The following is a 1,145,463-nucleotide window of genomic DNA, read 5'->3' on the forward strand; positions in this document are numbered from 1 at the left end:
CGATCCACATCGATTCGCAATGCAATATTTATTTACACTTTTTTCTTTCTTTTCGCGAATACGATCGGTTAAGACTTCACCGATAGTTTCGATGCATCCTGTACACAAATACGTGTCGATGACGAAAGGATGTATCCTATTGCGAGAAAGAGTTTCAATAACATTCCGCGTTGCATTTGCACGATAGCACGTTTCGTTGCAATTCATTTCGAGTATTTCCTTCGGATGATTGCCGAGGAACGCGTATACCGTAAAAGTGTCTTAACAAATTGCTTTGAGCGGCTTACGCGTGGGATTCGTAAAATACATTACACTTGGAAATATCGCGCGACACGAGGGGTGAAGGCACGCGGAGATTTTATATCGCGTTTTACCTACGATCGCGATAAATACGTGGATTTTTACGAGATCCGATACGAGAGACGAAAATTAAAGAAAATATTCAGTTCGCGGTGGATAAATTTGCGCGCGGGCGTAGCTGAGAACTTATTCGACGTTGAATCGTGAACTGAAAGTTGGGCGCAATGGAGCGATGTAACTAAATATGCGATTCGAATGTAAACAGAATTATTGATGGCGCCCGTACGCGGATGAAAAATAGAGAGGAGTGCTTAGTTCGTTCGGTGCGCTCGAAATAGAAAAATGAATCGTGCACGGCCCACGAATCGAGAGAAAGATCACGAGACAATGCGGGGAGCTTCATAACCAGAGCGGACTAAATTCAAAATTGATTCGGTCGAGTCGCTGAAGGATTAATACTCGTCGATCGATTTTTAGCCAGTAGCGTATCGAACGATGGCGTTAATTTATTTCTCGGGGTAAACTTGAAGTTTCGTTCTGGACGATAATTCTCAACACGACCGATCTTCGCATTCGCGTCAACATTTTAACTCACACTAGAATTTAAACTGTTAAAAATTGCACACGTCTAGGAACTCGTCGACGCATCGAATGCTTGCAAAAATTGTATTTAGGGATTTAAGAATCTTACTTAAACGACGACGGATACTTTTAACATTGTTCTATTAATTAATTAGTATAGTCAACGAAGAGAAATTTTAATTTTTGTAATATTTGCAGATTTGTACTTTTTTTTAACGAAGCACTTGCATATTGTAAAAGGGTATCACAGTAGGGTTTTTGCGAACGGAAGAGCTTTTCTTAAATATTTCACCTGTTCCATTTAGAGCTAAAGTTTGATGTCTTAAACTGCGTCTTGTAAGAAGAATTTTGTACAAAATATAACGGTGTATCGTTTCGAGTAATAGTTTAAGAAGAGATACGAAAAATCTCCGTAACTCAAAAATTATTTTCCATAGATTGAAATTGATACGTTATACAATAATAGAGAATCGAGAAAACGATTAAAATTGTGTAATTAAATCCGAAAGAAAATAATTGCGAAGGAAAGGTTAATCGTCGCAAAATGAACGATGCCTTGTTCACGATACGAAAATTACAAACGAGATAATCTCGTATGCCGTGACATATGCGCATATTTTGTAATACAAACTTAACGATGCGAAATCGAGTTGTCGCAAATATGCATCATTGCGCACTGCAGAGCCGAAACAACGCTAAACCTATCAGGTTGTCCCGTAAGTTTCCACGTATTTCCCTGTGCGAACTTTTAACGCAATGCAATGCATACGCAAATGCAATCCCATCGGTTTAAAGTGCAAGGCACTCTCCGGTTCTTTACACTCGGTCGAATTAGTTGACACATTTTAGTTGAAAATAAACTCAAAAGAAATCACATTACGCGCAATCGGTGCGCCCGTCGGTTGAAATTCGAGCATTTTTCTACCGATAAGATCTCAATTTTGCAACATTGAAAACTCGACGTTTCGATCGCGAGAATTTTGCAATTCTCCTTCTAAACCAGATACAAAATACCATAATTAATTATTCATTCTCAAGCTTGTTCAACCGTCGTAATATTCCATCCCCGATCGTTATCTCTCGATTCCACTGAATCGTATACGCACACGTTGAACAAATTCATTGTATCGTACCATTCTTCGACATATTTTCCGATCGAAACGTCGAACGAACTCGCATTGTTCTCGTCGACCCCGGAAAACGTACACGATCTCCGCGTATTGAAACGGATTAGCCCGAAAACCGACGCAAACTTTCACGAATAGAGAATAACTCGGTAAAAAGGCCCGTCTCGTGCCTCGATCTCGGTACGCTCCTGTGCCGGATGACACCACGAGGGAAAGGTCGGCTGAGAGAGGCTCCCCCGTGGGCAGAGGCGTCCCCTGGAAAAAAATCGACCGCCAGGAATTCCGGAGCGCGAGCGGTAGTGGGGATAAGCACGGTGGGCCCGCGGCAACATTGCACGCCACTGCGCGCAGGCGCAGTGGTGCGAGGCGTGAGCCAGGGGTGGTGGTTCCGTCGGTTGATCGTCGTTGGCGCGGTGGTACGGCGGGACGGAAGAGAGGGGAGTCGTGCTCGAGCAGGTATCCGCGTGGCGGGGTGGGGGATGGTTCTCCGTGGAAGACGTCGGGGGAGGGAGGGCCGGCGGGTTTAGTAGCGGAGGCACACGTTGTGCCAGCCAGCCGGCAGTAGCAAGAGCCGTGGTTAACGCGGGCCACACGGCGACGCGTGTGCGTGGGTCACCCTTGCCCCACATCGAAGAGTACGCGCGCGTCTTTCGCGTCGTGCCGGCGCGCTATTCTCCAACGGCGTGAGAAGCCAGGGATGGTAGCGAGGAAGTGCCGGCGTCGGCGTCCGAGCATCGTCCCGCCGGCGCTCCGTGCACGCCGGCAAGGCTTCTTCCGTGTGAACGGCCTTCTTTCGTACCGACGACGCGAACGTCGCGCGTTCACTCCGATCGCTCGCGAGGCCACCTAGGCGTGGAAGGTCTCGGTGTGCGCGCGTGTTGCTCCTACGCGATCTATCGTCGAAGTGAGTGGAGTCGAGGATACGTGCGTGCGTGTGTGCGTCCGTCCGTCCGTCCGTCCGTGCGTGCGTCCGTGCGTGCGTGCGTGCGTGCGTGCGTGCGTGCACCAGCCCGCGCGTCCTCGTTCGCTCGCTCGTGCACCGCTCGTGCACCGAACGTGCTCGCCTCTGCCGAACACACAGCGGAGGCGAGAAAAGAAGGAACGAAGGAAGAAACGAACGCGTGAAACTCGAGATGTGAGCGGCTGCTGGTCGGCCGTCGCGAACCAGCCCGTTTCGACCGCTGGCTCTTCCGTTTACGGAGAACGAAAGAAAGAGGGAGATATATAGAGAAAGAGAGAGAAAGAGAGAGAGAGAAGAAAAGGGGTGGTTTTCACGAGGGATTCACCCTAAAGGGGAAGCTACCGAGGAAATTGGCGTGACCGTGATGTGAGTGCGGAAGAATTGTGTCCGAAATTTCCGAGGAGCCAGGGACGAGAAAACGACGTCCAAGTGGTGTGAATGTTCGATTCGTTTCGACGCGATCGCGTCCCCGAACCCTCGCCGCGATTCAATTAACGCGCATTTCGTAGCGTCTTTGAGCAACTCGAGAGCCGAACAGAGCTTACGTACGCTGCCCGTGCAAGAATCGACTCGCGTAACGAGAACAATTCGGTGTTACCGGTATTGAACAAATTCCGAGAGCCGCGGGTGCGAGCGTTGACGCTCTTCGAAGAGCTGGAATTTTCTAGCCGCGAGTAGGCAGCTTGGGAGTGAACCGGGACGAAAAAACGAGTCTTTTTTTTTTGCGCCCGCGCACGTCGAGGTAGACGAGTCTCCGATAATACGAATTCCCCGCGTTTCTTCCGTTTCGGCGGCTGAGTGATCCACGGGCGTTCTCTATCGGGGAAAGGGGACGTGGAAAGCTTGAGAGACTCGGGAAAAATGTTGGGCGAACCGAGAGGCCAACTCGTTTGCGCTGAATTCGAGCAAATTATAGGATTCCGTGGACGATTGGTCGTCTTCGAAACTCGAGATCGGAAATATTCGTCTGGTTAATTTCGTACCGGCAATTCGTTACACTGTCGAAGAAATCGATCGGTTCGTGGGACTCGAGGGGCTCGTCGAGTCGCTCGCGGCAAAACTTTAATGGTCGAAATATTTTTCTTTTCGTCGTGAGGGAAATTTCTAGGCAGAAGCGACACGGGCTTCGATGGTTTCTCTGTAATAAAAATCTCCCGCAATTCCGGCCAGGAAATTGGTTTAGCGGGTCAATAGCGCGTTAGCTCCGCGGCGAAGAGGGACACACGTGTGTGCGCCGCGGATCGGAGCGTTTGGTTATTCCTGTGCCCCTTCTCTTCTTTTCGTTTTCGTTTTTTTCTTTTTCCACGACGCGGGCAGCCCGATCGACGACGAGTTCGTTATAAATTTTCGCGAAATTTTCATTTCAAACGACGCTGCGCCGGCTTTAATGTGGTATTTCGTCCCGGAGGGGTCTTTGTGCCATCGCGCGGAACGCTCGCGTTTAGAAACGAGCGACGTAATTGCGCGCACTTACAGGGGTGATTCTTCCAAAACGACCGATACGATTATCTTTCAACGTTTCCTAATCAAGCGACCGTTATCTATTCGCGGAAAAATTACTCCGACCGGAAAGGAGACTACGATAAAAATTATCGCGCGTTTGGAAGCGTATAGAAGCGTTCGAAACCACCTTGGCCGCTTCGAATGAAATTTTGATGCGATTTCATCTCGTGGGATGGTAGCCTCTTTTGAGACCCGTTCGAGAGTTTCCGATGGAACGTCGCTCGTGATCGTAAATTGGAAACGAAACGATTCGAAAGAAGAGAATAATTGAAACGATAACGTGCGAGTGACTGTAAACGTTTCGACGAAAGTGACTCGGCGATATTCGAAAGCGCGGGTAATTTCTAAATTCGAAGTCTCGTTCGCCGACGTGTCGATAAAACGTAGCCGTAAGATTGCATATTTAATGTAACGTAACGATTTTTGCCGACAAATGCAAAGTTTCCATCCACGGCGTGTCGATAAAGTATAGCTTTAAAATTGCTTTCTCACGCGTCCCGAGTGATTTTAATTAAGATCGTATCGGGTGTTTAAACTCGTGTAAAATAGTTATCGCCCCCGCGAGAGTAAAAAACGTGACGTTCAAAAAGACCGGGTATAAAACTCATAAATCGATCGATATTCCCAGAAAAGAAATTTGCAGCGCGTGTTCTACGAAATCGCGAGTTTCGCTTACGATTCGAGTGTCTGAAAATCGCTCCCGTTTACCAGTGGTCGCGTTACGCATGTTTGTCCACGCGCAATAGTTTCGTTTGTTCTCTCAAACACGGTCGAAATTTAAACTGAAACATCGTTCGCGCGAACGATTAGAAAATTCCTCTCTTAAAATTTCACTAACGCTCTCCTCGATGCAAAGCGACCCTTTATTCGCGAAGTCTTGAATAAAAAATGCGAGCCAGGCTCTCGTCTCGCTTTGTTGGCGCAAAATAAAATTCCGACGAAATAGCATCGCAAATTGTATCGCAATGTGTCTCTCGACGTCCTGAGAGACAATCGCCCCGGTCGCTTCAAAGCTTTCGTAGCCCGACTGTCGTTTCGTCGTCGCTTTAAAAAATTTCATTCCGAGCGCGAACGACGAGCAGACGCGCGCGTTTTTCCGAACGTCGTCGCGGGAAATTTTCCACGTGTCGCTTTAACGCACGATAAGGATTTATTTCCATGTTAATGGCTCGCTTTCGTCCGGACGCGAGACGATGCACACCTTCCCCAACGGGATGCAACGTTGCACCTTACGAGGTGATGCAACGTGTGGTTTGCTCAGAGCGTCGATAAAACACGGAGAAAGCGGTTGAAAGCTTCGTTTCCACGAGCCGCGAAGCAATATGTTTCACCGCGTCCGATCGCCTCGTTATTTCCAGAAATAGAAACAAACCACCCTTCGGGTGTGTTTCGTATCGAGTTCGACGTTACAGGATTGTTGCTCGCGATTTCGTCGCACGTTCTCACCGTTTGCGAGACTTTCGACTAACGTGGTAAATTGCACACCACGCGGCTCGTGTTCGCGCGAAGACGCGTACGCGTTCGGAGCATTTATCGAGAAATAATATCGTCCAAGTCGCTCGGAGTATCGGTATTTCACAACGTGGCCCAGCGGAGTCTTCGATCATTTATTTAGGAAGAACGATCCGTGAAAACGATACGCGGAAAGAAATTTATTTACCCTCGGGAAGTTTTCTAGACCCACCGCCTGTGTACAATATATCGTTTTTGCGTAATTGTAAATATCACGATAAACACGAGCGAATGTTTCTCTATTTCCTTAGTCCTCTTATCGCATTGTAAAATGAAAAGTTCCACACATTCGGGACATTTTTAACCAATGCTGTGTATATCGTCTAACGAAAGGACGCTTTGATACGAAGTTAAAGAAAGCTGGAATTCGATATATTTAGCGCGATGGAGTTCTCTTTAAACGAATTGCCCGAAGACAAGTTCAGCAGTCGAAAACCTGATAACGTAACGATACTTGGAACGCGTTACGTGTTACGCGTTATCGTCGAATGAAATAATGAAAATTAACACAGTCAGAATACAGAAATGATTCGGAAGATTGAGAAATACGACGAAACACGAGCGAGAGTTCCCGTTACGGTTGAAAATGCTCCGAATTTACTACGTTCGATCTAATAAGCGCCGTGTCGTAATTATAGATGCAGAAAGCCGGTATTGATCGTGTTTTCATTAAGCCGGAAGCGATAATTATTCACGAGGCCAGATTTTTTTGCGAGTTCGTAGCGTCCACTTTAGCTCGCGAGCTAACAATAGGTTCATCTGTTCAAACTTTCAGTGTTATTGCATTAAAGACCATTATCTGGCCGAGTCTCGCGTAGCGAAGAGTCGGCGAATGTCGGGCCCGAGGGTCCGGAAGCCTCTTATCGTCATTTTTTCCCTTTCTTTTTTTTTTTTGCACTCCACAGCCGACGTAATATCTCGTGACGAGCATGTCGGTATTTCTCACGAACCGGGACGCGAAAAATTATTCAGTTCACGCGACGGAGACAAACGACTCCGCCTCGAAGAACATCGCACAATGTTGACCCCTCGCGTCAGCTTTTAACCCTTTCGTTTTTGAAATAACCTCAAAGCGGAAGAGAAATGTCCGCGCGATTTTTCAACGACCGGCGATCGATTCGCGTACGTTCCAACATTTCGAACAACCCTTAAGAACATTTTTTTGTACATTTGCATCGCAAATACCCGCGATAATTAACCTCGTTAAATAGTTCCAGACAACGAGAATCCTTTCTCTCGTTCTCGGTCCGCAATTCCAATTAAAATATTTCAAGGGTGTTGTAGCGAGCGGAAAGAAAAAAGTAATTAACACTGTTGAAAGTTTTCGATAACTACGGCCGTAGAGGGCAAGGTACACATCGACGGAGACATAAATTACGTTCATTTATTCACGTAGCCAACTATAAGCACGTATTGCGTTCCTTTCGTCGCGGCAGATTGCTTCGTATACGTGCTTCAACTTCATTCAAGCGGTGGTGACGTTTGGAAAATTTCGCCTTTCTGATTTATCTATTTACTATACGGATAAGGAACCAATTAGCGTACCGTACAAAAGATGTTTCTTCGAACGGAGCGTACGTAGAAGAAAAAGAGACAAATTTGGAAACTCGTATTGCAAAATCAAATAAATATTAATATACGTACGATTTAATTTAGATCGTGGATCTGGCTTTCAAATAAGGAAATTTTAACGCCGAAAAATTCCAGTCGAATAATCGTTGATAAAAAATACTCGCGTAGCACCTCGTCTAGATTACAAAATGCAAATCTTCGAAATCTAGGCTGAACTTGTTCGATGAGATGTTTAAATTTGCAAGGTGACGCAATAGTGTCACCATTGCGTAATGTTTCGAAACATTTTGTAAATATGTAACTTCCACGCTTGTGATTATTCTCTATCGAACAAAATTACGGGTACTGTAGAAACGTGTACGAGCGTGCGATAAAATCATTGCATTAAAGGGTACCACGGTTTCTTCGTAAAGTATTACTAAAAGAGTGCTTCTTCCCCATTCATAAAAGCAGAAGACGCCATTAACGACACGTTGTTCGAATATCGTTGTTGGATCCCCAACGGCTCGAAACTTCTTATCGAAGCGGTTCGCGTAGTATCGCGCGCGGGACGATCGCATTAAAATTCTGTCGGCGCGTTCGGGCAGCGTATTTAGCGGCGAAAAAAAAAGAAAAAAACGCGAGCGGGGAGGTAGAGACGATCGTGGTGAGAAAAAAAAGAAAGAAAGGAAAAAGGACAAGTGAATCGCTGAATAACAGCCGCGCCACGCGCGGGGGTCTCGTTTTGTTGCCCGGTTCCTCGCGACTCGTCGTGCATCAGCGCGTGAAATTTCGTTTCAGAGGGTTTCGAGGGCGCGATCACCGAGTGGAAATTACCAGTGCTACGCGCTAGGGGTGGATTTCGCTGTGCGCCGGGATCTGGAAGCCGAAAAATTTGGAAAGTTCGCGAGCTACCGGAGTTTCGGTGGATAGAGACCCTCACAGGGCGAACGAAGGGACGAATGGACGAGGAGATGAAGTGACCGAGGGTACGAGAGAGGTTTGAAATCGAACGCGTGGGAACAGGCCGACATATCGACTGCGAGGGAACGAGGAATATCGGAATCGTTCGTTTCGACGATTAACGAACGTACAATTTAATAATATATCGAGGATATTCGATCAAATCGATCGAACAAAGATAGAACTACTATAAATATATACGTGTAGATATCTACCGCAGAAAAGTAAAAAAATAAATAAATAAGAAGAATAAATATTTAATTCGCGGAGCGAGATTCGAATCTATTTGTTTTATCTACTCGTTCGAAGTTTAAAGATTCTATGATATATACATATAAAAGGAATTACGTGGTAAAGGAAGGAAAAATAATTAGTCGAGCGAGCGTCGATCCGAGACGCGCGCATATAAATAAACGAGACACCGAAGCTGCACAACTTCGACGCAACGGAAGTGCGGGGGAAACGACCAATGTGGAAACGAATGCTGTCAATTACTATTCGAGGAATCATCGCGTTACAATTTTCGCCTAGTTCAATTACTACTACTACTACTACTACTACCACCACTACTACTAATAATAATAATAATACTATTGCTATTACTACTACTAATACTACTACTACCACTACTACTACTACTACTATTCTAATTAACGATTATAAGCGGTTTCACTCCTAGTAGCGGTTCGTTTTTAATCTACCTCCTGCTAAGAAGGATACAAAGAAAAGCTGACAACGAAGAAGGAAAGAAGAAAATAGGTGCGGGTATAAACGGCCTACACACGTATCCGTAGATATAGCGCGCGACGGGTCCTCGAGTCGGCCTCATACAATGGTTGTACCTGGTTTAATCTGCAGTTAAGACTACGCCGTACCGAACCGGAAGCTCTCTCGGCTTCCGCGCCGTTTCGAAGGTAAGGCAGCGATGCGATACTTGTATTACTGTTTACCATTGTGGTGTTTAAACCTCTCCCCACCACCACGGGTACGTTGATGCAGTTTTCATGGTGCAGACCCGTTCGAGATCGAACCGAGCTCGAATTATCCATCGTGGATCCACGAGACTATATACCAGCGAACTCACTTTTCAAAGGGGGGGTTTCGTGCTCCAATTTTTCAGGGGGAGGTTTCGTGCCCCAACTTTTTGGAGTGGACTTTCGTGTTCTAACCTTTTAGAGGAGGGTTTTGTGCTTCGATCTTTTAGAGGGGGGGTTTTGTGCTCTCTCTAGAGGGTGGTTTCGTACTCTGACCTTTCAGAGGGGACTTTCGTGACCCGACCTTTTACAGGAGTTTCGTGACTCAATCTTTTAGAGGAGGGTTTCGTGCCTCAACCTTTTAGAGCAGAGTTACGTGCTCTAACTCTTTAGAGGGAGGTTTCGTGCTGCAACCTCTTAAAGACAATTTCGTGCTTCAGCCTTTCAGCGGAAGTTTTGTGCTCCAACCTTTTAGAGGGGAGTTTCGTGCTCCAACTTTCTAGAGGGGGTTTCGTGCTCCAACTTTCTAGAGGTTTCTCGCGTTTGAAAATGCCATGATTTTATTCGGATATCGCCCGCTATACATCCGTGCTTCCATATGTACCGGTGTCGTCTTCCGTACTCGTGGCGCAAAAATATTGTTCCGCCGTCAAAAATTTACGAAACGTGTCCGGAATGCGCGAGTCCACGTTTTGGAGCAGTCTGGATGCGTTTCGCGCACCTGCAACTACGGAACATTTCTTCCAAGTCGAGCGTACGATGTAACGATGACACACCGACGTCTTGTTTTCCGCCAATTTCACTTCGGGTTAACGTATACGTACGTATTTCGAAACGAACGTAACCTTACGTTCGTTCCAATTACTCTGGAAAAGTCTCGTTCTCTCGTATTGTAGCCGAAAGTGACGAATATAGAAATAATTGCGGAGTGGAAGTACCAATAGAGGCTAAGTGCCAAATAATAGCTTTTTAAATGTAGAGGAAAGTATCCCATTTAAGCTGCTGGTACAAAAGGTGGAGAAAAATATTTCACGAGGGAACAATGTTAAATACTTTACGTCGAATCGTTTCCGTGCTGTTCGTTTCTAGGGTTATCGGTAATAGTGGGTAATGGGTAATTGTAAAAGTATTTTAATTCGTTTAACTTTAGCACTCTCTGGTAATTCTGATGTACAATTGTAGCGTAATTATAAAAGAGCAACGAACGGAGATTTTGGAATGTAAATTGCACCGAGATCTACAAGTACCACGCGTTCTAGTTTAATTATCGAGTTATAAAACTTAACGAGCTGGGGGGAGGGGGGTTGAGCGAAGAATTAAAATTCCGAGATCGAGGTTTGAGAAAGAATATCGAAGAGATCTTAACGAACGTGTTTTAAAATGTGAACGAATTCCTAACTGAATTTCGCGTACATACGAATTGACACCGACGAAAGAGATTTATTGGTAGATAGGAATGCATCCGTGAGAAATGTGAAGTTTTATTGGACGGAATTTTTGTAAACGGTTCACCGCTTTAGAAATGGGGGTTGACAAAGATTTATCTGCGAAAATGCCCGAAGGGATGGTTAGGGATGACTTCGAAATGAACGTATTGTTCCAAGTTTTTTAGCAGATGACGTGATACACTCTCCGTTATCTTTATCGCAACCGTGTTTTTCTTCTAGGTCGTCATCTAAGAACGAGAATGATGTTTTCCGAGGATACTCATTGTTTTGAGAACAATACTGCATCGTGCTATTCTTTTCGTTAAACATCGCAACAGTGTTGGATTTTCAATCGCGATTCCACGAAATTGTTGTTCCTCACGACGAAATGACTCTACCGGGAATACTTGATTTCGCGGACTTGTTGATCTACGGATTATTATTTTTTGGAATCAATACATCCAAATAATTGAAATTCTTCAAAAAAATTTCGAATTTTGCGAGAGAAGCTTGGGTGAAGATCGTAAATTTATCTTGTAATAGATGGTCTGATCGTATACAGGATTTTCTTAAATTTTTCCAAACTTCTGATGCATATACCACTCTTTGAAATGAGTTAAAAAATTTTAGTTATCTGAAGTGTAGATAAGGAACATCCGCAAATTTCCACCTCTTCTTCGTCGATTTTGATGAAACTTTACAGAGTTGCAGCAGTCAAACATAAAAGATACATATTTTCTTTTGGTATTCAAACTTTAAGGGTTGAAACTACCCCCAAAAGTTTCACCCTCTCTTGCTATCTCAACAATTATTAGAGAAACGTGTTAATTTTTTCATTCAACTTCTATATGAATTTTACAACCGTCAAGTGAAACTATCAACGCGATAAGAGTAATTGACACAGTTTACACTATGAAAGAAGACACTCGAAACATCTGCGTTGTAATAACATGCATTATTACACGAAACCTGCGGAATTGCAGATGTATACCAATATATTAACAAGTATGCAAACTTTAGACCACAAATTTTGGAACAGTACGATTTTGATATAAAATTTCAATACGCGATCGGTAGTACTTCGTTCATAGCCCTTAACCTCTTCCAAGGGTTGTATTCTTCTTGATCGGATCGTTCCGTGCCAATGATTCCAATTAAGTTTCCAATCGTGTCGCCGTATCGTCGCGAAAAAGAGAATATCTCGTTCCGTAAGGAATCAGACAGTTTTCTCTTTGGAAGTCAACAAGAAAATGCTACCAGACAGCGAGCAATAAAACATGCAGGATGATCTGATTCGCTTGGCTGATCGTTTGAGTAAGAGATACTCTACGGGACGCTGTCGTGCGACCCTTTGATTAAAATTGATAAAAGCATTAACGGAGTCGTCGTGACTTTTGGGAAGAGATTGGAGAATGAATCGCGAAAATGTCTATCACGATCACTGTCCGTTTTTGGACCCCGGTACGGATTATCCTATGTCTATCCCTTTGAACGTTTCTCGCTGTCACTTCTGAGAGATTATATACTTTTATCAATCCTTGTGTACCTCTGCGTTTGCTCTTTGAGTATATCTAACAAACAAACTGAAATATTTATCGATAAAAAGATTTCTCATTTGAAGTGTCGATGTTTCTATCGTAAACATAATCGTCTATGTCGTAACGATTATCAGGAATTGGAAATAAATTCTAACGTAAATCAAATACTGAAATCAGAAAGACTTGTAGTACAGACCACGAGTAAAATCGCAGTAACTGTAAATAAAAATTTCTTTCAAAGTTTCTATTATTCAGATTAATCTTTACGTGTCCCGATAATCACACAATTGCGTAAAAGCTAAGTGTAGTCAAGATCTACCACCAATCTACTTTCAAACTTTCGAACTTGTATTCGTCTCTTTTACTTGCGCATTTATTGGAATAATCGGTTCGATTGTGTGTCAAAGTGTGCGAACTTCCTTATAAAATTCCACGAGGCGTAAAGTCGGGACATCGAAACCAACGTGTTATCGAAAAGAGCATAACCCTTTGAAAACTGTCTGTCTTGGTGGCGCGAGAAACGGTATGATTTTTACGATCCATATCGCGAGATTATAAAGGATCGTAAAATGAAGCGCAGTACGCGACTCCGTAACGTTGCGGGGTAGAAGTTGCCCTTGGTGAATCATTCGAACGACGAGGGCGATCGTCGTTTAACGTAGCTGGTAACGTTAAACTTTTGGCCGCTCGACGGTAATTTCCCGGTCGCATCGCGCGAGAACGAAACGCCTTTAGAAGTTTCGCCAAGAAGACACTTCGCTGTGAAAAACCGTCCGAACGTGCCAAGACACTTGTTGACGTGACCAACCTCTCTCGCATTTACCATCTGTTTCCTCATTGTGCGCGATCGTAGCTTCCTCTTGATGTTTCGAACTGCATTTTCCGCACGATACGATACTTGTCTCCCGTCCTCGGTTGATCAATCGATCGCGAACAAGTATAGTCTGTTTTATCACCGGTGCATTTCTCGAATCTTTTTCTCGGGCATCCATTCGGTCTTTGTAATACCGGGTTGTGCAATAAGTTTCGTCGATTTTTTTTTTCCATTGTAAAAAAATACAACGACACTTCAACTTTGAACAATTGTAAATATACGAACGAGTCGACGGATCTACGTGAAACTTCACGTACGTTCATTGAACAGTATTACAATCTCTGGAGAAATAAAAAGACAAACCTAATAGATCCATTTCTTATCGAACGACAAAACTTATCGAGCAACATATCATTTTTTGTGTAATTATAAATATTGTAATAGATGCGACAAAATGCTTCTATATTTCTTTAGTCTTCTCTTTGCATCGTAAACGGACGACTTTGAGCGTATTATCGAATAAAAGGAAACTTTAAGATTAAGTTAAAGAAAGCCGGATAGACGATCGAACGTAAACGAAGCCATACCGCTTGGTTTACTTATAGTCCTTCTCTGCAGCGAATCATTTGCGTACCATGTGTAATAGAAGGAAATAGTCAGGGAATTATTTCGAGGAAATGTTTTAACAGAATTAGGAACGACGAGCATAGCGGTTCGGTGATTCGTTCTGTTCCATTTGCAAATAATAATTGATAGTAACAGTAATAGGAAAAGCAATACAAATTAATTATGGAATGTTTCTCGTATTACGAATACAAATCGGAAATCGTGGTACGAGATGATCGATCTATTTTGTATACAATGATATTAATATATAGAGCAATATTAGCGATAGTGCTTTCTCCTCTTGTACGTGTCAAGGATACATAACGATGCGTTGTAAATTATTTGGTAATCTCGAGCAAGCAAGCTTCCGTGTTAAACTATGTTAATTTTAAACACGACGTTTCGTTTATCGGGGAGTATGGTTCTCATGGGGTGAATATTCCTGATGGCCGAAACTCCGTGTTTACAATAAACAACGTTTAACGCAGAAGCCTGTTTACTCGAGATCGCCGAGTAATTTGCACCGCATTGTCATAGAGAACAATACTACGCAACGTGATAGACATCTTATTAAATAACAGAGCAAATAAGATAGGATACGTCACTACATTTCACGTTCGTAATAATCTCTAAAACAACAGAACTGCCACAACTGGAATCGGTACGTGTGAAAGTATCGAGCAACTCGAGACGAACGCGAAACGTATGTCACGAGCCACGAAAAGCTACCATCTTGGCTAAATGCGGAGTAATCCGTGAATTTATAGACTATTAAAAAGTAAACAGCGAGAAACACTCGTGGAAACTCGTATACTCGGCTTACCGCTGGTGTTTAATTCAACTTGTACATAAACGAGTGACTAAATGAAATTAAACGTGCTTCTAACGTGCAGTTGATTATTAAACAGCAATTAAACTAGGTGTAACATAGAATCGATTATCAAATAACGCTTAATCCTCTGTTTCAGAAATGAAGCTACGCGTAACGTAGAATCGATTACCAAATAACGATTAATCCCCTATTTCAGAAATTAAGCCAGCTTGTAACATAGAATTGATTACCAAACAACGATGCTTCAGAAATTAATACTTTGACTGCCACGTGAGTTTACAAGGAAATCTACGTTAATCTATAAACGTCTAAGAAACGTTAAAAGATTCTTAAATTCGTTTTCCGTTTTTCAAAGGAGTATATTTCTCTCTAATAATCAACGATGCGCGTCTCAAAATTTGAATCAAAAATTTCACAAAATTCGCACATTCTCTTCGCCTTCTCCTTTAGTCAACCTATCGCTTAATTCGAGGAGAAATGATCGTGAAATAATTTCCATTCTTAGAAATGGAACAAAATTTAAACGAGAGCGAGTTTGCTACGAACTGGTAAAAGTGCCGATCGTCCAAATTCCGTTTCGTTCGCTATCAATTTCATTCCGCGCGCAACAAAGGACCATTGTACAACACCCTGTGGTAAAAGTTAATGGAATCGTTTCACGAGACAAGACATACGGAAACTCGTCGCATTACCCGTTCTCCGCCACGCCGGGCCGATGAAAATTTAAATTTCATTTCCGGGAACGTTCGTTTTATATCGTCGCTTGTAAACCGACGACTTTATCATCCGTGAGATCGGATCGGGAGATCGTTTTAACGCCCTGTAATTCATCGAGCCCGCGCGATCATAAAACTGATCGGAACAAAAGGTGTTACCATTCGTATTTAGGACGAGCATAAGTGGGATCCTCGTCGATTGGAGGGGTCGATGGTAAACCACTCTGTGAAAAATTAAAGCCCCCCACCCCCCACCCCACCCCCACCCCTCCCCCTTACCCTTTCTCTCGCTTTGAACTGCCGAACGCGATGGTCGAAGATAATCGACGCAGTGGCGGCGTTCCAATTTCGGTTTGCGCTACTTACTGCCAACTGAGTCGACCAGGCCCGGGTTATTAGCAACACCGGCGGATATTAATTATCGTCGAAATCAGAGGAAGTTGGCCAAGCAGGATTGGTGGTTAGATATTAACGCCAGGGATTGCGACATCTTGGTTTCCAGCTAATTACGTGGAAGTTTACGGCTCTTTAACGTACTGAAACCATTTCGTCGATCGAGGGGACAGTTTTGTTATCGGATTCTTGGCGATTCATAAACCGATAATCGACGATAAACAATCTATCGACGACTTTCGTAATTTTACCGAGTATTTAACGGGAGATAATGTAGAGTGAATCTCCCAATTATTGGCCAATTTGAGCTTATCGCGTAATTTCGTTTAATTATTTCGGATGTTAACCCAAAAATCGTTCTAAATCGAAACCTAGTATCGCTTAACATACTCTTTATTTGCGAAGATCATTTTAGTACCAATTAACCGATTACTAGTTAATCGAAAATATAGAACGAAGTCCAATATCTCTGGTATTGTAGCCCGAAAAGTTGTTGCACGAATGGAAATAATTCTTACATATTAACGATGCAGTTTATGTAACAGATATATGAAAAATAATCAATTTATGGTCTTTAAACGGTATATTTACCTTCTGATGTTTATTTTTTAGTATTAAATTAAACAAACATTCAATGTCTATGCATTCTTACGTGAAAATTAAGTCCAAATTTATTATCGAAGTAAAATAATTCAAACGAAGGTTATAGGGATACTGACAATTATCGATACATCTTCCCTATCATAATCGACGAAGATTTAATTCCGTCTTGGAGTCGACGATGTAGAAAAATGTGTGAAAGAAAATTGGATGTTTTTAAATAATAAATATTCCTCCTCTCCCCAGTTATCTCTATTGAATGATATTAAAGTCGTTGAAGACTTCTTTGAAATTGAAATATACGTTTTCAGTCGACGTTAATAAGGACGCAGCAAGTAATTAAAACTTTTACAATTAAATAAACAAACTTTTAAAATGTAAATCCATTAAGAACGCAAATGATCCTCATTCAAATTTTATCCTACATTTTCTTCTGCATTTTTAAATCCAAGATAAACACGTACGTGCACTAATATTTATTCCGATTAGTGGAACAAACTAACCTTAACCAAGTGTAGAGTTTATAATACAAAATATTATACCAAATTGCGATGAAAGCAGACCTGGTAAATCCAGGAGTACGATATGAAAAAATATGAACAATTTCAGAAGCTCATCTTCAAAGGCGAACTTATTCCATTTTTTTTCGTGAGACGACGTTTTTCGTGTCCGATCCGTCGATGAAATTGTTCCTTGAAAACGGAGATAAATTTATTCACGGAGCACGTTGTTTATTTGATCAATATGCGTGTACCGTAAGCAAGTACTGCAGATACCGTAGGGAAACATCGGCAAGTTCTCAACTGTGGTAATTATAGCGAGCGAAGTTAGGCCCCAACTATCGCACGTTCCCGATCATAATCATTTCCGTCTGATATTGTGCCAGCACGATATTACGCGGTTAATAACTATGATCCCTAATCGCGAGCTCTGGATCCTTTGGGCGGTAAGAAAAGCATCTGCGATCAAGCGAAAATCGTACGTGGTCGTAATCCGTAAAGTGTGTTAAATATTCAAAGAGCAATTGGGAATTAGTATCACTAGTCACAGTTGGCGAACAGTTGCAACGGAATTGCGACGAGCATGACAGTGGATAAATCCTGCTTGCGGTCGAACAATAAAGTCGGTGTTGCACTAGTCTGGCCGAGCTTGCTAGGATTAATGCAAAATACATAGAATCCGCGTTCAACGGTGCTGATCAAATAAAATGTGTATTTGAACAGCACTACGAGGTAACGAGGATATCGTTGATGGTACAATTACTCGACAATATGGAAAACTATTAGGGCGAAGTCATTCCAAGAATTTACGCATATTGTCAGGGGTTTGACAAATCTGTCAATTGTCGCGTATCGTTTCTAACAACGAAGAAAATTTCCTCAAATTTACCATTAGAGAGTGAAATTGTAGTTTAGATATTGCACAGGGTGACGCAGAAGTCTTGTGACAATATTTATGAGAAACATTCGTCTTCTTGGATCGAAGAAAAGATTTTACGTAAATTTTAAGAAACTCGTATAATATGTATAATGTATTTTTTGTTCGTTTTATTATGCATTGCATCGGTATCGTACGTATAATATTATTTATTATACGACAATATAACGCCTATAGGCGTTCACCGCACGGATCGAGTCGCTACAAGGACGAAAATTTCGAGAAAGTTCCAACGAAGAAGCTCATCGGGAGCACGGATTCGTAAGTGGTCCCAAGAAGTGTATCGAAGTGTAATAGCGGTCGCGATCGCGCGCTTGTTTTATAAGTAAAAACTTCGCAGACATGACCCGAGGCGTTACCAGAAACCCTAAAATGAAACTGCGTCATAACATGAAATTCCGTATAAAGCTGGGGGCCAAAAAGGGGATTACTTTACTTAACTATCCCCATATTTCCTCGATTTCTGGCTCCCAGCGACGTCCTCGTTTCCCAAAAGACTTCCAGAACTAACATCGTCGGTAAAAACATCGTCGAATCGTGTTCGGGGAACGTGACGTAGAAAACCTCTATCAATGAGTTGACCATTGAGACGATTTCGGAAAACTCTCCACGTACGGGGTCGACTGATACTAATTTGTACTTTTTCGCTGGTGGTCCCTTAATCCGACGAAAAGTTTCGTATTCGAAGGTCGTTCCTCGATATACGAAGTCGCGTGAACCGAGACATTAACAGCATGCATATATGCATGGTGGGATGGAACGCGTCGAAGGGAAACAATTTTCCAAGACCGTGGAAAAGTTGTTCCAATGTTTCCAGCGACCTACCGACTCCCTAGGACGCTGTCTCGAGGAAAATGAATGAAAAAAGGAAAGTTTATCTCAGTTTCAGCGCTCTCTCGCCGCAGCATGTAATTTTGAACGGGCAAGAAAGCCTTTACAGGATTACCATCAGCATAAATTGTGGCTGAGCCCCAACAATGTGATAATTACCAAGCGCGCAACGCTGACGAGCCGAAGTGAAGCTTAAAAGCGTCCTAAGCTGGCCGAGTTGCTCCTTTGACAACAACCCCGTCCAACGAATGAGGGATTGATACCGGCATTCCCGCACGGCTGACGCGTGTAATTGTTTCAAGAACATCGACTGTGGTCCGACGATAAGCGACGGTGCAAAGCGAGGAGCAGTCTCTGGAGCATTGCTCGTATTGTCGCTGGAACCAACGCTACCCTCGTCCAACTCGCGATCCCTTTTTCCACCCTCACCTGCTCGAGCAACCGTTTCGTTCCTCTTAAAGAGGCTAGGTGTCTTGAAAAGCTTAGTTCTCGCGACTTGGATCGAAAGGAGGGCAATATTTGAGATTTCCTTTCGGAGTAAATCACGCGACTCGTTAAGTTTTTTCTCGTTAACTCTTAATTGGTACGACGAAGTCTCTCGGACCCCCGTATAGCTGTTTAAATATTTGTCGACACCCTTACCAATTTATCAAGAAACCGAATAAATTGAACTTTTAAAAATATTCACTGGGTCAGACCCCACCTTACCAGTTACGGATTAAATAATATATTTACGAAGGAAGTACCAGAATTTGTTCCTCTAGTCTAATAATACACAAGTTGTTATTAATGTCCCGATGCTGTTCCGTTTCTCTTAAGGAGGTTAGGTGTCTTAAGAAGCTTAGTTCTCTCACCCCCGATCGAAAAGCGGACAATATTTGGGATTTTCTTTGAAACGAGACACATGACCTACTAAATGGACACTTCTTTCGATATATAATATATTTATGAAGACGCTACTTGAATTTTTTCGCGCAATTTAATCTAATAATAAACGACTTATTATTAATGTCTCGATGCTCTCTCGTTTCTCTTAAGTAGGCTAGGTGTCGTAAGAAGCTTAGTTCTCGCACCTCGGGCCGAGAGGGAGGCAATATTTTACATTCTTTTTTGGAGCAAAATACGCGACCTATTTTGTCACGTAATTTCCTGTACCAACGAACGAATTATTAATAATATCTCGGTGCTCTACCGAAAGTATTATCGTATCGGAATGATCCTAGATCGGATAAAAAATGGTTTACTTTGCGCGTGACAAAAATTTCAAGTCGTTCGATCGATTTGTCCGTAAAGTTTCGTTATTTATTCCGCTATTCTCTAATCTGCTCTGAAGTTTCTGCTCGAAACTATTCTACAAGAATAGTTGTACTCGAAAGCCCGTATCTCGATCCTCGGCATTTTGAGTTGCCGTTCGAAGGGTGTACTTTGGAAACTCCGAACTCGTTGAAAACGTTGAAAAAGGAATCGATTTCTTTCACTCAAGACACGAGGAAATCCCCTTAACGCAGAACGATTCGCGGATGATCCGACGAATTTGCAATTCCGTCGCGTCCTAGGAGATCTTCGCTCCGTTTTATTCCGTCGTCGTTTCGTTTGCATCGCCGCCTTAAAATTGAATCCTCGCGGGACCCAATTTGCCTTCACCGTTTCCCGAGCGTTGAGTTTAACGCACGTTTAACGAGTTTCCGTACAATTTTGGTACATAAATTTTGACGCGTACAAAGCCTCCAGTCGAAACCAGCGAGAACTATTTGTTCGATAAACGTTTTCGAAAATTCAGCTTTAATTTTGATTGAAAACTCATTAGCGTCCCAGTTTCCAACATCCGCGATCAATGGATCGGGATAGTCGGGGTTGGAAAATCCGGGGAGAGATTTTTCTGCATTTTCCGATAGTTGGGACGTTTGCTAAATTATGGAGAGTTGTAATAGCCGAGTCTCTGGATTTGTTCGCGAGTATCCACGGAAATTTATTCCGTCTAATTTGTAGCTCGTTGGTGTAAGTTTCCACTACTACGGACTAAACTCGGTGACCGTATATTAATTACTATCGATCCGGCACATGGACCGTACACCAGTATTTCCAGATTATGTTCAAATTTACCGTTTCTGAATAATAACGAGAAGAGCTTTCTCCCGATTGGACATGTTTTTTGCATCCCGTTGTGTATAGCCGAAGTTCGGTATAGTCGGTCGTCCTGAATAATTTCAAAGCGACTGATTCTATCGAACCACTTCGTACCCGTGTTACTTATTTTCAGAGCTGAGGAATTGAGTAATTAATGTTGCCTCAAGTTGAGAGTTAGTTACCGTTTATAGAAATTGAATAAATCTATCCCAAGAAGATGCATGGACAGTAGTATCAACGATGGAAATAATCAAATTTTTCTTTCGATATTTACTGGACTGGATTTTCAATAAAAATATTTGAGTTTCTTGAATGATTAAAAGAAATTCACGAAGAATCGACCGGTTTCTAAGAGAAACACAGAGATGTTCGTAAAATCGAGCGGCTCGCCGCAAATGACTTGGTCGGGTACAATTAACAAGATCGTTGACCAGCAACAGATGTTTGGGTCGCGTTCACGACCCAATCTTTGGAGCCCGGTATACGTTTCGATTGCGGTGGTGAAGGAAATTAGCCGTTAACGACGGAACAAGAATATTCGCGGGGTTAAGGAAATCTGGATCCAAACTCCATTAGTGGCACATGCACGCGGAACTATTCGAGGGCGACTCGTTCCCATCAACACCTAAAGCGGTTCAACCGATCCCGTGCGACACGCGGGGCGCAAACACCGATTTACCCTCATCCGCTCCATTATTTACTTATTCTCCGAGGCGAACTCGGTCCCGCTTCGAGCACTCTCTTGTCTCTGACCTCGCACTTTAAATATTTGCAATTGATGCCGACGGTTCGCGAGTCGTTGACTCCGTTTCGCTTCTTTCCTTGTCGGCGTCGTTCCCTTCGCACCCACGAAGATTCGCTTCTCTCCGTTTTCGTCCGTTCTATTGTCGACCGGTCCATCATCTCGAGTTCTGAGCAGAGTGGTCGGATGAAGTCTTTACGCTTCCCCCTCTCCTCGCATTCCGTCGACCTTGATTCTCCTTCCGTCTCTCGTTTCTTGTCGAGAATGCTGATCGACGTAGTCAGAAAAATAAGCTAGATTTCAAGCCGAAGAGTGAGAAAAGGTAACGTGACACGGAGGCCCTTATTGCCTTCCACTGTACAGCGGAGTGAGAAACATACGAATGTATACTATAATTTTGACCTATGAACGCGACGCGATGCATAGGTGTCTCCCTTTCCGCTGCACGGTGCGAGGCAACGTGGGCCTGCACGTCACGTTACCTACCCCCACTCCACTGCACGGTGCGAGGCAACGTGGGCCTCCGCGTCACGTTACCTACCCCCACTCCACTGCACGGTGCGAGGCAACGTGAGCCTCCGCGTCACGTTACCTACCCCCACTCCGCTGCACGTTGCGAAGCAACGAGGACCTCCGCGTCACGTTACCTACCCCCACTCCGCTGCACGGTGCGAGGCAACGTGGACCTCCGTATCTCGTTACCTATCCCCACTCCTCTGTACGGTGCGAAGCAACGAGGACCTTCGCGTCTCGTTACCTACCCTCACTCCAGTGCACGGTAGGAGGCAACGAGTGTTGTTACTGTCGTTAACAATGCTGCAAAATAATAAATGAACTGCCTATTTATTGAATATTTCTACTGTTCATGCTACACGGTGGTCAGTTTTGTATAAAGCGTCGAGGGCGATGACTAGCGTTAGAATAGCGTTATTGATGCTTTTTGTTTTATTCGTTTCTAATATATCGCCGACTCTACAGTTTTATTGCACGTTGACTACAAGAGTAATGCCCAGTCAGTCGAGGAGATATTTTCTGGACAAATTTTCTTTGCGGACGAACTTTCCGCGCGTTCTCTCGAAGCTTTAATCCGGTACGGGACAATATGCTTCGCCTAAACGTCGAATTCGAACGACTTCGAGCGAGGGATAAAAATATCGAAACGTCAAGACCCGAATCCGTCGAAGGTGTCAAAACATCGAGTTTCTCGCGAAACGACGAGATAGTTCGATTCTCGACGCCATCCCTCGAAAGCGCGTGGTCGATTCGCGTCCGTAAGTAGGTCGCTTGTTTTTCGTCGCGCTGTAGTCCGTTAATCCTACGATTTCAGTTTTTCCATAGAGAAATTCGGGCCACGAAGTCAGTTGGACTCGTTTATTTACTTTAATACGTTTCTCCGGTTCTAGACGAAAAAAAAAGAGGGAAATGTATACACAGGATAATCGAAGAGAATACCTCCGGATGGAATTCGGGGAGTTAGCTATGAGAGTTTTGGAAAAAAGTTATTTCGCTATTGATCAAGATTTCGTAACATGCGAACCGATGACTAATAGCATCGCTATCGTGAACACGCAATTCATGAGCGAAATGACGAATACCCCTCGCATCGAGAACATCGCTCAGAGGCATTCTGTATTGCTGCTCGCAGTAGCTCGTCCTAGTTACGCGATACGATCTTCGTCGTACGGGAGAAATTTATAATAATAATAAATGCAACGTTTGTTCGTATCTGAACGAAAACGAGAGCTTTTATCGTTTCTTTCGCGCGCGACCTAGATACGTTCGCGCGTTCTGCTGTCTAAATGTAGAAATGGGAAAAAATTTTGCGCGAATTTTTTCTGCAATTTCTTCGTAATATTTTATTTGATAATTTTTGCTCGTGCGTACGAATAAATTCGTGCAGTTAAAAAAGGCTCGTATCGTTTCGTGTAACGTACCACCGAAAAAGTTTTGCTCATGCTACTACTTAGTTTTCACCCGAACGGAAGAAACACTTCCACCGTCTAGGTAATTGTGTCACGAGGAAACACTTTCGTTGCGAAGTGTTTAATCCGCGACGGATTATCCTCAAGAGGGATTACTTGAATGGAAACATTGAAACATCTCCCTGGCTTCTAAGAATATACGTTCATATATATGAAAACATTTTCAGGAGGAAGTTAAACTTTAAGTTTAAACTGTTCGAAGAGACAAACGAGACGAAAGAGAAGACTTTCCCCGAGGTTTTCTTTCGTGACATCTCTAGATCGTTGATAAACGTTCAATGTAGAATTCTTACACTTTTGTTTGTTTTTACAAAGGATAGAAACAGAAATTGTGAGAACGTCCATCGTCTCCAAATAGTTACGTTCGAAGCTACTATAAACGTTCAAAATTGCAGCCATTGACATCGAAATAGAACCGAAGCCTCCCAGTTAATAAAAATTTTCACGTTTTTTATTCCTCGCGACGTAATTAACGCACGTTCTGTGGTAATTTTTTCGTTGTATTCCAATGTTATTGATATTTCACGGTAACCAATAGTTTCTAATTCACTCCATAGATAAAAATTTAAGGGCGCGAGATCCTACCTCGGAACGACAACTTCTGTCTTCCAATCCACGTTCGAATAAAATAGATATCCAATATTGCTCCAATAATTCGAGAGATACGTGCTCGACACCCCGCCATATTTAAACGGCACGAATATTTTCATATAATAGTGGTACATTTATTAAAAAAAAAAAAAAGACGCGACATGTCCAAAATGTACTTCGAATAAAATAAGATAAAGTACGCGTCGAATGAAACGAATTGTTATTGCACCTTTCGCTAATTTTTCTTTCTTTCTTTATAAATGTATAGAAGAATAAAATATAATGCTGTTTAATTCTTTAGAATATAGCAGATTAGAAAATATTTCGTCTGTTTAATATATTCATACTGGAATTTAAATACACTATGAAAAATTAAAATAACACAAGTTACACGATAGGACCGTTAATATTCCATCTCTCAATTACATATCTGAATAATCTATTCTTCAATTTTGGTAACTTTTTATTATTTTACACACTTTTATTATTTTACTCCACAATTGTGTCTCGAAGAATTAAAACAACATACGCTGAAAATCCCGAGAAAATATTTCTCCCGTCGCTGTGCCGACTCGAACAATTTAATTTCATCGCGAACAGTTTTTCTCTTGCCTCCACCGGCAACGGAGATATTCGGATGTTCCCGTTTAAATATCTCCGCCATGCATAGAAGGCTCGTGGCGGCGCGACAGCACGTTTGAACCGCGATGAAAATCGTGACGCCATTTAAGACGGATATTGTTCCAAGTAATTTCAACGACGTTGAAATTTATGCACACTGCGCGTGTCACACGTAAAGAGAGAGAGCGAACGAGAGAGCGAGAGAGAGAGAGAGAGAGAAGAGACGCATTGAGAATTTCGCGCGACGAGACGTTGCGTTCGAGACGAACTAAGTCTAGATTAAACGCGACTATATTGAACGCTGGTGTCTCTGTAATAAGTATCCGTGAAACGAAGGAGTTTGGGTAACTTCGAAACGCGTCGTGTACACGGAGCTTACGGATCCAATAACGCCGCGAGTTTGTTTAGCGGAGCGATCGAGTTTTCGAAGGATGCTTCCCCGCAGAAAAAGGAAAGAGAAAAAAAAGAAAACAACCGATAAATGTAGACGGTAAATATAAAGAAAGCATTTCTCATCGACAAAGGTTCGGTCATTAAATACGAAATACAAAGTTGCGCAAGCTCGTTCTCCTTTGTTTGTTTATCGTCCGAGAAAGAATAATCGCGCCATGAAAATGAGAAATTGTATACTACGTATCTATTGTAATCTTCGAGGCTGACGTTGATGGATCGTGTCTTCGAAACGTCTTGGAATGATGCGGAAAGAAAATATTGAATAACTTTTCGCGAGATATTCGACAAGCTTCGGGTATCAAAAGATAGAAATAGGTACGCAAACATTTCTTCGAAAGAAACTCAATTCGAATTTGACGGATTTCTAATAACACACTCTTGTAATATTCGGTTGGTTGCTTTTATAGGACGAGATACGCTTTCTCGAAATCAAATCTGACCGATTCTTAATCCAGTGACTGATGCGAGCCACGCTCTGACAGACACCGAAGAATTTTATCATAAGGAAATAGTTATCGTTGAAAATTCAATTTATTCAGTTTCGTATAAAATTATTGAGAGTAATTCGCAATGTTAGAGGTTCTTTCAATTTCTACAAATATTTAAGCAATTGTGTACGTGACGGAATAACTACCACACCGGTTAAAGGTTATCAGAGGGAGACACTCTTGTGTCACTCCGTTGGTTATTGCTTTCATAGGACGAGATACGTTGTCCTCGAACGAAACGGCGCCGTATTAAAAATAAACGGTGTCTCGTAACGGACACGGCAACCGTTTCCTTTCGTTTATCGGAGTCCAACGGTGACACTTTATTCGTTAAAAATTTACGAGAAGGCCCGTGTCGCATTACGTTGCTCATCGGCTCGAATATTCCGCTTGCGTCGTTCCCCGATCAGTTCGAAAATAACGGAAACGAGACTTCGGTCGAGGTTTTGCAAACTTTGTCACTTTCGGACGATCGAGTACACACGTTGGCGAAACCGCGCGATAACGGTTTCGCTCTCGATTGGATGCTCAGAACAGTTTTCGTTTACTCGACGTTTCGTGGTTTCTGTTCCACGACCCCGTTGAATTCACGGATTCGTTACCTCGAAACCCACATACTACACGCACATCCCCCGTTTGAAGCGACCCTCGTTTTCTGTGATTGCCACCATTGACGGAATGTTCTCAGTTAGATGCAATCGCCACCAACGGAATTAGGATCTCTGGCTTGTTCGATCCTGGACACGGTCAATTTGCTTTCAAACGAGGATATCGTTTCACGGCACGATGTTGTCGAGAATTTCCTCGTCGAGGTTACTCGAGAATTTTTTAACGAGTTTCCAGTCCCGTTTCCGGAGAAACGAATTTAGAGATATTCTGTAGTGCTCTCTGGTCGAAGAAAATTTTTCAAAATTTTATACGTCGCGTATACACCTATGTAAATTAATACACATTCGCAAGTAGGTCATACGTTTATAGCGGTAGCAAGGGGAAGAAAATGATGGTGCATTTGAAAAAGTTACTTCAAAAAGAAACTGTTCAATGCCAATTTTCGCACGTTATGGGAAACAAAGTGAAATAGAATCAATTTTACACTACTTTTACTGCCTTTTCTATTCTAAATATATTTTACCTTACATATTCTTCGTTTTCTTTTTAATTTCTTCCTCGATTCTTAATTTCTGCTACTGGAAACAGTTATCGTTGATCTTCTATTAATTTCAATTCTAAACTGACCACTTCCAAGAAACATAGATTATATTACTATTCTTTTATTCGCTACTCGAGGTAATCGTCACTGGACGTTATCTATCAATGGTAAAGTCAAAGTTGCTACAATCGTCTGCCACACGAAGAATGGAATTAAATAATAATACATCGCAGTGGGCGATTTACACGCATCGAACTCGCCGAGATTCCTCGCTAACAACGTTGCCGCGAATGTTTTATCGAATCGGCCAAGTATTTCTCCGCAAAATTCCGCGCGCTTGAAACGCGCGAGTTACAAATAAAACTCGTCCACGGAATTTTTAATCGGGTTTAGAACTTCATCGCGGATTCCCGGATCCCTTGGAACGTTTCCGTTTTTTACCTCTTTAAATGTTCACGGCTCATTGCCGCGTTGCAGCGCTGTGCAACGTTCTGCGCGAGATTAACAAAATTAAAAACGGAGCACACCCGACGTGACTTATTTGTCCTTGTTCACGAGACGTAACAAATTTTATGTTATCTCTTTACCTTCACGGACGTTGAAAATGATCATCTTGAATTTTTACGGGAACCTGTAGGCGTCTTGCCATTGATACGGTTCCCCTTTCAATAGTTCCTAGAGTTCGTCGAATTTCTCGCAAACTTTGTTCTATTATGAACCATGGTATTTTAACATTTGAATTCTAAACACTTTTCGCAGAGTTAATTCGATAGCAATTCTTGTATCTCGTGAACGAAGATAGATGGAACATGGATTTATTTTGCTCTTTTCGGGTATAATCGACAAGAAATTTCATTAATAGACGTTTCAACGTCTTTTCTACCACCATGTGACCATCACTATGATAACCAAATTAATGACAAAACTTCCATACGCTCACCTAAAAATCCAACATGGTCATCTTGACCACCTTCTGTAAAACTAATCATAAGATAGTCATTCTGAACACTTTCTGTAAAATGAATCACAAAGCAGTCATCCTGAGCACTTTCCAAAGAAAGTAATCATAAAAGTGGTCATTCTGAACACCTTCCGTAAAACCAATCGCACAAAAAAAATGTCTCACATCCCGTAAACAAAGCCAGACGAGAAACATTCATTTATACGCACCTTCTCGTTATCTTCATCGGTACAATAATCTTCCCAAGTGGGACCCACGAACTACGGGACACCCTGTACGTAGCAAAGTCTCAACGTCTCCCGGAGAATCCCCACGGTCCGTATCCGTGCGTTTTCAGCCGGATATCACCGTGGACCTCGAAATACAATACGGCCGCCGTCAGTTTTGTCGTTATTAAGCGACCGTCCCGTCTCTCCGCGAGTTGTTCAACAAAAGGGCTCGGTCTATCCGCAGCGTCCTTTTCCGTCGCGATTTTTACCCGCTTTATCTGCCCGTCAATCCCCCCACTCCTCTCTCTGCAACCCGCCCCTATCTCACGCATTCTCTCGCTGTGTTTTCCTGTTGTTTTTTCCTCGAGACAATAGCGTACCCAGGGTATTCCAGAGATCAAAGAGACTGGCCACATGGTGCACGGAGCAAGTGTGTTCGTGAACGAGGCGCGGGCCTCCGCAGATTGCATTGTCGTTTCTCTCTTCTTTTTCATCCCTCTGCTGCGCCATTCCCCCCCCCCCCCCCTCCTCTCCCTTTTCGTGTTTCTCGGCTCTCTTTATGCCCCGTAGTTCTTTCTCCACCGGGTTTCTGGTTCCTTCCTCTCCTCTTTACTTTCGTTCCACATCGTGCAACGTTCTTCCCGCGTTTTCTTCTTCGACGTCGTCGTCGTCGATCGTAGTTTCACGTGCACGCGTGTTACCTTCGAACGATTACGTCCGAAACGAAAGTAAACGATACACGAGCATTGTACTTGCGGCTCGTTTTTCCGCGAAACGGGAGAAATGGCCGTAAGAGAGCGCTCAGAGACGTTTCGGTCCTCGTACGTCTGATGGTAGCCATTGTTGCAGCCAGACGGATCCTCGTGGAAGAAATAAATAGCCGGAACTGCGCGTTACGATCGTTCTACGGTAGAATCGAAACTCGAGTTAGAATTGTTTCGAGAAAGCGAGCGTTTTCGATTTTCGAGCGTTCCTTGTCGAGATTCTGATAGCGATTCGACCGATCGAATGACACAGTCTTCGATTACGCGACACTATCGAGACACTGTCCCGAGACATCGAAATAAGTCGTTAGTGGGGTGTGTTTGTCGATGTTTCTGGTTCTATGTACATAAATTAACTATTAATTTAGCGAGGATTATGTATGATTTAAGAGATTATATATTATACGAATCTATAAATATATATATATATATGGATAACTATGCTTAAATAAGTGTATCGTGAAGATCCCAGATTATGTTTAACTTAAAAGATTAATATATTATACGAATCTATAAATATGTATAGATAACTATGTTTAAATAATTGTATCGCGAAGATTCCGATTAGACAATTTTTTATCGGTACGTTTTTCAAGCTTTCCTTCTCCTTTTTGTAATTCTTGCACTTCCGGGGTAATAAAGACCGCGAACCTCGGAAAAAGGTCTCGTTCGGAGGTATAAAAATTGACGACGGGGAAACGTAATTAAAACCCGCGGATGTACAATTTTTCCGCTCTGTTTATCGTCACTCTGGTTTTCGTTTATCATTTGGAAATTCGTCGAATTTAACGAGACAATTTGTTCGTTCTTTTTACCGAATTAAGCAGCTATACGTTGTTTTTATAATGGCGTCGTTCTTAAGTCGGAAACATACTGTTTATTTTCGCGTCATTTTTTCCTATCATTCTTTTAATACGCTAAAGAAACATAATTTCTTCGGTACACTCTAATCGAGAATTTTGATGATACACTTTTGAGTATATTTTTATTTAAAAATCTGGACTTTAAATTTGTTCCTCGGTAGTATATTTTCCGAGATTTTCATTCTCGATAGTTACTCAATTTTGTAACAATTTTTCGTCTGTATCCGATACGATATTTTTGTGGTTAAAAAAAAAAGGGAAATCGAGTCGATGAAAAAAAAATAGAAAAATAATTGTTCCATGGAATCGATGTAAAATCAAAAACGAGTTTACAAGAGGAAATATGTCGTGCTAAAGAATTTTTAAAATACCAAATTTTTTTAACAAACTATTACACGTCTACAATTATTACCGTTATCGTTATATTTCACGAATTTGCAATTCACTGCGCAAGATTCATCGATATCGATGGGTATTGTAGATTAGATTTGTATTCTCTGATATATCCTGATGCAATGTTCTTGTATAATTGGAAACGGAACAATGCAACGAGTTATAGTACGCAAATGTAAAAATGACAGAGAAAGGGATCGATATGTATTTTACTTCACCATAATAGAAGAAGTTCCGATGGAACGTACTTCGGTGTAAGCTTTCAATACGAGATGTACACTCGAACCGACAGTCGTGAGATTACAATACTACATTGACTACGAAGTTTCATTCATGGACGAAATGTTCGATGCGGAGCTTTGAATCATGCTTCGCGTCTCGTATTTTCTACTCGTGTCTTCCCGTGGTCGTTCATAAATTCTTTCACTCGCTTTAAGACCCACTGTGACGCAATAAAGCAAGAGAATATCGTTTCCCTTAAAAAACACGAAAATATTCTTCGTATCCCGAAAATAACCTTAAAAATAAAAAAAAAAAACCCCGAATCTTCCGTATCGTGCAACATTAAACTTTCGCTCACTTTTCCATCTCACTTCTCTTCGTTCGAACGCGTCTCCTCGTTTGTTCGAACGCTAATGATATTTTTAATTTATGTAAATTGTGTCTCCGTAGCAGAATGCGGAACATTCTCCTTCCGTATTTTTCAAGCGATTCGTGGAACTTCGATGAATTTGATTATCTCGATTCCGCTCGACGTCGAAAGAAACAACCCCGGCGCACTTTAACAAGTTTATAAATAATCAAGCAATTTCACCCCAGCCGTCAGAAAAATTCCTAGAAAATTAATTTCATCCGAAACCCGCGCTACTCCTCGCGACAAATTGATCAAATTAGTATTAAAACCGACACGTAGCCGCGGAAAAAACTATAATTAGATTTCGCGCGATGTATGTTAAAAGCAGTTGGAAAAATACGCGGAAGTTATTTTCGTTGCTCGACTCGTTTTGCATCGAGAATCGCGCTACGTTTGCGCCAATCGAATTAAACTGAATCAAATTGATCCATCCGAGGCATTTCCTTTTTCTTTTTTTTTTTTTCGATGTTTGAGATTTTCGACATTTCGCGTTAAACGCGACGAAAATAACTCCGTCGCGTTCCCATCACCGACAAAAAAAAGTGAAACGCGTCACGGGGGAACGTTTGCTATTTTTTCTGTTTATTGGGAGGGAAAGAAACTTTTTTCTTTTCTCTCTCTCTCTCTCTCTCTTGAAATTTCGCAACGTTTCGCGATATTCGAGGTCCACCGTGTCGGTGCTCGTCGGTCGGCCGGATTTCGCGACGATAGCGACGTCGACGTCGTGGACGTCGATTCGACGCCGCGTCGCGGGGAATGGGAGAGAAATCCAAACGGTACCGAGCCGTGGGAAGCTTTTATACGGGGATTTCGTTCGCGCGACTTTTGCATAAAAGAAAGGACGCGACGAAGGAAGTTTCGTGACGCTGATTCATGAAGTCGACACTGGTATTAAACGAAGATTAATCTCCAGCCGAACGGGTGACACGAGGGACGGGGACGGGGGGAGCAGCGGAGCAAAGGAGGAATGTGGATAATCCATTATCAGTTCCACTATCCAAAGTCTGAGCCGTTGGAATCCGAATTCATCTCTCTGCTCGCCTGTTTCAATCTCTGTGTCTCTACGCTATCCCGCTTTCTTTCTTTCCCTTGTAATTCTTGTACTCCGGGGGTAATAAAGATCGCGGATCTCGAAAGGGAATTTCGTTCCGTGGTAGAAAAATTGGCAGGAAAGCGTAATTAAACCGCGCCCGCGTATATACAGTTCTTTTTTTCCGCTCTGTTTACCGTCACTGATTTCCGTTCATCGTCCAGGAATTTATCGAATACAGCCAGACGATTATTCGTCCTTTCTACCGGAGTGGTTGGTCGTACGTTGTTTTCATAAACGTGTCGTCGTTAAATTGAGAACTTTACCGTTGATTTGCGCGTAATTCTTTTCATACGGGAGAGGAACGTAATTAGTTCGTTATACGTTAATGGAGAATTTTAATGGTGCGTGGAGCGATGAAAATTCTTTATCAATATAATTTACGAGTTGCGTAGTGTCAGAACACTCCGTTTCTTTTAGACATCGATCGATTACAGGTGAATTTCTTGTAGCTATCGTCGTTTATCCGATTCTACGGATTCGATAATACACGAATCGAACAAATCGTTTTCGAGTAACGAAATGATCCTCTCCGGTGTTTTATTTTTGACTACGTTCGAATAAGTTAAAACAGTCTGTCCGCTTTCGAGCGAATCGATGATCCCGATTTTGTTACTCGAAAGCGGGAATCACCATTCTGGAACAATCAAGAAACTATGCGCTCTCGTGGGCGTACTTAAACTATAGTATTCTGGACGATAGAGAATCGTGTGTGGAGCGAACCGTTTGAAACTGTGCACCAGAGACCGAGCGCGTGTTTATTCCCAAGGAGTGGCCCTTTCTTTCGAGAGGTCAAAGTATGACGAGAGAGTGTCTGCATACGTGTGTATGCGTGTGTGTGAGGGATTTAGGACGAATTCAGTGAGCGAAGAGGCAGTCGAAAAGCGAGTTGTAGCAAACAGTGCGGGTGAATAGCCTCGGAATACTCGTCGTTAATCTTTTTTTCTTTTATCCGTTTGAAATGTATCATCAACCATACATTTCGACCTCGTGGTATTCCTACATTGGTATCTTCTTCGCAGAGAATCTATTCTTCTCGAAGAAAGAGTGCAAGTGTACTATTTTATCGATTCATTGACCATCAAACAGTGCGGTGCATCGCGTCAATTGTTCGAAATGTTTCTTAATACGATTAATATCTTCTACGATGTGCATCGATCCATTTTAACGGATGCACAAGTTCTCTAGATTACGCCATGTAAGGCGATTCAACGTCAATCGGCTGTTCCTCCCCAACAAGGAGGCTTCCTGTTCGAGCAGAGATTCGCGAGTGACGCGTTCAAGCTTGTCTCGTGTTTACAATCGATTAATAACGCAGAAGTAACGGGGAGAGACGTGTCGTGGCCATGTTGTTCGTTTCGTGGTTTCATTAACGAGTTTCGTGTATTTACAAGCCCCTTATTAGCTTCTCGTTCCGCGAAGGTGTCCCATTCTCCGGATGCACGGTTACGTTCAGCACAGTTTGCCCGCGATGTCTCAAATATGGTCCCGTTTCCACGTTCCCCTCGTGTCGGCAAAACCTCAATAACGTCCGTGTCTGTGTACCTTGTGAACTGTTTGATAGAAACCTACCGTTAAGAGAGCGAGCTTGTGATACGTACCTGATTGTTCGTTCGAGCAGAAATGCAGACACTCGGTGGTATTCGGAGGATCAGCGCGATTGTAGGTACGTTTGTGTATTACACAGCTTTCGATTTAACAGAGGAAAGTTTTAATTCGTTCTCCCTGGGAGGTGGCCGCAGGTTTCTGGCAACTTGTGCATTATCGCAAAGTAACGGACGAATTCGAGTTCCACTTATAAGACGTTCGTGAACAACGACCACTGTCGCTGGAATCTCGTAGCCTGGACATCGATGTCGAAGACAAAATAATGCGGTACTAAGTAGATTGAAAATAGAACAATATAATTGTTCATTCATTTCTGGAAATTTTGAAATATCTTGAAAACGGTAAACTTTAGGACAATACTTGGTATTTTTAAACTTGGAATTCGCCTTCCTGTCAAAATCAAAGATAAAAGCTTAGCGATTGTACTTAAAGAAATGAAAGTTAATTTCTAGATTCCTACGTCTCGTGAGCATCATTTTCACTTATTGTTCGAAATAATACAAGTATTCATGTATTCGTATACGAAACTACATTCCGGCGATAGGATCGCGCACGAAAGATTTCATCCAAAAATTGCACAGTAGATTCGTAATTCATTATACGCGAAAATTGCACACTGGCTCGACAAGTCACGAACGATTCGTTCGAAAAAGAGAGAAAAATACCGCGAGAAGCAACCCCGTTGTCTTCCACGAGTTCGCGCACAATATTTATTCCGATTCACGCGATCGATCCGTTATCTCAGTTAACAAAAGAAATTCGTACGCGGTGAGTAAAATCGTTCCGAATTATCGCGAGCAATTGATCGGGGTTGCAACACTCTCGAGTGTAGCCACGAGACCGATTCCTCGTCTCAAAAATTACCCATGGAAATAAAATCCACGGGACCGCAAATTGCATTAGCATCGTTTCCGATCGGATTTCCGCGCATAACGAGACAGCTGTCTCGGCGACTACGGAAGAGAAATCCAATCGTGACCATCCCACCGTCGGTCGTTCCTCCGATCGTACGTTTTCCTCGTTCACCGGAAACGCCAGATGCGTCGGACGCGGCGCGATAATAAGATTTCCATTCACGGTTGTACCGAACGATGCTCGCGTCTTTTCGCGCGCAAACGTTCGATCGATTCGCGCCAAAAATCGAGCAAAATGCTCCATGCGACTCTTTCGATGCGCGATTTTCTCGATCACCATGGTATTTGTTAATTCCGTCCATTGTGGAATTGCTCGTGCTCGCACGTGACCGACAAGATCGAAATCTAGGGTGAGGGACCGCCCTTTTAGCTAGGGGATTAACGGAAACTACGTTTACCACGTTCGAATTACAAGATCACTCGTGATCCGACTCGAAGGACCGTTTCTTGGTCAGATGCGACTCGATGGAACGAAATGTTTCTTGTTAAATGTGTCAGGGGTGCAAATTATTTCTCGCTTTTTTTTCAAGCAAATTTAACGATCGTTTACAAAGGATTCTATGGTATTTAGATCTTCGAAATAATCGAAATAAGCTTTTTAAACAATTTTTACCACGTTCGGATTACACGATCAGATGCGACTCGATAAGATCAAATGTTTCTTGTTAAATGTATCAGGGGTGCAAATTATTTCTCGGTTTTTTTCAAGCAAATTTAACGATCGTTTACAAAGGATTCTATGGTATTTAGATCTTCGAAATAATCTCCGTCAGCTTTTTAAACAATTTTTACCACGTTCGTTTTACCATTACAAATGTTTCCTGTTCGATGTATCGGAGGTGCAAATTAACTTTCAACTTTTTTCAAATAAATTTAACGCTTACCGTTCGACTATTTTCGATTTTACTCGTCTCGAGTTCTAATCTGTTCTCGTATATCCTCCGTTATCTAGACGCAACGCTGATTTTATCAGGTATTTTAACGACGAGATTGCGCGACGCAACAGCTAGAAGCGTACAAAGCCTATAAAGCTTCGATTATATCGAACTTCGAACTTCGACGAACTTCGTAATTAGTTAGCAACCAGATTCGAACTTCAAACGCATTTCGAACTACTTTGTCGTACCCACTTGGTCGTCGTTTGAAATTGTTTCGTTTCTTGGTGTTTCAAAGTCGAATATATCTTTTCGATATAAAAATACAAAGTGTTCAAGTTTTAATTGCACACTTACAAGTTGCTTCTATTAGAAAGCAATGAGATAGGTTTGCTAAAAATGTTTGTATCTCGCTCAGTGCGAAAAATAATTTCTCTTTCCTTCGAAATAGTCCTCTTGGAAAGCCATACACCAACGAAGGCATTGTTCCCATTCTTGGTTAGTCCTATAACACTTCCACCGAAACTGTTCTCGGTTGGTCGGTCACGATCTTCTGGACGTTATTCACGGTTCCAAAAAGAGGTTCTTGACTTTTGGGAAAACGAAAAAAGTCACATGGTCGCGAACCCGGAGAGTACGGAGACCGTGAAACCACCGGAAAATCCTTTTCGCGATGCGGCAACCAGGAACGAATGATCTCGAGCTGGACACGAACAACTCTCTTCTATCTTTCGTGAACCTCGCAATGATAAATGTGATTCGGTCCTTGGTAGCAACGACTCCCCACGAACGATACTTTATCGAAGAAGCGAATCAGCATTGATTTGAACAAACCAAGGAGGTAGAATTGAGGTAATTTTACAGAAAAATTTGAAAATAATATACTCGTAATATTACAACAATCAATCGTTGAAACTCGTCACGATTGACGCGCACGAAATTATACTCCGATCGATAATACGGGTCTATGTGGAACTCGAAAAATACTTGTCGAATTTAAAAAATTCTCACAATTCTGTTTCTCTCGTCATTGAACATTAGATTTTTAACAAATTACAAACGATAACATTTAGTTCCAAGCAAGTATATTTAAAGCAGAATAATACCTTCCGTCTGTAAAAAGGAACAAAGACAAAATTAATTCGTATTAAATCCAATCGACTAGATTATAAAATGAAGCAATTTCTCCCCCAAGTGTAAAATCTGTCTACACAACGTTCAACGTTAAATATCCACCACAACCGTGATTTTTATTAAATTTTATATCTCCTCGTAATTTCCTCCTTTAATTATTTTCATTTCTCCTCCTAAAGATCGACGAGCCGATATTCGTGAAAGTTGGTTTCTTTTTGGTGAAATATTCCTAAATAACGTTGTATTTGTACGATGTTGCCGGCCACCGAGAATCGAGATCGGTCTCGTTACTTTTTAGCCGGATCTTGTACAAGGTTGTAATTTATCGCGAGGTTTATCGGGAAACGAACGACCGCGGTGAAGTTACCTCTATAAAGCGACGCCGCGCGTCCAAGACACGGTATCCGGTTGATACCGGGCACTTTGTAGCCGACGCTTTGTGCGGTGTACCATAACGGAAGACGGATTAAACGCGTATCGTGGAACCAGTGAGGGTTTCCCGTGTGTCTGAACGATCAGATTCGTGGACCGGGCTTGTTCCCTCGGTCCACCATCGTTCGATTATTCCTGACCGGCGAACGACAACGAATAGTAGTGCCGCGTGAATTATTGAGGCCGGAGATGAATTCGAACTTCGAATATCGGAGGTCGTTCCGGAGGATGTTATTTTAACGGAGCACCAGTTTCGAGAAGGAAAGTTCGTAATGGCCTCGTTGGACAGTAACGTCGCGTATCTTTTACACCGATCCTCGTTGATTTTACGGTGAAACAGTCACGCATTGCCGGCTGTACTCTGTTCGGTTCCACGTGAAAACAAAATCCTGGACCGTTCGGTTGATTTTACGAGATTCCTCGTCCGAGAGAGATATTCAACGAGCTCGGGAAATTATCAATTCCTTTGCTGTTTTTATATTTTTTCGCCGCACTGAGAACAATATAACAGCGTATTTCGACCCGAATCTGAGCAGATTCTTCGATTTAGGCTTGCGTAATAGGTACTATAGTTGGGAACGAGAGATTGGGGAGTGTTCAGGACGGGGACAATTGATTAACAATGATTCGTTGAGTGTTGACGGAGAATGTAGTAAAATATTTCTAAAATATTCTAAATATTCTAAATATTTTAAAATATTCTAAATATTCTAAAATATTTCTCTCTGTGTACGACAAATATTTGTCTTTACCTTGTACAGAATTTATTCTAATGATAAAAGTATTGCGTTTGAACGATGGAATTACGAGCAGAATATCAATTTACAGAGAAAATGTTTAACGTCTGGGTCTAAACTGTAAAAGATTATGATTATGAAAAGATTCTGTTATAGAATGTTTCCTGTTAGAATACAATTTTAGCATAATGAGACTTTAAAGGTTAGAATTTCAAAGTTTCTTTATCGATTTTGTTACTTTTTCAGATTATAAATCTTCAGGAAACGTGCACAAAGTTCTAATGCATCGTTGCTCTCGAAATTAATAACGAAACCGGAAAGCCGTCTACGTAAGTTTCCGTGCAAGGTGTCTTGGAAGGCTATTTCGATTCCAAAGTCTGCGCGAAATGTTTTGACCGTTCGAGGTCACTCGCTCGCTGACGAGTACATCACATTTTATCCTCTCCTTTAAGGTCCCCGGTTTCCTTCCGTTTCACAAGCGGGCGTGATTGAACTTATAAAAGGGACGATCCAATCTTCGCCAGTTTTCTCAGCGCCAGTGGAACCTATTTGCTTTTCCCTTTCGTTCTTACGTATACTTTCTCGTTCTTACTCGCAATTATTCGTTCGCGTGCATCCACGATCGATCGAATTTCATTCGCTAATGTAAACTTACATCTTCATCTCATCGGTTAGATCCTTACGAGCCTTCGAGCGATCGGATAAATTTTTCACCATTGATATACATCCGAAAAAAAAATATATATATACAAAACACTCGATTCTCGATCGACTCTCAAAGTCGAAATATGAATCGATAAAAGAAATGTCTCTTCGTTGTGCCCTAATTGAGTCGCGTAATCGCTCATAGACACACTCGAACTATAATAACCACCAGAATCGAATTCACTCGCTGGAATATCATTATTTCAGGATCGTCGATATCTTCGTCAACAGTCGAACAATTCCCGTCAAAAAAACGTCCCCCACTTCTCGACCACGTTGCGCCCATCCAATTACAGCCGACAAGAGCGATGGAAAGAAAAATCGCTGGATAAGCGGGGCACGTTCACCAGAAACCTGGAAAAGCTCGGATTTCGCGCGAACGCCCGGCGACAAGTGACGAGTTATCGATTCCTACGTCAATATTGCATTCTTCGCGTGTCACCGACGTTCGCGCGCTTTTTTCTTTCTTTTTTTTCTCCCTCTCTCTTTCTCCCTCTCTCTTTCTCTCTCTCCTCTCTTTCTTTTTCTCTTTCGCACGCGTTCAACACTTTCAACGAGGGAAGACGTACGACGACGTCGCCCCCCACTCCTTGATTCCACGTTCTCGTCACCACATAAAATGGAGGGGGGAACGTCTTGGAAAATTGTACAGGCTGTCGAGAAGATTACGTATGACCGTAATCTTCCCAGGCCGATGATCTATAGCACGCGAGGGAAAACCGCGAGAAATCCTCGGCTAACTGGTATCGTTCCACCCCCGTCCCTCCTCGCTCCTCCGTTCTCCACCGCTGTACTCTCTATCACCCCTTCCGCGATAAATCGTGTGTACATCGTTCTGGTATCCTCTGTGAAATTTCCCCCACCTCGTGCGAAAGAAAAAGAAAAAAAAAAAACGTGAAACCACCGCTTCCCCCACCACTTGGATAGACGATCGGTCGCCGTACACCTCGAAGGGAAATTTCGCCCGGACGTGGCGGCTTAAGATGTATCTCTTGCGTTTGTTCGATGGCGTTTCTCGATCAACGGACCACGGTTTACAGAAATACAGACCTCTCCGAGCGCGTACCCACCGATCGAATATGTAAATTGGATTTCAGATAAGCGCCCGGCGAAGTTTCCTGCCTGCTTCCGTCGAAGGGAACGCAGCGTCGGTAGGCGGGAATAAATCGACCAACGCGAAACAACCGGCTAAAAAGGTGCGTGGATCCCGTTACGGGTTCCCCGGAATTTCGCGTGAAATTGAAACCGGACCGAGAACAACCGACCATTTTTATGGGGAGGAAGTCGGTGTATTTTTTCAGAGTATTTCACCGTGGGAAATATTTCTCTTCTTTTTGTAGTAATTGGAGAAAGTATCGAATTCGTATTCACGAGGTTTCTCTTACGAGGGAAACATTGGTGGTAGCGACGTGTCGAGCAATGATGTAATTGTTCGACGATTGTTCTTAGGTATTTTTTCAATGAGCAATTTTTGCTTCTTGGATATACTTTTTAAGTCGTCAATAGTATCTGGTATTTGATTTGGTTATTTTAGCGTGTTAAATGTCTGTGCACATGACGTGCACTTCTTGTTCGTGTTCCGTTAATTGAAAAAATGACTGAAGTAATAGCGCTATCGAACTCTGAATTAAAGTACGTACAAAGTAGTTATAACGAGGATATTTAATAACGCTAATATTCGCCCGTTTCGTTGTTCCTCGTCTTCAACACGGGTTACAACGAACAAGCAAATATACGACAATCTGGCGAGGGCAAAAGTTTATCCGCGAATGTTGTAAGGGTAAACCCACAACTTTGGATATTCGTCAACATCACCGTGTCTTCCAAGAGTTACAAATAAACAACGAAAAGTTCTCTACGGGAGATTTCTCGTGTTCGTCCAAATTGGAACAAACTTTTGACACGTACAGTGTATTTAATAACGGAACTTGTTACAACGCCGCAACGAAGTTTCTTATTGTTATAAAATCCCACGAATTACGAGAATGTTCCGCGAGTATTCCAAATTTTCCAGAAAAATTCCAAGTCGTCGTTTCGTCGTCTGCTCTCCCACTTTGTTCGAGCTTTCACGATATTTTCATCGCTTCCATTTCCGAGAAGTAGATCAATTAAATACCCGAGTTTAGCCAAATTTAATTACTCGAGATTTCGAGCATATTTTCGGTAATTTTCTCTTCGTACGAGAAGGAAAGCTAGAGAGAGAAAGAGAAAGAGAAAGCGAGAGAGAGAAGTGAGGAGAAATTTTACGTAATTACTCGCACTTCGGTTACAGGTTTCAACGTATTACGGTGTTAATTGCTTAATTGATTTCGTCCAGCCGAGGACCGATAATTATGGGAGTTTATTGAAATTTTGCGAGCTGTTATTAAACGCCGGAATCCACGGATAGTCAATTTAGCGATAAAATCGAGACCGTCTGCGCGTACGATCCATATTTAACAGTAGGGATTCTGATAAACAGAAATCGATTCGTGTGACACAATCGGATGATGTTACGGAACGTCCAATGGGAATACCGATATCCGATTGAAATGCAGAGTTCGATGTGTGTTTGACTGTGCTACGTTAAGTAAGGGTCACGAGAAGTTATTTCGCGGTGGAACCTTTGTATTTTATGTCAAATCGAATTTTTGCTTTTGGAAAAATGCTAACAGTTTCGTTGTTTCGTAATCAAAATACGTATAAAGTTTCTGTTTCACCTCGACACGGTGAAATATTTTACTAAGCGAACAATAACATCGAAATAAAACTCGCTACGGAGGGAGAAGGAAAAATTGTTTGTATCGTAAAATATCCCCTTCTATATCAAACAATTTCTCTTCCAGGACATTTATATCGCATTTTTGATACCTTCGATTCTTCGTGAGATGATCTATCGTATCTAAATAAAACAGATACTCTGTGGACTGGACATACACCATTGACTAAGAACATCGAAAAAAAAATATCGAAAACATTCAAAATATCCAAAGTATCGTTTTACACGACTTTAAAATAATTAACAAGAGGGAAATTACAGTCCTTGTAATTTCTCAAGACCCTTACACTAGAATTCAACGGTCGTACGATAAATAAAAACTATTTAAAGTGTCATAGGACACGACGGAATGGTTCTAAAATTTTTATCCGACCCAAATTCGAACAACTTGAAGACGATCTCGGTGCTCAGAGTTTTATCTTGCTTATTTGTGCCGCATTACAATGTAATGGACTTCGTAAATTGGGGGGCTGCGTCTAGCAAAGGAAATTAAAATTTTCAAGCAGCTTTAACGGGAATACCGTCTTACCAAGAAAAACTTTCACAGAGGGAAATTAAAATGCGGGCGAAAAGAAAAAAAAAAAAGGACAAGAAGTAATTTCAGTTAAGGAGAGAACGTGCCGAAAGTTAAAGCGATTTTCAAACCGCACTTTTTATGAACTTTTTCAGTATCCTGGATACGTTCATGGAGACTTAATTTGCAATTGCGATTCAGGGAGCAGCGAAAACTGTATAAAATAATTACGTTGCTTTTTAGGCGGCACGGAACTTTGAAATACAAGGTGGTTCAGTGATGGCGTTTTAATTGTTTCCGAAACTGCGTTTGTTGGAAAATTCGCAGTAAAAAAAAGTTGCACGGCGAGAAAAGTATCGTTGTAGAGTGACAACGATTGTTTCTGCAGGTAAATTCGCGTTTAAAATTATAATGTTACGTCTTTTTTTTAATAAAGAACACCGTACCGTATATACAATGATAGGAGTAGTGAATTTAAATATAAATATTTTTCGCTGTAGCATCTACGTGCGTTCTAGAAATAAATTGCTGCACTTTCATGAATCTTTCCCGACGTAGCCGACCTTCGATCTCCAACGATTTTTCGTTACAGATCGTTCCGTTCTTTATCGTGGAAATTTCGCACGGCCAATTTTCCTCCAATTTTCTTACGATCGAAAATAATAGGTTAATAGTTACTGCGCCACCCTGTATTAAAGTTCAGTCGATTTTAATGTCGTTCGACGCTCGAAAACGCTCGGAGCCGTGTGTTATGAAATTAACGCTAACGCTGGATTTCCCTTTAATAATATAATTAAATTACGCCTTGATTCGGTGATCACCGTTGTGGTAAACTCACTCAAGCGTGCGCGAGCGAAAATTATTTTAATTATTGAGCGATTCGCAGCAGATTGCAAACTGCGGCCTGAAAATTGATAGAAGAATGCGCGAATCACTTTCACGTGTATTTACATGCCGGTAGAATTTCATTACCATATTTATTAATTCCGAAATATTGGGCCGCTTTGAATACGCTCCGTTAATTGGACCGGATCGGTAACGCGCAAGCACAAAGAAATTAATTGTAGATCGAAAATTCGAACAGTTTCGAAAGTTGGGAATTTTTAATAAAAAAATCTCACACCGAGTAACAATTTTTTCTTTAATTTCGCCGAAAGAACCAGACCATTCTGCATTGCAATCGGTGTTTCTCCGCAACTGGTATTTCCGTACACGATCCGGGTTCATTATTACCGGAAAATGAGATTACGATTCGGGAATAAATCGCTCCGATTCAATTGACACGAAACTGACAACAATTTATTCCTGAAACGGTAAGAAAATATTAGTAACGAAGTTTATCGTCCATCGAAGTTAATTGCACGTTTCGCGGAATATAAACTACTTTCGAACAAACACTTATCGAACTTTCCCTCTCATCGTGGCATAATTGCAATTACACTTTCCACATCGTATTCAAATTCGTTGTAACCTACCCTGTACTCGCCATTACGATAATTATTCTAACTAAAAATCGCTCTTACCATCATCGTTCGAAACATCGTCCGTAATTGTTCTTCTGAGAAGAAAATTTCTTTCCATTGAATCGTTAAAATCGATATGCTCCAGAATTATCAAAATTGTACCATTTACGTATCCTACTTTAAATTATAATATTGTTCAACCGATGATATAGTAATGTTCCAATATTCTACTACTGTGTGTGTTCGAGACGGCATTGTATCACGCGTGTCTACGTTAATTTACGCAACGAGTATCTCAATACCATACGAGGCACTAATTGCCAGAGGACAATTGTAGACAATACTCGCAGGAAACGTACTTCAATACGAATCCCTTTGCCATCGAGTGGTTGCCATCATCGACACGAATTCCATTTCCAGAACGCTTGTAACGTACCGGCGTCATTTTTTCTTTCCCAAACACTCGAGTAACGCTCCAGTCACGTCTGTTCTCGTAAAGCACGACAGTGCGTCTGCGTCCATTATCTCAAGATGAATGATGCCAATGGATCGGCGTTTCTGCGTTGGAAAAAAAAAATCCAATTTCGTTCGAGAAGCTCATCGATCTTCCTTCTCTGGCTGCCCCTCCCAATCCACCTCCTCGGTAGATATGCGTCTCGTGTTAATAAATTGCAGTTTCACGTGGATGGTACCGATCTAATTCGACAAAACGCGATCGTAAACTTAACCACGGAATACCGGGATTGCCATAAGCTTCAGAAACCGAGATTTATAAACTGGGAGGTTTACGCTCTTCTCCGATTTCGGTTAAAGTTAATTCAAATATGTATGTAAAACGCGTGCAAGATGTTACCAATTTATACGAGCACGTTGCACGTTATCGATCGAAACGGAAAAAAGTTTGATAAATGTGAACGCGAGTTACGAGAAGATGCAGATTATGTAAATTGCCAGCTTGTGTTTCACAGAGTGCTTCGTTCGAATTTTGAATTTCCACTAGGCGAATTAGAGTGCATTCTATTTTACTTACTCGTATACATACGGTTACTACACGCGTGCTTCTAAAATTCGTCGAATATTCTGTATTGAACAATTTTTCAAATTGCGAATAAAATTCCCGAGAAAATTATCGATCGCGGTAGATACGATACTCGTGCTCGTACTCGGAAATATTTCAATATTTTAACAATTTCCGTGACATTCGTTTCGACGATCGATAAATAATTTCTTCAATGGAATCGTTAATCACGGATCAGTGGAATTCTTTGGGACCGTAAAAGTTCGAATCCGAGGATTTCCGTGGGAGAGATGTTGGTTACATAGATAGGGAAACACGAGCAAGAATAGGGGATGGAAGGAGTTGTTTTGAGACTTCCTGCCCACCCACGGAGGGAAGGTGTTTCAAGTGCCCTTACAGTGTGTTGGGTGCTTACTCTCATTACTCAAGGATTTACGTACTTTCCGTCATTCTTCTATCTCAACTGTTGAATAAAGCAACCTATTTACTTCGTACAAAAGCTCACTGGAACAAACGTGCACGAGGTATTTCTATTCACTTGGTGCAGGCATTAACCGATTTAAATGACCATGTATACCTCTTGTATTGGAATAATATTAACCGAATTCAATAAACTTGCTCTTTCTTGCATGGAAATAATAATTTGAATTAACTGCCTCTATTATAGGAATAATACAACAGGTTTATAGACGGACTAATATTAGCTCCACGAATCTCGTACTCCCTCTCCTCGGTATAGCAACACCGTGTATCTCGAACGCTTATAATCTTTCGTTCAATACGATTGACAGATGCGATCATTTCTTACACGCGACGTGCATCTTGCGCACTTGTTAAATCTCTTTCGAACGACACTCTCGAATGTATTCAACTATCCTAGTTAAGTTACACAAAAACGTGTTTCCGATACTCTCAGACTCCGACGAACTCTTTAATTACAGCTCTATAGGTCTGACTCTTTAATCTCTACTTATACTCTCTAACTGTATACTTGCCATTACTATGCTATTACTAACTGTATACTCTTCTGTATACTTGCTAAACTCCCTCAAAACTTTGTCAAACAAAAGTGAATCTCTCTTAAGGATGCACTGCAACAGTTGACTACCTTCGCATTGCGCAATGGCCATCTTTAAGGATTCCCTTCCCAGACACGTGCAAACATACTTACCAGCCTATACTCGACCAGCCCAACGCACACTCATCGTAATCTTGTTCTTAAACATCTCGGTCTCGTTCATTCTCTCCACCTTTTCTCTCTTTGCGTGACTCTCCTTCTCTCTGTGACACTCTCTCTCGGTGACTCTACCTGACTCTTTTTCTCTGAATGACTCTCTCTGACTCTTTTCTTCCGGATGATTCTCTCTGACTCTTTTTTTCTAGATGATTTTCTCTGACTCTTTTCTTCTGGATGATTCTCTCTGACTCTTTTTTTCTAGATGACTCTCTCTCTCTCTGACTCTTTTCTTCCGGATGATTCTCTCTAACTCTTTTTTTCTAGATGACTCTTTCTGACTGTTTTCTTCTGGATGATTCTCTCTGACTCTTTTCTTCTAGATGACTCTCTCTGACTCTTTTCTTCCGGATGATTCTCTCTGACTCTTTTTTTCTAGATGACTCTCTCTGACTCTTTTCTTCCGGATGATTCTCTCTGACTCTTTTTTTCTAGATGACTCTCTCTGACTCTTTTCTTCTGGATGATTCTCTCTGACTCTTTGTTTCTGAATGACTCTCTCTGACTCTTTTCTTCTGGATGATTCTCTCTGACTCTTTGTTTCTGAATGACTCTCTCTGACTCTTTTCTTCCGGATGATTCTCTCTGACTCTTTTTTTCTAGATGACTCTCTCTGACTCTTTTCTTCTGGATGATTCTCTCTGACTCTTTGTTTCTGAATGACTCTCTCTGACTCTTTTCTTCTGGATGATTCTCTCTGACTCTTTGTTTCTGAATGACTCTCTCTGACTCTTCTCCTCTGGATGATTCTCTCTGACTCTTTTCTTCTGGATGATTCTCTCTGACTCTTTTTTTCTAGATGACTCTCTCTGTGGGCAACTCTCTCTCCCTCTCTCTGGGTAATTCTCCCTATGTGATTTACTCTCTGTGACTCTCTCCCTCTCTTTCAATCTACGTGACTCTCTATGCGATTCTCTGACTTCTTCTCTGTGTGATTTTCTCTCTCTTCGTGACTCTCCGAATACTCTGTCGCTTACACAATACACTAGAGTTATTAATACTGGGCCGAAGTTCTCCCAGAAGTTCAGAGGTCTGCGCCGAAGGTCGCATATCAATTCGCTACCCTTATTTGAAAATGAATGCCACCAGCACCGTTTCACCGGCCGTATATAGTAACGACCAGGGAAGATATAGTGTCGGTCGAATATAGCTGGAACCACCGATCGATAACTCCCGTCACCTTTATGCATTATTCAGCCTACTCGACCGTCGATAATTGGCGCGGCGTTTACTTCAACGTTCCGATTCGAGCGTCGGGACGTCTAATTCGGTAATTAAGAGTTGTGACTCTGGAAACTTTCCTACTTTTCTCCCTTTTTCTCTCTCGTCTCGACTATCGGCCCTCCGCTCCCTCGTCAGTGCACGTACACAGCTCGCGGATCTAGAAGCGGGTAATCCGATCACGTGCAAGTCTCGCGGCTACGTGGCCGTACTTGTAATTTCCAATTCGAGTGAGCAGCGCTTAAAAAAGCTCCGAGTACGAGGAGGGACGAGAGGTTAACAGGACCAATCCGCGCCGCGCTTGGACATGTGTATCTATCAATTTTACGCGCACCGGTTTTCACGAGCAATATCGTCGGATGTCGGTAAAAGAGAACGAAGTGCGAGAGGATTTGAATCGAAAGACGGTCGAGAGAGTTTTCCACGGATCCTTGGTACAAAGGATGAACGAATTCGAGATCATAAATTCGACGTTGTCCCGGCCACGAACCGAGACGATTCGTTACGTTGGGTCGATCGCGAGATCGAGTTTGGGTTTCGAGATGCGTTAATGTGCACGCGTATAGTAAAGATATGAAAATCGAGAGAGCGAGGAAACGAATGATCGATCGATCGAAAAGTTACTTTTCTATCCTCGCGTCTGACTCGTTGGCTGTTTTCACTGAAAACGATACCGACGAAATATTTTCCGGCTTTACGGTTTCAGGGGATCTCGAGAATACTTTTATCGTATGTATCGTTTGTTATTTTTATCATTATACAGTTGTGTACGGTTTCACCGTAGAGGACGTTTCGAAACTCTTCCGATGAATTTTTATTCTTTCTCCAATAATTCTATTTCGCGGTCCTTCGAAGTATCTTCCAGAGGAAGTATATTCCGAGGCACGTAAAACACTTGAAATTGATGTTTGAGAAATTGGAACAGTATTGTTTCATCATTCGAGTTCACAAACTTTCATCATTTAAGAAAAAACTGTTACAATCTTGAACTATAGAATTACTTTCAATTACCGGCACAACTCCATCGAAAAGCGTATTCGTTTCCGAGAACGCGTTTACGTAAAATCAAAAGTAAGTGTTTCGTTTAAAATTCTATTTCACCGTGATTCACTTTCGGACAGCCCCTTGGGCTCTGTTTTCTCGCGCGAGAGTATACACATTATAATATACACACTAACCATTTTCGCGATGTTCTCGGAATTAGGGCATTGCGAATGTATTTTGGCAGTCGTACTTGCAAGGTACTTTGTTTTTAGACGAAACTGCGTACTAATTAGAAGGGAAACCTTTCTTGAGAGAGAGAGAGAGAACGGTAAGCGATTGTTGCATTAATATCGCGGTTTTGATCATTTCACAATGTAAGTAAAATATTTCATTGCACTCGTGCTCGAATAAGCAACCGTCCGCAACTTTGTGGTGATTTCGGTTCACTTGCCGCGGAATTTAAACGTATTTCGCAACGCACATAACACGTTCGTCTCGAACAGAATCCCTCGGATATTGCGGTGAAATAGTTGGCGGTCGATGTCAACCGCAATTCGCGGACTTATTACAAAACAGAGAAGCGGTAGACGCGGGGCACGGCGATGAAATTGAAAAGAGTTTACTTTGGGTATGTTGAGACAAGGAGATCCGGCCGGGAGAAAAAATTACGAGACTCGGGAAAGAAATACAGCCGCGAAGGGGAAAGGGCGATATATTGGTTCACGTGAAATGATCTCGAGCGATGTAGGGAATCTGCGAATCTCTCAAACGTAAGACGATAAACCAGAGGGAATAAGTTTCTCAATGGATAACGCTTCACTTTTTTCCTTCCATAGCGAAACGCTACTTTTTTTACGGTGGTTTTACGCTAACCATTGCCGACGCGATGAAATTCAATCGCGCGAACAAAACAACAGAAGCGTGGAAGAAAACGTGGAGAACGAAGGAAAGTTTACGTTTATCCATTTATCCCCGTGGAAATATTTCAACAAACGAAATGACCGGGACCGAGTTTTAACGAGCTCGAAGCAGTCAGACTGCTCGGTTCCCGCAACTGTTTAAGTTGATTAACCATCGATAATTTACTTCGCGTAATTATCCAACTGGCGTCGCGTCGCTCGCAAGGAGACCGAAAAGATGACCGGACGAAGTAACTTCGAGCGTAACAATTTCGCGAGTAAACAACGGATGGGGGTCAGTTCTTTCCTTTTTTTTTTTCTTTACAAACTGGAGTGCGCCAATTTCAGCCTTTAAGCGTACTTATTAACGCGCGAAGTTAATAAAGGTGACTTTAAATTTAGTAAACGGCTACACGGCACAATCGTGCCACTTTCTCTTAACGTATCGTTAACTGTGTCGCTTGTTCGATAAGCGTACAATCCTTGAACCGAGATAGGTCTCAACGGTAGTTCCCCAATCTTAACTTTCGTCATTATGCGGTACACTTTGAGAACAATTGGAATAAATATTACCTCTTGAACCGTACCGTAAAGAAATTTTACGAGAACATGGAAATGTCTCGAACTATTCGGTAGTTTATTGCGAGGAGCTTAAGATTAAAAAAGTTCGGAGCTATATCGTCGTTTATCGCTTCTTCCCGGCGAATCGGAAAATACTAGGTTTTTCGAGAAGCGAATCGTGTCGCGTTATACGATCTTTTAAAGTAAATACTTTCCACCGAGCAGTATTTATTCTTGGATTTATTATTCCAGCCAGGAGAGTTCTCCATATTGGAATTTAGATAAAGCAAGATTCAGAATCAACGTTTTTCCACGGACGTGTCTGTTAAGAAATCCCTTCATTTTGCATTGTTGAACACGGAGGAAAGTTTGCACTTCAACGGACTTAAAATATATTTTTGTAAATTTCTTTCGTATCGATAGAACACTGTTTCGAAATCGAACGATTTCAATCGGAGTAATTTAAACGTTACCAGCGAAAGACACACCGATTTGTAATTATTGTTGAGCTAAAAGTCGGTATCGTCGAGTGACGTTTCGTTAAAAATTACCGATACACGCATCCGGTGGCTTTAAACCGCCACAGGACGCTTTATGAATGTTCGCTTCGTTAATCGAATTAAATGTAATTCTACGGTATTGGTAACCGTACAGATTTCGACAAATTTATCCGCAGCTGGCCTCTCTTAAATTGGGGAATTCGGTGGGCGTTTCGATGTACATGTGTTATCGAACGACGCATAAATTTTAATCACAGCCACGTGTGCGCTTTTCACGCTGGTAACATTATAATGGATAGAACCGGGCAAAAATTGTAACGAGTGGAATAATTCTACGTCGATAAATAATAAATATGTGCATTGTTCTACCGATCATCGCGAACAACGACGAATGCACAGCGATAAACGTGCATCGATTCGAGCGTTCGTCGTGGAACGTGTTTTCGTTTCGCGCATATCTTTCGTTTACAAATTGCTCGCGTCGAAAATTAATTCATGGAGCAAAAGTTCCGTAGAATGAATTCCAACTACGTTAAAATTAGATTCGTATCAATTTAAATTCATAACCGAGTCCTCTGTCCTTCTTCCTCTTTCCATCGACTCGTAACACATAATTCGGTGGAATTTCGCAAACTTGTAAATCGTACGTACGTGCGATCGCGACGATACACAAATCGATTCCCATAGTTTGTGTTATTTGTACTATCGTCCGTTCAGGTACCCTGTGGATCGTTCGATCGTGTCGATCGTCGTTATCGCGGGAAAATTACGATGGGATATTTTTCACAATTGCGTGCACTTGATAATTGGAACGCACAAGTCGGGAGTCTGGAATTACTATCACGTAGGTAGAGTATACGTATAAAAATTCTGAGGCGATTCGTCGTGTAAAACCGTATCGAGAACGAAGAATAAAAGTTTTTCACGAGAGGTGCATATATCTCGAGAAAATTGATTTTTAATTCTCGTCTGGTACCACTAGGCGTGTCTGACCAGCGCTCGTTATTTCTACTTGCATCGGTGTAGGTAAACATTGATGGCGGTACGATATTATCTATCCGTCGATCTTACTATCCAATCGTTCAGAATCAGTTGAAAGAAATAATACCGTACAAACATCGGTGCAAGTAGAACGCGCGAGTAACGAGCAGACACGTCAGTCACGTTCGATTGCACGCTGCATCTACTCGTCGTGGTCAGACGCGTTACTCGTGTCTGGACGCTACGCTTACGGTGAATATTTCGAGTGAATTTTCTCGACATCGAAGTTACTTACGAAGAAATTTTATTCCAGATTCTCCATTCGATTTTTTAACGAAAAATCATCCCCGTTCCCGATTGAAGCGCAAATATCTGGTTCATCTTGAAGAATGGTTAACCAATCACGATCTTGCGTCGAACACGTACCATGTTTCATCACCTTTCCTTTTCAGGGAATCGTAGAATTCAATTTATCGTCCCATGAGAAACGTGGCCGGCTCTGGTATCGGTCCAATATCTTGATACGTATAACTACAAAAAGCGACGTAACAAATTGCTCGACCATAGTCAGACAATTCGATTGCATGTCCAATTTCCAATAGATTATAGAGTTTTAGGAAGTTTTACGATTAATCAAGATAGAATGAGCCCCGATTCAATTTCCGGCTGGGAATACGATTCTTTCGAACGATCGTTCATTCTATTCGTTTCTAGTGGAATAAATAAATGGCAACTCGATAAATATTGTCTTTGTATCGCTATTTATTCAATACTCGTTACGTGTACCATTTCGAATTGATTTTAACGTTTGTTATAAATTTAAAATATAAATTTAATCGTCGACTTTACCGCGAGTATTTATGTCGATGAATCGAATTACATTTTAATGCTTGCAAAAATTGCGAATGATACAGAAACGATAATAATATCGAGAAAATCTAACTTGGAGTTAATAATCACGTTGGAAATTAAAAGCATATTTCGCTCTACGTTGTCCGCGACGAAGAAAAAAATGTTCCCGCAAATTCATTGGGAATGATAAATTATTCTCGAGATAAAATGAAAAATGACTCGTTCTGTGTTTTGTATTTTCATTCCTATTGTAATGGACATGCAAGAAGTAATATATAAAATACTATCACGGTCCGGGTAATAAATCTGCCGGATTAAGACTTAATTAGCATATTCGCACAATGTTATCAACTGAATTTAAACTTCGTAGCATGGAATCCGGCCAACCACGTATAGCCGTGATATCAAGTTGAAGGAACTGAACTTTCCCACTTTCGCCCCGAGGTGTTTATTGCGGGCACCGGAAGTTTGGTCATCCGATATGAATATCCATCTCCGCTCGAGCTCAACGAAAGGGTGAAATTATAACATATCGAATTAATCTTTGCGACTGAGTCCTTAATTCATAATTAAAGATATTATCGAACAAATATGTTTCGCATATTGCACCGGAGTGAATATGTGTGATTTAAATTATTAAATTTCTACTTATGGAATTAAATTAATATCGTGAATAATTGCCACTCGTGAGAAGGGACCAGCAACATTGATCGAGAAGGACAAAATTCGTTCGATCGAATTTGCGTCTAATTACTAAAAACAAGTAATTAATTATTCCCACCTTATTGAAATTTTGAATCTTTCGATACATAAATTTAAAGGACAATTACGAGCGATTGGCAATTAATTGGAAACTACCTACACGGATCTGTTTAAATTCCGGCACTGTGGTTCCAAGTTGTTCGTGAAATGTTTCGAGCTTTACGAACGACGCGAATGTCGTTCGAATTTAGGTTCGAACTTGTTCGCGTTCTAACCGAGACTCTTCAAGTCATCCAATTAAGATTCACGCAAGAGTCAAACAAACGTAGTCTTCAGTTTCAATGTTCAGTTACCACGGAAACCGATTATTCCCGAAGGAAGTGAATAATGATGGTTTCTGGACGATACAGTTGCATATAAATGAAAAATATACAGACATTTTAATCATTTTCAACTGTCAAAATCTACAAGCACAATCGTTTGCAATATTTACGATGCAATTGGAAAATGAAACGGTCGTCGTTACAATTTTGGCTAGGTACAGGTAATTAGTAAAAATTTCTCTTTCTATTTCAATATACGTGTACACGTGTAATAATTTACTTCGACCTTTAAACCGTGTAATTCTTAATATACGTGTATTATGTGTTACGCATAACACATTTGCATACTTATACCTAGAGATGACAGATTGAACGATACAAATCATGGATTAACTCTCATCGTCTCTCTGAGTCTCCTCAGACATAGATAGACTTAATTCACACTTAGAGAGAATCAAATACATCGCTCGATTACACCGTTGGTACACCTTTCTATGGAAATTAAGAAAAGTATCATAAAGTGACAAACTATTCGTTCGATATATTTGTGCAAGTTACGGGTTCGTTTCGACTTCGATCTTTAAATCGTGTAATTCTTAATATACGTGTATTATGTGTTACGCATAACACATTTGCATACATATACCTAGAGATGACAGATTGAACGATACCAATCATGGATTAACTCTCATCGTCTCTCTGAGTCTCCTCAGACATAGATAGACTTAATTCACACTTAAAGAGACTCAAATACATCGCTCGATTACACCGTTGGTACAGCTTTCTATGGAAATGAAGAAAAGTACCATAAAATAATAAACCATTCGTTCGATATATTTGTACGAATTGGACCAGGCGTGGTCTTTTTCGCGGTCGTTGAAATCGTTGGCACTACGATTTTGTCGATGGTAATTCCAAATCGGAGCAATTGAACAAAAAGCGAATCGTTCGCGTCGGTTTAGCGAACGCGAAATGTCGGGGGAATGAAAAAAGTGGACGACGTCACGAAAGGTACAGAACGTAGCCATGAAAGATGCACGGTATTAAAGGACCCGTTGGTTTCTCTCGTTTCTTTTTTCTTTCATTCCACTCGTTGCGCCCTTCTGTTCATCTGGTCTTTCCCGTCACGTCCGTAATAACGGCGTGATTTTTCATCGGTCGCCGGATTTCCTTCGACAAAAAGAAAGAGAAACAACGACCACTGCGACCCCCTATTGGTGGACTCGCGGTTACAAAAACACCAAGTTCGTACATAAAATAGCACGATTCGAGCCACCATACTCTGGGAATGTACAGTATTTTCGCGCGTTAAACAGCTCGCCCCTAATTACCCTCGAAAATGTTAACTGCCACCGGTGACCCCTTTTCGACCACCATTTCATTTCACATTGGACGAGTTTCATCTCCGACACGCGTATTTATTTTTTGACAATTGTTTTTTTTTCATTAAATATCGGGCGAGCATCTGTTAATCTCGTCTAGTTTGTTCGACGAATCGGATAACTTCGAGCGTTGCTTTGTGATCTTTCGTGGATAATTCGAACCGAAATCGAGAATAACGAACTCGTTTGTCGTGATCAATTTTACTGCGGAAATTAAAGATGACGCGAGTCGTTGGAAGCTGGGTAAAACTTTCTCGTGGTAAAGGAAATGAAACGTGGAGGTAGATTGTAAACGATCGGACGATAAGAATAGTAATGTTTTTGTTACACCGTAAATAGTTACGTAAAAAAAGAACACACACACGCGCATACAGTTGTACACAAGGTGGGGTAAAGGCGAAGCTCGGTTTATCCAGTCATTAAGTTTAACCTACGGCGGAACGAATACAATAAAGGAAGTATCTCGAAACGATAGGTATAATAACGTAATGGATGCTTGCAAACATAAAGTTTTACGACGCCAATTAGAATTGACATAAAAGACGGCTCCACCTTCGCGTACCTTCTGGTTTTCCAATCGGAGCCGTATCAAGAGGTGCAAGCGAGACGGTTGAAAGACGAAGGGACTCCTAAGGGCGAAACCGTGTTTCATCGAGAGCCACGATATCGACTTTCAATTGAGATGTAAGGTCAATAATATCGTTTAAGCGACCGGACAGGGGAATATTAAGGCGAGCGATAGAAAAGTGAAATCGAATAGTCGCGTTGGGAAAGATGGTATTGTCGGTGGAGAATTAATTGCCAGATTTAACGGTTGTGAAAGCTCGAGCCTGGAGAGGGAATCGTCGGAGTTATCGTTGAAAGACAAATGGTCCATCGAAAACGAAACGAACGGAGGAGTAGGAGGGCACTTGGATGATGTAAACGATGATTTCTAAAGGTTGCTTTCGAGCACAAGGGTCACTGTTGGGGTTTCAAAAGATCTGTTTCGACGAGTACCCTAGAGAGAAAGGTTCTGAATTAACGCGTTCGTGTACGTGTACGCTATCAGATACCCTGTCGTAGTCGAGTGACGTACTTTTTCGAAGCGGCGATACGATGATTCGAGTGTACATCTTTTTTGTCTCGCTTATTAACGGAAATGTACAGAGGCGTTTATAAATTACGATTTATAATTACGACACGTATATTTACTATGAAAAATGACTATGGAATAATAAGTTACTTTCTCGGTCAGTAAGATAGTTGTCCACGAAAGTAGAATAGGGACCGTGTCGACTACTTTACTGTTAATTCTTTGACTGCTTTTACGTAAAACGTATACTGTCTGGGGAAGATTTTTTCGTGAATTGAACGCACGTACAGGTTCAGAGATGCTTACTGCACGCGATCGACCGATCGATTGTCTGTAGGTGTCAAATGTAATCGAATGGTACAGGCCTTACGAAGTCGACTTCAACGTCTGACCCAATACGAGGTACAACCACTTCGAGAGCTACTTTTTTTTCTATCATCTACACTTTATCTTATCCGTCGTTAACTCTTAACATACCAAGATAGGTCGACGTTCTTTACCCAGAGAAGTCCATAAAAGATCCCATAACTCTTTCATTGTTATATTAATTATTTCTATACAATGTTTCTTTTGAACATCAATTGAAACCTATCGGAACCACCATGGTGATCGACCTATTTCGTCGTGACCCAAACACTTGTTTACAGTTTAGAACAGCTCGCTCTTATCGCTCTATACTCTATTTACAACTATCCAAGGCAGATACACATTGTGCATTCTGTGCTACTAGTCTATTTCGATGCAATCTCGTTTCGTTATCGATACAACTCGCTTACCGAGAGAAGTGAGAAAAAAGACTGATGTACATAGGTTCTAAAGACTGTTCTGTAAATTTTTAATTTCATCGTAAATATCATTGTAATTTATTTCTTCCTAACCTTTCCGAGAGAAGTGAGATAAGAGAATGATGTACATAGGTTTTAAAGACTGTTCTGTAAATTTTTAATTTCATCGTAAATATCATTGTAATTTATTTCTTCCTAACCTTTCCGAGAGAAGTGAGAGAAAAGAATGATGTACAAAGGTTCTAAATACTGTTCTGTAAATTTTGAATTTCATCGTAAATATCATTGTAATTTATTTCTTCCTAACCTTACCGAGAGAAGTGAGAGCAAAGAATGATGTACAAAGGTTCTAAATACTGTTCTTTAAATTTTGAATTTCATTGTAAATATCATTGCAATTGATTTCTTCCTAACCTTACCGATCGAGGTTAGTTATCAAACGCATTCAAACAATCGCAAACTACGTATTTCAAACATTTCTAAAATATCGTTTAAAAAACATATGTAAGTCTCTGAGGGACTTATCAGTGTAACAAAAATTAAACGTATAATTAAACGTAAAAATTAAACGTAAATTAAATCGTGATTCGAAAGAATCGCTGCGAACAACGAGGAGAGTTCATTGTTATCGAAATTCTTTTTACGTTACGATGTGCGTAGAGTCGATTATCATTGCGCGTGGGAACTATAAAAAAACCCGAACATTTTTCGAGATCGTATCCCCGATACGCGTTAGTTACATCCGGTGCTCGAGAAAAGTTCGCGATGTAACCTAGATTACCGAAAGCTGTCCTCTACCGCTCTCGAACTACAAAGAACTCGTTTTAAGCAAAGTCGCACAGCGCACCGAGACGTTTCTCGTCGGTAGTGCACGAAAGACGCGAGCCACGCAGCCGGAAACGAGTCAAAATTATTCTTCAGGAGAGCCGTTTACGTTCCAGTATAATCCCGAGTCGCCGGCCAGCGCAAATGTCTTTTACCATTTAAATTAACGACCCGGCGCGAACTTTCTACGAAAAGTTTAAACATTACTCCGTCGCGCGCACGCTCACGCGGTCTCCCGATGTTTTTATTCCCTCGCCGATCGTTGCATCGCGCTGCATAATGATCGCGTGCAGTTTCGCGTTACGTCGATTCGGTTGCGCGAGCGAGATATCGTTCGCAGAGAAATCGATTGAATTTTTCGACGAAATTTTGCATCCGATTGTAACACCTTTCTAACCATTTTTCTGAAAAGTGTAATTGCACAGAATCGAATTGAAACGTTCGATTTCTTGAAATAGCGAAATAGATTTTTACTTATTAAAGAAATTGAATATTTTAATATGTAAATTGTTATTTGTTCATGGTGTTAACTCTGCCGATGTATTTGGGAGGTCATTGTTGGCAAGGAACGTTATGCGTACCATGAGTCGATTCGACTTCGTTTTCGAGTTATAAACAGGAATAGTGATATACAAGGAAATATTAAGGACAGTGTATCTCAATTGATATTTTGCAATGGACGACGATAAATAAACGAGACTGTGTCGTAAAAAATTTCGCGTCTTGCGTACATAGAGACGGTTTAAGATAATCGAATATTCAACGAACACGTAGTTTGAAACTTTACGTAATATTTTCGTTCAATCTCCTGATCCGGTATCCAAACGATCGTAAACGTTACCGAAGGTACACTCTTGTAGTAATTAATTAAACCACGATGAAATTGCGCGCAAAAACGGCCGCGACGTACTCCGAAGGCTTAGAAACTATTATGCCGAGCACACGATACTCTGAAGCGGAAGCTCAGACCTCGAAAAGAAACCTGGGTCAGTTCGTTAATCCTGGCTTCTGTGGGTAAGAGTGCACACGTTTACAAGCTGTAGATTGCTTTTGAGCATTAAAGGGCTTCCTCGTACAGTCGAAAAGGAGCTTTTTCCGCATCCTCTTGGATGCAAAGCTTTAAATGCACCTTCGCCGTACCCCGTGGCTAGTCAATTAACCGACTCGTTAAAAATATTAATTCAACGTTGGACGGACGTTCGATTCACTTTCCGCGATGCTTTTCAGCTTTTCGTTCTACACGTATACATTCACACCGGTGTCGATGCGCATTGAACGTTTTTATAGTTCGACGAAATGACCGTAACGATGCATTTTCATTTTACGTCCGGTTAGATGCGATTCGATAAACCGTGTTACAGCTCGATCGATCGGAATCGACTTTTCGAAGAGGGCTACGATTCAAAATTCGAAACGTTTGATACGATCGAGTGGATCGCTATTCTATTTTTTTTTTTTTTTTTTTTTTTTTTCGACAGCAATCGATTTGTACCGTTTTCCGATAAAAAGCGGCACGATTTAAAATTCGGAATATTTGATACAATCGAATGGATCGCTATTCTTTTTTTTTTACAACAATCGATTTACATCGTCTTCCCAAAAGAGCGGAACGATTTGAAATTCAAAATATTTGAAACAATCGCGCGGATCGCTATTTCTTTTTTTTTCTTTTTTTTCCATCGCAAGTAGTGAATTTTTCGGTAGTTCTACGCGTTGCGTTGCCGGTGGAAAAAGCGGGCAGTTACGGTTGTTCGTTTTCCTTTCTTCCATCAACTGGCAAATTGCTCAGCCGGCGTTGCTGTTTGTTACCCGCTGGCGTTGTTTTCATTCAATCTCTTCGATCAATCAAACCGGCCATGGAAGGCGGGAGGACTTTTCTTTCGCGCGTCGCTGCCTCGGCTGGAAACCGGTTCAAAATGTTTTCCATTGTTGGGGGAAGAGGCGATGAAAAATTATCCTCGATTCATAAAGCGTTGGTAAATATTTGCCACGGAGGAAAAGCTGAAGATAATTCAAGAATGTACACTCCACAGTGGCCAGGATTTATACTTGGAAATTGAGTGTTTGCGTTGATATTCAATTCAACGAATACTTTAGCGGTATCAACCGGGTAAGATGTACTTGTTGGCATTTCTTGCAACGTCGATACAATCCAAACATCGAGTATCATCGAAACCTCGAGATATAGCCAGCCTCGTGTCAGTGTCACGGGTTATTCGAATAACTTCGAACAAATATTTATCCGGACAATCTTTCGAACAATTTTAATTACTTCCGCAGAGTGTATTCCCGCAATTTTTCATTTTTGAAAACCGTTGCTTGAATTTCGTGCGTTCGTTGTTTAAATTCAAGCTGGTATTATTCAGCGGTAATAAAATAATAAAGTAAACTTGGCAGTGGAACAACGAGGGAATTATTTTGGAATAATTGAAACAAAGTTAAAGAGTGGAATGTTTCCTGATATGAAAAATGTATGGCGATAATTAATTTTGGAAAATATCCATTTATCACGAGTAATAGTTTCGGTACAGTTGTTATCGTTATCGTTACAATTGTTCCTTCCCTATAAATTCGAATGACGTTTTATTTCCGACGAATGGTTCGATACAATTATACGAATATCGTACCCGATGCAATTTTACAGATACAGACACAATAACCGCTTGTCCTAGTAAGTCTCAAAGGTTCGAAGACATTTCTGAAGATATTCTTGAAAATGGTTCCATATTGGAGCATCGATTTCATATGTAAATGTATCGATGTTATCAAAACGTGTTCTAAATCCCAGTTCTCGACCGTCTTCTATCTCGGTTCGCGTTGAATTTCAAGAAATTTGAAACGAGACAAAACTTCCCTCGCTCTGGCCGATATTCAACGAATAAATAGTTTCAGTGAAACTGAATTCGAATAAAATATTAAGTACCGAAGAATTCATTTTCAAGGCGACGAGAAATTTCTTATTTCGCGACAATTACCCAATTCCTGCAATCGGTGTCTCGTTCTATTAAATCACAGCGAAGAACGGAAGATTTATCAATTTATTTTAACGAGGATTTAATACTTCGGAATACTTCATAAACTTCTACAAAGTATTCACGTCACGTTTCGTTAAGTACTTCGTTAATCTAACTTTCGAGATAAAAATTAACGACCATGGTACACCATTAGTGGACAGAGCAGACAAGGAAATTTTACGAGATTTATTTTTCACTTCTATCGATGTATGCACGATGAATGAACAAGTAACGCGAAGTTTCGTATCGTTGCAGAAGAATCGGTGTTAATTAATAAATATCTCGGTCTAACGGTAACTTTATTTAAGCTCTGCGAACTGACGTAGCCCCGTTGAAACGCTATGAGCCACTTTTAATCAGGCTGATGCGTATGCGCCGATCAAAAGCGTCCGCGATTGTGCGTGTCAATCGAAAAGTTTTTTTCCCCGATACTCGCGTAAAACATGTCCATGACCTAGTATTTATCGCGGCTTACAACGACTGAATAATTTACGATGCATTAACAACACTGCGTTTATAACTTCTGCGTGACTTCTTGCTCGAACTATCGTTCACCTCAACGATACACTCTTGCAATTTACTGTGGGACAATTCTATTCGAAAGCAATTGTTCCAAGTTTCGCTGTTCCCTTTTAATTCTCCAGTTTCTTTCGCGACATTTCAACATTTTTCTTCCGAACCCTAATCGCTCATTAACACCGAAATCGATCACTTCGACATATAACGATACTCGGTATCAAGTTACGCCATTTTCCCTTTTTCATTTGCGGTTGAACAATACCTGGACAACAATGAAAATTGAATCTTTATTTCTATTAAACTCGATTGAATTTTCAGCGCGTACAAGTGTATAAAATTATCCGTAAACTCCACGAACTGAAACTTAATGTCTATAAGCTTCTAACTGTGTACTTCTATCTACAGCACGTGTCTCAGCTGGAAAAATATTATTAATACCGAGAATGTATAATGCTTTCGCGCGAAGCCCTAATGTCGCAGAAAAACTTCGACTCGTGTCTTTAATTTTGCATTAGACGCTACACATTTCTTCGCGAGTAGTTGTCTACGTTCCACTTGTTTTTCAACTATCGGGACACTCGTTCGGAAGAAGTTGATACTTCGTTCAAGTGGCTCGTCGTTCTTAAAAAAAAAAATAGAAAAATTATTGTATCGTCGTTTCATCGTTAGGGAATTTCCACTAATAATTGACACGATCTCGGAAGAATGACGAAACGATTGAAAAATTTAATCGCGTAGATTGCACCGCGTTCGCTGTCGTTTCCTGCTTGTTCTTTAATCGCGTTGGAATTGAAACATTATTAACGAACTCGGAACGTGATAAAAAGTTTGGCTTTTTTAAAAACGATTGTACAACCAGCGTTGGTTCTCGTTCATTAAACAGCCACTCCGAATGAAATTTCGCTCGTACGCTGGAATATTTCGCCCCGTTTCGAAATGGAATGCACGCTGGAAACTTACGCAGACATTTGACCGCGGTATGCAACGATCGGAAGACTTAATTCAAGCAATTATCGGTGAATTTCACAGTCGTGTGTGTTAATTGTTTGGAAAATCAAGAGTAAACACCGGCGCAAGAAATTAAATGAAATTCACCGGGAAGAGAAGTCGTACAGTTTTGAATCAAACTTGTGTAACTCTTGATGTGGATACATAGATCTTATTTCTAGATTCTACAGTAAATATATATATATATATATATATATATATATATATATATATATATATATATATATATATATATATATATATATATATATATACGTGGAGCGAGAAGTTCGTTTCAGTTCCAAACACGGATCAATATTGTGCACAGTTTCCAAACGTGTAGTCTCAATGTTCGCATACACTGAATATTATTATCCGTTTTAAATATATTTATTATACGAATACGTAAAGTGTACGTGTGACGTAACGTGACGTATAAGAAAACCTAACGTCGTGCTTCTAACATGTCGTGTTTTCAAATTTGTAGATCTTTCTGAATATAAATAAATTTAAAATAAATATTCGGCATACAAAACATTTGGAATAGAAGTTTTCGATAAAGCGTGTACCGAAAGGAAAGTTGGCACAATGTCTGCTAGGTGTTTAAAACGGCACTTATCGCTTTTCGTCCTATCCACAGAAATTTCTTAGCGAGTGGCGGGTTCTTCGACGTCCACGGAGCACCACAATAGGATCAGATCTTCCCGTTTGATACCGTGCAGCCATGGCTACTTCTTACCCGTGAGCTGAATTAGATTTCCCAGGGGTTCGAACTTGTTCGTGACGTATCTACCATCCGATTCTCGTTAGTACCACACACGATCGTTTTAAATTGTCATCCTCCCCACCCCACCCCTCTCCCCGTTTTTCTGACGACGGAGTCATTATCGGAGAAATTCCAGCTGCGCAGCAATTTTATCGATCTTACTCGTGTTTCCTCGTCGCTGTCTCTTTAAAGTCAACTTTCAGTTGAAACGTGCGGGGATTAAAGTACATACGCAGTGCCGTACGAAACGGGAGTAACTGCACGGCGAAGATTAGAGAAGTTTAATTTTATCGGATCTTCCGCTTCTATTTCTTTTTTTATAGCATCGACGGCAAGCTCGTTAGCGACGAAATGGTACCGGGACGTTACATTTTTGAGTACGTGTTTATTTCATCTTCGAGGAAGTTTATCGCTGCTTTTACGCGTTTCTTCAATGTTAACAACCGTGCCGGGTATTATTTCGTGTTTTCGCTTTGGAGTGATTCGGTGAATTTCCACGATCGATTACCAGATCCGAGTTGGATGAATTTTTCGTATTTTCGAAAGGTGTCAGATTGTCGCATAGCGCAGTCATTTGCCTTTCGAACAAGCGCAAGAGCAATAAAGTGAGGTGGTTTTTAACGCAGTTATAAACATATAACGAGGCCTATGCTGTTTCAGTACTTGGTTTTCCTTCGTTACTCGAGGTCGAGTAGAATTGCCCCCGCATATGGTCAGACAAGTAGAAATACACCCGTATATGATCAGAAAAGAAGTACGACTCCTGTCTATGGTCAAACAAGTAGTATATTACCTCGTCTATGGACAGACAAGTAGTATCAACTCGTCTATGATCGGACAAGTAGAATTACGCCGTCGGTGACCAGACAAGTAGCATGTCTCCGTATATGGACAGACAAGTAGAACTATCCCGTCCACGATCAGACAAGTAGTATTACTCTGCAAATGACCAGGCAAGTATTATGACTCCGTCTATGGCCAGACAAGTAGATTCTCCCTAGTCCGCGGACAGACAAGTAGTATCAACTCGTCTATGATCGGACAAGTAGAATTGCCCAGCCTGTGACCAGACAGACCAGTAGAACGACCCCGTCCACGATCAGATAAGTAGTATCACTCTGTAAATGACCAGGCAAGTAGTATGACTTCATGTATGACCAGACAAGTAGAATTTCCCCCGTATATGGGCAGACTAGTAGTATGACTCCGTCTATGGTTAGGTGAGTCGAATTTTCCCAAACATGGCCAGGCAAGTAGTATTACTTCGTCTGTGGTCAGGCGAGTAGTATTGCTTCGTCTGTGATCAGGCGAGTAGTATTGTTTCGTCTGCGCAAGGCGAGTAGAATTACCGCGTATATTGTCAGACAAGTAGAATTACCCCGTCCACGATCAGATAAGTAGTATTACTCTGTAAATGACCGGGCAAGTAGTACAACTCCGTCTATGGTCAGAGAAGTAGATTGTCCCCCGCCTATGGGCAGGCAAGTAGTATGACCCGGTCTATGGTTAGGTGAGTAGAACTTCCCCGTACATGGTCAAACAAGTAGTATTGCTTCGTCTGTGGTCAGGCGAGTAGTATTGCTTCGTCTGTGGTCAGGCGAGTAATATTGCTTCGTCTGTGGTCAGGCGAGTAGTATTGCTTCGTCTGTGCAAGGCGAGTAGAATTACCGCGTATATGGCCAGACAAGTAGTATTGCTTCGTCTGTGGTCAGGCGAGTAGTATTGCTTCGTCTGTGGTCAGGCGAGTAATATTGCTTCGTCTGTGGTCAGGCGAGTAGTATTGCTTCGTCTGTGCAAGGCGAGTAGAATTACCGCGTATATGGCCAGACAAGTAGTATTACCCCGTCCATGGTCGGACAAGTAGTATTGCACCCGTCCATGACCAGACAAATAGAAATACGCCGTCGTGCTCCGACAAGTAGTATACCCCTGTCCATGGTCAGACGGGTAGTCTGCGCTACTGTAATGGCTGTAAGCATTAAACATATATATTTCGATGAAAAAAAATATCACAAAATTTGTCTACTTCGCTAGGTTTTCCTATCTCGTGAATTTCAAACTGAAAAGTACCTTCCTCGGTGTCCTTAATTCGTAACTCGAGATAATAATATATACAGTAGAATGAAAGTAATTAAATCGAGAAGTTTACCGAGAAGTTCCCGTGTCGGTATATAGTAGCCACGACATTGGAGATGGGTCGGGCCACGTTATCGAACCACCCTGTACAACGATGAAAATACTCGGTTGTTATAGTGGGAGGAGATAGTTCCTCAGAGCCTCGTCGCGTCCGAGCGCGTTTATCGCGAACCTGGTCGAAAGAACAAAGAGGCCAAACCCCCTCTTTTCTTCGAAAACGAAGAAGCTCGTTCGAGACGGCGGTGTCCGCCTTAATGGATCCCGGCGTGTCGATGAGAGGAAAAAAATTCCGTAATTATATTCGATCGATCGAGGAATATAATTTTTTTCGCCATTTCTCTTTCACCGGCGTCGCTGGCGTGGCACCGCGCGCGACGAAACAATCGCCGCGATCGTACAATGAGAAGGCGGTCGTTATTATTCCTTCGTTACGCTTTGTTACACCCTCCGTCCACCCCCAACCCGTTATATCTCATCTTCGGTGTAAATTGCTGGAGTTTAACTTGAAAACTATCGCGATCGATTGTTCCCGCCGCAATTAATGCCCGCGTTTCGGTTATCGGATCTCCCGGTGGCGCCAGCGTCGGAGCGGAACGCGGAACGACCGAACAATTATTTTAATAGAACAGCACGCGTTTCGGTTCCGTACGTAATTACGTCGACGTACACGCGTGCGCACCCGGCCGTTAATATTTATTCGAATTAAAACGATGGAAACACGCGAATACCGGGTACACCTACGCGCCGAAACGTTATTATCGCGTGCTGCATTTTTACCAGTCGATAAGGACACTTGTTATTAGCGTGTTCCGCATTGATCGCGCTCGATGGTAATTCCGTTTCTGATTTCGAGATCTCGTTGCGAGATAAATCGACCAGCGATGAACGCGAAACGTACCAGGATCGACGTGTGTAACGCGTAAGGGAAAAATTCTGAAAGCTCGCATTCGAGGTGGCGTTTGACTCGTAGAGGAAAAAGTTACTAAATTATTGGCCACATTGTCGAATAGCGTAGTCATTTGCCTTTCAAACAAGCGCAAGAGAACTGAATTTATGTGATCTTCAACGAATTTATAGCCACTTTACCGAGCCCTTGCGTTTTCACCTCTTGCCTTTTCTTCGTTGCTCGAGCACTGTAGCAACGTAAAATTCAGACACCTATAACTTTGTTAATACCGAACGCAGACTATTGCCACAATACTCGAATTAAAGCTCAGACCTTCCTCTTTCGTCTCATTGTGACCTATTTTATTATGGTCGCACGTGTAGAGTATACACGCGTTGCTCGACGCACGGTGCACGTCACTGACTTCGTTTCGATGAAATTGAAATTCTACGTTCGTTAAAAAGGGCCGTTACCGTTTACCCGTGCAACGTCTCGGGAATTTTCAATTTCGATGGCGAATTCCGGCCGTTAAGCTTTCGTTTACGCTCTCGGTTCCGATATCGTATTGACTATTCCCAGTCACGTGCATCGCCGTTGTAAAGTCAATTTTGGTCTCCTACGTCAATCGTGTCCGCGTGTCCTCTGTAATTTCAAGGTAATTGGGCAACCGTTCGGATCGCGGTGTTAAAAACTGAACATCCTATTTACGGTTCAGGTGCGGGAAAATCGCGGGAAAAAATAATCGTGCGTAATTTAAACGAGCGCTTGGTACACGTTTACACGAGTCAGATGCAACCGGGAGAAGTGGCAAGTCGTAATTTTCAAATTCAACGCTTCCTTTGAAGCGCGGAGTATATCCCTACGAATGGAAAGCGAAACGAGAATTGTAAAAGATAAACGTGTCGTGTATGGCTCGAAAGTAATGATCAAAAGTAACACGCACAGCGTCGGTACGCTTGTTGCACACTCGTGCAATTGCATCCACGTTCTTTGTTCACGAATCGTGCGGGATTATGGAATTGTTTGGCACATGAGAAAATGTAAATTGGACGTTTATTTTTAGATAAATATAATGCAGTCGTGCAGAGGAGTACGGTTATGAACAACTGAACGGATTGTAACGATCAATAAATATGAAAAAAATATGAAAGCCGGTGTCGAGCTCATCCATCATTCCTTGACTTCTCAAGTACTGCATGGTTCGATGTCGTTGTATTCCAAGAAATTATTTCTCAGCACCGTATCGAATTTGTTGTTTTATATCGAGTGAATTCGGTTCGTCGTCGTGTCTCGGTATTTTTTCAAATATCCTTGTACGCGCGGCACACCTTGTAAAAATTACTCCGCGATAAAAAGGTCCACTGATCCCACTGACCGTAGTTCTATTATCATTTGTGCCGCTGACATCGAATTCCAGGCGTCAGCTGTCAAATAAACGCCGCGAATTGGATTTCCGTAGACTTATTCATATTCCCGCTGTTCTTCAACGAGAACCGGTGCTACCGATCTCTCTCGCGAAATTGAAATTCCGGTCGAGGAGCCGTCTCGTGCTTTGCACGTGTTAACAACATGTAGGGCCTATTCGTATCTGGATCTACTTTGTGTGTTCTCCATTCGTGGCCGATCGTGTCCGTGATGGTTGTATTATCTTGCGTTAATTGGAAAATCATTAGCCACGGTCGTCGTTGAGTCGTTGAAAAATTTTATCGAGATTTTGTTGCGTTAAATCTTCTGGATAGAAATGATCAAATATTACCTTCTTCTGCAAGGCCCACGTCTTTTCGAATCTATTCTACTTTCTTCCATTCGGGAGCGTTCTTGTCCCTGATGGGCATATTTTCCGTTAATTAAGAAATCATTAGTCACGGTCATCGTCGAGTCGAAACGATAAGATTTCATGGAAACATCTTTGCATCGAGTTCACGAGGGAGGAATGTTTAAAATATTACGTTCCTCGCGACTGGAAATGATAAAACACTGGAACCGCTCGCGAAGGATCTTCCTTCCAAATTCACGGATTTCGATTCGAATCTTAAATATCCAATTCTTCGTATCGCTCGAATTTAATCCCGAATCTAACATTTTCAAACTTATGACTCGAGTTTCAAATTTCCAATTCGAAATTCGACATACCGATAGCAGCTGCACAGAAATAATGAAATCGCGATCGTGATCCGCGGTATCGATTTTCAAAGGAAACAAGTAGGACAGTATCGGGATTCGTAGGACGCGAAATCCTTGAGGGACCTTGTCCCGAATTTCGAAGAGCATCTCGATCTTATTTCTGAACTCCGGAACGGTCTCGATCGGAGCAAGGATCGAATTCTTGGAAAGTCTTCGCGTGTGTGCGTTCCTTCGCGAAGATCCACCCTTCGGTTTGTCTTCGATGACGATGGATTATCGATGCTCGAAAATTATTATCCGTTCTGCGATCGAGATACGCGACGTGGTTCTTAGAGGCCATAAATTCCACGATTTCCGAACGCGCTGGTAATCATGCTTAAACACGATGCGTATGCGAGCGCCGTGCGAAAATCGTGCAGCTGCTATTAGGGTCGGAATGCCCGCGAGGAATGCGTTCACGTGCGTCTGGTATCATTCCCTTCGGCTACGAATATAGGATTCACGTGTGCAGGTGGCGGTATACTTCTCTGGGTCGTGCAGCACACGACCCCTCGTCGATACACGATCCAACGTCGTGAAACTCTCCCCTCGCTATCCGTGTCTTCTGATTCTACCCAGGGGACTTTGATTTACCGATGAAATATTGCTGTCAGCGTTGGTAACGGTTGTTCCACGATGCATTACGTAATTTAATTATCGTAATGTTGCTTTCAGTTTCGAACGCGTCTATTCTCGTGAAGCATAGTCACCGATAAACACGAGAGATGAATAGATCGAAAGATACGAAGAGTCACAGGGGAAATGTTTATGAAAATACTTTCAAGAAGGAATTTAAGACCTGTAATAAAATTACAGGAGCAAGACTCGCTGGAGTACGACCCACCGAGTCTATATTCAGACAAGTGGAAATGCGAGTGGTATGGTCGGACAATTGGACGTAAAAAAGAAGAATTAGTAAATTATTGCTCGGTTTGTCGCATAGAGCAGTCGTTTGCCTTTCAAACAAGCGCGAGAGTTCATTGTCAGACAAGTAGTATTACTCTCGTCTACGGTCAGACGAGTAGAATTGCCCCGCACATGACCAGACAAGTAGTACGACCCCGTCCATGACCGGACAAGTAGTATGGCCCCGCCCGTGATCAGACAAGTAGTACGACCCCGCTCATGATCAGACAAGTAGTATGGTCCAGTCCGTGATCGGACAAGTAGAATTACCCTGTCGGTGGTCTGACAAGTAGAATTACCCGTCTCTGGTCAGACAAAGTAAATCTCCATTTGAATAAAAACAAACGAAACCTTCGTTCGGGTGAAATGGAAAAAGGTCGATAAATTTCGTGGGAATCGAATATTTCGTCGAAGCGTAATTTCGTATAAAAAGTTCGATTTCGAGTGAAATTAACCGAAACAGTCCTCAAGGATTAATCAATCCTCGGATAATTGTACACAAGCTCCACCCAAGTGGAAGTAGAGTGTGGCGAATCAATTTCTACTTCGGGTTCGTCGATTCCTCGAAAGACTTTATCCCCCGTTCCTGTCCACCGACACGAGCAACCTATCGCGAACGAAGTTTAATGTTCCAAGTGGAAACTATTCCTTCATCACGCGATCAAGAGGAATCTACTCGGAAAGCCATTTACCAAAGCATCCCGGACAGCATCGAAGGAAACGAAGTAGAAACATCACCCTCAAGGACGACGCTTGGCCGCAACGTTCCGCTGCACCGCAGACCGCACCAATTTGAATTCTGCAGCAGCCTGGCCCTATTCGCGTGTACACGCTGTAACGCGTTGGACAGCTATCAGCACCCCCAGGATACTCGTTGCGCAGGACCGTGGACATCCAGCAGGAGTTCCCGGAAGTTGCAGGGACCTGTGTATCGTTCAGTTCGTTGGGCGAAACTGGAGAAAAAGCGGACAGTGATGAATAAAACAGGGAACGGAGAGAGCTGGGGTAGAAATACCGGGAGACCGACGACGGATAAAGAAACAGACGTGATCGGTGGTCGAACGAAATTGGCGAGGAGGTAGTCGCATGGTGTCCGAAGTTTAACGTGGACGTTGAAGAAACTAATTCTAATTAGAAGAAGTACTTCGACAAGAGTCCTGTTGCAATAGTTGGAAGTTGAACGGAGATCGAAGAGAATTCATTTTTGGAAGTTGATGGTCAAGAAGTTGAAAAATTAAGCGAACGAAGAGAATTAGTTTTTGGAAGTGGATGGTCAAGAAGTTGAAAAATTAAGCGAACGAAGAGAATTCATTGTTGGAAGTTGATGGTCAAGAAGTTGAAAAATTAAGTGAACGAAGAGAATTCATTGTTGGAAGTCGATGGTCAAGAAATTAAAAAATTAAGCGAACGAAGAGTGGTCTACTCAAAGATTGGGAGGAAAGGATGAAAGATCGGTCGAAGGAACGAGAAGTTGAACAACGACGATAAAGGACTAATCGCAGTGGTTAGGTGCTGAGCTGTGATCTACGAGGATCGATCTTCTAATATCGACATTCGAGATTAGTCACGGTAGATAAATATAACTAACGTAGAGGATTCGTCTACTCGGATATTGTGAGAAGATGAGAAACCAGTTGCAAGGGGCAAGAGTCCGGGCAATGATTGCAACTTTGAGATTCGATGTTCTCGGAAGTAACGAAGAATTGATCGCAGTGGACGAGTAACGAACGGAGAATATTCGTGTTCGCGATGACACTGAGAAACTAGTTACCGTGGTCAGAAGTTGGACGGTGATGCCGGAAAACTCGTTACCGCGGTCAGAAGTTGGACGGTGATGATGAGAGACTTGCGTCGCTGAGAAGTCGGACGGTGACGATGAGAGACCGGTTACATCGTTGAAAAGTCGGACCGAATTCGCGATTCGAGGGCCAATTAGTCGCTATGGAAAACAGTTGAAGAGGATCGGAATGAAACGGTTGCGATTGGGAAAGAAGCGAGGCGTACGAAGAAACAACCTGTAGCCGGAAAAACGTTCGAGGATGGTAAAGAGCCACTGGTGGCAATGGGCGAACGACCAGCGAAGGAGATAGAGTACAAGTAGCGAGAAACAGCCGATGCGGATGGAGAAGCAAAGGATAAAGGACCAAGAGAACTACAGGGAGTCGGTTGTTCCGATGGCTGGCCATTTCGACACACCAGGGACACAGTAATGGACCGAGCCCGGCTCGAGAGTAAGATCTATATACGTTCAAGTACGTATTCGTCGAACGATATCGATCGAGTCTGAAGCGAACTCGACCGAAATGGCGTAGCTGCGCCTCTTCAGCTCGGCGTTTTACTATTCGACGATACAGAAATAATACGAGGATATCCGCGCTCGTCCCACCAGAATTCAATATAACCGTCGGAGAAACATTCTTCCGGCAGCGGTTAAGAGGAATTGATGCATCGGGGATGCTGTGTTACACGATGCAACGGTCTGATGTCGGTGTACCAAGCGTCAGGTTCATCCCCGTTGCCGGACGATCGATGTCACAACGGGGTACTTCGCACGTGGAAAGTACGGTGGAATAATTCTCCGATAATTATTTTAAAAAGAAATTTCCAAAACGTGTTCATTTCCTCAACGTTTACGTTTCACGAAACATATTATTCTCTACACTTTTAATTTTACTGTCCAATTACTAACAATTGGAGAAATTAAAAAAGAAGAAACATCGATCTCGTGTTTTCGATTAATGTGACGACGGGGTACTTCGCACGTGGAAAGTACGGTGAAATAATTCTCCGATAATTATTTTAAAAAGAAATTTCCAAAACGTGTTCATTTCCTCAACGTTTACGTTTCACGAAACATATTATTCTCTACACTTTTAATTTTACTGTCCAATTACTAACAATTGGAGAAATTAAAACAGAAGAAACATCGATCTCGTGTTTTCGATTAATGTGACGACGGGGTACTTCGCACGTGGAAAGTACGGTGGTATAATTCTCTGATAATTATTTAAAAAGAAATTGCCAAAACGTGTTTTCAACGCGCATTTACGTTTCACCAAACGTATTATTCTCTACATTCTTAATTTTACTGTCCAATTACTAACAATTGGAACAATTACAAATAAAAGAAACATCGATCTCATGTTTTCGATTAATGTCACGATGGAATACTTCGCACGTGAAAAGTATGGTAAAATAATTCATCGATAATCGTTTAAAAATCTTGCACCAAACAGGATAGAATCAGGTACACGTTTATGTTTCGGGAAACCCACTATTTTCAACATTTAATTCCACTGCCTAAATACTGAACGAAGAAAGTAAATTTTAGGAAAATAGGAAACATTTATCATTCTTGTGTTTTCGACTACAGAGTGAATCACGATGCCTCTGATGATAATTTAAAACACTCCAACGCACGAATCTAGCACAGTGTAAAACCTGGGACGTATTTATGTTTCGAAAAACACATTATTTTCAAGCTTTTTAATTTCGCTGTCCGCGTAAATGAAATTGACGCGACTCTGACTACACACGGAGGAAGAATCTTTTTCGCAGTAATCGGTTGGAATATTTATCGGTATTAGAGGGGACCGGTTGCAACGCAGCGAGTGGTCGACCCTAATACGAAAAATGAATATTAAAAATGGCTGAAAATCTTCAGAAGAGAACGCGAGCGCCGAGGGTAGAAGTGGAGGAGAGATATGAAACGAAGCGTTTCGAATATTAATATTCACCGAATGATCATCGACCAATGAGACACGTATTTTCCAGCGAGTAAAATAGCGCGGGGCGTCGAGCTCAATAATTAAATAAGGCGGAAAGAGTTTTTGCCGCAATTGGCGCCAGATAAAGTAACCCCTTCGACTAAAATAATCGTCGTCACATTTTCGAGTAGACGGACTTCCAACTAGGCGAGTAATTTCTTCGTAACGTCTTCCAGCGTGTAATAAATCACGAAAGGGACAGGGAGAGGAAGTTCTTTAAAGGGAATAAAATTTATTTCGCGAAAAGTCTCCGGTGGAAAAACAAGGTTCGGTAACAGCTGCGCCAATATATTTAAGGTGAGAGGTTCACTTTATCCTCGGTAATAATCGCATTATTCTGCCATATTTCACAGTCAAGGAAGTCGGGAGACTTTTCCACAGCTGTAGCGAATATTCAAGTTCCCTAGTACCGTTGTCCCTTCGGATGCATTAATGGCGCTAATCCGTTTCGACGTTTGAACAACCTTTGGAATTCTACGTACTCGTGTTTCACGCTCGATGGTATCGACAAGTTACGTTTTCTTCGAAGGAATAAATTTGAAATAAACAAGTAGAAGACAACGATCTCACCGTTAACGAGCGAGGGGACACGAGCAAGACACGAGTACGGAATTATTGATCAATTTTATCATCGGACTAAATTAATCGTATATTATCCTTACCGGGTTGAAATTATTTCATCATTAGAGGGGCTCTGTTCCAACTAAAATCATTGGTTAATCGTGCTCGATTACCTCGTATAATTCCGTTAAATATTTATTGTCGAAAAGCAAGCGAACTTTGCGACCGAAATTTATTTCGATCATTGACCAATAATACTATACGATCTATCCGTTCTATCGGAGCATCTGACAGTCGAGGGTCGAACATCAAACCACGTGATATCTTTTACCGCGTTTCATGTTTTATATCTCACATATAGCGTGTAGGAAATGCAAGGGGAGTAAATTCATAGTGGTGTTAAAAAGTGACTCAACGACCTATATCTCTTATAATATAGTGCTACGATGCTTAGGAAATTTACTCTGTTTTATCTAGTGTCACACACCGCAATTCCTGGCGAAAAGATCACTTTCAGCCATATCGGTGAGCTAAGAACGCTCATCGTGCTCTAGATATATTTCTGAATCGCCAGCTTCTTTTATAACTTTATCCAATCGGGTTTATTTATACTACGCTTCACCTCCTCATTTTTGCAACGTACGATTTATGCATTATCATCGAAGAATCCTTAACCGCGTAACAGTAATAACAATTACCATTATGCGTAATAATAATAACAATTACTATTATCTGTGATAATAATAACAATTACCATTACGTGTAATAATAATAACAATTACTATTATCCGTGATGCTAATAATAATTACTATTATGTGTAATAATGACAACTACGATGTGTAATAATAATGACAGTTACTATTACGTATAATAGTAATAATAATAATTACTCGAGTTAGACTCTTCCCTGACGATACTACGATAATAATTACGATAAACAGGATAGATCCCTAGCTTTTCAACACATTTTGTTTCCACCGAACAGGTCTCACCCATACCCAAGTCTGTATCTTGGCTAAATTAGAATTCTTCTCTTCTAAAAATCATTGTATCCGATCTCCCCTAAAATTCCACGGCGTCGTACGTGTTTCCAATCGGTACGTCCAATCTGAAAAAATTCCGATAGGTGGCAATTCTTTTGAAAACGTTCCATCTCGTATTTCGAGCGATTTATCCCCGTGGTGCGACGTCGCGTCGAGTGTCAAACCCTTGACTCTTTCTTTCACCGTTGAAACGTGCACGTGACAGTCGGTGTTCGAGCACCGAAAGGACGTTGTGTCGAATTCTCCAAGCTATATAGCCGTACACAGTGTCCCCGATGGCGAAGTGGGTTCACAGCCTCGGCCGATCGAGATTATTTCATATCGAACCGGTGAAGAGGCCTCGACGTAACGCGATCTCTTACGTGAGAACGCTCCTGTAAGTGAAAGGTGAAAACTTTCACTACGGTCGAGAAATCGATACACGAGATAAATTCGTACGGAATCGTCGCTGGGTAAATTTATTCGGGCAAAACGGCCCAATCGAATCGTCTAATGTGTTTTTAATGCCCGTGCGCGTTAGACTCCTCGCGGTACGGGATCGCACCGTGCTCAAGCATTTCCCGTGACGATGTTTTTCCACGGACCTATTCCCAACCCGTGGAAATCGACGTCGCTGGAATTCAACGGCGTATTGCTTGGCAGAAAAGTGGCTCGAAATTCAATTCTGAAATTTCGAAAGAACTTTTCGCAACCGATTCGCGGAAACTTTGAATCTCGCGTATAAAATTTCAATTTCCAGCAGCGAGAAAGAAGTGAACGTTGCATCGGACGGTGGATTCAAATGGATAGACTTTTGTCGAAACCGAGTGAAAAGTTACGCTCGGGGGTTGTGTATTATAATAAGGATATTCGTGTAAAACACGAAGAGTACGAATAACAACTGGTTATTATTCTTTTTCGTTGTTTCGATCCTTCGAGGTTTCTCTTCGTAATGTTTTAAACGTTTTAAAAATGTAAGCGTACGAGAAACGTGAAACGTGTAATCTTCTTTGCAACGTTGTTAATAATAATCGAACGTTCGTTATCGTTAAAGAAGAAAGTTCGTGACGTTAGGTACAACGTGACGACGAGATGGAAAAGTTCGAGTAACGTGTAAATATAAAACGTTAATTATTCGGGACGAACCGAGAGGAAAACGCGAAAGGCTGGATAATGTGACCTTAGTTTATAACAATCACGTTTACTGGGGCAAAATAATTACCGCGTACAAACTTTTCGCACGGAGTTCGCGTGTGTATTGAGCTCGGGGTTTAAAACTCCTCCAAGAACGGCAGTTCCTCTAATTAGCTTTCAGCTGTTATGGCTATTATAGCATTTACACACTTTTATTTCTAATAAAATCCTTAATGGTGAACAGGTTGCCGTGTTTCGAGCGTAGGAGTCCGAGTTGAAAGAGCGTTTACATCCTTAACAGCTTTTTGAATAAGGGAGCTTTAAGTATTTCATCGGGGTCAGGGATCTTCGTAAACTACTTGGAAAGTTTACTCCTAAGAAAAGTCGAACTCGAGAGAACGCTTCGGAGACTAATTTATTTTCGACAGATCGAGTAATTGTTTCACGAAGTTGCCCGGATAAACGTTATAATCGAATAAAGGGAATGGTCTTATAGGGAGTAAGTACTTTGAAAATTGTTTCTTAACGTTTCCTGAATTTCATTTTCCTGTGTCGGAAGAGTCCGGACATAACCGTAAGTATATTAACCAAGCATTTCTGTTTCGTTTGTTCACGACAGTTGTATCGACAAGGGGAATATAGTAAAATATCCATAAGAAGATGAAATATCGGTGGAAACTAATGGAAATTTGTTATTATTTAAATTTCTTCTATCAAAAGATTGCCATAAATTTGATAATCCTGTTCGATTTTTAATCTAACTCGAACCACTTCGATTCGAAAGTAACGAGTGCGTGTAACGAGTGCATTACTCGAATTGTCCAGTCGAATACGATTTAGATTTTATTTTTATTCGATTAAGAATCGAATTTAATTCAAATTCGAATCAAGTTCGTTTCATTTTGAAATTCGATTGAAATTCAATTCGATTCAATTTTGATCGATTCGAATTCGTTCGAGCGAATCGGAGAAGAGGAAAAGCACTTTTCCAGCCGCTTGAGCACGGATCGAAGAAAAACTGCACGATCATCGAGTATCAATGAGATGCAGATTGCAAAGGAGGCAATTTGCGAGTAACTTGAGGCGTATTAAGTTACAATCAAACCGGTACGTTTGATGCTGCGAGCTAAGTACCCGTTGGTGATTAATTATAGACGGTTCAGTTGATGTTTACGCATTTAGTGTACACAACTCGTTCGCTCGAACAAATCCTTTCACGGAGAACGCGTGTGAAGCTTGTGCATTGCGCGATACCATGCTGTGCGTAGGTTGCAGCTGAGCGATGCATCATCAACAATTACCCAGGGAAATCTACGTTGCAGTGACCCGTATAACAGACCGAAATTGACAAATGTCGATCGATCGAAGACCTCGTCAATACTTTACCGATCCTTGCCAGTTCTAGAAATGTTGAAAATTCGAGAAATAATGAAAACCTGCTCAAAAGTAACTGTGCTTTATAATTAACCAAATAACCTAGATTGAATTACAGGGCGTACAAAGTGCTACAGTATTTTGTGCCACGAGGGCCCCCTAAACCCATTTACTTCGATTGTTCGAAGTTTCTTTGTTTCATTAAAGATAGAAGGGACGTTATGCTCTCGCTGAAATTGGACGAGGGTTTGCGTTACCTGGTTCGTAGCAAAATCCGAGCATTGAAGTACACGTGCTTCGTGAACTGTAATTCTCGCGTGCTTTAAAATCGATCTACGAATTCAGGGGGTTCCGTGCTAATTTCACGGCAAGAACGTTCCTGAATTATTACACGGGAGTAAATTCAGTTTAGAAATTCTTTCGTACCGAGTGGATCTGTCTCAGGTGTAACGGATGGGGTTACATAAAATTGAATACTCGTGGAAGAAGCTCACCCGTTGGGACCATTTTTATTTTACGCGATCAACGCGGGTATAAACTATTTTAAACTCAACGGAGGAAACCTAACGATAGAGTTACACAGGTGTACAAATATTTTTGTAACCGTGAGTAATTAACCGGTTTAACGCGCGAACCGTCGATACAGAACGCTTACGAACTATTCGAATCCCAAGAGTGAAACTATAATGTACAATAACGATATAATGTGTCCAAATATTTTGGTAATCGTGATTAATTTTTAATCCCATCAAGGAAGAAACTATCATCTAAGAACAAATTTGCAGTATCCAAATGTGTCTCTAGTCGTGACGGATATGTAATCTCGAAAGAGAAACTGTAACGACAAAATTACACCGGTGTCCAAGTATTTTGCGTAATCGTGATTAATTTTTAATCCCATCAAGGAAGAAACTATCATCTAAGGACAAATTTGCAGTGTCGAAATGTGTCTCTAATCTCTAATCGTCTCTAATCTCGAAAGAGAAACTCTAACGACAAAATTACACCGGTGTTTAAATATTGTTGCAATCCTAACGATTTATACGATACCGATTCAACGAGTGAACCGTCGATGCAAAAAATGAGCTTGCATCTGCCGGGGCGATGCAACGAGTTTCAAGGATTTTCGAACAAGGAGAGGATGTAATAGAAGAGGGCAAGGTTGGTTTACGAAGCTTCGCGGAGGACACAATGGTCAGCATGACGCAGTCTTCCTAGGACAAGGACGGTGTTTACGGGAATTGATGACGCAGTGTTTGTTCGACTCGCGGAAGGACTTCGGACAAACAGAGCCACGTGACTGGAACAGGGCTGCAGTGGCGTCGGTTTGTTTCCCGAATAGGTGCAGACACGATAGAATTTACACAAGTTACTCGTGTACAATACCGGACTCCCGTTTAAAGTCACACGAATTACTTGTTACGTACAATAGCAGCTCTACGAACGATTCACCAAGCTGGAAAGCTCTGCATCGGTTTTCTAATCGTCGAATTTTTTCCCTAATTCCAACCATTGTGCATCGGAGCCATAGTTTCCTGATCGGAGACACTGGCACAATGAGATTCTCCGGGAGTCGTTTCTAGAAAATTCTTCGGCTGGAAAGCGGTATCGAGGAATATATATATATATATATAGGATGATTCAGAAATACATGTCCATACTTCAGAAAATGAAGATAAGTAAAAAGTGTCCTACAAACGTATATTCGATATATACATTAGTTCTCGAATTATGAGAACGTTCAACGACTTCGTTTTCCAATTTTTATTTCGAGGTTGTTTAAAATTTATCGTATATTCAAAGGAAGCCAACAGACTTTTGGAAGAAGAGTCGAACGTTTTAACCGGTCTTAGAAAGTCTGTAACCAGTAATAAGTAAGAATTACTCAACGCTGTCGATATTCCTCTAAAACACAATGCTACATCAACCTTGAGGAGTATTTTGGTAATCCGGTTTTGAAAAATCAATTTTCTTACTTTTCGACTCGGACCTCTTCGATCGTCCTTAACTCGAGAACTAAGGCGTGTAGGATACACGTTCACAGGAAATTTTTTACTCGTATCAGTGTACAAATCCACTCCCTGAAGCGTGGACTTCTGAATCACCCTGTACACCCGCGAAAATGATCCCTGTTCGGTGACGAAGGGAAATTACGCGCCGAAAATTGTACGCCGAGCTCGAAAAATATTCGGCTGGTGGTTCGGCGGGAGGATTACGGAACGTATCGGTGGCAAACATCGAGCAGAATTTCCACGCAGAGAGCAATAACAGGATCTTCAGTCGCGAACAATGAAACAGCTACAATTCATGGCAACGCGCAACAGAGGCGCAACGGCGCGTTGCATGCATTTCGAGACCGGGCATTATCCAGACTTTCTTTACGGGCTCTGTTCGGGGGAACGTTCGCCCGTTTCAGTTTCCAGAGCGACGGAGAATTACAACGCGAGATTAAGAACGTACGTCAAGATTGCAAAGCTTCCATTTTACGCCGTAAGGCAATCATCGCGATCCTCGACACGCCCCGTTGCGCTTTACCTCGACTTCGCCGCGCCGAGTTTACAGGCCACTGCTCGCCCTGCGATACCTTTTTCCGGTTCTCATCGATCATCCGCCGACCGCCATCCCCTAACCGAACAATTACGAATTGATAAATCCGGCAATCGACTCGCGTATCGCTGGTAAACCGGTACGTTGAATGAACGACCAGTTTTGGCATTGCCTGGAATTGAAAAATTCGCGTAAGAAACTTTCAGAACGTACAAAGAACACGTAGATGGAAATTAGAATATTATTATAGAACCTGGTAACAGTTTAGGAGAGTTAAAAGATCTTTTTCGTTGATTATTTCGGGGACGATATCCGAAGAAAAAATTAACGAAACTCGTTTATAAATTCTCGATAAGTTCTCGTGTAAATGTCAATGATATTTTTTCGTTTCTCGAGAGGCGCTCTTAGAGCTTTCGTACGAATCGTTTATTTTCAGACGATGTCGAAATTGGTGATCTTTTGACATCTTTTCGGTGTATTTCTTGTTCGGTGAACGACACCCCTGAAACGCAAACTTTCCGTCGCCTCTCTGAATCACTGTTCTTTCATCGTTTCGAAATTAACGACCCTTTTCATGGAGTTGTTCCATTACAAGAAGCCTCTCGCCGACAAGGGTTACTCGAACCGGTTCGAAAGAAGAACAAGAAGCTCATTTCGACACACGGGGTCTGTCTGGAGAATCCCTGGCAAATGATTTTCGGACACTCGGTCGTGGCCAGACGCCCGGTCCTCGAAGCGAATATTCGGTGAAAACATGGAGCAATAGCGTGCCACCGAAATGTACATTTTGATTTTAATAACGTTACAACGTTAAGAAACGCCGCAGACGTTTCGAGTAATTTTCAGAGACAATCGGAAGTATTTATTAACGCCTTGTCTCGTGATTTATTTCGGAGCGAACGTTTAGATGCTACAGATTTCTATCGAATTTATTTACGAAAACTATTTTGTCTCCGATACGACAGATTTGTTTCAAAGTAAACGTATAAAGAAAATAAGAGAATCATAATCGTCGAACGATAATATCGAGACTCGTTTTCGCTCGAAAAATTGTGCCCGATATTTTTCGAACGTCGTTTTCAACCATGTTCGTGCAGAGAAAACGAGTCACGAATAGAGTAAAAATAACAACGATGAAAAAAGAGAAAGAAATATAAGAAGAAGAGAATAAGAGTTAACGTTGAAGGTTTGCAAAGAAATTCCCGTTCGAATGAAGAGAAACAATTCTATTAATTCGAATCGAAGTCGATACTGGAAACTCCTTCGAGAGAAATAGTAATCTCGTTGTTTGAGATGAATAGAAAATTTATTATTCGAAAGAAACCGGAAATTGATTAATCTCGATTACAGTTTTTTCGTTCATCGTCCTACCGATGAAACGAGAAACGTATAAAGTGTAACAACAACGAAGGAAAAAAGAAAAAGCAATACAAGAAGAACGAACGAGAGTTTACGCGGATCGAAGATTCGCGAACAGGTGTTCCCGAAGAAATTTCCATGAAAATAAAGAGGAACAATTCCATTAATTTGAAATAAAGAGATCCCCGGTATTTGCCTCTGCTGTAACACTATTGTCAAAGTGTCCTCTCTCCCCTTTCGAATTTCCCTCCGTTTTGTTTCACAGGTGTACCGAGATCGACAGAGGGGGATTTAATGGTTATAATTCCGCGGCGCCTCTCGTGGCAATTTGTTCCTCGTTGGAAATCGCGAGACTGATTGGACAAAGCGGCGGTTACTTCTATCGACAAAGGATCCTTCTCTCCGCGGTAATAGCCTAATGTCGCACAAAAGGTTCTTCCCTTTAATCTAAACCGTTGCCCGCGCCGGAGTCCGCGCGAGGAAGACTCGTAGGAACACTTGAGGGAACATTTTGAAAAGGAATACTCTCATTTTCTGTGGAACGCGAGAAAGTTTCCGGCGCGGCTGGAATCGGGACTGTTCCTTTGAAAACGCCCGGGGAAAAAGGGGACCGGTTCTCGAGCGAGTCCCGCGACAAAGGAGAAGTCCACTCGGTGCTGCTCCTATAGACGTGGCTCGCCTCGAAACACGACCACTTGAAACGACATCGATTCCGAATCTCTCGAAATTGGAAAAAGTTCCGATCCGACGGCTCAGGAGCCAGCTTCACCGCGTTTATTAAAACAATTTCGCGCGGCTTGCGTAAAATCCTTTTAATTTCATCTTTCCCTCTACTCCGTTTCGCGCTCGGAATTTAAATTCCCGCTCCTCCGATTCGGGACAGTCTTTCAACAATTTAGAAATTATATCTTCACGGAGAATCTTTCGCGCGGGATATCAATTTATTTCGCTCGATAAATGTTCCTCCATCCGTGGACATTTCGAAGCAATAATTTTAATACACGACACTAATTTAAAACAAACGCTAACAGTGCCCAATGGAACCCGTTCGGTTGAATCCGAAGTTCTTTGTAATTTCGATTAGAGTTGCACAAATTACAGGGAACCGTAATTGCAAAAATCGTTATTAGATTCTCGATATTTACGAGAATTTCGTTAAACGGTATCGTTGAATTGTCGTTAGTGAACGTCGCGAAATATCGGTGTGAAATTCTAAACGAGAGTATTCGATTTTTCGTTTCGCGGACGGGAGCCCGGACGAGAAGTATTTCTCTACGAACGATTCAAATTGTATGAAAATTTAACGAATTAACTACTTGCTGTTTAAGAGGAGATTTTCCCCGGTCCTGCAATTAGCCGGCATTGTTCTTTACGAGTAAATACACAACAGTGTGTACAGTCCCTCGACGAAATTTCGTAGCAATTAGTTTTACACTATCTCGGTACCATCTGAAAATTCCTTTCTCTTGGGAACAATTCTTTTAATTGTCGCGACACTGACAATGGGACCCACCTGACGACGTACGCACACATCGTCGTGTTTCTCTCCCTTCGTTTAAAGAGCGGTATGCACGAGGGGGATGCCGCATTCCGTATTCTAAAATCTCGAGCGCCGGTAGGCGTCCGCGAGCGAGCTTTTGCAACAGACAGTCAATGCGACGCTGTGCACGACGAATGCGAAAGCCACGCGGTGCGCAGGTCAAAGTGTATGTATATTTCTATCTCGAGGTATACAATCGTGTGTGGAACTGCAGGTACACGTATGGTCTATAGATGGATACGTGTCCTCCGGTATACGCAGTAATTTATCCACCACGGTCCTCATTTTCAATCCTGGCATTCGTTTCGTCGCAAAAGGCCGCGCAAGAAGGTCAACTCTTTCCCGGAGTATTTGTACAAGAATACCCCGTGAAAGTCGTCGAAGACGATAACGCATCGACCAAACGATGGAATAACGAGAACTCGTGGAAAATGCAACGAACGCGAAAGACACTACGTGCGTGGATATCTGAGTATATTCGGTGATACGTATGTAATACTTAAAATTGTGTGAGAATCGATTACGTCGATTAACATCGACGTCAAAATAGAATCTTCGATACTCGATGATCTATATGTAACTGTATAGTAGTTGTTTGCGCGAGATTGTCGCGCTGCAAACGTTACACTTGTAATTGAATAAGAATTAATTGAATAGATTTTTTCTTTAAGACAGATCGGAAGTGGAAAGTGATCGGTTTTAAGATGAAAGATACTCCGAGTTATTCTCGACGAGGTGAATCTTTTCGATTCTCGTTCTCAAATATACGACTCCCATTTGTGACTCTCGTGAAAGCTTTCAGAATAGTGCGTATCAGTATTGCACGGGATAGTGGAACGGTAACTTATCCCCTGAGCGGGTAAACACACAATAGAATATACTCAAGATGGAAATAGAATCGAGTCGTTTCGGAGCGATTCGAACGTCGCGATTATTCCCCTAATTCGAAGCGTACACACTCCTAGAGAATTTCGCGTTGCATTGTTGCAGTTCTACAAAAAATTGTACACACGTGCGAAAAGGAGAAGAAAATGAAACGCAGTGGTTGATCACCGACGTGGAAATGTGAATTTCTGTACTCGTTACACGGTTCGATAGATTTTCTCCAATACACGAAAAAAACTTCCCGTTTGTATTTTACTCCACGTATACCCAGCGTACGAAACAAAGAAGAAAATCGAACGCAGTGGTCGACCATCCAGCTGAAAATCTGTCACGTGCGCACATATTTGTTCGCCAAATACTTTCGCTCTCGATGTTACCTTTTGTTACGTGCAGACCGCTCGTTTGCATTTCGTTGACGAAAATATATTTTCCGTTCGTTCTCGTTCGAGACACAAAAACCCACTGGTCGAAAAGCTTTCCGGTTGGAAACGTGGAACGAGACGCTCGACAAGACACACACGTCGGATTATCGCACATCAGAAACACCTGGCAGGAGTCGCGCTACATATATTCATGCACGAGCGAATCCGTAACGGTTTCGCGTTTGAAAAATATGTGCCGCGCCCTCTTGACGCACTGAATCTGAATTTCATCCCTCGTCCCGTGTTTCGCGCGGGAAAAGGGTTTCGCCTCGGAAACTTTTCGCGACGGTACGTCGTCCATTAAGTGTATTTGACTGGGGTTTTGCGGGACGTTTCTTTGACGGGTCGTGTCGACTCGTGGTGAAAAACGAAACGGAGAAATGGGTCAGGGAAAATTGTACGGAAGCGATCGCTGAGGGGCGGTAGTGTGTCTCGTCGAGGCGGTGGTCGCTGCATCCGTGAGATCGAGGTCGCCTAATTGATCTATTTAGACCTATTTAGAGGAAACGGTCGCGATGGTCTTTAACAAGGCTTGCTCGCGTTCGATTTCTTTTCGGTGAAAATTTCTGCATACGGAGGGTAAAGAAGAAGAAGAAGAAAAAAAAGTATTTCTGATCCGCGTGCAACGGACTTCGGAAGGAAAACCGGGTCACGTTTCTCTCCCTCCCCCTCCCCCGACATCGGGGACGCATCGATTTCGCGCATCAATGAGAAAAGTACTACGCGAAAAAGATTTGCGAAAGCGCCTCCTCCATCTGTATCGATTCTAGTCTATTTTCGAGGCGAGCGCGTAAACGCTCTCGAACAACGAACAACGCGACAACGTTTTCTGGTTCGCGGATCGTTCGCGCCTGTTTGAACCCGATTGACCTTACGGGACAAACCGGGCAACTTTTGCTTCGCGTATGATAGTTTGTTGTTATTACGAAACCTTTCTTGCGAAAATTAGGTGAATGTGTCCCACGAATAATTTCGATGGTTGCTTTCGAAACGAATTTCGAAGTTATCGCGCGAGAAAGAATGCGATACGAATCGAGATGAATGAAAAGAGGGAAATTTGGACGGAATATTGATGGATAAATTAACGAAACACTTTATTCGATGTTCGTAGACTTTAGATTCGGACTTGTTCGTTTGAAGGAATAATCGTTTTTGTGGATTATCAGGATCAGGCACCTTTGAATCTTAAATTTGAATTATAATAAAAGTTTCTTAGCGTAATCGTTAATAGAAGTTTCTTATTATAATTATTGATAATGGTCTCTTATTATAATCGTTAATAGCAATTCATTTCGATCACGAGTGGGAGCAATCCGGCAGCAGAATCACGGTAAAATTAATTACGTATTTATTACAGTCGTTGTTACAACCGATAATATAATATTATAATTAATAATATCAATTATTACCCAAGTTAATAATTCATAGCAGTGATAACAACATTCCAGTGATTATTTACGTTACCGAACGGTATTTCCCCCAATTCGCTGCAAGCTGGAGGTTCGCGTCGCTCTCGAAACCGCGAAAGAGGTTAAAATATCGGATTCGCTCAACCATCTCGTTAAGGATGCTACAAACGCGTACGAATTCGAACGAATGAACGGAGGAGTGTACGAGGGCGGAGACGAGAAGCTATAAATCGGTAAAGGTAGCCCGACCCTCGTCGTTCGTAACCCAGAAATCTCAGAGCCTCTATTTCGGTTAATGGTGGTGTATCGATTCCCGCTGACACGTCTGGTAAAGAAAGAAGAAGAAGAAAAAAAGGAAGAAAGAAAAAGAAAAGTGAAAACCACGAAGACGCAGAGCGATCGCGCGACTCGAAGGTGTAAAATTCATCGTTGACCTCCTCCATCGTGTGATCCGCCTCTGTCATCCGCGCGGATATACATACATCAGCTTTATCGAACCGTCTCGAGTGATGCGCGGGTTACGCAGCTCCTACGAGATCCGTTTTTATCCGGCCGTCTGTAAATGATGCATAGGTGACGACCTTCGATCGCGTACCAATACACGATCAACGTTCCAGGAATAAGTCGTCAAACTTTGAAGAACCGTTCCACTCGCATCGAGGACGAAAACGGGTCACACGATCGTGCCCGCGACAAGGAATATCCGCGTGACGTCCCGTCGCGCAATTTTCGCGAAACTTTGCAAGTTTTCCCGAAGCAAGGGATACCGTATTTCTTTTTTCAAGCTGCGGTAACTCCAGCTTAATGGCTGAAACTACCTTCGAAAGTTTCAGCCACCTCGATGCTCTTTTGAAACCTATCGAAGCTACGTGGAAGTTTTTTTAACGGATTCATCGTGGTGCTCGAAGGAAGATAATATATCGTGCGTATCGATTACGTTAATCGGTCGAAGAATCGCGTGGAATTTATACAACAAATTTTTTTTCACTTCCAGTAGTTTTTAGGGTGGTATTGGGGAAAGAAACTTTGGGGGTAGTTTTGCCTATTTGAGCTTGATTTATCGCAGTTGAATTAACGAGTATTCATTCTTTTATTCTTGGCTGCTCTGTAAATCATCGATCGAGTTAACGGGTCGAAAAATCCTACGGGATTTATTCGGAAAATTTTCTTTTACTTTCGATAGTTTCTAGGATGGTATCAAGGGGAGAAACTACAGGGGATAGTTTTTCCTTTAAATTTTCTTTATCGCAGCTTCGGAAGTATTATTTTTGGCTGATCCACGAACCTGCTAACTTTTATCGAAATCGAGAAAGGGGACACTTATCGAATGATATTCTCTTGGTATGCGCAAGGTGTTTTGCAAATAAGTAATGAAATTTTGGAAACTTGCTGCTATTTGCGTTAACGATGAAAATAGGTCGCAGGGTGACCGAGCGGCGGCACGATTCACTCTCAAATTATAAACAATTTCCGTCAACGGTGTATTTTACCAAACGTGTACAGGATACGTCGAAAATGAATAGTCGAATTTCGAAAACGTGTTTTTCTTCCTCGTTGAAGATGAAAACACGCGAGCATTTCTGAAATTAGTACCCCTCCATATCGTAAACCATTTTTATCCGTCGCATTTATTTGATTAAACATTTATAGGGTGTTCCATAAGTAGCTATACGTAGCTTAATGCACATATCGAATCACATATTGATCGTTGTGATACATTTGAACACTGCGATCATTTTCTCTGCGCTGACAATATTCGAAAACGATACTCCCAACGTCGAATAAAACCACAATTAATATATGAGAATGGTTGGGCAGCATTCGTTTGAGAACCAAATCTTAACGAACCTTCTAGACGTTCTTACAAAAGAACTAAAGACAAGAAGTTCGTCTTTCCCAGTGTTCCGCTTACCACAATGAGTAGTCTTTCCGAGTAGAGATCCGTTTTCGAGTTCTTTGACTTCGCGAAGGGTTCACTCGGTGAAACTTCTTTTTACGACCGGTGTTGTAAATTCCTCCGGCGGATCCTCTTGTGTTAACTTATTACGGTACTTGAGGACTCTCGTAATTATCGAAGCACGAAAGAACACACGCCGAGTCCCCCAACTGTAATTTCCGAGCTCGTAACAAGGTAAACTTACTATAAACGAGACGATACGTATGCATTCTTCTCGTCGAGTTTCATCGGGTGCGCTCTTCGCGCAATATCTTTAATTACCGGGGTGAGTTCCAACTGAACCGATTTCTTTTCCTCCGGCACGGTATCGAGACGATACTGTTTCGCTGAAAAGTTAATTTGCATGCATACAGGTTGCTTACGATCGCTATCGTTGAAATTCTAATGAGGAACAAGGACGAGAAATTCTAATTTAGAGATCAATCTTTTAGGCGATATTTGAAATTTTCTCCACCGAACCACAAAGACGTTACAATGCCGAGATTTATGATACGATTTTAATCAGTATTCAAGGAGTGTGCACTAATTTTTTCATGAAAAAGTATTGAAAATTGTCGAAGATACAGCTACTTCAATAATGCTCCTTTAATTAAATATACCTGCACTATTTTCACGATTTTAGTCGTTCTTCTCTGAATTGGATAAATAAATATTCTTTAAAACGTTCGTAACTTTGTTCTATTACCGAGAAATGAAATTTAAAAACGAATCGACTTTTTTAAGATTCTAGAGTAGAATACCCCTTTAAAGAAAACTCTATTAACGATACGATGTCAGTAACAGAAAAGTAACGTTCGAAAGAATCGAGAGCGTTCTCTGTACTCGTATTACAAAACGAAATCGTAAATTTACACGACTGTGTGGAAAAACCGTTCGTTAAAGATCTGTTAAATATATGATCGCGAAATCTTATCTGTTCGTATCGGAGAAATAATAACAACGTTCATCGTTGCGACAGCTCGACACGGCCGAGAGAAAACACACATATTTGCGGAGGAAATCTGATTTTTTAATTGTGCGCCAGCTGGAAGAAACGTGGAGGAAAATTGTACATCTCGTTGTGAATTTTACGCTGCGTTTCATAATCTCTTGTTAAAATATACAACCTGTGTCGCAATTCGACGAAGACAGACACTTTCAGCAACACCGATAAAACGTTCAAAGAGTAAAATGCACCCTGCTGTGAAAATATTCTGCAAGCTAAAGAGAATTATGTTTAATATCGTTAAGCACCGTTTTTATCGTCGCCCTCGTTCCGCATTTCTCGTTAAATATAAGACAAAAGAACTGTAAACTCTATTACGGTACGCGTCGAATATTCCGAACATATTTTTAACCGATAGCTGCATCGAGGCGACGATGACTGCATAAATTCTACGCAACAGGATGCACCGTAATTTAGCAGCCAGAAAAATTTCACGCGCGTGAACTGTCGCGCGAATCCCTGTCTCTTTTGTCACCAAGGTTTCCGCACACCTACGTCGCTTTTGAGCGTCAAACTCAACATTCAGCGAAACGTCACCGGCACACCTTTGCATCTGACCCTCTCAATCATTCTGTTATGCGTGAAAGTCGTTGTACCAACACGCCCGCCATCCTGTGACGTCTACATATGTATGTACCTGTGCTGCAGCATTTCCAAATCCATTTGGTGTGGTAACTACAGCCTGTTTGGTGTTGCATGTTTCGCGAATCACTCGATAGGCATTATTCGGCCTAAACGTCGGAATTTCTAATCGTCGATACGCGGAAACGTTTTCGTTCGTGTGCAATATCATTTCATACCAGATCGTAAATTATCTTTGCATTGGAACATTTTATGTTTACCCAGATATCGAATAAGGGTTGAGAAATTTCCTGGAACAGAATTTGACTTTCGATAGTTTGTTTAAAAGGAACCAATTTATATTCTAAACTGAGTTTAAGACACAACATTGTGTCTTCGTTTTTCCTCCTGTATCTTTTATTTCGTTGCGTGAAAATTTTGGAAACGATAACACTTCAATTACTAAGCCACATATTAGGGAACTTTTCCGAAATTTTTTTTATTGAAAATTCAAGGTATAAAAAAAATACCAAGAAACAGAAGTGGTGAAAAATGTCGGTTTCTATATTTTTGTAACAAATCTATACATTATCCTACATTTGTTCAGATTTTTCATTTTGATGCTCCAATTTGTGACGCACTTAATGGAATATAATGTCGTCGTTATATTCCACTTGTCTGCGTTAAGGGAAAGTATGTTCGGAATCCGAAAGCACGAGAAAAGAATTTGTAAAGTACAAACGTGTTTTTTTTTAGAAAGAATTTATAAAGCACGAAAACTGCTTACCACGTATACAGAGTAAGTTCCTGAAATTCCTTCCTTTTCGACTTCTCCGATAAAATTGTGCGATAAACATATTTCAATTCGTTTCGTTCTACGTATCTAACCAAAGAAAAATTTCAATCGAGAATGTTCGAATTGGAAATTGTTCGAATGAAATTAAACTCAAAGATTACAGTTAATTCGAGCACCGTTGAATCGAATTGAAATTTTCATCGACTTCGATAGTTCGTTACACGCAAATTTGACATAAAGTGGATACGAACAAGTCCTAAAAAATAATCGCCGCAAGGTGCAAAAAATTATATCGAGGGTAGTAAGTAGCACAACGTTCGCATACTTGGCATTTGTTACATTTTTCGCAAATATTCCGCGTTTATGCTTCCTTCTCGTCGTGCTCCAGACAATGCAGATTTTCGCGGAATCGAATTCCGCTTTCGTTTTCTTCCCTTTTAAAGGATTTCGACGAACGCTTACCATGAATATTCCCGCGATCTTATGAAATTCTTCTAATACGACGAAACCATCCTCCGTCGACGTTTTCAGCCAATTCCAATGCGGAGGAAACCGAATTGAACAAACTTCTTTTAACATCTTTTCCATAACTGTCGCCCGTGAAATCGAATAACGGCGGTTGTTAAAAACTCTCTAATACGGTACTTTCATGCAAATATTGCAACTGTCGGAACGAACGAAGCATTTCCAGTAACGAATAAAAGTCTAGTTTCTCTCGTGCAAATAAATGCAACAGAGTACAAAAGTTTCAAATAATCAAATTTTTAAGTTCGTTATATTTTCGTACCATTTCTTTTTATTCCCGGATGAATTTATGTCCTACCACCTTGTAAAAATCAGTTTTCATAACAAAGTCTTACTTCGCATACCGAACTTACAAAATTTGCACAGTTTCGTTACGATACTTTTCATCTATAAATTAATTTCAGCATTTAGTCAAACACGTTCGTATTCAATTTTCTTAATTATGCATTTCGTCTTTGACTCCATTCGTTTCACGCAACCTGAAAGAAGTTCGTCTCAATTTAAGATCTGTGTTCACTTTAATTTTATTTCGAGCTAGTTCTCTTAACTCCGAAGTTTAATCAGGTTAAGGAGCACAATACGATGTTCTCAAGTTACTGCCGCACAAGTTCGCCGAATTGTGATCGTTAGTGTGGCTTTCCCAACTTTTAGGAGACCTCGTCATTCGGTATTTGTGACTACGTATCTATATACCTAAGTGACCGGACTGAAGAAAATGAATTTCATTCAAATAATAAATATCATAACTTCTATTTCGAACTACTTTATTTGAATTTAAGTTTCATAAATATTCAACAACATTGTCATTTTAAAGCTAATTAAATTTCATAAATAAATTTAAAACAAACTTTGCATACATTTTTCATAGAAATATTTCAGCTAGATAAACTCTTGTTAAAAGTTCTATGAAATAACTATTTTCTACGTCTAACCCACTATTTTCTCCTCCATGGATCTAGAAAATAGGAAATAGTAAATAGGTAGTAGAAAATACATGATAGTCATTTTTTTTGGGATAATTAAATTTAAATGTAAATATTAAATAGTACTTAACCGTCGAATATTTAACGAAACAGTATCTTCGTATCGTTACATTTTATTTTGCATCATTTCTATAAAATCTGTTTCAAATTTTTCAAAGCATCTACACGTAAATGTAGGTGATGGATCGAACAATTCAATTTGCAATAACCGTTTGTTCCGTCTATTTAATTTAAGACCTTCGTTAACTCGGTCCACGTATCGTCCACTGTTTTTCTCTGTTCTGGAGTTCGTATGGTAATTTTCTTTCGTACGATTCGGATACAACCCAGACCAAATTTAAACCACTGGCTGTTTGTCGTTTCTCGTTGCTGATTCCATGCTTCCGCCATTCTCGCGATTTCATGAATTAGTCATTAGGAACTTCTTTCGAGCAAACTGTGGATCTCTAATTTTAACTTCGATACGTCTTTACGACGAAACTGTGTATTTCTGATTTTAATTTCGATAAGTCTGTCTTCGTTCGAACGAAACACGGAAAGGGTTCAAGTGGCGGGCACGAAACGAGCAATGAGCAGTAAAATTGACAGACACGATGGATTTTCTGAAACAACAGAACGTTAATGGATGTTGACAGACGAGTAACGATAATACCGATGTTACTCGTAACAATAACGTTGCCTCGGCCCGAAACCAGCTCGAAACGAAAATATATGAGCTATGAAATTTTATCGATTTCGATGACTGACACACTTTGGACTATCCAAGTCCATAGTTTAAAAAGTTACAATGGTCGTGGTATAAATTGACTACGGACGAATAGATCTCGGTTAAAATCAAATTGAACGAGATTTCGTGGTTGAAGTATTCCGGATAGAATATCGTGCCTCGTGAAAAATATTTTAGATGCAATAATTTTGGAACGCGAAAGCTTCGAGGATTTTACGATCACGATAGTTATCAGCTTTTGCGACGTTTATCGGACAAATTGAAAATAAAGAATATTCCTTTTCGGACGAGGTACTGTTTGTTCGGAGCAGCAAATTATTTAAGAAGAACGTAGATGAAAATACATATATCTTTTACGACATTTGCATCAAATTCGACATTCAGATGTGTACAGTGCTGCACAGTAATAAATTCAACGTTAGAAGAAACCAAAGCACAAATACGAGAAAGGATGGAAAATAAGAAATTTGAAAACGGAGCTCAAAAGCGTCGAGAATTCTAATCTTGAAAGCTGGTCCCATAATAACCGAGAAACTCCGATTTGAAACTCCAGAACCCTCTTACATGCCTTGCAGAACAAGATGGTGAACGTAAACGTGCATGTACCTTCTCTCACAAAGCTACTGCAAAGTGCCTACAGATGTATATTACGGAGATACGCGAATCTTCAGTTTATTATGTCTGTTCTGCGAACGTCTTGTCTACTTTCGTTCGAAAACTAACGTCCACGTAGACATTTTTATCAAGAGAGATTCCAAATCCTCAAGATGCCAATTAAAATCGTAGAATTTTCTATACTATTAAATATAACCTAAAAACACACATAAAAATAGATATTCTAAGTCTCAAATACAGGCAAAACTTTATCACGGTTACAAAATGCAATCTAAAGCTAACACAGGAGTATATATTCTAAATCTCAAATACAACCAAAAACTGATTTACGGACAGAAATTCTCTGTTATAGAATGCAATCTAAAACTGACTAAATATTATAAATCTCAGATACAAGCAAAAAGTAATTTATGGAGAATTTCTCGGCTTGCGGAATGCAATCTAGAACTGACTAAATATTATAAATCTCAGATACGAGCAAAAAGGTGTCGTCCACGCGTAAAACTTTACGAGTTACAAAATGCAATCTAAAGCTAACACGAAAGGAGTACATATTCTGAATCTCAGATACAAGCGAAAATTAATTTATGGAGAATTTCTCGGTTTGCAGAACGCAATCCAGAACTGACCGGATATTCCAAATCTCGGATTCGTGGAAAAAAGTTTCATTCGAGACCAATTACGAGATCGGAAGTCGTCGCGCACCTCCCGTGCGGAAATCCCCCGATCCCGTTGATCGAGCATACTCGTCGAACGCTCAAAGGCGTTCACCGCACGCTGGGTATCGACCGAGTTGCCCGCGTCACCGAAAAGGTTAACGGAGCTTCGTAAAAGCGGATTAATTCACGAATGGAGAATTACTCGGGCGGTTATTAATACCCGGCTCGCTCCACCCTAACGACCACGTCGTACGCCATCAAGGAACGCATAATTTCATTTCTGTCCGCAATTAATTCGCGCAACGTTGCGCGAACGCGCATTTCGCCGCACGGTAGCGGGCCATCGTTCCCGTTAACAACGGTAATAATTTCATACACACCCTGGAACGCCGAAAATGCACCCCTGTTCGCCGTTTGGATCGTTCTTCATTAATTGCGCTTTAACCGTCCCCCAGCTGTCACGCGTAATTTACTTTTAACGCTCGAAACCCTTTTGTGTGTACTCGTTCACGGTTCCAGGCAGTGTCCCGATGATATTCAAGATCGATAATCGGCGGACACGTTTCGACAAATACAAAGCTTGCCGCTCGCATGCTCACCGGGCTCGGTTAGGGTTAATTAATAACTGTAGCCGACGCCAAGTTGTACTACACGCACACGCAGCTCGCCATTCACAAACTTCCGTCCGGGGCAAGTAGCCACGTGGCCGCTGCGTCCGTTCAGTTCGTCATCCTCATTGATCATGCTCGTTCGTGCATCGCATATACGCGACAATATATTCCGCGCGTCGACGCGACGAGAGACCTGTATTTGAATAGACACGACCCCCGATGCCCATGTAATCGCGTTCTTGGTCAAATAAACTTCAACTATTGTTGATCTTCTCTTTCTCTTATCACTTGGATCACTGGAGAAGAGATCTTTGAAGTTATCGATCCCCGTACGTGCCCCCAAATAACTGTTGTACTCGTACGGTATATCGAAGTATATTTAAGGATAGTATATATTACAACGATACAAGTATTAAACGTAGCGTTGGTGATTGGTTTCGCTTTCTACTAAGATAGATCAACCGCGTATTGGACCAAGCTAACCGTCTTTGTGCCTTCGGCACGCGTCTTGGTCGTCTTTGTTGCTTAAGTCTTACACCGGTCTTTCGTCTTGGTACGTCTTTTAATCGTCTCGTCTTATCGTCTTCGTCGTACTGTCCGCGTGCACTGTGTGTACCGTCTATGACATACTGTGACATACTGTCACATATTATCTTGTACCGTCTGTGACATACTGTGTCCTCAAACATTCCTTTCGTACTTTATATACTCGTACCCATTCATTCTCTTTCATTCTATTCCTCGGTCTCTCTCACTTCAGACATTCGGTCACGTTCGGCCATCCTAATCGCTCTTTTCCAAACATACCTCACTTTCTCCGAGCCACAGGTACTCTCTTTCATCCCCGTGCATCCTTACACCTGGTCGTCGCGCAGGACCCCCTGTAAAGGGATCCTCGGGCCTATCGTAAAAGCTGACAGATTTTTGAATCTTGAAAGCTTTGTTTAGGCCCGCGGTCGAAACAGGCCCAAACGGACTCGGAAAATCCGATACTACACTATTCGACGATTTGCTATCCACGTCCAATCGTTTCTTCGAGCAACCGCGTATCTTCGAACAGGGATGCAAAGAAGCTAATTCGTAATGAAATCCCTTCGAATCCAATTTTGGAAATTGACCAAGAGCAATTAAGTCTATTGAAACGTTTAACGGAGGCGAGTACTATCGCGATGCATCTTTTGGCAAGCGGTTCGTGCTCCTCTGGATACATTCAAAGCTATCCGGGGAAACGCAGCCTTAATAAAGTTAGACAAAACCACGCCTACTCGATAAATTGGTCCCGTAGCACTCTGCCTGCGCAAAATTCAAGGCAATTGCAGCCCCGTTTCCGGACAAATAACCTACCAAGAATTTACGACGAACGTAAAAACCGCCGACGTTGAAGCATTTTGTTGCTAAACATTCGACAACCAAGAGGATCGATCGAGATCTCGTTGGAACGTTTGCCCGATTTGCGAGGGACGTATGAACACCCCGCTTTCGAGATTGATATTTCTCGGTCGCGAGGTCAACGAGATCGTAGTAAATTAATATCAACCGGTGAATAAATGTTGAACCATTGACAGGGTTATCGAGTCTCTAACAGTGAGCTCGTCATAGCGCTGAATAATCACCGAATAATCGCGTCGAAATCCAACGAGACGAAACGAATTGATCGTTGATCAGAATGTTGTGCTTGGTATATTCTGTTTAGCGATTTGAAACGATATATAATGTTTTATCGTTACTTTCTTCGTCGGAAATATTTACACGGAAGCTCAGCTAAAAATTTTTATCCAGACAATAATAAATTCGACCAATGTTTGATAGAGTAAACAACGCGCGACAAGACGGTAACGGAATAATTACAATCGGAACGGTTAATTTCTTTTGATAAAATTCCCGCTATTTTCTCCGTTGTTCTCACATCGAAAGGTCTCTGGAAAAACTTGCTATTAAACGAGGTACAATTGAAACAATTTCTCGGTACACGGTACAATTTCTAGCGCACTCTGTTGGCCGTCTTTCCGAAAGCTGGCACTAAAAGCTTCTTAAGTCTCTCTGTCACGTTGTTCTCGTTGACTCGACGCGCTCGTCCTCGTTCATATTCAAAGACACGTGTACCCTGTGATTGCCACCTCGGTTGATCCGTAATACTCGACATTCTGGAAATATTTTTTACCCCGAACGCTCGGTAGTCACGCATACCCGCTCTGGGAACAAAAGAATCGTTCACACCTGCACGGTTTACCTTTATCGTGCCCAATTTACACTGTTTAATCGCGGTAACGCCAACGCGTTTCGTGTTTATTACCGTTTACCCGGTAACACAATCGGCGCGCTCTCTATAGGGAGAGAGAGAGAGAAACCAGGTGGCCCTTTACTGCCCGGAAACGCGTACACCGCGGGAACGACCTCGTTATGCTAATGAGCGAAGCTACTTGGCCGAGCCGCGTTACCTTCGACTTCCGGACGCTCGATTAACCGATAAGACCGGGCCAGTACAATAGACTATCGCGTGAATACTGCCAGAATTCGTCCATTCGAACGACGACACAGCCTTGAGCTTCGTTACGAAACAATCTCGTGGAAACACGACCATTAGGCTCGTTGACTTCTTAACCGCTCGGAACCGTTCGTGGCTTGCAAACGAGAGAACGAGGCCGAGATTGCCAAAGTCACGATCGAAGTTTAGGCGACATCTGCTCGCGATGGTCAGTGGACTTGGATGTTTGTTCGTAACAGGGTGCAATAATATATTTATCAGGGATCTGGATTCATCGTCACGGACCAGTTTATGCATTCGTCGAAACAACTCGATGCTAAGTTTGGGTCACGTTTCGTGTCCAATTCGAATCGAAGGATTGAGCGTTTCTTGCTACGAAATCCTGCTCGAAGGACCATATCTTTCTTAGTATCACTTTCTCGAAGGGATCAAACGTTTCTACTCGAAGGACCAAGTATTATTTGCTATCAAATCCTGCTCGAAGGACCGAATCTTTCTTGGTATCACTTTCTCGAAGAATCGAATGGTTCTCGATATTACCTTCTCGAAGGACCGAATGTTTCATGGTATCACCTTCCCGAAGGACAAAATGTTTCTCGGTATTAAATCCTCGGAGGAGGACCAAATCTTGTACGTAATATTCGACACGTATCGCGTGTAGAATTAATCTTCTGTTATCGATGAATAAGGATTATAAAATTGCACACAACGTTGAATAACGACGGTTTATCGAAACTCAAGACAAGTATAACGGAAGTAGTATTTGCAATCTCGAGAACTTGTCGAAGATGTGACGAAGGTTTGTCGAGAATAGATGGTTGTCGAGAAACTGTCAAGGATGATTTCGTGAAGGTAGATGACTCATGGCTTATAAGCTAAATTCTCATCGCTTGTAATGGGTGTAGTCACAACCAAGAAGATTGAGAGCGGATTGAACGTACAGGATTGGATGTTTAGGATGATATGGAAACTCTGCGAAGGAGTTGTGGGAACGATGCAATTCGCAGTAACGCTGATTCCTTCTTGGTTATCTGCAATTAATCTAATTATTTCCATAATGGTAATTCTTCAATTTGAAGAGTTGAAAGTTCTTCAGTATTTTCAGGACAATCGTCGTTACTATTACGTTTCGAAACTCGCTTTCGAAATAAATGAGATTTATAGTAATAGATTTAGTTTCTCGAGAAATCACATTATCGCGTCTCTATAAATGGGAAATAAGAAATTATAAAATTTTCCAAGATATTCTCGAGAATGAATTTTCAAGGGGAGACACTGGTTTCGATACAAGGTTGACAGTCTATTTCAAACAGATAAAATAAACAGATTAAGAACAAGCATTTTACGATGTTCTACCTGACTGTTCTCAATACGCTCGAGACATCGTACGAGTCGACACGATTAACCACAGTAATTGATACAGATACGAAGATGGGTGTCGGTTTAAACGCGCAGCAATGTATCGTCGACTATTGGCAGGAATCTCTGCAACGTACACTTGATGGATGATCTGTTCACGTGACTTTCGGTAATTGAGTTTTTCCCTCGGTCGAGCTTCCCCTCGAATATTTTCTCGACACTGACATTGATTTCCTCCCGCTGGTGAATCTCCATAAGATGAAAATGCTTTTGGCGCGAACGATCGGTGCCACTGTGTGTCCTAGGTCAAACTGAGCGTTTTTTCCAAACGAGGAAAGGCTTTCAATTGTTTTTTTTTGTTTTTTTTTTTTTTTTCTTTTTTTTGACGAACGATATCGTTCCGATCGTTGGAACACAGTTCGCGACCGTGAAGGTCAGGATAACCATGATCTGACCCAGTTACACAATCTCAATCCAACAGTAGAGAATATTCAAAATATTCGTCGGATTCCTCTTTTCTCACCAATCCTCGATAGAATCATGAACTATTGGGTTAAGTGCTAACTTTATCGCCTGAAAAAAGTTACAAACTGGTGTTCTTGGACGTGCATCTCGTGCAAACAGAATCGATCGTGTAATTAACTATTCCAGATTTCCATTACTTCGAAGACAGAAGGGAAACAGAGAATACATTTTCCTATGCAAATTGTTTATCGATTACTGATCCACATCACCGTCTCCAGAAGGTAGAGATAGGAGAATACACTCGTTAACATCGGAGATAACATTAAACACGCTCGGTAAAATATACTTAAACAACAGTGGACATCAATTTCATGTACATAATAAATACATTGGATGAAAACTTTGCGCGTATACACGATTATTGTTTTCTTTATCGTATATATACTGTTACATTTTACCGTTTCTGTAATCATTATTTCAGTGAACAATAACAATCACCGTAAACACATTATTCAAGTATTACTAATGAAATTATATATAATAAAACAGATTGTTAAATTCCTATTTTCTTGTCGTTCAACGAGAGTTGGTTTCGTTCGTGATAATTGTTAAAGTAACGTAGCTGAATTTCGCTGTGTCGATAATGACTTTCATTAGACCATTCAAAATTTATCTACATTTCCCAAGAACTCGAGTGCAGCTGGAAAATATTGACTAATTTTCTCTGGGAATGAGTCCAGTCGTACCACTCTCGACATTTTCCGCATCGTAGGGCTCCATGCAGCGAAAAGACTTATGGCAGTGTTGCAGGACAATTTCCTTGAACAAAGGACTTCCTGTGCATAGTCCCTTCGCAGTATTCGGTGTGGTAGGCGTTACATAACAATGAAACCGGCCTAATTTTCATTGCCCTTACACGTTTCTACTTAACTATATATTTCTCTGCGAATGGTGAGAGGGAGTTTGGACTTGGTCAAGTCGAATCGAGTTCCACAGAAGAAGATTAAAGTATACTGAGAGATCGACTATGATACATTAAAAAACCCTGAGTGTTCAATTATGAAACAGTAGAGAATCCTGAGTATTCAAATATTTATTATAATACGCGCTTTGAAAAACTTGTTCAATAGACATAACAGATCGGTAAATCTTACCCTTATAGAAGCCAAGTCGTTCAAGACACTAGGTTATTTCATTGAACAAAATATAACAACCTACCTAATGTCTGTACAAATTGTAAAGCATAGTGGAGATATGTAAAAGAAATAGTACGTTTTAAAACCTCTTAATAAGAAATTACAAAATTTGATTTCTTCTTCTTTCTTCTTGATTCTTCTGAAGTCTGATTTCTCTTAAATATCGACTGAAATATTTCGTGAGATTTCAGACACAGTGCATCGCAAGTCACCGAATCGGTCGCACTGCATCACTAATCGTCATACGTTTCTCCTTATCTTCGAATACACATCTTTCGCTCGCAAAGGTAGTTCCAACTAGTTAAATAATCAGTGTCGACCAACATCACGAGATCCAAGAGTAGCCACGATAACAACGCTCGAAAAACGAATCACCGATTCGAAGTACAACATCGGAGAACACTCTCTCGTTCGCAAGCCTATCGAAATCCTTCTCCAGACTATCAAAGAGTTGCGATCGAGAGGAACTTTCGTCCGCGACGAGGGTTCTCACAGGCGTAAAGCGCCGGTTTTCAAACAAGCGAAACTTCCAGCTCGCTTGGACGCGAAAATAGAAGAATTTTCAATGGTTTCGCCCTGACCGGGGATTTCGAAAGCTGTAACTCGCGGACGTATCGTTCTCGCGGATCGTTGGCTGCCGGTCGAAACTTTCTCGTCCTCTCGAGGACGACGCGCCTCTGCGAGCGGGCTTCTCTTCAACCGGGAGCGAAATATTCCGTAATTTTATGGAAGCCTCGATCCCTCGAACTTCCCGTGGATTTATACTTGCCGAGCGAAACGGTCCGTCCCTCAGAACCATCGAGGTTTCAAGTTGCAGTCGGATTAACAGGACTCGCAACGTTGGCAAATTACAGAATCCAAATCGTCCCAGAAGAAGTGGGAGGTGGTCGTCCTTCCCTCCCTGAAGGTGTGGGGAGATTCCTGAAAATTTCAAGAACCTGGTTATCGTTTCTCCAACTACTTCACAGTGTGTTTAATAGCCCACGAAACGTGTAAATATTATACATAGTCGCACGTTTGTTTAAACGACACTCTTGAAAAGAATTCGCGATAGACAATGTTCTTTCAATTTCTTCGGACAGTTTTCGTGAAATTATTGGATTCTAAAAATCGTGTGACTGCGTGCTCGGTATTTGAACGTTGTACACGCTATTGAGTAGTATCGCGGAGAAATCGAGAGTCGTTTGAGAATCAGGATTCTTTCGAGAATTCTAGCTCTTCGAGAAGCCCTGTTAAATTCGAAAATCTCGAAATTTTCGCGTTCTCGGCCCGATTCGATATTTCGGGTTCTCGCACAGCACTATCGTTTTCTCGACAAAATTCAACCTGCTGCGTCTGCGAACGTTTCGAGACGACTTGCAACGTTCAGCTTCGTATCGCTGTGTCGCGGTTGCATCCTCGAACTAACTGTATTTACTTTAGGTGTTACTCGTCCGAAGCCACGGACCTCGGGACGGATGGAACGTAATTTGCGAATACCGCTCGAGCCTCGATGCTTCTAATTGCGACAACAATTTTGGGCTTCGTTAAGGGAGGAATATCTGACGACGAAACGACGAAGAGTCGAGATTTTACGTCTGCGTTTAACGTGATGGCACGTAGGAGACGTAACGATGATTTTCACCGGATGATTTCTCGAAAATGGTCGTGCTTTTTTGTTTTTAATCTCGGAGAGTACTTTCGTTGAACGTCCACTCGAAATCTATGGTTGAAAAATGCCTCGAATGGTATGGTACTTGTGTGTCCATATAATTATATGGAAAAGAGGACCGAGGAATGGTTTTATTTATAGAGAAATAATACAAACTATTGGCGAAATCGTGGCATAATTGACAAGAGGTGATCCTTCGTTTAAAATCGAGTCGAAAATGTGGGATAAAGTTTTTTTATTCGAGGTTTCATTTTCCGGGAAATCGAGTTTGAAAATTATTTAGGTACGGGTACACTTATGCACAGTCTGCCTCGTGTATTTAACAAATTTTCTAACTCAATTTTTCGGAAGATGAAACTCCTTATGGGAAAACTTTATTCTACAGTTTTTATTCAACCATTTGCGGGTTGTACCACAATTTTGCGACATCCTTTACGTTACGAAGACGCAACGGGTCGAGAAAGACTTTAGAAACGTACCAAGATCAAGGAGTCCACTTTTGAGATGGAAAAAATCGATTTTTCGTAACCGTGTGTTTTTGTTTCGTAAGTTTCAACTTCTAAGAGCATAATTGTGAAGTATTACGGCGAGACTCGGAAAATTGGCAAAGTTAGAGGACTTGGAGCCGAACTCTCTGTGTACTCTAGAACCGCGCGTGAAACTTTAAAGCCGTTTTCCTCGAAACAATATTTTTCGAGCTCGTTGACGTAGTATCTTGGGAGGAGATAGACCGATAGGTACTTGAACTTATATACACATGTAAAGTAAATGTCTCTCTGTCGTTCGTTGAAAAATCAACACTGGGTATGACCACGAAGCTTTTCTTACGGCTGGAGAATCAAAAATTTTCCTCGAAAATCGAATGTTTCCCATGGTATTATTATCTTTGTCGTCGAATCGAACAATCCTGTACAGTTTCGAAGAAAAATATCTAATCTGAAAGATAATAGCACAGATTAACGCAAGAATTGTGGAAAGAGATAAACTTACAACAAAAAAAAAGAGAATACGACGAGTGCAGCACATGACATTTGTGTCGTTTATGAAAAAGGTGTTTTAAAGGTTCGTGCAGAAAGTGGTTTGTTCGATTTCGAAAGATAAATTTTAATGTGTAAGGTCAGACCAATTTTTCGCTTATTTAAAAATTGAAAAGCTATCTTCGAATCGAATTATCGTATTTCTAATAATTCTCCATATATTTGCACCTTTACTCTTCGTTTCGAAATAATTCGTCTCAAGTGCACTTCGATCCCGAGGAAAAGCTCGCAGAAATAATTGTATCCTCGTCGCTTCGATTCTCAGCAGGAAGTTGCTAATTTTAAAGTAATCACGAATTACACCAATTTTAAGATTCGTAATAAACCAACATCTAATTCAATCCCGATCCAAACATAGTGCATCCTGCAGTACGTGGTGCATTTCTTATATCAAGATTGACGTACAGTAAAACATGCATATAAATGTCTACGCACGGTTCCAAATGTAAAAATTTAATTCATCGCTATCGATCTCATAGAAGCGACATCGTTCGTCGTTTCGAGCCACGAATACCGTTTAAAAATCAACGATAAACTTACCATTGCCGCAAATATAGAAACGCGAGACGATATCGATATTTCTCGATAAATACTCTTTTCGGATATCAACGATAGCACGAGATAAGGCTTCTAGCGGGATACCGGATGTTGGTCTACAAACGATGCAACGATACGTTATTAATTTACCATACGACGAGCGATCGTGTATCATCGAGATTGAGCGTAAGCGAAATTTACCGGAATGTATGTATTTATAATTGCGATTAGCCAATCGGAAGATACGTTTCCGGCTCGTTAGGTTCGCGTTTGAACATCGTTCATACGCCTCGAAATTGACTACATCGTTTCGATGACTCGATCGGTACGCATCGAGCCCTTTATACCATTACTCGTCGCGGTATAGTCATTGTTACAGCTCCATGGTACAGGAGCCTTAATTGTCCTTGAGGGTTAGCGATCGAGTTAAGGTAGCGAGACATGGCGATGAGCAGTGTGCATCCAGCCAAGGAGTAGGCTAATTTTACCGTTCCTGCTCGAGGGCGGACCAGTACCATTTCCTGCCGGTAAAGGAGGCCACGATAGATTCCATTTCCTTTCGGATGAAACGAAGCGGTGATTGACCTATCGGCCAGAATTCTGACCCCGTATTTCGCATCGTCCCTGGAACGATCTCAATCGGATCTCCGGGACGCAGCGATAAATAAAACGATCGCGCACCGTGGCTTCTAAATACATTGCCTGTCGTAGAAATAACGGTACAGGTATACGAATAATCGTGTAAATAATCTCTCGTAAGCCAGAGATTTTCTATCGTACGTCTTCCCCGTCGATCGTTACGCTTGCTTTTACGCGATTAAATAATCACTACGAGATACTGAACTCGTTTCGTTGCATTGGTCGCAACGGAACTTCGGTGGGTTTTTAAAGTTGCATCGTAACAGCGACTGGGCACCAGCGGCTAAGATTGTTCTTGTAAAATTCGAAAAGGATTACCAGCTTGTAAGTGATTTGATAATAGTAACAATGATCCAAAATCAATTCGAACGATTTCGAACGAATAGAGATACACGAAGTTTGAAAAGTGATACTAAAAAAATTGACACGAATGCTCAGTTCGTGGTGAAATAATACAGTAACTTTTGTATTTGATTTTAAATAGTATCGATGATAACTATATCGACAAACTATACCAAAGAACGTATCAATGTGCACTTTAACTCTCGAGCTCGATGATTTCCATAAAGATTGTAAATAGTTTCCCACCAACGTTAATTTATTTAATATTTGACTCCGACCTTATCTTTCCTCGATACTCAGAGATACTCACTGGTATGAAAATCAGAAGCGAATAGTCTCTTCTCCTTATTCCATATATTTTCTTTTATCTTAGAAATTTTAAGAGTTTCGTTACAGACCAAGTTGAAAGATGGGTCGAAGAAATTATGTAAATAACTCCTAACTTCCGATTATGGAGACACTAATTCCCTGGCTAATCCAGACCTAACCTAATTCCAACTGTGACTTTATCTAGAGGTATAATGAAAAATCCTTGCACTTAAGATACGTACACGGGTCTCGGTAGAAAAAAAAGAAATCGGACAGCCAGGCTGTATTCACTTTATGTTAACTTATTTAACAATCTCCGGTGTCCCGGATTCGGATATTAACCTAATTCTAACTGCAACGTTATCTGAAAGTATAATGAAAAATCTTTGTATTTAAGATACGAACACGGTTCACGATACAAAAAATCGGACATACCGGGCTGTTCGATTTTTAGTTTATGTTAAATTATTTAACACTATTCAATGCCCCGGGTGATTCAAATTCTCACCCAATTCTGACTGTGACCTTATTTGGTAGTATAATCTACGAGCCCATCCTAAATGCCTTGAATATAGCCACGCTCGAACGAAGGAGAACTATCGCGGACCATTTATTTATTTTCAAGGTCCTCGATCGTGTAATTATCCTTGAAAATAAAACTTAAGATTCTCTTTACAACCTTACACGATACTGAACTGTTTGTATCGGTTACAAGAAATCTTCAGTGAACTTTTAAAGTCCGCAATAGTGACCACAACTGGTAACTAAGATTTCTTCACTTTTGTAACATGTAAAAGATCTTACCAAACCGTAAATAAAGTAACAATAATAATAATAATTAATTAATCTTTCTATTTAAAGATACAAACACCAATTCTTGGTGTAAAAAATCGAACATACCGGATTTCGTAGTTAAGTACTTTGCTGTGTTAAATTATTTAATAATTGTGCTTCCGATGAATTACAGAGTATTCGTTCTCGGGTTTGGAACTTCGATGTCAAAAAATTGTACAAAAGTAAATCGGTTAGAAACAATATATATATATATCGGTGAAACGTTACTCAGCCGAGTAACGTTGAATCGCGCGGGAAATGTTCAAATTGTATTATCTCGAAAACGGAGTAACGTATAAAAAAATGTTTCTCTACGTTTTCGACTCCGAATTATACATAGAATCGTCACTTGCTCGATGTTGACGCCAATCCTGGCCCATTTTGCGCGAATAAAGAAAGATTTTGTACCGCGACCGAGCGTTTCGTTTCATTCGGTTGTAACAACAGAGAGATTAAGAACGTTAGTTAGACGAGGTGGATAAAAACAGTTGATCATTCGATGAAAATGCGGTGTCCGGTTTCACCGGTGTTCGTTATTTCAGCACGTATGATTTTCTGCCACGTTACGGGAAATCCGAGCGGGTATTATTGTTACCACGAGCACCGGGGACAAAGTTCTCGGTTACAAGGAAGCCTGATTAATCGCGCTCTGTTCAATTTAATTTTACCGGCGGCTGCCTGTTGATATAACCGACAATGCTGTTTCCCTTCCCACCGGTGTCCACCGTAAGAGTTCCCGGAACAAAGTGGAAATCGGACGACTCGATTCTCCAGGCTGGGGCGAGGCTGAGACGCGTTTAATCGCGAGTAACGCGCGCGAACGTTCCGAGTGTTGGGAAGTCCGACTAATTAGTCCCGACTAATTACCACGTCCGACTCGATCGACGTTCTCGAAGTATCGTTTCCTTTCGTGGAAATGGATTCGATTTTCTGTCGTTGCGTAAAATGACGCGCGCTTGGTTCCCGTGACTTCCCTACAACGATCCATGCTGTCGTGATCGCGAATGGAGAACGAAAGAACGATTATACAAACGTTCCAATCGACGTTTTACGATCGTAACGAGTAATTTATTAAGTTATCGTAAGGTATGCTCGTAGACGATAGTAAGAAGCGAGACATGGAGCAGTCTTGGAGGAAGCTTTACCATCGTTGAGATATCAAAGTTCTTGGAAAAAATAATAATTTGAGGAAAAGGAGTACAAGCTACTGAGACTGTGCGTTGAAAACAAAAGGCAGATGAAACAAACGTTCCAAACAGGGTTCTGTAATCGTAACGAGTAATTTATTGTTAACTCACTGGAAAGGTATGCTTGTAAACTATAGTAATAAGTAAGATTCACTTGATAGTCTTAAACGAGGTTTTATTGAGGTCTTTGAAAAAGATAGTTCGACGAAAGAGACACGACAAATCGAGCAAATAATGCTACTTATACATAGGCAATTTTTATTCTACGTAATGGTAGTTTATGCGTTTTATATTTTACTTCATCTTTTTACATATATCATTTATAATTGTATAAATCATTCTGATCTTACTCGTAAACTTGTTTACCAAAATTTGCCCTACGTTTCCTCATTATGTAACTGATTGATTGCTCGGTGAGTTAAGTATTTGGAAACAAAAAAGAAAAGTAACAAATTGCTTGTTACCAGTAGAGAGGAAAATAGAAAATAGTGAGGACTTTCAATACTAACGACCTCGCCGATTTGAATGACCTGGAAATATTTTAAAGGGGGAAAGTTCGCGAGTGTTCCAGAGCGAAATATAATGATCGCTACCACTAGTTCGAAAGATACGACGATTAGAAACTCGAGCTGTTGTGTTTTTTTCATACTTTCCCCGTATCTGATTCAAAACTCACTCCGCACCGAGCTCACGGACACTCTTAAATTTTGCTCGACAATAATAATAATTATTTACATCGCTAACGACCTCGCCGAGTTTAATGACCATGAAGTATGTTAAAGGGGAGAGGACCACGAGCGTTACACAACGAATGCTAGTGGTCTGGTTTCGAACCGGGTTACATTTACGTTCGAAGAAAACTCGAAGGCAGTAACAACGAATAAACAACTCTGACTGCAAGATAAACAGTAATTACCTCTTCTTGTCTTCTAATGTTTATATTTGAAAATACTTTGTTTCGTAACTCGAAAACTAAAGGCGAGCCAACCTTAATCGTGAACCGAAGATACCAAAGGTGACCATTCCCCACAAATATAGTTCCAAATCGTTCAAATCGACACAATCGTTATTATTCTCGAATAATTACCAAGAAAATTTCTATTCCTTCGATACAAAGTCTCTTCGGTCTTCTTACCATTTCGTATTCTTTTTTAGTTGAATTCATGCCTATAATTACGTTCGCGTACTTCGAAAGAGGTTATACACGCGTAGAATTAATTTAACGCTCCTGGTAACGAAGGATAAATTTAGTCAAACTTCTCCGGAAGCAATTTCCTCGTGACTTATGACTTTCTGTGCACGTGGATCGGCAACTTCCTAGACCCACCAATCGTATCTCATCTTCGTTCGTTTGAAATCGTTTGTGAAACTTATCGTGTCTAACTAGATCCTCTCACGTTGCCCTTGAAATGTCGCAGTTGAATAGGTTGCAAGTTGAGCGCGCGTCTTTTCGAGCCGAATCTTCAGAAATGCCGTACCCTTTGCAACAAGGGACATCGTGTGCGTTTACGTGACACGTAAGAAACCGTTTCACCCTCGTGAATATACATTTATGAGACACGCTTGAAATTAACGAGAGTTCTTTGTTACAATCGAATTACACGCTCGCGCAAGACGAATATTCCGGGTTGGATTCGACGTAAGTTCACCTCGAATATTCAAGTCCTGAGCTATTTTTAAGAAACATGACTGCATCCACGGAACGTGGAAACCGCAACAGAGAAGTAACATTGCGGAGAACACAATACTCGAATACGAACACGGTAATACTCGCGTTGTTTCTACTCATTCGTTCACTAATGGGTTTAATTCCTCTTTGTATATAATTAATATAACGAAACGCAAAGCAGACGTATAAACAGAATGATGTAATAATATATCGCAAAATAAAGCAAGATGAGTCGAAGTAGAATAAAACAAAAGAAAATGAAGTAAAATAGTATACAGTAAAGTAACAAAATCTTTTCGAGAAGAATCTAATTGCTATTATAACTTGTCAACGTTAATTATTATACGATTTGTAAATTAACGATTTGTAAATTTAAAAATTTAAAGACATAATATTTAAAGATATAATTTTGTTAAAGACATAACATATAAAGATAGAATTTTGTTAAAGACATAATATTTAAAGATAAAATTTTGTTAAAGACGTAACATTTAAAGATATAATCTTTTTGAAATAATTCTTTTACAATCGATCACTCTTTCTCCCGAAAGCAACATTTTTCAAGTTTCTCAGATCACCGACATTTCTTCGACCGTACCGATACATACTTTTATTTCAACGTAACGGTACATAGAAGGAAAATGTTCGAAACGATACTCCTCAACTACGTTACAAAAACACAGATCTTAAAATGGCCACGATCAGCGAAACACCCCTACTTTTGTAAAACAAATTCGGAAACGAAGTAAGAAAGTAAATGCACCTTGAAACTTCTGCTTTCGTACGATACGAACAAGCACCTCTCGTGGATCAATCTTCTCGATCTTTCTCTCTCTCTCTCTCTCTCTCTCTATTTCTCTCCCTAAGTGTAACGTCGATAAAATACATCCGAACCCTCGCAATCGCGTGCACGTTTGCCGCTAGAACCGAAATGGATCCTGTTAAGAAACTAATGGAATACCCGCTCTTAAATCTATTTCCGCGATCCTCGCGGTAGGAGGTACCGCGTAACGAAGATAAGATTACCGAGTAAAAGCAACGACAGATAAAATACACGGTGTCGTTCCTGGTATTCCTTCCGATGGGTGCACCACTATCGAACGAAGTGTTCGGGCAAATACGACGCTCATTGTTTCGCTGATGATACGGGAATAAAAGGTTGTTTAATTCCACCGCACGTTTACACGCTCGATATACAATATCACGAAACAGCAATACACGGGGGGACCATTCTACTTTTATCGTGCAACGCAACATTCGCTCCGCCTCGTCGCGTTATACGGATCTCAAATATTCTACGCGGAGAACACAACTTTGCATAGAGATTGCACGCGACACACGACCGACCGTGTCGAAACGACTCTTCGCACGGCCGGAAAATAAAAAGAAAAGAAGAGAAAGAGCAAAAAAAAACAAAAAAAAGGAAGAGAGAAAAGGATCTCGAAGCAACCTTGACGCAAACAGGGCGAAAGAGTGGCCCTCTAACGACAAAGGGCCGTTTTACGGCGATGTTTCGTCTTCGTTTCGAACTATCGATCCGTAGGAAATCACTTCAGAATGATACCTTTGCTTAAAGATAATCGCCAACCAATCGAGATTGCTCGAACGAGTCGAAACAACGGTTCTCCCACGGATGAGCGACGATCGATCACGGTTGCAGTCTATTATTATTCAACGTACAATCGTTCGTCGATTTATGGTGTCCGTTAGCGTTTTCGTCTCACTCGCGATCTCCGCACTCTGAAAAATGCCGAATTGGCGCGCTGAACTTTGCGCGATTAATTTTAATCGACGGCGTTTTAAAAGTATATATTCGCGGCGACGTTGCGCGGTCTGTACCGAGAGAATTAAATAAATGGTAAGACAGCCATTGAAAGTGTGGTCCAATGGGTAATATATCGAGTGCGATTATTGCTAACGAAAGATCGAAAGTGGAAACGTACTTTGTTGGTCAGACGCGCCTACTTTTGGTCAGACGTGACTACTTCTACTGTCGACACGTAGGATACTAATGAGACACCCAATAGAGGGATTTCATTGATTAACATTTGTACATTTACTTGTAACAACAATTTAAAAAAGAAAAGGAAACAGTATTGTTCGAGAAAGATTATTTTTACCATTTTAGAGATTAAAATGGAAAATCTTTGATTTAAGAAACAAAATCCGTTTGGGACTGATACAATTAACGGAATTGAATATAAAAGTGAACAAAGTGCTCTCGACGGCAAAAAATTAACAATTTTACCCCTGAATCTGTCAAGCTGGTGAAAGAGGGACGAAACGGAAAAGCATAATTTTCAGCGACCATTGGTAACGATACAAAGGATCGCTCTTAAAAGCGAAATATTAACAATTTTCCCCGAAATTTATGAAACGGTTAAAACGGAGACGGAACGCAAAAAAGGATAATTTCAATGACGGTTCGAAAACGACATAAATTTTTCTGCTCGTTTCACCGTAAACTCCGGGCAAAACGTTTCGTCGCTGTAAAAACCGGGAAATTGTCCCCCCTTAACCTAATTTGTCCCGTAAACGAGTGACCAGTTAGCCTCGAAACGGGCACATTCTTTGAAACGGTCCCGGCTGGCCAAATTTCAACCGCGACTCATTAAAAAAGCGCGTTCCCACATCTGGTCCTGTCCCGCCGAGCGTGAACCGAGTTTATGAAATCACAGGCGATGACAAATTGCTGGAACGAAGTTCTTCCGAGTGCTCTTGCCGGAAAGTGAAACGTGGAAGTGGCAGCGGCTTCCGGTGCCAAAATGGAAGAATACCGGCTGGACGGCATCCAGACGTCTGTAAACGATTATTTAGAAAAACCAACGGACCGTTTAGTATACCGTCGGTTGCCAGTTAAGAAGATTTGTCGGGGAATTATTGAAAAGTAATAATAATTTTTGCTCCCGTTCTCTCTAACTGCGAGAAATATCCTTGGACGAAGTTCACCGAAGGACGTATTATTGAAAAATAATTCCCTCTACTCGATCGCGGTGAATCATCCAGCCGTGCGATCCCAGTGTATAACAGCTGTACTTAACTTTCTCGCGAGCTAAATCTAATCGGGCGAAGTTTAAATACACGTCCATAGCAATTAGCGTGTAAAACGCGGGAAAGTTCTCAATAGCCGTGGCGTTAATTCCATGTGCGTGATCCCGGTGCTCGAGAACAGCTCGTGGAAAGTCATTCGTCGTTTACTGTTTCTCGTTAATTCCTAACCGAACCCCCTCTAATGATACCATAAGGAACAACGAGTAAACTTTCCATACAACCGGTGAGCCATTTGTCATTTATGGTTCTTCTTTTTCTCTCGATCCACTTCGGAAAAACAAAACAAAAGGAACAGGCCGACTGTGAAACAGCGGCGAACTAATTTCGTGGATAAAGATAGAAGAGGGAAGTTTAATGTTACGACATTAAACGACATTAACGTTTCGAAGCATCGACGAGACCGAATTAACTTCTGGAGTCGTTATTGCGGTAAAAATTTACGCAGCACGAGAATATCACGTGCGTTCGTTGACGCGTACGGGATAACCGAAATATTTAGTTTCCACTGTATTCCGTTTTTACAACAGGGACGTTCCAGACGAACAATACCGATTTTAATCGAGTTGAGTAGGTTCGTAGATTTAGGTATACAATAATCGTGACCGGAATTACAGACGCAGATGGTTAGCCAATTATGAATAAAATGAACGTAAAGTTTGGAAAAACTATCGAGTATACTTCAATGGTAGAGCATACCAACTATAGTACAGAGACCAGCGTGGAAATGTGAATAAAATTTGTCTTAAAAATAATGAATACTTAAGTATACGTTATGAATATCGTGTATTAAATTATTGTTAATCTTAAATGTTACAGTTACTATTGGTAGGGATACTTTACTACTCAAGTATATACGACAGTTTTTTCAATGTTTACACTTTTTTAACCAGCTGGTCTTCTATGGCTGTAATTTCGGTTACAATTATTGTACATGTAAATCTACGTGCCTATTAAATTTTATTAAAAACTATCGAGTATACTTCAGTGGTAGAGCATACCAACTATAGTATAGAGACCAGCGTGGAAATGTGAATAAAATTTGTCTTAAAAATAATGAATACTTAAGTATACGTTACGAACATCGTGTATTGAATTATTGTTAATCTTAAATGTTACAGTTACTATTGGTAGGGATACTTTACTACTCAAGTATATACGACAGTTTTTTCAATGTTTACACTTTTTTAACCAGCTGGTCTTCTATGGCTGTAATTTCGGTTACAATTATTGTACATATAAATCTACGTGCCTATTAAATTTTATTAAAAACTATCGAGTATACTTCAGTGGTAGAGCATACCAACTATAGTACAGAGACCAGCGTGGAAATGTGAATAAAATTTGTCTTAAAAATAATGAATACTTAAGTATACGTTATGAATATCGTGTATTAAATTATTGTTAATCTTAAATGTTACAGTTACTATTGGTAGGGATACTTTACTACTCAAGTATATACGACAGTGTTTTCAATGTTTACACTTTTTTTAACCAGCTGGTCTTCTATAACTGTAATTTCGGTTACAATTATTGTACATGTAAATCTACGTGCCTATTAAATTTTATTAAAAACTATCGAGTATACTTCAGTGGTAGAGCATACCAACTATAGTACAGAGACCAGCGTGGAAATGTGAATAAAATTTGTCTTAAAAATAATGAATACTTAAGTATACGTTACGAATATCGTGTATTAAATTATTGTTAATCTTAAATGTTACAGTTACTATTGGTAGGGATACTTTACTACTCAAGTATATACGACAGTTTTTTCAATGTTTACACTTTTTTAACCAGCTGGTCTTCTATGGCTGTAATTTCGGTTACAATTATTGTACATGTAAATCTACGTGCCTATTAAATTTTATTAAAAACTATCGAGTATACTTCAGTGGTAGAGCATACCAACTATAGTACAGAGACCAGCGTGGAAATGTGAATAAAATTTGTCTTAAAAATAATGAATACTTAAGTATACGTTATGAATATCGTGTATTAAATTATTGTTAATCTTAAATGTTACAGTTACTATTGGTAGGGATACTTTACTACTCAAGTATATACGACAGTGTTTTCAATGTTTACACTTTTTTTAACCAGCTGGTCTTCTATGGCTGTAATTTCGGTTACAATTATTGTACATATAAATCTACGTGCCTATTAAATTTTATTAAAATCGGTGAGAGTCACTTGTGACGTTCCCCTTGTTAATAAAACGCAGCCTTTGGGTCGCAGCATACTCGGCCTTTCAGGGGGTGAATTTATATTCAAATTGCTTCTTGCGAAAGAACAACGTCATTATGCCGCGAACTTTATTGATATCGTTGCCGGGAAATGTTCCAATTACGCGTTCCTGTGGAAAACTCTCTTCGAAAGAACTGTACATCGACAAATATAAACACTGCGCGGCGCGAATTACGTTTACGTTGAATTACGGGAGTCGATAATAATCTGACTCGACGAATTTGTTCAGAGAAACGAATCGATTTCAACGACACGAAAATAGGAAAGTTGTATCGAGATTTCGAAGAAAACAGTGATACATTTTTCGTAAAATATCCCCAAAAAATATTTCTGAAAACTGCAGAACTTTACTACTACTAAAAGCTACGTTAATTCGCTTAATTTTTCTATACAAATTTTATAGTATTTTTTCGCTAAAAGGTATCCAAACTGTTAATTTACTAAGCATTTTTATTAGTTCAACTACTGATTTCTTTTATATGTAGATAATTCTACTTCAAATTCGTGTCGGTCTGTCCTAAACGTAATTCTCGAAGAGATGTCGAAATAGCGGATGAAATTAGTCGTGTTTTCATTACTACGGTTTAATACTCACCGAGGAGAAACAAAAGAAAAATTATGTTACTTTGTAAAAATTGTACTATCGTTATTTTCAAATGCTTTTATCACGCATACGTGGAAATACACACGTGGAGATCAGATACGATAGAACTGGAGGAAATGCCATTACAAGATGTAACCTCGAATATGGCCTCGTTTCCCAACCGGGGAATGGTGATAGCGAACGAATTAAGTCGTTCCTTCCAACGATCGTAACGAGTCTTAAAAGAAGCAGGATTCCCCCTCCCGTGACTCAGTTCCCCTCGAAGAAAATCCTTGATTCTCTTCCCGCAGGGGGATGTCGACCCTTCCACAATCACTCTCTTCGCTCCTGAAAGTGTCACCCATCGATCCATTGATCCACCCATTTGCATCCTTATGACCTTATTATCGCGTAGTCGCCGACTCGAAATCCGGAAATAAGCGGGCAAAAAACGGTCGAAGGAAGCCCGAGCTTCCCTACCAACCTCTTCTCTCTCACGTGCACGCCTGGGGAAATAAAGCGGATAAGGGAGAGAGAAAAAAAATTCGCGATAAGAGCGCGGAGTACACCGGGCGATGGGAGGGGATGGGGGGGATGTAAAAACGAATGGCTCGACGGAATGTATTCTCGTATTAATGCAAATCAATTCGGTTCCCCGATCTGTAATTGAATGATTATACTCTGCCAGCAACCGTGCGATAAATATGCAAACGAAACAGCCCTTTCTACCGTTCGTTTGACGCACAACTTTCGAGCACTCAAACTCCGAACACGGCACGGCAAGAAACAAAGGAGATACTTGTCTGGACATTGAAACAATTATATTGTAATTCTGTATCGAGTAATGACCCGTATACAGTGATTCCTCGTTAAGAGTTCGTGGCGTCGCCTCGATAAAAGGTTCGTAATCACCGTCGATGTCGATTAGGTATCCTCGTCGTGTTTAAATTGTACGTCCTGCGACGAAACGAAATAATTGTTACCTTTGACGCATAATGTTGACAAAATTGATCTATTTATAATAATAGTTCTATAGTCGAAGGTCGTCCTTCTTTTTAATTCGCGAACGAAAGACGAAACAAACACACGGAGTGAAAAATCGATGCTTCGAGTGTTCCTAATAGAAAGAGATTTATATTTAGATAAACATCTCGAGGAAAAGAAAAACAATTTTCTATTAACAGAGAAAACATTCTTTACAGACGAACTATACAGTACGTAGATCTATATCGTATTCAGAATAAGCCATAAACGGATTAACTAATTCATCGGGTACTCGACGAATCCGTCTGACCATTCCCAGCTATTTCTACTTGTCTTATTGTCAGTCTTTGTAAATATTGACCGTGGAACGGTACCATCTGCTTAAATTGACTGTGGATCGACGAAAAACAAACAGTACCACGATAGAGGTAACGTTTACAAGGACTGGAACAAGTAGAAACAGAGAACAACGATCAAACGCGTCGACCAAACTACGCGCGGCGGAATTTTCGAAATCAATTTTCTCGAAAACGAAGCCTCGTACGAAAAAACGCTATTACATCTGTTTCGTTCATTTTTACGCAAGGAATCATCCGTTCTAGGTTACTTTGTGTATCGTTACGTGGATCGAACTGTACGCTTAATTTCCGAATCGCATACACGATTTGACTTACTCTCCGCGAACCGTACGTTCGAGAGGAATCGACAGGAAAACGGAAAACGTCGGGAAACTGGGACAAGAAGGTAGTACTGTTCCTGTACTGAAACTTGTTCGTTTCGATTTATCTCGACAAAAGCGGAGTTCAACGATGGACGACACAGGTACCCGGTACCTGAAGTACCGGCCTCTTTCAATGGCTGACGACTCGTTTTCAAGCTCGGCTCGGATTGAAGGGTCAAATAAATGACACTCGGAAGGAGATTCGCTCCAATTGCCACTTTGTTTCGATTACGTGTCGAGACTATTCGAATACGTTTCGTTAGCGAAGTAAACAGTAATTGGTCTCGGTTGAACGAGCTCCGGAATTGATTTTATCAGAATATTTTATCCCTCGAACCCCATTAACCCTTCGAGGACGAAAGAGTTTCAAGACGAACGATCGCCTTACACGTGATACTCTTTCGTTCGTTGTCGTTTCGATTAACGTATAAACGAATACACGAATTATGGATCGTTCAGCGAATAAAATATCGCGAATGCGTTCTATTTCGAACAGCGATGTAAACGCCAGGTTAAAATTACGGAACAATACCGACCGTAATGGACGATTAATAATACCGTTCGCGCGTCGTGATGCGGATTAATGAAATTACAATTAACGTCGTTGACTTATCGAGTGATTTGTTGCCGAGCGAAGAAACCGAAATGTTTCATAACCGATTAATTACAATTATTTGAACCGAGCGTGACATTTATTTTGATGAAAAATCAGGGCTGGCGGCAAGCTAAAGTCGACTGGAAAGCAGCTTTCGCTCGTTATTTGAAGATTTAATATGAATTCACATGGAAGAATTTGCATGGAAGTGCAGATAGAGGGATTACGTGCTGTGTCGTCACCGAATATTAAATATTCTGATATTGCTCGGAACGTTTTCACAAATTGAACCGGTGATACAGGTTCTGTGTACTATATTCTTTAAGAACATGTAACAAACGCGATCGTAGCTATACGTCCTGATATTGCCACTTGGTTTCATTTTTATCGCAATGTTTCTTTCTTCACTTGAGTTTCCGTTATTCACAACTCTTACGTCGACAGTTTCTCCAGTTTTTTTAATAGAATTTCAACGTTCTCGATTGTTTTTTCAATCGCACCGATATCGAGTATCTCGCGTAGCATCGCGCTCTAGAATACATTTTATTCGTTGTTGTTATCTTCTCGGTCGAAACTCGTTGTTTGTTCGTTCAAGAGCGATCCGAAATCAAGTTTCGAATTTATAATCGAAGAAGAAGCAACGATAAATTTCCATTACGGAATTGAATATCGTTAAATATAATTACAGAATTACTCGTAAGCTTTATTGTGTTCCGTGGCGAAGCTCTCGTGAATTGAAAAACATTTCGGAAGGTATTTCAAGCAACGGTCGTTCGTTGGCTATTTTATTTCCTCTTCCCACGATTCGTGTTCTCACGACCCATTATCGGAAAGCCCACAAATATTTCGCTGCCAAACATGTTTACCAGCACCAGGAATGGTAACTCTGCCGCGAGTCCAATTTCGATCGATCAACAGGAAAGCTTTGAAATCTTAATCTATCCGCGGCCATCTTACGCTAGACTCTTCGTAAAAGTTTCACCGTTCTATCGTCGTTGCTTCTTGAGCAATTTCAATGAACAACAAGACTGCAGGTACGAGAAACACGCTCGTAGTCTTGTCGAGACGAGTAACGAATGGATGTTAATTCCATCTATCGTGGAATTGGTTGTGCTTGCAAACGGTGTACTAACAGAGCAATAAAATCAAAAACCAGGATCGAAAAATCACCATTGCCAAGAGAATTACTAGCAAAAACGTTTACCACCATCGAATTACAAAATAATCACTCTATTCGATACAAAATCTCTTTATTTAAATTCAACGGATTTTGTACTCGGTACACGCTACTTTGATCTTCGACTCTGTTCGACTATTTTCGATTTTATTAATTTAACCTAACCTAGATGTAACTCAGAGACCATTTCCAAGAGAATTAATGGTGAAAATTTACTATGTTCACATTACATGATAAATCTCTTTACTCGGATTCAACGCTCAGTTTACTCGTCACACACTCTTTGATGTTCGACTCTATTCGACCATTTTCGATTCTGCTAATTCAACCTAACTCAAACCACGATCGAGGGATCGCTCTTGCCGAAAGAACGAATAGCAAAAATTTACTGTGTTCAAATGACGAAACAATTTTGCATTTAAAACTCAACGGTTAAAAATACGTCGATGATCGGAAACTGTGTCAGTGTTTCGATAATAATCGAGTTTAATCGACTTTTCCGATTCGTAGTTACGATCTTCGAGTTTTAAAAGCAGCAACAATAGAAATTCGACTTGTAACAGTAAACTCGGACTGGTAGCATTTTAGTTAATTCTAATTCGAGTTACAGAGATAAAATAATGTTTCCCAACACATGGCGAATAATTCCAATTCAATCGTATCATCGTTCCAACTTACAGAGCTTCTCTAATTACAAAGATAAAATAATACATCCGTACACGTGGGCAAATAATTCCACTTCAATCGTATCATCGTTCCAACTTACAGAGGTCTTCGCAACGAATCTTTCGAAATTCTATCCTTACTCGACTTTTCGAGTTGTAGAGCTTCGAGTCATCGAAAGATTCGACCGTGCATTTGAACCCGGGGTGCAACAAGCATCGAACGAAACGAATCGGTCGCGTGGTGAAACAAAATGAACATCGACGGATCCGTGTCCCGTGGAACGTTGCTTATCTCGAGCAGCGATAACACGGCTACGAGGAAGTCGAACAGTGTCCCGATAGACGCGAGGGTTAAGGCCTTTGGCACGACTAATATCGACTTTTCGTTGCACGAGAGTTTGGCAGAAGCGGTGCAACGTACGGGGTTGCGCGTACCACATTATAGGACAATACTGTTCACCATCTCCCTCGACCCGAGTGTAACGCGACGAAAAGTCGATACATAGTACGAAGAAGGCTTAAGTCGACACGGCCGATCGGGTGAATGAAAATTCGTAGCCGGTTCGCTGAACGGAGTACAGTTCCTCCACCCTTCGAACGACCAACCCCTACACCCTTACACGGCCTTCAACCACCGCGAAACAGACTACCGAGGTAGGAGACGTTGCTCGAGACGTTGAACAAAGGTGACGGGAAAAAACAGCTGTGCTGTAGGCTGCACGTGACGGCTACTTGGGAAACGATGGAAAGCTACGTGACATTAATTATAGGTGGCACATCACTCCCCAACAGAACCGTGTAGAATTCAAAAAGACCGTTTTACCTCGACCCGCGTTAAACAGAGAGAGCATCGAATATGGAACAAAGAACTCTTTAATTGTAAAATCGAACGGAATTGAGCACACGATTATTATACACGGTCTGTGTATATCGCATCGGTGGAAAAATACGCGACAAGTCGACAGAGTAAACCTGTTACTTCTAAAACGATCACAATCGACGATTTTCGAAAACGAAAGAACCGATTTTCGAGAGACGAAAGAAAATACCGGGAATCGTGTTCGCTCGTGGAAAGAGAAAAAGAGAGAGACGATTCGAATTATAAGTATTTTAATGATCCACAAAATGCGCTCGAGGTGTTCTCGAAGTATCTTTTTGTCATCGAATTAATTTACAACGGATCCAACAAAAAAAGAAACATCGAAACTCCTCGTTGAAGGGAAACGAGGATGAGAATCGAGCGGGATTCACGTGGAGTGAAAAATTGATCGCGGAAATAGTTCCAACGAGGCCTTTTAAAGTGAAAATACTCGCGCGAACGTAGAAATTTCGAAAAAAAAAAAAAAACGGCGTATTAAACGGTTTGGTCGACCCGGTTGGTCGAAAAATGTGGGGAAAGAGAAGGGAAAATATGCGACAGAGTGGAAAAAGAGAGGGTTTTTGATATTGATACGCGGGGGATGAGAACGACGAGGCAGAGGGAGGAGGACGGGCACACGGATGAGAAAAAGATAAAGCACGAGTCTTGTGGAAAAAGACAAACTGCTGAAGGCGGAGGAACAAATACCCTGCGAAAGGGAAGCAGAAGTATTTACGAGTTAGAGAGGGACCGAGGTAAACGGAGAGACAGAGCGCGAGAGAAGCTCGCTCACAGTTTTGGAGGACTGCCGAATATTGATCCTCGGCTGGAGTTAAAACTGGACCTCAAATCCTGCTGAAGGATCGCGCTTGATGCGCTCTTCGGCAACCGGCTTTTTTTTTTTATTACCTATACAGCTCCACCGGCTAATATTATTACCGTGCTTACTCCGTGAATTACGTAAATTCTTGAATTCGCTACGAGCAACGAGAAAAGAAAATATATCTTTGCCCGACTGTCGTCATATTCGAAGAGTTCGAACGTGTTAATTCTGTGTCCTCTGATTAACGATCTCGAGGGATTTGTTTCTTCGTATCGTCCTTGAAACCTCGATAAAGGTTTACGTTACCTAGTTAATTTTTGTATCACGTTGATTTATATATTTTTTGTACAATAAGTGCTAATTCACGATTTCCTGTAAACTGTCACGTACAACTTACAGCTTACAACGTACAACGTACAACACGTACAGCTTCTTCGATGTCATACATACCGTACAATACGATTTCCTTAATGCACTGTTACGTACAGTGCATTAAGTTGTTACGTACGATACGTTCTTTTTAAATACTCGGTCTTTCAAGAGTGCAAAGACAAGCGAGTGATTTAATTCGACGAGAACCGTTCCAAACACGCGAGCCTCGATGCACTTGGAAACTATTACGCAAATAGAAACAAACTTTGAAGGTGTAATACGTAACAAGTGAAAATTTCAATCAAGTCGGTCAAACACGCGCGACTTCTGTTTGAATTCAATTCAATTTCATTCGAATTTTTCATCGAGTTATTAATTTCATTCGAATTCTACTCGAGTTATTAATTTCATTCGAATTTTACTCGAGTTATTAATTTCATTCGAATTCTACTCGAGTTATTAATTTCATTCGAATTTTACTCGAATTATTAATTTCATTCGAATTCTACTCGAGTTATAAATTTCATTCGAATTCTACTCGAGTTATTAATTTCATTCGAATTCTACTCGAGTTATTAATTTCATTCGAATTTTACTCGAATTATTAATTTCATTCGAATTCTACTCGAGTTATAAATTTCATTCGAATTCTACTCGAGTTATTAATTTCATTCGAATTTTACTCGAGTTATAAATTTCATTCGAATTCTACTCGAGTTATTAATTTCATTCGAATTTTACTCGAGTTATCAATTTCATTCGAATTTTACTCGAGTTATTAATTTCATTCGAATTTTACTCGAGTTATTAATTTCGTTCGAATTTTCATCGAGTTATTAATTTCATTCGAATTTTACTCGAGTTATTAATTTCGTTCGAATTTTCATCGAGTTATTAATTTCATTCGAATTTTACTCGAGTTATCAATTTCATTCGAATTTTACTCGAGTTGTTAATTTCATTCGAATTTTACTCGAGTTATTAATACGAGTTATCCAAGAATCGTTCTCTAACGGTAACGTGAAATTAAAAGTGTGCCTTCCATTACGATCTTTGGGGACTGGAAACACAGTTCGAGGCACGACCTCGGATGAATCTATGCATCGTACCAGAACCTGGATCAGGTATTTACCGAGGACTCAAAGGACGATTAAGGGACGAAGATTCGTCACGATCGTCCACGTACGTTCTGAAAGGAGCATCGTCGTTGACGTAAACGAATTATATAACATTAAATTAATAATTCAATAATTCGATTAAATTAATAATTTCTTCCAGCTCGTGAAAATCTTTCTACGCTTCGAACACGACCCGCGTGTATAAATCACGCTGCAATAACACGATCGAATCGAGTTAAAAAATGTTTGAAAAGATGCGATTAACGGTTCTCAAAATCGAGACGTCGGAATCGAAAAGATATTATTAATATTCACATATGGTTAATACCACGATCGAAATCCATCGATAATCGGATAGCAGGAGGATAAATAGTCGGAGCAATTCGTCAGCCGAGAGATAACGTTCCGTTATCAATCGACGGGGATTACAAATGGAGACGCTGGGGATTCGGAAAAGCGACGAGATTGATCGACGCTTTGATTATGCGGATAAAATCGCGCGGAACGCGTGTAAATGGTTCGTTACGCGAGAAAGAAAAAAACCGGGAATCGTGTTTGCTCGTGGAAAGAGAAAAAGAGAGAGAAAGAGAAAGAGAAAGAGAGAGAAAGAAAAAAAAGGAAACGACACACTGATAAATGTTGCGCTCGGTGTGCACGGTTTAATTGGAACACGTGTAGTCTGAAGCGTGTTTACCTCGTGACTGTAGCGTTTTGTGTTCCCGTAAATCGTCCGTCATAATTATCATCTTTTGTCGCGACGGAACACGCACTGACGCTGGCATAAAACCCAACGCCCGTGTGTCATAATTAACCTAATTACACCGGGCCGTGTGCACGCGTATTGTTCCACGGTATCGAATGGAGGTGCCTGGATGCGGAGACACGACGTGCGTTTTCTAAGCTTTTCTTCTCGAATAGTCAGCAAGAGCACTTATCTTGGAAGTGTCAAGTGACTGCTCTTGAGAGTGTTTCCAACTCGAAGAGTGTTTTTTAAGAGTGTTCTTACACCCGTTCCGCGTCTAACAATAGGATAGTGTTGGGAAAAATCTTCCACGACTATCCAATATCGTAAATTTAGAATTTCTCATTCGGCGAGTTGGTAACTTCCAACATCCTCGGTTAATATTATTTAATCAACGGTGACGAGTGTGCTTAACAACCAAACCTAGGTAAACCGAATATGTCTCTGATAACGAACATCGTACTCCTTAGTTACCGACTCGAATTCATTATCGTTTATGAAGTCATACATACCGTACAATCCGATTTCTACGAAACTGACAAATCCTCTTACAAAGTGAGCAATATCAGGAATATTAGACGAGTTTAGAACAATATTCAAGTTCCTTGTCCCGCAACTGTGACCTGGAGGTCATCCAAGAGATTTCACGAGGTTAGGTCCAGCTTTTACCTCGAGATTGTTCGCGTTCCTTCGCGGAGAAGGTTTCACGTATCTAAGGAAAACATTTTCACGTTCCTTTTTAGAAAGACTCGAAACGACCTGGTCGTCGGAACGAAAATATTCTTACATTTCTGTGTACTATTAGACCATTGGATGTTTAGTTCAAAAGCAGAGATACATTTGACTACGAAGTCACCGAGAAGCTCCCTTCCTTGCGTATCTTGGAAAATATTACACGATTTTAGTCGCTCGACTTTCTGTCCCCTTCGAAACGAAAAACTCTCGTCGCGCGGATTACGACAATTCGTCTTACGTTCGTTCACGTCTTTATTGCGACATTCGTTTATTCAGTAGGAACGAATAAATCGAAATTTCGTTGCTCTTACGCCATTATTGGAAACATAATTCACCCGATGAATAATATATTCGCCCACAGCCCGGACTATCGCTACAAAGAACCCAGCATTGCAGCAAGTACTGCAGAGGAATACAATTGCTTTCAGAACGATGGCAAAAGGCCATAGATCGTCAGGCCTGGAATTACTTTTTGTCGTACCGATGACTCGATAATACGAAGAAAGACGGAAAATTAATATTTGAAAAACAGATATTTCTTTGTTTGCGTCTTCGAATTACTTTTCCACGTGGAGGAGTATAACGGAGAGTCGGAGCGAATCATTTCTAACGAATCCCTTCGACGAAGAAAATACATCCACGCGAACGATTTTGTGGAAATTGAAAGACGCGAGGGAACGCGGAAAGTTAATATTTAAAATTCGTATACCTCTCGATGAAAGAAAACATTGAACGGCCCGGGTAAATAATTTTTATGCTTGCAACCGATCCCTTCTCGAAAGGAACTATTTCGCTCCGATCCCACGACGAAAGTTCAAAGATCCAAAGAAACACGGAAATTAATATTTGAAAATCGCGATACTTCTCTATCCGCGTCTTCGAATTAATTTCCAGCACGGATGAAAATAATGGAGAGAACGAGATTATAATTTCCACGTTCGCGATGAATCCGTTCTCCAAAGAAAATACTTCGCTCGAAATGCTTTCGTGAAAACTCTGCCTATTAAAGCATAAGGTAAATAGTTGAGCAACGACCGCCTCTCAAGTGTTCGTCCTTTTCGACGTCGTGCTCCCGAAACCGTGCTTGCTTGCTCCGATATTACTCTCATCGAGTTCAAAGATCCCCTATTCACGAGGGGGAAGGTTAATGCGGCGATGAGACGCGACACGCGTCACCCACGCAGGAAACTCGAGTCGTGAGACTTTGAAACGCGTTCCCCTGGAAGCTGGTGCTCAAGGATGCACTCGAAATGCTTCTCTCCGCGCAGCGAATTCACAGAAAAACCGCCACGGCGCGATATCGCGTGCGTGCCTCTTGGCTGAGAACACGCGTCCCCCGTGAACCAGGAAAAATTCGCGAGTGCGCTTCCGTGTCACCGATAGGTTTAAAGTGATCCTTCGAGGGCCGGGATTGATACGAACGTACGCGAAGCGAAGACACTTTGCTACGAATTTTCTACACTGACGGTGTAAACAATACCCGTGGAGAAGAGGATTCCACATAAAAGGGAATCGAACGTTTTCGCGATCCTATTTCTCTTTCACGATGCATTTAGGAACTTGCCGCTTTTATCGACGATTCGAAGAAGAAACACAGACTTCGGTTCCTCTTTGTTCGATCGTTTAAAAAAGTGGATTTCTATGGTACGTATCGTACAATACGTAACGGTGTATCGGTGTATAGAGTCAAATTATCATAGTTTAAGATTATAGATTCGAATATATGTAAATACTGTACGGGTAAAGAAACGATGAAATTTTGTTTACTATCCGAATTTTTGCAAGAATCGTTACAGCGCGATGAGATTTCAAGCGGATATATCACGCCGTGCAAATTCTCGAGCACGGTCAAATTTGATCACGGTGCAATTAATTTGTTGAATTCACAGAAGTCTCGACCAGTTCCCCGTCAATTCCCTGAATCTCGGCGGGTTGCTCTTAATTTGGTAAATTAGCCGAAACCTCAACGAGATTCCATTAACGAGCTAAGTTTCAACAATTCGTTCGTTCAGTTTGAAACTGGAATTCGTCGCTTCAATGTACCATGGATTACGTCAGATTCATTCCGCATTGGTTCAGCCGACGGTTGATCACACGCGGACCGATTCTACTTGTTCCATCGTTCGCGGCGACCCGTTCTACTTGTTTGGGTAGGGATGATCCCGCTTTACTGTCTCCCAGGGACGATCTAATTCTACATGTCCAGGCAAAGACAAACGTATTTTACTCGCCTCGCGGGATGCGCCCTGTTCTACTTGTCCGACGAGTTGCTGCACCCACCAGGGACCATTTTTTTAACAACCGTTCAAATACGTATAAATTTGCATCCTATTGATAGAAATGTACGATGTATGTACAAATAGTATTTCAGAAGGTAGGACAAATTGCCGCAGACACGGACCATTTTCAATGGTCGTTCAATACGGTTCAAAAACGTATAAATTTACTTCCTAATGATAGAAATCTACGATACGTGTACAGATAATATTTCAGGATTTAGAACAAGTTATCGCAGACATCGTGCGCCAATTTTTCAATAGCCATACGAAAGGATTGAAATTCGTTTCCTAATATTAGAAACGTACAATATATGTACGAATAATATTTCAGAATTTAAAATAAATTGCTGCAGATAGTGTGACCCAAGGCATTGAAATTTGCTTCCTAAAGATAAAAATATACGGCAAATATGTAAATACTATTTCAGAATTGATAATATTTTAATATATTTCCCCGACCCCAGAGACAACAAACGGAACACGTATTCTATTAAAGCTATCTTAAACTCCGAAGATACCGGGCGATTCGAGAAAAAAATATTAAATATTCTCAAAGATTCTTCCACAAGGTTCGAAGTTCAAACTTCTTGTACGTAAAGATGTCCAATAAAACCACCTGTTCGAGGAAGATTAGGTTTGCGGAAAAAGTGGTGGAAAGTTTAAAACATAGTCTACGAGGAAATTTCTGCGATAATGGAATTTTACGAATCGAGATTACCGTTCGAAATTTAAATTCCAAATTCATTGTATCGCCGTGTATTCTAAAATCCAGCGAGTTACAGCGAAACCGATTAAAAGAGAAATTTACCGCGAAAAAGTTGCTAATAACGTTGCACCGTTCGCGAGGGGGAATTCTATTCGATTCTCATTTCGCCTCCAAATCGACGAAGCATCCAATTAACGCGAATGCATCGACCGCCCCATTTCGTGCTTTGAAACGAACTTCGTTCTCGAGGCGAGAAAGAGACGTTGGCAATGGACACGTACGATTATCGGTCTCCGGGTGTCCGCGCGTTTTCCACGGCATAAAGAACGTGTCCCTATTGGAAGAAGAAAAAAAAAGAATAGTCGAGAACGCGTGTCCCCAAAGCTCGCGAAAAGGTCGTTTGTGAATCTCAGCGTGTGACGTACGAACTCGGTGAACCAAAGTCCAACGAGCCGATAGACGAACCTGGTACTAAACAGTCGCGGATGAAACGACTGCACACTGGCCCTCTCTCTCTCTCTCAAAGGTTTCAGCAGTTTAATCCTTGCGGCAAACCTAGAACATTATCGAGATCGCTTCGAGTAATCTTAAAAGGGTCGATTGCTTGGCAGAGAACCAGGAATCGAAATCTCTGTATCGGAAAATTAGGGGTTTCGTGTCCGATCCGAACGATCTGACCTTCTCCGACTCGAGTATCGACTCTGTTTGGAATTTCCTTCATCGTGATATTGAATATTTTTCCCGTCGTTCGTTCCTATATTTGTTCCTACATCTTACAGTATTTACAATTTTATCAAAGCGACGAGAGGAGAGAGGTTACCGAGAATCTACGAGAACGATTAAAGTCGTTGAAATAGTAGATTCACCGGTGTTGATATATAAAAAAAGAAGATCCGAGTCGATTGCTGATGAGTTTGTTGAGAAAGAGCGTAGAAATTTATTTCCAACGTTGGGAAGCTTTAAAGGTTTTCCTAAGGAAAGATTTCCACGGAGTAATTTGTTCCGTAACGCTGAGTATATTCGTCGACTTTTCGCGTTATTTTTTTTGTGTTCGCTTTCGATCAACGAACGAAACTTTTTTCAACGAGTATTTTAATTACGAATACGAGCTTGTGAAACGTATTACGAATTTCGCTCAGAAGTACGAACGTTCTTAATACGCGGTCGGAATAGAATAGCATGCGTCCAGGAATCCGAAGATTCAATCTGTGGAGAATATATGTCCCGCAGGTCATGGGGAAGCAATAAGTGAAAAGCAGAATGGAATTGCTACGCTTCCGATGGATTCGAATACTTTCTTCGATCCGAGAAGTAATATTTTACCTATCGGGGTACGAGTGGCTCGTTTTTGCGCCGAGTTCGCAATTTTTACGTAAATCGAGAAATTCGGAGGTACTGGATCTTGAATTTGCGATACAAACGATTCTCCGTTTCCATCAAAATTTACATTAGACGTTGATACTCCCTAACCGATAGGAACAATGCAGTCCGCCCACGTTTCGAATCCGGGGTCCACGCGCACGGACTCGTCGGGGTTCGCGCGACCAAAATCACGGCGATCCTCCGCGCTTTCGAAGCTCGCACAAAAATAACGTAACAAACTCGCCTCGAAATCCGTTCCATCGACGATGGAACTCTGTCTATCGTTCGCGTAACTCTATCTCTCGCAATTACGATAAAGAGAACCACGTTCTTCCGTTGTCCATTTCTTCTCGCATGAATAAAACGCGACGAGGTCGAGCGACCGAACAAAGTCCCGCAGGGTCGACGTAAAGAAACTCCAAGGAATAGAGTATAACCTGCTCTCTGGAAAAATCCGAGTCTAACTTCCGCCATTAATAACCTTCCATTCTCAAGGAGGTGGGTGGGATAGACAGAGATGTAAAAGGGGGGACGAGTTGGAAAATGTTAAAAAGAAACCGACAAACCGTGCGGAAAGTTCGTGTCCATAAACGAACGAATCTGAATAGAGAATGGAACCTGCTGTGCGAAGTTCGCCGATACTCTCTAAATGGAAACAGCTGACGCTCCCGATACGCGGAGTTATTATACGTACGCCAGTTGTTATCCAAATTGTTGTAATCCGCGCGAAACTAGCCGCGTCGAAATTGCCAGCGACGCGTTACCGGGCTGAATATACGTTGGAGAAAGCGCACGATTAAACAAGGGGGTTAAAACTAGATGGCGAAGTCGATCGAATGACAAAACCCCCCTACACGATGGGAAAAGAAAAGAGAAATGAACAAATTGAGACACCGACGAAGCGGAACGAAACGAACGGTCAATAAAAGCCGCAGATTGGAAACGAGTTCGGTCGGATAACCAACAATTTCACGTCGTATTTCTACCGAGTAATCGGATCGATCCGGCAATTAATGCCTCCTTTCGAGCAATCGCGAACCGTCCTCCAGCGTTGAAGAAGCCTGCCGAACCGTTGGGAATGTTCCCCGTCGAGCGTACTCCCGATGCAAAGAGCCTGTGTTTCGACTTTCCTCTTATTTACGTCGCGGGAGGAGGATGACCGATAATGAGAGGTCGTCTCGACGTCTGACGAGGTACCGTGGATGAACGGGGGAGGAAAAAAAAGAACTAGAGAGGGACTCGAAAAGTAACCGGAACGAAAGACCAGTCGGGTGGAGAGGGAACAACCAAATTTTCAGACACTTTCGGGGGTATCCTTTCTCGAACTCACCGGTGAAATTGACAATGGAAAATTTGTGATTTTTTTAATTTTATACGAAACGTTAGTGAATCGTGAAATTGGAATTAGAATTAGGATAATTTTAAATAGTGGACGTGTTAGAATATTGTGGTTAGGAGGAAAATTTGAGATCTAGATGATTCGACTGGGTATGATAGGGGAATTATATTCTTATATCTCGAGGAGTTAATTAGGTAAATGTTGACTTGGAACAAGGTACTCTTTTTGGAACTGATCAACGAAACTGATAGTGAAAATTTGTGATTTATTTTTTATTATATTTTTTAGTAGAACTAGTAAACCTGTCTGGAAAAGTTAAATCGATCCAAAGTTAAAATAATATCTATAGTAAACACTGGTGGGATTATTCTTTAATTTCTTTATTGCGTATCTGGAGAAGTATATACATTAATATATCGCATTAAAAATGACTAAAGGATCTGACTAACCTGAGACACATTCTTGAATGAAAAATATGGAGAATAAACCAATGATAATAAATAATAAATAAAACGAAGAAAATAACGTACGGTGTATACACATATGGAACAAATTCTTGTACTCCATTAAATATCATAAAAAATGGTATAATATTCCTTGCAATCGCTTAATATCTACATCAATTGACTCGAGTGAGTACTAATTATTTATCGGTCTTCTAAACATTTAAGTAAGAAAATAAAAGAATAGCTTCGATCACTCTGCTTTCGGTATCTCAATAACCTGGCTACTCGCAATAGACTGTACTCTTCCTTTATTATTTCCCTCGAGTTCTTTAGCAGTCTCTCGCAATTGATCTCCGGTAAACTGCATTAAACACGTTTATTAGTATCGCATAAGTGCTCCAAGAGTTGGGTCCTCTATCTCCCTCCCCTGTGTACATTACAGAAAATGTAATTCTCGTGCTGTTTAACATCTTACAGCGGTATATTAGATGAAATTCATTCTTTTAATACACACCGCGTCTCTGGATACATTGCGAATTCAATTACAGTCGAATAGTTTACTTTTATAATTGCGCATGAAACTCGAAGCTGGCTAATAAGTTTCTCGAACTTACAAAGCGTATTTACGTATACAATGTAACACGGTATGCATTGCTTATAATTAACCTAAATGCCGCTGGAGGATTAATTAAAATTCGCGCGTACGCGCGGCGATTATGCGAATTTCGTCGGTTCGCCACATAAGCCACACTCCTGGTTTTATTAATTTCATTTCCACCAGAATGCATACTCGAATGGCTCTGAAGTTCTCTCGTCGTAAAGTTTTCGTTATTTCAATTCCAGTACTTTCGAATCGTCGTGAAAATTTCACGTCAATGTCACGCCTAATTTTCCACAGAAGAGAACTATCTACATTTGAACTTAACTCGGTTAAAATTCTTTATTAACAAATTTAAGGAAACGTGAAAATATCTTGAATCAACGACCGCTTTTATCGACCTGTTTGAATAAAATTTGATCGGTTATTTCATTTGCTCGTTATTCGTGTCATTTTTCACACGTATCTTTGATTGTTCATTCGTATATTTCAAGGTTGGGATAACTTTATCACTCATAGGTTCATAAGGCATCAAAGGGTTCGTATTATCTGTAGGGAATATACTGAATTATTCAAACGTCCATTACAATATTCTCCAATCTTGTTAACATATTTTACGTCAAATTTGGTCTTACGTAAAGTTCCAGAACACGTCATTAAAATATTCAGAGTTTCAGGTATCATTATATCTGAATATTACATGCGCAGAATGTAAGATATTTGTGTCAAAAGAAAGAAAATTGTTTGCGAAGAATTTTTCCCTCGCTTCTGAGAAACGATACTCGAAACTGTTGTATCGTCGAACTTTTCTTCTAAAAGAATTTTCTGGAATCAAAGAAATGTTTCTTTCTTTGGATTCCACGAAACCATTTTCTCAAAGTCAGAACCATACGTTACTGTCGTGGAAGTCGATTATTTCCACGATACGTTTCTTGTTATAAATTCTAGACAACACGAGCTTTCTAAATTCCATATTTTCTTCGATTAACTACTTACGAACGCCGTTGGTTGATTGTTCCCTTAAAATTTATAGGATATTACGCGAGTGAACTACGTTTCGAATCGCGAGAAATCGCTGCAAAAGAATTACAATGTAAAAGCTGCGTCACTATCGAACATTTTAACATGATTTTTACGAAATATTGCTGCATGCGGAGGAAATGCGACACATATGCCAGTCACGTCAATTCCCTGTCACGAACGCATCATGCTCGAGCATCTGTCAAAACTTTGATTAATCTCGTGGCTGCGTTGCTTTGCAGTGGTGCAAGACGCAGTCGCATAATTCGAGATAAAAGAAAATTGCTCGATTTTATTTTTTCGTACGATTCCGTTTAATTAACAATGAAACAGTGAGATATAGAAATCGCATCGATTCTTATCCGATATATGTTACTATTTAAAAATAAGGTACAATTGTACTTCGTGAATGCATAAATGCACACAAATGTATAACATTGAAATAACAATTTCACGACTATAAAGAACCCAGAGAAAAATTTCAAATATTAAATCACCGTTGCTTAATTTTACAAAATTAAATTATGGTCTAATATGTAGGTTAATGTAACAGGGAGACAGGTAATTTTTTACGAACATTCCCATTAATTCCCGCGAAGCAATTTCCTGTGTGTTTTATCCGGGAAAGAATGTGACTTTGGAGCTCGAGAAAGACAATGGTAGAAAATGATCGATATACTCGGAAAGGAAAAAATATTGTGACGCGTGTTAATAAATCCTGAGAGCTCGAGAAACAGAAGTCATTCGAGTATCACAATTCATCCAATCAATGTGTTTCATTTTAATTTTGTAAAAATTGTACTCTATCCTAAGTCAATCAGTGTCCAATTTTACCATTGTTTTTTATTATGTGTACTCGATCGGCACCTGGATCGAAAAATTCATTCGGTCGATAAAATAAATGAATAAAATTAACAGAAACGAAGAGGATCTGTCTGCTAGAAATGAATCGAAAATTATGACAGTGCGTGTTACCCGAAACGAACTATCTTTCTCTCGACAAGCACCCTACGTTGATACTCGTGGCTTTAATAACTGATTATAGCTGGCTTCCTCTCTATAACCGTGTTTGGTCTTTGTTAAGAAGCGTAACGAGTAGATAGTATAGAATCTGCTTTGTAAATTCGGTGTACGGCTTCGATGCACGTATAAATTATTCGAAAACACCATGAAGCAATATTCAACACAGGGATGTTACCATTGTGCGGGGAATCTTTCGAGCTATAAATAAGCATTAAATAAACGCTGCGTGGTTTTCAGATGAAAATTGTACCCGTAAATTCACGATGAAAATTTATTTGCTCGAAGTGTGGGGAATTTATCGTAATCGCATGGTACGACGAAAGCGTAAGCCTCGCCTCTGTCTCGAATTAATGTTACTATTTTCGTCGGAAAGATATTAAACCGATTAAAACAAATAAACAAATACCTGTTTAAACGAAGTTTCACCGCGGTGAGTTGGACGATAGCTTGTTTCGCCATTTCCATAACATCGTTTCCCAAAATCGAAGCTAGGGGAATAAAACGTTTATTGCTCGAATTTATGGTCACGTACAGTCGCATCGGTAATAATCGTATCGGAGTATGATTTAAACACCGTTGCGTCTTTTGAGGGCATATTTACGTATCTGGTGTTACCGAAATGAATATTTGTGTCGTCTCGCGTTCCTATATTAATACCGCGAATTAAAATTTGTTGCCTATAGGAATCTCAATTAAGATGAATTTTCACGTATTAATTTTAAATGGAAATACAATTGTTACGATACAACAGAGATCGCTACTTCGAGTGTATACCCATAGCTTGCAGCATTTAAGGGGTACTTGATTTATGAAACTTGATTTAATTTTAATTTGTAGAATTTGTTCGAACAATGTACGTGCAATGTTGTAAGAGTACAAAGAAATGTCAGGCAAGGTAAAAGTTGTCCAATCGGTGTGGGGGTGAGTGAATATAGCGGCATCAATTTTGACTAATATTTTATAGTCGCATTTACTGCATTAATTTCGTGTCTCGCGAAATTTTCAAGGCTTCAAACAGTTTCAGTAATTGCCAATATTGTCCCTTTGTGTCTGGCACGTCTCTCGTAATATTAACGAACCCTTGCAATTACAGGATGGTTCTAAAAGACCTTACATGTAGAGAAACTGGTACGAAAGCTTCCACAAATGAAGCACGCTAATGTTCTACGAAAATCTCGAATCGTATCCGTATATGTTACCAGAGTACCCGTCTTACTATCATTATGAAATATGTATATTGTGTATACGTGGAAGTACAAAGAGTGTTTTATCTCGATACAGTTAAATGTGTCAGGAAGAACTGAAGATATTAAAAATACTTTAAAAAGGTACCAAAAGTATCGTCTTATTATCATTATGAAATATGTATATTGTGCATACGTGGAAGTACAAAGAGTGTTTTATCTCGATACAGTTAAATGTGTCAGGAAGAACTGAAGATATTAAAAATACTTTAAAAAGGTATCAAAAGTATCGTCTTATTATCATTATGAAATATGTATATTGTGCATACGTGGAAGTACAAAGAGTATTTTATCTCGATACAGTTAAATGTGTCAGGAAGAACTGAAGATATTAAAAATACTTTAAAAAGGTATTAAAAGTATCGTCTTACTATCATTATGAAATATGTATATTGTGCATACGTGGAAGTACAAAGAGTGTTTTATCTCGATACAGTTAAATGTGCCACGAAGAACCAAAGGTATTAAAATTACACTCTTCAACAAGATTATAAATAGATTAAACGATTCTGTAGAATCTTGAAGAACATCTCGATAAGTGTCCCAATACTTTCAGACGTCTACGTAACTGCAACTTCTGGCTAAAAATCACAAAATCTGATCTCGTACACTTATCCTGAACACAGTCTAAAGAACGAAGAAACAATTTCGCGAACGGACGTTATCGAAACACTTTACCCCCTTGCGAAGATCTTCGAACCATTCCGTAAAGCAGCCCCCAAACAAAGAAGAAAGTGTTCGCGACCAATTCCGCAAATCTTACATCCAAATTGAACCGGTTTCGTTGAATTCTCACCCTCGTGTAATTAATTCGTAACATTCGCGGTTTGAATTGCATCCGCTGGTAATCCGCTTACCTGAACCGCGACAAAGAATTCTCATCCTTGAGAACGCGAGCATCGCGGAACGACTGCTTCAACCGTCGAAATTAATTTTTACCGTTCGCTGATGACGTCGTTTTCCAGCGTGATAAAACGCTTATCGTTTCGCCGCGCGAACGTTTCCGCGTCGGCGTGTTCGCTGTGCTCGGTCTCCGCTCCGTTCCCTCTTCTCCGCTGGTAATAACCGGAGTCTAGCTGGCTTCTTCCGCGTTTATTGTCCAAGAGGCGCAGTAACTCCGAGGGAGATGAAATTGGATTCCACTTGTAAGCTTCACGTACGGCCTCGACAAATCCCGGAAGCGCACACGACGACGACGACCTCGTCCTTCCCGCAGAATTATGTTTCTCACGGTTTGCGAACCATACGTGCGATCGGGCCACCGTACCAACGCCACCCCTGGACGATAACTTCTGCTTTCGTTGACGAACGCCTCGGTCGGTTTACGATGGCCGCGTAATACCAACCTCGTGCGTCTTCGTTCGCCAAAGACGATCCCAAATACGCGAGCGGAAAACGTGGACCCCGCTGGGATGATAACGGAGAGCCACGAGACGGAGTCGACGCCGCGCGCCAATTTAAACAGTCTCGGGCGACGCGGACCGCCGCAATTGCGACGCGGTTGCAACCCGGGATCATTTTTTACCGCTTTCTTTATAGAGTGGAAGAGAAATGCGCGTTGTCGCCCGATTTTCTTCCCTGGAGAGCCGGTTCAACGCGGTGACGTACGAATGAAGAAGTTACACGACCGAGAGAAACTCGAGTCGGGTATAGTCGGAAAAATGAGGTGAATCCCATGTGTGAGGGATGTGTAAGGGATGGGGAAGAACTGTACGACGGAGTGGGGGAAGTAAGGGGTGTTTATACCCTATCGTAGTTAGATTAGTTATACTTGGCAGATATATATTATATATGGAAGTACACTAGAAATAAATGTGCTCAGAGCTAGAGAAGTAAAGCTAATTCTGAACTCAAGGGATAGGCAAGAACTCTGCTGGGAGAAGTAACGGGTGTTCTTATTCTATTGTAGCTTCTTCTGTTTAATACTGCGCGACTGCTGCGCGATGAATATTCAACGATACTTCCGGTTTAATAAGTTTCTCTGTTTTCTAGTCACGCGTTATAGTCGCTATTATTTGCGGAGCAAATAATACTCGTATTCGAAAAAGAGTTTTATTCGTCAAGTTTCCGGAGACGTCGCTTTGTTGTATTAGGAGGAAATGTGGTCAAGATTGTTCGTTCACGAATTTATTCGAATTTTTAACCTTAGAAGGGTCGTGGTACGTTTGAAATGCCGAAAATAGTTTCTTTTACTTCGTACAAATGGGAATTACTATAACGGTGCGCTGTTCGGTAATTTTTTGGAATGTTCCTCTCTGATTAAGGAAGACTTTGTTTCCTGTTTGTTAGATTTGTAAATTTGATTGTTCAATACGTTACATTCGGTTTCTCACTTACGGTCGTACAAGAAATAAAAATGAATACAACACTGGATACTTTTTTCGTTGCGTATCAATTTTCGATGGAATTGACAATAATTGATACATCGATCCGACACTTTCCTATTTTAATGGAAGAGCGACGCGAGGGTGAGTATCGGTAGAGCTCTGTTTATTTATGTATCAGGAAACGTTTTCCTACCCAGAAAACCGTAGGACCACTCAAGTGACTTATAAAAACCTCCAATGGGGAACTTCCAATGGGAAGTGACCTCATTCGGACCGATCATAAATACGAAGGAACAGTTAATTAATCTCGAAGAAAAATAGATTCTGATGATATTCGAGGAGAAAGGGTACTTTGACGTAACAGAAGGAATACGATTGACTTGGTATTTTTACATAAATAATACTCAATGGTGAGAACAACAGTAGTTCTCTATTGAAAACATCAGACTTGAATACAAGAACGATATTGCATCCAGACCAAAACTACCAACGTCGAGATTCGTGTGTTCGAATTCGACAATTACAAACCACCTAATTTCACGAGTCATTTCACCGTGAAAGAATAACCGCTTTCTGAAATTTTAAGACACCATTCCTACTATTTGTAAACCGTAATATCACTTCCATACTTCCCCATTCTTTTCTCCATCGGCCTATTAACGCGCCGAAGAGGATTCGTCCCATTTATACTAATACTTCGTCGACGTTCTCGAACCTTCTGAAATTGCTAAGTTCACGAGCAGATCTCACGGATTACCGTCCTGGAAACGGGCAATCGAACACCCGACTTTTTATCCACGAAAGCTCACTTTTCACCGCGGAACACCGCAGAGACGTCGTTGATAGAGTAAAATTCGATTTTACAGGGCGGCATTAAGGTCGCCAAGACATATATATATGTATGGAATATAGCGTTGAAAAACAAGCGCACCGTGCCACGAGGTAGCCAGTAATTCGCAGTTACCCACTGAGAGAATCCTTATCGTTCCGATCTGGACGATCGAGGGGTGGGAGAATGGATCGACGCTAGAAATCGAACCCCGCGGCGTCGATCGCACGGGAACATTTATTTTATTCGAAGCTCGTGATTCGGCCTCGACAATTAGGTTACCGAAATCTCCGATCGAGTTTTTCACAGGACAGCACCATTTTGCGGGAGAATCAACGACTTCGTCGCGTGGTTCGAGTCCGAGCGAAAAGTTTCGAGTTCGCCTCGATGGCGGATCATTTAAGGTGTCTTTTGAAACTACCGTCGAATTCTGCAGACGTTGAACAGTTTCTGGGTTGGCGATAAGGAAACAACGCGAGGTATTTCTCTCTCTTTCTCTCTTTCTCTCTGTCTGTCTCTCTTGATCGCTCTTGGTATTTGCGCCGAGACTTTTTGAGAAAGTTTTATCGGGCATCGGTGATGGCGGCAGTAACGCCGAGAATGTCTGATAAAGGGACTCGCTATTTGTTCCAGATGACTACGTTGTGCGGGTGGTTTGAAGAGGAAATGCGAATACAATGAATGTTACATCGGTGCGTCGATAAATCCCGAGTTATCAGGAGACAATACCACCGAGAGTAGCGTACCATAATTTACCTAATCGTGTTTCAGTCTCATTTTGTAAAAATTCTTCGATCCGCGATAACCGAAACGGATCATTTTTACCATTTGTATCTTTTCTATTTATTCGGTTGACGTGTATCAGTGAGTCGATAAATCCCGAGTTATCTGGAGATAATACCGCCGAGAATAACGTACCGTAATTTACCTAATCGTGTTACAGTCTCATTTCGTAAAAATTCTTCGATCCGCGATAACCAAAGCGGACCATTTTTACCATTTATGTCTTTTCTATTTGTTCGGTTGACGTGTATCAGTGAGTCGATAAATCCCGAGTTGTCTGGAGATAATGCCACCGAGAATTGCGTATCGTGATTTACCTAATCGTGTTTCAGCCTCGTTTTGCAAAAATTATTCCCCGATCTACGATAACCAAAATGGACGATTTTTGCCATTGATGCTTTCTTTCGTGTACTCTGTTGACTGTTTAGTTTCAAATTGTCTCTCATCGTACCGAGAGATTCGTATCTGATTTCTTGTCACGATTCTGAGCGAATTTTCAGACCACGAGAGATGAAAAGTTTCTCGAGTAACGATGTAAAAATAACGCAACGTACTTTCTTGGTTACTCGCGCGAATTTTTGGGAAACTTTCTGGCCATCAGCGATAGCGAGAGCAACGAGAAGAAAACGTCCGATAGAGGGACTCGGCTGTTACTTCTGGATGACTACGTTGCACGGGTCGTTTCAAAAGGAAGTGAGAACACAATGAATGTTATATCAGTAGTGTACGGGTCACTCCACACAAAATATCGGACACTTCGCGAAGAAACGAACTTTTCCGAAAGTAAAATATACCCGTAATCTTTACAGATATTTTAACGAATCTCGAAGGATTTTGCAAAATTGTTGATTGCACAGCTACTTTACCTATTCGATAAATTATAACCGTTGAACTAGCAAACAGATTAAAACGAGCTCCTACCAAATACAAATAATTAAAACGAATTTTTGGTAAACATTTCTTTTTGCAATTGTTCAAAACAAGTAATCCTGATCGCTCTCTTCGAAGAGAAATTTATAAAACTACTGAAAATATAAAATTAGTCGTATTTTGATACGACACTATTTAACGATCAAGTAATCACGCATTGCTAAACAGGGCATAAGATTGCTCCAATTATTTCACACAATTTCTACAACATTTTACATTCGTTCGTAAAAATAAATATTAACCGACAAATCGTACTATCCGTACAAATAAATAAAAATTCACGTTCCACGAATTATGATAAGAATATTCGTTGTATTCTCCTATGGAGTCGCGTTTGAGAGTAATTTTATCGATATTAACAATCTGATTCAATAACTCGGTAACCGTGTACGTATCGCAACGTTTCGCTGCACTTTCAACTGTACTTTCAACGAAATCAACATCGTTATCTGAAACTTTCAATGGCTCGAAGCTACCGTTGGAAATTTCATTTTCCTTATCCGCGAACGACTACACGCTTAAACTGAAAACTGCTGAAATGCACACACATCCACCTCCAAGCGTTGAACACTTTTGTTGCTATGTTTTCGTAACACGTCTAATAGTCCTGTAACTCTTGTGTTTCGGTGTCGTTAAAGGATTACAGCACCTCGTTCGTACAATTTTAAACTGTCTCCGCAGAAACGAACACGTGCACGAGTTTCGATTGTGTTCGCAATACTGATAAACAGAAAGGATTCAAAAATTGCTACTCCTGCTTCGACCGAATACGTCTACGAACGAATGAAAACAGATCACGGTGGCTCGGAACGCGGATGACCAACGAAAAAATATATTTCCAAGAATTAATACCAATGGCAAAATGAGCTCCCGGTATTTACTAAGCGCATTGTGAAGAATTTTTTTCGTTGCTCAGCGTTATAGATGATCCTTGACTGTGGCCTTTCAGCGGTCGTGAACCTTACGTAACAACAGCCAGGTAGTGACGTAGATATTGTTTCCAAGAATTAATCCCAATGGTAAAATGAGTTCTCGGTATTTACCAACTCTGTTGGAAGGAACTTTTTGCACGGAGTTAATATTAATCCTTGGCTGTGGTCTTTCAGCGGCCGCATAACCTACGTAACAATAGCAGATATACACTCCTGACAGTTAAATATCTAGTGTTTTCGTTCTTTCAATTCGTCCTAACTATTATGAATTCCTGTTTCTTTGAAATAGTTGCAAAAAATGGTTACAGAAACTTTCGTACGAACTGAAATCATTTTTCTTTGGTACTTCTGTGCCTCCACTGTAAGCACCCAGAAGTTTATTCTCATCCGCTTACTAGTGCGGTATTTATCATTTGTTAGTACTATATTTCAAACTGAAAATCAACGATTCTGAAAAATTTAAAAATACGAATGTAGAGCTTCAACGAAATTTGATATATTATTCTAAAATTTACAGAATTTGCTACACCTTATCCATCGAGAAATTTTGACAAGAGACGCGTGAGTAAATTCTGAGAAATCGATAAATAATATTCGTCGAAGCATCGTAGCACAATTCGTCGAATTAAATAGTCGATTGCTATTTTCCAAAAAATTGTTCGTTAAAATTGATTATTTTTACCATTGTTCCCTTTTTCTATTTACTTGGTTAGAACTCAATTTGGTCCGGTTATTAGGAGGCTCGTTCTGCCATAGTGTAGAGGATGCCGCGAAAATTTTTGCGACGAAATGGAACGTTCTGTGGATAGCAAGCAGAAAACTACGCAACGTATTTCTCTCGGTATTCGTGCGGACTTTTTGACGAAGTTTTCTAGGCATCGGTGATAGCGAGAGTAATGGGAAGAATGTCTGATAAAGGGACTCGTTATTACTTCTGAACGACTACGTTTTAGGGATCCTTTCGAGGGTAAATGCGAGTACAAGAAATATGATAGCAGTGGTATACGGATTATTGAATATTTTACGAGTTGAGTTGAATAATCGAAACGATTCGAGAGGTAATTCACGAATCTTCTACGAAAAATATTTTTATATATCCAGTTTTGAACACTTTTGGTAAAATTTTATCCAACTACTCATCATTGAATATTTTACGAGTCGACCTAAGTAATCGAAGCAATTCAAAAGATAATTGACGAATCTTCTACGAAAAATATTTCTATATATCCGGTTTTGAACACTTTTGGTAAAATTTTATCAAACTATACTCATCATTGAATATTTTACGGGTCGACCTGAGTAATCGAAGCAATTCGAAAGGTAATTGACAAATGTTCTACAAAACGTATTTTCACGTATCTCGTTTGAAACGATTTTGGTGAAATTATTTCCAACTCGTAGCACGTTTAATTTAACGCGTTTAACTCTGCTCCAAGGTTTCTGCAGTGAACAAAACTTTTTGTGGATTTTCCTCAAGCACGCAAAGCATGAATTTATTTTTAAGCGGGCTGTTGAAAAATGTAAAGTTACTTCGATCCTCCGTGCCAGTTGAATTCTTAAAATACGTAAATCAAGAATCCTTGTTATCCACGATCATTTCTTATCAAATGATTCGTAACTAGAAGTGTGCGAGAACCCGAATAGTCGGGACGAGTAGAAAAAAGGTCGAATCGGGTTGGGTTGGGTTCCCGAAAATTTCGAGATTCCTAAAAATTTTCTAGTTGTTACTAATCCCGACGTTGTGTAACCACGGTTAAAGAGCACCAATTGAACGTTTTCCAATGTCGAAAAATTAAAAAAAAAAAAAGACAGAAAACTCAGATTACACTCGTTCGTTTGCGGTATTGGCACAATTCACAATCGGAACTTCCGTTTCCAAAATCAAAGCCCTGAAATTCATCGGCGAAAATTCGTCTCTACGCTCGCGGTTTGTGGGTGCTCGTTAAAATTATTCGGAATTGGTACGTGAAATTATATCGTGCGATTTAAAACCAGGTGTTCTCATTTTCTGATTTTATTTCTGTATACCGGAGTGCCGAACGAGCGTTCTAATTTAAATACCGCGATAAAGTGCAATTTTACCCAAGGGTGTTGCAAAACGCCAACATTTTAATCTACAATACGAAGAGTAAGTGCAATTATTCGACACCGTGGACGTTACACTATGTTTTATTTCCGAGCGATTTGAAATCCACGTACTCGAGTTTCCTAGTTTCATTACCAAACACCAAGGTACCGTAGCAGCGTTCTAATTTACCGCTGTGAAAAAAGCAATTGGTCTCTGGAGAGTTTCGCAAAACCTGGCAATAACATTTCAATTTATAATACAAAGAGTGCTCGATGCATTAAATTTCCCAGACCTTGAATACAAGACCGAAAACGTTCAACAAAGACAACGATGGTCTCGATCGATCATTTTTCTTCCGAATATTCGATTTAACGATGGTCCGTGAAATCATAGAAATGTGATCACTCTTCTTGGTTCTTTTCCAAAAGTAAAATCATAGACACGTCTATGATTGCTCTGTTCTATATTCTTCGAAAAGTAAAACCATAGGAACGTTCTGAATTACTTTCTTCTGTCTCTTCCGAAAGTAAAATCATAGACACGTCTATGATTGCTCTGTTCTATATTCTTCGAAAAGTAAAACCATAGAAACGTTCTAAATTACTTTCTTCTGTCACTTCCGAAAGTAAAATCTTACAAACGTAATTAATCTTCTCCGATTTGTTTCCGAGAGTAAAATTCTGTTAACCATAATTTACCAAAGACGGACGAGCGAACGAACAATTATCAGTTTATACCTGTTCTCGTATTCTTGGCGCGTATACACCACTGGCTTCTATACGAGAACGAGAATACGTCGCCTAGGCATTCCTTGGGTTAATTATTTAGCACGTCTGAATGCACTCGCTGCAGCTCGTTGGCGGTCGTGCATTTTTACGAGCACCGAATAACCGAGGGTGACATCGATGCCGGCACAGGAAAGGAAAAGTTGTCTCCGAGGCCTTGATACCTCTTCCGTGTCGCGTTTTATAGGAAACGAGACTTCGAATGGCCAGACAGCTTCGTACTGTCTTGAACGTGTCACGCTGGAAGCATTGTTTGGGACCTCTGGTCGAATAATCCAGCTTGAACACTGCAAAACGACAGAACTTTCTCACTATTTGAATTTAAAAAATATTCAAGTCGCTTCGTAGGAGTACGTTCCTTCAGATCTTGCTTGGTGTTTGAACGGAACTGGAGCACAGCCATTTTGGTACTGGAAGAAAGGAATGAAATGTTGATACTTGATCTCTAAAATGAGACGAAGAATTGGACACTCTATACGCTTTCTTTTACATTCATTTTTCCTTTCAAACACGCGATTATTTTGACACATTTGCGCGATTGTAGATCATTAACCCTTTTTCCTCACTAGAGGTGATTACAATCACCCAAAAATATTTTACATTAATTCATAACTCTGATCGTGCATGCTTTGACATCTCCAGGAAAATTGACAATCTTTTGTCCAATTGTTTCACTTCTACATATGTTAGTGAAATACTTTGAATAATTTGTCCGCGGTAATGATGTACGCAGTACAACGGAAGGAATAATATTAATTGTCGAGTAGAAATATTTGTCTTTTGTTAACCGTTCGGATGATAAAAATAACACGCCGGAAAAGCGACGAGTGCATGTTTTTTATTCGGTCGTTCTATGTTTAAAATAAATATTAACGTTCGATGTTTATTTTTCTTCGTAATTCAATTTTTACAACACAGCGTTGCACATTGTAAAATATCAAAGTTCGAGACCTGTTGCTTCGAACTGGTGTAACCTTCGCCTTTAATTAAATACTACATATCACGGAAGAGCGATGATACACTTCCTGGCATAAATTTGGTCGTTGATCGTAACATCTTTCTCCGTGAAAGTGGTTCTGTCGCTCTCCGAGAATAACCGGAAATGGGATTAGATCCTCTCGCTCCCGCCTTCGCGTATCCTATTTCCTGCGCAACCTTCGACTTTCATACCTCTCGTGGATGGCTAAAAGAGACACCGGTGAACGACGCGACAATCAACCTAAATTCTCTAGTTTCTCATAAGAGGAATACGGTGTATCTTTCCATGATCATTTACGGAGAATTATTGCTACTGCCGACTTAATCGTTACGTTTCGAAAGAATCTTCGAGGGCAACATTTCACAATAATCTCGATTGCTTCTCACCGAGTAATATTCTACTCTACCGACCATTTTGTTCTCTACAGTATTTAAAACTTTAGCGTTATAAAAATTCTTTACGATATTTAGAGAAATTATTCAGTGAACAATTTGAAGCAACTTGGTCGAACACGAGTCCCTCTTCCAGTGTTTCAACCCTTACCTGTCATCGGTAAACTCTCGAATTAATTAGATTCATACCCTAAAAGAAGAAACTCGTAAAACTCGAAACATTCAAAATTATTACTATTATTAATTCGAAATATGACGTAATTTCTCCTCGATTCGTAATTTAGACATCCGTCGTTGAAAAAACTTCCCGAAAACTGTAACGTAAAGCGCTAAAAAAAAAAAAAAAAAAATTCTCTACTCACTTGTACGTTATATAATTCTCAAGAAAATAATTTATGTACTCTTTGCATAGAAACGTACAAAACCGTGAAAGAGACGTTCTCGGGACAAAAAACTTTTTTCTCCAATTTCGCAAAATGGAGAACCAAAGATCTATCGATTACCAGAAACCGGAAATTTTTCCAACATTCATCGCGATAAATTATCGAGACCTCGTACCACTCGAGACACTCTTCGTCCGCCAACTTCTATTTCGTGTTTCGTTCGGATAATTGTGTTCAGCGTGTCTCGAACCATAGAGATCGTTCTCACGGGTAAAGAATTTCAATAGCCGTCCGTACATTCCCATTAAACCCAGTGATGAGTCGCGTACTGTAAACACAAAAGACAATAATTCCTTGGATGGTGACGGATCGAGGGTCGGAGGTATCTCCGATTTCGAATCCGTTAATTGAACGTGGGTCGATGGCGTGCCTATTGGCGATAAATCGATCCGTTGGTCGCGTACTTTCAAGAGAGGCGAGAAAAAAGGAAAACAACGTTGCATCGGTTGGTAGAGGTCGGGCAGGTGAGGCAGGAGCTGCGGTAAAATTGAAAATTAAAATTTATGATTGCATTAAGCGGCTTAAGCGCGACACCGGCTGCGCCAAAGGAAACTTTCGAAACAATGCCGACACCGAGCAACGGCATGAGTAATTATACGGTCAACCTATTTTCTTTCGCGTCCTTTTCCACCGAGCGTTACTCGGTATGCCGGTTCGTGGCACGAATTCTCACGGCTACCATCCCCCCGGAGCCATGCGGCGAATATATATCCCTCCTCTGTAAACACAGCCACGAGAAATTTCGGCGTAAAGTACGGCCCTCCCCGGGGCTCGTGGCTTTTTTTTCCGTTTCGCGTAACATGCCTTCGCATTAACCCCCTCCACTCCCCCACGCCCCACGCCCACCTCCCACCCTTTCCGCACGCTATCAACCAACGAGCTTTTTTCCTTTCTGCATACGAAACGCGCATAAAAAGGGAGTTACCCGAAGATGTTGGCTAGCTGCAACGGATTCCCGAAGCCGAGACCGGGGCTAGGGGTGTATTCGTGCTTTAGAATTCGGAATTTTTGTTCATAGCTCGATCTCGCGAGAGTTTCGCTGATCAGAGGGCGATTCGTTCGGTCCGACCTCTCGAACCGCACTTTTTTCCACGACTAATGTGCGGAATTGCGATTCGAGAGAAACAGTTCCGTGAATAAATCGATGCGAAACTGCGTTGGCAAATAGGGGTGCTGGATCGGTTCTCGACCGGACGAGAGTGAAAAATTATACAAAGTTGTTACAGGTAGGAGAGATTCTGTCGCTCGAAGTGAAACGACAATATTAAGTAACGAAATTGCATAGGAGGCTTTCGAAATAAATGCGTTTGTAGATCAACCTGGTGTGTCTGACTTTTGTAAATCGGTCCAGTACACGTGTATCTATATGTATACTCTGCGGGCTAAAATTAAGGGTAAAAATGGGGTCAGAGTGATTCCATGGCTCGAAGTGAGATGAAAATTTAAAATAACAATGTTGCATCGGAGGCTTTCGTTTCGAGAGAAATGCGTTTGCAGATCAACCTGGTGTGTTTGACTTTTGTAGATCGGTCCATTACACGTGTATCTGTATGTGTACACTGTGGGCTAAAATTAGGGGTAAAAATGGGGTCAGAGTGATTCCATGGCTCGAAGTGAGACGAAAATTTAAAATAACAAAGTTGCATCGGACACTTTCTTTTCGATCTGTACGAAGATCGAGAAGCTCGTTTTAAGTGTTTACCAGTTCAACGGTTCTGATTTATCGAAAAGGAAATCAGCGATACGTTTCAAATTTCGATGTTCTAAAGTTTGGAAAAATCCTCGTAATTTGTTAAAATATCCATAAAAGCTACTTTCCATGAAGCACGGATTAAAAGGGAGTGATCCAAAGATGTTGGATAGCTGCAACGGATATAGCCGGCGCGGGATGTTGGTATTCGTGCTTTAGAATTCGGCATTTTTCTTTGTAGCTTAATGTTACGAAGGTTGTTAATTAGAGAGCAATTCGTCCGGTGCAACCGCAAGGCTTTTCGGCCGAATGCGCTTCGTGGATTTACAATTCGGAGAACCGGTTGCGGGGACGCGTAGAATCGATGAAAATGGCGGTGCTGCGCTGTTGGGGGCTGAAGAACCCTTCCCCGAGGGGTACCATGAGTATTGATGGGATTTTAAATCGTTTGAAAATATCTTGGGGCGAGGAGCGGTACTCGTCAAGGCAAGGAACATTTTTCAAAACCGTTGCGTATGAAAGGCCTGAGAATTTTTTTCAATCTCGAAGGTCTTGAATGTCTCGAGAGTCCAAGTTAGGAAGAAGACTTTTACGAAATTAGCTAGCCATATACGGTCGTTCGTTGCGCAAGGAAAACGTGTCCTTCTTCGAGTTATTACTCTCCCTCGGTGAAGTCAAAGACGAATTTAACACTTTGCACTTCGGATGTGCATCGTGAATTATTCATCCACACTGAAAGGTGTGAAGATTGTTTTCGTCCAAAGTGAACATCCGAAGTGAACAAGGTAGAACCAGCTTCTATTTTTGATGAATCGCATGGATGATTCGTTTACGAAGAAACAGTAGTGGCTAAAATAAGTGTTCAAAAATAAGTGATTGTGCTAGAAAAGAAAATGTCGCTTTTTTCTAATTTATAATAATTTACAATTCTCTGCGCGGATTAAACTTTTCACTATTTCGCTCATTGATATTACTTTTGGATCATTCTTCCACAATGAAAAGTATAAATGTTGTTTTCAATAGAAAAAAACAATCGAAGGTATATATATATATTCCAGCTTTCACATTTTACATTCGCTCTAAACACCAGCTTTCATCGTTCACTGAACAAAGTGCCAAAGTGTACATTTGCCTACAGAAATTATAATCGCGTTGTCACGCATTAATTCCAAAATTTCGTTGCTCGCTACCCGGACAAATTTTAATAATCATTACCGCACGTGAAACGATAAAAATCCTTTTGTACCGCGCCAGCGTTCTTTATACACGAAATTCGTTTTCCTCGCGGAAAGAATGCCGGAGTGTCTTTAACAATTGTCCGTTAATTTTGTTACATACGGTAAACGCAAGGTCCGAGTTGGCTCAACGAATCCAACTTCCCTGGTTCGACTTTCGTGACGGTAATAAGAAAGAAAACTTGGTCGAAAATTCGCAAGGGAAAAATGTTTGTCGTAAAAAAGTTCCGAGGAATTTGCGACGACTGAACTTGGACCCTGTGGAAACGATCGGAGACGCTGGTGACTAGTTTGCCTAAGATTTCCCAAACCTTAGTCTTCGAACTTCGCTCCGTGAGAAACTACGGGAGCCGAAGTTTAGCAAAGCGAAGTCAATGCACGAACCAAACTTACGCGTTAAAGTAACTTCGCCCGGATTAAACGAAGTCGCTGCATAATCCGTAAGCTGATCAAATTCGATACCAGAGCTACGTTAATTAACAATTCTTACCTCGCGAATTTCAAATGACTATTCGTTCCGCGTCCCGTATTGTTTCTCTAGATTTCCAACAGTATTTGGCACTTGCTCTTACACGTATCCTCGAAGTGCACTGCTGCACAGAACTGGAAAGATTTCTCCGAATCGCAATCGCTAGTCCAATCTTGTGAAAGTTGTACTTCGTTATTTACAATTTGTATTTGGGTCTTTTGAAGCGAAGTCGCTAACAATAAACCACGTTTAAGATTGCTCAAATTTGAAAATATATAGGTGCAGATTCTCGTGCAGTTAGAAACCCCTCGATAAATATATATATATTCAGAATATTAAAGCAGATCCAATATATCCAAGTATAATGAAGGTATACGACAATGATGGTACATCGATCAAATTGCCATCAACAAGCTTTCCAGCTAATCTCTATGCTCGGAAATCCCTGTCTATCGATTTCTTTACATTCACCCAGCCCTATGCTAGATAATTATAACGGTCCTCTGATGAACTCAGAATTAACATCACTCTATGTATAAATGTAGCAGATAGGAAATATACGATCAATTATTTTACAATTAGGATATATTACACCAAAGTATTGTTCAACCGTATTATTTTCATTATTCTTCTTAATAAACGTCTTCGACCATTATTAGTACCTCTCATTACTTTATATTATTTTTATTATTATTCTTAACAAACGTTCTTATTCTTCGACCAGTATTAGTACTTCACGTTACTTCGTATTAGTTTTATTACTGTTCTTAACAAACGTCTTCGACCACTATTACTACCTCTCATTACTTTGTATTATTTTTATAATTATTCTTAGTACTTCTCATCACTTCGTATTATTTTTACTATTATTCTTAATACTTCTCATTACTTCGTATTATTTCTATTACTATTCTTAACAAACGTCTTCGACCACTATCAGTACTTCTCGTTACTTCGTATTAGTTTCATTACTGTTCTTAACAAACGTCTTCGACCACTATTACTACCTCTCATTACTTTGTATTATTTTTATAATTATTCTTAGTACTTCTCGTCACTTCGTATTATTTTTACTATTATTCTTAATACTTCTCATTACTTCGTATTATTTCTATTACTATTCTTAACAAACGTCTTCGACCACTATCAGTACTTCTCGTTACTTCGTATTAGTTTTATTACTATTCTTAACAAACGTCTTCGACCACTATTACTACCTCTCATTACTTTGTATTATTTTTATAATTATTCTTAGTACTTCTCATCACTTCGTATTATTTTTACTATTATTCTTAATACTTCTCATTACTTCGTATTATTTCTATTACCATTCTTAACAAACGTCTTCGACCCCTATCAGTACTTCTCGTTACTTCGTATTAGTTTTATTACTATTCTTAACAAACGTCTTCGACCACTATTACTACCTCTCATTACTTTGTATTATTTTTATAATTATTCTTAGTACTTCTCATCACTTCGTATTATTTTTACTATTATTCTTAATACTTCTCATTACTTCGTATTATTTCTATTACTATTCTTAACAAACGTCTTCGACCCCTATCAGTACTTCTCGTTACTTCGTATTAGTTTCATTACTGTTCTTAACGAACGTCTTCGACCACTATTAGTACTTCTCATAATGCAGCTTGGTAGCTAGCTTGAAAAAGATTTGTTAAGGCAGCCACCATAGTGAAAATTGTGTAGATCGTGGAGCTGCTTTCAGAGACCAGCATTACCGACTCGAATCACGTGCGGCCAGTTTCGCGCAGCTGACTGTATTCTCCATAGTTATCCAGTTCATTACGGCTTGAAGGATTACGAATTCGTCGGAAACTTCTGCGCCAGCTTCGCGGATTAATGAACCTCGTCCAGCGAAGATTCTTCAGCCTGGAAGCTCGGCGCCCGAATAACGAATTCCGTTTTCATTTTTCGCAGCAGAACTTTCCTCCTTCGGATTCCGTGGACCGCGAGGCTATTGGAAAATTCTTCGAAGGCGGATACGATGCCGTGTCGCCTTAAAAAGCTTCATCGACGTTCAATTTAACGGTCTGGACGGTTACAATTAACTGCGAGGTTGCCCTCGGGTCATCGGAACCTTCGTTCGTTCGATGGAAAAGTTTTCTCGATTTAATCGCTCGAATTTTACCAATTCGATCGAAAAGAGTAAAAAAAAAAAAAGAAAGAAAAGAAAACCGCTCGCAAATTTCGTGGTCCCCGAGAAGACGGGCAAATTAAATAACTTTTCTCAATAGTTCGGTCATCGACGTGGACCATCTTCGAAAAACGATAAACCGATTTGAATAGATTATACATCTACCGGTACTGTAGCCGATAACTTTGAGAAATGTTTAATCCGAGTGGCAAGTAACGAGCAGAAAACTGAAATTAATACTCGCAAATGTATAATTCCATATTTTAGAATACTGCATCGTTCGTTAAACACGATAGATACAGTGGCAACGTTCGTTCGATTTATCTGACAGAAAACGCTAACGATAACAACGAATTGAAACATCCATAAATAGTACAATTCCCAAGAAAAATAATCGAATTCCGCTATTATTCTCTTCTCTATGCAGAAGCTACCATCTCGCTACACCTTTAGAAATACAACCTAGATCGTACACGTTTAATCGTGCAAAATTGAACTCAACCAGAACTCTACATTCCCCTGTGCAATCTCTACGAACTGTTATGTTCGACCAATGTAAAACTAAAAATTCTCTCACACCGAAAGAATCGAGAAAGTGATCCGAGAACCGGGATAAAAGACGCGAGGTCGTGGAATTTAATCATTTTGAGGTGTTTGACATCATTCGCGGGGTCGGTCGCTGATTGGTTACACAGTTTTACGCTTAACCGAATTAAGACTTAGAGAAGCTTAAACCGGATTAAAGTGAGATCCAGCGGAGGCGCGAAACGTCCGAAGAGCCACTTATCGTCCCGTGCGTTTCAGTCGCTCTTTTTTTTCATCGAAGTCTGGCTTCCCGAGAGGGTTCCTCGTGAAAGTCGACGAAAAAGCTCTTCGTCAGTGGTCGACGAACAGACCCCCGCAGGATCGATGAAGGAACGATTGTCGTCGTGTTCCGATTAGGACACTCTTGCGAACAAGGCACCCTGTTCAGGATCAACGATTCATTTTCGTTATTACGTTGCACGAAATTGTATTTATAACCTCGAATAAAGCAGGAACGTGGACTCGTGTGGACATGAAACCGGGGTGAAGCGGGTAAGGGCACTATTAGCGAAGAGATTCGTATCGCAAAATATTTGTGCAATTACGAAGCCAACTACCGTTCGACTGGAAACAATAACAAAGAATCGATTTCGAAAATATAATAGAAACTCTACCTTCCTTGGTTATACGAAATCAAATACTATATAACCACACGATACATATCGATAGTCTATTTGATAAAAAAATGGCGAAACGAAACCATCGATCGCACGAAACGGAATTGGAAAAGATACAACCGAAAAGAATAACAAAGAATCGATTTCGAGAGTAGGAACGTTACCTTCCCCGGTTGTGTGGAATGAAACTCTACGTAACTATAGATAGTCCATTTTGTAAAAAAATAGCGAAATAAAACCATCGATCGAATGAAACGGAATTGGAAAAGATACAACCGAAAAGAATAACAAAGAATCGGTTTCGAAAGTAAAAACGCTACCTTCCCCGGTTGCGTGGAATCAAACACTGCGTAACTATACTTACATGTAGATAGTCCATTTTGTAAAAAAATGGCGAAATAAAACTATCGATCGAACGAAACGGAATTGGAAAAGATACAATCGAAAAGAATAACAAAGAATCGATTTCGAAAGTAGAAACGCTACCTTCCCCGGTTGCGTGGAATCAAACACTACGTAACTATAGATAGTCCATTTTGTAAAAAAATAGCGAAATAAAACCATCGATCGAACGAAACGGAATTGGAAAAGATACAATCGAAAAGAATAACAAAGAATCGGTTTCGAAAGTAAAAACGCTACCTTCCCCGGTTACGTGAAATCGGACACAACATAACCTTACTTACATATAGCCCATTTTATGGAAAAATGGCGAGACAAAACCATCGATCGAACGGAATTGGAAAAGGTACATCGATTGCGTTGTTCGAAACCTCGACTGCGATCAATACGAACTTCATTATTCCTGTATTTTAAGCATCAGTGATTGGTGAGGCTCTGTCGTTTATAAACTCGACTGGAATCTCATTTGAATGCCCGAGGGCGGGAGAACGAGAAACGACAAAAAAAAAAGGAAAACAGAATAAATGGATATTGAAAGCTTTGGCGTGCAGTCGTCCTTCTAATATTATCGTTCGTTTACAATAAAACGACGCTCGCTCGCGCGCACTGTGTCCCCATTATCAGGAAGAAATGTATCCGTGGCCAGATATTGCTATCTACTTCAATAACGGACTTAAACGTTCTCCGTCGTTTATAAAGGTCCGTTTACACTACCGACAAACCAAGAATGAACCGAACTCGAAACGACTATAACGTCGAAACACGAGTCCATAGTGTTTTGTCGTTATTTTCGATTGTCAACAACGATTTTTTAACGAGCTCATTGAGTCCTCCGACGTAAATATACAATCGAAAATAACGACAACGTTGAATCATGCTTTGGTAACATATATAGACCTTAAATGTCACGAATTGTTCTTTTATCTATTTCTCTTGCGTATCTGTGTTTAAGATGGATCAGTATAAGATCTTCTTGCTTGTCGAAGAGTCTTGTACATAATTGGGATACACTGTCTCTACCTTCCGAGGTCTACCTGAATTCTACTCGACAATGTTTAACAAAGCTTTATCGAATACTCGATAACCGAGTTCAGTTGCATTCACGATGAAGTTTCAGTTATCTAGTATATTTAATAGAATCTGAATTCTATCGAATACTCGATAGTCCGTAGTCGAGTTTAATTGGACACTTGGCGAAGTCCAAGTTTTGATACTTAATAATGTCTAACCGAGTTCGATCGAATACTCGATAACCGAGTTCGATCATATTCACGATGAAGTCTAACTAAGTTACATTATATGTTCAATGAAGTCTGGCTGAATTCAATCGGATACTCGACGGTATCAAACCGAGTTTAATTAGACACTTCACGAAGCCTAAGTTCTAATGATCGCTCAATAATGTCTAACAGAGTTCCGACGATTATTCCATAGTATCTAACCGAGTTCTATTCGGTGGTACCTGAATTCCGTTGTATATTCGATGAAGTCTAAGTTCTGTTGTACTCTCGATGAAGTCTAACCGAGTTACGTTGTATATTTGACGAAGTCTAACCTATTGCATATTCGATGTGGTCCAAGTTCAATCTTTAGTTCGAGACACTATCTCGATGTTTTACTTTCGTGATCTCTTGTTGATACCTTGAACGCAGCAATGATGGACATACTAGGTAAATATGTAAATCAAAATATCGAGTTGCGTGTGAACGAGTAGAAACCTCCGCTTCGAAACTTAGACACATCGTCTATGTAGTTTTCAACCGTTCGTGAATCCTAAATAACGATATTCTCCAAAGAGGGAAAGAAACTAAAATTCAACGTGTAAAGATTAATTGCACAATAAGGTACAAATCCTCGTTTAATTTCTCAGCTCGACACCACCCCAAACATTTATTTCTCGATCAAGTATACCGTACAGTAAAAGACCCAAATCCTCGCCACGTAACTTCTCTCCCCAACATCTCGCATCAGATTTATTCTTCCTCGCAATGTCCACGATCGCGATAAATAAATACCCCTCTATTTCTTCTCCAAATCGACTACGTTAATATTCAAACTGGTACAAGAACCACGCAAGATCTCGTACACGGTCCATAATCCTCTAAACTGAATCAAGACCAGAACTACGTCCCCCAAACCCGTGGAACATCGAGCGACGAGAAATCGATCGCAGCAAACAACGAATAAATCTCACGAAATGTGTAATTCTTGGTACGCATTCGAGGAAAATCGTCCGCGAAATAGCTCGTGAATGCATTTTCCTTGGCGGACTGGCCCTCTTTACGGTTGCCCTCGATATTTCACTGAACTGCGATATCGTCTTCGAGTGCAGGACGTCTATTCTCGTACTCGCGATACGCCGTGTAATTTTACGGTCTCCGTAAAGAGCGTATCCTTTCCTGGCTGAGAGGAGAAACGAGTTGGAAAGCTTGGCGTACCTAGGGAGAGAGAGAGAGAGAGGAGAGAGGAGAGGACAGGGGAATTCGCGTGTCGACGATGAAAGCGCAGGAAATCATTCTGGTCGGCGGTACGAGGACACATGTACGATCGTTTCCGGGTCGGAGTGGTTGTTTTGATCATCTTTCTTCCACGGATATGCGTGCTACCCGGCTGGCAGATCGAAATCGTGTCAACCGGTGGATCGATACGGGATCGAGCCGCTTTATCCACGACGCGGGCCGAGCGTACACGCGAGACCGTTTAATTTACGCGGCCCGCTCGACGAGAGATCGATTCCAACCGTACCGTGGATCCTACGAAATTCCACTATCGAGTCGGTCGCGACGCGGTCCACGATTAATGCGAACGTTCATCGAACAATCTCGGCAAGGACGTTACGGAACACGAGGTCGAACCATTCCTGCAATCTTGCCGAGTTGTTTCTCGGTTATGGTAATCCCTTGAAATATAGTTCGAGCGGTCTTTCGTGATTCGTACGTTCTCTCGATTTCGTTCGAGATTATAGACACATGTGTAAAGTACTCGATAAGTGTCTTCGAACGTAGAATACTTTTCGGTATTGTTACAAAGTGTTATTCGAACATATTTATTCATCGTTCGGTTCCCTGTACGTAATTTTAGCAATTTTACATACGTTGTATGCAATCTTTGAGGAATTTTAACCCTTTTGCAGCACGAGGCCAATATAGTTCGAGCGGTCTTTCGTGATTCGAACGTTCACTCGATTTCGTTCGAGATTGTAGACACACGTGTAAAGTACTCGATAAGTGTCTTCGAACGTAGAATACTTTTCGGTATTGTTACAAAGTGTTATTCGAACATATTTATTCATCGTTCCGTTCCCTGTACGTAATTTTAGCAATTTTACATACGTTGTATGCAATCTTCGAGGGATTTTAACCCTTTTGCATCACGAGGCCAAACGATTTGCGTAATCTTGGCGAGTTGTTTTTCGGTTATGGTAATCCCTTGAAATATAGCTCGAGCAGTCTCTCGATTTGATTCGAGATTATAGACACAAGTCTAGAATACTCGATAAATGTCTTCGAACGAAGAATACTTTCGAATTATTAATGCAAAGTGTTATTGAAAAATATTTATTCATCGTTCGGTTCTCTGTACGTAATTTCATCGATCCGAGGCTAGCCGAATAATTCGTTAAATTTGAGTATGATTTTGAAATATGAAATTTTCGACACGCTTAAAATGATGATCAAAATAAATTGGGTGAACGAAAAATCATATCGATTCGTTCAAAGGAAAGATACACGTCCCTACACTTTCGCCCTTGGGAAACAATGAAATAACAGGAATTCCACTTCCACTTGGAATTTCTCTACTTTCATTTGGCAAAGAAACTACAACTGGTCCCAACCTCTAGGATCAATCTGTACGCGGTTTCTCCCCATAATCGAAGCTACAAGATCGTAAACGGTTTTCGAGACTAATGGACCGCTGTCGAGGCTAAATGAAAACCGATAGCAGTCGTTGACTCTTGAAAGAAACGATCGCGAGCTCGAAATAGTCCTCGTGACGTTCACTAGGAAACAAAGAATCGTTGGTAGTATTTTCCATCGAACCACGAAACTGTGTGGGGAATGCTCGAGCAACGTTGTTTCGAAACGCCTCTCTCGGTACAATTTCGCGACGATTTCGTCTATTTATCGTAACAATCGGGGTAACTCGCATACCTGGATCGTTAGAAGGTGAAATCGATCCTAATGAACGTACGTTAACGAGTTCCCCGAGGCACGGAAATTATTCCACGCGCACCTTTTACGCATCTCGTACCGCAGCGCTCGATGTCGCGCATTTCAATCGAGCTCGAACTCGCACAACACCTGAGCACGCATTTAATGGAGTGTAATTCGTGTTCGTCGCGTGAGAAATCTTTGCGTTTCCGATTACGGACCTGGCGCGAGAAATATCTAATTAGAAGGCACGCGCGCGGATTGTAACCAAAACGAGTTTGGATAAATACACATTGAACATTTTTCCTCTGGAACGTGACCTCGATCACTGGCCGAGTCGAGTTCACGACGATCGATATAAATTTAATTTAACGAAAGTGTTAATATTAATTACATTCATTTCGGTATTATTATTACAGGCTGGTAATCGATATTGTAGAGATTAATAATACAATCTCGCAAATATACTACACCGATTATTATCTTTTAATTAATATTTATCTTAATATTAACATTACGTAATGGTAATCGATCTGAAAATATTAACGATACAAGTTTACGGATGTAAAACTAGAAAGAAATTCCAACACGCGAAGAAACTATTGCACGAATATTACACTTCGGACTATGAATTTTCAATTTTGCATACCCTGCATCTTCGACGTTATTCCCATTTTGTTATTCTAATTTTAATTTTAATGCTTTGTAGCGGTAACTGTGTTACACGCTCGCACGAGTACGCGTTTCGTCATCGATAGTGCGGTCCGCGGAGTGTACAACACCTAAACTCCTAAAGATTCATTTTTATATATCCAAGTTTCCCAACCTTCGTTTTACCAAGTTCCAATCATTATTCGCAATTAAACTCCTCGCGAGAAATGAAATCTCAATGTTCTTTTCGAGGAAAGAAATCGAACAGAGGGTCCGATGATTTATTTTTCATGGAAATTAATTTCCGACTCGCGAAATAACGATGCGAAATCAACGGTTGGTCTCTCACCGATCGATTCGAGAGACGCGAGCAAATCGTCTCGTGGATCTTTCCGATCGAAGTTGATCTTTCTCTTATTCCCACCCTTAATGAACGAACACGCGGCCCAATAACGATAAGAGTCCCAGCACCATGGAAAACTGTGTCAGCGATGACTCGGTACGAGCGCGTCTCGTACTAAGCCACGCAATCCGTTTGCTCCTGTTTTTCAGATACCGGCGGCGGCATGAACACACGAGACTGGTTACGAAGTGCCATTCGCAGAGTGTCGCGCGATCTCGAACGATTCATCAAGATCGCGCCCGACAACTATCAAACTTTGTGCACGCGGCCGTAGTGTAGAGAAGAAACAAACGGGAAATAGGATACAGCGATAGAACGGAGGACACAGTGACGATATATACATATACATATACATATACATACATATATATATATATATATGTGTATATAGATTCGCGCGTATCGTGTACGTAGCAGTGAACGATAAAAGTGTGTACAGTTCGATAGATGGGAAGGGTGAGGGTAGCGGTGGATATCGAGGACAGCCGAGATGGAGATCGTCATCGGGCGCAGTGCATCGAGTTCCGGTTTTCCAGCGTCGAAGACCTCCGCGAGATACATTAAAACGCCGTTCATGTTCCTTTTCGGGCCACAGGGAAGATCCTTGTGAATCATCGCGCGTCGATATACGCAATGAACCGACCCGGTGATCGTCGAGTACCTCGAACGGGTCGGATCGCGAAACGAGAAGAATCTTAAGGGTGATCGAGAAGAATCTTAAGATCCAGGGATCGCGTCGTCTTCGTGACGCGCGCACTTCATGAAAATGGACTCGACGAAGCTGGGCGGGCCAGCCCCGACCAGCCCGAGGGCTCATTCGCCAGCGATGCCCGCGTACGGTGCTAACCCCGAGGGCAACATCGACTACATAATCGGCGATTACATGGAACGACTCGGCACCCGATTAAATATACTCGAGACCGAGCTGAAGTACGCGTGGAGAGCGTTGGATCTCCTCAGTCAGGAGTACATTAAAATGTGGGAGCGATTGGAGAAGCTGGAGGGCCTGCTGTACGAACAACAGACGGTGATCAGTCAGCTGATCGAGTTCTACGCGAGCGGTGGTAGCCACGAGACCGTGAACGTGGTAGAGGAGACTCTGGTCAATCAACAAGCGGTGGGTGAACTGGACGCGATCGCGAAGACCATTGGTTCCTCGATGACCATCGAGGAGACCAACGCGCTCAGAGAGAAACTGGCCCAACAGGAGTTAGCGAGGATGCACGGACTGACCCAGGACAGCGCCACCGCGGCTGTAGTGGTCACCGATATGCACCGTAACGTGCGTAACCTGGACGCTCTCGAGACTCTCGCGGAAGAGAGCAACATCCCGGACGAAGCGTTCTACAGAAGTCTGAACAACGCGTACAGGGAGGACCTGATCTGCGGCGACACGTCCAGACCCACGTCGCAATTGGGTATGATCTGGGAGGAGGCGGAGGACGAGGACGTGAACGGGAAGAAGGACACGGAGGCGGGCATGTTCGAGAAGACCGTTGCCACGAAGGAAATCGAGCGCGAGGAGTTGTCCGTGAAGCAAACGAAAGAGGAGATCCAGGAGGCGGTGACGAAAAAGGAGGACGAAGCGGACGAGGACGAGGGCGAAGTGTTCAGCGCGGCCGATTACAAGAGCTACCGCGGGAACACGCCATGCGTCAGCGAACAGGACCTAGCTCAGCTGTCCAGGCTCAGTTCCATCGATCAGGTCGCCCTGGAGAAGCTTCACGAGCTGGACAGGTTGACCAGCAAGCTGCAAAAGGACTCGCAAAATCTGATCGATCTGCAATCGCGGCTCATGGAGTCACCGAAGAGACACTACAGCTCGGAGACCGAGGCCAAACTGGCCGAAGAGGCGAGCAGCATAGACGAGCAACTCAGGAAGATATACGTGGAGACCGACGTGGACAGTTGGACCTTCTCGAAGAGTCCCGGGTCCACGGGTAGATCGATATCCAGAGTCAGCACCGACAGCGGTCTGGCCACCGACGGTGACTTCACGACCAGGTCGATCTCGCCAAGATTAACGTCCACGTCCAGAACGAACTTGGACTCCATCTCGAGTACCTACACACCACCGAGGTTGGCTTACAGCGCGACCGTGCGCGAGAAGAGTCCCGAGCCGGTGATACAGCTGCCCATAGACGTGGGGAGCTTCGCGAAAGGTTACGCGGAAAACAAAGAACTGACGGATCTGATGGTGGAGAGTTTCGTGGCTGTCACTTGCGCCTCGCCCACCATCTACAGCACCACCGCCGACAAGGTGCCGTCGCCTACCCTTTCAGCGGGTAGCGTCCACAGTGTGCACAGCGTTCACAGCGCTCAGAGTCTACGAACGAGACAGGACGGTTACTTCGGTAGCGCGGCACGACTGAATTTAGAGTTTCAAGAGAGTAGGACACCACCTAGCCCGTCACCGAGTTCACCGCCACCTCCGGCACCTCAGGACCTGGCCGAGTCGTTCCTGATGCCGGGATCGGACCAGAGGGAACCGGACGCGAAGAGCTCCCAGAGCCCCACGTTCCTCCGTAACGCGGAGAAACTCGTGACCTTGGAACAAGGTCGCCTAAGTCCACGGACCCCGCATTCCCCAAAATCGCCGCGTGTCTCGCCTAAGCACACCGCCAAGCCTAGCTGCGTCGCCAACATAGTCGCGGCGAAATCGGATTCCGGCCTATCCTCCATGAGCGGTTGGAGCAGCCTGGACAAGTCGCCGAGTTCACCGAAGAGCACCATCACCAAGATGCTCACATCGTACTCGGTGGACCACGCCAGGACCAGTCTGCTCCCGAGTACCACCACGGCGAGGACCAGCAGCCCGATACCCCCTTTACCAGAGACCACGATCGCGGTGATCACCCAGGAACCGTTGTACGACACACCGGAGGGCAGGGACGCGTTCGCGAGCGCCAACGCAACCGTCACCAGTCACTCGTTCACCGTCGCCATGAACCATTTGTCCACGTACACATCTATCAAGTCACCTACCACCAAAGAGGACTACAATTTCGTGCCACCGCCGGCCCCCGTAGCGACTACCTGTCAGAGCCCGAAGAAACGAAATCGCCATCAAACGTTGCAACACACCTACGACGCGGTGGCGCGCGGATGCACCGTGGACTACGTGTTCCGATCGGATCAACCGGCCATTTACTCCGTGGCCGGTAGCAACAGACAGCAGGCAATCACCAGCGTCTATACCAGCGGTTCCGGTACCTACGGTCCCAAGACCACCACCACGGTTTACTACTCGGAGTCTATGGATCAGTACAACACCTACCAAGACCAATTCAACGCGGTTCAATACACGGAGTCGGGAGGAATGGCTCATATCAAGAAACCCCTCAGAGGCCCGGTGTTCTCCGACGGCCTGACCAACCACGACGCGTACAAAGCCTCGATGTATCGCACGATGTTCCCCACAGGGAACATCACCGACGCTCTATCGTACTATCCAACTAGCGCGAATTTACCGCGAACCGAGACGAACGAGAGCTCCTGGTTGAACTCGATGGAGGATCAGATACCCCACGATTCGACGTCGTCCAGTATCAGATCGTTGACCTCCGACGGTAGCTACGCTCAGAGTCCGTACACCGACAGAAGGTATCCCCAGCCACCGGCCTACCAGGGCCACCAGTATCATCACACCTACGCGAACCAGAACTACCCGCAAAATTATCAGCAACAGTATCAACCCTACAGTCAAAGACTGAGTAGCACCGAGAGCGCGGAACTCACCGACGGCTACCAGAGACAGTGGAAACAGGAGCACCAGTACATGCAGAACCACGAGGCCAGCAGGCTACCGATCGATCAGTCCCAGCATCAACAGAGCGAGTACTACGACGCATCGAGCGTCATAGTGTCCCAATCGGGGTACATAAGCATCGCGACCAACTTGAAGGATCACGAGATGGAGAACGCGAAAGTGGCGAAGAAGATCAGACGAGGTTCGTCGTTGAAGAACGCGATGAGCTCGATGAGCAACTGGCTGCCCGATCTCCACCTCAGCAAAAGGCACAGGAGTCACTCGTTGCCGGGTGGCGTGAGACGGGAGGACCTGGACGTGTCTCAGGAACAGCAACAGAGACCTCCCGCGGAAACTGGCGCGGGCAGGGGTCGCGGTAGAGGTCAAGCACCGAGAAAGAAAAAGAAACACACCCTGGTCTCGACCGTATCCGGAATCCTGCAAAAGGCCAAGAGACGTAGCCATCAATCCCAGTCGCTGTCGGATCCGGAGCAATCGGAGACCGAGTGGAGCAGCGGCAGACAGAGCGGTTTGTCGGAGGACGAGGAGAGCGTGATGTCCGACGCGAACCAGGACCAACCGTTGTTCGCCAAAGTGAAAACCGCGAGCACGAAACGCAAACAGGTGTCGCAGCCGATCTGTCTGCTGCAGCAACAATCCACGCAACAGTTGCCACAGCAGCAGATCGAGTACATGCAGCAACAGCAACAACAGAACCTTCAACAGCAGCAACAGGCGCTTCAGCAGCAGATACAGCAGCATCAGGAGCAGTTGCAACAACAGGCCCTTCAGGACGGTTGGGGCAAGGAGAAGGATCAGAGGAAGGATCCGGATCACGATATCGACGATCAGATGGGTGGCTTCGAGGAAGAGACGTCCGGTAAGAGCACCGGCTCTGGTTCGGGTGGATCGTCGATATTCCAAACGGTGGGCGACATCAAACGATCCACCGGTAGCTCGGACGAGGCACCCAACGAAAAAGCACCGAAGTTACCACCGGTGACACTGATGGGCGGCTCGAGCATGGAGTTTGCGGTGTCCCGAGCGTTGGGCAAGTACCGACAACGACAATCCTCCACGGTGTCCGACGAGCAGCCACCCAGCGAGGACTCGAACAACGACAAGAAGTCCGAGGACGGGACTGTGCAAACACTGGAGACCAGTTTCGAGTATCCCGAGGACGTGTCGGAGAAGAGCGAGAAGAGCGAGAAGTCTAGCAGCACAAGATTACCGGAACTGGTCACCAGTATATCCGAAGAGGCGCCACTGTCGGAAGGTAGCCCGTCGGCGTCCAGCACCAGGGGTCCAACATCGGGTAGTCGATTTCTGCCGCGTCATCAACAGTCCCTGGAAATCCCGTGGACAGGTGCACGACCGGGTGAGATGGACGAGGACAACCGGAGCACCCATTCCTATCGAAGCACGTCCAGGGTGTCGTCCAGACGGCAGAGCACCGAGGATTCGATCGATTCCGAGGACGAATGGTACCGTTACGAGCTGAGAAAACTGGAAGAGTTGGAAAGACAGTCGCAGATCGAGGTGGAGATGGGCGAGGTGTTGATCGAGGAACCGGAGGAGATCGAGCACTATCAACCGGACGACACGGTGAAGGAGAAGATGTCGTTCGTGCTGAAGGAACTGAAGATGAAGGCCACCACGAAGACCGCCACGAAGGAGCAACCGCCGCCGAAAGAGGAGAAAGAGGAGCTACGTACGACAAAGATCAACGGAACGATCGCGAAGGATCGACGTATCGAGGAAAGGGACAGGTACGAGAAGCCCATACCGAAACGGAAATCGGCCGAGAGCATCGAGGCGGTGTTCGCCAGGGTGACCGATTATCACACCTGGGTGAACGAGGAGGAGGCTAGGAAAGAGAAACCGCCCTCGTCGGTCGAAGAGGGCTCGTCCGGTGAGACCTCGGGTCCGGACAGTCCCGTCCAATCGATGGACGAGGAGGAAGAGGAGGAATTGCCAAAGGACACCGAGGAGCAACAATCGAGACGTAGTTCCAGTGGCTCGACCCTCAGACACGGCGAGAAAATCCATCCGGGCTCGGAGTCCCTTTCTCGCGAAGGTAGCGTAAGTGTACCACCTAGCGAGGTGTCCGTCACCATCCCGGGTGCTTGGGATTCAGAGAGCACTGTCCTTGAAGGCCTCGAACGCGACGGAGCCGGCAGCGCCGAGACAGGCACCACGGCGACCTTGAGCCTGCCGAAAATAAAAATCGATTCCTCGTCCTGCGGTAGCTCCGACACTACACTGAAGGAGGGCCAGGTGAGTCCTGGTCCGCCTGGATCGAAGTGGAAGCTACTGAAAGCGTTGAAGGAACGCAAGGCCGAGGAGAAGCTCAAGGAGGTCGAGGAGGCCTCTAAGGAGACTGCTATTCCCCAGGGACCCACTGCAGTGAGTATCATGATAAAGTGAGGACACGAAAACCTTTGTAAGGCGTACTCGAGATTCGGGGGTTGGATCAAATCGTAACTCCGATCGTTCTCGCGACCGAAGCTAATGTTCGAACGACCCGTGAATAGGGTCCGACTTACACTAGCTTCTCGTTCGTTCGAGACCCATCGTTCCGCATCAGGCTGTTGGTCGACATCGAGGACGTTTCCTCGGGATCGCGCCGGTCCGTTCGATCTTTGGTTAGTTACCAAGGATCTGCGTCTCTACTGCGAAATTTAAGACCACGATCGACGCGAGCGAACAAGGTGTTCCCGAAGCGTTTCAGATTTCGGTACAGACACCGAAGCGAGAAACCTCGAACCCTCGGGACCGAAACGCGAAACCTCGACGATACTGACCGGGTCCCGAGATCAACGTCCTCGATCGCTCGAGCGAAGGGACGAGCGACCCGAGTTCACGGTGACAAATTGAAAAATCGAAGACTGTACTTAATCCTACCGAAAGCTATAAGACTAACCTAACGAATTTAAGAAGATTCAACGTGTACCCCCTAACCGTTGAAAATCGTCCGGGAACTCTCGTCGCTCGATCTAAAGATTCACCTAACCGTTCGACCACGAGCAAATTCGTATCAAAGAACGGACGATTTATTTCCGTCTAGCTTGTAATTCGTTTTTCTTTCTCGCCAACGAGTATCGAGTACGCTGTACGCGAACGGACTGTAAAACCTACGGAGGAAACTTACGAATTTAAGCGTACGTAATCACGTAGATACGTTACGTTACGTATATCGCGCGCGTGAGGTGTGAATCCCGTGCCGGCGCGTGGCACGTGCAAACCAGTCAATACTAAACGTACGTACGATAATAGGAGGCGGAAGTGAAGCTTTGCGGATTCACGCGGAATGAACGTAGCACGTCGTGTCCCGTCCGCGACGGAAATCGACCCCGTGGATGAGCGGACGCGTAGGACCGATCACGAACTCGAAACACATATAACGATGGTTACTAGTCAATTCAACAAGTGCAGCGTCATGGACGCTCGGCCAAGCAATATACTTCTAGGGGTTTTGGGGATGCGTGTATCGCAACGATCGAGCATCGATCGATCGAGCGAGCGAGCGAGCGAACAACGATCGACGATCGCGAGTGCGAGCATCGACGATCGATTTTCGAGAACCGGTTTAATAGGGACAGTTATACGCGACGTAACGTCAACGCGTCGCTGGTAAACGAGGCTTATCCGATTAATAGACCCTAGGACTAATTAGACGGTGCTTTAATAATCGATACGCTTTAAGGGTAGTATTATTAGAAGCCGCGTGCCTGCGCGGTCTGAGAAACTAATTCGCGAATGGAATAGTATTATTTGGTCAATTAAACGTTTCCGAAGTAACGCGAAGCCGTGAAACGACTGTCTTTCAGGTTTCTTTGAAACCGGATGGTTTCATCACCGGAGGAGACGTTTCCGATTAGTGGTTAACGCGCGACGATTTACGTTTCTTCTCGTGGCTTTTCGGTCGCATTGAGAAACGAAAAGGGGGAAGGGAAGAAAAAGAAAAAAGAAAAAAATGAAAAAAAAGAGAGAGAGAGAGAGGGAGAGAGAAGAAGAAGAAGAGAACAACACGGAAAGAACGTCGAGCACGATACCGCACACCCGGTGGTGTAACGGATACTCGTGGGACGATCCAAGTCGTCGTTTAACGAACGTACAATTAATCAACTCGTTGGTCGGATTAAACTACATACATACATACATAAATACATACGTACTTTATAGGAGATTCGCTTCCAATTGAAATTCGACGGTGTGCGGAGTGACCGTCGAAGCGTCCGTAACGATTAGCCTAACTTTAGTCAACGTAGGGTTTAAGGAACACAGTTCGTCTGTCGCTCGAAAATTGCACACTTCGAATCTAGGTTTAAACGATTAAAAGAAAAAACTGAAAAAAAAGTGAAACGAGGCTGTATGCCTCGTGGTGTAGGCCGACTTCTTCCGAATTATACGATCGCTCGAATCTTCGTACTGCTAGGCGGAACGCACAAATCGCGCGATTTTGCGAACACGGTGTCTCTTCAGGGTCGCGGAGAACGACGAGAGGTAGGTACCAGCTGTGAGGAGATAGAATGGAAACAAATCGCGCAGGCACAGCCGAGGATCTCGTTCATCCTGCGCATCGAAGTCGATCGCTTACGGAAGAACGCTCGCGGAACGCGAAGGAATGGCGGATATGAATTCGGCGATCCATCGGTTATTCCGGCGCGCGGTGCATCGCGGAGAACACGGTGCAATTGGAACACAAACGACGTTTACTCGTGGAACGGTAGATCCACGGGACGACCGTGAGACACACCGATTACGTTTCGCTGCTCGGTAGTTTATCCATACCGCGCGGACTCGATGAAAACAATCGTTGGCATCATTTCAATCGCGCCAGTTTCGGTGGATCGCGACCGACTGAAACCCGGTCCTGTTGTTTACGACGTCCAGGAACCGTGAGATCGCACGAATGGTAACTTTCTTCACTTGACAATTTTCATTGTATCAAATTTGATGAAAAATTGAATCGGTTTGTGGGAAGGTCGTTTTAGTTTCTTTACTATATTTAAAGGATATTTATTATTTTATCGTATCGAGTAGAAGTGTAAAGAATGTTTAACTCGCGAGATAGGAATGCAAAGTAACCATAGTTTGCAATCTCCATCGATAATGGAGCATTCGAATAGGAACTATGGTGACCTGAACATTTTTATTGTATCAGAATTTGATGAAAAATTGAATCGGTTTGTAGGAAGGTCGTTTTAGTTTCTTTACTATATTCGGTGGATATTTATTATTTTACCGTACCGAGTAATAATACAAAGATTGTTTAACTTGCGAGACAGGAGTGCAAAGTAATCATAGTTTGCAACGTCCACCAATAACGGAGCACTCGAATAGGAACTATGGTGACCTGAACATTTTGATTGTTTTAAATTTAATCAAAAATTCAATCGGTTTGTAGGAAGGTCGTTTTAGTTTATTTACTATATTCGGTGGATATTTATTATTTATTATTATAAATATATATTATTTTACCGTATCGGATAATAATGCAAAGAATAACCCGCGAGATAGGAATGCAAAGTAACCATAGTTTGCAATCTCCATCAATAACGGAGCACTTGAATAGGAACTATGGTAACTTAAAAATTTTTATTGTATCAAATTTGATGAAAAATTGAATCGGTTTGTACGAAGTCAGTTTAGTTTATTTACTATATTCAGTGGATATTAGTGCAAAGAATATTTAACTCGCGAGATAGGAATGCAAAGCAACCATAGTTTGCAATCTCCATCAATAACGGAGCACTGAAATAGGAATGATGACCTGAAAATTTGATCAAAAATTTAATCGGTTTGTAGAAAGGTCGTTTTAGTTTACTGACTATATTCGGTGGATATTTATTATTTTATCGTATCGGATAATAGTGCAAAGAATATTTAACTCGCGAGGTATAGAATACAAAGTAACCATAGTTTGCAACGTCCATCAATAACGGAGCACTTGAATAGGAATTATGGTGACCTGAAAATTTTGATTGTTTTAAATTTAATCAGTAATTAAATCGGTTTGTACGATGATCGTTTTAGTTTGTATACTACATTCGGTGGATATTCATTATTTTACTATAACGAATAATACAGTAAAGGGTATTTAACTCGCGAGATAGAAATGCAAACTATTTTATGACGTTCGCGAACGAGAGACCGTGAGAATGGCAACTATGGTGACCTGAAAATGTTGATTTTATATTCTTTGATAAAAAATTATTTCGGTTTAAATCACCGACGTTTTAGTTTATTTACTACGTTCGCTGTATATTGGTTATTTGACTGTATTAAGCGACTCTACAAGAAATATATATTTCGCAAAATAGAAATGCCGAATATCCGAAAAATACTTCCAGTTCGATATAATTTAGAAAAAGGATTAAAAGAAATGAATACTATCGACGAATTAAATTTCGTGTTCATAGTTTTGAAATATTCCGTAGGTAATGTAATATCGTCCGAAATATTCGAATATCGCGCAACACTCGATAACGCTCGAAATAATCATGGTTTTGTCCGCATCGTCGAATAACGAACTTTTGAACCCGTGACATCGATCGCGCATAATTGAACAACGATTGCAAATAAATGTGTGCCATTCAAAGTATCGATTGCACGATTTTCAGCTCCGAACGCGACACTTAAATAACAATATACACTACGGGCCGAGAATTGCGCGACCGAAACGTTAAACGGATAAATTTAATTCATAATATTCGTTTTCATTGTTTTCTGACTAATATTAATCCCTTGGCTAGGTCATTTCAATTATATATACGATTATAAACACCGAATTATCTTCGTTTGATACGTTCCGTGAACAATTATTCGAGAAAAATAAATCGTGCTTCGTATAATGTATTCTGCAACAGCTTAAAATTTTCAACGAAATTAATTTCGCTTTTGCAAGCACAATTCCCTTAGCGATGACTTTCAACAAGACACACATCTTAGCAAAGTGTTTAAAAAATCATAAAAAACATTCTCATCGATTATCTTTGGAAACTAACAAATTTCAAAAAGAACCACATTATTTTCACATTATCAGAGTTACTTTTCATCGTTCAAACACAATTCTACTCACGCAGCAATAGAGAGAACTATAACGGAGGTACATACGTAGCATTCCTTCACGAATTATACAATTTTTCTATACACAAACATGTAGACGTTTTTCTGAAATTTTCCACCGCGTTTGTACCAATCGTTCAAAATTCTTCGAACTGAAAAATCTGCAAAGAAACTCGTTATTTTCGGGTCACCACAATTACCTTCCACCATCCTCGTACAATTTCAACTCTCGTGGCAAGTAACAGGAACCACGAACCCGTGGTCGATACGATCGTTTGAACGATGATTTTAAACCGTCGTGCGATTCGGTCGAGTTGGACAGCAGTCGTAACTATCGTCGCCTAAACGGCCCCTTTAAACCGGCGCCACGGGACGCGTTTTTCTCGTTCGGTTCTCGGGTGACGCGATTAAACGGCGACTGGATGAAAATCGGCCACGAAATAATCACACGGTTCGGAAACGGGTCGAAATACGGAACGGTTTTCCGGTCGAGTCTCCCGGTCGGTCACGTGTTTCCGTTGCACATTAGAGCGCGATATATTCCGTTCCGTCGAGCGCGAAAACGCGAAAGTCGATATTACGCGGGATCACGCGACGCTGTATTACGCGGACAATACGCTGCCTCGTGTAACACGTTTTCTTTTCGTTCACGATCGTCGTTCCGCCATCGTCGCGCGAACGAAACGGAGTGGAAACAAATCACGGAAAAATATTCCCGACGAGAAGTTCGACGTGTTCGCGAAGGCTTTCGTTCGCCGATTAATACAGCGAAAATAGCCAATTCCCGCGGGGACACGCGCGCGCAATCGACGATTCGAAGCGTGAATTGCGCGTCGAATAGTTCTTTTTATTTTTACTCTTTTCTTCTTTTTTTTCACGAATTTTTCATTTCTTTGCTTCCATTTTGTTTTCACTATCGTTTCCCTCGTGAACGGCTGCAAGTAGATTTCGACGATACTTTACGCGAGAATAACGGGAGAGTAAACGGGGACGAACGAATCACGTTGTCGCAAGTAGTGTTCGTAACTAGTTGTACGCTATATACGCCGATAGTACGATAGTGAGTAGCGGCGACGATCGATCGGGCGATGCGAGTCGCGCGTACCGTATCCTGGAGCCGAACAGTTTCGACGCTTACAAGAAAAACGATACTCTCGAACCGGAGCGATAACATCGACTCGTTCCGTTAAGGAAAATTGTTCATTTATCTTCCAGAGAGTAACAGTCGTCGCCTCTATATAACGTAATCGCTATTTTGCAATATCCTCGATCCTCTCGAAACAGTGGTCCATCTGCCGTCCTCTCGAAACGCCCGCGTATCTTCCTGCGTGTTTCTAAGCATCGATAATTGTAAAGATTTCCACGACTCGTTCCCCGATGGGGATAGAAAATATTCTCGAAAGAATATACACATATACATATACGTATTCCCTTCGTTCGCGTTCCGATCTCCGTTCTCGATCTTCCTCGAGCGGTTAACCCTCGAGCGACGATCGAGAACGCGATTCCAACGTTTTCCCCCCGGTGAGAATCGTTCCAGGACTCCAGGAGGGGTACGCGCGATCCCGCGCCAAGATTTTCCTCGTATCTCGTCGTCGAGGACGCAGTGCATACCATTTTCTAGATCTCGAAACGATCGATCGTGTTCCGTGCATCCGATAACCGGTCGGCGTGACGCGATGCCGCAATAGTTCCGTAATAGAACAAGGGACGCGCCACACGGGCACAAATTACACGTAGCACGAACACGTACACTCGCGTTCGTGTACTGTGCGTTACCGGAAAGACGTCCGGCGGAAAGAACGCGGGTACGATTGGTCGCGCTCGATCAACCACGCCTCTATGCGCGCGTGGTCCCAATCGTGGTGCATCGTAACGGCCACGCCTACTGCCGATCGCGTCGCGTGACAAAGAGGGGGAAACGCGTCACGGCGAAGCGACACAGTGCGAGGCGAGCCGTGCGCTGGTGAGGACCACGGAGAAAGTGAAAGGCGCGAGGGCGGAGTCAGCGTATTCCCCTTACCTCCTCCGTCCCACCGACCATCGTTCCAGTAACGCACAGTACACGCACGCGTTAAACTCTCACGCGTAATAACCTTGTCACACTCCACCCTCGCAATACCAGCGCTTCAGACGAGAGACCACGCCCGAGTCCAGACCCGTAATTATACCTTAGACGAGCATTTCGAATAAAAATTTCATCATTTTATCCTACTTTTCTCAACACTGATTACGAACGATTCGACGCCAAAAGTACCATACGTTTATTTACCAATGAAAGGGTTTCTCCAAGATATGTTGTATACTCGAAAGTCTCTCCAACACCGAGAAGACCCAAGTGTGACGAGGGTTGAACATACACACGTACACAAATACACACGAACAAACAAACGCCTATAGACGTACGCGAGCCGTCGTACACACGTCCAAAGTATATGCTTCCGTATCTAAAGACTTCGCGGGCGTTGTAATGCTCCGATTAGGCTAGGCAATCAATTATCGTGCGTAACCTCGGTGTTTTAGTGGTAGTGGAAGCCGGTGTGCTGTACCTGCTCGCAGTCCGGGGAAACGGGTCCCGGGCTAACGACAAACACGATCCGCGGAGCCGTGGCTCGGGTTTGGCCGCGAATGGCGCGTTTCGCTTAATTGGTCGGACCCGTGACGCGCGTATCAGGCTCGGTGGCGACCGATCGATTCTTCTTCGTAATTGGCGAATCGTGCCGTGGCATGGGCACAATCGCCGTTCGACTCCCGTTACGTCGTCGGCGACGTCGACGGGTCGTGCAAGAAAAAAATAAATAAATAAAACCGTCGGGAGAATTGTCGTGGCGCTCGTCTTCGTTGGGATACTCGGGGTAGGTAGAGGGGGGGACGGGGCGTAAGTAGCTCGAGACGGGTGACGTTCATCCGTCACGGTTCAAGGAAGACTCGGGCCCCCGTTTGTGGTTTGTCCACGAATAACCGTCCGTGAGTCGATATCGCCAGCACGAGAACCTAGTCGAGAGGTAACCGTTGCGTTGGAAATATGGAAAAATATTTCGACGAGATGGCGGAATATCGAACAAGTTCGCTCTCGCTCCGCCCGGTATCTACGATCGAATGCTACGAAACGGAGCAAGTTGCTCGTAGCGCGCGAGATAGGCTTCGAAATAATTCGATTCGAGGATGTTGGGTCTCTTTTCGAGGAGTGTCGAATTTCTACAGTTGGGAGACGAGAAAGTCCTGGAAGGTGAAGGTGTAGCTTTACGGGGAACTGTCGCTAGGCGAGTTTAGACTCTTTTCGGGCCCAGATGTAGTAACCCAAAGCGTTGATAACATTCGATTTAAGGATGTTGAGTCATTTTTCGGAGTGTCAATTTGTACAGTTGGGAGACGAGAAAGTCCTGGAAGAAAAGGTGTACCCTAATGGGAATTTTGAATCTACGAAGTAGATCATCGTTAGGTGAGTTTAGACTCTTTTCCGGTACAGAAGTAGCGATCCAAGAGTGGATGATTTGTTCGATTTGAGAACGTTGAGTCATTTATCGAGGAGTAGCGTGTCAATTTGTACAGTTGGAAGATAAAAATAGGAATGGTGAATCCACGAGGAGACTACTGACGAGTTTCGACTCCTTTCGAGCAGAGAAATACCAATCCAAACGTCGATGATATTCGATTTAAAGATGCGGATCGAAGGTGTGTACAGTTGGAAGATAAAAAGATCCTGGAAGAAACGTGTATCCTTACGAGAACGTTGAATCCACGACGAGGTTGTCTATCGGTGAGTTCAGATCTCTGAGCGCAAACTCGAGCATTGGAAAATGCAATCTACCGCGCGAGCATTCATCTCGACTAATGATACGACCGTTCTCTTCGTCTCTCGTGTTGTATCGGACCAACTCGTTAAAAAATGTATCGCGGAGAAACAATTAACACCGGTCTGGAAACAATGCTCGAAAGGAGTAGGCATTCGTAACACGCGATAGCCTTCGGAATAATTTACCCGCGCCTCGACAATTAGGGGTCGAGACCAACATCGAGGTTGAACACGAGTGAGTGTTGTGACTCGTATTAGACTCGTTAAAATTTCAATTATGGCGTCGAGGGAGCGTAAATAAAGCGTACCGTCCGACAAGTTGTCAAAGCGTTGGATAAGGTTCTCGCTTCGCGCAACGTTCACAACAGTCTGACGTCGTAACGTTCTTTCGGAGAAGACGTTACAGAGAAACAAATGTCCCGTGACTTGTAATCGGCTTCGAACCGTATACGCGCGAGAGACGAACAATAAGGAGACTGCCATGAGTCCTCCTTTGAGTCTGGAACATCAAAGAACTCGTCGTTTGTGCTTGGACTTGTTCGTCGAAGATTGGACAACGACGTACAGAGACAATTAACGTTTCCTTAGGGAAGAAAAACAAACTGTTGAGTAGAAATGAACGACCAGACGTAGACGATAACGAGTTAGGTTACTTCCGAAGTCGAGCGTCGTAGTAACGATAGATATTCTGCGTAACGATAGATGTTTCATCGGTGTTCGTAACGAAACGAGTATAACGCACAAGTAGGATAGATATTAGCATTGAGTTGAATTGACGACGATCGTGAAAATTGCAATCTCTTCTCGAAGTTCGTTATCGAAAAACGTCGAGATATTAAAATGGAGACAACTAGCGTGAAAATGGTAATTTCTTCTCGAAGTTTATTATCGAAAAGCGGTGTTAAAAGGTGTTAAAATGTAGACGAGGTCGGTGAAGAAAAATTTGAATCTCTCCTCGAAGTTTATTATCGGAAAGTGTTTATTCGTCAAAATGTTGACAATATTTTCCAGAAGAATTCGATCTCGTCCTATCAGTGCTCCGAACGTTCTCCCAGTCCCCTAACCTCTTACGTACACTTTCTAATCAACATGTTCCGTGTCTGGTGCATTAACCCAATTATCCCGATTGGTCCGTAAACCTCACCCGTTCCAAATTCGGGAATCTTCGGTCCAATTGAACCGGAAATTCCTTCGACAAACGTCAAATCATATTAATGCAAATTCGAGGTTGGACTTGCCACGGTGATCGACGAACAAATTTCGAGGTTAACGGAACGACGGGGTTACGTCGTCGCCGGAACGCAAAAAACTCTGGTTCGCGAAATTAAGAACATCAATCCAGCAACGATGAATTTTCAATCGAGCCACCGGCCGTCTGTTTTACGAGGAACGAACTTTCGCTGACAAACCATCCATAACCCGTAAAAAAAGTGTGTCGAGCACGTCGATCGTCAACACGGTGAATTATACACCGTGGAGCCTTCCTTTGTTACTTTTCACCCTGGTTGATTTTCTCGCTGCCGCAATCTTTGGACTACGTTCAGGGTAGATATCCCAATAACTGTCAGTGTCCCTGTAACTGACTTTTCATTTATTTTATTTAACACCGGAACAATGTACGGTGAATCGGGACTGAAACAATATCGATACTAAATTTCAACTTACTTTTTATACGACGATGCATAAACATTGCGTATTTCTTAATATTTAATATTTAAAAATTGGTATCGGGCGGTGAATGTCCTTCGAGCATAAAAAACGCAACCAACGTATATAGAAAGTATGGGAATTGTCACAACGCAGCAAAATGATTTTACTATTTACCTGTTACACAAATTGGATCACTGATGCGTACAAATTTCCATTCGAGTGACACTAATAGGGACATTGGATTTCGTTGTACATTTTCGATTAATTGGCAACTCATCGTATTCGACGCGTGAAAAAAATGTTCGTAAAAAAAAGGGACGTTACGGTACGCTTCTATTTGAAATGATTTTTGGGTTAAATAACTTCTAAAATAATTAAACGATGATTGGGACGTCTACTCCGCGCGCTGTCGAACTCGCTGCTTTATTATTACTATTTTCGTTAAGTAACGACAATCTCTTTTCTCTCGACGAGCACGCGATCGAACTTACGAACAAACGAGAGACTCTCCGTTGATTCGTTAACGCGTTTCGTGCTTCGTGATTCATCGAGAACACCTTTTTGTCTCGAAACGTTTGCAGCACCGCGCGAAATTTCAAATCATTTCTACACCGCGAGTTTATTGTTCTCGAGTCGGCGCGATTTTCCAAAGGAGACTCGTCGCGTTAAGTTTCGAAAATCGAATCGCAAACGGAACAAGTTTCACCGAACAAAAGCGCGAAAAATCCAGATTTAATCTTCGTTGATTATCTCGACAAGATTATCGGATTACTTTCGTGCAAAGAGCGAACGATTTCGAGCTCTTTGGCAAACCGTCGATTTTTCGGTGCGTGGAAACTCGACTCCGGAGCAGGTTCTGTTGCGAAACATATCGATTCCGTTGAAACGGTATATTTTCCCTCGGGTGACGTTCACAGAGAGTTTCTTCGTCCTAAATATTATTAAATCAAACGACCGAAGGGACGCGGTTAATTTCATCTAGAATTAAATACGCACGGGACACGATTGAATTTGAATTAAATTCCACAAGAATAAAATCATCCCGAATAGTGTACAATTCTCCGGGTGCTCTTATTAGCGTTAATTTAACGATCGATCGAACGAGTTCGAAACCTGGTGTTTCGATACGATGAAATATCGGTATTTCGTCATCGATGAATAAAGGAGATTCGAAATTCGAGCTGAATTTCTCGTCGCCTGCAAAATATACTCGTTTTGCCAACCTAAAATTGGTGTTTCGATCGAGACGGGGCAAGAAACACTATTTTCGAGGTAGTTAAAAAATCTTATCGCGACGATTGGGAATAAAATACTAAACGTGGACACGAGACTGATTATCCGTGCGCGAGGTTGTCCTCGAAATCTCTTTTTACGGGGATTTAGCAGCTTCTGGGAGATATCGTGAACGGTTCGAGATTTCACGCGGGTCATAACGTTTCTAGTTTCTCCGTGTAATTCAACGAGATTGCGTTCGGACGTGAGCTCAGGTTCTATGCAACGACACGTACACACCTTCCATAGGAAATACTCTCGAAAGAAACATTCCTGGACGTGGTCTACACCACGGTGGCAATAATAATTGAAATTCGCGTTTCGAAGTCTCGTACACCGGTTACGAAATACTCGAGAGGGACAATTTCGCAACGCGTTCGATTCTCAAGCGGAACAATCATTTATCGCCACGAATCGATCGAACGCGTCCATTCTAGTCGTGTTCGATAAATTTCATTTACAAGCGCAATCGAAACTGTCCGCCATCGTACAATGAAATTTCATTGCACGAAATTTCCGGCGAGATATCGCGCGATTATTTTCAACGGGGAACGTACCACCTCGTCGATAAATATTTTAACCGGAGCCTCGTTATTCCGGATCACTTTGTTTTTCGGCTAACGAACTATCGCCGCGCGGCAATCTTCTTACGCGAACGTGGACGTCTCGTTTATTTTAATCTTCTAAATCCCGAGCACGGACGTACCGTGTTTCGAAATAATAAGAAAATACTCGGGGTGTACCGGTTCAACGTTCGTATTTCATTTCGCGCGATGTATTTAAGGTCAGAGCCGAGAAGAGCCTTTAACCTTCCATTTACGCGTAACTCCAGATCCGTGCTTTTTGTGTATTCACGGTTCGTTCAATTTTAGAGAGATTTTTTGCAATTACCGTTCACGAAGATTCGGACAGCTAATATTTTCTATTTAAGATCTCTAAAGTTCCATTCTAAACCCGTGGTTTTCGTATGTTTATCATTTATTCAATTTTAGGGAAACTTTTCGTGTTCACTATTCGTTGAAATTTTAGACACGTGAATTTTTATACTCACCGTTCGTTATATTTTAAATAAATAGTTTCTCACACTTACTATTCGTTCGATTTTAGATAAATAGTTCCTCATACTTACTATTCGTTCGATTTTAGATAAATAGTTTCTCATACTTACTATTCGTTCCATTTCGAATACACAGTCTGTTTGTACTTTTCGTTCGGTCAATTTTAAACGCGTACCTTTCTTAAAAATTCAGTCTCTTTCGTAATCGGATCCTTGTTCTTCGGACGAGAGATTTCTCCAATACCCTGAACGGTACGTTACCAAAGTTATTCTCTAATCGCGTTGAATTTTTCCGCGACTAAAACGAATCGAGGTTCCCGTTCAACCGGGTAGAGGCGAAGAGAATAGCAAAGAAATCGACACACTCGTGCAGGAAGATTATAGTAACCATTTGTGATTCTAAGCACGCGGTACGGAGTTCGCACGAAAGGGTTTCTAGACCATTGAACCGCTCAATTCTACGTACCATCGACTAGAACGAGATCGACGTGCGTTTCCCATGGGGGTATCTTGCCTAAGCTGTACATTCCATTATCCATCAGCAGTCACGAAACGTTCCCCATATTACAACGCGGCCATTTCAAGGAGAACACAGACGGCTTAATCGATGCTGATTTAATTAACGTTGGTTTAATTAACGAGCGAGTTGTATACACGCGCGCGCGAGCGCGATGGAGCTTTTCGTGCAAGCATCTCGAACCATTCGTAATGCGCGCGCAGACGTCGAGAACATCTCGTTGTGGAACGTCTCGTACTCGATGTACGTAAGTCTCGAACGTGTCTCGTTCAACCTCGATAGATTTATGGGAAGTTTTCTTTATTTTTTTTTTTTTACCTCGAACGCGGTTTCCTGTCGTCTCAATGTACGACGAAAATCCACCAAGTTGAAACAACGGAACGGAGTTTCCCTTCGAAGTCTACTTTTCCACCTCATCGATAATTCTACCGTGTGCACCGTTCTCGACGAACACTTTAATTCCTACGCTTTTCGAAAAATTACACCGTCCAACGAAACATTCGTCTCGTGAAACGTGACTCTGAATAATTTTTCCTAAACCCTTCCCTTCCGTGAGAGTCGAGCATCGATCGGATAAAGTGTAGCTCGGAAAACAGTTCGAGAAACGTGTACCGGAATGCATTTTTCATTCGAGCGAACCTCGAACTCATTCACGAATAACGAATAACAGTTCGACGAAATTGTTCACGAGAAGTCGACGTTTCGTTCGCAGAGATCTATTCTCAAGTCGAGAAACGGAATCGGAACGAATTAATTCTTTATCTTGATTGTCCTTTCGGGTAAGAAAGATTCTTCTCAATTCTTTACTCGTTATTCGAAATAAAATACTCAACTACGAGGTGATTATCTATTAACTCTTTCTACTTACTCCACACTCGCTTCGATGGACATTGTCTCGACTGAAAATCCATTCGTTAATTTTTCCGTAAATTTTCAACTTCGTCGCAATTCTGTCCCCGTTACTCGAAACAAAATACTCAATTACGAAACGATCGTCTATTAACTCTTTCTACTTACTCCTTACTCGCTTCGATGGACATTGTCTCGACTGAAAATCCATTCGTTAATTTTTCCGTAAATTTTCAACTTAATCGCAATTCTGTCCTCGTTATTCGAAACAAAATACTCAAACCGCGACGCGATCGCCTATTAACTCGTTCTGTTTACTCCTCTCGCGCTTCGATGGGCATTCTCTCGAGTTGAAGATCCATTCGTTCATTTTTCCGTAAATTTACAAATCTCGCGCGATCCCATCCTCGTTGGTCGGTACGAGATACTCGATTACAGAGGATCGTCTGTTAACTCCGATGCGAAACTCCGTGGAAACGAAGCGACGGACGAACTCCACGATGGAAGTTTCGTTGGAAAGTAAACCCGTAACCGCGCGAGCGAGAGTGAAATTAATTCGATCGGGTCTGTCGCGTGCGATTCTAATTGAACGAGGGAAAGTCCAGTCCGGCGAACTCGTCCAGACAGCGTCAAGTGGGCCCTCCTCGACGTACTCGAATCGCTTGAAAAGCCTGCACGAGTCCGTTCGTTCGAGGCGGCCACGTCCCCGTGGTCACGCATAAATCACTCACGCCTCCGCTGAATTATTTCCAGCCCGGACGTACAAAAGGGCGCCCGTTCGATTTCCGCCGGTGGTGAGAGACCATCGTCCCCGTCGACACGTCCCCCCCGTAACGCCACGAAACGGGCCCGAACGAACCGAACACCCAGACCAATTGTGTACCATTTCTCACTTTTATACGAAACGAATTAAAAATGCGAGTAGACAAGAAGCGAATCGAGCGAGGCAAGGGCCGCGAGATCGCGGCCGGGAACGTTCAACTTGTGTGTGTATATTGTACGATTTATAACGGTCATGGATATTGTATATGTATATTGTCACGGTGTCATTGTGTCTAACACGTTTTTCAGACGTCTTCAGCGGTCCGCGCGATGCTTCGCGGACCGTTCTTCGATCCTCGTGTTTTCCTCGAGCGACGAAAATTCCTCTGGAAGATTTCGAGTACTTGAACGTCGAGAATTCCGTCGTAGAATCGAGAAAATGTATTCCGTAGAGGGGTTCGTTCAACCTTTGAATGCGTATCCAGCGCTGGAATATTTTTTTTCTTTTTTTCGTTTGTGTGGGTGTTAGATACTGCGCGTCCGCGAGAAGAAGGCTAACGAGGGTTTGCATCAACACTCTAGAGTCTGCTGCTGCCCTGTGATCGTCGCTATTAGCCGAGGAGAGCGAGTTATTCCGTTTCTTTTGATACGCGTACATCTTGAAACACTATTCTCTTTTATTTCGCAACCGTTTCTACGTTACTGTTGTCAGCGATACTATGAAATAACAAGTACACCGACGAACTATTAGACATTTTTACTTTCCACGCTACAGTTCGAGAACGTTCTTTAAATATGAAACACAGGCTTAACGGTCAACGCGTCGATGGATCTCGAATGTGTGTTCTGTTAATTCTTCCTTACGTTGGATTTATCCACCGAGAGCGATACAGGTAGATCGATTATCGTGAAAGTCGATCGTGATTGCGCGTCTGGGAAACCATAGAGGATTCCACGTGTGGAAACGAGTCTTCACGGGTACAGTCTCGGGGATTCGACTCGGTTCCTGAGAAAAGAAACCGGAGACGATCTCTCTTGTTTAAAAAACTGGCCAATCGTGCGGTTTAACGCGGATTTGGGCACCGAATGTGCAACTAATCTTCCACGGTTTCGCGTTACAGCACGAAGGACGGTCTTTGGGTTAGTCGGTAGCCTACACTGGGACAAGATAAACGGAACTCACGTCGTCTTTAGTGACCAACAGTGACCTCCAGTGACCTCACGTGAACTCAGAATACCTCACGCGACTTTAACCATTAGCAACGATGGGTACTGTGGTAGGGGAGCTGGTAGACTCCAAAGTGGGGATAGAAACATTGTTTAGCCTTCTTCTCGCAGATAGACAGTACCAGAGACGTGTATCTCACCTACTATTGCATTTGTACCATCTACTTCTTTCGATTTGAATTTATAAAACGACGAGTAAAGTAACCATCGAACGAAACTACGCATCCAAGGGTCGAATGTTTCCGAGTAGCACGTTAGACGAAGATGTACCTTCGAAGCAGAAGGGTAGTGTCCGTGCTTAACGAGCGTAGAATACGCGAGGGTTGCTCGAGGACACGAGGGTCCAAGTGTTCGAAGACGCATCTCGGAACAATTCGCACAGCCTCGATCGAGAACTAGCGTTCTAGACGGGGCGTCATCTTTTCAATTCTAAATCCGTGGTGTCGCGTGGCGTACGCAGATTCGTCGCGAAGAAACGTTTCTCGCTGAGAAACCGTCCCCAGGGATCGACGAAACGAGGGACCTGTTTGTTCTGGGAACATTCGGAGCTGGGTCGTGCTCGTTAAAGACGTAACAGTGTCTTCTCTCGCGAGATGCTGGACAAATCTCGCACGGAAAAATCTCGATCTCTCGGGGAGAAGAGTTCGGGGAATCCCTCGACGTTGGGAACGAACAAACACCGGTTCACGAAACACGAGAAATATTCGTTCTAATCGCGGTATCTACGGGCGACGCGAGGCTTCACGTTCGGTGAAATCGAATATTTCGGGTTTCCAATGTTCGAGTTACGCTCGATGCTGTTTCGAAGCTCCCGAGTGTGCAAAATTATTCCAAGAGATTCATTTCAAAGTTACCTAATCCATAGACGTAGAAATAATCGTGGAATAATCTGTTATTATTGGCTGATAGTTTACACGAATTTTTGTATCGTATTATGCGACAGAGGATGAAATGTTCGCGTACGATTCTCGTTGCTACGTGTTACGGTTTCGGTATCGGTTCGCGTGTACAATCAGTCGCGGAAGTCTACGTACACCTATAAATTGCAATATTATGGACAATACGAGGATTTCGATAATACTGTAGGTATCGGATTGCTTGCGAGTTAACGTTAGAAATAGTTTGAAAATAGTATAAATATTTATTACGCTCGTTTATAAGGAAACGTCAACAAGTACAAATTACAAATGTCACAAAAATGCACGTTAAAGTATCACGGGTATATTAAAGTATAGAAAACTTGTTCCTATAGGTATTAATTATTTGTTGGTCCTCCCTTGCAAACGCACACGGTCTCGGCTTAGTTCGGCTTTCCATGCCGTATTAGACTTTTGCGACTGTATATCGAATATTTAATAAAATTATGTGCTTCGTTACATTTCGAGAAACCGAATCTTTTATGTCAATTTATTCGGATCATTTTTGGAAATATCTTTCTACTTGATACGCACACTTTATTGCAACTTATAAAGACATTCTATAATAATAACGATACCGCATTGAAGCGCTTCGTGAACTCTACCATAGCGAAAGGGTTAGGTGATAACCAATAGGCATATATTATTCAAAGTACACACGTCATCAGCCCCTTGATGTAGCTAGATATATGCCGATGTATCCGAATCGCTAATACACTCGGTAGCTTCGAACAGTATCCTATAGAGTGATCGTACATTACAAGTACAAACTTTACAGACCGATAGGCCTTTAAATAAACGCATGAACGAACCGAGATCCGAGGGTTCGATACTTCTTTTTTTCCTTTATTCGTTTTATTTCAAATCCTTCCACTTCGAGGTACGTTAACTGATTCAATTCACTCCCATAAAATAGAATTCACCATCTTCGATCTTTCTCGTCCCTTTGAATAAATTCCATCGGTCTGCAAAACTATACACGAATATATTCTCAAAAAACTATCACAGGGTATGTTAACGCAAACATTCAAGAGTATCATAGGTAAAAACATTTTTTATTCGTTTAATATTTCAAATTTCATTTTGGGTCGGCATATCGACCGATTGAATTTCTTCCTACGGAATAAAATTCAATGTCTCTGTGATCTTCCTCGTTCTTTCGAACGAGTACCACCGGTCTACGAATATTATCATCCTTATGACGAATACTTTGGAAAAATATCACAGGGCCACGACTGCGCAAACGCTGCTTTAACCGCACGCGCGTTCGATGCGACTCGAGAGTTTGTCTCTTCAACGAGAGATCAAAACCCCGTTCTTGAATACTCGCGTACCCTCTCGACCATCGTACGGTAAAAAGCTGGTGGTTCGTGAGCAGCTAGCCCGTTAGTCGAGCAACATCGTTTGTTCGTTTCCAGCGCGAAGGAATCATCCTCCCCTCGACGAACAACCGTTCGTTCGGACGTGTCTCGCGCTCGTACACGCGTACACGTACGCAAACACGCAAACAAACAAACAAACAAACAAACAAACAAACAAACAAACACGCTCTCGTTCACGCATACACAGATGGTATATCTCTAACACGTATTCTAACGATACTAATAGCCTACGCGGTAGTTTTGTGTCAATTAATAATAATAACGAAATCGTTTAGCCGTGTTTTCCGAGATTGGGACAGAGTATAAACACTGTAGGGTAAGAAGCTTCCGTGTGATAAATTTTGGGAAAAAAGAAAGAGAAACGCGTGTTGGCGAGTGTTCTCAAATCGGTGGACGCTGGTTCCTCCAGCGTTTTGCCACCGATGGACATCGGAGGGGGGTTAATCGCGCGATGGAGAGGAGTGAGAATAAAGGTCGACGCCGCTCGTCGCACGAGACGGCGTCGCGCCGCGACGCTAAGGTTGTGTGTCCAGTTGCTTTTTTGGGGAACGGAGTAGGTACGTAGGTGTTTATCGCGATCGTTAATCGCCACCCGCGCGAAAACGATCGACGAAAATTCGACGAAAATTCATCCGTGCGCGTCGACGCAAGTTAAACGTGGATCGTGAGACGTTGCTTCGTGTGTGACAATTCTGTGTTTCTCGAGCGACTGTAATATTATATATGTATATATTTCGTCGTAATTCCGGCCGAGCAAAGCTCCGCGGGAATCGACGAACGGTTTTATCGAATCGGAGTATTTTAACGAAAATTCCTAGTCAGACTTTGGATATCGGTAACTTTGCTCGTATTCGCGTGGAACGACTAGAGACAATTGACAAGGTGGCAATTATAATTGCACGATTGATAGGGTAACGTTGTTGAAGAAAGAAATTGGTTGATGGTTTGTTCGACGTCTCGTTTAACGATGAACGTCGTTGTTAACAGTGTACGTTGATCGCGCCGTTTCCGTTTGGGATTGAAGACGCGCCGAACGGAAATCGAAAGTACGAAAGACGAACGTGACCGGGGAATCAAATACGCGCCTAATGGGAAAACGGAAACGAAATTATTTTTCGAATATTTTTCGTAATTCTTCGCGGCTTTGTCGCGACAGAGGGGAAATTTTCATCCACTTCTCGTCATCGACTCGCAAAATGTCCACGGGATCTCGCGGGTCCGCGCGCGGTTTCTGGTTAAGTTCGCCGCCGCGAAAAAGAATTATTTAGCAATTTAAGCGGTAAACCGCTCGAGGGCCCGGCCACGAACGGAAGAACAATGAATAATTAGAGACGGCTTGTGACTTCGGGGGAAGAAACGAAATTCAGCGGTTTTTAGCCGGGATTTTTCAATTAAGGGTATAACAAATGCAACGCAGGCTCGAGCCTGCGAGTGACGGACAGAGGCGGATGAAAAGCTTAAACAAACGCGGGCCGAAGGAACGTTGCGAAAAACTTGGCAATTAAGAGTTCACGTGTTCGCTCGTTTCGCGGGAACAGTTGGATCCCGTTCCGTAAACGACGTTTTACAATTACAATTCTATCCGGCGGAGCAACCCGCTCGACTCGCGGTGTAATTAGTTAACGCGTTAACCGGGGAGCTCCGAAGCGTCATAAACGTCGCTCGAGCGAGCAACAAGAACAATCGGAGCACGGATTTATCGCGAAACTGACAAAGCTTCGGACCCCCGAGTCGAAAGGTTCGCGAGAGTTCTTCACGCGTAGATTTTTCGTAAATGAATTTTTCACGTAATTTTTTCACCGTCGGAACACCCTAATTTTTTCACGATTTCGTTCAACACCAAACATCTGCGTTTAATTACTGCTCGAGAGCACAGAACGCCCTATTTTCTCTCAATTTGGAGAATACCTGCACCAAATTACTATTCATTCAGCACAGAGTGCCCTAACGTTTTCCTAATTTTGTTCAACACTTGATGATATCTGCTTCTAACTATTATTTTGGAGCAGAGGAGTCCTGAATGTTTTTACTTAGTTTATTTAACGGAAAATATCCACATCTAAGTACTATTCGCTAATCATACAATCCCCTACTGTTTTTCTGATCTTATTTAACACTCGTTATCTCCGCTTAATTAGTATTTGAGAGCATAGAACGCCTTATTGTTTTTTTTTCTAATTTAGAGAATATCCGTGGCCAATTACTATTCATGGAACACCGTATTTTTTTTCCAATTTCGTTTAACGCGCATGTCCACGCCTAACTACTATTCATGGAGCACAGAACGCCCTATTTTTGTTTCTAATTTCATTTAACCCACAACATCTGCACCCAATTACTATTCGTTGGGCATACAACCACCTAGTTTTTCCTAATTTCATTTAACACACATCTGCTCTCAATTACTATTCATGGCTCTCAATTACTATACACAACTCCCCGTTTTTTCCCTAATTTTATTCGACACGCACAATATCTGCAAACTAATGCCAACGATGCAGGTAGATTTGCATCGAACGAATGAAACCGAATTTTTGATCGCACAGTTTCCTATTCTCGGAACCCTTTTTCGTTAAAAACTCCCCCCACCCCAGACAGGATTGCTGTATGCAATATTTCCGTGGCCGGTACCGTTTTTCATAGCTCGCGAGATTCCCGAAAAATGAAGGGCTCCTCGTAGTAATTAGCCGCAGATTGCACCAAGTCCAGATCCGTTGCACGGAAATTCGTAAAAAAAACATTTCACCCGGAAAAAGAAAAACCCGAAAGTTTCGTTTTTTTTTTTTTGCGACACTTGAAATTTCCGAAAAATTACGAACTCCTTCGAGCGATCAGCTTCGGATCGCATCGAGAAGAATCGTTTTCGAGATTTCGCTCTAAAACCTCGAATCGCTCGCTTCTGTTATTATTTATCGTGGCTCGTGTTACAGAGTTACGATCGCGGAAGCCTCGGGGTAGAAATTCGCGTATCTCGCGAAGTCTTCTTCGAGCATCGCGGCTCGGCTTAAATTTCACGCGCATTATAATTCACGGAACATTTCGCGCAACTGTTGCAACGTCGTGGATAAATATACCGGCCGTTTCGTTGCACCCACGCGCCGTTAACTCGATATTTAACGATAACACCCGTTATCGCGAACAATGTACACCGGAATCGCGTTTTCGAGCCGACGAACGTTTCCTTCGGCCGTTAATAATTTAATCGAACATCGCGTTACTGAACGTTGCACACCGCGGAACGTGCGCCCGGGGCGGTTCGTTATTTTATAATAATCTCAATCCGGCGAAACGCGGTTACGAAAATTGTGGACAAACGTTTCCACGGCGGCGACCTTTCCGCGGTCGCTTATTCGAAGTCGCTGTAATTCCGTTAATCCTCTTTAATATTCGCTCGCGGTCCGCGTCTATCTAAGGAGTGCATTTAACTTTGGGCATTTATCACTGGATTCGCCACGTGTCCCCGTGCAATCTGCGACGAGGAAAATTATCGCGCGTCGCGACCTACATCGCGCAGTCGGAAATATCAACCCTCTTAAGACCCGTTGCCTCACGGTACTCGAGAATTCGAGAATCGACCGGGTATCGCGCAGACGCGTCGGTAGATTTTTCGAAAAAAGAAAAACGAGAAAAAATACGCGCGAAAACGATCGAGACGATCGATGATGGAATTTTCAGGGAACTTGTCGATACCGAGAGCGCGTACCGAACGAAACTTGTAAGTTTGGGTACATAGGGACACAGATCGGTCGACATTATGAGTAAAAGATTGGTGAGCATTTTTCGTAACTTTTGTAGAAGAATAATTTAATGAAAGAATAATTTAATAGAAAAGTAACTTAATGCATGATTTTTTAATTTTTTTCACACCTTTTTACCACTTTTCAACTATATTTACCAATCGTTCGATCCTTTCTAAATCTGGACAGAAATTCATAATTTTCGTCGTAGAAATAACACAATCAACCGAACGAGTTATTTCGAAATAATACTTTATTTAAACTCGCAGCCGTAAATGGGTTTTTAACGCGAATGTACGAGAAATTATTCATGAGATTATTTTAGGACGAGTTTTTTTTTACTCCAGCGCGAAATACAATAACGATGAATAAAATACCGATGCGGTGAAAAATGATTTGCCCCTTCCAATGGAATAATTCATTGTTTCTGTAATCTTCTTTGCGGTACTTTGTACAGAAAATGTACCCAAACTTTAAATTACAGAGTTATTATCGTGGAAAGCTTGGAGAAGGAATTCGCCTATCTTGCGAAATCTTTCTCGAGTTTCGCGGCTCGGCTTAAATTTCACGCGCGTTATAATTCGCGGAATATTTCCGCAAATCAAAAGGCACAACGATACGAGGGAATTAGTTGTCCCATTCGTGCATTTTTTACCACGAAAATCTTTTCTACGATCGGAAATATAGATATCGGAGCTTTTCTATGTGTATATTTGTAACACTGTTCGAGATTTGTAGGAACAATTCGTGGAATTTGTCCGGGACGTATGCACGCGCGAGTTTTCAATTGTACGCGGGTGTATTTTCTATCGAGATCTATACGAGAGCTTCTTGTACAATTTGTCGTACGCTTTTCGATGATAACTTTTCTATGACGCGCTACGAAGCATTTTTGACGTCCAAGAACTATTTATTGTGACACTTTTTCAGCGAGAACCATGTTTACCGTGTGAACGTTTGCTAATGTATATACCACTTTACTACTAATTACCAATAATCGGTAACGACGTGTGATAATTTCTTCGTCGATGATTGCGCGAACGATGGAAAAATTGTCGAAAATCTGCTCGTACGATCGTTTCCTTTCAAAGCGTTTGAGAATCGTCGCGTCGATGAAACGATACGTCCAATCGTTCATCGAGCAATAAAAATTCCTCTCGTATACCCACGAGATAAGAATCGAGTCGCGACGAAGTCGACAACGTCTCTCACGATTACGCGTTTTTCTCGCGGGGCGAGCGGAGCGGGTGGCGTGACGTCGTCGTTTCGAGGAAATCGCTAACACGGCGCAAGTTTCGGAGGTACACGTTTACACCGACTGCTAACAGCCCCAAGATTTTCAGCGACTCTTTTCTAAACGAGAAACTTCTTTCTAGCTTGTAACGCTAACAAACATTCATCGAATTCTAAAACTGTCCGCTAGCGGATGGCATTAAGCTTTATAGGTGTAAGATTCAATAGCGAATTATAGGTGGACACGAAGGAGCGGAACAACACGAAATTCCGGTCTGTGTGCAATATTTCGTAAAATCCGTAAAACGAAAGAAAAGAATCCATCGGCTTTGAACCTCTCGCTCGAAAGCCAGAGGTGTGAGGGGAGGGTGATCGAAACAAAAAAAGTAGAATAAAAATCGTTGAAAATTCGTCAACGGTACACGAAAAACTGATTAACCGACGTTGTAGCGGCGTGCGATCGTAAACGACCAGGGTGTATCGAACTCCGTTATTACCGTGGACGTGAAACGAGCAACGCGTCGTTAACCACGACGTACACGAAAATCGTGTAAACCGTGGGTAGAAACGCCGCCATTGTCGAACGAGTTCGACCATTCTCTCCCGTGTCGGTTCGTGTACAACCATTCCACGCGATTCACAGAAATATTGTATACGACCGAAACTCGAGCGGCGTTCGGCGTCGTTGAACTCGAAGGAACGACGCGACGCACACCGTCGCGCGGATAACGAGCGTTCGTAGCTGAACGCGTTAGGTATGTGCGCCGCGCTATCTTGTTAGCCGCGTAAAACAGCTTATCGGCATCGAGTGGTAAATTCAACAAGCGGTTAAGCCGCGTTTTAATCGGTCCGCGCGTTAGCCCCGATCAGCGCGGACCGAAACCCTCGCGAGTATAAACCGCAGCGAGTTTGCGGGGAAACGGGCGAAAACCAGCCCACCACGTCGATCTATCCATTGGCACTGGCCAAAGCACGATTAAACGCGCGCAACGCCGCTAAAAATTACGCGCATACCGCTCGACATATCATCGTGCACGTAGCAGGGAACCTACACCGCGTACGTACCGTCACAGGTGACACGCGTTCACGTTGTCTGTCGGTCACCTGCGCTCCACGCGTTCACCTCGAACCTCCTCTTTCGGTATCTACGGGTATCCCCCGTTCTCTACCTCGTTGATCTCTACTTTCACTTTTACCGCAACAATTGTCTTCCTTTCCGCGTCTCCTCTGTTTCGCGTACACTTTTTACTTCTCTCTGTTCGATCCTTCGTGTTTTCGTCTCGGTGGTGTTTCTTTCGATTCGAGTCTCGACACGATGAGAAGTCATGTTTTTTGTTTATATTGAATTAACAGTGGACGGATCAAAAATCATGTTTCTTGATCCAATCGATTGGAGAACCATGTTTTCTCGATTCCATCTTTTGCTTCTTTCGTTTCTCGTTGACATTTATCTTCGTTTTTACACCTTTTTAGAATTTTTATTTCCCTTTCTTCGATTCGACCAGTATTCTCCTCTATCGATCAAGTTCTTTTCATTCGATCAAGAGTCGACACGATCCACACTCGTGTTTTTCCTTTTTTTTTTATCGAATCGAAAGTCAATTAAGAGTCAACATATTCTTTCTCTTTTTTTGTTTTTCGTTGATAATTGCCCCCGTTTTTCCCCTTCTTGGATTCTTCGTAACCTTTTCATTTCTGTTCGATTCGTCACGTTTCGCTGTTTTTTTTTGGTGTTTCATTCCCGTCTCTTGATTCATTTCGTGACTCCATTTTGCGATTGTCTTTGTCTCGATTCTTTTTACGAATCGATCCTTCGTTACTATCCCATTTTCCACTTTAACGCGTCTACTGTCATGTATACATGCATGAAATTAAATTTTCGATTACCGCGGCCCCATTCTTTGAGGCGTGCTATTTAAGGACGCTTAATGGAGAAATCCAATGGGTGTTCGAAAGTGTGGTTTACACCGAAACTTTTGATTAAATTGGTCGAGCGAAAGGTATTGGATTAGAAATGTAAGCAATGGGAAAATTTCAAGCAGGATCTAGAACAAATTTGATAAGATCAGTTATAAATAACTCGGAATCGTCCTTTAAATAGTACAAATGTCCTCGATCCTCGTGTATCGTACCATTTCGTCGCTCCATTTTTAATATCTTCGTGTACCTCTCTAGCATCTTCATCTACCTCTCTAGTTCTACCTCTGTCACGCTGACTATCTATCGTCGGATCGAAGAAAACTTCGACGTAATAATAGAGTAGGTTTTACCAACAAAAATACCTATCTCGTTTCCTGAAAGTCCCCACCCTAGATTAGAAACACGCTATTACTTCCCCTGTAATTGCACGAAAAGTCTAAATTTGATCGATATACTATAAATTACAAATTCAAATTGTTTTCAACCTTGTGTTCCTGTATCTTCGATACAGACCGTTTTCGGAAGAAAGTAACTGTATTGTAATTTAATAGCAAAAATGAATCAATCGTGTATATAACAGTTTATCGCACACGTGAATGTAATTTCAAATAATCGTAGTCAAAGTTCCAAGACCAAAATTTCTTTCGTATTCTTTTACTTTATTCTCGTATACATTCAACGATTAACCAACAATTCGTAACAAGAATTGTTTGATCGGACTGCGGTGCTTTCGATCCCATCGCGAATCATCGAACAACGAGGAAAGAATTCTTTCTGTTCGAAAAAAAAAAAAAGAAAAAAAAAAAAAACGATCCAAGTTCTCTCGAATCTACTCGTTCTTCGATCCGACCGTATTTAAATTAGCGCGCCAAACACAGATGTATCGATTACTCGCATGCATATCGTTCGCGGGTTTTCCGAGCGTTCGCAATTTTCGCAGTTCTCCCTTGAACAAAATGCAAATTCACGGAGGTCGCCCGCTTTACAATGAAAGGGCAGTTCTTCCATCGACGTTTCCACGATGCATTATTGCCACACCGCCGCGCGCAACAGCTCGCCTTAATCATGGTATTACGATCGCCCCGTGTAAACGAAGCGTCGATTTTCCAACGGTCGTTCGTAAATTATTTCGAGTACTATCCACGAAAATGCGTTCCGAACACCATTCGTAAAAACTTTGCGTTCGAAAGGAACAATCGCGACGAATCGCGGAACCGATTAACGAATATCGAGCTCTTAACGAGTATCGACGAAATTTCAATATACGTTTCTTTAAAAAATTTAAAATCCTCCCGGTGAGCGACAAACAATCGTTCGAATTTGTGCATCGAATCACGTAACTGCCCTTTGTTGGAAAGAAGGCTTCATCCACGATATAACGACGTAATACGATCATCGAAAATATTAAACATATCGACAGGTACAAATGTGTAAATCTCTCTGTAAAATACACAGATTTCACGACCAATTGGAGAATATCCACTATCGTATCAAAATATTATTCGCAGTTCTAGTGAAAAAGAAAACGGATCGCGGTCGGGCATTTCGGCTCTGCCCGTATTGAAATTCCTCACCGATAAAAGCTCGAAACAGTCGCGCGCGGAGCCAGCCGAAACTGAAACGCGACGAGATTGACACGTTTTCGGTTGCAATTTCTCTCTCGGCGATTTCGAAACTGGCGACAAAGGGTAAAATTTCCCCAAAAACTGGGAAAGGAGATAGAAAAGCATTGTTTCGAACGGTGCAAAAGCCTTTGAACATCGTACACTTTCGAGTTATCGTTGGAAAAGAGGAACAATTTTCTTTTTTTTTTAACCATGCCGCGCCATAACGGGAATACAAATAGTATAAAATATAAATAGAGAGAACGAAAGAAAATGAAATACAAAAATCAGCTACCGTTGCTTTGCGGCCTAACCCTCTACCATTGTTATCGCGCGAGGATAAAAATTCTTTCGTTATCGCGCGAGAATAAAAATTCTTTCGTTATCGCGCGAGAATAAAAATTCTTTCGTTATCGGGCGAGAATAAAAGTCTATCTTTCGTTAACGCAAGAGAATATAAAATTCTTTTGTCAGTGCGAACGACGAGAAATCCTCTCGTTCTTGCTCGCTAAAGAGCGCGAATTTGTGAAAATGTTGTCGAGAGACGTGAAAGTTTTCTCTGGAGCACTTTACGCTTCCAAGCTGTGGAAAAAGAAATTTTTGTTCCTCGCGCGGTCGATCGCGAGACGAAAAAATACATATTTCTCGATTTCGAATCGAGTATTGCGCGATTTGTATACTTTACCAACGGGTAATTGCACCCTCGGACGATTGCACCCCACCGACAGGGGTAACCGAGTTTTTCTTCCCTGTCGATTGTCGTTTCGTGGTACAAAAGGGCAGAAATATGGGTCAAATTCCAGAATGCTGCTCGGTGCACAAGGGCCGCGGTGCATTGAAACCAGACCCACTCGGTTCACCGTTTCCACGACAGACGTTTTCTTCATTGATAAATTACCAGCCGCGATCCCTCGTTTTTTCAAACCGGGAGCCGGGTCGGGGCCCGCGGAATTGGCCGCCACGTTGTCTTCGGGCACGGGGCTAAGTAATTCCGTCTTTAGAGTCGCGTTCGTTCAATTTTTCCACGGCAAAGGCGTTTCGTTCCCTTTGTCGTAGAAAGGAGGTTGACGGCGACGACTTATCAGGGAACCGAGGAAAAGGGCAACGTGCCAGAATGCTTGGAAACCGTTGTGCACCGCGTACCGAGGGGAGAAGCTCGCGCGAAACTGACTTTCATGCCGCGTTACACCACGCACGCGTACTTTGCATACGTAAACAACCCACGAGAACGTATCCTCGGGAGTTTTTCTTTCCCCTACCGTTTCTTCCGCGTTGTCCGCGTCACGCGCGATTAACCATCGTCGCGAAACTCGTACCTCCCGTGGTTAGACGAAACAAAAAGTTTCGAGCCGGTTACATCCGTCTTCTCTCGAGAAAATACCGTATTTTCTCGCTAATTGGTCGGGAATCGGGTCGACCGTTCGTCGTAAAGGGTAATTACCAACTTTTATCGAGTCTTCTCACTTTGGATTCCGAACGAACGAAAATAGGAATCGTTATTGAAAATTGAAATTTTCATACCGTTGTTCGTATCTTCCCGAGAGTGTTATTAGCGGATTCGTCGGGTCTTCCCCGTTAAAACGAGCCCAAACACGACCTACTTCGTAATACTTTTAATTACGCGATATTCATGGTAGATGTAAAAAAAATTCCAATTACGTATAATTAAAAGTTGTCCGAATGGGGTCGTGTTTGGGCTCGTTTTCATCGGGAGAACCTCGCCGATTCGTTGGTACCGTTCGAAAGAGGATACAATGAAAAATTGTTTAATTTTTATTTTTATCAACGGGACCGGATCCCACGCGCGCGTCGCGTAACTCTCGCTCGCGAACAGCTCAGCGGCGAGGATCTGGGAATATCGTATTCGTTCGTTGGAGAACGGAACGGTTAATTTCGCGACGTGTTTCGATGATCAAATGATAAGGAAGGACCGTGACGGACGAACGAGAACGCGTACACGGAGTCCAGGGAGACTGGATAACCGGCTCGATTAGAATTTCCTCTTCGTGCACTCGCGAAATGAAAATTTAATTACTCCGCGAGTCCAATTGAATTCGCCCCGAGGAAAATGTGTATGAAATTAACAACGCGATTTAACGTCGCGGATGAACTCGACGGTTCTGTTTCGGCTCGCGCGGAGAGTTTCATCCGCTTGCTTCGTAGCGGGTATGCGCGTTCAAATTGCATTAACGCGCGCCGCGTGTTTCCCGTGTTTATGGTTTTGAATGATATTCAAAGCGCTGTCTTGTTTCGCGGAGTTGACGGGGAAATTATTAACGTGGCTTATTCGAAAGTGCACGAAGCATTGTCGGAAAAGTTTCAGACGCGTTCCGCACCGTACCGGAAACCAACGTAACCTCGCATTCAGGCTCGGGATTCGGGTTACACAGGGTGGCGAAATATTACAAATACTGAGAATTCTTGTAGTTGAGAGCTTTGTACAACATATACAAAGCACCCGACAACGTTTCAGATGCACGAGATACCCGGTGGCGTTGGAATGTTTCCGAATTCGAAAATTACCTTTATAACCACGCTTCGAACGAGGGAAGCTAAAGTGTACACGGTGTTCTGAAATTACAAGTACAAAGATGGTCGGTTCACAGATCTTGTGAAAAGGAATGAAGTATGCGAATGAAATATCCCACGAAGGATCGTATACAAATGGAACGTGTGTTTCGAAATGTAACACTAAAATCTGTTCTTGAAAAGTATTTTCTCACGAGAAACATCTTCCGTGATACCAAACGGTTACTGTTTAGACATTATTCAAACATTTCGTTCGATTTCACAAGAGCTAATAATCAATTCACTCTTTCACTTATAATTTTAAAACGACCTATCTGGCATCACATTTATACAAATAAAAAAAGATTCTTCTTCACTGCACTTCGGTCTCATATCGAAGTCCATTTCGTCTTAGCTTCTCTCAGCCAAAGCGGAAGTGAAAGCCAATAATTCAATTCGGAAACATTTCACGACCTGTACATTGAAACACTGACTTCTATAAACAAACGAGAAAACGATGGGATCAGGAGAACGTATATCATTAAAATAATATAACGAGAAATCTATGACCGTGAAGGCCCACGTACGTGGCACTAATTTAAAACAACTGCGAAAACAACGAACGCTCGGCGCCCTTTCACGAAAAGTGTTCAAGATGTTCGAAGGCGCAAGATGACGCCCGATCATTCTCGATGTATCAATCTCTATTCACACATATCATCTCGTTGACGATTCGCTCTAGAGAAGAAAGCGAATCGAACGACGAAACCTCGTCTCAAACCGCGATTACTTTTCCCCGATAACACCATCGATCCATCGTCCAGCAAAGATCATCGGATCCCAGTTACGAATCCTCGATCGCGAAAACGTTGGAGCGCAGACGAAACGACGACGTATCCCGAAAGCTTTATCACAAACGTCACCTCGTCGAGACACCGCGACCTCGATATTAAACGTGAAATTTCCTTAGCGAGGCACGGAAGCGAAACCGAGAAGCGAGTGGTGAGTCCACTGCCAAGATGGCGGTCCATACGAATCCGTACTTCAAAGCGAGTGTACCGTCGGAACGTGCGGATTCAGGACGATTTCGAGCTTCGTTCACGGGTTCGAGGGACGCGTTCCTCGTTCCGTTTACGAAAATATCGCCGAACGATGATATTAATAATTAGTCAATATCTATGTTCCTTGTATCGTGCGTGCGTCGTCGAACGTCGAGGAGTAAGAGTCGCCATGTCTCGACGAGCGGCCATCTTTTATCGCACAGTTTCATATCGTCGGTGTCGTTTTCCATTTTTAAGCGTTCATATCATCGAGAGTGTGTGCGTGTGAGAATGAGAGAGAGAGAGAGAGAGAGAGAGAGAGAGAGAGAGAGAGAGAAATTGGACAAGAGAAACAGATCGCTGTACCGCGCAGATATCGAAGATCGATAGACGTGATCGAAATGCGCGGATTTCATAAGGCTTCTCGATCGTAGCGTAAATATAGCGGTGCTGATCGAAACAGCGGTTAGAGTCTAAGCAGAATTTAAAGGAAGTACGTTGTTAAGGCCTAATAATAGATAACGGACAACTTGTTAGCGGTGTATAATAAGTACACGGTATTTTCGTTGTTAAGTAAACGCTTGTCAGAATTATACTCGCGAAGCGATGCTATTCCACTTAGATATGTAAACGTACGGTAACTAATCAGTTGTACTTAACTAGCCTCCGAGTGCGTCTCCGTGCATCGAGGGTCGAGAACGTGGAGTACTCAACGACAAACCTTCCTTGTTCCTTCGGACGATTTAAATTTCACATCTCACAGCTCCCGCTCGTGGCTGTTTCGATTTTCCGCGAGAGAAAGATTGATAAAATTGTTTACCTTCATCGTGCATCGACACTTTCTTCTTTCCTTCGTCGAGATCTATCATTTCGTCGATAACACCATCGACGTTTTTACGCGTACTTATACACACATCCTGTACTATATAAACAGAGAAAGATATCTATATAACACATGTTCGTTAAAGAAACGAGTTCTACGATTCGAGACACGACTCATTCAAAACGCATCTTTCCACTTTTGATACCCACCTTGTAAGTGCATTATCGTCACAAGATTATCGAAGGTACAGTCGAATAACATTTGAACGACCAGCGAGTAACAAATGCACTTGTGTTTCCACTTTTGATACTCTTCTTGTATGTGTATCATCGTCAGAACACTATTAAACTTATAGTCGGATCAAAATTAACCGACCATCGATCGTGCATGCCTGTTTCCACTTTTGATACGCTCCTTGTACGTGCATCATCGTCAGAACATTTTTAAAGACACAGTCGGACAAAAATTGACCGACGACGAATCAAAAATACCTGTTTCCGCTTTTAACACTCTCTTCGTAAATGCAACATCAGCAACAGCATCCTACTGACGCTACAGTCGGATAAATATTGATCGACGAATGAAAAAGATTATTCGAGACTACTGGTTGGCAAACAAGTTGTTCTATCTCTCTAATAGAGCATAAACGGGAATTTGTGGTATAATTCATAATTGTAACAATAACTTGGAGCGATCAATCGAGTTTCATCCGACTGTAGGTAAGCAGCTGGCACTCAGAAGTGTCAAACAATGTCAACACTAAGAACACACACTGTGACAGTCTCGAAGAAACTGTTGCGTCGATATTTCACGACTCGCACAATGTAACATTTATTTTATTTATATTATACAGTTACGATCGGTAAACGAACGCAAATATTACGAGAATTTTTGTGCAGCTGTTTCGGTAGTATAACGAAAAATTAGTACGTTCTAGTAGCCAATTAGCAGTAGAGTTGTTAATACATTTTTTAAAATTTTCCTCGCGAAAGAGGGAACTTTTGTCAAACGTCGTTTTTATTCTTTGTTGCGTTCGTTATTGTTGACGTTAATTGAAATAGACAGTGCCGGGTAACGAAGTCTTTGCGAGTCGTGTCACCTTACGGGATAAACCGTATTATCCGCTTCTTTTTACGCGACGTTTATCTTTACAACGAAACATGAACTTTTTTACACAATTTTCGCGCAGATGCGACACAATTTGTTTATAACGTGACGTATTTAATTACCTGACATTCCGTGAAAACCTTCAGTTGACGCGATTAAAATGTCACCTACGAAATTAATTCGCGTTCCGCGACTCGTGGCAAAAATGCAAAAATATCAAATAAATTTCTGTTCTGTTTCGGTCTGGCAAGAACCTAACGGCAATGATTGTGTTGAATTCAAAACGTTCAATTAAAACGAATGCAAAGGACCAATAGTTCATCGAGATGTCTCGCAGTATGTAAAAACAATTAATTTGTTCTCGCGGAGCGAAACGTGTTTATACCGAACGCATAATACGCAGAACATTTTCTAAATACACTCTAGCAAGACGAAAAATATTTTTGGTCGATAATTAACATCTCGTTTTATTTCTACGAACAGTTATTAATATACAAAAAGAAAACGTAACCGGTTTTCGTACACGTAGTTTCGTACACGAATTGTTGAGAAGAAAATAAGAAAAATCTATAAGAGATATAAGAAATAAAAGAACTTACGAAGTGTATTTGCACAAATTGGCAACATATTTACAACGCGTGTCCCGGAGATCGAATCGATCCAATTTTAAATTCCTTTTGATATTATTCGTGTAATTAACCTGTTCAACGAATAATCGAGGAAAAAGGTAGAAGCACAAATATACAATTTCAATTATCGTCGAAGTATCCTTCGTGTTCACACCTCGTAACATCCGGTAACTCTACGATCCACGCGTCAAATTTCATTTATTCCCGACTCGAGTTCGTTTTTATCCTTCCGGGTACATTTCCTAAAAAGAAAATCGCATCGCGAAAAAAAAAAGCAGAAACGAGAAACAGCACAACTCCCGAAGAACGATCGAAAATTTTTGCTAACGCTTCCCTATTTTTGCTACACGAATTTACAACCGCAACGACTGCCCCGACCTTTACGCTCCAGCGAGAAATTAGCCTCCCTTAACGACCAAAATGACTCTCGTCGAAGGGGAACATTAAACTCCGCGTAGCTCGCGTCTAACCCTCGCTTTCGAGACGCCCTCGAAGGCGCCCACTTCGTGACTAAACGCGAACAAACAACCAAGAGAACAAACGAACGGGAAAAAAGAAAGAGAACGAAAGAGAGAGTGTATGTGTGCGAGAGAGAGAGAGAGAGAGAGAAAACGCATCGATACAAAAAAAGAAAAAAAAAAAAACTCGTCACGCTCCACAGTGTTGTCTAAGCTTCTCGGGGCGAAAGGGAAACCCCCTTGTCCGCAAGATGGTTCGCGCGAACGAGCAAGAAATTAGGGCGGCGAACGATAACGGTGTACGAGGGGGGAGTTAGCGACAGCGCGCGGAGAAGAATAGGAGAAATCGACGACGGCGAATAAAAGGGACGAAGATACCTGCGGCTCTAACTCTAAATACTTATACTTGTTACGCTATCGATAAGTTTATATTGTATCTCTATCGTGACAGAATTTACGAGTATTGTACGTGATATTATATTTATACGGGCTGTTACACACTATCTCCAATCTTCCATTTTCTCCGTGCGACAACCGGGCGAACGAGAGAGAGAACGAGAGGTAGGCGCAGGCGAGTTGCAAACGCGAAGAAACGAGACGTCGAGTTGGGGGCGCGGGGAACGAGAGGAGGAGGGCCCAGCTGAAACGACACGGCTCGTACGATACTGGTCTCGGCCAGGGTCCGTTTCCGGGACTTCTGGGTGAACCTTAATGTTCTCCCCCCTCCCGTACACGAGACGAGGAACGCCACTCGTTCCGGATCGAACTTCTCCAGCGGAAACCGTCACCGTTGCCACGTTAAGAGAAACAAGACACGACCGATCTCGATTGAATATCTCTCTCGACCACCAGAGTATATCTCTCGCCTCGAAGACCCAAGATTATCCCGAGCACGTTAAACGGGAAGCTGCAACCACCGTGTCCCCCGATACCGTGTCCGAAACTTTCTATCGACACACGACGATGAAAAACTTTTTCCTCGGTTGGAATTAACGGATGACGAGACCGATGCACACGTCGGGAGAGGAGATTAACCGGCAACTGGTCTCGAGTGTAGTCCACGCGGATCTGGATGTCTAGGAAGAGCAGATGGTACTTCGTCTCGAAGACGACACGAAGAGCTATCCGGGGCTGTTTAATAGAAATGTTCTTCCGCGGCTGTAATGTTTCTCGATGCTGCGTTTCGATTTTTCTATCGACGACCAAGCCGGAATACCTTTCCCCGAAATGTTAGAGAAGTGTAGAACGAATGCAATCGGAGGAGGAAGAGATCGACAAGGAGACGTTCGTCTCGAGTAAATTTAACGCTATGGACGTCCAGAAGGGAATGAACGAACCAACAGGTCATTCTTTGTTCGAGAGGCTACCTAGAGCGTTAAATAGGAATATTCTTCCGCAGCTGTAACGTTTCTTGAAGCTGCATTTCAATGTTTCTGTTAATAATTTGGTTAGAGTACCTCTTTCTGAGAAAAGTTAGCAAATTGCGGAACAACTGAAAATGTCGGGGAAAGGGATTAACTAGCAACTGATTCGTCTCGAGTACGTTTAATGGTCTGGGTGTCCGAGCAGAAGTTGATGGAGACTAACCGAGTCCATTAAATAGAAATGTTCTTCCGCTTAATATTTCAGAACCTTCCTCTTTTGAGAGAAAAGTTAGGGGACAAAAACTAGACGTACACCAGTTTCGAAGACGATACAAGGTTACTCCGTTCCATTAAACAGAAACAGTCTTACCTAGCTGCACAGTCTTTCCTAACGCTGCGCTGGAATATTTCTATTTATGGTCTCATTTGGAGAACCTTCATCCGAGAAAAGTTGGAAGATAAAGTCAAGGGAAATGGTTCTATTAAATAGAAAGAATCTTTCCCAGTTAGTCTTTCTTGACGCTGGGCTGGAATATTTCTATTTATGGCTTCATTGGGGGAACCTTTCTCCAAGAAATGTTATACGAAGATAAAAGCAGACGTAGACATCTGGAGAAAGTCTAAGCAGTCGCTGGTTTATCTCGAGTACCCCTGACGCTCTGGATGTTCATACGAGAGTGGATCGCCAAAGAGATCATCCCTTGTCTCGGAGGTAATACAAGGCTATCCGAATCCGTCAAATAGGAATATTCTTCCTCAGCTATAGTCTTTTCTAGCGTTAGAATACTTCTGTTTATGGACTCGTTGGGGAACTTTTCTCCGAAAAAAGTTCGAAGATAGATACCAGGAAAAAGACTAAATCACTTGCCGGTTGGTCTCGAGTACACTTAACTCTCTAGATGTCTAGACAGGGATAGATCATTCTTTGCCTCAAAGACGATACAAAGTTATCCGTGTCCATAAAATAGAAGTATTCTTCCTCAGCTATAGTCTTTCCTAACGCTACGTTAGAATATTCCTATCGATGATTTCGTTGAAAGATCTCTCTTCGAAAAAAATTAGAAGATATAAAGAAAAGAAAAGGCTGAATCACTTGCTGATCAGTCTCGAGTGCACTTGCTCTAGATGTCCAGACGGGAGTAGATCATCCCCTATCTCAAAAACGACACAAGGCTAATTAACAGGTTCATTAAATATTCCTCGGTTATGGTATTTCTCAAACCTTCGAATATTTCCATTTATAGCCATTGGGAATCTTTCACCGAGAAAAGATAAAACCAACGTAAAAGATCAGCCAGTTGCCAGGTTCCTCTCGAATATACCCAACGCTCCGATCCAGAGGAAAGTGGATCACCAAAGAGATCACCAAGAAGGTTATCAGAGTCCATTGAACAAAGCGTGTCTCCCGAAGCATCCGAAACATTCGTTCGACGACCAGGTTGGATATACCGCGCTCACAGGACCTGGCTCCCGCAAAAAGAAGATATAAGAGACCAGACACCGTTCGCTGGTTCATCTCGAGTATCTTTGACGCGTCTCTGGATGTCAGGGAGCTGGACGTACCGCTGTTAGCCGGGAGAAAAACGAGTCCAACGCGGACAATGGCGGAAGAAACGGACAAGGTGACAACGTTAGGAAGAAAACGGTCGGTTCGAGGGAAGGAGGTCTCGATTCGAGTCAACAGCTGCGGAACGGTGTTCGAGGAAGCAACGAGCGAGAAGGGAAAGAAAAAGAAAGAGAAATGGCGGCTGAGAACAACGGGAATTTCTTCGTTTTACGGTGGTCCCCGGAGGTGGTAACCTGGTGGCTACTTCCTCTCGAGTCACCTCTCCCCCACCCCCACCCCCACCCCCCCTCGATCCGTACTCGATTCTCCGTTTCATCCGGAGCTTTTCTTACCCTTAAGTCGACGAAAAAAGAGACTGATTTGTGTACGGGGCAAAGCATTGTGCGTGCGCGGCCACGGAATTGAAACGGAATAATACCCGCGAACGTGGAAAATCGATCGCGTGGATCGATCAACGCGTAACGAATCGATCTCGAACACGATCTCGTCGACACGATCGTACACGCGACGGTGGTTATTCAATTCGCTTCCGTTTCCGTGGCCGCGCGTTTCCAAAGACTGTATACAATATTTTTTCGTACGCCTGCGCCGTCGTTCGCGCGAACGCGCGTTCTCCGTTTGGTTTTTCCTCGAACTGTTACTAGGCTTGTTTTTTAATAAACTTGTTTTTTTGTTTGTTAGAACGGCAGCGGACCTGGAGGCGAATCCGGCGGACGTGGTAACGGGTGAGTACCGGCGATCGTCGCTCGACGATCCGCGCGATAACGCGATCGTCGGGCTTCTTTTTCCCCCGAGAGGGAACGGGTTTTTTTCTTTTTTCTTTTTTTTTTTCATTTTCGGAACCTGCGGTCCGTGGTTTCACCGGCTGAATATTTTGTACGCGAACCAACGCTACCCGTCGAACAACAAATTGATACTTTGGCGATTGGTTCGAACGAATGTTTGCGCGGACCGAATTATCGATGAAATTCCACGGCGATGGGGAATTTTGAAAATATGTTTTTCTGCCCCTGTAGATTATACCATTGGAGTATTTTTCAATTTTTTAATATTTTAGACTTCGTACGATAACTCCGAGCGATTACTGACAGGGTGAATAGCGGGGAAATTGTTCTCGCGATGTATTATTGGTAATATAATTTTTCTATTGAATAATTATACTTTATAGATCTAGAAAAAGGTAGAATAAACTGTGGAATAATTGGCCGGACAAATGCGAATAATTTCCTTAAAAAGTCTATTTTTTCAACTAAACAACACAGTACTCTAGAAAGATATTTCACCGAGGTTTTCAACAACAAGGAAAACTTTCTCGGGGCAAGTTTGTTGGAATCTTTCCTAGCGAGAATTTTATTTCCGGTTCTTTTCCAAATATCTTCACGTCCGGAGTCGCAAAACGTATCAACGGACACGAAATGGTAAAACAACATATAAAAATACACAAGGTTCGAAGACGCATTTTCGCCACGGTAACTGTAAATTCTTTATTTCTGGTGCAGCGAAAGCTCCAAGTTTACTTAGACGGGCGTGATCGGGGAGAAAAGGCTTGAAATCTATTTTTCGACGTCCCTGGGGGGGACGAGAAGCTGGAAATGAAATAAAGAAAATTTCATTTCGCGAAACAATCCATTTCGAAAGATTCCAAGTTAAAATGGAGATCCTCTGGGTCCATTTTTCATTCACCTGGTCGATGAAATCTGACGTGGGAAATTTTCTATTAGCGTGCTCGTAGGTGGTGGAAAATCTCGTCATCGAACGCGATTTGGCGAGATTCGAAGGAGGATTAGCCACACGAATGACAGCTCTGCCTGTTCCTCGGGACAGTGGAACCACCCACGAGCTGTCCTTTTCAACCTTCCGTTTCTCTGTACCGATCCTTTTTCAGTGATAAATCATCCCGTTGCGTCGATGGTCGAGCTCGAGGATTAGTCGTTCGCAAGTACAATGCGTCTAAAATGTAAAACGTACAAGGATAAACACGGACGGATAGGATCTTTGTGACCTCGTCGCGATAAATCGTGATACACGAGTCGTTTCTCGAACCTTGGAAGCTCCGTTGAAGGATCGATACTGACACTTCGGACGGAGTAAAATATTTCGTTTTCAGTTACCAGGGGAATCTTATCTCTTCGGTAGTTAATTTTCCAATTTTATCTTCGATCCTCTTTTGGTTCTTTTCGTGGTACGGATACAATTGATGTTCATTTCCTATCTATCTTTTGTGTTGGAGATATCCGTGAACCAAGTTTGTCACAGGTTTCGAATGTAATATATTTGGTGAAGCATCGAGAATTATTTATAACGTAGAAACGATCATTAAAATACGAGAGAGGAATACACCAAACGATCGACAATTATTAAATGTTCGTTTGAAAAATTTTCCAAAATATCGAGCAGCGCGACAAATTATTTTTAACGAATTTTTTACGTTACGCACGTCGCGGCTACCGTACAGTCACCGTTATCGATTTCTGTCGCGGAGTTTCATATTCAATATTTTCATAATAGAGTATGTGTCGTATTACGCGTTAATTAGTTTTAAGCCCCTTGATAAAATAAAATTACATTTTCCTTTCGTTTCTTAATTACGTGGTTACAGATTTTAACGAGGGCTGAAAAATGGAAGCCGGAGCATCGAATTAATTTCCTCCTATCGTCCCTTTAAACTTATTAATAATATCCGTATTGCGCGATGTAAATATTTTTATCTGGAAACGTTCAACATTTCTTTGTTCACATTACGAATCGTACAAGAATTGATCTTAAGAACGCTCCGATTAGTTTTAAAGCTCTTGGCAGAAGACCTGCTAAGTAATTTCATTCTCGTGTACATTAAATAAATATTTCTCTCCCCTTGTATACGATTTTCCAGTTAACCTCGATTTATCGAGGTAGCATACAACTTCGTTTAATTGTACATTTTCAGTTCTCCCAAATTTCCATCGAGTATTCTTCAATTATTTTCGCTAAATGGTACCACGGATAATAAAATCATCATCTTGCATCTATTTGCAACGAGATCTATTTTCACCCGAATTTCGAGCACATCTCGCGAGAAGAGCTTCGTTCTCCACGACGGTTGACATAAAAACCAGAATCTCCGATAAGTTACGAGGGCCTTAAAGAGGGTCAACGCTGTGAAAGTGGCTCTTAATTGTTGCGAGTTCGATCGAAGCGTCTCGCGCTTCCGACGTAATCGATAATCTTGTTCTTTCGAGCTTTTCTCCGCCGATTAGTCGTTCGGAGTAACCCAACCGAAACCGCAAAAACAAAGTTTTCGGTTGCTCTTCCGTGTTTTCGATGCTCGTGACGTAAGAACCGAAGCGTCCAATGAACGAGCAAAAAACAAGCCTTTTCTTTCGCGTAACTTGTTACACCGAACCGATCACCCCAGATCTTTTCACGGCAACGGCTCATCGAGCTGAAAGCTAAGAACGTTTTTGCGTGTAATTCCATTGTCGTGAACGTCGATTGTTTCTTTGCGCAGTGTTTAGTCGAACGCGTTAGGACCGCCAGGAATTACCGATTACATACAAGTCGAAACTTTTCATCGATTCTTGGGATAATAGAATCAGCTGTGGTACGGTCGTGGATAATTATAATTTTTTAACTTTCAAACGTTTTGGACAATTTGAAAATTGAAATTTTTATGAAATTGAGAATTGAAAATTTGAGAATTTAATGAATTTAAAAATTTGAGAATTTGAGAATTTGAGAATTTAAAAATTTGAGAATTTGATATTTGTTAACTTTTTATTGCGTTGGTAAAAGTTGGTAGGAGTTACCAAAAATTGGTGAGAAAATTCGAAAAATTATAAAATTCTGGTACGACAGCGAGACGTAACGATTTCGTTGAATAAAAAATTCAAGGATCAGATAGTATGTAATTAGAAAATTTTCAAATTAGAAACTCGCCATTACGCTCGTAGAAACGGGGAATACACAATTAGAGTCGCAAAATTGGAGAAATTATAAAATCCCAGATCGGTAGCAACAGACAATAACTGATTCGAAGCAAAACGTAACAATTTCATATTTGGGGAATTTGAGAATACTCGAGCTGAAAACAGTAGACGTGTAATCGAAACTAAAACATTCTTGAAAACCAAGTTAAATACAATTCGTTGAAAGCTACCAGTCGCATTTCGTATAAAACACGTATTATCATTTATTAGATTTGAGAGAACCTTTCATTACAGAGATGGATATAAAATGAAGATACGGTGGTTGAACAAATTTGAATACACTCGCCGTATTGATTTATTTCCATCATTGTAGTCGAAGAATCGCAAAAATGTATCCGTTGCTCGAGCATCCGTCTTCGAATCGACGCTTTCAAACGAAACACGCACGGAATCCAGATTTTCTTCGATCGTGCTTGCCTCGAAGCCTTGTCGAAAGCACTCACGAAGAACTCGAACTTCGTGTCGCGATCAAGCGAAACAGGAATTCTCGATTCTACTAAATTCGCGTTAGATTCGCGAGAAGGGCTTACTCGAACGCGTACTTTATCGATCATTGATCTTCGTGTGCGTACCAGTTAAACTGTTCGAGTTTCACGAAATCGTGAACGTCGAAAGCGCACCGATAAATCTACGTGGAACCTTTGACGATACGGTGAAATATTTTTCGTTTGTATTCTCGTTCTTTTTTCTTTCTCATCGTTCGGTATCCACGAACACTTGGCAAGAAAAGTTCGTTAAAATGGAGTCTCTTCGTGCGAAGAACCGAGACCGTAATCGTAATTCGAGCGCGCGCGATATCGAGTTCGCGTCTCGACGCCTCTGCACAGGTAAACAAATTAAAACACAGTGAGCGAAAGGGGCGAAGGAGGGTGGTGACGATAATGGCGCGAAGTATCTCCGTATGATGGATTACATTACACCGTACTTAGCGAAGTTTTGCACGGCTGACATTCATTTCCAGATCTACGGACCAAGTTTGCGTAATTAAACGTGAACTCGGCGCAGAATTGGGTCATCGTTCCCGGAAATCCATAAATCTTCCACCAGAAGCCATTGAACCGCGAGTTTTCGTTATTCTTCGAACACGAAGCCACGAGATTCGTGGTGGTTCCAACGGTTTCCCATTGTATCTGATACATAGTATTGTTACAATTTTATTTAATACCGAATCGAAGAGAAATGATTGAATACAGAAAGAGTACAGATACAAGATCGTTTCAGTCTCTCTATTGGAAAGCGGTGCGTGAAAAATTTAAGTATTTGTATTTTAACCGTTTCAAGAATATTGATATTCCGCTTCTTTTATGTTTTTGTAACTTTAGATACACGTAAATTTATAAATGGATCCCGTTATCGAAAGAATCCAGCCAATTTGGCGATAACCGTGTCTTCGAAGTTTCGAGCGAGTTCGTTCCAACGCCGAAAAGAAATCGGAAAGTACTTTACGATGATAATGAGGAGAAGGGATAAGTACGCGAGATAGGGTTCCTTCAAATTCCAGATCGGCTAAGTAGCTCGACAAGATCTTCTTCGAAGCCGTAATTTCCAATTTCGTTTGAAAGTTCGATTACTTTCGATCTAATATCGATTTAGGCACGGGTCTAACTTGGAAAAGATTTATTACGATCGGATTCGCTCCGTGACACGCGATCGCTGTAGCATCGAAGTCTCCATAAATTCGCGAACGAGCCGATGATCAGAGGCTCGAAGGTTTCACGGTCTTAATTGCTAAATTACTTCGGTTACGTAACTCGATGGTGTCTCGAACCACCAATTTTTCACCGATCACCTCTCACCGACTATTATTACATCGAGAACCTGTTGATATTCGCTGCAACTGCTTACAGGGAATGCCTCGAAAGAAGATCCTACGTTCCGTATCTTCGTCGAAGAAATGTTATTGAAAACCTTTTCAAGAACCGTGGACCCGATATTTTCAAAGTTTGTTCAAATTCGCAAACACCGTGTTCCAAAACTTTTACTACGAACCGACTAAACCGCGCTGGTCGCGACACAAATACTGGGTACACACTGTACAGATCGGAACACGCGCGCGTAAAACATCTGTTTCGGCTCGCTTGGAATTTTCATTTTTATTTTTTATCGGTGCTATTCAAACTGAAAGTTTCATTCTCGTCGAAACCCGCGACTGTTTACCGAACACCGGTTCAAACGGGACCTATCGAATTCCGTGTATTCGAACCGTTTTGGATCGCTCTTGAATGTTACACGAGGGAGAGAGAAAATTTTTTGAAAAATGATACCGATCTACGTGAAATTAATCCCACCGATACGTTCTCTTTCAGGCATCCTGGTGACAATCCTTTCTACAGCAACATCGACAGCATGCCGGACATACGGCCGCGCCGAAAATCGGTGCCATTGGTCTCCGAGCTGGTACGTAATCAATTGTCCATTTATCTATCTAAGCGACTCAACGTACTCGCGTCCACGTACAGATATATGTATATATATATTGCAACTACGAACGATCCAGGGATGTGCATTCGTGCACATCGTTCACGGATCTGGTGCATATTCGTGAAAATTATGAAACGCGTGCGACAGTACCATTTTCTTGGTCGTCGTCGTCGTCGTCGTCGTCGTCGTCGTCCTCCTTGTTCACTGTCGTCGTTATCGTTGTCGTTGTCGTCGACTTGGTCGTGGTCGTCGTTGGAAATTCCCCGTGTATTTTTCCAGCGCGAGTGAAACTTCGCTGTCGGGGTTAATTAACCGTCCAACGCGCTTCAATTAGTCGCAGCAAGACCGTGGTCGCGTGTTAGCTACCAAATTCTCGCGTTAGGTTCCTTTCGGTGTGTTTACCTTCGGTCTTTATCTACGTTCTGAAGATAATCGCGCGATCAAATTTCCCGATTCAAAGAGAAAAATCACCCGATCTTTGACATCGAAGATCGAGGCGATTAGGGTAGTTTTTTCTTCTTTTTTTTCGCCGTGATAATCACGCGTTGTTAATTGTCCGTGTTAAACGAAAAATCTCAAACCGTGCGACAGAGTTGATTATAATTTTCTTTCAACGAACAATTGGGGAAGGAAAATTTACGATTATCGTTACAACGTCTTCGTTGTGCAAATTAAACGAAAGCGAACGGATCGTACCGGAATAATTTGCACAATTTCGTAAGACACGGTACGGTCGATGGTTGTTCTTAAACGCAACCTCGACGGTGTTGCGGAAAAATGAATAAATTGTACGCTTTGTTGCGCAATTTCGAAGAAAGTGTATATATTACACTGCGTTGCACAATTGCGCGAAGTCGCGGTACAGGCAAAAGGCTACTTTCGAATTTAACGTTAATTATTCACGAACCGTCTTAGAACACGCGCGAAGAAGATAAATTGATATAATCGATTTGGTTAATAACCAGTTGATGCGACGTTAAATTTTAAAAAGAGAAAAAGACACCTCGAAACAGTCTCTTCGCTGTTTAATTCATTTTAATTGTGTAGGTGTTCGAAGCAATTTGGAAAAATTTATGCGAACGAATATTCAAATTATACGAATAGAATAATTCGTTACAACACTGTGTAAAATAATCGATCGCGTTACAAATTTCCAGATTTATTTCTGATCATCGATCGTTTCAACGTTTGAAAGCGTTACAGAAAAAATTTATTCGAACAAATATTCAAATTATACGAATAGAATAATTCGTTACAATACTGTGTAAAATAGTCGATCGCGTTACAAATTTCCAGATTTATTTCTGATCATCGATCGTTTCAATGTTTGAAAGCGTTACAGAAAAAATTTATTCGAACAAATATTCAAATTATACGAATAGAATAATTCGTTACAATACTGTGTAAAATAGTCGATCGCGTTACAAATTTCCAGATTTATTTCTGATCATCGATCGTTTCAACGTTTGAAAGCGTTACAGAAAAAATTTATTCGAACAAATATTCAAATTATACGAATAGAATAATTCGTTACAACACTGTGTAAAATAATCGATCGCGTTACAAATTTCCAGATTTATTTCTGATCATCGATCGTTTCAACGTTTGAAAGCGTTACAGAAAAAATTTATTCGAACAAATATTCAAATTATACGAATAGAATAATTCGTTACAATACTGTGTAAAATAGTCGATCGCGTTACGAATTTCTAGATTTATTTCTGATCATCGATCGTTTCAACGTTTGAAAGCGTTACAGAAAAAATTTATTCGAACAAATATTCAAATTATACGAATAGAATAATTCGTTACAATACTGTGTAAAATAGTCGATCGCGTTACGAATTTCTAGATTTATTTCTGATCATCGATCGTTTCAACGTTTGAAAGCGTTACAGAAAAAATTTATTCGAACAAATATTCAAATTATACGAATAGAATAATTCGTTACAATACTGTGTAAAATAGTCGATCGCGTTACGAATTTCTAGATTTATTTCTGATCATCGATCGTTTCAACGTTTGAAAGAGTTCTGTTTAAAATGGCGTTGAATCTTAGGTAAATATTTTCTCGGAATTACTCGAATAATACGCAACGGTGTGCAATGTTGGCAGAACGCCAACACACTTTTCTAAAAAGACTCTGGTTCAAGTACAGCCTTCGGGTTCGAGATAAATTCTTTTTCATCTTCTAAATACTTCAATTCCAAGCGCTCGTTGCGAAGTACACTTCATCGTGAATTCTTCTTTTCTTTTCTGAATATAATTTAACGTCGGATCAACTTCCTCGTTATCAGCCGCGGAAACGTTAAGCCATTGTTGTATTGTTCGATCAACCATCTCCTTTTCTAAAACGAAATTAAACGAATCGTAGACCTTATCGTCGTCAATGTTATCTTTTACCGTGGGTCCTATTCAGTATTTATCACAGAGCACGTTATACTTTCGACAGATTAAGATAAGGTGATCCATTGAACTTGGTACGTGCTTCGCGAATTAATTGGCACTGGGTCACTTAGCTAACAGGTGCGAGAGAGAGAGAATCTTTCTCCATTTCGTGCGAAAATAATCGAATGGATGAGTCGAACAACGGTATAAATCCAAAATCGGCAATTTTTAAATAATCTACTTATACACGGTCAGGAACTCTTTAGAACAAAAATAAAGAGAAGTACAAATGCAAGTAGATACACTTAAACAATACACGAGGGAGACTACGTTTAAAAATTGACATTTTTAAATAATCTACTTATACACGGTCAGGAACTCTTTAGAACAAAAATAAAGAGAAGTACAAATGCAAGTAGATACACTTAAACAATACACGAGGGAGACTACGTTTAAAAATTGACAATTTTTAAATAATCTACTTATACACGGTCACGAACTCTTTAGAACAAAAATAAAGAGAAGTACAAATGCAAGTAGATACAATTAAACAATACACGAGGGAGACTACGTTTGAAAGTAGCGTCAGAGATAACGAAATCAAACGAATCGCCATAATCGTTCGTATTGATAACGATCTTATCGATTCAATTGAATTAGCCGTAAAACAAGAAGGATAGAAACAGCAAAGAAGGGTAGAAAAATTATGGCCCAAAATGGGCATTGGCTGACCTAGTTTAAGAGCAACATCACAGAAATCTATACTGCATACCTTTTACCACATTGCACAAGTGTTTCTTATCTAGAGACCGTACGTAGTGTTATAGTATTCGACACGAGGTCGTACAAGTGAACAATGCAGTAACTCAATTGTATCGATACCCTTAAAAGTTTTAAGTGCAGCAGATGCAGTATCGGTGACACGTACAGTGAACGACAGAATAGACGAAGGGACGATACCAGATGATACCCCATTATCCTGTTAGGACAACGAGGGGCTTGTGAGAATATAATCGAACGTAGTGTTAAATTTGTTGTATGAGAAACGATCACTTGAATTTAATCCCGAAACTGTACGTAAAATGCACAGTTGCACAGATCTACAAGTTCAGATCGAGAACAGTGCAGAAATGCCCTGCACTCGTGTTTCAAATGGTCCCTCGAGTTCAACGAAAGTAAATTTTGTCAAATATTTCACAATTTTATCTCTGTACTGTACTTCGACTCGTCGATTCAATTACAAACTGTAAAAGTAATCTGTACCCGTGTCTCGAGTGATTCCTGAAGTTCAACGAGAGCCAATTTCTTCGAATAACTCGCAGTCTAATTTTTGTACATCGACTCGTCGAGTCAATTACGTCACGTTTGTTTTTCGAACTATACGATAAGAACTCGCTCGGAGTTCGCTCGCGTCGAGGCTCGAAGTTCCTCGGTATCGATCCGAAACGAAGGCATTACGTGCCGAGGAAATAATTTCGTAGATCGCCGCTCGCGATTACTCGTGATAACGTTTTACGGGAAAGTTCGCGGTCGAAGGGCTCCTGACATCGCGTTCCCTGATATCCATACAGGGCCGAAGCGACCGATCCACACGATTCTATCGCATTGTATTTCGTGTCGCGATTCGAGTACACCTGTTGTACGATTTTTAACCGTTTCGACTTCCGAGTGAAGAATTTCACGCTCGAAATTCTCGTTAACGCTCGGTTTGGTTCGTTCTTCGGTGAGTGGAGTTCTCGATCGAAATCGAGAAACGAGGAACTCGAACGAACCAAGTTTTCCCATTAAGAGCCACGGTCTTCGTACTTTTCCACGAGACGACGAGTAATTTCGCGAAAGTGAAACCGGAATCTGTGCTGCGCGTTTACAAAAGAAGCGGGGGAACGCTTTGTTCACCGTCAATTTTGCGTTCAATTAGCCTCGCTCGCGCCGACTCGAGATCTTCTACGCACTGTTAACCGCTTTGTCGGCTACGTCGCGTAAACTTCTGCCCGCCATTGCTCCGTGGTTCGAAAGTAAAAAAATTCGCAGAGTTTCGATGTACCTCAAATCGCCCTGAAAGTATTAGGTGTACAAGTTAACTTTCGCCCTTTTTAAAATAAATTCTTTGTTATTATTATTATTATTAGCTGTTGTTGTTGTTGTGGTTATTATTTGAGTAGTCGCGAAGGCAAGAGGGCACTCCGAAAACAAGAGCGAACATGAACACGCGTAGTCGACACAAAGGTCCAGAATGAATTGCAATAATAATAATTATCATTATTAATTGTCGTTGTTGTTGTTGTTATTATTATTTGAGAGTCGCGAAGGCAAGAGGGCACTCCGAAAGTAAAAACAAACATGAACACGCGTAGTCGACACAAAGTTTTGGAATGAATTGCAATAATAATAATTATCATTATCAATGTAAAGTTAATTCAAGGTCCGAGAATGAATTTGTACACCTAATATGAAAAAGTCATCGAAAGACAACGTCCAGAAATATCAATTTATATCCTTACATCGAGAATAATTTATTTCACCGCGTACTTCGATGAACGATTCGATTTTCATTTTATTCGAGACGAGATATGGAAAATACGTTTCACTCGCACGTAACGAAAGTGTGCGAACCGTTTAAATTAAAAGTACTCGCAATAGTCGCAACGGTGTAAATGAAATTTATTCTATTCAGAATTTCCTTTTTCATTTCCATTATCAATGACGTCTACTTCTGGCTCCTTTTAGAGTGCACCTTTTAGTTCCTTCGTATTTAAGGATTACGGTCGGGATTTTCGGATTCAGAACCACTGTGCACCGTCGACATTCCGCGAAAGTGTCGACGCAACGAAAGCTTTTTCGAGCTTGTCTTTGATGCGAAATTTTATAATTCAGCATTTTATAAGTATCGAACATTGTATCAGAGATGTACCTATGAATGCGTAACCGGTCGTCGAAGAAAATTAAACCGATACAATAATTTAATCCGTGTGCACCAATTTGCGACACATCGGGCGTTAAAAATATAAAGAATCTAAGGAAATGTAAAGAATCTCATCGAAAACGTACGATATAAAAATCGAACCTAAAGACGATTTAAACCGATTCGACGATCTACCGAAAGAGTAAACTCGCTTTCATGCGACAGTAGCCGACAAAGTGCGAACATCCGCGGAAAACAACATTTTTCTTCCTTTCGTAGGAATTATTTCGCAGTCCACAGAAAGTCACATTGTTTCATCGCGATATTGTAAATTCGAGCATCGTTCGTTCCTCTCCACCGATGAAAATTCAACTAGCCGTAAGCGTTGTTCGATACTTTTGGTTCGAAGCGATATTTTCCCAGCGGGCGCGAATTAATTAAATTTCAATTATCCGTTCGTTTCCTCCAACTATTTTCCCGCGGATTCCCAAACGTGTCGATGTGGTTGTAATTCAGAACCGTTTCAAGACCACTTTTAACCACTTTTAATTCTAGTTTCTTTCGTTTCGTTTTACCGCTACGTTGACATATATCTCTCCGCGATCTAATTGAATCGACGAGTCCAAAATTGGCCATATTTACATATATAATCTCGAAACTACGTCAAAAATGCATACAGAAGTGCAGATTGGAGTCGAGAACAATGCGAGAAAACTAACCGTGTCTCGAGTAGTCCTTTGAGTTTAACGAGTGTAGAAATCTCTTTCTTCGAATATCTCAAAATTATTTCTGTTCAAATAAAATGTTAAGGGATTCCGTCAGTCTCTCAATGGGAAAGAAACCAACGTTTCGTTATATGTAACGATAATTTGAATCCTTAAAAATATTACGAAGAAGTTCACAGTAGAAAAGTTCTGTTATCGTTGAAAATACGATTTTTATAGTGAGAACCGTATTTTTACCTCTTTTTCACAGAAAAATGTGGGATGTCCTAATACTTATGGACAAGGGGCTACGTGTAACTCGAATTCGAGAAATGAACCAAAGCTCGCGCGACAAGTGACAATAATAGTGTGATCGGTGAAAGAATCGATATATTCCTCGCTTTCTTTCACGATTGTTATCGCGACGTTTTGTTCTATGGCAACGGTTGGCAGGTTAGCGATACTATTGTTACAATAGTTTCATCTTACGAGTTTCGTGTCGCATTATATTTCGAAAACTCAGCGAAACCGTAACAGTGTTCTTTGACGTTCGAGACAGTCGATCGAATCGAATACATTTCTCGAGCTTCGACTCGACAAACGATTCCTCCGAAAGAATGGCGGTAGCCTTGCGAATCGATGTAAAAATCTGCAATTCGAAAAAATTTCCAACACGACGAAAGTTATCGACGACCACGACCAATGCCGATCGAAGCTTCGTGTGACCAGTGCTTCTCGACCAGTCCTCTCGGAGTGTGCTGTTCCATCCCCAGTCCCCGAAGATGTGCAACTTTTGTTTGTGAAGAATCGTCCGTCTGTGCAAATCCCTTCTTTGTACGTCGATCTCGCGTTCTGGATCGACCATGGCTTACCAACGTTCCTCCAAAAATCCCCTTGTCGCTCCATCGGTTTCCATCGAACAGTACCGCCCTTAACATCGGGCAAACGGGGAATTTGTCCTGAAGCTTTGCGCTTAAGGGGTCCGCTATTTTAATAAAAACTGAACCAATGCAATCGTACCGATCGAAGCGTTCAATTTTCGTTTCATTCGTTCAAGACGGTACGAGTGATTAATTATACAATGTGTACAATACGATGACTAGTTACTGTTGCGTATTAATTTTCCATGAGGGTACATTAAACGGAATAGAATACTGTAAATAAGAAAACTTGAACAAAAACTGATATCTTATTAATATAGTCTCTATATATCCATGTTTGTAACTTCTATCAATTTTAAAGTAATCTAAAAAGATTTTTTCGCGGTCTTTGAAGTCACCGCGACAACGATACAATACTTTCAAACGTTCCATTTTTTTTTAAACTTACTGTATTATAAAAATACATAATGACACATATAAGTACATATGTATCAGAAAATAACATTTTTTACTTAGATTTTCATGAACGCGATTAATTGTTCAAGGGATAATTATATATTATTCTCATGGTAAATTTAAATTGGAAATTGCATCCACAAAGATATGCTATGAAATATAGTTCCCTAGAAAACAATAGTTTTCGAACATACATTGCACACATTCGAACATATGAAAAATGTTCGATTATTCTCATGGCAAATTTAAATTGAAAATTGCATCCACAGAGATGTGCTGTAAAATATAGTTTTCGAAGAAGCTAGAAAAGTATAGTTTTCGAGCGTACATTGTACACATTCCAACATATGGAAAACGTTCAATTATTCTCATGGTAAATTTAAATTGGAAATTGCATCCACAGAGATGTGCTATGAAATATAGTTCCCCGGAAAAGTATAGTTTTCGAACGTACGTTGTACATATCCGAACATATGAAAAAAGTTCAATTATTCTCATGGTAAATTTAAATTGGAAATTGCATCCATAAAGATATGCTATAAAATATAGTTCCCTAGAAAAGTATAGTTTTCGAACGTACATTACATACACTCCGATACAAAAAAAATGTTCAATTATTCTCATGGTAAATTTAAATTGGAAATTGCATCCACAGAGATGTGTTATAAAATATAGTTTTCGAAGAAGCTAGAAAAGTATAGTTTTCGAACGTACATTGTATACATTCCAACACACAAAAAATGTTCAATTATTCTCATGGCAAATTTAAATTAGAAATTGCATCCACAGAGATGTGCCATAAAATATAGTTCCCTAGACAAACGAACGTACATTGCACAAATTCCAACACCCGAGAAACGTTCAATTGTATTAAAATAGTGGATACCTCCGATCTCCGATTACCTCGTGGCCCTGAAATCTCTAAGGGCGGCACTGTCACCGACTTCCGTTGCGTGGTCCACGTCCACCATGGATGTCGAGGAACATTTTGGAACGTCTGCCACGCTTTCCCTGTTCGAGCTCGATCCCCGCATGACGACGACGTCGAACACGGCAATTTTTTGTCGCGAGATCGATCACTGTTGCCAGGCCCCAGTTCGTGTCACCTTCGAGGGACCAAGAGGATCGAGGATCCTAATCATTTCTTTTCCTTTCTTTTTTTCTTTAATTAATCACGACCCTCGAGGGTGGCCCGATACCGCACGGGCGCAACCTCGTGCAACCTGATTGCGTGTACTGCCGTTTCAGTGTTGCGTCGTATTTTTTTTCATCGGTAACCCCATAAGATTCTTCCACGGGGATGTCCGCGGACGATTCGACGAGAAACTGCCCGAAACGAAACGAAACGATTTTCGAATCGTGTCGAGAGCTCGCGCGGAACCGTCACGATTCTTTTTGTCGCGAAAAAGAAAAAGAAGAATTTGTTGCTCTTTGATGAGAATACAAAGCTTCTCGTCAAGGATGGCGATTTTTTTGTCGTGGAAAAAATCGAGGAAGAATCGATTGCTCTTTGATGGAAATCGAAGCTTCTCGTCAAAGATGGACTCTTTTTTTATCGCGCGAAAAGAATCGGGAAAGAATCGAATGCTCTTTGATGGAAAGCTTCTCACGGAGGATGAATTTTTTTTTTAGACGAAGGGATCGCGCAAATTGTGTTTCCTACGAGCGTGAATTTTCTATTGGTAACCACTCGTCGCTGAGAGGGTTGTTTTTATTGTTTCGTCCCCGTAGACGGTTCCCATCGAGATGTCGGCGATCAAGTTCATCGTGAATCGTCCGTCCACGGATCCCTAACTATTTGTATTACTCCGTTTCACTAGTGCTTTGCAGAGTATGCTCGTTCGACGTTACGAAATTTTCGCCCCGGAAGGCTCTCGCGCGTCGAAAATTCTCACCCGTCCGACGAAGCGGAAACGCGTCGCACGATTCAATTCGGATCGATGACGCAACGTCGCCTACACGAAAATTCGTTCCCATTGACTTCGAATAGCGTAGATTTTCTCGTTTTTTTCCTTTTCTACCCGCGACGCATTGCCCGATAGATCGAACAAGGGATCATCCTGAAACTTTGATGGCCGATTTGCGGAACAGGGAAGAATATTCGGTTACTTGTTTCAGAATTCGAGGCTGAAAGTTGTTCAGGGGCTGTTTTCACCCCCTTTGAATACATACGTTAGTATGTATAGAAAAATACAGATCGAATATTTTTAATCTTTCCACAAATCCGTCGAGTTTCGTTCAAATTGACGATCAGAGTTTCGAGACGACCCTCGCCCCATTGTAAGGTGATCAAATTTGTGGAAAATTTGTACTTTGATCTTCGAATAGAATTTTCGAGCAATTTAATTTGTCGAGACATCGCAAAGCTATGGTGTTCAAGGAATACGAGAAGTTTCTCGAAAGACGATCGTAAAGTATAACTATAACATAGATATAATTTCACTTCTTGAAGTAGATTCGTTCGAAAGTAAAAGTTCGTTCGAAGCATTTACGGAATAAATGTACAGAATGTCATTCATCGTTCTTTCAATGGAGAAAATAATAAACGGTCGGTGTTTCGTTTGTTTATCGTCGCTGAATTTACACGATTCTTAAATCGTGATCGCGCAGCGAACGAATGGTACACGAGGAGAATTAATTTCTTGCTAGAAAAAGAATTTACATCGTAAGGGCGAACTATTGCCTTTAAATGAAACTTGTAAAGAAATCCACGTTTCATTAATCTTTCCGTGCACGCTCGTTATTTCGCGGATCTATCTTAACTCAACTGTTTTGCCCGATGAATCGGATAACCGGGTGTTTTTATAGCCCGCTAAATCCAACGAGTAGAAAACGGCTATTCCCTGATTACCATCGCCATTGTGATGCAAATAACGTCACCACAGTTTGTAGTAGCCACCCTGTTGTTAAAAGGTCGTCGCGTACGTATCAACCTTCGAGCGTTCTTCCGTGCTCGAAATCGTTGGATAACAAATTTTGGTACTCGTACACTTTATTTTTTATAATACAAAGAGAGGAATAAAAGAGTACAGAAGCGTCCAGTAAATAGCTTTAATTATAGAGAAACAATGTACAGTGTATCCTGTAACAAATGGGAAACAATTGTAGGAATATATATTCTGTACATAAAAACGATAAAAAAGTTTATTCGACGAACGTACGTCTTGACGATTCTTTCGAGAGATTTAGATAGAGTAATTCTACAAGATGTTCATTGACAGTATCGGAAAACTTCGCGAGAGAATTGGAAGCTTCCGAAAAATCCGAGCAATACTTCGACAAATGAAAATTAACGACAGACGAAGGTGAAACGTTTATAGGCGTACGTTCACGCACAAGTACTGTCCGTTCGCGATAAGGCAAACGAGTGTTCACATCCCCACTTTAGTTCACAGTTCAATAGCTCCCCCATCGTCACACGCACTGCGCTATTGGCTGCTGTCGATCTTCGGTCCCATTCTCGACCAATGATGTAACGGTTGGGGAGCTAATGGACTGTAAATTAAAGTGGAGATGCAAACACTGGTCAACCTCTTCTTTTCGTCGACAAATGTAAACAGATACAATGTGTTAAAGAACAAACTCGATGATTCGAGACGAAAGTGAAATAGAACACACATTCGTACCAACTTTTTTTATCGTTCTCGCAGAATCTATCTTCGAAATGTTGCACGTTATGGCACGATACACCTCGTGTCGTGAGAACGCCCTGGGTCGAGAAAGACCCGAAGAACGCACCAAGGTTTACGTTCGCGGCATCGTCCAATGGGAAACGTTGGAATGAATAACGATTTCTCTCCCTACGGTGAAACTCTCGTTTTTATTTGGAATGAATCGCGAAAATATTTGCGTCGTCGTTCCACGGTTGAATCGGCACGCGCGAATCACGCGATACGTCCCAGAGATTGCGTCGAACCACGACGCACGCGACGTACGCCCGCAGAATTTTCGCATCGTGAAAATCGAAATTCGTTTAACGAAGAGTGCCGTCACACACGCCCCCCCACACCACCCACCGCCCTTACGTTTTCGACGGGTCGACCGAAAATGCTGGAAAAATCGCGATTTGAATTTCGAACCGAAGGGAACATCGACCCTTCGGGACGCAGTTTGTTTGACGGTCGAACGGTATTCTGGACAAAGACGACCAATCAGCCACCCCTCTGTCCAGCTTTTCGCGTGGATGCATTTTTCGAGGATGAATTCACAAACAGGATTCGCATTAACTAACATGATTTTTTCATGAAGAAGGTGGCCCGGTTATTACCGCATGAATTATTTCCAAAAGTGTACACGTTGGAGAGAATTTTCTAATAGACGAATTTGTGTGGTAACGAAAGTTTTATTATTTACAAAATTGCAGGAGTTAGAGAAAATTTTGGAATTGATAGATTTGGTAAGAAAAGATTTATTATTTCCAAAATTGTATACGTTGGAGAAAATTTTGTAATAGACGAATTTCTATGGTAACGAAAGTTTTATTATTTGAAAAATTGTAGGGGTTAGAGACAATTTTGTAATAGACAAATTTGTATGGTAACGAAAGTTTTATTATTTGCAAAATTGTAGGGGTTAGAGACAATTTTTTAATAGAGAAATTTGTATGGTAACGAAAGTTTTATTATTTGCAAATCTGTAGGGATTAGAAAAAATTTTGAAATAGACAAATTTATATGGTAAGGAAAGTTTTATTATTTCCAAAATTGTAGGGGTTAGAGAAAAATTTGGAATAGATAAATTCGGTAAGAAAAGATTTATTGTTTCCAAAATTGTAGACATTGGAGGAAACTTTGATATGGACAAATTTTGTATGATAACGAAAGATTTATTATTTGCAAAATTGTAGGGGTTAGAGAAAATTTTGAAATAGACAAATTTGTACGGTAACGAAAGTTTTATTATTTGCAAAATTGTAGGGGTTAGAGAAAATTTTGGAATAGATAAATTCAGTAACGAAAGATTTATTATTTTCAAAATTGTAGACATTGGAAAAAACTTTGAAATGGACAAATTTTGTCTGATAACGAAAGATTTATTATTTCCACAATTGTAGGGTTTACAAAAAATTTTGAAATAGATAAATTTGTATGGTAACAAAAGATTTATTATTTCCACAATTGTAGGGTTTACAAAAAAATTTTGAAATAGATAAATTTGTATGGTAACAAAAGATTTATTATAGGCAAATTTGTATGGTGAAAAATGGTGCGGTGATGGTTTCTATGTCGCTTTGGAGATACGAGGGTTACCTCTGGTTTCTTTTTTTTATGGAGCGATGGATATTCCGATAGGAACCGTTGAAATGGTTAGGATGATTTATGAGAGAAAGTTATTCAAGATCGCAAAGGTCAGTTGCGATAGCAATCATTTATTACGCCGCTGTAATGTTTACTTTAGGAATATCTTCCATGTATGTATTAAGATGATTAATCAGCAGTGCTACAATATTTTAATATTCTTTAATAGGTTCACACAATGTAGCAGAACACGATAAAATCAGTATCGTGTATTCGTTGTAGTACTTAGTTTAGAATCAAATTCTTAGTTCACGCTGAATTTAGTGGAAATTCCTTTTAACTGATATAATAAGTATTCTAACTAATATAATATTCAACTGGTCTTCAAACGAATATATTTGCACGATCGATTGATTCATAGTGATCTTGTCGTGCTTAACTTAGCGTATGAACTTATTAAAATGTACCTCGAGTATTAATTACTCATCATAGTTTCTCAACTATGTTAACTGTAAACATCATTGTTGTAGAATAAAAATTTCTTTCCATAATTGACCTTCGACGACCTTGAATAACCTTGAAAATATAGCGTTTAATAAAACCAAAGCTAATATTTCTATTACCAAAACGACTCCAGCTGCTACAGTTTGAAAAATAATTAAAGCGCTAATAAATATCGCGGCCAACCTGTACATTACGATTCGATTCGATCCGCATTGCAGAAACAGTTGTAATAAACGACAAACCGGAGCTCGTCCGACGAAGTAAGTTTGGAGGCAGCGGTTTATACGATTGAATAGTTTTTATTTTATTTTTTCCAATAAAGGATATCGCTGTCAGAAATAAACGCTCACGAGTTTCAAATGTATTCCGCATTTTTCGATAAACGATTTCCCCAACGAAATGGGCGTAGTTCTTCTTTTTCGAAGCGCAAACTTTTGTTTTTTCTTTTTCCACGACGCGAAAGGTTACTTTTATCGCACAAATTCCCTACGAATAATCAGTTTCCCCAAATGAACATTCTCGCGCACACATTCGCGATAAACCTACACAATTCCTCAAAATTAAACTATCCATGAATCCCATTAATATTCGTCAATATTTTCCATTAGAAACGATCGTAATTTTTCCAAGTCCGGATCGGGGAACGGTTAAAATAAATGTTTTACTTTCGTTCGCTAATGGAACAATTTCATTTCACTTCGTTGCAATACAGTTTGACTCGGTGACACGATAATAACTTCTACTATAATTTCCAGCCTCCGCCTATGTATGCATTACGTATAAAATAATGATGAATTTTACGAACGCGAAATATTGCAACGCGCTCGGAAACCGTATTATTATAAAATTACATTTCATTTTCCTACAACCCGACGAAACTCGTTCGAGTAAAGTATTGGGTTGTTCGGAAAGTCGTTTCGTTTCCCAAAACGGTGAATATATAATTTCATGAAACGTTTATACACTTTAAAAAAATAATCCTCTTTCATTTTCACCGAAAGAAAAATAAAAAACCATACAACTCTCCGAACAACCTGACAACTTATTGTCCGGCACGGAATTTCTATTCGCTGGATGTTTCCCAAACAATTGATCGGGTCGTTATCGATTGATTCACCGAGTTGCAATATTCCACGAGGTAACGTCGTGTCTTGTTCCCCGGTAAAGGACAATTTTTTCACGGCTACTGGATCTCCGTTACAACGAATCGGTGACCTAAAAACCGTCTTAATTGTGGCGGAAGGCGAACCCGCCGCGAAAAGCTTCAACGAGATTTTCTGTCGGACACGCGGCGTAGCATGTAACAGCAATTACCGGCGTGCTCGAGACGACGTCGTATTTGAAAAAACGGGCTGCTTACGTCACGCGCGCCCTTGCGCCATCGAAGCTCGCGTGTTCGCATAACGACTGAGAATGAAATTCTTAAGTGCGGCTCGTAATCGCGTCGGTGTGGTTGAAAAGAGCTTGCACGTGTTATACGAAAGCATTTCGAGACATTACGTGCACGCATTCCAACGTGAACGGTTTTCGAATATCGAACAACTAGAATTCGATCGATTTCAACGTTGCATTTCGATGGTGATTCCATGTCGATGTTTAAAGAAACGGGAAGAATTTTCTAAGAAACGATGAAACTTGAAAGGTTGCGTCATTGCATTACAACGGTGAGGCTGGAAAGATGCTTGGGGTACATTGCCTCGTTAATTGATCAAATTTTTCCCTCGATAACTTCACCGAGGTTGTTTCACTTTCGGTGACCTCTGTTGTTCTTGTTACTGTGAAAGGTCCGAGATAAAAGGAAATCGATTCTTGGGAAAATATTCTTCCCGAGTAATTCAATAAGAGCGAACTCGATTCGCGATCGATTAGGGACGTGATGTTTGCATTTCTATTGTTTTCGCGAATGGAAGAATTCTCTCGTGGGGAGTTTTTAATAGGTTTGAGAAGATTCTTGGGGAAGGATCGATTTTCCTCGGTAATTGAACGAGAGTGAACTCGATTTTTGATCAATTAACGAGGTAATATTTGTAATTCTATTGTTTCGTTATATGGAAGAATTCTTTCTTATAATTCTCGATAGATACGAAAGGTGGTAATGTATTTCGAGATTTTAAAGACTTTCGAAGACTTCTGAAATTGAATCGTGTATCTCTAGTATCGTATTTCGAGTAGAACACCGAGAAGTGCCATAGACTCTCGCCCTTTCCGTTAATGCAATATCGAAGCGTCAAAGCCATTGTTACACGCATGCACTTAATTCACAATTATGCCAACGATACGAATCTATGGCTCTTAAAATAGGTTAACTCTACACGCGATCGCGGAGCTTGAATCGATCTTGACGCATCGAGCAAACGTGAAAAAGGAGGTACACGATTCCATTTAAAGAGGAATTTTTCACAAAAGCTTTAAGCTTCGTTCGAAATCGTGAAATCTTCGGTCGAGAAAAAACGTAACCTCGTAGAAAATTATTCTCGTATCACCGTAATCGACTTTTACGCACCGTGCAACTTCGTGCTCGAGATACTTGTACTTCAAGGACGAAATTCACTTTTACGTTCCACCTTTTAAAACACCGTACCCTGTAAAATGAGAAACTAAAGCGAAACGACGTCTAAAGTTCTGAATAAATCGTATCCCTTCTCCGAGAAGGAACTACACCGACTTTCACGATCGTTCGGTTATAATTTTCAACATACGATGATTCCTATCGATTGACTCGACTCGATCGTTCGATTCTTAAATAAACGATACCCGTTTTCTTATTTTCCATATGGGTAAATTTTCTAAAATTCAAGACTCAGAACTTTACACGGAATGATCGATTCCCATAAAAAAATTATTTCGAAATCGTACATAGAATCGAAGTTTTCTTTTTGAAATTTCGTTCCACTGACGCGAAACGATCCGAACGATACGTTACTTGAAATATTATTTTTCCATTTTACATTCGAATAATCTCTGCTCCGCGGTACCAAGCAAAATCTTATTTTCACCGTTTGCAAATCCCCCTTACCGCTCAATTTACCACAATTCCTTCTCTCGCGGCGTATCCTCGACCAATCTCCTGGGAAGCACTCTCACAGACACACCCGCACACACGTATTTCCGCAAGACTAAACGAAGCTCTAACGTAGTTCGCAACTACCCATAACTGCGAACAATGTGCTGCTAAGAAGACTCCGAACTTATTTCCAGGTTGTAGTACCGAACGGTGAAATACTTTCTCTTGAACTCGCTGCACCGGATCGAAACGTGAAGTTTCGCGTGGACCACGCGACCGAAAACTGTCATCGAACGAACTCTCCCTAAGAGGGAATATCGATTTTCGCTCGACCCGTCGCGTATATGTTCTGTGTGAGGTCTAGTGCAACCGATACGGGCGAGCTTCCCTGAAATTACGTACGTTTCCCTTCACGAGAGATTGGAGGAGGATGAAAAATAATTGCCGAGCGAAGGAAGCGCGAATAGCCGCGGAATATTCAGCAGGTCCGGGTTCACCGACACTCGAGCGAAACACGAAGCTGGAAAGATCGCGAATTCGACGAAACGTGAACAATCTCGAGTAATTTTTACTCGCGGATGGAATTAAATTTTTCACAGAACCGTGAGCACTGAAATCATGAACTGTAAACAAACCTTGTAACGTCGAAAGTTCTCGATCAGATAGAATTTCTATAAAATATTGTCAATATTTCAGTTTATGGAAACTTAACGCAAACTCGGTTAATATACCTCGACAAATAATTAGGTGTCTACTTTAGTTTCGACGTTATTTTACTCTCCATCGATGATTCGTTTTCCAATTACGTTCAATTTCGTTAGTGCGATACCGTGGAGTACATCGAGAATTAAGAAACAATATTGGACATTTTTCGTACAGTCTTCTTGAAGATTGAATTTCACGCGAAATCGATTCGATCGCGGTATCGTTGAACGTATCGCCCTAAATTACCAACGAACACTGTGGGGAACTTCGACAAATAATCTCCTACGAAACGATACCTCGAAGATTGCTTCGTACCGATAAATCGTAACTATTCCCACGAGAATACAAATTACATTCGAAAGATACGATATCGAAATTTTTCGAAAGATACGATATCGAAATTTTTCGAAAGATACTATATCCAAATTTGTCCAAAGGATACGATATCCAAATTTTTTCGAAAGATACGATATCGAATTTTTTTCGAAAGATACGATATCGAAATTTTTCCAAAGGATACGATATCGAAATTTTTTCGAAAGATACGATATCGAAATTTTTCAAAAGGATACGATATCGAAATTTTTTCGAAAGATACGATATCGAATTTTTGTCAAAAGATACGATATCCAAATATTTCAAAAGATACGATATCCAAATTTGGTCGAAAAACAACTAGCCAAGATTAATTCTCTGGTTGATTCGCACACTCGTACCGTGTAATTACTTCCATTAGCGATCTTTCCAACTCCGCTCTGTACTCGGCTGGAATCTGACCTCCTCGAATCCCTCGGTTCTCGAACCTCTTTTAGAAATCGACCCGTATCTGTGACCCTGTATGTTCGATGTCGAAAATTTTTCTCTTGATTGTTGTGTACCGTAACCCTGGCCCATGATACCACCGCGTCCATGAGGTGCATCAGCCGCCGAATCGGACCGGAAACGAGAGCCCGTACGCTCGCCGAGGAAAGACTCGGGAAATCGCTGGTTCCGGTGGATCGTCGATTCGTTCGAGTCGAACGTTCGCGTTAATTCTCAATGGCACGGTGTTCCTCGGGTATTCCGAGGAATTACGAAACCGACAGCGCGGAAAATACAAACGCGCAGCCGTTATACCAGCGATTTCAGGTTTTCGCGCTCACCGACGAGGAATAATCTTCAGCGAACTGTGGAAACGCGTGTTTCATCGTCGTCCACGCATTTCTGTGAATTCGATTCGTCTGAAAGATCTTTCGCGTGCGGAATTGATTTTTAATCGTCCCCTGAAGCGTCCACGTTTACGCGAATCAACAACCTCGCGCGTAGAACCTCATCAGTGGAAGATTATTCGTTCGTCGTTGACGAGTCCCGATTCACGTTCTGTGCCTCTCTGATCTCTTAATGTATCTGTCATCCGTAACATACGAAGCATTGAAAAAAAAAGAAAAGAAAAGAAAAAAAAAAAAATACCAGAAAAAGATGCAAGCGATACACGTACTAACCGGCATATATTGCCATTTTCTTTGTTTGTTCTCTGTGGCGCCCGTTGTTGTATCCACCTGAACACCTGAAAAAAACAAAACCACTCACTGAAAAAAACCTCTCAAAAAATCTCAAAAATTCTACCTCCAGGTCTTGAAGGTACTAATTAAATGCCTCCTTAACGAAGTTAAATAAAAGGCTTGTTTTGCCGTACGTAGCGCAGCATGCTTCGCCGACTCTGTTTCTATTTTCTCTCGGTTCACTCTCACTGACGTGCACGTTCGTGCGTGCGTGCGCACCTTTCGCTTCACTCGACTTTGTTTCGCACCTAGCTCGAACTTTTTCACGCCTGCGTTGCTTGGTTCTTATCTCTTCTTTATTTATATATTTATTTATTTCTATCTTTTTCTCCCTTTCGAGAGATCCTCCCCAGACTTTGATTTAGCATGCAGGCAACGTTCGCGCGAGCAACGCATCGAATTAGCCAATCGACTCGATCGTTCGATCGTATCGATACCACATCGTTTCGAGATCTCCCGATCGAGATATCGAGACGATATTCGATCAGCTCCGAACGCTCTGCTCCGACTCGTCGCGTCGAACGACGAAAAATCGCTGCGATCGGCGAAGAGGGCAGAGCTTTCGACGCTTCGAATCTCGAGAGGAGAAGATGGAAGCGTTGCTCCGCGCGTGCCGCAATAGCTGATTCGTGGTACGTAACGTTTTGCTCGTCACTTTTTGCCGTAGTCTGTGCGCAAGTCTATTTTTCTACGGAGTGTCGACGTATCCTCGAGACCTCTCGGGACACCAGACTCGAATTCTTTCAACGGTGTATCGGAAATCGTGGCGGAACGAAACAGTAACCGATTCTACGTGTAAAAGTCGATCGAAAATACGAAATGAAATTTCATCCCACGAGGCTCCGTTTTCGAGGAAAAATCAATCGGAATATTCGACGAGTGTCTGACCATTGCTCGCTGTTTCCACTTGCGCGGGAATTTTTAAATCTCGACGACGGTATCGTTCGTTTTTCATCGACCGTACGATCTGTCCAATGAGAAACAATAGATACGGATAATACCGCATCGAAATTAACATTCAGAAACATCGATGCAAGTAGAACCAGCGAGAACCGATCAGACGAATATTAAAATTCAATTCTCTCGAGAACGAAGCCTCGTGGAAAGAAATTTTATCTCGCGTTCTCGACCACAGTTGGACACGGAATCGCGTACTACTCGTTTCTACCACAAATTTTGATCCATTTTCTCCGTAAATAACGCAACCTTTAGGACAATGTCCCTCTCGAGACACCTAAATATGTTACTCTCCCGAGAATGCTCGATACGTTGACGTTCCGTTCGATGTTTCAATCTTCTAAGTGTACCCGCGCGTGAAATTGTTTTTGTCACGACGATCGCATGCACAAGTAGACGAAATACCGTAGTGAGTAGGTACATTATCATAGTTCATTATTATAGTTAGAACGATTGAATCTCGCGTGGATTCGCCGATCCAACGACCGTATCGCGAATATATGTATATACACATACGTATATATTTATATATATATATATTAACACACCGGTTGTTTTCCATCTAGCGCTCTTCCTATCTCTCTAGTTCCACCAATCTATTTTTTTTTTTTCTTTCTGTAAACGATGTCTTTTTGTTCGAAGAAGCGAGAAAGGGACAGCAAAAGCACTCCGTGTGTATCCTCGTCGAGAGAAGCGAGGATAATGCGTGTGCCCTTCGAACGATCAATTAGACAAAAGAAACCGATGGTAGAACGTTGGAATATGTAACATTATAGCGCTCTTCGCACGAAATGAAATATTCGAGCGACGATAGTCGCGCGTAGAGCGTTGTGCGCAAACTTTCGCGACGTTTCGATCGTCGTTGACAAATTCTGTTCATCGAATATCGTTTGTAACGATACAGTGCTCGTGATTCAATATTTCACACGAACGCTCGACTCGACGTAGCTTCGTTTCAACGAGCCACGTTGAGTTCACGAGTGTTCGTGAATTGCGAGGCAACGGATCGACGAAAAGGACGTGAACGATCGAAAGAGTGCTCGAGAGATTCTCAGAAGAGAAACGATACAAATCGAGATCGAAAGGTCGCGAGAGCGAACCGCGACCATCGTTAATTCGTTATTCTACCGTACAGGATTGTGGCGAGGATTTACTCCTCCTGGTGTAATTGTCGGAGAGAATCAAACGAGGAGACCACACGGTGCCCCGTGCGTAAACGCTTCACACGTCGCGAGCACGCTTGAGAAGTTAGACGAACCGGTAGAAAATACGCGGGAACTCGCACGTTGGCGACGCTAAAATTCAACGCACGGGATATTAACGTCTCTGCTCCACATTTTGACGAGACAGTAGCGCATGCACCGAGCACGGGGCCCCGTATGATACATTAATCGAAATCTAACCAGCCGCAATTCCTACAGCGGTGCGCGGCTACCGGCCGCCATAAGCTAATTGGACTAGATCACCGCCGTAGAGATTTCACAATTTTCATCTGGCTCTGCCTTTCACCGTAATTCCGTCATTAATTTGTATTTCCCGCGGTTTCCGTTACCCCACACCTCTTATTCGTTCCCCACCACACGTCACGTTTACGTTTCTCATTCGTCCGTTTCGGTCTCGGTTCCCTCGCTATTGTCCCGCATCGGACCATCATTTTTCTTGTTTTTTTCTTTTCGTCTCTTTTTTTCCTTTACCTTTTTTCGTTTCTTTCTTTCCATTCTCTTTCATCCGACTCCCATCGTCTTTGTTGCATCACGACGGTGGTTTTACACGACTCATTCGCACCGATTCCGTTCCATCACCGTCTAGACGATGTTTCAGTACAGATAAGTGTTTTCAAGCGAAAGTACGAGTTCGTCTTTGAGCAGAGCTCTTCGATCTTGACCGTTCGAAAGTACGAAGAAACGTTCGAAACGCGGTAACTGAGTCCAAGTGAAATTATTACGAATGGAATTTGAATTAAGTTTCCATCAATTCGAAACAATTAGTAGCGTATAGTATACTGACGGTGTGTAATGTGAAATTATTACGAATGGAATTCGAAGAGTAGTATGTATTAACGATATGTAATTTTGTCGTGTTTCTCACAATTTGCTCGCACGACGATGGTGAAATTTTACTAGCTGTGTGGTATCGGAGTATCGACGTTTATCGTTTCGATGCATCGAAAACGTGAAACGTACACGTATCTTTTACAGACCGTGAACGTTCGACAGTTTTGTTTCGAGCTACTCAACGTTCTTCGAAACGAGAATTTATTTTCGCTTTTAGAGAGTTTCACGATTTAGTCGCACAACGAATCGATTCATCATCGTGCCTGACGCGAATTATCATTTTGCCGAGAGTATGATTGCTGGCACAGTTTCTTTCTGATTGAAATTTTACACTTTGTTTTCCGTCTTTCTTAGAATAGTCACGCCTTGATGCATTCTAGTTTCGTAGCGGATCTTGGCAAACTTTTAGAAAATTGTTCTAGCGCATTGAAGATCGAGAAGCTTATTGTCTGTTTTCGATGAAACGCTCAAAGCACGGCTTTGGATCGAGCCAATGTAAATAAGACACACTTTATCACGACTGTAAATAGTACTTGTAAATAACAAAGCGAATATCACAAATATATTTGGCATGAGACTACAAATCGCGACAAACGTTGCGCCTCTTGTCTTGAGAAATACGCGCTTCGAGTTTTACGAGAAAAAAGAAAAAAAAGAAAAAGGACATACGAAAAGAAAAAGAAAAGAAAAGAGAAAGCAGAAACACATGCCAAATGTAATTCTCGATGTTACGTGTTGTCGATTCGTCACTATTTTTTCCAATAATTTTCGCAATTAATTGTATCTTTCGAGTAAACTCGTTCACGGTAAAAGGAACGTATTCTTTCTCGTTGCTCTGTCGTAGTATAATTTTCGTTGTCTCGAAAGATCTGTATATCTCGTGAATCCACAGACAGTCACTTCGTGTTTCTCTCATTTTCCTCGATTTCTGTCTCCGTTTCATTCTCTTACGTTTCCAGCCCCAGTCATCGTCATGTTCTTCGTCTTAATTTCACCCAACCTCCCCCTTTCAGTTTCTCTCTTCCTGCTCTTTATCTCTGTCTATACAATAGAGAGACTGGAAGGCATTGTTCACGAATCGGATGAGCATTAATTTCTATCTTTTCCCAGACAATGGCGGCGACGAAGAGGAACGCGGCGGGTCTAACATCGGCGGTGCCCAGAGCAACATTGAACGACGAGGAGCTGGTAAGAATTCGTCCTTTAACCACTATCCTTTCAGGCATCATCGTCATCCTTCGCGTCGTCTATTAAAAACGAATCGACGAGAATCTGTCGTCGTTGTTCGCCGACGGACCGATACCGAACGGTTCACTTTCTGCGTGAAAAACGATCGTGTGCAAAGATTCTCTTCATGACTGTTTACACTCGAAGACGGTTTCATTCGAGAAGGAGAAAAACGTGGATAATTTTTCGTGGCCGGAACTCAACGAAATTTAACCCTCCGACTACTGTGTTTCATAATTCCGTGAATCATTTTTTACTCGCGCCGATATTTCCGTAATTTCTATTCACGCGAGTACTTTGTTTTCACGCTTGCTTGTTTTCACACTGAAATCTCCATAAATGACCCCCGAGTGTCGACGACAAAGTAGGAGATAGGTCGTGTTGCAAAAATGCTCCGATTCATTGTTTTAAACGGAGTCCGGAATCGTCGAGTCGACTAATTGATCACACGATCGATTAAATACGAGTGAAACTATTCGCGGAATGGAGAGTACCGATACTCTAGTCACGTGTTTATCAATTGTGGAAACTTGACCGTAGTAGGATGTAAATTAAATTATTGTTCCATTGTTCGCGACTAATGTATGCATAGTTCTGTCATTACGTGCGTTGTCCTTTGTTTCTACATTTAAAGTTACAATTTATAGCTGCGCGATATAAAGTAGATCGTCGTTTCATTATTCGCGAGTAACATGGCCACAGTTTCGTCACTGTGTGCATTGTTCTTTGTTTCTATACTTTTCGCTTCAAGTTTGTAGTACCACGGTACAAAGTAGATCGTCGTTTCATTATTCTAACGTATGCACAGTTCCGTCACTGTGCACATTGTCTTTTATTTCTATGCTTCTCGTTATTGATTTCTACATAATAGCTCGTTGCGAAATAGATTATTGTTCGATAATTCGAGACTAACGCACAATTTCCTCACTGAATGCGTTGTTTCTACACTTTTCGGCTACGAATTTATTGCAACGCGATACAAAATAGATTATTGTTCGATTACACAGACAATGTAAAATATTTTTCTGCCTTCCAATAACTCTGGGTTGATTCATGCATAGCTACATTCCCCAAACAAGAATACGGAAACCGAATTACTGTATCACATCCAGTTTTCAACAAACAAGAGTTTTTGTAAATATCCAGGATTTTCGACCAAAATGCGGTGTTACGCGTAAAGTAAAAACGTTAGAAAGTTCTAATTGGGCTTCCAAAATAGACGAGAGTTTCTCGAATATAGTGGTACATAATTTATTAATTATTTTTGGTCCTAACTAGTTACGACAACGTCAAAATATAAAATTTACGAAAAGTTCTTTAGCTAGGACAAAACCGCTATCAAAAATAGGATTCTATAGACATTTCTGAAAAAGAAATTGCCTGCCAAAAGTGTCGGAACGACTTCTATTTCGAGCAGGACGAGAAGATGTCTTAATAATGTTTGACCCTTTTTCTAATACTTCAGCGTTCTACCTTTCTCTTTCATACATTTCCGTGGATACCGATCAACAAACTATGATGCACTTCTCGATCAATTTCAATTAACATAAATTTCATTAACGCAATATTCTAAATTCGCAGCCAATTAGCTCGGTACTACCCGCGACCAAGAATGATCGTTCGTTGCGAGTAATACCGATTACCAGGTCTCACCACGTGGAGGTTGCTGCGAGCGGAGACCCGGAGAGAGATAGATGGATTCAAAGTTCCATCGATCTCTCTCGACACGCAATACAAACGAAATTACTAAACCGCGAAGATGGAAGGAATCAAAGTTCGTTCGATCTCCTGGTTTAGTTCCGCCGAGCGATTACATTATGGAAAAAATTAGGCAAAATTGGGAAAGACGCGACGCGTGCCGTGGAGTAGGTCCTACTAGGTCGATCCCGTTTCCCCTTGGTGGGCCCGATTCAAGAGGAAATGCGCGACGCCATCCACTCCGCTAGAGGAGTGCCCCGTTTCTCTCAACTCCGCAGCCAGGAGCCACGCAGAGCGTGGGCCTGACTCACGAAGGATCACCAAGAGAGGGTCTTATCCTGAAAAAAGGGCTTCCACAGGGACCGGCAAGGATACCTGCCCCTGTGTTCGCAGCATGTTCTCTCTGGAAGCGGACGCACCAGAAGAAACGACGATCGACCGTTCGGACCACCTACGCGGCCGGTCACTTGCTTATGCAACTAGCAGAGGTGGCCGGACTGAGAAACGGGGAAGCGAGCAAAAATAAGCTACTAATTTTATAATTGCTTGGCAGAGTACAAAGATTCGTACACGGAGACCTTAAAACTAACTTAGTCTACGCTTAGAATTATAAATTCTGCGGAGGAGGCGACGAAGCAGTCCTCTTCGTTCTTCGTTTCCTAATGTATCTAGCTATGGTAGTCGAGTGAAACTTAAAACAAGTATCGAACGAGTCGAGATACGATCGCGAAGTAATGTACACGTGGGTTAATGGTCGAATACATTAACGAAGTAGCAGAGAAAATAAACGAAGCAGGGACAAGAAATAAACATGGAAACACAAGTACAAATTAAAATCAGTTAGCGAATAAAATTAAAGAAAAAATTAAAAAAGAAAGAAAGTTGGGGACTGGTCGCCAGTACTGACCACCGCCTATCAGCAGTCAGTACCGGTTACCAAAAGATTAATTATCATCTATGATAGTTCGCGGATAGTACGGGTGCTCTAATGGAAGAGTGAAAGAGATCTGTGCAGCTCGGAAGCCCGCGCTGAAATGAAATTTTCGGTAACCAAGGTGTTTATGTATAACTCCCCACAAAGTGACTCTTCATTATTTTCATTGCCTTTGTTCAATTTAACCGAATATTTTAACAAATTGACGACTTTTAAGCCATTATTTGTACCATAGCATTGTTAAAAATTATTTAAAGTATGGTTCTATAATAGTTGTTAATAATTACGAGAAATAAGCATGAAGGTATTGCGAAATCTGCGAAGACAAGCGGTTTCAGTGAATGTTTATTTATTTGCGCGATTGTTATTAATATTTACGCATGTTCCGAACATCAATGTTACAATATACATCTGATTCTTGCATTACAAATGATTTATTTGCATATAGAAATTAATTTTAATCGAGATTCGAAGTAAACACAAGTTTCTTAGAATTTTAAAGAATGAAAAGTAATAATTGTCTACTGGATACATTAATTTAACATTCGTTCAATTCTTATTATTTACACAATACGCGTAGAAGTTGTATTCTTCACTTATAAGCGGAAAAATTCAATCAATCACTTTTCTAGATAAAAGAATCACCGTGTTGAACACTTGTGAATCGATAATCGATATATGTAGCTTTGATGTTATTTCTCTTATTTATATCTAGAAAAGTGATTAATTAAATTTTGTTCCTTTTAAGTAAAGAATACATCTTTTACGCGTATTGTGTAAATTACAAGAATTAAACAAATGTTAAATTAATTAGACAATTAATAGACAATTATTATTTTTTATGCTTTAAAACTTTAAGAAACATGACTCTACTTCGACTCTCCATTAAAATTAATTTCCATATTTAAATAAATCATTTGTAATGCAAAGATAAGATGAATATTGTAACATTAATGTTCGAAATATGCGTAAATATTAATAACAATCGCGCAGATGAATAAACATTCATTGAAACCGTACGCTTCCGCAGATTTCGCAATATCTTGTTGATTATTTATCATAATTATTAACAACTGTAATTGGACCATACTTTAAACAACTTTTTAACCATGCTCTGGTACAAATAATGGCATAACAGTCGTCAATTGATTAAAATATTCGGTTAAATCGAACAAAGGCAACCAAAATAATGAGAAGTCACTTTGTGGGGAGGTATATATAGACACCTTGATTACCGAAAATTTCATTTCAGCGGGAGCCTCCAAGCTGGACGGATCTCTCCAACTAGAGCACCTGGACTATCCGCTAACTACCATAGATGATAGTGGACCTATTAGTAACCGGTACTGACCACTGATAGGCGGTGGTCAGTACTGGCGACCAATCTCCAATTTTCTTTCTTTTTCATTTAATCTTTTGTTTAATTTTATTCGTTCACCGATTTTAATTTGTACTTGTTTTTCCATGTTTATTTCTTGTCACTGCTTCGTTTATTTTCTCTGTTACTTCGTGAATGTATTCGACCATTAACCCACGTGTACTTTACTTTGCGATCGTATTTCGACTAGTTTGATATTTGTTTTAAGTTTCACTCGACTACCATAGCTAGATACATTAGGAAACGAAGAACAAAGAGGACTGCTTCATCACCTCCTCCGCAGAATTTATAATTCTAAGCGTAGACTAAGTTAGGTTTAAGGTCTCCGTGTACGAATCTCTGTACTCTGCCAAGCAATTATGAAATTAGTAGCTTATTTTTGCTCGCTTCCCCGTTTCTCAGCCCGGTTACCTCTGCTTGTTGCATAAGCAAGTGACCGGCCGCGTAGGTGGTCCGAACGGTCGATCGTCGTTTCTTCTGGTGCGTCCGCTTCCAGAGAGAAGATGCTGCGAACACAGGGGCAGGTATCCTTGCCGGTCCCTGTGGAAGCCCTTGTTCCAGGATAAGACCCTCTCTTTGTGATCCTTCGTGAGTCAGGTCCACGCTCTGCGTGGCTCCTGGCTGCGGAGTTGAGAGAAACGGGGCACTCCTCTAGCGGAGTGGATGGCGTCGCGCATTTCCTCTTGAATCGGGCCCACCAAGAGGAAACGGGATCGACCTAGTAGGACCAACTCCACGGTACGCGTCGCGACTTTCCCAATTTTGCCTAATTTTTTCCATAATGTAATCGCTCGGCGGAACTAAACCAGGAGATCGGAGGAACTTTGATTCCTTCCATCTTCCAGGTTTAGTAATTTCGTTTGTATTGCGTGTCGAGAGAGATCGATGGAACTTTGAATCCATCTATCTCTCTCCGGGTCTCCGCTCGCAGCAACCTCCACGTGGTGAGACCTGGTAATCGGTATTACTCGCGACGAACGATCATTCTTGGTCGCGGGTAGTACCGAGCTAATTGGCTGCGAATTTAGAATATTGCGTTAATGAAATTTGGGTTAATTGAAATTGATCGAGAAGTGCATCATATTTTGTTGATCGGTATCCACGGAAATGTATGAAAGAGAAAGATAGAACGCTGAAGTATTAGAAAAAGGGTCAAACATTATTAAGACATTTTCTCGTCCTGCTCGAAATAGAAGTCGTTCCGACACTTTTGCCAGGCAATTTCTTTTTCAGAAATGTCTATAGAATCCTATTTTAGATAGAGGTTTTGTCCTAGCTAAAGAACTTTTCGTAAATTTTATATTTTGACGTTATCATAGCTAGTTAGGACCAAAAACAATTAATCAATGATGTACCACTATATTCGAGAAACTCTCGTCTATTTTGGAAGCCCAATTAGAACTCTCTAACGTGTTTACTTTACACGTAATACCGCATTTTTGTCGAAAATCCTTGTGTTTCGAAAACTGTGACTGTTACACTAATTAGTCTTCCTCATTCTTATTTGTGGAATGTGGCTCTGCAAGGATCACCCGCAGGTTATCGAATGGCAAAAATCGTGTCGTACAGTGTTACAGGCTAGTCAGTCTGTGCATCATCGTTCTCGAGACGAAGAGTCCACTCACGGTAGACGGAGTGTTAAATCCTCTTAATCTCTAGATCAAGGATTCGAGAAATGAATCCTCTCGAGAGCGAAAATCCTCGATTTTTCGTTTCGTTCGTTTTTGCGATTGGAAAATTCACGTAACCGATCGTTTTTCATGGCGAATCCACGCGAAAAGAAGAGACCGCGCGCCCGTATCGAGACGGAACGTAGATTCGGGACGTAGATGCGTCGCAGAACGCGGCGCATAATCAAGAGAATCAATCGTCGGGCGTTGTTGGAACGCCATCCCGAAGACCTGTCCCGTAACCGCCGGTAGAGAGAGTTTTCCCGCGCAAACTCGACGGCGGTAGATTGAAATTAAAAAACGGGTAGAGCTTCCTCGAGTCGGGAATTTTAATATCTGTCGGCGGTGGTTCGTTAAAGAGGAACTTGATAGTCAATTTTCGTTCGGACGTTCGCGAAATAGGGAGGGCTGGGGAACTCGATGAAACACGGCCGCGTCGATTGCAAAGTGTCGCGCAAAATGGCGGGGGGACAGGTTACTCGACGCCGACTGGAAGATCGCGCGAGAACGATAGACACCTGCGACGAAGCTTTTTCGAAGGTCAAGTACCGCCGTGTCGAGATAACGTGAAGGTTGCAGGTAACGGAATCGTAATGCGTACTTACACTGTGTGCCCGGTTTAACCGCGTAGGGCCGATTCACGCGTTGAAAGTATCGTGGACGTAGAAACCAAAATGGTGGAAGAGCACCTCCTTTCTTGATAACGTCGTTTCCAGTGTTTCGAAATTATTTCCGAACATAGTTTTCGAAATAACTTGCGTACAACTTTGAAAATTTAACTTGTACAAAACTTTAACTCCTCGAATGAGTCTGTAGAGATTCAAAGGTCGATTCGAACGTAAAATATTGTACATTTTCTGAAAACATTCTTACGTGTACGGATAAACGAATTTTCCAGCACATTTTCGATTTTCTACGTAAAGAACCTAATCGTGTTCAAAAATAGAAACAACAATATTGAAACTTTCCTCGTGATTTTCGATGAGTAGAACCATCTCCACGATACTTTTACGTACTGAAAAAGAACTGTATACATTGCTGCAATAAACAATTCCGAAACAGTCGACGCGATAAGAACCCAGGTAATACGTATCTCGCGAAAAATCAGTGGAACGGTGCAAATATGACTACGGACTCGCGAGACACGATACAGGTAACCTCGTTTACATGTGACAAGATATGGGCGAAGCTGAGCTCTTGGGACTCGATACAAGCGATACACGTCATCGTGATTTGAGTCACCTGATACGGACGATATCAAACTGGTCTAACCAGCTAGAGACCATATCGGACTGGTCTGACCCAATATAGACCACATTGAACTAGTCTACCTTGGCGTAGACTTCATCGGGACTGATATTGACCGATATAGACAACTATACGAGCAACATTAAACTCTCCAGGCCCAATGTAGACAATATAGGACGAGTTAAGCACAGGATTGACGATACAGAGATTGGTACGACCCGATGTAAACGATACTCGACTCGACTGACCGACGATATAATCAACATAGGATTTATCAAGTCCAACATGGACAATACAGGACTCGTTTGACCCAATATCTAAGGTACCAGACTCGTGACGACTAATGCAAACCTTGGGGTACTAGAGATCTTTGAAATCCAGAAAGATACCTTTAGGATTGTTGAGGTACCCTTATCACCAGATCCAACGTAGCTGGATAACCCAAACTTACGTTAACTAACAACGTACCTGCCTAACCCAAACTTAACCTAGACCTTGAGGTAACAAGGATCTTTAAAGTCCAGAGAAATATCTCTAAGACCATTGAGGCACTCAAAACCCCTACATTCGGCATAGACCTGTTTCAAACCTAATCCAAACTTTGGGGTACCAGAAATGTTTGAAATCTAGAAAGATATCTTCAGAACTGTTTAAATCCTCGGAACTACCAGGTTCAATCTAGACGATATAGGACTCGTCAAACTCAATACAGAAGACACCAGAAATGGGACAACTGACACAGTCCTTGGCTTACCATAGATTTTTCAAATCCGAAAAGATACCTTTAGGATCGTCGAGATCTCAGGACTGCTGGAACCCAGAGACATACCCTAAACTCCCAAAGCTCTCCGAAACTTTCGGTATCAACGATACCGTCCAGACTTCCGGTACTTCCAAGACTCCTTAAACTATAGAAAACTCGAGGGCGTTCGTATCAGTTCCCAAGAGCCGGGTGTCGTGTATATCGGGTCAAACGCTTCAGTATCCACTCTCGGGACTCTGGGTTATCGGTCCCTACAATTCCGAGGTTAATTTCGTGTCCCGTGGGTCCGAAATCATTTATTTCGGACTGAAATTTGATTTGAACTCCCCGATTCTGGGGATGCGACGAAGCCAAGAACTTCCGCGTCGAGTACGAAGTTGTCTGTACAAAGACTTCCACATAGAGTCTCGTGAATCTTCAGGAGTGTCTTTATCGAGTCCTACGAGTCGAAACTTGTCATCGTATCCCGAAGATCCGATTTCGCGCGCATCACGGCATAAATTTACACTATCGAGATCCACCGAACCGAGATGTAGCAATACGACAGTACCAATTCCACGCGAGAACGTTGCAGCAATGTAAACGTCTCCTCGAGTTACCGAAGGTGCAAAAAGGATGTTCGCTTCGGGAAGAATACTAATTAAATGAAATTTATTCGTATCGTTGCTCGGTAGAATATTATTAAAGCGACGGGTATCGTTCCGAGTAAAACTATACACGTTTTCATTACACCCATCCTATTGCGTATTCCGATGCAAATTGAACCAGTGCAATAGCGAACGCTTGCGATCAACCGTCCACGAAATAGAGTCGTAACGATAAATATTAAACGCAGTCACGGACCAGATCTCGTAAGTAGTCTACTTTAACTTGACCCGCGGAGTTTTATGTCGCTTTTATGACCGTCGTGCATACCGAAAGCTCGTGGACAGCCGGTCAGAAATGCATGTTATTTATCGCATCGAACAGGCCATGAAACTACCGATAAGCGTGGCGCGATAAAAACATATCGTTTTCGCCGAAGGGGATCAAAATAACCGTGAAGCCGTCTAGCGCGTTACATCGAGGAACACTTTGGAATCCGTTGTCGGATCTCGTTCTCGAATCGAGCGACTTTTTGCATCTTCGCCGAAACGATCGTCCATAGTTAAACCGGGCCGTGTCGTACGATGGGAGTAATTGCAGCGTAACGAAGACGTTTCGATCCTCGTGAGAGGAGCGACCAGGACGTATAACAGGAACAGTTCCTTTCGTACATCGTGGAATCTCGATCGAAGTGACCGCGTAACAGAGAAGTGGCCAGAGTATCAATAAATCGCCAGAATCGCGGCGAATCGCCACACGTTCTCGTCTAGTCGCTGTTTCGCGGAATCGAGGACCCGCGGTTAGATAATTGTTCGTTTCCTATTAAGAGAATCCTCCACAGCGAATCAGGCACGTAGGGAGACCCGTTTCCCTCAGGATAGAGACTAACAAAGTTCCGACGGCCATTTCTAGAACGTAAGACACGCGTCATCTAACTTTAAGCTGCGACATGCATCCACGCGTATCCGGTGAAGGCTCTTCGTGGAGCTGAACTTTAACCTCTGATAACTTTTTTTCTTTTCACATGAACTGTGCTGCATTTTATCCTCATTTCCGCGCTATTTTCTTTCACGTAAGTGTGGCCCAACCTCTGTCTCTCTCTCTACCTCTTTCTTTCTTACTTTCGAACTTTCTCTACCTGTCTGTCTACTGTCTTTCTTTGCCTCTCTCTTTCTGACTCTATCTTCTCTCTTTCTGACTCTATCTTCTCTCTCTCTCTCTCTCTCTCTCTCTCTCTCTCTCTCTCTCTCTCTCTCTCTCTCTCTCTCTCTCTCTCTCTCTCTCTCTCTCTCTCTTCTATTTCTCTCTATCTCTATCTATCTATCTATTTCTCTCTCTCTCTCTCTTTTTCTATCTTTCTGTTTGATCACGCTCTGTGACTCTGAGATAAAGCAACGTTCGTAGCGATCCTAGACGAGTCGTTTTCTTCTAGCGGCTAGGGTGAACGTCATGCGTACTTGCATAAAGTATTTGTACACATTCGTCGCGAGAGAATTGCTAACACGCGAGCGTAGTGGTCCAAACGTACGTACGATCGCGATGTGTGTATGTATGTGGGTCACGTATAGGAATTCGTGGACATGAGATGCTACCAGTGATCATGTAAACCGGGTGTAATTAGGCTAGTGCTAGGATTCTCCGATCCCCGCTCGTGGTGTCGGGTGTTCCTCGTGTTTTCGCGGATTAGTATCGGTCGTCTCGTCGTCACGGGTATCGAACTCGGCTACGTGATTAACGATCGACTTTTAGCGACTTTGTTACCGCGAGAAATTATTCACGCGGATTCCAAGACGAACCGTACGATCGTGATGTTGCAGGAAGTACGAGTAACGTCGCGTCGAATTTTAAATCGGTGTCCTTTTGGCTTTTTAATGAAAATTTACGAAACATTTACAACCTGGATTCTTTTCTCGAAAAAAAAACATTTGTATTTTTGCACGATCTTCGTGCGGTTTGCAGGATGAATCTAACGATCTCGATGTTTTACAAAGTACTATTGGTATTGCGTCGAATTAAATTTCAAATTTCAAATTTTAAATCGAAGATTTAGTTACCAAAGATTCGTAACCTAAATGTTTTCCTTTTCACACCAAGATTATCTTTGTGATTCTTGACAGTGAACTCGAAAAATACGATTTTTTTGTATGGTTAGCAACGAACGATCGCGATATTTTCATTTTACGAAATTAGGACAGGGTCGCGTGTAAAAGTAAATTGGAAACCTTTTAGAAAAAATATAATTGTCGAAACTTGGTAACCTAGATTATTTTTCAAAGACGCTGAAATTTTCCCCGCGATTCTTAACGACGAACTTCAAAAATACGATTTTTCTTTTATCGCTAAACAACATTGTTTCCTCATTTACATAGAAACGATTGACGCGGAATTAGGGCAGCGTCGCGGCTAATTGCAAACTGGATTCCTTTAGGTTTTTAATAAAAATATGGTTATTGAAATTTAATAACCCAGATTCTTTTCTCGAAAACGCCAACTTTTTCCTAAGATTCTTAACGATTCGAGAGAACCATTTACAAAGCAGCTTCGAAGTTCAAAAATACAATTTTTTTTTTATCCTTTGAACCGAGAAATTACTGGCAACGGATAGTGACATTTTCACGTTACGAAACGAGGGCAGTTCTCCCGTGTAATTGCAAATAGGAGCCCTTCGTTGTTTCAATGAAATTCTAATCGTCGAAAATTGTTGATCTAAATTCTCTTTTACATTTTCTCGCAAAACGTCAAAATTTCTTTCACGATTTTTAACAACTCGGAAGAAATATTCGCAAAGTAACCACGTGATGAAAAAAACCACCACCTCTTTTTCATCAATCCCTACGGAAACGATCTTGAAACGCTTACGAAGAATCGCGAAGAATTTCCGTCTCGAGTCGCGGATAATATTCGCGTGTACCTGGGAACACAATATTCCAAAACCGCTGTTCGAATAACGAGCACTTAACGACTGGAAATTTACGAGGTTGACAGTCGTATAATACCGTTTCCGTGTACCCAGACAACCAATCCCCCCCATTAACGCGAGGAAAATGTTGTTCGCGCTCTCGCGACGCGTGTACTTTCGAAAAAGCCGGGCACGAACATTGACAGCGATACGAAACGGTGAGAAGGTAGCGTACCGAGGCGAGGAATAAATAAAAAGGAAAAAGAAGAAGAAAAAAAAAAAAAATGAGGAACATCCCGAACTCACGGCGTCACCCTATAGTGCTTTTTAGCGGATCGATGCTTTTACATCCCTTGCAGAGCGCTCCAATAGTGCGACACCTAGAAAACGTGTTCTCTCTCTCTCTTTCTCTATATCAAAGTCCCCGATACTCTCTTTCTCTCTTAAAAAGACAAAAAAAAGACAAACTTGAGGAATAAATCGAAGCAAGGATGTTCGTCGAATCGATAGGAAAATTCACTGTTTTCCAACGTACGGGAGGGGGGAGAAATACCTGAACGAAATCCCCCCTTTCTTCCGATCGTTCGACGGGAAGTCCTTTCGAAGTGTCGATGTAAGATATGAAATCTCGGGACGAGAGAAAAATAGAAATCGAGCGAAAAGAACCGGGGGCCGACGCGGTTAGTATCTCGAGAGCTCGCGGGGCCAATCCGCGAATATATATATATATATATAGATCCCCGAAGAAAACATCGAGGAACCACGCCGCGCGTCTTTTGGTACGCCCCGCGCGGATCCTCGAACACTGCAGCGCTGGCTGTGCACGTGAATTGTTGAAAAATTTAGCCGGTAATGTTCCGTGTAAAGAAATCTGGTGAAATTTCCGTCTCGTAGACTGCACTTCACGCGTGTATGGCATCGATCTTCTTCTTTCGCGCGATTCTTGGTCCCACGGTCCTCCGAGGCCCAAGGACCTACTTCTCGGACTTCGGCTCGCGAGGAAATCGCTACGATCGATCGGATAGGGAAAATCGTATTGTATCGTTCCAGCCTCGTCGTAAAGAGAGATCCATCCTCGCTGTTTCACACGTTTCCGCTTCGATGTTCGAGGCACGAAAGATCGTTACGTACCACCCGGCTTGTTCTTATCTTGGTCTTCGAGTTTCACGCTCTCTTTCTCTCTTTCGGTGCAACGAGAGAGAACCGGAGAGAGATTTGCTTGCGTGGTTAGCGTTTCACAGGGAGAAGAGACACCCCCTTCGATGCGAATAAAAAAAGAAAAAGAAAAAGAAAAAAAAAATAGATAAAAAAGAACATTTGCGAGTCGTGATTGGAAGCGGAGTTCGTTCGCTTAGTTCAACGTTTGCCTCTTTCGGTGGAACGTGTTCCTCGAAAGACGTTTGTGTTCCTCGCCAACGGTTACGTTGAACCGCCACCCTTCCAGGTGTGAACTAGCGCGCACATGTGTTCACGAAGAAGACGAAGATCACGAAGAAGAACGAATAACGATAATCGATCCGCGTCTGTGCATGTGCTGCGTAGCCTGCGCCCAGCCAGCGCGTACAGTTGACAAGCGCAACACACAGAGACACGCACACATAGAGACACGTACACGCACCCGGAGCAGTTAAAGGATTAGCCTCATCGTCTGGCTTCTCTCTACGCGTTGTTAGCCCCCTCGTTAGAGGAGATTCGAAAGGACGCCTAACCGCGATACCGTGCGGAACACCAGGCATTGTATTTCGAACGGAGATCCTTGCGAATCTCGCACCCGGCTGAACATCCAACCAGAAGTCCCCCAAACCACCCAGAAACCCACTACCAAAACCCCTGTTTAATCTGTGTACACAAGGATTGCGTATGTAATTAGGTCTCGCAGGCACCAACGCTCCCGGCACGTTATGATCTTGTGTGTAACTATAACGCGCGTGAGATACATAGAGTTGTTCCGTTGGCGTGATTGGCAGCGCGCGTATGCGTGTGTGAGTCTACACGAGTGTGTTTCGGTGTCTTGCAAAATGGTGGTTTGATGCTGCATGGGAGCGAAAAAGTCGCGGGACGAGATCGAAGGAATGACAGTCACGGGACGAGTGTGCAGTGTCGAGACTACAGACGCGGCGAATGTTTCTTAAAAGAAAAATAAAGAAAGGAAAAAGGGGGAAGATTCTCAAAATTTGACAACGATTTCGATGAGATCGACCATTGTCTCTGATCGTTCCCTTCGAACCGCGTCTGCGATTTCGACGGATTGGTTGCGCCGCGAATACCGTCACCGCGGCTCCCTGCTCGAAAGAATTTCTTCTTACACGATCCGTGATTTCGAGACAAAGTGAATCTCGCGAGATAAGAACGTCACGAGTTTCGAAAAATTCCACGCAATTCGTCGACCGTTTGCTTCGAAATTTACCTCTCGAGCACGAGGGTCCTTCTCGGAGGGAGAGTTTTTTACAGTTTGTTCTCTCCTCTCCCGTCTACAAGAAACAATGTTCCACTCGAGAGGTCGATTCCTCGTTAGGAGGAATTGAACGCGTTCCTTGATCGAATTCTCGAGGTCAATGGTCGGCCAGCTGCGAAAAATTTCATTTTCCTTGTTTCTATATTCCGTTTCAAACTGGTTTAAACCTTTCTTGAATAAAGATACAATTATACAGAACTGGTACAGAAAACTATCTCCTAAAGACATTTCTAAAAGTAACAGTTTAGAGAAAACTGAAATCTATCGACATTGATCAAAATTCTACCCAAGCTGTCGAACTGACCGTAAACAGTTCCGTGAAGTTCTTTGTTGTTTGCTCGATTTCGAGTAAAAGTGGATGTCAACGTCGGGAGAGAATGGCGGGAAAAAAGTTTCTTCGTCCCACGTACACACACCCTGGGGCGAATCCCGCTCGGTTTCCTCGCCGTGGAAAAGAGGCGAACAAATTTGAAAAAAAATTTGTTTCGAATCTGAAAAAAAAGAAAAAAAGAGAAAAGAACGAGCAGCGAGCCGCGGTGACGGTTGTACGATGAACGAAACAATTTCCAAAACACCCCCTGTCCGCTCTGCTCCCGTCTATAACCCCGTCTATCGATGTGCGCATTTTAACGACGCTGTGCAACCGTGAAACCCCCGCAGAAGATGCACGTGTACAAGAAAACGCTGCAGGCTATGATCTACCCGATCTCCTCGACGACGCCGCACAAGTTCGTCACCTGGACAGCGACGTCGCCGACCTACTGCTACGAGTGCGAGGGTCTTCTCTGGGGCATTGCTCGACAAGGGGTGCGGTGCACGGAGTGCGGTGTCAAGTGCCACGAAAAGTGCAAAGACCTGCTCAACGCGGACTGTCTGCAAAGTGAGTAGCCATTGTACATTTTTTTCTTCTACTTTTAAGTTAGAGTACCGCTATACGCAACGAACTGACCTACGTACAGGGTGGCTGGAACATTCTACGACCGACCGAGGGGTAAGTGACACTCTGCGCGGAGAAACAAGGGAAAAATGTGACGTTCGATTTTTCATTTCGAGGAAATTGAATTTAAAGTTTGCTCGACTTGCTTCATCTACTTATCCTGTATTCTATTATCGGTTCTCGGTGTCTGTAAACATCGATAACGATAGGATATTGTAGAGAATACAGTACAGGTCGATGTCTGACAGAATCGATAGTTCACCGGACCGTGCAACGGTTCGTTTTCGTTTGTTGCAAATTATGGCAAAGTATCTTAATCCAGAGCTAGAACGAAAGTAACAAACTTCGAATTCGATCTTCTCGAAATTTTCTATCACGTGTTCACCTTGTTTGTTTGCGATGAATTAGAATTATCCCTGGTCGGTTTTACTATGATTTTCCATCCGACTTGTACAGGTCGAAGGTGACCTCTGTATCGAGTGAACGAAGTAGGGAGATTTCCAGTTGCTTCCTGTGTTTTGCAACAGGAAACAGACGCGGTGGAGAATTATTTGAGTTACGAGAAGCTTGGATTAATAATTGATACAGGTTCGCTCGTGTTTGACCTACTAGGTGGTAACAGGGGATTTCCGGTTGTTTCCCAGATTCGCAGCAGGGAATAGACGTGGCCCGAGAATTATCTAATTGTAAGTTACAAGGAATTTGGCTCGATAAGTGACTTACGTTCGCTTGTGTTCGATCTGAAACGAGATCGTGACAGGGTAGGGGTGAAAGGGTCATATTCCTGAAGGAATTACGTTGAACTCCTATGGTAAAAATGACACGAAAGCGATCAACGTCCTTTCAACATCTGGAGACTGAAGTTCTAGGTTGTTCTGTACTCGATGATTCGAGTACGATGAAAGATTTAACCAGGTGTTCTTAACCGGGTATCCAAGTACTCGTTTCTACGTTTCATCCAATAATTAACTGTATTCTGGTAAAAGTATCACAAAACAGTTTCAAACCCCTCTTTGACTGTATTTACATTGATCGATGTTTCCCAAAGCAAAATTTATAGTAGAACCTTTTTTTTTTTATTATCAACCGAGTCAAACTCACTTGCTAGAGTTGACTTCTATCGGGGTTAAAGATACTTTTGTTCGAGATCGTGAATTATGTTAAACACTGAGAGCGAAAATGGGCCGAGAGTAAACTTCCTTGCAACTGTTGAAAAGTACAATAAAAGGTTCTCCATCCCCGTTGGTAGCTGTGGACACTTCTATAGTAAACGATCTCGATCAATGAGATTATGGACGAAATTCTCGATACCCGTGGGTACTATGGCACGAAACTTACACTCCAGGATCCTTGTCTACTTATGACGAGAAGACTAGTTACTCCAAGTCAAATCCCCCGATAGCGGTGGGCCCTTCTATAATTCATGATCTCTGACCAATGGGGTTCTATAGGCGAGAGCCACGCTCGCAATCTTCGGATCGATGGGGCCAAAGACACACTATCCTAGGTATCCACGAGCGCCGCAGTGCGAAACTGTTCCTTTAATGCCCCTGTTTCGGGAATGGGTCGTATTCCTGATAGAAACGTGTTAAACTCTAGCAACAGAAACGACCCAAGAATAAACATTCTTGCAACTACCGGAGTTTGGAGCCTCGGGTACATACCTGTTCTCGATGATTCGGATAGTACGAGAGGTCCAGTTATTCCCAGTCGAGGACCAATGAAATTATTCCGAGTCAAACATCCTGATAGCTGGGAATACTGGGGAGTAGATACCCCTATAGGTTGTGATCTCTAATCAATGGCGTTACAGACGAAAGCTTTAGGTATTCATAGGCATTACAATACACAATTCTCGCTCAAAGGTCCTTCTCTTCTTACGATGAAAGGACTAGTTACTCCAAGACATATCCCCTGGTATTGGTGTACATTTCTATAGTTGATGATCTTTGATCGATACATAGACGAAAGCCTCGGTACCCATAGATACCAAACGCGCGAAATTTACATTCAAAGGTCCTACTCCGTTCGTTATGAGAGAACCAATTACTCCAAATTAAACTCTCCGATAGCGGTGGATACTAAAGGGATGAATAATTCTATGATTCGTGTTCTCTCATCCGTGAATTTATAGACAAAAGCTACAAATGAGCACCACGAACTCACACGCAACGCCACCGAGTGCTTTGTCGCGTAAATAAATGTAAAATTAATTCGATAATCCACTGTACGATTTTACTGATCACATAGCTTACGCGAAAACTTTTTCATAAAACTTTTTTGGATACTCCATTGTTGTCCTAGGAACCAAAAGTATCCAAACGAGACTCTGATCTATGGAATAACTTGGCCGATTGAATTATCGTTTACAACATCTGTCTTTTTGACACGTAGCTTGTACACTGATTTCTGTCAACCCACTTGCACCATTAGTGGCTCGCTACCTTGACCTAGATAGCCATTGACGTATCGTGGACTCACGATCAGTGACGTCAACGAACGTCTGGCAAGGTGGACGACAGCTACAACTTGAAGAGACTGGCCCGTTATGGATTCACGGGCCAGTGATTAGCTAGTCGCGTCGCTACCTTGGAAAAATTAATATTTAAGATAGACCGTTTAGACAGGATGACATTTAGCGTTAGACACTAAACACGGGACGCAAGACCAAGTTTAACACAACCCTCGAACGGTTTCGTGACTCTCCGGGCACGTGAACGACGTTACGAGATCGAAAATGGTATCGAAGAGTACGCGAGACATTAATCTATTTTAGTCCAAGAATGTAAGACACTAGTTTAAATATTTTGATCAATACCCGTAACAAATATCCGAGTTCGAGTAGAAAAGATCCCATAAAGCCATTACGAAGAACGTTTCGTCTTACCTGAACAGTGTACCGATTTAAAGTACCATTTTATCTTCGCATCTCGTGAAACCGATTTGTCCAATAATCGATTGGAGCTCTGCGAGAGTTAACAAAGATAATATTGAAATTTCCAAAAATAATAATCTTGCGAAAAAAGTTCGAGTTCAATATTTTCTCCTCCGAATTGAATAAATTTTACGAAAACATTTCCGCCTCTTCGATTATTAATATTATTATTATCACGATATCTACGGTCGATTATTTTTATGACAATCTTGTTTGCACAACGTTATCGAATTTAATTGCAATGCTTCGCGTTGTTATTTCAATATTACTCTGTACTTTATTATTAGTTTCTACGCATTGTTTAGAAATTTATATTATTCCACCTTGCGTTCAACATTCCCTGTTACCTAACGTTATCGTCATCGTAACAATTCTATTACGATGGATACGCACATGGCGTACCAAAGTAAGTTGCATAATCGTGTAAAATCGAGGTAGAGGGCTACTTCGAAATCTGACCTCAAGATTGAACCGAGTCTAGTGCTCAACGCTGTCAACGATCGATCGTTGATCAAAATTACGGGTTCGATCGTGATCTTTAAACGCGAAACGTCACGGTCGTTAACCGATTGCGAAACGAACCTGCCGGACTTCACTCGTCGCGAACCTCGACGTTGATACGCACGAAAATTATGCCGAGTTTCTCCGAACTTAATTGCCAGAAGCGTGGCGTAAACGTAATTAACGAGCGCATCTAACGTCCGCCACGTGAAACGCAGTCGCGAAAAACAGAGACGAGAGCGAAATTTTCAACCGTGTTTGTTCGAGTCTCTCGAAAAGGACGAGTCTGAACGCTTACTAAACTCTCGTTCGAATTCGTCGAATATAATTTCGGGTCGTGTCGATTACAAAAATTTCCATCGACGAAGAAAAATCACATTTCGCAAATTGTGGAACGAAAACAAGCAAAGGAACAAAATTTTCAACCGTGTTTGTTCGAGTCTCTCGAAAAGGACGAGTCTGAACGCTTACTAAACTCTCGTTCGAATTCGTCGAGTATAATTTCGAGTCGTGTCGATTGCAAAATTTCCATCGACGAAGAAAAATCACATTTCGCAAATTGTAGAACGAAAACAAGCAAAGGAACAAAATTTTCAACCGTGTTTGTTCGAGTCTCTCGAAAAGGACGAGTCTGAACGCTTACTAAACTCTCGTTCGAATTCGTCGAATATAATTTCGGGTCGTGTCGATTACAAAAATTTCCATCGACGAAGAAAAATCACATTTCGCAAATTGTGGAACGAAAACAAGCAAAGGAACAAAATTTTCAACCGTGTTTGTTCGAGTCTCTCGAAAAGGACGAGTCTGAACGCTTACTAAACTCTCGTTCGAATTCGTCGAGTATAATTTCGAGTCGTGTCGATTGCAAAATTTCCATCGACGAAGAAAAATCACATGTCGCAAATTGTGGAACGAAAACAAGCAAAAGAACAAAATTTTCAACCGTGTTTTCGTATCTCGAAGAAAAGATTGCGGAGTCTGAACTTCATTTGAACTGTCGTTCGAATCGTCGAATGAAATTTCGAGTCGATTGAAAAATGTTCATCGACAAAATACGAACGAGAGCGCAAGCACGGAGAAATTCGATGCACACGCAGATTGTGCATTGCACACGTTGCATTGTTGCATTTCGAACGTGTCTCAAGGCTGTAAAGTTTCTAAACCAATTCTACTTGGATCGTTTCGAAGATTAATATCTCCCACGGAGTCTTATTTGCGCCATGGAAGTATTCGAAAGTTGTACGACTTGAAGTACGATGTGTTTGAATAGTTCTGGAAACTAATTTCTCCGGATATAGAATTTTCCTACAGCGCGGGAACACTTTCCTCGACTGGAAATCGTCGAGAGTTAATAATTCTGACATTATTCCGGACGATAGTTCGCTCAATACCGGATTCGATTCTCGATGTGTGCGAGAACTTTTTTTTTTTTTTTTTTGATTCAACGCAACGTAATAAATTACCGACACCCGTCTCACCGAACGATCTGCAACAAGTTTTCCGTGCAATTGATTCAACGTTTAATTCGACGGCCCAAAAAATCGCGGAACAACATTATTCGTCGGGAAACAAAGCAACGAACGCAGCTTGGAAATGATCGCGCTGTGAAATAATTATAAATTTATATAAAATAACGAAGCGTTGATTTGAACCGTATAGCGTGGATTTAAATTAAATCGCATAAAAAATTGCAACGATGTTTCGCAGTTCGAAAGGAAACGAATAATTAACACGTTGTTCGAGATAAATGTTGTAGCGTTTGTTTTCATTGCTTTGCACGATCCACCTTTTAAAATAAAATATTGAAAGAGAAAAGAGAAAATACGACAACAACACGAAAGGATAAACCGTTCCGTAATTAAGAGCGTTGTTGTTTATACGTCGAATATTCTTTGTCGTAGCTTTTGCCGAGCTACCGTGGAACGTACAAAATGACGCGATAAAAACTCTCGGTTAATGCTTATTACTACGCGAAAGTCCCCCGGCTATAAATTATCAAGAAATATAACGCGGCGTGAGTAGCAGTTAACTGTGCGTTATCAAAGGGCTTATTGTTTGAATTAAGTGAACGAGCTTCGAGTTTAAATTACATCTAGATAGGATATTTCGAAGCTCATTTTCCTACATATCCTCTCATTATTGCAATTTCCTTCCCCCGGAAATTTGCGACATTCCGATTTACCTTGCTCTTAAACGCGTCAACAATTCAACCCTTCGCGACATTTTAGATGATCTAACAGAAACAATAGTCCAACATTATTTCACCTTACACGATTATTGCAAGGTTTCAGTAATTGCTTTGTCGATTCTTCTTGCCAAAGAAGATTCGAATAAATTGTATTAAAAGTCATCGATATTTCGCTCTTATCGATTAAGAATCAAAAATACTTTTTCCTAGATTTGTCTATTTTTTTCGATTCGTTTATTTGCAGCATCGTTCGATTTTGTTTGCAGTATCTTCGAGGTTAGAAATAAAAGAATGCCTCTGTAATATTACTCTACACTTAATTTATTCAAGTAAATGGATCTTTATTAAAAACTTACAAAGGTAGATTTATCGAGCCCAGACGACATTCTTCGAGGACGAAGCATAATACTAATGATACTAATTATATAAATATTAATACTGATTATACTTACTTATTTGATATTTGTTAAGTCTTTACAATATAAATACTGACAATACCATCGCTACATTATCATCAACACCATCATTAACTACACATAATATAAATATTGACGATACTCTCACTATTAACAATAATATAAATACTGACAATCGCTATATTATCATCGGTATCATTTCCATTAACGGTGCTACCGCTACATTATTCTTAACAACGCTCCGTAATACAATAATACTCTCACTATTAACAATAATATAAATACTGACAATCGCTATATTATCATCGGTATCATTTCCATTAATGGTGCTACCGCTATATTATTCTTAACAACGCTCCATAATACAACAATACTCTTACTATTAACAATAATATAAATACCGACAAAACCATCGCTATATTATCATCGGTATCGTTTCCATTAACGGTGCTACCGCTACATTATTCTTAACAACGCTCCATAATACAACAATACTCTCACTATTAATAATAATATAAATACTGACAAAACCATCGCTACATTATCATCAATGCTATCATTAACAACACATAATATAAATATTGACGATACTCTCACTATTAACAGTAATATAAATACTGACAATCGCTATATTATCATCGGTATCATTTCCATTAACGGTGCTACCGCTACATTATTCTTAACAACGCTCCTAGGTATAGTCTCCGTAAAAGTACAACACACAAAATTCGTCCCTAGACCATTGTCCTGTCTCCGAGCCGAACGTCTTGACTCTCGACCCTCTCTCGAGCTCTCTATGTCTTCGCCCCTTACAGTTTTTACGAGGGGATCGCTATAGTCCTTCCAACGGCGATGAGCATAAATTTCCCCGGACACCGCTATCTAGTCGTTCTCTGTACCTATCTGAAGGAAAATATGCTCTGTGGTTTTATATATATAATAATATTACTAAAATTAGGTATAACGTATGTAACATATATAATAAATATTTATATATAATATTAGTAAAATATAAAATATAATATATAAATATGTATTACATATATTACATACATTACACTTAATTTTACTAATATTATTACTAATACATAATATATAATATATAAATATGTATTACATATATTACATACGTTATACTTAATTTTACTAATATTATTACTAATACATAATATATAATATATAAATATTTATTATATACATTACATACGTTATACTCAATTTCACTAATGTTCACATGTTACTCATTGCACGTGGCCGCACTCATGTATGACAGTGTTACGTATAACAGTCTGGATCTTCTTATTTTTTTTTTATTCCCTCTTACACGTGCAGCTGTCAACGTTAATAGAATACATAGGTATTCTCTTAACACTATCACCGTTGACGAGAAAGAATTTACAAAATTCCCCGCGTGAACGCGTATCACCGGTGTAAACGTTTCAATTAAATCGACGCTGGATTAAGCGGTGCGCCGAGCGATCGATTAATCGGCCCGCGTGAACAGCTCGATCGTGAAAAAGTGTCGACGCGCGTATATCGCATTATCTGGCCATACACCAACGTTCCTTCCCCGAGGAAAACGGATTCGGTCCGTAGAGAACAATACTCGATACAATACGAGAGAATTTTTATCGTTTCATATTTAACATCGTGGTTGCTCCAAGTTCTTTGTTCACGGATAGTATTTTATACGTCGAATATCGAGAGGGCACAATAATAGGGAATAATAGACGCGAAAATCAAGCGGAAAGTATCAACGAGAAAATTGTAATTCCTTCGACTTTACGGAAGGGAAACAACGACGATCTTTTCACGAGGAAAATAGTTTCTCTATAGAAAGAACAATAGTTTATGTGGTACGAAATGGCTTTTATCGTTTCGTGTACCATTGAATTTTCTGGTAACGGTCAACGAAGTAATTATGATTCTCTCGTGAATCGAGAGGATACAATGACAGGTGAAAATTGACGCGAATGTCAATTGAAAAATGTTAACGACGAGATTGTAATTCCTTCGACTTTGTAACAAAGAAATAACGACGATCTTTTCTCGAGGAACATAACTTCCGTGTGGGAAGAACGGTAATTAACGTTGGTACGAAAGGAATTTTATGGTTTCGTGTACCATCGAGTTCGACGATCTTTCCGCAAATGTAGGAAAAAATTATACTAAAAGCAACGAAAAGGCTAGTGGACGACACACATTTTTTAATTCCTTCGATTTCATCGAAAGAAAATATTAATAGGATGGACGACGTATTTTTCTCGCAAAATGTAATGTCAGTATATGATTTCCAATTGGCTAACGATACACTGGCATTCTTTTTCTCGAGGAAAAAGCTAATTCCGTACGGAAAGAACGCCGGTCGTTGCATTACGAAAGAATGTTTATCGTTTCGTGTGTACCACCGTAGTTATTCTTCCGTAATTTCGTTCATCGAACCTGAGAAGAAAGAATGCACCGTATAACGAGAAAACCAGACGTGAAAATCAACGAGAAAATTTCCCTGATTTCTTTCCCACGGAAAGAATGTCAGTGGCTAGTAGCGATGGATTTGGGTATGTTGCGAGTAATATTTAAACACTCACAATTCGGTATTTCTAAAATTAAAATAATAGCGAATATTTCGCGAGTAGAATGCACTAAGATTGCATCTTACGAGTAATATTCAAACACTCACCAATCGGTATTTTTAAAAATAAAATGGTAGCGAATATTTCGCGAGTAGAATGCACTAAGATTGCATCTTACAAGTAATATTCGAACATTCACCGATCGGTATTTCTATAATTAAAATAGTAGCGAATGTTTCGCGAGTAGAATGCAGTAAAATTGCATCTTACGAGTAATATTTAAATACTCACCGATCGATATTTCTAAAAATAGTAGCGAATATTTCGCGAGTAGAATGCACTAAGATTGCATCTTACAAGTAATATTCGAACATTCACCGATCGGTATTTCTATAATTAAAATAGTAGCGAATGTTTCGCAAGTAGAATGCAGTAAAATTGCATCTTACGAGTAATATTTAAACACTCACCGATCGGTATTTCTAAAAATAGTAGCGAATATTTCGCGAGTAGAATGCACAAAGATTGCATCTTACGAGTAATATTTAAACACTCACCGATCCCTATTTCTAAAAATAAAATAGCGAATATTTCGCGAGTAGAATGCACTAAGATTGCATCTTACAAGTGATATTCAAACACTCACCGATCGCTATTTGGAAGAATAAAATATTACCGAATATTTTGCGAGTAGAATGCACTAAGATTGCATTTTACGAGTAATATTCGAACTGTACGAAGTGAAACTTGAGCATGGAATTTTATTCGTATTTGTAAGTACCTATCGAACTTACTCCCATCGCTAATGGAAGCCACCTATCGATCTCGAGACTCGTCGGAAATCGAAAATTGCGTACGTGATCGTTCGTTACACCGACGTCCGGCTCGATCGATGGCCGAGAATTATATACGATGGATACTTGAACGCATTGATGAGAATGCTGATGACTCTCGATGCAAACGAGAGAAAACGTTTTCCACGTCGGGTAATTACATAGGGGGCGCGCGGTGACGATCGATCGACGCACGCCTAATTGGATCCGGTGTACGGAGAAGAGTTTTTGTTTCAATCAAGACCGTGTTCCATGGATGCCGAATTAATTATTATTCGTCCGGCCAGAAGTCTGAGTAGCCACTCGTGTTTGCCCAATATGAATCGCAATTGTTCTCTGTACGCCTGGCCGCTCGCTCGGTAATTTGTCGGAATTAAATTTGCGTAAATTATTATAATAACGTCTTTGTTCGGTAAATTGCAGGAACGCGTGCGTATCGAATAGAAAGTAATTAGATCTATCCGGGGACCGTGTTTAAATCCAACACTTTGCGCGAAACGAACGTGTTAAACAAATACATACATATTTTACCTTTACAAAATCCGTGCAATTGCTTACCAAATTATCGATAATCAGCGTATCGCGACTCGGACTGTTTTACGGAAAACAGGTTAATCGAGGGTCGAGGAACGAATTTGTTGACAAAATTAAAATAATTTATGGTGCATCGTACAGGGTGATTCTAGAAAGTAGGACGAAAAATGAATGTATATATGAAAGTGCGTGTATAAAAATTGTTAAGGTATAATAGAAAAAGAAAATGACGTCCAAAGATGGACACGTATTGGAGATTCAACTCTATAAATTTGTTGTATCTTTTGTTTGGTAGAAAAATTAACGCAATCAATTTGCTGCGCAAACACTTTACGTGATAACTTCGTACGTCGCCATGCTTGTTTCGGGTGGCGCCACTTTTAAATCAGTCTGAAAGATTCCTGACATCTAACGCAATATTTCTCAGGAACTGAAAATAAAAATAAAAATGTCGACATGTTGGACTCTTTGGTAAACAAAAATACATGAAAATTATACCAAACACTCGTAAGAGGCTTCTAAAATTAACAGAAGAATTTAAAAACTTTCCAAATTAACAAAATCTATTAACATTAATATATATCCCACTAAGACTGTCAAACTGGCTGTAAACTGTTCTTAACAAAGTGTCTGATCGAAAGATATGAAAAAGTTAAAAATAACAATAAATAATGTCTCTTTGTAAAAATAAAGAACAAGAAAACGAAGAAACGTTAGAATACGTTAGATTGACGAAACATTCGTTCGTTCAAACGGTAGTGGACAAATTGTAATCACCAGAAATGAAAGCCAGTGCTTCGGGGAAAATACAAACATTAAAAATGAGAGAGAGACAGAGAGAAAAAGGTAAAACAATTATCCATGGAAGACACTCGACCAAAAATTGAGCCTTCGCCAAAGCAGTGAGTCGACATGATCAACGTTGCTTGTCTCCGGTGGAAAAATTTTCGCTGGAAATAAATTGGATTTCATAAAACAACAGAGGGAGCGGAGAATTCGAGATTTTATCGAAACAGCGTGAAGGACACTTGTAACGTTTCGGGCAACGTTGGAATTTCAATTCGTTTCGAACGAACGCTCCGTTGTTCGTCTTCTCCTTGTCTTTTGCCCCCTTCTTCCCCCCCTTCGCAATCTCCGCGATTGCACGAATTCGGTTTTTATCAATATTTCACACCGCGGCGCCCAAACTAATGACTCCCGCGCTTCGTGCTCCATTGTCGATAGAGCTTCGGTTGCCTAAACGGACGGTGGGCTATTGTTTTACGACCAATCCTTGTAATTGCAAGCGACGAAACTCTCAAAACTTCGTACACTTCGATTCACCTCGAACCGTGCTCGAAATATGGATGTTCATCTTTGGAGGTACGTGCCCGACGTCGAATTGATTTTAGAAATTGGAAGCCAAGATTACGGCCATCCACGTCTAGCTATCGATCGTTGTTATTGTTTACGAATGAATTTACGATCGAACGAACACTTGGAATATCGTCGTGCTGATAAAATATCGCGTTGTTGCAAATACCGTGACAATTTTCCACGTTTCGGAGCAATTCGAAATAGAAATCGTGAACGAATTGAAATGAAAAACGTGTCGACAACCGAGACCCAAAAATCGTTCTCCAACGATCGGTAAAATATTTTCAATAATGAACCACTTTCGCATACAGCGAACATTTTACGAGGTTTTTCGTAAGGGATGATACGCGACCAATTGTGTTGCGATTTTATCGTGGAGAGCTATATAGAAAACGTACAATGGAAGTTCTCTAAACGAGACTTCGTTTTCCAGGAAATTGATTTTGAAAACTCGTCTGGTAGCGGAAAAATGACAGCTTAAATCCGACGTCATTTCACGCGGAGTACATCGTATTTCAATTTTGTAAAAATGGCCGACAGTAGACGCGACGAATGATCGATTCGTGCCGGAACTACTTGGCCGGAATGAAATAAAACTTTTAAAGATTTTATTTTATCGATAAAACTGGACCAGACGTTTTAAGAGTTTTATTTTGTTACTTTAGAAATTGTTCAAAATATCCATTCCCTTCCATATGTAATCGAGCTCTTTCTGGTCAATTTTTACGAGAGTGTTCTACTTATTAGATTCTAAAAATGAAAATATTTCGTAAGAGCAAGAAATTGTTAAAAATATCCATTCTCTTCGTTATGTAATCGAGCTTTCTCTGGTCAATTTTTACAAACGTGTTCTACTTATCAGATTTTACAAACGAAGATACTATATTTCATAAAAGTAAGAAATTATTAAAAATATCCATTCTCTTTCGTATATAACCGAGCATTCTCTGGTCAATTTTTACAAACGTGTTCTACTTATCAGATTCTAAAAACGAAAATACTATATTTCATAAAAGTAAGAAATTATTAAAAATATCCATTCTCTTTCGTATATAACCGAGCATTCTCTGGTCAATTTTTACAAACGTGTTCTACTTATCAGATTCTAAAACCGAAAATATTTCGTAGAAACAAGAAAATACAGTAATTTTATTCCGGAAGTTCGACCTCGATCTTGTTAACATTCTCTAATACTCCGTCTCGAAATATGTTCCCGACCGATACCAACGGTATTCGTTCCCCGCGTAATAAACAGCAATAATGTTAATCCCAATTTCCAATTAGCGCTCTCTGGTCTGTTCCTTCTTGTAATCTTGTGGCAAGCAGCGTACCCTGGGCCAACTAGCTCTACTTTGCCATCGTGCTGCCAAGCGTGACCTCGTTTGCCGCAAAGTGGGCGTTTGTGAGGGCAAAACACAACGAATTTAACCAACGTTCGACGTCGGGACTCGTTCTCTGGTCGAATTGGAACGTTTCGAACACAGAAACACGTTCCACGATGCTTCCAGGGAAAGTGGAATCGCGTATGATCCGTGACAAGCAACGAGACGCCCGGCAATTCCAACGAATTTCGCTCCTACGACAATGAGAACGTCACGAGGTTGGAAAATGATCGATCTCGTTCGAGGAAACGACCAATCGTGAGATTAAAATTATCCCCACCGGGCAACGAGACTTCGATCGGACCATCGAATACCATTAAAACTGGAATCACGTTCCGTTACGTTCGAAAAATAGAAAAAAATTCGTGAAATTTGCATACGAATGGTATTTCCCCGTAAAACGCAGTATCATTTCTTCCGGTCGCTCGAAATTTTGGATGTTTCCCAAAATATTCGAAAATAAACCAACGAGAGTTATCGACAGTTCAAAGAGGCGCTCTTTGAAAGGAAATGCACTTTCCGAAAAAACAAATTTGAAAAATAACACGTTCCTTGGTCTCGCGGTCTCGACGTTTATATAGGTCGATCGTCCAATTACCGCGGGCACACTTTATGCGGCGTTTGTTAGTTAATTAGTTACGCGTCAACGTTTAAATTCACCGTGAAATAAATTATTAATCGGGTATTCGCTGCGCGCCCGAAAATCAAACATTATAATGAATACTTCGGATATATTATTTATATAATTCAGCGTAGACAAACTTGGAATCGTATACGTTCGACGTTCGATGCGTCTGCATTCGAAATGAGGATAAAAACAGAGTGATACGATTTTGCAACGATTCCAGAAAAACTATTATTCTTTTCAATTTACCAAGGAGAAAATTATTCAAAACATTCAAAACGGATCGAACTCGCAAAAATTTCCCAATGTATATTCAACGAGAAGCATCGAAGAAAAATTTGAAAAACTAACTTCAAAAGGAAAATCTTTCATTTTCTTTCGTTCGTTCAATTACAGTGTTTCAAATTTTTATTTTTATTTCGTACAGTAACTTCGAGATTTGTCTCTCCTTTATTTGTATATTATCACCGTCTTTTTAAAGTCGTTATTATCTTACATTCTTCGTGAAAATTATTCATTCGTCATTTTGAAGCCCACAAATTATCACGAATAGTAAAAATCTAGTTTATTACATCGTAATCGCTGTTACCCTTTCTCGTGTCTCTATCTTATTTGACTACTCTCGCTGTCACCGTTTCTTTAAAGTCATTATTTTATATCCACGGAGAAGACTATTCAATAGGGTCGCGTACCCATCGATGAAACTAAATTGCCAATAAGAGGAACGATACCGTTTCGTGAAAATTGGACAAGATCTACCTACGTCCAGCAAGGATTCTTTACGCTCCGCTCGTCCTATTTTCGAAGGTTCTCTGTTTTTCGAGCTTATTTACTGGCAACCGTGACGCGTCTATCTTTCACCGGGAGGAATCGATTTTTCGCTAGGGATTTGCTTAGAGTTTGTTCCGGCGTCTGGCGGTCGAACGATCGCTACGCGTAATTTCCGGTCTGGTTAAGCAACATTTTCGCGAGAGAAACCTCGTGGTCGCCCGCGAAAGCTAACACCGGAAAATTAAAGCTCCTCGTATATTCCGGTCGTCGAAAGACGCGCGAGACCAAAAAGTTTCAAGAGTGCGTCTTTCGAAACGAAGGCTATTCAGCTTGCTACGAAAACGGACAATTGGAACAGAACATTGCTTGCTTGCAAAAAATTATGAAAATCAGTCGAGCTTCGTATTTATTAACAATCCACCGTAATATTCGCCTGCGCTGAAAAATATAGTGTTTCGAGGTAACTTGTATAATACCTTGAAATAGAAATATAAAATCGATATATATATATTTTGTGATGTAAACACGAGAAAGTAATTACAATTAGACCATGTGTAAAGTATCCATGAAAAGGAAAAATATCTCTGATTGGCTATAATAGTAATTATACGATTCCAAAAAAATTAAGATAGTATAGTAAATCTATGAAATATGAAAAGAAAAGATAATCATCTATACATATGTCCTTCTCTATAATTCATACATTTATCTTCAATTGTGTAATTTGTGACACTATTTTATGTCCAAAGAAACTTTTCATTACTATTCCTTTCACTTGTAGATTCTTATATTATCATCCGGAAAATGTTGAGAACTTTATTAATAAATATCGAGCTTTTAAAAAACTTTATTTTCATTTCATAAAAATTACGCAGTATTTCCCTCGATATATATTACTTGAACTGTGGAATCAGCTAATTCAACCTGAGTCGATCAATGTTCTTTTCCAAATATATTTATTAATTAGAATCAAGCGTTAAAATAAAGATATTATACATGCACGTACTTGTGAGATGTTTGTACATAGATAAGCCCACAGTTACACATCGTAATAAGTAAATAAAAGAAAAAGTTACTCCGTCAGAATTATTCCGTCGTTGCTCCGATCTATTATTCAATATACGAATGACTCGAGTCGTTCGCGACTTGACTACGTCGTATCACGGAAGTAGTTTTTACGAGCGGGGTGCGTCATAAATTTAAGACTGTCCCGTCAGGAATTTTATTAGCGGGTTAACCATCGTGAATGCAAACGGTATTTATTGTTTTTCGAAGAAGCGCCGCGACAAGAGATTAAGGAGGCCTTGTTACGTGCCCTCTCGTAAACCCGGTGCGCTGCTTGAACCTGGTACTCTATATTATATAACTGACAACATCGACCGTTCCTTAATTACGTCCACTTTGTTTCAAAATTTTCGTCGGGTGAATTTTCTTCGAGAAAATTCAACTCCCTTTCTTCCCCCTCCTTTGCATAATCTTGAATAAGAATTAACCCCACCTGCATAAAATCCACGTTTCGGATATCTTTTAAAATCTTAACCAGTCTTGTACCAAAGCTAGTCACGAAAACATCTATATAGAAATAACGTTTGGAGCAACCACGTCATCTAGTAATTTATAATCGATCAATGATGAGCATTAGTGTGGATTAAAACAGTGTGTCCATTAATTATGCAAAAAGCATCTGGAATTAACGAGTTGTTTGCTCGTGGATGTTTGAAGCTAAGAAGAGAAGTATTTTAAATAGAGAAATAATTTTACTTTACTTTTTAATATATATTTATTGGTATTTGAAAAGGGTACTAATAATACCGGTAACGATAATGATTCTAATTAATGAAAATTCAAATACAATTTAACGACAATGTTTCTCGACGATAATGATATCGTAAAATGTTGGAAACACTTCGCTGCAAGTGTCCACGATGGTAAAAGTAAGATGGAGAATGACAACTCTTGTGTTATGGGCCAGAATCTTCATGGGAACAGGCTTCGGACCATTCACCACTCTATTGCCCTATCTCAAGTTTGGAGATCGATCTCGTGTTAAAATGTATTCGTCGACGATTTCGAGTCGGGTGACTGGATGTGTTAACACGAAAAAATGGAAATAAACGTGCCAAATTCGTCTCACTTGTCCAACTGGTTCCAAAAACTATAAACTAATTTGTGAATCAATAGGTCAACCTGTAGATCAAACACGAGTCAACCTTAGTCAACCGTTCCATCTGCACACGTAAGTTGCAACTACGTATTTCAATCTTCTCGTAACTTAGAATCTATGTCTTTATCTTATATATTTAGTTTATCTTATATATTTGTTTTCATGGATAGGAGGTAACTGGAAATCCGATTCCACGTTTTCCACATCTCAATACTCTTGAGCGTTTAACTGTTCGCGAACAAGTTTTCTCGTTAGATACGTATCTCGAAGTAAAACAAATTTAAAACGCAAAACTTTCGTATCAAAACTTCCTCTTTAAATGCACAATTTAAATCATACTGGCAACCTGTGCACCTAAGTTTCCAGTATGAATGTTTCGTACTTTGTCCAATGCAGCAATCGGGTATCCGCAGTTGTTTCAATACTGCAAGAAATTACTCTTTCATTGTGTAACAAATGCGGAAGCTTCAAAGTTTATGTAGTCGAAAGTACTGTTTTATTTTTAAACGATTCGATAAAGAACGAAGACACCCGATTCTCGTACCTTCCGTTAAAATTAATTATAGAATGAAAAAATATTGAAGGGACACTTAGTCCTGTACTCACATTTTACAATCGTTCCCAACGGAAAGAAGAAATAGTTAACACGAGATTATACGCACAAAATACAAAATTCGAACAACGAGTAATATTTGCCTATTTCGTACAATTTAAACGGTTTATTCCCGAGAATAATGATTGCACAAGGGACATTTGTTCCGAACCGAGCGTTTCATTTTCTCCATTGGTGGAAGCCTCTGTCGGTTCACGAAGCCGGCTGAACTGTATCGCATTTGTTCGGGTAAGTTTTCACTCGGCGACTTGTTTCATTTTCCCAGGGGCGGCCGAGAAAAGCTCGAAGCACGGAGCCGAGGATAAGGCGAACAGCATAATCACGGCCATGAAGGACAGAATGAAGCAGAGGGAACGGGAAAAGCCGGAGATCTTCGAGCTGATCCGGTGAGTCCTTCTTAGCTCATCTTTGCCTTCTTTTCTCCTTCTTCTTCTGTCGCAGCACAGTCGACGCGACGGAAAGCTCCGTCGATCGGCAACTCACAAATTTCAGGGGAAAGGATCGACGATCCGTCCGTTGCCATTGCTCGCCAATTTTATCAGTCAAGGTTTCGTCGAATTTCGAAGCGTGTGTACCGGGTGATAAAATACGGGATCCGTTTTCAGAATCCTCGCACAAATAGAAATCGAAAAGTCCTTTACCGTTTTACGATCCGAAGCTTCGTTACCGAGATACGAGCGATCAAACTTTGCGCGGGTAACTTTCGACGCGCGCTGTTCGAATCCCAATCGGGTCACCGCGCATCGGCGCTTGCGCATGTGCGCGCTCACGCATCTCCGCGCATGAAAACTTCAACCACTTGTATCTCGATAACCACACGTCGGATCGAAAAATGGAAAAGGACTTTTCGGTTTATATTTGCGCGAAGAATCGATCCCGAAGAAAAGTCTCGTATTTATTCGTCAACCCCCTCGACGAGCGTAAAAAAATCACTGCGGTTGCACGCGTAATTCACCGCCGAACCGTAAATTATAGGATTTCACCGCGCAATTGGAGACATTCGAACACACTTGGGGTTTCCAATTACCTACGAAAGTTTGTGCATTTGCATACATTACTTACGCCACGTTCGGTCGTCTAAGACTGAAAATTTGCGCGCACAAATAACGGTATTCACTGTTGCGCCGGGACAGTGAAATAGGTGAATTTGGGTTAGCCGGCCGTCGTACAATAAAGAGCTCGAAAGCAGCCATGATCCCCGACGATTTTACGCTGTATTCTATGCCGCGTCTTTTATGCACACATCGCTGGCTTCGTGCACGGCGCGGGGCGGCCAACAAAGGAATTAAAAATATTTCTCCCCGCGTTTCGAACTGGAAAACTAAGAATGCCTGATACCCCTTTGTTTCTCCGACGAGCCACGAACGAGGGAAATTATGCCTCGTGCGACGGAGAATGCGGCTCGAGATACGCGAAACAATTGGAGAACTTGGTCTTCCGGGGAAGAAACGACGGTGAAGTTATTTCGGCCGTTATGGGTGTCCACACATGCAATTCGCGGAAGACAAATTGGCCCGAAGGGGTGTGTTTCGCGCGAGACAAATTTATTTTAGGAAAACAAAATGGCTTACGAGAGATACTTAAAAGTAACGGTCAGTGCCTGTTGTTTCATTCTTAAAAGTAATTTCGGAAGCGACTTCGCAGAATAACTTCGGTGTACACGACGAACAAGTTTCAATCGCGGAGAAATGAAAATTAAATGGCAATTATACTTGGAACATTATTTAGTTAATAGATACTTTAACGTCGGAATTGAACGGGTCGAAATTTTGCAAAAATAAACATCGTTAGTGGATAGAAGTAAACGAAAAGGCAGATAATTTTTCTTTATCTCCGTTACAAGCTCCACAATTATATTTCACCGTTGCAAAATTGAATATTTTGGCCTACGATCGATCACTTGCTTCTCTTTAGTTTTAATAATATTTAAATTCGTCCCATCAATACGTTTGAAATCTGGAAGTTCGTAATATTCGTCTAGTTCTCTTCGAGCGTATTTTTCCGGTCCTTGTAACGTTAAACTTTTTATGCATTATTTTTATCGAGTAATTACTTTCCGTCTCTTAAACGAAGAGAACTTAAACGCGAGGAAGTAATAATAAGAAGTAACACTTGATCCGAAGTTGCCTCGTTAAAATTAATACGAGTACCTCCGGGGACTGAAAATCCTTTGCATTTTTATATTCATGCACGCGCGGCCATTGTGATTATTAATGCTGTGATTAAAACGTAAGGAGACACGGGAGAAGCTGCAATACCTTTCTTCGATATTACTGACCCACTTAACCCCGTAAAATTTCCCGATACCGGTACTACAGAAAAATCCTTTCAATACATTTTCTAAGAGCCGAATATTAGATTACTCGCGTCATATTCAATTCATAATTCTCGCCTAATAAATTTATAAGCTCGTTTAAAAGTTCTCCCCGATATCTCAAGTTCGATGTTCAATTATGATAAATTCTAGTCCCTGTTCACGAAGCGGTGGAAGTTTATAAATTTACATTACAATTTAATAGAAACCGATCTTCGAATCCCGAGACGCGAAACGGAGGTTTCGAAAATGGCCGACGAAATTCTCGCGTATTTTAACGCGGTCCGAATGTAATAAAAAATGTTTAACGCGCTCCCATCGCAATAAAGAATTTGAACACGCGATAGAATACGCAATATCCGCGCGAAAAAGTGTTTTCATCTTCGTAAAAACGCGCCATGAAATCTTTCCTCCGTCAGCACTTCGTCCAACTTACCCTAGTTCTTTCATCCCGCTTTCTTTCAGTTTATATTTTGCATTGTACAGTTACTTCGAGGTTAGGTTCAAAAGCGGCGGTACTCGCGCCATTATTCCGTTATCGCGCGTACACGTTACCTTTTCCAGTTTGCTCGATAAAAACGTAAGAATAACGACAATTAATCACGACGAAGACAAAGGACAATAATTTACCCCGGTTTCAAGGTAACGCGAGTTCCTGGCCGCGTCGAACATCGCGTTACGAAAATTAATAACTTCGACGTGTTTACAATCGAACACGTGATCCCCGGGACGTGAAACGTAAAATGATGTATCACGTTTACTCGATCCGAAATTCGTTAAAAGCGTCCATTCGTGCCACGAAGCTTAATATTCCATCTTCCGGTGTGTAATTTACCTTTGAGTCGATATCGACACCGAGTTGTATGTACGGTTGACAGGCGTTAAATAAATGGATGCTCGGGTTGGAAAGATCCGTGGAGCATTTTCTCGTCGCAGCTTCGCGACAACGTCAAAGGGACGATGCAGATCTGTAAAGGAGGACTCGATCAATCGGGATTACGCTTCTGGTTATAAAGCTTCAGAATTTCCCGCGATGTCGAGATCATCGATCACATCGAGCTCTCGAGTTTGTCGTACGAAACGTTGGGTCACGGAATACGTGAAATCGCTTCGAATACGGAGAATCGTTTAACGCTTCGCTCGCGAACCAATGGTCAGTTCTCCGTTCTGCAAATGTTAACGATTGTTGTTCCCGACCGGGACGACAAAATACGATATTGTATGAGAAACGTGTTACCTTGTACGGGATTATTTTCGAGATGTAAAATTTCATCGAAGAATTCCCCGAATTTTTGCCAGTGTTCGATAAAATTTACATTTTTTTAAATTTTAACCGATCGGATTAAACGGAACTTTGATTCCCTATCGAAAGTTCGATGCAACATCTAACAGATCACGATGTACGAATCGGAATTGAGAACGTTTAGTCGTTACGAGCACTTTATTTAACATTTTCCATCTTAATTTTGCTCGCTCGTCTTTTGGATTTATTCGTAACTTTTATTTCGGTAACACCGTGATTATTAACGTGACCCATTTTTACCCGGGAATTTACTATTTATTTCCTTCTCAGTGTGGACCGGTTTTGAAACTTTTCGGTAAGGCTGCTTAACACAAATAATGTGTACGAGAAACGAGGAATCACGAAAATCAGAAAGTATGTGTTTCTTTAATTCTTTTAAACTAGATTTTAACCATAGTGTAATCTCTTAACTGAGATAAATTTGAGATAGTGAATGGTATTGATACAAAAACTGGTATTTAAATTATCCACATTTTTCTACGTTAAACATTCTTCTTACCTCCTCCTTTAAGGCTGCTTCCAAACGTTCCTTAGATTCTCGTAGAAGAGGTTTCTAACCTCAAAAATGTGCAATGGTGCACTCTTTAGCTCCCTCTTCCAACTATTATAATTTCTAGTATTCTCGAATACATTTAACGTTGCTTTTTCACTATTCTTTCTTCTTTCCCAAATAACCTAAAGGGCTCTACTAAAATATCAAACATTGAATTAATTTTTAATCACGGAAAGTGTTTCAGCCTCGTTGCTCTCGGTCGACTCGCCCGTCAGGGAAACTTGTTACGCAAATACGGATCGGTTGTTTCCTCTGCACATTTATGTTTATCACGAAGAAGCATCGTAGTGCGCGCGACATCGTTCACGATGCAACAATAAATCATACATTTTACACGCGCGTTAGATGTTCTTTCTCGCTCGCGCGCACGTTGAATGTCACGTTGGACATAATTCGTGTATTCGTTTCCAATGATACGCGGAATTTTCAAGTGGCCAGCATCAGAGTCGACGTTTCGAACAGTTCATTTATGGCAGCTGCCGCATATCATGTACTCGTGACGTTTTTTATCCACCAGCGAGGCCAGCTCTTCTTGCTTGTCAATCCGTACCGTATTTTAAAAAATGCTTTACGACCGATACACATGCACGCATCGAAATCGGTACAGCTTTTAAGCGAGAATCTTCTCCTTTTTTTTTTGGCTCTGGAAAAAACAACGGAGTGATAAATTTCGACCCAGAGAGTCCATCAAACTTGACGAAATATTTTTCCACCGGTTTTTCGAACATATCTATAAATTCGCGTCGCTTTTGTGTCTCGTGCTTTGCGGTTTCTTTGAGAAAAAAAAATCGTTTACATTAAAGATCGTAACGCAAATAGTTTCCTTGCGCGCGAAAACGTAGACACGACTTCTTGGTGATCTTCATATATTTTTCAACTTTTGAATCCACATGGTCACGGAACTGCATTTTTATTTCTCGTTCACAAATATCATCAGCAACGTGTTACTTAGCAACTGTTGCGTTTCTACGATATATTTTTGTCAATCTTAATTCATTTCCCAAACGATATCTACCGATTATAAAGAATAAAATAATTCGTTTGAAATTTTATTTGCAATTTTCAAAAATAACCATGTATTTAAGGGTTAGGTATAATTACATACGTGTATCTATCGTGTCCAATTGAACAATGTAGCACACAAAAGTAAATAAGAGAAAAATAATAAAGTTACCCTCGAAGTCGGTCTAAGTACCTAATGGTTTGTAGTTTCGGTTTACAGTTACGAAAGGGGTCGGAATTTCGCTTTTAATTTTCACCGGAATCGTAATACTTTTTCGGATGAAGCGTATAAAGAAAACGGGTCGCGGAACAATGGCGGAAAATCGATGCAACGAGGTGGACGGGAGAGAAAAAATTAAATTTACCGCGCGGATATTCAATATCGATGATAATACGGTAACGAATAATGGAAAACACTGTTTGGCGAAAAACGGAATACGTTGTGTCTCAGACGGCTGTACTGACACACTTTTGCACGTTTCTCTCCTCGATCCGTGGTATTATTCTACCCAGATGAAAATGTAGGGTAAAAAAAAAAAAAAAAAAAAGAAAAAGGGGGGGGACTCGCGCTTTTCGGTTTCACACGACCCTCGTACATTCTACAACGAACGCGATAAAAAATTGTGACACATTTACTCGGTGAAACTCGCGAAATCACGCTATACCCCGTGTGGTACATTGTACACACGTTGCGAGAGATAAATAGAAGTAAATTTTTGAGAGGAGCGTTTAAATACCCTGAAGGAGGATACGTGACAAATTCGGAGCACGTGGCACACCATCGTAAACTTAACTTAAACGCGAATTGTTAATTTCTCGTTGTCTCGCCTACACGATCGATCTGTATCATTATTACAAATGAGAGAATCGTCTAAATTTGAATCGAAGGAATTGTAACTTACTCGTTATTTCAGTTACTATTTCGTTTATTATTCTACTCTCTTTCTCGTTATTATTGTATTCAATTTTTAATTATTGCATCAACCGTCCACCGTGACGAACGTTCAAAATTAAATACACGGGATAAACTTTCAACGAAATTTACATTTCGAACAATTACAAACGTTCGAGCAAAAATACAACGATCGGGTGACTCTAACTTGGAATTCAAACTTATAACTGAAGAAGAAACTTGATTAAACATCGGCTAGAGTAACAACTGTTTTAACCGAAGTGAAGAAATTTATACTTCTTATATAAATGAAAATCAATACTTTTCTACATAATTACGCTACCGATCTCGAAACTAGAAATGGTAGCAAAGTTTCCAACGACGAATCAGGGTGCGAATGTCACAATGGAAGGTCGACTCGGAAATGTTTAGTTAGAATGAGAGATACGTCGCGCAAGAAAAGTATTGTAAATCGACTCGTTTCTATTTCGATTGTGTCATAAATATTCAGATCGCGTCCGTTGGAAGCACCAGACGAAACAATGGACTCTGTCGTTCACCGTAAGTCCCTTGAATTTGTATTATCGACTTGTACCGGCGGGATATCGATCGGGCGCATTATCAGTTATTAAGTAATCAACGATTGGTGCACAGGTCGGAATTGCAATTTCCGTGATCGATTGTCGAGGAAAATCGTCGCTGTCTCAAACGCTCGAAACCTCGTTGGCATGTTCGAAAGCTTTCGTAGGTATAAATCGGTTAATAATAATGCAACCGATCGAGCTGATAAATCCACCGCACATGGCATAATCGATACGATGCCATCCTAATCGCATCTTCTCACGCTGGGAAATTAATCAGCGATGCAGCTGCCTTCCAACAGGCTATTACTGACGATCCACCGCTCATTAGCCAGGATTCCCTAATTATACAACACTAGTTCGGATTAGTTAATGATACAGTGCGATCACGCGTCTACAAGAATCTCGAAATTCTTAAAAATCTCATTACGGGAAAAATAATAACGGAGCGAAGCTACCTTTTACGAATTTAATCATCGTACGGTTATTTTCACTTTTTACGGTTCGACGATATCGATTGGAAATTGAACGAAAATAAACGGTGCAAAGGTTGTTCGTTGAATTTTATGCAATTTGGAAACGATCGACGGTTCTGCGGGTTCGATCGTTGTTTAGAATATCAATTAATTCGCGAATGAAATCAAATTCGCGCAATAGAAACTTTATCGCGTATAGTGTATTAGATTGTTACCGAATGAGAAAACTATTTTATTTCGAAGAAATATTATTCGTTACGATTGAATGTATTAGATGTATAACGATTTAGAATTATAGATGTAACTCTGCTTTCCATATTAGGAAAGATGTATAACACTGAGAAGATTGTACAACAATCGTTTAAATTATAAACGCGTTAACATTTTTAACGACCTTCGAAGAAACGCAAAGTATTTGCCATGACTTTGAAAACAATTGTCTTTCGATGAAATTTTACGTGCTCGCAAGATTTTTAGACTTCCCTTGAGAAACGTTTTTCACATTTTTCGTATTTCACGTCAAAATGATCACTTTTTGCTTTTAACTTCCTTGATTAATGATTCCATCAAATAGTTACATAGTTTTTGTACCGGGTTCCAAAGTAGCGCTCGGAAGAAATTATCGAGTAGTTCTTATCCTTTGCTTAATAGCCACAATGCAATTACCTTGGAATCTTGATACAAGATACAAATGGACGATTCAATAGAACGCATACAAAAACAAAGATAACTCGGTCGTTCCTTCGAGTGGTTACGGTTTAAAAGTACACGAACGGAAGCTGTGAATTGATACAAAATTAAACATTGATACTGAAACTGAGTACAAACGGATACGCACGAGAAACTTTCTGAAACGATCGGAAAGAAGTCGCGAAAAGGGACGATAATATTTTTATAAATTTATATACATTTCAATTTGACTAGAAATTATTTTCGTACGAAACAATGAGATTCGTTGACTTTGTACTTTACTCGATAACGTCTTCCATTTCGTGGACTTTATTTTCCACGAGATTACAGCTACGAATAAACGTTACGTAGGTCGTTGTACTTCGATCTTAAAAGTCGAACGTATCGAGGTATCGCTCCTCCAAATGTCAAGCACGTTCTAAAATCTCGGTAAAAATGATTAAGTGATCGGTGTACAGACTAATGAAGTCCAAGGTTAATTAATATTGCTTCCGCGTTCAGGAATCCGCCCAGTTGTTCGAGCTGATAACGCGGATGGAGGATCGATTAAATTTCGATCGATAATTCCGCGTGTACCGCTTTCGTTATCGCGGAGCTCGGTACTTTCTCGTCGGGTATTAATTAATAGAACAGCCGGCGCGATCGTTAGAACGAATTACCGCGGGAGGAATAAATAAAACGTCGCGTTTACTTGCCCTCGAAGTCTCAGTAGCGCCCTTACCCTTCGTTTCAAGTCCAGCTCGATGGAAAAAGTATCGATTTCTCGAAGTTCAGGGTTGAACATTGAAAAGTCGCAAACTTTGAATATTTCGAACGATTTAATCGTTGAACGAACAGAATTTGAATTATACAGATGGAAATAAAAAATGAAAGAACTATTTAACAAGAGTGAAATAAGTAATTATTTTAGGTTTGTAGAAAAATAACATAAATGTCAATAGATGATAGGAATTTAGAAATAATGCTTGTATGTAAATATGTAAATAATTATTGTAATAGGTTTCGAAAATTTTACTCGAAAATTAACTTCAATTCCAAAGAGTCACTCGATCTCTTTCACAATATTTCAAAATGTTCAGACAGATTAAATTGTTGCGATAAAATATTTCTTCGGGAGATATTTACATCTTTTGAAACGTACCTATCTAAGTTTACTAGTCCAGCCAAGTATTTTGTTTCGCGTTTTCAATTCATGGTTTAGATTTGCTCAGAAAATTAACATGGAAGTGAATGTCCCGAAAGTTTAAATTTGATACCAGAAAATAGCAAGGAATTCCAGAATAATAGTAAGAGAGGACAGATATTTTTCCTCTCCTTGCATACATAGTACATCGACACAGAGTAAGGAAACAGGAAACACAATTCCCTCAGTCACTAAGAAATACATCTACCTCTGTCGCATACAAATTTCCCAATAAAATAACACCGACGATAATGTTAACCAGAAGTATACCTCGTGACGAAAACGTGACACAATCTTTCAAAAGACACAGGTAGAATATTACGATGCTCTGTAAAACATAAAATATCACGATCCAATACACATGAAACATTACGATTCTTCAAAAAACATTAGTAAAAAGAACTGTATACACTGTCGGAAATATAAATACACTTTTGAAACAACAGAAACTTGGACAGATATTTCTACAAACAAATATTTACAATTACACAAAATATTACTCGTTAATATAAAAAACTATATAGAAGCAAAAGACTGAGAATTACATTTAATACAAAATATTAACGATATCTCTACAAACAAAAATTTACAATTACATAAATTATATCAGAGCGACAAGACTGAGAATTACAATAGTTGAACAAATTATTGCAAACACCTTAAAATTACTCACTCGAAATTCGATTAAGAATAGAATTAAAAGTATACTTAAAACAGTATTCTCATTCCTAAAGAAACGTACTGTGATAGTAATATCTTCCTACTATTTTAAATTTTCTACAATGTAAAGAATATACACCGGAAAATGTATAATTCTTTCTAGGTCTTAACCATTCGATCGCCCACTGTTCGGTACAAAATATAAACGTTTGAAACAATATTACACGCCGGTTCTGACCCACAAACTTTCATTCTCAGTAAGTAATGTAATATGATGCACAAACGAGGGTAACGCTCCGCAACTTGGTTCGTGAAAAATAGAAAAATGACGTCCGGTGGTCGAGTACGCGCGTTACTCCGGCGACAAAGATTTTCGTTAGGCAACGCTCGTCGAAATCAACGTCGAGACGAGGACAAAGCGGAATCGAGGTGGCATGTACGATGTCGGTGACGATGCACACGGGACAATACGATCGGGATAGCGATCTCTTTGAGCGAACCGAGCCGGTCAAAAGGGGCGAAGCAATGGCGACTGCGAACCAAGGGAAAAAGATACGAGGACGAAACTCGTGAAACGAACCGAAAACCTCGTACTTTGCACAAGGCCGGGTCTCGTCTTCTCTGAAAGGAAAAATCGTCTCGTTCGCGACGTCCCGACGACTCCTCTGCTCGAAGACACCCACGACGGAAGTATTAGTTTCATTTCTCGATCGGTTTCCATTTTCCTCGCGCGAAACGCCATCGGGACAATCAACGCCCTCGTTAACGGTCCGATCGATTACCGTGTCGAGTTTTAATTGCAGAAGCGCGTGTCCACAACTCTTTGAAAATATTCGTCAATGAACCCGATCGGACCGGCTGACGATGCTGGCGACCCGACGCCGACGAACACGCGGCGTCGACCCCTTCATTTATGCGGGACCACGACGAGATATCGGCTTTTCGATAAACAGAGTTATTTATCGGACTCGAATGGTAACGAGGGGCAAATTTTCACCGCCCCCCCCCTCTCACTGGCCGGATAAATTGTCCCCCTTTTTGTAGCTCTAAGAAGGGAGCCTCGTGTCTCGAGAAACGTGGATAATTTTTTAGAATGTTTTTTGCAGGACGCGAAGTAGCAAACTGGAAATATTTTTCATCACAACGCGTGAGTTATTTCACGTAATTGGTGCCGATGATTCGCGAGTTATTGGTAATTTTTCGGTGCTCGTATGAGAAGAGTCGACCTAGTAATTGGAAACGAAAGACGCAAGTAGATTATTGTTCTATGTAAGAAATCAATGTTTCTTGCACGAGACACGAGGAAACCCCTTTAAAAGTTGATAAAAGTCGAATCGATTTGGCTATATTGAAACGTAAGAAGATGGAAACAGTGATCTCGGTTCTCGTATAATTTAGTGAGCGTAATTAGGCTTCCATCGCGGATCTTCGACTCGATGAACGAAAAGATTAAACGGAGCTTCGTCGGGAAACATCGTGCACCAGAGAGTCGCGCGTAACGTGAACTATCCACGAGGAAACTGGTTGCGTCCTCTGATGATCAGCAATCGACCGTAATATAGCAGAATATCTGAAAATCTACCTAACCTATTTGTAGCGGAGACTTTAACCGCCATTTTAACGAACAGTGTACGAAATCTCTTCGCCGAATCTACGAACGAGGTACGTACAGTCTGCAGTAGAAAATATTGCGTTGTTTCGAAAAAATAATTATGCGATGGAAATAGCTTCTTCTTGAGCAAAGACATAGGAACGACTTCTAGGTTATGTTTATAGGTTATTTTAACTTTGAAACAGACATGGTTGCAAAACTGCGATATTATTTTTCGTTCAGACAGATGTCATTAGGTACAATATACTTTTATCGATTTCAATTTACTTCTCGATCGCTATCTACATATTGTAAAGAACGAAACAATTCTTTTCAATTTTATTTGCACCTTTGGAAACCAACTGTGCAAGTAAGTAAGCGAACTGATTTAAAACTTCGGTGTAGGTATATACAGTTATTTATCGTGTCCAATTCGGCAAGGTAGTACGAAAAAAAAAACAGAAATAAAAAAAAGAAACGAATAAAATTACCCTCGAAGTCGTTTCGGTGCCTCGGTTCGCAAGAGAGACACTATTCCCAGCGTGTCGTCGGCTGGAAAGCTCGCAACGTTGTCACACGTTGCACACGAAGAAACATTGCCGAGGAACGAAGAGGGCGCAACCGTTTCACGCGCGAACGAAAAATAAGGAAAACGAACGATGAGAGAGTCCCGTTTAAAATCACAGAAAGTCCGCTAAGCGGTGGTGGAAAAGCTGTGTAGCTCGTTCAGGGGGCCCCCTTGACATACGTGTAACCATCCCACAATGGAATTACACGGGGCGGCTGAAAGTGGGCGGTTGCATTACGCGCGACCCTCGACGCACAATGAACCGCGAACGAGAAAGAGAACAATAGTTAGAGTCGAACGCTCTCGCTCGCGTTCCAAGAAAAGTGGCTTCTCTGACCAAGAGAAAGAGAGAGAGGGGAAAAAGAGACGGGACAGGTAGGACGAGATCTAGGCCGTTGGCACAGCTCATGTGAAAGAAAGTCTCGTCGGAGTTTAGGTCAGTCTTCGGGGTCGACGAGGAGGCACATACGGGTCACATGACGTCGGTGAAGCAGTCGGTTCTGGACGGTACCAGCAAGTGGTCCGCGAAGATCGCCATTACAGGTTTGTGGCCAGCTCGTTGCGCCCGCCGCCGGCCATGACCGGTTCTTTTTTTCTGCACCCCCTACGTGCAACGAAACGGATGAAAACGCGCGGCGCTCGATTCTACACGTCTGTCTTATGATACGATACAACATATGTGTACCACCTATGTGCCTCGATGTTATGATTACTGTTATTATTTTCTGTGAAATACCGCGCGCGCCAAGATTCACGCCTAACCTCTAAACCGAGCCCCCCACCACTCGACCCTGTCTCTGTTTGTTTTCCCACTTTGCCGCTTCCACGCCCTCCACATTTGCGCATCCGTGTGTTGTACGTGATCACTACTTTGTACCGTCTCTCATTGTTTCTTACTTGCGTTTCCGCTCACTAAACACCGTTTTTCTTCTCTTTTTCTTTTCTGTGTGTCTTTTTTTTTTTTTTTTGTTTTTTTACTTATCGATCCTTCTGTTCTACTTGCGCATCGTTTATTATTTCTTTCCAATCATCGGCGTAACTGACGCTCTCTGCCGGCTGCTGCTGTGTTGTATTTATGACTGTCACCATTGATATCTAATCTATTTCTCTATTGTATAGCGATTTTTGGCTGTGCCGTTTGTCGGAATGCACCCGTTCCTCGCATATGTGTGCATAGAGAGAGAGAGAGCTCCGCGACTAGAAAGGTGTTACGCGAACGCGACGCACGAGCGTCGTTGGACAATTTTCATCACCGGGGCTTCCCCGGATCGAGTTCTTCCCTCGAATCGGCGCGTTATCTCTCGTTACACGTTTTCGTTCCGTTTCGTTTTCTTTCTCCGTTTCGCTTGTGCGCTCTCGCTTCTCTCTGTCTCGCTGTGCGTCTGTTTCACGTTCACACGATTCTTTTTTTTTTTTTGTTTCTTTCGAGGGAAGAAACGATCGCGCGAACCGACAAGGAACGAAGAAAATTGTCCGCGACGACGGGGAACGCTCGTGTTCGAAAAAGTTGCAACTGCGCCGTTAAACGTGCGCATGTCTACATGCAATCTATTGCGTCGCTCGCTAGAACCGAGCGAAGGAATCTCAACTCTCGCGGCCATTGTCGGGAAAACGATCGGTGTGTGTGTAGAGAAAATACGATATTGGGCGCGACGACGATGCACTTGGACGCGTGGTTCGTTGCACGGCGAGCGTACCGACCAATGGGGCGGGGGGTAGATGAAAATGGTGTTCTTCGCGGGGCGAGGGGACTCCCGCGAGTATCGTTTCACCGACTAGGCTCTCGTAGTTGCGGGCTGAGTAGTGGACGTAGATTAACGCATCATGCGCGGACAAATTCAATTCGAAACACCACCGACCAGTCTACACGCATGGCACGAAATTGAATCGAGTATATACAGGGACGCGTCGCGGTGAACGGTACCATCGAGGTGAAAACGATTCTCCGTGGTCAAACAAATCGAAAACATGGAACGACAATTTCTCGTCGGAGGCTCTCGAGTAAACCGAGCCTCGGAAATACGCCGAGCGACTTGGTTACGGTCACGGGAACATCGATTGACCGCTCAAGGTCACCGCGGGATTACCCCCTCCACCGTCTTCTCGCGCAGCCTCGCGAGCATCGCTGCGAAAGTAACGTGGACAACGTTCGGTGTAACTTTTCTTTTCCTGATTGTAACTTCGCCGAGCTTGGTCGCGTTTATAAACGAACGAAGTGAACGAAGTTTACGAAGTTTACAAAGTTTACGAAGTTATCGTGTAGCGACGTTCGTGGTAACTTCGAACTTCTTTATTCGATTAATTAGGAAAGTGTCGCACGGTATCTGCGTTCATGCGTATTTAATGGAAAGAAATGGAATTTTTTCGTTGCAAATATTTTGCACCTCGTGTACGAAGCAATACAAGGCCCGGAGTATCTCCTCGTTTCGTCGTGCCATTTTTCTTCGATGGAGAACGCGAAAATGTGAAAGAGGTGGTAGCGTGCGGTGACCTTGAACGGCCGATTGATCGCGCCGAGCCTGAATCGATCCACGCGCGCGCGTACCGTGCAATTTGAAACGTCGTTTCCCGAAAACTGGAGCCTCGGACGAAAAACTACGCCCCACGTATTCGATTGTATTTTTTCGCGCGGAATCTAACCTCTGTCGTACCGCGTACCACGGAACGTCCGTATTAAAAAAAAAAAAGAAGAAAAAAAACAGAGCAAACCAAATTCCAGGCACAGCATTCAATGAATACTCTATACACACGTCAGCAAATATGATACAAAGCAAAACATCTCTATATATATATATATATGTATATATATATATAAAAATTATACACACCAAGAAATCGTACGTACGATGTGACGAACGGGTGCATATACTTCTCCACACGTCATCCCCTCGAAACACACCTAAACCTCCGTATATATCCTGTCCAATTACTCGAGCACCTCCTGTCGAACACGGTACACACAGGCGCGCGGGAATGTACACACAGCGTCGATGTTGCGCACGTGTCGGCCCCCCACCACCACCACCACCACCACCACCACCACCACACCAGCATCGTTCCACCGCCCCTCCATAATTTACATTCGTCTCTGGACGGAACGTTATCGCGAGACGACCATTAACGGCGAGGCATTAATTGGACATTTCCAGGGCATAAGTCGCGAGTCTCGTTTCGCAGATGTCTCCCACCACGTCGTTTATAGCTACCGCCATTTTTGTCTTTTCGAATCACAACGTGGCCAATTTCACGGCAGTCGCTCCCGTTTCTCTCTGCAACTCGGAAACGTTCGCGACGGGATCGATGAAATCGAGTTTACGAAGTTGTCGCTCCTTCCATCCCGTGATCGACAATTTAGCAACCGGTAGGCGAGTGGCGATAGGAGCCGGAGGTGGAGGTGGCAATTGCCACATCGGTGCCCGCTCGAGCATTCGGACGCGAGGACCGGAATACCATCTTCGAAAAGGAGCGATTCCGTGAAACAATGGTCCTCAGGTTCGTCGACTTTCGCGTACCGGGGATCGTTTCCAGTTTCCACGGAAATTCCTTCTCACGGCCCCACTCGACGTCTTCGTGGTTCGCTAAAGCCCACCACTCGTCGATGGAATGCGAATGTCCGTAGTTTTAGAATCGAAGGCACAACGGGTCGTTCGTATACGGAATTTCGTACCAAGCGGAAACCAACCATCTCCGAGTAGACGATTTCCATTCGGATCGCTACGCAACCTGACACGACGAAGAAAGAACGTCCTCTCGCGAAGACGAGACGAAACTTTTTTTTTTCTTCTTTTTTCTCTCTTCACAATCTCGCGCAACGTCGTTGTCGTAAACGCGAGATTTTCCTTGGATAATTTACGACACGTTCGATCGTACCGATGGTAACCCGTGTCGAGTTCCACGGTACCTCGAGTAATATTTCTTCGACACTGTTTGCGATGGTCGCGAACACAAACGTTTCACTTTCCTCGCGACGAAGCGATAAAGCTACCTCGATCGTGGCTGTTGTAACTCGTGGGATTAAAAAACGACGAAAGAAAAAGAAAAAAGAAAAGAAGAAGAAAGAAAAAGGAGGAAACGATCCCGAGCTGGAAACACGAGTCTCACGGATCGAGTCCGGTTACCCTCTTGGATCGTTGTAATCACGGGGCTCGCTTCAACGAGACACAGAACCCACTCCCTTTAGTCGTTTGTAACCCCCCTTGATCGAGACTCGAGCGAACTCTCGGTAAGTGGATTTGTATTCTTAGGCGTTTGTCTGTGCTAGAGCATCTAGTGTTTGCTGTATCGTTAGTCGAGTTCATCTTCGATCCCACCGATCAGACAACGACATCGATTCCTTCACACTCGGCTCCTTCATTCATCGAAGAGCGTAGTTTCGGTTAGAGGTTAGAGAAACTTCATTCGTCGTCGACCCAAACAGTCCTGCGCATCGTTAGAAATTATATAGACAATTCCCCACCCCTTCCGAGTGATTTCGATAGAAAAATGTTCAGCAACCCTCCTGTAACACGGTTTCGATCGACCTAACAATCGTAGATAATCATTGTACGGTGTAGATATTCCGTAACGGTGTGTTCGCGGAAGTTTAAGAGCAATTAACACGGAGGCTGTACCTCGTATGCATAGCAAACGCTTTCTCTCCTTCGAACTAGCGGGGAAGAACGCGATGGTTCCGTCGAGAGAGATAAATTCGAAAGTTTCGCTCCCTTTTGCGGTTAGCTCGAAAACCGATCTCGTTCGATCGTAAATTGAGAAATTTTCTCGCACGAGTTTACGGATAACGTGGAAAATAGTTTTCACCATGAGTGATTCTTTACTCGCTTAGATTCTTCGCTTAGGTATTCTACGCGGAATTAAACTTTTAAGTACAGTTGCACCAATACTTCCAGCGTTAGATTCTCACTCCTCGAAATCGCTTCGAAATGTATCCCTTTTAACGTTCGGCATTGAAGTACCGAATCTGTATTTATTTTATTCAAACTTTAACATGGTGAATTTTTGAGATTGTCAAAAAATATCGAAGCGAGATTTTTCTATTCTCTTTTTTTTTTGTAAAAGAATTTCAAATTTTCTACATAAACTTCCGCTCAACAGTTTGCAGCGCTCATTGAAAATTTCACTCTTTCGTATTAAAATTATTTAAATACCTAAAGTAAAATACGTCTCATAATTGTATTTTGTATAAGAGAAAAATTGCTTATCACAAATATTCCTTAAGTTGATCATTTGCCAAATACGTTTTTCCTGACAATTGGTTACTTACGTTAGTTGTTTCGACTCCGATACTATGTTATCGAAGCTCGATGGTAGTCATTCTTTATTAAGTAACACTTTACTCCAAGTAGCTTCAATCTTCGTCTCAAATTACATTTACGTAATAAATTGTCTAAAAGATCGAAGGTTGCTCTAAATTTTCAAGCACGTCTGTATACGCAGGTTTGTTGCGTACAACACGATTTCGTGTACCGCGTATTATAGGAGGGTTGTTCGTGTCGCGAGCGTAACCGTCTTCGACCGCGATCTGATGAAATTGAAAACAAAATCGAGTCGAAGGTAAACATCGAGCGCTTGGTTGATCAACAGACATTTTGTTCGGCAAATAGTCGGTATCGTTGCACGTGCTTCTTCGTCGAACACGTACGCGTATCGTATGTCATGCGGTTGTCCATCACGCGAGCTGGCTCTCCCTCCGTTACGGAGGAATTCAATCGAAAGTCCATTAAGGTCACATGGCAACTTGTTGTGGCTCCGTTGGCATATACCGTTGCCATTGTCAAAGCTAAGCCGGCTCTATCGGTCCGGCTTCGTGAGCCAACGCCTAACCAATGTCCTCGATGCTATGGCGACGTTTATCGGAAGCGATCTACCAGCCAGCCGTGATATATGGCCGGATTTGTTGCGCTTAAAGTTGTCGAAATTTCGGTGTCGGTCGCCCTGGGTCTCCTTCTTTCATCGATTCCAACTTCTTCGTAGCTCCCAACCGTGTACAGGGTGTACACAAGCTACGAGGCGATATTTCTTCTTAGCTGCTTCGTTTGGAAATATATTGGAAACCGTCCTCGATTTTTCGAAGTTATGGCCGGACTATCGTGGCGTTTAATGGTTTTCAAATTTCTTCTTTCATCGATTCTAATTTTTCTGTACGTCCAAATTGTATATAAGGTGTACACAAACTACAAGGCGATATTTCTTCTTAGCTGCTTGGTTTGGAAATATATTGGAAATCGTCCTCGATTTTTCGAGGTTATGGCCGGACTATCGTGGCGTTTAATGGTTTTCAAATTTCTTCTTTCATCGATTCTGATTTTTCAGTACGTCCAAATTGTATACAAAGTGTACACAAAGCGATATTTCTTCTTAGCTGCTTTGTTCGAAAATATATCGGAAACCGTCCTCGATTTTTCGAGGTTATGGCCGGACTATCGTGGCGTTTAATGGTTTTCAAATTTCTTCTTTCATCGATTCTGATTTTTCAGTACGTCCAAATTGTATACAAGGTGTACACAAAGCGATATTTCTTCTTAGCTGCTTCGTTCGAAAATATATTGGAAACCGTCCTCGATTTTTCGAGGTTATGGTCGGACTATCGTGGCGTTTAATGGTTTTCAAATTTCTTCTTTCATCGATCCTGATTTTTTCGTACGTCCGAATCGTATATAAGATGTATACAAGTTACGACGCCATATTTCTTTTTAGCTACTTTCTTTGAAAATATAGTAGAAATTAACTTCAGTTATTCAAGATTTTGACGCCTGAATTTTTGTTGCGTTTCAAATCTGACCTCTTCGTAGCTCGAAAACACATATAAAGAGTATGCAAGCTACGACATCGTATTTCGTTTAAGTTCCGAAGCTTCCTGTTCGAAAAATATTCAAACTGGAATATCTATTCTTATTTCATCGCTTTATTGGCCCAAATATGTCTCCAAAGTCACAGTTCACATTTTACGAAACGTCTTGTATAAAAGTTCGGATCTCTTGCGTTCAATATCTACCGTTCCTCTGATCTCTCGTAGATTCTCATACGCGCAACTGCAATGTCACTGGATCGGTGAGTGGTTTCAAAGTACGTTGCGCGCAGCTAAATTGATTAAATCGTCGGTTAATACACAAAGTAAATTATCGAGTGTCCATGAGAATCACTATATACATATATACACATATGTATGATTCAAATGGTCCCATTTCTGTACGAAATAATTTGCATCGAGGTTCGATTGGATAAATAATACCGGACTCGTGGAACTGCGAGCGAACACTAACCAACGAAATGAAAATAATAAAAAAAAAACAATGTACACTCGATGAAATGCTCGAAAGCTTTTAAAAGTATAAAAGAGAAACGCGTTTCGTTCCTCGAAACGGTCACAACACGTGCAATTTTCATTCGTCGCGTTGAGGAGATCCGACTTCATTTAACTTGGCGAAGCAGTTCGTTTGCGCTCGAGCGGAACGCGCGAAGTTTCTTGATCGCCGCGAACTCGGGGTCCCGGTGACATTGCAATCCTTCTTACGAGCTTTTCGAAAGCAGTATCTGTCGGAATACTTGCTAGAAAATTGTAATTCACGAAACGAACCTCGTACGTCCGAGGTAAACGTCGTTACCCATACCACATAGTCCCTTTCTTAGGTCTCGTTAACTGGATGTAGCAAGAACCGGTAATAACCGCGAGAGAATTGCTTATTTTCCGCGTTTAATCGGTGAGAAGGCTGACCGACATCTTCTGGACGATCCTCCGTTCCACGAAAGATCGAAAAACTCGGTACCAGAGCGATTGATGATGGCCCCGTTTTGTTCACATTTAACGAGGGAATTTAAACTTTGGGAATCAATCTTGTTGAGTAGTTCACGATTCTATTCGAGAAATTTATCTTCATCTTGGAGAACGATGCGCAACGCTTGGCGCTGATCGATATTTGCAACCTAATTACTTCGTAGATGTTCACAATATAAAAGTTCCCAAAGAAAACGTATCGGTTATTCGAGATTATGGATGAAGCTTCATTGGAAAATGAAAAATTCCTAACAATTTCTTTGCGTTAGGATTTATAAAAATTCTATCGTTCGACGAGAAAATTAGATTCAATTCTACGGTATTCAATTTAGGTGACGATTTTCATGATCGCTGGCAATCCGAATCGCAATGGGAATAGAAATTCTTCAGATCGAATTCCAGGGCATTGAGAATTCTATACAGGAATAGTTTCGACAAGTTGTACGGTTTAATTAACCGAATTAATCGTTTCGGTGAAATCTCAGTCTCGATTTTAGAGCAGTGAACTTTTAACCAGAGTCGGTGAAATTTTTCTCAACACCCCAAACCTGATCACTGTATCTTTCGCTAGTGGACGATAACGATTTCTTTTATCGAAACGATTGGGAAGAATTTAGTCAAATTTAAATAGTCCACTCCGTGTCGCAAAAGGATCACCGAAGCACAGCGGTTCAACTCATTCATTGTTAACCGTAGGAATCAATAACCAGGGGGAGCCTCTCTAAACAGGATCGGGCTAGAGTTATCTGTACAGCTCTGTACAGTTTTAGCGCACCTAGAGACCAATTAACAGCAGACAATTCTCTCAAGAAAGGCTACGCTCGTCGATACGCTCCATTTGTCTATCGTTTCCTTCGATTCGATTTGAACCACTTGTCCGCAAAAGGACGCAGCTTTCGTGAACATCCACCATTCCAGACGTTCCCAGATTTCGCGAGCGGAGCTGAAGGGTTTCAAAGTTGGCGACGAGCCACGCCACGCCACGCCACGCCACGTCACGGCACGCCAGACCACGCCATGCCACGCCACGCCACGCGGAGCAACAAGTTTTCTTATTTCCCCGCTGACAGGCTCGGGTCTAGAACGAACCGACGCTAATTCTATCGTCGCGAGGATTAACAGGTGGCGTCGGAATTACACGCAGCCGCTGTTCGTATTCGAACGACGCGATGCGTCGCGATCGATCGCACGGCTACACGAGAACCGCGTGGAATATGCAAATCGACGAAGAGTCACGGATTAACCCCGTCGAAATAAGCTTCTCCGATCCCCGTTCTCAAAGAGAATTGGTACGCGGAGAATGCTGGTCGAAGCCCTCTCTCGGTCCATTGGCCAGGATCGAAACGGAAGCTGGCTTCGATGAGGAATTCCGCGACTTCGGTTCGGATATTCGTCGCGCGTGCCTCGATTCGTGCGGACGTACGAGCTCGTCTCGTTTCCTGGTCGCGTTTCGATAAATCCGCGTCGAAATATCGCCCCACGGTCTCTCGCGACCGTGTCCACGATCGAAAAATACGGCCACGGAAATTCGAGTTCGACGAGGCGGGATTCAGTCGCAAGGAGCTCGTTTATTGTTCGTGTTCGATACTTGGAACCGTTAGTGATCGATTTTGGAAGTTATCGTTATAAGTAACGGTGTATCGTCACCGATGAAGAATATACGTTGCACAGTGAGAAACTATCGAGTGAAGGAAAAATAGTTTACCGTGAGTGTAAGACGAAAAGTAAAAATTACTTGGAAACTATTCTATGCATCGATCGTTTCGTAGTGAAAAAGCGTTAAACACGAATGATAAACGACTCGTCGCTTCCAAGTTCGATGAACATCGTCACTCGATCCGTTGTTAAGAATTTCGAGACTCGAGTCGCGTTCCGGAAAACAATCACGATATCCCCGTCATTGTTCGTTATCGTGCATCTTTCGTGTCGACCTTCAACAATACTCTCTATCAGCCCCGCCTGCGTCACGTTCCTGTTCGCACTCGGCAACTCGACCGACTCTATCATTTCTCGATCCATACATTTCTTCTGTCACCGTCCACGTTCTCGCTCGAAGTCACACGAAAACTGTTACTATTCTCTCTTCTGTCGCTTTACTTCTTCTCACCCTGATCCCAACGCGGAAGCCGATTCCGACCGGTACACGTTTCAATCTTCGCGGGTATACTCGCCCGCGGTCCACGCATTCGTTCGCCCGAACGAACACGTCCCGCTTAAGCAAACCTGTCCACCGTGGCGAGCACACCGCGGAACGTTGTTGGCCAGAGAAAGAGCAACTGCCCCCCAAGAGCGGGCAGACCTCTCCGTGCCCCGTGATATCACGGTTGCATCGGAGAAGAACGCTTTGCTTCGCACGATTGCCGAGTCATTTAGCCGAATCCACTCGTTAAGTCTGGGGCTGAACCGCCGCCGCTGCTGGATGACGTTGAACGACTTTCGACGACCTCCCGCTCGAGACAGTCCTACCACGTCCTTCGGTGGCCTCTGTAAAGGTACCGCGCGTTAGTCGATGAGCTGCTGCTACGAGGTTCGGGGCTCTCCGCGACGAACAGGCGAGGAGAGCCGGGGAGAGCCGGGGAGAGCCGGGGAGAGACAGGGAGAGACGCGGAGAGACGCGAAGATATTGTGACGGGGCGCTCGACGCGCGTCGAGAGTTCGGTACGAGAGGTTGTCGAAGGACGATCCGATGACGAGGACATTGTCTTCTTTTCAGCACGACGTTTTCAGTCGACCCGGACACGCACATAGACAGCCTCGAGCAGGCCGAACAGATCGTCCTTGAGGGTACCAGCAAGTGGTCCTGCAAGATCGCCATCACAGGTGACACGATACTGATACCTTAGAGAGTTAAGAGTTTCTCCACCCGCGAGACCGACCGTGCCGTAAACGGCGCCGGTTCTCCGCCGTGTGAGATTTAATCACACGCGTACACACGCTTTTTGGTACACCGGAAGTACGGTGTGGAAGCCGCTCGCGCGGCTGGGGAAGCGATCGGACACTGTTGGTAACCGTTGTTTTGGCACTTTTCTAATTTCTCGCTAGCGAATTTCCACTTGTAAACGTATTTATTTATTAATTACGGAGTATCCAATTCGATTTTCTTGTTATCAGTTTCGCCTATGATTTTAAAATCCTTGAAATTAATATTTCTTTTTTATACGATACACAAATGACGATGCACACGATTTGGAAATGTTTATCTTACTTTGTGAATATTATTGTTTAAGACTTTATTAGAGACGTCGAGCAGTTTATTATTGATTCGTTTTATTTATTTATTTATATATTTAGGGGTCGAAACGTTATTATGAAAAGTTTTCTATCTCGTTTCTTGTGATCCTCGTTTAGGAAGGAGAAGAATATCTTTTTGTGTGAATTTAAAACCATGTACGTTACAAGGGCAGAAAATTGTTCGAGAAGTAATAGCGGAATATTTTATAAAGATAAAGAAAAAAGCGTAGAAAAATTATATACACGGTCGTTTGAATAAAATTATTAGCGGTACGCGCGGTGGAAGGTAATGGATAAAAATTACGTACAAAAGCAAAATTGAAAATAAAAATTAACATAAAGATGCTAAGTCTTGCCACGTAACTATTTCTTTTGTGTGTAATTTTTATCAATTAAACCGAGTACACCGCACAATTTTATTCAAACGACCAGGTGCATAATTTTTTTTATTTCTTTCTTTATCAAATATTTAACTTCCTCTCCCCAGACAATTTTGTATCTTACATTGTTCTAGATTCTCGCTAAAAATTTCATTCCACGAATGAAAAAAATTCTACATATCCTACTGTAGTAATTGTACAATTACTGATCCAAAATTTGCATTTACGTTTCGAATATCAGGTCTAAAGACAAAACAGTTCGTTGATCGGAAAATTGATATTCAACTCGTATTTATCGTGTAACCTTTAAAAATTCTTTTTCGTTGTCAAAGTCACCAACGAACATCGTGCCGTGAAGTTTACAATTTCTTAAACGAAACCTGCCATGCTTCTGTGCCAACCGGAAGTCTCCGTGTTTCCCAGCCGGCGAATGGTCCACGTTTTTCTTTCAATAAGGCACAAATTCACGTTTCGGAAGATTTCATATCTTTTTTGGGCACGATTTTCGATCAGATCGGACGCAAAATCTTCCGCGACGAGCGACTTAATCGTTACCAATCGCGCTGGATCCGCCCACTCGTGTACTCTGCATTCGAACACGCGCGCAAACTTCGAGAAACTATCTTACGCTCGAGGCAATTTGCAGCGAGAACTTTCGAGACCGATGAGACATCCACCGGTACTAGTCGCGACGTAATTCTCCGACCAACTTTAGATACTTCTCCATTGTTTTCGACCAATAGTTGTCATTGATCGTCCCCCTTCGAAACATAATAACACGATGAATGAATAACGAACCGTTGTCGCGTTTAGAGACCCATTCTTTCGATTCCATCCAAATGCAATAATATTTTGATTTGAAAATCGACTGAAAGTTAACACTGTTTTTCATCGATTACTCACTATTTTCTTTTTTTTTTTTTTTTTTTTTTTTTTTTTTTGATGTCACGCAACAAACGAGTAATAGTACCTAATAAAACAGTAGGAACGAAAATGAAAAATATTTTATCCACCGATTTATTCGCCATTTAATCTATCATCGAGACCATCATCGATAATTTTAATAAATATAAAATTAGGAGATTATTCGACGAGACAACAGCACGCGTATTATATTAATGTAATTTAATATCGTCGGTTTTAATAGCGATATTATATTCAAAAAGGGATTCAAAATCGACATTCGATGTACTGATAATGCAAAGTTTCACAAGATGGATAAAAATTCATCGGATTTACAAATCGACGCGTCGTTTCGTATCCGGTAGGAATTTTTTCGTGCATCGACGAGGGAATGTTTGTTCTTAAATAATATACATTCTCTCTCATTTCAGTATGTCTGTACAAACGATAAATCATTATCGAGTGTAATGCTCAAGATACAAACGAACGAACGAGAACGTAAGTAGTTGAATCGCAGTGCGAATAAAAATGATTTTCGGTGGACCAGGAAAGGGCAGTTTTTGTGTTTTTTTCGCGTTGTTGGAAACGGAAAAAGAACAACACCGTGTAGAAGAGGGATCGTACCGTAGGAAATGGAAAAATATATACACCGTTCCGGCGAACGAAATCCATTTTCGGATTTCGAAACACTCGACTAAAAATGCCCTGCAACCTGTGTTCGAGCAGTTCGATTATCGTGTTGCGTGTATATAAAAGGACACGTTCGTCGAGCGTTAAAAATACCTGAAAATGGCTTTATTTTCTCCGTTTGTCGACAATGGGGGAAATCAATTGCGGGGAAATTATTAAAGCCCGAAGCGTCGAAATGCGATGCTCGCGCTCGAACAAACGGTGATTTCGACGAAACGAAGTCATCGGGACAAAAATGATTGCCCAACTTTCGTTCGATTTTTCACTAGAATCGACAACTCTACGACTCGTTGAAAACACGTAGAAAATATATTTAAAAAATTTACGACTAGCAAGTTTGCAAATATACTCGACGAACTGTATTTTCACATGGAGGACGGAATTTTTTAACGATTATCCGCGATACAGACCCAAAAAACGCGAACAGGAATTCGAGATGAACAAAAGTCGAACGAAATTCATCTCTGTTTTGCGACCAACAATCGTTTCGGAACAACAAAAATTGCGCAAATGTCCCGGTCCATGGATATTCGATCGTTCGAACCCGATTCAGTTTCCAGCCACGTTAATATGCGTTTTTCCATTGAAACAAAGTTATTACGAAGCAGGAAATTCGTAAATAAATGAACATATCATGAATGAACATTTATACGAAAAACCTCTGTGTAACACGATATCAGTGTTTGTAGGAAAAATGGTATAATACCGAAAATAATGCCAAAACGATTATACCTTTACAATGATTGAAAATCTGCCAATAGGTATATGTATATTTGATAGTAATTTTGAAATTTATTGGGAGGTATATTTGATCTACATATTAAGAAGTATATTCGATTAAATTAAAAAATCGAACGATAAATATATTCGATGATAATTTTAAAATCCATCGAGAAATATATTCGATGCCAATTTGGAGATCTATCGGAAAATATACATATTTAGCAATAATTTGAAACTCCATTAGAAGGAAGTGTACTTGCGAAGTTGCAAATAGAATTTTAAATTACGTCGAGCGGAATTCGTATTGCGAGTAAATTTTCGTAGCCGAAAATTGTTGCAAAGAGCTCTCGCTAATTCTCCAAAACGTAAAACGCGAAGCATCGTTGATCGTTGAAGTTATAATAAATTCGATCGGCACATTGAACTGTCGTCCGAAAACAATGGCTGTATGTGGCGAATAAGAACGAACAACTAAATCAGATATTGTGCAAGAATTGAATTTCAGCGTCGAACGAGACAGAAATTGATAAATTCGAGACAAATTTCCGGGACTCTCCACACGCTTGATTCAATTTCGCGTAGCGATCGATATGATAAACAACGATCGTAGAGAATAAACGAATCGGCACGGGACAAAGGCTATTCCTTTCCATTCGAATGCAATTTCGAATCAACCGTACGACAATGGTTCTAACAAAAATTTGATTAAAAATTTAAAAATTTCGCGATCGATTGTTCTTACGCTACTCTAAAATCGAGAGCCGCAGGTTACTGAAATTTTGCAATTTTGCAAGTACGTCGATGTGGAAAAATGTTGTTTCCACGTATCGTGTTTCGAATTAGTTGTTATTCGAAATTGTAACGAACGCATCCGTTGAAAACGAAACTATTGAAAAAGAACAATTTATTCCCCATATAAAAATACAATGAAACGTAGCAATTATTCACTACGCAGCTTCGGTTTTAATTACAAAAAAAAGTGGTACATTGTAACTACTTACCATTCTTTTTTTTATATATTCGATAACTGATCGAAACAACACTTTTAAATATCTAACAAACTCTTAGATTCTACTGTCAAAGTATTCCCAATTACGATATCAAATAGACCTATTACAAAAGAAGGCAATTAAGGAACTTCGAAAATAGTGATCATGTTGTTATCTACTCAAAAATAATTAACCATCAATTTTGGATAAAAAATACTGAAGGAATAGACAGGTAAGGAAGAGAGAAAGTACGCAGTAAATCGTCCTCGAACGTTACAAGATACTAAACAATCTATCAGAAATCGAACTCGCATTCACGAAAAAAACTCACAAATTCTATTGAGAAACAATTCCCAGCTACGCTAATAAACACACTATTTACAAATAAAACAATTACTTTACCGACCAATGACACTGGAAGTAATAACATAATACTTGAAATAATGATTAGAATATTCCAGAATAATTAACCATCGACATCGTATGAAAATTAATAAAGAAATAGCCACGTAACGAATAGAGAACGTCCACGAATGTTACAAGATGCTCAACAATCTTCCAAAAATCGAACTTGCGTTCTTCGATACAAATGAATCTCACAAATTCCATTGAGGAACAATTCCCAGCTACTCTAATAAACACACAATTTACAAATAAAACAATTACTTCACCGACCAATGACACTGGAAGCAATAACATAATACTTTATTAAGAAAATTAATAAAGAAATAGCTACGTAACGAATAGAGAACGTCCACGAATGTTACAAGATGCTCAACAATCTTCCAAAAATCGAACTTGCGTTCTTCGATACAAATGAATCTCACAAATTCCATTGAGGAACAATTCCCAGCTACTCTAATAAACACACAATTTACAAATAAAACAATTACTTCACCGACCAATGACACTGGAAGCAATAACATAATACTTTATTAAGAAAATTAATAAAGAAATAGCTACGTAACGAATAGAGAACGTCCACGAATGTTACAAGATGCTCAACAACCTATGAAAAATCAAAGGCCAGATCCTTGGCAAAGAAACGTATGTACTTCCATATTCAATCGTACGTAGTTATTCCCAAAGCTTCGTCCAGCATGTAGACTCGCTCGATTGACCCGAAAATCACGAGTCAGGCGCTTCCGTACCGACGCGCGGCGCATAAAGCCGGATCGGAGGCACCTCGGACGAATTGGGCGGGCAGCATCGATGACCGGCGTCGATTAAGCACAATCGAGCACGGTGGCTCGTAGAACCGTAAACGAATGGACGAGAATTTTCCAAGGCTGGGCGTCTGACTCCGTTGCCGAGCTGGGATCGTCCAGACGAAGAGAGCCACGGGTGCAAGGCCCGCGTCCGCCCCGAAACGATCGATAGTTCAACGTACAGGGAAGTGCAGCGGCTGCAGAGCGCACACGTGCAGTCCTTGCGGTTGGTGCACCTGTGTGTGCGCCCGGTGCATCCGTGTCGACCACGCAGCCTTATATACCTTGTCGCGACCTACACCCGAACCCCCCGACCACCTTAACCCTCTCTTCGTCGTTCTTTCGTCTTCGATTCCGCGAAATCTGCCGACACGAGTTCGCACTCCAGCATCGCCTAATTGGCCGTTTCTTTCGACAGGGGAAGGGAATCGATCCATGGTGAAAAGGAGGGAGGTGGACGGGGTGAGAACGAGAGGAGAGCACGTTGCAGTGACGACCCCCTCGCGAGCAATCCGCCTCGAATTCCGATTAGCTTGTTGAGTCGCTCGTGGTACGTAAAGCGTGGACCGCCTCCGCGATCTTGGCATCGTAATTTCGTCGGTCTTGATTGGACCGGGAAGACCGTGACGAAAATCACGTTTAGAATGACGATGAGAACGCTCGACGATCAATTCCAACATTTTAGAGGGTTTCGACCGTGATTGAAACCTGTTCATTGTTGAAGCCGGTACGTCCTCGTCGAGTTGAAACGAAACAAAATGGGCCCGGATACGGGAGAAACGCAGAATTATTTTCGATAAGGGAAATAATCGGTACAAGTAAGACACGACCTTGAGTCCCAGATACGTGTTTCGAGGTTCAGTCAAGGTCGAGTCAATGACGGAAGTGAGTTCGCGTGAGAGGAGTTCCAGAAACGAGAGCTTCCCACGCTCTCTGTCAATCTCTGACCTTCCGGTCACTCGTGGCGATGTACTCGAAACGGTTTCGAGTTTCGAGATTGACGAACAACGAACGTTGACGAACATTTTTCCGTAGGAATGTTTCAGTGTTGAACGAAACGAAGAAAAATTGAATCTTACACGAAACGTAAGATAGCGAGTAATTTAATCGAATAACGAGAAGACTACTTGAGTAGAGTACGATGTTTTGATCGCCATTGTTCGAAACAATGAACGAGATCAAAGTATACAAAGTATACAAATCTTTTTAAACGAAGATTTATACGTAATATTTCAAGAATTATTTTTACCGAAATTTTTATATTTATACAATGTAATGGCTAAAGTTTCTCAAATTGATACTCGTGAAAAGATTCACGCGATACGCTCGTACCCATCGCTACTTACACCGAACACGAAGTTTTATTTCGTAATAAAACTTTAATCGCTTCCATAAGCGACGAGTTCGCGCACAAGATGCGTATCCAACGTTTAATCGTTCGAATAAGTCACATTTTCACATTAATCGTAGACCAGAGCGTAAATAGCGTCAGCTTACGATACAAATATCGCATTTCCGTTGCACAGAGGGCAGAAACTGAACTACTTGGAGTATAAATAACTCGCGATCGTGTTTACAGATTAGTAATACCTCCGGTCTTTGAATCTTACAAACAAACAGCAATCCGATATCCAACTATGCTATCTCTATTTGTAGAAAGAATCGTTGGAGCAGTCTGAATCTCGAAAACGAGGTCATATCGGACATATGTTTATGCGAACTCTTTTTATTGCTTTTCTGCTCGGGATCCACCCCCACCCATTACAGTACTTCCTACGATGAAGCAAACACCTTTTATAGATTCACGTTTTTTACCAGAGAGAGTTTAAGACAACGTTCTAAGACCATAAACTTAAATTTTTCAAAAAATATCAATACGCGTAAACTTTCGATCAATTAATATCCAAAACAACGAATACATAGAATGATGTTACATTCTACAGTTCTTGTAATGCATAAAATTTACATCTAGTACGATAGACTTGAAGAAAACTTTTCCATCAAATGTTCTAAGTCCATAAACTTAAATTTTTCAAAAAATATCAATATGCGTAAACTTTCGATCAATTAATATCCAAAACAACGAATACATAGAATGATGTTACATTCTACAGTTCTTGTAATGCATAAAATTTACATCTAGTACGATAGACTTGAAGTAAACATTTCCATCAAATGGCCTAAAACCGTAAACTTAAATTTTTTCAAAAAAGATTAATACGCGTAAACTTTCGATCAATTAATATCCAAAATAACCGATGTGTAGAAAAATGTTACATTCTACAGCTCTTGCAATGCATAAAATTAACATCTAGTACGATAGACTTGAAGAAAACTTTCCCATCAAATTGTAACAGGATATTTCGAAACATTTTATGAAAAAATAATCGAAGAATGTTTTCAACACCTCGACTTCTTACTACGAGATATTCGGAGAATGTAACTCTTCTAAATGTAACGAATGTTCGATTACATAATGTAAAATAAAACTAAAAGATAAAAGAAACCGAAAGTGTTCGAGGCAAGAACGATCGTAGTTGTAAAAAGTAAAAGTTTCAGTATTTAAAGAACAAACTTTTTAAACTCTCCCTCGCAGTATAGAATCAAAAATTTAATATTCTCTTCTGTTATAATATTTCTTTAAATTCAATATTGTTAGAAACCCCGTTCGTAAATTTTACGAATGAAAAATTCGTTTCCATCGTCTAAATTTTCACCTAATGTTACTTTCGCGAAAAAGATTACGGGCTCGTTACACTTTCCTCAAAAAGGAAAAGATTGCAAAAAATATTTCAATCGTTACCAATTTTCACTCTTGTAACACTACTATCGAATAACTTTCCGAAGATCGTAAAATTGAAAAAGGACTACCGATCGTTTTTCCCTTGGCCTCTTCGTACGTGATTGCACTCGCGAAAACTGCCTCAATTGTTATCGAATCTTGTACCGGGGATACTCCAATCCGTTCCACCGAGACTGGAATTAAAGAGCAAATAATAATTTGCATTGGCACGGATCATCGAAACACGATCACGCGATACCCCGATCGCCAAACTGGAATAATAACGAAACGAAGGGAAGTATGCGTCCGAATATCATTTCGCATGCTGTCATTGAATCGATTCGAGCATTCTTACCCGAGACACGCTACGTCCATTACGCTTCTATCGAGATAACAGCCGAGAAATGCTTTCTGCGAGAGATTCACGATCGAGAGCCGCGAATAAAGCAACGCTACAAAACGCGTAACACGCTCCGGGGTTCTCGGAAGATTTTCAGAAATTTCCTCGCCGGGGTGGAACGACGTTGGCAGGATAGAACAGAAACGGGGAAAATTCCGGAAGAATTCGATTTCTCGCGCAGTATTCCCGCGAGAACTCACGACGAGCGAAATCCACGAGCGTAACTCGCGCCGCGCGAGTTTACATTCGTAGACATGCGCGTCGAGGAAGAAAACTCTTTACATAACGCGAGGAAGGGATTCAGTCTGTCTCGAACAAAGCTCTCGACAAAGGGGAAACTTGTTCAACCTCGACGAAACGAAATTTCTTAATTCGATTCTCCCGCCACGCTTTGACCTTCCGAAGAAAGCACGTAATCGAAGAAACACGGAAAAGGAGAGAAATTTTTATATTTGTTTTCTATTTTTTTTTTTTTTTTTTTTCTTTTAGAAGCGAAAACTCCCGAGATCGACAATTTAGATGTTTCTACGAGGTGGAGAAGAATTTAGGAAATTTGATCAATGCTTTTGGGAGGAAACTCTTTACCCAAAGTTTGCGCAAAAGGTTTGTGTGCAAACTTTGTGTAAAGAGTTGTAGAAAGTTTCCTGGAATTGACTATTTCCATATTTCCGCCGAGGCAGAAAGAATTATCGAAATTTGTTTGTTCGTAGATTGTGTTATAAAAATTCGAAGATGTGCCGATTTTAAGTTCCAGTTCGTCGAAGCATTACAAGTGTACACGATTGTATATTCTAACCTATAAGTGGATTTATTCGAGAAAGTAAATCGACGCTGGTACATCAAAGACACGTTAGAAGTGTTTGAAACGGAAGATCGTGAGTCTCGCTCGCAGAAACTTACATAACCTTAAAAATCGTAAAACATAACGAATGTTCTAATATACGTTAAAATATATATATGTGTCACATCTGTCCCACAATTTTCTCAATTCGACCTACTTTTCAAGATTGCATCGTGTATACAACAAAATAGCCCACCATGTGTGACTCTGCGCAATGAAAACCTAACCTACAAATTTCAAGAATCGTAGTATTGAAAAAACTATTCCTGCCTCTAAAAACAAGAAAAAAAAAAATATCGTCGATTACCTCGCACGCAAAAGAAAAACTTTGCTTCTACGTTACTAGACATTGTACGTCGTAACAAATAATAGAAAATTCTTAATCGACAACGTAAGATCCACCGCCCCGGTGTATTGTTAATTGAATTTCAGCGTTGTGTACAACACACAGCGCGCAAAAGAGAAAAAGTAAAAGCTTGGAAGCAATTACTGGATCTGTACCGACCAGCAGAATTCGCAGGACTGCTAATTCGATTTCCAGTCGATGGCTCGACGTTAAAACGTACGTTCAAAGGCGAACGAAAGAACCTGAACCGGAAGACCTCGTTCTTGTTTCTCTCGATCTCACGGAACATCGACGACGAGGGTGAAGAATACCGAGCGAAAGCTATTGAAGAAAAACAGTCTATGCACCGATTGTGCCCTCTCAACTAAAATATATAAAAAAAAATATATATATATATATACTATATCTATATACACGTATTTATATACACGTGTGCACAAAGAAGAAGCAAGGAAAATAAACACGATATTCGTTCCGCGGCGAAATTTACTTTCGTCATTGGGAATTCCAGTTACGATAAGTCGTTTCCCTTTGAGCGTAGAAACGGAAGCGGAAAAGCTATGGAACGAACGATGCGGAACAGATGCAGAATTTTAATTCACAACTGGTAGGTCAAATTGCACGAGTGCTTTGATCAGAGCCACTCCGCGTCCCGTTGCGTTTATTACGCGACGTCTCTGCCGTTTATCGTAATTTTTTCCGTTGCGCGTGTTTGCTCGCAGAGAAGTTCAAACCCGTAGGCTCGATACTTCCGATGAGAACGAAACGAAACGAAACGAAACGAAACGAGAACTCGGTGTGTGCGCACCGCGAGGATGTAAAGCAATGTTGTGTTTCATCTGCTAAAATCCAGACGAAAAGCACGGAACGTCGACAATGCCCACCCATTGTGTCCCCGATTTGCAAATATTTGCAACCGATAAGAACAACTACGATCGAACGTTGTACCATCTCTGCGTGCTCTATTTGGTTCGAACGATACAAAGTTTACCTCGATAAAGCGTTCCTTATCGTGTTATCAGTTTTCGAAATATCGATGACCGAACTTCTATTTGGAAACCAAACATTTTACGTTTCAGGTTACACGATTCGTGAACAATTCTAAAAATCATGAAACATATACATATAAATATCGTAACCGAGCGCTATCTGTAGCTACCATATTATCGAATAAGTTGGTTGTCTTGTCGACTAATCTCTTTTGTTTCATTTCTATTGGTCATATTTTTTTGTAATTGAATCGACGAGTCGAGGAACAGTAGAAGTTCAATATCGTTCATTTCTAAATAATCTAGAAAATAACAATTCTAATAATACTCTATATACTATATGAATCTTAAATTCAATTTAATTGTTAACACATATCTTTCGGACGATTTCTCGAGTGCTAAAACCTGCTATTTCAAGTATTTCGAAACATAGAACAGTATTTGGACTTGTATCGTTCTTCTATGAATCGATTCAATTATTGGTTCGTTTTAGCATTCTGCATCGATAACAGCGCGAAAGATATCGAATTTGTATAAACGACGAAACTCGTTGCTTGCCATAACAGTCACCAATAGCGCACAATAACCGACAACTGAACCACGAAATGCCGAGAACAGCGGTGCTTTCGATAGAAACACGTACAGCGTATTCCCTATGGTAAAGAACGTTCAAATGGCGTTATGGTCAAAAAATTCTAGATATCTGTCGAGCGTATTTTTTATTTACCTACTTGAACTTTTTATTCTTCGAAATTGCAAAGACGTCCGACTATATATATATTACTAAAGTATAGGTAACATTATAATAAAAATAACGTGTATTATTCGAAGAAAGAATCATGTGTGCGGACTTTAAATCTAGATATCTGACGAGCGTATTTTTTATTTACCTACTTGAACTTTTTATTCTTCAAAATTGCAAAGACGTCCGACTGCATACATTACTAAAGTGTAGGTAACATTATAATGAAAATAACGTGTATTATTCGAAGAAAGAATCATGTGTGAAATTTATTCGACTTTAAAAATAGGACGATAAGACGACCAAATGGTGCATCTCGTATCCGAATTGTCGAAATTTCCATCGTGGAAAATTTCCATGCTATACGTGTCGAAAAAGGCAGACATGAAAGTTTGCAAAAATTATAGAAAATCTCTAAAACTCGAGATGAAAGTTTGCAAAAATGATAAAAAATACGATCTAATGAAACACCTCGTGTCCGAATCGTCGAAATTTCCATCGTGGGAAAGTTCCATGCGACACGTGTCGAAAGAAGGCAGTTATTATCGGTTGAAAATCGCTGGATTTCAGAAAATCGCTAGAACGTCGAAAGAGAGAGAACTGCGAAAATTCGAGGCGAAAGTTTGCAAAAATGATAAAAAATACGATCTAATGAAACACCTCGTGTCCGAATCGTCGAAATTTCCATCGTGGGAAAGTTCCATGCGAAACGTGTCGAAAGAAGGCAGTTATTATCGGTTGAAAATCGCTGGATTTCAGAAAATCGCTAGAACGTCGAAAGAGAGAGAAACAGGACTGCAAAAACTCGAGATGAAAGTTTGCAAAAATGATAAAAAATACGATCTAATGAAACACCTCGTGTCCGAATCGTCGAAATTTCCATCGTGGGAAAGTTCCATGCGAAACGTGTCGAAAGAAGGCAGTTATTATCGGTTGAAAATCGCTGAATTTCAGAAAATCGCTAGAACGTCGAAAGAGAGAGAAACAGGACTGCAAAAACTCGAGATGAAAGTTTGCAAAAATGATAAAAAATACGATCTAATGAAACACCTCGTGTCCGAATCGTCGAAATTTCCATCGTGGGAAAGTTCCATGCGAAACGTGTCGAAAGAAGGCGGTTATTATCGGTCGAAAATCGCTGGAACGTCGAAACGTGGAGAAACAAAACTGTGGGAACTCGGGACAAAAGCGAGGGTAAAATCGAGCGAGTGGAAAGTATGCCGCGAATTAAGCAGATGAACCCGCGCGAAAAAGTTTTCGCATCGAGAAAAAAATGAGCGATGGCCGGCTTTCCAGTCGGGCCTCGACGCGGCTTGCAAGCGGAAGAACCGGAAAGTGTAACAGCGAAAAAAAAGAAGAAAAAAAAAAAGAAGCATGGCCGCGGAAGGCGATGGGTAATAAGCGGCGAAACGAAGATAAGTAAATGGGCCACGTCGGAGGGTAGGGTAGGTGATGAGAGAAGTAAGAGGAAGATGGAAAAGACGAGCCTCCTAGCAGCGGGTAACTTTTTCCTTGTTCTAAGTTCCCGCGCGCTTCCGTTCTATTCAGAGTCTTGGGCCGCGTACAGGGGCCGAAGTAAACTTAAATAAAAAGTAACCGTAGAAAAACGAGCGGTTAGTGAAAAGAGTAGGCGGTGGGTAGCTGGCAAAGGACGCCGCTAGAATTACGATATTCCCCGAGCTTCGAAATGAGATTCGTCAAAGAGAGACGCGGCCTTCGTTAACCAAGAACAAAGAACTCGCGTGGCTCTTCTTTTTAATTTTCTTTTCTTTTTATCGGGGATCGAAACGCAGCCTCCAAGTGGTGAAATATCACGAAGAAGTTCTTTTTCTTTTTCTTTGTAAGAAGTAATCGAGCCCTGTACACGAAATCGGGAACCACCCCCGAAGAGAGGTAAGTTCTCCTCTTTGGGCGACGTTAATTGCTCGTTTGTTGGAAACAAAAGAAAAGGAATCGATATTGAAACGATCCGTTTCGTTTAACCGATCCTGGTCGTCGATGGGCCGGTTCGAACTCTCGTTTCGCGCGGTTTCTCCTCTGTTACGAAACTTCGCTTTGGAGATCGCGATTCGTTTCGGATTCGAGCAGCGAGGAGAATGCCGCGATTGACCGTGACTTTTGAACCGTGTTCCCGTGGATTTCTTGGTATTTGTGAAATACCGGTGAAAAACAACCGTAACGAGATAAATGAAAAGTTCGTTTCGGTGAAACGGATCGTCACTGGTCGGACCGGTTCTCTTTCGTCGGGGAGGAAACTTTATTTTCGTGTTTATTCGTTTCATTTGTACAGATAAAGTCCATTAGTCGCGCGACTGGAATATAATGTATACAACCTTCGGAATAGACGAACGAATAATGTTTACGGAACGAGATAAGAAATTAATAATGCACGAGGAGAGACGTATACACGTGGAGAATTATGTATGCAATTAAAGCAGCCTATAAATTTTATTTCCGAACGCCTCGATGGATCTGATGAAAAATTCGGGAACGGTACGGAACTTGGTACTGTTTTTCAAAATTGCAACGTTGATGCACGACTCGTTACTAAATATTGTACTGAACACCTATACAAATGAGTGATATTGATAATTGTACGTAAGCAGGAATGTAATGGTATCGAACAGAATTGAGAACGAGAGTAAAAATAAAATGGAACTAACGTCGATCCGCACTTTTCTACATCGTAGTCGAACTTGCTTCGATCTCACAGCAACGATAACAAAGTTTTAGTCTTCGTTGGCGAAATTTTTATTTATTCGACCCGATTGCTCCGAAGATTTAACCCATTTCGCGATAGAAACTTGTGTACGTTAACGCGATCGATTTATCCCAGTTTTGGGAAACACCGTAGAATTGGTCGGACTCCAAATTTTTTTTATTATTTTACAACCGATGTTTACTCGATTGTACACGGTGTTTCGTTTTATTTCATCGCCACGAAATAATTTCGCGCGAAGAAAAGAGGCAAGAAAAGTATTTTTACGAATTTTCATTCGAGCTTATCCACGGATAACCGTACAAAAATAATACAAAGGCTCGGTCGTGTTTAAACTTCCATCGTTTAAAAAATTTCGATTTCAACGAAACCGGATTGCCCCATTTTCCAAGATCCCATTAATTTTCAAACTTTTATTCCGATAGAGATCTTTCGTTCTGTTATCGTTTCGGCTATATTTCAGTCCCGATCGCGATATGGTAATTCACCTCTAATTTATTTGGAACAGAAATTTAAGGGTTATCTAGAATCTAATCAATTGACTCTATCGTTCGCGCGTAATATACGTCCTCTTCCAAGAACAACGAGAGCATTCTTCAATGCTCGAACGCAACCATCCGACTCATAAGTCCGTAATTAATTATTTTACTCGTTACGATAAGTGGATATTCCCCGTGAAATGGATCGAAATTGGCAAAAATTTATTGCAGAGATGTAACTTTGATGTAACACGTTGCTGGTGCCTAATAGTGACTATGTGAACGCAAAATAGAAACGTTTAAATCGTGAGTATAACTTGAAGAAGAAACGATCAAAAATAAATAAACACGTTGCTAGTGCCTAATGGTGACTATGTCAACGCAAAATAGAAACGTTTAAATCGTGAGTATAACTTGAAGAAGAAACGATAAAAAATAAACAACACGTTGCTAGTGCCTAATAGTGACTATGTCAACGCAAAATAGAAACGTTTAAATCGTGAGTATAATTTGAAGAAGAAACGATCAAAAATAAACAACACGTTGCTGGTGCCTAATAGTGACTATGTGAACGCAAAATAGAAACAATTTAAATCGTAAGTATAATTCGAAGAAGAAACGATCAAAAATAAACGACGCAATTATTGTTGGAATACAACGACATTAAACCATGCAGTACTTGAGAAATCAAGGAATGGTGGATGAGCTCGATACCGGCTTTCCTATTTTTCCGTTGATGTGACGACGCGATCGATACAATCTGTTCAGTCGTTCATAACCATACTTCGTTGCACGACTGTAATATATTTATCTAGAAATAAACGTCCCATTTACATTTTTCTCTTGTGCTAAACAATTCCATAATCCCACAATGATCAAAAAAGTTGACGAACACCCCGATAATGTCTCTCGAGGAACACCGCGCAAACGAAGCGAAGAACTGAATCGAACGAAATCCAAAAATGAACGAAACACCCGATAGAACAGTATCAAGTTCACCGCGACACAAGGTTGCGAATTCGTCGCGGGAATACGCACGAATAAAAGAAATAAGAGCGGTAAATAGAAGCTTCCCGTCCTTTCCATTTCCGTGCGCAGCGTGGACAAACGTAATTGGCAATTAAGTCGAAGACATGGTTGCGCAACGGCTTAATCAACGAGTTAAATTGCGACCAGGCTCGATCTTCTTTCCATCTTGGCCAGGCGTCTGCTCGTTGTTCGCCACCTACGCTCCATTTTCGGGACTCGTCCTCACCAATTGAAACCGAAGTGGGGGGGTCGATTAATACCCAGCGAGACGAACAGCTGGAGAAACGCGTGGCACTCGAGGGTCGCTACGCAAGAGGCAAAATAATAAAAAAAAAAAAAGAAAAAAGTAGAAATATTCACCGCGAGACTCTGAGATCAGCGTCGAAGAAGGATCGACGCGAGCGCGAATCGTCGTCAAAGGGGGCAATTTATCAAAAAGCGAGGCGAGCGTTCCTCGAGGAAGTTTCGAAGTGGTCACCATGGTCGCGGAACGATTACGGCGGTTAAAGCGTTTTCCAAGCGCCGTAGAGGGAGAAGGAGCGAAAAGAGCAACGGAGACACGAAAACCTCAAGAGAGAGAGAGAGAGGGGGGGAACGAAGAGCGAGGGGAGGGAGGACGATCATTAGAGTAATTGCTGCCTCGTCGCGAAGCGGGTCAACAATTTTTCCTCTCCCCTGTCGCGCTGTTTCGCGCGCTGATGGATGCCGGATCGCGGCCGAAACGTTGCCTCCGCGTGCACGGTCCGTCGATGGAAAACTTCCGAGCGTGAGAGAGCCATGGGAATCGGTGGTGATCGCCGAGCCGGAGAGCAACGAGTCGCGGAGCGTGTCGGATGTTTGACCGTGTTGGAGAAACTACGTCGGGGCCAGAGAGAGAGCCACGGAAGCGTAAAAGTAGACGAGCTAGAAGCGGACACTTGGATAGCTGGATGTAAGAAACGGGGGGAAAAGAGAATCACGATAATAGTTACCCGAGACCTTTCACCGGGTACACCTCGAACGTTTTTTCGTCTCTTGTTCAGAGCGAGACTCTTGCGTGGAATTCGCTGCTCGATAGTTGCGATACGATCGGAAAAAGAGAACGCGTGTGAAGTACGCTCTTTGGAGCCACGAAGATCGATACGACGAACGGAAATTTCGAACTATTTGCACGAAGGAAACGAAATTCTTGCAATAATTCATCTGAGGCGATTTATGTAGAAAAATTGTAGAAGAATGTTGGTTTGAACAGTCCGTGAACGAGGACGACACCACTGTGTTAGAATTGGACCCTCGTTCGATGGATAATAGTTAACCGAGACTTTTCACAGGGTACACCTGGAACACTTTTGGTCTGGGTTAGGTCTGGGTTAGGAATTCGTTGCTCGACGCATGATAGTTGCGATACTATCGGTAAAAGAGAATGCGTGAGGAGTACGTTCTTTGGAGCCACGAAGCTCGATACGACGAGCGGAAATTTCTAACTATTATAAGGAAACGAAATTCTTGCAATAATTCATCTGAGGCGATTTATGTAGAAACATTGTAGAACAATGTAGGTTTGAACAGTCCGTGAACGAGGACGACACCACTGCGCTTAGAATTGGATCTTTGTTCGATGGATAGTTGCAATTGGATTTGAAAAAGAAACCATGGAAGAAACGCATTCTTTCACTCGATATTCGGTACATCGCGAGGAACGAAAGATTTGTTGGAAAGAAACAAAGTTCGTGTAATATTATTCTATTACTCGACTTATATGGTAGATAATTTATCACTGTATTCGAATACTCGAATCGAAAAAACGAACTAATGTAACGACACGGTACGTAACATACGTATTTGATAGGAGAAAGTTCGTAACAGAAAATGAAATAAATGTTATTGCTGAGACTTTTCAATTTCGGTAGCGTAAAGATATCGATAAAACATTGTAGAGTAAAAATCCAGCAACGTGGAACGTTAATTTGGTACACGTTACGAGGAAACTTTTGTTTAAGTCGCATGTGACGTAACCTCGGCCGTCAGCGGTCCGACAACGAAGGTTAAACATTATAGAAGAGAAGGAATCGAGCGATCAGGTTGCTGGGCCGTGTTTCAAAACCCAATTAAGCTACCCACACCGACTTTCTCCCCGAAAGTTTCGTAACCAAAATGGCTGCCGCGGTAGTCTCGTAGGCGTGGGTATCGGAATGATAAAACGGTGGAGTGAGTTACTTTCTGCAAATTCAGCAGCACACACATAGACGCGGCGTGGCTAGCTGAAACACTGCCAAGGGTAGTAATAAATGGAGAATTATTGGAAATCGCGCGGTGGATTCTAATCCTTTAACCAGCGAGGCCATTGCACCCAGCTCCGTACCATTTGTGGTATCAATTAAATCGAGACGGTTGAGTGCGGTGAGAAGAAGAATAAAGGAAGTAAACTGGAAAGAAAGAAATAAAAAAAAAAAAAATACAGAGAAACTGGAAACAACGAATAAATGGAAAAAAAAATAAACGAGAAAAAGACAAAGGAAATAGAAACAGCGAAGAATAAGAAAAAATACGGAGCAAATGGAACCAACGAAGAAGTACGGAAAACAGGAAAGTGGAAACAGCGAAGAAATGAAAAAGAAACGAAATAAAGAAAATAGAAACAAAAGGGGATAAGACACAGAGGGGTTGAATAGCCGAACAAAGTGTAAAATGGAGGGAAAAAAGAAAATGGAGCTCAAAGTGCTCCGTTTTGCAACGAGAAGTTTCCCATCGACTGTCCAACTGAGAAATAAAAACAAAACTCGCGCAACTTTGCGTGCCGAATGTGTTTCCAGTTAGAAGTATACGAACAGCTGAGCGAAGCGCGACTCGACAGAGGAAAGGAACGACTAAAGTTGCAAGGACCCCAAACATTGAGAAACTTTACCAGTCCAGGAGAAATCGTATCCTGGACCGAAGAAAAACAAAGGAGTAACGAGAAGTCTTCTCGTTCGGACCGAGCGAGAGAAACGATCGAGAATCGTATAAAAATTTGCGAGCGAACGAAAACTAGAAAGATACTAATTGACGAACGAAAGATAAGCTCCGAGGGAAACTTCGAAAACAATGAATACCAAACGCGAAGAAAACGACGTCCCGGAAACAATGGCCGTGAAAAAGAAACAGAACGATTTGAAAAGCATCTTCAACGAAATTCTGGGACGAATAATATCCGCGGAAGAAGATTCTCCGCGAACGAATCTCCTTTCTTGGAGCCACTACTTTCTTTAATCCGAGCAAACGCGACGTTGATTTTCATTCACCTCGCGAAAAGGGTGATCCACCGAGAGCGGAATACTAATTAGTTCCGAACGAAGATCAACGAAGAGAATTCGCGCACCAATTGGAATTCCTCGATAATTGGAAAAAAATATACCGATGGATCGATGTATTTAGAACGATCCAACGATCACGATATCAACGATCACGATACCAACGATCACGATAACTTAAAAAGAAACGACCTTTAAAGAAATCTTTTCGTCGCATCCCGTCTAGCTGACAGGAATTCGTTTTATTTTCTTTCGTCGATACCTTTCTCGTTGATAGATATATCCAACAGACGATATTAAATCAATATACATACATAGAATCGATTTCTAGCGAACCAATCTGTGCAGAGGAATAGTCGTCCGGAGAATTTCCAAATTTAGCAAGGTAAATGTAATCCGTTCGTGTCGTTCGCAATTAGATTTACGGTCACGTTTCGACCCTTAATTTTGAGTCCTTGTCCGAAACATTAATTTATTACACGTCTGGTAGCTCGTGTAAAGTTAGGTCGCGAAACAACAATTTACCGAACTGTACGATGTGCGTCGCGAGTTTGAATTTCTATGAACTAATTGAACCAAGTAGAGAAATGTAAACGTAGCGTATACAAGAACGCGTGAAACCTTTCTAAATTGAATATTTCTCGTCAAAGTATTCCCGAACAAGAAACGTGTAAAAAGAAAATTTCACACCGCTCGAGACAGTACCCTCTTACGGATGTCGCACATTTCGAGGTGGATGGAGATTTTCTTTCCCTGCCCTCTCAAACGTCACCGTACACCGTCAAACACTGGGTGTTCGTTTGGAAACAATGAAGAACCGTTTCACCGTGAGATTCCCCCGTGTGCTATAATCGTTCGTCGCCGAATTCTCAACGACGAGTTCTTTCTTTATTCTCCGCTCTCAAGCGGATGAAAATTTCGGATAGGCCCGCATCAAGTGGAACCGGTACAACCGACGATGGAGGATACGGGACGGTCGCGACGAGAGGGAGGTTATTCGGGTGAGAGGGTGGCGTGGTAACAGTCGGCGTTACTTCCGCTTCCGCCCCAGTAATCAAATCTCTTGACTCAGTGGGCGCAAATTAAAATCGCTACGACCCGACCAACCAACTGCGAATCGCAGCTGGCCCGTGGGGGATCTCGGATGTTCAAGGAGAACCGAAATGCAACGGAACGGGCGAAAGTGAGGGACGGGAGACGAGACGAGAGGGAATTTTTCAGGAGACCCCGAAGACACCTCGAGTGGACAAAATGAAACCTCGTGTCGAGCGGAATTCGGATTTAACCAGCCACATTTTCGCATTACACGAATTAAACGCAAGAAGATTTTGATAACGAGTAGCCGGCCAACTCTTCGCTCCTGGTGGATCGAAAATTATGAAAATTAAAACGTACGTCTACACGGAACAATCAGGTTCAACCAGCCACGTTTTACCATTACGCGAATTAAATGCAAGACGTCATTTCAATGACGAGCGACAACGCTGCAGAATTCTTCCCGTGGACCAACATTTAAAAAAAATATAAACGGAGGCCCGCACGGAATAATACAAATTTAACCATTCGTATTTTTCGATTGCACGAACGAAATATAAGCAGATTTCGATAACGAACAGTAAACTCTAAGAATTCTTGTTTCATGGAAATGAAATATTTCGATAATTAAAACGACTTGCAAGAGGGCTTGAAATGAACACTGCCACAGTACTGTATTTCGAATTATGCGACTGAAAATATTTGTAGAATATTACGAACGTGTTTGGAATATTCCGAGAAAGAATATTCATTTTATCGATTTCTTACAACTATTCTCGTCGAACATCGAGAACACTGCTTTAACAGTCGGTGTCGATATGAAAACAATCTTACCGAAATAGTGCCTTCTTATACTAAACGTACCAAGCCTTGAGAAATGTTTATCAAAGTTGAACGCGTTTATCAAACTTCTCGCGAGCATCTCAAGAACAGCCAATGTCAAAATGAGAACAGTCTTACCAAAATAGTGCCTTAAATGTTTAATAAAAATTCTGAAGAGTAACGTGCCTTTTTAATAAAAGACTCGAGTCGCGATAAATATTTTCGAGCACCTTTAGAGTGTCTTTAGAACATGCGACCAACTACTTGGCGCCAACCTTGTTCGGATAAACTACGGACCGTCTGGAATACTTACAACACAATTTCACAGATAAACCATCGCGATGTCAATTGTTTATACGAAAAACACCTCCTCCCGAAACAATTCGGCCCCGAACACCAGGTAACGAATCGCTCTCGCGTGAATCGTACGAACTAAGCTTTTGTTTACTCGACCGAGTTACTCCGTTTGTCTTCAGACTACCCGGTGTCATGTAAATAAGATAATACGGGCGTTGATGCTAGACGACGAAAATGGCAGAGTACACGAGACGTCGCGCAAAATCGATACCAGATAGCGTAAACAAGCTATCTGTACCATAACCTTGTGCAACGAAGGATACGAATATTGTTTATTAATTTGGATAGTCATCGGTGTGGTTTCGTAATACTCGAAACAACGATCGAATCGAACGCCAAAAGTAAACACTATCGGTACAAGTTTCTCGAACGAGAATATTGATTAAACGTAAGCAAGAAGGAAGAATGGGTTTTTCTAAAGTAAAATTAAAAAAAAGAAATATATGCTTAACGATTCGCTCGTCGATGTTTGCGCCTGATCCGATCAATTTTTTTACTCTTTTCTTGAATTATATATACCTGTGCAAAAGCGCGTCGAGTTATAGAAAATCCGAAAGGACAGGTGGACGAATTTAATAACCGTTCATCCAAGACTGAACACAATCAGTAAAGATCATTGTATATTTCATACGGTAACGTGCAAACCTAGTACCTCGTTTTTTCGATAGAGAATAGATACTATCTACTTTCTTCCGCTTAGACTTCCAACTAGACTTTAGACATCTAATTATAGTTTAACTATACCTTCCCCCGTTACTTTTGCGAGGAGGGTAAATCTGGCGATAGAACACAAAGATTCGAGTCAGATCGTACTCGTCGAGACGAAGAAGGAAAGTATCGATAATTCTACCTTCTCCTGTTATTACTTTCGGAAACTTATATCGTTTTGGAACTACCACAAGATCGAGATCTTCGAAATAATACTTCAACGGTTGCGCGACTATAAATTCTACTTGCTCGTATAAACGAAACAACGAAAACGATCGAAACTTTGCCTGCAATTTCGCGTCTCGAACGTTTTTAACGAAGAAAACAATTTTTCAAAGTTGTTCTCTCGTTTCACGACCGATTAGGTCAAAGCTACGAGTACACCGCGATCGGTATTACGTGTCATTAGTAACGAAAGCTTTCAGATATAGCACGTACCTTCATCGTTCCACGGTTTCAGCAGCGTTATAGTTAGCTTCATCAGAACTGTAGGGCGTGTGCTCGTACAGTCGTGTTACCAGTTGTTGACCGTCAATCGAACAGCTGGCTAATTGTGAATTTGATCGACGAAGCCGCCTACAATGCTAATACACAGCTTTTGGTATAATATTATTAATCTAGTTCACGCTCGGAGGTCGTGACCGATGATAGATCGAAATAGGTCTCGTCGTTGGAAAACACGATCTGGTAATACGTATCGAGCGTGACACTTTCCTTCGAGTTTCGCTGGCATCGATCTGACTCGAAATTTGTCGATACTCGTGCCGACGGAACGTGGCAAAATCATGGTACACGTGGAAAAGAGAAACAACTTCTCGAGTAAAGACGAGACGAAGTTATGAAATAAATTTGCTGCAAAGACCGACTTCGAAGAGTCAAAAAGCGAAACTCGTTGATATTTATTCATACGGTGAGCTCGTTTATCGCTCTGACTGGGGTTTCGAAGTTTGCTCTTTCGGAGTTCAAGGTAAACTTAACGAGACCGATCTCTTTCTCGAGAAATGATCCGACCATCGATACAGGATGATTAGTATAAATTGATCGTTATTTTCCAGACTCGAAAAAATACAAAAATCTATTTAGATGAAAATGTTCACATGGATACCTTGTAATGGACATTATTGGTTCGAATTGGGGAATTCCAAGGACATAGGAACGTTAACTTTCTTTCTTTTTCACAGATTCGATGGAGTACTGAATTTTGAGAGCAAAAGTATCGAAGCGTATCCGTCTTGAAACTAATAGTTTCGGAAATATTCCACTTCCAATGCAGCGTTGAAACGCTATCTACTGTGTGGAGCTGAGAAGTTGACCTCTGGGAGGAATTTCGGACCGTATTGGGTCAGACGTTGTAGTCAGTCTTCGAAGATTACGACTAAGCAGAAATTATTCGACACTGTACACGTTTCTGGTGCACACGGCACTATATTCCGCTTAACCCAAGAATTACCTTTCCAGCTACCAGCTATTCCGGGTATTTACAGTCGAAACAATGGAACGTATTGTAAGGAAAAACAAATACCAGACTCGTACAGCAATTTTTCTGTCAGTCGCAGGTTTTTCAACCGACTATAACGTCCGATACAATACGACTTGCGTTTCACTTACAAATCTTCTGTTTCTTTCTTCTATCGCGTACCACTTGCAAGATTACAATATTTCGAGTTCTGTGATCGAACAATCGTCTATTAAAAATTAAAAAATTAATGTACCCGTTACTTTTCGTTCAAATACTTGTACTTTCAAAGTTCTGTCTTTCTTCTATCGCATACCACTTGCAAGATTACAATATTTCGAGTTCTGTGATCGAACAATCGTCTATAAAAAATTAAAAAATTAATGTAACCGTTACTTTTCGTTCAAATACTTGTACTTTCAAAGTTCGTTATTTTATTCGGTTCTATGATTCAAAAATCTCTCTATCAAAAAAAAAATCAAGTCGACCTCGAATACTCGTTACATTCAAAACAAATACAATCACGATACTATTCTCCTCAAAATACATTACTTCGTTCTCTGATTAAAAAATTTTTTCGATTAAAATAAAATCGTTATATTTCCTCGTACTTTCAAAGTTCATTATGTTATTCGGTTCTATGATTCACATATCTGTCTATAAAAAAAAATCAAGTCGACCTCGAATACTCGTTACATTCAAAACAGATATAACCTCGATACTATTCTCCTCAAAGTACATTACTTCGTTCTCTGATTAAAAAATTTTTTCGATTAAAATAAAATCGTTATATTTCCTCGTACTTTCAAAGTTCATTATGTTATTCGGTTCTATGATTCACATATCTGTCTATAAAAAAAAATCAAGTCGACCTCGAATACTCGTTACATTCAAAACAGATATAACCTCGATACTATTCTCCTCAAAATACATTACTTCGTTCTGTGATTAAAAGATCTGTTCATTTAAAATAAAATCGTTAGACTTCCTTGCCCCCCTTCGAAACCGTTTACGTCCACTCGAAGGTGTTCCCGACAGCACGGAACATTTTCCATAGATTTCTTCGACTCTCGGAAGAAGCAATCTCAACACCGGTCATTTTCTACGTATCACCCTGTAGATAACCGTGCCACGAATTTCGCCCCGCTTCGTACTTCTCTATCCTTCCCGCGCGATTGCCCCGTAGCGAATTCTAGAGTACTTTTCTCTCCCCCGTAGAGTATCGATTTAGAAGAGAGACGCTCCTTAGGCCACCCTCCGTTTAGATTTGCCCTTCGCGCGAGCCGTTCAACGCGAAGTTTAGCCGCCGCGACGCCGAAATTATAACGATCCACGCGTAGGACGCGGAACTGTCACGGCCGCGATGATGATGATGATGATGATGATCGCTACCACCGTCAGCGAGCAGGACACGTACGAAAAGAGAATCGAAAGATAAAGAGAAAAAAGAAAACGAAAACAAAAAAAAATAAAAGAAAGAAAAAAAAACTAATAATACACACACGCAAACACACACGCACACGCACAGACTCTCGAAACATCAATGGGAAGTGGACCGTGTGGGACACACGACTCTCCCGGATGATTTAACACTCGAGATTAGGTACGAGATCGACGCTCGCCGAGGACGGGAAGCATCGGCGATCGTGCCCGCTGCAATCGGCGGTGGGAAATAAAAATGGAGTTAGTAGCATGGGCATGTGTGTCTGTCCGTCTGTCCGAATCGCCAGCACGTTAACGTCTAACCAACGACGATATATATGTCTTGTATATGTATATATATATATGAACGTGTATATATATATACACACATACACACATAGACACACATTTGTTTTCACCATTTTTTTTCTTTCGACCCATCCCGGGGCAACGATAACTCGGAGAAGTTGAAGTCACTTCGAAATTGAAGGATCTAAAATTTATGGTCTGCCTTAGAAACTCGTCGTCGGACAAAGTTTTCCGAAATACTGGTGCACGGTCCTCGTAGAGTACCACCGCAAGAAAAACGACACGACTGGCAAAAGAGAAACGTCCAGAGAAACGTCCATTCCGCGGTTGAGAAGATATTAAACATTTTTTTTCTTCCATTTTAAAAGATCCGAATTAAAATTTCGAGCGTAACCTTCCGGAAGATTAAATTATCCCCTCGTTACGGTAATTACTGGGCTAACTAACTGTCGCATATCTTTTTAACTTTTCTTTCAATTTGTGAATATCGGATCTAATATAATTAATCGAATCTTTCGACAACGTTTGCCACAAGTTTTTTTGTCGATTATTTAATGCAGATTTTATTGTAGTGGATACTTGATTTGATGATCGAAAATTATTCGATCTTGTTATTTTAATCGAATTTTTCGACAACATTTGCGACAAGTTTCTTTTGTCGATAATTTAATGTAGATTTTATTGTAGTGGATACTTGGTTCGATGATCGAAGATCATTCGATTTTGTCATTTTAATCGAATTTTTCGACAACATTTACGACAAGTTTCTTTTGTCGATTATTTAATTTAGATTTCATTGTAGTGGATACTTGGTTTGGTAATCGAAGATTATTCCATTTTGTTATTTTTCTTACGGAGGGATAATACGACGACGAGATTAGAATTATAATGTTCAGAAGATTCAGTTCCGATATTTTGTTCTAGTTTTCGACTCGTTGCCTCGAATCGGGCCGCCGATAGTTGCATAAGTGTACATACCTACCTACACGACACACGCCGAGCTTTTGCACGCTTACGAGGTGTCCGCCATGAAACGTGACCTCTGAGTGCTGAGTTCGATGGTTGTTACATTGTTAGATGTGCATGAGCCTATCGGTATGATCGTTTTGATAATATAAATGGTAGATGTATGTATATGAATGTGATCGGTTTCCGTGTTTCAATAGGTCTCGAATTAAATACACGATACTCCGATTTCGTTGTCGTGTTTTCGCGTTTTCAATCAAATTTCTTCGAGATTTTTCTGTTCTGCGAAGACGAGTAAAATACATCAATGGAGCAATATTAGCAACAGAATCAATGTTCGAAATAGAACGAGAGAAACACCGTGAATTTTGTATAATTTAGAGTTAAATGGAGAATGTTTTTCTTTTTCTTTTTTTTTTTTCTTTTTTTTTTTTTTGGTGTCTGTCATGTCGTGTAATGTTTCTTAATTATTGTGATTTTTCATGCTACGCAGAGTTAAAGGTAAACGTAATTTGAATCGAGTGTCGATCGAATTACCTGTTGTCCATTATCCGAGATTGCGAAGAGGGAACGAGCGAAGAAAGAAATAAATTAGTTTCTTTAATAAAGGGTAGACGTGAAAAATATCTACGGACGTGTAAAATATCTACGGGCGTGTAAGCGAAAACGTTGAAGCCAAGAATTTTTCCAAACTCGTGAAATTATGGATATATGTATCCGCAGTGTTTTCGAGGTAGAGAGTAAAACGATAAATAATTTTTAAACGGTTTTTCTCAGCTTTCTCGACGAAACATTTTTAATATTACAAATTTATTTCTCTGATGCGAAAACGAAGAAGGATAAAAATCGATCGCGCTAATTCTGAAACTTGCGATTCGAAATATATTTTTAACTACGGTTTCTCGATGTAGCGATTTCACGCATAATGTAGAAAATAATTTCACAAGTAGGAGCACTTGAATCACTTCGTGGCTGATTTGACGAATTTCACGATTGAATGGCCGCTTCGAATGCATACATTGCATTCGAGGTTCCGAGCAGTGATTTCAACGACAGAACTTGATGGCGCGTAGAGTAATAAAAATCGAAAGGCTATTGTTGCGTATTTCTTGAAAATCACGTTTTAAAGCGGAGAATTCTCCGTTCCGACTGATATATCCCATTACCGTTATTTCATTTTTCGTTAAAATCACGATAACCCTCGACAAACCATCAATTTTTATATTTTAAATTAACTTCTGATTTTCGATGCAAATTACAATTACAAATATAATTCGTTCCAATCCGATGTGATGTAATACCTCATCTAATTATACAATCCGAAATAAATCTCTGATTTATATATATATATAAATTTAAATAATTCAAATGTAAAACAGAAATTTAGCAATATTTCCGGCGAGAGTACGTTGAAAACAGTTCTACACCAGGAGCGTGGTTAGATTTGTTTCGATTCGATTATTTAAATATTTATATATATATTTTTTCATTGCTGCACGAAATACGTAACATTGAATTGAAACAAATTTTAAAGATCGATGAAAATCTAGAAAATTAAATTAGAATTCTTCACGCGTTTAGTAAAATCGTTTTTTACTTTTTCTTAATTTTATGATTTTATGAATTACTTCCGTTGAAAATATAAAAAATTGAAGACGGTATCATAGTACCTAGATGGTGAATGATAATTTTTTACCGGTACATCGGAAGATGGATGTAAGAGGATTCTCGAACGTGCTCGAAAAATAACTTACATCGGTACCAGATACACGGTATATTGCTTTCATCCGCGATATTTTCTCGAATCGGTAATGTATAATTCGCTGCAGAAGTAATCCGCTAATTATTTCCAGCAACGTGGATTCACGATGCACGCACATCGATGAATCCGAACGAGCCGGGAGCCACTAAAAGTTTCATTGCTTCGCGAAGGGTGCGGCCCAGTTTCAAAACTCGTAATCCGTATTCGCGACCGATCAACCGGACAGTTTCCGGAGCGCATCGAGCTCGTTGATGGATCGTAACGCGTTTTAACGCGACAATTCTTAAACTCGCTTCCTCGAACCACGTGTACCAGCGTAAAGGCTTTCCGGCACGGTGCATCGATTTCGCGATTTTACTATCCCTTTTAGTGGCCCCGCGCAATCAATCTACCGTTGCTACGATTTTTAGGTTATGGTTCGCGCTGCGCGCGCAGCAAGAGAGGTCGAATCACACGGTCGAAAGTTTATTCGCGGTGTTCGGTATCGCGCCTTATCGCGTCAAGTAGTAAAAATTTAACGCTTTCGGTAAAATTTGCGTTTATTTGATATCGACGCCACGATTCTATAAATTTGGAGAACATGAAAAATTCTACCGCCGGAAATACCGGGGAAATAATCAAATAAATGATGTTCGACTCTTCGATCTTATTTCAAATATCGATTTATATACAAATACGAATCACGGTTTGCGCACGGCTTGTTAAGAAAAGGCGCGAAAATTGAATTACGTTCATTGCGGAGAATTATTTCAAATCTCGTTCAATTCGTCAAACTTGTGGTAAGACACGCGATCGAAGAGAATTAATTTAAGAAGACTTGAAAGACACGTATCGCGACTAACGATGAATGCCTCCGAGCGATGTCCTCGGTACAATGACAACTCGCCTGATCGTGAATTTTCACAATAGCGATATCATCGATCGTTTCGTATCGCTCTCGTGTGTAATATCACCCTGAATAATGAAAAAATCTTGCCGAAAAATTCCGATCGCTAAATCCGTAATTCCAATCCGGAGGCATTCTTCCCGGCTGTCCAGGCTGGAAGCTTTCCGCTCGCTCTCTTGGATATGACAACAGGTAAAGGATTGTATCGAGGATGTTTAACGACCGTGGATTGTCCGTTGAGTATATATCTGTATCGATTGAGTATTCTCGGTAAGTACAAAGCCAAGTGGAAAAAGGTGGAACTACCGAAGACCAGAGAAACTCGATTCGACGAAGTTCGGTATTGTTCGGGGCGTGTATCGCGTTAGGCAATACACGTAAGGTAATTATCTAACCATCGATTTCGCGCAACTTCCACAGTGATCTGCGCTCAGGGACTGATCGCGAAAGACAAGAGCGGCACGTCTGATCCGTACGTGACGGTCCAAGTCGGGAAAGTGAAGAAGCGCACCAGGACCATGCCGAGGGAATTGAATCCGGTTTGGCACGAGAAGTTCTACTTGTGAGTAATTCCATTACGGTTCCCGCGAACACGAGAATTACGTACCGTTGCTAATTCGCTGAAACGAAAAGAGGATGGGAAACGTTTTGAGCGCGCGTGCACGTCGTGGAAGAAAATTGATCTCCCGTTCGCGTGTATCGAAATTAAATTCTAATATTCCTCTACGGTTTCTAAATGCAACGTAACTCCCGGTGAAAATAATTTCCATCCTTTTTCCACACCCCGAAAAGCTCAAGAATCGAAAATATCGAGACAAAGTTCACCGTGTGACGAACGAGATTAAGATCGCGGCACGTGATTTATTAATATAACCCGGATAAGATTAATGGATTAGTTAATAATGTAGCAACTCTTGGTGGAACCGCAACAGTGTAGCAATACAATCAACCAGAAAGTGAAAATATGGATTCGTTCTTTCGTTTGAATAAGAAAGGGGACAATACGATACGAGGAGCAAAGAAGCGAAATTATGTTGAGCGATTTAATGACGAAGAGTAAAGTAAACTAGGAAAGGTAAAATTTAGAGAAAACATTTTTTAATGTGTCTTCTTTAGTGGGTAGATAACAGAATCGGTGTTTCTGTCGCGTTTGTTTGTATTTATTCGTCACTTTTACGTAAGCACGAAAGTGTATTGTCTCACGTGTTTAACTTTCTCGTTGATAGTGCAACGCACGATATAAATTCGGAACTTCTGATTACGAGAAGAGAAGAATCAGCCTTGAAAAGACAAAAAATGAATCTTGCGGGGACAACTTGCTAGGGGAGTTGGTATAATAAATAATACGAATCTTGTCACAGTCACTTCGCTCGATTCGATAACAAAATTCATTTCTTATAAGAATAATTTGCTGGGGCGGTTTGGTATAATAAGTAAAATAAATCTAGAACCTTTACGAAAAGACACTAAGTGAATCTTGTCACGGTCACTTGATTCGATAACAAAATTCATTTCTTATAAGAATAATTTGCTGGGGCGGTTTGGTATAATAAGTAAAATAAATCTAGAACCTTTACGAAAAGACACTAAGTGAATCTTGTCACGATCACTTGATTCGATAACAAAATTCATTTCGTATAAGGACAACTCGCTGTGGGAGTTGTTACAATAAATAATATAAATCCGGTAGCTCCTGATCGCGAAAAGAGAAAAAGCGAAACTCGATCGGTCGATTCGGTAACAGATACTGTTTTTCGTTCCCAGCGAGTGTCATAACTCGTCCGACCGAATAAAAGTGAGAGTCTGGGACGAGGACAACGACCTGAAGTCGAAGCTGCGGCAAAAGCTGACGAGGGAGAGCGACGACTTCCTCGGCCAGACGATCATCGAGGTGAGAACGCTCAGCGGTGAAATGGACGTATGGTACAACCTGGAGAAGAGGACGGACAAGAGCGCGGTATCGGGAGCGATCAGGTTGCACATCAGCGTGGAGATCAAGGGCGAGGAGAAGGTCGCGCCTTATCACGTTCAGTACACCTGTCTGCACGAGAACCTCTTCCACAGCCTGTGCGAGAAGAACGATGGCGTGGTGGCCCTGCCTCAGGCGAAGGGCGACGATGCATGGAAGGTGTACTTCGATCCACCCGGGGAAGAACTTGTCGACGAATTCGCGATGCGATACGGCATCGAGAGTATTTACCAAGCAATGACGTGAGTAAATTTTATCGATGATTTTTAGAACTTTGTAGAAGTGGGTAGAGTCAGGGTATCACCTGACACGAAACTGTGAATCTAGTTTTCAAACGAAGATCAATTTTATCGATGATTTTTAGAACTTTGTACAATTGGGTAGAGTCAGGGTATGGCCTAACACGAAACTCTGAATCTAGTAATCGAACGAATTTTATCGATGATTTTTAGAACTTTGTAGAATTGGATAAAGTCAGGGTATGGCCTAACACGAAATCCTGAATTTAGTTTTCAAACGAAGGTAAACTTTATCGCTGATTTTTAGAACTTTGTAGAAGTGGGTAAAGTCAGGGTATGACCTGACACGAAACTGTGAATCTAGTTTTGAAACGAAGGTAAATTTTATCGATGATTTTTAGAACTTTGTAGAATTGGGTAGAATCAGGGTATGGCCTGACACGAAATCGTGAATTTAGTATTCAAACGAATTTTATCGATGATTTTTAGAACTTTGTAGAATTGGATAAAGTCAGGGTATGGCCTAACACGAAACTGTGAATCTAGTTTTCAAACGAAGATAAATTTTATCGATGATTTTCAGAACTTTGTAGAATTGGGTAAAGTCAGGGTACGGCCTAACACGAAACTATTCTAATTTTACTAATTATTATACTTTCAAATATTTATTTTAACAAAATAAACAAAATAAATTTATTTGAATCTAAAAAATTCTATTTAAATAAATGATCAAATAACTGATAAATGAATCTAGTATTCAAACGAAGGTAAATTTTATCGATGATTTTTAGAGCTTTATAGGATGGGATAGAGACAGAGTGTAGCCTAACACGGAACCGTGTAGTCATCGATGATTTCTAGAACTTCGTAGAATCGGATAAAGTGTGATGCATTACGAACCAGTGAACCTAGTAGTACTTAAATAAGATTATTGAGGAAGACAATATAAATTCACCACATTTTCGTTGACTCGTAAAACATATAATTTTTCAAAATTTTAAAGAAAAATTTAACGATTGTAGATTTTTTTTCTTGGAATACTCAATTGAGATAAAGTATAATAGTATAGAATGGAAATGTATTTTGTGAAAAAAAAAATGGATATATATATATATATATATATATATATATATATATATATATATATAAAGTATATGTTTGCACTTGAAAGTAAAGCAATATCTTACTCGACTTTAGTAAACCACAAGTAAATTGTAAATATGAATCGCGTTCGATTGGTAAATTTCATTCGATTGGTAAATTTCAACTTTGTGGATTTCTGGCTGCATCCATATCGCATTTATCCGTAAATCGTAGAGTCGCATGAAATCATCGAACGCGATACCGTCATTCTAAGTATCGTGTGACACGATCTCGGTCGTCCAGGACTTATAGACCCGATACCGACAACTCAGGAATCATTTGACAGGATTTCGCTCGCACCGAACTGAATAGACTCGCCATCACCTAGAACAAAAGACTCAATAGACCCGACAGCAACACCTCAACATGATCCAACCCGATACTGTTCGCGTCAAATTGATGAGACTCGATTTCGTAACACTGGGACCATGAAATACAAACCTATTTTAAATTCATGAAATACCCACCTATTTTAAATTCATGAAATTTAACCTAATTAAATTCATGAAATTCGATACGGGCAAATGTGATAGCAAATTAAAACAAGAGATCTCCAAGAGTCTCGGAGACCTCGGAGATTGTAAAAGCTTTGAGGAATCTAACTAAAGCCGTAACAATAATTTTGAATCGATGATTGAAAATTAAAACGACCAAGCTGGAGGTTTGCACACAGCAATCGCCTGATTCAATTTCAGGACTGGGATATCAAATGAAATTACAAAAAATAATAGTGGCGTCAAGATTGAAGCAATGATCTGATAGTTCTTGTTGGAATCGGGAATTTCTAGAACTATCGTGAACATTGAGAGATTCTCAATCTTCGAGGTTCCGAAAAGTCCAGGATTCCAGAGTACCGGAGCTGTTAAGTATTTCCCAGGATATCGTAAAGTTTGGACGTATCTGAGATTCCAAAATCTTTACGTGTGCCCAGAATCTTAAATGTCCCGAGCTTCGTTCAGAAGCTCTAAGGTCTCTGGAATGTCCCCAGGTGTCCCCCGAATGGTTCTAAAAATTCACGAAAAGTCATGAATCCCAAAAGGTTTCCACTACCTCGAGTCTTTGCGATCCCGCGATCTCCAAAGATCTTTAATACCACTCGAAGCAACCGTTACCTATCAGATCCGATTGTATCCGATTCCACGAACCCGGTCTCCAAGATTTCGAGTTTCACGATCTCAGCGTCATTGACACCGAGTCTATTCACCTAGACGACGTCGAGTTCGCCGGTATCTACGTCGTTAGAATCGAGTCTTTTAACTTCGAAATGAGATCCTATCAGACGTCTACCAGACTCCCGGCACATCGTCTATCGAGCACCTTTCCATTTACATCCACGCGTGCTCGCGTATCCTCGAAATGGGGTGTTTAAATCGTTACCTACGATATACCTAGAAAATAATAAGTTGTTCAAGAAGTTTCGTCGTTCGATGAAACTTACCGAACAGTACTGTTCAATGTAGTAGTGTTCGATAAGTTTCATCGAACGACAACCTAGTACTATACTGTCCAGTAAATTTGATCGAACGACAAAACTTATCGAACAATCTAGTATAGTACGAGTCGTACAAATGTAAGGATCCATGCTGACGCTAACATCCACGGAACACTGTATTTTCTTAATAAGCAAGTTTCTCCAAAAACTTTTCAGGCATTTCCACTGCCTCTCGACGAAGTACCTCTGTCCAGGTGTGCCAGCGGTGATGTCGACCCTTCTGGCGAATATAAACGCGTACTATGCCCATACCAGTGCGAGTTCCGCCGTTTCTGCCAGTGATAGATTCGCCGCCAGCAACTTCGGGGTGAGTTCGGAAACAGGACACCAAAGACTACGTTTAGTCGCGCGTTGTTGGAAAAGAGACGGATGTAGGAGCGAACGAGAGAGAACCATGTGAAACACTGTGATTGAGAAATGCTCGTACAATTTCCTGGTAGCCTAAACCATCCATTATTCCTGCCGCGGTTCTGGTTCGCTGCTCCGGAAACTTTACAGCGAGCGTGTATCCTCGTGGTTCTATCAATTACATTCTGAAACCCTTCGATTAAGCTCGCTCTTTTTCCGCCTCTTCGACAACCGCCTACTTTTTCCTCCGAGCCTTTCCAGACTGGATATTGAAAACGTCCGAGAGACAAGGCGCCCGCGCGCAACATTCGCTCTAATTAAGATTTTAATTAAGATTTTTTTATTTCGTCCCGACTCCAACGCAACGATCCCTCCGAGGAGTTCCGTATAGTTTTCAAACGAGAAACGTGTGTGTATATATATATATATATATATATATATATATATATATATATATATATATATGTGTGCGTGTGTATCGTTAATCGAGACATCGGTGCACGTTTTTACGACGTTAATGCGTTTCTTTTTTATTTTTATTTCGACGAAGAGTGCACCGATAGCGTATTCGAGTTTCAGCAAAAGAGTGGCCACTGTTGACTATGCAGATGAACGTTCAGGATTTGCAGCTTACACCGCTCGTGACTGCAGTGGTTTTAATAAAACGATGTAAATTTTTCGGGAACTATTATTGAAAGGGGAATAAAAGAAGATGGCCGTTCCTGTTTTCAACGTTCCTGAATTATGCATGACTTAGTCTTTTTTTGGGGTGTGGTGGGGGTGGGGGGGAGGAGAGAGCACATAGAGTAAGTCGATCTTCGCCGAGAGCCTGTAAGAAAATAGGTGAATTTGTCGCCAGGGAAACAAGGTCAAGAGAAACCTACGAGAGACGAAACTTTTCGAGATAGAGACTTATCGCGATCGAAGGAAAAAAATTAATTGACCGTGTTCCAAGATTCGATTTTTACGGAAGAAATTTAAATATTTAACGGGACTGACGTGTTCGTTATTCAATATTGTATAAGTTACCTCTCGTGAGAATTTATATTAAATTTTTAATGGCCGTAGGATTCCTTCTCCTTTAATAGACAAGATTCTTAATATATCCATATATAAACTGCCACTTTACATATTGCATACAAATGATGCAAACTTGCAACGAGAATGCTTATATTAAATTTGAATGGAAACAGAAAATTTCTGACGCGTACGAGGGAACTTCTTACGATCAAAATTTCATGCTAAACTTTTACGTTTTTCTTAAATTTATTCTCCCTCTTTTGTGCAATAATTTTCCTTCGACTTTCCAAATAAGTTTCACGCGTACAGGGACGGGGCCAAATTGAACACAGTGCGTAAACTTTCTCAAAGACGCGTATCCTGGAATTATAATATTATATCGCAAAAACTTCGTCGGATAGACAGAAGTTGAATTTTACATTCGTGAATAATTTAACAGTTCGTAATAGAATATTATTTTGAAATGCATCCGTACTTTTAGCAAAATTCATAAAGTGTGTTCAGTTTCGCTCATCGCTGTAAGTGTAAAGTAATTACTTTTGTACTTTGCAACAACTATGAAGTAGCTTTACGTCGCAAAGATGTATTCGACGGAAAATCGCGTAAATCGACTCGTGGAAACAAGGAAGCTTCGTTCGTTGCTAAAGATGAATGGTAATACCGTTTCTGAAGAGAAAAGAGAGCATTCGACCTCATCCTTGTTGATGACATTGCCCAACTTAGACTACTATCGTGTACCATGAGATACTTGATAAACTTTCCCCAAAGGATAACGCGTTTCCTCTTCTGTTTGGATTTTCATTTTTCTTGTTGATCCTAAGTATCTACAGTTCTTTTCTCGCGAACGCCTCTGGGAACGGGAAGTCCTGTTAACCGTAAACAATACTGTCGACTTATCGCGCTGAATTATTAACGCTTTGGCTCCTTACCTTTTCGAAAGAATGAAGAAAAACGACAGCTCGAAAAATCGATCCGGATAAATCTTGATTTCGTTTCTTCTAGGTATAAAATAAAAATTCTCTCTAGTCGTCTTAAAGGTCACAATGTTATCGACAATATTTTGAGTCTTCTTCTGTAAGGTTTATGCATAATTTTGATAAAAACAAGTGACCATCGATATGCAGAATTTTTGACAAAAATCTGATGTATATTATAAATGAAAATGTGGATCTACAGAGCGCAACAATTGCTACTGAACTGTTGTATAATTGATAAACATCGAAATACTTTTCAAAATTTAATTTCAGAATTCAAACGATAGAAAAATATTATACTTCTGCATGTCTGATTAAAAATATACCGATTGAAACGATTCGTTCTGCAAAATCTCGAGAACACCCCGTGAATAGTGTGAATACATGTGTCTTGATTACTTTTAAATGTATAAGTAATGACATCATTCTGGAAAACAATTATCTTGATAATGATAGAGCTTCGATTCTAGCTGTATCGTGAAATGGGTTATCTATCTACAGGCGCTTAAACTTTTATTGAAAAACGATCATCGATAAAAAAATAAATCCTTATCGCGACACGGTCGATTACCACAAGTCTACCTACACCGATGTAGTACGGTACAAAAGATCAAAATATAACTTTAATGTATAAAATATAACACTTTTTAATGTATCTGTGGCATTTTATATACATTTTCTTAATAGACAAATCTTTTAACTATTTTATATTTTACACTAGTATCTCGCGAAGAACCGAATCAAAAATACAATACAATAATCTTCTCTGTATAATATATTCTCTACAAAATTGCTCGATATGGGAAGGAACATTATATAGTACAAATATAATAAATCTGTCCAACTTCTCCCCTCCATACCGAACAATATTCGTAGGAATATATTTCCGATACCATCAGTTGCGTAGGAATATATTTTCGCTACCATCGACAGCTCGCGAGACATCGCAAAGATAAGTAAATTGTCCAAATTTTCCAAAGCATCGTTCAACTTCTTAATTTCCTTTTCGATTTATCCGTCTCTTATCCGTCGTTACGACTCGAGTTCTCGCGATTCCATTCTCTGGAATCTCCAGAGAAGAAGAAGGGAATTCTCTGGTGTTCCTCTTTCCCCCGGGTTGCGAAAAAATGGCCGACCGAAGAAGTTGGGCCACCCGGCCAGCTTAACGGTTCTACGTAATTTATGGAAACTCGATACAGCGGTGGTGAAATACATTTTCCATCCGCCGTTCATGGGCCATTTCTTCCGTTCCAGAAAGAGAAGTTCGTGAAATTACTGGATCAGCTGCACAACTCGCTACGGATCGATCTGTCGATGTACAGGAACAATTTCCCGGCGTCGAGCCAGGAGAAGCTGATGGACCTGAAGAGCACCGTCGATCTGCTGACGAGCATCACGTTCTTCCGCATGAAGGTCCAGGAACTGTCCAGCCCGCCCCGAGCAAGCACCGTGGTGAAGGACTGCGTGAAGGCGTGTCTACGTTCGACGTATCAGTTCCTGTTCGAGAACTGCTACGACATCTACAACCGGGAGTTCCAGGTCGACCCGATGGAGGCGAAGAGGGACGCGGAGGACACCGGTCCGCGTCTCGAGTCCCTCGACTTCTGGCACAAGTTGATCGCCCTGATAGTCTCGGTGATCGAGGAGGACAAGAACAGTTACGCGCCCGTGCTGAATCAATTCCCTCAGGAGCTGAACATCGGTCAACTGTCGGCGGCCACTATGTGGTCGTTGTTCGCGGTGGACATGAAGTACGCGCTGGAGGAGCACGAGCAGCACAGACTGTGCAAGTCCTCGGCCTACATGAACCTCCACTTCAAGGTCAAGTGGTTGCACACCAACTACGTGAAGGACGTGCCACCGTACAAGGGTGCGGTGCCTGAGTACCCGGCGTGGTTCGAGCCGTTCGTGATGCAGTGGCTCAACGAGAACGACGACGTCTCGCTAGAATATCTCCATGGTGCCTTCAACAGAGACAAGAAGGACGGAGTGAGTGTTGTCCTTTCGATCGTTGTTCGATACAGCGATGAGGTTCGGAAACTTCGGGTACTATCGAGTCGAGAAAGCTGGACTCTCGAAACGATAGGACGTCTTGAACGTTTTCTCCATTCTCGAGAGAATGTGTCGGAATTGGTCAAGGTCTTTGTGAAAAAGTAATCCAAAATTGTGCAAGATTCTCGAGAAGAAGTAACTGTTCGGTTACGTACGTCTCGAAGGTTTTGTAAATTCTCTAGTCTCTCAAAATTGGTCGAGATCTTCGAGGAAATTCAAAGTACTATAAATTGTGCAATATTTCAGTATTTTTTATATAATTTAAAACGTTGTGTTTCAAAGTGGTTCGAAACCTGGAATTTTCTACTCGCGCAATATAACTTGAAAGCAAGATTAGATCTCAGAGATGATTAAACGCTCCCCTGTCGCAACGACTATTGGCTTTGAATATCGCTAACGTACAATATACATTTTCAGTTCCAAAAGAGCAGCGAGCACGCGCTCTTCAGCGTCTCCGTCGTCGACGTCTTCACTCAACTGACCCAATGCTTCGACGTAGTCTCCAAGCTAGAGTGTCCCGATCCAGAGATTTGGAAGAGGTATATGAAGAGGTTCGCGAAGACCATCGTGAAAGTTTTGGTCGCTTACGCTGACATCGTCAAGAAGGAGTTCCCGAGTCACCTGAAGGAGGAACGAATCGTACGTAACGCTCGAACCTCGTACTTGAAATATTGGAACCTGAAGTATTCCCGCTGTTAAGTAGATTCTCCGGATACAATTAAAACAATGGTACCCTCTCCACAGGCTTGCATTCTGATGAACAACATTCAGCAGCTGCGAGTACAATTGGAAAAGATGTTCGAGTCGATGGGTGGCGAGAAACTGGAAGAGGATGCAGCGAATATACTGAAGGAGCTTCAACAACAACTGAACGGTGCTCTCGACGACTTGGCGATGCTATTCGCGAAGAGTCTGGAACCGAGGATAACAGCTTCCGTGAAAGAGCTGGGAGATCTATTGTTGGCCATCAAGGGCGGTGGACAGGTGCAGTTGTCGCAACCTGCTCAAAGGAACAACGTCGCGGTCGAAGCTGACGAAGTTCTGCGACCATTGATGGTTCTGCTCGATGGAAGTCTCTCGTTGTACGCTGAATCTTGCGAGAAAACGGTGTTGAAGAGGCTGCTCAAAGAATTGTGGAAGATCGTCATGAGGATTCTCGAGAAGACCGTTGTGCTGCCACCTATGTCGGATAAGAGTGTATGTCACTGATCGTTGAGATTCTAGGAGAGGATTGATCACAGTAGTTGCGTGTATATTAATTTACGCGCGTGTTTTACAGATGATGTTCAAGAATCTGACGGACAACGCAAAGAATCTGGCTGCGAACGCGAAGATAGAAGACATGTCGAAGTTGTTCAAAAATCATATGGCTGGTAAACCTGACGTGAAGAATGCACTGAGCGGCGTAATGGTGAGTGATTCGTTTGGTCGCGCGCAACGCAACTGACTAGTCAAGACCACTTCTCTGACTGTAAGTTGCACTAGTAACTCCATGCTGTGTCCGTTATGTTTTTATTCGAGAGACAGAGATAAGAGGTCAACAAGGTAACGATACAGTGGAGATAGAACTTGCTTAACTATAGCTTGCAAGCCTTGGTAGTTTAATAGTACTTCCAGTGGATCTTTTTTCTTCGTTTTTTAAAACGGTCAGCGATTATTGCTCTCCAATGAAGCACTACAGTCAGGGAACACTACCGATAGCACTGTCCTATAATTTCGATTATTTTGGTAATAATGATAAAAATTCTCGCGCGCTTAGGATATCTCCAAGGAAGTAGAAAAGAACCTTTCGCCGAAACAGTGCGCGGTTCTCGAAGTCGCCCTCGACACCATCAAACAATACTTCCACGCAGGCGGAAACGGTTTGAAGAAGACGTTCCTCGAGAAATCACCGGAACTGCAGAGCTTACGATACGCTCTGAGCTTGTACACGCAGACTACGGACACCCTTATCAAGACCTTCGTCACGTCGCAGGTGAACCAAGGTAAGTCGATTCTTGGATATCGATTCTTACCAAACGCAAACCTAAATTCTCTTGCGTACGGGTAGGTAATACGATATCTTCCAACGATTTCAAACGCGTTATCGAGCGGATTGGAAATTCGAAATTTGTACAATCTTTACTATTGACCACGATAATCACTTTACTATTAACCAAGATACAATTTCTCAAGAAAAAAAAATTCTCACACATCCCCCTGCATAAATATTACTTATCATAAAATCTACACAAAATTTGAACCGAAGGTTGTCTACCCACAATTCTAACCATAGATCAAATCTTAATCGAACCCCATTTACACCGTAAAAACGAATATCTCTCGGTCGTGAGAATTGGCTCTCGTTGTTTTCCAACGGATAACTGTTCAACGACGATTCATCCATACGTTCTCATCAAAATTAACAACTGCAAGGATCTGGAAAGAAATTCTATACACGGCGCGAATGAAATTTCACTTCCATTGTGGAAACAAAATACACACGATCACTCTCTCTCGAAAAAATTGAACTCTCTTTGAAACACGCATTGTATTCGCTATCGCGCGCAATTCTACTCGGGGAAACCTGGGACACGGGGATGTTCGTTCGTACCACGATCAAATACAACCGACGTAACCGAAATTGTCGCGACAGTGCCGCTGAACACTGCGACAAAGCTACGTCAGCGTCAGCGTTCGATGAGCAGCGAGAGAGGTGGTGACGAAGGGGACGGAGCCGAGGGTATGGAAAGCCTCGAGGAACCCCTTCGCCAGAGCAAGCCCTCTCTACGTCGAGAGAGTCGACAAGGTACCAGAGAGCACTACCCTTAGAGCAGAAGCCTTGGGAATTCTTGGCTGACGTTCGGTCACTCTCGAAATCTAGCCGCTCGTTTAGGACGTAGTGGACTGTTTTGTTATTGCATTATTCACCGAGGTGTCTCGCAGGGACGATCTTCCTTCAATTTTCTTACCGTTCTTTCGCCTTGACACGCGTAATTGACGATTTCTTTTTCATTTCTTTTTCTTTCTCGATCATTACACGCGTCGTCTGCCATGCAGAGAGAAATAACACGTTATACGTTGTATCTCGAGTTTGTTATATATACGCGTTATAAAAACGTTGAAACATCAATGGTAAAGCTACGAATGACTCGATGAGGAGACCAAGAGCTCTTTCGGATGTGATACTCGTTGGATAATCACTGGTGATCAAAGTCGTTTCGAGCAACGCTGAGACTCGGATAGCTGCGACGTCAGTAGTATTTTCTTTCTTTGATGTTTAACTCGCCATTGTTGAAAACTAGTAGTTTTACAAGTCACTACCATGTGGTCAATGTAAGAATCGACTTGAGAAATCTACCGTTGGGCTTATTCAGAGGAATTGTTTCTCTGTTGTTATTCAGACTTAGATTATTTAGTTGTTGAGAGTTCGATAACATTCGATGAAAGTAACGATAAAATTGGCTGTATCGTAGAATTAAAAATTCATTGACACGCAATAGTGCATTATTGAACTCGATGTTAACATTGAACGAAAGTCTACTACTCCTTTATGAGTATTTGTTTGTATTGTTTCGTTACGGTGATTAGAGTCTTTGAATAAATGTGTAAATGAAACGAAAGACAGTGACAAATAGTCGTCAGTGTCTAAGATACTGAAAGAGAAATCCACCGATGAGACTCAATGGACTGGTATTATGTATCATCGATATCATCACACTCGGTGACCACTGAGTATCTCGTCTAAAAGAGCCCTAAATTTTGCGCGATAGTCGACTCGTCGACCCTTTCGGTGCTACGACAGCTTGTAAGAGTTCCAATGGAACTATCAAGAGCGCGGATAAGCGCTTATAGGCGTACAAACAGGATCAATTCGCTAATCATAGTAGTTGCTCCGCACGTGGCGTAAGCTAAGCCTTCTACGGCCGGACCAGTATGAATTGACCGTTCAAGGTCGCCGAGAACTTATCCCCACCGCGTCGTTATTCGTGAAAGAATCACACGAAACATATGTACACAAATTTGAACGAAACTTTGCGAGCAAGTATAAAATCGAAAAACATTCGACTGTTTTCGTACACGCTCAATATTTGACAAGACATTTAATGACAAACACTCGATACTTTACGAGATATTTAATAACAAATACCATGTGTTACACGCTGCGTACCTTACATACTTACATATATTATCAACCGCATATCTGAAAGAATTCTACCCTAAATGGAGAAACATTACTTAAATATTCTAAATTAAAGAAATATTACTTTTTATACAACGAAAGGAAATGCACCTCGATAATTCAACACGAATCGAGAGATTGTTTTTAACTCGTTGTATTGCAGAAATCCACTTCTTTCATCTCGATTCACTTATCCGGAGTAAAGTTCGTTCACTCAACCGGGTGATGCTGTATTTAAAGTACACAAGACAGGCATCAACGTGTAATACGTCTCTTTTATTGTTAAATACTTCTTAAACTGTTGCATGCCTATGTAAAACGATTGAATACAAGATAACATTTATCGAGTCTCTGTACACGAATTCCTTCGTCGATGAAAATGATCGCGATGCAACATTTAAAGTGTGTAACTCGATTTACGGTGAAACGACCTCGAACGGCCAACGAAATTTTGCTCCAACTGTAATCTTAGAATCGAAAGGGTCGAAATCGTCCCAAAGACCTCTCGGTGATCGATAGTTGTATTAGATAGCGCTGCTGCTATCACTACTGCCGCTGTTGCTGCTACTACGGAGAACCTTGCCAAAATCACAGTGCGCATCCTTCAATCATCTACTTCAAGGCTTTGATACGCATACACGTACCACACACGTATGAATCTTGTTCAACCGATCACTGCCAATTCACCGTTTCGCTATTCTACGTGATCTCTTCCGAAGATCGTGTCCAAGCTCCGACAATTGTACAACGTTACCATTTTTTCTATCGACGGAGTGTCAAGACGATCACACGTAAAGTATAGAGATAGTGGACTGTCAAGTGCAGCGTACCTGCACAAAGAGCACCGGAATCATATGCACCAAGCTCCGAGGACAACATCCAAGATTTGCGGCGAACTGATCCTTGGTCAAGGGAACACGAAGTCGAGAAATTCAAATCTTTGTTACATCTACGAACGTTCGATATCATTTTAAATTCACTGAAAGTGATCTTTAACCGTAGAGATTCATACGGTACAGCGACTTCGTCTTCTCTGATTGATACTCAAAAAGGCAAAATTTCATGCATATTGTTAGAGCATGTAATCTGCTCTAGAAATAGACAGAAACAAAGGAACATCGTGAATTGTCGAACAACAATTTGGATGGAACTTTTCCTAAATTTTCGTCGGTCCCATTTATAAGAACTGTAGTATATTTTGTTGTCGGTACTCTTCGATTTTGAGGAGAAAAACGTCCCGTTTGTGCTTACGTGACTCTTGGATTGTAAAAGATATTGAAAAAAGTTTCCAAAGAAAGTACCATTTTTGGAGATCTGTGAATTAGTAGGAGAATACGTTGGAAAAAATTTCTACCAATTTACAAGCCCCTAAAACCGGTATAACTTTGATTTCGAACACGTCTCAGTATCTTTTGTAATTGAAAAACACGAAGTGGTTAATAAAAAATGGCTTCTTCCTTGAAATCGATAAGTAACAACAACCAAGTATGACACAGCCCTCAGGTTGGAGGAATGAAAATTTGTGCAAAGTTTCATCGAAAATCGACATCCGATAGTTCGCGTTGTTTTCTTGCAAGTATAGAATCCTAGCATAAAAACTTTGAATTTTTAGCATCGAATAGAAGCGATGGAAGCTCTCTTTTCTCTCTCGTAGCACTTAGAGTCTACAACGGTGAACGATCGAATAGAATATCTAATTGTTGCTAATGAAGTTCCAGATACCGCCGGCTCGGAAGAAGGCTCCGTGGGAGAAGTCAGCATCCAGGTGGATCTCTTCACGCATCCTGGAACCGGTGAACAAAAGGTCACCGTTAAAGGTACAGTTCGTTTCGTTTTCTGTTGCAAGAATCGTTCACTGGTCTTTACCATCGTGAAAATCTCGCGTTTCAGTCGTCGCTGCGAACGATTTGAAGTGGCAGCTCGCTACGGGAATGTTCAGGCCGTACGTTGAAGTGAACCTAATTGGACCACACCTGACCGGAAAGAAGAGAAAACAATCGACCAAGTCGAGGAGCAACAACTGGTCCCCGCAGTTTAACGAGAATTTCGATTTGTAAGTGCAGAATATAAAGATTGATCTTTTACACCAGTAGATGAATTTTTTTTAAATAACGTAAAATGGTCGATCTCCTCGAAGCACAAATTTTCCGAGTAGACAAAGTTCCAAATTGCACAGAAATTTTTCTCTTCGATAATGTATACAAAAATAGAATTATTTCAGTTATTAAACGCGCGGTACGGTACAAAATGAAACTGAAAAATAGATTAATTAGATACTTAATTAAGAGATGGGATTTTAACAGACCCACCGGGCAATTTTCGTTTACGAGTGATATTTATTAATGCACATCTTCTCTCCGAGGCAAAGAGGTACTTTGCAAACAGTACAATACCGTGAAGTTATTTCTAATTATTTTAATTTCATTTACCAGGGTATTAAAATGATGGAAGGGTTTTTAATCTACCATGCCTGAAAGAAAATACAGGGTATTTGCAAATACTTGGTAAAAATTTAGCGCGTTGAAACGAACAGTGTTGGTACAATTTTCCGAATTACACAATATTTTATTCGTGTCTACTATATTAGGGATAATTGGAAATTGTATAATGTATTCCACATCTTTTTGTACCAAAGGTAAATCGGAACAATGAATTTATATTTATGGTTGAGATACAAAGAAAAAACTTTTCTTTTTCATTTAATTTGTACGAGTCTTGATAAAAAGTAAACTGGCCAAAATTTGCATTCGGTCGAATAGAAAGGTTGCGTTAGAAATTTTAAATAATACACCTTCGAATACCCAATAGACATGGTTTCATTTTTAAAAAACATAAGGGCAACATGGAAATCTCTGCGGATAATAATACAAAACATTCGAGTCTAATATTACAATAAACAACTCTTACACCGGTCCCATATTCCATTTAACCCAAATAACATCTTTCCAACTCCCAGTAATAAGTACTGTGCAGAGCTGAGAAGTTGACCTCTCAAAGAAATTACAAATCTTATTAAGTCAAACGTGACAGATCGCTCAATAAATTTTGTCGTTCGATAAGAAACGAAGCTACTAGGTTCGCCATTTTATTTTTCCAAAGATGGTACTACCGTTTGATGAACATATGTAAAGTTTCGTACAGATCCGTCGAATCGTTCGTATATTTACAGTCGTTCGAAGTCGAAGTGTCATAGTATTCTTTTACAATGGAGAAAATGAGAAAACTTATTAAACAACCTAGTAATTCTACCTTTGGTTAATGTCGCGATTTAAGAAAGCCGAGCGAGTAGCAAGTACGAAGAATTTGTACCGGAATTAAATTCTAGGCATAATAATAACAGTGTGTGTATCATAGTATTTTTTTGGTACAATGAAAAGAAAAACGACAAAACCTATTGAACAACCCAATATTGATCTACCTTCTACGATCGAGAAAAATTGCTGTCCAAGTCCCCGTTGATCCAAGAGTCGTGTTCCCAATATCTCAACTCTACCCACAAATCCAAACACTGACACCGTCGATACCTTTTTCAGCATGATCGGTAACGAGCAACAGCAACTGGACTTCTACGAGCTGCACATATGCGTGAAGGACTATTGCTTCGCCAGAGAGGACAGACTGGTCGGTGTCGCGGTGATGCAGCTGAAAGATATCGTCGAGGAGGGTTCGTGCGCCTGTTGGTTGTCACTGGGCAAACGTATCCAGATGGACGAGACGGGCTGGACGATACTGAGGATTCTCTCTCAGAGGAACAACGACGAGATCGCGAAGGAGTTCGTGAAGCTGAAGAGCGACATCAGGCAGGAGACGCCTCTGCCGAATCCCACCTGAAGCTCGGGGACACAGCGTTAAAGCCGACAGCGAAGCGATGCGTCCTTCGAGTTTGGAAAGAGCTCGGAGGTGGTGAAGGAGAGGGTGCATTTGTCCACGGGGGAGTACAGAGGCGTTCGTACGTCGTTGTCGAGGGTATACACGTGGTCCTTGACGAGCTGCAAGAACACCGGGTGGCGCGCGCGATCGAAAACAGCGCGAGACGCGAACACCGTACACACGAACACGGAGAAGAGAAACGCCGATGAGAACCGAGACGTCCACGGATACCGTATCCGGAATCGGTTTCTCGACGAGACTCGGTACGCCGCGGGGGGAGGATAAAAAAAAAGAAGAAAAAAAAAATATATATACATATATATATATATATACATGTCCGGGCAACGCGAGGCGAACGCGCGCAAAAACCTCTCGCGAGGCGTATCTCTCGTCCGGTGATCCGGGCAGCCAGTTGCCGGGTCGAGCGTGTTCTTCTCTCTTTTTTACGAATCACAGAGCTTCAGCCCCGTCCCTACAAAAGAAAACAGAGAACGAAAGAATTTACGATGCGAATACAGACGAGAAACGCGTCCCGCAAGGACGGAACGTCTCCCGGAGATGGTTTTCGAGCGAACGCGCCCGAGAAACCCGAGAGAGGGGCCCCACGAATTCGAGAAAAGCTTCGTCCATCGGATAGACACGAGAGACAAGAGGGACCGAAAACGGTGTGCGGTATTCCTCCCGCCCGATTTCTATACACCGCGTATAGAACACGCCGGATGCTCGTGGACCGGTGATACGTATTTGGTGAACACGGAGAGGGGAGACACACCGACCGATTGGACCCTTTATTGCGATTAAGTGCCGCGAGGAGGGGGAGGGATACGAGGCCTCCTGCTTCGGTGAGGGAGTGTATCAGAGAGTGTTCCGAATAGACGCGAAACGTGAAAACAGTGCTGCCAGTACGCAATATATTTGGTAATATTCGTAATCGATAAGAGGAAGGAGGCGAAGGAGGAGAAGGAGGAGGAGGAGGAGGAGTCGAATTAGCCGTAAAAAAAAAAACAAAACAAACAAACAAACAAAGAATAATGTGCGTCCAATACGCGAAACGTAACCTCGACACCCTGCACGGATAGGAAAACCCCGGGACGCGAACGACGACGAGAACACCAACGCCGCCGCTCGACGCATCGGGGTACGGGGATAAACGGGGGTAGAGCGGCACGCCTTGCGAAACCAACGCGTGAAAAATCGGGGTGGTTTCGCGGGTCTCGATCGCCCGAAAGAAACACAAGCGGGGGAGGGAGATCGTAATCGGCGGCGCTGCCGCGACGAGGCGATCGGGTAACGAAATACTATTTAAAACTATAGACCCTCGTGCGAGACGACGTTTTAGGCCGTTTGTTCGGGAAGACGAGTTTACTTGTAGATAACACACGTGGCAAACACATTGTTGACGACGAAGTTTTTTCTAATAACAGTTTAACGTAGCATTGCGTACGACCAAAAAAGGCGCGCCGCGGACGTCCCGCTCGCTAGGCGCGCCGTTAGTAATTAAATAGGCATTGTAATGTAAAGTACGTTCTTATCGTAAGGATTAACACAACAAAAAAATGAGATCGTAAGAGTCTGAATTGCTGCGGTGAATGACGAGAGACGGGTAAAGGGAGAAACAAAACGAGTAAAAAAAAAATAAAAAAAAAAAGAAAAAACGTGAAAATGATAGAGACAGAGGTCCGCTCGAAGGCTTCGAGCACTCTCCGTGAATCATCCCCCGGTCACGCCTCTCGACGATTACCCCCTTCGATACGACCAGACGCGTCGCACACGTCCGGATACACCCCGTTCCCGATGTACAACAACAGCAACAACAACAACAACCGACAGCAACAGTAACAACAGCGAATATCGTCACAGCGTTTCGTCCGCTCTCGTTTTTCGAGTCGCGTAAAATAACGCGGGAGGGGAGCCCCCACCCCCCGTTGGGACCGTTTCCGCGAATCGACGCCCACGCCCGAGTCTCTCTCTCCCTCTCTCTCTCTTTTTCGAAATTAAACTTTGTATCGTTGTAGCTGGTATGGTACTCGAATAATCGTACGATGTAACTTGGAACATTTTCCCGACGACAGTATTATTGCTTTTTCCGTGCGAGTCGAGGGGTCCGCGACGACCCGAAGACGGGAATGGAACCGCTAGCTTTTTCGAGAACTGGACGTTAATAATCTTCTCTGTCCAATTCGCTTGGTATCGCGTCGATATTGCTCTTGTACATAGATCCCCCCAAAAAAAAAGGAAAAAAAAGATGGCCGTACGATCGCGGACACGGTTCTCAACGAGCGAACGCGTCGTGGGCCGTGGCTCCCCGCGACGAGACTTCCCCTAACGATAACAACCAATCGAGAAATATACACGGAAACCGAGAGCGGACGCGTTAAATGGTCCCTCGATCTGCTAGAAACGGAAACACGGTCCTCGCGGTAGGCGCCATTGTCCTTCGTTTCGCGTCCGACGTCGTTCGATCACCCAGGTGTAAAAACCGCCATGTTGAACACACGCCGCAGTTCTTGCACGAAGCTTCGATCGGATCTCCCTATTACGAGAAAAGTTTCGAGGAGTGGAGAAGAAACGGGATGAGAAACGGGGGGGGGGAGACTAAAACGATAACACAAAAAGATGCACGCGACTTTGAACCTAATGAATTTCATTCACCGGCCCCCGCGGCCCGGCCAGATATACAATTCCAAGAGATTACACGATTATATCCAAAAAGTTTCTACTACGTAGTACGTCTAGATATACTTACGTATTGTGTATAGTGTCTAAAACGCTGATGTAGCTGCGAGCGCGGGATTTTCGTCCGGAGAGAATGAGAACCCACCCAGGTGAAAAAGGGGAACGATCGGCCATCTTTGATCGACCATGTTTTTCTCCACGTCCGGATATGCGTGTTTGCGCGTCGACGCAGGGTCTGGCGCGGAAATCTTTCCGCGTGGACACCGTTTCGTTTGATTATACCCGAAGATTGCGGAATTGGGCCCCGACATTGCAATACGCGCATACTTTTCGAAATTAGCGCCTCCGGGGCTGGGTCGCTGCGCGCGCAACGGCGCGCGAAACCGAACCAAGATAACCTCTTCGGGGACGAATCGTTTCGTTTCGAAACGGAGACGAACGAAATTCTTATCCGGTTCGCGTCGATCGACGAACAAACGATAACTTTTTATCCGTTACTTCTTCCGTAACGATTAGAAGTTGAATTATAGGATAAGAACGCGTCTCGAGAACCGGTACCGTTCGAATGGAATCTCGTTGGTCTTCGGTTCGAAACGGAGGGAAACTCGTATCGATACCGGCACGCGTGTCTAAACAACTTTTACGGCGACGTTACGGCGTGTCGTGTCATTGAGAATATTTATTAACTTCGAATTTAAAAACGTTCGCGTACGTGAGTCGGTATCACCGAAGAGGTTGAGGCCGAATTAACGCTATTCGTCGCGCAACCGTGTACAAATATTCGAAACGAGTAGCGACGAACGGTGTACGATAAAGTCTCCATAGATGGCAGCAGTTCGAGACCTTCGAGTGCCGACAACCGAATAGGAGATCTTTTACATCGCGAAAACGCTTTATTTATACAAAACGAGTCCGAGGAAAACTCCTCGAGGAGATAAATAGCGACCGTCTATAGAGTAGCCAATTACGGAGACTTAACCGGACACGAAACTGGCGAATTATAAATAACGAAAATTAACGATAACGTCGATCGTAGTCGTCGCGGATTGTCGAGTCGAAAATGTGTTGGAAACGATTAATTGGTTCGCGACTCCGATCGACGTTACCCACAACGAATATCGCCTCGTCGGTGCGAACGCGCCTTTAATCGTCCACCGTAATCGCGCGCTGCACACGCGGGTGCCCAGACTCACGAGTAATTTCGCGTCAAGTATCGTAGCGTTTCTCTCCGCCTTCGTCACGGAAGATCGTGGAGAACAGTATCCAGACACAAGGTTTTAACTTCTTTCGTTTGTGAAGCGCGATTAGCGCGATATATACTCCTCGATACGGTCGTAGCGTACACTTGGATCCGCAAATCCTGGCCAGACCTGTACCGTTCGATCGGGGAACACCCGACGAAATGCTCCTCGAGCACCGAACCGTATTCTCGACCGGTCGTTCGTTTACGCGTTCGAATTCTCACGAATGGTGTTTCCGCTGATGGAGACACCGTGACTCCACGTGCAAGGAGCAAATGTTTTTTTTTTTGTTTTTTTTTCGCGCAAGAAAACTAGAGAAGGAGAGAAATATAGAGAGAAAGCGGAAATCTCCGGGATGGGTCGTCGATGCGCGACCGAGAGAGCTTCGGAGATTTCCGCGATCGGTCGTCAACGTGTTAAGTAGAACGCGTAAACGCGTCCGGTAGAACCGAACGCGGGGGAATCTGAGCCGCACAGGAGCACGGTTACGGGTTCGTCTCACGAGAGAAAGCAACAACGATCGGGCGTCGTCGTCCGCTTACACGCCGGGCACAACGACGTGGACAGAGAGTAAAACAAACAAACAAACAAACAAACAAAAAAAGAAAAAAAAAGATCCAAGGGACAAGGTAGACGGGGGAAGGTTTCGACGAACAGCAATGAAAAACACGGGTCCGCGGTCTCGCCACCATATTCATTTGTAAAAGTGTCTAGTTTCTCCGCTGCCTAAGTACATACTAATTACGAAAGAACGGCTGGCGAATTCGGCATCAAAAGACCAAGTCCGTCGACGAAATGAGAAAACGGCCTTTGTTGTTGAAGCGTCGCTGCAAGCGTCGAATTTCCGGGTCGCTCGGCAATCGCGCCTCGTAGACGGGGTTGGCTGCCAATTTTTCCTCCTACTCTCCGCTTCGATTAATATCTCGTAAGCTTAATGAAAATATCTCGTGTATTCTGTGATAATTACCCCTTAAAGTACACACGCCTACACATATACGTACACACACGCGCGCACCGACACTGACAGAGAGAGAGAGAGACCCACGCACACGTACACGCGCAGACAGACAGACAGACGGACAAACGTGGACACGTGTCCCGTGTACATTCACAACGTAACCGATCGCGGAACACGTATCGAGGCGCTCACGCGCGTACAGAACGAGGACACGTAACACGTACACACGCATCGTGCATATATATATTTTATATTACATTATATATATATATATTATATATGTACATTATATATATATTATATATATAAAATATATATATATACACATACACACGGCACGCATACAAAAAGACACAATCAACGTACGCGATTAACACCGATCCCAATAGCAACAGTATTTTTCTCTTTTAAAAGACATTTCGATTTCTATTCTCTATACTCGTTAAACGTCCGAAGAGTCTCGTCGGTGTGTGATAATAAAATGAGTAACGCGCCCGTGACGGCAATCGCGTCGCGATGTCGCGCGCCGGAAATCGCGGTGCTCGGTCGCGATCTATGGCCAAACCCGGAACGATAACGAGGACAGTAGGTACGGATACGATGTGCCGAATAACGAAAACGGGGACGCAAAAGTGTATTCGCGGGCAAAAACGAGTCACGTGTGTGCACGGTTCAGCGGCGAGGGGGTTCCGATCGAACGATTATATATGTATGGTTGTGTATACCGTATATATACCCTGTGTGTGTGTGCGTGCTTGTGTATGCGTGTATGTGCGTGTGCGTGCGTGTGTATATATACGTATGCACGTGTATATATGTATAATTCGTTCGTCGTTACACGATAAGCGACATTTTCGCCCCGTGTGTTTCATGTTCACGCGAATTCTCATAAAAGGTACATCGACGCGAAATAATCGTGCCAAGAGAGGGAGATCTCGTTACAGCGACGGTTTTTTCATCATTCACCCCACGGGGAACGTAAGATCATCATCGAGGAGCGTTGGTTCCATCGCTCGGTTCGAAACGATCGCGACGTATATTTAACTCCTCGGCGGAACCGGTTGCGTTACTCGAACGCGCTTTACCCTCGGTTCTACACGAAACGATATACAATTACGATAAATCGTTGCTAGATCGTTATAACGCGACGCACGCCGTGAGTGTTTAATCAGCTAGAATCAGCTTTTTAGATAGATTTCGTTACTTTGGATAACCTCGAGTTGGAAAGGAAACAAAATAATAATAATAATAATAATATTGATAAGGGAACGGTCCCCGAAGGGGTTAAATAGCAGTCGGGAACGTGCGAGAAACCGGAAGAGAATCATCGCACCCTACGTTCGACGAAACACGTCCATAGATCATCCAAGTGTATACACATCGCGAACGGTTCGACGATCGAAATGGGTCGGGTAGGAAAAAGCCACGAAAAATGAAAAAAAGAGAAAATGTCCATAGCTACTTGTTCACCGCGAGCAACCATACGGTCTCGTTGCACGTAATCGATCCATCGTTCTCGGAAGAGCACGTAAGAAATAAAATTGGGGCGCGTACAATGGAACAGGGTCGAGTGCCGGGGTAGTTCTTGTTCGAGGAGAGCGCGAGATGTCACCGCGAACTTTTGCGTCCGGTACGCCGACACAGGCGCAGAACCAAAAATACGAGAGGGAATAAAATAAATCATTCAGAGATCGCATTCCGGACTGCTGTGTCGCGAAGAGCGTGTAGCAGGAGAAACCATTTAACGAAAGAAAAAAGCAAAACAAACAAAAAAAACACAAAAATAAACTAACGAACGAAATAAAGAAAATGCAAAAAAAAAATATTAAAAAAAAAATAAAATAAAATAAATAAGGGCAAAGAAGAAGAAGACGAAGAAGAAGAAGAAGGACAAATATATACACAACCGTTGACAATACTATGCTTGAAGAATCGTACGACGCGTATATAATGTACCTAACAAATATATTAAAAGAAAAAAAAAAGAAGAAAAAAAAAAAAATGATTACGACGGGATGTTTGTGTTTCATAAGTAAAAGCATTTTAAGGAGTAAATTTGTAAATCGTGCGACGAGAGACGCATTTGCAGAAAAAAAAAAACGTAAAAATAAATAACGGATCGCGTAATTCTGTGCGTACATGCGGATGACTGCGTGTTTATTAGGTAATTATATCTTAACGAGTAAAGAGTACATTTTCGTCGTCCCCGCAGAGAGTGTACCCCCCGCCCGTTGTTATCAAAATTTTTCACGCGACTTAACATGCGAACAAGGAGAAACAGGAGTATATTACGAACACATCGTTGCGCAGCCTCTGAGTATAGGTGAACCTAAAAGCAATTGTATCCGAGTCAAAACACGCACATTCAACACAAGAAAATAATACCTACGATACCGATATCCAGATCTTTATTAATAAAAAAAAACGTTTCACTTTCGTTCGTTCACTCACACGGGGAGCTTTATTCTCCGAGTCGCTTGTACGATTGATATATACCCCTCATTCATCGTAGCCACGAACGCGCGTGCACGACTTCACGATTCTGCCCCTTGATGAATGGCATCAACCACGCCGACCCTCCATTCCCATTCGAATCATCGATCGATCGACGCACGCGACGTCACCATTGTCAGGTATTTTATCGAATTCTTTCATTCCATCCACCGACCCGCGTCCATTTCTCATTCGTTCTCTGTGATACTTGATTGATCTTCTGATAATTCCGGTCGAGCTGATCGCTACCACAATTCGAATAAAAATTTCAACGTCGTTTCGTAATCGCATTACGCCCGTGTACTTCGTCGCGTCTCATCGTCATACTTAACCACCACCACCACCACCACCACCACCGATTAGTATTTCACGCAGCGGGAGAACCTTAAGTACTGGTTTCGCGAATCATAGTGTCTTTCGTCTTCTAAAGTATTTCGGGAAAACGAGACGAACAATGAGTTTCTTGACTTTTGAATTATTCGTCGAAACTTTTGTATTTTTGTTCGAACGCAATCCCAACGCGTCGCGTTTAACTTCGAGATTTCCTTGAAATTATTTATTCTCGCTTGGCGGTCTCCAAAGTATTTCAACGAAACGGGTAATTTTGTTCCACGGCACGTACAGAGGTTAACGAGGTTCGATCGATAAGTCAGGAAACACGCGCGACGTGACACAGTGTTAGCGAGCGAAAGAGAGGTATAATTAGATGGCAAAGCCATCGAAGAGCGTGCGAGCCAAACGCGAGCGCGGATAGAGATTGTCAAGGCAGTGTCTATCGATCGAGCGAAGTAGATAAGAGGAGTACAACGAAATGATTTCGCGCGAGAGTAATTGAAAAGATAAGAAAAAACAAAAAATGGCAAACGAGGGAAGTCGATCAGAGCTTTGTCATCGTCGAATTATCGTACCATGTATCATATCATCGTGTCTTGCGCGAAAGACAGGGATTCGAATATCATCGCTACCACGAATTACTGGATAGAGTTTTAAGTCACGACTAGATGTTACACCGCCGTGATTGAACGTAAAACGTTGTTGAGCACGGGCCAGCCTAAACCTGGAGGCCTCGAACAATACGCGAGTGTACATAAATCGATCCCGAATCGATGTGACGCGTCTATATTAAATTCCATGGGAGTCACGTGACGCGGTTCGCGCGCAGCCGGAAAGCGAGCGAAAGATATACATATACGCCTGTTGTCCAGAGTGACGTTGGGTCCCTCCTGTAGATAGCACGCATCGGAACACGTTGTTATCGGAAGTATCCCAGTTGGACGTTGGCCAGCATTACGTAACGATTGCAACTATTTTCTTCGTTTCATCGGAGGCCTCTAGGTTTTCGAGCGGCGATCAACGGAAAAGGAAGGAGAGAGAACGGAACGGAACTAATACAGCTAATTGTTGCCGACATTGTTTCTTCGTCATCTCCGCCTTTGTCACGATCACCGTCATTGTTGTCACTGTAATTAGGGCATGGGTGTTCTTCGTCGCGCCGGCGTTATACGAAGCGTCCGTTTGTTGCCTCCGGTCACCTTTTTGTAATCTATAATTTTTCTGCATCAACAGTTACGCGCACGTGTAAGATATTATTGCATCTCAATCGTGTAACCGCAGAATATATTGCACATACGACTGCACATATATATATACATACGACGAGTGTACATATACATGATCACGGTATATACATTTGCGGCCCGATGTTGCCTCGTGTTTCAGCGAATAATAGCGAGAATCCGACGAATTAAACGCAGCTAGGTGTCTTTATAATTTTCGAAGGGTTCGCTTGCGAAACCGTTAGACAAATCCAGCGAGAACGCGAAGCAGCAACGAGAATGGCACATTTTCTAAACGCCCAGTCCATTCAACCTCGAAAATTCCTATGTTCTGTATGTATCCGTATACTCACCTCCGTATATTCGTCTGTTATAATACGCTGTGTGCTCTTTTCAAACGTGCGTCATTCGTTCTTTGTTCTTTGCTTCGAAAGATGTCGTAAGTATTGTTAAATTATCCACCGTAGATATATGAATTAATCGTGTAGGGGATTTTACACCGTTTCGTTTGTCCGAAATCACGCGGAGCGAAAGCAATGCCAAAGAGACGGCGCTCGTTACGCGAAGAGAATGTTACGTGTTCTCCTTTTGTAAATGAGTTAACAAAGTTTAGCATCTGGGACGCCGTTGCTCGTTGCACGTTGCGGAGACACGATGGAAGTGTTACTTCTTCTTTCGGCAAGATTTTCCACGGCGTGGTATTTGCTCGATCCACCCGATATATGCGGCACGCTTCGCTTAGTGTACTGAAAATTGAATCATCACGCTACACCTAACCATCGTGTCTCCGCAAATTAGGGAAGTAAACCGAATGACGCTAGCGCGATTATCTCGAAGTAGATAAATGATACATTCCGATAAAAGCAATTTGATTTTGTTTGTTCATTCCCGTTGTCCGTTCGCACAGTTTTCTCGTTCCTCATTTGCATAAATGTACCATATCCAAAGGGTGCTCTTAAATGGACAGCGGAACAAAAAGTGTATGCGATATAAGATGGTAAATATTAAGAGATAGAGAAAGAATGGCTTTCTTATTGGAATGGGCTGCCTCAGGGGAAGGTAATCCAGGGACTCTAATAAATCATCAAAACCTATCACATTGAAAACATTTTATTCGAACGACCTCTTCCACCGATCCAAACGCCACTAAATATTTGGACTACGTAACCATGTTGTAGGATAAAGGTTGAAAACGTTTTTCAAAGAAGAATCGAGTAGATGAATTAATAATGCCGTTAAAAGCTGCAACATATTTTAAGCGTTTAAATACATTACTACGATAGTAAAATAAAAGAGTAAATGCAACAACGAAAGAACAGAAAAATTAGATCCCGAGACAACGTAAAATTGTACGTAACTATAGAGTTTCTTGAACTTAATTTCTCTTCCAAACCATTTATTAACAATCTTCTTTAATCGTTTTGTTTGTATAGTTACTCCAACTTAAAGTATATGACATCTTTATGCAGAATGAAACTTATAACGATAAAATACATTTGCTACTCGGTGCGCATTAAAGACAGAGATGTTTTGGTTCGTTACATTAGTGAACATTGTTGTCGATTATCGCACAAGATTTTATATTATTTCTAAATATATTGTATACATTAAAGAATTATATACCGTTATACAAAATGACAGGAATCCTTTACTAAGTCATTCTATGCGCTGAAGGTCACTTAACCTAACTCGTCAAACATAATCTTCACCACGACTCTATTTTTCCCAAGTGTTTCTGTAAACGTTACACCAATTAATGCAAAAACAATTAGGTTATATAATTTATTACATCATACTATTACAAATACTATTCTTTAGTGATAAAATGTTAACGGTGAGAATTTTGGGACTAAGAGCAAGTTTGTTCAAATAACATTAACATTATTTTAACATAATCTGTTTATTTAATAATTTACCACTTCCAACGCGTCCACTTCATCATAGACTCCAGCATAACGATCGAAAGAATGATACTTGGAAGGATTCGTTGTGGATCTGTATAAAAACGTGGTAAAAATAATCGTAGCAAATGTACACTGTAACATATAACGCATGATGATATACTATATAAAAATCGATAGAGAACAATCTGTATCGGAACAATGTATAACTTTTAAGTACAGAAGTTGTACGCGAAACAATATTTTTTATCACAGTGATGCACAATCTTTACGATTTTAATACAATGCCAAGTGCTGCCACATCGATATTTATGTCAGTTCTCTGCATCACATTTCCGATTGGTTAAACTCTTGTTCGCGTTTACGATTCGTTCTCGCCTAGGAATATTTATTTCAATAGAACGATACAGGTAAATTTTCAATTAATGCATGATTTTTGCCAGTTCACAATCTAGCAAGCACAATTAATCGTTCTGTTTAGAACAGACCTTACAATAATTACGAAATAATACAAATTTCACGTTAATTGAAATAATAAAATTACTAAACAATTCATTGATCTCGGAAGGCAATAAATATACGAATTTCAAAATGTGTGTTACACAATTGAATCTACTAAATACACAATGCGAATAAGAGCGAAAATGATAAATTATTTAATCGATATTATACGTTTCCTTTAAAATAACTAAAGAAAAATGAGGAGACAAATAGTTGTTTATTTCATGACATAATTTTTACATGCAATATATGTATGCATATAGTGTGTCGTATGTACAAAGTCGTCATATTTTGTGGATGAGGTCATTTTATTATTTTTCGAAAGTATTATTGCACGCAAGTGTTACGGGAGTCGGCAATCAGATGGCAGCAGGAGTACACGAGAAACCAGACGGTACGAGCAAGCAATATCAGTCGATCGTTGACTGCGACCGCATGAGGACAGTAGGGTCGACAGTCGCACGCTATCTCAACACGGATCGGGATTGGTCGACGGTTCTCCCGTAAGCCCCGCCTACCAGGTGGTCGTTCGAAAGTGTAGTTGTGTAGTTCCTTACGGCGAAACGACGGGCGCTGCTCTCTCCCCAACGTACCCAATCGCGAGAAAATCTGAAATGAGACGTGTCGGCGCGCTAATATGTGACGGTTGAGAGGAAACGAGAACCAGGAACGTGCGAGAGGGTGGTTTACGCGCGGGTGCTACCACTTTCGAAGCGTGACGAGGAGAACGAACCGCGTAAAGAAGTGGCGAAGGTGGAGAGCGTGAAAAAAAAGGAAAATATACGTCGAGAAACGAGAGAAGACGCGTGTGTGCCAGAGCTGCGGGGCAGTGTGAGAGAATCCTCTATTTCGGGGGGGGTTGTATGTCTTTCTCTGTCTCTCTAACTTCTTTTTTACTCTTCCCTTCTGTTTCTCTCTCCGTCTTTACTCGTTTTGTTCCACGGGTGAAAATATCGCCGCGGCAAGTGTTTTTTCGCCAACGTAGTATGCGCCGTTTCGTATCGTGGGGTAAAAAGTAAAGGTAAAAAAAAAGTGCTTCGTTTAACCAACAAGGACGTCGTCAGCTGTGTGCGCTTTTACGAGGGGGACGTGTGCGAGAGAGAACCCGCTGCTGAGAGACAGAGAAATGGCGGCGCTGGTGGCAGATGTCCAGTATGGTTTGTCGTCGCACAGTAATTTTCACGAAAACAAGTCCCTGATCTTTGTGAAGCTCACCGACTCGGCGCAACGTGCCATCGAGGACTTCCTAAGGAATCGGGTGAGTAAATCCTATTCTCATTTCAAGGCGGTTCGTATCGGTCTCTTTTTTCCTTATGTATAGGCTAGGATCGCGAGCTTGTGGCCCCGCGTGTGTATAGGTGTGTATGTGCGCGCCTCTGCACGTCGTCACGAATCGGTCGTGTGTGTGCGTACGTGTGTCGTAATGTCGTGCCAAGGAAAGAGATACCCGATCGTCAACTCGCTCGCCATATTTCGTGTGGAATTTCGTTACCGTAGCCATCGAGGGGAATTACCGTGCCTGCTTTCTGAAATTGCCACGAACGTTATTATTCGAACCAAGATAAGTGTTACGGCGTCGTCGAAATCGGTACGAAAAGATCCTAGAACGAACGCATACGAGGCCACGTTGGCTCGTTAGCAGCTGGTTACTGCTCCACACTTTTTCTCCGTTGCTCGAGCATGGTTAACAAAAAAATTAAACGCGGTTCAATTTAAAACCATTACAAGTGCCCTTTTCGCGATCTTGACTCGCTCGACTGCATCGCTACGATGTATCCGTATGGTTTGACAACGACATTACGTAATAAGAGGACTGACAAGGCAGTTAGCTTGTTAGATCGACTTCCACACTGCTCCAGTATCTGTTCGAAAAGCCCGCTTTTCCCGTTCCCTCGTAGAAATAGTCCGATCCGAATAATTTGTCGAGACTCGAGTTACTTTTCGCATTGGCACGACGCGAAAATAGATGAATCATCTTTCGATAGTAGTTGGCGGATTTCGAATCGCGAAACACGGCTTTATCGGTCTGGTTGTTTTTTCCGTTGTTTTTTATCGCTTCGATGCTATCTCGTAGTTGATAATTAGGAGTAGTCTTCGTGTGCTTTGTCGGGAGACGGTGACTTCGTGGTTTCGTAGAGGTTATGTTTGGCCACCATCTGCTCTTCTCGGTCTCGTGAAACTTTACGTTTTGTATAGGATTTGTTTATTGAAAATTAGGCACGAGCATGGTCGTGCGATAGCCCCAGAAAATCGCCACGATTACCGATTCTTGCACCAGACGTTGATGTATCCTAACCTCTTTGACGAGATTCGAAAGTAAAGTCGTCGAAGGGGCGTGCCTTTCGTCAAAATATCGGCGTTAAAGCCAAGCACAGTGCATGCAACATTTTGACTCGCACGTATCGGCTGCAGAGATGTACGTCGAATAAAAAGAAAAAAGAAAAAGAAAAGAAATCTCACCGACTGGGGAAAAAATGGAAAAATATCTGCACGGATTTTGCATGGGTCGTTGCTTATCGTTAGTTTTTTCCCCTCACCGAGTCTTCGAACGTGTTGGACACCAATTTGATTCGTTCGGTGCATAAAATTTTGCCAGAAACTTACGGTTGTGCGGCTTGAGCGTGAAATTTCCCTTTCCATATGTTACTGGACGTATCGGTTGATGGTTGATTCAGTATACAAACAGCCGTACTATCTTTGACGTTTCATCGGTGACGTACAAAGTCTTCAACGTTCTAGAAACGTACGTTAACCGAAGATATTGCACGGAATGTAATTGAAACGGCAGTTTGTTTGCCAGACACGTATAAACGATCGTACTCGGTGGAGTATTCCTCTACTGTTACAAATCCTATGCTGCACCGGTGCCCAAAAATTCTTCTCCGGATAAAAATTTCGAACAACGAACGAAAGATATCACGTTTCAACGATGATCGAATAAACGTCGCGAATAAATTCCTACGCAAAATTCGTACACGAGTGTATCGAATACGAGAACGTTTCACCTTTCTGTAGAATTTAGGTCACTTTGAAACAATCTTAGACGGAGGACACTCTCGCGGAACAATGTACAGTTTCAACTGGAACTTCGTTAAATTCTAAAAATCGCTGCAACGATTTATATAACCAGGAAAGAGATACTATTAACGAATCGCGTTACCCTCCGAGCTGGAACACACAACGCTCGAATTCCATTTCGCGCATTTTAAATACGAAAACGTCAAATGTTTAATGATTCATGGGCTGTATGTTCTGTTCCACGGTAGATATTTACCGTTGCTCGAAATTTGCATGAGATTCACTTGAGGCGCGTTTACAAATTCCGCGCAGGGGTGGCCACTGAAATCTTAACCGCCGGGGGGCAACGCGTACCAACAACACGGCGACGAACCGTGCGCCGCGTGAACATTTTCAATATTCGTTAATAATTGAACATACTCTTTCACGCGTACGGTAAATGGTGAATTTTGGTTTTCGCGAGCCCCGGTCCAAGGACGATCGCACGTTTCGGGGGGACGCGTGTCCCGTGGTTGTTTTTCTTTCCGATTCGGCAACACGCGGCCGTAATTGAGTCAAGGTTTTGCTTCGTAAGCGCAAACAGCTCGAAACGCGGATAAACGGCGGTGTGCTCGAAGAATCCGCGAAATTGCGATCGGAATGCGGTAAAGCGTTTATTCGTTCCACATCGGGAAGCGGTGTTGCATTATGCTCGCGGTCCGTGCCGAAGCTCTCTCGTGGCGCGCGCGAACACACGCCGTGTCCTTTCGTGCGGATAAATATTTAGTTTTGCGACGTCGAACGTGTAATTTGACCGTGTCGTTCCCGTAGCTTGCGTGTTAATCCCGCTCCTCGATAATCTCTCTTTAATTAACCGATCAATCCGCGAGGCGAGCTCTTGCTTGCGCGCGTGGGGCGGTAGGGAGGGTGGGAGGGGGGATGCGGGGGGTGTTGAAAACTCAGCTTCGGGAATACACTCGAGCGAGAATCTCCGTTGCGTCAGAGATTATCCAATGGTCGACGATTGTTTCCTTTATTTTTTTCTTTTAGACGCGAAGCGCTGAACGGTTCCTACTTTTCTCGATCGTCGTAAGGGTCAATGGAGACGCGCCATTTTTTCCACATCGATCGTACATCCATTTTTGTTCGTAGGTCTGTCTTTATCGTTTGCAGTTGTTTGTTGGATAAATAAGACTGTGTTTCGCGTTGACGTTACGCGGCGACGAATTTGATCGACGAAGAAGAGGCAAATAATGAAAAAAAATCTCAATTGGATTAAATTTGACTTTTTCTTTTCTTTTTCTTTGATTATTTTATCGTTTTCTTTCTTTTTTCATCTCGATGCGATTTGTTCGTTCGGTTAGAACGCGCCCAAGGAAAAGTCGCTCGACTGCATCGGAGTTAATTGGTGTCGTCTAACGACGAAATCGTTCTTCGATTCGACCGACTAAGAAAAGATAAGAGACAAAGAAGAATTTTGTTTAATTTAAATATAACCGTAGATTCCGTATTCTTTGTTTCTTTTTTGAGACGCAGGCGATGTTCGTGTATCGCGCGACGGATTAAATCGAAAAAATTCTGTTTAAGAGTAAACGTTCCTTCGATCGGCCGCCATTTTGTTTCTCAGGCTGCGTTGTAGCCGAACGTCTCGTACAGCGACGAATTTAACCGATTAACGTGACAAAAAAAGGAACGAGGGATAATCCGTGCGTCGTGTCCGGATTGGACGAAATTCGACATCTTTTTTTATTCTTTGGTCGGATTTGTCGCTCTACCGTGTGTTCAGAGACGCAATCCGATTCGTTAACACGTCGAACGTCACGGTGGTCACTGGTGACCGACGACCCAAAGCTACAACGAATCTTTAGAGACGCGAACTCTAATGCTTGTAAACTTTTATAAACTTTTAAATAGCACCACTCTCGTCGGTAATATTATAAAATAACAAGTTCATCGACAAATTAACGAATATTTCTATTTCTTACGTCACGGTTTGAACAAATACCATAGACACCCTTAACTAGATTTACCAACCAGTCGAAATAACTGCTTTCGACTACTTTTGCAAAGAAATTTACTTTAAATTTCATATTTTCAAAAGACGTTATAATTCTTTCTATTCTACGGATACAATCAATTTAATAAGTTCCTCTTTTTCCTCGATCATCAATTTTCCTTAGACACGTATAAGCAACACTTTAACATACAGAAATCTATCGGTAGTTCTCGTGTTAACCTTCCTCCGAGTCTCGTGAGATCTATGCTCGGATGTGATCAGTATTCACTTTGAACATAGCTAATAGATAAATAAAACCACTCAAATTTCTGTATAAAAGTAAGTTTTGAAGAACGTATTAGAAAAATTGTGCTACTGATCACGACCGACCCGCGTCCACTCAGCACCGTTTCGTCATCCGTCTTAAGTTTAGTTAAGTATAGAAAACTGGCTCGGTGGTCAACGCGTTAAGGGTGGATGCAGATCTCCAATTTTTTTTCTCTACGCGCGTAGACACGTCTTGGTTGTTTCCAATTGGGAGAGTACGGAAAAAACGCGTACGATCACGGGGGAAAAAAATGGCGCGTCTATACAGGCACGAACGTCGAACGAGCGAGGCGCATATGGCGTTTATTGCGCGCGGAGGCGTAAACGCAAATTGTTTTAACGCGAGTACGTTGAACGAGTTCACGTCGCTACTCTCGACGTTGTAAATTCGCCGTTGAAAATAATAATCGAAGTATCGGCCGATGAAACGAGTACAACACCGAACGACGAACACTTTAATCTTTCGCGGTCCTGTGTCAAGGTGAACTCGATATTGTGCCCCGTGTAACAGACGGTTTATCGTGACGAGACTAGTGACCGAGTCGACATTGAATTTCACGACAATTGGTGCACGATGTTGTTGTAACCCCAGGTATATTTCCATATAAGATTGCGATTATACGTATGTTTACAGAGGAATCTTTTACGACTATTATGTAATACCGCACTGTGTGATAAGATAAGTCCGATTTGGACTTAAATACTAAAATAATAAGATACGGATAAACTATACGATGTTTATGAGAACGACCGAATGTATGCCGGATCGAGCGAGAAATTTGGAGTAGTTTGGATCGCGAACGATTGGTCGAAGTGTATTAAGGTGGAACAAAAGCAGAGAGGCAAAAGGAGCGTGTACAATTTGTTGAAAGATGGTGAAAACATTCGGTTAACTCGCGAATCAATCTTGACGCGGATGCTCGATTTACTCGATCGATACATATTCTATAATTTCCCAGGGAATGTATTAAGGAATTTTGTAAACGTTCTTTGGCTTTTATTTTTGTATAATAGATTTCGTTCGAAGAAAATAGTAGAAATTTTCGTTTTAGATGGTTTGAAAATGATTTCCTCGGGTACAGTATCATTTTCACCCTTGAAAGATTCGTTATTCTTGTCGGTGGTTCGAATTTCACGTCGAACACGACAGGATAGCAAAATTTTGTCAGGTCACTTTTTTCATTTCGTATATATATGAATATTTATTGTAAACGTTTTAAAATAGTTGTAAATTGACGTTATAAATACAATAATACATTCTTTAATAAAGAAACGCAGTATCGTTTGAAAGGCATTTTCGTAATAATTCGATCATCTGTTATATAAACTGGATCTCTCGTGTACACTTTTATTATTCATATATAGAGTAGAGCTTATCCTTGAACGTAAACATGGTGTTGAACCTGCACAGAAAAAATCATAAATCGTCTTATGAAACGGATTTAAGGAACTACTCGAGTCTACGAGCGTATAAATATTCTAGCGCGTACAATGAGCGTGTAAACGTTCTTTGTTAAACTTACACATGAACGTAAACAAAGTGTTGAACCTACATAGAAAAGAAATCATAAATCGACTTATGAAACGGACCTAAGAAACTACTCGAGCCTATGAACGTTCTAGCGGCGTATAACGAGCGTGTAAACGTTCTTTGTTAAACTTACACATGAACGTAAACAAAGTGTTGAACCTACATAGAAAGGAAATCATAAATCGACTTATGAAACGGACCTAAGAAACTACTCGAGCCTATGAACGTTCTAGAGCGTACAACGAATGTATAAACATTCTAGCGTCTACAACGAACGTGTAAACGTTCTAGCGTCTACAAGGAGCGTATAAACGCTCTAGTTTCTACAACGAACGTACAAACGTTCCAGTTTCTACAACGATTGTATAAACGTTCTAGAGCGTACAACCAACGTATAAACATTTTAGCGTCTATAACTAGAGCGTACAACGAACGTATAAACATTTTAGTGTCTATAACTAGAGCGTACAACGAAGGTATAAACATTTTAGTGTCTATAACTAGAGCGTACAACGAAGGTATAAACATTCTAGCGTCTACAACGAGCGTATAAACATTTTAGCATCTATAACTAGAGCGTACAACGAGCATACAAACGTTCTAGTTTCTACAACGAGCGTATAAACGTTCTAGAGCGTACAACCAACGTAATAACATTTTAGCGTATATATTTAGCGTATATAACTAAAGCACAAAACGAACGTATAAACATTCTAGCTTCTACAACGAACGTGTAAACGTTTTAGCATCTACAACGAGCGTATAAACGTTCTAGAGCGTACAACCAACGTATAAACATTTTAGCTTCTACAACGAACGTGTAAATGTTTTAGCATCTACAACGAGCGTATAAACGTTCTAGAGCGTACAACCAACGTATAAACATTTTAGCTTCTACAACGAACGTGTAAATGTTTTAGCATCTACAACGAGCGTATAAACGTTCTAGAGCGTACAACCAACGTATAAACATTCTAGCTTCTATAACTAGAGTACAAAACGAACGTATAAACATTCTAGTTTCTACAACGAGCGTATAAACGTTCTAGTGCGTACAACCAATATATAAACATTCTAGCTTCTATAACTAGATACACAAAACGAACGTATAAACATTCTAGCTACTACAACGAACGTGTAAACGTTTTAGCATCTACAACGAGCGTATAAACGTTCTAGAGCGTACAACCAACGTATAAACATTTTAGCGTCTATAACTAGAGCGTACAACGAACGTATAAACGTTCTAGAGCGTACAACCAACATATAAACATTCTAGCTTCTACAACGAACGTATAAACGTTTTAACATCTACAACGAACGTATAAACGTTTTAACATCTACAACGAGCGTATAAACTTTCTAGAGCATACAACCAATGTATACACATTCTAGCTTCTATATCTAGAGCACAAAACGAACGTGTAAACGTTCTAGCGTCCACAACGAGCGTACAAACGTTCCAGCTTCCACAACGAGCGTATAAACGTTCTTGGTAGACGCAACAGGGTCCGAAATCAGCGAGTCAAGGAGGGTGGCCGTGCGTTTCGATCGAACGGGTGAAAGGTGTTGAAAGTCGTGAAAGAGGGAGGTTGGATGCGTCCTCGACGTCCTCCTCCTCGTCGTCGTCGTCGTCGTCGTCGTCGTCGTCGTCGTCCGTGGAACGGCGTCGGAACGCTCGCTGTGGCGCGTACGTGCAAGCGCATTCGAATTTCCCTGTCCCCGGTCGCGGTTGCATAATACTGCAGCGCGGTTGTCGCTCACCTACGCTTCGGGAACACACCGGAGGGTACCGTCTCGAATGCAAACGGGGAAAATGCGCAACGTTCCGACGGACAGAGAAAGAACGAGACGCCCAGGGGAGGAGGATGGCGCGGCGAGCAGTTTTGCGGCCATCAAGTAATTCAGGCCAGGGAGCCGCGTGTTACTACCTCGAGTGTTAACGACGACGCTGACCTTGAATATCAAGACTCCATCGCGAACGTCTGCGCGCGTACCAACACAATGGACGAGAGACGCGTCCATCCGCGTCGAGACGCCTCAACGTTCCGAAACATCATCCTCCTCGGTCCTCGTGAATTTTTTCCGCGTTCGTTCGTAGCTCATTTTCGGGGGTTGTTTATCAGGATAGGGTAACTTTGGAAATTCTTCAGGTTACGAGAATTAGATCGCGGATGATCGAATAAGGAGAGATGGTATTTTCGATCTTGGGGTTTTCAGAGATGAACGTGAAACGAGTTCTTTGCAATTTGAATAACACGTGTACCGAATGATTGTAAGTTTTTATCGAGAGGAGGGTACACAAGAGAGAGCTTTGATTGGTATCAGGTGTAAGGGTCGAAAGAGACCCGAGGAACTATATTTTGGATCTCATCGTTTCGAGAAGCGAGAGAAAAATTACGTAACTGTTAGAACGAGAGGATCGAAGAAGTATAGGAGTATGTAGGTTTGAGTATTGTAAAGACTCTATGGGTTGAAAGACACACGAGGAATTGATCATTGTACCTCATGGTTCTGGAAAATGGACGAGAAATTTCGTTCGAGTGTACGCTCAAGGTCTTTGGGTCAAATACGTCCAGAATGTATGGAATGGGTGTTTGTAACTTTGTATTGCAATGAGAAGAGAGAGTGCAAAGTATCATCCAGCTTTGACTATGGAAAAACTGTGCATTGTGCAGAATTTTTGAAAGTCGTGGGTGAATAACGAGACTTGGGGTAAAAGTTTAGAAAACTCGACGAAGGGCGCCCGTAACGAAAGACTTAATATGTATATTTGGTTCGTTAATTTTCATTCGATTCCGTGGGAAGAATTTAGCTCCTTTTACGATCGGGAATAATAGTCTTCTGACTAGAAATGTCTTCGATAAGTTCACATAGGTGAAATTTTCTTTTGAGTAAATGGTAATTTATTTTACAACATAGAAATTGTTTCGTAATTATTTATACGCCTATGAATTAATTCCCAAACTGAACGATAAGTCGCGAGAAATCGCAAGGTTTGTAAAACTTTCACGGTAAATTTACCAGGATCTGTTTCTATCGAGTTCGCAATTATTATAGTTGCATCGTGCGATAGAGAGTCACAGAAATGATATCCGTGTATCGTATGAAAAATATTGAAAATCGAGCTTTCCACACCTGCGTGTGAACTGTTGTAATTAACGATAACTTTGTCGTCGCTTTACCAGCTTGCAAGTCTTTCTTGTACGCTTCTCTTAATGCGTTTTCCTCTCGCCCATCTCGTAACAATCTTTTTACAATCACTTCTGTACTCGCATATATATATATATATATATATATTTTTTTTTTACATTCGCTTTTCCACCGACTATTTGTTGCTTCGTTCTTGACGATTACAAGAGGAAAGTGGTTGCGCTAGATTTTTTTATAGTTTCGTTTTCCTTCTCGCGCGTCACACTTCGGTATCGAATCGAGGGAACATCCTTGACTTCTCGAGGAAAGTTATGCCTCGCATTAGGAGCGTTGCTGCTCGCTTGCCAATGGCACAGAACGTGGTGTGTCGATCGCGATAAATTCTTCGCGCCTCTTGGTCCTTTACGTTCGAGTAATTTTAGAGAGTCAACAGAAGCAACTGTCGTTCTATTTCCAAGACGGATTTGGTTTCCGGCAAATGGGGGATTACCGGCAATCCACGTGGCTCCGGGCACCAACAGATCGAGAATAAACTTACGTAACACCGAATGGAAGAAAATTGAACGCAAAGAGAAACGAAATACACGGCGCGTGTACCGCGAAAATTTCGAATTGCGTTTCGAATTGATTCGAGCGTAGAAAGTCTCGTTGCGATGTCCTCGCGTTACAGAAGGTTAACTCCAAAACACCAACCTATGGGAGAAAGTACTGGATTAATTCAAATATTCATTACGCTTTTCAAACAGTCGTTGAATTATGTTCATTTCCACTCGCCAACGATCCGTCGAAGCATTCGCTTCTGTCGTAACATTTCAATGTTCGATTTTCCGGAAAATTCAATTTTCATCGAACACTTTGGATCAATTGAAATACTCGTTACGCTTTTCAAACAGTCCTTGGATTATGTTCATTTCGACTCGCCAACGATCAGTCGAAGCATTCGCTTCTGTCGTAACATTTCAACGTTCGATTTTCCGGAAAATTGAATTTTCATCGAACACTTGGAATCACTCGCGGAGAAATTCGAACAAGTTTCCCGTACGGTCGACCGTATTGAATTTTTCACGGTTATTCAGCAGCTTTCGTGCATCAAATTGTCATCGTGATGAGGCGAACTTACCGATTACGGGATGTCTCGCAAAATGTAGACATAACTTCGAGAACGAAACTACGATGTGCAATAAATAAAAGTTCCGGCGAACTTCTATCGTGCCTAACCTTGTTTCCCCGGTATCGTTGTTCTCGTGTTGGGTACGTTGTTCGTCCTTCGACGATATTGCAAAAAAAAGAAAAAAAAAAATCTACACACAGTATGGTAAAAAGTATTCGCGAATATTGAATAATCACTTATCGATAATCGCGTCGAGACAATTTGAAATGCGAATTAAAAATATATTTCTCGCTCGTGATGACCGAAAGCAACGACACGCGACTAACAGTGCAAACAATAGAGATTCCTGCATCGATTTTGCATCGATAATTTTCATTTGCGATATTTAAATAAATTTAAACCATTCCTTCGATCGTCTATCCGTCGTTCTCGCTACTATTGTATCATTCGCTAAAGAAACGTTACCCAAACTTACAGAAAATGATCTAGCATCGTGTAAAAAAGGTCTGTTCGTTAATTTTGTCAGGTAGAGTCGATCGTGTTGAAGTTCCAGGTCGCGTTTTACGAGACACCTGGTAGAATTCGCGATACGCGAAACAGTCGGTCGATCACCGTCGTCGAAACCCGATAAAGTCACGGGTTGCATAAACCGTAGGTTAGGTATTCTCTGGATTGATTGGTCGCGTTTGGGAAGGCGAGAGAGAAACGTTCCGTTGTGGCGATCGAGAAGGAAAAGGGAGACGGGTTGAGCAACATGTGCGGGGCACGGTTCTTTAAAAAGCAACGCGCGAGATTCACAGGCCTTCCGGGGCCTGGACTCACCCAAAGGCCAGTTCGGGCCGGGTACGTGGCATAACCCAGTAAGAAAAGAGGCGTGGGGCCCCCTTTGAGGAGCACAGCTGTTCCTCGAAACTTGAATAACGATCCGGGGGAACAGACCACGCAGACGGCTGGAAATTTTACAAACCGAGAATAAGTATCGCCCGTGAGCGTGATTCGAATTAAAGCGTCCCGAAATGGCGCCCATACGACCAATCGTTAAGAGGTTCTCGTTTTCGCCCGGCCGATACGGAAACTGCGCTCCTGTTAGGAAATCGCGTCTCTGACCGACCAAGGAGAATCGAGCGAACATCAAAGACGAAAGAAATACGCTACTGTTAACTTACATAAGTGGACACAAGGATAGAATGGTCGATACATACCGTCGAGGAGACCCATCGGCTCTACTTCTGGGTCTTCCTTGGTTTATTAATATAATCGGTAATACTTTTAACGACTTTATCGCACGGTAACGCTGGACGAACGTTTTTTAAATATATTCGTTAACGAAGGGGAGAATGTAGAAACGAATCGAGTCGTTTTCAAACGTATCGTTTCACGCAACGATTTCCAGTACATACTTTGAATCCTCGCTGCGGATCGTTCTAACGCGAAATTGAATCGTTTGTAGAATTATTTACGATATCGTAGCGAGAAGAGACTGGTGAACTGGGAGTGAATTAGTTTTGTAATTGTAAGATACTCGTTGGTAAGATACTTGAGAACAATAACGACGAATGTTGGCTGTGCCACGGAGAAACGAGGTTTAGAAAATGTTGCTTTTACAATCTAGCTTCATCAAACGAAATGGTATCTAAAAAGCAATTTTCATTTTATCTCGCCAAGAACAAGAAACTTGCTCGGTATTGTATTATGTTTCTTTTCTATTCTTTTCTTTTTTTTTTTCTTTAATTTCTACACTGACCTCGAATTAATTTTACAAAAGTGGGTAAACACTTTTACCCGTAGATTTAGAAACCAATTTTTATTCTTCTCTTGCGTCTCGGTTTCCCGTTTCTAATTGAGAAACAAATTGTTCAACGAGTTTTGCTCCACGATCGATCACGTTGTTGAACGACACTTGAAAAGCAACCTCGAATCGTACGAAACGTTCAGCTCGACTAATTCTATCCGGTGTGTCTCGTGTTTATTCATGACAAGCGGTACAACGAATTCTATACGTGTAAACAGATGTTTGATTCTCGGTTAAACGATAATGTTGTTTCCCTAGCGATTCGTCGTCGGTTCTGTCCAGCGCGTGTTAATCGTCTCGAATTCTTGGTTTCGCATTGGCGTAAAATGATACGGGTTTGAGCTCGAGCCGCAACACTCGTGTATGTATTTTTAACGAGCGGAACATTTAGAAAGCGTCGGTTTCGACGATTGCGGACGTTCCATCGCGAACGCAAGCAAACGCATGTCGTTCGGCACTCGCGACGCACGAAACAGGATTTCGATGGAACGCGTCGGAAAAAGATCGTTATTTTCGTTTGCCGGCGATTATTGTGATTCCGGTTCTGAGTGGCAAGTTTTCAGCTTCGATCCTCGGAAATGCTTTGAAGCGTCGCTCGCTTGAAATAGAAATCGGCCTTTCTCGCCGCTCTTCGAATTAAGTTTCTCCGTTCCGGAAAACTCGATTCTCGCGCCGAATGGAATTAACCCTACCGCGTTCCTCGGGTCTTTCTCGACCCTTGACATATCGCTTTTAACGTTCGCAAATCGACGCGTACTCGCGATTGAAAAGATGGCTTCTGAGGTGTTAACTCCGGATTGTTACCATTGAGAAGTATCGGGTCCTTCTCGACCCGTAATATATTGTTTTTATCGTTTACAATTCTGATTCGTAATTTAAAAGAATATTTTTTCATCGTTAACCCTAATAACATTCCTAAGGTATTTTTCGACCTGTAATAATAATTATTTAATATATTTATTATTGAGAAGTATCGGGTCCTTCTCGACCCGTAATATATTGTTTTTATCGTTTACAATTCTGATTCGTAATTTAAAAGAATATTTTTTCATCGTTAACCCTAATAACATTCCTAAGGTATTTTTCGACCTGTAATAATAATTATTTAATATATTTATTATTGAGAAGTATCGGGTCCTTCTCGACCCGTAATATATTGTTTTTATCGTTTACAATTCTGATTCGTAATTTAAAAGAATATTTTTTAATCGTTAACCCTAATAACATTCCTAAGGTATTTTTCGACCTGTAATAATAATTATTTAATATATTTATTATTGAGAAGTATCGGGTCCTTCTCGACCCGTAATATATTGTTTTTATCGTTTACAATTCTGATTCGTAATTTAAAAGAATATTTTTTAATCGTTAACCCTAATAACATTCCTAAGGTATTTTTCGACCTGTAATAATAATTATTTAATATATTTATTATTGAGAAGTATCGGGTCCTTCTCGACCCGTAATATATTGTTTTTATCGTTTACAATTCTGATTCGTAATTTAAAAGAATATTTTTTAATCGTTAACCCTAATAACATTCCTAAGGTATTTTTCGACCTGTAATAATAATTATTTAATATATTTATTATTGAGAAGTATCGGATCCTTCTCGACCCGTAATATATTGTTTTTATCGTTTACAATTCTGATTCGTAATTTAAAAGAATATTTTTTAATCGTTAACCCTAATAACATTCCTAAGGTATTTTTCGACCTGTAATAATAATTATTTAATATATTTATTATTGAGAAGTATCGGGTCCTTCTCGACCCGTAATATATGTATATCGTTTACAATTCCGATTCGTAATTTAAAAGAATATTTTTAAATAGTTAACCCTAACAACATTCCTAGGATATTTTTCGACCCGTAATATATTATTTGTTAATAATTATTTAATATATTTATTATTGAGAAGTATCGGGTCCTTCTCGACCCGTAACATATTGTCTTTATCGTTTACAATTCCAATTCGTAATTTAAAAGAAAACTTTTAAATCGTCAACTCTAACCACGTTCCAAGAGTATTTTTCGACCGTTAATATATTATTTGTATCATTCGCGATTCGATGCATACTCACGATTTAAAAGATAAATTTTAATTCGTTAACCCCTGGAGTATTCCTCGGATTTAGAAGATCGATTCTAAGTTATTAATCCTTTTTCGACCTCATAATTTGTCTATAATTAAAACTGTTATAATAATTACGACCGAATACTCCCGTATTTCTATCAGGTTGTTCGGAAAGTCATTTCGTTTTTTTTTCGGTGAAAATGAAACACGATTTCTTTGTACATTCTCCATTTTGAAAAACGAAATGACTCTCCGAACAATCCAATACAATCCTCTCCCTGTATTATAAAGTTAAAAATACGAGTTCCATACATTGGGGACAGTTTTGACTCAAAGTACTCGAGCTTACGGTTGAACGAAAGAATACTTTACGGTTGAAGCGACCATAATCCCAACTGGGGGTTGGTCAGTCGACAGTCGAGGGAACAGATGTCTTCTGGCACCGATCGTGGCGACATCTTTAATTTCTCGCCTCTACGCGTGCTCTTTCGGCCATTTCTCGTGTCAATTTTTGCCCTTCCAAATTTTTCACGTACATCGTTTCACGCTCCGGTCACTGGAATTATTCCAATAATAAAATCTTTGAAGACTTCGAGCTCCCTTCGATACAAAAATATTTACGAGAACGAAGAAAGTCGATTGGGAAAATTTTTCATATCGAAGAGGATCAGAAGTCCATCGACGTTTAAAAATCATTGTTCGAGTTAATCGTTCTCTTCAATGCTTTCGATATTTCTTGACTAATTATAGTTACTTGCAATATTCTTCGTAAAACCTTCTGTAATTTTAATCGCGTTTACCTTGGTAATTACGCGTACAGTAGATATTACTTGTTGCATATTCATACGATTAGAATATATATTATACAGCGAAATAATAACTCGAAACAATGTAAATATAACACAACAAGGTAATAAGATCGCCTTGAAAAATTCTATCTGCCCCTTAATTTGCATTTTTCCGGCTAGACGAGCAACAGTGGAAATTTATGGATATACCGATATCACTGGCGCCAAAATTCGAACATTAAATCGTACGAAGGCTGTAATACGTACTATCTCTTTCGCTGTAATTGATTCTGTCGTTAACGGCGTTGTTTGTTCCGACGTGGAAGGATTCCAAGACAAGACATTTTTGTAGATGTACTTGGATGATTTGTAATTCGTTCTCGTTCGTTCGATGGATCTACGTTTCCACGTTCGTACAAACTTTTGTTAATTTATTTGCACGATTCTTCGTTAACCGAGCATCGATTTCAAGATTTTCCTCGGTGTTATTGCGTCCAGTGCATCTCTGCTTCCAACAATTCTTCTAATTATTTTTCAAGGTTTCTTCTTCGTCTACCAGTTTCCTCCAATTTTAAAATTTGTTCCTCTTCGTGTTTACAACTCGTTCCTTTTGTTTCTACAAGTCTCGTAATTCTTCCAACACGTTCACCATCGCGATGTCTCAAGATATTGTTCTTTTCTTCGGTGTTTATATATCTCTACACAGTTTCTTCCTCGATAATTATTTTTCTTGGTATCCATGATCTCTTCTTTCCTGTATTCTATCTCTAATTTTATTTTTTTTTTTTTTTTTTTTTTTTATTCCTCACGATTCTCACAGAACGAACTCTGTTTCCGTTTCGCCATCATTTTCGCTTCACGACACGAGGATTTTCCTCGTTATTTCGAATTCTTTTTCCTCGGTAATTCTTTCCTTAAGTATTCACGATACTTTTCCTCGGTTCCTGTTTCCCACAATTTTCGCTCCTCGACACTGTGGTTTTTTCCCTTCAATATCCACGTTTCCGTTCATCCTCTGCATTCCTAACTCGGTTCTTCTTTCTAAATTCTCTCGATTCACAGTTCCCGTTTCTCCTTAATTTTCTCTCCTCCTCGATTTTCCATCGTCCATTTCAACGTTGTCTCCCCGATTTTTGTCTTCTTCTTGCGTCTCGAAAAATCATCTCTACACCGAACCCCTCCGTTCGCTTATCAACCCGATTAGATAATGCGATCCAACGAACATCGTACGTATACGTAGACGAAGCGTGGAACTTGACGATCTCGAGCGCGGAACGCGTTCCGGAAATGTAATTACGCCCGTTCAGTGTCATTACAACGTTTGAGAACGCGTATGCCCGCGTTTACTTCGTAACGCCGCGGTATTCTTATTTCGAGTCCGAGGGACGACGGCTCGCATGCGCCAAATATCAGCGATTTAACCGCGGCGTGGAATAAATTACGCCGGGTGAAAGTGACCGTCGAGATATATCAGAGGGAGTGCACATTTCGAAGAGTAATGTCAACGATCGAAAGCCTTCGAAAGCGGCTTCAAACGAGCCGATCTCGAATTTTCCAAGCAATTTCAACCGTCGATTATCCAGCTCCGTTTAATTGTAGAATTACAGCCACGAGACTTTCCTACGGAAATTCTTGCGGCGATGCGCCATCGACCGAGAATTCAATTCGACCATTAGAATTAACCCCTTTTTTCATCTTTTATTCGCGCGGTAAACGATTTTCGTTCGAGACCATAATTGCAGAGGATATCGATGCTAATTTTTCTTCTTCCTTTTTTTTTTTTTATCTTTAGTTACACGCAGGGTATCTCGTCCGATATTTCGATTCTCTTTCATTTTTTCCGTTACGTGAAAAATATTTCGATTAAAAATCGAGCAACTTTGAGGGCGGTACGTTACGACGTCGGTAATTTTTCTGTAGGTGAGAAATGAATTTTTCTTTCGAAGAACCTGCGAAGGAGTTTCCTTTCTTTTTAATTGTACACAGTTTTTCAGGGATATTCGAATTAAAATACCTCGCAATGATCTTCCGACGAACACGAGTTAGTACTTTCTTATGTGGAATGTTTAATCGTATACATTGAGGGAAAAAAAGTAACGTTGATTTTTTGAGTCTGTTACGCCTCCACCTAAAGAATTAATAGTATCTGAATGTGCTTTCCTCGAAACCGTGAAACTGTTTCGTAAAACATTGTTCACTACGAGCAATAATAGCGACGTGAATCAGGATGAGGCATCCTGTATATATATATTTATAGAAGCGCAAACGATTATTAACGGACCAGTCCCAGTTCCAATAGAGGTTGTGTACCGGTCGCCATTTTTATGGAATCCAATAATGTAAACGACCTTTGCTCACCGTACTTCCTACATTTAATCAGTTCATGTTTAATCACGACTCTGGTTCTACTTGTTTTACAATTAGGTAGATTCGTCCTTGCCGGACGTTAATCGTCCGTAAAGATTGACTTTGATCTTCGTTGCTGGGAGTTCGTACGTCGCGAGAGGGGGGGGGGGGAAACGCGTTTTTCCCGTAAATTATCGCTGGATTATAATCGATCGAAGGGAGCGAGGCGTGTTAGAGTTTCCGTTGAAAAACGCGTGCTCCGATCGGTTCGTAGCACTGCACCGGTTTCAACGTATGCGCAATTAACATGGAATTACGCGCGAAGTATCGAGGTTACTTGTGTGTCGTTACGTATTAAATAAACGTATGGAAATCGATCGTTGTTAAATCACTGCTCGCGATACACGGATCTCTGCAAACTTGGAGCGATACCGACACGCGAAACGGGAATAAAATTATGTCCGCGAGGAGACAACGGGAGGAATAATAATACCAGTTCGCGTTTTCAGATCGCGGTATTAAAAATTACCGACACTTACGGAACAAAGTTCCGAATCGTTGAGAATTTTACAGGGTAACGAGACTTTTCAAATTTCTCACGAACTTAACGTTTCTATCGTTAACCACCCTGTCCCGAAATTGTTTTCGAAGCATCGATCGACTGGTCTTGCACGAATATAAAATATTCGAGAAGTCTGTGCGTATTTCAGCGAATTCACATCCGCCAAGAATAAAAGTTTCCGACTCGATTCATTTTCAGGTTTCGTATTGCGTTGTTTTTTAACGAAATTTGGTTCACTGTCACTTTTGCGACACCGCGTATACTTGGAACGTAGATAAGTGTGCATCGTGGTATATGCAGGCGGTTAATTTCCACATTTTCCTTTTTTTATACGCACGTTGCTCGAAATAATTATAGGTTTGCGGATCGATTTTTTTTCTTTTTCGAACAACTCATTCACATCGGATAAACGCTGGATAAAAATTCCGCGCGGATGTAATTTCTTCTTTCCTGTTATTCAGTTCGTGCTCCGGAATCTAATATTCATTTATTTCCGCAGATCTTTTAATTATTCCGAATCTGTACGCGACAGTGACTCGTTTGCAATACGTTACAACATATGTATTACCGAACGTTTCTCGCATTTAAATCGTAAAATTCACAGCTGTTACTCGCAGCGTACGTAGACATTTAAATAATGTATGCGCTAGCCTATAAAGATCGATTAAAAGTTAACTCGAGTCTTCGGTTGTATCGAACAGCGTTAGACACATTACACTTTGACGAATTTGTTCGTAAACGTGTGCCAGACTCGTTTCTCGTGCTTCTGTGCGCGCGAACTTTTTCATCAAAAGTTTCAAAGTCGGAAACAAAAATATTTCTACAAAAATTCGACAATGTTTCTCTCGGTGAAATAGTAAATTACATTTTCAAGTCGAAGTAGGTGTACCGTACTTGTTTCTCGGATTCATATGTAGGTACATGTTTCTTTTTTTTTTGTTATTTTCTATCTAAAAGTTTCCAGTACCTTGAATAATTCACGAAATGAATCTGGAGATTGTTTCTATCGATGAAGAAGGAAATGATATTTTTAAGTTCTTCGAGTTAAATATATTCAACCTGTTAGATTCGTTCGTGAACAAATTCATTTCTTTTTTTTCTCCGTGCAAACATTTTCATAATGTTCCATGCTTCGCGACTCAATTTTGAAATTGTTTCTATCAATGAAAAAGGAAATTACACTCAAGTATTTCGAGTTAAATATATTTTACTTGTCAGATTCGTTCGTGGACAAATTCTTCTCTTTTTCTCCGCTTCGATAATGCTTCGCGACTCAATTTTCAAATTGTTTCTATCAATGAAAAAGGAAATTATACTCTCAAGTACTTCGAGTTAAATATATTCTACTTGTCAGATTCGTTCGTGGACAAATTCTCGTGCAAACATTTCCACAATGTTCAATGTTTCGCGACTCAATTTCGAAATTGTTCCTATCGACGAAAAAGGAAACTACACTCTCAATTTCTTCGAGTTAAATATATTCTACTTGTCAGATTCGTTCGTGGACAAATTCTTCTCTTTTTCTCCGCTTCGATAATGCTTCGCGACTCAATTTTCAAATTGTTTCTATCAATGAAAAAGGAAATTATACTCTCAAGTACTTCGAGTTAAATATATTCTACTTGTCAGATTCGTTCGTGGACAAATTCTCGTGCAAACATTTCCACAATGTTCAATGTTTCGCGACTCAATTTCGAAATTGTTCCTATCGACGAAAAAGGAAACTACACTCTCAATTTCTTCGAGTTAAATATATTCTACTTGTCAGATTCGTTCGTGGACAAATTCTTCTCTTTTACTCCGCTTTCATGATGCTCGGCGACTCAATCTCGAAATTGTTTCTATCGATGAAAAGGTGAATCGTGTATTTCAGCTCGCACCTGAACAACGACGAGGAACGCGGTGAAACTCGCCAGTGGGGCGGCCTCGTCCTACCTGAACCGCCTAAAACGATACTTTGAAAGCGGGGCATCGCCTCCACCTGCTCGTTTCACGTGCGCCCGACGAGATTCACATAGAAAATAAGGGCTCCTCTTTCCTGGCAACCGGCACCCGGTGCCCCGTTTCCTTTCTTCCGACCCCCGTTTTATTCGGTTCGACGCGGTCCCGTAGCCCGTTCCACGTTTCGTTCGAGTTTCCGTCGAACGAATTTAGAAACCTGCCTCGAACGACCGAAAAGAAAATAAATAAAATAAATAAACTAAATACGAAGCGCGTGTGCCTCGTGGAACGAGAAACAAAACGAAATCTGCGCGAATGCACGGGATTGCTGGCACTTGTTGTCCGAGATTCGCGAGAGCGAAAACGCGAGAGTAGATACCGAGGTTGGCGCGGAACGAACCGATGGACAAAAGATAAGGACCAAAATACCGTGTCTCACCATCGGAGACATTTCGTCGAGCCGTTAATTATACCCCTAGAATATCACTACTCCGACGAGATTACCGGGTTTGCACCTGACGCGAAATTCTACGATTGTGGATAGAAAGGAAGCTCGAAACAAGACCTATTGTATAATACCTTGGTCTCCGGATAGTAAAAATTTCTGTTATTCTATCGTTCGTAGAAAGCGAACTTTCATGTGGTTTTGTGGTCGTAGTCGTAATATGGAAAAGGAGTCCTGGGAGGTGTTTTAATAAAAACGAGGGTATTGTCGAGTTACCGTACATTCGTGGAAATTCACCGATCGGGAATTCGAGTATATTCGTAAATTATCATCGCTTGGGGAGGAAATATTCACTCTGTTTCGAAAAAGTGGTATCATCGAATTACCATCGGTCCTCAAGCTCGAGCGAGTGGGTCGAGTTACCATCGTTTGGAGAGTAAGTACGAATTCGAGGGAATTTACTGGTCGAGAATCGTGCACGTTTGTAAATTATCATCGTTCGTGACAAATATTCACTCTGTTTCGAAAAAGTGCTATCATCGAATTACCATCGATCCTAGAAATTCGAACAACAGGGTCGAGTTACCATCGTTTGTAGAGTAATTACGAATTCGATAGATTCGTGAATTGTCGTCGTGTTCGTAAACGAGTATTTCCTATTTTTCGAAAAGCGGTACCGTCGAGTTATCATCGTTTGGAGAACAATTACGAATCAGTGAAAATATACTAGTCGAAAATCGGGCAAATTCGTGAATCATCGCGTAAGATAGATTTTCTCGTTTTTGTTTTCTCTCGAAAAGGTGCAGCTTGACGGTGTCCGAGCACGGTTACGTTCGAAGGGTGAAACGTGTTTGGGAGAATCGGTTTTTCGGCGGGTAACGTTTTCACCGGGAACGAATTTCGATGAGAGCGGTGAAATCGGAGGTTTCGCCGCCACGAGAGCGAAATTCATGCGATTCGCGCGGTCACTCGAACCGTTTGCTCGATGCAATTGTCCTCTCGTACGCGTGAATTCGCCCGATTCGGTTGAAATACAAACTTGACGACGAGAGAGGCGTTACCGAAAATTGATTTATTTATTTCGATAACGCGTCAAAGCCCAATTTTCAACGAAATTTGTAAAAAAAAAAAAGAAAAAAAGGACCTACTCCGGCAAACACACGGTGTCTATCTCGATCTGCACGCGTCGATATTTCCCCGAGCTGCGCGCGAAAATTGAAAATATCTGTGGTAAAATCGTTCACAGTCGTGAAATTGACGGATTGAAAATAATAATTACTGATCGAGGCTCCACGAAATAACGCAAAAATATTTTAACAAATTCTACGCGTTCCAAATGGTAGAGATTTATAATCGACGCGTTATTGGACAAAGATATTTCAATTTTGATGGATATAAATTGAAGTTTGATCACCTTCGACTACAATTCTTTCAGATTTCTCGTTACAACGTTTTACTGTATTTGGTTCGTAAAAATTGTCGATGAATGTGTACTTTCCTGACAAGGAAGAATACAAAGTTTACGATCAAAGATCGAAAGGATCGAGTGTTCGAATTCAACGAACACTTTGAATACATTTTCCGCACTTTCTTTCTTTCTCACCAGTCGCTTTTCTTTGAGAAAGTTGTCCAGACTTCTAAATACGTAGATAGTCACCCGTGAGAAGGAAAGAGAGAGAGAGAGAATCTAATTTGCTCGACGCACGAAAACGAATAAAACGTCTATATTTGGTGTCGATTGCAGCTGGTTACTTTGTAAACACTTCGATCTACAATGTGAACTTCGATGTTTCTTTTCCCGAGTGCCATTAATGGGCACAGTGACAAGTTTGGAAAAGAGCAATTCGTACGATTTCTCTACGAGCACACTAACGAGACAATAGTGTTTTTCCTTTCGAGAGTATGTATATTGCCCGAAATGATTAGAAGACTGTTCGAACAACGAGTTATTTTCGATAAAGATTTTGCAATTCACTCGTGCTGCGGCGAACATTTGTCGAAAATAATTGTTACAATGTACGTTACTAAAACACGAATCGATGAATCTCGTCGACTATGAACCCGTCGAGCAGACGATAACACTCGAGCGATATCGACGATGGCAATTTGAAAGATTCGTTCGTGGTATGCACGAGATCATGGATGCTTTCGATTCAACGTGGTGACTTTTATTCCGTTCGCAAGCCATGCGCGAAAAGCAAGCTGCATCGATTTATATTGAACGGTTTGCGGTTCGATGCATTTTCCTTGTTTCGCGCCGGGCCATCTGAATCAGTTCGGAAAAATGTTTCGCATCGAATACACATTTTTCCCGTCGAAAGAGAGGGATTCCGTACAATACTGGATCGCGAGGTAATATCAACTTTTCGAATATTTTCTCGTTTATTCCAGTAGAGGTCAATTTTATGCATTTAGACGCGTTAGAAATATTTCTTCGTTGGTCTCTTAATTAAAATCTCTACGAGCACGGTAAACCATTCTCGAATATACGAATTTCTATTTTTCTTTCCGATACAGGTTCACGAGGTAATGTCAAGATCAGGGACAGAGGTCAATTTTGTGCACCAAACCTCGTTACAAATATTTCGCTTCTTCGTTGGTCTCTTAATCAAAATTTCTACGAACATGGTAAACCATTCTCGAATATACGAATTTCTATTTTTCTTTCCGATACAGGTTCACGAGGTAATGTCAAGATCAGGGACAGAGGTCAATTTTGTGCACCAAACCTCGTTACAAATATTTCGCTTCTTCGTTGGTCTCTTAATCAAAATTTCTACGAACATGGTAAACCATTCTCGAATATACGAATTTCTATTTTTCTTTCCGATACAGGTTCACGAGGTAATGTCAAGATCAGGGACAGAGGTCAATTTTGTGCACCAAACCTCGTTAGAAATATTTCGCTTCTTCGTTGGTCTCTTAATTAAAATCTCTACTAGCACGGTAAACCATTCTCGAATATACGAATTTCTATTTTTCTTTCCGATACAGGTTCACGAGGTAATGTCAAGATCAGGGACAGAGGTCAATTTTGTGCACCAAACCTCGTTAGAAATATTTCGCTTGTTCGTTGGTCTCTTAATTAAAATCTCTACTAGCACGGTAAACCATTCTCGAATATACGAATTTCTATTTTTCTTTCCGATACAGGTTCACGAGGTAATGTCAAGATCAGGGACAGAGGTCAATTTTGTGCACCAAACCTCGTTACAAATATTTCGCTTCTTCGTTGGTCTCTTAATCAAAATTTCTACGAACATGGTAAACCATTCTCGAATATACGAATTTCTATTTTTCTTTCCGATACAGGTTCACGAGGTAATGTCAAGATCAGGGACAGAGGTCAATTTTGTGCACCAAACCTCGTTAGAAATATTTCGCTTGTTCGTTAGTCCGATTCTCGTATATTCGAATTGTTCTTTTTCTCTCTCATTACGGCGAACAAAGTCGTCGAATGAACAGTTATGCAAAGTAATCCCGTAACAAGTGGCACGATGAAATTGATCATCGGTGTGAAATTAAACGGGAAAATATACCGTCGGAATATTTTTGTGGAAAATGTGTGTTGCGGAGATTCACACGTGCGTTTAAATACGGCGCGTTTAATCTATTTCGTTCGAACGTATTCAGAAAAACATTCGTTCGCGGAGAAATCCATAGAAAGTGGGGAAACTCCGTTCCGCGAGTATTTTCAAAGCAATTTTTGTCCCGAAGATAAAGCCTCCTACGAACGAATTTAACTCCGCGTGTTTTCTTTCTTTCTTTCTTTCTTTCTTTTTTTTTTCTTTCTTTTATTTATATTTCCAACATAGAATCGTTCCCTCGTTTGTACCGTTCGTCGCGGGACGGCCCGTACAAATGTCCTGCATTATGTCAAATACGCTCCGTTAAATGTGAGAAATATTTAAGCGACTAGTACACGGTACACGTTAAATTATCCCCGGAATGCGTCTATTTACGCACGAGGCGTCGTCGCGGTGTATCAGTGCAGTCTTTGAGACCATAAATTCTCCGTAGTCGGCATGTAAAAGCTTGGTGAAAAAGGTGCGAGTGCCGCGACGAAGAATGCACTCGCGAAGCTTCTTCTCGGGGAAAAAGGATCCAGCGGTTTTTTCTTTTTAATTCCCCGGCGACTTCGTCGCGAGTCGGTTTCTCAAAAGAATTTTTTTTATCCGCTCGATCGAGCGCGCTTCCTTCCTTTTCTACGGGTATTTCTAACGCGAGTTTAACACTTTCTTGTCCACCGGTACTCCAAAGCGTCGTTATTTATTTTAACCCGTATTATGAAATATTATTGACTCGAGTTACCTTCGAGTGTACGTGTGTATTTATTTACTTTCCATTCGTGCACGGTTCTCGTACAGATTTACAAAGTGCATGCATCGAGTGCAGCATCGATAGCGTCTGAAATATTTTTTAAATAGTGGAAGAAAATATTGTACCATCGAATATCACTTGAAATAATCGAGTGCAATATTGAGTGCAGCATCGGTAGTGTCTGAAATATTTTTTCCAATGAAGATCATTTTTTAAATAGTGGAAGAAAAGATTGTACCATCGAATATCACTTGAAATAATCGAGTGCAGTATTGAGTGCAGCATCGGTAGTGTCTGAAATATTTTTTCCAATGAAGATCATTTTTTAAATAGTGGAAGAAAGTATTGTACCATTGAATATCACTTGAAATAATCGAGTGCAGTATTGAGTGCAGCATCGGTAGTGTCTGAAATATTTTTTCCAATGAAGATCATTTTTTAAATAGTGGAAGAAAGTATTGTACCATCGAATATCACTTGAAATAATCGATTAACTTTGTACACCACCTATGCAGTGCTTTCAAGTATGCATTATTGTTCTAAGAAAAATAAAAATAAAATGTAAGAATGCTCGCACTTTGTGTTAGTGTATTCTTGATTGTTTAGGATCCAACAAAGAGGGTAGGCTCGAAATAGAGCACTTTTCAACAAATTTGCGAACGAAAGGAACTCCTTGAAAATACTATAGCATATTCGAAATTAGATCTAACAATAGCGTAATTTCTTCGCATCGTTGAATATCACCCTATACACTACAGTTAACTCCAACTTTCCGCATTATTTTCCTTTTCGTTTTACTTTCTCCTGTCGCTAATACGTCTCTATTCGTAAGAAAGAAGTATTATTACAAATTGACTCGGACCACGAATTGGAGCAAGAGTTATTATCGTTACCATTTAACGATCAAATCGGCACAGTTGAACGTTTCGATCCAAGAACTGTATTCTGTTCTGTGCAAGGTGATTCCTAAAACGTACAACGTACAACACGATAAGCTTAGAATCTTAATAATTCTAAGCTGCAGATTAGAATACCAATAGAACAAAAAAAAAAAAAAGGAACAGAGTACCTCGTAACAAACGATGCAAAAAGTCATTTTATATAATACTCACAGTTATAATACTCGCAGCACGAACGGACACTTTGAACTCCATTCGTGACCAGGTACGTTATCGTTCGATTAAACCGAAGAGACAGCCACCCGAAAAATCCCGGAATGGGAAGATGAACGATATCTCGGAGCACGCGACACCGAGTCGACACGAATTTTCGTATAAAAGTGGACCGTAGGTAATAACCTGCTGAAGGGCCCCGAACCTCGTAACAAGGTCTTCAATCAGCGCACCTCGTTTCCCGAGGGCCGAATCGTTATTTCCGTCCCGTCGTCGTTCTTTTTTTTTCTCTCCTCTTTTCTCCTTTTTTCTTTCTTTTTTTTCCCCTCATTTTCCCCGCTGTCCGTCGTTTTTCTTCTTCGCGTCGCTCCAGCTCGCGCGATTCCAGGCCAATAATCATCGCACACGCTCAGGTGGCTCGAGCAGATTCGACGACACGTAAAATTCAGCCTCGTGTCCTCGCGTGTTCCTGTCCCGCTCCCTTCGCGTTAGACCACTCCGTACCCCCCTCTCCCTTCGCGTTAGACCTCTGCGTACCCCCTCTCCCTTCGCGTTAGACCTCTGCGTACCCCCTCTCCCTTCGCGTTAGACCTCTGCGTACCTCCCTCTCTCCCTTCGCGTCAGACCTCTCCGTACCTCCCTCTCTCCCTTCGCGTCAGACCTCTCCGTACCCCCTCTCCCTTCGCGTTAGACCTCTCCGTACCCCCTCTCTCGCTCTATCCTCCTCACGTGGCCCGTTTCCTTCGAAACGAAGCGCGACCGCGCAGGTCCCGCGAAATTCGAGATCTCGTGATCCATCGACGCGCGAGTTTCCTTCCGTTCTATTATCCACGCGTGTTTTTCACCGTTCGCCTCCATCTGGCGAGGTTTGATGGGCTCCCGTAACTCGATTGAAACTCCATCGAGGAGAGAAGCAAGCCGTCCTTGCAGCTGCACCGTCGAGGAGGGAACACGCTCGCGCCGCGAGATTACCCCGTCCTTGAGGCCAGCGGCAAATTTCCGCGTAATGGAAATCGATATTAATGGCTTCCGGAAGCGATTTAACGAAGCGCCGCGTCTCGATTGTTTATTAGAGCTGCGCGCGAAACCTACGCTCCGCGTAGACCTTCGAAACGAGTTTTTTCCAATTGAGTTTCGATCGCGCCGATGGCTATCGTTGACACTTTATTCGCGAAAAATTTATCCGAGCCCCACCCACCGAAGTGACAAAAAATGTTAACTGTTCGGGATTCCTCTTCTGGGAAAATTATATCGAAAGTGTACGTGTAATGTAAAGCCGTGGGTGTGCGCGTATGTCCAATCGGAATCCTTTTGTGGAAAAAGTGTACTAAATATATTGTATACATAATGTAGAATTGTACTACTGTACGCATAAGTTCTAGTCGAGGTCCTCTTCTGGAGAAACCTCGTTAAAAGTACGTATCGTATAAAGTCGTAGGTGTACGTACGAGCTCTAATCGAGGTATTCTTCCGGGAAAATTATACACTAAAAATATATGTATAATCTGAAGTCATAGGTGAACGTGTAAGCTGCGATTAAATTATTATTTCATTCGTCATTAATCCGTTCGGTCTAAAGAATCGGACTCGTGGTTGTCGACATCGAGACAATTGTACGCGTCGAGCGGAGAATATTACGGTTACAAATGTAACAGCACTCTCGCGTAATGAATATTCTAGTAAAATGTCAAAAATCGCTGAGTCAGTGTCACAGTCCACGTAAAGCGCGAATACCCGAAGGTTGAATGGGTAAGATGTATAATACGATAAGTAAATATTTAATTTTAAATTAAAAAGAGTACTTGTTACTTTACACTTGTATAATCTCGGCGAAGTTATTCTCGAAGAGACCGAACTGTACGATTCGAAACATTGAAAATTTTTCGCTATTTTCCGCGACGATAATTCAAGCGTCGATGACTCTAATAATTCAAGTGTCGTTATACGTGGATTAAACGCGAGTCGATGATCGAAGAACGTAAAATAAGTTACAAATAATACGATCGAAAGGCCACACAGTGTTCTTAATGTATTACGGTTACATAGTTGAAACGTGATTTTCACTGTTTGTAGTTATTGACTCTCAAGTATCGATTCTCAAGTATCGACTCGAACGGTACACCGCGTGCGGTGAACGCCCATGGGCGTTCGGCGAACACGGTCGTTAAACGCGACCACAGGAATTCCGCACGCGGCACGTGCCGAGCCTTCGAATCTCAACATCGTTTAGGGTTAAACGTCCTGTCGAGCGCCGCAGGTCTTTCTCGCGCATTCTGGCACAGGAGCTCACGTCGTGCTAAACTCGTCGTTTCAATCACTAAATATGTAGTGGGTATTTTTAGTAACCGCCGTGCTAATTAGTTTTAGATCGAGCTAATAAAAGGTTCGGATGCGTTTTGATGTTACATATGTCGGAGTAAAAGCGTAAATTGCAGTAACTGTATCGACTTACCACTGAATTGTATACACTTGTATCGTGTGTATTAACAACTCGTGCTCGAGGTCTTGGTAAAACTCGTGCATTAAAACGTTATATTTACTGTTACTGGCACGTATGTACACGTACACGCCGGTAAATGTATGTACTCACCGACACGCGTCAATAAAAGCATTACTAACGGTTATGCAATTTCACGAAAGTTTATAAATTTCGTAAGAGTTCCATGCAGTTTCGTAAAACGGTTCTTAAAATTATTCGAAATACACGCGAAATACCTAAATCAGGCTAAACGTGTCCCTCTTTATCTTTGAGGTTATGTCAGATAACACGACGCCCGAGATTAGATTATCGAATCGTTATCAATTAATTAAGTTCGCACTTTTACTGCTCGCGGAGCTATATAGTTACACACCGAGTCGATCAATTTTAGTTGAGAACGATTCGATAAAATTATTGGAAAAATTTATCTCCCGGGGAATCCTGTACGCATTGCGTGTAAAAAAAAAATGTAGTTACGAAACAGGTACAGATACGATAGATTTCTCTCGAAACACTCCTAGAAATTTTCCGCGAGATTTCTTTCAAAATTCGTTTCTCGATGTTTCTCGAAACTAGCGTGCCATTTTTAACGAAAACTCGGAGTACCGTTTACGAAATGAATTTTTCTTCGTTGCTTATAGTGTTCAAGAGTCTTCGTTCCGTAAATAATTCAACCGTATTAAATATTGTCTCGCTCTCACGAACATACCGAATGTCCCACGGTAATGGTCTCGAGTAAATATTAAATGAAAGTTGAAGGGTTTCAAGATCGATGTTACGTATTCAACGTGATATTTTTAATCGGTGGTGATGTTCCTCGCTCTCGCAGCAGCAGTTGTTTTTCTAAATAGAATTATAGATATTTCTGTATAGCTTCGAAAAGGACAAGATTCATTCGTTACGTATGTAACGATGATGACGCAATATTCTAGGTATGTACATCGAATAGAGTTGCACTAAGCTTCGATAATCAAAATAATTTTCCACTGCTCCCGATACGAGTGTATTCGTAGAATTCTTAATCTTCCAAGAATATTTTACTTTCTTATCTTGACAACGATTTCAAAATCGATCGTACTCCGTCGAAAGCATCAATCGACAAAACGATCACGGACGACCTTTAATATTGGTTCATTGTAATCCGACCAGATTCGTTGTACCGGTGGAATTTACAATTTGCTGACACTCCGTGACAATGTAAAATCGCACGCGCGTCGTATATCACGAAAATAGGGTCAGTGTAAGACTCGCGGCTCTGATGAAATACCATTTAAATCTCCACGTACACGCGTCGGTGCAAAATAGTTCTTGCTAAACTTCGGAACTCGTTATGATACGTGCTCGTGAAAAGAATCGTAATACGAACGAGTAAAATCGTTCGTCTCCGAGTTACGAAACATCGAATCGTTATTCGCGCGAGGCTATTCAATGGCAAAGAAATACAAGAGAATCGAACGATACGGATTAAGCAGTTTTATCGATCTCTTCGTCTACGCAAGATGTCCAGAAATTGGTGTATCAATCCCTGGAAGAGAAATCTTTCGACAAACTGGACGATCCAATTAATTAGAGCAATAGAGACCAATAAATATAAGATGTCAGCACAGATCTAGATTCAGTGAACCGTATGACCGCTTGGCCACCAGTTTCACCAATTCCTTGTACGTCTAACTAGACCACTAGGAATTAGAATATTCTTTCGTAGAAAGAAAAAAATCTCGCGACAATCTGGGCGATTTAATTAATTGGGGCAATGGAGACAGACCGATAAATAGAGGATGAGCTCAGTTCCAGACTCGACGAACAATACGAGCAGCAATTCGTCACCAGTTTCACCGATTCCTTCCTTTGCGATCGAGACCATCGGAAATTATGATTATCAGGATCGTAGAAAAGGAATCTTTCGATAATCGGTTCGATTAATTAAAAGAATAGAAGACGTAACTAACAATTCGTGGTAAGTTTCGTCGCAGAGGAAGAAACTTTGTGTTAAGCTACCAGAAATTAGCAACCTAGATCGAGCAACCTAGTACTATATTGTTCAATGTAGTACTCTTCGGTAAATTTTATCGAACGACAAAACTTACCGAGCAATCTAATACTATACTGTTCGATAAGTTTCATCCAACGACAAAACATTAAACAACCTAGTACTCTTTAATAAGTATTATCGAACGACAAAACATTAAACAACTTAGTACTCTTTAATAAGTATTATCGAACGACAAAACTTATCGAACAACCTAATATTGATCCCTAAAAGAAAAAATCTCTCGACAATCTGCTCGATTCGATTAATTGAAAAAATAAAGATCGACAAATATAATATAAGACCTAGTCTCAGATACCGCGAAACATACGGCCAATTGGTATCAGTTCCTTCCAATATGCCCTGGACCACCAGAAATTAGGGTATCAGAGTCCCTGAAAGAAGAATCTCTCGACAATCTGCTCGATTCGATTAATTGGAAAAATAAAGATCAATAAATATAATATAAAAGAATCTCAGATCCAGCGAAACATACGGCCAATTGGTATCAATTTCTTCCAATATGCCTTGTACCACCAGAAATTAGAGTATCGGAGTCCCTGAAAGAAGAATGTCTCGACAATCTGTGCGATCCAATTAATCACAGCGATAGTGGCCGGTAAATAGAAGGTACGGGTTGAAATCCAGAGCCAACGAACCATACGGCCAATACGTTTCCCCTCTGGATTACTCGGTTACAGATTGCAACGATTGAATGGAATTGGTCGGATAATTCGCCCGTAAGGATCTCCGAGCGCCAATAAGCGAAAGTATCGCGGAGATAGGTGCAGCACGGTGCTGGTAACAAACGGAAATCGGGTAATCGATTGTAGGAAGCGATCGAAAGCGACGATCCGCTCGAGAGTTACGTCTACGGGTGTCTCGATCGGGAACGCGTTAAAAAGTTCGGTGAAGGGAAAATGTCATTAATGGCGACGACGACGACGAGGAGACGACGACAACGACCGGTGGCGAGTCGGTGTGTGCGTCTCGTGCAGTTATTTCGCGAGCAAATGCTTTCTCCGAGGAGGAAGGCCTCTCCGAGAACGTCCTTTCTCTCTAAGGACGTCGGGTGCTGGGAGAGTTCGTCTCAAGGCCGTTGCACTTGCGCAGGAACTCGACGCTCGGTTGCGCTTTAAGGATCAAGGAGGAAAAGCGAAATTCAAGAGAACTCGTACCCGCGTCGTACACTCGGGAACAATGGGCCGATTCGTCGTGCGAATCGAAAGCGGATTCGAACATTCGAAAGAAACGCGACCTTCGGCTGTTGCTTCCGGTCTGGTGTCGATCGTCTCGCTCTTGGAGTACTCTACCTTTTTCATTGCGGGATGAATAGACGGATACGATCGTGTTTCTCCTATTCGTTTTAATTCGAAGTCGATTCTCTCCCGGTGACTATTCAAACGGATAGAAGAATAATGTATAGGTAGTATTTTGATCGAGATTTTGTACGATAAGAATCAACGAGATACAAAGTGTCTCTGTGGTGAATGTAAAAGAAGAGAGAGAGAGAGTCTCGAGAAAAGATTTTATAGCAGTCTCCCTTTACAAAAAAGAATTGGTGATCTGAATTTTTCAGAAAGATTATTTACGCTATTGGTAAGGATTTTGTATTAATCGATGACTGATAATTATCGTTAGAATTTTTCTTTCATTGTGAACGTATTGTACCTTCGTGGGAAAACACTTTATGGGATGAATATAGTCGCTTTTTGAAACCACCGAGTGCATAAGGATTGACTACAGTCGTAAAGGGTTAAGCGTGCTATCAGATCTCCCATTTGTTAATATTTATAACAGTTCCTTCACTGTGGTCCGTTCAGTTGGTTTTACATTTATGTTTATACATTTACTTCGTGCAGTAACATTGCTGGGGAGATTTACAAGCAGCCTTTGACCGTATCGCGCCTTTACAAATTAGTGCAATAACTCTCGGTTATTACATGCTCACTTTCTTGATAATTACTCAATAAAGATGTTGCAATACCTCGCTACTTAATAGATGTTATAATATACAATAATAATAATAATAATAATCTTCCTCGAAGATAAATCTCAGTCTACTAACGGTTCCCTGTCGTTTTCTTCTATTTTTCTAATCGCAATAACTTTCGAGCCGTACAAACAGCCTCTGTTATAATACGTGGACTAGTAACTACGCGATAAAGACATTATAATAACGATAGTAATATTCGTCGACGATAAATCTCGAATCGAGTCCAGTCACCGTGTCCTGTTTCCTTTTTTCCCTTATTTATTATCGCGCTTTTGTTTCGTGTTTTAACCTCGAAGATTTCAAAGCAGCCTTTGGACGGATCACGCCTTTACGCATTGCTGCACTTTCCTGTAATCGCTCGATAAAAACAGTGTAATAATAATCACCGTCTATCGAGACACCCGTTCCCAATAAACGAACGCAAACAAGCGTTACGCATCCCTACTCTACCGGTACCGACCGATCACGCATTGAACTCATCGCGATCATCGAGGGTTTTCTCCGAACACGAGATCGATCGTTCGGTGACACTGTTTCGATTCGAACTGATATTCGAACCTGGAAAGTTTGATATCGATCGTTTCGATTCGAATCGAGGCTCGAACTTAAAAAGTTTGATTTCTCTACGACTATGGAGAATTTTCTTCGAGCACGAGATCGATCGTTTCGATTCGAACCGAGACTCGAACTTCAAAACTTTGATTTCTCTATGACTACGAAAAATGTTCTTCGAGCACGAGATCGATTGTTCGGAGCAACGATCAAACCGAGATTCGAACTTAAAAAGTTTCAATTCTCTATGGTTATGAAAAATCTTCAAATACGAGATCGATTGTTCGGAGTAACGATCGAACCGAGATTCGAACTTAAAAAGTTTCAATTCTCTCTGACTACGAAGAATCTTCTTCGAGCACGAGATCGATCGTTTCGATTCGAACCGAGACTCGAATTTAAAAAGTTTCAATTCCCTATGGTTATGAAAAATCTTCAAATACGAGATCGATTGTTCGGAGTAACGATCGAACCGAGATTCGAACTTAAACAGTTTCAATTCTCTCTGACTACGAAGAATCTTCTTCGAGCACGAGATCGATCGTTTCGATTCGAACCGAGACTCGACCTTAAAAAGTATCAATTCTCTCTGACTACGAAGAATCTTCTTCGAGCACGAGACCGATCGTTTCGATTCGAACCGTGATTCGAATTTAGAAAGTTCAAATTCTCCGCGACCGTCGAGAATCGTTCTCGGGCGCACGATATGTATCGTCCGAGGCAACGATTGTTTCGATTCGAACCTGGAAAGTTGAAATTCCCTCCGGTGAAGTTTCGTTTTCACTTTCAACGTGGTCAATGTAGAGGAACGAGGATGGAAATCGGCGAGAGAAGGGTCCGAAATGGTGGATTAAAAACGAAACGAGAAGCGATTCGAACTTGAAAACGCGCTCGAACGGCCCGTACGCGCGATGATCGAGCTGCTTAATTAGCACGCGTTAGAACCACGATGTTATTAATCGAGGTATCATTACCGCTCGAAGCGATGGTCGTTGCACACTCTTACGAGCACACCGTGTCTATCGCTCCACGGTTCAGCGTCTTTATCGAACATCGGCTCGTCCACCGGGCTCGTTTCCCGATGAAACATAATTATCGAGCTATTTTCATGTAACACTATCTAGGTAGAGTTACGCGGCCGCCGCACCGACGTAAGCCACCGGTAATTACGCGCGAGCTCGCTCGAACGAGGAAAGAGCTGTTTAAAAAGGGATTCGGTGGCTAATCGTCGAGCGGGATTCTTCTTCCCTCCGCTTTGCTCCTCCGCTTTGCTCCTCCGCTCCGCATCGGCTCCCGCGGACTCTTTTTCCCGTTAGAAACCCGCGCGCGCCTCGATGAAATATGTAGCTCTCCTCGCCATCCAACCTAATTGTTTTCCGCGCCTAACCGTCCGCTTGGCCGGCCTGGCCGAATGTTAACGGTGTGCCGAGTTGTTGGCCACAAGAACAGTGATCGTTGTTCTCGAAGAATGTTTCCGATCGAGGGGATTTTCTACACTCTACGATCGACGAAATAGAGTGTTTTTTTATCTCTTTATTTTATTATTTTGCGAAGCTTTCTTAAAAATTTGTCTGTATATCCCAGAGATAAGATCAAAGTGGAAATTGAAGAAATTTTGGTAACGAAAAGATAATAGCAGGCATATTTTTTTATTATTATTGACCAATGATCGTTTTCGAAGAACGTTCTAGATCGAGGGGATTTTTTACACTCTACGATCGACGAAATAGAGTAGAGTGTTCTTTTTTCTTTTTTTTTTTATTATTATTTTACGAAGATTCGTTAAAAATTTGTTTGTATTATATATCTCAGAGATAAGATCAAAGTGGAAATTGAAGAAATTGTGATGACAAAAAGATAATAGCGGACGGATTTTTCTTTAATTATTGACCAGTGATCGTTCTCGAAGAACGTTCTAGATCGAGAGAATTTTCTACACTCTACGATCGACGAAATAGAGTGTCTTTTATCTCTTTTTTTTTTTTTAATTATTTTGCGAAGCTTTCTTAAAAATTTGTCTGTATATCTCAGAGATAATATCAAAGTGGAAATTGAAGAAATTGTGATGACAAAAAGATAATATCGGACGCATTTTTTTTTTTATTGACAAGTGATCGTTCTCGAAGAACATTCTAGATCGAGAGAATTTTCTACACTCTACGATCGACGAAATAGAGTGTTTTTTTTATTATTAATTCCCGAAGTTTCGTTGAAAATTTGTTCGTAAATCCCAGAGATAACCGTGCACGGATTTTTTGTTTCGTGGCAGATGCGTTGAATCCCTTTGTAATTTACATCGTTCGAAAGTACAAACTTCGAATACTATTTGTGAACATCTTGGAAGGTAAATTATTGTTTCGGAGGCTTGTTTGAAACGTGATGTTTTGCGACGATGGTTACAAAGCGAGCAGTGATTATCGCAAGTAGAAAGAAAAATCTTGTTGAAATACAATAAATTATCTAGTTCGTTACACGACGATTCCTGTAATCGCTCATAACCGGCGTCGTGATACGAAACAAACAGCTCATCCTTATACGCAACTTAGTTACGGATAATGATAAGATACTAGGAAAATTTTTCGCGTTTGTAATTAAATAACCGACTCGATTTTCAATAACAATCTTAAAACTTGCAAAGAGTATTATTAAATTCGAGTACTGTAGAAATAAGCGCGGAATTAAAATTCTGTAAGTGCGTTAACTGTTACGTAATCCACATATAAATCGCACGATTGTTCGCCAAAGTAACGAAATTAATTCTCGGGGGTAAGATGAGAAAAATAAATTCACGATTTACGATGAGATTTAACAAATAAGTAGTACGTTAAAATTTAAGTTACGCAGTTTTCAAGTGTTCCGGAACAAAATTTGTTCCGAATAATACTCAACGGTTCAATTTTTGCGGATAAAAAATAGTTTGGACAGCAATTGAACGATTTCGATGCGAACACAATCTTTTGTAATTAATTTTTCTGCACACGGATGCGTAGCGTTTGCGCAAAGATATTCGTTCTCCTAAACGTATAATTTTTAACGCACAAATAAATTTCCCTACGAAAAAGATAGTAACCTATTTGTATCGTAAAATCGTTAATTTAGAAGATATTTTAATTTCAGTATTGCAAAATAGTAAGATCACGTTCGCTACATTTTAACAATCGTGATCGTTCTTACTTATCAAGATTTCTCCTCAAAATCGTTCGATTCCTGTCCAGATTAATTTTGTACTTTTCAAATAATTTACCGTTAATTCCCATTTACTGATTAAAATCGGACACCCTGTACATAAATAATCATATTAACGCAAAGTTAAGTGTACTTACAATATACAACCCGGCGTGTATTGAAGAAGACCGGAACCGTTCTGTTGAAAACGTTCTAAAGATAAAGAAGCTCATTACGAGCGTGTACCACCGCCAATTGGAAGCTCGAAATTTACGTCTTACAATTAAAACGTCGATGCGCCGCGTCCGACTGTATTCTTTCAATTGCTTAATTTACTTCTTGGTTCTTTAACGAGTTAATTTCACGGTATACAGAACGGTATTAAAAGAAATCACACAGTACAAAGGAACGAACCGAACCGAACCTTGCGTCGTTACCAACTTTACAACGACAAAGCAATTTTGGACGAGGTCGCAAACGTGTCGATTATATTTATCCACGCGGTCTAGACTGGCAAATTCGTGTACAACGAATCCGTTTCTCGTATCGTGTTACGCGTTCGTGTCGCGAAACCCGCGGATCCTCGATCTCACGCGCAAAAAGAACGATACTTATCGATCTCGAACAACGCGCTCATTGAAACGTTACTCGGTGCACGTTAATCTTGCAAATTATAATTTCGCGCAGAAAAAGTAATTCACCGATCGTCCCAACGTTCTCGCGAGAGCGTTAATTTGTGGTATCCTTCCGATTGGTCTACAATTACGGTAATCGTATCGTATTTCTAATCTATAATGTTGCGCAACGCGAGTGCTTCACTTTTTCACCGGCAACATTGTGCGAGCGTCTCTATTGGTCAGGTGCTCCAAGTTTCGATAACAAGGGCCAATCGATATTTTTATAATACGCGGTGATCACAATGGAGAACAATTACTCGTTATCTGTTCCGGCTTTACCCACCCTACGATCCGTTTTATTGCTATCAGCTAACGTCCTTAATAACGGTACACCGAGGACCATACCTGAGCCGAGTCATTCGATGCTAGGAACCCTCCTCTCTCCTCTATTCGGTACCTTGTCAAACTTATTCACTCGTCACGAATTTACCCGTGAATCAGCATTCGTTGGTGTCTCTCACCCTGGTCGATCGATTCATCGGTAGAAACACTCGAGGTACAAAGGAGTCCTTGATAAACTCCGCGCAAGGAAACCAAGGCACGGTACAGTTAAGAACAGTCTTGAATATTCACACCTTGTGTCGGGTACCAACTCGTAGCGTTAGGATAGTCACCTAGGCTAGACAACCCATTCGCGTAAACTATACACACCTGCAATATTTAATGTTATCGACAGAGGGTTACCGTTTCGATAATTCGGGCGGAATTTTTTTTTTTTCTTTTTCTTGTACGCGGATATGTGAAAAATGCAAGTTCTTTGGTTGCACTGTTTTCTTATCGTAATGTTTTTAAATTGGAATTGGAACAATTTATGGTGTCCATTAGAAAATATAGAATGAACTCGAGTATTTCGTTACATTTCACGGGGTCAGAATTTATTTCCCTTAGGATTCCTCGTTATTGTTAACAGTCTATTCGAATTTTGTATTTATTAATCTTCTCACAGATTTCGTACCAAATTGAAACACCTTGTCGATACATTTGAGATTGTTAAAGAGTATTCTATACCCCAGGATGATAGTTATCGAACTATTAGGAACAAAATAACACTTCCTGTTAGACCACGTGCCCCTACGTAGTAAATCCATTGTTAATCCCTCGGTTGTACCTCAATTTGAATTTTCATCTTGGAAACAATGTTTCTAACATATTGTTCTAAAAATAATTTGGTCAAAGGACAAATTTTTCTCTCCCCGATTGATCACATCTCGTTGGATAATCGAGTACCTACTCGATTCGTCGTTTCTCTCGATCGTAATGTTATCGTCTCGCGAATCTTTACTTTCGCCATCGGTTTCGTCGCTCGTTTTCCTGGATCGGCGCTAACCGTGGTGTCTAATTCGATTCCATCGTGCGAGACTGAACAACAAATTGAACAGTAACGGCGGAGAGTGTCGAGTCAGAGGATTTAATGCTTGCCCGGGTTTGGATTGTATCATAGGTCGTCGGAGGGTTAGCCCGGCTGGAATCGGTGGAAGCCAATTTTCGGAAAAACCGATTAAAGAGACGGGGTATAGTCGTTAGCCACGTTTACGGTTACTGAGTCACCCCCGTGGCGTGGTAATAAAATTTCGCGCGTAACCCCGGATTAGTACCGGCTTTGCATCGCCTTTTGTAATTCACTTAGGGGAGCATAGTCGTCCCGTGCAGCCGTGCACCGATTCACCGTTCCGGATTATCGAATTACCCCGCGTACCTTTAATTACCAGAATCAACCGCGACGACCTACATTTATGAAACGCGTATCCCTATACGGAGGGGGTGGGAAAACCCTTTCAACGATAATCCATAATTGCGGTAGAAAAGCAATTTTTCGCCCCCTTTACTTTTTCAACTCGCTTCGTGATCATTGACCAATCGATCGGGACCATATTTAAGGGTTGTTTTGTACGGTAGAAGTTGTATTCAAATACTTTCTGCAAGTAGATTTTTTTTTATTTAGGAGGGGCCTAGGATTCACAACAGAGAAACAATTTCTCGCCTTAATTTTCTTTCAGATCATTAACGAATCAACCGAGACGATATTTAAGGGTTGTTTTGTATGGCAGAAGTTGTATTTAAATACTTTCTGCAAGTAGATATTTTTTTTTATTTAGGAAGGGCCTAGAATTCGCAACAGAGAAACAATTTCTCCCTTTTTTACCTTCAATTTGCTTCGAGATCATCAACGAATCAACCGAGACGATATTTAAGGGTTGTTTTGTATGGTAGAAGTTGTATTTAAATACTTTCTGCAAGTAGATTTTTTTTTATTTAGGAGGGGCCTAGGATTCACAACAGAGAAACAATTTCTCGCCTTAATTTTCTTTGGGATCATTAACGAATCAACCGAGACGATATTTAAGGGTTGTTTTGTATGGCAGAAGTTGTATTTAAATACTTTCTGCAAGTGGATTTCTTTTTTTTTTTATTTAGGAAGGGTCTAGATTTTGTCTTTTTTATTTAGGAAGGGTGTAGTTGCAGGGATTCGCAACAGAGAAACAATTTCTCGCCTTTTTACCTTAATTTTCTTCGAGATTATTAACAAATCAACCGAGACGATATTTAAGGGTTGTTTTGTATGATAGAAGTTGTATTTAAATACTTTCTGCAAGTAGATATTTTTTTTTATTTAGGAAGGGCCTAGAATTCGCAACAGAGAAACAATTTCTCCCTTTTTTACCTTCAATTTGCTTCGAGATCATCAACGAATCAACCGAGACGATATTTAAGGGTTGTTTTGTATGGTAGAAGTTGTATTTAAATACTTTCTGCAAGTAGATTTTTTTTTATTTAGGAGGGGCCTAGGATTCACAACAGAGAAACAATTTCTCGCCTTAATTTTCTTTGAGATCATTAACGAATCAACCGAGACGATATTTAAGGGTTGTTTTGTATGGCAGAAGTTGTATTTAAATACTTTTTGCAAGTAGATATTTTTTTTTTATTTAGGAAGGGCCTAGGATTCGCAACAGAGAAACAATTTCTCCCTTTTTTACCTTCAATTTGCTTCGAGATCATCAACGAATCAACCGAGACGATATTTAAGGGTTGTTTTGTATGGTAGAAGTTGTATTTAAATACGGTATTTAAACCAGGACGATATTTAAGGGTTGCTTTACGTGATAGAAATTATATTTAAAAATTGTCTCCAAGTTGGTTTTCTTGGTTATTTAGGAAGGTCCTGGTGAAGGGATTCGCAACAGAGGAACAATTACTCGCCTTTTCACTTTCAACCTGCTTCGAGATCGTTAACAAATGGACGGGGTGACATTTAGGATTTCTCCACTGAGACTGAATTGATCGTATATTTAGAAACTTTCCAAAAGTAGATACTTGTTTCTTTATTTAGAAAGAGCAGTAAAACTGTTTTAACAACGAGTGCGAAGTGTTCTCCGATACCCGTTCCAATTTGTAAAAATGGTATTACGTCTCGTTTGAGATCTAATATTGCGAATACGCTCCTGAATATGTATATCCTACGCTTTCTGGTTCAAAATGAAATATTTAAAACTCGAGCGCACTCCAGAACCGCTTCGGATGTTCGATCTGATCGCTTCTTCTATTTTCAGTGACGCATCCACTTGTGGATCGGAACGCAAAAGGATTTAATCGCTTTAGACAGAGGGTAACAATTACTTCCTTCTCGGTAGTTTAGAAGAAGAAGAAGAAGAAAAAAAAAAAGAAAACAAGAATTCGCGAACGCTAATTTATGAAATAAAGGATGAGAATTTAATTAAGTTTCTGTTGATTTAATAGTATTAAGTTAACAGAGTGTGTTAAATAAGTTAAATGGTTCGTAACCAGTGGTAAAACGCACCGCGATGAATCAGTATTGCATTCTGATACACGAGTGGAAAAGTGTTACGAGAATTTGTTTCGATTAATTTATAAAAAGAAAAAAAAAAACACACCGATCTTTATTTAACGATTTAAGGACTGTTAATCACTCTCGAACATCTGCGAACGAGATATTTTCTCAGCAACTATTTTTGTCCTTTACTTTCTACTAGGAGAAAACAACTTTTTTAGTTTCCATAACGCTGCGGCATCCATTTCTTATCGTTATATTTCCACTACGTATAATCTGTCCGCTGTATTATTATTATTACTATTATTACTTTCACGTGTAAACTATTCGAACCAAGAATATTGAAATATTTCGCAACCTCGTAAAATAAATTCAATAAAACGAAATGTTAAATCGCGAGGTAAACTCTCTAAAAAAAAAAAAAAAAAAAAAAAAAAAAAAAAAAAAAATATTATTCTCGAAACTTGAAATTGTTCTCTCGCCCCTTAACGAGAAATGAAACACCATTCGCGGTTATGTATCTTTCCCGGGGTTAAGCCGCGGCGGAGTCGAAGACACGAGTTTCTCGTTCTTTCTTTTTTCGGGGAATCCCACGCGCGTTCTCTTCTCGGGAACGGTGTTCCTGGAAAACACCTCGGGAAACGGCGGGGAATTACGTAAAAATGGTTTACCGCATGGCTCGCGTAAAATTAAACCATTAGACGATCGTCCGCGGAGAAAGACGTCGTTAACGTTTAATTGCGGCTCTCTTATACAATCTGTCTCCTGCGCGGTTCCCTGCTACTGCTACTGCTACTGCCGCTGTTCGCGCTACGACAGCAGCGCCAGCCGTCAACGCGCATGCGCGAAGCCTCGACCAATCGGAAACACGAATTCCGGCGGAACTCTTCTCGCGGGCTTGTATCGCGTAATCGGACGCGGAACACCGTGCAGCCCCGATCAATCTTCGCTTCCGGCTTTCGATGGAAACAGGTCGGACATGCTCGAAGAAATTTCTGCGAGATGATTTACGCGTTAAGGCCGGAGAGCTACCCGAAGGAAAGTCACGGGCTTGTGTCGTTGCCTCTAATACGACGCTGACCGTTCACTTAGCATTTTTTCCCCCGCGGAAGAAAGTTTCGCGCGATCGGCCACCGATGCGATAATAGGAAAAACTCGTTCACCGGGTCGCGAACCGAGAGTCGAAGAGGGAATCGTTTCGGTGACCGAACATTTTTTCTCTTTTGTAACGTAATCTTGGTTTTATTCTTTTTTATTTGTAGCCTCTCGGTTTTATTCTTTTTTCTTTTTTTTTCTTTTTTTTGTAGCGTCTCCCGAGAGAAGGTTTTCGATGGGACGAAAGTCGAAAGTTTCGCGTAGATTCAGGTCTCCCGCTGGTGGTATGCAATTTCCAACCGAGAGTCCCTCGTCCCCTCGCGAGCTACCGAGGGATTTTAATTCGTTGGGATTTTTTCTTTCTTTTCTTCTTTTTCTTAATTTAACTTCTATTTACGGACGCTGCTATAGGTGAAGAATCTATCGATAAAGGGGTCACTCGCGATACGTAAACGATTAAGTTTCTCCGTGAGCGGTCTCTGCCGCGTTTTAAAATAAAGCGAGTAAAACTGACGAGAAGATTGAACTGTAAATTTTACAAATTTTCCATCGAATTTGAACGATCATTCTCCAGGACGAATATTGAATCTTCGATTGTAAATACAATATCGTTAATATTTACCTGTACAGATTTACCGAATCCTGGACGAGTCTTTAATGTTTAAATTTCCCGATCGAAATTTCACATTTTCGAAATATCACCGTAATATTGCGCATAATTTTACAAACATTTTTGGACACCACTACTGCGATACGATTGAAAATTCTGCAACATTCTTTATCGAAACAGGATTCCATTGACCTCTTTCTTGTCCATAATAAATTACAATATGTTCAACGATCTACATCCAAGGACTCTGCGTATCATACCTAAGCGAATAAATACAGAAATCTTTCCGGTGCTAAATACGAGCGAAACTGAACCGATAATATCGAATGTCAACACGAACCGAAAACCCATGGAACAACCTAATATTTACACTCTTTACTTCGACCGAGAAATTCAATACAATTTCGTCAAAAAGAAAAAGAAACCAGAAGAAATTCTCAACTCTGTTCAAAGAGTCGTTGAATTTTCTCAAATCGAGCCAAGGAAACGCACGAGAAAACTAAACAGAAACAAAAACTCTCGTCGATTCGCGGTCGATTTCGGTCTCGCGATTCTAAACGCGTTAGAAAAGTAAGATTTGCCAATTTGCGAATCCCTGTTGGTTCAACGGTTCGGAGATACGCTTAAATATTGATCCAACTAATTTGAAATACGAACACGAAAGTAGAAAGTTCTCTCGGTTGGTATAATTCCACCGGATGTGTACGATATTCTGTTTGGAAAAAATGTGTGCGCAACTGTTAGAGGAGATCGCCGAGTATGGAAACTCACTCGAGTGTTCGCGTAACTGCGTTCTTCTCGTCTTCGGCTATCGGGATCTCCGTATAAACGAATTAACATACAAATCGATGGCAAATCGACGAACGGTACGTATTCCGAGAAAAGCTATCGTTGGATGGCACCTGATTAAAATACACGCACCGATGAACGACACCGTGCACCAACGGGCAGCCAACGACAATCTCTGTCGTCGTGTCGCCTTCAAGTTCATTTCGTGGACGCTTTATCGAGCCGCGCTATCTCGAAGAAAACTCGCGGCAACAAGGAGATTAATCGCGCGAGACAATAATAGATCCTCGTGACAGGAATCGCGTCGTCCTCGACACCGCTGCGCGGCAGTAAACTTTTTTTATTGCTAGACAGTGGTGATCGTTAGGAGCTCCGCGCGCATTATCCGGGGAATTCCTTGGCGATTTATGGGCCGGATTACACACACCACGCTCGTAAGCAACGAACGCGCCATAAACTCGCGTGGAGTTACCAGGGGAGGATCCCCGAATGACGATCGCTAGATTTCGACGATAGCCTTGCTTGCACGACGAAATTGTCCGATGCGTGTTATCGGTGTTGGTAAACGTTCGTGTACGAGGGGCGAACTCCAAACCCCCGAGGTTCAAGGCAGGTGAGGCTATCGATTTTAATTCGATATCTCGGAAACTATTAGGCGCAAGGAACGGTGTAATTACGGAGATTGTGTACTTTTGCTGCGGTTTAGCTGGACGATACGAGGAGATTCGGACGTTCGAGGGTTTCGTTTCTTGAAACGATGAAACCACGAATCGTAAACCGTAACGATTTTAATTCGATATTTCTGAAACTACCAGGTGTAGGGAAATAAGTTACTAGTGCAAGTATTGGAAATTGTGTGCCTATTATTTTTTTTAAATAATAAAATATCGATCTTTTGTCAAAATCTCGGAGTAACAAATTGGATGAAATATTTCTGAAAATATTAAACGTAGGTAATAAATTACTAGTGCAAGTATTGGAAATTGTGTGCCTACTTTCGACAGACGAGAGAAAAATTTAGGTATTATTTTTTTAAATAATAAAATATCGATCTTTTCTGGTAAATTTTGGAATAATAAATTTGATGAAATATTTCTGAAACTATTAGGTGTAAGAAAATAAATTACTTGTGCAAGTATTGAAAATTTGTGCCTATTTTCGACAGACGAGAGAAAAATTTAGGTATTATTTTTTTAAATAATAAAATATCGATCTTTTCTGGTAAATTTTGGAATAATAAATTTGATGAAATATTTCTGAAACTATTAGGTGTAAGAAAATAAATTACTTGTGCAAGTATTGAAAATTTGTGCCTACTTTCGACAGACGAATCGAACTGGAACAGAGAAAAATTCAGATATTATTTTTTTAAATAATAAAACGTCGATCTTTTGTCGTAAATCTCGGACTAACAAATTGGATGAAATATTTCTGAAACTATTAAACGTAGGAAAATAAATTACTAGTGCAAGTATTGGAAATTGTGTGCCTACTTTCGACAGACGAATCGAACTAGACGAGAGAAAAATTCAGATATTTTTTTAAATAATGAAACATCGATCTTTTCTCTTAAATCTCGGAATAACGAATTTGATGCAATATTATATGAAAAGTATGTTATTGTTGAAAATTGACAAGGAGTTTCCGAGATACCGAATCGATCGTTTCACTTCAACTTGGAGAATTGTTTTCACAGATTCGTTGCAGAATACGCATCGAATAGTTTCGCAACAACTACTCCGTGCGAAGATTTCACAAAAATTGACGATCATCCTATACGGGGGATTGTATTATCTTCGCACGGAACGACGGAAGCACCGAGAAACGCTCGATCGAGCCAAGTCGTAGAAATGCCTGCATTTGATGCACTTTGCGAGCGTACGCCGCGGCCCGCGCGAATAACGATCGTGCTCGATCGGTGCCTAGTGCCATTTCACGAAGAATCTCGTGTTGGGTCGAAGATCGGGACAGCCTTTCGTCTATCGAGGTCTTCTCGCGAACGAAAAAAATCTTGGGCCTCGATTATCCTCGAATCCGTTGCGTCACTGGTTGCATTTGTGTAAAAGAATCGCGAAACCCTTTCTTTAATTCGGAGAACGTAAACAATCGTACGTTTAAACGTATCGATCCCGGTTTTAATTCCTCTTTGTACATTAAACTAAAAAATACAACAAGTACGAAGTTTTACATCGATCCTTGTTATCGTATTTAAAAAACAAAAATTAGTATACTGTTCATCGAGGAGAACACGTTTAAATATATATAGTTTCATCAATTATGTTTGCATCGACCAATACCAGTGTCTTGTATATATTCGATGTAAGGAGCAATATTTATACAAATATTATCGAAAATATTTCTCAACATCTTCGAATGAAACATCGATTAAAAATTTTGCGCCAACTTGGACTCGATTTAAATTGTATTTTGCGGTAGTTCGGTCGTTACGAGGAGTAATAATTCCAAGATTAAAGCAGAGTATTATTAAGGTATTATTATCACCTAAAGCTTTCGTCTTCGTCGTCGTTGAAGTTTTGCTACGAAGGAACAATTATCGTCGACTCGACTAACGTCGAACGACGATTTCAGGCCCGTTACTTTGTATTTTCTGTTAATGAGTCCATCCACGGGCGGGGTGCCACCCTCGTTCTAGATTTTCCTCACGACTGTGTTGTGACACGGAGTTAATGACTCGAACGAATCTGGAAATCGTTCTTAACGAGGGCCTCGAACTCGTGGGCGTTAGAATAGAACGAATCTTTGAAACAAGATGGCTCGTCGTGGAAGCAGGTAATTCCACGGCGATTCGGGCTCGGTGTAAATCGAATTGGTTGCTTCGCTTCGATGATTCCGAGACGCAGCAATCACGGAATTTAAGAATCAAACATTATACCCGAACGAGTATCCTGAAGATTGGAAACTATAGTCTCTGTCAGATCTCACGTGAAAACAATTCGAGCAGTCGTTTCGCTCGTAACAGTTGGAACAATCGTTTAAAAAATCGAACATTACCCAATTTATTTTTCGTTAATTATCTCCATGGTGCTTTACAATTTGTCCAATGGGGACATTTGGTAAATAGGGACATTTGGAACGCTGATATTTTTTCAACAGTTGGCTTTCGTTATCATGGAAATTAGAAACACGAGTCTTTGTTCAGATCTTACGCGAAAACAATTCGAAAAATCGTTAAAAAAATTAAACGTTACCGAATTTATTTCTCGTTAATTACTTCTATAGTGCTTACAATTTACCCAATGTGGAAATTTGGTAAATTGTTCCAGCAATAATGAATATTTTTGAATATTTTGAATATTTTTCAACAGGTTGTCTCCTGTTACGTGAAAATTGGTAACACGAGTCTTTGTTCGGATCTCACGTGAAAACAATTCGAAAAATCGTTTCGCTCGCAACAGTTGGAGCATCGGAGGTAATTCGTTCGAAGTGTTCATCTTCGTTTCTTTTCTCGGAACTGAAAGTACCCGATTAATCTGTTCTGGTTGCACACCGACACGACGGAACACACCGGGGAATTGGGGTTGCTTTCTTTCCTCTAAGGAGCTTCATTAGCGCTTACAATAAAATCCTAACGAGAGATTTCTAATAAATTTAGCAACATACCATTAACATCGTTTTAGCTGTGTTACCATAGCGGAAGGAAGTACTTTTAGCGTCCATTAGCTCGGCCCAGAAGTTTGAACCTCAACTCGGTTCGTGGCATCTGTTGGACGAAGTTAACGACATAACGGTGTTAAAAATCGGTTCAACTTGCTCGACGACGACGGGGACCTATGGCCGTGGTCGCGTGTACGGTTACCATCGATTTTCCATCGTACCTCCGTGACCTTTGAGAACACCAAGCGAAAGAAACCGGAGAGATCTCGATTTTTCATTTCTTCGAATAATCCCATCGAGAAATTTCATTTCGTTCACTTTCTACGACGATTTTACCCGCTCGTGTCGAGGAAAACACAAGAGTGGGATCAAATTGGCGAGTATTCTCCACGAGCTTTGCTCGAAAGGGCAAAGTTCGAAGAACACGGATCGTCCTAAGTCGCTTCGATCGTCGCTGATCGTGCATCGAAGTTTCCAGAATTCGCGAGACTTCGATGCCTCTCGATCGTTTTTTTTTAGCCTTTCTCGATATCTTGATGGTTAGAGTATGAATCGATCGTGGATTTTCCGCGCCAGTGTCGATACTCGCGTCGCCTCGTCGGTTTCGTTTTTTTTTTTTCAAATGCACGATTTCTATTACGAAGTCGCGAAACACGTGGAACTCGCGTTTTTATTCGGTCAGTTTATGCGCGAGAGAGTCGTTCGACGAACGTATCGAATGAAAAAGTGGACTGCACAATGGTAGCGATACAGATAATTAAAGTAGGAAAAAAGTCGAGCCCGTACAGAGACAGTAATAATAAACGACGGGCTGCCCGTTGAAGTGAAACATAATTTGCATAGGCGAGCGCGTAGATTCATAATACGTGTATCGGGTTCGTTCGCGTGTAAGAACGCGGTACCTCGAACGATGGCGTAAGGTCACGAATAATTGAACTGTCTTTAAGGAATAATTTATAGCTCGACGACTGAGAAAAGAACCCCTATGGGAGGGCGCTAGTCCTTTCCCCCCACCAGGCGTCCCTAAGGACTCGAAGCGCTATTCTCGTACCGTTCTATCGGCTTGTTCGGAAAGTTTCGTTTTCCAAAATGGAGAAGAATGTATAATTTGATACAATGTTTATACGCTCTAAAAAATCGTGTTTCATTTTCACCAAAAAAAAAAAACAAAAACTAAATGACTTTTCGAACGATGTAACAGTTCGAGTACTTCGTTCATTTTTCGCTTTACCAATATCGAAATTCGGTTTCCATTTCGAGCAATTTTCGAGATACAATGAAATCTCGAGGCACACGTATTCATTATCAACGGGTCGTCCGCGTCTTTGTCGTTCCTTCGTAATCTCGTTTCGTTCGAACGAACAGTCGATCACGTGACGCTCGATAGCTACGCCCACCGCGCTCGGGCCACGCCCACGAGGATTCTTTCTAATTTATCTAGCTGTACGCGAACTCTCGATGCACGATACGCGGATGTGAAATATACAGAACGAATGGAATTGAGTGTTCGATTCGTTTCTACGGTACTTCGAAGCGTCGAAATTTAAAATAAATTTTACGAGCGTTGATATTTTACGAAAATTGGAAACGAGAATGTGAACGCGTTCGAAGTTTCGCGAAACGACGATAACACACCGATCGTGAGTTTAGTTGGGGAAATTCAGCAATTCTTCTACAAGTTGTCGCGTTTAAACCACGAGGGCCCTGTTATCGGCGAGATATCTTCTCACTTGACCGCGAAAAATCTGTGATTCTAACCGGGTTGTACTCGATTCTCATTCGGCCTTGCGACACTTACGAAACACGGCCTGAATCCTCGCGAGGCGCGAGAAGAAACTGTCGCGCGCGATACAGCGTTCTCGATGGAGAACGATAATGGCGGGAGATGGTTATCTGCCTCGCGAACCAGCGACCCACGAGCAAGGAGTCGCCTAATGGGACCCATTCGCTGTAACGTGATTCCCGCGACGCGAAAGATGCTTGTATTGTATTATAGATCGGTCGAATTTGCAAACCGCCTGTTAGGAACGTGTTAAGTGGCGAGGTTAACCTTTCGCGTTTAAATAACGCGTCTCCGCCTTCGTGCCAAAATACGTAACGTCGAGCCAGGAAATTTAATAACAATAATAACGGTAACGTCTTTATTACACCGTGCAAAAAGCAAATACACGTATCGAGTGTTCCACGAGGCTCAATTGCCCTGTTATCGAGGCTAGCCTGTAACGACTCTATCGATGAAATAGACTCTATACCGTAGAGTGAAAAAAAAAAAAAAGGAAAATAATTACGACACGTAAGAAAAGAAGTGTAAAATATAAGGAATTATTAAGGCAAACCTATAACGACTCAATCGATGATACAGGTATAGGTTCTTCACCGTGGAGAGAAGGAAACGTAAATAATTAGGATAAATAAGAAGGAAAAAGATATGCAAGAAATAAGGAATTATTAAGCTTGACCTGTTACGACTCTATCGATCGTATAGACTCTGTACTATAGAAAGAAGGAGACAAAAGTAATTACGATAAATAAGAGAAAAACTGTGAGGAATGAGACGAGGATGAAAGTAATCGATGTTGAATATTCGCGAACGAAACGTAGAAAGAAGTTAGATTAAGCGTATGGAGCAATAAAGATTAATGTACCGGGTTACTCGAGTAAACGTTTCTTTCTAGTAAATAAGTCGCGATAATATCGGGTTAATGTTAGAAAAAAAAAAAGAAAAAAAAAGTGACTCGGTCGCATCGGTTCGCGTACAGACGTCACTCTAACTGCCGAGCCAACGCTGTCTCCAGTTATCTAACGTTTTTCAACTTTCTTTTCCGATACAATATTTGTTAACCCATTAGTCGCTATCGCGAACTGACACCGCAAGCTTAGGGTAAAATATTTAGAACGTGTTACCGATCGTGTTTGAGACAGCGATTATGATTGATGTTAGGAAAAAGACTCTAATACGTTATCTACGAATAGTTTTCTGTAATTTAATGGCAGTATATTATAATAGTAGTTTTCCAGTAACAAGATTCTCTTTTTTGAAGATCTGGAGTAGAAGGTACAAATATTATTGGGAATATTCTAAATAATTTACGTGTTATCGAAGTATTGGATATACTATATACTTATCACAGTATAATTCGAACAGATTTATAATTAATTAGAGTAGATATATTTTATACTACAATTCGATTAGATATTTTTACACCATAATTCAAGTAGATATATTTTACACTTTAATGCAAGTAGATATATTTTACACTGTAATTCGATTAAATATTTTTACACCATAATTCGAGTAGATATTTTTGACTCCATAATTCGAGTAGATATATTTTACACTCTAATTCAAGTAGATATATTTTACACTCTAATTCGATTAGATATATTTTTACACCATAATTCGAGTAGATATTTCTGATTCCATAATTCGAGTAAATATTTTTGACTCCATAATTCGAGTAAATATATTTTACACTCTAATTCGATTAGATATATTTTACATTGTAATTCGATTAAATATTTTTACACTACAATTCAATTAGATATTTTTGCACCATAATTCGAGTAGATATATTTTACACTCCAATTCGAGTAGATATATTTTACACTCTAATTCAATTAAATACATTTTACACCATAATTCGAGTAGATATATTTTACACCATAATTCGAGTAGATATATTTTACACCATAATTCGAGTAGATACTTTTTGCATTATACTTCGTATAGATATTTCTGACTCGATAATTCGAGTAGATATTTTCGACATCATAATTCGATTAAATATGTTCACACCATAATTTGAGTAGATATTTTTGACTCCATAATTCGAGTAAATATATTTCACACTCTAATTCGATTAGATATTTTTACACCATAATTCGAGTAGATATTTTTACACCATAATTCGAGTAGATATATTTTACACTAAGTCGAGTAGATATATTTTACACTCTAATTCAATTAGATATATTTTACACTCTAATTCAATTAGATATATTTTACACCATAATTCGAGTAGATACTTTTTGCACTATACTTTGTACAGATATTTCCGACTCGATAATTCGAGTAGATATTTTTGACACCATAATTCGAGTGGATACCGTTTTGCACAATTTGATTGGAAACGAAGGGAAAAAATATTTCTCGGCAGCGAATGTGTTAATCAGCTGATCGATCAGGAACTGGAGGGTACTCCGGATGGCGTTGAAGCGGTAGCTCGTGTCTTCGTTAACATTGCCAGCGTGCTTCTATATTTCTACGGATTTCTCTACTTTCTACAGTCTGTTATCTATCCACCATCTACCGACCCTTTGTCTTGTCCGTCACTTCAACCGGATCGAACAGCAAAATATCATTCGTGGCAGCTCGCGCGTTATCGCACGATCTTCGTAACACTCTTATCTAAACGTCTGTTTCCTCCAGCGCGTTCTCTTCCATCGAATAACGGAGCCCATTCTCGAATATTTCGATCGTCCTCTCGTTTCTAAAGTCTCCAGCATCGACTCGTTATTTCATCGACGAAATAACCCATCGTCGAGCTGCGAATTCGTTTGCCCGCCCGAGAACAAAATCCACGACACATCCGGGAAATCGTGGCAATTAATACATAGTCCATTCAATCGTGCAACTTTTATTTCTTTCTCCGACCTTTGAAATATCTACCAAAAATATACACGATAAGATAACACCAATAATCATGGAAGGTGCAGGTAATTGCGTATTTTTATTCATCGACGAAGGAAAATTTATCTCGTGACCTAAAAACTGAGACTTGACAAAACTCTTCTTTTTTCTTATATAATAATTTATCTCTTGACAGGTGGAATAAGCTTGGATCGAAACTACCGAATCATCGCTTACTTTGTTCGAATTGTTTTACTTCTTACTTTTACTCAACAATGATATATCTACTTTCGTGATAATATATATTTTTATAGAAATTACATTCCGACAGAATTAGGTAATTTTTAGTAAACAAAATTTAACTTCTTCGGAGGTGTTATACTATATCTCGATGGAGTAGTTCTTCGATCAAAGAGACTTTGTAGTTTATTTTTTAATCATTTAAGGACGAACGATTTGGATCACGGGCAGGATGGTTTGGAGAGGATGACTGGAAAGTAACGTGCGATGTATAAATTTTATTTTATTTAACAACTTTATTGCGCAAAGCCTACGGTATACATGTCGAGCAAACATTCATTTACTGCGAGAGATGAGATCCAGGAAAGATAGCAAGTGTGCACGAGGGCGAGGTGCAGCCAGAGTGTTTTTAAACCTAACCTCGAAATCTGCAATTATCTGCAATTATCTGCAATATATACAAATACAGGATATCTGTTTCGTTTTGTCACAGTGGAATATTTCACGAGCAAAACCGATCGTATCGAAAAAGTGTTTCTACGATTGTTGTTCGGTATGGAGAGAGCTTGAAAAAATTATTTATACCGTGCAATGTTCGTCTCTGTACCAAACGATACTTTTAAGAACATATTTTCGATTCTTCGTAGAACATTTCACCGTATCGAGATAAAATAGATACACTGTATCTACATTTGGAATTTTGGGGCGCAGAGGGAACGAAAATAGCGTTATTTTAACTCATTGGGGCACACTGGGTTAAAAAATGTCCTTTTTTATTACCTTTTCAGATATTTTTCAACCACGAAAAATTCAAATAACGCAAATTACACGATGGAATATAATTATCCAATTGATCTACTTTACACTTTCGATCGTTTCGTAGCAGTTTACACGTTTGAAATAACCGTAGAGTTAAAGAAGGTTAGAACATCTTTAGAAAAAAATGATTTATCGATACAGAAAATGTTAACATCGATCGATGGGAATTGACTGAAAAATCATCGAAACGTAACATTTCTCGGTCGCTGACAAACAAAACACCGCTCGTTGGCTTCAGCTCTGATTTGAACTTTGTCGGCTTCCTTGTAACATAATGGAAAAAGACAAGGTACAGATGCGACAACAATGTGGAAAATATTTCAGAGAATAAACATTGGAATTATCAGTCGTGGTCGGTTCGAGGAAAGCGGAAGATCTATCCGTTTACGATTCGAGAAACGATCGGTGGACGAGTCCCAAGTCGTGCGTTTTCTGGTCGTTAGGAAACACGAGGTCAACTCTGAGACCTAGATAAGATAGAAACTAAATACGGCCGATGTTTTATATTGTGTAACGTAATGTCCGCTTGTAATCGTGTGTAACGCGTAGGATCGTGTGTAGTCGGTAGAGGTAACGCGCTCGATAAGGAGAAACGTAAACGAGAAAATGTTTTCAGAGACGCGGAGAATATTTTGTGTCGAAACGAATGCAACGAAACGACGCCCAGACGTGTCGGAGCTCATCGTTAGCCAATGGCGAGTTCAGTTTCAAGGATTTCCTTTGTATCGCTGTCGAAGGGTCGTTTGTTTCACGGTCAAAGGTTTGGCTGTTTTCCCTTGAGTTTTTCAATTCCAAGCCGTGACTCGTGAAGGGCACACGATATCATTGTCGTGCATACTAAAATATTTGCGTTCCTTGAGTTTTTTTCTTTGTTTATCAACGACTGAATGAATTTATAGAATAGATAAGAAAAAGAAAAGGGTCTCGACGAAATGTTCCGTTGCAACAGTGCAGAGGATGCAAGAAATGCATTTTTCATTTGCATCGAGTAGTAAGGTAGTTGTACAATATAATATATAATACTAAATAATATATATTATAATAATATACATACTAAAATATTTACATTCCTTGATTTTTCTTTACCTACTAACGACTAAATGAATTTACAAAATAGATTTAAAAAAAAGGCTCTTAATAAAATGTTCCATTGCAACAATGCAGAGTGTGCAAGAAATGCATTTTTCATTTATATCGAGTAGTAAGGTAGTTGTATAATATAATATATAATACTAAATAATATATATTATATTAATACATGATACTAATAATATACATACTAAATTTTTACGTTCCTTGATTGTTTTCTTAATTTACCAAAACTAAAATATTTACGTTCCTTGATTTTTTTCTTTATTTACCAATGACTAAATGAATTTATAAAATAGGATAAGAAAAAGAAAAGGGTCTCGACGAAATGTTCCGTTGCAACAGTGCAGAGGATGCAAAAAATGAATTTTTCATTTACATCGAGTAGTAAGGTAGTTGTACAATATAATATATAATACTAGATAATATATATTATATTAATACATGATACTAATAATATACATACTAAATTTTTACGTTCCTTGATTGTTTTCTTTATTTACCAACGACTAAATGAATTTATAAAATAGATAAGAAAAAGAAAAGGGTCTCGACGAAATGTTCCGTTGCAACAGTGCAGAGGGTGCAAGAAATGCATTTTTCATTTATATCGAGTAGTAAGATACTTGTGTAATATCGAGTTCAGCTCGACGTTTCGAGTTACACTATACATTTTGACTTCAGATTCTCCTAATTACAATTATAATTATTATAATTATATCATTATAATAAATCGTACGTTGTAATTCGAATTTACGTCATTTTGGACTCGGTTTTCCCTTTCACGGGGCTCGTTCGCGAATCGATCGTTACGAAGCAATGCAAGTATTATGCACGTGGAATCGATTCGATCAGCGTTCGTCTTTTCTCTTCTGGCTTTCAGCGCCGGTTTCACCTGTGCTCGATCCGAAAGATCGATCCGTCGATGATTTACACTTTCTGATCGGTTTTCACGAAAGTCGGATATCAACATGGAAATTGTAGGCGTGGCGGTGATATATCTGTCCTGTGTATGCTAGATGCGCTTGGGATTAGTTTCATCGGTACACGGGCTTTATTTGCGTCGTAATCGAAAAATATGACTTCGCAATTAGTCGCGGGGGAACTCGAGCAACTCGAGATTGGAACGTGGAGCAAGATTTGGAGATTTCAACGCGCGCCGCGAAATAAGAATTCTTCTCGCCCGTTTATCTGACTAGAGAAGCTAATTGCTCGCGTCGGTGTCTCTCGTTTAGATCTCATCGGATAGATCTCACTCGAAGCCTCGATTACGAGTCGTTTGTACGTTAAACAAATTCGAGCGTACAAACGTGAAACACGAACAAAATTCGCGAAACGTGAAACGTGAGTTCAAGGGGGAAACCAAAGCTTTTCGATGAAATTTTCGATGAAAGTGCGTATTAAATGATTTTTATTCCTTTTTTTCTTTCTTTTTCGTTAAAAAGTGTCTACAGAGAGACGAAAATTATCTCTCGAATTTATGCAATATTTTATCGCGGATATTTGGCGAGAAATATTTTCGATAAAATGGGTGGACGTGGGCAGACGATTTTGGAAAGTGATAAAAGAAATGTTTATGTAACGTGTCGTTGCGTAACACTTTGTTTACGAATTACGGTTTTAGTTCGAATACTCCTCGCTTCGACCAGTAGCACAATTTGCATCCAATATTCATTATCTCACAACGCGACCTTATTGACTATTTGTAAACAGTTTCATAACTCTCAATGAATCATATCGAGCCACTCTCTCGTTAAGAGCAGGGCCGTATCGAAAATTTATAAGGACACGACGTACACGTTAGCCATCTTGAAATGATCGTTACTTGGAAACGAGGTTACGCAAACGACGTACATTTACACGAATTTCATTGTTGTATCCGCGTAGGTCCACGTTTTGCGCAAAACACTCTCTGTGCTCGAATCGTAAACAAATTTCTTAGACGAAAATGGGGAAATTTGCAATTATGTATATTATTTTACACGAAACGAGGAAATAAACAAAATCGTACCAAGTACCACCGCAGATCTTAAATTCACTTGGGACAATTTTTAATCGTAATTCTCAATTTTAAAATCGTATTTCTCTCCGACAATTTATTCGCGTATTATTTCGTATCTTCGATGAATTTATTCTACCCATGTTATTTAAAGAACTTTTCCTTATTTACCCGAGCAACGTTTCGAATATTTAACACACGATTGAAACGAGTCACACGATAAGATTACCAATTTTTTAACCGCGGACAAATTTATTAACACCCGTTCACTTACGGTGACTATAAAAAAATGTTCTTTAATACACAATTTCATTTTTCACCGCGAACGAATAAAATGTACCGAACGTACACGAAGCCACCGATCTGTAGTTCGTGTTTCATTCATCAGTGTCACAAATACGCGACTTTAATTTCTCACGTACACACACACACACACACACACACGGCGGCGAACACGCCGAGATAATTATCCGATTAGAGTTGCGTTATTCTAACAATTTATCCGGATAATAATTGCCCGTTACTTACCGGAATGTTTCGAATATTCACCAGTACACGATTCGAGAAAATTGAATAATAGGTTTAACGGCACTAATAACGTTAAGTACATTATTTTACAACCGTGACACAAAATTATGCGCTTTGCGCCACGTACTATTCGATCGCGTTTTTCTCCGTTTAACATTTTACTCGGTATTTTCATTCGAATGTAAATCTCACTGTCCTTTTAAAATATTTACATTTGAGAAAAAAAAAAAATAGAAAAAATAGAATTGTTCCTTACGCGAACGTCAATCGAATTCCAAGCGGAAGCGGAACATTATTTTACAACCGTGACACAAAATTATGCGCTTTGCGCCACGTACTATTCGATCGCGTTTTTCTCCGTTTAACATTTTACTCGGTATTTTCATTTGAATGTAAATCTCACTGTCCTTTTAAAATATTTACATTTGAGAAAAAAAAAATAGAAAATAGAAAAACTAGAATTGTTCCTTACGCGAACGTCTATCGAATTCCCACATTTTACTCGGTATTTTCATTCGAATGTAAATCTCACTGTCCTTTTAAAATATTTGCACTTGAAAAAAAAAAAAATAGAAAAAATAGAAAAAAAATAGAATTGTCCCTTACGCGAACGTCTATCGAATTCCCACATTTTACTCGGTATTTTCATTCGAATGTAAATCTCACTGTCCTTTTAAAATATTTGCACTTGGAAAAAAAAAAATAGAAGAAATAGAATTGTTCCTTACGCGAACGTCTGTCGAATTCCAAGCGGAAGCGGAATTTTCGTCTCGGAAATAGTCCCCTCGTTGTAGCCGTGGCGCCGTCAACAAACCCGAACTAAATTCGGGGGCGGATCGATGCCGAGCAAATAAGTTCATCAAACGAACAAAGTGCTTTGTCCTCACCGGTGGCCCAACCCCGTTCCTTCTGCCTCGGTTCCTCTATCTAATTTGCAACGGTTCCTTTCACTCTGCTCTCTCGAACCGCTCTCGGTGATACCGATCGCAGATACGTGTACGGGGTGGTACGTGCGCGCGGGCAAATCGTTAAAATGTTAAATACGGCGCCCTAGATTGCGAAACGTCGCCTCGACGCGACGAATTGCAGGGTGTTCGTCCCGTGGTGGCATTTCTCATCGTCTCGCCCACGCGTGGGCGGACATCACCTTTTCGTATCCTGGCTCCTCCTACCTTTCTATCGAGTAAACGGAAAAATCATCTCTAGGCGTACGTTGCACACGGATCTCGAGCAGGGTGAGTAGAGTTCGATTGGTATAGGAGATCGTGAATTAAAGAGTAATATCGTGACGTAGAATTATCAATTGATGTGAATTTCTCTGGTTTGTACAGCATTGTTGCATACATTTTTTGACCAGAGTGAATAGAATTTAATTGGAGTAAGAGATCGAGAATTAAAGAGTAATATCGCGACTTAACTGTGAAAAAAAAAAAATTTTTGATTAGAGTGAATAGAATTTAATTGGAGTAAAAGACCAAAAAGTAGAGCACACTATTGTGATTTAGCTATGATGTAGTATTATCAATTAATATGAATTTTTCTAGTTTGTACTGCTGTACATTGTTGCATGCAAATTTTGATCAGAATGAATAGAATTTAATTGGAGTAGAAGATCAAAAAGTAGAGCACACTATTGTGATTTAACTATGATGTAGTATTATCAATTAATATGAATTTTTCTAGTTTGTACTGCTGTACATTGTTGCATGCAAATTTTTGATTAGAATGAATAGAATTTAATTGGAGTAAAAGATCAAAAAGTAGAGCACACTATTGTGATTTAACTATGATGAGTATTATCAATTAATATGAATTTTTCTAGTTTGTACAGCATTGTTGCATGCAAATCTTTACCAGGGTGAATAAAATTTAATTGGAGTAAAAAAACAACGAATTAAAACACACTATCGTGAATTGACCATGATGTAGTACTATCAATTAATACGAATTGTTTTAGTTTAAACCACATTGTTTCATACAAATATTGACCAAGATGAATAAAATTTAATTGGAGTAAGAAATCAAGAATTAAATTTATCACACTATTGTGATTTAACCATGATGTAGTATTATCGATCAATACAAATTGTTCTAATTTGCACCCCATGGTTGCGTACAGATTTTAACAAGGTTGAATAGAATTTAATTGGAGTAAGAAACAACGAATTAAAGCACACTATCGCGATTTAACTATGGTGTAGTATTATCGATCAATACCGGTTGTTCCAGTTTGTACAGCACTGTTGCGCACAGATTTCGATCAGAGGTGAATAGAATTTGATCACGGTGGTAAATAATGAAATAATTCTATTCTCGATTAACAAAACAGTCTATTCGAAGAATTTGGTCTTTTTATTCTCTAAATGCGAAACAATTTCGTTGGATATCGTAAATTCCAATTTTTATCGAACAATCTACGAATTTAATTTCTATTCGAAAGCTACAGAAACGTTTTAAAAAATTGCGCAGCACTTGGAGATGGGAAACTGTGAATAATTAGAAAAATTTGCTTCGATTACTTTTTTCCTCGCGAAAAACAATTTTTATTTTTTGATAATAATATGTAGAATAATCATTTATAAAAGCAGAATCGAGAGTGTCGTATCTCGGTGAAAAAGGATCGTAAATTGCGTAGATATTTATTTTAACGAACAAAACTCGTCGCGCTATTTTTTCCAACGATTTATTTTTAATATATAAAACTACAGAAACTATTTCATATACCCGGTAGTTCGTTTCTCGCGATAAATTTCCAGTGATCCGAAAAATAAAGTACGAAATCTCCCGCGTGAAAATTCTCGTTCACTGAAAAAAACATTCACGGATAATGGAACTTACAGAACATTTTGAAATTCGCTATTAGTCCAATTGTCGCGCCGAAAACGTTCGTTTGGAAATGATGAACATAGCGTATCCGTCTCTGGTGTCCATGAGGGAAATTATTCAATTGGATTGAATTCAGTTTACCAGCGATTATTGCGTCACGAGATCGCGCGAAATCCTTGAATTTCACTTAATGAACAATGTGAACGATACCAGGTAACAGGTGTGTTCGGACCATTTATGATAGTCAGTGATTTCCCCACGAACGATTTAATTTCCTTTTATCCGTTGATCGTTTCTCGACTTTCGCGACGATAGTTTTTCGTAATTAAACACCGGCACTTCTCGGGGATCGTTTTTAAAGCCAGACGTTTACATCGAAGCAGAAGACACACTCCAGGTATCGATAATAAATTTACCTCGATATTTGTACACGAAAATGGTATACGCAGGGACAATACGATAAGTTTCAAGGTTCGTGGAATATATCTGACGCATTGATCGATATCTCGATGTCGAACCCGAACGAAGGTAGCACCGAAAATTGTTCGACGACCGGAAACCACATTAATTTAATCTCTGTTCGTAAATGGTGTCCGTTTTCGAACGCCAAGGCATCGTTTCCTCGAAATCGTAAACGTAGCCTAATCCTCGCTTCGTTTGCGTCCCGACGATGTATCGTAATCGCGATAACATCCCCAACGAACGGCCTGGAAAATCGTGGAAAGTAAATAAATACTTATCGGTTTCGATCGTGACCGAAATCGTCCAAGTTTACGTTTATCTTCGCTCCTCGAGCCTGCGGTATCTCCGGGAGATAACAAACATTTTGCCAAGAAATCGTGCAACGATTTTTATTACCGCGAAGTTTCAACCTCCGATCCGATATCTCACCTGGTTCATCATACGAGAGATAAATATTTAATCTACGCGCACGGTGAGTGTAATTGTTGCAGCTCGTTTCTTCGTAAAAATTCCACTCGAATGTCTCTGGCTCGATCGATTCCATTCTGTATCGATCGTCGATGTATCTATTCCGTACCCTCGACCGCGCGTAAACAAATTAGACACTCTTTGTAACCGATAAAATTTTTGTTTGCTTCTAACTGATCCGTTGATCCAACAAGAATAAAGAAAATATTTTCTCAGTTAACGTATTTCATATTTTCTCGATTATATATATTTCACGTTTTCTCAATTACACATTTTATATTTTTTCGACGATATATATATATATATATATATATATATCAACATCGAGATATCGATCGTCGATTAAGAAAATGTGAAATATATCATCGAGAAAACATGAAATGTGTAATTGAGAAAACGTGAAACATGTATATAATATTATATATTATATTTCACATTTTCTTAATTAATGTAATATATATATTACACGTTTTCTCAATTACACATTTCATGCTTTCTCGATGATATATTTCACAAACGTGAAACATATATATAATATTATATATTATATTTCACATTTCCTCGATGATATATTTCACATTTTCTTAATTAATATAATATATATATATATATATATATATATATATATATATATTACACGTTTTCTCAATTACACATTTCGTGTTTTCTCGATGATACATTTCACATTTTCTTAATTACATATTTCATACTTGGTAATTACATATTTTGAGCACGTAAACAGTATAAATATAAACCGGCCAACATTCCAGACTTAATTAATTTCTACACCTCGACTGCAATGTTAAGGGAAAGATCGTGTAGCGTGCGCCACGTCGACTCGTTGAACGACTGGTAGCAAATCCAGTTGTGTAAGGCGTGTGCGTGAGAATGTTAATGCATGCCGCGATAAATTAAACTTTGTTGAATAGTTGGCATCCTCCTTTAAGCGTAATCTATAGAATGCGATGCATATTTATTACTTTGCGGTTCGTGAGTCACTTTGCACGTATACTTGTACATACGCTTAGTATCTGCAACTTGTTTCAGTTGCTAATTCTTCCTACGCTCTCGGTAGCAATTATTGCTCTTTGTACCCGAGGGTTAACCACCCGTTGTATATAAATAAATACTTCGTTTCACTCGTTCGTAATTCAAGGCGCGTCTTGTATCCGTAAATGGAAAAAAAGAACAATCTTGGGCCTGATCTTATTTAAAATTTTAAAGGGCAAGATCGTTTGCGCCGAGTTGTTCGAAAGTGTCGTTATTGTCGTTATAAAAGCACTCTCGAGATTACCGAGATCTCCTTTTCCGTTGGTACTATAATGTACAGTGCGGAGCTCGCTCATGGTGACCCTATTAATAGAATCTGTAATTTAGCAGCTTTGCTTGTTTCATTTGCTTTACTCGTAGCTCTCTCTTAGCCGCTGATTTATTTATTTCGGTTACCAGCCGGACTAACTATGTTGCACAATAAAATTAATGCACGCGCACAATTTGTTATGATCGATGTCTTCCGCTTCGGTCCAATCTGTGCTCTATTAATAGAACGTCTAAGCGAACTTGCTCCTGGAACCCGAGGATAAGTCTAAAGGTTGAACCTGATTTTGTTTAATATTTTTCACGTCGAGATCGTTTCGTGTTTCGACGAACTTGTACGGGTATAACGATGTACGAGAATACGAGGAATCGTTCGCCACTTTTGCAATATGGTGCATTTGGTTCGATATCTTGAAAATTTGAGAATGTTTCGAGACAAAAATCGTGTCGTTTCGAACGTTGAATTCGACCCTGTAAGTAGCTTTCACGGTTCGATTCGTAAATTCACGCAGACGTGACAGCCGATCGATCGTTGGGTTCGTTAACTCACGCGTACGAGAGAGCGGCCGATGACCGTTGAATTTGCAAACTCGCGCAACCGCGAGACACTTTTATTTATACGTCGATAAGTCGTCGAGGAAAGAAATTCCTCGCTGGACTTTTCGGAGTACACATTGCTCGTGGAATTAGTCGATGAATAATAATTATTCAAATAAACTCGACGACTTACTGCTTCCAACCTCGTTGGTAGTTCAACGTAAAATATTACGTGCTTCGATACGAGAAAGAACGCGTTCTCTGTAATGTAAAAATTTGATTTTTGCCACAATCGACAATGGAACACGGTTTCACGCGATTAAAATATCGGGCAGAAACATTCATTGAACTCGACACGATATCGATGATGAATTGCAAAAATTCTAACGACACGATCGATTTCCTTTCAATGGAGTATCGGTCGAACAACCATTAGGTATTAGATACCGAATCTGAATTGTAAAAATTGTAGGAATATCGACGACCAGCTACGAACAACGGTGAAAAACACTTTCCTTCGAACAATGCATCGGGAAATGTAGAAATCTATTCGACGATCTAAATCGATAACGTTGTGCAACGATTGCTCTAACAAATTGATCGTCTATTAGTAAGAAATACTGAGTAACCTCGAGAAGTTTCCCGTGGTTGACGAGAAAAAACTCGAAGCGTCGTCGTAGGCATCGTTTTCGACGGAAACTCGTCCAAGTGCTCGAATCACAACTGACAAGCTGCGTTCGTGTTCAACGTCAGTCAGTAGCAGGTCCAACGTCGCAGTCGTCGCGTGTTCCGTGGAAACCGCAGCAACCAGCGAGCAGTCTCCTTCCACGAATCGATAACGTCGCACTTCTCGGTTCTCTGGCGTCGTCGTCGTCGTCGTCGTCGTCGTAGTCGTCGTCTCAGCATTACCATCGAGCGTTCGAGACCGTGTTAACGCTGTTCGTCCTAACCGCGGAAAAGCCCAACTTGCGTAGGAGACGGTCACAATGAATCGAAACACAAACGCAATTACGCGAGATCGCTCGACCTTGTTTACTCCTGCGAATCACACACGCGACAGGACGGAATGCGTCTCAGACTACGATTAAATCTTCTCGGCTCGCGTTCGATTAGGCAAACGACGATTCCATTCCTTTCAATTTAGACAAATATGGCGAGCAGAATTTATTTCATACCTTGGCCACTCTTCGGTATGTGCAGAGTGAGAGTTCACGAGTAGAAATATATTAGGTTGTTTGGAAAGTCATTTCGTTTTTTTTTTTTTTTTTTTTTTTTTGTGAAAATGAAACACGATTTTTTTTAGAGGGTATAAACATTTTTTTTAATTATATATTCTCCGTTTTGGAAAACGAAACGACTTTTCGAACCACCCAATACAATTAAATAGTCGGAAAATATAGAGAATCTTTAATTCTAACGAATATTATAACGAACTTAGGCCAAGTATAGTTGATTTTTTATTTTTATAAACGATTGGGTCTCCAATTTGGATCTTCTTCGATACACAGAAAATGATCGTTTGTATTTAGGAATATACCATTACATTTGTGGAAAATATCGACGGTCTTTAATTCAAATAATTATGATAATAAATCGCAGTTCATTTTTTATTTTATACGAACATTTGGTCCTCCAGTTTGGTCACATTGGGTGTTCAAAAAGTAATGGTTCGATTGCTCCGATGAATATCAATCGATGATGTGGTTTTCCTAATGGTATTTGTTCGGATTTTCCAGCGCGCGTAATACATATACGTTAATGCAGATTAAAAACTTCTGGTCGACAATGATTAATGGAGTAATTTCAAGGTACGGAATAAATTACACTTGCTTTGGATTTCGAGCGAAGTTTCGATTACATAAACATATTCGACAATTATCCTTTACGTTCGCTTCGACGTTATCTTTCACTCGTGTGATATGCATAACTTTGGAGTTTTTGCAAATAAGTCCGTTATCTTCTAACGATTGGCCACATTTACGGCCGCGTGACCTGCCAACAGGCCACGCTTTTCTCTGCTCGAAATTCGCGAAACCGTATCGACGATTTCTCGTTAAACGTGTAAAATGAATAACAAAACTCGAGTATACTTCTCCCACGTTAATACGTACACGTATAATACATGCTATTCGAATTAACTCGAAAACGTTAGAATTATCGATAGCATTGCGCGAGTGTCGCCGGTTATTATACGTTTCTCGTATATATTTTCCACACCTTTTTACAATTCTACAATTTTTGTACCGAAAGTTAAGTCGAACCGGTACAGAACGATATTACGAAATAAACCGAGGTCCGCATTCCCCGATACTTTAATCCACGTTATTTCGCTAAAAACGAGAAAGAAAGAAAAAAAGGAACAAAACTCTCCCACATCTTTTACCCGAACCACTTTCGTAATTATCGATGCGCGTAATACCAAAAATTCTTGGATCAACGATCCGTACCAGCGACCGAACATTTTACCGATCGACACAATATTTTCACAAAAGACGGGGGGAAGCGATCGTTACGCAAGCCCCCCGCGCGCTTGTCCGCGCCCGTGCCCCACGCTGACGCAATAAAAATCATCGAGTCGTTACAGAAGAAATTGCCCGGAGAAACACGGCTAACCGAACTGACGAACGTTTCAACTTTCGCGGTTTAATCGAACCTCAAGCGGTAATCGATGCTGTCTCTCCGCGGGCCCCTGACTCAGACCGGCGAGAGGGTTACGCAAATGCATCGGACCGAGTTCGAGTCGAGTTAACCGAGAAACGATCCCATTCGTCGATACGCAAGAAATCGCGATGGTGTTTGACCGTTTCGTGGAACGAAACCAGGGAATCTCGAGGCGCTCGTTCGACGACTGGTGGCTTCCGATCGTTCGTAGTCATGACGAGGAGAGAAATGGCTTCTGATTAAGATTTGTTTGACAAAGTTACCCGTGGAATATCAACAAAAAAAGAACAAAAGAGAACGAAAAAGAATACCAAAAGGGAATGAAAAAAAATACTAAGAGGGAACGAAAAAGAATACCAAAAGGGAACGAAAGAGAATACCAAAAGGGAACGAAAAAAAATACTAAGAGGGAACGAAAAAAGAATACTAAGAGAGAATGAAAAAAGAATGCTAAAATGGAACAAAAAAAGTACCACGAGGGAAGGAAAATAAATACCAAGAGAGGACGAAAAAAAAATACCAAGAAGAAACGAAAAAAGAATATCAAGAGGGAATGAAAAAAAATACTAAAACGGAATGGAAAAATAAATACCAAGAAAGAACGGAAAAAGATACCAAAGGGAACGAAAAAAGAATACTAAGAGAGAACGAAAAGAAATGCCAAGATGGAACGAAAAAAAATACCAAGAGGGAAGAAAAAAAATACCAAAAGAGGACCAAAAAAAATACTAAGAAGGAACGAAAAAAAATACCAAGAAGAAACAAAAAAAAATACCAAGAAAGAGAATACCAAAAGGGAACGAAAAAAAAATACGAAAAGGGAACGGAAAAAAAAATACCAAGAGAGAGCGGAAAAATATACCAAAGGGAACAAAAAAGAATACTAAGAGAGAACGAAAAAAAACGCCAAGATGCACGAAAAAAAATAGCAAGAGGGAAGGAAAAAAATACCATAAGAGGACCCAAAAAAATACTAAGAAGGAACGAAAAAAATACCAAGAGGGTACAAAAAAAAAATACCAAGAGTAAAGAAAAAATGAATACCAAGAGAGAACGGAAAAAAATACCAAAGAGAGAACATTGAACGCTCTCGAACATCGATGGTGCCCCCCTAGTGCCCCCTCTCGAGTAGACACGGTTCTCGGCGACGAGTATCGAACGACGAGACGAAACGAATCTTCCGGAAGTTGAATTCGTGGCGATAATTGAACTCGAGCGTGACGAAAGTGACGTCGCCTCGGTCGGACGATTATAATCGCTATTCTCGATTATTTCTGTTCCGCTCGCGTGTCACGAAGATCGAGACGGCGCTCGTGGTACGCGCGCGAGTGTTCCCCGAGCGTCTGGAAAGTTGGGGTAAAATTAAGGGAGGGTGTCCCCCTCCCCCTGTGTACGTCGTGCATAAGGAATAAAAGACATTACGTTCCGGGCAACCCCCGAACGAGTTCCTCTCGCACGAGTTCCCAGCGAATTATTTAAATGGACACTCGAAACGACCACTCGCGAGAAATGTTATTACGCGACGACGACGATCACGACGCGCGCGTGATTTCAAATACGTGTACACGTATGGATGCGTGTGGGAATCTCCGCTCGTGGATTATGCGCCGCGAGACGAGACTGTGGTCCCATCCCCTCACCCCTACTCCATATTCCCGAATAACTGTAGTCGCTCGCGCACGAAATACTCGATATCGCTGGTAATTTCACGCGAGTCCGTTATGTCCTGTTTCGTAATACGCGCGTTAACGATTGCGTCTAATGAAATTCCTCTTGGTTCGAGTGGACACTCGTGGCGCTCGACGTTCGAGAGGGCGAGGCGGCGTCTCGAGTCGCGGTTGGATGCTCAGAATCACGGTTTTCGTGAAATCTAGCGACGAAGATCGCGAGAGTATTGGTAAACCGATCGGTGGTTGGACGGTTTTTGAAAATCAGGGTGAAGAAGATCGTGGAAACTATGGTGAACCGATTGGTGAATTTTAGGTCTTTGAAAATTTAGATGGTGGAAATCTTGGGGATACGAGTAATCCTTGAGGTGGAATTTGAGGTTTTTGAGAATATAGATGATGAGAATTTTGGAAATAGGAGTAAACCGATCGGTGGAATTTCTGGTCTTTGAAAATGTAGGTAGTGAAAATTTTGGAAATAGGAGTAAACCGATCGGTGGAATTTCTGGTCTTTGAAAATGTAGATAGTGAAAATTTTGGAAATACGAGCATACCGATCGGTGGAATTTGAGATTTTCCCAAAAAATAAATGGTGAAAATTTTGAAAATGCGAGTAAACCGATCGGTGAATGTAAGGTCTTTGAAAATTGAAATAGAGAAAATTTTGAAAATACGAGTAAACTGATCGGTGGAATTTGAGGTCTTTAAAAATATAGATGGCGAAAATTTTGGAAATACGAGCAAACCGATCGGTGGAATTTGTGGTCTTTGAAAATGTAGATAGAGAAAATTTTGGAAATACGAGCAAACCGATCGGTAGAATTTGAAGACTTTAAAAATATAGATAGAGAAAATTTTGAAAATACGAGCATACCGATCGGTGGAATTTGAGATTTTCCAAAAAAATAAATGGTGAAAATTTTGAAAATGCGAGTAAACCGATCGGTGAATGTAAGGTCTTTGAAAATTGAAATAGAGAAAATTTTGAAACTACGAGCAAACCGATCGGTGAATCTACAGTTTTTGAAAATCCGTATAAAGAGGATGGTAAAAATAATAGTAAATCGATCGTTGGATTCACAGTTTTTAAAATTCCGTACAAAGTTCGTAAAAATAATGTTAAATCGATCGTTCGATTCACAGTTTTTAAAATTCCGTACCAAGTTCGTAAAAATAATGTTAAATCGATCGATGGATCCGAAGTTTTTCAAATTCCGTACAAAGTTCGTAAAAATAATGTTAAATCGATCGATGGATCCGAAGTTTTTGAAAAACCCGAGTGACAAAGTCCGGGAAGATAAGGGTACACACTAATTTTCCGTTATCGGTACGATTGTAAATGTTTGGACAATACGGGAGTCATCGACGCAGTGTTTTTTTTTTTTTTTTTTCTGTCTATTCAGCGCGAGTAGCACGCCGACTCGCTCGGCTGGAAGCGAGAGTCGAACCTTTTTGCCCGCGGAATGAGTCACCGGCTACTGGAAATAAATGTTTCTTTATCGCTGCATCTTCGAGAGTGTGTTATCGACGGATCGGCGAGGCTCTGCCGGTGAAAACGAGTCCAAACACGACCTAGTTCGGATTAGTTTCAATTGTGCGTCATTCGAGCATCGTTGAAACAATTGAAACGACTGAAAGTAAAAATGGTCGGAAAATAAGTCGTGTTTGGGTTCGTTTTCATCGGGAGAGCCTCACCGATCCATTGGTAACACTCTCGCGAATATACAACGGGGGAATGTCAATTTTTAATTATCGAGGAGGGTAGAAATTTAAATAATCGAAATTCACCGTCCTCGATCTCCGATCGAAGCAATAACTTTCAATGTTTCGTACGATTGTATTTTAAAGTCGTATCGAACACACTTTTGTAGATTGTACTCGTTTCTACGTCAGTGTTAATTACCACGAGTTATCGCCTAACGATGATTTACTTCTTTCATCTTCTTCTTCGTTTCAATATCGGGGTAATCTTATTTGCGTAATCCGGTGGATCTAGAACGAAACACACTCCCTTCGTTCGTCCGTTCTCTCCTTCTTTTCTATTCTTTCCCTCGACTTCTGGCTGCTAAATTGAACGACTCGAATGAATATTGAACGATCCCCGTCGCTCGGTCGAAATTTTTTGGCCGATCACGAGCGTTGGGGTGCATCTCGAACTTCCTCGCGCGGCTTAACGCGCAATAAGCTCACCCTGCGAACGAACTCGTATGTAAATGTGCCCCAGGCAATCGTGGTATCGGGTATTTGAATAATTTAGAAAAATGAAACGTGCGGCAAAACCGATAGCAAGAAATGTGTATTTTTCGAATAATATTCTTCGCGATTGCTTACGTAACGTATCGTAGCTTTGTAAATTATCGTGCGCGTTACCGAACGGTGAAATAAAAAATAAAAAAGAAACAACTCCCCTTGCTTCGAGTGTGTACAGAGTGTTTCGAGCGATGTGCGCGTGATTTCAAGGGCGAACTCGATGCGCAGAGTAGCAAAATTACGATTCGTGCATCGACAACCATAATAACTGAACCGTACTCCATGGATGGAGCCTGGTCGGCCTTGAACGGCCAGTTGATTTTCATCCAGCTAAGAAATCCTTATCGCGTGGCGCTGTTTACAAGGCAATGAACCGAAATGATTCACCAGGACGCTATCAAAATATTGACAAATAGTCACCGAGAAGCTCGTGCTTGAAACGAACTGTGCGTCGAGCAACGAACGTCGTACGACTCAAACGACAAGAATTCTCGAAACATCGAAACCTTTGGTAGATCGAATCGAGGGGGATACAATTCTGAGACGACTTTTTATCCGCGCGTCTACATTTACGTCTATCGTAAATATTCTCGGATATTTACATCGTTCCGATGTTACTGCTTTCATTCGCGACAAATTGTATCCAATTCGAACGGTGATTTCCATCTGGTACAGTTATTTGTGATTTCCAACTTTCGCGTTATTTCGATTGTATTTTAAAGTCGTATCGAACACACTTTTATAGATTGTACTCCGTACCTTCGTACGATCTATCGACTATTTTTATTTCCGCAAACTCAGCCGTGGATACCCGCTCTCGCAGTTACGAAACATCTCGTTTCGATACACAACTCGAAGAATCCCGTGGACCCCACCGTAGACAGAGAAACAATTCCGTAGGCACACGCGCGAGCCGGTGCATTGCATAATTGAACGCGCAGGAACGATCAGTCGCGACCGGGAGGCTGTACGTCCCGTTTCGAGTAAAATGCTCGTTTTCTCCGCGAACGGGCGTGAGAAAAAGGTCGATAATTATCGTGGCGGGGTTCCACGTAGTAAACATTCCGCCAGTGGCCGAAATATTCCACGGCGGAACTTCCGAATTAAAATACTTGTAACGAAAAAATGCCGGCCGACCGTGGCAACCGCGTTCCACCGGCATTAATAACGTTATTACGAACTCTCCAGTCTCACGATAATAAGGGGTGGTGGGGGCAGACGTGTGTAGGGTGAGAGCTGAGCTGTCTCGCGCACAACAGCGGTAATCTCGTGTTTATTTGCTACTTCGTCTCTGATTGCGCTTATCTGGCAAATTAATACTACAGTTTTATCGTTCGGCCTCTTCGCTCGTTAACGGCTCGTTTCCAAGCGGACTGTTTTCCCTCGACGATCATTTTTATTATCGCCGTTCCCTCTTGTTCGCCCTTTTCCCCCGTGCTGCGCAACCGGCGGCCAACGTTTCGCCGATCTCGATACCGCGCGGGGTGGATGAATGCTGCCTACCGAACCAACGATAAGGAATCGTATTATTTAATACGCCGAGTTTTTTCCCACGATTTGTGCGTTCGGTGTTCTTTCGAAATTTTCTACCAACGGTTTTTTCGCACGATCGAACTCGGTGTATTTTTCGTTTCTTTTTTTTTTTTGCATTTGCACGACAATGTGGATTATCTCTGGAGAAAATATACCTTATTGAGAATTGTACAGTATTTATTTCAATTGTGTATTTATTTCAAAGAATACGATTCCAGGCTTTTGGCTTTTCTTAGATATAATACTGTATTTCGTTTACGTGTTTTCGAATCATTTTTTAAATTAAGGTTTCCGCCAGAGAAACGAACGACGAGTATGAGATTGCAAATAGGAAAAAATACCAATATTAAAAACTGGTATGGATTCGAAATTTTCTACGAACGTTTTTTCGCACGATCGAACTCGGTGTATTTTTCGTTTCTTTTTTTTTGCGTTTGCGTTTGCACGACAATGTGGATTATCCTCTGGAGAAAATATACCTTATTGAGAATTGTACAGTATTTATTTCAATTGTGTATTTATTTCAAAGAATACGATTCCAGGCTTTTGGCTTTTCTTAGATATAATACTGTATTTCGTTTACGTGTTTTCGAATCATTTTTTAAATTAAGGTTTCCGCCAGAGAAACGAACGACGAGAACGAGATTGCAAATAGGAAAAAATACCAATATTAAAAACTGGTATGGATTCGAAATTTTCTACGAACGTTTTTTCGCACGATCGAACTCGGTGTATTTTTCGTTTCTTTTTTTTTTTTTGCGTTTGCACGACAATGTGGATTATTTCTGGAGAAAATATACGTTATTGAGAATTTTACAGTAATGGAGTGTATTTATTGCAATGAATAAGAATTTCAGGGTTTTTGGCTCCTCTTAGATATAATACTGTATTTCGTTTACGTGTTTTCGAATCATTTTTGAAATTAAGATTTCCCGCCAGAGGAACCAACGACGAGTGACATCGCAAATAGAAAAAAATACCATCGTTAAAGATTGCTATGGAATCGAAATTGATCCGTCAAATGTGAAATCGTATTATTTAACACGTCGAGTTTTATCCACGATTTTCTACTAATGTTTTTTCGCACGATCGAACTCGGTGAAAAATAGAAAAAAATACCAATATTAACGATCGGTATGGAATCGAAATTAATCGGTCGAACATGAAACGATGCTTCTGATACGAATTGTACACTTCGTTCGAATTCTGTAGAAAATTATAGCGAAGAGAAACTTTGCCATGTATCGGCATATCGATCTTTCGTCGATACAAAAGATACCGAAACGATATCTATACTTGATCAATGACACACAATCGACCAGACAAATTTTTTCCCTCCAAAAAAAAAAAAGAATTATAGAAATAATAAAAGTAAAATAAAAATCTAGGACCGTAAAAAGAGGAATATTGCTATACAAATTTGAAATTCTCGCACAACCGTAGGTTGCTTAGGTCAACAACCAACCCATGAACGGTTCAGGAGGGACCTTTCCAATACATATGACAAACACACCGCGGTATAAAAATATTACGAGCTTCTCGAAAACAGCAATTCTAAAATTACACACGGAACCTTGAATCATCGCGGACAATAGGGGTCGAGTCAACGTGCTAATCGACTCTTTAGCGCCTGTATTTCTTCGGAATTCGTTTCATCTTCGAAGCAACAACACGAGATTGCGTCGAGTCCTTCGTACGTCCTTTCGCGCGTGCCTTTTTTTCTTTTTTCTTTCTCTCTTTCCTTCCTTTTTTTTTTCTTTTCTGCTGCTTCGTTCGTAAACGAGGCTTTATGCAAACACATTCAGCGATTAATTCCCCGACAGTCCGGTTTAAAGACCGGAGTAAATACTCCCGTTTCTCGGTCGCCACAAAGAAACGATCGAATTTCCTCGCGTTAGGGGGAACAATGACCACGGACGCGCGACAATGAGATTCGAGTCTGAACACGGCGCTGTATTGTATGCAGAGTCTGAAGTTTCAGATTAAACCGAGTGATGGTTGATTCCCACTGGGCGTTCATGGTACGTGCATTCGGCAGAAAAATTGTAACATTCTTCAATGCTTGTTTCCCACTGGCGTTCGTGGAACGTGACGCTCGTGTTCATCGTGAAAAATTCTAACATTGTTTCAAACTTGATTCGCGCCAGCGTTCGCGAAACGTGACACTGGCGGTCGTTAGAACAAAATTTGAACATTGTTCGAAGCTGGATTCTCAACGGCGTGCAACGTGACAACCGATGTAAAAAATTGTAATAATTTTAATCTCGTTAGGATTCGTCAAACGTGATGTTCACATTTAGTATAAAAAAAATTGTAATAATTTTATTCTCGTTAGAATTTGTCAAACGTGATGTTCACATTTAGTATAAAAAAAATTGTAATAATTTTATTCTCGTTAGAATTCGTCAAACGTGATGTTCACATTTAGTATAAAAAAATTGTTAAAATTTAATTCTCTATAATATTCGTCAAACGTGATGTTCACATTTAGTATAAAAAAATTGTTAAAATTTAATTCTCTATAATATTCGTCAAACGTGATGTTCACATTTAGTATAAAAAAATTGTAATAATTTTATTCTCGTTAGAATTTGTCAAACGTGATGTTCACATTTAGTATAAAAAAAATTGTAATAATTTTATTCTCGTTAGAATTCGTCAAACGTGATGTTCACATTTAGTATAAAAAAATTGTTAAAATTTAATTCTCTATAATATTCGTCAAACGTGATGTTCACATTTAGTATAAAAAAATTGTTAAAATTTAATTCTCTATAATATTCGTCAAACGTGATGTTCACATTTAGTATAAAAAAATTGTAATAATTTTATTCTCGTTAGAATTCGTCAAACGTGATGTTCACATTTAGTATAAAAAAAATTGTAATAATTTTATTCTCGTTAGAATTTGTCAAACGTGATGTTCACATTTAGTATAAAAAAATGGTTAAAATTTAATTCTCTATAATATTCGTGGAACGTGATGTTTACATTTAGTATAAAAAATTGTTCAAATTTAATTCTCTATAATTTTCGTGGAACGCGATGTTCACATTTTGTATAAAAAATTGTTCAAATATAATTCTCTGTAATATTCGTGGAACGCTTAGTATAACAAATTGTTCAAATGTAATTCTCTATAATATTCGTGGAACGCGATGTTCACACTTAGTATAGAAAATTGTTCAAATTGAATTCTCCGTAATATTCGTGGAACGTGATGTGTATATTTAATACGAAAAATAATAACATTGTTCGAAGTTTGATTCTTATCGGTGTTCATGGAACGTGACACTCACGGTTGATATAAAAAATTATAATTGTTCGAATTCCCACTAGTGTTGGTAGGTCGGTGTAAAAAATTATAACATTGTTTGAAGCTAGATTCCCATCGGTGTTCATAGGTCGTGACGTTCACGCTCGATAAAAAAACTCGTACCATTGTTTTGGATTCACATCAGGGACTCTACACTCGGTTGAATATACGCAATCTTTTCGCGACAATTAGCGATGAGACCGATTCAATGACACACTTATTAGTACCGATGCATCTCGATTCCCAAGCATCGTATTAAACCGGTAACGAATTAATTTGTCATTGATATTAAATAGTTAGCTGTACTTAACCATATTTTCGGTAGCATCGACCAACGAGTCAATGACGTACACGACTAATCTGTTATCAAACTTTTGAATTATTCAAACAAGTTCGAACGACCTTTATCCAAATAATCGTTTGAATGTTATTCGATCGTTTTTTACACAATATATTTGATTTTGTAATTTTCATTTCCATGAAAACCAATTCCCCCAATTTTGATCAAATTCTTCGTATCGTGATGATTAATTCTCTAGTATATAGAATTATAATTTTTGTACATTTATTATTATTATTATTATTATTATTATCATCATTAGTTTGCTTCGTTCGCTTCATCTTACATTTGAAAGATCGCTCATCGTCACACCCTGATTTTAGAAAGTTGTTATTACTATATTTGACATTCAGATCGATAGTCGAGTGTTACGATCGTTTCTTTTGTTGTTAACGAGTTGTGAATGCAATTAAACGGATATTAAGATTCTTGTAATGGATACCCACCGACACGATACTCGTGTCTCAAATTAGTTTAGAACATTCGTTAGAACGATTTATACATTTTTGTAACGTTAATGATTTCCATCGAGACATTTTTAAAGCGATCTTCCTTACTCTCGATTTGTTTCAAAATTTTCGAACTGGTCGAAATTACGTACACGTCGCTTTCTTAAAAAAAAAAATTCGCACTTTTCTCGATTTTACTCGAGACGAATGCGACGATTTTTGGTCTAACTACGATTGTTCGAAACTTTCGAATCGATCGAGCTCGGTAAATGAAAATTGACACGAATTTCTTGAAATGCTTACGCGTAATGGGAAAGAATATCGGGTGGAAAAAAATAATTAGAATACGAGCAACGGAAAATAGTCGATAGAAAAACACGCGGGAAAAGAAACGTGAAAATGAGCTTCTTCTCGCGCAGAAAAAACCTTGAACTCTAGTGATAAGTTTTTTTCAAAAACGTAGAAGAGATCCATTGACGCAACGATCGTTTATTCCTGATGTCTCGCTGTATTGTTCTTACATTTCCATTGACGACGTAACTATCGCCACTTTTTTGTTCATTTCGTACGTAATTCTACTCATCGATGTACCTTGAGCGGACACGGTGTCATCGAGATTCAACGAGTCTCTTTAATTTCATTTCACGAGAGATATTCAAGCTGCTGTCCTCTTAATAATAATTATAACGTTATGTCAAACGTATCCGAGTATTCGACTACGTTCGTGGGAAACCGATCGCGATATCTTTAGAATTTTATTACGTTGTTAATCGATCGTAAAAAAAATCTCTTAATTTCTTCTTCGTCCTCGATGCAACAATAGCCTCGTTCTGAATCCTCGTTGAGCAAATTTTTCAACACGGTTACGTACACCGATGTATATTCTTCTCGATGCATAAGTGACGTTACAAACCATCCGTGCCAACCGGTAATTAGCGACTATAAAGATATTAATCGTGGTTCGAGATAGTTTCGCGAATCGAGAATCTCGATACTTCCGTAAAAGTGAACTGTATTTCCCTGTTGCGATATAGGCGCGAGTAAGTGAATCGAGTTGTCCTTGAAATCGTATTTTCTTCTTTTCCGAACGTATTTCTGGCATTCGATAATTATACGTTTCGTCGATGGGCTCGAGTTACAGACATCGCACACGACAGGAAGACTGTTATTCACAATGTACGAGTGAGTCAGTTCGACGTGCCTTGATCTTATCCTGGTAATTACGGCTTGTTGCTCACGAGTTACGTAAATTTACGCGAGTCTTCCAATGATAGAAATTAGGGATGGATATGTGGAATGGACGTACACACTGTACGTCATTTTCCATGCTAAATTCCGTTCGCGTTTGCATATCGGAACGAGGTTTCGTACACGAACTTTCCGCTAAACGTTTGAACCTGCACGTTCTGCGAGCACGAACGCGACGTTATCGTCGTCGCGATCGTCTCCGAATCGCTGATAAAAAGCAAACCGAACTCGTACCACTTTGACAAATAATACACATTAATAAACAGAATTTACATGGAAAAGTTTCCGTGTATCGAGGTATTACATCGTGCAAAGCTAGTTACACGAGATGGTTGCGTATCGAAGTTTACTAGAATTTAAAAAATTGTATATAGAAAATTAATCATTCTTTCAAAGTGTATTCTATTCCGGAGTATATATTATACATATTTGTAAAATTTAGCAAATGTATCCGTCTGCGTTAAATTCTAGTTTTCGTATTCTCTTCTTTGTTGGAATTACTTGAAAATACGTCTACATCTTCTATCAAACGTGTCGAGGGAACAATTTTTCCTTGATAACGTATCAAAGGTTTTTCGGTTAAACATTTCTACGTGCAGTGTAAAATTAAAATCGACGTTAAAAGAACAACAACGTATCAAAGAATCCAAGTGTTTCTTGGTATTAGTTAACAAATTTTCTCGGTTCGTTTCTACATACAGTGTGAAGTAAAAATTAACCTCGAGGGAAGAATTACTCGTAGATAATGGATGAAAGAATCTCAGTATCACGAGTCCACGCGTTTTTTTATCAGAGTCCTAAAATTTTCTCGGTTCAACGTTTCTATTATACATACAGCCGGAAATAAAAATCAACCCCAAAGGAAGAATTACTTGTAGATAATAGATCAAAAAAATCCCAGGACCACGAGTCCACGCGTTTTCTGATCAAATTTTCTGGGTTCAACGTTTCTACATACAACGTGAAATAAAAATCCACCTCGAAGGAAGAATCACTCATAGATAATGGATAAAAAAAACCCCAGGACCACGAGTCCACTCGTTTCTTGGTCACGGTGAAAAACTGTTCTCGGTCTAAGATTTCTACAAACAGCGTAAAGTAAAAATCGACATTGAAAGAATAATTATTCGTAGATAATGGATAAAAAAAAATCCAGTACCACGAGTCCACGTATTTCTTGGTCACGGTGAAAAACTGTTCTCGGTCGAACATTCCAACATACATCGTCCAGTAAAAATGAACCTCGATTGAAGAATTAGCGGTAGATAACGGATAAAAGAATCGCAGTATCGCGAGTTGATGGGTTTCTTCCGTCGTCGGTCAAAGGACTTTCTCGATCCTTGGTGGAGATGTACGCGAAACCTCTGCAACGTGGAGCACTCTCTGCACATGACGTCTCTAAAGAGGCTCGCCGAGTGTGCGCCACCCCGTGTGAATTGTCGGGGCCAAGGCGGAATAATACACCCGTATAAGGCAGGTGGTACTCGCCACATAAACACGAACAACGCACACCGGGCACCCGGTGCACACAGGTATCCTTCCTTCCATCGAGGACACCGATGCGCGCCGGACGCGTCCTCTGTCGCGTTGATACAGGCCCTTCGTCCAGCTTACGGTTCAACCGAGTCGTCGAGGGCACCCGAGTGATTCGAAATCCTCGACTCGGAAAAACGAGACACCCTCGTACCTACTCTCATCTTCTGCTACCACCTCTCTCCCTCCATTTCTCATCCACTCTTGAGCAGCTAACGCAAGAATAATGGATCCCCGTTGTCCGGTTTTCGTTCCTACCCTTCCTGGCTTCGAGATTCTCGCGAGGTGACCGGGCAAAAAATAAAAGGACATCGGCCCCATTGTGTCCGGGATCGACCTCCAGCTCCTCCGGTTCGGCTAATTCTTCGATTAGGTGTCCCGTTTGCACCGAGACACTCGATCGGAGGGTGAGGAAATTTCGAGACAGGTTGGTCTCCGTTCCACGTTCTCACGGACTCTTTACGTATTCTTCGTTGAAAGAACCCTTTGGTGTGGAGAATTTCGAAAATTCAATCGAACGTGGACAAGAATCAACGGATGCTAAGTATTCAAAGACGGATAAATTACCAAACGCTTGGCCGTGAATATTAATATTCTTAATTATGGGATTTTTACTGTTATTACACTGGTATTGATAGTTGTACGTCTACCGTTAACCTTCCTCCGGGTCTCGCGAGATTCGTGTATTCACATTTTGCTTTACGTTTGACGGTGCTCGAGTTCTCGAAACATAATATTGCAGCTTTCTTTGTATTATATTTGTCGGTCGAGATTTTGACTCGATTCGATCAATGGTTAGAATTACTATCGTGAAAATGTGTTTTATGGGGAAAAAATTTGTTCTTGTATCGCGAATATCTCTCAAGGGCATTCTTTATAAGTTCCTGCGGTAGATTTAATACACGAGCTTCACTGTACACGATGACTGACAATAGTAATTATTCTCTTTCCAACGAGATAGTAACGAAAAAACGTAGCTCGTCTTTCGCGAATAGAAATTGTTATCGGTCTCGTTTTACCTCGTATTGATTATTGCTCGTTCGCGAGACCTTACAACGACACTCGATGTTCAAAGAGCATTTCCACGAGCTTACGGAGCTTGATTCGTTTTTAAAGTAACGGAGACTGAGAAAATTATCAGGAGGGAAGTCATTCAAATAATAATGAGGAAAAACGTTTTTATTAAACAGGTGTAAAGACAAGGTTAGTTAAAATGGTTTCGAATACGCTTCGTTCTTTGGCAAGCTGCGAAAAGATCGAGAAAATTGGACAGTTTTTTTTTCTTTTCCAGCAAATGACTCGATGCTTGGATCAAAATTGTTTAAACTTCGATCGTAATCGAGTTTCTCGAAATGGAATGGAAAATATCGCTTCGAGTAAATATTAATACTTGTACGCGAAGTAACGATCGGTATCGAGTCGAGTGAAAGAAAAAAAGCATACGTTACGGCCTAAGAAAAATCTGCAATTGCACTTTGCAGATGAATTATCGTTTAGAAAGGAATTACAGGCTTGTCCGGTTTCTAAAGTCACGCTGTAGATTAAATTCGAAATGGTTGCTCGCTAAGAATAGGGGAGACTCGTAGTACTAGGACGTCTTGCGTACATTGTACCACATTGCAGACATCTACTTCGAAAAATTTTCATTACAACCTACGAGTAATGGATTCCTCTCTACTAAAGGCACGGAGAGGTTCTGCGTCGACCTTTCGAAAACATTTCACTGCAATCTCTGCCTATCTTTGGAATTTACCACCGAAGAACGCAGTTTCGAACGAAAATTAGTCACCAAATAGTACGTTTATCGATATAACGAATAAAAGAAGAAAAAAAAGAAAAACGATCGATTTTACCATACAATTTATCCCTACCAACGTTCCGATCGATAGAATTCTACAACGTATAAATATAAAACAAAAAATTATACTCGTACAAATATTCGAAAGCTACACTTATGAAAATTCCACTTGTAAATATTTCTTACCGGAAAGAATAATATCGAAACGGTGAAAGAAAAACGGAAAATGTAAATTACGTAATAACGCAGGTGAGAAATACGTGGATAAACGCGAAGACAATTTTCCGCGCGTAATATTTGAAAATTTGTAACCATTTACCGTAGACAGGATGGAAATGAAAGTTTCAAGCGAAACAATGTACAAACTGCTCTTAACGGTTCGTTCTAAAAATTCATGCTCCGAACGTTAAGCCCAACGCTGCGATACTTGGCTGCCATTATGAAACTCCGAGGTATTTTAAACGTCACAAGAATGTAGAAACTCGGGAAGGAAGCGTAACAAAAGAAGCTGCTGTACTTTTTTCGCTCGTGTTGTTTTTTTTTTCCCCCTCCGTTTGGCTTTTTCTTTTTTCTTTCTTTCTTTTTTCTTTTTTTTCTTTTTACCTCGGGTGCGTCGCGCGCTTTAGCGAAGACGGAAGTTTGCATGGAAAGCGACGAGGCTCGCGCAGCATGGAAACTTGCCAAGTAGACACTGTCCATTATACGTATTAACAGTTTCATAAGGTAACCTAGGTAGGTCAATTCGAGTCCGGCGACTTTGGTGATTTACAACGTCGAAGATATTTCTACGTGTACGTACGAGCCACGAACAATTTCACCGCTCGTTTGTACTCCGTTTCGCGAGGATGATCTCTCGGTAAAATTTTTCCCGTCGTATCCACGCTCTTGTAAAAATACATTCCCCGACGATTCTCGACACCTGTGCAGCGTTCAATTATTATTTCTCCCCACCTCTGTGCGTCCGATCGCGGCTGTCTCTTCAAACGCTCGGATAGATACAGTTTCGAAACGTTGCTCGAGCAGCGAGTCGGACATTGTAAAAGCAACATTGCTGGATTTTACCGAAGCTTCGGAACAATGAGCTTCGTTAAGCCGAACGTGTTTCCACTTTCCAGGGCCCGTTGCTTTCGTTTTCCATTTCCTCGTTCGTAAGCGTTCGTCTCGTCCTTGGACGGTTTTCTTCGCGAGTTGTTCACCGGGACGATCAATTACGCGTTTTTAATTAACGCGTTGTTAATCGAAACGGAAAATAATACTCTCGATCCTTCGATCGTTCCTTGTTTTATCGTTCGCCGAAGCAACGTTGGCGATCGTTGAGCGATCGAGGATTTAATCGGTCGTTAAACGAACGCGTACAATGGACGCGAAAAGTTGTAATAGGATATCCTTTGGAATATCGATCGGGAAAATAGTTCCCGGTGCGTGATTAAATTTGGCGCGTTATCGACGTTCGAGCGTACATTTTTAATCGTGTTTCCCACTCGTCGAGCAGCGTATCCGTGCATGTGTTCCTCGTATCGTATCGTCGCAATGCGCCGCGCGAGGAGAACGAGGAAGGAGAGGAGGGACAAGTCCTTTCGCCGTGCATTTCGTTTGACCTGGAAATCGATTGGAACCGATCGATCGAACTGCCGGTGCAATTCTTTTTTTCTCCGCAAAGTCGAACGGGTCCGTTTGACATTTAGTTTGCGCGCGTGGTCGTTAATTGAATTTTACGCTCGCTTTACGGTTCATTGTGAACCGCCGTGAAGTTTCGACGAACGTGTCGTGCCCGTAGACAATTATCCGACACGTCTTCGACGGAAATACAGCCCCCGTTGGGTTTTACGGTTCGCTACGTTGCGTTGGCTCGCCCCATTATTATTCGATTCGATACGTTCGGACACTTTACGAATCTACGGTGTTTTCTACACGTTGCGGAACGTTGAATGCAATTACGGTTTACGAATGGCAGAAAATAACCGATAGGACGAGTCGTTACGTTTCTCTCTCTCTCTCTCTCTCTCTCTCTCTCTCTCTCGAGTTTCGCGTTATCCAGAGAATGGCAGGTGTGACGTTATTGTTCGATTCGATACGTTTCGACACTTTACGAATCTACGATGTTTTCTGCCCCTACGAGAGAAAATTGTCGATAGGAACAAGTCGCGAGGTTTCTTGCCACGAGTTTCGCGTTATCTGTGGAAATCCACGGCTGACGTTATCGTTCGATTCGATGCGTTCGTTACGAATTTTATTCTCCATTCGATGGAACGTTGAACGCAATTACGGTTCACGGAAAACGGAAAACGATCGAGAGGGACTATTCACAGTTTTTGTTTCGAGTTTCGCGCGATATTGTTCGACTCGATGCGTATTCGAACACTTTGAGAATCCGTATTGTTCTTTACCCGACGTTGAATGCAATTAGAGTTCACGAGAGAGGAAAATAATCGATGGGTACAAGTTGCAACACGCGGTTCAAGTTTTGCGTTAGTTCCGTAATCGCTGGCGCGCCATTATTGTTCGATTCGATACGATTCGACGCTTTACGAATTCACGGTGTTTTCTACCCGATAGAACGTAATCGTGATCTACGAATAGACAAAAGAATAACCGACACGAACAAGTTGCAACTTCGTTTCTCCAAGTTTTCTATAATTTCCAGACTCGGGTACATACTTTGTACAATTTCCAGAATCAGGTGTACACTTCGGTCCTATGGTTACCTCCGCGGTATAAATTTCGATCGGCGGTTAATCAGAATTTACAATTCTTCGCGCGTCGACCTTTTTCGAGCCGGTATTGCTCAAGTCTGTGTCTTATTGACTTGTTACGATTCGACGTGGCTCTGGTAATAACTTTCTAATTCGTGCTGCCACAAACATTACAGCGCGGTATGATTAATGTCCATAATTCATAGAAGCTTCACGCTACCGCTCGAAGTTTCAAGTTTTTTTTTATTACTCGCGGCAAGCACGAGATCGTATTTCTCGACGATCGAAGGGAATTAACGAAACATCGCGAACGAAAGAAATACGTACACCCGATGTAACAATATTTTTACACGGTGTCTAATTTGTATTCAATTTAGCAACATTCTCGTATAATTCGAGATTTGGTAACACACCTTGTATCGATCGTTGGATAAAATTCTGTACCGTTTGGAGGAGCGTCTACGATCGAATTAAAACGATTAATTTCTTTCGAGGTTCCGATTACGAAACAAAATGTACTACGTACCTACGAATGTTCCTGTTCCCGTTTACTTTCGTTTTAACGGGTTTAAGTGGCGAATTATCGAACGGGTACGATAAAGCAACAGCGAACCACCTTATAATTGCATTGGCTTGGAAAACGAGGTGTCTAAAAGAAACGCTGACGCACGCCTTTCGAAGGAAAGTCCTGCTTTCGGTATAGAGAAACACCGCTCGTGTGAACCACGTTCGACCGTACGTACGATTAGGCTAACAGTGTCTTCCAATAAAGGATAACGAACGAACACGCGTCAATTTATACGCTCGTGTATCGTTAATTCCTTCCTTGGACCCGATCGGTACCGATCTACGCTATCGATACGCGAAACGAACCGTAATGCGATAATAAATCGCTCGGAAAACAGTGAAATTGTAATCGAAGTAGCAACGGAAATTAGAAAGTCATTTGTTGTGTAAAATAAACGAATTGCAAACCATGGTGAAAGTTCAATCCACACGGGTCGAAGCTACGAAACTTTTACGCATCGCGTTGAATTGTTCGTTTGATAAACGATCGTCCGGTTCGAGTGCAACGTTTCTGTTATTCGAGTAACGCCGTGAAATTAATTACGATACGAGATTCTACCGTGCGGTGAAGAAATTTTTTTTACAACAACGCGACCTAGTGTAACGCACAACGCGATCGAACTCTTTCGATTTAATAAATGGAATAATAAATTATTCGCGGTACTGTTCGATGTGTTTTTAATCGCCTTATACAACGTGTAAATATCCCACCGTGTCGCGATAAAACCGCGTAAAAATTGTAGAAAAACATTCAGAGATTGATAATGAAACAGGACGTCGGTTATGCGATCTCCGATTACGCGTAATGTCTATTGAGCAAAACGTATACGGTGTCTTGTGAAATACGAGCGGAACTTCGTTTAGCGTATAAAAATAACGGAAGACGAATTTGATATTTCGGAGAACCGTTTTTAATGTCGAATACGATCGAGAATTCGTTCGAATGAAAAATCTCGAGTCGAATTCGGATATTGAAATCGATCGTTTCGTTTCGTAGAAATGAAAAATTATTATCGACGATAAGAAGAAGAGAGAAAATTATTCGTAAATTATTCGTAAATGATTCGAATCGCGTACACGATGGACTTCGTGGCAAACACCCGTAGCCATTTTCAATTCGAACGCAAAACCAGCGATGGTCGTCTCGTCGTTGACTTTTAAAATCGTAGTTCCACATTTCGAAATAGACGTTCGAAAGTGACGATAGATGGGTCTAAACCCAGAAACTATTTATCTCGCGTTGAAGCAACGACCGCAGAACACAGTGTGCTTATCGCGGCCACGCCTAATCGCTCTGATTACGGCACCGCCGGCGTTCTGGATCCTTTAAGTCTACTCCACATCGTTCCTAGCCGTTTTCAATGAACGTTCGGGCTCGTTCGCCACCCGATGGGGAAAAACGAAAGAACAAAATGCCGAAACGCGCTCGAAATTAAGCGCGTTCACTCGAGTCCGTCGTCACGGATGTTAACATTCTCCCTGGAGAGTCCCGTCGTTGATCCACGTGCGAGTAAAAGTAGTTTCTTCGATCCGGATACCTCGAGCATTACGCTCTTGGGAACACCGCCGATCGTTTCGCGCGTGTTGTCGAGACGGCGCGGAACAACGATAAGATTTAAATACCGTTGTAAACGTTGGCAAACAATATTTTATTGGCTCGAGTACAGCGTCTATCAATTCCCAAGCCCGACGTAAAAGTCGGAGCTAAAAATGACCCGAGAACCCTAACGAAGTGAACCTCCCCTTTGCTTATTTATACGCGTCCAGATCGTTCGATCGGGGGAAATCGCGACGATAACGGCGCAGTACGAAAGAAAAAAGGGTAGAGATTTTGCGTCGTGGTAACGATCGATCGTTTTAAAATTCGCAGTCCGTTGTACGACGGATGGAGCAACCACCGTGTCCACGGCTCGAAGAACCAACGAACGAAAGTGATTTCTCGACGATCGCGTTGTATCGTTGAAATGATGCGCGGTAATTAGATGTATCTTCGTTATCGATGGCCCGTCCGTGTGGAACGTCGAACATCGTTCGTGGTAGCCTAATTACGCGACGAATTCGCTCGTCGTTCGCCCTTATCGAGGAGAATAAACGTTTACCGGAGATCGGGGTACCGTGCGACGAGCACCGCGCATGCGCAGCGGTTTAGGGTGCCCGTGCGACGTTGCGCGGCGCTGTTGTCGTCGACGCGGGGAGATTTCGCGCATTATTTACGAGGATCGCCGTGGGCCGTTTTCGATGCAAACGACACTCGCTCGACACGCTGCTCGACACCTGTCGTCCCGTGGAATGTACCGGGGGCCCTCGTCGTTCGTAAAACGTTGGGGTCCCCGTTCGCCATCGATAGCCATCGGGCGCACGCGAACCGTGCACACGGGCGTGTGTCGGGTGATTCGTCGAGGATCGAGTGGCGATTTGACGCGCGTCCAATTAACGCGGATCGCCGAGCCGCGCATGCGTACCCGTACCCGTATGCGTAAGCGCGTGCGCGTGCGCGTGCGCGTGAGAGTGCACGCCGCGAACACGACCATCGTAAAATCGGAATTTTACGCCGTTGGAATTACGTTCCACGGACAAGTTGCCCGAACTGTCAAACGTTTCTATGCACGAAACGAGCGACAACCGAGATACGGATACGGAGAACGTTTTCCAAGTTAGGGGCGAGAACCGAGACCGTTTAACGGGGAGAGATACGTACGGGGCTTCGATTCCTTCGAAATCGAGTCTTCGTTCGAATATAAACGATCGTTGATCGGAGAAATTATTTCGTTTGCGAACAACACGGTACCGATTAACGGATCGCGTAAATTTAGTACCTCGTACGATTCTCTCGAACTGGAAATTACAAATTTTGTAGCAATACGCGAGAATGCGAACGGCAAAGATACTCTTTGTTCGAATACGTTTATTCGAAAATCTCACCTTGTGTGAACCAATTGCGAGTTTAAAATGGCGCTAGGTGAACGTACCGACAAATACGAACGTTCCACATCTTTCCGCGCTGCGAATTTCCCATTGGATCGTAACCTCCCGGGGTTCGCGACCTTAAGAGAGAAAAAAACTGATCGGCTGAGGAATTCCACGACACCGATCCGAGCGAATTCGATCGCGCCGGGGTTCGAAGCCGGCTGATCTTTTCGAGATCCGGTGTTCGCGGCTTGTACCCGGATCTATGGATCGATTTGTCACGATCTAGACTGTGTAAAGGCGTTTCAGCGACGACGGGCGTGCGCCGCGTGCACGTACACGCCCACACTGCTCCCCGAGCTAAGCTCACGGGGTTACACACGTGTTGGTAAAGAGCGGGCGCCCGCGCGCGCACCTGCGCACGCGCATGTCTATGTGTGTACGTGCGTGCGCAGGAGAACACACGCGTCGTAAGAAGGGAGCCAGAACGGTCCGAGAGTTCGCCGGCCGAGAGAAAGTGAACCAGTTGGCGGTGTTGCCGAATTTCTCGCCGCGGTTTCTGTACTAGCAACGCGGTGACGTTGCCTACCTGTTGCGAGCCGGCAACCACGCTCCCGTCGACCGATTAATCGAGCCGAGAGGACGATTTTTGGCGAATCGGTTTTTTCCGCGACGAGCGAGCCTCGTTCCTCCGACCTGCAAATCGTTCGTTCCCTCGCCTCCCCTCTCCCGCGGCAACGGTACACCACGAGTCAGGTTCGAACGTAACCGACGGACGAAGGAAGGGTGATTCGATGAAAGTTGGATATTCGATTAGGAAGAACGAGGGAGAAGTTCGTGACAAAGTTGACGGACGATCCGTCTCCGGCACGCGCGAGTCGATTTACCCGGAATTGGCTGCTTATGGGGAGTATCGAGGGGTGGATTAATGGGTAACACGGATATCGAGGAGCGCGCGTTTCGTTGTCGCGCTTGCTAATAATCACGGAAAGTTTTCGACGGTTACTCGAGGTTCGACGCGTTCGGAAGTTTGCGTAGCGGTGATTCTCGAGGGTCGTTCCTTTGGGATTTGTCGGTAGACAAATTTACGAGGTTATTGTACCGGTGAGGACTTTTACCGAAGCACCGTTTCCCTTTTGTCTATTCCTGTTCGAGAATCTCTCGGCCGGTGGTATTGTTCTTTGTGTCTCGAGCGAATGGCAGCGAGAGGCCTGCAATTTGCTCGAAATGTTGTTTTTAAAGATAATGCCCGAAGAACGATATCGTGTGAAAATTTACTTAAAAATTTCACCGTAGATTGCCCATTCCCGAACGGAGGAACCGGACGCTTTTGTGGTCCGTTGTAAATAATTTGGAAAACAATAGAAGCTGATGGGGGTCGGTAAATGGTCAACATCCACTCGCAGCTCCCAATAGTACCTTTGTTCGTAAATTAGCGGTGGCCTCTGGTAGAGATACGTCGATTGGATGTGACAAATGTCCACTCTTCTATACTCACGAAATACGTGTATCCTGACAGGATAATCTCCCGGGTGGAAAGAATCATTTGGAAAAATCACGAGTGGGAACGATTTGCTCGTAGAAAATAAACTCTCCGCGGATGAACCGTGTACGGTTTAAAAATGAAATCTCGATATAAAATTAATTCCCGAACGACGATCGATTAATTCCCTTCGGTGCTCGGGAGAGCCTCCTATCGTGAACGCTTCCGTGCAAGAACGAAAAAAAAAAGAGAGAAGAGCCGCCTTCCGACAAGACGAAGCGGTGTTCCGAGCGTAATCGCCCTCTGCTCGTAATTAAAAAAGAAAAAGAACACGCACGCACGGAATGATCCAGCGTTGCATATTTCAAAACGGTCCACTTAACATAGTCGTGGCCCTCCTTACCTACCTTCACCGCCCCACGTGGTGATATCCTTTGTCGAACCACGACACACGAATCTCGTCTATTCGTTTAATCGGTCGCACGTTTAATTACTCAATTACCGTGGTGGTTTCTCGCCGGTCGGTCGCGCGGTGACATTATAAATTCCGCGTTCCTTTTCCGAGAATTAGACACCGACTCGGTAAACGGTAAATCCGTTACGTGTCCGCGGAAATAACGAAGCTTGTGTTTTCTGTTTTTAATTTAATTTTTTTCTTTCCCTTTCTTCCCTTCCCGTCTCCCTCGACGTCACCGGACTCGTTTCTTCTGCGTCGCGAGCCAACGATCCCAATTACCGCGATACGCGTTTCCGCGTGTGTACATTCGTTTGTTTGTACGCTCGTGTGTCGCGTTCCGCGCGTTTTGAACAGCGTTACCCGCGATTAGAATTTCGCGTACCCCGGTGGACGGTTGTTACGAGCGAGCCCCCGGGATGCGATGCAAAATGCACGAACATAACCGTTCTCGCTTATGTAACCGGACACATCGAACGCTGACGCGCCGACACCGAGCCAGGTTTCTTTTACGATTTCGCGTTCGCGGCTCTCGCGAACGGCCAACCCATAAATTACGTTGCTTTCCCCTCCGCGTCGGATCGGTTGGATTCGGTCGGCGGTTTCGTTTCTACGGTTTCGAGAATTTCCCAGATCGTTGCTCCGTAGGCCCCTCCCCCCTCGACCCTTTAGGACCGTTTGTCGTACGTGTACGATCGTGGACCTGCACCTGCGCGAGCGCACCCTTTGCCCTACGACGAGTTGAACATTTTTTGTAACACGTTTGTACCTCGTCTTACTTCGAACGTTACGTTTGTGCATGTTTAGGTGTGTGGTGCATCGTTGAGAAGTTTTATTTTTTATTTTTTATCGCGGATATTGTGATATTGTGAACACGTTCTACGTGTATTCTCGACGAGACAAAGCAAGATGAAAGTATCGATTGGAAAATTTAAGTGACTGAACAAAATATAGTTTCCATTGTACGCGTACTATGTACAAAGCAATTTTATACGATCGCTTAAATTTTCTAATTGAATTTTCAGGCTTGCTTCACGTTGCAAGTTATGCGAGGAATACGTGCACGGTGTGTACGATACAAAAGGTACCTTTTTCTTTTTTTTAATTACTTAAATTCTCTAATTGATATCGCAATCTTAGTTCACATTGCACGAACATACGTAGCGTAGGTAGAAATTTATTAATGTATTTTACGTGTATTCTTGCGGTATAAAGTAAGATTACGATATCGATTAGAAAATTCGAGTAATTAAAAAAAAAAACATTTTGTACTATTCATACGGTGCACGTATTCCGTGTACGATCCTACAACGGGGTTACGACTTGGAACGTTCGATCGGAATATTTAAGTTTAAAAAAAGAACATTTCTTTACACGGATATACATGAAAATCGGTATACACGATTGTGTACGCGAAATTTTCCAAACTCGTCGCACTGTCCTGGATGCAAATGGATCGAACAATGGTGTTTCGTATCTTCCGATACGCAATCTTACACATTTAACGCGAAACCTACCTTTCCATTCTGTTTGCGTTCGTGCGTGAATCGGTGTCGATTAAATTATCCTCGCGCACATTGTCGAGAAACCACTGCCCCGAGCAAATACTACCGTAGAAGGGTCAAGGTGATCAACGAATCTAATGGATCGTGTGTTCGACGGGCCCGCTTCGTGGAATTGTAAATCGAAGTAACCCGAGGATTGGACTTTCTAACGGACGAAAGTCGTCCGTCACTTGGCGTGGAAAAAAGCAACGAGAAAATGCTCGTGTCCCCTCTCTCCCATCGGTGACGAGAATTAAGTCCATTCCCATTGTCCGTGTTATCGGAAGGAAGTTGTAAAGTGTCGATTCGATCGACGTCGTCGTTAAATTATGCGCGCGTCCCACGTCTCCCCAACGACGACGAATAATTTATCAAGGGATCGAGGATCGAGCACCGGCTGCCTTTAAAAACGAAATTCAACAGGTTGGTACGAGCTCCTCTCGTGCAAGCTCGGCCAGCACCGTCGTACGTCTCCTCGCCCGGAAGACGAATTATTCGTTCAGGATGCTTCCGATCGACGACTCGTTTCCACCACCGTTCAATTTCCTATCATTTCCTCGACCACCATGGACCAGAGGGACTCTATCGTCGACGACGCGCGAATAATCTACGGTAAAGACGAATCGGAGTCGATCGACACGTTGAACGTTCACCGTGGTCACCGGTGACCGATGCTACAAATTGATTTTTATCGAAGCGTGTTGCAAAGAATTTTAATATTTGCAAAATCTTGGGTAACGTCGCTGTCGTTGACAATGTTATAGAATTACAAGTTCACCGATGGAATATTGAGGATATTTACTTTTTAAGTTACGGTTCCAACGAATGTCGAGTTTACAACGTTTCTCTAAAGGGCTCGCAAAGAATGAATTCTAATACTTGTAAACTTTAAAATACAGCTCCTGTCGTTAGTAATACTGTACAGTAACAAGTATGTTACATGACAAATTATTGAATAGTTTTATGTCTACTTTTCACACTACGGTTTCAACGAATGCAGAGGGCATCCTTAACGCGTTGAATTTCATGAATGTCACTGGTGATGGACACTTTAAATTTACAACGTTTTTCTTAAGGGCTCGCAAGGAATGGACTCTAGTATTCATAAACTTTAAAATATCGCTCCTGTCGTTAGTAGTACTCTAAAATAACAATACACCGAGAAATTATCGAATTTTTCTACTTTTCGCGCTACGGTTCGAATAAATCTCGAGAACATCCTTAACACGTTGAATTCCATGGAGGTCATTGATAACCGACGCTCTAAATCTACGTTTCTCTAGAACTAAAATATCAAGTACACCGACAATCGAGTAACAAGTACACTGGGAAATTATCGAATTTTTCTACTTTTCACACTACGATTCGAATAAATCTCGAGATCATCCTTAACGCGTTGAATCTCATAGGGGTCACTGATGACCAACGCTCCAAATCTACGTTTCTCTGAAACTAAAATATCAAGTACACCGACAATCGAGTAACAAATACACCGAGAAATTATCGAATTTTTCTACTTTTCGCAGTACAGTTCGAATAAATCTCGAGAACATCCTTAACACGTTGAATTCCATGGAGGTCACCGATGACCGACGCTCTACTAAATCTATAATATCAAGTACACCGACAATCGAGTAACAATTACACCGAGAAATTATCGAATTTTTCTACTTTTCGCAGTACAGTTCGAACGAATCTCGAGAAGATTCGCAATTAATCCTTAAATATTCAAAATTGGCGCGGTGGTCAACGCATCAACCGTGTGCAATCGCGAAACGCGATCGCTAAACGGGGTTTTGGATATCTCCTGATCGATAAGTCTCGCGAACGTGTCTCGAAGACGTGCGATAATTTCTAACCAATGAGGTGGCTCGAGAGATTCGATTTCGATGGTCGAAAGAGGACATCTCGAGGAGACACGATCCGCGCTCGAGGAACGAACGACAAAGTCGTGATCGAGCGAAAGGGTGGGGGTAGAAACAGAGCCCTGGAAGAGGGGAGGTGAGGGGATGCGATGAATTATTGACCGAAGCCGCGAACGAGGTTGGAAAAGGGTGGTCGAAGACTCGCGAGGACCTCTTCGAGAACGTTCACGTGGCGCAGGTCCCCGAGACTTTTCTCTCTCTCTCTCTCTCTTTCTTTCTTTCTTTCTTTCTCTCTCTCTCTCCACCGTGAAACTAGAATGCGCGCCATTGTCGCGTCTCTTTGCACGCGGAACACGCTCGACGGTAAAATGAATTTGTTCTCTCCGGTAATAAGTCTTGCACGGTACAATTTCTCAGCCGGTGCTGTTCGTAGTCTGGGAAGAGGAACTTCTGGAACTTAAATGGGTATACAATCCTCCTTGTTACTCTTACAATGGAACGTTTAACAACGTTTTGTAACCAAAGTGTACCGATACTGTGTATGTACATGGATGCAGAAAATTGTATGTAAAATTCTACGAGTTATAAAATAATATTAAATATTGTACGTATTTTATATAAATACTGTTCAGTTCGGTTTTGTATGTTCCAGTTTGTATTTTACGTCATATTTCAAGATGGCGGGGAGAGATGATAGAAATGAAATTATCGAACAAAAAATACGTAGCGTAAGTGGAAATATAAAGTAATGGATACTCGAAAAAAGTGAAATGGTACGATAAAGTCATCGAAAATTTCTTATGCTCACAATTGATGCAATTGGTCACCAAATCGTGCAGATTTACGTTCTGTATTGTTCACTGACGCGTGAATAACAACATCGGACAAAATCATTGTTATTGTTTCGGATTCTGTTTCACGAGTAGTAATTTTATCCGAGGATGACCGGTCAAGATCGAATACGTTAACACGGATGTATACGCTGTTAGTCGCATGTCGAAGAACAATAAAGAACATCTGTTCGAGTCTGCTCGTACGATCGTACTTACTGGTGATTTATTCAATATGGTAAAGTCTCACACTTTACTCTCGTACGATAGACGTATACAGATGTTTGTGTGTACACTACGCGCTCGAAAAGAATGCCATCGGAGTTGATGACTTTCTGCTAACAAGGAAAGAATTAATGGACTCCAGCGACATTCTTCTTGGGGAAAGTACTGATAAATAATACGTGGCTAATGTGTCCTGTATAAATTCGTCTAAACGGGAAACACATTTACGAAATTATTAGTGTAAATTGTAATTACAATTGTGTAATACGAAGAGAACTAGAATATCTAGTGAAAATACAAACTAGAATATACAAAACCGAAGTCTGTACGAACTGAACTGTATTTGTATAAAATACATACAATATTTAACAATATTATTTTATAACTCGTAGAATTTTACATACAATTTTCTGAATCAATGTACATACACAGTATCGGTACACTTTGGTTGCAAAACATTGTTAACTTAAATTTAAGATTCTAATGCTCCGTTATGAAATGGGCGTTCATAACCGCTATAGTTGTAATAAAATTTTTTCGTTGTTAAATTAAATTACGATACTTTACGATGAAAACGATCGAAAGATACAATAACCGTTTAAATTCTGGAAGTTCCTCTTCTCTGCGTACAAAGACCACACGGTGAGAGGTTACACGATTATTCTTTTTCGTTCGTTTTAAACTTAATCAGAAACGGTTGCTCGAGAAAGTCGAAGAAATAATAAACGACTTGTCACGACTTCGAACAACGTTATCGATTTTATCGACACGATGAGCTTTATTTACTAATCGTTTTAAACCGAATTTGGTCCGCGAATGGTGCAAACATTCTACCCTCTTGTAAAAGAAATTGTCGCAGAGGCGTGGCTACGCTGTAAATGTTTCGTTTTCGATCGAAAAACATTTTTAGAGGATGATTATTCAATTGAACGGAAAAGAAGGAAGTTGAGTCGTTTCATAGAAACCATTGTTGTACAGGTAAAACTCGGATAGTTTGCCATTACGGTTAATCCCGCGATAATTGTAATAAAATTCTTTCGTTACAAAATACCAGTATATTTTCTAGCAATTTTCGTTATTGCGATTTTCTGTTAACATTTTCTCCGTATCGCGTAATTATCCGAGTTTCCTCTACGAGCAAAGTATCGATAATTAACCATCGTTACATTTTGTAATGGAATTTCAAAGTAGCAATATTTTCTGCATAATTCCAGCTATTTTCTCATATCTTTATTATGTAAATTAGAAATAAACGCCCATTTCATAACGGAGCATTAGAACGCTTGGTCGAAGACGAGATCTGGTTTAGGTAGCAAAAACCTGCTTTTAAACCTAACCTCAAAATTTCAACGTACTTGTTGCGCACCTGCTCGCGATAGTTGTTTTGCAAGAATTTCGACTGTAAAAAAAGACACGTTTACGTGAGTCACGAGTCATCGAATCGCCATTTTGTTTGCCGTACGCGCGTTATCGAGCGGCGAATTAAACGTAATAAACACACCGTGTAATTGACAGTGGAAAAAGTTAAACAATCCAACCCATACACCGCATTTCCCCCTGCAGAGATTTGCAAACGACTGCACAGTGTACGGTTGAAGCGATAATTGAACCAATAATCGAGTGAAAACACTAATAAAGCCTCCCTCGTTGTTTAAATTTATTTGTGCGATATAGTGGAAATAATCCGATATAACGAGAGTTCGTGATCACATTAATAATCGGATATCATCGAGTAGGCAGCGAAACGAACGAGCGCAACCGGGAAACGAACTTCGTTAAATCTATAGAAAATCGTGAACGTTTCCTTCTCGTGAACTTCCGCTTCGTGGTTCGTGTTATTCGAGCATAATCGTTCTTTCCCGAAAACGAATCATTATCCGAACATCGGTGAAAGTAGGCGTGGCAGCAAGCTCTCCGACCGAACAATAAGATCTCTCTTTTTATAAAAAAAAGTATCTCGGTTGAAATGTAAATACAAGTTAGAAATATCAGGTCGACGAGTTAGGTTCAGATTCAATTTCTAGGAATATTTATTTATCAATTTAACGAGAAAAAGATCCTTTGGTTCCGAAAACAAAACAGACAGAAATAGAGGCAACAAGCTTTCTGAACAAACTATAAGATCTCTCTTTTTATAAAAAAAAGTATCTCGCTTGAAATGTAAATACAAATTAGAAATATTAGATACACGAGTTAGGTTCAGATTCAATTTCTAGGAATATTTATTTATCGATTTAACGAGAAAACGATCCTTTGGTGCGAAAACAAAACAGACAGAAATAGAGAAAGAAGGAAAGAAAAGATCTGTGTCTTATAATTATACGGAAGAAAACTATTCAAAGCATAGTAAACTGTTCAAGGAGATATGTAAAATAATAGAAGAGAAATTCCTATCGAGATTGTTCTCCGATAAATCTACAGAACATCGACAGTTTCTCAAATCGAGCCTCTTGTATCCTCGTAAAGTATAGAAACACAAATTGAAAAACCGTAACACCGTTTTATCGTGATCATATAAACGGGGGAATATGTTAAATACGAAAATGATTAATACTTCCTGAAGGTACACGTGACGCGTCAATTAATGCATTCGTACTCAATCGTAATCGTAGCTGTTATTGATATGTCACGTGTACCTTTAGGAAGAATTAATTAGCTTCGTATTAAAATATTCTCGGTTTAAACGATCGGAACGGAACGTTATCGTAGCGATAAAACACCCGTTTACTTTTCGCAAGCAATACGAATACCTATCGAAACGAAATATCGACGATCTTGGGATTACTTTGAAAACGAATTCAAACAAAGGATTATCCCCGTTAATGAATTTCTTCGAGCAAAATTTCATCGTTATTTGTTACCGAGAACGCACCAACCGGTATAAAACGTTAGGCAGTCTCGAGAGACATAATTCCACGTAAAATTTTATTTCGTTACACGGTGTGTGTCGGACTTGTAAAAGTACACAGGTCGAGACCACGTATTCGGCGGAGCAGAATTTGAGTGGTCTGCGAAGCGTTAATGTTTCACGTTGAAGCATTTAATGGCCCCGACCATGGGTCGTCTTTTGCATCATTAATTTATTTGGCCATTCTCTCACCCTCCCCTTCTCTCTCTCTCTCTCTCTCTCTTGTGTTTCTCTTGTATCTCGATTCAGTCGGGCCGCTGCTCGCTTTTCTGTCTCGTACGAGACCCGGGTGCTTTTAAATCTTGTTAAATCGCGACACCGACCGAAACACGAAGAGTCCGGACGTCAATGCACGCGCGTGTATTTTGACACGCGCTCGCGCTCGCGCTCGCGCGCGCGCAACGGACGAGCGTGTCGCGTTCAGGCGTGAGATTTAATAGCGCCGCGTTGGTATTAGTTTTGAAGGACAGGAATCGAGAATGTGAGAGGCCAGCTCGTGCAACCGCCGCGGATGCAATGTTCGTCGCATCCTTAACACGGAATTGCGTGTCTTACGTCTGTACGCTCTTATCGATGAGAAACGGAGCATTCCGAGTACCACCGATAAAGTGTACGAATCGTTTTCAATTATTTCAACGAAATACGATATGTATATATAAATATATATATATTCCTTTTTTGTATTTCGTCCAGTGTTTTTATTTCAAATAGATGTTATACAAGATGGAAGAATTAAGTACGAGAATAGACGATACAGAGTCGAAATGTTATTTCCAAAGGTAACTTGTCGAGTAATTTTTGTCCCCTATCTATCGTTCGCTTGAATCGTACCATTTCTATACTGTCATTTATTCTTAGACTCGATTATCTTATCTTAAATACGTCCTATTGAGATTAGGTTTAGAAATAGTGTCAGCTGCGTAGGCCTAGCCTTTTACGCATATTTATACGCGTACGTCGTTTGGAGTTCGTCAAGGATACACGATCCGTGTTCGCCGCGCACAATCATCGCCTCGGGCGCGATCGATTATCAACGATATTACCAATCGGAGCACATCCCGCTTTTACGAACGTCTTCGTCGTGCACGGCGATCAAAGGCGCACGAAGCTTTTACCGAGGACTTTCCCTTTTCGAACGATCGCGCAGGCGCCGGTGACCGCGCATGCGCGCCGCGCGCGCCAGTATCGTCACACACGCGCAATGTAACGCGGGAAACGTATCGCGTTACAAGATCGTACCGCAGTTTCGTTTCACGAGCTGCAGAAATCGAAGCCGCGAACGAGCAAATTACTTTCGTCGCTTTGTCTTCCTGTCGGACAACGGACGACGTGTACACGCCTAAAAATTTACTTCTCGCTCCCGATCGTGTCGGAAGTCGAGGCTGACGATTAATCGGTCGCGTAATTAATAGTCTCGATATCTAAAATACGATAACTTTTCCTCCCGATGTAGGTGTATCGTATCGTTTGCCAATTTCGTTCGATTTTCGTCTCCGTTTTTTTCTTTTTTCCATTCGTTCTTATCTTTGTTTTTCCTTTTGTTTTGTTTTCCAATCTCGTCGTATTACGACGTAGAATTTCGTGAAATTCGTCCAGCTCGAAACGGTGTGTAATCGTCGCCGTAAACAAGTTTTCGTTATCTCAGGCGTTATCACCGAATTGTACACACGTGTCGATGATAGGGCACGTAACGAGGATGCTCGGCGCAAGCACGCGCGCACGCGCATGGAAAGCGCGAGAACGTTTCCTTTTCCCCGACCGAATGAGACCTGAATTTTCTGCCCGCTAGAGAGTGCCAACGCGTGTTATGCAAATACGAGTGATCGTGCGCGACCGTGTTCTTGGCGATTTCTTCTCCTTAAGTTGGAATCGTCGATGCGGTCTTCGTTCCGAACACTCGGAAAAAGCTAAACTTCCTTCGAGTCGGCCACGGTGCAAATATGGGCGAAGTTCTGCTCGAATAACGGACGAGTATAAATAACGAGCGATTTATTCGCGACGTTTATTCGATTGAAATTATTGCGATGAATTTTAATTTACTCCGCGCGAGATAACTCGGTTTTATAATTCAGAATTTGATTTTTATTCGACTAGTGACGAATCGAAATAAATGTTACAATTTTATCCAGACGAAAATTCTCTCCATTTACGATACACAGACGCAATGGAACATTTTTGTTGCATTTGTTCGTAGACAAAAATAATCACCTTTCGACAATTTCGAATGCAATCTTATTTTGTTTCTCATCGGTATATTTAGAACTTCGTGGATATCGAAATAAGAAATTTTTAAATTCTTTCACGAAGACATCTGTTCCCTCGGACACGAACCTCCAGTTTCCTCTTTAGTCCGCATACGTGATCATTCACGCAGACGAAAGTGCAAAGTCCGTGACCGTTGTTTAACATTTTTCGCGCAGCGAAGATTCGTCACGATCCTTTCGTCGAAATATAAATACGATTATCGAAACGATACAAGTTTAGGGAAAACTAGCTCGTAAATTTTAACCAGTGCGCTAGTCGAATTGACCTTTCCTTCTGACCTCATTAACGAACAGATAGAACGTTCGCCGTTCAATCTTCAACTTTCACGGGTCATCTGGACATTTTAGGAGGAATCCGATTTTTTATCTACGAAACTAAATCAGTTTATAAACTAAACTATTTAGTTTTACTTACGAAACTAAATACAGCTAACGCGATCCAATTAATCGTAATGTTCACCTTTCGTTACAACTTACGTGTAAATTTATCCTCGACGTGTTAATTAACAAAAGAAATAAATAAATTCTCGTACACGGAGTGATTCAAACCAAATGGAAAACATGTACGAATATTTTCCCTCGATAAATAAATTCGATACGAAAAGATAATTCGAAACAATTCGCAACCGGTCTACCCCCACGAGAAGCCTAGTTAACGCGCGAAAGAATTTTTTTTTTTAAACGTTCGATTCTATTTTGCGTCGCTTCGTATTTCTACCGAATTTAATTAAATTCGTCCACGCAATACGCGGAATATTTCACACTGTTTTATCGTCAACGGTGTGCAGCGCGCAACGAGCGTAGAATTAATTTCGGGCTTGTTTCTTTGTTTCAGAACAAGACCAGCCAGAACCCTACTATACAGTTCCTAGGAAACGAAGGGGTAAGTGGAAGTCACTTTCTATTATTTAAATATTCGCTTTGTGACGCTGCCATGGCGACACGTACAGGCTTTCGACTTCTCTATGCGTTCGAGTCTATCCGCGATCGATAATGAATCGGAGATATTGCCACGCTCCTCGTACCCACGGATTCGTTCGTAATCGAGAAAGTAAATTAGGATCCGGAGAGTGGAATCGATTTTTACCTTCGATAACGAAAAAGACGACGTTTCCGGTATCTGACCGCGTGAACGGAAGACACTGTGTGGAAACAACGTACGTGTAAAGCGTTCGGGAAATTATCGTGGTCGTTTACACCCGCGTTGGATACACGCTCGAGTTTAACCAAATACGCCTAATAATAGTCCATCCTAGATGCAGCGTCGATTTCCTGCGTCCTTGAGCGGAAACGCTCGCGAGAATTGCGATCTACGGTTACGCGTAATCCTTCCGAGAAACTGTGCAGAAACTTGGAAAAAGACGGGTTCGCCGCGCGCGATCACGCACGCGAGCGTGCACGACTAAAAAATCGGCCTCGACGTTCGCCAGCTGACCGTCACGTGACTTACCGTTTTCCGTGAATTACCGTTTAACGTCCGCGACGAGATCCTCGCGAGCCAGGAGGAAGATACGCGGGCCCACCGAAATATGCAGCACCGTTTATCGCGGAATTTTCCAACCGGAATATCCTTTTACGGGAAACATCTTTTTCCAATAGAAAATTTCTCCAGGGGGAATCTTTTTTCCGAGGCGAAGTCTTTTTCCAAGGGAATTATTTTCCAAGAGAAAGCCTTTCAAGGGGGAAATCTTTTTCTAAGGGAAAGTCTTTTTCCAGGGAGAAATCTTTTTCCAAGGGAAAGTCTTTTTCCAGGGGAATTATTTTCCAAGGGAATTATTTTCCAAGGGAATTATTTTCCAAGGGAATTATTTTCCAAGGGAATTATTTTCCAAGGGAATTATTTTCCAAGGGAATTATATTCCAAGGGAAAGTCTTTCTAGGGGGAAATCTTTTTCTAAGGGAAAGTCTTTTTCCAGGGAGAAATCTTTTTCTAAGGGAAAGTCTTTTTCCAGGGGAATTATTTTCCAAGGGAATTATTTTCCAAGGGAATTATATTCCATGGGAAAGTCTTTCCAGGGGGAAATCTTTTTCTAAGGGAAAGTTTTTTTCCAGGGAGAAATCTTTTTCTAAGGGAAAGTCTTTTTCCAGGGGAATTATTTTCCAAGGGAAAGCCTTTCCAGGGGGAAATATTTTTCCAAGGGAAGACTTTTTCGAGAAGAAAATCTTTTTCCAAAGGAAAGTCTTACCAGGGGAAAATCTTTTTCCAAGGGAAGGCTTTTTCGAGGAGAAAATCTTTTTCCAAGGAAAAGTCTTTCCAGGGGAAAATCTTTTTCTAAGGGAAGGCTTTTTCTAGGAGAAAATCTTTTTCCAAGGGAAAGTCTTTTCCAGAGAAAAAACCTTTTTCCAATGAAAAATCTTTCCAGGCGAAAATCTTTTTCCAAGGGAAGGCTTCTTCGAGGAGAAAATCTTTTTCCCAGGAAAAGTCTTTTCCAGAGGAGAAACCTTTTTCCAATGGAAAATCTTTCCAGGGGAAAATCTTTTTCCAAGTGAAGGCTTTTTCCAGGGGAAAATCTTTCCAAAGAAAAAAGTCTTTTTTCAACGTGAAATCGTTCTCCAACGGAAAATCTTTTTCGACTTTAATTCACCGCGAACAACGAACGCATTCGCGATTTATCGCGAAAACGTTCGTTACACGCGCTCCCGTGTCTAATTCGAAAGTGTAAACTGTTACGCTTCCGAGTGGTGATGCAACGTGAATCCGTAGCTACGTGCGAACACATGACATTTTACGCCCGGTCCAGAACTTGGCGAATATTACCACACAAACGACAGGGTGGTGCGGTAACCGGTGGTGCAAGCGGTGCAATATGAATATTCCCCGTTGGAAGACCGAATCGAATATACGGAGTTACGTTTGGTCGTATTGGGGCTTTGTTTGCGCGAGCAGACATAAAAAAAAAAAAAAGAAAAGAGAGGGAACAACTTTGAATAACCGGGGAACGTTTAATACGACGAATAAAGGCATCGAGTAAAACGGATAAAATCGAATGAAAATACGAAGCGCGGTGTAATAAAACTGAAACGTTTAAAAAGGGATTGTTCTCGTTTCTTGCGTACTCCCGATCGCCGAGTTGCGTGTAAAATAGAATATAAATTGACGAAAATCGTTTCACGCGAGAACGGAGCCCTCGCGTGGGAAAATTTCCTTTTTACATTTTCCAGCGATTTTCGAACACGAAACGAGCACAGTGCAGATCGCGATAACAGTCATCGGGCATCGTGTACACGAGTAAATCTGTCCATTGTACGAGTGTTTCATTCGGTGGCGTACGTGATCGCTGGAAATGTTTACACAAGCAAATCAATGAAATTTCTACGTTTAGAGGAACTGTGGCGAGCGTTTGTTGCTTTCGAAGAAAAACAATCGTTCTTTGTAAGAACGACTGGTCGTTAGCGGGTAATATTCTTAGATTTGTTTATACTCGCCGTACCCTACACGTTACACTCGATTTCGTCTGAAAGAACTCTCTCCTCCTGGTGGTGAATTTCCGTTCTTTGCCAGTCCAGGGAATCGTGGTTTGTGCTTCATTATTCGAGAGCAAAGAAATTAAGATAAATGTATTTTTATTTTATTTTTTTTTTATTTTATACAATATAATATTTCCTGCACGGTGACGTGCAGAAAACATTTCGTAAATGAATACGAGGACGTTAATTTCATTTCTGCATACGAGTATATTTTGCACGCAAATTGGACATCGTTGTCGTTATAAGTTTACCGGTTCAACGTTCTATTTTTCGACAATTCTCGCGAGGTATTTCACCACTGAGAAAAGAGCCGATCGTTTACGCGGCGAATCGAGGATGGAGGGAATGGACTTCGAAACGACTAAAAAATCGTAAACAGAGCGTGTAACGAGCAGAAAGGTCGGTTCAGTTTAGAAACTGTTGGTTTTAACGGTGAAAAAGTATTCAGTGCCGAGGAACAGCCAGTGGCGTCCTTTATACACGAAAGGTTAAGTAGAATATAATCGTTCAAATGGACCAAGGTTATATTTCACATTTATCAACGTACAATTGTCGAACGACTATCATTTTTCACGCGAACGTATGCGTGCAGTTTTCTCAAAAGATCTTAAGTTCAACGTTCATTATTCCATCATCAAAATTAAAAGGTTCTCTTCTTGCAGATCATCGTTAGTCGTTCCAAGTACATACATATATTTGATACGTATATAATATAAAACATTTTTGCAGTCTTCAAACTTTCTAAATAGTATTCCAAAAGCCAGTCCAACGAATTTGTAAAAACGTCACGAGAAAAATATACTCAACGACGAATGTTCGTGTCGAAGATGGTTATCCGCGTTAAATATTTCCTTCCGCGACACTCCCGGATTCTAAAACCCGCCTCTACTTTCAAAAACATTGGTCCTACGAAATAATCGACGCGGAACCAAAATCGCTAATTCTGTCCTCTACTCGTTAAACGTAAAAAAAAAAGTTTTCAAATTTTTCGTTCAACATCTCCACGGAACGTGGCCAATCGTTCGATCCGAAATACCTCCAATCGTTCGTTCGATTTGATCGCAATGGTCGGTCGGTAGCCTGTTACTTTCGGTCTCGTGTTTCGCATTGGCGCACCGAGAACGATCCGTAAGGTAAATACGTTTGCATCGATCCGTTTCGAGGCTCTTAATTGTACCGCGGAGAACGTATTCCGAATTCTGTTCTCGTTGGGAACGAACGAAACGCAAATTGAAAGTCGAAGGTCGCGGTGGCGTAAAACAGAGGAGAAAGAGAGAAAAAGAATGAAAAATAGAAGCATTGCGGCACGGTGAGAAGCGGCGCGCGGTATACGTCGGTGAAAGAAGCGAGAGTGACAAGTGGTGGTGGGGGGGAACGCATCATCGACGGTGGACGATCACGCTCGCGGGCGCGTCTCGAATTACGCGCGCGAAAGAGATCTTTTTCGTCTCAGGATCGGAGGTCGATACTGCGCGTGTCCGTAAACGTGGCGAGGCGTGCACGAACGAACACCGTGCACCGAAGGTTTCTACTACGGTGAAGGCGATCGAGGTCGTTCGAGCACAAGGTTATACACCATTTTCTCCCGTTGCGCGCCGCCGTTGCTCGATTCGTCCGTACGTCCGTACGTCCGTGCGTCGCGTTCGATCCCTTCTCGAATCGCGGCGAAACGCGAACGCCAGTGTCCCCTGTGGTCCTTGACGCAACGATTCCCTGCGAACGGGAGAGGTGGTCAGCCGGCCAGCGAGCGAACGAGCGATTTTTCGAAGGCTGCGCGCCGCTGGTGATCGGATTTCGAGGCTGAACACACATTCAATGTCGGTTTTCGTTTTGGTTCCGGTATATCGAGATCGCCTCGCGAGCCTTGGACCTACGTTTCGCGTCGATAACGCACGAAACGCGACGAAACGTTTCTCTTTTCTTTTTTTTTTCTCTTCATTTTTTTCCCCCGTCCATCGTCGCGCGATACCGTTTATCGTGCAGCGTTATCCGACTCGGTGTATCGTAATCTTAATTGAAGGAATCGATACAACATCGGGACTGTCGCCTCGAAGGCCTTGATCTTACAGTATATTGATTCTCGCGGCGAGATAAAAGATGCTCAGCCTCCGACGATCGTCGCGCGCGATTACGAACACCGTGGTGTACCTATCCGTTTGTTTCCGTCGGTTGGGCCGCGATTGCTCTTTGATCTCGAGCTTTATCGTGCCCGCTACTCGTGGACGTCCTCGCGAGCGAAACAAATCGAAGCCTAGTATCTTCGCTTAGACCGGTATACGCGGACCGAGCGAAGACCGGTGGTTTTGTAAAAAAGACAAATACCCTTCTATCGCACTCGCCGATGCAACATGGTCAATCTCAAAACACAGAGTTGATGAAACGTTGTCAAGAGACAAGTTCTAGTTTTTCGTCCATTAATCGTTCCGTCCAATATATTTTCATGGTGGACCGTGTGTGTTACACGTGTGTGTGTGTGTGTGTGTGTTAGAGCGACTATTTCGAAAAAGAAACGCAAACACTACCAGCCCCCTCGTAACGATGCGACCGTTATACCACGATTATTTATGCAGAGCCGAAAAAGTGGCCTCGGACGTGTTCTCGGTGAGACGTCCCTAGCGTTTCCCGCGCTTTTGTCGATCACGGACTCGAAATCTGTTTTCGAGCGCGATGGAACGAGAAGGTGATCGAACTCGGCCGTCTCGGGTGCCATCGTGGCGTTCCTTTTTTCGAGCACGGTCTATCGTCTCCACGATTAGACACCTATTCCCTTTCGGGCGATCGAGACGACGCTCGGCGAAAGTCGTTAAAGGCGCACGCACACGCTCGGAGCACCGATCGACGTTGCTCGCGTCCGTGAGAAAGAGATTCGGAATTACCTGTTGCGGAGGGGAAAAAAAACTTCCTCGGAAATATAAATAAATACTTCGATTAGTTTTTATTATACCGACGAGATGTTTTCCTTTTAAGCGGCCCGAGTCTACAAACAACGCGTTATTATTTCTCTTTTCTCACGGTTAATTCTCTTCCACGCGAAAAAAAGAAAAAAAAATTAAACGTTTCTGCTCCGTAATAAACGTTTCGCGTTCAACTCGATTCCGTATCCTACGATCGCTGATAGACTGAAACAGTCCGAGCCGTGGTCTCGTTTAATACGAAAAACAATTGGTAAAAATTCGTCGTATATTTTTATCGCTATTTATTGAAACGTTGAATCAAAGTCGAATAGTTAAAGGTAAATTTCTACAATTTTTCTTTCCAGCGACCGTTTCTTTCCGTGTTCGCGTCGTTTTATAATTGTTCGTAAAAATATCCCGCGAGTTTATCCGAGCGATCTCGACGCGCGCGTAAACACTCGCGACGGAAATATAAAATACTGAAACCGCGAGCGAGCCGCGCTCGGAGAGACGCGCGCGATTGTCACGGATCGGGAGCGCGGACCTTGCCCGAGTTAACTCGGTGGCGTCAGAATTTCGCCGAGCGTGTCACGCGCCGTGACATCTCGCGCGTCTCGCGGACGCGTTTAAGGCGTCACTTGCAACGTTGATTCCGTCTAGTTGCGTTTCACTACGGCCGCGTTTCGTCCTGACCTTTGACTGGCTTCCACTCTACCGGATCCACCGAAGATTCATGCGCTTACGTTGACCTTTCGCGCGCGGCTCGAGGGCCGTTCTCGCCTTCGGCGTTAGGAAAATTATTTTCTAAGGACGCGTTCCCAGAAGTCGATTAAATCGGCGTTCGAATCCTTGAAAGAGACACGCGCCCGACGTTCTAGAAAGTGCTCGCCGATGCTAAAATTAATTGCACGGGACTACACGTGTATACATTTACGGAAAGAACTTTTACCATTGGGAATTCGGATGTTGGTAACTGGGTCGGTCTTCTTTTTCTTTTTCTTTTTTTCTTCTTTTTTTCTTCTTTTTTTCTTCTAGGTGAAATTGTTCACCCGTCGACGAAATTCACCTCGCGATTCGATGTTTTGTAAACTTTCGAACGTTTGAAAATTTGTAACGCCAGAAACAGACCACTTCGTTAAAAATAGTTTGCGCAATCCGTAGAAATTCCACGCTCGGCTGTTCGAATATTAAATTTCTTTCGCTCGGAACGCGAAAGAAATTAGAGATTATTTGCTTGGTAAACGAATTTTTGTCGTTTTCTTGTAAATTTCCAACTGGGACGTTACCGACTTAAACTTAGAAATAGGATCGATGTTTCGAGCACGATGCAAGTATTAATTTTGCGTTCGGTTTTTTCATTGCCCTTTTCCGGTTAATTTCAACGCGTTATTGCACAAAGCCCGCGGAACTTTTGATATTAAATACAACCGTACGGAAAATGTACATTTGTTATTAAACGTATCGCGTTATTAAAATCCCCGTTTTTGCGGCGTTGAATAACTTCGTGATTTTCGATTCGTCGAAACCAACAACGCGTGAAGTTACACGCGGGATACTTTTACGCTTCGTTCTTAACCGTTTTACTCGATACACGTATTTTTAGGTCACACGTGGTGGAAAATAAAAACGAATGGTCGATAAAGGGGGCGTGATCGCCAATGAGGTCGTTTACCTTATCCGAGGGGAGGCTCTCGGTTTAATTCGAGCAGTTATTATTCGTTTACCGAGTACATTTCAATGAACCGTGGCTCGAATTTGTTCTTTCTTTCGCCTTTCGAATATATTACATTTACCGACGCGTACGAGTGATCAAAGGTCCCGAACAAGCTCGATAAAAACGTTCGAACGAGAACGATTTTACGTACTTAAATTTCGCTAATTTGCGTCATTGGCCTTGCATTGTGGTAACAAACGTACCGATACGTGTCCGGTACACCGCGCAAGAAGATCGAGAACGTGCCGGAATGTTTATCAACCGCGCAGGTAGAATAACAAACGTGTCGCTGCGCTCGTTCAAAGGGTTAAAACAGTCCAAAGACGAGCTCCAACGACGATCGGACGGTTCGAAGACTTCGCGTACCGAAGAACTCGATTTAAGAACCAACGAACCGACAATGGACAACACGTTAATACACGCTCGAAGAAGTTTCTATTTGCACGGTTTCTGTAAGCTCGCTCGGAACTTCCCAGGAAGTTGAATCGTCGTGTGCGCACGCGCGCGCGCTAGTAGCCACTTTCGTATCCGGCTATTTTTCTGTTAATTCACTCCTGTGTCCAGTGTGACATCACGTTTCTCACACCAACTCCAATGTCGAGCTAGACTCGACGTTATACAAGTACTCTGCTACTCGATATAAATGACAAATATATTTGTTACACACTCTGCACTGTTGGAAATCGTTAAAGTAATTTCGCGAAAAGATTATACAGAAACAGCTTGGAAACCCATTCGTGAAACTGCGTTAGCATCGAAGCTTGAATAAAAATTGTCACCTCTCGAGTGCAAAAGGTTAACCGTTTGCACTCGAAGCTTTTCTGCTACCAGAAACTAACACCTCGATAAAATCCTTCGAATCGTGTAATTAATTTCAAACGAGAATATTTTCGTTTCAACGTTTCGTATACATATGTTTACATCTTCTGAGAAAGGAGTAATTGAATTTTAATTTCGATTCCAAACCGCGATGGTTTTCCGAATTGGAGAAAGTACACTAAATTAAATGGCGATCGAGAATCGCCTCTCGAGTGGAATCGGTCAATACTACGATATAAATATATCTGTTACACATTTGGCACTGTTGCGATACAACATTTTATTTTATTTTATTTTTTCAATTTCTTTTCTAAATTAACGGTGGAGCTGGTAGGTAAAAAAAAAAAGAAATAATTAAGGAGCGCAAAGGGTTGAAGTTTTACCGTAGCCGATGCACACGTGTGCGTACACGACCGTCGCGTTTAATCCCCTGTCAACCGCGGGCCAACAGAAGTCTTCGCGGATTAAGCGCCTTCTATATTTTCTCGATCCGCGATAAACGACACCCGAGCCATCTCTGTCCTTTTTTCCGAACCGTCCATCCATTCGTCCCCCTCCGACGCAACCGGCCACCTCCTCTTCTTTTCACGTAGCTGGTGTCCCTTTCTGCACGATGGTTTATCGCGCGGCTATTCTCGGTCTACGGTCCTCGTCTTCGGAAATCCCATCTCCTTCTATCCCTTTTTATTCCTTTCCGTCGTCTCCGGCCGTTTTCTCCCCCTGCTTCTGCAGATTTTCGTCCGCTTGGTCGTCCCTCGTCGTAGAATACCGCTTACGAGGTCTCGGGGTAACCGAACACGCACCGGAATGGATCGTCGGTCCTGACACCTTGGTATTTTATTTCGAGCCGCGATTTTTGCTTATTTATAGGTCGTTATACCTCCTCGGCCTCTGCTCCGCGTCTCCTTGCAGAGTCACGGGACAACGCACCACCTGTGCGCCGGGAACCGTTTGTTTATACTCCGGGTGTTGTTGCGGATGGTGCGCGCGCACATGTGTACGCGCACGGGTGTTTGCCGCCGTGTGAAAACGTGGATTAAGTTTTCAGCCGCGAGGAGCTCCCATCGAAAGAAAGTAGTCGTCATCGTGGATTTCTCAACAACCTGTTCCTCCGACTTCTTGCCTCCCTTTGGTCTCCTGGTCTGTACTTTATCGCTCGTTGCGAAATTTTACCGTCCTGGTCCGATTCGGGTGATCGTTCCGAGGTTGTAATTTCAATTAGGCGCGTTATTCCCTCTTCTTTGCGGGCACGTCGATCGTGTCCTTTGATTTCGCTCGAACGAATTTCTAGAACTTCTATTTGTCGTTTTCCAAAACCTATCGGAAAGAAAATACGCCTCCTTGCCTTTAAAATGTATGGAAATGGTACAAGGGAAATTGAACAAGCTTGTAGAGAGAGAACGAGACCAGAAATATCATTGGAACGTTCTTTGAAAAACGTTATCCGTGTATTTTATTGTTAAATTTATCGTACGTTACATTCAAATTAACATCCCTTGGTATTTAACGTCTTTACTTCACTTCTACGCGAAACGTTTAAATATTATGAAAATTATAAAAGTATCGCTCGTGGAAATGTAAAATATGCTTATTCGAAATGTTCTCCTTTACTAGTTCGGTTGAAAAACATTTATATGTTCTTTGCGTACCGCCGAAGACGGGAAAAAATGATTCTCGCAATTACAATTAAAACTAGGAGCATTCCAGGTAAAAAGTTTTTCCAGGTAAAAAGGTACGCGTAAACCGTTGGATAACCGTGGCAAACGAAATACGTTCCTACGTCGTTAAAATCGTGGAATTACACAGGGTCGAAAGTTGCGCAAGCGCAGCACGGTTTGCGCGCGTCGGAATTCGGGAGTGTAGAAAGTATTGGATCCAACCGGGGAAACCTAAAAGCGATATTTTATCTGTCTTACATGTAAACGACTAACCGCGCGAACTTTCACGCGAATCTCGCGCGCGCAATTATTGCATACACAGGAAAGTAAAGTAAACTCGTCTACAAAGTTCGCATCGTGTTCCGCGCACCCGTTGAGGGACGCAGAAAAAAAAGTAAAAGAAATAATAAAACAGCAACGCGTATTCAGCGAACCGAAGGAATTTCGCCGACCGTGGTCGATTTACGATTACACCGGGTGCACGGTGTTTCTCTTTGTCGCGTTATCTCGTCAGGTCTAACGAAGTAACGCCGAATAAAGGAAAATACCGCGGCTACAAAAGAGCTCTGTCCCGCGATGGACGCTTTTTCTTTTTTCCCTTCTCCGTCTCCGTCTCACCGCTTCGCCCCACTCTTTCTGCTTTTCGTTACGGGTTCCGCCAGGAGCGTAGCAATTATTCCAGTATAATTCGCTCATTTAGTAGACGTCCTTGTCGCGGCTGACGTATCCAGGGAGAACCGACCCGTGGCTTGCCTCGATCCGTGTGTTTGCCCGTTTTCTACCTCGTCGGTGTGCACGTTCGCTCGCTCGCTCGCTCGCTCGCTCGCGCGAGCGCAATTTCATGTGCAACAATAACGCTCGGTACGAGATCGCCATCGACGCACGTTACCACGAGCGCGCGCGTGCGCCCCACGGTTTTTTTTCCCTTCCTCGAACGCAGTCGTCGTCGTCGTCGACAACTCTCTCCCTCTTTATCTTTCTTTCACTGAAAACTACTCTCCCTCGTCGAAGTTTATCTCCGTCTCCGTTCACGAGGCGTTCTCTCTTTCCCCTCCCGATCGACGAACGTCCCTTCTCGAAGTATAATTTCCCGCGCGCGGACGCCGCTGCGCTCGTGTGAAGCACAGTCGTACACCGTGTACCCGACTCGCCTTTTGCACGTGTGGTTAGCATACGTAGACCGTGCGCACGCTTGCCTTCACATTGTTGCCTTTCACTCGGTTTCTTGCTGTCCGCTTGTATGTATATTTTATCCGGGAATGGCGCGTTATTGGCTCCGTCGGGACACGCGGGCCTTTGGTTTCCCCGAGAGCTCCGCGGGGGCGCTGCCGAGTATACGCTATACCAGGAAATCATGATGCTTCGAGGAGCGTAATCGGGAAACACGCTCCGACGATCTACGTCTACCGCGCGCCTACAGAGAAATAAACAGACTCGGCGAACGTTGATCGACCAAATTCGAGAATACCCGTTTAGAGCGTTTCGCGCGGAACTTACCGCCGTATTATACGCAGTACGTGTAAATTTACATACACCTGTGCCCCTCGTTATCTAGATCTCAAATTACGGTCGTTTCCATGTTCGACCAATCTTTATCCCATTGTGGGTATTAGAAGCGATTTGGTTCTAAATCCTCTGCGGTTGCAATCTGGATGTAGCGAATATTATTTTTCCTATCATTGTACTCAAATGTTGTATCCAATGCGATATCCAATGCGATTGTAATTCGTTACAAGTAGCGTATCTATCTTAACCGCTTCCGTGCTGAGGTTTTTCTTAGAATTCTTAGATATTTAAAAGCAGCTACGAAAATATGTTTGAAAATTTCTATTCTATATTTAATATTCTTCCGTTTCATTTTTTCTTTATTAATGCAGTAATATATGTAATGCTCGAGTTAAGGAATTAATGGACGATCGGTAGAATTAATAGGTAAGATTTGCAAGAATTACTACAGTAATTTCCGGTTTCGAGAATCACCATCGAGTGTCGAGCGTATCGACTATCCCGATTTTATTTTAAAATAAGGAACTCCGAGAAATTAAACGTTGCAAGTAGGCACGATTTTACGGTTACTGGAAAAGAGTTGCCGGGACAAATCGTTAGCTACGTTCTTATCTAAAATGTATCGTTTACGCAAAACCTTCCGATAACATTGATACGTATTAGAATAATTTATAACCTTGCCAACGAAACCGTATCGCACCGGGTCTTCGTAAACACGTGCGAGATTTTACGAGACACGTTCAATCCAACGTAGTGTTTCTCAAACCTCACCATTTCGCGCACTCCCGATAGTAAACAAAATAATCTCTTAAATATATTTCCTCCGAAACTTGTATTCATCTTCGAGAAAAAAAATACAAACTGTATCCATCTCGAACGGTTCAATATTTTCTAGTTCAAACTTTCTATACATCTCTCGTTGCTTTATTACTTCCGTTACCGTCTCTTTTCGCATGTTCTTGCCACCGACGACAGCAAACTTCTTATCGGATCTATCCAATAAGATTAAACTCGCACGGGAAGCAGTTTTTTTTTTCTTTTCTTTATTTCCTCGCAATCATTTTTCTTCCGAGATCTCCCTCTTCCTCTTCTATCAACCGCTACACATTCAGAAATACTGTTTCGCGAATCGTTAGGAATATTTTTTTCCTCAAGTTGCACGAAAGAGTTCGTAATTGGAAAACAAGGTTACGTCGAAGGAACACGCGCGTTGTAGCTTCGTTGGTCGTTCTCGGGGTCTTCCCCTGGATCGAATCGATATCGGTTAACCCTTTCGCTACGGAGCGCTTGTGACAAAATGTGATAGCTGCGAATGGAGCGTATTACCGAGTAGTTGACACCAAGGTACGGAATGCTACGAAGTAGAAGTCGTTTCTTGTTCTCGAAATTTCACAGTGATATTTATTATATTCGATAATATCGTTTTACTTTATAAAATATAAAACTTTGTAATCATAATTTATCTTTTTTATATATTATATTATAATGCTCGTATAATACTTTTTAATACAATATAACGAAATTACTAAAGTATTTAAAGCCAAACGCAATATTAATAATCAAATTTGGTATGATAAAGTTCAAAGCGTGAAACCACGCGTAAACCAACATCACATTGTGAACAATAGTACCTCGACTCGTGTTTTTTTCTGCGTTTACTGTAGGCTATACATTTTCGAACTTGATTTTTTTTTTTGATATCTCATTCCAGGTATTTTTGATTATAGATACTCGACTAACAAAAGTGTCTCACGTAAAGTATGAGATAAAAGTATATATTGCACGAACGTACATATACGCCCTTCGTACCTCAGCGACAACTTTTCCAAAACGTAGATATACGCTCTTTGTACCTCAGCGACAACTTTTCCAAAACGTAGATATACGCTCTTTGTACCTCAGCGACCACTTTTGCAAACCGTATATATACACTTTTCGTACGTCAGCGATCACTTTTCCAGAGCGTACATATACGCTCTTCGTACCTCAGCGACCACTTTTTCTAAGCGTATATATGCGTTCTTGCACCTCAGCAACCAATTTTCCCAAGCGTATATATACGCTCTTTGCACCTCAGCGACCACTTTTTCAAAACGTATATATACGCTCTTCGTACCTCAGCGACCACTTTTCCAGAGCGTATATATACGCTCTTTGCACCTCAGCGACAACTTTTCCAGATCGTATATATACGCCCTTCGTACCTGAACGACCACTTTTTCACAGCGTATACATACACTCTTCGTATATAAACGGTCATTCTTCGATGTCATATATATACCGCTCGTACCCGCCGTAGCGAAAGGGTTAAAGAATTCGTCGAGTTGGTTTTACACGTCGCGCACGAGCGTGTACTTTTACGTGGGAACATTCGTCAGCTCGAAGTCTCGTGATTTGCAGCGATTAAAAGGTAAAACGCGAGTCGAGAATCGCCTCTGTATCCGGTGGCGGCCGGAAGTCGATCTCTCGCGTTTTATTGTTTTCTCCCGGCGATCGCTTCCTCCTCTCGCGGCGTTCGCGCGTGCACGCACACGGTGGTGCCGCGCGCACGCGTGCGTGCGTGCGTGCGTGCGTGCGTGCGCGCATGCGTGCGTTTCTTTCGCCGAAGGCGGTATATTCCATCGGGCGGCTGCCATCGTCACGAAACATCGCTGCCGTAACAGTTACTTTTACGCGCGACCCACTTACGCCGTTCTAACAGTCGAATCTAAGCACCACAATGAAAAAGTGGGTCGCCCCGAAATAATTGACGGATTCGCGCCACGAGTAACCGTCTCTCCCCCCCTCGGGGGGAGAAAACGGCCCCCCGTTTCTCAGTGGCCGTCTCTCGCGACGAAAAACATAGATATTCGTGGCCCGTTAGACAAACGACCCTGAGATTTCTGTAAAGTGGATCCGTGTCCGAGAGGATCTTTTGTTGACTTTCTTCTTCGGTTCGTTAATCGTTCCTTTGGAAATTGGAAAGGCAACGGACGTGGTCTTCGAACGTTTCTTTTTTTCAGCGATCGATCGATCGCCAAGGTTACCTTTAACCGGGACGATGTCTTCCGTGGAACGGTTCTCGAAGATCGGAATATCGAACGAACGCAAACTCGAAGGAAATTTATTTACTCTTACGTAACGCGGTACTTTTACTCTCGTTGCCGATACTACGTGGAAACTTTCGCGCAAGAGTGGATCGAAATTTTCAGTTCTATATTTCGAAGAAATATAAAGATCCTTGTATAAAAAAGGAAATAAATATATAAGGATACTTTTACTCTCGTTATCGGTAGAAATACTTCTTACGCGGGAAGCTCTTTTAGTAAGAATTGGTAAATAAGAATTTTCGATTCGATATTCCGAGAAAGGTCGATATCGACGACGACGGAACGGAAATAATACGAACGAAAATTTGTATTTTCCCGCGCTTTCGTTCCCGTCACCGATGGGAGTGTCTTCTGCGCGCAGACCCTTGCGCAACAGCAAACGAATACAAATTTTCAACGAGTTCAATATTCTGGAAAACGTTGACAAATCCCGGTCGTCGATGTGTATGTATAGATCGTTCGTCGAGAGTACGCGTCTGGCGTCCAACCAATCGTGTTAAGTACGTCCTTGCTCGTCACTAATACACAACTGGTAACTAACGGACCGGTTCGTCCGTATGTTTTACACGGTCGCTGTGGCGCCACTACGGGCGTCGCCAGATGCATACTCTCCGCGCACGGTCTGTACACGATATTTTAAATTAAATACTGTTACAGTATATTCGATGTATTAAATGTGTCACTTACAAGCGTGTACTAATAAATCACGTCGCTCTCGATATTTATTACACCGTACGTTTGCAGTTTATTAAAAAATCGTTGGAAAATATCGATGGATATAATTTTTTTTTTTTTCGTACTTTCCATTTCTTTCTTATACAGTGTTACGTGAATTGTTTGTTCGTTTTGCGAACGCATAAGGGTAATATTATATTCGGGTGATAGTATAGTATATTCGATATATTAAATGGTATATTTACAATTTGTTAAAAAATCGTTGGAAAATATCGATGGATATAATTTCTTTTCTTCCGAAGTTTCCATTTCTTTCTTATACAGCGTTACGTGGATGGTTCGTTCGTTTTGGAAACGCGTAAGGATAATTACTTCTCGTTTGCAATCGAGTACCATAATCCAGTACCATGGAACGCGCTGGATATCTCTCCAGTCGCTCCGGTTAATTCGAATCCAATAAAGTCCGCAGGTGGCTCGAGTAACCTCGAGGAGGTCAAACTTTTGACAGAGCCCGCACAGAGGTCGACTCGCAATCGGTATGGAAATACGCTGTTGCGGAATCTCGGCTTCTGTTCCAATCATTATGCAAATATTACGAAGTTCCTGCGGCAGGAACGTGGCGAATGCGAAAATTAAAGACGACGTACAAATGCCCGCGAATTGTCGCGCGAGCGGCTTCGATGTTCCGGAGATTCTAGGAATGAATAGCAGTTATCATACGGTACAATCGACGTTCCACGGAGTTTCGAGATTCCCTCGACGCGCGAGAAATGCTTAAAAGCATCGCCCGGGAGCTCAAATTGCGCAGATGCAACGAACAAAGTAGTTCATCGGTTCGAAAACGCTGTGCACGAGCTTCGGGGAAACATTTTCGAATTTCCCAAAGATTCGAACGTCGAGAAAAAATAAAACTAACGAATGTACACTCTCGATATTCTAATCTTTCGTAGAATAGACTCATGAAAGAAACGTACCAAAGTTGAATATGAAACATTAAGAAACGTGTTTTCGACGTTTATTCGTTACGATTGCGGAAAGAGATTACGTTTAACGTAGAAAAATATAATACTTAAACAGTAGCGATACAATATCGATATTTTCGTTAAAAATTTCCACCTCGTGGCACAAACCCATCGAACCACCGTCATTTTTTAACACCCATTGCGAAGAGTCCACGGATCGCGCAAACTCGATAATAATCGCGAGAAATGAGAAAACGTAACAGCTTCTCGAAAACGAAGCAACTCTGTTCGAACGTGGAGAACGCTTTTACACAGGCCGATTAAAGCGATCTACCCATATAACCGGATACGGGAACAAGAGGGGGGTTAGGAATCCATTGAAAAAGAGTTCGATTCCCCCATCGACACCCTTTTGCCCCCTCGAGGGGCGCAGGACATCGTATAACAGGATTTGGGCCGAAAACTGCCCTATCCCAGGATCGTTCCAGTTGGTTTTACGGCCGCATGGAAACGTGCCATAACGAACCGCGTTGCCACCGACAGGAACCGCAAGCCGCGAATGCGGGACGTGTCTATATAGGTGTATCTTTATCCTTGCGGCCTTGCGCGCATGTAGCCGATATGCGGGTGTTGCGCGCCTCGCCATTAATTTTCCCTCCCTTTTTCGTTCGTCGTTCATTCACGCGGTGTCACGCCTGTGACATACCCGATAATATTGCGCGTTACACGTTCTGCACTCTATACGCATTAAACTTAACGCGTTTTGAGAAATTATAGGTATTCCGTGAAATTTTTTGGGAATATTTTTGAAAGACAGTTCTCTATTCCTACAAACTCTAATTGAAAAAAGTTGTAATCCGAATAGTGTTACGCCTATGACATGCTTGATAATATTGCGCGTTACGCTCTATACGCATTAAATTTAACGCGTTTCGAGAAATTACAGGTAATTTTTTCCGTTAAATTTTTCGAAAGTACTTTTGAAAGATACCTCTGTATTTCTATAAACTGTAACATAAAACATCGTAATCCGAATGGTGTCACGCCTATGACATGCTTGATAATATTACGCGTTACGCTCTATACGCATTAAATTTAACGCGTTTCGAGAAATTATAGGTAACTTTTCCGTGAAATTTTTTGGGAATATTTTCGAAAGACACTCCTGTATTCCTACAAACTCTAATTGAAAAAAGTTGTACTCCGAATGGTGTTACGCCTATGACATGCTTGATAATATTGCGCGTTACGCTCTATACGTATTGAACTTAACGTGTTTCGAGAAATTACAAGTAACTTTTTGATTCAATTTTTTGGGAATATTTTCGAAAGACACTCCTGTATTCCTACAAACTCTAATTGAAAAAAGTTGTAATCCGAATGGTGTTACGCCTATGACATGCTTGACAATATTGCGCGTTACGCTCTATACGTATTGAACTTAACGTGTTTCGAGAAATTACAAGTAACTTTTTGATTCAATTTTTTGGGAATATTTTCGAAAGACACTCCTGTATTCCTACAAACTCTAATTGAAAAAAGTTGTAATCCGAATGGTGTTACGCCTATGACATGCTTGATAATATTACGCGTTACACTCTATACGCATTAAATATAACGCGTTTCGAGAAATTATAAGTAACTTTTCGGTTAAATTTTTCGAGAGTGTTTTCGAAAGATGTCCCTGTATTCCTACAAACTTTAATAAAAAACATTGTAATCCGAATGGTGTCACGCCTGTGATAATATTGCGCGTTACACTTTATACGCATTTAATTTAACGCGTTTCGAGAAACTACAGGTAACATTTCCGTTAAATTTTTTCGAAAGATACCCCTTTATTCCTACAAACTGTAATATAAAAAAATTGTAAACCGAATGATGTCACGCCTGTGACATGCTTGATAATATTGCGCGTTACACTTTATACGCATTAAATTTAACGTGTTTCGAGAAATTACAAGTAACTTTTCCGTGAAATTTTTCGAAAGTATTTTCAAAAGGTGCCAACAATATCTCTGTACTCCCACGTACTCGAATATAAAACATCGTAATCCAAGGGACGCTTTGCTCTCGTATTTGCAATAAAATACAGGATCCTTCCGAGCCCCCCAACGAGCGTACGCTGCAACACGCTCGCGACGAGCACGCTACGCGGAAAGAATCGTCTTCGAGATACATAAATCGGAATCGTTGAATACGAACAGACTACTTGAATGTGAATCGTAACGCGACCAACCGTGCAACGATTCTTTGATCGTTAATTAATCCGTTTCTCGTCGTTGCAACGTACACGATCGCGTCGTGCGTTTGTTCGATAATTTATTCCAAAGACGGTTTCCGCGAACGAAACGTGAATTTTGTTACTTTTCTTCGAGATTGAAAAAAAGATACTAACTTCGAACCACGATTTTCCGTTTCGGTATCGAGACAACGAATTATACTCTTATCGTAATTGCTCGCAGTTGGAAAACGGTAGGTTATCGAAGATCACGCGAACTTGTACGATCGGTTCGCTATTTTAATCTGCGATTCTTCCATTTCTGTGTACACACTTGCAGCGTGTGTACGCATCCTGTGTTTCGACGAGGTAAACGGCGAATAAACGCGGATAGGTATCTTCTTCGTTTATCGAAGCGGACAATCGCTGTTTACTCTGAAAGTATCGATCCGCGGACTTACGTTGAGCGGGCATTTTTTATTCAGTTTTCCGCGTGATGCGAGCCTGTGAACTTTTTGCGTCTTCTTACGACATCGTTCGAGTGTCGCGCGAATTCAGAACCGAAGTATCGTCGCACGCGGAAGAATTATTTTCGAAAAAATCGACAATCGAAGTCTTCTCTCTAGAAACGTTATTTCCCGTGAGATATCGAAAATATCTTTTTCGATGTTCTTTTCGAAAACTTTTCGATATTCTTCTCCTCGAATGCAACCGGGCGAGTGCACACCGCTGCGAATGCAACGACCTCGTATCGAGTAATCTGAACGGCAATTACGTTACGAAACGTAGTATTCTCAGTATAAACTAAACTAACTCTAAAATACTGGATTCTATATATAAACGGCGCATTCCTTGGCTAACGTTTCTCGATCCTGAATTACCAGTTACGCGTGAACTTCGCGTTAACTGTCTCGTGTATGCAACGCGATTAGCTAATTTGCGGACAGATTTCCCGGAACTGTTCATTTTTCATTGCTTCTCGAGTATATTACGAAGCGTGTACACGTAAATCGAGCGAGGAGGTTCGAAAAGAAAGCGTGTCTCTGTTTTGATCTCGAAGTGAACGTTAAGTTTACGATGTTAGTGGACTAGATTAACTGGATTTAAACCTCGACTAGATTTTCGTGTCTCTGGAACAACGAAACGAAACGTATCGAGTTCTTTTCGAGTAAGCCTCGTATCTTAGTCTTTCCTTTCCTTTTCCTTTTTTTTTTATCGCACATCGATCGTTTGTACACAGACAGTCGTTTACCGCGTTCGTGAGGAGCAATGGCGCGTATCTGGTGTGTCTCGTGACACGTTAGAAGATAGCGTGCACGGTGGATGATATTATTGTAACAAATAACGACGCAGGGCACGAGCCAGTTGCTTTCTCGGCGTGTGTCAAATTGTTGCTTTCGCGTATGATTTAGATTCGGAAAGGGAACGGGTTCCCTCGGCGATAGAAAGGAAGCAAACTTCGATACCTGTTCAGCAACTGGCCCCGAGCCGCTCGAGGGGTACAGAAATATGCATAAATTAAGGAACGAAGTCTCATAATCGACGAGTTCTAGCCGAGACGTAGTTACGTGGGCAAATCGGTAGCTTTGGATCGGTGAGAACGTTACCAGACGAAAACGGACGAATCGAACGTCGAGCTGATATCCACCTAGCGCCAAGTTCAGGACCGATCGATCGGCTTTCGAATATTATGAAATGAAAATTGTTCACCGCTCGAGAAACTTTCTACGGGGACCGCGATTTCTAGACCACTTGTTTTCGCGTACGAAGCAAATAACGACGATTTGTATTTTCGAATTCAATACTCTCGTCAAACATTTCGAGAACCTTACGTTCTACGATTTCAAAGACATTCGATTGCGCGACAAGTTACACGCGGGGGCACTGATCACCTTTTACAGTATCCTTCTCGATAAGATAATAGCCCTAGATTTTACATCTTAATTTCCATACGAAGAAGATTTTTCTATTTTATATTTCCATTTAAGAAGTTCAACTCCGTCAAGGAACTTCTCGATCGTTTGCATCGTATCGAATTCAGTACACTCGTTGAAACGAAACGAAAGGTGTCTCATTGGTCCACAAGAGCAACTTTGTAAAATTACGTTTACTTAATATGGGGTTTCGATAATCGTGGTATCGATCCTCTTCCAGAGTAGTGTGTAATAAACAACGAGGGAAATTCTAAAAGTAATTAGGACGAGAGCGCACTCCGTCTGCATGTTCCACGGATTGAATCAAATTAGAGAATAATGTAAAATATAAACTGTTACGATTAATGTAACGTAATGTTACAACGTAAGTAACGCAGGCCGTGATAAAAATTGACTGTGTTCGAGTACGCGATGCAATCGAACGTAAAACGGAAGAAAACGAGCACAAACCCTATTAGAAATCAACGAAATCGTAAATCTGTACCGATACGCATCGTGCATTGTTTAGCAATTTTAATTGCGCAAAATTCTCTCCGTAACAGAGTCGATTTATACCGTGATAAAATCGATTTATTTTCTGGGTCGTCAATGTCACCGATGCGCATATCTGAAACCCTATCTCGAGCGAAACTTGGCATTATTATTCATTATCGTGTTACAATCGCGTATCGCTCTCTGCTGGCTCGGTTCTTTTTCTCGCATTAGGTACACGCGTCTAATGGTTTTCTCCCGTAAATAAATCAATCAATCGTGTCGCGACCGTTACCGTGTACCAATTGATTCGTTAGAAATTTGAAAAGATTCCGGTTCGATGTTCGAGACCCGAGTAATCGTCCATTCTCGATCGCTCTCGATCTTTTCCAAGCGGTGTTCGAGAGCCAGAGGTAACCTTCCGTCCCGCGAGAATCTCCTTCGGGTTTTATTATTATGTTAAATTAATACAGAGAACGCGAAAGCAAAAGCAAAAGAAAGAAAGAAAGAAAAAAAAGGCGGGCACCGTTTCTCAATTGGTCAACAGGCAGAATAAAATTCTTCAGACGTACGCGCGAGAGATGTCTGGCAAAAACTGGTTCCAAAAGACCTTTGCCAGGTCCACGAGAGGTTCCCTCTTACCAGCTCGCCGGGTCGTGTATGCGGGGCGGCGAGAAACATTGCGATCCACAGCTTCGAAGGCACGTGTACGCGCGAGTTTCGCCGAGGAAAAAAGAAAAACAGAAAATTTGAAACGTTGCGAAGGTTTCCGTGACAAAATCGAGCGCGCGAAAATGATCGAAAATTGCGCGCCCTTGCTCGAAAATTGCGCGCTCGACTTTGATCGGAATAAAGAAAACAAAATTACATAGTGGTAAAATATTACGAAGGTTTCCGTGACAAAATTGAGCGCGCGAAAATGGTCGAAAATTGCGCGCGCGAGTTTCGTCGGAATGGAGAAAACAATATTTAAAATACTACGAAGGTTTCCGTGATAAAATCGAGCGCGCGAAAATGGTCGAAAGTTGCGCGCGCGAGTTTCGTCGGAATGGAGAAAACAAAATTAAAATACTACGAAGGTTTCCGTGACAAAATTGAGCGCGCGAAAATGGTCGAAAATTGCACGCGCGAGTTTCGTCGGAATGGAGAAAACAAAATTAAAATACTACGAAGGTTTCCGTGATAAAATTGAGCGCGCGAAAATGGTCGAAAATTGCGCGCCTTTGTTCGAAAAATGCACGCGCGAGTTTGGTCGGATAAAGAAAACAAAATTACATAGTCGTAAAATATTACGAAGGTTTCCGTGACAAAATCGAGCGCGCGAAAATGGTCGAAAATTGCGCGTGCGAGTTTTGTCGAGAAAGATAGAGAAAACAAAGTTTAAAACATTACGAAGGTTTCCGTGACAAAATCGAGCGCGCGAAAATTGCGCTCTTCCACTTCGAAGGCATGCGTCGGCGAGGTTGTTAAAGAAACAAGGAACGAAATAAACAAAAAATAATTACAAAGGTTTCCGTAGGAAAATTAAGTGCGCGAAAATAGACGAAAATCGTGTATCTCCGTTTCGAAGACACTCGCGGAAGTTTGGTCAAAAAAAAAAAGAGAGAAAAAGAATGAAAAAAAAAAAAGAAAACTAATTACAAAGATTTCCGTGACAAAATCGAGCGCGCGAAAGCGGACGGAAATTGCGCGACGAAAGCAATGCGCGAACGTTTGCATAAACGGCCCCGTTTCGCTCGACGCGAATGTCGCGTTCTTGGAATCCCCACTCCCCCTCGCTTGTTGCACGCCGCTCGCCGCTAGCTCGCTCGCTCGCTCGCTCGCTCGGTCTCTCGCACGCGGTTTTATCTTTCCTCGCTCGGTCGATTCGCTGATAATCGTCAGCGACACCGGTATTTCCATTCGCGAGGATCGTCGATAACCGATAACGTTTCTCGGATCTGCGTTGTTTCGAGAAAACGGTCGCGTTTCGTATCGAGCTGGTAATTATCATGAATGAAATAGAATTAAGTGGAAGCGTTACGAAATTCCAATTGTCTCGGTTTCGTGTCACGGAACAATGAATTGCTGGTAATTTTCTTTATCCTTTTTTCTTTTCTTTCTCAATCAATAGTATCGATAAGCTTTGAGGAACTGTTTACTCGTTCGAAGTACGATTTATAGACGCTGTTTCTCAATCGCTTTTTTCTAAGAGAATTTATTCAAATTGTACAGCGCGTGCTATTTTTTACACGTATAAATATGTGTACGAGAACACGCGCGAACGTGTGTTATAGATAATTATCGACTTAATATCGTGTACGTATATACGCGTACGTTGTCGTGTTCGAAAGAATTTAAGCGATACGAACGATGCTTCGTTGGTCAAAATAATTCGAGGTGCACCTGTTCGGACGATGAAAAGAATGTTTTGAAAGCTGCTCCGTAGTAACGTTATTCGATACTGCCGAGAACAATTGGATAATTAGGTTTCTGGATCGTTACGAAGAGCGTAGCAAATATTAGGGATGAAATGATATACCGTGTACATTGCATAACGTAGATATATAGTAATTTCTATCTACGTCAAGTTTCTTCTCGTTAGATGTTTCGTTGGTATGTCTCGAATAATCATTGTTATTGATACGATGAAATTGAGTTCGATGAAACAATTTTTTATTCGTAAAATAGTCAATATTTGAAACGTTTTCTAGAATTCAATGTGTAATTAATTTTACGGAATTCGATATTGGTCATTCCAATGTAAATCGTTCAATTATTTGAAACAGCCCGACAAACGTGTAATTAGAACGAATGGAAATAATTAATTCGGTTTGGCAGACGTGTAAAAAAAAAACGAGGTTCGGTTGCTCGCAGCTGTAAACCTAATTCTGTTTCAAATACATCTGGTTATACGTACGTTTTTATACCTACGAGTAACAATACGTGAAACGTACAGATTAAGAAAAAAAAGTACAGTATTTATTTTCTCCGCAATGCCATTAATTTCTCGCTGACAACTTTTACACATTATTCTAATCAAATGTTGTATTATAGTCGTGCTCTTTCGCACGCTTTCTGAACAGACGTATTTAAGAATCTGAACGTTGTAATTTTATAATTACCTACTGTGTAATTTTTCTTATCGTAAGCGCCTTCTGTCTGTCTAGTTAAAATTTAAAAAAGGACGATTCGGTGTACCCTATCCCGTGGTAAACGCAGATAAGACATGATTCAGACGAATACGTATATTATGGTACAGTTAAAAACCGGGAATTTTTAAACGAAGAAGTGAAAACGATCGGAAGATAGAGACAAACGAGTTAACTCGACTTTCTCGTTTAACAGTTTAACGCTTTGCATTCGATAGAATTTTCCACTGGATGCACCGTGCCAACTGAAAATTATTTCCTACCGTAAGGAATAAGAAGAATAAGAAGCATATTTTCGTGAAAATTTATTCGATCGTTACGTACGTACGCAACCAGTGTTACGGTAACAACATTTTACTTGCTTATCATTTTTCCACGCGCGTTATTTCGAAAGACAGTTTCCAACGCGCATCGTAATTTTTATTACGAATAATGTTTCTTCCTTTGACGGTCGTTCTTCGAATTGAAAAGCTATGCAATTTTTCGGCAAAATGTAACAACTTTTATTTCCTTCGTAATTAGTCGTTTCGTTATATGTATTTATATCTCTCCGGGGTATAATACGAAAAACTTTAAGAACCGAGCTACTCAACAACATCAAGACGATACAAACAACGAACGTTATCGTGGTCTCGATAACATCATCGTGCAAAGATAAGGGAATGAAGTCGTATCGAGGCTTTTCGAGTTTTACAAGAAAGTGTAAACGGTGCCGTTACGCGACCTTTGGAACACAAAGGGTGAAATTTCCGTTTCGCGACCGGATGAAAGAAAAAGTTCTCCAACGGGGACCAAGAACGGATAAAATTTTCATCCGTAGGAAAGTTTCGAACGACGAGCAAAAAATAAAGGACTCTTCGCGCGTTATTTCGTTTGTCTTGCTTTTCCGTTGCACGAGTTCTACATACGGGAATTAAAACGAAAGAAAATTCCAAAGAAGCGATTTCTATTCAACGGTTTGTCGAAAACGTGCCGATTCGCTCATAATTGAACGAGCTCTGGTATTTTTAGCCAACAGAGATATCGCAATCGGCAGTCTTTTAATCGAAGACTCGTACAAAGTCGTTACAAGAAGGACGATGACGGTGATTAGCTAGACGCGATTGTTATCGGGGCTATTTTACGAACGAAGCGCATTACTTACCTCGGTAAATTATATTCGTGTACACGGTATCGCTGAATCGTTGAAATTTTGCACCGCGTTTCGGGAAATCTGTCACGTGCACCGTAACGATAAATCGTACGTCAAACGCAACGCGTTACTTTTCTCGATAATTATGTTCGCGTTCGAAAATCTGGCGCGAATCGTAGTCTCGATAACTCGTGCATCGAGCGTTACTTTTCACCTCTCGTTTTATTTTATTTTACGTATTCATTGAGCGGGACAAATCCTTTAGAATTCAAAGTAAAAATACCGATTAGTCGAAGAGTGTAAACAACGGAAGAATTTATATATAAAGTTAACAGGAGTGGAAAAGAAGTCGATAGGTTCACGATACGTATGAACATTCTTCAGAATCGCGTTCAGGTAATTATTAACATCGTTTAACGAATTTCGTAACGCAAGCTTCCATTGAATTCGTCTTGATAAATTGTCCCACGATTACTTTTCCTCTTTAAATTGTTCTTTTTCCTCTCGATATTTTCAAATCGCTCGAATGTTGCTCACTTTTCGAGAAAGTTTTCCTTTCAAATTGTACTCTTTGCTCTCGATGTCTCTAAATAGTCCCTCGAACGTTTTTCTCTTTAAATCGTTCATTTCGCTATCGATATTTCCAAATCGTTGAATTTTGCACACTTTTCATGAAAAACATCGCGTCATTGAACGCGTCGCGAGCCTCGTCTCGATAAATCGTTCCACGAATATTTTTTCTCTTCAAATTGTACTCGTTGCTCACGATATCTTCAAATCGCTCGAATTTCGTACGGTGTTACGAGAAATCGGTCGCGAGTCAACGAATCGCTAGACGCGTTGTCGTTGTTGTCGTTATCGTTGTCATTGTCCTTTTTATTGTCGTTATTGTTGTCCTTTTTATTCTCGTTGTCATTGTCATTTTTATTCTCGTTATTATTGTCCTTTTTACTGTTGTTGTCATTGTCCTTTTTATCGTCGTTGTCGGTGTCCTTTTTATCGTTGTCCCTTTTATTCGTTATCGTTGTCCCTTTTATTGTCGTTGTCATTGTCCGTTTTATTGTCGTTACTGTTGTCCCTTTTATTCGTTATCGTTGTCCTTTTTATTGTCGTTGTCATTGTCCCTTTTATTGTCGTTACCGTTGTCCTTTTTATTGTCGTGGTCGTTGTCCTTTTTATTGTCGTTGTCGTTGTCCTATTTATTGTCATTATTGTTGTTGTCGTTGTTCTATTTATTGTCATTGTCGTTGTCCTTTTTAGTGTCGTTATCATTATCCTTTTTATTGCCGTTATGGTTGTCCTTTTTATTGTTGTTGTTGTCCTTTTTATTGTCGTTGTCATTGTTCTTTTTATTGCCGTTGCCCTTATTATTGTTGTCCCTTTTATTGTCGTTATCGTTGTCCCTTTTATTGTCGTTATTATTGTCCTTTTTACTGTTGTTGTCATTGTCCTTTTTATCGTCGTTGTCGTTGTCCTATTTATTGTCGTTGTCATTGTCCTTTTTATTGTTGTCCCTTTTATTCGTTATCATTGTCCCTCTTATTGTCGTTGTTGTTGTCCCTTTTATTGTCATTACCGTTGTCCTTTTTATTGTCGTTATCGTTGTCCTATTTATTGTCGTTGTCGTTGTCGTTGTCGTTGTCCTATTTATTGTCGTTGTCATTGTCCTATATATTGTCATTGTCATTGTCCTATTTATTGTCGTTGTCATTGTCCTTTTTATTGTCGTTATCGTTGTCCTATTTATCGTCGTTATGGTTGTCCTTTTTATTGTCGTTGTCGTTGTCCCTTTTATTGTCGTTATGGTTGTCCTTTTTATTGTCGTTGTCGTTGCCCTTTTTATTGTCGTTGTCATTGTCCTTTTTATTGTTGTCCCTTTTATTCGTTATCATTGTCCCTCTTATTGTCGTTGTCGTTGTCCCTTTTATTGTCATTACCGTTGTCCTTTTTATTGTCGTTGTCGTTGTCCTATTTATTGTCTTTGTCATTGTCCTATATATTGTCGTTGTCATTGTCCTATATATTGTCGTTGTCATTGTCCTTTTTATTGTCATTATCGTTGTCCTATTTATCGTCGTTACGGTTGTCCTTTTTATTGTCGTTATCGTTTTTATCGTCGTTGTCGTTTTTATTGTCGTTGTCGTTGTCGTTGTCGTCGCGGGGCCCAATCCCGATAAATCGTGGATCGGACGCGAGCCACGAGACGTCGCAATTTGGAACGGGGCGAGTCCTATCTTTAGTCCTGCCGAGTGTGTATCTCCGAGTGGTCGTGATGTGGGAACGGTTCTACCGAACGATCTTAAACCTGTAAAACTGGATTCCCTTCGTTCGTGTGATATACACATCGAAATTACCCGCTTCGACCGGCCGATATCATCTCGGATTCGAGTGGAACTCGGGTTTCAACGTCGTTCGATTTCATTCGCGTTCGTGGCTTCACGGTATCAACGAAGGAGGGGATCCTCCTCCTTCTCCTCCTTCTCCTCCACCTCCCACCCCTCTTCCTCCTGCTCCTCCAGCTCTTTGCTCGCGTTGTTCAACGAAAATTGAAAAGATTTTTTTCGCCGCTCGTCGTTATCGGTACACACCGACGAATTCCAGAAACGATCGCGTTATCGGAAACGCGTTAGATATCCTCGCTCAGGACGCGTCCGATTCGCCTGTTGCGCTTCTCTCGAGGACAGGAATACCATCCGATATACCTACCAACCATGGCGTCGCCGCCGTAGATCGGAATCTAGCCTCCCGGTACAGAATTCTCGAGCGGAGTCCTCGTAAAATAACGATTACAGATAACGTAATTGCGACTCCGAGTCCATTTGCTCTCCCGTGGTCTATCCAGCGGGAACCAACGGGGGAACTTCCTTTTTGGACGAAATAAGTAGCCGGCGACTGAATAACGGTTCGCGCTTGTTCCTCGTCTCTCGCTTCTAAGTCGTTCGGTTTAAACCGAATTGATACTCGGTACAATTATGGACAATTAATACTTGAGTATGATCGACACCGCTCGAGCACTTATGTTAACCGTTTCAGCGACGAGATTCAACGATAATTGTTAGCGACAATTATCCGATCTCCGGGAGAACTCGACGCGGAGAATCCTACCGGAAGATTGGACCAAGTCGAAGGAAAAGTGAACCGCTGTCCGGAATCGCGTAAAGTGGCACGAGACGTGGTAAACATTATTTATTTTTTGTTTCGTGTATATTGGTTTCTTTTTATCGCGAATACGAGATGAGGAAATCCTCGTTTACTTTGAAAATTGAATCCATCGACGGGGATGGTCGAAGGAAAAGTGAATCATGGCCAGGGTTAACGCCAAGTGGCACGAGATGCGATAAACATTCTCTTTTTATGCATATTGCTCCTTTTTATCGGGAACACGAGATCGTAGATGAGGAAATCTCAATCCACTTTTGAAATGAAATTCATCGGTAGAGGTGATCGAAGAAAAAGTGAACCACTGTCAGGGTTAACGCAAAGTGACACGGGACGCGATAAACATTCTCTTTTTATGCACGTTAATCCTTTTTATCGCCAATGTGAGATCGTACCTGAGGAAATTATTCGAATTGAAATATATTCGATATATGATACAATTATAGAAATGTTTCTGTATACGCGATGTAGATAGATCTCGTCAGCCACGAGATACACGGTGAATGTTATTATTTTCTTTTTTTTCTTTTCTTTTTCGATACGCTGTTTCATCGCGAATATAATGAGAAATGTACAGTACAGATCGCTTTCGCGATTGCTTCATTGTATCGAAAAATTAATCGATCTCGAAGCGTAATATACAAGAAGGAGCACAAAGTTGATATTGTAACGACAATGTAGATCTTTTACGATACGATTTGGCACGAGGTAGTTTATAAACGTACAGATCGAAGAAAAATTCGGTTACGTAATTGATCGACGAACGTGGTCTCATTGGTGGTTGGATCGATACGTGTTCCAGCATTCGTTGGTCTTCTCGTCGATGGTCGAACCGATATTCTAGAACCATGATTCTACGTATCGTAGAATCGAAGTAGACTATTGTAGAACTTTGGGTATCTTGGACCTAACGAATTCTAGACTTCTGTTAAAGATTCAGGAATTAATTAGTGGTATGGATTTAACCGGTTTCACCGGATACCCAAATATCGGATCAACCGGTTACCCAGCCGATTATTCGTTCGGTATCCAGGTGACTGGATAATACGGTTAGGTTAACTCAACGTGGATGATATAGTACAGCGAGCGTAGCCGATATAAATATTTTATTTCTTTATTCCGTTCGTAGTTGCTGACCAGAAGGTAATAAACGACGAAAAAATAAACGTAAAATTTACGATACTTTGTAAAGATTTAAGCGTCGAACGAAACTCGAGAACGTTTACTTCGAAAGTGTTTCGAGTCTACTTTCGATCCAAAGAAGAAATATCGCTTTATTTGGGTTACGCTCGTGTAAATAATCGCACGATAAATATTTAAGACCGGGAAGATACGAAACGAGCGAATTAGCATTTATCGATATTTTTCTATCGGTTGCTAACGCAATCTCTTAAATACTTGAAAAACTTTGGACTCGTGTACATTACGTCGAAGCAGAAACGATTGATTTTTTGGTTTCTTTCGATTCCGATGTAAGAAGGTAACAAACCGAGTGTATAACTTTCGAAACGATTAATCTCTCTTTGAGGAAAAAAGAAAAGAAAAAACCATTTTTCACGATCGATGTAGATCAGCTGAACGTAGACTTGGTTCACGGTGATCCTACCTATCGATCGATCGATCGAATGTTCCGTTCTGTGATCCTCCAGAACGAGATCTTCTCAATTGACGCACGATGACGTTGTGCTATCGGAGTGTAGGTAGATCGTCGTACTTTCTGCTTGGAAACAACATTTTCGGAACAACGTTGCAGATATCGTAATTCAATTATCTATAATCTCCACCCACGGTGTATTATCTCCACACCTAATTCAACCGATCGTTCCATTAGTTATCGACCGATCGTTTCGTTCTCAGATCCTCGAAAATGAGTGTTCGTTACTCGACGTTCGTAGAGTACAATGTCGCGTTTTATCGTACTTTGGAACCAACTTTTCTCATACCTGCTTGTCTCTGCTACCTGCAAACTACACCTATGATCTATTATCCCTACCGATCGTCCACTTGGTTATCGATCGAACATTCTCCAAAACGAGTGTTCTCCACTACGACACTCGTACAAACCCTAGTTCGCGGAGTACGTGTATCATCGTACCTTGCACTTCGAGAGCTACCCGTAATAATTGATCAACTCTACCCTGATTCCTCGATCTATTATCCGTACATTCAACGGATCGTACGACCCGTTATCGATCGAAATTTCCGATTCTAATCATTCGAAACGAGTATTTTCTACTCTACGTCGAATTTCGTAGATCACATCCTCGTATTTCGTACTTCGACAACTTTTCCACAGGCCTGCTTGCCAATATACTGATTCAGCTACCTGGAACCTTCCCCCACGATTCATCATCTCTACACTCGACTCGAGTTGTCGTTATTATCGTTATCGAGCGTATACTACGATCTCGAATCCTTCTAAACCACTTTTCTCAGCTGGACATTGCAGTTCCTAAACTTCGATCAATTATCGACCAAAATCCTATGGCGAATCTTCGGCAATTATTTGTCCCTACTCGAGATTACACTTCGTGAAGCACGTTCTCGCGTTTCGTACTTCGAGAGCAACTTCTTGGCAAAAGATCTGCTCGTGAGCTGTCCGCAACCTCCCTCCACGATCCATGGTCCTTACACCGGATTCAAAAGGATCGTTCGATTCGTTGCGAACCGAATACTCCGATCTGAAATTCTTCGAGATGACTCCATTTTCGTATCACAGTTCGCGGATCGTATTCTCCTACCTACGGAGCAAATACACCGTACAATTTGCTCCGTACTGTCGCGATTCTCTACCTGAAAGCTTCCTCGACGATTCCTGTGCCGAGAATCAACGACAGGGGGTCTCGTTCGATCCGTTATCAACCGAGTACTCGCCAGTTCTTTCCAACGAGTGTCTCGACGGTCGGTGGAGTGCATTGTCAAAGTTTGCGCTTTAAAAACAATTTTTCTCCCTGTGAAGACCCCTCGTCGGCCGGTAACGCAGGTCAGGTACCCGGGAGCATCACCCGCGATGGAAGGAACGGCTCGGTGGAGAGGCTCGTAAAGTTCGCTCCTCTCTGATGCACCGGCTCTTGCTTACAGTAGACTCTCGAGGTATGGAGTTCGCTGAAGGCGAGCACACAAGTGCTTTCCACGGTACGACGCCGACGGGAGCTATCGGCGAGTAGAGCACGTGCTGCACGCGAGCCTTCGACCGAACGCGAGGACGATTTTGCATGAAATATGCACGCCCGTTTCCCTAGCGCGTTGTCTACCTCCGGTGCTTCTTTCCCTTTTTTTTCTCTTCTTTTTCCTTCCTTTTTTCCTCTCTCCTCTCTTTTTATTTCGCCACTGCTGCTGCGCATCCCCTACCCACCTCGACCGTTCACTCTATATTCAGTTTCCCCGTTTCTCGTCCGCCCGGTCAAAGCTTTCTGCACGGTGGTTTTCCGCTTTTCCTCTTCCCCGTCTCTTAACCCCTTAAGGCAGTGTATCCAAAAGTGAGAGAAGAGGAGACAATTTTTTTTGTCCAGAAATGTACACGAACTCGAACATTTGTTTCCATTTATGTATCATTTATTGTACGTTGCATCGATTATCGGCTCCGGTCAAAGCTTTCTGCACGGTGGTTTTCCGCTTTTCCTCTTCCCCGTCTCTTAACCCCTTAAGGCAGTATCCGAAAGCGAGAAAAGAGGAGACAATTTTTTTATCCAGAAATCTATACGAACATTTGTTTCCATTTGTATATCATTTATTGTACGTTGCATCGATTATCGGCTCTCGAATAAAATTTAACAAATACAGTACTCAAATTTTCACAATGTTTCGCAATCGTCTGTGTTACTTACCAGGCAAGTTTGCCAGCAATTTAATGAAAAACTATCGCTCCGTGAACGCAAGACACGTTCCGTTGAGAAATCTCGGGCATTGAAGTCTCCTCGTTTTCAAGGGGAAGCCACGAAAGATTGCAAATCACTGTTCGGTGGAGTGTGTCTCGGTAGCCTTAAAATTGGAACGATGGTCGGAGATACTTGGTGAATGTACGGTGCGTGAAGTGTGTAAAAAAAAAATTTAATTGAAAATCCTCTAAAAAATTCCCATCGCCCGTAGATATTTCACGGTGATCGTTATAAGGAGCGTTCTCGTGAAGTTCGAGCCTCTAAGAAAAGGTAAAAAAAATCGATATTGTTTTAGCATCGAAGTAGGCACACCCCTGAAGGGGTTAAAGCCCGTTTCGCGTCCAGTTATCCGTCTTTGTCTCCTTTCTCCCTGTTCCTGTCGTCGGTTTTTCCTGTTTCCCCTTCCTGGGGTTCTCTGTCCCGCTTTTTATTTTAATCCCTGCCCCATCTGTCCGTCTCTCTCTCTCTCTCTATCTGTCTCCCGCCTTTGTTGGCTTCTTCCTCTGTTCTCCGAGTTCGGTCGAGGGTTTCTTTCCGCGTTTCACTCTTCTGGCCCCTTTTCTAGTTTCCTCTTCGGTGGTAGCGGTTGCGCTTGCGCGGCCTCGTCCCTCCGAGTTGCTCCGTCCGTGGCTCGCGAAGAATCGAGAACCCCTCCTGAACGAACGTATGAATATTTCAACCCTCTGGGAGACGATTTACCTTCGGTCATCTTTTCCGCCGCGTTTTCCTACGTCGAACCACGAGAACGCTCGAAACGTCCCGTCGAGGCAATTCTTTTTTCTCTCTCCTCGTTTCTTTTCTCTTTTCTTTTTTTCTTCTTCGTTTCGCGACTCACGGTGCACATAAATCGAGAACGATCGCGATCGTTCGGCTATCGTAGCCCGGAGCGATCCACGACTCCGCGCAATAAATATTTACCGAGGTCGATCGACGGGTCAGCGATAAACGGTGATCGAAATAAAACCACGCACGCCCGTGGAACATCACGAGCCCGCGCTCCGCTCCGCAATCTTCGCGATACCCTCGCGAAACTTATTTTCGCGACGCGTGGAATTATTCAACGTTCCCCACGGTGCCAGCAGCGATTCGAACGGAACAATTATTTCCGCTCTCGACGAATCCACACCTTCGTTTCGTCCCCCGGGGCATAAATAAGCAGGTCCGCGGCCCGGTGCTCACCCTCGTAAGGGGTGTACACGGTTTGTCCCGAAAGTTTTTGCACTTAACCGTTTGACAGTTTAATGCGTCTGGGAGACGCTCGCGGCGATACGGGCGTACACGTTGTCCAACACGCCGTTTTACCCACGATGGAAGCAATAAACATAAGCGAAACCCGTCTAAGAAATATCCTAGTCGAGACTCCACGCAAACGGTTACTGTTCCTTTGACCTGTGCTCAAACGATTCGAACGATTTCAATTTCTATTTCTTTTCTAAAAATTCGGATCCCCGATCGACGTAGCCGTAGACATTGTTCTTGCGCGATATTTGCAACATTTCGATACGATCCACTATTTATTCGACTCGAAAATTACGACCAATGCGAAGACTGATCATTTTTAGTAACGATCGTTCGAAAAAGTATCCTTTCGAAAGAAACACACGGTTTTCGACGACCGTGGGGACTCTGGAGGTTCGATACTCCTCTCTCGAAACGGTGGAGTCCCTCTCGATGTCCCAAATGCTTTCCTTTTAATTTGAGAGCGAGAGAGGATAGCGGAGAATCGAATAGGGCGATATACGAAGCGGACGTCTCTCGAGGCCGAAAAGTTAAGCACGTCGATGCCCCGAGTCTTTGATCCGTCGTGATTTCAACATCAACGGATACTCGCTTATGGCGTCACAGTCAGTGACACGTGCCTCGTTTGTAAATCATACTCGGTATAATTACCAACCGAGTCTCGACGGAAAGTTTACCGCTCTTTTGCAACAAACAGCGTCGCTGTTACAGTGTCACTGTTATTTGCACGGAAGTTCGTAAAGTCTCGGGATAAAAGCGTGTACCATCGGCCAAGAACGATCGAGTATCTCGATTACTATCGAGTGTACCGAAAATTTATACGGGACAAAAAAGATTCCAAATGCAATCTCCGGTAACTTTCGTTTCGTGGGTTTTTGCTGTAAAAACGTCCGGTGAGCGAGATAGCACGGATAGATTCGAGGTGTTGGCGCTGCCCCAACTCTGTAAGCTCGTAGAATACCGAAGACAAGAACAGTCGATTCGATATCTCGGTTGGTATCCATTTTATAGAAAATGTTCATAGAACGAGAAAGTTTCCAAATGTAATTTCCAACATATTTTGTTACGTCCACTTTTACCGTAAAAGCGAAGATACGCGAGATATCGTGGATTGTACAGTCGAGTCCTCCAACGATTCTAAACTCGCGAAGTACCGAAGACGAGACCAAATCGGGTTCGTATCTCGGTTACCGTCCGTTCTATCCGAAATTTCCATATAACGAGAAAGTTTCCAAATACAATTTTCAATCGATTTTCCTGTGTTCATTTTTGTCGTGAAAGAGTCAGTAGGCGAGATATCGCGCGTTTAACGGTCGATCGTTTCACAGATGCGCTCCAAATTCTATCGCGATAGCTCCGGTGCGTTTTCCACGGCCTTGATACGGTAGTGGACAATGGCATTTCGATGAACGACGAACGAATCTCGTACAGTGGGCCGAACGAATGTGAACCGTGCTCCGGGCCTAAACGGGCGACATTTGAAAAAGGCGATTTGCGTCAGCCGATACCGTTACGCGGATTTTTGGATAATCGTTGATCGACGTGCCGTTAGAATCGTCAAATACTAGGCGCAAGAGTAGCGGTATCTATTATTGGCGAAACAGGAAAGAGTGGAGGGAGGTAGGGAGGAGGGGTATTTTCTCCCGAAGAGATTGTCTTCTCCGGTAGGAAGTTCGTGGAGGATATCCGGAGCGACAGGTCTGTCCGATGACCCGTGCAAAACGTCGATCGATGCTTGGATAATTAATCGAGGACAAACTTGCTACGTCGGTGAGGCTCCTGTTGGGCAACACGTTCTTGAAAAACGTAAGCATCCGGCGTCGACGGGGCGTTCTAAATCGACCGACGCGACGCCTCGGCGGCCGACGCGTCGTCGTTAATTATCGTCGACAGGACGCGAAGGGAGGAATAAAACACTCTTATCGATCGCGTCTCCAGCCGGACGGCCGCGTCCCAACAGGTCGTCTTTCCACCGCGATCATCTTTTCCGCCTTATCCGCGAGACCGCTTTCGTCTAATCGATCACGACGCGCCAATGGCTCGGCAAGTTTTCGCCGCCCTTGTGGCCGCCGCTGTAGTTCAAGATCCGCACGCGAAATATTCATGGCGGTAACGAAATGTTCTCGCGTGGTAGCGTAATATTCATAGCGGTAGCGAAGCGTTCGTAGCGGTAGCGAAATGTTCTCGCGTGGTAGCGAAGTGTTCGTAGCCGTAGCGAAGTGTTCGTAGCTGTAGCGAAATGTTCGTAGCGATAGCAAAGTGTTCGTAGCGGTAACGAAATGTTCACGCGTGGTAGTGAAATCTTCGTAGCGGTAGCGAAGTGTTCGTAACGGTAGCGTAATTTTCATTGTGGTAGCGATGTGTTCGTAGCAATAGCGAAGTGTTCTTAGCGGTAACGAAATGTTCACGCTTGGTAGCGAAATCTTCGTAGCGATAGCGAAGTGTTCGTAGCAGTAGCGAGGTGTTCGTAGCGGTAACGAAGTGTTCGTAGCGGTAACGAAGTGTTCGTAGCAGTAGCGAAGTGTTCGTAGCTGTAGCGAAGTGTTCGTAGCTGTAGCGAAGTGTTCGTAGCGATAGCAAAGTGTTCGTAGCGGTAACGAAATGTTCACACGTGGTAGCGAAATCTTCGTAGCGGTAGCGAAGTGTTCGTAACGGTAGCGAAGTTTCCGTAGCGGTAGCAAAGTGTTTGTAACGGTAGCGAAATTTTCATAGTGGTAGCGATGTGTTCGTAGCAATAGCGAAGTGTTCTTAGCGGTAACGAAATGTTCACGCTTGGTAGCGAAATCTTCGTAGCGATAGCTAAGTGTTCGTAGCAGTAGCGAGGTGTTCGTAGCGGTAACGAAGTGTTCGTAGCAGTAGCGAAGTGTTCGTAGCTGTAGCGAAGTGTTCGTAGCTGTAGCGAAATGTTCGTAGCGATAGCAAAGTGTTCGTAGCGGTAACGAAATGTTCACGCGTGGTAGCGAAATCTTCGTAGCGGTAGCGAAGTGTTCGTAACGGTAGCGAAGTTTCCGTAGCGGTAGCAAAGTGTTTGTAACGGTAGCGAAATTTTCATAGTGGTAGCGATGTGTTCGTAGCAATAGCGAAGTGTTCTTAGCGGTAACGAAATGTTCACGCTTGGTAGCGAAATCTTCGTAGCGATAGCGAAGTGTTCGTAGCGATAGCGAAGTGTTCGTAGCGGTAACGAAGTGTTCGTAGCAGTAGCGAAGTGTTCGTAACGGTAGCGAAATGTTTGCAGTGGTAGTGAAATAATTGTAGGTGGCGGCGAAATGTGATCAGCGGTAGCGAAATAATCACAAGTGGTACCAGAATGTTCTCAGTAGTATTAAAATGTTCACGTGTTGTAGCAAAATGTTCATAGCGGTAGCGAAATGTTTGCTGTAGTAGTGGAATGATTGCAGGTGGTGGCGAAATGTGTTTAACGGTAGCGGAACGTTTGCAGCGTTAGTGAAATGATTACAGATGATAGCCGTAGCGAATTTTTCACAGTGACAGCAGTAGCGAAACATTTCCAAGGATAACGGTAGCGAAATTCGCAGTTAAGTTCACCTCGAAGAGCAATTTTTTCGCAACGCGCATACCGCTCAATGTCTCTCAAACAGTATGTTACAAAGATTGATATCAATCGTTATTTAACGTCTAATTAACATTCGTGAATTGTTATCGCACATCTTACAAGTGTCCGAACAGTTAACCCATCGCACTGTATTCCAGTGTCAAAGGAACGCTTTACATTCGAAATAATACGATGAAAAAGAATAACTTACGTCAAATAACTTTCAAGGGGTTGTTGTAGATGGAAAGTTCGGATCTTCGAATCCTGATTTTTCTTCCAAGAACTATGATCATACTCTGAAAGTTCCGAGCCCATTTTTCTTTTCACCCTATATACAACGGAACATAGCACTCCAAGACCGACGCCGTCGCTAATGACCCCGTAGTCGGTGCGACGCGAAACTCGCACAAAGACGAAGAATATATTACGAGGTCGCACTGGATCGAAAAAGACCCGAGAAACGCGCCACGGTCAATTATTCGCCGGAATAATTTCTTCGAAAGTCGAATGACAAAAAAAAAAAAAAGAAAACCCTCGTACGCGTCGATCGAACGATCGCACGAATCCCGTGGGGAAAAATGGTGAATTTTGTCTCGAAACGAAGAGTGTCGCGAGATTTCTCGTTCTTCTTTATCCGAGTTTCGCGCATCGGGTAGATTTTTGTTTGTTTCTCGCAGAAGTACATCTTTCGCGAATTTATGCGCTCGTAAAGTGGACCGTAACGATACCGTAAAAATGTAATGGACTTCGGTAACAATTTCCTGCAAAACGTGAAACTATAACACGGTATAAAGGCTAACGGTAATTTATGCTAAGTGCCGAGTACCGCCTTCTCTTCGAAGGATGCTACCAGCACAGTTTTCCAAGGGGTATAGCCACCAGCCGTGCATCGGAGTTTCTTGTCCCTTAGTTAGCCGACGAACGAGGTACAGACTTGGCGCGACTTCGAGCTTTGAAATAGAAAGTAAGAACCGCGGTAAGTGATGCTTTTGGAAATACAACCGCCAGGGCGACGTTATCGACTGGTAAATATAGCGGCCGCGACGAAAGGAGGAAGTCTGGTCGTCCGACATCGACCACAGACGATACACGTAGCGAAACAAAGTTTCGTGCAAACGCTATAACCAACCAGTCGCGATACTCGGAGAATAAAGAACGATCGTAGGTGCGGGTGATCGTAACCTCGGCTCGGTAACCGAAAGTTAATCCCAATATCGAAGTGTCCCCGTTGCGGCCTTATCGAGACGATTTATGCGCATTCGATGGTAAAAATCTCGCCTCTCGAACGGCCAACGTCTCCCGTCGAAAAGTCCCACGCACGGTAACAGGTGCCACTTGTGTACCTTTTTTTTTTTTTTCTTTTAATACACTCGCAGGTGTCGCGACACACGTACCCGCACCGAACGATATTACGAGCCTGGAATCGATCAACGAACGCAACGTTAATTTTGTCCCTAACACTTTCTAAAACGTGTGGGCGTTCGAACGATTTCTTCGGCTCGTCGATACGATGTAATACGATACAATCTGTCCACCATTTGGATTTTTACGGTTCGTCGAACGTGAGAAAACCGCGCCGCTCGAAATTAATGCGCTCGAATCCCAAAACGAGAGACTCGACGACCTCGAGCGATCTGGATTCCAGTTCGATCTGTACCGTGTGTCGTTACGATAGAGGTGAATTAAAATCGTTAAACGTTTCCCTCTTGTCCGTTGCCAACCAAATTCGAACGTATCTTGTAAAATTGTAAGAGAACTAGGTACGACTCGAACTCGTAGTGCACAATCTGAGTGAAAAAGCGCTACGAGTGTGACTCGTAGATGTCGATCTCGGACAATTTTCGATCGTAGTTTCAATTTCTTCATTTATCGCTAACGAGCTTTGCAAGTCGTTTTATGACACAAGTGTAACGCGAAGTAACAGTTCGAGGCGATAAACACGCTAAGAAGATACGAAAAAATTAATTCGAACGAAGAATACTTCCTGCAGAGATGCATGTATACTGCACGGAAATTACCGCAATATTATTCCCAATTTGTGAACATCGAAAATTACTACTTCGTAACGAATGGTTCGTTCGTAAGGACAAATTGTTAAAAAGATAGTAAAAGTCACCGATTCGGTACCACATCAACGAAACAACTAGAAGGTCGAGCGTGTCGATTACAAAAACCGACTTTAAAGCTCGACTTTAACGATCGGTGAATTTAGCAGGAGGTTTCTACTCGGTCGAGTCTCGCGACGAATATTTCGTTTCGCACACCGTGCACGTAGCTACGCCTGCGGCAGTTCGGGCAAAGAATACGTTCGTATAATTCTTGAACCTCCGAGATCTAACGATCCCGTAAATTTTTAATCGAGGAAACGCATCCTTGCAACCGAGCGCGAGTATCCGGGAACGGATAAAGGCGATCGATACGCGCGAGCGAGCGGTGACTCGGCGCGGCGAATGAAAGAAATATAAGCGTAAAACCGGAAGCGGCACCGTCGGGAAGCGACACGGCGCGCGCCGAGTTCCCTTCTTCCCAAGGAAAGTTTGACGACCGCGTTACGTTCCTCGGAATGCGCGCGGCCCGGGATGCCTCGGTTGGTTCTTCTTCGCGTCGGGCATTCGAATGCTGCGAATACAGTTATCGAAAACCCACCTCGGTATGCTTCTACGATCGAACGTCCGAGTAACTTCCGTATCAACCGATGCAACGATAATATTAGGCGTGTTGGATGGACGTCGTTGACCAATGATTGCTAGCTTTTAACCCCCTGTCGGAACTTTCGTGGTACCAATTTTGAACCAAACAGAAATGAGTATCACGAGTCAAACTCGTGAAATTCAATGCAGGTCGAACTTGAACATCGCGGAGTAGTGTATATCGAAACCAATGCAACGATAATATTAGGTGTGTTAGACGTTGTTGATCAATGATTGGTAGCTTTTAACGCTTTGTTGGAACTTGGAGGAGTTTGGTTCGTGGTACAAGTTTTGAACCAAACAGAAATGAGTATCACGAGTCTGACTCTTGGAACGAAAATCGGGCCACATATACTGAAAATAATTCATTGGGGAAAATAACGACTGAAACATTTGAAATGTAGACAATGGCTGCAGTAAGTAACCTAAATAAATTTTTTTTTACAAAAGGCCTGGTATTATTACATTCCTTCTGAAGAAGTCACACTTGAAGACGCCCAGAAGACTGTAATTTCTATAGAAGTATCGTTCATATATGAAATACAGTTTTGAAACCGTTATCGGTTACTACGTACAGTTTATAGTACTATCGTTTGTATTTTAAAATATACAAAATATATGTAAAAAGGAAAAAGAATTAAATTTGTGTTGTCCATAAAAACTGTAACGCGTAAAGCACATAAGCATATAGCCAATAGGTTGCTCGATAAGTTTTATCGTTCGATAAGAAATGAAGCTATTAGGTTCACACTTTATTTTTCTAAAGATGGTACTACCGTTTGATAAACATTTGTGAAGTTTCAGATAGATCTGTCGACTCGTTCGTATATTTACAATTGTTCAAGGTCAAAGTGTCATAGTATTTTTTTACAATGGAAAAAACGACAAAACTTATTGAACAACCTAGTATACCACCCATCCCTACACTTCGATTCGTATTGCAACTGTTCTCGCACTTCTATCTGGCCCTTTTAGCCCTCACCGTCTCCTACCATTTGGGCCCGGATTTCGTTGAGCTAAACGATACAAGAGGCTAATAACTATCATTGTATCGGTGTCGAGAAATCATCTGTTTCACGGTCGTCCGTTGAGTTGAGAAAAGTTCGTCCATTTTTCTTTAGCTTGTTCAATTCTAAACCGTGAGTTACAAAGAGCACACGATACTATCCTCCTAAGTACTAAGTTGCATTACTATAAATTTCTTCGTATATTTTTACTTCAGATTCTTGCGTTTACGATTCATTGTACTACTGGACACGCGAGATCTCTCAGCATTCCACTAAACTCTGTAATCCGACTTTACAACAGCTTCCTTTCGAAATCTCGATCGTCGAACGTTTGTCACTCAAGGCTCGTCTTATCGACTTTCTGTCGCGCGATGGTTCGCTCGACGCGACAAAGGGCGACACGCTAGCGCGAGTAATATCTCGCTCGATCTCCCCGCACCTACGAACCTGAAACGTACATCCGAATCGCAGGTAACGCGCTCTTTTGGATACGGTACGATCGAACCTAACTCGAGAGCCTCGGCGAGGAAATTTTCTTCGTTTCTGTTCCCACTGTCCCCGTAAACCGCAGGTCGAAGTAAAATTGATTTATTTGTTACGCGTAGGACGTATTATTTTACCGATGTAACTCGAACTCGCGTAACTCGAAAACCTCCACGAGATGAAAATTGTTGCCCGTTACGCTGCGAAAACCTCTGTAAGTCGAATTAAAACTTCAACTCGAATTAGTTGCCACACGCGCGGATGTATTATTTTACCTGTGTAACTCGAGCCTCCGTAACTTGAAAACCTACAGAATTACAATTTTGCCCGTCCGGCTACGAAAACCTCTAAAAAATTACAATTTTCTCGGTTTCGTCTTACGATTACGTCTACGTGTACTAATATTTCTTTCTTCGAAACGTTACCGTTTGAAAATTATCGAAACTTTTCGAGTAGCTCGATGCATCGTCGAGTTTTCGTTCGTTGAATTTCTTTTGTTCGAAAATTTTGAATAAATCGAAAGATTTTTAACTCGAAGATTCTTTAAGTTCTTCCCTCGAGATTCGAGTTACCGAGATTCGACTGTAACGACCAGCCTGCTTCGACTCTTGGTGAAATATTCACTCGTGTTCGTTTTATCGACCATATTTGCGCAATAAAAAAGAAAGCTAACATTGGTTTTTGTATCGCGAACTCGATTTTTAAAACTCGTTTCAACGGCGGTGAAAGTGTGGGGAGTACTAGACAAAGATTGTAAGTTTTGAATTGGAAAAAAAAAAGAAATGGAAGAAAGAAACGATATTCAATTTGAACAGTAACGATTACGTTTATCGGTAAACATTTTATCGCGCAACTGGTTCGTATCAACGACGACACGTGTAAACGTTTCTTCGTATCGTCTGTGTTTCTGATTTTTCTTTTCTCTCACTTGATTTCAAAAGATCTTTTCCATCGAAAAAGAAAACTTTCCTTTCCAGCGGAGTTAAAGATAGAATTTTCGCACGCGATTCGAGAAACTGAATCGTCTCCATCGTTGTTCGTGTTTCTTCGACTCGAGCAGCTGTGAAATTAAAAACCCATTAGCGATGCCACGCGTGTGTTGGTACGGCAACGGCTAATGCAAACCGCTAATGCAAAAGTATTTTATACGTTTCGTTGATTCGTCGTGAGATTTTCCCAATGAAAACAAGTCCGAACGCAATCTCGTACGAACTATCAATAGTTACAAGTGGGTGAAAATTGTTTTCGAGATGACGCAACGAGAAATATAAAATATTGAAGTTTATGTCAACGTCGACACGCCTGTACATTCTGTTCTCGATGTTACGTAAATGCGAGAAAAAATTCTCCGCCGACCCTCGGTCGAAGCTAACCAACCATTTCGTATCTTTAACCAACGTATTACCGTAGAATTATCGTACTCGTTCGTTCGTGTCAATCCCCTTAAAAAATCCCTCGTCGATCGACGATACAACATCGAAAACCGCAAAACTACCAATGGAAGTATTCCCGCTATTCGTTCGTACCGCAATACGAACGTTCGCGATTCGCTCGAGCGTTTTCGCCCTCGGTAGTTTCATCGCCGTAACGGAAAAATCGATCGTTAACGTCGCTGTAACCACGTTCCGCGAAGTTTCGAAGCGTCTCGGAGGCATCGAAGTTCCCTCCGGTTCGCGAGTCACGGATGAGACGCAGTCGGTTCTCGCGTAGCCCCGTGGGCGCTCGAGTTCTCCGCATCTCGCTTTCCGAGTCCTCGAGTGAAATCCTCGCAAGGTCGTACGAGCGCGCCGCGGGAACGATTTAGGCCGGAAATTCCGCGAGCGATCGTGCGAGAGCGCTGGTAGAAACGATCGTTCGCACGCGCGCGTGCCTCTGCGCCGTGTGTAATGTCTCTTTCGTTCCCTCTCCCCCCAGTGTTCTCCGTGCGAGCGCCTCGACCGTTCTCCTTCCGTCTCTGTTTCTCTTCCTACTGGCGAGCGCGGCCTTTCCTTTTCTTCGGGTCCCCGTACCGCGCCGGCGCTGTGCGTTGTCCGTCCGTTCGTCTGTCGTTCGTTCTCCTTCGGCTCGCCTCGTCCTCTTCTCCACACCGTCGCCGCCGCCGCCGCCGCCGCCGCCGCCGCCGCCACCGCGCCGTTTTTGCTCCCGCGTCTCGAATCTCGGCTTTCGAACCTGTTACCCGTCCACGCTCGCTCGAAACTCTGCATAGTTACTGAAATTCCGAATTCATTACCGGCGAATGACTTTCACTCGCCGCCGCGACGGCGACCCGTCGCCGCTTCGCACGTATTGTGCACCCGCCGCCACCGCCACCGCCGCCGCCGCCTCGATCGCGATGGAATTGCGGCGCTCGTGTTTCCCGTGGCCGCGCTGCATCGAATTAGCCCGATTTTTGCAACCCCGCGAACGAAACGAACGGCGGGGGCACCCGAACCGCGCACGAATCGTTTCTCGGATCTCTCGTAACCGCGCACGCGCCATGTTCCGCTACTCCGAGCCGTCACGGGATTTCACGCGGAATTGGTTCGGGACCGTACAAATTGAACGTTGTATCGAACCTTTCGAAACTTGCGTATATTTATTTCTATTTCAATTACGTTCAATATACACGATTCTTATATTTGTCGTCTGGCATTTACCAGAGTATTTTTAACGTATCGATGGAGCGGTTCTTCTGCCGTAAACGAGATTAAACGGGATATCGATTTTTAATTGTATCGATCGGTGCGTATGTGTATACTTTTCCGTGGTCGATGTGCAATCGATCGATTCCTGGGAAACGAACGTTTCGGATCACCTCGATAGATGAGCTGTGAACATTTATCGAGGCGCTACCTCGTTCCACTTGTAGAAGGATTGTGAAATTATCGATACGATTATCGACGAAATTTCTCGAACATTCTATCGTGGTCGTTGAGGATTGAATTTCTCTCTCCGATAATTTCCGAGATTCCAGCCCGTACGTAACGTTAGTCGGACATACTCCGTGTGCAACGCGAAATCGTGACCCATTTCGTTTCCTCGTATCGCAATAGGTTATTCGTTGTAATTAAAGTTCCTTAATTAATCTCCGCTCGTCTATGTACACTGTTTAATGAACTGTTTAGCTGGGAATGCATTCGTACGCTCGGTAACATTTTTACTCGTTAACAATGCGAATCTCTGCACCGTAACTCCGCGACTGTGGTAAAGTATGCGGTGAACGTTAACAAGTTCGCTCCTAGCACGAACTTCTCTGCGCGAAACTTCGCTTTTTTCTTTTCTTTTTTTTTTTCCTTCTTTTTGTTTTCTTTTTTTTTTTTTTTTTTTTTTTTGTTCAAAGGAAAGTGAGCTAGCGTTCCGGAAGAAGTGGCTTACGCCGACTTCGGCGCTAGCTCGCGAGAATACATTATAGCTTCTCTATAGTTGCGCGTTTCAACCGCTTAAGCGAGAAACGTTTTCTCTGTGCAACGGGCACACACCGGTGCCGAACGCGTGGACAAAATTGAGACCGGAGCGGAGAACTTGCGAAATATTTTCCAAACTATTCGCCAAGTTTCTAAACCGTGGCAACGAAGGGAGCAACGAACCGCGAACCTTCCGAGCCGTTTTCAAATTTTCGAACGAGCTCCGCCCGATAAAAGATATTCCGACTTTCGTGTTTGCGAAATCGCGCGAATCGAAACGCACCTCACGGTTGGGCGAGAATATCGTTGCTTCTCGTACCGAATAACGGGAGGCGTGTTCCAAGATATATTCGTAATCGAGAATTCTTTTTTAAATCAAACAAACGTTTACCATTGTCTCGAGGAAAGTCTAAGGTTAAACGAACATTGTATAATTTCATTTTATTTTTTTTTTTTTTTTTTTTTTTTTTTTGTAAATACACGTGTACTTTTGCAGGCTCTGTACTTTTTACCACGGTCACGAGAAATTATCTTCGAACGATTCGACTTGCCTCCGCTGTAATTTCCGTCTATCTGTAACGACAAAAAAAAAAACTGAACAAACAGCATCGATAAAAGAGTCCATTGAGCAGGTCAAACATTGTATACGGTAGCAGAATTTTATTCACGAGATTTCGAGTTTAGCTAGGATTATCAGAGTCGAGTCGGGCTTCCGCAACCGTTTCCGTGACTGTTGCCAGAATTAAGAATCAAATCCTTCGCAATCAAAGGTGTCGTCGCGGGCTTAATTTTTCAGCTTGAAATCGTTACCGAACAAAAGTCGCGAACTCGAGAACCATCGGTCGATTTCCACGGTATCGCGTTCTAGAGCGTTTTTTTTCTTTCTTCGGGTCTCGATTGTTCACCCCGAGATACGGTCCCATCGATCCCATTTCTCGTATTCGTAATCTAACCGTTATAGCGATCGCTCTTGATTTTTTAACCGTGCTCAGTACTACTTCCTTCGAGATAACACTCCACAAAGCCGCGTACAATACACGATATTCCAGTATTTTCGAAGCAGCTGCGAGCGATCTTATCTGCTCTGTATTGTACACCAACGCGTTCAATTCGTTCAATAATAAATAATAATAAATATATTAAATACAACCTGGATGAACTTCGATCGATGGGGGAACTTGCTCTTGTAATTTATTTCGAAAGCGATACAAATTTTCGTTTCCAAAACTTGCTCATAAACTTGCACATTGTTTCTTAGAATTTAACCAAAAGTAAGAAGTCTGTACAAAATGGAGTCAATCGTTTTCGAATATCAATCGTCTCTCGCTAAAATGGCGAAAGAATCTTCTCTGTATTGTACATCAACGCGTTCAATTCGTTCAATAATAAATAATAATAAATATATTAAACACAACCTGGATGAACTTACACAGAAGGAAAGAATCAGATACGATCTTGATTTATTTCAAAAGTTTGTTTCCAAAACTTGCGCGTAAACTTACACATTGTTTTTTAGAATCTAACCAAAAGTAAGAAGTCTGCACAAAATGGAGTCAATAGTTTTCGAATATCAATCTTCTCGCTAAAATGGCGAAAGAAACTCCATCGAGAGTGATCTTCCAAAGGTATTCTTTCCTCGATCGGACTGTAGATACACGATCCAGTGAAATAATAATGCACGAAGCAGTCCTCGATAGACCGGAGCGTTCCAAAGAAGCGAGTTCGTCTCGTCCTTAGACTGGTTGGTTTAAAACTGGATCTATTCACCGGACGAAGACATCCTGGAGGCGTAATCGCGTCGGGTTTCGGGGCTGGCGAAAACTCGGGCGTCGCGTTACGTATTCCGACATCGTGAAACGCAACGACACCCGGAAAACACAGACCGTCGATGCTCTCTCATCGTTTAGCCTTAGCTATCTTATCGGTCGGTTGTTCGCGTGTTTTGCGGAACGACGGCCAGCAGGGAACTCTCCCGGCACGGAGATTGGCTTGTAAATTAATACGAAAAAGGGAACACGTCGACGCTCTTATCTGTCGCGTGGTTTAGAATTTGCCGCGGTAGACGAAATGGCGGACGATAATTGTTGCGTCTTTCCCTCGCCGATCTCGAAGGGAACGAAATCGCCGGGTAGGGGCATCGAGAGGGGAAAAAAAAATAACCGAACCCAGTCGACGAACTCCGAATGGAAACGACGATCGTTCGACGCGCGATATACGTTTGATCCGATGCGACGGGAAGCTAAATAGTGTGTCAGTGGGTTAAACAGCGGTCCGACGTGTTTTCCGTGGAAAATGTGTCTATGTCAGGAGTTGGCGACGTCGATGCGATTCGACGCCAAACGATCAATACGCCGCGCGTATTATACACGCTTATCTCGAGATTGCTTTCGTCTTTATTGCCGCCCGATGGAACATTTTTTAACGCCTCGTTGGCCAACAATTGATATATTCGAGGCATTCACAGGCCGGGTCTCGACGGTGATACTGCTCGAGGCTCCCGTGTACACGTTGCGTCCTCTTAGGATAACATTTCATAGTTTCACAGGCACTGCGGAGAGCCTAATCGTCGCCCGACAGCGGCTAGCCGGAGCGACTAGGTCTGCGCCAAATATTTTGGCCGCTCGGAATTGCCACCCATGGACAACCTCGAGTTCCAATACTCGTTGGTTCTATATTTTGTAAAAAATGAACGAACGTGATCGTACTAATCTAGACATCCAATTTTTCTTTACGTACTTTTAGAGTTATATTGTTTTTGTAGTAAATTCAAGTTAGGAACTGTATCGACGGAATTGAGACGAGTCGTGACATACAGTTTTCGGAAAAATATAAGCTTTTAAAGTGTGTTTATTGCACAGTACGACTATCGCTCGAAAACGTTTTAATTGTTTTCAAATAATTGAACTCTTGAGTTCAGTTTTTTATTTTCGTACGACTCGTGCACAGACTTTGTTGGAAGTACAGTTGGAAGTTGAAAAGTATGGTTAAGAAAGAGCATTGGTGGGAATTTTGAATTCTTTTCAACGAACACGAATAAGCGATATTTACAAAGAGCGTTCATTGGCCTGTGTTGAATTTCAACTTCATTGCAACGCGCCAAGCGAGACGCAAGAAAACGCCAATACACTTTCTTTCCAGCTCCCGACAGTATTCCGGGGAGAAAGAAAGATCGGTACTGGAAGGAATCGCGAGTCGTATTGGGTCAGACGTTTTAGTCAGGCTTCGTAAAGTCTGCGACGGAGCAAAAATTACTCGACACTGTCTACGTTCTACTTACTCATGGTCCACATTCCCCTTAATCCGAGACTGACTTTTCTTTCTTCCCGCAATACATTCGACGATCGATGACTGAAAGCGACGAGACACGCGGAATCGAATTTCACCCGTCGATGAAAGTTAAATTTTTTTTTGTATCGTATCTCCGCGAAAGTATTGCCAACGTGGATCCAAAGACGACTAATTTCAATTATTGTTTACAGAAAGATTTAAAATTATTCTCCAAATTGAATTATTTTTATTACCTTAATAATGGCGAATAATTTATCAATATATATTGTACAGCAAATATTTTAAATTTCTTAGAAATTATCATCGACTATTCTAAATTCTGTAAACAATATTAATTTACGTTGTACAAAAATCGCGCATAGAGAACGACGTAAAGGCTAGGCTGAACTTGGACTCTTTTATAAACCTAACTTACACGTAGCGCGCTAAATGGCGCGTAATGCCTCCAGAGATACAACAACGAAATATATAAAAATTGAAATTTGCAGCGTAGATGAAATTTGATCCCGCGCGCGTGTCTTATCGCTGTTGGTTATCGCTAGCTGAACGCAGGTAGGTCGAGGCTCACTTGCTGCCTGCTCGGTCTCTCTCGCTCTCGGTGTATCTCGTTCGCTCTCCTCGTTGGCTATCGCTGGACAGTCTTTCCGTGTTGCCTGATAAAGCCAGGTCAGCTTGCCCTCGTATACAAGACAGAGACAGTATCGTCCACAGGTTTGCGCTTTCTGCCTTTAACCCTTTGCACTCAAAGATCCTTCTACGTTCTTTCAAACAAAAATTACATATAATTTCGAATATTACTATTTTACTTCGATATCTCCTACGTGTCACATTTTGCGAGATATTCGAACGCGAAGCCTCGCAATTTTTCACAGCACAATATTATATCGCGAGTCACCGTGCTAAATTTATGGCGACCGAGAGTCTCGTTTCGAGTGCAAAGGGTTAAAAACGGACCACGGAACACCAGCTAATGGTTAAACGCTGTAGTGGAACTCGCTTCTCGGTGACCTTGACCGGCCGAAATATTTGGCGCAGACTTTACCGCAATACGACTTGTACATCCTATCGGACGCCAAACCGGTCAAATATACCGTGAAATTCTCAATTTTAGTCGAGAATTTACCAGACGATATTCAACGTCGACGTTTTCTCCACATTTTCGTTTACGTAATGGAAAAATTCTGTTTTCGAGAGACCCGATCGAGGAAACTCGAGCACCGTCCACTCGGGGGTAGGAACTTGTTAACGATTTCGAAAGGTCTCCGCAGTAATGGGATTATAATAGCGTTGTTTGTCGTTCGAGTTGATACGAGATGGTTGTTAATTTCCAATCGCTTTTCCAGGCGTCTCGAGGCGGCTCGAAAAATGAAAACGGGCCAGGCTGCGGTAACATTTTCTTTCTCTCGTGCGCGTTCTCTCGGACGCGCATCTGAAATATTGCGGCACAGCACCGTAATGGACAAACGTACGGACTCATTTGGTTTCGAGCGAAGGCAGACCGTTCGAGTCATCGCCCTCCGTGAAAGCGATTTCTGCGCGGTAACGACGTCTTTCGATAACAGAGATTTATTGCACCGTCCGAAACTTCGAGGTCGTGCATTTTCCCTCGGTTGTGGCCGGCTCGAAGCTGAAGGAACACACGAAGCCGAGTGTTCGAGGGTCGCTGGCGGTTGATTTCGGTGACAAATGATGTAACGCGCCTCGACTGGTTTCCTTTTTTTTTTCTTTTTTTTCTTTTTCTATTTTCACGCTCGAGGAAAATCCCCCGTGCGAGTCGCGAAGCCGATTTGACTTTCATAACGCTCGCGAGGAACAAAAAAAAAAAAGCATACGCGTTCACCAACGCGACATTACGTGCGCGAGCGAGCACCGACGACGAGGAATCGAACATAATTAAGGCCATTGGAGCGCGCTAGGCGGTACGTAAAAAGAAGAAAAAAAAAAGACGGCTTCTGAAAAGGCAATAAGCCGGTCCCCCGAGGAGGATCCCGCGCGGACCGTGGTATTCTCGGCTCATTTAACGGCCGCGCACCGAGCTTAATTGTGCAACACCGACGCGCCAGAATAAGCAGCCATCGCGATGTCGGACGACAGAGACGGGTAAAATTCTTATTCGGATACAAGTCACGAACAAAAGATACGGCGCAAAATGTTATCCCCGACGCGTCGGGAAGGGACAAAAAATTTGGAATTTTAATCGTAGAATGAAATTATATCTCGCGATAAATTAGTGGAAATTTATCAAGGATGGTTATTTTTTCCCTTTTTTTCCCCCCAGAGAGAGAACGTATACGATTCTATCGAAAAAAGGAAAAAAAAAACGAGAAGATTAAATTCTTTATCACGACGTTTCCATCGTAAATTTAACACGATTCTTTTCGGATATAATAATCGGCGAGGTGAATATTCTCTGGAATAATTTAAAAGCACGACGGTTAATAATGGGAATGGAAAGTAATTATTAAGTTTTAAACCAGTCTCTGATGGACAACCGTGAATTCGTGGCGCAACTTTCCTTCTTGGACGTTTAACACACTCGTCGAATCGGAATTCGTTTCTAGATAATGTATTTCGCAAACACTTCTGTTTAAACGATGGAGAACCGTTGCGGTGAAATTTCGGGAATAAAAGTTTATACCGAATTGCAAAACCGATGTTATTGACGAACAATCGCGACGTCTGATGTAATCGTGTGTTACCGTTGACGCATCAATGGTAATCACGTAATGTCTCTGAACACATCTTGTTTGCATTACGATCGAAAGCGTCCGTGGATTCGTTGTACAGGTTGTAAGTTAATTTTGAGAAACGATTCGGTTGTAGATTCGACATTTGAAAACATTGAAATCGGCTCGGACGAGCTGTGTGTCCGATTTGACATTGTTAACCAGTTACGAAGCCTTAGGAAGTTTGGTAACGTTGCGTCTACAGCCTGGCCAAGCGGAGTGGGGTACCAAACGCGCATGCGCGAATCGGTGGAAATAATCCGCGTCGAGTATCACCCCCCTCTACTTTCCATTCCGCGCGAGGCGCTGGTACGTATCGCTCCTACGCTTTCTCCCCACCCACGTACCACTGTGACGTCAATTGACCAGTAGCTGTGGCTCACCGATTGCCTGTGAACTGAAACGAGCACTCTGGCTCGCGAAGATACCGGTCGCCCATTCCCAGCTCTAGAGAAAATTACATTTCTCTCTCCGCCTACGTACGTCACCGAGCCAGTATCCACCCTCAGACTCTACCTCTCCAGGCTGTACTTACCCTTTCGAGAGGTATTCAAAACCCTCTCGGATCTCGATGCAAGCTTGTAAGCGTCTAAACATTCGAAGAACTGAATACGTCGAAAGAATAAAATCAATGACCCTGGCAACTGCGAGATCGTATCTAGATGTTAGCGAATAGATTCGAGTCGCTAATATACAAAATCCCTGTAAAGTCAGAGTCTAATCGGACACGCGTTGACTATCACTTTGTCAATGTATTGCGAATACTGATATATATTGTGAATTTTGATTTTCGTTTAATACACCGAATAGATCGAACCAGAGCTACCGAATTAAAAGTAGTAAATTATGGAAGCACGTACGGTGCTGTTCAAGTTTGACACAATCTGCTTGGAAATCAACGCGTTGATGATAAATTATTTCATTGTTTTTAAGTCCTGAATCCATCCCTGAAGTCGTTTCCCACATATCAAGTTACACTTTGTATTATTACACACGCAGAGTTCGGGAACGAATACAATATATGCTTGTTAGATATTATTGTCGGTACAAAATTAACTGGCCTCTCAAGGTCAGTGCGAATCTATCCTCGCCATATCGTTCGGCTCTTCACCGCTCTGTCTCTCATCTCTTCGTGTAGACCGGTGGAACAGTGGTGCACAACTTCGTTACTTTGCAAAACGAAATAAGACTCGTGGAATAACATTTTCATTTAACGTCTAACGAAATTTATTCAGAATGTATATTCAAAGATCTATAGAGCTACATTCTCACCTTCTATTGCGTTTAAATCTTAAATAAAAGTTATTTATCGATACCTCGATACAATTGTGACAAGTTGCATAATATTCAGATTTCATTTTTTATCGGGGTTCTGGTTAATCGACACAGAAAATCGTTTAATTTGAGTATTGCACGATCCGTTAACATCGATCGATCGTAAAATCGTGATAAAAATTCAGTTACACCCATTGTTTACGGTCGCTGTACTGTTTACCGAAACAGCTATCGAGCATATTTATAACCGTAAATTAAGAAATCTAATCTTTCATTTTCTCTTTCTCTCTCTTGATCACTGAAAACATTCCTCTCTTTTTAAGTTTCAAGGAGGTCAGCCTTCGCTGACGACCTGCGCGATAAACAGTGGCAAAAATTGTCGATAAATGACTGTTCTTCAGCGCTCGTGTACCGTGTGTCTACCGTGAAATGCATTAATCGTAATCATTTTTCTTTTGCACATTAATAATCCCGGACCGTGATAAAAACAAGGAGTCGTCCTCGGTAATCTCGTCGCGATCGCGTAAATAATCCTCGGTCAGTGTCAATGTCGGTTAAACGTGCACGTGTAAAATTGTTATTAATAATGTAATTTGCTCGAAACAGGAAACAGCGAATTACCTACCGAGTAACGAACGTTACTAGAATTTAATTCGACCGAATATCGATTACACGTACGTTGGAAAATTTTAACCTCGTTTATTAATAATTTATTAATATTATCAAAGGTCTGCTTCAAAGAACGCTTTGTACAAAACGGATTACCATTTATGATAAATTGAATACGTTCAAAACGGACGAAAAGAGCCATTAAACATTCTGTCGGTATTTCGAATAAACATTCCACGAATTGGCAAAAGTGTGCTCGGAAAATTGTATCTTTCCGTAAGATTGAAGAGTCACGTTTATTGATCAAATTCGTACGGTTTATAAAAAGAATATTAACGTGTCCCTAACTCGTTCCAAACCTTGTCCCATTAATCACATTGGTCGCGCTATGAGTAGAACATCGCGAAATAAACGATCGACCGAACGAGATAAATCTCCAGATCTTTTCGCGTAAACAATTTTACTTCATAATACGCGGCCGTGAAAAATACACGAATCGTTCCAACGAAATAGAATTTCCATTTTCTTGCTTTTCGATGTCCGAAAGATTGAACGATAAAAACGCTATACATATAGATAGCTATACGTATAACGTCGTACGTTAAATACTAAAAACGTTAAACTCTCGATGCCGTTGTTTCATTCTTCGTCGTGCATTTTCTTCGTATTTTCGATTTATTTTTTTTCTCGAGTATACGATCCGAAAAGTACCCGATACGCGCGATTGAAACGTAACGATAATCTGAAATAGTATTTCGTTTTCCCTTGATCGTTGAAAAGAGACGAAAGAAAAAAGAAAGATAATTTTTATTCATCCTCGAATTTTAATCCGTTCCGTGACGCGTCGTCTCGCATCGAGCGATAAACGTCGTTCCCTCGTTCGCCGTGTCGATGTCGTGTGTTCAACAAACGCGATCAGAAGCGTGGTGTATCATTAGCGAGAGTGTAAACGAGGAAAGGAGCCGCGGAGTGAAAGACCGCGAACGCAGGCGTCGCTGGCCCGGGTAACGAGATGTCGAAACATTTCGATACTTTTATTGAGATCGGCCGGCCGAAGACTCGTCCGATAATATCGCGGTTACGTATCGAGTTTGAAGGTGCACCGACGAAAAAGAAGTTACGACGATCGTGCGTTCACAGCCCCCGTACGTGTACGTTGCTCGAGCCTGGCTCTCAATTAAAATCGAGCCGCTTTCGGAGCACATACCAACCGCCGTTTACATACCCCGTGTATATCGCGATTGCGCCGTAGAGAAAGTAATCTCTCTATATACGTGTGCGCGCGTTATATAACGCGCGAATACGTACTTAAATATATATATATATATATAAAATGTGTATATATATTATGTATGTATGTATATATAATTATAAATATACAAACACAGTCTCCTTGCGTCTTTCGTACACGGCTCGTTGCGAAACACCCGGTAGAAGTACCCGTCGAAGTATTTACAACTCCGTGCGATGTCTTCGCGCCGATCGAGGGAACCGGAAGATCCCTCGACGCCTTACTCTCTGTATCCGCGCGACGTCTACGAATTTTCTACAAGATTCGGGACGCTATCGCGCGTGTATCTCGTTTTTATTGGTAATCGCGTTCCCAACGGTGCACGATCGAGCGCAACGACGCCACCAATTGTATCGCGCTCGGAGAAAATTGTTTAATCCGTCGCGGGTAACCCGTTCGAACGATCGTATCGACGAATCGGATTTATAGTATTTCGGAACAACGCGCACCGACCGAAATATTTTTACGAAACAACGTGGAAATAATAAAACGGCACGGATTCTGGTTCCTCGCTACGCCCGGGAAGAATTTATGACGGAGAACAGGATCCGTGGCTCATGTTTGTTTAATGTCCGGTACGTCTCGCGGACGCGCTTAGGTCACAACGCTCGATATTGCACGCGCTCGGTAGGTGTGCGCTCGAACAAAGCGACGTTGTCGTCGTTGTGATAAATTTGTTCCGAAAATTAGAAGAAAACTCGTACGCGTCCTTTGGTTGGCGATTACGTAACTCGAGGTTAAGTGTACGTAAACGGCATTTCTCTTTCGCACGCTTTACTTTCGCGTCTTCGTTCTTTCGACGAACGTTCGTCTCGCGTTCGTATTCCCAACAAAGACCGTTAATTTCCTTCCGTACGTAACCTCGAAGATGCGGAGAAAATATAAAACGAGACACAAAAAGAAGAAAAGTAAAATATAAAACGAAAGAAAGTTGAGCGAAAGAACGAAAAAACGCGTATAAAATTCAACTCGAGGTTAAACATCGAAGGGAATACTCGAATACGTTGACAACGAGCTTTCAGTGTTTCGCGTTTGTCCTCCGCGAGGGCAGCGCCACCCCGAACGCCTCGTTCGAGGCTCTTCGCGTCTCGTTGTGTTGTATACGTATACGCATGGTTTCGCGGCGAACACGCCGGGGAAACCCCGAAGGATCGTTAGCGGGTCTTCAAACGAAATATAATAGAAAATCTTCGGAGGAGAACGAAGCTAATCATAGCACGCCGAGAAAAGACGGGGGCTTCGTCCAAGCTCCTTTATGTAAACCTTGAGACTAGATCCGGATTCTTGAGAAGCGACGGGAGAAGGAGAGTAGACGCGAGGGACGGAGAGGCGAAGACAGTGGGAGAGGACGGAGGGAGGTGGGAAAGAGCGAGGGGGAGAGATTCGGAGGGAAACGGTCGCGGTAAAAGGGGGTGGGGTCGGGGGGGAATGGGCTCAAAGGGAAGGGATACACTTCTGTTCGGTTAAAGAGCTGCGACTTGTCGGTTACTGGTGGGGGGAGCAGGACTGTGGGGGGATCGCGCACTTATAGATCGGCAGGAGGGAAAAGCAAGCACGTCGGCGAAAGTGTTCTTGTGTATCGCACTCGTCGGCCCTCACCTCCAGCAACGAACAAATTTAATGGCGGTCGCGTAAAAGAAAAAAAGAAACACATTTATCGCAACCGCGACGCCGCCATTCGGGAGAATCTTTTCGATAGATTTCGGTCGTACCGATCCTCGAGGCGAATAATCGGATTACACGATCGATCGATTTTACTCGATTTCTCGATAGTTCGTCGACTCGGCGTCTCAACGGCGTATTCCCACTCTAGAAAAATCGTTTCGAGTCGATTTTTGCCAATTAATAACGAATCGTTCTGGTTTTTCACGGATGTTTACTCGCGTAGCAGTAAAAAGAAGTTGGAAATAATTACCTGGAATATTCTACCGGCTAGCCACGCCACACGGTGTCTCGAGAAAACACGTCTAACGGGTGACGTTAATCGGGCCCTTCCTATTCGATTCAACCTATTCCAGTTGTTCCTTTCCATTTATATGTACGTTTCTCGCTATCGGGTGAACCGCGATAAATAAATATTATTACGTACGATAAAATATTGGGTTTTTCGAAAAGTCATTTCGTTTTTTTTCTTTTGGAAAACGAAATGACTTTCCGAACAATCTAATACAAGAAAACTGGGATCTCCGAAAGTGTTAAATTCGATTCTCGAACATTAATTTTGCAACATTTACTTTACACGTACGCAAAATCAGGAGCGGATAATTTTTCGTATACGTCAGTGTCTTTTTCGTTATATAGTATCAGCACCGCCCTGTTTCCGATGTTTTTATGTCTCTTAAACTATCGTAGGTAACACGCTGTTTCGAGAAACCAATTATTTTCCATTAAAACGACCACGGTATCGCGATGTACAGGGGGGATCGAGTTGTAACCGACATCGAACCGCGGGTCGAGAACTTACGACCACCACCCGTTGTGTACTTCGCGGCGATGAGGTCATTCGCGCGCGTATCACCGCGGGAATATCGTCGACGAAATTTTTTTTAAGGTCGTTTGAAAACGCGCGTCCCTTGAGGTTAGGCTCGAAAGCGAATGCGCGCGGACGCGTGTAGTTTCTCTCACGAAAGAAACGTAATTGCGTCTAACGACGCTTCGCGGACAATAACGTCGAAATAAAGCGCAAGTCTGTTTGTTCTCCGCGAAAGAGAAACGATGGACGGCTGCTACCCGGCGCTCGCACGATTAGAATCGTTTTACGGGAACGCGCCGCGCCGTGGCGGTGGCGGTGGCGGTGGACTCGCATCGGCTCCACGAGGGCCTCGATAAAAATGACCTCGTTTCTGTCAAACGGAGATTAAGTAACTATGTACCAGCCGCGTTATACTTCCTTTCACTGCAGAGCTCCGCGCGCATAAGAAACATGTCAGTCGGCGGCGGTGCTCGCTCGTTCGTTGTCTTTTTCTCGCCGTGTTTCCGATTGCTTTTTTTTTTCTCTCCTTTTTCTTTTTCTTACCACGTTTCTGTTCTTTGTTTTCCCCCGCGTTTCTGTTTGTCTTTGTTTCTTCGAACTGTTCTTTCCTTTTTTTCTCTTTTTTCTTTTCTCAATCGCCGCGCCACGTCTGTGTTTCTCCCTTTTTTTTTTTCTTCCTTTTCGTTTTTCCCACTCCGTCGCTGTTCTCGCGTGACCGCGTAGCGCTGGACGAAGAACAAAATTCGTGCGTGACCATTGCGCTCTCGCGCGTATGTAATTATATATTTCAGGGAATTCGATCTACGAAAGATACGAGAGCGAAGGATCTCTCGCCGTTGGCCAGTAGCGTACACCGTAGTCTTCCTTTTTATTTTACTTATTTATTTATTTATTTATTTACGTGTTCACTTTTTCACGGGTATCTCTTTTCGGTCTCTATTCGTTTCTTTCCTCTCGTCGCGTCGTGGTCGGTATCTTTCTCCGCTGGCTCCCAGTGGCTGCTGCCTCTTTCTTTTTCTTTTCTTCTGGCCGTGGTCTCTCTCCCTTCCTCTCTTCCTACCTCCTTCTTCTACATCGTGCCGAAGGTATGTAGGCTGTGCCACATCCTTGCCCGGAAACCGTTACCTTGCTGGCTTTACACTCAATGGAGCTCGCCATACCGTTGTTCCCCATACACGAATTTCCTTTGGCTTCGTTACTATCGAGCTGCGTTTCTCGTCGGTGACTAAGTTTATCGGAATTTTTCCTCTTTTTTTTGCGTTCGCCCCCGATGATGGGCCATCTTGTCGACGACACTGGGTACCGTGAAAAGTGAATTATCGTGGGGAGGGAGGGGGAGAAAAAATTCGTTTATTATATTTCACGCTCCATCGGCGAACGACCCGGGGCAGATCGTTACGTATTGCATTACTTTCCACGAGTGTCGATACGATCGTTTCTATGGCGCTGGAATGCGTAGCGGTTAGTCTTATTTTCCGAGTAGAATTTCCTTTTTATTGCCGGTACTGGCGCTGCTTTGGAATACAAAAGTGGAATGCACGGTAGAAGTAAAACGTGTACAGTGGAAGAGTTTCACTGTACCTCTTTCGGCTTCGAGCTTCCTCCGCCATTGTTTACGTCTTACGAGCTTCTGTCTCGTTTCGGGTAAATAACTTTTGTCGCTGGCAACTTTCTCGTGAATTTTAAACACGAAAGGTATCGATACCACGGCCGTAAAGAACGTAAGCCGTAAACTCTGCGCTAATATTAGGTCGCGTGTGAAACTTGATATATTTTATCGAAGTACAAGTTTTCATGCGATATTTTACGCTACTTCGGCTATTATATTCTTTCCTCGATCGTGTATCTCCGGCCCCGAATGTACCCTTTCTATCGTTTTTAAATCACACCGCACGGTTTCTATCGCTAAAACGAAATCCAATCGATTGGCGTTTACTTTCTGCATGTTGCGTACAAAAATACTTTGTTCTTGTTCAATTTGCTACTGTGTTCTGTAAATAGAATAGCGTCTAGAACTGCGAAGCAACGACCAAAAGTGCCGTAAGTATCCGCAAATATTTTTTTTTTTCTTAGCGAAAACTCGTAATAACGTTTTTACGACCAAATGTGAGGATCTCGATTTTGATATTTTTCCTTATTAATCTCGGTTGATATTTTTCATTCGTGTGTGACAAAAAAATTACAGTGAACTTTATCAAAATCTCAATCAATAAATTTCAATACGGATAGAAAAACGTTTTCTCGAATTTTATCTAAATGGAACACCGTTATTCAACGATACTTATTTAGCTCTCTGTAGCGTATAAACAGTCAACTTTATTACCCTCGATCTTCCGATAAAACGACACTTCGTGTCCGCTAATCGACCATAATACCCGATTCCGTGCGTTTGATTTTATTTGAAATACGGACTGGAGATCGCACCGAATAAGCAACGATTGACGTAATCGGCGGTAAACATTGCACCGGGACACCTACTACTTCATTTTGTACAATTCCTCGTTACTCGTTTCATTTGCCGCGGATCTATTCGATACCTTCTGAAGGCCATACGCATGCAAATCGAAGTCGCTGCTAATGGTGTCGTTGAAAGTAAAGGAGCAGTAAACCAGAAACGCTTGGTACTTAGTAGTCTCGCGGCGTGTTTCGAACGCAGCATCTCGATACGAGCGTTTTGAAGTTTTCCAATTTCTGTCGCGCACGCGTTTTCTGGCTTGTTTACAAAATAACCGGTCGCGACGCGCGATACCCGATCGCGAACAACATTCCACCGTGCATCGATTTCCGAATTCTCGATCACTGCCTCGGTTCTGCCCTTATTTAGCAATGAGAAATCTCATTACCAATTGGCTTTCTTCTCGTTTCCATCCACACTCCCACCGATCTTGCTGGTTTTCACAGCGAAGCGTTCGGTTGGCGTCGTTCGCTTACCCACCGCCGGGGACTGATCCAATACCTTACGATATCGAAGCGATTCGATAATCGAGTGCTCGTTCGAGAGTATCGAAGCCCATTGGAAAGCAAGGCGCTCGATATCGACATACGATATGGACACCAAACCACTGCCAGAGATATCGCTATCGCGAACAGAATCAACCGTTTTAAGTACTAAGCGAGCTAATTAATATCGCCGTGAATTCTCGTAGAAAACTGGCTAATAATTTTGTTCGTTAAAACGTTACCAAATTGACGATCTACGACGAGCGACGATGAACCGCGACTGCGATCGTGTATATTTTTTAGAATTTGTTATCAAAGCCGGACCAGTATATTTTCGAATCGAATAATTTCTTGTTGGTCCAAATACGCACACTTGGAGCGAAATTAAGGTCATTTCCGCGACCGTACACGTCGCGCCGCTTCTCCGTCTAAGAGACGTAGGAACGGTGGTGGGGGTAGCTCCGCGGTAACCCTGAACGGCCGATTTATTTCGCCGAGACTCGGCTTCCGTACACTCGTGCCAACGAATACACATCTTGGTCCACGACTCGAAGAAATCTCGTTTCTTATTTATCATTTCGTGTTACATCGATTACAGTAACAACGAAAGAGACATCGACTCTGTCCTCTTTTGCAACCGGACACAGGTTCTCTGGTAGTTTTGCAACGATGATTCACTGTTAATAATCGATGCCAATGGAGAAGTTTCGTTCCCACCGTCGTACCCATCGTGCCCACAACGTCGTGGACGAACGAACGGATGAAATCGAGGATAAAAGAATGAATCATCGGAATCGTCGAACGGTGGGCTCTCGCGCAGCGGCCTTTTACACGAGCCCCCGCGTGCCCGTAATTAACGCGCAATTATTATTTCACGGAGAGTCTTGATCGTCGTACGCTCGCGAAACCGGCTGTCTTCGACGGTGGAATGTCGACGGTTGTTTGCACGTATCTTTCTCTCTCTCTTTCTCTCTTCATTTTTTCCGTCTCTCTCTCCACTCATTTTCTCTTTGCGTCTTTATCTTCCTTCGGCGACAGAACGTAATTACTCCGGTGTATCCATTAGTCCGCGAGAGAGGAGAAAAGTATAGGAGGGCCGTTGAAATATAGGAATCGCGCTTTGACAGAGCATTAAATCACACCATCGTACACGTTTTACATAGACAGGGTGTACGGTGGGCGATGACGAAGGGAGAGATCGGTCTTGGGTGAATTCGTAACGCGACACAATCGGCTGAGATTCCGTAGAATATCAGTTCCAAGATAAAAATATGAAGACGAAGTAAAACTTTGTCACGTAGTATTTGCTGGTAAGACTGTTCTTTATACGGATGTGATTCTTTATATATTGGGTTGTTCGGAAAGTCATTTCATTTTTTTTTTTTTTTTTTTTTGGTGAAAATGGAACACGATTTTTTTAGAGCGTATAAACATTTTATTAAATCATAAACTCTCAATTTTGGAAAACGAAATGACTTCGAACAAACCAATATATATAGTTTCTGTCTTGTTGGTTCTTCTTTGGGTACGGTAGGCGAGGGTGAGGACTAGGGCAAAGTTCGGTCGGTGTCATCTAGGTACTGTCATTCCTGGACTATGGTTTGTTTTTGGATGAGTCGCAACGGCAAGGTTCGGTTGGTGTCATCTGGTGATAGGTAATCTTCGGACGATGAGTCGTTCGATGCTTCGCATTGTAGACGTTGTCCTAGACGTTGTCCTAGACGTTGTCCTAGACGTTGTCAACATCCACGTGATCATTCTTTGCGTTGCACGTGCAGAAGTGTATAGAAACCGCGTTTTGACAAAGTATTGAATCACACCATCGTCCACATTTTACATAGATAGGGCGCATTACTATTTCTCTACTGAGAAAGGACACACGTTGTCGATGACGAAAAGAGAGACGCTAACTTCGCCATCATCGCCGTCGTCACCATTCACGCGATCATCTTTTGCATTGCACCTGCAGAAGTACATAGAAACCACGTTTTGACAAAGTATCGAATCACAGCATCGTCCACATTTTACATAGACAGGTCGTACAGTAGAGAAAGGATACCCGTTGTCGATGAGGAAAAGAGAGACGCTAACTTCGCCATCATCGCCGTCGTCACCATTCACGCGATCATCTTTTGCATTGCACCTGCAGAAGTACATAGAAACCACGTTTTGACAAAGTATCGAATCACAGCATCGTCCACATTTTACATAGACAGGTCGTAGAGTAGAGAAAGGATACCCGTTGTCGATGAGGAAAAGAGGGACGGTGACTTGGCCATCATCGTCGTGGTCGTCGTGGTCGTCGTAGACGTCGTCGCCGTCCGCGCGATCAGGGTTTGCGTTGCACCCGTAGAAGTGGGCCGAGAATTATTTATACGTTGGTCGACACAGCTGATCTCAGCCGCGTCCTCCTACCTTTTCTCTTTGCCCGTATTTTTGTGCGCCGAGCGGAGAGGATCGCTCGGAGAGAAGGACGCCCGACGACGAGCGGAACCGAGACGGCGATAGGACAGCGAGGAAGAGAGAGTCACTCGTCGCACCAGAACGAAAAAGCATATTCGATCTGGTCCCGGCTAGAAATAGCGACGCCCGACCGAAATAAACGCAACGTCGCAACCCGTCGACAAAGGATCTCCTCTCTCGGTTTTCGTGACGCCTCGCTCGCCTTCGTCCGCCTACCTCGTTTCTCGGTCTTTGTCCCTCACTCGGTGATCGCGCGAGGGCTCGCGCTCACTGGCATCATCGTGAAATTACCGGCAAATTGTTTGACAGCGCTGTGTTACTCTCTCGCCGGGCGAACCGCGTCGCCGCCTTTGTCATCGGAGGCTTTAATTAACGGAGACGCGGAAGTCCTTCCTTCGCGTGGCGAGTAGTTCTCCCTTGCCCGTGAAACGTCTCGAGGCACCTGACCGATCAATCGCGGCAGCCGGTATGGATTCCCGTGAAACCCGAACATCTCGAGCATCGAGAAACCTGTACGATCGTTATCGAACGGATTTACGTAACCCACGACGAGAAATACAGCAATGGACGCGCGAAGAGTGTCTGCCGAGAAATAAACAGAGAGAGAGAGAGTGGAATATTTTGTTTTCGTTCGCGAAAAGATTCAGCTCGTCGTCGCGCGTGCGGCCACAATTCGTATTGTTCGTTTCCGCGAATTTACGGAGCACTCGCAACATTTATTTCGCGCGGATGCAACGCGTATTTAGAAACCGAAACAGCCCGGTTTTTTTGATACCTCCCGCCGCGGAGAAATACAAAATTACGACCGTCGTTACTTTTCCCGGTTTCTTGTTCCACCTATCTCGGTACGCGAAGTACGAAGCATCTCGCGCGATCGTACCTTCGCACCGCCGGCACCTCTTACGCAGGTTTGCGTAAAGAGAAACATATACTTCTGTTCAAAGAGCGTACAGTGCACTTCCACCGTTTCATCGCGAGAAAACGTATTGCATCATCGGTAGATGTCCCCGTTGCGGGTACTCGACTTTTAACCGTATCAATTTTTTGTATCTTCGCTTAGAAAGGAGTCACCGCTCGTCCCGCTTTCTCGAATCACACGTGCGTGTACAAATATACGTATACAAAATTAATTTTACAATCGCACGAATTCCCTGCAAAGTATACCGAACGATATCGATGCGTGTGCGCCCGAAGCGTCGAACTCGAAGCATCGAAACTTTCGAAACCGTTTAAAAAAACCTTCCCGTACCGATCGGCCTTTGAAATATTTAAATACGAGATCATCGAAATCGGAGGGAATTATCGGCCATTGTTCTCGATCGTCACGGTACATCGTTGCGCGTTCTCGGTCCCTTTTTCTCGACGATGACCAGGTGCTGTTTGGCGATCAACGTTCGTGGGAAACGAGACGCGCTTTTCGACGCCCGATGGTAACCGGAGCCCCTGGCGATTTCGCAAGAGCGTTGCACGGTTACGTGTCGCGAAACGAGCGCCGGGGATACATCGAAACGATCATCGAAACGAATTCAATACTTACAACTTACAACTTACAACTGTCCGAGGTAGGGACGAGAGGTTGGGTATTATACATCGGTCGATTAACGTCTACGTTAAATAACGCGTTCCGAAAACGAGGAGAAAGTTGAAAATGAGCGACAGAGTGACGTCATCGGTCGATCGTTGCATCGGTCCGCGGACGGAGGGAGCAGCGGCAACGACGCCGGGACCTGTTACGATTTCGTGACGTCACGAAACTTGTCTCGACACGCACACACCGTGCGCCAGGCCCGAGGGAGGGGAGCGGAGCAGCGTTGCTCGGTCCTTCGAGGGGAGGAGCAACCCCGGAAGGGTGTGATATCGACGGTCGATGACGTCACGCGGCGCCTCGTTGCCGGATTACACGCAGAGTCGAGCACCATCCCTTCCCCGTTGGCACGAATGTGCGTTCGTGCACACGCCCACGCGCATTTTAATGCCGCCCGCGTCCCGCTAAATACTGCACTCACCCCTCCGACCGGATGATTAAGGTTTATTTTCGCCCGGAGAATCGTAATCGAATTACAACGCGGGCGCGAATAATTTCGCGAAACGCGTGAGCGGAACGTCCTTGCTCGTTTCCCGGCTCGCGTCGTTCCTCGGGTACACGCGCTACGGTCACGGTAGTACGCTCGTTCGAAAAGATAATGGGACTCGAAATGGAATTAACGGGGAAGACAATATTTTCGTATATTTCGCGCTATTGGTTAGCGATGCGTAGAACGAAACGTATAATTTGCACAAAATCGCATCGATGACAATTTTACGTATTTAACGCTTGTTTAAACCAGTTACGTGGAAAATGGAAGGATTCGATCGTTTATAGTATTTGTTTCGTCTTTTTCAACAATTCGATTACGTTTTCCGTTGTTCGAAACATTTGAACGATTAAACGTTTCGTATTGCGCTCGCGAATACAAGCAAGATCCGAGCGAGATAAATTCGGTAACGCGTACATCGTATAACGAAAATTTATTAAGACGGATAAGCCTCCTATGACTTCTGAGCGGGGATGTACGTCATCCCGGGCTTAACTCGCGCGACAAGAAAGCACGCGCGGCGATCGTAGCGCTAACGCGCCAGCTGAGTATCTCTTTTCGTTTCGAAACCGTCTTTCGTAATCCCTCGTGGAAATTTCGAATCTCGTGAACCGTATAGTGTTACGAGAACCGTCGAACATCGAGATTTGTATTGTTTGCCGGTGGCGCGACAAATTCGTTGCTTTATCGTTGTTTCGTTTAACGTCTTTGTTGCACAAGTGTTCGCCAAGCGATGTACTCGGAACGTACGTTCGTTTACGAGAGATAAGATACGCGAGAGTAAATCGTAGAGAAAATGCGAGAGAAATTGTTCGCGAATTGTGTACACGGCGATCAACGACGATAGAAAATTGTTTATCGCGCGTAATGCAATTCGTACGATCGTATCTCGGAACGATTTTCGAAGGATCATCAACCGCGATGACGGAACGTATCGGCTTCGGTTCGATCCGCGCCACCATTCAGGGTTACGTAAATCGGATACTTTTATTAATAGATCGACTTTAAAATGCAAAGCGGTCGATCTTCGAAGACATTCACGGCCGCTTTTTACCGTCTATTCGAGGCATTCCGTTCGGTGTCGAGATAAATCGTTCCGTTTATCGGCCCGTTGGCGATTAAACGGCCCGTCGCGATAAAAAGTAAAAAGAGATAGAGGAGAACAATACCGAAAGAAAGAGCGGTCGCTTTGTAAACAATAATCGGGGGGTAATCGCGCGAGAGCGTGCAAAGTACACGTTCCTGTTTATCGGAGGCTCTCCCTAAGCGACGTTGTCGTCGGTCGATAATGCAGGCTGCTGCCTCTTTTAATAGCCCCCTCGGATTTCCGACGAAAACTCGATACGCTCGAGTTATCAATATTTATCGCGGCGTTCGTCATCGTTTACGCAACCTGTCGTTAAATTTGCAACGATTCGATAATTCTTGTCCGAATAAACGACGAGTTCGCAGCTGGGATTCGCGAACTTCGTTCGTTGTCGTACGTTCGCTCGCCGTACGAGAACCAAGCCGCGTTAACACCGAAATACTCCTCGCCGATTGCGCTCGCGAAACGTGTAAATATTTTTCACTGAGCGTTGTTACTCTGTTTACACGAGGCGCTGATAATCGAGCGAACGATTTTACGAATTTTTACGGCGCCGAAAAAATAAAAGAAAAAGAGTCACGTAACCTCGAAAGAAACACCGCACGACCAACGAAAAAGGTTAGGATCGTGCGCGACATTTGACGCGAGTTATTCCTAACCTCTCTTCTTCCAGTGGTTCGAAACCGCGACGGTATCGATGCGATGCATCGAGAGGCACGTTGTTCGACGAGAAAAACGAACGAAAAGATATACTCGGCGTTCCCAGAATTTCTGGTTCTTCCCTCCGCGGTAAAGAACGCGCGCGTTTTCCTTCGTCGAAAACGCAGAAAGAACGCGCGTTACGATGAGGCCACTGGATACCGTATCGAGCAGGAAAGCAACAGTTCTGCACGCGTGTGCGAGTCGAACGACATTGCGTAATCGTCGTAAACGCGTTTATGCGTATAATCGTCGGGTCGCGTACGACGCGTTGAAATTTTGCGTACCGCCTCGTGGACGCTGAGAGCGCCATCTAATCGCCACTTTCGATTCACGAGACATTTGCATCGTGGATTTATGCACCTGACGTCACGTTATTGTTCGTCGATGAAATTTATTCGTTCCGAAATCGTTACAGTCTCTTCGTTGTCGCTGTCCTTTAAGATACCGCGAAGTAGGTGTATACGTGTATCGTTGATATCGAATCGTTGACGATGGTTTCTTTTTATTTTTTGTTTTTCCATCGAAACTCTCTTACCGAGAAATACACGACGTCGCGAGGAAATAGAAATAACCGTGCGGTTAAGTCGACGCGCGACGAACGTATCCGAAGCGCGAATATTTGTACAGGTGAAGTGTAAAACGGTGTATTTGCAATCACTTCGAATATATGTATATACAACTACATACGCGCACACTTGTCTCTCCTAGTCGTTGAATAATATAGTTAATTTACAAAAGGAAGAATTTACCGACGGTTGGGATTAGATCCGACACCAGATATTTCGATTAACACGGATTTATCGTTACGCGTTCTCGGAACACGCGGTATTCCATTTTCTATCCTCGTACGCGAACGACGTCGCGTCAGAGGCATCAATGACGAACCGCGTCAACCGTAAGTGGACGGTGCATCAGTCACGCGTGGATATGAGAATCAGAGCTCGGTGGATTCATAACCGTAACTCGACTCGTCGTCTTCGGTGCTATCGTCTCGTTGTAAACAAGCCTAAGCAGTCCAGTGTGCCTGCCGGCGCTATGTAGGTTACTATCGCAACGGTCTGCGTCTCCTCGACCCGCCTTTAAGGTCGTTTACAGCGTAACCCGAACCCACTTCTTCTCATCGTCTTCTTCCTTCCTCTCTTCTTTTTTTTTTCTTCCTTTCTTTTTTTTTTTTTTTTACCGTTTTACCGTTTCTCGTAATCCTTTCGAAACGACTATTTTACGCAAAGAGAATAGACCCGTCGGTGTGCTCCACTCGCGCAACGAATTTAACAAGCGTTCCTCTTTGTCTCCCAATTATTCGATCCGGGGAGAAAGTTTCGATCGTCGTGTGAAATTCCACGATTAAAAATCAACCTAATCGGGCTTTCACAATCGAGATCAACGTTTCGTTTTTGTGGCCGAACGAGAGTCTCGTAACAGAACTACCGCCGAACCGTGCCTCAATTTCCTTTATTCGTTGTCGGAAGCAACCATCGATGCAAGAGTTCCAACGTTACCGTTCGAATCACACTATTTCCCACAACAAAAGTAGGCGAGAGTACCCGGTAAGCGCCATTACCCTGCTTTCCCCCACGGGTGCATCAAACTTGTAATTTTCCGAATGGTTACTTTTCGAGCCGCGATCTCCGAGATAATGTTTCCGCATAGAACGCGATGCGTTGAATTTGAAAATATATACTCGATTTTCCTTTTCAACGCGACTGAACGGAATCACCGAATTTGCATCGCGCGGTGGACCGAGCGCAAACATTGTACCTCGTCCGAGTAACGCGCAACGGATTACGCACGAAAAATCCAGAAACGACGGTTTCTTGGAAGGAATTAAAACGGTTCTCGTTAAACGTGATTCTTCGTTTGTTCGGCTCGTTATCTTAACGATCTTTCGTAAAATAAAGGACCAGGGATCTGCGTCAATTCCTCAAGTTTTTTGCGAATATTTACATAAAACTGCGAATTGCGCGTTTAACGACAGACGTGTCGCGTAACCCGCTTTTTCGTGTGTGTTCGCGATTGTAAAACTTGATTCGCACAGTTTACCGTCTGTCTCGAGACCTGCTCGAAAATCTCGATTTTCGAAATTTCGTTCTTCCAAATGTTTACACGCTCTACAAAACTACGTATACTGAACTAAAAATCCACCGAATATTCCGCTCTTCGCTTTTCCAATGAATAAATCGCTCCAGATGAATAGAAAATAACGAAATAAAAATGGCATCGAACGATCTCTCGGATGTTTGTCTCTCGAATTAATAATTCACCCGAAACGGTGCAGACCCGAATAGGCAGACTTCGTTGAATTTTTAACGAGATAGCGTTTCGTCGGAAAGTGATATCTCACGAAACCGTATTGCGCCAAGGCAGGTGTCTCTTAATTCGAGTTACAATTTTCGTCCCGAAATACCGGAACGTCCACTTGAACGAAACGTTGAATCGGAGGCGAGATTAATAAATATACGCGCATAGCCGAGACGACGTTCTAACGGGCCGTATGCGCCGATCGTTCGGTTTGAGCATTTACTCGCCACTTTCGTGGAAGTTGCGCGACGATTTACGGCGATCTTACCGGATACATATACATACATATAGAACGTCGCATTGTGACCGCATAACGCGCTCGCTCCCCTGTACGGTTCCTCTTTCTGCTCGTGGCGCACGCGCCCGCCAACCTCGTGGCTGTACTCGATGCGCTTAGTCTACGTTGTTAGCTGCGCCGTTAGCTGCGTCGAAGGATTTCGCGTTCGTGGTGGTGGTCTCGTACGTACGCGTGCACCGTTGCACACCGTTGCGCGCGCGCCAAACGCCACCGGGTGGTGGAGTATCACGTGACACGGTCTCGCGGGTATATAAAGACGACCGACAGCTGGTGGAGTCAGCCACTCGCGGACTGGCTCCGAAGTAAGCGCCGTGGCGCGTTACTTCGACAGACGACGGAGTGCGATGGCGATACCACTGGGTAATTGGCCTGCTCCCCCTCCCTATCGGTGGCGCAGCGAAGCCAGGAAACCATCGAGGAAATGGTTCGAAAAAGAGGGGAAAGCCCTCCGGATCGTAACCGACCACCGTCGAGGTGTGCCGAGAGAAAAGTGAAAAAGGAGCTCGCACACGTGAACGGATAACAAACTCGAGAAAAGGCTCGCGTGCGAATTGTTTACGGTAGGTCATCGGTTTCGATGACTAGTAGAGAGATGACGTAGTCGGATCCACATCGACCGACCGACCGACCGACCGACGGACCGGGCGGTCGTGGTGTATCGTCATAGAGAAACGGCCAGCACGCACGCGCAGAACGTTGCCCTCCTTGCGAGAACGGTGACGTCGATGGGAACTGGACAGGGGAGGGGGTTGGTGGTACGGTGTGGCATGCCACATGTGCCTGGTATAGATCATTCAAAAAGTAATTCAGGATAACCAGGCGTGAACGTGTACGGCACGAGCACGAACGTCCGTGTAACCGACGCAGTGGGAGGGAAGAGAGCACCTACCGTACGTCGCTGCGGCTTTTAACGGGTTCGGAGGTCTCGTAATTAGATCGAGAGATCCGGCGGCAGACTGTCGACGAATTATATAGAACAACGGAACGGCTACCGTGCGTCTCTTGGACACGCATACTTTCCAAGCGGAAAGATTTACCACGATCGGAATCCACGCTTTATGCGCATACATTTGTCGCGGCGTCTCTCGCGTCTCGCACAGAACGCACGAATGTGCACGCGGGCGCGAGCCTGAGCGTGCGCGCGCGCGCTGTCCTATCCGTCCGTGCAAGAAACGCGCGGACGCGACGACGCGTGTGGTGGCAACAGACCGTGCATCGGCTCCCAAGGCCCAACGAGCACTGCCTCTCGAGGATTTCAACTTCTTTTTGCCGTCGTTCAAGGTGAACTCGTGCGGAAAAAAACTCTGTCCGCGTCCTCCGACGGAGACAACCGAGCACCGGACGGAAAATATACTGACCCACTGACTCATAGGGGATTTCCGGCATTAGCGTGCAATTGCTACGCGCCGGTATACCAACCGACCGACCGACCGACCGGCGACGGTCTATCGTCGCTTCGTACGTCATCGATTCCGGTAACGTCCTTAGACGCGTTCCATCTGTCGGGAACGTTGTTTACCGTGAAAAGATACGATCGAACGATCGACAAATCGGGCTCTGGTCATCGTGAAACGTCGTAACCCGGCACGCACGTCGCGTCTCTCTCGATCCGTAGAATTCGCAACGGAGAGATTTGTCACGGCCGACTCGTGCCGCTCGAGCCCCGAAACGTAATACCCGTCGGACTCGGCCAACGAGACTCCCCTCCCTCCCGCTCGGCGTCCCCCTCGTCCCTAGAGTGTGCCCTCGAAGAGATTTCCCGAAGGCGAACCACGCGAAAGTTAATCGCGACCTAGACATCACCGGCCCGTTCGAAACGGTGGCTAAATTTATAACGGGCGCATTGTATCCGCGTTTCTGCGAGCCCGAATAGCTCGCACCGAGTAGCGGTCGGGGAGCGCGCAAACGAAGAAACGATCGGGACGATTTCGCGACCGCCCCGGCGCGAGTCTGCTAATAAAAGACGTTGCGCAATCGGTGGACGGTTGGTGTTGCGCCGCGGATAATAATAAGAACGTTACAGCCGTTGCGGGAAGGGTTCGGCGGGCGGGGGAACGCCGTGCGGGGAGAACGGAGGAACAACAGGGGGTGTAGGCTCGATATCGTCGAAGAATCGCGCGTTCTGTGCACACGCGAACGCGCAAACGTAATAATTTTGTCGCGCATGAGTCGTCGCTGGTCGCGTTGACCGCGCACCGTTGCATCGGTACAACGAAATCGAAGAGAAACTCTCGACTCGCGACGCTATTTACGAGAGGGGAGGGGTGCGGGTTCTTTACGGGAACGAGTTAGTGGGTCGCCCCAGAGGGCTCTGGAAAACGAGAGATACGCGCGCACCGGGCTCTCGTACTACGGCTCGCGTCTCTTTGTTTCTTCCAGACGTCGTCGCGTCGAAAAGATTCAACGTTACGCGTACGTTTTCGTATCACCGGTTTATCTTGCCTTCGCTTTCGCTTTATCATCGATTTCGCGAGCACAGACGCGTTTCGTCACTCGCGTTCACTTTCAACCCAGAAACGCGTCCGCGAGGACGATGATCGCGGGGCCCGTCGAAACAACGCCGTTTGGTCACGAGCGATTAAAACGTCGCGGTGTACGTCTCGATAGATTTCTTTTTTTTCTCTCTTTCTTTTCTTCGAAACGCGCCTTTGACGAACACCGATCGAGGGAACCTCTTAACCGCGATAATATCGACGGTCCCATGGTCTGCCTTTCTCGCGCGCGCGCGCGCACGCGCAGTTCGATTTTACCCAGTAGAAAGGAAAGGTCGCTAGGGGAGAGACAGATGAGACGGAGATACCGCGAGAGGAGGCATACCGAACAACGACTTCCCGGCAGTCGTTAGCCGTGATGGATTGTAACCTGTATATACGCTACTCCGGCCACGGTACGGAGGTTCTCGTTCAGTCTGGGCAAAAGCGGAGTCTTCGCCGCGAGAAATCCGATCGTAATTACTTCCGGCTCGCCGAGGCCTTCTAGGGAACGCCGAGAAAACGGAAATTCACTTTCTTTACCTTGGCACCGTACCTCCGTCCGCGCGTTTCTATCTCGCGTTCTCTCTCTCTTGCTCGCTCGCTCGCTCACTCGCTCACTCGCTCGCGTATCCCCACCCCCCAACCCCCTTCTTCGGCACGACCTATGCGCGCACGAACGCGCGCGCACGCTCGCTGCTCCCCGGCAACACATCGACGACTCGTTTCACGAACTGTTCAGGGTCGACATACGTATTCGAACGGGACACCTGCACCGAGCATTGTCTTTTGTTGGCTTTCCTAACCGCAGACGCGTATCTGCGTGCAATCGTGCAAATAATCATTATCACCCATCGGTGATTAATTACTTTATCGCCTCTGGATTCTCGCAACGAGGAGATTGATGCACGTTGCACGGAAATCTGTCGTTGGAATTTATTTGGCTCCCGGTTCGAATTGAGACGAATGCATACTTTGGAGTTGTCGCCATTATTCGTCCGTGTCGTTTCTTCGATCGACGCGACACATTTTTCTTATTTTCTCCGCGAGATTCGGAGCAAAAGGTAAAGGAAACAATATGGCCGAACGGTTAAACGTTCAGCAACGCCATCTACACGTCGTTCACCGGTTTACGATAAATTTAATAGATTCACGTTTTAAACATATGTTTATACTTACGGGTGTAAGACAACGATCAAAGTAATAGTTTCAAGGAGCGTAGTTTAATCTTTTGTAAATCTTTCGACGAAAATTTAGATGAAAATACAGACTTCGTTTTAACCTAAAATATGGACATGTACGTGGACAAGAAGAACTTTCTTCTGTGTAATGAATGAACACCTAATGAAAGTAGGGTACAAAAATATTATTCGTCATATCGAACGAAACGACGCGTTCGAAGAACGTATTTTTAAAAAGTAATTACGACACGTCGATACATAATTATTGTGTACACAGTTGTAACAACAACAAAATTAAGAGGAAACGCAAACGGACGTTCTTCTCGCTCGAAAGGAGAAAGCAGTAATTAATTTCGATACGTAACGAAATACAAAGAAATTGTAAATTAAAAGTAGATTGGAAATTGAAACGAAACGCGAAAGAAAAAGAGTAATCGATCGAATTTATAATTGAATTTATTTGTCTCTCGGTTCGAATATTGGCAAACAATTTGCGCACGATTGTTCCGAATATTTTCCCCCGGTTTCTTTAATCGAGGCGTAATTCTTTGCGCGAGATTTGGAGTAGAATGTAAAAAAAAAAAACATGGCTGACCGGTTGAACGTTTAACAGCGCCATCTGCTCGCCGTTCACCGGTTTACGATACTTTAATAGACCCGCGTTTTAAAACATATGTTCGCGTCTACAGATATATTCAATTGGAATAATAATATCGAAATTATTTTATAATCGGGTCACGGCAGAGCGGACGTGTTAAAGACAAGACGGAAGTTGTTTACGCTAGATGTTGAAGCGCTGTTGCCGACTAATCGATTATATACATAGCTCACGACGTAAACATTCGCGGCAAAAATAAGGAGATTAACGTAAACATTGTAACGTATTCGAAGCCTCGGTTTATTCTTGTTTACGACGAATTGTACGCGTCGATTCGTTTCGAACGTAATTCTACATCGTGGTTCTTCGTTCGTTCGTTCGTTCGTTCGTTCGTTGGTTCGGTCGGGGCAGAACTTTCGAGTTGCATGCTTCGGGAACGAAGCTAATATCGTTCATTCCAGACGGTGCAGCACGTGAAAGTGTACAGTCTGTCTCTTGTTGCGTACCGAGCTGTGTTTCGAGGGGGGACGAGAGAAAAAAAAACGCGTGGCTCTTATTAAATAACTTTAACGTCGTTCCACGTTAAGCGACAGAAAATGGTCTTTTGTAACCAAGTGGAACACGGGTACGTAAAACTTGCGCCCTGTCCTTTTCCCTGCTCGCTCTCTGTCTCGTTCTTCCCCTCTCCCGTCCTGGCCGCCGCTCCCCCTTCTTCCTCGTCAACATTACGCTCGGCTTGGCAAACAGCGACAGGCACGGGCATACGAAGGACGTACCTACATAGATTTAACTCACATGCACGGACTGGCACTCACACATCTGCATATCTGCTTCAAAAGCCGTTGAACGTAAGTTGACTGTCTCTCTCTCGCGCACGCGCGCGCGCACGAGAGAGCCCGCCCTCTCGCTCTTTCGTTCTGTCTCTTGCTCGTTGAGCGAGTTCGCTGATTGGACAGAAGGAGACAACGATAACGACTGCTCGACGACTCGAGACGATCGTTTTCATCGAATGCTTCGAATCGGATGTATCGTTCGGCTGTCGAGTTATTCTCCATTTTTACATACGTGTGGGGTCCAGCGACGCGAGAGAAAACCGATCGAACCTAATTCCACGAACGGTTATAGTTTCTCGAACAATACGGTAGAAGTTACTGGAAGTAAATAGCGCGGAAAGGAATTTAGGATCGCTTCGAGAGTATTTCTCTCGAGATTTCTATCTCGGTTGCACGAATTTCAACGTCGAGCAAAACCTCGGATGCGTGCAATTTGAATAATTTCTTCTTAATTAATATTAATTTTACGAGCGAGATCGCGACCTTGAGTTCTAAATTCGGCCATGATTTCTTAAGTTCGGTCGTTAGTATCTTGTTTTCGTCGTAACCGGGTGTCCATCCTTGTCTCTCGTTCGCTACGAATAATTTAGTTGTCGTTTCGGGGCGTTTTTCTCGGTATTCGAAATGATTCCGGAATTCCTCGAACCGTCGTTGTACGTTTCGCAATGTACGTGCAAATATTGCGACTCCGGAGATGATCGAGCGGAAAAAGATCGATCGATTTCTCGCAGTCTTCGATTGATCGGCGCGTCCGATAAAACGAGATAAATTTTTCTTCAACAAAATTTCGAAGAGAACGAACAGCGATGTGGAACAACCACAAGTCGCGTGCACGTTGTTGTATCCAAGTTCGAGTCTCGGTCGATCATTATCGGAGACAAAGACAAGCCGACTCGAAAGACAAAGAAACCAGAAGCAAAGTCCGTTATCTCTTCGCACAAAAATAAGTATATTTTGCTAAGCCGCGATAACTTACTTTCTCGGTATGGTTTCGCGTATCGGTGGCACAACATGCCATTATCTGTTCACGCACATCGGCGTATCGAAGCACGGCCTGCAATTCGGCACGAACTCCTGCGCACGAATCACGAGCACGAAATCGACGGTACGTTACCAAACAGATCGATAACGCTCGAGATAGGAATACATTCGATGTCACAGAACGGCGAATAACCTGCCCTACACGTCCGAAGACGTAATTTAACGCGACATCTGTGCGTTCGGACAAAGCGTGCTACCTGCATTGTTCTCTCGATCCTTGAAAACGATTGCAGCAGGTGCACACGAGAGAATTTCTTTGTTTCCTTTATATATATATATATATTTTTTTTTCTTTTTTTTTATTGTATACGTGTTTTCGCTACCGCCTCCCGGTGACGTCAAAGCGATTGCGAGCAGTACGTTGGAAAACATGACTTCGCGTCTGCAAGTTTCGCCTCGGTGAACGGGAGATTTCGGTTCGAGGAGCATTGACCCGGTCTGGGTTACCGTATGTTGGTAAAAGAAATCAACTTTTGTCGTTAGGGACAGAGGGCGACAAATCTTTTCTCGAGAAACGGGTATTCAATTTTTGTCGCGTTATCGTTCGTATCGAAAGCGATACATCTTGAAACGCGTAGATAAACGATATTGAAGGTGATCTCTTTTCGTGGTCACTTTTTAAACCGTTAAAATAGAGTGACCCGAATTAAAGAGGAAATAAACAAGTATGAATTATTAGGTTGTTCGGAAAGTGATTTCGTTTTCCAAAATGGAGAATATATAATTTGATAAAATGTTTATACACTCTAAAAAAATCGTATTTCTTTTTCACCAAAACAAAACGAAACGACTTTCCGAACAACCCGGTACATCGCGAGGAACTACCGGAACGAAAGAATCGCACGTGTTATTTTTCTCGCTACGTAATTTACGTATTCTTTTCGATTAAAACTTATCCCACTCGTAGTATCGTAAACGTTAAATAAACGACTGGTTACGATCGCGTCGAACGTTACAGCTGAAACGATTAAAAATGAAACGCGAGTAACCATATGGGATAATCGCAACGAAGAAAGTTCAGTTCGACTCTAAATCCCCGGTTATTCGCTGGAAGCAACGCTCCCCCCTCCCTCTGGTTCGTTCTCTCTTCGGTTCCCCTACCGCTGCGAGAGTTGTTTCGCGTACTTGGAACGGAGTCAGGAAATTTCTTTGTTCCGTGGAATACCAGAAGGAAAATTTCGATTCTTGTTTCTCGTTTTATTTTTTCAATTGCCCGTGAACACTCGAGCCCGGCATCGTCGATACATCTTCGCGTAAACAGAGATTATTGCGCCGCGGAATTTATCAAACAGATGTTTACAGCGTTTCTATCGGAAACCGTGTGTCTGGAGCCTCGGGCGAAAGATCGCGTTTTTTTGTACGGATTTTCGCGCGTGGCTCGTCGAGCTTCGTCGTCGAAGGGCCTTCTGGGACGGGTGGTGGGGGGAGGGAGGGGGCTGTACGGGGGGAAAGAGGGCTCCCCTTTCTCGAGATCCATGGGAAGGAAGGAGGCCTTCGGTGGCTTACGTCACAATCATGTGGCCGACGACGAAACACAAAAGGCGCGCACCGCGGCCGGCCGACACGAATTGAATTGCAAAGAGCTCTCCGGCAGACTGACGCGTTGAATCCTTTTAACCCCTCGCGCGGGTCATCGATAATCTTTTTTCTTATTATTTCCCACGCCGTTGCGCCCTCAGCCTCTCTTCTTCCTCGTTGCCGCTGTAGCTCGTCCGTTAATTCGCTCAATTTATACCGGACCGCCTTCGGGAAGACTTCTAATAACCTCTCGGCTCCGAAGTATTCCATTATTCCGCTTGGCGATAGTTTTGCTCTATTTACCGTACGCGATCAGCGGGAAGTAAATTTAAAAGCGCGCAAAAATTGTACGAGCGGTATCGAGGGGAGAACGATAATGGATTAGTAGCAACTGACAATTAAATTTTATCGTTGTTCCATCAATCTTGGTTAATTACCGAATGAACGTTGCTATCAATTATTCGTTCGACCATTACCGAATAAATGGTGCTAGTAATTATTCGTTGGCCGACCATTATTAGTCGTTACAATTACATCGTTATTACCGTAGACGCGTTCCGAACGACACTATTAATTCCTCGGAATCGAAACGGTGTAAGGGTACGTAGTGAACATTTATTTTCGGCTTAAAGCGCCATCTTCGAATGAAATACAGAGAACGGGGAATCCGTGATTTTAATAAATCAGGGAAATGCTTGTACGCGAATTCGAACACGGTAATGGCGGCGCTACGGTCTTAAGCGATCGCGTTTTGTTACGTTTCCCTCGATTTATGACCACGTTCAGATTTCTAGGAACAATTTAACGGAATAAAAATTATCGAACCAACGTACAAATACAATCCGGGATTCATTTCTGGAAGAACCGTGATCAGTGAATAACAGGGAATAGAAAATTTGTGCGAATAAAATATAAATATTCTCCGACGAGTTACACTCTGCGTCAACACTATTTTCATCGCTTCAACTTGAAGCTGAAATACGTAGGATTCCCCGAATATTTTTTGTATCGTTATCGCATCGGATAGAAATACTTGACGACAGTCGCCTATCTGTTGTAATGTCGAGACACTCGCGTTCATTACCGCGAAGTGGTTTTTCCTCGTTAATGTGGATTGCACTAAGGTGGAAAAACACGTCGCGCGCTACGATACCTGACAAAGAACGTCTGGAAAATTGCAGAGCATTAAATACAAATATTATAATTATTTTTCAACGTCGACAATCTTCGTTCGTCTTTGACGGTTTTAAATCCATCGGATTACGAACGGAGGGAAATATGCGCGCATCATTGTCGATAAGTTATTTTCGTCACCGTGATACCACACGATAATCTTATCTGATTTCGGAATGCTCCGTTGTACACGGCGATATTCAACGCAGTCTGCCGATTAATATTTCACTTGCCCAACTTCTACATCCGCTCTGATTACTTAACGCTGGAAAAACTTGAAAGCTTGCAAAACTCTTGAAAAAAAATTTTTCTAATTCGAACGTTACGATACAGACACGTTTATCGTAAATATTGGGTTATACGAAAAGTCATTTCGTTGTTTTTGCTGAAAATGAAACACGATTTTTTTAAAGCGTATAAACATTTTATTAAATTGTATATTCTCCATTTTGGAAAACGAAATGACTTTCCAGAACAACCCAGAACAATAATTAAATCGATTGCAACAGTTGCGAAACGTAAATAATTATTTATTCTCGCCGACGAATGAACGAATTTAATCGTCGAACCGTAACAAAATTTTGTAATTTTTACTAAATTTTCTAAAATAATTTCCAATGAAAAAAAAAAAAAAAAAAGGAAAGAAAGAAACGTACGAAGAAAATATTCGTACCGTTGGCGTATTTCTCGTTAAAATTTCGCGCGACGTTTACACCGTACATTTGCATAGAAACCGAGAGGGGAAGGCTCTATTTGTACTCGCGTTGTTATCGTCGCACTGCTCATCCCGACACTTGTTAATTATTTTCCGTTTAAGTAGACCGTCGGAGGTAATCGCGTAACGCTAATGAAACGAAAGTAAAACAGCAAGGAAATACGAATAAGGAAGTACGGGAGGAAAGTTTGCGAGGAATAGTCGCGTAATTACGTCGACCGATTCATTTTTCGCGTATCCTCGTAATTACGTCTAAGTCGTCGTCGTCGTCGTCGTCGTCGAGATTTTCGTGTGCAAACTGCTGCCAGCTGACGGGCGCAGCTTTTACTCGCGCGTTGACTGCCAGGTACGCATTTCCCCCCTGAAAGCAATTCGAAACGTGTTTTCTTGGCGAACTGTTTATTAGGCCCTCTGGCACGGGAAGCATTCAAGCGACGATGGCGCTAAATTTATAAACGCGAGAATCTAATAACGCTTGGGTATTCGATAGAACGGTTGTCCGCCGAGTAGGAAGATTCGTGGAAATATACAGCCAGAAGTAATTCGAGATGTACGATGAGCGAATGAATCGAGTATCAAATTTTGTATCGCACGTTCAATGCCTTGGAATCTTGGCCGAATGTTCAACGTACGAGTAACGTTTCGAATATTTTACGGGAATAGAGACGGTCCTATAATTACTTCCAACGGTATATCTGTATAGAATAAGTGCGACGATGCGTGGGAGAAGCGAACGAGTATTTTATACGAAAATTGTATTCGGACATTTTGGTGTAGCGTACGTTGTATTTTTCTTTTCGTCGAATAGATCAGTTCTTTCATCGAACTTCGTAGGAACGAATGTTGGTTCCTTAGCGAGACTTTGCAAAAGTATCCATTGGTATAAATTTGTAAAGTTCCAAGTATTATTTCGATTATAAACGAAAGTCTTAATATTTATTAGTCGTTCTTCAGTAATTAATTAAATGGAGTGGTCTCCACGGAAAACTTTCGTCGAGAATCTTCGCGACCAATGATCTGCAAATTTGAAAGGATTGAGTACCGCTGTAATGGATCAGCTTAGGAAGACTTCAGAAGTTCAAATAAATATTGAAGAGAAATCAGGCGCAGAAGATCGAACTGGACTTTCCAAAGTATCGTACACCGAGTAGTGTTTCTCTTTCGATGATATTATCTTCATTGTTGGAGTCGAATGCAGAGAGCGTAGTATTCGGTAGAAAATTGTGTAACCGCGATATTCATTTTTACCGCTATCGGATCAAGAAATTCTCAAGCCGTTAAATAACTGTACGAATTCAAAGGTCGTGTTATTGTTACGCGTGCATTTTCATGTTTCGTAAAGAAAGGTCGAAAGGTTGCGTGCCGTTGAAATAGATCGTATTAAAACGTTAAAAAGAAAGTTTATACAAAAATTCAATGATTTATCTTGCCATCGAAATTCTCAATCGCTTAAACGACCATGAAAAGTACAATTTTTTTGTTTACGTATTTTTACGAATAGTTGAGAACCACCGAAATAGATAGCATTGCAGACTTGAAAATAAAATATTAAAAAGAACATATTGATACAAAAATTCAATCATATATCTTGCCATCGAAATTGTCGATCACTTAAACGAAAAGTAAATATAAAATATTTATTATTGAAAATAAAATATTAAAAAGAAGATAGATAGAAAAAATCTCAAACTCTTTCCCAACTATCGTTCCAGTGGTTCTCAAGAAATATTTGTACGAAATTTCATTTTCAAGTCTTCCAATGGGAGAAGAGGTTAGAACGATCGGGTGTAAAGTCGGCCATCTTAGAAAAGAGCTTTTTAAAGGCGAACAATAGAACGGGGGTGCGGTGGAGGAAAACTGGTACGGAAAGTAGAAATAGAGTGTCCAATAAAGCGACGAGGCATTTCCTTTTCAACGATTTCGTTTCCATCAATAGTCATCGTTCGAAAACGAATGCGTGGTCGCGTTTCGCCAAACGCAGTGCCGTGACGCGAGCACGCGGCGCCCCGACCTCGAACCAGCGCCAAATTTGGCCGACTCGCAATTGGAATCGGCAACCTACTAACACACTAATCGGCGCATCGACCATCGCCATGCCATGAAACCGCGTTCGCTCGCTCGTGGCCGAACTAGGCGACTCTGCAAAATGACTTGATTCTCCGGTCGAATCGCTCGCGATGACGCAATCCGGATCGCTTCTTCTCCAACGGACTAATTGCATTTCGTGGCGCAATCCTCCGCTCTGGAAGGAATAGGTATTAAGATCAACGTGAACGTTGACCCACGTATACTTGCCGGATGAAATATAACGCGAAAACAGCAGGTAGCGAACCGCGGTAGTAGCCTTGAGACGTTGTCGACGCTTCGAGACCTGGACGTCGATGTTGGTCAATTTCAAGAGTACGGATTTTAGATTTTCTACATTTAAAATCGGAACGATGGTCGAGACGAACGATTTATTGGGTAAATAATTACAAGCGATACGAAAAATGTTGTTCAGTCTGAATAGAAAACCCAACGGGGTTTTAATAAATATAGATAGGGTGTAGTCATAGTTTTCGAGATATGTTTGATAAATATTCGAAGATAAACATTGTCTTCGTGATGTAGAAAATGGCTGCGTTTTACTCTGCACGAGATGGGAAATAGAAATTTACTTTTGCGAGTATCGATAAATAAATTTAGCGTCCTTTACTTTCCAAACGTTGTCAAGATTTACGAGGGTCGACTATATAAATTCGTCTCTTTGCTCTGTTCGGATACAATTCGATTCTTCGGCTTGGAAAGCAACTCGCTTATTTGTACCATTCCGTTACTAGATACGTATACCGTGTAAATGTATTATAAACGTATGACTTGAAACGCGAATGAAGATAACTTGTTTTAGACTGACTGTTAATCGTCGTCTCTTTATTGTATCGACTATGGTACGGGTTCTCACCCTTCGGAGAAACCGATCGTAAATCCCGAAGAGCCGGAGAATCGAATCGTCTCGAAAGGGAAACTCGGTGCAGTCGAAGTATTCTGATCTCGATGAGATTCCGCGTGCAACCGTACGGAACGAGTGCTTAAGGCTAGGCTCACGAGGCCCTCCTTTTCTCCAGATCGCGAGATCGGTTGTATTCGACAGACCTGGACTAAACTATCGCTCGAAGACGGCCAACATTTTTATCCGGGTAAAAATTTCTAAGAACGAATCAAAAGTACACCATTTTCCGTCCATTATTTGTTCGAGGAAAATTAGCGACGGAACGAAATTATACTCGAGGGAATGAAAACTTTTTCGAACTATTCGATGTCATTATTTGTGAAGTACAATACTACTCAAACGGCATTGTTCGTGAAATACAATACATAAATGGCCATCTCGGTCTTTCTCGATTGTCCTATTCATGATTTGAGTATTGTTCTCCAGGTGCTCGAACGTTCGTGAATTATTGGCGTACACTTTTAACTTAATCTAATCCTCGAGAAAGAAGTTACACGGTGTTAGATCGCGCGATCTCAGTGATTCAATTTATTACGATAAATTTCTAGACGATTCGATCGGGAAACCTTGTGTTTTCGAATTTTTTTTTAAATTGTATACCGTTCTGATTTCTCTATACCCATAACGTTTGTAAAACCTTAACGTACGTTGACAATTCTATCGCAAAGATTCGTCGCTCGTACCGAAATACCTTTTACTGTTATTAAATATTAAAATAAATGATAAAAGTACTTTAAATATTAAAAATAGTAAAATAATATTTCGTACGTTGACAATTCTATCGCAAAGATTCGTCGCTCCTACCGAAACACCTTTTACCGCTATTAAATATTAAAATAAATGATAAAAGTACTTTAAATATTAAAAATAGTAAAATAATATTTCGTACGTTGACAATTCTATCACAAAGATTCGTCGCTCCTACCGAAACACTTTTTACCATTATTAAATATTAAAATAAATGATAAGAGTATTTTATAATTCATAAAATATTAAAAATAGTAAAATAAATGGTAAAAGTATTTTATAATTCATAAAATATTAAAAATAGTAAAATAAATGGTAAAAGTATTTTATAATTTGTAAAATATTAAAAATAGTAAAATAATATTTTTCCCCGTGTCTGGTGTCGTGCAAAGTGGACAGCACGCGCCAAGCCTAAGCGGACGGAAGCCGCGAGAAGCTTCGCGTCTTCGTTGGTGGTTGGAAACGTTCGGGCGCGAAAAAGGCCGCGGTGATTTTAGAGGCCATTCAGCAGCCCGATGGCACATCGGTGGCCCGATGAGTCAGGAAACGCATTATTTATAGAGTCGGTCCTCTCTTTCGCGGCGAAGCGCGACGACGAGGTGAATCACACGCGCGTGCGCCACGCGCGAAGACGAGCTTTTAGTCCAGCCGCGCGAGATTTCGCGCGCGGCCACGCTTCTTGCGTCCGGTCGGCGTCTTCCGGTGGCCGATGTTGCTTTCGCCCCCGCGTCCTCCTTCGCGCGGATTCTTTCCCCGTTACGAATCGGTTACGCGGCCAGGAATTTTGGTTTCCGTCGCGCGGCGCACCTGGTTAAATGTGGGCCGCGTAAATCTTCTCCTCTTCCACCTCCCCCTACCGTCTCGCGGTGAAATGAAATACCAATTACGGTGTTTCAAACGAACATGTGTCCTTTCGTTAGGTTCTCGAATCGCTTTGTCGAAAAATAGGGATGTCGAAGGGTAGGGAACGTTTTTGTAACAAATGCGCATGGAAAAGTTTAAATGAAACATAGGGAACGTTATTGCAATAAGTGTGTATGGAAAAGTATAAACGTAGGAAAGTTATTCGTATTTGAACGTCGATGCATCGAAATGCAACCGAAATATCAGTTGCAAAATAAATTGTACCGTAAGAAAATTCCAACGTGAAAGATATTATACGTAGTACACGACGTGGCAGTGAACGTGTTAAATAAAGTAATGGATTTGCTTCTATCGGTGATACACCAGTTGTACTCGTTTACATTGCTCGGAGTAACCTTTAATTTAATCCGCCTTTCGTTGAAAACAGTTCTGTCCCGGATTACTAGCAGACTCGTAAGTAAGATTAATTCAGTAAGTTCTGCATTAGACACCATTAGACGTTGCGATTGATTGCTGTACGAATAGGCGCCATCTGGTGGCATTAGGAAGTTACTCGACCAGAAGAGTTTAATGCCAACAAGGAAAACCTCTAATTGAAAAATAATGGTATAACCACTCTGTGACTCAACTTCGCGAACTAAAGTAATTGCGTTATTCCCATCGATGATTTCAATCATTTGGACGGAACGTCTACTGAGATAAAGGTTAACTCGGTGCAACAAAAAACGGATCATCGATGAGTCTTAATGTACCTGTAATTTAAATTGCTCAAGATCTTTATTTAATTATTTATTTCGTCAAACGAGATATAACTGGTTGGCTTACGCAAGAACGATATTAATATTGCGGTAATGTTTTTTAACGTTGTTACGAGTTTACTCCGCTGTTAGAGATCTAATGCAATTATAGTTCTAATGCAATTATTCTACTCGTTAAACAGATTCTCGTTAGATATCCAATTTTCGTTCGTCGATATTGCCTCTAGAGATCGTCGATCGATCGCCGTCCATTTTGAATTTAACGTTGCTTCGGATTCTCCGAATTCCATCCGGACTAACTCGCGACAGGGACGCAGCGCGCGTCACCGTGGAAGCTTTCGTGTTTCGCAAACTTAGTTTCTCTCGGTGATCGCAGTTCGAGACGCGTAACCGACTAATAAAACGTAGTCGATGTCGCTTAACCCATTCCCTGCCCGTACCCTATATAGAAGTACCGTTTCCTTTATGTGCTTTTAAAAGTCACATGCACACTCTCACCTGCCATATCCACGCTCAGTCAGCCAGCGTTTCGTCCTAACCTTCTGGAAACGAGACGTCTCGTGTTAAGTGAGCTCTTAACCACTTAGCTCGAAATCACGTCCCCCAGACGTATAACTTACCACGGGCCAAGAATCTGGTGCACCTTTAGCAGATGTGCTCCGTCTCGAATTTTTCATATCGTAAAAACTTGTTTCTCGGTCTTGGCCAAACAACACGCCACACTTGTTAAATTATGCATATTTAATAAATATATAATAAATATCACATTTCCTTTACTTCGCTCCAAATTGTTCCCGAAAGGAACGAACAGTCTCAGATCGCAAATTGTAAATTTTGTTCCCTATGAGTTGGATGCGGGTAAAGAACAACTATCCCTAATAAAAACCAAAATCTTAGGAATACATTTTGTCGTTAAGCTACGTATTGTATATTCGTACAAAATTCCAACATTCCTCCAATTGTTCGTTTTCTTATCATCGCTTTAAATACTTCGATTACTTATTCCCGATGAGTACCCAAGATGAAAGGATCTGGAAGCGTTAAAAAAATATTGCTTCCTAAAAACCATCGAATTGTACAATTCTTTCTATCGTTTACTCCTATTTCTGTCTCTTCGCGAATAATTATTCGATTCCCCTACGCGACCTCGATACCCGACCGTTCCGTATCTCGATAATCCAATTCCCAGTGTCACATATTTCCAAAGGCAAAAGAAAGATACGCGTCACCAATGGAAAGCAATTTATCCGATCGTTTCTCGTGTTTCCCAATCGCGAATAACCTTGTTAACGCGAAACACCCGAGGCGATCGACGATACGTCGAAAAAAGGAACCGAGAAACGTTCGATAAACACAGAACGGGAGACGTACAATATTAGCGTCCGAACTTTCGTTCGCGGTACGGTTCGTCTTCGCGCTTATCGATTCTTGGAAATCAGCGATGCCGAGTCCGGCGAAACCGAACAGTCGATGTCGAACAGGGAAATACGAGACGATTGACGTTCGCTCGCGCGCGTCCGTGGCTCACACGTGCCGCGTGTCTTCGTCTCGTTCGTTTTCGTCGCCTCTACCTATCCCGTTCTCGTTTCCTCTCTTTCGTTCGTTCTCGTCTCGTTCGTTTCGCTCGAATTCGCAGAACTCACCTCTCCCCGGATTATCGTCCGTATTCGGAGCTGTCCGCGGAACGACGAAGCGAGCACCGCTCGCTAAGTATTTGCTCGACGTTTTTATCCACGGTTTCCAACGGATACGAACAGAAGAAGAATCGCGTTCCTTATCGCTCGCCTGTGCAAACAAACGCGTTTATTAATACGAGCGTGTAACCTCGTTAACCTTCCGCGATACAAATATTCCCGCGGAGAGGTACATATTTACGAAACAACACGCCGCGGTAAACGTCCATTGGTGTATTAAGCGCAGCGCGATCGGCGATTCGCGCGCCACCACCTGACGCTGAGAACCGAAACCACGAATTCCACGCGTTCCGCGGAATCGTGTCCGCGGATACGGACCGGGTTTCACGTGCATCGTTGCCTTTTCCTCGGGTTTCCCCTATTTACGAAACGGTGCGCGCGCATCTACGGGAGCGAGAACGAAAACCGAGCCCGGAACTCGAAACATCGTCGACGTTCGCGCGGCACCGCATTGAAAATCAATGAACCCCATTTAAGGCCACAGGGTGTATCCGTTGGGTGGACGATGACGGTTCGGACGAAGAGGATCGGGGAAACCTGCGGTCTTTCGATACGATCGACGCGCCCTTTTCGCATATTTCGTGAATTGCTAGTAAGGGTATCGTCGTTCGTAAATTGTGGCGGTTATCGTTAACCCTTGAATAGAAGTGAGAATTTACCAGATCGGGAGTAATTTTTTATGTAAATTGCGTATAGAGCAAGTACAATATTTTTACTGGATATAAAGATATAAAAATATGGTATCTATAGAGAATTTTGTAAAAAGAAATTAGGTGGCAGTTAATTTCACTGGGAAAATTCTACTTAAAGTTAACCGAACGTTTCGACCATCGTTCGATTTTTTTTTTTCGGTAAACGCGATTGTTCTTAACTAGAATTATACATCAATTGAATCTCACGAGAAGACCGTAACGTATCTGTACAATTTAATACGAAGGTGAGGGTATTCCCAATAGATAAAGATAAATTCAATATCTGGAATAAATAAAGCGAAAGATGTTTTTAAGAGATAAAAGGAAGAGTGTACGTTTAATACAATCGATGAAATAGTTCTATAGTTGATGTGTCGTTTCTTTTCATTTGTTCCTTTTATTAGAAATTTATTTTCTCCTTCGCGAGTCCCTAAAGACATTTATTTGTATTCGAGTCTTTGAAATTTTGGTAAAATTGATTATACAAAAAGTCTGCTGTCTTACGTGAACCCCTTGTGCAATACACGTCCTCCCGATACCAAAAGACTTTCCATCCTTGGTCTAGTTGAACATTCTTGAGAAAATGTTTCCGTCGTGGACAAGAGCTGTAACGAGCGGTAAGAATACGCGAGATGTTCACCGCCTAGATGGGCTACGCAAACGGTTTCTTTGAAACTATTGCGTGCCGACACGCGTCCAAGTTGTCAATGGTAGGAAGCACCTAAGTAGAGTGACGGATCTAGTTTAGTAGAGACGAGTACCTGAAGAAGTTCCGACAATGGCTGGTGTTCTTTTTGTTTATAGGATTCTTTGTCGTTTCCCCCTTCAATTTTATTGTATTTTTACTTCGTTTCTGAAGCATTCTGCCGGTGCATCGACGCACGAAGAACGAGATCGTCAAAAAATAAATTTTCTTTAACCGTTTGAGTTCCAAGGGGTATTGAAAAAAAACTGACGAAAAATCCCGAACAGCGCGATAGCGCTTCTTTTTTTTATGTTTGAAATTTTTCGATACAAAATCCCGAACAGCGCGATAGCGCTTCTTTTTTTTTGTTTGAAATTTTTCGATACAAAATCCCGAACAGCGCGATAGCGCTTCTTGTTTTTATGTTTGAAATTTTTCGATACAAAATCCCGAACAGCGCGATAGCGCTTCTGTTTTTTATGTTTGAAATTTTTCGATACAAAATCCCGAACAGCGCGATAGCGCTTCTTTTTTTTTATGTTTGAAATTTTTCGATACAAAATCCCGAACAGCGCGATAGCGCTTCTTTTTTTTTGTTTGAAATTTTTCGATACAAAATCCCGAACAGCGCGATAGCGCTTCTTGTTTTTATGTTTGAAATTTTTCGATACAAAATCCCGAACAGCGCGATAGCGCTTCTCTTTTTTATGTTTGAAATTTTTCGATACAAAATTTGAAAAGCGCGATCGCGCTGCTTGGGACTGAAATGGTTAATCGTTCCGCCAGTTCGAACATCCCAATTGTAATTTTGGATCTCGAACGATCCCCCCGTGCGGAACGTTCACGGTGACCATTCACGGAACGTGTTCCTCGGACGCCTATGTGCGTTCACCGCACGCGTCGATGGCCAAATATAAGCGTATCGTACTATTATACCGAAACCGTAATCATGATACGATACCTACCGCGTTGCATCTTTAGGATTAATCTCTGTACCCATGCGAGCCAATTCACAGAAGTCAGATAACGTAAGTCAGCCAAAGCATTTCTTGGACCAGCCTACTCTTCTCTAAGATATCGATAACTCTTGTCAATCGGTCTATTTTAATAAAACGTCGGTAAAGTGCCAAAGGATCGTTGAATTCTACACAAGTGTTCCTTCGACCCTTCCCTCCTTCATAACAGTACGAAGTTGGCGAACGCTCGTTCACAGATTCCCCGACGTCGTGTTTTTCAATTTACGTACGCAACGCGCGAGTAGAATTGAATTTTCGCCGTTCGATGAGCGCTATTTTCAAACCAGCTGTCAGATTGCGTAACACCGTTTTCGATACAGGGGTCATTATTTACAAAAGATCAATAGCAACATCGTTATCGTCCCACTCCGCGATTGCCACGAATTGTTTGCCGGTTTATCGGTAACTCGATACATTTGAATATAATATCGCGTCGGAGACTCTGTAAACAACTAATTCAGCGGTCGTTAAGGTTTAATCGTGCGTCGATTATTTGCACAGAGGACGATTCAATTGAACAAGTACCGTCTCGAACTTGTCGAGTACGAGCGTCGCTTACTCAGGTGAAACTTTCGTTCAAACACCGTCAAAATTCGACACAGTTGAAAAATTGTATTTCCCGTCTATTCTTTCCCAGTCGAACGATCGCGACGTTTTATTTTTCGTCTAATCGGTACAATTACGCAATTATTTTCACCGATCTGATAAATATTGACCTATTTCAACCGGGCGCGTAACAACAAGTCCGTTATCGTTTCCCCATACATTTTGTATTTTTTTCCGTTCTAAAATTACCATTCCTCCCCCAGTTTCCGCAGGGTGTTACGAACGCGCGTGGATAAGTTAAATAAAACTTCTCCGTGCCCCCTGTCTCAAAACCATTGATTCTTTCGAAAAACCCGAGAATTGACATTTCTCGCGTTAGAATATTCGATGGAAAAGAAAAAAAAAAAACGGTACCGAGATTAGAATAACGGTAAGAAGAATTTCGAATCCGATAGTCGGTGGAATGGTGCGTGGACAAGGGTTATCGCAAAATTACAGGCACCACGGATTAGTGTGTTCGAAACGCGATAACGAAACGTACAATTACAGCAATACGAACGATAATTGAGCAACGTTGCGTTGTTCGTGTGTAATTTGTTCGTTACGTATTTATTTGAATGTAGGAGGGGGAATCCAGTTGAAAAATGTCGATTCGATATCAGCGGGGAAATTATCCGAGTTTCCCCGTTTATGTGCGCGTGGCCCGCGATAGCACGAAGCCGAGTAGTGTACGTCACGTTGAATTCCTAAGCGGCGCGAAATTTCTCGGAAAGCGCCGGTTACGAGCGAGCCCGTGCTTCGAAGCGACGGTGCCACGCGACCGCCCTCGGGGGTCAATTAACATTCAGATGTATATCGAGCAAAACGGTTATGCACCGTGGATCACGTGTCGATGTGCGTGCACGTCGATACGAGGCGGCGTCTACGTCCACGGGGCGACGCTTCTAAATTGTGCCGCGTACCCGAATCGGCTTCATTCCGCATGCGACCGGCAATAGCCAGCACGGTGGCACCGCCGGAACGGTGACCATCGCGTCTGGGTACCATTATCGAGAGCATCGACGAAACTCTCGTGTTCCAGTTGCCACGAGTTTCGCGTTCCTCCCGTGTTAAATCCTTTCCCACGCGTGCAACGCGCGTGCGCGCGCAAACCTTCGGGATCTTGACAATTCGCGCACGTATCCTCGGTGACTTCGAAATTGTACACAAGTGGTTTCACGGAACGAGAAGTCGTTTTTAGGGGGGGAGGGTACACGTTGGTCCTCCATTCGCGACCAAAGAGAGCGAAACGAGATTATTGGATCCTCGAACGAACGAAACCGAAGGTTTCCCGCGACTTGAGAGTCGACGGGCGATTCTCTTCAAATTGATCGATCGATGCTATTGTTACAATTATACAGAAAGATGGCGCTCGAACGAAAGAAACTAAAGGTTTCGTGCGACTCGAAAGTTGAAATATCTGCAAATCGATCGATCGATACACTTGTTACAATTATACAGAAACTAAATATTTCAACTATCAGATGCTGGATGAACGAAACTGAAGGTTTCGTGCAACTCGAGAATTGAAATATCTTTAAATTCATCGATCGATGAACTTGTTATAATTATACAGAAAGTATTTCGTTTATTAGCCGCTCGAACGAACGAAATTGAAGGTTTCGTGCGACACGAAAGTTGAAATATCTTTAAATTCATCGATCGATGAACTTGTTACAATTATACAGAAAGTATTTCGTTTATTAGATGCTGGAACGAACGAAAGTAAAGGTTTCGTGCGACTCGAAAGTTGAAATATCTTCGTATCGATCGATCGTTACAATTATACAGAAAGTATGTCGTTCATTATGGAGCTTGTATACCGCGCGTAGAAACATTTGACAATTTGCGCACGTATCCTCGTTGACATCGAAATTGTACAGAAGAGGTTCCACGGAACGAGAAGTATTTTTTTGGGGCTACACGTTCCTCCATTCGCGACCAAAGAGAGCGAAACGAGATTATCAGGCTCTCGAACGAACGAAACTGAAGGTTTCGTGCGACTCGAAAGTTGAAATATCTTCAAATCGATCGATCGATCCAATCGTTGCAATTGCACAAAGAGTATTTCGTTTATTAAGGAGCTTGCATACCGCGTGTAGAAACATTTGACAATTTGTGCACGTATTCTCGTGGAATAGAAAAGAAGAGGCTCCGAAACGAGAGATCTTTTTTAACAGACGGCTATATTTTTCCATTCGTAACGAAAAATGGTAGAACGAGACTGTAGATACTTGTACGAACGAAGCTGACAATCTTCCGTAATTCGAATCAATTCTTTCCACTTTTAGTTGACGAAAAGAGAAGGTTTCGAAACGAGAGATCTTTTTTCAGGAAACAGCTACGAATATTCTTCCGTTCGTTATTAGATAAGATACGAGTAGAAGACACGAAAGATATTCGAACGAACGAAATCGAATCTTCCCTGTAATTAAAAAAGTCGATCTTCGTCTAATTGATCGATTGACCGTAGAAAAATGATACATAAAACGTATTTCTATGCGTGTTGCGTTCTCGTATTCCGAACGACTTCAAAATGGAAGAAAAGGTTCCGGAATGTCACTGTAAACAGTTCGGATCGATGAAACCGAAGGTTACGTGCAACTTGAATGTCAAAAACTTATTTCCATGCTTGTATGTATTCAGCATGACTTCGAACCGGAGACAAAGGATTCCAGAAAAAACGAGAAATCTTTTCTTCGAAGGACAGCTACTACTGTCTTTCATTCCTTGTTCGAGAAGAGAACGAGACTGTGGTCGAACGAATCGAGCCGATAGTTTCGCGCGACTCGAATCGACCTTTTTTCGATCGATCGACCGTATTAAAATGAACTATTTTAATGTTTTTTTCAAATGACGAAAAAGAAACGGTAAAAACGGTACCGTGAACTAGCTCCGTGATTCGTTTAACTGTACATTATATTGTACATTCGAAGATAGGTCGGCGACCTACTATCCTCGGAATTATTAATCGTCATTCGAACTGTCCACGTATAGTGATAGAAAATATTATACATGTTGGGTTATTAAAACAAAGTTGGATCGTCTTGACCCTCGTCTCTCATTGGGTACGTGCACTTCCTTCGAGGATAACGACGACGCTTTCCACTCGTTAGAGATTTTCCACGATCCATCTCGGTGACGTTTCGAAACATGCACGATTAACGCGCGCAATTAGGCATCATTTTTTCTCGTATCGTTCGAGAATAACCGCGAAACATGGCTCTAAATTGTGGCTCTAAAAACAAACTGATTTCTTTTTTCCGAGTCGAATTTTTAATTTTTAATCGAACCGCAAGCGCGACAGCGTAGAACGCGAGAAATAGAACAGTAAACGAATTCGTACGTATTCTCGAAGCTTCGGTTAATGTAATTATCCATCGTTCGGGAACGTTTCCGTGGAAAGAGTATCGGAACGATTTCGAGATCCAGCGGGCAGAGAATGTCTCTGGATCGAAATTCCGATTCACCGATCGAGAGTTTTCGAGAAAGGATAATTTACTCTTTGTCGGGATCTCGTATCGCATAAACTAACGACTAATGGCGTCGCTATCGTAAGAGCATCTCGCCTCGAGAATACGGAGGAGGTATTCTTTATAGCTGCTCGCAGTATGTATGCACATGGTTCTCGCGACCCTTCGGTTCGTCCCGTGAATAAATAAATATCGTAATACGTTATCGTAATATATTATTCGCTCACCGATGCATTTACCGTTTTTTTCTTTTCTTTTTTTTTTTTTTTTTAACGTTTCGTTCGAAAGTTCCATTCGCCACTGTCACCCTCCACGGATATAATTTTCAAGACGATAACGATCTCGCGCGTAGCCTCTTTTCCAGCGAGCGTACGCGCGATGTAGGTCTCCGTTCTCGTAAGAGGGACAGTATTTAAATGGAACACAGCGGAATTAACTCGCCACGGTAAAATATCCGCCGAGAGATCTATCGGAGACGGAGGGGGAAACCTTTTGCGTAAATTTCGTTAAGCATCGAACTATCCGCGAGCTCTCTAAACGATGGCAACCGGACGAACCTCTCTTGACCCGTTTAACTTCGCGATCGTTCGCGATGTTGATCGAAAAGTGGAGATTATTTTTTTTGGAGAACAGCTACAGGGAGGACAGAGAGTCTTCCGTTTGCGAGAAAAGATAGACGAGACGAGACTACAAACTTTCGAATAAAACCGAAGGTAAACCTAAACTGGAGAATCTTTTCACGAACAATTCGTGATTTCAATCGTACTGAAATTTGACAAAATTTGAAGTTCGCAGGGAAACGACGTAAAAAAAAAAAAGAGAAAAATTACAAAAATAACGATACGTAGATATTTATTAACACACCGATTTGAAACAATTCTACGTTTCGCAAAAATAGTTTCGAAAAGTCAGCACAGTCAATTTTTTTTGCTAAAAATTGACTCTCGCTCGTACGAAACTTCGTAATTAAGTTCGGTGACTCGGAACGCCTGGAAAAAATTTATTTCTCCGTAATGGAGCGTTTAAAAAATCACGGGTACACGGTGCAGTGGCCCTCGATTTCAGCTACGAAAAAATTTCACCGGTATACCGTGAACGTGCATAATAAATAGAATAACGAGCGTGTAGCATTTGCGTTCGATCCGACTCGTTCAGTCGACGACCATTTTCCTCGTTCGATAGGATCGATTGCGCAACCGACTGTCGAGTATCGTTCCATCGCGAGGCATCGAAAGGCGAAACGAACGAAGAATCGTTTCATGGGAAACGAAGTCTCGTTTTTCGCGTAATCGTATCGTTTCTCGTTTCATCTGTGGTCGTTTTTTCTTTCTTTTTTTTCTTTCTTTTATTTTCGGTTCACCTGATTCCCTTTCGTCGGCCCTCTTTTCATTGCGATCGCGAACACTGTCGGCCACTTTCTAACCCAATTCCCCCCATTACTTGCCACACGACGGTGTATTAGGCAATTCCACGACCGATACTGGGTCTAGGTCCTCACCAGCCGGGGAATACTAATTCGTCGAGGTTGAATCTCTTGGAAAACGGCGCATGTCTTCGACTGTCGGATAGAATTTCGAAGGAACCGTCAAGTTCTGCGTTCTTAGGTCGAAATGTTTCCTCGTAGACTCATTTCTCAACGTTGCGTACGAACATTTCTACGAACGTCTATAATCTCTATCTACGATCTCGTCGAAGGTCAAATTGGTGTACAATTATTATTCTACGTTGACAGGAACGAAGGAACGTTAGTATCAACTTTTTACTCACTGAAATTAAATTTGTGTCAAAATTAACAGAGCGTTAGTATCAACTTGTTAGTCACTGAAATTAAATTTGTGTCAAAATTAACAGAACGTTAGTATCAACTTGTTAGTCACTGAAATTAAATTTGTGTCAAAATTAACAGAACGTTAGTATCAACTTGTTAGTCACTGAAATTAAATTTGTGTCAAAATTAACAGAACGTTAGTATCAACTTGTTAGTCACTGAAATTAAATTTGTGTCAAAATTAACAGAACGTTAGTATCAACTTGTTAGTCACTGAAATTAAATTTGTGTCAAAATTAACAGAACGTTAGTATCAACTTTTTAGTCACTGAAATTAAATTTGTGTCAAAATTAACAGAACGTTAGTATCAACTTGTTAGTCACTGAAATTAAATTTGTGTCAAAATTAACAGAACGTTAGTATCAACTTGTTAGTCACTGAAATTAAATTTGTGTCAAAATTAACAGAACGTTAGTATCAACTTTTTAGTCACTGAAATTAAATTTGTGTAAAAATTAACAGAGCGTTATTATCAACTTTTTAGTCACTGAAATTAAATTTGTGTAAAAATTAACAGAGCGTTATTATCAACTTTTTAGTCACTGAAATTAAACTTGTGTCAAGAAAGATCCATAGAATATCGAAGTTCTGTGTTCTTAGGTCGAAATGTTCCCTTGTAAACTGATTTTTCAACGTTGCGTATAAAAATTTCTATTAACGTCTATAATCGGTATCTACGATCTCGTCGAAGGTCAAATCGATGTACAATTATTATTCTACATTGACAGGAACGAAGAAACGTTGGTATTAATTTTTTAGTCACAGAAATGAAACTTGTGTAAAGAAAGATCCATAGAATTTCGAAGTTCTTAGGTTGAAATGTTTCCTCGTAGACTCATTTCTCAACATTGCGTATAAAAATTTCTATTAACGTCTATAATCGGTATCTACGATCTCGTCGAAGGTCAAATCGATGTACAATTATTATTCTACGTTGACAGGAACTAAGAGACTTTAGTATCAATTTTTTAGTCACTGAAATTAAATTTGCATCGAGAAAGATCGAGGTCCGGTTTAATTAAACTCGAAGCAATCGTTTCCCTAATAACCAAGTGTGTTACCAGTAGAGTCCACAAAGTGTACGATCCAAGTCAAAGCGATTTCGAATTATTAATGGTGCAAACTTAGAATCAAGAATTTCATACGATAGATACGAAACGTTTCAATGTTTATTTTCGTACGAATATCAAGACGATGAATTAACAATCCGAGCACTTTCGATTAAGGTTACTCGACCGTGTTTCAAAGAAAAAGTTAGACGTTTCGACAAGATGGTATCCACGTTCGAAATACTTATCTTAAAATACTTATCGTACCGATACAAAACATACTAACAACCTTCTCCTACCGTTGCGATTGTTTTACTATTTTTTCTAGATCCGCGGGACGATTGGAAAATCTCCATAGAGAGAAAACGATTCGAAAGTTTCTACGCGCGCAAAAACCGGTGTTTTTACACTCGAAACATTATCCCTTCGTTCGCCAAATGTAACCTTCCACACCGAATAACAGGTTGCTCGATAAGTTCTGTCGTTCGATAAGAAACAGATCTATCAGGTTCGTCGTTTCATTTTTCCAAACACGCGTCAAGTTTCGCGTAGATCTATCTACTCGTTCGTATATTCACACTTCTTCGAAGTTAAAGTGTCATAGTATTTTTTCAAACGAAAGAAACGTCAAAACTGATCCAACAACCTACTCTATACGTCGAAGGATCTCGATGTTCGTCTTCGAGACTTTCGAATCACGGTGTAGCTTCAACCGTCGCTACAAATGTTGCGCAAAGAATACAAAGAAGGTGGATAAGGTAAAATTTGTATGTAAATTGTTCCTGAAAAATTGAATTCTAATTTTCTGGTTCGTTAGTTGGTGCACAACACGCGTCGCGCGGCGAATCGGTATAAATAGACTCGGAAACAGGTACTGGGCGAATACGTGCGCGTATACGTGCACGATCGTGGTGCACGGTCTCCGTGGTGTTCTATCCGTTGAAAACTCGACTGGAACACCGAGAATCGAACGAGTCCTTTAACGATCGCGCGTTCCAGCAGCTCGTCGTTAACTTTTAACGTCGAAGTTTCGCAATGGTTCGCGACCGCGAGCTACTCGAACCGAGGATTGCGCAACAGTAGCCCAGATCCGGCCGCGAGCAATTAGAAACTCCTCGGTCCGTATTCATCGCCGTTATCAGTTTATTAAACCGTGCTCGGAGAATTTCGACGTTCCTCGGCTCGTTTAGCAGCCGAGGATAGAGAGAGAGAGACCGCGTTGCGACACGCGAAACCTTCTCGATCGATTTCGATACAAAACACGACGATTTCGCTCGTAACCGCTTTTACCTAACCGAGTTTTTCTCGGTTGTACCGCAAAAGACTGGAGGTACGCGTCGACCGTTCGAAAGTATGTATTCGATCGTGCGCACGATACGACAGAAATTGATATTTATTTACCGAACGAACGTAATCGCGTCTTTGCGCTTAAATGTATTTTTATCGCCGATATTTACTTTCACGGGAGGAACGAGATTACGTTACGTTAACGATACTACTTCAAAATCGAACTCTTGCTCTTTCAACGGGCCTACCCGCAACCGGTAAATGGAATACTTTCGAACGATAGCGTGCAACGATCGGTTCGCGGACAAATTTTTAGCGAAACGATATCTCGCGTCGTGTAAAATTACCAACGCGAAATTTATAACGAGGATCGCGCGTGAGATTTTTCCTCGATGGACAAACATCGATAAAGAACTCTGCGATTACCTATGCAAAGTACTTGTCGGGCTTTGAGAAAAATATCGAAAGACGAGGTATCTTACGTGTTGCGTTAAAAATTATTATAAATACAATCGGTGCGTTAATAATCACCGTTCGCTCGGACGTTTAACTATTTTTCACGTCGATTGCTCGTTACGTAATCCACCGATCGATAAAGAACCGTACAATTACCTGTGCAGAGTACTGGTCAGGCTCCGAGTAAAAAGTCGCGAGACAAAGTATCTCGCGTATTGCGTTAAGTATTATTATAAATATAATCGTTGCGTTAACGATCGCCGTTCGCTCGGATATTTAACTATTTTTCTCGTCGATTCCACATTGCGTAATGCATCGACGACTTGGACGAGACGCATACGCGTTCAAAGTCGGGTAATACGTGACGGAACGTCACAGTGGCGGTGCTTTTCGATCAATATCGCACGATCGCGATCGCGATCGCTTACGCAAGCGTACGGTTGCGTCGTATGTATCTCGATCGTGATTCATTTTTCGAAAATTGCGCGCACGAGCGCGAGCGCGCGCGCATGCGCGGACTCGCTGTCGACCCGATGCCGCTGGCTGCAACCATAGAAACGCGGTTTTACATCTAACACGATTCCCCTAACGAGCGGATCATCCGTGACCACGATCAACTTGTTACAGGCAACCTGGCGTTCGTGTAAACGCGGTTCACAGAGGCTTCGTAAGTCGTTAACGGATATTAACGTAGCGCCGACAACCGAATCGATAACTTCTCGATCTCGCGACAGATACATTTTACCGGGCCGATCGTCGCGCTTCCGTTGCTCTCGTCTCGGTTCCGGTCGTCACCTCGACGACGAACAGAACTCGCTACCTGAAAGAGATCAGCCTTGAATGGAACTTCTGGAATCGATTGTGCCCCGATAACCTGTACCTTTTTCTTTTACTCGTTTCTTACGCGAGTAAAATATATACGTAGGTATTATAGAAAGCGACGGTTCTAGATACTAAAGGATTCTCAAAGAGCGAACTTATTTCATTTATCAAGATAATTACCGTACAAGTATACGTTTAACGTAAACATAATAATTTTTTACTCGAGTTAAATTTTATACGTAGGTATTATAGAAAGCGACGGTTCTAGAAACTAAAGGATTCTCAAAGAGCGAACTTATTTAATTTATCGAGATAATTACCGTGCAAGTATACGTTTAACGTAAACATAATAATTTTTTACTCGAGTTAAATTTTATACGTAGGTATTATAGAAGGCGACGGTTCTAGATACTAAAGGATTCTCAAAGAGCGAACTTATTTAATTTATCAAGATAATTACAAGTATACTTTTACCGTAAACTTAATCGTTTTTTACTCGAGTAAAATATATACGTAGGTATTATAGAAAGCGACGGTTCTAGAAACTAAGGGATTCTCAAAGAGCGAACTTATTTAATTTATAAAGATAATCACCGTACAAGTATACCTTTAACGTAAACATAATCATTTTTTACTCTGGTAAAATAAATACGTAGATATTGTAAAAAACGACAGTTCTAGGAATTCAAGGATACTCAAAGAGCGAACTTATTTAATTTATAAAGATGATTACCGTACAAGTATACTTTCAACGCAAACTGAATCGAGAGTATATAATAACATTTTTCGTTTCGAAGAAAAGAACGACTTTGAACGACAGATTGCACTCAGAATTGTATTCGCAACAATTTTTCCAGCGATAACGGTATCGAAAATAATTTAACGAAGCGTAGAGATAATACGAGCATATAAATGCTAATTGGTAACGCGGGAGATACGAACGATTAAATTGAAATGGAAGGAAATTCTCACACGGAGGATTAATAAGAAAAAAATGTAAAAAAATCGAACTACCAATTAATCCGTAACGAAACTACATCGTATCGATACCCCGGTTACCGACACGATTGTAAACATTTACGTAACAAAAAGCTACTCGCATCCGGATAGAAGAAACATCGGGCGAATTTCGCTGGTCGATTACCGAGGGATCGATACGATGGAGAAAATCGTATCGAACGAACGGAAAGGATGAAAAAAAAGAAGGAAAAAAAGCGGAGAAACGAGGGGCAACGCGATTCGCTCGCTTAATACGTGATATTTATAAATTAGTCGAGAAAGCAGACGCGTTACCATGGACTTCCTTAAATCCTAGCCTCGCAGCGAATTTTATATGTCGCGTGTCGCAACGCTCGCTTTCACTCGATGCGATTTAATTCGTGAACTTTCAAGAGCCGCGCGTCCCTACCTCGGACCTCCCCTCGTCCGTGCAATTGTATCATTTTTCACGCGTTACCGTAATCGCTCGGTTACGCGCGTTCGCGTTCGCGTTCGCGTTTGCGTTCACGTTCACGTTCGCAACAACGTCGCCCCGCTTCGAACGCGGACTACTGGAACACGAGATACTCGCCCCGCCAAGAAAGCTCGCGACGAAAATAATCGTTCATTGTGCTTCGCGTTGCGCAACACACGACCGTTTCGTTTCTCGAGTAGCGATGGTACGCCACCGCGGTCTGCATCCCTTATTCGTTGACCGTACGTTCGAAACGATTTCGATCGCGTGTCCATGTCTGGCCCGATTATGCCAATTTCACCGTATTTGGAAATTCTACCGTTCTTTTCTTTTTCTTTCTTTATTTTACGTAACGATTTTACGCAGCGTACGGACTTGAGAAGTTTACACCCGGAGGAATCGAGTATTCGCGCTCGGTTTTCAAAGTCTCTGACCGAACAAACGTTGTTCAATGCTGTACACATTCGCGTTACACGTGATGTTACATTACACGGTGATACGTTACATGGTGCTACACACGAGAATACGCTATATAGGGGTACATTACACGGTGTCACGTTACACAGTTGTATACTACGCGATGGTACGTTACACGGTGGTACATTACACGATGCTACATATGGTATTACGTTACACAGTTGTACATTACGCGATGCTAAAATGGCGGTACGTTCCCCTTAATTCAGGAATCGTCTTTCCAGATGTACTCGCGATTCTTATCGGTAAATACTTTCTTGGATTTTCTCCTAGCGCGATTCCTTCCCTCCGCGAAACTCTTTTAATCAGGATCTATTTTCTACATTTTTCCACCGTGTCTTCCGCGATTACATCCTTCCGCGAGTCTTTTCCCGTTGTGTTTTTTTTTTCCCTTTACGATGTTTCTCTCGACGATGGAAAAATTCTTCCGAGGATGAAAACAGAACCGAGAGTGTGGCAGGAGGAATAATGGGTAGAATATGGATACTTGGCGGGGTAGGCGAAGAATTCTCGTGACGATTCACGCGGTTGATTGCAGGGGAGTAGAATTACCGGGAAGAAGGAATCGCGGGGCGAAAGGATCGTAAAACGATCTCCCGATCGTTTCCTATCGGGACAAAGTGAACTCGCGAGTGAAAATTACGGCGATGGAGGAAGAATCGCGGGAAAATGTGGTCGAAAAACGGAATCGTGGAACGAAAGAATCTAAAGAGAAAGAAATCGTATGGAAATGGGGTTACGGAGAGTGCGTATCGCGGTAGAAAGGAGTCGCGATGTCGATGAATTATAGAAAGAAGAAATCACGAGTAAAAGTTACGCGGCTGTGGGAGAAAGGAGTCGCAGAGACAAGTAATCGCGAGGAAAAAAGAATCGCGTGAAAGCGGGGTTACGAAGTACGAAGAACCTTGGATGAATCACGGGGCGAAGACAACGCGAAGTAAAGTTAGCGTAGAGGATAGGAAGAATTGTCGGGGAATCGTAGGGGTGAATAATCGTACGAAAGCGAAATTACGAAGAGCAGGAAATCGCGTAGAAGTGTAACGTAGAGTTTGGCAAGAATTGTAGAGCAAGGAATAAATCGTACGGATGTGAGATCCGCGAAGAGTAGAAACTGTAGAAGAAAGAAATCCTGGCTTGTACTAGTCACGCGGAGAAGAAACCGCGAAGAGGATTATCGCACAGATTGGAGATAATTGTAAGGGAATCGAGGCACATGGAAGTGAGATTACAAAGGTTAGAAACCACGGAGGAAAGGAATCTCGAATCGAATTAATCGCCGAGGGAAGAAATCGCGAAGATTATCGCACAGGTTGGGAATAATTACAAGGGAACCGAAGTACATGGAAATGAGGTTACGGGAGGTCACCTTTGTGATTACCTACTTCTTCGCCCCGGTTGAAGGTTACCAAGGGTGGTGGAAACCACAGTGAGAAGGAATCACGGGAAGAAGAGATCGCGAAGAATAGTAATCGCTCAGAGATTCACGAAGGATCGCAAAGTAACGGAGAAGCGAGGTTACGAAGGGTAGAAACTACAGGAGAGACCTCGTGTCGGATAGAACGGATTACAAGGACCGAAGTACACAGGAGCGAGGTCACGAAGGGTGGAAACCACGGAGGGCTGGAACCACGAATCGAACCAATTACGGAGAGGAAAAAATCGCGCAACGCACACCGGTTGGGATGAATTATAGGGGGATCGCGTGGAAGTAGAGCTACGAAGGGTGAGAATTCCAAGAGGTGGGAATTTCGTGGAGAATGAATCGCGGATCGGAGCAATCGTAAGAGAGCCACGTTGAAAAGGAATCTTCGGAGCGATGTTACCGGAGGGGATGGGAAATCCGTCGGGACGGTTAGGAATTTCGTAGAAATTGAATCGCGAAATAGCTGCACGGGGGTGGGGGACGGTGGTATCTACGGTGGAGTCTAATTATAGCGAGTTGCGAACCGAATTGCAACCCAGAAGCGTCGCGGCGGGCAAAAATCGCTCCCGGAGCCGGCGCGCGGGCAGGTTAATGGGCCAACGTGTCACGGCGGCTCGTCATTTCGCAGCGCGTACAGCGTTACTTTCACTTGGCGCGATTTATTTTCTGCAGCGTGGATGCGCGTGCAGGCTCGCGCAGGCTCGCTCGCGCAGGCTCGCCCGCGCAGGCTCGCTCGCGCTAGCTCGCGCTCACCCCGACCGGGTCCGCGTTAACACGAATCGAACGTGTAACGTTAATTAACAACGTGACGCGCGTAGCGTTTCGCTCGAACCCGAGGATTTCGAACGGCGAGCCGTAGAAAGGGGACGCGAAAATACGCGACGGTGAAGTCACCGCGCGCGCTAGCGTTCGTTCGCTCGCTGTTTATTTCACGCGTCGCGCGAGCGAAAAACGAAGGTGCACCTATACGCGGCCCGACCTTGTGCCAAATGCCGCTTCATCCTCAGCCAGGGACACCCGATCGCGGTTACGTTTGTTGTCTGTTTTTTTTTTTTCTTTTTCTTCTTCGCGCTCGTACGCGGAGTTTCGCGCCATCTTGAAGCGACTCGATCGCACTGGGACAACATCGCGATGTAGATCGCTTTGGTTAACGCGTTTCATTGCTAGCTTTATAGGTGACGGTCGAAATCGTTTGTACAAACGATGTATGTGGTTGTCGCATCGATCGATACAGGGTGTGCGGTGAACGCCTATGGGCGTTCGGCGAGCGCGGATAATCCGTGGACGAAAAAAGGTTCCGCACGGGGGGTTGGTTATTGGTACAAGTTTGGGTACTTTTGTGTTCGTTGCACCGCGTTTGTAAGCGAGTAAGAAAGGACGAGTCGGAGTATCTCGAGTCTTTACTGCGATCTCTAGTTCTTTTGTTATTTGCGAAATAGACGATTATTTTGTTATGTGTATTTGTTCCGAGATTTACGAAAGTAGAATTCTTGAATTTGAGATAATACGTATTATTTTATTTATTCGTTTAGACACGGAAGGGGTACGGTGTCGATGAGAACATAAATTGTTATTTGCTAAATAGACGATTATTTTATTATGTGTATTTGTTCCGTGATTTACGAAAGTAGAATTCTTGAATTTGAGATAATACGTATTATTTTATTTATTCGTTTAGACACGGAAGGGGTACGATGTCGATGAGAACATAAATTGTTATTTGCTAAATAGACGATTATTTTATTATGTGTGTTTGTTCCGTGATTTACGAAAATAGAATTCTTGAATTTGAGATAATACGTATTATTTTATTTATTCGTTTAGACAAGGAAGGGGTACGGTGTCGGTGAGAACATAAATTGTTATTTGCTAAATAGACGATTATTTTGTAATGAATATTTGTTTTGTGAGTTACGAAAGTAAAATTCTTGAATTTGAGATAATAATACGAATTATTTTATTTATTCGTTTAGACAAGGAAGGGGTACGATGTCGATGAGAACATAAATTGTTATTTGCTAAATAGACGATTATTTTATTATGTGTGTTTGTTCCGTGATTTACGAAAATAGAATTCTTGAATTTGAGATAATACGTATTATTTTATTTATTCGTTTAGACAAGGAAGGGGTACGGTGTCGATGAGAACATAAATTGTATTTTTAAAAAGTAGACGTTAAACGAACTCGTACGAGCAAAATGGACATCGAACGTGTCCACGAGAAGCATTTTCTCGACAGGTCCGAGAAAAAAAACGATACAGTCGCATAAACTGTTAGCGAAATTCCACATTCTAATTACGTATAACTTATCTTTTAGGTATTAGCGTTTAACACTTTCACAATCGCTCTTTTCGCGGAAAAATTTCCGTCCAACATCGACTTTCACGAGAGCGTTAATGCAATGAAAGCTGCCAAACTGTTGGTCGGTTCGAATTTCTAAATCCAGCATTTTATCAATAACGAGATACTATCACCACGTATTCCTGTTATTCTCAATTCTATCTCTTCGTTAACTTCTACGTACGAAAATTATTTCCGAAAGCTCGCTACGGCTTTCTACGCTCGTTGACTTTTACGAGATGAAAATCTAAATAAACCGTACGAAGATGCTAAAAATAAATATCGTAAGTAAATGCGAACACGGCTACCACTTCCCATAAGATACGAGAAATTCGTCGGGTACGTGAAAATAGCTGTCGCGAAATTAAATAAAAAATCGTCCAAAGATTACGAAAATCTTCCATAAACCGTTAAAATTCAAAGGAATGGTACATACGCGCATACGTGTACAACACGCCAGATAAATATACACAACTCGTTCTCCCCGTCTCTCTCGTATTTCCCTTAATTTATACGAGTGGAGAATCCCACCTAGCGCGGTTTCGTATAACGCGAAACGTATCCTCCGCGTGACACTGGGATCTACCGTTATATCCAACAGAGAATTGTCCCGCTCGCGCTTAATTCAATTCCGCTCGTAATAATCGAGACCCGTCTGGCGCATCTTCCTCGGGTCCTCCATTTAACGGAGGAACGAAGCGGGGAGGGCTGGTGCTCGAATCCCCGGCTTATCGAGGTAGACGCGTACGAGAAAACTTTTCGCGATCCATCGCGAAACCGTGGGGAAACCGAGTCAAAGGCCCCATGGGGGTGCCACGTGACGTAATCGAATAACGAAACATCGATGAAATACGGAGCCACACGCGGCCCGTACGTCCGAGACGCGCGTACTTTTATCTCGAGGGCACGTACGCGCCACTGCCCGCCGCCCGGTGCCCGTAGCCCGGTGCCCGGTGCCCGTAACGCGGGCACGCTCGTCCCCAGACGCCCGCGTCGTACATCACACCCGCGACGACTCGCCCGCCACTCGTCGAATCTCCTTTCTCTCGCATCGATCTCCTCGTTCCCCCCACTCCTTGTTTCCTTTTGATTTCTTATCGTCGGGACCGCGCACCTGACGACAGACCGTGCTCGAGGATCTCGTCTATTGTGCCTCCCACTCCAGTGTTATTCTGGTCGGACCTGTTCTCGAATTGCGTTATTCGTGTCAGACGCGGACCGAACGTTCGAGAAAACCTTATTTTCTTTCCTTTCCCCGGCCGTTTTTTCTTATTTTTGTCCCCATCGAAAGACCGAGCGTGTTTTTGCTCGCCGACCGGGGCTGCTTGCGTCACTCCAGCGAGCCTCGACGAGTTCGCGTTCGATCGTGGGCAATGTGGTTAATTCTTGACATTTAAATATGTTTTTCTCGATGATCGCGAATAAGATCGAGGACATTCGTTTTACCCGTGATAAGGTAGAGGTACTCGGTGGTAGATTAAAATTGACGAAAAAATTACGCAGGAATGTAACGGTAGGTGAGGAGAAACACGTCGCCCCGGTACTCAATAACCAAAGACCGAATGTGTTGCAATTCTGCAACCGTGTGCATTTAAAGGTCGAGTGGACACAGTTGGAGTTTACCGAACTTGCATTTATTTTTCGGGAATGGATATTTCATTCTGTCGAGTCTGATTTCAAAGTTACCGATCCGTATCGTACATATCCTTCGATGGTGATAAATAGATAATTCATTACGTCGAATCTGATTTAAAAATAGTCGAGCTGTATCACGCAGTGGCGTACAATGTCCTTCGGTGGTGATCTACAAGACCTCCGTGTGCGTGTATACGTGTACAATTATAAACGAATACAATTTTTGGACGTGGAGTTTGTCCTTGCAATTGTTGCAAAGCGTTGCTACCTTTTCGGAACAATTTCTACGTGCAAATTGTGAGAGTGGTTCGCTCGACGCGCAACACGAATTATTCACAATTAAATCATCGCGTAGCGATGCCAGAAAGCTCGACTATCTCGAGATAGAACCCATTGTTCGTCAAATAAAATAACAATATCCGCGAAGATTTGAATCCGTCGGTGAATATAGTTTAAATTGATCAACGATGCGATATTTCATCGTAGTACGCTCGTGACGGTGAAATTCTCGCGGAACATTAATTTACACGCTCGGAACTCGAGCGAACTCTCGTCCCGAAGAAGTTGACAGCCATTGTGCGGCGAAAGTTTCGGTCAATTAAACGCGATTTTCTCGATTTCCAAATACGTCTCGCTGAACTACTCGGGGCTAACTGGTCGAAGTTGTCGAAGACACCCTTATCGAGCGGGGATGGTTCCTCGACTTGTTCTCTGCGAGGATTTTCCAGACGATCGCAATTTTACAAAATGCCCGACCGTTTTCAGCTCGTCGAATCAGCCTCGAACTCGAGGACACGAAACTCCAGTTTCTCGTTCACTCTTACGGAACGAATCCTCGTTCGACTTTTAACCCCGAGATTAAACTTAAAAATTGACTCGACCACGACTCTCGTACAGCGGGATCAAATTTCTTGCGTTCGATTTTCTTTCGAACGATACCGAAAAGAAACGGAATCCGCGTTAAACGGGCGACGCGTTCCGCGTAAAAATACGTTCAATGAGTTTGGAGGAGCGGTTATTTTAAGAGGCGAACGATACCTCGGGTACGTTTATTTTAATCGTTCCTGGATTCACGGAACCACCGTTCCACTATAGCGGGGAGCAGAGGCCGACGATAACCTTAATTGTAGTATCATCGGGGCCATTAAGATGTCCGCTAATTAGACGAAAGGAAGAGAGGTACGAAAACAAAATACGGTGGAGGCTCGTAGTCCGGATATATCCATTATCCGATGTATCGATTATACGCAAATCGGGAGCCTGATTGCCGGTTGTCCAGATATGTAAATTCAAATTCTTAGATCCTTCGTATTTCAGACTTTCGTACGGATAATTGAGCAGATACGTTACTTCGGGTATCGGTAATTGCTCGTTGGAACGAAGTAATTTGTCGCGTCTAAAGGCGGTACGAGTCACGTTTATAACGAATTATAACCAAGTATAGAGCATCGATGGTTGCGTACGTTAAAATTGATATATAGGTTGAAACTAGACACACTTGCAAAACTATCCGCGTGATGTAACTTTTTGCCGCGCGTGAAAATAGTACGTGAAGTTCCAGTATGAAAGTTATAAAAATGAAAAGACATATTCGAGAAGTGTAGACGTCGAGAAAATAAAATGAAAAACAGTTACATACTGTCCTTCGAGACGTTACGACTCGATACTTATCCAGTAACAACCCGAAGGGGAACACTGTGCACGGGGATTGGTAGCCGAGCTACATTTGCGTTAAAAAGCGTTATTACGGGTAATAGTTGCTCCGGTGTAAAATAGAAAAGCTAACCGAACCCTGAAATCTCGCTCCAACGCTAAAATTGTACATTTCACGGTATTTGTGTCTTCCCGTAATGCCGAAGCAGGTTTTTTCGTTACAGAGGGACACTGCAGCAAGGCAAACGTTTTCTTTCAAAAGTAAATTTTCTTTAAAAAGTAGCTACACGTATACTAAGTAATTATTCAATTACAAATAATCGATGCTCCAACACACACTACAAAAATCGACTAAACCTTCAAACCTACTATCCATGGTCAAAGTTCTAAAAACTACCCTACTCGATAGTATCCACGTTGACGAAACAACGTCACAAGGATACGTTGAACACTTACTTAATTACAAATAATCGGTGCTTTAATATACACTACGATTAAACCTTGAAACATACCATCATAGTTGTACAAGTTACCCTACTCGATATTATCCACGTTGACGAAACAACGTCACAAGGATACGTTAAACACTTACTTAATTACAAATAATCGGTGCTTCGATACACTACGATTAAACCTTGAAACATACCACGTTGACAAAACGTCACAAGGATACGTTAAACACTTACTTAATTACAAATAATCGGTGCTTCGATACACTACGATTAAACCTTGAAACATACCACGTTGACAAAACGTCACAAGGATACGTTAAACACTTACTTAATTACAAATAATCGGTGCTCCGATATACTATACGCTACGATTAAACCTTAAAACATACCATGAAAGTTGTACAAGTTACCCTACTCGCTAGTATCCACGTTGTTAAAACCCCTAATCCCCTCGCTGCGTGAAAATCATCATCAACAACGACGTGATCGAGTTCGAACGAGAGGCGCCGCAACAAGGCGTACCCGGCGCCTGGGAACAAAGGACGGCTTCGATCGGCGTTCACTTTCGCGTTTCTCTGCGCCGCGGCGCCAAAGAAAGGGGATACGAAAGAAATTTCGCAAAAGCTTGAGGAGCGCGTTGTCCTCGTCGTGTTTCTCGCTCGAAGTTCATCGTCGTTCGTTCCCTCGGAAGCGAAGTGTCGTTCACACGCGGCGCGTTCAGGCTCACCGCGGAAGACAGTTTAAAGTCGTTCCCTAAATCGGTACGTTTCCCACCGGCTGTTCGCGGTGTTGTGCAATCATTGCAATGCACATTCGCGTCGATAGACGCCTCTCCGCTTCGCGAACGAACGAACAACGCCGACCTCCTCGGTTTCACCGCGAATCGCGGCTCTCCCCGTGACAAAATAGACGGGAAGATTAACAGGTTCGAGCTGTCTATCCTTCTTTCATTGGCATTTAAACGGGGACGGGGAAGGACGAGCGGCGTCTATTTAAAGCGCATTAATCTACCAAGAATTTCTATATGCGGAATCTCGGAACACGACGAACTCGCTGAATCGTGATCTTCGAAACGCAGCGAAATTTTATTCTCGACTTAGCTGGGTCTTCTCCGACCCTGCGTGACCTTCGCATCCTTCGATCGTAAAGGTTGGTACAAGTTTTCTTGGAAGTGCGATCGACGAGGTCACGGGTCCGTTTGGACCCAGTCCCCGAATCGAACAATTCGACGCGAATGGAATTACCGTGTCGTGAGTAATTTTGCAATCGACGCGACGTTGAGCTGTAGAAAAGGAAAAGTTCGTAATATTTATATATTCGTGCAATTAAACCTCCCACTGTTATTAACGAATTCTTAATAACGATTCCACCGTACCTCCCGATGAGCAATTAACGTACACGGAAACTTCTAGAGAACAATTTTACGCAACTTAAACGCAATATTCGTCACCGATACGAATTACCTCGTATTCTTTCGTTCTTATTATTCTTCGCGCGTCATTGTTTCATTTTGCTTCGTATTTCATCCGTGCACGATCTTCGAGGTTCAAAATCTTCCTACTGTAACCTATTCTCGCACAATTGTGCAATTACTCTGGTACGTACATTTTTTTCTAATTTCTCTAATACAAATATTACAACAACAACAACAATAATAATAATAATAATAATAATAATGATAATAAAAATAGTAACGTATGCATATGCTTCCAAGTAATACACGTTGAACCGTGTTTGCTCGATTTGAATTGTACCCTCGAGAAACGACCTATTCGATCGATATCTTTTCGTCGAAACGATAGAACCGCAGCGTTAAAGTTCACGAGCCGATCGAATCGTTGAAAACCCCTCCCTCGATCGATTCCATTCGGTGGTTTCCACGCCCGTGGACTCGCCACCGTGTAAACGCGAATCGCGCGTTTTCTAAAACCGCGTTCGCACGCCGCGTTATCGACAATTCCGCGCATAGACGCGTACAATGTTCGGGCGATCGCAGCCCCGTCTCTCAGCTGTTGCGGCCTTAAGCACCAAAATAATTCGAAGCTGGCACCGCGAATAGGTGGGCGAGCTGGCGTACGAACGATCGAATTGTAATCGCGTAAGCACGAACGACGTCGTTAAAATTCACGATCGGTTTAACGACGAAAGGCGCACTCGAACGCTCTTCTCGATTATTATCGAGAGTGTTCGGACGTGCAACAGTTGGCCCGGATGGTAAAGCCGCGATAACGATAGCCAGTCCTGAGAATCGCGAAGCGGAACATTTTTACATTCGAAACAAGTAGGCAACCGAGACAAGTTCCACGAGTATAAAAAAATTGAGAAGAAAAATTCCACCGAACTGTACCGACGGTATAAACATTACGAGAATACCGAGACGATGTGGAAAGTATCGGGTACGAATTAGGTACGGTTTCAAGTAAATTCTTCGTCCGTGAAAGAAGAAGAGCATCAAAGGGATCCAAAGAGAGACAAATACTTCGGTTGTGTAGTAACGAGCGATAAGAGAGCTAACTAAATTTTAATAAATTCGTTTAAACCTTTCACTTTTATTCTACATCGCTATCGAATCTTCCGTAACTCGAGGAAATCCGCGCGTCGATCAGTCTCGGGTGCGATCAAAGAATTGCGATTAAAGTCCACTAAAGCAGAAATACTCGGTTAATTGTTTCGTCGTTCGCGCGTTCGTCGAGCAAGGTTGTTCAGGATTTGCATAAACTCGACTATCGGGAAGTTTCAACCGGCGGTGTGTTTGACATTGTAAAGCCACGATTGCAACACGGTGGTAAACATGTGTAGACTGGAGTGAGTTCTCCGGTTCTTCGCTTTAAAGCGAGTTGTCAGGGTTGTTTGGGTGTTGCGTCGATTAGCGTAAACCGTAATCTTTAAGCCCTGTACAGGTTCGCGGAGTGCGAGTAACGCGGTGTGTGATTTATTCGTGCAACTTCGACGTTCGCGCGAGTCTATCTACAACGTTGTTGCATAATATTAAAGGGGAACGTTGATACCGCGCCGATAGTACACCCGCAACGAACAGTGGTAATGTTACGCTAATTTCGCGTGGAAATACAACACCGACTTGCGTAACGATAAACGCTGCCTTGCTAACGGATGCGTTTAACGTCGTTTAAAATTTCATTGTTCGTATACGTCGGTTCAAGGTTCGTTTCTAAAATTTATTCCAAGCGTGCGCGCGGCTTTGGGATCCGATCTCGTTCCTTCTGGGACACCATCGCCGGATGAAAATTGATCTCTCGTGGCTCGGCGAAAGATTGGTGAATTTTACAACAACGTGACGTCGCGTTACGCGAAATCGTTGAAACAATTTCACGCGGGACGTGTTCGTTGCGCAATCTGTACCGCCGCGATAAACGTTAACAGTTCGTGACACGCGAACGAATGAAATCCGGCAACTCGTGTCGTTTGTTCAAAGATATACACATTTATTGGAAACGCTGTTCGCCTGATCTATTCATCGATCTATTTCCCCGCTGTTTATCTAACTTCCCTACTTTCCATCGAAATCGTTCACGGTTCTCGCAACTAAATTATCAGCTATTAAATTATTACGGGCGCACCTTCGCCCACTCGAGATATAGTGTTCGCTTGAATTACAATGGAAATATATTTTCGTTCAGCGTACACGGTATTTGCTTATCCAAGTTCCTTACTTTTCATCGAAATCGCTCGTGATTTTTTTAACCGAGTTATTATGCGCTAAATCGTTATCGACGTACCACGCTGCATTTAACGCGACTCGTAAAAAGATAAGCATTTTCTCTCTCTCTCTCTCTCTTTTATTTATTTTTTTTTTTTTTTTAATTAGAACACGACATTTCCAAGACCGGACGTTTCTGGAAGTTTATTCGCGAATCGTGTCGCTCGACTGTGTTATTCCCTCGCGTTATTTTGCAACAACGACGATAATATTTCGTCGAGCAGATCCAGCGCGAGCTACGACAGTTTCCACGCGTTGGAGATTATCGACGTGGATCGTTACGCAGTCTCGAGCATCACTTCAGATTTAAACAAACTCTTCTGCGTTCGTTCCGATTCTGCTTGGAAAGAGATTATTATTATCCCGGCGGCGATTCGCGTTTTCCTTTCATGGCCTGGAAACTGTCGCGATTATCGCGTTTTTTATCGGGGCTTCCGATAGCGCAGACCACTCGACTCCTCCGCGCTATTCGCAGCTCTTTGTCAACTGCATCGATTGCACGCGTCACTCGTGCGTACAAAGGGATTTAATGCGAAAGAAAAAAGGGGTCCACCGTCTTTCGAGCGCCAGGCTCCGCGAATCGTAGCTTTCTACGCGTTTAACGTTATAAAAAATTCGGAGACCCCGATTAACTCGACGCGCACGAAGCATTTTTCGTTTTTCTTTTTTGCGCGCGAAATTGAAAACATCGAAGAATTCTTCTAGATCGAAAGTAAGAAGAAAAAACATCGAAGAATTCTTCTAGATCGAAAGTAACGAGAAAAAACATCGAAGAATTCTTCTAGATCGAAAGTAAGAAGAAAAAACATCGAAGAATTCTTCTAGATCGAAAGTAACCAGAAAAAACATCGAAGAATTTTTCTAGATCGAAAGTAACCAGAAAAAACATCGAAGAATTTTTCTAGATCGAAAACAACGAGAAAAACACATCGAAGAATTTTTCTAGATCGAAAGTAACGAGAAAAAAACATGGAAGAATTCTTCTACATCGAAAGTAACGAGAAAAGACATCGAAGAATTCTTCTAGATCGAAAGTAACGAGAAAAAAACATGGAAGAATTCTTCTAGATCGAAAGTAACGAGAAAAGACATCGAAGAATTCTTCTAGATCGAAAGTAAGAAGAAAAAACATCGAAGAATTTTTCTAGATCGAAAGTAACCAGAAAAAACATGGAAGAATTCTTCTAGATCGAAAGTAACGAGAAAAGACATGGAAGAATTCTTCTAGATCGAAAGTAACGAGAAAAATCATTGAAGAATTCTTCTAGATCGAAAGTAAGAAGAAAAAACATCGAAGAATTTTTCTAGATCGAAAGTAAGAAGAAAAAAACATCGAAGAATTCTTCTACATCGAAAGTAACGAGAAAAAAACATGGAAGAATTCTTCTAGATCGAAAGTAACGAGAAAAAACATCGAAGAATTCTTCTAGATCGAAAACAACGAGAAAAACATCGAAGAATTCTTCTAGATCGAAAGCAACGATAAATCGTAAAACGAATTCGAATCGTAAATCCTTTGTGGAAACATTTCGTTCTCCAAAATGGAGAATATATAGTTTAGTAAAATGTTTATACGCTGTAAAAAAATCGTGTTTCATTTTCACCAAAACGAAACGAAACGAAATGTCTTTAATCTAATATTTTAGCAAACGTGCTATTTTCAATACCGATGAAAAAAATTCCAGTGTATTACTTAACGATCAAATTTCACTTAATCCTGGTTCCTCGTGACTTTTTTCAACCGGTCTTGGTAAAATATTTTTGTACATTTAAAACTATCGTAACGGATCTTGCATTTCTTTAGATTCTTTCGTTGGGTTTTAAAATTCAAAATACGCGATACATTTGGGATATTTTTGCAAAAAAATAGTCGATCGAAGAAACGCTTTGGGATTATGCGAATTTCCCGGTGAGAATCTCCGGCAGATAAATTCCTCGTGTTTGATCGAATATACGGTGTTCGCTTATAAATTAATTTCACGACGAATCGCGTAACTCTACAAAGACATACCGTGGCAAAGATTACTCAGGATTCGTGAATCTTCAGCTCTTTATCTCTCACGGATTCAGCGAGCTTTTTCGTTCATCTTTTATGCCTTGACTCCGTTACGAGCGTTTCACGGGCGAAGTTTACACTCTTTATCTTTTTATCGCGTTCGAAATTTTACACCGTAGGTCGATCTCGTTTGTGTACTCTAGTCCGCGCCGTCTGGCTTTCGACCTAGACCTCGATAAATGTAATGGCGGTCATTCCGATACCAAATTCCAATGAATCGTGCCTTCCTCAACCTGTTTCCGTCCCACATAGGAATAAAAATAATTCCACGTACCTCTATTCGGTGAAACGATTAAAAATGTCCTCGATCGTTTTCAGAAGGTGGAATCGTTAAAAAGAAACAAAAACCTACCTTGTCCTCGATACGACACACTTATCGTAGAGGACTCTTGTACGCGCAAGACCTACTTTTTTTCCCTACTATCGCTCGACACTAATCGTACCCATGGCCGATCGAATGACCCATTTAAAATTGGATTTAAAATTCTCCATCAATTGTTCGTTCGTTCGTTCGACTTGGGTGAATTCTTGTATCGATGAAACATAATCTTTGTTTCGTAAGAATACGTATACCTAAAATTCTCGAGAACGTGGACAAAAAGTGTTCACTGTCAACTGTCTCGAAAAGTAGTTAAGATCGACGATATTGACAATAATCGAGGGTTGAGATTCGGTTCTGTCGGGAAACCGAGATCTCGTACAGCTTTGTATACGAATACGAGAGTATTGAAAACGCGAGTGTGATAAACGAGAATCGTCGCCGGATCGAAGAGTAGAGGAAAAAGGGGAAAAACAACTCGAATCGTATACTCGTAAAGCTGGAGTTTTTTCACGAGATTTACGCGCAAGAAGACGACACGAGGAGTTGCAAGCCAGTCGGCTCGGTTTATCGTCGCAGAAAATATGCGCGAAGAGACACGAGACGTTCGACCTTCCGCGCAGCGAAATTTTAACGAACGGCTTTTGCTCCCTTCACGAAACTTTCATATCGCATTCTCGCGCGGTTCAACCTTTCGTTCAACAGGCAAAACGAGAAGGGAGAGCGGGGAGATCCTCCGTGTCCTCGATACGCGAACGTCCGTGAGAAAAGTATCCCTTCTTCTTCGCGCCGATTACGATCGGTTTGTCTCTTGTCATCGTTTCCCCGATAGCTCTCCTTCCGTGGATCCTCCATCGAGAATTCATCCCGTCAGAAACGTGCTCTTTGGACAATTTCCACGAGCTTCGTTGAATTTTAACAAGAACCTCCAGTACTCGAGAATTCATCGATCCTTCGACACTGAGAATTACCTGTACCCCTTGATCTCGGTAACTCTGAATCCTTATCGATCTTGAGAACTCTTCGTCCACCACCATCTCGATCATTTTCATCGTTTTGGGCAATTCTTTTATTCTCCTCGATCTCGAGAATTGTTTTCCTAGTGAATCTTGACAATTCCTCGTTCGCGATCATCTCGAGAATATTTTGAATCTTTCGAAGAATTTGGAGAATTCTTGTCGTCGATCTCAACGATTTCAGGTCCTGAATTGGATCTCAAGGTCCATTGAGAAATACGATAACCCTATTGGTACAGAGGGAAAGCTCGACGATTTTGCTCATCGACCTCGACAATTTTAGATCCTTGTTGATCTGGAGAATTTTAGGTCATCGTTCATCTTGAGAACTTTTAATCTTTATTTATTGCACTGAATTTCGATTCTCGTTCCTTGCCAACTTCTCATCTTTCTTCTCTCTACAAGTTACTCTTCCATTCGTCTTACTTCCTCCGGTAGTTTCAGGTTTCCATTATTTCTCAATAAATCCTACCAATTTAGAACTCTTCTTTCTCGATGCGTTCTTAAATTTCTTTAATCAGTCTAAAAAATCTTTCTCGTACAACCTTGCGTGTTAAATCACACCGAACGTAACCTACTCGCAAAACGTTCGTTTTTCGTTTCAATTCTTCGAGAATCCCCAAAATATTCCACAACTTACCTCCATATCGTACAAAATACTTATTTACCGAACGATCAGGCAACGAACCAACGACACTCCGTTGGGGTTTGAATTTCGTTGGTAAAAACACGTTCGTTTCTCGTTTCAATTCTTCGAGAATCCCCAAAATATTCCACAACTTACTTCCATATCGTACAAAATACTTATTTACCAAAGGATACAGGTAACGAACCAACGACACTCCGTTGGGGTTCGAATTTCGTTGGTAAAAACACGTTCGTTTCTCGTTTCAATTCTTCGAGAATCCCCAAAATATTCCACAACTTACTTCCATATCGTACAAAATACTTATTTACCAAACGATACAGGTAACGAACCAACGACACTCCGTTGGGGTTCGAATTTCGTTGGTAAAAACACGTTCGTTTCTCGTTTCAATTCTTCGAGAATCCCCAAAATATTCCACAACTTACCTCCATATCGTAAAAAATACTTATTTACCAAACGATACAGGTAACGAACCAACGACACTCCTTTCAAGGGTTCGAATTTCGTTCGTCTACTACCTTGATCAAAAAGTTTTAGGACTGTCCCCCGTGTGTCGCTGTCAATCACCCGATTGTTTCTTTTTTTTTTTGTTAGGTTACCATATCTGTCATTAACACTTCCTTCCAATTTCAGCATCATAGCTTGATATTTGTAAAAGTTACGTTGTACTGAGCACATCTCCTTTGTTCGTGTCTTCGATTTTGAAAATGGCATCATTTGAGCATCAACGAGTTTGCATTAAATTTTGTGTAAAAAACGGATTTAACGGTCCGCAGACCTTGGATATGTTGGAGAAGTGTTTCGGCAACGATACTCTTTCGAGATCAAATGTTTTTCGATGGCACGAACGCTTCAGAAGTGGTCGTGAGTCGGTCGAGGATGACAAACGCAGTGGCAGGCCGACAACGTCGAAAACCGATGAAAACATCGATAAAATTCAAGAAATGTTGTCCGAAAACCGCAAATTGACCATCAGAGAGCTGGCAGAGGACTTGAACATTGCTTATGGATCCGTTCAAGACGTTTTGGTTAGTGAATTCGTCAAAAAAGGCCAGATTTGTGGGCAAACAACTCGTGGATTTTGCACCACGATAACGCACCGGCGCACAATGCGATCCTTATCCGCGAGTTTTTGACGAAAAACAACACGAACACTATCCAGCAGCCTTCAAATTCACCAGATCTGGCTCCCTGCGACTTTTTTCTGTTCAACCGAATTAAAAAACCGCTTCGCGGAACGCGTTACAGTACCCGAGAGGAGGTCATGACAAAATCGAAGACGGCTCTGATGGACATACCGAAAATTGAGTACCAGCGGTGTTTCGAGGATTGGATCAAGCGCTGGCGCAAGTGCATTGCAGTCAATGGGGACTACTTTGAAGGGGACCATATCGATTTGGACGAATAAATTTGTATTTTTGATTTTATGAATAAAGTCCTAAAACTTTTTGATCAAGGTAGTATTAACGTCGCCGTATCTCGCGGCCAAAGGACGCTAAATCCCAGAATCTCTCGTAATCTCTCGTAGGTTTCAAGACGCGTTACATCACGTGTTTGCGCAAACATCCAGCAGCGTTTAACCGACGGTTCCAAATACAGTTCCAAGTCGAAACGATTACAAAACGTTCCGAAGACGTTCGGTCGGTCTCGGCGTGGTTGTTCGTTGAATTCAAATATCAACATACCGAATTGTAACTCTGTCGTAATCACGCGACCGTCGATCGACGATGGCGTATTTGTCAGTCGTTTCGTCACTCGGCGTCCGCGACAGGACCGGTTTCGTCCTGGGCGAAAGAAAACGAACACAAGCGTCCTGGTTGAGCCGCCACGGCGTTAAATTATCGAAAGCTATCCTTTTGCCCCGATGCAAGTTGAACTCGCTGCACCGTCATGCGGACAACGAGCGTTTCGCAAGCGGTCGTCGATTACGATTTTCGATACGAGTTTCCGCGCGTACGGCTCCGATTCGTCGAACGAAAACACGGCCGTGCGTATCGATTTCTTCGGAATGAAACACTCGAGGACGAAATGAGCATTTCGTTGTCCCTTGTTCCGCGAAGATCCGAAATCAATCTTCAATTAGAAAATAGATCTCGAGAGCTAACGCGTGGACACATCGGGACATCGTCGTACGGTGTTTTCGTTCGTATATCGGAGTCACGAAACGAACCAACGGAAGAGATTGTCTCGATAAGTGCGCAACGGTGCGAACATTGAGAATAAATTGTCGTGGTTTTCGATGTATCATTTTTACCCAACTTCCTTGTGGAGTTTAAACGATCGTTACGTGGATCGTAAGAAAACGGTGCGCGTGAAATGCTCTACTTGCATTTTTGTTTTCTTTTGTATTTTTGCCTTTTTATTTTCCGTGTTGTAGATCTATCTTCTTTGTTATTTTAATTATCCTCATTTTGTTCGTCCCTCGTGACTCTGTACCATTGCAGGTCGTCGAGATAATAGCGGTCGAGGCTCGTTATTTGCATCGCTCTCTACATTTTCTTCTTGCGCGGTGAGCTGTGTCATCGATCATCGAAATGACGTTATTATTTCAAAAAGGTTACGGTTGGTAACCCTATTCCCGGGGTTCGCGCTCCATCGATCGTTTCTTCGATCGTTGTTCCGGTAGCTGAACTTATCATTATTTCAAAAAGGATACGTTCGACTTCGATAAGGGAAAAGAATGTACGTTCTCTGGTCTCAAATAAGGGGGTACTGTCGGTAACCCTGTTCCCGTGATTCGCGTTCGATCGATCCTTCCTTCGATCGTTCTAGCTACTATTATTATTTCAAAAAGGATACATTGTACCTCGATAAGTGAAAGGATAGTCGTTGCTCCGGAGCTTCGAAAAAGTGGATATCTTCTTACGGCTACTCTGTTCTCGAGACTATGGGGTTTCGTCGATCGTTCCTTCGATCGTTTCGTCGATCGTTTCAAAGACTGTAACATTATTGCTTGAAAAAGGATACGTTCGATTTCGACGAGGTAAGGGGAAATGCATCGTTCCATCGGCTCGGAATTATTATTTCGAAAAGGATACATTTCACTTCGGAAGGAATGCGTCGTTCCAAAGACTGTAACATTATTGCTTGAAAAAGGATACGTTCGATTTCGACGAGGTAAGGGGAAATGCATCGTTCCATCGGCTCGGAATTATTATTTCGAAAAGGATACATTTCACTTCGGAAGGAATGCGTCGTTCCATCGCCTCGAAATGATTATTGCATTGAAAAGGATGTAATCGACTTCTTAGAGAATACGTCGTTCCATCGTTTCGAAAATGGAAGCACGGATCGGTAAGTTCGTCTCGCGAGGCTCGTACATTGTCGATCGTTTTCTCGATCGTTTTCTCGATCGTTTCAGCGGCCATCGTCGGTTTCCAAACGGCGATGCACCGCGAAGGTCGCGCAGCCATCGTCTTCCCGGTGACGAGGATGCATCTGGCGATCGATTGCAATATCGGTGCATTCGACTCGTCGAGCGAAAAATCTCGTCGGTCCGTCGTCGACCGATTCCGAAATGTCAATGGAAGGCGTTTACCGACGAGAGGGGAACGAAGAAAGGATTTCGCGGGAATCGAGGAAGAGAAAGGACAAAGAGGGAGCCACGCGAACTGGCAGAGGTACCATTCGACGTTGCGAAATACAACCACGGTCGTGGTTGGCTGACTTTCGATGAAATTCAATCGGCGAAAAACGACCGCGCCGCCGCTCTTGTTTGTACGCGCGGGCGGTAATTCTCGAAAGCATGGAAACTGGATTTCTTGCCAGCAACCCCCGCCGCCCCCGTGTCCGTGAACCGCGGGAAAAAATACCGCCGCGAAACCGAGGACCGTTTATAATGGAAACGCATTGTGTACATTGGACGGACGAATGCATACGATCGCGATTAAAAAAAAAAGAAAAATTCACCGACGAGATACGCGGGCTTCCCTCTAATTGAAAGTTTTTCGTTTATTTCGTTGGAACGTTGCGGTGGATACCACAGAGGGTGAAGAGTGGTTTTATAAATGGTACTCGAGAAAATGAGAAAGTAATTATCGAATGTTTAGGGTTACGTATCGGACAAAATTTCGAGTAACGAATAATTTACCTCGTGGCAATAGCGACGGGTGTACGGGGACTTTGAACGAATGGATTAAACTGTTTTGAAAATGGCACTCGTAAATGCGAGGAGGAGTAATTATCGAGTTTATCGAAATTTTTGCGAGTGGAATTTGATAAAATATCAAATGTCTCGTCTCGTGGCGATGATAGTGGCTATGTACGGACTTTGAGCGAAAGAATTTGAAATATTTACAAAATAACAGTCGAGGAGTAAGTCTGCTCTGAAAATTTTAAACGTATATCGTAAACCGTTGAAGAATATATCACGGTACGTAGCGATTAATTTGTCACGTAGCAATGGTGAACGTCACGCGTGTAATTTAGCGAAAACGTAGTATTCGGTATTTTAGAAACGTACGGTATTCGCGAAACGGGACTAAAACTGCTCGTGAAACATCGGTTCTTGAATCAAGCTTCTCGGTACAATTTGCAATTTTCTACTCCAGTAACGCGGACAAGACTTGCTTGCACGCCTTTATGCGTCGAATGCTGCGCACCGGTATCGACGACTGTGTATTTATAACGCTGTGACGCGATTGTATAACAAGGAATTGTGCGATGCAATTGTAAAAGCAAAAATACACGAAAAAGTTTACGCAATTGGCGATAATGCACCTTCTGTTCAACATTTTTGGCGAGTAAAGACAAGTCACTCGCGTTACCGAAATGGAAAATCGTGCATTATGAATATGTATTACTTTTGAATTCGCGCCAATTCATATTTTTATCCCATTTTCTAACAGATATTATACGAACAATATTTAACGTACGTAAATTCGGGACGATACAGTAACTGCGATAATTAATACGTTATTCTGGATTCGTTTTTTTTTTCATCGGTGTATAATTTCTCGATTCTAATGTAAAAAGCTTCATTAACGACATTTCAAACTTGACGAGTATTGTACTTAAAAAAGAAAGAAAAATAAAGAACATTCTAAACTCGAATCGTTCGCTCTGACGATCAACGCGTTAAATATATCGCGCGAACACTTTCTCGCTGTTAATTCCATAACTTTGTGGTACGAACACAGAACACGAGTGAATTATTTAATGATCTCCCTGCTAGAAGATTCATGCAGCCACGATCGAGAAAGCGCGCAGCACAGATTTCCCAGATTCGGTCTCTCACCGCCCCAATATTCCCATGGGTGCTGCCTCGATTACGAGTCTGTACACACCTCGAGTTATTGACCCGAGTATATCACACCGATCATAAGTATCCGGCCAAGCTGACCAAGAGGGTTGGGCGTTTCCAGCCTTCTCTGGCCGTGTAATGGGTGGCGAGGAAATTTGGCAGCTTGCTTCCACGAGGGTCTAATTTTATATACCACCTCGAGTTTAGCGTATCGGTAAACATCGTCGAGAATAGCCCAGATAAAAATTCTATAAAAATTCTCCAATTAAAATCTCCGTATAATTCTCCTAAGGTACAGGTACTCGCTTTGAAAGCTGCCTTTCTCCCTGCCCGTAAAAAATTCGACGTTAAAGTCCTGTTGATTCACATTCTCGAAGAAAAATATTTTCTCATACGACAATTCTTTCATCGTACAGATATTTGCTTTGCAAACTGTCGTTCCCCTGCCCTATCTCGAAATTCGACCTCACGCCCTTCCCGATTTAAATTCTAAAACAAATATAGTTTCTTATATAATAGAATTTAATTATATTTTACTTATGGGCACAAATTTTTAGTATTTACATAAAAAATGTGCAAAAGTAGCTAGTTGTAGATAGACACTACACGAGAGAGACTAATTTCGTTACATAATTCTCTCATCGTGTAGATACTTGCATCGCAAACTATCATTCTCCTATTGTATCTCAAAATTCAACGTCACGCCCTCCTCCATCCAAATTTTCTATACAACATAATTATACTTTAGTTTCGAACACAAATTTTTAGTATACACATAAAAAAAAAAATACAAAAATAGCTAGTCGTAGATAGACACTACACGAAAGAGACCAGGTTCGTTACATAATTCTCTCATCGTGTAGATACTCGCATCGCAAACTATCATTCCCCTATTGTATCTCAAAATTCAACGTCACGATCTTCCCGATCTAAATTCCCGAACAAAAATAGTTTTCTACGCGATATAAATTAATTACATTTAAATCGTACAGTTCGTACAGTTTGCACGAACACAAACTTTTAGTATACACATAAAAAAATATACAAAAGTTGTCGTGGGTAGACACCACACGAGAGAGACTACGTCTGTAACATAATTCTCTTATCGTGCAGATACTCTCAAGCTGTCGTTTCCCCATTATATCTCAAAATTCAGCGTCGCGATCTTCCCGATCTAAATTCTCGAACAAAAATAGTTTTCTACGCGATATAAATTAATTACATTTAAATCGTACAGTTCGTACAGTTTGCACGAACACGAACTTTTAATATACACATAAAAAAAAATGCAAAAGTAGCTAGTCGTAGATAGACACCGCACCAGAGAGACTACTTTCGTTACATAATTCTCTCATCGTGCAGATACTCTCAAGCTGTCGTTCCCCACCGTATCTGAAAATTCGAGGTCACGCCCTTTCCGATACAAATTCTCGAACACACCCCCACCCTGTGGTAACCCACGTCTACGTGTACAAATAATTCTCGCGCTCTCCGCGAAGACACAGTGTTTCGCGGATGGTTCGCCCCGGGTCTCGTAGATTTTCATCATCGAGACGGGGCTTGCGGGGGTATCAGGATGGAACGTCGAAAAGTTTCCGTAAGCGGGTTTCGTCCCGGACCATTTGCCGTTTCGACGTCCGGTACGCGCAACCGGATGCTGCACAACGCTCACCGCCATCCCCTCGATGCTCGAAACGAGGTTTCTCGCTGCGGCCGACCTTCGTTGCACATGCGTCCGCCATAACCCGCTTTCGCGGGCCTTAATCATACGGTCCAGCGGCCGACACGAGCAAAAGAGATTTATTTTCGCGTCGACGGTGGGACGGTGCACGGCTCGTTATTTTCGCGCGACGCATGTGCAACTGGCAAAATATTATTCGGAAACGCGTCGAGGTGTGTCATTACCGAGCCTCCGGGGGTTGCTCGTATCCTCGATCGGTAGCACCGTCGAGGATCGATTCGATCTTTCCGGGCGCGTCGATCTTTGCCCGATAAAGAACACCGGTGAATCACGTACTACTCGGTATATTTTCTTTTTTTTGAAAAAAATTCTTTTTCTTTTCGAAATTTAATTTTTCGACACACGCGCGACCGATCGCTGCACGAAGGTCGAAAGGTGAACGTTCTCGATCGTCGAGCGCGCACCAGTTTGTTAATTAATTAAGAGCGCGCGATGAAACCCGTGACACACGTGGGAAATCTTGGCGCGGCTGCAGCTACTACCGGATGCATAGAATTTTTCATCGGGTGCAGCGAAATCTTTTTAATTTTCGGTGGAAATATCACGGACCGTAAACGGGGAAGGCCCCCGAGGTCACCGTACCGGATTTCACCCGAGCGGGGAATGAAAAATCGACGCGGTTGCTTTCGAGACACCGGAAACGATTCTTTGGGAATATTTTTCTTTGTATACGCGGCGGTAGCTCCGCGACGATCGAACCGCGATGAAAATACGAACAATAGAATTGCATCGACGTTTCGATCGAATGGGAGTTATTACGTACCAGCTTCCGTTTTCTATATTTTGTGTTCTCCTTTTATTATTCCCGTACGTCGAATCCCTCGTAGAATAGAAAACATTCGTAGAAAGTTTACGCGTTGATCCTCCGCGCTTCGATCGGTTGAATCGGTTACACGCGTGTTTCACGGTAACGCAACTTCCCCAACGATAGACAGTTACAAAGTAATTCCACCGAGGAATTATTTCGTTAAACATCGACGCGAGAATATTTCCCTCCGTACCAGCCGCGAAAGCATGTACGTAATTCTATGTCATTTCTGATCCAAAGTTTCGCCGGTTAATACCGATTGTACAAGGACTACCGGTTAGATTTATGGCTCCCGTGTATCGAAGTACCTAAACACGCCGCTCCTACGGGTACAAGCACCGTTGACGACCAGCGGTTGCGACTCGTCGAGTTCTTGCCTCTTAACGATCGACCAGAATCGTTTATAACCTTATAGACGCATAGTTAAGCAGCGTCTTTGCCTCGATGCGCTTTCTACGATCGTTTAAGATCGGTTCAACCGTTTTCGCAACACTCGCGGAGATTATGGGTTGTCACCTGCGCCTAGGGTCTGCATCGACGAATGTCCCCCATCTTTGGAGGCTGTACGATACCGTGTTTAAAAGTCATAGAGAGAACTGGAATTAGCTATAATTGCATCGTTCACGATCGAAACGAAGCATCGGGCTGTCCGGAGTCGATCGTCTGGCAGAACATCAAAGACACGTTGTACGATCGAGCTCTTCCGATAACCGTGACAAAGAAGTACTTTATCGGAAGGTACGAAAATAATGAAAGTCCGGGTATGAAATCGACGAAGACACGGACCACCGCACGAACGGATGCAGCAGCAGCGAGCAGCGCCCTTCTCCAATTTTTTCATTAACCAGTTGACCTATCGAATACCGCGGTTCGTGGATCAGCGATCCGTGATCCGTGACACGAGCACGAGTACCCTAAATGAGTAACCATAGTACACGGATCGATGTTACTTCATCCCCGTACTACCGTGTGCGAAATCCTTTGTACTCTCTGATCCATAGTTTCTCAAAGTGTGCTCACGAAACAACAAAGATACTAACTGCACTACGATCACCGGAACTGTTATTATTGTCGGTTATTATTGATATCTTTGTTACGCGTACGTTACAATATTTGTATCGTTTCGTTTTCCAAAATGGAGAATAGATATAATGTAACGAAACGTTTGTACGCTCTAAAAAAATCGTTTCGTTTTCACAAAAAAAAAAAAAAAATGACTTTCCGAATAACCCAATAACACGTTTACAACGTTATTTAGTTGCTTCGTATTTACCTCTCCCTCGTAGCTTTTTCGAGACATTGATTTTCGAAACGTCATTTCCAGGAATTTCCATGGATAAAAATTTCGAACGTTATCTCGAACGAGCGTGTTAATTGACGGTGCGATATCGTTTGAGAAACTCGTCGAGGAGTATCGTGGCGTTTGCTCACGATTTCGATATATGCTCGTTTTGGGAGCGCCGTGGTGTTCGTAAGAAACGGCAATCCTGCGCGCACTGGTAACGGCAACCCTGCACACCCTGTAAGGGGAGAGACTTTCTACGTTTTCTAACTTTACCGATTTCGGTGGTTGGATCGAATACGGTTCCCAGAGTCATCGCTGCCCTCCCGGAGTGCGTTTCGAAACCGGGTTTTACGTAATTTTTTTCTCCCATTTTCGATGAAAAAAATCACACTAAACTGTACATAATTATATCTTTAAGCTAACTATTGTAATAATATTTCTTTTAAAATATTATGCACCCCGAACGATTCTATAAAACCGTACACGATATTCTGTAACTTCCTATTAAGGAAAGGTAGAATTCCAATTAAGGAGATAGAAGTAACGAGAAATAATATACAACCTGGACAACACCTACTGTAAATTATTCCAATTTATTTTCAACGAAAACGATGTACGATATTTTCCGTACTCTTTATCAAGTAGCTAAAAACAAGAAGAAAGAATACAGAACCTAGACACACCTACTGTAAATGGTTCCAATTTATTCTCGACAAAAGCGATCAATCGTGCTCATAGACCGATCCTGTGTAACGATGCGCGATACGCCGTAATTTCTTATCAAAGAGGTAAACTTAACAAGGAGTAATAACGAAACAACGATTGTCGATGAATGGACCCGACTGTCTCCCCGTACGGTTGTTAATCTCAATGGTACGGTTTAGATCGATCGTTTCGTCGATGCACGAAAAATAGACTTTTGTTCACGAGCGGGGATCATTCGACGTGCACACACCATCGACGTGTATTATCCACATAGCTGTTTCATCGCGACGAGGCGGTCCGTCTTGTTCGAAACTGTCCGCGTATAGTGAACGCGTGCCAACAATCTCGCTTGTCTGCAATTAAATCTGCTCGGCTTTATCGACACTACTGCTGCGCGTATGTAGACGCCGCGAACTATAGGAAATTGGGGACAATCGCGATAACCCTGACCTCCTTCGACGGCCAGTTTTTTTCACGAAGGTCTGGGTTAGCCCGTGGCGGAACCGATATCGAGACTTTTTAGGCTTTCACGACTCGGTTTATTCGAGTTAATTATGTCTGGAGGCCTCCGGATGCGAGGCGTGACGTTTTGGAAAAATTCAAGCCACGTTCGGTTCGGTCGGTGTTCGCGGCTGACATTGGATGATCATCCGATCGTCGACTCTTAATGGGGCGCGAAAGTTCTTTAAGCCACTCTCCTACGTATGCAACGCGCGATCCACGATCGAGGAAAAGACATTTTCTCCGTTTCGTACCAAGAACGCGAACCTACTCGCGAACAGACACGAAAAGGTTTCTCGTGGTAGCGTTTCCTTCGATTTTCTACAAATTGTTTTCCGCGAACGGTAGCCACGCATTCTTTCGAGACACTGTTAAGGCGCTTGAGATAGGTCAACTTTGACACGTTGACTTTCATGTCATGCATATATGTATGACATCAATGTTGCGGTTACTGCTGCGTCATTTTTTAAGGCATGCGCATTTAAATACGAATAACGCGATGTAGACGTTCAACGCGTGTTTGAAAGTGTGTAGCGGTGAAACTTTTCAGCGAATCGACGATGATAATGGTATCGCTTGGAACGTCTCGCGAAAAGATTTACCAACGATACACAGGGAAACCAACGTTTCTTTCTCGTTAGTTCGACCCGAAACTCGATCTATCGAATTTGTATCTCCGATACCTGGTGAGAAATTTTCTAATCGATCGACCAGGACACCGCGCGAAAAGATTTACCAACGATACACAGGAAAACCAACGTTTCTTTCTCGTTAGTTTTTCCTTCGACCCGAAACTCGATCTATCGAATTTGTATCTCCGATACTTGGTGAGAAATGTTCTAATCGATCGACTAGGACACCGCGCGACACGTTTTACGAACGGGACTCTGGTCTTTGGGACAACTTTCGGATTCGTTGTTCGTATGACTCGAGAATTTCGGAATAAAAACTAACCTCGCATGTAGATCGACTAACTGTGAACGTATCGTTCGTACGCGAGAACGTGCCTTAAACCCACCTTCTTCTTAACTCTGATGCGTTTCTCGGGTCTCCATCGACCCGTCGCGCTCTCAAAATATAGTTTCTACAATTAGAACCATTCCGATAGATACTCGAGTATTTCGTTACTCCTCTAATCACATCTCAAACTTGGAAACACAAGTTTTCGTACAATCGGGACACTCTTCACCCAAAAATATATACATAGACTTTATTTAATCTGCACTATCGGTTCCACGAGCCCGTGATGTTTATTATACAAAGATGAGTTCGTCACCAAGGCGAACTACGATACATTTGCTTTCTACGACTGATGAATCTTACGAATCCGAGCGAATAGACCACAAACCTTCCTGAATCGAACAAAGACAAAATATCAATAGAAACGAAATATCGAAGATATTTAAATTTAATTACACCCATCACCGGTAAATTCCAATAGTAATAAATGTCAATAGTAGTAATGCAATAGTAGTAAATTCCAATAGTAATCTCGTCTCGTCTCGAACTTGAAAATAAAAATTTGGGTACACTCTTTGCCCAAAGTTTTTTCTAACGATCGACGAGCAATCGGATTCGAGTGAAACGTCAGCTCGATTTTCGTAGCGAATCGCGACCGATAAGGATCGAAAAATTTCGAACCGTCGATAGTCTCGAGCCGCGGGATTAGCGCGCCATTGGACGATCGTAATCGACAAATATACCAGCCTCGATTACGCGCGATACACGTTAATTCTGCAAACTCCACGGCCGCTACGTTCGCGCTCGATGCTCGCTCCAATTTCGCAACGTTTATCGGGACCAATTTCGCGGCCGGCGAATAAATGCATTCGCACGCGCGCTCGGTGCAAGGCTGAGCGAACGAGCGAACCAGCGAGCGAGCGAGCGAGCGAGCACGAGGATTATCTAGCGCGCCGATAACCACCGGCCAGAGCGAGCCTTTGTTATCCAACGAAATTATGGTCGAGCGAGACGCCGGCAAACAGCGTCCGGTGGAGTTAAATTACGTCGGTCTCTGGTGTAATTCGACACGGTGCTTCTAATCACCGTTGTTTGGGCGTAATTTGACGCGTCGCGCTCGAAAAATTTTAATCGCGTTCGGTGTACGCGCAAATCGAACGCATTGTAATTTCAACGTATTCCGTTTTAGGTTATGTCGGGTCGGGTGCGATGCGCGCGCACCACGGAACGACCGACTCTCCCCTCTCCCTAAAGGTCGCGATCTAACGCCCGTGCTTTTAGATCGTGCTGCCCCGAATGAAGGAAAAAAAGAAAGAAAAGAAATTTCTTTCTGCTCGAAACGTTTTTTCCTCGATACGCGGTTTTTTTTTAAAAAGTTCGAATCGTCGTACAATTGCACGGAAATCGTGACGCTTTTGTTGGGAAACGAAGCTTCAATTCCGATCGATTTCTTTCTCTCGTGAAATGTACGTGAAATTCCCCGAGAAGGTCATATTTTCGATTTCGTTCGCCAAATTTGTAGTAAACAAATTATATCGACAATGTACTAGTTTTTTTCTTTTTTGGAGCGATTGGAATTATCTTTCATCGAGGAATGAATATTAAAGTGCAATCCGTCGATAAAATATATTCGTGCAACGAAGAATAAGATACGTCTGGATGAATCTAGTATTACCGTGCTCGAGTCTTGAAATTTCAACTCGATCCTATTCCGAGAGGCTATGCGGAGAATTCCTTGCATCAAATTTGTCTCTAATTAATAGCAAACGTGGAAATGCCGTAGATTTCCATTCCTCGTTCCAGTTATCTCGTAGTTCCAACCGTACAAGGGAGACCAGGTTGTACGACGTTGATCGCGTTGTTGCAAAATTAACAATCTCTTCCGCCATTTTTTCCAATATCAACATAGAACTATGTCCAAACGTTACCGATATACTTCTTCGAACGCCAAGGATCGAATTCTTGTCGATTGAAAATACTGTTCAATTTAATCGAACAGTACCACTGGAATCGCGAAAAGATTTGAAACCTTGGAATCCACATCGATAAACGATCTCTGGTTTTCTATCCAGCAATGAAAATTAAATCTACGCCAAGAGCGATCTATGATTGAACGTTAACCTGGAAACGAGACCCTCTGAATAAAATATCAACTTGGGAAGGATTACACCGCTATCATCACCGGTTCAAAATAACGTTCAACGTTATCGCGCTTCTGGAATTTCACGAGACTAGTTTCCTCCGGGACGTAAAACCTAGTATCGTAACCGACGGAACAATCGTATCGTTTTCGATGGAATAATGGTGTTAGATCGGTGCCAATAGCGATCCAGAATTGAACGGTAACGCGGAAAGCGAGATCCCCCCCTGTATGAAACGTTAACTCGAGACGGAATTGCGCCATGATCTTTGTCGGTTCGAAATATAATAACGTTCGACTCGATTCGGTCGTCTTGCTAGAATCGCGAGAAAACAGTAACACTCGGAGGCGTAGAATCCATTACGGCGAAGCGTAGAATCATCGTATCGGTTTCGATCGAATAATAGAATTAAATGGGCCGCCAGGAGCGATCTAGGCGAACGGGAAGAAGCGCGATCCATTGAATAAAATGTTAACTCGGGAAGGATTACATCCTACTTACGGATCCTACTTAAAGGCTCAGACGTATAGATAAACAGATAGATAGATGAACAGACGGGGATACATATACGCGTACGGGTCCATATATCCGGCGGGGGGCTAGGTAGCCGCGGCTCTAGATACACGAGAATAGGTATATACTCGGCGGGTCGTGTCACGTACACGGCAGGCACGCTACAAGCTGTTTCGTAATTTAATGCGACCTTATTAGCGGGATGAAGGCGCATAGAGAGTAAACCGACGGTTGTTCTGATTCCAGCAACTCTCCTTTCCATCCACGCAATCCAGCCATGGATCGGCAGGCTTCACGTTCAGCCTTTCCGGCAACCAGGACATCGAGGGTCCTCAGGGTGGCTTCGAATGCATCCAGCAGACCGGCCCCAAGTGAGTTACCCCTTTTTCACCTTTGTCTTTCAGCGCCTACCACCGCGTGCTAGATGTTATCGTAACGAATCCTCGAGCACGGGTTTCTTTCCCTCTGTTTACCGTGCGACGGATTCAAAGTAAACTCGTGACTGGGAGACATTTCAGACGACGCTACCACGTCGCTTTACTCTACCAAATCGGTTAATCGAGAAATTATTCTCCATTCGGATTTTCGCGTATCCGATTCGATCAATTTTTATCCGTTTTTTTTTATTTTCGAACAAACCCTCGGAGGAATTTTTATACACCTCCACTGGGGCAATTGGTTATTTTTCGGGTAGATCGAAGATATTAAATGTAATATTTACGCGACGAAGTTATAATTTAAAGAATTTTGTTAATTCGCGATCGAGGAAGAAGTAAATTGGAGGTTAGATGGATTTCAACGAGGTGTAGTTATTTTACAAGTTATGGGTAAAGAATTTTGTTAATTCGCGATCGAGGAAAAAGTAAATTGGAGGTTAGATGGATTTCAACGAGGTGTAGTTCTTTTACAAGTTATGGGTAAAGAATTTTGTTAATTCGCGATCGAGGAAAAAGTAAATTGAAGATCAGATGGATTTCAACGGGATGTCCTTATTTTACAAGTTATGGGTAAAGAATTTTGTTAATTCGCGATCGAGGAAAAAGTAAATTGAAGATCAGATGGATTTCAACGGGGTGTCCTTATTTTACAAGTTATGGGTAAAGAATTTTATTAATTCGCGATCGAGGGAAAAGTAAATTGGAGGTTAGATGTATTTCAACGAGGTGTCGTTCTTTTACAAGTTATGGGTAAAGAATTTTGTTAATTCGCGATCGAGGGAAAAGTAAATTGGAGGTTAGATGTATTTCAACGAGGTGTAGTTATTTTACAAAGTTATGGGTAAAGAATTTTGTTAATTCGTGATCGAGGAAAAAGTAAATTGAAGATCAGATGAATTTCAACGAGGTGTAGTTATTTTACAAAGAATAGATTAGAAGAAACGAATACGAAAGAACAAGATACGCGACCGATATCGATACTTTCTTAAAGGTATGCGTTAAATATGAACTACTCGGTTGCGTGTACGAGTTGGAACGAAACGCAATCGCCCTCGACTTTCGTTTAGCGAGCGCCATCTATCGAAACAAACGAGAAGTGTTTCTGTTCGAGTCAGTACAAGAACATGGAAGAATATAAGTTTATTTCAAATATTCAACGTCTACAATTTCCATTCAGCACTCTCGTCGCTCTTACGTTTATCGAAACAAATTTTCAAAACCGAGTACACAATACGAAAGTATTGGGTTGTTCGAAAAGTCATTTCGTTTTCCAAAATGGAGAATATACGGTTTAATAAAATGTTTATACGCTCTAAAAAAATCGTGTTTCATTTTCACCAAAAAAAAAAGAAAAACGAAATGACTTTAACCTAATATTTTAGCAACCGTGCTATTTTCAATGCCGATTAAAAAAATTCCAGTGTATTAATTTCACTTAATCTTTCTTACTCGTGACTTTTTTCAACCCGTCTTGGTAATAAATTTTTGTACATTTAAAACTATCGTAACGGATCTTGTATTTCTTTAGATTCTTTCGTTGCGTTTTAAAATTCAAAATACGCGGTACATTTGGGATATTTTTATCAAAAAATAGTCGATCGAAAAAACGCTTTGGGATTATGTGAATTTCCCGGTGAGAATTCTCCGGCAGATAAATTCCTCGTGTTTGATCGAATATACGGTGTTCGCTTATAAATTAATTTCACGACGAATCGCGTAACTCTACAAAGACTTACCGTGGCAAAGATTACTCAGGATTCGTGAATCTTTAGCTCTTTATCTCTCACGGATTCAGCGAGCTTTTTCGTTCATCTTTTATGTACAACCCTACGTGTCGATCGTTTTCGTTTCCTTTCAAATATAAGCTCGACGAACAAAAGTGAACAATTGTATCGATAAAAGAAAAGAACGATCCATCATCACCGGTGGTACGCGAAGTGTTAATAGTAAAATTGGCAGCTGACCCGAACGTCGAGCTACCGATTAATGGAAAAAGAGACTGTTAACCCCACGGTGGGGGTTATTGGATTTTCAAGACGCGCTCGAGTCGGCGCAGAAACGGTGAACCGAGGGCGATCGGTTCCAGCGACTTGGCGGATTCTTTATCGTCGTAATTTTTTCCCTGTCCAGGAGTCTGGAGAGCCTTGGCGCATTGCCGTGCAAAATGCGGATACAAGCGAACGACGATGTGTACGAGACAACCAGGCATCGAATGGCCGTCGCCGAGGAGAATAACAAGAACAAATGGTAAGTCACCCTTTCGAGGAGGCGGTCGTCGAACGGTCGGTTCGGCTCCATCGATCCTACGACTGGAGGCCGATTTTTCTTCCACGCGGTCGTTACCAGGAGCACACTTTTACGCTCGTATCGTCCACGTTCCACGCTCGACAATTTCGATCGCATTCCGTGTCATACTCGTGCGCAAATTCCACCTTCGTAAACAAGTCGAGGCTTCTCTCTCGTGCCATTTATTGACCTACCGTTTACCGCGATATCGCGGTCGGACGCCATCCTCTGATAATTAAATGTCAATGTTTGCGGTGATAGTCGGTGGAATCGTGCGGAACGCGAGGTCGAAGTCCGGAATTCTAGAAATCAACGTTACGATTTAGACGAAACTGTTCCCGACGCGAAGGAATTTCAAAAAGATACACACCGACCGTTTATCGTGGAATCACGCGCGTAACCTTGACTCCGATCTATCATTTCGATTCGATGTTATTTAAAATATCGTCGCGCGAAATGGATACAATTTTTCACTGTCGCCAATTTTCTTTCACAGTTGTACGAAATATCGAGTGGAAGTAACAGCTAAAATCGCGCGGTAGATATTTTTAATTAAATTTCCAACCGATAATGCGGCAACATCGTTGCAAGATTTCTAGGTGGACGTCGGTCTGAATGTTATTAATCTCGAACAAAATTGTTGTTCGTCTCTGGGCAATGTCACTTTCCGAATATAAATTCAACGAATCGAAGATAAACCATTCGTCGGTTAGAACGAAAATTAAAATTCGAATTACATTCAATCGTCGAATAGTTGGGAATTATGCAAATAAAATGTTACTTACCCTCCCTTACCCTTCTATCGATGTTTATGCAACGCACGTTACAGGAGCTGGACAGAATGGCTCGCCATATGCTTTCTGGGAATAAATTTAAATATTTCACCCTTTCGGTGGCAATATTCGCACGCTCCCGTGCGGAAGTCTCGCGGTCGCGTTTAATAACCGTGTTCACCGCACGCCTATGGGCGTTCGTCGCACGCGATGCACTCGAACGGTGTAACGAACGAGGGTTCGGTAAATAATGACACAGCTGCTAGCAACTTTTGAAATCTACAAGTTATTCATCAACAGCGGTCTTCGTGGATGATAAAACACTCGTTTCATTGTTCTCTCGGTCGTCGCGTTCCGTTTGCGTAAATTATATTATTTACTTTGCGCAGTGTAACGCGAGCTATATTTTTCGAATCGATTGTACGACATCGGACATCCAATAAGTGATTAGGATTTTTATCGAGTTTCCGTCGATTCGAGCACGAAGGTGCACCGTGTTAGTCGGTTAATTTGTTTAATAGTTTCACGGTCAAGGTCAGGAGCACCTCACAAGTGCGACTTCGTCACGAACTCGAACCCTTCCGTCTCGTTTTTGCGTCGTGACACAGTTCACGCGAACGGATTACGCGACGGGAGCGAGCGGATTTGCATGTCGAGAGGAAAAAAAGAAAGAAAGAAAGAAAGAAATAAAGAAACAAAGAAACAAAGAAAGAAAGCCCCGATAATGCCGTAAATTCTATTAGCGTCCGCGGGGGAGCATTGCACCGAGTAAGCGCGTTGCCTAAGTCCGGACGTCGAATGGGAATTATTATGCAGCCAGCTACATACGTAATGGCGCGTGCAACTACGAAAGCGATAATGGGCTTCGTCGTGCCTGGCACTTGCTCCCAAGGGGATCGTTCGATCTTCGAGTAGGATTTTTATCGAGCGAGAACGATCCAATGGATCGTGGAAACGCCTGATCCAGGTTGAATTATCGACAACGATCGCGTCAGCCCTTTGGTACCTGAATTTTGAACAGTGTTACCTTGGTACCGAACGAATTGCTACTCTGGGACGTATTCTCGTATTCGTTTATTGTCACTTTCTAGCGATCGTATTCTTTTTAACGCATTTTTAGAAACGTATCACTCTTGAAGGAAATTTGAGTTAGGAATTGTGTCAACGGAACTGACATTTGTCGTTAAATGTAATTTCTTGAAATTTGTAGATTTTGAAAGTGTATTGTACAGTATACAACCAGCACCTGACAAATTTCTAATCGCATTGGAGTAGAAACAAAGAGTGCTGATCTTTTTTTTTTTTTTTTTTGTAATATTTCTTTTTTCATTCGCGTTCAACAGCCCGTAAATGTCTAAAATATATCGAGAGAGACGATTGCGTAATTTTAAAAGCAATATGTTGCAGGCAATGCACACGTGCGAATACGTATTCTACACGAGGGAATTATCGATTTGAAAATCTCGTGTAGACCGAAAGTAAATTAGGACCCTTAGAGAATGAATTATTTTGTTCGAAACAAACGTGTATTAAAGTTGAGTTCGTGTTGCCGTGCTACACGGTTACAAATATTTATTCGCAATTTCAGTGGTTATCTCCGTATTACGATATTTCAAGTACATTAAACCTCGATTGCGTAATCTGACCGACTGACAAAGCGGTAAAGAGAATCCTTGTAAAATTCGCTGGGAAACGTTCGCACCTGTAAAACGAGTTTCGAGACGCGCGATCGAAACGCGTTTTGAAAAAAAAAAAAAAAAAAAAAAGAATTTCATTCGAACGCGAATTTCACGCGTGGTGACACAATCGCATCCGAACGACTCGATGAATTTCAACTTTTGAAACTCGTAAGAAAATCACACGAATTTTTACCCTATCTTCTCGAACAATAGAAATAAATAAACGGTTGGGACGTTTTGGAGTTCCTTTCATTTTGGAAAATATCTAAAATCTAAATTCGCTCAATGGTTCTCTGCGATTGAAATTTATTCGCGTTAATTTTAATCAACTCTCGACGCAACCGAGAAATTCGTATCGCGTTCGTAATTTTAATTTCTCCTCGAGACAACAACGGTGAAATTCGTATCGTTCGTAATTTCATTTCTCCTCGATACAACGGAGAAATTCGTATCGTTCGTAATTTTAATTTCTCCTCGGGACAACAACGGTGAAATTCCTATCGTTTTTAATTTAAATTTCTCCTCGATATAGCAATGAAAAAATTCGTACCGTTCGTAATTTTAATTTCTCCACGATACAACGGAAACTACCATTTCATTCGTAATTTTAATTTCTCCTCGATACAACAACGGTGAAATTCGTATCGTTCTTAATTTAAATTTCTCCTCGAGACAACAACGGTGAAATTTGTATCGTTCTTAATTTAAATTTCTCCTCGATACAATAACGGAAGCTACTATTTCATTCGTAATTTTAATTTCTCCCCGATGCAACAACAACGGTGAAATTCCTATCGTTCTTAATTTAAATTTCTCCTCGATATAGCAATGAAAAAATTCGTATCGTTCGTAATTTTAATTTCTCCACGATACAACGGAAACTACCATTTCATTCGTAATTATAATTTCTCCTCGATACAACAACGGTGAAATTCGTATCGTTCTTAATTTAAATTTCTCCTCGAGACAACAACGGTGAAATTTGTATCGTTCTTAATTTAAATTTCTCCTCGATACAATAACGGAAACTACTATTTCATTCGTAATTTTAATTTCTCCTCGATGCAACAACAACGGTGAAATTCCTATCGTTCTTAATTTAAATTTCTCCTCGATATAGCAATGAAAAAATTCGTATCGTTCGTAATTTTAATCTCTCCACGATACAACGGAAACTACCATTTCATTCGTAATTTTAATTTCTCCTCGATACAACAACGGTGAAATTCGTATCGTTCTTAATTTAAATTTCTCCTCGAGACAACAACGGTGAAATTTGTATCGTTCTTAATTTAAATTTCTCCTCGATACAATAACGGAAACTACTATTTCATTCGTAATTTTAATTTCTCCTCGATGCAACAACAACGGTGAAATTCCTATCGTTTTTAATTTAAATTTCTCCTCGATATAGCAATGAAAAAATTCGTACCGTTCGTAATTTTAATCTCTCCACGATACAACGGAAACTACTATTTCATTCGTAATTTTAATTTCTCCTCGATACAACAACGGTGAAATTCGTATCGTTCTTAATTTAAATTTCTCCTCGAGACAACAACGGTGAAATTTGTGTCGTTCTTAATTTAAATTTCTCCTCGATACAATAACGGAAACTACTATTTCATTCGTAATTTTAATTTCTCCTCGATGCAACAACAACGGTGAAATTCCTATCGTTCTTAATTTAAATTTCTCCTCGATATAGCAATGAAAAAATTCGTATCGTTCGTAATTTTAATTTCTCCACGATACAACGGAAACTACCATTTCATTCGTAATTATAATTTCTCCTCGATACAACAACGGTGAAATTCGTATCGTTCTTAATTTAAATTTCTCCTCGAGACAACAACGGTGAAATTTGTATCGTTCTTAATTTAAATTTCTCCTCGATACAATAACGGAAGCTACTATTTCATTCGTAATTTTAATTTCTCCTCGATGCAACAACAACGGTGAAATTCCTATCGTTCTTAATTTAAATTTCTCCTCGATATAGCAATGAAAAAATTCGTACCGTCCGTGATTTAAATATCTCCTCGACGCAACAACGTAAACTATCATTCGATTCGCAATTTTCACATCTCCTCGATGTAACGAAGAGATTCGACTTCGATGCGACGTTCCTTTACAACCAATGTTCCTCTTTACTCAGCACAAGGGTTATCAAGGCAAACGGGCCGGACATCGGGCGCAAGGTGAAGGTGAAAGCGACCGGAAGGACCATACCGTCTCCGTCGAATTCGAGGCATCGGGAATCGACGAGCATTCCAACGTTCGGCAGTCAGCCCCGACTGTCATCCTCCTCGTACAAGCCAGCCGCCAGTAATCCTCCACCGGCACGGAATCAACCGGAGAAAAAGGTCTCGGACGTCATGCGCAGGCCATTGAAGTAGGTTCACGCCGATAACACGGCTAAGATGACGTATCGCCTGCCGCGAGACTCTCTTCTTCGTGTCGCGGGCTTCGAGATCTCATGGCGTCCCGTGAAAAATACGCGAAACGCGTAACGGTACGCGCCGGGGCACCGTTCAGAGAATCGTAGTTTTACGTCAGTCTCACGCGGATTACGATAGTACCGGTTACCATGAGAAATCGCCATTCGGAAACCGATTAACGCGAAGAATACTGTTAACCCTTTGCATTCGAAGAGTTTTTCGCAACGGAGAACCTAATCGTTCCATGAAAGCTGTTTCTTATCGCTACCGAAGTGTCGTGTGTCGAATTTCTTTTTCAAATTGCTCGATTATTAACGATCGGCTTTCGCCGAAACGGTGACCGTTATCGAAACAGGGAATTAATTGCATTCGTAAATCAATTTGCCTTTCCCCTTTCTTCATTTCAAAGATACGTGTTTCGTTCGGTACAAATAAGAATACGTTCGTTTCGCGTTCATTGTGCATCGGTAGCGGTGAAGCAAATTTTACGTATAATTTTAACAATTACGTTTGCGCTTCGGTATCTCGGACATTTTTACATTTCACAAAATATGATACTTGGTACAACATTTGAACGTAGAATCTTGCAATTGATGCAACTGTTGCGTTAGATTCTTCGTTAGTCTCGCTACTTAACTTCGAGGGTTAAGTCTCGCAGAGGTAACTTGGGATCACAGAGTGTCTATCTTGTGTACGAAGACCTCTGGTAGATAAGCGAGTAGAATTTCCCAAAATGGCTTCTCGCGCCAGATGTGAGACTCGAATAGTGTCCTTTGAAATTGTATTTCCGTTAAATTTTGAAACATCGACGATCGGCGTGATATCGGTGTAGGTATTAAAAAGCGAACGAAGAAGCTTGAAATTTATGCATAATTATACGTACGTCCGCGATGGAAGTTCTTGTAACTGGTATCGAAAAGAGAAACTGAATACAGAGGAGCCGCTCGGAATTCCTCTAGAAAAATGTGGCGCGCGGGACGAAGCGTCGAGCGCGAAATTTGAAATCGTGATCGTAAGTTCGAAGAGACGCGCCAGATGTATCGAGAACTTTCATAGTTGTACGCGAACGTCGATCCACGATCGATATAAAAAAACAAGCTAGAGATGTACTAACGTTGTTTCTTTTCTCGTCGACAGGGAGAGGCTGATACATCTCCTCGCTTTGAGGCCGTACAAGAAGCCTGAACTGTACGATCGCATAAACAGAGGTAAGAATCGAAACGATGGTTCGAGAGACACCCAATTGGAACTGCTCGAACCAGTTATCTAAACCGCGGATCGTTTCCAGAAGGTATAAAGGAACGCGAACGGAGCATCATGACGACGATTCTGAAGCAGGTGGCTTTCATGAGGGACAACACGTACCATTTGCACAGGTACGTGTGGAACGACGTGCAGGAAGATTGGCCTTACTACACCGAGCAGGAGAAGGCGATGCTGAAGAGAAGAAAACCTCAGAACCTTACTCCTCCTGGTTCCAGCGACGGTGGATCCAGCGGTACGTTTCGTGTTCACGGTTTCCAAATCTCTGGACATTAACCAGTTCAGCACGGTTGACGTACGTGTACGTCATCGTGGAGGGTTTATCGTAGTTGAGTGACGTACTTGATCCAAGTGACACGTACGCCTATTTTTACATAGATAGGAAACGCTTATTAGAAGTTCTTAAGAGAAACGTACAGAGACTATCGTTTATGAAATAAATATCAGTTTTTAAGTTTTTTTTTTTTTACACAAATATTGTATAGTTTGTAGCGTATATTTGTAGACAATTATACGGAGTAATAATAATAATTTTCTTGGTCGATAAAAGAGAAGTCCCGAACAGGTTAAGAAATAAGAGTCTAACGTTCTGAACAATGATTAAAATAGTCGATCGTGTGAATATCGGTTTGTTTATATTTTCCGAATCGTCTCGTTGGACCGACTATAAATTGTCCTTGCATCTACCCTAACCCTGGTGTGTACATCTCGGGTCTTTTCCGACCCTGCGGTACATTATTCTTCTATAATTGAAGCTATTAAACACGACTGGGTATTCTCTTAGTTGTCTTGTCTTCTTACAAAGTTTGAAACTCGACTTTAAGGTCAACCTTAATCGTTTGTATTCGTACCAGTTGTATCGACATTGTACTTCGCAAAGTATAGTTGCGAATAATTGCATCCCTTGAAATGGACCCAGTGATACATTCTTAAAGAATTCGTCACAATTATCGAACACCATTGCAAGAGAAACTTGTACAGTGATTGAGTTTAAACTAAAACCAAATCAACCGACCGCTCAAGGTCACCGAGAGATTATCCCCACCGTATCGTTCGGCCACGCCCATCGCTCTATCAAAGAGACAGGATGACGCGCAACAGACACGGTATCGCGTTTAGCAGTGGCCTCGATGTTGTCTCGATCGCAGCTCACAGAGAAGTGTATCTAGTTCTCCGATACCGGTATCATCTGTGCCACCGATAGGAATATTTATAAATTACAATCACCCGCGTGAAGTATTTGCCTCGAGAAGCCGGGTTACGAACGGAAGGCTTAAGCTAGAAGCGCTGTACTCGCGAAAGTAATAATTTCCACCAAAAAACAAACAAAATATAATTTCGTTTGTTCGAAGACACTTTACAGCGCTCCACGGACATCAAAGTATAAAAATTTGCGTAAAATCTCGAACCGATCGTTGCCTTCGAAATCGATGGAAAGCGTCAATCGCTCGATCTCGATCTTTCGAGTGTTTTGTTGTTAGTGAAAAGTTTTCGCAAAAGTTTATAATCCCGAGCGTACGTAGATAGTACGAGACTGACGAAACCCAACAAAAAAAAAAGAAAGTAAACGATCAAAGTATTCTACACGAGTGACAAAAGCACCGTTCGGTAAATGTTCACACGCTGCGTCGAGTACATCGAGAAAGAATATTAATCCAAGCACCAGATCCACACAAATTTTAATTTCTACAACCAATTCTACATCTACGATCTTTCACTCGTTTATTCCATTTTCCCGCACATTGGTACCGATAAATAATTCATTCTCGAGTATCATTTCGCTATGACCGATTCAACGACAAAGCTTAACCGCTCTTGGAAGGTAATTCTCCCCATCGATAGGTATTACCCCGAAAACGTCGATCGAAACGTACTCCCGGAAAACTCTTACCAACTCGAAACGCGTTTACGGTTCCAGGTAGCGGACAGTCGCCGAACTCCACCCATCCGGGTTCACCACCGGCGATCACGGCGCCGCCGCCATCTCTGAGCGCCAAACGGCCGGGCTACTATCAGGGTAACGACGGATTGCCGACGAAGAAGCAACGGGTGTCCCGTTGCAAGAAACCGGAGCCGAACGCCGCCGTGGAGAACGGAAGGACGGCTGGTGGTGGTGGTGGTGGTAGTAGTAACAGTGTTAGTGGAGTTCCCGGCGGCGGTGCCGGGGGCAATAATAGTGCTAGTGGCAGTGGTGGTGGCAGCGGTGTGGTTGACGGTTGGGACCAGAGGCAGCATCAGCGCGATCGTCGCGGCGATTACCGGCCCGAAAGAACAGCGAACAGTGATGTGCTACGGGGTGGCGGCTACGGGAGCGGCAAACCGTGCACGACGCCCACCAGTGACAGTGAGGAGACCAATCGGACCGTGGTCGGTCACCGTGACGCCAGCGTCGCGATCACCGGCTCAACGTCCGGGAGCAACGCCAGCAGCAACGCGGCCAGCAGCCATAATTCTCATAGTAGTGTAGCCCATAGTAATTCGTTGAGCGGCAGTCGTTACCATCACCCGGCCAAGACGACCACCACGACGACGACGACGACGACGACACCGGCGCCGGCAGGTACCGAGACCATCGCCATCGCGGCTGTGGATTTCGCGGCCAGGTCGATGCCAAACACCGTCACCGACACCGGTAACACGGCCAGCGGTTACAGCGGTAGTTCCAACAGCGTGCTAGCCGACAGGCGGGACAGAAGCGACAGGAACGACAGGGGAGGACGCGCCGGCGACAGGGACCGCGACTCCAAGAAGAAGAACAACGGCGCCACCAGCAACACCTACAACGACCTCACCGGTCCCGATTACACCGGAGCCGGGGACAGCACCGTCAGCACCTCCACCTGTAGCCTCGACTTACCGGAGAGTCCCAAATCATCGGAGTATCCGGACTACCTCACGTGAGTGTCTCGCGGATGGTCCGCTTCGACCTTTGGTTATCGGTCACTCCTGAGCAGTGTTTTCCAATATGCGATGAACTGCTTCGAGTATCGCAAGAGCGACTCGGATGAATCGTGGAAACGTTTTTTGTAATTTTATAATTTCATTGCATTCTTGGCGAGTTCAATAAGCGAACACCTTTTCGTTGACCGTACTCACTCCGCAATATACGATACAATTATATCTATCGAACGTGCGATCGAGGCGATTTAAAAGATCTTTACTTTAATAACGTAAATTCAATGCCATTGTTAGGAAACACTGCTCCGGATATATTTCAATGACGAAACTGCTCGCGTTGGTGGCAGCGCTGGCGCAATACTCGATTATACGAGCAGCTTGAAACTCGAATCGAGGAGAGACTGGATTTCCGATCCGATACGAGCCGAGAACTCGAAACAGGGGAACCATTGGGGAGAAGCGAGTAGCTCGAATGTACCGAGCTGCCCGACCGCGTCGGCTACGATCGCTTCGGGAATTCTTCGCGCAGCGTAGATGCTGATATATCGAAGAAAAGTTATTCTCGCAAATTGATTTACCGATCGTAAGACAAGAGAAAAACGGGAAAAAAAATGAGAAACCGTTGCTTCGAGTTCTTGGATCGAATAGAATACTTTTCGAACAGTGCACTCCGAGGGTTATCGAGATAACGTTTCCAAAGTTTTTGAAAGTCTTCGAAAAATGGAAGATAGATCCTTCGGTTGTTGCAACTGCGACGAGAACACGAATTCTCCAGATTTTACGTTAAAAATTGTCCCTCGTGCTCTTCCTTTGGAGCGTAAAACGCCCTTCGGTTTGAGAACCAAGAATAAATAGACTCGTATCATTTTTGAGCTCTCGGCTCGAGTCAAAGACCCTCTGTAGAAGTTTGTTCATTTAAATCGATTTGTATCGATAATTCCGCTCAAAATATACCGAACGTTTCACTCAACGATCGTGAATTGTTCACAGATACTACACGACAATAAGCAGCGCGGAACAGAGAAGACGTTACAAGGCGGAGTTCAACGCGGACTACGAGGAGTATCGAAGGTTGCACGCTCAAGTGGCGAAGGTTTCGAAACGGTTCTCGCAGCTTCAGGAACGATTGAAACAAGAGGAAGCCTCTGGAAACTGGGACGAATATCAGGTATCGTATAGTCAACAGATAACGTTCCTCTGGGCGGTGAAATTTTAATAAACACGGAGTTCCGGCGATACTGACGTTTTTCTTTTTTCTTTTCGTTTGCCCCGTTTCTCGCAGGGAATAAGGCATCAAATTCTGTACGAGTATAACGAAACCAAACGAGATCCCGTACACAAAGAGACGAAACGTCGATTTCACTATCTGCACGAGAAGTTGAGCCACATCAAACGGCTGGTCCTCGAGTACGACACGCAGAACTGTGGCGGCAGCATGATGACGGCGTCCGGCAACAACGCCGACGGTAGCAACGAAATGAAGGAGATGGACAGTTTGCACTACTGACACAAACTGAAAAGGCCGCCTCTTGTCCTCTACCTTTTCTCGGTTGTCGGTACGCTACTGTCTCCGTTGTCGCAGAATTTGCATTTTCTCGGCATGTTCCAAGGCTGATCTTACGGTCCACATGGTTCCTGGGTTCTATCGCCGAAACAGTCAAGCACTCTGAGCCGGGGTTGCAAGATGTTCACATCGCATCGCAAAAGAAAAAACCTTCGCGCTGTTGTAGAAAAGATACGAAAGAAAAAAAAATGAGAGAGGGACGAAACGAAAGAACGGAAAAAGAAACCCCCGCGGAGGTCGAAGATTTCACGGTTATCCACGAAAAAAAAAAAAAGAAAAAGAAAATTTCAAGCGCGAGCACGGCGATCTCTTCGACCTTGCGCCCCCGTGTGTCGCGCCGCAAGCGAGCCGAGAAACCGCGCTCGCGTTGCTGCTACCGTTGACCCGCAGGGTTGACAACCACTGACGAAGGCTTTACGACAATCGGTACGTTTGCAAACAAACAACAAAAGTAAAAAAATACAAACAAAACGAAACGAAACAAAAAGAAAACAAAAAATCCATCCGAAGAGAGAAAACGAGATAAGGGCATTCGCGGAGAGTCAGTCAGGTGTGTTATAGGAACGCGCGAGCTGAAAGTACGCCGATGTCTTTTGTTGATGTTTTTTTTTTTTTTCTTTTCCTAACGCTGTTGTCCTTCGACGATAGGAAAGATAAAATAACAAAGGCGAAGAGAGAAGGCAATGCGAGAGAATGCAGTAATTAACTCTACGATAAGTTACTTACCGTGCGCACGTCCAAGTGTGTCGTCCAGTTTAAGAGTACGTAGATTAAAGAAACAAACAAACGAAAAAAAAAAAATGATGATACAATGCGAATGCGAGAAGAGGGTCCAAAAGGTAGTAGGGGCTTAATCACGTGCCACGTCCGGAGGAGACTATACTTCTTTTTTCCGCCGGGAGGAAAAAAGGGAGACTAGCACACAGACTGTCCACGAGCCGCTGCGCGGATCGTGTGCCATGATCCGCGAGCGCCGCTCGCCATTTTCTTTCCTTCACTTTTTCTTTTCTTCTTCGTTTCCCGTTTCTATATGTATATATATATCTATATACGTACATATATAAATATATAAATATAAATATGTGTATATATATATATATGTATGTATATTTATATATGTGTATATGTATGTGTATATGTATATGTATATGATACGTATATATACATGTATATGTATATATACCTTCTGTGTTTTTCCTTCGAGAAAGAGTAAAGTGGATCCATATAGTTTATCGCAAGAGAGAGAGACCTTTACGCTTCGCGAATGTAAAACGATCCTTTGTTACTTCCTCGTTCTTTGTTTTCTTCACCACACGGCCCGCTTCCTGTGTCGCGGACTCGGGCTACCTTGACTAGCAGAGGAGTGGCGCACAACTCGAGAATCGATCGCGCGAGAAACTACAGCGGACAAGGAGAAAGGACGAACACGATGCTAAGGACTCACGTTTTTTTTTTTCTTGATTTCCCCCGTCAACCCCCCTGTTAGAATTACCTGCCATAAAGTGATATATTGACCGAGCAAATCCAACTGATCGCGCTCAATTCACTGAAAGCTCTTTCAGTGATGCGCGAGATGATAAGCAGGACTGCGTCGAAAGTCGAGGAGGGCCCAACGACCCTTCCAATTCGCGCGATCGCTCGTAGTGATTCCGGTTGTGTATATCGTACGCTAGGGTAGACCCATTTTGTACTATTTCAAATTAGTCATTGAAAGGGAGAATGCTCAGGCGCCATCGTCATCGATACTGCAAAGATTTTACACGCGGCAACATGAAAATATACAAAACACAAAAAAAAAAAAAGAAAGATGAAGAAACGAAATGGTATCAAGATATTGAGAGACGGTACAGGTGTCTCGTAGTAATTATTAATCGTCGCCGGCGATATAACACATAGTATACAATGTACAGGTGCGCAAATTTTCTTCGCGTGCAAATAATACCTTCTTCGTGTAATTATTATTATGGCGATGAATACTATTAATATTATTATCAACGCTATTGCTATTATATTATTGTTCGGATAGATAGGTAGGATAGGTACACGCGAGAGCCGCGTTAGGACCTAGAACTCGTACAAGACGAAGGAAGAGAAGCGATGTTAGAGATTTATACAAGGTGATTTGTAAATGCGCGTCGATGCTCGAGTTGACGAATCTCGAGCGCAAAGCGAGAAAGAACGTTGCGCGTGAATTTATTTCTCCAAGTTACGACGAGTGGAAGAAAAACGCGCGTAACGTCACCGTCTAACCTAATATTTACCGATTGTAAAACTTCTTTTTTTACCATCGACGGGGTTAAGTACATTGTTCGAAGCAATTAGGGGAAGTTGTGTACACTCGAGTGCAAGTCGTTCGAGACTTTGTCGCATCGTGAAATTATTCGAGACTTTGAGAGCTCCGACGTAGCATATATAGGTTAGAAATTCGGTTACGATGTTACCGTGTCAAACGTAATAATTACAGTATTCTTTTCGATTTTAAAATTTATGCCCCCAATTGCTTCATCAATGTGTATATTGGACATTTTGTAATCGAATACCGACTATAGTGCTTCTTATCCGAAATAATAAAATGGCGAGGGACTTAATATACGTATGCCGCAATGGCTAATGTGTACGCAACATAATACCGCACGAAGTGAAACATTTTATTCGTCGTTACGTCGAAAGCAACACATGGATAAACGTATTGTCGTGTAATATGTATTTTTTTTTTTCTTCTTCTGAGATCCAGATTCACTCGCTGAAGCATCGACGTGCAATTAAAAGTCACCCTGTCGAGCCAATGTTTTCCATTGAATGTGTAACGAAAGTTTATGACGTTAATGTTTCTGATGTCCTTTGGATCTTTCGCTATATATACACGCGTTTTATTATTATTATTATTATTATTATTATTATTATTATTACTACTATTACTATTATTATTATTATTATTATTACTACTATTATTATAATTATTATTATTATTATTATAATATTGTTCTTGATTGTGGTTTTTGTTTTTTAGTCGAAGTTGCCTTTTGAATTCGTATACGATAAGGTACGAGTGTCTTTCTTGGTTGTGCCGTTTTGTTTCACATTCAATAAGCATTTGCACTTGGTCGAGCAAGTTTTGTGATAGGTCGAACGGAGACGAGAGACGATGAAAGGTGGAACTTTGGTTCGCATTGATTCGTTATAATGTATACAGTGTTTCGTGAAATATGGAAATTACTTCGAGGTTACGTTCGATGCGCAAAGATAATATAAAAAAAGTTCGTGTAAACGTTCGTCGTGTCTGACCTTGTTTTCGAATTACAATCATCTTTGCGTCGCATCGGTTGTTCGCCTATCGTTAAAACAAAAAGGCTGCTTAAAGTTTCAAAGTGTGCTACAATTCTCAAGGAAACGGATTAAAACGCGTCGTGGGACCGTTACGAAGTATTTACAATCGGCGAGAGCAGAGCATCGTGAGCGTCGAGTGAAAAGTGCGAAGATAGAGGGCGGGGCAGTGAGACTGGGTGTGGTGGGGGATGGCCTCGTAGCGGCATTGAACGGTCAGTTTATTTTGCTCGCACTGGCAGCTCGATCAGCGACGATTGTCGTAACGCTAGAAAGTAGCCTCCGAATCAAAAGTAACGTCAGACAAGATGAATATTCGTTCGAACTTATTTCCGTTACTTTTGCGCGTTGAATTCACTTCTGAAATAGTATTCACCTTTCATGTAAGAGCCCTGTGTATCGTGCATGCATCGTCGATCACAGAGAAGGAAACATCGCATAGGGCTAGAGAACCTAGCGGATTCGGCGTGTTCGTAAATGTTTGACGAAACGATGTATTCCCTGGACGCGTTCCCATTAATTAACCAATCATGAGCTAAGCGATTAAATAATCCACGATACCGTACATCCATAGTTTTAAACGATAAGAATTTTACACTCTTACCATACATAATTGAACAACCTGCACGCGCATCGATCGTTTCGAAACGCGAACAATTCGCAACTTCGATCGCGATTCTTTTAATCGTTTGTTTTGTTTGTTACAATTTGTCCCAAGTGTACGCAACTGACACCTAAGAAGCGATCGTATCGCTTGAATCGTTTTGCGCATTTCGTTTGAGCATGTGAAACATTTATTATTACTTTTTTCTCATTTCCTTTTCTCTTTTCTTTTTTTTTTTCTCTCTTCGTTTACTGTGTAATGTATATGCTTGGTAGAGTCGTAGAATTAGAATTTGATGATTATTAATACTTCGGCTTACGATTGTTATCGACAATTCTACGTTTGACAAGTTACCAATTGGTGATGAAAAAAAGACGGTGATCGAAGCGGTTGTACGGAACGAAAAAGAACTCTGTTATGTTTTTGCTGAAATTTTATCGTGCATCGTTATGCTGCGCTTTTAGTTCTCTCTTTTATCCGAGCCCCCTCGTGTTATTTATATAACAAATTCTCCCGGTACGATAGATTTCACACGTTCGCGACAACGATTACAATGGCACGATTACGCTTTTCGCGTACAATGGCACCCCGCGCCGTAGCAATTAAAATAGATGTTACATTACAAAAGACACTTTAACATGGTCCTTCAGTAGAGCGCTTCGAAGCAACATTAACAGTTCGACATTTCTGCTTCGACAATCGATCGAAATTCAATTCCGTTTAACTCGACGGTCGTTACGTTTATTATTTTACCTCTTGTCTGCCCGAAGAGATGAAACGAAAAAGAAAAAAAAAAGAAAGATAATCCTTTTTTGTTCGTTTCGCCAAATCGTTTTCGATTTTTCGACTCGTCGCTTGTTTCTTCGTATCTCTCTCTGTGCAATGTATTTTTCTTCTTTATGTTTTGTTAACTCGAGAAATGTCGATCGAACAAAAGCGTCACATTGTCGAAAGGCTTTGCATACATCTCGAAATGTTAAAGTGCATTTTACACGGTCGAATGAGATAACTTTAAAACGCCTGGCTTTCGTCACGGAGAAAAAGGTTAACCGAGCGCTTCTGGAATGCATGGCACAGTGTTGACAAGTATTCTCTACTAATTGCAACGAATTTTACGAAATGCAAAGCACACAGAAAAGAACGTCAGGATAAAATATGCTAACCTATTTTTATATATATATATAAAGAAAACTATATCTATTATAAATAAGTAAATACATATATATATATATACATATATATATATATATATATATGCATATATATATACATATATATAAAATCGTATATTATATATATACGATTATGAAATCTATCGTGTGTGTGTTCATAGATAAATTGAAAATTGTAAAATCGAATACGTCGGAATATATGGGTTGTAATTGAAGGTACAGGAATTGGTTAATATATTTCGTTGTTATAAATTGGACTATGTTCCGATTTGTAGATATAAATAATATAGGTATCCTATTTTTTGCTCACTTTTTCCTTGCATTTACAAACAACAACAAAAAAAATATGTAATAAAAATTATGAAATATTAATTTATGCGTTTCCTTTCACTCTCATTCATTACACTCGCCGTTTCTTTGTAGCGGAAAAAGGAAAAAAATGAAAAAAAAAAAAGAAATAAAAAATAATAAAAAGAAAAACAAACAAAAAAAAGACACAAAAAAACCGACTACGATCGGAGAAACAAAAAAAACTGTACGCAAACATATACACGCTAAAATCCAACAGAGTTTCGCATTCGCGAAGCGTCAAAACGAGAAAAGAAAAAAAAAAAAAGCAGCCATGGAAAAAGGGAGAAAAAAAAGTTCCCCGTTCGTTTCAACACTGTCATACTGTGCCATACATATCCACTTCGGTGTACGATGGTTCAGTGAAAAAAAAAAGAAAAAAAAAAAGTTTGTCTATAGATCATACACGCCGCAAACTTTTTCCTTTTGCGTAACGTTCACGCGTAGGTTGCCAATAGCGAGCGAAATTATAAATTCCGCGACGCATGATGCACGCAGAATCGATCTTCGCTTAAACCGTTTAAGTAGCCACGCGATACGGTGGCTGTTCCAATTGTTTGTCTGGTACATATATATACATATGTGAAATTTGTATGTTTTGTCCACTGTTTCGAGGAAACGAATCAGTCGATGGAGCTCGATGGATAAAATGGTCGAGCGATCGTATCGAATCAAAGTTCGAAAAATCGATCATTTTTCGTTCTTTTTTTCAAAATTCGAATTCACTTTGGTATATTTACCTTCGAGTCGATTCAATTTCTAATTCTCTTTGCGCGGTGGAGAGCCTTCAAATATTAAACTTAACGAGAAAGAATTGAATCGAAAGAGTGACAAGTCTGATTTCGAATACCGGTTCTCCAATCCGGTTGGACAATTCTTTATCCTCTCGAGTGGGATTCGTTTTGGTGTCTTTACCTTTTGCTTTGGAGTTAATTCGAGCTTTCGACGGCCGTTAGTTTTCAAATATTAATCTCGAAACTAAGAACCTCGCGATAGATCGACCAATCGATAGAAGTACACCGAGCGAATGATTCGATTAAAAATTTCGATACAACGATCCGATCAACCGATTCGTTTCCGCAGAAATCTCTACAGCCTCTAAACGGATCATTCGAAATTTTGAAAGCACACACCACTGGCCTTTAAATTCGCCACGTTGCACAAATCGTATACAATTTTTGCATGCTATGCACGTATTTAACCGTTATGGCAATTAACGCGTGTTAACCCTTTCGCCGCGGCGTACGTGTAAGAACGTTCGATGGAAACGAAACTGTAATTACTTCGATCGCGATCGAATGTTACGATAATAAAGTAAGCGTAATAATGATTAATGGATGTATTTCCACGTCCTTCTCGAACGAGTGGCTACTTATTACGAGCGCATGCGTACAGGGTGATGTAAAAAAAAGGGGACGAAGGGGAATTTACGGTCGTATAGTACTCGCAAAAGTAGACGAAGGAAACAACGTTCGAAAATGAAACTCAACGGAGATACAACGAAACGAAAGCAAACGATCGCGGCGAGCGAGAATTTTCCAAAACGTGTAATTAGAATTCTGTCCAAGAAATGAATAAGCGTGATTGGTTTTCAAAACGAGAATAAATTTACCGAATAATATTTTGTTCACTTTTTCCTTTTGCGATTATCGTACACTCGGAGATTCTTCGACCATCTCCTCTGAGTCGTCCTGTACGCGCCATAGGCAACGAAAGGGTTAAATCGGTATCGGTTAAGAGTGTAAAAGATCTGTCGATCGTTCCGTGATTCTCGACGATATTCGTGTGCACGCGAGCAAACACCATCTTTTCGATGGCCCCGATCGACGAACAGAGTATAAACAGTGCCAAAGAGACTGAGCTGAACGACACTCAGAGAACATAGTAGGTGATTACTAGGTGTTCCAAGTGCGACTTAAGTAAACGATGCAATAAACGTGCTTCTAGCGTACGCGCCGCATTTCTAAACGAGGTTCGACGATTGTCCGACGTACGAGCGCGACCCGTAGAGACGACGCGCGAAACGTTGGTGAACCGTACCGAACCTCCACGAGGGCTTGTCCGATGCGAGTTCCCCATCAGGCTTGCGGTACGTTCCCCGCGATACTGTCGGAACGCGCAGTGTGTACAGAAAGTAACGTCTTCGCGAATGTAAGTGCTCTTAACCATGCATTTGATAAAACTCGTAACGATTGTTTTTCGACGCATCGTGGCTGACCCCGTTTACCGGTTATTCGCCGCCCCAACCAGCTCGAAACGAGAGAGTTCGTGTCTCTTCCTACCCCCCTCCCTGAAATTTTCTCCCGTCGGTTAACGTCGTCGTTGCATCGGAATAGTTTTCGTAGCGTAATACACGTCTTCGCTAGTCGACGATCACGCGTTTCGATGTATTTTATCGTTAAGTAATATCGTCTAGATTAGAGGTCGCTGAACTCGACCCGTTTGAAACGAATCAAAATTCTAAATATTAAAGAAACGATCCCCATTCGCTTTCCAGACTCCGTTTTCTTTTCTTTTTTTTTTTTTTTTTTTTTTTTGGTTTTCGTTTTCCATCGATGTTCGAATTTTTGACCTCGATACGAAACGTTTCCCTTGGGTTGCGAATTTCGTTTGCGCGCCCGCTGCCCCTCCCCACCCCCCCGCCCCCCACCCCAGTCGAGCAAACGTAGTGCCTTCTTTTCTTTTCGTTGCGAACGACTCCCGTAAAACTCGGGTGGTGTTGTTCTCGTTCGACGTTCCGATTTTTGCGAAATTCGACGCGCGAACAATTATAATATCGTCATCGTCATCGTTGTCCACGTAGATCGAGCGAAAATCCCTAGACCGATGACCCCGGTGGGTCTGTGTCGCGGTTAGGATCGTTGAACCAACGAGATCGCGGAAAGTGATTCAACGCTTATCATCGATCATGGAAACACGCACGCATACACAACACACGTATACACACACACGCACACACACGTAGTGTCTTATCGGTTAAATGTCGTTGAGTGATATTTAATTCGAAGTAGAAACAATAGAGGATAAAGTTCTCGCGAATCAAAGTACATATATCGATCTGCGCGAGTTACGTCATCGAAAAAATGTTTCAACTCTTTCTCTCTCTTTCTTACTATTTCTCTCTCTTTCTCTCTCTCTCTCTCTTACTCTCTTTCTAACTTACTCTTTTTTGATTTGTTCGAAGCTTAAGGGTGAAAAAAAAAACAGAAAATCCAAGTGCCAATTCTAGCGAAGCGAGAGTAAAGGACTATACATATATACATATAATATAAAAAAATCTATATATATATCTATATATATATATATCATGTATATATATACCTAGCGTAATTTTATGTGCATTATTTCTTACGTGAACGATACCAATACGCGTAAACGCGCCGACGAGGAAGGAAACACTCTTGAAACTGTCTTTGCTTCGACATTTGGTTAAAAAGAAATGATTTAAGAAAAAAGTGAAAGGAACGTCGAACGCAAAGAATCGGTTTTTATTTCCATTCCTTTCTCGTTCGCGCCAAAATACGCATAATTATCGGAGGGACATACACTTAGATGAATTTTTAATGAGAAATAATTATCGCGTATTAGGCGAAGGAATTGTGTGAAAAGATACGAGACGGTATGCCGCGTGTAGGTTTTAAGGTTAAGTACATCTCTAGGTAGGCATCGTTGGTGTTCGTCGAACTTTCTGTACTCCTCGCGGTCTCTTTCTCTGTCCAAATATCGAATCATTGATCTTGTAATTGTCCAATAGCCGCGAGGTGTCAGGAGCAAGGGTGTGCGTTCGGTAATCGATCGGTGATCGATCCGTTTCGATGCTTCGATATTCTACGAACGTGGTCTTCTTCGTAAACGAGAAATTCGTAAACGGTTTCCTCTACCGCGATCATTCTTCTCGCGATGTTCCCACTGATAGCAGAACATTTTTCGTCGATACTAATCTCTACATAGCCTGCGAATGTCCACGGAATTTTTAATTGTTAATCGCGTACCCTGCGATTACACCCGATTCGTGAATACCGTCGATACGTCGTCGATGTTCGGTATTTGTAATTCGTTATCGTTATTCTATTTCGCCAAGAAAACGGGGACTTCCATTTGACACGTTGAACAGAGACTGAAACGATTTTTTAACGTTCATAGACACGTCGGAGACTCGGTCTTGCGACGATCAAGTTCCCGGTGAAATTCTGTCTGTATAGTTCCACAAAGTTGGCAATAGGTTCGTCTTTTTTTTTTTGTTCCTTCCATTCCGCGTCTTCACTGCCTCTTTCGACCGTCCCTGCACGACAGAAAATTTCTCGTTACGTAACCGTCTTATATGAGCGCCGTGTTTCATCGTAATCGAAGCGTAGCCAGGCGAGGAGAACGATTTAAACAGGAAATCGAGGCGACCCGTAACACGCATCGAATCGCAAGCATGAAACGCGACGAAAAACCTTATCGTCTCGATAGTCGGAATTCTCCTACGAGAACGAAAAAGCTTCCGAAGGTATACACGAGACGCGCGGAGCTCCATCTCGTCACTCGCTAATCATAGCTTGTACTGGAAATGCGTTACTATAGCAAATCCTTCGAGCCGACTGTTCGACGTTATTCCATTCGGCGTGCAATTTTCGTGGACGATCATCGAACGCTGCGTCGTTCGTAATCGAATGCTGTTAGCGTCGAAAGAAAAATGAAAAATGTTTCTCCGAACAAAGCGTGTTCCAAGGAGGAACGTAACATTGCTTATCGCGTTGCATATGCGCACGAACTATCGGAACTTTCGAAATGTCAACGAATAAATTATCGGGCTACTTCGTCAACGACGAGCGTACTGTCGCACTATCCAACGACAATATATATTCAACAATACGTACACGCAACCGTTATATTCTAAAGTTAGGTTCATTGTCGTAATGATTTACGTCAACGGAACTTTGGCATTAGATATTACCAAAACAACCAACGGAGGTTATGTTGGATCGATGTACGAACAATCTATGAATTCGTTGAATTGGAAAATAATTTTGTTAACGATAGCCGACATCACGCTGTTCGTTGGTTCAAGCAATGAGAACAAAAGTTCTTCCCCTATTTCGAACACGAATTCGTCCTTTTCAATTTCTGTTGTACGAAGGCTTTGTTTTCAAAACCGTTACAACCCGATTTGCTTAGCTGTGTAAACATCGCTGAACAGCGACGAGAGATATCGGGTTAAAAATCGCACTCGAAAGGAAAAACCAAGATGAAATACAAAGATTAGTTCGATACGGTCGATACGCATCTGGTTTCCGGTTACGCGTGTCTCGTTATTCATCGATTTAAAGGAGCGCACGAGGAGTGAGATTTTCGTGTCCTTCGATGAAAAGATGCATGCTCCGATATACGACTATTTTTGTACGTTGGTATCTTCTGACAGACTTTCCGATACTATCTCCAATTTCCGCAAGCAACAGGCTGGACGGGATTGCTGAATAAGAGAAGTTTCGTTTCTGTTCGCATTTAACGGTTCTAGCCGGTTGTTCAACCGAAGATCTTTCTATACACGCGACGCGCCACACCGTGCCAATCCGTACGAACGAAGTGCATTAAGTAGTTAATTAATCGGTGTATAGATCGCGCGACTAGTTCTCTACCGCAAAGTTTTGTATATACACACGGCTGCAACCGAAAACGAAGAACGCACAGTGTCGAATATCCGTCGGCAAAAAAGGATTTTTGGTCACCGATTTTCTTTTTCGAGAGATACATTTGCACGTAGTCGTTGCAATAACATTGGATTCTCGTTGAGCTTGTAGAGCGAATCCTCACGGTGTGCGTTTCCAAACGATTTACACGCAATTCGTCGATAATACCTCTCGAGAGAAATATTTCATACGAGTGCCTCGAACTAAATTCATTTATCGTTACAACTTTTAAAGGTTGTTCGTAATAACGGAGGTGGAGAATATTTGAGAGAAAACGAACGACGAGGGTAACGGGTGCGCGACCCGTGCCCGGGAATTGTTGCTAGTATTGTTATTATCATTTCTTTCTTCCCCGTTGTACGTCGTAGAATCTTAAAAGACGAGTGAGTTACCGGAAGAGCGGTATGTATGTCCGTTTATCGCGTAGTACTATATTTTCTGACTGTGATGCTAGGAACTTTGTAACACGTAGGTTGCGCATAAGATTTCGTTCGACGGTGAATCGATGTAGCAGGATTTTTCATTGTCGAACCGACGACCCGTGACAGGATGAATGGCGCACCGTTGAACATCGCCTTTTTCCCCTTTTGTTGATTCCATCATTGTTGTCTGATTTCGTACGGTAACCGAGACGAAACGATAGTTTCTTCGACACGACGTGAAATGATTTGTCGTTGCCTTTAATCGAACGAGACAGTGGGAGAAGAATTGATCGTTGTAGGTGTTTATAGAAGTACTTTAATTATGGGTAGATATTGTAGAAAGAAAACAAAATGTATGTCGCGGCGCACGATGAAACAAAATGTGAATATACTTACGATCGGAACAACGTTGATAATAACTTAGTTAATTATAATTTTGTGTCAGGCGAGCTGACCTTTTGGTACATATAGCGAGCAACGTAGTATAGTTGCATAAGCGTCGGACGTAGAATTTGTGAGTTAACACGTCCGTAATGTAGGAGGACCGACGTTCAATATTCGAGTTCTGAACGGATCGTGAATTTTTGTACATAACGTTCATTATTTTCGGTGACATAACCATGTGACATCATTGTACAGTACATAAATTAGCGGTTACACCATAAACACCGAGCAAGTTCAAATTTCGCTCGAGTGCATCGCGCGACTTCCACGGTGACCAGATGGGAGACATCGAACGAGCGTTGTTCTTTTTTCTTTTTCATAAAAAAAAAAAACGGCATTATTTAGAGGCCACGATGTCGCCGATAACGATCTTTAAACCCAATCGACGGTCCCTCCCGTCGATTCTATTCGTTCGTCCACATCGAGGTCATCGGGGAACGCTCGATCGCGAAAGATTCTCTTTTTTACCCGAGAAGCATGCGGTTAGAAGGTGCTCGGGCGTCGTAGCGAGAGAAAAAGGAAGCTTCGCGTGACACACGAAAGAGAGAGAGTACAGAAAACGCGTAAACGACACTAGATCGTGCTACCGAAAACGAACAAAAAAAAATATTAAATAAATAAATAAATAAATAAATAAATAACTAAATAAATAAAACACGGTGAAGACAAGGAGGACGAAGAAGAACGAGGAAGCATGATTTTTATCGCCCATATCAAACTAAGGGTTAGCTCGTAACGAATCATAAAATGCGAAAAAGAATAAAAAAAAGAAATAAAATAAACTAAAAAAAGTAAACGAAATCAGGGACCGGTCGCGTATTCGGAACGAACGACGTACCGGAAAACCGATTCCGTTGGGTCCGATGAACAAGGAAACGACGACGATATTGCCTTCTGCCCTCGTGTACGATTACGAGACCGGTCTTTACCTGCGTACTATCGAGGAACACGGGAAACGTTTACGTTCTCTGAAGTGCTTATTAAAGTGTATATATCGCCTCGCGTACTCGAACGACTGAACTGAATTAAATCGTGACTTAATGCGACCGTGTGCGAATGTGTTGCGAGCGCCTGGAAAATATTTCGTTTTGTCCTTCGAGGGCAACGTTGTCCGGATCGTCGAGGCCAACGTTATCCTCCAGAGATCCCTTTTCGTGTTGCCTCTTGGAAAAGAAGGGAGGGAGGAGGAACGACGACGACGACGACGACGACGACGGACGTAGGAACGGAACGCGTTGTTTTCCCTTATCCCTTTTCCCTTCTACTCTTCCTCGCCCCCTGTTTTTCGGTTCGCGTTCGCGGCGACCCGACGGGCGAACGAGCGAGATGGTATATAACCATACAACACACACGCGCGCGCGTAACACATACACAAATATACACAGAGCGGTCGGGCGGTCCCACGAGAGAGGATCGCTCGTGTATAGGTATATAATGTAACCCGTGACTCTTTTTATTGACGACGACTGCATTGCTCCCCCTGACAAAGGCTCGTATATTCATTACATAGTTGTATTTGCAATTATTACCTATGCATATATATATATATATAAATATAAATCTATGAATATAAATATATATATATATAAATATGTGTGTATGTATATATATATATATATATTATATTCACTAATTAAAAGTATATACAAAAAGGCAAAGAATGTGGATAAGAGAGAGGAATTTAAATATTGTTGGCGAGAATGGAGAGTGCTAAATGAACGACCGCGTGGAACATTATCGACGATGGAAGGGGGAATCATCGAATGATTTCACGATGATAGGAAGAAGAGATTTTTGTATTATCTCTCTCCGATTCGGAACACCACGAGATACATGGGGGGAAAAAAACGGACACATTTCTTCTCTTTCTCTGTTGATTCCATTTTTGCATCCTTTTTCTTTCCCCCCGATTCTTCTTCCGCCAATTATTATATAATTATTGCTATTATTACTATTACGATTATTATTATTATTATTATTATTATTATTATTATTATTATTATTATTATTATTATTATTAATGTTATTATGTATGTTAACCTTTCGATTGCGTTATCCTCGAGTTTAAACTGGGACGTGCAATGTTGCGGTTCGAGATCAATGTATTCCGAGCGCAATTACTAACCTGCTTAGAGAAATCGCGTCTTCGCGTAAAGTAATCGCGCGCGTGCACGATTGTCCTGGGGGAATGATCCTTGGATCCAAACGACGAGTGCACGGGAAATAAACGTTATACACGAGAAACAATTCCGACGCCGGCAAATTTGATCAAACGTGGCCCCACGTATTGTATCCAGCATCGAAGGCTCGTAACCACATTTTCTAATTAGTCGAAATTCACCGTGTATAAAGCCCACGTATGATAAAACGACGAGACGAATATATCTGTTATCTGGACCGCTTTAGCGCGTATGTTTGCACTGCGCAAGCAAAGGGAACATGTAAATCGAGTAGCGCGTTGTTCGTGCAATCATATCATTCGGATAGTGCAAGCAGGTGTTCTATCCAAATAGTACAAACGTCTAGGTGGCATAAACGCGTCTGTTGCGTACGTGGGCGTGTACAACGTATTAATTTTCGTAAGCGAACAAGACACGTCGTTTGAAACAATTGGAGGATCGTTTGACTGTAACGAGGAAAGCACTCGAGGCATTAAAAGTTCTAACTTTAAGTCGGTAAGAATGCTATTATGTTAAAATACACAGTATTGATTTCATCCCCAAATGTTTGGTTCATTGTTCTAAATTGGCTAAATACGTGACACGTTAATTGTTTCGCGTAATGTGTCCGCCGAGTGCTGCTGGTGTGGGCAAAATGGTAACAAACAACGAATTCGGTAACAATAACTTTTCTGTGACTGACACTTGTAATCATATAATAACAATTTATATTCGATTGAACGGCTATCTATGCAATACTTTCACCTAAATTCAAATAACACTATCGACGACTATTATCTTTAATATTATTCTTAACACGAACAATGAAAAATATCCTGAACTGTTTAAGAATTGGATTCCACTTATAAGTTATACTTTATTCAATTTGAAATATATAGCAGTCCGTTTGAAAATAAGGAGAGATTGGTTCGAGTCATTATTTTGCGGTTTTCGAAACTATTTAAGAACACACAAATTCTAGAAGTTGGCGGTTTTCATTGATTCTTACGAAACCTGCCTTCGTAAAAATACGTTTATTACCGTTTGACTTACGAATTTCGATTATTTTTTCTTCTTTCGATCGCAAAGGAACTATCACTATTCCGAAACGAAAAATCGATAGATTTAACGATACCCGAAGTCCTGTTTCTGGAGACGTATCATACTCTGTAGACAAGGTCTGTTAAGATGACATCTTCTGTCTTAGACGGTATCTTTTCCTGATCTTGACGCAACGATTACGTACTAGCAACTGTTGAGGAATACGTGAAACGAGGAAACACAAAGATGATGTTATTCTACGTAGGTTTCGACTTGCACCGAGAGTCGTTGAAAAAGATAGCAGTACAAACGTCGAACCATTCTCAATTGCTTCCACACTTGACACGACAAGAGTTGGAGGAAGACTGGTTTTCAAACGTAGAGGATTAGAGAATACATACGGACGTCTCTGAACGCTTTACGAATCCACCAAGTCTAAATAAAACGCCAGATCAAACATTATTACCGTCTTTGACCTATTCGGAAAGTGGTCATAAATACACAAAACTGATAATCCTATTTCCTCGACTACAATACTGCACCGCCTTCATTAATACCGTCTATAGTACAAAGGACATTCGGGTTTTCCGAGTCTGCTAGTTGGAGCGCTGAATTGTCGAAAACCGCGGCTTTGTCGACTTATCCTAACCACAATTGTACAGTGCCCGCGAACGATAAAAGCGCAATTAAAAGAGAAAAGGAAACAAATTATGGAAGTATTCTTTTCGAATTGTTCAAGGCTTGAACCGAGAGTCCCATTTGCAAAGTAGAAATAATTTTGATATTCTTGTATCGCGAAAATGACTTTTCGAATGAAAAAAGAACTAATTAGAAAGTACAATCATTTACGATTAAAAGAAAACAAAATCGAAGTTTGTATGTTTAACAGGCACGGAGATGAAAATTCTTTCGCGAAGGCAGTTTTCGTAAACGTAAGTGAAAACTATAAATTTTAAGAATCTGTATGTTTTAAACAATTTCAAAAACGGCAGAACGAAGACTCAACCTCGCCTTATTTCCGCTCGAACTGCGACATATTTCAATTTGAATAAAATCCTTGACATCTGGTGAAAAAAGTAATCGAGTTGGAATGGCACGTATGTATAAATAATTATTCGATCGAACAAACGCCACGAATAAATATATAATCACTCTGATGAAAGTGGCCTCGTTATCGGACATACACCACTTTCCAAATTAAGTAAATTTTCAGACACGTATATTTAATTTTCATTTTTCTGTCGTTCCACTTAATAAATAAACGAGGACATTAATCTTAATATCAATATCGTCTTCATTCGTCGTCTGTTCGAATTACATTTCGCCCATCTTGGCGGTACCGACGCGACATCTTCTTTCGTTTGTCTGATTCCTTTATATAGAATCATTTGTAACATTTTTTGAACGTACAGAAAGCAAAAAAAAAAAAAACAAAAATACCATTCCAATAAAATTTCGGATCGCGATGCTGAGATAACGTCTTTGCCTATCATCGAAATAATCGTGTGTAAACGAAATAATAATCACGCGCTCGTCGTAATGTTACCAAAAAAAAAAAAAAAAAAATAAAGCGTGTTTTCGGCGTATTCGTTTAACGAATCCTCGGACATTCCTCACGGAGGTCGTCGCGTAGTACGTCGATGTGCGTGTACAGTGGGTTACATGGATTCGTGCCGCTTGAGGAGACTACGGCTTCCCCCTCTCCGCGCGCTTCTGGTTTTCTCGGATGGCTGAAGTAATGATGGGTGTGTGTTGATGCGAGATACTGAGAAAGGGAAAGCGTGTTGCTGTTACGACGACGCAGCACGTATCCATGAACCCCGGGTTGTGCATACACGAGAGAAAAGCGATCTCTCGCGCGGATCAAGGAGGATCGAAACGTGCCTGGTACGACGTTCTTAAGTCGTCGACGAAGCATATACGTAAAAAAAAGGAACAACGAATCCGGTGTACCAGAAAAAGAGAGAGAGAGAGAGAGAGAGAGAGAGAGAGAGAGAGAGAGAGAGAGAGAGAGAGAGATCCCTTTTCTGTGGCGGGCTCTTCGGTTTGTTGTTATCGGTGCGAGTTGCACACAGAACCGGGCCGCTATTGCGCGAAACAACTTCCTCCGCTTCCTGCTACGATTCTGTTTCACGCGCACTTCCGGCCGTCTCCCCGCGTGCTTCTGTTTATATGTCGAGAGAGAGAAAAATAAAAAAGACGTACGGTGGTTTTTAAGTACACAGGTGAAAGTATCGAGCGAAGAAAGATGATAAAATAAAAAGCCACACAACATGAAAAAAAAAAGAGCGAACGAATAGAAAACGAAGTTTCGATTCACACGAGCGTAATATAATGAAATAAGAAAAACATTAAGAAAAAGAAAAAAAAAAAAAAGAACGAAGGATGAGTTTTCGAGTTGTTCTCTTGCGAGCGGAGAGAAAGAGAGCGAGTTTATAAGTCGATGGATTGATTTTACGACGAGCGACCTACGATATACATATACGATACATTGTGTTTTCTTTTTCGATGACGACTACTGCTTGACGATTTATTAATACGATGACGATTATATGGTGACGACTATATGCGAGAGCGTAGATGGAGTATGTATAAAATGTATTTTAAGCGTGGACAAAAAAATCAATTTACACTTACAATTTACAGTAACGAGTAACAATACTGATGTGGGTTGTGCATAAGGAAAAACGTATACACGTACTTCGGGGCGGGCCATGCCAATGGAGAATCGGATCGAGTCGCGATCGCGATCACGTTTAACCGCGTGGAAAACGAATTTTCATCGCGCGTCTGTTCTTTTTCGCTCCGTTTTTATCGTAACTCTGCGTGCACAGTTTGACCCGTTGTCATCACTAATCGATCGAGTTCCGTCGTTTTTTACCTTTTAACGAAAACGTTTTACGAGAAACGGATACGAAATGCTCGAGTCTGCTCTCGAAAATCGTTGTATGCTTTAGTTAACGTTCGATCGAGTCAAAGAACGATGTATCGTGTACCGGTTCCTAAGGGAGAAGCATTTTCAACGTGGTAGGAGTAACATTTTTCATTGCGCGATACTGTAATATTTACGAATCTATCGGTTAAATGTATTAAAGGAGAAGTTCAACGAAAGAAAAGGGCACGCAGGGAAAAGTGGAAGAAAAAGAACGCACAGATGAACGAATGAATAGACGTTAGAAAATGAAACAAGGAGTGCCAAATCATCCGTGACTTCCGTCCCACTTGGGCAATAATGAGTACACCAACCTGGCGAGAATGCGAACGTTGCCACTTGTCCTCCAATAATCGTAAGAATTCTTAATCTGTCCGCTGCGTCTATGCTTTTGTGTGTATTATGCACGAGGAATGGATATTAGTTACGAAAATGCGCATGCATCCATTACTCTTTCGCTAAGATTTATTCCTCGTCGCATACCGTGACAGAACGTAGAAAACGACCGAACAATTCAGCCATCCAAAGGAAGAGAAAAAGTCGCGAGCATATTCGAACGATGCTTCACGGTAAACCAGTGTTGTTCACGGTTAGGTCCACTTACGTAGCTTTGTTCCCCCTCTACGCGCCGTATGGTGTTGTGTGAGCACGCACATATAACGCGATGGTTAACTAGCGTTCATGTATATAATAACGGGAGATAGAGTGGCAGAAGCTTCGTAAGTTACGGGGAACTATCGTGAACAGCGTTGTAGTAAACGATCGTCCCTCGAATGATCGATGTAAATAATGATCGATCCGGATCAAGTAACTTCGACACTCGCAATCAGTGCCTGTCGTTTCGTCGACGAGAATGTTACCAACGAACGAAAAAAAAAAAAATTAGATACGAACGATCCAGTCCTTACCAACGGACGAACCGACTATATAAAAAACGAGCTCGCATCCGATTCTCCATATTATGGACGCTTTTACCAAAATACAACAAATTGGCCGTGATCACAATTCTGGCGGCGATTAATTAAAAAAAATATTTATTCGAACGACTTGCCAGTTTCGTTGCACAGTATACTACGAAGTAGGTTCGAGCGAGAGAAAAAAAAAACATACAAAAAGAAAGAAAGCAAATCAATAATATGGAAAGAGATCTATAGATTACGGATTGATGGATGAATTGCATAGCTATTTGAGAAGTTTCACGAAATATCGATGTATATATTTTAAGTTTGTATTATAATGCCCCCACTTAATTTGTATGAAATGGAGAATTTCAAACATTAAAATGATGATAAAACCTCGGTCTTTTTCTATTTACCTTTACTTTCTCTTTCCACTGTTCGAAACTTTCTGCCACATTCTATACAGATTACATACAACTTGTAGTAACATTGATCGATCAAGAAGCATCGCGATTACAATGCATGCATTCACATTTAAGCTTACGAAGGTCTTATTATTTAGATTCTCTTTGCATGTGCTTAGAATTTGCATGTTTTAAGTAATGCGGTTCATTTCTATAGTTCATATTCCACTTTTTTCTTGGAACATTTATTAACATTTATAAGTTTTAAACACAATAAAAGTATCGATCAAAAAGTGCACAAAATATAGAATCTTTCAATTATGCTCGTAAAAAATATTCCATTTGAACGAGTTGAGAATAATTTTTATCTAAATAAAAATTTTAAATAACGAACGAAGAATGAGAACACTGGTACTCGTTATTATACGGATAAAAACTTGTTACAGACAAATGGAAAGCCGTTATTCGAATAAAATTATACCCAACATTGATCATTAACGTATAATTCGTTCTTTACCAGTTGTCTTGCAATCGTCTCTTTGAAACATAAGTAAAGATGTGCTCATTTTTTGAAGATCGTTGGCCCATTTTTACAGAGGTCGTCTCTTCCACGACAATATTGAAAGGGGGGAACGTCGAGCATTGGGAAGAGAGGCGGATGTCTGCTCTTGTCTCTTTTCCTATTCTTTTAACACGGCACATCTGACGACGGGTGGAGGACTATGCGCAGTGCAGTATCACATGTCAATGTCACTGCGCATGCACCTACCGGTTCGAAAGACATGGCAGGTGTTGCGACTGCCTCTTATTGTTGATTATCTTTGACAAATAAAAGGTTACTTGGAAGCCGCTCGAAGGACAATGATAACGGGTACATTAGATAATAATTTGTGAAACTTTTTTGTAAATAACCTATCTTCGAAATCCACTGTAAAGTATGTCGAACACGCAAGAAGCAGAGGTAAGGATTTGTAGATTTCTTGCCTCAATTTTAATTAATGTTAATATAATCTTCTAAATAGTACATAAAGTGACCTGTTGTAAATACAAATCAACTTTGAATTTTGGCACATGATATTATAGAATGTAAAGTGAAGTACTTTGTTATATTACTATTGTTTCATTGAAGGTTCAAAGCCTCAAAGAGCGAGGAAATGCATGTGTAAAACAACAAAAGTTTGAAGAGGCTATGTTTCATTATACACATGCGATTAAACTTGACCCACAAAACTATTCTTTGTATAGTAATCGTTCGTTCACGTTTTTAAAATTGCATCAATATCATTTTGCAATGGAGGATGCTCTAATGACAATTCAAATAAAACCTGACTGGACCAAGGTAAGTACATACTTTTGCTAATGTTTCTTTTATAGACACAGGAAAACAGCTTATATAACGTTTCATTAAACTATGACGTGTATCGATCTTTTCACAGGGCTATTTTAGGAAGGGTGAGATCGAATCGCAAACATTTCGTTTTAGCGAGGCACTTCAATCTTATAATAAAGCATTGTCTCTTCAACCAAACGAACCAACAATTTTAGATGCAATCAATAGAGTATCTAGATTATTGATTAAAGACAAACGAGGTATTTACTGGGTAAAGTAAAAACTATTACATTGAAAATGTTTACTCCAAAACTATAATGTATTATTTTATAGCCGATCAACAGATACCTTGGCTCGGAGCTGGTGTTGGTATCATACTCGGAGTAATAGTTGTAATTGCTGATTATGTTTTTACAAATAAACCTACATTAACGGTATATATATATCAGATTAATAATTACACAAATTTAAAATTTCTAAATTTTTCTATAACAATTCTTTTCTTTTTATTGAATATAGCACCCCCTTTTGATGGCCTTGTTAACAATGTCTATAGCAATGCTAGGTTTTGGCATTGCTAAAGGATTTCGTTATTTTGTAAAGTGTCAAAGAAAATCGCTTCTGGACCCACCAGTGGATCTATTTGGAGAAAATAAAGAAGAACACGATGATGTTGATACTGAAATGAACAATGAAAAAGAGAAACATCCCAAATACAGTAAAGCGCAAGCACGGCAGAGATTCAAAAAAGGGAAATCATAGTGTGTTTTGATACTAACGATATATATGCATTTTTATGTAAATTTAAAATTTAAAATTCATACACTTTTTAACATCTCAGGAAAACTGAATGTCTATGACCAGTTATTACATTGGCAGAAGAATATATACACACTGTTTACATATTATACTTAAGTTATTGTTAAATAATGTTAAAATATTGAGAATGTGTGAAAGACTTTACACATTTCTTTATATTTTATGTTGAAAAATTCTTATGGCAAACCAAAACCTGCTAGTTAAATTATTAAGTCCATCTATTACGAATACAATTGTACTTCAAACTGTTTAAGATATATCATAGGAAATAAGGCTGCAATGAAAATATAATTGTCAGTTATTTAGTACAAATATTTCTAAATTCTAAATTGGAACAAAAAATCTGCTTGTTATATGAATTGCAATCATGTTTAATGATATAAAACGTTTTAATATTTAAACAAAATTGGCAATAAATTTGCCATTAACATCTTTACACATATACACGTGCACGCGCGCGCGCACACACACACACACACACACACACAAGGGTTAAATAATCTGTTGATTATTCTATATCGTATACAACGAATTATCTTGTTCTTGAACTCGAAAACTTTGCACTTAGCTTTCTGCATTTACTAAACACAATAAACAAAAACAAATTCTAACTAAACATAATCAAATACTTTAGAATTATTCAATCCCTTATTAAGTAACATAATAAACAACAACAAGACAGAATTTCTCAATGCATATAGGATAAAGTATGTTATTTGTACTTTAAAACTTATACACACCATACACTATCCTTCTGCTAAAAATATGAATATTTACGAATTAATATACAATCAATAATTTATAGAATATACTTTATTCACAGAACTGTATTGATCTTTCCTCGCTTAAGAGAAACTAGAAATTCCAATATCATTAATGTACAAGGACTTTCAATATTATAAATTCATGTATACATTAACACATTACTTAAGTAGGTACTTCTTTATAGAAATATGCAGAATAGATGATTTATAAACAAATTACATATATGTATAGAACTGGAAAGATTTAATAGTGTTAAATAGAGCCATATATATTTAACTATCTGTTTTGTTGAACTGTTATGTAGATTCAATTATTATATTAGGCTTAACACTTAACTTATATATTTCTTAAGGTGTCAGCACTAACGTTTTTTGTACTATACGTTAACAAATGCATTCAACTAAAAATTATCACATTCTAAAATACGTACACAAATCATTTGCCTCAATGGTTTTTTCATAAAATTAATGTATGTTTTTTTATTTAATCGCGATATATTACATTGAGTCTGACGAACATCGATATATTAAACTCTGTCATTTACAACCCATTATTATGCATGGTATTATCATATCAATACCGAGGTGAATTATACTATTGAATGAATCAATATCCTAGCAAATACATGGTTGGATCTTCTTCAAATCAGTTATTAATAGCATTCTACAATTAACTGAAGTGTTGACACAGAGTGTTTATTGGTACTTACAATCTTTATACGAGAAAACGTTTTTATGCGTATTAAATCCGAAAAATTTGTAATGAAATTTATAATTGTGTTTAATTTAAAAAAAAAAAAAAAAAAAAAAAAAACGAAAAAAAAATATTACAAAGAATTTGTATGTACATTAATTGCAATAACTGCCCAAATTTACTGATACGGTGAAAATTTTTCTTACATTTATACGAATTCATCCAATGTCGTAATTATACGCGAAGTACCCTAAAATAGTTTTCTACAAGACGAAACACAAAAGAATACAATATACCTCTTAGTGAGAGATGTTAGCGATAACACGTTTTTCCGCAACCGCATTGGCTGTGCGCCAGGTGCTCGAAACTCAGTTATCCGAAGATCACCGAGAGCTCGTTAAGTGTAAATTCAAATGTACAAGCTGTTACTTACTTAAGTACATATTCTTTCGAACTGTTTACGAGTCTGGTTAATTATCCAATAAAAGCGAAAATACAAAACACTCCCCTTAGTGTTGATCATTATATTCCAATTTACCTATTTAGTACATACACGTCATCTTTCTCCTACGCATATTAGTTTATGCATATTTATACGGCGTGATTATAATACGTGATGGTAATCTAACGGCGCGATAGATCAGCGCAAGAAAGTTAAAAGGGTAGCTGAAATTCTCTGATAATCGGATATGACGTTAATTTCGATCAAGAAATAATTCTGAAAAATGATATAATAGATAAAGAGACAAGTTTGCATAAGATATTAAAAAATCAATAAGTCCGTTCTAAAATTATATTCTTTTATTTGTTAGAACATTTTGATTCTCTTTCCAATTATTTATAACTCGTGAATGAAAGAGCTCTTTTACGAAAAGTTGTCGTAACTCGCGAAAATTTTTCTAATGAAATTATGAAAAATAATTTTTACAACATTTTTAGATATATTCAATCCCCTCTTTTCTGTCTCCATCTTATACGATCCTGATGAGAGACTATTCACGGGACTGTTTTATGCGCATGCGTTCATTGACGTTTACAAGTAGGTAAGCGTGTAGAACGTACTGGCTGGTCATTTCTCGCAAAACTTTCGAGCGGTACGCATCTGTGGATTGTGCTTGAAATTACTGGAAAATATTGGACTTGCTTTTCACTAGGATTTCAAACGAGTAATAATATTTAATTTTTCCATATCATCATTCTATATCTTTCATTTAAATGCATTATTTTATAACATAAAAATGCATATTACTTAACTATGCATACAATACCATAGTAACACATGTTCAAAGTAAAATTATACTTATGACTACAGTCCAATAAAGTGGGGTTTAATGACACGCAGTGTGAGCAAAATCATTTTCTTCGAAACAGTTTATAATATCTCGTTACGTCGCTTATAATATCTCTTTTTAAGACTAAGTGAAAAGTTCTTTAGAACTGAATATTCGAAAAATTATATTCGCAATCAGTTTTTACTGTAAGTTTACACAACGGCTGAGCATATGTTATTTATACAGTTCTTAGGGATTGATATGAAAATCAAGAAAATAGTTTTCTTTTTAAAAAGGATAGGAAACCTATTCAACGTTTACGAAGTTGAAATGAAAACATTTTAATATCTGTATGGAAAAACTGAATTTTTACTAGATATATTTGAATCGTTCTTAACCAAATAAGAAAAAGTAATAAGTGAGATGGGGCAAAAATGATTATGCAGCGATCATTAAAACAAGAAAGAGAAAGGAAAACGGGGTTGTAACACCACGGATACCTGGAGGAAAGCCTTATACATCGTAATGGAATGTCAGGTCCGTGGCTCTTGCACTTATTGGGGGTTAGGTTGACGTGCACGGATGTATCGGTGTGAAGCAACTGCATATAACCGACGAAACGTCGTTAAATAAGTACGTGTACAACAAATGCGCAAATCCCAATACGTTCACGTGAAGTTCGCAACCACAAAACGATCAGGATCCGGAAAGAACGTAAAGAGGTTTCACAAAGCAACACGAGGAAACGAAAAGCGGGAAGCGTGGCTGGGGTACCCAATGCGATTAGTCGGCTGGTCTCTTCGTGCGTACATGATATGCGCACGCGCAATTTGACGCCACAGGTTCGTGTCTATATAGCAAGCGACGAGATGGACTTACGGCGCCCGAGTGTCAACAATTTTCATAATCTTTGATGTAATTTTTCCTGAGACAATTGCTTTGTGTTTATTTCTAAAAACGCTCGCTCTTTAACAGGGATAACGGAGAATTATTTCTAAAACACTATTATGTGGTTATATTCCCGCGACAAAAATCGAGTTATTTTTATAATGTCCAACGTAATTTAAAGTCGTGATGCCGATGACCTCATGGTACCAATCTCATTTATTCTTACTAAACGTCATACTTTTCCTTACCAGTTTTCTTCTTGTAACACTTTATGTTATCCAACCTTGTAATTATATTTAGACATTTCAGAATAACTATGTACATTTCTGCTGTAAATTCTACTCCTTTTGGAAAGTTTTGAAATGCATGCAACAGTTTGCTGGAATTCGTTCGTTTCTGCATTCCGCGTAACCAACGATCTAACGCGTAAAACATTTCTATTATCCGTTACATGGTATAATTTATGATGTTATCGAATCACGCGATGATCTTTGCGTATTAGTGTAACACACTTGTACGAGTTTAATTACTAACAAACATCGGTATTTTTACCGTAATGAACTATCCGCAAATAAGTAATACATATATACAGTTCTATAATATCCACAGAAAAAAATTAGTCGTTACACGATCGTATGACACCTGAAAAAACTGTTTAAACGCGGGAAGACTAAACCCTTTTGTACGCAGTTTGGCACAGCGACACACTGGTCAGAAGTTCACAGACACTTTGAGGTGACCGTCCTCTAGGTGCGCACCCTTAATGAATACGTTCCTGTAAGTCGCACTACTTTTCTACGATACCCCCACCAATGTCTACCAGTGTGTACGGGTTGGTGGACAGTGATTGGTTGAACTGGTGATTGGCAACGGTGGTGGGGAACGATCACGTCACGAAGCGAGGCCGAGAAGCGACGAGGCGCATGTATCAATGCGCAATCGCATCGGAACAGTCAGGGAGTCGGGGAGGTCCGTGGTAAGGAATAAACAGAGTGAAGAGACCGCGCGAGAGACGAAGAGTGGGGAAAGAGAGAGATAGAGAACGAACAAGCAGTGAGACGATCACGATGCACGAAGGCGAGCACAAGCGGCCAGGGGCACAGGGCTGAGGGCTGAGGGCTCGACAGGGCCTAGAATAACGTTTACGGGACGGCCGCGGGCCAGCCAGCAGCAATGGAACAAACGAAAACTCCCGCGTCCCGGCTACTCAGCACGAGTTGCATAGAGAATAAGGACGACTTGGAAGAGGTAACATAAATATTTGAAATAGTCACTGGATACGTATCGGGTGCGAGGGGCTCCGCCATTGTTGCGACGGTCGCGCACGTCGCTGACCGCGCGGCGCCACACGTCGAACCACGCGTCTTAGCGGCAATATTTGAATCATTTACATAATTATGAAATTGATACATGTCTCTTACTGATGGATGGTAATTGCCAAGATTCTAGCGATGATGATGCAAAAAACGACATACATTTTCTAATTCTTTACTTCGGTACTCGAACCCAAATACCTTCATTAATGATACTAGCATATTTTGCATTTTTCACATTAATATAAATTATAAAATCTAAAACAAACCTTGTGTAATTATGATATATATATCAATATTCTATTTATAATTTCTTGTTATTATTGGTCAACCTTGATGATTAACTCTTTTTTTCTTTCTTTCTTTTTCAGAAATTTGAAAGATGTTATACAGTGCTTCAAAACCTGACTGCAGGACTGTCAGAGAAGGAAGCCCACGATACGCTAAACAATGCTGTGTGCAAGGAAAAAACACACGAAGAAGTATCATTGGGATTGTTAGTAGTTATTCTGACGGATCCTCAAAGTGCTGCAAAAAGTTATAGGGACTTGACGTTAATTACACGAGATGGTCTTGCAATTGTGTTAGGACATCTTAATCAATTAGTACTCGAAAGATATCTGCGATTGAACGATGTAACCAGAAGTCAATTATTATGGCTACTGAGAGAAATGATAAGAACCAGTGTAGCTAGTGTGGATAACCTTTGTTTAAGTTTGTTAAGGCATGCGGCTGGTGGAGATATTTCGCCAAGAAATTTGTTTTTAGTCGATGCACTTTTAGACATATTTCAAGAAAATCGATCTTGGCTGGATAAATTTCCTTTTTTAGTAGCATCTATTGTTTACACCTATTTGCGGTTAATAGAAGACCATAATGCACCTCACTTATCTGGCTTGCGTCAAAAAGAAGTTACCTTTACCGTATCTCTTATAAGGGAACGTATGGTTGATTGTTTAGTTATTGGAAGGTAAATAATTGTTTAAAGATTTCATTTTACTAATGATCATTGCAAGAATAATGTTGAAGCAAATAAAAATAACATTTTACATTTCTAGGGACTTGGTACGTTTATTACAAAATGTAGCAAGAATAACAGAATTTGAAGCACTCTGGAAGGATATACTTCTCAATCCAAAATCTCTTTGTCCGAATTTCAATGGAGTCCTTCAACTTCTACAAACTCGAACTTCTAGAAGGTTTCTACAATCCAGGCTTACACCAGATATGGAAAGGAAGCTAGTATTCTTAACAAGTCAAGTGCGTTTTGGTAACCATAAACGGTACCAAGATTGGTTCCAAAGACAGTACCTGGCCACACCTGAATCACAGTCATTAAGATGTGACCTTATACGATTTATTGTTGGTGTTATTCATCCAACAAATGAGTTGTTGTGTTCAGATATTATACCACGTTGGGCAGTAATAGGGTGGTTATTTACTACTTGTACATCAACTGTGGCTGCGAGTAATGCTAAGTTGGCTTTATTTTATGATTGGTTGTTTTTTGAACCAGAGAAAGATAATATTATGAATATTGAACCTGCAATTCTTGTCATGCACAATTCCATGAGGTCTCATCCACCAGTCACTGCCACGTTATTAGATTTTTTATGCAGGGTAAGTAAACAAGTTAATTTGAACACAATCTATATCATGCGTAAAATTGTTTAAACAACTTCTTTTACAGATAATACCAAATTTCTATCCACCTTTGATAGAAAAAGTGAGGAATGGAATCTTTTCATCGTTACGACAAATCTTGGAAAAACGGGTTTTGCCAAGTCTTTATCCACTATTTGACAGTCCCAAGTTAGATCGTGAATTAAGAACTAAAATAAGAGAGACGTTTAAAGAATTCTGCTTGCCGCCAAATGCAGATCCTGGTAAAATTGTTATGAAATACTGCATGCGGATTTTATCGTAGATTATCATAAAATACTGCACCAACACTAAAATATTTCACGCGAAATTAATGAGTGTACAAATTGCATATTAAAATTGATGCCGTATTTAATATCACGCATCCGTGTACATATCTATAACTGCACATAGTTCATAAATGTAAATATACATGTATATTTAGATGTATATACTGAATAGAACGAAATAAGAGAAGAGAAATATGTTCGTTGTATATTTACAGTGAACATATTTTTCTAGTAATAACATTTGGGTCTATACACTACTACTTTAACAAGTCAGTTCTGCTCAAATATAGTTTAACCCTTTCGATACGGACGTGGATTATAATAGTTGATTGCAAAGATAACTCGGTACTGTTGGATGTCGACTATAGTGATAAGGATATTCTGCTCATTTGATATTCTCTTGTCAAAGTTACGAATATTCGCAGTCACAGGCTATTTCCGTATCAAATGGATTAAAATTCATCTTTTAGTCTTTTCTTTTAACAGGTTTTATTATTCACCCTTTCTTCATGCTTACAAGCACATTCAATGCTTACTAACTTTGGTTTTTGCATGATCTTTTTAAGCAGGAAATAAGGTTCCGATATATTCAGGTAAAATGGAGGAACTTAATAAGGACCTTACCCCAGGAGCTCTATTGGAAAGTACTGGAAACACGCCGATTGAAAATAATCATGTAATTCAAGACCCTGAACCAGCTTTCAGTGACGAAGAGGAAGAAATGCCATTAAGGTAAATTATCTTTTAGCTTTGAACTGATTAACAAAATTATGATGAAGACTATAATGTTATTAAAATGCACGTTATATTATAGGATAGTGACTAAAGTTGAGGAAGAAGATGAAGATGACGTTCCATTAGCAAATGTGAAATTGAAAACCGAACAAAAAAATGCAAATTGTGTTGTGAAGAAAGAAGATATTACAACTCAGTTAAACTTAATTATAGAACCAGAAGAATTAAGGACTGCTGTAGAAAGCTTGCACAGTGAAACGGACAATGAAGTGAGGTGTCAAACAATGGAAAGGATAGTACAAATGGTTGTAGAAGATGAAATAGATGCAGAAACGATACCAGCATTGGCTTCTTGCATATCAACAATTTTATCATCACAAATTACAGCTCAAATATTTCCTACAGATAATTTGAATGAAGAAGCCTTGACTGATAGTATAAGCACACCGTTATTTGTTATGTTTCGAAATCAATTTCAGTTGTGTAAAGAAGAAGATAATAGGCGGAAATTATTAGCTCGAGTACTTGCGGAGTTGCAAACTGTACAATCAAGGATAGGTTACCTACTGCTTTACTTCTTAAAAGTGTGGGGCAAAGAAGAAGAAAAGCGGGAAGGCGAACCAAGGTTGGTAATGGAATACAAATTACCTAAACATAAAAACGATCATTATATTACCATTTATGTTTCAGCAATGTATTAAACGACGTTAAAGCGTCGGTTTATAAAGATTTTTGTGCGCATCGAGAAAAGAAGTTAGATGCGTGCTTAGTGTCAGATTTAAAAGTATGCAAATCTTTAAAATTAAAGATTGTTTCATGTCACGCGTGCTTGTATAAAATACGTAATTCCTTTTATAGCTCTGCCATGAAGACAACATATTCATGTTGTGTTATCTTGTGCCTGATGTATACATGGGTTTCCAAAACGCGGCTCTTGGAAACGTTCAGCTATTGCATTTGGTTGTATCGACTGTTGACGCCTGTCAATTACAGGAATTGGTCTGTCAAATAATGCAAGGGCATTTAAAAATGTTAAAAAAGGAATCGTTCACGTCATTGTTGACAGCCAGTTTAAGTTGGGAAACCTTCGAGCAATATTGTTTTTGGCAACTTATTTTTGCCCACGATTTTCCAATCGATTATGTACTGCCTGTTCTACCTAAATTACAATTTCGTGATCACGCGGAAGCACTCACATCGATATTGTTCATGCTTAAACAAGAAAAGTAAGTAGATCTATGATTAAACAAATTTTGCGGAATTAAAATGTGTAGAATTATTGTTAATGTTATCGATTTCGAATAGGCCAACGTTAGAACTATTGCGACAATTGCTTGCACGACAAAATGTGGATGGAGATATGTTCGTTGTAGCAGCACTGCGCTATTGGTGTCGCGATTACGAAGAAAAACTTGGAGAGTTGCTCGCGAATCTTTTGAGCACTCGCTACCCCGCTACCAGTCCAAACAAACGGAAACGATCTGGTGGCAAGCACAATCAACAACCTGGTCCACCTTCCGGCGAACAAGTTCTCGGTCATCTGGATCAATTACGGCAACACTGTACGTCCTCGGCCGAATTGCAACTTTATCATTCCGAGGGAATGCAAAGAGCTTTGCAACAGGCACAAGCAGCTAGTAGCGACTCCTTGAGGAAAAGTTACGGAGACTTGTTTGCCCTCGCAGAAGTTAACGAAGAAAATGAACCTCCTCCACCTCCACCAACAAGCTCAGCACGGAAACATGCGGCGGCGTCAGGTGGGGGCGGTGGTGGTGCTAAAGGAGGTCATAGAAAAACTGGTGCTAATACGAGGGAAAGGTCTAGTTCCAAAAGGCCGCTTCCTCGGTATCATCTTGACAGTACATCTAGCAGTGAGGTAAACACTTAATAAATTTATAAGAAATTTTCAATATGCTTGGGAGATGTATACTATACTTTAATTTTGATAACGCAGGAAGAGGAAATTGTGAACATAAAACAAGCAAAAAAGAGAAAAAAGATTAATGCAGTGGGCTCTGACAGCGACTGACCACCCAGTGTCTTCAAATGTCACATGGACCACGTTACGTGTGTGCAGCAAGCTAAACTAGCCTTAAGAATAGTAAGATAATATAGTATATATAATAGATCTATTTAGCGCGACTTGTAAATATAGTGTATGTCGAGAGTGAATGCGAAACCGTACCGATAACAAGGATCTTGCACATATTTCGCAGACACAGTATATTAGCAACGTTGCCAGACTCTATTTCCATGAATTCCGTTATTTGTGTCGAGCGCATTCTAACGCGAAACATATTTAGAATGCATGTGATATCTAACGAGAAGAAAATTTATAAATACTGGTTATAGCTTTTCTAGGTAAATGCATATGACAGATTAACTTGTCGTGGCAGATCGATGCTCTGGATTCTGTTTCGAAGCTACGAAGCTATCATGTGTCTGTCAGATAAAGTTACCGAGAGGCAAGACTAGTCACGAATTAAATTATTTTGATATACTCTTAAATGTATGAGCGCATAAATTTAAGATTAAAAGGATTGGATCTGGCAACATTGCGAGGGGTGAAGCGTCACGACGAAACTTCTCTCCGTGTTCACTTTATTTCTAGAAAAGGAAAATTTTGTCGCTCACACGCAACCTTGTGGTAAACGTCAAAGAAAACAAAGCACAATTGTGCTTAATTTTATCATTACATTGTTTATTAATTTTGCGATTAGTATGGTATTAATTGACCCTATTGTCGAAATTTATTTCATTTTCTTTCTGTTCATTATACGATAATTATCGATAAGACTTTCGCGTCTCATACAATAGTTAACGAGGGGGTAAAATGGTTACGTTCGTTGCCATGAACTGTGAACGCAATTTGTACGAATCGTTGATAGCTTTTTATTAGGATTAAGAACCTTCTGCGGGAGATCAAGGACGTATCAAGAACGCCTTCGCTCCAGCAAGAAGCGTACAGTTTTATGACCAAATGTATTTTACGTCTGCGCTTAGTAAGCATAATCAGTCTCAAGACGCAAGAATTTTTATATTTTGCACGATGGAAGGTTGTCTGTTTTTCTAAGAATCGTTTTGTTCAAAGTAGCGAATCTTTTTACGTTGCTATGAATGTTTTATGCAAACGGGCGAATTACCTGACGTTAGCTGAAGAAAAGTGCGATTATTCCTCTTTTTAATCGTAATGTTTACGATGTATTTACATTCACAAAAAGAGAAAGATATATGTGTATATATATATATATATATATATACATATATGTATGTTCCTGGAAACCTAACGCGCAATTGTATTCGAATCGTTAAATTGATTTACAATTTATAAAGAACATACTTTCCCTAGTATCTTTTGCAGATCGAATTTAATATCACTTATCATTTATTGTTATCATCTAGATTATCATCGCGTTGCTCCCAAGATTCGTTGGCTTGACATCACTTAAGGCACCTTCCACGAGTATAGAACCAGGCGTCATGTACACTTAAGTCCTAGAAAACGTAAGCGTGAAGTATCACCGTTCACCTCTGTACATTTCCTGTAAAATTGGTTACTTGTACACGTAAGTAGCTGCGTTATGTATTTTCTAGTTTGTATATACCAGAGAGAACGGGAATGTGTGTATATGTACGATGTATGTACGTGTGAACGTGTGCGGAGACATTTTCGAATATTGAAGAAATCTTTTCCACAAAGAGTTTGTATTTCTGCACCAACCTGATTTTATCGAACGAGTATACGTGATTAATTACGTGAAAAATAAAAAAGGACGGTAAAACCGGGTATATCAGTCGATAAAAATGTCTCTTTAGTTTGCGCATAGTGTATGTACGTACCAGCCATTTGTATTTGTGTATAAGGTGTGATAGTTATATTGTTATTAGGTCTTTTCTACTTGTACATAAACTGCGGCGTTATGTGAAAAATATTTAAAAAGTGGCGAATGATTAAACGAATGAGAGAGAGAGAGAGAGAGAGAGAGAGAAATGTTAGAGACACAGTGGACAAAAGTGAAATTAACGATGCGCGGGGCAATACGAAAAATAGACCTGTAAACATTTAATGTTTTTAACGATCTTGTACACACGAATACACATGTAAATACATGAATATATTATCGTAACGCGAGCATAAACATTTAATGTTTTTAACGATCTTGTACACAGATACACGTAAATGTAAATACATCGAAAAATTACCGGAAGTAAACACGTGATTCCTGTTGTTCGTTTCCTTTTCTAGTTGAACACCCCCCCCCCCCCACTCCTTGCTGTATTAATTTTTACGCGATAAACATTTTGTTTGTTTTTTCACAATTTCCACGGGTAGTGCAGAAAATGTGTCTTTTTTCTAGGCACAGGTATATACAACGTAACGTAAAATAAATCAAACGATATGATAATCAAATGGATATATAAATTTTAAACTCTTTTGTTAATGTACAAGTTTTTACTGTAACAACGATAAATTTAACGAAAATAGCACATTCTGTGAAATCAAAATTTGTTAAACACCTGCTCTAATGTATACAAATAGTGGGGTAAGTGCGTTTCACTAAATAGACTTGTATGTTCGGTAATGAAACACCGTTTGCGTTACCACTCCCCACAAGCTACTAAATTAGAACCGCTCGTACCAACTTATTAAGGCTAATACTGAATTAGGATGGTTAAAATGCAATGACACTACAAACAGTATTTAATGGAAACATTCATAATTCGATGAAATACCTTTCTTCTATTATTTGCTATTTGCTAATCGCGTGTTATTTTGTTCAATTTTGAACGCGAATACGTGGAACAACGTAACTCTACTTCACCGATTTGTCGAAAAGTCATAAAGTACAACATAGTTTCACAGGAAACGATCGCATGGGTTTTCATGACGAAAATGTGTTTATTTCATTTTTCATTTGCTTGTGCTTTCATCACACTCAGAGGATAAAGAGAAATTGTCCTGATGCGAGACAATAAATAAAACTATAATTATGTATGGATTCTCGTATATTACTACAGTTAGAGAGGAAAAATGGATTTGACCCTTATTGTTTCAAAAAACACTTTCCAAGATACGTTACTTTTACTGGACACGCATTTTCTTTCCGCTAGACACGTATACGTTCATATGGGTGTGTATACATCTCTCATTCGAACGTTTCACTTCCACGTGTGTGAAAACCGAGATTACAAAATTATCACTCGTCAAACATTGTATGTAGGATAGGGATGGTATTTTTATATACTATGTTTTACGCACATACGCGCATACATTTATGTTTCTCGATAAAAAAAAAAGATTTATGCATAGAAAGAAAGCGCAAAGAAAACGAGTACAATTTTTAGACATCAACCTAACGTTCCGGTTGGAATATAAAGTATCGTATGGATCTCGTTACGAGTATTCGTTTACTAATCGATATTCTTCGATCGTTCCGAGTAATCTGCAATGCATATCCGTCCTACCTTCGATAATTGTGCTTGATCAAGACATTTAGAAAAGATAAATTAAAATTACAACTCGACAAGAGACTTTTTCATGCGGGATTTTCAAACGGTATTCGTGTACTTTGAATTACGCAACAATGATCCTTGATCACTTAAGATCGATATATTTTTTTCTTGCACCTGTTATCTGATTCGTCAATGATAAAACGTTTAAGCGAGAGATTTTTCACTGATGTATAGTTGACTCGATCGAATCGTTCGCATAGAAACTATGGTATTTGACGACGCTTCTTGCATGTGCAATTTATTCGAGGTTATGTTTAGGTTATATTGGAAATAAGAGTAACGGTTATTAGTTATGTCATTAAACACACGAACCTTCGTCCTATATCTGAATTTCTATGAAAACGATTCAATCGTTCTAATTAGACGCGTAATTATGGCATATTAATTTTTACAGGATCAGCCAATCGGGATGAATGACCTGTTGTCTTTATGCGCATTTCTAAAAATTCACTTCACTTGAGTTTTCGTCTACGGGCTGATACCTAGTTAAAGTAGAGAAATAGTTTCGTTTCGTTTGTGCATAGGATTGTACTTTACATGGGTATATATTTAAAGCTCGAGTCGTCACACGACACAGATCGACTCGTGTGATCGATCACGATCATCGGTAAGGATGTACAAGGATTCTGTACAGGGATTTTGTTCGTTACTCGCACGCATACACGCACGATCACGCGGAAGTACGATCGGTACGCGTAATGTCAGTGTGCCTGTCGATAACAGAAGCGCAAGAGACGTAGTAATAGATACTATATTCGTAGTAGGGCGCTAATGCAACTTTTTGTTCGCAGCTGTTTACGTGAAATGCAAAAACTCTGCGAATGCTCTTTGAAACGATCTAACGAAAGCAATAGAGCGAAATACGTAGTGCGTTATATCGATTTTCAACGAAATATCGAAAAAGGAAAAAAAGACTATAACGTGTCGGCATTTGATGTCACGCCACACACTCGAGCAGTATTGTGCAAGCTGACGTTACCAATTTTAATATTATAATACAATTTCGGTGTACCAAACCTGTTCAACTTTTGGTTGCATATTTTGAACTGAAACGAACTGAAAGATAATATCACTTGTCTCGAGTCCAACTGATTCGTAAGCACAAAGGGCGTGACGAGAGATCGTGTTTCAACACACTTGTTAAACGACTATGAGATCACGTGTTGCGCGACGAAGATGCGCACAAATTGGATACTCGCGTACCGTTTACAACGAATCGAACGTGTCTTTCGAATATTACCGTTTCGTATTAATTTCATAATTACCAAGAAATTTATGTACAACACTCCGTTGAGATACCACGGCGTTAATAAAATTCACCAAGTCGTACATACGTATTACCAAGATTGAGTTCAACTTACTGCTTCGAGCGTCGACACCATCCTGGTTTATGCGCATGCATCGCATAACACGTGACCGAACCGACCGGGCAGAGTGGGGGGAAGCTTCGTCGCGTTCCTTATGCCTATGAATCATTTGGGCTTTAATGCGCACCTCGTTCCATAGAATTTTTTAATAGACAGAAAACTAATTACTTACCCCAAGATGTTCATTTCCTGAAAAGAACTCGGATAATTATCCATGCAAATACGATACATCCTTCAATACAAAAGACAATTATTTTTAATCGATATATTTAAAATTAATGGTCATGGCCAGTTACGTTTAAACAATACACAACACTGCTCCCACGGTGCAGCATTCGCGTTTACTTTCCTTTCAGGTATAGAAACAGCGGAGTTATCGTTATTCAACAGTTTAAAACAAATCCGCCGTGAATTTTCCAATCGCTGTTCCGACAATCGAGTGCATGAACATTTAAACGGTTGAACCCTTTCGCGACGTTTGAACGGAAATTGAGGACTCTCTACGTATACTTACTTTCCATTTGTCTTCTTTTATCGATGTCAATTAGCGCTATGGGCATAAGATATTACAGTGTGGCTCACAGAAGACTATAGTTGCCCTTGAACTATAGCGAGCATGTTTTACGGGGTTGATTATAGTCGCTCGCGGTCTCAAAAGGGTTCAAAGTACACAACGGTATGCGAGTTTACTAGTATCGTCGGCAACACGCTAAAGGGACAGTGATTGCAAAAATTGTAAAAGTTTCGAGGAAAATTTTCGGGTCAGCGAGCGTGGGCACAATTTCGTGGACAGTCTACGGAGCCTTCATCGTCTTCGTGCTATCCGACTATCTGTCACGGGCGTGTTGATTCTATAATTAGGTACTTATACGAAATCATATCTAGCATCACCATTCGCAAGGCTTTCCCGGTCACTTAACGCGCATGCAAGATCGCTTGGTAACGTCCCATTAACACGTTCTCGTTGTATACACGCGACAAAGAAAGAGTTCCTCTACGTAATCACACGGTCGTAGATACAATCGGGCCACGCACACGCAACTCTAATATACATACAGGTTTCTCTGGCACACACATTAGGTTTTCGTCTTTTTTCTTCCATTTCTTTCATCTTCATCTTCTTCTTAATCTTCTTCTTCATCTTCATCCTCATCTTTATCTTCCGCTTTACCCTCGTATGCAATTCTACCGTAGTACAGACTTCGTATGTATATATACACAGCAGTAACAGTCTAGGTTCCTAAGGCTGCTAGAAGTCTCACTTGTAAGATCTCCCGCGAAAAAACGGAGAGGCGTGTTTAAGAGTTCGGGTTTCGACGAAGGGAGAAAAAAGTGAACGTCTTTTACCGTGTGTCTAGTAAATCACTTCGTATACAGTGGCTTTTTTGTCACCGGATCCGGTCACGATGTACTTGTCGTCGGCGGAGATGTCGCAGCTCAGCACCGACGAGGACTCCTTCGACTGTAAAAAGAATTGATATGGATTCCCATGTGGTCCGTTTGTGTTCTGATCGGTTGCTGCGCGCGAGCGTGCAGCCTGGACACAAAAATACAACCGATCCGTGTTGCGATTCTTTTCCTCCCAACTGAAATTAAGTTTTTCGCTAGGGACGATATTCTTGAGTGGATCGTTCTTATCGTGGGTAATTTTCTCGAGAACTATGAGATTATTCCATAAATTTTGTACCAGTAAATTTGTCCACAAAGAAGAAAGGGATTGTAGTTGTACAAGTGGATTGTACAAGTTCTTGCGATCCAGTGGGGGAGGGAGACTGTTGGCAATTATCAAAACGCAACTATTTCGTTACGCTTTGTCGGAGTGTTGCACGAAAAATATTCGGAGAATGAAATATTACATAGTGTGTTTTAACATCGAAGGTGTTGTGTGTAAAAAAATTTAAGTTGCGAAAGGATACGAGAAAAAAGATTTCTAGTAGTTCTAGTATGGGTTACAGAGAATTGTAAGATACTGTTCGAATGTGACGCGAATACGTAGAAAGTTATTCCTTGCGCAAAAATAAATCGAATACGTGGAATAAATTTTTTCGTACGAGATTCGTTTTTCGAGAAAATCAACCGTAAAGATGCGTCGAGTGTGTCGGAGCTGCATCGATTGATCGTTCAAGGCCACCGAGGACCTCCATATTGTTCGATCACTGCTGCTCCATCTGTCGTCTGTTTGCGCACACCAACAGACACGCGATCTCTGTTTCTCGAACACTAGGGGCAAAATAGCGTGGCTTGCATCTAGAAAAATAAAACACTGTACGTCGCTCGTATCGATAAACGACAGAATCTAAAGTTCGGTTCAACGATCGAATATTTCGTTTCTGTTTTTTGGTCCTCTTCGGTGGATCGATCATTTTCTCTGTGTACGTTTAAAAGTAGTTGTCTCCGATGCGATTCGCAATCGGGGCAGTGGCCCTGAACGGACAATTGCGCTTCATCCGATTAGAACGAGAGGAGTGTTCACTTGTGAGACTCGATTTCATGTCTATTTATAGACTACTTCTATTCGTTCTCGGATTTTTAAACATTATCGGTACGACGGTACGAATAACGTTTGAGAAATAAGGCACAGAGAGTTTCGCAAGAAATTTTAGCTCTCCTGTTTCTCGATCGATATTTTCCACATTTTGGAGGAACACTGTCATCAAGTGTACGGTGTGTTCGGTAGCTTTTCAAAATCCATTTTCTCGAAAACGAATCGCGGCGGGAGAAAATTCTTTTCCACGTATTTCCGCACGAGGAATCTTCCTGGTCGTGGTCATCGAGCGATGTCCCAATTTTACCGATTCGTTCCTCGGTACCTACGTATTCTCTGTACTCGAAACTTCGAGGAAACGCGAAAGAGGAAAAAGAAAAAATCGTGCAAGTTTCGAAAAGATAATCGAAGAATCGTCGATGTTCGTGTTCGTGGTTTCCGGATCGATCGGAGTATCTAGATCACGCACCTGGAATATCGAGGCGCCGTACGGCGTGCGCCAAGCGTTCAACAGATTGTCCTTGCCGGTAGAGACAAACCATTTGCCGCAGGACGCGAAACGCAGTGATAGGACGCAGGATTCGTGCACGAGCAGGCAGTACTTGTCGGACTTGGACGCATGGAGAACCTCGACCTTCGAGTTCTCCATGCCGACCGCGAGCCACTCTCCGGTGGGACAATAGCCCAGGGAGAATATCTGCGAGTTCAAGTCGTGCTGCTGCAACTGCCTGCCTTCCCTCAGGTCCCACGAACGTACAGTGTTGTCGAGCCCTCCTGTCCAGAGCTTCGTGCCTTCCGCGGAGATGTCGATGCAGGAGGCGCCGTCCGTGTGGCCTTGGAACTGTCGAATCAAAATCTCGTTGTGCAGATCCCACACGGCGATGTTACCGTCGCTGCAGCAACTGAAGCAGACTTTCGAGTCCGGCGAGATGGCCAGCGCGTAGCATGCCGGCGCCGAGGAGGTCAGTTCCGCTTTGATCCGCGGCGTCGGGCTGGCCAGGTCCCAGATGATCAGTTGCCTCGCCTCGCCTCCGACTATCAGGGTTCTGCAGTCTGGTAGTAGCTTCACCGATCTGCGAATTGTCGAGACGATTTCGGTGTCAGTGCGAGAAGACGGTTTAGCGAGAGCGACGGGAAGAATGATTTGTTAGGGAAAGTGCACGATACGATATAAGAGAAGTGTTGGCAGACAATGAGCTATATATGTAATGATAATAGTCGGTGATATCAACGGGAAGAAATTTTGTTAGGGAAAGTGTAGGATACGATACGAGAGAAGTGTTAGCAGACAATGAGCTATATATGTAATGATAATAGTTGGTGATAGCAACGGGAAGAAATTTTGTTAGGGAAAGTGTACGGTAGTAGCGATACGATATAAGAGAACTCTTAATGATAATAGTTTAGTGATATCAATGGGAAGAAATTTTTTGATAGAAAAAGTATACGGTAGCAGCGATACGATATAAGAGAAGTGTTAATGATAATAGTTTAGTGATATCAATGGGAAGAAATTTTTTGATAGGAAAAGTATACGGTAGTAGCGATACGATATAAGAGAAGTGTTAGCGGACAATGAGCTATATATGTAATGATAATAGTTAGTGATATCAACGGGAAGAAATTTTGTTAGGGAAAGTGTACGTTAACAACGATACGATATAAGAGAAGTGTTAATGATAATAGTTTAGTGATATCAATGGGAAGAAATTTTGTTAGGGAAAGTGTACGTTAACAACGATACGACATAAGAGAAATGTTAGCAGACAATGAGCTATATATATATCTATAATGATAACAGTTTAGCGATACCAACGGGAAGAATTTTTTGTTAGGGAAAATGTACGTTAACAACGATACGACATAAGAGAAGTGTTGGCAGACAATGAGCTATATATATATCTATAATGATAATAATTTAGCGATACCAACGGGAAGAATTTTTTGTTAGGGAAAGTGTACGTTAACGATGATAGGATAGAAGAGAAATATCAACGTAAGTGTAATAACATTTCTCTGGTAAGAAGTGTAGATTAATAACGATACGATAGAAAAGGAGTGCTACATAAAATAAACTTAATATAATATAATGATGATAATAATAGTTTGTAAATACCAAGGAGAAGAACACTATTATTTTTCAATGCTCCAACTTATGTGCCAAGTTCCATAAAACTTCAAGATTATCAATCGTATCAATATTCTTTGTCAGCGCGTTCACTATACCTCGAAGCGAAAATAAGTGTAGAGTTAGGTTGCAAAACGTATCGCTTTTCATCTTGTTTCTTCTACAATTTGTTGTCATCGTAAACTTGAACTTGTATTTCGTTTCGTAATGGTGAATAAAGTCGTTAAATTAAAAAAAAAAGAAAAGTAAGTGTCGTGCAACGGGATACATCAAACGAAAGCAATATTCGTAATTTGTGAGATTTTAAGGTCACCTTGACATTTAAAGAAACAGATGATTGTTTCTTCGACGATTTCGTTGCTGATGCGAAGAGAAATTCAATGGCACACTATATCGACGAGACTTTCAATTTGAATATTCACACCGGGAGTATAAGTTCTATTTAAGAAAAAGCGAGGATAACTTTGAAACGTCCTCGACGCTTTCTTCGATCGTTTACTCTTTTCGTTTACACATACATCAGGGATTGCAAAGAAAAATAGATCAATATCCGAAGTTAGAAAATTTTGTAAGAAATGTTTCGTAACAGTTAGGATGTTACAAATGTTACGATGGAAAATTGTACCATTCGACAAACTTCATTAACACGACCGTTAAATTATCGTACTATATCGTATTTATTAATATCGAAAAAAGGAAGATTCGGTTACGTTTCTCTTTGTTGCAAGTTCATCGTAAAGTTCAATGGTAACCGATACGGCGCTTACGCGTTAACCAAGATACTTTCAGAGTTCTGTATATCGAGTTACCTTCGTTGCGCAATCTAAAATTCAGAAAAAATCAATTTTTAATCGTCGTACAAGAGTCTCGTCTATTATATCAAAATGGTAGTTTCTATCCCGTTTTCTAAAATACGCAATTCAGTGACCGTAGACTCTCACGCGCCCTAAACTCGTTTGAAATTTGATACAACGTTGAACACAATTCGCGTGGTAAATTGGACGGCAATTCTCGAAGTTCTACCCTCGGTTACTCGTAGTGGTGTACTTACTTTGTACACCGGTGTGTACATACTTAATCGTGGTGCTCGAAAAAGAAAAATGGTTCGTTTCGAAGTAGATACGTTAGAGCCTTCTGTTATTCGAACCCTGTAACTTATGACAACGCGTGCAATTTAGCCGCTGAAGGATATGGAATTCTTAAATACTCGAACAATTATCCATGTTGATGATCTTTTCCTCGAATAAACGAACGATAAAATATAAAAAAAATTTTATATAAAAATGATTATCTCTTATTCGAAAAATACCAGTTTTGTATAATACTGGAAGATTCTACTCTGTTTGCTTCTCGATAAAAAAATGTCTTCTCCGCTCGACCCTTGTAAACGCCAATGTAAATAATCGTGCACGGAATACATCGCGCGACTAATTTCATCGATCTTCTCTTCGAACAGACGATCGATGATACAAAAGAAAATCTTCTATAAAAACGATTGTCCAATTCGAAAATTAGCACTCGTGTCTCCAGGTGTGATTCGAATACAGGAGGATTCTACCGTGTTTGTTTCAGGCTAAAAAAATGTCTTCTCGACTCGACCCTTGTAAACGCCGATGCAAATAATCGTGTACGGAATACGCCGCACGACTAATTTTGCGCTTCTAAGTCCGTGGCGGAGTAACAGAGGGGACGGAGCGAGCGTCGGAAAGGCGAGTTTATTTCGCGCCATTATCCCCGGCAACGTGCACCCTTTGCGAAACTGACCTAATATAATTGTTGCGTTGCAGGCAGTCCAGCTGCGACACGGGCTTGATACTGCCGCCGCCTTCGTGTCCGATGTCCCAGACTTTCACGCACCCTTTGCCGCCGGTGTAGACGTACTTGGTCGGATTCGAGATCGTAACAGCGCACACAACTTCGCCGTGAGTCAAGGTATTAATCTGACGCGCGTGACGTGGAATTCCCGGTCCTATCAGAGCGTCCGTGGGGAATGCCACAGGCTGCATTTCACCCTCGCCGTTCGCATGGAACGAGATTGCTCTGCGGTGAAATGTAAAACGTTAATGGCATTGTCGTTGCAGAGAGAGAGAGCCTCGATGCCTTCGATCGCTTAAGAGCCGAGGCCCGTTCAACGAAAACCAAGTGCACACGAGAAACAATGTAGAACGCGCTTCCGAACTTAATGGTTCCGCGCGCGCGTTGACGCTTTAAACGCGCGAGATGTTTAACCCTTTCGCTGTTACAGCCGCGTATGGGCGCTCGATAAATTCTATCGTGCCGTGTTTACAGTCTTGCTCCTCTATAACTGTCGCAGCAGCCTCGAACACGGCAGTTAGAGCCCCGAACTCCCGATCGCCCCTACCTCCTTTCGCGAGCTTCCCGGTTGCGTCGAACGTAACGCCGCTAGATGGCGCTCTATCGAGTCTCGTCGCGTACAGGTTACAAGCGTGGAAATTCGCGATGGTGTATCGTTAATAAATAACCATTTACTCGACACGTATATATCGTTCTCTAACGCGTTCGAGGTACGTATCGCGATCACGGGGACCGTGTTTTCTTTATTTCTTTTTTTTTTTTCAATTTTCTCGAGCAACGGATAGTCGTATCGCGATTGCGTTACATTGTAACGATTCCAGATTAGACTCGTCGGATTAGAGTCGCTCTATCGCGCGGAGTAGAGTCGCCATCTAGCGTTTTAGCGGCAATTGAAAGCTCGTCGAGAAACAGAAGGGTTACCCCGGCCGTAATCCTCTCAAACGGCAGAAGTTATTACCTAATGAGAGCGGCAGTGTCGTATTTATTTCGCGTTAACCGTCCGTTCACTGCCGGAATCGCTACTCGTAACTCCGTAGCTGTACGTTCGTCACGATCCTCCGAAATCAACCGTAGACAGACTTCCTGGGTGATCGCTAGAGCGGCCCAAGTTCTCGAACAGCTCTAGCGGCCACCCGACTAAGCGCTGACCCAGAGCGGCTTAACTCCGGCGACCAGACCCGCTTGTCGTTTCAAACGATAATCTCTCGAAGACCAGCTTAGCAATTACCAACTATTTGACGAAAACTGGCTCGACGAGTTCTCTATAATAACTTTCGCATACGTAAAATAATCTACGGCGACGAGCGCATCGAGTTCCGCGTCTCAACAGAGAAAGAGTTAAATACCGTACCGCGCTGGTAAATTCACGTTCAACCGCTCGTGGCGAAACTTTTCATAAAATATATTTATCCTCGAGTCAAATTATAGCAATTACGACGATTAATCCCGGTACAAACGACATTTCGAACAATATTTTCGCTCTGGTTTATCTCCGATTGGTTTAAACGATTCTAAATTTGTCGAAAAATCTTATACTCGTAAGCTCCTAATATTTTTAATCCTCGAGTAGGTGCACTCTTTTCCTCTCGCAATGTAAGCATTCCCCATCGAGGGATATCGAACTTTCGTTTCTTCCACGGACAAGTATTTTCCTTTGTCGCGTGAAATATTTATTTAATTCAAGAATCGTCAATTTTTTCACTATGTATTCCAGTGAAAGTCCTCTAGACCTCCGCGCGTCTGCTTAAGATTCGAGTTAGAGAAAAACGAGCCAAGAATATTAAAAAGCTACATCTCTTTGGAGGTCTGAATTTCTGCTGGTAGTTTTCTAGAAATGTATATATATATATACACACGAATGGTAATTATAGTAATGGCTACGTACGTTTTACCGCCGGGAACGTTGCTCATCCCGTTACTCGGGGGTATCCTTACGTGACCATCGAAACCGAGCTGCAAAAATCGACAGAATGCATCAATTGTTGTATAAATTTATCGAGGGCTGGTTTCAAGGACGAGTGGTCGTTCTTATGAGATAAATGCCAGGCACGGCACGAAAACGATGCGTTGTTTTCGCGACCGAGGAAGGATACTCGTTTCGAACAAATTCGATTCGCGTTCCTCGCTTCATTTAACGTCGTAGTTTTTTTTCTCGAAGAAGATACAACAAAGGTAGAAACAAGCTCGTTATCGTAAGCTTCTAAACCTGCGGTTGACTTCAAGAGGGGCCTACGTCAAATTGGACTATTACCAAGAAATCGTTTTGTACTTTACCTCGTTGTCTCGATCGTCATCGAACATCTTCGATGTCTTTTTCTTATATTTCGATTCTTTGAACACGAGTATCTTATTTCCGCGTAATCACTTGGACGATCGTTAATAGGGCAGTGTGTATCGGTGACCTAACGCTCGAAAGTTGCAACCAATTATCCATCGTATTTTGGACACAAGGTCTCGAAAGCTCGAAATATCGTTACAGACCCTTCTCAAAACACCGATGGCGATGGAGTAGGGGTGTGCGGGTACCCGACTTTGGTTCGGGTCGGGATTTAATCGGTTCGGGTCGTGAAAGTTTCTCGCCACACGTGGGTTTATGCGTAAACGTCGGGTACCCGAAGCTCGGTTCGCTTCGAACTAAAACACGACTGAAATTGAAAAACAAATGGCGTTGGGATCTATTTTTGTTGGAACAATCTTGCTAATTTTCAGATTCGGTACACGGCGGTAAATTCGACGACAAAACTTCGGATCCACCCTGTACGTGGCAAGTAACTTTGGATCCCCAAAGTCCTGTTACCCGGATATCCGATTAATCGGTTAGTACCCGAGTCAGGGATCGGTCACGTAAGTCTACATACGATCGTTTAATCGTTTCGCATGAAAAACCAACCGAACGAAGAATTTATGTTGCTTGCAGGATTATGTTACAATTCTTGGGTACAACGGTATATTAACAAAGTATTGATAAATCTGGACGAACGATTTTTGTAATCTGGAACGCTCTACTAGCCGTTGACGCTGCAGTGGCGCCATCTGTAAACTGAATCTCGATATTGTAAGTATACCTTAATCTTTGATGACATTTCACGTGTCGCGGAAAGTAAATTGTTTTTCATTTTATTATTATCACTTTTGTATTTTCGCAAAGGTATTAACGATTATCGATACGGTGTTCGTTGCGATATGTTCTACGACCGGTTAAATTTTCATACGACCGTGATGTATATGTATACGGATTAAATGTTATCCTTTCGAAACGTTTTTAATTTAATACCGATTTAAACAATTGTGTACCAACGATGCAGAAGTTGCTGTATTTTCTACGATATTAGAAGCGTGTAGGGTGTATGTAGACTTACCGCCGAGTATATACACATTACCGTAACAAAGTGTTTTTGTTATATATAAATACATTCTGTCGCATGAAATCGTATTAGTTTATCGTCAAGCAGGTAGCTCATGTCGGTGAATACGGGGATCTCCATCCACACGAACAAAACAGTGTATCGTGTATTACGTCATTGAAGCGTTAAGCTGGATTCATAGTTATCCATCTGTCGACTGTCCATCGAAACGCTCTCCAATGGATTTTACACGAAGGCATTCACACTGCCCGTTATTGTTTCGATCCGTCGACGGCTGGACAGTGTGAATTCAGCTTTAGGCCCGGTTCTCACGAACGTTGCAGCAACGTTGCAACAACGGTTGCTGTCGTTCGTCAGTTGCGACGCAACAACGTTGATCCATTGTCACAAAGCTCCAGCGAACTGGCCCTTAACCCATTCGCATCGGGGCGTTAAACTCGCCAAGGTCCGCGCCAAATATGTTGGCCGCTCAAAGACACTTCCCCTACCACCCCCTCTCTCGTGGAATCGTTCCGCGTTTCGACTCGCCACCGGTACACGGAGAGGAGCGTTTGCACTTATAGAAGAGCCGATCGAATATTAGACTTTTTTTTTATTTTTCTATTTACTTTCCCGTACTTCTTTTTCGGTGAGAAGCTCTCGGTGTTCTTCTCGTTCGATTCGAAGCAAAACGACAAAGCAGCTACACGGTACAGTGGGATTTATTCTTCAACGTTCTCGAGCGGCTAAAGTATTTGTCGTCTGTCTTAATATCGTCCGCCATTTTCCACCGTAAATATAGTCCATCCGATCTCTGTGCACCAAATAATACGTCATCCGTGATATCCGACAATTAGGTTATGACGCACCCGATACGTCGAGTGATGCGAATGGGTTGACCGTAACCATCGTGGCTGTAATTATTGAAAGTGACCTAATTCGTACACTTGAAAAAATTGAATTTATATCACTTACTCGGCATCGATCGGCATTGTATCGACGCGTATCGAACGGTTCGACGAACGTTTTTCGTTCAATCGTATCGTCGCGTGATTTTTGAATCGCGAGGCCCGTGCCAGGCGCGTAAAATCGAGAAACTCGTGCCACTTTCGTCGTTCGTTCGCTCTCCGCTGACGCAAAGTAAGATCAAAAATTAAGAAACATAGGTCACTTTCGTCCTTACTCGCGCACACGTTTCTCCGTTACGTGCTAAGTGCGAAGTAAAACGAAGAAAAAGAAAAAAAAAAAATAAGAAAAAAGAAGGAAAGAAAATTTTAGAAACACAGTCCACTTTCGTCCTCACCCGTGTACAGGTCTTCCTCCGACGTGCGCTAAGCACAAACTCAAACAAACAGAAAAAATTGAGAAACTCGGCCCACTTTCACCCTCGCCAGTGCCCGAGTCGTACATCCGTGTAGTAACCGATTAAAAGGTTGGCCCTAGAGAAGTGAGAAGTGTTTCTTAAAAAAAAAAAAAAGAAAGAAAAAAAACCGGTCAAGAGAGCCTAGAATCCCGACCCGAGACCCGATAGAGACACTACCCGACGCTACCCGAGCCGATGTTTTCAGGTACCCGCACACACCTCTCCCCGATTTTGCTACGAGACTGAGCAACAACAACCGAGTGTACCATCGAAGTCCTGGCGTATGGTAAGTTGCTGTACGGCGAAGACGATTGCGGCGGCTCATTGCCGCGGGACGGCAAACCCTGATAGCCCTGCGGTGGCGTTTGCTGCGACGATGGCGGATGATAGACTCGCGATGCCAAGGGCCCAGGGATTCCGCCCATAGTTGGCGTACAGCTGCGCGACCCCCTCGCCGCCGCCATAGGTGTACCCGGCTTGTCGATCTGGAGAGGTTCGTTCGACGGCTCGGGTTTATTATCGGGCGCAATCAGTGAAAGAGAATTGTAAATTTCACGGTCGAGTTTACGCGAAAGCAACGAGACGTATCGATCCTTGCCGCGGAATCGTGGGCGCGTGCTTCCGGTTCAGCGGTTCAGGGCGGATAGAGGAGGAGAGGAACGGGCACGAACGGTTCCACCCAGCGTCCGTGCAAATTGACTTATCGTAACTTCCGTGCGCGCGACAAATTTTAACGCTGCTCGCACTTTTGGCGCACGGTATACAACACTGAGCGGTTCGCCTAAACGGGACCGTCGAAATATCTCTATTGTTTTCGAACGGGCAGGGTTTACTAGTATGCTGGAATTTCGTTTCACTTTTCCGACCTCGAAACGCTCTAAACATTCGTCCTCTCTCTTTCTCTTCTTTTTTTTTTTTCTTTTCCCCGAGGTCTATCGCGCGATTTTTTGCCCGAGTAGATCGTTCTCGACGAGATTCACCGCGGTTCTCGTTACAGGGGTATCCGTTGCGAATCTACCGCGACCGTGTTTTCGAGAACGATCTCGTATCGCGGAGGAACGTTCGAGAGGATCGTGAAATTTTGCGCGGCGAGAATCGCGCGGATTTACGAGCAGCGATGAAGTGCTTCCGAGAAACAGAATCTTCGATTTCACTGGAAACGAGACGATGTACTTTTTTTTTTTCATCGATATTAGTCTTTGGTTACTTTGGTATTAATATTTTCTTGTTGTATTAGAACGGTTATTGAACGTTGCGATTTCGGTACGACGGGTTAGTTCACCCGTTTTTTTGCACGGAAGGGAGAGCAATTTTTGGGGACCCTTATCCGTTTCGTTCCGGACAAGATATCTGCGCCTTCGAAAACCACAAAATTATTTCAGCGTTCCCCTTTAGCCGTACCGCCGTGTGTACGAAAACGAAACTGTTGGTTCGATCGTTCGACGAACGTGGAAAGAAACACGAATACCGAGCGGCCGTTTACGCCGCTCCGAGTATTTGGGGGGTACATGATCCTCTCGATGCCAAGATTCGTACGCTCGGGGACGCACCGTGTGCGGGGATCCCGTGGTCCCGTTTACCGAGCGTGCTCGTCGAACGCCCATCGGCGTTCACCGCACGCGGTGCACCGTTCACCGACCGAGGTACGAATCCGGTATAGGTAGCACCGAAAGTGTTACCCGAGTTACGTATTCACAGGCAGAGAAAGAAGGAAACCGGACCGATTAGTCGCCGAACAAGCTTGCTATCCGCGAGATCTTACATCTTTACTTTTCAGAGATGGTGTGCTACGAGCGGAGGAGCTTCCGCTTCGCGAGGGTGGTCTGTCTTTTACGGAAGTGGAGCCAGCGCCGGAAGTCGGTCCCGCGTGTCCTGGAGCACTCAGCTTCTCCAGGGTGCCGTTCTCGCGTGGATCTGAGTGTTCGCCGTTCGCGTGCGGCGATGACGCCTCCTTTTGTTTTGGAAAAGAAGAGAACATTTCTATGAAAAGGGGCTAGATCCGAAGTTCCGATTATCTTTTTCCTTTGTGCGGAAACCTTACGGAGAGGATTCGAGATTTTAGGAACTTCGTACGGAACTGCGTCAAGTGGAACGGAATTCAACGCGGAGAGGTACGATAACTTTTTTTTTCGTGCTCGCTCGACCCGAATTACAACGGCCAAATCGTTTTCTCGATCGGTCCCCGCCTTTTTGTATTTTTGGCCAACGCGAAACGCGTCGAGTTATTTCTCGACACGTCGCTCAAACACGCGGGGAAAGTTTCTGCCTAGAGAGGCGGAGTCGGTGGTGTAAAAATATGTACGCGAAGCATCGCGCGATGTTTTTAACCTTCGTTGCTGTATCTCGACGAGATATCGCGGATGACTTCTGTTTACAATACGTCGCGTCATCCGCGATATTGGTATAGAAAATCGCGATTCGTTGGTCCGCCCCGATCGTCGTTATCGCTCGAAAGTTTCAGGTACGCGCCGCCGGGTTCGTATCTTTCAATTTTCCTCACCGTGGATGTATCGAACGATCCTCCTTGTCGCGAGAGCGTTTAATTTACTTCCAACGGCGGGTAATAAAATTTTACAGCGTTTAAAATTACTCGCGCGTCCCTTTATGACTTTATGGCTCCGCAACTTTGAGATTTCGTTTTGCTCTCGGCGAAATTACTTTCGACAGAGATATCAGAAACCGGTGTCCAGAGTCAAAGGAACGCTCGCGTCCGCTACCGTGGAATAACTGGAGATAATCCGAGCCAGAAGAATAATGTAAACAAATAACAAGTGCACCGTTTTCGTGTTCATTTTTTCTTCAACGGCTACGCGCGCGACTCGGGAAACGTATGTAAAACAAAGGTGTTAATTTTTTACCGCGTGTACAAGTTTCACGAGTAGCGTTTATAGTAACTTTTAGTAGGTTTTTCATTAACGCGTCTACCCGAACTTTTGAGGGGCGATGTATGCTGACGCGTTTCGTTCCGCGTGGCCATTGGTCACACCCGAGACATTTAAAAAATTATACTTTCGAGATGCAAAATAAACGCTCAACGAACGTTAAAGAAACACGGGAAACGGACGACGAAGAAAATTTTGCGCGACTGTTGCTTTCTCGATATTACCGTACATCTCGGTTTAAGTGTTTAATTCGGTTTTTAAGGTTTCATCGAAAACCTGAATTTTACATTTCTCCCGACGAGTACCGTGTGTTCTTAAAATCTCGAAATAACGTTACATCGAAACAGTTTCATTGGAACTATTGCTACTTTGAATAGCTGGTACGGTTACAACAAGTGTACGCTTGAAATTTATACGGGGTGCTAATAAAAATTGATGACACATTTTCCAGGTTGGTCCTAACGGACGGAATAAAACGAGTTTACGAAAACTTGCGTTGAATCGTGAAATTTTTTCCAAATACATTTTAATACCCTTTGTTTCCAAACACACTTTTCGCACAGACAACGCGGATGTTACAGCGAATGATTTCGGTTCGCCGAACTCCGTGCTTCTGGGCTAATTATCGCACGCAATTGTGTATACAACAAATTTTGAATCACGCAAATAGTAAAATTTAACATGCACAAAACTTTCGTTAACGCATTTCGAAGAATGCAACGATTTATAAACGAATCAAGAAACGAATACATTTTTATTGGTAGACCTTTTTCTTCGGGTCCTCTTCTAAGCAATACATACGATATTATAATACCTGAAACCGAGTCGTTTTTCGTACAGGTCTTTCAACGTGTATAAATACTGAATTAATTGGATAAAAATATTTAACAACAAAACTTACGATGCTACCGTGTTTCTCCGTTCGTGTGACAAATTCACTTTCTTACGTTATCTACTGTTACAAATTCTACGTTGCGTAAAATATTGAATTAAATTGATAAAAGTATTTCACACACGTTCCTCGAAAACCCTCACCGAAAACCTCTCGCATTTAGGTTTCGCTATACTATCGTATATTTGCTCGTCGCGAAAACAAAAACATTTTCAAAAACGTTAGACAAACTGGTACCGACCAATGAAACTACAATTTATCCCCTACAAAGGATGGCCAGCAATTTCGGTCGTTTCTCTGAAAAAGCAAAGTGACTCCGACGCTATTCGTCGAAAGCGATCTAAATCTCTAAAAGAGACCACTCCGGCTTCCGTCCGCGAGTCTACGGATGCGCCACTCGCTCGTCGTTTCAACCTCGGAAAAAAAAGGTCCTCGATTTTCATCGACAGCCCCCTGTGCGCGTGCACACGATGCTTCCGCCTAATGAATTCGCGGCTAAAAATATATCGGCGGACCGAGTGCGAAGGATGAACTGACCTCGTTCGCGACATCCACCACCAAGTCCTGATCGCTCTTTTCTCCGTCGCTCTCCTGAAAGAAAATTACGACTTTGTTAAAAAAGAAAGAAACGAAAGAAAAAGGGGCAGAAGAAGACGAAGAAGATGAAGAAGTGGAAGAAAAAAGAAATGCATTCGAAAACCACGGCCGCGCGACATTAATGCTCGCTCGGTGTCTCCCTTCCCCCCACTCTCTCTCCCTCTCTCTCTCTCTCCCTCTTCCCCCACTCCTTCTCGCTCGAGCTCCCGCTTACCAGAGCTCCCCCTCTCGCTCGAGCTCCCAGTCGCTCGCACTCCCTCTCTCGCGCGCGTCGCTGTAATTCGTACTATCGGACACATTAACGATCGTCGCGATATATTTCCGGCGAAACCGAGGCGCAAGATGAGAGGAGGACTCGACCTATATTCCCGGCGCGTCCGACTAGCAGATGCGTCTTCAGAGACATATTATTAATCTTGACACTCGCTCCGCGCTCTCTCGAAACGTTCTGATTGCACGGCAACTTAATGGCCGTGGCGTTCGACGAGCGAAACAGACACCGGATACCGAGAGCGCTCGCTCGCGATTTGCGGCGCGCGAGAGCCTCCCCCTCTCCCCCATCCCGCTACCCACCGTTTCCCCACTCGCCCCTCATCACCCTCGGGGGATGTAAATTGCGCTTTGCTTTTCGCGCGTCGCACGGTATTTTCGCGATCGAATTTCTACGCGCGGGTCGCGCGTACCGCGAGCCACCGTGTGAAATTTTTCCGATCGTTTGTCGATTCTCTCGTCTCTCTGTGATCGGTCGCGGCTGTATCATCGTTTGCGCTCGCGATTTATGCTGTTTGCCGGGGAACCGGCACCACCGTGTATCCTCGAATTCTTTCTGTCGATTATACACACCCGAATTGTCCACGAAATCGGTGCAAGTTATATCGCAATTAGACGTAAATGTACGGGGGAGTTGGGGAGGGAACGGCGAACGTTTCGAAGGGGATTTTCAAGACCATATTCGACGGGTGAGGGGAGAAGTCGCAAAACGGCTTTGTCGAGAATGTCTTCATATTTTGATCCCCTAGGGAAGAAACGACGTTCGACGAATTTAAATGTAGTTGCTCGTAAAACGAAACGTATACGTTGATTTGATATCGCGGACAGAACGATGAACAGAATAATAATCGTTTTACTGTAATTTCTAATTTGTAACTTTTATCAATGATGAAATAAAATACAAAATTTTCACCTGTACGATTATTAAAAAAAAAGGAGGAAGAAAAATCACCTATTTTATGCACAGTTGGATACACCGATTCGCTGGTTACGTACGAGGTAATGTCTCGTAAAATTGGCGAGTTTTGAAATGGCAAATTTTTTTAGGAAAACGAAAACTGGGAAAAATGGACACTTCTTGTTTTTCCACCTTATCCTCCGTTTGTTTTTTATAAGTGGAACGATGCATCGTTTTCTTAAATGGAAATGGTATACTTTTTTGTACGGGTCAATCGTTTACGAGTCGTCTACTAATCGGTTAGGAAAAGTATCGGAGCAAAGTGGTCGAAAAATGGTTCACGTTGGACTTTCTCATCTTATTAAAGATCTATTTTCATCTCAATTGGAAGACACCACTTTTGTTGCTAAGCGACCGTCCATTTCTTTTCTTCGTATCTACGGAGGTTCTACTCTACCACTTGGAATCCATTTCGGAGGGAACAAAGGTTCGCCTAATTTGTAAATCACAGCGAAGACATATTTCCGTTGGACGCGTTTCATCGTTGATGGTTTTTAAAAAATTGGTTACGAACAAGTGAGCTTCAAGTGACGTAGACCCTAACTGACAAATATGACATAACACGATGTAGAAGTATAACGGTGAATATTTTTGTAAATTTAATTTAACGTAAATCCAAACTAAAAGATCGTTCGTTGCGTGTTGTAGGAATGATCTCGAGTAGAAAGACAGACCTTACACTATTTTCGGGGCAGAAAGATGAGAAGTTGGAAGAGGGGCGAGAGAAGGAAATAACTGTTAAATAACTGTTTCGGCAAGTTATTTAGATCGACGACTTCGTCGTTTTGAAGCGAAAGATAGCTGTCCCGACGATGTTGGCACACATCAAAAGGATTCGAAATACGCGTTTAACGCGGAGTCGGGGTTCTTTACGACAGCAGTGGACTACGAACGACTTTGACTCTTCTTTAACGCGGATCTAACAATAGCGACGATTCCAATGGACGGAAAAAAATGTTTACAAACGCGGTACGAAAGACGACGCATCGAATGTCGATAACGAATAATATTAATCGTGAATCAACGCCGCGAAATGTACGAGTATTGTATCGTGGTAGTGCTTTAGAGTGCTTTAGAGTGCTTCCTTCCACTGTTGAAATACGATAACTCAAACGGTGAATAAAATATTTTTAGTTCGTTGAGTTCGTCTTTGTACCTCCTGCAGCATAAACGAAGAAATGTAGGGTACCATTTAGAAAATTGATGGTTATCGTAAAAACGTTGAAAAGAGAAGAATGGAAATGTAGCTCGTGGGTCTCTCGGAAACAAATTATGCGAGACGAGAAACTTCCAATAGGTCCACTAACGCAGAAAACAATTAAAGTGATCGAATTATGCGGCCCGTACCAATAGAGCACTGTGCAAAAGTTTCGGATCACTTCCGTAATACGAGTAGACCATACTCCTAAAGTTTGACCCCTTATTTTATGGACACTCTTGTATACTGGCTATGGTGGCGAATGGAGAAGATACCGCTACACTGTTTACACTTTGGTTAGCAATACCGAGTGAAGAGTAACGTTGAAAATGTACATTACCAAACTTTCGATCGAAACGTACGACACGACGTTCAAAAATCGAATTATCAATTTTTCTACACCAACGAGTATCTCGGGATAAATAAATCAAGATTAATCGTACAGGAACATCGTACACGTATTAAAAACAATTCATCGATCGAACTTGTTTGATTTTTTTCCACAGGTAGAATTATCATTGCTAAAAGGATCTTTGATCGTCAGAGTCGATTTTAAGCGAAAGTATACTTTCTGACAATTTTGGACAGAAAAATACATCAAATACCGTTTTAACTCCAACATGGTACACAATATTGGCTCCCGAGAAGAATGCCAGTGTACATTCTCCCCTTCTTCCAAAGTCCATTAATTCTTTCCGTTTGATAGTCACTCCAGTACCAACTTTACCGAAGGAGAAGGTGATATCTTTCTGGTGATATTTTGCTCAAACGGAAATCTTAGATCTCGATGTAGATACAACGGTATTCTGCTAAAAAAATAACACTCATCCAAGTGTTATTCAAATACTTGACCAAAGGATCGCAAATGTATAAATTTAAGTTTGAATTAGAATCGTGTCGGTAAGTTAAAAAGAAAAAAGAAGTTCAAAGAGAATAATAAGGTACATCTCGATGTAAAATCCCCTGTAACAGGTGTGATTATTATCGATCGCGTATAGCGACTCCTATTTACTCCGGCAAAGAGGCAATCGCTTAAGCACGCGTAAAGACGGCGCAGGGAACGAACGAAATTCACTCGCAGCGAAACACGGATAAACAGACGAGCAGTCTCCGGGGCTAATACATTACCCAGAACCCCGGGATAATGTACCGCGACGAAAGTGCGATTCGTGGCTCATGTATCTTTTATCATTTGTTTACCAGTTATTTCCGTGTTCCCAGGAACGAGCTCCGTTTGTTTGCAACCGTTCTCATTGTACGGTGCGCGTCGCTTTTAAAACGACGGGGGCGAGGCGCGCGATACCGGCTTATGTTTGCGCGTGTGTGCACGCATACCTGACGCGCGACAACTGCAAGCCCGCGAACGTGCAGAAAAATCCAGCGAAAGTTCCAAGAACGAGTCTACTCGAGATGTATTTTCACGAGCCTACCGCCCTAGCGTGGAAAGATCCTATTCGATGGTGAACGAACCCTCTGAAAAACGAGGCTGCGAACCACTAAATTTGGTCGCTACCGAAATTTTAAACACCTAGGTCGCCAGGTGGGAAAACTTCCCGAAATGTTTCGCGAAGTTTCCTCTCGAAACGTAATCGTTATTCGAGAAAGGGTGTACCACGATTGAAAACGAAAACGAAGTATTTCGTATCGTATCGAGTAATATTATTCAAACACTTAACCAAAGGGTCGCAAATATATGAATTTAAGTTTGAATTAGAATCTATTAGAGAAGTTTCGCGAAGCCTCTTCAAACATGGATCGACTATTCGAGAAAGGGGAAGATACGGTTTGAAGCGAGAATATTTTGTATCGTATCGATTAAACTGAAATTAAGACAGTATTTTGTACAGTTGATTTTGGGCAAAATTGAAGTAAATCGATCCGCGTTATTATTTTTCAATATTATGGAAATTGTTTTCCACCGAAGATGCGATGCAAGCTTGAAAATGTTTCGGACGCGTAACGATTTTCTCGTTCGATGAATCAAAATTTGGATTCTCCTCGAGCGATTGATGAATTTTGAATTTTCTGGAAACGTCGAACGTTCCGTGTCACGTTACGTTTACATTCTCGACGGTGAACGAGAAACCGTCGTCTTTACCGAATTAAAATTTTCATGCTCGGTTAACATGTTCGTCGCCGAGGGAATTTTAACTCGGTCGTTTTAACTACGGTGCGCCGCATTCTCCTTATCTAGAACGCATGTACACTGTCGTTCGACGGTCTTAGAACACCTGCTATATGCAACGAAACTCTGTTACACGTTTGGCATAAATTATGAATTTTAACGTACTTTTATTACCCGATGTAATTATACGCCTGTGTCCGATGTAAGTTGCTCGCCACGAGAACGATTAGTTTAACAATTTACACGTTTCCGATTAATTGAAAACTCGTTCGAAATTTTCACCATTTCGTAGGAAACGCTACGGACAGGTTCTCGTAATTAGTTCGTTCGATTCGTGGCAATTATGAAACGAATTGTGGTCCAATAAGAATGGAATATTTTCGGACTCGGATATTTTTCAAATTTCTTTTTACAATTTTCCAACAACTTGGAATCTGTGACGTTGTATTTTTTGTACCGTATTGAAAATCAAACGAGATAGTATTTCGTTGAATTTTTACGCGAAATTCGGTAACTGCAGCAAGAATTTTTTAAGCGGCAGTCTACGTTTTACAAAGCGTTCGCGCGATCACGGTACAGAGTTTGCACGCGTATCATACGCATCAAAATAGAAAAGTGCAGCAGTCGACACAAAATCAATTGGCCGCTCAAGACCGTCGAGAGGTGGGGATATCCCCACCATAACGCTCGGCCAGCCTATCTCCGTCTCTCGTATCTTCGCACAAGCTTACGAGCACACGCCTCTTGTTTCTCAAACGGATAGGCGAGAGTGGGGGTCGTAACTGACTTGATTCATAGTCCGGGGAGTGGCCTGGGGCAGCCGATTGATTTTGTTCCGACTATAGCAAACACGAATCGGAGAACCGTCGGTATTCAACTTATACGTCGTTTTTTTTTCTTCTTTTTTTTGCGCTCTTTCTATTAATAGTTAATCAATTCTTCAACCGTATCGTTTATTTATTCCCTCGTTGTGTAACACAGTTCATTGTTTTATCATTGTCGTTTCTCTCCATATTATTGTATCATCGATTCTCGCGACGAGAGGTTTCGAGTTGAACGTTCAAATCGAAAGACACGTCGAACGAAAGTATTTTTTAACAATTTCTTAAAATTCAGCACCATCGATCGCGAAAGTTCTTTCAATTTTTAATCCCGAGAAGTGTTTTTATTTTAATTTACGACACTGTGTCTGTACCGTGAACTTTCGAGAGCACCGTTTCTAACTCGACTGCGATATTAATTAGGGAAGAATGAAGTTTCTCAGTCTCGGTGCGGTACATCGTATCGTTTGGTGTATTAGCGATCAGAGACGCGCTATCGAGATGTAAAATATTACAACGCGTTAGAAACGATTCTCTTGAAACTCACAGTGTCGTTCACCAGTGATCGACCGGTCGCGGAGTCTCCATTAAAAAGGCAGTGGACGTCTATAAAAAGAAGAATAACCCCAAGAATACAGCCGTTCCATAGTAAGGTATTCTTCCTCGTTTGCGACACGGAACTCTGGTCGCGATTTCGGTTCTACCGCGGAATCTCCTCTTTTGTTCGAGTGTTTCGGTGCAAGCAGCGTGTCCGTGGAATTCCTAGTACCACGCGGCGGATACCGGAAGTACTACTCGAGGTATCCGGGTTATACGATGCGAGAGGTATTTCGAAAGGCTTTAAAGGGCCCGAGGTCCCTCGTGGTCATCGAGAAATATACTCCGGTGCGGAGTACCGGAAGTATTTAAAGTACCCGTGGCGGGGAGTACCCGCAACCGGTGAACTGTTTCCAAGTATCCGAAACTTTCGACGCGAGCTACTATAGCCGAGCAACGTCTTAAACTCCGTCCCGAAACGTAGCGATATTCGATATTTCTTCGTATTCCCCGTGAAATTCCACAATATCGGGAACCTCTTGCTTCGGGAGTTCGTTTTGAAAAACGGGTCGAGCGAGGAGGAATTTTGTAGCGGAAATTTAGAGAAAATCGTTCGGTGTATATCACACGTAACTGTGGGAAAACCACGGTACCAGAGTGCAGCGATCGCAACAACCGTTGGGATACACACGCGTGAACGGTGTGTTGTTCACGTAAGACGATAAACACAGGGAACACAGGCGAATGGTAAATAACGTGCACCCAGGCTAGGAAAGTGCAATTTGTAATTCACGTATCTTTCATCGTTTATTTACCAGTTATCGCTCAGTTTCTACAAGCAGCTCGTTCCTGGTCGCGACCAGCCCCTCGCTACGTGGCGTGTAACGAGCTCAAAGCAGGGCACACGGGAGCCCTGGTAAGTTATATGCGCGAAACGATCCGAGTGCCGCCACACCACCGAGCGCGCCGAAAGTGCTTGAAACGCTTTTGCCTTTTCGCTACGCGCCCACCGACCACGGACCGGTGATGCTTGATCGCGTGTCAATACACAATGTGTTCAAAGAAAGGATTCAGGACACAGATAACGGGCGGTACAACGCTCGGTAAACCGAGTACATTAACGGACGACGTCCACGTCGCGATATTCCCGACGGAAATAAATATGGCGCGCGTACGACGCGGATAAGATTTCCTTTAATCGCTTCTTTCTTCGTGAACACGGGGACGAAAGTTTACCGAACCTTTTCGCGCGGAGATTTCTCATCGAGATTTATTGCGAAATGTTTGCCCAAATTTCGTACAAATAACGGATATATGCATATCGAAAAGATGAAAAAAAAAAAAAAAAAAAAAAAAAAAAAACTTGTAAGAGGTAACTACGGTTATTCGTGGACTAATTTTTCTCAAAATTAATTCAACGATTTATACGCGTAAAATGTATCTTTTTTTTTGAAATATGTTTTTTACTAGAACGGTCATTTAATTATACATTTTTCCAAAATGTGACTCGTAGGCGTGGATCGTGTACACGTTTGTAGCCAACTCGCAATCAAGAGGTCTTGAAACGCGAATTTCGCGGTAAAGATTCTAAACGTGATATTACGCTCGTAAAATTTCAAAATCGCAACGTTGTGACGCGTGTTTATCGCGATCGTCGTCGCGATATTTGCCCGCGAATAACGCGGCGTCGGCTAAAGTGGTAGCTGTCTTGTTAAATTGTTAATTATTGGGAAACTGTGCTCGTTTTAGAGGATTTATTCAACGAAGAAGTGTCATAGGAGCGTTCAACTTTTTACAAGGGAACTAGAAAATACCGGCTGAAAAAAAATATGCGGCGACAATAGTAGAATTTAGTTTTCACTGCGCACCGCTCGTGGTATTGCCTTGAAAAATATCGCTCAAAGCCAAACACGATTTGATTTCGTGACACTGCAGCCGTGACACTGATCGGAATTTCATGGTAACGCCACTTTTACTTTTCACGGCGATAAATGTCGTGACATTCAATGTCACGGCAATGAAACTCGTGACTTTGCGTCACGTGAAAACGTACCTAAACTTTCACGCCGTTTAATTTTACGTATGTATGTATGTTAATCGAACACTTTTTACACGATCCAGCGCGTACCACGCGCCCTGAAAATTTTTAATTCTTTTTTTTTCTTCTTTAATGCTCTGTATCCCAGGGAGAACATTATTACGGAAATTCCTGATCGTGTACGACGTTTGGGAAAATAATCGCTTAAATTGCGAATAAATATTCGAAAGTACCGATACAATTTTTCACCAATATTTAAGAAACGTGGATTACACGCTTACGTGAGCCTTGTTCCGCGCGTACATCTACGTTCGCGTAACGAAGACGTTAAATAAACAAAAAGTATTGATTAAAACCCGTTTGGAACAGTTCGAAGAAAAACAGTTTTAACAAAATATCTGTGAGCTCAGCCGACGATAAATTACGATAATAAAAATAACTCGAACGATTTTTCGCTTCTCGAAAAAAAAAGCCTTCATTTTTTCAAACGGAACAACAACGGTGCAATACAGAGCGTCGAAATAAATTCGATTCAATATTCCGATTCGTATTCGATACGTTTATTCTCGGGAAACCGATTCGATCGCGACACTCGTTAACGTAACGCCTTAATACGAAAGTAAAAGAAAAAAAGAACGTGAACACGGTGCAGGTAGATCGCGAACTTCTTACTATAAATTTATCATCGCATTAACATTCTCCGGCTGATACGGGCGCGCTTAATCGAACTATAAATAAGGACTGGAGAAGAAGGGAGAATTATGCATCAAGAGGCATTTAATTTCCACGGAAACTTCTCGTAAAGCTACGCACGCGAGGGTACGCAAACGAGGCACATTTTGTGAGAATTTAAAACACCACCGTGGGGTCGTATCGTTTTTCACCAACACTGGCAACGAGACGTCCCGATTTTATCGCCGCGAAAGAACAACGCGAAAATTCCATGCGAGCGCTCGAACATCAAAGTACGTGGAAAGAATTACATCTCTGCGTAAACGAAGAAAAAAAAGAAAAGAAAAGAAAGAAAGAAAGAAGAAAAAATATTCATTATCGTCGTTAAAATTTGTTCGTGTCGCGAAACTCCGATCGTTCGTGTCTCTCGCTATGTTCGAAACGTTGTTATTCCGCTCGATCTCCAACCGAGTCGTAGTGGGCGTACCGAAAGAAGACGAATTAGGTGTCGAGGGACGATTAATAATTCAAGAACATTTCGTGGTTTATATCCTAATTATCGTCGGGCTGCTGGTAGAGCGGCAAGCGGCGCGTTCTTTGCACCATCTAACGCCTCACGAATCGCATACAAGCTCAAAGCGGCGCGTACGATGGTATTGCCTTCCTAATGACGTAATATCGTGTACAACGCCCATCCATCTATTATGCGTCTGCTAGACCATGTACGTACCTACGGTGTTCGTGCCGAAGGTGTTCGTGTATAAGCACCGTTTACCGACGTCGGAGAACCACCTGTGTGCGTCCCTGGTCCGCAATGATTTAAGAAAACTGCCGCGAAAATCCCCGAGACCGCTACTCGCTCGACGATTTGGAACGTGTCTTTCGGTATTTTCGAACGACCGTTGTGTATTTCTCCTCGACGAAACAATCGACTTAGAAAACCTGCCTTTATTCGCGAGTGGTCTCGTGATTCGTTGGACCCACTTTCAGAGTTTACGATACACACGATAGCAACGAAACAATTCGCGTGAACGTACGACCAGTCTTCGTTGACGACGATACTTAACATCTGATACGCGTGAAACTTGTGTACGAAACATGCGTGTAAAAGCTCGGTGAAATTGTTGAAACGCTACGGAACAAATACGGTACGAAGTTTTCAAGAAACTCGAGAAACTCGAGGAGTTATTCGGAGAATAATCCGATCAACGAAACGTCTACAGGCTTGTTTGGGAATGGTAGATGACCACTGGAACGGTAATCGGATAACGGAAAATTTGTTGTACCTCGTAAACGAGAACAGGACGTTTGCACGAACTTTTTTCAAGCGAATTTTCATGCGTTGTACAATCGACCTCTGACGCGAGTTTCACGAATTAACACCTTGTTTCTCGATAGAGGGAATTACTCCACATTGTTGCTGACCTGCATCGGGGATGGAGAATCGTATGGTAAGAATGGTGGAATCTTGATAATTAAAAACGGGTTGAAAATTCTCCCGTGTATCGAGATTTGTGAAACGATCGACCCATTTAATATATCCGCGCTACCTACGGTTCGTTCCACCTCCAATTTTAGTCGTTGCCAAGTGACCATCCCATTCATTTGTCAACGCAAAGCAACCCGAAAGAGGTTCTCGTGTAACGTCGAGAGTGTATTTATGGAGGATCTACTGCAGTCTCGAAACCTCTACGAACAAAATTTAATTCGCGAATCGAAAACTTTCAGAAGCAATTTTTCCTACTAGAAAATTCAAGAATCACAGTTCGCAACATTGACGAGTGAAGACTGGTGTCTTTTCATTTGGATAAAAATTTCGAATAAAAAGATGAACGATTGTACCACACGTTGAATATAAAATTAGAATTCGTATTATGGAATTTAATATTTCGCAACGAAGAAATATATATTGACTTTGGTCAAACTTCCGGTTGTTCGCGGTTTGGTAAATAATTCCTTAGACGTCCGCTCGATTTCTTCGACGTTATTTGCGACAGATCTCGCAAGGGAGGTCCCCGGTGCATCGTTGTTGACATTGGTCGGAGAAGATACTTTCGGACGTGGGTATCCGAAGCCACTTTCGCTCCGTAATTGCGATAGGGATCATTCGAGTTGCGGTTATAGGGAAATTGGCGCGAGTTGCTTACAGGAAAATTTGCGGCTTGCAAATTAGTTCTCCCAGTTGCCGTCGCGGGCAAATTAGCGGGACTTGCGACGGAGTTGGCTCCTGTAGTCGTAGGGAAATTAGCGCGACTCGTGGTCATCCGAGTTGCGATCACGGAGGGGAAAGCTTACCAACTCGCGGTCGGAGAAAAATTAGCGTAACTAACGCGATTTACGATAAAACGAACGAAGAAGGTAGAAAGCAACGGATCGTTTGAAAATCTGGCCAATAACCGCGCGACCCTCGACGAGTGCTCGATTCGCAGCGAGCTACTCGACGAAAACGTGTCCCCTGTCTTTCTAACTCGTGTGAACCTGTATTGTGTCGTTCAAGGGTTGTTCCACGGGTCTCGGTCGCTTATTGACAAAGGAAAAGGAATTTTTGTCCGCGGTTCCGAATCGCCTCTTTCCCAGAATTTCGAAACAACAAAAGATGCGAACACCTTTTAGAATAGAGAAGAGTGAATACGGTCTTCCCGGTTCCCCTCGACTATGCAAAGCAGTAAAAATCCAGTTCCAAACAATTGATTCCCGTCGCAGGTAACCAAACTACGAGATTCCGAGTCCGGACTAGCGGCTGCGTTTCAACTCGAACCGAAACTCGCCTACTTCTCGCTAACGAGGGGAACTGTCTCGCAGGTGTCCCCTTGGTTTTGCGATTAAAATTCTTTTTCGACACTCGGGAGGTTATCCACGATAAAGCTACGAAGTGACACGAATCGTTCACAATTTTAAAGAAACGAATGCGATTGTTTTGCGATTCGGAGTTTTCCAAGACGTTTGGAAGCTCGTCCTCGATAAAGCGGTTAGACGCAACGCGTTTCCAATTTTAAAGCAAACGAATTTGAATGTTTCGAGATTAAAATTGTTTCAAGAGGTTTGGAAAGTTATCGCCGATATAGCTACAAAGTGGCACGAATCGTACTCAATTTTAAGTTAAAAAAATGCGAAAGTTTTGCTATCTCATCTTCGACGAGGCTGTCTAACGTAAGCGTTGACTAGTAGGTACGAAAGGGGAACGAGCTTCGGCGGAGCGAGTAAAGCGTTAGGTCGCGGAAATTCTCTCTTCTTTGACTGAAACTGGTTCGAGTCCCGGCGGTCCTAACAATTTTTTCTTCGGTTTATTTCTTCTACGTTTAAGTGGATCCATTATAACGCGCTTTTTCGTCTTCGAACCGCGAAAACAAGACTACGATTGTGGCAAAAGTGTATATATAACCAGCTTCGACCGTGTATATATATGCAACTGACGCAATAAAATGACAGGAAACCCCCAGGCATGTCAAGAACCCAAGAACGAGGCGACGGATAAAAGCCTAGGGTGGGAAACAAACACCTTTAGTCATAACGGGGGAGGTGAGAAAACGTGGGTACGTAAATGTGGTGTGGAGAATATTTGAAAACAACGCCGCGTATGTATATATTCCGATTGTGTAACAAATATCGTGTTTCAACTGGTACTATTAAAAAAAGGGTATCCTTAATTAAATTGTTACGAGGGAAAGATAATGAACCGGAAGAAAAAGAGGAAAAATCATTGAGATATCGGGATTCGAATCGAGTTCGGTCGAGAGACGCTTTGGTACTTATTTTTTTATTGTTTAAAAGTGCGGAACGGTCGCCTTTGGAAGTTTATCGAGTATCAACCCTCCCGAACGTCTTGAAAAAATTTGGAACTGCTATTTCCTTTATAAAAAAAAGGTAGTAAACCCGAAACAAGATGCGTTTGAACTACCATCCCGTGGAGGATTAACCTTTTCTAAATATTTTGGAAAAAGTTTGATCTTGAAAGCAAGGAAACGAGGTCCACCTTGTAGAGGATGCTCAATCTGAACCTCTGGATGGTTCTTTGTTTCATAAAGAATTCGCGTGCATCTCGAAAAAATGTTTAAAAACTAACGGAACACTTGAAGTTCCCTTCGTAAGAGGTGCTGATGAACCCAAACTCGGATACGTTAGGACGATCTCGGGAATTCTTCGTAAGCGCCGAGCGTGTAGCTTTGCGAAGGATCGGAAGGAACGACAACATCGTCGTCGGTTCTCCGCGACAACGACGACGACGACGACGACGACGACGACGTCCTGCTCTTCGTCCGGGACGACGTTGTCGGCCGGGCGGTTGCTCTCCGCGTTACGTTTCAGCCCCGGAACGGTGATTCCGTCGCGATCCATTTCCGACAGGGAGCAGAGAAGCGCTTCGAGCTGCCGAGCGACACGCAATAAATTTGTGTACGGACGATGAGCCTGTGTAAATAGAAGCCAGTGTGGTGGTATTGATTTCAGTGGTATTACTCGGCTGGTGGAGGGCGCTCAAGGATGGAGGAAGGTGGTCGAGTAGGATGGAGGAGAACGAAGTGGAGGAAGGAGGACGACGCGCGAGGGGTTGAGAAAACAGGCAGGAGGAGGAGGAGGGAACAGGTGAGGGGAGGGGGGACTGAAAGAGAAGGAGACGTAGAAACACCGAAGCAGAAGAAGAAGAAGCCGGAGGAAGAGGAGGAGGGTGTCTTCCACCCCTTAACCTGCTCGTTCTAGCGTTAAATATGATACAAATGTTATCATCCCTTCTATTCTGTTCTCCTTCCCCGATCCGCCACCCTCGGCCCCTCCCCCCCTGTGGCACGAACCACGAGCGACTATTCTCCCTTCTTCCCGTTCACCGTCCTTCTCTCCTCGATCTCTCCTCCTTCTCTCAGCCCGTACAACCCTCCCCCCCTTCTTCTTCTTTCGAGCGTCTCGCTCCGACGCTGTTCTACGGGCGTCCCCCGGTCGGCCCCCTCCTCGCGCGCGTCTTCTCTCTTTTCCGTCGTCTCTCGTCGTCCGCGAGAGTCTCGCAGTCTAACCCGAGCCGCTTTCTCCGCCGGCTTCTTCCCTCGTTTAACCCGGCATAGCGGGGATGACGGTATTAAGGGCAGCTCTATTATTCGACCACCCAACCACTCGACTCTTCGTCTCGAGAATCCTCGAATCCTTTTTTTTTTTCCCTCCTCCCCAATCTCCCTTACCCGCCGCCCTTTCCGCCCCTTCCGCGCGTCACTGTCTCTTTCACCTCTCCCGCCTCCCTTCTCCATCCTTCTTCTCCTCCTCGGCTTCCACCCGGTATACCACCCCAGACCACCTTACGCTCTCCAACTCCTTCCTCTCTTACGTATACAATGTTCCGCGTATTTTTCCCTGGCGCTCTCCACCGCCCCCAACCCCCACCCTTCTCGTAACCTCTTCTCCTTTTGGGTCCACTGTAAACAAACGCACGAGCGCAAAAGAAGAATCGAAGGTTTTCCGCCCCAGACCGTTCCTCCCCCTCTCGTTTCCTTTTCTCTACCACCGTCACCCACACCCCACTCACCCACCCCCTCACCTGCACGCCCCTCGCGGTGGCCGCTGACTTTAGCGAAGTTAAGCGGTCGCTCGCGAACCGATGCGACGACCCGGGTTCCACGGTAAGAATAAAATTATCTCGACCGGGTCGTGTGACGATTGCTTTCTCGAAAATGGAACATGCTCCCCCGAGCGAGACTCGCATCGAAAGAGATCTCGTTTTCGCGCGTCGACTCTGCACTTGGATCGGCACGCCCTCGAAAACTACACCGGTGAAACGATCCTTTTTTTTCAACTTGGTATTAGCTTGCACTCTGATACCTTTCTCGGGTCTTTCTCGACCCATCGCGTCCACGCGATAACAATCCTTTGTCGATATCTACGAGGAGGAACATACTTTGTTACGAAAATACAAAGTACAATGGAAACGAAGGCTAAACGAGCTTTATAAGAATATCATTCTACGAATATTTTTCGTAATTTAAGCTACTATGATGGATACAATTGGATGCTCGTTTCTCCGATCCTTGCACCGGAGAAGTTCAAAATACGAGTTTTATACATTTCGCGCATTTTTAAGCCAAAGACTTTGGTCGTACGGTCGATCGTACCAATCATTGTATTCAAATCATTTGTATCGAAGAAAGAGTATTTTAAAGCTAAGAAACACCCCCTTTTTGGTACGAACAGTTCATCGAAGAGGAACGGAAGGTTCATTGAAAAATTACAGTTTGTCGAGCATACACGGATCACCGATTTGCAAATAGTAGAATTTTTCAGAAATTGTTCGAATCATTTGTATCGAAGAAAGAATTTTCGATGTATTTTTGTCAACTTCCACGACACATTTTCGAAAAGGATCGAAGATTAAAATTTCAAAGTCTTAGGTTCATTGAAAATTAGAATTTTTCGAGGATGCACGATTGCAATTCTTCCATATCACCGATTTGCAAATAGTAGAATTTTACAGAAATCGTTCGAATCATTTCTATCGAAGAAAGAATTCTCGATGTATTTTTATTAACTTCTACGACACATTTTCGAAAAGGATAGAAGATTAAAATTCGAAAGTCTTGAATATCGGTTCATTGAAAATTACAATTTTTCGAGGATGCACAATTGCAATTCTTCCATATCACCGATTTGCAAATAGTAGAATTTTACAGAAATCGTTCGAATCATTTCTATCGAAGAAAGAATTCTCGATGTATTTTCGTTAGCTTCCTTGACACATTTTGCATTGTATCGAGTGAATTTATCGATGCTTCCGAAAGGGATGATACTTTCCTTTCGGAAGTTAAGCGCCGTCAACGCGCGGTTACGTAAATTTCCCCGAGGTTTGTTTGAAAATGTTTACCGAATATTCGGCACACAGCGAGGCATGAAGTATTGGTAGCCACCGAGTTGAATCCAACGGCGGAGAATACGGAGCGGATCTTTAAAATTTGTAGACAAGTTTCTGTTCGCGGAGGCTGAATTGACTCTTCTCCAGTTTCTCTTCTCGGGTTCGAGTCTCGGGGAAACGCAAAAGAGCAAAACAAGCGACCGTAAAGTTTCCCAACGGTCGGCCATTCTTCCTCCTATCTTTGCATTCGCTCGCGTTAACTTCGGCGAAAGTTCGGGGACCGACTGTGTTTAAAATACCACCGTGACATCGGCCCGTCGATTTTTTCTCTCTCTCTCTCTCTCTGTTTTCCCTCCCTCGTTCCAGTTACTTAATCGCGGCCGATCGATCGACAAAGACGTTCGAAGACGAAGCGTGGACGGTCGTCGCGCGAGCGTGTTGCTCGCGAATCGAAGAGGGAGCACTCCGAATATAACTTCTTCGCGACGATTACGTTTCAAAAGAATCATCGTCCGTCCTCTCGCTTTCCACTCGAAAGTCTACAATCGATCGTTGAATAAATCGGAGAGTCCACCGAACTTTAAATTCCAACCGAGTCCAACTCGCTCGATTAATCGCTAAGCTTTAAAGTGCTCTAATATATTAAACGGAGTAGCGAGTATTCGACGATTCTTTTACCGCGTCGTTCGGTCCAAACAAACTTGCGATTAAAAGCTCGACATCTGGCCGCGTATAAGCTAGACCGAAACTTTGCTCTGCACGATCTCTCTCTCTCTCTTTCTCTCTCTTTCTCTCGCTCTCTTCCTTGGAGTAAACGCGCACTTTATCGTGCATAATATTCTGTTTGCCATATACCGCTGAAATTTCTCCTTACCTACTTTGAGCGACTGCGCGAGGGAAAGTCAATTAAATTTGATTATATATTTACCTTGCACGCGGTACTAGGCTGCAACGTATGCCTCGCGCGCTGTCGTAAAAGGTGTACTTTATTTTGATAGTCCATTAAAGGGTTATCGAGGTGAGCAATAACGCGCACTGTCTATCACCGGCACGGTATCGAGTTCATTTTCGACTCTCACCGTGGACAGATCCCAGATACGGGATTCTCCGTGAACCTTCCAACTTTTTCGTATTTCAACGAAATTCGTATCTCGCAAATCGGAACGCAAATCGGAACGCAAATCGAAATAAAGCGTTACACTTCCGCGTTACTCAACGAGTACCTCGGTAGACAATTATTAATCGCTCGACGAAGAATTCTCTCGTAACAAAATTTGTTCTCCCGACGCTACGAGACGAAAGAAGAAAAAAAAAGAAAAACAAACCGAACGAAAATATACGTTATTTCCAGTCCGGTTCGCATGATCGCTCGACGGTCAAGCCTCTGGTCTCGTTCGTTCCGTATCGAACCACGATCGATCCTCCCCGTCGTATAATCATCGCGACCACCCTCGAGACGGTCAAAGGACACCCTTCCTACGGGATTAATCCCAACCCCGAAACCACTTTGCTCGATACTTAATAATACCGCAGTCACGGGTGTGTCGGTCGAGCGAAATTAAAAGAGAAACATTCAAAAGGCAACGGAGATCGATAAGTTACACTGTGCTTTTTATACTCCCCGGTCAAAGGGGAGGAAGAAATGTTGCTGCAGAGAGGGGGCCGGAGGGCCCGACGGGTAAGCATCGGTCCTGCAACTTTCACGGGAGAACTGCTTTTATATCTCGCTGCAGAAACGCGGCTGGAAACGTATTAAAGCGATTATCTCGGGTGAAGAAGATCCACTCTTCGGGGGCTGAAAGGGGTGAACGGGGGTGAAACCGACGTTGACGAAAGCTCCGGGAACGTCGGTTGTCGCGTTATCGCGGAAAAAAGGACGCGCCCTGTCTTGGACAATGCCGAGAGGAGAAGAATCTCTTTTCTCTTTTTTTTCTCTTCCTTTTCTTTTTTTTTCTTTTTCGGCGAAGAGAATGAAAAAGAAAAATACACCACGAACGCTCCAAGTGTCGTAATGGTGACCGCGATCGATAGTATCGCGAAACGATGGAAAAATATTTAACTGTCCAGAACCGGATGGAAAGCGCGAGGAATAAATTGACGTTAGAACGGTGACGTTTCGGTGTGCGTCGGTGATATCTTCGAAAGTGTCCAAACGGTTCGTAGATAATCGAAACGGTCTTCTCGAGTACGCGTTAAAATTCTCTGAAATTCGTTCGCGTCAACCGAAAAGAGAACGTAGTTCCCCGGGACGAGAGCCGCGTAGCTAAAACGGTTCGAAGCCTGAGAAAATAAGACGAGCGTATTTCTCAGCGTGAAAATCGAGACGACCGATCTTCGAGGAAGTGGAACGAAGAGGTGGAAATCCCGACACGAGCGAAAATTTAATAGCGAAAACATACCGGAACGTATTCCTAACTCGTTGAGTAACTCGATAGAGAATGGAAAACTGCGCAAACATCGACTTGTCTTGTACGTCGATCAAAAGATTTACACATACGGAGAGAATTCAGCGTAATTCGAGGCGAGACGATACGGAAATAGACGAATTTGGGATAAATGGAAGATTGAAATTTGTTCGAATTGGAACGTGGAAGGAAAAATCGAGATTCTTGAAAATTTCAGGACGCATGGTCGCCACGAGAAAACGATCGGACTCTTTATCGAGCAGTAACAACCTTTTAAACGTATATTCGATGAAATCTTTCACGAATAGATGTATTTCTATTTACGGAGCACGCTGGACACGTTTACGTGGGACAGACATTGGGATACTCGAGGAAAATGGGATCTCAGGGTAAGAAAAATTGTCACGCGTATCCGAAATGGGATTACCATTCTTAGTTGAACAGACGCCATGGAATCGTGGAATTGCCGCGTAACGTTCAGATATGGTACGATAATTCGTAACGAAACTCTCGCGAGGGATTCCCCGCGTTCACGGTCAACCGTTCGCGACCACTTCCGGTGCCCGAATCCGAAAAGTTAACATTCACGCGGTTCGAATTACCAACGTTTGATGACATTTTCAATAGATTCATATAAAGGGTAAACCGCATAACCCGATCACCCTTGGTTATTTCCCGATGCTGGTGAATCGATTCGAATTTCGTTTTGTTTAAAACGATCTATTTCAACGGACCTGCGAGCTGAGTAGTGTTATTTTTCCTCGAGTTTTCCAGGCTACTTAGACCTATCAATAATCGAGTATGTGTTTAAAAAACGGTTGCATCTCGTAAAATGTACAGGAAGATTTTAAACAATTCGTTGGTCTCGGTGAATCGATTCGAATTTTGTTTTTTTGTAAAATAATAAATTTCAATGGACCTACAAGCTGAGTAGTGGTATTTTTCCTCGAGTTTTCCAAGCTACTTGGACACATCGATAATCGAGTAGGTGTCTAGAAGAAGGTTGCATCTCGTAAAATGTATAGGAAGATTTAAAAACAAATAATTGGTCACGGTGAATCAATTTGAATATTGTTTTTTTGTAAAATAATAAATTTCAACGGACCTGCGAGCTGAGTAGTGGTATTTTTCCTCGAGTTTTCCAGGCTACTTAGACCTATCAATAATCGAGTATGTGTTTAAAAAACGGTTGCATCTCGTAAAATGTACAGGAAGATTTTAAACAATTCGTTGGTCTCGGTGAATCGATTCGAATTTTGTTTTTTTGTAAAATAATAAATTTCAATGGACCTACAAGCTGAGTAGTGGTATTTTTCCTCGAGTTTTCCAAGCTACTTGGACACATCGATAATCGAGTAGGTGTCTAGAAGAAGGTTGCATCTCGTAAAATGTACAGGAAGATTTAAAAACAATTCGTTGGTCTCGGTGAATCGATTCGAATTTTGTTTTTTTGTAAAATAATAAATTTCAATGGACCTAGAAGCTGAGTGGTGGTATTTTTCCTCGAGTTTTCCAGGCTACTTGGACACATCGATAATCGAATAGGTGTCTAGAAGAAGGTTGCATCTCGTAAAATGTACAGGAAGATTTGAAAACAATTCATTGGCCACGATAGCAACTTAAGTAACAATCGATGTAACGTATACTTTATTGTTTCACTTTGAAAGATACACAATAACAAGAAAGTAATTAATAAAATATCGATTGTATATTCGAATTTGGAGGTAAAAATGTATCGATTCTTCGGAAGAGAAATATGTAATATATATTCTTTTTAGATACTCGTTCAGTCGTTAATATCGATCGTATTTGTCTTGAATGCTTTCTACCGCCGTATTTTAAATTAAATTATGAAAATATTTTACGAACAAATTACAGAGTTCATTTTTGAAAACTAGAAGGCTATTTTGAACATTTCGAAAAGTATGCTACAATTCGCGAAACCATTCTGAACTGGACTATCGAAGGTAGGAAAAAATTGAATCGAAAGTGATCAAGGTGATCTTCTTGCACGAGTATTTAACATTGGATTCAAACTGTTCGCATCACCGCGTTATTATTTTCTTTACGAGCGAAAGGTACGAGAGAAAATCGGTGCAACGAGATAAGTAAGTAAGCAAGTCATTGTTCTTCGTGTAACGAAAATAATTAAGTCGTTTTTAAAGTACTTCGATGAATTTCAGAGTACGAGCACGTTCGTAGAAACGTTACGTAAAATGTCCGTTTCTACGACCGAGAACCTATAACGTCGGTTTGTAAAACGTCAAATTAACAATCGAAACGAATCGACGTATGACACAATGACGTTGAAGTTACAAGTAGCGAGAATTAAGACACCAACGAGGATCTAGAAATCGGTGACGTCGTTTGTCCACCGACGTAAGCTAAGTAAATTTTACACGCGGAAGTTTTTTCGCGGCGGAAAAGGAGCACGGTAAAAAAATGGTAGAAAAACAATTGTTTTTTAACATTTCAATCCGGCCGAGGGCCCTCTTCGAAAAGTACTCTTTATCGAGTGCAACACTCGATGGAAAAACATTCGATAAAAAGTACAATCCGAAGAGGGTCCTCGCCGGGTTCGAAAAATTTCAAAATCTTTTTTTCTTACGATTTTTATTACCTATATTTTCTGCCATTAAAAGTTCTGCATTTCCCATACGGCCCGGATCCCTTTTACATCCAATTCTTCATCTCAAGCGAATATTCCTGTATCGTATGTTTTTCAACACGCCTCGATAGGGGCTTTCAAACGGTATGAAAAACCTATGGCTTTCACGTAAAACATGGAATACTATCATCGTCACCTTTGTAATTCAAAATCATTGTACATTTTTGAAACCAATTTAAGCAATTGTATACCTTCTAAGAAATACTGTACACTTTTTCGTCATTGACGAAAAATTCAGAGCACTGACAACACGAGTATGTACTTTGTACTTTAAAAACAGATATTTCAATCGCATCTCGCGTTTTATGTCCGCGACACTGCTACTCGCGTCTTTAGTTTACATTCGTTACGTTGATAACAATTTTTAAACAACACTTTTCGAACATCGGCGCGAAATATACCAATTTTCCGTATACAAAGAACCGTATAATAGATCGCTCGATAAGTCTCGTCGTTCGATAAGAAATGGAGCTATTAAGTTCGTTGTTTTATTCTTCCAAAAAATGTTACTACCGTTCGATGAACATTTGTAAACTTTCACGCAGATCCGTCGACTCGTTCCTACATTCAAAATTGTTCAATAGTCGAACAGTCACGGTAATTCTTTCCCAATGGAAAAAGACGACGAAACTTCTCGAGCAACCCAACGTATTCTCGAACATCCGAAAAGAGAATCCACGGGGTGTTTTTCGTCTCGTAACGATTTTACAAACGGTCGACCGGCGTATAAATAAATTCCGTTGGCCGTCTCGTCGATTCGAGAAAAAACAGTTCTCTTCGGCTAATTGGCCCGTCAAGAAACGCGCGCTTTGTCAGTTCCGTTCGAAATATCAAACGGTTCGCTCGACTCCGTCTGGTTACCTTTTTTAGAAAATTGTTCGTTGCGTTTTTTCGTTCGTCGACGTCGACGCGTATCGTGGCACGAGAGAGAGAGAGAGAGAGCGAGAGAAAGAGAGAAAGGACGCCCGCCGCGGCGTTCGGTGAAAAAACATTTTATTAAACAAAAGGGATCCCCGGGCACGGGGTGAAAAAAGAAAAAGAATCCGGTAATTTTCGTGTCCAGATCTTTTCCGTGGGCGGTCTCGATGGACCTTTATCGCGCGATCCCGCGCGAGCTAAAAATTCACCTTGCACTTTTCGACCCGGTGCGAGAAAGGGCGATATTCTGTTTTTTCTTCCTCTAGTTCTTCTATTTTTTCCCCTTTCTTCTCACTCCCTCCGGCCAGTCGCATCCCGAGCCCTTCTCCCTCTGGCTCTTTCTTTCACTCTATATCTGTTGTTTCTGCTTCTTTTTCCCGCTCGTATTCCCTTTCCCGAGCAGCAACGACGAGCGGCAAAAACGTATTAAAGCGTTTTTCCAGTGGACGAGAAAAGCAAAGGGGGTGGGGTGTGGGGGCGATGGTGTACGGGGAACGGAGACAGGGATACGGGAAGAAAGAGGGTAGACACCGTTGACGGGAAACGAGAACCTGGGAAGTTGAGTTGGCTCCGGGAAAAATGGTCGTAGGACAGCAGGAGAAAATAAAGGGGAAAACGGTTCGTATGAAAATGTAATTAGGGGAAGCGTGGAAGCTCGGCTCATTGCGGCCTCGACCCTTTTACTTCGCCACCTTCTCTTTCCCTCGTATCCAACGGTTTATACCTGTCTCTCTTTACCCTCGATCGTCTCCCCTCACCGTGAACACTCTATACGGTTCCGCGCGTTTCCCGTTGCCTACGATATCATTTCTTAACCGCGACATGTTCGATGATCGCGAGATCCAGCGTCCTGGTAATTTCGTATGTACAGTGAGTCACAGCCAAAATCGTGCATCGCGTATACGAATACATCTCGTGAAAAAGTTCAGGAAAGATATGGGGGAAAAATATCACGAATCTATATCGTAAATGTATCTATATTTATTGTGTAGTAGTATCGAAAGGAACAAAGTTGTCTAAATATAAAAAAAAAAACAAAGTTACTACGATTCAGTCTGGAAAACGTCTCACAGCCAAAATCGTACATCACGTATACGAATACATCTCGTGAAAAAGTTCAGGAAAGATATGGGGGAAAAATATCACGAATCTATATCGTAAATGTATCTATATTTATTATGTTGTAGTATCGAAAGGAACAAAGTTGTCTAAATATAAAAAAAAAATAAAGTTACTACGATTCAGTCTTGAAAACGTCTCACAGCCAAAATCGTACATCACGTATACGAATACATCTCGTGAAAAAGTTCAGGAAAGATATGGGGGAAAAATATCACGAATCTGTATCGCAAATGTATCTATATTTATTATGTTGTAGTATCGAAAGGAACAAAGTTGTCTAAATATAAAAAAAAAACAAAGTTACTACGATTCAGTCTGGAAAACGTCTCACAGCCAAAATCGTACATCACAAATACGTTTCGTCTCGTGAAAAAGTTCAGGAAAGATATGGGGGAAAAATATCACGAATCTATATCGTAAATGTATCTATATTTATTGTGTAGTAGTATCGAAAGGAACAAAGTTGTGTAAATATAAAAAAAAACAAAGTTACTACGATTCAATCTGGAAAACGCACGTTTGCACATCGTAGACGCTGCGAGAACTCCGAATAATCGATTTTGTCGAAGTAATTTTGGATGGGGTTTTTCCCGGACCGAGATCGATTTAAAGAACTCTATGAATTGAAAAAATTGCAGCATCGTACGAATTCGCAGTACACGGACGAACTCGAGAAATATCGAGCCGGATGAGTTATAACGGGAAAATGGAAGAGCACGATATCTTTGATCGTGACGTTATTGTCCGTTGCAAAACGCGATTCGAAATAAACTGGAGAAACGTCTCCTTTGACGAACGTTCTGAACCGCTAAAGTAGGGTAACGTTCTTTTTTTTTTCTTTTTGCACACGCCGTAGTTACAGTAATGCAAGTACAATTCAAACGTAATACGTATTAATGTTATAATTGCGAAACACTACGCAATATGGAATCGAAACGCGAATACCGGAGGAGTACACCAGAGAGATTACTTCTCGACGTTGCTGCTAATTGCTTCTTGCGTCGTGTAATGTTAAGGAGGCGAAAGCGTACTTGGAAACGAAGTTAATCATTACGACCGTAAGCGAGGTTAGGGTTTATTACCAAGGTTTGAAATATCGTTGTGAAAAACCCACGTCCAAAAACAGCGAACAAACACTGCCGAGAAACGTTGCCTTTCGACGAACAGTTCGAATACTTGTAACGCGTGCAATATCGTTTATCATTCTTACAGTTTACAGAACGTATCCAAAGTTGGTCTCGTTTTATCGTTATGAATATTCGTGTATCTACTTCTATAGACTTCTTTTGTTTAGTAACAGTAACGACATTATCCGAGGCAAGTTTTTCATTTTTAATTTACAAAATATTAGCTTCCACCACCTTCGTCGTTACTTCGACCTTTGAATTCGAGATTTCTACGAAAAGTTTCACCCAGGTGATCGACGAACACCTCTAAGTACACGAAAATATTTCAATTTTGCAACGAAAAATAATCTGAAACGAAAACAAAAAACTACTAAGATACGTTCATCCTGGGAAAAGTTCTCTGTATTCCCTAACTATCCTTTTCGTTCCATAGAATATTGTCGATTCCTTTGAATCTCACTTTACGATCTGAAATTTGAACAATCAGCGTAGCGTCTTCTTTTACCCGTAAAAATGGCCGAGAGCCGTTTCAATTTCGCGTATCGATCGAGGATCTCGAGTCGATTACTCGAGGCATTCGAATATCGCGAGTATTGTACGGGAATTTCCGTAGCGAGACTCCCGCAGTGGCGTTCTCCTGGCCCGTAACACGAGCGCTGATAATTACGCGCGGGCGCGTAAGGGTTAAACCCCTTACCCGTCCACCGCCACGGTCCCGTTTACGTAAGCAGAGAAAATTACGGAAAGCTACTTGACTCGAACATCCGTAAACTCGTCCATCGTGGTCCTCGCGGAGCAAACAAACGTCCCGGCGGTACTTCCGTTTGCAAATCACGGTATCTGTTCTTCGTGCGGGGCGGAGACGAAGGAGACGAGCGAGGGGCGGTGGTGGAGAACACACGGCTTCCGGTTATAAAAAGCGAGCGAGATTCGAGCGCGGTTGTCTCCCCGCCCGGTAAGTTATCCACGGAGTTTCCTTCGGCGCAGGCGCGTCACCGAACGCGGGATCGGGAACGACGACGTTGCCCGAGAGTAAGTGGCGGGGATGGGTAGCCTGCAACCGGAGCGGTGGTAGGGGGAGAGCGACCGGGAGTGGGGGGTTTGCATTCCGCGCAGCGAAAGCTCCGGATAGAAATGACAGGGCGCGCCGTAAAAGTTAAATTGCAAAGACACTTCCTCCCGAAACCTTTTCCCGGCGTCGCGGTCTCCTTCGGTACCGCAGCGTCGCGCTTACCAAACCCGACTCGTCCCCTCTCTCCCGCCGCGACGAGACCCCCCACTCCTCCGTCGTTGTCCCTTTACACGTGTAAAGCATAGAGACGACGTCGCGGACGAAACTTGGAATTTCCCGATGCCGCGAATAATAATTCCCGGCGACCGGCCAGCCGCGAAGGTAAATGTACCCCCTACCGCGACGGCCTCGCCTAGCCTCCCTCCTCCACCCCCTTCCCCTACCCCTCTGCTTCCTCACCAAAGTAAACCGATGATAAAAGTTCCCGGTGACTTCGTCCGCGCGTAATGAAATGCAAATTGCAGTCGCGGGGGCGGTCGCGCGCGTCTGTTATTGAAAGAAATGGAATAACAAGGTCCCGGGGCAGCGGGAAACATGGCCAATAATCCGATAACGGTTTTCGAAGGGGGAATAAACACGTGCGTGCCGGGATACCGTGTCTCTGCTACGAGTGACTCTTTCCACGGTATCGTCGTACCGACGCGACACGGCTTTACGACGTGCCGTTCCGGCCCCCCTGTAAGCGCGCCACTGGAGTAAGGAGTGGGGGACATCGAGTGGGAGGGGTACACTTCGGATTTCACCCGAATCGTAGCCGAGCAGTGGCGACCGTTCGAAAGGAATTCGAGAGAGATCGCGAGACTCGCGGTGAAGGATTCGCGTACCGAGTGTCAGGGGGTCGACGGGGGCAGTGGATGAATTGCAGTTGTTACAATTACAGAGATGGAAGGATAGGAGAGGGGGGGAATTAGAGCAGAGTCGATGACTCGAAAGAAATTCGAGAACAATCGTGGACAATACGCAGAATGTCAAGGATTCTAGGGGGCAGACTTTTCGTCGTCGAAAGAGTAATGGAAGATTCGTTATAATTGTAAACTGGACGGTAGAGGGGGAAGGAAGTAATCGAGTTTTACGAATCGTACCCGATCAGAGTCTATCGCTCGAAATAAATTCGAGAACGATTTGTTTGTAGAATTCTAAGGGGGTCGAGAGGGGTCAAACTGTTCGACGTCGAAGCAGTGGAAGGTGTATTACGATTACGGGGGTGGAAGATAGGCCGGTGAAGGAAACCGTTTGAATTTTAAGAATCGTATCCGAGTAGTCGACAGTTTTGAAAAAATTTTAGAGAAAACGACAAGTTTGAAAAAATCCAGTGGTCGACAGTTTTGAGAAAAGTTTAGAGAAATCGACAGTGTTGAAAAAATCGAGTAGTCTACTGTTTTGAGAAAAGTTTAGAGAAATCGACAGTTTTGAAAAAATTGAGTAGTCGACAGTTTTGGAAAAAGTTTAGAGAAATCAGTAGTTTTGAAGAGATCGAGTAGTCGTCAGTTTTGAGAAAAGTTTAGAGAAATCGACAGTGTTGAAAAAATCGAGTAGTCGACAGTTTTGAGAAAACTTTAGAGAAATCGACAGTTTTGAAGAAATCGAGTAGTCAGTTTTGAAAAAAATTTTCGAGAAATCGTGGGATTCGCGGTGAATAATTTGCGCGTAGAATGACAGAGGAACCGAGGGGACAAACTTTTCGACGTCGAAGGAACAGTGGAAGTTGCATTATGATCACGAGTCGCGTCGTAGCGCGCCATTTAGCAAGAATTAAGCATGGATACGTCCGTTGGGAATTTTAACGTAGTTAAGAGTGTTGCGAGACGTTGAGGTATCAATGGCGGTCAAAATATGTAAATCAGGTATCGCCATGTGCTTTCCAATTCAAAGGCTAAATTCATGCAAAGCCTCGCTTCCGTTTCACCTGGCGACTAAGAAGCTAGGGGTCGTACTAGCCTCGTGAAATATCTTGGCGCAGGGGTTCTCAGTCTTTTTATAAATGCGTATCACGAGGACCAACATCCGGACATTTTGGCGCCATTTGTTAACCAGTCGTCGTGTAACAAAGGGGACAAAGTTACACAATTATGCACGCGATATCGAACAAAATTAATCATTTGCACTCGATGCTTCTTCGCCACCAGGAACCGACGCCTCGAAAAAATCCTTCGACTTGTAAAATTCATCTGGAATGGAACATTTTTATATACTTCGCATAGATGCGTTTATACTCAATAAAAACGTAATATTTCAATTCCAATTTGAATTCCAAACCGAATTGGGTCTTCTCTCGATACCAAAGGTTTAACCGTACAATCATCGATGCATCGATTTAAAGAAACTCGTCCAAAACTTTGTCCAAGGTTGGTACGAAAAATACAAAACACCGAGTCAATCTATACTACAACGTAAAACTGTGCGCAACTGTTTCAATGCGAATGAAACAATTACGCGTTTAGTAAGACACAAAGCGTACCGACGTCGCAGACCTTAACCTCGGGTTTGTAATTATTGGCTTGTTCGGAAAGTAATTTCGTTTTCTTCTCGGTGAAAATGACGATTTTTTCAGAGTGTGTAAACATTTGATTAAATTACATATTCTCCATTTTGTAAAACGAGAAACACTTTCCGAACGGACAGATGGTTAGAAAGAAACCAAAGTATCGAAGATGTATCGAACTTACGTTTCGTACCCCGCGAGTCAGTCCGTTTCCGGTTTCGTGGCATTTATTCAAACGAAGCGTTCCGTCTAGACTGTTTAAATGCGAGCTGGCGATCAAAATATGTATTTTCCAACCGGCTACTATCCCGCGACGATGGTGGACACATTAATTCGCGAACGTTTCAATCCGTGGCCGCGAGCCGCGTACCTCGAAAGAGAACGGTTTTCGATTTTCCCTTTCGGCGAGCAAGATTCGTCCTCGAATTCTTGGGAATTGGCTTACGAAGTAATTATTCGAACGTCCCACGGCTCGAGAGCCCGGCACATGGCCAAACACAGCTGTTCAAGAATCCCGGGTTATGATGTTTCGAAGGCAATAAAACTAAAGCCCGAGGCACGAGGGTCCTCGAGGTCCCCGTCTGCTTAATTTGCACAGCAATCCCGCGGATAAACGTATAAATCCGTTTGACTGCGAATAATCACCGGAAATGTGGAATATCCATCAAGGAGAGTCTGAATTTTCTTGCGCAACGACGCGTGCACAGGGCGCGGCTGAAAACTTGCCGGACAGTGGACAAGCCACACCGAGACGAGGAGACGTTACGATCGGTGGAACGCGAGTAACCGATGTTGTTCGACCGATCGGTAACGTTCGCGTCCGTGTGACGCACTCTACAGTTTTGACAAGTTTTGCGTCGGTGTGCAACGGAATCCGTCCCGCGACAAAACCGACGGAACTTTGCGTATTTGGAAAGTCTGAACAACAAAAATGTAGAGAAAAAAAAAGAGAGAAAAAATCGAGAAAAAATTGGGCGGTCGAACAAAAAGCGTTAAACATGGGTCGATTCCTCTTCGTTTACCAGATACGAACAAAAAGAGCTCCCTGGCCGGCGGACGTATCGCCAGAGATATCCCCTCTAGATTTTTTTATATCGGATCGCGCGAAATCGAGGACGTAGTATTTAGATCGAAAATCTGCCGCGCGCGATCCATCGATAACAATCACAGATGCTATCTATCGTTAACGGTGGCAACGATCCAGTCGATACTCGATGGACGCTCTCTGTGCTCATTTCGCGCGCACAGAGACACGAGGCGATAATTGTGAACGATTCGCGGAAATGTACAAACAATTTCGCGCAATTCCGACCGGGCAATTACCGTTGAAAGTCGAGTAGCTCGAACGCGCACGAGCACTCCTAAAGCGTGTATCGTTTCGGTGTACGTATCGCGAGAACGAAGACGAATCGAGCCACGGTAGCTGCGTAACAATTTTTGTATTCCCAAACAGAGTATAGATAACCTTGCGTACAAACGGTGAAACAAACGCCAAAGTTCGAAGGTATCGAACGGAAATTTTCGTTAATTTTCTCCCGTTCGACGAGCAATATCATCGGTGAGATGTAACTCGCGTGAAAGACATCATCGTGGCATTCTTTTGCACCCTTTTTTTCGCGGTACACGATCCGAAACCGAGTAAAGCGAATCACGAGTCAAAGGTCGCGGAGTCGTCGACGGTACCGTGGAATTCTATTACGAATTTCAACCCCTACCCCCCTCTACCGATCCCGAGTATGTATTTCCAGTTGCTTTTAACGGGGTGCTTCTTTACGAGGGATCGTTCGTCGCGCGACAGACAAGCGCACTCGTCCCTCGACGCTCCTCGATTCGTTCGCGGTCGAACGCGCGCATCTCTCTATCGTTTCTGCTCCCGGGGTTTCGCTCTGTTCGCCGCCCGTCTTTCCGCGTCCTTTTCCACCATTTTTCAAGCTTCCATCGGTGATCCTTTTATAGCTCGAGAACGTTTCCTTTTTTCGACTGGTTGCCGGCGTCGTAGGTGGAAATTAAATTCGAGGGCGGTGGTCGATAGTTCCGCGCGCGGTGGTCGTACGAAACGAGATACGAGGAACAGGCGGGGGACGGGAAAAAAGAGAAAAAAAAGAGAGAGAAAGAGAGAGAAAAGAGAGAGAGAGAGAGAGAAAGCACTCGCGTTTGCTTGGCAATTTCGAGAGACGCGTTCCCATCGTTTCAACTGCGTGCGCGCGCACGTGAAAATTTACGGACTTCTTCGACCATACTTGCCGCGGGGGGGAATCCCATTTGTTTCGAAAGCCCGCGGACGTTTTACTTTCGCTTGCTAGCGCGCGTGCCGCCCACGCTCAATTAGACCGCGCATTAAAGCGCCACGAATTCCAGCGATTAACCGTACGAGATAAATACCTTCCTCTTTTTCTGCGCGGTCGTTTTTTTGTTTTCCTACGCCGCTCCGAGCAATTAAGAGGATCTCTCGTCCAAGTGGCTTTATTCCTCGGTGATGCATCGAATACGTACGCCACCGTCCATAAACATTTGAACTCGCTTACACGTTCGCGGAAAATTGCGAAATGAAGCGAACGAGCGAGGCGATTCGCTGCGAGGAACGCTGGAACGTTTACGATCGATGCGTATCGCGTATCGAAAATTCGTGGACAAATTTTGAAAACCACACGCGAATGTCTCGATCGATACGTGGCTTCTTCGGAAAGTAACGACGAAATGTAATTTCGTGGATCGGTTCTCGTCGATGAGCTTTCTTTTTTAACCTTCGATGTTACTGTATCAAAAGATGGGATATATTTTTTCAAATTATTCCATCGAATATTCGCAAGAACGCTCGCGGAGCCCATCCGCGTGGGAACAAAATGGGCAAGGTTTTATTCGGACGAAAGATAACGAATAAAAATAACGCACGTGTAACCGTAGCCACGTTTATTCGATCGAGCAGCTACTCGTATAATTGTCTGCTCGTTCAACACGAGATGTAATATCATCGCTCGGTGGAAAAGTTCTGTCGTGTTTTAAAGAAATGATTAACATCGCCGGTAAACGACCAAGACCATCGTAGATGATCCTGTTACGTTGCACGGGAGATGACTGAGATAACGAGTACCCAAACGACGCGTTCTATCGGTTTCTTTACAACCGACCATTTCAATTATTCACAGACGTTAAAATACAGGACTTTTACACCGGCTTGATATATCGTTCGAATTTGAATTTTGATCGGTAACGAGTCAAACTCGTCTTTTTTATACGTGTAAAAATTCATCGTAAGGTTAGAGACTCTCTTTCGAAGGTAGTATAATTTTCTTCTTCATCGGTGTCTCCGTTTCGAGGTTGAAATACTACGGAAAATCTTTCCAACGATTCGCCAAATGGCCACACGCGTTCCAACTTGTCGTTCGTGGAACCCGTAACACGCCAGCTTTTACGACGACTGTCGTCCAACACGATCACACCGTACGACAGGTTGTACAACGATCTCGCACGGTTCGTAATTATCGTTCGAACAATCGCACCAGTTGTATAACTCATCGTACGGCAAACCAGTCGCTTCTGCGACCTCTATTAAAGAATTGTGCAATACTTCGCGAGGCAGACGTCTCGAAGATTTAGAACGAACCACGGTTCTATAAGTTCGAAAGCGAAGTCAATGTCGGTCATTTGTTATGTTCGGTGCATCCCACTCTTATTTCATAGTCACGTATGACGGACTGTTGCAACTTGTCTGGTTGCAAACTTCGGCGCAACGTGTAGGCATTGCGCAATCTTACGTCGGTTCTGAAGTTCCATCGCTGGTTTACGTAACGGTCTTGTTCAGACGGTGCAGAAATATTGGAAAATCATCGCTGGAAGTCTTTGAAAATGTTTGTTCGTGTCGAGAATAACGATAAGTGGACTTTCGTTGTTCCGTGGCGTCGCGAGACCGAAAGCGAGTGTTGGAAAAATGTTCGCGTCGAGAATAAGGATAAGTGTACTTTCGTTGTTCCGTACCTTCGTCTGGCCAAAGAGAGGTCTTTGAAAATATTTGTTCGTATCGGCGATAAATATAAATGTACTTTTGTCGATTTCTTGCTTTCGCGAGACCAAGAACTCTTCCAAAATATTTGTTCTTATTTTAAAGACATATCATAGATAAGTGTACGTTCGTTAATTCGTACTTTGGCGAGGTCAAAGAGAGGTCTTTGGAAATATTTATTTGCATCGATGATATAAATATAAATGTACTTTTGTCGATTTCCTGCTTTCACGAGACCAAGAAGAAGTCCTCGAAAATATTTGTTCTTATTTTAAAGATATATCAAAGATAAGTATACGTTCGTTACTTCGTACTTAGACGAGTCCAAAGAGTGGTCTTTGAAAATATTTCTTCGTATCGAGGATATAGATAAATGCACTTTCGCTGTTCCGTGTCCTCAGAGATACCCGTTAGCGTTATACTTTTTCATACACGGATCGGCGTAACTCGTTCCAAATTGATCTATACGAAATTACAGTAATATCGTTCGAAACGGTAATTGCTAACTCGACCGCGAGAGGTGGTTGCACATTCTTCTGTAAAACCGAACGCTGTTGGCGGCAGTCGCTTTGAACATTAGGCTGGGAGAGAAAGAATTCGTCGACGACCTAAATAGCTTAATTGGCGAAGCTGGCGCCCGACGAGCGAAAGATCCGGGTTCGAATCTCGTTCCAGCAATTGGCCAGTTCTTTTCCACCCTGCGATACAATATCTTTAAGTAAACTCGAATCGTCCCATGAATACTAATCGCCTTATCGTTTCCAGACCTACGTCCAACATTATTCCTCCTTCTGTCCGTATTAGTCTATTGCCGCGTAAAACTCTTAAATATCGAAAAATTCTCACGATCTCGCTTCTCGAACTGTTTCAAAGGTTTCGAGGAATCTAAAAACCGTCGAAGGGATGTCGCGACAACGAGTTGCGTGGCGAACACCAAGTGAACGTGTTTCAACGTTTATCAAGAACCGTATAATCGAAGTCTCGACGCGCGTGGATACGCGAGCCTCTTGTTTGTCGGATACAGCTACTTTAAGTCATAGCAGGCATCGCGTTTAGCGGTTTGGAAGTTAATATACGAACTACGAAGATCATCGATAAGCTCGTCCCAGGAATAGAACTGGTTAGGAACACCAGAAACGCGTACACGATGCGATGCGATTGGAAATCAGCTGGAAACGTTCGAGTTGTTTATTAGGATTCGTTTCGTCGGTTCCGAGATGCCTTGGACTCGTAATCGGTATAAGTACGTTGCTCGCAAAGTCGGATCGCAGCTGTCTGGATCGTAATCTACGATCTCTCGTGCGTAGAATCGGTATTTCGACATTTTCGAACGAAATTAAATCGATTCAAGAGAGAGTATCGTCGAACGATCTTTCGAGTCCCGCGTGACCGAACGCAAAGTTTCAAGCGTTTTTAATCGAGTACGGGGAAACAATTTGCGATCCAGGTCGAAGCAAAAAAAAAAAAGAAAAAGAAAATATCGACTTTCGATCGTCTTCGATGCAGAAAGGGTTTAAACGCTTACGGAATGCTCGGCCAATCGGGTCATCCTGTTATACGATTCTCTGCGTCACTCCGATTTCTCTGTTCTTTTCTTTTCGCGACTTTTCGGCGAACATTTCGAAACGCGAAGCACCACAATATAGAACGTACGTTGATTCGTTTGTCGTTGGTATTTGAATAAGACTTCACTGATTCCATCACCGCGACTTGTCGAGCTACGGTAGAAAAAAGTCGTTGGAAAAAGTTCGACGCGAGTTCTCGCGATCTGCATCTTTTCGAGAACCGCTCGAATCGTAATTACGATCGTGTTCAAGCTTACGCTCGAAAATACGCAAAGGAAATCAATGACTCGATTTTCCTACTCGAATCGTCGTTGTTCTGTGCAATTCTCGCCTTCCAAGACCGATAAAACTTTGGCGAACCTTGCGGAATATCAAGAAAACCGACTTTATTCGTGCCACGAGTTTGCAGAACTTATCTAGGCCATTCTGACCCAATTACTCGATTGTGCAACATTGCCAACAGCCAATTAAGAACATCAGAATCGCTAGATATATATATATATATATTTTTTTTTTTTCCTTCTTCTTCTTCCCGCTTCCGTTGATTCGTTTAAAACGTCGGCGTACAAATACATCCGATACGTTTCTCGCGATGTTTGCAACGAGTTTCTGACGTCACGTATCGCTGGTCGAACACAGAGGAGCACGGAAGCTCGAAGATCGACCCATCGGTGTAACCTTGGTTGCATTTCCGGTTGCAACATTCGGAGGAGGAAAATTGTACGCGCGCGAAGTACGACCCTTGTCCGTTTTAACTTTCGTAAGATGACCAAAGGGCTTTAAGGTTATCCGAATCGTTCTTAAACGAGAAATTTACGATAAAACGTAGAAAATACTTTGTCTCTCTGGCCAATAGCGAGGTCTGGGTTGGATCTGGATTGGATCGCGTATCGCTGGTCGAATACAGAGGAGCTTCGACGCTCGAAGATTGACCTGTTCCGCGGTAACCGTGGTTGCACTTTCGGAAAAAATTATTAACCGTTGTCTCCTTTAATTTTTCTAGAGCGATCAAAGAGCTCTGGTAGGCGGTTTGTACCGTGTGCGAGAAGAAGCGAGAAATTGACGATAAAGCGTAGAAATTACTTGGTTTCGTCACCTACCGGTTAAGTCTAGGTTAGAGTTAGGTTAGGTCACGTATCGTTGGTTGGATACACGGAAGCTCGAAAATTTACCCATCCGCTGCAACCGTGATCGTGTTTCGATCGGAGAAATATATAGAGAGAGGGAAAAATTTATTCGTCAGCGAAGCACGCGCAACTTCTGCCCTTTTAACGATGATCGAAGGAATTTACGGCCATTTCCAGCACGTGTAAAACGAAACGAGAAAATGGCGGCGATGCACAGAGAACACTTGGTCCGCATCGACTACCGGCGAGGTCTGGGTCAGACGCGTGTTACGAAAGAATCCGTGTATTCGTTTCTCAAAGTGCACCTTCTCTTTCGACTCGCTCGACGCAAATGGCGTTAAAGTCGTCCCGATCGTTCCTGAAGGTGAAATTACCGGTAAAATATACAAAACAGCTCGTTTCGTCCACTCTCAGCGATCCTAAATTCCCAGGAATACGGTCTGCCGAGTTGTTCGCGGAAGTAATCTCAGTTTTCCGATTCTCACTCGGTGAATCACGGACACGTTAACCGCGGAACGATTTCTCGTTCTAGGCGCGAGATGTTCGAGTTCGTGAAGATCTTCACGAACGAGATCCAAGAGATCGAGAGGGCGAAAGTTACGGGAAATCGGTGGATAGAGGAAACGATTTCTCGTTCTAGGCGCGAGATGTTCGAGTTCGTGAAGATCTGCGCGAAACGTTCGAGTCGTGAAGATCTTCACGAACGAGAACCGAGCGATCGAGCGCGCGAAGAGTTACGGGAAATCGGTGGATAGCGAAACGCTGCGGGACGTAGAGGGGTAGGGGTAGGGGTAGGGTCAGAGGATAGACGTTTAACGCGCGCAACAACGAAATTCCGCGAGAAACGAAACAACGGGCCGGTCGATCGGCCGACACAAAGCGTCGAATCGCGCGCGCGAAATCTCGTTCGCCCCGGACAATGAACGTTCTGCCCCGTGCCCCGCGCGCGGCGTGAATCCGCTAGCGCTAATCAAAACATCGTTAAACCGTTCATTAATGCCGCGATCAGGCCACCTTTTACCACTCCGCCTCGACGCGGAACATTATTCACAATTATCCTTTCCGCGCGACGGGACCAACCCGGGGTGGGCGGTGAGGGGTGGACGAGGTGGTTCGAGATGAGAGAGAGAGAGGGTGGAGGGGGTGGCGGTGGCGGTGATGATGGAAGAAGGGAGGGAACGAGACGGCGACAACGAGCGCGACGACTTGATCCCCGTTTTCAAACGATTCGCGTCGCAAAGCGTCTAGTAGACGATCCTACACCCCCGACGACGTCGTCGTCGTCGTTGGTGTCGTCGATGTCGTCGGTGTCGTCGGTGTACGCCGCCCTTAAACAGCTCTTTGCGCGCGCGACGTTCCCCGAGTCCGAGTATCCCGAAGCATCGCCGTAAAGAGCGAAAGAAGCGTTCTCCAAAGGTGTGACACGTTGCACCGTGTGTACCACGGCACGAAGAAGTGGGAAGACGAGGGCGAAGAAACGCGAGAGAAACAACGCGAGAGTGAAGAAGAAAGAGAGAGAGAGGAGAGAGAGAGAGAGAGGAGAGAGAGAGAGAGAGACCAGGGACGAGACAAAAAGGGACCGAGGGGAGGAGGAACAAGTAAGGATGACTAAGTGCGAAAAAGGGAGACGAAACGCGATCGGTGCGAGTAGAGCAGACAGTGGAGAACCGTGGAAAGAGAAAACAAGCGGCGCGAGATGGAGAGAGACGGGGAGAGGGAGAGAGTGAGAGAGAGAGAGAGCGCAGCAGCAAAGAGAGCGGAATGCAGTAAGAGGGGAGGGTTTGGTAGGGTGAGCTGACAGGAGGCGTTAGCTTGGGATACGCGGACCCGTCATACAATAAATACGATATTTGCACCCCACCCACCGTGGAATAGAAGAGCGAGGTGGCGGCTTGGTGCAGCCAGGCTTTGGCTCCGGCACCAGGAGAGGACGAGGGCGGCTGGCGGCCGGCGGGGGGTGCCAGGGTAGGTTTAGAGGATGCGGGTGGGTGGCGAAACGTTGGTCGGTTGAAGGGACGAGGTGGTGCCGCGGAGGGCGGGTGGGCGGTCTGTACGATGGTATAGATTTTTATGTCTGCGAGAAATACAAAATGATGGATATAAACCTTCCTCGCCTCGCCGCCATCCACTCTCCTCTTCTGTCTCCTTTGCTCGCGCTCCCTCGGCCTCTCGGTCTCTCGCTCACTCTCCGAGGTTTTCTCTCTCGGTCGGTCGCTCGGTCGCTCGACGGCCGCGCTCTCCCGCTTTCTCCAACGCTTTTGCACCATCGTACACCCTCTCACGGATAGACGTATGTACACAGTTTACTCGGTGCACAGCGACGTTGATCTCCGCGAGTAGCGCGCAACGGTGTGCGCGCGTGTACTGGGTGTGCCGTTTCGTATGCAAGCGTTCGCGGGAAATCGTGAGGGATCGGAGACGGTTACGATCGAGCGGCACCGAGTATCCGCCCGTGTCGGAGGAACCCCAGAAGAGACCACCGTAGGCCGAACCCCGCGACGAGTATCCGCGACGAGTTTCGGATCGGAGTAATCGTTCCGCCACGGTGAGAGTAGCGACCAAGAGACGGAGAGTTTCGGAGAATCGAATCGAGCGATTCATTCTCGCGCGAACGAGCGCTCGTTCGTATCAACGTTTCAGGAACGACGCGACACGGCACCGATCGAAAGAGCCGCGTTCAGCGAAATCTCCACGGAAGTCTATTTACGCGAACCGACACTCGGCCTGGTCCTAAACCGGGCGACGTCGTTAATATTCACCCCGCCGCGATCGAGATAATTTATGCAACCGCGCGTTGCTCGACGCAAACAAACGATCCCGTTGTCTCGCTCGCGCTCTCGCGGTACGCTACGATTTCCCCGTAAAAATCCACGGCCGGTGTGGCCGCGAACCTCGACGCGGGTCTCATTGTCGTCGACCGAGAGGCATTTCTTAAAAAATCGCGGTCCACGCGCCTCGTCGTCGGCCACCCTCTCCCGGCCAATCGAGTCTCCCGTTCGGAAGCGCTAACCCACCCGACCCACCCCACCCCATCCCCCGTATCTCCATTATCCACGCAGAAAGCCCCGCTAGCGAGCGGTGGCGGTGGCGATGGTGGTTCACACATTAAAACGGGACACCCCGTATAGAGAGGTGCACACAGGCGAATATACGTTTCACACGAACACGCGGCAACCTCACCTCGCTTACAGCGAACGGGGGTGGGGGAGTCTCTTTCCGGCTGGCGCTCACGTTTCCCCACACCAGCCGCTCGACCCACACCCCCGTGGCTATCCAGCCCCCGAGAGCAACCTCGAACCTAACCTGCCTCCCTCCACCCTCTCCTCCTGCGTCCTCATCCTCTTTGTCCGCCTCCTTCGCCGCTCCCACCGCACGCCCAGCTTCCACCTAACCCTCCTCCTCCTCCTCATCCTCCTCCTCCTCCTCCTCCTCCTCCACCTCCTCCTCCTCCTCCTCCTCCGCAACCGCCTCCTCCACCACCTCCACCTCCTCCGCAGCCCTCCCGCTGTACCGCGACCCTCCACGGAAGCTCAGAGCGAATGTTTTGTCATCATACCGCCCTGCCGGGGCGCCAGCAGCCCCTCTTTCCACCGATTCCCCTCGCTCACGGATCCCGTCGCCCGCCACCCCCGGCAGGCCACTCATCCCCCGCGTACCAGCTCTCTGCCCCCAAGGCCCCACGGCAGATACACTCGCGACCACGTACACACCTCGAATTTCCGCTTTACCTAGCCGAACCAGCTCGCGCGTCTACGCGCGTACGTGCGCCGGGGTATGCGTGTGTCCTCGCCACTCACACCCCCTAACCCCCTCACCCCCTCACCACACACCGCGTGCACACGTACCGCGGATAAGGGATTTTTGGTAACCTACGCGCGGACCGGGTTCTCCGGCGCGGGTTAACGCCAAGGCTCTACCGTGGATTTTACGCGCAACAGAGAGAAACCGAGCTTTCTCTCTCTTTCTCTCTCTCTCTCTCTCTCTCTTTCTTTCTCTCTCGAAGCGAATAATCGTACAAGGGAAAGAACGATTCGAGAAACGCTCGGTTTACTTATTCGAGGGACAAATGGTCTCGAGGATGACCGGATTCGCGATCAGAGTGGTCGTACTTTCGGAACGTGGAAAGAGCGAGGGAGCGTGGAAAGGAGCGAGAAACGGACGAGTCAATTCGAAGGGGATTTTTTTAGAAAGTGACGGAAAGTCTCCTCGACCGTTGTATTTTCTTTTGGAATCGTCGTGTATTACGTTTCGCGTAAACGTTGCTCGATAATGTCGGTACAAATCTTTGGCCAGCGTTGTATTTTGAGTTTGCTCCGGTTGTATCGTGTTTTACGCGAACGTTACTCGATAATGTCGATGCAAATCTTTGGTTAGTGTTGTATTTTGAGTTTGCTCCCGTTGTACCGTGTTTTACGCGAACGTTACTCGATAATGTCGATGAAAATCTTTGGTTAGTGTTGTATTTTGAGTTTGCTCCCGTTGTATCGTGTTTTACGCGAACGTTACTCGATAATGTCGATGCAAATCTTTGGTTAGTGTTGTATTTTGAGTTTGCTCCGGTTGTATCGTGTTTTACGCAAATGTTACTCGATAATGTCGATCCAAATCTTTGACTAGCGTTGTATTTTGAGTTTGCTCTCGTTGTATAGTGTTTTACGCAAATGTTGCTGGATAATGTCGATCCAAATTTTTGGCCAACGTTGTATTTTGAGGTTGCTCCCGTTGTATCATATTTTACACGAATGTTACTCGATAATATCGACAACGTCGATACTTCTGTCCGTTAACGTTGTATTTTGTTTTTCTTCTCGTTGTATCATGTTTTACGCGAATGTTGCTCGATAATGTCGATCCAAATCTTTGGTCAGCGTTGTATTTTACGTTTGCTCCCGTTGTATCGTGTTTTACGCGAATGTTGCTCGATAATGTCGATACAAATCTTTGGTCAGCGTTGTATTTTGAGTTTGCTCCCGTTGTATTTTGAGTTTGCTCCCGTTGTATTATATTTTACGCGAATGTTACTCGATAATATCGACAACGTCGATACTTCTGTCCGTTAACGTTGTATTTTGTTTTTCTTCTCGTTGTATCATGTTTTACGCGAATGTTACTCGATAATGTCGATCCAAATCTTTGGCTAGCGTTGTATTTTGAGTTTGCTCTCGTTGTATAGTGTTTTACGCAAATGTTGCTGGATAATGTCGATCCAAATTTTTGACCAACGTTGTATTTTGAGGTTGCTCCCGTTGTATCATATTTTACACGAATGTTACTCGATAATATCGACAACGTCGATACTTCTGTCCGTTAACGTTGTATTTTGTTTTTCTTCTCGTTGTATCATGTTTTACGCGAATGTTGCTCGATAATGTCGATCCAAATCTTTGGTCAGCGTTGTATTTTGCGTTTGCTCCCGTTGTATCGTGTTTTACGCGAATGTTGCTCGATAATGTCGATCCAAATCTTTGGCCAACGTTGTATTTTGAGTTTGCTCCTGTTGTATCACATTTTACGTGAATGTTGCTCGATAATGTCGATCCAAATCTTTGGCTAACGTTGTATTTTGAATTTGCTCCCGTTGTATCATATTTTACGCGAATGTTACCCGATAATATCGACAACGTCGATACTTCTGTCCGTTAACGTTGTATTTTGTTTTTCTTCTCGTTGTATCGCGCTTTACGTAAACGTTGCTCGATAATATCGACTCGAATCATTCTCCAACCCGACTCGAAACTAACTGCTTTAGAGGTTATCGAAAGTATTACGGTGGAAAAGGAAGATTCCGAGTTGAGAGGAATGTGGTGCCACGAGTAAGTGGAATGTGGACACTGTCCAATTTTTGCAGAACTCGGAAGTCCGTAACGTCTGACCCAATACGAAATGCAATTCCTTTTAAAATCGATCCCTCTGCTTCTTTGGAATACCTACACGGATCGGTTGGGAAACAGGCTCGAAAGATTCGAGCCGAGGACACTGGGTCCGTTTGGACCCGAACGCTCTTAAACGACGATGCAAACATTGGCGTACCCTCACTTTTTATCGATGGTACGTCACGAACGAGGGTTCGTTTTCAGTAACGCGCGAAACGTTGAGCGAGAGGTAAGCGTATTTCGACGTAATTACAGTAAAAGCTACTTATCGCTAGTAATCTAAATAGCAATGTCTAATCAAAGAGGATTATCGATAAATCGTGACAAATTTAACGATCTTTCGAAGTAAAGGTATCTTCCGTGTACGCGATGGAGAAAAGAAACGCGGTGCGAAATATAATAAATAATATTCACTCCTGTGACACTTTTACGTTTCTGTAGTAATAATTATAATTATCCTTGAGAAATATATATATATTTACACGTATAACAAGTGTATCTTCGATAAATAATTTTTTAATATATTTATCATTGTTAATCGTTATTCGAGACGTACTACTTCTTTACGAAATTTCACTTTGTACAATTCAATCTTGCGTATGTTTTACGGTTGGAGAAACGTTGAGAGTTTCGCTACGGGTCCATTTGGACCCAACATCCGTCTTCGTTAAAATCGTCCGGTCGTTCGAGGGTTAATCAACATTTGGAATACACGGCGACCGTTCGATAAAAGTCTTCGAAAGGAATCAACGAGCGCAGCTTATCGTTATTTAACGAACAATTGACCGAGCTACGAACGCGGTTTCGGCGCGAGGACTCCACCTCGTATTACATTTACTGTCAGGCGGTATCCGAGGCAAGTTTACGGTGAAAAATGGGTAGCACGAGGTGGTCCGGTCGCCTCCTCGATCTCCCGATTTAAACCCTCTGGACTTCTTTTTGCGGCGGTGTTTAAAAAGTTTAGTCCACTCGTCTCCGATAAAAAGTTTAACAGGCTCGCGCGCCAACTGCGATAGAATATCCGTCGTGCGAATCGAAAATAAATATCGCCTTAAATTTTCCTACGTTACGAAGCAAATGATTCGTCCCCGAAGAGAATTTATTACGATCGTTATCGTTGAGGGTTATCATCGGTGTTACGAGTCTCGATTACGCATAGGTGCGCGCACATTTGTGTGTGTGTGTGTGTAAAATATACGCACGAACGTACAGGGTGTTCCGCAACGAGGACAACGCGAACACGATGGGCAATTTTACGCGCAAAAATGAACCGAGAACGTGAAATAGAATTTTGTCACACTGGTGCCCGTTTTCGCGAAAATCGAGTTTCACCCCGCTCGGGGCACGCGCGCGTTTTAGTAAGAAGTGGTTGAATGGATTTCCCCGTAGATATCTACCACGTTCGTACGGAATCTGTAAAAGTAATAATTTACAAGTGGAAATAATATGATTCTCTTGCAACGATTTCGTACGCTTCACGAGTATCCACGAATTCGTTTCTCCTCGAAAACGAAGGAGAACTTTCTTCCACGGTTTCGATTTATCTACGCCGGTACGGTACGATCGATCCGTTGTGCCATTTTTTTAATACACCCTGTACACGGAGATAAAATACAGTCAGGACACGTACGCGCGTAAGAGGCGGTGGCTAAAAACGCTATCGTAAAAGCGAAACCTCGTTTACAAAAACTAACCTACTCTCGAAACCATTTCGTAAATTATCGAGCGTCTTTCGATTCTATCCATCTGCAACACCCTTGTTCGCGAGTATCGGAGCACGTTGTAGTTTCCTTGAAAAGATGCTTAAAAATCCTTCGCAATTCGCGTTAATATTGAGAAGTAACGTAACGCGTGTTTTCGAGAATTTTTTGCAACGATACCACGTACGTCCAATCGAGAAACATTTTGTGGCAAAAAAAAAAGAATTCGATTCATCTTAAACGACAAGGGTGACTCTTCCACGAGCAGTAGTTACCCACTTTCTCCACGATGCGAAAGAAAAAATAATTAAATATATCTTAAACGGCTTCGACGGGTTTGTCGAACGTTTAAATTCACTTTGGTCGAATTTTCGAATACCCGTGGACGGTGGTGCGCGTGAAAAAGAAAAGTTTCAGCGAAATTGACGCGCAACACTTGGCACACGGTCCCCTTGTAAGCTCCGCTCTCACGACGACACACTGACCGACCCTGAGAACACACCCCGAACCCACCCCTCGGCACACGTACAGCCGCTCGCTTAATCACTCCGACGCACGCACGCATTCCGCGGAATCCTTACTTCTAAACATCCGTAACACCCTCACCCTCGGCGAAAAAAGCTCTCGTTTCTACGGTGCAAGACCGCCGCGTCTACAGCGCCCGCGTGCACCGTGTACGCGGTATGGGGGTGTCTCGTTTATGCTTGTCGGTATATGCTCGTTTCGGAAGCACACGGCCTTGCAGATGTGCCGCGAATCTACAGTGTGTACCTTGCAACGTCTCGGTTACTTTCAACAGTGAAAACGTCGCTCGCAAAACTCGTTGAAATCGAACGAGTCCACAATATGATAAACAAATGGTTATGATAATAAACGAATATAATATACAAATAGTTCTGATAATAAACGAATATAATAAGCAATTGGTTATGATAATAAACGAATATAATAAGCAATAGGTTATGATAATAAACGAATGGTTATGATAATAAACGAATATAATAAACAATTGGTTATGATAATAAACAAATGGTTATGATAATAAACAAACACAATAGACAAATGGTTATGATAATAAACAATGGTTACGATAATAAACAAATGGTTATGGTAATAAACAAACATAATAGACAAATGGTTATGATAATAAACAAATGGTTATGATAATATACAAATATAATGAACAAAATGGTTATGATAATAAAGAAATATAATGAACAAAATGGTTACGATAATAAAGAAATATGTATAATAAACAAATGGTTCGTTTGGAGATGGTAGCGTGAAGGAGATACGAAGATCAATTTCGGTTTTTCAATCGGAATGCTTAATTTTGTTCATAGTCGATTTCGATAAAGTGACGCGCTTCTGGTACGAAAGTATCGAGATTGTCGCAACATTTCTGACAAAATGTATCAAAAATTGTGGTACAAAACAGGGTGTTTCTACGCGCAGAACCGAGTCGAAACAGAAAGAATAGCGTTTCTTCGTTCGAGGGTTCGTTTTTCGAGAAAGTCGAGCACCGAGTACTATCGAGTACGCATGCTCTTCGAAGCGGGAGTCGGACGAACGGATTTCTTCCCGCTTGACTATTGCGGTCCCCGTTCGTATTTAACGGTAGTTAGTTAACAGTATTCGAAAGTAGTTAACAGAGTAGTTAATAGAGCACTATTATACTCAACTCGTATTTAGTAGCAGTTAGTAAACAGTACTGTAGTAGCAGTTAATAGAGCGGTTAAGAAATGCGTTCGACCAACTCTCGTTACGTGCACCCGCACTTCACGGCACTTGGTCGTCGATTTTCTCGAAAAGCAAGCCTCGAACGGAACAATTTTACTCTTTTCCATTCACTTATTTTTGCGCGTGGAATCGATCCTCGCCTGGTCGCACGACACTTTTCGTTACGCTCCGTGCACGTACGATTCTTCTCGAAGATGAATTATCGAATGGAAAAATTTCACTCTTTTTCATCGACTCATTTTTGCGCATGGAATCGCGCTTCACCCAATCGTACGACTATTTTCGTTACAAGTATCTACACGTGCGGTCCTTTTCGAAAACGAAGCCTCGAAGGAAAAAATTGCATTCCTCTCCTCACCTGTTCGTGCAACAAATTTCGTTACAAGTATCTACATGTAGGTTTCTTCCGGAAAACGAAGCCTCGAAAGCAAACATTTTACTCCTTTTCGTCCACTTGTACTCGCAGGTGGAATTTCTCCTCACCTATTCATACGACAATTTCTGTTACACGTACCTACATGAACAGTTCTTCCGAAAAACGAAGCCTCGAAAGGAAAAATTTTACTCCTTTTCGTCCACTTGTATTCGCAGGTGGAATCGCTCTTCACCTGTTCGCACGACAATTTTCGTTACAAGTACCTACATATAGGTTTCTTCCGAAAAACGAAGTCTCGAAAGGAAAAATTTTACTTCTTTTCGTCCACTTGTATTCGCAGGTGGAATCGTTCCTCACCTGTTCGTACGACACTTTTCGTTACACCCTGTACACGTACGGTTCTCGGTGCGCGTCCGCGCCCGCGCTGTGCGCGCTAAGTGCACACAGTCGGAAACGCACGAGCGTGTATACGGCAGTGACGATGGTGGCAGCGGTGGTGGTGATGGTGGTGGTGGTGGTGGTTGGGCGTAAGCGTGCGAGGAGAGGGTTACCTGTGCGCGGGTCTGTGGGCCAACGTGTTTGCCCTTTTCTATCGTGCTTTCGGGGGTGGCCGGCGTCGCCGTTCGCCACGGCGCACGGTTTCGAAAAGCGTCGCCGGCAGCTCTCTGTGTCGTCTGTCTGTCTTTCTCTCGCGTCCTCTTTGTCCCGCGACTCCGAGGGAACGGGCGAACCGTCGAGGCGGGGGGCAGGGCAGGCAGGGGGCCCACGGCGATTCTTTTTTTTTCCTTCGCCTCTGCGCCATCAGCCATCCTCCAACCACCGTACACGCTCTCTCTTTTTCTCTCTTTCTTTCTCTCTCTCCAGTCGTTTCTCTCTCTTTCGCTTCTCGTTCGGTGGTCGTTTTATTTTTTTCGAATGAACGCTCGCGCGTGCACCGGCACAGAGAGAGCTGCACCGGCTAGATGGGGTTCAACGTTGATAGGAGAAGCTACGCGGGCGGAAATCGGGCCGAGGGGTGAGTTTTTTCGAAAGGTATCTCCGATAGTAGACCTTCGAACGAGCCCCTAACGTTCGCGCGCGCACGTGTGTGCGTGCACGAAAGGGAAAAAAGAGCAGAAGTGGAAGAGAGAGAGAGAGAAAGAAGAACGCGTACACGGCCGCGGAAGCAACGACCAAGAGTGGGGGTACACGCTGATTGGTACTTCTGATGGCACGGCGATGCCGATTAATTAATTAATTCATTAATTAATTACTTCGCTTCGACGCGAGCGACGAGCACACCCGCGTGCCTCGAATCACCGATCGTCGTCGAACAACTTTTTTCCTTTTCCCCCTTTTAATTAGGACTCGTCCTTGTCGCCGACCCGAAGCCACCGCCGTTGATCCCTGTCGTCGATGCCCAAGCGACACCGGATATACCGTGGTCTCTGGTCCACGCACGGGGGAGAGGGGGAGGGTAGCCGAGGGCGGTATCGTTCGTGGAAAATCCGCGATCCGCGGAAAGATTCGTTCGTTTGGCCCAAATATTACGATCCATTAGGTCCGGGCGCGCGCGTGCGTGCGTTCGTATTCATCGCGAACTCGTCCGAGCATTTAATTATCTCTGCCGTGGCCGCTCTCTCTCTCTCTCTCTCTCTATCTATCTATCTGTCTTTCTTTCTCTCTCTCTCGGACGCGTTCGTTCTCGAATCGCGCGCAACCGATGCACCGTCCGAAGGTAGATTTAGCGGAAAATGATTCGCGCCCGAAGCTCGTTCGCGAGAGCATTCCGCGCGGCAGAAAAATAACCCCTCCCCCTTCCGGTATCCTCGAATCGGGTCTTCCCGATTTTTCGACCGCGGACGAGATCTAACTCCGCTCCGAACAGAGATTTTTCAATCGGGCCAAGTGTCGCGCTTCGTTACCTTCTCGTCGATAGGACACCGAAGGGCTGCGGAGGAGGAGCGCGATCGGAAACCGAACGACCCTTCGCGCGAGGGTAAACACAAAATTTGTAATGAAAAATTTGCGACGCGATTTTTTCACCCGCGAGATACCTCTCTCGGAGGAATTGACTCCGAAAATTCGTCGTAGAAATTCACCTAAACGTATTTACGTACAAGAGTTCATCCCTTGGGAGAAATATACACGAGGTCGATCTATGCGGCGAAGAGGTTCGAGGAACACGAAAAGAATCAAGAGACTCGGGAAAACTGTGTACAATAGCCTTTTCTACGATTGAGTTCTCTACACGATATACCTTCCCAGTAAATAAAATATAGAGTGAAGTGTATAGTACGCTATAGTTATTTCTTTTAATCCTTTTAATCGATTCACTGTACTGTTTCCAATCTGGGAAAACTTTGCGACTTGGAGTTCAAATCGGAATTTAAATATCACACTCTCGTAAGATATGAACGTATGCGTGTCAGGTATTGAAATAAAAATGTTCCAGATTAATTTTACGATTCGAAAGATTTCATCGAGGCGCCAGTTTCCGGTAACGAGAAAGTTTCGAGCCCAAAGGGTTGACAACCCGCAACTTCCAATAGTCTGTCCATCGCTGGTTGTTTCTACTCGCGATGGGGGTTCGAAAACGTGGACGATGTTTGTTTTCTCTCGCTTATCGCGTAATCGATCGAGACGTTACACCGCCCTCGATGTTTGGAAATAACGAGTAACGGTCGTTTTATCTCTCGCAGCACCGAAGGGTTTGGGACACTGCCACGCTTGAGACCAAAAACACCCGTAATTCGACCTCGTTCGCGCGAACGCTTCGAAGAAAAATTCTATTACCTCTGTTTCGTCGTACATCGTTGAATTTCCAAGAAGAATCGCAACGACGGATCGTTGGGGGAATGTAACGGTACCTTCGGGTCCGAGAAGACCCAGGCGTGGTCGCGTCAAGGGTCAACGAACCGTACCCGCGAGAATCGTTGCAGGTTCGACGAACCGTATTCGTCAAAGTCGGGAAGAAGTTTCTCAACGACCCAGTTTTAAATCAGTGTACACGACGCAGCGAGAAAAGTAACGGGACTGAAAGGAATATAAAGAAACGACGTTCGAGATAACATCCTTTTTAGTTCCCTCGAAACAGTTCACCGAAGGATTCATTGCAATGCTCATAACGTTGGGATAAGTTCTCCGGGAACTTGGAGAAGTTCTTTCGACGTAATAGCGTTCCGTTTTTGCGTCATGTTCGTTCGAGCGGTGGATACGGAGTAAAAATCTTAATCTTTGATTTTAGTTTTTCTTCCGCGAGAAGAACCAAGTAATTGGACGATTACGTCCAAGCTCGGTCGAGAATGGACCGACATTATTTTAGAAGAGTATCGACATTATCCGTTCAAATATTAACCGTTTGCCATCGAGGCTTTTCTGCTACCAGAAACTAGCACCTCGATGAAATCCTTCGAATCGTGTAATCGATTTAAAACGCAACATTTTCATTTCGACGTTTCGTATACACGTGTTTACATTTTAGAAGAAAGGAGTAATTTAATTTTAATTTCAATTCCAAATCACGATGGTTTTCCGAATTGGAGAAAGTGCATCGAATTAAGTGGCGTTCGAGGATCACCTCTCGAGTGGGGAAGGGTTAAGGGCGGAAGATAACAAACTAATTATTTTTGCGATACGTGTAGTCGAAAAGGACGTACAGGACTGTACGTTGGAGACCGTTTTGAAAGATACCACACGACGGAGAATTATCAAATATAATTTTTACGTAAAAACGTTACGTTGAAACACATTACTGCACGAATGTATATCTAAAGTTCAGAAAAGAATTAATAAATCTTGTTTATCCTTCGTGATCTTAAATGTTACGTATCACTGCTTTTTCAAGGGAAATCAATTCCGAGCGGTACGACACCCGTGTCCAAATTTAATACGTTAACGTTAGAACTAAAGATTCCAGTATATCGAGACGTTCCTTGTGTGTATCACGGGAAAATCGATGATCGAGAAAAAAGAGAAACTTGTGAAATTGATTATATCTATGAAATAGATATCGCGTATCCACGATCGTTCATTACCGACGATCTACGTTGAACTTCGACACTGTTGTAGATTTAAGGTCGAAAAACGTGCACAGTTTGCGCGTATTAAACGAATTTAGTAATTTAATCGAGGACAGAAAGTAAGAAATACAATTTTAAGGAGGACGCGTTCTGTCTGGAACGAAACTTTAAGAACTGAAAGTCAGAAACAAAAGACGCTTAGCCCGTGTGACTTTCAAGTGTTTATATTTGACCCCACTATCGACAAGGTTCCGAGAGTCGAAGACCCAACACGACAATGTATATCGTTGTCCTTCGACAGATACATACCCTCCAGCAGAAACTTTATTTACCTTGTTTCTTTAACGCTAGATTTACCAACCGGTCAAAACGACCGGTTTCGACCGTTTTTCCAAAGTTTACTTCAAGTTCCATATAATATTTTCCAAAGTTTACTTCAACTTCCATATAATATTTTCCAAAGTTTACTTCAAGTTCCATATAATATTTTCCAAAGAAGTTTACTTCAAATTCCATATAATATTTTCCAAAGTTTACTTCAAGTTCCATATAATATTTTCCAAAGAAGTTTACTTCAAATTCCATATAATATTTTCCAAAGTTTACTTCAACTTCCATATAATATTTTCCAAAGTTTACTTCAAGTTCCATATAATATTTTCCAAAGTTTACTTCAACTTCCATATAATATTTTCCAAAGTTTACTTCAAGTTCCATATAATATTTTCCAAAGTTTACTTCAAGTTCCATATAATATTTTCCAAAGAAGTTTACTTCAAATTCCATATAATATTTTCCAAAGTTTACTTCAAGTTCCATATAATATTTTCCAAAGAAGTTTACTTCAAATTCCATATAATATTTTCCAAAGTTTACTTCAAGTTCCATATAATATTTTCCAAAGAAGTTTACTTCAAGTTCCATATAATATTTTCCAAAGTTTACTTCAAGTTCCATATAATATTTTCCAAAGAAGTTTACTTCAAATTCCATATAATATTTTCCAAAGTTTACTTCAAGTTCCATATAATATTTTCCAAAGAAGTTTACTTCAAGTTCCATATAATATTTTCCAAAGAAGTTTACTTCAAATTCCATATAATATTTTCCAAAGTTTACTTCAAGTTCCATATAATATTTTCCAAAGAAGTTTACTTCAAGTTCGATATAATATTTTCCAAAGTTTACTTCAAATTCCATATAATATTTTCCAAAGACGTTACGAATTGTTCTGTGCTACAGATCCAATAAATTTCGTAAGCTCGTTTGTCCTCGATCACCAATTTTCCTAAGACCTCGATATACCGAAATCCATCCATAGTTCTAGCATTGGATCAGTGTCGTAATTTTCCCACAACATTGCGCAAGTCTGAAACTTTGAAACGCACGACAGGGAAAGAAAGCCGCCAAGAACACGATCGTTACTTCCCTGCAATCGAACGTGTAATTTTGAGAAAAGTTCAAAGATTGAACTGAAATTCCCTGCAATCGAACGTGTAATTTTGAGAAAAGTTCAAAGATTGAACTGAAATTCCAAAGAACACGGACCCGTGTCAAGTCGACGATATTATCACCGTTTCGTTCAAGTACAGTACAAGTACACGCTAACGCGAAACCAGCCGTCCCTGTCCTCCCCATTGACGAAGTCATCTTTGGAGTCGTCGCCTAATTAATGAAACTCGAAGATAATCTACGCGCGCATTAACCGACGAGACGCGTTGAATCGCCCTTTAATAATTTGCCAAGTGACTTTGAACGCACGCGACGGGAAAATGCGCGTACTAATGGATTGTCCCGATACAATAAACCAACAGGGTATTGTTGACGAACGGTGTACGCACGGAGTATACCAAACGCTCATCCAATTACGCTTCCGGAGGGGACTCTGACGGATTACGATTCTAGTTTGTAATTAACGATCGTCGAAACTGCCGAGGAACGAACTCCTCAAAGGAGTAGCCCGCTAGATCGTTCCTCGACCGACGAGATTCGAAACACCAGGACGAAAATAGTTTTACGTAGGTTCACGACGGGGATTGGTGCAACCGTTGCACCGGCTGGTCGAAGATCTTCTTCTCCTTCTTCTTCTTCTTCTTCTTCTTCTTCTTCTTCTTCTTCTTCTTCTTCTTCTTCTTCTTCGTCTCGAGATCTTTATATTCCTCGTAGGGCGTTGTAGGAGAACAGCGAGTGCGCGCCAAGGAGAACGCGCGGGAAAAAGAGAAGAGACGCGGGAGGATTCGGTACGAGGAGACTTCTTCGGTAAAGAAACGACTGGATCCGTGGAAAACTCGCGAAGGAAGCACCCCGTTGGGGCAAGAAAGACACGTCGCCGACGCCACTCGGCACAATTGCGAGAGCTCGGCAGACCGTTTTGTAACAAGAACCTGCCCCGAGATATCGACTGTTCTCCAGTCTTCCGAATGAAAAAATAATAAAGTGGATAGAGGATGAATGCATAATGGAACGTCGGTGGGGCGAAAGAGCGAAACGGGACGGAACGGGGCGGAGGTGGGAGGCACGGGTTAAGAAGCGCGATAGAGTCGCACACGGAGCTACTAAATTAATTATTAAAGGTATTATCGATCCGTAGCTACCAGCGACTCGTGTGACCGATATCAATCGTGACACGAATCGCATTTTCTACGGACACCGTGCGGTTAACTTGTTCGATTGATCGCCGTTACGTAGTGCCAAGACGAGAAAGTAGTACCTCGTTCGTTGTTATCTGTTCACTTGGACCACCCCAACGCGACAACTTTCCTACACGAGGATTTTCACGCGTTAATGGGAAACTGTAGACGGTTGCGAATTTTCAAGGGGAAATTTTTGCGACGAGAAAGATAACGGGTTGCTCGATCAGTTTCGTCGTTCGATGAGAAATGGAGATACTCGTCGTTTTATCGACTCGTTTGGAAAGTGATTTCGTTTACCGAAATGGAGAATATAGAATTTAATAAATTGTTTATACACTCTAAAGAAATCGTGTTTCATTTTCACAAAAAAGAAAAAAAATTAATTGACTTTCCGAACGATTCGATATTTTTCGAAAGACTACTGTTTCACTCGTTCGTGTATTTACAATCGGTCAAAGTCGAAGCGGTGTGTTTGGGAACAAGTGGGAACACAGTGGGAACAAACGAACTTATCGAACTAGTGTTCTCGCACGGAACGATTTTGTTGCGAAAATTTTCGAGGAAAGCGACGAAACGATTGTCTAAAAGATCGTTTACAAAAAATCTAAGTACAAAGAGTGGAGTACAATCTTGTTCGCGGGGGATACTTATGTTTGAATTTTTGGAATCGAGCACGAGTTGGGACGTTCGTTGCTCGGTTGTCGTGTTGGTGTTCGTCGAGGATCGTACAGAAGTCTTTTTTTTTTTTCGAGTTTTGGAACAAAGGGATGGTTATCGAGCGATTGCTCGCGGGAAAAGTAAGTAGAAAATGTGGAGTGCACTTTTTTTCGTAGGAGATCTCGTTTTCGAGAAAATTGCGTTCGAATGTTCACCGTGCACGTGTACGATCGGGGGCAACATAGCTCGCGCGTTGTTCATTATTCGTTGTTTGTACCCGTTTTGGTGTTTATTAACGTCGATGGTAGCATAGTATTATCCGTTTTTCGTCAATGTTTTCAAGCACCGTGCACAAGTAGAAATAACGAGCAATGGACGAACGCGTCGCTCGAGTCGCAGCCGACGAGTTTTCGAAATTCATTTTCACGGAAACGAAGCCTGCCTCGCGGGGGAGGGAATGTTGTTCCACGCTTTTTGTACGTTTTTCAACGAAGAATTCCTAGTGCACTTCGCGAGACACCCTGTGCGCGACAATAACCGTGTTCTTTCGTACGAGAAACTACTTGGCGCGACGTTCTTGCGTATATAAACGACATCGTAAAAAGGAACCTGGAGCACAGTTTCGAACGGTTCTGCGTAATAAAATACTTGGATCGAAATTCGTTAAAAAAAGAAGAAAACAACACTGGCTCTCGATTTCCAATTACGTGGCTCTAAATATCTAAATATCTAAATTTCCAAGCTCTCGAGATCCGTGCAAGACACCGTGACCTAAATGAAAAAAGTTACAAACCCCATTTCTTTCTCCAAGGTCGAAATAACGCGCGTCCTGTGAAAATTTGGCGCACTTCTCAACGCGAGAAAGTACTCTTGCGAATGCTCGCAATCGAGCAAAAATTTCAACGGTTCTGTGGGATAAAATAACCGAATCGTTCAAAAAATTCGATTCGATCGTTTTCCAATTAGGTAGCTCCTGACATCGATGCAAAAGGACATCGTACGCTCTTTAAAAAGAAGAAAAAGAAAAAAAAAAGGACAAACTTACGAAATCTGTGGGATTGTGGAATTGTTTGGCGCAAGCGAAAATGTAAATAGGACGTTTATTTTTAGATAAATGTATTACAGTCGTGCAGCGGAGTATGGTTACGAACAACTGAAAAGATCGTAACGATCACGTCGTCGCACCAACGGAAAAAATATGAAAGCCTGTATCGAGCTCATCCACCATTCCGTGACTTCTCAAGTACTGCATGGTTCGATGTCGTTGCATTCCAACAAAATCATTTCCATTTAACCCTTTGCGGACGAGCGCCGCATATATGCGTTTTACGCAAATCGTCAAATTGGCCGAACTCGTATATGCGTTTGGCGAAAACAGTTGATAGAGCCGAGAAACGCATACATGTGTCCCACCTAAATGCACGTCGATGGCCGAGGTTGAGCAGAAATACGCGCTGGCAATTTCAAACGACTATCGCGGCAGGAGCTTTGTTCACTTTGAACCGTCCCGTCCGCAAAGGGTTAAACTTCTCCAATTGTTCTTTTCGAAGATCGCGTACCAATAACGCGCGCATTCCTCGAAAATTGGCCGGTTGCACCGTTTCCTCGACGAAACTCGACGAGTGTTCTCTTTTCGCGAACACCCTGTACAATCAGGAAGACGACACCCTCTCTCTCTCTCTCTCTCTTCTCCCCCCCTCCAATTTTAGATATCCGTTAAGACGACGAGAACGTTGGCGCGAGCGCGCGCGATACAAATGAAGAGCGTGGCGCGAAGATGATGGATGGAGGATCCTCGGAGGTGCAATTTTCATTACGACCGCGAACGCCTCTCGGGGATTCGCGGGACGACGACCACGAACGCCGGGCGTAGAAAATAATCGAGCAAGAATACGCGAACAAACCCGAAGCCGCCTAATGCTCCGGTTTCGTTGGATTACCGTTCGTTTAATCGATTGTCGGTAATACGAGGCCGCGAATCGATGGGGTGCCGTTTAGAATAGCCCGGCCAGTGACGTCTATGACAGACATTACGAGAAAATTACGATCTTATCGCTTCGTAGCTTTCAGGCCGCTATTAAACTCTTGAGCCGAAATCAATTAAGGGCACGCGTCGTATATTCCAGCCGGTCGGTGATTGGATAGTTAAAAAGGGACGACCGAGGTTCGCGCGAACGTACGAATTAACACACACACACGCGACACGTGTACGTGTACGCGTGCAGCAACACGCGCGTGTATCGTTGCGCGGTATTTCGACGTGGATGAGATTAGCCTCTTTCCGCGAACCAACGATGCTAATTCGGCGCTAATTCGTTATCCGTTGTTTATTTTCCGAGCTATCGCCGAACGGTTTCGTTCGTAGGACGGACAATGCCTCCGTAGGGATTACTTAAATTTACCATTGTTTCGGCGATGGTAACCGTCGTCCCTTACGCTCGTTATCAGGTTTCCCGGTAGACGTTGTAGCTGCAAGCACTTAATTAACTTCCGATCTATTCGAGTGGATCCTTCGTTCTCGACACGACCCTCTTCTTTTCTTTTCACCTTTTCCTTCGAATGCCGCTGCCTACGAGCTTTAATCGATGTTCGCTCCGTTCTCACCGCCCATTACACGAAACGTTTCGTCGTATCGGGAAATTATAATAGTTGTTTCGCGAGGCGACTACCGAAAACGCGATCGCGAAACGTTCTTAACGATATTGCTGGGAAAGAAATTCGTCGATCGAATTTTCGTATCGGCAGAAAATTGCTGGGAATTGTTCGATAAAAATTCTTCCGTTTCTTTTCTTTTCTTTTTTTTTTTTTTTTCTTTTTCGTCGTTGTTGCGTTTTCGACGGTGAGAAAAAATGTTTAATTCGCGTTACAGGTATCGTCTAGCTGGCCGTCGTAAATTCACGTGCTACTCGCGACCGTTAGCGAGGTAGGTGGATGTTCTAGGAACGAAATGCTGTTATCTGTCTCTTGCTCGCTCGTCTGTAAGTACATCAGCGACGCGGACGCGAGAGAAAAAAAAAAAAAAAATACCCAGAGCGAGCGAGACGGGGTTAACATTTGATCGCGGACGCGTTTCATGCATAATAATTATCCGACGACGAACGCGGTCGATTCTAATGCATTTTCGCGGCGAGTAATACACGCACCTCGATCGGTTACACCGTATTTTGTATTTTTCTTTCTTTTCTTTCTTTTTTTCTTTCTTTTCTTTTCTTTTTTTTTTCATCGCCACCGACTCCCCGGAGAAACAATTTATTCGGGTACAATTACGGTACACAAAGCGTTAAATGCACTTTGCGTAATTGTGAGCGCGAGAGACGCTCTTGAAACGGCAATTTTCACGGAACTTTGCGCGAAGTAATTCTTACGAAAATATACACACGACGTTTATTCTCGCTCGGACATCGTTTTCCTCTCGGGAGGCTCTCGCGCGCGAATCAAACGGTCTCGCGCAACGGTGTGCTCGTCAACCAACGCAATTAACATTTTTTACTCTTCAATTTCCCGATCGAAGCCATTCTCGACGAGGATACGTTTCGAGGGCGCGTCGGGGACGATCATTTCGCAACGATGAAAGAATCAACGTCGATCGAACGAAGAAACACGGTGAAAGATACGCCACGAGATCTCCATGTTACTTAACGCTGGATTTACCAATCATTTTGACTGGTTTTGACTGCTTTCACGAAGCAATTTACTTCAATTCCAATAGCGTATCGTGGGAATTTATTTCGTTAGTGCTGGTGGTTATAAAATAAGGGTGAATAAAGTTTTAAGATATACGTGTATCGAATGAAAAACAATGACTGTCCGTGACTATTTTTAACTACTCTTGACTGCTCTAAATACTCTTCTATCCCACCTTATAGTTTCACAAGCACTCATTCTCTTTCATTTTCAGGTTGTTTGGAAAGTCATTTCATTTTCTTTAGTGGAAATAAAACACGATTGTTTTAGAACGTATAAACATTTTATTCAATGATATATTCTCCATTTTGGAAAACGAAACGACTTCCCGAACAACCAATAATTCTTAATCGGCGCTATCTCGATCGCTCTTCTTTCAAACTTCGCTCGCTCGTCTATTCCAAACACAGTCGATTCCTTTCGTTCTCACACGTTACCACGATATTTTCAAAAGACGTTACAATTGTTTCTATTTCATAGATATAATCAATTTCACAAGTTTCGCTTTTTTCTCGATCATCGATTTCCCCGTGATACACACAAGGAACGTCTCGATATACTGGAATCTTTAGTTCTAACGTTAACGTATTAAATTTGGACACGGGTGTCGTACCGCTCGGAATTAATTTCCCTTGAAAAAGCAGTGATACGTAACATTTAAGATCACGAAGGATAAACAAGATTTATTCATTCTTTTCTGAACTTTAGATATATGTTCGTGCAGTAATGTGTTTCAACGTAACGTTTTTACGTAAAAATTATATTTGATAATTCTCCGTCGTGTGGTATCTTTCAAAACGGTCTCCAACGTACAGTCCTGTACGTCCTTTTCGACTACACGTACCGCAAAAATAATTAGTTTGTTATCTTCCGCCCTTAACCCTTCTCCCACTCGAGGGGCGATCCTCGAACGCCACTCAATTCGATCCACTTTCTCCAATTCGGAAAACCATCGTTATTTGAAATTTAAATTAAAATTAAATTACTCCTTTCTCGTAAGATGTAAACATATGTGTACGAAACGTTGAAATGAGAATGCTCCGTTTTAAATCGATTACACGATTCGAAGGATTTCATCGAGGTGTTAGTTTCTGGTAGCGGAAAAGCTTCGAGCTCAAAGGGTTGATCTTTCCGTTCGAACATACGAGCAATCTTTACTTTCTACATCCTCGTAGTGCCGCAATATATGCAGTTCTCCGTCTCTAACAGGAGCATCGTATAGTTCGTGAACAGATTCTTTGGACATTCGGGTTCGTTCGGAGAAAGTGTAAACTGGTACGTAGTCGAATAAAGTGTGGTGGCGCTACCTACGCTTGCCACCAGAGGGAAACTCACCACCAACCGTTTCCCGCAAGTTCCCGTTCCTGCTCCGATCGGTATATATACGATTCCTTACCGATCTTCCAATGTCCCGGCATATAAGGCACTGCTAGGATGCTTTACCGACGAGTCCACTAGCAGGCCCGGGATGAAACGCTGACCCCACTACCTATTCCTCTCTCTCTCACATACATTTCAAACATAGTGCCGCCAAAAAAGTATAAGATTAGTACGGTTCCTTGCTGTGGTGGGTGAGTGCAGACGTACGACCGTAAAGGGTTAATATCGCATCGGGTCTGGCGTTGTGCGTAGCGAGCGAACGAGATACGTCACGAGCATGCGCGCGTGTATCGCTCGCGCGGTGACGCACTACGCGGACTCGTGTTCGAAAAAGGTAGCCAAGAGTGAGTGACTGAGAGAGAGAGAGAGAGAGAGAGAGAGAGAGAGAGAGAGAGAGAGAGAGAGAGAGAGAGAGAGAGAGAGAGAGAGAGAGAGAGAGAGAGAGAGAGGGAGAGGGAGGGAGAGAGCGGCAGAAGTGGCCGGGAAGAAACAAGAAAGTCGTGCAACGAGAATGGGCAGAAAAACGAAAGAGAGAGAGAGAGAGAGAGAGAGAGAGAGAGAGAGAGAGAACGAAGAGTTAGAAGCGCGTTTCTATCAGCGAGAGCGAGAAGAAGAACTCGGCGTCGGCGGCGGTGGCGGCGGCGGCGGGCGACCAACGGGGTTGGACAGTGACGAGCGGGTAGGTAGGACCCACAAAATAAACTGAAACCACCCCCCTTTCCTGCCCATCCCTTGGACTCTCATTCTAGCCGCGTCACCTCCACCTCCGTTGCCGCCTCACCTCTGCCACCTCCAGCTATTCCTCCAGCCCGTCCCATTCCCGAGCTCCGCACGGCTCCCTCCTCGCCATCCCATCGCGTCGCCCTTCCTCGGCCACCTCCGCGGGTACCTAGCTCGGCCAAATAAATTACACCGCCTCGTGACGCGAAAAAATCCAACGAGTCGCTAGAGTGAACGAGCGCTGCCCGCCCGAACGACGAAGACGAGCCGTGCAACCAACGAAGAAGAGAGACGCCGAGAGGAGCAGCATGCGGATGCCGAGGATGAGGATGAGGAGTCCGCCGCGGTGGAGAGAGGGACCGCGGGGGGTATACAACCCGGCGTACGAGAGAGGGACGGACCGAGGGAGGGAAGGAGGGTTGGGAGGGAGGGAGGAGTGACGCTGGATGGGAAGAAGAGAGGCTCGGCTCGGGCGTTGGTGGAGATGGGAAAAGCGAGAGGCCAGAAAGGGGAAGCGAGCGAGATGGAATGGATAAAGGCCAGCACGCGGGGTGGAAATAAAGAGAGAACGAAAAAAGTGGAAGAGGTCGGGGGTGGAGGTGGGTGCCGCGGTCCGCTTTAATTGGTTCGACGTGGTCAGATGAAAAATTCAACCACCCCCATCCCTCCCTCCCTCTCACCCTCCTACGGTTCCTCTTTCTACCTCCACCTCCTACTCTTACTACCACCACCGCGATAGCTTCCCATCGTCGTCGTACCGGCTGGATTCCCGACCAAACGAATCTACGCGTCTACGTGCGGCCACCGCGCCGCTTCGGCCGTGGGGGCCTCCGCAGCCAGCTTCGACGCACAAAGTGTCGAGGTACGCGTCTTTCGAGCCCGTTTTTACCAACGATAGTGGCTCGTTAACGGTTCCACGGACCGTGAATCGGTCCCGTTGCACGACCAACTTCCAAAAACGCGTTCGTTAAGCGGACTCGGTGATACGAGCGTTGCTACGGTTCCCGACGCGACGAGACCAACTTCGATCCCGATTCAGTCGATAAAAATGTCTCGCGCGTACTAACCCGAACCGATTCGCTGAAAATACGCTTCCCGTTGTATAGTATCTGCCAAGAACCTTGGAGAAAGTTTCCAAGCTGAGACGGTTTACCTCGTAACGAGGAATCCCGCTCGAGATGCAAATTGGGAATAAAACGCAACGAATACGGTTTGCTCTCCTAGACTGTGTAGCTCGATGTTTGAACGGGTTGGCGTGCACCCCGAGAACTCTTTCGATAGTTTTCTGTTTGGTATTTCGCGTGAAAAATCGTTCGATTCTTTCAACGATCGAGGATACGCGAACAATGTCTGGAATTGAATATCGGTCCATGGAAGGCCAAGTTCTTTGCTCGTAGAAAAATACGAAGACACTTTGCACGGTAATTATCGTACGGTGTCCAACGATACCGATATCTCAACGATAGAAAATACTACGGAGACTGTATTTTTGTCGCGGTGTACACCGCGGCTCGAACTTTCGAGCACTCTTCGATCTTTACGTGGAAACGAAGTTTTTTCGTACACGCGTACTCGTTTCGTTGGAAATTTTACTTTCTCTCTCTCGTATCGAAAGAGCTTGGTCACGATGTTCGACGAACGTTCCACGAAAAGTTCGATCGCTTGGTTATTACGATGATTTCGATAGCGTTTTTTAAACGAACGATTGCAATTTTTCACCATCGACCAGAGATTCGTCACGGAGAATATTCGGTTCTCCGAGGAAGTTCGCCGGGAGAGGTTGCCAAGAATCGACGATTAATGTACAGGGTGTTTTGTTTCGATACGACGCTATCGAAAAGGATGTTCCCACGAATGTTGTTTGCTACGACGACAAAATTATTTATACCGTACCGAACGATTCTTCCAAGAACACATTTTCGATACATCGGTTCTCCGGGAGGTATTTCATTCTATCGACGTAAAACGGATACCAACAACGCGCAAGAACATGATTTTCGATGAAACGTTTGCACGAAAATAGGTTTCTTCGTTTCGAACGACAGTTGCGCACAACTTGACGGGGAAGGATCGATTTCTGACTACGAATAATGTCAAAAATGGCTCGTCGAAGCTCCGTTGAATTTCAATCGACCATCGAAGACGAATCGAACGTATCGGCAGACATTTTTTCCTAACGCGCAACGTTAAACTAATGGAACGGTTAACTGCGACGCGCGTAGCCATTAACTCGTTCGTTACCAAGATCTTACACGCACCGATAAATCGACGTTAACGCGGACTATATTCTAATAAGCTAAATCCTAATACGGTGTCGTTGATCTGCGACGGGCGTGTACAACCGGTACGGTACAACTTTATTACCCCGATTACTTCCGGTTAATGGACCGGTTCGAATAGTGTTCCTCTTGGACCGATTAAGAGAGACCCTGAAACCGATTATTCGAACTTTCCTCGTTATAAATTCCTGAACTCTTCTCGATCCTGGTGCGTCTATTGGGTCTTTCTCGACCCATCGTTTCTCCATAATCGAACCTATTGCAACAAACGCGATTGGACACTTCTGTATTTCTTTGTGCCTCTAGCTGTATTACAAAATTAAACACACTGGTTGAAAAATATCGTATCTCTCCCAATTTGTTTTCCAAAGAAACAGTAAGACTTATCAGCCAGTTTAGAAAATACAAATTCGAAAAAAAAAAAAAAAAAAACGGTTTAGAGCTTTCGTCGCGCGCGCTGCGTACACCGTTCTCTTTGAACGCCTACAACTTGGTTAATTGTACAAACTCGAGGTAATCCTTTTGCAAGGAAATTTTCGAAGGTGTATACTTTAGAAAATGTAAGGGGCAAAAATCAAATTTTCAAAGTCGAATTACCGAGACACTTCCCTTAACCGTGCATCGAAATACTCGATGACTCGTGCGCGTATGGTGGTTCGCGCGAATCGAATCGCGCGCGAAACAAACTCGTCGACGTTCCGTGTCGATTATTTCGATCTCTTCTTGGACGAATAACGACGAGCTTTAATTTCCCCGTAAAAGCGTCGCTCGACAACGCGTTAAGAAACAGACGATATTTCGTGGTCGCGATCGATGACGACGTAGCGTAAAATCGATCGACGAAAACGCGCCGTGAAACCCCCCTTTTGACATGAGAAGCCCCGATAAACTGGCCGGGATAATGACGGTCGTGTATCGGACGACCGACCTTAACTCGCCCCATCCCCCGTTTTCGACCACAGGCATTTCGAGCGGGGACCACGACGCGGCCTCGTCAATGAGATCACCAGGGGCGGTCCCTCGCACGCGACCGGAAAGTCACGAAATTTCGGGGGCCCCACGGATACGTTACTTTTCGATCGAAAACCGCGCGCCTCCTCGCTTGTGTGTGAAATATCACGCGACTCCTGGAATTTTAACCGATAACCGTGTACGTACGTTCCCTATGTTTCTCACGAAAATCAGGTGTTACTTGAATTAGGCGTGAAAACCACGCGTCCTGTGTGTTTCGTCGGAAACCATTTTAGTTGATAACTGTGCGTTCCCTACGTTTCTCGTGAAAACCGCGCGTTCCTTGTGTTTCGTCCGAAAACCATTTTAGTTGATAATCGTACGTCCCCTACGTTTCTCGTGAAAACCACGCGTTCCTTGAATTTCTCATGAAAACCAAGCGTTCCTTGTGTTTCGTCCGAGAAACATCTTAACCGATAACCACATGCTCCCTACATTTCTCCTAAAAGCCACGCGTCCCCGGAATTTCACCTAAAAACCACGCGTCCCTTGTATTTTACCCAAAAACCACGCCTTCTTCGAATCGTACCCGAAAACTACACGCCACTTACATTTCCCTCGAAAACCACTCGCCTCGTGAATTTCATCGGAAAACCACACGCCTCCTGAATTCCATCAGAGAACCACCCGTCTCCTGTATTTCACCCGAAAACCACACGTTACCAAAATTTCACCCGAAAACCACGTGCCTCCTGAATCTCACCTGAAAACCACACCCTACCTTTCTCCCGAATTCCATCAAAGAACCACGCGTCTTCTGTATTTCACCCGAAAACCACACGTTACTAAAAATTTCACCCGAGAACCACGCGTCCCTAGAATTTCGCCGAAAATCCAAGTGCCCCCTGAATTTCACCTGAAAACCACACGCCACCTACGTATCTCCCGACAACCACACGTCTCCCGAATTTCACCTGAAAACCACACCCTAACGTTTCTCCCGAAAACCACACGCCTCCTGAATTCCAACAGAGAACCACGCGTCTCCTGTATTTCACCCGAAAACTACAGGTTACCAAAATTTCACCTGAAAACCACACCCTAACGTTTCTCCCGAAAACCACACGCCTCCTGAATTCCAACAGAGAACCACGCGTCTCCTGTATTTCACCGTAAAACCACAGGTAACCTAAATTTCACCCGAGAACCCCACGCGTCCCTTGAATTTCGCCTGAAAACCACACGCCATCTACGCATCTCCCGAAAACCACTCGTCCCCTGAATTTCACCTGAAAACCACACGTTACCTACGTTTCCTCGGAAAACACGCACCTCCTGAATTCCATCATAGAACCCACGTGCTACCGAAATTTTTCCCGAGAACCACGTGCCTCCTGAATTTCACCTGAAAACCACACGCCACCTACGTATCTCCCGAAAACCACTCGTCCCCTGAATTTCACCTGAAAACCACACCCTAACGTTTCTCCCGAAAACCACACGCCTCCTGAATTCCAACAGAGAACCACGCGTCTCCTGTATTTCACCCGAAAACCACAGGTAACCTAAATTTCACCCGAGAACCCCACGCGTCTCTTGAATTTCGCCTGAAAACCACACGCCACCTACGCATCTGCCGAAAACCACTCGTCCCCTGAATTTCACCTGAAAACCACACGTTACCTACGTTTCCTCGGAAAACACGCACCTCCTGAATTCCATCATAGAACCCACGTGCTACCGAAATTTCTCCCAAGAACCACGTGCCCCCTGAATTTCACCTGAAAACCACACGCCACCTACGCATCTCCCGAAAACCACTCGTCCCCTGAATTTCACCTGAAAACCACACGTTACCTACGTTTCCTCGGAAAACACGCACCTCCTGAATTCCATCATAGAACCCACGTGCTACCGAAATTTCTCCCAAGAACCACGTGCCCCCTGAATTTCACCTGAAAACCACACGCCACCTACGTATCACCCGACAACCACTCGTCTCCCGAATTTCACCTGAAAACCACACCCTAACGTTTCTCCCGAAAACCACACGCCTCCTGAATTCCATCGGAGAACCACGCGTCTCCTGTATTTCACCGTAAAACCACAGGTAACCTAAATTTCACCCGAGAACCCCACGCGTCCCTTGAATTTCGCCTGAAAACCACACGCCACCTACGCATCTGCCGAAAACCACTCGTCCCCTGAATTTCACCTGAAAACCACACCCAAACGTTTCTCCCGAATCCCATCGTCGAACCACGTGCCACCGAAATTTCGCCCGAGAACCACGTGCCTCCTGAATCTCACCTGAAAACCACACCCCAACGTTTCTCCCGAATTCCATCCGAGAACCAGAGAACCACGCGTCTCCTGTATTTCACCCGAGAACCACACGTTACCGAAATTTCACCCGAGAACCCCACGCGTCCCTTTTATTTTTCTCCGAAAAAACCCAAGGGCCCCACGCCCGAGCCTCGTCCGAGAAACGCCCCCCGTTTCCACGAATCTTTCGTATCTCGGTTCCACCGATCGTTTCTCGACGATAATTAATTTCTCTTTAACGCGGACGCGATCCTCGTACGATAACACAATGGCGCGCGTTTCGAGCGAGTAACGAAGTCGCATTAACCGACCGGTTCCGCCTCGTCTCGCGGCGGCGGTGGCGGTGGAGGCGGTGGAGGCGGTGGCGAACAAAATTCAAGAGATTCCACGCTCCGTCGAGGAAATCGCGCTCTCGCGAGACCGGGACTCCGCTCGCGTATTCGAGTTTCTCTTTATCCCCGTGCTCCCCCTCCCCCCGTTTCCGTCACCCCTCTACCATCGTTCCTCTCCCCCGTAACGTCCCGCCTCCGTGCCCCGCCATAGGGCGCGAGAAGCATTATTACGGACGCGTCAAACTGTAAAACGGATCGGGAATTTTATTCTCGGATCCCGGAGAGCCCGGGCGTGAAAGACAGTGTGTCACGGAGGTGGTTACAGCGGTTAGACAGGCACGGGGCTAACGTAACCTAACCCCGCTTCCGTGATATCTCGAGCGTGTGCGCGCGGGTATTTCCATCTTTCGTCGTGCCGGTAACAGGGCGCACCGCTGCTCCTTTGATTAATGCCTTCCTGCGGGGCCCGAAGACGAGAGGGGAGGAGGTGGAAGAGGAGAAGGAGAAGGAGGAGAAGAAGGAGGAGAAGGTGGAGAACAGGAGGAGGGGGGAACCGAGGTAGAAACGACGGAGAACTACGGACTAAATCCTCTCAGGGGGTGGGAGCGGAGAACCGTGAAGGAAAGAGGGACTGAATAGCAGTTCCAAGAGCCAAGCGTGGACACGCGAGAACTCATTTCCGGTTATACCCTTCTCTCTTCGTTCCCCTCGGCACCGTGTCACCGTCCGCCCGTGCTAATACACGAAGCCGACCGCCAGCGCTCGCCCGCGCGCGCCCCAGCCCGCCCCAGCCCGAGAAACGTTACCCACGAGAGGGAACACACTTAAGCTCCGCTCATAGACTGTTGTGAATTACACGCGACCATCCGTGACGCGCTGTCTGCGCGCGTGTGTTTCCCTCGGTAGCGCTCGCTCGCTCGCTCGCTCGCTCGCTCGTTCGTTCGCTCGTTCGTTCGTTCGCGCGCACACACGCTCCGACCGGGCAGCTAGCTGAATCTGAAATCTTGTGGAACACGTAGAACCGCGGTTAGAGACCAGAGGACCGGAGTGGCCGTATCGATTGCGAGTAGGGACTCCGTTCCGTGGTAATTTCGGGGAAATGTTTCGATTAATGGGGCGTTAATCGACGAACAGGAAGTCGGGGCTCGATGTTTGCCAACCGCGAATAAAAGGGAGCGCGCAATATGCCCCTCGGTTTAAGTGCACCGCGCGCAATTATTCCACGAATCGTCGAGAATACGGTAATGTTGTTTGCGCAAGGGTCTATCCTATTCATCGCTCGGCCCTAAATATTTCCGTTGTTTACGATCGTGCGGGAAACGCGTCACCACGCGCGGAGAGTTTCCTCCGGAAGGGCCGTGCAACGATGCTAATAGTTTTGATCTTTTTATCGAGATCCTTTTCGGGATTTTAACCTGCCGGGCAGTTTTACAAAACGGAGCGGTTTCAGCGTGGTGGCGTATAAAAAAGTGTTCTCGTGAGCGGTGACCGAGCGACCTTCTGCGCGAGAACTTTCGTATATAGTACTTTCAAATTGTTTTTCTTTTTTGTAAAGTTCGGATTATAATATCCAGTTTATTACAATACGCAGGGATCTCGCGTATCTGGTAGTACAGTTATTGTATATATAAGAATGTAAAGTTCGTAGAAATGCAGTATACAGTGATACGTCTTGATGTGAACGACGACAGTGTTATGTGGCCTTTGTGACTTTGAACTTGGAACTCGACTAAAAAGAAAAGCCAAAAATGGAAAACATCTGGCACCCTTAAGATCATTGTTGCATTCACTCCAAAATTCTTTTTTTTTTATTTTCAAATTAAAGATCGATATCAGGAGTTTCCGTATCGACTTTGAGAGTAGGTTCAAGAAGAGCCTTCCGTGCCCGGTTTTGCGCGATCAATCGTGTCATCGGTAGTATACGTAAAATAACAACACTCGTCCCGAAAAAATATTCGCGACTTGTCAACAACGATGAACGTCGAAGGTAACGATATTTTCATTTTCCAAATTTCAGTACAGTCCCGTATGTGGCCAGTGCGACTAAAAATTCCGTTACGAAACCCAAGTTCACTCTAAGACACTCGTCGATCCGATTTTCCATTTTTCCGATCGGTATCTGCTCCGATTGGACCCCGAATCCTCCATTGGTCCAATTCGGAGCTCCCTACGAGGCCGAGAAGTTGCGGTGTACTCGAAAACAAAATGGAAGAACGTTCTCGAGCGAAAGCGTAGAATGCAGCAACCAGCGAGTCGGGTTCCGCGAACGTTCGTGTAATTCTTCGGGTATTCTTCGACGGAAGTTCCACCGGCGTGAGAAGTCGACGCGCGAAACTTTTCAATTTATTCTTTTCTTCCCGGCTGGATACGCGTAACACGCCGCAACACCATCGATACGGAGCGGATACCGTACCGTACGAGGTCGAACGACTTAACGCGGTTAATGGGTGCTCGAGCGACGAAACGAGATCCAAGCTGGATTTTAATAAAATTGTTCGCGCGCGTTGAAGTTCGCGCCGCGCGGCTGGATGCGAACGCGGCCGGTGAAGCGGCCCAAGGTACAGCCATACGGTGTACAAGCGGAATTCTGAGCAGGAAACTAGGTACGTTAATTTCGAACACCAGAGCCCTAGGTATGTGACGCGGTATGAATGCAAGAGATATGTGAATTACACTCCATTGTCTCGAGGACACCGCTCAAATCGTAGCTGCGGTGCGCGCGCGCGCGCGCGCGCGCACGGACAAAGGTCTCAGCTCGGTAGCCCAACTACGCTAAGTTTAGATCCGCTTGGAACTTTTCTCGCGCGGCAGAACGCGCACGGAAATACCTACTAATACAGATAGCTGCTTTATTAACTACGCGCAGGGCAAAATGTTTCGCGCCCCGGCTCGACCCGAACTTTCCAAGCGTAACGGGAATTCGGCCGAGAAAGGGTCTCGTACAAATTTTGATTCGAATTTTTCACACGACCAACCGGTTAATTAAATAACATTCAAACTTTTCTCATCCCGACGATGGAACTGCGAACTATGCGAAACCGGACACGGTCGCTCGCGCGTGTTCGAGTCACCAATTTCGCAATTAGACGGGCCCAGTTGTCCTCTCGCGTATGGCTGTTGTCGGTTATTAGAAATAGGGACAGCTATTTTTTCGTGGTTTTTCACGGGTTTCGTGGTACCTCGGGACCCGTACCGTGGAGAATTTTTTCTCGACGAGAGTCTCGCGACGTTTCGATTGAACGCGAACCGGGAGACTGTTGGTAATTTCGAAGATTATTTTTGCGAGGTGAGTGTACTTCATTTTTGCAAATTTCTTCGATATGTACACCGATGAATATCAGAATAACGGAATACAGCGTTGAGAAATTTTTATCAGAGATATTTATAAGAAGATTTCCATCGGTGGAAGGGTGTACGAATTTTTGATTTCGGATCGGTAACGAGTTCGAGGAGAAAACATCGAACGCAACGAAAAAACGTTACGTCGAGTGTCGTTTAAATTGGAAATCGTTTATTAAGTGTACAAAATGCTGTCCGTTTACCCTCAGACGTTCATCGAATCTTTATTCGACGAGTGTACTTAATTTTTGCAAATTTCTTCGATATGTACACCGATGAATATCAGAATAACGGAATACAGTGTTGAGAAATTTTTATCAGAGATATTTATAAGAAGATTTCCATCGGTGGAAGGGTGTACGAATTTTTGATTTCGGATCGGTAACGAGTTCGAGGAGAAAACATCGAACGCAACGAAAAAACGTTACGTCGAGTGTCGTTTAAATTGGAAATCGTTTATTAAGTGTACAAAATGCTGTCCGTTTACCCTCAGACGTTCATCGAATCTTTATTCGACGAGTGTACTTAATTTTTGCAAATTTCTTCGATATGTACACCGATGAATATCAGAATAACAGAATACAGCGTTGAGAAATTTTTATCAGACATATTTATAAGAAGATTTCCATCGGTGGAAGGGTGTACGAATTTTTGATTTCGGATCGGTAACAAGTTCGAGGAGAAAACATCGAACGCAACGAAAAAACGTTACGTCGAGTGTCGTTTAAATTGGAAATCGTTTATTAAGTGTACAAAATGCTGTCCGTTTACCGTCAGACGTTCACCGAATCTTTATTCGATATCGGGTCAGGCATCCATCAGTGTCTGTTCAGTTACAGAAGTATCTACTTACCGAGTAACGTCCCGGTTAACTACGTTCCGGTAAACCTCTGTAATTGTACCAAATGGAAAAAGATATTTCGGTTGAATGTTATCGCGCACGGAGAAATCTGTCCGAAAATGCAAAGATCGATGTACCGTTAAATATAAAAAAATCGAATCGAACCCTACCGTCCAGGATTGATGTCCCGTCTGTCTGGTATAAAAATACCTGCTGAATCGTAAAAACTATAAAAACGTTTCGTCGCTATCTCCGATAGGTTGGAAGGTATATCTCGTGACACCTTGAACGAGGGCTGCCGAAAATAGTTCAGAAGGGACAATTAAGGGTACGCGTACTCTTCTCTAGTGAACGAATCGATCCTGTTAGTATTCTTTCTCTAATCGTTACGTTCAATATTAACCTTTACCGGAATGAATTATTTTTCTCCAAGCAACGTTCACTCACGACATCTGACAATCGTTGGACGATGTTGTACCACTGATAAATTTAATTACGAATTCACGATCTTACCGCGATAAGGTCACGGTATTATTCCTTCTATAATTCATTTATTCCCGATTCCTTCGATCGATAATTACTTCTACGTTACGACGTTTAACACTAAACGTACCAAGCGGGGTCGAATGACCCCTTTTGAAAATTTACTTTAAATTCGTACATTTATTGTTATTTCTGTCGGTCATTTGACTTTCTGTAAATTCTTACATCGTCCGATTATTCAATTTCCCACTTTCCGTTTTTCTCGTAGCTTATTCTTTACCGACAAAAATTCTTTACCCACCTTACGTACCACGGGGGGTCATTTGACCCCGTACGAAGTTTACGTATTTTTTAGCAGTTTTCCAACCGGGACCTTAGTTCTAAATTCGGATACGCTTCTCAAGTGACTCTTTCTCAAGTGCGGTTTTGACGTAAGCACTTGGTTGACCCAACCGGGTCCGTATGACCTAACGCAGAAACAAAACCGACTCTTATCGGAGATTCGCAAGATTTTACGACTTCGTCTTTGGCTGAAAAATTATCGGCGAAGAGGACAACGTTAGTGGGAACAATGCGTGCGAACAGGAGGGAATTGCCCGCACTTGCGAAAACAACGAAAGATAATTCGAAACTTCTTTCAACAATGACGTACAAATCGAACGACTGTACGCTAACGATTTATAAATCAAAACCGAGAAAAAAAGTAGCGATATCGAGTACCAAACGTAAAACCGTGAAAATCAAGAACAATAGAAAGAAGACACCCGAAACGATCAGTTACTGTGATAAAACCAAATTTGGCGTCGATATAGTTGACCAAATGGCGCGAAAGTATAGCGTCAAATCGAAGTGCAATAGATGGCCTGTACAGGTATTTTTCAATATTTTGGATCTCGCTGGAATCAATTCGTGGACACTCTATCAGGAAACAACTGGGTTGGAGCTATCGAGGCAATCTTTCCTGTTACGATTAGCAGACGAGCTTGTTACAGAGTACCTCGAATTTTGCGAAGAAGAAAAGGAAAATCAACGAGAAGGAGTATCGAGCAGCTCCAATAATAATTCTCAATCCAGGAAAAAATGTCAAATAAGATTGCTCGCGGGCAATAAAACAACGCAAACTTGCATAATTTGTAAAAAATTTGTTCGCGGGAAATGTACGAAGGAGGAACCCATCCTGTGTAAAAAATGTAATTAGTCGATTGTTTCGTTCGTAACGATAAAAATATGTGTTTCATTTTATACGAAATCAGAAACGATGTTGCAAATTATTTCCTTTAATAAATAAAGAATTTTTTACGAAAAATCTACGTTTATTTCATAACGGGTCAAATGACCCCCTATGGTAAGTTCAGGTATAGAAAAATGCCGGTACGTTTACTGTTAAATTTCTTTTCAAAACGTACACGTAACCCTATCCTCGAAATGATCGAACAAACGATCGGCACCCCGAACGGGGTGAAACTCTCCCTGAAAAAAGGCGAAAAGCCTTCCGAAGGGTCGAAAGGTAAATTTTTCTCGACACGCAAATTCCAAGAATTCGTTAACGGTTTCGGTTCGGTCAATACCATCGCGAACGAGCTTATCGTTGACGCGAAGGATAGCTCAAAGTTTTCACGTACCGAGTGTTCGAAAGTACTACGCTTGACCTATAACGCATAGGCGCAAGTACCGACCAATATTGCGTTACATTCCCCCACTCTCGAGGTAGAAGAGGTTCGAGTTTCGCGTTCGTGTCATTCGTCGTGTTCGACTAATTGCGACGCGGTGACAATGCCGCGCGAGAATTCTTCGTCCCGTTAAAACGTCGCGACGATTCGTTTCGAAACTCCGACAAACTGAAATTTTTCTCCATTTTCACCACGGACGAAACCTCGCTCCTTTATTACGAAGCTTCTTCGAAATGAAAAGAAATTCCCCGGAATCCACAAAATGGCCTTGACTCGAGCTCCTCCAGCAACGACAAAGTCGCTCCGCGAAGAAACCATTCGCTCACAAATTGTTCAGGATTCTCAGGCTTTTCGTCAGGGTTTTCCGGGGAAAGCAATACCCCGCTAAACTGGGAATATCGCGCTAAACTGAAGCGACAATCGCGTTCGTTCATCGAAGCAAAAGAACAAGTGACTTTGGTGTAGCGTCGGGATTTCTCCGTGACGATGCATCGATTCGTAAGATTAGCGAAAACCAATGCAAATCTATCGAGTCAACTCGTAGCTGAAATTCAAATGCGTGAAACTGTTACCTATATTGAAAATTGTGATTCGTCCAAGTAGTAAATTTCCAAAAAGCGAACAATCGATTAGAAGACAAAGACGAACGCTATTCTTTTCTATGTTGGAAAACAATAATGACACATTATTTCATAGAAGATATTTTTCACAATTAAAGTGGAAATTTCCGGAGTTCTACGTTTCGCAATCCTAGTTTATTGTCTTTGATAATATTTGGTTGTTCGAAAAGTCGTTTCGTTTTTCTTTTGGTGAAAATGACAACGATTTTTTTAGAGCGTGTAAACATTTGATCAAATTACATATTCTCAATTTTGGAAAACGAAAACAATCGATTAGAAGACAAAGACGAACGCTATTCTTTTCGAGATAAAAGGAACCTATGTTGGAAAACAATAATGACACATTATTTCATCGAAGATATTTTTCACAATTAAAGTGGAAATTTCCGGAGTTCTACGTTTCGCAATCCTAGTTTATTGTCTTCGATAATATTGGGTTGTTCGAAAAGTCGTTTCGTTTTTCTTTTGGTGAAAATGACAACGATTTTTTTAGAGCGTGTAAACATTTGATCAAATTACATATTCTCCATTTTGGAAAACAAAATGACTTTCCGAACAATCTGATGTAATCATTTTTATCTACAAGGAACTCGATAAACGCGATCATCCTTCATTGACACATGTACTGTGCACGATCGAGAAGAAGTCCTGCGGAAGAAATGCGGGTCAAAGCGCAAGACAGACACCTCGACTCGCGCGCACTTTCTGGTACATTATTGGCTAAAGCGATCTGTGCTGACTGGATCCAGTAGCGAAGAAAACAACGCGTATAGACACCGAGTAAAATAATACAAGCCCCCGTACCACGTCGGACTTCTTTCGAGCAGTGCACAGTACATACTCTACAAAATCTTCAAAACCGAAGCAAACGGACCTACCGAAGAGATCTGCCAAAAAGTAAAAATAAAAAAAAAAAAAAGAAAGAAAAAATATCCCGAATCCAAACTACGTAGAAGAATTTTCCAAAGATCTTTAACCAATCGCTGCGCGTTTTTAAAAACCGTCGTAAAATCGTGGCAGTGATCTCAGCGATTCGTTTACTGGCGTGTGTCACGAGCCAGTGCTCGTGAAGGCGCGCAATTATCGTATCGCGGTACGGTTCATTTTCATTCGAAAGACAGGGGGAATCGTTCCGTTCGACGATTCCCATGGAACGAACAGTGGCGATATATAAACGAGGGGGTAGGGAGGGATCGATGCTCGGACGAAAACACGTATCGCGTTCGTAGCTCCAGTTTCGAAACTCGGAATTTCCACTTTTTCACACGTCCGAGCACTTTCCTCGATGCAATCGCGCGGCGATACGATACGTTCGGTACACATGTGCGACAGAAACGAGGAACAGGTCGCCGGTGTCGGTCGATTCGCGCGTGTACGCCCCGCGATACTTCTCCTACACTCGCGCGGGTAAATGGAGCTGATGACGGAGTCCGGTCAGTGGCTCAACTTCGAACAAACTTCCAGGCACCCTTGGGGTTCGAGGGATTGCCCGTGTAAACGACGCGTCGTTAGTTCCCTTGGCGTTCGAAACGGAGAGGGACGCTTCGAGGGAAAGAAAGACGAGGGTTTGGGGCAGAGAAAAGGTGGACGGGGTCGACAGAGAACGAGAGAGAACGTGAGAGAACGTGAGAGAACATGAGAGAGAGAGAGAGAGAGAGAGAGAGAACGAATCAACGAGTGAGAGAGAGAGAACGAATCAACGAGTGTGTGAGAGAGAGAGAACGAATCAACGAGTGAGAGAGAGAGAACGAATCAACGAGTGTGTGAGAGAGAGAGAACGAATCAACGAGTGTGTGTGTGAGAGAGAGAGAACGAATCAACGAGTGTGTGAGAGAGAGAGAAAAAAATGAATCAACGAGTGTGAGAGAGAGAGAGAGAGAGAAAAAAATGAATCAACGAGTGCGTGTGAGAGAGAGAGAAAAAATGAATCAACGAGAGAGAAAGAGAGAGAAAATGAATCAACGAGTGAGAGAGAGAGAGAGAGAGAGAGAGAGAGAGAGAGAACGAATCAACGAGTGAGAGAGAGAACGAATCAACGAGAGAGAGAGAGAGAGAGAGAGAGAGAGAGAGAGAGAGAGAAAACGAATCAACGAGTGAGAGAGAGAATGAATCAACGAGTGAAAGAGAGAACGAATCAACGAGAGAGAGAGAGAAAATGAATCAACGAGTAAGAGAACGAATCAACGAGAGAGAGAGAGAGAAAGAGAGAGAGAACGAATCAACGAGTGAAAGAGAGAACGAATCAACGAGAGGGGGGGGGAGAGGAACCGAAGCAAGGAGAGGAGAAAATCGCACGAGCGTGATTCGGCGTAGCTGCTCGGGACTTTCGGGATTCTACGCGACGATCGAGCACGACAGGTACGCGTATCCGGTCGTCCGGCTCGGAAGCAATTTCAACGTTTCGTCGTTAAACGGTGAAGATAACTACGTAGCAAATAGGAGGGGGAACTAAGTGTACGAAATCGTCGAGTCGAAATTGAAACCGATTGCGGGAGAAATTTTTCGCGTTCTCGAAGACCAACGAGAAGATTCGATTCGATTCACGGTTGTGAATCTTTGCTCGATCTTCGACACTATCGTCGGATCGAGGTAAGGGACACTTCGTTCGATAGACGTGAGCAATGATTTAAGTTACTCCATTTGGTTTATTTTCACGCAACGATCAAGAGTACTCCGTTACTATTGGTCTGTACGGAAAGTGATTTCGTTTTCCAAAATGGAGAATATATAATTTAATAAAACGTATGTACGCTCTAAGAAACTCGTGTTTCATTTCCACAGAAAAAGAAACTTTTCGACCCAATAGTTTGCGATCTTAGTATTTGGAAGAATATCGAAGAAAAATCGACTGGATTTATTCGAACAGATATTACGCGACGTTAAATTATTTTACACGGAGTATTCCATAATCTGTGTTTCCCAAAGTAGCGAGGGCAACTCTCGAGGGGAAGCGTCTTATAACGGAGGTGGGAGGATGAATATTCTTAACGTGGAAAACTACGGATAAAATGAATCTGTCGTTCTATCGAAAGATCGATATCAACGACTTTGGGAGTGTATTGTTTTTCAGAGATCGCAGCTGAATAGAGAAGAACAGATTTGAAAAAAAGAAAAGAAAAATGTAAATAAGATTTACGTTCAAATTTCGAATCGGAATTTCGAGTTTACGGACCTATTGATTGGTAATCGAGTAAATTTTGACGAGTTGGTTCGTGCGTTTGCGGCGAGATCGTAGATCGGAGATAAGTTCGTTAAGTTGATTACGGAAGCTCAGGAGCACGTGATGGTTGGTTCCTTATTCGGTCGTGTTCTTTCCGGTATTCATCGAATGCGCCACGACGCATGTGATATAAGAGTTCAGTTGTAGACTCTCGAACTATTTGTAGCTATTTGTAGCAACTAGTGCGGGAAGATTAACCATGCGCGCGTGTCTGCGAGTTTACTATTCTGGACGACATAGAGTTTGGCGTGGAGCGTTTGGAACAGTGCACGAGAGACCGAACGCGTGTTTATTTCTAAGGAGTGTGGCCCTTTCCAAGTACGACGAGAGAGAGAGAGAGAGAAAGAGAGAGAGAACGTGTGCGTATGTGTGTAGAAGATTTAGGACGAATGCAGCGAGCGAAGAGACAGTCGAAAAGCAAGCAGAGAATGGCGTGGCAAATAGCGTTAGAATATTTATTCTACCTTGTTATACCTCGTTACTGTGCGACTGTTTTATTGCGTCTAATATCACGCGTTTAGTATCATCCTGTTATATTTTACCGTACTTATTACATCGATCCTCTTTGTCTTTATTCGTTCGAAATGTGTATCGACGACTCTACATTTCGAGCTCGCAATATCCACGCCCTTATCTGTGACCTCCAACGGCACACTGTTTGTCGAATAAGTTGCGTATACTAATCGGGAGAACGACGAAGGAAACGAACGAGTTAGAATGGGCGAAACCAACGACTTCCGTTGTCTCTTTGCTGTTCCGTGTGCCATCGATCGATGCACGCACAGTATCGTGCATTGCTAGAAAGTTGACGAGTCGAAGGAACGTGCAGTGTGTTGGAACGAATACTTGAAACGCAACGATGACATCAGGCGTGTTGGACATCGATGGCTGATTCTTGAAGATAGTTTCAAGTGCCTCGCTACAGCGTTAGTGCAGAAAAATCGTCCGACGAGTGGACGAAGATTTATTTATCTCAAACATACGACAATACTCTCACCAAGTTGTACTCTGTAACTTTTCCTTGTATGCTTTTTATACACTCTACCGTATTACCGAATACTCGAGATCTTTGCGCGATGATAATGGTTTGGACACTCCGAAATCAAGAGTCAAAGGTAGAGGTTGTTTGGAGTCAACGTATCAGCTTGACGGTGCAAAGCTTGTCCAATTGTATTTCCAGCGACGCAAGGTACCCGCGAAAAGAAGGCAAACGAGTGTTTACATCCCCACTCCAGTTTACAATCCACTAGCTCCCCTACCGTCGCACCTACGGTCGAGTACAGACACGAAGATCCACAGTGACCAATAGTGGGGAGCTAACGGATAACGGTAAATAAGAGCGGGGACGTGAACACTCGTTTGCCTTCTTCTCGCGAGCAAACAGTAACCTTCCTAACAATCGTATTACGCGATGCTGAACCGAACCGATGATCGTTTCGTCGTACGTACGGTACAATCGAGTGTATTCGTCGCGAGTTGCTCTTACCGATTCGTTGAAAAACCGAACAAATGGAATTTTCGAAAACGAAATTCACAGGGTACTGTCGTGGCTCGGTTTTTTTTCGATTACAGGTCGATAACGTTGGTTGGACACACACTTGTGGTAGTTTCGCGGCAATAAAAACCATTTTTCTCGACAGCCAGGAAACTCTCGGCAGGTTTCGACTCCCGAGTGTTTCGCGTACACGGACTTATCGAGAACCGGGATAATTATCGCCGCGTCCTCGGGCGCGCGAAAATAATTCTTTGGTTCGTCGTTATTCACCGGGTCCGTCCGACACGCCGGGGCATTTATCCGGAGGCTCGTACCCGCGGAATATCGTCCATTCAACGCACCCAACACACCCTAATTACCGCGTTACGGAGAGCCCCGGCATAAATAACCATTTACGTTCGTTCCGTGGGCGTCAAAATTTGAAGAATCCGGAGGGGGTTGGGGGTGGGCGGTGGTGATGGTGGTGGTGGTGGTGGAGGGAACGCCGGCGGTGGTGGCGGTTGCTGGCGGGTAATCCGAGTCAAGCCGGCCGCGGAAAAGCACCTTTAATTTCCGCGGCTCTGAATTCCCACGCGAAACGCCCGAAAGGAACCCCAACCAGCGCGATTCCGCGTCGCGCTTTCCGCCGTTTCGCGTCTGCGGGAACGTATTATGCGACGCGTCACTTTCCCAGCGACGAGAAAAGGAACACCTACAGGGGACGGTGGTGTCGTTCAAACGAAAGGGATAGATAGTTACCGAGAGAGAGAGAGAGAGAGAGAGAGAGAGAGAGAGAGAGAGAGAGAGAGAGAGAGACTAAGATAGAAATTTGGAATAAGAGAGGAAAGAAGAGAGAAAAGGAAAGAAACTCAGAGTAAGAAAGGAAAAGAGAGAGAAACTTAGAGTAAGAGAGGAAAGGAGAGATACTTGGAGTAAGAGAGGAAAAGAGAAACTTGGAGTAAGAGAGGAAAGGATAGAAACTTGGAGTAAGAGAGAAAAAGAGAGAAAGTTGGAGAAAAAGAGAGAAAGTTGGAGTAAGAGAGGAAAGGAGGGAAACTTAGAGTAAGAGAGGAAAAGAGAGAAACTCGGGGTAAGAAAAGAAAAGAGAAACTTGGAGTAAGAGAGGAAAGGAGAGAAACTTGGAGTAAGTGAGGAAAAGAGAGAAAAACTTAGAGTAAGAGAGGAAAGGAGAGAAACTTGGAGTAAGTGAGGAAAAGAGAGAGAAACTTAGAGTAAGAGAAAAAAGGAGGGAAACTCGGAGTAAGAAAGGAAAAGAGAGAGAAACTTTGAGTAGGAGAGAAAAGGAAAGAAACTCGGAGTAAGAAACTTAAAGTAAGAGAGGAAAGGAAAGAGAAATTTAGAGTAAGAGAAGAAAGGAGAAAGAATCTTAAAGTAAGAGAGGAAAGGAGAGAAATTTAGAGTGAGAGAGGAAAGAAGAAAGAAACTTGGAATAAGACAGGAAGAGAGAGAGAAACTTAGAATCAGTGAGAAAAGGAGAAAGAAACTTAGAGTAAGTGTGGAAAGGAGAGAAACTCGGAGTAAGAGAGGAAAGGAGAGAGAAACTGGGAGTAAGAGAGAGAGAAAAAGATGGAAGGAAAGAGAGAAACGAAGGGACGTTACACGAAAACGCGGTACACACGCGAAGGAGTACTTTAATTGTCGGGAAGCAGGCGGGTCGAGGGAAAAGCGACGGAACTAAGGGGCAGGGGGGATGACGGAGGGCACGAGCGCGAGAGGGTTCGGAGGAACAAGGCTGAGAAAAATAATCCAATTTAGTGAGAGAACGCGAGCGAAGCGACAAGCGCGCGCAGTTCGCCTGTTTTCACGGTTTTTATAATTACACGCCACCTCGCGTCGCCACCCTCCGCAGCGAGGTCGCGCACTTTGTCGTCGCGATCCTGACAAAGGAGCGTGTTTTCATGGATATTTCACGGAGCCGCGGCGAAAGGAGAAACTGTGCGACTCCCAGGCTCGTTGCGGTCCCGACCCCGCGCTGCAATACACCCCCCACCCTGCTCCTCCCCCCAACCCACTCCTCCCCCTCCCACAGCAGCAGCCGCGGCCGAGGCCGAGGCCGCGTTGCCGCTGCTGCCCGCTTTACCATTTTCACCGTCGGACAAAAGTCATCCAATTTTTAGGGAGCACGCGCGGACCAAGGTATTGCGAGTTCTGCTTTTTATTTTTTTATTTTTTTATTTTTTTTTTTTTTTATTCCTTTTTTTTTCGTCGACGTTCGTTGCTAAGCTTTATCGTTATGGAATATACGGAGCGCGAGTTCGCTCGAAGGTTCCCTCGCTGCCTGGCAGACGTCTGTCAGTCGCTGGCAGGAGGGGGGAAACGAAATAACTCCATCGATGATAACTCCCCCTCACGGACCAGTTTGTGGAAACTCGAAAGTATCGGGAATTCGTCGTACGGTGTGCTCGGTTTTGTGTTCGCGTGGCAGACTACTGTGCGAAGATCGTAAGTCGACGAACCGAACGACGGTGGGTCGGGGAACTAGGCCCTCGCTCCGCCCAATCCCCACCATGGATCGTTCAGCCACTAAGCGGTCGCGTCGCATAGGCGTAGAATCTTCGCATCCGCGAGAAATGTACGAAATCGTGGACAGGGGTAGCTGAGTGCGCGATAAAATTTTTTGCGGATGTTATTATAAGTTATAAGCGAAGCGTATTATTAAAGCGTGTATTATTATAAGTTAAGGGTATTTTTTGTACGAAATTGAACGAAAATTACCAGACGTTACAGAAACGAACCCTAACAAATCTTCTCTGTCCCGAAGAATTCTAAACCCGTGATCATTTCTCGCACATACGACGAGAAAGTTATTAAAAACACAGACGAAACGATAACTGCGCGATAACAGCTGATCGAACGATGCAGTCTCGTTCGAAATTATGAAATAAATAATTTTAGTTAAATCTAATACCGAGGACGATAACGAAGATCGACAGCGGCCAACAGCGACAAAGCGCGCGATCGGTAGTCGACCGTAAACTACAACGGGGTTGTAAACACTCGTTAGCTTTTTCCTCACGAACGGACAGTACATTCCCCCTAATCCAAGAATCACCTTTCCAATTCCCAGCTGTAGGTACAAAGTCTGGTTAAAGGTGGCACGATAGAAATCAATTGGCCGTGTCAAGGCCGTTGAAGTACTTAGCTCCATCGGTTGGCCAACTCGTGTTGGCTTCGTCTCTCGAACGGAGAAGCGAATTCACAGCCGGTGAAAAAGTAAGAGTCCGAATCGTGAAAGCGGTCGTTGCGTACAGAGTTGAAGATTGGATCGCAAACTCGATCCTGCGCCACCGGATACTCGTTATTTTCAATTAACGACGCAATCGTCTCGTCGTTGTCTCGGTTTAGGAATTAGCATCTGTAAATTTTACGGAAGACGCGAGCCACGTTGGACGTCTACGAAGAAAGAACAATACGCGCGAAAGGGTACGTTCGAGTTCGAGTGTGTCGATGCATCGATGTGATCGAGCAAAATTGAACCAGCTTTTGAGCGCGATATTGTAGTACTTCTTCGTGGAAGTACTATAAGTACGTAGCTCCGTATAAAAGAAAGTGCAGATGCACTTTTCAACCGCACCGATGTACCGAGTACAATTTTAGAGTCATCCTTAAAGAAACTTGACCTCGAAGGATCATTTATCCTTACAGGATTACGATTCGACACACTTCTGGGTTAGTAAACCTTCTCGATCGAGACAGAATTGAATCGCGTACCGTGGCCATCCTGGACTCCGAATCTGAATATTCTCGACGATTTTCTCCTTCTTGCGCATTCTGTATTTGATCGAAAATCCTATCGTCTTCCCGAGATTTGATTTCGGAATCGATTTAATTTCCGCGACTGTGAAGAAAAAGTAACGCGGTAATTTTAACAGAGATCTCGCAATTGTCCCGATAGGAAATCGTCGATTTTTCAACATCGAGGATCGCGGTCCGTGTTTCAACGACCACGGTCAGCCAAGAAGGTGGAAAGTGGCGAACGACCGAGAACGCTTAGTTTACTTAAGAAATTCGTCGAGTCGGTTCAGCCTTTAAACTCCATAGCCGAGAAACTGTTGTCGAAACATGTTCCATTGTTACAATACACCACCAGCGGGTTTCTCCGTCCGAGGTACACTTAAAAGGTTCACCGGGAGAAATTCTCTTTTCTTCGCAACACGAAATGTCCGTTCCATTCTCGAGTCTACCTGTCATCGAGCGTTTTCGGAGTTTTATCGTTCCTGCCGGGGATATTCCGGCGATACGTTGCAACCGGTCGCGTAATACGACGGGCTCCGGTTTTATTTCCTTCAACTTTGAGCTCCGCGTTCCCAAATGCATCGACGGGTTTGATGCGTTCGAACGAAACTGGACTTTTCTTAGAAATGGCTAAGAACTACAAGGATACCTTCTTCCACGACGACTGCAGCTTTTATTATCCTCGTTCCTTCTCGAGGAAAATATGTGCAACCCCGCGGGAAACTAGTTCCCCTCTTTCGTGGATTGTGCCGCGTTTCGATCGCTCGATGTTCGAGAAAAATGTAAATAATACATCGGTACGGTGGATGGAAGATTTTCGAATAGATTTCGCGAAAACCGAAAGACGGGGTAGGGGTAAACGCGATCGATTTTAATCCGTAGGTGAATTTATCTTCGGAAAAGGTCGAACGGGTCTCGGAGAAGGTCCGAGGTGTTGGAATTTCCTGGAGAAATATCGATAGACGGAGACGTCGAGGACGTTTCGAGATCACCGATGCTCCTCTAAATCGAAACTCTACCTTTTGCGCGATGCAAACAGAATGGACGTGTTCGAGCGTAAAAAAGATAAGTGATCTCGAATGTTCTCGACGTCACCGGCAACCAATTTTTCTTTCGTAAAATTGTAACTCACCCTCTCCTGTGCTCGTTCAACCTCCGTGTATTCAATTCCACCAATTCGACACACTTCCCCCGTATTCAACTCGAAACCTTTATATTCTCAAACTGGGTCACCGTTCAATTTCTGCGTTTAGTCTCGGGATATATTTTTCACCATCCGCGACAAGATTCTACCTTTGCCTAGCCGCTGAAACAAAAGTGTGTATTGTCGTTCCGACGAAATCTATTGTTCCTCGACGTGGAGGCTAAAAGCGGGTAGATGCGACTGCGTGCTACGCGATAGAACCGCAATTTCCCGAGCAGACAGAGACACGTTAGAATTTACACGAGTTACCATTTCTGCGCATAGTAATATCGCGGTAGGAATTGTTAACTAATATTTTATTGCGTTGGTTGGCGTACTTTGAAAGAATTTTTATCGTTCGATGCATCGTTCGTAGAATCTTCGAAGAAAGTAGGCATTGTATGTTAAGAGTATACGACCACAGGAAAAATCAACGGCGAAAATACCGAGTGACGACTTAATTACAATTCCTTTAACTTTGTTCAGAAAGAAGTATCGACCTTTAATTTTCTTCGAAAGAAGTATCGTAAACATACTTCACTCGTAAAAAAAGATACGAGTGTACAAGTAAGTAATCGCAGAGAAATGTTCTCACTCGTTGCCACTTCAACCTCCTCTTACCCAGTTTCTCGATCGGTGTCGTTGTGCATAATTAACTTCTTCGGTTCTTCAAAAAGTAAATGTAAAAATACCGAGTGACGACTTAATTACAATTCCTTTAACTTTGTTCAGAAAGAAGTATCGATCTTTAAGTTTCTTCAAAAGAAGTATCAATCTTTTTAACTATCTTCAAAAGAAGTATCGATCTTTAACTTTCTTCAAAAGAAGTATCGATCTTTAACTATCTTCAAAAGAAGTATCGATCTTTAACTTTCTTCAAAAGAAGTATCGATCTTCAACTATCTTCAAAAGAAGTATCGATCTTTAACTTTCTTCAAAAGAAGTACCGATCTTCAACTTTCTTCAAAAGAAGTATCGATCTTCAACTTTCTTCGAAAGAAGTATCGATCTTTAATTTTCTTCAAAAGTAGTATCGATCTTTCACTTTCTTCAAAAGAAGTACCGACCTTTAATTTTCTTCAAAAGAAGTATCGTAAAAATACTTCACTCGTAAAAAAACATACGAGTGTACAAGTAAGTAATCGCAGAGCAATGTTCTCACTCGTTGGCACTTGAACCTCATCTTATCCAGTTTCTCGATCGGTGTCGTTGTGCATAATTAACTTCTTCGGTTCCCCAAAAACTAGTGTTCCACTAACGCGAAAATCAGTGGGAAAAATACTAAGTGAGACTTAATTACACTTCCTTGAACTTTCTTCGAAAAGAAGTGTCGATCGTAAAAATACTTTTCTCGTAAAAAAAAAAAGAAACATACGAGTGTACAAGTAACTAATCGCGGAGAAATGTTGTCACTCGTTGGCACTTGAACCTCCTCTTATCCAGCATCCCGATCGGTGTCGTTGTGCAACGAAGGCGTTAAGTTCGTCGAAAAATAATGGTCCGGCGAGGCGCGCGACACGAGAGGATTCCTCCGTCCGCGTATTCTTAAATAGCGCGTAACAGGTGGGTCGAAGGCCGGCTAGGCGGTGCCGCGCGCGCTCTCGCAAAAACAAAAGCGGCCGTGGTATATACGCTGGTAGGAGCGCGCACGAGGAACAGGATTAAACTCACGTGTCCGAGCTTCTCCTCCTTCCGCCTCTTGGGATCGCTCTCGAGGTCGGGGGTGCGGCTGCGGAATTTCTCCGGCGGCGAAACGGATCGTCGGAGTCTGTCGTCGGTGAGGGCGATCGGCTTACGGTCCTCGGGTGTCTCCGCGGCTGCTCGGTGTTGCTGCAGGTCCGACGGTTTCAGGAGCGCCTGCGCCTGTGCCTGAACCGCAGCCGCGGCCGCGGGATGAGGCGGCGGCGCGAGATGCGGCGGCACCACCGCGGCTGCGGCCGCCGCGGCCGCACCTGCGAAGCCCAACAGCCCGGCCGGCGGAAGACCACCGACCACCGCGCCGTGGGGCAGCTGCTGCGCGTGAATCTGTTGCTGTAACATCGGAAACAGACACGATCACCATTTCTTCCAATCGCCGCCCGCAACCTAGACACCCAAGCGGGCGTTATCAAGCAATACATTACGGATCCTGATATCTCGGTCTCGATTTTCTCTCTTTCTCGCGAACACGCTCGCGGCGAAAGGTTTTCGCCGCTCAAGGTCACCCACACGAGCCCCCACCACCGCACCGCGTCGCTCCTCCCCTCCACCGGTTTCGTTCGCGTCGACGAGTGGGGGGAGAACGGAGCGACGACGTTCTACGAGTAATCGCGCACACGCGTTAAAACTCGTCGCGGGGACGCGGTTAGGGGGATTCTACGACTGTGAAATGAAGTGTTTCGAGCAGTGACAAACTCGCATCGGAGATTTTGTTCTCGGGGGAAAATAAAAATATTGTAGGAACTGTTGCGGAAATAAGTGGGCGATTCCTCTCCAACCACTGATTTCGTACGTTACCGATATCGATTTGCGAACGTTAACGAATTACAATTGGACACCGAATTTTGTCGTCGATGCAACAGTTGTACCGTAATAAAAATAAAGACGCGGGATACGAATTGCGGGATACGAATTGCGGGCGAAGAACGCGACCTTGAGCGGCTAAAATCTTTCTCCTCGACTCAGAGTTTGTAGGTTCGAAGGACCTGTGTGCGATTACGTGTCTTTACGGAAACCAGTTCTCCCTGGGTTTGTCAACGAAAAATCTGGACCTTCCGTAGAAGTTGTATCGAAGATGCATAGTAAAAGTCAAAAGTTTCATACAGGTTGCAAACAACAAATACACAATACATTTATAAAGTACGATCTGGAAATTCTTTGTTTTTCTTTTTTACTAACGATTGTTACCGTTTGGAGAAGCTAGGACAAAACTTGCATTCTTTCGTTAATAATGCTCCGTATATATTTTTGTCTTGTTTGTAATCGTACGATCTTCGAAACGTTTCGGTAGTTTGGAGTGTTTCTCAGAGTAATTTTGGCATGCTCTAAAACTCCCAGAAGCAAGCCGAGTCTAGTATTTGTATACTAACATCTGAACATCGGAACCGGCTACGTCACTGTTAGAAGAGACATTGATTCTGTAACACATATTGGTACTAGCTACAAATTGGAACACATCGACGGAGACATCTCGGCATCGGCATCTCGTTCGATCCTGATGCTGCTAGCTGTACTATGTATCTGGGTGCTTCGGTCCGTGTCTACGTTGACTTTGGTAGCAAAAATTTCAAATCTTGAATTCAAGAACTTTGAACAATTGATATCATTCCAGTTAAGTAAACGCCACCTTTGACTCTACTCGATGGATATGAAACAGTGCAACTTAAAAGTAACTTTACCGTACTCTACTCGATGATACCACGATTTGAGACACGTGTACGCAAAATGACGATCCGTTTCCCTACAGAAGACGTCACGTTTCGTGTTAAAATTTCGTTAACGGACAATCTCCCCGACGCAGACACAAAGTACGCTAGGATGTCTCAAAATATGTCCTGATAGTTCAGAGAAACTCGAAAGAAAAACTGAAAGACTCACCAGTAGCTGCTGTAGACCCTGTTGTTGCTGCAAAAGAGTTTCGCAAGAGTTAGTCGGTCACCATTTATTTGTGAATTATGTTGAAGTGTGATATTGGAACGCAAGCGGCGCAAATTGTAACATACTGTGCCAAGATCAATGTCCGACTGTTTGCCAAAACTATGAAGTTAATAGAATCAATTGTAGAGAAGCTCACCCCAATAATAGCGTTTAGCTCGGACGTCGTGACTTGCTTCGCTCTCTCTACGGCATTGGCCACCTGCTGCTGATGCTGCAAGCCATGCTATCATTATCGCGTCGTTGTCACTCTCGATCGCGAGATTGTGCGGCACACGTGCCAAACAGAAAGTCAAAGACTCACCTCTTGTGCCAGGAACGGTAGTAACTGGACGATTATTGCGTTCAACCTCTTAGCGATCTCTGTCTGCAATTATGATAAATTGGCGCGATTAATGCAAGAACGAGACGAAGAATGAGACGTAGGTGGATCGAATCGAACGATCGGATCAAGAGAAATCTCGAAGGGGAATTTCTGAAAGCCGCCAACGATCGAGGATTCCGAGCAATCGATCGTTCTGGAATCCTAGGGGCCGCGTAGCTACTACACCGCGCCTCGATAATCCTCGCGAATGTTCCTACGAATTGATCAGTTTAATCGTGGAGCCAGGCACCCAGAGTATCCCGTGTTAATCGATCCGCGTAAACATCGTCGAAATTGTTAGCGATACGAATAAATATTCCAATGGTCGCTCGAAAGGTTACGCGGGTGACATTGCACCGTACCGGGAGACTTGTTGACGGACAGGTATGAACTTTCCATTCGAACCGTCAACTGTCGACGTATCGTCCCTTTTACGTCACCTATCCTGGCTAGACTACGGAACGATAAAACGTTCGAATTTTTTTTTTTTTTTCATTATTTAAAAAGGAAACTCTAGCACGGATCCAACCTAACCCTGCTACATCTAGACTCTGTAGTCCTACTTGAGCCTTAAGGTTCACCGATTGCACAGGTTGAACGTGACGCTTTGCACGATCAACAGTGCACATCGAGGTGTCGATACAATTGGTATTAGCTGGGAGAAAATAAACAGAGGCTAGAGAAAACCTGTGAATTTTTATTCTTCCTCGACATTTGTACCTCCACGGAGATTCGCGAAGTCTGTGGTATCTTAATTTCAAACTCTCGGTGTAAAATACTCGGGACAACGTAGTATAATATTACCGTGGCCTAAAATGCAATCTCGTCAAGCCAAATCCCGATTTCTCTCTCTCTCTCTCTCTTCTTTTTCGAAGTACCGAGTCTTCTTGTATCCAGTGACGGTAATGCAGTTTCTCGGATGTTCGCGACAGTACGGAAACTCTGTTCTCTCGCGTAAAAATGCTCTCGAAATGATTCTTGTTCGCGAGTTGGACAACCGAGTCTAACTTTAAAAACGACGCGAAAGGTATCCGGTAATACGAGCTCGGCGAGCTACGCGAAACTTATCGAAACACGATAAGTTCGAACGTCATCGATCCGAATGAATTGTTCAAACGTCGACATTCGTATTATCGCGGTGTCGTTGGAAACGACAATACTAAAATACACATCGGTTTATTAGCAGAGGGTGCTGGAGCCGAGTAGGGGTCAAAATTTTGATACCGCGTTTCGATGCGTGCGCCGACAACTCGATGAATTAATTGAAAAATCGGAGAGCGGCCAACGCGACTGTAAACCGAGCGCGGACAAATCGCGAAAACATCGTAAAAACGTCATGAAATTCGGGATTACGTTACAGTGATTGTACCGCGCGTAACGACCGCTCGATGGCACGTGAGCTCGCTCATGCATCGCTAGGAGAACGGTTGCTCATTAATGCGTGTCGATTGAATCGATTATATCAACTACCACGTGACCCGGGGCCGCAATGACATTGCAAAAGGGGAGGGAAGAAAAATCAACCACGGGGAAAGGGGTTCCGCGATAAGTGCGAAACACAAGAAATAAAAACGGCCCGCGAATGGCGATAAATATATTTTTAACGAAAGAGAGAAAAAAAAAGAAAGAAAGAAAGAAAGAAAGACCGAACGACACGAGCGCGAACACGGTTCAAGTTTAAATGCTCCTTTTTCGAGTACACGCTGCGGCACTGTGGTTGACCGTACCACAGTTCGAAAACAATGAAAAAAGTTGCCGCAAACGTACGTCTTCTGTGTCTCTATTCACGAGACGTGAGAAATTTTATGAATGAAACGAACTATCTTTCGAACAGCTGCACCGAATCTCGTCAGATTTTTTCATTGAGATACTGCGGTTGGAACGGAACAACGTTTTCAAAAAATCGGGACAACGTTCTCAAAAATTTCAAAAATGTCTTTGGGCTTGTCTGAATAATATTGTCTCGTATTTCTAGATAGCGTGCCAGAACTGGGCATTCGTGACAATCGAAGAAAAAGAAAACGAAAGGTTCGAGACACGGGAGAAGATTTTCAGAGAGAGAAAGAAAGAAATCTACCGGGCAAAGATAAAAGAGTCAAAGTACCGATACCAAAATACTGTAGTCTATCGAGGATGGACACGTACAACTCGTGATCGTTGTAAACTATTTGTAAAATTATTTCCTATTTGCGTTACATTCTGCGCTACGTCCGGTATCGTATGTCACTAAACGTTCCTTAAGAATCGTGCAAGAGTAAAGTCGATCCAGGTTGAAAATTACAATAATTTCGATCGCTTCCTTCTTACTTCTATTGCTCTTAGATTTCACTCTATTATCTATATTTCGCTCTACTCTTAACGGAGGAACAAATGTATCTCGTATTTGTCTATTCGTTCGGAGAAAAACCTCGAGTGTCCGCATACGGTAGAAGTTTCTTTCACCGACGGTAAACAGGTAGTCGTAAATTAAGACGGTTCTTCGCGAACTCTGGATGAAATCGATGGCCAATCAAGATTTCGAACACCATCGAACGCACCGTTTAATTCGATCCCTTGGACAGTCCTCCCGCAATTTTCCCATTTCCAACTCGCCGCGAGGAGTACGATATTAAAATTACGGCCAAGTTTTCAAGGGACATTCATCGACCTCCCGGTCGCGGAACACTTGCAATGTTTTTTTTTCCACCTGGTCGTCGTTCGATCCGAATAGCCCGACGCGGAATAGAAAAGCGCATCGAACCGCAAACAGCTGACGCACCCGTGCATCGAGTCACTGCCGACAAACAATAGACACGTGCGTGTATTACACGATTCGCGATAGATTAGTTTCAACAATTAACTGCAACGAATACGACCAAATATGTACAATGATCAACGTTACAGTAATCGGGCACCGATCGGTGTATCCACCGCGAAACGCTGATACAACGGCCTAATTGCATCGAAGCTTACTAACGACATTACCCGCGCACAAATTAATACTCTATTTGCATCGCGGTGCTTCATCCGCGGTGCATTATCCGTCTTTTATCGTTCGTTCGCCGATTACCGCGTCCCGGCTACGATTCGAGGGCCACGCTGCGGCAACCACCGCGCGACTAATGCTAGATGTCCACTCGAGAGTTTTACTCTCGACGCTCGCTACCAAGAGTACGAGTTCTCTAGTGGTTGCAGCATCGAGAGCAAGGGTTCTTTTACACGGGCACACGGGGGGGAAACGTACGAGCCTCGAACGTACGCCAACCGTCGAGCCTCTTGCTTCTATTCTTCGTAGTCACTCTCGAAACAGAGAGAAAGTGAAAGAGAGAGAGAACGAAACTCTCGAGTGGATAGCGTGCGCGAGGTTGGGTCACCGAAGACCCGTAGACTCCGACGACGATAACTCCGTCTCGAAGGCCGAAACTACCCTGAAAAGTTTCGAGCTTTCGACGATGTATCTACGAGAATCTCGAATAAACGTCTTTCGTAGAAATTTCCCGAGATTTCACCGAGGAAATCAAACGCTACGGGCATCGGTGAAGAGAAATCGTCGGCGCGAAGTTTGTAGAGTTTTCGAGGGGAAATTACGCGGCAACTACAAATAGTGAGCGGAAAATTGTCAAGAAATACTCGGAAACGCTGTTTTCTTTGTTATTGCGCGTAAGAGTACCGAGTTGTTTGTCGCGCAAAGATGATTTATACTATTGGATTGTTCGGAAAGTCATTCCTTTTTTTGCGGTGAAAACGAAACACAAGTTTCTCGAAGCGTAGAAACATTTTATTAATAAATTATATTCTCCAGTTTCGAAAATAAAATGACTTTCCGAACATCCCAATATTTCTGTGATTTTGTACAGAGGGGATGGAATAAGATTATTTATATCGAAAGAATTTTTAAAACGCACAGTTTTGATAATTTTTCACCCTTCTCGTGAGATATTACACCGTATTGAAACACCCAGTGCGTAACGGATACAAAATTAAAAGATTGCCGATTCGAAATTGAACCTTCCAATAAACAGTTCTCTGTCTCCTGTATTGATTCTTTTCGCCAATATGTACATCGTAAGAGACTTTCTCGTATCTTCGACAGTTCTCGAGACAAATCATCGGGAAGGTGAAACTTTTAAAATTACATCCCCGGGGTTCGAGTTCACGTGGTTGAAAAAAGAAACCTATTCGTTCGGTCGCTGTACCAGCTCGCAAAGTTTCATCGAAATTAAGAAGAGGGAACGAAAGTCCGAGAGGTTACTTCGAGGATATTCCCAGTTAGAATCGACGATCGAAGACGACCAAAAACGACCGAAGACGAGCCAAAGCAACGAACACAAACTCGTGACAACGCGACGAAAACAGTCGTTGGTCTTCATCGAGCCTAGTATCGCGCTTTGGTATCCTCGAGATGGTCGCGATTGGAGCGATTTCGAGAAGAGGGAACGAAAGTCCGGGGGGTCGCTTCATGGATGTTCCTAGTTAGAATCGACTGAAGACGACCGAAGACGAACCAAAGCAACGAACACGTACTCGTGACAACGCGACGAAAACAGTCGTTGGTCTTCATCGAGCCTAGTATCGCGCTTTGGTGTCCTCGAGATGGTCTCGATTCGAGCGATTTCAAGTTCGCAAAGTTTCATGGAAATCAAGAAGAGGGAACGAAAGTCCGAGGAGTCACTTCATGGATGTTCCTAGTTAGAATCGACGACCGAAGACGAGCCAAATCAACGAACACGTACTCGTGACAACGCGACGAAAAAAGTCGTTGGTCTTCATCGAGCCTAGTATCGCGCTCTCGATTCGAGCGATTTCGAGTTCGCGCGTCGCGAGATATCCTCGCGCGATCTTTTTCTCTCCAGTCGACCAGGGGGGTGCGTCTCTCGCCGGGAGCCGCGCGTCCGAGGCTTCAAACCGAAAAAAATGTCATTATTCCCGCGGAGGGTGGCCGGGGTGGACAGAAAGATGGAAAACTGCCGCGTCCACGTCAGTTCGATTTCGCCCGGTCCGAGCCGGCCAGGGGGCGGCGAACAGGTGGAGGGAGGGAGGGGGAGGGAGACGGCGGAGAGAAGAAGGGTGGCGGGCGCGGAAAAAAAGCCTCGACGAAAAACGCGACAAAGGGAACGCAACAGCGGGAACAGGCAACGGTGCAACGGAGACGGAACCATCGCGTCGAGTAAAAGAGAAACAGCGAGAGAGAGCAAGAGAGAGAGAGAGAGAGAGAAAGAGAAAGAGTGATTCGAACCGTGAAGAGGGAAGAACTCCGACTACGAAGGGGAGACGAGGAGAATTTGCGCGGCGGGGGCGACGCGGCGCAAGTGTTGTCCGGTACGAAAAAATGGTTATTCCTTCTCGAATGTGCCCGATGCACATGCACATTTTCCCGCAGAACGGATGGTCCGAGGGCGGAGGTGGAGATAGAGAAGAGGAAGGGGAAGAACGAAGAGGGTCGACGGAAGAGGAGAGAGGGCTAGCGGGGTAGGAGGTTGGGGGGTGGACGACGGGGTGGTAGAGGCGGAGGAGGAGTGAAAAAGGGTAGATGGAGGTGGCCGAACGGCAGGAGGAAGAGGAAGAGGAGGCAGAGTAGGAGGAGGTAACATTGAGATTAGCAACGGGTAAAAAATCGATGTCATCGCCCCCAGCCCACCGCACCCTCGTTTCGCTCGCTCAACTCAACCCTCTACTACCCCCGCAGGGCCAAATAAAAGAACTCGAATACACGACCCCTGGAACCGCGTCCGTGTGCACGGCCGCCCGTACGTGTAAGCATGCATACGCTGATGTGTGTCCGTCTGTCTGCGGCCGTGTGCGTTCACGCGGTACACTCTCTCTAGGTGTGTGCACGGCCGCGGGTCTCTGTGCACGTAGTACGCCTACGCGCGGAATGTGTGCGCGTATGGAGGGAAGAGTGCTGGAAAAGCGACCCCCGACTACCGAAACCGAGAGAGAACGTGAGAACGGGACAGAGAGGGGAGAACAGCGAGAGAAGGAAACTACGAGAAAGCTGGCCGGGTGTGAGAGAGAAAGAGAAAGACAGAGAGAGAGAGAGAAAGAACGCGCGGGTATACACGTGTGTATACATATGCACACATATATACATACATACATACGTACATACATATATATATATATATATATATATATATATATATATATATACACGTATACACATATGCACGAGTATATACACACACGTATATACACGGAAGCCAGGAAGAAGTGGAAAGGCCGGGTGAGTTATATGCAATTGGTCAGCCTGCACATTTTTTATCGGGCGCCGGGCGCACCCGCGATGGGAAATGGTAGTTACTCTTGTATCGACGAACGCCGACGGCGATAGGAATATTCTTGTCGAACGGGCGATCTTTCGTTTTCGAGGGGAAATCAGAGATCGGTGATCCTCTCCGCTTACTTGACGGGTGGGTCACCCGGCGCCTCTGAAAAATGATTCGGCGTATCGCGCGGACGGATCATCGGCGCGGCGACCGATTTCGGTCACGAGACCGTGCTCGATTCCTCGAAACGACGCTGCTAAAAAAACTCGAGGATCCAGGGTAACGTATCTCGCGATCGTTCCGCGAATACCCGCGAATTACCAACCCCGCGCACCGAAACGTCCGACTCTGAAATTCTCTTCGAGCTAGATGTTTTCCAAGCTCGGTGGTTCTTCTCTAAAATTCTTTCCAGCTGGATTTTTTCCGCGCTAAAATTTCGTACCCCCCTCTGGAATTTAATATTCTCTGTGAAAGAAACGCTGTTCCCTGACGGGTCGGCTCTCACGAATTGACGCGAAGTTAACAACCCTTCCTCGTTGGTTCTCGTCGGTTCTCGCGTAAACCGAGGCGAGCGATAGATCGCAGCTATCGAAATGGAATACTTTTCAGCGAGGTGGTAACAACGACGAAGGGTGAACCAGGTGGTGTACTTGAGCGCCAAGAGTCGACAACTCGAGGACGAATTGTTCAAGGTCGTTCGCAGCTCGGACTATCTAACGTACCGGTCAGTAGCTCGCTCGTTCCGTTTATTCGCGGGAACCCGAGGGCAGGCACTTGCCTCTCGAACGTAGTAATTTGTAAACACGCCGTAAGAAAGAAAATAATTTCCGACGTTGCTCGTAGTCGGGGAACCAGCCCCGAGCGGTCGGTTCAATTTACTTTCCCCGTAACAGGCGCGCTCGAAATGTAACGCGGCCTGCACGGTGGTCCCGCGAGTTCAATTTTCCTTCGATTCGATTTTTCATCGAAATCGGTTCCGATCCGATAATAGACGCGCGAGGCCCGTTGCTCCGCGATTTCTGCAACGTGGTCGGGCAATTCGCTTTCGAGAACTCTACATCTCGATTTCACGAAACACCTACCCGTCCTTCGGGTTGTCCCGCAACGGTAGCGGCGACTCCGATCGGTTCTCGCAACCGTGAACGCGATCGTAAGAACGAACCCGAGAAGAAATCGTTTCGAGTAGTGTTTTCGTATCGGTACCGAATCGAGTTCCGTTGTTCGAAATGAAATTCAAAACGTTTCGTTTCACCGCGTAATTCAACGCGCGGCGCACTCGTTTCCGGGAAACGGTGACGCGAGTAATCCGAAAGTTACAACTTTGGATTCCGTCGTGTACGAACGATAAAAGCGGACCCGATAAAAAATCCCTTACGCGTGACGGGGAGACTGAGAAACGAGTTTACGCTTGTCGCGAAGGTAAAAACTTTTATTACTATGACACGAGCCGCTGTGCCGTTACCGCTCGCTCGCAGGTGGAGCCCGATAAAGTTAAAAGTTTCGCTTTTCCGGTGTCGTCGGTGCCGACGAGCCGCGCCTCCACGAAGAACACGGCGTTCACGCTCCGCTACGGGGACATACGTTAATAACGACAACGTCGAAACGGGCCTCGTTCTTAGCTACGATTGATCGCGCGCTCGATTCCACGCGTCGTTTTGACGTTCGAGTGGTGCTTCGACGACAACGCGGTCGCGTTGCCGATTACCGCGGGGAATGAGATTTTTCGAATGGCGCGGCAATGTGAAAGAAACAAACGCGGAGAGAGAGAGAGGATAAGCGAGAGAATAGGGCGAGTTAAAGAGGAGAACGATCGAAAGAGGGAAATAAGAGAGGCGAGTGAAAGAGGAAAACGATCAACAGAGGTGAGTAAGAAAGGAGAGTGAGTGAAAGAAAAGAATAAGAGAGGAGAGTGAGTAAGAAAAAAAAATAATTAAAAGAGAAGAGTAAGAGAGGAGAGTGAGCGAAAGAGGAGAACGATCAACGGAGGTGAGTAAGAGAGGAGAGTGAGTAAAAGAGGAGAATAATTAGAAGAGAAGAGTAAGAGAGGAGAGTGAGCGAAAGAGGAGAACGATCAACAGAGGTGAGTAAGAGAGGAGAGTGAGTAAAAGAGGAGAATAATTAAAAGAGAAGAGTAAGAGAGGAGAGTGTGTAAAAGAGAAGAATAATTAGAAGAGAAGAGTAAGAGAGGAAAGTGAGCGAAAGAGGAGAACGATCAACAGAGGTGAGTAAGAGAGGAGAGTGAGTAAAAGAGGAGAATAATTAAGAGAGAAAAGTAAGAGAGGAGATCGAGCGAAAGAGAATAATTGAAACAGGAGAGTGAGAGAGAAGAGTGGTTACCGGAGGAGAGTAGAAGAGGACAGTGAGTAAGAGAGAATAATTGAAACGGAAGAGTGAGAGAAGAGAGTGAGCGAAAGAGGAGAATGATTAAAACAGGTGAGTAAGAGATGAGAGAGAAAAGTGAGGAGAGAATAGAAAGTAGACCGAGGAGAGAGTAGAGAATGGAAAGAAGAGCGAAGTGAGAAAAGAGATTGTAAAAAGCAGCGTGGACCGTCGACGAGAAACGTACTCAAAGATGGACGAATCCGGATAAACATTCGTAGCGAGGTAGGGCGGAAAAGAATACGCAAACAACGAGACCGGCGCGCAACGCTCTTGCTTGGTTCATCCGGCGAGTCGTACGATGGTTCCAGCGGACCCATCCGATAACGCTTATCGCTTAATTGAAAGGCTCGTCCTCGGAACCGACCGCCCGTTCGTGGCCTGCTCAATTAAGCCACGATCTATGGCAATGTGTCGCGCGAATCCGTCACGGCGGCGAACTTTCCATAGGAATACAAAACATTGTATACCGAGCGGATGGAATATACCAGCTTGCTTGACGTGCAATCAAGTGTCGCGCGAACCGATATCGTCCAGGGTGTGGAACCGCCCAATGTGTTTTTCGATGTTCGTTAACGGCTCGCGAAGACCCCGTACTAACCTAAAACCCCTTCGCGCGGCCAGGCCCGTAATTGCTCCAGCGAAATGTTCTCCAAACTTTCATAACCTACTTGGACGAAACACACATGGCCCTTGATTATTCAAGAAAGACAGTGGAGGGTGTGGAACCGTTCGATCTGTATTTCGACGGTCGTTAACGAGTCAGGGAGGCCTCGCGTTCACCCAAACCCTTCACACGCGTTCAGATCCACAATTGCTGCAGCAAAGTGTCTCCCAATATTTTCCAAACCGCTTCAACGTAGCATACGTGGCTCTCGATTATTCAGGAAAGACACTCGAGGGTGTAGAATCGTTCAAGGTGTTTCTCGATTCGTGTTAACGGGTCGCGGACACCTCACGGTAGCCTAAACTACCTTCCTGCGTTCGGACAAGTAATTACTATGGCACAGTGTTTTCCAATCGTTTTTAACGCACTTGGACAATGTCATAAGTGGCTCTCGATTATTCAGGAAAGAGACTCGAGGGTGTGGAATCGTTCAAGGTGTTTCTCGATTCTTGTTAACGGGTCGCGAACACCCCACGGTAGCCTAAACTACCTTCCTGCGTTCGGACAGGTAATTACTATGGCACAGTGTTTTCCAATCGTTTTTAACGCACTTGGACGAAGCATACATGGCTCTCGATTATTCGAGAAAGACACCAAAGGGTATGGAACCCTTGGATCTGTACTTCGATGCTCGTTAACGATTCGCGGAGATCCTGTGGTGACCTAGACTATCTCGAGGGCAGGTCGGTAATTGTTACAGGGCAGTTCGACAAACTTGATCGAACCGTACGCAACTCTCGATTATTGAGGAATAGGATCTTTAACGTTTAGTATCTACCGGGACGCTAGTTTTCTTTGACGCTACCAACGGATGCCGTGAGATAAAAACAAATATAGAATCGTGGGATTCGAACAGGAATAGCAAGAAATCGCGACTGTCGAGGAGCTCGAGACAGAAACGGGGAAACGAAGAAGAACCGGCTGAAAGGTGAAAATCTGAATACTATTCCGCGACGACCTCATTGAGGCTAAATGTTAAACAGCTTGTATCTGCCACCCAAAGTACGTCTTGGCGTACTTCCTCGATCTCGAGAATCCGACAGAGGCTGAAGTACCTTAACACGATCGCTATCCCCGTTCAATTGGAAAAACCGTCCGCCGATAGACCAAGTTTCGTATAATTTCGCGCAACACGGTACACACTCACGTCTGGATACAAATAAACTTTATTGACCGCGACGCGTCTGAAAATCTTTGGATAAAGAAAATATTCTTGGTATTTAATTTTATGCTACGATAAGAAGTGCAAGAGGATACATGAGCACCCATCGCAATAGCTATCGCTAGATAGGTCGAAGAAGAAGACTCGAGAAACGCCCCAGGATTGAACGAACCGATCGAATATTCCGAATCGTAGTATCGTTAATTCACGGACATGAAGTAGCGATTACGATCGCTGCTATATGTAAGAATATCTTGCGAGAATAGTCGCAAATACGTAAAAGTGTCGATTCCTCGTATCTGCCTAGAAACGTACACCTTTCTCCGAACAAACGCGAGAAGTTTCAACGCATTGCTTCCAATCTGAGACGAAACTCGATCCACGGGTTACTTTGATTATTATTTTACAAACGACCGTCGAGAAAGGTTGCGCGCCACTGTCCCGGTGTTTTCTACCGCGGTGGTAATCGCCGGACACGCGATAAATAAAAATCTTACGGACACGGCGTTCCGTCAAAGTGCCGCGGGTGTCTCGATAAAAGCGTGCCCGGGATCGAATCGGTTCCACGAAGAGCATCCGCACACGTGACCGTATTCGAGGCGGCTGCCGTCGCGTGTACAGTCCGCGTGGTACAATTATTCGAAGAACGGTGGTGGGGGCAGTGGGGTCGAGCGAAAGGAGAGAACGACTGGTATAAGAACTGGGACATTGCCAACAAATTCGAGTTAGTCGAGTAGCGAGTGGTAAAGTGGTGGCTGCGGGCTTTAACGGTAGAGTGGGAGGCAAATGTCGACTTGGGGTGGCGGCAACACTGGAGCGCGGGGAGCGAGTGGAGTGCGCCGCGGTGGTGGGGGGGAACGGGGCACACCGAGCACGGCGGTGGAGCGGGGTGGGGGAACCAGGGGGGGGGGGGGGTTGGGGGGGGAGGGGGAACCCCGCGGAAGAGGGTGGAGAGTAGGAGAAAAGTGGAGGCAGCGACAGAGGACTAATGGGAAAGAGAGTGAGAGAACGGAAAGGATGAAATCAGAGAGACTCGCCAACGGTGCCGGCTAAAAAGGGTAAAAACGAAAGGGGAAGCTCGACGGGAAGAGCGGAGAGGCCAACGCGAGGGACACGAGGGAATTGGGAGGGGGAAAGTGGGGGCTTGGGTAGAGAACGAGAATGTCAGAGGAGAGGTCTAACCTCGTAGGGGAAGATTGTTTTCATTCGGTGCTCAAATTGAAAAGGAGCGAGGACCGAAGACCGCGATTCGAAAGCCGGCTAAGTGCCGGAGACAACCAAACGGAGGGTGATTTATTCTTGCTACCCCCTCCACACCCCCGCCCCCCCCCTCTCCGCTACTTTCCCCTCGTACCTCCACCCCGAACCCGAATCCCTCGCTATCCGAGTTCCTTTTATAGCAAAACGAGAAAACAGAGAACCCGACGGAACGGGGACCCGCGCCGAAGGAGAATTTCAGATTCGCACAAGTGGCAACGTAATCAATTTTCGTCCGATGCGTCTTAACTCGTCCAACGAGGGGATCAGTGGTGCGGTATCGCCGGTAGTACTTAACGATCGAAATTGAAACCGGGGCTGGTAATCGAGACTCTTAACGCTTTACACCGCGGTTAAATTGAAAAATGTAACACTCGCGTAGCCGGTCGAATACCTGGCCGATCGTACGTTCATCGTACCGTTTTAATTGAAATTTTAAATCTTCGAAATTCCACGTCCGGAAAAATCCACCCACGTGACGGAACGACGAATCCATCTTCCGCGGTCGAATAGATTTCACGGTAACCGCGCGTCCCGAACGCCGGGACGAATGGAAACGATTCGATCGAAGAATCTAATTGTAAATCATCCACGAGCACGGAAACGGGACACGTTATCACGATTAATTAATTAACCGGCCGAGAAGAACCGATAACTTTTCGTTTCTCCTCTAATTAGCGTTAGGTGCTCGGACCGACCGTGTTACACTACCCTGGTACAATTTGTCGTCGTGTTACGCCCGAAGGGGATTGATTTCCCGACGACCAGCGATTTTCCGTTTCCTACTCTTTCTTTTATTGCACCCACTCCACCCCTACGCGCCCATTAGCAATTATACGACCGTATCGAGTAACCACTTACTTTCATTTCCCTCGGCACGAAACGGTATATCGTTTCAAAATCGTTCGAAGAAAGTTTACGGAACGAGATCCCGAAAAAAAAAGAAGAACAAAAATTTAAAAAAAAAAAAAAAGAAACTATGCTATTCGAATCGCGCGACTTTTATCGCGTTACGATCTTTTAACGAGAGACTCGCCGATTCTGTGAAACTCGTCGCGATGCACCGGTTAAATATAGAACGCTTTAAAGATAAATTTCACAGCGAACGTAACCCTTTTTTAAACCCTGTATTCCATTTGCTCGATCATTTCCACGAAATCGTTCGTGAATCTCGAACAAGGTACGCGAAATGACAACTTCTTCTCCCTAGGATGAAAAATATGCGAGAAAACGACTAATCGGAAAATGTGGATTTTGGGAAATCGTTACCAGCATCGTTCACCGTAAGTGAATGTTAAAAGGATCGAACGAAAAATATTATCGCAAAACGTCCGAATTGATATTCACTTTGTCCTTTAACCGTACATAAATCGTACAATGTACAATTTTTCAAACGTTACCGCAATTCCGTTCGTGAAAATTCGAAAGAAGATTATTATTTAATTTTCCAATCACTTTTATCGGAAATGATCATCGATTCGTGTACGCGTCGAGTACTCGTATAATACGTCGCATTTGTAACATTAAATACCGTACGTTGCGTTCGACGAAACATTTTCGAATCGATGCAAATGTGCATCATTGTACGATTGCGGTGTCGCGTATGCAAAAAAATCCGGTTCGCGATCCAGCGATCCTGGTTAGACGATGTTACAGACACGTTCGCGAAAAAGGAAGAAAATGGCCGAGTTAACGGTTAAAAATCCAGTTAGTTCCGCAAATCAAGCCTGCCGTAGTAATTTGTGCTTTTCTGTACGGTGCGTCATCGTACAGTACGTTCGCTCGCGCAGCTAGAACAGAAAACCGCGTATTTCTCTGTCAGCTTTGATTTGCAGACGCGCGTTAACTGGACGTGTTTCTTCCTTTTTTGCGAGTCCTGTGTGTCCCTAGTATTTCCTGCATCGTCGTTGCATGGATCGCGATAAAAATCGACACGACGCGCGTCAACTTAATCTTGCGTGACAATTGACTCGCCGGACGACGATAAGAAATCTAATGGAGCAATTATTATACGTCCGACTCGTTAGGGGAGGTGTTTCGAATCGAGCGGGTTTCGTCGATAGACAGAAATCGTTTTTCTATTTTCCTCGGAACTTGACAAAGGACGCGTCGCGATCCTATGGAAGAAGAAATAGGGAAATGAATCCTTCGATTGGACGTCGCTTCGTCTACGAAGGCTTGCGAGTGTCGAAGATAGCGGTTCGGAACGATCTTCGATTTTGATGAAACAGCCGGCGCACGAATGGACCGTTGAAAATAATTTTACGTATCGTTACGTATCAGAGTATCGTTTTTATCGGCCGATATTCGCCTACGTGGAGTACAAACCAGCCTCGCAGTTGCACTTGGAATACCTGCTTAGCGAAATTTCTCGAAAACCAATAAAGATCGCAAACAACGTCGAGTACACAAAAATGTTTCGTTCACGACGTGGAACAACGCAATGTGAATAAAAATGTCGCCAAGTCGAAGCTCGATCGAAATCGAATCGAATTTAAACCCATCCGGTACGATCTGTAACGTTGCTTACGAATTGGTGAAGTTTTTATTTAGACCGTGTTAATAATAATAATAATAATAATACTTTATTAACACTTTATTATCTTATAACTTCTACTGTAACAATATTCGTGAAGTTTTTATTTAGACCGTGTTAATAATAATAATAATACTTCATTAACACTTTATTATCTTATAACTTCTATCGAAACAAATATACAAATACGAAATTTAGGAAGAATCAATGTTTAACCTAATTTGGTTTTGCAGCCGACAAAGAAGTTTGGAAGGATATCTTTCCATAAAAGAGTCAATAATCGCAGCAACTGTTGACCAATATGCACAATCTATTAACGTAATTATCAAATTTGAATAGACCTAATACAACAGGACGATCGATATTATTTAGGAGTTTACAGGCTAACGCTAAATTGGTGATCCTCCTCTTTTGTTCGAGAGTGCGCATACCGAGTCGACGAAGTGTTTTATCACAATTGTAACATATCCCGTAAGCCTATTAAGCTCGAAAGAAACGTAGCACGAAAACTTGTGCTGCACACTCTCCGGCGTGTCTACGAGGCAACGTTGAGGATTTCAACAAACTTGTGACCGAGATTCAAGATGTGACGAGGCAAAGGTTTAAAATGGTAACCATAGGCGTTGCGATAAGAACGATACGGCCGAGAGATTCGGTAACCAAGCGTTAAACACGGTCCACGAAGAATAAAAAACCTTGTTCGTACATTGTTACATTTATCGTTATTCGCCTATCTCTGTCAGCTCTCGAGAAATTCAACCGTAGTGGTTCTCTTTTGGGAGTTACGGCTTATTAACCATTTGGACTCGAGAGGAGATCCTCGCTCGCCACCTAATTCGGTGTACCGTTTTCGATCGGGGAAAACGTTCGCGGTTTGGAATTCAAATTGAAATTGAAATATCACGTTCTCGCGGAGCGTAAACGCATCTACGCAAAGTGTATAAAAATGTTCCATTCCGGATGAATTTTACGACTCGAAGAGTTTTCTCGTGGCGTCGGTTCCCGGTGGCGGAGAAGCCTCGAGTGCAAAGGGTTAAGAGAAACAACTACAGCGCGCTGTATTTTACTATATTTTATTTCGCGGGGGACTCACGCAGCGCGAGACAGAACTCGAGCGCAGAGGAGGGTATCAGATGCAGTTTTCCCGAGTCCCCTAATTCTTTTCCACAGCGCGAAGTAAGCACTCCAAGCGTCCCCGGAACCTCTTCGACCCACACGTCGACCTCGCGTGTCTTCCTCCTAAGACGCGAACTTTTTTCCTAAATACTTTCGGACGAATTTTACTTTCAACATCGCCTCGTTTACGAATCCGCGAATAATTTTGGGAAATAATCACGCTATCACAGAACACGACGTACCGACCAATAAAAGCAAATCTAATATTACCTTCTCTGATATTTCTCAATACCCCGTCCGTCCACTGTATATACTGTAGTATCGGATTTTCCGAGCCCACTTGGGCCTGTTTCGACCACGGACCTAAACGAGGCAGCACGTACGGACAGACCCGGGTCGAGGTAAAACATTTGGTGACAATCTATCCGCCAGCTTTTACGATAGGCCCGAGGATCCCTTTACAGGGGGTCCTGCGCGACGACCAGGTGTAAGGATGCATGGGGATGAAAGAGAGTACCTGTGGCTCGGAGAAAGTGAGGTATGCTTGGAAAAGACGAGCGATTAGGATGGCTGAACGTGACCGAATGTCTGAAGTGAGAGAGACCGAGGAATAGAACGAAAGAGAACGAATGGGTACGACTGTACAAAGTACGAAAGGAATGTTTGAGGACAGTATGTCACAGTTTGTGTCCTGAGTGCAAGAGTACGACGACGAGAGTATGTCCGAGGAGTGTGTCGCGGACAGTACGACGAAGACGATAAGACGAAACGATTAAAAGACCTACCAAGACGAAAGGCCGGTGTAAGACTTAAGCAACAAAGACGATCAAGACGCGTGCCGAAGGCACAAAGACGGTTAGCTTGGTCCAATACGCGGTCGATCTACCTTAGTAGAAAACGAAACCAATCACCAACGCTACGTTTAATACTTGTATCGTTGTATTATAATATATAATATCGTTAAATATACTTTAATATACCGCGCGAGAACTGATTAATAACTTCAAAGATCTCTCTCCAGTGATCCAAGCGATAAGAGAAAGAGAGAAAAACAACAATACCGAGTTTCATCGAATATCGTTGACGAGGTTTCCCCGTCAACGGTTTTTTTCAACACGAATGAACGAGATCCCGTGAAAAATACTCGCGAACGATCCCGTGGTAAGAAGCGTGGAACGCAGAGATGGTCGTCAGACCGTGAGTTAAATTTTCCATGACGTTGCGACAATTATCTCGTTCGAACGAAAGCAATTCCGAGCGGAGAGCTAATGAGTCAATTAAGCGGTACACGCTTTAAGGCCGACGTATCAATTCGAAGCGCAAATCGTACACGGCAATAACAACGCCGCTATAAAGCATCCTAAGCTAACTAGTTTGCCACTTGAGCCACCGGACGCAATTTCGCGCCGATTTAATGGTGGACCGGCCTATTCGAGGACGGTATCCCTACTCTGTCCCCGGGCTTGCACCCCATTGAGCAACGCCCCTGGGTACAAGGGTGAGAAATGATCGGCCGCTAATGCTAATGAATATCAGCTCGTCGTGTCAGGGAGGGTTGTTTGGAGTTTAGAAGTCCCTCTCTTCGACTCTGCTCCCTTCCCCTCCCCTCCCATCCTGCTCGTTCCACTTTCGAGGAAGCCGGTTCGCGTGCTACGAGGGGTCGCGGTCGCTTTTAAGAAAATTGCTGACAGAGGGGATCGTCCCACTGTTTCCCCTAATTAGCTAAAATTACACGATTTCCCGCGCCAGATGCGCCGCTACGGGGCCCCCTCCCCACGTTCATTCTGTCCCCTCCCCCACAGCTCTCTCTCGTTTTCGTTTTCGCGAACGTAGACCCGGTCGCGGGATCGCTCGACGACATATTCCGTAGCGAATCAACGAGAAATCTTTTGATCCTTGAACCACCCTCGTCGTTGCCTCGGAAGCGCGATAGAAATCAGGTCGACATTCTTCGAGCGACGCCCCTCGGTTAATGTCTCGTCGAGGAACTCCCCCTCTCTTTCTCACAGTTTCTCTCCGTTTCTCTCCGTTTCTCTCCGTTTCTCTGTCCCGTACGCGCGCGAGCACGCGCTGAAAGGAGGAACGCTCGTGCGAAACTTCTGGCCACGGTTTTCGGCTGCCACCTTTCACGAGACAAAGACGCGCTCTCGAGGAGCCGGAGGGGTACACGGTACGATAAACGCGTAAATGGAATTGTTTTAAGAGGATTGGCTTACCTGCTTGTGCATCTCCACGGTGATGCCGTACGACATCTCGTAGTACTGTAACAGAAAACGAAAGGCATACGAGGATTTAGTCGGTGCGTGAGATCGTATCGGGGGAACGTTGGCTTTTCGCAAGCGTTCCCCGTGTACGAGGACACGTAGGCGAATGTCCTTGTACAGGAGAACCGTCATAACCGTGAAACGGACGATTGGTTCCGCGCGAGGTAAAATCAATCGAAAGCGTGGAACGGAATTGTTTCTCGCGCGTGGTGCTCGTTTCTTGTTTTCCTTTTCGGTACGGAATCGATTTTCAAAACACGCGAGCACGCGAGCACGCGACCGCCCACGTTTCAACGTTTAGTCTCGACTTCGCGGATTTCCAAGCGCGTCCCTATCGTATTTCTACGGGAAGCGTAACACCGGTAGTCCGGATTCGTTTCGACGCGATAGAGACAACACACGGGAGTCGTTCGAGAGGATTTCCCTGACACACGTGTGCGTTCGAGCCAACGCCGATAAATCCCTGGTCATAAAATTCGATTTCGTCTATTACGAGTCCGAGATACCAAACGCTAATGGGCAACCGGGATGATCGTGAAATCCGAGCCCACCCTGCTCCAAATTCGTGGAACCCAATACGGATAGATCTCAGGGACCATTGAGGGTTCGAGGTATCTCGGGATGTCGAAAGGGTACCGATGATCGCGCAGCATTCCGGTTATACCGAGTGGATTCGAAGCAGAGATTCCGAACCGGTGTCGCGACGTCTAATCATTTTTAGAACAGTGAAGAAAGTTTTGAATAATTCTGCCGCGATAGTTTCCCATCGACAACCGTGTTGCACCGTATAATCGTCACCGAGGTGTATCGAGAGCCGAACGGAATTAAGACTGTTCGTCTGGACTGTACCTCGAGGTTAAAAAGATAAAATAGTCACCGTTCTGCAGGATTCTAGAGGTTTCGCGGGCACCTGGGATTGTAGAGAGTTCGCGAGGTCACGAGAGATCCGAGAGGTTCCAAGATTATCAAGGTTGGTAGGTACCGAGAGGTCTGAAACATCCGAGGGACCCCTGGGATCGAGGTTCTTGGCACCTTCGGATTTGTTCGGTACTCCAGAACACTAGGAACCCTTCGAACCCTTCGAGACCACCGGAACCGCCAACCGTAGACCTTCGGGACACCTGGTACCCCCGTAGACGGTCCTGTACTTCTGAAGTTCGGTCGTATCTGTAGCTCGACAAGTTACACAAAATCCCTGGACCCGGTTCAACGACCTTGTCGTCCTTCCGCGATCTTGCTTCTTTCGTAGTGTCGGCTAACACCCGACTATCCAGGCTATAGAGGCTACTCCGATCGTTCGATCTCTTACTCGCTGTTCGCTCCTTGGATCCCTACCCGAGGGGTCTTATTAAACTCGTTGAGCTATACTTCCGCGAATCCGGACCGAGTAGACGCGGATCGACCGGTTGGTTACCACCGTTGCGCGCCTCGAACTCGTAAACGATGAAATCGAATCTTACGGCTCCGAATTCGTCAGCATTAAATACGAAGCGTACGGCGAATTTTCAAAACTTCTTTTACAATACTTAAAATACAAAACATCCTATTAATTCTAACAAAATATTACAACAATTAAATTTTTAAACGGTATCGCGCGGAACGAGTACGGATTACGACACCACGCTTACCGTACGAACACCCAAGTTGAGATCGATCGATCCAGCACGACCCATAGACAAGGTACATTCGAGATGAATGTTCACGAAAACGCAACCCTTTACGGAACAATTTTATTCAACGCTTTCGGTTTACCTTCGCGCGACATCCTTCACGAATCCGCGTTAAAAGTGAATTTTAAACATCGAAATTTAAGACGAATTTTAAACTTTCCCCGGTCGCGTTTCTCGAGCTCAACGGAATCGTTAGTGTCTTTTTCTCTTTTTTTTTTTTTTCCAAACGGAAAGAAAATGCTAGAAATATTTTCATGGTTTGCGCGCCGAGGTTGAACATCGATTCAACGTTGTACTCGCGACACGAGCGAGGTTGAATTCGGATATCCAACGATCGAATAACGCTCGCGAGAGAATTAACCTTCCGGGCTGGGAACTTGGTTCGTGACACTGTTCGCCGCGCGAGATCGACCGCGAACGATAATGTCGCAAATAATTACCGTTGCTCGCGTGTCGCGTATCGACAAGTTACGCTCGTGTTCCCCGTATCTACGTTTTAACGCTCCTCGATGATTTCTCGATTTCGGCGTGCACCGTTGCGCAAAGTCTACCGAGAATCTACACGCTTCTCCGTGTCTTCGATACGAATAGGTGCTACTCGAACGTAGCACGTTTCCCCGTGACCCATACCGGTGCGACACTCGACGATTTGCGATGGCGGTCTGCTTTTATCCACGATAAATCCAGTCGACGTCCGATGCTCGGGGTTAGGTCTCCACTCGCGAACCAAGCAATGCCAGAGTTCCATCCGGCCCTCTGTCGTTTCTTTCATTAGCGATACTTAACTTCCGTTTCTTTACAATATCGCTTCAGACGCTCTACAGTTTTCACGAGAAGCACGAACCCGGTCGGTAGAAAACTTTTAATAAATACAACAGGCTTCTCGTAAATCTCGGCGAAACGAGAACCGCCGCACCACTGTTTCCCTTCCTGTTCCTTTCACTCCTTTCTCCGCTGTGGCGAGCAACGTATACAAGAAAGGATCATTACAACCTTCTCCCGCGAACCAGTCGGATCAACCGACAACCTTTGTCCCCTTGCGCGCGGATTTCGCGTTCGCGTTTCAATCGCGCCGAAGATCGAATCTGACCAGACACTCGGGTCGCAAGTTTTTTTCTTTTTTTTTTTTTCCACAGAGGGCTACGTTGATCCATCCACCGGTAGGTCGGAGTCGAAACGATCCGTATTGTTCGTTCAAAGGGTTCTATCCGACCGATTATAGCGATCGTTTATCTCGAACGATGCGTACCCCGGCCTTTGAATCTCGTTGAACCGCGAATAAATCGTCGAACGGTTACAAGTACGTGACGAATAAATTGTAACGGTAATTCGATGCAATTTTTAATTAGAAAACGACGTAGCGATTTCGTCTAGAAGCGATTTCTCTCGAACGAGTGAACCGAGATCGGAGAACGGAATCTTTTCCTCGCGAGCGTTCGTTTTCGAGCGAACCGAATTCGAAAACCGCGCCAACACGGCTCGATCGATCACTGTTTACGAAGAGATCGAAAACACTGTCGTGAAATATTTCAATCACTTTTACCGAGAGAATATTTCTTCTGTTCAGGTTCGTAGTTAACCGATTCTACGCACGGTGTGTAAACGCAACGTACGTCCGTGACTCGTTTCTCGAAAATTGATTTTTCCCAAGAAGGAAAATCTCGAAATGGAAAATTGTTCGTTTCGCCTACTCGGATGCAAGTTTTCGCGAAGAATCGTCCGTTTACGAATCGCAGCGCGCATAATCCGGACCGTCTTCGCGATTCGCGTCGAAATTCATTTCGTCCCCGCATTTTACGTATCTGGTCGTTCGGGGTATGAAAATTGATTATCGATGACGGAATAAATTTCAGTGTATTTTCGTATCGCGGGACAATCGTTCCAACCGGGCTCTCGCCTCGCGTTTGCAAACGAGATCGTATCCCTTTGTCGCGCGAAACGGCCGATGAATGTTAATCGAAACGTTTAATTTTAAAGTATAAGGAGCCGTGGAAGTGAGAAGGCGATCGCCGAACGAATAGCTGCAAGGGGATTCCCTTGGAACCGGAACGATTCCAATTGGGTTAACTACATACAATTCGTGGGTACAGCCAACCGATCGTAAATTGGTTAGTAGCTGAAACCGCTTGGGTACCAACCGCCCGTTCTGGGACGCATTACCTACGGATGCGATGATTCCGTAGCGCGTTACACCGTGCTCGTAAAAATGTTGGAGCAAAGGGGGAGAAGGAAACCGACCCTAGGAGACACGAGACGCGTGTAAAGATAGATCGCGTGTTTACACCCACTGAGCAATTAGTTTACGACGCTGTGTGTCGGGGACATCGAGCACCCGAACGACCAAACTCGATCGTCTTCCCTTCTTTGCTTCCATTTCGTAAAACCAGGTTACGCGGTCTCCTTTTCGCCGTGATTTTTCCAAACGTTCTTAGACATCGATCAGTTTCACCGAGTATCGTGAATTCAGTTTCACTGAGTATCGCACAGTTTCATTCGGTATCGTGAATTTCGTTTGAAACACGATCGTGAAATAATTATCACCGTATCGCACGTTTCGTTCCAAAGTTGTCCGGAACGAAGATCGATGTTTGAATATTTTTCTCCGTTCGAGGTACCAAGATGACTGTATGTATTTACGTTTTGGTAGGAGAATCGATTTTTCGTCCGAGTGTACGATCGGTGTACGATGCAAAAATTTTCAATCGCGATTGCTGCTCCGTTGGACGAAATTTTCGGGATTTCGTTTACACTCGGGGAATGTTTACGGAGAAAGTAATTTCGGAGGGAATTTATCGGCTTGTTTTACGATAGAGTCGTATCCGATACTCAACGACCAGAATCTATTTCGAAAAGTCACGGGTACTCGGTTAAGTTACGCTTCAACAGCACGGCGCGAAAGAAAGATCGATCTCGCACTCTTGCGTCCCATTATGTATTCCGCTTGAAAGTATCCATTCTAATAAGATTCAACTGTTGCGGTTCGAGCCAGTTGCTCCAGAAACTTCGAACGTCGTCGAACCATAACTTCCAATCCGCGTACAACTCGACGGTCTTCTGGATGCAAAATAATCGGAAAGTGTCCGTTTTGATAAGATTACGCTCACATGGGTCTGATTAATTGCTTATCGAACTTCGAGTTCTTCGAACGAGAACTCGAAATCCTCCAACGACCCGACAAACGTTCCAGAAAAATAGAATCGAATTGCCGGATCGTTGGATCGAGAAGCATGTTCTTTCGAAGACCGCCAACGGACCTATTCTTCCTAAGTTCGGATAGAGCTGACACTGTATCCGTGTTATCGGGTGAGAAAGTATCATTTTTTCACGAAACAATTTCGACGTACAACGCAAAACTATCGGTGCGTATCGTTGTAACTTCATACGCATTCTCGGATGTATGGATATACCAGGACTTAATTTGTACGCAAAAGTAGAGTTACAAACAAATATTGTGTATACGAAATACGCAACAATGCAATTTCCATCGCAGCACCGTTTCTATCTACCCATACGAAACACTCTGACAACAAAGTTCGATTCGTCTACTTTGGAGCGCGCTCTATATACAATTTCAATATGGAATCGCTCGAATAGCGTCCAATAATACACCAACATCCGAATAATACCCATAGGATTAAAATTGAAAGCTACGAGGTCCTCGAAAGGAATCATCCATTCTTTTACGTTTCAAATTTGAGTTTACACCGAGCTACTCTAGCTATCGAGTTACTCGAAATTGTCGCCTCTTCTGCTCGAGTCTAACGTTCGAAGAATCTTCGCGAGACGAAAATCGCTTTCGACGGTGACGAAAACGAAGAAATCCCATCGTGCAATCCTAACATAACTTATCACATGCTACTGTTCGATGTAGTACTGTTCGATAAATTGTATCAAACGACAAAAGTTCGGTAAGTTCGATAGAAGATTTGGATAATGTCGATAGAGTTTTGTCGTTCGATAAAATTGTATCAAACGACAAAAGTTCGGTAAGTTCGATAGAAGATTTCGATAACGTCGATAGAGTTTTGTCGTTCGATAAAACTTATCGAACAGTACTACATTGAACAGTACTAGTTAGTACTAGGTGGTTCGATAAGTTTTTCGAACGACGAAACATATTGAACTTATCGAACTTTTGTCGTTCGATGAAACATATTAAACGACCTATCGAACTTACGGAAGTTTTGTCGTTTGATACAATTTATTGAACAGTGCTACATTGAACAATACTACATTGAACAGTATTACATTTTACAGTACTACATTGAACAGTACTAGTTAGTACTAGGTTGTTCGATAAGTTTTATCGAACGACGAAACATATTGAACATAACGAACTTTTGTCGTTCGATTAAAAATATTGTACAACCTATCGAACTTACCGAACTTTTGTCGTTCGATAAAACTTATTGAATAGTACTGTTCAATGTAGTACTGTTAAGTTTTATCGTTCGATAAAACTTATTCAATAGTACTGTTCAATGTAGTACTGTTAAGTTTTATCGTTCGATAAAACTTATTCAATAGTACTGTTCAATGTAGTACTGTTAAGTTTTATCGTTCGATAAAACTTATTCAATAGTACTGTTCAATGTAGTACTGTTAAGTTTTGTTGTTCGATAAAACTTATCGTGCAACCTAGTATTGTACCGTTCGATAAGTTTTATCGTTCGATACGACAATATCGAACCGAGCAACCTAGTACTATACTGTTCAATGTAGTACTGTTCAATGTAGTACTGTTAAGTTTTGTCGTTCGATAAAACTTATCGAGCAACCTAGTACTGTACCGTTCGATAAGTTTGATCGTTCGATATGACAATATCGAACTGAGCAACCTAGTACTATACTGTTCAATGTAGTACTGTTCAATGTAGTACTATTAAGTTTTGTCGTTCGATAAAACTTATTCAATAGTACTGTTCAATGTAGTACTGTTAAGTTTTATCGTTCGATAAAACTTATTCAATAGTACTGTTCAATGTAGTACTGTTAAGTTTTGTCGTTCGATAAAACTTATCGAGCAACCTAGTACTGTACCGTTCGATAAGTTTGATCGTTCGATACGACAATATCGAACCGAGCAACCTAGTACTATTCAATATAGTACTGTTCGATAAGTTTTATCGAACGACAAAACTTACCGAGCAACCAAGTACTATACCGTTCAATGTAGTACTGTTCGATAAGTTTTATCGTTCGATACGACAATATCGAACCGAGCAACCTAGTACTATACTATTCAATATAGTACTGTTCGATAAGTATAATCGAAGGACGAAACTTACCGAGCAAACTAGTACTATACCGTTCAATGTAGTACTGTTAAGTTTTGTCGTTGGATAAAACTTATCGAGCAACCTAGTACTGTACCGTTCGATACGACAATATCGAACCGAGCAACCTAGTACTATACTATTCAATATAGTACTGTTCGATAAGTATAATCGAAGGACGAAACTTACCGAGCAACCTAGTACTATACCGTTCGATGTAGTACTGTTCGATAAGTTTTCTCGAACGACGAAAGTTCTCGAACGAGGTAGTAGCTTCGTCGCCGAATCGGTCCCAGAGATTCATAAAGAACGCTCGGAGCGCGTAAGTTAAGAGCGATAATCCCGCACAGCAGCAGCGAAACAGAGGTAAGCTGAAAAGCACAGGGGAGAAAGGAAGAGTCACGTCCAATCCTGAACGGTGGTTCGATCCAGGCTGTGTTCCGGTGAAGTGCATCGGATCATACGATTCGTGAGCGCGCTTGCGCGATCGTAAATCGGTTAGTGGCTGTCGCTTAGCACTGCGTGTCCGCCTTTAGCCGCTCGTTCCGGGACGAATGGCTTTGGGGGTTGGCTTCGCTCGTCGGGCTAAAGCACACACATCGGGCCGACAGACACCACGGAGGAGAAATCGATAGCATCGGCCACGGAAATATACCATGTTAATAATGCAGTCGATAATCACGATGAGACCGCGATGACGACGACGAGAGCAACGAGAACGCAGCTCGTAAGCACGGCCGAGCAACTTCTACGCGGGTTTTCCCCTTTCGACGCCGAACCTCTTATCGTAATGGCAATTCTCTCGTACGGCGAAGCCCGATGCCGTCTTCATGGTCGTCCATTACCTAAGTAGATCGACAATATGCGAAGGGTTACCGTATATCGCCAAACGATACACGAGTGGAACGCGGTGCGTGCTCGAGGACCCTGGTCTTTAAATCGTTGTCGATTCTTTCGATCGTACGTCGATGGTTCATCTATTAGCGAACTTGACCGAAAGTGCCAAGTAACACAAAAATCTAACCACGGCACGAGGATTCCTTCTCCGACCTTGTCTTCTGGTCGGAAGGCGTTTTCGTATCTGGACTTTGCGTGGCTAAACTTTTCTTTAAATGGTTGTCGATTCTTTCGATCGTACGTTGATAGTCGCCTTATCAGCGAACCTAACTAAGTAACGTAAGTGAGTGCCAAGTAAGAAAAACTACATCCACGAGGATCTTGTTTGACGTTGTCTTCTAGCTAGAGACGTTTTTGTATCTAGATTTTGCGTGGGTACACTTTTCTTTAAATGGTTGTCGATTTTACTTTGTTAGTCGCCTTACTAGCGAACCTAAGTAACCTAAGTGAGTGCCAAGTAACAAAAACTGCATCCACGAGGATCTTGTTTGACGTTGTCTTCTAGCTGTAGACGTTTTTGTATCTAGATTTTGCTTGGGTACACTTTTGTGTAAATCGTTATCGATTGTACGTTGATAGTCGCCTTACTAGCGAACCTAAGTAACCTAAGTGAGTGCCAAGTAACAAAAACTGCATCCACGAGGATCTTGTTTGACGTTGTCTTCTAGCTGGAAGCATTTTTCTATCTAGACTTTGTATGGGTAAACTTTTGTTGAAATGGTTGTAAACTCTTTCAAATGTACGTTGACAGTTGTCTTATTAGCGAACCTGAGTAACCTAAGTAAGTGCCAAGTAACAAAAAATATATCCACGACACAAGGATCTTGCTTGACGTTGTTTTCTAGCTGGAGGTATTCTTGTATTTAAATTTCGGGCACATTTTCAAAGATATTGCTCGAAGCGACTACTTTGGACTCGATCAGAGACGAAGAAACAATACCGAGCACGGTATGCGACAATAGTATTTACAATGCATCGAGTACGAGGCATCGATCGTTGATACTCGTGAAATTATGATTATTCAATTTGCATCGAAAATTACGGAAAAGCGGTTCCAGCTTGAAGTAAACGTCGCGTGCGTGAATAACTCATTCCCGTTGAACTTACCCTGGATATTATCTTGGCGATCGGTCGGCAGTTTGGCGAAACACCCGGTGTCGGTAATCGTATTCGTAACTCGTTAAATCGCGCGGCTAAGGAAATTCGAAAACGAGTCGAATCCTCCGCGCGTGTTTAATCTAACGCGGTGAATTATTAACGATTGATAATTCGCTCGAAGGGAGATGAAATTCAAATGAACGCGATCTATTAAACCATCGAGCCGTATTATACGGGGTATGGATGAAAGACGAAAGAATGAAAAAGAAATGGCACCCGATAAAATATAATTTATTCCGTGTTTCATTCGCGATAGAATATTCAAATAAGAAGCCACGGTTTCGTTCCGTAATAACTCCATTGACGGGACGAGCTCGCGCGATAGAAGCTCGTTCGAACCGCGCGAGGATCTTCGGGGATTTGTTCCTTTCCCGACGTCCTTACTTTTCGATACGATGTTACAGCCAATAGCCGTGTCTCGAATATTAGGCCCGTGCACGTCGAGAATCTGTTCGACGTTCATCCGATAAACGAAAGGGGGCACGGTTCGAATCTTGGTCCAGCGATCTACCGGCTCGGTTCATACGTGTACCTATCCCCTAACGTCCCGGAAGTCATACGGGGATTGAAAGTTATGCTTCGACGTACTCGGAGTTTGACGAGCAATTAACCAGAACCACGGTAGTTTAATCTCGTCAAAATGGATACTTTTCCATTATTTCGTTCCCGGGGGACGGTCAATTCATACGGGGATCGAAAGTTACGGTTCGACGAACTCGAGAGTTCGAAGAGCGATTAACCGGAACAACGATAGTTGAATCTTGTTGAAACACACGCCGATGGATAAGTTTTCCATCTCGAATCGGTAAACAATCGAACGTCTGGCGCGGAACGTCTGCGAGAATCGCGAAACGAGTTGTCGCCGAGACTCGATCGTTCAATCGTGATTCGAATACGCGTCGCGTAAAATTTAAATCGCACGATACGTGAAAAGATACACGAACGTTTCTGGAAACGAAATATGTACGCGTGTCTTTGTTTCGTAAAATAATAACGAAAGAGCAGTGGCCGGAAGGACCATCGACCGAGGTCGTGCGAACTCTCGCTGTCTCGTACAAGCAACGCCATAAACTAAACGCTTCGTATCTAAATAGCTCACTTGTCGGAGCGGTCGTCCAGCGGAACTGAATTCAGCCTGTATTAAGCGCGGAACGAAATCAATTGGCCGCTCAAGGCTATTACCCCCACCGTGGCTACCGCTCGGCTCCTCCTCCTGGTTTTGTTTCTGGTTTCTTGAAACCTGTAAACGAGCGACCTCTTGAGCCGTTCTCCCGCTTAAACGACGCGACCGTAGCGCGACAAAGAGATAAACGTTAACGAGAATCGTCGACCAAGTGACCGTAGCGAAGCAACTGACATAACCGATCGCGTCACGGTCGCGTTTGCGGCAGAAATAGCCAGACCGTGAGTCGATACTATCGATCCCTTAAATTTGGGTCGTTTAGGTGAAACAACGGCTTAAATGTTCAACGTGACCGGTGAAAGAATCATTTACTTTCATTATATCGCGTAACGCGTTGCGTGGATGCAAGAATGGCTCGAATGTTCAAAGTGTGGGCAACTGTCTAGTAATAATTCGATCGAGTCGTAGAACGCACTGTCGGCTGGAAAAATAATTCAAAGGTTCGATGTGCAGCGTTCTATCGGAGGATGATTCATTTTTTTCAATCAGAGTGGCGTTGCGTAAACGTAGGAACGACTTTGATATTCAACGTGGACAACTGCCCGATGATAATTCTTTTGTCGCGTCAGGGATCGCGTTGTTTAGGTGGAAGAGGGGCTTGAACGTTCAACGTAGACAACTACCGAGTAGCGACACTTTTCGGGTGGAAGAAGGTCTTGAAGGTTCAACGGGCAACCGTCGAACGATCGTTCGAGCGGGAGTACAGCTCGAAGCTTCGACGCGCAACTAACCGTCGAGCAACGATCGTTTCAACGATGGTTCTTTTCTCACAAGTGGAAGAACGATCGGAAGCCTCGACCGAGTCGATAAATCGTCTCGAGTCGCGTGGTACCAGCGCGAGAACGGCGTTACTTCGAAACGGGAGCTCGAAGTACGACACGTAGCGTGACACGGGGCACTAGGAGTCTCGCGAATCGACTCAATTGGCGTCCAAAGGAAGTGACCTTGAGCGGCAAATTCGTTCCGTTCCGATCGTAAATCTCCGGTAACCACCGTCGCCAACGGTCGATTTCGATCGCCTTGGTCGAAAAGGGAGAAGAAGAAGAAAAAAAGAACGATCTTCGAACGGGCGGTAGCGTTCCCGAAAATCTTCCATTCGCGTAGAAGAAACGAAAGTTTCTTCGTTCGGTCGTCTCTACGCATAATTATCGCGGCGTTGAGCCGGATCGATTTCGGGTAAGAGACGGGGATCGTATTACGCGCTTCTCCACCGAGGAGGAGAAGTCCGCTCTAAATTGCACGTCATCGGTATCCTGACGGGAGTTAATTCGATTCCCTGCGTAATAAAATGCTTCTCGGGCGCATCGCGGAACCGTATATTGGTTCGCTCGAAAGTCCCGAAACACGAAGAAAAGAGTTCGCCGGGCCAAGTCGATAATCGGATGAAGAGAAACTCTCTCTCTCTCTCTCTCCGGGCGGCAGAGGGGTCGTATCGATCTCATCTCGCAACCTTTCCTTTTCTATTTTCACGTGGTTCGGAACCCAATAATAGGGGTTGTACCGATAATTTCACCCCCTCCGGTTATTCGATATGGATCTTTTAGCAGCGAGCCTTTGCTAGGGCGATCGAGCCGCCCACTCTCCTTTTCCCGGCCCCCCTGGTCCCCCTGGCCCCCCCGTTACGACCGCTCTATCTATCTTCCCCGTGTTTCTCTACCCTATATTCCGTATCCCTTTTCCGGACTCATTGCTCGCCACTTTGTTCCACCTTGTCGCTCCCATTTTCCTTTGTTTCTCGCTTTTCATCGGGCTCGAATGTTTTCACGAGGGCTCGCGGCGTACCTCGCACCTCGCGAGTACAATTAACGGATAGTTAATCAACCGAAATCGATCGCGAAGGGGCAAGGAGAAGGTGAGAAGGTGAAACGAGAGAGAGAGAGAGAGACGCGTGTTACCAACGACGAAGACGAGAAACGAAGCGCGATCACGAGCGGAAAGAAATTCATTCTCTCGCAACGGTTAATTCGTTGTCCTTCTTCGCGGGACGATGGGATCGTGCAACGACAAAAGGGGTGCGCGCCGTCGACGTAAGTGAAATCGATAGCGTGCGTGAAAGAAAAAAAGAAAGAAAGAAAAAGAAAAAAAACAGAAGCGACCGAGTCGATGTCGTGCCGGTTACGACGACGCTGCGGGGCGTTAAGAAAATTGAATAACGAAAGACACCCACGCCGTGGCCGCAAAGTGAAACAGAAAAACGAAAGAAAAGAAAGAAGAAAAAAAAAAAGAAAGAAAGAAAAGAAGAAGAAGAAAACGAAAAAACAAGCGAGTGCAGCCCGCGCGCGTGTATCGCCACGGAAAGAGGAGAAACGGGGTAAATTCGTGGAAACGGTTAACCCCGCGGACGTTGGGTGCACGGTTATGAAACTTCGTAAACGTCGGTGAAAAGTGGAGAGAGCGAACGAGAGAGAGAGAGAGAGAGAGAAGGTAGAAAAAAAGAAGGAACGAAAACACTAAATTGCCCGGGTAGAAACTTCAAAGGTGGAAATAAAATCTGTAAAAAGAAGCAGACGGTGAACGCGACCAGGGAGAGAGAGAGAGAGAGAGAAAAAAACAAGAAGTAATCAAGAAACGTGCCCGGAGGATGTGGGTTATGTTTAATTTGTTACGTTGCGGAAAAACGAAATAGAGATAAACAGGAACGGCGCGGCAGGGTGGGAGCGAGACAGAGAGGGTAATCGGGAGAGTCTGCGTTCTCAAAGGGTGAAAAACGTGGGCGTGCGCGCGGCCACGCCACCGAGAGCTCGCTTTCCATAAGAATATTTTTCTCGCGTTCCTCGCGCTTCGTCGATACGAATCGCGTTCCGTTCCCCCTAATGGAAATCGAATCAATTTCTTATCGACGTAACAACTGTTTTTTTTTTCTCTTCTTCTTTTCTCCTCCTTTCTTTTTCTTTCCACCCCCGGTCGAATTATCGAATAAAATCGAGAGAACGGGAACTAAATCCGAGCGTGGAGAAGCTCGTTGCCGGCTACTTTCCAGAAAATTAATTCGACCGGAGGATCGGTGAGGGGTGGTGCTCTATCGTTTCGCGATAAAAACGAAATAACGCGCGGATATCTCGTTCGGTGGATCCCACCGACCCTTCCTTCGTGGTCCGAGAAAATTCTAACGCGGCCCCTAACTTAACCGAGACCGCCCCCCTTCGAGCAAGCACCGAGAACCCGGGAACCGAAAAGGAGACGATCGTTCCTTGGTGTCGGGCGCAGGCGCGCGGTTACTCGGTGAAAAAAATTCATTACTCCGTAATCTCACGACGGAACATTAATCACCGGTAACGACGTGTGTATCGCGTGTTCGCGCCGGCTCGCTCGCTAGACCGATTAAAGCCTCGAGATACTAGCCGCCGCGGCGACCGTAACGTCGTTTAACGAAAAATCCACGAACGTAACGAGTCGACGGCCGCTCGAAAGGGGGTTGTATCGGATAAGGACGTGTCGCGGAGGCGATGATCCGTGCGCCGAAGTTCACAAAAGGACGGAACGCGAGACGAGGGCGACGGTGAAGAGGCAACGGAGAGGAGAGAAGACCGAGAACGAGAAAAAGAGTGAGAAACGAAACCGAGCGAGTGCGAGAAAGAGAGACGGAGGGGAAGAAAGGAGAGGAAATATCAAAAAAAAAAAAAAAGAAGAAGAAGAAGAAGAAGAAGAAGAAGAAGGAAAAAAAAAAGGAAATATTGAAGCGGCGCTCGGATTTACGCGGCACGTTACCCTAATGAAAATCGCGGAGGATGAATCGTGGAAGGGTGAGAGGACGCGGAGGGGGGGACGAAAAGGTGGCTGGTTGGAATACACAGGGGTGGAATTAGAATATCAGAAACACGTTCGCAGTCTGTGCATACGTCGCACCGACACACTCCTTCCCGTCGCGGCTGTACGTATATAATACTTGTCGGTAGTTGACAAACCCTCGACATCAATTTCTCTCTCTGTCTCTAATTCCCCCCTTCTCTGTCTCCCTACCCCCGTTTTCTCCCCGCTACCCCTCCCCTGTGCCGTTCCTCCGCTCTTCCGCGGTCTCTGTCCCCCCGCCGTTTCTCTCTCTCTTCGTTTACTTTGGAGATATCGATTACCGGCTCAACTCCCAACCCCCATCAGCCCCTCTGTCACCTCCCCACTCACCCTGTCCCCTTATCCACTCCCACTGGCACCCCCCCACCCCACCCTCGACCACCCCCATTCCTCCCTTCCTGTCCTCCCACTCCCTCCTTCCTCCTCCTCTTTCCTCCTCCTCCTCCTCCCCAAGCCCCAACCACTCGGCCCAGCTTGCTGCTTGGTTGCTTGCACGGTGTCACATCGGTGTAGCAGTTTACAGAGATGGTACAGTTCGCGACAATTACGATCAAACGTACAGTTAACATCGGCGCACGATCTCGCGAACCGTGGAGAAGAGGCCGGATTATTACGGGGAAGAACCGTATCGGCGTAAACCGTTCTCACGAGTACTCGGATCGATGGATGTATCGCGATGATTTCGCGTAATAATTTTCTTATTGCGTTTTCAGTTTTTTTTTTCTCCCTCTCTAACGTTTTCCTTCATTTTGGTACGCGCGAAAATTACGAAATTCTCGCGACGATTTCTTTCCTTTCTTTTTTCTAATGTTTTCTTTCCTTTTGGTACTCGCGAAAATTACAAAGTTATCGTGTTGATTTTTTGTAATAATTTTCTTATTGCGTTTTCGTTTTTTTTTCTCTCTCTCTCTCTTTCTAATGTTTTCGTTCCTTTTGGTACGCGCGAAAATTACAAATTTCTCCCGACGATTTCTTTTTCTTTATTTTTATTTTCCTTTCGATACTCGCGAAAATTACAAAGTTATCGCGACGATTCTTCCTTCCTTTTTCTCTAACTTCTTTCCCTTTTGGAACTCGGGAAAATGACAAACTAATCCGGACGATTTCCCGTAATAATTTTCCTCGTCCGTTTTCCCTTTCTTCTCCAATTTTGTTCTTTCCTTTTACTCGCAAAAATTGCAAAGTTATCGCGACGATTTCGCGTAATGATAAACTTCTTCCGTTTTTCTTTCTTTCTTTCTTCAATTTTCCTTTCTTTTTTTTCTTTTCTTTTCTCTTCGGTACGCGCGAAAATTACAACGTTATCGCGACGCGTTAACAGCGTAACGGGACGCGCGCGAGGAAACAACGTCGACAACAACGACAACAACGACGTGGAATTTACGAACGATCGCGAGCCGCGATAACGCTCGCAGACATCGCGTTTAAAATAATAGGAGGTTCCCATCCGGAGGTTTTTCCGGAGTAGGGGGCCAGGGGATGAAAATAAATCCAGGATCCGAGAGTATCGCGGCAGGGTTGTTGACCCTCCGGGCCGGGAACGCGCGTTTTCGTACACTGTCAAAGCAGTTTGCAGAACAGCATAACGGCCAACGTAAGGGCACGTTCTCAAATATCCGGGAATTTATACACACGTACGCGTACACGTACGAGTAAACGCACACGTACACACACGAACAAACCAGACGTCCCGATTTCTTTTTCTTCGCCCCGCTGTTCACGTACACGACTTCCCTGTGCAACCCGGAGGCACTCAAGATACAGGGTGTCTCGAAACGCAACCCTCAAAGGGCGTGATTCCGTGCGAGAAAATATCTCGAAATTCGTAGAATACATATCTTTTCGCGGGTACGGTACCACGGAGTCGTGGAAAACGACTTTGAAAATCTACTCCGTAAACCGGTTCGGAAAATGTCGATGGTAACCGAGGCCGGGACCGTTTTCCAGAGTTTCGTGGCTGCGTTCGAACGCTGCCAGTAAACTTGGAACGTTCCGAACGATCGAATGTACCGAATAAGAAGAAAATTAAAAAGAAGAACGAACGTACGATTCGACGAACTCGATCAACGAACGAAATATTCGAATTGCGTTCGTCGAATATTCGAGTACGGAAAAAATTGACGCGCGATCTCAACGTACGATTCTCGATGCTTCTCGTCGAAAATATTTTCTACTTTCGTCGAACGATTATAAATACAAACGATGCAATTTGGCTAGAAACGTAGCACGTGGACACGGATTTACGCTCAAAGAGGAAACGAGTGACCGACGATCGCGAATATACCGGAATTTTCAATACTTTTTCCCACGATTTCATTTTTATCTCGCGCGTTACTTTGAGAATGGATTCAAAAACAAATGTCGAAAGTGTCCTCGTTTTATGGAATCGGGCAATCTCTCGCGACGCTTATACTTTCCTTTAATACGCGCAATGGGAACGTTGCAACAGCAATTGTTCTTCTTTGCCTCCGTGTTATTTACTTTGCCCAAGAATGTTCCGATTTAATGATCAGTCGTACCTATTCTACCGTGGATATCGACTATCGGCTCCGATTATCCAAGGTTCGCGGCAACTATCTGGAGCGGAGCACCGTATTCGACAAAACGGACAACACTTTCAACAATGTCTCGGATAATGAAATTGTGGCTGCAACTCCCGTTCTCATCACCAGAGGGCCATCTAACCAATCCCTTTCCCGCAAGTTCTGATCCGATCATCTCGGTCTCCCCGAAAACAGAGGACTGCGCGCCAGATGGAACGACACTATTTACGCGTCGATTCGATTCGATAAAAGTAACGAAAAATTACATTTCGTTTAGAACCGTTCGCTTAGAAACCGAGGAAGCTTCCTCGAAAATCGTGGTTTCGCTTATACGTTAAAACTCGAACCAGTTTTAGAGAATGAACCGGGGCGATCCGATTTAATAAAACTAACGAAAAACTGGTGCATTTGCTTAGAGGCTGGGGAAACTTTTCAAAGAACCTAGGATTTACGCAAACATCAAACTCGGACATAGAAAACTCGCTTTGAACGAGTTTTAGAGAGTGAACCGGGGGAGAGATTTATTGAAAAATTAATCTAGACGTAGAGGAAATTATACACGATGGTGTACAATTTCCGTGGATAATATATTTTCGAAAGCTAGGTGTACGTTTGAACAGAAAGATACAAAACCGTTACTATTATCGTTTAATCGAGGAAAAGTGGTGAACTCAAAAATCATCCGCTCGGTAAAATATATGAATTCAAAAATCATCCATTCGGTAAATGTGATGAATTCAAAAATCATCCACTCGGTAAATGTGATGAACTCAAAAATCATTCACTCGGTAATAGAAATGTATTAAAAAATCATCCATTCGGTAAATGTGACGAATTCAAAACTCATCCATTCGATAAATGTGATGAATTCAAAAATCATCCACTCGGAAAATGTGATGAATTCAAAAATCATCCACTCGGTAAAAGAAATGAATTCAAAAATCATCCACTTGATAAAATATATGAATACAAAAATCATCCACTCGGTAAAATTGATAAATTCAAAAATCATCCATTCGGTAAGTGTGATGAATTTAAAAATCATCCACTTGGTAAAATATATGAATTCAAAAATCATCCACTGGGTAAAAGTGATGAACTCAAAAACCACCCACTCGGTAAAAGTGATGAATTCAAAAGTCATCCACTCGGTAAATGTGATAAATTCAAAAATCATCCACTCGGTAAAATTAATGAATTAAAAAATCATCCACTCGGTAAATGTGATGGATTAAAAAATCATCCATTCAGTAAATGTGATAAATTCAAAAATCATCCACTCGGTAAAATTAATGAATTAAAAAATCATTCACTCGGTAAATGTGATGGATTAAAAAATCATTCACTGGGTAAAAGTGATGAATTCAAAAATCATCCACTCGGTAAAATTAATAAATTCAAAAATCATCCACTCGGTAAAAGTAGATCGGTGAAATTAGTTGAGAACGTTACCTATCGAAAATTCCAAGAAAAATACGAATAGTCGTGTACCCGCCCGACTTGATTTTCAAAGTCGCCTCTCGCGCTGGAAGTTTCGCGTAAAAGAAAATTTCGTTCCACAATTTCGTTTAATTCGTTCCAGGACACCGTGTAAACCGTCCTCGTCGAACTTCGCCACGGTTCCACGGAACGATCGCTTTCCAGAGACGCGCGATTCGTTACGATTAAAATTACAAAGCTTGTTGATAGTTGCTTGTTGTTAGTTGATAAATTGTAACAGAAGACGATTTTATTCCTCCAACGCGTATCGATTCCGAGACTCCGTCGCGATAAACGGGACGAATTGTCGATCGGAACAAAAACCAGGAAGAAGCACGAAGCTTTCGAACGTAACATCGATACGCGTGTACCTCGAAGCGACCTTACCGTACCGACGCGTTTACAACAAACCGGGCCTCGACTCGGTGCACGAAGTCTCGAATCGGATCTTATCGAGCGTTATCGATCGTAAACACGTAACTGAGACTTCGAAATGTCCGAAAACACAAGTACGGGAAAACGGGAAAACACTTCTAACGTCGAATTCGCTCGGAATGGTAAAAAATATTTGCCCCGGTAGCCGAACGATTATGCCGCAAAAATTGTTCGACGGAACGAGCGGGCACGCGAGAGCCGCAGCAAGGAAAGCAGCGGTTACGTCGAGCAACGATGAAAAATACAGTCCTATTTGCGCTGGCAGTTTGCGCTCGAACCGGAGGTTCAGATTAAACCCGTGAAACCGGAGGAAGGAACCGCGATGAGCTTTTAAAACGTGTCGTGCTCGATCGCGGGATATTTCCACGGACGGAGTACCGAACCTACAACGCTACCATCCGCTCGACTCGACCTGTAATAAATATTTAATAAAGAAGCCGGAAATGAAACGGTCCCCCGGGCAAATACTTTGGTCCACGTTAATGCTGCACTTTAATATAGGTAAGTCCAAGTTAAGCTCCTTACCGATGACGATACGATTAGTACGGTTGGCTGAGCTAATTGCCTTCGCGCTGATGGGAACTGAATCGAAGAGCCACGGCAATACGAAACGGGAACAATATCGATCGTTTTTCTACGATCTCGTCGCGAAGGGAGGAGCAGAACTCGCGACAAAGATCACCGAATTCGATAATGGCCCTGTAACCTGGTTGCTTGTAAAACCCGAGTGTCCTCGGCCACGATCACGGTATACGTCGATAATTGCGCGATAGACGCGCGACAACGAGAGGAAAGCATCGTCGATGCGAGACTTTCGGTGAATTTACCGTGACGCGTGAACGCGCGGGAATCGTTCGAGGACGATAATAGAAAATGGACGATTCCGGTGACGATGGTCGGAAGACGAAAAAAAAACTGATTCGACGAAAGATACGTCCTCGTGGATTACCAGAAATCGATAACCGACTTCGATTCGACGGACTTTCGAACGAAAAATCGAAGATACGTAAAGAGCCAAGGAACATCGCCGTGTAATTTCAAATCTTTTATTTTTGGAGCACGGGTAGAGGGTTGGACAATATTGGACAGGTGTTTCTTATTTTCTTTTTTATTTTTTTTTTTATCGACCGATAATCGTGTTTAAAAGATGGAAGTTATCCTGGGAGTTGTGGATGAAATATCCGTTTAATTAACTTTCTCGAAAACTAATAGAAATAGTCGTATTTAAGGCATGAAAACTACCCTCAAAGTTGCGGATGAAATATCTATTTAATTAACTTTCGCGAAAACTAATGGTAATGCAGATAACCGTGTTTAAGGGGTGAAAACTAGCTTCCAAGTTACGGATGAAATACATGTTTCGTTATGTTTCTCGAGAAGTGATAGAAATGGGGGTGGGGGAAGTATGAGAGAAGTTTGATTTCCGAGGAATAAAAATTAACGATAGAAATGAAGGATAGTCTCTGGGCGATGTTCCTTGTAAGCGAGAACCGTAAACGATGAAACTGTCGAGCCGGATACACACGAGTGGCGCCACTGGTACAGATCTGCGCACGCGCAGAGTCGAGAGCCTTCCCCCCGCGCCGCGGTACCCCTCGAGAAGAAAAAACTCACGCTCTCGTCTATACAACACGCGTAATTCACTTTGTTCCGATCTTCGGTCGATGATAGTTCGTTTACCAAGTAATCGTTTGGAAAATCTATGGAAGATCGCGAATGGAACACAGAGATCGTAAATTGATCGCTACGCGCGAGCAACGATCGGGAAACGCATCATTTTAAATGAAATCGTAATTTACGAATCACGCCTCGGTGAACGTAATTAGCACGTTGTAAGAGGCGCCGACAGTCGTAGCTGATCGTCCGGCTCGGTTATTACGCGAGAAAAACTTAAACGTGGATCGTAATACGATCCCGACGAGGCTAAAAAATTAGATTCCTCGACGTTACGTCTTGGGTGTTCGCGATCTTTACTTATACGCAACGTGGAAGCTATCGATCGGAGCGAGTTCCCGCGTATTATGCCGATCACATAAATCAAGACGGTGAATTAGAATTCCAAATCGCAACGTGATCTTAGTCTATCGATCAACGGAAACTTAAAATTCAAATTAATCCCCGCGATAGGCCCCACTTGTACTCGGTTACGTTCTCGTCGTTTGAATATCGTTAAACGCGCACGTTACGCTTCTATTATCGTTATTGTTATTATTGTATCAATTATCCACGATTAAACGAGAGCAACAACAACGACAAGACACGAGGCTGTTACTCAACGAGCGTATTTATCGCGACGATCGGTGAACGACGCGTTGTCGGTCGGTTCTTGCTCTCGCGCAGCAACATTTTTACGGGTTCTCGTCTATCTCGGCATCAACCTTCTACGGATTTTCCGAACGATTATTTCGCTGTATCGTCGTCCGAAGCAGACGAGAATGAAACGCGATAATTGGACGAGTTGTACTCGTTACGATGATCCAACCTTTACGCGTGTTTACTACAATCGTCCCGTCGCGTGTCGATTACACGACTCTTGATTCCGCGGATCGTTCGGAGGCACGTTTTTCTTTTTTTTTTTATTGTTAAATAAAAATAATTTTTTATCCAAAGACCACCGAAAAATCGACCATCGTCCTTTCGATACTTAAGCAACGGGAGAAAATCTTCTCTCTCCTCTTTGATACTTTCCAAAACCAAGACCCGGTTTAATAACGGTTGGATTACACTCTTAATTCAATTTTTTGATAAAATCCCAACCCGACGAACCGACCGCGATCGCGAGTTTCCATAGCTCGCGAACGCCGCACCGGATAATGCGGTGCTCTCTATCCGTACCAATCGAGTTCCTTCCTACCAGTGTTTGCGATTTCAGGGCGATCCTTTCGACAGCGGCGAATCAGCATATCCGACGAAGATGAAAAGACGTAGAAAAACGAACTTACAAAATTCCTTACCATAAAGTAATGCCTCTGTATCTCGGTCTTCTCGCTGACCAGCTTCTCGCATTCGATCTTCAGCCTGAAAAGTGAAAAGCGATTGAGGACGGAACGAGTCAAGTCAGACATGCGTTAAAGTGGAAATGGTGCGCGGTCGTATGCACGTGGGTCTCTGTATATTTGTGTGGGTATGTGTGTGTGTGTATATATATATATATATACATATATATGTCTATATATCTATATGTACGTGTAGAGATACGAGACGCGGCGCACAGAGAGGCAAGACCGTCGCTGCCTTCTCCTTTGGGATTTTCAGCATCTTGAATTCGAGGAAGAAGAGCGCGGTGTGTCTCTGGAAGTAAGATCGAGTTCTCTGGCGAAAAAGCTGAAGGAATAAGAAGAAATGAGATTATGGCGGCGTTAGCGGTTGCGGTGTAGGCGGGCCCGGCGGTCGGAAAATGCAAAAACCCTATTCGCGAATAAAGGAGGAAAATGTATCGGTGGTATTTTCGGTAAATACGGCCATCTCGTTCCGTGCGTTGTGAACGCCGACGGGAAATCGTTCGTCGAGAATCGCGGGGAATAATGCGCACCGCCACCTCGCGGTCATTGTAACGTCGTCACGTTTGCGGGAACTTGGATGTAACGCAATTCAAACTTGGTAATTTTTCCAACGCTCCGCCCTCGTTCTACGGATACCGTATCTCCGATACCCCGACGAAACGGTTTCCTTGAACTTTCGCCTTTCGAAAAAGATGGCTGGATGCATCTTCCGTGAATATACAGAGCGTTCGTAAATTTACGGAGCAAACTTTGCGTAGTACTGTGCACGGTTTGGAAAATTTCCTCCGTTAGTATACAGAACATTTGTAAACTTTGCGTGGGTACTGTGCACGGTTTAGAAGATGTCCTCCGTGAACATACAGAGCATTTATAAATTTTGCATAGGTACTGTGCACGGTTTAAAAGATGTCCTCTGCAAGTATACGGAACGTTTGTAAATTTACGAATCAAATTTTGCGTAGGTACTGTCCGCGACTCGTAAGATGTCCTTCAAAAAAACACAGTTCGTTTCGCGCTATTTCCCTCGATCTTAATACGTCTCGTTTATTTTCTTGGTCGCTCGACCCAGTCGGTACTATAGAACGTCGCTTGATCGAAATCCGAGACAGCACAGGGGGAACAACGGAAGCGGACCGATCCGCCTATCCCCACTTCTCACGTCCCCGAGACGTACAACTGCAGAGGCCTCGACGACCAATATAAGTGGCTCGCCAAGAGTTGGCCGCTGTCCTGTAAGCTAAAAGTCACAGGGGAAACGGGAATCGTCCACTTTACCGTTCGCGTTCAACGACTCATCGCTGCACTAAGGACGCAAGAGTGTCGCCACATAATCGGTTCGCTAGTCATTTGTTTCGCTCTTTTGTTTCTTTGTTCTGCATCGTGCTGCGCGTCGCGAGTTGATCGGTCGTAATCCCAAGAGACCATTACAGAAAGAGATTCCACGTAAAGCCTATAATTACGGTGTATCTTTGTTTATAATAAAGTATCATTATTCGTCGTACACGCGGCGATTCTGTGCCTGTACGTTTCATATCCCGCGTAAGGTGCATCGGGTCAAAATAAACTCACAACAACACTCGCATCGATCGTGACGCGATGGCGACGCCTGGACGCGATACACCGTTACTATTGGCTAAATTGGGCGAGCGTAAAAGTCCACCGCTAGACGAGAAACACGAACGAAACTACACGCGACGAAGCGAGACGCGAAACGTATCCGAGATGCGTTCGCGATCTCTATCGTTGTGTCTCACTTTGTCGCGTTTCGTTTCGGTCGCGTTCCGCGATGAACTGTTACGCGTGCCCAATTTGGCAAATAGTGACAATGTATCTGCGCAAGGACGCAGCAATCGCGTCACCGGCGAGGCGAGCGGACGATTCCCCTTTGCTCTGTGAGTTTATAGCTTGTGGGAGAGCGGCCAACTCCTGGCGCGTCACTGGTACACTCGATTCAACGGGACAAGTCGGTAAAGAAAAAAACAAACCTTCCGATGGAATTCACGCGATGGAAGAAGACCGTGAGTTTGGTATTGTCTTGTCCGTGCGTCGATCGTATACATTTGTTCAGATCCACCGACTACTTGCATCGAACCGAGTACAGATGCGACCAATAACGTAAATACGTGCGACCCTACTCTGTTTTTCCGTACGAGTAGCCTGGCTTACTTCGCAACGACCAATCTGACCCGTATTCCGTAGCAACGTTATACGGTACACGTGCTTCGACCAATAACACGCTGCGCTCGAAAACGAGGGGCGTGTTTCCCCCCACTCCGACCGATCAGTCCCACGTTCCTTCCGCCCGACGTCTTGTCGGCCGTGCACAGTACACGTGCAGCGATCGATGGAAAATAAACGGAAAAACGTCGGGAAGCGTGCGCAAGAGTGTTCGAGGAGCAACGCTTTTTCGAGATCTAAAATAAGAATGCTTTTATTCATAATAAAAGGTGGTCGATATATACAGCGGCGTGCAAACGTTTTCCGGACGGTTTCTCGGGGTTTTGCCACCGAGGAGGGAAACAGATATGAATATTTGATAACGCGGGATTAAAGTATAATGAGCGAGTGGAGAGAAACGAGGTCACGAAACATTCGTTTCATTTTTAACGCATCGACGACGGTCGGTAGTTTCCGAATGAACGGCTAAATTTTTATTCTTACAAATTCCGAACGTCGAATTACAAATAGACACGTTTCCGGTACGAAATGTCGGTTCACGGTCAAAACTCGATGAATTATGAAAAAAAAAGGCCGCGGAGTGGGGGCGGAGAGTGTCCCGCGGGGAAATTTGGATAAAATCGGTTTGGCAGCGAACGCGTCGAGGGATATTTCCCCTTCCAAACTCCAGCGGTAAGGGCTGGAAAAGTAATTGTCGGGAAACTGTTGCGCGCCACTATATTAGGTGTCTTCCGCTCATAACCTTCGTTGGGGTTCGCACCGACTCGATCGTCCCAAGTTTTTCCCCTGTTTCTCGACAACGATCGCGAATCTGTCGCGTCGAATCGTCGTGATCGCGAAACGATCTAAGACTCGGATAATTTTGCGGTACTGAGAAATTGCTTTGCGTTGTTCGTTTATTCTGCGAAATTATTCTGTTTTTTTTTTTTTTTGGTGAAAATGAAACACGATTTTTTTAAAGTGTACAAACGTTTTATTAAATGATATATTCTCCATTTTGGAAAACGAAGTCACTTGCCGAACAACCCAATAATTATTTCTGTCGCTGAACTTCCGCTCAGCGATGTCCGGGTCTGTTCAGACCCGTCGTTACGAACGAACAGTAGAATATTTCGAGCGAACATTTAGTAGAATGTTCGAAACAACCACGCGGTAAAATGTATCAAAAAGAAACGTACACGGTACCGGTAATTTGCAGTTTTCGCAAAACGGGTGAACCGCGCATTTTGCGGGCGAGTTGTAAAATAATAAATATCGAATACTCGTACCGTTCAGAAGGTTGTGAATTTTTTGCCGGTTGGATAAGAATTTTTTGGAAAACTGTAAGAAAAGACTGAAACGTTTAATTAAATTATATATTCTCCATTTTGGAGAACGAAATTACTTTCCGGACAACCCGATAAAATACACGGGTAAACTTCACGAGACGCGAACAAACGATTTTTGTTCGGGTTATTTTAATTGTTCCTCCCTGGTCGCAATTACTCGGGTGAACTAATTGGAATGTGTATCGTTTCGTAACAATGAACGTTACGTGGAATAAATCGACGTTAAAATTTCTAAGACGATTGTACAATCTCCGATAAATATTACCGACCTTTATTTATATCGAGGAAGCGAAATTCTCCACGAAAAGGTATTATTTCCTTCGTCCTTCAACGTTCTCACATTTTACCAGTCAAGCGAGAATATAATCGTAAATATTTAACGTTGCATAATACGATACTTCCGACGATCAATTACTACGAGATTATTTCTGAAAATATACCGGTATTATTTAATCGATCAGCTTTATTCGAACCATCGCGGAATTAGCCGTGGCGCGAAATTGAGTCGCCCGTATTTTTCGATTCTTTCCAAAAATAACAATCGAACGGATTTATTTCAACGAAATCGATACACGCTGCGACAAACGGGAACATTTTTATCACGCGACACCGGAAAACTTGGCTGCAAGTTAAACATCGCGCGTTTAGGGGACCGTGGAAACTTTCCGCCACGAATTCGCGAACACTTGGTTCCACACTACGTGCAAAACGAAGGATATAATTCGGAGAAAAGTACGGATATTGTTTTCTACACCCCGTGTACAAGAGACAGCTTGTAAACGTTAATTCCCACCTAATTGGAGCATTGGAACGAAACTAATTCGCGTTCAAAGAGCCGACTGTGAACTCGTAATATTTCAGAATTGCTACTGTTCTCCTCGGAAGTGGGAACAGCTGAGTGTAATTTTGCAAATAGCCGGGACCGTGAGATGGAAAAATTAACACTCGACGGTTTGAGAATCGCCGCGAGAAATTCGTTGTAAAACATCTCCGTGGCAAAAATATCGCAACCGACGAGTATCGCTTACCTGGAGTGTAAGTAGCTGCGTTAACCCCTTGCCGCGCGATTTTTTTTTGTTCGTCGTGCGAAAAAAGAAAGAAAAAAAAAAAACAAAAAAAAAAACAAGAAATATTTACCACGCGAGAAATGGTACGGCACTTTTAGCCGCGTTACGAATTTTAAACAGTCGTGGTTTGCGACACGCGCAAATAGTTACGCGCGACACGTTGCAAAGTTTAGAAGATAGAACACGAATTTGCAACGAGGAACACAAATGGACGATCAACTCGCGCGAAACCAGCGACGATAATTTCTTTCTTCGTATCTTGAATACACGTCTTCGAAATCTTGAGAAACTTTTAACATTACAATCCGGAAGAAAAAGAAAAATCGTGGAACGATTCGCGATAATTTATCCGTTTCGAGTACGGTTAACGCGTTTCTCTTTAAAAAAAAAAAAAAACGAAACGGAAGCTAAAATAAATATTTTAGCTCTTGTTTTCCTCTCCGAGTTCGATGTAACCGTATCAATGGTGTTTCGCGAGTTCTGATCACAGCGATGTCCGGGTCTATTCGGACCCGTCGTTACGAAACGAATAGTAGAATATTTCGAGCGAACATTTAGTAGAATGTTCGAAACAACCACGCGGTAAAATGTATCAAAAAGAAACATACACGATGTTCCAATGTGTATATTTCCAAGTTTCGAAAATCCTTCGCGATAAATTCATCGTCGCCGGCACTGCTCGTCAGAATGTCCATAATCGTCGCGACGGGTCTTCGTCTACCGATTATTTTTGCATTCGCTATTTTTTCGTAGGATAAATGTGAAAGATTTCCTAACTGCAAGATGAGCCATATACGGCGCGAAGTAATTGTTCAACATAAAAGGCAAGTACGTACAGGTTAGGTTTAATAGCAGCCAAGCTTCGCTTCGCGTTTACACCAGTATGCATGTATAGTTTTTATACGGTATAATAAAGACGTTATTACTGTATAGAGAAATAAAGAACCACCAACGTGTCGGTAATATACTTTCGAGTAGTTTCAATTTTAAGAAGCACGGATAAACGCTACGATACAATAATAACGATTCATTTTTCCTACGAGACTTCTAATATGTTTATCTTGACCGCAAAAAAGCTAGCGATCGTACATACATCGAAGGTCACGTTTGAAAGCAGCCTCAGGCTGTACTTTATCTTTACGTAATTATGTCGTTACTCCGATACGACGCGCGTATACTTTCTTTTAATTTACGTAATAAATACAAAATAATAATAATCGTTGTAATTAAAATAATTTGTAAAAAGAAAACACTGCTCGTGCATCGAGCATTTGTTCAAATTCAGAATCTTCTCTACCCCGAATTCTTCGATAAAGAAGATTACACGTTCTCCGAATAAATACTATATACAACCAGTTAAACGACACGTAAGAAGAAATTGTCGATCGAGAAGATTAGCTACAATTGGTAGCAATTTGCTTGGAAAAATATAGCGCGCGGTTAATTTCAAAAATGTTCCCACAACGAAAACGCTCCGTATACGAATGAACGATCGGTGGTTAAACACGCGATGTTCTCCATTATCCTTGCGAGAGCGTTCGATGGTCATACGTCTATAACGCGGACTAAATCCTCTTTGAACGGCGAAGATTCGAAAAATAAACTCCGAAAAGCTGTCGCGTGACGTCACAGCAGCAACGGGTTAACAACGAACTGCAAATTTGACCGTTCGTCCGGCGTTTCAACGGTTATCGCGAGTTGCGGCGCGCAAGATAACTAATGATACGTAAACGCAGACATTTGTACACACGGTCCCTATTTCAGCGCGCGCGTTCGAAAGTGAGCGTCGTTCCAATAACAGTTCCAACGTTACAGCATCACCTGCGTTTGGACAGAACTTGCCGCAACGGCGATTAATTACCGTCCGGTCGTAATCAATTACCATAAATTGCCGACATCCCGACGTCGTTTCTTCTCCCGCGACAGTGAAACGAAACGTTTCGTTTCGTTTCGTTTCGTTTCGTTTTTCCCTCCGATGCGACGTTTCTCATCCGCTCGCGCGGCGACTTTCACTCGCCTGGCACGTTACTCGCGATCGCGAAACCGCGTTCGATCACGCCGCTACACGTTCGAACAGATTTCCCGAAATCGTGGTCAAAATTCAATTTGTAAATATTCCGAGCGCTTTCGATTACCGTGAGGTGTAACGGATCGAGTACGCAACGTTGGTCGAAATTCGTGGTGCTTACAAATGGGGTCAGGGAGATTCTACGATGGTCGAAATAAAACAAAAATAAGGAGTAATAAAATTGCTTCGGAGGTTGCGTTTTTGAGAAAAGTGCTGTTAAGGATCGATCTGGTACGTTTGCATCTAATTGTATATATGTGCAGTTTGGGATAAAATTCTTGGTACAAACGAGGTTGGGAAGATTCTATGGGTCGAAATAAAACGAAAATGTGGAATAACAAAATTGCTTTGGAAATTTCGTTTTTCAGAAAAGTGCTGTTAAGGATCGATCTGGTACGTGTGCATCTAATTGTATATATGTGCAGTTTGGGATAAAATTCTTGGTACAAACGAGGTTGGGAAGATTCTATGGGTCGAAATAAAACGAAAATGTGGAATAACAAAATTGCTTTGGAAATTTCGTTTTTCAGAAAAGTGCTGTTAAGGATCGATCTGGTACGTGTGCATCTAATTGTATATATGTGCAGTTTGGGATAAAATTCTTGGTACAAACGAGGTTGGGAAGATTCTATGGGTCGAAATAAGACGAAAATAAGGAGTAACAAGATTGCTTTCGAGATTTCGTTTTCGAGCAAAGTGCAGTTAAAGAGCAATCTGTTACATGTGCACGTAATTGCACATGTATGCAGCGAGTATATGTACGTTATTTATACAAACTATTTACTTCTTTGGAAAAACTTCGAGAGAAGAGATTGTTAGGAAATTACAACGATAAAGTGTCCAATTCCAAAAGTATGCGAAAGTATAATTTTAAATAAAAAGGTTCATCTATCACGAGGACCAAAAGGTGCTCGTAACTTTCGAGCAGCAATGAAACATCGCAATAATCACTGTCGGAATTAATTTTATTTAACCTGTTAATTTAAATTGAAATTAATTTTAACCTCCACTGACGGTTTCTTTCGAGACAATGGAATGTATCTTCGGCCGATCGTTTCTTTGGACTCTTTGCAGAGCGTAACCACCGAGGAAAAAATGTTTCATAGTGCGCGAGGGTGGACCGATCCCGGAGAATAAGGAGCACGCGTGTAACAGATCCTCGTTTGTAACTGTTCTCCAAGTTTTCCAAGTGAAATTTCCGCGAAAACTTTTCGCGCCTTTGTTTCTGGCTTCCCGAATGAACGAGTACTTTACGAACAGAAGCGGCCAGACAAGACCGCGTATTATCTTTCGGATATAGTTTGACCCCCTCGCGGTAATAACTGTAACGTCTCCCAACTAAAACGGTTGCGAGGAGCTGCGGTGAAATTTTTCAAAGTTTCAACTTCAACCGTAAGGCAACTTTCTAATTTTCGTTGAAATACACTCCAGTTATCACTTCGGGGGTCGAACTTTCGAGGGTAGTTTACAAGCTTTGAATTTGAGTTACCTGCGACCAAAAACAAAGCGTATCTATCGTGTTGGTTGTTCAACGAGTGCACAACCTTTCGTCCAAATCGGAGACTCCTTGTCGGTGTAAACTGTGTATCGAAGGGGAGTAAATACAATCGTTTCGTCACTCGTATCGAGTGCATTGTAAACAGCACCGCCCTTATCACGGGGTAAACGGAGTTCTCGTTCCGCGCTTATTCTTAGTTACTTCTACATTTTAGAAAAACTAAACGAATGTAATCTCACCAACCGAGGCGTATATTTTTCTTTCAACTTTTAGAATTGTTCTCGCAACGATTTTCAGTTGGTAATTATATTTTCTAGAATGTATTTTCTCGAAAGATATAGACTCTTGGACTACGTTGTACATAATGACCACGGTTCGAGAACTTTTTCATTGTATCAGAATTCCATCAGAACAGCAATCTCTGAAGGGCACCGATTGTAAACGCGTACAAACACCGAATATATACTAGTACAGTTCCATCGTCGATTTATGATCGGAGTTTGTTTCAAGAATTTCGCGTAAACGCACATTTTCGGGCGTAACATCGAGAACATTTCGCAGCACCGTGAGAGTCCGCGCGTAGGATCTCGCGACGCGTTATTACGAGCGAGAGAATCAACCGAGCGAACGATTCGAAGTTTTCTCTACGGTTAAGAGACTGGGAAGCCAACAGGGTGCAGCGTCAATGGGAAAACGCAGCGACGAGCTCGCGTAACACGGGGAGAGAACGAAAGGAAGCGAGAGAAGACAGCCCGAGAAACATTGGCGTCAATAATCGTGGATCTTCGAGAAACGCGAACGAGACGGAAAGGGACGAATAGACGAACTAGATAGATAGATAGATAGATAGATAGATGATAGATAGATAGATAGATAGATAGATAGATAGATAGTTAGATAGATAGAGAGAGAGAGAGAGATCGCGGAGAAGTCAAAGAAAAGAGAAAGACTCACGAGTGGTTCTGTTGCTGGATGAAATTGAATTCTTCTTTGATCCTCTCGCAAGTGTCAGCCACCGTGAATTTCAGCCCTCCCGCAGCTCCGCCGCTTCCTCCGCCACCCTGGAACAAAAAAAAAAAGAAAAAGAGAGATCAGAGAGGGGGGAATTCGATTAGCATACACGACAAAGCAGCCGCGACAAAGAACGAAAAATAGATCAGCTAGAACGAAGAAGCGATATGGGTTGTACCTCGCGATCGCTAAGGAGCCTGACTTCGGAACGAAACGTCGCCGGGCATTTTTCCAGGGATTAGCTCTGCTTTCTCTGGGGTGACACGCGATATTTGCATACAGGGTGTCTTATTTTCATCGATCCACCGACCGAGGGACCCGAAGAGATTCACGAATTGGGAAATATCTTACCCCCGAACGTATTTAAACGATCGTTCTCACCGACACGGTACTCGATTGGGGACGATTTTCTGAATCGCAGAATAGATCCGGTCTATCGATTTGCGTATATCGTAAACGGTTAAATAAAAGAGAAACAAAGAGTCTTTCACCGATTACACAACTTACGTTTCTTTTATCGGGTTGTTCGGAAAGTCATTTCGTTTTTTTTTTTTCTTTTTTGGTGAAAATGAAGCACGATTTTTTTTAGAATGTATAAAGATTTTATTGAACGATACATTCTCCATTTTGGAAAACGAAATCAATTTCCGAACAACCCGATAATTATTTCTATCGCTGAACTTCCGCTCAGCAGTGTCCGGGTCTGTTCGGACCCGTCGTTACAAACGAATAGTGGAATATTTCGAGCGAACATTTAGTAGAATGTTCGAAACAAACACACGGTAGAACGTATCAAAAAGAAACGTACACGGTACCTGTAAAATTTGCAGTTTTCGCAAAACGGGTGAGCCGCGTATTTTGCAAGCGAGTTGTAAAATAATAAATATCGAATACTCGTACCCGTTCGCAACGTTGTAAATTTGTTGCCAGTCGGATAAGAATTTTTTGGAAAACTGTAAGAAAAGAAACAAAGAGATTCGCGTCGCTTCTGACAAAGTGAATGGAAATATCTTGGCGTGGGTCCGAACTGACCCGGACACCGCGTCACAAGGATCGACAAACGCGACAAAAATCGCGGAAAGGCAGGTTTTTCCGTTTAAAAAACAATTATTCCCGTCCGTGGTCGAAAATCTCGCTCGAGAGAGCCCAAACAAACTTTTGCCCGGGAGGTTCTCGAACGTTTTGAATGATTTCGAACGAGCCACGAGGCGTAAACGTGGCGCTCGTGTCGCTTCTGACAACGTGAATGGAAATATCTTGGCGTGGGTCCGAACTGACCCAGACACCGCCACACGTCTCGAATGATTTCGGACGAGCCACGAGGCGTGAACGTGGCGCTCGTGTCGCTTCTGACAACGTGAATGGAAATATCTTGGCGTGGGTCCGAACTGACCCCAGACACCGCATCACAAGGATCGACAAACGCAACGAAAGTCGCGGAAAGGCAGGTTTTTCCGTTTAAAAAACAATTATTCCCGTCCGTGGTCGAAAATCTCGCTCGAGAGAGCCCAAACTAACTTTTGCCCGGTAGGTTCTCGAACGTTTTGAATGATTTCGGACGAGCCACGAGGCGTGAACGTGGCACTCGAGACTCACGGTGGGTGGAAATTTCTCAAACGTCGTCGTATCCCGTAAGAAATAAAATTCCTGTCCGCGAGGTATCCCCGTTCCGTTTACCACCGGCGCGATGCCGGTGGTAACAAGCGAGATTTTTATCGAACTGCACAATTCCAGAGGGCGATAACGCCCGGGTCCCCGTTGCGACAACGAAAGTACATTTACAAAATACACGGGGAAAAAGAACTCGTTAAAGGGTGCGGAAAGCCCGGGAAATCTCGTTACACCGTAGACCGCGTACAAACGTTCGCGTTTTGCGCTACGTTGGACCTTAAGTCGGTCGGAGCTCCGGTCGCGAATAAATCTTAACAAATTCGTATTTAAAGGAAAACCGCGAGTGTTGCGTTTCTCGTTCGTTTCTCGTTCGTTCTCGTTCGTTCGTTCGTTCGTTCGTTCGTTTCAGAAACGCCTGTAAATCGTAACGAGGTTAAAGTCGAAGATGACAAGCAACCACCATCAAATGGCCTTCGGGCCGCATAAGGCGCACGCGAACATACAAACGTAGCCGAGAAACGCGAGCAGAGGGCATCCAGGTATAAAAGACGAGCGTCTCCGTGGGGTGAGAGGGAGGAGAGACGAGGCCTGAAGAGCCAAGGATGAAGGGCCATGAAGGCGTCCTTAATGAGACCCATTCCACCAGGTAGCACGAGGTCTGAGTCTACGGGTTCTTCAGCCGGCGTACACCGACGCCGCTCCACCGGTTGAAATTACGGAGAAAAGGATCGGGCTTTCCGATGACAGTAATGATTACGTTACACACCGACCTCTCTGCGGCGATGTCAATCGAATTTCGTGAGTACGCTCCAAACGTGCACGCGGGAATATTAAGAGAAACCGATCCACGACCGTGTATACCTATGTTCCTCTTAAATGGACTTTATACCGGTGGTACGACGATCGTTTTCGAAGGAAAGAAAGAAAAAGAAGAAGGAAAAAAAGAACTCGTTCGAAGGAAAAAATCGAGCAAAAGGTAACCTTATCTTTGCACGTGGCTCGAATAACACCGATTATCGTTTCATTCCTCGTACAACGAACGTACAAATTGACTCCGAGTCGATCCCGTTCCGACCGGTGAAGATATTTGTTTCTTTACCGCGAGAAATTTCTTATCTTTCGCGTTCCGAGGAGTGTTTTATCTTCGTTCGTATCTTTGTTCGAGTATCGTTCGAAAGTTTGAATGTCTCGTAAGGGTGTCGTTCGCTACCCCATCAGCGAGCACCCGAGAAGGATCGCTTTTCAAAGTCAGCTTTTCAAAGGTTCGTCGATGAGACGTTTTAATGGTGTTTCGTTTTATTAAACCCGCTTCGCATAAATCTATTTATCCGTTACTCGTCGAACGAGGATAACCCGATAAGAAAGACGAAAAAAGAAGATCGGATGCTTTCGAGGATTCGAATCGATGGCGATCGAATTGTTCTCGACGTCTTCGATTCCCGAAGTGCTCGCGAAGTGATTAACAAACGGTCGATAACGATACGGTCAGGTGAAGCTGAACTTCGAACAAAGTGTATCGAATATCACGCGGAAACTGGGCAAGAGGAATCTAAAAGAAACTTTACGAAATTTGTCGGCCCTCTTTGGTCGAAACATCGAGATTTCGGAGAAAAAACGAATCAACTCCCTTTTCGCCAACTGTACAAATTCTTTTCCCTCTCTGTTCGAAATTGTTTTCCCGGGGAACCTTTTTCTTCGTCTCTCAGTCTCTAACCCAGATCAATTACTCCACTTGGTCTTCCATTTTCGATTCGTTGCATCCACAACGTTGCAACTTTCTCGAAGATACGATCACTTCGAGATTCAAGAACAATGGTTTTCCATTCGATCGTTTTCAATCCTCGTGCCCGTAACTCGTCTCGTCGATCGATCATTTTTCGTTTCGATCGTCGCCCATCGTTCGTCGCGTTTCTCGTTGAAATTTCGATACGCGTTTTCGTTTTCTACGATTCGCCGAGTACGATGAAACGATCCTCTTTCATAGTCGAATCATTAATCCGATACGATTACGCGGCATCATCGAGCGTTGCGCGTTGCGCGTTCGGAAACAAAACGAGAGGAATTTCGGGACCGAATGACAAAATCTCACTCGATAAAGAGAAATACTCTCGCCGGGGCGGCGTTAATTGGTCAATGACTGTCCGCTGGCTGGAAAATTCCAGTTTTTCGGGTGCTACGTAGTCTCGCGTAGAATGATTTGGCCACTTGTTGAATTCGAAACGGGGAGTGGCTGTCGGTGGTAAAATGGTCTGGGAACAGATCGGGGAAGAGGACGGTGGTGGGCCTCACTTGTTGCAATCATCAAACGGAACAGTCATCGAACAGGTTGTTGTTCCGATGGTTAACCCAGCAGCGTACACACATCCGTTACGCGATACGGCCAACGACAATTCGTTTTCATGAAAATTCTCGCGCGACCCGACCAACGATTCCACCGTCGACGATAATTCCGGTTATTGATCCAAAATTTGTTGCTCGTAATTCCCCGTTTCTCTCGAGCCACGGTTTTCGTAACACCGAGCGCTCTTTATTTTTCCCGACCCTCTAATTTTCAAGTTAGAACCGCGGGACCGAGACGTTCTTAAAATTAAACGCGTCAACATCGGAGCTACCGATGGATCGATTCTATTTAAAGACACGTTATTGCGATTTAATCGTAAAATTCCACTCGGTGTGAATAATCAGCAACACCAGATATTCAATTTTCATATCGACGATACGGAACCGAACGGTGAAACCTCTTCCAATTTAATCGAGCTTCTTATTTATTTTGGATATCGTTCGAACGCGAACGAAAATTCGTAAAAATAACCGCTCGAAAGACGAAACCGACCAGTTCCCGATTTAGAAAATAGAAAACCAACGGAGCAACCGTCACCAATTTTTCCGCGACGAAACGCGCTCCCATCTTCGGTGTTTCTTTAAATAGTGGCTCGTTTTCATCGCGGATACTCGTTTTTACAATCGCGAGCTCGAAGACACAATTTCACAAAAACGATCGCGAAGTTTCTCCACTGGATTCCAAGAAGACGAATATACATACATTGGAACGGTCTCGAAATTTTAGATACGATCGACCAATTAACGCGAACGATTACTGTCGGAAATTTTCCACGTTAAAATGTTCGATAAATATATTTCAAATGTAGGAAATATCACGTACCTTCGTCTACGAACACAGAAAAACAACTTTCGATACTCTCAAATTCTGAAAAGTTCCTTTAAAATTTACGTACATTTCTCTTTTGTTCTTATATCACGTATTCTCGTTACTTGTATTACTTGTAAGTTCCGATGGGTATTAATCGAAGAGTTGAAAAATAAATCTTGCACAAAATATTATAAAAGGATGCTCTTACGATCGACTAATATTTCTCATCGTCGCAAATTTTACACGCACACGATCCACGAACAAAAGAAATATCCGAGAAATCTGCTTTTTTTAATTATTACTCGCGTGTAAGCAGATGTACGATATCGAACCATCAATTTGTAATGTTTCTCGACCGGAGAAGTTTTTCGTAAAACTCGATCCCTCGTCTAACCAAGGGCCTCGACTAACTCGAAATTGTTTCGAGACGAAACGATGTATTAATTTCCTTAAACGCGTTTCTTCCTTGGGGCGGGCATTAATTAACGAAAATCGTTCGCGGAAAAATCCACCGTGCATCGACACGAACTCGATATCGATCGTATCGCAGCTGCGCATCAATTTTTTCCTCCGTTTTCTCTTTTTTAATTACATCCTCCACCTCCGCCCCCCTTCCCTTTTTTTTTTCTTTCTTTTTTTTTCGGACCGTTCTTCAATGCGACTATCGGATTTCGCTCTTTGAGCTTAACGAATCACACGGATTCAACGGTGCTGAAGCACGTGGAAGCCGGCGCGAGCGCGGGGACGCGTGCGCAAGACGAGGGCACGCATCAATGCTTCGTTCTGATCAAAGGAACGATTCGTAATCGTAAAAATCAATTTTTCAATAATTTCCTTTTGCCTCGTCCATAAACCGTCCAATCATCCGTGCCTTTCCCGCTGTGTCAAAACTGTTATTAACGAGCGAAGACAAAAGTCTTCCGTTCTCGAGGCGCCTCGACGAGAGAGCACGCTTCTCTGCCCGGTCCCTATGTTGTACCGCGGCCTTTGTATTCATTGTCTGCCCGATTCCCCTTTCACACCAGCGAAATCAATGAAGGAGCACGCGCGAATGTGTATTGTCCACGCGTGCTTGTATACGTATGCGTGCAGACGCGTGTACACCGTTGCACGGAGCGTGTGTGCGTGCGCGTCTGCACGCAGGATCGTATCGAAAAACCGGCTGGTTCACTTTGTTGCCAAGAGATAATGGCCATGCGAATCGTAAATAAGGTAATAGGTCTTCGGGGGGGCCGAGGATAGACCAAAGATCGGATGACGTAAGCGAGAAGCCCCTTAAGGGCTCGTCCACAACTTCCAAGAAAGCGGCCATAGATTTTAACGAGCCCGGACATTTCGAGAAATTGACCTTCCTGGTTTTAGACTACAAATCTTTCTTGGGCCGAGTCTACCGAGTAGTAGGTTGTTCGGTAAGTTCTGTCGTTCGATAAAACTTATTCAACAGTACCGTTCAATCTAATACTGTTCAATGTAATACTGTTCAATGTAGTACTGTTCAATGAACTTTATCGAACGAAAAAACTTCTTGAATAGTACTGTTCAATGTAGTACTGTTCAATGAACTTTATCGAACGACAAAACTTCTTGAACAGTATTATTCAATGTAGTACTATTCAATATAGTACTATTCAATATAGTACTGTTCAATGTAGTACTGTTCAATGTAGTACTGTTCAATGTAGTACTGTTCCATATAGTACTGTTCAATGTAGTATTGTTTCATGTAGTATTATTTCATGCAGTACTGTTCCATGTAGAACTGTTCCATGTAGTACTGTTCCATGTAATACTGTTCTCTATAGTACTGTTCCATGTAATAATGTTCTATATAGTACTGTTCCATGTAGTAAAATTCAATATAGTACTGTTCCATGTAGTACTGTTCAATGTAGTACTGTTCAATATAGTACTGTGCAATGTAGTATTGTTTCATGTAGTATTATTTCATGTAGTGCTGTTCCATGTAGTACTGTTCCATGTAGTACTGTTCTCTATAGTACTGTTCCATGTAATACTGTTCTATATAGTACTGTTCCATGTAGTAAAATTCAATATAGTACTGTTCCATGTAGTACTGTTCAATGTAGTACTGTGCAATGTAGTATTGTTTCATGTAGTATTGTTTCATGTAGTATTATTTCATGCAGTACTGTTCCATATAGTACTGTTCCATGTAGTACTGTTCCATGTAATACTGTTCTCTATAGTACTGTTCCATGTAATAATGTTCTATATAGTACTGTTCCATGTAGTAAAATTCAATATAGTACTGTTCCATGTAGTACTGTTCAATGTAGTACTGTTCAATATAGTACTGTGCAATGTAGTATTGTTTCATGTAGTATTATTTCATGTAGTGCTGTTCCATGTAGTACTGTTCCATGTAGTACTGTTCTCTATAGTACTGTTCCATGTAATACTGTTCTATATAGTACTGTTCCATGTAGTAAAATTCAATATAGTACTGTTCCATGTAGTACTGTTCAATATAGTACTGTGCAATATAGTACTGTTCAATGTAGTAACGTTCAATGAGTGTTATCGAACGACAAAACTTACCAAGCAACCTTATTGAACAGTGCTGTTCAACGTAGTACTGTTCGATAAGTTTTCTCGAAGAACAAAACTTATCGAACAACCTAGTAATTACTCGCGAATCGTTTTGTCGTATGAGACGGTATTTCGAAGATCGAGTGCTACTGAGACGAGATTTGGAGTAGGATTTACTTTTTGACCGAAAGAATCTTCGGACTTCGAAAGAACAATTCCAAGTCCGAGTAATAAAGTATCGGGTTACAAGAAATCGAAAGCGAAGAATAGGATCGTATTGAGAATGATCGTATCGAGTGAATCGTGTAATTGCAATCACGAAAAGTTACTCGCGAATCGTTTCGTCGTACGAGAAAATATTACACGTTATCGAAAGAGAGATTTGGAACGCGATAATTAGTTTCTTATTATCTTGCTCTTTTATCGAGATACAAATATTGCTTTGAACTTTTTATCCGGGATCTCCGGAAATTTGAAACCGAAGGGAAAAAGTAACGAGGTATACGTAGTCGAAAGTCGAGAATCGCTTATTCGTCGAGTAATTTCAAATGCAAACGATGCTACAAATATTTTCCATTAGGCTCCATGCGAATGAGTAATTTGTATTGCATTCTCATTACGTACGTGTATCGCTACAATGTGTAATATAGTAGGTAACGTATGTGCCACTCGTTAACCGATTATGTATTTGAGGTGGTCAGTTAAGTGACTCACCCTGTTTACAATCAATCATACGAGTCTACGTACGCTCGACCAATAAAGTATGAAAAACCAAAGTATACATATGCATGTTTGTAAATCTGCTTGTGTTTACAAAGAACGGCTAAGAAAATATGAATATGTATAACGATAGGGACAATCGTACGCTTTGATATGCCCGTGATACTTTTAATGCGCATCTTTCGGAGAATTAAAAACCGGTTGAACGAGAACGATCGATCGTTTGAAAATATTTCCAAACTCGAACGAGAAACAATTTAATTTACGAAAAATTATTTTAAAAAGACGATTAATCGTTTTAAAATATCTCCAAATTCGAACGAGAAACAATTGAATTTTGTAAAAGATCGAGGACACTCGTACTCCTTGTAATATTGCATTTCACGAGGTACACGATTTATATAGAGTGTACGATCTGTACAGGAAGAGTAATTGATAAAGTACGAATTACGAATACAACCTTAATCGATCGATAAAACTCATAAAAAATCCCGATTTGCATGGATAAAGTGTGTTTTCGAATCCAATCGAAGGACCATCGGAGACACGCGATCCATAGATCGTAGTATCGATGATGACCAGTTGCGAACGAGTGATGTCATGAAACGTTTATGGAATCACGATACTGAAACGATACCAGTTTCGATCCAATTAGAATTTTCAGTCGATCAATAATGTAAATGGTGCTTATTAACTCGACCGGTGTTGGTCAATTAGATTTCCAACCGATACAACGCCGGACTCGATACTTTTTATAGCCACCGTTTAGTTTCTCCAGCAAAAACCACTTTTTTGCCGTAACTCCTCAATTACGCGAGATACGAAGTGACATTTCAGATAAATATTATTACATTTGCAGAGCGCTCTTCGAACAGACGAACAATTACGCGACGTTCCTTCGGAAGAATCGTTCGAGAGAAAAATACCGAGGCAATACTGTGAAATATTATTATTATTATTACTTTATTTACGGTCCGGCAAGTCCATTCGAATCGTACGAGAACGATACGTACGATCCGGAATAAGAAACATACCATGGTGTATACAAGATTCGATGACAGACACTCAAGAATTCGTGAAATCGCGTGAAATATTTCAATTTATATTCGTTTTTAATCGAGAGTACAGTTTATCCTAATTTTGTGTACGCAGAACACCGGAACGATAAAGTAACGTTTTTTCTTTTTCTTTTTTCTTTTTTTTTGTTGTTGTAGCACGTGCACCCCAAATCCAAGTATTGTACGTATCTGATTTGGCCACTCTAACCAGGAGTCGAGTACCGGTAACCTAACTGTAACGTAAGAGACACCAAGGAGCGTTAACGCTTGGAAAAGAAAGGTTACCGGTATCGTTAATAGTTTCGCGGGAAACAACCCAGCAACACCTTGAGCGAGACCCGTGCGCGCGATAACCGATAATTTCCACCCGACTTACAAACAACCATCGAATGATTTTCGACACGGCCAACCGAATACCTTCGAACGCGTAATCTTATTCGCGTGAATTTGTTCTTTGCTCCTCTTGTATCGTATCGCGGAAAGGAGTCTAATTGGATGAGCCACCGCTGTTGGGAATTATTCAAATCATGTTTCGAGGCTGTTGAAAGTCAGACGCACGAGGCCGATGTAGCTGCACTTGAATAAACATCGATGCATCGATATGCAGCGAACACCGACGAATAAGCACACAAGTTTTCTATGCGTGTACAGACACACGGGCAACGCATCCTGCACAAATAACGGAGTCTAGGCCATCGGGAAGTCTGGCGCGCGCGTCTTTGAATTACACATCCCGGCTCGTTAATAAAACCATAAATAATGGAAACGAGGATCGAAGTGTCCGGTCGTCGCGGTACGCGATAAAGCTTCGGATAAGGAATGATAATTTCCCGCGCGACGTTCGCTCGCTTTTGAACGCGTCACACGGAAGGAAAAACATTATCGACGACGCGTTGTCTCGTTCGTAAAAAAAAAAAAACTGATCGATGTACCGAGAAGACGAAATTAATTGCCATTAATCGATCCGGAATCGATACGCGCCTGGCTCCCGTTCCTTGGATAATCGTAAACAATGTTGTAATTACTTCTTCGAAGAAGCGTACGACGACGATCGTGAACCAACGTTGAAAATACACGCGACGAGTTTCGTAAATAAAACTTTCGTATCCGATCCAGTTGCGCGCGAAGGGAAATTATTAATCGAGTCGTTGGAGACCAGTTCGGAAAATTGTACGTTCGATGACAATGATATTTACAACGTCGATACTACTTTGAATAATTACCGATTTACATAGTAACACTTCGAAGAGAAAGACGACGCTAATCGCGAGGAGAAAATTGAAATAATTTTTATCGTTCGCGGGACGCGGACCACGACTAATTTATACGGGAATTCGAGTCGACGATTATCGATGTAAGATAATTAAACCGCGGTGTAAGCGTAATCCTGGTTTTCGTGAATTATCAATCGGAAATTCTCTCTCGTTCTTTCGCGCGTATTAATTTACGCGATACGATACGAGAGCAGTCTTCTTTGGAAAGAAATATTCGTAGAATGATTACGTTCGTGTAATACGTTTCCACGTAGATGGAATAAAGTACAACGAGGATTCGTTATAATAGGAGAGAACACAATTTGGAATGTCTGCTGGTGAAATGCTTTAACGGAATATGTATGCTCAATCAATGTCGAGACATAAAATGTGCTAACAAATACCGGCACGCTTTGTAAGGGGAACCTAGACTGAATTTAGAGGGTGAACGAGTAGGAGGGAGAGACTGCTCGTTGAAGAAGACCAAGGTGAAAGGCAGAGAGGGAGAGCACGTGGTGAAATTCCTGCTGTTCAGAGGTGCGCAGTCGGAATATGCAAACCTGCGTTGCGATAGCGTGTAACTGATAGAAGGGACGGTATACTTGATACTATTTTCGTAGCGCGTGCAAACATACCGAGTCGTACAATTACAACGAGTGAGAGAGAGAGAGAGAGAGGGGGGAACGTATTCGATTCAACTCCCGTACAATTGTGTCCCGTGTTCGAACGAAAATAATATTACCGCGAAAAAGTTAACCAACGTCTCGAATAATTTCGCGCGTCAGTAATTTTCAACTACGGTTCACCGAATGGGCCGAGATAACCGTGATCTTTGCCCATTATTTCAATTTACCGAACGAGACGGTAGAGATCGATTAAACGGTAAGTCGTAATTGTAACGAATCGACGTTTGGGTCCTTGAAGAACTTTCGCGCGACGAACGATTGAATATAAACACAAGTATTATGCAAAAGAATTCTGCGCGAGTCGTAACGTCGAGATTGATATTCGGACACGTGTCTCCAGTTTTATATTCGGATCGATTTCAATAACCGAACGATGCACGACACGGCCAACGATACGCGAGTACTCGTTTCGAACAATAACCGAATTCTTGAAAATTATTGTAATTCCTGGACACTCTCGACTCGCGTACACGGCATTTCAAGCGATAAGGCGTGTCTATCCGCACGTACAACGAAGCGAGGCTTTGAAACGAATCGTCGTCGCGGATTCACGAGCGCCGATCACCACCGATAACTTTTCGAGATATTCGACAAAAATATGACACGGTATACGAAACGGTAAAAATGGTACTTTTCAATCGCGCGACGATTTCCCGGGTTTGTTTCGCGGAACGTTGACCGCGTGTCTATTCTACAAATTTTCACTGTGCAAAATTTCAAGTAAATCGATCACTCGAAGGCTTTGCACTCGTATATATACGTTAAACGTATATTAATTTTACAAAGAGAAAGAAACTTCTTCCCGAGTCTCGAGGTTTCTGCGCAAGATTGGAAACCTCTGAATAAGGACAACTTTTGTAACCCACGTCGATCGCTCGGTTATAAAACGTAACTATTCCTCCAACGTTACGCGAGTAACGTACTCTCGTCGATAAATTTTTCGTTCCATCGAAAAGAAGAAGAAAAAAAAAAAAACGGAGAAAAAAAAAAAGAAAGAGAAGAAAAATCGTTAGAAAAGATTGTTAAATTCGTTAGCAAAGAGCAAGAGAGCCGAGAGCACGAATCCGTCGGGAGGGGGATAAGGTAGAAGGAACGAAACCAGCTCGAGGAGACTTTCTATTTACGAGATTATTTTTCCCCGCGCGAGCCCTTCGCCGAGAGTATCTTTGATTAAAGTAATCGTCGAGGAAACGAAAGATCCGGGTTCGAGGGCCGTACCGAACGATCCGATCCGGCCGATTCTTGGCCTTCCTACGTTATGGAGCAATTACAGACGCCTTAATAGTCAGCGCAAAACAACCGGCCAATCGAACGTTGTACCGAGGTTTTGCTACCATTTCTTGCCAGAAGAGTGGCGATGCACGCTGGGTGGCAGAGAGGCCAGAGACGAGGGCAACCTCGCTTCCCCGTTCACGCGCGTAACCTCACGTCCATGTCGCAATGGCGGATTGACGGTGAGCCGTGTTGCCGCTCTCGGGTCGCACATGCACGCTCGGAACACGGATTCCGTGAGCGTGTATACGTCCGCGTAGGTGTGCGCGCGTCCTGTACGAGAAGCGAGCATTACGGAGCTCGTCTTGTATATCGGTATGATTATTATAGGTTAGACGTTTCATGGCAGTGCGCACAATGCACCGTAGTGGAGGACCGACGGAATATAACCTCTTGCTTCCCGCAGACCCAGCGCGACGTGATCCAGCGACAGAGGCGCGCGGTGTGTTGTTCTTAGGCGGCGTTGTGTGCGATCGAGCCACGAGGCACGTGTACACGCCTACACACGTTACCCGTGCACGAGTAGCATCGTTGCCCCGAACACAATGCTATACAGTCACCCCTGGGTGTTGGCAGTTCCCCTTAACCTATGCGCGACTAAAGCAAGATTTATCGTCCGTGGAAATACACCCGTCAATACAGACCCGGCCGTGTACGAGTGTATTAAATCTTTGTTGGACCGGAATTGGCAGGATTAATGTTTTCTCGGCGAGAGGACGCGGTTTTGTGCAATCTCCGAACAGAAACGGCTGGCATCGATCTTGGATCGCGCTGTAGGCAACGAGTACGTACAACGATGTACAGACTTCGAGCTGTAGAACCGTCGAAGATACATTGCGAGTCAACGCAAACATTCGGACCGAGCCACACCGCTCTGTGTCTGCCGTACGATCGCTGTATCCGATCCGTGGCTTTCTCTTCTATAGTCGGTTCAGAATCTAACGGTCGCTCGAGGTCACCGGTCACCTCATCCCCTCCCTTGGAACGTGGCTGCGCGCGAACGCCCACGTTTACGCGCTTTACCGCGCAACGGAGGAGAGCCGGTCAAAGTGAGAGACGCGTTCGATTCGAAATCAGAAGAGTGGCCTTGAATCGTCGAGCGATTCCCGACGGATGCTACGATTTCACCGAAGAAACGTTCAACGAACGCTACGTTCGGTGTTTTAAACGCCGGTTCAATCGACGAATCGATCGGGTACGGTTTCTCAAACGACGTAGAAACGTACGTTGAAACAACTACATACGTTCTTTCTACCGATCGCTAGGCAAGGGTGATAATTGCAACGATTTCATAGCGGAGAACTAACTTTGGTTAATACGAGTACTTTACAGATTGGGTATAAATTGTACCGACAAGGTGGGATCGAGAATGTTTCCATCTGCTTTGGAATCTTAATTTTGTGCAACGTCCTCCGCGTAGTAACCCCTACTTTAATTACTTCGCAACCGCGTTAAATATAGGTTAGAAACCGACACAATGGGACGAATGTGTATTTCTCACATCGGAAGGAAACCGGGCACGAATCTGTTTTTACGATCAGTTATTATTTCGGAGCGTGTGAACAGATTCGTAACGCGTCGAGTGTGTCTCGGAGTAAGTGGAAAATTCAAGGAAACCCCGTTCCTCGCTCGGACCGCGAACCGTGAAAATGTTAAACGAGAGGGAAGACCGCGGACTGTGAAAAGTTTCGAACGATCAGCCGCGGTGGAAATTCGGGGGAAATTTTGGTAACCGAGTAACGAGAACGTTTGAAAATTCGTATCGGGAAAATCGTCGCGATTGGGAACCACCTTGGCCGTTGAACGTTCCGTGTCGCAACAGGACCGACCCCTTTTTCAACCGTAACGTTTCCACCGGCGAGATCGAGGTATTCCTCGAGTAGCCATCTGCTGGATCCGTGAAGAAGCTCGTTGTATCACGAGTGGTTTCGATCGGCCACGTGGACGATATCGAAGTAAATGCCTTCGTCACGCAAGGGATGAAACGTTTATCGTCTACAAGAAAGCTGGCATTTTTTCTATTTCAACCTCACCCCTCGCGTCCCGGCCCGGGCTTTGAGAGTCTTTTTACACGAACCCACAACAAACGTGTACTTGTATCGATCTTTCCTTCTGCCTTGTACACCCACCGCTTCCAAGCGGTAATCGTTCTCCTCCGTACGAGACAAGAAACACGCATCAGCTGTTCATTTCACAACCCCCGACGCGAGCAAAAACACAATAAAATGTTTATACGACGAATCCAGCGCGATTTTAAAGCGCGTAAACCCTTCGACTACGGCCATCGTGTTCGATACGCTACCGTTTCTTTTTTTTTTTTTTTTTTTTTTTGTTTTTTTTTTCTGTACGGTTGATTACAGATTTCAACCGTTTCGAACGACAGCGCATTAAAAAGTTGCCAGGTCTCGCGTTTCTTTCACAAACGTACAACGTGTCCGTGTCGATTTTTGTCTTTTTAATAATATCGTTCGAGAATTCGTTACCGACAATACTCGTGTTCCTAATGAGAATCAAAGTCGATTCCTGATCAGCGACAAACTTTCAACTTTCTTCTCTTTTCGCCAACGAAGAAATGAAACGAAATCTTATTCCCTCCCCCGTGTTCTCTGCGTCGAGAAGGTATCTCGACCGAACACGATCGTGTCTCGAAACGTGTTTCTCCGCGCAAGCAAAAAATTGCTCCAAAAATTTCCCTAATTACGATCCTTCGTTTGGACACGGAGGGCGAGAAACAAACGAAACGAGAGTTCGGTTAAACCCCCGGCGCGCCTTCTTAAGGGTTAATGTACCGATCCGAAACATCGTTTACAGCTTTCCAGGCATTCGCGTTTCGCCTTCAATTTCAGTTCTCCGCGTCAAGTTTTCCAACGTTGAACAACAGGGGCGTCAAACCGAAAGGAATAAATTCGACGATTCGAGACTAAAATGGAACACGAACGCGCGCACACGATCGTCGTCGTCGTCGTCGTCGTCGTCTCTCGACCCGCTGTTTTCCGAGGCAGCGACCCGACACCTCGAAGAAGCGGTCTTTTGATCGATACGCGTCATTCGCTGCACGAGAATCATGCGAATGACAGTGACAGCCGCTCCACGCCCGTGCCGTATGAATATGTGCGCGCATATGCGTTCCGTATATTTCTGACCGTGCCCTTCGGCGCTTTAACGAGGATAGCCGAGGGTCGAACCTCGTTCGACATGTAAATGTAAATGTTGGACAAGAACCCGTCCACGGTTCTCAAACCACGTCGAACGGTGGCTGGACCTGGCCGGGTTTGTTACACGTTGCTAGATGAGAACCACTGTCGGCGGACACTCGGTGACTCCCCGGTGTGGCAAGAGTGTTGCGACGTTCTCGACACAGTTGGCAGTGGCGATCAATCTTTCGCGAGCAAGTTACATTCTTCGAACCACGCGCGTACCTCGACGCGGAAAAATCGCCCCCGGACTCCACGATCGGCCAAACTCGAGCACGAACAACTTCGAACGTTGGACACCGAAAACGTCACGCGTTTCCGAGAACTTACGCCTGGATCTGAACGGGTACTTTAAAATCACCCGAAAGGTTCACGCGTCGAGAGACTCTTCCGCGGAGATAACGTCGCGGCACCAATTTACATCCTCCCGAAAAATGTTCGATAACGATCGCACCCTTGTAGATAGCAACGAGATGACACGAGGTTGGAGAATTCTTGTAATCGTAGAAATCTTGCGCGCAACGTGAAACTAGAAGGGAGATCGCGTTACGTTTGGAAGGATTCGAATTTGCCGAGAAGTGTGTCCAGGATTATGGTAAACGCACCGAGAGTAACGAGAAAGTGAGGCTCACGGTTAGTATATATTTACAAGCTGGAGAATGTTGCACTCGGGTAAAGTGTAACGTTACATCGAGAAGGGTATCTGTAATTTGGGTTTTCGAATCGTCGAGAAGTGTTTCACGACGATCGTTAGCTACGAAAGTGAGCAAGGGAACGAAAGGTGGTATAATTGTTCGATTCGTGCGTATCGTTACAAGGTTGTTTCGTTGACAAAGATATCGGTCGAATTTGCGCTATTCGAATCGTCGAGAAGTGTTCCACGGTACGCTTCGATAGTGAGGAAAATGAGAACCCCTTGTAGGGATTTCAGTGGGTGGCGTTGGCCCCCTCATCAAATGCTTGTCATACCGTTCTTACCCTCAAACTCCGGTGCCTAACGGATCCCAACAGTCGGGTAAAGCCCGAGCCGCACCCCCGTGTACACAACGAGAAAGAGGATGGTGTGTATATGAGAAGAGGTGGGCAACCACCCCAATGGACCCGTCGACGACGGCTTGAAGCCCATAGGCCTGTGATATGCCTCGGGGCCAAGAATTATATCGCTAAAACCCACCAATTACGGGGGCTACGAGCCGAAAACGGCTCTCTTTCCTTCCAACGTCTATGCGTGTATACACGCATCGGTTTTCAATTTGCCTCGAATCTACGGTGTGTTTCGCGTAAATTCGTTTAAAAGAAGAAAAACAACGATCGTACGTATTCGAATCACTTTATCGCACGGTTAGTGAAAAAGTAAACAGATTTCTTCGGCAAAGTTTACAATCGGTCTCTGGTTCCACTTGACCTTTCGGCAATTGTGTAACGATTACTCTGACGCGAAATACACGTTTTCTTTCAGTTTGGTCGATAAATACGTCGTTGCGATGATAATAATATTTAATCTGTATACGTAGGTGCTGTGTATACCGATCTCGATTCACTTGTACTTCCTGTTCTCTTTTATGATTCGGTAAAGACGTATTTAGACAAAGTGTGCAATGAAAGAACAGTTTGAAATTGTGGCGCTAACGGATCGTTTCGAAAATACGTTTCTCGAGAACGTAACCGGTACTATCTTTTTTAATCGTGTGTACCGTAAAAGATTGAATTCCTCGAAATAATCGTATCGATGAAAAATTCATACGGATTTATAGATCTCTATAAAAGAAGGAAGAAAGTCGGATGAAATTGAGATTTCGAAAGCGAGTATTTACGGCGGGAAATGTAATTTTGTATACGCGCGCGGCCGATTTGCGCTTGAATACTTATCATTGTTGAGAGTCGATTATCGTTCAATGTATCGTATCGCGTTTTCACCTGTAAGTATTCGTTTTGAGGAAAGATTTTATTATAATTGTAACTTGTTTCTTCCTTTTACGAGGAATCATAGTAAATGTACACGTGAGTATTAGTTTTGAGGGAAAATTTTATTATAATTGTACTTGTTTCCTCCTCTCACGGGGATTCATAGTAAGTATTCGTTTTGAGGAAAGATTTTATTATAATTGTAACTTGCTTCTTCCTTTTACGAGAATTCATAGTAAATGTACACGTGAGTATTAGTTTTGAGGGAAAATGTTATCATAATTATACTTGTTTCCTCCTCTCACGAGGATTCGTAGTAAGTATTCGTTTTGAGGAAAGATTTTATTATAATTGTAACTTGCTTCTTCCTTTTACGAGAATTCATAGTAAATATACACGTGAGTATTAGTTTTGAGGAAAAATGTTATCATAATTATACTTGTTTCCTCCTCTCACGGAGATTCGTAGTAAGTATTCACGCAAGTATTCATTTTGAGGAAAAATTCTATCATAATTGTAACTTTTTTCCTCCTTTTACGGAGATTCATAAATCCGTAGCAAAATTTCCTCGACCTAATCTCAAACTTTCGACCTTCGATGAAACTTCTGATCACCCTGAATGGTAGTGTGTTAGCGTACAGCTGTAATTTGCTGTAAAATTGGCGATTATGTGAAATAATCGTAAATCGAAACGTTGCAGGAAGTATTGTAAAATCGAGCCGTGTATACTTACGCGTAAAGTCAAAGTTCGTTGCACGATCGGGCTGTGCGCCGAACAATGAAATAATAGGGAATGTGCAGAAACCCCCTCTACGTATCGTAGTCCATCATTCGTCGATGAAAAAGACCATTCGTCTGATTACGATTTCACGAAACGTCGTACAACCTATCCACGAGCGACGGGTTAATCAGCGAAACCGTGCGGTTTCTTGCTCCCTCTGCGATTAATTAATCCTCGCGATTAATCACTCGAAGCGCTTTTCATCGGACAGAAGATCGTTTTTATCCGTATTCTCGTGCACAAAATACACGTATATACGTATATACGTGGAACGTGTCGTTAGCTGCGCAAAGAGGGAACGTTCGGGAAATTCGCGCGCATCGCAACGATAACGGAGTTGTGCAAATATTTAAAAGACAATGGTAGGAAAATGGCCAATTTCGGTAGTCGTCGGAAAGAGAAACATTTTTTACAAAACCTGCCTTTATGCAACCTATGGAACCGGGAAACAATAGTCGTTTAATCAACATGTGATGGGAAAAACTATGATAAAGGCGCATAAACGTTGGAATGTCATAGCGAGTACAAATGGCCTAATTGATATGTTCCAACCTCGTTTTCTTCGGACGACGATCGATCAGCGATACGGTCGCTCTAGAAATACGTGGATCGATTCGTGGAAGGTCGATGACGAGTAAAAGGAGAGAAAAAAAAAAAACTTCGATCGACTTTGTTGAATGGAAATTATTTTTTTCGGTATACTTTCAAGAGAATTACCAAGAAATCGAAAAAGTGCTCCCGACGGAAATGATTATTTTCAATGGTACGTTGTTCGAAAGATTTTTTAAAAATTTTGTAATTACCCGTGGTTAAACATAAACGATGGAAGTTGCGTTTAGGCATACTTTCATCGAAGAAACTTCACCGTTCGATCGATCGTACTTTTCCGAAGGTACGACGAATGTTGAAATTGATGGTCTCGTCGGTGGATGAATTTCGATACCCCGTGTGTATTCGTTTAACCGTGAAAAAATTATCTCGCGTAATCGTGGACTAACGTAACACTCGTTCCCGTTGTATTATCGATCAAATTATTATCATCGCAAACAACGGGAACGTGAAAATCATTCTGTAATTTTCACCGGATCGGCCATCAATTGCTGTGAACATTACAAACGATTTTATTTTCGTTACGTTTTCATCGTTGTTTGAACACCGAAGCATGAAAAAACAATAAAAATTCTTGACTAACGAAAATAATATTTTTCAGCGTCAAGCGAACGAACGAAAATACACGCGTATGTCTGATTCTATTTGAAATCCTGCTATTTACGTGTTAAATAAAGTTGCGAAGCATGTAAATATACGAGTACACGGATGTACACAGTAATACGAAATTACTGGACGCACCGAAACGGAAATGCTGAAAAATTTGTTTGATAATACATTTCGCGAAAAAAAAGAAAGAAAGGAAAAAAATACAAGCGCGCGACGCGTTGAATACGAATTGGAAATCGTATCGCGATCGATTCGATCGTAACCTGTGCTCCGAAGTAACGAATCACGAGCTCCTGTGCCGCGAGCTCGTAAGAATTTCGGGGATACTCGAGTCGACACGCTCAAGTTACGAGTGCCCGTAAAAACTTTGGAACGTTTCCATTATTCCAGAAAGGGGAAATGAAACGCACCGATGAAGATCGACGCGAAATCTTCAAATATTTTCATTGCGTCGAAAACGAGCCCGCGAAGTAAGCGCCGAGCGTTAACGCGCAGCACAAAGTCATTTGCCCGGGTAAATGTTTAAAATGTTCGTTTCGTAGAACTCGTGTTACCGAACGTGTACACTGGTATTTTCGTTGTTTCGTATTTCCCGTGAACCTTGTTCATAGAAGATGATTTCTGTCGAACGGATCGAACCACGAGTGTTCGATAAATACTTTGCGCGTGGTATCGCTCGATAAATTTCTATTTACACGAGTCAAGAAAGGGAGAACGTAACGATCCGATCGAAGAACAGCATAGTTTCGAGATTTATTCGAGAGGTTTAAAAATAAGAATTTTATCGCCGAAGGTGCAAATGTATTCACGATAACTGAAAACAAATCTCGGTAAACGATACAAGACATTACCAAGATGTTAAACATTCCAAGATGCTAAATCGTGCCTGTTACTCCTCGAGTAACGCGAGGCTGATACTTTTTCGAAGCGGCTATGTATTTGCCCGAGAAAACCGGACACGAGTACCGTAAAGTTTACTTGATCTTAAAACTGTTGAAACTCCGTTAAAACTCGTTCGATTTTGACGAACGAAACACCCTTTTTTTTAAAGCTCGAACTTTCCACCTTTTCGCGCATTGAACGACTACTATTGCAATTTTCGTCACGGTAGTCGTGTGCGGCTTTTCGAGGCAAATGTTGAAATTTTTTAGAAATTTTAACAAGTCGTACCGTTACGATCACTATTGCAACAGCGTGTATTATTATGGTTAAATTGTTGTTAAATTATCATGAGCCGAAAAAGAATCTTATTAACGATAAAAAGGGAAAATAACGTTCTTAACGAATTGAACACGACAGAGGAACTATCACCAATTTGGCTCAGTATCAAATTTGCATAAAAACAATTCAACGCATTCAACGCGAGAAAAGTAAATTAAGAAACTATACGGCTACAGGAGTCCGTGAATGAAAATTAAACTAAAGAAAAATGCGGTATCGAGGATTTGGAAAATCACCTTGGGACGTGATTCGCAAAACAGTGGACAATGAGAAATCCACTCACGGATTTATTATTACGGGAAAAAGTATTGAAAATAACAGAGACAGTCTTCGTTGAATGTCAGTAAGGGCTGGTTAATAAAATTTAAAGATCGTCACGATACAAGATTGGCTTATCAAACCCGCCGAAAACTCGAGCGAATTTTATGGTTTATCACCACCATGTGGCCTGTTGCTCGCTCGCAGTCTGTCGTACTCGACACACCAACCACAGAAACAGTGTAGGAAACAGTGAGGCTACTTACAACGAAACTCGAATGACGATCTATAACGAGACAATAGTGTAGATCGAATCGAAACGAAACGAAATGGTTGCTCGAGGTCGTCGAGCGGCTACTCCCCTCTCCAAGATTCATCGTTTCGCGCAAACCTGTGGATTTACCGTAAATCCCTCCCTTTAAAACGAACGAAACGTTAAACGAGAACGGTTACACGTGAAAATACCAAATTTTCGCCGCGATGAATTTTGCGATGACGAGGGACCGTTTGATTTTACGCCGACTGTAGTAACGGAGATACAAAACGGATTATTTAGAAAGGAGAAAACATTGATCTAAACCAGGACAGTGACCATTAAGCATTCCGAACGGTGGTTTGTGCTCCGAGGAAGGATTGCCGGCTGTGTTCGAGACACGAATTAAAGGAACAATCGACCGACTGAACTACGGTGGAAAAAGTGTCTCGGAGTGGAAAATGAAATCGATTAACCGTATCGATGAAAGGTATACGCAATTATTACGAGAGCCGTGGAGATAAATCATCGTCTCTCGTTAGGACGGTGCCGTGTACACGATGATTACGTACGATTTGAAAGTAGCAGTAAACGTATTCGAGACACGATTCGTACGGTAAAACCGCGTCTATCTTCCGCGCTGTATCTCGAAAGTATAAATTCGTCATTGTCGTCCATTGTTACCAATCGGCCGCCTAGTATAACTTTTTCTATTTCGGGATCAAGTGACCCTCCGGCGAGCATTTCAATTTTCACTCCTCGTTTCAATTCGGATGGGACGACTCGACGAACAATTAGTCGTCGTGCAATTTGATCAGCGATTGTCATCGGCGTATCTCCCTTCCACGTTCCCCCGCCCACGCGCTGAAAAAACCCGCGGCAGAGAATCATTTTTATGTCGCAATTTCGTTTTTCGTCCGACGACCACCGGTTTTCGTACCGGCTCGTGAAAGTAAACGGTGCTCGATCGAAGATAGATCGTTTCGATTCTTAGATACCGGTAAATACCGCGGGGTTAGGTTAATAACACCGTATAGCTGCACCTCGCCTTTCTGCCGTAAATGGATATTTATCCTTGCTCCTATACATTATTCTCTTTTGCTCGATTCCCAAGTTTCGTAATAACTCCGACGCGATGAAAAACGTATTCGTGTTACTTTTACCATTATTGCTATGAAAATTCGAAACAGTTGAAATTTGGTTACTCGAGACACGGTCGAAGAGGAAGACAAAAAGGATTCCCAATTCTTTTTATTACGTCCGAATAATAATCGGAGCGAGGTGATCCTCGTCGAGAGGAAATACATATATGTACGAAAAATAGTATCAATGATTACGAACAATTTGCGAATATATCGTTCGTAATTTATGCGCGATGTGCGAACAGTTACCCGTATTTAAAATAAGGTGGTAGATTTAAATTTAAATTTACACAAACGACTTTGTACGTTATTGAAGAACGCGTAGTCAAATTTGTCCGGTGAATCGCGATTGTCGAAAGTTTGTAAGAATTTTATTCTTACGTGTACGAAACACGACCTGCGAAACGAACGGGGTAGTTTTAAGGATCGTGGATTTCGTAACTATTTTCCTATTTTTTTAATAATAAACAGCCACGTGAGTAAATTTCGACGAGATTGGAACGTTAAATACTTTAATAAGGAGAGTCGTCCGAAAACCGTGGGGACTCGCGTATAAACAGCGTAAACGATGCAAATGGTTGTGTGTGCGGACAGAATGCGAACGAATAAGTGAGCGAGAAGAAAGAGTGGAGGGGAGAGAGACACGAACCAGTAGGAATAAACTAAAAGAGAAGAAAGAGAAGAGGAAACAAAGCAGTGCCCCTTTGTCCTTTACTATAATGCACGGTACAAGTCAGCGCGGTGCATTCGCAAAGAGGTTACAAGACTTTTATTGTAGTTAGTGTTTAGCATACTTTTTTATTTCGTCTCTCGTTTCTGCCTGGTAAATATATGCATATCGTTAATTGATAAGATTCTCATTCCAGATAAACGGATAATTTCTAACCGTTATCTCGACGTATACCTCTTCGTCTAGCATTTCGTTTATTCGATAATTGTAATTGAAGGAAATTGCAAAATACGAATCGAGCGTTTGCGTAACAGGCAGTTCAAAGTAAAAGCTATCGCGGTATTTACGTAAAATCGATTATTCGAGTGTAAGTTTCCGACGTATCGTTCCGTAATAATAAACGTCAACTTATTCCTTGAGCTCTCTTTCGCCAAGTGTACAGCTCTCGGGTGGTTGAAAACAACGTGAACGGTATTTTGTTAAGACGCAATCCGGGAATTTTCCTTTTTTTCACCGGTGTCCGCAAAGTCGATTCATCTTTCGTCGATGGAAATTTTCTAACAGAAGACCCGTGAAACGGGGAGATATTTTTGTACGCGATACAAAACGTTGTAAAAAACATAAATTTAGCACCGACTCACCGAATTGGATCGCACTCGAAGCACAACTCGTAAATTTTATCTTCCTTTAAACATTTCTCAAATGTACATTTTGTATACGACTATTCGAAGCACGGTGCGACATTTTTTTATTATACAATGTTACAGAGCGATGCGTATTAACCGCGTTCAATTCAAAGAACGACGAAACATTTGAAAGGATACTTGTAGCGATAAAAAATATCAGAGAGTAAGTACATCTACGCGTACATCTAAACGTCTAACCGTATGTACACACTTTAATTGCCGGTTACGCGCTGACTTGCGTTCGCAGACTTTGAATAGATGTGCATAAACAATAATCCGGTAATCAGCATATTCATACGAATAAGCCGATTAAGTTCTTTACTTGTATCGCGCGATGCATTAGGCAATCAAGTTAACTGTGATTATCGTGCTAATTACCATTCCTATTAAGCACTTTGCGCGAGTCTGAAAGTAATAAAAACGGAACAAAACGATACCATTTTCAATTGGAAGTATTTGCATGGGTCGAGTAGTTTAAATTTTCTCCATCGACTTTCTTTTTCCTTCGAATCTCTCTCTCTCGAGTGTTCGTTGTTTAAGATTCAAAAACTTATCGGCTCCTCTTTCCCGTCGATCTTTAAATTCGAATTCGATTTTGAAAAACAACGTCGGAGCAATGTTCGTAACTTGACGTCTTTCTACTTTTTCTTTCGCGGAACGGATCGGTCTAAGTTTCGAGGGACTGGATTGTCAGCCGCTAAAGTACTTCTGGTAACCTTGCTGAATTTCCTCGATCTCGCATTACTTGTGGTTTGGCAAAGTAACGAGCGAACAACGACGCTTCATCGAGCAACTCCTGCTTTTATTATCTTTCCCTTCTTCGTGAGGGTTCGAGTTACAGAGTTACGAGCACAATAGTCGCAGGCATCCCATCATTTGTTTGGTTGCCAAGTGTAGAGAATGGGTCAGCTCTTAGCGCTTAGAAGAGCATTCGCTTCTATTATGATCCCCGGCCATCTATCATTCACGGCGTAAACTCGAAATCAATTTCCCATTTTCCGACTCGCGATCAAGAAAAACGTCAACACGCGTACACTACGCGCACAGTCGGTTCGCAAACACCCAGCACAGGACACGAATAGAATTCAATGTACAGACCTAGGGCTTGTACGATCCAACCGGAAATAAACGTCTGTCTTTATCTTTCCTTTCGATACGGTTAAATATTTAAGTCCTCGTATCGATCGAAGCATCGATACGAGAACGAACCTGTTGGCTCGTTTGCGTCTTTATTGCTACGAACAGCACCGTATTCTCATCTGCTCTGGAACAAGATGCAAACATCGAATCGTCTTTGTTCGATCTTAACTGCGCGTACAGAGACGACACGTTACATTGGGCGATAAGTTGCGACTTCGTTCGACGATTATAAATATACACATTGGCGATTGATCGGCAACAACTCGAACGAGTGAAATGTACAGGTTGACGATAAGAAAGAATCGCTAGAGTGGCCCGAGCGTGGCAAAACAAGATATACCACCTCCTCGAACTTTTTTTTACCCATTTTTAAATCCACACCACTCGATGGCAATGTCGAAGAATAAAAATCCCTGCGGAGCACGAGACTCGTATCTCAAACGGGTTTCCGAATATTAAATATTACAATTGTGAAATCGTGTTGTCCAATCCCACGAAATATTCATATTTAATATCAACCGCGCTCGCCTACCGACGTTGCTCACACCATCGGAGATAAAGAGCCCAACGAATCTTCAACGTCGAATATCTCCCGAATGATGGGGTGCGTCCTCTATTAACCGTCTACGCCTAAAACTGGGTACCGTTCGTTGCAGAATTTCGAGTACTGTCGTTCCGTGAGAGTTCGTTAAAAAGTGAGTGTACGAGTACGCGTGGTGGGGGAAGGGGGGCGGGGCCAACCTTCTCCCACCCTAGGGATCCTTTCTAAACGTTCCAACTATAATTCGCTGATTTTGTTCGCGATGACAACTCCACTCCGCTAGAAATACGCTTCCTTTCGACCTTTCGAGCGCACACGAACTATTCGACCAGCACGAAAGCCACGGTGAACTAAGTAACAAATAATGGAGGAGTTTACCAGTCGGTAGATATTCCAACAACTAGTTAACTATTTCCAACCTTCGATACACGGATCGTCAAGTCCCGCATTATTGTGATACATAATTAACACGGTTCTACCCAAACTACCAGATACACGCGATTGAATCAAAACCGTGTACGCCGGGAGTTAATTTCCTCCGTTAATATCCAATCGTTTACGATGCTCGATAATAACGCGGCGCGTATTCGTCGTCCGTTGAATAGACTCGTACCACGTATTATTACAACAACGATTTCACGCTTTAAGAATCCTCGCGTGGAAATTATTATTGAACCACTTTATGCCCCTTGAACGGCGCCACATTAGCGCCAATAAGCAAACAACTCGACGAGTGCGGCCAGATATCGCCACTGGCCGCTTCTGCGAACGACAATTGTTGTACGTTGACTCGTTCGTGTCTCTCTCTCTCCCTCTCTCCCTCCCCCCTCTCCTATATCTCTCTTTCTCTCTTTCCCTCTATAAATAATCTGTACAATTTCTAGAGGCCTCTTCTCCTGTGTCAGCGAATTCCCCGGTGGTCTCGTTTCGCGTAAAGGACTTTGAGCTTATGTGACGCGTGAAATTATAACGGCGGTGGAAAAGTAAAAAAGACAGAGGGAAAGAGGACGCCGGGGCCAAAGCATTCTTCGAATGGCGGAATTATTTGCAGTAAGAAAATGAGAATCTAAAAGGCGGCCGAGTAAACCGTATAAAGGAGAACGCTTTTTCTACGATGACCCCGCAATTATATTACTCCGTGCCGACGCTTTCTTCCGTGAACTTCGCAACCGCCGTTTGGTCTGCCCTTTCGCGGTTTTGCTTTTCAACCGTGGAACCGAGGAAAACGCGAAACTCCATGCGTTCGCGCGATACCGCATGGTCGTTGCTTCGTGCTATTATTATTATTACTATTAAACGTCTTTATTACGAGAATGCGGAGGCACGGGCACCGCGAGGAGCGACAAAGGATGCCCCTCAGCGACGTTCGCGATACGAAAGCAATTACGCGATCGAAATTTTCAAATAAGAGGGGGAGGGGAAGGGAGCGAGGAGCATAGTTTTCTATAAATGTATTTACAGATGAAAAATAATTAACCTTCTACGGTATACCAAATATTTTTCTCCAGTTTTCGGAATAGTGATATCTATATCTATATGATATAATATAGATAATATATATATATAATATCTATATCTATATGATAGAATATAGGTAATATATATGATATCTATATCTATACGATATAATATAGGTAATATATATGATATCTATATGATATAATATCTATATCTATATGATATAATATCTATATGATATAATATCTATACCTACATGATATAATATCTATATGATATAATATCTATATCTATATGATATAATATCTATATCTATATGATATAATATCTATACCTATATGATATAATATCTATACATACATGATATAATATCTATATGATATAATATCTATACCTATATGATATAATATAGATGACATATATGTATGATATCTATACCTATATGATGCAATATCTATCGTTGGTCGTTAATGTCTAGGAAATCCCGATCGAGGGTGAAATTTCGCAAGAATTCTAAATTTGAATTTAATCCAAAGGTGTCCTCAAGTCCACGTTATACGCGGATATAAATCAACAAGTGATGCCAAACGACTCGAACGAAATAAGAATAGCCTAAAGGATAATTCACGGCCGAGTGGTTCGTTGCTCGAACCTAACCTCTCGATACGGGAAAATCGTTTTCAACGCGAGTCGCTGCGCAATGAGTTCCGCGCATCCAGACGCGGGAGCAACATTGCGAGACGCAGCGTAAATTGAAACGACAGTGAAAAGTCGGCGGTAAACTTTTTTCGCAAACGTTTCACGAACGCTTGATAGTTCGCTTTTAAAGCGGTTCGAACAATGAACAAAGCGGCGAATTAAAATTGAACGCACCCCATAAGTGGGCTCGCGAAAGGGGAGAGAGAGATAATGTGGGCCGCCGCGATGGTGTTGGAGCAACTGACGGGGTAACTACTTTGAAAAGAAAAGTTGAAAGCTCACGAGCACGGACGCCTTTTATTCTCTGGCAGTGTAAGTGGTTCAGCCGCTCCTATCCGCCTGTTCGTCGTGTTGTCAATATTACACAAAGATCCCCGTACAGATTACGATATACGTATAATTTTCGAGTCGAATTAACGGTCGATCGTACAGAGTTTCACGAAACTCGTTAGAGAACGATCCTCGACTTTCTTTTCGGATACGTTTTCTTTGTTTTAAAGCTCGCAGCGCGATCGAGACCGTCGCGAAATCGAAAGCTCGTCGGATCTTAACAATTTTGTAGGAAAAATATCGGAACTTCCAGTAGGGTGTTCTAAATTTTCTCACAAATGAGCAAAGATTATTTCTCGCGCGTCGAAAGATCCACGAGTACACGGATAGACCGTTGGAAAAATATGTTTATTCAAGTTTTCGAAGAACGTTCTTTCCTTCTGCGATAATATTTATCCCGAAGACATCGTCGACAACGTTGCGTCTCGCGTAAACTCTTTTTCCTTATAATTCATAACCCGTGGTGGAACGTAAGTCATAAAAATTACCCGCGGAAAGAAAATTACAAAAATTAACAGTTTCCCCGTACGCGTTGAAACTACGCCGGACACGATAAAAATTGGGTAAGTTCGCGGTGTCTCGAGTTGCGCCGAGTAATGCACTTACCCGTCGTAATTTTTACCGCAACAGCGAGATCCGACTGTTTCGCTCGGCGCACGTTTCAAGAAAGTTCAACGACGAGCCAGAGGGAAAAGAAATCGTCGTCTACAAGCTGTACAATAAATGTTGCGTCCAAACTTTACCGGCGCGTAGTGCTCGTCGAAACGAACGGAAAGTGTTTAATGAACGCGCCACGGTTGAAAACGCGACGTAACCGAAGTAATTATCGATAAGTGGAGCAACAACGGAATCTTATCGATCATTTTTATCGAACATTTGAAAAGTGAAACGCGAACGAAACGAATACATCGAGATTGCGAAGGAAACTAAAACGATGCGTACGAGTTACGGATATCGTTCGTGGTCCAACCGATTCGACGACACAACGGAACGATGAAAAATAGTCCACGGAAACAAAAGACCATCGAACGAAAGATACGTTGCGTAAGCAACGCGCTCAATTTTCTAATTTTCAAAATGGCCACAAACTATTGACCAAAAACGTTAAACGGAAACAAACGATTATAGTTAACTCGTCGAAAATAATATCTATAATTCCTCTTTTTCGAGACTATCGAATAAAAGGTACGTTTCGTAAGTCACGTTCAATTTTCTAATTTTCAAAATGGCGACAAACCATCGATCGAAAACGTTAAACAGAAACAAATGATATAGTTAACTCGTCGAAAATAATATCCATAATGTCTGGTTTTTTGCACAAGTTTACAAAGATAAGAATTATACCCGTTAAAGACGACTCGAACTCTTTGTCGCTAGACTTTTCGTTCGTTCGGACTCGCGTTGTCCAATGATTCGACGAGCGGTGTACCAGCGAGTATACTTACGGCAGCGGCTGGGTGTCTCGCCGGCGCGGGGTACATCTTAATTGTGGCTAAATACTTCGCAAGGAATCACACGTGTCCAGAGTGTCCTTTGTGCACGGTCACTTCATGATCCGTTCCCTGGGTCGATCTCTGCGGTGACATTCTCAGGATCTTGGAGAAACGCCAGCGGTGTTCCCTCGCCGTTCAGCATCGGGATCCTCTCTGGCCGGCTGTAATTATAACACGACACCACTCGTTACTTCGTACGGTAGCAAGGTGTTTCGTAAACTTGTCCGCTGTGTTGTTCAGCGTGACTCCGCGTTGCGGTGCTCTCCTCGCGAGGAGCGGCGTTCTCTCGTCGGAATGAAATTGCTGTCCAAAGAATTGACAGGTATCGCGCGAGCCGGGTTTTACCCTCGATTGGTAGGGTGAGGCTAGCAGAGCACAACCCACCCTACGGTACTCTTTAAACGTCCCATCTGATTGATTATAGCAGTCTACCGATCGCAGACACTGAAACTACGCCGCGCCCGCGCCCTCTATTTTCGACGTCTGTCGTTGAATCGTGTACCGAGCGGCGAAAAATCGGCTCGCCAAAAATAATAAATCGCCGCGGTAGGAGGAATCTCGTGGATCCTCCCGTGCAGTGTTTCCTTGATACTCGACACGCTGTTACGAGTAAACAATTCGTTAAAAGATCGGATTTCCAAGCTACGAGATGCTACCGTGCGTTGCTCGACCTACGTCCTATCGATGTCCCGACGTACCTACCTGTCGAAACGATATCTCGGAGAATTATACACGGATCGACGTTCCGTTTCAACTGTCGTACACGTTTGCGTATTTCGGTACAGTAGACGATTTTAAAGGGAGGGGAGCGGATAATACGTTTCAAGAAATTCATCGCATTCTACGAACTACAAACGGTTCTTCGAATCACGGATTAAATGGCTTATTATTTCCCCGGCACGAATGCATCGGAACCGATCGAGCGTACTTTGACTAACAAGAGATCGCTCGAATATGAAATACGGTGTCCCGGCATCGTGGAACGAAATCTGCCGGAATTCCCGCGGCAATTCGATGCTACGTTGCATTTATTATTTTCTAACGACTTTTTCGCAGAGTACACTGTTTCGTAACAGGTGAATTTAGCGTTCCACTTACGTCTCAAGATCGGAGAACCAACGAATTCTATTCGACCAATTGCGCAACATTTCACTGGTAACGGTCGAGGGTTAAACGAATAGGATTTCTAATCGAGAACTCGTATCGATGGTGTTCCTTCTCACGAAAATACAGTAAACAGTTTCGATGTCCCGAGGAACGAGGCGTCGATTTGTTTAAAATTCGTCGGCTCGAAATGCGAAACGTAAAATTTCACGGTGTAGGTGGTGGATGTGGATGTTAATAACGTTGCACGGTACACACGCCTCGATCATAAAATTTACAGGCCGCGACACGGTAACGAATATTCCAATTATCGAACGATTAACATTCAAAGGATACGCGGCGTTGCGCGATTCTTAACAAATTTCGTAAAATAAAACAACGTTTATCGCAATTTCGATGCGGAGAAACGCGATACGGGAATAACTGTAAGCTTATTTCGGGCTTAGTAGAGCGAAGCTTTCATTTTCGATTTCCATAAAACCGTCGAAAACCTCACGGACGCGGCGCATATTGATTTTTAAATAATTTATTTGCCCTCGTTGCGTGTGAACGCGGCTTTACGAATCCGACCGATCAATTTATCGTTCGATTTACGAGCCGCGTAAACTACGCTCCGACGCTGTTCCGAGGGCATTTATCCTAATCTTTGAGGCGTGTTTCTAACAGACGACAAAGAACGAAAAAAGAGAGAAGAAAGAAGACGAGAAGAAAATGCGTTCGCACCCTCGTGTAAACTGAACACGGTACTACTATGCCACCGGAACACGTCACGTACGTAAACTGCGTCGCATTTTTTAGACCGTTTTCAATAAACAGCCTCCTTTTACGCGTTAACGACGTCGACGCTCGAACGCTTGAAATTATCAAACGACCGGTATCCCACGTACGGTGAACGCCCATGGGCGTTCGAAGAATACGTTTTACACGTACGCTCGCAAGATTTCCGCTCGGTCTATGGAACCTGTCACCGAAAGTGTTCCAACCTCGATTAAATAATAACACGCAGACCAGATGCAGTTGCGTTAACAACGCACAAAGAATAAATAAACGGTGAAGTCGTATCGAGACAAAAGATATTTCTAGATCGAAATAAGCTGGGGTCCGAACGGTTCGACAAACGAAATTAATTACAGGAATTAACAGATCGTATATTCCGTTTACCAACGTCACTGCCCGAGCAGAAGTTGTTTCGAATTTACGAACGCGAGATATATACACGGTGAGTCGTCTAAGAACGGAATTGCTGGTCATGCTGTGATATCATTTTACACGTACGAGATAAAATTAAATAACAATGCGGAACAATCGAAAGATACGAATTTTTTTTCCTCCGAAAGACCGCTTTAAGAAATTTTTGTTTTCAAATCGGTGAAAATAACACGGAAGGAAGATCGAAACATCGAATGGAAAGTGAGTTTATAATTTTCAATCGTTCCGAACGAACTTTCCAATGTTTCTGTTGATTTCGGCGACGCGAACAGTTACCAACGCAAAGATACATTGTTCTTCTACCTCAAGGTCACAATTTTCGAAATTCCAAAAGGGATCGAGTTTATTTCAAACACGAAGAACGTGTATTTTCTTTCGACGCGTAAGGAAAAGGTTAACCGGAATACGTTCGACGGTTTTATCGAAAAGTTTTTTAATTCTTCGTTCGAATAAACGTAAATGATTTTGGAATAGCGAAAACTGTGCGATCTCGACAAGAAATTTTTATCAAGTGTTTACCTACCCCATCGAATCGAACATTTTATCGCAGCAATTCTTTTCGTTCCGATATTAACTGACTCACTGTACAAATGTTCAAACAATCGTCTGGACGAGGAGTCAGGTTTCCTTTCACAAATGTCACAATAAGAAATAATTTTACTCATTACGATCGAAACATGCTGAACAATTATTATGTTTCGCTTGACTTATGTACACCGAGACCCATCGACTTGCACGACGAACGCGTCAACTGTCCGATTGAATTTTAAAATTCCGTAGGTTATGGCCCACGGACTGTGGAAGAATACCTAAACGAAGTGTCACGTGACCTGTCCTCTAGCGTCCAGTTTACAAAGCACGAGAAATCTCGTACCTTAGAGCGTATTAACACCACGCGCGGACAAAAATAATATCGAAACAAATACTCCTGTATCGATACACAAGGTAGCGACTAGTGGCGATGCGTCGAATCGCGTCATCTCCGAGTAATTCTCGAGCAACGAACCGACCGTGTAAAGCGAAATCACGGTATGCACGGAACCACGTTTGTTACAGATAATCAGCGAAAAGTTTGCTAACTGCGGGCAAGTTCCGAATCAAAATGAAAGCGTTTAAATGTTACGCAATCCACGGAATAGAAGTAACCTGAAACGCGATACGAGTCTTCGATACGAAACGCGAAAAGACTGCACACCGAGCGAAGAATTTTGTTATTGTTATTATCCTCCGCTCGCCGTGATCGGCACGACTGCGCGCACGTATAGCATGCGTGTCATTACGGGCTCTTTGTAACGCCAGATGATGTTTCGTGTAACATGAAAATGGAGTCATGTAACTCCGTTAACAGTCCATTCCCCGCGGATAATATATTTCACGGGCGATGTATAATGGAGCGGGCGTACGTGAAAAACTTGCAGTCAAATTCGAACAGTCATTTCCATCAATTTGCAATAAACGAGCGCGACGAGGCGATGAAAACTTTCAGCGGTTTAACGCGCGACGCCTTTATCGCCTGTTCCGTGTATCGATACATAATACGTATAGGTCATGCGCGACGAAAAATTTATCGATAGAGTTTATAAACGCTCGATCGACAAAAGGGAGAGAGAGAGAGAGGCGAAATTTCGGCGGCTGCGTGACAACGGTTGTCGTGCAAAATACTAACGATAATATAAACCGTTGCAACGAGTCGGGAACGTGGAATCGAATGTTTTCGTATGGGACTTTGATTTCGAGAATATCTATTTTAAAATTCAAGTACACGCGCACTTGACTAATCTCGGTAAGTTTCGAATTTATTTTCGTTTTGAAGTAACTCGTCTGTGTCGAGAATGGTAACGAAACACGGGGAGAATCAATTTTCGAAGAAAAATCGATCGAGTACGCGTGCGTTCGATCGCAACTCGGTTCAGCGAATTTCGCGTAATCGTAGAAACGATTGTATATAAATAAAAATGCTATCTTGAAAAGAACAGTGCTAAACACGTTTTACAATTGAACGAAAAAATTGTTCGTATTGTACAATTTTCGAAAACGATTTTCCCGAAAATAAAAATGGGAACAAAGTTAATTTACGATATACTATTTATGTAGTTTTTGTACAAGGTGGTCTGAAAATGGTGTCACAAAATTTAAACACGTATCGAAGGGCAATTCACTGATAAAATGTAACGATAAAAGTAAAATACAATAAATGAACAGAGATCAACGATGAGCCCAATGTCGAGGTAATTTTATTCCGTCTAGAATTTACCTCGAGACAAATTTTCATAAGGAGCCAAAAACAACATCGAAACGTTACGCTAATAATTTTCGTTCACAGTTCGTTATAATTTATCCGAAACGGATTTTTTGTTTTTTTTTTAAATAAAATGACTCGTTGAAAAAACACTATTGGTTTCCACTTTTGGTTCTTTCCTTCTCAATTGTATAGAATAGGTCTGTGTAAACGTTGTAACGCCATTTTCGAGCCACACTGTATAAGTAACGTAGCACCGAATAGTCGAGGTGTATATTCAGATGAAATTCGTGAAAAGGAAAATAAACAGGCATACACGCGGCAGCTGTTCAAAGGCACCTATACGTCCGGTTCGGGGAAGGGAACCCACCGGACGCAGCGGAGCGCGAGCAAGTCACGAAGGAAGTTATCACGAATCTCGCGTAATCGCCGTTAAGATCCTTAACCACGCGATCTCCGTGATTTCTTTCGCTCGCGATCGTTATCGCGACACGGTCAAGTACCGACGCGCGCTGCGCCCCGAGTTTAAAGGATTTCCCACACCAACGGGCATTAACGAAATTACGGTTCATCGACGGAGATAGGACAGTGTGTCGCTTACGACTTCGTAATATCGGTGTATGGAGCGCGTGCCACCCGATAAACGCTGACACTTTATTCAGTTAATTAACATTCAAGAGAAAACTGCGATGACCGGGCGATAATGACAACGATACCGGCCGAACTATCCCACTATATCACAAGGTAGTTATAAAGCCGTTGATATCAAGACCATCGTTGATTTATGCGAAGGTCGAATGAGCGAGCTATATCGTTCCTATTTGAATATTTAAACATTCAAACGTGTAGAGTCACGCGCCGTTGCAATATCAAATAAATTGTGTCGTTTTCTTATTTGATCCTTTTTAGCATTTAAGGTTAATTATACGCGTTTAAGTGGGTTGGTCGCACCACGGAAATGAAACACTGCGAGGGAGCGAGAAGGAGAGAGAAAAAGGGAGAGGAAAAAAAAAAAGAAACACATCGTACGAGTTCTAAGAAGCCGACCGACGAAGAAAGTGGCGAGTAAAACGTGTCGATTGTCTCGATGATTTAATGAGGCATGTACGCTGATTCGCGATTACCCTCGACTCGTACCCAACTCCCATTCCCGCTACCGCTGTGTCCCTTTCCAGTAATTTACCACGCAGCTGTGTCGCGTCGAAGGTGCTGCCAGTGGTATCGCTTAATAAACTGAGAAAGAGCGAAGCTCGTCAGTGAGTTCTTTCAAACTCGCCTAATAACACCGATTAAATATTTATAACGACCTTCCGGCCAGAAGTCGTCTTATCGACTAAGACATCGGGCCGATTAGGGTCCGATTTAACCGTGCAACACACCCGGAACTACGTTAATCCGAATACGTAATTTCCGGAGATCGTGAAAAGCCATTGAAATCTGCTAGTGTTTCTATAATTACCGCTACTCGAGTTGGCAACGAACAGATCAAAACCGCTGAAAGCAATTATCAAGGTTAATGTTACGCGATACGGTATTGCCGGTAAGTTCGCGAAAACGACCAGTTACTCTTCCACCATGTGACAACGTACATAAACGTCGTGGATAATTAACGACACGGTTCTCGCAAGATGACGGTACGTTTCTTTGACGAACGATGCACGAAATATTACCCTTTGATTAATCCAATCAGCGGCGTGTTTTCTTGCGCGGATCGCTTCGGCTATTATCCAGGAATTTATCCCGTGGGTCGTTAAACAAATACCTATCCACTTCCTCGTTATCGCGGTTTCCAACAATCGGCATTCTATGCGAGCGGAATTAATGGCGAGGCATTTGAGTTTGCACAAAAATGTAACGTGAATGCGTTAAACGACGCGGCAAACGACAATTTCTCGTGTTGGCGGCGCGCGAAACGGGAATCGTTAATCAAAAAAAAAAGCTGTCAATGAATAATACCTGGTCCAGGATACTTTTTTTCTTGCGTTTCACGGGATACGTCTTTAATCCACCTTTGGCACTGCGAGAAAGAAACCGAACACAAAACGATCCTTTCGCACTATCACAAACACTTTATATACAGTCTAAAGAAAAAAGAAAACGCGTGCACGGTCACACACATACATCGAACGAGGCATCGAGACGGATCGCGAACGCCACGACCGCACCGTACAACGAACGACGCTCTACTGCGAGCCGGGTACCGAAGTGGATGACGGGAAACGTGTGAACGCCGCTTGCCGCCGCGGCGAACACCAATGAGCGGCTACTAACACCATCTACCGCGGCGACGACACTGACACACCAATAAGAGGACACGAATGTACACAGGGAACGGCTCGTGCGTCCCTCTTCTTTCGCGCTCCGTCCTTATTCGACTCGTTTCTCAGTTCGTCGAGTCAAGGGCGTCGACCGACAGGGGCGATTCGTTGTTTCCTTATATCACAGAGAAACCAATAATGGCTAATTTCGTAACGTTTACGAAATTACGAGTTTTCCTCGTTGAAAGATAAGTATCGATCCTGAATTCGTCTTTGGTTAAAGACCCAAGAGAACCGACACGATGCGGTTTCCTATCGGAAATTTTAATACACAGCTATTTAACTTACCAACGCTATGCTACCGGCGTCCTGCACTTTGGCTCGAGTTTTTAATGAAGTTTCGTCACGACTTCTTCCTACCGGTGTAAAAGAATGGGAACAACACTCGCCGTATATTCCAAGTGAAGAGCAAAAAAACTGTTAATTGAATTTCGTTCAGCTTATCAATTTCTAAATAGAAGCATCCGCGCGTTTACGATTTCATCGTAAATGTTTACGATAAGCTCGAGGCACGCGTTGCTCGAAACGATTCAGAATTTGTTTCGCCGATGACGATGAACGACTCGTTTCTACGTCAGCTTTTGCGACGATTGCTCGGAACGTAACCTCTCGGTTTAAAAAAATCTTTATCGACACCCCTGCTTTTGGACGTCCCTCACACTCGGTACTACATCCTCCTAGCGGTATCTCCTTCACACTCGCGCAGTAGATGCGACATATCGCGCGATCTCCCTCGCGCTTCGGTGTTTCTTGATCTTCCACCTCTTCTCATCGTTCGTCTCGCTCGTTCGTTCCAACTCTGAACTTTCCGCCTCTGTCTTACAGGTGCACCGCATCATCGCTAGCGTTGTTTCGCTCGCGCTCGCGCTCACTCTCTGTCGTACATATGTCCCTCGTTCTCCGTCTCCGTCCATCTCCCCCCCGAGCGCGCATCCTCTCTTTCCCCCGGTGTCTCCGTTTCGACCGCGTATCCCGCGATACTCGCGTCTGCGTTCCTCTCGCGTTCCCAGAACAACAAAGACCGCCTCACTGTACGCGTCCTTCTCGCGCTTAGTCAGCAACGAGGCGTAGAAGGAGGAGTACCGGAACCAAGTGCCGAACGTTGCTTGTGTGTCGCGTGCATGAAGTGTTCGGCAACCGTGCAAAGGACAAAGACAGAACGAGTCAAAGTGCTAGAGCCGGACAACACGAGTCAACCGGCAATGTAAGGAGAGACCTCTACGTGGGTGCAAGCGGCGCGATGGTGTAGGTGATATTCCAGGCGTGTTGCACGCGTGCGTGTGCTCATCATATTACACACTGCTCATACATCGTGTCTGCTGCGCTTTGAGAGCGCGAGGAGATGAATCCTCGATTCGGTTAAACGCCCGCCAACTGGGGATGTTCTAAATCAGGCTGTCTACCTGCGACACGGCTTTCTGAAATTCCAATATACCCGTATTCCTCTTTCGTCGTACGAAATACAAAACAGACCGTAGACAAAACGTACAATCGCGCGAATTATCCATCGTATCGGAAGAGAGGGGGGAGCGGGAACAGGGGAAGCGGGAGTGACGTAAAGCGATGTAACACATTTTTGTTACCGAGACAGCCGTAATGGTAACGCATCAATGACAATATGGAAATGCATTTAGCGCGCCTCTGCGCGAGCGTTATTCTGTTTATTGACGCATCAATTTCAAGAATGCAATAAGCGTAAAACATTTAGCCTCGGTAATACGCGGCGGATAAATGAAATATCGCGTGATTAAACGCCGAGTGAAATTGCTGTTACTTCGCCCTTTGGAATCTGCTGCATTTATTATTGTATCGATTGGCGTACTTCGAGAAGGAAAATTATGTTATATCCCCGATAGCAGTTATAAAGCGGCGAGCGCCGCGGCGGCGGGGTAGCGGAGCCAGGAGGCGAGTAAACAACCGAAGTAAAGTTTGTGGGCGGATTAGCATGGTAGGTGTCGGTGGGATATCATAAAACTAGTTTGTAAAGTACAGGGCGCACCCTCCGCTGTACCGAAGGATTTCATTCTAGTTCACATTGAAACGTGGACGGGCAGCTTCGAAGGGAAGTCCGACAAAGCGCTCTGAAAGGACGGATTAAGGAAAGAAAACTTCGCCGTCACTTCGATTTTCTTTTATCTGACTTTGTTCGCCGTAATTTCAGAGTTCAAACTTATTCAATTAAAATCGATAAACGATTATTATTTTGACGGCTCGTTTGATCGTTCCGTGTCCCGAAAGCGGCAACACCGAACACGTGACTCGTTTGTCGAACACCTATGTAAGCGTTCGTCTAACTCGCGCTTAGAGTTTACTCGTAACGAGCTTATTACGTCGTAATTTACGACCCACCCGTTTACGTCTTCGATCCTAAGAATTTTACGTTCGACGACTCGGTTCCGTTGCCGTTACAGATTTCTTACAATTTTACGCGTTTTCGGCGCTTCGGTGAACATTTTGCTTTCGATCTTTCGATCCTCGTTTCGAAAAGGGAACCTTTTAATTACTTTCTTCGGTCTTCTTGCGCCAATTGTTATATTCTCCTTGATCGACTCTCACTTTCCGTACATCGCGTAACTTTCATCGAAATTACGACGCGTCCCACAAACGGAACACCAGAATCGAAACATTCACCGAACGTTCTTAAACTTCGACCTCCATTCGTCGTTCCATTCCCCAAGGAATCGTATCGTCGTTAACACTCTTGTACGCGAAAATTTCTTTACTCGATCAGATTTGAATCGACGATTCGAACCGAACGGTGAACCACCAGCGAGAGAACGATCATTCGACGACATTGTCGCAAATGTCTCCGTGCACTCGCCGGCGAGCAAGCAACACCGTCCGTTTCTTTGGGATACGTTGAACAAACCCGGCACGAAGACGACACGATGTACGCTCGTTTACTTATTCCTATTCGGCTGTCAGTGTCGTCGTCGCAGAAATATGCAGGAGTGTGTTACGCGTGCTGGGCACAGAGTAAAACGCAAATGTACGTATTCGGTCTCTCTCCGTTGGCGCATTGTGCTTCGGTTCTCGATCCCTCTTCCGAGCCCTTACCACAAGCCGCAGCCCACTACACTTTTGCACGAACACGCGCGCGTTCATTATCAACGTACAACGTCGTATAACCATATTTACGTAGCCCCGGCGGTCACCCACACGGGCGCAGCGTGCAATGAGGTTACAAAGAAACGACTTGCACGGAAACGAAATGCTATTTGTCGTTGTATACACAAGAAGCGCGCGCGAGACAGGGACGAGGCGAGACGGTGGGGGCCATAAATGCAATTGGAAACCTTTAGCTGATATATTCGTACAATTTCCTGCACCGTGGCGTAAACGAAACTGGTGGTTGTGTGTCGCTCGAGATCAGAAGACGTTGTCCTTTACGATTTCGTTTCACCGCGATCCTACGGTCAACGAAATTCCGATACCGCTCGCGGGGCCTTTACCTCGTTATAATTGCCGGTAAAGGGGGGGATCGGCGGCGTTGGGAGGGGGGGAACGGCGCGAAGGGAGAGGAAGGGGTGCCCTCGGTGATGAATCGTTTATTTAAAACAGCTACGCGAAAGGCCGGTCTCTTCTGCGCCCGAACTATCGTTCGCTTTGGATGTATCTGCATAATTTCGTCGTAAATCACGCGACAGGGAAAATAGGCGGAGTGTTTAAACGTCTTTCGCGTACGCACGCGAAATTACTTCGCTTCTAATCGCGTGACTAATAACGAAGCACCGACGGATCGTCGTCGGGTCCTTAATAATTTTGCTAGTAATTGGAGCAAATAAGGTAGATACGTATTACGGTTGGAAGTCGTTGGCAGGAAAATCGATACGTCTTTTCTACGATACACAGCGCGGTGCACGCAACTATGTATCGAAGAGAACGGCGAACGTAAGACGATATTACATCGACGCGAGGGTGGAACAATGAAGCGTCTCTTTGGAATGTTTTTAAATATAAAACTCTGTATTTGCTGAGGGGCTCGTCTCGACACGACGCGAGTTAAGTTGCTTCCCTAAAGGGTACTACCATTCTTGAAGTATACCTCGGCGGAATCATCTACTGCCGTGGTCGTAAAACGACTATATATCTAACTTGCACCACCCCAGCGAACACGAACCCCCCTGAAAACCTGTAAAACACGCGAACCGTCCGGATAATCATTCTTCCAACGGAACGACTAGTTCCCGGGTTACGTCTCGTCAAAGATAAAAAAGGAACTGGTTAATGGGATAGGACGGTCTTATCTCGAGCGTTTCGAACGTTCGCGATGCCGTATTTTCACGATACGACGACGTTTGCTCTATTTACGTTATGGTAATTAGACCAAGGAAAGATTTCTTTGTCGAGGCCAGTTTATACGCATTATCGATCCAACGAACGCGTAAACGTTGCGATTTACCTCGGTCTACGCGGTATCGAAACCAATTGATAAAACGTTCGTCGATCGAATCGAAAATGAATTGATCGGTTGCGATACTTTCGAGCGGTATCGATTCTTGGAAAAAAGGTAAAAGAATATTCAGGATGTTCCCTTTAACCCAAACATCTGAAACGTTCTCGTTTCTTTCGAAGACACGACAAACAGTGAACGGAGAAGATTCTAGTTTCGAAAAGGCGTGTACCGGGTTGTTCGATAAGTTTTCTCGTTTTTTCCATTGTTAAAAAAATACCACGATTTGAACTTCGAACAACTGTAGGATCTACCGAACCGATCTACACGAAACTTCGCACGTGTTCATCGAACACGTAGTACCGTCTCTAGAAAAATAAAACGACGAACCTAATGCCTCCGTTTCTTATCGAACGACGAAACTTATCGATCAATCCACTGCGTACTTCCATTACGGAGAAACTTCCTCTTCACGGTTTTTACGCAATTTTACGAACATCGAGTTCGATCGTTTTACGTATTTTCATCGAGGCAGTGCGACTCGTGAACAAAAAAAAAAACAACTTCGGTCGCGTAAGGTACGTCGACCTTCGGACATTCTTAGGTAAGAAAACTCGCGTTTACACGAGAAAAGGGAAACTGTACGAAATTGATGCGTCTCGGTGCACGTAGCCATTTCGTACCAAAAAGCGTTCGTTTAATTAATACGGATCCTCTTCTCTGCGGAACAGCCGTAACCGAGGTTATCGTAAATCAAGTTCAGCGTATAAAAATAATGGTTTGTTGCCCGAGAGAAACCGTGGCGAAGGTGATTATTAAAAGCAAGATTAAGAAAGATTTAGCACGAAGTAATTTCTCCAAGATAGCGTGTACAGTGGTCGAAAAGGATTCTCCATACGACCGCAAACGCATTTCAGGCAACACGAGTTACTTCGTGGCCGATACGTACAATTCTCCGTCGATTCTTCGATTACTTTGACGCGGGCTGCAACTCGTTTAACTACACTTCGAGCCGCGTTTACGATACTTGTTTCGCGGTAACGAAAGCAAAACTTCCCTTTCGATCGAGGCTCGCGCCACAATGGCTGGTGGTTCGAGTCAGAGTAAACGCGTTTATAGCACGCGTTCAACTCGTCTCGTTCCATCCACCTTTGACAGATTTACCGTCGCTCCATATTTTAAGATTTCTTACAAGCACCAATTACGCGAAAGGGTGTGCGTAACGGCTGACAACGTAACGTCCTATTCGAAACGCACGCGTATATAATTAGAATATATACGATTCAAGAGGCGCTCCCTCTAGCCGAAGCGAGCAATTTATGCTTTTCAAATAACCTTTCGTTTCCTCGGAACGTACCTACCGCGCTCGTAGCTACGCTTTCCAATTCTTCATTTTGATCTCGTCGGCTCGTTGCGAAGAATGCAACCAAGTCTCAGCCCTTCGGAAGAATATCACCGAGTAGGTCTCCGTTCAGTTACGAGACGACGAAGTTTAAGGACAAACGTCCTTTCCGTCGGAATCTCGTTACATTAAGCGTCGTTACACGGTAGAAGAAAAAAGAAAGAAAAGAAAAGAAAAGAAAAAAAAAAAAAGAAAAGGAAAGAAAAATTGCAAACCGAGAAACCGTCGTTGCCTCGCGTTAAGTTTGATAAACGAGGTACGCGTTTGACGATATTAATGATCGCGATGGTAATTTGCATCGTATGGACTCGATGGGCACCGGTTTAAATTAAATATCGCTACCACGGTTAATGTCCGTGCTCCCCTAGAAATTTTCAACTTTCCCGCGAATCTTTCCGGAATTGTTCCCCCTCCCGCTTACGCGCAGCAACTTTTGACGCAAGTTCGCGCGCCGAGCGGGTATACGGCCCGCGAGACTTTTATCATTTTCAAGTATGTACTTGGACGCGCGACGCTCCGACCACCAGTCACCTTTCTCGGTCTCCCAACTCCTCTCCTAACCGAAAACGCTGCACCGTCTTGGGAAGGCTCGGTGACTCTGTTTTTCATTCCTTTGCCGGAACTCGCTGCGACAGCCCCGGTTCCATTGTGTGCACCTCTTTTCCCGACTGTTCCTTTTTTTTTCACCTACACACGCTCGCACCGCTCGCTGTGCGATACTTTTTCCATCTATCAGCCATCTCATTCTGTCTCTGACCCATCTATACCAGCCACGCACCCTTTTTTCTCTACTCATTTTTACACCGAGCCGTCCTTTTCGTTGCGCCAAGAGGCTGCACGCGGCCCCGGGAAAAAAAAAGAAAAAGAAGAAGAAGAAGCGCGAGCAACAAGACGAAACACCGCCGCCTTCTCGTTCAGAGTTTCCCTCCATTTCGATAATTGAGAAACGTTTGGTGGCGCGGTACGCTCGAGTTCCGCGATCCCCTGAATTACGAGTGCAATCGATTCGTCGACCGGCACGACAATAAGTTAATCTCCGAATAGTGGTACTTTTGATATTAACGCGTTTCAAACGGGTCGTGAAATCTTTTCCCCGGGCGATACACCGGTTATCTCGAGGTAAGCACATTCGTCGTTGATCACTTTCAGGATCCGATATTACCGACGAGAGAAATCGACTCTCGTTTGTTCGACGATTTTTCCAGGCGTGTGCCGAATTTTGTAAATCGTACCGTGACCGTCGAGCCATTCAATGTCACTGGACAGTAAACATCAAATGTGGCTACGAACGCGATTAAAAGCCGAAGATTTAACCTTCAAACGTGTCTCGTAAATAAACTAGCAGAGTTCCAGACACCTTTGTTATTTTTCTTGAAATAACTTACGTGTGTTCTCCCGTGACCTTGAATTGCACGACGACACGCGAGTTCATTGTTTGCCATTGTACGTGGATTAAAACGCAAACACAGAATTCTGTGCAACTGTACACGGCTAACTCTCGAATAATCTCGAACGAACGGAGAAACAATTTTTTTCACTATTATCGTACAATGGACTTGCGTGAAATATCGCGAAGAAAAATTCTATTAGGAACTTGTTCGTACAATACAATGTATTCTTTGCACTGTACGCTAACTTATTGCCTACGGGATAATTAATTTATAAAAGAATACGTACCTATTGCGATACGCGAGACTGTTTCAGGCGCGCAAAAAGTGTTAGGTTATGTAAAACACGTCCCACGATGAATTCTGTTCACGATTTCTACAGTTACGGTGGTAATCGTTTAATCGACCATGGGAAATTGTTAAAGATGCGTATCCACGTTTTTCTGGTGGTAGTCCTTTGCGAACAAACTAATGGATGAAGCGGTTCAGTTGCCACTGACGCAAACTCGTCGAAAGTACCGAGGCTAAAATAAAGTAATGCGCGCGATATCGGTAAAAATGTAAGACGAACTAAAACGCACTTGATGTGGAACGAGTGCGTCATTTCGAAGCGTTAAAATTGAGGGTGAAGTACCGACTTAACGACTCCCCGGGCTCTCCTGTTTCACTCTTCTTCTCTTACTCGAGCGATCGTGAATCGCACTTTAACGTGTACAAATTAACGGTGTTGGTTGCTAAATTTTCTAACAAGAAATATTGCGGTACACATTGACAAATATGCTCTATATATTAAAAATGTTACTCGTACCTGTACACGTAAATGTAAATAAAAAGGGTTTACAGAATTTTTAAGATTCGTTGAACGTTATTGAATACACTCGCGACGATACGTACAGCATCATTTTGCACAAATTCTTGTATATAGTGTACCGTAAACGAATTGTTAGCGCAATGTTCTTACACCGAATACGTAACTTTGTACAGGTTATACGTCGTACCGATCCGTAATTCGAAACACGGTCAATTTTTATTTGAAGTTAATTACTTCCGTTTAATGGAAGAGAAACAAATTGAAAATATCCGTGTATTAAAAATGAAAGAGCAATCTTTCGTTGTAGGACACTGTAAACACTGTTCCGTTTAACCACCGAAGATATTATCGATAAGTGCCTCGTAAACTTCGATTAATTTTTTATTTTTCTTATCGATTTCCGCCGCAAGTAGCATTCTACTAATAGGCGGATTCGACATACCAATTTGTATGTATAAACTTCTCTCAAACTCGAATCGTGCTGCGCTCTATCGGTAAATGTACGAACTTGACGAGATACTACACAGATGTGGCATCTTAATCTCGAATAAACTGTGTACAGGCAACAAGTGCAACGAGGATAACGAGTCCTGTCGCTCTTTTAAACAATTAACGACGATAAGAAGCGTCGATAAAAAGATTGAAAAATAAAGTAGCACGTGTGCAAACGCCAGAGCATGGTAAGAAATCGTGGATGCGATTATTTTAAGCGAGTTTAAGGAAATGGAACGTAGAGGAAAGAGTGAGGGGAGGGAAGAAGGAAAAGCATGACAACCGCGCTAACACGATTGATCCCACGTAGGTAGTTGGCAGCGCAAGCTCAGTTATTGACGGGCTGTCGAATCAAAAGTTCGGTTTTGATGACCAAATAGATCATGTGTTCGCAAAGCGATTGAAACAGGGCGACTATTGAAAAAGGAAATTGGTCGGTGGTCGTCGTGTCGTGTTGTACGCTCGTGCGCGTATCCAACTGTAAACCCGTTTCTAAGAAAGGTGTGAAATATTAACATTTTTTCCCTCGTCAATAAGATTTGCATCGCAAAACGAGTTGTCGGCGTTCGTAATAGCGATGCAGACTGTAGGATAAAGCAACGACAACGTTCCTTACTTTGTATAGTTAAGATCAGCTGTGACTTTGCTATATACGAGGGTCAGAAATTGTATAGGATCGTAACATAAAAAAATATATTTTTCGATGCCCTTTCCCGTCGGAATCGGTGACCCGATAGGCTTGAGGGTAAGTTTTCATAAATATTGTTTTTATTCTCGGCGCAGTTGTTTACAAATAAACTTCTACCACGTGACGTATACATGAATATATGGTTCGTGATTGCTAAAAGAAATGTATCACCGGTTATCATAGTTTTGACAAAATAAAATTAAGATTTTGTAACTATATAAAAATGATTAATATAATGTTTCTTTTTGTGCGAAAGTGCAAAAGTAAACTACCGTTAAGATGCATCCAGACTTCAGCCGATTGCTGAGCCGAGCCACCTAAAACCACACTTCTGCTTGTAAAGCACGCATATTCGAAACATTTCTACGAATCTTTGTCGACATAAACGGATATTCAACAACGCTACTGTATTAGCTGTAATACGATATTGTTAAAGGAACCTCGCAGTAGTTAAAATGACACAGTAGTAGCTCACCTTACCGTTTGGACTGGATTAGCCCAATGTTTTTTAAACGAGTGTGCTGGTGCGTTATCACTTGCCACTGTCCGTTCTCACTTCTCTTTAACAATAAGTAAAGCTGAACGTTGTCAAACTAAATAAGTGAGTAACTAAAAAAATAATAATTGATAAAATTAAACTTTTCTAATAATAATTGATATCTTTCTTCTGATTAATTGTTAATTGTACGTTTTCAATCAATTTTAATAAACTACATTTTAATTCAATGCACTTCTGATATTAAATGTGACGACTCGGAAAGGTATATACTAGTTCCCGATTATACGAAATAACTTTTCTTTATTCGATTATAATCAAATTACCTCCATCACCGTTTCTTTTTTTCATTACGGATACGTAGAGACAAATTTAATTCGGTAAGAAAAATTAAAATTGTTATATTTGTCATAAATGATATTTGTCCTAAATTTGTTAAGATTATTTAATGAATCTGACAAAAAATCTAATAAAAGTGGTCTATTAATAGCCATGGTCGCTGATAAAGAAATTAATTTTATTCGAAGTATGTTAAACGTTTTGATTAATTTGCACATACTCTTTCCTTAAAAGAATAACTCTCATAAGCGAGAATGTGGCCTTAAGTGACTCATTATTAGTTCCAACTCTTGTGTCGAGTCTGAAATAATTTTAATGGGTAACCCAAAAATGAGGTATCTACGTTTTTTTATAGTTCCTTGTACGATTTCTACGTCAACTGATCATGACTCAGTTATTAATATAAGTGTATCGAAATTATTGAAACTGGAATACAGTAAGGCACGTGAAAAGGTATTTGATGTGAAACGAGGGCGTTAAAATCGAGGATGTAGTGCCGACTTAACAACTTCCTGCGCTTCACCCCTTTCACTTATGTTTTACTCCGCGCAGGTCGGTAATCATACTTTCACGTGCAAATTAATGGTTTCAGTTTCCAAATTATTTTCACTTATACGTTAATAAATATGGTGTGCAAGTGAAGATAGGGAGGATATAAATTATACAATGCGTTTGATTAATAATTTGACGGAAATGATGGTATTTTAAATATCAAGGATAAAGCGATACGTTTGTAAAGAAACAATAGATGTAATGTAACAACTGAATACGATATTCTTTTTTCTACGCGTGTTTCTTTTTAGATAACTTTCATTACTTTCGCGTAAAACATATTTATTAACGAAAAGTTATATTACAATATCGTTATTGCAATTCGTTCTTATTTTGGGGTCTTTTACAACGTTTATAGACATCATATCATAATACAGGTATGTAAATATTAGTAACATTTATACAAAGTATCTTCCTTAATTTACTTGCGACGTGCAGCATTTTACTTTAATTCTCCTTTTTTGAATCCATAGCATATCGTGCACAAATTGTTCTTACAATAAATATATCGATGCTTCTGTACTGAATTTTTGATATAGGTTATGCAATCTGTTGATCACTGATCATGGAATTAAATCCCTAGGTATTAATTATTTCCCGCTTCAAGGGAAGTCACCGGTTTTGCACCAACCAAGACGTCTACCAAGAAAAACGACGCGTCTTGATTCGTCCAGAATCTGTGGCTTCTCCTTAAAGCGAAAACTAATGATCGTGCGTGTACATGGTCGATTATTACTAAAATTCGATTATTTCTATGTTAAATAGAAATGATAAATTCCAGATTTTCATGCATTAAAAACCGGTACTTTTTCCGTCATTCTAGCAGTCTGTAAATATTTCTTTTTCATTCTTTTCATTACGATTTGAACGAGTAGTATGTGCCCTTACTTTTACTCTCTGTTTTTACCTTCGCTAAGAACTAAACAAGTCTTGCGAAAGCAAAATGTATTATTAACATTTTTTTTTAAAATAATAATACGTGTTTTAGAAAATATAATTTTCTATCGTTAGTACACAATATTCGACAAATAAATGAATCTTCTTTATCGACACTCTTTTAAGCTAGTATCGTGCTGCTTTCTATCGGCAAACGAATGAACTCTACCTAATAGTCGCATGCATAAACGTGAACAAATCTGTGTACAGGTATCAAGTGCGACGAAGATACAGAATCTCGGCAACTCTTTGGGAACATTGAACGAAAATAAGAAGCACTTACAACCATCTGGAAAAATCAAGTATCGTGTGGTGCACGTGCTAGAACAGTAAGCAATTTCGGACACGGTCAAGATAAAAGAGATTTTAAGAAATTTCAACGTTAAAGGAGAGAGAGGAAACGAGTGAACAGTAGCACTAACACGATTGATCCTACGTAGTTGGCAGCGCGAGCTCAGTTGTTGACGGGCTGTCGAACCGAAAGTACAGGTATCGCCATCTGATGACCGGGTGGAACGTGTATTCGCAAAACTATCGAAACAGGACTCTTCAAGATAAGAATTGGTCGGTGTTTGTGTTACATGTATGCGCGCGTATCTAACTGTAAACCGTTCTCGAAGGGAAGTGAGAAAGAAACATTAACGGTTTCGATTGATCTGTCGGACGTTTTTTTCGGTCGTTTCTAGTATCAGCTCCGCAAGATAAGTCGTTATTCTCTCGCAATAGTGATACTAAGGTTGCGGATGAAGGACGACGAGAGAATCGACTCTACCTAGCGCGTTCGCCCGTGCTTTCGGACAAAAGGGTACACCAGCCGTGAATCTGGAAAACCTGCAATACCAGAGGGTCAGACAGTGTCGCCGTGTTTCACAGGATCGTAGCATGTGAAAATGGATTTTAAAAGCGTGGTGTACAACGCTGCGAACGACGGCAATCTGGAGCGCTTGAAGGTGAGTTTTTACGAGATTCTCCTCGCTGCGAATTCTGCCTCAACAATCATTCTCGATACAATCGCGGCTATAAATAATCAGACAATGTTACAAGCATATGAATATGTGCTTAGTAATCGACAGATGCAACATGTACCGGTTATTGATTTATCGTTTATTGGTTCGATTAAATATCAATATTTCACAACGGTATAAAAGTGATCGGTGCGATTTTTTCCTTATGTCAAAATACGTACGTACTTCGAATTCCTTAGGACTCTAGTAATATAGATATACTCGGATACATGTAGTCGATATTTAAGGTTATAAATACTTCTATTTCTATCTTTTATAAGTATATTCTTAAAACCATAAAGGAAATGGTCAGATATTTCCACGAAAAAATATCAAGCTTCGTATTTCGAATTGCATAGATTCAGATATGTATGTTTATTCAGAAATATATCCAATAAACGTCGTTTTCCTCTCTTAATTCTTTACCAGCAGTACCTGGATTTGCCAAACGACATATTTTTACTGGTTTGGGAGCGCGTTGGAAAATTCACGACAAACCCATCGCCACGAATAGACTAAAAATTAATTTCCACAATACGTATATAACAGTTTATTGAACTAGAACAAAATTTATATATTCGATAAAGTAATTTTTAAACGTAAAGTATTTTCTTGCCATCTTCAAAACCGTTCTATTCTGCTTAACATCTGTGCTTCAAAATGTCTATCTGCTAAGGGTTAACCTGTAACGTATACCTGCTCTAACTATGAAAATACAGATTTAAACTTTGCCAATACCCTCCACCGTATTCTTTCTCATTATACGAACAATTACGAGGATATACTCTAAAATTTCTTCAGGTACGAAAACTAAGAATTTCCGTTGGAACCATCCGACACTAAAGTTAACCTCAATACCGTAACGTCCGATATGATGTTTTTACAAGTTAGTTTACCATCTTCAACCTTACTATATACAGTAACACACCTTAATATAATACGCAACAAACACTGCTGCTTAACGATACATCTGGTTTTATTAATAACCGTTAACTGCGTAGTAAATCATTTGGTATATTAAAACTTTGATCGTAAAGACAACATTGTGATCCCCGCATCGAATCGATCACCGATTGTTAATCCGACGATTTCTATATTCGACGAATAGAAATTTTCGCGCGATTCGATAACGAGCGATTCATTTTTGCGCGTCAACCGTTGTAACGTGAATTTTCGTCGGACGTTTTGGCGTCTCTAAAATAAACGACCGCGCCAAGCAATTCTTTTTCGCATTCGTCCACGATCGTTCACGTTTATTCGAAATAGCATCGTGCCGCTTTAATGACATCTCGCGTATTCGCGTTATGAAACTCCGAACGTGCACGACCTTCTACCGTACATGATCTGTGGCTTTCTCATCTTACTTGCCGTCGAACCTGTCGCGTCACGCGATGCGATAAGGTGAAAAAATTTGTTCCTCCCGTTTTTCCGAACTTATTGCAGCGAAAGGAGACGAGTTTCCACTCCCTTGGCTCGCGTTTATCTCGAGTAGGAAATAGCCACGGCAAACAGCAGTTATATTTAGCGGTCGGAACGTCCATAGACACTAATGGGAAGTCTGCTTGGTCAGCTTTCCGTACGTATATGCTTTTATATTCGTGTATCTATATCTGCCCCACCATGGTGCGTGAAATGTAAGAAAGAGAGGGAGCGAAGTGCACCAGAATGGTAATACCGAGATTACGTCGGATTAATCGATATTAAAAATTACTTTCGAAAATTTTCTTTTAATAGAAAAATCGGTTGTTTCGATAACATGATTATCAGGGAAGAATTACGGTCACAAAATGGAACCATCGTGTTAATGTACGTACAGGAAATTTATTTATGGAGTGCATCGTACATTGTACTCTTCAACGTACGTTATAGATTACGATTCTAATAATTTTACGTTCCTCGAAGCACGTTTATACGTGTTACAGATATATTGTATTATCAATGCCTCTTGATTTATTCTTGAATTAATTTTTCTCTCGCGATTAATTTTGTAAAGAATTTCGAGAATTTGTTTCGAAATGATTGTTTCCTCGAGGATAATCAGGATTGATGTGTTAGTCGTTTCTTAAACGCGACGTAAACATTATTATGTGTTGTCGATCATGTTTGAACGAATTCGTGATTTACCGTATACGTATAGTATGTTAGAGCTGTTACACTTTATCGAGTCTTACACGCTTATTATTTTGTTTTCAACGAACAGGAAAACATTTGCAATCGTATATTCTTTTACACGATCGATTGGTTACAGAACAGAATACTTTACGCGGGTTACATTGTTTCGAATCAAATTGTTAATTACGCGTTAGGGGTCAATGTCGGTATATCAATTAGACTGTTAATTCAAGTACTATTCGGCGTATAATTTAGCGAGGCTAATATGGTAGTTGGCATACTCGTGTTGTTATAGCGCAAGCGTTAACGCGACACGTACATTGTTCTCAGGCTCACGGTGACAAACTCATTCGATCTGGCTTCTAGCCGACGATCAATATATAATACAATGGACAATAATGTTTGCTCTTGATACGCTAATGGCTCAAATGTCAGCTTCACCGTCACAGTATCGTAGTTAAAAATAACTTCACTTTTATTCTTCGGTATTTTTTTTCACCGAAAAGACTTGAAACTAAAAAGTTTCGATAAAAATTGAATATAACCTATCGATACTCGTGCTTTCAATTTCCGCTACAGTAACATTATTACGAAAAAAAAGAAAAAAATGTATCTCATCTTATTTAGAAATTTTTTTACCAAATATTCAACTCGTACAGTACTCCTCAAAATTCTCACGACATCTGATCCTTTATTTATTTTCAGTGTACCGGATGTTTAACATTCTCTAAGGTACATTCGCAACAAACGATGAATTATACGAGAGTAAATAACGAACTAGGGAGCATTAAAATGCCTCACTCGAACGCGTTGGACACTTCGCATCGAGGATTCTTAATTAAATAAACGATTGAAACGTTACCGGCTCGGACCGAATAGCTTCCCGTGCTTTAATCCGTTTCGTAATTTCGATCGGTCCAGATGATTCATAGCTAGCTACTTACTCCTCGGTGTTTCAATTATCGTCTAACGTCTTTCGTTGTTTGATCTGGCACAAGAATATTTAACGACGGATTTTAAACGTCCGTTGTGCAATCGTGATTGCTTTGCATAGTGCAAAGCAGTTCCAATAGACGGAAACAAATTGCGTAAAAGACGGCCAGTGGATTGCATTAAAGTTCGTCCACCGGACTCGATCGTTCGTAACAGTAAGACAATCGAATCGCGTGGGACGATTCGTACGCAAAAAATTCACAATCGAGCACTCGACGATAGCCGCTCGCTCGCTCGCTCGCTCGCGTTTCTATCGTTGGTGGAGACCAAGTCGAATAACTTGGTCAAGTAAGGTTAATTACTCTTTACGAACGAATCGACAACTCCTAATTATTTTGTATCAGTTATCGATTATCGTAGAACGTTCGAAGTACTTGTCACCGAAAACGTTGAATCTGTTACTCGAGTTTTCCGTTCGAATTCTGTACAATGTTAAAATGTCGGTGAAAACTGAACTTGAAAATTGTTGACCAAGGACTGTGTCTTGGAAGGGACGGCATCGGTGATGCCAAAAGTATACTCGTCGGAGCTGAACGAGAATATGCTAACAAATGAGTATCAGGAAATATCCATTGCGTCCAAAAGAAATAATTGTATACAAGATGAGTGTACGTGTCGCGTCCAAGATTTAGATATATTAAAAATATATATAAAATAAAAAAGTCTATAAAATTATCCGTAGATATAGAAGGGAATTGTACGCTCGAATATCGTGAAATAAATGACCAAAGTATAATAATTTACCAAAGTATAGTAATCTCCCCGTGGTGTCATTTGTTTCTAAAATTAAATCTGAAAAAAAAAAAAAGATAAATAAATAAAAATGAAAAATATTCGAGATACTACTCACGGTAGAAAAACCGAAAGTCATCGTCTGGTATTTTTGTAATTCTTGGGCCTCGAACGAACAAAGGGTTAGAGAATGTAAGAGAAAAATACACGAAAATAAGTACGAGTCATCGTACTGATCCAGCTAATAAATCCATCTCAACAGGACTTTCACGTTATCGCGTTGTTGATCGGTTCTCCGTCAGGATTGCCAAAGAGCTCGCTCGTTGATTTATTTCAACTCGTTCGCGCGAGTAAAGCGTTACCTTTCAGTCAGTTCGGCTTCTTGTGTTTAATATCGCGTCAGGATGCGGAAAACGTGGCGTTACCTAGTCAGAATCATCTTATCGGCGGTTGTTTGTTAACCATCGCGGCACGTGAGTACAAAAGGAGAAAAAAAAAAAAAATTGAAGCATTAGAAATCTAATAACGAAACGAGGAAACCAGTCGTTCGTTTCGCATTTCATTACTACAGCCGATTATTCCGATCGTGTATCGATTCTGGTTAATACAGCGTTTAAAATTCACGACGCGGGAATTCCGTAGAGTTTGTTTCTCTATGGGCAAGCAACGAAATAGCAAGTGTGAGTCGTCGCTTATAATTCGCGAAAATTTCTAATCAACGAGCAACGCAGTTTCTCCGATGGAAAAACGCATCGTCGCTGGGAGAAACTTTCAGGAGAAGGTGCGCAAATTTGCAACGTTCCACGTTTGCGAATAATCGGTTCCGAGTAATCGCGTACGTTATAGTTCTCGAATTGAATCGATATTCGATCGTGGTGAAATTTTTTTCATTTGTTCGTTACCTGTACTCGTAATACAAGTTCGAAGTTTGCATAGAAGTTGTTTCTATCGTTGTCGAGAGACTTGTAGTCACTGTAATCGAAGAAATGTAAATAAAATCTAGCGATTTGAAGTTTAATGACAGTTAAAACATTAGGTTTTGATCCTTTGCAAGTCTTCATCGAACGAACCAACGCGATTGATCCTCTTTCGTGTACAATTCTACAAAAATAACGGATTTTTTTAAACTAATGTTAAAAATATATATATAAAAAAAAAGTCTATAAAATTATCCAGATACATAAATTCTATCTAGAGTTGGAAAGATGGCGTGAACGTGATTTATTTATGTCAGTAATACGTATAGTTTATCGATAGATTTAACGTAATACTGCGAACGAAGAAAACTAAAACAAATTCGTCGATAATATAACAAGTCGCGATAAATGAAACGAATGATATTTTCGTGTATCGGTGTTGTATGTTCTGTGCGTTTAATATAAATATATTTGGAAAGTCATAGCTAAACATGAAAAACAAATCGTTACGATATCGTTTATAGCGTGTTTTTCCCAAACAGTAAGAGACGTTAACTATAATAATTCGACTCTGAATATGTAGCTGGGTAACACGACGCAGAAGTAGTATTATCACGAGGTTATTTTGTTTGGTGTAGAGACCTCTGTGAAGAATCGTTTACAAGTTAATGAGACTGAGATAACTACAGCTCGGTTGTTGAATGTGCGACTTGGAATTTATAGCATTATTTGCTTCCCTAACGTATTACACGTTTAAGTTGAATTTCTTTCTTATAAACCCATACAAAATTGAAATTTTAACATTGTTGTAATCGAATGTCTCGTTAACACTATTTGCTCCAATTGACGATTCCAACTATCTCATTACTGTCTTCGTCTTTTAATTTTCCTCGAGACTTATATTTCAACAAATATCGTATCGTTCGGAAAGTAATTTCGTTTTCCAAAATGGAGAATGTATAATTTAATATAATGTTTAGACACTCTAAAAAAATCGTGTTTCATTTTCACCAAAAAAAAAAAAAAAAAAATGAAACGACTTTCCAAACGATCTAATACTGAAAAACTATTTCCATTATTTTATACGACAGAAAAATATATCTACTATTTTGTATAATAGAAAAATAGTAAATATTTCATTACTGCTACCCTAGATCCGTCGTTATAGAATTTTTCTCTATTAAATTCCTGCTAAGTTTCGAATAGTTTCTGCTGTTCGCTTCGAAGAATATCCTCCATTGTTTCATATACCGCACGTAAAACTACATTCCAACGTGTATATATTCGCGTGTAGAAATTCCACGGATGCAACTCTGGTCGCATTTCCCTACAATATCATCGATTAAGTGCCTACCGGCGAAAGTTCTGCATGAATTAAACAAGCTTCGTGCATACACAACGCCCCCGCGCGTGCTGAACATTTTATCAAGCGAACTTCGCCGGTACGTTGCGTCTCGTTTCCTATGTTTCTCTCGGCGATTCCCAAGTTTTCATAATGAGTCTGAAGGAAAGTTTCCAACTTCCGTTTGTCTGCGGCTGTTGGCTAGATTTTACTCGTGATAATTAATTAAATTCGTCGAATGAAACCGCTTCGAGTGGCGACCGATTACGATCACTGAAGTCATCGTTTCTGGCATTGTGGCTGGTCTGTTCACGATCGGTTTCTGGGGAAACCCCTTCGCAATGAAAACCGCGTTAAATTGCCGTGTAGAAATCCGCGTGTTCCGATGAAAATTTCCGTGGAAAAATTCAACGGTCGTGTATCGGATCGAGATGTTCATTATCCGTGTAATAACGAAACGTTTAAGTCTATTACGTTAACGTGTTCGGTCTCGGGAGCTTGGTAACGTTCACGTTCGACGATTAGCTTATTTTCCGGAAAATTTTTCAACGATCGTTCGCCACTTTGCGCACTTTTCAACAAAAAAAAAAAAAAAAAAAGAACGAAACGACTTTCCAAATAATCTAATATTAAGAAACTATTTCCATTATTTTATACGATAGAAAAATATGTATATCTACTATTTTATATAATAGAAAAATATTTACCATTTACTTCTAATTATTATTTACTTCTTTGAGAAAAGAATTCGTTCTCAAAGTTCCTATGTTCGTCACCGTAGACCCTTGTGCGAAGTGGTATGCGTTATTTTCGCGGATACAACGCGAGTCTTGGTTATCGTGAAATGAACAATACCAACGAGCCGTTTTCGCGGCCCATTGAGCACACGTGTCTCTCGACGCTCGACTCGATCGCGATAAATCGCTCGAAAATGCGCTTCGTAATTCCGTAAACCGGCTCGATAACAACACGTGCCCCTCGACGCATTCCGTGAACGGAAAGAAACGCGATTTTTCTCATCCGTGATCGCTGCGTGTTCCTGTCCGTGGAAATCGTGCAAATCCACCGTAATCGCATTATCACCGGCCGAGGTCGCTTATTAGGAGAGGACGTTTAACACCGGGTAACATACGTTCGATGAACACGGTTGCAGTATCGACACGCCAGATGTAACAGACGTCCGTTCTCGTTATTATGCAATGTGTCAGAGTTGTCGAACTACCTAGCTTCTCTCGTTCGTGTCAGTTTCACCCGCGTGTACGTGTAATTGCATAACTTCAATTCTTACGATTCAAGGCTGACACCAATTTGTTCCACTCACGGTCTTGATTTCACGGAGACCCCTTGACCGACGTTGCCTCCCGAGCGATACGTCTAAATAGACTAGAACACCACAATCACGATCTGGAACGGAGAATGCATTTTGCATATCCATTCTGCCACCACCGTATAAAGTATTCCACGGAACGTTTTCGAGCATGCAGTCGAATAAGACTTGGGTACAAATGTGTCGCGTCTCGGTACAAGTGGAACGACCAGCGACCATCGGAAGTAACGTTTCTCGCAACGTCGGGGAACGCGTATACGTTAACACTAAACGTACCAAGCGGGGTCAAATGACCCCTTTTGAAAATTTACTTTAAATTCGTGCATTTATTGTAATTTCTGTCGGTCATTTGACTTTCTGTAAATTCTTACATCATCCGATTATTCAATTTCCCACTTTCCGTTTTTCTCGTAGCTTATTTTTTACCGACAAAAATTCTTCACCTACCTTACGTACCACGGGGTGTCATTTGACCCCGTACGAAGTTTACGTATTTTTTAGCAGTTTTCCAACTGGAGCCTTAGTTCTAAATTCATACTTAAGACGCGATGAAACCAGACTGACGTCAATACCGCTCAGCGAATTTGTTGCGATGAAATTAGTCGAACCTTTCACCAACTGTAGAAGAAATATTACAACCGATAATTTTTTTACGACTTCATCTTTGGCTGCAAAATTATTGGCGAAAAGGACAACGTTAGTGGGAACAATGCGTGCGAACAGGAGGGAATTGCCCGCACTTGCGAAAACAACGAAAGATAATTCGAAACTTCTTTCAACAATGACGTACAAATCGAACGACTGTACGCTAACGATTTATAAATCAAAACCGAGAAAAAAAGTAGCGATATCGAGTACCAAACGTAAAACCGTGAAAATCAAGAACAATAGAAAGAAGACACGCGAAACGATCAGTTACTGTGATAAAACCAAATTTGGCGTCGATATAGTTGACCAAATGGCGCGAAAGTATAGCGTCAAATCGAAGTGCAATAGATGGCCTGTACAGGTATTTTTCAATATTTTGGATCTCGCTGGAATCAATTCGTGGATACTCTATCAGGAAACAACTGGGTTGGAGCTATCGAGGCAATCTTTCCTGTTACGATTAGCAGACGAGCTTGTTACAGAGTACCTCGAATTTTGCGAAGAAGAAAAGGAAAATCAACGAGAAGGAGTATCGAGCAGCTCCAATAATAATTCTCAATCCAGGAAAAAATGTCAAATAAGATTGCGCGCGGGCAATAAAACAACACAAACTTGCATAATTTGTAAAAAATTTGTTCGCGGGAAATGTACGAAGGAGAAACCCATCCTGTGTAAAAAATGTAATTGGTCGATTGTTTCGTTTGTAACGATAAAAATATGTGTTTCATTTTATACGAAATCAGAAACGATGTTGCAAATTATTTCCTTTAATAAATAAAGAATTTTTTACGAAAAATCTACGTTTATTTCATAAGGGGTCAAATGACCCTCTATGGTAAGATTAGGTATAGAAAAATGCCGGTACGTTTAGTGTTAAGTCGACGGAACTACAACTACCGAATGATTCATCGAAACCGAGGATATATCACCTTTTTCCTCGTGTTGCGTAAATTAAATGTATATCCCCAATTAAATGCTGCGTTCTTCCTTTCTCTGCACTTTGTATTTGCATTGAAAAGAAACACACACAGAGAGAAATCCTGCGTTAATTAGTCGGAAGTACCTTGTAGTGTTTAATCGTGAAAGTGGAAAAAAGGAGTAACGAATGTTTCTATCGTACGATTTTTCCAACAACGCAAAATGTTTGCGCGTGATTGGTAGCGGTGAACGTTAAATTGAAATTATCGTTCGTACATGATACTCAAGGTCCTGAGATCAGAATGTGTCCTGTATTTGCGAAGTAACGGTTAAACAAACGTTGTTTGAACAGGTCGTTAGCATTGTTCGGTGTCTAACTATGATCGTTGACGGTTTACTCGGATGTTAGAATCGTTGCGCTAATGCGCAACATTCAAGGTCTGTAAGTTGCAAAAGGTATCACTCACAGACCTTTGTACAATTTTTGCTAGCACTACGATTGCGATACATACCCCAAAAATGTATTACAATACACGTTTCTAAAATTGATTCTAAAATAAATTCTAAAATAATCTTCTTATTGTGAAATAAAATGTTTGTTTTAGGGATAAACGAACGCAACTAGTTTTACTCGATAGGCTTGCGGTCTTATCTAACGATAATACCGATGCTATTTCTCACGAAATACTTATCAAAACGATCATCGTGATTGGATTAACAATTTTCGAGGGTGTACCGCGGTTGAAGTAATTTCCGACATTGCATTGTTTAATTCCATCGGTTTCTGTTACATAAAGTCTGCCAGCTCCAGAAGCTGCCTGAAAATCGATAAGGCTCCCGTCTCGGTGTTTCGCGTCTCTTGTTTCCGTCTCTGGCGTAAACAAGTCGAACTGAACTATCTAACCCTCTCTACGACCCTGACGTTCGAGTCATAATTGGCTCGGCGGAAGGTTTCACCCGATACCTTGACATTGGATCGAGTCGTCTCATCGAGTCTCCTATCTTCCATCGTTATCAACCTGCCGGAATTGGAAAGTTGGATTTCTCTATGTTCGTCGCGTCTTATCTTTATTACACCAATCAACGCCACTAAGATCCCCACCAATGCCTCGTAGCGTCGTTAAGAAATGCGTGCAATCCGGTTTAACGATTGTAATTTTATTTTCGACAAATTTCGTACGACTCCCTTTCTTTCAAGATGGCGGATCGTCGCGCGTCTCGCTAATTATTACGAGAATTTAGAGCACGGATAAAATGGTATCCGTGTTTTTGAAAACTTTGTGAAAATTGTATCTTTGATCTTAGATTTTCTCGCGAACGTTCGATTAATTTATTTGATTATATTTTCGATGACTATTAACCCGTGAACATCGATTCAAGTTCTTTTTCTTAGTCTACTACGAATAATATTAAGCGTAGTTATATAAATCGTATAAAGTGACAGAATATTTGGTAACGTTATCTTGTTAAGGTCGGAGCAAATTGGTTTTGACGCGTATCAATTATAAGAGACACGCCGCAATGCGCCATTTATTAAACTTGGCATCGAGTAGGTAATAATTTAATAAATATCGATCGTAATGTACGAGCAGAAATTTCTTGTGACAATCGTCGCAGTTTTTTTTTTTACCGCGTAGAAATTAATTTCATCCGAATAACAACGCGCGAAATTTGAAATCGAACAACTCACAATTTCTCGATACACTAAGCGCTCGATTATTCAAGTCCCTTATTCAATCGGTCGAGATAAGACGTTTACGAATATTTCTTCGTGTATTCGACGGGGACCCAACAATTCTTCCTTGTCCCCTTTTTTTTTTTTCCCTCCAACGCAACCGAGCTAACCGCACGCTGAAAGTGGTCGACTGACAAAGCAGGTTATTGTCATTCGTGACTAGCGCTATCGGGATTCTCGGAAAGCTCATTCTGCGGTCGAGTTTCGCAGCTTTGACTACGCGGTTTGTATAAGAAAGCTGAATGAGAATTTCACAAGTTCGTCTCGTCGGATGGCGAAATAAAGTGAATTATTACCAACACCTTTCTTGTTCTACGTCCAACCGTCTAATATTCACTTTTTACGGTCCATTGTTATCGAGAGTTTATTATCCGGTCGTATTTACGGGATCCTTTAGCGAATTTGATGATTTTAAATCGCTAGTAAATTGTTGAACGAAAACATTGTTCGTAATATCGAAAGGGACACGTTAAAAGTTATGGTAAATCGTCATCCTAATGATAATAAACTTCCAGACACAACCTAAAATTCCCTACCGGTGCTTCGCGGTATTAATAATCGGCGGTCCCGATTTTCGTACATTATTGCACACGGTGCTCGAAATCACTCTTGTGCAGTTTCCGATACGGTAACGAGCGATACGAATTGCGCTTCTAGAAACAAAAAATGCTTCCAACGATACGAGAAATCATTTCTGGTAACAAAAATGCCTTCAACGATATTCTAACCTCTCGTAAGGAATATTCGAAGATTACACCGAAGACGAGTCACAGTCACGGAAAAAAGAAAACCGAAGTAAAAGTCCCGGAAGATTTTCGCTGCACGGCCCGAATTCTTTCTCCGCAAGTCTAATACTCGAAACGGTCGTTGCAGACACTTGAAGTACTCTTCCTTATTTCGCATTCGCGCAAATAGAATTTTCTTTGTTCTCACCGTTACTCAACATACTTTCACCACGGTCCCTGGCTGGCTCGGTCTGTTCCCTGTTCCCGCGCATGCGCGGGACGACCGTCCGCCCCTTTTTCTTCGTTGCAATTAATCCGTCTGTGTCGTGCGAGGCAAGAAAACGAGTGGGAACAGGGGAAGAGTGACCCGAGGAACGTGCAAGTCAACTCTCGTGGCACGTTCTAATATTACTCGGCCGGTGGAATACACCGTGAGTCAGGGGCATAACCGGGCACGTAGCGACGCGACGAGAAGAGACGTCGCGGCTAGGGGGAGAAAAAGAGCGGAATGCTCGTATGCAGCGCGCTCCGCTGCCTTTTAATATGTCCCGGAGTCCTTTATTCACCCTTATTCATGCGGGAAATCAAACACCGCCCGGTACGTCGCGGTTATGCGCCGCCGCGTAAGAAAATTCTGCTTGTCGAATCTCTTTTTTCTCTCGCGGCCGAGAACGTGCTTTACGATGCTTTTATCGGCTCGTAAGTAAATGGAAATTTGCCTTCGCGTTCCCGAACGACGGACTGCGACTACTTGTGCACCATTATGCTCGCAATTGTTCCATCGACGACCCTAATGTCTCCTCGTAAATTACACCTGTACGTTCTCCTTCATTTTCAATCAATGTTCTACCATTTGATTTGCTCATTTTTTAACCGCGCGTTTGCAACAATCCTTGACTTTCGACCAATTCTAATTCTGGGAAATACATTCGTGGTAATCGATATTAATTCTTTTCTGTGAACGAATACAACGGAAGGCTTACTTTCCTGAAATTAATCATTCTGCATCACTGTTGGAGTTATCGTAAACCAATGTAGTATATGAACGAAATTTGCCTCTATTTGTATCGGTGGTTTATAATTGATCAAACGGTCTAGCACGTGTTCCTTTCTTTCGTATGTAATTGTACGAGGAAAAAAAAAAGAAACGCAAAAGTTTGTTCAAGATGTATAAAATATTTCATTTATAAAGCGTCCAGACGAACAAAGCTATCGAATTTGGTTCACGTACTATATTGGTTCAATTGAAGCGACTCTAACCTTCCGATAACGATGATACCACGAATATCGATAACAGAAATGAACAAGTACATCAGCAACGAGTTTTCTCGGCTCTTCTATGTCGCTCAAGTTTTTTTCCATATTTAACTGGCCGCGATTAAACTAGTTATCTACCTCGAACGACAAACCTGCACAATACCCTTTTCTAATGACACAAGTGTTCCAATGATTCTCGATATAGACGTTTTTTTAATGTCAGTAATCATGAGTTTTCTCAATATCGCGTATTCCCGTCGATGTTACGGTACTTTCCAATTTATCGACTAATTTGCGTCTCATTTCCATAGTTGCAACTACACGGTTCTGCTTTGATGCTTACTTGTTTCGTGCCACATTGAAATGATCAGATTACGCTACTTTTCTGTTTATGAATTAATTTGTATCTCATTCCTCTAGTTAGAACGCGCAAGGTCCCGCTTTGATGCAATTATCCGTTTCGTGCTAAATTATTACGTCTGGAATTAATTTTAACCGTTATAGAAGAATGTTCCAATAGGAAGAGACGTACACCCCAAGGACGTGCTATGTTTAGATAATAGAAACGTTCGAATAGTAGACTTATCCGTTGGTGAAGCATTTCAGTAATGACAGTTGGGATAAAGAAGTTTCTACACTTCACTGTTGAAGTGAAACTTAGATTTCTGAGAACGTGATGAAGGTGTCTGCTGGCGCAATGTCCGGGAACTATGCTATGTGAATCATCATTTTCCAGTCAAATTCTTTCAGATGCTGCAATGCCAGTTTTTACCATATTTGGCCGTACCATACGCTATCCTATTGGAAGAGAACTTTGTCGAGTAAACCTGACCGTTTTGTTCCCAATGTTGATTCGGATCGATCCAGTTGTCCTCATTACGTGTCTGTATTGATCCTTCTGTTAGATTCTAGCAGCTCGATACAAATTCTCACATATCCCATGGAACATTGAAACGAATCTTCTGCGAATGTAAATATATTTTTTCTTATCTTAGAATTATTTTGAATTCGACTATTGCCTCTTATGTCCAATTGTACGACGTACACTTTTGATCCAGTGTCATCATTTGACCTAGAAGTGGCTTATAGACGGAACAAAATGTTCTGCAAGCCGAATGTTAATTTAACAATGGAGATAATACTGTGACAACTCGAAAGACAGTACTGTTATTGGTGGAAATTCTTTTCAGACAATTCGTCCGGTCCACACGTTCCAAATTCGCACGCTTTACGTAAGTTTTTAATAATAAACGATCGAACGATTCGAATTATGTTTCGATTGTTCAACAAAACGATTGAACATTGTCCGATTGTGGTTCTCAATATGTCGTCTCCGGATTTTTTCAAATTCTATTTATCGGTCGACATATTCCTATATCGCTATTTGAAATTGTTCCTATGTCGTTAATACTCGTTGATTTGTCCGGTAAATGATTGATAAGATAGGTGTTCTAGAAATATCTGATCACATTTAAAAGAAAGAAGACGATAGCGAGATTTCTTCGCGCAATCTCACTAACCATTCAAGTTTAATGTTACACGTCTTCTACGTAACAATTTTTTTTAATCTTTCACAGGCAATCTGCGTAATATAATTATTAAGCGCCGTTAATCATTTTTGGGGATAGATTTTATTTTTTGTTACCAATACGTGTACATATGTATACATAATTAACGTGAATTATCAAATGAAAGATAGCAGAATGTCTATTAATTCGCTGGATTAAACGGAATATGCCGGACTTCAAGGTTATTAACTTTATGATGAAACAATGACCTAGCTAGGCGTTATTATATGTTTGCAATATCCTTGGAATAAATAGACATTTCTTAATATGTATATTAATTGAGGTTTCTTAATAACGACTTTTCGATAAATTGTACAACACTGTCGATCGAAAACGCTACGGGTTCGTTGGGTTTCAATGCAAATTACACGCATTAACATTTTTTAAATTCGAGAGTTTAGCAGTTTAGCAACGAATCTTTCCATTTAGGAATTATTGGCTTTTGATAGACATACGTGCTCCATTGTATCCAGTTTGGAGAAATTATTTGCATTGTTATCGATACTATTACGAACATATTGCAAATACATTTTTCAACAATGTTATTGTTACATAGTACTTGTATTAATTATGTAACACATTCGTTGCAGCGTGTAACGGTTATTTGCATTTGCAGCGAGGAAAATAATTCATACGTATTAGCGTTGTTGTAAATACGAAATATTATATAATTTTAAAACCAATTAAACATTTACCGGTACTGCGATACAATATGCATTTTAAACATTGTTACGAATGTCCGTTAATATTCTATACGTGCAATTTCTTCGTCTTACGTAAATCATCCTATTTAGGTACGAAGCTTTTCATTACTTATGCAAGACGTATTTGAGGATATCCTTTACTTAACGTCTCATCGATCAATAATATTTCAGACGTCATTACGGTACGATTACCTCAATTCTTAATTACCATGCTACCAAACACTCTCAATTTACTTATTATACGTACGTACACTTTACACTATTTGCACAAAAGTAACACGACGTTCGAATGGATCTTTGAAAATTGAATACACAGACGGACGATGGAAATATTTTTACAACGCGTTCTCCACGAATTAATTAATCACACTGCACTCTAACGACAAAGTACATCAAGTTTATCTGTGACCACCGAACAAGTGTTTCCCAATAATGTCTAGTGTACGAAAATTGACGCAGTACACAAATATGTACATACAAATTTACAGTCGTGTAAATACAAGTCTGCAAGTAGTTCAGCCGCGGATAGTTTGCACAAGTGATTGATGTGTAAACTTAACACAAAAAGAAAGTCCCTTTATGACCTTCAGCGATACACACTGACAACGTCGTGTTGATAATATGTACATCGTTACTCATTAACCGTGCACAAATGTTTGAAATACTGTCGAATAATCATGAGAGAATATTTCTGAAAGTTTAACATTTTACATAATTTCAGCAAGTATTTAACACATTTAATAATGTACAAAAGTGCTCCACAAGGAACTGAACGAATTTTTCAGTATCTGTAGCAGGTCATCGAATCAAAAGTGTCGTATACAGTATAGGTTTCCATTCATTGTGAAATTATGTCAATAAAGACGCCACGAGTACAATATTGTCTTTCAGATTGCGATAAATTTCCTTGACTTTGTATACATTAGGACGAGAACGAGATAGAATGCAGTAGTGAGAAATAACTATGATAATTTGAAAATGATACTGTATTTATACATACTTGCTGTAATATTGTGCTTAGATACCTTACGAGACACTCATTGGACAACGAAACCAAAGGATGCATTAAATATCGATATATAATCAAAAAGGAACACTCTAGATTTATTATAACAATTTCATCGAATTGTCACTGTATTCCGTGTGTTCTGTGTAGATGGTCGCTTAACTTCCGGTGTATATCGGTCGCTTAATTTCCGTATATTATTTCCCAATTATGGTTACCAGTACATTACAAATTATTCTGAACCGACAATCCCTCGATTTGCATATTTATTCGAACGTGATCAAAGTATGTAAGTACAAGGAAAGGAACTTTGTCCAACGCGATCGAAACGTGATTGTTACGTGTTAATTAATGTGAATTCGGATTGGTTGATCGACAGGGACTCCGATATTAGCATTGAAAATCGGTCGGTCAATTTATTATTTTTACTACCTTCTACTATTTTTTTCTGTTCCTGAAATAACCATCGAGTTGTTCATCTGGAAAGATATTTCAGTTACTAAGAAGACGAAGGTTCTCGGGATTTTTTGTTCTTTTTTTAATATTGAACATTTTTTCGGACAAATGTAAGATCATATTTACCATTACTTATTATTACCACTCTGTTACGGTGTATTAAATGTATACGCTGAGGTAAGAAATGTTACATAACGCTCAAAAAACTGGAGATCGAGCAATCGGTATTACTAAGAGACTTTTGTAACATAAAACTGCGGATATATATATATATATATATATATTTTTTTTTTCAGTTTGTGTATATATATATATATATATATATATATACGATTCCGATATCCGTGTGTCCAAAAATTGCCACGATGAACTGGTTGTAATCGTCATCGGTCGAGAATTCCGATTCTTTCGGGAATCCCTATAAATTCGAGAATCTCGAACACTCTTTCGTGTTCTGAAAAAATGTCGTGTTCACGACCCGACTCGATATTCTCGGACATCCTTAATGAAAAGCAGCTCGTTCGTAAGGTAGACGGAAACTAACGCGAGAACAAAGAGCAAAGAGCAAAGATCGTTGCACATGTTTGGTCCACTTTTGCAATTTTCACACGTTAGACTCTCGACCAATGAACGACAAAACGATTCGCGTATGCGAGTTTAAACTCTGAGTATAAATAGATTTCCGATCGTGCATTTGCGTTTATAATTCTCTTTGTAGGATAATTGCGCACGGTTTTCCTGACGATCGTAATCTGTTTAAAGCGAGAAACTTTGCGTCGTAAACAGTGAAACGTTTTGTTTTATTTTGCAAGGTGCCTCGGTGTTTCCAAGGCTTTTTCTTCGCATTCGCGAAACGTTATGGGAAAGAAAATGTCTTTTCGGTTTGTAGAATTCAAGTCGATCTGGATTCTTGGTGTTCCCATTTTTTTTTTTCCGGTGTGCACGAAGATCACTCTCGTACCTTTCTTCTGGAAGTATGTCATTCTTAATTTAAGACGAGCCTTGACACAATAAAGTACAAAACAAAGAACACGAATGCAACGAGGAAGACAATAGAGGCGAACGATCAATTTTGAAATGAATCCATGGTTTATAACAGTGGCTCGGTAGTTAATATTTCTTAATATTGTTTAATATTGTTTCTTCTTAATATTATCAGAACGTGGATCGATGTAACGCAAAATAAGCGATAAATTACATTTTTCTAGACTTTTTACTCGGTCCACTTTCATAATTACTGACATAAATCACATGCCAGATTGGGTAACATACGCGCGGTATGAAAAATTAGAAAACGTTATTTAAATTTCTTGGAGGTAACTGATCGCGAAAACTATCAAATATTCTTGTTTCTAGAAAGAAAACAAATAAGAATAACCTTCGTATCGCCCGAAAAAACATTGAGATAAAACACCCGAGTACTCGAAATTACATCTGCCGAAAAGAAGTCAAGGTTTTGTCCAAAACAAGTTTTTTTATGAATGGGGAGAAAAGCCTTGAAATGTTATAGCAACGCACTATCGACTAAATGTGTGAGTAGTGTGTATTCCTACGACCTACATCGTTTACATTTTGTAGACAAATGCGAAACAAAGTCCAGACTGTAAAAAATATACAAGACGAAACTCTAAAAATTGTGATTTAATGTCCACGCTTTTATCTTATTTAATTGCAATTCCTTTCGAATCGATCTACGCACAGGTATTGGGAAAATTTCTCAACGGTACGCTTATCTGCTAATTAATCATCGATATCTGACTGATAATTGCCCAAAGCTGATGTTTATTAGACACCTGTGTCATAGGAGGAATATTCTTAAATCCACGTATGGAGTCACAGCATGGCACTCACTGGAAACCTTGAACATTGGAAAGATATTCGAGAGAATTTTAATGGTATAAATAAGAAAAATCGTTACCACGGGATAACTGCGATCGAACAGAATGTAGCAAAATTTACAAATTCCTCGTTGATAAATTGCACCTAGACTTTTGAGCCAGAACAGTGTTGAGAAAAATTTGAAACAGGTTCGATAGAAGAATATAAGAAACGCTATCGATACTGTTAGGTCATCCCATAAGTAATGTCGTCTCTTACCGTACTTTAAACGAACACTTGAATCGCATCTCGGCGATGTGTTTATAGAAACTTCTTTCTATGTAGCTTAAATAGTGCTCTCTCGACAGTCTATCTATCAGTTGCGTTCGATGCAGTTCGATCGACATTCTTCACTTGAAAAACAATTTTTAAACGAGCGTGTACCAACTTCTTTTGCGGCATTGTACGCTATACGAATTTAAAAATGGTAGTACAACTACGGATACGGTTGAAAACATTTGCGAAGTGTACGGTGAACGTGCTTCGAATTTGAGAAAGTGTCGAAGATGGTTTATCAAATTTGGAAAAGGTGATTTTGACCTTTCCGACGAACCGAGATCCGGTCGAGCAACAACGTTCAATCCTTAGGCATTGAAAGCTTTAATCGAATTAGAATCACAATTAACTACCGATGAAATTGCTGAGAGATTAGCAGTAGCAGTAGTACCGTCCATAGACATTCAATACAATTTTAATACAAGTATTGAAATTGGGAAAATGGATACCGCATGAACTGATACGGTTTCTAACCGTATCCAGCGCATGAACATTTCTGCTTCCCTGCGAGATCGACGAAATAATCGTTCGTTTCTCGATCAGATTATTACTGGACGAAAAATGGATCTCATACTGCAATCCCAAACGAAAACGTCAATGGCTATCACTTGGTCGATCATCTTTACAGTGCCCAAAACCAGAGCTTCGTTCCTGAAAAGTTTTGTCGCGCGCCTGCTGGGATATTGGAGGAATTATTTCAAATTACATTATATCACAATTATCACAAATTACCATTTTGAGCTTTTAAAGCAAAATCAGATCGTAACGGCTGAGATTTACAGCCAACAACTCGAACATCTTCGAGCAGCGTTAGTGGAAAAACGACCATCGTTAGTGAATCGCAAAGGTGTTCGCTAGACAGCAAGGATAACGATAAAAAAAATTAAATATTTCAATTGGGAAGTTCTACCACACCCACCGTACTCTCTGGATCTTGCCCCAAACGAATACCATCTATTCCGGTCGATGCAACATTTTTTAAGTGGAGAAAATTTCAACAATAGCGAGGATGTAAAATCAGCACTAAATGAGTATTCTGATTAAAAATCCCAGAAGTTTTTCGAAAATGGAATAAGAAAGTTGACTAATAGATGGGAAAAGGTCATCGTAACTGATGGTCGATATATCGATGATTGAAAATGAATGCAAGTATTAATTTTTTTCACCGAAAGTCACCGTCGAAATACGACATTAGTTATGGGATGACCTAATATTTAAAAATACTATTTCATTATTCACGCGACAGACGGGCAGTGTTTAATGTTTGCACATAAATTGACTCGAAATAAAGTATTCATATTATGCTTAGTTAGCATTGTAGATAAATAAAATAGTACATCGAGAATAGAAGATAAACAGTACCTCGTAGCTAGATCCGACTTGTTTCACTGAAAAAAGATTTTCATGGTTACCAAGAGTCCGTAATTCTTTGTTCTATTATCGTTACCGATTGTTAGATTTCACCGATAAGAACGATTCTTATAGGTATCGAACGTATCGAAATTGAAATAGTTTCAAATAATTTCATGCTTACTTGATTGAACGGATCGAAGAAATTCAAATGTTCATTCATCGCTGCCTATTTCAAACACGTGCATCATCGTATCGTTGAGAATAATACTGTATTTTAATTATTTCAATGTCGCGCAACATTCGCCTGATGAAATACCTTCGAAACGTGTCGTCACAATCGTGGGATAAACAAATTACCATTTCTCGACGCTTAATGTAAACAATTTTTTAATTTTTTTTTTTTTCTTTTGTTCTTAATCGCGTATCTCGTTCGCGCGTTTTCCCCGGCATGTGTGCACCGATAACGCGCAACATGTAAATCGTTCGGGACCAGCTTCGAGGTGTCTGGGAAATCCTGGGTATTATTCTAATAATATGTGCAAACGATAGCATAATACTTTTAATGAATCATTTATCGAGAATCGCGATTTACCGGCGTTTAATAAAGTCCGACTGGGACTTCCTAAGCGAATCGTGTTCTGCTCGCGCTCAAGGACATTTTTCCCCGTAATTATGCATGCACGGGCCGAGGAAACTAGTCGTAAGAATTTCGCTACGTAGTGGTGCAATTATTCCGATCCCTGATGTAAACAACAGTCGGGAGAATACTACCTTGATCAAAAAGTTCTATGACTGTCCCCCGTGTGTCGCTGTCAATCACCCGATTGTTTCTTTTTTTTTTTGTTAGGTTACCATATCTGTCATTAACACTTCCTTCCAATTTCAGCATCATAGCTTGATATTTGTAAAAGTTACGTTGTACTGAGCACATCTCCTTTGTTCGTGTCTTCGATTTTGAAAATGGCATCATTTGAGCATCAACGAGTTTGCATTAAATTTTGTGTAAAAAACGGATTTAACGGTCCGCAGACCTTGGATATGTTGGAGAAGTGTTTCGGCAACGATACTCTTTCGAGATCAAATGTTTTTCGATGGCACGAACGCTTCAGAAGTGGTCGTGAGTCGGTCGAGAATGACAAACGCAGTGGCAGGCCGACAACGTCGAAAACCGATGAAAACATCGATAAAATTCAAGAAATGTTGTCCGAAAACCGCAAATTGACCATCAGAGAGCTGGCAGAGGACTTGAACATTGCTTATGGATCCGTTCAAGACGTTTTGGTTAGTGAATTCGTCAAAAAAGGCCAGATTTGTGGGCAAACAACTCGTGGATTTTGCACCACGATAACGCACCGGCGCACAATGCGATCCTTATCCGCGAGTTTTTGACGAAAAACAACACGAACACTATCCAGCAGCCTTCAAATTCACCAGATCTGGCTCCCTGCGACTTTTTTCTGTTCAACCGAATTAAAAAACCGCTTCGCGGAACGCGTTACAGTACCCGAGAGGAGGTCATGACAAAATCGAAGACGGCTCTGATGGACATACCGAAAATTGAGTACCAGCGGTGTTTCGAGGATTGGATCAAGCGCTGGCGCAAGTGCATTGCAGTCAATGGGGACTACTTTGAAGGGGACCATATCGATTTGGACGAATAAATTTGTATTTTTGATTTTATGAATAAAGTCCTAAAACTTTTTGATCAAGGTAGTATTACGACGAAGCTTTTCCTCGAGTTACGCAGGATGCTCGTCGTTCCTATTAACATTGGAACTACCAAAAGGGTCAATTTAACCTGTCCCGAACTTCTTTTTAAAATCACTCGAATGTCAATGACGCTTTTGCCCGTGATATTTCCCCTTCTAATTTCGAACATACGTAGGCAGTCGGATACAAATAAGAAGCTGTACTTTGCACCTTGGATGGGGTCCAAACAGACCCGAGCATCCCACCGAGTGTTAATCTACACCAGAGTTGGGAAATTGACAATTTATGGGCCAATGTGACCAGAAAAAATGGTAAATCCCATTTGTGAGAAGAGAAGCAACGCCTGTATCTATGGTATTGACGTACCAGGTACAAGGTATAAAGGTATACCTAATTACAATAGAATAAATACACTCGTTACTTCTCCCACTCCGTTTATGATACCTTCCCTCACTCCTTACACATTAGACTCGATTTATTTTTTTGGTTACGAGTTCCTATTGTATTGTAATTAAATATACCTTTATACCTTACATCTATACCACTACTATAGGTATATCAATATTATAGGTACACCCGTTACTTATTGATACTATAGATACATTGGGTTGTTCGGAAAGTCATTTCGTTTTTTTTTTTGTTTTTTCGTGAAAATGAAACACGATTTTTTTAGAGCGTATAAACATTTCATTAAATTATATATTCTCCATTTTGGAAAACGAAATGACTTTCCGAACAACCTCTACTCCGCCCATGTTCCTTTTCTCCACTCTTCACACACGGAATTCGGCTTATTTTTCTGGCTACGCTGGCCTCGAATAACTTCTTGCGAATCGTGCACGGTACGATATACTGCGAAAAAGAACAAAAACGGTGCGGTAAATATTCGAGTAAAAAAACTCGCGGCTCTTTGGCAACCGGCGGGATCGCGTCGATGTGTTCGTTAATTAACATACGGGACACGTCGCTCTCAGGTTGTCCTGGATTCAATTAAATTTCCCCGCGTGTTATTACATCCGCGGCGCGCGTAAGCTCGTTAAACGGTTGATGATATCTGAATGTGGACGCGCGTAATTCGCGTCTCTTCGCAAAAGACGATGTCCAATTAGGGCAATAATGGGAGAGGAAGCAATTAACGGGATACGTAGTCACGACGACCTTGTCCGATCAATCGACGCGAGAACTTTTCCCATTTACGACCGGCAAAAATGAATCGGCACGACGTTTCTGTTCCTCAAAGTGTAGCAAAATAGATCCGAGCGAAGTAAATCGATTTTATCCGTTGTTGTATCGTTGACCTTTGACGGAAGACTTTTCGTTCGAGTAAAACAGTTCTTTCTTCCGTTACGGTTTCCTTCTTCAATCGCATCGATACAAGCTCTCGGTACCGTAGGCACGTAATTGCGGAAAATTCTCCAGGTGTCGATGTACAAATTTGTTCGATTCGAAGCACGATCAACATTGTAGATCCAATTCGTTCTTGAACGCGCTATTTCCGTAATCGAACGATAAAATCGTATTCTCGTCGTCGTTCGAATCGATGAAAATATTTATCAGGATACAACATCGGATATCAACGAAACGAACGGACGGAAACAATACCTATTCTGAATAGATACGATTCCTCGAAGTCTCGAAGATCTGCAATGTGCAACCCACGTGGAGACGATTTTCGATTCTTGAAACGCAAAATAGTTGAATCCAAACTCGTGAGACTCGAAAGGGTCAACTTGGAACTCGTTGGCTGTCTTATCTGTCTTACCTACGATTGTCCAAGATCTGGTCACGGTAACTGTGACTTTCGAACGACAAAAATCGGGACTGCCAATTTTCTTGAAAACGGGGTTAACTAATGATTTTTATCTCCCTGTCGAGATCGATGAGAATCGTTACTTCCTCTCTCCCTCTCTCTCTATCGGGGAGATTGCTGCATTACTTGAATCAGGGGCAAAAAATTGGATCTTGAAAGCGGGAATAACTGTAACTTCGCGTCTTATCTATATTTCCGCTCGCGCGTTTAGAAAGCTCGTTAGGGGATCGATGTTTGTTAAAGATTCACGATCCATGCGAGAATGTTGACGAAGCTTTCGATAGATCGAACGCTACTGCGACTTAATTCGAGGAAGACGGGATACCAAACCGGTCGTTAATCATCGCTGTCGAGTCTGGTTTGTGTATCGTCATGGTGTACAACATCTTAAAATTTTTTTTTCGCTTCGCTGTACATTACATAAAATACTTAACAGTACACGCGACGATGCATGTCTCGTTTCATATCGAATCGCTCTTACTCAATCGCTGCTTCGACCTCTCATCGATACGTTAGATCGTAATTCCTCTTGTTTCTTACCTCGAAGATCCGCGTGACCATCCTACGCGAAAAGTAACGCGTATAAACAATAATCTCGCGTAAATTCGTTAAACTTTGTAAATTTCCTAACGTTTTCTACCACGCTGGCTAACGATCGGACGACGTATCGTTCGTTTCCCTCGATCGGGAGGATCGTCTCGTCGACGCACTATATTTATAATTAATTTTCTCGATTACAATTTTAATACGCAACGATTTAACGCACCCACGAGCGCGATAATGAACCACGTCACGCACAAAGTGCTCGCTGCACTTTCCATATTGTTGATCGCGCTACTTGCTCAGTGTGCATGTAAGATTAAAGTTAATTGGATCTGTTAGGAGAGTCCCGAGAGTGTCCAATGCTCTCCGTACGAGAAGCAAGCGTGCTTCCGCTATTATCTCAACGACCGGCGTTATTTTACGTAACTATTCGTGTGACGTTTTCCGCATCGAGAATTTCCATCCGTGGAAACATCTACGTAATAATTGCATACGTATGATGTTTGGGAACACCTATGCAAACCGATTACACAACCGTACGTCGTGCCCGGTCACACAGTCGCGCGTTTTCTCTCTGTCGCACGATGTGACGCATTGTTGCGTGTGACGTGAGAGAAGTGGAGCTCTCGGCAATACGTGACGCGTTCAGGTTCCTTTTCGTTCTCGGTAGTGGTAGTATCAGGAAACGTTAAGTATCCGCGACAAATAAAAGCTTTCTGTTCGTCCAAGTCTTTCCGTCTTCTATTATCTAATAGGCTGTTACAGTCAAACGACATTACACTTTCGCGGGGAAAAACACTCTGCGTGCACAGTGAAATGTACCGTTTCCGTGTTTCCCGGAAGATCATCGGGTTCGGTGACTCAAGCTGTATATAAATTTTGCAGAAGTTTCCCTTCGCGAATTATTCGTGGCTGTTGTTTCTTCGAACGAACGTGAATCGTTTCAGTCTCGATACGACCGAGCGGCCCGCCAGGATTGAAGTTCACGCGTCAGAATGATCTTGTACGGGTCAACGAGTTGACCATAATCGGAACGCAGCGACGCATAATTTGTACGCGCCTAGCTCCTCTCCTATTGCGTAACAACCGGGTAAGAGTTGGTCAGGAAGAACAATTAGAAAGTACTATGGTGAAGTTCTGGCGTATAAACTCTTATGCGATCGGCTCGTGGTTGTCGGAGCTGTTGCATAAATATCGGTACGCAGGGCGACTTTCTCGCGCTCGATACGACGTTCCTGCCTTCGAGTTGACCACCTCTTCGATCCTGCGTCTCTCCCTCCCACCCTCTTTCGCTGTATCTTTCTCTTCGACTCGCCTGGAACCTTGCGCACACTTCGTGACGCCCGAACAGTGGCGAGACGAGCTTACAGCACGTTTGGATCGTTTCTCCCTTCGATTGCGAGACATTCGCGCATTTTCCGTCTTGCCCTTAAACGTTGTTAATTCGTCGGTTCGTCGGTCGCTGACCGTGCGTCTCTAGTCGCAATCCTAACGCGCGTGATATAATTTCGGGCCATTAGCGTTCTCGCGTTACGTACGTGCGCGGGTCTCGTTTCTTGTGCAGTGGACATGTTTACTCGGTCGCGTTCGAAACAGGTCTGTGTTGTCGATGTTCCGGGTTCGAATTACCGATAGCGTTTCACGCCGAGCGAAAAACTACTTTATCTGCATTGTACGTTCATTTCTGTTCCTCTCGTTGAGTCGTATCGTACGCGACAATAATGTGACCCACGTCCATTAAGAGGTTAGAGTAAAATCGTACGTGCTATTTTAATTTTCTTTCCTTTAGTCTTTTTTTCTTTTCAACCCTACGCTGCACGAATTTTTATATTCTATCGCAAAAAGTGTTTTCCGAAGGGAAATTACCTTCCGAGATCGAAAGAACGATAGAAACAAAGATTAAAGAAAAATCGAAAAACAATCGAAAACTATGCGGTAACGACAAAATGTAACAGGAAATACGAACGAGTGAATGTTATTTACCGGTAAATAGTGTCATCATTGTTCAAATTAAATATTACTTACGTGCCTCTTGTTTACCGAAATGTAAAAGTAAGTCGATCATTTTAGCGGAACTTTCTTTTTTATTGTGTAAAAAAAGATCGATAAAAAAGTATACACGAGTAAATATTTAACATGAATTGGAGCAGAACAATTTTACGATAAAAGAATTATGTATCACTAAAGATACGCCACGAAGTGTAGAGTTAATGCTGTGGGGAACTTGGAATTTTCATCATTTTGTTGTTGTTATAGTTCACGGAATACCTAATTATCACCGGTGCGATTTGCGACTTCTATATATATATAACAATCGTTCTCTACATTTAAAAAGAATTCGATCGAAAAATTGATCGAGAAGTAAATAATTGTGTTGAGGGAAAAGAAGACAAGAAATGGCTTACGAGGTGAACGCTGAGGATCATTTCGCGCGGGTGAGTTTCGCATTATCGCATACATAACAATAAACGGTTGATTTAATAACATAGAACTGTTTTTGTGCGCGCTTGTTTGGTACGATAAAAACATCCGTACAATTTACAGTCATTAAAAGTATCGATAAAAACTTCGCGTTTGGTCAACCGTGGACACGAAAAATTAATTTATTCCTCCGCGTGCAATTAAATACTGTTTATAAACTTGAACGTTCACGTTGCGCCGTCAGTTTTAACAAAAAAAAAAAAAGAGAGAAAAAACTTGCACCTTTGTCCATTTTTTTCTTTTATCTTAACAACGATCTCCCTACCAAGTTTTAACGATAACTATCGCGAACAACGAGGAATGTATTTGCCGAGTCACTTGCAGAAAAAGTTGACCGCCATTTTTTTTTGAAAAGACCGTTACGTGTCTCTAAAAATTTGGAACACTTAGTTCCGCGACCAATAAATTACGATACCGATGTTTCGAAACGCTCTTACGATTTCGCGATTACAACGAAGCGGGAATTCGAGCAATAAACGATTTAACCTCGTGCATCGTGAAAAAGCAAAGAAAACTGTCCGTAAAATATAAAGAATAATCCAGTAGCTAGTACGATGAAATAGATGAAATAGATACACGAAAGTTGTAAGTTAAGTGAGGCGTAAAGATTGAATAGATAGTGTTTTAGGTGTCAAATTACACACCATTTGAGAATGCCCTTCAAAACGACGACTATATGGCTTCCATCGAGTGTACCGTGTATCTGAATGTGTTAATTAGTATAGGAACACGTTTGAAAATAGTACTTGGAAATCTCTTAATTCAATTTGTACGGTATAATGTATGTCCAAGGACTGGATTAATAATATCTCGTTACGCGTACTATAATCTACGTCCTATTTTTTGTACTTGCGGAATATTTTTGTTCTCTCCTCCAACATTGGGACGCGTTACGGGAATCAACGGTATAATTTTAGGTTCTAGACTTGGACGAGTCACCCGCTATATCGCGGATCTTACCATTCACCGGTACACCGACCAAATTTTGTTTTCATGCGACGCTAATAGAGTGATTTGATATTTTCTACTACAATTGAAAGCGAGGTTGTTCCGTGGGCTTGCATAATAAATGCATTTGCAATTTCTGTGCGGTTTCAGCGAGAGAAACATTATTAAGAGAGGTGTAGGAATTCATTAAAGGTATCGCGATTGCATCGAAACACGTACATACGTACATATGTACCTGGTAACGGTACTGTATCTACGCGTGTTTCTTGGGTGTGAGTTACACGTGTGTACAGTCGGATTAAACACATCTGTCCGTTCCACCACAGATCCAACGTTAAGTGCGTTCCGACTTTCGATTGGCAGATTACGACTGGTGATGCATATTCTACCAATCGGTGGTCGGGCCATGCGTGTTGTCTCTCGTTGAATCTGGGTTGAAGCACTCGTGTCCGTGGTTGAATTTAAACTGCGCGCGCGAAAAGTCGGACGCTGAAATTTGAATTGCACGGATCGCAAAATGGTACAGGACATATCGATTCCTTTCGTCTCGAAGTACGCACATTTTTCATTCGGACGATTTTGGAATCACTACACGCAATCTTATCGCTAAACAAAAAAAAAAACGAAAACAAACTTTAATTGTCTACCGAGCCAAAATTCGTTGCAGAAACGAGGTCAAGGAGATACCTGTGACTGGAAATAAGACAGAAGTGTATAATAACCAAATTTTATCGGATGCGATGCGACTTTATTATTTACTTTCGTTTTATTTTGAGCCATATAATTTTCCCGATCTCGTTTCTACAACGAAAATTGTTCGATTCTTCTCGAACGAGATTATTTTATCGACTACCATTGTTTCAGAGATGATCCAATAACGGTAATTATTGAGTTACACTTCTGTGTCACCCGGTACACTTGCTGACATTAAATCTTCTCCTAAAATAGAATTTCTCATCCACGATTTAAGTCACATTCGCATTCAGAGATCGTGCGACCTCAGCGTTCGTTGGCTGTGGAAAAATTAACTCTCTCGATCCACTCCCTATCGTTCCGCCGGCTTTCTTTGAATTTATTTTTCGCCGTTTTTAGAGAAGCCACGCATTTCGTTGAACGAGATATGTACATGTTTATTTATGGCGCGTTCCGCAATCAGGAAGAGCGCGATCCATTATTCTCAATTCCATATTCTGCGACAATCACGACGATCGTTGCTAATTATCATGCTAATAGATCGGATCTACTATTCCGAGGTCAATGTACTCGAAAAATGGCGGCGAGCTAACGACTAGTCACGTCCAAGGATGTTGTCTCAGTATCCATGACTAGATGGTCTATGAAAGGAAGTATTGTACCGCGATACATTTTTTTACATAACCGGATACAACTGAAACGCGTGGAAAAATATTTTTTTAAAAATCCGAGACCGGCCGATGTACATATAAAAAGAAAAATAAATATCGATACTTTCTTCGAATTCTGTACAAAAATGTTTTAACGGTGGTTTATATTAGGCATTGGTACAATGTACGTACAGTGTACAGTGCATATTATCGTAGAAAAAAATAACTTGCATAACAATGAGATACAATCCAAGAGTGTTTTTAAATTTAATCTCAAAATTGTACCGAAACACGATTAAAAATTCGAACGGGACAAAAACGCTAGATCGAGCTAGAATGGAAATCGAGGAACGAAAAATTCTAATCGTGTATACTTATGTAAATATGTATGTTGATACAAAGAAAACAGGGAATCGGCAAGGAGATGATCATTTATCGTTGAAGCGAATGGAATACGAGAAAATTGAATGCGTAAAGAATACTGGAATAATTAATTAACGAGCATCTATAGATGATAAAACAACGATATACCAAATTGTAATCGATTTCGATCGCGTGGTTACTGGACAAATGCACAGATACTAGGTTGTTCGATAAGTTTTGTTGTTGGATAAAACTTATTGAACAGTAGTAAGTTGTTCGATAAGTTCTGTCGTTGGATAAAACTTATTGAACAGTATAGTACTAGGTTGTTCAATAAGTTCTGTCGTTGGATAAAACTTATTGAACAGTATAGTACTAGGTTGCTCGATAAATTTTGTCATTCGATAAAACTTATCGAACAATATAGTACTAGGTTGCTCGATAAATTTAGTCGTTTGATAAAACTTATCGAACAACTTATTAAGTATCGAGCCCCGCTTTCGTGCAACTTTATTCGCAAGTCGCGTTGCGTGTTGCGTGTAGATGAATTTTTAAAACATCTTATTATTCGCCAGAGGATCACGGGACGGGGATTATATTTTGCGCCGCAGAGAGACAAAAATATCGTTTCATGCAAATGATTGTTTTCGGATCGCGGCTGTATACAAAGCGTTCCAATTAATACGTACAACGAAACGAACGGAAGATTCCAACCGGTGAGTAGCGAGTGTATCTATTCAGACACTCGAAACTTTGGAAAATTGCAATTTCTCCGATTGAAAACTAATAGAACGTCGCTAACGAGTAAAAACAATATAGCAAATCGGTCGAGCTCTCTTCGATGTCAAAATCAATATTGATTGTACGTTACTCTAGCGTGTCACAATCTATGTATTCAGTTTATTTACTCCTCGTAAAGATTCAGTCAAGGACTGTGAATTTTCTGTTCACGAATCGCGTTATTTCGACCGGCTGTTCCCAAATTCAATCCAGTTCGAAAAACTCGCGTAACTACAGAAGCATCGTTTCTTCGGAATATTCACCAGGTAATAACAACAATAGATAATAACGGTGGACGTCGATTACTTTCTAAATCGTTGTCGTGTACCAACGCGTCACGCTTGTACGATTCGCAGATATTATCGGTATAATTCATAATTATTCTGTAATACCGGCGTAATTTCGCCCGGTCGAGAAGCGTCCAGACAAAGAGTAATGGACCGAGAAGCAATTACGACCGACATTATTTTCCGCGATTCGAATTGTCGTGTTGTTGCCGCAATCGTTGCGCGTTTAAAAGTTCTTCGTCGCCCCCCAACAGAAATTATATTTTTCTGCACAGAATTTCGAAATAGTGTCGAGATCGAATGAATTGATAAAAAAAAAATATATATATATATATATCAGACCTCTAACGATCGACTGTAATGATCGTTCTTTTTTTTCACAGCCTACGGTACATCCCCGGAAAGTACAAAGTTCCGGGAAGTAGTTTTCTCGAGCAATGTAATTTCGCTAAAAATTTAATTAAGTTCACCCGGCCGCTCGAGAAGTTCTATTCTCGTACGGAATAGAACTCGTGAAATTGTGTTCTCGTAACGAAAGATTCAATTCATAGGGAGATTTCCATTTTATAAAAATATTAACAGAGACTCGTTTGACACGTGTACACGTACACGGACGCAAAATGTGTTCAACGATAATAAAGTGAGAAAAAAATAATATTGTTCAGTGAGCCACGAACGATCGAGATCACGATGTTACGAAGAGGATAGTATGCTGTGAATTCTGGGGCAGACACACGTATAGGTTGCATATTGCATTAGTATGCTTTGTACCGAGCATCGGCCGTAAAGATCCTACTTTGGCGTTAGGAACGACATCGCGTCGGAGACCTTGTTTTCGGTGTTGAAATTATAAATGTGCGAAGCGTTTCTCATATTTTCCAAAATTCTCCAAACATCGATGAACGCGCATAGCCCGAAGTAACGTTGTTTCAACAATAACAATTTCTCGCGTAATTTTTCATTATCGAAGTGTTTAATTTCAGCGACGATCGACTCCAAATAATATTTACATTTAAATATTAATTTTATATTTACCTCGAACAACGACGCATTTTGCGAGAAAAAAATTTGTCGAGACTTCTGTAATGTGTGTATTCTTTGTATGCACATTTTTTGCATTCCTGGAGAAAACTCGGTCTTCTGACCGTGCAAGCTAAACTGTTCTACCGTAGGTAGCACGAAAGTTCAATTTCGTGTAGAAATAACACTTTACGCCGAGTTGGTGAATAATATAACGGTGAATATTCGTGCGCCGTAAAGTTTCCATTAGCACTGTACAGTCGCGTGGAAAACTTCATTTGTGACTTTACGATTAAATAATTTTACATCCGGTCGAAGTTTAGTCGAAATTATTGTTACGCGTGCCAAATTGTTCTTAACATCTCTGTCCGGTGAACGTTTCTTTTACATCGTAAAGGGAGAGATCGTAAAATCTTTAAGAGAAGAAGTCGTAAAATTCAACGGTAATTCGAACGTTGTAACCAATATCGTGATTAGTGACGAAGTAAAGCAGAATGCGTCCCATTTTCGCGTAGAAAACGCGTCACGTGCACAGTGTGCTTCGAACTTTCAGTCATAGATGACTTGCCAATAGAACAACCAAGAACCGAATATCCGTTACCCTGTAGGGGAGTCGTAAAAACATCGAGGAAAAAAAGTGGAACTCCTATTCAAACCGAACGAGGACGTTCGAGATAAGGAATTTCATAACCTGTCAGTAACTTTTTAACGAGATATTTTGATGACCAATGCGATAAGTTTCTCAAGTAAATGAAGAAGATACCAACGCGAGCGAATCTACATTTTGAACAAGTGTCGCGCGTAACAGCAGTTCCTCCTGGAATTATTTATTCGATAGTATTTTCTTCTATACAGCAAGGTATTTAAAAAAAAAATCTATTTAACTTAGAAACCACTCGAAATAAAGGAAAAAGCAAACTAACGTACGAGAAATTGCCGTAAAAATAATAAAAAATCCACTTGAACACTGGCGATCCGAATGGAAAATAAAATTCTCCAACTTTGATATATTTTGTTACGTTATAATTCGTTTTTGATCACTATTTGTTTTCACTTTGTTCGCCGAAACCCGTGTTATTATTGTCTCAATTTTTAATTTCCTTTTGTGCACGTTTTATACTCGTGTTTGAAACGGGTCCTTTTTCAGCCGAAACGTTACGTTTCGTATTATACTTTCAGATTTGTCCGCGTACAAAGATCCCCGTACAATATCGCAATTTAATATTGCTAATGAAACTACAACGGTACGCGTATTTTTAATTTCGACCGCGCGATAGAAACTCGCCGCCCGTAGCTTCGTACACGGGTTGATTCTTTTTTTTCCCCTTGAAACTCGGGTAACGGTGCATCCGTTAAACCGAGACCGAAACGCGGGCGCTGCGTTCGCATCTACGGAGTCGCGAACGGATCTACGAAAGAAAAGACCAATTTCATTGTTCACCGTTAATCACAGAGGGAACCCGTCCGTTCGATCTTTTACGAGGGAAGCAAGCGTCTTTCGTTCCCGTTACCTACATTTCTCGCCGCGCGGAGGAGATCCGAAAAGTAAACGGGGCTGGCCCATGGAAAAGAAAATCGGTCAACCGTGTAACGGAATGTGCTGTCCGTTTCAACGAACGCGCGTGTGTTCGGCAAGTTCTAAAAGGAGTAGAGGCGACATAGGAGAACGGTCGCGCGGAGGCTGAGAAAGAAGGTGCGGTGGAGCCGGGAAAAACGGGAACGAAGAGGGAGTGGACAAAGGAACGGTTGAGGGGTGAAGGGGTGGGGGTTGAGGTGATAAACGATCCGACGAAAAAAATATGGAAGAAAAGCGAGGAGCCTGTCTCGCGTTCTCCTTCCTCCTTCTCTCTACCCCCACCCCTCGGTCCGTGGGCTTGACGACGTTTCGTCCATTCACCGTTCCTGATCGTGGGCCCAATGTCACCCACCGATTATTCGTTTAACGGGACCCACGCGCGTTCAACGGTGGAGGAGAGACCGATGATTTCTCCGTGAACCGATCAGCGGTTAGGGGTTTCCAGTCTCGCTCAGTCGAGAAGTACACTGTTGCCCGTGAGGATTGGTTGGCTCTCGCTTTTTCGAAACGATTTGCCGTTTTCATCGCGACACGACAATCGAATCCCGCGAAATAATATTTCACGTTATCTCGCAATGTCGTCGGATTGATCGAAGCCCGTGTCGGTGTTATTTTCGATCGATATTACGTTTTTTTTTTCTCCCCGACAAGGGACCACGAAAAATTCCATCACCGGTGCAGTTCTTGTGATTCCTTCGTGAATTTTACCCGAGGAACGTGACGCAAGAATCCCTGGGTTTTCACGAAAGCGCTTAGCTGGCTGGAATCGTGCAACTCACCACGTGGTTCGTGTGCGAACGATTACTGCTCGAGCGTCCGTATATCTACTCGCCGCGTGGAACGTTTTTTTTTTTTTTTTTGCGAGGAACAATACTCGGTCGGTCGGGCAAGTGTTTACATTTTTTTTCCATTCTGGGTCGAGCCGCGCGAGACCCGTGATCGTGCGACAATAAAATCGCGACGATTCGATACACCGTTGCCGATTCCTCGATTATAAAAGAAACAAACGGAAACGAGACGCGAACGATCGTAACGACTATTGCGTTCGATGCTTCTAATTTGAACGAGAATACATCGCTGCGTCGTAGAAGGGCTTTGAACCCTTCCGATTGGGAAACCGAAAAAGCCCAAAGACCCGTTTTCTCGTCGAACGAGACCGAAACGAAAGAAACGGAAAGACGTGGAAGAACGCGAGTAGAAAATTAATCCGGATCGGGATTTAACGAAAAAACCATACGCGAACAGGCAGACATCGGTAAGAGGGAGGGGAGAACTGAAACGAGTCGAACAAAAGCGTCCAAGTACGTAAGAGAAGGACAGCAGTTTTGAGAAGACACGAGTCCCGGCAAGTGCTGGGAGACTATACGAGAGAGGATCCGACGTATTTTACATATTTATTATTCGCTGAAAGAAGCATCTGTCGGTGACGAGTGTCTCTCGCGGTAATACGAGTTCCAGTTCGGTTGGTGAAGTATCGGACAACGACAACAACTAGTGCCGTTTTTTCCAGACGGTTCGTATAAAGTGCACCCTCGTTCACCCTGGGATTGTACCCATCGAACCGGTTCAACACGGGTACTGTACTGTCGAACGTAAGTCAATCCGTGTGAACGTCAGGCGTATAATATCTAGAGCCGATCGAGTACGTATTCGCGAAGAACACGATATCCGTTCGAATAATTCGAGTAGCTCGATTTTATTCGCGTAGACCGAATAAATTCGATCTATTGTCGATTTCGAAAGAGTCGAACCCTCGAGCGATCGTCGAGCAACGATCGTGAATATTTTCGAGCTACTCGACGAATCGTTTGAGCGGATCGAATTTTTTCGATAGAAAGCGATGCTCGACCACTCTTTAAGATTTCTCTCGATTTTTTTAGGTGACCTCGTGTTTTCTTTGCGTAGAACGATACTATTTTTACCTCAAAAAGTGTTCTTTTCTTCGATGATACGCTCAAAGTCTTTGGACCGAAAATGTCCCGAATGTACGAAACTCGTATTTTTATCGTTTAAAATACAGCGAGAGAACCAAGGAAATACGGAAGTATTTATTCGGTCTATTATAATCGCTTTAATCGTACAAAATGAATATATTATAAGAACGTGATTGGTCGAAACAAACCCGAGAAACCGACTAAGGTTAATAAAAGAGAACACGTGCGTATTCGGGCATAAGTCGTGGAATAATAATTCACTATGAAAAAAATCGCGCCGGTTATTTTTAAATTCTTTGACACGTTAAAATTCACTGTATAAATTAAAGAATGTCGTGCAAAACGTCGGCAAACGGTGTTTTTATTATTTCGTGCCATTAACGCCGATCGCGCCGAGAAGCGACTGAAAATACATATATTGTGACTCAATAAAAACGTAAGAAACAAATTAACGATAAACATCGGTAAAAAAAAAAAGAAATAACCCAAAACCCGGAAAACAGCAACTTAGAGGCACTTTGTACGAAATCCTTCGACCGTGTTTGTTAATTAACGCGAAACTTGTTTCACGAATTGCGTAATTTGATTTATTGCAGGCGTTTCTGGATCATCGAGGAAAAGATGAGGTAGAACAATTAGTCGGCGTCAAAACTCATGGCGCGACACCGTTAGTCATGGCCTGTCGAAACGGACATTACGACGTAGCTGAATACCTCATCGAAAAATGTGGGGCGGACATCGAGCAACCAGGGTCAGGTAAAACACCGACCAGTCTATTAAAACTATGTTTCGAGTCTTCGAGTTCGTCAGCGTCGTTCAAATTATGGCAAAATTGAGAATTTTCATTAATACATATTTTAAAACCCTCAAATTCTTGGACATGATAAGTTCTTGGGAAGGATTCTAATTAAAAATTGCACAGGATGCCTCACCTGAGACCCAAAACGAATATATCATCGTTTCTTTTGGCGATACGAGAAAAGAAAAGTGTTGAGCCATTAATACGATAAAGATCGTTGTTTCTTTTGGATCACAGTTGTCGAGATTTAAAAATATCTTTGGTTTCACCAATCGGACAATTTTCTATAAAGTCATGTAATATATCGTACGGTTTTTTTTTTGGGCATCAAAACATTCCGGGTTCCGTTTAGAAATGTATATAAATGATCTTTATCGAATGCTATAATTATTATTCACCCTTTCGCGAATGAAAAATTTTCATCAAAAGAGCAACGAAAGTATTTTAAATTCCAATCTCTGGTGATGCGCCCTCTATGTACAAGATGATCGTAAAAACTGAGATGGATTAATACGATTTATGATAAGATGAGGATCAGAAATAATAGTAATGTGTTTTTCCAAATAGCTATGGTTTGAATTGTAAATTTCCATTAGCTTCCATCTTGCTTTTAGAAATAACGACGAACCACTAATTTCTGAAAGAATGGCATTAAATGTTAAAATGGGATGGCCTTGCATTAATGAAACATTTGCATGGACTTTCAGCTCTGAAAGGAAAAACGAAAACAATAACGTATCTTTTTAATAGAATGTATATATATCTATGTAAAAAAGAAATACTTTAGAGGGGAAGATAGTTCACGCTTGTACTTAAGACAGCTAACTGTTCGTCTAATGCAACTGTAATTTTTTTTTTTTTGTAATATATAGATGAAAGTAATATTTAGTTTTTAATGTATAGATAAAAAATATATAGATCAATTTGTGATCTATATATCGTAAAAATTGCCTACAAATAATATAAAGATAAAGACATTAAGGAGTAAATACTTTAGAAAAAATTTTATTTCAAGAATCTCGTATTCAAGAATACATTCTCAAGATTTTACTGCATCTATCATTCAAGAATACATTCTCAAGATTTTATTGCATGCTGCGTTCAATATTAATTCAATTTAATCGAAGTGTACGTTCAATTTTCATGAAATGTAAAGAATCTATAAATGTACAGCGATAAATCTTGAACACAGTGTCATAAACAAGATACGAACAATTTGTATTAAATGTTTGAGCTGTTGGCGCAAGCAAGTAATTTTGGCATGAAATATCGCGTAAACCATTCATTTTTCAGTATTCTTACGCAAACAGATTTATAGCCAAACTGTTTGGAAAAATCGATTTAAAAATAGAAGTTATATTATTTAGACAAAAATTGAAATCATAATACGCAGCTATACGATTGCATTTGTGGAGACATGATCACACAGGAAGACAAATCTCGTTAAGTCAAGAGCAGATAATCGAAGAAAATATTTATTTTGTTTCGTTTTCCGTATTAATCTATTCTAGAAATATAAACGCATATACGAAATACTCGATGTCAAAATATACATAAAAAAGAAAAATGATTGGGCGTGCAAAATATCCAAATGTTTTATAGCAACTGCCAATATCGTTATTCAAGATTTATGGTGCACGTTGTGTATGTATACATTGTGCATAGATTGATTTATTTTACATGTTGTTTACATTCAGTAGCCAAAACGAAAGTATCAAATTTTATGCAAATCGAGTATACTCAGAGGGGTTCCCTGTCCTTTCCATCGATTATAAAATGTTACGTATGTTGGCCCACTTTTATTAATCATGAATCCTGTCATCGTATAATAATTTTCGTTAACATTACTTCCACGTTATCGTTTATAAATTTGTTAATGTTCCAAAAGTTCCGGTTCTAATGTCGTGCTAATTCTCTTCAACAGTGGTGTTCGATGGCGAGACGATAGAAGATGCGTGCCCCCTTTGGTGCGCAGCGGCTGCTGGTCATTTAGCACTAGTAAAATTGCTAGTGAAAAAAGGTGCCAAGTTGAACTCGACCACCAAAACAAACTCCACACCCCTGCGTGCAGCTTGTTTCGATGGCTATTTTGATATTGTCAGGTTTTTGGTATGTCATGGTGCTGGTATGTATTTTTGCATCAAGCAAAATAGTAGAAGGATATCAAGAAATATTTTGTTATTAGTCATATTTACTCATCATTGATAGAGACACGGATGTTAAATTCTTTTAGCGAAATATAATTCGGATAGAAAATAATGATCGTTCAAGGCCATTGGATCAACTATACACCTCGTAAGATTTGGCTACGTCATTGCTCCACCACTCGTATTTGAAAAACGCTCTATGTTTCTCAGACATATAGAAAGAAACTATTTTTAACACACCGTTAAGTAACAATGTTACATTTAGAGATTATACAGAAATACATTTGTTTACCGATATTAAAATTTATTCGCATATCGTATGCTCTTCGCACTACATAGTCGACACACTTTTTTTTATAATATATTACAAATAAAAAAATATTATATTTGGAAATAATTCGTTTGATTTTTATGATCTGGAATATTCCCAGATTTTGATTGAATGAAATTCTATCTCTTATTATAATTTTTCATTAAAAGAAAAAAGAAAATATTTGTAGAAGTTTGCAGCCCTGTTGGCCATTGTTTCAAACGTTTTCAAAAAATTATATTAATGTAAATGTGATTTACGGTCGAGCCAGTGACCTTGAACGACCAATATTTTCCGTTCTGTCTCTACAGCGTCATAAGCGACGCGTGATGAGTATACGATGAAGCAACGATCTATTTTTACCAATCCATAGAAAGAACCCATGAACGATGAACACATTCTCTGATTGCAGACATAGAGATGGCAAATCGTCACGGTCACACGAGTCTAATGATCGCCTGTTTCAAAGGTCATATTAGAATCGCCAGATTTCTACTCTCGTTGAATGCTGACGTTAACCGAAAGTCCGCCAAGGGTAATACGGCGTTGCACGATTGCGCCGAAAGTGGATCCTTGGAAATCGTGAAGGTACTCGTCCAACACGATGCCCGGATGTACGTGGACTCCTATGGGATGACACCACTCCTTGCGGCAGCAGTAACAGGTTAAAGCAGAATGTTCCACGCACAACCCTGAAGGTTCCCTTAAGACGATTACAATTAATGCTTATCCAAGTGTTTCGTTACCTGGACAAAGGAAACGCACTAGCCGAGAGAAAAATCGTCATCGAATTATTTTTTTTGCAGGCCATAAGCACATCGTTGAATACTTTATCAGTATGCCAAATTTGGTAAGCCGGAAGGAGCGTATAGACGCACTGGAACTCTTGGGCGCCACTTACGTGGATAAAAAGAGAGATATGATCGGTGCGTTCGAACTGTGGAAACAAGCGATGGACGAAAGGTGAGTAATGTCCATTTTATAGACGAGAATACAACAACCTCTGTTTCCTCACTGGTTGTACGATGTTTGCACATTGCAAAAATATTGATCGATGCTGTTGCTTCAGATATAAAAACAACAGTCTGGTGATATTGAAATCACCGCCATCGCCCGTCGTAGCTGCGTACAATTTTGCACGAGAGATTTCCGATCCCGAAGCATTGGACGAATTGTTAACCGATCCGGATGAAATGCGAATGCAAGCACTGGTAATCAGGGAACGAATATTGGGCCCGGCTCATCCTGACACTAGTTACTATATTCGCTATAGAGGAGCGATTTACGCGGATTCTGGACAGTACGGTCGTTGCATTGAACTGTGGAATTATGCCTTGGACATGCAACAGAGTATGTTAGAGCCGCTTGATCCGACGACTCAAAGTTCGTTCATCAATTTCACCGAACTCTTTAACTACATGATGATTGGAGAGACGACAACAGGGCGTAGAGTACCGCCAGTTCAGAAGGAAGAACTTATTAGAGTGTTTAAGAAAGCTGTAAGTCCGAAGCGTGATCGATGCAAAAGATTTCGTACATACATCCTTCGGTCAATAGAAGTGCGTAAAATGATTTATCGTTTCAGGTCTTGGAGGTGAAACTGGGGAAACAAATGTTGGACAAGGTACCAGTCTGCGAACGCGATCCAACGTATTTGAACAAAGTTCTCGAGATCACTTTGCATCTAGCATGCTTATTGACGCGCGAAATTCCGAAAGAGGGTACTGACATGTACATCACACTGCATAAAGCGTTGTACGAATTGGTTCGAATAAACGCCAAAGGCACACGTGTAAGTTCCAATATCATGATACATAGAACATTTTCATACGTATCGATATGTTACGTTCATACGTATGCGATGATAAATTGAGATAGAATAATCATTTTTTCTTTGTGTTTTATTATCAGGGTCGTGATGCGTTGCAGTTGATTCTTAGCGAAGACAGTACGTCAATGGGCCGATATTCGACTTTCAAGTTCTCTTCCCCAGATTTGGCAGCGGCTCTTCTAAAAGTCGGCGCTGACATCACGACAAAAGACAACGACGGAAATACAGCGCTACATCTTATTGCTCTTTCGCAATTTTGGGGAATAGATTTTGCCATCACCCTCCTTGAGGCCGGTGCTCATATCGATACGGTTAATAACGAAGGGAAAACCTTTCAAATGTTGTTACGCAACAAAGTGCTGTACAATTTGATAAATCCCGTAAAATACATTACCCTTGCCTGTTTGGCAGCCAGAGTAGTCAGAAAAACGTATAGGATAGAACAAGTCCCAAAATATTTTCAATCCTTCGTTGAAATGCATTAATGATATCGATGCTTGATTACGGAGATGATATACGTTATCGTTTAAGATGCCACAAAAGAATTGAATTTGTTAACTAAAAATGGAAGTTGACGATAAAGTTCTGAATCTTTTCGAAGAATGAAACCAATAGTAGAACATGATTCTGAATGGGAAAGTATGAAACCTACCTTAAGAGAATTGCCATTATTGTTCATGTGATAATATGATAAAAAAAACAGTGCACTTAATATAGAATATGCTCCTGGAGATATCTCGTTAGATTTGGATTTCAATACCACAAAATTATTGACATTCATTAATTGTACGAGACGATAACTTTTTTCTTTGAATTGAAAAATTACTATTGCGATTCAACGTGTAAAATGTCTCTGATATTAATGTTGAACAATATAATACACTTATATGGAACCTAGGGGAGCACTTACTAGCATCGATTACAATGGCTTAGAAATATTGGTCAATATGATTTTATTATTGTTTACTTGGCATATAGCCATTCCTTTATACATAAACCCCGTACAAGCCATAATACACACATTGCGTTGATGACGTTTAGTTATAACATGAATGTATGTTAAATTGAAAAGTTATGTAATTGTAGAAAGAATTGTTTTATTTCCAAACGCTGTATAAAGAAATAAAACCAGGGATAAGATTGTGTAATACACATTTTTTTTCTACAACGTGAGTAAGTGATTTAAATAAAAATAAGCAACTGCTTTTGCGTCCAAAAGCAAGAAAAACATGAATAATATAACATTGTTTTAATACCGTAAAGTCTTCAATTGTCATATAAGCGTATCGGTTTTATTTTTATTAAACATCGTTAAAATGTCAGAGTTATTTTACTTAAAATTATTTATTATTCGATGCATCCGAAGTTCCATGCGTATTGACTCATAACATATGACTTACGAAGAATTCATTTACATCGATCCTTAAGCTTAATTTTATTTAAAATGTGATAAATATACATATAGATTATACGTATTATACAGAATTATTTTATATGTAGACATAAGAACAATGATACGTGAGGTGTTCAAGTAAGGTGCTTTTTTTGAGAATAGTCAAATATTTGCACTTGAAACTAGCACGACTGTGGGAGTCCTAAATAAAGCGGGCAGAGTTTATACCTTCATTGATAATTATTGATACGACTCCGTAGTTTTGTACTCTGAACACATTTTTGTTGCAACAAGTGTAATCTACACATTTCTATAATTTTACACAAACACTATGATTCTTTACAAAAAAAGTATCTTACGTTCAAAATCACCCAATTAAACTGTTTTATAATGTAAAGACTGTGGAAATACAGGTGTGATTAATAATATAAAGAAATGTTTATTTATTTTTATTTGGAAATATAAAATTGATCTTCGCGTCACAGAACTTAAATAGCGATTATCTTACGTTTGAGCAAGATATGTGTTTAGAATTTCTGAAACTTCGCACATTTTTTGTATAACATTAGCAGAAAATAAATATTTCATCTAACGAGGGTTGGTACCGTACTATCTGAAAGGTCAACCTCGTAAACTATCAATAATTTTGGAATAAGTCACCTAAATCGTAAAGATAATATACGTAGAAAACTGTTCTTTTTACTTCTCTTACTGCTCTAATAAATCTACTACGTTTCATTTATTATCACAGGAGAAACATACATAATATGTAATATCAATTGGGAGTTTTTGGAAGAATCTTCCTATAATACTATCCCACAAATTGAAACTTTTTTCTACTTCCCAATAATCAGTGAGTGATTCTTGTAGAGCCACACTCCCCAAATAAGAATCTGGAAGCCGAATTACTGTATCAGTTATTCGGAAAACACGAGTTTTCGTAAAAATCCAGAATTTTCGAATAATAATGAAGTATTAGATGAAAAGTAAAAACATTGGATATTACTAATTGGCCCTCAAGAACAGAGGAGAGTTTTTCGAATATAATGGTATATGATTTATTAATTGTTTTTGATCTTAACTAGTTATAAATTAACGGCAAAGTTTAAAAAAGTGCCGATGAATTTACGAAAAATTAGCTGTGCGTAATCAACGCCGACGGAGGTGTTCAACGGGGCATCCACTTTGTGTAAGTCACGTTTAACTTTTTTTTAAAACTTCAGAGTTCTGTCCTTTTTCCCCATACATTTCTACGGATACCAATCACCAAACTGTGATGTACTTCTTAATCAATTTCAATCAACAGAAATTTCATTAACTTAATGTTCTAAATTCGCAGCCAATTAGCTCGGTACTACTCGCGACGAAGTATTGTTCGTCGCGAGCAATACCGATTACCAGATCTCACCACGTGGAGGTTGCTGCGAGCGGAGACCCGATGGAACTTTGATTCTATCTATCTCCCTCGATACGCAATACAAAAGTTACTAAACCGAGGAGATGGAATGAACTAACGTCCCTTCGATCTCCATGTTTAGTCCCGCCGAGCAATTACATTATGGAAAAAATGAGGCACAATTGGGAAAGACGCGACGCGTACCGTGATGTTGGTTCTATTAGGTCGATCCCATCTCCCCTTAGTGGGCCCGATTGCAGAGGAAATGCCTCCACTCCTCTAGAGGAGTACCCTGTTTCTCCCAACTCCGCGTCAGGAGTACACGTTAAGCGTCGACCTGACTCACGAAGGATGACAAAGAGGGGGTCTTATTCTGGTAGCATCCGCAGGGACCTGCCCCTGTGTTCGCAACGTGTTCTCTCTGGAAGCGAACGCACCAGAAGAGACGACGATCGATCGTTCGGACCACCTACACGGCCGGTCACTTGCTTACACGAGAAGCAGTGGTGACCGGACTGAGGAACGAGTAAGGGAGCAAAAATAAGCTAATTAATCGATAATTGCTCGGCAGAGCACAGAGATTCGTAGATGGTGGCCTCAAAACGAACTTTGTCTAACAAACGATCCCACGGAGTATGCGATGAAGCAGTCCTCGTCGTTCTTCGTTCTTCGTTTTCCAATGTGCCTATCTAAGAGAAACCTAAAGTCAAGAGATAATAGAAAATACAACTGAAATTGATTCATGGTTAAACACAGTTATGCAGTAACGGACAAAATAAACGAAACAGTGACAAAAAATAAACACGGAAGAACAAGTACAAATCAAAGTCCGAGAATAAATACAGATATGTCGGCACAAATAAAATTAATTAAACAAAAAAAAAAAACTGAAACCAAAAAGAAAATTAGAGTCTGGTCGGCAGTGGTCAGCATTGGTCAGCAGAGCTGACTGCTTCATCGCATCCTCCGTGGGATCGTTTATTAGACTAGGTTAGTTTTGAAGCCACCATCTACGAATCTCTGTGCTCTGCCGAGCAATTATCGATTAATTAGCTTATTTTTGCTCCCTTGCTCGTTCCTCAGTCCGGTCACCACTGCTTCTCGTGTAAGCAAGTGACCGGCCGTGTAGGTGGTCCGAACGATCGATCGTCGTCTCTTCTGGTGCGTTCGCTTCCAGAGAGAACATGTTGCGAACACAGGGGCAGGTCCCTGCGGATGCCACCAGAATAAGACCCCCTCTTTGTCATCCTTCGTGAGTCAGGTCGACGCTTAACGTGTGCTCCTGACGCGGAGTTGGGAGAAACAGGGTACTCCTCTAGAGGAGTGGAGGCATTTCCTCTGCAATCGGGCCCACTAAGGGGAGACGGGATCGACCTAATAGCACCAACTCCACGGTACGCGTCGCGTCTTTCCCAATTGTGCCTCATTTTTTCCATAATGTAATTGCTCGGCGGAACTAAACAAGGAGATCGAAGGGACGTTAGTTCATTCCATCTCCTCGGTTTAGTAACTTCTTTTGTATTGCGTATCGAGGGAGATAGATGGAATCAAAGTTCCATCGGGTCTCCGCTCGCAGCAACCTCCACGTGGTGAAATCTGGTAATCAGTATTGCTCGTGACGAACAATAATCCTTCGTCGCGAGTAGTACCGAGCTAATTGGCTGCGAATTTAGAACAATTAAGTTAATGAAATTTCTGTTGATTGAAATTGATTAAGAAGTACATCACAGTTTGGTTTTTTAAACTTTTTTAAACTTTGCCGTTAATTTATAACTAGTTAAGATCAAAAACAATTAATAAATCATATACCATTATATTCGAAAAACTCTCCTCTGTTCTTAAGGGCCAATTAGTAATACCCAACGTTTTTACTTTTCATCTAATACCTCATTATTAGTCGAAAATTCTGGGTTTTTACAAAAACTCGTGTTTTCCGAATAACTGATACAGTAATTCGGCTTCCGGATTCTTCTTGTTAACAATGGCTGGTAAATGTAATTATTATGTATATATATAGGAGAAAATACTTAAAGTGTAAACGTTGAACTGCCACATCTCAATTCCACGTGTGGCCGTCGTATTTCAAATAAACTTCGTTGCATGTTTTACATTGTAAATGCTGGTAACTCTATTTAGATGAAAGATACCAACTATTTGTCTGCAGATTTACGCATTTTGCTGTTGACAATGCAAACTGGTCAATAAATTTTACCTACCGAAAAGTTTGATCCATTTACCCCTAGATGGCTATACCGTTTCATTGTCCTACGTCAAACACGCACAAAGTTTGGATATATATCATAGAAAATATCTATATTAAACATTTCATCTTATTGGAGTTAGTATCACAAACGCGCTACAAAATAGACGTTATAGGCCATGATTTATCATATCACACGAATCAGGCACTTACATGTACAAGCGAAATAGAAAATGGTGCAATAGAAAAAAAATAATTTTTCGTTCGTTATTTGATACTCATCATTCTTGAAATTTATTTATCACTGTGGAATGAGAACGATATTTTTACGAACAAAATTGAAATTGATATGAAGAATGCAACTTTAAGGCGTAACGTGTAAATAATATAAATTAAATAAATTTCAATAAATGCATCTCATGATTATAATTTGCAATGTTTAAAAATTTTATTTACCGAAAAGACGTTTTAGTGTTCATATTTTATTTCAAAATTCAATCAAAATTGATTTATATACACTAATTAACGATAATGTAAATAACATGCATATTATAATATTAACATTTGGAACACGCATAAACATCAATAATTAAGTATTGACGTCATGAAACCTGAGCGGTTTTGCAGCGCGTTCTACATTTAAGGACGTATTTTCAGGAACTATATTTCACGCAACTATTGTAGTCGGTAAAGTTAGTAGATTCGAGAATCTTCCCATCCGCTGCTGTAATGATGTCAGTTTAGATCAAAAGTTATTTACATATTGTACAATCGTACGGTTCTAAAATTGAGGTATTTACTTTGCTGAATTATACATCGAGGTTCAATATTCAAGATATGTACATGGAAACATAAATACACAGAAAAGGTGATACTAATATATTCCAAGTTCGACCCGTTGTCTTATCAAGCTATAAGAAGAAATGCAACTTATTATTGCAATATTTTTCAAAACTTATTGTTTTAATACAACCATGAATAATATACAGGGGCGAAGCTTTTTACGTTTAATGCACCTTTACCGACTTGAATGATGCCCAAAATCATTCTTCTTAAACGAAGAGGTCGCTTTAAAGTCACTGATATTTTATGAAGTCGGTATTTCAGATCGTGTGACGCCACTCCCGTAAGATAAAATACTTTTATGTCTCGTTTATTTATTTGAAATGAAACTAGAATTAATAATGACTGCAGAAATAATCATTAAGTGAAAATTATATAGCCAATAGAAATTTTTTTTATACATATTTTTTTTTCATTAAATATTACTTGTTCTTTTCATGTTACTATGTAAATGTTTATTAACTATGTAGATACACAATTGGCTTTTAACAAAGAAAATTTCAAAATATATTTATTCAGACCCAAAGAATGATATAAAATATGTAATAACTTTAAGAAACTTCGTGATGTTTCACTTTTAATAGAATTTAATGAACCATTCCATGAACCAATTTATATAAAATAGATATCATAGTGTTTTGAGAATGAATTGTGATACTTGCAATCAATATTCTCGATATTTTATTTATACGGAATACGCATAAATATGTCAACACGTAATGATACGTATTTATTATACTTTACGATACGATTATTTATTATACTTAATAAATAATCTGTTCGTTGATTTAATAACCTATTATAACGCTGTTTAACATTTCAGCCGCATAATTAAATATAATTTTATCGAAAAAAAATTACGTGTTGTATGTCAATTCCCCTCAAACGGCAATATTTAATGAACCTTCAGTGTGTAAATATATACACACTCGTACCTATGTATATAATATGTAGTTTAAATGAAAATCTTAGCATTTAAATTTTGATTGGTCGTAAATTAAGCTTTTAAGTTTCCTAAAGTAACTAGTTTGTGTACGAAATTTCTATTAAGGTTATACTGGATACTCTAATAACTTTTGAACGTAAAACGTTCTGTATTTAAAAAGCCTATGCATGTATGTTCGATTCATGGTTACGAAGCAACGTGATAGCAATGTTTTGATTATTAAAATCTTCCACCGGAACGATCTTCATATCTCTGTTTATATTTTTTTTTACAAGAAACCTATTTTTGAATATAGTAGTTTCCGGTACGCTTCACCATTTCCGTGGACGGCCATTTTATAAGACGCTTCGTGATCGCGTATGTTTGCATGTACGGTGTCTTTTATTCTTTTTAACTGCGAACTTCGGAATAAATTCTTCAAGTAGTTTAAATCGTTTGTTCAGTGAACAAGGCCTCAACGATGATCAAACAAGACGAGTAAGTATAAAATTAGTATTCATAAAAATTCATTGAATGTTCCCTTGTCGGCGTGCAGAATCATATACGATTAACGTAAACTAACACAAACCATTCCAATACGTCGTCAATGTGAATTTTTGAAGAAAGAATTTTTTGATCACGCAGTACTAGTCAAAATTGATATAGGTTATGAAACAAAAGGTGCGTGTCACGGTTTACTAGCATAATTGGGAATAATAACTGCAAACATTTTCTCGTGTACATTATTTCTATGTGCTTTTATTAATATTAGGAGTCAAGTACAAAATAATGACGAGAGGGACAGAAGTAGGGAACGTGATCGTAATCGGAGATCGGATAGACAAACTCGCATAAATTGTACTAACCGTGATCGAAGCAGAGAACGTAACGATCGTGGTGGTAGAAAAGCTTCAGATCGCCGTATTTATGTATCAAACATTCCCTATGATTTTCGATGGCAAGATCTTAAAGATCTCTTCAGAACTGAGATCGGAAAGGTCGCGCATGTGGAACTTTTTACCGATGAAAATGACAAACCAAGAGGCTGTGGAATTGTTGAATTTGAAGATTCAGACTCCGTAAAAGTTGCTGTAGAAAAAATGCATCGATATGATATTAAAGGGAGAAAACTTGTGGTAAAAGAGGTAGTCAGTATATTGTTATTGCAAACAGATCGTAACTTTAAGGAACACATTTTACAACACCTATTCATTTTAGGACTTTGACATTGAACGTGACAAATATGGTCGTTTAGCAACAGCTCGAAACAATGACAGAGTTCGCGATGATAGATTTAGGGATCCACCAAGACCACAGGGGGGTGGGAGGCAAAATATGAATGCTCCTACTGGCGGCGGTGGTGGTGGCGGCGGTGGAGGTGGCGGCGGCGGCGGTGGTGGCGGTGATAATAAATTTGGAAATACCTATGGTCTAAGTACTCAGTTTTTAGAATCCTTAGGAATTAACGGGCCATTGGTTACTAGAGTATTTGTGGCAAACGTAAGTGCATTTTAATATGAGGACTACAATAATTCACTATATTGTATAGTAACATAAAAATGAGCTAAGTATTGTACTTTGTATATTTAGCTTGATTATAAAGTGGATGAAAAGAAATTGTTAGAAGTATTCAAATTAGCTGGTAAAGTACTGCATGTTGAGTTAGGGAAGGATAAAGATGGAAAATCTAGAGGATTTGGAGTTGTAGAATATGATCATCCGGTAGAATCGGTGCAGGCTATATCCATGCTTCACAATCAGCAACTTTTTGACAGACGTATGACTGTTCGACTCGATAGAGCAAATGAACCAGATATGCCACCAAAGTTACCAGAAGGTACATACCTTTATAGACCATATTATTTATGTTACCTAGATAAAAAAAAAACAAAAGTAAATGTTAATTGTAAAATAGGTTTGAAGGGAATTGGAATGGGACTCGGAGCTGGTGGTAATAGATTAATGGATGTAGCTAGAAATATTCCTAATGTTCAAGCAAACAATCCACCTGTTGTAAATCCTATTTCTGCGCCTGTGTTGGCTGCTGGTGCCTTTGGGGCTGGTTTAAACAACGTTGTACCTGCACAATTAGGTAAGTTCTATAGCTTATTATAAATACCGCTAAATATTATAAAGCACATAGTAAAGAAGTAATGGAAAAATATTTGTGTATTTACAGCATCCGCGTTAACAAACACAAATGCTGCAGCTCTTCAAGCAAGTCTTGCTGGAGGTTTAAGTGCAAATCTGACCACCAGTTCTTTACTGAATTCATCTTTGACAAATGAATTGGCGTCTAATTTAAATAGTTTTGGAGGAGGAGTTGGAGGTTTGTCTAATTTACAGGCCTCTTTATCTGGTGGACAAGGCAACAATTCGTTCGCACCGCGAGGCTTATCTAAAATGGACAATGATGTAGGCTTCGGTGGAAACAATGCATTTGGTGGTTCTAACTTCGGTGGCGGCAGAGATTTTGATGGCGGATTCAACAGAGGAGACAACGATCGCGGTCCCGGCGGTGGTGGTGGTTTTGTTGGGAATCAGGGTCAAGGAGGAGGTGGTAACAGACAAAATACGAATGGTTCACGACCGATGTCAGATACTGTTATTATAGGAAATGTGCGCTACATTTTTTTTTTAACTTACGTAAAATTTAATGTTATATCTGTATATATACAAACGTATATGAGTGCTATGGCTATATACACAATAATTTACACAATAATGTAAAATCGATGAATATATAAATGTGTATGACTGTTGCAGCTACCACCAAACACAACGTGGCAAATGTTACGAGATAAATTTCAGGATGTTGGAGAAGTCAAATTTGCCGAAATGCGGGGCACTGATATGGGAATGGTGCGATTCGCATCTGAATGGGATGCTGAACGTGCTGTGTGTATCCTTTTACAAATATGTGTTTTGAAGTATTGTGTAGTACGCAAATATATAAATATATTTCAAAGAGTATATATGTTGAGTATTACGTAATACAAACGGTTTATATATTATTTTATGTCGAGATAAGTACTAAACGGAGTTTAACGTCTGAATAATTCTCCTTAATCACATGTGTAGCTATGATGAATCGGTCGCGCATCGACGGCAGAACAATCGATGTTCGCCTTTACTAAAAATTGGAAAACGCACTCAAGGTAACACTAATAGAAAGCCTCTGCAGAGGTTGATGCTTAACCATAACTTATTGATGCAGCGAGAGGAGACTGGGTGTTCGTATGTCGTCTGCAGGATTGTTCCACTCCTGATGACAATACTTGAAATTCGTCCTAGTTGTGTGGCAGAACTTAGGACAGTGGGTGAGAAGTATCTGTCGTTGGAAGATCAACAATCGTGTTTTAATGCCTACTTGAACGTCAAAACACTCATTGGCTGCCGGTGATCACCCTTCCTTGCTACGACTGTTTCACTTAAAATTCTTTACCAGATTATCGTTCCTTTTTACAGTGGAAGTCTACTAATTGTTCACTCCCAAAATCAGTTTTTTCGAGTGATTGATACATAGTTTAATTGTTAGGTTTAGGTTCATAATGTTCAACGTAATCTGTAGGTTTTTTCAGTATGTAGGATTATGCTATTTACAGTAATTATCAAACGTAGCTTGTAAGTTTATTTCTTAGTTTTCATGACGAGAGATCAATCAGTTTTCCCACATTCCGGTCAAACGTGACGCTCTAGTCGTTCGCGGACTGGTCAATCGATCAGGGACAGATTAATCTTTCAAGCATAAATACTAACGCGATATAGCTATTACGGGCTTTACAAGTTAAAGTTTATCCATGTATGATAGATACTTTCATGCACAATCCTACACAGATCGTGGACGTGTGTCGGTTTTTCTGTGGTATCGGTCGCACTCTATTCTTGTATCTAATACATAACAAGATACATCATGGCTCAACAGGGGACTGTGTATTGTTTCCATTGTAGTTCTACGGTCTGATCTTTTACTCGTCGCGCCACATCGTTCTAGTAACTTGGAGATTCAAGTAGTGTATAAAAATTTTAGTTGTCATTAGGAAGGTCCCTTCTAGTTCACTCGCTTTGAGACTTCGGCGAACGAACATTGGATGACTTTGTACCCTAAATTTGGCAGAATTGTCGTACGTATTGTGCATCATAATATGTTTACCAAAAAATACGAAACGTTTATCTTTCGTTAAAGGACAAACAATTTTTAATATCTTTCGATGTTGAAAGAAATGAATATAACAGAGGCTTTCCAGTCAATTTTATAACTATATTTTTTGGTAAACATATTTTCTCTCGCCATGTAGATCTCGAGGAACATTCTGCGAATTGTATAACACTCTTGTATAACCACAACATCATGACAGTGATTGAATAAAATCCAAATCCGTTTTGACTACAAAAAACATACTGGTCGTTGTGTTTTATTTCTGTGTTGTTGTGATTCTTTATACTTTAAGCAGGTCAAGCTGTGGATATGCATTGGCAAGGAAATATTGTTTCTGCAACTTATGTGTGCAATATATTTACGCAGAATGAGAATTCCAACTGCATTGCACTTTAAACAGAAATTTCTGCTTAAAGATTTTACAATGTGTCTTTAGATGTAGATATCCCCATTTACTTTTGAGATATTGAAGCTCCACAATTTTTATGGTGAACATTTGCTTACATCGCAGGTGAGATACTTTTCAGGTGATTGTGGTTTGCTATTCCTCTATGCTGAATGTGTTTCAAGAAGGAATAATTTGCTTGAAATCCGTTATCAAAAATTTGATCCTGTTGTACTGGAACATTGTTAAACCAATACTCGGGTCATCAAGTTATATGTGGTACTCTCTCTCTGAAGATTGTTAACACAGATTGAAATAGTGTCTTAACAGGTTGTGGGTGAAGTAAAGACTGGATGGCAATGTGGCATTTCGTCTCTAACATTGTGGTTGATTCTTATTTATTGTAGCATTGAAAGTACATCTTCCACATTCACTGATAATGATGTCTGGTCTAAATGATTGCAAAACTTTATATGTTCCAAGTGCATTGATGTAATGTAAGAAGCAAACCCTTTTCTGGTAATTATAATTTCTATGGTAAGTCGCGTAATTTTTTATACTCTGGTCTTTGCTGTAGTCGCCAATGAAACATTTAATGCGTGTTATTATGCATATGGTACCTTTTTAATAATCGTCGTCGATCTCCGCTGTGTGGTTGCTAAATTTGTTTCTTAACATTTGAAGGACATTGTATCTTTTTTTCTTATAGTATCATTGATGTTAGATAGGGTCTTATTTTATAACGCATGAGATCGTGTGCATTGGTTTGCTGTACTATTTCCATCGTAAGTGATCGCATATTCGTGTTTTTATTATTCCATGAGAAATGTTAGTGAGGGATTTATGTAACTATTCCGATGAATATTGGAAACTAGGGACAATAGAATTTTCTCCTTGGTGTAATTGAAATTTATACTTACTGTGGCGTCCAAACATTCATTGTCAAAAAAAGAGCGTTAGAAGTTATGTACAAAAATGAAATTTCAAGGTACAGGTGCAGATTAAATATATTTTGGATATATTGTTAATTTTTAAATAGCGGCTAATATTCTACAGGAAAGTGAGGTAAGTTTCAGAATTCAAAAAACAGATTTTTATGTATATATGTTATTCTTCCAGGAAAGCTATCTCGCCTGACCACGAGTTTATCAAGTGGTAAGTTTTGTGGGGTGAAATCCAGTGTTATATTTTCGAATAAAATTAAATAAATATTTCATTATAGTATTAATCATATTTGTATTTTCACAGTATTGGCATTATAAAACAATTAAATTGGGTGACTTTGAGCAAAAGATAGTTTTTTTTTTTTAATTTTAGTGTTTGTGAAAAACGATAAAAGTGTGTGAATACAATTACTGAAATGGAAACGTGTTTAAAAAGTAGAAATCTATTAAGTTGTACCAAAAATTGTCGACGAAATTATAAACTTTACGCGCTTTATTTACAACTTTGTCACAATCGTGCTATTTAGTGTCAAGTGTAAGTAGTTATCTGATCTCGGGAAGAAGCACTTCATTTGAGTACTTCGGGTATCATAATTCTTATGCGTACATAAGGATCTATAGTACTTATAATTTATATGTATGTTTACCACATTTGAAATAAAGTTACGCATAAGGTTCAATAGAAATTAATCATTCAAGTAAATAGCATATACTATAAATTACAATATTTGCGTAACTCCGTATCTATCGAATAATAAAAACGGTTTTAAGTGAAATAAATGAATGGCATTTCGGCAATATATAATATAGTAATATGTTCCATAATGTTTCGGATCGGAATTGCCTTAGGGTATCTTACAAGGGAGGTAGTGTTTTAAAAATTGCACCACCGTTATCTATCTCCGGCTTGTTCGCTTTTATATGCATAAAGGATAAGAATGATAACAGTGCAAGCGAGTGAGATACAGTTAAGTGGTGTTAGAAAAGCTGCGGAAATTATATAACGTTTGCGAAAAAAGTGTTTTTCTCACGAACGTTTTTAAAAGTGCGTTAAGTGTGACGCGTGTTTAAAATTAGAATTCAAAGATTATAATTTCTCTTTAACAAATATAATTTATTTTGTTAAAGTTCTGTCTGTTAAGCTGTAGGATGATTAGTAGTCCGGACCTGTAACGAAAAAAGCAAGGAAACGCAATTTAATCGGTCTTACATCATCGCGCTCACCTATGTTTATATTCTATAATTATATAATAATTATCCGACGATAGAATTGCTCTAAAACTGTTCCATTCTAACACTTTTCCTCCAAAGTCAGTCTACACAAGGATCATTTCATGTCAAATTGACACTTTAATGTAATATTTTGAATTCGATTAAATTATAAATATGTATAGTCTTTAATTTAAATGTGCCTTGGAGAATTTTAAAAAATTTTTTAAATTGTTGAATTTATAGATGTTTGAAAGATAATATTAATTTTTATTAAATAAATTATAATTGTTAAACTGAAAATCAGATGTGAATGGGTCAACAATTTCAGAAATTGGTGGAAATGATCTTTCTACAACTAAACAGACAGCACTTCAACTCAATTACTAACAACAATTCTATCTTAGTTAACTAAGATATCTAACGACTAATTAATAATACAATAATTAAAATATAAAGTATTTAATACTTAGTTAAATAAGATATCTAACGACTTACATTAATTAGTCTTTGAACCATGACAAATTTATTTAAACGGCTATTGTAATATTGTTGAGTGTTAACTCAAGCTACCTCAAAAGAGATGAAACGAGGAAGACTTAACATTATGAAGTAACAACACCCTAAAGTTTTAATGCTGTTTTATTGTTACTTGCAGTTATGCTGGAGAAGTAACTGATGATAGCCATTCTCATAGTTACAGTCAGTGTTTTTTAAAATCATGAAACCTATTACTTATAAGATTTTTGTTTATAAAATATTCAAATTAAATATTTATTATAATATTATACTTATTAAATAGAAACATATTGCAGTAATTATTTCCAAATAAATCTTATTCTAAATGTTTAAAGTGATACTCGCTATACTAATTGTGATCTTTGCTTATAATTATTACGTATTGTATATTCTCTATTCTTAATTTTTGATATAGTATTGCAAATAGAATATATGATTTATACAAAAATAAAATCACATCTATCAATATAAAAAAGCATCCTATATTGGCACCAGCCTTAGGAATTGCAGGATCCAATTAGGAACATTTTTGGCGAGATCTCCAGGTTCACAGTCACGGTTAGTTTTAATAAAATGATTGATTAAAAATATTAGTGTTAGGAGTGGGATCCAATTGGTAGCAATTGGTCCAATTGACTTAAAGCCGGCCCTGTATAACAAGAGGAAAATATTCCACATTACATAAATTCATACAATATACATATGTATAATTTTTTAGCAAATTCAAGCTATTTATTTACACCAGTATTTCTCAAACTTTACATTCAGACATTTTAAAATAAATAGTTTTGTTTTTTTCTTTTTGTTTGGTACATTGTACTAAATCCTTTATTTTTTCACTCACACAATTTGAATTAGATGCATACATAACACAAAAGTTGCCAGAATTTGTTTAATTTTAATTTCTATTACTAATTTCTATTACGTTCTTCATTTCAATAATTATCTTATAGTGTTCAATATCAATATCAGAGCTATTTCTGAGATGTTATTGCAGCAGCAGGTTTACAATTCAAAAAACCTGTAATAAGAAGTTGAAATTTATTGTACTATTTTTAAGTTATTTTTAATTTTGTATTAAAATGGGACAATGCTTGAAACGGAGAAATAGACTCTTATAATTAAATTGTAAGACTGTATTACATACATTGTTTTCATCCCATAATAATGGCATAATAATGGTAATCCTCTTGTACTAAGTTTCATACCTTTCCATTCAGGAATATGTCGTAGTTCATTTCTTTAAAATGACATCAAACTTCATTGTCAACTCTTTCATTTTTAGTTAACAAATTCACTTTTTTTGTAGTATCTCAAGTGATAGTGTATCATTTCTATCATCGAATATTAATACCATTAATGCATTTCAACAAAGTCTCGCAAAAATTTTGGAACAGCTTCCATCCTATGTGTTTTTTTGACTACTCTGGCTGCTAAGCAGGCAAGCGTGGTGTATTTTAAAGGATTTACCATGTAGTAATAATGTTTATCATGAAACATTTCAAATGTTTTACTTTTGTTATTAACAATATCGATATGAGTACCAGCTTCTAGAAGACCAAGAGCAATGTGTGGATGCCGGTAAAGTGACATAGCACTAAGATGTAGTAGTGTATTTCCTTCCTCATCTCTTGCATTAACTCCAACAATTTTTTGCTGATTAATGGACTTACTATCATTAGTATTGCCAGTGTAAGCAATAGTATCCATATTTTTTTGTTCCACTCCTCTGTAAAATATGTTGTTTACATTGAATGGATTGTTACAATTTCCAAGTTTATATTTTTCTCTTTTAATTATCATTAAAATTGGTTACACTGGACCAACGATTTGTGTGATTAAAAAAGGTTAAAGAGTTTGTGTATGTAAACGTACACGGTTACAAACTATATTAGAAATTGGCTGTTTACGGAAGTGTTACAAACAATAACAAATCATTCATTCTAAATAATAAATATTTCAGGTTCTAAAGTTACTAGAATAATAACCATAACCTAATATATAACTGTCGTATACGAACCAATGATTTTGTAAAAAAATTAGTTTTTTGTGAACTTGTGTCGGGATATTTTTGACAACATACTTTTACCCTTTACCGATTTGGACTTACATCGAGAAATTCTGGACACATCGATCGCCACAAGTCAACAAAATTCGATTTCCTTGATATGCATATAACAATTCATTAAATTAAATAAAATAATTTTTATATACACATTGTTTACCTGCCTTAAATTAATTGCTTTAAAACTCTCCCATCTTATCTAACGCTCCAAAATGTCCGTCTACAAAGGGTTGTAACAACTCAATTTACGACCAATCAAAATTCACATGATGGATAACGTTTAAACTTAAATAGGTGCCCATACTTTTTAAAGGTTTCGGAAATGTTTATTCTACGACGTTTCGACGTACTTGCATTGTTACTTCTTAGAGATATTTACGCAAAAATTAAAAAACAATGTTAACCGTTAAGATTAAATCCATTTTTTTTATTTTTAGTTCCTTTCGTGTTAATAAACATATCGGGGTATGTGGAGCCACTCGTCAAGTTTTATATGTCGTCCGCTATCTTCCGTTTCCGAATAGCAGAAGACATCGTCTCGTGGGAACCAATCACGAGCGAAGGTTGTTCTTCTTCTCTCGTTTCTGGTATTGCTTCTGACGTGCTCAATTTCTTTGGGTGGTGGAGGTTCATTTTTTATTGTAAAATTTATTAAGAGAATGGCAGCTCAGTGGATACGAAACGCAGTAAGTAACATGTGCCGATCAAGAAACCTTCGGAACAACCAGTGTCCTACGCGTAACCCTACTTCTTCCCAAATGGAAAGGTTAGAATTTTTCACAGATTGGTTATATATCCGTCTGCTTGACTGTAATATCTTGGCAGCCTCTCCTATTCTTATATCATTCATCGTTTTTCTCTTGCCTTTCTAGAATATTAATTTCCTATTATGTTCCTACTATCCTATTTTACGAAATACCATGTCATTCGTTGCATGGCTTTATTGATAAATGTGAATTATATCAATATTTTATTAACAGATTCCGAAAATCGGCGATGTTCGCCTTTATAGCAGTAAAGTTCAAAAATGTACTCTTATTCCCGGAGACGGTATTGGACCTGAAATTTCTGCTGCTGTTCAAAAGATTTTTGACACTGCCAAGGTAGGATGGTGTTTTTTCTTTATATAGAACTATAATTTAATAATATTTCTCTATGCACGAAATTTTTTATGTAATGTGCATGCCAATTTGATAAATAGAAAATAGTAGTTCTGTAGTTTCATGTGCAAATATTCTTATCGTATGACACTTTTGTTACATTTTTGTTCAATTGTTATCATATCCTGAATGTTTATACCGTTTGATTTATGTATTATTTGTGGTTTGAATCTTGCAAGGTGACCCTATTTGTCCTACTACTAACCTTAAGGAGTTTATTTTAATCTTACTCTTATACAGGTTGATCCAATTGTAGGCTAATTCAGTCTGCTCTTATTGTAGTTAAGGTATGTTTTTTATTTTGTATATTTTTTTGAAATGTATAAACATACAATGTATTTGTATGTCATCTTTGTGATTTAATGCATGAGATTATATAAGTTTGTTTATATACAATGATAATGTATCAACTATTTTTAATATCCTGAAACAACTATGTTACATTTCTTAGCACAAATTTGAACAGTAACGATGACAAGTCTTCTATTGCATAACAAGTATTACTCAACTCTTAGTATTTACAACTATAGGCTCATATATTTTATGCCTTTGTACGATAGTGCAGATAAAAGTAAATGTGTTTACTTTTAGATAAGGTTTTAACAAAACATTTTCAGTTCTTTTATATATGGTTTTATATTGATAAAGTTATCTTATATACCAGGTGCCGATAGAGTGGGAATCTGTCGATGTAACACCGGTAAAAGGTCCAGATGGCAAATTTGGTATTCCACAAGCTGCCATAGACTCGGTTAACAGGAATAAAATTGGTCTGAAAGGACCTTTGATGACACCTATAGGAAAAGGACACAGATCTTTAAATCTTGCATTGAGAAAGTAAGTTTGTCTTTATCTTTGTGTAATTGAAAACAATTTAATTTATTCATCTTGCACATACAACAATATTGTCTCAATCTTGTTTGCGTTACATAATTGCAAATGTTATCGCAGAGTACATGTATTTAAATTGATTTATATCGAAGTTTGATCGAATTTAAGGTAATATATAGAAATTTTGTACATTTTGTACATTTCTATTATACGTCGAATTAATAATGGCTTTTTTCAGAGAATTCAACTTATATGCTAACGTTCGACCATGTCGTTCCTTAGAAGGTTATAAAACATTGTACGAGAATGTCGACGTTGTTACTATCCGAGAAAACACCGAAGGAGAGTACTCTGGTATAGAACACGAGATCGTAGAAGGAGTTGTACAGTCTATTAAATTGATTACCGAAGAAGCTTCTAGTAGAGTAGCAGAATTTGCTTTCCAGTATGCTCAGGATAATAGTAGGAAAAAGGTATCCGATTAGAATTTTGTAAGATAAAATTTGTAAATATTTTAAGTAAATGTTAATCCATTTTGTAGGTAACTGCTGTACACAAAGCAAATATAATGAGGATGTCGGATGGTTTATTCTTAAGATGCTGTCGAGAGGCTGCCCAGAAATTTCCTTCTATTAAATTTGAAGAAAGATACCTGGATACAGTATGTTTAAATATGGTTCAAGATCCCAGTCAATACGATGTACTCGTAATGCCTAACTTATATGGAGATATTCTGTCCGATATGTGTGCTGGACTTGTAGGAGGACTTGGCCTTACGCCAAGTGGAAATATTGGCTTGAACGGTGCCTTGTTCGAATCTGTATGAAATAGAAATTGATAATAACTATTTGTTGTATATAGTAATACGTAGCTTAATGGTGATATTTTGATTTAAAAATAGGTGCACGGAACTGCTCCAGACATTGCAGGTCAAGATAAAGCAAATCCTACAGCATTATTGCTATCTGCTGTGATGATGCTTAAACACATGGGATTGAACAAACAGGCAACAATTATTGAAAATGCTGCCTACGAAACTATTAAAGAAGGCAAATGTCTAACAGGAGATCTCGGGGGAACGGCAAAATGCAGCGAATACACTAATGAAATTTGCAAAAAAGTTTCAGCAGTATCGAAATAGATAACATAAAGTTTATTGAAAATAAACTGCCAAATACTCGTAGAAATGATATGCGTGAGATCAAATGCTGTTTTTGTCATCTCTGTAATTATTGTTTTTAAAATTACCTACGGTATACATCTTCCGGATAAATCTGCATTTTGATCAATCAAACTGCAGAACTTTTTGTTCCAGAAAGATGTCTAATTCATTTGTTTACACACATTTAGTTAATTTTTGCCGAGTACTTGATTAGTTTTTCGTAAAATACTATGTTACTCAACTTCGTGGATTTGCTAATTGTGTAATAGCATTTAATATTATTTCATTATTGAACGCACGCAATTTGATCGCGTGTGTTGACTGAATATACTTCTATGTATGTCTGTCATACTGTATTCGTTATTGTCAAAGATTCCAGTAGAATCTGTAAAAAATTAGGCGTGTAAATTAATCTAGGAACACTGTAATAATACTTTTAAATTAAATTGATATGGAAGAAACGTGGCCTCGAAGAAGAGTTTCAAGAAACAACAACATTGCGCAGTATTACACATTAATAAAACATTATAAATGTAATTTGTTGTTTGTTATTGAACCTTATCGAATTCGTAAATATTGTTATAAATGTGTATTTGTAGGATCAAGTATGAACGTTAGATTACACACTAGGTGATTGTATTTTACCAATAAACAGTAAGCTATCTGTTATCATGGCTTTCATGAATTATTCTACTTTTATAAAACCATGACACGTACCATGTTATCTAATATCTAAGTCATGTTTTTTTTTATTTACAATATCGGTACATCGATCAAGAACGTAAAATAATCACCGGTTTGTTTACAAACCAACATTACTAGTTATTTTAATATTCGTACTTACATATAAGAATATTCAAAAATTTTTCGTTACGTTAAGAATAAGCAAAGAAAGATAATGATTGCAAAAAAGGGATTCTTCCAGTATCAACACTACATAGTTTCACCCTCTTGTGGTGTTATGTTATAGCTCTTGTCTCTAACCACTTCATAACTCCCCTCTGCTTCTGCTGCCCCTTTCTCCACGGTACAGTATGCTTCACAGGAAAACTCTCAAGTATAAGAAAAGTTGTCGGCTATATTTCACCGGCGAAGAGAGAGGAAGGGACGAGGAAAGACCCGGTGTCATCTTCGCTGCTCGTTAATTCTTTCCGTGATTTATCGAGATTCCCCGAGCAAGTAATGACCGACTCCTTGTAAATTTTTCATATTAGATTCTCCTTTCAGGTGTGATATATAGAGCGATCTACCGCAATACGTTCAACATTTTTTTACAACCGGTACACATCGATGCTCCTTGATTCTTGAAATTTCTTTACCGAAAACCACGAACAAAAAGTCTATTTGGTACTTTATAAAAAATATTCCAACGATCGTTTTAATATCATTGCTCGATCGTTCTTCCGGTTAAGAAATATAACACGTGTTCCATTCTGATCATTTTCCAATTCGATACTCCGTAATCGAGTTTCGATCGTTATTGTTTCTCGTTTCGCTATCTAAGCATAAAACGATAAAGTGTGGTAATAAAGATCGATAACGATAACGATAAATATCGTTAACGAAAAGTGGATCGAAATCGACGAGAAAGTTGTGTGGTAACCGAATCGTAAAATGTTTCGAATACTTCGCTACAAGTGTCTGGCTCGTTGGGATTAAAGCGAGAAGAGTGGGGAGTCCCCGTTCCTGAAACGTCTCCCATCGTCGCGCGGGACAGGTCGATTTTTTCGTCGACACTGTCGTAGATCTTACGGTTACATTGTCGCGACGAGGAACGAGACCTCGCGACACGGGACGTTGTCTCGAAAACGTGATAACAAACGAGGCGTTCGAACGCGAGGTTAACACCGTTTCATGGACGATCGTACGATAACGCGACAATTTTCGCGAACGTCTTGACGATTACGGGTCACAGAGGTGACGAGTGCAAGACACATCGTCCCGTCCCCCTCTCCCCTCTTCTACAACCGAACCTAACCGGTCGCAACGAGTAGTTACACAAAGGTGGAACACTCGAGCGAAGTGTGGAAAGCGACGCATGCATATTCAGCGACGAGGCCGACGTAGTCATAGGAATAATAAAAATTCGGGGGTTGAAATTATTTAGATTTATGCCCGCTCTCTTGTCCTCGTGCCGCCGGTGACGAGAAGCGATTCGATTCCGGGGAACAAATTTCATGCATTATTCAGGACCTGCCGCAATGCACCCCAGTCAATGGAACCGATCCTTTGGAAAAAGTCGTTTTTAATCTCTCGCCGCGTTCCAATAATGCGCATGCACCCGCTCGTTCCGCTTTCACCCCTTTATGAGCGGAAACCGTGTTTTCTGCCTTTAACGCGGAAGCGAGTTCGCGAGCCGAACAATACATCGGGATCTAGCGGTATCTCTGCACGCGGGATACGTTTCCAGAAATCTCCGATTTATTCCCCGAATCGCTCGTGAATCGTCGATTCGATAATTATTCTAATCGTTTAACTGGTTGACCGTCGCGTCGGTTCAACGTATTTCAGGGTATCCTTCACGTTTGTTCGAACCGAAATGCGAAAAGTAGAAATCTGCGATAGTTTGTCGATGCACTTGTTATTTTGTAACGTCGTCAACGACGATAACTTTATACGAAAGTTTACAACTGTTAGGATCGCGCTTGCCTTCCTGGTAAACGCTTTGTAGAAACGTAAGTTTGTAGGGTCGGTCATCCGCGACCACCTCCGCCTTTAACGCGTTAAGAGGATCTTCGTGTACGAAATGGGTATATAAAACGTGCAGCGCCCTCGCGACGTGACGCTTTCCGTTCGATTACTTACGAGTATTAACGATACTCCGGTGTACGATGTAATTTTCATTTATTTAATCAACTTTATCCGCTACGAGGAAAACGAAAATATACAAATTTAGGGACGTAGCTAAATACCGGGGTAAAAACACGACGCGGTCATCGAGGGATCAGGTAAACGAGCGAGATTCGGTGAATTGTTACTTCCATTGATCCAATAAAGTGGATAAACGAAAGTTAACAATTTCATTCTCCTTCTCAACGTTTCTTCGAGGAAAATCGTTCTTTTCCGAATCGAAGAAGATCGTTCGACGAATATTTATGTATTTTTCACTCGCCTGGTGTTATTCTTCTCCCTAGCAGGGATCTTCGTCTTTGCGTTACTTCTGCGAAAAGAACCATTTATAATTCTCGTATTCGTCCGGCGACCGGACTTTAGATTTCGTTACGGTTCACCAGTGGAAATCGTTCTTCGTTTTGTCACCGACAGGTTGCTTTCTTAATTAATCGTTCCATGGAACGTCCTCTAATCGCCTTACAACGGATTAACCGGCCCGACAACAGCTGCCACGAGGAAAGTTTTATTTCATTATTTTCATCGGCGATCGAACGTCGAGTCTCGGTCGAGAACAGTTCCCCGACACGTCTGTAATCGCGCGCAAGCAAAACAATGAGGAATCAAGGAGTTCTCGCGATCATCGCGATCCTCGTAGTTTCCGTCAATGGACGGGTTTACTACTTGCAGAATCCGGATGGAAATCAATACGGTGGCTTAGCTTACCCCGTTCCGGACGAACAATCCTCGCGCGATCTAGATCTGAGCTTCTCCGCTGGGGACTCGGACGAACTTGATAACACGATACGCCCTATTAAAAAGGTGAGACGATTTTTAATACACGTATTCGTCCAGGAAACTCGTTGTCGTCAAATATTTCCAACTTTTCGAATCTTTGGAAATTAGTTTCTTCCAAAATTAGCCTTGTGGATCGCTGGTGAACTCTTTAGACACAATTAGACGTTTAAAATGATTTCTTGTTCGTGGGTATTAGTTTGTACTAATTGTTGCGAAGATTGGCGATTTTTAATACATGTACTTATCGAGGAAACTAGTTGTCGTTAAATATTTCCAACTTTTCGAATCTTTGGAAATTAGTTTCTTTCAAAATTAGCGTTGTGGATCGACGGTGAACTTTTTAGACACAATTAGACGTTTAAAATGATTTCTTGTTCGTGGGTATTAGTTTGTATTAATTGTCACGAAGATACATTTTTAATACATGTATTCGTCGAGGAAACTAGTTGTCGTCAAATATTTCCAACTTTTCGAATCTTTGGAAATTAGTTTCTTCCAAAATTAGCCTTGTGGATCGCTGGTGAACTCTTTAGACACAATTAGACGTTTAAAATGATTTCTTGTTCGTGGGTATTAGTTTGTACTAATTGTTGCGAAGATTGGCGATTTTTAATACATGTACTTATCGAGGAAACTAGTTGTCGTTAAATATTTCCAACTTTTCGAATCTTTGGAAATTAGTTTCTTCCAAAATTAGCCTTGTGGATCGCTGGTGAACTCTTTAGACACAATTAGACGTTTAAAATGATTTCTTGTTCGTGGGTATTAGTTTGTACTAATTGTTGCGAAGATTGGCGATTTTTAATACATGTACTTATCGAGGAAACTAGTTGTCGTTAAATATTTCCAACTTTTCGAATCTTTGGAAATTAGTTTCTTTCAAAATTAGCCTTGTGAATCGATGGTGAACTCTTTAGACACAATTAGACGTTTAAAATGATTTCTTGTTCGTGGGTATTAGTTTGTACTAATTGTTGCGAAGATTAGCGATTTTTCATACATGTACTTATCGAGGAAACTAGTTGTCGTTAAATATTTCCAACTTTTCGAATCTTTGGAAATTAGTTTCTTCCAAAATTAGCCTTGTGGATTGCTGGTGAACTCTTTAGACACAATTAGACGTTTAAAATGATTTCTTGTTCGTGGGTATTAGTTTGTATTAATTGTCACGAAGATACATTTTTAATACATGTATTCGTCGAGGAAACTAGTTGTCGTTAAATATTTCCAACTTTTCGAATCTTTGGAAATTAGTTTCTTCCAAAATTAGCCTTGTGAATCGATGGTGAACTCTTTAGACACAATTAGACGTTTAAAATGATTTCTTGTTCGTGGGTATTAGTTTGTATTAATTGTCGCGAAGATCGGTGTAGGTTATCCAATTTTCTTAGTTGTCTTCGAGTGTAACAATTTCGTGAATTGAACACAATTTCGAATAGTCACCTCGTAGAAGCCTCGGACAAAGAGTATCGGTAACGTAAAATTTAGATCGAATGTGAAAGACGTAGAAACATCTAAAATACATCCAACTTCTGTCAAAAGATTTATTCGCTATTGTAAAACAACCTGTTATCCGATCGTGTTCGAAAAGAATGTATCGATATCTTGGATAGTTATAAATGTCGATCGCGTTCGAAAAAGAAAATTTCAGCAAGGGATCAATATCTACGATAACATCAACGATGGGCCAAACAAGAAATTTCAGAAAGCATAGTAAAATTTGTTTACGTAGAAATTTACGAATAAAAAAGGTTACTTTTCCATAACCCTGAATTCAATCTTCTTTCGTATTTCGCCGGTATATTCGTGAATATCGATGTTTTTATTTTATGCACGTATCAAAGTACGAGAACATTTTTTTTAATTTTTCAATCCCCTCCTCTCATCTCCGATTGCGTCACCGATTATGAATATTACAGTTTCGTAGCTCTGTTCGGTGAAACCTTTCGGAGGAATCTCTTTGCCAATGATGATCAACGCAACCGTTCGTTGAAAATAATCGCTTTAATTAAACGTGCACAAAGAGTGGCACGGTTAATCCGATTAATCGAAAAATGTCCCGTGAATAAATATTAGCTACCGTTCGGCGTTGATCGCAACGAACAATATCATAAATGTCGCATTAATGTCCGAATCAGCAGGTGTACACGCTCACCGCGCCGGAAAGGCCGTTCATCGAGGTGAACAAAGAGGAGTTACCGATCACGCGCTACAAATTAGTCGAGGCACCTGTTAAGAGAGCTGGATCGAACGATGTCATCGTTGTCCCGGAACAGAGCCGCAGAACGATGAAAATCAATGGGAACAACAAGGGCGAAGTGATCTTGGAACTTCGTGTTATCGCTAATCACGACACCGACTGACCGAATTCGTGCAACAGTACGTATGCTAAACAGTCGCGTGACTGCATAAAACAGGGGGACGACCTTCATTCGCTCGGATACTGACAAATTCTTCGTGACAATTTATTTTTACGTCGTTTAAAAATTGTATGAAAATGTATCGAAACTTTAATCTCTCTTTTTTTTTTTTTTGAAAAAGTAGGAATTGTTTTTTAGATTGTTATCACTAATCGCGACACCGGCTGACCGAATTCGTGCAACAGTACGTATGCTAAAGAGTCACGTGACTGCATAAAACAGGGGGACGATCTTCATTCGATCGGATACTGACAAATTCTTCGTGACAATTTACTTTTACGTCGTTTAAAAATTGTATGAAAATGTATCGAAACTTTAATCTCTCTTTTTTTGAAAAAGTAGGAATTGTTTTTTAGGTTATGTTGTCGCTAATTGCTACATCGACTGACCGAATTCATCGCAAGCGTGCAGTAGTACGTTAAACAGTCGCGTGATCGCATAATGAAAAATATTCGGCTAGATATTAACAAATGTTTGCACGACAATTTACTTTTATGTAATTTACAAATTGAATAGAAATGAATTCAGCTTCTTTCTCTTGGAAAAGTATAAATCATTTTCTAGGTTAACTTGTACCAACGATGATATTAATAAACTCAAAAAGACCTTGACACGTTTATTTTCAAAATTCATCCGTCCATCGAATTGTGCCATAAAGAGGACGTACCGTTTCCAACGAAGAGTTGATATTCGTATACCGAGAATATTATTACGAATAATAATATTCTCTTCGTACGCCTCTATTCGCAAAGAAACTATCGCCGTTGTGACCTTTTCTACGGTATTTCGCGCAGAGAAAAAGAAATCTTGTGCGAGAGTATTCGATCAGACGTTATGGTCAGCCTTCGCAAGGCAAAATCACTCGACGCTGTCCACATTCTACTTGCTCGTAGTATCACATTCCCCTTAATTGGAGGGACACGTCTTTTCTATGATCCAACGCTTATTTTATTCGTCCATGGAACGTCTGTTCCTCGTGTATTTTCCTTATGTTTCTTTTTTTAGATTAACAAAAAGAAAATGATCACGGATCAAAATGTTCGATAATTAAATTACAGATAATTCTTGCTTCGATTATCAACGACATGGAATTATTTACCACAAGCAACACACTTTTTTCTACTATTCAAGCTAGCCAAGATATTCAAGATGAACAAAATGATCGAACGATCCTTAAATTTATGCGTTCCATTTTTATTTTTAGTCTCATCCCTTCGACACTGCGAACGCTAATGAGCGATAGAAAATCTATCGTTTTACCGATGTTTATTTCGTTTAATTAAATATTCCGTTTCTATTGTACAATTCTTGGCACTCTCGTCACCAAAGATACGACGTTACCTAAAGTATTACTTTTATCTCGTTTCTCTATTATATCCGTACTATTACAGAGTATTATCATTGTGAAACAATTATTCTCATCTTTATTCAAGCATACGTGCATTAATACAGCGTTAACACGGCGATAAAAGTATGTTGATCGATAAAAGCGTTACACGAATTAGAAATTTCTTCGTTAAATTTACTTTTCTTCAAAAATGATACGAATCTTAAAAATGTTTAAAAATTGATCCGGGGTGTGTAACGCTCCATCACACCTACGTTACACTTTCTCAGTACACTTCTCAGTACACTTCTCAGTCCCTGGGTTAAAACACACTCAGCCTCGGCTGGTGAAAAGACGCGACACCGCGTCGTTCGTTCGCGGAAACGTTAACGATCGGAAGACTCCTGTGCAAACCGAACGAGGAAACCGTGGAATAAAAATCGGATACGTTGCTGGCACGAATTCGCAAAAGAGACGCGCAACGTAACGGGCGACCGGCTGCGCCTCTTAATGTCTTAATTGTCTCGTAAACTCGTGCCAATATTTGCGGAACGATTTCGTCCGAACATCAGATGGATTCCCGCTTGGAACACGCTTCATCGATCTAACCGCGCGCAAACACGTCGTCGAAGTTTTACATTCAGCTTTTGCAAACGAGTCGGGGAGATCGATATCTCCCGTCAGATTTGCCCTCGTCCCTAAAAGCCACGTATCTCTTGTCAATCCGTGCTTGCACACACGCGTACACGTACACTTGCACGTATACACGGGTATCGGGTCTCGTGTTCCCTTAATTGTGCTCTGTCGATGCTCTCCGTCAAAGAGAGACCAATCCGAGAAACGGAATCTCGATCAACGAAGAAGCCACGAGAGAGACCCGTCACAGAAGTTTATTAATGTCGAATAACGTCGAGAGACCGACGGAGTAGCGTGACCATATCCGGCTCTGAATGCGACGCTCCTTTAGTGTGTGCGTTTCTTCGAGGGTGCTCTTGATTATAACGAGCCTGACGCATCGAGAAAGGTGAGGAAGCCGACTGCCCCCACCCCTAGGTGCACTCTGTTTTTCACCCTTTCGAGAGTTCGAGTGCAGGCGTGCAGCCGGACCCTTCGTTCCACCGATGCATATTTCGAGTCTGTGTACAGAGCGCGGAAAAAATATTTGTCACGAATTTTGAACGGAAGGTGAGTGCTTGGAAGAATCTGTCGTAACACCTTTGTATTAAATCGATAACTTCTTTGCGATTTTAGGTGTTCCAGGAGAAGAACCTTTCGAGAGTTGGAACTTCTGTTTCACGGATGTGCATTTCGAGTCTCTGTACAAAGGGTGGAAAAATATTTGTCAAGAATTTTGAACGGAAGGTGAGTGCTTGGAAGAATCTGTCGTAACACCTTTGTATTAAATCGATAACTTCTTTGTAATTTTAGGTGTTCCAGAGTAAGAATCTTTCGATAGTTTGAGTGCAGTGAGACCTTCTGGTCCACGGATGTATATTTCGAGTCGATGTATTTATAAAGGGTGGAAAAATATTTGTCACGACCTTCATGGAGGAATTTTGGATGGAAGGTGAGTCGTTGGAAGAATCTGTCGTAACACTTTCGTCTTAAATTGATAGAAATGTTTTACAACTCTAGGTATTCCACGAGACGAGTACCTTTCGAGAATTCGCGTATGTTACATTAACAATTCTTTCTGTAATTCTGAGAAGTCAGAATCAGAGTTTGGTAAATTTCTTTAGAAATTTCCCACGCAGTCGGATCCTTGGTTCCACGAACACGTATTTCGGTCTATGACGAATTGTGAATAGAAAGATTGAAACGCGTTGATCTTAAATCGACAATTCTTTTTCGTAATTCTAGGTACTCTAAAGGACAAGAGGATTCTCGCTAAAAAATCGTTAAATCTTTGAGTTGCTCTCAGAAGCAAAGATTCACCACTTTGTTTCTATTCTTGGTTATTTGTTTTATTTGAATTAGTGGTGGATCTACAGTGGGTAAAAATATATTTAAACATTTATCGGAGGTAACGGAGGATCTGTCGATTTCGTTTATAAATTTCGAGGAATTTTGATATCTTGAAAACTTTTGGAACGACGTCGAGAACACGCAGCCTTACAAAGGCCCGCTAACTCGCAAAGTAAAAAGCTGAATATCCCTAAAACGATTACCTTGTCGATGCATATTCTTCGAGACACTTTTCTTTTCTCGATCGAGTGCCCCGAACTTTGCAAGTTCGCATCCATCGTTAATCCGTAGCACGTACTCGTCGTGGAAAGGATAGAGAATCGTCCGACGTGGTTGAGTCGCATTACTTTTATTACGTTTAATATACACGTCGAATACTTTCTATTAGTACATATAGATACAATAGAACGCTACTATAATATGTATGTACAGCGCATATCACATACAGTCGAATTCGGAGCGGAGCTTCTTCTCCTGGAAGAGGATCTCTAAGATCCTCTGTCTCCTTGCTAAGAGCTGACTCTTTGAATAGAGTCTCGAATGCAACGATAGGAAAAATGTCTGTAAGAGAACGATAGAAAGTTAATAACGGTACAGCTTGTCGAACGAAAATACTCGGTGTCTCAAAAGTGCGATACTAAACGTTAATATGAAAAAGTTGTCAAGTTCCATGCAGATTAATCGCGGCTCGAACGCGACCCTCGAAGAATCGTACGGTACGTCAGATCGGAGCGGGTGTCACGTCGAAATCATCGACAATGATCGACGTTGCGTCTTACACGTTACACGTGAAAGTTCATCGACTTACTTAATGCACGTGAACGAGAAAAAAAGGGAAATCGTTGCGCACGTGCGGATACGACCGACTGAAAATAATTCGTTCGAGTTCCAATCGATAGATCGCGATGTCTCATCGATCGGAGATTTGGAACGCGTTTAGGGCCTTTCGACGCATCTACGCTAACGCGGACAGGTATTTTTGCATAACGAATACGTTGCACAAGGTGTTTCGAAAACAGAGTTACGAACCTTTAACAACCAGAGTGCTCTTAACGCGGAAGAAGAGTCTCGATAAAAGTATCTCTCGAAAGCAACGCGTTACGTGAGTAAAATTTCGAAGCGAGAAGAAATCGCGGCAAACACCTTCTGCCTGGGTAAATACATCCGTCTCTCTGTAAGTATCAATTTTCGAACGTTTATCGGAACTTTTTTCACTCGTTTGGACGAACACTACGATTCCTCGATCGGAAAGTTCTTCCATTCGGTTATACGCGCAAAGTTTTCGAGGCAGAAGTTTCTAACGAAGTTTCTAACATTGTGACACGACTAGAGAATACCAGAGTATCCGGTTGTGTCTATTGCAACAGCTTTAATTATAGAAAAATAATACAACGCGAGTACGCGACGGCTCGGAAAAGATCCGAGGAACGCGTCAGGTCCAAAGTCTGCAAGTCTGTTTCTGGAACACTCTGTCTACAAACGAGCAACGTATTATTTGCAGACACGATCGTTTAACGCGCCGACAGCCACGGTATGTTTGCGAGATGTACTATCGGGTCACGGATACTTGGTTTTCGCGCGATAACGTACGAATTTATATACACCGAGATTCATTTATTCGGTAACGCACCACGATCGATCTGGCTATCTTCCGTTACCTTGCAATCCGAAGCGATCCTGGTTGGTCGGTGTGTTGCACAATTATCAGATACGTGTTATCGGTCGAAAGGAGGTGCACTTCGCGTGTATATGTGCATCTGGCCTTTGGAATTTAGTCCAAGGATTGATTTCGCAACGAGTTGACGCAACGGTTGATTAACGTTACAATTTGTGGATCTCGTAACACGAAAGAGTCATCGAAGGTGTGTTAAAACGCGATGATTCTCGTGTTAACGAACGCGCAACCTGGCTCGAAATCGATGTCGACGAAACGAATTAGCAACGACAGGGAATCGATGAAACTTCGTCGGTGATTTCAACGGTAACCCGATCAACGCAGCACGTTTGTACTGTCCGGTGCGTAAAAGATAGGCACCGATTAGGGTTGTAACTCGTCTACGGCGGAGTCAACGAAAGAATCGAGTCGCGAGACATTTCACCGGATGCTTCGTCGAGGAGCGAATCTCTCTTTTCCCTCTTACTCCATTTTTCAATGGTTCGGATGCTCGAAGTTCGGCAGCATTCGATGCAAGTAGCGACAGGTTCGAGCGTATCGCGAGAATTCTCGTTCTCAACAGTACAGAAGTATCAATCATCGTTCGTGACATTTGTTCGCGCAAAGGAACTATCCAAGAATTTCGTTTAACGAGAAGTTCAATTTAAATTGTTTAACGTTTGTTAAGTATTTATCATTGGAGAGTGAAGAGACGAACAGAGGATTCGATCCATAGAGATTTTGTGAACGATCGCATCGATGTACCGAACTCGAGAGTGTAAAAGTAAAATCTCGGTGCGAATAATTACTAATAATTAAAACATTCCGCATTGTCGTGTCACTCTTCGCGCGAGACAATTATTATTCGTTACGATACGAGCGATAAAGTTGCTCGATAAAGTCGTGTAATCGTGGAATGTTTCGAATACGGTGTTACCTCGTCAACCGATCGAGTCTTTCCCTCGATAATTGAACCGGAGTCATCCCCACCACCGGTGCTTCGCACCGTTCACTTTGCTTGTCGGACGGACGTACGAGGCGAGGCCTCGGCCCAAAGATGAAAAAAGATCGGTTCCTGGAAAAAGATCGCTTCTAACCTCGATAATCGAGCATCGGATCCGATCCGCGATCAATTAACGAGGTGATACCGTATTTCGTTGCGGGCGAGGACTCTTCGATTCCGAAACATCGTCCAAGAGCTAAGTTTCTTTCGTCGACTCGACCATAAACGGACGTGGAACGCGTCCAGCTGAACGTAAAGAGGGAAGAAGATCGGACGAGACGAATCGAAGAAGAACGCCTTCGAAAGGAGCAAAGGTACGCGATTTTCTTTGACTATTATCATTCGTCGGTGTCGTATATTATAAAACGGAATAGATTCGATCGTTTCGACGACGAATACGATAACGTTCAGAGCTTTCTATATTATCGTGAACGACGTGGTCGAGTGGAACTCGGTGCTACACCTATTTATACAGGCGAGAACGGAATTGAATCGTTCGATTTTCACAAGTTATTCGGTTACTTGCGAGCTCTGCTCGTTCGTTGGATCCCCCTTCGGTTCTTTCACGTAGTCCACGACCAGCTCGAGACCGATTAGAGCTCGTAAATCCTTCCTACCTTCTTCTTGGTTCGTGGACGTCGTAGCGGTGTTCTCCGGTTTTGGGAATCTCTCGCCTGTTTCGCAACAAAATTTTTCATCGATTAATGACTCTTCCTTTTCACCCAGCCAGCGTGGAACTGAAAACAACGGGTAGTGTTATTTACCGTACTTTGTGCACCGTTATGTTGTATCAGCCGGTCCGTACATTGGCATTCTTTACGCGAGGAAAATGGATTCCGTAACGCTAATTAGGTGCGGCACGAAAGAATTTTTATCCTTTAAAATATAAGAACGATATCCATTGGGTTTACATTCTAAAATATTATTCTATTGGGTTGCTCGGAAAGTCATTTCGTTTCCCAAAATGGAGAATATGTAATTTAATCAAATGTTTGTACGTTCTAAAAAAATCGTGTTTCGTTTTTACCAAAAAAAAAAAAAAAAAAAACGAAACGACTTTCCGGACAACCTGATGGAATAATATTTTTTCATGAAATTTTAATCATCGATCTAATCATCGAGAAAATCGAGTTCGAAAGCAACGTTCCAGGAAGTCGAGCAATCGGTTTTCGTAGATGTCGCACCTGTGGATTTCGATACCAATTCCTTTGACTTTGTCAAAGGAAAGTGACACAACGACGAGAAGATTACACGTTTTCCTCGCGAAAAGAATGTCGGTGTAACGCTAGCTTGAACCGTTTTTAAAGGAATATACCAAGAGAGTATCGGATAACCGATCGGTGAGCAATTGAATCGTAATATCAGACATTTTGATCCCTGGCATTGCTGAATTTTACATTCAATTGAAACAATGGAATTAATTATTCGTTGAAAAAAGTATCGAAACAATCGGAGGATTGGATACTCGAATCCCTTCGTAATTTGGTAAAGTAAACGATATTTTAAAAGCCGATGTTCGAAGAGACAAGGTACAAATACAAATTTCGTTTAATTATAGACGATGTCGGTGAAACGGATCGCTTTTTATAAATATCCGACTACATTGTCGCCATCGACGACTCAGTGATATTTGCAATCGGACGTTGTAATTCCCCGTAAAAAAGAAATAATAAAACTTTTTTCACATTCAATTGTTCCGTATCTCTGTCAGTTATCGCGACGTTGGACGGTTTATTCGAAATTTTAAGTGAACAAATTTTAAGTAAATCATCTTCCGTTTAGGGGAACGGTGATCGTCTATGGCAGTATATGGGCCCTTTGCCCTAGTTTTCACCCTTGGAGCACGAAGCGTATCAATCGGGAAAAGGAACGTAACATTTTTCAATGTTTTCGCAAAAGTTGAAGATCACGGGTGATCTGTCTTCTAACCGTAACTCAAACCTCGCGATGGATCATTTTATATCCAGTCGTACGAACGTATCGTAAAAACTATACGTGTAAATATCACTGTATAAAAAAAAATAAAAAGCAAAGAAGAAAATTTGAACTCCCGATTCGCACGAATTTGAGTACAATTTTACATAGAAGAACAAAAGACAAAAAAGGGAAACGAATTTATTTGTAATTTCCAAATTCACTCGGACCCACTGTACGGTGAAAGTGTTTACGAAGAAACATTGAACGAATTTGGATCTACCGGTACGGGTCATTCTCGACCCGGTCACACGGGGAGGCTTCGATCGAGATATCTCGCGCGAGTTATCGACGAAGAACGACTCGAATCGAACGATCTCGCGAAACACACTCACTGTTGTCGATGTCCTTGGTGCTGTCCTCGCTCTCCCCCGTGGATGTTTCGCTTCTCGCCACTTTGTGGGTCTGGCTTATGTTCCGGTAGGTCCTGGTCAGATGTCTGAGGATGTAATTGGTTCCGTGCGAGTTCTCCTCCATGGTCCTGGACGTGCTCGCTTCGTCCCTAGTCAGATTCAACGGCCTGTTACTGTTGTATTCCTTCGATTGCGGCACGCTGAACGCCGAACAGTGCTTGCCTTTGAACGGTAGCTGCCTCTCGCTCAGCTTTCGGTCCCAGATGTGCCCGGACACGCGTAGGTCGATGAAGAAGTGAAGCGGGTCGATGCCCGGATAAGATTGAGGCATCGGGTACGGCGGGTACCAGAGCGGGCTGGGGAGGAACTCCGGGTTGGTCACGTTCCCGGGTAGCCCGAAACCCTTCACCCCTTGGAGCATGTCGCAACCCCTACCGGGCAGACCGGGTAGAAAGTTCCTGGAGAAGTCGAGTTTCTTCTGATCGGGTAGCAACGGTAGCTCCTGGCCACCGATCGAGCTCTTCGTGCGCTCCTCGTACGTGCCCCGATCGTTGTAGGTGCAACTCTTGCGGTCGTTCGAGTGGCTCTCTTCCGGTTTCACCTTCTGAAGCTCGCTGGCGAATATGTTCTCCGGTGGTTGGGTCTGCTCGAAGTGACGCGGTCGTTCGTCGAAGTAACTCCTGCTCTGTTTGGTGAAATCCGATTTCTCCTCGTCCACCGTTTTCAATATGTCGCCGCCGAAGCTGGGCTTCTGCTCGAAGTTACCCACTTTGCTCTCGGTGTCGTAGGTATCGTTTTGCTTGCCCCTGTTCTCCAATCGGGTCTCCGGTTGTTGTTGTTGTTGCTGTTGTTGCTGCTGCTGCTGCTGCGGTTGGTGGGTTTGGTGTTGCTGTTGTTGCGCGTGAAAATACTTCTCCGGTTGTTGGTGATGATGATGGTGATGGTGATGGTGTCTCTCTTTCGTGGTGAGCTCCAACGGACGATCGCGCGCGTCCCGCCAGGATCTCTTGCGGCGTCGCGGCGCGCTCGTCGTTGGACCGGTCGAAGACGTCTCGGTCTTCGCCTGGACGAACGATCGTAGCATCTCGCTGAAGAAGAAACTGTGCGGGGTCAGCGGGACGTTGTAGAGGTACGGCGGGGTCGCTGCCAAGAGACGCGAGACCAGGTCGCCACCGGAGAGCGACGCTGGACTCTTCAGGGTCGACGGGTCGCCCGTGGTCGTCGTCATGTTGCTCGTTTTACGAGCACGCTAACTGGAGAAAGTGGAAAGCGTTAGACAGAGGCTGGCCGCGATTAGGGTCGCGGGTAGGGTCGCTTTTACGCGTGGAAGGGTCCACCCTCGGTTGCAACCAACGGGAACGTCTCGGGGCTTTCCCCATACGGTTGGGATCTGTGCAAATAATTATTCATGGCGATTTTTAACGTGTACGTTTGCAGATACACCGTGGGTCGACATTCGTGCCACGAGTGGGCTCGGGAAGTACGATTTTTTCGAAAGTAAAAAATAGTAAAATTGCAGCGGAGGATGAACCCATGAAAATAATGCGCCAAACGTGTTATTCGGTACTTCGATGGGAATGAATTGTAACGATGAAAGTTTACGATAAACTCTACTTTCGGTACAAAATTTAGTACAATATTGTAGATCGATATTGTATCGATCAATATTGATCTCTTCTAACGGCACTGTATATTTTTGAATTTGGTAACATTGCGAGTGACGAAGATCGTTCGACGACTCGATCGTATAATGATTTTTAAACGACCTTGAGTTTAGAAATCTTCGATAATTTAGTAGGTTCTTTGTTCGAGCGAAACGTGAAAGTAACTCGTTCTTAGCGATACTTCTTAACCAGCGTTGACAGTGATACTTCTTGATTAGATACTTATTGGGTTGTTCGGGAAGTCATTTCGTTTTCCAAAATGGAGAATATATAATTTAATCAAATGTTTGTACACTCGAGAAAAATCGTGTTTCATTTTCACCGAAAAAAACGAAACGACTTTCCGAATAACCTAATATTTAAAATTCGACTCTTTTCGCGATACGTGTTATAATATTACAATAATAATGACGATATTACGATTGACGATCAATTGTGGACAAGAGTGTTTAATTTTCTCATTCTACATTTATGTTTCAATTACTCGCGAATATTTTTCGGTCTCGACTATTGAAGGATCTGAAAAAATGGAAATCCATCAACGACCGTGAATCTCGACCTCGAACCCAAAAGTAGCTAAACAGGATAATTTTAACTATACAATTTACCTACAAATTAATTTCAAATCGAGAATTTTATTATATTCCTCGTTTCGGTGGCACTCGAAAAAAGACACAGTGGTAACAACGATTGCACGATCTTTTTAATTCATAAAATTACGAATAATCGAAACATGCAAATTTCGATATCCAAAGATACGTTCTCGCACCTTCTCGTATCCTTCGATCAAAGAATATACGAAATACGAATACGTATTGTGCGTTCGTTCGTTTGAAAACAAATGCGAAAGAAATACAAATTTCGTTATTTCCTCGAGTTGCAACACCGCGAAGAACGAACAAGAAAAACAAGAAAACGTTGTTCCAACAGACTCGAGTACCCGTTGGCTCTCTGTAATATTCAACAGCGCAAAACCCGGAGCAGGGTATGTACAAATCGGTGGAGTGGAAGGGAGCTACTATTGTCTGCTGAAATTAATTGAATATCCGGCGGTGTTAAGTCTAAGACGAAGCAGACGACGCCTACGACTCGAAACCGGGGGGTAGGGTAATACCAGACTTGCATCGCATCATCCATTAAGGATTACTAATTTCTGTCAAGTGCACGTTCGGTTTCGCTTCGGATGTCTTGCGAGGAATCCTCGAGGAATCCTCGAGGAATCCCCGAGAAATCGTTAATGAGAATCCACGGTCGTAGGTATTTCAATTAAACTTCGTACCACGATTGTATGAACAATCGCTGCAAGAACAAATAGTAATTAGAGGGAATGTTCCCGAGATACGACAGTTGCCGGTGATTAATGCGGTTATAATTTCTTCGAATCGCGTCAGACTCGATCGTGCTGATACCTCCGCGGATCTAAGAAACGACACGCAGTTTCCGGGCAACGTTTCGCGTTAGAAAACTTGGGGTCGCTGGATTTATGGAGTACAATACCCCCATTTATCGAACGTCTCCCATTAAATACACCCCTTTGTAACGATCTCGAACGGGGAACGGTAAAGTTCCCCAATTTGGCGTCGACTGTGCAAGAAGCATTCGGGCGGGAGAAGCGACCAAATATTAAGAAGAATCGATCGAAAGGGAAACATTGAGTCGAGTTGGAATTCCGAAACGTTTATTTAAAATGGAAATGTAGTTCGTCTTAATCTTGCGCGGAAAAGAATGATAAAATCTATTAGTAGATTCCGTAATGTTTCTTTTCGTTAAAATATATTACGTTTGGAAAGTTAAAGCGATTCGAATGTAAATCTAATATTTGTTTCTTCCGTTTCAGGATTGCTCGATCGTCCGATAAAGAGCCGCCGTTTCCGTTCTAGTCGCAAATAAAGTGGGATTATTCTTTAGATATCAGAAATATATAATTTCTAAAGTTACTTTTACAAATTTAACGAGTTTGTTATCCGTTTCGAGTGGACGTCATCGGTTTTGGATAAATATTTAACGTTTCCTGTCTCTTACTTTCTTTTCTCTTTCAGGTACCTATTCAACGGATCAGATGTTGTCAGCACCGGATGCAATATATTCAAGAGAGAATTTAAATAGGTACGTCCTAGCATCTCAGTATTTCGAGTAAACAGAGCCCTTTAAAAATGGTTCATTTGCTTAAAATTTTTCTTTCCCCTCGTATCTTCTTTTCTTTCGGGTTTCTTAACGAGGACAAGTCTGACAGGGAAACAGAGCAACTTTCATCCCGGTTAAGCAGGCACAAGGTATGTTTTCTTTTCTTGAAAAATACGCTCCGCAGGTAAACACGGACCGACTCTACGGTATACACTACGCGTAAAAAATAACAGAGAAGTCCGTGTTGCGAATCCGCTACCTGTCGCATCTGCTCGTCGAAAAATAGTGGAAAATTAAAGGACGCGAGAAACATTGTACTTCGAACCGTATAGCGTAAACAACGATTGTTTGAGAAAGGAAAGAATCGCTCTACGAACGATTCGTCGCCCTAATTTCGATGGAAATGCAGGATGTTTACTGTGCGAGGGCATTACTTTCTTTTGTAATAACTTTTCGATAAAACTCTCCAAACGTTACGGGTTAAAATCTAGGCAGCTACGAACTCTACGACACGGAACTCGCACTCAAAGGTTCTCTACTGCTTACAGTGAGGGGATTAATTATTCCAAGTCAAAACTTGATAGAATTATTGTCAAACCGAGTCAAACCTTCTGGTAATAGTAGATACCAAAAGATGGATGCTTCTAAGGTTCGTAGTCAATGATCAGTGGAGTGACAGACGAAAATTTAGGTACTTGTGAGCTCTACGACACGGAACTCGCACTCAAAGGTTCTCGACTGCTTACAGCGAGAGGATTAATTATTTCAAGTCGAAACTTAGAGAATTATTCCGAGTCGAACCTTCTGGTAACAGTAAGTACCAAGAGATAGATGCTTCTAAGGTTCGTGGTCCGAAAATTTAGGTACTTGTGAGCTCTACGACACGGAACTCGCACTCAAAGGTTCTCGACTGCTTACAGTGAGGGGATTAATTATTCCAAGTCAAAACTTGATAGAATTATTGTCAAACCGAGTCAAACCTTCTGGTAATAGTAGATACCAAAAGATGGATGCTCGTAGTCAATGATCAGTGGAGTGACAGGCGAAAATTTAGGTACCCGTGAACTCTACGACACGGAACTCGCACTCAAAGGTTCTCGACTGCTTACAGCGAAAGGATTAATTATTTCAAGTCAAAACTTATAGAATTATTCCGAGTCAAACCTTCTGATAATAGTAGATACCAAAAGATGGATGCTTCTAAGGTTCGTAGTCAATGATCAGTGGAGTGACAGGCGAAAATTTAGGTACTCGTGAACTCTGCGACACGGAACTCACGCTGAAAGGTTTACGTCTGCTCACGACAAGAGTATCAGTTATTCCGAGTCGTAGTCCCTGGCAGAGAACGTTCGTCGAGGTGGTAGGTAATTCTGTTCGCGATCTCTGTTTCAATGCGGTGATAAGCGAAAGCTCTTCTGAACTCGTAAGCGATGTTCGCGGAACACGGAGCGCAAAAATGTTCGGGCAAACAGGAGAATCGCGTGTTGACACGCGCGACGGAAGCGTCGCGACGCGGAAACTTTTTCCACGCGCGGCTTCGAAGCCTTGGTAGTCCTGGAAAGATTTCCCCGCGATAGAAAGACCGAAGCGAGTAACAGGGCGTGGAAATCAGAATGGTGGTCTGTATCCGTGGCCGAGCACCGAGGAGGGATTGGGTATTGTTTCGGTCCATTGTTTCCGAAACAAACGGCGTCCACGTTGTTTCGTCAGGAGATATTATGTTCAGCCAGACAGGCAGGACGAACAGGAAATGGACTGCTGTCAGTTTTACTCTTCGTGATAAATACGAGCCCGTCGTCGGTGCGAGCGCCGCGTTCTAACCGTAATTCCGACCGTCTCGTCGCGTCGCGAGCATCGAACGCTGAAAACACTTTGATTTCTTTGCCAGTGGTGGTCGTTCGTCGCTCGATCCGTACGATTTACCATTCTTTTTGCAGAACCCGCGTCGATGAATATTTTTTGCTCGTTACACGGCCGTTTTACAGCCCGGATGACAAATCGAAATCGAAAAGTTTGCGCACGGAGGAGAAATGAATTTTCCGAAACGAATTAACAATTATCTCTGCTTCTTCTTTTTTTTATTAACCATCGAACGGTCATCGTTGGGCAACTTACTCACTTTTCGCGTATACAGGGTATTCGTGAATAATTGGAGAAATATTTTACGTACTGAGCAGTTAACGACACTATCTAGCCCGGTTTACGAGATACAGTTTTGTGATTTAAGTAGTAATACTCTGTGCAGGTGCCAAACTCGATATCTTTCGCACGATTGGTATCCTCGGAGTGCTCTACGAGTCGGATCATTTATTTCGTTGTTTCGATAAGATCGATACGTGCCAAATTGTCGCGTTCCGACTCGTGGAAATATTGCACGCGTGTGCAACGTTCCACTTATTCGAAGATACTACCTGTAGGTGTTATTAGGTAACAACGACGCGTTTTTCCAACCAACCGTTGCATCTTTACAGGATACCTTCGTCGATTTCAATCGATTTCCAAGCCGATGAATCGCAATCGTCGAAAATGGAGAATCGAAGCGAACTGCCAAACACCGATCACCTTTTCTTTGATCGAAACATCGGGAAACTTCTGCAACTTCTCTGAAGACGTTTCGTCGTCTCTGCACCGAAGAAACTCCGCGATCCTCGTTAGGTTCCGCGTTCGGTTAAACATTCCCGACGGTGTTTAATACTCGACAGATTTTTTTATCGCCGCTGTAACGAGAGAGACGGTATACAAAAGCTCGACGAAAGGCTCACGGCTACACGGAACTCTTTCCGCAGAATCCCCAGGGACGAGAAACGATTTTTTTTCTCCCCCGCGATGGCTCCGCCGGAAGACAATAGCGACGCGTTTCCATTGCTTACACCGTGGACTTCTTCCCGAACAGGAAATTTTAGAGCCGCTTCCTGAAATTCGGCGCTGCGCTGTCTCTCCGCCCCCGCCCCCCGCAACTTGAAATCACCGACAAACACGTCGCGAGAGATCTTCAATTTCGGAAACATTAATCGGTTAGATCGTCGGAGATTATCGTTCGATTCTCCAAGTTTCTTTTTCATTTTTACCAAGGGGTGGTTTTGCTGAAAATTCCACGGACAAGAAGGAGACGAAGAAACCGCGACGAAATTTACATCCCCGGCGTTCCTTCACCCCCCGCCCACCGCCCAACTCGGTTCTACGCTTTGTGGAAATGTTACAGCATCTTCTCCACGGTCCCTCGTATTTAAATCGCATTACCCCGAGTGAAATAATTCAGCGTCGCGCGGTCCGAGAATACGTCAATTATGCAAAAAGTGAGAAATTTCCATCGCGTCGGTTCCTTTATTCTATTACCCGGGAACGATAAAGAAGCCATCGCTGGAAAAGTCCGCGAGCATTTACTCCCGGATTCTCCGCGACGAAACAATTTATTCCCCGCCGGAGCTTTTTCCCTCCTAAAAGTCAACGGTAACACATTTTCGCCGCCCGCCCCTGCAATATTCCATTTAAGTGTCTTTTTAAAATTGTAATAAACACTTTCGGGCTCCTCTCGATCCTCCCCTTTATAGCCGAGCTCGAAACCTCCCTACCCACACCGACCGTTCGGTGAATTACTTTTTCCTTTTTTCTTTCGCACCGCCGAGATCATTCACCGAATCGCGTTTTCCTTTGTACAGATTGCGCCGTAAAATGCGGTACCGGCGATTCCACGTGAAACAGCGAACCGAAAACCTACGAATATCGTTGAATCGACCGGTCGAAGAACGATACGAGTCCAGTTTTCGGATAGGTGATCTAGAAACTGTTCACACGATTCGTATAACTACACTTGCGATCGAGAACAGTGCTAAAGATGAACCGTATGCTTCGAGCAGTCCCTCGAGTTCAATCGGGGCGAAAAGTCGATTTCTCAAGTATCTCGAAATATGGTTTTCAAACTTGTATCGTTCTCCAACTGTACCTAGTACTGTTACCTAGTACTCGTTCGATACTTACTTGGCGACAATAACGATTAGAAGTTTGTCGAGCTTTTAAATTGTACAGTACTGTTTCTCTCACCGGAATCTTTACGACACGATGTCCAGAAACATATCGTACACTTTTGCAAAATTCTTTCATCGAACGTTTCTCAGAGTATTATTTTCTTTTGATACAGTCCAACTAATGATAATCGCGTTGTCATCCACCGATCCAGAAATTTTCCAGTTAATTCTCGCCTCATTTCTTCCGTCGTTATATTCTCTTGATACGCAACACGAATACAATCCCTATTGTTTATTTTCTCGAGTATGTTCTCTCGATATACGCGAGGAATGCAATCTCTTCTTTGCCCGATGATGGACAAATTGGAATAACCGTGATAAAAATTTGCTCATACTGCATTGTTTTCCTCGCGAGGGAGCCGACGCTTACGAATATCAAAGCAAGTAGAAACAGCGAGCAACGAACAGACACTCGAACCGAGTCTTGCTCAATTTTCAAAAACGATTTCGTCGAACGGAAAGCATCGAATAAAAGAATTTTATTCCACGTTTTCGATGTATTCTTCTTTTGTAAGAGATCATCCCTTGTATTATATTTTGTAAAGACACCCGATTATTATTATTAAATCGGCCGATAAGTTCGTGGCCACTTTTCAAAAGCGCACGAGACTACGAAAGAGAAGAACGAAAATTCGTTTAGTTTCAATCATCGATATTGTCCACCGTTGCGTTTTCAATTTACATCTTTTCCGTGAAATCAACTAACAAGGTATTTATAAAACCTTTCGAGTCCTTCGTCGCGTACTACACAATGATAATAATGTTTCGTTTACATCTAATAATAGATAAATATACGGAGCGATATATAGCAGAATGAACGTGATAAATCAAGCTGAAAATAATATTAATAATATCTGTCCAAAGAATGAGAGTAGATGGAAATAAAACTTCTGAACAAAAACGAAATAAAAATATTAATATTCATCTGCCTTAAAATGAATAGCTTCCGGTATATTCGGCTAGCAAAGTACTAAATTTGAGGGGTTTGTAACAAAAACGACCTTAGTCGAAGAGATTAGAAATTCATGACTTTCTTTAACGAAGTTCTTGTACCATAGAATCGATAAGAAGCTTCACCTTACGTTGCAAATTTGTCGAGTTGAAAATTCAAAAAAAAAAAGAAAAATTAAATAGATTTAGCAAATCTATTTGAAGATGATAGAAAGATTTTCTTCTATTGAAAATTAAAATACGTTTACGAGAATCATTTTTGTTAATTACCGGTATTGAAAACTCACGGAGCGGATAAATACACGATGTTCGTGTAAAGAGGGGTAGTGCAAGATAAACTCTCCCAGGTAGACAAATATATTGGGGTGCAACATTTTCGGTGATTTTGAACAGTGCATTGTATCTGTTCGCTTATTAATAATTTTCTGTCATTGATTACTTTCGTTAATATTTTCGCACAGAAATTAACTAGCGAACAATTTTGGTTTGTTCGAAGATAGAGTGGAGAAGCGAACGAATCATCGGTCGAAGATTAAATTAGTGGGGCGTAATGTACGCACGAGGAGGAATCGTGGAATTTAACTGAGAAAAAGACAGGAATGGACGGAATGGATTCAGCTCGCGTGTCACAGGAATGGCTCACGTGAAATTCAGAATCGGGGTGTATTATTTACACGGTGTATAAATACGGTGTATCGGAATGGGAAATTTTATACACCGTGCAACAGGAGTATCCATCTTCGTGTCATATTGAGCTAGTCGGATTCATTGACAGACGTAGCGGTGGAAATAAAGTAGTAGCAACCCGATTCTATTACCGAGAGGAAAATGAAAGACAAAGACAAGAATTCCGAATACACCGAGATGAAACAATGTTGAGCAAACCAGGTACGTTAAACAACAAAGGTGTAATCAAACGGATGGTACACTCGGATCGAATGATACTGTCCATACTATCACAGATGCACGGAACACGCTAGTCACGTTCCTACTTCCGATTGGTAGAATGAGATTCATGACGCGCATTCTACCAAGCGGAAGTCCGTGCGTCTGTGGAAGTGCGAAGTCATTTGAACCGAGTGCACAATTAATCGAGAAACATCGAGTTCCTGGCTAAATGGATATTTCTTAACTATTTCAGAACCTATTACGTACGTGTACACGATACTTTACGGTTATTAATTTTATAATGTATAATACACATCGTACAGAATATGCCAGGATTTTATGGTCCACACGATGCGAGTAAATTTTATGTAACCTCTATTAATACTCCGTTTGGAAGTCGATAAAGACCGGTACATCGAACGGTATAATTTAATACAATTGTATTCAATTTAAGAATCTCGTGTCGACTTTCTTTCCATTGGAAATCGAAATCCATAGAATCTAACGGAGATTATTTTGAAAATCGAAGTTAAATTCATTCTAAAAAGATCGAGAATTAATTTCTACACCTTATAGATTAGATTGTTTTTTATTTTTACACATAGAACGTACCGTGAAGTGTACTACTGCGTATCTGTAGAGTTTGTACACCACACGTGGGTACTTGTGAAGTTATGCAACGATTTTTCTCCATAAATTTCCACCACTTGTTCGAAGCCACCACGAGGAATATTATCGGTGAACCGAGTCTAAAATCCAAAAGGTTTAAAATCCAAGAGGGTTAACGAACAGACGAGCTTGGAACGAGGAAAAGCAACAACCACAGTTATTGATAACATTTTTGCGATATCGGGGGACGATACAAGACGGACTCAACCCGAACCTTTGAGTCCAGTCGAGAGTATTCCAACGCGAAGGATATTCTTCCCCGAGCAAAGTCTACTCAACGGCAATGATAAAGACGATTCGTACCCCTTCCTATTCGTCACAGACGCGGCATTTTACTACTCGAATAATCGTTTCGTTTGAATCGAATCACAACAGACCTGAATCGAATGAATCTTTGAATCTGGACGCGAGTATTCCATCGCGAAGGACATTCTTTCCCGAGCAAAGTCTACTCAACGGCAATGATAAAGACGATTCGTATCCCTCCCTATTCGTCAAAGACACTGTACTTTACTACTCGAATTATCGTTTCGTTTGAATCGAATCACGACGGACTCAACCCGAACCTTTGAGTCCAGTCGAGAGCATTCCATCGCGAAGGACTTTCTTTCTCGAGTAAAATCTACTCAACGGCAATGATAAAGACGATTCGTACCCCTCCCTATTCGTCACAGACGCGGTACTTTACTACTCGAATTATCGTTTCGTTCGAATCGGATCGCGACGGACGGCGGTACCGTCGCTCGACGACGACGACGACCGTCGACGTTCTCTGTCGTCGTCGTCGTCGTCGTCGTCGTCGTCTCCACGCGATGTAGTTTCAGTTTCACGCGACGGGGGGAAGGCCGGTTTACGATTCATAAGACAACTCGGCGGATTGAATTAAGCGAGCGGTGCGGCAGCTGCCAGTCCGTTTCTGGTCCGTCCGCGCACCCACCGCGAATCTGCATAATCCCGTTCACGTCGACGATTCTAATTGGCGGATTGTTTCAATCTCTGTCGCCGCGGATATTTGCATTGCTGCTCGTCTCTCGCTTCTTCCCGCTCGTCCTCTCGGCCCACCCACCCTCTCCACCCTTTCGCTCTTTTCGTTCCCGTCGTTTCACAGCGTACGTTTGTCTTTCACCTCCTATTTCATTCCGCCAACCCCCATTCTAACCCCCCCTCCCCTCTTCTTTTATGGAAACATTTCCCTCCTTTGCTCCCTTCTTTGCGCATCTCGAGTTCCCGTTTTCTTTGTCTTTCGGCCTCTCCTCCTTTGGATATCTTGATCGTTTACCGTTACACAACCGTCTGTCTTTTGCAACCACCCCTCTTTCTCAAACCCGTGGTTGCAACCCGTTTCTCTTGCGTTACTTCCTCGGTGTACGTTGCTTTTTGACTTTCTTCTTAGAAATTTTTATTTCACATTTCTTCCTCTGGTTTCTCTTTTCTTTTTTTTTTTTTTTTCTTTTTTCTCGCGTGCTTAACTTTCTTAGTTTCCTTCGTCGTTCATCCCCTTTCGCTCGAACGTCTTTTCTACATTTCTTCTTGCGTATCCGGTTTTTCGGGGCTCTCTCCCTACCTTGGCTTTCGCTTTACGAATTTTTGCTTCGTTTATTTCATTAATCACGCACTTCACTCTTTTGATTTCTTTCCCTGTAGTTCTCGTTCGTTCGTACATCATCTTCTACTTTTCTTTCCATTGCCTCGATCTTTTCCTTACAAATTTTTATTTCCTGTTTCCCCGGTTATTCTCTCGCGTACTTGGCTTCCTCAAGTTCTTTTCCCTTCGTCCCCTTTTGCTTGAACGCTATCTTTCTTTTACCTTGCATTTTGGTTTTTTCTCCTTGCCTTACAGATTTCAATTTCATATTTCTCCGTTCGTTTTATTCATTGCGCACTTTACTTTCTTCATTTCTTTCTCCCTCCTGCCCTTCCTCTCGAACGTCAACCGATTCTGTCTTTCTTTTTGTATATCTAATTTTTTGGCTCACTCTCCCCCTTAGCCTTTGTTTTATAGATTTTTATTTCATATTTCTCCCTTTATTTTCTTGCGCACTTTACTTTCTCAAATTTCTTTCATCTTGATCTCCTTCCGTTTGTAGTTATAATTTTAAATATATCAGGGTACAGTATTCTAAGCGATTTTAAATCGTAGGAGTAGCAAATTAGAATGTAATATAATAATTCCTCGAAAAAAATGCTTATTTACATCCGATCCTTCCCATCTACGTATAACGTGCACCGTTTAACCATCGAATTCCAAAAATAATTAGAAAGAAAATCGAAGAAATGGTAAGTAATTCTTATCACCAGAGAATTTTTCGTCCCCTACGATTAGTTGTACGGCGTTAGATTAATTTTAATTTCTGTTGTAACGATACAATTGCAATTTGCGATAATCTGTGACGCCCACGTTTACTTCTAATTATACTTATTCGTACAAAGTGAATTTCGATACGTAAAAAACATCGCAAGAGTGGACCCAAGTCCAAGAATCACGAAACAAGAATTTGTACAAAAATTCACACAATACGATCTTATTTTCGAATTACATCCCCCCGTATACACTGAGAATGTCTTCGACCTGTTTGTTCGTTTACGAACGACATTGGTCACAATAATTATTACAGCAGTCACGCGTGACGATATACAAAAGAAAATAGTGTACAACAATGTTTAATAAACTACTTATTATTAGAAATCGTTCCTCAAACGAGTACATGTAAATTGTACGATAATGAACGACAAATGCAGCGAAGAACTGAAGCTAGAGGGGCCACCGTAAACGAAAGTGTCCCCATTGATCGCAAAGTGAAAATTAATTTCTGATCTCCATCGATGTTCGACTCGTTCGTCTTTACATCGCGCGACATACGTCCTCGTTTTCTTTTCGAGTAACGGCGATCCCTTTACCGTCCGCATAAACATTTTTATTGCGGGGAGCCTTCTCCCGGCGCAAAACGATCTCGCTTTGCATAGAAAGAGAGAAAAAAAAATGTCAGTCGCAGCAGAACCCGGTTTTTTTTACGGTTGAACTCTCTGCGTAATTCGAACGGTCCTCTTCTGCGCCCGTAAAAGAGCGCAGCCGACGAAAAATGCGAAACACAAGCGCGGGGGAGGGAACGGTGACGCGTGTGCAACAAATAACAACGACGCGACGATAAGAAGCTTTTGTTGGTATTTAAGGTAATGCCCGGTAACGTTACGGTGTAAGTAAGCGGCGAGTGATTTTAATGCTCTCGCGAGTGCATAAATTGCAACGGGTACACCGAATACAAAATGCAACGGGCGCGTGTGTGTATGAGGGGTAGGGTAGGGGGAGAAGTAATTAATTTTAAAGAAGAAACGAAGTGACTGTTGTAGAATGAATCGATAGACTGTATTCAGGATCGTTTGAGTAGGAATTTTTGAAATCCGAAATTTGTTCTATTACCAAACATTGGATGAAAATCCTAATGGAACTTAATAGAGAAAAATAATTCGGAGGCAATAATACTCGATGGTTAAACATTATCGATTGTATAAGTTCTACGGTCTGCCTGCACTAGTTGGCCTACTTTAACGAACGTATTCTATTATTGATAGCAACAAACGCATTCACCGATTCGGCTGCTATTGCAACCTACTTGCAACGTTGAATAATCGAAAAATATAGAGCATCAGCGATGCACGTGTAAAATGGGATTGAAATTAATCCGTTGGTAAAGTATGGATAAATTTTGTACGCTCGAAATCTTACAGATCGATTGTTATAAATTTTACGTCGATTCTCGAGACATTCGATATCCATGCGTTGCTTTCAACGTAAAGTTTGCAGAAAACGTTTACACGCGTAATGTAATTATGTATTATTACGAGGTTCGGTTTAACGAACTTTTTGCTCTAATTTTCGTATTCGTTAACCGAAAGAAAGACCGCAACGGTATAATAAATACCAGTACCGACGAATTGAAATAAATTCGTGTCCTTTGTGGCGATATTTGAAGTAAGTTAAACGCGCGTGTTACGACGAAAGAAAGCGTTAAAAATTTCCCAGTACAATTAAACTCCGTGTAAACGCTCGAGCCTCTTAATAATCTAGACTGTTTTAAAGTTATCGATAAAAGGTACAAGAGTAACGAATTCAATCCGTTAATAATTTTGTTTTTCTCGAAATAACAACCAACCAAAGGATTGCGTTTATCGTTAATAATTTTTTTTTTTCTCGAAATAGCAACCAACGAAGGGATTGCGTTCGTCGAACGCGACGATTGCACACGATATTATTGTAAAAGAATATCGAAACTCGGGGGAAAATTTGTATTACTCGAGGACGAGTATTTTTGTATTTAAAATCGTTAAACAAAGATTTTTACGTTGGTCGCGTTTCCGATAACGTTTCGTTGAATTTATTTATCCAAACCGAAATACGATGAACTGGTAATCAGTATTGTTGCGTGGTGGAAAACACGCGCTTCAAAGGACCGTGCAGGACCAATCCAGGATTGCGCGATGAATTATTACTGGACACACGATACTCGCTACACACTCGCGTTGCGTGCTAATTTTGAATCGATCCCTCTATCCAACATCATTCTTTCTATTTACTTTGGCAACTGAACTCTAATGTTTGTAATTACTATATATGCTGATCAGTTCGTTCGTTTACGTATTTTCACACGCAAATGAGTACGAAACGATACTGTATTAATATCTACCCGCCAGAAATTTCGTCGAGTTTCGATGTCGCGCGTGTTTCGCGAAACAGAAGAAAGAAAATATTTTTCATCCGCGTGATGTTCGTTGTCGTGCTCGTCCAGCATCGTTCGTACGATAATACAATCTCCAAATGTACAACTCGTAACTTTATTCTTTCGTAAATTCTCAACACCCAACAATTTACACCCGTTCGATAACCAAATTATCTAATTTCAATTCGCACAGAATCGATTATACCCTCGTTTCGCTCTACACGCCGATACTGATCTTACAATAACAATCTCGAAATTTGTAACACGTAACTCGTTACGTTCAAATCCTTAACACCTATTTACAACCATTCGGTAACCGAATTGTCTAATCCCCGTTTACATAAACTGTATCGCACGTATCACCGCTACGATACAGATACGGAACCGATTCGCGCGTCTCCACGTGCACCCTCCGATTCTAAATTCACCCGAGACAATGACCAAACAAATTCCTACGAGCGACCGCCTCGAGACGATACCAAAAAAGACACTATTACCCCCGAAACGACACACCGGTATTTCTATACATCGAGTGCCAACGACAACGTTGTCGCGAATCTGTCGAATAAAAAAAACTCACATCGTCACTCGCCTTTAACGCGCCAAGTAGTACAAGAAAACGGGCAAAACGTTCAGAGAAACAAGGTGGAAAAATATATATATATATACCGTACCGGTTGAAAAGAAATCGGTGTTTTTGTCGACTCACCTGCACACGCGGCAACGACGACGACGACGACGACGACGACGACGACGACGACGACGACAACGACGTCAGGTTGTTCGTTTTCGCGGGGTTTCCGTTCCTCCTGGTCGGTGATCCAGAGGCGGCGATCCACGGATCCTGGAGGCGACGCCGGCGATGTCGCGTGCTGCTCGTGCCAGCAAATGAGATAATAATCGGAGGACTCAGTCACTCGTCGTCGGGCACCGTGGCAGGCACCAGCGGTGGCAGGGTGGTTGTTCGGCGGCGGTGCTGAAAGTGGGGGTTGTATTCCATCCCTGGCGACCGTCGACGACGAGAGACCCCGAGTGAACGACAGAGACGGCCGTACCGTAGCCATGAGACACGAGGGCGCGCGAGGCCGAGCGAGCGAGAGAACCAGAGGGGGACGAACACGGGGCAGTAGGAGGAGGGCTGGAGGCAGAGGGTGGTGGTTTTTGAGATGATCCGGCCAATCTGCGCATCATTTCCCCGATGCACCCCGCGTCGCGGCAAACCGGCGCGGATTCCGCGCCACCGCAAGCACCGTGGAAGCCCTGTTGAATGCCACATTTCGAGGCAACGACGACGCAGCAGGGAGAGGGACTCCCGCCCGACGGAGGAGGAAAAAAGAACGAGACGGAGAGGAAGAGGGGGCGGCACTAAAAAAAAGGGAGAGAGAAACGAGGGAGAGGACGACTACAAACCGGTACCCCTGCCACGGGGGATGAAAAAAACCTGGAAAACAGATATAGGCAAAAGAGAATCTCTTTCTCCTACTCGTTCGGTATCTACCCCCACGCACCCATCGTCCAACCACCCTCTCTCCTCGACGGTGGATGTCTTCGTGTCGTTTCGGTGTACAGACGTATCGAGGGTATGTTTACACTACCGGGGAAGAATCTGCTCCCGTTCACGACCGGAATATCGATCTTTAATGCACGCCGGAATTGAAACGTGCATACCTCCGCGAGTTTATCTTGGACGAAAGACGACGCTCTCGATGGAATTAAGTCGAAAGGTTTAAGGGGAATCGACCGACGGGGGACGGTAGTTTCCCCGAACGCGGAAAACGTAACACGATGCCGACCAGAGGCCAGGATCTTTATCATAGCGCGTGTCTTTGAACGTCTTTGCTTTCGAATTTCTATCGTCAGTCTCGGTTATCTTCTTCTGTGATTTTTTTCCAGACTCTTCTCCGGTATCAAGTCGAATCTAATACGGAGATTCGGGATAATTGTGCACGGATCGTTCCACTTGGAATCGGCCGACTACTTATTTCCCTCGGTTCCGACAAACCGAAGTATTTCGTGAACGATTCGAACGGTTGTACCTGGACAATAATTACGTCGCGAGGAATATTTTGTTTTCGATGTCGTTTGTCTTCTTTTTTTACTTTCAAGGTCACCGATTTTTTTTTTTTTACACAGAATTTCCCTTTTGACAATTTTCAGCGTTGTTATACATATTGGGTTGTTCGGAAAGTCATTTCGTTTTCTAAAATGGAGGATATATAATTTGATAAAACGTTCATACGCTCTGAAGAAATCGTGTTTCATTTTCACCGAAAAAAAACGAAACGACTTTCCGAACAACCTAATACGATATCGGCCGTGTTTTCTTTTTAATAATTAGTTTCGAGGGTTGATACGCTGCTCGCAATCGCGTTCGGTGCAATGTTTCGGTACAACGACGAACCAGCCGTGAAAGCAATCTGCGTTGCAATTTTTTTTTTTACTTTTTGTTTTTCCCATTTCATTATATCCGCGCGAAACAGGTCGGTGTTAAATGGAAGAAATAACGTTCGTCGTATCTAGACACGTGCACGTGGTGGTGACACGGTAACACGGTCGTAGAACGCCCCGAAACTTGAAAATTCAAGAACAAAGCTCACCGACGAGTCGTAATAAATGTCCAAACCTGTAAAACGACCAACGACGGAGCACGATGCTCTTTCGATGATTTCTGGAGTTACAGCGACGCTCCAGGGTCGTTTTAGACGATATATCGCCGCCGAGGGACATCGCGTTGAACATTTATTACGAAACATCGGTGACCTTTGATTTCACGTTCTTCGGTTCTAAGTCATCCGAGGACCGGGTTGTTTTAAGAGCCAAATTTATATCAATATCGTACACAACGTACAAAAAAAAAGAATATATATATATACATTTATGTGTAAAAGAAATCCTCGTAACCTTGAAGATTTAACTCGAAATAGTGTTCGAGGAAGGAAAACTTTTCTTGTCGACGTGGTTTCTTTTTTCATAACGTGGACAATTTTTGTCACAATCAAGAGACAATTAGGCGTTCTGTTTGCCGTAGGACGATCGTACGATTAATTTTAACCAGCGTTGTTTTCATTTGCGTTTAATTATTCCGATGGTTAGCCGATTGCCACGGTCGAAATGTACAAAGAAAACCTTTCCGCCGGCGAAATATACGGCAAACGACGACGTACAAATTTCCTTCGACAAGCCGAATTCCGCGCGCAGATAAATGGCGATGGGCTTCGCGCGATGGTTTCGATTCAGAATTTAAAGGATTTCGGGGGATCCCTCGCTGCCTCGAGCGCAACGAGCGCGTTTTGTTAAGCCGCGAACAGGGACATACGGTGAGCGATGTAGCTTTCAATGGGCGAGGGATCCGCGTACGGCTGCATAGATACGCACTACGCGTGCTTAATTTCCGCGTTAGCCCGGCCAAACCGTCGACCGTACAAAGAATTAAACAAATCGATCCGAGATAACGCAATCTGCATCGGAGCGATTCAACGCGGAAAACCGCGCACGATTTCCTTCGAGTTTGGAAAAAGATTTCAACGATTATTTCACACGGATGCGCGATAACGAACATTGGAAAGGACGAAAGAAATAGTAATAATAATAATAATAATAGTAATGTTTTTATCGCGCTATGTATGTGCAAAAAAAAGAAGTATATATATATATAGTATAAAGAACGATATGTGTATATGAATACCATGGTGTGTATCGTGTATATAAAGACTATCGGTTACGCACAAAGCGGTTTTGAAACCTGATCCGAGAAAGTACATTCGATTGAATGACCAAAACAAAGCTAACCAAGAACAAATGGAAACGAAGAAATAGTACATTTAGGCTTCGTTTTCCTTAATGGAGTACATTCGGATTATAATTTAGAAATGTAATTATTTTGTACTCGTTTGGAAATAAAATCGTGGTGTGTACACGGTACGCGAATGTGTTTTGGAAATAGACAGACACGTACGTTGGGGGAAAGGTATACCGTTTGGGAATAGTTGTCGCAGATACTTTTGAAATTTCAAGCAATGAAATGATACTCGAACAATTTCTTATCGCTCACGAAACGAGTGGTAAACTTTCGAGCAGCCGATTCGTGGTGTTTAATAACGAGAATCTATCGATCCCGAAGCGAGACAATGGACACGAGGAGTAAACAATTTTGAAAAAGTCTATTGCGCGTTCCGAGTCGTCGACGTTTATTATTCGGTCAAACCTCGTGCGGTGCACGGATTATCCTCGGTAACAGGTTTCACTACACGTAGACGTTAGATGACCGTTCGTGTAACACCCTGAAACGGTGCTAATTGGCCCGTTGCTATGGGGTAATGTGCGAAAGCACTCGTAGCACTCCTCGTACCGCCCTAAGCCAGACTTGTTTCCGGTTGTGCTTCGATGTACCCAGAAAGGAGGATTAAGTTCTCTTAATTCCTTCCATTATTTTTATGATTCTCGTTCCAGCGTGCGAGCGTGCATTAAGCATTGAAATTTATTTCGTCGCAACGAATTGTCGCGAATTTCGTTCGGACGAGATCAATTTTAACGCGTAGAGTACGGACAATTCGTACTCATCTGACGGACGTATTTATATGGTTCGCGCGATCGTTAATATTCCTTTAGATTGTCACGGTATCGAGGATAAAAAGATTGCACGTTTTCGTAAAAGTATGTAAAAAAAATCTTCCCTTGCGTCTCTTCTTTCGTGTAATAAGCGCACTCCTCGCGATCGACGAGAAATAAGGTCAACCCGCGTGGACCTCAAGCCGCACAATAGGTTGGGTCAAGGCGTAACGATTCTAAATAGATGCTCGGAATTCCCAAAAGGCGGTAGTCCCTTGATGGTCCAGAAAAGCGTTTTATCTCGCAAGCAAACGCCGTACTTAAACCCTTTACCTCGCCGTACCAACGATTCCTTCTTTCGTATGTCGTCCTTTTTATCGCTGCTTTGTCCATACTTCTCTCAAACCCTACGATTCGAGCTGTTCTAATTCGTGTTTCATAACGATTCACGATCGACGAATTGTAAATTGGAATATCGAATCAATTTCTTTTCGAAAATATATAACACCCGAGTAAAATAAAAAGAAACCATACCTGACTCTTAAAGTACCCTACATTAAAGTACCCTAACCCTCTGCCCTATGGTGTACCGTACGGTAGCATTTGCCATCTCCTTTTCCTTTTTTATTTTCCAACCATGGTCGTTCGACGAAAATTTCAAGAAATTAACAAACCACGATACGTAAACGATAATGTATACCCACGTTTAAACAGAAACGACTATCGTTTATATCCCAACTTCGTATCGCGAGACACCATTCGAAAAAAACAAAAATAAGTAATAATATCCCGAGAATCTTCTCAAAAATGTTCGTTTCCGTTTCTACCCGATACATTTTCGTTCCACGCTCGAGACAATTTCGCGCTACATTGACCGAATAACTCGGCCCGAGTCTTGTTTACCGTTAATGTCTTAACAACGCTCAACCGAACGAGATTTTAAGAGGACTCGGACCGGGTAGGACTCGAGTATGACGATTTAAAATCGATGATCTCCAATCGGGAGAGGTGAAGGCCACCCCAGAGTCCAGAAGGGTGCTTCGCCTTGCGGGCAAGTACCCCAAATTTAAATCGTCGCTTCCACGACACCAGTGAATATCCTCTGGGCGATGGCGAGAGAATCCGAAGAGGCAGGGTGAAAAGAGGTGCAGGGAGGGAGGCTCGGGGGAAACAATTTACCCGAAATTCGCCTCGTCGCGTTTGGCGACTGGATACACTCTTATTTGTCCCCTCGGCAATCTGTCGACTCCGAACGCTCAACCCCTTCTCCTCGTTTCCTCTTGGTCCTCCACCGCCTTTCCAACAACCCCTTCAACCTCGATCCCCACCAACCCCGTTCTCTTCTCTTTTCCCACCTCCTCTCCCGAAGCGCGAAACCGCGAAGCCTCACGGGAATTTTAAACACCGGTGATTCGTCGGTGTTCCTTCGGGGTCTCTCTCTCTCCCTCCCTCTCTCATCTCTTCCAACTCTCTCTCTCTCTCTCTCTCTCTCTCTCTCTCTCTCTCTCTCTTTCTTTCTCTCTCTTTTTCTCTCGCTTGCTCGCACCGCGCGCACTCTCCCGTTTTTTCTTCCCTCTGGCTTCCTTTTTCTCCTTTGTGTTCTTTCACTGTACCACAGTCTCAGCTTTTTCTTTCGTTTTTCAAGCACCGTCCCTTTCCGTCTACCGGAACACCGATCCACAGACGACTACGACGACGACGATGACGACGACGACGACGAATCGTCACCGTCGAGACGTTCGCCCGCTACCCACGGTGACAATGCGGTAACGTCCAAATTGTACAAAGCCTCTCTCCCGTCGAGACGCGAAAATCGTGATCGTAGTCGCGTGGTTGTTGTCTTTGGAGAAGGGGCGCGGGGGACATCACCTCGACGTTAACGCGCCCCTCGTTCGAGGGGTAGAGGGTGCTTCATCGAGGTACTTACTCATTGGTAATCTTATAACGAGCCCGGTCCGCGAATTAATCCGTTTGTTGGGATCGGGCATGGGGTCTGAATTACCGCTGACACACCAACGTCAATCGATATCGGGACCATGCATTCTTAATTCCTGACCCTTGGATACGTCGCGCTTCGTTGGCTGGCGAACTTTAAACCTTTAACCCCCGATTCGCTGCTCGATGTGCACGCTCGGTGAATTTGGATCGCGGTTAATATCTCGGCGAACGGGACGACGAGAATATACGTTTATTTACATTTCGCGTAAATTTCTTAATCATTTTTCTTAAGTACTTTTTCGTATTTCGATGACCGTATTTGAGAACAACGGATACTTTTAATACGTTTCCCAAAGAGGATTCCACGACGAAAAGGTTAAGAGACTTTGGTCGAAGAGTGTATATTATTTTCGGCAATTGATATCGATAACCACGTGACAATACTTGCCGGTTACAATTAACGAGAGTATTTTCACCCATCGAGAAGAAAGAGAGAATAGCTCCTACAAGATCAAACGTACAAGTCGGTCCAACACCGAACGAAAATTCCTCGACGCCTTATTTCGTTTGTATTCGCGTATCCGTGTATACGGCCGTGTGGTAAAGAAGTTTAAAAGAAAAAAATAATCAAGATAATCCTTTCCCGTATCATTTTCTCCCCATCCGCTCCCGAGGACCTCCTTCGCCCGCTTCACCGCGTACGAAAACGATTCCAGTAATTACGCTCCGGAGGCCTCGTCGAATAACTTCGAACACCGTCGAAGCGTCCCTTTACGCCCGCCCTCTCCCCTCCAGAGTTGCACAAAACGATTCCAACCGAACGCGACCGCGATACCGTTGCCGTGCGCGCGCGCGAAAACAGAAAAGAACTCAAAAGGAGCAAGAGGAGCAGCGCGGGAACACAACGGTCGTCGGCCGCTTAAATCCGAAACACGGCCGGCGTTCCATCAAATCGAAATTCATCTAACGGGGAAGAGTGTAAATACAGCCGCGTTGTTGCGCATCTGCTTTCGCGAAAGAACGGAACGGTTAGGAAAAGGGCGAGAGATGAGGAATCACTCGAATCGGCGGGAGCTCACGGCGGGGCGTGTAATATTCCCGGGAAGTAAAGCTCCCGAGAATTTCAAGACCCCTCCCCCGCCGTCAGCCTCCTGTGTCCGTCTCCCCCGTTCCCCAGACCCCCCCCATCAACCCACCCCCACCCACCTAACCACCCACCTCCCTACCCTACCCATCGCCCACCGTGCGAACGTATCCTCCAACTCGCAGCAGGCAGTGGCAGCCACCCCACCGACTACGAAGGGATGCAAATAACTGGTGATAACAACAGATAGCTCTACCGGTACGGCTGACTCTATATCTGTGTCGGTGTACCACTACGCGGTGGCGGTTTAGGTTTTCGATTGGGGGGCGGGGGGACGGGCGGGTTGAGGCGCGCGCGGGGATAGAGGAAGGACAGCGTAGCGACGACGAAAGGGAGATCGAGGAAAAGAGCTGGCGCTACGACGCACGGGGCAGAGGGATCGGAACGGAGGATGGGGGAAGAGGGACGAGGAGGGGAACAAACGGTGCGAACCGAGCGAACGAAAGAGCGAACGAGAGAAATCCCGACCGGCGAGAGAGACGGGACGACGAAGATGAAGAGAGTACACACGGATGGTTGTCCGTCGGTGGGAGTGCAAGAGGCCGGCAGAAATCGTGGGAGCAGCCGAGAGTCAGAGAAGAGATGGCTTGAGGTGAACGGAGGGGGGGAACAGCGGGTAGTAGTAGTAGGTTGCGGGAGGAGGGGTGACAACAGAAACCTGGGTGGAAGGTAGAGCGGGTTTGGAAAGGGTAGGTCTCTCTGTCGGAGATGGAGAAGGTTGCAAAGAGTGGAGAGACAGAGAGAAAGTCGGAGAGAAAGAGAGGGGAGAGAAATATATATACATACAGACAAGGAGAGAGAGAGAGAGAAAGAAAGTGGAAAAGGGCCAAAACGAGCGAGCTTGTCGGAGAAACGAGAAACGGAGAGAGACACCGGGGATATTCGCGAGAGAATGGGGGTAAGGGTGAGAAAGAGAAGGACCGATAGCGGTGTCGGTCCGAGAAAAGCGGGGCGGCGCGAGGGGAGTACGCGAGGTTCGGTAGAGTGGGCGAGGAAAGGAGAGGAGGAAGCGGAGGGACGTCACTCGCTGTCGCATCGAGCGCGAGCGATGAGTGGCGCGCGCTCGCTCGTCTTTTGTTTGCGATACGATGCGACTGCCAGCCTGGTGACAGCGGTGACGGGCGGGGTAGTTCGAGGAGGAAAGGGATCGTGGTAGGGGGTTTGGGTCGCGCGGCAGAGAGGGAGGAAGGGAGGTTGATGGAGACTGCGGTGGCGGTGGCAGGGCGAGGGTGAGAGCCGAGAGCTGCGCCGCGAGGATGAGAGAGGGTGTGCGGGGTGGGGGGAGAGAACCGGAGCCGGGTACCGGGTGAGAATCACAGAGCTACGCTACACTTAACGCGACCCATGCGTACATATGTTACGCGAACGAGCATACGTACGTACGTAGCTAGCTACATACGCGCGTATGGGCGTACACGAGCCTCGATACGCGCGCGTAAATTTCTATCGGTGTGGACCGGCTTGGATGTATCGGGGCCTTGTTGTCGGCAGGTTGCCGGATGCACATCCACCTACGGATCTCCTCCGCTCCTCGCTGCTCCGCGCTTCCGCTCTGCTCCGCTTTGCTTTCTTCGCGAGTAACGCACCGTCACGTACATATGCGCGCGTCTATGTACGCACGGACGTATGTACGTGTACGCGCGCGCGAGAAAACCGAGCGAGTACATCGAAGGGCTAACTAGCCAACGCAACGTCACCGACGCGTGTACGACGTTTTCGGGGATAATCGCTGCTACCCGTCGTACTATTGGATCAGACTTTGGGGAACGTTGCGGGGTCGTAAGAACAGAGTCACCGGAAAATGGAAAGAGAGGACCGACCGATGGACCAGCGAATGAAAGGGAACGTCGAGCAGTTCGAAATTCGCCGCTGACACGAGTCGGTATTCGTTCAACGAGTGAGCGAATCGATGACACGAATTTGGAATTAACGCTAATTCCGCGATTATCGGCGGATAGTGATGCCTGCCCAAACGATGGGAACGCGAAGCAGCGTGAAACACTCCCCGAAAAAAACCTTCTCGGCGTTACGTGTCGGTGATAAATTAATTCCAGTAATTATTTCGCGCGGATTTGCAAACTGCCGGACCGGCCAGGACGAATTCGACGTGCGGAGAATCGGATCGAGGTTAGGTTTAAAAGCATTGTGCAATTACAAAATTACTCCGGTACGAGGTGGCACGCTCTCTTTTAATTCGCGCGGCGAAGACGTAACTCGAGAGAAAAGGGAGAACAAGATCTCGAGTGAAACCACGAAATTCAAAGCCTGCGTCGCGCTTATATAACGTTTAAGTACGGCAGATATTGTACGAGCGTCGTCGGTTCGACTTCTTCGACTTCATTGAAATTCCTCGTCGATCGATTCGTTTACTAATCGACCCCCTGGAAGAAATCATTCCACATTCGATAACATGTAAAACCCTTCAGTACAACAAATATCGTACGAGATCGTCGGTTCGATTTCTTCGACTTTGAAATTCCTCGTCGTTCGATTCGTTTACTAATCGATCCCCTGGAAGAAATTATTCCACATTCGATAACATGTAAAACCCTTGAGTACAACAAATATCGTACGAGATCGTCGGTTCGATTTCTTCGACTTTGAAATTTCTCGTCGTTCGATTCGTTTACTAATCGACTCTCCGGACAGAATCGTTACGTATTCGATAACGATACACGGTAACTCGGCTTGCAAAGCGGCAAGAATTTATCGTCGATAAACTGGGAGAAAAATTCCGAAGCAAGAAAACTACGACTCGCCGAAATGAATCGGTATCCGTTCACCGTGGAAAGATTCTACCGGTCGGACGTACACGCTCGGACTTTCTCTACTGGTAACGCTAGAAACAGGATTCGTTTCTATCGTGAAACGCGGTCGAAGGCAACCCGTTGCGTCGATTATTATGTAAAATCGTCGCTGCGTTAGTCTGCTCCCGTAAGAATCGTCGATGATGGAACGTTACCTGTACAAGCGAGCAAACGCCGCGCTTATCGGAAGCTTATTGTCAACACGGTTGTTTGCGCGCGGAACAAGTGACACGCCGCGCCTATATTTGTCTTTTCGGTATTTCAGATCTCTCTCTATTAATTCTCGTTCGGCGCGCGAACCTTGTTCGCGTTCTATTTCGAGGTTCGGCGCGCGAAAACGCGGCACGCGCGAAGACGCCGCGAGCTTACGTTCGCTGATTTCGAGCGTTGCTTCGTCCGCGTTACAATCGTCCTCTGATCGTCGACGATTTCACGACGCTGGCCGCGGGAAAGTCAACGACGAACTCGTGTCTCTGTACGAGTCGTCGCGGCGTACCGTCTCGCGTCCTGCGTTTGAAAGTTTATCGACAGACGTCTGCCCTTAATTGCCGCGACGGTTCCCATTGAATCAAACATTTTTGTCTCGCTGCGGCGGGCGACGAGCGAGCAACGCCGCTGGAACACACGGCCCGATGTTTTATCGCGGCGAGCTTCAAGCGCGAAGTGTTCGGGCGCGCGAAAAATATGCAACGCCGGGGCTTTAAAGTGCACCGATGCACCGCGTCGGTGTATACCCACGGAAATAGAACGTGCGGTTCGTAGAAGTAGACGTGTGCACGCTCGGTAACGTGTTACGTGTGCATTCGATACCGAAGAATGCTCTGTAGCAGCTGTGTAGCGTTTCATTAAACAGTCCAAACGCGGAAACGCGGGTTTCTGCCTCTGGAGCACGAACGAGTGTAATATTGGCGTGTTTGAAACGAATTTTTTCGAATTAATCACCGACGTAAACGTTGATGTTCTTTCAACATTTTGTCGGTCGGATATTGAACGCGAAACGGATATGAATTTTGCAAAAGAAGGATCCTCTGTTTGTAACTTACAAACATTCCCGATACGGAGAGTATTCGGTACACCAGGGTATCGATTGCAAATGGAAACTTGGACTTGTCGTTCGTTTATGTTTTTCCACGTTTTAAAGATATTTCGAACAGGGAGACGCTGTGCAACCAGATATTGCCAAAAACGGGTAGTTGCAAAGCTTGAAAAGAATGTACGAAAGTGTGAAAGTATACCAGAAAGAAAATACGAGGAATGAAAAGAAATGCTTATATTTAACGAGCAAAGACAAACTCGTTGCGACGCCAGTGGGGCGTGCAACGACGATCTGAAAGGAGCTGACGGGATCTAGCTGGAAACGGTGAAACGATTGTTACGATCGTTGTTCGGTTAACAAGTCTTTTTTTTTTCTAAACGACCAGCGAAATATTCGTTTATACCGAGTTAAATAGAAGAACCGTTTCCGAGAACGAACATCGGTCGATGTAATTGTTTCGATCGATGTTCGTGTAAAGGTGAACCGAACACGTGCAACGAAATATTTCTCCACGGGGTTTCGTTCTCGAGAAATTCCACTTTGAAAAATTGGTCGTGTACGATCGAGTCCGACTTGGCCAACATGTTCGTCCACCGACGCGTTATTCCTACTTGCGTCGGTGTACGTGAGCAACGACGACAGGCTATCTTAAGCCTTCCAACTAGTTAGAACCAATTAAAACGGACAATAGCGCGGTACTGTCAAAGTTTGCGAGCATTAACGCGAGTGGAGACAACGAGTGACGGACGCGTCGGTCGAGTCGTCCTCGAGCGATGCATCTTCGAAAATCGTTTCTCTCTCTCTCGAACGGTGTTGAAAAAAATGTAATAACAGCTTTTTTCGTCTGGTTCTCGCACGAAGAATCCAACGCGAAACAAACGTTTTCCTTCTTCTCGTGTCTATTCGACGAAACTACCGAACTCGAGCAACCAGATTCGTATTGTTCCTCGCCAAATAAATGTACAGTTTAAATGGATCGTCTTCTCTTCGTCAGATTTTAGTCGCCTTCTTTTCGCGTATTCATCGTTTCGCTGTTCGGGATGCGCATACAAAACGAGCGAGACTTCTCTCTCGGATCGTCCGAAGGAAAATGGAAAATCGCGGGCGGAAAATAACGGTTCCGTGGCAACGAACAGGAGACGAAGTAAGTTCGAGATGACAGAGTGGGGTCAGAGGATAACTCGGGTCTCGACCGGAGCTGCTTTTGACACGAATACGTTTACGCGATCGCTTGGCCTCTCGTTTCTCACGTTAAGGCTCTGTCCACACCGACGCGGATCGCTTATCAGCGTTTTATACCGAGGGACGCGCGTCGTCGAACTTTTACTCGCGCCTCGAATCACGGAGACAGATTTTCCTCGTCGCTGTGCCAAAGAGATCCTCACGGTGGATCGTAGAATTTTTATCTCGCCACCTCTCTCTCTCTCTCCCTCCCTCTCTTTCTCCCTTTCTCTCTAGCGCGTACCCGCGCTCGCACGGATACGTCTGTGAATCTATAATGCTTTTGACATCGAGCTTTAGTCGTTCGGTATAATCGTGTCGCTCCGGTGAAATGTGAAAAACGAAGAAAAAGTAGAGGGTGGAATCCGCTGACGGCGAACTCGGTTTTTAACCGATTTGCATCCGTAAACGCGGCGTTCGTGCGCTCGTGTGCGCGAAACACCGCGCGAACCTATTAGCGCGTGAAATGGAGCGACTCGAAAGAAACGAATTCTGTCCTCATCGAGGGCGCCTGTAATCTACGTAATCGCGGACACGCTTCAAAGCATCTGGCTTAATCCGAGTTGCTGGAATTTTCTCGATTGCCAACGAGGCGCCAATCGAGGCGTCGATTACTCGCGTTGCCGATGTCGCGGAACGTGGCTCGCTTTGTGATCGCGCTCTTACAAATCCGATTTCAAAACGAAAACTTGAACCGTGTTTACGCGAGACCGGTTATTACGAGGTTCTTCGAACGGATAACGTCGAAGAACGACCCCTCCGTAAGATACGATCCACGATCTTTTGAATTTCTTGCCAAATTTACTTCGAAATCGTGCCACGCGACCGTGTGATTTCAACGATGTAAAATGTGAAATTTTCTCTCGCGATTTGTCCCCTTGTACGAAGTTCTCAAAAGTTAAACACATAAGCAATTCTAACTCCTCTTCGATCGTAATTCTTCTTACTCGTTTCTTCGTGCGTTTTAAAAAATAAGCCATGTGGGAAATTTTTTCTCGCCCGTAGCTGTTACGTACCGAAGGGTGTGTTTTGTCGTATAACCGGGCTATCAATTAGGTGGATCTGCTTGAAACGGATAAGTTCTTTGTCCATTAAGGGGGTCTAAAATCGAGAATGGAACACAACTTCGAAGCAAGTAATCGACCGTTATCGTGTACTTAATTGTCCACAGAACACCATACGTTAAAATTCAAACGGTACGTAACAAATTCCTCCGTGAAAACGAGATTTCTCGGTTTTTGGTTCGCAATGTGTTAATCTACGATCCGTTGTCACGGATGTATTTTTCAACGCTCCTGTATATATTTTTTTTTTTTTTTTCGACGACCTCCAATAACCTTTGAGCGTCCCTGAATATAAAAATTTGTATCGCCAGAGAGTAACGTTCTAAACGAACGATTCGAACACTGTTGGCATCCGTTCAGAGAGATTCGTTTCGCCAACGTATATATTTTCGTAGTCAAGATCGTTCGAAGATCGTTTTGTTACAGTTCGTTAATTTCGTTGCAACTCCCGCTAATAAAAATGACAGTTACACGGTTGTGGAAAAGATGTATTGAAGCAGACCTCGAAAACAAACTTACAAGGCACTTGTAAGGAAAAAAACGTGTCGAATACTGAATCGAATTTTATCGTCTTGGAGAATCTTTTGAGTCATCGTTCGTAAAAAAATGTTCAGTCCACTAAACGCAAGAAGTAAAGACGATGGACTGGTTACAGTTGATATTACTACCGTACAATTTTACTCTCGACATTGTCCAAATACACTATTCTCAGTCTCACTCCCATCTATCAGTCACCTAAACGTACCGTATCTATATTTTCGCTGATTTTTAATCCTACTTTTGGTTTAAATATATTCCTTGAGATTATGTCACGAAACAGCGCCAGCCGCGTCTCGTTGTTCGCACGGTTGTACCGTTCTTCGAACTATACTCTTCTTTGCCGCATAATCGACGCGTTATTATCATCGTTATTATTGCTACACGTTTCTGTCCGTGTAACCCGACTGCCCCATTTTCTGCATTTATTAACCGATTCCCAAGTATCGGCATTGATAAAACAGTATCGGTATTCGCGTTTCAAGCCAACAATTTCAATGGCCGTCGTATTTGAAACGTCGCATACAAAACCGCGGATAGAAATATACGCGGTGCGCCTTCGTATAATCGCGAGTGACGTAAAGCGATGACAAGGGACACGGGATTCGGCTTCAATATCAGCGCAAATTAAAAATAAAACGTGAAAAGGGGTTTCCATTGTAATCTCGCCGCCGACGAGGCGGCTCGAGGAATATGAAAAGCCGTGACGTACAAAAATCTCGCGCGGTAATTGCGACATAAAAGTATATATCGGAATAAATTAAAGGTTTAACATTTTTGCGCGAGTCGCGCGACGCGAGATTCCATCGACAAAAGAAGCTGGATGCAAATGGGTTAAGGACAAGAGATACTTTCTGTCGCTCCGCGATACGTACTTACGTACATAACTACATACATACATACACACGTTACATGCATACATACATGCATGCATACATACATGCATACATACATACGTACATGCATACATACGTAATATCCGCGGTGGTTTTTTCGCCCGACGAAAGAACTTCTTCGAAGGCGATGGCCAACCGTTCTCGGTCCTCCTACTCTTCCCCCTCCACTCCGTCCGATCTCGACTTCCGGTGACACGATGACGAGCATAACTCCCGGGCCATGCGACGTATTAAACGCGGGGACAATTAAATGGCCCCTTCGCTGCCTCCCGCTTGGTAAGTTATCTCCGAAGTTTCCGAACTTGGTCGCGCAAACAACTTTAATTAAATATCTACCACCGATGCGTACGGGGGCGCGCGCGCACGCCTACGTGTGTGCGTTCTCGCGACATCGAACAGAAGAGAGTGAAAAATAAAGAGAGAGAGAGAGAGAGAGAGAGAGAGAGAGAGAGAGAGAGAGAGAGAGAGAGAGAGAGAGAGAGAGAGAGAGAGAGAGAGAGAAGAAAACGGATTGGAAAGAGGAAAAATGTAACCAGCGAGTGAGTGAATGAATCAGAATGATTAAGACCGCGAGTGAACGAGAAAAAGAGCGAAAAAGAGACGGGCACAGGGGCCAGGGGTGGTGAGAGAGGAAGGGAGTTGAGAGGAGGAAGAGATGAAAAGAAGAGGAACAGAGAGTTAAACGCGAACGCTACCGATATAATCCCGGGTCGATTGTGTCTTTACGAGCTTCGAAATCGCGCTGGATCGCGAGTGTATACGGTGTGGACCATTAAAACGGGAACACCGGGATATATATCTTCGTTTCTTATGAATATATGAAAAAAATCGTTCGGGGTGAAGTTAAATTATTCCGATGGTGCGTGATTCGGTTTCGAGATTATTATCGCGACGCGTCAAAGTCGATGCTTTGCTCAAAACGGAGAACCATAGCTTTTCTTTCTTTCTTCTTTTTTTATTGTTTCTTTTTCTTTCGGTACATCGATTCTTCCGGTCGTTACGCGCGAAAAATAGTACCGAGGTGCTCGAGAAACGAACAACCCGCGGAACATTTTTAACGAAAGAAAGTGGCTTGGAAAATACTTGTCACGCGATGGCAGATCGTTCGAGTATCTTTATTAAAGACTCGTTACGAGGTTTCAAGTATCTCGCGCAACGTGAGCACCTCTCGACCACTTTGTTCTCTCTCGTGGTAATTTTGGACGCGCAACGAACAGAAGAATCGATCTATTGTATGGAGGAGAATGTTTGTACGACTCGATTTGAAGAAACACCCATGACCTTGAATTCTCGGAAGAAGTGCTCTTCGAATAATGTTTCCTGGTTACTGTGTTTGTCCGATTTGAAAAGATTGACGAAATTATCGGAAAGATCGACATCCATCGTATCGAAAAGTTCAATTTGAAACAATACCGACGACTTTGAAATCTCGAAAAGACGGAAAGTTTCGTTTCGCTCTCACAATATTTCCCCGATTCGAAAATATAAATAACGCGACCAGAAGAATCGATCTATCGTATCGAAAAATTCAATTCGAAGATACATCGACGCATTTCGAAAGAAGAAACGAATTTGGTTTCCCCGTTATTGTATTTCATCGATTCGAAAGGATTAACCGTGCCCTAAACAATTTTTTCCATTTAAATTGTCCATTCTGTAAATACAGGGATGGAAACGAATAATGAACAGAGTAGGTAGATAATCGTGTCGCGGTGGAAACGAACTACCACCCCCCCCCCCCCCTCCAACTGTGGTATTTTCTAATTGTGTCCATCATCGTATTGGCATGCCGCGGTTTCCGTTAATTATAATGAATCGTGAATCGGGTGCGCGTCTACCAGCGTAAATACGGCAACGATCACTTTTGTTACGCAGGAGTGAATCCCAGCTGTGTTCCTGTTTGCTGAGATCGCTGACATCGAAACAACGTTTTGATAATATGCGTTTGCAAACAACTCCGCGGTTTTCTTCTATTCGCGAACCGTTACCGCGAGTTATGAAAAAGATCTCCGCAGTATTAAGTTCGACGGAAGAACTCCAATTGAAGTTACGGCTTCCTGTTCGACTTTTTCATTGATATTAAATCGTACGAATTTCAAAAAAAAAAAAAAAAAAAAAATCGTCGGTTGAATACCGGATAATAAAACTTTGTCCGAAACTGCGACTAAACTCGTTAAAAATTCGTTTCCGAAATTGTGATCGGTGCGAGCGAGGCTTGAATCGCATCTTGCTTCATCACCTAAAAATTGAATACAATTACACAGAACGTTCAATTTTTTTTGTTTTCGATCGTTCAAGTATCTTTTCGTTCGATCCCGCTGTTGATCGAAAGCAAAGTAAGAATCCTCTTTGAACCGAATGTAATTTTTTCGATATCATTAATTACGAGATTTCGAGATAACGTTGTATTTTTTGAATAGAACGAAACGCAACGAGACGAGTTCTCCTACGATTCTATCCATCGTTGGAAAACGATTCTATTCGAATCGCGAAACAATTCTACGGAATGAAATTTTGGGACACACTTGCTCGAAGAATTTCAAACTCACTGTATTCTTCCATCGAGATAAGATCTTTTCGAGGTTGCAATTTTCGAAACACAAGAGTAAGTTTCTATTTAATACAAGAAAATAAAACGTACGTAGCTGGTAAAAAGTTAATCGTTTTATCGAAGGTCGATTGGTTTTCATACTTGGACGTATTCTCCGCACTTTGAAAATCTCCCGCCGGAGAAATTAACAATCGTTAACTCGTAACGAAATTATTTTCTCCACGGATTTATTGCTTTGTTTCGATCGCGGCAAATCTATTCGTTGCTCCTTGCATCGAGAACAAAGAAACATAGACTCTGCGCGAAAAAGAAAACAATCGAAATCTGTATTTCTTTATTCCCGAACCCGGAGAACAACGAAGAGATTCGTCGCTCTCGGTGTAAAACGAACCACCGAGTCGTAGAAGAAGAACAAATACTCGCAAGTAATGCAACAATTACCAGTATCCGTGTCGTTATTATTCGTTATTGTCCACGAAACGAAGGCCTTACGAAACCTTAGAATCCATCCGAGCGTAAAAACCAATCGGCATACACCGATTAATTTTTCCACCGGTGAACCGTTGGTTGCTCGTGATGTTACTCCGGTTGCGAATTTCGGCGGAACGGACCGGTTCTTGTCAGAAACGGAAAAAAAAGCCGCCGGTTGGGAAGAATTATCGACCGTTCAAGGAGCGCGTTCGAGTCGGAAGCGCTATTGATACGAAAACAAGTATCGACTTTGACCGTCCACCGACTCTCTCACCTTTGGCGGGGGCGTTCCTTTTAATCTATCGGCGCGTGGAACTCGGCGTTCCTCTGCCTCCCGGGGGTTTTTCGGATCGCGATGGAAGAGAGGAAAGAGAAAAGAACGGGTAGAAGAGAAGAGAAGAGAAGAGAGAGAAGAGAGAAGAGAGAGGAGAGGAAGAAAAAAAAAAGAAAGGGAAAAAAGATCGGTGCGGAATCGCGGGCGTCGAGTACGCGGAACGCATTACACGATCATCGCGTACGGAAAGCCCAGATCAATTACATAATGGCGCGACTGAAACGGATGCTCTTCAACCACCGCCCCGAGCCCCCTTGGCCCGCGCCCGTCCCCCTCCAATCCCCCCAGTCCCATCCCCGAAGCGTCCCCGCGCTCCTGGCGCAGCCCCTTTCGCAAAGTGACTATAGAACAAAGGGTTGAGCCTCTTCTCTGCGGGCGCAGTAATTATTATGCTCTTTGACGATCCCTCTGTCTGTCAACGGTAACGCCAACGGAATCGATACTTCTAAAACTTTAATCGTTTCACGTATGAGTGACATGCTTTCGCGCAAAGCCACGTGTAAAAATATTTCGCGACCCGGCTCGTACCACCGCGTGACACGCGGACAGAGAATAATCGACGATTATTCGCGCAAGTCGATTCCGCGATACGTGAAACGATGCGCGTCGACGATTGTCTTCCACTCGAATCGTAACGCCCCCGACCTCGTACGGTTAAACACACTCTCGTTAAAGATCTTCGGAGACATCGCGTTCGATTTTTAAATTATTCCGATCTACGAATGCGAAAATATTATTCATATTATTATTTCTATTTTTCGTCTAGAAATAAGGTGAACAGTTTTATCTCGAGATGTTCAGAGGATCGACTCGAAAATATCGATACGTTCCGATACGAATGAACGTGTCACGTTGGAAGTATTATGAGGTGAGTCGATTCGAACGAATGCCTTTTTAATTCTTTGTTTTATCGCGAGATGATCTCGCGGTCTAGGTGATTCTTATTAGGTAATATTCGGTTTAGGTGGTTGTTGCGTTGCGTTCGTCGTCCATTTTTATTTGGGACATTTTTGTGGATTTTTATCGATCTCTCAGTCAGTATCTACTTATCGTAAGAAGTAACACAAGTCTGCATTCAACGGTTAAGAAACTATCGTTTCGAATGATTTATTCGGAGTACTCGGAATTGGATTTTTCAACGATGTTAGAGATAGAAGTTTCTTAAAAAAATGAATTCCTCCGCGAAGAGGCAAGGGGTGTAACCATGGTCGGGTGTTGTAATTTTCTGTGGAACGATTCAATTTTATCGAAGTGTTTGCAAATCAAATTTCATCGAATGTCTCGTAGAAATGTTGCAGATAGAATCGTCCATCTTCTTTTTTATAGCGTTCCTGCAACTTGGTACTGTATAGTATAGTACTAGGTTGTTCAATTTATCGAACGACAAAACTTATTGAGCAACCTAGTATATATACGTACCGTCCAAATGGTTCGAAGAAATAAAAAAGATTTTTAAATCTACAGTAGGAAACTCACTGCCAACTACAGTTTAAATTGGAAACCTTTCGAATCGAATACATTGATTTTGATATATTTTTTTTATATCGATTCTTCGATCGGAGAAGAAGAAATTAATGGGATTACGGAAGAAAAAAACTGCATCGTAGCTAGATGCGGAGAGTTTCGTGGGATATTTTCAGAAAATTTCGGGTAAATCGGCCAAATATTTCTCGACGTATCCACCGACTCGAGAAAGATGGTTTTCGAGGGAAGCGCGATTATATGTAGTTTCGGTAAAAACGCTCGAGCGCTCGAGAGTCGGTTCGCATGAAATTCCGCAACTTCGTCAATTATGTAGATTTCGACGTAATATTTTTGGACCGTATTCGCGAAACCACTTTAAGAGAATGTATAAAGCTGGAAATCGATTTATACGAAGTGTCCAGGTATATTGCAGCGGGTAAATTATTTCCGGTGTTATCGAAGATGAGAAAAGACAATGCGTCTGACGCGTCTGACGACGAGACAAAAAATGTCTCCCCAAAATCGTCGATAGATTGTTCGGAGATCGTCGATATTTTTTTCGTATTAACATCCGTTGTGCGAAAAGAATTGAAATGTTCGATTCGAACGAGACATCGTGTACATCCGTGATACTTTTAAATATTTTCACTCGAGCTCAAAATTCTCTCTGTGTCACTCTTGCGCCATTGAATCGGATTCACGCACCGAAACACAATCGTCCTGTCTTATCACCCTCGCCCGTGCTCCGAAACTCTTGGAGACACGAGCAAGCAACTGCTGCAAAAGGAATATTCGATCTTTACAAAATCTTGGAACACGTAAAACAAAAATGTCTATCCTCGTGAATGTGCTCGAAGTAGTCGAACCAGTGACAAAGAAAATCGTATTGGTATTTTCCAATCGTCGAGTGTACGCTTTGGGAGGATCGATCTCTTGCATCGACATTTATTAAAAAGAATAAAGTGTATAAAACGATCCGTGCTGCTTGTTTCTAGACGCGAATTAGAATAACAGAACCAGAGTATATTTTCGTAATTATGTTACAAAATATAGAAAAGAATGGTCCCAAACGTTTAACCGGTAGAGTGTACAGAGTGAGTGGATGAGAACCGTTGTCCGAAATATCTCGTTATCATCGATTCGATAAAGAAAACCATTTTGTACCACGTACAGTGTATTCAACAAGGCTCATTGAACGAACATCCTTTCAATTTTTCGTATCTCGTATTCTCGAAGACATCGAGGTAACCCGAAATGTTTTTTAAACCGCATTGCGTATTTCCTGTAAGTCGATTAAAATACGAATTCAATGACCAACAATACGTCGACCTTGAGTGAACCTTAACAAAATACGCGATATCGTTTAAAAAATGCAGTCACCACTCTCTTCGAATATAAAACAAAGAATTAAAAAGGCATTCTAACGTGACACGTTCATTCGTATCGGAACGTATCGATATCTTCGAGTCGATCCTTTGAACATCTCGAGACGAAACTGTTCAGACTTGCACCGTTTAAAAAAAAGACAAAAAGAAAACTCCCCAACCCGCTTCGTCTGGTCCCAATCGTGTTAATTTATCGCGACGTACGACTGCCCTCCCGATAAATCACCTAATCGGCCACCCTGTGACGCAACGGGCCACGAAATGTCGCCGGATGTCGCGATAAATCGGAAATCCCCGTGACCAAGGGTTATCCGCGTTGTTATTTGAAATATCTTTCGAAGTTCCAGAAATGGCGGGCCACGGTCTACGTGTAGCAACGGACTAAGCACCGGTAAACAGACAAACGAAAGATAAGTGCGGGATTTGTTGACTCCGCGCACCGCGGCGACAGATAAGGGGACACGGTTACGTTAAACGCGAGGATCACGGTGTGTTTCTGGCTGAACTCGGATACTTTCTTGGATCGGTAGTGAAAAATGATAGGGTGCGATCGAGCCGCGACGACGACGATCTCATTATCCCCCCAGGAGGAAAGACGAGATCTTCGCGCGGAATTTCTTTTCGCGGGTGTATAGAAGAAGGTCCCCTCTTCTCTACCTCCCCCTGTCCCCTCTTTCAGCGATACAGAAACGCTTTCCTCGTTAGTCTTAATTTTCCCGCGGAGCGACACAGGCCCGACACTTCATACCGCGAACGACAGTACATCCGCGGGAGCGTTAATGACACCGTGGATACACGCGATGAATGAGATCGTAATAACGAGTGCCAACCGTTGTTTGCACGGGCCCCCTTAATTTTCCTGCCTAATGTTTGGATTAATTTTCCGTTCGTCTTTTTCGCGCCCGCGTATATTTACTTTTGTGGAATAAAACAAAGAATGTAGGCCGTTGTCGTCCTCGTCGTCGTCGCCGTCATCGTCTGAAAACGAAATCTCCTCTTCGCTCGTGTGCCCCTTCGCGAGGAGGATCCGCCTGTAGAAACGAGCGCGTTACAACGGTCAACCGATCGTTATTATTTACGACATTTTTTCGTCGTATTTGTCTTCGATCTGTCCATCGACGGTTAGGCTTACACCGGAATTTTTTCCACGAGGACAACGAACGTAGGTCTTTATCGTCGTCTGAAAACAGAATCGCTTCGCTCGTCTGCCTTTCGCGAGTAACAACCGCGTGTAGAAACGAGCGCGTTACAACGGTCGATCGATCGTTATTATTTATGAAACTTTTTTCGTCGTACTTGTCTTCGATTTGTCCATCGATAGTTAAACTCACAACGGAATTCTTTCCGCAGAGATAACGGATGTAGGTCGTTGTCGACACAAACGATACATCCGCATACCTTGCGTTCCGCCTGTACGATAAGAGCAAAATTCTACTTAAAAGCCCCCCTTACACTAAATTCCCCGTAGGACTTCTCGTCACCTGCAGGCTACGATTCCACGTAAGACCTCCCAAGTTTCATCGAAATCAAACTGTATACAAGAACACTACCGATTCAATAAAGTCAGTCAATTACCGATAAAATTCTGCGTCGAGTCTCTGAGATTCCGTTCTACGTCAACCGAAATCTTCGATACTCTGAACCACGCTACACCTTCGTTTTGGTAGTTTTGTATTAAGTTAGTAGTTTTTGGTGAAAGTGAAACACGATTTTTTTAAAGTGTGTAAACATTTTATTAAATTATATATTCTCCATTTTGGAAAATGAAAGACTTTACGAACAACCCAATAAAATATCTTTATATTGGTCTAAATCCACTACGATGACATTTAGACTCTCGCCAGTAGATAGATTATACAGAGAAACTACGGTTCTTCTACCGATCCTCTACTTTGACTTATATTTTGACGATCCTGACCACGCACCGGGACAATCTCCTTATTTAATACGTTATCTAAGCAATTTCCCCATGACGAAAACGAAATCTCCTTTTCGCTCGTGTGCCCCTTCGTGAAAAGGATTCGTCGCGTAAAAACGAGCGCGTTGGAACGGCCAACCAATTGTTATTATTTACGAAACTTTTTCGTCGTATTTGTCTTCGATCTGTCCATCGACGGTTAGGCTTACACCGGAATTTTTTCCACAAGGACAACAAAGTCCATATGGAAAGAAAGGTAGCGAAAGGATTTTATATCGTTTCGTGTACCGTGTAAGTTCTCTATTAGCGAGCAACGAAGGGATTACGTTCTTCTCGTCCATAGAGAGGATACAATGATGGGAAAAAATTACGGGAAAATCAAGGAGAAAGTCAATGCTGAACCTGGAGATTGCAGAGCCCGAGGCGAGTGATCACAGGGCCTGTTATTCCGATTCTAATGTAATTGAAAAGTTTTTAGATGTCGGCCGGTGTATTTTAAATACTTGTATTTTTCAGGGAACTACATTTCACAGCGCATCCCAATTCCGTCGCTATAGTTTATAAGTTATTCTTTGTGTATCGTTCGGGCCGATTTATTCCTCTCTTATCGAAAGGGGATAAAAACCAAACGGTTTATTTGCAACCACTGATGATCGATTTACATTTACCGTCCATATACTGTCCATTCATTTTTCAATCCCTCTTTTATAGAAAAAATCATCGATGTCGACGCGAAGACTTCAGGTATTTCCTACTATTTTAAAAGTACGCTTCCAGGACCTTGAACTTTGAGAAAACGTAGTAGAAAAGAACAGATTTTCTTTATGAAAGAGTCAAGGTTAGATTCGTCCTTCGAGCGGCCCCGAAACAAAGGGTTACCTTAAGAAAATGAAGAAATAAGTTTCTTGGGAAACGATTTTCAAACAAGTGCGTGTAAAACGATCGATTAAAAATATACAAAGAAAACTTTGGCGACGGTGGTTATCCTGTCCGTCGAACTAGAGTAAACGTAAAAAATTGAAAATATATAAAATCGTGTCGTTTCAAAGGGAATAAAAACACTGTTTTACGATAATTAAAGTGGACCGCGTTTATCAATTTCGACGTATCGAATCCACTTGAAAACTGTGCCTTCGAGAGAAACACCTTTTAAATTTTCGATCGGCGTTCCCGTGCAACTCTCGTGAGTCGATGAATCTTTCGAATTTCGGTTCAAAATTTTCCCAAGGGATTCGCGACTGCGAAACCGTAAGCGAACGCGGAAGAATCGAAAGAACTTTTCGGTGACGTAAAATGAAAAGAAAAAAAGGAAAATACTCCCCTTTGAGACGTTTCCATCGACACCCTCGGATCGAGAAACCTCGTTAAGTCCGTCGAAAGAGATCTTGGAAACGAAACGTAGCTACGTAACGTGTTCGAAGAAAAAAGGGAATCGAAGGAAATGTCTGACGTTCCAAACGCGTTTCTAAAGGGAGATATCGCGTATCACTGCACATATACGCGCGGTATGTATGTACACAGAGACATATAGCAGAGATGCTGCTCTTGGCCCGAGCAAAATCTCAGCCCGCAGGAATGACAATAGACTGTCAGATAATGAATCCCCACTGTCACCCCCTTTACCATCCCACGCCCTAAAACCCACCCTCTGTCGTGTTCTCCCTTTCTCTCGTCGTCCTTTCCGCTCCAGCGTCGTTTCTCTCTCGTCAGCGACGGCTTCGAAACTGGTAACTTTCACCCGCGGTGAACAAACTTTTCCGCGACGCCGATGGTACGGAAAATTGGACTAATCGAATCCACCGCGCGATATGCGTGTCGCGGATAATTGCTTCTACGGTGACGCCTACGACGACGCGATGAATCGACCAACGAACAGAATCGTGGATCGAGGTGTACAGAATCGATGGCAAAAATTTAATAAAAAGATTCGAGAGAAACGACGAAATAATTGCTCCACGGTTCACGATTTTCAATTTTTAAACGAAACGCCCCCTCCCCCGGTGGGTGTCGGTGTACGTGGAATTAATTCTGTAACGCGCGATGCCTGGGTAATTTTTTATCGATCGTATCGTACGTATAAAAGAAAATTGTTGAATAAATTTTCTTATCCCGTAAATCGACGAGCTGGTGAAAATGGAAACGTGACTTTTACTTAGGTTCCAGTTGTATCTATCGCTAACCGTACCCCTTGTACTTTCCACCCTCTGCTCTTGTAGCAAACAGGACTATGACCGAGTAGGCGAGGCGTCCACTTAGCGCTAATGCCCCTTTTATTGGTCAAGATTTCAGTCAAAAGCTGAATAGATGCCCGCCTGGCTCGTTCTTCCGCATCAGCTTCCCCGAAAAATTAAACGAAGCTATCGATTCAACCCTGTTTGCAAATATTGCATTCGTTCTTCGAAGATCGGTTTAACACCGTTCACCGCCACATCGATTTTACACGAATTTCCCTAGGGAGCACTCCAGGTTTATTCATAATTTACATCGCTCCAACCGTGTAATATTATTTTAGAACGAAATTTTGGATACTTTGAACCGCGAAGCTTTCCCCAATCGTTTAACATTTGCTCGCTTACGAGGCCAACTCGTTCCGGTGTCGTAACACTGATTTTTCCTCTCGAGAATGTATTTTTACCATATTTTATCATATCGTTTTTATCGTATACTGTATTTCGGATATCAATCCGCTAAAACAAGCGAACGAAACTTACCCGATGATCGAATTCCATCCGATTCTTATTCCAGCGAGTCCTGTAGCAGATTCTACGAACCCGATTAAATTATTTCCGTTTTTAACCGAGTCTGGCTTCATTTATGAAACTTTCATTTTTACCAATTAACTCACACCGACAAGTAATGGAAGTTTGTGCAGTGATCACGTTTACTGTGATTTAAAAAGAACCAACGGAAACATTCGCGTGCAAAATAATCTAAACGCTGTTTTACGTACCGACCTATGTCGATTAATCCGCAATCAATGTCAAAAACTTCTTCGATAAATTTAAACAAACGAACATAGTGGAATATCCTTACTTGCGTTCGAATAAAAATATTCGACTGTTTGTCGATAACGTTATTTCTCGATTTTTTAGCTATCGCATTATTAACGATACATTACCGTGTACATTTTACATATAAAGAAAATCATTCGTTTATCCGCTTACAGCTAAGCCGATGGCACTTTTTAATGGAAAGTATAATGCGTATTTAAATTTACCATGGTACGTGCAAATTCTCTTTACTGCCTTTTTCGTTTTTTTTTTTTCTTTTTTTTTATGTGAACTCGGAAACGAATGGAGCAAAGCCGGCAAAAAGAATTGGAACGTGAGGTGTAACATATCGAACTGAATGTTCAAGCCAAGCGAGAGAGCGAGGCGAAAAAAAATTTCGCCTGGGATAACTCGAGGCAGAAAAAGTGAACAAAAAATTCCCATAAAAATGCACCCGCACGTATAATCCGGATGAAGCTTAGCATCGCGCGAAATGGTATGTCACTGATGAGAATGGCTGAAAAAGCACGGAATTGGTACGTAGAAATGTTGGCAATCGAAGACTATCTATTTCCACCAATAGATAGCGCCACAAGCATAATTTACCGACATTACAGATAAGTAATTCCATTTGTATGGTATTCCCTACCCGATCCTATCAAACTGCTAAAACTACTTAAAACTATATGTCCTCGACTATCATGTTCTCCTGATACAAAGAAAATCGGGATCCATGATTCAGAAATTCGTTCGAAAGTCCAACAAAATTCCGATTCGCGGAAATTCTTGGAATTTGACGTCAATTCTAAGAATCGGCGAAATCGTGCCACCTCCTCGCATATCGTACACTGACACCAAGAGTCCCAAAATCAAACATTTTCTAAAATTTATGCCTGAATTTCAACCTTTGGTATCAGGAAAATACCAAAAATTTCGATTCTTCAAGTATTAATCAAATGTTAAATTGATATATCTCATAGACAATTATTACTTTCCATGTTTTAAAACTTTAAGAAACATCTCTTTACTTTGAAGTTCGATTAAAATCAATTGCTAGAGGCGAATCAATCATTTTTAATGCATAAATAAGATGCACATTGTTCGACCAATATAGGGAACATGCGTAAATGTTAATAACAATCGCTGAAATGAACAAACATTCACCGAAACCATTCGCCCTCGAAGATTTCGCAATATCTTGATGTTTGTTTATCATAATTATTAACAACCGTCGTAGGATCATACATTAGACAATTATTAACAATGTCCTAGTATAAATAATGTCTTAAAATATCATTTCGTTGAAATATTCCTTGTTCGCGAAGGAATTTTTCCTTGAGATCCAACTGACATTCTCAAGACTACACGTATCGTTTATTGATTCACAAGTATTTATCGCGGTGATTTTTCTATCTAAAAAAGCGATTAATTGAATTTTGGCACTTTTGTGTAAACAATACCACTTCTACGCGTATTGTGTATATTATAAGAATTAAACAAATGTTAAATTAATGTATCTAATGAACAATTGTTACTTTCCGTGCTTTAAAACTTTACGAAACACGTTTTAACGTGGTGTCTCGATCAAAATCAATTTCGATAAGATTCTTAATTAATTGCAATACATAAATAAGATGCACATTGTTCGATCAATATAGGGAACATGCGTAAATGTTAATAACAATCGCTGAAATGAACAAACATTCACTGAAACCGTTCGCCTTCGCAGGCTTCGCAATATCTTGACATTTATTTATCATAATTATTAACAACCGTCGTTGGACCGTAGATTAAACAATTTTTGACAATGTTTCGGTATAAAAAGCCATCAATTTCTTGAAATATTTGCTTAGATCGAACATATACGATCGAAGAAGCCGTGGGATAAAATAAATGAATATTTCTCTACATATCGGAATTGTAGTTTGTATGTATGCAAATATATTCTGAACCCGCAATTACAAATCCCTGTAACGTGGTAATTACATGGGTTGCCATCTATTGGAGAAAGAGTTAAACTACACTTAAGGGGTGAAAACACCTGGCGGAGAAACGCTCAAGTTTGTCGAGGAATTGTTCTAATTTCCACAAATAGATGGCGAGACAAGTACAATTTACCGACATTAGAGAAAAGTATTTCCATTTGTATGATATTCCCTACCGTGCGATAAAATAAATAAATACTTTTGTACAAACTTTTGTATGTTTCATCTTTCGAATAAATGTAAAATTAAACCTTCCACGGTAAATTTTATTCTTGAATTTATTAATGTTTCTAGGACGATTTATATCAGTATAAAGAGTGCTATAGGTGGGAAATTTGTGTACATAATAATTATTGAGTATAAAATAATTTTTCTTTTATTAGAGGTTAATATAATAAATAAGGAAGAAGAGATAATCTTTATTATTTTAAATATAAAAATTAAAATTAAAGAAATTATTGAATATAAAATGAAATATGCTAAAAACGTATTTTTGTTAATTATTAATAAAATAACTATAATAGATGTTTCTATAACAGATGAATATCCTATAATTATTTTGATTGATTTTTTATTTAAGCAAATGATAGGGGCAATAATTACATTAATTAGGCAAATAAAATAAATTTCATTATTAAATTTTAATATGAGTTCTATAATAATCATAGGGATTAATTTTATTAAAGTTATTATAAAGAATAGATTAATTCAATTTGATGAATAAATTAAAGGAATGAATCGAACATTTAAAGAGTACATCCCAATTTTTAAGATAAGTGAAAAAAAAATAATTATTATAAATAAATAATTAGATTTATTTCCGATTCTGTGTAAATTATTATATATAGTAAATAGTATAAATAAAATTCTTCTGCAGGCTAAAGGGATTAAAAAATATATTAAATATGTATTTAGAGTATTAGTGTCTAATTTAACTATAGATCAAATGATTTATAACAGAAATTATAAATACTATAATCATTTAATCGAAACGGAGAAACGGAGAAACGGAGAAACGATGAAACGAAGGAAGAAACGGAGAAACGAAGAAAGAAACGGAGAAATGAAGAAAGAAACGAAGAAACGAAGAAAGAAACGGAGAAACGAAGAAATAAACCGAGAAACGAAGAAAGAAACTGAGAAACGAAGAATGAAACGGAGAATCGGAGAAATAAATGGAGAAACGAAGAAATGAACGGAGAAACGAAGAAAGAAACGGAGAAACGAAGAAAGAAACGGAGAATCGGAGAAATAAATGGAGAAACGAAGAAAGAAACGGACAAACGAAGGAAGAAACGGAGAAACGACCAAGAAACGGAGAAACGAACAAAGAAACGGAGAAACGAAGAAAGAAACGGAGAAACGAAGAAAGAAACGGAGAAACGAAGAAAGAAACTGAGAAACGAAGAAAGAAACGGAGAATCGGAGAAATAAATGGAGAAACGAAGAAATAAACGGAGAAACGAAGAAAGAAACGGAGAAAGAAACGGAGAATCGGAGAAATAAATGGAGAAACGAAGAAAGAAACGGACAAACGAAGGAAGAAACGGAGAAACGACCAAGAAACGGAGAAACGAACAAAGAAACGGAGAAACGAAGAAAGAAACGGAGAAACGGAGAAAGAAACGGAGAAACGAACAAAGAAACGGAGAAACGAACAAAGAAACGGAGAAACGAACAAAGAAACGGAGAAACGTTTCTCCGTTTCTCCGTTTCTCGGTTTCTACGTTTCTACGTTTCTCCGTTTCTCCGTTTCACGGTTTCTCCGTTTCTCCGTTTCTCGGATTCTCCGTTTCTAAGTCTCTCGGTTTCTCCGTTTCTCGGTTTCTCCGTTTCTCCTTTTCTCGGTTTTTCCGTTTCTCCGTTTCTCCGTTTCACCGTTTTTTGTTCGTTTCTCCATTTATTTCTCCGATTCTCCGTTTCTTTGTTCGTTTCTCCATTTATTCCTCCGTGTCTTCGTTTCTTTGTTCGTTTCTCCGTTTCTTTGTTCGTTTCTCCGTTTCTTTCTTCGTTTCTCCGTTGCTTTCATCGTTTCTCCGTTTCTCCGTTTCTTTCTTCGTTTCTCCGTTTATATCTTCGTTTCTCCGTTTCTCCGTTTATTTCCTCGCTTCTCCATTTACTTCTCCGTTTCTCCGTTTCTTTGTTCGTTTCTCCGTTTTTTGGTCGTTTCTCCGTTTCTTTGTTCGTTTCTCCGTTCCTTTCTTCGTTTCTCCGTTTACTTCTTCGTTTCTCCATTTACTTCTCCGTTTCTCCGTTTATTTCTTCGTTTCTCCATTTATTTCTTCGTTCCTGCATTTATTTCTCCGTTTCTCCGTTTCTTTGTTCGTTTCTCCATTTATTTCTCCGTGTCTTCGTTTGTTTGTTCGTTTCTCGGTTTTTTCTTCGTTTCTCCATTTATTTCTCCGATTCTCCGTTTCTTTCTTCGTTTCTTTGTATCTTTCTTCGTTTCCCCGTTTCTTTCATCGTTTCTCCGTTTCTTTGTTCGTGTCTCCGTTTCTTTCTCCGTTTCTCGGTTTATTTCTTCGTTGCTCCATTTATTTCTCCGATTCTCCGTTTCTTTCTTCGTTTCTTCGTTTCTTTCATCGTTACTCCGTTTCCATCTTCGTTTCTCCGTTTCTTTCTTCTTTTCTCCGTTTGTTTCTTCGTTTCTCCGTTTCTTTGTTCGTTTCTCCGTTTCTTTGTTCGTTTCTCCGTTTCTCGGTTTTTTTCTTCGTTTCTCCATTTATTTCTCCGATTCTCCGTTTCTTTCTTCGTTTCTTCGTTTCTTTCTTCGTTACTCCGTTTCTTGCTTCGCTTCTCCGTTTCTTTCTTCGTTTCTCCGTTTCTTTCTTCGTTTCTCCGTTTATTTCTTCGTTTCTCCATTTATTTCTCCGTTTCTTTATTCGTTTCTCCGTTTCTTTGTTCGTTTCTCCGTTTCTTTGTTCGTTTCTCCGTTTCTTCTTTTCTTTCTTCGTTACTCCGTTTCTTTCTTCGTTTCTCCGTTTATTTCTTCGTTTCTCCATTTATTTCTCCGATTCTCCGTTTCTTTCTTCGTTTCTCAGTTTCTTTCTTCGTTTCTCCGTTTCTTTGTTCGTTTCTCCGTTTCTTTCTTTGTTTCTCCGTTTCTATCTTCATTTCTCCGTTTATTTCTTCGTTTCTCCGTTTAATTCTTCGTTTCTTCGTTTCTTTGTGCGTTTCTCTGTTTCTTTCTTCGTTTCTCCGTTTCTTTCTCCGTTTCTCGGTTTATTTCTTCGTTTCTTCGTTTCTTTCTTCGTTTCTTCGTTTCTTTCTTCATTTCTCCGTTTCTTTCTTCGTTTCTCCGTTTCTTCCTTCGTTTCATCGTTTCTCCGTTTCTCTGTTTCTCCGTTTCGATTAAATGATTATAGTATTTATAATTTCTATTATAAATCATTTGATCTATAGTTAAATTAGACACTAATACTCTAAATACAAATTTAATATATTTTTTAATCTCTTTAGCCTCCAGAAGAATTTTATTTATACTATTTACTGTATATAATAATTTACACAGAATCGGAAATAAATCTAATTATTTATTTATAATAATTATTTTTTTTTGACTTATCTTAAAAATTGGGATGTACTCTTTAAATGTTCGATTCATTTCTTTAATTTATTCATTAAATTGAATTAATCTATTCTTTATAATAACTTTAATAAAATTAATCCCTATGATTATTATAGAACTCATATTAAAATTTAATAATGAAATTTATTTTATTTGCCTAATTAATGTAATTATTGCCCCCATCATTTGCTTAAACAAAAAAATCAATCATAATAATTATAGGATATTCATCTCTTATACAAACATCTATTATAGTTATTTTATTAATAATTAACAAAAATACATTTTTAACATATTTCATTTTATATTCAATAATTTCTTTAATTTTAATTTTTATATTTAAAATAATAAAGATTAACTCTTCTTCCTTATTTAATATATTAACCTCTAATAAAAGAAAAATTATTTTATACTCAATAATTATTATGTACGCAAATTTCCCACCTATAGCACTCTTTATACTGATATATATCGTCCTAGAAACATTAATAAATTCAAGAATAAAATTAACCGTGGATGGTTTAATTTTACATTTATTCGAAAGATGAAACATACAAAAGTTTGTACAAAAGTATTTATTTATTTTATCGCACGGTAGGGAATATCATACAAATGGAGATACTTCTCTCTAATGTCGGTAAATTGTACTTGTCGCGCCATCTATTTGTGGAAATTAGAACAATTCCTCGACAAACTTGAGCGTTTCTCCGCCAGGTGTTTTCACCCCTTAAGTGTAGTTTAACCCTTTCTCCAATAGATGGCAACCAATGTAATTACCACGTTACAGGGATTAGTAATTGCGGGTTCAGAATATATTTGCATACATACAAACTACAATTCCGATATGTAGAGAAATATTCATTTACTTTATCCCACGGCTTCTTCGATCGTATTTATTCGGTCTAACCAAATATTTCAAGGAATTGATGGCTTTTTATACCGAAACATTGTCAAAAATTGTTTAATCTACGGTCCAACGACGGTTGTTAATAATTATGAGAAATAAATGTGAAGATATTGCGAAGTCTGCGAAGGCGAACGGTTTCAGTGAATGATTGTTCATTTCAGCGATTGTTATTAACATTTACGCATGTTCCCTATATTGATCGAACAATGTGCATCTTATTTATGTATTGCAATTAATTAAGAAACTAATCGAAATTGATTTTGATCGAGACTCCACGTTAAAACGTGTTTCGTAGAGTTTTAAAGCACGGAAAGTAACAATTGTTCATTAGATACATTAATTTAACATTTGTTTAGTTCTTACAATTTACACAATATGCGTAGAAGTGGTATTTTTTACACAAAAGTGCCAAAATTCAATTAATCGCTTTTTTAGATAGAAAAATCACCGCGATAAATACTTGTAAATCGATAAACGTTACGTGTAGTCTTGAGAATGTCAGTTGGATCTCAAGGAAAAATTCCTTCGCGAACAAGGAATATTTCAACGAAATGATAAATTTAAGACATTATTTATACTAGGACATTGTTAATAATTGTCTAATGTATGATCCTACGACGGTTGTTAATAATTATGATAAACAAACATCAAGATATTGCGAAATCTTCGAGGGCGAATGGTTTCGGTGAATGTTTGTTCATTTCAGCGATTGTTATTAACATTTACGCATGTTCCCTATATTGATCGAACAAGGTGCATCTTATTTATGCATTAAAAATGATTGATTCGCCTCTAGCAATTGATTTTGATCGAACTTCAAATTAAAGAGATGTTTCTTAAAGTTTTAAAACATGGAAAGTAATAATTGTCTATGAGATATATCGATTTAACATTTGATTAATACATGAAGTGTCGAAATTTTTGGTAAAATAAGTGAATAAAAAATAATTATTATAAATAAATAATTAGATTTATTTCCGATTCTGTGTAAATTATTATATACAGTAAATAGTATAAATAAAATTCTTCTGGAGGCTAAAGAGATTAAAAAATATATTAAATATGTATTTAGAGTATTAGTGTATAATTTAACTATAGCTCAAATGATTTATAATAGAAACTATAACTATTATAATCATTCAATCGAAACGGAGAAACGGAGAAACGGAGAAACGGATAAACGAAGAAAGGAAGAAAGAAACGAAGAAAGAAACGGAGAAACGAAGAAAGAAACGGAGAAACGAAGAAATAAATGGAGAAACGAAGAAATAAACGGAGACACGAAGAAAGAAACGGAGAAACGAAGAAAGAAACGGAGAATCGAACAAAGAAACGGAGAAACGAACAAAGAAACGGAGAAACGACCAAAAAACGGAGAAACGAACAAAGAAACGGAGAAACAAAGAAAGAAACGGATTAACGAACAAAGAAACGGAGAAACGAAGAAAGAAACGGAGAAACGAACAAAGAAACGAAGAAACTGAGAAACGAACAAAGAAACGGAGAAACGAACAAAGAAACGGAGAAACGAACAAAGAAACGGGGAAACGAACAAAGAAACGGAGAAACGATGAAGGAAACGGAGAAACGAAGAAAGAAACGAAGAAACGAAGAAAGAAACGGAGAAACGAATAAAGAAACGGAGAAACGAAGAAATAAATCGAGAAACGAAGAAATAAACGGAGAGACGAAGAAGGAAACGGAGAAACGAAGAAAGAAACGGAGAAACGGAGAAATAAATGGAGAAACGAAGAAATAAACGGAGAAACGAAGAAAGAAACGGCGAAACGAAGAAAGAAACGGAGAAACGAACAAAGAAACGAAGAAACGGAGAAACGAACAAAGAAACGGAGAAACGAACAAAGAAACGAAGAAACGAACAAAGAAACGGAGAAACGAACGAAAATTAGAGAAACGAACAAAGAAACGGAGAAACGATGAAAGAAACGGAGAAACGAAGAAAGAAACGAAGAATCGAACAAAGAAACGGAGAAACGAACAAAGAAATAGAGAAACGAACAAACAAACGGAGAATCGAACAAAGAAACGGAGAAGCGAACAAAGAAACGGAGAAACGACCAAAAAACGGAGAAACGAACAAAGAAACGGAGAAACGATGAAAGAAACGGAGAAACGGAGAAGTAAATGGAGAAACGAAGAAGTAAACGGAGAAACGAAGAAATAAACGGAGAAACGAAGAAAGAAACGGAGAAACGAAGATATAAACGGAGAAACGGAGAAACGATGAAAGCAACGGAGAAACGAAGAAAGAAACGGAGAAACGAACAAAGAAACGGAGAAACGAACAAAGAAACGAAGACACGGAGAAATAAATGGAGAAACGAACAAAGAAACGGAGAATCGGAGAAATAAATGGAGAAACGAACAAAAAACGGTGAAACGGAGAAACGGAGAAACGGAAAAACCGAGAAACGGAGAAACGGAGAAACCGAGAAACGGAGAAACCGAGAGACTTAGAAACGGAGAATCCGAGAAACGGAGAAACGGAGAAACCGAGAAACGGAGAAACGGAGAAACGTAGAAACCGAGAAACGGAGAAACGGAGAAACGTTTCTCCGTTTCTTTGTTCGTTTCTCCGTTTCTTTGTTCGTTTCTCCGTTTCTTTGTTCGTTTCTCCGTTTCTTTCTTCGTTTCTCCGTTTCTTTCTTCGTTTCTCCGTTTCTTTCTTCGTTTCTCCGTTTCTTTGTTCGTTTCTCCGTTTCTTTGTTCGTTTCTCCGTTTCTTTGTTCGTTTCTCCGTTTCTTTATTCGTTTCTCCGTTTCTTTGTTCGTTTCTCCGTTTCTTTCTTCGTTTCTCCGTTCCTTTGTTCGTTTCTCCGTTTCTTCGTTTCTTTCTTCGTTACTCCGTTTCTTTCTTCGTTTCAGCGTTTCTTTCTCCGTTTCTCCGTTTCTTTCTTCGTTTCTCCGTTTCTTTGATCGTTTCTCCGATTCTTTCTTCGTTTCTCCGTTTCTTTATTAGTTTCTCCGTTTCTTTCTTCGTTTCTTCGTTTCTTTCTTCGTTTCTCCGTTTCCTTCATCGTTTCTCCGTTTCTTTGTTCGTTTCTCCATTTTTTATCCGGGTCTTCGTTTCTTTGTTCGTTTCTCCGTTTCTTTGTTCGTTTCTCCGTTTCTTTGTTCGTTTCTCCGTTTCTTTGTTCGTTTCTCCGCTTCTTTGTTCGTTTCTCCGTTTCTTTGTTCGTTTCTCTATTTCTTTGTTCGTTCCTCCGTTTCTTTCTTCGTTTCTCCGTTTCTTTCTTCGTTTCCCGTTTCTTTCTTCGATTCTCCGTTTCTTTGTTCGTTTCTCCGTTTCTTTCTTTGTTTTTCCGTTTCTTTGTTCGTTTCTCCGTTTATTTCTTCATTTCTCCATTTATTTCTCCGATTCTCCGTTTCTTTGTTCGTTTCTCCGTTTTTTGGTCGTTTCTCCGTTTCTTTGTTCGTTTCTCCGTTTCTTTGTTCGATTCTCCGTTTCTTTGTTCGTTTCTCTATTTCTTTGTTCGTTTCTCCGTTTCTTTCTTCGTTTCTCCGTTTCTCCGTTTCTTTCTTCGTTTCTTTCATCGTTACTCCGTTTCTTTCTTCGTTTCTCCGTTTCTTTCTTCGTTTCTCCGTTTCTTTCTTCGTTTCTCCGTTTCTTTCTTCGTTTCTCCGTTTCTTTCTTCGTTTCTCCGTTTCTTTCTTCGTTTCTCCGTTTATTTCTTCGTTTCTCCATTTATTTCATCGTTTCTCCGATTCTTTTTTCGTTTCTCCGTTTCTTTCTTCGTTTCTTCATTTCTTTCTTCGTTTCTCCGTTTCTTTCTTCGTTTGTCCGTTTCTTTCTTCGTTTCTCCGTTTCTTTGTTCGTTTCTCCGTCTCGTTCCTCGTTTCTCCATTTATTTCTCCGTTTCTCCGTTTCTTTCATCGTTTCTCCGTTTATTTCTTCGTTTCTCGATTTATTTCTCCGTTTCTCCGTTTCTTTCTTCGTTTCTCCGTTTATTTCTTCGTTTCTCCATTTATTTCTCCGTTTCTCCGTTTCTTTCTTCGTTTCTCCGTTTGTTTCTTTGTTTCTCCGTTTCTTTCTTCGTTTCTCCGTTTCTTTCTTCGTTTCTCCGTTTATTTCTTCGTTTCTCCATTTATTTATCCGTTTCTCCGTTTCTTTCTTCGTTTCTCCGTTTCTTTCTCCGTTTCTCGGTTTATTTCTTCGTTTCTCCATTTATTTCTTCGATTCTCCGTTTCTTTCTTCGTTTCTTCGTTTTTTCCTTCGTTACTTCGTTTCTTTCTTCGTTTCTCCGTTTCTTTCTTCGTTTCCCCGTTTCTTTCTTCGTTTCTCCGTTTATTTCTTCGTTTCTCCATTTATTTCTCCGTTTCTCCGTTTCTTTCTTCGTCTCTCCGTTTGTTTGTTCGCTTCTCCGTTTCTTTGTTCGTTTCTCCGTTTCTTTCTTCGTTTCTCCGTTTCTTTCTACGTTTCTTTCTTCGTTTCTCCGTTTCTCCATTTATTTCTCCGATTCTCCGTTTCTTTCTTCGTTTCTCCGTTTCTTTCTTCGTTTCTCCGTTTCTTTGTTCGTCTCTCCGTTTCTTTCTTCGTTTCTCCGTTTCTTTCTTCGTTTCTTTGTTTGTTCGTTTCTTTCTTCGCTACTCTGCTTCTTTCTTCGTTTCTCCGTTTCTTTCTTCGTTTCTCCGTTTGTTTCTTCGTTTCTCCGTTTCTTTCTCCGTTTCTTTCTCCGTTTCTCAGTTTATTTCTTCGTTTCTCCATTTATTTCTCCGATTCTCCGTTTCTTTCTTTGTTTCTCCGTTTCTTTCTTCGTTTCTCCGTTTATTTCTTCGTTTCTCCATTTATTTCTTCGTTTCTCCGTTTATTTCTTCGTTTCTCCATTTATTTCTCCGTTTCTTCGTTTCTTTCTTCGTTTCTCCGTTTCTTTGTTCGTTTCGCCGTTTCTTTCTTCGTATCTCTGTTTCTTTCTTCGTTTCTCCGTTTCTTTCTTCGTTTGTCCGTTTCTTTCTTCGTTTCTCCGATTCTTTGTTCGTTTCTCCGTTTCTTTGTTCGTTTCTCCGTTTCTTTGTTCGCTTCTCCGTTTCTTTCTCCGTTTCTCCGTTTCTTTGTTCGTTTCTCCGTTTCTTTGTTCGTTTCTCCGTTTCTTTGTTCGTTTCTCCGTTTCTTTGTTCGTTTCTCCGTTTCTTCGTTTCTTTGTTCGTTTCTCCGTTTATTTCTTCATTTCTCCATGTATTTCTCCGATTCTCCGTTTCTTTTTTCGTTTCTTCGTTTCTTTGTTCGTTTCTCCGTTTCTTTGTTCGTTTCTCCGTTCCTTTCATCGTTTCTCCGTTTCTTTGTTCGTTTCTCCGTTTCTTTCTTCGTTTCTCCGTTTCTTTCTACGTTTCCTTCTTCGTTTCTCCGTTTCTTTCTTCGTTTCTCCGTTTCTTTCTTCGTTTCTCCGTTTCTTTCTCTGTTTCTCCATTTCTTTCTTCGTTTCTCCGTTTCTTTCTTCGTTTCTCCGTTTATTTCTTCGTTTCTCCATTTATTTCTCCGTTTCTCCGTTTCTTTCTTCGTTTCTTCGTTTCTCCGTTTCTCCGTTTCTCCGTTTAGATTAAATGATTATAATAATTTTGATCGTACTTCAAAGTAAAGTGATGTTTCTTAAAGTTTTAAAACATGGAAAGTAATAATTGTCTATGAGATATATGAATTTAACATTTGATTAATACTTGAAGAATCGAAATTTTTGGTATTTTCCTGATACCAAAGGTTGAAATTCAGGCATAAATTTTAGAAAATGTTTGATTTTGGGACTCTTGGTGTCAGTGTACGATATGCGAGGAAGTGGCACGATTTCGCGGATTCTTAGAATTGACGTCAAATTCCAAGAATTTCCGCGAACCGAAATTTTGTACTTTCGAACGAATTTCTGAATCATGGATCCCGATTTTCTTTGTATCAGGAGAACATGATAGTTGAGGACATATAGTTTTAAGTAGTTTTAGCAGTTTGATAGAATCGGGTTAAAGATATGGAAACAAATAATGGACAAATATAAAGTTTCTGCTGTCAGTGAAATTGATTTTATTTCAATACATCAATTGAACTTGTTGAAAGTACTGTACCGTAAAGCACTGTACTGTACCGTAAAAATTACTATTCTAAACTCGCAGCCGATTAGCTCGGTACTACCCACGACGAATAATTACTGTTCGTCGCGAGTTATACCGATTACCAGGTCTCACCACGTGGAGGTTGCTGCGAGCGGAGACCCGGAGAGAGATAGATGGAATCAAAGTTCCATCGATCTCCCTCGACACCCGATACAAACGAAGATACTAAACCAAAGAGATGGAAGGAATCAATGTTCCTTCGATCTCCTCGTTTAGTTCTGCCAAGCAATTACATTATGGAAAAATTAGGCAAAATTGGAAAAGACGCGACACGAACCGTGCAGTTGGTCCTATTAGGTCGGCCCCGTTTCCCCTCAGTGGGCCCGATTAAAGAGGAAATGCACGACGCCGTCCACTCATATAGAGTGCCCCGTTTCTCCCAACTCCGCGTCAGGAACCACGCAAAGCGTGGACCTGACTCACGGAGGATGATGAAGAGAGGGTCTTATGGCACAGGGCTTCCACAGGGACCGATGCGGACACCTGCCCCTGTGTTCGCAGCATGTTCTCTCTGGAAGCGGACGCACCAGAAGAGACGGCGATCGACCGTTCGGACCACCTACACGGCCGGTCACTTGCTTATGCAACAAGCAGTGATGACCGGGGTGAGGAACGAGGAAGCGAGCAAAAATAAGCTAAAGATTGGATAATTGCTTGACAGATAACAGATATTTGTACACGGTGGCCTTAAAATTAACTTATTCCAAGCTTAACTAAAGATCCCACGGCGGTTGCGACGATAGTGTCCTCTTCGTTCTTCGTTCTTCGTTCTTCGTTCTTCGTTCTTCGTTCTTCGTTCTTCGTTCTTCGTTCTTCGTTCTTCGTTCTTCGTTCTTCGTTCTTCGTTCTTCGTTCTTCGTTCTTCGTTCTTCGTTCTTCGTTCTTCGTTCTTCGTTCTTCGTTCTTCGTTCTTCGTTCTTCGTTCTTCGTTCTTCGTTCTTCGTTCTTCGTTCTTCGTTCTTCGTTCTTCGTTCTTCGTTCTTCGTTCTTCGTTCTTCGTTCTTCGTTCTTCGTTCTTCGTTCTTCGTTCTTCGTTCTTCGTTCTTCGTTCTTCGTTCTTCGTTCTTCGTTCTTCGTTCTTCGTTCTTCGTTCTTCGTTCTTCGTTCTTCGTTCTTCGTTCTTCGTTCTTCGTTCTTCGTTCTTCGTTCTTCGTTCTTCGTTCTTCGTTCTTCGTTCTTCGTTCTTCGTTCTTCGTTCTTCGTTCTTCGTTCTTCGTTCTTCGTTCTTCGTTCTTCGTTCTTCGTTCTTCGTTCTTCGTTCTTCGTTCTTCGTTCTTCGTTCTTCGTTCTTCGTTCTTCGTTCTTCGTTCTTCGTTCTTCGTTCTTCGTTCTTCGTTCTTCGTTCTTCGTTCTTCGTTCTTCGTTCTTCGTTCTTCGTTCTTCGTTCTTCGTTCTTCGTTCTTCGTTCTTCGTTCTTCGTTCTTCGTTCTTCGTTCTTCGTTCTTCGTTCTTCGTTCTTCGTTCTTCGTTCTTCGTTCTTCGTTCTTCGTTCTTCGTTCTTCGTTCTTCGTTCTTCGTTCTTCGTTCTTCGTTCTTCGTTCTTCGTTCTTCGTTCTTCGTTCTTCGTTCTTCGTTCTTCGTTCTTCGTTCTTCGTTCTTCGTTCTTCGTTCTTCGTTCTTCGTTCTTCGTTCTTCGTTCTTCGTTCTTCGTTCTTCGTTCTTCGTTCTTCGTTCTTCGTTCTTCGTTCTTCGTTCTTCGTTCTTCGTTCTTCGTTCTTCGTTCTTCGTTCTTCGTTCTTCGTTCTTCGTTCTTCGTTCTTCGTTCTTCGTTCTTCGTTCTTCGTTCTTCGTTCTTCGTTCTTCGTTCTTCGTTCTTCGTTCTTCGTTCTCCGGTGTGCCTACCTAAGAGAAACCTAAAGTCAAGGCATGATAAAAAAATGATAGAAAATAGAAATGAAGTTGGTTAGTGATTAAATACAGTCATTCAGTAACAAAGGAAATAAAGGCAAGAATGACAAAAAAATAAACATGGAAAAACAAGTACAAAGTAAAATCAGAGAACAAATAATAAAAATTACAGAAAGAAACAATTAAAAACCAAAGAAAGGATTGAGAGAATGGTCGCCAGTACTGACCACCGCCTACCGGCGGCCAGTACCGGTTACCAAGGTGGGGGTCCCCCTTCCATAAACCTAAAACGAAGAGATCCATCTACCTCCGAGGCTCCAGGAAGAATGAAATTTTAAACAACCGGGGGCTCCTTATATACCCTCCGTAAGGTCACTTACCGGTTCTTCCATTGTCTTTGTTCGATCTAATCGAAATTTTCGAAGGCGAACGGTTTCGGTGAATGTTTGTTCATTTCCGCGATTGTTACTAACATTTATACATGTTCCCAATATTGATCGAACAATGTGCATCTTATTTATGTATTGCAATTAATTAAGAAACTTATAGAAATTGATTTTGATCGAGACTCGATGTTGAAACGTGTTTCGTAAAGTCTTTAAGCATGGAAAGTAACAATTGTTCATTAAATGCATTAAGTTAACATTTGTTTAATTCTTATAATTTACACAATACGCGTAGAAGTTGTGTTTTTTACATAAATGTGCCGAAATTCAATTAATCGCTTTTTTAGATAGAAAAATCATCGCGATGAAGACTTGTGAATCGATAATCGATACCTGTAGCCTTGAAAATGTCAGTTGGATCTCAGCGAAAAATTCCTTCGCGAACAAAGAATATTTCAACGAAATGATATTTTAAGCCATTATTTATACTAGTACATTGTTAATAATTGTTTAATCTACAGTCCTACGACGGTTGATAATAAATATGATAAATAAACATCGAGATATTGCGAAATCTTCGAAGGCGGACGGTTTCGGTTAATGTTTGTTCATTTCCGCGATTATTATTAACATTTATGCATGTTCCCAATATTGATCGAACAATATGCATCTTATTTAGGTATCATAAATCATTAGTTAGTTTTCAGAAATTAATTGATTTCGAAAATGAAAGCAAAATATTGATATTCATATATTTCTCGATTTGCAACCTAAATTAATCTTTATAAGCAAATTATTCATTTACAATGCAAAAGAAAATGCATTTTGTAACATTCATATTCCCAAATTTTACAGTGCAAACCATTAATTAGTTTACAAATGTTAATTTTCATAAAAAATGGAGAAATATATGTATACCAAACTCTTCGTTAAATTTTCCGATAAAATTTAATTCACATACTGTAACATAAAAGTTCGGAACGTGGAAAAATGTTTCTAACAATCGCCTAGAGACATAAACATTCGCTAAAGCAATTCGCCTTGCCAGATATCGCAATATCTTGATGTTTGTTTATCATAATTATTAACAACCGTCGTAGGACCGTAGATTAAACAATTATTAACAATGTCCTAGTATAAATAATGGCTTAAAATATCATTTCGTTGAAATATTCTTTGTTCGCGATGGAATTGTTCTTATTGAGATCAAACCGACATTGTCAAGGCTGGAAATGTTTATCGATTCACAAACGTCTATCACGATGGTTTTTCTATCTAGAAAAGCGATTAATTGAATTTCGACGCTTTTACATCAAGAATACAGCTTCCACGCATAATCCGAAAATTATAAGAACGAAACAAATGTTAAATTAATGTATCTAATAAACAATTGTTACTTTCCATGCTTTAAAACTTTCCGAAACACGTTTTACTATAAATCTCGATCAAAAACAATTTCTGTAAGTTACTTAATCATTCTTAATGCATAAATAAGATGCACATTGTTCAATTAATATTGAGAACATGCATAAATGTTAGTAACAATCGCGGAAATGAACAAACATTCACCGAAACCGTTCGTCTTCGCAGATTTTGCAATATCTCGATGTTTATTTATCATATTTATTAACAATCGTCGTGGGACCGTAGATTAAACAATTATTAACAATGTTCTAGTATAAATAATGGCTTGAAAGTCATTACTTTCTGGAAATATTTGTTAGATCGAACAAAGACAATCGAAGTAACCGTGCGATAAAATAAATGAATATTTCTCTACATATCGAAAAAATAGTTTGTATGCATGTATATTCCGAACGCTCAGTGACACACATATGTCACACGGCAATGAAGTGGGTTGCCATCTACTAGAGAATAGGTAAACTACACTTAAGGTGTGAAAACACCTGGCGGAGAAACGCTCAAGTTTGTTGAGGAATTGTTGTTATTTCCACCAATAGATAGCGCCACAAGCATAATTTACCGACATTACAGATAAGTAATTCCATTTGTATGGTATTCCCTACCGTGCAATAAAATAAATAAATATTTTTGTACAAAGTTTCGTATGTATCATCTTTCGAATAAATGTAAAGTTAAACGAAATCAGCGTAATGAAATTTCTCTGCATTCTAGCCTTCCTTTATACATTTAAAAAAATCTTTGATACCTCGAAATCATGGCTACACATATCGATTATCGACTCACAAGTGTTTATCACGATGATTTTTCTACATAGAAAAGCGATTAATCGAAATTCAGCACGTTTGAGTAAGAAATACAAATTCTACGCGTATTGTGTAAATTATGAGAATTAAATAAATGCTAAACTATTGCACTAAATAGACAATTATTACTTTCCTTGCATTCAAACTTTACGAAACAAGTTTTTACTTTGAATCTCGATCAAAATCAATTTCTATAAGTATAATCATTTACCATGCATAAATAAGATACATATTGTTCGATTAATATTCGGAACATGCATAAATGTTAGTAACAATCGCGAAAGTTAACAAATATGTTCTCCAAGAGACGGCAACCCATATAATTACCACGTTGCAAATGTTTGGAATTTCAGATCATATTTGCATGCATCACAAACAATAATTTCGATATGTAGAGAAATATTTATTTATTTTATCACACGGTAGGGAATATTATACAAATGGGATTACTTATCTTTAATGTCGGTAAATTTATGCTCGTGGCGCTATCTATTGGTGGAAATAAGAACAATTCCTCAACAAACTTGAGCGTTTCTCCACCAGGTGTTTTCACACCTTAAGTGTAGTTTGCCTATTCTCTAGTAGATGGCAACCCACTTCATTGCCGTGTGACATATGTGTATCACTGAGCGTTCAGAATATATATTTGCATATATACAAACTATAATTTCGATATGTAGAGAAATATTCATTTATTTTATCGCACGGTTACTTCGATTGTCTTTGTTCGATCTAACAAATATTTCCAGAAAGTGATGACTTTCAAGCCATTATTTATGCTAAAACAATGTTAATAATTGTTCAAACTACGGTCCTACGACGGTTATTAATAATTATGATAAATAAACATCAAGATATTGCAAAATCTGCGAAGGCAAACGGTTTCTGTGAATGTTTCTTCCTCTATGCGATTGTTATTAACTTTTTCGCGTGCTCCCAATATTAATCGAACAATGTACATCTTATCTATGCATTACAAATGTTTAAGTAACTTATAGAAATTGATTTTGATCGAGATTCGAAGTGAAAACGTCTTTCATAAAGATTTAATGCATAGAAAGTAATAATTGTCTATTTGGTACATTACTTTAACATTTATTTAATTCTTATAATTTACACAATACGTGCAGAAGTTGCATTTTTTACTTAAAAGTGTCACAATTCAATTAATCGCTTTTCTAAATAGAAAAATTATCGTGATGAACACTTGTGAATCGATCATCGATACCTGTAACCTAGAGAATATCAGTTGGATCTCAACGAAAAATTCCTTCGTGAACAAAGAATATTTTAACGAAATGATATTTTAAGCCATTATTTATACTAGGACATTGTTAATAATTGCTTAAACTATGGTCCAACGACTGTTGTTAATGATTATGATAAATAAACATCAAGATATTGCAAAATCTATGAAGGAGAACGGTTTTGGTAAATGTTTTTTCATTTGCGTGATTGTTATTAACATTTACGCACGTTCCGAATATTAACATTACAATGTGCATCTTGTTTGTGCATTATAAGTCATTAATTACTTTACAAATATTAATTTCGATCGAAAATCGAGAAACATATGAATACCACGTTTTACTTCAATTCTCGATGCAATTTAATTTCTATAGGCAAATCAATAATTTACAATGCATAACTAAGATGCATTCTCTCACATAAATGTTCGAAACATGCATAAATGTTAATAACAATTGCGTGGATGAACAACAATTCACTGAAACCGTTCCCCTTCGCAGATTTCGCAATATCTTGATGTTCATTCATCAGAATTGTTAACAACCGTCGTAGCACCATGGTATAAAAAATTATTAACAATGTCCTGGTATAAATAATGGATTAAAACATTATTTCGTTGAAGTATTTTTCATTCGCGAAATCGTGGCACTTCCTCGCATATCATATACTCCTGACAACAAGAGTCCCAACATTGAACATTTTCTACAATTTATGTCTGAATTTCATCCTTTGGTATGAGGAGAACACTGTCGCCAAGGAAGTATGCATTTCGATTTCTCAAGTACTAATCAAATGTTACATCGATATATCTAATAGACAATTATTACTTTCCATATTTTAAAACTTTAAGAAACACCTCTTTACTTCGGAGCTCGATCAAAATTAATTTCTATAAGTTTCTTAATCATTTGTGATGCATAAATAAGATGCACATTGTTCGATGAATATTGGGAACATACATAAATGTTAGTAACAATCGCGGAAATGAAAAAACATTCACCGAAATCATTCGCTTTTACAGATTTCGCAATATCTTCATGTTTATTTATCATAATTATTAACAATCGTCGTAGGACCATAGTTGAAACTATTATCAATGTCCTAGTATAAATAATGGCTTAAAAGCCATCAATTTCGTGAAATATTCGTTAGATCGAACAAAAACAATAGAAGTAACAGTGCGATAAACTAAATGAATATTTGTCTCGATAAATTATAGTTTGTATGCATGGAGATATATTCTGAACGCGTAATTCCATACATTTGTAGCGCGGTAATTACATGGGTTGCCATCTATTGGAGAAAGGGTTAAATTACACTTAAGGGGTGAAAACACCTGGCGGAGAAACGCTCAAGTTCGTCGAGGAATTGTTCCGACTTTCATCAATAGATGGGCCCACAAGCTTTAGCTACCGACATTACAGATAAGTATCTCTTTTCGAATGCCATTGCCTACCGTGCGATAAAATAAATGAATATTTCTCTACATATCGAAATAATTATTTGTATGCATGCAAATATATTCTGAACGCGTAATTCCAAATATTTGTAGCGTGGTAATTATATGGGTTGTTCTCTATTGGAGAACAGGTTTGTTAATTTTCACGATTTTTGTTAATATTTATGCATGTTCCCAATATTAATCGAACAATGTGTATCTTATTTATGCTTTATAAATTATTATACTTATAGAAATTGATTTTGATAGAGATTCAATATAAAAACTTGTTTAGTAAAGTTTTAAAGCATGAAAAGTAATAATTGTCTGTTTTGTGGATTAATTTTACATTTATTTAATTCTCATAATTTACAGAATACGCGTAGAAGTGGTACTTTTTACTGAAAAGTGCTGAAATTCGATTAATGGTTTTTCTATATAAAAAAATCATCGTGATAAACACTTGTGCATCGATAATCGATATGTATAGCCTTAATTTCAAGGTATCAAAGACTTTGTTAAATGTATAAAGGAAGGCTAGAATGCAGAGAAATCACATTACGCTGATTTCCATTAATTTTACACTTATTCGATAGATCATACGTACAAAAGTTTGTACATCAATATTTATTTATTTTACCGCACGGTAGGGAATTTCATACAAGTGGAATTACTTATCTGTAATGTCGATAAATTATGTTCGTGGCGCTACCTATTGGTATAAACTAGAACAATTCTTCGACAAACTTGAGCGTTTCTCCACCAGGTGTTTTCACACCTTAAGGGTAGTTTACCTATTCTCCAGTAGATGGAAACTCACTTCATTGGCGTGTATCATATGTGTGTCACTGAGCATTCAGAACACCATCCAGAGTATAATTTCGATATATAGAGAAATATCCATTTATTTTATCGCACGTTTACTTCGATTGTCTTTGTTCGATCTAACGAATATTTTAAGAAATTGATGGCTTTCTAGCCATTATTTATACCGGGACATTGTCAAAAATTGTTTAATCTACGGTCCAACGAAGGTTGTTAATAATTATGATAAATAAATGTCATGATATTGCAAAATCTGCGAAGGCGAATAGTTTCGGTGAATGTTTATTCATTTCCGGGAGTTTTACTAACATTCATGCATGTTTCCAATATTAATCGAACAATGCGCATCTTATTTATGCATCACAAATGATTAAGAAACTTATAGAAATTAATTTTGATCGAGCTTCGAAGTAAAGAGATGATTCTTAAAGTTTTAAAATATGAAAAGTAATAATTGTCTATAAGATGTATCAATGTAACATTTGATTAATACTTGAAAAATCGAAATGCATACCTCCTTGGCGAAAGTGTTCTCCTCGTACCAAAGGTTGAAATTCAGACATAAATTTTATAAAATGTTCGATTTTGGGACTCTTCGTGTCAGGGGTATACGATATGCGAGGAAGTGCCACGATTTCGTGGATTTTTAGAAGTGACGTCAAATTCTAAGAATTTCCACGAATTGAGATTTTTTGGGATTTTCGAACGAATTTCTGAACTTTTGCTAGATCTTTCGTTGATTTTTGGCTTTGGTAACGGGAGGACACGATACTCGAGAAGGTATTCCTATTCCGAGGATTTTTGGAAATGTCGTCAAATTCCAAAAGTTTCTGCGAATTAAGATTTTGCGCGATTTCCGAATGAATTTCTGAACATTGGCCAAATTTTTCGACGATTTTGGAACTTTGGTAATTTAGCAATGTGGTAGGATCCGGTTAAGGAATTGGAGACAAATAATGGGTAAAAAGAAGCTTTTGTTGTTACTAAAAATGACTTTATTCAAAGATATCGATACATGGGTGATACAATCTCATTCTTTCGTTTAATTAACATACTCGAGCATTCATACGCACTATAAAAATGTTACTTTTCAAGGTATTCAACTTTTCTTATCTTAAATAATCATTCTAAATTCGCAGCCAATTAGCTCGATATTACTCGCAGCGAGTAATACCGATTACCAGGTCTCACCACGTGGAGGTTGCTGCGAGCGGAGACCCGGAGAGAGATAGATGGAATCAAAGTTCCATCGATCTCCCTCGACGCGCGATACAAACGAAGATACCAAACCAAAGAGATGGAAGGAATCAATGTTCCTTCGATCTCCTCGTTTAGTTCTGCCGAGCAATTAAATTATGGAAAAATTAGGCAAAATTGGGAAAGACGCGACACGAACCGTGCAGTTGGTCCTACTAGGTCTATCCCGTTTCCCCTCCGTGGTTCCGATTCCAGAGAAAACGAACGACGCCTACCACTCCCCTAGAGGAGTGCCCCATTTCTCCATCTTTACGACGAGAGGGTCTTATTTTGGAGGCTTTCGCAGGGACCGGCAAAAATGCCTGCTCCTGTGCTCGCAACATGCCCCCTCTGGAAGCGGATACACCGGAAGAGACGGCGATAGACCGTTCGGACTACTTACACGGCCGGCCACTTGCTTGTACAAGAAGCAGTGGTGACCGGACAGAGGAACGAGGAAGCGAGCAAAATTAAGCTAAAGATTGGATAATTGCTTGGCAGATCACAGCCTTAAAACTAACTTATTCTAACTGCAGAGATAGAAGGAATCAATGTTCCTTCGATCTCCTCGTTTAATTCTGCCGAGCAATTACATTATGGAAAAATTAGGCAAAATTGGGAAATACGCGACGCGAACCGAAGAGTTGCTCCTACTAGGTCGGTCCCGTTTCCCCCCAGTGGGCCCGATTCTCAAGGAAATGCGCGACGCCGTCCACTCCTCTAGAGGAGTGCCCCGTTTCTCCCAACTCCGCAGCCAGGAGCCACGCAGAGCGTGGACCTGACTCACGAAGGATGACGAAGAGAGGGTCTTATGATGGATCAAGGGCTTCCGCAGGGACCGGTGCGAACACCTGCCCCTGTGTTCGCAGCATATACTCTCTCAAAGCGGACGCACCAGAAGAGACGGCGATCGAGCGTTCGGCCCACCTCCACGGCCGGTCACTTGCTTATGCAACAAGCAGAGGTGGCCGGACTGAGATACGAACAAGCGAGCAAAAAGAAGCTAAAGATTGGATAATTGCTCGGCAGATCACAGATATTCGTACACGGTGACCTTAAAACTAACTTAGTCTATACTTGGAATCAACAGTCCCGCGGAGGTTGCAATACATCGGTCCTCTTCGTTCTTCGTTCTTCGTTTTCCGATACATCTAAGAGAATGTATCTAAGAGAAACCTAAGAGTAACCTAAAGTCAAGCCATAATAGAAAATAGAAATGAATTTGGTTAGTGGAAAAAAATAAACATGTAAAAACAAGTAGAAATTAAAGTCAGAGAACAAATGAAACAAATTAGACAAAGAAACAATTAAAAAAAAAAGAAAGGATTGAGAGAATGGTCGCCAGTACTGACCACCGCCTACCGGCAGCCAGTACCGGTTACCAGGGTGGGGGGTCCCCCTTCCATAAACCTAAAACGAAGAGATCCGTCCACCTCGGAGGCTCCAGGAACAATGAAATTTTAAACAACCGGCGGCTCCTTATATACCCGCCGCAAGGTCACTTACCAGTGACTTACCGTTACTTCCATTGTCTTTGTTCGATCTAAACGAATATTTCAAGAAATTGATGGCTTTTTAGCCATTATTTATACTAGAACATTGTTAATAATTGTTTAATCCACGATCCTACGACGGTTGTTAATAAATATGATAAATAAACATCGAGATATCGCGAAATCTTCGAAGACGAACGGTTTCGGTGAATGTTTGTTCATTTCCGCGATTGTTACTAACATTTATGCATGTTCCCAATATTCATCGAACAATGTGTTTCTCATGTATGTATTGCAATTAATTAAGAAAATTATAGAAATTGATTTTAATCGAGACTCGATGTTAAAACGTGTTTTGTAAAGTTTTAAAGCATGGAAAGTAACAATTGTTCATTAGATACATTAATTTAACATTTGTTTAATTCTTACAATTTACACAATACGCGTAGAAGTGGTATTTTTTACATAAAAGTGCCAAAATTCAATTAATCGCTGTTCTGGATAGAAAAATCATCGCGATGTATACTTGTGAATCGATAATCGATACCTGTAGCCTTGAGAATGTCAGTTGGATCTCAGCGAAAAATTCATTCGCGAACAAAGAATATTTCAACGGAATGATATTTTAAGCCATTATTTATACAAGGACATTGTTAATAATTGTCTAAAGTATTGTCCTACGACGGTTGTTAATAAATATGATAAATAAACATCGAGATATCGCGAAATCTTCGAAGACGAACGGTTTCGGTGAATGTTTGTTCATTTCCGCGATTGTTACTAACATTTATGCATGTTCCCAATATTCATCGAACAATGTGTTTCTCATGTATGTATTGCAATTAATTAAGAAAATTATAGAAATTGATTTTAATCGAGACTCGATGTTAAAACGTGTTTTGTAAAGTTTTAAAGCATGGAAAGTAACAATTGTTCATTAGATACATTAATTTAACATTTGTTTAATTCTTACAATTTACACAATACGCGTAGAAGTGGTATTTTTTACATAAAAGTGCCAAAATTCAATTAATCGCTGTTCTGGATAGAAAAATCATCGCGATGTATACTTGTGAATCGATAATCGATACCTGTAGCCTTGAGAATGTCAGTTGGATCTCAGCGAAAAATTCATTCGCGAACAAAGAATATTTCAACGGAATGATATTTTAAGCCATTATTTATACAAGGACATTGTTAATAATTGTCTAAAGTATTGTCCTACGACGGTTGTTAATAAATATGATAAATAAACATCGAGATATCGCGAAATCTTCGAAGACGAACGGTTTCGGTGAATGTTTGTTCATTTCCGCGATTGTTACTAACATTTATGCATGTTCCCAATATTCATCGAACAATGTGTTTCTCATGTATGTATTGCAATTAATTAAGAAAATTATAGAAATTGATTTTAATCGAGACTCGATGTTAAAACGTGTTTTGTAAAGTTTTAAAGCATGGAAAGTAACAATTGTTCATTAGATACATTAATTTAACATTTGTTTAATTCTTACAATTTACACAATACGCGTAGAAGTGGTATTTTTTACATAAAAGTGCCAAAATTCAATTAATCGCTGTTCTGGATAGAAAAATCATCGCGATGTATACTTGTGAATCGATAATCGATACCTGTAGCCTTGAGAATGTCAGTTGGATCTCAGCGAAAAATTCATTCGCGAACAAAGAATATTTCAACGGAATGATATTTTAAGCCATTATTTATACAAGGACATTGTTAATAATTGTCTAAAGTATTGTCCTACGACGGTTGTTAATAAATATGATAAATAAACATCGAGATATCGCGAAATCTTCGAAGACGAACGGTTTCGGTGAATGTTTGTTCATTTCCGCGATTGTTACTAACATTTATGCATGTTCCCAATATTCATCGAACAATGTGTTTCTCATGTATGTATTGCAATTAATTAAGAAAATTATAGAAATTGATTTTAATCGAGACTCGATGTTAAAACGTGTTTTGTAAAGTTTTAAAGCATGGAAAGTAACAATTGTTCATTAGATACATTAATTTAACATTTGTTTAATTCTTACAATTTACACAATACGCGTAGAAGTGGTATTTTTTACATAAAAGTGCCAAAATTCAATTAATCGCTGTTCTGGATAGAAAAATCATCGCGATCTATACTTGTGAATCGATAATCGATACCTGTAGCCTTGAGAATGTCAGTTGGATCTCAGCGAAAAATTCATTCGCGAACAAAGAATATTTCAACGGAATGATATTTTAAGCCATTATTTATACAAGGACATTGTTAATAATTGTCTAAAGTATGGTCCTACGACGGTTGGTAATAATTATGATAAACAAATATCAAGATATTGCGAAATCTGCGAAGGCGAATTGTTTTAGCGAATGTTTATGTCTCTAGGCGATTGTTATAAACATTTTTGTACGTTCCGAACTTTTATGTTACAGTATGTAAATTAAATTTTATCGGAAAATGTAACTAAGAGTTTGGTATACATATATTTCTCGATTTTTTATGAAAATTAACATTTGTAAACTAATTAATGGTTTGCACTGTAAAAGTTGGGAATATTAATTTTACAAATTGCATTTTCTTTTGCATTGTAAATGAATAATTTGCTTATGAAGATTAATTTTGATTGCAAATCGAAAAATATATGAATAAATATATTTTACTTTCATTTCCGATCACAATTAATTTCTGAAAACTAACTAATGATTTATGATGCCTAAATAAGATGCACATTGTTCGATCAATATTGGGAGCGTGCATAAATGTTAGTAACAATCGCGAAAATGGACAAACATTCACCGAAACCGTTCGCCTTTCCAGATTTCGCAATATCTTGGCGTTTATTTATCATAATTATTAACAACCGTCGTAGAAACGCAGATTGAACAATTATTAAAAATATCCTAGTATAAATAATGGCTTAAAATATCATTTCGTTGAAATATTCTTTGTTCGCGTTGGAATTGTTGTTATTGAGATCGAACCGACATTGTCAAGGCTGGAAATGTTTATCGATTCACAAACGTCCATCACGATGATTTTTCTATATAGAAAAGCGATTAATTGAATTTCGATGCTTTTACTTGAAGAATACAGCTTCCATGCGAATTCCGAAAATTATAAGAACGAAACAAATGTTAAATTAATGTATCTAATAAACAATTGTTACTTTCCATGCTTTGAAACATTAAGAAACACGTTTATACCTCGAATCTCGGTCAAAATTAATTGCTGTAGGCGAATCAATCATATTTAACGCATAAATAAGATGCATATTGTAAGATAAATGTTCGGAACGTACAAAAATGTTTATAACAATCGCCTAGAGACATAAACATTCGCTAAAACAATTCGCCTTCGCAGATTTCGCAATATCTTGATATTTGTTTATCATAATTATTACCAACCGTCGTAGGACCATACTTTAGACAATTATTAACAATGTCCTTGTATAAATAATGGCTTAAAATATCATTCCGTTGAAATATTCTTTGTTTGCGAATGAATTTTTCGCTGAGATCCAACTGACATTCTCAAGGCTACAGGTATCGATTATCGATTCACAAGTATAGATCGCGATGATTTTTCTATCCAGAACAGCGATTAATTGAATTTTGGCACTTTTATGTAAAAAATACCACTTCTACGCGTATTGTGTAAATTGTAAGAATTAAACAAATGTTAAATTAATGTATCTAATGAACAATTGTTACTTTCCATGCTTTAAAACTTTACAAAACACGTTTTAACATCGAGTCTCGATTAAAATCAATTTCTATAATTTTCTTAATTAATTGCAATACATACATGAGAAACACATTGTTCGATGAATATTGGGAACATGCATAAATGTTAGTAACAATCGCGGAAATGAACAAACATTCACCGAAACCGTTCGTCTTCGAAGATTTCGCGATATCTCGATGTTTATTTATCATATTTATTAACAACCGTCGTAGGACAATACTTTAGACAATTATTAACAATGTCCTTGTATAAATAATGGCTTAAAATATCATTCCGTTGAAATATTCTTTGTTCGCGAATGAATTTTTCGCTGAGATCCAACTGACATTCTCAAGGCTACAGGTATCGATTATCGATTCACAAGTATACATCGCGATGATTTTTCTATCCAGAACAGCGATTAATTGAATTTTGGCACTTTTATGTAAAAAATACCACTTCTACGCGTATTGTGTAAATTGTAAGAATTAAACAAATGTTAAATTAATGTATCTAATGAACAATTGTTACTTTCCATGCTTTAAAACTTTACAAAACACGTTTTAACATCGAGTCTCGATTAAAATCAATTTCTATAATTTTCTTAATTAATTGCAATACATACATGAGAAACACATTGTTCGATGAATATTGGGAACATGCATAAATGTTAGTAACAATCGCGGAAATGAACAAACATTCACCGAAACCGTTCGTCTTCGAAGATTTCGCGATATCTCGATGTTTATTTATCATATTTATTAACAACCGTCGTAGGACAATACTTTAGACAATTATTAACAATGTCCTTGTATAAATAATGGCTTAAAATATCATTCCGTTGAAATATTCTTTGTTCGCGAATGAATTTTTCGCTGAGATCCAACTGACATTCTCAAGGCTACAGGTATCGATTATCGATTCACAAGTATACATCGCGATGATTTTTCTATCCAGAACAGCGATTAATTGAATTTTGGCACTTTTATGTAAAAAATACCACTTCTACGCGTATTGTGTAAATTGTAAGAATTAAACAAATGTTAAATTAATGTATCTAACAAACAATTGTCACTTTCCATGCTTTAAAACTTTACAAAACACGTTTTAACATCGAGTCTCGATTAAAATCAATTTCTATAATTTTCTTAATTAATTGCAATACATACATGAGAAACACATTGTTCGATGAATATTGGGAACATGCATAAATGTTAGTAACAATCGCGGAAATGAACAAACATTCACCGAAACCGTTCGTCTTCGAAGATTTCGCGATATCTCGATGTTTATTTATCATATTTATTAACAACCGTCGTAGGATCGTGGATTAAACAATTATTAACAATGTTCTAGTATAAATAATGGCTAAAAAGCCATCAATTTCTTGAAATATTCGTTTAGATCGAACAAAGACAATGGAAGTAACGGTAAGTCACTGGTAAGTGACCTTGCGGCGGGTATATAAGGAGCCGCCGGTTGTTTAAAATTTCATTGTTCCTGGAGCCTCCGAGGTGGACGGATCTCTTCGTTTTAGGTTTATGGAAGGGGGACCCCCCACCCTGGTAACCGGTACTGGCTGCCGGTAGGCGGTGGTCAGTACTGGCGACCATTCTCTCAATCCTTTCTTTTTTTTTTAATTGTTTCTTTGTCTAATTTGTTTCATTTGTTCTCTGACTTTAATTTCTACTTGTTTTTACATGTTTATTTTTTTCCACTAACCAAATTCATTTCTATTTTCTATTATGGCTTGACTTTAGGTTACTCTTAGGTTTCTCTTAGATACATTCTCTTAGATGTATCGGAAAACGAAGAACGAAGAACGAAGAGGACCGATGTATTGCAACCTCCGCGGGACTGTTGATTCCAAGTATAGACTAAGTTAGTTTTAAGGTCACCGTGTACGAATATCTGTGATCTGCCGAGCAATTATCCAATCTTTAGCTTCTTTTTGCTCGCTTGTTCGTATCTCAGTCCGGCCACCTCTGCTTGTTGCATAAGCAAGTGACCGGCCGTGGAGGTGGGCCGAACGCTCGATCGCCGTCTCTTCTGGTGCGTCCGCTTTGAGAGAGTATATGCTGCGAACACAGGGGCAGGTGTTCGCACCGGTCCCTGCGGAAGCCCTTGATCCATCATAAGACCCTCTCTTCGTCATCCTTCGTGAGTCAGGTCCACGCTCTGCGTGGCTCCTGGCTGCGGAGTTGGGAGAAACGGGGCACTCCTCTAGAGGAGTGGACGGCGTCGCGCATTTCCTTGAGAATCGGGCCCACTGGGGGGAAACGGGACCGACCTAGTAGGAGCAACTCTTCGGTTCGCGTCGCGTATTTCCCAATTTTGCCTAATTTTTCCATAATGTAATTGCTCGGCAGAATTAAACGAGGAGATCGAAGGAACATTGATTCCTTCTATCTCTGCAGTTAGAATAAGTTAGTTTTAAGGCTGTGATCTGCCAAGCAATTATCCAATCTTTAGCTTAATTTTGCTCGCTTCCTCGTTCCTCTGTCCGGTCACCACTGCTTCTTGTACAAGCAAGTGGCCGGCCGTGTAAGTAGTCCGAACGGTCTATCGCCGTCTCTTCCGGTGTATCCGCTTCCAGAGGGGGCATGTTGCGAGCACAGGAGCAGGCATTTTTGCCGGTCCCTGCGAAAGCCTCCAAAATAAGACCCTCTCGTCGTAAAGATGGAGAAATGGGGCACTCCTCTAGGGGAGTGGTAGGCGTCGTTCGTTTTCTCTGGAATCGGAACCACGGAGGGGAAACGGGATAGACCTAGTAGGACCAACTGCACGGTTCGTGTCGCGTCTTTCCCAATTTTGCCTAATTTTTCCATAATTTAATTGCTCGGCAGAACTAAACGAGGAGATCGAAGGAACATTGATTCCTTCCATCTCTTTGGTTTGGTATCTTCGTTTGTATCGCGCGTCGAGGGAGATCGATGGAACTTTGATTCCATCTATCTCTCTCCGGGTCTCCGCTCGCAGCAACCTCCACGTGGTGAGACCTGGTAATCGGTATTACTCGCTGCGAGTAATATCGAGCTAATTGGCTGCGAATTTAGAATGATTATTTAAGATAAGAAAAGTTGAATACCTTGAAAAGTAACATTTTTATAGTGCGTATGAATGCTCGAGTATGTTAATTAAACGAAAGAATGAGATTGTATCACCCATGTATCGATATCTTTGAATAAAGTCATTTTTAGTAACAACAAAAGCTTCTTTTTACCCATTATTTGTCTCCAATTCCTTAACCGGATCCTACCACATTGCTAAATTACCAAAGTTCCAAAATCGTCGAAAAATTTGGCCAATGTTCAGAAATTCATTCGGAAATCGCGCAAAATCTTAATTCGCAGAAACTTTTGGAATTTGACGACATTTCCAAAAATCCTCGGAATAGGAATACCTTCTCGAGTATCGTGTCCTCCCGTTACCAAAGCCAAAAATCAACGAAAGATCTAGCAAAAGTTCAGAAATTCGTTCGAAAATCCCAAAAAATCTCAATTCGTGGAAATTCTTAGAATTTGACGTCACTTCTAAAAATCCACGAAATCGTGGCACTTCCTCGCATATCGTATACCCCTGACACGAAGAGTCCCAAAATCGAACATTTTATAAAATTTATGTCTGAATTTCAACCTTTGGTACGAGGAGAACACTTTCGCCAAGGAGGTATGCATTTCGATTTTTCAAGTATTAATCAAATGTTACATTGATACATCTTATAGACAATTATTACTTTTCATATTTTAAAACTTTAAGAATCATCTCTTTACTTCGAAGCTCGATCAAAATTAATTTCTATAAGTTTCTTAATCATTTGTGATGCATAAATAAGATGCGCATTGTTCGATTAATATTGGAAACATGCATGAATGTTAGTAAAACTCCCGGAAATGAATAAACATTCACCGAAACTATTCGCCTTCGCAGATTTTGCAATATCATGACATTTATTTATCATAATTATTAACAACCTTCGTTGGACCGTAGATTAAACAATTTTTGACAATGTCCCGGTATAAATAATGGCTAGAAAGCCATCAATTTCTTAAAATATTCGTTAGATCGAACAAAGACAATCGAAGTAAACGTGCGATAAAATAAATGGATATTTCTCTATATATCGAAATTATACTCTGGATGGTGTTCTGAACGCTCAGTGACACACATATGATACACGCCAATGAAGTGAGTTTCCATCTACTGGAGAATAGGTAAACTACCCTTAAGGTGTGAAAACACCTGGTGGAGAAACGCTCAAGTTTGTCGAAGAATTGTTCTAGTTTATACCAATAGGTAGCGCCACGAACATAATTTATCGACATTACAGATAAGTAATTCCATTTGTATGAAATTCCCTACCGTGCGGTAAAATAAATAAATATTGATGTACAAACTTTTGTACGTATGATCTATCGAATAAGTGTAAAATTAATGGAAATCAGCGTAAAGTGATTTCTCTGCATTCTAGCCTTCCTTTATACATTTAACAAAGTCTTTGATACCTTGAAATTAAGGCTATACATATCGATTATCGATGCACAAGTGTTTATCACGATGATTTTTTTATATAGAAAAACCATTAATCGAATTTCAGCACTTTTCAGTAAAAAGTACCACTTCTACGCGTATTCTGTAAATTATGAGAATTAAATAAATGTAAAATTAATCCACAAAACAGACAATTATTACTTTTCATGCTTTAAAACTTTACTAAACAAGTTTTTATATTGAATCTCTATCAAAATCAATTTCTATAAGTATAATAATTTATAAAGCATAAATAAGATACACATTGTTCGATTAATATTGGGAACATGCATAAATATTAACAAAAATCGTGAAAATTAACAAACCTGTTCTCCAATGGAGAACAACCCATATAATTACCACGCTACAAATATTTGGAATTACGCGTTCAGAATATATTTGCATGCATACAAATAATTATTTCGATATGTAGAGAAATATTCATTTATTTTATCGCACGGTAGGCAATGGCATTCGAAAAGAGATACTTATCTGTAATGTCGGTAGCTAAAGCTTGTGCGCCCATCTATTGATGAAAGTCGGAACAATTCCTCGACAAACTTGAGCGTTTCTCCGCCAGGTGTTTTCACCCCTTAAGTGTAGTTCAACCCGTTCTACAATAGATGGCAACCCATGTAATTACCACGTTACAGGAGTCTGTAATTGCACGTTCAGAATATATTTGCATGCATTGAAACTATAATTTCGATATGTAGAGAAATATTCATTTAGTTTATCGCACTGTTACTTCTATTGTCTTTGTTCGATCTAACGAATATTTCAAGAAATTGATGGCTCTCCAGCCATTATTTATACTAGGACATTGTTAGTATTGGTTTAAACTATGGTCCTACGTCGATTATTAATAATTATGATAAATAAGCATCTAGATATTGCGAAATCTGCGAACACGAACGGTTTTAGTGAATGTTTGTTCATTTTTGCGATTGTTATTAACATTTACGCATGTTTCCAATATTAATCGAACAATGTGCATCTTATTTATGCATTACAAATGATTAAGTGACTTATAGAAATTGGTTTTGATCGAAATTGAAAGCAAAATATTGGTATTGATACGTTTCTCGATTTGCGATCAAAAATTAATTCCTATAGGCAAATCAATCATTTAGAATGGATAAATAATATGCATTTTGTAATACTAATATTTACAATTTTACTATGAACATCACTAATTAGTTTACAAATGTTAAGTTTGATCTAAAATCGAGAAATATATGAATGCCAAACTTTTACTTTAATTTTTCGATAAAATTTAATTTTTATAGGCAAACCAATCATTTACAATACATAAACAAAATAAATACTGTAACATGAATGTTCGAAACGTGCGAAAATGTTAATAACAATCGCGGAAATGAATAAACATTCACTGAAACCGTTTGGCTTTGCAGATTTCGCAATATCTTGATGTTTATTTACCATAATTATTAACAACTGTCGTAGAACCATATTTTAAACAATTATTAAGAATGCCCTGGTATAAATAATAGCTAAAAATATCATTTCGTTGAAATATTCTTTGTTCGCGATGGAATTGTTTTCATTTAGGTTCAACCGACATTGTCAAGGCTACACGTATCGATTATGGATTCACAAGTGTTCATCCCGATGATTTTTCTATGTAGAAAAGCGATTGATTGAATTTTTGAGCTTTTAAGTAAAAAATACAACTTCTACAAGTATTATGTAAATTATAACAATTACGAAAATGTTAAATTAATGCAACAAATGGATAATTATTACTTCTCATGCTTTAAAACTTTACGAAATACGTTTCTACATCGAATCTCGATCAAAGTCAATTTCTATAAGTTACTTAATCTTTTGTAATGTATAATGAGATGCACATTGATCGATTAATATTGGGAACAAGCATAAATGTTAATAACAATCGGAGAAATGAACAAATAATCACAGAAATCGTTCGTCTTCCTATATTTCGCAATATCTTGATGTTTATTTATCATAATTATGAACAACTGTCGTAAGACCATAGTTTAAACAATTATTAACAATGTCCTACTACAAATAATGGCTTAAAATATCATTTCGTTGATATATTCTTTGTTCGGGTAGGAATTTTTCTTTGAGATACAACTGACATTATCAAGGTTACACGTATCGATTATCGATTTAGAAATATTCTTCACGACGATTTTTCTATCTAGAAAAGTCATTTATTGAATTTCCACTCTTTTAAGTAAAGAGAAATAATTTAAAGCTTTAAGAAACATCTTTTTACTTCGAAAATCGATCAAAATTAATTTCTGAAGACTAAATAATAATTTATAATGCATAAACGAGATGCATATTGTAACATTAATATTCGGCACATGCGTAAATGTTAATAACAATCGCGTGGATGAACAAAGAGTCGCAGAAATCTTTCTTCTTCCCATATTTCGCAATATCTTGATGTTTATTTCTCATAATTATTAACAACCGTCGTAGGACCGTAGATGAAACAATTATTAAAAATGTTCTAGTATAAATAATGGCTAAAAAGCCTTCAATTTGTTGAAATATTCGATTAGATTGAACAAAGACAATGGAAGTAACGGTAAGTCACTGGTAAGTGACCTTGCGATGGGTATATAAGGAGCCCCTGGTTGTTTAAAATTTCATTGTTCCTGGAGCCTCCGAGGTGGACGGATGTCTTCGTTTTAGGTTCATGGAAGGGGGACCCCCCACCTTGGTAACCGGTACTGGCCGCCGGTAGGCGGTGGTCGGTACTGGCGACCACTCTCTCAATCCTTTCTTTTTTTTTTAATTGTTTCTTTGTGTAATTCATTTCATTTGTTCTCTGATTTTAATTTTTACTTGTTTTTCCATGTTTATTTTTTTCCACTAACCAACTTCATTTCTATTTCCTATTATGCCTTGACTTTACGTTTCTCTTAGGTTTTTCTTAGGTTTCTCTTAGGTTTCTCTTAGGTTTCTCTTAGGTTTCTCTTAGATACATTCTCTTAGATGTATCGGAAAACGAAGAACGAAGAGGACTGATGTTAATTCTAAGTATAGACTAAGTTAGTTTTAAGGTCACCATGTACGAATATCTGTGATCTGCCGAGCAATTATCCAATCTTTAGCTTCTTTTTGCTCGCTTGCTCGTATCTCAGTCCGGCCACCTCTGCTTGTTGCATAAGCAAGTGACCGGCCGTGGAGGTGGACCGAACGCTCGATCGCCGTCTCTTCTGGTGCGTCCGCTTTGAGAGAGTATATGCTGCGAACACAGGGGCAGGTGTTCGCACCGGTCCCTGCGGAAGCCCTTGTGCCACAAGACCCTCTCTTCGTCATCCTCCGTGAGTCAGGCCCACGCTCTGCGTGGCTCCTGACGCGGAGTTGGGAGAAACGGGGCACTCCACGGAGTGGACGGCGTCGCGCATTTCCTTGAGAATCGGGCCCACTGAGGGGAAACGGGACCGAACTAGTAGGAACAATTTCACGGTTCGCGTCGCGTATTCTCCAATTTTGCCTAATTTTTCCATAATGTAATTGCTCGGCAGAATTAAACGAGGAGATCGAAGAAACATTGATTCCTTCTATCTCTGCAGTTAGAATAAGTTAGTGTTAAGGCTGTGAATTGCCAAGCAATTATCCAATCTTTAGCTTATTTTTGCTCGCTTCCTCGTTTCTCGGTCCGGTCACCACTGCTTCTTGTACAAGCAAGTGGCCGGCCGTGTAAGTAGTCCGAACGGTCTATCGCCGTCTCTTCCGGTGTGTCCGCTTCCCGAGGGGGCATGTTGCGAGCACAGGAGCAGGCATTTTTGCCGGTCCCTGCGAAAGCCTCCAAAATAAGACCCTCTCGTCGTAAAGATGGAGAAACGGGGCACTCCTCTAGGGGAGTGGTAGGCGTCGTTCGTTTTCTCTGGAATCGGAACCACGGAGGAGAAACGGGATAGACCTAGTAGGACCAACTGCACGGTTCGTGTCGCGTCTTTCCCAATTTTGCCTCATTTTTCCATAATGTAATTGCTCGGCAGAACTAAACGAGGAGATCGAAGGAACATTGATTCCTTCTATTTCTGGAGTTTAGTAATTTCGTTTGTACGGCATATCGAGGGAGATCGATGGAACTTTTATTCCATCTATCTCTCTCCGGGTCTCCGCTCGCAGCAACCTCCTCGTGGTGAGACCTGGTAATCTGTATTGCTCGCGACGAACAATAATTCTTCGTCGCGGGTAGTACCGAGCTAATTGGCTGCGAATTTAGAATATTACATTAATGCAATTCCTGTTAATTGAAATTGATTAAAAACTACATCGTAGTTTGATGATTGGCATTTACAGGAATATTTGAAGGAAAAAGACCGAACTCCGAAGTGTTAAAAAAACGGTCAAAGATTATTTACACAAAGCGAATGCTTCGTTGAACCCCTACATCAATTTTGGTTAGGCATAGTCATGTCCCTGTCAAATCTAGACAGTGACATCTATATTTGGTTCAAAGAGCTTGGTAACCTTCCTCTATGCGGTTGGTAATGTCAGTGTCTGTTACGTATTTGTTATGTACATTTTTCTATGACCGGTAGCATCGAATATAAATTTTCATTTGCATTTTTAGCACACACGACACAAGTTTACGAGCAAAGAATTTAAGTATCTTCCTACTTTGTTTTAGGTACGTTTAGAAGAACATTTATAGTTTCAAATTTTATTATCTCCCATAGAAATTTTCAAAATGATCCGAAAGTTTTATTATTTCCTAACTTATAGTCTTTTACATTTAAGTCAAAATCTTTATAATGCTAAAAATATAATATAATATTTTCTGTTTCTATGCAAAATCGTTTTGCTCCAGCTATAATAATATGTTAATCTCATTCTCCAGTCGATAATTTGCATAAAATTCTTTGTTCCTCTTGCCTCCAAAGGAAAAGGCGGATATTTTCCAATTGTGATAACTATTATCAATATAATTATATATTTCTGAAATAAATAAATTTCTCTGTAGCGATAGCATTAGATAATCTTATACCACCTGCATTATCCTATACCATTGTTATATCTTATATCGTTCGAAAACGTTAATTTTGGAATCTAGAAGGGTTAATTGTACGGTAAACAATGGTTGCTAATATCATTTTGCTAGAATATATTTATCAATCTTTTGTTCGTATCTTTATTCGAATAATTTTTACAAATTAATCATTACTCGTTACTCGTAGTGTTCATCTGTAACGAATAAAAGTTTCTTCGGTAGAGATTCTTGTTGCTTCCAAAGTAATTAATTCTTGCTACGTTTCGTCTTAATTCGTGCACACACTAGCGGTGAGATTTTATTCCAGTTAGAATCGAACTATGGAATTGGAAATGATACGGAAATGCTGATCGTACCGGTTGTTGAACTGGAAACATAAATGCAGACCTTGTTCTCATCTTCGACATTTGCCAACAGATTGCGCCATTGTAGTTACATTTGTGACTATTACGTTACCCCAATCGCACCAGAGAGTATTGAAATAACGTAACTAAATCATTTAATAACAATTTATGAAATTTTATAAAAATACCGAGATTATTTGCCATGATCTCAAAGCCAGACGAAAGTATTATTGTGAAACTGTTTCTACTGTCAAAAGAGATACGAAATTTAATCACTGCACGAAAAGAGATACGAAATTTAATCATCGTACGAGAATACATAAGAAATTTAATTATTATACGAGAGGAGATACGAGACTTAATTATCGTACGATTTAATATTTCTAATTTTATTCGCGAACATAAACCGCACAATGCTTTCTTTGCGTCAACGACTCGACGAAACATCCAAATGCACTCGTTGCCTCGAAAAATATATTCCCGCACTTCTCTTTCGCCGCGACAAGTTTAAGATTCGAAAATCTTGTCCCCGACTGAGTGGTTGTCGAGGGCAGTCGATACATTCTTATTTCTATACAAAGCCTTTCAATTTCCCTACTGAGCCTTTGATATTTTGCAGAACGAGGGTCCTTTGCCGTGCCCTTGGTCCTGCTCGCTTCTCCGCGATTTCGGTCGTTGGTCGTATCTCGCCTTTCCTTTCTCCTCTCTACGTGAAAATTATGTAAATCAACGCTTAAAAAAACGCTTAAAAAAATGCGCGACAGCCCGAACAAGATTCTTCGTACGTTTCTTTCGCGCACAGAATATCCCTCCATTACCTTTCCTATTAATTGTCAGAAAATCACATTTTCTAACAGAACAACAAGGCGTGTATTTGGTACATTTGCAAATACGTAGCCTGAATAATAATTGTTCTAACAACAATAGTAATATTTTCGAAATACCCTGGATAAAATATCGTTCGATTCGTTCTTCGAAGTCTACCGATCGGACCTTCTCGAAAATATTAAACACGCGTGTCCAGAAGTAACAAAAAGCATTACGACTATGCTTGTGAAACGTAAAAAAAAAAAAGACTATTACACATTCGCTTGAAAAATACGCACCTTGAGACCCTTCGACTTCAAAATGTGTTCAACATTATCGATCGTTTTGAAAATAATTCCACGAGATTCTCGATCTTGCTATTCGCAACGCGCTGATCTTTCGACGATCGAGAGTTCCACGCAAAAGGGGGAACCGTGACGCGAGACAAAAAAATTCACGACTTTTCGAGCGATTCTCGCGTATGAAGCGCGAAGAATGGACGACGAACAGGAGCGTTTGACATTCGTCTCGATAACGATCGTGAGCGAAAGGATTCGCTGGAACGTAAAATTCCGTCCGTTAAGAGACGTCCTTTTTTCTTTTCTTTTCTTTTTTTTTTTTGCTCGACGAACAAGGAGCGTCCGAATTCAAATATGCCGTGGAAGCGTGGCCAAGACGACGACAACGACGTCGTTTGGTCGCGGCCACTTTGCAATGATACATCGTCCGCTTCGTGAAACGGTGACCGGGTTCGAAGCATTGTGACTCTCGCTGTAGAGTCATGACGAGCGAGGTAGCTGAACGTTAGTTACGCGTTAGAGGATTCGTTCCATCGAGGACGACAAAGATCGCCGCTTTCGTAAAACGCAACCCTTTTTGTCGTCGGCGAAGATGAAGATAACTCTTCGAGTTCGGTAGTTGCACCGTGACCGGGAAAATTGAAACATTTCGAACGGAGAGACTCAATCTCAGCGTGCAGTGGACAGAACGATTAGCGCACGGTGTCCGGTTCACTCCTACCTGGACGTGTTGTTCCTCGAAGTGATAAAAATTTTCTAACTTTTCGAACCTAACAAGTTTTCAACTTTTCAAACTGAACAAGTTCGAACTTAACAAGTTTTCTTTTCGCGAAACGAAAGATCGAAATGAGCTTGTTTCTATTCCCACTAAACAAACTGCTTCTACCACGGATTTAGATTTCTTAGGTGTAAGTACGTACTGATAAGAAGAACGAACGTTACGAGATATTAAGATACGAATATAAATCGTTTACGAAACGTCGACTCGAGTCAATGGGCTCCTTTAATTGGTCGTTCCACTTTCTTTTATTATCTTCGATTTAGAGAGAGATTTGTGAGTATAGAAAATTCGGTGAAGAAAAGTAATTAACGTAAGTAGAAACGTACGAAAATTGTCGTAATGTGGCAGTAACTTTACCATTCGTTTTATACCCGTTACGCGAACTGGATCGTTAATAGGTACGGGATGGTTGATAAGTTTTCATTCGAGCGACGATTTTTCGAGAAATGATAATAGAATTATTGAACTTCGTTGCAACGTTTTCGATTAATCGAAAACGATTGATAAAATAAAAGAGACCTTCCGCGATGTTGTGCTCCAATCTGAACGATTTCCGTGTTAGCGAACTTGTAAAAATAATTGAACAAAGTTACGCGATGAGCTTAAAATGGCGGTAATTGGGATCGTTTACACCACTCGAGGAATACATCATCTCTTTTGGAAATCAATCTGAACCGGAAGGCACGAACCAGTTGCATCGGCTGCAACTTCGGTCGAAGAATTCGAGTTAATGTTCCGGGGGACTCTCGGTGCGCGGACAATTTCGTGATCATGCTGGTCCTTGGTGGCATCGACGCGATCTATTATGACAAAGAAGCAGAAGTGCCTCCCCGCTGAACACCGGGGCAGGACGAAGATAAATCGCAAGAAATGCAAATGACGTTCTCCGTCGCTTGAATGAAGCTCCATTACGACGATTTTCGAGGACACCCTTCGATGTGGACAAGAACGAAGAAAAAAAGGGGGCAGGGGAGGGTGGCGAGCTAGGAAGGAAGGAACGGAGTGACATTGTGCCGGTGAAAGTTGGGTGAAGTGACACTCGAGATAAATGTTCCGGCGGTGTTAAGGCCGAGGAACTGTCTTCCCTTTCTTCCGTCTCTCTTTCTCCATCGAATTGTCCACCATAAATTTTTGGTGGCTCGCGCGCCGCCAAACACGGGTGAATATTTTTGCGCCAAAAATTTCCACGTGTCGTCGAACTTAACAGCGAGCTCTTTACGACTTTGTCGTCGTGATATTACGATTGGAAGCGACGGAAGAATATTCGGAAGTAGGACAGTGGTACGTTCGATCGGAAAACTTCTCTTATATTTTCCTTAACAGCGGCCCGTAAGAGGCAGCTCTCACTCTTGGACGTCGAACGTATATACATTCGCCTTTCAATTCTTCCAGAATATTACCTAGAGTACCCTTATTTTCCGACAAATGGCGTATCATCGCCGACGACATCCAAAATTAACAAATACAAACGAGAAAACAAGATTTACCAAGGGGGACGAAGAATTTTATTTTTACTCATATTCTATCCAGTTTCAATCATTCGACTCGGGACGCTTTCGACGCAGAATCTACATCGGTGTATCACGAGGTGGGAAGATTTTTTATTCGAACAGTAGACAAATAAAAGCAACGATAGACAGTGGTACATTCTTGACGTCCATTCGATCGAAGTAAGTTACTTACCCAAGTTTTCTATACGTTCCAAGTGAAATATCGTTCCGCGTCAAAATTTTTACGATCGATATTTTAATAGTTCTCTAGGACTAGAACTTTTACCTCTCTTCGATTGTTCGCGAAGACCGTTTACGCGCAACTAAAATCGCGGTAGACGTAGAATCTTCTACGACTTCGAATCTATTTCAAACTTTCGCTATTTTATCGTTACGAGATGTCCGAAAGATAAGGTACACCGTGTGCGGATGATCTTCCCGCGCATCGAGCACACATACACTCTGAACGCCTATAGGCGTTCACCGCACGCGATCTGCGTTTTATATTTTAATATAATTTAAACATTTCTATTTCCGAACCACGTTGAACCAACCTATTTAGAATTAAATACGCGAGCGTGAACCCATTTCCTTTCAAATTTTTGCTATCCTTTGTTATTACGCGACGTTCGAAAAAGTTCGTTAAAATTCTTGAAAATTTCCCATAATTTCTTCACGGTACTTACAAGCGGTACTGTCCGCTCCATTAGTCGAGAAATTGTTAAGTACGGTAATACGAATCGAGCGTTAACACGACACGCTCACAACCGGAGAATCGATGGCCCGTGGAAAAACATGTATAATTACATTTAACGTAGAATTCGCGGCACCGGCTTACTTTCGGCGAGTTTTAAAAGGCTGAACCTTAACTCACCGAGAAATCGGGGATCATTAGGTGAACGGTCGGTTCAACCCCAAAAAGGGGCGACGGTTTCTCGCAACTGTCCGGTTGACCCAAATCTTCGGGAAACCGAAAAACTGACGGACCGGACGGAATTCCACGCAGATGGCGTTGTTGCGCCACGGTACATACATAAATTTCCCTTTTCTGCCCTTGGCTCCTTTTGTTGCCGAGACGGTTCTCCCTTTTGCCCTCCACCCCGTGCCAGCACGCTCGAATGCTTTAGACAAAAGGCGGACTGTGCGTTTTACGAAAAAAAAAAAAAAAAAAAAAGAACACTGGCCCGGTAAATGGACACGAAACGGGCCCTCGAAGAAGAAAATTACGGTAGCTGTCGTGTTCGTTTACGTTTAACTGCTTACTTAAATCTTGACCGTTTCCCCGAACGCGAAACTGTCCGCGTGGATCCGCGAACAGTGTAGCCTCCATTTGCGTAATCGACGCGTCTATAATAACGAATCGTGTTATCGTAGAGGATTGATCCCGACTAAACGTTTTTCGTACTCTTTAGCACTGCTTCAAATTTCGCGCGGGATGATTCTCGTAACGTTCGATACTTTTAAGCGTTTATCGCTGGCGGATCGTAGCGAGTGTTTAAGAAAAATACTCGCGACGATAATGAAAATTACACGGTCGATGGTCCGGTCTTCCGATTTTAAATTTATCGGGATATCGAGCGAACAATTGGACGATACTCGACGCAGAATTGACAGTTGGAATTTATTATCGTACAGAGATTTGTAACGTTAGAAATCTCTAGCAGAGAATAGAATATTTATACACAATCAGTATTGGGAAGATCGAGCGTATATAAATTATAATCATATCCGATTTCTACGATCGAACGCGTCGTGTGATACGATACGGTATTGGAAGGGAAATTATTAAACAAACAGCCACGGTTATTTCGGAACGATTTTATTTCCATTGTCGTGCGTTGAGAGAAATTTAAACAAACGTATTTCACGGTATCGATAAGATCGGCCGACACGTCGGAGTATTTAAATTGATTTAAAGGTAAACGACGCGATGATAAAAAGATACGACGGTATTCACCGACTCGACCAAAAGAGGGGGAGTACGCGATTTCTCTCAAAGACACAATGAACCCAGCCTTCCCGTCGTTTGTCTGATCTTTCTCTTTTATTGTCAGCGGGTACCCCGTCAAAATATCGTAAAGCCCGTGCTTTGGGGTTAAAAAACGCTCCCTCGTAAACTCATCATGGGCCGTGGTTACTGTGAATTGCTAAAGAATTCGAACCGGCAGCGTTGGGCCCGAGAAAGGGTAGTAAAAGTCTGAAAGCGACATTACGAGCCACGGGAGAAGTCTCTTCGGGTTTCCAAAGGAAAACATACGCTACAGTGGCTCTCCGTTTGTTTAGAAATATCTCGCGGTAAAAAGTATAGCGAATAAACAACTTCTCCTTGAAACTCTCTAGCTGGTGAACAACCGTCGAATACGCGTATAAATTTACTTTCTCGTTTAACCCTTTCAATCTCCCATTTAACAATTCGCAGGAAAAATCTTAACGAAACAGAGATCGCTTTATTCGAACTGAGTTTAAGTTTCGCTTACGACAGGCTACGCTCAATTAACTCCAATTTTCACAACCTTGCGTGTATAAAATACGTACGGTCGAGATTTGTAACCTTTCTCTATTCTTACTCTCTATTTACTTCCGCAAAATTAATATCCACGTACAGTTACCGATTATATTTGCCTTCGGCTGTGTTCGACCAATTCCAACCGTTTTCGAAATGTCTAAACGAACTCGTTGAATCTCACAATGGCCACGGTAAAAGTCCACCCACGGTATTCCACGAACGTCTCCGCAAATAAAGGATAAAGCTCGTTCGGTGGTTAGACGGGGCACGAAGAACAACAATCGATCGTGATCCTCACGAAAGTCGAACGCGTGGGCAAATCGAATTGGAATAAGACGAGCCGGCAAATATCCGGCTGGAAGCCCCATTGATGTCGCCGGTCGACCGGGTGAATCGGTAATTTCGTTCGAACACCGCGAGTCCGACCACCTTCCACGTTCACGAAAACGTAGGAAAAGATGCTCGCGAGGAGTCGCAGGATTTGCTGTCGTAGGCTTGGCTGATTTTACGGGCAAACGGAGAAGCGACCACGGTGACTGGAACCATCGCACGCCCCGTCGGTTCTTGTCCTTCCTTTTTGCTTATAATGGCGATGTTTGGACACACGGCTAAAAAGGCTTGGACTTTACCTTCCTTCGGGGACAAATAAACAGTCGTTTATCTCGTTGGACGACGAATGAGCCCAGTCGACCGACTGCGTTTCCCTTTTCTATCGCGAGCGTGCACCTACCAAGATCGTCCGCCATACCGATAATCCGATACACAAAACCTTCCCGCGCAAACACCGTCCCATTGGACGGGGGAGCCTCGATCGCTGCGCATAACCTCAAATTTTTCCGGAGCCAAACGCGAGACGAACGAAAGGATTGAATTTTAACGAGAGGACGTCGTTGCAAAGAATTTATTCCTTATTATCGACGAGCGAATTTATTCTTTTCTCGTTTCTCTTTTGCACGAGAGAAATCTTCCAACCACTTTTGAGTGTAGAATCATCTACTACTGTACCAAACCCCGTTTAATGCCGAACCGAATGTAGAAATTACTGTTGGATGTTACCATCGTGCTTTTTTCCGATGAATTTTATTACGCGCGCACCGAACTCGATGTAATCTATAGTCATACTTATCGCAATCTCGCGTGGCTATTCCACTTCAATATTTGGTTACTCTGTTGCTTCTTCAAAAGAATAAAAGAGACGTCCAACCACGATACTACGAAAGTGGTGGTCGTCTACCAAATTATTTTTCCCCTTAGTAATTCCACGTGTGACACTTGCCAATTAGTGTAACGAGTTGGCAAGACTCGCGGCGGAGCGAACGGTCGAAATCTTTCGCTCCGACTGTAACTCGAGCGTGTTTCACGAAATCGATTATTTCGTAAAATCGATCACGGAAGTACGCAACCCGTAACGCCGATAAATCGTTCTTCGTCATCTGCGCGGCGAAGTAACGAATGGAGAGGTGTCAAATATCACCACGTGACGCTAAATATCCGATGAACAGCAGGTTCGGGCACCGAATATGCAATTTATCGTTATCTAACGCGACAGAAGTTGTGCGGCGATAAAAATGATCTCGATACCGATCGAACTGAAAAGTTCCCGGAACTTTCGTGACGTTCACGCGGGCACGGCGTCCGTTGATCGAAGACAAGAAGATGGCCGGTAGACTGCGTTCAGTTTCCATCGTTCACGGTTGGTGAAACATTCTGAAGCGTTTTACGTAGCACGGCACACGCCAGGCAATCTTCGACACGCTTCCGAGGCACGCGCGCCATATGCCCGCCGATGACTGCGTGGCCACGATAATTTGCGAAACCACTCTCGGTAACGACTTTTCGACCAACTTCTCTCGTCTAATCCGCCCGAAAAGACCAGGTTATAATTTGAACGGAGGAACCGAGCGCCTTCGCGAAATACCCAATTAACAAGTTACGCGGAAGTTCCTAAGAGGCAGTGATATCCACGGGAATTTTCTTTCCGCGCGATTAGATATCTTCAACCAATTACTTTGGTACGTGTACGTTGCGTAAACATATTTTTGTGGAACGTTCCCGACGGATTGTCGCGACCCTTTCTCGAATCAAAATCGATGCAACGGACCCCCGTACTTGGAAACTTTTACACAAGGTTACCATCGTTAACGATGCCACGCAACAACAAGTACCCCGAATACGAATTACTTATCACGGTCCAATTTGAACAAACGTCAAGATCCGTTGAATTGCGTTGAACGCGGCAAAGTATCGGGATTACGTGCACACATATCGCGCGCACGGTGTATCGACAACTCGAAAACGTTTCTACGATCAGAATCGAAGAACGAAAACTGAAAAAAATTTCAAGTGGGTTCGAAAAGTGGTTCGGCCGGGTTCTCCAGAGGTTAAAAAAAAAAAAAAAAAAAATATGTAAAGAAGCGTACGCGGAAGCTGTCAAACGTAATCAACGTCAAGGTATCGGAGATCGTTTTTTTTTTCTTTTCCACGACGATAAAAACTAGATTTTCCCGGGGAAAAAAGCGAGCGTGAAGAGGGGCGAAGGGTCACGGGCGTACCGGTTCGATTGAAATTGCTCGAGCCGCGTTTCTACTTCTTCCTCATTGTGGTTCGCACGCGGTAACGTTACGCGCGTGTCGTGTTACTTTTCGAATCGTGGGCAGGGTTACGCAACGTTAGTGTTCCGTACCCGGTAGGTACATCGAGACGGTTCTTAACATCGGAACGAGGCCCCGTTTATTGAAAACTTTTTGTCCCGCGTTCGAGTTCCTTCGACTCGAGAAGACGAAGATCCGTCCGCCGGACGATGCGTATCGCGCGACTTAGTCTTAGGTCCAGGTGGTTACGAAATGTTTCGAAGACCAGGACGTACCTGACGATTCCACGGACCCTTCTCGTCTTACTTCGGAACAGTCCTGCGGCCAATCGCTCGGATTCGCAGAAACTCGAGCCGGTGACGTAACAATGGCGATCGCTCTCCTTTTTTCGTCGCTCGACAAAACTCCTTCCGCCCACAATACGCGCGGATCTCTTATCTCGATTAGGTATCTCTGTGTTCCTCTTTCCCCTGGTCTCTCGGTTACGTGAAAACGCATCGACCGCGCAAGAATACGTGGCGCAACGTTTGGAATCTTCTTCCATTCGCTTCGAGCTTTGCTCGAGATGTTCGCGTTAAGTTTTTCGGTGTTCCGAACGTCGTAGCCAAAGATGGGAACTTTTCTTATTCGGATAATAGGAACGAAAGCAAAGATACAGCGATTTATCGTGTCGATCGAATAGTCACTCGTGCGAATTTCTCGGCGCGATCTCGAACAATGCACTGCAAGGTGGAAACGCTTTTTACTCGAATAATGGACAAGTAAAAGCTACGATAGACAGTCGTTCGTTCTTGACGTCCATTCGATCGAATATTTATTCGATAAGTTTCCACGCGTTCCAAATGGAACGTTATTCTGAATATAAATTTTTGAATAGTTTTCTGTAACTTGAACTTTTCTCTCTCTCTCTCTCTCTCTCTCTCTCTCTCTCTCTCTCTCTCTCGTTCTCGACGAAGAGCACTGACGCAGAATTAAAATCGCGACAAACGCAGAATTTTCCGTAACTTCAAAGTTCTTTCGCGGTCGTTCCTTAGATTGAAATACTACCAAGTACGTAATCTGACCGAGAAGAGCCTGTCTCTATCGCGGACAACTGTCAAAGTTCGAGATACGATTCTCATTTATTTTTCATTAGGAGTAAACGATATGGTACCGGTGATCGAGTAAATGGAAAAGTGAAAAGTTAGAGCTGGAGCAATATTCCTTTCCCGAGATCAAACCTTTATAAACTTTCTAAGTAATCTCGCAAAAGTTTATCGAACGTACGATCGGGTGACGTGCTGTTATTCTCAAAGGGAGTGAAATAAGCTGCACGAGTTTGGCAAGTAAATCGATACGATCGCTACAAATAATACTTATCGTTCGAGTGAAACATTCGCGTATTTTTCGACGTTTCGAAACTCTGCGCTTAGACGTACTCGGATGTACCAATAATGCTAAAAATCACGAGCACCGAGAACCGTGAGCTCCGCGGGAAAACACACGCGTCATCCAACACTCGACGAGTTCTTTTGCGTACCGGATCGACTCGCGAGTTTCAAACATACCCAACCTCGTACCAAGAATATCGTAACGGTATCTTTGAGCGTCGATTCGAAAATTTTCGAACACGCTTCCCGCGTATATTGTTAACGTTATTCGTTACGTCTCTCGCGTTGCGCATTGTTACCGATTCGTTCGCTCGATGCTGAGACCGCGATCGTTGAAACACGATCGGAATGCGCGCCAGTTCGGAGGAGCGCATTACGAAACCCGAAAGAAAGGTCCGGGGTGTCTCGAGCTTGGCCCAGGTCGATTTTACATCCGTTGCGAGAAACTGGACAATGACGGCTTTACGATCTGTTTGCTACAAACAGCTCCATTTCCCGAGAGATTAAAGGATTAGGTGTAAGGAGTATACGCCTGGGTTGCTGTCAATAATGGAAGAACAATGAGCACGGCCGGTAGCACGGGGTCAGGCCGCGCGTTCGAGGATCACCGTGTTTCCTAAACAAGGAAACGTCTCACGAAGAAAAAGTCCACGGTTCCACCACTTCCTTCGCCCACGCCATACCTCCGTGGAATCCCCGGTGTCCACGCTCCAGTAGCCAAAGGAGAAGGGATTGTCGCGATCCTTAATGCTTCTTACTGTCAGTGTAATACCCGGCTAATGGCAGAAGGCCACCACTGACAGAAGGTGGCCAGCATTCAGCTTCGCGTAATTTTGCGGCCGACCGCGGCCAGAAACCCTTTGTCGTGCCGATACTGGAGTGTAAAATAGGATTTTGCGGCGAGTCTCTCTCGGGCTAGTTGCGTTTCCAAGCAAAGCCAAGCTGCGGTCCTCTCGACGATACGAGCTAACTACCGTGCAATCGTCCAGTTACGGTTTAATCGATTGCCAGAATTGCGTAATGCTCGCGGAGAAATCTTAGCCCGTATATTAAATTCCTTCATTTTTACAACGACGTGGATAAGATCTCCGCTAGGGGTAACACGGAAACTTTGAGCCGGTAGCGGTAGGTAATACGATCGGGACACCGAAAGTTTGCCCTCACGTTCGATCGTTCGATCGCTCGAATTTTCAATAGATTTTATTCGTAACGAGTACGTCTATACATTAACGCTCAACACGTAGATCGTTAGAATGACGTTGAACGAAACGAAGCCGCTGTGAACGAAATCTTCACAGTTGTGTCACCTTGGTTCGTTCTTCTTCTTTTCACGAACGTTCTCTAATGCGTACCGATTTTCATTCTTTCAAAGTCTCGAGGCAAGTCGTCAACCAAGAGCCAAGTCATTCTTGACACGCAAGGCGTTAAATAAAGCGTTTTGCTTCACCGTTTCACTTCGCGTGGTGTGCAATTGTAAAAGTACGAGAATTTTATGCGTCTGTAAAGACGCGCTACAAAAAGTCACCGTTTCACGGTGATCTAATTCTTTACGTATACGGAAAATTATGAATCGATTATTATAAGAATTTGAATTCGTACACATTTCGCTACTTTTTTCGTTATTTCTGTTGCAAGTTTATCGCAAATCGAGTTTTAAACATTTTGCGTCCATTGGTTCGTTATTTGATTCTTCGTTTTCGACTAACAGTGCAAAGATCTTCTCATTGGAGATCCGTGTACAGAGGATGGCGCAAAATTAGAATCGAAACTTTTATACATTTTTCGTACAAATGTATTATTCTTGAATTATTTCAATGAGTTTCTTATTCGTCTATATCACAAGCAATTACGTTTTTCTATAAAGTTTATTTGCGTAACAATCTTGCAACACGTTACACTGTTCGATCCCACTCTATCTATTTAATTAACCCGCTCTTTTCTGTGAGTTTTCTTCTAAAATTCGTACTTTATTAGTTACAAGTTACCAATTGTCGTTTAAAATTGTAAAATTGATCAGTTATTAGGCGTTGATCCTCGAATTCTACGTACTACTGTATAGCAGTGTGATACAGGTGTCTCAGAATTCCCCGCTTAAAGAGTGACGTTAGAAAGTATAATAGTAACAAAGATGTGAAATTTTGCTAGGTATCGGTCTTGTGGCGACAAAATTCCTTGTTTCTTCTGGAAACGCGACCGGTGAGAAACGGTGCATTTTATTTTGGTAACGCAGGTGGGCACGTGGGTATGAGCGCAGTCATGTGTCGAGTACTCGTTACGGACCACAAGTGCCGTGAAGACCAACCCTCCGGTCGTCAATCATTTCTTCGAGGCGATCGACTTCCTGGTTGGAATTGAAACGGGACATGGCCCAGAAACTGTTCCGCGCAACTAGTATTTGCCACACGTCAAACACTCCGAGAACGAGAAGTTTATTCGCGCTGGAGAAAGTAAAAATTGGGACGTCGAAGTGTTTCGAACGAAATTGATGTCGTTTCCACTAAGTTTCGACACTCTCGCGAACGTACAGTATTGCATAAATCGCAGCTGAAAACCTTTACACGTGGATACAGCCCAAGTTTAACCGAAAATTGTTTATAAACGATATACACTCGTGATCGTAACAGTTGGTGCGAAAAATACGCTAAAGTTTTATTGCTCGTGTAATTAAATGTCTTCGCGATACACGATAATAGTGAAAACGAATCTTTTCTTCCACAGCGAGAATTTATTTCGTGGACGATCGAATTTTAAAGTATACAGGATCGATAAAGTATACAGGTTGTCTCGCAAGATGCGGGCGTAGTTTCAGAGATGAATTTGGCAAACAAAAATAACGAAACGAGTTTCTGTAAATATTTATCCTACTATGTATTGCTTTTCGTTTACGAGCGTTCTCAAAGATTCGATAATCTTCCTTGTAAACTGAACTACTGTAATTCTATCGCGATATTTGCCTACGTTAGTATTTTAAGATCGAACGTACAATTTTGGAAATTATTTCTGAACACTTTTAGAATGTCTAACGAATCGTTTTAACTTATTCTCTTGAAATTCGCATTGAACAATTCTGCTACCGCCTTCTGTAAATGTAGGAGAGCAACTGGCATAACATGGTTACAGCCATTTTTACGGCAATAGCCTGGAAACAAGGTCAGATAAGACAAACGTTACATAAACCTTTTTATCATTTCTGTGCTGATTTTACCTCCGAAGTTATGCTCGTATTGTGTAAAATATCCTGAATTAGTATTATTATCTCTATTATTCACTAAGTGAAGTCAAATGTTAGTCCTAACACGGTACTGTGCTTAATATAAAAAAAGAAAAACATTAATTTAAGACCTACGAGAGAAAATAAGCTTACGTCGAGAAAAAAGAAGTAATTATTCGAATCAAGTAGTTCCTAATTTCAAAAAATAACAGAACCTGGCACTAAGTTATCGATTTCGCAAACGTTACACGGAGATTATTTAAAATTTTACCGATAACGTTAATAGGAACCATCGTCGTAACTGTTCTTTTCTCTACAGCGTGTTGAATTTTCTAAATTCGATATATCTCGTTACGAAGTTACCCTTTCCGAAATTTCTCACGTTACAACGATCCTCCACCACGTGTTCTCCGTGCGAAATTACAACACGCGGAAGATACGTTGCCCTCGATGCGATACATTCGAGAAATCCGATTCCGGTTGGTTCGAGCTACACGTGCACCCTCGAAAATTACACTAGGCGGACGTCCGGTATCCGAGGGATCAAGTGGTCAATATCTCGGAGCAAACCCCGAGACCAAGATCAACATATCGCGAGGTTACGCGCGTTTCGATGGATCGTCTTCCCACGAGAATTTTCTCGGTCATTTATTTGAGTTTTCACCGAAAAACCTCGTACGAACGTACGATCGAACGAGAAGGAGATATTAAGAGTCCGAGAGTCGCATGTTCCGTGCGCCGCGCGATAGATTAACGAACGTAATTTATTGCCTACGTAACGCACCGCATAACCAATAGAGGGGAGTTTCTATCGGTTAATATCGCGTCTCGATAGCGGTTCGATGGGATATTGCGTGAGAATCGGTGCAAGAATCAATTTATGGGTCGCGCGTGATCGTTCCGATGCGTTTGCGTGACAGTTGGCCATTAAGCGTGGACCGCGCGCGCGGTTGTCTCCGAGAGCTGCATAACGCGGAATGCATTTGCACGAGGCTAAATACGTTGGATTCGTGACAGAGAAAGGATGGAAAAGTACAACCACGATGCATTGTCCGAAAGTTGTGTTTTCTTTTTCTTTTTTTCAACGCAGCGAGGTCGGAATTATCGTGTTTCAGAACGAACGAAGAAAATTCAGCTCCTTCGGATTAAAATTCGAAATTTTAATATAACGCATTTACGCGTAGTGGTGTATTCGCGTATATCGTAATAATTACCGTTTCGAATTCGTCTGATCGCGTAACGACTTATCGGTATACTTCCCGCCACTTTTGCACCATCGGGTATATTCTTTCGCGTTTAAGATAATACGTACGATTCGATCTCATTCGCCGAAGTTAACGCTAAATTCGAACATTCTCTCTTTCTTGCACGCTTGTATAAACATTAGAATATTTTAATCGGCGACAAAGCCACGGACGAAGACTCGTGAATGAAATTTCTCCGAAAATTGAATCTCTCTGAGGAGAAGGTCTCGTTCGAAGTATTTCTTTGAACGCTTCTTAGCCAAGTCGTTAAGTCCCGCCCATATATTATTACAGACCGGCTCGTGCTCCGTGAAATAAGAAAGAATGGAAAAAAATGAGCCCGTTAAAAATATGCAGAGTACGGCGCGCGAGCACGCAGAGGGTGAAAGACAGGGAGACCCGCTTCTTGCGGCTTTTTGTCGGATTGATGTCATGTGGATGCCCGGAGGGAAACAATTGTTGTTGCTACACAGCCGTTCCTGGTATTTTCATCGTGATACCCCAGCTTGTCGTCACGTTTGCCCCCGAGGGGTGGGATCTTTTTTTACTTCACAGATTGAGGGACAAAGTGAAAATAAAGACGAGGGCGTGAGACCGTTTCCGGGAGTCGGAAGCGATCCTCGTCACTAATTACGGCGTGACGTACGAACAAGGTCGCGCGTTTATCGACGAGACGAAAGAAATCAAAAAAAAAAAAAAAGAAAAAGAAAAAGAACACACGAGTCTTTGAAGTTTCAAAACGAAATTAGAATCGCTCGGTGGCGCGAGTTTCGAGTCGTTGGATTCGCCGATTTCACTCCGAATCGATACGGTGGATCGCGACGATGTCAAACGTTGCTTCGACGAAACGAAAAGACGCCATTGCGGCGGGCAAGAAAAAATTACAAGGTCCGAGGGAGGAGGAATCGAACCGATTACTATCATCGTCCCTATAAATGATTTAACCCGAGTGGCGTGCGGACCGATTATAAAATGGCGTTGTTCCGCCATCGCTGACGTAATAACCCGGCTCGCACATTACCCTTCGCATAATTTACCCCTGTTGGTGGGTTCGCGCAGGGGTTGCCGCTCGGTCCTCTTCGAAGCTCCCCCGTTGCGGAGCGGTCAGCTTCGTGTAAAAGGTCTCTCCTCTTGCAGCTGTTCAACCCTTGACCTCCACAGTTGCGCTCGTGTAAAGAGGGTAGCCCGATGAAAAATTTGGAAGGTGACCGGGGCACACAGGAAACGATGGAACGGTGTTGCCCACTGACCGAAAGGATCACGGCCAAGGGATGACCGGTCGTATCGTTCGGGGGTGAGCCGGCAAGAGGAATCGAGCAGATGCACGATTTTCGTTCAACGATCGACACGCGATATCGGCTACAATTTTACTTTTAGAAGAGATTACGAAAGTTTGCGGTGGTGAAAATAATCACTCGGTAGCTAAATTGCTTGGCCGATAATTCGTGCATTTCGTACAATATTCATTGGACGTAACGTGTCACGCGTTTAGACGTTACCTCGGCGCAGCGATGAAACGAATATTTCGTTTATTTGCAAATACGTGACATTCGAAAGAAAAGCTACAGGTATCGAGGGAGACACGCAACGCAATAATTAACGTTTCGCTACATTGCTTATTTCACCGATCACCTTCTACATCGCGAGATTTTATTCCGCGCCGGCGAACGGAGTTTTCAATTACCGATACGAAAGTAATCACGTCGAGCGTACAAACGCAATTATCTGTATCCTGGAGGAAATTGAACAACATTAAAGGAAGCTGAAACGTAATGATCTCTTTGGCGGTAATACGAGTATACGTTTAATAAGGGTACCTCGAGCGCTCGGGAAAGGTAACCGAATTCGCGGGCCAGATCGCCCAGCTGCGGGGGTGTGACTGTTTACCTCTGCAGTTATACCGGTGTAATTATCTTTGTTATTTTTTCATTAAAGTTCTATCAAGTTCATCCCGCCTTCCCTCTTAAGAGAAAACGTTCTGCACCCGGCGATATAATTGTATTCGGCAGAGGGAACGAATGGCTGTTATTCCAACCCCTGTCTTTCGAAAGGAGAGACTTTAATTTATTTTTCATTTATACCGAGCTATCTTAACGAAGGATTTTAATTGTTCCCTCCGATGAAAAGCGTCCCGACGTTTGCTATGGGAGGAAGTTAACCATAAATGTTTCAGGAGAGTGTCTTCCAACGTAATATATAATGAATTATACGTTTTAAGGGAATATCTTTCCACGTAATACGTAATAAATTACATTGCGAATTGTAAAATAATTATTGTAGCGCGTTGCTTTTAACACCGTCGTATCCCAATGAATCGATCTCCGTAATATATAGATACTATACGTACACGAATAAATTCGTGTATCTTCGATGCAGAAACATTCTTTCTACCTTTGTTATCACGCGGTATAATTTATCGTTTTACGATATTCCTATTTTTTGATATTCCCATTTTGATCGATTTTACTACATTTCCTCTATCATCGTCGGACATTTACGTCCGTACCGTAACGTGGTAAGTCCCAAACATTTCTCATCGGAATTCCAGCTGTTCCTCGAAGCCAAATTTGACGTATCGACGAACATTTTTCATTTCTCACGAATGTTACCCGCTCGACTTCGACGCGCGGGATTAATTAATCGCAACGCGATTAAACAGGACGGAATGGCATTACATAAAGCGACAAGAACGGCCCCGAGCGAAATAGCGATCCATTCTTGTAAGTAAATTTCTCTCTTCCTGTTTTTTCTTCCGCCTGTTCCGCCGTCTCCCTCTGGGCATTACACGTTGTTCCACCGGGTCGAAGTTTGTTCCGGCAACTTAAGAAGACATCTAGAAACGCTCTTAGGACTTCGGAGGATGAGATAGGGTCCGGTTGCCCTGGATACCGAGTCGAATCCTCTTCCACCGTTTACTTACCCGTTTACTTCCTGCCGAATATGAAAACTTGCGGTATTATTGGTACATAACCGGCCTTTCCCGCGTTCCGATCTATTCTGACGCGAGGAACGATGGACGCGCGACCACTCACGCCCCCTTTCTCCAACCCCCTCACGCTCTTTCCAACCCTCCCCGAACCATCCGTCGTCGCTGTTATTTTCGATCGATTTCGTCCTCTATAAAATAGAAAGGCGCGATTGTTCTTCGCGGAGGACAATCCTTCTATCCGGTCGACGTTCATTTTGACAAAAGAGAAACGAGGCAGACGCCATTTTCATTACTCCCTTTGCCCGTGCACTCGCAGACGGCTCGCTAAGTCCACAGGGAAACTTCAAAGGCAAGAACTTCGGAGTTCTTCCCGGGGTGAAGTTCGCGGGTGAGGGCAACTACTCGTATATATCAGGAGTGCATTAGTGCTTTAAAATCGGACGCGAACCCACACCGTTGCTCGCGAGACGAATCCCCTGTACCTCGGATGTAACTCTTCGGGAGAGTGCTATATCGGGAGGTCGCATAGATTGCCTCCGGGTTCGTATAGAACGTGATCGGAGCAACGCGATTAGGATCGAACGAAATCAATCGCGAAACAACTGGTGCCTAAACGTATCGTCGGCAGTTGCAAATTGAATAATGTTGGAAGCCCGTGTCCCATTTGTGCAGCGGTGTTCGAACCTCGTGTAACTTCGACGCTGATAACGATCGAAATAACTAATTTACCGGGCTACACTTTTAAGGGTTTCCCGGAGCGTTAGATATTGTATTACGTCTACGAAAGGACTTCGGTATTAGACAACGATCCACATCGTTGTAAGGATTTAGATAACGGCTCGTGGAGTTCGAATTATTTTCAAAATGCACGAAACGATTTCGTGTAATGTAACCTTTCGGATACCGTTTCTTTGGTCTTGTACGGCATACACGGTTGTACCGGGAACGAGTCCAAAAATATATTTCTCGCATCGGGGCTACCGAGAAGTATTTGATCCGTGATAGAGAAATTAAATTAGTTACGTCATTCGAGCAACCTTACAAGTACGCACGACTCGTGCCGGATTTTTATGTAACGTTGTACGACGCTATCTTCTCGAAATAAGTTGGAGAAAATTTGGGAATATCGGACTATTCGTTCTTAGCGACAAGAATATACGTAAATGTGTGTATCCGGAAATATTTCGGTTTCGAGTTACAGAGTTCGAATGTTGTACCGCGGAGAAAGTATTCGAAGCGAACGCCTTGAGCAAAGAGATCTTGTACTTAAACAATATTACCGTTTGTAGCATTGTTTGATGCGTAACCGTGACTCTGCTACCATTCTAATATCGTCTCCCGGCAATGGTAAATAACAGAAAGTTGATTCGAAGTGTTTCCACCGATTCGACGGTCAACTTTCGAGATATACTATACAACTTGGACAGGACGCACGGAGTGTCCAGTGTTTGTATATTTTGCTAACACCGTTCGTTGAAACATTCCTTTAGCAAGGTATTATTTAAGGATCGACTAACGTTCAAGGAACGTGGAACAATTTTTATTACCGAAACGCAGTATGAAATAGAAAGCTATCGAAAAAGTCATCGAGCGATTTGTACGCGACGATCTATTGGAAAAATTCAACATCCACTCGCGCTTCTCGCATTTTAACGAGCGCGATTCACCTATACGAGGGATTGACCTTTAAGATTGGAAAAAAGAATGTAAACTCTTCCAACGATTTCTCAAAGACTCGCAGGAAAATATTTTCAAAGATCGTTCCCTTTTTTTTTAAAAGAACACCCACGCGTTACGTGAAAGTTCAAACTGCATACCTCGCAAGTCCCACCGGATTTGTTCGACGCCTTCTTCTTCATTTTTTTTCCCTTTTTTTCTTCTTCCCAGAAATGATCGCGGAAACGTTCGAATCGCGTAATGTTCCCGCAATTTTCCAGAAGCCTCAAAAGAAACGCCGTAGGACCGTACCGGGGATCACAATGAGCGATCGTTATGCGTATTCAAAATGGCCTTACCTGGTAGGGTATAGTCAGAGTCTATTGTTGACCCTCCACTTTCCAGGAAAACGCAGCCGATTGTGCAAACCGAGCTCACGTGCAACAGCGAGACGATACGATGAAACCACCCCTTATGCTTCTTTCGGCTTCCGGGCCGTGAAAAAAAAAGGCTACACTCTGGAAAATTCCATATCGATCGGAGAGGAGGAATAATTGCTCGACATTGGATACGAAAAAGAACTTTCGATAGTCGACTGATGCGGAAAATAGACCGCGACCGATGACGATCGCGAATAAATAATGAAAGCTGAACAGGGGAGAACTTTTCCAACGTCGCGAAAGCTTTTTATCTACCTTGATAAGAATATTGAGACGGGTCGCGGTACCGAGTATTACGAGTGGACGATATTTTGCAATTACAAGTTCCGAGAAACGCATCGACAGTGACTGAAAGGTAAATGTGTACTCGAGAAACAAAAAGAAGAAACGAAGAAACGTCCCGTCCACTTTATCCCCGGCTTCGTTCGGTATAAGCAGATCATTCGCATTACACCAGCGATGGCTTCCTCGAAGCCACGATACGGAGGATGTGCTATATACTGCCAGCATCAGAAACACACATGACAAAACCGATGACTGATGATGCCCAGCCACCCTCTTCCTGCCGCGAACTTTTGTTTATTCGCATCTCCATCACCATCGATCAATGGCCCCGGGGTTTTCGTAAAGACGGAAGAGAACGATAGGAAAGGAGATGTTTTTACGGAGTCGAATACTTTTCCTTATCCGTAAGCTATTTTCTACCTATCTTTTGCTCCGCGTCTTCAAAGACTGTCGTTATTTCTGACAAAAAAAAAAAGGAGAAGAAAGATTTATCCGACGCGTGTAAACATTCGAGAATGTTTTGTATCGCGAACACCTGGATCGGAGTTTCTCTCTAACGAACATCTCGGTGCGAAAATTTTATTACGGTAAATCGATTCGTTTGTTTAAATTAAAACTATAAATGTATGTCGCGTCGAAGTACTTTTGACTATTTACAGAGTTTAAAATATTTCGTTCTTTCTCCGTCCCGCTTGTCGGGTATTACCGCAAACATATCAAAGCGAAGATATACCTTACCAGTGCAGGATCCCAACCATGTGATATGGCAGTGTCCCATCTTTAACAATAACAGGAATATACTAGTAAATCGACTATGTAACATACTTAGTTATAAGTATTATATACCGTCACTAGTTATAAGTATTTAATTATAAGTATTCTGTACAATCATTAGTTATAAGCATCTATTTATGTATCGTTTTGTATGTTCGGGTAATCTTTGACTCGTGTATACCATTCTTTTTTTGTTCTGTTAGTATGTATACCAATGTGCATGCTGCTAATAACCCTGTACTGGGTTCATAGCATAAATAAAAAAAAAAAAAAAAGAAAAGATATACCTAATTGAAAGATTAATTTTGGGAATAATTCTAAAAGGAGACAAATATTCCGAATTACATGCAATAATACTTTAGGGAATCTATTATATTGCAAAGATCCAATCGTAAATTTTCTATTTTATCTTTATATTACGAAAAAATAATTCTTTGCTTCTTAGATGTAACACCGTACAGAATAGATACTTTTCGTTACGTCCGGTGAGTACGTTCGTCGAAAGAAATCGTGAAAATGAATAATTTCATTGGTGCCAGTATCACCTAGATAAATAAATTTACTGATTCGCGCGTTGTCGCCCAGTGTTACTCGTTACGCGACGCGAGTACCGAAGGGTTGAGAATTTGAAGGAACAAACTGGAAAACCATCACGAACGACAGAATGGCGGTTGAGTTCCATTCCCGGGTCCGCGATAATGGTGAACCGGAAAGACGCTCTTACGTTAGAGCGAAGGGTGTCTGAGCGCGCGTTGGCTCGGTCGCTGCAAAGAACGATTTATTGATTAGTACGGCCAGCCAATGGCGCATTGGTCAGTTGCACGAAAGCTTCTCGGATACAACCCCAACGCGAAGAACCAAGGGGGTTGCGTCAGAGAGAGGGTTGCAGCCCCCATAACATCGTCCGAGAGGGTCCAGGGTGATGTAGCTTATCTCATTCTCGGAAATTATGGTGGAACGATGAAGGGTGCCACGGTTCCGTGTGCCTTCGGCGGCCATTGCTCCTGCCCTTTGAGCTTCGACGAAAATCTAATATTCCTTTTGATCATACCGTAGTAACGTAGAAGAGGAACTGGAAATTAGTTCTCACGCGGGCACACGGTAAAGAAATGTTTCCCATCCGGGTCGTAATGGTCGCCTTTTCGAATATACGTGTAAATATTGATCGCAATTTTCGACGAACCGTGATCGAGATCAAAGATTCAAGGTAAGGGGGTGGGATGGGGGGAGAGTAGACGAACGGGCGCGGGAAAATATAAAAATCGTACGTCCGGTTCGCGTGTACCGTACAGCAACGAAAGTGTGGCCTCCGTACACTTTAACGTTTATCGAGCACCCGGTTTTATTTATGCGAAAAATTAAAGCCGCGAGGACCTCTTAAGAGGAAAGCCTCGCTAGGTGGTGTCATCAATTATTCATCGGTCGAAAGCGCGAACCTTTTTAAGTCCCTCTCGAGGCGCGAGAATCGTCACCCTCGTCGTCTCTTCTGCCGAATTTTTCGCTCGAGAATTCATCAGCCGTGGTCGCGTCGCTTCGGGCTCGACTTGGCCCGCGACGTAATTAGGTCCGCGCCGCATCAAGTATTTATCCTTTCATTAGAGTGGCCTCGTAAGGGACGGAAGAGGGGTCGGCGACGGGACGACGTCATCCGGAAAGAAACTTGATCAGCTCGAAACTTTGCTCGTTTAGTGGGTGAAGCACCAATTAATGCGAACCCCGTCCACCTTCCGGCCCAGTTTGATATATCTCCGCGACGGTGGCCATTTTCTTTTTTTCAATTAATCCCCGGCCGTTCGACGACGCGCCACGGCATCTCGCGGGCGAAAGTTTCGAACTAGCGCCAGTTGCCTGGACATTTCCCCCGTTAAGTATCGAGCTTTCGCCTTTCGAGACGACACCTCGTTTTCGAGATTACGTTCACCCGCAATTTTCGCGGCCATTATGGACGACGCGATTTAAACGCGTCGTTTGCCCCGCGCTCCCGAGGTGAGAGCTTTCTCCGTGTCGCTTGGAAAGATCGTGGGGCAAAGAAGAAAAAAAAAAAAAATTAATCCAAAACAGCACGTGTCCGTCCGTGAATGGCGGCAAGATGTTCATCGAAGCGTGGCCAAAATCGCATCTGGTCGCTCCTCGGCAAAAAAGAAAAAGAAAAAAACGAGGGAAATCTAGGCTAAGTCGATTTAAATTATTTGGACTTTCGGTCGGCGTCTTTTCGCGGCACGCTTTTTAACGCGTGCCCCATTCCGGTATCGCGGATTACGTCGAACATCTGCGCTCTTCTACGACGATCCTCTTCCACATCGAAAGCGAGGTATTGCGAACACGACGCCGGAGAACGAAGATTGTTACTTTTATTCGCGAATTACGAACGATACGATACGCGTCCAATATCGTTCAATAACTGTTCGATTATGTATGGATTTCCCGTGGTCTTGTTAGCGTATCTCGGGATGCTGCATACATAAATCAAATTAATTATGCAAAGAAACGGTAATAACGGTTTCCTCGGCGACAGTTATTAAAAAGAATGATATTTTCGAGCAGATGGGTTCCGTGGAGAATTGTACGCGTTCAACTGATTTATATATGTTTCGTCCGCGTGGGTGGGCCCTCTGCGTTTTCGGTAGCAGAAGGAAAAACTCTTTAATAGTTCCGCGCGCGCTACGCTATCGGTGTCTGGTAGAACTGAAAGTGCCGACCTGTCAGGGAAAAGTAAATGGTTCCTAAAATCATTAATTCCTGCTACGGAACGAACCGCCTGGAATTCGGAATTACTACCCTTAAACGAGTCGTTTGACGTGGCACTCGAACTTACGAACACTTGAAATTTCACGGTATCGATTCGACATCGTACGAGTCTGATAAATTTCGATGATGTTGGGTGAAAGTGTTTCTAGAGAGAAGATCGTAAGGAGAGAAAAAATCAAAGAGTGGTTTTTGCAGTTAAAAGATATTAAGCGTAGATTAAGCGTACGTATTATTTTATGTCTATGGAAATCATGGATACGAAAAGTGAAAATATTTCATTCGTCCATTTTATTGCCAACAGACCCATCTATTGGCACACATCCCGTACTTAGAAAAATAAAGCTACGAGAAGTTAACTCGATTTGAGAAAATTGTTCTTCGAGGTTTCACTGAAAATGACCGAGCAGTTTTAGAATGTTCGAGCATCGCGCAATTACTACGCTGGTTAACGAACCCCTAATTTTAATCTTAAAAATAATATACAATATCGAAGCAAGCTATAAAATAAAATATCCGATAATTGTGGCCTATAATCGAAAGTCAAAGTATTATACAAGTGGTTACCGTACCGGTGATCGAACCACGCGTTCTCGTAGTTGAAATTCAGCTTTCGGTGGTACACGAAAATGTATTCTTTCGAATTAATGTCGAATTGTTACTTAAATATCGATCTACATAGCACGAGCGAGTTCCGAAATATTGGTTACCTCGTTTCGCTAAGTGGGCACTCCAATTATTTCGAGTAATGTATTTCATGGAATATCCAACTTACGTAGCAGATGAAGCCTGTGCGTTCGAGTGGATCGTCTCATTATTTTCAAAAGTGTACCGTATAATATCAACGGAAAAGGATTCGCTATTCGACGATGTCGTAATGGAAGAGAAATTTAAGTAGAATAAAGGTACGATTACAGCCGCCACCGAACACTTGAGAAACAGCCAGCCATTCGTGATAAACTACCACCCTAGGAACAAAGCTACGCTCTCGTAAACATCTTCTCACCCCCGAACCAGCTCCACCGACGGTCCTGTCTCATCGTTTTTATCGTGCTACGAACACCGCTGGTAGCAACAGGCAGTACATGTCTCCTTTTTTTTCCACCATGTTCTTTCACCTCTTGATCGCGATCCTCGCATTTACGCTTTCTAGTTCAGTGGCGCGGGCAAAATAGCGAGGTTACGTAATTCCTCGACGCGTAGAAATAAATAAAGAGCAACGCGATACAAAAAGCGAGCGTCAAAAAGGTTACAGTCAGTGTCCAGTATATATGTATATATATTGTGTGTGTATATATATAAATATATAAATATATAAATGTATGTATATATTTATATCTGTATGTATGTATGCATGTATGCATGCATATATATATATACATGAATTGTAGGTACAGAATTAACTCGTCGATAGAATTCTTAGAAAGAAAGAAACAGTTCCTAATAAACAAGTTTCCTACTTTACAAATCCACGAAGTAATTGTTTCCAAGATATTTAGTCGTTTACTTTGGGACACGATTATTCTTTACAGGTTCGTATATTTCAAACAACCAAGAATTGTTAATATTCATACCCGATGAACATTCGCCATTTTGTTTCCACGAATTCGAGTAAGCGCAAGAAACCATTATCTATTCGCGCAAAGAATTCGTAAGATCTGAACAAATTAGGGATACGTTGCGAGCACACAATACTCTTTACACCAAATACCTGATTCTTTCTAGTATTCTTGTCAAATTACAGATTGTAGTAGTATATTACCGAACTTAAAATGAAATTTTCGTAATACTCCTGATAACGATTCAATTGTCGAAATATTGAGTTGTTCTAAAAGTCGTTTCGTTTTCCAAAATGGAGAATATATAATTTGATGAAATGTTTATACACTCTGAAAAAATCGTGCTTCATTTTCACCAAAAAAAAAAAAAAAAAAATGAACAAATTTCCGAACAAGCCAATAGTTCTTTCGTGCGTCCAACGTCATCGTGTCGTATTATCGCATCGTTGCATTAACTGTACGCCTACCGAACCTCCGTTCTTTCATCGCGAGAAGGAAACTATCCCCGAATCACGGATGCAAGAGTATCGATAAAAAGTTCATTAACTTATTCGTTGGAAGCCCCGATGAGAATCACGCGCGAGGGACCAAACGCATCGATGATTCGACTGCCCCAGCGCCATTCAAAGTTTCGGGGTGTATTGAGTAAACGGGTATTGAGCCCGCGGCATATGTGCGATCCCCTTTTTCCATCCGTACTCGTCAAATCTTGGTCCTCCGTTCACTCCACCGTATTATGCAGAAAACTTCATTGTTGGACCTCAATGGTGCGGAGAAGGTGGGGCTCGATCCCCGGACATTTTCGTTTTACATAACTCCGGTGGAATCGTTGGTGGGACGGGATATACGGTCCCACGAAATTTCGCACTCAATTGAAACGACGTCAATCTCGAAAATAGAATATCCGTTAAACACGACGATGATGTTGCTACATCGTTCCGACTCGCGATTAAAATTGAAATTTTTAACGGTGCTTCTGTAAATAACCCAAGAAAAATACAAGAGACGCAATTTGTAATTTCACCAGTGCTCCGCAACCGTGTAACAGACGGTGTTTCGAATTATTCTGGATAAAATATTTGAACCGTAATCGACAAAAAAGATTATTCCAAACAGAAATTATTTTGTATCGGTGGATCGATTGGATTGGATCTTCGAGAAGATAAATAGTACGATCAGGAATCACATTTCTTTAAGTAATTTTATTTCAAATTTTGAAACCACGTTTATATTCGAAGTACCTGACGAAGTGACGAGTTCGATGTATGACACTTTGATCTTCGGTCGTCCGAAGGGATAAAACGTTACGTTCGTTTGGAAAATCGAAAACGTGTAAAGCCCCCCCAATTTTAAGGTAGAAATATTCAATTTGAAACGAAACAATACCGGACATTTCCACTGTGATTATCGAATAAGCCCGTGTCGATGTAAAAAACTTGAACATTTGACATTTTTAATCCCATTCGCCTGAAAAATAAATTACCAGTTACGTCCGAAAGTGCGTAGCCTACAACAAGAGGTATTCTGTGCGGAAATTCAACGGTCGCGTTTACCGCTCGTATTAACTAAACGCCTACAGGCGTCTACCGCACGAGCAGCGTTGTTGAATTACCACTTGAGTTGAGGTACAAAGGGTTTGAAAAAGCGTGTAAATAGTTAACGCACGTGTAAATAGTTAACGCTTGTCGCAACGATCGCGACAGTTGCAATATCGCACGATAATAAATCTCATTCCGGGGACGCAATATTCACCCTCGAAGGAATCTGTCATGCACGAAAGAAAAAACAGAAGTCGGGGCGAAAGGACGAGAGGAAGACAAACAGAACAGCGGCGCGTATTATTGGAAGACAATCGTCGTAAGAGGAGGTGGGGGACACGTGATCCTCCTATGGCAATGTCATTTCGAATGTCTCGTATATTTTTCGCCCATTGCATATAATTCCATCGCTCTCGTACGCGATGATATGTACACCCACGTGACCTCCTCGAACGAAAACGAGAAACGGGAAACACGAGGGTGGGAAAAAGAATCACCGTACGTTCCAGCGAAATTTTCTCAGCACGGATGATCGAGAGGTCGAACTTTTCGGGGAAGACAGATGCGGCAACGAAGACTTGTTTGAGTTTCTTGGCTCGGATCTGTTGTTCTTCCGTTTTCACGGTCCTTCCGTTTCCCCTCCCAACCACGCCGCCACTTTCCGCCGGCTAATGTGAGAAACCTGTAATGTGTTTACGAACCGAAGCTATAATAAAAATACGACACCGAGGCATGATGGAATGTAATCGCGATAACTGAGACACGGGAGGACTTAATTGATTCCCGTGGAAAAAAATGCGAGCCTCGAGAAAAGCATTCTTTTTCCCGGCTCGATAACACGAGGCTTGGTAGTACCGATTTGGTTTTAACGCGTAAAATGATTGTTCATCCGGAACAAAATGAAAACGTAAAATCTATCGATCGAGAAATTGTATCGATTAAAGTGGACGTACGATACCTCGTTAGGGTGCAAACTCGACGTCACTCGATTCTCACCGAGCTCGCGAGAAAATTTACTTCTCGAGTCTTTCAACTTCGATTCGCTCCAAGTGTCCGGAAATTGTCGCGTGACTCGCGCCAAGTTGTTCCGTCTCGATCGGAAGCATTTTTGGACAATTGATCCTCGCGTTGAATACTTTTGACGTGTTTGCAGCACGTTGCGACGTTGAATACGTCTTTTTTTTTCATTCGAATTCAAAGTATTGGTTTACACTCTGCGTAAACGCATCCATGGTGCTCGTCCAATTCGATACACCTGTGTACGCATCCATAGCGTACCAATTACGAAACTCACGTGCACAAACTCGCAGCATCGAAACGATCGAAGAAGCTAACTTCGAGTACATTTCGTACGCTTACGACTCGACAATCGAATCCATTCCAGTTAGCAACGACTCGCGTTCGCGTCCTCGCGTACTGGACGATTTGTCGCCCTCGCATTGTCCACAAACGAGAACTTTACGAGGGTATTGTTGAACACCGTTCCATCTATTAACATAACGGATCTATTCAGAGCTTAACAATCCTTTTCACGAATTCCTATCGATCTTGGTTCCGCGCGTTAGCCAGACTCGCTAATAATAGGGCCTTAAACTCGGACGCCTTTTAAGGAGCATTATTTCTCGATTCGAGTACGAGGAGCTACCTACTAGGTGTAGCTCGGTAGGTTCAGGGCGTAGCTACGAGTCGTTCGTTTCGTCGTTTCCTCTAACGTTGCTTTCCATCGTGGCGCGACAATTGTACAGATCGATCGGTGGGACAACGTCGCGGCTACGAAGAAACCGAAAACGCTGGAAAACCAGATCCGGAGGAAAGGGACGCGGCAGACGTCCGACCGGAAGAGTGGAACAATCGGGACGGTAGTTGGTCTTTGTTACAAGAAAACGGAGTCCAGAGGCGTTAACGTTATTCGGGCGAGAGGGACCTCGTCGTGAACGCCGACCAAAGTCCTTCGCTAAATACTTCGCCACGCCCTTGGAGCCTTCCGACTTTTTTTTTTTTACCGGGAGCGGGGTCGTCGAAGGAAACGGCGGCTTCTCGGCCCTCGAGGACGAAGAAGTCGCTCGATCTCTCCCGTAGGAGAGCCTCCTACGTTCATCAAGCACGGTGACTTCGATGCCAGGATCGTTGCACCGAACAAGAAATTCGTAAAGTGGATTACATTTAAATACCCGTGTTCCTTGACGATCGCGCGGTCTAATCCTCGTGCGATCGTTCGTGATTCCTCCGCGCGATACGGAACCCGCATATCTAAATTTCGTTCGCTCGGTATCGCGGCGTTGACAAAGAACGGTCCGCGCTCGTTGGTACACGGGTGTCGAAAATGTGGGTAGGCTAACCGAGAGCAAATCGGTCGAGAAAAATTGAACGAAACGAAATCCAATTTCAGACCGATCGAAATTCTTGCGAGATCCGACTACGTTTCACGGAACCTCTTCAAAATTAGAATCACAGTTATTTCGAGTAGAAAGTTTCCAACCCCCCGGGAAAACGAACGTTACGTTTGGAAACGATTTACAGAGCGCGAACTGTACCTGGAAGCTCTCCACGGTGAAACTACGTACAAATATTACTACACTTGACCGTTCCCTTCGCGTTTCGTGCTTTCCTTCGCGAGTTTACAACAACGCGTCAAGTAACCTGTATTTCTACACCTTTTCCTTATTTAGACTCATGGAACGCACCGATGAGATTCGGTACCTCAAGAACCCTGTGCACATCAACGAGCTATTTAATATCTTATTATATACTTCGAGTTTCCTTTACCGAGTCTTCTTTCGTAAATGTTTCCCAAGCTTGTACAATCTTCCGTTAAAAAAACTCGCAGCTCGTAGAACACGGTTGCAGGCACTTTATCCACTTACACCGTTGAAAGGACGTTGTCCCGCGGTAAAAATCTGCTTTCGAACTCTGGCGAACGGTGTCGGCACGACGGTTGCTCGATCGGTACGGGGAAACAGAAATCATCCCTTACGAGTACCTGTTTCCCACGCTTTGCATAAGAGAGAGGGGTCCCCGCGTCTACGGAGACTTTAAACAGTCCGGTGCGTACGAACGATTCGTTCCAGGCACTTTCACATGGCTCACGGTTCCACCCTTTTCGTCGATCCTCCGCTGGACGTATTGTGGGAGTTGTGCCACAGTTTACATAATTTTTCCCAGCTCTCGAATATTCAAAAATCGCAACACTCGGCCAAGCTCGGAGCGGTCGGGGGATGTTGGGCGACAGGGGAACCCTCGTTCTCTGGTTCTTCAAAGGTCGAGCCGGTGAAATCGTACGGCTTTGTATGGAAATAAGAATGCTCCCTGCGACCGGAGAGCGCGCACCCCCACGCAGACACGCATACCTGCTTGCGTGTCGTCGTTCTCCTCCTCGTCCTCGTCGTCGTCGTCGTCGTCGTACCACGTAGCGCGATATAAATTCGTACGCGAACTTCAAAAGGGAGGCGAGAAGGAGAACGGGACGCGGGGACAACACCGTCACGAAGAGAGGAACTGTGCGGGCGCAGGTACGATTCCAATCGAACCGCACGAAAATATTTTTTCGGGCGGAAAGAACCGCGTAAAGAAGGACCGCGGGGGAAGAAACCTCTCCCGCCCCTGTCTCGTGTTTTGTCCACGGGATCGAGTGGTTGCAGCACAACCCGCCGTTGTCGAGAATGACTTTCGTCGCCGGGGTGCTCGAGCGTTTTTAGTTCCGCGTTGATTACTTTCGAGAGAAGCGTATCGGGATTATTGGGAACGTTTTGTTGCGCGAGAATAAACGACGCAGGTGGCGGTGTCGTTCAACGGGCGAACCGAGTGTATCCTGGATTGTTTACTTACGTCGGTTAAACAGGTACCGTTCGTTGTCACGACTTTTTTTTTGCTCTCATCATAGGCTGTTACGTCCTCGTGAGTGTTTTCACGGAGAAAATTACATTTTTTTTCTAGTTTCTATTTTTTTTTCATTTATCGCCGTGAGACCGTTTCGGTAAGACGGACAAGATCCTCGAATCTTCTGAGAACGTGGAGCGAAATTACTTTGTAATTGAGAGAGTCACTTCGCGAAATAGAATTACTTTATACTAGGTTGCTCGATAAGTTTTGCCGTTCGATAAAACTTAATAGCATAGTGCTAGGTTGCTCAGTAGGATTCAATAAGTATTAGGTTGTTCGGAAAGTCATTTCGGTTTTTTCTTTTTGGTGAAAATGAAACACGATTTTTTTAGAGCGTATAAACATTTTATTAAATTATATACTCTCCATTTTGGAGAACGAAATGACTTTCCGAACAACCCAATAGTATCGAACAACGAAACTTATCGAACGAGTTGTTAATTTCAAATTTCGTTTCACGAAACAAAATTACGTCGCGCGATCTTTCATCTTCGAGGAAGTCAATTTTGAAAATTCGGCTCGCGAACAACTTCGCGTATTTCGGTATCGCCACTTTCGTCGATTCTCGTTCACGTAGCCATTGTTTAAAAACGAACGCGGAAAGAAGAATCGCGCTGTTACATTATCCCTCGAATAACTCGTTCGTCAAACCGACGAAACTAGAATGGTATTCTCTGCGATATTTATAATATATATCGACAAATTATCGGACAGGGATACTTCGTGTCGAGTAACAGAATAGTAGAAAATTGAAAAGCGGAACCGTGTTTAATATTTATAAACGTAAGATCCAGCAGAAATTAGCGCAAGTCGGGTTATCCGTATTTGAAAAATTTTCGAAACGATATTCTCTAAAATGAAACTTCGCGTAATCCCGAAATAACAAATTAAAACGTTTCTCCGTCCATTGAATATTTCCAACGGTCAACACTGTGGAAAAGTATAAATTTTTTCCCGCGAGAAATTTGTAAATCGGTATCGTCGACGTACACCTGTAAATAAGCTCTTGGTACGGCACTTTGGACCATCACGGAGGCGGCCATGCTCGAAGTAATAAAAAAGAGAATACCCAGACGAGGAGGGAAGCTCGCCCAATCTCCTTAACCCTTCACTACGCGAATTCAGAAAGGGGTCGGAATTCTAACCCTTCCGTGTATCCATAGCAACCAACCCTTCTTCCTTCTCTGGCTCAGTGTCCGATGGCAACAGGCTCGCCTGCTACACTTGATATCGCCTGCAAGGTGTATCGCACCCGGCCATTTAAATCGTTAATCCGTGTTGGTTCGAGCGTATTCGCGCGAATGGACGATATTTTACTTCGACCCACTGGAAGTAATTCGATTATACATTTAATCGTGGTAAACAAATCTCCACTCGTAAATTCCTCTCTTTCGTATCGAATCACATCGCAAACACATTATCGTTCCAACAATTGCGTCTTCTTTTTCGTTAACGCCTTCCGTTTATACGAGTCACTCGAATGTTCCCCGATTCGCTTTGTACGATACGTTTAAAAATTCTACGCGTTACACCGTACGAGATACTTGTGAATGGTAAATAATTTGTATAACGTTGGAAAGAAATTCAAAAGAACGTGTACAACGTATTTGGACGTTTATCTTTCTTCGTGTTCACGCGTTCGTAACGAAGAGTTTGTCCCGTTAACGATCACGAACAATTATCATCATCGTGACCGATCCCAGAAGAATCGTCCCTTCGAGTTTGAAATGAAAATACAATGTAAAATAAAATTCCCGCGACAGAGTTATCCAGACCCGTGGAAAATGAAGATAATTATACATTTCTGCGCCGTGAGTTCAGCGAGCGTTTCGTTCTCGAAACCGAGGTCTTCTATCCGATAGTTGTATATTTATATATTATATATACATAGAAAGAACGACAATTTACGCCACCGTTTCCAATGCAATTATTCGCGTCAATGTTCCCCGGGTTGGTTCGAATCGCGCGAATACGCTCGCACCGTGACCACAACCATGCTCGTCGTTTACGCGCGCGATCGTAGAAAGCGTCGCGTCGAATTACACGCGTGTAGATTTTCTGCGGGGAAAGTTCTGCGCGCGCGCGTCAGTCGATTCCTCGCGAATCCAAGCCACCGCGACAGCTCGGAAGCCATAAGCCGCGGAAAGAAATTTAATCTCGTTTCGAAGTCCGTTTAATCAAGCCGATCGATACGCGAAATTTACGCGGAGCCGTGCCACGAAGAAATTGAAACGTCACAGGGCCTACTCGCGAGCCCCGAGAACACGACGAAAGTTAATAAACGAAACGGACCCCGAAACAACGCGAACACACATTTTGCATTCGGAACTTTAATAAAAGGCGACGTTACTTTCCTCGAAAGCGTCGTTCCTTCACCGAACCCCCTTCGCGGTATTCGCTTCCCCGACGAAGGACCCCCAAGGCGATAAACCACCATGACTCGTTTATGTATTTCTGTACGACTGTTCCTCTGCCACCGAGAATCTGGCGATGCCGATGCTACTCGGGAAATATCGTTGCTCGTAAGTTGTTCCAACGACACGAAACGATCTCCCGTAAGAGAGACAGCCTCCTCCTAAGGACCGATGCGATTTTTTTTCTCCGCTCGTACGTCTCTCCCCGTTCGATCGTACGTCTTCGTTTTCGATCGTTCTCGATCGAAGAGTCTTCGTACGGGAACAACGCGAGTACCAAGAACCTAATTTTTCAAGAGGAAGAAGAACATTTACCGACTTTCGATTATCAAGAAAACAACCTAAACGCGGCTAGTGCAAACGTTGCTTGTATCTTACGTCGATGTAAATTTCTTGCGAGAAAAGAATTAAAGAATTGTATGTCTATAACGAACGAAGGTTCGTTCAAATCCTCGAGCACTGCAAGCGGCAATACTTGTTTGTTGGAAAATTATTAAGTATTTTTAAGAAATATCGAAATACGATCGCGATAAAAAACAAGTGGTTACTCGATCGAGCGAGCAACGAAACGTTCCGTGCACGTTTCTCGTCGCGGCACGTCCCTTCCGTGACGAATTCCAAAGCATTTTTCCCATTTTTCCTCCGCGTGGCGTAGACAATCTCGCCGAGAATCTTCCGGATCGTTTCATTGTACGCTCGACAGAGAACGCATTAAACGCACAATAGACGGGGCGTCGATCTACCGACACGATTTAAATAAATAATAACGAATCCGATGGCGAACCGCGACAAAGATGAGCCGTCACAACAGAGCGCCCCGGACGACGGGAACCCTCGAAAGGATTCGGAATCACCGAACGATTCACGTTTTCGAAATATTTAAGTGGATCTCCGATGTTTACCGAGATAACACCAACGACCGCCTCTACGGAATGCCTGGAAAGATTTCGAGAACGATGCGCGTCGCTCGGGCCCGGACGAAAAGGGTTCGTTCCCGGGTTAATCTGCGTCGAGAAGGGTACGGGGTCGAATACCACTTATGGAAAGTCCGTGTAAACCGCGGGCCAGAAAGGAGAAAGTACCCCGATAATTGTCGTTGCCCGAAGAATCGTCCCGGAGTTGTATTTCGTGGAACGTCCTGTGGGAACCTGCTAGAGGGGACGGGCGTGTCGAGCGCAGCGATAATTTCCGATGCATCGCGTGTGTGCGTCGACAGGTGCGATATAATTGGCGTTATTTCGAAACAGAGGATTATTGATTCGAAGCCACCGTAATTGTATAATCGCGGCGAATTACAATGCATAATGGAAATGTTTTACAAGCGATAGAATCTTCCGAGCGTGTAATTTCGGAACGGACGATTCCGGAGCGCAGGATTATCTTTAATGGACTGGGAACGGAATATCTCGAACGCGTATTGTTTCATCCTTTATCGATCGTGTCCGAGCGGACGGCGATACGTGGCCCACGATATTTTTGTACCGTTGCTCGCGAAAAACGATGGTGAATCGTAACCATCGTGTCGTCGAGAGTTCAGAGCTGATTTCGAATGTCCTTCTTCGCTTCGATTCTTCGCCGAACGAAACGATCGAGGGAGAGCGTGGCTCCGTTGTTTATCGCGCGTTCTAATCGAATCCCCCTCCGCGCGACGATAAGTTAACGAGGAGGCAAAGGAGAAATTAGGGAAATCGCGGTATTTGCGGATGCTAATGATTATTTGCTCCGACAACGGAGCAGGAGTTCGGAGAACCGTTGAATCCCCGAGACAGAATTGCATCCTGGCCGCGAACGATTCGTCCCTTCGCAGTTCGATCTGGCTCGGTCGTATTAATCGTTCCCGGTGAAAATATTCACGCGACGCGAAACGGTTTCGGACTAGTCACGTGCCGGTTGCGCGTCGACGATCGGCTCTCGCCCAATTTACGTCCCGTGTAAAGTGACGTCTCTGCACGCCGAGAAATAATGGAAGAAAAGCTCATTGGCATTCGGCGGTAGACGGTATAAAAAATAGCCTCTCCCCCGTTGCGAGCGCAAGTTGGATTTCCCGCGATGGACGAAGGGGGTGACGAGAGAAGGAAGCCGCAGGGCGGTGAAAGCGAAAGAGAGAAGGATAGAGACAGATATATAGATACAGAGAGAAAGAGAGGGAGAGAGGGAGAGAAAGAGCGAGAGAAGGGAGGAAGTCCGACCACCCTCGGAAGACAGGGCCGCCGTTCTCGGGGCGCTAGAGGGATGATGAATATAAAGGCAGGGCAAGCAGTTAGGGTGGATTCAACCCTCTCGGCTCGTGGGGCTCACGGGCCAAGAAGGAGCTCAGATCAATACTTTTTATGCGAGAACCACGGCCGAGGAGGTTGAGTCGTGAAGGAAGGGGTGGTGGCACGGCGGGAGGGGGGGTGGTTGGTTCGGATGAGTACGGGGTAGGCACGGTAAGGTGGAGCAGACTCGCCGTCCTCTCCCGCGACCCTCCCCGCCTCCACCGCCACCCCACAAACCCACCCATCCACCCCCGGCGAAGCGCCTCCGTCTCCCCTCTCTTTTCTCTTCTCCACGTGCCGGCGTAATCAGGAATATCATTAAACTCTCGGCTTCTTCCTTCGCAAGAGTCTTCTTCTCAGCCTCCCGCGAGTTTCCTTTCTCGCCCTTCACCCCTTCGAACCCTCTGACAAGCCCCTCGTTACTCCGCCGCGTGCATAAAAATAAAAGGGCGAAGAGAACGCCGAGAACGCAATCTTAACGATTCGTCGAAGGCCTCCGTCTCCTCGCATCCGTGCCCTCGGAGAGACGTCTGTTGCCGACAAGTTCGTTGAGAAGGAACACGACCGCCGCGACGCGGAACGAGAGAAAGAGAGAGAGAGAGAGGGGTGATGTTTCCGTGTCGTTCGAGGAGTCCAACCACCTCGAACGCGACCGTTCGCGGGGAAACGAATTTTTTTTTTTTTTTGCAAATCGAGTCGCGAATACGGGGGCCCGCGACAAACGAGGGTGAAGGAAAGAGCACGACCGGCTCGTTTTCGCGCGTACTCGTCGATTCGAACGATACTCGCAAACTCGGAGCCCCAGCTCGAAGCGTGTCGCCGCCAGAAACCGAGGACAACCGTGACTAATTTTGCGACCGAAACTGGAGCAACGCTGTAAATTTCACCGGGACGTGATTTACAGGAATACACCGGCGCACTTTGTATACGGAGGGGGGCCCCGGCGGTGCAATTTCGCGCAAGGACCTTTCCTTTCGGCCGGTCGAAACCGTGCAGGCAGCCCCTTAACGCGTCGTCGTCGTAAATCTACAGGTTGGGTAAAACTGGAGCAACATTCTCCGATGGCTTTATGGAGTTTGCAAACGCGAACGCGTTCAACGGGCCCGGTATAGGTACCCACGACCCTGACCATCGCGAGGACGCACTATTTGCAAATTGTTCCGCGATTGTCGCGCGGCCAACATCTGGGCGGAAATCTACGCCCGAGCGGCGTCGCTCGCTCAGATACGATCTCGATCGGTCCTCGTTCAAGGTACTTTGAAATTTCTCGCTTCTAGCGTTACGACGTTCGAAAACCCGAGGGCCGTTTCTTTCTCGTTCTCTCTTTCTCTATTTTTCTCTCTTTCGTGGGAAGTCGAGTTCGCGTTCTCGATTCCCAAGATTTTTACTTTCGAGTCCCCTTGAACTCGTACGAATATTTCCCGTCGAGTTGTCGATACACGTCCCGTTGGAAATTACGCTCAGATAGTTTTTCTTCGGGACGCGAAGGAATTTCGAACCTTTCATCGCGAGAGTTCGCGTAACTCTCCACCTTCGAGTCCCTTCGTAATTTCGTTCACGATCGATTCTATTTTAAATTTGAAAAATAGATTTCTAGTAATAATTGCATTCTGTACTCCAATCGAGAAACTCGCATTTCGTCGACTTACCGATCCTTTTGTATTATCTTCCAAATCGAAGCGACTACTCCAAAATTTTTAGTCACGTTTTAGACTCGAGTAACGTCAAAAAATCGAATCGGTACCTTTCCTCGAGATATCGTTTGTACTTGGCCCCATTCCCGATACGAAAGTTACGCGCGCGATTAAAGATCCACGATCGCTCGAATATGAATCGACGAACGCACAGATCTTTCAACGTATTTTTCTCGATGTTTATCGTTTCTCCGTGAATAATCGACGAAGATTATAAACGGTAAATGTATCGTTGGCCAGCAGCGATCGAGAAGACGATCTAGAACCGCGAAGCGCTCGTTTCGAATTTACCAAACGACTCGATCGTTGCCAAAATCGGGATCGCTCTCGTTCGTATTCCCCCGGTTGCGTACAACAGTTACGACTCGAGTGGAAACAGGTACGCCGAGATACAGGAGGACACACCCTCGATCGCCTTCCTCGTTCATCGAGGGTTTTTCTCGAGCTTGAGCGTGTATGCACGCGTACACGTACAAGCGCGTCACCGAATATACCCACGGAGTTCTGCAATATGTTATTGTTCAGCTTGAGTGAGTATCTTAGAGACCTTGCCTACCCCTCGCCCATTGTCCTGGCCCTTACAGATATTGACAACCCGCAGGAGAAATTGGCGGGATATCTCGAATCTCGAATCTTTCCGGGACACGCATCTGCTCTCGAGAGTCGTCCCTCTTGGAACAGGAGGGATTAAATTCGTTTCTCGTTCGTGGATGCGTCTCGAGATTTCGCGCACCGATCGAGACCCCGTGACTTTGCCACTTGGCGCGAAAGGGAAAGGAAAAGGGTTCGTCGTGAACGCACGATGGCTACGCGTGAACGAATCGGAAGCATTTTCGTTCGAGTCTCGTCGCGCGGAGGGCACGCGATCATTCGCCCGAGTCTTTTCGCGGAACAACGCGAAACGCGAACAGAGAGCACAGAGACGGCCGATGCAACCGGTGATAAAAGTGTATAGCTACGTCTGGTTCCGCGGGCGAAATTAGTTACGATCGAATGCAAAATACCGGGAAACCTCGACTCGACGTTGAATAAGAGGAGGAATCGTATAACGGGGTGGTTTCTGCGAACCGAGCCTGCTAGGTTCTTGCATTATGCTCGCTCGAGTTGGTCCCCGTCCTAACAAATGGTTTCCGAAAGATGTGGCAACCCGGAGGAGAAAGATTTCAAAGAGGAAAGAAATTGAAAAAATGAGGGTCGAACAGGTAGAGGTTACGTAAGTGCCGGACAGGAGGAAGGAAGCGATGATACGGTGTTGCAACCGCTTCGAAATATCAAAATGGAAATTTATGTTAGCGGACGAGGAACCCTTGAGAAAAATAACAGCGTTCGCGGTAATTCGATGTTCGACGTTTTCGGGCGAGTTTCGCGAAATGTTGCAACGCCCGATATTATTGAACTTTTGACGAGAATCATCGAAACGAACGTAAATGGAAGCTTTATGCCGAGGCTTTATATCGTGTACTTTGTAATTTATAAACACAATCTCCGAGAAGCATTCGGGAGAGCCAAAATTAAGAGGGAAATATACCATTTGTTCTTACGAAGTAAAGACTATCGCTAACCGAAAAGTAGACACTTGTATTCACTTGTGTTCTTACCCTTACTTATCCACTTACACGTGCGAGACCGAAGAAACTCGCTCATTTAAAAAAGAAACAAATCGAAAGTTCCTGGACCGATCTGTTGGACCGAAAACGTCACGATCCGAGTCGTAGGCTTCGCCTTGGACCAATCGTTCCACGAAAAAAAAAAAAGAAAAATGAAAAAAAAAATGACATTCCATTCTCTCGATGTCGAATCGTTCAATTCGAAAGTTTACAAACCCGTCTCATTGAAACGTTTCCCTTTACCGAGCATTATGCGTACGACTGTTGGCGATTCGCGTGGAATCCGCGGTCACGGTTTTCGGCTCACGGTGTTCGCATCGGGGAGCAGGAATCCTCGAGGCTCGGAACGTCCGACAAATCGCTTCACGGATATTAGTGCAAAATGAATAACCCTATATGCTGTTTACCGTGAGCCGCGCTCGCCGCTTTTGTTCCCCGCCGCGCCGAATGGACTCGCGGCGAGCGAGCATCTTCGAGAGGATATACGACGGGCCGATCTTGTCTCTAACTCCTTCCATGCGAAAAACGGGGAAACGGCCGTTACTCGTGGCTCGTACTTCACCAGCTAATCCGTAGATTGCCTTCTGCGAGCATTTTCTACCTGAGAGGCTGACTGACTGACCGACCGACCGGTTCGAAGTCATCAGAAACGGAAGAAGATCGGTTATTATCCGACGTGGAATGCGCCGCAAGTGTATTCGGACTTCCACGCTGCGGAAGGATGATATAATTGGTCAGCCACGACCCTTTCGAACAGTCCTGACTCGAAGCTTCCTCGTAATCTTTTCTTTCTTCGGCTCCTTCGGCTCCTTCGGCTCCTTCGGCCCTCGAGCTCTCGGTGCGCTCCTTCTATTAATGTGTTTTCGTTAAGCTCGTTCCTCTTTCTCTACGAGTCGGCCGCTTCGGCGGTCATTCGCGCACATTTTTCGAAGCAACGAGCTGCGCTTTTTCCATCGATTCGATTCCGTGCCCCGTCGAGAAGGTGTCCATCGTGTCGTTAATAATTCGAAGACGCGCGAGTCCGGCCACGGTCGAAAAGTGGCTGCTCGGAGTCTACTCGCGCGCGCTTCGTTTGCAATTGAAATATCGTTTCCACGATGTAGATCGACTCTTCCGTTCGAGTTCGCTGGAACACTATTTTCATTTATCGACGAAGAGTGTTTCGCAATCTGCTTCTCTCGACGGATCACCGTTACCAGTTTTTAATCGTTTCGAATGTCTCGTATCCGGTTATAAATCGAAACGAGTGTTTTTTTTTTTATAAACCTGAACAGTGAAACTGAAGAAATATATCGAAACGAGCGGATGAGTTAAATTTTCACATTGTGGTGTATTAGCGAAATAAAATAAATTGTACCGATGGAAACAGAATGCTTTGAGAAATGTTGGGATTCTTTCGAGAGTGTATACGACGCAAAATGGTAATTAAATACGATAGATTATACTCTTCGGGATGTACTTTCATCGGTGGAAGTAAAAAATAGTACAAAGAAAATGAGAAAAGCTCTGAATAGAAATGTCTCGCGAGAACAATCGGTATCGAAGTATCGTAGAACACGACTAGAGAAACTTGGCCGGTGAAGTGTCTCGAATTCGGTGTACATCGATCCACGTCGCGCGTACACTGTGAATCACTGCGAAGTTTGAAACGTGTTTTTCCCCTTGCTCGGAGTCGAGACTTTTTTCAATGGACGCCTCCGACGTAAGCCCTTCTCAAACGTGCCCAAAGATTTGTTACAGCCAGTTTCGAGCGGACCGCTAAAAACCGGAAGAGAAGCTCACCGTTGGAACCCTTCGAAAAGAGAATCAGTGGACCAGCAAGAATACGCGAAGACCGCCACGAGCCACAATGTGTCTCCCCCACGCGATCGAGGATCTTGAGACACGCGCTCTTATTTATTCCGTCCCGCCACGTACGTCACTCACGTCGATCTCCACGCACCCGCACGATCTTAAGGGCAGCTGCCTAGACGTATTGTCGATCTCCTCGAAATCCTTCGTGCGCCACGATCCCCGCTTCGATCACCGAAAGAAATCGACGCGGATCCATGCCGCTCGGTGACGAATCGTTCGATGCTCCAGGGACGCGGAGGACCGACTGACTTGCAATTCGCTTCAGGCTGGCCAACAATGTGTCATTAATCGATTCCGAAAGCTGCACGAGAAATGGTCCCGTAACCATTCGACAGACGCGCTCTTCGAAGTACAATTTATCGGTGAATTCGCCAAAAGTTTACAATTATCTAGAAAGAACATCGATAACTGTAATCGTTACGGTTCTTCTCGGATCATTGGACATGGATTTTCTCGGATAATTGAAAATTGAATTACGACCTCGGATAGGACACGAGCTGTTAAATTGTTGTTCTACTCGAGAGTTTCTAGTTTACGTTTATTGTAGAATAGGGGGTGTTTCGTTTATTTTCACCGCCTTGGAACAGTGTCGTTTGCCTCGAGAAACATTTATCAACTTACTGTTCGTACAGAGTAGGATTTTAAAAATTGATTCTTTATTTTTGAAAATTTATCATTTTTCACGGCGCGATATCGTTCGAAACATTCCGCGATACGAGATCTCGGTTTTGTCTCGCAGATTTTCGCGTACACGAGTAACTTGAAATTTAGAATTTTTCAAGAAAACAACACCGGCCGCGTCAAGTATTCTATTCGTGCATCGAGACAATTTTGAAATCACTGTGCGTCTATTACGGTTCCTGTCTTTGTTGTCGTTAAATCACAAAGAGAGAACACCCAATATATACAAAGTACGCCCAATTACGATCCCACGGGAAATACTCTTAGAACAATAGCGTTCGAAACACGATGTCGATGTTCGACGAGCGAGGAAAATATTTTCGAGGGGACGTGTACTCGACTTACGCGTAAATCGAGTACTCCGTTTATCGATCGACATGTTACACGCGTTCAAAGAGCACGCTACGACCAGTAACCGTGATTTCCGCGTCCGAAATCGTGTCGAAACGATTACATTTTCACCCCGGTAAAGCTTCCGCTCGGAGAAAAACGACTCGCGGATACGCGGGCGATTTAATCTCGTCGTCGTAACAGATTTCTCTGCACTGTGCTCGTTTCAACGCGAGGTGGAAGAAGTTTCAGGGTCAATTTCTCCGAAAACGGAGTCGCGAGCGAGGAAATCTCGTTTCGCACTTTCGAGTCTATTTCGAAGACGAATTCCTCGTCTCGTTCGCGTCACGAGACACCCCTCCCCCTCCCCCTCCCCCGCTTAGCTCGTGTAATTCGAAAACTTTCGCAACGGTGAATCGCAACTTTGTTGGCCAGGGATCCCGTGGATCTGAAACGATTTTCTGCACGGCGGAGAGCAGGCGCACGCGCCATATGTTGACCGTAAAATCACGAACACGGCTTCCGTGAAGGTGTGCAAGTGACTTCGCGTTTTCCCGACGAGTCGCGAAACCGGCTCGTAATGACGTCGAACGTTGCCCATCGCGCGGGGGCATCCATCATTTACGCGGATGTATTAGGCGAAAGCGTTCGTAGCTGCGGGGGTGAACGCCGTGTGGAATCGTGACGGGAAAGGGAGCGTGTGGATCTTCTCCCCCTTCGACGGCCCTTTTCCTCGCTTAACGATGCGTTTTATGCCGGCGTTAAAACGTTTCTCGCAAAAACGCCGCGGCCGTGTTCGTTTCGTTCGTTGGAGTCAAAGGGACCTTACCGAACCAAGGAACAGTAGGAGGACTGAACGAAGAGGGGGACCGAGTGTAATGATCTTCGAAATGATTTACAGTCTCGTCGGTCTGCTCTTCGTTCCGACGAGAACCACCGACCAGTCACGCGGTAATATTTTTGCCTATTGTCTATATTCTCGCACCATTAAGGGGCCGCGCGGAGATAGAGAAAAGAAGTTCGCGTCGAAAGGTGGAAAAGATTTCTACGGGGGAAAAGATTTCTATCCTCCGGTTCGACGGTGGTCCGAAAACGTTTCCCGAATCGGATGTGTAAAAGTCGAACGTACGACGCGCTCATTCTGTGAGAACCGACTACAATGAGATTTTTTTCAAACGAGACTTGTGTCTCGTTCCGAAGATTTCGGATGGTGACGCGTAGAATTGAAAACGTATCGATTGATGTGCGATATCGGACGGTCGAAGAGTGTGTAAGGTGAACGTCGACCTAGAAACGTGAAACGAATAGATCGGCCAGTGATAATCGTCCCTTCCATCCTCTGAACCCTTCGTCTCGAGAACGATGATACAGTGCCGCAAATGTGCGCACGTTGGTCGCGAATAATCGAATAACGGTCTACTTTGCACCTAAATGCGCAACGAAGGATTCGTGATCGTGAATACGATTAATAAAATGTCACTGCTGACTCGACACCAATATTACATAATTCCGGTACGAAATTTGAAACTGCAGTTGATCTCGAAAGAGTGAATAGATACCGCTCGGAGTGAACTGTCGGATTTCTAGCTAGCTCGGAGTTACCATCTTCTATGGTACAAATTTTCGCAAGAATATTAGGTTGTTCGGAAAGTCGTATCGTTTTCCAAAATGGAGAATATGTAATTTAATAAAATGTTTAAACACTCTAAAAAAATCGTGTTTCATTTTCACCAAAAAAAAGAAAAACGTGAAAATGAAACACGATTTTTTTAGAGTGTATAAACATTTTATTAAATTACATATTCTCCATTTTGGAAAAGGAAATGACTTTCCGACCAAGCCAATAACAAAGCTTGAAACATCCAAGCGCAGTATTTATCGATAATTGTGTTTCTTCCGGGAACCAACGTAGTAAGATCAAAGATCGCGCGCGATAATTATTTGTTTCTCGATAAACCAATATGAATAGATCAATGATCGCGAACATTTTATTAAATAATCTATTCTCCATTTTGGAAAACGATATGACTTTCCGACCAAGCCAATAACAAAGCTTGAAACATCCAAGCGCAGTATTTATCGATAATCCTATTTCTTCCGGGAAGCAACGTAGTAAGATCAAAGATTGCGCGCGATAATTGTTTGTTTCTCGATAAAGCAACACGAGTGGATCAATGATCGCGCGCGATGGACACGCGTTAGAGAACTCCTCGACGGTGCATTAACTTCCACGAAAACCTAGTGGCAGGCAGGTGAGTTATCCGTGGATCGCGGTACGCCCGGATCCTCGAGGCGCGTATAAAGGGATGTGCCGGGTGTTGCGCAAAGCCTCGGAGACGGTACAAAAGTTCCAATATATCAAGTGCAGTTCTTTCGTCCCCGTTGAAGAGAGGAAGACTTCGAGCAAACGCGCTTCGAGGGGGTGGCGGCACAACAATGACAACCCCTCCTGATGCGCATCAATATCCTTGCGCGGGGATGCCACATATTTCTGCCGATACAAATGACGCCACCTCGAGGACCGATACCTGCCTTGCCAGTCCTTCGATCATCCGTGACCCAATCGCCCCTGCTGCCCGAGGACTCTTTTTTTCCCCCCCACTACGTCCGAAATAATACCCTTCCTTTAACCGGAGGACACTATTTTTCGTTGCACAATGTCAACAGATGATTAAGGGGCACACCGATGCAAGAAACGCGAGAAAAATATAAAAAAGGGACGATTTGCAGCGGCGAGAAGAGATCCTTTCCGTGGATCTCCTGGACAGTTCATTTTCGCGTTTGTTGCTCGAGTTGCTAAATTTTATAACGCTCCACTGGCAATTTTCGCCAATTTTGATCTCGTCGAGCTACTCCCGGGAAAGCGAAACGAAGGTCAATAGAGATATTGAATATTCATTGTCAATACGTTTCTTTTTACAAGTATTCGAACATTTAGGTGTTATTAAATCGTTTTGAAATTTACAAGGTAATACTTCGCAAACTTGTTTTATACAAATCGGTTGATATTTGGAAATACTTTTTTATATTTTACTGCACGCACGTGTACAAGTATATTTATCTTACTTACTTCGATGAAATACTTCAAGTAATATATTATTTTGTCAATCTGATTGTTCGAGTCAACAATATCGGAGAATAACAAGAATAGAGTATTATCCTTTTGTGAATCTTTTTTGCAACTTTCGAAGAATACTCGATCAATTTTGTAACGCCCCACGAGCAATCCTCTCTGATCTTGATTTCATGAAACTGAACTCGGCAAAGTGGAACCAAGATCGATAGGAAAATTGTTAAAATTGTATTTTATTTTCACCTTCTGCTCTGGATACGGTTTTCAAAGCATCGACGAACAATTTTGAATCGACCTGTACGCTATTATCGTTATTCAATATTTTCCGCTCCGGAATCCGTGCGAAAAATAAAGCCAAGTCGTTTCCTGGAAGAATCCACAAAATGCGCGATGGACGCGCACAATCGTGCATCGTTCGAGCGGATAAATTTCGTAGCAGCCGAGCGAACGTGTATACCAAGACGGCTATAAAAGTGTTACGAGTACGGCTGTCAACGGCGCCATAATTGAAGATTAATCGTCCGGTGTGGGTGTCAGGGCTGATCGCCAGCGTAAAAAAAAAAAAATGCACTGAAAGGAAAAAGGCACGTTGGCAGGTCGGTCAGGTCCCCGAGGCCCGCTCCGTTTTCCCTTTTGTGTCGGGACAATTACTCACAGATTAGAGCAAGAATTTGCGAGGTGAAGGCAAAAAGGGACAATCTCGCACACTTGATCTTCACATTTACGATAGGAGGCTCGCCCATTCAGTGGACACTGTGAAATATCATCGTCTTAGCGGGAAAAATCGTAAAGCGAGCTTCCTTCGCAACCCGGAGAATCGAATCGAAGAATCTACGAATCTCACGTAGGCAACGTAATCGTGGATCTCGAAGACGGTATCCTAAAACGATACTAGCGTTTCGAGCGAGTAGCGATCGAAAGTAGGGATACGTTGGAAAACTATTCAATTTAACAAATTTATCAAATTACATCGAATCGATCCGTTTCGAAGAATGAACAAAATATTTCGTTTCTCGAGAACGACGACCATTCCGGAAGAAAGAATTGGTTCTCTTTGATCGCGTTTATCTTCGATTTATCTTCGTTTCTGCCTCGAAACAGTCAAACCGTGAACCAATGATCTCGTCAACAAGTTGGTTACCGTAGTCGAGTGCTTTTTACGAACCTCGGAGATTATAAGACCGAGGTTGGTCAGGGAGGCGTAACTCTTCGTATGGACCGGATGTTCGCTTGGTCGAAACACGAGACAGGTCTAATTTCTTCGACGACAGTCTTCGTAAAAGACAAAAAAACGGAAAGGAAGAAAAGCTTAAAGATGCGTGGAGGAAAGTCGGATCCTTTGACCGTGGAGGACTGGAGCCAGAAGAAAAGGGGGACAGGAAATTATAAGTCAAGATTCGAGTCTCACGGGGTCGTTTTGCAACGACAAAGACCGTGTCTGGAAAACCTAGAAACCTTTTGTCGGGACCATCGAAGGTCGAATGAAAATTTGTACATTTCCTCGAGAAATTCGCAGTCTGAACAACGAGTTCACTGAAAATTAAAATTATACGTTATTCGTTGTTTATACGACGGATAAAAAATTGTACTCTAAGAATAAATTATCGACTCGATCGACGCTGTTCGAATTTGTGACAATTCAATTTCCGAAGTTTGCGTTTAAATGTAACTTAATTCGTTCGTTTTATACGATCGTTGCAATTTGTAAATTTTTGTTTTCATAAATATATTTTGTTTTACGTTTTACAAACGAAATCGTTGATTGCAACTTGTATGAAAATGTTTCTTTTTTAATTACAAATTTGTTTCGACTGAGAATTAAATTACGATAAGTAAAAGTTGTTACGTATTGTTGCTTTGTATTTCTTGTTCAAACGATATCGAAATACACGATAATCGACGAAAGATTTCTATTGAAATTTATTTGGGAATTAAAATGATATTTGAACGTAATTTTCCAGAATAATAAGATTTTATTATCCGATTGATTACCAAGATCCAGAAACACGAACGTCTCGTCTACATTTTATCAGTCGTCGTTACATTACGAAGCCGAGAGAAATGCACGACAACGCGTCTTTAGATGTCATAAGTAAGACTTTATTCTCGCCCACCATCCATTATGATCTCAGGTGACACCATTAGACAGCTTCGCGTCTTTCCTTGAGCTACTCTCCCTCTGAAACTTGCTTCTCGCACACGACCAATTTCTCTCAGATACATTTGTCTCTGACGCTCTCTCGTCGCAAAAAAAACTTTTCGCCAAAGTAAAAAGAGATAATTAACAAACTCACTCCGACTATTTAGGGGGAATTTATATACTCGACACGATCGTTTCAGCGTCAACGTCTCGTACAAGGTAACTCTGATATTATATACTACCTGCAACGTTCTCGTTGTTACTATTACTATCATTATTACTGTTATTACTACAACAAAGTAACTCAAACACGGTACATAGGATATAGAGTATCACCATAACTAAAAATATTTTTAAATATACACACTACCCTTAATTCAATCTCTCGAAACATTCCTACCTGCAACTGCAATAATTCCATCGATTCGACGTTCAGAATCGTCTCCATTCTCCTTTTATCGACACACCCGTACCTCCAAATGGAATAATCGAAAGCTTAGTTTGTCACAAAATTTCAACGCTCTCGTTTTAATAAAATACAAACGTCTATGCACGAAAATTATCTTTGCTCGGTCTTCGATAACGTTTCCCGTTTCTTTAAATTTACAAAATATAGGATAAAATACAACCACTCGTCCGAAATTACGATATCGCGCGTGCATCGTTCATCAACGCGAAACAGATTCGAAAGGTCGAAATGATCGTTTCGTCGGTGCCGCGAATTCACGGGTCGCGGATCGCTCCGGGCTCGGGTTGCACTGGGTCGCGTAATTTATACTCATTATGCTGCCTCCGTTTGATGCATCCGATAATACGTTTCGATAGCGCGGAACATCTGGGTGACACCTCGCGGGGAGCTTAATATTATCATTATCATCGGCATTCGACAGCCAAAACTAAACGAGTCGGTCGGTTCACGGCCGAAGCGACGACGCGACAGTTGCGCAAATGCGTGGTCGGCCTGTCAGTCTGTTAGTGGTCGGTGGCAGATGTTGCAATGCTGGTTACATGCACGCTAGAACAGTGCAGCGCGTTTCCAGCTTATATTTCACGGCCATACGTCCGTTAGATTCGTTTGGTACGGAGACACGGACCGGGGCCCGGAGGCCAACAGTTCACCGGAAAGAACGATTTTCACCGTCTTTCCTTCGGCCCTCGTAATCCACCTTCGAGTTCTAAGCGTGCCTTTTTTTTGTTATTTCATCGACGCTCGTTTCCTTAACGACGTTTCCTTAACGACGTCCTCGGGCTTACGCAACGACGCATTACTATCGTATACCGCGAACCATCAAAACCGCTTCCAGTTTAACATCTTTTTCATCGATCGAGCGCGAGTACCGCAGTGTTCCCTCCGTAAGTGATCGCGAGTCTCCCCCGATAATTGAACCGTGGACGTCCGGGTCCCCCCACCACCACTGGGTTTGTTTACTCGGCGCTGACTCGTCGACTCGCGCAACCAATGGCCTCGAGCAACGTAGGCGCGAAAATTCGATCGAATTTTGATAATGGAAATTTTTAATTATACACACGATTGTTTCTCGTCGTGCGTTCGCGGCGGTATCATCGATGGAACGTGACGTTCCAGAAGATAAATCCAAACGCGATCCAATTCGAACTATTTTTAATCATACGCGACCGAAAGTTCTATTGGAAACCGTTCGTAGGACGTTTACAATTGGAATATCTGTATATTGTATTTCAATTCAAACGATCGATACATCGTAAGAAAATGGTTAAGAACGCTTCGATACTGAAACTTCTCTGTTCTTTTGGCACGGAGATCTCGCGACGTGTTACGCTAGACGAATGGAAGAACTAGAGTCGATCCGGTGTTACCGTCTTCGTAATTGTAACTTTATCCGCATAACTTTAATCGTTCGTACGAAACGTTTAAAGGCAACGATAACAAAGATCGTCCGTTCGATTACAGCGTTGTAAATTACGAAACGTTACGCTTTGCGCGTAAACGCAAATACGATCGCGGAACAAATATCGGAGATAAAATTCCATTTGCAACGATACACCAGCGAAACTAACCTCAATCGTAATCGCGCAGGTAGAATGAACGAAGAAGTTTATCGTTGTATCCTCCACTACGATCGAAAAAACACGTGAAAAGGACGGGCTACGTGGTAAACGTTAAAAGCTTGTTGAAATTCCACGAAAAATCTTAATTAGCGAAAGAAAGCTATTTCGTGAGGTAGCAGGGCACTCCTGAACGGCACATTCCCCTCTCTACATGTGTTCGGTATTCGGACATCATCGCGGAACTGAGACGTCGTCGAGTGCAGAGATTTCGTGCCACGGGACAGATTCGGATCTGAGAACTCGAATTCCTTTGGTAAACTGTTCTGAAAAGGCCCAAGGGGGGAACGACAGACGGTAGCGATAGGACCGTCGTTGGTACAAGACTCCGAGCTAACGCGAGCCTGATTTATTGGCGCGCGGGCAAAAAGTCGCCACGGACCAGCCTCGTAACCCTTACTTAACCCGAAGACGCCGGAACCTGGTCATCTTAAGGACAGACGCGCGGCAAAGAACCACCGCAAACCAATAACGAGAACCATTCGGGTAGTCTATTGTTGTTCCGTGGTGTTTGCCCCGTAACGAGTTCTCTTGCAGCTCCAGTTTTGGGACAGGGCAGCATCATTTTTAACCCAGCACGAGAGAAGGTTCCACGACCTATCCTTTTGTTGCTCGCGCGCATGTGGCACGGAATTGCGTAGATTCGGGGCTACGTTCGTGTTTCTGTTTCCAAGGAACGGGCATTTCTTGGGAAACGACCGTACGACAGTTCTTTTCGCTTCTGCAGTGCGTTCACGGTCGATCGGTGAAGCTCCTTTTTTTTTCTCTCTTCTCTTCGCTCGAACGCGGACGTTGCCTTTCTCGTTGCAATTTTTCAAACCGGGACGTAGGCGAATCGAAAATGCGTCGAACACGAGGTGAGGACGTTCTCAGTACCGATTGCTCGTTTCGAGAAGGATCGGTTTACGGATGTGAACGTATCGGTCGTGATTTTCATCTCTGTAACGCGAACATTGTCCTAGCTAATTTCGTTTCGATTACTTTCGGTGTTTCGAGAAAAATATTCTCCACGAAAACTGTATCGAATTACCGACCTTGAAGGATCTTCGGTTGGTCCTCGAACTTGTCCCGAAAATTTCTGTCGAATACCGATAAAGAAGAAACGACAGGACAAGAATTCGGACGATTTTTGTGGAAAATATTCTCAACGTTTATATCTAAGGCAAAGCGAGACCGATTACGAAGAACCTAAAGTAATCGATATTCAAATATTTCTAGTAGGAGAAGATCTAGAAATATTTCTTACTCGTTGTTTCGTATCGTTTAAGAGTTCGAGAAGAATTTTGAAAAATGTCAAAACGTATACCTGTACTTCGTAGACGTCTCTAGCCGAAGATTAGCGTTTTCATCGATAGGTACGAACGAAATCCAACTCCAAATCGACGGTTTGAAAGTCATCTGCTGGCAGCCAGACTACCCATCGTCCTCCAAACGCAATGTTTTAAGACGTGCCCGAACGTGGAAATAATTCTCCAGTTTCTCGCGATCGGCCGTCCTCGTAGAAGGAAGCGATGCATCAATTTCACCTAAACACGTTGCAACCGGTTAGCTCGTACCGGCGAGGAAGCCGCGCGCGCCACGGGAGCACAGGAAGTTGATCCTCCGCCGCTGGTCCGGAGCCGGTGGTCGCTCTTTCAACACGTGATTCGAACGTGTCGAATCCCGGAAGATCGAGTATCGGTAACCGAAACGAACAAACACGAGCGAATTCTCTGTATTTAACCGAAGCGTGCAGAAAAGTCGATAACACGTACATTTGTACATTCTGATACGAAAAGCGATTTCGGTTCATCGTGGATCCGGGAATCGGACAGTGTAGAGTGCTTTCAAGCTTTTAAGCGTGAAGAATCCTCACGCATTAGGATAATTTACATTGGTACTGTTTCGAAGAAATCCGCGCGAACTTTTTATGTTTATAACGCGAGGAAAAATCTATAACAAGTAATCTCGTAAATCCTGGTCTAAGAAGCGATTCCAGCTGATCGTAGATCCCGGAATCGGACAGGTTAGAGTTCTTTTAAGTGATGGTGTATCGGAGAATCCTCACGCATTAGGATAATTTTACATTGGTACTGTTTCGAAGAAATCCGCGCAAACTTCCTATGTTTAACTGTAACGTGAAGAAAAATCTATAACAAGTAAATACACAACTCTTAGTCTAAGAAGCGATTCCAGCTGATCGTAGATCAGGGAATCGGACAGTGTATTTAAACGATGGTCTATCGAAGAAACCTCAAGCATTAAGATAATTTATATTGGTATCGTTTCTAAGAAATCCGCGCGAACTTTTTATGTTTACAGCGCGAGGAAAGATCTATAACAAGTGAATACGTAAATCCTCGTCTAAGAAGCGATTCCATCTGATCGTAGATCCGGGAATCGGACAGAGTAGAGTGCTTTTAATCGATGGTCGATCGAAGAATCCTTACGCACTCGGGTAATTTCAGGTTGCTAGCACGCCGTGTACGGGGGGTGGACGACTATCAAGGAAACTCGATCTCGCGTCAGGTAACGACACGTGACGAAAATAGTAATATCGCCACGAGTCTCTTCAGATTGGACCACATATGGCGCGAGTAACAAGCCAGCCGCCGGCCGGGAGGGATTTCTTCGATATTGTACTCGAGCCCGGCACTGTCCACTCGACGTAGGCGGATTACCGGTAGCAAGGCTGCCAGCAACGGTAGGAGGAGGTTGCGGAGGGTTAAGTCCTGATCGCGTTTCACGAGCTACCACCTCCGAATGTTGCGCCAAGTTCCATTAGCGCTACCTACGATATCCCGTCAAAGAAAACTTTCTGTAGCGACGTTATCGCGCCTCCGCCGAAAACACGTCCTCTCTCTCTCTCTCTCTCTCTCTCGCTCGTACCTGCGCCACGAGCCGTTGGCCCACCCTACCGGGATCTCACCGCGCCGATTCAAAGGGGTTTTTCGTCCCCGTTTCCTACCACCCGAACGCGATTACGTCATAAAGGATCCGCGATTCGGCTCAATTCGGGCGCGGAGAACACCTCTGACCACCTTCTTCGGTTCCTCGAGCACGACGAAGAAAGAATTCTCTTCCCCGTGAAAGGGTTTTCTCGGAATGGACGCGACGCAACAACGGCTCGCGATAATACCGGAGGGTGGATTACCAGGGTATGTTTGTATCCGTGCGCGACGACGCGTCCGTACAATGATCCGGAGATGTTGCCCGATGTAAACAGAAGGATTCGAGAGCCAGATACTACCTCGCGCGACCACCTTTTGCGCTTCATCTTTTTTCAGAACGATACGTCCGGACGATAGAGATGACGATGGAACACGTATCGGTTAACACTTCGTTGCTATTTAAGTTTCGTGGCTAGGAAAGACACAGGGGATTTATTTATGGTTACGTACAGATTGAACGAAAGTCGATGTTTTTTTCATCCCTTGTTTCTTTTTCTTGGTCGGTTGAATCGACGCGTTCAGTGTCCACCGGTGACCGTCACTCGAAACTCGCACGTTTCTCCATTTAACGTTTACAACCATCGAATCTTTATATTCGTAAACTTTTAAAGAATGTTACTGTTTGTCAGCAATGCCACAAAACGACGACTGTGACTATCGAATATTTTTATTTCTCGCACGAATTCCACACAAACGTTTGTTTCCCTTTACCGACTCGTCTCGTTGGACCGAGTATACACTTTTCATTGCGCATTTACGGTAGAGTGGCGCGAAGTGGATCGTTATTAGATGATTCGTAGCGTGCGTAGTTCGAAGGGTATTCCCAGAGTTTGATCGATAAAACTAATTCTACCTTTCATCGTGATTTTTCACCGAGAACGATACTCGTAGAACACGCTTCTACACCGTATCAAGTGTCGCGATATTATTAAATATCGTAGTAAATTCGAGAAAAGAAAAATTTGTCTTATGAGAAAATTATATTTCCCATTGGATACTTTTGAGTACAGCGTGCCAAAAATTGAACAAAACTTATACCTCGAGGGTTGAAGATAAATCCAAAAGACACTGGTCGCGCATAAGACCGAGGCCAAAGTTGAGAGGTTTCACGGTGTTAAGAGAAGGGTGGGCTCCGAAATAGCCACTAAATTCCCGCGTGCGAAGACGTTTTCCACGTTTTTTACGGCAAGAGCTCGAACGACGCAGAAGACGACGATGAACGCATTCGTTAAGGTCGCTTCTTATGCAGCTTACCGAAATTAAAGGGAGCAAGGAGGAACGCACGTTGAGTCGCATTGTAACGAAAAGACACCGTTCATGGAAGAGACTGAGGCCAGTTTCACCCTCGCCCCGGAGAGAAAAACTCTACATAGACCGCGATCAGCTGCAACCCATAAATATCTTAGCCCTTTCAGGTTGGTCCGCACTGACCATAGACTCGCCTGAATTATTGCGTCCCACCAGTTAAACTCTTTACAGGCAACGGACCGTTAGTTCACGGATGCTGCGTCGTTACTGCTCTTTAGATTGGCCGGAAAGTCAAGGCTCCCCGTAAGTTATAGGGCCCGGTGTCGTCGTTACCGCAAAGTAACGTCCGTGTAAAAGACATTCTTGCGCTTCCAATCGGAAATGGAACGACCGCCGCGCTATTCACCTCCCGGCAACTCGAGCATTGATAATACGTACACCGAGTATGAAAGTGGAATGAATTTATTAACGCGAGATTCGCGCGAATTCTTAATTCCTGTATCGCAAGGATCGTCTCGCTTTTGAATACGATCGACTTTGAAACGGTTTCGTGGCTTCCCGTATTACATTTTACTAAATTTACGCCAATATTTAAGATCGATGGATAATATCGAAATAACGTATCACGGGGAAAAGTAAAAAGTTTTGAGCGTTTTTCGTTAGATGATTTTAGTGAGCCGTATCTCACGATGTGTAGAATCTTGTCATTTCATACTGCGACTCAAAGGCGACACAATGCTTTAAAAAAAGTTTTAAAATTGTTAGAATTTAAGTTTTAAAAAGTTAGAAAATTCGATACATTCTTCAGTACCATTAAGACCAAGTGGAAAGAACGGAGGCGGCTAAAAGAATTTTTACTGTTTATGAACCCAATACAGTATCGAATGCAACAGCAATGAGGTGGTTCGCGAACGAAATCATCGATCCCTCTCTGGGTTGTACTAGGATATTTTTAATAATTCACACTATACTACGAGGCTTGAAATTTCTACGTTGTTGGAACAATTTGAACAATTTTGTATTGTAGTTTCTGTTACTTCTTACTTGTATAGTTTCGTCGAGTTCTGTATGATCGATCTGTAACGAAGAATATTTGACGAATTGGAAATTTTTTAAAATACAGAAAATTGAATTGTCGATGCGCGGTTAAAGCTGACAACCTATACATTTATCGTACAATACGATCTTCGAGGCGTTGTAACGAACATTTATAAGGTAAAAGTGTGTGGTCAACTTTGGTAAAATTGAAGAGGGTAAGATGGAAATTTTAAGAATCGATGGATATCGTCCAAGTAACAAAATTTCATCGTTCACCGGTTGCGTGCACTTGGCTTTAGTGAAATTTGAATAGAAAGAGTTAGAAAATCGACACAAACTTAAAAATCAATAGACAGTGTCGAAATAGAAAAATTGTACAGTTTGTCGATCGTAGCAAAGAGTGAAGGTGGTTCCGTTGGAGAGGATCGCTGATAACCTTTGATAAATCGGAATTATGTTACAAACATTTGTGTCTAGAAAATCACGAGAAACGTCGAGGTGTTCCGTTTGCGATGACTCGCCCTAATTGATCCCGACAGATATTTTTACGCGACGATGGCGCAAGAAGTGGAACTTCGTAATTCGATTAGTCTCGTACGAGTCTGTAAAACATTCGCGAAGAAGCTCGACGAAATAAAAGTAAGCCGTCACAAGGTATTCGGTAACAGAAGAGTGCGGTTCGAGCTCTCTTGCGGCTATTTCGTTCACGGTGCGATCTCGCGGAACAGGTAGACATCGATCGGACAACGAACGCGAACAACGAAGCAAGAAACGCGAACCTGTGACGCAATACAATGTAAAGCACCGACGTACCTGCGATAACCTTCGTTTCGCAGTTCGAGCCGATGTATATCTCCCGAGAAGGATCCATCCATCGAGAATTAGGACTATATCTCCCGCACACGTATTACCGGAGAGAGGCATTTTGTACCTGGCAAGATGACCTATCCGGCACGGTGTACGCGCTTCTGAAAAATTTTTTCAGCCGGTGCAGACACGTTCCTAATCCGTTGGATGAGCGACGTCCGTAATAAGATGGAAGACGAGACGGAACGCGCCGTGTCTCCCGAGAATTACCGTATACTTATTCCGATATTATTACGCGCATTGTTCAAAATAATTGGATACATACTTGGAATTGTATATCGAATTCTGGAGAACGAATTAAACATCGCTACGAAAATGACTGTACATTCACGAGGGACTCGATTCACGAATTTACCTCGTACGCGTGAATCACAGTATCGATAACTTTCGAAATAACGCGCCGAAGTATCCGTAATTATCTCCGCGCGTAACTTTCACGAAAAGTCGATACTGGTGTCAGTCATTTGCAACGCGTCCCTTCTGCAAGGTGTTGCGGATAAATGTTACTGTTTCTCGTATTATTTTATATAAATTGAGCCCACTGTAACTTATCGCTGAAGAGTCCACGAGTTGCACTCATCGCTTCGATACAAAGGGTTGATTGTAGAAGTTTTGTACACAAATAATTTTTCAAATACAACATATCCAAAGTGTCGAGAAAATTCTATGCAGAATTGAAACAATTTTTAATAATACTCTTCCAGGCGATCGTATTTGTACAATTCCCTCGTAAAATCTCTCACGCGAACGACTTCGAAACACTGTCTCCTCGAATCCTGCACGTTTGACAATTTTTTAATTTCTGCTCCCGGGTACGAGAAAAATGAAACACTCTCTCTCTCTCTCCAAAAAAAAGAAACTCCGAATTCGATCGAATCTACGTTCACCAGTTTCCTCGAGAGTTCTCCGATCGCCACGCTCGCGGATGATACGTTTGGTCGGTCAGGTTTTAAAAAAGATGTTACTCAAGGGGTTAATCCACTCGGACGTCCGACACAATGGATTTGTTGAAACCGTCCAATTATCTACCCGTTCCATCCGTTCCCCCTTTCGTGTCTCGTGTAGCGACATTAAACGCGTGAAACGTTATCCCTAGGCCTCGATCGCACGGCCGAACGATTTCCAAAGCGGAGACCGATCCGACCGAGGACGAATGGAGTAGAATCCTCTGGAAGCGTTCTCGTCGCGGCAAAGGATTGCTGCGAGAGTGTGAAGAGGCAACGGAGCATGTCACAACTCGTTACACCGAAGAGATTGGAATCTTTAAAGGTGCGCCGATCGCTTCCTCCTCGTTTCGGGCCGTGTTTAACCGTGTAATTTGCCATGGGAGTGGTATCAAGACCCGCGATAACGATCGCTACCTCGCAAGAAGTGTAATCCGACGGCACGAAGGACAGATAAAAGCCATGGACGCCCGACTCGATTAAATATCTTCCACGGTGTATTAAGTCGTCGTCCGAGACAACTTCTCGGCTGCTCGTTCCGCTATCGGGTACACGCGAGTTTCAGATCCGTCGACGCGGAAAGTGGAAGCGCGCGATGAGCGCCAAGAACACGCTCTTGGAATTATCAATGAAGGGTTCACCGTTCACCTGGACAAGCACAACAATCATCGCCGAAACGTGAACTCGTCCGAGTAGATATTGAATAACGATCGTAGGAAATATCAACGTGCGCGCCGGCGCAGATATTGAACAACGATCGTGGCAAATATCGGCGCGTGTTGTCCGCGCGGATATTAAATAACAATCGTAGAAAATATCAGGGTGCTTTGGCTGGGTATTTTCAGTGTCGTCTTGTTTCTTTTTTTTTCTCAATTTTAATTGATTTTAATCCGAACAAGATAATAATATTCGTGCAGCAATTCAAACCGATGTTTTAACCTTCGTAATCGAATGTTTATCGCGAATCTACCGCGTCGCGAGTAACGTTCAAAACGAGACACGCGTGTTTGGAGAACGAAAGTAAAGAGTTCTCACTGACCGAAACAATGAAAAGTAAAATGAATGATCGATACGAATTTTCGAGCAGTAATTCGCTAATACAGTCGCCGCGTCACCGATCACGAGCGAAGTAAGGAAATGTTGCGTTTTTCAGGTCGACTGTTGACAAAAAAAATCGATAGGATTTGCATAATTGCTCACTGGCGAAGGCACGGTGGATTTGCGATAATTCACCGCGATAACACCGTTGACTGAAATATTACTACAGTTAAGTGAACAACGAACTTTAAACGATTTCGTGCATCGGCTCGATTTCAATTAATTTCGACGAGCCGGGGAATATAGATTTATTCCTCCGTGGATCGGTTAAAGCTACATCACGTGTCGACGTATAATTTAAGCTTTACATTAATTGGGCAGCAACGAGGGACGGGGGCTAATGAAATGATTTCATCATCGGTCGTTCTTTCTTCTTCCCGTGCGTTGGTGCATCGCGTGTCTCTTTTCTCAAACAGCTGCATCGGGCCTATCTATTGTTTCAGTTTCGCAGATGTACAACGGCTCTAAAACACCGGCACGTGTCACTCGGATAACCCGGCTAATTAGGCAATAGATGTGCATCAGCGCCGTCTGTTGCACCGATAAATTCCGAAAAACCGATCGTTGATTTACGTGGCCACTTCGTCAACGCCAACACCCTTTGCGACTTCGCTGACCGCCTGCGCGAGATATTATCTGCGAAAGCTCGCAGATGCATCTTGATAGCCGTAGATGCACGCGCGTAATCCGAACGATCGAGTAACACCGGATACGTTTCGAGCAGCATCGTTGCAATTACCTTACGAGGAACACGAATTATTTCAAAGATTTTTCTATCGCTCGGAACGAATACTAGATCGATGCCTCGTGACAAACTATTGGATTGTTCGGAAAGTAATTTCGTTTCCCAAAACGGAGAATGTATAATTTAATGAAATGTTCATACGCTCTAAAAAGATCGTGTTTTATTTTCACTAAAAAAAAAAACGAAATGACTTTCCGAGCAACCCAATATTTTCGTGTCTACAGGAAAATTATTCGGGGGAGATGTGTTGCGTTTAACGTTGGATAATTGAAATTAATTTCATCGAGCACCTTTTCGGAAGGAAGACGAAACGTCATCGTATATAATTAGTACGCACGCGTGCAATGGTTTTACAGGAACGTATTGCAACGTTGGGCAGAAACTATTGTGAAAATCACGCGTGAAATATCTAGAAAGATCGGAGCAATTGGTATTTCTCATTTACACGTCTCACCCTTGAAAGTCTATGCGCAATTTTTTAAATTACAAAATCGCCTTGACCTTTTTTTAAAAATACAATCTTGTAATTCCACCAAAAAGAGAGTTCAACGACTTCGAAACGATATAGTAGAGTAACTTGAGACGATACAGCGAAAGCGTTCTTAAGAAGATTGAAGTCGCGAAGAATCAATTTCAAATGTTGGATAAATCTTAACGCGTCAAATCGCTAAGAAGATCAATGTTAACGATGATTGCGAGCACGATGTTCTTCGACGTCTCTCGCAAAGATTGAACGTACGACTCGAAAGCAAAATCGAACAAAACGTGCACTTCTTTCGTTTCCTTTTAAGTAATAAACTCCCAATCGTACATCAATGAAATCTTTTTTTCGTACGCGTTTACTCGCTCTCGGTACTCGTTATCTACTATCGTTACACGCGTCACCTTATCAAACCTCTTTCCTTTTATTCTCTTCGAGCGATTCCACTCGTTCGATGTTCTCGATGCACACTTCGCCCGGATCCTACATACACACCAGCAGTTCCCTTCGAAAGGATAAAATTGTTTACCTCCGAGGAGGAAGGCTACGTTGCTTTCACCGAGATAGGGCGAAAGGGAATCCACGGTAAATTTTTCCGTTATCAAAAATATACTTGGCGGAGCGCAGGTACGATAAAGCAGCACAAACAATAACCTGAGAGAATTATCTCATCGTTAAGTATTTGTGTGTTCTCGGCGTATCTTCCTCGAACAAGCTTCGAGTTATTGGTTCCTTACGATATCTTCCGGCCGGGGATGTCGCCTATGGTGCAACGCAAGAGAGGGGCAGGTGAGGGTGAGCACAGCTGCCCTTAAGGCCCTCTGAACCTTTGTAATTATCTCCCTTCTTTTTCCTTTATTTTATATATATATATATATATACATATATATGTATAGCATATATATATTCCCATTCGTTCACGACCATTCAATTTCACGTTTACGGTTCTTATCGATTGTCGATTCGGTGTCCACCGTGTCGATCGTACCACTTTAAATAATAACCACGTAAGGAACGAGCGGGCCAACCAGCTCGATCGATCGCGGTTATCGAATTTCTCCGTCCCTTGTTTTCGAATGCTTCTTTTCTCCACCGATGCTTATTGATTCATTCGGGCCAGTTAAACATTACTCGAATGCTAAAGTGGACTAAAGCGTATTATTTTCTCGAATAACAGGTTGGGAGGGCTGATCGACGGCCCATCGAGCGTTTTAGGATTCAAGAAGCGGCACCTGCTGTTCCACCCTGTTCGACTTTCAATACACCTCGTCGGCGAGATTAAAACATGGATAGAGTCGATAATTAAAATGTATCCCCGCACCACGTATCCCGTCATTGTTCGTTTAAATCCGCCCCGAGCGAATCGGGCCGGGAGAATTAACGACGTCGACGCGAATATAGAAAAAAAAAAAAAAACGGCTGGACGTGCGCGAAATATCTGTGCATCGAATCTCGAGTAATGACGCGAAATAGTCACCAATGGTGACTCGATGCGAGATATCTTCAATTCGACGAGAAAAACGAATTAATTTTCATTCCGACGCTTCAATCCTCGTTGGGGGTACTCTCTGGCGAAACTTTGGCGAACTATATTCGTAACTTACGAATCGATCTCTTGAAAATTGGAAATGGAATAATCGAGAAAGAATTTAACGGTTAAATGCAGACCTGACTGTTTGCAATAACAATTGTTCTTGTAGGATGGACTGTGATTTGTTTTCGAAGCAAGTCGAAAGCAAGCCAAGTAATTATCTTTCGAAGCAATCCTCTCGATATCCTCGAATACGAGTTTAATTTTACAGTGACAATGATTCTTGAAAAGTCTTCTTATTATATTATTTCTTTGAACTCACAGTATTGTCTCTTGAAAGGAAATTCTCGAAAGATCAATTATCGAATTTCATTCTCGTAATTGACAGGTTATCCCCCGCGTGGGGAATAGATCGATCGTCTGTGCGCAAATAAAATTTACAACCGTCCAATATATTGCTCGGTAAGTTTTGCGATTCGATAAAAAATCCAGGTATTATATTCGTCGTTTTATTTTTCCAAAGACGATGCTACTCTTTGACGAACACGCGTGAAGTTTCACGCAGATCTATGGACTCATTCGTATACTAACAACTGTCCAAAACTGAAGTGTCACAGTATTTATTTCCAATGGAAGAAACGACAAAACTCATCGAACAACCTCGTAGTTAACCAATCGCGTGCAACTAGTTGCCATTCCACGATCCATTAGGTTGTCCTGAAACTAATTTCGTTTTCCGAAACGTAGAATATATAATTCAATAAAATATTTACACATTCTGAAAAATCGTGTATCATTTTCACAAACAAAAAAAAAAAAAAAAACGAACTGATTTTCCGAACGATCCAATACTTCCATAGATTGCTTCTCATCGGTAAGAGTTTCGTTGCCCGCTACCAAGAATCGAAACGTTTCGCGAGCTGGTTCCCTCTCTGGTAACGTGTAAACGGAAATACTGTTCGTCCAAAATTTGTGTCCCCGCCCACGCGAAACGTTGCAGAACGTTCTCGCGCTGAAAGCGTATTTCGCCGAGCGCTTCCGCGACGCGCGTCCCTGTTATCGTCGCGGCCCACGATTCCCGTGGATCGTAAACATAACGCAATTAGGCAAAGTGGCCATTTAAATCACCTCCGTAACCGCGACCAAAGTTCCCCGTTATCTGTCTACTTTACGAGGGACGTGAGTAACCGCGCGTTACTTGCGCGTACAACCGTGTGTTTCCAGTGGTGCACGGTTGTACGGCTGATAAACCTTATCCGCGTTCGCTTCGCTACGCTATCGCGTCCAACTTTCCGAGGCATTCGGAAGAAAGAAGCGTTCGAACCATTTCCGTGCGTAAGCCGCTCGTAAACTAGAAGGGTAATCGTACAGACACTGGAAATTCTTTGGAAACGTTCCGAAAAGTGTGTCGTTTCAACTCGTTCCCTGGCTCGATCTACAACATTCGTACGTGGAAAAATCACCCGTGCTACGGTCAGAGTCTTCGAGAAAAGAATCAGTTCGGACGAAGCCACGAATCTGTTCCGTTGCTTCGTTTATCGAGCTGCCTTCGCGCCGCGATTATTCTGCGATCGAAGTTACAACAAGATCGATCGTTCCTCGAAATCGAAACATTTATTCTTACGGATTATTTCGTGCTCCACTGGTATTTTTATGCCGGCTCTCTTCGTTTCGACGATGGAAACCAATCGATTTTGTCCAGTTCCCTTGGTATCTATAAGAATAATCGGTGATGATTTACAGAGAATTGACCCTTTTTTTGTAGAAAGATCATTAGGTTAGATTTTTTTATAGAATCTTGGCCTCTCGAAGCACCTCTTGGAAACACGAATTTATAAATCTTGCGAATACGTTGTTTCTTTTTTATATAAGAAGAGAGTTGGAAATGTATTTATGTCTGCAAAACAGGCAGACGTGTTATGGGAAAGAGTAATTTGTGTTTTTGGAAAATGTTTCGAAGAATCAGAGGTCTTCTCGATCGTTTCCAATGCGAGTTTAACAAACGAACTACGATATTTTACATAGATGAATTTTATTTCTCTTACTTCTTTCGTTTTGATAATTTTTCGAAGGAGACCTCGGTCGCTTGTTCTCGAAACATAATACATTTCTTTTTACATTACATACAATACTATCGATTATATTACTAATATTTTTATCACATTTTTTACATACTGTACTATTGATTGTATTACGAACACTTCGATTGCACTTTTTTCATTTACGTTAATAAATCGAGGAGGACGAACTTCCTTGTTAAACTGCTTGTTTACAAAACCCTTGTTCTTTTTCGTAACAAGGAGAATCGTAAATTCCATTTACACGAAGATTCATGGTGAGACGTTTACAAGCTCGCATTCAGGCGCATAGTGGCCGTTTTGAGCATACGATATGAAGAGAAGTACATAGATATAAGATATAAGTCGCGGAAGTAGCTGTAACTTGGAAACAAAGCATAATAAGTCACATTTCTACGAACTTTTCTTACCATTTTTCGGTACTGAATTCATCCCCGAAGTAAATCCCCATTGTCACAACCGTACGAATTACACCGACACGCATCTTTTTCACACCGGTATCTTTCTATCGAAGTTTAACAAATTATAAGTACACAAAATCTTACTATAATATTATTTTATATTCTAAGTATAAATTCATCGCGAATTAAAAGATAATTGTTCGCGCAAACCCGTAATAGAATCGAGAATGAAACGAAATCGCTCGATAAACAATCGACCGAACTTCGCTTCTCTGTAAAATGATAATTCATCGATATCGAGTTCGTACGGCTCGGTAGGAAGCCCGGTATTCGAATTTTTATGAAAACGATAATTCACCGTAATGGGAAAAACACACATTATAATGCGGTGGTGGATACCGCAGGAAGTGTCGATCAAACTGACGTGTCTAATGATGGAGACTTAATATCCGTGTAAACGTTCACGTTACCCCGTTGCCGGTCGTTAAATATATTACTATGGTAATCAGTACACCCTTTCATTTCGTTGCTGTATACATTTTAATTAAGTCGACGCTCGTATTAATCGCCGAGAGCATTCCGATACCAGAGGCCTGCCCACCGATCCTGTATGCCAGCAAAGGATTGAATTAATGACGATACCTCGTCGTGCGTCATCCATCAAAGCTACCCTTTCATTTGGTCGTAAATTACATTAATTTCCGCGGTACCAAACACGCATCGACAATTTTCATTCCCCTTTCGTTCCGTCGGGCGTATCATTTACCCGAGTGTATTATTTATATTAAATTTAATTCTATCGCCGCTGTGCGTCGCTCCGCGTCGTCATGCGTGAGCGTTCAAGACGTCGTTCAAATATTAATGGTGGATGAGCAATGCGGATCGTGTTTCCCAAGCACATGCCGTGTTGACAAAAATACGAACTCGTATGTTCGCGGAAATAAAGGTCGGCACACCCACGACTCGAGCGGGCGTAGATCGTGCGAAATCGTCGTTCACCGATACTCGAGCTCGAAGCTTCGTTTTCGACGTAACCTACGAGAGATTAGGCGTTCCAGCGGTATCTCGATGCACCGATGAAACGTTTACTGGAATTCTTTCGCTCGAAAATGTATGTACGAGTCTTGAGAAAGAAAATAATTACAAAGTTAGGATTGTACGACGATCGGTTGTAGAATTTATTTAAAAATTTATGTAACATGAGATCGACAATCGTAACATGGAAATTAGAAAATATCAATTTTGCCTTTGATGCGTCGATGAAACATTTACTTGAATTTTTTGAATTTTATGCTCGAAGACGTGGAAAATGTAGATACGAGCCTCGAGAAAGAAAATAATTACAAAGTTAGGATTATACGACGATCGTGTGTAGAATTTATTTAAATATCTACGTAAAATGAGATTGCCAATCGTAACATGGAAATTAAACAATATCAATTTTGCCTTCGATGCGTTGATAAACGATTTAGTTGAATTTTATGCTCGAAGACGTGGAAAATGTAGATACGAGCATCGAGAAAGAATAAAATGATGAAATCATAATCAAACGACGATTAATCACGGAATTCGTCTATATACGTATGCAAAATGAAATTAACAATAGTAACATTGAAATTAAAAAATGTCAATATTGTTTATTGTACGGTTTGCACCTATCGATGCAATACCGATCGGTAATTATAAAATGCACGATGCCTCGCTATCGTTGCATTTTACGACGGGAATGTATATAAGAAAAGTAACTGAAAATTAAATTTCGAAACACTTTTGTCCCATAGAAATTTTCGATAGTTAGCAACCGAGATATCGGCCCAACCCTTCGTCCCCTTGATACTCCACGAGGGTAAGTAGCAACAAAGACCCGTTTATCTCAGAAAATGAACGCATAAAAGTAAAGAAAAACTCTATTCTCTAAATTAGACAACATCCGACAATACACGGTCGGTATGTTAATAAAAATCGTCGCAATTTCGTTCCGTCCTCGAATGCCCCGTGTTTGTTCTTCCTTCCGTATAGCATTACACGGGGATGAAACGAAGCTTGAACAAACGTATCCGGCACAAGAGCGGGTATCCGCAATTTTCGTGAAAGAAAAGGAAAAGATAGAAGAGCGCAGCGCGGTCGAACGAGAAAAAAGAAAGAAAGAAAAAAAAAAAAAGAGTATATTGGTACTCGAGAAGCGAAAGGAAATATCCATAGTCCGGTCACATCAGGTTGCATAATGCGAGCCGTGGGTCCTGTTGGTGTTTACTTAGGGCGAAATGTGGTTTGTTCCTTCCGCGACAGGCTACCCGCTAAGCCATCTCACGAGGATCGAGCCTCTTCGTAAAATCTTACGATCTTTCTATCCCGGTTGTAAAAATCCTTGGGCGATCATCTCGTGGCGAAGAATAGCCACGTCGATAATGAGGCAATATAAAGGGGAGACTAAGGTCGGTCGTTTATTGCTATTTCTCGCTTAAGTGCTACCTATCCTAGATGCTGGCCCATATTAAAAACTATAAAGTATTCCAACGTTCCGAACGGACCGTAAAATCGCGTTGAGTCGAGACGAGCGTCTGTTAAATGTTTAATCGTAACGTTGCCCGATCGTTTCCTTTCACGTCCCGCTCACGGATACCTCGTACGATGCAACTGGTCCGGTAGAGTCTTTTACGTCGTGATCTCCCGGGACGGTCCGGAAAATACATCCCTTCCCTGAGAAAATACGCAGTTAGACACGTCCGGTGGTGAAAGTGACCGGATGGACGTGAGAGGGTGGAAAGCAGGTCCAGTGCCACATGACACGCCGTGTGAAACTTTGCAGTGTTCCGTCGAGCCTTCCGTCGTGCATTCTATTTTTAAAATCGGAAACACGTTTCCACCCAATCCCCGGAGGTTTTAATTCGAACGTCCTAGCATCGTTTACCACCACCACCCCTAAGTGGCCAACGGTAAACAGTGTCGAGTTAACCGAAACGACGCTCGCACCACGAAGAAGAAAAACAGGATACGCGGAAAGAAAATAAACACCGGGACCGAAAATTTCGGTATCGGTCTCGTTGTCACGCCTACCCGATAACATTAACAAAACTACCTGTCGCGAATATTTTCCAAGACCCTTGTCATACGTCTTGGAAGTACCGCGTTAACCGGGTTCTATTCTTCGCATTCGTTGTTCGTTTCCTATTACAAAACGAGAGCAATCTTCACCAAATTCTTTTTTTCCAAATAGGGACACGCTTTAGGTATACGCTTCTGTCGTCAACCCCTTTTGCGCTCGAGAGGCGACTCTCTGTCGGGTAACCATGAATCTATGATCGATGTAGGGGAAATCGATGCCTACTGTGCCTAAGTAGATGTTACGCGACATCTGGATATAATTTCTGTAATTATAGATTTATGTACGAGTTTTAGAATATTCTCGTAAACAAGACGGTAAACAAGACCTTTAATTCACACTCGTACTAGATATAAGGTAACCTCTGTAACTGTAAAACGCGTGTAATATATTGTAAGTATCCATTTATTTAAAAAGTAAAAACAACAATTCTCGATCGCCATCTAATTTAGCGTAATTCTTCCAGACCTAAGAATATCGTTTCTCGATAAAATGTAAAAATATATATTGAAATAAAATACTTTTGCTTTTAGTACATAGTACTTCGTCGAGATGTTCCAAGTGTTCCAAGTGTCTTGTAACATCTAATCTTCCGGTGCAAAGGGTTAATACGGAGAGTGTTGAAAAAACCTTTCAAAACTTAGAAAACGTGCTCGTGGAACCGAATAAAAATATCGGTACAATTGTGAACTTAACCCGACCGTAGGAGAAATTTTCTACTCTCGTCTGGATTAACTTGCAAACTTTCCCGAACTCTCGATTCCCTCGCGATCGATAAAAGGGAGAATCGCGAAGCACGTAGTCGCCACTGGTTCCCACACTCCACAGATCTATCGTGTCATCTCGTTGTTACCTGGCGCGACGCAGGTGATCCACAATGCGGTTGCGAAAATTCGGCCAGAACGTTACGAAATTCTCGTACGATAAACCACGATGGAGACTCCCACGGTTGATTCCTATTCAAATGTAGGGAAATCTCCGTAAAAGTGCAAGATCGACGCGCATTCCGAAAGGAGTGAGGGTGAATCGATCCCACGGTGTACGCTCGCACGCATAACCGGGACCAGGGTCCGGTGATTCGCCCCATCCTTTTTCCGAAAAATTGCATTTTTCAAAGGACATCTCACGACCTTCCGAGCCGTTCAGGTAACACGATCGGGAACCGATATTTGAATAGTCGTTTACATAAGAGGCTGAGCGTCTCTGTTGCGAGAGACCTTTGGATCTGTATACCTGGAAAGGGTTACGGAGATCTTTTATTGCCTGTCCGAACGAAACGTAAGATGATCGTGATGGATCGATCCGAGATTCGTTGTGCAGCGACCGGGACTTCTCTTATTTGGGGTTCGGTAACACGACGTGTCGCACTGTACCGACAATTTGATTCCCATGGTCAAGAACGTTATTGGAAAGGTACATTTCTTGGAGATAAATTAAGTTTAAACGATCTCTGCGTAATCTATGAATTCTAGATTCCGAAAGATCTGGGTTCATTCGGGTTAAAATTCAATCGTTTGTCTTATTCCACGGAGGATTCTTAAGATACGTTTCGTTTATGACGCGATGTCGGCGAAGAAGCTTCGTTAATTTTTAAAAATAATTTAACGACCAGTTTGTATGTTTTTCTTCTAGAATTATACATTTTCGTTTTAGTACAGATGAAAAAGAAATTGTATATAAAACATAATCTTGGAATACTTACCAAAACCCAAGATGTCTTCCATGTACCACTTGAATCGCTCTGCACACGTAAGGCAATCATTTGGGGGATAGAAAATTAATTTGATCATAAAATTGGTTCACTGTCTTCTCGAATCGCTCTGCATTCATATGTCAATAATTCGAAGGTTAGAAAATTAATTTTATAGAAAAGTTACTAATACTTAACAAAACCCAAGATGTCCCTTGTGCTACTTGACTCGAATCGCTCTGTACACGTAAGCCAATCACTTGGAGAATAGAAAATTAATTTTATCATAAAATTGGTTCACTGTCTTCTCGAATCGCTCTGCATTCATATGTCAATAATTAGGGGGATAGAAAATTAATTTTATAGAAAAGTTACTAATACTTACCAAAACCCAAGATGTCTTCCATGTACCACTTGAATCACTCTGCACACGTAAGCCAATCATTCGAAGAATAAAAAATTAATTTTATCACAAAGTTGGTTCACTGTCTTCTCGAATCGCTCCGCATTCGTACGTCAATAATTCGGAGATTAAAAACTGAATTTTATCGAAAAGTTGAATCATTGTCGTCTGCTGCGAGGAACAACGATAACTTCCACGGAACCCGGATTAATCGTTTCGTTCGTGCATCGTGTAGTGGACAGTCAATACGGTGGTCCATAACCGTATCCATCACTCATGGCTCATCGATGTTTTGCAACCCGAAGCGTGGGAACATCGAACGCCGCGTTTCACCCCCATTTTTACCTGTTCGAGGGATTTGCCGAAGATGAAATACTATCTAGACACCGGGGGATGAAATTAGGCAGCTTAGCATTCAGGATGGACAGGAGCCTTTCAGACGGTTTCCAATAATTTTCAAAACGTAATTCCTTTTTACCATCCGGGATACGCCAATCCGGCGCACCGTAAAGGGTATTCGAACGACTCGCGTTATTATGTCCCCGATATACAGCAGCCCGCGTAATAGGATTTTCGTCGATCAAGAAACATACCCTCGACTCGTCTCAATGGATATCGGCGATTAATCTGCGAAGTCAGCGAGCCATTCAACGGAAGTTGACAGTAGGTACTACTCTGAATGGCGTTGCACGGCGCTTCGGGTGCTTCGTTGAAATTTTCTTTGACATCGTAGATCTCTGACCATCGCGATCCGCCGTCTCACGAATATAAAATCAGACACGAAGAAGAAAAAAAAAGTCGTCCATTCCTTTTCCTTCTTTTACTCGGGGCTAGCGATTCGGGGAGTGATACCGTGGAGTGCTTAGGATGACAGTTCGAGGATTTCCACGAGGACGCAAGATACCGATCGCGACAATTTAGCAGGTGTGGAAACGTCGGTTGTACTTGGAGATCGGTGTTGGTTTTTTAAATAAATGTATGTATCTCGTTCGGTACAGCGGTTTTGCTAAAGACGAGGACAGTGATCTGTGTTAGTCAAGGTCGTCGAAGGTCACTTTAAGACTCAACGTTGTACATCGTTTTCCTCCTCCTTCAAGCTACGAGATCTCTCCGGTCTCGTTCGCGCCATAAATTTTTAGCACGGTGCAGTTCGATCAATGAATTTGCTTCGTTAAACGAACAAAGTGTTACTTCACCCCAAAGAAATGGACATTTCGTTGACGATTCGACGCGACAATATCTAGGATCTCGACAGCCGTGTAGGAACAGTCGAAATCCTGTGTGGTTGCCGAGCCCTCGAGATCGAACCGACTTCCCACGCCGCACAGGTAGAATCCAACGAGACCGCAGGATTGTATTTCACAATTAACAAATATAGTATTACTCAACCCACGTCCTGGACCCACGCTTGACCATTCCCCGATGACGGAATGAATCGAACGACGGTTTGGACATCGGTGGTCGAACTTTTCCCTTTTCCGGCCTCTTTCCTCGCTCGCTTTTCAACGAGGTAAGGGCATCGATTGCGTAAATACGAGGAAAAACTGGTCGATCGTTTTACAAAAAGAAGCCCAGGATCGAGTTTCTGGCCCAGGAATCGTTCCAAAGGAATAACGTGCCATTTTTTTCTCGTTCGCATCCACGAAGAACCGTGGATGTTTTTTTTCTTAAATGGAACGTGGTAAATTTGGCGTAAAATTGATACCTTCGAACGATGTTAATCCTAGAAAGACCAAGAGGGCGGGAGGTTAGATCTGGGGAGGTTTCACTGGTCTTTGTGGAGAGACTAAGAGGGTCGGTGATTAGTCGAGTTTCCTGTTTGCTGTTTTCTCTCGTGAAAATATTTTTAAATATTATTTAATCGTCGCGCGTGTCTTTAATATCGATGCTCGACACATCGACCGTCGTGCTAGTTTCGTCAGTGAATGTTCATTGAGCTTCGTCGAGAATCGATTTTGATTTAGCGAGAATGATGATAATAAAATGAAAGTAACTGGGAGGGGCCTGTTCCATGGAACTGTAACATTCGAATGTGTCAATTGTTGAATAGTTTACACGTTGGTAAATATCGTAGGATCTTTTTAAAAAAGTTACCTCTGTTCAAACTTTGTTTTCCAAAAATAATTACCGATCTATCGGTCTATCTATCCAATCTTTCTAGGGTTAAAAATTGACTATATAGATAATGAACGATTTATGAAAACGTTCCTCGAGTTGGAATGTTTACGATGTTTAAGATGTTACAGGTGAAACGATAAGCGGAATCCATAAACATTAATCACCAAGGTGGATCCGGTTTACCGAGGTATTATCAAGCGTAAGAGCATTAAACTGGCCCAATTTGACGAGATTTTCGAAACACTGGGCTCCCCCGATTCCAGAAACCGTCCCACGTTCCCTAATCCCCGGATTTGGACGCAGTCGAGGTGTTTCTGAATTCTTCCCGGCTCCATTCGTTCGTACAAAATAAAAAGGGTAATTCCCGCGCAGCGTAACTTAATATACAAAATGTTGCAGCGCAAAAACTTCTTGCTACTCGTGAAAAAGAAAATTAGGCGCTCGCGTTTCCGTAGAACGAACGCCACGAACGTAGAAAATTCTACACACTTCGACGTCAGCGATACGAAGCACCGGATCGTAACGTTTACGGACCCATTTTAATTTCAGTTTATTTCATATACATTCGTGCACGTGGAGGAAAATCCTCCAAGCTACTTCGAGCAGTTTCTTTTCACTTGAGCCGAAGTCGGTGAAACACAATCCTTAAAAAAGTAATTTGTAGCGATACTCGATAAGGAGGAGAATTTTGTTTCGGGAAATTTAACGACAAGACTCGATAATTCTCAAAAATGAAAATCTTACGATACGTAGCCAGCTGAAAAATTGTTCTGTCGATCTGTTATACGATTAATAGATTTTTCGATAATAAGAAGTTAGTTCTAGAAAATGTTGATAATTTGCGCGTTAATATGGAACAGTATTGTGTAAAATTAATTCTCACGAACATCACGAACGAAGTTTAATTAATATCCTTCTATTACAGTTCGTACATCACGTGTGTGCTCAACCTTTCTATTTGTCTTCGATTGGTAGTAGAGATAAGAATTAATTTTATTAATTAATTAATTAAAAATGCGTAACAACTAATAATTATAACAACGCAATGTACCTACTTTATTATCAATGAATTTGTATCGATGAACAAGTAACTATTTTCAAAATGAACAACCGAAACGAACAACCCGAAACATTTCTCTAGTCTGACTATTAATTGCTCGACAAGTTTTCTCGTTCGATAAGAAACAACGCTATCAGGTTCGTCGTTTTATTATTCTAAAGACGATACAACTGTTTAACGAACATGTGTGAAGTTTCGTGCAGATCTACGAACTCAATCGTACATTCACAGTTCAAAATTGAAGTGCCGTAGTATTTACTTACAATGGAAAAAAGCGAGAAAACTTATCGAACAACCTACTACAGAAACTATAAAACAAAACGCACGAGGATATTCGAAATTATTATTACAAGGGAACGCAAATCTAATTACCGTGATGAACCTAACCCCGGTAGGTGACGAATGAATGTTGAAACAATGAAATCATACACGACAGCTGTTGTCAATTCGTTTTATCGCCGCTCTTCGGTGGACCAGTTTTTTTTCCCCAAACATTAATTTCCTATTTCTGCGCCAAAGTATCGCAAACTCGACGAGTGTTTCAGTCCAGGTACACGGCTGCGAGGTATCCCGCGGAGCGGGCAAAAGGTAAAGGGTTGCTAGAGTGATCATGCCGCATAATGAGCGATGCAGTGTTACGACCCTTGAAACACTGCAGGCCCCGTTTGTGCCCCTTTTGGCACCGTTTTACCCCGTTGTACGGCCGTGTCCCGAAGGATCGGTGACCGTAAAAACTCGCAGCAATTAGGCGACCCGTTTTGCGCAGACCCGAGGAGGTTTATTAGCCGGAATTATAAAACGAACGGACCCTCCACGGTGGTTGGCCGTATGCGCCGTTTGCGTGTTCCAATTTGCGCTCTATTAGTTTATTTATTTATTGCGAACCTTCGAGGACACGGGCCCCCCTTGTGGCCTCGAAACGCGTCCCACTGGCCAACTTCCAACATTTGGCCTTCTCCTTTCTCTCAATTAACCCGAGGAGCGTACCTGTTCGCGCAGCCCTCGTTCAATTTCCGTCATGTGCAACCTTCAAATTGGATTTTCTCTAGGGTCGAGACACTCCCGGAATTCAAGTCCGCGCTTTTCGTTGGATCGCGTGAATCCTCGCGGACGAACGCACCGGCACGTGGACAAGAAACAAACGCGGGAATCGGCCATTTCGAGGCGGGAACCGCGCGATTTGAAAACACGAGCGGATCTCGTTCACTCGAAACTCGTGGGAACAGTCGAAATCCACGAGTTGTGAAAGTTCTCGAACAAACGAGTTTCCACAAACGGGGATGATTGATAATTGTAAGATCGTAAAAATTCTCGTTGAAGAAATATTCAATTTTTGAACGTGTATTATTTGTCGCGTAAGTGTCTAAACGAAAATTTGACATTCAGAGGCTTCGCGGGAAGATTGATAATTGTACGATCGTAAAGATTCTCGTTGAAGAAATATTCAATTTTTGAACGTGTATTATTTGTCGCGTAAGTGTATAAACGAAAATTTGACATTCGGAGGCTTCGCGGGAAGATTGATAATTGTACGATCGTAAAGATTCTCGTTGAAGAAATATTCAATTTTTGAACGTGTATTATTTGTCGCGTAAGTGTCTAAACAAAAATTTGACATTCGGAGGCTTCGCGGGAAGATTGATAATTGTACGATGGTAAAGATTCTCGTTGAAGAAATATTCAATTTTTGAACGTGTATTATTTGTCGCGTAAGTGTATAAACGAAAATTTGACATTCGGAGGCTTTGCAGGAAGATTAATAATTGTACGATGGTAAAAATTCTCATGGAAGAAATATTCAATTTTTGAACGTGTATTATTTGTCACGTAAGTGTATAATGTAAACGTATTTCCAAGACGAACGCCAAGTCGTTGTTCGTTGTTATTAAAAAACATTTGTAATTTTACTTTGTACATTCCGACATCTTGCTACGACACGTAGCTACGAACTTCGAATTGTAGAGCAGCGATACGAGTTTTCTTTCAAAGGAAGTAATACTTATTTCGACTTGTACGTGTTTTTACAGCGGAGCGGAAGAGTACGAACAAAATTGTAATCTTATAGAGATTTTCGTGTTACAGTGGTTCCATTGTACAAAGTTACCGCATAGATCCTGTTCGTCGTTCGTACAAATAGACGGCTGTTATCGCTTCTGAGAGATCGTCCGTGCAAACGGTGACTCGAGAGTCTAAAGAATTCGTAAAATTTCGATCGAACTCGATCGAACGAGTTTCTCCAGCTGCGCGACGAAATTTGCGAACGAGAGAATGCTGTCACAACATTTTGGACACCCCACTGTACTCGGAAAATAGCGAAACTATTCGACCAGCCGTTGCGACAATCAGTTAGCGATCCTTCTGTCGGACAGTCAAACAGACAGGCTCCACCTTTATGAAACCGAAACGGTCAGTAATCCTTTAACATTTCCCGAGTCATGTTCCGGTTTTGTTGGTCGTCCCACGAGACCTGACGTGATCCCGTGGGAGAGGCTTAAAGAGTTGGCGGTACGGGTTCCTCTCGAGAATCTAGGGTTCGGATTCTTTCCTAGGAAAACGACCAATATCGCCCAAATCTAAGTTCACCAATTTGCATCGAATTATATTGGCTTGTTCGGAAAGCGATTTCGTTTTCCAAAATGGAGAATATATCATTTAATAAATTATTTACACGCTCTAAAAAAATCGTGTTTCATTCTCACCAAAATAATGAAACGACTTTCCGAACAACCTAATACTTTCAATAATATTTTCAACGAATCCCAACGTAAAATTCGTTCCCAACGCAAAGACGATCGCAACGATTCTTTTACCAGTTTCCACCAGAAACGACAAATAATTCACATAAAAGACTTTCAGTAGAGTGATCGCCACTTTCTCTGCGATTACCACCGGTAAAAGAAATATCGCTTACTTGTAGATACTTCACTTCGCGCGTACTGTTCCACGCTGAACGTATTCCTCACCTCTTGGTAAATCGTACACACGCGTAAATGCGACCCAACGCGATCCAACACGACCAAACGCGACCCAACGCGACCGATCTCGTGAAAACCAAGCACACCGATGCGCGACGAGCCCGCAGAACCGATCGAAGCATCCGCGATTCTTTATTTTTAAATACAGCCAAGTCTTTCGCTGTAAACTCGCGACAAAAGCTTTCCTGCTCTAGAAATTCCTTTCAAGAAAGAGAGAGTCCCGGGTGCACGGGGGTAAACGGCGTTTTATGAGGGATGACTTTTACGGACGTTCGCTCGGTACGCCACGGTGCCCCGACCAATTTCGGTTTTATTCGTTTAGGGCGTCTTTTCATTCCCGGAATAACCCTTGCGCTTCCGGGAAGGTGGAACCCATTACCCGGGATAAAGATTCGATCCATTGTGAGCGCGACTGTGGGTCAGGGACCAGCGCGTGCGTTATTTCGGGGCCTTTCCAGCGTAGCGCGAATATCGTTGACAAAGAAACACAAAATGGGATTAGCTGGCCCGGAGTGTTCCTGGAATTGGATTTTCAAAATTGTTTTACGGAGGCCCAATTAACCTCGGCGGTCGGGACTGGCGAGCGAGGAGAACGCGCCTGCGCTTGTAAAAATACGAAGCGCGCGCGATCGCGCGACGCGAAAGCTGAGAACGCTTCGCGGATTGCGCGCGTATCTCGCCGCGGAGACCGAGACTCAGAACTGGGAGTGTCACTTGGCTTATAAATTTCTTTTTCTTTTTTCTTTTTTCTTTTTGCAAATCTTTACAATTCTCAGCCATCTCCAATAAAAAAGGTGTCTACCTGACGACCTATTCATTCTAATAGCATTAAAACGGATTGGGGTAAAAACCGCTCCATTTTTAATTTCGTCGAGTTGACTTCGTCCGGTCCGGATCGTAAAAATCTAGCACGGGATTGCCGAGCGGCTTTACGATTCTATTGTGCCCGACGGGGAAAAGGCTGGCTCTGCATCGTTTCCATCGATGTTTTGTAGCGCGAAACGTTGCACTGTCGCGAGAACCGGACCATCGACGCGTTCCGTTATATTTGCGACCGGTGACGATCTTGTTTCCGGTGTTCCTCGGGCCCTTTGCGAGCACGAGACACGTTTTATGATTTTCAGACCGTTTCTGCGGTATTATTGCGCGAAATCCTGGATTGCCCTATCGTGGGATCATTAAGAGAAGAATGGATCGTTAAGAAAAATTAGTTCGGGACGATTGGTCGCTTACTCGAAATTTGTACACATCGTAGAGCCAAGTGTCGCGCGTTTAATCCACCGTCGTTGTCTAGAAGGCGTGGAGACGTAGAGAAAAGTTTCTCGAAGAAATCGAATTTGGGAACTCTCGTCGTTTTCGTATTTAAAATTTCCCGAACAACACGCTTCGTCTTCTATCAATTTTCTTAACGGTGAAAGAGGAAAAGAATTCGAGCGTTCTCTGATCGCAAACCAGCATTCCAAATTAAGTCTCCGAAGATTGAATTCTCGCAACGTCCTCGCGAGATCGATAGTAGTTACGAGTTCCGTTTACTCCAAACGGATCAATTCATCCCCGGAGAGGACCAACCCGATCTCGCGCGAGGGTGGACAATAATGAACCATGCTGACAAATAATATGAAAAATACAATCCGTGAAGAGAAAAAATTAGGTTCTACCTCTATTTTTTCTAGAGAAAAAATTATCTTCTCGCTCCATAATACATAAACGCTCTATGACAAGCGAGACACCACGCACATTTCTCTCACTCCGACTCTCTTCGCCCATGCAGCATATACAAAACACTTACACACTGGACTCATTATCGTAACGCAAACTTAAAGTCGCTTTAATAATTCCATACACACTCGCCACACTCGTGTTTCCGTGCAAACATTGTTCACTTCTACATCTAAACATATCACGTTCCCTGTGTCGCATCTCGCGTTTACGAATCTTTCGGGGGTGGTTTCACCCCTTCTCGCGCGCCGCACAAACTGGCCCGATCTCGGACAAGGGTAGCGCGACGCGTGCTGGTGACTCTCGCTGCCATTCGTGAGGGAATCCACGGCTACGAAAGGGCAAACACGCAAATATTGTGCAGCGTTGTCGCAATATTATCGTTCGAAAAGGCGCGCGCACCGGCTCGTCCGCTGCCACGGTACCGTGGGTCGGCTCGCAAACAGATAACGCGCGACCCGAGTGGTTTACCGGCTAGTCCTGTTTGGCTTACGGCTTACGAAGATATCCTGCACCTTCGGGAACACGCGTTGCTTATATAGGATCATCGGGAAAACTCGTGAAAAACCGGGTAGTCGGGGAGTGAACTTGTTACGGAGCACGTCCGTGTCAGAATCCGCGTTGCAAAATCGCTCGAGCGTTGTCCCGACGCTTCGTTCCTATCTCCTTCGGTAAGCTACGTCATCGGTGTCGTTTCGTCTTCGTGGAAAACGTGGAATGTTCGTTACACAGGACGGTTGGAGGATCGTAGTTTCCCCCTGGGGAGAATTTTACGTAAATAAGTGAAACGAAAATATCGTGTACAATTTTTTCATCTAGGACTTGTTTTTTGGAAATCGAACTCGAAGTTTGTTTCTTCTTTTTAGTTTGTGAGTTTACAAGGTTCTGTATATATCTGTGCTCGACAACTTAAAGATAACTGAACAGATTGCCTCTCAGCCAGGGAGAAATTCTATGTGAAGAAACGAGAAGAAAATATCGTGTACAATTTTTTGATCCAGGACTTGTTTTTTGGAAATCGAACTCGATGTTTGTTTCTTCATTTTAGTTTGTCAGTTTACAAGGTCCTGCATATATCTATGCTCGACATGCATGCGAGTCATTACTCGCAACAGAAACGTTACATTCGCCACAACTTAATCATTTGCAAGGTACGAAACGAAACGAACTATGACTTCTATCAGACATCGAATTATCCAGGTACTTTCTACCATTATCAATCTTTACAAACACTAGGTGTAATAAACGATAAACGACAGATCCCAAGAAATATCGACCTCTGTTTGTAATTCCCATATTCAATTTTTCAACGCCTCGTTTTGATCCAGTTTCGAGAAGTAAATTTCGTCCGAAACATTTCTTCTCTCTCTTACAGTTTTCGAGCAACGAACGAGAAAATCAAAGACCGTATACTCGAGGATAAATTATCACCCCTTAAAATGAATTTACGCAACCAAAAAAAACAAGTTGCACTCCACGTATCTACGTATGCTCCACGTAGCTTCAAAGTTTCAGAATTTTGTGAATTTCCGAGTCGGGGATCGCTCGTTGTAAGTTTGGCGCGGGTCTGTACCTTGAAGGAAACACTACGAAACGAGATTCAACTCCGGTGGACTTCGATGCTCGACCAACTTGGCCAATAGCGACAATGTATTCGCGAATCGAGAGTGGACCGTTCTCCTTTCCTCTGTGACTTTTCAGCTCGTAAAACAACGGTCAACTTCCCCAAAATGACTGCCCAAAAATGACTCGAAACGCTGAGCGACAAGCAACGAGGTGGTCGTCCTTCGTGCTCCGGCAAACGTTAAACCGTGCAACGATTTGCGGGACCGGTCCGGGTGTCGATTCACATCGTGTACCTTTTTCTGTTTTCTCTAACAGGCGTGAAAATCTGGAGCAGTACCGTTCTTTTTATCTCGGTTACCTCGCTTGCCGACCGCCACCTCCCTGCCACGGGAACACCGTGATTTGTGCGGGTCCTCGTCTACACGGAGAACCGAAATCTGCGGATACGAACAACACGGTATACCACCCACTAACGCGACGTTGTTTGCATATTTTCAGAGGAAACGAAGCCAGGTCGTCGGATCGGTATCGCTACAGGCCAATGTTGTGGAAATTTTGCCTTGTACGAGGCTTTGCGAATGCGAAAATCGTGTTAATACACCGTCCCGTGGAATTAGGGGATCGTGTACAGCGAGGGACAAAAGTGTTTCGGTACTTGGTACGTCGAGATGGATGAAAGGAGCTATATTTTCTCTATTGTTGAGAATATTCGTGTTTACGTGTGTAGTGGTATGTATTATAGACGAACCGATGCAGATGTATGGAAACAACAGTCTTTTTTACTTTACAAGTTAAGATACGATTCACGAGTTGGTGACATTTTCGGTGTTACTCGCGAAAGTTAGGATAAGGAGACGAGAACGATCTCGTATACGATACGGGGTGTATCGTTGATGAGTTGCAAGTACTCCGGGAGTATCACTGAAAGCGGTTTAACGTAAAAAAAGGTGGTTCTATGCGGGTAAATATCATTTGTAACAAAGAATACGTATTTGAGATCAATAGTAGAATTTTAAACGTGTTTCTTTGGTTCGACGTTTCGACTCGTGAATTTTCGAATCATTCTCGACAGGAAAAAATATTTATTATAGCGCAGTGGACCTACTACATCGCTCTATTTATGTATTTTTTCGTTCAATTCAATAAAAACGTGTTATTATCATTACTATGTATCCGTAGAATAAAGAAGAAAGCTCCGATCGTCGAACGAACTGTAAGCGACGATAGTGACGAAACTATAAAAAGAAACGAGTGATATTTGACGATTAAAAATGAAAAACGAGTCACGAAATTGACTCGACACGCGCGAAAATTGATCGATCTCGAAAGCGGTGAAAGGATTTCGTTTTCCAATGGTATTACAATACACGTGCCGAGTTTTCTTTGTTCATAATCGAACGGATGAAAAAATGTCACCGAGCAGTAAAAATTCGAGGACGCGCTCCAAGTAGCTGTCCTCCCTTTGTTCGAGAAACGGTAAGAAAACGGAGACGCAAGGTTGAAGAATTTCGTTGAAGATATTTTATGCGTGCACACATTCCGAGAATTGCCCTCGCGAAAAGGAAGAGTGCATTCACGGAGTGAAAGCAGAGATCCGCGTGGACAGTTAGGTCGGGCCCCGACCTTATTGTTCCAAATATCGCTAAAATACGGAGAGCATAAAGTCATAAACCGCATTTTAACGTTTTTGCTAGTCCTTCGGGGCCTAGCCGGCGACCGACCCCCGAGTGGAGCATGCAAATCCAACGAGTCGCCAAAGGGACGGCCATTGGAAAATATATAATTCAGACCGTAAATGGCCTCTTAGACTGGTAAAACGGTTAACTTTTAACGTCACGGCTTAGGTACGAACCTTGAAGCGTAGTCTTCGTGCGGAAAGAAAGAAGCGACGAAAGCACGACAGATCGCATTATCCTTTGATAACAACTTGCGACGGAGAGGAGCGTAGAAAAAAATGGTAAAACTCGTTATCGGAAAAGAAGCGTCGTAATGGAAGCGCTTAAAAGATTGACGGTCAAAGGGACCAAGTCGTTCCCGCGACTCTCTAAAAGATCATTTTATTACGCGAAGACCGAATAGAGAGGAAGCGTTAAATGACTCGAACGGATTTGAATACGGGACGGGAGTGCGCGATGAATCACTATCGCGAAAACATCGAATAAATTCAACTAGCCAATTCTGTGATCTCCGAGTTGTTTTCTTTTTTTTTTCTTTCTCTTTTGCATATTTTAAAAAAGTCTCGTCTCGATAGGTGTACTCTGTTACATCCCACTACGGTGGATTCTGTGTTTCTGATTAGAAAATAGTCACCAATCACTGTATACAATAGTCTCCAATCACTATATACAAAGTAAGATTCGTAGTTCGATGGTAAAAGAATCCTTGATTCAATTTTCATCGAACGATAACGCTCGTCTCGTTCGTCACCGTTGGTTGATTACTACCCAGTTTTCAAACTCGTAAGATTTTCGCGCCAATTTTCCCTCGGCGAGCCATCGAGTTTCGCGCGATAAAACAGTGGCGAACCGGATGTAGCCAAGACATCGTTACCTCCGGCTCGTCGGAAATATCAAACCGTTCCGCGAGTCTCGTTACTGCTCGGTGAAACGATGTCTGTCGTCGCAAAGAACTCGAATATCCCATTTTGCGGCCAGTCCACCCCTATCCGGTGTATCAAAAATGTTTTATGTAGCAGCGACGGTGACGACGGGGAGGTGGTAACGCCGAAGGGCCGCGTGGTCCTCCCTTTTTCACAGCGACGTTATGCGGTTTATGATCACGGAGCGCCGCGAACAGTAGCCCAGCAACGAGCAGCATGATCCTCGTTACGACCTCGTAAAGAAACCTTTTAACGTGTCCACCTAGCGCTTTCGTACGGACCTAGGTTTACCCGAGGCTTTGACGAGACGCAAACAGCGTATTTATCCGTTGCGGAATCCCAGACGCGGGACGGCCAATGACACGCGCGAGATTCGGACCACGATTATTATAGAACGGAGAAAAGAGTTCCTCGATGATGTGGTAAAGGTTTTCGCGCGAAACTACCCTTTGTGAAAAAGTTGTCGAATTTTAATATTTATAACGAAAAAAATTGATGAGGATAATCGGGAAGAATCGAAAGAAAAGAGTTCCTCGGTAACGTGGTAAAGGTTTCCGCGCGAAGATAGTTTTCTTGGAAAAGTTGTCGAATTTTAATATTTGGAACGTAACGAAAAGAATTGATGAGGATAATCGGGAAGAATCGAAAGGAAAGAGTTCCCTCGATAATGTGGTAAAGGTTTTCGCGCGAAACTACCCTTTGTGAAAAAGTTGTCGAATTTTAATATTTGTAACGAAAAGAATTGATGAGGATAATCGGGAAGAATCGAAAGGAAAGAGTTCCCTCGATAATATGGTAAGGGTTTTCGTGCGAAGCTACCCTTTGTGAAAAAATTGTCGAATTTTAATATTTGAAACGTAACGAAAAGAATTGATGAGAATAATCGGGAAGAATCGAAAGAAAAGAGTTCCTCGATAATATGGTAAAGGTTTTCGCGTGAAGTTACTCTTTTTGGAAAAGCTGTCGAATTTTAATACACGAAATTTGTTATATCTGGTTTGAAACATTCTCTTCTGTTTATGAGCTGATCACCGTTTACGAAACGACGATATATAAATTTAAATTTGAATTTCAAAATGAGAAATTGCAACTCGCGGTATGGAAACACTCAGCGTTTAAGAAAACACCCCGATTCTTCTTTTACGTGTAGATTTCTTTTACATGTATTATGTACATAACTTCCTCTAACATGTGCTAAATTTCATGCGTCCTTCGATTCGGTCTACTTATAGTTTCTTCGTTTACATTCAGTGTGTAATTAATTTGCGACAATAAAAATATCATCCAAGAGTACAAATCGTAACAACTTGCCCCTCAGCGCGTAGCAACTGACCCCTCTTCGAGACACACCGGTGCAAAATATCTTTGCAAACTCACTTCTTTCGCATCTTCTTCCAATTTGACTAACCATAATTGTGATCGTTAACGTAATGAAAATACTTGAAAAGTATACGCATTAGGTGTTCGTTAACGAGATCGAGAACGTGGTACAGAAAAGGCGAAGAATGAAAAACCGAAAAGTCTAACAAACCGTCCCAGTCTTGTCCGCGTTGATTTCAAGGCCGACCTATTCGTACAACGAAAGAAAATAAACGTAGACGATATCCTTCGCGTTTACGCTACTGACGGCTGGTTTGGCCGAGTGCCAGCGTCACTGGTCGTTCACCGCGTTGCAAGTGGCGCTAATCCCTTCGCGATGAGCGGGCGTTGCGCGCCGAGGAGACGACACGGTGATTGACGTTTGACCGACGTGGATATTCCTGCGAGAGCGCGGTCACCTTGTCGAAACGGGCTTGGTGCCAAGAAACCGTGCGACGTTTCACGGTCGAGCGACGTATCGAATTTTGCGCCAACTACGCTTCACTTCCGGTGACGCAGCTTTTGTGCAGCTCGACTTCAACGGGGCCACACTCGCGGCCCACGATCTCGGACGCGTCGTGTCCGCAAACGCGACGGCGGCGACGACGTCCACGGGACGAAAGCCACCACCGTGATCCTCGTCGTTGGCAGCCCTTTTGTCGGCGACAAAGGAGTTGACAAAACATGACAATCATAACGGGCCATAACTCTCATAACTGACGCGGGTGGAGCGCCTCGCTACCCCGGACCGGGTACGTCGACAAAGGTTCTTCTCCGCTGAAGCCTCCGAGCTAGACAAACATTATTTTGACAAGTCCCCGAGAGAGAAAGACTCGGCCCCGCTCGGCTTATCGCGGTATTACGAACGAATTATACGCCCGATGTTTGCGGCCGTCGAATTCTCGGCGGGCCGTGGCACGCGGAACGGAATGGAAACGGGAACCGAGGGTCACGAGAACGCGCCGAGCGGAATTCCTCGAACGGAGACGGGACGAATATACGATCGCGCGGACGATACCAGATCGATGATCATCGATACGTCACACGTCGACGCGCACCGTGTTCGCGTTCAACTCTCGCGGGACAATTTTTTCCGGAACGATGTTACACGATTGTTTCACCTCGGGACCGTGTCGCTGCGCACGGAATCGTCGGATTGTTGCAACGAAAGAGGAGAATTTTCAATCGATTGTCTCCCGCGCGCCCCTTTTTCGAAATCAATTTTCACGCGTTCGTTCGACGAAATTCTAGACTCCCGATGTCCAATTACGACCTGTGTAACTCACGTCGAAACGAAAGTACGTTCATCTTTCCGTAGACTTTCTTTCGCGAGTAGAAAAATTCCAAGTGATAAGTTCTTTCGTTAAAATTGCATTCATAGTAGATCTCGAATTATAGTTCTCCGTCAATGTTAATTCATTCAGGTTAGAATGCATAATTTTCGTTACATTCTTCGCGAAAGGAAAACAGTCTACACAGAGCAGCTGATATTTCAACGAATATTCTTAATTTTCTCTTCGAAGGACACGGTTCACTCATTGACGTTACCTGCGTCTAACGTGACTCGTTTGACAAATTACAACGATATAAAATTACCAGTGAGGGGTGAATCGTATCTCCAGAATTATTGCGTACAATTATCACATTTCTCTCTCTAACAATAAGTAACAATTGGTCGTATCGTTGATCCAAGTTGACTTCCACCGAAGAGTTCCACCGTATCTTCTATCCGTCGAAAATACGATGATCAAACCCGGTTAAAAACACCCTCGCGTCTATTAACGCTACCTGTGATCATTTTCACGAACATTTCGAATTTTTCCAAATAATTCCGCGTTATCGTCGAACCCGACGAACGATGAGAAAAATATGATCGTATCGTTGACGAAGAACGCGAGGTTTCGAGATCGTTGACGCGCAGGTCGCAATCTTCGCGGAGAACAATCGGGAAGGAAATTATTTCCTACGAAGGAAAGTAAATTCCCGCGTATGTTCGTTCGAGGCATCCAGCGTTTAATCTCACGCTTCGTTCCCCGCGATCAACGTGAATCACGTGGAAATAAAGACGGTGTTTCTGCAACCCCAGGAAACATCAGCGATTGATTGCACGGGGGTGTAGCCATTACAATTGCAGCATGAACGCCGAGGGTCCTAGGTACACCGAGATCATTCGGGAAGATCTACGGTCCATGGTCTATTTTCCAGGGACTATTAGCCCACCGAGTTAATTCGCCGGAGGAAGAGCTATTCGCGAGTAAATAGAACGCGTTCACCGTATTACCACGCGGCGCACCGAACGAGAATATACTGGACGACACCGACCCAATTACTCCCCTTGTGTTTAGCCAATGGTGTGTTTGACGAACAATTGCAAGAACGGTAATGCAGGTGCAGGTATTTGAATAATTGCAGAGAAAATTACAGCAATATTACTTCACCGAGAGATTGATCAGAATACCTTAGTATATCCGAGCGTTTCGTGTTAACGATTTACATTGGTGAAACAGAGGAATAAAGATGATACTTGTTGAAAAAATCGATCGAAAGTGCCCGATGAAATTTCTTTACCCCGACCACGGTTTACGAAAAAATTGACTTTCCACCTATTTGGGGCACGCGCGCCCATTTCGTTAAAAATCCATTCAATGGCTCACCGGTGTAGAGGATCTATGGAAACGATGAACGCTACTTGTACTGAATTTTTTACACCCTCTGTATGAACAAATACGGTAGAAACGTGAAAAGTTAACGGTATCGTTGAAACCTGCGATTCGTCAAGCGGGAGCGTGCCCCGTGAATTTTTCAACCGGTATTGTTCGAGCACGAAAGAAACTTTCCCTACGTTTTCGATGTTTCTTTTTTTCCACGAGGAACAATTTCGTCAAATATTGGAATTTTTGATTACCATCCGTATGGAATTATACGCAACGTGATCGCGCGCTATCTAAATCGAGCCGTAACTCTTCCTTAACCGGTGGTAAAAAAAAGTTGGCAGAAGGAAATATTGCACGGTTTAATTACACCTATCTTACCTTAACTATTGTACATTCTCTCCGCAAATGCTGCAAAGCAATTGCAATGTTTCCTTCTCTCTCATTTAACAAAGAACTAAACGACTATATCCCAACTCGGTTGCCAGAATCACCCTCCATAGAGCACACATTTGGAGAAAGGCATTAAATACGCTATACTTCTTCCACCCCTATTTCCTCGAAATCCGATATTTACTCCAAAAATCTACTTTCCTTTACCGTTCTGCCGATAAAAACACGTTTCGCCTCTCTTTCTCCACACTTCTGGAGAAAATTACTCGAAGAGGTAGCACCCCGAACCGTTCGAAAGATCCTCCACCTAAAACAAAAAAAGAAAATCTTCGCACCAGGGACGAAGTAAAAGCTTAAAAAGAACACGAAGCGAAAATATTCTATCAATTTTATCGACCACGATGACGAATAGACTACAAACGAAGCGACTCTTTACTTTTAAAGCAACTCTCTACTTTTAAAGCAACTCTCTACTTTTAAAGCAACTCTCTACTTTTAAAGCAACTCTCTACTTTTAAAGCAACTCTCTACTCTTAAAGCAACTCTCTACTTTTAAAGCAACTCTCTACCTTACAAATTTCTTTTTCCCGTACCTCGAACCGTACAACATCCCATTCAAGTATCTTCCCACTTTGAAAAATACCGAAACGTTATCGGGTTGTTCGAAGAATCATTTCGTTCTTTTAGCTGAAAATGAAACACGATTCCTTTAAAGCGTATAAACATTTTATTAAATTATATACTCTCCATTTCGTAAAACGAAGTCACTTTCCAAACAACCCGATAAAATCCTTCGTCGAAGAACGTTCCACGATCGTAAGAGAGAGAGAGTAACGACGATCGAAAATTGAAGACGAGTATACACGATCGTGTCCCTCGCGCGACGATTCACCTGGCAGGTGCGTCAGCGGTACCGATCCCCGTCGTACGTGCAACCACAAAGAGGAACCACCGATCGAGGTCTGGAAGTCGAGTTTTTCTCGCGAATGGCGGCTTTCACGCCCTCGATGCATGGAAAAATGTCCCGAATCATTATTTTTCTCACCCTCGTGGCGTTCACTCGCCCTCGAGGATCCCCTGCCACCTCGGAGGATCAACGGGACGGTCGGTCGAGAAGCACCGCAATCCGGCAATTATCGGCGGCCAGGCGCGAGTGCGTGACTATGATAAATCTATGATAGCTACTCGGAATTTATTGCGCGGCTGGCGCGAATGCGATTCCGGTCTCGCAGCAACTCGCACGAGCTGGAAGGGTGCGAGAGTATCGAGGGTGGTTCGCGGGGCGTCGACCAATCCAGTACGGGGCACGGTAATAAAAATATCGGGGAGAAACCTCGACATGGCCGCCGTACTCTTTACGAACCGCGTGTGCGAGCCGACCATCCATTTTTCTCGCGTGCACGGACCCGATCCATGACGAAATGCACGAGTCACCTTGGATTCGAGCCGTGGAAGCGGCGAAGGCTTGCAGGCTCACGTCCGATCGGATCGAACGATCTTTTGCACCCTGTGATCGTGGAATAGGGGCTGCGAATAAAACGTGGAAAGAAACATCGGCTCGTGATCGACAATTTTCAAGGACCCGGCCTTCTCTGGCCAGAGATGCTGCAGAGAACCTAAATTCCTTTACCTTTTTTTTATTCGTATACAAAGTGTGTATATTCCTACACTCGGGTGACAAAGACATGAAATAAATAAGAATGTACAATCGACACTCGAGAAACGGGGATTTGATTTTGCACGGATTTGTTTTTTCACGAGCTCCGAAGGCTACCCGCGACCAACGATCGTAACGGTTTCAAACGACGTTTTTTAATTCATCGTTCGAACTTACTTTGGTCCAAAGCTATGTGATAAGTATTTGGTATGTATTGGGAAATTGAATTCTAGAGTAGAGTATATATTCTGGTTCTCGAAAGAGGGAGGTAAGGTCAAACGACATTCCGTTTTTTAATTCATGGTTCAAACTTACTTTGGTCCAAAGCTACGTGATAAGTATTTGTTATGTATTGGGAAATTGAATTCTAGAGTAGAGTATATATTCTGGTTCTCGAAGAAGGGGGGTAGGGTGAACCCTCGCAAACGCTGGGTAATTTTAGACCCAATTATCCCACAGCTGTCTCCAATTGTTTGCATTTACGTCGAGCTTAAGAAACGATCGTTAGAAGACCGGATCTTCGTTACTCGGATTAAATCGAAAAAGATCCTCGTTTACAATTTACAAATTTTTCTACCCGATCGTTCAAAAGGATTGAAGTTTCGATCGACCGGTATGGGTCGCTCGCGACCCAATCAACGTTTCAAATTCGAAGTAAACCTGTTCAGCCACTAATTGTAAACTCGAGCGATTTATCCCGGATAAAAATAGTATCTTCCCGTCTACGGTTCAACAATCTCGAAGAATCACTCGAAACGTGTATAAAAAAGAAAATCACAAAACTTGCAATATTTATTAAATACCACAACTCGTGAAACGTGTGGAAATTAATTTCTTCGTCTTAAAGACGGTGCGAGATCAGTTCCCGAGATTCGCGAGAATAATTAAACTGCACTTAAGGGTGCACCGTGCACCGCTGCATTCCAATTGCATTTGTCGGTGATAATCAGCTCCAGGAGTGCGACTCTGCGAGGAAACGAGTTAATCGCGAAGTGTCCTCAATCGGTGGTGTCACGCCGAATGTGATTCTCCGTTCTTTGAACAGCGGCCATTTGGACCACCCTTCGGTGTCTCCGTTCAGAAATTTATCTTCGCACTGGTCGAACGTGTGCAAAAAAAAAAAAAGGAGACGAGCGTCGATCCAAGGTGGAAACTGTCGGGCATACGTTACCGTGGCAGGTTTTTTCGTCCAGCCGCGTCCAGGGATCATCCACGTGTACCAAGGTGCTGCCTGGAGAGGACCCCGATGATCTTCGTCGTGTCCACGCGTGCTGAGCACGAGCCGGTTTCGTTGAGTTTTTTTTCCGATTCACGACCAGATCGAGGTCTCCGTGTTCTTCCGGGAGGGTCCCTGAACAAGAAGACCGCCCCTCGTTTTATCTAAATTCTCCTCTCCTCTCCGGGTGCCCCTGTCGTCGGTCTCCTTCGATCCGTGGTATCTCCAAGGACTGCCAGGCGGATTATAAACGAGGGACGGAACGACGAAGAGAGTAAAAAGAAGAGAAAAATAAAAGAAGCGAGCGAGACGAGAGGCCCGTTTATTGCGCCGGTGTAACCACCGCTCCAGGTAGCTACGCCCCTGACTAAGCCTCGCGAGCCACAGATAAGAGCCTGTACTGGAAGCAACCGATCAGACCTTAAAGGATCGTCCATTAAGGTAACCCTAGCCCTTTCGAGTGCTTCCTCGACTCTCCATCAGACGTCTCGACGGGTAATTGGCGAACTTCAGACGAATAATTTCCATTCGCCCCGACGACCTCGCTATAATTATATGATACATCGAATTTGGCTAATGGGGAACACTCGACGGGGAACGCCGCTGTGTCCTCGATGACATTGCCTTAATCGATTCACCGTGTCGTGGAACATCCGCGTACTTCACCCTGTTGATTCTTCCTTCCCTTTTGCCCGCTGGAAGTTATCGTACGCTCGTCGAGACTATTAGCGGAGCCGTGTATTTGGAAGAAAAAGAAAAAAAAAAGAAAGGAAAAAAGAAAGAAAACGTAAGAAATTAAACGGAAAGGAAAGAAAGAAAGGAACAGCCGAGTCGACGTTCCAACGGCGTTCGACAAATTAACAAACAAGAAGGGACGTCTATTTTTTGCTCGCGTATACCGTCGAAGTGAAAAGCATCGTGGGGCGAAAACAGCGCGCCCCGTTCTCTCGTTACGCTGGCTACGCCTCTGAATGAGTAACTTAATCCCATTTTCCAACGGAGACAATAAACCACCGTCGCGTGTGTGCGCGAACGTGCACGCACGAATCCGCGCAAGCGCTCACCAAACGAGAACACGGGACGAGACATTAACCGAGGGCAGATGCTTCCGTGGCGTTAAAAAAGCGACGGGAACGCGCTTTCGCCGGCATCGAAACGACTAAAAATACTCGAACGCCCCCGTGAACATCGGCCACGCCCGTTATAAAGTCCTCCCGTACACCTTAAACACCCCGAACCACCCGAAACCGCCACCCCTCCTCTAATCTCTATCGCGCAACAAATACGAGTCACTAATTCCGATAATTAGCGCCCGTGTCCGTCAGCCCGAGACTCCTAATCGCCAAAGTTAAAAAAGAAAAGAAAAGAAAAGAAGGGACGAGCCCGCGTGGATAAATTCGAGACTGGATGGCTGCGTTCTCGGCTTAATCGAATGAAATTGTTACGCTCGAAACGTAACAGTATTTTGGAAAGAAAAAAAAAAGGGGTTCGTTCGAAAAATCTGCCCGTTGATCCGTGAATCGATGAGATAATACACATCTCGAAGCTTGGACAATGTTCTATTGCGAAAAGATACAAGGACGCTTCAAGTTTGAACAATTGTGAATATACGAACGAGTCGACGAGTTTGCATGAAACCTCGCACGTGTTCATCGAATGGTAGTACCATTTTCAAAAGAGTGAAACGACGAATCTAATAGCTCCGTTTCTTAGCGAACGAGAAAACTTATCGAGCGATCTACCAGTTCAAATGATTGACTAAATCGACTGATTCGGATCGCTTCGACTGTTCATCTTTTTTAGAAGAATTTATTTCTCGGTGTTTTAAACGTTCGTGAATCGATCGACGTACTATATGTGAACAACAAGTAGTCGAATCTGTAGAACCAATAGATGTCTTCTTAAGAAAACATTGTGCCGAAGGTCCTTTGCGAAAGATTGTTCCTAGAGTGTTTTCTATTACACGCATTGTGCGGTAGGAGATCGACGAGGAATTATATTTCGATAGAAATACTTTGACGTTGCAATTTTAAAAAAAGAAAACGAACCGTCCGAATCTTAAACCTGTTTCTTCTCGACGAGTAGAAGACCGCTACGTTAAATACATTTATAATGTTATTTTGACGCTCGAATCGATCCATTGGTGATCAACTCCTTCAGAGAGACCTAGTATGCCGATACGATGTCAACTAAAGACGTCACCTATGACGAACACAGAGGTCAATATATTTATATCGATGATACCCATTTTCTTATTATTCGGTTTTAGTGTTTCATCCTGCGACGTTACACACTTCAGCTCGATAACTGTGCTATTCATAACATTGTTTCCAACGTATTTTCGCGTACACGTCATAATTACGTCTCCGCTGACATCGACACCTGACTGACATTTCGTTCTTGCCAATAATGATAATAATTCGTCCGAATTGTACAGAGACTTATATAAAATGTATTACACTGAATAATACACGATACGTAGAAGTAAAGATAAATATATCGTCGCTAAGGCTCGTTCGCAGGGAACGAGTCTATCATCATGTTCCTTCTAACAAATAATAATAATAATAATCGACTTTATTACACAACGACACAAAAAGCTATTTATTTGAACCGAAATAAATGCCAGCTACGATCGTAACCTCGAACCAAACGAGCCTTTCGGAAATCGATCCGGTCGATTCCATAAATTGTAAAAAACTATCAGAAGCATTGCTTCGAAATTGTTTCTTAAAATTCCACGAATATTGAAAAATTGCCCTCGAAGTCGATCGACGTCGCTTCTAAATGCCTCGAATAACGAACAAGCGTTAACAAATTCACGAATAATGAAGCCGCTCCAAAACGATTTGAAAATAAATTAACCCATTCGACGATTCGTGCACACTTGTCTCCGAAATGCAAAAAGCATCGCGGTACGAACGCGTTCGATCGGCAAACCCGACGAATTCGACTTGTGGGAAGTACTTGCGCGAAAATTAATAATAAAACCCGAGGGAAGACGATTGGACGAAGAACTATGTACACGGTCGGTGGTTCGAACGATGAATGCGTATAAATTGTCGAGTCTCGTGCAACGAAAGATCCATATTCGTCACGGGGTCGTAAAACGAGCGGTCGAGATGCACCGGGTCTAAAACCATCGTCAAGGTATCACCTGCGTCCTCCCGAGGCGTCGAGTCGCGTCGCGTCGCGGACAATCCAAGCGTGTATCGCGCGCGTGGCCGTAGTCGGCTCGTTTCCATGTTTATCCGGGTGCTTCTGGAAAATAAGCACCACCTTCGGTTTCTCCGCGCGAACGTCCCCCCTGGTTGTTCCTAACCCATAAAAAGCATCCACGATCGTGGAAACGCCGAAAGGAACGGGACGGGGGACGAAGAAAGACGCCGCGCGTGCCGATGACACATTGTCTCCCCGTTTTCCCGCTCTCCACGTGCTGCTACCTATCCCGCGTACGTCGGTTTACATATTTTTAACCACTTTTTTCGAATCCGGCCGAACGCTCGTTCGCTCCCCCTCCGTCTCTGTCTCTCTTGGAGCTTTTTATTGCGGTTTCTCTCCTCCTTGTCGTCGTCGTCGACGTCGTCGATTCCCCCTCTCGTCTCGAGGAAAGAGAGAGAGAGAGAGGGAAAGAGCGCGTGCGCGTGCGCGTTGCACCCCGAAAAACTGGATATTTTCGGGCGGAAAAAAGGGCGAAAAAAGCGCGGATTCGTTACACGCGCGAGGGTCCTTTCCACGATGCGAACGAAACGGTATCCCGCACGCGGCACGAACCAGGAGAGAGGAGTGGGGAGGGGGAGGGGAACAGGGTGAACGAGAGCGGAGAATGGAGAGAGAATTGTGAGTAGAAGATCGAAAGTTCCGGGGGGAGGGGGCAGCGAAAACCACGCATCTGCGTATACATACGCGCGGACCGTAGGAAACGAGCCCAGTCCCCGCACGCGGAGAACCGAACGGTGGGGGTAAGAGGGGGAACAGAGACGTTTTCTGAAAACGTGGAAATTTAACGCGGAACCGAGTGCAACGGGAAGCTGCGGAGGGAAACCCGTCGCGTTCCTTTTATTTTACGCTCGACGCGTGCGGGAACAATGGCGGAGTATCTCGAATCCTTTCATCGGCCGTGCAGCCGACGAAAATAGACAACGATGATGCGCGTACGTAGTCTTTCACTCTGTCGATCGAATCTGCGTGTAGAAATTACCTCTTGTTTTTCTTTTTTCTTTCTTTTTTCTTTTCTTCGGTCTCGTAGCGATAGGACTTCTCGAGGGTGGAGCGTGTACTTCGATGGGGAATACTCGTTTGGACGGAAACAGGTAAAAGGATTACGAATGAGGTCGATTACACTGAAGAGAGAACTTTTATCGGGGTAGAACCGATGAACGTCCGCGAACGTAGAACACGAACGATGTCGAAGTCGAGATTATTAACGCGGAACGGTGTTAATCCTGACACGATTCCACTCGCGAAAGATCACGTAACGGTGTAAAGGAACTTTTATCGGGGTAGAACCGATAAACGTCCTGTGAACGTGGAACACGAACGATATCGAAGTCGAGATTGTTAACGCGAAACGGTGTTAATCCTGGCACGATTCCACTCGCGAAAGATCACGTACCGATGCAAAGGAACTTTTATCGGGGTAGACCCGAACGTGGAACACGATCGATGTCGAAGTCGAGGGTATTAACGCGGAACGGTGTTAATCTCGGGACTATTGTCGCAAGGGGTACGATGTTACTCGGATAGCCAATCGAGCACCCGTGAGCAAGACTCGATCGACTTTATGCGCCATAAAATGGGAATTGCCGCCGTTCTGCGAGGGACCACACACCCCTCCTGCGCGCACGAAGCCATGTGTACATCTACATAAGCAGCCGCCGGTGTTGCGAACGTTTACGTGCGATGGATCGAGGTGCGTATACATGCGGAACCGTCGCCATCTGATCAACGTTTCGAGACATTCGGATGCAAATTCTAATTACCGGAATCGTTCCAATGGGTCCACGGGGACTCGAGAGTGGAATCGAACTCGGAAATTCTATTTGGGGTAAACTCGAATTAAACGCCGAGCAACTATTCCGTCAGTGCGTCTACGCGTGGACAAGAGTTGTAAATTTTTTTAAATAATTCAATACTGATTACTAAAAATTGTTTCCTCCGTGTATAGGAAGATACGTACGATCATTTTGTTCCTTTATACCATTTATGTGTATAATTTTTATTTCTATTTCCAGAGTGTGGTATAATGCGATCGGTTGAGAACACCGACTCGAGTAACGTGGAATTTTAATTGTATAAAATTAAAACTAGAAATTTCTCTGTACTTGTGGAATATTAATTCCAATTTATGCGAATCTTTCGAAATAGTAGTCTTGTGTTTATAAATTTTTATTATTTTCGTTTAATCTTCGAGCGAACTTATTCGATGGTACTTTTTACGTAGAGAGAAAGACCCGTGATTGAAAAAAAAATATACGATACTTGTGGTACGAATTTTTTGTTTTTCCAAATAAAACATCGTTCAATTTGAAACAATAGATGAAACTAAAGCTCAGAAGAATCGGTTGAGACGATAAAGCGACCCCTGTTTAGAGGAATCCCTTTCACACTTTGAACAGTGAATTCGTAAATAAACGGACGTGCTTCGAATAAACGGAGAAAGCCTAAAAGATGATTTACCAGTTAACCATCCTTCATCGTGCAACGAACGGTTAAGAGAAGAACGTTGAATTACAGATTTCATTACCACCGTTGTCTACGAGCACATAAACCATCTCTACGTCCCCTTCCAAGTCGCACACTCGTCGTACAAAAGAACAACCATGTGTATGCATTACCAATTCGTAAGAACCACCTCGTACACGTACAATAGTGTAAGAGAAACGCCCAAAGAAAGAAAGTCTTATTCTTTAACCATTTTACGATCGTAGACGCTTCTTATTAGCCACGATCGCGGCTCTGATCGCCCATTACCGCGAGCCGTAAATATAACAATGTTTTTCTCACCTTCGAGCGTTAACGAAACTTGTTAGATATCAAGATATTACCGCTCGAGCGAACAGGTAGAAAGGAAAAGGTGCGCCGAATGAGTCTTCAGGTGCGAGCCTCGGAATCGGATCACGAGAACGCGACAAAGAATTAATTTTCGAGAACACGTGCGAGGAACTGTTAGAAACACCGTGTGCCTTCTGTAATATACAAGGTGGTATATCCACCTTTCTCTTAATGGGAAGAAAAAAGAGTTTGTAACTTTTAGGACGAACGGTACTCGTCAAATGAAACGGAAAAGTTCTAACGAACGTACATCGAGTAACTGATATTCACAAACTCGAAAATCTATTCACAAATTCGTAAACAATTTTTTGTTCCCGTTCGAACAAGTACTCGCTTCGAAACGATGGATTATCTTTCTACTCTACACGCGTACCGTGACAAAAAATGATCGACGATCGGTCACAGAATAAATGCAAAGCCTAAAGAAAAATAATATTTCGCGACTTTGCGAATATCACTTTCTCGACGTACGTTTATCGGAAGTTTTCCGCTCCATTTGGCGAGTACCGTCCAACCCTAGGGATCAACCTAGAAGTTACTCACCCTTTTTTCCTTCCACCCTGTACGAAAACCTGGAACCGAGTCTCGTTCCCGTGACACCGTGTGGCGTTCGTTTTTGAGCATCGTTGAAATTTTCGAACAAACGACGGTTGCGTCTCGTCGTGATCCCGTACAACGAATTCCTAAACTCGATACCCTTAAATTTTCATCGAACGTAACGAGATACCCGCTCGGCGGGCGTACGCTCGCGCAGCTGTGTTTTCCACGATTAGCCGCGTACGGAGGCCAAGAAACCACGATGAAAAGCGATCTCCGATCCCGGCCAATGAAGAAACGGATTGATGCACGAATGGCCGTGTTGTGACAGCGGCACGAATTAACCTCCCTTTCTTCGAGTGAAAGGGGTGAGCGGACGTGGCCGAACACGAAACCCTTGGAGGGATAGGGTTGTGCAAGGGTTGAATCGCAGCGATGGCGGTGTCGCTTACAAAATGGCGGCAGCCCGTAACCGATCCTTTCTCTCGTTCTCGCCAATTCGAGAGAAAGTCTCGTTTCTCGAAGTTGCATCGTCGTTCGGTTAGTTTCCATTCGGCCCGATCGTCTCGCTCGTCGAGAGAAAATTATCTATGCATCCTCGTTGATATTCTGCGAAGCGGCTCCCCCGCTTCCGGTTTCCCTCAAATCGTTATCCACGTGAACAATACCCGGAGTCAATCTACTTCTCGACATGAATATTCTCCGTGGAGCCGTGACTTGTTTCCTGTCAGTCGAGTATCTGTATCCGTTGGTGGGCCGCGGCATAAATTTCCCAAAACGCGGGAATATCGAGCCCTCGGCCCCCGTAACTCACCGGAAACGTCATCTCCGCACAGGAAAGGTGCGAACCTGGCTGCCTAATGAGACCCCACGGCTGTTTAAAATGCTCATCGCGAACACGTGGAATCTTTCGCAACGTTCCCGCTTTACGAGCGCTTCCGTTGTAACGGTGTCTCCAGGGGGCCCGCAAGGTCGCGCGAAATTCAACGTTTGCGTTCCAAAATCATCCATTTCGATCGATGATTCGAAATATTTGCCACGGAATTTTTGGCAAATATCGCGGGGACAGGTCTCGGGCCGAGAACCACCTAACAAGCTTTGTACGTTTTTAGTTAAAAAAAAAAAAGAGAAACGTAAGAATCGAGAACCATTAAAGAAGATTTACACATTTTTGATCGAAGAAAAGATGGCAGTGATCGAGAACCACTAAAGAAGGTTTATACACTTTTGATCGAAGAAAAGATGGCAGCGATCGAGAACCACGAAAGAAGGTTTACACATTTTTTATTTAAAAAAAAAAGGAAACAGAGATCAATAACCACGAAACAAGATTTATACAGTTTCATTAACGAAGGAAAGTATACATTAACGAAGGAAAGTATATAAACGTATACATCCGCCCTTGTCCTCGAATTACAGGCTTCTTCGCGTTTCAAGAATCACTTCCAATGGTTCGATAGAACTTTATCTCCCTTGTCTGTGAGATTAGTAGAAGAATATTGTTGTATTTTTTCAAATGTCACGCGCAAAATTTACCGAACAAAGTCTCCGAACGTATTTATATCGAAAGTATTGAAAATTGTCGCCGTCTCGGTACCAGAACTTTTCAACCCTGTTTTACAATTTACAACGATACCCGTTTAAGTTAACAAGTGAATGAAACAAAGAACTCTTCCTTGTTCTTAAATCAGACTGAAGATCGTATAAAACTACTCGTATATAACTTACACCGAATTAAAAGCAATTCAAATATCATTCAAATCACCTGTCCGACTGCATACTGATCGCTGAACGAGTTTCTCTCGATCCAATCGCGCGTGAATTACCAAACGTCGTAAACAGTTCGTCTGTTAAACTCTTCGAGTGACTCGGTATCGAACTTCGAATCAAAATATCGTCCAATTATTATAAATCGTATGCCCGAGATACGATCCAATTTCATCGCTCCAAATCCAGCCGCAATTTCAAAGGAGCTAATACTTTCTCCTAACCGAAGACTACAATACTCCTGTCTCTCCCCTTGTCGCGATGATGTGTGGTTCCAGTCGAAACAACTTCATGGCGAACAGAGAGAATCGTTCTCGCCTTTGTTCGCACGGGCTCGAAGTAGTTCGAGATCGCGATTATTTGGTTCCCGCCAGCGGTTAATATGCCAAATCGTCCGTTCGAATTGATCGGTACGGCGCGAAATATCGCGCGTATCGTGTAATCGGGACGCCGGGGCACTCGCGTTAGATACCGTGCTCCCACATAAATCACGATTAGCGGTTCCGTGGATATTGGACGCGCGCAGTGTCGAGCAGATCGTGCATATCGGGCAACCGGAGCGATAAGTTTATCTCGAGCGACGGGGATGGCAGCTAGCCGGTGTAGCTCGCTGTCTCGCAGGCCTCCCCGAAATCACGTGCAACAATGGCGGTGGACAGACGGCCATTGAGCTCGGACAATGAGCAATGTTAGCGGCGACGCCAGCCAACCCCCGATCACAGAGGCTGCCAGTCTCTCGTCCGCAGCCCCTTTGCTCCGCTAGGCCTGTCTCATCGCCGGAGGTAGGGAGGGGTTCGTGTGCAGATTGCACAACCGTCCAACGCCAGCTGGCCAACCCCTTGACCCCGACAGGGTGGACGGTCGGACTCGATCGTAAAGGCCCAATACGTAACCTGGCCCGATCCGAACGAAGAGGGTTGAAGAAGAAAAGGTGTCCAGCCGGCCGTTACCTCGAGCTACTGACCGAACCAACGACCACCGCGTTCAATCCTCACTGTGTCGCGAACGAACTCGTGAGACGTTGCGCGAACAAACCTGCAACGAACGCTCGAACCGAGAAGAAAGAACGAACGAACCGACCGCGACACGCCGGGAGGAACTCGACTTTCACATCTGGCCGAGGATCTCGTTCTTGGCTACGATCGCCGTGGATCGATCGCAATAACGGAATTAAGTCAACGTTCAGGTTTCGGCCGCCGTGGCCGAGACGAAGGATGGAAGAACGGACGAACTGCTCGGGGAAGAAATGTACGAAAGATCTCGTAGCTTGGAGATTTCCTCTTCAACCGTTCTTAAAATTGTATCGATGGATATTTAGACACGATACAGCGATCGAAGGAAGTTACGCGTTTTCTGGATTCGTAAACGGGGGTTCTTCCAAGTGACTCGAAACAACGAAAGAGATACAAAGAGACAATGGCGGGCGGTCCGCTACGGTACACTGGGAACAGCTGTACACTCCTCTATGTTTTAAAGTTTTGGCATTAGATATCTCTCCGCTTCTGTATTCCACCGCCCTCCCTCGCTTACGTTCCGAGGGAACTTTTTTCCTTATCTGCGCCTGCCGGGAACAACTTTTCCGCCACCGGGCACAACCGCTTCGTACTCTTTTTTCGATCGCGTTAATACGCCGTTGGAAGAAGCTTCCTCGCCTGTCTTTAAGGGTTTCTTATCTCTCCCGTGGCCGTCTTCCTTCTCTAATATCGACTTTCCGATACGCCTCGCGTTAACTCGTCGACCATCGGACCCAAAAGGGACCGCGGTTCGTCGACGATATCGTTTCGGGCCGTACCATTTCATTCGTAAGCCCGTGCGATCGGTTTCATTGGTATTCTTTCGAAGCGAAAGTTCTACGCGAAGCCAATCGTAAGCACGAAGTAGAACGTGATCTTGAAACCGGGGTTGGACAATTTGACAATACGATTCAATTCGAAGCCAAAGTTCTACGCGAAGCTAATCGTAAACACGAAGTAAAACGTGATCTTGAAACCGGGATTGGACAATTTAGTATAATACGATTCAATTCGAAGCTCGTACGATCGGTTCCATTGGTATTCTTCCGAAGCTAAACTTCTTTGCGAAACCAATCGTAAACACGAAGTAGAACGTGATCTTGAAACCGGGGTTGGACAATTTGGCAAAATACCATTCAATTCTAAGCTCGTGCAATCGGTTCCATTGGTATTCTTTCGAAGCCAAAGTTCTATGCAAAGCTAATCGGAAACACGAAGTAGAACGTGGTCTTGAAACCGGGATTGAACAATTTGGTATAATACGATTCAATTCGAAGCTCGTGCAATCGGTTCCATTGGTATTCTTTCGAAGCCAAAGTTCTACGCGAAGCGAATCGTAAACACGAAGTAGAACGTGATCTTGAAACCGGGGTTGGACAATTTGGCATAATACGATTCAATTCGAAGTCAAAGTTCTTCGCGAAGCTAATCGAAAACACCAAGTAGAACGTGATCGAAATGCGTAGTTCGACGATTCGATATAATACAATTTAACTTATTGACTGTGGACGACTTTAACGCAAAATATACCCTGCGCGCGTAAAATCTTCGAGCACACTGAACGTTCATTGGCATTTACGCGCGATCGGACACCGATAATGGTCAAAGAGTTAATTCGAAGCTCCGTACGATTGGTTCCGTAGCTACTCTTTCGAGATGAAATTTGATCGCTCTTCTGCGCGCAGCTAATCGAAAACACCAAGTAGAATATAATACTCTAAGAGAAGTCGGACGATTCGGTACGATACAATTTAATTAAAAGCTCCGTAGAATTGGTCTCACTGTTGTTCCTTCGAAACTAAAATTTCCAATCCACTTCAGCCAATCGAACAACGCCAAATATCGTAGAAGATGATCTTCGAACGAAAGTTGGACGATTCTGCGGAAACGTTCTCGTCTTCGGAGACAATGTTTCGCCGATCGTAGAGATCGACGGTGAAAAACGGCGTTCCAAGCGGCAGGTACTTTACGATGTACAATTTCGACGCGTTCCACCGACGACGGTTCCCCTTCCCTCTCTCTCGGACCGACTTTTTTATGGGGGCCTCGTGTCGGACCCCTTTCGGGACTACCTGAACGCGTGCGCGGCGCGTTTCTCTTCTCTTCGTTCTCTCCTTTTTTTTTTCTTTTTTTCTTTTTTCGAAGTGTAGGCTCCTCGCTACCTGGATCACCGGCAGAGACGAATTAATATGTCGTGTAATGGATTAAGCCCCGGGACCTACCCCACGTGAACGCAACGCGGCCAACCCTCTCTTCCCGTCGTCACCGTGGATGCGTTTATACCTGCTCTCGCGCTCTGCGGGATGCAGACACACTTATGGTCGATCAACGCCATACGAGGAGCAGCGAATTTTTGGGTTAGAGAGACCCATTCGGCGGACCATTCTCTCTCTCTCTCTCTCTCTCTCTCTCTCTCTCTCGAGGATCGTTTCTGGAAGGGGAGGGAATCGATAGGGTTGCGCCCTGTCGACCCTTTCTCTCCTTTTTTTTTTTTCTTTCTCCCATTGCTCACACCCCGAAAGGCGTAATTGGAAAGCGATATATCCTTCCACTCGATAAAAACCGACGGTTTATGAAGTGGCTCGAAACCGTCCCATAAAGGCTGTTACTCGAACGAGCGACGCGGACAGGTTCGAGGCGCCATAAAAAAAAAGCGAAGGTATTTACGAGCCGCTACCGTGTCGAGGCGTGATGACGAAACGAAGAAGCAACCTCCTGGCCGATGGTTATTATCACGCTCTACGCAATCGTCGATCGCCGATTACTTCGATGAAAACGATCGTTAGGTTCGACCGCTCGGAACGTAACGAGTTTGTCCGATACGGTGCGAGAAGTGAATCAAAAACGCAAATAAAATCGAATACGTCTATCACAACGAATCGAAATATCGATACAACGAAGAATTCTCTGAGAAATTTAACATACCGTTTATCTATGAATATTTTTACAATTTTAATTGCCAAACGATTCGATGTGTACACGATTAACGAAATTCTTTGTTTCTACTCTCGAAAAGTCTCTTTCTATGATTGAAAATACATAAATTACACAATTTATCGTACATCTGTACGAATATAATCAACGATAGAAGCACAAATCGAGACATCGACCACTGTAGCGATTCGTTCTCGTGCGTACTATAAGTGGGAGATCTGTCGAATTTTCTTTTCTCTTCTAATTGCCAACAAACACCACGTGTTTCGTATCATCGTCGTCCGAGTAACGCATTCGTTCCCGTTCGATCCGATTAAACAATAGCCAATCCATACCAGCGTGTAATGTACTCCGGTGGGTGTCTCCCGGACCACCCTCGAGCGTTAATGCAATCGCATTGCACGATCTCTTTGCCCGATGGATGAGAAAAATGGCGAAATTACAACGAATTATGAGTACCTCCGAGGTGATCGCTTCTCGTTCGGTTGTATCGTCGGTTAGAAACGCAAAACGACACGTCGGGTAGAAATTACAATGCCCCCTTCCGTATCGTCTGTAATTACTCGCGTCGTAATTGCGGTTAACGTCGCGGTGGGCAGGGAAACTGTCGTGGACGAGAAGCTCGGGTTGCGTTCACCTGCCGAAGGGGTTCCTAATCCTTCTGTCGCTTCTCCTAACCCCTCTATTTCTTCCGACGCATGCGTGTATCCGTGTAAACGTGCATAACACCTGTTACGGGCACACGGTTACGCGCGTTGCCCGGCGATCAGGGGTCAAACGTTTAGAGAGGGTTCGAAAGGGTGAGACCCAAAGTGGTCGGGACCTTGGCGCGGCAACCCTTCCCTCCGGGCTGCTGTCTCTGTAAACCCGCAGGTAGAGGAACGTGCACACTGGCACCTTGTGCGCGAGATCGCACAATACATCGAAAGGCAACCCTTTCTGGGTCCAGCATTATGTCACTAAACGTTATCCCACCGAAAGGGGAAAAAGCAAACTCGCTGGAACAGGTTGGGATCGGTCTCTAACCCCTTTCATAATGTTGCCCGCAGCCCAGAAAATTCTTCTCTTTATCCGACCCTTTTTTTCCTTTTTCCTTTCTCTGTTTCCACAATCGCTAAACCTGTCGCTGGTACGCTCGTGCATTCCGTGACCTACCAGCCGTAAAAAAAAAAAAAAAAGAAAAGGGGGATGCGCGCTTTCCTCCTCCGTGACGACTCGATTCCTCGAAATCGTCAACCGCTCTTCGACGTGCCCCAATTCCTCGCGTAATTTCCTTTCGTACGGTTTTAGATGGATATACTCGGGAACGAGTTACGATACGATGAATCTGGACAGTTTTGAGGCGATGTAATTACGCATTAGCTCGTAATTTTGAATCGTGAACTTCGACCTTTGGAAGTGGATGAACGATAGATAGATAAAATTGAACAGAGATTTCGCGAAACTCGTAACGCGACTACTTTCGAACGCGTTTCTTGCGTATGCATTTGCAGATACATTTTACCTTCGTTTAGAATCAAACTCTGTAACGTACTTAAAATAAACTGTATTTTGAATTTTTTTCCACCGTAACTCTAGATTGTAGACAATTTTTCGAATTTGTAGCGAAAATTACTATCACCCAACGAGACGAAACGTACATTATTCGATGCAACATTGAAATTACATCCATGGATACAATTCACGTTTGAAGAACTGGATCGACTCACGTTTGGAAAATTGAATCGACGTGGAATTAAAATAGAAAAATACTAAAAATCTCTCCGATCTGAATACATTCGTACAACACACGGTGTATATTTCATCGTCATTTCAAACTCTCTAACATAATTAAAATAAACTGCTTCTTAAATTTTTTTCCCACCTGTAACTCTTGATTGTAGACAATTACATTATTCGATGCAACATTGAAATTACATCCATGGATACAGTTCACGTTTGAAGAACTGAATCGACTCACGTTTGAAAATTGAATCGACGTGGTATTAAAATAGAAAAATACTAAAAATCTCTCCGATCTGAATACATTCGTACAACACACGTCGTATACTTCATCGAGTTACCTTGCCATTGGGATATTCGTCGCGTCGAAATGGTCGATTTCTAAACCGAAACTCGAGGACAACAATCGAGATCCAACATCGCGGGCGGTCGTCCTGGGAAAACAGTGAGTGGCCCTCCTCGGGAACGATGGTCGTGGTTTTAGAAAACTCGAGCACGGCTAAAAGCCAATAATTATCGGTGCACGCGATCATCGTGGTCGTCCCGGCATCGACCGGAAGTAGGTGGCGTTTAACCAGACTCCGCACGAAAGGGGATGAAAGGCAAGGCCCGTGGTAGACGTGCGTTCGAACCGGAATACGTGGACTCGTGAATTAGTCGGTAACGATAATGAGAGGTCGCTCCTCCGTTTCTCTTTTATCGTCGAGGACGGATATTACGGTAAAATGTCGGGAAGAGATGCTGGGACTGCACGCGGAAAGAACGGACAAGGACGAAAGAAACCGTAAGTCCTGTCGAAGGTGAAATCGGAAAAGCTGGCTACCAGTGAATAAGCTTCCCAGAAACCGTTCTTTAAAAACTTCCGACACCACGGTGGTCCCGTGCGTTCACTTGCTACACGATGCGTCCGCGTGATCACGAACGGATTCCATTGGTTCTCTTTTCATCATTTTTTGCATCAAATTTGTTCTTCGTCGAAAGCGACCAATACTGTTCATTTACGTACGGATTTAAATGAGTGTCTGCCGATTTATCAAGGTGGAAGAGTTCATCTATCGAAATAGGTGTGAGTGTTTAACGATCGTGACCAATGCAGATTAAATTATTAATTAAAACTAAATTAATAATTAAACCAATAAAATTTCTTATTACGTTACAATATGTGTTGGTTCGCTGTCACGTTAATCGTTTGTATTCTATTGGACGGTGTACAGTATTCTCGAACTTATCGGAATGGTATCGTTAAGTTCACTTTCGTTTTAAAATCTAGATAGAAATTATTAATTTTTCCTTGGGTTGTAATTAAATACATTGAAAGCAGAGAAACTTTTGCAAGAAATCTCCGAGAGACTGTAACGCGTCACCAGTACTACTTTAAGGAACAATCTCGGCGCGTTATTCTTACTCTCGAGATAATTGACTATCGACGTGTGTAGCACGTCACCTCCAATTTAAAGACAAAGAAGTCTCGATGCACAGCACGTCGTCTCCAATTCTGAGACAAAATCTCTCGTCGTGCGTGACACGCCATTCCAGCGCAAGCGATCAAGAACGTTGTAAAAGTTATCTCAATCCTTTGATGTCGGGAACTAAAGGCGACACGAGTCTCTTAACACTTGGCTCGAAAGACTACGAAGATACGGGAAAACAACACCTAATACAATATTTTCCAAAGAATCTTACGACCCAGAAAATAAATAACTACGAATAGATCTACGATCCCATCTGGAGGCTGCACCGATGAAAAATATTTCGCTGGAATTTCAACGAACTCTTTCACAGCACACTATTGGGTTATTCTGTAAGTGATTTCGTTTTCCAAAATGGAGAGTAAATAATTTAGTAAAATATTGATACACTCTGAAAAAATCGTGTTTCATTTTCACCAAAAAAAGAAATAAACAAAACGACATTCCGTAGAACAACCCAATATATTTAATTCGAGCACGATCGTGCACGTCGAACGTAACGATCTCGATAGCTTAGGCTCGGTCTCGAGTCGATGACATTTGACGACATTTGTCTATGAAAACGGCTTCGTATCGACGTTTCCCTGTAATTAGGCGAAAGGTCACTTACCGTCTGTCTCGTTTGATTCGCGTCCCGGACATAATGCGTCAGTGAAAACGAAATACGTGGAAAAGAAGTGCGACGCGATCGTTAAGGAACACCGACACCGAGCGCTCATAAAGCAACATGGACCGCAGGAGTCCAGGATGAGGGCGGCGACAAGCTGGAACTCGGGAATGGAAAAAACCACACAAGTGTCGAAAAGCTCCTTCCCGCGCGCGTAATCTCGTTCGGGAAGCTTTCTAACTTCAAAGTCTTACACGTAAGCCTTACCCGGCCGGCAAGAAACGACCTCGTACAAATAAAACTATCCCAGAAGGACCACCTCCTCCCGCGCGTTTCGTCCGGGGTCTTCGCTTTCAACTTGAGCCTTAAATTGAATTACAACGACGGTTTTCCTACGATATCGATACGAATCATTGTCGTCGCCACGGACAACGGTTGCTCACCATACGCGATCATTTATTGGTTAAATATCCACGGTAAGATCGATAGTTCGTAATCGCGCGCGGATGATCAATCGCGAGTTCGTTGATCGCTCGTCGACGTGGACTGTTTGCATTCCTACGATCGTTTCAACCAGTACCAATCGACATTAATGCGAAATATTAATTTCACTATTCTACAAATGAGAAACAAATTGTACGGAACGTATACTCGTTTTGTTAATAAGAATTGTATTATTTTCCTCGTCCGAAGGTAAATCACGAATTGATTCGTTGTTCGGAATTTATACTCAAAGTAGAAGCACTGGTGTTTCGAATACGTACTTCTACATCGAACGTGGAACCAATAGGATGCAAACGTCGATAACGACTCGTCGGGGAATTTTAGATACCGACTGTTCGTAGTTCATAGTTTCGGTTTAAACGCGATAACAATCGGTTTGCGTCAAACAGGAATTTTTAATTACTTTCTCGAAGATTGCTAGTTCAATTAACGACTTGTATCGCCGCGTCTCAGAGATGTGTTTCCAACGAACTTTTCCATCCGATGCGATCTAACTTCTCTGTCCAGTTTGAAAATTATGTACGTTACGTGAAAAGGATACTATTCGCCGCGTTATGTTACCGATGTTGTAATTTCTGAATGTTCCGATTTGAAAATAATAACGACCACGGAATGGTACGCTCGGGGAACAATAGATCGGTGTATCTTTAAACGTGTGAATTTCGATTTTGAAGCATCGGTGTGGAAAAACTTTACGGTCGTGTTCGATTGATATATTCCCACGTGTTCGATCAACAACAGGGAACCAACCGCGCCACGAACAGGAAGGAACAATGTTGCACCGCGGTTAAAACTAATTAATCTTCTAAGCGCCGCGTTCTTGGCACGCACGAACGGTTCGTCGAGTTTCCTTTAAGCAACCCGCCGCCCAGAAACCAATTAATCTTCCGTCTTCTCGGAATCACGGTGAAAACACCGGCGTAAAATTAGCTAACACCATTGGAACATCCTTCGATCCTTTCGAACATGATGCTGCAACTATGATCCGCCACCTCGAAAGACAGGGAGGAAGCGTGCATTCCCCAGTGGGCTGCCGAACTTCACGCGCGTCTAACTGTTGTTTCGAAAAACGGAAATGCATACTCATTCGCTCGAAACGCTCGCGTTCGTAGTTATATCGCTGACTTCACCGTTCCGCGTCACCGAACGACCGTTTTATTTTCATTCTTATCGTTTCTACCCCCTTGTATTCGACTAACTGCCGAAATAGAAACATCTCGAGCGTGTGAACGAGAAATTCGCGAATTTGAATTTCTACGAAACGGAAGAGAACATCGAGTCGAGACACGGGTAAGTATTCGAACGAGATATAAGTTTCGTGATAAACGTGTTTCGTTTTTACATCGCATACGTATTTTACAGTCGCTCGGTGTATAATTATCGGTTACTCGCCGATAATTCTGAACGGTGGAACAATTTTCTTGGAATATAATTAATTTTAACCGGTTTTTCAAATTTTTCGAATCTTACCGACACACACCGGCATCTCTATGCCGCATCCCTATCATTAGAAACATCTGTCACACCGGAACAATGCTCCCCACGTGTGGTACATTTTCCAGACTGCTCTAGGCTCGCGACACCCTAATCCTTTTCAGTGGGACGAATTATCTTTCATCGTAACTTTACTTCCTTTCGCTGTTTTTCGAAATCCACGTCCACGTAAAATACCAATCGAATCTTTCAGACGTCTTCTTCGCATTTAGTGTAGCTTTTCAGATGGGTGAAAGGTGTGATTCAGTGTTCAGAGTATTTTTTATTTTATTAATTACTCTTTATACGTCCATTGCACATTTAAGAATACTCACCCTCGCATGAGCGCTACTCACGTCCCTCAGACGTATCAATGACATCTAAACGATCCTCTATGTACTCGTCATACACCTCAAAATGTCTCACACGAGTGATTCACTGATTAGAGCAACGCGTTAGTTTCTTTAACTTCGATTTATCCGTCCGTTACACATTTAAGAATACTCGTGAGTTTCTTTAACTCCGATTTATCCGGCCATTACACATTTAAGAATACTCACCCTCGCATGAGCGCTACTCATGTCCCTCAGACGTATCAATGACATCTAAACGATCCTCTCTGGACTTATCACAGACCTCAAAATGTCTCACACGGGTGATTCACTGTTTATAGTAACGCGTTAGGTTCTTTAACTCCGATTTATCAGTCCTTTGCACATTTAAGAATACTCACGATCGCATCAGCGCCACTCACGTCTCTCAGACGTATCAATGACATCTAAACGATCCTCTCTGGACTTTTCACAGACCTCAAAATGTCTCAAACGAGTGATTCACTGTTTATAGTAACGCGTTAGGTTCTTTAACTCCGATTTATCCGTCCATTACACATTTAAGAATACTCACGATCGCATGAGCGCCACTCAGGTTCCTTAGACGTATCAATGACATCTAAACGATCCTCTCTGGACTCGTCACACACCTCAAAATGTCTCAAACAAGTGATTCACTGTTTATAGTAACGCGTTAGGTTCTTTAACTCCGATTTATCAGTCCTTTGCACATTTAAGAATACTCACGATTGCATCAGCGCCACTCAGGTTCCTCAGACGTATCAATGGCATCGAAAACGATCGTCCCCGTGCTCGCGCGTGGTGCGCGGAACACTCACGGAATACGTGTCTCCGTTCCCCCGCGATCGACGTGTACAAAGATCAAAGGATACTCAACGCGTGTCGGAGGCAAAAGTTTTTAGCGCGTCGGGTCACCGGCGGGGATTAATTCTGCCAGGCCGACCGTAGGAGGGAAGAGACGAAAGAAGTCCCGCGACAGGGCGAGGAGGAGACACGGCTGGCTCCGTGAAACGCCATCATTCCCCCGGTACTTTATCCGTTCCACGAAGAAACAAAAGTTCTTACGTGCCGCGGTACCACGGCTATCGATCTTTTCGCCCTTTCGCGGCGGTCCCTCGCGGGGAATAATGCGCCGCAGAGATATACCTTGATCCGAAGATATCCACCGGTCACGATCCTGCGAGGAACTTTTATATCAAGGGTCAGGAAAAGTTCCTCTCGTTCTTTTTCTATTTTTTTTGTCTCCCTTTTTTTTTCTTTTCTTTCTCTCGCTCACTCTCTCTATCTGTCTATCCAGCTCCTTTCTCTTCCTCTCGCTCTTTTTTCGGCGGGAACTTTGAAAAACTTCCCGACAGCACCGTCGACGAGTCCATCGTCAGAACGGCACCGGGCATCAAATATTCTATGAATTCAGAGTCGGCTTTGTGCACGCGCGCCGTACACCCGGGAAAGGAGAAAATTTCCGTATTAAATTTTTACCGCCAACTTTTACAGCGCCGCGCAAAAGCACGCGCCATTTCGCTCGCTCGTTCATTTTAAACGACCCGTTCGCACGGTTCCCGCGAACACCTTACCGCGACCGTGTAATCGGCGATACTTTGCTAAAACAATACGACGCAAACTCGAAAAAGACTGCAAGACGGTGCACCGTGAATAAATAAAATGGAGGTCACGTATCGCGCATCGATGCGTACGAACACTGTATCTTCGTTACGAACATTCTATAATTTACAGCTTCCAGCTCTCACCTTTTTCACATCGTGCGACAATTCTCTTACAGTATATTTATCTTGCGTTTCCACGTTTATCTTGCATTACGAATCGATACTAATTTAGCGACATTCGTGCGTTAAGTAACAAGTCAGTATCGCGGATATCCCAATAACTCCTCTTTAAAAGAAAAAATTAACTTTCGGTACGGAGAGTTTCTAAATCTCGAAGAAATACACAAATTGTTACAAAATCAACTCGGCACGTGTGAAAACATCGGCGTACGATCAAAATCGTCCCGAAACGAACGAAGCGACTCTAAGCGTTATTAGTTCGCGACGAATGGATAATTTCACGCCGGTACTGTTCTAAATTTTAAATTCCAGCGCTGTTAAATTTTCGAGCTCCTTTCTTGTAATTCATATATTATATTACATTACAATAATATAATATAACTGTAATTAATATATTACACTTATATTATAACAATATAAACTTTTCTCAGTGCGAAACAAACGAATTGATACATTACGATTCCTTTGTTTCGAACCGAGAAAGTCAACTATTATCGTAAATACATACGTTGGTTTCGTCCTTGACGCGATCCGATCGTTAACAAGAACAAAGAGACGTTATTTCTCGAACCAATTCTCGAATCGGAATATCAAAAGAAACGGTGTCTTCTATAACCACTCGAGGCATAGCGCGCGCAATTAAAAATCGCCTGACGCAGCGCCAAATAAACCAATCTCGCGTGGTAGATTTCGCACCGAGAAAGTCAACTATTATCGTAAATACATACGTTGGTTTCGTCCTTGACGCGATCCGATCGTTAACAAGAACAAAGAGACGTTATTTCTCGAACCAATTCTCGAATCGGAATATCAAAAGAAACGGTGTCGGCTAGAACCACTCGAGGCATAGCGCGCGCAATTAAAAATCGCCTGACGCAGCGCCAAATAAACCAATCTCGCGCGGTAGGGGCGAGAGGAAATCGTTGCGTCGGTCGTGGCCATAATTCCGTAAAATGAAGTAAGCTTCGTCCAGCACGTCCCAGGGACATCCCACAACCCTGCCGTGGGGTTACGTCCCCCTTCTGCGATCTCCCCATCGTCCGAGCTAACCCCCTCGTCGGACGGGGTGTGCACGATGCAACTGACCAATAAGTTCACCCCTCGGCTATGCCTACGCCGACCACGCGATCGATAGTTACAGTATCCAATACGACCATCTCCGTCCACTTTCCTTTTGTCTCTTTTTTTCCCTTTACCGGCCGCGCGGTTGCACGAAGCCCCGCCGCTCTTCAAATAATACGTTTTCGAGCGAAGAAAGTTTCAGCTGGCCGAGAGAGACTCGAACGGAGGTAGTCACGATATCGAGATACTTTTCTAATATTAACGCGATCGCATCCGCTACCCCGCTTGTGCCGCGTTTCCCGGCTTTCCCGGCACGGGGAAAACGGAAACTTACCGATACGCGTGATTCTATTCCGAATTCACGAGAATCTCGAATCTTTCGAGGGATCGCTGACAGCGGATGTACCGCAAAATCGCGACACGTTGGGTATTTGAACGAAAATAATGGTAATGTTGGGTTCTTCGAAAAGTCATTTTATTTTTGGGGAAAATGAAACAGGATTTTTTTAGAGCGTACGTTTTATTAGATTGTATACTCTCCATTTTGGAAAACGAAATGAGTTTCCGAGTAATTGATACCAATGATTGATACTTATTTCGCCAAAATTGCGTACAGTACGAACGAAAGGATCGAAGAAAGTATCGTATACAAAAGTTGAAATCTACAGTTAGGAGAGATTGTAATTCGTTACGTGTACAAGGAAAAAGGGGAATAATACTAGCTTGTCCGATAAGTTTCGTCGTTTTCTCCATTGTAAAAACATACTACGATGCTTCAACTTCGAACAACTGTAAATATACGAACGAGTCGACGGATCTACGTGAAACTTCGTACACGTTTATCGAACAGTGGTATCATACGTCTTTAGAAAAATAAAACGACGAACCTGATAGCTCGATTTCTTATCCAAAAAGAAATTTATCGAGCAACTTATTAATTCGTATTTACTGCACCAAAGTTACGTACGATATTATTCGAAAGATTGCACAAAATACGATATCCGGTAGTAGAAATCTATATTCTCGATAGGGAATCAGGTGCAGTTGCAATCAACCTAACTTGAAATATAATAAGAACGTGTGCCCCGAGTTCGTTCGAAAATGAACGAAAAATCGTCAGAGTAAACGTAAACGTTAATTCGGCGCGATACGATAAATAACGTCGATCGTCGATAAATAACGCAACGAAGACGATAAACTGGATACCAGGCTCGGAGAATAAGGAAAATAATTGTATCATTAATTAGCAACGCTTGGAGATCAGTTGCCCGAAGTATATTCCGCAACGTTGGACACGGTGGCGCGTAAAACTAACGATTCTCGCGTTTTCCTCGAGGAGGGCGATACCCGGCCTCGTTGGTCCGCGATTAAAATTCTCTTCGAATATTTTGAACGAGCGAAGATAGACGGGGAAGTTTTTCAATTAACCGGCGGGAATGATTGAAAGTTAAGGTGAAGCGCGCGGTTAAAGAAGATACTCGTTTTGCGTGGTTGCACTTTCGGTCCGGCTCGTCCGGGTAACTGGTGGAGAAGTTTCCTATTAAAATTTCCCAAGGACACTCGTTCGAGGCTTGCAAATAAGAAATTCAGACGCAATTAATATCGGTGGCGAAACTGCGCGAACCGACAACGGGTCAAGGTGGATCTTTCTCGGTAAAGGACCGAAGAAAACGCGAAAAAATCGGAGCAAGAGGAACCCGAGAACGAGAGAGACGAAAGGAGCGTTACGCGTTACGCGGGAGAGAAAGATTTCCTTCTTTTTTTTTTTGTTCCTCTTCTCTCTTTTTTTTTTTTTTTCTTCGCCAGCGAGATGATTCAAAGCGCCGCGGTCGACACCCATAAATCGTGGAGAATTCTTCAGCGTTCACGGCGTACACCGATGAAGGATCGCCCCGGGCAGATAGGCCGTTAATCAGGAATAAGGAGGTACTGATTCAGGAATTTTTAATGGCCGATCCCCACCTCTGCAACCGGTCCGGCATTCTCTCCCCGTGGAAAACGGCGTCGATTAATTTAGCAACGGCGACGTTTTGCAAAAAAAAGTTCACCATCCCCGGAAAGACAATGCCCGACCCCCGAAGATCTCGAAAGTTACAAAAGGGAGGACCCGGACAAAGGGTGCGAGAACGCTGGAACAAAGAGTAGATAACGGACCGGGCAAAAACACTGGGAGCAACGAGGGGGAGAACGACCCCGTGCCCATCTTCTCCAACGTCCTCGGTCAAAGCGTTCGTCTTCGGCGAGAAAAATTGGCCGCCAAGAAGCGGTCCGCTTTTCTTGCTGCACAATATTTTATGAGATGTAAGTGCCTCGCGAGGTCCCGTAACAACTCTCTAATACTTTTTACGTTATTCCGTAAACGCCGAGCGAGGTACATCGAAGTTAGGTAGGCACCGGTAATTTCAATTCCTCGTCGCTCGATGTCTGTGAAAAGTTTCACCCCTCGGAGGGACGGACAGCTTGGAAAGTAACACCGACGAACCACCGAGTGGTGTTTCGTTCATCGAAAGATTCGATATTGGCGATATTTTCAAACGATCTCTCGTATCGTATTATTTTCACGAGCAACTGCACAATTTAGGGATTTTGAGCGATCGAAGAAGGTAACTTTACAAGTGAGTCGTTCGTTGCTAAAAGAAACTCACTGATCCTTATTTTCTCAAACGTGGCGATAGATTGCTGTGCAAGTATTCGTTGTTCGAGATTAACACTAGGTTTACGTATAAAAATATACCGTATAGAGAATGATAAAATTAGAAAGCTTCGAAGAAAATGAATTTCGATACATATTTGTCTCGTTAAATGGATAAAAGTCGGTACAAGTGACCGAGGAAAAATGTAAACGGTATTCGTAATTTTCCTCATCGATAGAAATGCGTGAAAATGACGTGTCTCGTAAACCTAGTGTTAAAGAAAAACTTGACATTTATTTTTCAATGTACGCAGTATTAGATTAGACGTAAAGATTGATCATTAATTACATTTCTTCCTTTCGTTGCGTATCGAGAACGTCGCGTTTCGCTTCTGACTCGTATTATAAAAATTTATTCGTAAACGACAATAGTTACGGTTCTGTAAAACGAGCCTCGATACGGGATTAATTTTGAAATCGTGAAAGATATCCGATCGTTCAAAAACTTCGATGCCCCTTGTAAATGAAACTCTCGGTAATGTATTCCCACGTAAACGATATTTCTTGCGTAAAATGTTCAGGGTAGCGTTATCCCCTAAACGTTCCGAACGGCGTGTCGTTTGTACGCGTTTTCTTCGATTCGTTCGTAATATACACCGACGATTCACGGTGCTAGGTCGTCTCTGGCCCCTTGTTACCATCCCGGTGAAACGAAGTACCGAGAAATTAATTGCATCGGACGGATTAAACGTGTGTCAACACGAAAGGAATGGCTGCCGGTGGAACGAGAGGAGAGTAAGGAAAAATTTCAGCGCCCGAGTGGAAAGACGAGTGGAAAGCCACGGTGTTAGGGTGGAAATCTCCTTCTCCTCCTTGGACGCTACTGAGAAGGCCCATGCCGTAATGAAAACATGAATACTTGAAGCCCACCCACCGCCCATAATTATATCTTCGCCCTCGGGTTAGGCTCGAGCCACGATCCGGGGTTGAAGACGGTGAAACAGGGACCGGGGGTAGGGAAAGAATCGAGGGGGTGGACAGGGGTGCCATTTCTGTCCCCTAAATAATTAATTCCGGCAGCGCCGCCGGCTTAAACGCGTTGGGGAAGAAAACTTCGATGCCGGGAACGTGTCCAGAGATTCTCCAACGTTGGCCAACACCGACCCAACTCGCGTCACACGGTGAAATCGATGGCTATAGGAGCACCATCGAGCAATATTTCAAAACGCGGATTCTCTAGCCACCGAGAATTCCGCGCGCTTTTGTCTTTAACGGACGGGAAGAAAACACGAGGCAATTTGTGAAATTCGAGGGTGAAACATTTGGCCACGCAGAAAAAGGGGTTTGATCCGGAGAAATGAAAGCGATCTTTGTATAGGGGAAACTCGGATAATTTCGTGATATTGAGAAATTTTTTGCCTACCCCCCTCCTACTGGAGAAACATTAATATAAATATATATATATAGGTACGGTTCGGTACACGCGGCCCGTCGCTGAAATTCAACCATCGAACCGTTGCTCGGCTCGTAATCGTTCGTTTCTTTATTGGACTTGGTAAAATAAACCGTACACCTCTTTGATCGGGGTGTGCATAATCTCGCAATATGCGGTGAGATTCACTCCGAGATTCTTGAGGGTATTATTTCCAAATTGTGGTAAATATTTTAACACAAGATAAAACATTGTATGGAAATCGTAGAGCGAGGAAAGACAATTTTTTAATTCGTCTCGTCCTTCCACGTTCACGGACGGAGAATCATCGAACGCGAAAATTGTTGCACGAGCTACGAACCAATGTAAGAGATTGCTCGATAAGTTTCGTCGTTTTGTTTTTCTAAGATGTTATCACTGTTCGATAAACGTGTGCGAAGTTTCACGTAGATCCGTCGACTCGTTCGTATATTTACAATTATTCAAATCATAGTATTTCTTTTACAATGGAAAAAACGACAAGACTTAGCGAACAATTTAATGTGCAAGATTGTTCTTGAAAGTACGTTGATAATGTTCGACGATTCCCCTCAGAGTTATTCGAACGAAGCGAACTTTCTTTCGAGGTTTGAAAAATTGCCTTTTTTTTTAAATTATCTCCAAGGTACTGAGATCATTGTGTCACTGTCGCGATACAGATAAAGGGAACAGAAGCGTTGTTCTTGTCCCGTGAAATCTGAAACGGTGTCCGCGATAAAAATGCAAAGGTGGATGAAAGTAATCGACGATATTCTTAACGAATATCGCGAGACCGTAACGGAAGGGGGTTCGGGATTTCTTTCGAGGAAGAAAATCACTAATCTCGGTCTCCTTCTCGCACCTACGCGGTCCCAACAATTCGGTGGAGAGTTTTGCAAGAGGTACCCACCTCCCGGAAGATAAGATGCAGGATTAATGGGCGCGGCATTAGGGCGTAATTTTATGGGGATTATTTTAAAGGCTTTCTCGGATCCAGTGGCTCAGCCGCGATTATCTAGACATCATTAATCATGCGGCCCGGTTTAAACTTTGCAGCATGGTATAGCCCGAAAACTTTTCAAGCGCCGTTTACTCGATTCGAAGAAGACGTCCAACGAGACGCGAGAATTTGAAAACGCGTTCGAAACACGATAACGAACAATTTCGCTCCGATTGATACCGTAATAGTGTTCGTTCTCGTTGTCACGAGGTTCTCCGTACGATTTCTCGACGATCGACCGCACTTCGATCCTTTAAAATCTGTATAATCGAAAACGAAAGAATCGTTGCGATGGAGTCGTATTCGAAACGTGAAATTCATTGTCATTCAACGATCTTTCGATGAATCGTCGGTCATTGGAAAATTGTAAAGAGGAATCGACTCTTTTTATTTACTCTCGATTGAATACTCTTTCGTCGAGTCGATGTTCAGAATTAAAAAGAATATTCGATTTGTTTGCGTACCGTAGAATACGGTAATCTTTTATTTCGCTGTATCTACGAAATGTATTTGAAAGAGTCGATCGAAGAATTAGCTCTTTGTTCGATCAATTGGCAAGACGAAAGGTGAACGACGAAGTAAAATGAAAGGCATCGTTCAACAGAGGAAGGGGTGAAACGTGCAACGCCCCTTTCTCTTCTATTAACCAATCCAACGGCGAAGGCCTGTCCGGCATGCATAATTACACAAAAAAAAGTACACTCGACAGATGCTGCAAAGGGTTGGAGAGCGGTGAACTCCGGCTCGGCGCAGTCAGAAGGGTTAAATAAATCGCGGCGCTTTGATTGGTCGACCGGAGTAGGGTGGACGAAAGGGTACACTGAAAGGGTTCGCGTTGAATCGACGCTTATCGGCCATCTTAAAATCGATCTACATGGTCGCTGCTGAGTTTTTTTTGCAAATTTTGTATCACGAAACCGATGGGACAAATTTCAACTCTGAACCATTTCTTCGTCAATCGAAGCACAGATCGTTTGCTCTTACCTGTTTATATTGACAATATACGTCGATCGAGAGTATTGGAAGTTAACTTTGGTCGAAAATATAAGTCACAACTTATTCTAATAAAGTTTCAACTCGATATTCAATCGAAGATTCAAATTGAACATTTTTTAATCGAGTTTTTGTCTCGTTGCACTTGTTTGTAAATTTATGAGGAAAATATTCCAGAGTTAATCGTTAATCGTAGATTTATCGAGGCGATATTTTTCGAACGGAGAATCGTTTGAAAGTTTGAAGAGACTAAAAAATATTGAGAAACGTTATCGCAATCTTTTGAAAAATATTACAATTTTTTAGAGATTTGTATTACCAGACCTTCCACTCCTTATTAAAATCAGTTTCTTGGTAAACGGTTGACGTCAAGACCGCTGTAGGAAAGGTAATGAACAATTCCCTCTATAAACCACCGAAGAAGTAATCATTTCATCGTAGAGGCAAACACTGATTCGCTGAAGAAACATTTTAAATTCACGATATTTCACGCTGGCTAACAAGCCAGAAATCAAGCGCTGTGTACAGTTTATTCCAGAAAACGCAGTCGTTAAAATTCTCCGTACAAAATTCTAGACAGTGCAAATATTTACTCGCAAGGAGAAAGAAAGAAGAAAAAAGAAACGAGGAAGATCCCCTTGCAGCGATCCGACATCTTCTTCGTCCGCATAATTCGTAATAAATGGAAAGTTGAACGCGCTTTAAATATCCGACGTTATTTGTCGTAGCGCCGTCGTTTCGTTTTCTGCTTCAAATCCCATTTTATTCGCGTCTTAATCCACGAAACCCTCGCCCCCGACGATGAGAAAAAAAAAAAAGGAAAAAAACTAGCATAATAAAGGACCCTTGAAATCCAGGACCGAGGAACGAATACATTGCACGCGCGTTGCATAAATATTATTAAGTTTGATCATCGAAGCATGTCGACATCTGCCCGATCGGGCGATTTTTGAGTCTTCCCGATCGGATATAAATTTGACAGTATCAGAGGATGGCCCTTTGTACCGTTTTTTTTTTTTTTTCTTTCTTTCTTTTTCTTCTTCTTCTTCTTCTTCTCCTCCATCGCGCGGCACGGACCGAACGCGTGCCGCAAATAGAATTCATTGTTAGAGAAAGGTCTCCAGGGAAGTGGAACGTTTGATTCGGTGACTTGGGCGGTTCTTGAAATCGAAAAGTGTTTTTTCGAAGAGCCTCGAGCCGTACCTTTCGAAGGTAACGTCAGATCCTTGTATTTATTTTGATCCATTTGCGTCGAATACGTTTCTGGAAATAGTTAAAGCGTCGCTTACGCGAACGACTTTATCGATCGGTGTGATTTTTGGCAACGATATCACCATTAAACGGATGAGATCGCTCGTAGGTGAAAATTGAAATACGAAAAGAAATTACACGGGAACGATTTCTAAAATTTCGTGTTTAAAAAGAAATTAATTGATATTTTATATCATCGATTTAAATTGTAAAATTTATTTTGTAACAGGTAACTTTCGTTTCCTTATGTTTCGTATGTATTTCGATCTTAATTTCAATTATCGTTGTATTACATCGAAGGCTAAAATACTACCGAACAAAATTTTTCTATTGTAAGTTAATCGTACTCTATTTTTCTTTCTTAGTTAATTGTACTCTATATTTCTTCTGCAAGTTAATCGTACGAAAAGGGAAAATTTGGTAAATATTGTGATACAAATTTGACAAATAATTCCATAATTCTTTAGAGTATTCTGCAATACTCGTGCGCGATCGACGAAACCGATGATCGATTCCTCGCCGGGAAATGTTCGTAAATGTTTCTCCTAAGCTCGAAAGTTTCGAGCGTGCATCGTTTCTCCGTACGAGGCCCTCGTGGAAGAGAGTCGTTAATATTTGTTTCTTGATTCGCACCTAAGCAGGTGTTGAGCACAAGGGCGGCATTGTGCGGGATTTAGAATCGCCCACGCGCTTCGAATCTACGATCTAAAAACGTTTCGTGCTTCCGCATCCTGCCCCCGGCTTGGCATAATTTCACGTAATACCGCGACACCGTGCAAGATCCATTGTAACGCGTCGCATTCCGAACTCGTGTCGACGGACGATCGTGACGACTGTATTTGGTAAACTGACAGCCGACGTTCTTTCATTTCTTCGAAGCATCGAAAGCACGAGAAACATTTCACACCGAATTGTTTACATTTCGAAAAGTACTCGCGAGTATTCAACAAAATCTTAAATATACAAACGCCTTGTTTTCGACCATAGGAAGAATACCGGAGGAAAATATTTATTTGGAAGGGACGAATACGACGGGTGAGTAATTTCTCTCCAAGTTATATTTTTCAAGATTTTTTATTTAAATCGAGAAATACAATAATCTACGATGGCACAACCTTGATGCGATCTTGAATAGAAAAATATAGTAACTCGCTAATTTGGAAATATATAAAGTTGACTAGTACCGTTTTAAGCACTTGTCGAAATGTTTCCTGTGAGCATCGGAGAACATGTAGTGTTAGTAGAGAAATACAATAATCTACGATGGCACAACCTTGATGCGATCTTGAATAGAAAAATATAGTAACTCGCTAATTTGGAAATATACAAAGTTGACTAGTACCGTTTTAAGCACTTGTCGAAATGTTTCCTGTGAGCATCGGAGAACATGTAGTGTTAGTGCGTTCGAAGTCCGTTCGCGAGCGAAGGGACGCGCTGTGCCTCGGACTTGATGTCCATAGCAGCGTTCTCGCTACTTTTGCCTGGTGTTCGGGCATCTACCTTCTTGTCGCACCGTCAGGTAGTTCGGAGGGTGACGGCGGCGAACCTTCACTGCCATAGCATCGGAGAACATTTATTGTCTTGCAGCTTCCCGGGCGTCGATTGCGCGAGCTGTGTCGTACCAAGGCTTTCGCCTAAACCGAACGGTGTTGGGGCTAGCTTGCAACCGCTGCCAACGGTCACGCACGTAGGTGTTTCGTGCGGCGAGCATGGAAAAACCCCTCCTTCACCGCTCAAGGATCATCAGGAGAGCATCGGAGAACAGTCGATCCACGCGAAGGGCAAACAATTCTTAAGATTCCCGACGCGTGGTATCTCGTCTCGATAACGACCCGTTGGAAAACACTCGCCAGAAACGCGTTCGCGTCCACCTCGCCGTGGAAAGAAAAATCAGCAATGGTCGTTGTCGTTGTCGTGTAAGTGTGCACCCTAAACGGGACCTCTCGAACCGGTCCCCCTTTGCGGCGTCCTCGGAGCATGAAAGAGTAGCCGCGGCAGGTCCCCTCCCCTCTCCTCTCCAGCCTCGTCGGTCCAAAAACGGCGTCGCGTCGACGAGATCCATACGGCCACTCGACTTTCTTCCTTCGTTTCCGCAAGTGGTCCGGCTCGTTTGAAGTTCATCCTGTCGCCAACCGTTGCGCCCAAACGAGCGAGCGCCCTCTCGGTACCGCGATCGGGTTCACGGAGGAGCGCGGAGAATCACGGAGGAAGACACTGACGCGCGGAGAAGGACCGTGGCGAACCGTGGGTTGATAGCAGTAAAGAGGGGAGAGATCTTCGAGGGCCGTGGGGAACAGAGGAGGAGGACCGCGGAGGACCAACAGGGACGGAACGGAAGGGGAAGAGGACCGTGGAGGACCGAAGGGGGGAAGGAGCACCAACGAGGAGAACCAACGGGGGCCGAAGGGTAGGGGAAGAGGAGCTCTGACGTGCAGGCGGCTTTCCGCTTCCGAGAGCACGAACGCGATAAAATGATCCATCGGCACGAGACTCGTGGTACGGGATCTCGGAGGAGGGAACGAAACGGCAGCCTGTTGCTGCCGGTCGCGTGGATCCCTCGCATGTGTGCGGAACGTGTACGGAAGGTGCAGGAAAAGGAAGGAACGAAGAGCCGGAGGAGGAGGAGGCGGTAGAGGAGGAGAACGAGTCGATGAAAGCGAAACACAGAGGGAGGGCCACGGACTACGTCGTGTAGTTGCTTAGACGATCCACCCGTTTACGAAACCACCCTACCCTCCTTGTAGCTATTGTTCTTTCGTCGGCGAGCGAGAGGGACACGCGTCCTCTCGACCGTTACCCTTCACCGTGATCGAATTTCACCGCGGCCACGAACAAACCACGCCAACCTCGGCGACACGTATCCGAGCACTGTCCTCGTGACCGATCTCGGTCGCTACTTCGAGATCGATTCCCACCGATGGAAATACTTTCGAAAGATCCAGGATTTTACGCCGCGTGGAATTTCTTTCGCCACGGAGAGACGGTTTTTTTTAGCGTTCGCATGGAACGATAGCTGTGTACATTCATAGAGGTTGCGCGCAGGAAGGATTTATAGTACGAAGAGTCGAATATCGAGGTGGACCGAACGAGAAGATTCCATGAGGTTTTTATAAGATTGGAACTATTGTAACTAATACAGGCTGTGAACAGCAACGATTTCTACTACGAAGTATTGAACGTTGAGACGCGATCGTAATACAGCAGCTCCGTTTAAGCACGACTGACACGGTTGTGGAACTATCTCGCACCCTTTACGATTATCTCGCGAATGCACGTAACAACGAGAATTGTACTATCAGTTATCGCACGATCGCTTCTTACCTTTTCTTCGCTAAAGTCTTCGGTAGTCCAAGTACTGCGTCATCAAATACATTAATAACGATCTTTCACCAATTTGGGAAGCAAAATGTGGTAACGAGAGAATCTACTGTGAAAGAAACAAAGTTAACGCGACAACGCGGTAATCGTTTCGCGTAGAGAATCCAAAGAAGAGTCCCGAAAGTAAATCGATCGAGGATCGTTAAAAAAGATCCAAACTGTCGCGAAATTGCTCGAGAGGTACGAGCTTCGGTTCACAATGCGCACGGTAACTCCTCGAGCCGGACGAGAAACTCGCTGATCATGCGTAGCTACAGCCGCGTGCCACAAAAGCAGAATGCGAAGGAGTGGAGAGCACCGAGCCCCGGCATCCTTCTCGTGACCATTTGTCAGTGTCCATTAGTAGCTTGACAGGAGGACGTTTAACGCGACACAATGTTAAAGAGTTGTGTATTTGCAAAGTTAAATGAACCTTGCACCGTGGGCGACGATTGTGCAGCTGCGAAGAACGGACCTCCGCCTCGAGCTGCTGCGAGAAGAGCTGCCACTCGAGGTGTGCCCATGCGAGAGAACACTAAGGACGAAGGTACCAAGTGGAAGAGGGCGAGCTGACCGCGTACACCTCTTTCGGTGTATAAATAAAAGTAACTTCTGCGACGTGCAGCGACCAATCCACCACCCTTCGATCCACTTTGAGTATCAATGTTCATGGATCGCTCCAAAGAGACATTCTTCGAACGCGATCTAATAGGAGGTTTGATAATTCCTCGAACGGTTATTCTTTCGCGATACCGATGGATTATTGTAAAAAGTTGTTCACGAAGGAAATGTATCGATCCGAATTATTCGGGACACGGAAAATTGTCGTCGTTTAAAATTGCATCCGTACACTTCTGGTTGGAAAATACGAACTTTTTTTACAATCGTTGGAAAAAGTAGTTTCCAACCGTCGAAAAGCGAGTCTTTGTTTTCCAACCGTTGGAAGAAGATTTTATTCTTCAACTGGAAAGATTTAAACGCACTAATTTGTTCGAAAAAATTCAACGCAAATACGTTTTAGGTTAAAACGATAAGGAAGATTATTTACCCAATCGAAGGTGATACGAACCTTTTACCCGATGATCATTCTTTCAACCTCGCAACGATACTCGCATTCGAATCGTAATTGTTCCACGTATACGGTCACCATGGACCAACGATAAGAATAGATTCTTTTTTTCATTTTTCAACCGTTCTCAATTCTCCCTATATTCGAACGATTCTTTGCTATTCGCCGATATCTCCGACAAAGGAGACAAAATTTAGATATTATCCTACTAAAAAAGAACTTTACCAATATCCGGGTAATTAGTTACCCGGACGAGGAAGACGAAAAATTCTTCGACTCGGATTCATCCAAGCCTACTACACGAAGCGAGAGGAGACGATGTTTACGATCACGGTGAAAAAATCGCGAAGGATTTACACAAACGAGTGTACTCTTCTCGATCCTCGATGAACGATATCAATCTGAGAGAAAGATCAATGAAAATTCTCACCGCTGGTAAAAGTATCGTCGACGACGATAAATCTTATCTTGGACGTTTCGAACAACGTCGTCGACGAGGTGGTGACGAGCCAGCCGCGCGAATTCGTTACAAAAGTCGAAGGCTCGTTTCTCCGTGAGGGTCACGTAGGTCTTTCGAAAATCCAAATCAGCGAGAAATGAAATCGACCGTGTCAGTTTCGGCCCGCGGGCTCGCATTCTTCCGATGGATCTGCGACAATGCGAGTAAAGGCCCTCGAAGAAACCCGGCCGCGGAGAGAACGTTTAGGACAGAGGCGAACCAAACGGACGGGATAAAAACGCAAGGGTGGACCACACAAGTGAAATCGTTCGGCCGCGGGGCGAGGGTATCGATCGCACGAGCGCGCGGTTCGCCATCGATTAAGTTGTTGAAAAAAACCGCCGGACGAAACAATTGCACCTTGTCGAAAGTTTTCGTCGGTACTAAATCGAGAGATCTCAACCGCCCTTGCTCCTCGTTCACTCGAGGCGTGTTATTAATTCCACGGAGGATGCGGTTCGTCGTGGAACGAGAGACACACCTGTCTTATGGTAATGGTGCATAAATCCAATGGAAGCGCAACACCGAGGCCGCTATAAGCCTTAATTTATAGACCTCGTAGGCGTATGACAACGGCCCACGAAAATGGGAACAGGTACTCCGTTAGTATACCCGAATCGTGGAACCTCTCGTTATCTAATCCGAATGCCCTCCCGGACGTGAAACATCGATGACCGGCCACGACGTACAGGTGTTGTCGGGAAATACGACTTCCATTCCGGTTCGGTATGTATCGATCGAAGTTTAATCACGGGAGGTTGAAGCTGCAACGGTGTCTGGAAAAAGTTGGAGAAATTTCACGCTGAAACTGTGTCCCGGTTTTGAAAACGATTCGGTGACGCGTTCGGAAACATCGATACGTATTGCGGGCATCGATCGGCTGGCCGAGGTGATCGTTACTTCGGTAACCACGGATTTCCTCGATATTTTCGGTGATATCGATACGATCGAAATAACCGGTATTTTCGTGGAATTTGAGATTTGTTTAAAGTCACGATTCAGTAAAATGGACTACTTTGATATTCTCGGTAATATCGATACGATCGAAATAACGGGTATTTTTGTGGAATCAGTTTTTCTTTGTAATCGCGATTTAATAAATTGGACTTCGTTTGTATCTTCGGTGACATCGATACGATCGAAATAACGGGTATTTTTGTGGAATTAGAGTTTTTTTTTTGTAATCGCGATTTAATAAATTGGACTTCGTTTGTATCTTCGGTAACATCGATACGATCGAAATAACAAAGTATTATTATCGTCGCGGTACCAGAAGTTTCTTCTAAAATCACGGTTCAATAAGATGGACTTAATTGGTATGTTCGGTAATATCGATACGATCGAAATAATGGGTATTTTCGTGGAATTTGGGATTTCTTTAAAGTCATGATTCAGTAAAATGGACTACTTTGATATTTTCGGTAACATCGATACGATCGAAATAACAAAGTATTATTATCGTCGCGGTACCAGAAGTTTCTTCTAAAATCACGGTTCAATAAGATGGACTTAATTGGTATGTTCGGTAATATCGATACGATCGAAATAATGGGTATTTTCGTGGAATTTGGGATTTCTTTAAAGTCATGATTCAGTAAAATGGACTACTTTGATATTTTCGGTAACATCGATACGATCGAAATAACGAATATCGTTGACATCAGGGGTTTTTTATAGTTCGTACGCGAAGAAATCCTTATCGAACGGTTTTAAACGCGAGTAATTGTATCGATAGACTATTAACGAACAATTACGACGACCATGTCGACGTTTTTCATGGAAATATACTTTAAAAGCTCTTGGTTGGTTACATTACTTGAATTTTGTATTTTTACGTACTTTTATACCGGATATCGTAGAACTTACGTCCGTTGACAAAGTATTATTACCGAACACCGTGCTCTATAAATTCATCGTCTTGCCTATTATTGCGCGTGATTTCGTAAAAGTTCACTTCTCGGCGTTTCAAGCTGATCCACGAAAGATGTACAATGACACGCTGGATATAAACTGTCGGGCGAATAAAACGTATCTAGCTCCGTTGCTAAAATTAACCGGTCGAACGGATATCAACCAAGTCCGATGTATTTTAGTTTTTTCTTCCAATTTTGTCAGTGTCTAAGTGACAGCTAGAAAATAGAACAGACTCTCGAGGTTTCGGCTTGGAAAAAGCGACGTGCAGATATTGACTTTCGAGCTCCATTATTAACTATCACCGTGGACAATGCGCGTGCAATTCTGCGAGACAAGTTGTCACTGTCAACGCGCTGCACGGACCAACGGAGATTCAGTAACTACACTGGAGGGCAGAGAAAAAATATTTGAATACACTGGAACTCGAACAGACGCGATCTTTGTAACCGGCGAAACGAGTTCGATTCCGGTCACCTTTTCGCCCTTCGGGCAACATTTATTCGAGAAACGGAATCGATGTCCGTTATGTCAACGTACCTTCGACAAAAGGGAAGAAAATGACGTCTGCCAACGTGCACGTCCGATCGAAAATATATTGTCCGTTTGTCAAACTTTGCGCTCAATTCGAACAGCATTTCGAGACGCTTTTTTATTTTCAAGCTGGTAACGATCGCGATCGATTTAACCGGTATTTTTAATTTCGAGAACCTCTCGTAGGTACGTGAAAAACTCTACCGTTGAAGAAAAAGTCGATTTAATTCGATCCTTGAATCACCACCCTGAATAAATACTACATCGTATCTCCTCACCTTCAAAATCGTCCGATAAATCGAGCTACGCGTTTTTCTGACTTAAAGTAACGCGAACATCGAACCGGTCTTCCCAACGAAACATTCTCCGTATCGGTTAGTCATACACTGACATTCTTTCCACGTGGTAAACGAAAGACTACTATAGAAGGTACGCCGGTTAACCCAGTACTCGAAGATTATTATTTTTGGCAACGCGCGGTAAATATTAAGAATGAAAAATAACGGACAAAGTGTACCTATAAATTCGAAATTCACCCTTTGCGACTAATCTCGAAACTGTACTCCGATTCGTCGATTCGATTACAAATTCTCCAAATCTACCAAACGACGGGAACAACTACACGCTTTCCTCGCAGAGAGTACGCCACTTGTTGCGAAGGTACGAGCATAACGCAAAAACACTGTTCTCTTCGATATTTCAGAATATGAATTTTGGAACATCGATTCATCGATTCGATTACAATTTCTCTAAATTTACCAAACGCCGGGAAAAACGGTACACTTTCCTTGCAGTGCGTCAGTATTTATCTGGTCGAGCCTCGACGAAACTCGAACGATCTCGTTCCTCCGTTTCCGGCGACACGGACGCCATCGCAGCTGCGTAACGCGACTCGCACGAATTAGTCGGTGGCGTGGTACGAATAAAGCGATCTTTCTCCTTTCCCCTTTCTCCCTGTTCTTTTACCTTACCCTTCGGAAATATTGGTCAAACCTGCCCCATCGGGAGGGTGATCGCGCAACGGGGGTGGAGGCAGGGCGGGTGAAGGGTGCAGATCCGAAAGGGCAACCCCTGCACACGAGCCCGCACCCCGCCTCGAATTACTCACCAGCCTTCCCTTTTACTGTCCCGTTTTACCCGAAAATCCAAAAACGAGGGGATTTGTTCGTGTGTGCGGAAGGAGAGCCGCGCATCGCGTGGGGTCCGCTCTACCTCTCCGCCATTCTCGTCACTCTGCACTCTGCACCCCCCCTGCTCCATCGCTCTCGGGACCACAGTTTCTCTCTTTCTCTCTCTCTCTCGTATGATGACGCTCGCTCTTTCGCGATTTACCTTATATAGGGATTCGAGATCGATGAATCTTCGCCATTGCGAATTCGGAGAGAGGATCCGAGACAACGGGAGAAAATTTGTCCAATTTTTGTTTATCAACGTCGCTGAGAAAAAATATTGAAAAACTTGCATTTCTTCCATTTATTTTATCATTCGATATCGATGAATCTTCGCCATCGTGAACTCGAAGAAAAAATCCGAGAGCAACGGGGGGAAATCTTTGACCAATTTTTGTTTATCAACGTCGCTGAGAAAAAATATTGAAAAACTTTCAATATTCTTCCACCTTCTTTTCGGAGTGGATAATTTATTTTAACATTCGATATCGACGAATCTTCGCCATCGCGAACTCGGAGAAAGGATTCGAGACCAACGAGGGAAAATTTTACCAATTTTTGTTTATCAACGTCGCTGAGAAAAAATATTGAAAAACTTGCATTTCTTCCACCTCTTTCTTCGGATTGGATAATTTATTTTAACAGCGAGCGTCACGCACTTTTCGAAGTGAATCTTAACCGAGAAACGTAAACTCGTTGCTTCGACGTTTGTAGCTTATTTTATATAGGTGTTTCGTTTACAGTAGAGATATTTCTATCGATATTTACACGGTTAATTTGTTAAGTATTTATTAAATCTAGAATAGGATAGTATAAGTAGAATGTTCTATAGATGTTTACGTAAAGGAATATAATGTATACGATAAGGGACTCTGTTTTAAAGAAAGGAACTTATAGGGGGAGAAGTTCCTGTATCCACTTACTCGATCCCGTTCCCTCGAAGAAAATTGTTTACATCGTTGAACACCGATCTACGTACGGTTTCACACCGGTGCGAAGACGTTTAAATCGTGGAAATGCGAGTACATCGATTCCGACCACCCCTCGTATCACGAATACAATATCGGATTGAATTTTTTTGCAACGGAGACGTGTCTCCTTACAACGTAGAGTACTCACGCTCGAAATACGTTTCGTGGATCTCGAGGAAATAATTTTCGTTTAACCGCAAAAAATGTATTTCACGTCCACCGTCGCGGACATAATAGTTATTAAAATTAGAAATTTCCCAACGTGCTCGAGGACGCGCTTCGAAGAGGGATGTCACCGGTCCGTGTCCGGTCACTTTTCTGCTTCCTTAAATCTCTTCACAAGGGTCCGCCGAATCACACGTCAAACGCAGAGACAGACGTTTTTGTTACGAAAGGAAAAAAAAAATATCGTGCGAGCCTCGGGTCGCCGCCACCACCGCCGATGGGGTGTAAGAGTACGCGGCACCGAGATGAAAGGGGGTGAAGGACGGCAGAAAATGTAGGGTGGTTTTAGGTCCTCCATTCAATTTATCGACGGATTGACAGCTCTGTTAGGCCCTTGTTACGCAGGAGCACGTTACCCCGGATAGAAGACAGAGAGAGAGAGAAGGGTGCGCGATCTAATCGTACTTCTTTCCATCTTGCATACGTTTTCGGATAAAAATAGCCCGTTTCGGTGGATGCCTCCACGACGAGGGTAGATCTCGCGTACATTCGCAAGAGGTTACGACGTGGAGCGATTCTTCGATGGAATTCAAAATGTAGATGACGAGTATAAAGAAAACGTTCGACGGGGACCGTTTTTACATCGACACCTTTTTTTTAAATTATCGTCAACTTGGATACAACGGTTAAGAAAAATACGATGCGACCAGGATCGGTACAATTTAATTAAAAGCGGTAGTAACGTATAGATTCTACTAAAATTGAAATGCTTCGCGTATCGCAAGGTACTCGATCTTTCGGCCAAACTGTTAATATTCGAGCGTAAGACTTTTACACTCCTTTTACGACCGTCTGTTTGAAAGAGGAACGGAAAGTCGATCGGAAGATTTCAGATTCCGACACATGAAACCATTTTTCGTAAAAACGGTACAACCTTGGGGGCTTAGTTTATACTTATCGTCGTCAACATTTTTCACTCGATCTCGCCCCAACGACAAACTCCCCTCACCGAAAAAAAACTATCGTACCCCGAGAACGCGCAACGTCCACCTCGCGAGGGTCTCGCTAATAAAAAAATAATTGTCGATCGTATCGCACGATTCTCGACCAACGAAAAGGAACCTCGGAACGCTCCCTAACCTCTACTCGCAGCGATTTCGTTGAACTTTTCTGGGAACAGTGTACCGACGATAACGCGATTAGACGTTAGGCGACCTCCAGCACGACGATAGTGAAACGGATCCCAGACGACGTTTGATTAGGACTCAGTTCACACAGACGCGAGACTCGCGTTAATCGGACAGTGACACATCGGTCACAGACGCCAACGACTCGTCAACGAACAAAAGTGTTTACTCTTCGGGGTGAATTCATGGTTCCTTGAGCGCGTCATTCCAGCGAATCGCGATTTCGAGTAGGATTCGTATTAACGAAACGAAACGGTTGCCCTGGTCAACTGTCTTTGACGGTTCCAGGCGCCAACTACTCGTCAACGAACAAGAATATTTACTCTTCGAGACGAATTCACGGTTCTTTGAGCGCATCATTCGAGTGAATCGCGATTTCGAGTAGGATTCGTATTAACGAAGCGACTGACCAACGAGTGATTCGATCCAGATCGAGGGATCTTTTCAAGCTAGGTGTGCCCTGGTCAACTGTCTTTGACGGTTCCAGGCGCCAACTACTCGTCAACGAACAGAAATATTTACTCTTCGAGACGAATTCACGGTTCTTCGAGCGCGTGATTCGAGTGAATCGCGACCTCGAGTAGGATTCGTGTCGACTAAACGGTTGACCAACGAGTGATTCGATCCAGATCGTGGATCTTTGCGAGCCAGGTGTGCCCTGGTCAACTGTCGTTTACGTAGCTACCTCGTACGACCTCCTCGCGCACCTTCGGACCTCCTGACCCCGGCTTTCACGCAGAAGGATCCACGGTTAATCGGAAGTCGCGAGTGGACGCGGAAGAAAGCCGAGGGATCTCCGGGGAACGAAGAAAAAATTTAGGGTGCGTCTATCCGCTTAGAGAACGTCGCGTAAACCGGCACCGGAACGTTCCCTTTGTGCGCCCTTAGGGCAACCGATACACCGAGGACGGCGTAGACGTACATACCTTCCGATCGGTAACGTTTCCATCCACCCCCTTTTTTCCTCGAAATAAACAAATTCGTGGTGGGGATGAACGAACGTTGCACCGTATAGATGGAAACCAGAGGATGAATTTGGTATTTAAATTTCCGATCGATCTTCTGGGTAACCTAGATATTTTTTCACCCCTTTTCGTCGTTTTTATATTCCGTGAGATTTTCCTTCGACGGACGCACTATATCTTGGCACCGACGTTACGAATAACCCGTCGAATTTCTCGCCAGGTCCTCCAGCTTCGCAAATTTACATTTCCACGCACTGAGTCATCGCTGTGAAGGATTGAGTCGATAGTAATTTTGTTTTCGCAACGAAATTGTAATTAACGATTCGTCTCAAAGATCGTTGACGAAGAAACAGAGCTTAGGTACCTCTAGAAGTCGCTTTTCTTTTGTAAGTTTCTTTCATTTTTGTACAAGTATGCTCGAGCTTCGACAAATAAGTAAAATCATTTTAAGGAAGTCTTTGTAACGATATTTTTTACGTGCAAGTATATTTTAATTTCGTATGTATACACACCGAGGGCCTAAATTCGTGATACGATTAAGGTTGGGAAGATTCTATGCCCCGAAGCAAGACGAAAATATAGAATAAGAAATTTGCATCGAAGGCTTCGTTTATCGAGAAAAATGCATTGGAAAATCGATCTGGTACGCGCGCACCTGACCGATGACGTATTACGAGTTTCACTACAGACGGCTAGTGTAATTGTTTTCGCATAGGATACAATATCAGACACCGTTTACTGTCAAAACTATCATTTATACTACAGACGGTGCATTGCACGTGCGTTCAATCTTCACAATGGGTGCATTGCATCCAATCTTCCTTGAATTGTTTCTTATACACAATATCTACACACACGATAGATGTAGCAACTTTATTTATCGCATAACACTTTTGTATATTATCCACTACCTCCCTCTTTTGTTTCTTTAACTTGCTTTTAATCGTCCAGTGATGATTACTTACTTCAGTCAGTACCGAGGAACCTCTGCAGTGATTTAAAAAATTGTTAGCAATTTTCCAAACCGCACAATTGATTGAAACGTTACATATTATCCACTACCTCCCTCTTTTGTTTCTCTAACTTGCTTTTAATCGTCCACTGATAATTACTTACTCCACAATTGATTAAAACGTTATATATTATCCACTACCTCCCTCTTTTGTTCCTCTACCTTACTTTTAATCGTCCAGTGATGATTACTTACTTCAGTCGGTACCGAGGGACCTCTGCAGTGATTTAAAAGATTTTTATCAATTTCCAAACCCCACAATTGATTGAAACGCGAGTACCTTGGAAGATTCGGAATGCTCGCGTGACTGTTCCGGTTGCGAATTTAAATTTCGCGAATCGAGGCCCCGGCCTCCCAGTGAAATTCCAAACGTACGCGAGAAACGATAGAGGGCCATCGAAAAAAATGAAGCTTACGACGTTTATCCCGGACCAGCTGGTGTCTCGGGTCTCATCTCGAGTCTATTCGCACGCCACATGTTCGCCAGTGGGCGAGCACGGTATTAATACAGGATCGGTATTATTAGACCGGGTCATTAGGGGGTATCGGAACCGGATAATTAAACGACTCCGTAATAAGCTTGCGCTAAATTTTACTTTATCGACGATCAGTGGTAGACGGTAGACAATCCGGGTCCCCGTGGTACTCCGTGACACGCGTAAACCTCGTTATCACGGTATCTAAGGTTCAAGTAAACACACCGCGGCGCCCGTTTCTCGTACGGAGCACGCAATTGTTTTGGCGCGACTGACGCCGGAGCTATCGCGCATCGGTTGTCTACGCCGTCGAGGACTTTAGACGCTCTGTTTATAATCGAGGAGATTTTACTTCGTCCATCTATTTATCAACGGGCTCCCATTAGCGGGCTCTTAAATATTTATCCAAACGAGTGTTCGACCAACGGCACATCCATTGTGTTCGGTATCTGGACGCCAATCGAAATCCTCGTGGCGAGATTCGGAGCGTTCGAGGAACCACGAGAAGTGGTCGATTTAATTCCGGATTCGAGTATCAGGGGAAAAAAAAAGAAAAAAAAATGTACGGGAGCTCTCTCTGACCGTTGCGAACGTTCGTTTCGAAACGTAGGAAAGAAATTTTCCAAAAAAAGGAAAAAAAAACAGCGCCAACGAATTTCTCCCAAGGGACAGATGCAACGGAAGATTCCGATCGCGCTCGAATCGACGTCAACGCGCCAAGAAAACGAATACGAAGTTTCAATTACCATAGAAGGCATATTTAAATACGTGGAAAAGCTCGGTCGCGAGATTCTTATCCGTCGTAACGGTCACCGATCGGTGGAAAAAAAAATTCGTCCACTCGTAAACGAGAGGGAGGGAGACACGACCGAAAACTCTCGACCCGACTTCGTGGCTTCTTTGTGACGAAGCCGTGACCAACGATCGTTGCTCGTCAACCGCAGATCAAGATATCGATTTAATCTGTAGCACCGCGTCCTATGTAAAGCGGTCCCGGCGTACAATGGACAGATTTCAAGCTAGATCGGTTTGCATAAATTGGACCGGGTACGAGCACCGAGGAACGTTTCCGTTGCAGTTTCCGTTTCTCGGGGAGAACCGAGAAAAAACCGCGAACGGAAAAAATTTCGAAACGCTTCCGCGGGACCTAATCGCGCGTCCGTATCTCTGCGCTCGAGTAACACGGAAGGCGAAAGAAGAGGAAGGAAAAACAGCGACCGGATCGTGAGATCGTTATCGAGAGATCTTAAAGACGAAAGAAATATTCTCCCGTTTACCAGATAACCGGCCATTGGTTTTCCAACGGAAAAGAATTACGGACGAAAGTCAACGTTCTTGCGCCATTTTCACGGGTAAAAAGTTTACACGGATTATAACGGTTCTGGATGGATGGAAAAAAAAAGAAAAGAGAAAAAAAAACGGTTGCGTAACTTGTTTCGGAACAATAGGATCGTTCTCGGCGGGAAACGATCCTCCGAATATTTCCGCGTTATAAACCGTTCGAAACACGTTGGAAGCGTGTTTACGTTAGTTGTAAATCGTGCAAAGTCGATGTTGAACGGAGCTCGTTCACCGAGTACCTCCATTTTCGGTAGAAAAACGGAGCCCGTTCCACGGTGTACACACGGAACCGGGAGTAGCGTAGCAATAAATAAGAGGCTTCGCGTATTTTCGTTCCACGTCGGAGACGAAACGTTGTACGTTACTTTCTCATAGCGCGACGGATTATCGAGATTACGAAGGACCGGCTTGTTTACACCTTTCCACGACAAACGGGACAGATATTTTTGGAGAACGGTCGAAGGAGGCGTCGAGAGTGTGTTCCTCGTGGAACGTGTCGCGCTTTGTCCGCGTAACGTCGAGTTCGTGCCGGAAAACGTTCAAACAACAAAAAAACAGAAATACATAATCGTTACGATTACTCCTCGATCGTTATCGTCGAACTATCGCAGCTTCGATTTTTAACCGTGGACGTAACGAACGTGCAAAAAGCGAACGACTCGATTCGATCGACTCGACGATTGCGTAATTCGAATCGAGGAGAAATCATTCGGTACAAGAAAAATCCTCTTAGGAAAAAGCAGTGAACTGTACCGTGGAGTTTCATCGAACGTTGAAACACAAAGCTTCTTACTGTTTTACAACCCGGTGCATCCACGATGGATTTTTCCGCCGATTTTCAACGCTCGAAAACAATCTTTCGAGACTGTGGCATCGACGCGCCGTGAATATCTCTGCAAATCTAATTAGAACGTTACAAGCCACGGGACACAATGGCCGTCGGTATTTCGCACGAATTCGATTTCGACAGGTCACAATGTACGAATTGGAAAAACTGAATCCCCATTATTCCTGGAACGAGGAATGTTATTCGAGACAGCTCGTAAAACTGGGCAATATAATCGGTGCACAATGAATTACCAGAAATCCTGTTTCGCTGCACGTTCGATAATTAAACGACAATTAGAGCGAATTGTCACCGTTTAACATTTTCAAAGTATTCGTTAAAATTGACCACGTGGAATACAGTTCTTTCTTTAATTTTCGTAAAATTGAGAAATTGGACGAGTGTATCGATTCGATTGGAAATTGAATATTTTTCGTTCAAAGTTTTCATTTAAAGTATTTATACCTTCACACTTTAACTCATAATTGATCAAGTGGGGCCTGACAGAATCCAGTGAATTATACGTTAAATCGGTGAGAGTAATTCCAATCAAATTTTTTTCTTCCTAAAAATACCTACAAATATTTAATCAATTCGATGGAATCCTACAGACTCCACCATAGTCTATATGTGACAAACCACTACACAAGTTAAGGGCCAACCTTCTACCTGCTAACCTTAAATCAAAACACACTCTCCGCACTCGAACGCCTACTGAAACCTACTCGGTTCGAAAGACCAAAGTCGAACGTCAAGATTTTGATACACCGGAGCTCTCAAAAGAAAAAAACAATCCACGGGAATAATTGTCGACACTTGAAAACGATTGTTGCAACGCGCAAACGAGCCGTACGATTTTCCAAATCTAATTATAAAGTTAAAAGCATCCGTGCACAATGATCGAGGTTGTTTGGCTCGAATTCAATTTCGCAGGTCACAATATCCGAACTGGAAAAACGGAACGATCGTCAGGTTGTTTCTGGAATCGTCTCCGTTCAGGGAAACGCGTAAAACTGTGCAATATAATCGGGCCAACAATACGGAATTATTAGAAATCCAATTTCGTATTTGTGCGTGTGACGGCGGTGCGTGAAGCCATCGTCTTTTCCCATCGGTGCGTTGCACGGTAACGACCCTCAGTATTTTCGTACCTGATAATTCGCGCAGTAAAATTATAAAAGTGCAAACAGCCCCCAATAAGTCTGCTCCGGGCGCAAGGCTGCGACGAACCAAAGGTCCCGGGACCTTTAGGGCCTCCTTTTGTGCGAAACTGGAGCAATGCCAATTTTAATTGCCGGTACCACTCTTGTTGCACATTCAACGTTCTCCGAGAATTCCCTCCGTCGGTGACGTTCACTCGGTATACGACCGTAATAGTAAACGCCTCGACGGAGTCGAACGTTTTCGTTCGGTTAAGAGACTTGCGGCCCTTAACAACGCGGGCCCTGTGACATTCAACTGATCGTATAGTGCCCCGACAACCCTACGGGTCGTTTTACTGCCGGACGAAATATTGTCCAGTTGTTGGACTATTTTCGAGCATATTTTTAACATCGACCATCCCTCCTCGAACGACTCTACCTTTCTCGTTTCGATGGTAGCCGGCACGTTGCGCGCCAAATATTTCCTTCGATTTCTTTCTACTTTTTTCTTTAATACGAACACATTTTTTGTGTTCCTCGACACATTCTTTGTCGAAAGAAGTATCGGGTTCCTCTATCGGCGAGTTCGAATCGACAAATGGCCGACGCTGAATTCCGTACCACGACCACGGTGCACCGTGAACACGGCAGGTATTCGAAAGGGTTGAAAGCCTCATCTGCGGCACAATGGACTCTGTACCAGGTAGAGGCTCACGCTTTTACGCCGGACGCCCAAGGGTTAAGTATCGTAATAATTGCCAATAATCTGGCCATTGTAAACAGTTTTTCCTCGCGGCACCGTGGGCCCATCGGTGGGCCCAATCGCTGAAAAAACGTCCCGTTTCGGTGTTTACCACTTTTATTTCGAAGATTACGAACGATTGCGCAACCGTGCTCACGGAAATCCCGTGAACGTTTCGCAACCCTTTGCGGCTCGAGGAAGGATTACGGTTTCGAGGATAGTACAAACGGAAGAACGAAAGGAAAAAAGATTTGAAAAGAAAGAAAGAGAAGGAGAGACGTAAGAAATTTCTCGTCGATCGTCGCGCGAAATTACAAGCAGATTTACACTTACATAACGCGTACAATGCAACGCTCTCGAACTTATATCGGGCGGATCCCTCTTTATAGCGGTCCCGTATTTTCCTCGCGATTTATATAAAAGCCGACCCTATACCTGTACGCTTTTTCACAATATTTTGTCAGGCTTGTATACGGAAGTACTTACTGCCCCGTACTCAATCTCTTCGGATATCCCGCCCCTTCGTCGTACCGCTGATAGAATATTTTTAAAATATCGTCCCCCCATTAAAGTCTCGTTTTCGCGACGCTAAATCCGTTCCGAGAAATCAATTACCTCGCCTTATACACCCGTATTAAAACAATCCCCGTTCGCGATGGATCGCGAACATAATCGAGCCGCTCGCAATTAAAAACCGCGATAAACGAAGCGTGTAGCTTGAACGTTTCGTGGTATTTTAAAAAGTTAACTGTACGTATTATTACGTGTTGTTACAATCATAGTCGCGAAGCATTTATTCCATAAATAATGAAAATCGTCGCGAAAGAATCGCGAGTAGACTTACTCCGTACATTTTAAATAACTTGTACAATTAACGATGGTTCGACCAATTAACGAAGCCGTTTCGATGAAATAATCACTAATCGTGGATCAATGCTTGTAAACTACATTTACAATTTGTAATACGTTTACTCCGTTTAATGAAGTAAAATAGATACACGTCCTACGTAACTTTCTTAACATTGCACCGGTTTATTGACTGAATAATCAAACTCAAAGTATAGTCGCGTCGCGATCGATGATTTTAAGTTAACCATTTTTACATTTTATACATTTCATACAAATAAACGAAGATTACATCCAATACCGTTAACATCCTTTTCGACAGTGCGTATTCGTGCTACGAACGCTTCTTTAACATTCTCCGCGATACTCTGCAACCTATTGATCAAGGAAAACGAGTCACCTCGCAATTCGAAGGTATCTGTTCTCCAATATAATTCCAATTCTTTATTCGTCCATCCAAATATCCCTCTTTTCGATCGTATCGTAACATCCGCGTTACAAATTGTATCGCACGAACAAAAAAATCGCATCCGTTTTTCATCGTGCGAACGTTCGCGATCGACGAGTCACGCGCTCGAATACTCTCGTTCCCGGGCTTGGAAAAACAATGAAAAAAAAACAAGAACACCCCTTGGATAAAATTTCGAAAATTTCCAAGTAACTTTCGACGGTCGCGTGTACCCGAATGCGAACAATGGCGGATCTCGTGCGATCCGAAAGAAACGTCCACCGATGAAAACGAAACGGGCAGGAAAAAAAAAAGGAAAGAAAGAGAAAAATAGGAGCACGCGAGGGAGAAACTCCCGTTTGAACGTCGAGGAGTCTACTAATTCACCGGACCTCGCGTCGAGATTTCGCTTTTCGATTCCCCGTCGTCGGGACCGCTACGTTCGTTCTCTCCTCTGTCTCCCTTTTCTCATCCCTCCGGTATCTCCCGATCTCATGGTCTCTATCCGGAGGACAACGGGCCGATAGGGTGGAGTGCGCGATCTATCGCGAGCGCCACCGGTGCTCCACGAGCGAGCGCGTGTTTCCATGTGTGGACACGTGCCCGTGTGTCGACGCCCGCGAGCCTGTTCTCTCTCTCTCTCTCTCTCTCTCTCTCTCTCTCTCTCTCTCTCTCTCGCTCGCTCGCTCGCTCGCACCGCAGAACTTGCACGCGCCTAGACCCAGAAGGGGCATTCTTTCGCTTTTTTATCGGGCCACGGGTACCGTAAGTTTTTGGCTGCAGGCACGCGCTGCGCACGGGCAGGTGAGAGCGAGCGAGAGAACGAGAGAGAAAGAGAGTAAGGGCGAGCGAGCGAACGATTCGAAGGGCGAGCGAGTGGAAAAGCGAACGAGAGAGAAAGTGAGCGCGCGTGCGAGAAAAAAACGAATGAAAAAGGAGAGCGAGCGAGCGAGAGTGTGGAAAACCGAACGAGAGAGAAAGTGACCGCGCGAGCGAGAAAAAAACCAACGAAAAAGAGAGCGAACGAGCGAGCGAGTGAAAAAGCGAACGAATGAGAGAACGAGAGAGAAAGCGAGCGGGCGAGAGAGAACGCGCACGCGGGAGCGTGTTCCTGTGCTTTTCACCCGCGAGAAAAAAAAAGAGAAAAAACCACCCCGTGTGTTACGGGCGCGCAGAAAGAGGAAGGAGGGAGGAGGGCAGGGGTTCAGGGGGCGCGCGTTTCGAGAGAATTCGTTTTCGAAAAACAGTGGGAGCCCTGTGCTTTCGGGGCCATTGTGCCGCGCGCGCGTTATCGTAGTCGGAAGTCGCGACCGACTCGTGAAAATTCCTCGTTGACGCACGAGCGCGATACCGCGGTGCACCGTGCGTAAATTGCATTGTTCGGGATTCGTTTGATTCCCACCGCCCCAAACCCCCTTGTCACCCGCCCGAAAAGAGACGCGAGTTTTGTTGCGCTCGTTCGCGGAAGCGGAACGCGTAACGCCGAAGAACCGTGAATGGACGAAACGAACGAACGAACGAACGAACGAACGAACGCTGCCACGATTTTTTTCTGGGACAGAGTAACAAGACTTTTTTTTTTCCTGTTTTTGTTTTTTTTTTTTGTCGTTTTTTTTTGGGACGACGCGAGAATTTTTCCATCGGAAGATCGATGCAAACGAATCGCGCGATCGTGACGAGTTACGCTGTCGCGGGATCCGCTGGCTATTTTTATATAGTTTGCACGCGCGTATTTACGCGTCGAATGATGTTTCTTCCGTGTAAAAATGGTACGTCCGGTTGACTTTAACTGTTCAGGACCGAGCGAGTTTCCCGTGACTGCGGTGCGATGAATAGAAACATTTAATTGTGCACAGCATTGCCGACAAGATTGATATCGTACAGAAGTTTACGAGTATTAGGATTTAGTTTTGTCCAACTGTTTAAAGAAGCTGTTCCGAATGGGCAGTGACCGTGTCGGTCGTCGATAACTTCTACTGTATTTAACGCGTTAATTAACTTTCGAGACGAGTGACAATTAGAAGTTTGCTTCTGAGAAATTGTGACCACTTATAGTCGTTGACAAGCTTTATATCCATTTCTGACGTTTCGAGACAGAATTTTAGCCCTTTTCGGCGAATGAAGATCCAACGACACGAATATTAAAATTAATAAGAAGAAGAATAAACGGGTATAAATTTGTCATACGTTATAATATAAAAGTGAATACGAGAGCATTTGTGCGTTAGACAAGCGTACACGCATTCGTACAATGAATGTAAAAACAATTGTCTCTTTGGTCAACGATAACGCAAGTTCCACGAAGCCAAAACGAACAACATTATTTCTAATAATTTTACATTCGCGAAACCCAAGAAAAACAAATCATCTTTACACGTACGACGGAACTTTGATACTCTTCTTTTTTAATTCCTGTGGCATAAATATACTTCACCTTAAAGTTTCGAATTTTCGAAAGTAAAACGAAACGGATAGAAAGTAAACGCAAATGAAAATGTACCACTTACCGATACAGCTCTTCGAAGACCGATAGGAGCGGTTTCAATGTTGGGGCTAAAATTCTACATGAAAGTTAACTCGTATTTGGCAAAATTCAACTTACGCGGAACGCTCGTAAGCGAATTAACCGCGTAAGTCGAGGGAACTGGTCGTAGATACGTTCCGCGAATATCTCGGGGCTCGCGAAACGCGCGCATCTCGACGATCGCGTAATCAACGAATGCACCGTCCCGCTGCATATTTAACGACGCGTCGCGTATTCCGGCGACGGTAAGTTTCAAAGGAGACAGAGACGGTTTGCGTTGACAACGTACTTCGCGACGCAATCCCTATCGACCGGCCGTGAAATATTAAAAGTCAAAGTTCCGCGAAGCGTGCACGTGCACGAGCGCCGCGATGAAAACAGCCACGGTGGAAAATCATCGATGGACGATCGCGACCGAAAAGCAAAAACTTTACCCACGCCGTATACGCGGGACCGATACCAGGCGTAAAATTTCTTTCGATTCTCGTCGGTTCCGTGTTACTCGAAAACGGAAAAAAAAAAAAAAAAAACAAAGGAAGACCGGAACGCGCATTAGGCGAACGAGCGTCGTGGAAAGGATCGCGTCTGCGACAATCTCCTTTTACACCCTCGGCCTTTTTATCGTTCTTGTTTCTCGCGATCTCAAAGGGTGAGCGACGCACGGCCCCGGTTTATAGTCACGGAATACCGTCGACGACCCTTTCGTCCCTCCGCCGCGCGTCCGATACACTCCCTATCTTTCCTCTCGCAGGTTTCACCGATTACCCGCCTTCCGTGGCCGTCCTTGTCCATCGTTGCGCGAGAGAAGAAGCACGGTCTTCGCTACACTCGCGAACCCTCCTCCCCACCCCATCGGTAAAGATCACGGTCGCAGGTTCACCCTGTCTCGTCGTTCCCCTCTCCTTTTCGCTCTTTCTTTCTCTCTCTCTCTGTTTCTCTCTCCGTGACTCGCTCGCGCGCGTCGTCGTCTTCGTCTCGTCCACGCGGTGGCCGTATCCTCCCTCTCGCGTCGTCGCGAGCGTCTTCTCGGTCTCCGTCTCCGTCTGGCGTTCACGGGTCTCTCGCTCCAACCCCCGACGAGGCGCGTTTCTGCGACTCGCGCATCCGGGGTTGCGATTCGAGAGGGTAGAGAAGCGCCGCGATGGTGGGGGAGACGGACCGCGCGGTGGGGAGCCCGAGCGGGCAGGGTGGGGGATGTTTGACTACAGCGAGCGCGACTCGATTGTCAGTTAGTATTGGGTTAGGTCAGCCCGAAGCAACGTCGTTGATCGTCGTCGTTCCTCGTGGTCGGACGGCGACGTTTGTTGTTTATAGTAGAGTAGTAACACGTTTTTACGTACTTTGTTTCGGTTTATCGTTTTTCGGTTTTCGATTTTTCGGTTACGTCGCACGATCATCGGTCGCGCGGTTCACTCGCGCCAGTTTGCCCGTCGAGGAGACCGCGAGTCAACATCGTTTCGCGACATCGAACGACAGAGAAAAAAAAAAATACCAAGAGAGGATTCGGTGGATTCCCGCGTGATCTCTTTCTCTCTCTCTCTTTCTTTCTCTCTCTCTGGTTCGCGTGGATATCGTCGTACCCGCCCGGAGAGAAAGTTTCCAAACGGAGAGATACACGCACTCGCACGCTTGTACACTTGCGCGCGCGCGCGTACGCACGCACGCACGCACGCACGCACGCACGCAGCTTTTCCGTTCCCCGTCGACCGCGCTTGTTTGTGCAGTGCCGCGATCCGTGGAAGCGTTTCGATCCGCGCCGCGTCCACGTTTTTCGTTAAACTCGCACCGCAAAAGTGATCGCATTCAGTGCGCCAAGAGAGAGTGGATGGAGTGTCAAAGTGAAAACACGCAGCACGGATCGTAGAATGGCACTATCTTATCTACAAGAGGCGCAAATTACCGCAGGTAGGTGGCACGAGGAACGAATACGGCAACGATTGCTCGTACTCGTCGCGTAACGTCGCCCGAATCACGGATCCGCGATTGCGTCGCGACGGCGACGTTCGCGCAAGAGGGTCCTCCGCGCTGACTTCACTATCCGCGTTGGTCCGGCTGATCTAGTTTCAATGGAATTCGCGTAATCGCGCGATGGCTCGCGATACCACTCGCGCGCGAAACGTTCTCGCGTTCGTTACCAATCTTCGACCGTTTCCACGTGTTACCCGTGGCCCGTAGTTGTCCCGGATCGGTTCACCGGGCGTTATTTATCGACGAACGAAGTAAAACCGCGATCGCGACGCGAGCGAAGAAGTTTTCGTGTTTTCGGACAGTGGACACGTATAACCGTGGTTGGCGTCGCGCCAAAGTCTAAAAGCGCCCACGGCGACACGCTCGCGTGTTGTGACACATTGTAAACATCGATAAGCCGGGAAGATGTGAAATTGCTGCGACGGGAGCGCGCGCCAACCGGGTGAAAATGAACCTCGGCGACGTGTTTCGCGGTTGCTCGTCTCTTCGTCGTCGTAGCGCCGTCTAAAAATAACACCGCCGCCCGATCACTCCGGGATAAAACGCTTAGGAACCGCGAAGCGAAGTGCGCTCCCTGACGTCGAGTTGCATCTACGCGGAGTCGTGTTCTCTTCGCGCTAAGGTTATGAACAATGCGCGAGCTTGACTCACGCTCGAGCCGCGTTTCGATGAATCGTCGAGCACGTTTCGTCGCGGATGCGTTAAAAATAACCGTCATTTTCGATCGGTGTATTTAAAACCGGATGAATAATTTCCCGCGATCGGCTTCCGAAGGAAACATCGACCGCCCGCTTTGTACTAGCCGCGCGGTCGAGACTCGCGGAAGCGGAAGGCTGACTTTCGTCGCGCGATGTTGTTCCTCGTTCCGTCAATACGCCGACAACCGAAACAACGAAGACAAACGTACACGATCGAAAGAAAAAAAAAAAAAAAAAACAAACGCACCTCGAGGCGCGATTTTCACCCGTGGCAACGTTTGAGCAACCGCGCGGCACGCCGCAATGACGCGCGAGACTGAGCATAATTCTATCGAGACAACGTTTAGGCAACGTGTCAGAATGACGTACGGTTCGACGAATAGTTCTCCTCGCCGCCATCCTGGTTTATTTTCTCCTTCTACCGTTCGAAGCTATCGCCAAATATGCAGCCGCCGCCGCTGTTGCTTCCAAAGACGAGATGCACACGCTGTACCGGTGTCGCTTCGATGAAATTGATTTCGTCGCGTACCGTGCGAGAACACGCGACATTGGACGATACGCTGTGCGCTACAGGTCGACGTAACCGTAACGAATACACAACATTGGACCGTAGATTGCACGTCGCGAGTCGACTAGATGGAAACCTGCCTTTGAAACCCGTCTCACGACCGTACGTTCGTCTTACTTGTTCTCGATCGTTATCGATTGGGAAAACAAGGGAAATAGTACGACATCGAGTGTTGCGCGACGCGCTACAGGTCGCGTATCGAGAAGAAATAATACCAGTACGCGAAAAGTCGCTTTTCGGGTGAAAACTCGGCTTTAGAATCGATCGTGCGTCTTTATTGTTCTCGGTCGTTTTTCGATTCCGTGGAACAACCAGAAACGTGGAAAAATCGTTCGGTCAACATCGGGGCCAATGTTTCGGGCGACGCGAGTTTCGCGAGCGATTAAAATATAAATAAACGTCTCGAGGATCGCGCAAAGACGATCGCGACCAAGGAGGAGGAGAGTCTCGAAAGGAAACGGATTCAAAGAGAATATCGGGGTTGCGACCAATTAGGGAAGGGATGCGAGCAGGGGGTGGAGACGGTACTCGTCGTGTTGCCGGGAAACGGCGATTGTAGGCCGTAAGAATCCCAGAGCCGAGGGAGTCTTAGGGCAGAGTAGGAAGAGAACGGGAGATCTTACGCGCCCTTATTGATTCGACGAGTCTCGTTACAGGGCCACCCTCTTCTAAACGGTCCATTAATTAGTAAGTGCCGGGCGAACATGGCGGCTCGATTCATCGTTTTCTTAAATTAAACTGGTCAACCCGGTCACGGATACCGCGACCCACCTACGGGGTGGTGTTTACCCGTGCGCGTGTGCACGCCCCGCGAGGATCCGTCGGGATCTCGCCTCCTCGCGGGTCGGATCGGTACGAGAAGAGTATACCCACGTTACTCTGCCCCTCTTGAACTTAAAACGCGCGTGGTTTTAATAATCTCCTCCTAAGTGGAGGATCCACGGTTAATTCAATTACGCGGTCCTCCCTGTGACGTCGGTCACGCGGATGAGCAATCATCGGACGAACGGTGCAACCCTAATAGGCGGGGCAGCCTTCTTTTTCGCAAAAAAAAAAAAAAAAAAAAAAAATATAACACGGTCGAACCCGCGCGTTCGAGTTATTCTCGACGCGAGAATTGGTCTTTCGAGAGAGAAAAAAAAAAAAGAGCACCCTGTCCACCCTTCGGAAGCCCGGTGTCGCGTCGTTACCTCACCGAACACCGAGTTGGCGCGTACCCGTGACTCGCGTGTACATTTCGCGCTCGATTTTCGGCGATGCGCTCCGTCTCGGGTGAAACCGCGATCTCGACGTCGAACCGGAAACCGAGAGGATCCGTCTCTCCGGCGAGGCGCGAGCCAGCCGGAAAATATTTGTTCCCCGGAAACCGCGGAAAGAAGCTCGACGCGTCGACGTGTGCGCGGTTTCGCGGAGTCGTTGGCCCCGAGTCGAAGAGAGGCGGGTACACGGCGGTGACGTGGGTGGGAAGTCGGAGCCTTATGAATGAACCGGCGCGTACGGGAGTGTGAGTTGAATGGAGGAGGACCGAGCGAGCGAGCGAGCGAACGAACGAGCGAGCCTCGCGTGTGACCGACGTGTGTGGGAGGGAGGAGAGAAACCTCGACCGTGTACCGGGGGTGGAACGAAGAGGGAAGACGCACACGCTGGAGGAAAAGATCGTCGAGAACGACGCCGAGCAATTCCGAACACCGTGCACGTGCATTCGTCCTTTTTACGCGGCGTCCTCCCCTGACCCGCGTCGGCTCCTCTTACGCAACGCGATTTCTCGCGAAACGCGATGTTCGTCGGGAAAAGAATCCTATCGCGCGGTTTCTTTCTTTTCTCTTTTCTCTTCTCTTCTCCTTTTTCCTTTTCTTTTCTCTTCTATCCACGAGTCTCCTCTACAGGGGAACCGTCCTCGTTTCTGTTCCAGGACTCTTAACCAGCCAGCATCTCGACATGAAGCAAGAATCCGAAAAGCAACCGCTCTCCCCGCCGTTGAACAACAACGCGTCACCGGTGATGTTCCCCGGAATGGGTAACGCGGCCGCGGGCCTGTCGATGCTCACCCCTCAGCAGTTACTCGCCGCCAGTCGAACGGCGGCTCTGATGGCCGCTGGAATACCCGTTTCGTTGCACGCCACCCTCGCGGCCACACCGTCCCTCTACAGACACCACCAAACGCTTTTCGGGGGTTGGGCGCCGCCAGCCGCCTCTTCGCCACCGTCGCCGGTTCATCGTTCACCGGGGCCCGTGTCGCCCGCGTTGAGCACCAAGTCCACCTCGCGGCGGGCCAACAACGCCAACGTGAACAACAACAACAACAATAACAACGTGGTCAGTAGCAGCGGAGATCGAATCTCGAAGAAGGGACAAACGACCAAGAGGAAAACGACCAAGTCGAAGACGGAGACCGTCCAGCCCACGGTGGAGGGCACCGCTCCGCTCAGTCCACCCACCTCGGTCAGCCCCGAGGCGGGCAAGGACGGAAGGGACAAGGTGTTCACCTGCGGAGTCTGCTCGAGATCGTTCGGTTACAAGCACGTATTGCAGAATCACGAACGCACTCACACCGGGGAGAAACCGTTCGAGTGCCCGGAATGTCACAAAAGGTGAGTTCACCGAGCGACGCAAACTTTCCGCGAATCGAAATACTCGGCTGGAAACGACCAGCCTGCGATCGTCCGAATCGCAATTTGATTCGTTCGGTCCGGAACTACGTGTCGGGAGAATTTTCGGAAGACGCCATTTCAGACTTACGCGGAGATTTTTACGCACGTTCCGCGAACGCTTGTACTTACGAACAATTATCAACACGTACCTCGGCCAAATTGGAAATCAGATCCCGAGAATCGAATAGTACAAGTTGATGCTTCTCGATCTTTTCGGACATGTTATCTTTAGAAACGATTTTCCTTATTTTATAATAGACGATAGAATTAAAAGCACGGAGTAACGCATACGCAACGTCACAATATTTACGATAATAACTAGTGTCTTTGCCCGAGTTGTTTTCCTCGCATAATGCGCAACGTATCGCCGGATGATATTTTTCTTGTCGAATCCTCTTCGGGAAGCATCGGGATATTTCATCCACGATTGCGAAACGGTTGAAACAACGTTCCCCGTAATCGCCGTATCGTCAAAAGTAGTCATACGTTATTGGAACGAAACGAAAACAAAATACTATTCGCGCGCTCGTGAAAATTCTCTCGGTATCGAGAGTCACGTGCTCAAAGAACCGTTCCCGTTGGTTGCAGATTCACGCGGGACCACCATCTAAAGACTCACATGCGGTTGCACACGGGCGAGAAACCGTACCACTGCAGCCACTGCGACCGACAGTTCGTCCAAGTGGCGAACCTTCGTCGTCACTTGCGCGTGCACACCGGCGAACGTCCGTACGCCTGCGAGCTGTGCTCGGCGAAGTTCAGCGATTCGAATCAGCTGAAGGCTCATCTGTTGATACACAAGGGCGAGAAACCGTTCGAATGCGAGCACTGTCAGATGCGGTTCAGACGGAGGCACCACCTGATGCATCACAAGTGCGGCACCGGTGTTGGGAACACCGCGGGTCAGTTGCCCAGGTCGCAAGTCGCCTCGCCGTCGTTGGCCAGCGACGATCTGGACGAGGACATCGACATAGACATCGACGTGGAGATGGAGGAACCCGAGGGTACACCTCTAGCGACCAGGAAAACGATCACCCCGGTCAGACCGGCGCATCGTCAACTACCCAGTCCAGTGGTGGGCACCTCGATGCCGATACCGTTGAATCTGTCCGGTATTCCCGTGGATCTGCCCGAGCAAACCGAGCCCGAGGACCTGTCGATGTCCACCGGTATGCACAGGCCGCATTCCCACTCGCACAGCAGCGGCGATTCGCCGATGAGTCGCAGCCCGAGCAGCGACACCATCCACGAGGAGGACGACGAGGAGCTTCTCGATGTCTCGGAGGCCAGCCCGAGCACTCTGTTCCTTCAGAACCACCGCAACCAATACGTTCATCACCTCGCGTCCCTCGGGAACCCGACCGCGGCCAATGTCGGACACGCGTCCTAGTGGAGTCTCTAGGGGTACGTGGATCCAGCTACGTAGAGAACGGGTAAAGAACAAAATCCAAAACACACGTACACCTGCGTACACGCGCGCATATACACATTCACATACAGAGGAAACGAAACAAAAGCAAAAAAATCCTGTACTTTCACTCGGTTCGACAAGTTCTACCCAAGGTAAAACGAATCGTTTCAACCTTGGAACCGAAAAGAAGCAAAAACAGAGAGAGAGATAGAAAGAGAGAAAGAGAGATTGTGCGTGTGTAAGAGTATCGTTGAAATAGTATTCACGTTTGTTTGGGTAGGTAGCCTCTCGAACCATCGCAGCTCACACCGAATCCTCACTAAGAAAAATCCTCCAAGCACCGGTTCACAGTCACTATTGTTAAGATGCTTTTTATAGATATATATATTATATTATATAGATGATTATTATTATTATTGTACCTATAAAAGAGATACGAGATCGGACGAAAGTGAATGGCGGGTCTATGAGCATCCTGTGAAACGTGTAATTTAAACGAGAACAAACAAAATTCAGGGACGCGTTTTTTTGTCAAAAATTAATATTATATATATATATATATAGATATATATATATATATATATATATATATATATATATATACACAATACGAGTATAGATAACGTTTCGTGACGAGAAAGAGGGAGAGTGAAAGAAGCGAGGTGAAATAGAGACCACCCCGTGTTTTCTTTTCCGGGGTAGGTTTTTCTTGTACATAGTTTCACGACACGAGAAGGAGGGTATAAAACGATAAAGATGTGTATTTAGTTGGTCGTTGTAGTTCCGCGTGTTTCGTTTCGAGAGCCGTGACGATGAATAGATAGATAGGTATTAATTAGATAGGTATTCGAAAAAGAAGAGGAGCGAGCTTGCCGGTGCGTGCGTGCGTGCATGCATGCGTGATTGTGTGTTTGTGCCGGCGTGCGTGCGTGCGTGCGAGCGGGCGTGAATGAGGCGAGCGGGAATCGAAATAAAAAAAAAAAAAAAAGAAGCTACGGAATGAATGTACTGGTATACAAGTTCCTGTGACAGTAAAAGTAGCGGGGGGGAGTGACATCGGTTCGTCGGTCCTCTGTCGCTCTCGCACTTCGTCGATTTAACGAGCTGTCGACCGTTTCTTTTTCTTTCTTTTTTCGATCTTTAATTTCTATCGTTTTACATTTTTTCCCTCATTGCGTTCACCACGATCGATTTATTTCGTTCTATTTTCTTTTCTCAAGTTTTGTATTTATTTTGTGCGACACACCCGAATCGGCGATTGCGCGCCGCGTTGTCGTTCATTCGACCGATTCCTTGTACGAGCCGTCAGGCTACGAAGTTTTGTTAAATACATGTACAAATTTACTCGAAGACCCGCGTTTCTCAACGATCCACCGATTTCGGCGGCGGGATCGCAGCGCGAGCTCGAGACGACGTCATATCCTTTCATACTTGCTCGCTTACTCCCAAAATTACAATTCCTCTAAGTCCTCGAATTTTCCCAAGTTCCAAATTGTTCAACGTTCCCCAAACTCTTAACCTCTCCCAAATTCCACGTGTTCCGAAACGCTCGAATCTATCGAAATGCTTAAATTTTCCCAAATTTGCAAATTCGTGACCCTTTCCACAAAACCGGGAATAATCGCGGCGTTTCATCCGCGTACACACCATTTCCGTAACACGGACGCTCTACCGAGTTTCTTTCAGCCACTGTACCCGGCGCACGGCTATCCGTTCCAATCCCATCGTTCGAATTGAACTATTCTCCACACGGTCCGTATCACCGAAGATCCGTTCGGTTATCACGATTTAGAAATCGCCTAATATCGGTGTTACTCCAACGCGATGTAAAAGAACGAAAATTGTTGGTCGCAACGGTCCCGACAGGGGGTGTCTCACCCGACAACTCCACGTGAAAGCTTCATTTGCATTCGCCCTTCGCAAAAAAAAGAGAACCAGTACTGTAAACCGATACACGCACGTTCGCGTGAATCGTCGATTCGCATCAATCCGCACAATAACTGGGATACTCCGAGGAAGGAGCCATCCTCTTCTCGGTTCCATTCTCATGCGTAATCGGGGCACCATCTTCGGCTTCTCCGATTTCCGTCTTCTTTTTCTCGTTTGGAACGGGGGCAGCCGGTTCGCCCGATCCCCCTAGGATCCTTTTGTCCTAACTCGGTCGACCGGCGGGCGTCTCTGTTTCGCGCGAACCAGTTTTCGCAATGATACAACACACCGTACCCTTTACCCCCGCGTGCCGAAAATTCGCAGCCGTTGTGCCCGGTTACCGGGGGTTCTCTTCGACTTTTGGCTTTCTCGGGGCTCTTCTCTTCTATCGCCTCCCCCTGGCTTCGCCTCTGTGTCTCTCTCAATGGTGGCTCTGATTTATGTCTGGTCCTGGGCATGCAAATTTCATCGGCGAGTCGAGGCCGACCGAAGCCTCATTGTTCCACGGGTCAGTTCGGGACACTTTTCGGAGTAGTTGGAAAGAAAAACGGGGCCGACGTCGTTTCGCCCCCTTCTTCTTCCGGGTCTGTGCCCCCTCTTCGTAGTTCGCTGTTCCGCACCCTGGCCACCGAACGCCTTCGAAATATAACCGGGGCGCACTTTCGGGTTTTTCGAGAGCACAAAAGGCCGAGAGAGACGAAGGGAGAGAGAGAGAGGTCTCTCCGCATTTTGCGCGAATATCGAACCCTACGGGCCCCTACGAAATTGCCCTCGTTTCGTTTCTTCTGTCCGTACGACCGTTTCCGAGCAAACGGAGAGAAAACGAAGAACAATTTCTTCGACTCCCGCACCCTCTTGGATTTCTGTTCTCCTTGCGCACCAACGTTCGTCCCCTACGGATCTCACCGACGATGGAAGTTCTTAGAGCAACGTCGATAGACACCCGTGGTCTTGTATCCTCGCGCTCGCGATCGAACACCGTTACTCTAGACTCCTGTGTCGATGTTTCGTTGAATTTTTCCCGAACCGTGTTCCAAACTGGATTTAAAGGACACCCCGGTTTTCCTCTCGCGCGGTAAATTCGGTTAGGGTTATTTTAACGGAATTGTCTCGTGGCCAAAGTCGATATTCTTTAATTCATGTTTCGTACGTAAAACGATTTGAACGTTTAAGTAGACCGTTTTTCCAAATAGTTTACCATTTTCCTGATAGTAACGCGTACAACCCTGTCGAGAAATATTAATTTATAAAAATATTAATTCTTCGTTAGATAGAACGATAGCTCGAATTCTTAAAAGTAGTGGAAAAAAGCAATAGAAATCTTCATCCTTCTTTACGAAAGATACAAGGTTCGTTCCGATACTCACGAACGGGGGTGTACGTGCTTCGAAATTGTAAATCTTTAGAAAGTCGATGTTCCGTAACTGCAGCTTCGAAAAGAAACCGAATCACGAACGAGGGATTAATCGTTTTTTAATTCGAAGATTAAAATCTTCTACGCGCGTGAGTTTCAATGGTGTTTCGAAGACGCGTCGAAGTCACCGGACACAACGAATCCACGTTTTCTTTTTTTTTTTTGTCGAAGAGCGGTATTTTGCTCCGAAATTCTGGCAGCCAGCTTTCCGTGTCCCCGGTGTTACACTTTCGCCACATTCTTCCCGAAGGTCCCGGGGCTCGTCCGCAGTTTTCACTCGTTATTCACGTTCAAGCTTTCGAGAACCATTTTCCACCCCACTTCCTTTCCCTGACCGCGCTCTCGCCCTGTTACACGTGTTAGAAGACATCCCGAGCTCGTTTCACCGAAACGTTGCGATTTCTCGTCACGCCTGTTCTCCCTACGAAGCATCGTCCTCTTCTCTTTGTTTTTTTTTTTTTTTTTTTCTTTTTTTTCCCCCCATCGACGTTATACATTCCGCGAGGAAAGTGTCACGCGGCGTCTCGAGCGATTTCTTCTTTGTTCGCGAAACGTTCTGTCTTATTATTATTTTTTTTTTTTTTCTTTTTCCACGGTTTCGTCATTCGAACGGACGTTAATTGATTTCGACGTTCGACCAGGCCCCCGTCGGAGCACGGCGACAGAGGTCAGCTGGCCTCGACCTCGTACCCCGGAAAAAAGCAAAAACCCACCCACGAATCCCCCAGCTATTATTGTACATAGAGAAATAAATACCCCCCACCCTCGATATAAAAAATGATATAGCGAGACGATCTTGTAAAGAGTCGCGCAGCTTTTTCACGGCGCACGAGCGTACCGTCGATAACGTCGAAACGACGAAACACTTCACGAATTTACTTGTACTCGTATAAATAGTCTATCGACGAGGAGGACCAATTACTCGAGACGCAAACACGAACTTTACCGCCGCGAGGGTTAAATCGCGGGGTATCGAACGATCTTGCGGTCTAGTTCTATACGGAACGATCGACCAAGACGCTACTTCGAACGAATCGAATTTGTCCGAGTTCGATACGACGACTGCTGGATGTTCGTGCAAACGAATCGTATCGAAACGTGGAAGTGAACTATCGGCAACGATAAGATATAAAACGCTACGATTTAAATTACAATTATTTATTCTCACTTTGGATACCGCGAATCGACCACTTTCGTTTTCACTCGTTTCGGAGAGTTCATTTGCAAACGGGAAACCATCGTTCCGTGTTGAAACACGCGTGTCCGCTCCAATTTGCGTCCCTTGATCTTTGGCCGTTTAAACGTTTCACCCCGTGAATTGCAATTGATCGTGTACCGAAAAACTTGTTATTTTTCTTAACCACGGTGGCCTACTTTTCTAACACGGACACGGTCGTTGGGGTCTGTTGCACTCCGTTTATAAATGATCGATACAATTTTCCTGTAGAATTAACGAAACCCATTGTTCGTGATAAATACGAAACAAAATACAAGAACTGCCATTAATCGATAAAAGAAACAATTTTGAGCGAAACGCACCCCGAACGACCGTAGCGGAGGGTTGAAAGAGTACGCCGCTTTAAGATCTTGCGGAATATTCGATAAAATGTTCGTCAAAATGTAAGCGGAACGTGCAATACACGATCTGGGTAGAAAAATATTCAAGACACCGATCGCGCAGAATGGAAAATACGTTCCCGCAAGTCTTTCAACGACGAAACTCGCGAACATCCACGGTCGAACGAACGCGTCTCGTCGATCGGTAATATTAAAATTCATTATTATCTATCGCCACGTTATTATCTAAGCATCGTGTTCCTGTCTATTGTTTCGATGTTTGTATTATCCGTCGAGTGTCCGTTCCCTTGTATCCGTGGAACGAAGATAGAAAAAAAAGAAATGAAACCATCTTCTCGTGTCAGGAGCCAACGGTAGCACGGTACGCTCGTCGGTTTTGTTTGCTCGATATCGATCTGTTCGCTTAGATAATCGGATTTAATCGGAGAATTTTTTGGTAGCGTAACTGGAAAGAAAGAAAGAGAGAGAAAGAGAGAGGAAAAAGAAAGAAAAGAAACACGACGTACTGCTATCCCAGTTTTCGTACACAACTCTTGGTCGTCGAGCGAGGCTCTCTCGGCCGTCCGCCTCGGGGGCCCTCGGAGCGGATCAAAGCGGGCGTGGATCTGAAAAGAAATTGAAAAGAGGATCGCGTACAGCCGCGGAGGCGGGTTACCCCGCTCGACGACGACTTCTGACAAACGGTACCTTAATACGAGATCGATTCCTAGTTAATGGTTGTTAGTTCCGAACGATACTGGTGAATTACGTTCCTGTCGGCCCGGCTCGAACGATACGGGCCAATTGTTTTCTACGTTTCCTTTGTAAACAGACCAGAATCACCGATAAATAGGAAAGAGATAAAGAGAGGAAGAGAGGGGCAGTAAACGGTGAAGGTTTCTTCGCGTCAAGTACCTATTGTATCGATAGAATTATCGCTTGAATCCTACATACCGTCGTAATAATCATTATCGTTGTTGTCATTTTTAATCTTAAATGTGCAAGGACGTACATATTTAATGCATATAACTAAACTATATGTTTGTGTCAAATTAGAACGTTGCGTCGATACGACGATGCAACACTGCGTGTACCCGATGATTCGGGATCGACGGGTGTTCGGTGAACGCGGGGCGCATGCGCCGAATCGAATACGCGCGGGAACGCGCGACGATCGATTGTTTTTTTTTGTTTTCTTCTCCCTCACGCGGCGTTCGCTCGTCGCGACTCGAACTCTGGAAAACGGGATTTCGGGGATCGTGTATTTTCGCGGCGACGAGCCGAGTCGCGACGAAAACGAAACATTGAAACGCGTATTCGACGTCCGTGTCCACGTTGCGCCCCGTTCCACGCAACCTAACCTCACCGGTCGCTCGAACACTCGATTCGATCGGCGTGTATGTACCTATGTGGTGTATACCTGTCTCTGTATCTATGTAACTAGAGCTACGTGTAGTTATAATTTTGTACAGTCAACGCAGACGTTAATCGTATGCGCGACCGTCGATCGTTCGCGCGAACTCGAGCACTGCGCGCGCATCGATCGCAACTATGTATTTAATCTCGTTTCACGTTTATGCCCGTGATCGCGCGTGCTCGAGCGCGCCCGCGAGCCCGCGACGACACACGGTACAAATTCAAATTTTATGCCTGTAACTACTAAAGAAGACGATGATGATGATGATGATGATAACGAAAAAAAAAAAGAAAAAATACGAGAAAGAGGAAAAAAAAAAATAACGGAAAAAGATACGACGATAAACACTGTTCCGCGGAAACGATGGACGAATATTCTCGCTACTCGCTAATTAAAGGTATTAGAAAGAGCCACTTGACGATTATAGGCACACTCGACGCGTATCGTTCGAAACATCGATCGTTGTTCCTGATCGATCGCAGACTTACCGACGGAACGGATGCCTAGACGCGCCAGGGTATCGAGTCAATTTGTAAATTCGATTCTCTTTGTTTTTTTTGTTTTTTTTTCATTTAGCGTACAGACACGTTTGTTTACGATCGGCGATATTCGTTATCAACGATATTCGATACCGTTGACGGAACGTTGCGAAATATTCAGACAACTTCGATCTTACTTTCGAAAGATTCGCTTCTTATGAATATATTGCTCGTTGAATAACTTGGCAGAATCGCGAAACAGATGGTAATCGGTCGGAACGACATCCGACGTAACTTTCAAGAATTTTTAAATCGAAATTTACGTTTCCTCGTAAATTCATACGGACCGGTTCCGGTCACCACTTTTCCGTTCGCGTTTAAACTCGAAAGGAACCATAAGATTGGGAATTATTACATTTTACCCGAAAAACGTGAACCATCCGAGTCCAAGTCGTGGCGAAATCGTTATCGCATAAAAGTGATCGTCGTCTTACGGATCGACTCGATACTTTTACCCGTTGTGTCGATGATTCGCGATTATTTATGGCGCGATGCACACAAGGTGTACAGTAAAAACTCAAGTGGCACTCGATGTATACTATGAAACTGACACTACCTCACCAGACACCTAATATATCTCAACCACAAGACTGATTTTAAATAGTATTCCTAAATAGTTAAGGAAGAGGAAAAATAAAGAAGGGAAAGATAAAGAGCGAGTGAGAGAGAGAGAAAGGGAAAGAGAGAAAGAGAGAGAGAGGAAAAAAAACGGGGTATTACGGAGAGATATTGCGCGTACAAATACGAATATAGACCGTTTTTTAAGTAATTTAATTAATAATAGTACTCTACCTTGTAGTTAATATTATTATTATTATCATTATCATAACTACGTCGTTGCCAATGTCGAACTCCTACCTTGGATAAGAGTCGAAGAAGAAAGATCCTTTGTATCATACGGTGTTTACTTGTAATTTTACGATCCCTCCACACATACATACATACACACACATGTACACACACACACGCATACATACACACCTCCCCCCTTCCCCGATCACTCACCACCCACCCAACCACCGCTCCTCTCCCCAAAAGCCCCATTTCTCGCAATCACACACGACTCATTTGAATAAATGTTCCATCGAGTTGACTGGTCTGTCAAAATATTTTTATTATTAAAAACTCACTGTTTAATCGTTTGCGTGCTTTTTTTACTCGTACACGCCCCCCTCTCCCCAGTGTGAGCTAACTACAAATAATTCTGCACCCTTTCGCTTTAACTTGTTAACTGGGTCGCTTCGCGACCAGACCTCTGGTGCGTAATTAAAAATGAGAGGAGCTGAGTCGATTCGTCTCGTGCGTGGAAAATACGTGCGAGGTAAATGACGTAAATTTTAAACCGTGATCTTCGAACGAAGAATGGAAACGTAAACGCGACACGTTGTTATTTTGAATTTTTTTTACAATGAATATCGCGATACGATGAAAACAACGAGGATGGGAGAGAAAAAAAAAGAATAAATTGCATTCTCTCTTTACGCGCGAACGCGATTGAGACTTTCGCAACGGGTCGACACCACGCCGTGTCTTACTCAATACGCAGGAATTTTCAAGCGACGAGTTAACTCGTTTTACCCCCGGTCGCCGGGTTAATTACACCTCCGTCGCGGTTCGTTGGTCAACAACGGTTCGTCTACGCGCGATCGACGATCGTTCCCGCTAATGGATTTCTGGAAAGTACCATCGATACCACCACCCTCCTCGCTGAAACGTCGATGAAAAATCCGGGAGTCTATTATACGCGTTATTCCCCGAAGGACCGCGAAACGAAAACTCGAACAAACTGTGTCGCGGGGCGGCCACAATGCGTCAATATTTTCACAACTCATCCGAGGTTGCATCTTGCATCACCGTCGCCGCCCGGCGCAGCGCTGGAAAAACGACGGGAGAAAGGAAAAGGAGAAAAAAGAAAGAAAAAAAAAAAACGAACAGAGAAAGAGAACGAATCGAGAGAGAGGCGAAAAAGGGTGGATGGTGAAAAACTGCCCCACTCACCTCACCCTCCCTCCCTCCCGCCGTTCGTTCCTCTCTGGCTGCCGTGTGTCTCTCCGGTGCTGCAACGACCTGCATTCAGCTGCGCCCATTCAATCCCAACGTCGAGTTTCCAAAATCTAGGATTCCACACACGTTGAAGGACACGCGCGTGTATGCGACGTGCGCCCGTGTACGAGCGACGAGAGTGGCTGCCGGCGTTGCTAAATCGTTGAGGAGCGAGAAGGAGGGAGAACTTGCCCGTGGCACAGTGACACATTATGCCGTAATGTGGGGGCACGTGGCAGATGCAGCGGATTCGAGTTCCGAATGGATGGATCGGTGAAATCCACGCTCGGAGAACTTTTACGAAATTTCTGTCCGTCACGACTACCAGGCTCTCTCAGTTTCTTCGGTTTCTTTCTTCTCCGATCGATTCGATGAGTCGACAGACTTCTTCTTTTTCTTCTTTTGCTTCTACTTCTTCTTCCAACGTGTATCGTTGGATATCGTCCGGGGAAATCTCGAGCGATGGCACATACGCGGGAAATTGTTCCCGCTGATTGCTAAATCGCTGGACGATTAGAAATTCAGCTGCATAGTTTTCTAGCGCGGGCTGTTGCATTCAACAGGCGTCTATGGGACACGCCGTCCGTATTCACGGTTCTCGGTTGTTTGGTTGTTTCTTTAACATTGTTTCAACGTTAACGCGTTCACCGGGGAATATACAACGCGTACCCGCGGTAATACTGTTACCGTGACGTCGCTTTTCGAACCGTGATATTCGAACAACGTTAGCGCGTAACGCTAACAATACAATTGGGCGATCGAGGACAGTGGCGCAATCAGAAATTTTACGTGGCAGAGGAAGAAGCGGGAAATTTCGTTATATTCGTGTGTCGCCGATGAAAGTATTTATCGTTTTACAAAGACAAATCGAACTTTGTTATATTTGTATTTATAGGTGGAAGTAGTTATCGTTTTACAAAGCCAAATTGAACTTTGTTGTATTTGTATTTATAGGTGAAAGTAGTTGTTTTACAAAGCCAAATCAAACTTGGTATATTTGTACTTATAGGTGGAAGTAATTATCGTTTCACAAAGGCAAATCGAACTTTGTTATATTTGAATTTTTAGGTGAAAGTAGTTATCGTTTTACAAAGCCAAATCGAACTTTGTTATATTTGTATTTATAGGTGAAAGTAGTTACCGTTTTATAACGTCGAATGGAAATTTTGTTGTATCCGTATTTACGGATGAAAGTAATTACTTTTCTGTAACGTCAAATTGAAATTTTGTTGTATCCGTGTTCACGGATAAAAGTAGTTACGTTTTTCAAAAGGCAAATCCGATCTTCTGCTTTTTATCGGTGTATAAAAAACTTTAATATAGATATCGATGTTTTATAGGTGTACAAAAGAGATGGAAAATTTATTTAATTCTTTCGCAAGAAGGGTGAGCCGGCATCTGTCTACTTGTCCCCTTCTCTGTCCGATCGTGGTATTATTTGTAGTTACCTCTGTAGATAATTTTGGACAAATTGATCAAAGTACAGATTTTGGGACAAAAGTATGAATTATAAAAAAATCCACTGCGGTGACCAAGAAAAATTTCGTGAAATTAATTTAGCTGCCAACTCGAGTTCGACTCTTTGTCCCGACAATGTATCGACTACAAATTAGGTGTGAGCAAACATCCGTTCGCAAAGTATATTCCAAAGAATATCTTCAAAAACATTATTAAATATTGACGTGAGATTCTTTTTTAATTCGAGCAATTTTACTCCCCGCTAACATTATTTTAACTATCATTGTTACTTTAGATCGATAAGTTGCAACTTTTCGAAAACGAGTATACTTATACAAGTATACAAAAGTATACGGATCGCTGCTGTGGTTGGTAATTTCAAGCTGGTGATTCGATTTACGAAGTTTTCCAATAAAGTTCGTTCTCTGGTTTTCAAGTAACCGGCGTTGCCCCGGTACAGGATTTATGTTCTACCAGAGGGCGACAAAGTGCTTCAAAGGGCACGCTACTCGCCATTTTGGTCCCTTTCGTACACGTATAAGAACAAAGCTCGAAGATTTTTCGTTCGTTAACTCCCTTCGTAAATGGCTGTTAGTTGGAACAATGGAGATTCCGTTGCGTTCACGTGTTACGCTTTACGCGCCTCGCTCCGTACAACGCGGATATAATAAGCGTGACGCGCGATAGTGTTCCGTGTGCAGCATCGAGTATACGTAAGTACGCCGCGCGCCTTACGTTCGAGTTCTACGCAACAAAAGGGTTAATTCTGTCCTTAACCTCTCGGTGCTCGCCTCCGTATCTGGGCACGGACTCCCATTTCCTCGTACGGACAGTTATAAATACAGATAACCGTTTTGAACCGCCCGACACTGAGCTGAATTACGAGGCTACGGCGTTATTAAGCTCGCGCATTATTTATTTCGTCGCCGTGGATTGCGCAATATTCTTTGTGCACGCCGAGTCCTGGGCCGAAAGCGACCCGTTGTGGAATTACTTCCGTGCGCATTTCGAAAGAAACTTATACTCAAATTTCTACGTTACCGAAACTATCTACGATTACTTATCCTAAAAAATCACCTTTCAACGAAGGTACACCGTACACATACAATAATCGAAGGAAAAGAAAACGTATTTACGAAATATTAACAATATTCAATATTTTCCCAATCTTTGCGGAAACGTTATCACGCGAACGTTTGTGGGACAACATACTTCACTTTTGTGTCGTTTTTAACGAATTTTTATGACCACGAAGACTCTCGAGACTTTGATTGTTTCTCGTGCGTTGCAGTGTTCCGCCATATGCATTCGATTGAATTCGCAACGCGCACAAGACGACTTCGGTTTTCGAATTCTGCGCCGGAGAGTTCGGAGAACGCGCACTTTTTCCTCGAGAAATCGTACGAATCGAGAGTCATCTTTCCTGATCGGTTCTATGGTACAAATTGCCAGTGTACTCTACGGAGAAACATAGTTCGATCGCTCGAAAGTGCCAAGCGTGGGGGGTAGAAGTGAATATGCTACAATGTAATCAGATTGAGCTGCAAAACAGTTCCAAAGAAACGATTTGAAGTAATTTCTTCGGGAACACGCTCTTCCTCTATTAACGAGGTCAATTTTAAAACTTTCTTACACGCAACCGTAGATCTTTGAATAAAACAATCCATGTACACGTATTCGATACAGTATCTGCACCTCTTTCTATACAGCGACCACAGTCACCCATTGTCGCATTCTTCCTACATCCTACCGATGACTATAATCACCTATCGTATTCCAGTCAAGATTCCATTACTAAGGAATTTCTCAAATTCGACCATTTCGACACGCCATTCATTTACACAATAATCCGACGAAACTGAAAAAATTCAATCGATAACTTACACAACCCGAGAAAGTATCGAGTATTGCGTTCCGTACAACCGAGCCAGTGGCAAAAGTATTGCAAGGACAGTACGGGTCGAAAAAGACCCGAGGAACCAGTGTCGATCGTGCCACGAGGAACTTCCAGACACTGTCTCGTACCCTTCGAAACAGTTGTTTATCCCCCCGAAAAAAAAAAAACGTGCAACGAAGACACTGTCCCTCCCACTTGGTGTCGGAGAACCCATTGTTGTAAGCTGCGCCGACGCATCGAGAAATCCGAGCGTCGCGAGGGAAACTCGGAGCATTCCTTTCGATGGCGCACCGTAGGAGGACTATTTTCGAGGTCAGACTCCGGAAAAACTCGAAGCCCTCCTGAACCGCTACGTTGCTACCTGAAGTACCGGTACGAAACGGGTAAACAAGCGCGAAACGAATCGTGAATCGTCCACGCGGAGCTATCGTCTCGTGAACCGATCGCGAGTACGGTACACGCGTACACGACACGACCGTGTATCGTCGTATAATTAGAAACGAAACAGAGAGACCGACGGTGGAAGGGTAAGTGGCTTTCTATCGTCCCGTGTGTCGAAACACCCTTAATGGAAGTCGTTCGGCGCACGAAGATCGAAAACGATCGTTAAGTAGACCTTAATGGGGGCACCGAGCGAACGAAATTTTCTGGAAACGCGGACGCAACTAGTTCGTCGTAAATTTTCCATCGCGGCGCGCGGACGTGAAATAACGACGTCGTGTGCACGCCACGCGTCCTTTAAAAGCAACGAGAGGACCCGAACGGAACAACTTTTTTTTCCCCCTTCGCGACGGCTCTACCATCTTCCCCGCGTTTCCTTGTGTTGTTCCTTCTTCTCTTCTTTTCTTTTCTTTCTTTCTTTCTTTCTTTCTTTTTTTTTGTCTTTTTCGATGGAAAAAAAAGACCTTTATAGCGGCGAGAGCGCGCGTGCTGCCGTGAACGAAGAGGGATGAAAGGGATCCCCGACCGCCACCCTTGGCCCTTAGGTGGCCCCCACCGGTTGACAATGCGCCAATCCCGATGCAACGTCCTGAGAAACGCGATACCATTTACCGGGAGAAACCCAAAATTACGTGAAATCCAGGCGCGCATAGAAAGTACCTTTCCCGTAGGAAAAAGGCGGGAGGAGAGATCGAGCCGCTTGTTTTCCTCGAGTCGTGGCGCCTCCCGTTAAACAAAATCGTGGAATTGTTATCACGTTCCCGGAGCATCGCGAACGAAACGACTAAAAATATTCCCGTGCCTCCTGGGATGAACTCGTGAAATTAGAATTTATCGGGGCGAGTGCAGCCCTCTGTGGGCACCGTCAAGCCCCCACCTACCCTCCCTTTTTTCTCAGGATCGCCTCTTAAATTCCGTAAACAGCCTAAATTTAAATGACTTCCCGTTTTTTCACGGAAGTCAGCTTTATTCCCGACATATGGCGGCGCGATGAAAAAAAAATCGACAGCCCTATTTCGAGCGTCGCCGACACGAAACGGCGATCCTCCTTCGGGCGTGACCTTCGTCCACGGCCATTCGAGCCTCGTTTTCCATGCAAACGAGGGCGACGTGGAAGAAACAGGACCGGATAGAATTCGTGGTAGACTAGCGGGATGTTTATTGCCCGAACCGGTCATCGTTTTCCCCGTTGCACCCGTTAAAGCGTTCTTCCGTTCGAACGTCTCGCGTTAACCACTTGCGTGCGCCCCGCGCCTCGAGGATTTCGTCTCGAAGTTGGAAACAACGTGCCACGCACATCCAAAATTTTTTATTCGAGATTGGGGACTAAGTACTCTACGTAGAGATTTTTGTTTGAAAATTGACAACGACTGTACATAGAGCTTTTTTTTGGAAATTGAAGACGTCGTGATGTACATAGAACTTTTTGTTTTAGAATTCAAGACAATGTACTGTACATAGAGCTTTTTTGGGGGGAATTAAAGACGTCGTGCTGTACATAGAGCTTTTTTTGGAAATTGAAAACGTCGTGCTGTAGATAGAACGTTTTGTTTGAAAATTGGCAACGATGTGCTGTACATTGAGCTTTTTATTTTAGAATTGAAGACAACGTACTGTACATCGAGCTTTTTATTTCAAATTGGAGACTAGGTGTTGTACACAGAGCTTTCTATTTGAAAATTGGCGAAGACGTGCTGTACAGTAAGCTTTTGGTTTTAAAATTGACGACAACGTACTGTACATCGAGCTTCTGGTTTCAAATTGGAGACTAGGTGTTGTACACAGAGCTTTTTGTTCGAAAATTGATGACGTCGTGCTGTACGTAAAGCTTTTTGTTTTAAAATCGGACACGTCGTGGTGTACCTCGAGAGTGCTTTGTCGCAGAATTGGAGATGACGTGGTATATAGGTCGATAGTCGGTTATCTTGAGAATAAGAGTAACGTGCGTGACACGTCCAATGAGATTGTGTCTCGAAGCAGTACCTCGTGCAGTAGGTACGAGCAACACGTTACAGCATCTTACAGAGATGCGTGTATTGGTTGCAAAATTTCCTCGGTTCTCAATATATTTCGGTACAACGGACCGTTAAATGATCAAACGCTGAACCATGTGAAAAGAATAAACTGAAAACTAAACCAAAGAATACACTAATGAGAAGAATAGGGAATAGTAAAATAATCCTGCGCCGATCACCATTGGTAGATACTGACTATCAAAGATCGATGAACAATCGTCCAAGAACTCTTGTATCCCTCGAAAGAATGGGTACATTTATTGCAAAATTCACCGATACTCGCAAACTTTGGAGTAACGTTACCGTTGTTGTTAATATTCGAAAAAGAAAAGCACCGAGCACTTTTCCCGCCAAATTGGAACGAATCCGGTGGACGTCGTTAAATATGGAAAATATTCGTTACCGATCGTCGTGTTTAAAAAAACTTTCCACGGGAACTGTTCCATCCTCCTTTCACGATGACCAGGTATTTCCGGAAGCGCGTTCGCATCGGCTGGACAACGCGGAGAAGCGGTTCCGAAAATTTCGACCGCGCGCGCCTAGGACCCCGCAATATATTTTCGAAACTCGTTTTCCAACCGAGAGAGGACGAAGAAGAGAAAAAAGGAAAAGGACAATAAGCTCACCGGTCGAGGCCCGCTCTCGAGGCCTAATTATACAGCACACGCCAAATAAATGGGCCTCGTTCCTCGAAGCACCGTTGGCTCTCGGGAGTCGAATGCTCGGCTCTCGTGGCACATCTAACGATAAGTAGCCGACCATATGGCGAATCCTTTTGCCACGAGTCAAAAATCGCTAGACGCAATGGCCGCGCGACCTTCGAGTGATCTCCGTGTCCACGGACTGCACCTTTGAATAGTATTCTTTTATCCTTTCCCTTTTCTTTTTAACGGATCATCCGAGATAAATCGACCCCTATCGGTTCATCGAACGAAATACACGCTCCTCGGAGTCCACGTTTGTTCGTTTCACCCTTTGAAATCGCGTAAAAGAATCTTCCGTTTAATCGACTCTTATGGAAGTCCTCTAACCGGTCGATCCGAAAATAGAAACGATAATACGATATTTAACGCTCGAAAATTTCCGATAGAAGGTATAATTAACGAGAGAACTGTGGATTCGAGTAACAACCGGTACGATGAAAGCGCGATTCGTTCGAACGAAAGTGAAACATCGCATCGATCATTTTGCCGATCGATTGTTCTCGCGTAAAAAAAATAGTGTGCCTGGTTGAAGCGGAGATCGGTTGAAACGGGGTCCGAATAATCGAGAGTCTACTGTATTTTGAACAAACCTTATCGCACAGGACGCGATCGAAAAGGGAGAGAAATGAACCGTGGAAATTAAATTTTAATCGAGATCGGCAGATATAGTACGGTGGAATCCGGTTCTCATAATCACGGATAATGTTATCAATCGGTTATTGTTATCGTAATCGTTCCCAAAATACTCGGTATAAATTTGGTTGAAAATAATCCGTCTATTATAATCAAACTTCGGCTATTGATATTAATCGTGATAATTATACTTGGGGACGAACGCTAAGAATTCTTATTAAATTCGTACTAAATGAATCTTCTTTTTACACAAGTGCGGGCCACTTGTAAGCGGTAATTGTAATAAATAGAATTCGATAATACAAATTTTATTCTTATCTCTGTTATTCTTATGAGAAATTGCAAGTCCCGAAGTGACTATAATAAACGAATTCCACTGTATTGGGAATGTTTGTGCTCGAACAAAAACGACTACAAATTGGTTTAAGATATACCAAACCGATAAAAATGTAGTCACAGAGAAGTAAATTACATTGCGTAAATGCTTTACAAACCAAGTTACAATATAGTATTCCTACTGTACGAGTCAATAAGCCACACCCGTTTCTAAAACAGCAAAGTATACCGTAGCTCGTTTGCCACGCCCCTCTTTAAAGGGTTAAGGAAATTCAAAGAGAATGCGCTCACGTACGCCAAAAATGCTAATCGTTCACGGTATGGCAAATTAATTTATCGACGTATCTCTCGTAAAGACCAGTTTATTAAAAAAAAAAAAAAAGAAATACACATCGAGTCTCAAATACGTGATTTTATTTTTCTAAAAATGATTTCAATCTCCGAATAAATCACACTATAATTTACGAGGATATTCATAGCAGACACGTTTGATTTTCCTTTTGAAAATTCGATAAACAGATCACGCGTAATAAAATTTTTGTTGCGTTCATTTTTAACCGAAAAGTATCGAGCGTCTTGCTCGAATCGAGCTCAACGACAATTTAATATAACGAACATTGTGTTAAAAATTCTCACAGATAAATACAGAAAAACATAGACGACAATTCGCGCATAACGATGATTTATATCATCGATCAACGTCGTATTCCAAGTCCATTGATTTTTCCTTAAAATAATCGCCGATATTACCTATCTATGTTCTTTCCAATTCATAAATGCACGACGAAAATATTATTACCAGTGCTATCCCGCCACGTTGTGTCATCGACACTGGGCACAAATCAATATTAACGTTGTCGTCGTTATTCGGTGTCCAAATATGATTGTTTACGTTCCGTTGTCGTATCCAAACAATATCCAATAATGTTTAGACGCTTCGCAGTTTAGTCGAACGATATCGCTGCCCTAAATGTAGTACAAATTTCGCTGTAACACGGAAACGAAGCATTCTGAGTTTATACGACCCTTTTTAATCGATACGATCGGTGAAATACACCGATGATGTTTGGTCGAACGATTTAGAAACGTTCTGTTCCAAAATGTGGAACCTTTTGGAGGGAAAAATATCAAGACGAGATCAAAGGTTGGAGATGTTTCGAACGTTCGAAAGTATTTCGAGACATCACGTATTTGCATATGCGATAACCAGGTAAGATCCTTGATTCGAAAATTCGAAAAATAATGAAACTTTGGGAATAGTTGAAGGATATCTCGAAAAATAATACGTTACTTCATCCACCTACCTAGTTCATCGTAAATTAGTAAAATTCACCCTCGAAGATGAAAGTATTTTTCATTTGTTACATAATTGCTTGGCAAAGATACGAAGCTCCGGTTAGAAAAGTCAAGAGGACACGTTCGAACATTCGAAACAATTGTACGCGAACATAAGTAGCGCACTATACGCTGACAAGTCTATGACATCGTGGTTTTTATTGGATAGAAACGTAGAATATCGTGTCTCTGAACACTGCACTTACATTTATCGTTCGTAGTAGAATTGTATATACCGAAGTAATTTAATAACGATTACCGTCAACTTACAGGGAAACATGTATAAATTATACATTGGCCGTTTGTGGTCGACGATCACCGTATGAAGATTGAAGGATGTTTCCCTGTAAGTTGACGGTAATAATATATATATATATATATATATCTGCGTCTGGATATTAATCACGATAATAACGATAATTCGTATTATTGATCCGCGTGGTATTCTAAATCCGTGAATTTTTCCTTAAAATAATCTCCAATATTACCTACTAATAATTCCAACGATATTTCCCCGGATCGATCAAAACCGAGATTAAATAATTCAACGTCGCACACGTAGATGATTTTAATTATCCTCCTCTTACCCTTGTCCGAAATATTCCACCCGCGAGTAAGATTCTCGACGATGTTGGCAAAGACGAGGAGTTGTACTAAAAATAGAATAACGATATGTATATCGAACGCGCAAAATTTCTTTCGTCCGCGACATTTAATTTTCTCCGCGCAGACAACATTCTCCGCTTATTTCGAGCTCGCGGGAACGAAATTTTAAATATTCCACCACCGCGTTCGAATTAACCACGTTAGCGTCGATTATACACGAACGGACGCCCTAACGTGGAAATTTTATTTTGATACCATCGCTCGCGAATTCGACGAGATCGTTTTATTATTACTTTGCTCGAAAAATTACAGAAGGAAAGTCAGAGTTGGAATAATCCATGGGATCGACGAGTTGAATGCAGAAAACGTCGCTCCGTCGAAGTTCAGTGACTTTGACGTTACAATCGTTTCCGGGAAATTAAGTTCGGAATGTCAGCCAGGCAGCCAGCCAACGTCGTTTCATCGTTGTAAAGAGACGCCCGTGGCGCGTGGTTTCCGCTTGTGTGGAAAATTCGTCGATAAAATCGGAGAAACGCTCGGTTACCGGGCGCGGAGGACCGCGGAGTTTTCACCTGCTTTCCTATCTTTACGACCGTGTGCATTTATCGGCGGTAATCTTGGTTAATGTGCCCACGGCGGGTCCAGTTCTCTAAGTGACAGGTGCCACGTTCTACGCGAGCTCGTTTCGGTAACCGTTCGAAATAGCGCGGCTAATGAGTACTAAACCGATTTACGTAACGGGCGCATAACGAATGCCCCTCGGCGGGGATCGGTTATTAAAAACCCCGATGAACGTCGTTCGACGACCACACGGAAGTAGATCCGTTAAACGTTGCAACTTTTCGGATCAACCCTTCGTCTATCGTGGTTCGCGGAACGCAAACTGTCCTACGCGGAACAGCGTAAATAGCGTGACTTTGCAAGTGACGCAGCGCGCGATAGACTTCGAAGCAGTCATCTGCACACGCTCCTGCATCTCGCGTTTCGCGCCAGTGACCCGAGTCTTTCTTTCTGCCCGTTCCTACGAACCGCGCGACGTCTCCGCGGAATTAATTTCTTCCCCTCCGATGTTATTTCGCGAATAAAGTATTCCGTTACACGAGCTACTATATCGACGCGTATCCCTGTTACTTGCCTGGTATTTACGTTACAAAAGGGACGTTTCTTCCCTCGATGTAAGTCTATATTGCAATTGACTTGTAAGTGTCACGTATTACGGCGATGAATAACGAAACTGCTCGATACCGTTACATTCGGTTAACTTTTGAATAATTTCACGAAAATTTGATATTTTATCCGTTATTGTGTATATATACATCGAGGATCGTTTCTATTACGATCGATCGCATAAAAACACTCCGTACGCGAAACTTAGGATCCGTGTGAGTTACAGAGGCGGTCGCTGTGGGGTTAATTACACATCTTTGGTTTTCTTTTCCGGAACGAGCGGTCATTATTTCAGTTTTCTTTCCACGTCGGGTATTATTACTACGCGCGGGGTCACCCCCTTAGCGGATTCTCTCTCGCGAGAAAAGTGTCTCGAGACGTGGAGCACGACGAGGCCGTAAAGATGTGTATTTTAAAGACATCCCCGAGCGCGTTACAACGCAGTAACGGTACGCAATCACGTAGCCTTCGGGAAATACCGCGAAGCTTCCACAAGTTCCGCGTAAAAGTAAGCTCGGCCCTCGTAAAAACGAGGATTCGAACGCGAAACGATCCAAGAGGGTCCACCCGCTTAGGTGACACCGTCACGGTGCAAAGGGGTTGTCAAACCCCTCGAGAACCAGCCCCGTGAAAAGTAACCCCTGTACCATGCAACGTTTCATGCTCGGTTGTCGGCCGAGCCAACTCCGCGCAAGGAGCGGGTCCAGCCCCCGTAAGAATCGGACCGAATGGACGACCCGCTTGCGTATTTCTCGATCGTGTTACGTTAACCGAATTCGAAGATGGAAATGGCGACCTATCGCCACTTCGGTGGACAATTTGATCCAACGATCTCGTCATTTCCCTCCTTGTGAAATATTCGTTTATCGAGGCGAAAAGAAACGTACAACGGAGGAGTAATTCTCGTTGAGTAGAATTGTTGATTATTCGAACGATTATCGGAAATGTGTGGCACACGTCACATGGTTGGAGAGATTCTTCGACTCGAGATACGACAAAATTAAATCGAACGCTTCAGATTGGAGAGAAATTTCTTTGAAAATTGATCTAGTATGTGTGTATCTAATGTATGTATACTATCGTAAACCGAAACTTGTAGAAACGAGGTCGTAGAGATTCTATGGCTCCAAGTAGGACGAGAATGTAGAATAAGAAAATTGCATCGAAGGCTTCGTTTTCAAGGAGAATGCATTTGAAAATCGATCTAGCACGTGAGCATTTAATTGGTGACTGGGGTTACAAATTTCACTACAAACAACTATTGACTCTACTGTGAAAGTTTGCAATAATGGTTAAGCGGTTTGATGGTTTTAACGTTCGTTAATAGTTACTTCTTGTTCAATATCTTCATAGTTTTATACCACGGAGTATAAATTAATCGAGTTACGACGGTATCTGTTAGAATAAAACGCTAAAATTGAAGTTTTGTCGTTAGGATTAATTTAATCGAAAATGGTATTTATCTATTTATAAATACACGAATATCCAAAATCTTGGACGAAATTTTCGAAAAGAAATATCCAAATCCAACGAAGTCGTAAAATGACAGAACGTTGTGTAAATTCTATCTACGCGTGAATGTGAAACATAATGACCGAAATAGGTGCATATGTAACTGCATGGTTAATCCATAGACTCCTATTATCCTCCATATAATAAAATTCGGGCATTTCGTGTTACGAATTACGTAAGAATCGGAGAAACGTGGTTTAATTGTGATTGGAGAAGATGGAAATAATTGATGATTTCGAAAAAGACGAAAGTGCTTCCGATATAGCGAACGGATGTTTAAATTGGGAATATCGCACTCGTCCGAACTGAAAAGAAGGAACAAGAAATACGTCGTGTATCGTGTTAAAATTGACGAGAACGCGTTGAAACGAATGTCCGCTGTTGCAAAGAGGAACACAGTGTCTGAGAATATTTCGTTCTCGCTTTATCGCCGCAACATCGAGAGTATATTTTCGACTCGCGCATTTTCCAATAAATTTTATATTTTCTCGATATCGTACGTACGTTTCGCTGCACCGTATTTCGTTTCCCCGTTGTTTTGCGTAATCGAAGACCACGGTGGGCGAAAAAATTTCATTTCCCCGTACACGCCCGTACCGATCGCGATATTTTCTTAAAAACAACGAAAGCGCGCCAGTGATCCGTTTTCGAAACTGTAAAAAAAAAAGAAACAAAAAAGAAGAAAAAAAAAACGCAAACGGTCTCGCGTCGCGGACTATTCAATTTAACGCGTTACTTAAAAGGTATCCTTCGTGAATTAGATTTTGTGGACTGCGAGGCTGAAAAACTCGAGGCCGCTTTCATCGCAGAAGAGCCGATATCGCGAGCATTAAACAGATTCCAGGGTACGAGAGAGTGGTAAAAGGGTGTTATTAGGCTGGAGGGAACTGGTCAAAGGGAATGCAAAAGAACGAGAAGAGAAGAGGAACGTTCGCCCAGAGCATATTCCGGAACAAAGCGCGGCTGAGTCTCTGAAATATGCATCGACTTACAGTCTGAAGGATATCCCGCGGAACCAACCCTCCCGCGAGGATATACGAAAGCACGATCGGAGCTTCATATTTCCTGATTTGGGGTGAATTTAACTCTACCGAATATCTGCTGCACTCGAAGCGGAAGGAAACCGCGTATACCCGGATCGAGGTAAGATTTTACGCGGTTATCGGTCGTTATAAATGACCCCTATTGTACGCTCCGATCCCGAGTTCGTAATTTATCGTTATTTCTGCGTATTTTATCGCGCCACGGTTTTCCACCTGCTTACGCTTCATCTAAATATCGAATATCTCGCGGAGCCCTATTTTCCTCTACGAGGTAATACGCATTGGCAAACGTTCAAATTTTCACGCCCGAGTTTACGTGTAAATCACCCGAGACGCAATTCCCGAAACAGTCGTCACGACGATGAAACGAGTGTATCGTATCCTCCGCCAGTTCGGATAACGGAGAAACGTTTCTTCGAGTCGCGAGAGACCCACCGTGTGCGAACCGAGTCGAATAAAAAATTTCGACTCACATCCGGTTACTCGAGGTTTTATCGAACACATTACCGTAATCCATCTTCGTAGGTTATCGAGTGGCGCCGGGTTCCCGCATATAGGAGATCCTTCCAACGTCTAACCACGTACATGGAACAGGGTCGAGCCTAACCGCCGAGTATGGAACGAAACTTTTTTATATTTTCCATTGGATCTCGAGACAACAATTACTATTCACACCGCGTCGATTGTCTTTCAGGAAATTCTGGCTGATTGGACCCGCGACGGACAACGACTTTGCATCGGTGAAGAAGATGGAACATCGAGCGAGCGAGTCTCTCAATATTATAGTAAATATCGCTGAGATCGAAGCCACGGGCACGGAAGACGAAAAAAATTCGATTACTCGAAACAGATTCGCTCGACAAAACTTTGTTTACGAGCGACAGCCTTTTCCCGTGTTTTACCGCCAATTTACTTCCGAGTGAAATGTCCAAAATGGCCACCTGTTAGCTTACACGCGTCCGATCATAAACTCTGGAAATACTGTGGAAAATGTCTTGGTGTGGTACGGATTTGGTAGCCAGCCCGCTCTCTGGATCCGAATTCATGAATTTCAATGTTACCAAAGAGCGTAGCGCACAAGTATAATAAATTTCGAACGACCTCGCGGATAAGAGCGACGGTCAGGTTTAATAACAGCAGTCCAGCATCTCGGCTTTCACGCGTTTACCTAACCCCTTGCTTTTATTCGTTCGTTGAATCGCGTGTATTTATATTTTCACATTTTACACGATAAAGACGCTGAATAAACAAAAGTTGCAAACTAAATAACAGAACGAGGATATTGTTAGAACGTAGGAACGGCTGTAACTGGAAAACAAGGTCATGTAGAAGGTACATGCTTATACAGGGTGTATCCTCGTAAGTGGGATCCTCCTTCGAAGATCGTTCAAGGGCCGGTAAACAACGATGGAAACTCGAATTCGAATTGTTGCTTCTCGCGGTAGGAAATGGATGAACAACACGGAGGATGCAACAGTTGAAAAGTTAGTTCGATTAATTATTCTTCCATTTCGATAGCTTTCCAACGACTGTACCGAAACGTTCAAACAACAAATAATCCACCGTTCCTTGTTTCCTTTCGCCGACTCGCGATTCTTGTTCAAAGGAATATACTCCAAGGAAAGGTAAAAAGAAAAGTCCGTATACATATACCGTACATACGACCTATTTCTTCGCTTCTTCGCGTTTAGGTTCTAATAATTCTCGGAGCTAATGCAACGGCACAAGGAACAGTTCCCGGGCACACGCGTATTAAAGTTTCTTATTTATTTACACCGGACCCTAAAGTTTTACCCTATTTTTTAAACGCTCCGTGCGCGAACGTAACTTTCTTTGATACGAGCTCGAAAGTTTTGCAACCCTTTTTCAAACACTCCGTGTACGAACATACGTGGACTCTTGGGGTACAAAAATGGCTACCACTGGGAAATAGGTCGCGCGTTTAATACGCGTTTCTTTGTTATCTATCGGATACGAATGGGAACGAGTACCCCCGTGTTCTCGGCTCGAACCTGTCTCGTTGCTCCCGGGACCTGTGCCTGTCCTCGCGGATCTTTGTCCACGTATCGAGAAACACCCTGTATACATCGCGATTTCTTCTCAGATAGGGTACTCGGGAACGCGGACGACGAAGGGCTACGAAGTCTCGGAATCGGGAGGGATAATTCGGACCAGCGGACTTCTACGGACGAACGGACCGACGGACTGACGGACGGACGTAGAAACGAACGGACGGGGTAGAGAGTTGCTATAGAAACACTAATTCCGTCTCTGTCGTACCAGCGGCACGTCGCCGCGGCGATCCCTGCAGCCGAGGGAAGAAAAAATAGCGAGGGTGAAAAACCTGGGGGTGACTCAAATAAAAAAACGGATCAATATTAACTCTTTTTTCAGGGGCGGATGGCCCACCGAGTGGGGATGCCTCGGTTATACCCCTCTCTGCACCACTCTTTTTCCCTGGCCTTTCGCGCTACGCCTTTCTCTTTCTCGCACTTACCGTCGTTTTTTCGACCCTTTTTTTTTTCACCCTTCCAATGGTCCTTTCTCGTCTCCTCTCCCTTCCGCCGACGCCCACGGTCCTCTTCCCTGTTCCTCTTCCGTGAGCGGTGTTCCAGGACGAATACAAAATTAGCATTCGTGCTCGCTACGAGCACGAAAAGTTTTTCGTCGGGCGCACGGTTGCAGCCCGTTACGCTTGATAGTCACCGTAAAATGTTAAATAGTACCCACGGTTACAAAATTCCAACGCGGGAACAATACTCGCGGTCATTGAATTTTTCTTCTCATTTTCGTTCCTTTCTTTTGCTGTGGATTGCCTCGAGTATCGTCTTCAGGGAAGTTTTGTTTCGATTTATAGGTTATTTTGTACCAAAGGACGAGCATTGCGTTCGATAGTCATCGTGAAACGTTAAATAGGGCCCACGATCATTGAATTTTTCTTCTCAGTTTCGTTCCTTTCTTTTGGTGTGGATTGCCTCGAGTATCGTCTTCAGGGAAGTTTTGTTTCGATTTATAGGTAATTTTGTACCAAGAAACGAGCATTGTGTTCGATAATCATCGTGAAACGTTAAATAGGGCCCACGATTATGAAATTCCAACGCGGGAACAATACTTGCGGTCGTTGAATTTTTCTTTTCATTCTTGTTCTTTTCTTTTGGTGTGGATTGCCTCGAGTATCGTCTTCAGGGAAGTTTTGTTTCGATTTATAGGTAATTTTGTACCAAGAGACGAGCATTGTGTTCGATAATCATCGTGAAACGTTAAATAGGGCCCACGATTACGAAATTCCAACGCGGGAACAATACTTGCGGTCGTTGAATTTTTCTTTTTATTCTTGTTCTTTTCTTTTGGTATGGATTGCCTCGAGTGTCGTCTTCGGGGAAATTTTGTTTTGATTTTTTTAATAAGAGGAGATTATTGCGCTTAATAGTTACCCTGAAATTTCTTAATGACACCGAAATTGTTAAATTTAGATACGAAAATTATTTGGTTTCATTGGATACAACGTATCGAATACCGTTTTCGTATTTCTAGTATTTTTCGTTCGATTCGAATTTACCGGTTCGGAGTTACTTCGAAGCACCAACAAAAAATGGTAAACGCTATTTAAAGAAGTGTATTTATATACTTACACGCTTTCCGTCACACGAATTTAAGCAGGAAAGAATCGCAATTTAATAGTGCAACGCGGTCGAATCTACTCGATAAAGATTGATGTATTGCCGGTATCCCAATGTTCCGCAGACGAGGGATCGGAACACAAAGAACCTATCAATATTCGAATCGACGAAACACAATTTGTTCCTCGATACTTGATCGAAACTAACTACGACACGTGCCAGTGATACATCCACTCCGAATTTTTAACCATACACGACAATAAAATTTAAATAATCGATCGGTTACAATATTATTATTTACATCACGATTACGATCGTCCACTTCAAGAGATGAAAACCGATTACATTCGTTGTTCACGAAGCTGCCATTCGTAAACCGAAATTTAGAAATTAGTCTTCATAAAATACGATATTATACAAATTCAACTATGGAATATATTTCATCGTCGATAACAATTAAAAAGCGAGGAAACGTTTCAAACAGTTTCTTCGGTGCGTAAATTCCAAACATTTAAATACAGGAAAAATAAATAACAACGTAGGTGCAAATTTTAAAAGTCCATCAATCCGATTGGCAGAATCAAAAAGGTCCGAGAAAACGTGCACGGAGATATTTAACTCTTTAATGAATAGACATACGTCTGCGCACGCTGTAAAATTACCGATATATCGAGGGTCGTGCGTGGCACAACTAACGAACGACCTTGAAATACATATGCTTCTCGTCGACTCTTTCGGTTCGCCTCTCGAGTACTGCTGTACTCGAACGTACGACCATTGTCTTACCAATTTGCTCCGAAACAATCTTCCGTTTGATCTACGCCATAATTCTAATAATAGAAAAATATTTCTAACAATAGAAAATAACTGAATCAAAGTTACTATCTTTACACTCAACGTCCGCCATTTTTAATCCCCAAATCGTTCCAAAACGCGCTCCAAAAATCGTCCACCCAATTCTACGAGCATCGTACAAATCTACTCGAAATATTCGTTAAAACAATTTTGCACTCCCGAGAACGAAGAAATTAATACAAAACTCCGCAAAGTCGAAGTATCTTCAACCTCCGTACGTCCTCTCCGCCGTGCGTTATTTTCCGCGCGGTGCCTCGGCGTGAAAAATAAAAAAAAAAAAAAAAAAAAAACATAAAAAGGGCCAGAACGCTGGCCGAGTTTCTCGAAGTCAGTGAATGCGTCCTTGACTTCCGGCCGACCCTTTGCAACCCTTCTTTGCATTCAGTGGCCTCGAAAGCGTACCCTTTCACCCTCCGCGCGCCCTCGCCTCTATGACCAAAAGAGCCCCCAAACAAACAGGCATTTCCATGGTTACGCGCAATTACCGGGGTTGACCAACGACTAACTACCCGCCTTTGAGTTTCCACCTTGAAGAACGAGCGCCGGTAAGCAAATCGGTCAGGGGTCTCGAAATCGAGCGACGCGGGGACAACAGTCGCTCGCCGTGGAGAACTCGGAACGGGTAGGCGAAGCCAATATGCAGTAAATTCGCGCGATCGCGCATGGCCTAGTTTTGATCTATTTCCTTTTTCCGCATCCTTTTTACGGATTACGTTTACGGCCGATGCCTTATCGATAACCACGACCGCCGCGTAAGGAGCAGGTATGAATTTTACTTTTCGCCTCCGCTCCTATTCGTACTGTCGCTCGCTGGCAGACTGCGGAATTTATCGTTGGGAATGGATATAACGCCTTCGCGGCAGTTCCGGGGGTGTTTCGAACGCGTAAAGAAGGAAGTGAGTGGAGCAGGTTGTTTCGTGTCTGAATGTGTGCGCGCGTGTTTGTAGGAAAAGGTGCAGGTGAGTTGTACGATCGGTGAGTAGGTACTTGTGCTCGGGGACAACATTTCGAACGCAGTTTGCGGTTGTTTTTTTCTTTTTTTTTTTTTTTTTTTGAACGGTTGGAGTGGGAATATTAATTCGATTTTCGAAATGTGTCCGGTTTGAACGTTTTTGTATTTTTCTTTTTTTTTATGCGGTGATTCTCGCGGAAATATATTTTGACTCGAGAGTCGATTTGTGCACCAATTGCCCTGCGTGGAAAGTTGTACACGAGTTTATGTATTAATAAAGGAAACAGGAGAAAGTGGGAAGATTGGATTTGATCACTTTCGACGGAAAGAAAGGAGAATATCTTAAGATTCTTTGAGATATATGAGATTCTTTGTCACTTGTACGTAACGCAATTGTTCATTTCGAAAGTGGATGCGCGTGATTGCGAAGGTTTGATTCAATTCGATTCAACGATAATTTTATTATACCGTAAAAGTAGTGATTGTACGGTAAAAAAAGTAAATTATAACATAAAAAGTAATCTGTATAATGGTAAATAAGCAAGATTCGATATTAATGGCCGCTATGAAATTTAATTATTTGGAATTATAATTTTACCAGGCCCTTTCAACTTTCACACGATATGTGTAAAGTATAAATTTATAACACTCGTATAACAACGATTCGATAACGATGATTTAACGCGACAATTTATAGAAACGTGAATTATTTGCGTGCACTGGAATAATAATATTCACGAGTCTGTATTTTCGGCGAAATCGTTTGATTTATATCTTCCGAAACTATATTCGTATACTCTCGGGGTTCATAGTGGCGGTAGACCAGCGGAAAAAAAATCAATGACATCAATTCCATTGACATGCACAAATGTGTTCAAGTCCAAGGTCAATAGTCCTTTTGAAATCAATCTCCTCGCATAGAACGTTACAAGGAATTCCTGGATGAATTTTTTGTTTGGTAATTTCCTACGAACACGTTCTTAATTTGTAGCAACTTATCGTTCGATTTAAAAATTCACCGCAAATTAACAGGTTCGTTTTGAACAATTAAAGAACGAAATAGCCACCGTTGAAGTCAAAGTAACACAGTCGTCGTTGAAAGTAATTCTAAAATCGGTTCCTTAAACAATATATCGTTACGAGGGTTAAATTTTCAGAAGTTTAGATTGATAAATATTTTGGATAAAAATCTTGTACAAAAATAACGCGATTAACGAAAATACACAATTTCATTTGGAGAAAACCAACAGAGATTATTCTCTTTAACCGTACCATTTTTACCATAATTATTAAACGTACATTTTTCGATACCACTTTTCCTTACTTGATCCAACCCCATTCTTCGTGCAACATCCACTTCGAATTCCCTTTGTCGCGTTTTTTTCCGATCGCTAAAAGTTCCAACGGTTCGTGGATCGACTAAAGTGGCAATATAATTTTATACTAGAAACGCGATATTTATTCGTCGTTAATGTTCACCCCGAAGAGCCGATTGTTGGAAAGGAGATCGCGTCGATAGTTACGACCGTTCCGAGGTACTCGATCGGCGTAAAATCGTGATCGACCGATCGTTTCCTCCGACGCGAAGAGTCCCCGCGAGAACTTTTATTATTAGTTTTCCCTTAAACAAATTCATCGTGCGTCTCGTCGCGCTCGCGAGCGATCGGCCGTTGGACACACCCATCCACCGTGTCTTCGTTCCTTTGCCGCCTATCTCGGAGGCCCTCTATGAATTCCTCACAATGGAACGCTTGTATAGCGGATATTTTATCGCTTATGGGTGGGTACCATGGTGTGCCACGGCTGATTTACATAATAGTAGCCGGTACCGTAGCATGCGACTTACACGTATAGGTATATAAAACCGCGACTCATCATGATTTATGCATGGACACGGTGTACCGCGTATTTCGTAACCGTGTACGTATGTACCTACGCGACACGTACCAATTTTTTACAATTTCATCGTCTTACCTTCCCCCAGCCGACTTCGATAAAGAAAGATCCGCACTCCGTCCGGAGGACACTCGGTTCGTAACCGACGGAACCCGATTAATCGGTAGGCAATGGGGGGTCCAAATCGATCGTTATTCCCGTATAATTAATGGCATGCAAACGACTTAAGCGAATCAAGGGCATGATTTATTCTCGTCGAGCGACGAGCAGATGTAACTCGATTTCGACTCGGTGGCGCTCACGCCCAATGATTCCGGGATTAATTCGGTGAACACGAGCGAGCAACTATCGTTCTGCCTCGCTGGAACGTCCTCCCTTAACACCGACCATAAATTAGACTTCACCGACCAGCTGGCCGCGATACTACTCCTTTCGTCGAGAATCTTCGGGACGGAACGTCCTCGGACAGACACTTCGGGGACGGTGGTTCGTTGGTACACCGTTGATAACGAGGGAACCCCTCTCCACGGGAAAAGAGCAACCCTTACCCCCACCCCCTCTCGCGTCTTACTCGCGCGCGATATTACTCGTATTTCCTAGCGGCGATCTCCGCGATACTCACGGGGAAAGACAATGAGAAAAACAGCAGGGTGTCGGGAAGGGGGTAAATCGCGGGTGTCTCGTGGTCTGTAATTGCTGCTCCCGAATTAAACGAAAAAAAAAAAAAAGAAAGAAGAGGAGGAGGAAGAAGAGGGAAGAAAGAAGAGGCGAAATAAGACGGGGAGGGGCCTCCGAGAAAGAAAGTGGAAGCTCCTTTTTCTGAAACGAGCCCCGGGACTCCCTTGGCCCCTCCGCTGGTCTTCCTCCGTAGCCGATGAAGGGTCGGAGTTGTCGGTGCTCCGACTACCCCGGCATATCATTACCCTCGCTCTACCCGCCGATCCTCCCTCTCACCCTTCCAGGCCACTCTCTCCTCGCTCGGTTTCCGTCTGGCTGTCCTTCTTTCAGCGAGCCTCTCTTCCATCTTCTACGGTAGCGGCGACCCTCCGTACTTCGATTCGCGCTGCCTCCGCAGCAGCCTCCCTCCCTCCCCTACCCCACCTACCACCATCGTCACCCCACACCGGGGGCAATATGGCCGCCCCTGCACGCTGGATACATTACGGCTGCGTTGCTTAATTACGCAAGATACTTCTCCGAAGGGGGGAATCGCGCGTGCTACCGTTCGTCTTCCTCCTCCACACCCCCCACCCGACCAACCGCCCAACGAGAGAATCGGGATCGCAACGAGGGTGGGGGAACGAAGACACGGCCAGGGTCAAAATATTTCCTCCGTCGTTCCTTATTTCTTCGCCTCTGACTCTCGATCTCTTTTTGTTTCTTTTTTTCTTTTTTTTTTTCGTTCCTTTTCCTTTTTCTTTCCTCTACCCGTTTCTCTTTCAGCCGTCGCGGAAGAGTGGCCGCGGCAACATCCTCTCGCCCGGAAGAAGAAGAAGAAGGAGAAGAAGAGGACAAGGACAACCGCGAGGAGGTAAACCAACGGATGAAGGAAGACGAGAAATTAGTTCGTTAATGCCGAGAACACCGGGAAGAACGCGACGGCGAAATTCGCTTCCGACTTAAACAATATCTCGGGCTCCCGTCTTGCCAATTATCGTAGAGAGACGTACCCACCTAGCTACCCACCTACCCGAGTTTTTCGAGAGAGAGGATATCACTCCCGTATTATTTCGCTCTTCGGCGCTGGTTGCCTTCGAGGACAGGCATCTCCATGGAAATGGTCGGTCCGACGCGCTTATCAATCCACCGTTGGAAAATCCATATCTTATCAAGTATTTAGACACCGTCCCTTCACCGCTGCGTCACCGCTCTCATCTCGTCCCCGCTCCACCGGGTACGGGGTAACGGAGGTTCCCGTGAACGCGAGATTGACGAAAAAAAGAAAAAATATTAAAAATTAAAATTGCAATTTCTCTTCGACGGTGAGCTAACTCTCTCTCTCTCATCCGTGGCAGAGAGAAAGAACCGAAAGACCGAACCGAGAATCTTACAGAGGGAGAGAGAAAGGCGGCAACAAAGAGGGAGGGGGTTGATGGCAACGGAACAGGGTAAAGAGAGTGCTCCGGTATAGAGCATAAAAAATAATGCGCGCGTAAAAAGACGACGCTCGCTTTCGACCAAAAAAAAAAAAGGGTACGAAAATATTCACGGTTTCGTAACGGGGGCATGAATAATAAAATCGGGGAGTAACGCGAGGTGAGCGAAGTCGAACGAGGGACCGTTAACAGATCTCTCGAAAACAGTCCGTGGTTCGTAAGATGGTCGATGGCTCGGAAGTCTGTCTTTACCTTTGACTCGTCGTTCGATCGCCGACTATTAACCATCGTGGTTTTTCCAGGTGCTCGGACGAAACGTTTCCCCTACGAGGAACTTCCTGCTTCGCGACTCGGAGAGACCACGGATCGTATGTTACTTGAATCGTGGAAGTCGAACGAGGGGAGTGTATATCGAGTTGTACCGTAAGAACGTAGCGGTACCGTGGAATCCGTTTACTACGATCCCTTTGGGACTTACGATTTTTTATAAAAATAATACTACACGGGGGATACAAATCGTATTTATATATCACGAACAATTACAATATCTGTGAACCGCCTTTTGCGTTCAAGGTGTCGTGCACTTGTGTGAAAGACAAACGGTACGGTTAAAAGTATATTTCGAAGAAAAGGTGCGTTTAGTACGAATTTCTTGAGAATCCTTGGCGTTTGTAACCGAATGTAATTATCACAATTGAATCAGTAACCGTAGTTCGATTGTAACAGGCGGGGTATTTTTAACTAATTTTATGTAATGTTGTATTATTTTGGAACCGGTTACGATAACGGTGACCCGTTGATAATATTAACCGCGATGATACACGAAACGATAAAAATTCTTTCGCGCGAAGGTACTTTCCGTACGGAATTCGTTTTCCTCGCGGAAAGAATACCAATGTGTGGCGAGCTTTTCTTGCAATTACACGGAGTTACGAGGCGACACAACGTTGTTCCCTAGATTTTGAAAATGGATGAGAACGAACGAGAAACACGATCCACGTGATCAGTTGAACCTCGAGGGTTCTCCCACTCGACTATACGCGCAGAATCTACTATCTAGGGCGAAAATGTCCCGAATGTACGGAACTCGGGTTCCTATTATAATTTTGTAACACGATGACGTGACTAGGGAATACTAGAGCATCCAGTCGCGTCTGTTGCAATAGTTTCGATAAGGGAACGATGATATGATGCAACGGGTCGAAGAAGACACGAGAAACGCATCAAAATGTAGAATAAAATTTTTCGATACATGGTGTCTGTCCATTACTCATTATTTCTACTTGCATCGACGTTTACGAGCATAGACTGCGATATTGTAATTGTTTTCCATCGATCTTGTTGTCTTGTTACTAGTTAGAACACGTTAAAGCGGACAATACTGTTTACGGTTTAATAATGTTCACAAACGCAGAAACAAGTAGAAATAACGAGTAACGTGGACACGTAACCGAAAAATTTTCAAAATTGATTTCCTCGGAATCGAAGAAGAAATTTCGCGTGAAAAAAGTATACTCCGCATTCGTTATTCATTTTCGCACGAAGAATCACCTCCTTCCCCTTTACGTCGCGAATTTTGTCGCAATCGGTACAAAGATTGATAAATAATCGACGCATAATGCTGTTCGGTAACTTAACAGCGAGGATTACATTCACTAAATTGGAAGTTGCGTCTAGATTGTTATTGCGTTACCTGTCTCCCGCTTTTGCAAATAAGTCTTTTGTTTCCAAGCGACGGAGCGCTTTCGGGAACAATTTAAATCACCCCCGTGGGAAAACTCTTCGAAATAAATTTACCAACGAAGAGCTACGTAAAGATTTGTAAATCCTTGCTGCGAAGGAGGAAATTCAACGAATGTCCGACAGATACGAATCGAGAACAACGAACCGTCCGAACCCTCTATTCGATACTCTGTACATCGACGATATTATTGGAGGACGGAAGAAAAAGCACCGGTAGAGAACCTGGTGACGGAGAATTCGAATACGAATACATAGATACATAAACAAAGACAGATAATACGTAAGATACATAGATAGACGTATGTACATATATGTATACGTATGTATACGTATTGCGGTGCTACTCCAATGGAATTAGCAGTCGCTACCCTTAACGGGCGCAACAACCCGCCGAACGTCCTTCGGGACAAATTGCAGGAAACTTGGAGGGTTATAAAAAAAAAGAAGAGAGATTCGTTCCACGCGAGAGCGTATCTTTCTCGGCCTGTTGACCGCGCGAGAGATCCTCCTGCGCTCGATTGGTATCGAGACGCGGGCCTTGGTCGAATATATTTTTCTCGTTCCGGGCACAGAGAGGCCACGAGGCTCGATAAACGGCCTTGCGGGAAAAGAATTTTCCAACGGGGGTCGACGAACCCTTTTCGATGGAAGCGGCAAGGTACAAGGAACAGCACGAGGCGAAAGGATTCATCCCCCTCCCGGGAGGGGCAGCCGCGGACCCACGGATCCGTGGCACCGAGGGGTTGAAAAAAAAATGGGTTGGGTGATCGTGGGTGAGTCACTGCTATCGGCTGGGGTGATAGCGCCTGGGGTGGGTGCGGACTTTTTATCTACAGGGATTTGCAGCGAGCCTACTAGGTCCGGTAGCACCCTTCTACCGAACCCCGCGAGCCCCGCGGAGAGAAAGGAGAAAGAGCCCCAAAATTATTCATGAGATGCGCGTAACTGCTGCACCGCGATCGGCCGCCGATATTGGCAAGGGTTGACGAGAAAGAATTTGTTTCGGGGACGGAAACGTGACGCGTCGTTACGGCCACGGTGTCGGCCGGTTGGTTTCTTGGCCGTTGGAACGGGACTCAAAGAACCAGAACAGAGAGAATCCCGATTACCATATAGATGGAAGACCGTGGATACCTCGATTCGGTGAAACCGACGATAAAAGAACCGGAGAGAAAGGAAGAGAAATTAAAGCTCGCGAACGTCGCGAGGGCTTCGCGCGCGAGAAACGAGACGGTGGGAACCAACCCCCGGAGTCCGAACGAAGCCAATCAAATTAACAAAAAAGGAGAAAACGAAAATCCGGGCAACGATCACGCTAGCAACGGAATAAAAGAGGATCAGATGGGGAGGAGCCCAACGGAGGACGCGATTGCCACTTTCCGCTGACCCGGCCGATTCTTCGGCGACCTTCGTCGGGCCAATTGCCAGAACGAATAAAATTTAGATGAGTAACGAGGTCGACGACGCCATTTAACATTTTATAATCAGAAATATCACCGGCTCGGTCGGATAGGGTGACGACTCCCGACCGCGGGAAACCCGGAGGTGCCACCCTGTGTACTATATTCTTCTCTGTCCACGCGCGGCGGAACAAAAAAGGGAAGAAAGGAGAGGAGAGGAGAGGAGAGGAGAGAGAAAAAAAAAAAATACTGCACCCCCGCGGTATTTCATTCGCCGACCCCGCGCCCCGGTGTACCCCTCGCCCGTGTTCCCTGACAGGTCTGAGCCAGTCAGGACCGTTAGCATCGGCGCCCCGTACCCGACACCGGGCGCTGCCTCGCAAGTAATTTCGCTTAAAAACGTAATTAGTGTGCGTCGAGATGGGGTTGAGGAAAAAGAGAAAAAAAAATCGTTAGGGGTAGCGGCGAAGTTTTTTTCCATAGCGTGGGGTGCGCGGAGAGGGTGCCCTCCCCGCCGTGCCGGGCTGGGGTGCCCACCCTTGGCCCCTCGCCCCACCTTGCCGGCGTATCTTTTTTTTCCTGATCAAATCTTTGGGGTGGACTTCTCGAGTGCTCGAGAAGCAACTCGGCCGTGGGGTATCGAGCCGTACATCTTCGCTGCTCCGAAGAAGTTGAAAGGATAAGGAAGAGGAAGGGTGAAGCGAGATGGCCGGCCGGATTGATGGGCGTAGGGCGGGGGCAGGAGAAGAGGAGACGAGAGAGAGAGAGAGAGAGAGAGAGAGAGAGTCAGTCGTTTGGGGAACCGAGACGAAAATTACGTTATATACACGACGTACACTTTTATGGAAAATCGGAGGACAGGGATCGTTTACGTCGGTGATGAGCGACCTTTGTTTCGCGGTGGGCCAAAATTGAAAACCTGATATTCCACACAGGTCGGAACGAGCCAAGTATCGTATACCCGAACATATTGATTGGGAAAATCAAATTTCTAGGCTGCAATTTCTTATTTTTGACAACGGAACTTTTGCAAGAGTTTTCTTAGGTTTTGGAAAATATTGGATTTGATATTTCCTGGACAGATTATTCGAGAACGATGCAACTACTTTTATACTTATACTATACTAATATAATTATATTTATACGATGCAGTAATTGCATTATTCCCGAAGAAACTTATCGTCGCGAGGAAAAGGAAGAAACATGAAAAGAAAATGTTTTTTTCGATCCTTCAAAACCCGAGTAAATTGTCGCAGGGGTAGAACGTGAGTGTGTATACGAAAGGAAAGAAAGAAAGAACTTTGAAGAAAGTTTCGTCGTCGAAAATAACAAACCCCACCGGATAAATTAAATTCGTCCAATTAACCCTTTGCACTCCAAAGAGTCTCGAATTTTCCGCCGCGAGAGACTGGCGCCTCGTCGAAATCCATTAAATCGTATATTTTCAATATTTTAATCGCATTTATTTCAATATTTCACGTACGTGGGTTCACACTCTTCAAGAACGTAATGTTTAAATTACCATTTGGATCCCCTGTCACTGGCCCAAGTTTTCCCGAATTAGAAGTACACCGAGTTAAATGACTACTGAGTGTTTTCTCTCGAGTTCAAGGAATTAATATATAATATTGAGTACGTAATATCGCGATCGTACAGGCCCGTATGGGTTTTCGATTTTGGCACCAGCAGAACAAAGCTTGCCCGTCGTTGCTCTACCGATCACCTACGGGTACGTTTTGTCTTCGTATCAACGATGAAAGCGATTGCAGAAGACCTTGTGTCTTCTGTTTCTCAGCTCTCTTAGTCCTTTTCGTTGAAAAATTCTACGACAACCGATAGGTACATTATAATCTCCCAACATAGTCCTAACAAAATTTATACACGCGGGAACACACACCCTTTAACATCGTTTCTGGAACGCCCCAAGTGTTATGTATCCGTACACCGCCGTGACACCCTCGCTCGAATCGAGCGCGGATCGATTTGACACAAAAAGCCCGATATCCCGTGAAAGCGTACACCTCTCGAAAGCCAGCCCGAAATCATTTTCGCGACGTTCCGTGGCACGTGTCGACGCGGCTAATCGCTACGCTACGCGTTATTTCAACGTATCCAACGTGACAGGATCCACGAATTACAAAATGGAGGGCGATCCAGTCGATCGTTGGTTCTCGGGTTTGTTGCACCTTCGGCGCGTCCAGCCGTTTACAAGACCCAACGTAAAATGCGCGGTGATATAAATTTCGGTAAAAGCAAAGTGCCAGAGGCTCCCGAGTATGAACATCCCGTCGAGCACGGAGCACCTGAGTCCGAGAGACTTATGCGATCTCGCAGGAAGACGGTTCCAACCCGGTGGATTTACGTACGCGAGAAAAGCGTCTACTCCTTCCCCCTCCCGCCGCTCCAGCTAAATTATAAAACGTATTAATACAGATAGAGGCACCTACGAGAGATCGTACATTTTCATCGCGGGTAACGTTCGAGAGTGACGTTGACGCGTTCGCGATGAAACGTTGAAAGGCGAGAGAAGAAACGTTGCGCAAGCCCAGGGGATGAAAGAGAGGGGGGAGGGCAGAGAGAGAAAGAGAGAGAAAGAGAAAAAAGAAAGAGACTACGGAGCAGATACGAACGCGTAGAAACGGGGAGGACCCGGAAAGACGATGCGAGAACTGATTACGAATTTATAAAGAAACATATCTCGCGACGCGTGCCTTCGCTGAAGGGGGTCTGCCCTTTGGATTCACCTTCGACCTCACCCTATCGCTACGGAATGTTCTCGAACCGACCTGCAACCGAAGAAGCACGGAGAGGCGCGAGGAACTGGATGGAAAAATAGAGAAGGACAGAACCGAGGCTCGCGTTCCTCCTTGAACGAGAGACGAGGACGGAATGGAAAAGAGCGAAAAGGAGCGAAGGGATGGGCTGATTGAAGCGGGCACGATGTTTAATTCAAAGAAACTGAAGACACGCCCCGCTAACTGCGGAGCAAGCCTCGCCATCAACCCCGAAGAAGACTGGACCAGAAGGTGGAGGGCTGGGGGAGGGAGGTGGGAGAGGAATAAAAAGAAAGGAAAGTGAAAAAAAAGGAGGTAAAAGAAAAAAGAGAAGAAAAGAAAAACGGAAAAAAGATGCCGTGATCCTCTTTGCCCTTCTCGAATCTCCCTGGTAATTGCTTCCTTTCAACGGGGCATGACTTTACGCGTGCATCGGGAACCGTCAAACACGTCCAACGTCTACGAAATCGAACGCACGAGGGGGGGGGGAGGAGGAGGAGGATCGTTCTCAGATTTTTCCAGGGTCGGTCGCCTCGAAGTCCGTTCGCGGGATTGAACCTTTTGCTAGGCCGGTCCTCTCCGCTGAAACGTTTCCGCGAATTACGCGCGAACAGTAGACAACGTTCAAGTTCACGTCTCGAGGATGAAAAAGTTACTTTCGCGATGACTTTTGAACGAAAGAACTCTCCGTCGGGGCAGAAATATTTTGTAATTTTGTTAACAAAGAGTAGTCATCGTTTCGGTTCGTATCTCGAGGCTAAAGATGTTATCTTCGCGATGATTTTCGAAAGAAAGAAACTTTCCTTTCGAGCAGAAATGGGAACGTTGCATCTTGTGAAATGTGAAAGTACACGACGAAAGATCGAGATAAGAAAGGTGTATGGAAAATTGTACGCAATTCTCGCTTTAAGAAATTTCGACGAGCTACTAGTTCATCGCGAAAGATTCTTCGAGCCCAAGGGGTTAATACACTTGGTTCGTATCTACGCCAATGCGTTCCCGTCGTCGCTCGTTATCCCTTCGTCTCGATCTGTTTCAATGCCTCTCCTTCGCGACATTTGTCGCGCGACAGACTTGTATACGCAATCGCCTTATCCAATAGCGAAAATGCGCGTAATTCGAGGTGGGATGATTAATCCGATTCGTTGAGAACTTGCGTATTCTAGAATAAGTGGTGTCACGCGGAGAGCGACTACAGTCGCCATTTGTATACAAATAACATCTTATGGAGAACGACCGTAATCACCCATCGTAACCAAAAGGCTCAACCCATTCAGTCTTTAGCCGTTTCATGCTTCGGATGGACGAAATACGTCGTTGACTTTCTACAGTATTTTACCAAAAATTTACAATTTTTTATCAATATTACAACCGTAATATTTTTCGCTCGGTACGCATAAATAGAAACTACGATCGAAAACTGTCCGAGATCGAAAGCTACGAGTCTGTCGCTCATAGGAGATCCTATCTTATCCCTTTCAGCCTAAACCTACATGAGTCAGACTCGTAGTAACGAATTCCTGTCCAAGTCGTGCACTACGAGTCTGACTCGTACTTTAGACCGAAAGGGGTAAGGTAGGCACTCCTGTAAGCGTCAGATCTTGATGGATGAGATCCCGTTCTTTTGTTACAACAACGCGTACGTTTGCCTCTGTTCTGTTCACATTGATGTTGCGAACACGCGCGTTTCACCTCACGGGAAATCCTATCGTTAACCTCACCGACGACGATCGTTCGTTCCCATACGAAAAAGAATCAACTCGTGTCGTTCGCGATTAATCGGTTTCGCGTTGAACGACAATTCCGCCATCGCTGCGTAACGTCTACCATTTTGTCTCCGGTGCAGCAATTACCGAGGTTGCATCGCGAACCTACGTGTGCGCATGCCCTCGAGGGTAAAAGGGTTAAAGTCTGCCCACCCTTGGCTGGAAGGCAGGTCTTCGAGACCTGTAATTTCTTGCTCACTTTCCCGTTGGTTCGCGAACGGTTTCGTTTCTCGATCCGATTCGAACGTTTCGCCTCTGAATTACTCGAAAGCGCATCGAAAGCGACGTTAATTTTCACTTCGATACCCAGCACCGCGCTACCTCGCCGTAAATCGTCGATTCTCCACGTTTTCCACGCGCTCGAATTCACCATTTCCCTCGAAACCTATTGAAAATTATACCTCAAGATTCTTTCTTCGTCGAGTGCAACATTTAACGTCGCATCTTCCACACGTGTGGTTCGTTCAACGAGTCGCGTTACCAGATATTTGACAAAACGTTCACGTTAGAACCGTTCCAATGCTCGAGCAAAACCGAGCAATACTCGGTTCGAATAATCGATCCGATCCGAGAACACGAGAAAATCGGTTCGTAAAAATCGAACGGTTAAAATGTCTTTCAATTATATTATCCACGTTTAAACAACCTGTATAAAAATAAACTATCTTCGCGCGGAAATTGTCACAATATCCGAGAAATACGTCTGTTTCGTCCGAACGAACTATAGATGATTATTGGTTACGATGATAAATACCAAAACCGAGAAACGTCACTCGTATCAAGCACCATTGTAACCTATCGTATAATATTCCGAAAGGAATATCCCTCGATCGATTTCCCAACCGTGGTTGAAAATTTTGAAAATTGCTTCCGGTTGGCATTTCGAACGTAACCGAACAGTTCTATGAAAGAAAAACGAACATTTCCTGTATTTACATATTTTCTATATTCTCCCCTCAAGAATCACCGTTTCCTTGTTAGTGCGCCGAGCAACGAGTACTCGATAATAAAATACTAATTACCAATGATCGCAAACGTTGTCTTCGTTAATTACCAGCAAATTATTCCTTCATTTTCCACTCGTTGTCTTCGTTTCGTCTCGATAACGAAACGTTCCGTAACAAAGCGCGATGGTCCTCCGCGCGAGAACACGGCACCGTTATTATCGCCAAATTCGATTAGCTCGTTTAACAAAGGTCTCGGACGTAATTGCATCGTTCGTTTCGTAAGAATCGTTTCACCTCCGTTCGTCGATCGTGCGCGTTGTGAACGCGTTCCGGAGGTATAATCTCGTCACCGGTTCGATACAAAGGGTGGCGCTGGAAGAAAAAAAAAAAAGAAGGTAACCGAGATTTCGTACGTAGTCGCGATTAATCGGATGATACGCGTCGCCAGGATCCGAAAGGGTGAACTCGATCGCTAGAGAAAAGCGAGTTACGTCGATTCGAGACCCCGTTCTGTCGGGGTTCACGGTTGTTCGTCGAGTCCACGATTGTTTTTTCATCATTTTTTAAGACGATCCTCACCCTTCGACCGCGTTCATTTTTTTGTTTCTTCTCTTGCTCTGTTCTCCCTCGTTCGAGTCGCGGGCCGTGGCAAAAAGTTGACCCCCGGGTTTTCTGGGCTGCGAATCGACCGACACGTGGGTTTACGACCCACGGCGCGTGCGTTTTGTTTTGTTCCAGCGCGGGTTAACAAAACGCGCACGTGGACCCGCGAGTCTCTCCGTGAGGAAGGAGAAAAAAAAAAAGTGTCCGAAAGGAAAAAAACTCGACCGAGACAATGCGCGCGCGCAGCTGGTTAAACGCGGAAGGGTTACCGATTAACATAAAAGGGTGCCATTACACGGCGCGAGACGCAATCGGATTCGGGGCCGCGGCGTAACGAGCCATATTTATACGGAGTTTTTTTTTATCGAGAGAAAAACACACACACGGGCGTGGCGACACGCTCTCGTTGGATCGAGTAGCACTCCTTCCACGGAAGTAATTCGTGGCTGATTAGCCTAAAGAAAGCACCCGCGAAATTTGCGTTACCATTTACTCTCGTACAACGAGACACGTTTAAGATAGAATGGAGTTAATGTGCACGACTGGTAAGAAGTCGTTTAATAGGAACGCGAATTTCATCAGTTACAGGCCTATTTTCTCCGATACAATTGTAAAGATTGGTAAAAATGATAAGAAACAAAGAAAAGAGATGTAACCGAATGTATAAGAATACGGCCATCTTGTCTCTGTGTTCTTCCAGACGACTTCTTCTGAACCGTGCACAGTACACCAGTAGCTCCAGGAAGGTTGTACGAAAACAAGTGTCAGATTTGCTAAACACTTTTCGTTAACGAACAGTTAAATCATCGCGTCCCGAACGGGACGAGATTGCGATAAAAATATTTAATTCGTCCATTCACGTGCAAAAACATCCCGCACGTTTTCCGTTTTCCAAACGAATATTTCTAAACTTACGCGGACTTTATAAAAGAAAAGCATTTCTTCGTATTATTTTCAATAAAATACAATTTATAATAGAGATAAACGTTTCTTTGTACCACGTATACTTGTTTCAATGAACGACAAAGGGATTGAATGTATGTTTCTTTAAATTGTATTTTATCGAAGAGAAGTATATTTTTGTATTGTTCACGGTAAATAGAATCGACACAAGTTACGAAAAAGAAAACATTTCCCTGTACCGCGCAAAGGGTTGAATATTCATTCAAATTGCACGGATCGTATAATTTTGTCCGTCGATTCGTTCCGCGAAATAAACTAGCCTGTTTGCGAATTTTCAAACAAAAGGAACGCGACTCGATCGTTCCTCCGACTTTCCTCCTCGTCGTATTTTAATCCAACGTTATTTAAAGTAACCAACCCGGTTCTGTCCCCTCGAAGCGGACGAAAGCGTAATTATCCGTAAACGTTCGCGCGCTCTCGTCGTACGTAGAACTGGCGAAAATTCGCTCGTTAAAATTGTCTTCAAAGGGCAAACGCGAATCGGGAGGGACCCGTGAAACACGAACGATGAAGACACCTACGTGGATCGGCGCGAATCGGATCGGTGATTTGTCATCGACTCTTGGAACGCTTGAACGTTGCGACCGACGAACCGAAAGGGCGCAACAATAGCGATAATCGCGAGAAGTTTCGAAAAATCATTCCTCCACGCGGGGGAAAATAATAAATCAAACAAAAGGATAAGTGCGCGCTGCCGAGTCTGCGGTTGTAAATCGAAAATCGACGAGAGAGAGAGAGAGAGAGAGAGAGAAACAGTCGGAGAGCGAGCGAGAGAGGGCGATACTGAAAATCGTCGATGGAGTTATAAAAGTGGGCTCTCCGCGGGCTCGTGCCACCCCATCGAGAGCGTCCCGACGCTGCACGGGCGCACGGGTGTCCTCGAATTGCGAACAATACATTATTTATGTCTGGCTCGCCGATATCGCGCATCCAAATTCCTTTGCAACGAGTTTCGAGGGAGAACGCGTAGCGTCGATTCGTCCGTAACGAAACGTATTCGCTTCCTTTTTTATTTTTTTTATTTCTTTCTTCCCGAATTTACAACGATTTTCGAATTCTCGAGAAACTTTCGCGAAGTGCGACCACCCTCTTTTCGAAAATTCCTTCGCGAGATCGACGCACCCTTTTACAAACGCAATTTATTTAATGATCTTCCGAGTTGATCCAGTCTCGATCAGAATCCAACGTGTTTACATTTTTCGACGATAAATTTATATTTCCACTTTTCGGGGATAACGTTAACGCGAAAAGTCATATAGCGTTTTTTAAGGATATCAATACGTACACCAAGATCCGAACCAAAGATGTTACTGTGACCTTAAACGTATAAACGAACAACGAGGAGGAGGTAACCGACGTTACTGATGCAATTGGATAGATTTCCGAATTTTCTGGACCCGTATTTTCATTTTTCCGGTGATACGGTGTTTTCGTTTATTATTGCACTTACAATCTTAAAATTTGTAAAAATATAATCTCGTTCGGTAGATACATCAATACACGTGCTATTAAATACACGTTACGTGAAATCGCGTGCATTTAAATACACGTGAAACAATACACGGTCATGCGTGTACTTAAACGTACGTGAAACGGTACACGGTTACGCGTGTACTAAAAACGACACGAAGTACGGTTACCGTCAGTGCACGTGCATACACGCGTGTCTTTTCGTTACACGTTCGAAACCACGAACTCCAAAAGTAAACTCCAAGAGTAAACCCCAAAAAAGACGACACCCTTTCCCGATGAAAAGAATGTCAATGTACCGCCAGCTATCGGCCAACGATATTCCTTCGTCGAACCTTCCCTTCGCGGATCGTTCGGTTCGGAATCCCTTTAAATACGTCTAAAACCTCGAGTAAATCGTCGAACGTTTACCCGAGTCTCGATCGAATTACGCGAACGAGTCTCGAACCGGAATGAAAAGATAAGTTTGAACCTCTTTCGTGGAAACTCGCGAAACTTGTTCGACGTTTGTTCGTCGCTCTCGCATATCGCGCGATACGCGAGATACCTAGAAAGAAAGAAGAAAAGGAAACGTCTTCCCTCCTTCTTTCTCCAATTTGACCATCCCCCTCTTAGCTTCGAGCACAGAGAGAAATTCCTTGGACGTGTTCGGAAAAGACCGTTGAAACCACCGGTTGTAACGTACTCGTCGTTCGAATTACGCAGATCCAGGGTGCTATTCTAATTTACCACCGACGAATGGAGTCTCCCGGCTCCGGGAACGTTTCACCTTTCTCTATCTGTCTTTTTTCTTCCCTTGTCGGATTTCTTTTTTTTTACCCCCGTTCTTTTTATCGGCGTGACTCTGAAAAAGTACCGATCAGCAGCGTCGCGGAAACAGGGAGACGGAAAAAAGAAAAAAAGAAAAAAGAGAGAAAGAAAAATGAAAATGGAAGCGTAAAAGAAACGAAGAAAAGGTGTGCGATACTTGTACGCGCTCCCGGTTCTCGCGGTAATACGAGTAAAAAGCAAAAGGAGCCTCGTTAAATTACAACAGTTACGGAACCACGGGTACGGATAAAGGAAAACCTGACGAACGAAACGAAGCCGCGATCGGTGAGAAAGAAGAATGAAAGAGGGAGAGAGAGGGAGAGGTAGAGACAGAGGGTGGCTTTATATGCATACGAGATCATTCAGACGTCAATCAAGAATCGAGACCTTTCGACTTTGGGGTAGCGGAAATCGGACTTTTTCCGAAAAAATTTACGTATTCATTCACGCGAACCACCGTGTCGTGAAACGGAGAAACATGAGGTGAGGGTGAGAGAGAGAGAGTGGGGGGAGAGGAGATCGGTGATGGAGAGAAAAAGAACTCGAACGAAAAGTCTGTTTGCTTTTTTACCTCTCTTGACTTCATATTTGAGAGCATATTTTTTGCGCCAACCGTCACGCATTGTTAACGTCAACTTGCGTTTTTTTCCCCCGCGTGTGTGTCGCTAACGCGTCACCGTGAAAAGAAGAAAAACCGTCCGGTAAAATTCAACGTGGATAGGTACGAGCGACTCGAATTCCGTGGTTTCGTCTTTTCGCCAGTTTCGACTTTTCTAACGAATCGCGCGAATACATTTCGAGCGACGCGGTCACGCGTGGATTTTGTTCGTTCTCGATCGCAATTATTTCCATTTAACCGCATCCGCGTGGAATTCGAAATCTCGCGTAAATAACATATCGACGTACTCGAATATCGTTTAAATTTCTACGAACGGAGGACAAAATTATTTTAATACTGTTTTATCGTTTGTATCGTCGATATCGTACACGTGTACGAGAAAGTGTTCGTAGTACACAACGATACGAGATATTTTTAAATAAAGCGTTCGTTTCGTTAACGAAAGTTATCCGAAAGAGCGCGATACATTATCATTGCGCGCAATCCGCAACTGGTCGAGAAACATCGTTTCGCACGTTTAACGAATCGTACGAAATAACCGAGTAACCTTTAATCGGGTGAACGCATACTTATCGAATTCGTATCGCGGTCCATCGATGTTGATAATTGTTTCGGCAACGCGATTTCGAAAAGAAAATCATTCGCGCGTAATTTTTGCCCCTTAGAACCGGTTAAAATAAATCCACAACGTTCTTTCGATATTTTCTAAAATAACGATATCGCTTAAATGATAAATCGTTGATTTAAAAATAAACGATTTACGGTAACCGGGCACACC

At 42.4% G+C, this 1,145,463-nt stretch overlaps 15 protein-coding genes and 2 long non-coding RNA genes across 47 annotated transcripts; 12 read left to right on the plus strand and 5 right to left on the minus strand.

Moving 5' to 3' along the window:
* The first annotated feature begins 2,596 nt into the window (after nt 1-2,596).
* On the plus strand, nt 2,597-153,580 carry LOC143152705 (uncharacterized). Of its 3 annotated transcripts, none has more exons than XR_012993621.1 (3): nt 2,597-3,336; nt 8,338-9,413; nt 153,409-153,580. It is a non-coding gene; the product is annotated as an uncharacterized LOC143152705 (long non-coding RNA). The 3 variants fall into 3 exon arrangements; XR_012993622.1 differs by lacking the exon at nt 2,597-3,336 and adding an exon at nt 3,386-3,410; XR_012993620.1 differs by lacking the exon at nt 2,597-3,336 and having other exon boundaries at nt 7,366-9,413.
* A 229-nt stretch (nt 153,581-153,809) lies between these two features.
* Unc-13 (unc-13) lies at nt 153,810-334,215 on the plus strand. Of its 5 annotated transcripts, none has more exons than XM_076323091.1 (19): nt 153,810-159,413; nt 196,179-196,222; nt 201,769-201,859; nt 224,327-224,404; nt 238,734-238,953; nt 256,167-256,287; nt 268,151-268,257; nt 307,349-307,490; nt 308,693-309,139; nt 311,928-312,078; nt 315,368-316,102; nt 316,583-316,804; nt 316,910-317,362; nt 317,445-317,576; nt 317,925-318,150; nt 318,801-318,953; nt 322,040-322,144; nt 322,218-322,380; nt 323,861-334,215. In XM_076323091.1, exons 1-19 carry the CDS (start codon nt 154,020-154,022, stop codon nt 324,156-324,158), a joined length of 9,282 nt encoding a protein of 3,093 aa, XP_076179206.1. In that variant the 5' UTR covers nt 153,810-154,019; the 3' UTR covers nt 324,159-334,215. The 5 variants fall into 5 exon arrangements, with proteins under 5 accessions (XP_076179206.1, XP_076179207.1, XP_076179208.1 ...); XM_076323092.1 differs by lacking the exon at nt 268,151-268,257 and adding an exon at nt 278,199-278,305; XM_076323093.1 differs by having other exon boundaries at nt 238,737-238,953.
* LOC143152707 (uncharacterized) lies at nt 334,216-335,309 on the minus strand. The gene is made up of 3 exons (XR_012993623.1): nt 335,038-335,309; nt 334,745-334,856; nt 334,216-334,363 (listed from the first exon to the last, which is right to left on the minus strand). It is a non-coding gene; the product is annotated as an uncharacterized LOC143152707 (long non-coding RNA).
* A 494-nt stretch (nt 335,310-335,803) lies between these two features.
* On the minus strand, nt 335,804-338,233 carry LOC143152879 (uncharacterized). The gene is made up of 2 exons (XM_076323468.1): nt 338,128-338,233; nt 335,804-336,132 (listed from the first exon to the last, which is right to left on the minus strand). Exons 1-2 carry the CDS (start codon nt 338,161-338,163, stop codon nt 335,851-335,853), a joined length of 318 nt encoding a protein of 105 aa, XP_076179583.1. The 5' UTR covers nt 338,164-338,233; the 3' UTR covers nt 335,804-335,850.
* Nucleotides 335,954-588,476, plus strand: Su(tpl) (Suppressor of Triplolethal). Its single transcript, XM_076323465.1, has 10 exons — nt 335,954-336,781; nt 433,105-433,152; nt 560,672-560,796; nt 562,993-563,109; nt 567,759-567,995; nt 569,179-569,249; nt 569,330-569,539; nt 571,223-572,201; nt 573,193-573,370; nt 573,485-588,476. Exons 1-10 carry the CDS (start codon nt 336,650-336,652, stop codon nt 573,707-573,709), a joined length of 2,322 nt encoding a protein of 773 aa, XP_076179580.1. The 5' UTR covers nt 335,954-336,649; the 3' UTR covers nt 573,710-588,476.
* LOC143152878 (uncharacterized) lies at nt 549,297-552,090 on the plus strand. The gene is made up of 2 exons (XM_076323467.1): nt 549,297-549,823; nt 549,891-552,090. Exons 1-2 carry the CDS (start codon nt 549,808-549,810, stop codon nt 550,193-550,195), a joined length of 321 nt encoding a protein of 106 aa, XP_076179582.1. The 5' UTR covers nt 549,297-549,807; the 3' UTR covers nt 550,196-552,090.
* A 5,253-nt stretch (nt 588,477-593,729) lies between the features above and the next one.
* On the plus strand, nt 593,730-596,142 carry LOC143152876 (serine/threonine-protein phosphatase 5-like). The gene is made up of 5 exons (XM_076323466.1): nt 593,730-594,148; nt 594,317-594,526; nt 594,624-594,777; nt 594,851-594,951; nt 595,037-596,142. The coding sequence occupies exons 1-5, from the start codon at nt 594,125-594,127 to the stop codon at nt 595,277-595,279; spliced, it is 732 nt and encodes a 243-aa protein (XP_076179581.1). The 5' UTR covers nt 593,730-594,124; the 3' UTR covers nt 595,280-596,142.
* A 1,723-nt stretch (nt 596,143-597,865) lies between these two features.
* Nucleotides 597,866-607,160, plus strand: LOC143152725 (integrator complex subunit 3-like). Of its 2 annotated transcripts, none has more exons than XM_076323140.1 (10): nt 597,866-600,201; nt 600,638-601,236; nt 601,325-601,886; nt 601,957-602,152; nt 602,764-602,929; nt 603,012-603,557; nt 603,623-603,716; nt 603,791-604,158; nt 604,238-604,808; nt 604,887-607,160. In XM_076323140.1, the coding sequence occupies exons 1-10, from the start codon at nt 600,127-600,129 to the stop codon at nt 604,959-604,961; spliced, it is 3,252 nt and encodes a 1,083-aa protein (XP_076179255.1). In that variant the 5' UTR covers nt 597,866-600,126; the 3' UTR covers nt 604,962-607,160. The 2 variants fall into 2 exon arrangements, with proteins under 2 accessions (XP_076179255.1, XP_076179257.1); XM_076323142.1 differs by having other exon boundaries at nt 602,791-602,929.
* Nucleotides 606,289-793,469, minus strand: Gro (TLE family member transcriptional corepressor groucho). 6 transcript variants are annotated; one of them, XR_012993628.1, is made up of 17 exons: nt 792,488-792,741; nt 785,932-786,140; nt 756,633-756,739; nt 747,492-747,555; nt 726,060-726,104; nt 708,422-708,484; nt 708,257-708,343; nt 708,061-708,087; nt 706,156-706,515; nt 625,260-625,313; nt 622,711-622,899; nt 621,215-621,433; nt 618,127-618,194; nt 616,191-616,466; nt 612,768-613,371; nt 609,712-611,275; nt 606,289-606,427 (listed from the first exon to the last, which is right to left on the minus strand). XR_012993628.1 is itself a non-coding variant. In XM_076323144.1 (16 exons), the coding sequence occupies exons 2-16, from the start codon at nt 785,965-785,967 to the stop codon at nt 611,168-611,170; spliced, it is 2,307 nt and encodes a 768-aa protein (XP_076179259.1). In that variant the 5' UTR covers nt 785,968-786,140; nt 793,138-793,469; the 3' UTR covers nt 607,449-611,167. The 6 variants fall into 6 exon arrangements, 5 of the variants coding, with proteins under 5 accessions (XP_076179262.1, XP_076179259.1, XP_076179258.1 ...); XM_076323144.1 differs by lacking the exons at nt 606,289-606,427; nt 792,488-792,741 and adding an exon at nt 793,138-793,469 and having other exon boundaries at nt 607,449-611,275; XM_076323143.1 differs by lacking the exon at nt 606,289-606,427 and having other exon boundaries at nt 607,449-611,275.
* Nucleotides 793,470-804,648: 11,179 nt separating this feature from the next.
* On the plus strand, nt 804,649-846,329 carry LOC143152625 (protein fem-1 homolog CG6966). 3 transcript variants are annotated; one of them, XM_076322943.1, is made up of 8 exons: nt 804,649-805,296; nt 840,689-840,848; nt 842,816-843,016; nt 843,761-844,012; nt 844,155-844,311; nt 844,418-844,847; nt 844,934-845,140; nt 845,260-846,329. In XM_076322943.1, the coding sequence occupies exons 1-8, from the start codon at nt 805,237-805,239 to the stop codon at nt 845,662-845,664; spliced, it is 1,872 nt and encodes a 623-aa protein (XP_076179058.1). In that variant the 5' UTR covers nt 804,649-805,236; the 3' UTR covers nt 845,665-846,329. The 3 variants fall into 3 exon arrangements, with proteins under 3 accessions (XP_076179058.1, XP_076179061.1, XP_076179059.1); XM_076322946.1 differs by lacking the exon at nt 804,649-805,296 and adding an exon at nt 830,293-830,450; XM_076322944.1 differs by lacking the exon at nt 804,649-805,296 and adding an exon at nt 839,377-839,750.
* LOC143152895 (uncharacterized) lies at nt 812,925-814,787 on the plus strand. Its single transcript, XM_076323491.1, has 3 exons — nt 812,925-812,997; nt 813,054-813,057; nt 813,188-814,787. The coding sequence occupies exons 1-3, from the start codon at nt 812,925-812,927 to the stop codon at nt 814,197-814,199; spliced, it is 1,089 nt and encodes a 362-aa protein (XP_076179606.1). The 3' UTR covers nt 814,200-814,787.
* A 5,957-nt stretch (nt 846,330-852,286) lies between the features above and the next one.
* Rump (heterogeneous nuclear ribonucleoprotein rumpelstiltskin) lies at nt 852,287-856,337 on the plus strand. 3 transcript variants are annotated; one of them, XM_076323273.1, is made up of 10 exons: nt 852,287-852,434; nt 852,709-853,084; nt 853,155-853,436; nt 853,527-853,773; nt 853,852-854,028; nt 854,116-854,265; nt 854,356-854,555; nt 854,703-854,838; nt 855,018-855,094; nt 855,154-856,337. In XM_076323273.1, exons 1-9 carry the CDS (start codon nt 852,418-852,420, stop codon nt 855,071-855,073), a joined length of 1,641 nt encoding a protein of 546 aa, XP_076179388.1. In that variant the 5' UTR covers nt 852,287-852,417; the 3' UTR covers nt 855,074-855,094; nt 855,154-856,337. The 3 variants fall into 3 exon arrangements, with proteins under 3 accessions (XP_076179388.1, XP_076179386.1, XP_076179387.1); XM_076323271.1 differs by having other exon boundaries at nt 854,116-854,555; XM_076323272.1 differs by having other exon boundaries at nt 852,709-853,081; nt 854,116-854,555.
* A 2,822-nt stretch (nt 856,338-859,159) lies between these two features.
* Nucleotides 859,160-861,697, minus strand: LOC143152746 (protein fem-1 homolog CG6966-like). 13 transcript variants are annotated; one of them, XM_076323195.1, is made up of 5 exons: nt 861,522-861,685; nt 861,382-861,437; nt 861,263-861,314; nt 860,300-860,881; nt 859,170-860,173 (listed from the first exon to the last, which is right to left on the minus strand). In XM_076323195.1, the coding sequence occupies exon 4, from the start codon at nt 860,860-860,862 to the stop codon at nt 860,509-860,511; it is 354 nt and encodes a 117-aa protein (XP_076179310.1). In that variant the 5' UTR covers nt 860,863-860,881; nt 861,263-861,314; nt 861,382-861,437; nt 861,522-861,685; the 3' UTR covers nt 859,170-860,173; nt 860,300-860,508. The 13 variants fall into 13 exon arrangements, with proteins under 13 accessions (XP_076179316.1, XP_076179313.1, XP_076179311.1 ...); XM_076323201.1 differs by having other exon boundaries at nt 859,160-860,173; nt 860,300-860,585; nt 860,667-860,881; nt 861,263-861,697; XM_076323198.1 differs by having other exon boundaries at nt 859,169-860,173; nt 861,236-861,314; nt 861,382-861,686.
* Nucleotides 861,698-861,745: 48 nt separating this feature from the next.
* Nucleotides 861,746-864,907, plus strand: Idh3a (isocitrate dehydrogenase [NAD] subunit alpha, mitochondrial). The gene is made up of 6 exons (XM_076323187.1): nt 861,746-861,903; nt 862,198-862,320; nt 863,042-863,214; nt 863,447-863,681; nt 863,750-864,028; nt 864,110-864,907. Exons 1-6 carry the CDS (start codon nt 861,877-861,879, stop codon nt 864,347-864,349), a joined length of 1,077 nt encoding a protein of 358 aa, XP_076179302.1. The 5' UTR covers nt 861,746-861,876; the 3' UTR covers nt 864,350-864,907.
* A 2,907-nt stretch (nt 864,908-867,814) lies between these two features.
* On the plus strand, nt 867,815-870,360 carry LOC143152565 (uncharacterized). The gene is made up of 2 exons (XM_076322863.1): nt 867,815-868,021; nt 870,139-870,360. The coding sequence occupies exons 1-2, from the start codon at nt 867,815-867,817 to the stop codon at nt 870,358-870,360; spliced, it is 429 nt and encodes a 142-aa protein (XP_076178978.1).
* Nucleotides 870,361-874,042: 3,682 nt separating this feature from the next.
* On the minus strand, nt 874,043-894,601 carry LOC143152654 (uncharacterized). Of its 2 annotated transcripts, none has more exons than XM_076323012.1 (3): nt 894,439-894,601; nt 878,676-879,946; nt 874,043-877,040 (listed from the first exon to the last, which is right to left on the minus strand). In XM_076323012.1, exons 2-3 carry the CDS (start codon nt 879,919-879,921, stop codon nt 876,877-876,879), a joined length of 1,410 nt encoding a protein of 469 aa, XP_076179127.1. In that variant the 5' UTR covers nt 879,922-879,946; nt 894,439-894,601; the 3' UTR covers nt 874,043-876,876. The 2 variants fall into 2 exon arrangements, with proteins under 2 accessions (XP_076179127.1, XP_076179126.1); XM_076323011.1 differs by having other exon boundaries at nt 874,043-877,103.
* A 199,478-nt stretch (nt 894,602-1,094,079) lies between these two features.
* Nucleotides 1,094,080-1,100,631, plus strand: Kr (krueppel). 2 transcript variants are annotated; one of them, XM_076322930.1, is made up of 3 exons: nt 1,094,080-1,094,734; nt 1,097,976-1,098,654; nt 1,099,303-1,100,631. In XM_076322930.1, the coding sequence occupies exons 1-3, from the start codon at nt 1,094,695-1,094,697 to the stop codon at nt 1,100,102-1,100,104; spliced, it is 1,521 nt and encodes a 506-aa protein (XP_076179045.1). In that variant the 5' UTR covers nt 1,094,080-1,094,694; the 3' UTR covers nt 1,100,105-1,100,631. The 2 variants fall into 2 exon arrangements, with proteins under 2 accessions (XP_076179045.1, XP_076179046.1); XM_076322931.1 differs by lacking the exon at nt 1,094,080-1,094,734 and adding an exon at nt 1,096,724-1,096,750.
* Nucleotides 1,100,632-1,145,463: the final 44,832 nt, after the last annotated feature.

The sequence above is a fragment of the Ptiloglossa arizonensis genome, chromosome 11 (assembly GCF_051014685.1).
Source record: "Ptiloglossa arizonensis isolate GNS036 chromosome 11, iyPtiAriz1_principal, whole genome shotgun sequence".
NCBI lineage: Eukaryota > Metazoa > Arthropoda > Insecta > Hymenoptera > Colletidae > Ptiloglossa > Ptiloglossa arizonensis.

Bases quoted from the DNA above. Each gene is read 5' to 3' on its own strand.
- LOC143152895 (XM_076323491.1), top strand. From the start codon at position 812,925: ATGCAGTCGAATAAGACTTGGGTACAAATGTGTCGCGTCTCGGTACAA.
- Kr (XM_076322930.1), top strand. From the start codon at position 1,094,695: ATGGCACTATCTTATCTACAAGAGGCGCAAATTACCGCAG. The intron at 1,094,735-1,097,975 runs GTAGGTGGCACG...TTTCTGTTCCAG, and splicing joins AGAGGCGCAAATTACCGCAG to GACTCTTAACCAGCCAGCAT. The intron at 1,098,655-1,099,302 runs GTGAGTTCACCG...CGTTGGTTGCAG, and splicing joins TGCCCGGAATGTCACAAAAG to ATTCACGCGGGACCACCATC.
- LOC143152725 (XM_076323140.1), top strand. From the start codon at position 600,127: ATGGAACAAACGAAAACTCCCGCGTCCCGGCTACTCAGCACGAGTTGC. The intron at 602,153-602,763 runs GTAAAATTGTTA...GATCTTTTTAAG, and splicing joins GCCGCCAAATGCAGATCCTG to CAGGAAATAAGGTTCCGATA. The intron at 604,809-604,886 runs GTAAACACTTAA...TTGATAACGCAG, and splicing joins ACAGTACATCTAGCAGTGAG to GAAGAGGAAATTGTGAACAT.
- LOC143152746 (XM_076323197.1), bottom strand. From the start codon at position 860,862: ATGGATACTATTGCTTACACTGGCAATACTAATGATAGTAAGTCCATT.
- LOC143152879 (XM_076323468.1), bottom strand. From the start codon at position 338,163: ATGGAAAGGGAAATTTCACGCTCAAGCCGCACAACC. The intron at 336,133-338,127 runs GTAAGTTTCTGG...GTCTCATTTCAG, and splicing joins CACGCTCAAGCCGCACAACC to ATTTTCTCGCGATTGGGTAC.
- LOC143152876 (XM_076323466.1), top strand. From the start codon at position 594,125: ATGTCGAACACGCAAGAAGCAGAG. The intron at 594,778-594,850 runs GTATTTACTGGG...ATTATTTTATAG, and splicing joins ATTGATTAAAGACAAACGAG to CCGATCAACAGATACCTTGG. The intron at 594,952-595,036 runs GTATATATATAT...TATTGAATATAG, and splicing joins CAAATAAACCTACATTAACG to CACCCCCTTTTGATGGCCTT.
- Rump (XM_076323271.1), top strand. The intron at 853,437-853,526 runs GTAAGTGCATTT...TTGTATATTTAG, and splicing joins CTAGAGTATTTGTGGCAAAC to CTTGATTATAAAGTGGATGA. The intron at 854,556-854,702 runs GTGCGCTACATT...TGACTGTTGCAG, and splicing joins ATACTGTTATTATAGGAAAT to CTACCACCAAACACAACGTG.
- Unc-13 (XM_076323091.1), top strand. From the start codon at position 154,020: ATGAAAATGGACTCGACGAAGCTGGGCGGGCCAGCCCCGACCAGCCCG. The intron at 268,258-307,348 runs GTTTGTGGCCAG...CAACTTCCACAG, and splicing joins CGCGAAGATCGCCATTACAG to TGATCTGCGCTCAGGGACTG. The intron at 312,079-315,367 runs GTGAGTTCGGAA...CTTCCGTTCCAG, and splicing joins TCGCCGCCAGCAACTTCGGG to AAAGAGAAGTTCGTGAAATT.
- LOC143152625 (XM_076322943.1), top strand. From the start codon at position 805,237: ATGGATTTTAAAAGCGTGGTGTACAACGCTGCGAACGACGGCAATCTG. The intron at 840,849-842,815 runs GTAAAACACCGA...TCTCTTCAACAG, and splicing joins CATCGAGCAACCAGGGTCAG to TGGTGTTCGATGGCGAGACG. The intron at 844,848-844,933 runs GTAAGTCCGAAG...TTATCGTTTCAG, and splicing joins TTAGAGTGTTTAAGAAAGCT to GTCTTGGAGGTGAAACTGGG.
- LOC143152654 (XM_076323011.1), bottom strand. From the start codon at position 879,921: ATGACGACGACCACGGGCGACCCGTCGACCCTGAAGAGTCCAGCGTCG. The intron at 877,104-878,675 runs GTGAGTGTGTTT...CGTTGTTTTCAG, and splicing joins CACCAAGGACATCGACAACA to TTCCACGCTGGCTGGGTGAA.
- Idh3a (XM_076323187.1), top strand. From the start codon at position 861,877: ATGGCAGCTCAGTGGATACGAAACGCA. The intron at 862,321-863,041 runs GTAGGATGGTGT...CTTATATACCAG, and splicing joins AGATTTTTGACACTGCCAAG to GTGCCGATAGAGTGGGAATC. The intron at 863,215-863,446 runs GTAAGTTTGTCT...GGCTTTTTTCAG, and splicing joins TTAAATCTTGCATTGAGAAA to AGAATTCAACTTATATGCTA.
- LOC143152565 (XM_076322863.1), top strand. From the start codon at position 867,815: ATGAGGAATCAAGGAGTTCTCGCGATCATCGCGATCCTCGTAGTTTCC. The intron at 868,022-870,138 runs GTGAGACGATTT...CCGAATCAGCAG, and splicing joins CGATACGCCCTATTAAAAAG to GTGTACACGCTCACCGCGCC.
- Gro (XM_076323144.1), bottom strand. From the start codon at position 785,967: ATGTACCCCGCGCCGGCGAGACACCCAGCCGCTGCC. The intron at 708,088-708,256 runs GTGAGCTTCTCT...ACTCTTTTGCAG, and splicing joins AGCTAAACGCTATTATTGGG to CAACAACAGGGTCTACAGCA. The intron at 622,900-625,259 runs GTCAGTTCATCC...CCAAAACAAAAG, and splicing joins TGGTGGATGTCGCGAACGAG to GAGGCGTCATCGCCGCACGC.